Source organism: Bufo gargarizans, chromosome 1 (assembly GCF_014858855.1).
Source record: "Bufo gargarizans isolate SCDJY-AF-19 chromosome 1, ASM1485885v1, whole genome shotgun sequence".
NCBI classification, from domain to species: Eukaryota; Metazoa; Chordata; class Amphibia; order Anura; family Bufonidae; genus Bufo; species Bufo gargarizans.
In genome coordinates, this window is record NC_058080.1 from 333,712,009 (window position 1) to 334,801,465 (window position 1,089,457).

At 45.3% G+C, this 1,089,457-nt stretch overlaps 1 protein-coding gene across 4 annotated transcripts; it reads left to right on the top strand.

Moving 5' to 3' along the window:
• The first annotated feature begins 189,189 nt into the window (after window positions 1–189,189).
• On the top strand, window positions 189,190–969,544 carry TBXA2R (thromboxane A2 receptor). 4 transcript variants are annotated; one of them, XM_044306235.1, is made up of 4 exons: window positions 396,165–396,231; window positions 398,365–398,553; window positions 500,985–501,961; window positions 968,530–969,544. In XM_044306235.1, the coding sequence occupies exons 3-4, from the start codon at window positions 501,119–501,121 to the stop codon at window positions 968,797–968,799; spliced, it is 1,113 nt and encodes a 370-aa protein (XP_044162170.1). In that variant the 5' UTR covers window positions 396,165–396,231; window positions 398,365–398,553; window positions 500,985–501,118; the 3' UTR covers window positions 968,800–969,544. The 4 variants fall into 4 exon arrangements, with proteins under 4 accessions (XP_044162178.1, XP_044162186.1, XP_044162170.1 ...); XM_044306243.1 differs by lacking the exons at window positions 396,165–396,231; window positions 398,365–398,553 and adding an exon at window positions 189,190–189,273; XM_044306251.1 differs by lacking the exon at window positions 398,365–398,553 and having other exon boundaries at window positions 396,113–396,231.
• Window positions 969,545–1,089,457: the final 119,913 nt, after the last annotated feature.

Here is a 1,089,457-nt window from a genome sequence, read left to right on the forward strand (position 1 = left end):
CAAAGCAAGTACAGAGCTCAGAACAAAATTATTTCAGGATGTTGTTAATTCGACAATGATTAATCAATTCGACACACGTCCCCGGATAGGGGATGTAACAGGGATTAAACTGATGAGAATAGTACTACAGAAAATACCACTCATATCGGGTGTGACAGTAAATTGCACGGCACAGACGCAGTGACCGTGGCGTGGATTCAAACAAAGGGGAGGGAGCCAGCGTTTTTTTAACCATCTCCCCATTCGAAAAATCTATGTAATTTACCTTTCGGGACCCTTGGTGTTGTACGTGGCTGGGTGGAGGAAGAAACCTTCAATGACATCAACGGGACATAGCTAGCTTGGTATCCAACCTTGTGCAAATGGGAAGTTTGCGGTTGGGCAAATGGACTGTTTGTGGTGCATTAAAAGGGGAGTTTGGTCTGATGTTGTACCTGATCGATACAACATCTTACCTGATCGTATACACACACTGGATGTTTTAAACCACGTTGTTCAAAAAATTTTGGGATTGTTAGGTGATTTATGCCCTTTATGGATTAAAATCCAACTCTGCGTCAACTATGTAATTTTCAATGGGAGTTTTGCCATGGATCCCCCTCCGGGATGCCACAGTCCAGGTGTTAGTCCCCTTGAAACAACTTTTCCATCACTACTGTGGCTAGAAAGAGTCCCTGTGGGTTTTAAAATTCGTCTGCCTATTGAAATCAATGGCGGTTCGCCGTTTGCGAACATTTGCAGAAATTTGCGTTCTCCGTTTGCGAACGGAAAAGTTGATGTTCGCAACATCTCTAACACCCACACACACATATTAGGAAAGGAGTTAACCCTTCCAACACCAAACAAGGTAAGTGTCACTCAAAGGGGAAATGCACACACAACTAAATCCCGTGCAAACCAAACATAGAAAGTGAACACATACAAACACCCGTTGCTAGGTGTAACCACAAGGCTTGACAGTGAGCCGCCTGGCAACCAGTTCAGGCTGCTACACTGCCAACAACATCATGTTGCCAGCGGCAACCACACGTGAGACAACATACTAACTGCCCTCACCTGCGGTAGACAACAAGCAGAACGCTGACAACTGCATGCGACACAAAGAGTCATGACCAAACCATAGTTGTGACACTCCCACCCCTCGCAAAGCCCCCGCACCAAAATATTTAAAAAAAGGGGAAACTGGTGAGGAACCCAAAAACAGGGATAGGAGAAGGGGAAAAGTAGGAGAATCAGTGTCAGCGCAAGCGAATCTCCCCAGAACTGCTGCCAGCCCCTGGAGCAGCACACAGGAACCAGGGCGCCAGCCACCAAACAATCAGGAGAGACCGCACTGATCACTGCGTCCACTCTCAGACACGGTTCCCACCAAGTCGCTGCCAGCATGCATCCTCCACCAGCATACACCAAAGCCAGTCTAACAAGGACTGCAGCTAGCCACACCGACACAAGTGAGAGAACCACTGAGACGTGGACGGGGAGAGACCCAACCACAAGTGCCAGTTCACACACACTGCAACCACTTCTACAGAGAACTGCACTGTATCAGGGTTCCCCTTTCACCCTCCCTCCGGAGGATAAGCATTAGTGCCAGAAAGCAGCAGGCGCCACATGCTGCGCCCCCTACCGAAGACAGTACACTCCCACCCCTCAAAGCCCCCCCAACCACAAAAGGGGAAAGTTGGTGGGGCATAAACAATGGAGGGGGGGGAAATGTAAAGTAAAGGGGCACCAATACAGACAACAGTGAGAATCGAATGGCGGGGAAAAGCCACTCACCGCGCCGTTAACGGTGAAACCCCCATAACACTCTCCCTACGGAGAACACGCATGCACCCCATCAACAGATGGCGATACATGCTGCACCCTCTTTCGAAGGTATCCAACCAAGGAGCCTTTCTCATACTGTCACGGGTGAGAGTGGGGAGCCCTCAACCGTGCAATGTCAATAGGATAAGGGTAGCTGCTAGGCCAGGACGACAGGATCAGGGAGCAGGTCACCTCCTAATACATCCCCAATTCTGACCCTGACTCCTAACAGTATGAGCTGACCCAGATGGTAGGAGGGCTCATACCACCCCGGGTCCCTACTAGCCCTCAGGAAATCCCTGGACTAGGAGCAGGGTAAGACGACCCGTTCCTCCACATCACGGACGAACAGGAGTCTCAACTGGTCAAGCCGCAAGGAGAGGAATAACATATACAGCATATGAAAATGGCAGGTAAGTGAAACCACTTCCACACCTACCTGCCACAGACACACTGACTGAAACCCGTGCACAAGTTCTGATGTCCACACACACATAAAAGGACACAGCACACACACAAATCACACAGGAAACCAGAACCATAGCTGCAATAAGGATAGACATCACACAAACATAATCTTAACATCTATACATTTGTTTTTATGAAGGGTGGCCCTCACTGGATAGATGGCATATGAAACCAGAAGGATGACTCCAGCATAAAGCATGGCTGGAGTACCCTTCAGCTACAGGCATCCAGCAGGAGCTAAATAGCCCAAGCAGCCACACCCACACACACTAGGAAAGGAGTTAACCCTTCCAACACCAGACAAGGTAAGTGTCACTTAAAGGGGAAATGCACACACAACTAAATCCCGTGCAAACATAGAAAGTGCACACATACAAGCACCCGTTGCTAGATGCAACCGCATGGCTTGACAGCGAGCCGCCTGGCAACCAGCTCAGGCTGCTACACTGCCAACAACATCATGTTGCCAGCGGCAACCACACGTGAGACAACATACTAACTGCCATCACCTGCGGTAGACAACAAGCAGACCGCTGACAACTGCATGCGACACAAAGAGTCACGACCAAACCATAGTCGTGACAGGTATGGCCTGATCTGGTGTCACCGTATGATTTATTGCCTGATAGATCCCTTACTGTGTGTGTGCGATTGTAGGAGTAGAACCGTCGCTGCCCGTCACCAAGGTCTATCTGGACTGGGGCGCCGGTCGAGGAGTAAGCGAGGTGGGGGTTGTGCCGGCATACATACATAATTCCTCTGGGTAGCCATCTTATATGCTTCTGGCCTGGCCTATGTAAAAAACTGTGAACTCTCATCTTCATGAAGCCTGGGTCGCCTATGATATAGATGGACACTTTTATTACCACTACTCTTTGAGGCCAGCAATAAAAGGTCATAAAAGCTACACCAGGCCCAGCTCATCCTGTCCAAGATCAGCTCGCTGTCAAGCCTGGCTGGAGCGTGACGTCATTAATTTCCAGGTCTGGTTTGAGGAGAGCTAATAGCCCTTAATTAGCTCTGGGCATAAAACCAGTCCACTTTCATATTTCATTTATGAATCAACTTATGCCCATTCTGACACCAGATCCAGGCTCTACAGAGTATTGTGGTTAATTGGGTATCAAATATGACTAGAGGATGTGATTCCTTAGCTGACCTATGGGTGGTAGAAGAACTACAGGTCCCAGCATTACCGTGTGTGGTCTCATTCTGTAGGTAAATAAATAAGGATCGCAAATATGTATTCTGTATAAAAATATGCCGATGTATCAGGGAGATACGAGCTTAAGTATAATCCTCATTGTAGGAACTGAACTTTGATGGGGTCATAAAACACTTGGAGGCCAATCCCTAGGATTGACAGTCACTCTGCTGCCATTGGCTGACAGGAGTAAGTCTCCTGCCCATGGCAGAGTTCATAAAAACCCATGCACAAGGACAGAGGAGAGAGACCCATGGAACATCACCAGACACTTAATTGGACATTGACGGCATATCCCTGTATCAGAAGAACTTTGAGGGTCTCCCCTGATACATACTGAAAAGGGGTTTGCAAGGATTCAAAAAGGACATATGAACGACCATCTGAAACCCTCCAGAGAAACTAAGTATTCTTTCATCTTTTTCCCTTTCATTTGAACTGTCGTGATTATTTATATTGTTATTATTATTCTGTAGATTTATAGTCATTTTCATTAGATTTGTATGCACTGCTTTTTACCGCTTATTAAAGATTATAAAATCTAAATAGCCAAGTCTTCCATATTCTAAGCTGCTGAACAACGTACCTTGCCTTTGAAGAGACGTTACCAGGTAGTTACTTAAATTGCATTTAGGAATTGTAGCTGGGGGTGATTGACTGCGGTTGGTCAGTAAGTGATATCCGGTTCATCCACTGATCTGTGTGATAGTGAATGACCCGGATAGTCGGCTCGTGGACCGGGAACCCACGTGGTGGCAGTTACCGAAGTGTAGTGGGGGGTGTTAGCCGAGTGGTAATACCCCGGTCACGTGAGGTCTCTGTGTGTGCGCAGACTCCGTCACAGACCACTACGTCAGAGCTGTGGGATCCGGAGCGGTCGGATCCATAGTTCGTGACATTTTTATGGTGGCAGCTTACGGGATTCTGTATGCTTAGAATATTAGTGCATGAAGTTATGTCCATAACTCTGTACTAAAGGATTGAAAAATTCTGGAAGACGAAGCACAGTGCATTAGTTTTGATAGAATAATAATTCACGACAGTACCCTCCCCTCTCTCTTGTTTTCTGTCCTATCTTTTATTTGGCAATAATGTCCGAATCCGTGAATTATGACGTCCTGAGCGTGGCTGATATCACAGCTCTGTGTGAGCACAAAGGCATCCAAGTATATGGGAAAAATAAGACTGTCCTTATCCAGGAGTTATGTGCACGGAGGAGTCAAGAGTCATCCCTGCAGGATTCAGAGAATGGAGGAGACTCTGGGGCCCCTGAGCCAGGTGACCCCTTCCAGAATGAGGATGATGAACTGGGAGGAGGACAGCCTGCTGGGGCTTGCAGTCCTCTAGCTGGACATAACTCTGTCTCTATGTCATCCCAAAATGGTCTGGACCAACTAATGCTCAGTAACCCGGACTTATATTTTCGGCTGCTGGAGGCACGTCGTGCAGAGCGTAAGGCTGAGCTCGAGGCTGCAGAGCGCAAGGCTGAGCTCGAGGCTGCAGAGCGCAAGGCTGAGCGCGAGGCTGCAGAACGAGAACGGGAAGCTGTCCGCAGGCATGAACTGGACCTGGCCCGAGTACAGCTTCAGGGGTCCGACCGGCATGCCACATCCACAGGCCCATCCCTGATGGTCAAGCCAAAACTGCCTGTGATGGAGTCAGAGAACTGTGACATTGATCTTTTCCTGCATGCTTTTGAAACCTCATGCCAGCAGTACCAGGTACCAGAGCCACAGTGGGCGGGACATCTAATGTCCGCACTGAAGGGCAAAGCTATGGAGGCCCTGGTCGGACTACCATTAGCAGAGCGTACCCGTTACGCGGTCATCAAAAAGGCTATTCTGGTCAAGTACCAGCTGACTCCAGAGACTTACCGTTTACGGTTCCGGTCCCTGCGGAGAGGGCCCGGAGATACTTTTATGGACCATCTGGGCAAGTTGCAGACCACCTTCCAACAGTGGTCTGATCCCCTCACAGAGGACACCAAGCAGTCCCTGGCGGATCTGATGGTCCGAGAACAGTTTGTCTCCAATTGCCCCACAGATGTGCAAAAATACGTATGTGAGCACAAGCCGAAGAGTGCGCGAGAGGCGGCTGAGCTAGCCGATGAATACGTCGCCATGCCCAGCACTCGGGCATTCAAAGACACTCTGTCCCGTCTGGGAGGAACCTCTTCATCTGCTTCTTCCTCCCGGCCAGCTTTGTCGGTTCCTGTCCAGCGACCCTTTTACAGGCCTGCACAAAGACCGGAAGGAGTCAAGCCAGCACCGACAGACGTGCGCAAGTGCTATGCGTGCGGCAAGCCAGGACACCTCAGCCACTCGTGCCCGGAGAAGAAGACAGCACCCCCTGGCAAGCTTGCCCGCAACCCATCATCTGTGCTGTTAGTGAATGGAGCTGCAAGACACACCGCAGACAACCTACAGTCGGTTACTGTGGGCAACCGATGCACCACAGGCTTCCGCGATACAGGAGCCGAAGTCACACTAGTTCGGCCTGAACTAGTGGATGACGCAGACCTTATTCCCGGCAAAAGCCTCACCATCACGGGAGTTGGGGGGGTGAGCCCTAATGTTCCCCTAGCTCGTGTTTTCCTTAATTGGGGGGCTGGGAGTGGAGTAAGGGAGGTGGGAGTCTCTGCGGAGATCCCCACAAATGTTTTATTAGGCACTGACCTAGGACGATTGGTCTCGTGCTACGTGCCCCCTGGAAGCACACAGGACTCACCCGTCCCTATGGAGGTCCCTGGACATCCCGAGGTACTGTGCAAGGATGTTTGCGTAACATCAGATAACCTTGGGGATGGACCGCGGGAGGTGGGAGGTGGGGTGTGTGGGAGCAGTTCTCCTATGACAGGAGATGTAGAGGGGATGGCGGGTGTATGTACACAGGTAGCAAACATGTGTTTAACTGATTCAAGTTGTGCAAATGTTAAATGTGATGACAGTATTGTGCCTGTGTTGCCCGTCACTCGCAGGGCTGCAAAAGCCGCAGCGGAACGCTCCATTGGGGAAAAGCAAGTGGAAGTGTCCCCTTCCACCGGTTCGGACCCCGTGGACTTAACCGCGTCAGAGCCTCAGCCACTGTCCCTGTTCGCCACAGGACAGCTGGCTGGGACTTGTAGTGCCGCCTTTGAGCAGGCCCTGCGAGATGACCCTACCTTGGAGCAGCTAAGAGGGTTAGCTGCCAGCCCTCCCACTGAGGGAGACAAATACCGAGTGTGTTGGGACAATGGGAAACTGTATAAGGAGGACATCTCCCACAGTGACAGTAGGGTGGGGCCACTCAAGAGGCAGCTCATTGTACCTGTGCAGTTCAGGGAACAATTACTGCAAGTGGCTCATGAGATCCCCTTAGCTGGTCACCTGGGAATAACCAAAACAAAGTCCCGGGTGATGCAGAATTTTTTCTGGCCTGGCCTCGGGGCAGATGTCGCCAAGTACTGCAGGTCCTGCGACACCTGTCAGCGAGTTGGCAAAGCAGGAGACCGTCACCGAGCTCCATTGAATCCCTTACCAATAATTGATGAACCCTTCAGGAGGGTGGCCGTGGACATCATTGGTCCCCTGGCCATCCCCAGCAGTTCGGGTAAACGGTTCATATTAACCCTGGTGGATTACGCGACGCGCTACCCGGAAGCAGTGGCGTTATCCTCCATTAGGGCGGACAAGGTTGCAGACGCCCTGCTGGGGATCTTCACGAGAGTGGGGTTCCCAGCTGAGCTTCTCAGCGACCAAGGACCTCAGTTCATGTCTGAACTAATGCAGGGGCTCTGTAGGAAAATACAGGTGAACCATATCGTAGCCAGCCCTTACCACCCACAAACAAACGGCCTCCGTGAGCGCTTCAACGGGACGTTGAAGCAGATGCTGAAGATGTTTGTGGAGGCGCAAGGGAAGGACTGGGAACGATATCTACCTCACCTGCTATTTGCCTACAGAGAGGTTCCCCAGGAGTCAACCGGGTTTTCGCCCTTTGAACTCCTGTATGGTCGACGAGTAAGAGGTCCCCTAGACCTAATCAGAGAGTCTTGGGAAGGCAGGGTTGCCGGAACTGAAGTCTCAGTAGTAGACTATGTCCTCAGGTTCCGAGACAAAATGGAGTTGCTGGTAGGTCTGGTACAGGAGAATATGGTGCAGGCCCAAAGCAAACAGAAGCAGTGGTATAACCGCACTGCCCGAGAGAGAATCTACCAGGAGGGGCAGAAGGTCTATGTCCTGCTGCCAATGCGGCAAAACAAACTGCAAGCTGCATGGGAAGGGCCGTACCCCATTGTCAAATGTCTGAGTAAGGTAAATTATGTGGTGGGCCTTGGAGAGGGAGGTAGGAGACAGAAGACGTTTCATGTCAACATGCTCAAGGAGCATCACGAGAGAACGCCACATGTTATGCCGGTTTGCAGCCTGCCCGAAAGGGAGGAGGCCGACCCCCTACTAGATCTGCTAGCTGACACTCGAGAGTTGGAGGTGGACTTAACCCTCAACTCTCGTCCCAGCAGAGATCTCAGCTCTTAGAAGTGTTGACGGCTCACCGTGACACTTTTACAGGGAAACCCGGGAGAACTCACCTTGCAGTCCATCATGTGGACACAGGTAAACATGCTCCCACAAAGCAGTCCACCTACCGTGTCTCACTGGAGGTCCAGGCAGACCTCAGGAGGGAGATCGAGGAGATGAAGCATCTCGGGGTCATTCAGAAATCCCACAGCGCTTGGGCCTCACCGGTGGTTCTGGTCCCGAAGAAAGATCAGACAACCAGGTTCTGTGTGGATTATCGGAAACTGAATGCCATCACAACCTCGGATGCTTACCCCATGCCCAGGATTGATGAACTGTTAGATAAGTTGGCAGGAGCCAGCTACCTGACAATCATGGACCTGAGCAGGGGGTATTGGCAGATTCCCCTGACCTCGGAGGCTCAGGAGAAGTCGGCCTTCATCACCCCTTTCGGCTTATACGAATTTACTGTAATGCCGTTTGGGATGAAGAATGCGCCAGCCACCTTTCAAAGGCTTGTGAATGACTTGCTGGAAGGACTAGAAGAATGTGCTGTCGCCTATTTAGACGACATTGCCGTGTATAGCCCCACGTGGAACGAGCATCTGGTGCACCTGTCGCAAGTACTGGACAAACTTGCTGCGGCTGGACTAACTGTTAAGCCTAGCAAGTGCCAGCTGGGCATGAATGAGGTCACTTACTTAGGCCACAGAGTAGGAGGAGGCACACTGAGGCCTGAAATAGAGAAGGTGAAAGCCATTACGAGATGGCCAACACCTCTCACCAAGAAGCAGGTCATGTCTTTCTTGGGAACGGCCGGGTACTATAGGAAGTTCATCCCGAACTATAGCGCCCTGGCCAAGCCTCTGACAGACTTGACCAAGAAGAAGCTGCCCAGGATGGTGTCATGGACGCCGGAATGCGAGCAAGGCTTCCAGGCCCTGAAGGATGCACTAGCCAGTGCTCCTGTGCTTCAGGCCCCAGATTTCACTCGGAAGTTTGTGGTCCACACGGATGCTTCCGCCTTTGGTCTGGGTGCAGTCCTGAGTCAGGTGAACCAGGCCGGGGAGGAGCATCCTGTACTATACCTGAGCCGTAAGTTACTGGCCAAGGAGACCAGATACTCCACAATAGAGAAGGAGTGTTTAGCTATTGTGTGGTCCCTGCAAAAGCTACAACACTACCTGTATGGACGCAATTTCACAGTGATCACTGATCACAATCCCCTCAGCTGGTTGGCACGTCTCGCAGGAGACAATGCAAAACTGCTGAGATGGAGCCTGATTTTGCAGCAGTACAACTTCACCGTGCAGCACAGAAAAGGTAGTTTACATGGAAATGCCGACGGGTTGTCGCGGCAGGGAGAATCGGCCGGAGACGGCTGGGTTGCTGTGGAATAGGCTTGCGGCCATTTCCCCAGGCAACCTTTTAAAAGAGGGAGGTGTGCCGGCATACATACATAATTCCTCTGGGTAGCCATCTTATATGCTTCTGGCCTGGCCTATGTAAAAAACTGTGAACTCTCATCTTCATGAAGCCTGGGTCGCCTATGATATAGATGGACACTTTTATTACCACTACTCTTTGAGGCCAGCAATAAAAGGTCATAAAAGCTACACCAGGCCCAGCTCATCCTGTCCAAGATCAGCTCGCTGTCAAGCCTGGCTGGAGCATGACGTCATTAATTTCCAGGTCTGGTTTGAGGAGAGCTAATAGCCCTTAATTAGCTCTGGGCATAAAACCAGTCCACTTTCATATTTCATTTATGAATCAACTTATGCCCATTCTGACACCAGATCCAGGCTCTACAGAGTATTGTGGTTAATTGGGTATCAAATATGACTAGAGGATGTGATTCCTTAGCTGACCTATGGGTGGTAGAAGAACTACAGGTCCCAGCATTACCGTGTGTGGTCTCATTCTGTAGGTAAATAAATAAGGATCGCAAATATGTATTCTGTATAAAAATATGCCGATGTATCAGGGAGATACGAGCTTAAGTATAATCCTCATTGTAGGAACTGAACTTTGATGGGGTCATAAAACACTTGGAGGCCAATCCCTAGGATTGACAGTCACTCTGCTGCCATTGGCTGACAGGAGTAAGTCTCCTGCCCATGGCAGAGTTCATAAAAACCCATGCACAAGGACAGAGGAGAGAGACCCATGGAACATCACCAGACACTTAATTGGACATTGACGGCATATCCCTGTATCAGAAGAACTTTGAGGGTCTCCCCTGATACATACTGAAAAGGGGTTTGCAAGGATTCAAAAAGGACATATGAACGACCATCTGAAACCCTCCAGAGAAACTAAGTATTCTTTCATCTTTTTCCCTTTCATTTGAACTGTCGTGATTATTTATATTGTTATTATTATTCTGTAGATTTATAGTCATTTTCATTAGATTTGTATGCACTGCTTTTTACCGCTTATTAAAGATTATAAAATCTAAATAGCCAAGTCTTCCATATTCTAAGCTGCTGAACAACGTACCTTGCCTTTGAAGAGACGTTACCAGGTAGTTACTTAAATTGCATTTAGGAATTGTAGCTGGGGGTGATTGACTGCGGTTGGTCAGTAAGTGATATCCGGTTCATCCACTGATCTGTGTGATAGTGAATGACCCGGATAGTCGGCTCGTGGACCGGGAACCCACGTGGTGGCAGTTACCGAAGTGTAGTGGGGGGTGTTAGCCGAGTGGTAATACCCCGGTCACGTGAGGTCTCTGTGTGTGCGCAGACTCCGTCACAGACCACTACGTCAGAGCTGTGGGATCCGGAGCGGTCGGATCCATAGTTCGTGACAGGGGTATCCTCAAATATCCCTGCCAGTGTTTTGCTGGGGACGGACCTGGGGCGGCTTGTGTCTAAGTACACGGCCGCTGAGACCCAGAGGTCCGATCCCCCAGAATGTGATGCCATGTCCACCCCTGTTGATACTGTTAATGTAACTCTTTTTATTTTATATAAAAGTACAAAACAAAGCTTTAAAATTCAGCAATTAAACAATAACCCCTCTGGCTCAGCCTTACTTACACTCACATTCATACCTCAACTAGCAGACCTATAAAATCAACTAAAAAAAAAAAACCCCAACTGAAACATACCTTGCCGACCCGACTGTAAAAACCCCTAACAAAAACACAACTGAAAAATAGACTACTCGTCATAACATAAGACAACGTAAAATAAAGGCGACCCTCGCCAAACTAAACTAAAACCAAACATCCTTTTCTTAACCTAATAAATACAAACCGGATTCCAAAAAAGTTGGGACACTATACAAATCGTGAATAAATACTGAATGCAATGATGTGGTGGTGCCAACTTCTAATATTTTATTCAGAATAGAACATAAATCACGGAACAAAAGTTTAAACTGAGAAAATGTACCATTTTAAGGGAAAAATATGTTGAATCAGAATTTCATGGTTTCAACAAATCCCCAAAAAGTTGGGACAAGGCCATTTTCACCACTGTGTGGCATCTCCCCTTCTTCTTACAACACTCAACAGACGTCTGGGGACCGAGGAGACCAGTTTCTCAAGTTTAGAAATAAGAATGCTCTCCCATTCTTGTCTAATACAGGCCTCTAACTGTTCAATCGTCTTGGGCCTTCTTTGTTGCACCTTCCTCTTTATGATGCGCCAAATGTTCTCTATAGGTGAAAGATCTGGACTGCAGACTGGCCATTTCAGTGCCCGGATCCTTCTCCTACTCAGCCATGATGTTGTGATTGATGCAGAATGTGGTCAGGCATTATCTTGTTGAAAAATGCAGGGTCTTCCCTGAAAGAGATGACGTCTGGATGGGAGCATATGTTGTTCTAGAACCTGAATATATTCTGCATTGATGGTGCCTTTCCAGACATGCAAGCTGCCCATGCCACACGCACTCATGCAACCCCATACCATCAGAGATGCAGGCTTCTGAACTGAGCGTTGATAACAACTTGGGGTGTCCTTGTCCTCTTTAGTCCGGATGACACGGCGTCCCAGATTTCCAAAAAGAACTTCGAATCGTGACACAGAACAGTCTTCCATTTTGCCACACTCCATTTTAAATGATCCCTGGCCCAGTGAAAACGCCTGAGCTTGTGGATCTTGCTTAGAAATGGCTTCTTCTTTGCACTGTAGAGTTTCAGCTGGCAACGGCGGATGGCACGGTGGATTGTGTTCACTGACAATGGTTTCTGGAAGTATTCCTGAGCCCATTCTGTGTACCTTTACAGTAGCATTCCTGTTTGTGGTGCAGTGTCGTTTAAGGGCATCCAGTATGGTTTTACGGCCTTGACCCTTACGCACAGAGAGTGTTCCAGATTCTCAGAATCTTCGGCTGATGTTATGCACAGTTGATGATGATAGATGCAAAGTCTTTGCAATTTTTCGCTGGGTAACACCTTTCTGATATTGCTCCACTATCTTTCTGCGCAACATTGTGGGAATTGGTGATCCTCTACCCATTTTGGCTTCTGAGAAACACTGCCACTCTGAGAAGCTCTTTTTATACCCAATCATGTTGCCAATTGACCTAATTAGTGTTAATTGGTCTTCCAGCTCTTCGTTATGCTCAAATTTACTTTTTCCAGCCTCTTATTGCTACTTGTCCCAACTTTTGGGGGATTTGTTGAACCCGTGAAATTTTGAATCAACTTATTTTTCCTTTAAAATGGATTTTTTCCTTTACTCGGATTAAACGCTTGACCTGTCATCTACGTTCTATTACAAAATATTGACATTTGCCATCTCCACATCATTGCATTCAGTTTTTATTCACGATTTGTATAGTGTCCCAACTTTTTTGGAATCCGGTTAGTATTATAATATATATATATAAATATATATATTTATTTTTTTACCATCACCATTTTATATAAAAATACACAAAAACCAAAACAAGACCATTCTACCTTGCCTAACCAAGCCCTAGCCCCCAACTACCTAACCCATCACCCTTCACCCAAGGATGACCTCCGCCTCATGTCTTTATCATGTCCGCATAGTCCTAGGCCAGCCCTTCCTCCATCACCCACATCTAGCCCCTTGCCCCATGTCCTCCCATGTCCGCATAGTCCAGAGCTAGACGCAGGCCTCCCCACTCATATAAACCGCCCCCCCTCCCTCCCCCCTCTAACCTAACTGGCCCCAACTCTCCCTATCTCTAACAGAAACAAGCAACATGACTTCATAACTTACAACTATACAAAAACTACCCGAATACCCAAGTTCGGTCTTTGCAAGCCTTTTTCCAAAACTCAACATGTACACAAAACAAAAATCTAAGGTGAAAGCATCAGCCCACCACCAGGAACGGTATGACTAGACTCACGGTACGTCAAAAGCAAAGCCTCTTCAGAGGAGAGAGGCCCTACTGGTACCCAGTCTCTGATACTCAAGAGAATGCACCTTCACCAGGTCACCCAGGATGTTCCTACAAACCTCGTCCACCGGGAGGACTTTCTGCCGCGTAGAAACTAAGCACCATGCATTCCACGTGTAGAACCTAACCACTATACTGACTAGAAAAACTGTGCACGGGTCCCTCCTTCCCAGGTCTCTGAAAACTCCATAGGCCCACTCCGCATAGGAGAGGCTGGCTAGCCTATGCCAGCCAATGGAAGCTCCCACCCGTTTGTACACCTGTATTAAAGGGACAATGAAGCAGGAAGTGCTCCATACTTTCCAGTATGGAGCCACGCTCCTCCCGGGGACAACCCCTTTCATCAGAGTTCCTGTACTTCAAGTTGTCCTTTACATACAGCCTCCCGTGAAAGCAGCGCCAAGTCAAGTCCCAAAACTTCAAGGGGATCCTTGCTGAATTTAGCAACTGTAACCCCCTGTCTAGATCCCGGATTGGGCAATCCTTGAGGGCCAGGGGCTTTTGAAAGTGGGACAACAAGACCCTCTCATCAAGGGACCTCCTTGGCAGAGTCCTGATTTCCTTCACTTCCAAACCCCACCGGCGGATCACCTTCAGAATCGGGGTGACATAAGCCGGAAGATATCCGTGAGACGTACGCAAGTCCTTCACTTGCCCTCCTGTCTCCCATTCCTGGAAGAAAGACCGAAACCACCCCCTGCAGGAGACTATCCAAGGAGGAGCCCTCTCCATCTAGAGGTTCGCCAAATTTATCTTAACAAAGGTGTTCACAAGAAACACCACGGGGTAAACCATAGATAAGTCACCTCTCTCTTGATCAGGTTCAGCCTATTCCCCCATAAGAGCTGGAAGAACAGGCTATAAACCCTAGTCCAGAGAGGCTCTGGCAAGATACACACACTGCCCAAATAGATCAGCAAAGGGAGAAAATGTAAGTCATGATCAGATTCACCCTTTCCCTGAGGGTCAAAGACCAACCCTTCCATTGGTCAACCTTCTGAGCGGCGATCTTAAGCCTGTCATCCCAATTTTGGGTGGGATAATCCCCATGGCCGAATTGGATGCCTAGGACTTTTGCTGATGACTGGGGCCCTGGAAGGGTGTCCAGGAGATCGAAAACTGGATCACCCCCTCCCAGCCAGAGACTCTCACACTTATCCCGATTGATCATGGACCCGGATGCCTCCGAGTAGCGGTCCACCTCAGACATCAAGTACTCCGTCTCCCCTCTCGAGGACACGAAAATGGTGACATCATCTGCGTGCACTACTGCCTTCAGAGTGGCCTCTGGTGCTGCCGGATCCATCCTGACTCCCGCCAACGGAGGGATCGATCGCGAACACGTATAGAAGAGGGCATAAAGGACAACCCTGACGAACGCCAGACCCAACTTCAAAAGAGCAGCCAGACCAACCGTTCACAAGCGGGAAACTCTCCGCCCCCGCATACAAGGTCTTTAGCCAATCAACAAACCCCCCCGGCAGGCCATACTTCAGAAGGACCGACCAGAGGTACTCGTGGTTCACCCGATCAAACGCCTTTGCCTGATCTAAGGATAGCATGTACCCCTTCCATTGACCTGCTCTACTTTGTTCCACTGCCTCTCGGACACCGAGCACAGCACTAAAAGTGCTGCGGCCTGGAACTGAGCAATGCTGGGCCACCGAAAGGAGTTGTGGCGCAAACTTCACCAGCCTGTTGAATAGTATCTTGGCCAGAATCTTTCTGTCCGTATTGAGAAGTGTTATGGGTTGCCTGTTCTCAATACGACTCGGATCTTTACCCTTTGACAGAAGGATCAGGGCTGACCTCCTCATTGACTTTGGCAGAGTGCCCGAGGATAGACACTCATTAAACACCTCATTCAAGAGGGGACTTAAAGAGTCCTTAAAAGGTCTTATAAAACTTGGATGTTAAGCCATCCGGACCTGGCGACTTCTTCAGAGCTAACCCTTCCATCGCCAGGATAACTTCCTACTTACTGATCTCTTCCACCAAACCGTCAAAAGAGAGGTGAGCTCCTGACTCAGGGGTGATTTCAGCCAGGAAAGCCGACATCTTGTCCCGATCTAGTTCCTTCTTTCCCAAGAGGCACGATTAGAAGGATCTGATGATTTCCAGGATCCCTGATATCCTCTCGGCTACCCCCAGTCGAGACCAGACGCTCGAGTTTCCTCCTCAGACCCTGGTACAGGCATTACCCGTCCAAGGACCTGAGGCTCGAGAGCTGGCGGAAGAACTTTGCCACCCGATCTTTGAATATCTCCCACCACTCTGACTTAGTATCACAAAGATCCAGCAAAGCTAACTGACGCTGAAGGAAGTCCTCAAAGGATTGTCTCACCTCTGCTTCCTCCAGGACTCCCGAATTCAGCTTCCAGTAACCTCTTCCCATTTGGGGGGACTCTGAAATATTCAAAGAAAACATAATCAGACAGTGATCAGAGAATTCTACCTCCACAACCCTTAAGGGTGAGAAAGTAGCTTCCACCTTTAAAAAAAAACTGTCTATTCTAGACCTAGTCTGACTGCCTCTTTAGAAAGTGAAACCCCGTGGCCTGGGGTATGCCTGATGTGGACATCCACCAGACGAGCCTCACTAGCTATACTATTTAAAGAAATACTATCGTAACCCAGCCGGTCTCTGGCACCTCCCCTATCTTGGGACCTCGTGATGGTATTGAAGTCCCCTCCAAAGACCACTTGCCGGCTCGTAAAAAGAAAAGGCTTGATCCTCATGAAGAGACTTTTCCTGTCCCATTGGGACTGGGGTCCATAGATGTTGATTAGGCACAGTTCTTGTCCCTTCATGAGGATATCCAAGAACAAACAGCTCCCCATTTCTAACTCGATCACCCGTCTGCATTCTACCGGTGCGGTAAAAAGGACCGCCACTCCGCTATACGGCTCAGCCGCAAGAGACCAGTAGGAGGGCCATGATCTCCACTCCCTCCTGGCTTTGTGAACTGCTGCCAAATCTGGCAGCCTGGTCTCCTGCAAAAACAAAACGTCAGGAGTCCTGGAGGAAGCAGAGGTGAGAAAATCAAAGGCTGTAAAACGAGCCGTATCCGACTTAATACTGGCGACATTAATGGTCGCCAGCGTCAGCAGAGCGGGTACCACCATACAGAGTCATTGAGTTAGACGGCCTTCTTCCCACTCTTTTCAACCCTCCCCCTCCCGGGGCTGTCTTCTAAGGCGGCACGACCCCTCTTAAGGGAGACGGTGGTGTCCATCTCTTTGTCACCACCGCCTCCCCCCTCGCACCACCCCTGGCTTCCTCGGTCTCGGGGCCCGGTTTTGCCACCCCTCCTGAGGATCTTACACCCCCACCAAACACTTGAGCTTGATGTTAAACGTCCAGGCGCCCGACCAAATGCCAAACTCATCCAGGTTCTTTGATGGAACCCCCTGGATCTCACCGTACCTGCCCAGCCAGGTCATGATGTCAACACAAGAGAGCGACTTGTTACGGGTCAAATTGTTCACTCTCTTGACCTCACTCTAACAGGTTATTGCTTTCGCTAGGAAACCACGCCAGTCCGGCGTGTTCTTCGCCAGCAAATACCCGGACCAGAAGAGCTCCAGCCCCTCTGTCCGGACAAAGCTGACATCAAACTCCTTGGAGCTGTGCGGATGGATCAAGGTAAAGATTTCAGTCGCCTTGAAACCCATCCCAAGCAGGATCTCTGCCACCCTCTTTCTTGTAGGGCAAGCTTCATCGCTTCTCCACTTGAGACAGACCACATTCCGTCTAACTCCAGGCCCGGATGTGGGCGAAGACCAGGTGGTCTCGCCCCCATTCTGCTCTCGGAAAGCCCTCATGCCATGTGTGTCGAACCAGAATGACAGGTCAACCTTCTTTCCCTCTACAATGATGGAGCTCTCCCCCTTTTTGAGGGCCTCCATCAGTCACCGCTGCAAGTCACCATCACCAGACCCTGAGAGCGAGGAAGCCAACGAAGGCAGCCCCTCCCCCCCTATGGCCGCGGCCACACTGGCATAACTTCTGCCAGGCGTCACTGACGCAGGAGGGGCAGCTGAGCTGGCCCACTTCCCCCCTAAATTACCTACAGCCGCTGCAGGAGCCGCCCCAGACCCCCCTGAAGGGGGCACACGGGGAGCCCCTGCCACTTTTGAAGCGGCCGACCGCTCCCCCGCATCCACCCTACCACCAGACACTGGGCCAACAGCCCCCACACTCTTACAGTCACCGACCCCAGGAGTCCGAGAGGCCACAGAGGCAACAGCCAGCTGAACAGGCGCACCAGCAGCCACCCCAGCCATCAGTGTCCTACCGACCACCACCTCCATAGCCCCCCCAGCCCCAGAGGCCAGCGACACATCACATGTTTGCCCGCTAGAGGCGACTCCTTGTCCAGGAGCCGCCTCCCGCGAGCAAACTGCTGGGGCAGCTGACATTACAGTATTCATAATTGCTTTTATTTCGTCGTTACTGCCTGCCTCCTTCAATACCTGAGCACAGGTCGTGATTACCCTCCCCCTCCAGCGCTTGACTCAGCGCTAGAGGAGGAGGCAGGGTCCTCAGCAATAAGTCCAGTTCTTACATATTCCACCATTGCATTGGGGGACACAAACCCGGCTTTCCCTAACCTTTTCACCTTTTTTCCTTTCTTATTTTTTTTATTTTCTTTACCTTAGCGGGGGACTGGTGCGCTGTGGAACCACTGCTCCCAGGCACGCCAGTCCCCGCTTCTCCTGCAGCCGCTACCACCGAGTGTTGACGCTTGGGCGCATTCCCGGACACGCCGCTGGCTCCGCCCCCAGACAAGGGAGCATCACCAGGCACGCCCCCAGCCACGCCCACCGCACCGTCTCCCGTCTCCGAGATTCTCAGACTCCGCCCATGTGTGGGAGTAGCAGCGTCCCCGTCGCACCGCCCCAGCCCCACGCCACAAGCGCCCACCAGGGCGGCAGACGGGGACACTTCTACCACGGGAGCGGACCCTGGCACCAAGCCACTCCCCCCTCCCACAGGGGAGCAGCCGACAGCGCCAGAGACTCCCAACTGGCCAGCACTGCAGCTGGCCCCGCCTCCTCCATCGCTGGCAACCCCAGCGTCCAGCGCCATCTTTCCTCCAGTGCCCGCCATGACAGCGGGTCCCAGGGAACCAGCCTGCAGCTCACCCTGCACGGACCCTTCAGCCCGCACAGAGTGAGCCACAGGGACATAAACATAGCGGATCTGCACTTTCTGCTGCTTAGCTTCCTTGCTCTTCTTGCCTTTTATTTTAATTCCTTCTTCTGGCAGCTCACTGCCAAACGAAAACCCACTTAAGTCCATGAGGGACTCAAACAGTCTAATCTGCTGCATCAGGCCCCCACTGCATCCGCTTTCCTCCTCATTGAAGTCCTCACCAGTGCTGTCATCCAAAGTGGGTAATCCGACCTGCTCGGCCGGGACCCCGCTTCCGCTCTCCAGAATATGCACTGGCTCCTGGGATTCAGGGGGTGCGGGGCAGGTTCAGGCCGAGGGGCGACTTTCCCCCCGGATCCAGTTACATCACTGGGCCTCGGGTTTACCTCCTCTTCCTCACCGTCATCCCCGCACTGCCCCCCTTTCTTCCTCATATCCGCAAAGCGGTCCTCATTGGAGGGCTTCTCCCTGAAGGGCCCACTTTCAGTCATTAATCGCTCTCTTTCCTCTTCCATAGTTTTAATAACCTCCTTTAGCTCCCTTATCCCCTCTGTTATGGGAAACCTTTTCTTGCTTGAAGTCATATTGGATTTGACTCGCTCTGACTTCAGCTCAGCCCGCAGAGCTTTGAGGTGTCGCCCCAGCTCCCCATACCTCTGCAGGTGGGACGCGATACAGCTATAGGTGGTGGTGGATTCCCCCACCCGCCGGGACCCCCAACCGACCTGGGACGACACCTCCATTGCCTCGACCTGAGCCTCCTCCTTCCTTCCAGGGTCCTCAGGGGGGACTCGGATCTCTCCTTGTCCTGGTCTTCCTGCCCCCTCGCCTCCTCCACTCTGGGTCAGGCACTGTGTCTTCTTGCTCCCTGTCGACCCAGAACGGGGAGCAGATGCCCTGGCTTTAGAAACCATGGCCCAAGACCCTATCAGCTCCCTAGGGAGAGGCAGGGCCCGGGCTGGGGAAGCTGTTATCACCCTGCGAGCCTGGTGCTGCTCCCAGGGACAAAGGTGGAAAAATCCCTGAAAGTTTCTCTGCTTCTCAGGAGCTCACAGACACACCTCTTCACTCCAAGGCAGCTGATGTGAATGTGGCTAGCATGCCTGTTGATGGGGATGTGGGGGATGTAATGTGTGCCTCTCCCCTCAGTTGAGAGGAGGTCATTCCTGCCAGCTGGGCTGAAGCCCCAGGGTGTAGCCAGCAAGCCTGCTGGACCCTGTTGTCCTCAGTTGTGGTGACTGAGGGGACAAGCAGGGAATGAGGTCAGGGCTGTCCCAGGAGAAGTAGGGCTCCCAGCTAAAGCCTCAGTGCAGGGTTCCTCCACAACTGGGATTTCAGAGGGCCATGGTGACTTGGTTGAAAGCCGAGGGGAAGTAGGCATGCCTTCCCGGAATGCTGCCCTTCCGGTAAATGTTCACCAAACTGCCTAGAAGGACGGAGTCCACCGAGATGCCATTGGGTATGGAGTATGCCCCTGCCACTTCTAAGCATACGGTCAAGCTGTTTAAGGGACCCGAAGGGTACGCGGCCGTGTATCTGGAGGTCATTGCTGTCTTCGATCCTACATGGGAGGATTCCTGAGAGCATCTGGCGCAGATGCTTAGGCAGATCTGCCAGGCAGGCTTGACCCGTACGCCAGGAAAGTTCCAGCTAGGCATAAGCGAGGGGCCCTGGGCAGGCAGGGAAGCTTTGGAACCGGAGCCCGGGAGAGGGGATGCCAGGACATCCTCGCTCACTCCCTGGGACAAGAACCAGGGGATGTCCTTCCTGGGCAACTCCGGATACTATAGGGGATTCACGCCCCACTATAGTAGCCTGGCAAGGCCCCTGACGGACCGCACCAGGAAGATACTGCCCTCCGCAGTCGATTCTACAAATGACTGCAAGACGGCCTTCTGGTGCTGAAGGCCGTCCTATCGAGCTTCCCTGTACTACAAGCAGCCAACTTCACGTGGCCGATTATAGTACCGCCTGATGCCAGTAATCGTGGCCTCCTTGTCATGCTCCATCCGGGTGACTCCATTGGCCTGGAGTTAATGGGAGGTGGGTACGCGGAAGCCTTGCGCTCCAGCCGTACCACTTTGCCATTCACCACAAGAGATGGTGTGGATGGGCGCACGGGGAAACACAGGAATGTGCTGCCCCTAGCACCCTCTATGGATTAATATTTATGGTCAACCATGTACCCACACCAGCCATCAGCTGAAAGGTAGAGCAGCAGGCCATCAATCATAATTTTTCAAGGGTGTGTATGATGCCCTATGTGTAACAAAGGGTGTATTGTAGTGACGGTTCCTTGTAATTTTGGGCAGCCCTTTCACTTAGTACAAAAGTGAAACTGGCGTACTACTCGGACAACAACGTTAACTTGGGAGTTCAAGATGCATCCAGACATCCTCCCCAAGCTGTTCCATTTTGGTGGTGTTTCTATCAATGTATGACCTTTTTCTATGAACCAGACATCCTCCGCTCTTCAGAGCAGGGGGTGTCTGGTTTAATGCTCGGGTTCTCCCATTGACTTCCAGTGTACTCCCAGCATCCCGATGTGTTTAGCCTGAGCCCCCGAGCACCCGAACACTATGGTGCTCGAACAACACTAGTCTTTATATTAGGTAAATTGATTAGCCACATATATATATATATATATATATATATATATATATTCGGATAGACCATATTGTTATTGTAGGATCTAGATTCATTTGAGATAATTTCAACTGCAGTACAAATTATATTTGTCAATCTTGGGAGATAAAGAGATACATTTGAAATATACATTTGCATAATCTCCAGAAAACTGATTTTAGTTTCTAGTCAATGGTCTGGTCGGATATATATATATATTACATGAAAGTGGTGGAAGTTTAACTTTACTTTGTATATAATATTGGCTTATAGCCATTTAGTGCAGGGAGCCGGTGGTCGCGTCCCCTCACTTTTATAGGGTTTTCAGGTGTCACACAGTCATAGCTACGTAGGCATGCAATCGTTTACCGTTGAGACCCTTGCATGGGCATAGCAGTCAGGGAGAGCTCTTAGGGGTTTTATAGGGCTCACCTATATGCTCCTTAGTTTGGGATCAAGCCAGTCGGACATTTAATCATAAGTTCCAGCTATCTGCAACATCATCGGTGACAACATGTACATCTCTGCTTGGTTGGACAATATCTGATAGCTAAGACCCCACCCACATACAATCGTAATACAATCCCATCTTCTAACTGTAACAGTAAGGACACATGCACACGGGCATGTTTTTTCAGAACTACAGACTGTACAAACACGGCCTGCCGTCCTGCAGAGTGGACGAGCGCACGGCGTCATTGGTTGCTAACTCGCTATGACGCGGTGCGCTTCTTGCCGCCACCGCTGTACATTAATACACTTGTATAGATCATACAAGTGTATCACAGTACAGCGGTGGTGGCCGGAAGCACACTTCGTCATAGCAACCAATGACGCTGTGCGCTTGTCCACTCTGCAGGACGGGTTTGTACGGTCCGTAGTTCGGAAAAACACATCCGTCTGCAGGTGACCTAAATCTAATATTTCCACCTCAAAACATTAAATACTTTTTGCAGTTTACTTGAGTGAATTATTTTCAATTCTATTATTGTTAAAAATTGGGATTTTATGCTTGCATTTTTATTTTTATTTTTTGTTGCCTCACCCCCTGGAATTAACATGGATTGTTTGAGGATTTCCATCATGTAATTTGTAGAACATGCCCACAACTTAGACCTTCTTTTAAATTGGTTAATTGTAAAGCATACAACTAATAGTACAAAATAACAGAAAAGGTCAATGTGCATAACTATTCACCCCCTAAAGTCAATACTTTGTAGAGCCACCTTTTGCTTCAATCACAGCTTCAAGTCGCTTTGGTTAAGTCTCTATGAGCAGTTGCCACATCTTACCACAGGGGTTTTTGCCCATTCCTCCTTACAATACTGATTCTGCTCCTTCCAATTTGATGGTTTGCGCTTGTGAACAGCAATCTTTAAGTCTGACCACAGATTTTTTTATTGGATTGAGATCTGGGCTTTGACTAGGCCATTCCAACACATTTATATGTTCAGCCTTAACCCCTTTAGAAAACAACCATATTTCACCTTAAGGACCAGGCCATTTTTTGCAAATCTGACCAGTGTCACTTTAAGTGGTGATAACTTTAAAATGCTTTTTCTTATCCAGGCCATTCTGAGATTGTTTTTTTTGCCACATATTGTACTTCATGACACTGGTAAAATGAAGTAAAAAAATATTCATTTTTATACCAAATTTACCAAAATGTTTGAAAAAATTGCCAATTTCCAAGTTTCAATAATACATAGTGATACCTCCAAAAATAGTTAATACTTTACATTCCCCATATGTCTACTTCATGTTTGGATCATTTTGGGAATTACATTTTTGTTTTTGGGGATATTACAAGGTTTAGAAGTTTAGAAGCAAAACCCAATTTTTAGGGACCGGTTCAGGTCTGAAGTCACTTTGTGAGGGTTACATAATAGAAACCACCCCAAAAAAATAAAAAAATTCTAGAAACTACACCCCTCAAGGTATTCAAAACTGATTTTGCAAACATCGTTAACCCTTTAGGTGTTCCACAAGAGTTAATAGCAAATGGAGATAAAATTTCTGAATTTTGGCAAATTTTCCATTTTTATCAATTTTTTCCAGTAACAAAGCAAATGTTAACAGCTAAACAAAATTCTATATTTAGTGCCCCGATTCTGTAGTTTGCAGAAACACCCCATATGTGGTGATAAACTACTGTACGAGCACACAGTAGGGCGTAGAGGGAAAGGTGCGCCGTGTGGTTTTTGGACGGCAGATTTTGCTGGACTGGTTTATTTACACCATGTCCCATTTGAAGCACCCCTGATGCACCCCTAGAGTGGAAACTCCATTAAAGTGACCTCATCTAAGAAACTACACCCCTCAAGGTATTCAAAACTTATTTTACAAACGTCGTTAACCCTTTAGGTGTTGCATAAGAGTTATTGGCAAATGGAGATGAAATTTGAGAATTTTAATTTTTGGGCATATTTTCCATTTTAATCAATTTTTTCCAGTAACAAAGCAAGGGTTAACAGCCAAACAAAATGCTATATTTATTGCCCCGATTCTGTAGTTTGCAGAAACACCCCATATGTGGCCATAAACTATTGTACGGGCACACAGTAGGGCGTAGAGGGAAAGGTGCGCCGTGTGGTTTTTGTAAGGCAGATTTTGCTGGACTGGTTTATTTACACCATGTCCCATTTGAAGCCCCCCTGATACACCCTTAGAGTAGAAACTCTATAAAAGTGACCCCATTTTGGAAACTACGGGATAAGGTGGCAGTTTTGTTGGGACTATTTTTAGGGTACATATGATTTTTAGTTTATCTATATTACATTTTTGTGAGGCAAGGTTACCAAAAATAGAAATTCTGAAATGTAATCTCCATTTGCCATAAACTGTTGAGGAACACCTAAAGGGTTAATAAAGTTTGTAAAATCAGTTTTGAATACCTTAAGGAGTGTTGTTTCTTAGATGGGGTCGCTTTTATGGAGTTTCTACTCTAGGGGTGCATCGGGGGGCTTCAAATGGGACTTGGTGCCCAAAAAAAAGGGCCATCAAAATCTGCCTTCCAGAAATCATACAACATTTCGTTCCTTCTGCGCCCTGCCGTTTGGTCATACAGCAGTTGATGACCATGTATGGGGTGTTTCTATAAACTGCAGAATCAGGGTAATAAATAATAAGTTTTGTTTGGCTGTTAACCCTTGCTTTGTTACTGGAAAAAAAAACTGATAAAAATTGAAAATTTGCCCAAAAATTGCTTTTTGGCACCATTTTATTTTTTTGACCGTGTTCATTTGAGGGGTTAGGGGGGGGGATTTTTATAGAGCAGATTCTTACGAACGCGGCGATATCTAATATGTCTACTATTTTTATTTATTTTAGTTTTATTAAATAATATTTTTTGATTTTTTTTTTTTCTTTTAGTGTCTCAAATCTGAGAACCTGTTTTTTATCCGATTGTCAGTGGCTAAATTGGGATAGAAATTTAGTACTCCATGGAAGTATGGTACTCCCTGAAGCAACCAATAATGCAGAGGCCTGGATGATCGGGGCACGTGTCACACTGAGTAGTGGTGTCCTTCCGTATTCCCCTCCTGTGACACACACTGCACTTTTTTGAGTCCGTCCCTTCTTTCCAGTATGAGGGACCACACCTGGAAAGTGTTGGCCAGGGACGATCCGGACGCCTCCAGTTCCCGAGGTACTCCGGCCTGCTCTTTCCCAGTCAGAAAAGATCAGGGCCTTGAGAACTGCCTCATAGAACTGAAGGAATGTCCCTGTGTTGCCAGCGCTCCGGGACAGCACAAAAGAGTTGTACAAAGTGTACCAAGTTGTACCTGTACCAAGTAGACCGCAACCTTTTTACAATCGGGCTTGAGGACCGTTGCCGCGGTACCTTGCACAGGGACAGGGGTGATGCCGTTACAATGAATTGTGGACAGTACAAGGACATCCCTCTTGTCCTTATATCTGACCAGCAACAGGTTTCCACTGGTAAGGACACGGGTCTAACCCCTGGGGATAGGTACCTGGAGGGGGTAGGTAGGAAAGCCGCGTTGATTTTTCTGCACGGTCCCACAAGAGGATGTGGATCTGGCAGCGAGGGACTGGAACAAGGGTATACTAGTATAAAAGTTATCCACGTACAGGTGGTAACACTTATCTAGCAGTGGGTGCAAAAGGTCCCACACGAGTTTCCCGCTAACACCAAGAGTGGGGGGACATTCTGGGGGTTGAATACAGGAATCTTGCCCCTCGTACACACAAAACTTGTAAGTGTACCCTGAGGTACTCTCACAAAGTTTGTACAGCTTCACGCCATACTTAGCCAGCTTAGAGGGAACATATTGGCGAAAAAAGGAGTCTCCCCTTGAAAGCAATTCATCAACTGCGACCTCCCTTCCAGGTACATAAGCCTGTACAAATTTGGCCCCAAAGTGATTGATGACCGGCCTGATTTTGTACAGGCGGTCATAGGCAGGATCACCTTTTGGGGGGGGGGGGGACATGCTGCATTCATGCTGCATTATCTGCATAATGCAGGCATTTCCGGATGGCCTCAAACCGGGAGCGTGTCATGGTAGTACTGTAAAGTGGGGTCTGGTAGAGGACATCCCCACTCCAGTGCAGCCTGACACTAGGTTTCTTCACTAGGCCCATGTGCAGCACGAGGCCCCAAAATGTCCGAAGATGGTGAAGGAGTACATAGACCCTGTCAGCGTCCTCAATGATCCCTCAGTGCCTTACAAATACTGGGTATCCAAGCTGGACACGTGGCACGAACTGGCACTCTACGCTTTGGAGGTGCTGGCCTGCCCTTCCGCCAGTGTTTTGTCTGAGCGTGTATTTAGTGCTGCTGGTGGCATTATAACGTATAAGTGTATCCGCCTGTCAACTAAAAATGCTGACAGGTTGAATCATATAAAAATGAACAAGGCCTCTATTGACCATGACTTCTCAACACCACCAGAGGAAAGCTGATGAACATAATAAATTTGTTGTTTTTTAACCACTTCAGCTCCCCTAGCTTAAACACCCTTAATGACCAGACCACTTTTTACAATTCTGCACTACACTACTTTCACGGTTTATTGCTCGGTCATACAACTTACCACCCAAATGACTTTTACCTCTTTTTCTTCTCACTAATAGAGCTTTCATTTGGTGGTATTTCATTGCTGCTGACATTTTTACTTTTTTTGTTATTAATCAAAATTTACAGTTTTTTTCTCCAAAAAATGAAATTTTTTACTTTCAGTTGTAAAAATTTTCAAATAAAACTACATTTGCTCCACCATTAGATTTACAAAGTGGTCACTGAAAAAAAAAAAAAAAAAAAAATTGTCGTATTCAGTGAAGCCCACTGTGGAAATCTGTATTTCTGGTTGGCCTACAAAATCAGGAATCACAGGCTCAAAACGCTCTGGAGTACACCAGACAAGTTCACTGGCAGGGGGCTCAGGTGGACTTAACTGGTGGACTGGAAAACTAGTACAAGCCCCAGAGCTGCTCGTACTAGGGTGGGCCACAGGGTCCCTAGCATGGTGGTCCCCTTGCTCCGCATGGCGGGGTCTCCGCCGCCTTGGGGGCTCATAATCATCGCTAGATGATGATGAGAACGCGGGTGACAAAAGGAAAGTGGGGTCATCCTCTTCCTTACTGGGATCGGAAATATTTAGGATGTACCAGTAAGTCCTGTGTCCTTAAGGATCGAGTGTTTCTGTAGCAGTGTGTTTGGGGTTATTGTCCTGCTGGAAGGTGAACCTACGTCCTAGCCTCAGATCACGCACAGAGTGGGACAGGTTTTGCTCAAGAATATCCCTGTCCATGTTTCCCTCAACTCTGACCATTTTCCCATTCCCGGCTGCTGAAAAACATCCCCACAGCATGATGCTGTCACCACCATGTTTCATTGTGGGGATGGTGTTCTTTGGGTGATGTGATGTGTTGGCTTTGTGCCAGACAAGTGACGGACTGAACCATCACTGTGTCTGCAGTAGAAGTGTCACAGATGATGTTGCAGATAGCTGGAAGTTATGAATAAACGTCCGACTGGCTTGATCCCAAAATAAGGAGAATATAGGTGACCCCTATAAAACCCTAAGAGGTCACCCTGACTGCTAAGCACATACAAGGGTCTCAAAGGTAGATGATTGTATGCCCACGTACCTAAGACTGTGTGACACCTGAAACCCCTATAATAGTGAGGGGACACGACCACCGGCTCCCTACACTTCATAAGGAGGGAGTCAGGGTCACCTAGAATCGAGCCAGCAAGGAAACACAATACATGAATACATGACAGGACTTATCTGAACAAGCAGCAGTAGCAGCCTCCAGCAGTGAACACTTCAATCCAGGAAGTAGTATAAACCACAAAGTGAGGCAGTATGGGAGGGAATATAAAGGAAAGAGGATTAGTCTAAATAGGTGACACCTGGGAGAAGGAAATCAGATGAGAAAGTGAAACCAAAACAAAGAATGTCATGCAAGAGGTAGAGAAGGACGTCTGTCAGACCTTCTCACAGAACTGGTGGTGACAAGAAGCCTGAGGGCTAAGCCTCCTTCCTACGGGCTATGTGCCATATTTGAATTTGCGATATTTGGCGAATATTCTAAAGAATATTCGTAAAATATTCGCTAATATTCAAATGCAATATTATTTCGCATATGCGATAAATCGTAATTTAAAAAAAATCGCATAATGCGACTTTCTTCAAGAAAGAAAATATAGCATTACATTTTGTGCTATAGTTTCTTTCGAAGAATATTCGGCATATTATAAAACATTAATATTTACCAATATAGTGAATAGAGTATTCAAAAAAGATTCTATATTAGTTAAATTGCTTTTTTTTTTTATTTGGCGAATATTCTTTATAATAATTATATTTCTTGTTTTAGAATATTATGAATATTCTAAAAAGCCAATATATCGCCCTATATATAAGGCGGCCTCTTCTGTAACCTCCTGGCGTTAGGACTCAGGGGCTGGGAATTCTTGTCCCTGCTAGACATGTGCCGCTGGAGAGTGTGGCCCTGCTGCCTCATCTGGTTTAGAGGAGGATTCACCAGCAGCTTCTGCAATAAAGGGGTTATCAAAGTTACGGGGGGAAAAAAAAACTCATAAAACTCATCAGGACCTACATATACATTGGTTAAGCTTGATTTCTTAAGAGAAAAACCCATATTTACACCTTTTCATGGTTTTGTTATTGTCACCGCCAGATCTCTGAGAAGTTCTGATAGACGTTCTTCAGTACCTCCTGTATGATGTTCTTTTGTTTTGCTTTCGCTTTGACATCTCTCCTGCCTCTCCCAGCTGTCATCTATTAGCAGTGATTGCCTCCCTATATATCTCCTCCCATACTGCCTCACTTTGCGGTTTATACTACTTACTGGATTGTGTTCTCAGCTTGGAGTTGCTACAGCTGCTTCTTCAGATAAGTCTACGTCTGTATTTGTTGTTTTCCTGTTGGCTTGATTCTAGGTGACCCTGACTCCCTCCGAATTAAGTGCAGGGAGTCGGTGGTCATGTCCCCTCACTATTATAGGGTTTACAGGTGTCACTCAGTCTAGGTACGTGGACATGCAACCTTCTATCACAGAGATCTTTGCATGGGCTGAGAAGACAGGGAGAGCTTCAGGGCTTTAATAGGGCTTACCCTTTTGTTCCTTAGTTTTGGATCAAGCCAGTCGGATCCTTATTTGTAACTTCTTGTTTTCTGCTACACCATCCGTGACATTTATTGCTGTGTTTACATGCTGAGGGGGCGTAACAACAATGCCTGAGCTCTCTCTCATGAATATTTTTGTGTCCTGGTGGTGGTATTAGGAGTGCTATGTGTACTTGTTGAGGGGGCCAGGGCTCTAATAACGATCCCCAGACGCGGGAGGGGATCGGGTAAACTGGCCCATGGAAGTGAGGGAAGGAGCCAGACACATGCTCTGCTGCCGATTCAATCTATCACCATGGCTCTGGTAAGGATCGCTCAGGCGCGATCGCTTACAATCGCCAAGGCTGTATGAGGAGAGCGAGAGAGGAGCGGGCACCAAAGGCTTTGACGTCTCGTTTACAGAGTCGGGACACTCCCTCAAGCAGGGAGAAGCTTGTAAACGAGACGTTAGCGCCTGAGCAGGGTTGATGACGTCGGGGGTCACATGACCCAAATCGGCAATGGCGAAACAGAGCCAAATCAATAAAGCAAGTGATTTAGAAAATAGTTTAATATAGTAATATAATAGCTCTTAGCATCATTTATATAACTCTGATAACTCCTTTTAAGGTTTTCCACAGTGCTGAAAGGATAATGACTAGTGTTGATTGGGCATGCTTGGCCGAACACCATTTCGGCTCGAGCATTGCGATGCTCGGCACATCTCTGTGTTTAGCCAAATACTGCGTGTGCTCAAGCGCAATGCTCAAGTCTCCTTCCCCCACGTTTGTTGGCTGCTACACAGTCAATAAACGTGCAGGTAAGTACTGCCACTCCCTGTAATGCTGTAGCCATGTTGGTTACTGGCAATACAGTGATTGGCTGGCCGGAACGTGTCATTGGGTGGTATAAAGCAACCGACGACAAGTGGTTCAGCCAGTCTTAGTCAGGGAGAGCTGTGCTGTAGAAGGGACAGATAGTGTAGGGAATTAATTTTAATTTTGTTAGGCAGGGTTGGTGTTAGAGACCCAAAAGTCCTTTTAAGGACTATTGTTGTATCTGGCAGCAATATATATTTTTAGCGCAACCTGCACTAAATACCTTGCAATTGTTTGGCCGCTGCAGACCATGACATTATCTGTGCTACATCTCCTGTGTAACTTGTGCACATCCTAAAAATATCTGTGACACCCAGGGTACTTTTTCCGTAGACGCTGTGGACAGTGACATTACCTGCACTACATCTCCTGTATAACATTTGCACATCCTAAAATTATCTGTGACATCCAGTGTACTTTTTCCGTAGACGCTGTGGACAGCGACATTATCTGTGCTACATTGCCTATTTAACGTGTGCGCATACTAAAAATATCTGTGACATCCAGTGTATTTTTTTCGTAGACGCTGTGGACAGTGACATTACCTGCGCTACATCTCCTGTATAACGTTTTGCGCATACTAAAAAAATCTGTGACATCCAGTGTACTTTTTCCATAGACGCTGCAGACAGCGACATTATCTGCACTTGTCATGTTACACATGCATGGTTTGGCAATTTATCCTGTGCTGTGTGTCCCTTCACCTTCTTCCCCTAGTCCCTCCTCTCTCTATTGTCTCCTCTCCTTTTTTTCCTTCTGGCTTCACCCTTAAGACCCTTTCACACGGGCGAGTATTCAAGGCAGATGCGATGCGTTAGTTGAACGCATTGCACCCGCACTGAATCCTGACCCATTAATTTCTATGGGGCTGTGCATTTTTTACATAACGCAGGTCCCATAGAAATGAATGGGGTTGCGTGAAAATCGCAAGCATCTGCAAGCAAGTGCGGATGCGATGCGATTTTAACGCACGGTTGCTAGGAGAGGATTGGGATGGAGACCCGACCATTATTATTTTCCCTTGTAACATGGTTATAAAGGAAAATAATAGCATTCTGAATACAGAATGCATAGTACAATAGCGCTGGAGGGGTTAATATATATATTTTTTTAACTCACCTTAATCCACTTGATCGCGCAGCCCGGCTTCTCTTCTGTCTTCTTCTTTGCTGTGTGCAGGAAAAGGACCTGTGGTGACGTCACTCTGGTCATCGCATGATCCATCACCATGGTAAAAGATCATGTGACGGACCATGTGAGGACCGGTGTGCCGTCACCACCCACAGGTCCTTTTCCTGCACACAGCAAAGAAGAAGACAGAAGTGAAGCCGAGCTGCGCGATCAAGTGGATTAACCCCTTAGTGACCAAGCGTTTTCTTCCTTTTTTCATGGTCTCGTTCCAAGAGCTATAACTTTTTTATTTTTTCGTCTATATAGATTTATGAGGGCTTGTTTTTTACGGGACAAGTTGTAGTTTTTAATGGCACCATTTTGGGGTACACATAACTTTCTGATTTACTTTTATTAACTCTTTCTGGGAGGGAGATGGGGGAAAATAGCAATACTGCCACTGCGTTTTAAATTTTACGGCGTTCATTTTTCGGTACAAATAACATAATATCTTTATTCTCTGGGTCGGTACGATTACAGTGATACTAAATACTTATAATTTTTTTTACGTTTTACTACTTTTTTTCCAATAAAACCCCTTTTAGTAACCCCAAAAATTATTTTGCATTGCCACTTCACAAGACCCATAACTTTTTTTTTTCTTTTTCTATGGAGTTGTGTGAGGGCTTGATTTTTGAGGGACAACTTGTATTTTTCATTGGTGTCATTTTGGAGTAAATGGCGCTTTTTGATAGCTTGTTATTACGTTTTTTTTGGTGGAAACTAAGAATAAATTAGAAATTCTGTCTTTTTTTTTTTTTTTTTTTTTTTTCGGCGTTCACCATAGGGGATAATTTATGTAATATTTATGTAGTCCGGGTCGTTACGGATGCGGCAATAGCAAACATATGGGGGATATTTTCTTTTTGCAATTTTTTTCATTGAAAAGCGTATTTTCAATGGAAAAAAAGCATATTTTTTTATTTTATGGAATTTTTTTTATTTAATAAATGTGTATTTTTTTTTATTTTTTTTTACTACTTAAAAGTCCCACAAGGGGACTATAATATACAGTATTTTGATTGCTTTTAAAATGTAATGCATTATCTCTATAAGGCATTACATTTCAATAGCAATGCTATTCAAACCTTGACCAGCAGGCTGCGCCAGAGAGGCACAGCCTGCTGGAGATAACTGAAGACAGGCTCGGGGCCCTGATCGGAAGCAAGGTAAGCTTCCAAACACATAAGCACCCCGCAATCTTATTTTCGGGGTGCTGATGGGAGACAGAGGGAGTCCGCTCCCTTTGTCACCACTTTACATGCAGCGGGCGCTATTGCGCCCGGCATGTAAAGGGTTAAACAGCCCGGATCGGCACTCCTGCCGGTCAGGGCTGCTAGAGCAGGGCCCCGGCTCTCATGTGAGAGCCGGGTCCGCACTCCCCGCTGCACATGGGATCCGTGCAGCGATTAGACCGGGCCGCCGTAAAAACGCGGCGGCCCAGCCTAAGGCCCCTTAGTGACCGCCGTAAAAACACGTATGGGTGGTCACTAAGGGGTTAAGGTGAGTTAAATTATTATTATTTTTTAATTTAACCCCTCCAGCGCTATTGTACTATGCATTCTGTATTCAGAATGCTATTATTTTCCCTTATAACCATGTTATAAGGGAAAATAATACAATCTACAGAACACCGATCCCAATCCTGAACTTCTGTGAAGAAGTTCGGGTCTGGGTACCAAACATGCCTATTTTTCTCAAGCGTGTGCAAAACGCATTACATCGCGCGGAAAAATCATGCATGTTCCCGCAACGCACCCGCACCTTTTCCCGCAACGCCCATGTGTAAGGGGCCTTAATCTCAGCCACATGTATTCTGTTAGCTGCTCACAGCATGATTTTTTTACCTATCCATTTGTTCATCGGTGTATGATCTGCACAGTTTAGAATAAACCTCTTCACAATCTACAAGGTGTCATTTGGATCGAGTCACTGTCAGCCAATTCAACTAAGGCTACTTTCACACTGGCGTTTCTGGGTCCGCTTGTGAGATCTGTTCAGGGCTCTCACAAACGGTTCAAAACGGATCATTTCAGCCCCAATGCAATCTGAATGGATAAGGATCCGTTCAGAATGCATCAGTTTGGCTACGTTCCGCCTCCATTCCGCTCTGGATGCGGACACCAAAACGCTGCTTGCAGTGTTTTGGTGTCCGCCTGGTAATACGGAGCCAAACTGATCCGTCCTGACTTACAATGTAAGTCAATAGGAGCGAATCTGTTTTCACTGACACAATATGGTGCAATTGAAAACTGATCCGTCCCCCATTGTCTTTCAATGTAAGTCAGGACAGATCCGTTTTGACTTTGTTCTTCATAATGCAAACGGATCCGTTCTAAACGGATACAATTGTTTGCATTATAGGTGCACATCCGTCTGTGCAGATACCAGACGGATCCGCGTCTAACGCAGGTGTGAAAGTAGCCTAAGATTGATGGTTACCGCTATTTCAGGACAACTGTTAGTTACAGAGATCTCACTTTCAATGCTTAGATTGGAGAGGCAGAACAGTCAAAAAATATGTGAAAGGATCTTAGAAGATCAGCCAAATATCTTTCAAAGGATCTTAACTAGCTATGCATGTATAGTGAGATGTATATGGATACTGGAATACAGCAGCAAAGCACAGTGCAAGCCTGTATACTCCAGCCATCAAGCAAATCTCAGCATATGATTCATGAGTTTTTAGCACAGATTGATTGCAAGGACTGTTCATGCAACGGTAATATAATCAGCTTCTACACTGTCTGTGTATTGCCACATGCATTTCTACCTGCAAGTGAATCTAAGCTCTTTATGCAAACAAAAGTAACTTTTTAGCAGCCATTACTATACTATTCCCTCTTGCTCCTCTCCCCACTGGTTGCCTAGAAAACCCAATCATCTAGCCAAAACATTGATACATTTCTATGCAAACACATACCTTGTAATTTTAACCCTCTCCTTATCATCACAATACACCAGCAAGGCAATGTACAATCTGAGAACCCTAGCACACACCAAGAACCTGAACTTCCTTCAGATCAGGAGTTAGATCCTATAAGCCACATAAAACAAAAATGTTTAGTAAAATCAACCTGTGAAATTCAACAGAACTATGAGGCTGACAAAGAGGAACTGTTGGGTAACATCAGTCACTTATGGTCTGACACTGTTGAATGCATGTCAACTTTGTCTCCACCAACTCATGAAGTATAGCACCTAGAGGGTGCTGTTAACCAATTGTTTTGTCCACAGATGCAGATCCAGTTGTTTCTGTCTGTTTATCAGTAGTCATTGCATTTAACTGTGTTGTAATTCATTTGCATTACATTGTGGGGTAACAGCACCATCTATTGATGAGTTTAGGGATTTCACCCAGCTTGTTTTTCTCTATGCATTATGGGAGTCCCAGAGCATTGTGGGTAGTTCCTGGTTCTTGCTAGTCTTGTGCTGGTACAGCAAGCAGCCACCATCTTATGTCTCAGGAGCCATGCACTCTCACTGGGTTTCCTGCCATATCATCTGTTATTTAGCCTGTTTTTGAGCATAGTCAGTAAGAGCACTATCTATGTGTCATTTACTGCAGTTTATTATGTTTATTGTATCTGATAGCTCACTATCATTGTATTATCTCATATACTGAATGCATAGCAGATTGTTCTGTGTTTTATGCCATGTACCATGGTATTTATGTTCTAAGATACTACTGTTTATTCTTTAGTTTCACCTTTCCTGTCAGTCTACGAGCAATAAAGAGAACCTTAAAGTGGAACAGTCTCTTTTCTCTCAGAGGATAAAAGGTTTAGCTACATGTCAGATTACACACCGTGCTAACGTGTATGAGGACAGTATAGTGAAACGACTGCTGAGAACAAGCTCAGTGAATAGCTGCCAAAGACAGCAGTGAAATGACTGCTGAGAACAAGCTCTAAAGATCAGACTGACGGAGCCGCCATTATCCACGCGGAGCCTACTTACGGATATCGCAACAGTCTCCTAACAGTCGCACCGAATATCTGACTATATGGAGCCCGCCATTATCCATGCAGAGCCTACTTACGGATATTGCAGCAGTCTCCTAACAGTCGCACCGAATATCTGACTATATGGAGCCCGCCATTATCCATGCAGAGCCTACTTACGGATATCGCAGCAGTCTCCTAACAGTCGCAACATGTCTAATAGTCGAGCATCTTCCATTAAGACAAGGTCTCAGATAAGTGGCTCTAATAGGACATCAATCAGAGAAGCTGCCGCCATTGCCCTTGCCAAAGCAGAAGCTGCAAAGGCAAAAGCCAGCTTCACAGAACTAGAGATGCAGATAAAGCTAGAGAAAGCACAACTTGAAGCGACTCTAGAAAAACTTGCCGCAGATAAAGAGACAGCAGCTGCCATAGCGGAAGCAGAATAGCTAGAAGCTACGGAACTTCAGGAAACCAAGAGTCATCGCAGCAATGTCCATCCAGAAGTTGAATACCAAGATCCAGAACAGCGTACCTTACAATATGTCTATCAACATTCCAAGTCAGACGACAACCCAGATCCACAACTTAATACAAAGCAGTTTGTTGACAAGCCAAGCCAACCTGCTTATTTGGATCATCAGAAAGTCGACTATCAGTCTCGTTGCAGCAGACTAGAGAATACACATTAGCGTGAAACTGCCTAGAACAACTTCTCTCCAGAACAGAGGATCAGAAATCTGCCCCTGCTAAGAGAGATGCCCTTTGCTTCAAAACGGTATTACACAGACCAGATTAAACCAGAGACTTCCAATAGGTATGGCCGTGCACCACACATTCACTCTGACAACACACCACCAGCAGGTTCCAGCGCCAATCAGGCCACAATGGACTTTGCCAGGTTCCTTGCTCAACGTGAGCTGGTCAACAAGGGACTTGTAAAGTTCAGCGACCGTGCTGAGAACTATAGAGCTTGGCGAGCTTCCTTCCAAAATGCCATCAGAGACTTAGGTCTGTCATGTAGTGAGGAACTGGATCTCCTGGTAAAATGGATGGGAAGTGAGTCCACCAAACACGCTAGAAGGATTAGCGACATCAATGTAAATTATCCAGACAGTGGTCTAAAAAGGGTCTGGGAGGGACCTGATGAGGTTTATGGCGCAGCAGAGGTCGTAGAAAGCGCCTTATTTAAGAGAATTGAGGACTTTCCTAAAATAGCGAACAAAGGCTATTCAAAGCTTAGAGAGTTAAGTGACTTACTAATGGAGCTGAGTGTAGCAAAGGCAGAAGGGGATCTGGTGGGATTGACATTTCTTGACACTGCTAGAGGTGTGAATCCCATAGTTCAGAAGCTCCCATACAACTTGCAAGAGAAGTGGGTCATGTATGGTTCTCGGTATAAACAGACTTACAATGTGTACCATTTCCTCCATTTAATGTTTGTAGATTTTGTCTCTGAACAAGCAAAAATCAGAAATGATCCTAGCTTTGATTTCATGATGTCATGTGCCACCACCTCAGTCAGTAAACCTGGTAGGGCAACGATGGAGGTCCACAAAATTAACGTTTCTTCCATAGGTGCAGTCCATAAAGAGTTCAGCTCCTATCAAGGAGGAGACAAACCCAAGGACCCGACCAAACAGTGTCCCTTACACAGGAAGCCTCATTCTCTACTTAAGTGCAGAACCTTCAGAGAAAAGTCATTGGAAGACCGCAAGACCTTCCTCAAGGAGAACAACATCTGTTTTAAATGCTGCTTGTTAACTTCGCACTTCACCAGAGACTGTGAGGTTAGTGCAAAGTGTGCCGAATGTGACAGCTCAAACCATAACACAGCTCTTTACCCTGGGCCACCATCGTGGGCTTCATCCAAAACCCAAGAGCAAAGCGGGGAGCTGAAGGACACAAACACTGGAGGCAGATCCTGCTCTAAAGTCTCCCTAGTGAAGGTTTACCCAGCAGATGACCAAAGCAAAGCCATCAAAGTGTATGCAATTCTAGATGATCAAAGCAACGGGTCGTTAGTGAAGTCTGCCTTCTTTGATAGCTTCGACATCAAAGGACCCGGTACCCCCTACTCTCTAAGAACTTGTGCTGGTACTGTGGAAACAGCCGGAAGGAGGGCAAGCGGCTACATAGTTGAGTCCAGCGATGGTCAAGTGCGTCTGCCTTTACCAACTATACTGGAATGTAACCAGATTCCTGACAACAGGTCCGAGATACCCATGCCAGAAGTAGCAGCACATCAGCCTCACCTGAAGCGTATGACACCTGATCCCGAACCTTGATCCTGAAGCTCAGATAGTATTACTCCTCGGGAGGGATATCCTACAGGTCCACAAGGTTAGACAGCAGATTAATGGACCTCACAACACTCCACACGCCCAGAGACTTGACCTAGGATGGGTCATTGTAGGAGAAGTCTGTTTGGGAGGTGTACACAAACCAACAACTGTCTACAGCATGCTTACTGATAGGTTCTATTTCAGTCCAAAGCCTATTTCTTATATAAGCTTATATTTGATCACTATCTATACATGAATACATTGTCACGTAACACATAGAGGGTAGAGAGTTCTTGGAAAATTATTTCATAAGAGCTAAGTGGTTTTGCTGACATATAGCCTTGGACTCTGGTAAAGGATAAGATAGCTGAAATGTGTAGCTGACTAAGACGTGTGTTACTGGTTAACTTAAACATCATGTCATTTAGGACTATATATGTCTCATGAGATCAATAAAGATGTAGACTTTGAACTGCACAGAAGTGTGTCTTGTGTCATAGTTACTCTCTCTAGCGCTAGATAAGGATCAATTCAAGCTGAATACTGAAGTCTTGTTCAAGGAGTACAAATAAGGGGGAACATAAAGAATATTCCTTACAACTTGGGGGCTCTTGTCCGGGATTGAGAAGGTCATCCTCAGGGCTGGTAAGAAGAGGCACCTGTCCTCTGGCCATTCCGGGGGCACTGGCCACATCTCAATTCAAATAAGTACATAAGGGACCCTTAGATAGACTTTGAGTAAAGTACTGTGTCAGGGATACAGTATGCATAACTCAGGGAGTTTTTGCCTTAGAACTCAGGGAAGTCCAGTAACAAGAAAAGTGCACTTCAGAGGGCTCAGGGAGCCCAGTAAAAGATCTGTTCAGGGAACAGAAGGTTTTACAGCTTGATTTGATTCTTAATAAGATAATTGTAGAAGTTTTGCATGATAAGTTGTTTTGTCTAACACAGTTATATAAGGGGAAGTGACAGGCTGGGTCGTAAATGTACAGCTGTCGTTCCAAGACTAGCATTCTGTTTTGTTTTTGCTATTACTGTTTTGAATTCTTTTTGTAAGAAAATAAGTTTTGATAATGGGTAGTCAAAAAAATCTAAGACAGAATACCCTAAACCAGAACCAGGAGACACATGTAAACCATATGTTGCCCGAGTCAGTCCTACAAAGTATTACCTTGTTAACCCATGGGTAGATAATTTGGCAGAGTGGACAGAGGCAATGGAAGTGGTAGACCCCTTTCCCAGGGAAGGAGACAATAGCATATATCACATTGACATGGTCAAGGGTCTATGCTTAGACGACACTGCCGCCTGGCCGTATTTTGAACCTGATCCTTCATGGGATATGGAATAATGCAGAATAAGTGATGTTATATGTGTAACAATCCAGCTTTTAACAAGCTGGCATATAAGACCACCTGGCATATAAGATGATTTGGGTTTAACAAAATTACTGTATGATTATAACTAGGGATGAGCGAACCCGAACTGTATAGTTCGGGTTCGTACCGAATTTTGGGGTGTCCGTGACACGGACCCGAACCCGGACATTTTCGTAAAAGTCCGGGTTCGGTGTTCGTCGCTTTCTTGGTGCTTTTTGAAAGGCTGCAAAGCAGCCAATCAACAAGTGTCATACTACTTGCCCCAAGAGGCCATCACAGCCATGCCTACTATTGGCATGGCTGTGATTGGCCAGAGCACCACTTGACCCAGCCTCTATTTAAGCTGGAGTCACATAGCGCCGCCCGTCACTCTGCTCTGATCAGCATAGGGAGAGGTTGCGGCTGCGACAGTAGGGCGAGATTAGGCAGATTAACTCCTCCAAAGGACTTGATTAATTGATCGATCTGCAGCTGTGGATCATTGAGCTGCTGATGCTCACTGTTTTTAGGCTGCCCAGACCGTTTGTCAGTCACTTTTTTCTGGGGTGATCGGCGGCCATTTTGTGTCTTGTGGTGCGCCAGCACAAGCTGCGACCAAGTGCATTTAACCCTTAATGGTGTGGTTGTTTTTTGGCTAATTCCTACATCAGTGTGAAGCTGTCACACCAAGTGCATTTAACCAACAATAGTCTGGTTATTTTTTGGCCATATACTACATCAGGGGCAAGCTGCGCCTGTCACCAAGTGCATTTAACCCTCAATGGTGTGGTTGTTTTTTGGCTAAATCCTACATCAGGGTGAAGCTGTCACACCAAGTGCATTTAACCAGCAATAGTCTGTTTATTTTTTGGCCATATACTACATCAGGGGCAAGCTGCGCCTGTCACCAAGTGCATTTAACCCTCAGTAGTGTGGTTGGTCAAGCTGTCACACCAAGTGCATTTAACCAGCAATAGTCTGTTTATTTTTTGGCCATATACTACATCAGGGGCAAGCTGCGCCTGTCACCAAGTGCATTTAACCCTCAGTAGTGTGGTTGGTCAAGCTGTCACACCAAGTGCATTTAACCATCAATAGTGTGGTTATTTTTTGGCCATATCCCAGTCTAATTCTGTCAGTAAACGCATACCTGTCACCCAGCGCCTAAATACTAGGCCTCAAGTTTATATCCAGCTAAATCTGTTGTTACTGGTGTGGCTGTTCAAGTTATTTAGTGTCCGTCAAAGCAAATTTTTTGTTCTGGGTTGAAATACAATTCCCAATTTAGCAATTTCCTAATTTAGTGGTTTCTGCTGTATCAGAGCTATTTGAAATCTATCCCTAAAAGGGTATATCAGATTCAAGGTGCACATAGGGTCATTCTGAATAACCTCACACACATGCTACTGTGCATTTCCAAGTCTAATTCTGTCAGTAAACCTATACCTGTCACCCAGCACCTAAATACTAGGCCTCAAATTTATATCCAGCTAAATCTGTCGTTACTGCTGTACTGTTGTAGCTGGGCAAGTTATTTAGTGTCCGTCAAAGCACATTTTTTGTTCTGGGTTGAAATACAATTCCCAATTTAGCAATTTCCTAATTAAGTGGTTTCTGCTGTATCAGGCCTACTTTAAATACATCCCTAAAAGGGTATATCAGATTCAAGGTGCACATAGGGTCATTCTGAATAACTTCACACACACGCTACTGTGCATTTCCAAGTCTAATTCTGTCAGTAAATTTATACCTGTCACCCAGCGCCTAAATACTAGGCCTCAAATTTATATCCAGCTAAATCTGTCGTTACTGCTGTACTGTTGTGGCTGGGCAAGTTATTTAGTGTCCGTCAAAGCACATTTTTTTGTTCTGGGTTGAAATACAATTCCCAATTTAGCAATTTCCTAATTTAGTGGTTTCTGCTGTATCAGGCCTACTTTAAATTTATCGCTAAAAGGGTATATCAGATTCAAGGTGAACATAGGGTCATTCTGAATAACTTCACACACACGCTACAGTGCATTTCCAAGTCTAATTCTGTCAGTAAACGTATACCTGTCACCCAGCGCCTAAATACTAGGCCTCAAATTTATATCCTGCTAAATCTGTCATTACTGCTGTACTGTTGTGGCTGGGCAAGTTATTTAGTGTCCGTCAAAGCACAGTTTTTGTTCTGGGTTGAAATACAATTCCCAATTTAGCAATTTCATAATTTTGTGGTTTCTGCTGTATCAGGCCTACTTTAAATACATCCCTAAAAGGGTATATCAGAATCAAGGTGCTGATAGGGTCATTCTGAATAACTTCACACACACGCTACTGTGCATATCCCAGTCTAATTCTGTCAGTAAACCTATACCTGTCACCCAGCACCTAAATACTAGGCCTCAAATTTATATCCAGCTAAATCTGTCGTTACTGCTGTACTGTTGTAGCTGGGCAAGTTATTTAGTGTCCGTCAAAGCACATTTTTTGTTCTGGGTTGAAACACAATTCCCAATTTAGCAATTTCCTAATTTAGTGGTTTCTGCTGTATCAGGCCTACTATAAATTTATCCCTAAAAGGGTATATCAGATTCAAGGTGCACATAGGGTCATTCTGAATAACTTCACACACACGCTACTGTGCATTTCCAAGTCTAATTCTGTCAGTAAATCTATTCCTGTCACCCAGCGCCTAAATACTAGGCCTCAAATTTATATCCAGCTAAATCTGTCGTTACTGCTGTACTGTTGTGGCTGGTCAAGTTATTTAGTGTCCGTCAAAGCAAATTTTTTGTTCTGGGTTGAAATACAATTCCCAATTTAGCAATTTCCTAATTTAGTGGTTTCTGCTGTATCAGAGCTATTTGAAATCTATCCCTAAAAGGGTGTATCAGATTCAAGGTGCACATAGGGTCATTCTGAATAACCTCACACACACGCTACTGTGCATTTCCAAGTCTAATTCTGTCAGTAAACCTATACCTGTCACCCAGCACCTAAATACTAGGCCTCAAATTTATATCCAGCTAAATCTGTCGTTACTGCTGTACTGTTGTGGCTGGGCAAGTTATTTAGTGTCCGTCAAAGCACATTTTTTGTTCTGGGTTGAAATACAATTCCCAATTTAGCAATTTCCTAATTAAGTGGTTTCTGCTATATCAGGCCTACTTTAAATACATCCCTAAAAGGGTATATCAGATTCAAGGTGCACATAGGGTCATTCTGAATAACTTCACACACACGCTACTGTGCATTTCCAAGTCTAATTCTGTCAGTAAATCTATACCTGTCACCCAGCGCCTAAATACTAGGCCTCAAATTTATATCCAGCTAAATCTGTCGTTACTGCTGTACTGTTGTGGCTGGGCAAGTTATTTAGTGTCCGTCAAAGCACATTTTTTGTTCTGGGTTGAAATACAAATCCCAATTTAGCAATTTCCTAATTTAGAGGTTTCTGCTGTATCAGGCCTACTTTAAATTTATCCGTAAAAGGGTATATCAGATTCAAGGTGCACATAGGGTCATTCTGAATAACTTCACACATACGCTACAGTGCATTTCCAAGTCTAATTCTGTCAGTAAACGTATACCTGTCACCCAGCGCCTAAATACTAGGCCTCAAATTTATATCCTGCTAAATCTGTCATTACTGCTGTACTGTTGTGGCTGGGCAAGTTATTTAGTGTCCGTCAAAGCACAGTTTTTGTTCTGGGTTGAAATACAATTCCCAATTTAGCAATTTCATAATTTTGTGGTTTCTGCTGTATCAGGCCTACTTTAAATACATGTTTTATTTATCATATATTAAAATCGTGGCGAGCTTGCCACATGTAGGATTTGTCAGGCTAAGCCTGGATGAGTGGCCCACTCCACAATTGTATGGGTACAGCCACTCAAACCAGGCTTGTAAGACGTGCAGAGCTGGAATATCAGTATGGTCCGTTCTGGATGCCTCTTCTGATAATTCACAGATGCACTCCCATATATTCACTAGTGGTGCTTGGATTCCCAAAGATGTGTCAAGGGTACCAGCAACAAAGTTGGCAGCTTCAATGGTCAGCTGCAACAATGTTTCCACGTAGTGAGCATGGGTAGATAGAAGAAAGGATAGGTGAACTGTGGGTGAGAGCCGTTATGTACGAGCTCTACTTACAACCCAGCTGATTAGCATCCCTATTGTCCGATCACTATCTAATAGAGAACCGTCTCTGCAAATATAAGCGTCTGCTATATTTGCAGAGACGGTTCTCTATTAGATTGTAAGTAGAGCTCGTACATAACGGCTCTCACCCACAGTTCACCTATCCTTTCTTCTATCTACCCATGCTCACTACGTGGAAACATTGTTGCAGCTGACCATTGAAGCTGCCAACTTTGTTGCTGGCACCCTTGACACATCTTTGGGAATCCAAGCACCACTAGTGAATATATGGGAGTGCATCTGTGAATTATCAGAAGAGGCATCCAGAACGGACCATACTGATATTCCAGCTCTGCACGTCTTACAAGCCTGGTTTGAGTGGCTGTACCCATACAATTGTGGAGTGGGCCACTCATCCAGGCTTAGCCTGACAAATCCTACATGTAGCAAGCTCGCCACGATTTTAATATATGATAAATAAAATTTCCTTTAAAGCGTATATTCAGGCAGTAAAACAATTTTTCACATACATACACAAAATTCAGTCTTTAGTTACACCCTACTTTAAATACATCCCTAAAAGGGTATATCTGAATCAAGGTGCTGATAGTGTCATTCTGAATAACTTCACACACACGCTACTGTGCATATTCCAGTCTAATTCTGTCAGTAAACCTATACCTGTCACCCAGCGCCTAAATACTAGGCCTCAAATTTATATCCTGCTAAATCTGTTGTTACTGCTGTACTGTTGTGGCTGGGCAAGTTATTTAGTGTCCGTCAAAGCACAGTTTTTGTTCTGGGTTGAAATACAATTCCCAATTTAGCAATTTCCTAATTTAGTGGTTTCTGCTGTATCAGGCCTACTTTAAATACATCCCTAAAAGGGTATATCAGAATCAAGGTGCTGATAGGGTCATTCTGAATAACTTCACACACACGCTACTGTGCATTTCCAAGTCTAATTCTGTCAGTAAACCTATACCTGTAACCCAGCGCCTAAATACTAGGCCTCAAATTTATATTCAGCTGAATTTGAATACAATACATTGGGCCAAATAATATTTTTGTTGTTGTGGTGAACGATAACAATGAGGAAAACATCTAGTAAGGGACGCGGACGTGGACATGGTCGTGGTGGTGTTAGTGGACCCTCTGGTGCTGAGAGAGGACGTGGCCGTTCTGCCACATCCACACATCCTAGTGTACCAACTACCTCAGGTCCCAGTAGCCGCCAGAATTTACAGCGATATATGGTGGGGCCCAATGCCATTCTAAGGATGGTAAGGCCTTAGCAGGTACAGGCATTAGTCAATTGGTCAGTGGATCCAGCACGTTCACATTATCTCCCACCCAGTCTTCTGCAGAAAGCGCACAGATGGCGCCTGAAAACCAACCCCATCAGTCTGTCACATCACCCCCATGCATATCAGGGAAACTGTCTGAGCCTCAAGTTATGCAGCAGTCTCTTATGCTGTTTGAAGACTCTGCTGGCAGGGTTTCCCAAGGGCATCCACCTAGCCCTTCCCCAGCGGTGGAAGACATAGACTGCACTGACGCACAACCACTTATGTTTCCTGATGTTGAGGACATGGGAATACCACCTCAGCAAGTCTCTGATGATGACGAAACACAGTTGCCAACTGCTGCGTCTTTCTGCAGTGTGCGGACTGAACAGGAGGTCAGGGATCAAGACTGGGTGGAAGACGATGCAGGGGACGATGAGGTCCTAGACCCCACATGGAATAAAGGTCGTGCCACTGACTTTCACAGTTCGGAGGAAGAGGCAGTGGTGAGACCGAGCCAACAGCGTAGCAAAAGAGGGAGCAGTGGGCAAAATCAGAACACCCGCCGCCAAGAGACCCCAAAGGCGTGCTTCAAGGAGTTCCCTGGCATGGCACTTCTTCAAACAATGTGCTGACGACAAGACCCGAGTGGTTTGCACGCTGTGCCATCAGAGCCTGAAGCGAGGCATTAACGTTCTAAACCTTAGCACAATCTGCATGACCAGGCACCTGCATGCAAAGCATGAACTGCAGTGGAGTAAACACCTTAAAAACAAGGAAGTCACTCAGGCTCCCCCTGCTACCTCTTCTGCTGCTGCCGCCTCGGCCTCTTCTGCTGCTGCCGCCTCGGCCTCTTCCTCCGCCTCTGGAGGAACGGTGGCACCTGCCGCCCAGCAAACAGGGGATGTACCACCAACACCACCACCTCCTCCGTCACCTAGCATCTCACCCATGTCACACGGCAGCGTTCAGCTCTCCATCTCACAAACATTTGAGAGAAAGCGTTCACATCCTGCCGCTGCTCGCCTGTCTGCGCTACAGCGTAACGTCGGCCTTCCCGCTCACCGCCTCATATGCGACGTGCCCACCAGGTGGAACTCCACCTTGCACATGCTGGACAGACTGTGCGAGCAGCAGCAGGCCATAGTGGAGTTTCAGCTGCAGCACGCACGGGTCAGTCGCACTGCGGAACAGCACCACTTCACCACCAATGACTGGGCCTCCATGTGAGACCTGTGTGCCCTGTTGCGCTGTTTCGAGTACTCCACCAACATGGCCAGTGGCGATGACGCCGTTATCAGCGTTACAATACCACTTCTATGTCTCCTTGAGAAAACACTTAGGGCGATGATGGAAGAGGAGGTGGCCCAGGAGGAGGAGGAGGAGGAGGAAGAGGGGTCATTCTTAGCACTTTTAGGCCAGTCTCTTTGAAGTGACTCAGAGGGAGGTTTTTTTTTAACAGCAGAGGCCAGGGACAAATGTGGCCAGCCAGGGCCCACTACTGGAGGACGAGGAGGACGAGGATGAGGAGGAGGTGGAGGAGGATGAGGATGAAGCATGGTCACAGCGGGGTGGCACCCAACGCAGCTCGGGCCCATCACTGGTGCGTGGCTAGGGGGAAAGGCAGGACGATGACAATACGCCTCCCACAGAGGACAGCTTGTCCTTACCCCTGGGCAGCCTGGCACACATGAGCGACTACATGCTGCAGTGCCTGCGCAACGACAGCAGAGTTGTCCACATTTTAACGTGTGCGGACTACTGGGTTGCCACCCTGCTGGATCCACGCTACAAAGACAATGTGCCCACCTTACTTCCTGCACTGGAGCGTGATAGGAAGATGCGCGAGTACAAGCGCACGTTGGTAGACGCGCTACTGAGAGCATTCCCAAATGTCACAGGGGAACAAGTGGAAGCCCAAGGCCAAGGCAAAGGAGGAGCAAGAGGTCGCCAAGGCAGCTGTGTCACGGGCAGCTCCTCTGAGGGCAGGGTTAGCATGGCAGAGATGTGGAAAAGTTTTGTCAACACGCCACAGCTAACTGCACCACCACCTGATACGCAACGTGTTAGCAGGAGGCAACATTTCACTAACATGGTGGAACAGTACGTGTGCACACCCCTCCACGTACTGACTGATGGTTCGGCCCCATTGAACTTCTGGGTCTCTAAATTGTCCACGTGGCCAGAGCTAGCCTTTTATGCCTTGGAGGTGCTGGCCTGCCCAGCGGCCAGCGTTTTGTCTGAACGTGTATTCAGCACGGCAGGGGGCGTCATTACAGACAAACGCAGCCGCCTGTCTACAGCCAATGTGGACAAGCTTACGTTCATAAAAATGAACCAGGCATGGATCCCACAGGCCCTGTCCGTCCCTTGTCCAGATTAGACATTAACTACCTCCCCGTAACCATATATTATTGCACTCCAGGGCACTTCCTCATTCATTCCTATTTTTATTTTCATTTTACCATTATATTGCGAGGCTACCCAAAGTTGAATGAACCTCTCCTCTGTCTGGGTGCCGGGGCCTAAATATATGCCAATGGACTGCTCCAATGTTGGGTGACGTGAAGCCTGATTCTCTGCTATGACATGCAGACTGATTCTCTGCTGACATGAAGCCAGATCCTCTGTTACGGGACCTCTCTCCTCTGCCTGGGTGCTGGGCCTAAATATATGCCAATAGACTGTTGCAGTGGTGGCTGACGTGAAGCCTGATTCTCTGCTATGACATGCAGACTGATTCTCTGCTGACATGAAGACAGATTCTCTGTTACTGGACCTCTCTCCTTTGCCTATGTGCTGGGCCTAAATATATGCAAATGGACTGTTGCAGTGGTGGCTGACATGAAGCCTGATTCTCTGCTATGACATGCAGACTGATTCTCTGCTGACATGAAGCCAGATCCTCTGTTACGGTGTCATGGTCTTACCTCCTTGCTGTTCCCTTCGTTTGACATGTGCTGGCGGCCATCTTGGTTTCTGGGTTTTCTTGTAGCCTCCCACCCTGCGGCTCCTCCTTCCCACTGGGAGGAGCTGGATGCCCAGCTCATATATATAGGAGGTCTGTGGCTTCAGTTCCTTGCTTGGTCCTCCTGTGTTCACATGCTTCCAAGACTGCTGCTGCTTCTGGTTCCTGATCCTGGCCTCGTCTGACTACCCCGTTGGTTCCTGATTCCGGCTTCGTCTGACTACCCCGTTGGTTCCTGATTCCGGCTTCGTCTGACTACCCCGTTGGTTCCTGATTCCGGCTTCGTCTGACTACCCCGTTGGTTCCTGTTCCTGGCTTCGTCTGACTACCCTTCTGGTTCCTGACCTCTGTCTCCGCAAGACCCTGCTTCGGTTTAGCCATCCGTTCGGACTTTGCTTACGGCTTGCTCTTCAATAAAACCTTCTTATTTTCCACTTATCTCTTGTTGTACGTCTGGTTCATGGTTCCATGACATTAGGACCAAGCCATGAATTCTGACGGTACAGGGCCACCCTCGCTACCTACGCTGGTTGCCAGACTTGATCAGCAGGATCACCTGTTGGGTCGGTTCGCTGTGGCGTTGCAAACCCTGCTTGAACGCACAGCTCATTTAGCTTCCGTTGCCGATGGGTCGGTTGTCGCTCCTGGGCCCGCTCCTACTGCCGCTCCGGTTGTTGCGCCAGAGTCTACCCTGACACCTGTTGCTGCGCCTGTGGTGTTTCAGGGTATGACCGGTTCTGCCCCCCTTCCACAGCGCTTTGGGGGAGAGCCAACTCAGTGCCGAGGTTTCCTTAACCAGGTGGGCATTTACTTCGAGTTGCTGCCACATGCCTTTCCTACTGAGAGATCAAGGGTGGGCTTCTTGATCTCGCTGCTCTCGGACAAGGCCTTGGCCTGGGCCAGCCCTTTATGGGAGAACAACAATCCGGTGGTTGCCGAGTTTTCCGGTTTTGTTGCTTCTCTTCGGAAGGTATTCGATGTGCCGGCTCGTGCTGCCTCTGCTGCGAAGCTCCTTATGTCCATCAGACAGGGTTCACGATCCGTAGCTGAATACGCCATTGAGTTTCGTACCCTGGCAGCAGAGGTGGGCTGGAATAATGAGGCTCTGGTCGCTGCTTTCTCTCATGGTCTCTCGGATGCCTTGAAGGATGAGGTTGCAGCTAAGGACCTACCAGTGGAGCTCGAGTCTCTTATTTCTTTCCTGATTTTGATTGACACCAGACTCAGGGAGAGACCTTCCTTTAAGGAGAGCCTGCGGAGGTCTCCTAACAGATTGGCGCCTACGTTTGCTGTCCCACCCGTGCCTCCCTCTCCTCCCACGCCTCCTGGGGATGACTTGTCTGGGGGTGAACCCATGCAGCTGGGGTTTGCTCGCCTGTCTGAGGGGGAGAGGGTACTCCGGAGACGCGAGGGCCGATGCATGTACTGTGGTCTCGGTGGGCATTTTCGGTTGGCATGTCCGAACCGTCCGGGAGAACGCTCGCACCTGAGGTCCTGTCGGGGGCAGATCTTGGGTGGAGTCTCCTCGTCCCCGGTTTCCCGTGTTGACAAACCACTGATCACGGTTGTCCTCTCCTGGGTCGGGGGCTCGGTGACGACCCAGGCGTTGGTGGACTCTGGTGCTGGTGGTTTGTTCATTGATAGAGTGTTCGTTGCCGCCAATTCCATTCCTCTGCAGCCTCGAGGTTCCCCACTGGCTCTTGAGGCGATAGACGGCAGACCCCTTCTGCCGCCACACGTGACTCATGAGACCCTTCCAGTGGGGATAGCCATTGGTGCCGTTCACAGAGAGTCGGTCTGTCTCCAGGTTATTTCGTCTCCACACTACTCGGTGGTCTTGGGGTACCCCTGGCTCCAGAAGCATAATCCGACTTTCGATTGGAGATCGGTCGAGATCCTCTCGTGGTCACCGCAGTGTGGGGCTAGTTGCATCCATGGGCCTGTCAAGTTGCTGTGTACTTCCTCGGACTCTCTGTTGCCTCCTGAATACGAAGAGTACCGGGATGTATTCGATAAGGTGCGAGCGGTTGCCCTACCTCCGCACCGCCCATACGATTGTGCCATAGAGTTACAATCCGGTGCCGTTCCTCCTCGTGGCAAAGTCTATCCACTGTCGGTAGCGGAGAATGAGGCCATGGAGGAGTACGTGAGGGAGGCGCTTTCACGCGGACACATTCGCAAATCCTCGTCCCCGGCAGGGGCTGGATTTTTCTTTGTGAAAAAGAAGGGCGGCGAGTTGAGGCCTTGCATCGATTACAGGGGTCTCAATCGCATCACGATCAAGAACGCTTACCCGATACCCTTGATTTCCGAGCTGTTCGATCGCCTCAAAGGGGCCACGGTCTTTACCAAACTCGACCTGAGGGCGGCATATAACCTGGTAAGGATCAAGGCGGGCGATGAGTGGAAGACCGCGTTTAACACCAGGACCGGTCATTATGAATCCTTGGTTATGCCCTTTGGGTTGTGCAATGCGCCCGCAGTCTTCCAGGAATTCATCAACGATGTTTTCCGTGACCTGTTGCAGCAGTGTGTGGTGGTCTATTTGGATGACATCTTGGTATATTCTGCATCCATGGAGGCCCACATTCTGGATGTCAGACGAGTGTTGCAACGCTTACGAGAGAACAAGCTGTTCGGTAAGCTTGAGAAATGCGAATTTCACCGATCCCAGGTAACCTTCTTAGGTTACATCATTTCCGCTGAGGGGTTCTCCATGGATCCTGAGAAGGTTTCGGCTGTCTTACAGTGGCCCCAGCCCAGTGGGCTTCGTGCCCTGCAGCGCTTTTTGGGCTTCGCCAATTATTATCGGAAGTTCATCAGGGACTTTTCCATGCTAGCCAAGCCTCTCACGGATCTGACCAGGAAGGGCAGTAATCCTCAGGTCTGGCCGCTCGAGGCCATCCGAGCTTTTGAGGCTCTAAAGTCCGCCTTTGTGTCGGCTCCGATTCTGTCGCATCCCAACCCTGGGTTGCCTTTTGTCCTCGAGGTGGACGCGTCTGAGACGGGAGTAGGCGCCCTCCTGTCTCAGCGTAGAACACCAGAGGGTCCTCTGCTTCCTTGTGGGTTTTACTCCCGGAAACTGTCTTCCGCGGAGTGCAACTATCAGATTGGTGACAGGGAGTTATTGGCCATCGTGCAGGCCCTTAAAGAATGGAGGCACTTGCTCGAGGGCTCGGTGGTTCCGGTTCTCATCCTGACGGACCACAAGAATCTGACCTACCTCTCTGAGGCCAAGAGATTGACACCACGTCAGGCCAGATGGGCTCTGTTCTTGTCACGTTTTAATTACGTGGTCTCCTACCTACCCGGCTCCAAGAACATCAGAGCGGATGCCTTATCACGGCAGTACTCCGAGCTGTCCGGGGAGGAGTCGATTCCGACTACGGTCATACCCCCGAATCAGATCCTGGCCGCTATTCGCACCAGCCTGACTTCTCCTCTGGGTGAGCAGATTTTGGCGGCTCAATCTGGTGCTCCCTCTGGGAGACCCAACGGCAGATGTTTTGTGCCTGAGGAGTTGCGCACTCGGTTGTTGCGAACCTACCATAACTCCAAGGCCGCGGGGCACCCTGGAAAGAATCAGCTGTCCTGGGCGGTTTCACGTCTGTTCTGGTGGCCTTCTCTACGTTCCGACATCGCCGCATATGTAGCGGCATGCTCCGTTTGTGCCCAGAGTAAGTCCCCTCGGCACCTTCCGTTGGGCCTTTTGCAACCCATAGCCACCGGGGAGCGTCCATGGTCACACCTGGGGATGGATTTCATTGTGGACCTCCCTGCATCCCGAGGCCATACGGTCATTCTCATGATTGTGGATCGGTTTTCCAAAATGTGCCACTGTGTTCCTCTCAAGAAGTTACCCTCTGCACAAGAGTTGGCCTCGATTTTTGCCAGGGAGGTCTTCCGGTTGCACGGTTTGCCCAAGGAGATTGTGTCGGATCGGGGGAGTCAGTTTGTGTCCAGGTTCTGGCGCGCCTTTTGCTCCCAGTTGGGGATTCATCTCTCTTTCTCCTCGGCCTACCACCCTCAGTCCAATGGGGCCGCAGAACGATCCAATCAGGCCTTGGAGCAATTCCTTCGTTGCTATGTCTCCGATCACCAAGACAATTGGGTTGACCTCCTGCCTTGGGCTGAGTTTGCCAGGAACACGGCGGTGAACTCTTCCTCTGGGACGTCTCCCTTCATGGCCAATTATGGGTTCCAACCTGCCGTGTTACCGGAGGTATTCTCTCCCCAGGATATTCCGGCTGTGGAGGATCACCTTTCCGTCCTACGTGCTTCTTGGGTACGGATCCAGAGGTCCCTTGAGGTCTCTGCGCAGCGCCAGAAACTCCAGGCTGATCGCAGACGAGCGCCCGCTCCTTCCTACCAGGTCGGAGACCGCGTATGGTTGTCCACCCGCAACCTCAACCTTCGAGTGCCCACTCCCAAGCTGGCGCCTCGCTTTGTTGGTCCCTTCCGAGTGCTTCGCAGGGTAAACCCGGTAGCCTATGCCCTTGCGCTTCCTCCTGGCATGCGGATCTCCAACGTGTTTCATGTCTCCCTGTTGAAGCCACTGGTGTGTAATCGTTTCACTTCCTCGATTCCTCGGCCTCGTCCGGTCCAAGTGGGCAATCGTGAGGAGTATGAGGTGAGCAATATCCTGGACTCACGCCTGGTCCGCGGCCGGGTGCAGTTTTTGGTCCATTGGCGTGGTTATGGTCCAGAGGAGCGTTCCTGGGTTCCCTCCGCAGATGTCCATGCTCCTGTCTTGCTCCGAGCCTTCCACGCACGCTTCCCTCAGAAACCGTTCCTTACTCCGCGGAGGAGGGGCCCTTGAGGGGGAGGTACTGTCATGGTCTTACCTCCTTGCTGTTCCCTTCGTTTGACATGTGCTGGCGGCCATCTTGGTTTCTGGGTTTTCTTGTAGCCTCCCACCCTGCGGCTCCTCCTTCCCACTGGGAGGAGCTGGATGCCCAGCTCATATATATAGGAGGTCTGTGGCTTCAGTTCCTTGCTTGGTCCTCCTGTGTTCACATGCTTCCAAGACTGCTGCTGCTTCTGGTTCCTGATCCTGGCCTCGTCTGACTACCCCGTTGGTTCCTGATTCCGGCTTCGTCTGACTACCCCGTTGGTTCCTGATTCCGGCTTCGTCTGACTACCCCGTTGGTTCCTGATTCCGGCTTCGTCTGACTACCCCGTTGGTTCCTGTTCCTGGCTTCGTCTGACTACCCTTCTGGTTCCTGACCTCTGTCTCCGCAAGACCCTGCTTCGGTTTAGCCATCCGTTCGGACTTTGCTTACGGCTTGCTCTTCAATAAAACCTTCTTATTTTCCACTTATCTCTTGTTGTACGTCTGGTTCATGGTTCCATGACATACGGGACCTCTCTCCTCTGCCTGGGTGCTGGGCCTAAATATATGCCAATGGACTGTTGCAGTGGTGGCTGACGTGAAGCCTGATTCTCTGCTATGACATGCAGACTGATTCTCTGCTGACATGAAGCCAGATCCTCTGTTACGGGACCTCTCTCCTCTGCCTGGGTGCTGGGCCTAAATATCTGACAATGGACTGTTGCAGTGGTGGCTGACGTGAAGCCTGATTCTCTGCTATGACATGCAGACTGATTCTCTGCTGACATGAAGCCAGATTCTCTGTTACGGGACCTCTCTCCTCTGCCTGGGTGCCTGGGCTTAAATATCTGACAATGGACTGTTGCACTGGTGGCTGACGTGAAGCCTGATTCTCTGCTATGACATGCAGACTAATTCTCTGCTGACATGAAGACAGATTCTCTGTTACGGGGACCTCTCTCCTCTGCATGTGTGCTGGGCCTAAATATATGCCAATGGACTGTTGCAGTGGTGGCTGACGTGAAGCCTTATTTCTGTGCTATGACATGCAGACTAATTCTCTGCTGACATGAAGCCAGATCCTCTGTTACGGGACCTCTCTCCTCTGCCTGGGTGCTGGGCCTAAATATATGACAATGGACTGTTGCAGTGGTGGCTGACGTGAAGCCTGATTCTCTGCTATGACATGCAGACTGATTCTCTGCTGACATGAAGCCAGATCCTCTGTTACGGGACCTCTCTCCTCTGCCTGGGTGCTGGGCCTAAATATCTGACAATGGACTGTTGCACTGGTGGCTGACGTGAAGCCTGATTCTCTGCTATGACATGCAGACTGATTCTCTGCTGACATGAAGCCAGATCCTCTGTTACGGGACCTCTCTCCTCTGCCTGGGTGCTGGGCCTAAATATCTGACAATGGACTGTTGCAGTGGTGGCTGACGTGAAGCCTGATTCTCTGCTATGGGACCTCTCTCCAATTGATATTGGTTAATTTTTATTTATTTTATTTTTATTTTTTATTAATTTCCCTATCCACATTTGTTTGCAGGGGATTTACCTACATGTTGCTGCCTTTTGCAGCCCTCTAGCCCTTTCCTGGGCTGTTTTACAGCCTTTTTAGTACCGAAAAGTTCGGGTCCCCATTGACTTCAATGGGGTTCGGGTTCGGGACGAAGTTCGGATCGGGTTTCGGATCCCGAACCCGAACATTTCCGGGAAGTTCGGCCGAACTTCTCGAACCCGAACATCCAGGTGTCCGCTCAACTCTAATTATAACATGTATATTGTCTTCTTATAAGCTGGGTGTGGTTATCTGTTTCCAGGAAAGCTGTGTTTGTCTGTGCTGAAAGTTTTGAAATGAAACAAATAAATTGTGTGAATAGGTTGGAATACATGATTCAGTGGAATGTGAATGGGTGTGGCTTTGAGTTGTAGAGGAGTTGAAAATGTATGAAGATTAAGAGATGATTTTAGCAGGGCTGTGTATGTAATTCAGTTTTTATGTATGAGGTCGAGGTTATGAGCTGTTTGTGAAAATGAGTACATGAAAATGTGAATGTGTATGGAGTATGGTATTTGTTCTCATATAATATGCGCATTGAGAATTTAATTTTTATTTTCTTGGAAGTTTTTGGTTTTTATTGGTGCCAACAGCATTGATCAAGCTGTATATATATTTTTTTATTATTGAAGTTAATCAAAAGTTTTTATGGGCCCTTTGTGTGTTCATGTCTGTATTGTCCGATCTGTTTGTTTCAATGTTTGGAGTTATGTGTTATATGTTAAGTGTTGAGCTTAACATCAGAGCTCTGTTCTCATGGGCAGCTGGCACATTACTGACGGACAAAAGGAGGACCACAGCGTCCGACTAAGGCTACTTTCACACTAGCGTTCATGGGTCCGTTCGTGAGCTCCGTTTGAAGGAGCTCACGAGCGGACCCAGACGCCTCCGTCCAGCCCTGATGCAGTCTGAATGGAGCGGATCGGCTCAGACTGCATCAGTCTGGCGGCGTTCAGCCCTCCGCTCCGCTCGCCTCCGCACGGACAGGCGGACAGCTGAACGCTGCTTGCAGCGTTCAGCTGTCCGCCTGGCCGTGCGAAGGCGTGCGGATCCGTTCAGACTTACAATGTAAGTCAATGGGAACGGATCCGCTTGAAGATGAGCCCATATGGCTCAATCTTCAAGCGGATCCATCCCCCATTGACTTTACATTGAAAGTCTGAACGGATCCGCTCAGGCTACTTGCGAACTTAGACATTTTTCTAAGTTATTAATGCAGACGGATCCGTACTGAACGGAGCCTCCGTCTGCATTAATATGATCGGATCCGTTCAGAACGGATCCGATCAAGCGCAAGTGTGAAAGTAGCCTAAAAGGGGTGGACTTAGATGACTAAAGAGTGGGAGGAAAAGGAATCTGAGCCTTCTATGTGAATTAATGGGGTTTTAACAAAACCTTTCAAAACTGACTCACTACCACTCGAGACCATGGACAGGGAATACATCACAGATCATGCATTTAGCATTATACTAAGATTGCCCAATCAGCCTGTTAGGGAGAGATTTGTTCATTAAGCTTGACTTGCAGGTATCAGCAGAGAATCAGGGCATAAGAGTACACTCAGATCTCATTCCAATCTCTACACCGGGGCCACTGATTCTTGCAAACATACGGGACCACCCAGAACTTAATAACATTAATCCTGCATTATGGTCCTCAAATTAATATGACACAGGATTCATAGATTGCACACTTTACATAGCTACTGTGAAACCAGGTGTCATCTCAGTGTTCCAGAAACAATACCCGCTGTCAAAAAAAAGAGAAACTTGATGGACTTAGTGAGATGATTTCACCCTACAACACGCCAGTGAATCCAGTGACAAAGGTAGATGGTACTACCCACTTTGTACAGGATTTAAGGGCCATCAACAACATCATTGTGCCTATAGCCCTTGTTGTACCTGATGTCACTTAATTATTATCTGACATTGCAGCAAACGCTGTTTGGTTCAGTGTGATAGATCTGAAAATGCATTATTTTCTATCTCAGTTGATAAGGCTACTTTTTGCTTTTTCCTTTAACTGATGTCAACTGACCTGGTGCAGACCCCAGGGTTATGCTGATTCACCTGTAGTGTACAGCATAGTCCTCCAAGCCACGTTAAAACCATGGTACCCCCCCAAGGTTCTGTGCTGTTGCAATATGTCAATGATTTGTTACTGTGTAGCATGTCAGCGGAGGCCAGCATTCAGGATGGTTTATCACTGTTATAATGATTGTCAGGATGTGGTCACAAAGTGACACTTAAGAAAATGCAATGGTGTAAAATGCAGGTTGAATACTTGGGCTTTGTTCTCACAAAAGGTGAAAGGAGAATCAGCGCAGAAAGAGTCCAGTCTATTGCGGGTCTGGTCACCCCACACACCAAGAAAGAACTGTTATCTTTCCTTGGTATGATAAACTACTGTAGACAATGGATTCCTGATTGCTCCTATTATGACAATGTTCTGAGGCAAGCCACTCTGGATGAAAATCCAGATTTGATCAAATGGTTGTCTGAAATGTACAATGCATTTGATTATCTGAAATGTTCACTCATGTCGAGTATAGGGCTGGGCCTCCCTGACTATAATATGACCTTCCACATGTTTGCACGCCAAAATTGTAAAACCATGGTGGGTGTACTGACACGAGAAAACGGAGGCAAGTTGCGTCCTTGTGTATTTTTCTCAAAGGTAATGCCCACCCCTGTTCAAGGGATGCCGGCATATCTGTGTTCTCTTGCAGCCTGTGCTATGATGGTAGAATTGGCAACTCTTTTCACAATGTGACATTACACCATTTTGCACACCACTCGTAATGTTGTGGGCCTACTCAAGGACATCCACACTCAACACAGCGTGCAGCTGAGCTCATTGCACTCACTAGGGCATATATTCTACATACTGATAGACCTGTCACCATCTATACTGAGAGTAGGTACACACATGGGGTAGTGTGGGACCGTGGTATAATTAGGCAGAGGAGAGGATTCACAGCTGCAGATGGTACATCTGCCACCAATTTATCAGTGGTGGCAGTGCTTGAACAATAAATTAAAGAATGATGGCTCCCATGGTCCTGGCCACTAAAGACGCCTGTACGTTATCATCTACTGTTCATTCACTACTATCACTGATGGATAGCAGGGTGTTGTTTATACCTTGTCAAAGATCAATGTATAATGGTTTATAATAACCATTCAGCATAGGAAACAAAATAGCTAATAATAGTCTCTAAAAAATCTGCTTGTATGAACATTTGCATGTTGGAATTGACAATTGTATACGTTATCCAGGCCCTTTACATAGAATATTTTGCTTAAATATTACAAATTTTCAGGTCCTATTAGAGATTAATAGAGATAAAGTAAATGTATTACTTTACAATCGCCATATGCATATATCATGTTTAGATAATTTATTAATTGAAATATCAATTTTTTATGCCATTAGAAGGCTTAGAAATTGAGAAGAAATCAATTTTATCATTAAACACTGTTTTAAAATAAAATAAGATCAACAGTTTGGTTATGTAGTACCTTTTTGTGCCTTACATAGTGTAAACCACAAATAAAAAACTCCGTTTTAGAAATTACACACCCTCTAGCTAATCCAAATTGATTCTATAAACTCTGTTAACGATTAGAGTTGAGCGAACACCTGGATGTTCGGGTTCGAGAAGTTCGGCCGAACTTCCCGGAAATGTTCGGGTTCGGGATCCGAACCCGATCCGAACTTCGTCCCGAACCCGAACCCCATTGAAGTCAATGGGGACCCGAACTTTTCGGTACTAAAAAGGCTGTAAAACAGCCGAGGAAAGGGCTAGAGGGCTGCAAAAGGCAGCAACGTGTAGGTAAATCCCCTGCAAACAAATGTGGATAGGGAAATGAATTAAAATAAAAATTAAATAAATAAAAATTAACCAAAATCAATTGGAGAGAGGTCCCATAGCAGAGAATCTGGCTTCACGTCACCCACCACTGGAACAGTCCATTCTCAGATATTTAGGCCCCGGCACCCAGGCAGAGGAGAGAGGTCCCGTAACAGAGAATCTGTCTTCATGTCAGCAGAGAATCAGTCTGCATGTCATAGCAGAGAATCAGGCTTCACGTCAGCCACCACTGCAACAATCCATTGCCATAAATTTAGGCCCAGCACCCAGGCAGAGGAGAGAGGTCCCGTAACAGACAATCTGGCTTCATGTCAGCAGAGAATCAGTCTTCATATCATAGCAGAGAATCAGGCTTCACGTCACCCACCACTGTAAGAGTCCATTTTCATAAATTTAGGCCCAGCACCCAGGCAGAGGAGAGAGGTCCCGTAACAGACAATCTGGCTTCATGTCAGCAGAGAATCAGTCTTCATATCATACCAGAGAATCAGGCTTCACGTCAGCCACCAATGCAACAGTCCATTGTCAGATATTTAGGCCCAGCATCCAGGCAGAGGAGAGAGGTCCCGTAACAGACAATCAGGCTTCACGTCAGCCACCAGTGCAACAGTCCATTGGCATATATTTAGGCCCAGCACCCAGGCAGAGGAGAGAGGTCCCGTAACAGAGAATCTGGCTTCATGTCAGCAGAGAATTAGTCTGCATGTCATAGCAGAGAATCAGGCTTCACGTCACCCAACATTGGAACAGTCCATTGGCATATATTTAGGCCCCGGCACCCAGACAGAGGAGAGGTTCATTCAAATTTGGGTAGCCTCGCAATATAATGGTAAAATGAAAATAAAAATAGGATTGAATGAGGAAGTGCCCTGGAGTACAATAATATATGGTTAAGGGGAGGTAGTTAATGTCTAATCTGGACAAGGGACGGACAGGTCCTGTGGGATCCATGCCTGGTTCATTTTTATGAACGTCAGCTTGTCCACATTGGCTGTAGACAGGCGGCTGCGTTTGTCTGTAATGACACCCCCTGCCGTGCTGAATACACGTTCAGACAAAACGCTGGCCGCCGTGCAGGCCAGCACCTCCAAGGCATAAAAGGCTAGCTCTGGCCACGTGGACAATTTAGAGACCCAGTAGTTGAATGGGGCCGAACCATCAGTCAGTACGTGGAGGGGTGTGCACACGTACTGTTCCACCATGTTAGTGAAATGTTGCCTCCTGCTAACACGTTGCGTATCAGGTGGTGGTGCAGTTAGCTGTGGCGTGTTGACAAAACTTTTCCACATCTCTGCCATGCTAACCCTGCCCTTAGAGGAGCTGCCCGTGACACAGCTGCCTTGGCGACCTCTTGCTCCTCCTCTGCCTTGGCCTTGGGCTTCCACTTGTTCCCCTGTGACATTTGGGAATTCTCTCAGTAGCGCGTCTACCAACGTGCGCTTGTACTCGCGCATCTTCCTATCACGCTCCAGTGCAGGAAGTAAGGTGGGCACATTGTCTTTGTAGCGTGGATCCAGCAGGGTGGCAACCCAGTAGTCCGCACACGTTAAAATGTGGGCAACTCTGCTGTCGTTGCGCAGGCACTGCAGCATGTAGTCGCTCATGTGTGCCAGGCTGCCCAGGGGTAAGGACAAGATGTCCTCTGTGGGAGGCGTATCGTCATCGTCCTGCCTTTTCCCCCAGCCACGCACCAGTGATGGACCCGAGCTGCGTTGGGTGCCACCCCGCTGTGACCATGCTTCATCCTCATCCTCCTCCACCTCCTCCTCATCCTCGTCCTCCTCGTCCTCCAGTAGTGGGCCCTGGCTGGCCACATTTGTCCCTGGCCTCTGCTGTTGCCAGTCTCGAAGAGACTGGCCTGAAAGTGCTAAAAATGACCCCTCTTCCTCCTCCTCCTCCTCCTCCTCCTGGGCCACCTCCTCTTCCATCATCGCCCTAAGTGTTTTCTCAAGGAGACATAGAAGTGGTATTGTAACGCTGATAACGGCGTCATCGCCACTGGCCATGTTGGTGGAGTACTCGAAACAGCGCAACAGGGCACACAGGTCTCGCATGGAGGCCCAGTCATTGGTGGTGAAGTGGTGCTGTTCTGTAGTGCGACTGACCCGTGCGTGCTGCAGCTGAAACTCCACTATGGCCTGCTGCTGCTCGCACAGTCTGTCCAGCATGTGCAAGGTGGAGTTCCACCTGGTGGGCACGTCGCATATGAGGCAGTGAGCGGGAAGGCCGTAGTTACGCTGTAGCGCAGACAGGCAAGCAGCAGCAGGATGTGAATGCCGGAAGCGCGAACAGACGGCCCGCACTTTATGCAGCAGCTCTGACATGTCGGGGTAGTTGTGAATGAACTTCTGCACCACCAAATTCAGCACATGCGCCAAGCAAGGGATGTGCGTCAAACTGGCTAGTCCCAGAGCTGCAACGAGATTTCGCCCATTATCACACACCACCAGGCCGGGCTTGAGGCTCACCGGCAGCAACCACTCGTCGGTCTGTTGTTCTATACCCTGCCACAACTTCTGTGCGGTGTGGGGCCTGTCCCCCAAACATATGAGTTTCAGAATGGCCTGCTGACGTTTACCCTGGGCTGTGCTGAAGTTGGTGGTGAAGGTGTGTGGCTGACTAGATGAGCAGGTGGAAGAAGAGGAGGAGGAAGTCGAGTAGGAGGAGGTGGCAACAGGAGGCAAAGAATGTTGCCCTGCGATCCTTGGCGGCGGAAGGACGTGCGCCAAACAGCTCTCCGCCTGGGGCCCAGCTGCCACTACATTTACCCAGTGTGCAGTTAGGGAGATATAGCGTCCCTGGCCGTGCTTACTGGTCCACGTATCTGTGGTTAGGTGGACCTTGCCACAGATGGCGTTGCGCAGTGCACACTTGATTTTATCGGATACTTGGTTGTGCAGGGAAGGCACGGCTCTCTTGGATTGAACATACTGTGGGACAGCAAGCGACATGAGCTGTTTGAAGCTGTCTGTGTCCACCAGCCTAAATGACAGCATTTCATAGGTCAGTAGTTTAGAAATGCTGGCATTCAGGGCCAGGGATCGAGGGTGGCTAGGTGGGAATTTACGCTTTCTCTCAAATGTTTGTGAGATGGAGAGCTGAACGCTGCCGTGTGACATGGTTGAGATGCTTGGTGACGGAGGTGGTGGTGGTGTTGGTGGTACATCCCCTGTTTGCTGGGCGGCAGGTGCCAACGTTCCTCCAGAGGTAGGGATGAGCGAACTCGAACTGTATAGTTCTGGTTCGTACCGAATTTTGGGGTGTCCGTGACACGGACCCGAACCCGGACATTTTCGTAAAAGTCCGGGTTCGGGTTCGGTGTTCGTCGCTTTCTTGGCGCGTTTGTGACGCTTTCTTGGCGCTTTTTGAAAGGCTGCAAAGCAGCCAATCAACAAGCGTCATACTACTTGCCCCAAAAGGCCCCAAAATTGGCCAGAGCACCATGTGACCCAGCCTCTATTTAAGCTGGAGTCACATAGCGCCGCCCGTCACTCTGCTCTGATTAGCGTAGGGAGAGGTTGCGGCTGCGACAGTAGGGCGAGATTAGGCAGATTAACTTCTCCAAAGGACTTGATTAATCGATCGATCTGCAGCTGTGCATCATTGAGCTGCTGAAATTCAATTGCTCACTGTTTTTAGGCTGCCCAGACCGTTTGTCAGTCACTTTTTTCTGGGGTGATCGGCGGCCATTTTGTGTCTTGTGGTGCACCAGCCCTTGCTGCGACCAAGTGCATTTAACCCTCAATGGTGTGGTTGTTTTTTGGCTAAAGCCTACATCAGGGTGAAGTTGTCACACCAAGTGCATTTAACCAGCAATAGTCTGTTTATTTTTTGGCCATATACTACATCAGGGGCAAGCTGCGCCTGTCACCAAGTGCATTTAACCCTCAATGGTGTGGTTGTTTTTTGGCTAAAGCCTACATCAGGGTGAAGCTGTCACACCAAGTGCATTTAACCAGCAATAGTCTGTTAATTTTTTGGCCATATACTAAATCAGGGGCAAGCTGCGCCCGTCACCAAGTGCATTTAACCAGCAATAGTCTGTTAATTTTTTGGCCATATACTACATCAGGAGCAAGCTGCGCCCGTCACCAAGTGCATTTAACCCTCAGTAGTGTGGTTGGTCAAGCTGTCACACCAAGTGCATTTAACCAGCAATAGTCTGTTCATTTTTTGGCCATATACTACATCAGGGGCAAGCTGCGCCCGTCACCAAGTGCATTTAACCCTCAGTAGTGTGGTTGGTCAAGCTGTCACACCAAGTGCATTTAACCAGCAATAGTGTGGTTATTTTTGGGCCATATCCCAGTCTAATTCTGTCACTAAATCCATACCGGTCACCCAGCGCCTAAATACTAGGCCTCAAATTTATATCCCGCTAAATCTGTCGTTACCGCTGTACTGTTGTGGCTGGGCAAGTTATTTAGTGCCCGTCAAAGCACATTTTTTGTTCAGGGTTGAAATACAATTCCCAATTTAGCAATTTCATAATTTAGTGGTTTCTGCTATATCAGAGCTATTTGAAATCTATCCCTAAAAGGGTATATAATATTCAAGGTGCACATAGGGTCATTCAGAATAACTTCACACACACGCTACTGTGCATTTCCAAGTCTAATTCTGTTAGTAAATCCATACCGGTCACCCAGCGCCTAAATACTAAGCCTCAAATTTATATCCCGCTAAATCTGTCGTTACCGCTGTACTGTTGTGGCTGGGCAAGTTATTTAGTGTCCATTAAAGCACATTTACGGACCTCAAACTGCCCTCCACAAAAAACCCACCCCTAAGTGATAGTACACCACCTGACATTTTTCTTAAGGTCGTGACGGATCAACTGAGAATGCTTGACACATCCAAGGGGTTTGGACTCAACCTCCAGAAAAAGGAGATTGATGCTCTAATCTCATTGGAACGCGACAACTACCTTGTCATTAAACCATCGGACAAGGGAGGGAATATTGTCGTAATGAATTGTGACCAGTATAAGACCATGTGTCTTAACATTCTCAGTGATGGTTCGTGTTACCGTGTGTTGGAAACGAATCCAACTGAGATGTTCAGGAGGCAATTGAAGGACCTCTTGGACACAGCACACGATCATGCCCTTATTAGTAGGTCTGAATTTGATTTTTTGTTCCCCAAACATCCCCAGATCCCTTGCTTTTATGGGTTACCCAAGGTACACAAGGGGCTCTCCCCATTAAAGGGACGTCCCATTGTATCAGGGACTGGGAGTCTGACACATCCAATCAGTACATACGTGGACAGGATTTTACGACCCTTTGCGGTGTCCCTGTCCTCGTGTGTACGTGATTCTATGGATGTGATCAAAAAATTGGAGGGAATTCATCTTGGTGAGAACGTTATGCTGGCCAGCTTGGATGTTGAGGCCCTGTACAGCTCCATACCTCACGACAGGGGGTGTGGAGTTGTGGCCTCATTTCTTAGTCAACGTGGCACCCACTGCTGGCAGCATAACGAGTTCATTCTTGAACTAATGAGGTTTATCCTTGAGCACAACTGTTTCATCTTCGATCATCGTATGTACCACCAGCTCAGGGGAGTGGCGATGGGGAGCCCCTGTGCCCCGACCTTTGCCAATCTCTACCTGGGCTGGTGGGAACGTGAAGTTGTGTTCGCGGAAAACCAGAGATGGGCTGACCACATTAATTTGTGGTTACGCTTCATCGATGATGTGCTGATTTTATGGTCGGGGAGTGTGGAGGACTTCAGTCGGTTTGTGTCAAATCTGAATATAAACACCATGGGATTATTTTTCACATCGGAGATCCAAGAATCTCAAATTAATTTTCTGGATTTGACCGTCTTCAGGGACAAGATGGGTAATATTGGCACACGACTGTTCCGCAAGGAGACTGCAACCAATAGCCTCCTTAGATGGGACAGTTGCCACCCCTTGCCCCTGAAGAGAGGAATTCCAAAAGGGCAATACCTTCGGGTAAGGCGCAACTGCTCCAGCATGTCGGACTTTAGAACGGCGTCCAGTGATCTACAGACGAGGTTTAGGAGTAGGGGGTACCCGCAACATGTACTAGCCAAGGCGTACCATCACTCGCTGGCCCAAAATCGGGATGCCCTCCTTACTCCTAAACCAGGATCGGTGGGAGGGGAGCAGTTGCGCATCATAGCCACGTATGATGAAGCGCATAATACAGTGAGAGATCTGCTGACGACCTATTGGGGCATTTTAAAATCAGACCCAGATATTGGTGATATCATAGGCGACGCACCTCTAATTACGTACAGACGTGGACGTAGTTTGAGAGATCGCCTGGTCCACAGCTTCTATCAGGCCCCCACTACATCTACATGGCTGAGCAATAGCCTTAAAGGGACCTTCCGCTGCGGCGGCTGTGCAGCGTGCCCTGCAATCCAGACGGGCGCTGCATTTATTTGTAGCGTCACTGAACAGAGATTCACCATCAGATCATTTGTGAATTGCAAAACGAGAGGTATACCTGGCCACCTGTGTTTGCGGTAAACAATATGTGGGTAAAACCACAAGGGAATTCCGCAGAAGAGTAGCAGAACATTTAAATGACATCCGCAAAGGGGCTGACACCCCTATTGCCAGACATATATCAACTACACATAATGGTGATGCGGATGTCATTAAATTTCAGGCTGTGGAGGTGGTTAGAAGATCGCCAAGAGGAGGCGACTTTGACAGGAGTCTATTACAAAAGGAGACACAGTGGATTTACCGCCTGTATGCACTCCAACCTCACGGATTGAACGAGTATAACTCCTTTGCGTGTTTTCTCTAAATCTCAAGTTTGTGAGTGCAACAGGGGGGTTATTAGGGGTGATGATCCATTGCCCGGGATCCCTGTGTCCCACAAGTATTTATCAATCAGTGACTCCATGTCAGTAGGTCGGCAGAAGTGTTGACATCTGGGCCCTGGGTAGGGCCACAAGATAGTAGGGGTAGGGAAGTGTAACCACGAGTTTGTGTTGTGTATACCACTTCATTCCTCACACCCTTACTGTGCTACTTAGAAAGGATTTATACATCTGCCTGATCTGTTTGTTACCACCGAGGGAATAATGCTGCAGGATCCGTTGTGATCTTCTGTGAACCTGTGGTGTTACTCTGACCGTATCGATTGGTGTCCTCCACAAATACAATACATATTAGGGATCGCTCGGCGGTCCTCGTCCCGACTGATGTTGTACCAGGCTGCCATGTCAGTAAGTCGCCGAAGATCTAACTCTATTCTTACATGTGTGAATGTTGTGACATTCATCTGGGCCTGTCTCAGAGAGGGGGCGGCACAATGGGGGCGGGATGGATGATGCGGCGATAGCTGCGCCTCCTGTATCCCCATTGGCCGCCCTAGAGGCGTGGCTCAGCACAGGGGGAGGAGGACTCTCCTTATATCTCGTGCACCTGAGCGGCCGCGTTCGGCCACCTCGTATTAATAGCTGCAGCCTCTGTCACGGAGGCTCTGCAGCTCTGATCATTTATCCTAATACCCACAGATTCACGCTCCTGACGAGCCGATTATGGCGAAACGCGTCGAGTGTGGTGTGGGGATAAATTAATGGTTACACTGTCTGTATTGCGCCCACACTGCAGTTGAGGTCTGTGGGTCACAGCCCTCTGCAGTTAGTGAGCAGATGCAATTCAGCCTTTCTGTTCCATCCAGCTCAGCCTAGGTCCATTGATTCGTGCCTGCAGGGCCGACCCTCAGACATCCGATTCATACTGAACGGATGGTTTCAATTGAGGTCGGCATATGCAGACAGATGTTTATCAATGGATTAGTCTATCGTAATTTTAGTCTAGGGCTCCAATAGCTGGCAATGGTTCAAAGCACTTAGACCGCGCCACAGTGTATACTTTTGGTGGTTTGATCTAGCACGGCACCACGGTTTTATGATCCAGCCTGCAGCAATACACTATTTGCGGCTTTTCTAGTGACGTCATCCACAGTTCCAAATACCGCATCCTGCGGTGTCATAGGTCTCATCCATCGACCTCACACTGGTTGGACGGCGCCCTAGAATTTTAATATAGGTTAGTTTACCCTTCCCCCCTTTTGTTCTGTTTAATAAAACCTTAGTTTTAACAGTAATATAGCGTTCCAAACGACAGTGATTTAATTTTGATAGGTGGAACGTATACTCTATACCAGTTATATCAGTGAAATTATTGAGCTATCAGATACAATAAACATAATAAACTGCAGTAAATGACACATAGATAGTGCTCTTACCGACTATGCTCAAAAACAGGCTAAATAACAGATGATTTGTCAGGAAACCCAGTGAGAGTGCATGGCTCCTGAGACATAAGATGGTGGCTGCTTGCTGTAGCAGCACAAGACTAGCAAGAACCAGGAACTGCCCACAATGCTCTGGGACTCCCATAATGCATAGAGAAAAACAAGCTGGGTGAAATCCCTAAACTCATCAATAGATGGTGCTGTTACCACACAATGTAATGCAAATGAATTACAACACAGTTAAAGGGAACCCGTCACCGGTATTTTGGGTAAAGAGCTGAGGACATGGGTTGCTGGGCGGCCGCTAGCACATCCGCAATACCCAGTCCCCATAGCTCTGTGTGCTTTTATTGTGGAAAAAAGACGATTTGATACATATGCAAATTACCCTGAGATGAGTCCTGTCCCTGACTCATCTCATCTCCCCGCTTGACGTCAACCGACGTCACCATTGTATTTGTTGGGTGCAAACAGTGGAACGAGTTCCCCTACTGGTCTGAGGAACAATTTGGTCTCTCCCTGTCTCCGTATTTTAAATTCTACTTTGCGTATAATTCCGTCCTTACTTGGGAATATCTTAGTCACAAGACCTAACGGCCACTCGTTTCTTCGTGACTGGCAGTCTTTCATTAGGACTACATCGCCGGTAGGGAGGTTAGGCTTGCTGGTTTGCCACTTTCTCCCCGGTTGCAGAGTGGGAATGTATTGCTTTTTCCACTTGTCCCAGAACGAGTTTGAGAGACTCTGTACTTGTATCCATCTATTTTTGTAAAGATCTTTGGAATTGAATTCTCCAGGTGGAGCACAAATTTGTTCAGTCTTTTGGGTAAGCAGTGTGGCGAGTGTGAGAACTGTTGGGTCATCAGGATTGCTAGAAATCGGGGATAGCGGTCTGGCATTTATGATAGCCGATACTTCTGCCATGAAGGTAGTCAGGCTTTCATGAGTCAGCTTTGAAGATCCTTCTTGTAAGAAGATTGAGTCAAGGATTCTCCGTGCGATGCCTATCATCCTCTCCCAAGCACCTCCCATGTGAAAAGAGTGTGGTGGATTGAAGGTCCAAGTGCATCCTCGTTCACTGAGGTGTCTTTCTATGTTGTTAACATCCAAGTTGGAAGAGCGTTGTAGTTCTCTCGCTGCTCCGACTAAGTTTGTGCCTCGGTCAGAACGAATGTGTTTGACAGGTCCTCTAATGGCAATGAAACGTCGGAAAGTATTAATGAAACAGGAAGTATCCATAGATTCAATTACTTCAATATGGACAGCTCTGATGGACAGACAGGTGAACATAATCGCCCAACGTTTCCCGTGCGCACGGCCTCCCCTGGTTTGCCGGACAACCACAGGCCAAGGTCCAAACACGTCTAGGCCAACATTGGTGAAGGGTGGATCCATACTTAGTCGGTCATATGGGAGGTTTGCCTTCTTCAATGCCTGTGACATACCATGAAGTTTCCAACAGGTGACACATTTAAATATGAATCTGCATACACATCTTTTAGCTCCAACTATCCACAGTCCAGCTGCTCTTAGAACTCGTTCAGTAAACAGACGACCTTGGTGCTTTGTCTGTTTATGGTAATGTTGCACGAGCAGAGTAGCTATATAATGCTGTCCAGGAACTATCACAGGATGTTTCTCTGCTAAGCTTACATTTACTTCCATAAGGCGTCCACCTACCCTTAAGAGCCCATCTTCATCGATCACTGGGTCAAGTTTCCTTAAGACACTACCTTTGGGCATGGGTCTTTGGCTGACTACACAGTCGATTTCCGTTGCATAGGTTTCATGTTGTAAAGCCTGGATAATTACATTTTTTGATCACTCTAGATCGAGAGCTGTGTAGACATGTTTACAATGATGCCAACCTCTACAGATATCTTTATCTGCCGAAAAGGTTGCTTTGTACGACCGAGCAATGTGGGTCAGGCAAGTGATGGCATGGACAAGAGATCTCCAAGTAGAGAATCTACTGAATCTGTGGGATTTCAGGTGGTGGTCCAGAGTTTCCGTATGTAACACATACCTGAGGACGTATCTCAACATCAGCATGTGGGTCTACTAGTACAAACATGGCAGTTTCTGTTGTGTTGGGCGTCGGTTTATACAAAAAGGTGGGGCCTGTAAACCAAATTGAATTCCTTGAGACGGTCAGCAGCGACGGATCTGGTTGCTTGGTCTGCAGGGTTGAGATAAGTAGGTACATATTTCCATTGTTCAGGAGAGGTAGATCTTATGATCCTTAGAACTCTGTTGTTGACGTAGACATAGAAGCGTCTAGCTTCATTACAGATATATCCCAGTACTATCTTGCTATCTGTATAGAACTCAGAATCTTTAATCTCTAGGTCCATTTCTGTAGCGATTAGTTCGGCTAACTCCACTGCTAACACCGTGGCACATAGTTCCAGGCGTGGTATTGCGTGTTCCTGGAGTGGCGTTAGTTTCGCTTTACTCATGACTAGGGATGAGCGAACCCGAACTGTATAGTTCGGGTTCGTACCAAATTTTGGGGTGTCCGTATAGTTCGGGTTCATACCAAATTTTGGGGTGTCCGTGACACGGACCCGAACCCGAACATTTTCGTAAAAGTCCGGGTTCGGGTTCGGTGTTCGTCGCTTTCTTGGCGCTTTTTGAAAGGCTGCAAAGCAGCCAATCAACAAGCGTCATACTACTTGCCCAAGAGGCCGTCAGAGCCATGCCTACTATTGGCATGGCTGTGATTGGCCAGTGCAGCATTTGACCCAGCCTCTATTTAAGCTGGAGTCACGTAGCGCCGCATGTCACTCTGCTCTGATCAGTGTAGGGAGAGGTTGCAGCTGCGACGTTAGGGCGAGATTAGGCAGTGATTAACTCCTCCAAAAGAATAAATTCAGTGATCGATCTACAACTGTGGATCATTGAACTGCTGCTATTCAATTGCTCACTGTTTTTAGGCTGCCCAGAGCGTTTTTCATTCACTTTTTTCTGGGGTGATCGGCGGCCATTTTGTGTCTTGTGGTGCGCCAGCACAAGCTGCCACCAAGTACATTTAACCATCAATAGTGTGGTTATTTTTTGGCTATATCCTACATCAGGGTCAAGCTGTCACCAAGTGCATTTAACCATCAATAGTGTGGTTAATTTTTGGCTATATCCTACATATGGGGCAAGCTGTCACCAAGTGCATTTAACCATCAATAGTGTGGTTATTTTTTGGCTATATCCTACATATCGGGCAAGCTGTCACCAAGTGCATTTAACCATCCATAGTGTGGTTATTTTTTGGCTATAGCCTACATATGGGGCAAGCTATCACCAAGTGCATTTAACCATCAAGAGTGTGGTTATATTTTGGCTATATCCCACATCAGGATCAAGCTGTCACCAAGTGCATTTAACCATCAATAGTGTGGTTATTTTTTGGCTATATCCTACATATGGGGCAAGCTGTCACCAAGTGCATTTAACCATCAATAGTGTGGTTATTTTTTGGCTATATCGTACATATAGGGCAAGCTGTCACCAAGTGCATTTAACCATCAATAGTGTGGTTATTTTTTGGCTATATCCTACATCAGGGTCAAGCTGTCACCAAGTGCATTTAACCATCAATAGTGTGGTTATTTTTTGGCTATATCCTACATATGGGGCAAGCTGTCACCAAGTGCATTTAACCATCAATAGTGTGGTTATTTTTTGGCTATATCGTACATATAGGGCAAGCTGTCACCAAGTGCATTTAACCATCAATAGTGTGGTTATTTTTTGGCTATATCCTACATCAGGGTCAAGCTGTCACCAAGTGCATTTAACCATCAATAGTGTGGTTATTTTTTGGCTATATCCTACATCAGGGTCAAGTTGTCACCAAGTGTATTTAACCATCAATAGTGTGGCTATTTTTTGGCTATATCCTACATCAGGGCAAGCTGTCACCAAGTGCATTTAACCATCAATAGCGTGGTTATTTTTTGGCTATATCCTACATCAGGGGCTTGGCTGTGCTTGCTATTTTATTGAGGGGTGAAATACAATTGCCAAAATTGCAGTACCCTAAATCTTGTGTTTCAGCTGTGGCCAGCCAATTGTAATACTGTCTGCTGTCTGGCAAAGGATATATTTTTGTTCAGGGTTGAAATACAATTCCCAACTTAGCAATTTCCTAAATTAGTGGTTTCTGCTGTATCAGGGCTACTTTAAATATATTCATTAAAAGAGTATATAAGATTCAAGGTGCAGATAGGGTCATTCTCAATAACTTCACACACACACTACTGTGCAATTCCAAGTCTGATTCTGTGTGTAAACATATACCTATCACCCAGCGCCTAAATACTAGGCCTCAAATGTATATTCATCTAAATCTGTGGTTATTGCTGTGGCTGGGCAAGTTATTTAGTGTCCGTCAAAGCACAGTTTTTGTTCTGGGTTGAAATACAATTCCCAATTTAGCAATTCTCTAAATTAGTGGTTCCTGCTGTATCAGGCCTACTTTAAATCTATCCCTAAAATGGTATATTAGTTTCAAGGTGCAGATAGGGTCATTCTCAATAACTTCATACACACGCTACTGTGCAATTCCAAGTCTACTTCTGTGTGTAAACGTATACCTGTCACCCAGCGCCTAAATAATAGGCCTCAAATTTATATTTATCTAAATCTGTCATTATTGCTGTGGCTGGTCAAGTTATTTAGTGTCCGTCAAAGCACAGTTTTTGTTCTGGGTTGGAATACAATTCCCAATTTAGCAATTCTCTAAATTAGTGGTTTATGCTATATCAGGCCTACTTTAAATCTATCCCTAAAAGGGTATATTAGTTTCAAGGTGCAGATAGGGTCATTCTCAATAACTTCACACACACGCTACTGTGCAATTCCAAGTCTTATTCTGTCTGTAAACGTATACCTGTCACCCAGCGCCTCAATACTAGGCCTCAAATTTATATTCATCTAAATCTGTGGTTATTGCTGTGGCTGGGCAAGTTATTTAGTGTCCGTCAAAGCACAGTTTTTGTTCTGGGTTGAAATACAATTCCCAATTTAGCAATTCTCTAAATTAGTGGTTTCTGCTGTATCAGGCCTACTTTAAATCTATCCCTAAAAGGGTATATTAGTTTCAAGGTGCAGATAGGGTCATTCTCAATAACTTCATACACACGCTACTGTGCAATTCCAAGTCTACTTCTGTGTGTAAACGTATACCTGTCACCCAGCGCCTAAATAATAGGCCTCAAATTTATATTTATCTAAATCTGTCATTATTGATGTGGCTGGTCAAGTTATTTAGTGTCCATAAAAGCACAGTTTTTGTTCTGGGTTGAAATACAATTCCCAATTTAGCAATTCTCTAAATTTGTGGTTTCTGCTGTATCAGTCCTACTTTAAATCTATCCATAAAAGGGTATATTAGTTTCAAGGTGCAGATAGGGTCATTTTCAATAACTTCACAGACACGCTACTGTGCAATTCCAAGTCTAATTCTGTCCGTAAACGTATACCTGTCATCCAGCGCCTAAATACTAGGCCTCAAATGTATATTCATCTAAATCTGTGGTTATTGCTGTGGCTGGGCAAGTTATTTAGTGTCCGTCAAAGCACAGTTTTTGTTCTGGGTTGAAATACAGTTCCCAATTTAGCAATTCTCTAAATTAGTGGTTTCTGCTATATCAGGCCTACTTTAAATCTATCCCTAAAAGGGTATATTAGTTTCAAGGTGCAGATAGGGTCATTCTCAATAACTTCACACACACGCTACTGTGCAATTCCAAGTCTTATTCTGTGTGTAAACGTATACCTGTCACCCAGCGCCTCAATACTAGGCCTCAAATTTATATTCATCTAAATCTGTGGTTATTGCTGTGGCTGGGCAAGTTATTTAGTGTCCGTCAAAGCACAGTTTTTGTTCTGGGTTGAAATACAATTCCCAATTTAGCAATTCTCTAAATTAGTAGTTTCTGCTGTATCAGGCCTACTTTAAATCTATCCCTAAAAGGGTATATTAGTTTCAAGGTGCAGATAGGGTCATTCTCAATAACTTCATACACACGCTACTGTGCAATTCCAAGTCTACTTCTGTGTGTAAACGTATACCTGTCACCCAGCGCCTAAATAATAGGCCTCAAATTTATATTTATCTAAATCTGTCATTATTGATGTTGCTGGTCAAGTTATTTAGTGTCCATCAAAGCACAGTTTTTGTTCTGGGTTGAAATACAATTCCCAATTTAGCAATTCTCTAAATTAGTGGTTTCTGCTGTATCAGTCCTACTTTAAATCTATCCATAAAAGGGTATATTAGTTTCAAGGTGCAGATAGGGTCATTTTCAATAACTTCACACACACGCTACTGTGCAATTCCAAGTCTAATTCTGTCCGTAAACGTATACCTGTCATCCAGCGCCTAAATACTAGGCCTCAAATTTATATTCAGCTAAATCTGTCGTTACTGCTGTGTCTTTATTAGTGTAATACGGTACCTAAATAGATAGCCAGATAGTGTTAGGTGTCTGTAAAAAAAGGCCTGAATTAGAAATCAATACATTGGGCCAAATAATATTTTTGTTATTGTGGTGAACGGTAACAATGAGGAAAACATCTAGTAAGGGACACGGATGCGGACTTGGTCGTGGTGGTGTTAGTGGACCCTCTGGTGCTGGGAGAGGAAGTGGCAGTTCTGCCACAGCCACACGTCCTAGTGTACCAACTACCTCAGGTCCCAGTAGCCGCCAGAATTTACAGCGATATTTGGTGGGGCCCAATGCCGTTCTAGGGATGGTAAGGTCTGAGCAGGTACAGGCATTAGTCAATTGGGTGGCCGACAGTGGATCCAGCACGTTCACATTATCTCCCACCCAGTCTTCTGCAGAAAGCGCACAGATGGCGCCTGAAAACCAACCCCATCAGTCTGTCACATCACCCCCATGCATATCAGGGAAACTGAGCCTCAAGTTAGGCAGCAGTCTCTTATGCTGTTTGAAGACTCCGCTGGCAGGGTTTCCCAAGGGCATCCACCTAGCCCTTCTCCAGCGGTGGAAGAAATAGAATGCACTGACGCACAACCACTTATGTTTCCTGATGATGAGGACATGGGAATACCACCTCAGCACGTCTCTGATGATGACGAAAGGTGCCAACTGCTGCGTCTTTCTGCAGTGTGCGTACTGAACAGGAGGTCAGGGATCAAGACTGGGTGGAAGACGATGCAGGGGACGATGAGGTCCTAGACCCCACATGGAATGAAGGTCGTGCCACTGACTTTCACAGTTTGGAGGACGAGGCAGTGGTGAGACCGAGCCAGCAGCGTACCAAAAGAGGGAGCAGTGGGCAAAAGCAGAGCACCCGCCGCCAAGAGACTCTGCCTGCTACTGACTGCCGCCATCTGGGACCGAGCACCCCAAAGGCAGCTTCAAGGACTTCCCTGGCATGGCACTTCTTCAAACAATGTGCTGACGACAAGACCCGAGTGGTTTGCACGCTGTGCCATCAGAGCCTGAAGCGAGGCATTAACGTTCTGAACCTTAGCACAACCTGCATGACCAGGCACCTGCATGCAAAGCATGAACTGCAGTGGAGTAAACACCTTAGAAACAAGGAAGTCACTCAGGCTCCCCCTGCTACCTCTTCTGCTACTGCCGCCTCGGCCTCTTCTGCTGCTGCCGCCACCTCGGCCTCTTCCTTCGCCTCTGGAGGAACGTCGGCACCTGCCGCCCAGCAAACATGGGATGTACCACCAACACCACCACCTGCGTCACCAAGCATCTCAACCATGTCACACGCCAGTGTTCAGCTCTCCATCTCACAAACATTTGAGAGAAGGCGTAAATTCCCACCTAGCCACCCTCGATCCCTGGCCCTGAATGCCAGCATTTCTAAACTACTGGCCTATGAAATGCTGTCATTTAGGCTGGTGGACACAGACAGCTTCAAACAGCTCATGTCGCTTGCTGTCCCACAGTATGTTGTTCCTAGCCGGCACTACTTCTCCAAGAGAGCTGTGCCTTCCCTGCACAACCAAGTATCCGATAAAATCAAGTGCGCACTGCGCAACGCCATCTGTGGCAAGGTCCAACTAACCACAGATACGTGGACCAGTAAGCACGGCCAGGGACGCTATATCTCCCTAACTGCACACTGGGTAAATGTAGTGGAGGCTGGGCCCCAGGCGGAAAGCTGTTTGGCGCACGTCCTTCCGCCGCCAAGGATCGCAGGGCAACATTCTTTGCCTCCTGTTGCCACCTCCTCCTACTCAGCTTCCTCCTCCTCTTCTTCCACCTGCTCATCCAGTCAGCCACACACCTTCACCACCAACTTCAGCACAGCCCAGGGTAAACGTCAGCAGGCCATTCTGAAACTCATATGTTTGGGGGACAGGCCCCACACCGCACAGGACTTGTGGCGGGGTATAGAACAACAGACCAACGAGTGGTTGCTGCCGGTGAGCCTCAAGTCCGGCCTAGTGGTGTGCGATAATGGGCGAAATCTTGTTGCAGCTCTGGGAATAGCCGGTTTGACACACATCCCTTGCCTGGCGCATTGCTGAATTTGGTGGTGAAGTTCATTCACAACTACCCCAACATGTCAGAGCTGCTGCATAAAGTGCGGGCCGTCTGTTCGCGCTTCCGGTGTTCGCATCCTGCCGCTGCTCGCCTGTCTGTGCTACAGCGTAACTTCGGCCTTCCCGCTCACCGCCTCATATGCGACGTGCCCACCAGGTGGAACTCCACCTTGCACATGCTGGACAGACTGCGCGAGCAGCAGCAGGCCATAGTGGAGTTTCAGCTGCAGCACGCACAGGTCAGTCACACTGCGGAACAGCACCACTTCACCACCAATGACTGGGCCTCCATGCGAGACCTGTGTGCCTTGTTGCGCTGTTTTGAGTAGTCCACCAACATGTATCTTTTTACTGCCTAAATAAAGTACGCTAAAATTATTTTTATTATATTAATTATTAAAATTATCTGCAACAAGTTAGGCTTGGTAGGGTGAGAGGGGTATCTCAGACTGATGATGCTGATCCCTACAATCATCCCTACCACTAGAACTCCAAAATATAAGGAGTCAATAGTATGTGGCGTGTTCCTCTATCTGCCTGGGGCAAACTGGTAACATCCATACATAGGTACCTGATTGGAACAGTGAGTGAATGTGACAGGTCTCCTATGAGAGAGACACTGCACACCACACAATGTCAGGCAAAACTACTAGGATAGTCCAATCCCCAGCCGGTGATATAATATAGGAACAAGCCACTAGGCTCCTCCAGTCAGCAAGTCAGTCTGTAGCTGTTTCCACAGAAATAATTTGCTCGACGCGTTTCTCTTGTCCAACTTGTTTGTTGGTTCATCAGGAGCAAGTTACTAAAGCCACTGTTGTCACCGTATGTCACCCCCTCACACCGGGTGCATCACAGAGCAACAGGAAGCTTTAGAATTTATCTGACTGAATATGAACTCCATGCAGTTGGGTCACTAAATTGTCCACGTGGCCAGAGCTAGCCTTTTATGCCTTGGAGGTGCTGGCCTGCCCGGCGGCCAGCGTTTTGTCTGAACGTGTATTCAGCACGGCAGGGGGCGTCATTACAGACAAACGCAGCCGCCTGTCTACAGCCAATGTGGACAAGCTGACGTTCATAAAAATGAACCAGGCATGGATCCCACAGGACCTGTCCATCCCTTGTGCAGATTAGACATTAACTACCTCCCCTTAACCATATATTATTGTACTCCAGTGTACTTCCTCATTCAATCCTATTTTTATTTTCATTTTACCATTATATTGCGGGGCAACCCAAAGTTGAATGAACCTCTCCTCTGCCTGGTTGCCTGGGCCTAAATATCTGACAATGGACTGTTCCAGTGTTGGGTGACGTGAAGCATGATTTTCTGCTATGACATTAAGACTGATTCTCTGCTGACATGAAGTCAGATTCTCTGTTAACGGACCTCTTTCCTCTGCCTGGATGCCGGGGCCTAAATATCTGACAATGGACTGTTCCAGTGTTGGGTGACGTGAAGCATGATTCTCTGCTATGACATGAAGACTGATTCTCTGCTGACATTAAGCCAGATTCTCTCTCACGGGACCTCTCTCCTCTGCCTGGATGCCGGGCCTAAATATCTGACAATGGACTGTTCCAGTGTTGGGTGACGTGAAGCATGATTCTCTGCTATGACATGAAGACTGATTCTCTGCTGACATGAAGCCAGATTCTCTGTTATGGGACCTTTCTCCTCTGCCTGGATGCCGGGGCCTAAATATCTGACAATGGACTGTTCCAGTGTTGGGTGGCGCGAAGCATGATTCTCTGCTATGACATGAAGACTGAAGACTGATTCTCTGCTGACATGAAGCCAGATTCTCTCTTACAGGACTTCTCTCCTCTGCCTGGATGCCGGGGCCTAAATATCTGACAATGGACTGTTCCAGTGTTGGGTGACGTGAAGCATGATTCTCTGCTATGACATGAAGACTGATTCTCTGCTGACATGAAGCCAGATTCTCTGTTACGGGACCTCTCTCCTCTGCCTGGGTGCCTGGGCCTAAATATCTGACAATGGACTGTTCCAGTGTTGAGTGACGTAAAGCATGATTCTCTGCTATGAAATGAAGACTGATTCTCTGCTGACATGAAGCCAGATTCTCTGTTACGGGACCTCTCTCCTCTGCCTGGATGCCGGGGCCTAAATATCTGACAATAGACTGTTCCAGTGTTGGGTGACGTGAAGCATGATTCTCTGCTATGACATGAAGACTGTATATCTTCTGACATGAAGCCATATTCTCTGTTACGGGACCTCTCTCCTCTGCCTGTGTGCCTGGGCCTAAATATCTGACAATGGACTGTTCCAGTGTTGGGTGACGTAAAGCATGATTCTCTGCTATGACATGAAGACTGTTTCTCTGCTGACATGAAGCCAGATTCTCTGTTACGGGACCTCTCTCCTCTGCCTGGGTGCCTGGGCTTAAATATCTGACAATGGACTGTTCCAGTGTTGGGTGGTGCGAAGCATGATTCTCTGCTATGACATGAAGACTGATTCTCTGCTGACATGAAGCCAGATTCTCTCTTACAGGACTTCTCTCCTCTGCCTGGATGCCGGGGCCTAAATATCTGACAATTGACTGTTCCAGTGTTGGGTGACGTGAAGCATGATTCTCTGCTATGACATGAAGACTGATTCTCTGCTGACATGAAGCCAGATTCTCTGTTATGGGACCTTTCTCCTCTGCCTGGATGCCGGGGCCTAAATATCTGACAATGGACTGTTCCAGTGTTGGGTGACGTGAAGCATGATTCTCTGCTATGGCATGAAGACTGATTCTCTGCTGACATGAAGCCAGATTCTCTGTTACGGGAACTCTCTCCTCTGCCTGGGTGCCTGGGCCTAAATATCTGACAATGGACTGTTCCAGTGTTGGGTGACGTGAAGCATGATTCTCTGCTATGACATGAAGACTGATTCGCTGCTGACATGAAGCCAGGTTCTCTGTTATGGGACCTCTCTCCTCTGCCTGGGTGCCGGGGCCTAAATATATGACAATGGACTGTTACAGTGGTGGATGACGTGAAGCCAGATTCTCTGCTATGGGACCTCTCTCCAATTGATATTGGTTAATCTTTATTTATTTTATTTTTGTTTTAATTAATTTCCCTATCCACATTTGTTTGCAGAGGATTTAACTACATGTCGCTGCCTTTTGCAGCCCTCTAGCCCTTTCTTGGGCTGTTTTACAGCCTTTTTAGTGCCGGAAAGTTCGGGTCCCCATTGACTTCAATGGGGTTCGGGTTCGGGACGAAGTTCGGGTCGGGTTCGGGACGAAGTTCGGGTCGGGTTCGGATCCTGAACTCGAACATTTCCGGGAAATTCAGCCGAACTTCTCGAACCCGAACATCCAGGTGTTCGCTCAACTCTACTCATGACGAACCCTACATGGCATTGTCCACTGGTATCTAACGTCTACAAGTAAGCTACAGCCGCAATTGCTTTGACTGAAGCATCGCAGAAAACACAAAGGTTTTGTGTTTCAACCTTAGTAGTTGGTACAGAAACATATGGATGAGCTTTGTGAAGATCCGATAAGGCTGTAAGGGAATTCTTCCAGGCCTTCCACGTGGTTTTTAATTCATGGGAAGGGGGAGTGTCCCAGTTCGACCCTTCTCTGGTGAAGTCTCTCAACATAGCTTTACCTTCGATGAGTATTGGAGCTGCAAATCCCAGTGGGTCATATAAACTGCTTATGGCCGTTTATACTCCTCTGTGAGTAAAGGGTTTTTCTTCTCTGTTAACCTGGAAAGTGAAAGTATCAGCTTTTATGTTCCATAGTAGGCCAAGGCTCCGTTGCATCGGAGGTGAGTCAAAGCCTAGGTCTACATCCTTCAAGTCTTCTGAATGGTCCTGAGAAGGAAAGGCTTCCATCAATTTCTGACTGTTAGAAGCGATCTTGTGTAGCCTCAGGTTAGACAGAGAGAGCATCTCCTGGGTTCTTTTAAGAAGACTTATTGCAGTCTCATCTGAGAGCATTGATTTCAGACAGTCATCCACATAGAAGACCTTCTCTACAAAGAGTCTGACATCCGCTCCGTACTTTTCTTCTACTTTCTGAGCTGCGCGTCTTAATCCATAGATGGAGACCGCAGGAGAAGGACTATTGCCGAAGATGTGAACTTTTATACGATACTCTGTAACATCTTTTGAGGGATCGTTGTCCTTGAACCATAGAATCTCAAGAAATGTCTATGTTCCTTCTTAACTAGGAAGCAATGGAACATCTGTTGGATATCAGCCGTGAATGCAAAGGAGTCTCTGCGAAAATAGGGGAAGCACTCCTATGAGCTTGTTGTTTAGATCCGGGCCTGACAGCAAAGCGTTGTTCAATGATACACAGTTGGCACTTGAGTCAAACACTACTCTGATCTGACCTGGCTTCTTCGGGTGATACACGTCAAATATGGGCAGGTACCAGCGCTCTTCCGAGTCTCGAAGTACAGGTGCTTGCTCTGCGTGACCGTTCCGGAATATCTTTTCCATGAAGGTAAAGAAGTGATCTCTCATCTCAGGTTTGCTTCATAGGTTGTGCCTGAGAGAGACAAATTGCTTGAAAATTTGCTCTCTATTGTTGGGTAAGTGTTGTCTTTGAGGCTTAAAGGGATTCTGTCACCTCCCCTCAGCCAAAAAACGATTTAAAAGCAGCCATGCAGCACAGCTTACCTGGATTAGGCTGTGCTGTTTCATCTTGAAATCCGTCCAGCAGTTACTTTAAAAAACGACTTTGATCAATAAGGAAATGCGTCCTGAAGGTGCCCAGAGGGGCGTTTTTTTCTTCCTAGTGAGCCCAGTACCGCCCCTCTTTCAGTGCCCAGCCCGCCTTCCTTGTATTTTCTAACTGCCGCCCCCAGCCTGCCACAGCCTCTCCTGCCTCTCCTCCCCCTCCCTCACGCCGAACGAAGTCTCGCACAGGCGCAGTACCCACTGAGGGCTGCGCCTGTGCGATCATCAGGAGACTGAGGGCGGCAGCTTCATCTTCGTCACTGGGCATGCGCCGAGCCCAGTGACGTCCGATGCTCGCTCTTCCCTGACTGAGGGAAGAGCGAGCATCGGACATCACTGGGCTCGGCGCATGCCCAGTGACGAAGATGAAGCTGCCGCCCTCAGTCTCCTGATGATCGCACAGGCGCAGCCCTCAGTGGGTACTGCGCCTGTGCGAGACTTCGTTCGGCGTGAGGGAGGGGGAGGAGAGGCAGGAGAGGCTGTGGCAGGCTGGGGGCGGCAGTTAGAAAATACAAGGAAGGCGGGCTGGGCACTGAAAGAGGGGCGGTACTGGGCTCACTAGGAAGAAAAAAACGCCCCTCTGGGCACCTTCAGGACGCATTTCCTTATTGATCAAAGTCGTTTTTTAAAGTAACTGCTGGACGGATTTCAAGATGAAACAGCACAGCCTAATCCAGGTAAGCTGTGCTGCATGGCTGCTTTTAAATCGTTTTTTGGCTGAGGGGAGGTGACAGAATCCCTTTAAAGGGTAGTGGTGCAACCCAGCTTCTTGTTTCGTCCTGCACCATTCTCTGCTCCATTATATCTAGGAACAGTCTATCTACGATTGTCTTCTTTAGTTTTGCGGAAGACTGTGGATCCCAGGTGGTCTTGATTGGCATCCCAGACAAAGTCATCGTAGGTGGGACCTGCAAAGGTACCTGGTGATGAAGTGCTTTGATGCAGTTCCTTGATGAAGAAGTGATTTTCGCATGGTTGGAGAAGAGATGGGCATCCATTCTCAAGTGTACTGGTAAGTGTAAGGAATATTCTTTATGTTCCCCCTTATTTGTACCCCTTGTACAAGACTTCAGTATTCAGCTTGATTTGATCCTTATCTAGCGCGAGAGTAACTATGACACAAGACACACTTCTGTGCAGTTCAAAGTCACTCTGCATCTTTATTGATCTCATGAGACATATATAGTCCTAAATGACATGATGTTTGAGTTAACCAGTAACACACGTCTTAGTCAGCTAAACATATCTTATCCTTTACCAGATTCCAAGGCTATATGTCAACAAAACCACTTAGCTCTTATGAAATTATTTTCCAAGAACTCTCTACCCTCTATGTGTTACGTGACGATGTATTAATGTATATATAGTGATGAAATATAAGCTTATATAAGAAATAGGCTTTGGACTGAAATAGAACCTATCAATCCCCTCTTAAAAACATCATTTACATATAATGTTTTTTTTTTTCATTTTGTTCCTTATTAGTTTTTCCTTAGTTTGCTTGTAAGCCCTTAGGTATTCCGTATACCCTTCAGGAGTATAATCCTCAGGCTTTGTTGGGGTTGTGTTTACCTCTTTTACCTCTACCGGAGTATAGAGGAATGTTGAGTGTACCCCTCTTTTGGCCACATTTTTACATACAGACGTGGACAAAATTGTTGGTACCCTTTGGTCAATGAAAGAAAAAGTCACAATGGTCACAGAAATAACTTTAATCTGACAAAAGTAATAATAAATTAAAATTCTATAAATGTTAACCAATGAAAGTCAGACATTGTTTTTCAACCATGCTTCAACAGAATTATGTAAAAAAATAAACTCATGAAACAGGCATGGACAAAAATGATGGTACCCCTAACTTAATATTTTGTTGCGCAACCTTTTGAGGCAATCACTGCAATCAAACGCTTCCTGTAACTGTCAATGAGACATCTGCACCTCTCAGCAGGTATTTTGGCCCACTCCTCATGAGCAAACTGCTCCAGTTGTGTCCGGTTTGAAGGGTGCCTTTTCCAGACTGCATGTTTCAGCTCCTTCCAAAGATGCTCAATAGGATTGAGGTCAGGGCTCATAGAAGGCCACTTTAGAATAGTCCAATTTTTTCCTCTTAGCCATTCTTGGGTGTTTTTAGCGGTGTGTTTTGGGTCATTGTCCTGTTGCAAGACCCATGACCTGCGACTGAGACCAAGCTTTCTGACACTGGCTAGTACATTTCTCTCTAGAATTCCTTGATAGTCTTGAGATTTCATTGTACCCTGCACAGATTCAAGACACCCTGTGCCAGACGCAGCAAAGCAGCCCCAGAACATAACAGAGCCTCCTCCATGTTTCACAGTAGGGACAGTGTTCTTTTCTTGATATGCTTCATTTTTTCGTCTGTGAACATACAGCTGATGTGCCTTGGCAAAAACTTCGATTTTTGTCTCATCTGTCCACAGGACATTCTCCCAGAAGCTTTGTGGCTTGTCAACATGTAGTTTGGCATATTCCAGTCTTGCTTTTTTATGATTCGTTTTCAACAATGGTGTCCTCCTTGGTCGTCTCCCATGTAGTCCACTTTGGCTCAAACAACGACGGATGGTGCGATCTGACACTGATGTTCCTTGAGCATGAAGTTCACCTTGAATCTCTTTAGAAGTCTTTCTAGGCTCTTTTGTTACCATTCGGATTATCCGTCTCTTAGATTTGTCATCAATTTTCCTCCTGCGGCCACGTCCAGGGAGGTTGGCTACAGTCCCATGGATCTTAAACTTATGAATAATATGTGCAACTGTACTCACAGGAACATCTAGTTGCTTGGAGATGGTCTTATAGCCTTTACCTTTAACATGCTTGTCTATAATTTTCTTTCTGATCTCTTGAGACAGCTCTTTCCTTTGCTTCCTCTGGTCCATGTCGAGTGTGGTACACACCATATCACCAAACAACACAGTGATTACCTGGAGCCATATATATAGGCCCAATGGCTGATTACAAGGTTGTAGACACCTGTGATGCTAATTAGTGGACACACCTTGAATTAACATGTCCCTTTGGTCACATTATGTTCTGTGTTTTCTAGGGGTACCATCATTTTTGTCCATGCCTGTTTCATGAGTTTATTTTTTTACATAATTCTGTTGAAGCATGGTTGAAAAACAATGTCTGACTTTCATTGGTTAACATTTATAGAATTTTAATTTATTATTACTTTTGTCAGATTAAAGTTATTTCTGTGACCATTGTGACTTTTTCTTTCATTGACCAAAGGGTACCAACAATTTTGTCCACGTCTGTATGGCAAGAAGGGAGGGCACACACTGTAAACAACAGCAGAGGCACACTATTGCAGCGACCACAGCGAGTACCACTCCTAAAACATACCTTATTTGACCAAAGTCAGGTATCCAGCCAAAAGCCAGTCCCACCATCCTTGGTCAACATCTTGTTTTATATGTTTGATCATCTCTTCTAGTTGGCCTATTTTATCTTTTATTCCGTGCGAGTGATCTAATAAATTGAAACAACACATCCCTGCGAACGCTTAGCAGACTATATCATGTTGAAGCAATAAATAGTTGCCCTATTCTGCAAGATAGCTTTTTTATATGATTGAATATCCAGCAGCATATCTTGCAGAACTGCACTAGTGACATTTATCTGTTTTACCATAAAACAGGCAAGTTTTGATATTGTTCTGTGGTTATATATGACCAACCCTGGTACCCCTATCATAGATACCCCTAAACTCATGTATTCTGCTCTAGAGAGGAGATTCACATTATAGTCACAATTTTCTGGTAGCTGTAGGGAAGTGTCTCTCGTGTGTCGTGTCTGCATTGCTGGGAATAGTGGAATCATTGCTAATGTCAGCCTAGCTATTGTACAGGGTCCCTCTGTAATATTGGCTGGTATGTATGTGTAACTAGTATTTCCACAGGCCAATACCCATCCTGTTGGTAGAGGTACATGTTTGTCTAGGGATGGTAGTGTTTTTGTAATATTACATTGCATTTTTTTTTCTGATACTATCTTTTTACAGTTACCTAGATCTCTATCACAAATATTTGGCTTACTCTTGTTCTGCATATTTTGCTTGTATGCAGGGAGGCAATAATGTCTCATCACAGGTGAAATTATAACATATTTCTGCTGCTGTAGCAAGACCTGTGATTATTTCTATCATATTACTTTGTAGAGTCTCATATGTAGGACAGTCATAACAAGCATGATAAGGATTTACATATCCATATTTAACATCATGATCCTGCAAATCTGTGTCATTCCATTGGGAACGTAGGAGCCCTGTCCATACATCTACTGGTGTGGGGACTGCTACCAAACATGTCTCCAAAATGTTAGATGCAGATAAAGTGGTTTGGAGACAGAAATCAGTTAAGTTCAGAGTTTTTTGTTAGGTACAGCCATAAGTTCTCCTTTGTCTTCCACAGATTGTCTTCACCTCTGCATTCTCCTTTGTCTTCAGGTATGTCTGTCTGTTCCACAGCCGTGGGACAGTAAGTAGGAGACACAAAATTACAATTATTAAGTCAATGCTTCTCAGCCATCTCGAGGAATTTCCTGACTGCGTCATCTCGTTGGGGTCAAGGCTGTCTGCCTCCGTTAGTACCCCTTCTGTATCTTCTTCGAGGTCAAGGCTGTCTGCCTCCGTTAGTACCTCTGGACCTCGTTGGAGGTCAGGGCTGTCTTCCCCCATTAGTACCTCTCATCCTTCTTCAAGGCCAAGGCTGTCTGCCTCCGTTCCTGCCTCCTCTCTTTCTCTCACAAGCTTAACTCAGGTGGCGTGGATCCAAATTGGAGATTGTTCAGTTAGCACAGCTGTTCTGGTTACTGCAACCACGGTAGTAGGTGGGCCATATACGAAATCACCTTGAGCTCCTCCTTTCTTCAGTGTTTCAACCACCACCTCATCCCCCACCCTGTATGGGTGGGTGGGTTCCTGTGGAAAAGAGGGAGACTTACAAGCAACTTTGTCCTCAGTTTTGTTAGGTACCTGTATCAATTTGGTGACATAGTCCTCCCTTATTAAATCAAAGTCTCCTTCCTGCACTATCATTGGACCCAGGGGGTGGGGAAAGGCCTCCCCATGAGTATCTCAATGCTGTTTATGTCCTACACCGTGGAAATGTGATATTAAGATGGAAGCACTGTGTTGGGGGAATGCATAACTTCCACTCTTTGCAGACTAATCCTATTTTAGGATTTTTCTGCAGTACTGGATAACACCAGTCTTACTGTTCATGTTCAGTGGCATACCACTGAAGATCGGTAAGTATTTGCAACATCTCAGGGGTTGGAGGTGCCAGACATGGCATCTCCCAATGGTTTCACAAACCTGTAGGGTTGCATTTGGCCACTCATTTCGCCACGCTATCTGCCAGCGCATTGCCCTGTGAGACATGAACCTTACCATCTGCTGCTGTGAATCCTCTCCTCTGCCTAATTATACCACGGTCCCACACTACCCCATGTGTGTACCTACTCTCAGTATAGATGGTGACAGGTCTATCAGTATGTAGAATATATGCCCTAGTGAGTGCAATGAGCTCAGCTGCACGCTGTGTTGAGTGTGGATGTCCTTGAGTAGGCCCACAACATTACGAGTGGTGTGCAAAATGGTGTAATGTCACATTGTGAAAAGAGTTGCCAATTCTACCATCATAGCACAGGCTGCAAGAGAACACAGATATGCCGGCATCCCTTGAACAGGGGTGGGCATTACCTTTGAGAAAAATACACAAGGACGCAACTTGCCTCCGTTTTCTCGTGTCAGTACACCCACCATGGTTTTACAATTTTGGCGTGCAAACATGTGGAAGGTCATATTATAGTCAGGGAGGCCCAGCCCTATACTCGACATGAGTGAACATTTCAGATAATCAAATGCATTGTACATTTCAGACAACCATTTGATCAAATCTGGATTTTCATCCAGAGTGGCTTGCCTCAGAACATTGTCATAATAGGAGCAATCAGGAATCCATTGTCTACAGTAGTTTATCATACCAAGGAAAGATAACAGTTCTTTCTTGGTGTGTGGGGTGACCAGACCCGCAATAGACTGGACTCTTTCTGCGCTGATTCTCCTTTCACCTTTTGTGAGAACAAAGCCCAAGTATTCAACCTGCATTTTACACCATTGCATTTTCTTAAGTGTCACTTTGTGACCACATCCTGACAATCATTATAACAGTGATAAACCATCTTGAATGCTGGCCTCCGCTGACATGCTACACAGTAACAAATCATTGACATATTGCAACAGCACAGAACCTTGGGGGGGTACCATGGTTTTAACGTGGCTTGGAGGACTATGCTGTACACTACAGGTGAATCAGCATAACCCTGGGGTCTGCACCAGGTCAGTTGACATCAGTTAAAGGAAAAAGCAAAAAGTAGCCTTATCAACTGAGATAGAAAATAATGCATTTTCAGATCTATCACACTGAACCAAACAGCGTTTGCTGCAATGTCAGATAATAATTAAGTGACATCAGGTACAACAAGGGCTATAGGCACAATGATGTTGTTGATGGCCCTTAAATCCTGTACAAAGTGGGTAGTACCATCTACCTTTGTCACTGGATTCACTGGCGTGTTGTAGGGTGAAATCATCTCACTAAGTCCATCAAGTTTCTCTTTTTTTTGACAGCGGGTATTGTTTCTGGAACACTGAGATGACACCTGGTTTCACAGTAGCTATGTAAAGTGTGCAATCTATGAATCCTGTGTCATATTAATTTGAGGACCATAATGCAGGATTAATGTTATTAAGTTCTGGGTGGTCCCGTATGTTTGCAAGAATCAGTGGCCCCGGTGTAGAGATTGGAATGAGATCTGAGTGTACTCTTATGCCCTGATTCTCTGCTGATACCTGCAAGTCAAGCTTAATGAACAAATCTCTCCCTAACAGGCTGATTGGGCAATCTTAGTATAATGCTAAATGCATGATCTGTGATGTATTCCCTGTCCATGGTCTCGAGTGGTAGTGAGTCAGTTTTGAAAGGTTTTGTTAAAACCCCATTAATTCACATAGAAGGCTCAGATTCCTTTTCCTCCCACTCTTTAGTCATCTAAGTCCACCCCTTTTAGGCTACTTTCACACTTGCGCTTGATCGGATCCGTTCTGAACGGATCCGATCATATTAATGCAGACGGAGGCTCCGTTCAGTACGGATCCGTCTGCATTAATAACTTAGAAAAATGTCTAAGTTCGCAAGTAGCCTGAGCGGATCCGTTCAGACTTTCAATGTAAAGTCAATGGGGGATGGATCCGCTTGAAGATTGAGCCATATGGGCTCATCTTCAAGCGGATCCGTTCCCATTGACTTACATTGTAAGTCTGAACGGATCCGCACGCCTTCGCACGGCCAGGCGGACAGCTGAACGCTGCAAGCAGCGTTCAGCTGTCTGCCTGTCCGTGCGGAGGCGAGCGGAGCGGAGGCTGAACGCCGCCAGACTGATGCAGTCTGAGCCGATCCGCTCCATTCAGACTGCATCAGGGCTGGACGGAGGCGTCTGGGTCCGCTCGTGAGCTCCTTCAAACGGAGCTCACGAACGGACCCATGAACGCTAGTGTGAAAGTAGCCTTAGTCGGACGCTGTGGTCCTCCTTTTGTCCGTCAGTAATGTGCCAGCTGCCCATGAGAACAGAGCTCTGATGTTAAGCTCAACACTTAACATATAACACATAACTTCAAACATTGAAACAAACAGATCGGACAATACAGACATGAACACACAAAGGGCCCATAAAAACTTTTGATTAACTTCAATAATAAAAAAATATATATACAGCTTGATCAATGCTGTTGGCACCAATAAAAACCAAAAACTTCCAAGAAAATAAAAATTAAATTCTCAATGCGCATATTATATGAGAACAAATACCATACTCCATACACATTCACATTTTCATGTACTCATTTTCACAAACAGCTCATAACCTCGCCCTCATACATAAAAACTGAATTGCATACACAGCCCTGCTAAAATCATCTCTTAATCTTCATACATTTTCAACTCCTCTACAACTCAAAGCCACACCCATTCACATTCCACTGAATCATGTATTCCAACCTATTCACACAATTTATTTGTTTCATTTCAAAACTTTCAGCACAGACAAACACAGCTTTCCTGGAAACAGATAACCACACCCAGCTTATAAGAAGACAATATACATGTTATAATTAGAGTTGAGCGGACACCTGGATGTTCGGGTTCGAGAAGTTCGGCCGAACTTCCCGGAAATGTTCGGGTTCGGGATCCGAAACCCGATCCGAACTTCGTCCTGAACCCGAACCCCATTGAAGTCAAAGGGGACCCGAACTTTTCGGTACTAAAAAGGCTGTAAAACAGCCCAGGAAAGGGCTAGAGGGCTGCAAAAGGCAGCAACATGTAGGTAAATCCCCTGCAAACAAATGTGGATAGGGAAATTAATAAAAATAAAAATAAAATAAATAAAAATTAACCAATATCAATTGGAGAGAGGTCCCATAGCAAAGAATCAGGCTTCACGTCAGCCACCACTGCAACAGTCCATTGTCAGATATTTAGGCCCAGCACCCAGGCAGAGGAGAGAGGTCCCATAACAGAGGATCTGGCTTCATGTCAGCAGAGAATCAGTCTGCATGTCATAGCAGAGAATCAGGCTTCACGTCAGCCACCAGTGCAACAGTCCATTGTCATATATTTAGGCCCAGCACCCAGGCAGAGGAGAGAGGTCCCGTAACAGAGGATCTGGCTTCATGTCAGCAGAGAATCAGTCTGCATGTCATAGCAGAGAATCAGGTTTCACGTCAGCCACCACTGCAACAGTCCATTGTCATATATTTAGGCCCAGCACCCAGGCAGAGGAGAGAGGTCCCGTAACAGAGGATCTGGCTTCATGTCAGCAGAGAATCAGTCTGCATGTTATAGCAGAGAATCAGGCTTCACGTCAGCCACCACTGCAACAGTCCATTGTCAGATATTTAGGCCCAGCACCCAGGCAGAGGAGAGAGGTCCCGTAACAGAGAATCTGGCTTCATGTCAGCAGAGAATCAGTCTGCATGTCATAGCAGAGAATCAGGCTTCACGTCAGCCACCACTGCAACAGTCCATCGTCAGATATTTAGGCCCAGCACCCAGGCAGAGGAGAGAGGTCCCGTAACAGAGGATCTGGCTTCATGTCAGCAGAGAATCAGTCTGCATGTCATAGCAGAGAATCAGGCTTCACGTCAGCCACCAGTGCAACAGTCCATTGTCAGATATTTAGGCCCAGCACCCAGGCAGAGGAGAGAGGTCCCGTAACAGAGGATCTGGCTTCATGTCAGCAGAGAATCAGTCTGCATGTCATAGCAGAGAATCAGGCTTCACGTCAGCCACCACTGCAACAGTCCATTGTCATATATTTAGGCCCAGCACCCAGGCAGAGGAGAGAGGTCCCGTAACAGAGGATCTGGCTTCATGTCAGCAGAGAATTAGTCTGCATGTCATAGCACAGAAATAAGGCTTCACGTCAGCCACCACTGCAACAGTCCATTGGCATATATTTAGGCCCAGCACACATGCAGAGGAGAGAGGTCCCCGTAACAGAGAATCTGTCTTCATGTCAGCAGAGAATTAGTCTGCATGTCATAGCAGAGAATCAGGCTTCACGTCAGCCACCAGTGCAACAGTCCATTGTCAGATATTTAAGCCCAGGCACCCAGGCAGAGGAGAGAGGTCCCGTAACAGAGAATCTGGCTTCATGTCAGCAGAGAATCAGTCTGCATGTCATAGCAGAGAATCAGGCTTCACGTCAGCCACCACTGCAACAGTCCATTGTCAGATATTTAGGCCCAGCACCCAGGCAGAGGAGAGAGGTCCCGTAACAGAGGATCTGGCTTCATGTCAGCAGAGAATCAGTCTGCATGTCATAGCAGAGAATCAGGCTTCACGTCAGCCACCACTGCAACAGTCCATTGGCATATATTTAGGCCCAGCACCCAGGCAGAGGAGAGAGGTCCCGTAACAGAGGATCTGGCTTCATGTCAGCAGAGAATCAGTCTGCATGTCATAGCAGAGAATCAGGCTTCATGTCAGCCACCACTGCAACAGTCCATTTGCATATATTTAGGCCCAGCACATAGGCAGAGGAGAGAGGTCCAGTAACAGAGAATCTGTCTTCATGTCAGCAGAGAATCAGTCTGCATGTCATTGCAGAGAATCAGGCTTCACGTCAGCCACCACTGCAACAGTCTATTGGCATATATTTAGGCCCAGCACCCAGGCAGAGGAGAGAGGTCCCGTAACAGAGGATCTGGCTTCATGTCAGCAGAGAATCAGTCTGCATGTCATAGCAGAGAATCAGGCTTCACGTCACCCAACATTGGAGCAGTCCATTGGCATATATTTAGGCCCCGGCACCCAGACAGAGGAGAGGTTCATTCAACTTTGGGTAGCCTCGCAATATAATGGTAAAATGAAAATAAAAATAGGAATGAATGAGGAAGTGCCCTGGAGTGCAATAATATATGGTTACGGGGAGGTAGTTAATGTCTAATCTGGACAAGGGACGGACAGGGCCTGTGGGATCCATGCCTGGTTCATTTTTAGGAACGTAAGCTTGTCCACATTGGCTGTAGACAGGCGGCTGCGTTTGTCTGTAATGACGCCCCCTGCCGTGCTGAATACACGTTCAGACAAAACGCTGGCCGCTGGGCAGGCCAGCACCTCCAAGGCATAAAAGGCTAGCTCTGGCCACGTGGACAATTTAGAGACCCAGAAGTTCAATGGGGCCGAACCATCAGTCAGTACGTGGAGGGGTGTGCACATGTACTGTTCCACCATGTTAGTGAAATGTTGCCTCCTGCTAACACGTTGCGTATCAGGTGGTGGTGCAGTTAGCTGTGGCGTGTTGACAAAACTTTTCCACATCTCTGCCATGCTAACCCTGCCCTCAGAGGAGCTGCCCGTGACACAGCTGCCTTGGCGACCTCTTGCTCCTCCTTTGCCTTGGCCTTGGGCTTCCACTTGTTCCCCTGTGACATTTGGGAATGCTCTCAGTAGCGCGTCTACCAACGTGCGCTTGTACTCGCGCATCTTCCTATCACGCTCCAGTGCAGGAAGTAAGGTGGGCACATTGTCTTTGTAGCGTGGATCCAGCAGGGTGGCAACCCAGTAGTCCGCACACGTTAAAATGTGGACAACTCTGCTGTCGTTGCGCAGGCACTGCAGCATGTAGTCGCTCATGTGTGCCAGGCTGCCCAGGGGTAAGGACAAGCTGTCCTCTGTGGGAGGCGTATTGTCATCGTCCTGCCTTTCCCCCTAGCCACGCACCAGTGATGGGCCCGAGCTGCGTTGGGTGCCACCCCGCTGTGACCATGCTTCATCCTCATCCTCCTCCACCTCCTCCTCATCCTCGTCCTCCTCGTCCTCCAGTAGTGGGCCCTGGCTGGCCACATTTGTCCCTGGCCTCTGCTGTTAAAAAAAAACCTCCCTCTGAGTCACTTCAAAGAGACTGGCCTAAAAGTGCTAAGAATGACCCCTCTTCCTCCTCCTCCTCCTCCTCCTGGGCCACCTCCTCTTCCATCATCGCCCTAAGTGTTTTCTCAAGGAGACATAGAAGTGGTATTGTAACGCTGATAACGGCGTCATCGCCACTGGCCATGTTGGTGGAGTACTCGAAACAGCGCAACAGGGCACACAGGTCTCACATGGAGGCCCAGTCATTGGTGGTGAAGTGGTGCTGTTCCGCAGTGCGACTGACCCGTGCGTGCTGCAGCTGAAACTCCACTATGGCCTGCTGCTGCTCGCACAGTCTGTCCAGCATGTGCAAGGTGGAGTTCCACCTGGTGGGCACGTCGCATATGAGGCGGTGAGCGGGAAGGCCGACGTTACGCTGTAGCGCAGACAGGCGAGCAGCGGCAGGATGTGAACGCTTTCTCTCAAATGTTTGTGAGATGGAGAGCTGAACGCTGCCGTGTGACATGGGTGAGATGCTAGGTGACGGAGGAGGTGGTGGTGTTGGTGGTACATCCCCTGTTTGCTGGGCGGCAGGTGCCACCGTTCCTCCAGAGGCGGAGGAAGAGGCCGAGGCGGCAGCAGCAGAAGAGGCCGAGGCGGCAGCAGCAGAAGAGGTAGCAGGGGGAGCCTGAGTGACTTCCTTGTTTTTAAGGTGTTTACTCCACTGCAGTTCATGCTTTGCATGCAGGAGCCTGGTCATGCAGATTGTGCTAAGGTTTAGAACGTTAATGCCTCGCTTCAGGCTCTGATGGCACAGCGTGCAAACCACTCGGGTCTTGTCGTCAGCACATTGTTTGAAGAAGTGCCATGCCAGGGAACTCCTTGAAGCACGCCTTTGGGGTCTCTTGGCGGCGGGTGTTCTGATTTTGCCCACTGCTCCCTCTTTTGCTACGCTGTTGGCTCGGTCTCACCACTGCCTCTTCCTCCGAACTGTGAAAATCAGTGGCACGACCTTTATTCCATGTGGGGTCTAGGACCTCATCGTCCCCTGCATCGTCTTCCACCCAGTCTTGATCCCTGACCTCCTGTTCAGTCCGCACACTGCAGAAAGATGCAGCAGTTGGCAACTGTGTTTCGTCATCATCAGAGACTTGCTGAGGTGGTATTCCCATGTCCTCAACATCAGGAAACATAAGTGGTTGTGCGTCAGTGCAGTCTATGTCTTCCACCGCTGGGGAAGGGCTAGGTGGATGCCCTTGGGAAACCCTGCCAGCAGAGTCTTCAAACAGCATAAGAGACTGCTGCATAACTTGAGGCTCAGACAGTTTCCCTGATATGCATGGGGGTGATGTGACAGACTGATGGGGTTGGTTTTCAGGCGCCATCTGTGCGCTTTCTGCAGAAGACTGGGTGGGAGATAATGTGAACGTGCTGGATCCACTGACCAATTGACTAATGCCTGTACCTGCTAAGGCCTTACCATCCTTAGAATGGCATTGGGCCCCACCATATATCGCTGTAAATTCTGGCGGCTAGGACCTGAGGTAGTTGGTACACTAGGATGTGTGGATGTGGCAGAACGGCCACGTCCTCTCTCAGCACCAGAGGGTCCACTAACACCACCACGACCATGTCCACGTCCGCGTCCCTTACTAGATGTTTTCCTCATTGTTATCGTTCACCACAACAACAAAAATATTATTTGGCCCAATGTATTGTATTCAAATTCAGCTGAATATAAATTTGAGGCCTAGTATTTAGGCGCTGGGTGACAGGTATAGGTTTACTGACAGAATTAGACTTGGAAATGCACAGTAGCGTGTGTGTGAAGTTATTCAGAATGACCCTATCAGCACCTTGATTCTGATATACCCTTTTAGGGATGTATTTAAAGTAGGCCTGATACAGCAGAAACCACTAAATTAGGAAATTGCTAAATTGGGAATTGTATTTCAACCCAGAACAAAAACTGTGCTTTGACGGACACTAAATAACTTGCCCAGCCACAACAGTACAGCAGTAACAACAGATTTAGCAGGATATAAATTTGAGGCCTAGTATTTAGGCGCTGGGTGACAGGTATAGGTTTACTGACAGAATTAGACTGGGATATGCACAGTAGCGTGTGTGTGAAGTTATTCAGAATGACCCTATCAGCACCTTGATTCAGATATACCCTTTTAGGGATGTATTTAAAGTAGGGTGTAACTAAAGACTGAATTTTGTGTATGTATGTGAAAAATTGTTTTACTGCCTGAATATACGCTTTAAAGGAAATTTTATTTATCATATATTAAAATCGTGGCGAGCTTGCTACATGTAGGATTTGTCAGGCTAAGCCTGGATGAGTGGCCCACTCCACAATTGTATGGGTACAGCCACTCAAACCAGGCTTGTAAGACGTGCAGAGCTGGAATATCAGTATGGTCCGTTCTGGATGCCTCTTCTGATAATTCACAGATGCACTCCCATATATTCACTAGTGGTGCTTGGATTCCCAAAGATGTGTCAAGGGTGCCAGCAACAAAGTTGGCAGCTTCAATGGTCAGCTGCAACAATGTTTCCACGTAGTGAGCATGGGTAGATAGAAGAAAGGATAGGTGAACTGTGGGTGAGAGCCGTTATGTACGAGCTCTACTTACAATCTAATAGAGAACCGTCTCTGCAAATATAGCAGACGCTTATATTTGCAGAGACGGTTCTCTATTAGATAGTGATCGGACAATAGGGATGCTAATCAGCTGGGTTGTAAGTAGAGCTCGTACATAACGGCTCTCACCCACAGTTCACCTATCCTTTCTTCTATCTACCCATGCTCACTACGTGGAAACATTGTTGCAGCTGACCATTGAAGCTGCCAACTTTGTTGATGGTACCCTTGACACATCTTTGGGAATCCAAACACCACTAGTGAATATATGGGAGTGCATCTGTGAATTATCAGAAGAGGCATCCAGAACGGACCATACTGATATTCCAGCTCTGCACGTCTTACAAGCCTGGTTTGAGTGGCTGTACCCATACAATTGTGGAGTGGGCCACTCATCCAGGCTTAGCCTGACAAATCCTACATGTGGCAAGCTCGCCACGATTTTAATATATGATAAATAAAACATGTATTTAAAGTAGGCCTGATACAGCAGAAACCACAAAATTATGAAATTGCTAAATTGGGAATTGTATTTCAACCCAGAACAAAAACTGTGCTTTGACGGACACTAAATAACTTGCCCAGCCACAACAGTACAGCAGTAATGACAGATTTAGCAGGATATAAATTTGAGGCCTAGTATTTAGGCGCTGGGTGACAGGTATACGTTTACTGACAGAATTAGACTTGGAAATGCACTGTAGCGTGTGTGTGAAGTTATTCAGAATGACCCTATGTGCACCTTGAATCTGATATACCCTTTTACGGATAAATTTAAAGTAGGCCTGATACAGCAGAAACCTCTAAATTAGGAAATTGCTAAATTGGGATTTGTATTTCAACCCAGAACAAAAAATGTGCTTTGACTGACACTAAATAACTTGCCCAGCCACAACAGTACAGCAGTAACGACAGATTTAGCTGGATATAAATTTGAGGCCTAGTATTTAGGCGCTGGGTGACAGGTATAGATTTACTGACAGAATTAGACTGGGATATGCACAGTAGCGTGTGTGTGAAGTTATTCAGAATGACCCTATGTGCACCTTGAATCTGATATACCCTTTTAGGGATGTATTTAAAGTAGGCCTGATATAGCAGAAACCACTTAATTAGGAAATTGCTAAATTGGGAATTGTATTTCAACCCAGAACAAAAAATGTGCTTTGACGGACACTAAATAACTTGCCCAGCCACAACAGTACAGCAGTAACGACAGATTTAGCTGGATATAAATTTGAGGCCTAGTATTTAGGTGCTGGGTGACAGGTATAGGTTTACTGACAGAATTAGACTTGGAAATGCACAGTAGCGTGTGTGTGAGGTTATTCAGAATGACCCTATGTGCACCTTGAATCTGATACACCCTTTTAGGGATAGATTTCAAATAGCTCTGATACAGCAGAAACCACTAAATTAGGAAATTGCTAAATTGGGAATTGTATTTCAACCCAGAACAAAAAATTTGCTTTGACGGACACTAAATAACTTGACCAGCCACAACAGTACAGCAGTAACGACAGATTTAGCTGGATATAAATTTGAGGCCTAGTATTTAGGCGCTGGGTGACAGGAATAGATTTACTGACAGAATTAGACTTGGAAATGCACAGTAGCGTGTGTGTGAAGTTATTCAGAATGACCCTATGTGCACCTTGAATCTGATATACCCTTTTAGGGATAAATTTATAGTAGGCCTGATACAGCAGAAACCACTAAATTAGGAAATTGCTAAATTGGGAATTGTGTTTCAACCCAGAACAAAAAATGTGCTTTGACGGACACTAAATAACTTGCCCAGCTACAACAGTACAGCAGTAACGACAGATTTAGCTGGATATAAATTTGAGGCCTAGTATTTAGGTGCTGGGTGACAGGTATAGGTTTACTGACAGAATTAGACTGGGATATGCACAGTAGCGTGTGTGTGAAGTTATTCAGAATGACCCTATCAGCACCTTGATTCTGATATACCCTTTTAGGGATGTATTTAAAGTAGGCCTGATACAGCAGAAACCACAAAATTATGAAATTGCTAAATTGGGAATTGTATTTCAACCCAGAACAAAAACTGTGCTTTGACGGACACTAAATAACTTGCCCAGCCACAACAGTACAGCAGTAATGACAGATTTAGCAGGATATAAATTTGAGGCCTAGTATTTAGGCGCTGGGTGACAGGTATACGTTTACTGACAGAATTAGACTTGGAAATGCACTGTAGCGTGTGTGTGAAGTTATTCAGAATGCCCCGATGTTCACCTTGAATCTGATATACCCTTTTAGCGATAAATTTAAAGTAGGCCTGATACAGCAGAAACCACTAAATTAGGAAATTGCTAAATTGGGAATTGTATTTCAACCCAGAACAAAAAAATGTGCTTTGACGGACACTAAATAACTTGCCCAGCTACAACAGTACAGCAGTAACGACAGATTTAGCTGGATATAAATTTGAGGCCTAGTATTTAGGTGCTGGGTGACAGGTATAGGTTTACTGACAGAATTAGACTTGGAAATGCACAGTAGCATGTGTGTGAGGTTATTCAGAATGACCCTATGTGCACCTTGAATCTGATATACCCTTTTAGGGATAGATTTCAAATAGCTCTGATACAGCAGAAACCACTAAATTAGGAAATTGCTAAATTGGGAATTGTATTTCAACCCAGAACAAAAAATTTGCTTTGACGGACACTAAATAACTTGAACAGCCACACCAGTAACAACAGATTTAGCTGGATATAAACTTGAGGCCTAGTATTTAGGCGCTGGGTGACAGGTATGCGTTTACTGACAGAATTAGACTGGGATATGGCCAAAAAATAACCACACTATTGATGGTTAAATGCACTTGGTGTGACAGCTTGACCAACCACACTACTGAGGGTTAAATGCACTTGGTGACAGGCGCAGCTTGCCCCTGATGTAGTATATGGCCAAAAAATAAACAGACTATTGCTGGTTAAATGCACTTGGTGTGACAGCTTGACCAACCACACTACTGAGGGTTAAATGCACTTGGTGACAGGCGCAGCTTGCCCCTGATGTAGTATATGGCCAAAAAATAAACAGACTATTGCTGGTTAAATGCACTTGGTGTGACAGCTTCACCCTGATGTAGGATTTAGCCAAAAAACAACCACACCATTGAGGGTTAAATGCACTTGGTGACAGGCGCAGCTTGCCCCTGATGTAGTATATGGCCAAAAAATAACCAGACTATTGCTGGTTAAATGCACTTGGTGTGACAGCTTCACACTGATGTAGGAATTAGCCAAAAAACAACCACACCATTAAGGGTTAAATGCACTTGGTCGCAGCTTGTGCTGGCGCACCACAAGACACAAAATGGCCGCCGATCACCCCAGAAAAAAGTGACTGACAAACGGTCTGGGCAGCCTAAAAACAGTGAGCATCAGCAGCTCAATGATCCACAGCTGCAGATCGATCAATTAATCAAGTCCTTTGGAGGAGTTAATCTGCCTAATCTCGCCCTACTGTCGCAGCCGCAACCTCTCCCTATGCTGATCAGAGCAGAGTGACGGGCGGCGCTATGTGACTCCAGCTTAAATAGAGGCTGGGTCACGTGGTGCTCTGGCCAATCACAGCCATGCCAATAGTAGGCATGGCTGTGATGGCCTCTTGGGGCAAGTAGTATGACACTTGTTGATTGGCTGCTTTGCAGCCTTTCAAAAAGCACCAAGAAAGCGACGAACACCGAACCCGGACTTTTACGAAAATGTCCGGGTTCGGGTCCGTGTCACGGACACCCCAAAATTCGGTACGAACCCGAACTATACAGTTCGGGTTCGCTCATCCCTAGTTATAATCATACAGTAATTTTGTTAAACCCAAATCATCTTATATGCCAGGTGGTCTTAGTTAGTGTTTGCACATATATAATAATTGTTGTTAAAAGCTGGATTGTTACACATATAACATCACTTATTCTGCATTATTCCATATCCCATGAAGGATCAGGTTCAAAATACGGCCAGGCGGCAGTGTCGTCTAAGCATAGACCCTTGACCATGTCAATGTGATATATGCTATTGTCTCCTTCCCTGGGAAAGGGGTCTACCACTTCCATTGCCTCTGTCCACTCTGCCAAATTATCTACCCATGGGTTAACAAGGTAATACTTTGTAGGACTGACTCGGGCAACATATGGTTTACATGTGTCTCCTGGTTCTTCTGGTTTAGGGTATTCTGTCTTAGATTTTTTTGACTACCCATTATCAAAACTTATTTTCTTACAAAAAGAATTTAAAACAGTAATAGCAAAAACAAAACAGAATGCTAGTCTTGGAACGACAGCTGTACATTTACGACCCAGCCTGTCACTTCCCCTTATATAACTGTGTTAGACAAAACAACTTATCATGCAAAACTTCTACAATTATCTTATTAAGAATCAAATCAAGCTGTAAAACCTTCTGTTCCCTGAACAGATCTTTTACTGGGCTCCCTGAGCCCTCTGAAGTGCACTTTTCTTGTTACTGGACTTCCCTGAGTTCTAAGGCAAAAACTCCCTGAGTTATGCATACTGTATCCCTGACACAGTACTTTACTCAAAGTCTATCTAAGGGTCCCTTATGTACTTACTTGAATTGAGATGTGGCCAGTGCCCCCGGAATGGCCAGAGGACAGGTGCCTCTTCTTACCAGCCCTGAGGATGACCTTCTCAATCCCGGACAAGAGCCCCCAAGTTGTAAGGAATATTCTTTATGTTCCCCCTTATTTGTACTCCTTGAACAAGACTTCAGTATTCAGCTTGAATTGATCCTTATCTAGCGCTAGAGAGAGTAACTATGACACAAGACACACTTCTGTGCAGTTCAAAGTCTACATCTTTATTGATCTCATGAGACATATATAGTCCTAAATGACATGATGTTTAAGTTAACCAGTAACACACGTCTTAGTCAGCTACACATTTCAGCTATCTTATCCTTTACCAGAGTCCAAGGCTATATGTCAGCAAAACCACTTAGCTCTTATGAAATAATTTTCCAAGAACTCTCTACCCTCTATGTGTTACGTGACAATGTATTCATGTATAGATAGTGATCAAATATAAGCTTATATAAGAAATAGGCTTTGGACTGAAATAGAACCTATCAGTAAGCATGCTGTAGACAGTTGTTGGTTTGTGTACACCTCCCAAACAGACTTCTCCTACAATGACCCATCCTAGGTCAAGTCTCTGGGCGTGTGGAGTGTTGTGAGGTCCATTAATCTGCTGTCTAACCTTGTGGACCTGTAGGATATCCCTCCCGAGGAGTAATACTATCTGAGCTTCAGGATCAAGGTTCGGGATCAGGTGTCATACGCTTCAGGTGAGGCTGATGTGCTGCTACTTCTGGCATGGGTATCTCGGACCTGTTGTCAGGAATCTGGTTACATTCCAGTATAGTTGGTAAAGGCAGACGCACTTGACCATCGCTGGACTCAACTATGTAGCCGCTTGCCCTCCTTCCGGCTGTTTCCACAGTACCAGCACAAGTTCTTAGAGAGTAGGGGGTACCGGGTCCTTTGATGTCGAAGCTATCAAAGAAGGCAGACTTCACTAATGACCTGTTGCTTTGATCATCTAGAATTGCATACACTTTGATGGCTTTGCTTTGGTCATCTGCTGGGTAAACCTTCACTAGGGAGACTTTAGAGCAGGATCTGCCTCCAGTGTTTGTGTCCTTCAGCTCCCCGCTTTGCTCTTGGGTTTTGGATGAAGCCCACGATGGTGGCCCAGGGTGAAGAGCTGTGTTATGGTTTGAGCTGTCACATTCGGCACACTTTGCACTAACCTCACAGTCTCTGGTGAAGTGCGAAGTTAACAAGCAGCATTTAAAACAGATGTTGTTCTCCTTGAGGAAGGTCTTGCGGTCTTCCAATGACTTTTCTCTGAAGGTTCTGCACTTAAGTAGAGAATGAGGCTTCCTGTGTAAGGGACACTGTTTGGTCGGGTCCTTGGGTTTGTCTCCTCCTTGATAGGAGCTGAACTCTTTATGGACTGCACCTATGGAAGAAACTTTAATTTTGTGGACCTCCATCGTTGCCCTACCAGGTTTACTGACTGAGGTGGTGGCACATGACATCATGAAATCAAAGCTAGGATCATTTCTGATTTTTGCTTGTTCAGAGACAAAATCTACAAACATTAAATGGAGGAAATGGTACACATTGTAAGTCTGTTTATACCGAGAACCATACATGACCCACTTCTCTTGCAAGTTGTATGGGAGCTTCTGAACTATGGGATTCACACCTCTAGCAGTGTCAAGAAATGTCAATCCCACCAGATCCCCTTCTGCCTTTGCTACACTCAGCTCCATTAGTAAGTCACTTAACTCTCTAAGCTTTGAATAGCCTTTGTTCGCTATTTTAGGAAAGTCCTCAATTCTCTTAAATAAGGCGCTTTCTACGACCTCTGCTGCGCCATAAACCTCATCAGGTCTCTCCCAGACCCTTTTTAGACCACTGTCTGGATAATTTACATTGATGTCGCTAATCCTTCTAGCGTGTTTGGTGGACTCACTTCCCATCCATTTTACCAGGAGATCCAGTTCCTCACTACATGACAGACCTATGTCTCTGATGGCATTTTGGAAGGAAGCTCGCCAAGCTCTATAGTTCTCAGCACGGTCGCTGAACTTTACAAGTCCCTTGTTGACCAGCTCACGTTGAGCAAGGAACCTGGCAAAGTCCATTGTGGCCTGATTGGCGCTGGAACCTGCTGGTGGTGTGTTGTCAGAGTGAATGTGTGGTGCACGGCCATACCTATTGGAAGTCTCTGGTTTAATCTGGTCTGTGTAATACCGTTTTGAAGCAAAGGGCATCTCTCTTAGCAGGGGCAGATTTCTGATCCTCTGTTCTGGAGAGAAGTTGTTCTAGGCAGTTTCACGCTGATGTGTATTCTCTAGTCTGCTGCAACGAGACTGATAGTCGACTTTCTGATGATCCAAATAAGCAGGTTGGCTTGGCTTGTCAACAAACTGCTTTGTATTAAGTTGTGGATCTGGGTTGTCGTCTGACTTGGAATGTTGATAGACATATTGTAAGGTACGCTGTTCTGGATCTTGGTATTCAACTTCTGGATGGACATTGCTGCGATGACTCTTGGTTTCCTGAAGTTCCGTAGCTTCTAGCTATTCTGCTTCCGCTATGGCAGCTGCTGTCTCTTTATCTGCGGCAAGTTTTTCTAGAGTCGCTTCAAGTTGTGCTTTCTCTAGCTTTATCTGCATCTCTAGTTCTGTGAAGCTGGCTTTTGCCTTTGCAGCTTCTGCTTTGGCAAGGGCAATGGCGGCAGCTTCTCTGATTGATGTCCTATTAGAGCCACTTATCTGAGACCTTGTCTTAATGGAAGATGCTCGACTATTAGACATGTTGCGACTGTTAGGAGACTGCTGCGATATCCGTAAGTAGGCTCTGCATGGATAATGGCGGGCTCCATATAGTCAGATATTCGGTGTCGACTGTTAGGAGACTGCTGCAATATCCGTAAGTAGGCTCTGCATGGATAATGGCGGGCTCCATATAGTCAGATATTCGGTGCGACTGTTAGGAGACTGTTGCGATATCCGTAAGTAGGCTCCGCGTGGATAATGGCGGCTCCGTCAGTCTGATCTTTAGAGCTTGTTCTCAGCAGTCATTTCACTGCTGTCTTTGGCAGCTATTCACTGAGCTTGTTCTCAGCAGTCGTTTCACTATACTGTCCTCATACACGTTAGCACGGTGTGTAATCTGACATGTAGCTAAACCTTTTATCCTCTGAGAGAAAAGAGACTGTTCCACTTTAAGGTTCTCTTTATTGCTCGTAGACTGACAGGAAAGGTGAAACTAAAGAATAAACAGTAGTATCTTAGAACATAAATACCATGGTACATGGCATAAAACACAGAACAATCTGCTATGCATTCAGTATATGAGATAATACAATGATAGTGAGCTATCAGATACAATAAACATAATAAACTGCAGTAAATGACACATAGATAGTGCTCTTACTGACTATGCTCAAAAACAGGCTAAATAACAGATGATATGGCAGGAAACCCAGTGAGAGTGCATGGCTCCTGAGACATAAGATGGTGGCTGCTTGCTGTACCAGCACAAGACTAGCAAGAACCAGGAACTACCCACAATGCTCTGGGACTCCCATAATGCATAGAGAAAAACAAGCTGGGTGAAATCCCTAAACTCATCAATAGATGGTGCTGTTACCCCACAATGTAATGCAAATGAATTACAACACATTTAAATGCAATGACTACTGATAAACAGACAGAAACAACTGGATCTGCATCTGTGGACAAAACAATTGGTTAACAGCACCCTCTAGGTGCTATACTTCATGAGTTGGTGGAGACAAAGTTGACATGCATTCAACAGTGTCAGACCATAAGTGACTGATGTTACCCAACAGTTCCTCTTTGTCAGCCTCATAGTTCTGTTGAATTTCACAGGTTAATCTTACTAAACATTTTTGTTTTATGTGGCTTATAGGATCTAACTCCTGATCTGAAGGAAGTTCAGGTTCTTGGTGTGTGCTAGGGTTCTCAGATTGTACATTGCCTTGCTGGTGTATTGTGATGATAAGGAGAGGGTTAAAATTACAAGGTATGTGTTTGCATAGAAATGTATCAATGTTTTGGCTAGATGATTGGGTTTTCTAGGCAACCAGTGGGGAGAGGAGCAAGAGGGAATAGTATAGTAATGGCTGCTAAAAAGTTACTTTTGTTTGCATAAAGAGCTTAGATTCACTTGCAGGTAGAAATGCATGTGGCAATACACAGACAGTGTAGAAGCTGATTATATTACCGTTGCATGAACAGTCCTTGCAATCAATCTGTGCTAAAAACTCATGAATCATATGCTGAGATTTGCTTGATGGCTGGAGTATACAGGCTTGCACTGTGCTTTGCTGCTGTATTCCAGTATCCATATACATCTCACTATACATGCATAGCTAGTTAAGATCCTTTGAAAGATATTTGGCTGATCTTCTAAGATCCTTTCACATATCTTTTGACTGTTCTGCCTCTCCAATCTAAGCATTGAAAGTGAGATCTCTGTAACTAACAGTTGTCCTGAAATAGCGGTAACCATCAATCTTAGGCTACTTTCACACCTGGTATCTGCACAGACGGATGTGCACCTATAATGCAAACAATTGTATCCGTTTAGAACGGATCCGTTTGCATTATGAAGAACAAAGTCAAAACGGATCTGTCCTGACTTACATTGAAAGACAATGGGGGACGGATCAGTTTTCAATTGCACCATATTGTGTCAGTGAAAACAGATTCGCTCCTATTGACTTACATTGTAAGTCAGGACGGATCAGTTTGGCTCCGTATTACCAGGCGGACACCAAAACACTGCAAGCAGCGTTTTGGTGTCCGCATCCAGAGCGGAATGGAGGCGGAACGTAGCCAAACTGATGCATTCTGAACGGATCCTTATCCATTCAGACTGCATTGGGGCTGAAATGATCCGTTTTGAACCGTTTGTGAGAGCCCTGAACAGATCTCACAAGCGGACCCAGAAACGCCAGTGTGAAAGTAGCCTTAGTTGAATTGGCTGACAGTGACTCGATCCAAATGACACCTTGTAGATTGTGAAGAGGTTTATTCTAAACTGTGCAGATCATACACCGATGAACAAATGGATAGGTAAAAAAATCATGCTGTGAGCAGCTAACAGAATACATGTGGCTGAGATTAAGGCCCCTTACACATGGGCGTTGCGGGAAAAGGTGCGGGTGCGTTGCGGGAACATGCATGATTTTTCCGCGCGATGTAATGCGTTTTGCACACGCTTGAGAAAAATAGGCATGTTTGGTACCCAGACCCGAACTTCTTCACAGAAGTTCAGGATTGGGATCGGTGTTCTGTAGATTGTATTATTTTCCCTTATAACATGGTTATAAGGGAAAATAATAGCATTCTGAATACAGAATGCATAGTACAATAGCGCTGGAGGGGTTAAATTAAAAAATAATAATAATTTAACTCACCTTAACCCCTTAGTGACCACCCATACGTGTTTTTACGGCGGTCACTAAGGGGCCTTAGGCTGGGCCGCCGCGTTTTTACGGCGGCCCGGTCTAATCGCTGCACGGATCCCATGTGCAGCGGGGAGTGCGGACCCGGCTCTCACATGAGAGCCGGGGCCCTGCTCTAGCAGCCCTGACCGGCAGGAGTGCCGATCCGGGCTGTTTAACCCTTTACATGCCGGGCGCAATAGCGCCCGCTGCATGTAAAGTGGTGACAAAGGGAGCGGACTCCCTCTGTCTCCCATCAGCACCCCGAAAATAAGATTGCGGGGTGCTTATGTGTTTGGAAGCTTACCTTGCTTCCGATCATGGCCCCGAGCCTGTCTTCAGTTATCTCCAGCAGGCTGTGCCTCTCTGGCGCAGCCTGCTGGTCAAGGTTTGAATAGCATTGCTATTGAAATGTAATGCCTTATAGAGATAATGCATTACATTTTAAAAGCAATCAAAATACTGTATATTATAGTCCCCTTGTGGAAAAAATTCCATAAAATAAAAAAATATGCTTTTTTTCCATTGAAAATACGCTTTTCAATGAAAAAAATTGCAAAAAGAAAATATCCCCCATATGTTTGCTATTGCCGCATCTGTAACGACCCGGACTACATAAATATTACATAAATTATCCCCTATGGTGAACGCCGAAAAAAAAAAAAAAAAAAAAAAAAAGACAGAATTTCTAATTTATTCTTAGTTTCCACCAAAAAAAACGTAATAACAAGCTATCAAAAAGCGCCATTTACTCCAAAATGACACCAATGAAAAATACAAGTTGTCCCTCAAAAATCAAGCCCTCACACAACTCCATAGAAAAAGAAAAAAAAAAGTTATGGGTCTTGTGAAGTGGCAATGCAAAATAATTTTTGGGGTTACTAAAAGGGGTTTTATTGGAAAAAAAGTAGTAAAACGTAAAAAAAATTATAAGTATTTAGTATCACTGTAATCGTACCGACCCAGAGAATAAAGATATTATGTTATTTGTACCGAAAAATGAACGCCGTAAAATTTAAAACGCAGTGGCAGTATTGCTATTTTCCCCCATCTCCCTCCCAGAAAGAGTTAATAAAAGTAAATCAGAAAGTTATGTGTACCCCAAAATGGTGCCATTAAAAACTACAACTTGTCCCGTAAAAAACAAGCCCTCATAAATCTATATAGACGAAAAAATAAAAAAGTTATAGCTCTTGGAACGAGACCATGAAAAAAGGAAGAAAACGCTTGGTCACTAAGGGGTTAATCCACTTGATCGCGCAGCTCGGCTTCACTTCTGTCTTCTTCTTTGCTGTGTGCAGGAAAAGGACCTGTGGGTGGTGACGTCACTCCGGTCATCACATGGTCCGTCACATGATCTTTTACCATGGTGATGGATCATGCGATGACCAGAGTGACGTCGCCACAGGTCCTTTTCCTGCACACAGCAAAGAAGAAGACAGAAGAGAAGCCGGGCTGCGCGATCAAGTGGATTAAGGTGAGTTAAAAAAATATATATTTTAACCCCTCCAGCGCTATTGTACTATGCATTCTGTATTCAGAATGCTATTATTTTCCTTTATAACCATGTTACAAGGGAAAATAATAATGGTCGGGTCTCCATCCCAATCCTCTCCTAGCAACCGTGCGTTAAAATCGCACCGCATCCGCACTTGCTTGCAGATGCTTGCGATTTTCACGCAACCCCATTCATTTCTATGGGACCTGCGTTATGTAAAAAATGCACAGCCCCATAGAAATTAATGGGTCAGGATTCAGTGCGGGTGCAATGCGTTCAACTAACGCATCGCATCTGCCTTGAATACTCGCCCGTGTGAAAGGGTCTTAAGGGTGAAGCCAGAAGGAAAAAAAGGAGAGGAGACAATAGAGAGAGGAGGGACTAGGGGAAGAAGGTGAAGGGACACACAGCACAGGATAAATTGCCAAACCATGCATGTGTAACATGACAAGTGCAGATAATGTCGCTGTCTGCAGCGTCTATGGAAAAAGTACACTGGATGTCACAGATTTTTTTAGTATGCGCAAAACGTTATACAGGAGATGTAGCGCAGGTAATGTCACTGTCCACAGCGTCTACGAAAAAAATACACTGGATGTCACAGATATTTTTAGTATGCGCACACGTTAAATAGGCAATGTAGCACAGATAATGTCGCTGTCCACAGCGTCTACGGAAAAAGTACACTGGATGTCACAGATAATTTTAGGATGTGCAAATGTTATACAGGAGATGTAGTGCAGGTAATGTCACTGTCCACAGCGTCTACGGAAAAAGTACCCTGGGTGTCACAGATATTTTTAGGATGTGCACAAGTTACACAGGAGATGTAGCACAGATAATGTCATGGTCTGCAGCGGCCAAACAATTGCAAGGTATTTAGTGCAGGTTGCGCTAAAAATATATATTGCTGCCAGATACAACAATAGTCCTTAAAAGGACTTTTGGGTCTCTAACACCAACCCTGCCTAACAAAATTAAAATTAATTCCCTACACTATCTGTCCCTTCTACAGCACAGCTCTCCCTGACTAAGACTGGCTGAACCACTTGTCGTCGGTTGCTTTATACCACCCAATGACACGTTCCGGCCAGCCAATCACTGTATTGCCAGTAACCAACATGGCTACAGCATTACAGGGAGTGGCAGTACTTACCTGCACGTTTATTGACTGTGTAGCAGCCAACAAACGTGGGGGAAGGAGACTTGAGCATTGCGCTTGAGCACACGCAGTATTTGGCTAAACACAGAGATGTGCCGAGCATCGCAATGCTCGAGCCGAAATGGTGTTCGGCCAAGCATGCTCAATCAACACTAGTCATTATCCTTTCAGCACTGTGGAAAACCTTAAAAGGAGTTATCAGAGTTATATAAATGATGCTAAGAGCTATTATATTACTATATTAAACTATTTTCTAAATCACTTGCTTTATTGATTTGGCTCTGTTTCGCCATTGCCGATTTGGGTCATGTGACCCCCGACGTCATCAACCCTGCTCAGGCGCTAACGTCTCGTTTACAAGCTTCTCCCTGCTTGAGGGAGTGTCCCGACTCTGTAAACGAGACGTCAAAGCCTTTGGTGCCCGCTCCTCTCTCGCTCTCCTCATACAGCCTTGGCGATTGTAAGCGATCGCGCCTGAGCGATCCTTACCAGAGCCATGGTGATAGATTGAATCGGCAGCAGAGCATGTGTCTGGCTCCTTCCCTCACTTCCATGGGCCAGTTTACCCGATCCCCTCCCGCGTCTGGGGATCGTTATTAGAGCCCTGGCCCCCTCAACAAGTACACATAGCACTCCTAATACCACCACCAGGACACAAAAATATTCATGAGAGAGAGCTCAGGCATTGTTGTTACGCCCCCTCAGCATGTAAACACAGCAATAAATGTCACGGATGGTGTAGCAGAAAACAAGAAGTTACAAATAAGGATCCGACTGGCTTGATCCAAAACTAAGGAACAAAAGGGTAAGCCCTATTAAAGCCCTGAAGCTCTCCCTGTCTTCTCAGCCCATGCAAAGATCTCTGTGATAGAAGGTTGCATGTCCACGTACCTAGACTGAGTGACACCTGTAAACCCTATAATAGTGAGGGGACATGACCACCGACTCCCTGCACTTAATTCGGAGGGAGTCAGGGTCACCTAGAATCAAGCCAACAGGAAAACAACAAATACAGACGTAGACTTATCTGAAGAAGCAGCTGTAGCAACTCCAAGCTGAGAACACAATCCAGTAAGTAGTATAAACCGCAAAGTGAGGCAGTATGGGAGGAGATATATAGGGAGGCAATCACTGCTAATAGATGACAGCTGGGAGAGGCAGGAGAGATGTCAAAGCGAAAGCAAAACAAAAGAACATCATACAGGAGGTACTGAAGAACGTCTATCAGAACTTCTCATAAATCTGGCGGTGACAATAACAAAACCATGAAAAGGTGTAAATATGGGTTTTTCTCTTAAGAAATAAAGCTTAACCAATGTATATGTAGGTCCTGATGAGTTTTATGAGTTTTTTTTTTCCCCCGTAACTTTGATAACCCCTTTATTGCAGAAGCTGCTGGTGAATCCTCCTCTAAACCAGATGAGGCAGCAGGGCCACACTCTCCAGCGGCACATGTCTAGCAGGGACAAGAATTCCCAGCCCCTGAGTCCTAACGCCAGGAGGTTACAGAAGAGGCCGCCAATGTGGAGGCAACTGAGAATGTGCCCTCCAGCCCAGAGCCACTCCAGCCAATGCAACAGACAAGAAGGGGTGGGAGGCAAAGGGCCACAAAGTCTGGAGATGCTCAGGTACATGTAGACCACCATGTGCTCGTGTATCTCCAGAAAAGAAAAGATGAAACCAAGGAGGAAAAACTGTGTAAAGCCTTTGCTCCCTATATCACACAATATTACTCAGAGAAGAAAAATATATTTGCCAATGTGGTCACCTCAGTCATCAGTATAATGGACACCAAAATGGATCCATTAGAACTGATGAAAGTGGTGGACCAACTTAAACATCAGGCACTGGCTGGAGAGATACACCCCCAACCAGGCCCCAGTTCTGCCATTCAAGGGCCAAGTCAGGCTGGCTTCTCTCAGTCTTTGTTTAGTGACGAAAGGCCTTAGTATGGTTGCCCTGCAGTTTCGGCCCACCCTCCTACTTTTGGCCCACCAGGGCAAATGTTAGCACCTCCAAGGCACAGACAAGGCCCTTTTACAAGGGAGCTTTTTGATTTATAATTTATTTTCTGTTTTGTTATATTTTGAGTGTTAGAAAAGGCTAAAGTGAAAGCCATATTTATTTTTTTGTCGTATTTTATAAAAAAAACTTTTATTTAAACCGCATTCTTTATTGTCTACTGTTTTTGTTCAACATAAGTATATTTTGTACAGTAAAACATTGTATGAGAGTTAACATGACATAAAGACGTAAATTTTATTAGCACATACACTTGTACGTTTATACATTATAATTTATAGAGCCAATAGGACCTGAAAATTTGTAATATTTAAGCAAAATATTCTATGTAAAGGGCCTGGATAACGTATACAATTGTCAATTCCAACATGCAAATGTTCATACAAGCAGATTTTTTAGAGACTATTATTAGCTATTTTGTTTCCTATGCTGAATGGTTATTATAAACCATTATACATTGATCTTTGACAAGGTATAAACAACACCCTGCTATCCATCAGTGATAGTAGTGAATGAACAGTAGATGATAACGTACAGGCGTCTTTAGTGGCCAGGACCATGGGAGCCATCATTCTTTAATTTATTGTTCAAGCACTGCCACCACTGATAAATTGGTGGCTGGTCCTTACAAATGGAGATAAGCATATAATATGTTTTAGAAAATAAGACTGCGATGAAAGGAAACAATATGGTTAATAATAGGGTTAAGCGAACCCGAACTGTAAAGTTCGGGTTCTTACTGAACTTTAGGATTTTTGGACCCCGGACCCAAACATTTCCGTAAAAGTTCGGGTTCGGTGTTCGGCGCTTTCTTGGTGCTTATTGAAAGACTGCACAGCAGCCAATCAACAAGCGGCATACTACTTGCCCCAAAAGGCCATCACAGCCATGCCTACTAATGGCATGGGTGTGATTGGCCAGAGCAACATGTGACCCAGGCTCTATATAAGCTTCAGTCACGTAGCGCTGCACGTCACTCTGCTGTTACAAGTGTAGGGAGAGGATGCTGCTGGACTTGTGATTTCAGGGAGAGCATAGGAGAGAATATAACTCAGCGATCTACAGACAAATAGTTGTGTGGGTGCAGGGCACTATCATTTTACCCTGCCCTGAGCTCATTGACCAAAAAATACTAACTTTTAGAATTCTGTTAGTTAGGTGGGTCGCGGAGGTGGCGGCCATTTTATGCATGCTCAGTGCACCAGCACTGCATCTGAGCTTTTGGGACATTGCTCTAAAAAAAATTGTTGATTTGCAAACTACATCTGGATTAGCCAGTGTGCAATTTAAGGTAGAAATACACCTATCATTTTCGGGGGTTTTAAAAACACACAATTTTTTTTTTTAAACTGTATTTTCCAGATCTGCAAGTGTTAAATTCAAATTTAATATATACAGCTTTCATATTCTGTTAGCAAAAAAAGACTTTTTTGGGCAATCTACAAGATCTGTATTAGTCAGTGTGCAATTTAAGGTAGAAATACACCAATCATTTTCTGGGTTTTGAAAAACACACTATTTTTTTTTTTTTTAAAACAGTACTTTCCAGATCTGCAAGTGTTAAATTCAAGTTTAATATATACAGCTTTTATATTCTGTTAGCAAAAAAAGACTTTTTGGGCAATCTACAACATCTGTATTAGTCAGTGCGCAATTTAACCCCTTAAGGACTCAATTTCACCTTAAGGACTTGGCCACTTTTTGCAAATCTGACCAGTGTTACTTTATGTGCTGATAACTTTAAAACGCTTTGACTTAACCAGGCGATTCTGAGATAGTTTTTTCATCACAAATTGTACTTCATGACACTGGTAAAATGAAGTAAAAAAAAAAATCATTTTTTATTTATAAAATTCTTTTTTTATATTTTTTTTCTTATTTTTTCAATTTCTCTACTTCTATAATACATAGTAATACCTACAAAAATAGTTATTACTTTACATTCCCCATATGTATACTTCATGTTTGGATCAATTTGTGAATGATATTTTATTTTTGGGGGATGTTACAGGGCTTAGAAGTTTAGAAAAAAATCTTGAAATTTTTCTGAAATTTTCAAAAACCCTCTTTTTAGGGACCAGTTCAGGTCTGAAGTCACTTTGTGAGGCTTAAATAATAGAAACCACCCAAAAATGACCCCATTCTAGAAACTAGAATATTTAGATATTTTGGCAAATTTTCCATTTTAATCAATTTTTTCCAGTAACAAAGCAAGGGTTAACAGCCAAACAAAATGCTAGATTTATTGCCTCGATTCAGTAGTTTGCAGAAACACCCCATATGTGGCCATAAACTACTGTACGGGCACACAGTAGGGTGTAGAGGGAAAGGTGCGACGTATGGTTTTTGGAAGGCAGATTTTGCTAGACAGTTTTTTTTTTTACACAATGTCCCATTTGAAGCCCCCCTGATGCACCCCTAGAGTAGAAACTCCATAAAAGTGATCCCATCTAAGAAACTAAACCCCTCAAGGTATTCAAAACTGATTTTACAAACGTTGATAACTCTTTAGGTGTTGCACAAGATTTAATGGAAAATAGAGATACAATTTAAAAATTTCACTTTTTTGGCAGATTTTCCATTCTAATATTTTTTTCCGATTACAAAGCAAGGGTTAACAGCCAAACAAAACTCATTATTTATGGCCCTGATTCTGTAGTTTACAGAAACACCCCATATGTGGTCGTAAACTGCTGTACGGGCACACAGCAGGGCGCAGAAGGAAAGGAATGCCATCCGGTTTTTGGAAGGCAGATTTAGCTAAACAGTTTTTTTGAACACCATGTCCCATTTGAAGCCCCCCTGATGCACCCCTAGAGTAGAAACTCCAAAAAAGTGAACCCATTTTAGAAACTACGGGATAGGGTGGAAGTTAAGTTGGTACTAGTTTAGGGTACATATGATTTTTGGTTGCTCTATATTACACTTTTTGTGAGGCAAGGTAACCAGAAATAGCTTTTTTGGCACAGTTTTTTATTTTATTTTGTTATTTACAACATTCATCTGACAGGTTAGATCATGTGGTATTTTTATAGAGCAGGTTGTCACGGACGCGGCGATTCCTAATATGTATACTTTTTTTATTTATTTAAGTTTTACACAATGATTTCATTTTTGAAACAAAAAAAAAATCATGTTTTAGTGTTTCCATAGTCTAAGAGCAATAGTTTTTTTCAGTTTTTGGGCAATTATCTTGGATAGGGTATAATTTTTGCGGGATGAGATGACGGTTTGATTGGTACTATTTTGGCGTACATGCAACTTTATTATCACTTTTATTACCTTTTTTGGGAAATAAGGTGGACCAAATGTAAATTTCCTCATAGTTTTTATTTTTTATTTTTATGGCATTCACCGTGTGGGGAAAGTAACAGGACCATTTTATAGATCAGGTCGTTACAGACACGGCGATACCTAATATGTGTATTTTATTTTTTTTAATTTTTATTCAGTGATAAATGTTTTTTTATCTTTACTTTTTTCACTTTTTTTTTTAACATTTTTTGGACCCAGACCCACTTGGTTCTTGAAGATCCAGTGGGTCTGATGTCTGTATAATACAGTACAGTACACTATATAGTGCATTGTACTGTATTTTATTTGCACTTTGACTGAACAGATCTATGCCTTTAGCACAGATCTGTTCAACACCATGAACAGCAGGATGCCTGAGAAGGCATCCTGTTTCCATGGGAACCTTCCCTGTCTGCCACAACTGAGCAGACGTAGAAGGGGAAGGAGGGGGGCTCCCTGACTGTTAACCCTTTCCATACAGTGGTCCGTACGGACCGCGGTATGGAAAGGGCTAAACGGTTGACATCACAGCATAGATGTGAGCCGTTTATACCAGAGTGTCAGCAATGTGCTGACACTCTGGTATACCCACTGGACACCAATGAATATTCAAGATGAGCCTCCTGCACCGTCCGCACCGCCTGCAACCCCCCCCTGCACCACCCGCCAGCATAAAATCATTCGGGGGTGCAAGGGGGGGTGAAAAAATTTGGGCATTTTAAGGTTTCTGATCCCGATCGGAAACTGCAGAAAGCGCTGTACCGCAGGTTTGAATTGACCTGCAGTTTGCTGCGATCACCGATACGGGGGGGTCATATGACCCCCCCGGGCGTTATGACAGGATGCCCGCTGAATGATTTCAGCAGGCATCCTGTTCCGCCGCAATAACGTTTTAAACTCATGACGTACCGGTATGTCATAGGCCCTTAAGGACTCGGGAAACATGCCGTACCGGTATGTCATGCGCCCCTAAGGGGTTAAGGTAGAAATACACCCATCATTTTCTGGGGTTTGAAAAACACACCTTTTTCTTTTTAAAACAGTATTTTCCAGATCTGCAAGTTTAATATATACAGCTTTCATATTCTGTTAGCAAAAAAAAGACTTTTTGGGCAATCTACAACATCTGTATTAGTCAGTGTGCAATTTAAGGTAGAAATACACCCATCATTTTCTGAGGTTTGAAAAACACACTCTTTTGACAAAAATCACTATTTTCAGGCCTTGCAGCATCAGCACGTGTGAAATTACAGGCTTATATACTGCTGTCAAATTCAGTTTTTAAACAAACACTCATTTGGGCACAAAAAATTTAGTTGGCAGCCTTTGATGCAGATGTCATTGTGAGATACACCCTTAATATATTAGGGTTACATTCAGAGATTTTAAATACCGCCATTTGGTGCACCAATATTGAATTCAGGCCTACACTGGTTCGGGCCCTCTGAGGTACCCTCTCTACATACAGGGGTTTGAATTAGGCATTTGAAATACAGCCATTTGAAATACAGCCATTTTGTGCAAAGATATATTTACAGCAGGCCTACACTGGTTCAGGTCCTCTGAGATACTACCTCTACATACAGGGGTTTGAATTAGGCATTTGAAATACAGCCATTTTGTGCAAATATATATTTACAGCAGGCCTACAGAGGTTTAGGCCCTCTGAGATACCACCTCTACATACAGGGGTTTGAATTAGGCATTCGAAATACAGCCATTTGAAATACAGCCATTTTGTGCAAAGATATATTTACTTCAGGCCTACAGAGGTTCAGGCCCTGTGAGATACCCACTCTACATACAGGGGTTTGAATTAGGCATTTGAAATACAGCCATTTGAAATACAGCCATTTTGTGCAAAGATATATTTACAGCAGGCCTACACTGGTTCAGCTCCTCTGAGATACTACCTCTACATACAGGGGTTTGAATTAGGCATTTGAAATACAGCCATTTTGTGCAAAGATATATTTACAGCAGGCCTACAGAGGTTCAGGCCCTCTGCGATACCACCTCTACATACAGGGGTTTGAATTAGGCATTTAAAATACAGCCATTTTGTGCAAAGATATATTTACAGCAGGCATACACTGGTTTATGGCCTGTGAGATACCACCTCTACATACAGGGGTTTGAATTAGGCATTTGAAATACAGCCATTTTGTGCAAAGATATATTTACTTCAGGCCTACAGAGGTTCAGGCCCTCTGAGATACCACCTCTACATACAGGGGTTTGAATTAGGCATTTAAAGCGAGGCATAAACGTTCTCAACCTGAGCACAACCTGCATGACCAGGCATAAGTGCAAAGCACGAGCTGCAGTGGAGTAGACACCTCGAAAACCAAGAAAGGTCTCCGGCTCCTCCTGCTTCCTCTTCTGCTGCAGTCGCGACCTCTTCATCCACCTCTGGAGTGACAGTGCCACCTGGCATCCCGCAAACAGAGGATCTGCCAGCAACACCAACACCTGGGTCACCAAGCATCTCCACAATGTCCCACGCAAGCGTTCAGCTCTCCATATCCCAAATGCTGGAGAGGAAGAGGAAGTACCCCCCTACCCACCCGCGATCCCTAGCACTGAATGCCAGTATTTCTAAATTACTGGCATTTGAAATGCTGTCATTCCGTCTGGTGGAGACGGATAGTTTTAAAGGCTTTATGGCGGTGGCTGTCCCACAGTACGTCGTGCCCAGTACTTTTCAAGGCGAGCCATCCCTTCCCTGCACAACCAAGTAGGGCACAAAATCAGGTGTGCACTGCGCAACGCCATCTGTGGCAAGGTGCACCTGACTACGGATACGTGGACCAGTAAGCACGGTCAGAGCCGTTATATCTCCATAACAACACACTGAGTAAATGCAATGGCGGCTGGGCCTAAGGCGGATAGCAGCTTGCCGCATGTCCTTCCACCACCAAGGATTGCAGGGCGCTTCAGTTTGTCTCCTGCTGCTGCCTCCTCCTACTCTGCTTCCTAATCCTCTACCAGTTCGTCATCCGGTCAGTGTAACACCTTCACCATCAACTTCAGCACAGCCAGGGGTAAACGACAGCAGGCAGTTTTAAAACATATCTGTTTGGGGGACAAACCACACACCACGCAAGAGCTGTGGACGGGCCTTGAACAACTGTCATGGAACCATGAACCAGACGTACAACAAGAGATGAGTGGAAATAAGAAGGCTTTATTGAAAATCAAGCTGTAAGGCAAAACTCCAAACGGATGGCTAAACCGAAGCAGGGTCTTGCGAAGCCAAAGGTCAGGAACCAGAAGGGTAGTCAGACGAAGCCTGGATCAGGAACCAGCAGGGTAGTCAGACGAAGCTTGGATCAGGAACCAGCAGGGTAGTCAGACGAAGCCAGGATCAGGAACCAGAAGCAGCAGCAGTCTTAGAAGCATGTGAACACAGGAGGACCAAGCAAGGAACTGAAGCCACAGACCTCCTATATATATGAGCTAGGCATCCAGCTCCTCCCAGTGGGAAGGAGGAGCCGCAGGGTGGAAGGCTACAAGAAACCCAGAAACCAAGATGGCCGCCAGCACATGTCAAACGAAGGAGAGCAGCAAGAAGGTAAGACCATGACAATACCTCCCCCTCAAGGGCCCCTCCTCCGCGGAGTAAAGAACGGTTTCTGAGGGAAGCGTGCGTGGAAGGCTCGGAGCAAGGCAGGAGCATGGACATCTGCGGAGGGAACCCAGGAACGCTCCTCTGGACCATAACCACGCCAATGGACCAAAAACTGCACCCGACCGCGGACCAGGCGTGAGTCCAGGATATTGCTCACCTCATACTCCTCACGATTGCCCACTTGGACCGGACGAGGCCGAGGAACCGAGGAAGTGAAACGATTACACACCAGTGGCTTCAACAGGGAGACATGAAACACGTTGGAGATCCGCATGCCAGGAGGAAGCGCAAGGGCATAGGCTACCGGGTTTACCCTGCGAAGCACTCGGAAGGGAGCAACAAAGCGAGGCGCCAGCTTGGGAGTGGGCACTCGAAGGTTGAGGTTGCGGGTGGACAACCATACGCGGTCTCCGACCTGGTAGGAAGGAGCGGGCGCTCGTCTGCGATCAGCCTGGAGTCTCTGGCGCTGCGCAGAGACCTCAAGGGACCTCTGGATCTGTACCCAAGAAGCACGTAGGACGGAAAGGTGATCCTCCACAGCCGGAATATCCTGGGGAGAGAATACCTCCGGTAACACGGCAGGTTGGAACCCATAATTGGCCATGAAGGGAGACGTCCCAGAGGAAGAGTTCACCGCCGTGTTCCTGGCAAACTCAGCCCAAGGCAGGAGGTCAACCCAATTGTCTTGGTGATCGGAGACATAGCAACGAAGGAATTGCTCCAAGGCCTGATTGGATCGTTCTGCGGCCCCATTGGACTGAGGGTGGTAGGCCGAGGAGAAAGAGAGATGAATCCCCAACTGTGAGCAAAAGGAGCGCAGGAACCTGGACACAAACTGACTCCCCCGATCCGACACAATCTCCTTGGGCAAACCGTGCAACCGGAAGACCTCCCTGGCAAAAATCGTGGCCAACTCTTGTGCAGAGGGTAACTTCTTGAGAGGAACACAGTGGCACATCTTGGAAAACCGATCCACAATCATGAGAATGACCGTATGGCCTCGGGATGCAGGGAGGTCCACAATGAAATCCATCCCCAGGTGTGACCATGGACGCTCCCCGGTGGCTATGGGTTGCAAAAGGCCCAACGGACGGTGCCAAGGGGACTTACTCTGGGCACAAACGGAGCATGCCGCTACATATGCGGCGATGTCGGAACGTAGAGAAGGCCACCAGAACAGACGTGAAACAGCCCAGGACAGCTGATTCTTTCCAGGATGCCCCGCGGCCTTGGAGTTATGGTAGGTTCGCAACAACCGAGTGCGCAACTCCTCAGGCACAAAACATCTGCCGTTGGGTCTCCCAGAGGGAGCACCAGATTGAGCCGCCAAAATCTGCTCACCCAGGGGAGAGGTCAGGCTGGTGCGAATGGCGGCCAGGATCTGATTCGGAGGTATGACCGAAGTCGGAATCGACTCCTCCCCGGACAGCTCGGAGTACTGCCGTGATAAGGCATCCGCTCTGATGTTCTTGGAACCGGGTAGGTAGGAGACCATGTAATTAAAACGTGACAAGAACAGAGCCCATCTTGGCCTCAGAGAGGTAGGTCAGATTCTTGTGGTCCGTCAGGATGAGAACCGAAGCAGAGGACCCTCTGGTGTTCTACGCTGAGACAGAAGGGCGCCTACTCCCGTCTCAGACGCGTCCACCTCGAGGACAAAAGGCAACCCAGGGTTGGGATGCGACAGAATCGGAGCCGACACAAAGGCGGACTTTAGAGCCTCAAAAGCTCGGATGGCCTCGAGCGGCCAGACCTGGGGATTACTGCCCTTCCTGGTCAGATCCGTGTGAGGCTTGGCTAGCCTGGAAAAGTCCCTGATGAACTTCCGATAATAATTGGCGAAGCCCAAAAAGCGCTGCAGGGCACGAAGACCACTGGGCTGGGGCCACTGTAAGACAGCCGAAACCTTCTCAGGATCCATGGAGAACCCCTCAGCGGAAATGATGTAACCTAAGAAGGTTACCTGGGATCGGTGAAATTCGCATTTCTCAAGCTTACCGAACAGCTTGTTCTCTCGTAACCGTTGCAACACTCGTCTGACATCCAGAATGTGGGCCTCCATGGATTCAGAATATACCAAGATGTCATCCAAATAGACCACCACACACTGCTGCAACAGGTCACGGAAAACATCGTTGATGAATTCCTGGAAGACTGTGGGCGCATTGCACAACCCAAAGGGCATAACCAAGGATTCATAATGACCGGTCCTGGTGCTAAACGCGGTCTTCCACTCATCGCCCGCCTTGATCCTTACCAGGTTATATGCCGCCCTCAGGTCGAGTTTGGTAAAGACCGTGGCCCCTTTGAGGCGATCGATTAGCTCGGAAATCAAGGGTATCGGGTAAGCGTTCTTGATCGTGATGCGATTGAGACCCCTGTAATCGATGCAAGGCCTCAACTCACCGCCCTTCTTTTTCACAAAGAAAAATCCAGCCCCTGCCGGGGACGAGGATTTGCGAATGTGTCCACGTGAAAGCGCCTCCCTCACGTACTCCTCCATGGCCTCATTCTCCGCTACCGACAGTGGATAGACTTTGCCACGAGGAGGAACGGCACCAGATTGTAACTCTATGGCACAATCGTATGGGCGGTGCGGAGGTAGGGCAACCGCACGCACCTTATCGAATACATCCCGGTACTCCTCGTATTCAGGAGGCAACAGAGAGTCCGAGGAAGTACACAGCAACTTGACAGACCCATGGATGCAACTAGCCCCACACTGCGGTGACCACGAGAGGATCTCGGCCGATCTCCAATCGAAAGTCGGATTATGCTTCTGGAGCCAGGGGTACCCCAAGACCACCGAGTAGTGTGGAGACGAAATAACCTGGAGACAGACCGACTCTCTGTGAACGGCACCAATGGCCATCCCCACTGGAAGGGTCTCATGAGTCACGTGTGGCGGCAGAAGGGGTCTGCCGTCTATCGCCTCAAGAGCCAGTGGAGAACCTCGAGGCTGCAGAGGAATGGAATTGGCGGCAGCGAACACACTATCAATGAACAAACCACCAGCACCAGAGTCCACCAACGCCTGGGTCGTCACCGAGCCCCCGACCCAGGAGAGGACAACAGTAATCAGTGGTTTGTCAACACGGGAAATCGGGGAAGAGGAGACACCACCCAAGATCTGCCCCCGACAGGATCTCAGGTGCGAGCGTTTCCCGGACGGTTCGGGCATGCCAACCGAAAATGCCCACCGAGACCACAGTACATGCATCGGCCCTCGCGTCTCCGGAGTGCCCTCTCCCCCTCGGACAGGCGAGCAAACCCCAGCTGCATGGGTTCACCCCCAGACAAGTCATCCCCAGGAGGCGTGGGAGGAGAGGGAGGCACGGGTGGGACAGCAAACGTAGGCGCCAATCTGTTAGAAGGCCTCCGCAGGCTCTCCTTAAAGGAAGGTCTCTCCCTGAGTCTGGTGTCAATCAAAATCAGGAAAGAAATAAGAGACTCGAGCTCCACTGGTAGGTCCTTAGCTGCAACCTCATCCTTCAAGGCATCCGAGAGACCATGAGAGAAAGCAGCGACCAGAGCCTCATTATTCCAGCCCACCTCTGCTGCCAGGGTACGAAACTCAATGGCGTATTCAGCTACGGATCGTGAACCCTGTCTGATGGACATAAGGAGCTTCGCAGCAGAGGCAGCACGAGCCGGCACATCGAATACCTTCCGAAGAGAAGCAACAAAACCGGAAAACTCGGCAACCACCGGATTGTTGTTCTCCCATAAAGGGCTGGCCCAGGCCAAGGCCTTGTCCGAAAGCAGCGAGATCAAGAAGCCCACCTTTGATCTCTCAGTAGGAAAGGCATGTGGCAGCAACTCGAAATAAATGCCCACCTGGTTAAGGAAACCTCGGCACTGAGTTGGCTCTCCCCCAAAGCGCTGTGGAAGGGGGGCAGAACCGGTCATACCCCGAAACACCGCAGGCACAGCAACAGGTGTCGGGGTAGACTCTGGCGCAACAACCTGAGCGGGAGTAGGAGCGGGCCCAGGAGCGACAACCGACCCATCGGCAACGGAAGCTAAATGAGCCGTGCGTTCAAGCAGGGTTTGCAACGCCACAGCGAACCGACCCAACAGGTGATCCTGCTGATCAAGTCTGGCAACCAGCGTAGGTAGCGAGGATGGCCCTGTACCGTCAGAATTCATGGCTTGGTCCTAATGTCATGGAACCATGAACCAGACGTACAACAAGAGATAAATGGAAATAAGAAGGCTTTATTGAAAATCAAGCTGTAAGGCAAAAGTATGGCTAAACCGAAGCAGGGTCTTGCGAAGCCAGAGGTCAGGAACCAGAAGGGTAGTCAGACGAAGCCAGGATCAGGAACCAGCAGGGTAGTCAGACGAAGCCTGGATCAGGAACCAGCAGGGTAGTCAGACGAAGCCAGGATCAGGAACCAGAAGCAGCAGTCTTAGAAGCATGTGAACACAGGACCAAGCAAGGAACTGAAGCCACAGACCTCCTATATATATGAGCTAGGCATCCAGCTCCTCCCAGTGGGAAGGAGGAGCCGCAGGGTGGAAGGCTACAAGAAACCCAGAAACCAAGATGGCCGCCAGCACATGTCAAACGAAGGAGAGCAGCAAGAAGGTAAGACCATGACAACAACAGACAGATGAGTGGTTTGTGCCAGTCAGCCTCAAGCCCGACCTGGTGGTGTGCGATAATGGGCGAAATCTCGTAGCAGCTCTGGGACTTGCCGGTTTGACGCACATCCCTTGCCTGGCTCATGTGCTGAATTTGGTGGTGCAGAGATTCATTAAAAATTACCCCGACATGGCAGAGCAGCTGCATAAAGTGCGGGCCGTCTGTGCGCGCTTTAGGCGTTCTCATTCTGCGGCTGCTCGCCTGTCAGAGCTGCAGCGCTACTTCGGCCTTCCCGCTGACTTCCTCATATGCGACGTGCCCACAAGGTAGAACTCCACCTTGCACATGCTGGCCAGACTGTGTGAGCAGCAGCAGGCGATAGTGGAGTTTCAGCTGCAGCACGTATGGGTGAGTCACTTGGCGGAACAGCACCACTTCACCACCAATAACTGGGCCTCCATGTGAGACCTGTGTTCCTTGTTGCGCTGTTTCGAGTATTCCACCAACATGGCCAGTGCCGATAACGCCGTTCTCAGCGTTACTATCCCACTTCTATGCCTCCTTGAGAAAATGCTCCTGGTGATGATGGAAGAAGATGTGGCACAGGAGGAGGAGGAGGAAGAGGGATCATGTCGTAGGGTTTCCGTCCAGTCATTCCCAAGTGACTCCGAGGGTGGGTTTCTGCACCCACAAACCCAAGGTACACAATTGTCCAGCCAGGGCACAGTTCTGGAGGATGAGGAGGTGGAGGATGAGGAGATGGAGGAGGAGGAACAATGTTCACAGCAGGGTGGCACCCAGACCAGCTCATGGCCATCACTGGTGCGTGGATGGGGGGATACAGAGGACACAAACAATACTCCTCCCACAGAGGACAGCTTTTCGTTGCCTCTGGGCAGCCTGCCACACTTGAGAGATTACATGCTGCAGTGTCTCCGCAACGACAGCCGAGTTGCCCACATTCTAGCTTGTGCTGATTACTGGGTGGCCATACTGCTGGATCCCTGTTACAAGGACAACGTACCGTCCTTAATTCCCTCACTGGAGGGTGATCGTAAGATGCGCGAGTACAAGCGCACACTGGTAGATGCGCTTCTGGTGGCATTCCCACCTGACAGCGGGGGCACAGTGGAATAACAAGGCGAAGGCAGAGGACGAGGAAGCGGTCGCCACTGAGGCACCACCAGCACCTCAGAAGGCAGGGTTAGCATGGCCGACATGTGGAAAAGCTTTGTCAGCACGCCACAACAACCAGCACCACCAGCTGATATGGAACGTCTTAGCAGGAGGCAGCATTTCACCAACATGGTGGAGCAGTATATGTGCACATGCCTACACATACTGAATGACGGGTCTGCCCCTTTCAACTTCTGGTTATCCAAATTGGGCACATGGCCTGAGCTTGCCCTTTATCCCTTGGAGGTGTTGGTCTGCCCTGCAGCCGGTGTATTGTTTGAACGCGTGTATAGCATGACTGGAGGGTTATATTTTCCAATGTTTTAGGGTGTACCCTAATTTAAAAAAATTTAAATTTCAAACCAAAAAGCAGTGTAGGCTACCTCCTCCTCTTTCACCGCCACTTCCACCTACACCGCCACATCCACCGCCTCCTCAACCTCCTTCTCCATATGGACCTGGTCCTCCTAGATCAAGATTATTATTTTTACGTACTTTATGTTATTTTAAGTCATTTCCCTATCCACATTTGTTTGCAGAGCACTTGCCATGCTCTTAACCACATTTTGACGCCATTTGCAGCCCTCTATCCCTTTCCATTACATTTTTACAGCTATTTTAGTGCTCAAAAGTTCGGGTCCCCATTGACTGCAACGGGGTTCGGGGTCAAGTTCGGTTCGAGTTCGGGTCCCAAACTCAAACTGTTTTCAGAAGTTCAGCCGAACCCGTCAAACCCGAATATCAAGGTGTCCGCTCTAGTTAATAACAATACATTACTAACTGCCTTGTATGACGTTAGTACAAAAGTAAGTTACAAAGAAATGGCGTAAAGAAACAATGAAGCCCCTAACTAGAGCTTAACTCAGAGAATGTCTAGAAAATCTATAAAAGGACACTGAGAACTACTAAGCTAAAAATATAATTTTATTGAATATATAATTAAAAACGTATACAAAGAGATGACAGACAAATTCAAAAAGTGCAGTACAATCCTGGGAGAGTCTATCAAGTACAACAGTATGATAAGGTAAGTGACCTAAATGTAGACGTCTATAAGTAGAAAACCTACTATGTAAAACATATATTGAAAAGATTATCCACTGTTGATGAGAGTGCAAGTAATAGCATCAAATGTAAAGTGCAAGTGCATGCTATATAATATAAGCAAAAGAAGAAATAGCAACTCTCCAATGTGGATCTTTTGAATATATATATGTTCATTCAGCCAAATACAGCAAACAGTAAAGTGCATGTGCAAGCTGTAAAAAATAGTAGAAAAGACATAACCAATATTGGTTCAAAAGGCAGAAAACTGCAACAAGTTACATCAACCATGCGGTCTGAAAAGGCAAGGTCACATACCATATATAAAAGGTAGCAAATCCACAGGAAGACTGCACACCCCGACGCGTGTTTCGATTTGAAACCTCCCTCTGGGGGTACAGCCTTCCCACTGGAGAGCTTGTATTTAAATGCATGTACCACCAATCCGAGTACACTAGTCAAACATGTGATACCCGGGAGGCTGATTGTTCTAGGGCACAGGTGAACCACGCAATGGCCAATAGCGCGAGTGCAGCTGTGCCTATTGATCAAGGACCTTCCATGACGTCAATCGCGTCATGATCCCGCGAGATGTTCGGAGGCCGCGTAATGGCCAGTCACGCAGGCGGCGGAGTCAGGGGGATAGGTCACGTGATCATGGGTCCCGATCACATGATCTCTTATAGTTCAGCCCCCGGATAGGAAGAAAGCGTCACAGATCGTGAACAAGTGAATACAGTGACATAAATAGTGCTATTATATATTCAATAAATAAACAAATGCATTATTACTAATAACTTGATAAATAAACAATAGAAGGGGTGAAGTAAAGTGAGTCGCGGTCACGGAATCTCCCAGTGATGCGGCAGCCAATAGTGGACACCCAACAGGGTGAGATCACATGACAGAGAGTCACAAACCAAGTGAATGAAAAGACATGATTGATGCAATTATAAATTAATGCATCAATTCATGATGTATTTGATGAGTGAATGACACATAGTGATTAAATATGTAAAAAGTGAATCAGAGATCACTTTAAAAAAAAGAACACCAGTTCATATTATCCATAATTAAATGAAGAGTGATATAGATAAACCCATGAGGGAAAAGGAGAGGGGAAGGGGAAGGGGAAGGGGAAGGGGGAAGGGCATAAAGTGACATTTCCATCTTCAAATTGCATCTTCAATAATACAGGTGGTCCAGTAGAATGTGTCCAAAATTCTTATAAGGAAACTAATGTATTAACCTATGTGTGGAAAAACAGCATTAATAACGAGACTCTCCAATGGGAAGATACACAAAACATTATATAGACATGAAAAATAAAACATATGAAAAGAATATTGCAAAAATATAAGTCTATATGTTCACTGTAGAAAGGGGGCATAAGACAGGGCATCATTGAGGCCTTTTGGTTGTGTAGTGTCCAGGGTCCAGATCCACTTTGTTTCTAATTGGGTCAGGTGTTTCATCAAATTACTGCCACGCATGCCTAGGTCAATGTGGTCTATCCCACAAACCTTCTGGAATGAGGGATCACTATCATGAAAGTTCCTAAAATGTCTCGCAATCAGTTTTAGGTCATCCACATCAGTGGAATCTTTTGATTTCAAAATATCCCGGACATGTTCGCGGACTTGTACCCTCAATTCCCTACTTGTCAATCCCACATAAATTTTTGGGCATGGACAGGTGGCGTGATAAATTACCCCTTTAGTTGTACACGAAATGTGGTGTGTGATCTTGTATGTTTTGGTCTGCATGGAGTTCATAAACTCGTTGGTCCTCAGAATGTTGCCACAGGCCACACACTTCCCACAAGGGAAACAACCCCATTTGGGTCCCTTTGACCCAAAAGTTAGGCCCGGTGTTTGGGGGGCATAATAAGATCTCACCAGATGGTCTCCTAAGGTTTTCGCCCTCCTAGGTACAACAGATGGATGTGGAGGTAGTATCTTTTCTAAAATTGGATCAGCCCTTAGAATGGGCCAGAATCTCTCCAAAATTCCTTGCATTTGTTGCCATTGCGAATGGTAAGGAGTAATATATCTTACCGTATCAGATGTCTCCTTTTTTGGTTTAAGATCTTGTCGTGCCGAATGTATAGCCCGATTATACGCTCTCTTTACTGATCTTTTGCTGTACCCTCTTTCCAGGAAACGTTGTCGTAAAATATCTGACTGGATCTCAAAATCCTCATTGGTGGAGCATACTCTTCTGATCCTGATGAACTGACCAGTTGGTATTGCTTCAATTGTCTGGGGAGAGTGAGAGGATGACGCATTTCCTTTCTGTGTATGTTAGTTTCTAAATAGCCTGATGGATCACGTTTGATTAGAACATCCAAAAACTCAATTTGTTCCATATTATGTTTGTAGGTCAGATGGATATTATACTTAATATCATTGAGGTTGTCCATAAAGGATCCCAAAGCCTCAGAGGTGTCTTGCCATATAAGAAAAGCATCGTCTATGTACCGGACCCAAAATATGACCCGGTCCATCGACGTATGCCCATCAGACATAAAGAGCTCCCTCTCCCACAGCCCCAGGAAAAGGTTGGCATATGAGGGCGCACAGGCCGTCCCCATTGCCGTCCCCCAGAGCTGCAGGTAGAAGGAGCCGTTAAAGGTGAAAAAGTTATGCGTGAGGGCAAATTGTAGTAAATCAATCAGGCAGGCCGAAAAGTTTTTATCACTATTTGTCATAGATAAAAATTAGGAAGCGGCACGTATCCCATCCCTGTGGTTGATGCTGGTATAAAGCGATTCGGCATCGCATGTCACCAGTATCATGTCGGGGTCAAGGTGAATACCATCAATTCTCTGGAGAAGGTTGGCGGTGCCTTGTGTGTATGACGGTAAGCCTTCTACCATAGGCTTCAGGTTATGATCTAAAAATTTACACACATTCTCCAGAAGACCCCCACATCCCGATATTATTGGTCTACCTGTTGGTTTTGTAGAGCTCTTGTGGATCTTAGGCAAGCAATATATGGTAGGTATTGAAGGATGTCGTACAGTCAGTGCTTCACATAATTGTCGGGATATAATTCCATCGGTTACTGCTGTTTCCAAGAGGTCCAGCAATAGTTGACTATAAGAGGAGAGGGGATTGAAGGTTAGTTTTTTGTAACATGTCGTGTCCCTCAATTGGCGGTAGGCTTCTGCTTCATACATTTTGAGAGGCCAAATGATGATATTCCCCCCCCCCCTTGTCTTCCGGTTTAAACACCACGTCTTTCCAGGACCGTAAGTTCTTCAAACTCTTACGTTGGTCAAATGTCAAATTGTCAGAGGTCCTCCCAACGGAAAGTTGTGAGAGTTCTTTTGATACTGATCTCACAAAAATGTCTACTGCTGAACATAGAGACAAGGGAGGGAATTACCTTTCAGAAAGGTTAATTACCTTTAGGTTCTTATCTTGATGTGGATCATTTCTCTGTCTCCTCTTATAGGGCTGGGTCCTATGTTCCCACTTACTTTTATTTTGACCCCTCCATCTGGTCATCATCCTAGGACTGGTTTGTCCACTTGCCTGACTACCTGTATTACTAGCTCCGGATAATGACGAGATCGATGAGGACCGGACCAATGTGTCAGGACGTTGGACACGTCGCCATCGGTACATCTTATTTTGTGCGTCAATGAGGTCCCTATTAAATTTCTTGGATTTTAGTTGTTGGATATCTCTCTCCCATGTTTCAAATTGGGCCTCCAATTGAGAATTAAAGGAGGTCCATTCCTCATTGGAGATCGCTGCCTGTAGATGATTCTGTGTCGTCTCAATCTCTTTGTCTCATCTTCTATTGGGAAAGAGGGAAATACTTGGATGCGCAGACCTCTAGGGACCAGACTCCTCTGTATATAGTTTTCTAGGGAGGCCTTATTCCACCAGGTTTTAAGTTTATGGTGGAGTTGAGACCTCAATGTGCCCTGCAATGCACCCACATCTCTATGTGTATTAAAATCAACAGATGAACTGTCATCTCTAAAAACCTCCACGAGACGAGACTGCCAGGTACGATCTCTCGTTCTAAAATCCATGGGGCCTGTAACCAATACAAAGTCTGTGAAAACCACCGTAATTAAACTGATTAGTGCAAAATTAAGTTATCCCTTTCCATTGCATTTTTACAGACATTTTAGTGCTCAAAAGTTCGGGTCCCCATAGACTGCAACGGGGTTCGGGGTCAAGTTCGGTTCGAGTTCGGGTCCCAAACTCAAAATGTTTTCAGAAGTTCAGCCGAACCCGTCAAACCCGAACATCCAGGTGTCCGCTCAACTCTAGTTAATAACAATACATTACTAACTGCCTTGTATGACGTTGATGGTAGTAAACTATTTTATTTGCACAAGTCAAACAACCCATTAAATGTAAACATTTAATGAGGTATTTGAGGGTGTATATATTCAAATATTTCTTCTTGTCAAATTTTATTATGGCCAATATACTGGCACACGAGATGAAATGATTACATTGACCATGTTTTGTCACAATGTAGGGGGAGGGGAGGAACACCAGAATGACCACAGAAGGAAAATGACCCGAAACTAAGCCTCATGCCAAAGAAAAGGAAAAGGGTCTCCACCTAGGAAACCCTAAACCTAGCCCTGACTCCTGTCAGTATGAATAGACCCTGAAAGTGGGAATATTCATACACCGTAAACCTAGGCCCTAGAAACCCTAAAAAACCCAGGGGTAGTGACAGATGAATGAACCAGCATCTCCCTGAGGCCTAGGAAACAATGAGAAAAAGGGGACAACAAAATGCAATATAGAAAATAGATGAGCAGGAAGCTCTTCCAACTCCAGGCAGATAATATCAACCGCATGGTAAGATGTGTGAGTCCAGACTAAATAGAGGAGCAGTGATGACCACAAGCTACACCTGAACAAGAGGTGTGGTCATATCAGCAACAACACTGCAAAGTGAAAACCGAGAGACTGTCAGATAACCTCACGTGATGCAAGTCTCTCAGATCTTCTAACGTCTGTCATGGAAGTTATTTGCCTACTATATACCCCAGCCCGCAAGCCCACGTCAAGGGTCTTCATTGTCTTGCGAGTCCCTACACTATCTAGCACATAAAAAAAGGACCAAAATAAAAAATAAAAAAAATAAGATGCCCAGAATCCAGCATTCATCAATGTCTGCCACGAACTGCATCAATTTGCCATGGCAATGCCCACTCAGGGCTGGAGAAATAGTCAGCATACATTTCCAGAACAGCCATTCCAGCTCTTCCAGGTTGTCTATGTCGGCTAAGATCATATCCATCAGATGAAGCTGTCAGATTATGTCCTATCCAGGATCTGAAGGAGCATCATGAATCCTGACAAAGTTGTGCAGGATTACACATACTTGAATAACCAGAATGGCATTATCCGGTGACATCTGTAAGGATGACAGGAAGTATGTTGGTAAGCATTCAGAACGCACACTCAACATAGCGACGGGCTCTTGTCAGCCGATAGTTGAATATACATCTGCTGTCATACATGTCGCGTCTGGGGAAAGGTCGCATGACATGGGGTGTCAAAGAAAACCCTTCATCAGCCACTATTGCAAACGGTGCTGGTGGTCCTGCAGATCCTGGCAGCCGTCTGGGCTCTGGGAGGGCAAGTTGGTTGGCCATTCTAGAAGCACCGAAAATCCGGGCATCTGCTGTGTTCCCAAAGGCCCTGATATCTACAAGAATAAACTTGTAGGTACTGTCAGCCACAGCTAAAAGCACTACTTAAAAATATTGTTTATAATTGTAGAATCGCGACCCTGAGGGAGGCGGCTTTTTCACACAGATGTGTTTGCCATCCATTGCCCCAATGCAGTGTCACGAGGGTGTCAAGAACCACGCCTGACTCAGTTATACCCGGGGTCAGGAAGTCGCAGCGGTTGGCTGCACGCTCTATGTAGAAAGATAGGGCTGTTTCTTTATGGTAGCTTTCAGGGTTTGCCTTGCAACCCTTTTTGGCTCACTCAGGGATCCGTAGCTCCGTCTCCTCAGCTGTTCCTTGTCCAACACTCCCAACCTCCTTATATTCCCCTCTCCCACTTCTCTGGTTGCCAGATATAGAGCTTCCTGCCTGGACTTCTATACTGACCCACTAGAGCTGTGTTGCTGCGTTCCCTGGTTGTTGTTCCAGAACGTTACCCTCCGGATCCCTGTTGGGCCTTTGTGGTCTGCTGTTGTCGCCCACCTGGGATTATATGTTTGTCTGTATTTTCTGTCCTCTCCTTGGTGTTTCCCTCTTAGTGTCAGTGGTGTGGACTAGTGATCCCACTGCCCCGTTCACTACCTAGGGCTCATCTTAGGGAAAGCCAGGGTTTAAGCACATGATCGGCATACGGGTGAGGAACCCATCTAGGGACGTCAGGGCAGTCAGGTGCCAGCCGCAGGTGAGTCAGGGGTCACCACCTTTCCCTCTCCCTTGGGCAGAGCCTTCCCTTTTCCATCCCTTTGCGTAACGCCGGTCATTACATGCAGTTTGGGAACTGCGCATCATTTTCAAAGCACTCAGTGATTCTCAGCCAATCATCTTCCTTGGGCTATCACTGTGTCCTGGAGTTGCTGCCAAATGACTTGACACGTTTGCCGAACAATCCGGGAAATTGTTGAGACACCCAGCAGGAATTTAAAATGCAGTGAAGCAAATTCCCGGTTGCCATGAATCTAAAGTGTAAAAAAAAAATATAATAATAGCAATTACTTTTGACTATATCATAGCCATCAGTAAATATATTGCATTTAACACTATAAAATGCTATAGAAATGTTATACTCAAACTCTTGTAGGAAACCTACCTCAACATTATGATGAGCCGTTCCTCTGAGGAAATGCAGCGCCTCATATTTGTGTCCTGGTATGTAGGGGTGTTGCTAGGTTAAAACATTCAGGGCCTAGGCTGCCTGCTATATACAACTGTATTGCCATCCACAGGACTGCAATACAATTAAATCTAATGCCCTGCAAGAGCTGAAGGATCTGTGGTTACTTCACAGGTCATGTGACCAGTAAAACAGTCAGTGGTTGAGATAGACCTGCGATAATGTCACCATCATGTGACCAGTGCAGAAGAGGGCGGCAGGTGATGTCTGCTACATTTCTGAAGGGATGTCTGAAGGGAGAGGCAGAGCAATGCTGGGAGTTGTGGTTATTTAACTCGGACTGTATGTTAGGGCTGAAGGGAGGGATGTTATTTACATGGGACTGTGTGTTGGAGGTGGCTGGGGAGGGGGTCATGTTATTTACATGGGACAGTATGTTGATAGTGGCTGTAGGAGGGAGTGATATTATTTACATAGGACTGTATGTTGGAGGGGGCTTGGGCAGGGTGATGTTATTTAGATAGGACTGTATGTTGAAGGCGGCTAGGGAGGGGGTAATGTTATTTACATGGGACTGTATGTTGATAGTGACTGTAGGAGGGAGTGATGTTATTTACATAGTACTGTATGTTGGAGGGGGCTGGGCAGGGTGATGTTATTTACATAGGACTGTATGTTGAAGGCGGCTGTCGGTAGGGGATTATGTTATTTACATGGGACTGTATGTTGGAGGCGGCTGCGGGTGGGAGTGATATTATTTACATGGGACTGTATGTCAGAGGGGGCTGGGGGAGGCAGTGATGTTATTTACATGGGACTGAATGTTCAGGGGGTGATGTTATTTGCGTCGGACTGTATGTTGAAGGTGGCTGGTGGGGTGGAATGATGTTATTTACATGGGACTGAATATTGAGGGGGCAATGTTTACATGGGAATGTATGAGGCATCTGGGGAGAAGGTGATGTTGTTTACATGGGACTGTATTTTGGAGGGGGCTGTAGATAGAGAGGGAACAGTTTCAATGGAGTCCAGGAGAAATGGGACTACTTAAAAGTGGCACTATTGAAGGCAACAGATAAATGCATTAGGCTTGTCAGTAAAAGCAAAAAAAGGAAGAGACCACTGTGGTAATCAACAGAAGTGGCCAAAATCATTAAAAACAAAAAGATAGCATTTAGTCATTTTAAAAATAAAAATAAATGAGGATGACAGGCAAATGTATAAGATTAAGCAGAGAGAGGCCAAACAAGTCATAAGAGCTTCTAAAGCTCAGGCAGAAGAGAAATTAGCTCAGTCAGTGAAAAAAGGCGATAAGACATTCTTCAGATACATAAATGAAAAAAGGAAACTAAAACAAGGAATTAAAGAGGACCTTTCACTACAGCATAAACTAAACACTATCTATATCAGTGGGCAGAGCGGCGCCCAGGGGTCCCCCTGCACTTACTAGTAAGTCTGGGCGCCGCTCCGTTCGCCCGGTATAGGCTCCGGTGTCTGCGCTCCCTCTGCCTGATTTCTTGTAGGAGGTGTGTCCCTTGCTGCACTGCTGGCCAATCGCAGCGCACAGCTCATAGCCAGTCTATGAGCTGTGCACTGCGATTGGCCAGTGCTGCAGCAAGGGACACGCCTCCTACAAAAAATCAGTCAGAGGGAGCGTAGACACCGGAGCCTATACTGGGCGAACGGAGCGGCGCCCAGACTTACTAGTAAGTGCAGGGGGACCCCTGGGCGCGGCTCTGCCGACTGATATAGATAGTGTTTAGTTTATGCTGTAGTGAAAGGTCCTCTTTAACAAATTAAAAACAAAAGAAGGAAGGTATATGGAAGAAGATAAAGAACTAGCTGACTGTCTCAATGAATACTTCTGTTCAGTTTTTACAAAGGAAAATGAAGGAAAAAGGAACCTCAGTTAGGAAGAAAGACTAATGAATCTTTTAATGCATGTGTCTTTACAGAGGAAGAGGTTCTAAGTCAGCTGTCTAAAATTAATACAAATAAGTCACAGGGGCCTGATGGGATACACCCAAAGCTATTAAAAGAGCTTAGCGGTGAACTAGCAAAACCGTTAACAGATTTATTTAACCAATCACTGGTAACAGCAGTCATCCCAGAAGATTGGAAATTAGCAAATGTTGTGCCCATTCACAAGAAAGGTAGAGAGGAATCAGGCAACTATAGGCCAGTAAGCCTGACATCAACAGTGGGGAAATTAATGGAAACCATACTTAAGGAGAGGATTGTGGAACATCTAAAATCCCATGGATTGAAACATGAAAAACAGCATGGCTTTACTTCAGGGAGATAATGTCAAACTAATCTTATAGATTTTTTTGATTGGGTGACTAAAATAATAGATGGCAGAGGTGCAGTAGATATTGCTTATCTAGACTTTAGTAAGGCTTTTGATACTGTCCCACATAGAAGGCTTATCAATAAATTGCAATCTTTGTGCTTGGACTCCCATATTGTTGAATGGATTAGGCAGTGGCTGAGGGACAGACAACAGAGGGTTGTAGTAAATAGAGTATATTCAGACCATGGTCTTGTTACCAGTGGGGTACCTCAGGGGACCCATATTGTTTAATATCTTTATCAGCGAAATTGCAGAAGGCCTCGATGGTAAGGTGTGTCTTTTTGCTGATTACACAAAGATTTGTAACAGGGTTGATGTTCCTGGAGGGATACACCAAATGGAAAAGGATTTAGGTAAAAACTAGAGGAATGGTCAAAAATCTGGCAACTAAAATTTAATGTTGATAAGTGCAAGATAATGCACCTGGGGCGTAAAAACCCAAGAGCGGTATATAAAATCAATGATACAGTCCTAACCTCAGTATCTGAGGAAATTGAATTTAGGGGTATTAATTTCAGAAGACTTAAAGGTAGGCAGACAATGTTACAGAGCAGCAGGAAATGCTAGCAGAATGCTTGGGTGTATAGGGAGAGGCATTACCAGTAGAAAGAGGGAGGTGCTCATGCTGCTCTACAGAGCACTGGTGAGACCTCATTTGGAGTATTGTGCTCAATACTGGAGACCATATCTCCAGAAGGATATTGATACTTTGGAGAGAGTTCAGAGAAAAGCTACTAAACTAGTACATGGATTGCAGGATAAAACTTAACAGGAAAGATTAATGGACCTTAACATGTATAGTAACATAGTAGTAGTAACATAGTACATAAGGCCGAAAAAAGACATTTGTCCATCCAGTTCGGCCTGTCATCCTGCAAGTTGATCCAGAGGAAGGCAAAAAAAACCTGTGAGGTAGAAGCCAATTTTCCTCACTTTAGGGGAATAAAAATTCCTTCCCGACTCCAATCAGGCAATCAGAATAAATCCCTGGATCAACGATATCTCTCTAGTAGCTATAGCCTGTAATAATCTTACACTCCAGAAATACATCCAGGCCCCTCTTGAATTCCTTTATTGTACTCACCATCACCACCTCCTCAGGCAAAGAGTTCCATAGTCTCACTGCTCTTACCGTAAAGAATCCCCTTCTATGTTTGTGTACAAACCTTCTTTCCTCCAGACGCATAGGATGTCCCCTCGTCACAGTCACCATCCTGGGAATAAATAGATGACCGGATAGATCTCTGTACTGACCCCTGATATATTTATACATATTAATTAGATCTCCTCTCAGTCGTCTTTTTTCTAAAGTGAATAACCCTAATTTTGATAATCTTTCAGGGTACTGTAGTTGCCCCATTCCAGTTATTACTTTAGTTGCCATCCTCTCGACCCTCTCCAGCTCTGCTATGTCTGCTTTGTTCACTGGAGCCCAGAACTGTACACAGTACTCCATGTGTGGTCTGACTAATGATTTGTAAAGTGGTAGGACTATGTTCTCATCACGGGCATCTATGCCCCTTTTGATGCAACCCATTATCTTATTGGCCTTGGCAGCAGCTGCCTGACACTGTTTTTTGCAGCTTAGTTTGCTGTTTATTAAAATTCCTAGATCCTTTTCCATGTCAGTGTTACCGAGTGTTTTACCATTTAATAAGTACGGGTGACTTGCATTATTCCTTCCCATGTGCATAACTTTACATTTGTCAGTGTTAAACCTCATCTGCCACTTATCTGCCCAAGCCTCCAATCTATCCAGATCCCTCTGTAGTAGTATACTGTCCTCTTCAGTGTTAATTGCTTTACACAGTTTAGTGTCATCTGCAAAAATTGATATTTTACTATGCAAGCCTTCTACAAGATCATTAATAAATATATTGAAGAGAATAGGGCCCAATACTGACCCCTGAGGTACTCCACTAGTGACAGTGACCCAATCTGAGTATGTACCATTAATAACCACCCTCTGTTTTCTATCATTGAGCCAGTTACTTACCCACTTACAGACATTTTCTCCCAGTCCGAGCATTCTCAGTTTATATACTAACCTTTTATGTGGTACAGTGTCAAATGCTTTGGAGAAGTCCAGATACACGACATCCATTGATTCGCCGCTGTCAAGTCTAGAACTTACATCCTCATAGAAACTGATTAAATTTGTTTGACATGATCGATCCCTCACAAAGCCATGCTGATATGGCGTTATTTGCTTATTTCCGTTAAGATGCTCTAACATAGCATCTCTCAGAAAACCTTCAAACTGTTTACCCACAACAGATGTTAAACTTACCGGCCTATAGTTTCCAGGCTCTGTTTTTGGACCCTTTTTGAATATTGGCACCACATTTGCCATGCGCCAATCCTGTGGGACATTCCCTGTCAATATAGAATCTGCAAATATCAGAAATAAGGGTCTGGCTATGACATTACTTAATTCCCTTAGGATACGAGGGTGTATGCCATCCGATCCTGGCGATTTGTCTATTTTAATCTTTTTAAGTCGCTGTTGCACTTCTTCCTGGGTCACACAGGACACTTTTAATGGGGAATTTATTTCAACATTCGGCATGTCATCTGACAGTTTATTTTCCTCAGTGAATACATTGGAGAAAAAAATATTTAACAGCTTTGCTTTCTCCTCGTCGCTCTCTGCGACTCCCCCCTCATTACTCTTTAACGGGCCGACACCTTCAGATTTATACTTTTTAACATTTATATAATTGAAGAACATTTTAGGGTTAGTTTTACTCGTTGGCAATTAATCTCTCAGTCTCTAGTTTGGCCGCTTTTATTTGTTTTTTACATGTTCTATTTTTTTCCTTATAGTTTTTCAGTGCTTCCGTGCTACCTTCCTGTTTTAGTGTTTTATATGCTTTCTTTTTGTCATTTATTTCTTTCTTTACAGTTCTGTTTATCCACATTGGTTTATTTTTGTTCCTTAACCTTTTATTCCCATACGGTATGTACCTCTCACAATGAGATTTTAGGATGCTTTTAAAGATATCCCATTTTGTGGCTGTATTTTTATTTGTGAGGACTTTATCCCATTTAGTTAGGCCTATGGCCTCTCTTAGTTGGCTAAATTTAGCTTTTTTGAAGTTTGGTATTTTTGTTCCTCCCTGAAGAAATGCTCTCTTGAATGATAATTGGAAGGTTATTACTTTGTGGTCACTATTTCCCAGGTGTCCCCCAACCTGCACGTCTGTTGTTCTGTCAGGCCTATTGGTTAATACTAAGTCCAGTATGGCCATCCCTCTAGTCGGGTCCTGAACCAGTTGGGAGAGGTAATTGTCTTTGGTTATTGCCAAGAACCTGTTTCCTTTATGAGATATTCAAGTTTCAGTTTCCCAGTCTATATCTGGGTAGTTGAAGTCCCCAATAATAACCACCTCATTATGATTTGCCGCCTCATCTATCTCGTTTAGTAGTATATTTTCTGTGGACTCTGGTATGTTAGGTGGTTTATAGTAAACTCCTATTAGTAATTTATTATTGTTTTTAGCGCCATGTATCTCTACCCAAAGTGACTCCACATGTTCATGTCCCTCACTTATATCTTCACGGAGTGTGGTCTTTAGACCGGACTTTACATAAAGGCAGACCCCTCCCCCTCTCCGGTTTTGACGATCCTTTCTAAACAGACTGTAACCCTGTACATTAACTGCCCAGTCATAGCTATCATCCAGCCATGTCTCAGTTATTCCCACTATGTCATAGTCCTCCTCACACATCACTAATTCCAGTTCACCAGTTTTATTAGTCAGGCTTCTGGCATTAGTATACATACATTTGAGAGGTTTATGTATATTTTTTACTCTACACCTTTCCTTCTGAACTGTTCTAGTCCCTCCTTCCATTCCTCCCCCAGTCTCACCACCTTGCCCCCGGTCTCTATCTGCACTATCTTCCCATTCTATAACATAATTACCCTCCCCCCAGTCCCTAGTTTAAACACTCCTCCAACCTTCTAACCATCTTTCTCCCCAGCACAGCTGCCCCTTCCCCATTGAGGTGCAGCCCGTCCCTACGATAGAGCCTGTAGCCGACAGAGAAGTCGGCCCAGTTCTCCAGGAACCCAAACCCCTCCTTCCTACACCAGTTTTTGAGCCACTTGTTAATTTCCCTAATCTCCCGCTGCCTCTCTTGTGTGGCCCGTGGTACAGGTAGTATTTCAGAAAATACTACCTTTGAGGTCCTTGCCCTCAGCTTTTGACCTAAATCCCTGAAATCATTTTTAAGGACTCTCCACCTACCCCTAACTTTGTCATTGGTTCCGATATGGACCATGACCGCTGGATCTTCTCCAGCCCCTCCCAGTAATCTGTCAACCCGATCCGCGATGTGTCGAACTCTAGCACCAGGAAGACAGCACACTGTTCGGCGATCACGGTCTTTGTGACAGATTTCCCTATCTGTTCCCCTAATAATTGAGTCTCCCACTACCAGCACCTGTCTGGCCTGCCCTGCTCTCCTGGTCCGCTGCTTACCGGAGCTGACATACCCCTGACTGCAGAGGAAGTGTCTGGCTGCGGCAGTGCCATCCCTGGACTGACATCCCCCTCATCTGCCAAACGTGCAAACTTGTTGGGGTGTGTCAGATCAGGGCTAGCCTCCCTGACACTCTTCCCTCTACCCCGCTTTCTTAATGTTACCCAGCTAGCTACCTCACTTTCCTCAGCCTCCTCTCTGTCACCCTCCCCCTCATCTACCCCAAAGAGTGCTTGCTCGGTGAGAAGCAAACTCTTTAGCTTGGAAGAAAGACGAGACAGAGGGGATATGAAACTTTTATATACATAAAGGGAATCAACAAGGTAAAAGAGGAGAGAATATTTAAAAGAATAAAAACTGCTACAAGAGGACATAGTTTTAAATTAGAAGGGCAAAGGTTTAAAAGTAATATCAGGAAGTATTACTTTACTGAGAGAGTATTGGATGCATGCCTTCATGCAGAAGTGGTAGCTGCAAATACAGTGAAGGAGTTTAAGCATGCATGGGATAAGCATGCATAAGGCCATTAGTGTTGATCACGAATATTCGAATTGCGAATTTTAATCGCGAATATCGGCACTTCGAGAATTCGCGAATATTTCGAATTTCGCAAAATATATTCGTAATTGCGAATATTCGATTTTTGCGGAAATGACAGTTCATGCGAATTTTTATGCGAAAAATTGTATGCGAATTTTATGCGAATTTTCGCAATCGAGAAAATAATGCCTGGACATCATGAATTCGCGAATTCTCGAATATATGGCGAATATTCGCCCAAATATTCGCGAAATATCGCGAATTCGAATATTGCCCCTGCCGCTCATCACTAAAGGCCATCCTTCATATAAGATAGGGCCAAGGGCTATTCATAGTATTCAGTCTATTGGGCAGACTAGATGGTTCTTATCTGCTGACACATTCTATGTTTCTATGTTAAATGGGACTGTATATTGGAGGGGGCTGGAGAGATGGTGTGATGTTATTTACATGGGACTGTATGGCGGTGGGAGGGCAATAGTGTTATTTACATGGAACTGTATTTTGGAGAGGGTGAAGGAAGTGGAGTGATGTTATTTACATAGGACTGTATGGTGGGGGTGGGAATATAACAACAGGGGGCACTGCAAATCCAGGGGACATTATAGGCGTTCTTATTACTAATGGGGGCTCTATAGGAGAGACTTATAGATCCGCCTTATTTCTACTAAGAGTACTATGGGGGGCCTTATTACTACTGAGGAGTCTGTAGAGAGCTTTATTACCACTGGGGGAACAATAAGGCACCTTATTTTTACTGGGGGCTCTGTGAGGGTATTATTGATACTAGAGGGCTCTTCTACTAATGGGGCACTCTTGGGGAGCATTATCACGGTTGGGGGCACTGTAGGGGGCACTGTAGGGGGCACTGTAGGGGGCAATATTACAAACCGGATTCCAAAAAAGTTGGGACACTATACTAATCGTGAATAAATACTGAATGCAATGATGTGGAGGTGCCAACTTCTAATATTTAATTCAGAATAGAACATAAATAACGGAACAAAAGTTTAAACTGAGAAAATGTTACATTTTAAGGGAAAAATATGTTGAATCAGAATTTCATGGTGTGAACAAATCCCCAAAAAGTTGGGACAAGGCCAAGACGTCTGGATGGGATCATATGTTGTTCTAGAACCGGAATATATTTTTCTGCATTGATGCCTTTCCAGACATGCAAGCTGCCCATGCCACACGCACTCATGCAACCCCATACCTTCAGAGATGCAGGCTTCTGAACTGAGCATTGATAACAACTTGGGTTGTCCTTGTCCTCTTTGGTCCAGAGGACATGGCGTCCCAGATTTCCAAAAAGAACTTCGAATCGTGACTCGTCTGACCACAGAACAGTCTTCCATTTTGCCACACTCCATTTTAAATGATCCCTGGCCCAGTGAAAATGCCTGAGCTTGTGGATCTTGCTTAGAAATGGCTTCTTCTTTGCACTGTAAAGTTTCAGCTGGCAACGGCGGATGGCACCCAATCATGTTGCCAATTGACCTAATTAGTGTTAATTGGTCTTCCAGCTCTTCGTTATGCTCAAATTTACTTTTTCCAGCCTCTTATTGCTACTTGTCCCAACTTTTTTGGGATTTGTTGACATCGTGAAATTTTGAATCAACGTATTTTTCCTTTAAAATGATACATTTACTCGGATTAAACGTTTGATCTGTCATCTACGTTCTATTACAAATAAAATATTGACATTTGCCATCTCCACATCACTGCATTCAGTTTTTATTAACAATTTGTTTAGTGTCCCAACTTTTTGGGTATTCGGTTTGTAGTAGAGTTAACACACATGCTTTATGAGACGCATTATCTAAACTAAATGCGTTAAGCAAACACCTTCAATTGCTTTTCAATGTTTTTTGTTTCAAGATAACGCAATGAGTTAAGAAATTTGAGTTAAGAGTTTGTGTGTTAACCCTGCTACATCCGTAAGATGTCTATGTGTCACACTCTGCAGAGACAAGACTGCTCAGAGAAGTTGTACGGACCAAATTGAGAAGATGATAACAGAGAAGATCTACATCGGAAGAGACATCCTACTGGAGGCCCTGGATGTAAGAGGTATGTGCTGCTGTATAGCAAGTACAGCAAAATGCGGTGTGTGGTGGGAGGGGGGCCGAATAAGAGAACTAGGCCATATTCATTGGGGCTTGGGTCCCGGATCTTTTGAGACCCTAGCAACGCCCCTGCTGGTATGTGAGGCCAAGATGCAGAGCCGCTAACAAAATGTCAAAGCTGCTCACAGACATACCACAAAACACATGAAATTTCTCTGGATGCTGTTGCAGATCCATGCACAACATGTGGAAGTGGCCCTTCCTTCGCCGCTGAGATACAATTGGGTGAACCCAATACCTCCTCCTCGGTTCCTCAGTCCGCATAGTTGGCTGTCGTCCAAAGCTCCTAGAAATAAGCCAGTGCAGGAGAACCCCTTCCTCGTGATAAAAGATTTCTGCCTACTGTGTTACAGACGTGGACAAAATTGTTGGTACCCTTTGGTCAATGAAAGAAAAAGTCACAATGGTCACAGAAATAACTTTAATCTGACAAAAGTAATAATAAATTAAAATTCTATAAATGTTAACCAATGAAAGTCAGACATTGTTTTTCAACCATGCTTCAACAGAATTATGTAAAAAAATAAACTCATGAAACAGGCATGGACAAAAATGATGGTACCCCTAACTTAATATTTTGTTGCGCAACCTTTTGAGGCAATCACTGCAATCAAACGCTTCCTGTAACTGTCAATGAGACATCTGCACCTCTCAGCAGGTATTTTGGCCCACTCCTCATGAGCAAACTGCTCCAGTTGTGTCCGGTTTGAAGGGTGCCTTTTCCAGACTGCATGTTTCAGCTCCTTCCAAAGATGCTCAATAGGATTGAGGTCAGGGCTCATAGAAGGCCACTTTAGAATAGTCCAATTTTTTCCTCTTAGCCATTCTTGGGTGTTTTTAGCGGTGTGTTTTGGGTCATTGTCCTGTTGCAAGACCCATGACCTGCGACTGAGACCAAGCTTTCTGACACTGGCTAGTACATTTCTCTCTAGAATTCCTTGATAGTCTTGAGATTTCATTGTACCCTGCACAGATTCAAGACACCCTGTGCCAGACGCAGCAAAGCAGCCCCAGAACATAACAGAGCCTCCTCCATGTTTCACAGTAGGGACAGTGTTCTTTTCTTGATATGCTTCATTTTTTCGTCTGTGAACATACAGCTGATGTGCCTTGGCAAAAACTTCGATTTTTGTCTCATCTGTCCACAGGACATTCTCCCAGAAGCTTTGTGGCTTGTCAACATGTAGTTTGGCATATTCCAGTCTTGCTTTTTTATGATTCGTTTTCAACAATGGTGTCCTCCTTGGTCGTCTCCCATGTAGTCCACTTTGGCTCAAACAACGACGGATGGTGCGATCTGACACTGATGTTCCTTGAGCATGAAGTTCACCTTGAATCTCTTTAGAAGTCTTTCTAGGCTCTTTTGTTACCATTCGGATTATCCGTCTCTTAGATTTGTCATCAATTTTCCTCCTGCGGCCACGTCCAGGGAGGTTGGCTACAGTCCCATGGATCTTAAACTTATGAATAATATGTGCAACTGTACTCACAGGAACATCTAGTTGCTTGGAGATGGTCTTATAGCCTTTACCTTTAACATGCTTGTCTATAATTTTCTTTCTGATCTCTTGAGACAGCTCTTTCCTTTGCTTCCTCTGGTCCATGTCGAGTGTGGTACACACCATATCACCAAACAACACAGTGATTACCTGGAGCCATATATATAGGCCCAATGGCTGATTACAAGGTTGTAGACACCTGTGATGCTAATTAGTGGACACACCTTGAATTAACATGTCCCTTTGGTCACATTATGTTCTGTGTTTTCTAGGGGTACCATCATTTTTGTCCATGCCTGTTTCATGAGTTTATTTTTTTACATAATTCTGTTGAAGCATGGTTGAAAAACAATGTCTGACTTTCATTGGTTAACATTTATAGAATTTTAATTTATTATTACTTTTGTCAGATTAAAGTTATTTCTGTGACCATTGTGACTTTTTCTTTCATTGACCAAAGGGTACCAACAATTTTGTCCACGTCTGTATGTGTTTAAATATGCAGATCCCCAAAATATATTTCTAGTGTAAAAAACATGTTGTAAATCTGGTATGAGATTATTCCTCTCTCCTCCCTACAACAGCAATATAATGCTGCAATAAAGGTGGTAATATTTCTGTCTACAGTTAAATTTGTGTTTAATTTCACATGTATAAAATTGTGCTATTACTGTAAAATGCCATTGCTATAACGCAATGCATTTAATAACACCAGACAGATGTAATGCATTGAAAAAAATGCAATTGCTCAGCAGTAGAATGCTGTTGGGGGACAGTGATGGCAACAAGCCTATGTAGAAACTTGAAGTTTAAAAAAAAAAAAAAAAACAGCTGTCTATTCAAATGAAAAAATAAAATGTTTTTTTTTTTCTTTCTTGCAGATCACTTGTTTTTGAGCTTCTGTTGCAGCTCTATGCCAGCCCCTGCAATGCTACACTGTGCCCCAGTGCCTTAGCCCCTCAAAACAGTCTCTGATAAAAGTCTCTATTGTACACAATTACTTTATTATTTATTTTTAAAGCACATTAATTCCATGGTGCTGTTCAGTCCCTACAATGTTCCTGTTACACTAGAATAGATGCTTGCTTGTGACTCTTTATACCGTATAAGGTCATGTTATGTCAGATACTGCATATAGTCATCCACCTTCATTAGCAGCTCAACACAGAATTATGTTCTGCAAGGGCACATCCCTGCTTGCTGCCCTGATTGGCTCATGAAGCTAGCCCCCACTTCATCCAAGGGTCATGCGAGTATCCTTCTTCTTTCTCCCTCGTAGTTTTTACTGTGCACTAAAATGGCACTGAGACACGTTTTACTGGATTCACCCGAAGCAAAGCCTGAAATGCTTTGGGTTCATTTTGTGGATGGATTCGTAATGAATAGAGTTGAGCAAACACCTGGATGTTCGGGTTGGAGAAGTTCGGCCGAACTTCCCGGAAATGTTCGGGTTCGGGATCCGAACCCGACGCAAACTTCGTCCCTAACCCCATTGAAGTCAATGGGGACCCAAACTTTTCGGCACTAAAAAGGCTGTAAAACAGCCCAGGAAAGAGCTAGAGGGCTGCAAAAGGCAGCAACATGTAGGTAAATCCCCTGCAAACAAATGTGGACAGGGAAATGTATTAAAATTAAAATAAAATAAATAAAAATTAACCAATATCAATTGGAGAGAGGTCCCATAGCAGAGAATCTGGCTTCACATCACACACCACTGTAACAGTCCATTGTCATATATTTAGGCCCCGACACCCAGTCAGAGGAGAGAGGTCCCATAACAGAGAATCTGGCTTCATGTCAGCAAAGAATCAGTCTTCATGTCATAGCAGAGAATCATGCTTTACGTCACCCAACACTGGAACAGTCCATTGTCAGATATTTAGGCCCAGGCACCCAGGCAGAGGAGAGAGGTCCCGTAACAGAGAATCTGGCTTCATGTCAGCAGAGAATCAGTCTTCATGTCATAGCAGAGAATCATGCTTCACGTCACCAAACACTGGAACAGTCCATTGTCAGATATTAGGCCTCGGCATCCAGGCAGAGGAGAGAGGTCCCGTAACAGAGAATCTGGCTTCATGTCAGCAGAGAATCAGTCTTCATGTCATAGCAGAGAATCATGCTTCACGTCACCCAACACTGGAACAGTCCATTGTCAGATATTTAGGCCCCGGCATCCAGGCAGAGGAGAGAGGTCCCGTAACAGAGAATCTGGCTTCATGTCAGCAGAGAATCAGTCTTCATGTCATAGCAGAGAATCATGCTTTACGTCACCCAACACTGGAACAGTCTATTGTCAGATATTTAGGCCCAGGCACCCAGGCAGAGGAGAGAGGTCCCGTAACAGAGAATTAGTCTTCATGTCAGCAGAGAATCAGTCTTCATGTCATAGCAGAGAATCATGCTTCACGTCACCCAACATTGGAACAGTCCATTGTCATATATTTAGGCCCCGGCACCCAGGCAGAGGAGAGGTTCATTCAACTTTGGGTTGCCCCGCAATATAATGGTAAAATGAAAATAAAAATAGGATTGAATGAGGAAGTGCCCTGGAGTACAATAATATATGGTTAAGGGGAGGTAGTTAATGTCTAATCTGCACAAGGGATGGACAGGTCCTGTGGGATCCATGCCTGGTTCATTTTTATGAACGTCAGCTTGTCCACATTGGCTGTAGACAGGCGGCTGCGTTTGTCTGTAATGACGCCCCCTGCCGTGCTGAATACACGTTCAGACAAAACGCTGGCCGCTCCAAGGCATAAAAGGCTAGCTCTGGCCACGTGGACAATTTAGTGACCCAGAAGTTCAATGGGGCCGAACCATCAGTCAGTACGTGGAGGGGTGTGCACACGTACTGTTCCACCATGTTAGTGAAATGTTGCCTCCTGCTAACACGTTGCATATCAGGTGGTGGTGCAGTTAGCTGTGGCGTGTTGACAAAACTTTTCCACATCTCTGCCATGCTAACCCTGCCCTCAGAGGAGCTGGCCGTGACACAGCTTCCTTGGCAACCTCTTGCTCCTCCTCTGCCTTGGCCTTGTGCTTCCACTTGTTCCCCTGTGACATTTGGGAATGCTCTCAGTAGCGCGTCTACCAACCAGCGCTTGTATTCGCGCATCTTCCTATCACGCTCCAGTGCAGGAAGTAAGGTGGGCACATTGTCTTTGTACTGTGGATCCAGCAGGGTGGCAACCCAGTAGTCCGCACACGTTAAAATGTGGGCAACTCTGCTGTTGTTGCGCAGGTACTGCAGCATGTAGTCGCTCATGTGTGCCAGGCTGCCCAGAGGTAAGGACAAGCTGTCCTCTGTGGGAAGCGTATCGTCATCGTCCTGTGTTTCCCCCCAGCCACGCACCAGTGATGGGCCCGAGCTGCGTTGGGTGCCACCCTGCTGTGACCATGCTTCATCCTAATCCTCCTCCACCTCCTCCTCATCCTCGTCCTCCTCGTCCTCCAGTGGTGGGCCCTGGCTGGCCACATTTGTACCTGGCCTCTGCTGTTGCAAAAAACCTCCCTCTGAGTCACTTCGAAGAGACTGGCCTGAAAGTGCTAAAAATGACCCCTCTTCCTCCTCCTCCTGTGCCACCTCCTCTTCCATCATCGCCCTAAGTGTTTTCTCAAGGAGACATAGAAGTGGTATTGTAACGCTGATAACGGCGTCATCTCCACTGGCCATGTTGGTGGAGTACTCGAAACAGCGCAACAGGGCACACAGGTCTCGCATGGAGGCCCAGTCATTGGTGGTGAAGTGGTGCTGTTCCGCAGTGCGACTGACCCGTGCGTGCTGCAGCTGAAACTCCACTATGGCCTGCTGCTGCTCGCACAGTCTGTCCAGCATGTGCAAGGTGGAGTTCCACCTGGTGGGCGCGTCGCATATGAGGCGGTGAGCGGGAAGGCCGAAGTTACGCCGTAGCGCAGACAGGCGAGCAGCGGCAGAATGTGAACACCGGAAGCGCGAATAGACGGCCTGCACTTTATGCAGCAGCTCTGACATGTCGGGGTAGTTGTGAATGAACTTCTGCACCACCAAATTCAGCACATGCGCCAGGCAAGGGATGTGCGTCAAACCGGCTAGTCCCAGAGCTGCAACGAGATTTCGCCCATTATCGCACACCACCAGGCCGGGCTTGAGGCTTACCGGCAGCAACCACTTGTCGGTCTGTTGTTCTATACCCCGCCACAACTCCTGTGCGGTGTGGGGCCTGTCCCCCAAACATATGAGTTTCAGAATGGCCTGCTGACGTTTACCCCGGGCTGTGCTGAAGTTGGTGGTGAAGGTGTGTGGCTGACTGGATGATCAGGTGGAAGAAGAGGAGGAGGAAGCCGAGTAGGAGGAGGAGACAACAGGAGGCAAAGAATGTTGACCTGCGATCCTTGGCGGCGAAAGGACGTGCGCCAAACAGCTCTCCGCCTGGGGCCCAGCCGCCACTACATTTACCCAGTGTGCAGTTAGGGAGATCTAGCATCCCTGGCAGTGCTTACTGGTCCACGTATCTGTGGTTAGGTGGACCTTGCCACAGATGGCGTTGCGCAGTGCACACTTGATTTTATCGGATACTTGGTTGTGCAGGGAAGGCACGGCTGTCTTGGAGAAGTAGTGCCGGCTGGGAACAACATACTGTGGGACAGCAAGCGACATGAGCTGTTTGAAGCTGTCTTTGTCCACCAGCCTAAATGACAGCATTTCATAGGCCAGTAGTTTAGAAATGCTGGCATTCAGGGCCAGGGATTGTGAGAGACAACATTTGATTTCTCCTGTAGTACACATTTGTCTCCACTAGATGGCAAAAACTCAATTAGGAGCCTCATGTACATTTTCTTTGTTCTAAGATCATTAGTGAAAGAAAGGAGGAGTTAAGGTGCTATTTTTCAAATGTGCTTTAAACATTCAACTCAGGAATAAATTTAGTAAACTACTCCCTTTTTGTCACAGAGCCAATAAACTTTCATCTAGGACCACCCTTTTGTCTACCTCATGTTGCCTATATAAGTGTATGTAACTGTAATAAAGAGAGATATTTTCCATGATACCAGCCTGCATTGGTCTCAGAGAGAAAGCTGTATGAGCTCATACTTATAATTCTAATTGATTTGGAGCCACACAAAAGAAAAAGTTGTGTCGTAGAATTTGCGACGACAAATTGGCGCCCGAACAGGGACAGACAGCTTGCGTAACTTCCGATTCAAACGCCAGGAGAGGACTTGTGTAAAACCATCAGACGAGGCATAAGCTGCAGCAAGGTAAGAAGCTTTTATTCTTACAACCTCCTCTGAGTCTTTTGCCCAGGTCTTTTCCCAAGAGTTGAATTGGTGTTATCATGATATAAGGGTTCAAATTATAGCTGATCTGTCCGTTAGAAAGAACCTGTTGAAATATTCCTTCTTTGTGTGGTGGAACATGCTGAAACTAAACAGAAGTTGTTAGACAGCTGAGTCGGATATCCTGTGACGAAGAATTGGATCCCAGCCAAGATTCTGACGAGAATCTGGAGAAAAGGGTTAACACCAATTGTCATAGGCAATTGGAAGTTATTAAGATTTTGTATCCCGGTGAATTGACTAGGGGTCTTCACTTTGAGAGATTGTGGGTTCAATACTATTATATCATTTGAGCTTTGTGCAACTGTGCTTGAGTTAGTGGGTTTGGTGGCAATTACTTATAGTAATCGGATACCGTTTGAGCTTTGTGCAACTACGCTTAAGTTTGCGGGTTTGCTAAGTAGCAATTGTTTGAACTTTGTGTAACTACAATAATGGGAAATTCTAATGTTGCAGGACAGAGTGAAAACATTTTAACAGCAGCTCAGTTGATGAGCGAAAGAGAAGGAAAAGTTTCAGTAACTAAGTTAAAATCGTTCATGCAGGCTATTGGTATGCATGAAACTGGAAGATTAAATGAAAGTTTATGGAAAAATATATTGCAAGAAAAGAAAGGTTGGCTGAGAGATAATAATAGGCTGGTGCAAGCAGAGTTATGGTGGAAGTTGTCTGCAGATGTGACTGATGGAAAGTTGAAAGAAATTGAGAAGAATGGTCAATATTGGTATAGTAAGATGGAGGATTTGGGTGTGGTAAGGAACAAAGAACAGGACAGTTTGCCATGCGGCATCCCTTCCCCCACCACCTCTGTTGTAAGTAATCCTGGGTCTTGTGGTCCAACAAACAATCCTTGTGTCAGCCCCTCCTCTACACCATGTGCTGGAATGTGCTTATCAGGACCACCCACTGTGCCTTCTGCTCCCTCTATCCCTTCCCCCTCCCCTAAAACTCTTTCCATAGAGCAACAACCCCCTCCTTATGGGGGATGGGAGTGTGTGTGCAGACACAAGAATGCTGAGATGAGTAACATGTGTGTTGTTTGTGGATCTCAAAGACAGGACACAATTCCTATCATAGGTCCCAGCACTGGATTATATCCAGTGATGTCTTCCAATAACCCTTCCCAACTGTATGTCCCAACAGTTAAAAATGTACCTGTAGTAATTGCCCCTATGATGCCTACTATAAATATTCCAGACCAGTCTACCCAATCTAGGATTGAATCCACTTTAAGTCCATTTTCAGACTTGAGTGGATTTCTATCACAGGAAAGTATGGGATATCCAACATCAATGTTGGATATGCAAAATCTCATGCACCCAGTTTCCCCTATTATATCATCTCCGCCAAATCCACCCCGACCAAATATATCCTATCGTACTCCCAGGTACCTAACGCCTGGAGCAGCTCCTCTCAGAGGTCCAAATGACATCCCTGATGAACCTGTGTATCGCCCTTGGTCCCCTAGTGAGATGCTGGCCATGATGAGTAGAATCCCTAATCCAGAGGACTTACCCATGCCGTTCTGTAGAGAATTAGCGAAGATAAGGAAAGCGTTCTCATGTTGCTGGAGGGATCTAGAAGATTTAGTTCAGTGTAAAGCTGGTGACTCCTTCTCTCAGATTATAGCCTCTGCAGTGGGATCTTATGAGGGAGATACTACTTTGTTTGTCTGGTGAGCGATACATAGTAAGACTCACAGAATGGGGGAGAAAAAGATTAGGTGATCAGTCTGTTACGTTGTCGGATATGCATCAGGATAAAACGGAAAGTGTGGAGAAATTTTACACTAGACTCCAGCAAAGATGGGTGGATTTGGGCTTTGAGTATACTTCAGACATGCATGAGAGAATTTTGAGTGCTGCTTTTGTGGATGGTCTTAGGGAAAGCATTCGCAAGGGTCTGGTATCAGCTAGGCCTGAATGGAAAACTATACAGCCCTCCATTTTGTTACAAGTTTCAAAGGGGGTAGAAGCTGAATTGAACAAAAGACCTAAGGCGGGTGTGGCCGCATACCAGCACTTTCCCCAAAAAGGGGGAAGGAACGCAAGGTATCGCTTAAGATGTTTTAACTGTGGCAAGGTGGGGCACTTTATGCGGGATTGCCAAACTCCTAACCCATGGGAGGAGGAAGAGGAGGAGAATGCTCAGCCCCCCAAGTGCGACGCCCATAGGAAGTTGGCAATCCAGAGTCAAATGCTGTGCCCCTATTAAAAATTCAAACCTTAGGGCCTGCCCCAGTTGTCTCCTTGGCAATCAATGGGGGGGGAGCCCATCCCCTTTTTGATTGACACTGGAGCAGCCAAAACTGTTATTGGCAGCAAACATGTAAAAAGATCCCTCATGTCTAAGGATAGCATTCCATGTGTAGGAGTAGATGGTAATGAGGTTCCTACTCCTCTCACAAAGCCAATACAAATTGCATTTGCCCCAAACCAACAAATGCTAAGTCGCTTCTTAGTCAGTGACACCGCCCCTGTTAATTTGCTAGGAGCAGATTTGTTGCAGAGAATATATGCGCAGATAACATATCTTCCTGATTGTACTGTGAAGTTAGAAGGCAAACTAGGAGAAGAGGATATATGTCTCTTAGCAGCCTGTGATTATAATCCATTTCACATGTACGTGTCTACACTCTCTGAAGAGGGCGTGCCCCTTCTGCTGCAACAATTACCTGCACATCTGTGGGCCTCCGGACCTACAGATGTTGGCCATTTATCTGTCCCTCCAATGATGATAGAACGTAAACCTGGTGCTCCTTTACCTCAGAAGGCACAATATCCCCTCAGTATACAACAAACGGATGCCATCACCAAAATAGTACATGATTTTGTCAGTAATGGGGTACTAATTGAAACCACCTCTCCATGTAACACTCTCTTGTACCCCATTAAGAAAAGGGGGGAAAAAGGTCAGCCAGTGCAGTATAGAATGGTACATGATCTTAGGGCTGTTAATGAGGCTACAGTTTTTAATACCCCTGTGGTACCAAACCCACATACATTGTTGGCACAGATTCCAGACAGTGCTACCCATTTCACTGTGGTGGATCTTGCAAATGCATTTTTCTCAGTTCCAGTTACATCCAGGATTGCAGATATCTTTTTGCTTTCACACATTGACAGGAAAGCAATACACCTGGACGGTCTTACCACAAGGTGCACATAATTCCCCCAGTATGTACAGTACTGCCTTAGCCCAGGTTTTAGCAGGATTGGCCCATTCCATCTGAAGGAGTTGTCTTACTTCAATATATAGATGACTGACTTCTTTGCTGCCCGGGAGAGGAGGTGTGTAAACAAACCTCGGTGTCTCTTCTCACCTTCCTGGCTGCAAATGGCTGTAAAGCTGCCCGCAAGAAGCTTCAATTCTGTTGTACCTACTGTCACCTTTCTAGGGCACTGTATATCTGCTGGGATTAGACATCTCACCCCAGACCGTATAACTGCAGTGAAACAAATTCCTTTGCCTACTACTGTGGGGGCTCTGAGAATTTATTTGGGTCTAGTCTCATACTATAGGCCTTGGATCAGAAATGCCTCTGCTCTTTTGCAACCCTTGTATGATTGTCTCACCTCTCTTCCTTTTTCATTGACAGATAAGGCCGTGGAGAACTTTCATACATTAAAATTTGTCATCAGTTCGACACCAGCATTGGGTCTACCGGACTACAATAAAGATTTCAGACTTTATTGCACTGAATGTCTTGGCCATGCTTCAGCTGTTCTCACACAAGCTAGAGCTGGCTAACAGCGTCCAGTGGCGTATTAATCTGCCAGACTCGATCCAGTGGCTAGAGGAGCGCCATCTTGTGTCCATGCGGTAGTGGCTGTACAACTCATGCTTGACAAGAGCTCTGAGATTGTGCTCAATTATCCAATCACTGTTTTTGTCCCTCATGACATCTCGGCCATTCTCACACAAGTACAGCCTAAATACCTGTCCACTGCCAGACACCTTAGACTAGAATGTGCACTACTTATGCCACCAAATGTCACCATCAAAAGGTGCACAACTTTGAATCCAGCTACTCTGCTGCCTCTGGAGGGGGGAGGGAGTAGTAGTATGAGTCATCTAGCCGAATATCTTCCTGACCTGGAAGATAAACACGACTGTCTCCAATTAATGTCCCAAGAGACAGCAGGGTTTGATCACGTGGTAGATACTCCCTTAGGAAACCCAGATTTAGAGCTCTTTGTGGATGGATCGCGGTATGGTGTCCAGGGGAAGTTTTATACTGGGTATGCAGTTGTCACTCAGCACGATACGATCAAAGCGGAATCACTGCCCTCTCACATGTCTGGACACGAAAGCTGAACTTAAGGCTTTGGAAGAGGCCTGCAGGTATGCGGAGGGAAAAACTGCAAACATCTATACAGATTCCAGGTATGCTTTTGGGATCACCCATGATTATGGTCCAATTTGGAAGGCTAGAGACTTCCTTACAGCAAATGGCAAGCCAATTAAAAATGGCAAAGGGGTGAAAGCCCTAATGGACGCTCTGCTGTTGCCAATGAGGGTGGCCATTATGAAAATTAAAGGACATTCGTCAGGAAAAACTCTTGAAGCTCGAGGAAATCATCGAGCTGATCTGGCAGCAAACGCTGCTGCACAGAAACCCAGAGATGATCCTGTAGGGATAGCAGCAGTACAAGAGAAAATTTCCCTGCCTGTCAACTATGAAACATTTAAAACCTTACAGTCTCAAGCAACCAAAGAGGAAAAGGCAGTATGGATAGAGAAAGGAGCTGTGATGACCCCAAAAGGAACATGGCAACTTAGAGGAAAGCTGTGTTTGCCCCGTGCTTTGTTCCCAGTCACAGCCCAGGCCACTCATGGGAATACTCACCTGTCCAAAACTGCCATGACTGCTCTTGTTAATAGTCACTGGTATGCCCCAGGATTCAGTGTAACTGCAGCCAAATTCACTCAGGCTTGTATGATTTGTGCACATCACAACATAGGAAGGACGGTAAAAACACCTTTGAGGCACACTCCCAGGCCCGATTTCCCCTTCCAAAGACTGCAAATAGATTACATCCAACTACCCTAAAGTGGGGACCCTAGAATACGTCTTGGTATGTGTAGATCTGTTTTCAGGGTGGCCAGAGGCCTATCCTGTGGCCAAAGCCACTGCACAAAACACAGCCAAGAAACTTCTGAATGAGATAGTTTGCCGGTATGGGGTCCCAGAGACAATTGAGAGTGACCGAGGTTCTCACTTTACAGGGGAGGTCATGCGTGAAATTATGGGAGCCCTGGGTATTGAACAAGCCTTCCATACTGCGTATCACCCACAAAGCAGCGGTAGAGTAGAGCGACTCAACGGCACAATTAAATCAAAAATACAGAAGGCCATGGCTGAACTGAAAAAGCCATGGACAGAGTGTCTACCCTTGGCACTTTTCTCCATCCGGTATACACCTAACCGGAAGACAGGCCTGAGTCCATATGAAGTACTCTTTGGGAATGCCCCTAGACTAGGACTCTATTTTCCACAACAACTCCAGATGCAGCATAATAGTCTTTCAAAGTACGTTATCTGTCTTACAAACAGACTGTCTAATGTGTATTCCCAAGTTTTTGCTTCTCTTCCAGATCCAGACAGCATAGAGGCAACTCATTCTCTACAACCAGGAGATTGGGTAGTGGTGAAACGACACGTGCGGAAAGTTCTAGAACCACGATTTGAGGGTCCACATCAAGTACTGTTAACCACCGCCACTGCTGTCAAGTTGGAAGGAAAGCCTAATTGGGTCCACGCATCACACTGCAAAAAAGTACCAGAACCTCAAGTGCTGGAATGACTGCAAGGGCGTAATATCTTTTCATGTCTTACTATTCGTTTTATATTGTACAGGGGAAAATGCACAGTCAGATCAAATCCCAAATTCCATATTTAGAACAATATTAATACAAGGGAATCAGAATACAATTACATCTCCTACAGCTTCACCCATGATTGACAAAATGGCCTTAGAGACAGGGTTTTCAGACACAAATGTATGGCTAGAATGGATCCGCTATACGGTTCTTTCCCAGAAGCGATCCAACTGCATAGCATGTGCTGCAGCTCGACCTCATTTGGGTACGGTACCTTTCCCTTTGAGTGAGGTTACCGATCCTGAGGGTTTCAAGTGTATCCTTAAGATGTACACTGAAACCATTCCCAGTAATGACACCTCCCGCTGCAGGACATTAGAATTACTCTATCCTATTGTTCATGATAAAGATCATATGGGTTTCGGTATAACGCCATACCCTGGAAATTATACCTGTTTCAATCGTAACCATACAGGCAAAGACATTGGTGTTTTCCCTCCAGGATATTGTTCCTATAACATCTATCTAAATGAGACAAGTAGTGACTCTGATGCTTACCCTGACAAATGGTTTGTCCACCAAGGTTATCAACATTCGGATATCTGGTGGTTGTGTGGAGACATGAAGCTCCGACCCAGGATACGAATGGAATGGATTGGCCAATGTACCTTGATTAAGGTGCTGATGCCATTTGTTCTATTTTCGACTCTTGAGTGGGAGCAAGTCAGTACGCAAGCCAATGTCCGGTCAAGGCTAAGGAGGTCACTCCCTACATCTTTTGATTCTCATGTATACATAGATGCTATAGGAGTCCCTAGAGGAGTTCCTGATGAATTCAAGGCTAGAAACCAGATAGCTGCTGGTTTCGAATCAATACTTCCCATAATTGGCGTAAATAAAAATGTAGGATGGATTAACTATTTGTATTATAATCAACAGAGATTCGTAAATTATACCCGAGATGCAGTAAAAGGAATATCGGAACAACTGAGCTCTTCATCGGTGATGGCGTTACAGAATCGACTGGCCCTCGACATGATCCTAGCGGAAAAAAGAGGCGTCTGCAAGATGATCGGAAGTTCCTGCTGCACCTTCATTCCGAACAACACTGCCCCTGACGGAAGCATCACAAAGGCTTTGAATGGACTGACTTCTTTATCGAATGAACTAGAGGAAAACTCTGGAATCAACAACCCCATTAATTCATGGCTAGAACAGTGGTTTGGGAACTGGTCTAATGTGTTAGCCAATATGTTAATGACACTGGTGGTAGTACTTGTAGTATTGGCATTAATAGGGTGTTGTGTGATTCCTTGTTTTAGAAAAATTGTTTTTAAAATGTTCAATTCAACCACACCTGCAACAACCATGTACATGCATTGTGAAACTGACAAACCTAAAGATTATTTGGAGAACCTCTTTGAGGAACGCGATTCCGTCCTAAAACAAATGAAATCTTGTTGATAGCTGCGGAATAAATAGAACCAGATGAAGGCAAACCCGAAAGGGAGTTGGGGGGACCTGGTTAAGCAATAAGGAAAGTCCAGCTCTTCGCCGTTTAGGGCGCTGGGAGAGTACCTCACATTGCTTATTCATCTTGTATCTATTTACCGCAAAAAGGAGGGATTTGTGAGAGACAAGATTTGATTTCTCCTGTAGTACACATTTGTCTCCACTAGATGGCAAAAACTCAATTAGGAGCCTCATGTACATTTTCTTTGTTCTAAGATCGTTCGTGAAAGAAAGGAGGAGTTAAGTTGCTATTTTTCAAATGTGCCAATCAACTCAGGAATAAAGTTAGTAAACTACTCCCTTTTTGTCACAGAGCCAATAAACTTTCATCTAGGACCACCCTTTTGTCTACCTCATGTTGCCTATATAAGTGTATGTAACTGTAATAAAGAGAGATATTTTCCATGATACCAGCCTGCATTGGTCTCAGAGAGAAAGCTGTATGAGCTCATACTTATAATTCTAATTGATTTGGAGCCACACAAAAGAAGAAGTTGTGTCGTAGAATTTGCGACGACAGGATCGAGGGTGGCTAGGTGGGAATTTACGCTTTCTCTCAAATGTTTGTGAGATGGAGAGCTGAACGCTGCCGTGTGACATGGTTGAGATGCTTGGTGACGGAGGTGGTGGTGTTGGTGGTACATCCCCTGTTTGCTGGGCGGCAGGTGCCAACCTTCCTCCAGAGGCGGAGGAAGAGGCCGAGGCGGCAGCAGCAGAAGAGGCTGAGGCGGCAGCAGCAGAAGAGGTAGCAGGGGGAGCCTGAGTGACTTCCTTGTTTTTAAGGTGTTTACTCCACTGCAGTTCATGCTTTGCATGCAGGTGCCTGGTCATGCAGGTTGTGCTAAGGTTCAGAACGTTAATGCCTCGCTTCAGGCTCTGATGGCACAGCGTGCAAACCACTCAGGTCTTGTCGTCAGCACATTGTTTGAAGAAGTGCCATGCCAGGGAACTCCTTGAAGCTGCCTTTGGGGTGCTCGGTCCCAGATGGCGGCGGTCAGTAGCAGGCGGAGTCTCTTGGTGGCGGGTGTTCTGCTTTTGCCCACTGCTCCCTCTTTTGCTACACTGTTGGCTCGGTCTCACCACTGCCTCGTCCTCCAAACTGTGATAGTCAGTGACACGACCTTCATTCCATGTGGGGTCTAGGACCTTATCGTCCCCTGCATCGTCTTCCACCCAGTCTTGATCCCTGACCTCCTGTTCAGTCTGCACACTGCAGAAAGACGCAGCAGTTGGCACCTGTGTTTCGTCATCATCAGAGACGCGCTGAGGTGGTATTCCCATGTCCTCAAAATCAGGAAACATAAGTGGTTGTGCGTCAGTGCATTCTATGTCTTCCACCGCTGGGGGAGGGCTAGGTGGATGCCCTTGGGAAACCCTGCCAGCGGAGTGTTCAAACAGCATAAGAGACTGCTGCATAACTTGAGGCTCAGACAGTTTCCCTGGTATGCATGGGGGTGATGTGACAGACTGATGGGCTTGGTTTTCAGGCGCCATCTGTGTGCTTACTGCAGAAGACTAGGTGGGAGATAATGTGAACGTGCTGGATACACTGTCGGCCACCCAATTGACTAATGCCTGTACCTGCTCAGGCCTTACCATCCTTAGAACGGCATTGGGCCCCACCAAATATCGCAGTAAATTCTGGCGGCTACTGGGACCTGAGGTAGTTGGTACACTAGGACATGTGGCTGTGGCAGAACAGCCACGTCCTCTCCCAGCACCAGAGGGTCCACTAACACCACCACAACCATGTCCGCGTCCGCTACTAGATGTTTTCCTCATTGTTACCGTTCAACACAATAAGAAAAATATTATTTGGCCCACCTAACAGACACCTAACACTATCTGGCTATCTATTTAGGTACCGTATTACACTAATAAAGGCACAGCAGTAACAACAGATTTAGCTGAATATAAATTTGAGGGCTATTATTTAGGCGCTGGGTGACAGGTATACGTTTACAGACAGAATTAGACTTGGAATTGCACAGTAGTGTGTGTGTGAAGTTATTGAGAACCCTATCAGCACCTTGAATCTAATATACCCTTTTAGGGATAGATTTAAAGTAGCCCTGATACAGCAGAAACCACTAATTTAGGAAATTGCTAAGTTGGGAATTGTATTTCAACCCTGAACAAAAATATATAGTTTGCCAGACAGCAGACAGTATTACAATTGGCTGGCCACAGCTGAAACACCAGATTTAGGGTACTGCTATCTTGGCAATTGTATTCCACCCATCAATAAAATAGCAAGCACAGCCAAGCCCCTGATGTAGGATATAGCCAAAAAATAACCACACTATTGATGGTTAAATGCACTTGGTGACGACAGCTTGACCCTGATGTAGGATATAGCCAAAACATAACCACACTATTGATGGTTAAATGCACTTGGTGACAGCTTGACCCTGATGTAGGATATAGCCAAAAAATAAACACACTATTGATGGTTAAATGCGCTTGGTGACGACAGCTTGACCCTGATGTAGGATATAGCCAAAACATAACCACACTATTGATGGTTAAATGCACTTGGTGACAGCTTGACCCTGATGTAGGATATAGCCAACAAATAACCACACTATTGATGGTTAAATGCACTTGGTGACAGCTTGCCCCATATGTAGGATATAGCCAAACAATAACCACACTATTGATGGCTGAATGCACTTGGTGACAGCTTGACCCTGATGTAGGATATAGCCAAAAAATAATTTTGACTTAAGTGTTTTGGAGGAGTTAATCACTGCCTAATCTCGCCCTAACAGTCGCAGCTGCAACCTCTCCCTACACTGATCAGAGCAGAGTGACGTGCGGCACTACGTGACTCCAGCTTAAATAGAGGCTGGGTCACATGCTGCACTGGCCAATCACAGCCATGCCAATAGTAGGCATGGCTGTGACGGCATCTTGGGGCAAGTAGTATGATGCTTGTTGATTGGCTGCTTTGCAGCCTTTCAAAAAGCGCCAAGAAAACGAACACTGAACCCGAACTCGGACTTTTACTAAAATGTTCGGGTTCGGGTCCGTGTCACGGACACCCCAAAATTCGGTACGAACCCGAACTATATAGTTCGGGTTCGCTCATCCCTAGTAATGAATCCAGTTTGTTACAAATTGAATCAATCAAATTTACCACTGTCAAGAAGTACAATGGTACTCACACGGCATGTTGTGGCAGAATTTGTGACTTTTTCCCTGTTCACGACGGGAAAGGGGACAGGCTGGCAGAAAAACGTCCAACTATAAGACAGCAAGGAAGCGGTCTTACATTTAGAATGGTCGGTGGATATGCAGATGCTGGCACAGGGTCGATTATAGCCTTTTTGCTGCCTGAGGTAAAAATTGAAACCTCACCCACATGCCAAATTCTCAACCTAACCCATTCCCTTCAGATTGGCAGGAGTCCAACAACCCAACTATTTGAAGAGTAGTCAGGGCTTTGAGAGCTGTTTTCTTTGCTTTGTTCACCTGCTAACTGCAGCATTTGCAGTGGTGAGCAGATAAACAGAGCAGAGAAGGCAGCGCTTGTACAAAAAAAAAAAAAAAGCAGACAACTCCTTTCAAGACATACTTTGAAAACATTACATACAGCGCTACAGAACATACAGGGTAATACTGCCCCACATATGTACCTTTTACAACCAGTGATGTCCCCTCTCTGATGTAGATTATTTTTTTTTCTCATCTTCTCCATTCAGACCAGACCACCATGATGATTTCTTTCAGCCATCTCTTCTCTCTGCAGAGTTTGACAAACAGACATCTTAGTTTCCTACTTTTTCATCATCCTTTCACCTTCTGAACACCCCATCCTACCACCCCTAATACTGTACCCGCTGTACTCCGCAATACTATACTTCAGAAACAGCTCCCCTGAAATTACTGGTAACACACAGATGCACCAGTACAAAAAATACCCCCTTACCTTTCAGATCAGACCCCCATATGAAAGCACAGATGAGACCCCACATCTCAGACCAGATCTTCTTTAGATTTCTATGTCAGTGCCCATATCAGACCTCAGATCAGATCCCCATTAGACCTACATGTCAGAAACCCCCCATCTCAGACTAAACCCCCATATATCAGACCTCAGACCAGACCCCCATATCAGACGTCAGACCAGACCTACAGATCCCCATATAAGACCCCCATTAGACCTCCAGACCCCTATATCAGACAAGGCCCCCATATCAGACCCCCAGTCTCCTATATCAGACCCCCATTAAACTTCGGTATCCCCATATTAGACCTCAGACCAGACCTCCAGAGCCCCATATCAGACCCCTATTAGACCTCCAGGCCCCCAGTAGACTTACATACCCCAAATCAGACTTACAAACCTTCATATCAGACCTCAGACGTCCCCATATCAGACCCCAGATCAGACTGTAAAATTAATAAATTAACTTACCTCTCCTGCTCTGCTACTCCTTTCCCGGTCCGGCGGTCTTCCTGGCTCTCATCTCATTCCAGAGCTCACACTGTACAGTCACTTGACTGCCTGCAGCGTCAGGTCATAGTGCATGCTGTACGTCCTGACACTGCAGGCAGCCAGGACACAGCAGCACAGAACCTAAGAAGAACAAGCAGGAGGAGGGGTAAGTACAGCACTCACATCTTGTCACGGCTGAGGATGGGGAAAACCCTCAGTCGTGTGATGCCAGATGTTATTGGCTGCTCAGCCAGGACGACAGAATTAGGGAGCAGGTCACCTCCTATTGCGTCCCTAACCTGACCCTGACTCCTAATCATATGAGCCAACCCTGATGGTGGGAAGGCTCATACACCGGAACCTAATAGTCCCTGCTAGCCCTCAGGGTGGCCCTGAACTAGGAGCAGGGTAAGACGACCTGTTCCTCCTAGGCACGGAGGAACAGGAGTCTCACTGGACAAGCTGCAAAGAAATGGGTTACAAAAACAGACCTATGGATATAGAAACATAGAAACATAGAAACATAGAATGTGTCGGCAGATAAGAACCATTTGGCCCATCTAGTCTGCCCAATATATCTGAATCCTATGAATAGTCCCTGGCCCTATCTTATATGAAGGATAGCCTTATGCCTATCCCATGCATGCTTAAACTCCTTCACTGTATTTGCAGCTGCCACTTCTGCAGGAAGGCTATTCCATGCATCCACTACTCTCTCAGTAAAGTAATACTTCCTTATATTACTTTTAAACCTTTGCCCCTCTAATTTAAAACTGTCCTCTTGTGGTAGTTTTTCTTCTTTTAAATATGCTCTCCTCCTTTACCGAGTTGATTCCCTTTATGTATTTAAAAGTTTCTATCATATCCCCTCTTTCTCTTCTTTCTTCCAAGCTATACATATTAAGGTCTTTTAACCTTTCCTGGTAAGTTTTATCCTGCAATCCATGTACTAGTTTAGTAGCTCTTCTCTGAACTCTCTCTAGAGTATCTATATCCTTCTGGAGATATGGCCTCCAGTACTGCGCACAATACTCCAAGTGAGGTCTCACCAGTGTTCTGTACAGCGGCATAAGCACTTCACTCTTTCTACTGCTTATACCTCTCCCTATACATCCAAGCATTCTGCTGGCATTTCGTGCTGCTCTATTACATTGTCTTCCCACCTTTAAGTCTTCTGAAATAATTACTCCTAAATCCCTTTCCTCAGATACTGAGGTCAGGACTGTGTCAAATATTCTATATTCTGCCCTTGGGTTTTTACGCCCCAGGTGCATTATCTTGCACTTATCCACATTAAATTTCAGTTGCCAGAGTTCTGACCATTCTTCTAGTTTTCCTAAATCCTTTTCCATTTGGCGTTTCCCTCCAGGAACATCAACCCTGTTACATATCTTTGTGTCATCAGCAAAAAGACAAACCTTACCATCGAGGCCTTTTGCAATATCACTTATGAAGATATTAAACAAAATTGGTCCCAGTACAGATCCCTGTGGAACCCCACTGGTAACATATGGCAGGTGAACTGCACTAGTTCCACCTACCTGCCACAGCCTTGCTGACTTCCACCTACCTGCCACAGCCTTGCTGACACGCTGATGTCCACACCATACTTAAATTGACACAGCCAACACACATACACACACAGGAACCCAGATCCATAGCTGCATTAAATAACAAAAGGAATACATCAACTGAACATATAAACATCTATGACCACAAGGGTAGCCCTCACTAGCAGATGGTATAAAGTAGGAGGACGACTCCAGCAGACCATGGCTGAAGTACCCCTCTGACTACTGCTCTCAGCAAAGGCTATATAGGCCCAAGTAGCCACACCCACACAGACACACCCAGTGTTCACACACACAGAAGGGATTTAACCCTTCCTACACCAGGCATGAGAAAACAGCCACACAAAGGGGAAGAGAACAAACACCTATCACACAGCAGCTTTTACCGCCGGCAACGACATGCGTGGCAACTATGTCCTAGGAGCCAGCCAGAAGCCTGAGACACTGCCACCACATGTACACAAAGAACACGTGGCCGCAGACAACCGCAAGTGACGGAACAACACAGTGCACACACACATATAACACCCCGTGCACATAAAATGTATAAAAGGCACACCTATAAAGAGAGGTTGCCAGGTGCAACCACATGCATATAGCAGCAAGCAGCCTAGCACAGCTCAGTGTAATGACCGGCAACACGCACAGGGAGGAAAACAGGGAAAGCCCTGCCCAAGGGAGAGGGAAAGGTGGTGACCCCTAACTCACCTTGCAGCTGGCACCTGCCTGCCCTGATGTCCCTAGACGGGTTCCTCACCCGTGCGGCGATCACGTGCCTAAACCCTGGCTTTCCCTGAAATGAGCCCTAGATAATGAACGGGTGTCACGAGGGTGTCAAGAGCCACGCCTGACTCCGTTGTACCCGGGGTCAGGAGGTCGCAGCGGTTGGCTGCACGCTCTATGTCAGATAGGGAAGTTTCCTTATTGTAGCTTTCTGGGTTTGCTTTACAAACCCTTTTGGCTCACTCAGGGATCCGTAGCTCCTTCTCTCAGCTGTTCCTTGTCCAGCACTCCCAATCCTCCTTATATTCCCCTCTCACACTTCTCTGGTTGCCAGATATAGAGCTTCCTGCCTGGACATCTATTCTGACCCACTGGAGCTGTGTTGCTGCGTTCTCTGAGTGTTGCCTTAGAACGCTACCCTCCGGATCCCTGTTGGACCTTTGTGGACATTGTTGCCGTCCACCTGGGTGTTTGTGTTTGTCTGTGTTTGTCTGTCCTCTCCCTGGTGTTTCCCTCTTAGTGCAGTGGTGAGGACTAGCGATCCCACCGGCCCGTTCATTATCTAGGGCTCATTTCAGGGAAAGCCAGGGTTTAGGCACGTGATCGCTGCACGGGTGAGGAACCCGTCTAGGGACGTCAGGGCAGGCAGGTGCCAGCTGCAAGGTGAGTTAGGGGTCACCACCTTTCCCTCTCCCTTGGGCAGGGCTTTCCCTGTTTTCCTCCCTGTGCGTGTTGCCGATCATTACAACGGGCCGGTGGGATTGCTAGTCCTCACCACTGCACTAAGAGGGAAACACCAGGGAGAGGACAGACAAACACAGACAAACACAAACACCCAGGTGGACGGCAACAGTTGTCCACAAAGGTCCAACAGGGATCCGGAGGGTAGCGTTCTAAGGCAACACTCAGAGAACGCAGCAACACCGCTCCAGTGGGTCAGAATAGATGTCCAGGCAGGAAGCTCTATATCTGGCAACCAGAGAAGTGTGAGAGGGGAATATAAGGAGGATTGGGAGTGCTGGACAAGGAACAGCTGAGAGAAGGAGCTACAGATCCCTGAGTGAGCCAAAAGGGTTTGTAAAGCAAACCCAGCAAGCTACAATAAGGAAACTTCCCTATCTGACATAGAGCGTGCAGCCAACCGCTGCGACCTCCTGACCCCGGGTACAACGGAGTCAGGCGTGGCTTTTGACACCCTCGAGAGAGCGGCGGACCCGACGAGAATTAACAATTTTGGATATCTGAAATTCCAAACTACCATCCACGACAACAGGAGGGGGTGGCAGCGGTGACGGTTCTAGAGGTGGAACATATTTTTTGAGTAACGACTTATGAAAGACATTATGGATTTTAAAAGTCTGAGGTAACTCCAGGCGAAAAGCCACGGGGTTGATGATGGCTACAATCTTGTAAGGACCAATAAACCTAGGACCCAGTTTCCAAGAGGGAACCTTCAACTTGATATTCCTAGTAGACAACCACACATAGTCATTCACTCCTAGGTCCGGACCTGGCGACCGTCTCTTATCAGCCATGCATTTGTATTTACCTCCCATATTTTTCAAGTTAGCTTGCACCTTCTGCCATGCTGATGAAAGAGATGACGAAAACCGTTCCTCTTCGGGAACCCCAGAAGACCCCCCCTCTTTGAAAGTACAGAATTGGGGATGAAAACCATATGCACCAAGAAAAGGTGACTTGCCAGTGGATTCCTGACGGCGATTATTTATTGCAAACTCAGCTAACGGTAAATATGACGACCACAACTCTTGGTTTTCAGACACAAAACATCTTAGATATGTCTCCAGGTTTTGGTTGGTACGCTCAGTCTGTCCATTCGACTGAGGATGGAAAGCTTAGGAAAAGGACAAGTGAACCCCCAAACGGGAACAAAAAGCTTTCCAAAATTTAGAAATAAACTGGGTTCCCCGATCTGAAACAACATCAGAGGAAGCGTTGCAATGTCTTCAGGTTCTCAGGCAGATCCCAGTCCATAATCGCCCGGATCTCTGGATCCATGCGGAAACCTGAATCTGACAACACATACCCCAGAAATGGCAGTTCTTTTACGGCGAACACACATTTCTCTAATTTAGCAAACAATTTGTTGGCCCTTAATATCTGCAGCACTTGTCTCACATGGATCTTATGTGTATCCAGATCTGGAGAATAGACCAGGATGTCATCAAGATATATCACAATAAATCTCCCGATAAGGTGACTAAAAATATCGTTGACAAAATGTTGGAACACCGCAGGCGCATTAGTAAGACCAAAAGGCATAACCAGATTTTCATAATGCCCTTCTGGAGTATTAAAAGCCGTCTTCCACTCATCCCCATCTTTGATGCGAACCAGGTTATAGGCTCCTCTGAGATCCATCTTGGAGAACCATTTAGCACCAGCAACCTGATTAAAGAGGTCGAGAATGAGAGGAAGAGGATAGGGATCTCGGATAGTTATCCGGTTTAACTCCCGGAAATCCAGGCAAGGACGCAGGCCCCCATCTTTCTTTTTAACTAAAAAGAACCCTGCAGCCACAGGTGAAGAAGAGGGTCTGATGTGTCCCTTAGCCAAACTCTCCGAGATATAATCTTGCATAGCCTTCCTCTCCGGGCCGGAAAGATTATATAACCGGGTTTTAGGTAGTTTTGCCCCAGGTACTAGGTTAATTGGGCAATCATATGGACGATGTGGTGGTAACCCCTGACAACCCTTCTCAGAACACATCCATAAAATCTGACAGAAAGGCAGGCAGAGATGTTACAGAGAGTGTAGAGCACCTACTACTCAAGCAGTTGTCCTTACAATGATCACTCCACTCCACAATCTCCCCGGCCTGCCAATCCACAACTGGATTGTGAGTCACCAGCCAGGGAAGCCCCAATACCATAGGAGCCGGAAGACCATCCAGGACATAACAAGAGATATGCTCTTTATGGAGGTCCCCTACCTGTAGATGGATGTTATGGATGATCTGAGTTAACTCTCTCTGAGTAAGAGGGGAGGAGTCGATGGCAAAAACAGGAATAGTTCTGCGTACCGGTTCTGGAGTAAAACCCAGAGCCTGAGCAAACTGTGAATCCACCAAGTTGACCCCCGCCCCACTGTCCAAAAAGACGGAACAGATCTCAGTCTTATTGCCAGCCTTAACGGTAGCGGACAACAAAAACTGAGACATGCGTATGGAGGAAACGAATACGCCCAGACTGTTATCCTCCGCACAATCTGGGGACTCTAGTTTTCCCGCGGCTCCTTTGTTTGTTCTCTTGGGTTCTGAGGGACATACCTTTACAAAATGACCCCTCCCCCTACAACGAAAACAAACCTCTGACCTATGGCGGACCTTCGGAGGATTCACCCGTCTAGTGACGCCCCCTATTTGCATTGGTTCGACTGGATCATAACAAACCAATCCCTGCCCTATAGAGGCCTCTGTAGAGTTTAATAGTCTCTCCTTGAGTCGTCTGTCGACTCTAATAGACAGAGACATAGCAGCCTCAAGAGACCCAGGGACCTCGTATACCGCCAGCGCATCTTTTAATTTTTCAGACAACCCCTGGCAGAACTGACTCCTAGGGGGCCGAGTCGTTCCATAATGTATCAGTAGCCCACCTACGGAATTCGGAACAATATATTTCAGCAGACCGGTTCTCTTGCCGAAGTCCACGTAGCTTAGACTTAGCCAGTGAGACCCTGTCTGGGTCATCATATACGAGACCCAGGGCTTCAAAAAACTCCTCCACTGATCGTAAGGCTGGAGAGTCTGATGGTAGGGAGAAAGCCCAAGCCTGCGGATCTCCTTGCAGGAGAGAAATTACAATGCCCACCCATTGTTCCTCGCCGCCAGAGGATCTAGGGCGTAACCTGAAGAACAATTTACAAGCTTCTCTGAAGGTTACAAATTGGTCTCTCCCTCCTGAGAACCTATCAGGTAAAACCACTTTTGGTTTCCCGTAGCAACGGTGGGACCCAAGGATTGCTGTTGCTGCTGCACTATTGCTTTTAATCCTGCCACTTCAAGGGATAACCCCTGTAATTCTTTTGCCAAAACCGTAACCGGATCCATAGTGGAACAGAAAAATACAAAGCAAAACAGCAAGCAAAACAAAAAAAAACAAAAAAAAGAAATGTCACTTTTTTTTTCTTTTTTTTTAAATGGCCAGATATACTGTCATGACCACTATCCCAGCAGCAGTCGTGTCGTACCAGACAGAGGGGAAGGGGGACCCTTATCTATGGATGGGAGATAGAACGGCCACCCCTGACTAACCCTAAGCTGGCACCTGTCTGCCCTGATACCCTAGACGGGGTGTGAACCCGTGCGGCGAGCAGGATGCCTAAACCCTCAGTCACCCTAGCAAGACTAGACTGGGGAAAGGCAGATGGGAGCACTGGTCACCATCACTCATGTCTAGGAGAACAACAGGGGAAGACAGCAACAAACAAACAATCTATAACAGAGAATAGACTTATCCAGTCACGAGCAGAGAAGGTGATCCCAATAACGACAGTCCACGCCAGACAAGAGCTCCACAGCAATACCATCAAACGATCTCCTTCAAAGGTCAGAATAACACTGGAAGTAAGGACTATATCTGGCAATGACTGCAAGTGAAACTGAAACTAATATAGTAGCTGGGAGTGGCAGACAGGACTCACCTGAGAAGGATGCCTACAAACTCCCAGTCAGGACAAAAAGGTTCACAAGGCAAAACCCTGATGACATACCCTGAACCACAGAGCAAACTCACAAGCTATCGCGAGTAGCAAGTCGCTGCGACCTTTTCCTCCCAGACCTGTCTGGATCAGTCACAGTCGTGACAAGTATTGACTGGTTGTATTGGACTGTCAGAAATGCAGCAAAGGTCACAAATGTAGTATCTAGGACAAGATGGGTGTCTTTTTCAAACAAAAATATAACAGCAGCATTTAACGGTTGTATTGGACTGTCAAAAATGCGGCAAAGGCTGCAAATGTAGTATCTAGCACAAAAAGGGTGTTTTTTTTTCAAACAAAAATATAACAGCAGCATTTAACGGTTGTATTGGACTGTCAAAAATTCAGCAAAGGCCGCAAATGTAGTTTCTAGCAGAAAAAGGTTTTTTTTTTAAACCACAATATAACAGCAGTATTTAACGGTTGTATTGGACTGTCAGAAATGCAGCAAAGGCTGCAAAAGTACTATCTAGCACAAAAAGGGTGTTTTTTTTTCAAACCACAATATAACAGCAGTATTTAACGGTTGTATTGGATTGTCAGAAATGCAGCAAAGGATGCAAATGTAGTATCTAGCACAAAAAGGGTATTTTTTTCAAACAAAATATAACAGCAGTTTTTAACGATTGTATTGGACTGTCAGAAATACAGCAAAGGCCGTAAATGTAGTATCTAGCACAAAAAGGGTATTTTTTTCAAACTACAATATAGCAGCAGTATTTAACGGCTGTATTGGACTGTCAGAAATGCAGCAAAGGCCGCAAATGTAGAATCTAGCACAAAAAGTTTGTTTTTTTCAAACCACAATATAACAGCAGTATTTAACGGTTGTATTAGACTGTCAGAAATGCAGCAAAGGCTGCAAATGTAGTATCTAGCACAAAATGGGTGTTTTTTTCAAAACACGATATAACAGCAGTATTTAATGGTTGTATTGGACTGTCAAAAATGCAGCACAGGCCGCAAAGGTACTTTATGTTTTTATTTTTACCCACAATGTCCCAGTTGTATTCACTGATTATATTTCACTGTCAGATTTGTAGTGCAGGCCGCAAAGGTACTTTATGGGGAAAAAAATATGATTTTTTTCACCCACAATTAAACTGATGAATTTAACTGATTTTCTTTCACTATCACAAATGCACTTTTAGCAAAAAAAAATTAATTTGTCCCCCCATAATTTAACAGATGGGTTTACTGAATTGATTACACTCACATATGCAGCACAGGGGTACTTTACAGAAAAAAATGTGAATATGTCACCCCCTGGGTCTCTGAACCCACAGATAGATCACCTATATTATTTTCCCTTCCCTTGGCATATATGCAGTGCAGGTGCACTTAAAAAATCTGTATATGTTGCCCACTGAACTAAAACAGGACACTGAACAGGATTAAATTATTTTCCCTGGCTCATATGCAGTGCTGGTGCACTGAACTTGCACAAAATGGCCGCGGGTGCCCAACTAACAGACGGATAAAAATTATTTTTCTGTGTCACTGGGCTCAGGTTAGGGTAAAAAAAAAAATTGCATTGCACCCACAAAAAAATAAAAAATAAAAATCTCTTTACATTGCACAGTTAACAACAAGTTCTGATATCAGATAGATTCTTTCCTATTCTCTTCCTCACAGCAGCAGCATCCTATCCCTACACTACTAAGAGCAGAGTGACGTGTGGTGCTATGTGACTCCAGCTTATATAGAGGCTGGGTCACATGCTGCACTGGCCAATCACAGCCATGCCATTAGTAGGCATGGCTGTGATGGCTTCTAAGGGCACACTAGTTAAACGCTTGTTAATTGGCTGCTCTACAGCCTTTCAAAAAGCACCATTAAATAGCCAAACACCGAACTCGAACTTATACTGAAATGTTCGGGTTCGGGGTAAAAAAATCCTAAAGTTCGGTATGAACCCAAATTTTACAGTTCGGGTTCGCTCAACCCTACTCACATCGCTTCACTCCTGCATACTAGTGAGCGCTTGCATAATTGAACCGCTCACCAGTATTCCCTTTATAAGACACATTGCAGGTTATAAAGGGAAAAATGCAGCACCACTGGCAAGGGGAAAATCGGCCACAGGCTGTGCTGCCCCTTCAAAGCCACCACAAGATGCCGCCTGAAGCGCCTCATGGTAAAAGCGGGCTTATTAAAACTAAAACACTGGTCTAAATAAATGTGCCCCAATGTGTTCTGAGAAAAAAAAAGTCTCAGAATTGGTTGGAAAAGTAAAAGCATTCCAAATTTATTACCACATAAAGCAACATGTCACATTTGCAAAAATCGGCCTAGTATTTCAGGTGAAAACGATCTCGGTCTTGAAGGGGTTAATTGCTGTAGTATTTAATCGTTTATGGTTTTTATCTCCCTTAATAAAATCGCATGAAAGGTCCTCTTTAATTTATTTATTATTATCTGGAAAAGTTCTCTGGAATTGAAGCAACATCCTCTGTTTTGTATTATGTCAATCACTTCATTTGTCTCTACATACCATATATGGTAGCTCTGTTCTTTACTGCCAAAATCTCTTTGTAAATTGAAACTGTATGTTCATTTACAGTGTGTTTTACCTAATGAAGCGATCAGTATGATCCCGAGTATGATGCTGAAATGCGTTGTTTTTGCACTAATAAAGACTTTATGCGTCCCAGCAGCATGGTTGGCTTCAAATCACCCCCTTTCCCCAAAATCAAAATATATAAATACATAAAAAATAAAAAGATAAACATAATAGGCATTGCCGTGTGTGAAAACGTCTGTACTTTTAAAATATAAAAATACTTATCCCATATGGCAAATGGTGAAACAGGAAAAAATCTAAATGGACGAGTGATAAAAAAAATCATATACATCCCAAAATGGTTTCAATGAAAAGAATAGATTGCCCCACAAACAGTTCCATAGACATAACTATAAAAAAAAGTTATAGGGGTCAAAAATATGACAATGAAAAAAAAAGTTTTTTTTCTATATTTTTTTTCTTCTATATTTGGTATCGCTGTACTCATATTGGCCTGGAGAATGAAAGTAACAGGTCAGTTTTACAGCATAGGGAACGTCGTAAAACAAAACCCATAAAACTTTGGCAGAATGTGCATTGGGGGCCCCCCCCCCCCCCCCCCCAATTTACCCCATTTGGAATTGTCCAGCTGCCCACTACATCAAGTGCAATATTAAATGGTGCCATTAGAAAGTGCAACTTGTCTCGCTAAAAACAATTCTTCATATGGAGAAATAAAGTTATGACTCGGAAAGGCAGGAAGTGAAAAAATTAAATAAAAAATATCCAGGGATGAAAGGGTTAATTGGCATCCATCTCATCCATAACTGTGCAGAGTTACAGACAACTACATACAAGCAAAACACTCTTTAATGGCACTGTATTGTAGACAATTGATTTTCCACAGCTCCTTTGGGATACAGCAAATGTTTGGTCATTTCTGTTGGCATAAAAAGAGAAAGGAAAAATAAATTCCTTCCTCTGTAAGTACAAACCCACATCTGCTCTAACTCACACAGGCAGGGCCATTTGCCAGATGTTTCTAGACTTGTCTTAAGCAAGAGGCAACTCCCTTTGCTGCTGTAAAGGATTCATCTGCAGTTAAGTAGCTCAGGCAAGTACCAAGTTGTTTAGGATTTGTGTCTTTTTCCATTTTTTTAATGAAAATATGACCTGGATAATGTTTTGTTATAGTTCAAAAACTTTACAGTAGCTTCATGTGCTATTTTCAGGGTTTTCATGCTTTATTTTTAACACAAGTAAGAGATCATATGAGATATCCTATAGCCCTAGCTGCTTTATAATAGAAGCATGTTATGTTCATAACAGTGACAATGCTTAGTAGAAGATAAAATAATATTCTTGAACATTAGATATGAAATGGGTTTGACAGTTTGAAGTGTTTGACAAGTGTGGACAAATCAAAGCAAGTACTTTATGTGTTAAATAGTTTTGGCAGCGTACTTGCCATAGGTTTTTCTGGTACATTATTATATTGCCTAATAGCCAGAATAATCAACCACAATAATGAATAATGTTAAATCCTGGACTTTTATTTACTCTGATAGAATTTATATTATATTATCTGGAATCTTGAACTGAGCTTTTATGTACCTAAACAATTTGTCAATATTATCTACCATTAACCTGCCTATTTAAGGCTAACAAGCTGAAACAGAGATTCCAACTAGATATTTCACAGGGAAAGCCTACAGAAATTACGTTCAATACTAAAGTCATTCATGCCATTGCTTTTCACTGACCATCTCTTCAGAGAAAATTGTAGCTTATTCTATTGTCATCTTTTTTTTCACACATGCCTACCCATTCAAGTCAATGGGTCTGTGAAAAAAACTGAAGCTTACTAAATGACAGTCCATTTTTCACTGATGGTTAGTATGAGATGCTGGGTGTTATTGTTTTCAATGACGTGAAAAACTCATGAGTTCTGTATTGCTTGTGTGAAATAAGGCCTCTTTCACACAGGCGTCATGCATTTATGCCGGATAAGATGCGGGTGCTTTGCGGGAAAATGCACGATTTTGCTGCGCGAGTGCAAAACATTTTAGTGCGTTTTGCACACGTGTCAGAAAAATTGGCATGTTTGGTACCCAAACCCGAACTTCTTCACAGAAGTTCGGGTTTGGGTTAGGTGTTGTGTAGATTGTATTATTTTCCCTTATAACATGGTTATAAGGGAAAATAATAGCATTCTTAATACAGAATGCTTAGTAAAATAGTGGTGGAGGGGTTAAATTTTTTTAAAATAATTTAACTCACTTTAATCCACTTGTTCGCGCAGCCCGGCTTCTCTTCTTTCTTCAGGACATGGGAAAAGGACCTTTGATGACATCACTACACTCATCACAGTGTCCATCACATGATCCATCACCATGGTGATGGATCATGTGACGGACCATGTGATGAGCGCAGTGACATCACCACGGGTCCTTTTCCTACTGCACAGCAAAGATGAAGATAGAAGAGAAGCCGGGCTGCGTGAACAAGTGGATTAAGGTGAGTTAAATTCTTTTTTTTTTTTTTTACCCCTCCAGCCCTATTTTACTAAGCATTCTGCATTAAGAATGCTATTATTTTCCCTTATAACCATGTTATAAGGGAAAATAATAATGATCGGGTCCCTATCCTTATAGTCTCCTAGCAACCGTGCGTGAAAATCGCACCGCTTCCGCACTTGCTTGCGGATGCTTGCGATTTTCACGCAGCCCCATTCACTTCTATGGGTCCTGCGCTGCGTGAAAAACACACAAAGTAGAGCATGCTGCGATTTTCACGCAAAGCACAAGTGATGCGTGAAAACCACTATTTATATGCACAGCCCCAAAGAAATGAATGGGTCCGGATTCAGTGTGGGTGCAATGCGTTTACCTCACGCATGACCACCTCTCCGGCACGGCCTTTGTCTCTCTGAACGCCCTATCTCACTCTGCAGGTACAACGCCAACCCGCGCTGCAAACAGAGCATGCATGGCTGTTTTATACAAAGCATATCGGAATAAAGCTTTGCGCATGCGCGACCTCCCAGTGGCGTGCATGCATTCATGTAATCAATGAGCAGCAGGCCAGGGAAATCGCTTCTTCTGCGCAAGCGCGGCCCATGGAATCGCCTGAGAAATGGTGACCGTAACTAGGGGGAACCATCTTCTTTTACCGCCCAACGATCTTTTCGCTATGCGCTTCCTCACGGGGCACGATCGTTGGGCGGTACTCTCCAGGCTGGGTCAGTACTTATTATTATTCCACAGTATTGCTACTATAGGCTCTGTATTAGGTTGTCGCTGTTCCCCGCTGTGCACAGTGATGGGAGGTGTATCAGGACAACATGTGTGCATGATTTGCCACCTAAGCCATAATATACTATGCAAATACGTGTAATTAATACTAGTCCCTTATGTCTGGAGTGTTTTTATGTTCATCACATTCCAGCTTCTCCATATTGCTGCTATATGTATTTTATTACATTTGATTATTGTTATGTGTATGTATGTGGATTTGCCAATATATTATGAATTTCTCTATCTTGTTTACGTGGAAGTTTTTGATCTTGATAGGTGTTGACTCTGATAGATCAAGATACACTGGTGCATGGCACCAAAGGGGAGAGGCTGAGTTATTATCAGTAGAGAAGCCAAAGTCATGGCAGGCAAAGTTTGTACAATCTGGCAAAGAAGCCAAGGGTCAAGGCAGGATGCACAGGATCAGCATAATAAACAAGCGGAGATCAGGGCAGGCGGAACAGGTACAATATGGTATATACGAAGAGGTGAGGCACGGCAAATTAGATGACACTAAACAAACTTTTGCAGAGAATAAACAAGCTTAAACAGCCTTTTTCCTCAGGCACATTCCCATAGGGGCAGCAGGCAACTTATTTCATGCAGGGTCAGCAACCACTGGCTGGATTTGGCCATGTGCATACTGGCCCTTTAAAAGCCAGTGCCCTAGGGAACAGATCACAGCAGGCAAAGATGAGGAGACTAGAAGAGTTCTAGCCCATGCTACAGGAAGAGATCCAAGCACTTTAGCATCCATTCCAGGACTAAAGGAGGGGTGAGCATTTCTGGCAGCCCTGCCTGCCAGAGGAGGAGAAACAAAAACGTTCTCCCTCCTTATGCCTCCTCTTCTTAGGTCTAGACTGCAGATGGAATCTTCTGAGAATAGCTGATGCACTGATGTTCTTGGCAGACTCCCAAGATCTTTATTCAGGGCTAAATCCTTTGCAATCCACCAGATGGAAAGTTCTCTTCCCAAGTGTCTTAAATTCCACGATTCTCTCTCAAACTCATCTTCTGGACCAACTGGAGTAGGAGCAGAGAATGAAGACCTGGAGTAGTGGTTGAACGCCAATGGTTTGAGATTTGAAATGTGAAAGGAATTGGAAATATGCAGAGAAGGTAGAAGAAATAGGGGCACATTTATTAAGACTAACATTTTAGTTGCTGGTCTTAATGAGGCGCCAGCTTCTTCATAACTTTAAAAGATCCACCGCCACTTCTAAATTTAAGACAGCTTCCTAGCTGTCTTACATTTAGAACTTTTTTCTGCCAGCCTGTCCCCTTCCCCGACCATGCCACGCCCACTTTTTAGATCTGACTTAAGCTGGGAAAAGTCACAGATTGCAGTGCGACTAACCGTTGCGCCACAATCTGCTACTGAAATACGCCTAATATAGGTGTATTTCAGCTTCATAAATGATCCCCTTCATTTGTAGCAGAGAGGGTTTAACTGTTTTAGGACTTCAAAAGGACACAATAATCAAGGTGTGATTTTGTAGGAGAGTACCTTCAACCAGATATTTCTGGAGGAGAGACTTTCCCCCAAGAAGAGAAGTGCGGTGGTGACTTTTGTCTCCTGTCCACAGATCTCTTCATGTGAGCAGTTGGCTTCTGCCAGATCTGGAGAAAACCCTTGAGGGTGACATCAGCAGCTGGTACTTTAGAGTAAATGGGAAGTGGAAAATACACATTCTGTCGGTACATGATGTAAAATGGAAAGTGCTGACTTAACTTAATGGTTGTTATATAAGAATTCAGTCCCTGTAAAAGTGAAGACACTAGAGATGAGCGTATCAGTTTGTAATGAACTGGGTTCGTTATGAACTTCTCCAGATTTCAGCCGCCAGACAAACACAATTACCAGGTTTGCTTTGGATGAATCCAGTAACACGGCGTGCAGAACCATTTTACTGCACATGCTGATTGGAAAAAGCACGAAAGAGTAGTGTAGAGTAGATATTCACATGAACCTGATAGGAAGTGTGTGTGTGGGGGGGGGGGGGGGGGGAGTCTTGCCCTGATTGGCTCACAGGCTGACAGACACCCTGGATGAGCCGATTAGTGCTGCAGAACGTCATTCTGAGTTGGGCTGAGAATGAGGGTGGATGGGTCTATGCAGTGTCTGACAGAAAACGACCTTAGGGACAATGTACAGTCACACCCAAGCTACTATTCTAGTGTCTGGGACAGTGAAGGGAAAGGCAAGAAAGACAAAGTAATTGGGCAGAACAGGGAAAGTCAGGGAATGAAAAGTGAGGAGCCAAGACTGGGTGTACCTGGCAGCATATTCTAGCTGCAATTACTACCTTATAACACAGCAGCAGCTGCTGCAGAACCTCAAAAGCGGATACCTGTAAAACATTTATTTTTTTCCCCATTTAAACAGAAATACAGGCTTTTTTCCCTCCAGTGCAGGCTCAAATCTGTGATGCTGATACTGCATTATTTTCAAAGTCAATTGTCATTAGCAGTGTCTTCAGTGTGTTTGTGGAAATGGAAGGAATTATATTGTGCCTCTCTGTAGGCTATGTACACCTTTGGAGGCAATTTATGTTTATGATTTCATTTTGGCTATAAATCATATTTTCAATTGGCCTTTATTAAAAATATTGAGCCGTTCTGTCACAAAGGGTTAACAGTTTTTCTAGCTATGTGACTGTCACTTTCACTTTGGTCATCTAACAACCCTTATCTACTAAGAGGTCATAAACAGTTATTTAAGACACATTCTTATCAGAAAGATAAGGATTGAGCTTTAATGAGTGTTTATATTGTGAGAGAGCAGAGATAAGAAGTCCATCTTCTACCCAGATGACATACAGAAAATCCACAAGCTTCTGGTATAGCATCTCATCTCTGTACACTAAAAAATGACTCCATATTGTTAATAAAGACCAACTGAAGAATGATGTTTAGCTCAAAATATTCTTCCAGAGCCATAATGTTGGTAGTAGCAGTACCAGTTATCCGGCCAGGAATAGGAGTAGTAGGCTGCAGTTCCCCCTGGCTTTAGAAAAGTATACATTATCATTAAGGAAACAGAGGATGAGATTGTGGACTGGATGGCTCACTCCTCTCAGTCACAGCAGGATGACTGGAGGTCACTGCTGAGTCTGAGTCACTTCTGAGGCTCCAAGACACACTGTTGGAGCGTTCCTCCTGCTCCTCCTCCCTTCAGCCCCAGATAAGCCTTTCAGTGAAGTCCTCTCTGTCTTCACTGCACCCTTCTTTTTTCCTAAGAAAAGGAAACAAAATTCCACCAAGCCCTATGGCAGCAAGTCTCCAACAACTTGTGTGAGAGCAGTCAGAATTTGGACTGCCTGAGAAGAAGGTTCAGGAGGAAGCTGGGGTAGTTGTGGTAAATACAGAGCAAGGAATTTGGAGAGGTCCAAGGAACCCAACATGATGTGCCACAGCCTGATTAAAGTGGCAGGAAGGGTGAGGATTAGTGATGAGCGGCAGGGGCAATATTCAAATTCGCAATATTTAGCGAATATTTGGGCGAATATTTGCCATATATTCGCGTATTCGCGAATTCTTGATTTTCAGGCATTATTTTCTTTATTGCGAAAATTCGCATAAAATTCGCATACAAATTTTCGCCTAAAAATTTGCATGAACTGGTATTTTCACAAAAATCGAATATTCGCAATTGTGAATATATTTTGCAATATTCAAAATATTAGCGAATTCTCGAAGTACCGATATTCGCGATTAAAATTCGCAATTCGAATATTCATGATCAACACTAGTGAGGATGAGGATTGTGTGTAGGACAGGACCTGCTAGTGGGATGGTGGTGCTGAAGAGTAGGAGGAGAAATATGAGGCAATATAGAGGAGAGGCAAAGTACGGCTAAAACCTTCCAAAGTACTAACAGGGCCAGTTCTGCTTATATTGTGGTAAGCTCAGGAACCGGTTGATGCCGATAATATTGTGGGCGCAGGTGCAAAATGTGTCAGAAATACACCAAGCTCAGCATCTGCTAGCTCTATGTGAGCAATTCCCACATGATGTTTTTTCTCCACAAGGCCAGCAAACAAAATCACAGCCATGTGCAAAATTTGCAGGATTTAAATAAGCCATGGGTGTTCAAACACTAACATATGTACCAGTGCCATATTGTAGCACATGAGGAGGCATCACTGGATGATTTAGGAAAATACAGCTGGCCAGCATTCCCAGTCATAACAACCCTGTCTTCCTTCTCTTGGTCCTCTTCGTGGTATCTAACCCACATCCCAAAGCAATACAGTATCCTCTTCATCATTAGCTCACCGACTTTGCCAGTCCTCGGTGCATGGATCCTTAGGAGAAGAAAATCCACTGTAGAAACAAAGTAGCACAAAGCACTTGGGACTTAAAATAAAACCATAGATTTTTTTATTTCAAATAACTTTTAAAAAAAAAGTCAAAAATGGCACTCAGCGGGACATCTTCCCAACGCTTTTCGAACTGTACTCAGTACTTATTCATGACATAAAATAAATTAATCCCTTTTGCATTTAAAAAGACTGCACTCACACAGGTGCAAATGTCATATGAGTGAGGTGCTGGGTAGAAGCTAAAGGCTGAAATCAGGGTATTAACCTTTGCAAATCCAGAAGAAAATATAGTAAAACAAGAATATATGGTCGTAAACACTGTTAAATCTGAATAACACAAACTGGTATGTTGTTGGAAATAATATAAGAATAATATGTGACTGCTATACCTATATATCATAAATTAACATACCAGTACTAATCAGTAAAGATGTATCTTAATGTGGGTGTCGGCTTTGCAGAGTGTCAGCTTTAAGCCTCATGCACATGAACGTATATTCTTTCTGTGTCCGTTCCGGTTTTTTTTGCAGACCGTATACGGAACCATTCATTTCAATGGGTCCGCAAAAAAAACGGAAGTTACTCCGTGTTCAATCCGTTTCCGTATTTCCGTTCCACAAGAAAATAGAATATGTTTTATTATTGTCTGCATTACGGACTAGGATAGTACTGTTCTATCAGGGGACAGCTGTTCTGTTCCACAAAATACGGAATGCACACGGACGTGCAGATCCGTTTTTTTGCGGACCACAAAATACATACAGTCATAGGCATGAGGCCTTAGGCCTCATGCACACGACCGTGTGCCGGCTGGGCCCGCATCCGTGATGTGGGATGCATACAGGCGGTGCCCGTGTATTGCGGACCCGCTGTTTGCGAGCTGCAATACGGCCACGGAACAGCAACGGCTGAGCCCTTATAGCCTGAGGCCCCTTGCAGATAAGCGTGTGTCACGCTGCGAGCCCGCAATGCAGCTCCCGGATTGAACTCCCAGCACTGCCGGGGTCACATAGCATTATATTGATTATTATATTATGTCAGTGTCATCTAATACATTCCAGAACTGTAAGCATGTAGCATCATAAATAAACATAATGCTATGTGACACCAGCAGTGCTGGGAGTTCAGGCCAGGATTGCTCTGTGGACTTGCAGTGTGACACAAGCTCGTCTGCAAGGGGTCTGAGTCTTAGAACCTATTCAGACCATATGGGTGTTGGCTTTATAGCCTGAATAACATAAGCTGAATACTTATAGGAATGATAAAAACAAAAAAGTGTATGGCTACAGACAGAATGCTATACCTATGCAACATGAATTGACATACTAATAATGATCAGCAAAAATACATCACATCTTGGAGGCTGTTCAGACCATGTGGGTGTTGGCTTAGAAGTGTGTCGGCTATACAGCCTGAATCTTGGAGCCTGTTCAGACCTTGTGGGTATCGGCCTAATAGAATCTCGGCTTTAAAGCCTAAATCTTGGAGCCTGCTCAGATCATATGGGTGTCGGCTTAGTAGGGTGTCGGCTTTAGAGCCTAAATCTTAGGCTGGGTTCACACAGGCATCACGTTTTGGCTCATGATGCATCCCGGGTGCATTGAGGCAAACCCGCGCGAGTAGATACGCAATTTCAGTCAGTTTTGATTGCGATTGCGTTCAGTTTTTATCGTGCGGGTGCAATGCGTTTTGCACACGCGTGATAAAAAACTGAATGTAGTACCTACTAAAAAGTGCCTTAGATATATTCACTTATTGGTGTGACAGATGGTTACCTCATAATATACACACAAAGATGCCACATGCCGCATGCTAATGAGCTGATTTCAGTCCAGCGTGATGTCAGTGAGTCCAGCGTTTTTTTAATTCAGAGCTATAGCCACTCCCCTGCCCACCTGCTGCTGATTCATATGGAAAATAACTTTCAATCAGCAGCAGGTAGGTGGGAAGAGTCAGGAGCTCATAAATATTCATGACTCATCATCATCAGCTGGAGCTTTTCAATACAAGATGTTGGCAGATTGACTTAGTCAATTAAAAAAGTGACCCAGCATTTTGCTAAGAGAATCAGTCACTTATTTATGTTGCCCTTAGTTAGGACACCATAAAACTGGTGACAGGTTCCCTTTAAAGAAGTAAGAAGAGATCGGCAACTACGCGATGAAGAGGAGGAGGTGAGTAAATATATATATTTTTTTAACCCTCAATTGACCTTCTACTAAGCATTCTGTATTAACCCCTTAAGGTCTTAGGGCGTACCGGTACGCCCTATTTCCCGAGTCCTTAAGGACTCAGGGCGTACCGGTACGTCCTAAATTTAAATAGAGATTCCGGCGTCGTGGGGGTTAATCTGAACAGGATGCTGGCTGAAATCATTCAGCCGGCATTCTGTAACAACGCCAGGGGGGTCATGTGACCCCCCATGTCGGCAATCGCAGGAAACCGCAGGTCAATTCAGACTTGCGGTTTGCTGCGCTTTTTGCAGTTTCTGATCCCGCGGGGATCAGAAACTTTCGAGTGCCTAAAATAAAGATTTTGAACCCCTCCCTGCACCCTAGATCTGTTCAGTGTAAGTAAAATACAGTACAGAACCCTATATAGGGTTCTGTACTGTATTATACAGACATCAGAGCCACTGGATCTTCAAGAACCAAGTGGGTCTGGGTCAAAAAAAATGTAAAAAAAAGTGAAAAAAGTTAAGAAAAAAAAATACACATTTATCACTGAATAAAAATTAAAAAAATAAAATACACTACACATATTAGGTATCACCGCGTCCGTAACGACCTGATCTAAAAACAGTCATGGTTCTTTCCCCGCACGGTGAACGCCATAAAAATAAAAAAATGAAAACTATGAGAAAATTGAAATTTTGCCCACCTTACTTCCCAAAAAAGGTAATAAAAGTGATAAAAAAAAGATGCATGTATGCCAAGATAGTAGCAATCAAACCGACATCTCATCCTGCAAAAATCATACCCTACCCAAGATAATCGCCGAAAAACTGAAAAAACTATGGCTCTTAGACTAAGGAAACACTAAAACATGATTTTTTTTGTTTCAAAAATGAAATCATTGTGTAAAACTTACATAAATAAAAATAAAGTATGCATATTAGGTATCGCCACGTCCGTATCGACCGGCTCTATAAAAATATCACATGACCTAACCCCTCAGGTGACCACCGTAAAAAAATAAAAATAAAAAACGGTGTAAAAAAGGCAATTTTTTGTCATCTTACGTCAAAGTGTAATAGCAAGCGATCAAAAAGTCATATGCACCCCAAAATAGTGCCAATCAAACCGTCATCTCAAAAAAATGAGACCCTATTTAAGATAATCGCCCAAAAACTGAAAAAACTATGGCTCTTAGACTATGGAGACACTAAAACATTTTTTTGGTTTTAAAAATGAAGTCATTGTATAAAACTTACATAAATAAAAAAAATTGTATACATATTAGGTATCACCGCGTCCGTGACAACCTGCTCTATAAAATTACCACATGATCTAACCTGTCAGATGAATTTTGTAAATAACAAAAAAAAAGTGCCAAAAAAGCTATTTTTGTTACCTACTAAAAATGTAATATAGAGCAACCGAAAATCATATGTACCCTTAACTAGTACCAACAAAACTGCCACCCTATCCCGTAGTTTTTAAAATGGGGTCAATTTTTTGGAGTTTATACTTTAGGGGTGCATCAGGGGGGCTTCAAATGGGACATGATGTTTTGACATGTCAAAATCTGCCTTCCAAAAAACGTATGGCATTCCTTTCCTTCTGCGCCCTGCCGTGTGCCCGTACAGCGGTTTACGACCACATATGGTGTTTCTGTAAACTACAGAATTAGGGCCATAAATAATGAGTTTTTTTTGGCTGTTAACCCTTGCTTTGTAACTGGAAAAAAAATATTAAAATGGAAAATCTGCCAAAAAAGTGAAATTTTGAAATTGTATCTCTATTTTCCATTACATCTTGTGCAACACCTAAAGGGTTAACAAAGTTTGTAAAATCAGTTTTGAATACCTTGAGGGGTGTAGTTTCTTTGATGGGGTCACTTTTATGGAGTTTCTACTCTAGGGGGGCTTTAAATGGGACATGGTGTCAAAAAACCAGTCCAGCAAAATCTGGCTTCCAAAAACCATACGGCGCACCTTTCACTCTACGCCACGCTGTGTGGCCGTACAGTAGTTTACGGCCACATATGGGGTGTTCCTGTAAACGACAGAGTCAGGGCAATAAAGATACAGTCTTGTTTGGCTGTTAACCCTTGCTTTGTTAGTGGAAAAAATGGAAAATTAGGCAAAAAAATTAAATTCTCAAATTTCATCCCCATTTGCCAATAACTCTTGTGCAACACCTAAAGGGTGAACAAAATTTGTAAAATCAGTTTTGAATACCTTGAGAGGTGTAGTTTATAGAATGGGGTCATTTTTGGGCGGTTTCTATTATGTAAGCCTCGCAAAGTGACTTCAGACCTGTAGTGGTCCCTAAAAATTGTTTTTTTGTAAATTTCTGAAAAATTTCAAGATTTGCTTCTAAACTTCTAAGCCTTGTAACATCCCCAAAAAATAAAATATCATTCCCAAAACAATTCAAACATGAAGTAGACATATGGGGAATGTAAAGTCATCACAATTTTTGGGGGTATTACTATGTATTACAGAAGTAGAGAAACTGAAACTTTGAAATTTGCCAATTTTTCCAAATTTTTTTTTACTTCATTTTACCAGTGTCATGAAGTACAATATGTGACGAAAAAACCTCTCAGAATGGCCTGGATAAGTCAAAGTGTTTTAAAGTTATGAGCACTTAAAGTGACACTGGTCAGATTTGCAAAAAATGGCCAAGTCCTTAAGGTGAAATAGGGCTGAGTCCTTAAGGGGTTAAAGAATGCTATTATTTTCCCTTATAACCATGTTATAAGGGAAAATTAATACCAGTAATGGATGAAACTAGTCTGGTGGTTCCAAACCAAATGAATGGATCCCACCGGACGTGATTAATAAAAAGAGAACACTATAGTAGGCGCCACTCCCAAGAGTATGGAGGAGATAGGTGTGGTAAGTAATACCCCCTTATACTAGATGATGATGATAATACAGAATAATCTCCTAAAAGGAGGTTGGTAATTCTGAAAGTTAAAGTACTCACTTCACAGGGGTGGTAGTCACAGGATAAAGCTCAAGACACCCGTGACTAACTGCCCCCCTAGCCAGGATCGCATATCAGATGGTGTCAATTGATGGCAGCCAACGACAAGGCTTCTGATCAAATGCAGTTTATTTCAGTAGAAAATACCCCAATGCGTTTCGGAGGTCTCACAACCCTCCTTCTTCAGGAGTATTAAGAAGAGAATAAAACATACAGAATAACTGAATACACAAAAAAAAACATATGTATAAATAAGCACATATTATAATACATAAAAGATTAATATACAGAAAAGACCAGATGTAACTACAATATGGACATCCAATGCAGTCTGGTTCCAATTGAAAGTCAGACTGTTAGGTATTCAACTTGTAGACAGTACCATATACTATTTACTACATAAGTGAATATTTCTTCACTATCAGATTTTGATTTAAACCGGATCATCACTCCAAGTAAGATTAATTTGCATTATTAACACTATATTAAGATATCCTAAATTTACCTTCAGGGGTCTTTTGACAAAGGTCTCCAGTACTTCAGGAGGAGATAATCCTACTGTGTGTACTTCCCCTTTAATAAATGCTTAAATAGGATTACAAAAGCACATGGGGGTGGCGTCCCAGGGGAGGAGGGCCCGAAACCGGAAGTAAATGTTTTTCCAATATAAAATGGACAAATGGTCATAATAAACAGAAGGACCACTTCCCTCGTGTACAATAATAGATTATCTAGGCCGGAAATGCTTCCTTTGATATATATGTGGAACGCACGGCCAATTCCGGTAGGAGGCCTGCAACATAACTTCCTGTGCGTTCCAGTGTGGAACTCACGGCCACTTCCAGTAGGCGGCCTGCAATGTAACTTCCTGTGTGTTCCACAATGGAACACACAGCACCTTCCGACGAAGATCTCGGCACCATCCTGAGCTATACTATGGAATGAACCGTCAGCCCCGCCCAGGTTGGTATCGCTGGTGTCCAGGATGTCCACCCCAGGGGTCCATCCAAGGACCAATTCTTATATATATACGCATATATGTACCTTGGCCTTATATTCCTCCAGAAGGGAAGGGGAATGAAACAAGCCAAATATTAAATAATTGAAATCAGCTGAAATATTAAATAATAAATTGATGAATGATTGATTAATGAATGAAATATATATATATATATATATATATATATATATATATTAAATAGTGAAAAATGAGACTAAATGAACTAGTAAAATATTCATGGGATTCAAAAATATTTTCCATATGTATAGAAGTACGAACCCCCTCCCCCCCCAAAAAAAAAAAAAAATATGACCCAAAGGATCAATCCCGGGACAGGGTTGGATTCTAACATCAAATATCCGTCCATATACTACTCTAGAGAGAAAAAGACGTATAAATATGATATATAATATATGAAGTAGATAATAAAAAATATATATAGATAAATAAATAAAATTACAGCAACTGGGACTCAATAGACTAGTGGGATGTAAAAATTGCCAAAAAGCTTCTAAAAAATATCTAAAAATATAGAACATATATCTAAAAATTCCTAAACCAATCCACAAAATCTGAATAGAAAATATGTGTAATTCAAAAATTAACATATTCCAGTGACTCATTAAGACCAAAGGGTGTTAGGGTGTTCAGGTTAAATATCCAGTACATTTCTTTCTTACATAATACCTGGAAACAGTGTGTGACCTGTTCAATTGGTGTCACACACAAGCATGCAGGGTCACCATCATGTATTTTGGCATAATGTCTAGAGACACTGTGCGTGAGCACTTTCCTCGCAATGTTTGAACGGTGCTCGTTCATTCTTTCACGCAGGGATTGTGTAGTACGGCCCACGTAAAAGAGTGAACACGAACATTGGAGGAGATAGATCACGTTCATCGTGCTACAATCCATGTGTTGTTTCAACGTAAATGTTTCGCCATTTGAGGGCTTTTTTATGCTGCTAATGCCATATGTAATCATATGCAAACACTTACACCTACTACCCTTGCACTTAAATATACCCGGAGTACCCTTTATTATTTTCTCTACGTTTGAAGAGTGATCCAATTTCGTGCAGAAGGGGGCCACTAAATTTTTTTACGTTTTTGCTCTGCGGAACGTAAGAATAGGTGTAGGAGTGATGCCCTTATTTAAAAGGCGATCCTTTAGTAGTATAGACAAATTCTTTCTTAGGATTTCTCAAATAAGGTTGTGTTGAGAACTATATCTGGTAACTAGACTTAGAGGGCGCATTGGACCAGGGTCTTTTGTTCCAGATGCTGAATTCACAACCTTCGGTTGTAGACTATCCTGTTGGGATGTTTTCGAGATTCTTTTGATGGAGTCTTCTAGTAGTTTTTATGGGTACCCTTTGTCCCTGAATCTCTTCTTAAGGAACCCTATTTGAGTTTTCACAGCATGTTCGTCAGAACAGTTCCTCCTAATCCTTTTTAGGGGATGTTTCTAATCTACTTGGAGTGATGACAACTCGTATACTCTAAATAACTGTTTGCATCAACCGTCTTAAAGTGAATTTGCGTAACAATTTTATTGCTTTCTATAGTAAGTTTGAGATCTAAGAAAATGACCGATGTGGCACTGTATTCCAAAGTAAAGGATAAATTCCAATCATTTGAAGTTTCTCAATAAAATTGCATAATTTCACACTATCCCCTTTCCAAATAAAAATATCGTCTATAAACCTACCATAAAATATTAGGATGAGATAAAAGGCCAATCTTCTCTTCAAACATGCCCATAAACAAATTGGCGTGGGATGGCGCAAATTTTGTTCCCATTGCCGTACCTTGGGTTTGTAGATAAAATTTGTTGTTAAAAGTGAAATAGTTATATTTTAAAATAAATTCTATGGCCCTACCAATGAAATCTCTTTGATTTTCTGGCATCTGTACATCCTAGGATAACGTATGGATTATAGCAGCAATACCCAGTTCATGTTTGATATTAGTATAAAGGGCTGACACATCTAATGTTACCCAAATAAAATCATCTTCCCAACAAAAACTTTCAAGTGAGGTTATAATGTGGGCCGTGTCCCTAATATAGGAAGGGAGCTTTGCACCATATTTTTGTAGATAATTATCCACATAGGCTGATAAATTTGCCGTTAGGCCCGCAACCCCTGATATGATCAGCCTACCTGGGGGATTCGTTAAGGACTTATGTACAGTACAGACCAAAAGTTTGGACACACCTTCTCATTCAAAGAGTTTTCTTTATTTTCATGACTATGAAAACTGTAGATTTACACTGAAGCTATCAAAACAATGAATTAACACATGTGGAATTACAAACCGGATTCCCAAAAAGTTGGGACACTAAACAAATTGTGAATAAAACCTGAATGCAATGATGTGGAGATGGCAAATGTCAATATTTTATATGTAATAGAACGTAGATGACAAATCAAACGTTTAATCCGAGTTAATGTATCATTTTAAAGGAAAAATAAGTTGATTCAAATTTTCACGGTGTCAAAAAATCCCCAAAAAGTTGGAACAAGTAGCAATAAGAGGCTGGAAAAAGTAAATTTTAGCATAACGAAGAGCTGGAAGAACAATTAACACTAATTAGGTCAATTGGCAACATGATTGGGTATAAAAAGAGCTTCTTAGAGTGGCAGTGTCTCTCAGAAGCCAAGATGGGTAGAGGATCACCAATTCCCACAATGTTGCGCAGAAAGATAGTGGAGCAATATTAGAAAGGTGTTACCCAGCGAAAAATTGCAAAGACTTTGCATCTATCATCATCAACTGTGCATAACATCATCCGAAGATTCAGAGAATCTGGAACAATCTCTGTGCGTAAGGGTCAAGGCCGTAAAACCATACTGGATGCCCGTGATCTCCGGGCCCTTAAACGACACTGCACCACAAGCAGGAATGCTACTGTAAAGAAAATCACAGAATGGGCTCAGGAATACTTCCAGAAACCATTGTCAGTGAACACAATCCACCGTGCCATCCGCCGTTGCCAGCTGAAACTCTACAGTGCAAAGAAGAAGCCATTTCTAAGCAAGATCCACAAGCTCAGGCGCTTTCACTGGGCCAGGGATCATTTAAAATGGAGTGTGGCAAAATGGAAGACTGTTCTGTGGTCAGATGAGTCACGATTCGAAGTTCTTTTTGGAAATCTGGGACACCATGTCATCCGGACCAAAGAGGACAAGGACAACCCAAGTTGTTATCAACGCTCAGTTCAAAAGCCTGCATCTCTGATGGTATGGGGTTGCATGAGCGCATGTAGCATGGGCAGCTTGCATGTCTGGAAAGGCACCATCAATGAAGAAAAATATATTCAGGTTCTAGAACAACATATGCTCCCATCCAGACGTCATCTCTTTCAGGGAAGACCCTGCATTTTTCAACAAGATAATGCCAGTCCACATTCTGCATCAATCACAACATCATGGCTGCGTAGGAGAAGGATCCGGGTACTGAAATGGCCAGTCTGCAGTTCAGATCTTTCACCTATAGAGAACATTTGGCGCATCATAAAGAGAAAGGTGCAACAAAGAAGGCCCAAGACGATTGGACAGTTAGAGGCCTGTATTAGACAAGAATGGGAGAGCATTCCTATTTCTAAACTTGAGAAACTGGTCTCCTCGGTCCCCAGACGTCTGTTGAGTGTTGTAAGAAGAAGGGTAGATGCCACACAGTGGTGAAAATGGCCTTGTCCCAACTTTTTGGGGATTTATTGACACCATGAAATTCTGATTCAACATATTTTTCCCTTAAAATGGTACATTTTCTCAGTTTAAACTTTTGTTCCATGATTTATGTTCTATTCGGAATAAAATATTAGAAGTTGGCACCTCCACATCATTGCATTCAGTTTTTATTCACGATTTGTATAGTGTCCCAACTTTTTGGGAATCCAGTTTGTATATACATACTTTTTATAAATTTTTCTTAATATGTTTTCTCTCTCCATTACTTTTTTCTTTGCAGGACGCCACATCCCCATGCCTCCTATTGACCCATACCTGCCATAATCGGACTTCTCTTCAGCCTGCTATTTTTTGCTATCTGAGCTCTTGTTGAATTTTGTCATATTGCACAGATATACAGTACAGACCAAAAGTTTGGACACACCTTCTCATTCAAAGAGTTTTCTTTATTTTCATGACTATGAAAATTGTAGATTTACACTGAAAGCATTAAACTATGAATAAACACATGTGGAATTATATACATAACAAAAAAGTGTGAAACAACTGAAAATATGTCATATTCTAGGTTCTTCAAAGTAGCCACCTTTTGCTTTGATTAAGGCTTTGCACACTCTTGGCATTCTCTTGATGAGCTTCAACAGTTAGTCACCTGAAATGGTTTTCACTTCACAGGTGTGCCTTGTCAGGTTTAATAAGTGGGATTTCTTTCCTTATAAATGGGGTTGGGACCATCAGTTGCGTTGTGGAGAAGTCAAGTGGATACACAGCTGATAGTCCTACTGAATAGACTGTTAGAATTTGTATTATGGCAAGAAAAAAGCAGCTAAGTAAAGAAAAACGAGTGGCCATCATTACTTTATAAAATGATGGTCAGTCAGTCCAAAAAGTTGGGAAAACTTTTAAAGTGTCCCCAAGTGCAGTCCCAAAATCCATCAAGCCCTACAAAGAAACTGTCTCACATGCGGACCGCCCCAGGAAAGGAAGACCAAGCGTCACCTCTTCTGCCTCAGAAATCGCAGGTTAACAGCAGCTCAGATTAGAGACCAGGTCAATGCCACACAGAGTTCTAGCAGCAGACACATCTCTAGAACAACTTTTAAGAGGAGACTGTGTGAATCAGGTCTTCATGGTAGAATATCTGCTAGGAAACCACTGCTAAGGACAGGCAACAAGCAGAAGAGACTTGTTTGGGCAAAAGAACACAAGGAATGGACATTAGACCAGAGGAAATCTGTGCTTTGGTCTGATGAGTCCAAATTTGAGATCTTTGGTTCCAACCACCGTGTCTTTGTGCGACGCCAAAAAGGTGAACGGATGGACTCTACATGCCTGGTTCCCACCATTAAGCATGGAGGAGGAGGTGTGATGGTGTGGGTGTGCTTTGCTGGTGACACTGTTGGGTATTTATTCAAAATTGAAGGCATACTGAACCAGCATGGCTACCACAGCATCTTGCAGCGGCATGCTATTCCATCCGGTTTGCGTTTAGTTAGACCATCATTTATTTTTCAACAGGACAATGACCCCAAACACACCTCCAGGCTGTGTAAGGGCTATTTGACCATGAAGGAGAGTGATGGGGTGCTGCGCCAGATGACCTGGCCTCCACATTCACCGGACCTGAACCCAATCAAGATGGTTTGGGGTGAGCTGGACCTGCAGAGTGAAGGCAAAAGGGCCAACAAGTGCTAAGCATCTCTGGGAACTCCTTCAAGACTGTTGGAAGACCATTTCAGGTGACTACCCCTTGAAGCTCATCAAAAGAATGCCGAGAGTGTGCAAAGCAGTAATCAAAGCAAAAGATGGCTACTTTGAAGAACCTAGAATATGACATATTTTCAGTTGTTTCACACTTTTTTGTTATGTATATAATTCCACATGTGTTAATTCATTGTTTTGATGCCTTCAGTGTGAATCTACAATTTTGATAGTCATGAAAATAAAGAAAACTCTTTGAATGAGAAGATGTGTCCAAACTTTTGGTCCGTACTGTATCTTCGGCAAGAAGTAAAAATGTGGAGTAGACGGATGTGCAGTTTGGAGAAAGGTTTTTAATTTTTTATCTATAATACCCCCTTCATACCCTGATAGAACCAGCTCATAGAGTAATTTCTTAAAATCCCGAGAGGGGTCCTCTAGGAGGGGTCTATAAAAATTTTCATCTGACAGGATCCTTATAGATTCCACGATATAATATTCTGAATCCAAAATGACAATCCCCCCCTCCCTTATAAGCACTTTTTATCACAATATCCCTGTTTCTCATGAGAGTTTTTATGGCGAGTTTTTCTTTGTGCCTCAGGTTATCTTTGATCTTTCAGCCTAATCCCTTATCAGCGTTTCTCTCTTTGTGGTTTAATTTGAGCAGTTTTGAGGTCCCACATTGTCACGTCATAGAAATATTCAAAGAAGGGACCTTTGCTATCCAGTGGGTAGAAAGTGGGTAGAAAGTGGATTTCCCTTTCAGATTACAGGGAATAGGTGTCTGAATAGATACGTCGGTCAACGTAGGAACCAAATTTGACATACTTTTGGGTTCTAAAGATTTCCCAGCAAAGTGTCTCTGGAGTGTCAATTTCCTGATTTCCTGATAAATTGATTCAGGTCAACAAACACCTCAAAGAGATCAGATTGGCCAGTGGGGCAAAACGAGAGACCCTTACTCAAAATCAATATCTCACAGGAATGTAGGTTGTATTTCGAGAGATTGAATATCCCCTTGGATCTTTCTACTGTTGTAGGTGCTATCAGATCAGGTTCATCTTTGGTTTTGATTTTTTCTTTGCGGGACTGTTTACGTTTTCCACCTCTTCTCCCTCTAGGCCGGATATTTGTCTTTTGCGGGATTGGTTCAATGGAGGAAAAAATTGGGTAATTTTGGTAAGATGGACCTGGGTTCGAGGTTGACTCATTGGTGTCAAATACGGACTTAAGGACAGGGTGGTGGTCCAGTTTTTCTGCATCGGAGGTGTCGAATTCTTCATTGGTTTGGCTGTTGGAGATATTCGTTCTAAAAAAATATTATCTACTATTGTTGGTGGTAATTTAAAAAAATGGTCCGGACTACTAGTGGACACTGAATGTGTAGAAATATCTATAGTAGATATTCCCGGTTCTGGACTGCTGGTGGACACTGTTGAGATATGTAGGATTGACACAACCGGCTTGAAGGATGAAGGATCAGATGATGCCCCCAATTGGCCCGTACGCGTATAGGGTCCTTCCAAGTCAGTAGGACGGCTCCCTATAGGTGTGTGGTATATAGAGATATTGCAAATATTGGGATGTAATACTAATTCGGGGTTTGGTACCTTTATTATCGTTGTTGGCGACATCGATGTTGATTCGAGAGTATTAGATTGGGTAGGATTCCTATGCCCAGATGTCCATTTCTGGAAGGAACATGACTCTTTGGCCGCCAACAAGGGTGGGTGATAAGAGGCCGAAAGGGATGAGGGTGTCCTACTAGATGGCTTAGGGATGGATTTGGACATTAAGGGTACCCTGCAATTGGAATCCTGGGTTGCAATATTCATTGATCTAGTTTTCCAATGGTCATGCCCATGTCTATTACTATTATAGATGGTTCTTCCTTTGATGACTGACTCCGCATAAGTTAATGGTATTTTATTTTCCACAATTATATTCTCGATCCCAAATAGATTGTGGGGTCTTTTAACTAGAGGAGGGGGGACTATTCTAGAGGTAACGTTGACTCTTTTCCTATCCCATACCCTCACTTTCTGGTCTCTATAGTCAGATAAATCCCTATAGAATTTGGAACATTTGGTCCTAACTTCCCTGTATTAAAAAATTCTGAACATTTCCCTTTTCTAGGATAAAGGGGAATGGGGTTCTATATTGCCTTCGCCCCTTTTCAAATGACTCTTTAGTTTAATAGCAAGCATAAGGGAAAATAATACAGTGAATAGACTTTCATCTTAACAACCATGCGTGAAAATTGCACAGCATCCGCACTTGCTTGCGGATGCTTGCGATTTTCACGCAGCCCCATTTACTTCTATGGGGCCTGCGCTGCGTGAAAAACGCACAGTGTAGAGCATGCAGCGATTTTCACACAACGCACAAGTGATGTGTGAAAATCACCGCTCATGTGCACAGCCCCATAGAAATTAATGGGTTCGGATTCAGTGCGGGTGCAATGCATTCACCTCACGCATTGCACCCGTGCGGAAATCTCGACCGTGTGAAGCCAGCCTTAGAGTCTGTTCAGACAATATGGGTGTCGGCTTTGTTGCCTGAATAACATAACCTAATACATGCCTCCCAAGTGTCCCTCTTTTTGACCCAAGTCCCTCTTTGATCCTTAAATGTCCCTCTTTTTGACCTGGGGAAATAATGCTTAAATGTGCATTAATAAATTTACAAACCGGATTCCAAAAAACTTGGGACACTATACAAATCGTGAATAAAAACTGAATGCAATGATGTGGAGATGGTAAATGTCAATATTTTATTTGTAATAGCACGTAAATGACAGATCAAACGTTTAATCCAAGTAAATGTATCATTTTAAAGGAAAAATACGTTGATTCAAATTTTCACGGTGTCAAAAAATCCCCAAAAAGTTGGGACAAGTAGCAATAAGAGGCTGGAAAAAGTAAATTTGAGCATAACGAAGAGCTGTAAGACCAATTAACACTAATTAGGTCAATTGGCAACATGATTGGGTATAAAAAGAGCTTCTCAGAGGGGCAGTGTCTCTCAGAAGCCAAGATGGGTAGAGGATCACCAATTCCCACAATGTTGCGCAGAAAGATAGTGGAGAAATATGAGAAAGGTGTTACCCAGCAAAAAATTGCAAAGACTTTGCATCTATCATCATCAACTGTGCATAACATCATCCGAAGATTCAGAGAATCTGGAACAATCTCTGTGTGTAAGGGTCAAGGCCGTAAAACCATACCGTGATCTCCGGGCCCTTAAACAACACTGCACCACAAACAGGAATGCTACTGTAAAGGAAATCACAGAATGGGCTCAGGAATACTTCCAGAAACCATTGTCAGTGAACACAATCCACCGTGCCATCCGCCGTTGCCAGCTGAAACTCTACAGTGCAAAGAAGAAGCCATTTCTAAGCAAGATCCACAAGATCAAGCGTTTTCACTGGGCCAGGGATCATTTAAAATGGAGTGTTGTAAAATGGAAGACTGTTCTGTGGTCAGACGAGTCACGATTCGAAGTTCTTTTTGGAAATCTGGGACACCATGTCATCTGGACCAAAGAGGACAAGGACAACCCAAGTTGTTTTCCATGCTCAGTTCAGAAGCCTGCATCTCTGATGGTATGGGGTTGCATGAGTGCGTATGGCATGGGCAGCTTGCATGTCTGGAAAGGCACCATCAATGCAGAAAAATATATTCAGGCTCTAGAACAACATATGCTCCCATCCAGACGTCATCTCTTTCAGGGAAGACCCTGCATTTTTCAACAAGATATTGCCAGACCACATTCTGCATCAATCACAACATCATGGCTGCGTAGGAGAAGGATCCGGGTACTGAAATGGCCAGTCTGCAGTCCAGATCTTTCACCTATAGAGAACATTTGGCGCATCATAAAGAGGAAGGTGCAACAAAGAAGGCCCAAGACGATTGAACAGTTAGAGGCCTGTATTAGACAAGAATGGGAGAGCATTCCTATTTCTAAACTTGAGAAACTGGTCTCCTCGGTCCCCAGACGTCTGTTGAGTGTTGCAAGAAGAAGGGGAGATGCCACACAGTGGTGAAAATGGCCTTGTCCCAACTTTTTGGGGATTTGTTGACACCATGAAAATCTGATTCAACATATTTTTCCCTTAAAATGGTACATTTTCTCATTTTTAACTTTTGTTCCGTCATGTATGTTCTATTCTGAATAAAATATTAGAAGTTGGCACCTCCACATCATTGCATTCAGTATTTATTCACAATTTGCATTTCACAATTCACAATTCACAAAATCACTTAGAATTACCATCAAATGCTTGGTGTCACGTATATAGCTGGGTAACCTGTATTCAAGAGGAATTGGTCCACCCAAGCACTAAGGCACTCACAGTGAGCGAACTCCTGCAACTATAGGCCTAAAGGGTGGTGGAAAAGTTTGTTTATGAATCTTCGGCAGAGAGTGGAAAATGTCCATTACTGGATGTTCAACATTTCAAGAACTTTGCCACTCTCTTTCCTAGGACCACCATAGCTTCTCCTTCCTGGAGTAACTCTGCCTAATGATTTTTGAACATCAGAGGTGGCGTCCATGGGTACTTTACGGTAAGTGAATTCATCATTTAGTATCTCCAAATTGGATTTATTATAGTTCTGAATTAAGAAAACAACTGTACCGCCTTTGACCGAATTACAGACAAGGAGGTCAGGGTTGCTCTTAAAGGCCCCTTGCAGACGAGCGTGTCCGGATTAGATCCGGATGCGTCCAGGTGCATTGCGGCAAACCCGCGCGAGTAGGTACACAATTGCAGTCAGTTTGACTGCGATTGCGTTCCGATGTTCAGTTTTTATCGCACGGGTGCAATGTGTTTTGCACGCGCGTGATAAAAACCAACTGTGGTACCCAGACCTGAACTTCTTCACAGAAGTTCAGGTTTGGGTTAGTTGTAGTGTAGATTGTATTATTTTCCCTTATAACATGGTTATAAGGGGAAATAATAGCATTCTGAATACAGAATGCATAGTAAAATAGGGCTGGAGGGGTTAAAAAAAATAAAAAGTAATTTAACTCACCTTAATCCACTTGTTCACGCAGCCGGTATCTCTTCTGTCTTCTTTTGTGAGGAATAGGACCTTTGATGATGTCACTACGCTCATCACATGGTCCGTCACATGATCCATCACCATGGTGAATGATCATGTGACGGACCATGTGATGAACGTAGTAACGTCATCAAAGGTCCTTTTCCTCACAGGTGAAGACAGAAGAGATGCCGGCTGCGAGAACAAGTGGATTAAGTAACATAGTAACATAGTACATAAGGCCAAAAAAAACACATTTGTCCATCCAGTTCGACCTGTCATCCTGCAAGTTGATCCAGAGGAAGGCAAAAAAAAGACCCTGTGAGGTAGAAGCCAATTTTCCTCACTTTAGGGGAATAAAAAATTCCTTCCCGACTCCAAACAGGCAATCAGAATAACTCCCTGGATCAGCGACCCCTCTCTAGTAGCTATAGCCTGTAATATTATTACACTCCAGAAATACATCCAGGCCCCTCTTGAATTCCTTTATTTTACTCACCATCACCACCTCCTCAGGCAGAGAGTTCCATAGTCTCACTGCTCTTACCGTAAAGAATCCTCTTCTATGTTTGCGTCCCCTTGTCACAGTTACAGTCCTGGGGATAAATAGATGATGGGATAGATCTCTGTATTGACCCCTGATATATTTATACATAGTAATTAGATCTCCCCTCAGTCGTCTTTTTTCTAAAGTGAATAATCCAAATTTTGATAATCTTGATGCAACCCATTACCTTTTGGCCTTGGTAGAAGCTGCCTGACACTGGTTTTTGCAGCTTAGTTTGCTGTTTTGCTGTTTATTAAAATTCCTAGATCCTTTTCCATGTCAGTGTTACCGAGTGTTTTACCATTTAGTATGTACGGGTGACTTGCATTATTCCTTCCCATGTGCATAACTTTACATTTATCAGTGTTAAACCTCATCTGCCACTTATCTGCCCAAGCCTCCAGTCTATCCAGATCGCTCTGTAGTAGTATACTGTCCTCTTCAGTGTTAAATACTTTACACAGTTTAGTGTCATCTGCGAAAATTGATATTTTACTATGCAAGCCTTCTACAAGATCATTAATAAATATATTGAAGAGAATAGGGCCCAATACTGACCGATGAGGTACTCTACTAGTGACAGTGACCCAATCTGAGTATGTACCACTAATATCCACCCTCTCTTTTCTATCCTTCAGCCAGTTACTTACCCACATGCAGACATTTTCTCTTAGTCTAAACATTCTCATTTTATATACTAACCTTTTATGTGGTACAGTGTCAAATGCTTTGGAGAAGTCCAGATATACGACATCCATTGATTTGCCGCTGTCAAGTCTAGAACTTACCTCCTCATAGAAACTGATTAAATTAGTTTGGCATTATCGATCCCTCATGAAGCTAAACTGATATGGCGTTATTTGCTTATTTCCGTTGAGAGGCTCTAAGCATCTCTCAGAAAACCTTCAAACTGCTTACCCACAACAGATGTTAACCACTTAAGGACCACAGGTTTATACCCCCCTAGTGACCAGGCCCTTTTTTACAAATCGGCACTCCACAACTTTAGCGGTTTATTGCTCGGTCATACAACTTACCACCCAAATGAATTTTACCTCCTTTTCTTCTCACTAATAGAGCTTTCATTTGGTGGTATTTCATTGCTGCTGACATTTTTACATTTTTTTGTTATTAATCGAAATTTAACGATTTTTTTGCAAAAAAATGACATTTTTCACTTTCAGTTGTAAAATTTTGCAAAAAACAACAACATCCATATATAAATTTTTCGCTAAATTTATTGTTCTACATGTCTTTGATAAAAAAAGATGGTTTGGGTAAAAGTTATAGCGTTTACAAACTATGGTACAAAAATGTGAATTTCCGCTTTTTGAAGCAGCTCTGACTTTCTGAGCAACTGTCATGTTTCCTGAGGTTCAACAATGCCCAGACAGTAGAAAACCCCCACAAATGACCCCATTTCAGAAAGTAGACACCCTAAAGTATTCACTGATGGGCATAGTGAGTTCATAGAACTTTTTATTTTTTGTCACAAGTTAGCGGAAAATGATGATTTTTTTTATATTTTTTTTTTCCTTACAAAGTCTCATATTCCACTAACTTGTGACAAAAAATAAAAACTTCCATGAACTCACTATGCCCATCACAAAATACCTTGGGGGGGTCTTCTTTCCAAAATGGGGTCACTTGTGGGGTAGTTATACTGCCCTGGTATTCTAGGGGCCCAAATGTGTGGTAAGTAGTTTGAAATCAAAATCTGTAAAAAATGACCTGTGAAATCCTAAAGGTGCTCTTTGAAATGTGAGCCCCTTTGCCCACCTAGGCTGCAATAAAGTGTCACACATCTGGTATCGCCGTACTCAGGAGAAGTTGGGGAATGTGTTTTGGGGTGTCATTTTACATATACCCATGCAGGGTGAGAGAAATATCTCTGCAAAAGACATTTCCCATTTTTTTATACAAAGTTGGTGTGCCGGCATACATACATAATTCCTCTGGGTAGCCATCTTATATGCTTCTGGCATATGAAAAAAAAACTGTGAACTCTCATCTTCCTGAAGCCTGGGTCACCTATGATATAGATGGACACTTTTATTACCACTACTCTGTGAGGCCAGCTATAAAAGGTCATAAAGGCTATACCAGGCCCAGCTCATCCTGTCCTTTAAGATAAGATCAGCTCGCTGTCAAGCCTGGCTGGAGCGTGACGTCATTAATTTCCAGGTCTGGTTTGAGGAGAGCTAATAGCCCTTAATTAGCTCTGGGCATAAAACCAGTCCACTTTCATATTTCATTTATGAATCAACTTATGCCCTTTCTGACACCAGATCCAGGATCTACAGAGTATTGTGGTTAATTGGGTATCAAATATGACTAGAGGATGTGATTCTGTAGCTGACCTATGGGTGGTAGAAGAACTACAGGTCCCAGCATTACCGTGTGTGGTCTCATTCTGTATGTAAATAAATAAGGATCGCAAATATGTATTCTGTATAAAAATATGCCGATGTATCAGGGAGATACGAGCTTAAGTATAATCCTCATTGTAGGAACTAAACTTTGATGGGGTCATAAAACACTTGGAGGCCAATCCCTAGGCTTTACAGTCACTCTGCTGCCATTGGCTGACAGGAGTAAGTCTCCTGCCCATGGGAGAGTTCATAAAAATCTGTGCACAAGGACAGAGGAGAGAGACCCATGGAACATCACCAGACACTTAATTGGACATTGACGGCATATCCCTGTATCAGAAGAACTATGAGGGTCTCCACTGATACATACTGAAAAGGGGTTTGCAAGGATTCAAAAAGGACATATGAACGACCATCTGAAACCCTCCAGAGAAACTAAGTATTCTTTCATCTTTTTCCCTTTCATTTGAACTGTCGTGATTATTTATATTGTTATTATTATTCTGTAGTTTTATAGTCATTTTCATTAGACTTGTATGCACTGCTTTTTACCGCTTATTAAAGATTATAAAATCTAAATGGCCAAGTCTTCCATATTCTAAGCTGCTGAACAACGTACCTTGCCTTTGAAGAGACATTACCAGGTAGTTAGTTAAATTGCATTTAGGAATTGTAGCTGGGGGTGATTGACTGCGGTTGGTCAGTAAGTGATATCCGGATCATCCACTGATCTGTGTGATAGTGAATGACCCGGATAGTCGGCTCGTGGACCGGGAACCCACGTGGTGGCAGTTACCGAAGTGTAGTGGGGGGTTTTAGCCGAATGGTAATACCCCGTTCACGTGAGGTCTCTGTGTGTGCGCAGACTCCGTCACAGACCACTACGTCACAGCTGTGGAATCCGGAACGATCGGATCCATAGTTCGTGACAGTTGGCATTTGACCAAAATATTTATCTCACCCAGCATGGGTATATGTAAAATGACACCCCAAAACACATTGCCCAACTCCTCATGAGTAAGGTGATACCACATGTGTGATACTTTTTTGCAGCCTAGATGCGCAAAGGAGGGCATTTTTTGACATTTGGATCCCAGACTTCTTCTCATGCTTTAGGGCCCCTAAAATGCCAGGGCAGTATAAATACTCCACATGTGACCCCATTTTGGAAAGAAGACACCCCAAGGTATTCAATGAGGGGCATGGCGAGTTCATAGAATTTTTTTTTTTTTGGCACAAGTTAGCGGAAATTGATTTTTTTTTGTTTTTTCTCACAAAGTCTCCCTTTCCGGTAACTTGGGACAAAAATGTCAATCTTTCATGGACTCAATAGGCCCCTCACAGAATACCTTGGGGTGTCTTCTTTCCGAAATGGGGTCACATGTGGGGTATTTATACTGCCCTGGCATTTTAGGGGCCCTAAAGCGTGAGAAGTCTGGATTATAAATGTCTATAAAATGTTACGCATTTGGATTCCGTGAGGGGAATGGTGAGTTCAAGTGGGATTTTATTTTTTGACACAAGTTAGTGGAATATGAGACTTTGTAAGAAAAAAAAAGAAAAAAACTATTTCCGCTAACTTGGGCCAAAAGAATGTCTGAATGGAGCCTTACAATGACAGGGGGGTGATCAGGGAGTGAATATGGGGTGATCACCCCCCTGTCACTGATCACCCCTCTGTCATTGATCACCCCCCCTGAAAGGCTCCATTCAGACGTCCATATGTTTTTTACGGATCCACGGATACATGGATCGGATCCGCAAAACACAGGGGGGTGATCAATGACAGGGGGGTGATCAGGGAGTGTATATGGGGTGATCACCCCCCTGTTACTGATCACCCCCCTGTAAGGCTCCATTCAGACGTCCGTATGTGTTTTGCGGATCCGATCCATAGATGCGTGGATCCGCAAAACACATACGGACGTCTAAATGGAGCCTTACAGGGGGGGTGATCAATGACAGGGGGTGATCAGGGAGTGTATATATGGTAATCACCCCCCTGTCATTGATCACCCCCCTGTAAGGCTCCATTCAGACGTCCGTATGCGTTTTCCGGATCCGATCCATGGATGCGTGGATCCGTAAAACACATATGGACGTCTGAATGGAGCCTTACAGGGGGGTGATCATCCCATATAGACTCCCTGATCACCCCCCTGTAAGGCTCCATTCAGACGTCCGTATGTGTTTTGCGGATCCGATCCATGGATGCGTGGATCCGTAAAACACATACGGGCGTCTGAATGGAGCCTTACAGAGGGATGATCAATGACAGGGGGGTGATCAATGACAGGGGTTGATCAGGGAGTGTATATGGGGTGATCACCCCCCTGTCATTGATCACCCCCCTGTAAGGCTCCATTCAGACGTCCGTATGTGTTTTGCGGATCCGATCCATGGATGCGTGGATCTGTAAAACACATACGGACATCTGAATGGAGCCTTACAGGGGGGTAATCAATGACAGGGGGGTGATCAATGACAGGCGGGTGATCAGGGCGTCTATATGGGGTGATCAGGGGTTAATAAGTGACAGGGGGGTGTAGTTTAGTGTAGTGGTGGTTGGTGCTACTTTACACAGCTACCTGTGTCCTCTGATGGTCGATCCAAACAAAAGGGATCACCAGAGGACCAGGTAGCAGGTATATTAGACGCTGTTATCAAAACAGCATCTAATATACCTGTTAGGGGTTAAGAAAATCGCATCTCCAGCCTGCCAGCGAACGATCGCCGCTGGAAGGCTGGAGATCCACTCGCTTACCTTCCGTTCCTGTGAACGTGCGCGCCTGTGTGCGCGCATTCACAGGAAATCTCTGTTCACGCGAGATGACGCCAATCGGCGTTAGTGTGACCTGGGAGAGCCGCCGCGTCAGGTAGTTAAACTTACCGGCCTATAGTTTCCAGGGTCTGTTTTTGGACTCTTTTTGAATATTGGCACCTGTGGGACATTCCCTGTCAGTATTGAGTCTGCAAATATCAGAAATAAGGGTCTGACTATGACATTACTTAATTCCCTTAGGATACGGGGGTGTATGTCATCCGTTCCTGGCGATTTGTCTATTTTAATCTTTTTAAGTAGCTGTTGTACTTCTTCCTGGGTCAGACAGGGCACTTTTAATGGGGAATTTATTTTTACATTCAGCATTTCATTTGACAGTTTATTTTCCTCAGTGAATACATTGGAGAAAAAAATATTTTACAGCTTTGCTTTCTCCTCGTCGCTCTCTGCGACTCCCCCCTCATTACTCTTTAAAGGGCCGACACCTTCAGATTTATACTTTTTAACATTTATATAATTGAAGAATATTTTAGGGTTATTTTTCCTCTCTTTGGCAATTAATCTCTCGGTCTCTAGTTTGGCCGCTTTTATTTGTTTTTTTCATGTTCTATTCTTTTCCTTATAGTTTTTCAGTGCTTCCGTGCTACCTTCCTGTTTTAGTGTTTTATATGCTTTCTTTTTGTCATTTATTGTTTTCTTTACAGTTCTGTTTATCCACATTGGTTTCTTTTTGTTTCTTAACCTTTTATTCCCATACGGTATGTACGTCTGTTGTTCTGTCAGGCCTATTGGTTTCCTTTATGAGATATACAAGTTTTAGTTTCCCAGTCTATATCTGGGTAGTTGAAGTCCCCCATAATAACCATCTCATTATGATTTGCCGCCTTGTCTATCTCGTTTAGTAGTAGATTTTCTGTGGACTCTGGTATATTAGGTGGTTTATAGTAAACTCCTATTAGTAATTTATTATTGTTTTTAGCGCCATGTATCTCTACCCACAGTGACTCCACATGTTCATCTCCATCACTTATATCTTTACGGAGTGTGGGCTTTAGACAGGACTTTACATAAAGGCAGACCCCTCCCCCTCTCCGGTTTTGACGATCCTTTCTAAACAGACTGTAACCCTGTACATTAACTGCCCAGTCATAGCTATCATCCAGCCATGTCTCAGTTATTCCCACTATGTCATAGTTCTCCTCACACATCACTAATTCCAGTTCACCAGTTTTATTAGTCAGGCTTCTAGCATTAGTATACATACATTTGAGAGGTTTATGTATATTTACCCTACACCTTTCCTTCTTGACCTGTTCTAGTCCCTCCTTCCATTCCTCCCCCAGTCCCACTACCTTGCCCCCGGTCTCTATCTGCTCTGTCTTCCCCTTCTATAATGTAATTACCCTCCCCCCAGTCCCTAGTTTAAACACTCCTCCAACCTTCTAGCCATCTTTCTCCCCAGCACAGCTGCCCCTTCCCCATTGAAGTGCAGCCCATCACTACGATAGAACCTGTAGCCGATAGAGAAGTTGGCCCAGTTCTCCAGGTACCCAAACCCCTCCTTCTTACACCAGTTCTTGAGCCACTTGTTAATCTCCCTAATCTCCCGCTGCCTTTCTTGTGTGGCCCGTGGTACAGGCAGTATTTCAGAAAATACTACCTTTGAGGTCCTTGCCCTAAGCTTTTGACCTAAATCCCTGAAATCATTTTTAAGGACTCTCCACCTACCCCTAACTTTGTCATTGGTTCCGATATGAACCATGACCGCTGGTGAGTTAAATAATTTTTTATTTTATTTTTAACCCCACCAGCCCTATTTTACTAGGCATTCTGTATTCAGAATGCTATTATTTTCCCTTATAACCATGTTACAAGGGAACATAATAATGATCGCGTCCCCATACCGATCATCACCTAGCAACCGTGCCTGAAAATCGCACCGCATCCACACTTGCTTGCGGATTTTTGCGATTTTCACGCAACTCCATTCATTTCTATGGGGCCTGCACAAAGAGGAGCAAGCTGCAATTTTCACGCAACGCACAAGTGATGCGTGAAAATCACCGCTCATGTGCACAGCCCCATAGAAATGAATGGGTCCGGATTCAGTGCAGGTGCAATGCGTTCACCTCACACATTGCACCCGCACGGAAATCTTGCCTGTGTGAAAGGGGCCTAATTCTGTCATGGCCTTTAGTTCAGCGATGGTTAAATTCCCTTTCATATGTTTGTTGTTGGTATAAACATTTTTTAGCACAGTGAGATCCCTTTCTATGGAACCTTGTCCAGTGCCTCAGGACGCGAGGCTAAAACTCAGGATTTTTTATTTCCACATGATTCACATTCAAGGCTGTGCAAATGCAAAAGATTACTTTGCTCCATAGGATTGAATAGGGAGCCATAACTAGCACAGTTTAAGGAGGAACTTACCAGGGTGGCTTTGCCAGACAGCAGGGGTGATGTTTGACTGCTGGGTCCCGCTGCCTGCTAGAGCAGTGCTGCATCGCCGGTAGTCGCTGCGCAGCGCTGCGCCAAATTTAAAGTAGGTTCTCATTCAAAGAGGCAACCTTGTCGTGGTGAGTGGGCCTATGCTTTTTGATCAAATTGTATACTAATGCCTCATGTACAGCATGCAGTATGGGGATAGGTATACGATAAATTGCGCTGAGAAGCAATTCCTCCCCATTCGGCCCAGGTGTTTTTAATTAGCAAGAGTCTGCATAAGACCTCCTGCCCACGAACTCCGCAATGCGCAAACACCGTCTGTGGGGCAGCCGAGGTGGATCACTTTAACGGGTCCGCGATTCGGCCGTTCCGCAAAAAGATAGGACATGTTCTATCTTTTTGCGGAACGGAAGTACGGGACGAAACCTCACAGAAGCACTCCGTAGTGCTTCCGTAGGGTTCCGTTCTGTGCTTCTGCTCCTCACCATTCCGCATCTCTGTATTTGCGGACCCATTAAAGTGAATGGGTACGCATCCGTGATGCGGAATGCCAACGAAACGGCAACCGTGTATTGCAGGTCCGCAATACGGCAACAGGGCGCACACATTCGTGTGCAGGAGGCCTAAGGGTATGACTTCTGTTTGTGTTCCCTATGTCTTCTGTTTTTTACAGTCCACAAAAAAACACGAGGTAAAAAAAAAAAATATTATTACGTCCATATGTGTTTTGCGGATCCGCAAATTGTGGATCTGCAAAACATGGACAACGACAATGTGCGTTCCGCATTCTGCAGACCGCACATCGCCGGCACTCTCATAGAAAATGCCTTTTTTTGTCTGCAATTGTGGACAAGAATAGGACATGTTCTGGTATTTTGCGCAACGGAAGTGCGGATCCGGAAGTGCGGATAGCACATTCTGGACAATTTTAAAATGAATGGGTCTGCACCTATTGTGGACCCGTTTTGTGGACGTGTGAATGGACCCTTAGGCCTTCAAAAATACGGAAATGGATCTGCAAAAATCGGATGACATGCGGAAACCATTCCGTATGTCATCCGCAATTTGCAGATCCATTGACTTGAATGGGGCTGCGGACCGATCTGTGCATACAATAGCAGTACAAGCTTTATATTTTTGCAGACTAGAAATGTGGAAACATGAATGCGGACAACATACTGAACGTTGTCCGCACATTTTATTCACCCATAGAAATAAATGAATCCACATCTATTCCGCAAAATGCGGAACGGATGTGGATCTTATGCAGATAAAATTATACGGTCATGTGAATGTACCCTAAGGGCTCGTTCACACGAATGTGTGCTGCCCGTTACCGTATTGCAGACTGCATTTGTGGATCCACAATACACAGGCACCAATCCCTGGCCATTCCGCATCACGGATGCGGACCCATTCATTTCAATGAGTCCGCAAATCCGGAGATGTGGAATGGTGCGGAATGGAAGTACGGAACGGAACACTACAGAAGCACTATGAAGTGCTTTCTGGGGTTCCGTTCCGTGCTTCCACATTGCAAGGATCTTGTATCTTCATCTAGCAGGACCTGTGCTGACGTCACCATGTGGTGAGCACGATGATGTCCTTTTGCAGGTCCTGAAAGAAAAAGAAAGAAGACATCCCGGCTGCGCGAGGATGAGGTGAGTTCATATTTTTTTTTTAACCCCTCAAGCCACATTTTAGTAAGCATTCTGTATTAAGAATGCTATTATTTTCCTTTATAATCATGTTATAAGGGAAAATAATAAAATGAATAGAACACCAAACCCAAACCCGAACTTCAGCGAAGAAATCCGGGTTTGGGTCTGAGTACCACATTCAGTTTTTTCTCAAGCGCGTGCAAAGTGCATTGCACTCGCGTGGGAAAAACTGAACATCGGAACACAGATCGCAGTGAAAACTGACTGCAATTGCATGCCCACTCGCGCGGGTTTCCCGCAATGCACACGCGACGCATCCGGAGCAAATCCAGAACGCCTGTGTGAAGGAGGCCTAAGGGTGTATAAATTCGTACCTCCTCTCAGTTGAAGTTCACACCTGTTCACATGTCGCAGTGCTGCATGGCGGCCATTGCTGCTTTGGTGCTGTGCTGGTGGGGACCAGTGCCAAGGTGGCTTCGCCAGACAGCGCTGCTTGACTGCTGAGTCCCGTTCCCTGCTGATGCAGTGCTGCGGTGCCGATTGGTCACCACGCATTGATGCGCCAAATTTCGAGTAGGTTTCCATTCAAAGAGAGAACCTTGTTGTGGTGAGTGAGCCTATGCTTTTTGATCAAATTGTATACTAATGCCTCATGTACAGCATGCAACATAGGGGTAGGTATACGATAAATTGTGCTGAGAAGCAATGTTAATTATGCTAATAAGCAGTTATTAGATGAAAGCATAGTATTGAGGATGTGCAATCCAGTTTCACTCTTATATTTTACACGTCTTGTAGAATCTATGCTTTTTTCCCCCTCTGGTATCAGCATTCCTCCCCATTCGGCCCAGGTGCATTGCACCTGCACTGAATCCAGACCCATTCATTTTTATGGGGCCCTGCACATGAGCAGTGATTTTCACGCATCACTTGGGGGATGCATGAAAATCGCAAGCAAATGCGGATGCGGTGTGATTTTTACGCATGGTTGCCAAGATGAAAGTCTATTCACTGTATTATTATAACCATGTTATAAGGGAAAATAATAGCATTCTTTAATAAAGGAGGTCAATTGAGAGGTCAAAAATAAGGTCAGGGTTAAAAAAGTGATGACCATGTGATGAGCTCAGTGACGTCATCACAGGTCCTTTGACAGGTCCAGAAGAAAGAACAGCAGACCAGCAGCTACGCGATCAATTGGAGGAGGTGAGTAAATTCTATTTTTATTTTTTAACCCTGAATTGACTTTCTATTAAGCATCCTGTATTAAAGTGTCTGTGAAGGTTCTCATTTATCCAGGTCATGGTATATATCTGTAAAGAATAAATCAAGGCAACTGGATTTATCAAGGCAACGAGCTTTCTCAATTCTGAGTGATTGTGCAAAAAATTCTGGGAATAAATATGTAACTGAATCCACATCTGGTAATTAGACCCAGCATTGGGTCAAAGGTGTTGATTACATTATCCTAATTGGAGTCAGTAGGTGATAAAGACATCCCAGAAAAAGGTGTCAAGACAGCATTATACGTGGCAGACAATAGATGTCTAACCCCCCCCCACCTCTATTCAAGCTTGGCTTTTCCATTTTTACGTAGATGGCTTCCTTCACGCCTCGATATATTCTGTATTAAAGAATGCTATTATTTTATAATCATGTTATAAGGGAAAATAATTACATCTACACAACCTTGAACCTAACCCTGAACTTCGGTAAAGAAGTTCGGGTCTGGGTACCACATTCAGTTTTTTATCACGCGGTGCAAAACGCATTGCACCCGTGCAATAAAAACTGAAAAACGGAACGTAATCGCAGTCAAAACTGACTAAAATTGCGTACATACTCATGCGATGTGCAATCTAGTTTCACTCTTATATTATACACAGTTCAAGGAGGAATCCTGCACGACATCAGTCTCATTTTTTATATTTACAAGATTGCAAACATTTTCTTCCTGTGGTGTATCTATTTCAGAGAATTAATTAAAGTGTTTTCTCACAGTGAGATTTCTGGCAAACTTGTTGATATCCAGTAAAAGTGGAAAAACTGTGAAAGTCCGTGGATAGAACCAAGCTCAATCCCTTGGATAGGATTCTTGAAGAGACATGGGCATCATCCAAAATTAGCTGGAAAGGTTTAGAACAGTAGGAACATGTGGAATTATCTCTTGTTTCCTTGTGGATATCTCTTTCCCTCTGCAATGTTTTCGGCTTACATTGCTCAGATCTTTTTTTGCTGGCCTTCCTGTAACTGCAATACCATTTACATTTTGCTATAGTATATATTTCCAGCAAAAGTAGACCTAACAGAGGGGATAACACTCAAAGGGAATTCCAAACCTTCACCTCTGGGGGCAGGAACAGTACAGTATGTCTTTCATGGCCCACTGCATCAATGGTTTTTGTGTTAAGGGTGAGACAGCACCCAAGCAACAAGGACAAGTCCTTTTGACCCCCCCCCCCCAGGTGTGTCAGAATGGCTCCCACAGTAGTCACTTATCCCCCTCCTCCACCTCCTCCCCAACAGCAGCAGAGCACAGTGTCGCTTCCACACCCCGCATGCAGTATTGGAGTTGATTAGCCTGGCCAAGCGTAGCCACACAGGCGAGCAGTTGCTAAAATACATCAAGCAGCAAACATTGGCTTGCACATGGTGCTGGCAATGACAAGGAGTTATTGCATTTAAGTGATTCTTATGTGGCGAGAAGTGCGCTCCCAAACTTGAAGCAACAAAATGGTGTGCTGCTACACTGCTTAATCCTCAATGTTCCAACTCACTGGACTTCAACAGTGCACATTCCAGAGCGTGTATATGAGCAGCAGAAAGCCATTAAACTATTTTGTCATGCACAGACCACCTCAGCATGGAGCATGTGCTTTTTCCAGGTCAGGCAGATTATGCTGTTCATGCCACAGTTGTCCCTCAACCCCCTCATATTTATCTTAGAAGAAATGCTGAGGCTTATGCGGCAAGGGACGATGGCTGAAGAACAGCTAATGCATCCTTATGTCCACCCACAAAGAGAAACTCCCATAGAGGAGGAGGATGGGCAGCTCCCATTGAAGGAGGAGAAAAGGGCAAAGATGGATCATAATGACAGTGACACCGGTCATGACGCCCAAACATCTCAGTGGGAAGGGGGTGGGTGGAGTAGCAAAGAACTGGCTCTTTGGGCACGCTGGCCAAAATAGAAACCTGTCAAATGCAATGACAGGCGTATCCTTGACTTTAAACTGTCTTTAATAATGGATCTTAAATAGATCTGACCTTACTGATGGTGCCCATCTTGCCATTGTTGCTGTCTGCCTGTCTGCATCATGTTGCCTGCCTAACATCATGTTTTATATGGCTGCTGCTGCTAACTCAGTCATGCTACCTCTGCAATTATGGAACTGCTGATGCCTGCCTGCCATTATGTCCCATATGGCTTTTTCCTGCCACCACTGCCACAGCTGCTACTCCTCACTCTCCTACTTCCACCACTATTAATGCTACGCATCTGCCACTACTACTACTACTACCACTGAAACTATTACCCACATGTTCCGTGCTATGCTGCTTCTGCTGCCGCCACTATTGTGGCCACATGCCTCTAATACCCTTCCCTTTCCACATCCACATTGTACTACTGATGCTCCCAGTAAAAAGGTAGAATTTATTTTCTTCTGACAAAGGCGCTTGATCATCGGGTAGATCAAACAACACTTGCTAGGGTCCAGACGCCGGGAACAGAGCGAGGACCTCAGCCCACTGGTCTCGGGGTAACCTCTCTCTCTCACGGCCACCTTTTCAAACACCATCAGATAGGTCTTAATGACATCCGAGGGGGTCATCTTAGGGATCGCCTCACGGACAGCTTTCCGGGCATCATGGACGTTTTGGGACGCTCCTGCCGCTTGCAACGCCATCACATGTTGTAATAGCAGCTGTTTAGTTTCCTGCTTCTGCTTGTTAGCCTACCGCTGCTGAAAATTTAGCCTCCACAAGGGATTTCACAACCGCCTCCATTTTGTCAGGGGACATGGGTCGTAAACCTTGCCGGCTAAATATAGGACATACACTTGTGCCCGGGAAAAACAACAACTTTCTGCCTTCAGGCCTGTCTCACTGCGTTTGCCCGCATCTGACACCAATTGTGGGGATTTGCTCTGGTAGACAGGCTAGTGGACGCAGTATAGAGGCAACCACAAAGTCTTTAGCTTAATCAGTTCAGTGTTTTATTCACACATAAGGAAAAACAAAAAAGTGACATTTTGCAGTCTAGGTGTTTGTTCACACCATGAAAAGTCCACAGAACAAAAACCTTCACCGGGTTTTCAGTTTCTCTACCTGTGGTCCACGGCATGCTTTAGGGGCCTGTTTATCAGCATGTGGCTCCCAGCCCTTTTGCAGGGCACAAGTTTTCAGATCCCAAAACACACAGGGACTGACAGTGCTCCACTGTCAGAGAGGAGTCATCCACACACAGCTGAGACTGCTGGCTGGGTTTGATATAGGCCAGTAAAGACCTGTCCTGGAGTGTGGGGAGAAGCCACCCACCCAGCACTTTGGCTACTCCCAGTAAGAGCTGGCCCGGATCAGCTTACAGCCATACTAAAATAGCAACGTGTCAACCAGCACTAGCTGCCGCTGACACTTGAAAATACCGGCTCTTACTTCACCGAGACCAGGAACCTTGGTGACACATACCTGCCATCCACCAAGGACCCTTGTGCCTTCCTACAATAGTAACATAGTTTATAAGGCCAAAAAAGACATCTGTCCATCCAGTTTGGCCTGTTATCCTGCAAGTTAATCCAGAGGAAGGCGAAAAAAAAAAAACATGTCAGGTCGAAGGCAATTTTACCCACTTAAATTCTTCCTAACTCCAATCAGGCAATCAGAATAACTCCCTGGATCGACGACCCATTTTTAGTAGCTATAGCCTGTAATATTATTACACTCCAGAAATACAGCCAGGCCTCTCTTGAACTCTTTTAATGAACTCAACATCACCACCTCCTCAGGCAGAGAGTTCCATAGTCTCACTGCTCTTACCATAAAGAATACTTTTCTATGTTTGTGTACAAACCTTCTTTCCTCTAGATGCAGAGGATGTCCCCTTGTCACAGCCACGGGAATAAATAGATGATGGGAGAGATCTCTGTACTGACCCCTGATATATTTATACATAGTTATTAGATCTCTTCTCAGTTGTCTTTTTTCTAAAGAGAATAACCCTAATTTTGATCATCTTTCAGGGTACTGTAGTGCCCTCATTCCAATTATTTATTTAGTTGCCCTTCTCTGAACCCTCTCCAGCTCTGCTATGTCTGCCTTGTTCATAGGAGCTCAGAACTGTACACAGTACTCCATGTGTGGTCTGACTATTTATTTGTAAGTTCTAAGTTCTCATCATGGGCATCTATGCCACTTTTGATGCAACCCATAATCTTACTGGCCTTGGCAGCAGCCTTCTGACACTGGTTTATACAGCTTAGTTTGCTGTTCACTAAAATTACTAGGTCATTTTCCATGTCAGTGTTACCCAGTGTTTTACTATTTAGTATGTACTATTGACTTGCATTATTCCTTCCCATGTGCATAACCTTACATTTGTCAGTGTTATACCTCATCTGCCACTTCTCTTCCCAAGCCTCCAATCTATACATATACCTCTGTAGCAGTATACTGTCCTCTTCAGTGTTAATTACTTTACACAGTTTTTATTGTGCAAGCCTTCTACAAGATCATTAATAAATATATTGAAGAGAATAGGGCCCAATACTGACCCCTGAGGTACTCCGCTAGTGACGGTGGCCCAATCTGAGTGTGTACCATTAACCCCTTCACGCAACATCACATACATGTACGTGGGGGAATGTGGTGCCTCACATTGCTGGCACCCTGGTATAAATGGCTGACATCGGTGATGCGATGTCAGCCGTTTAACCCTTTCCATACCGCGGTCCGTACGGACCGCGGTATGGAAAAGGTTAACAGCTCAGGGAGCTCCCTCCCTCTCCCATGGGAGGGCTGCTGTACCTTTGCAGCCCCCGATGGAAAGGGAGAGAGCCCCCAGACAGCCCCCCCAGAGCCCCGTCCTTACCCTTCCCCCTCTGCGCAGTTCTGACCATAACCGAGCAGACGGGGAAGGTTCCCATGGCAACAGGCGTCCTGCTGTCCATGGTGCTGAACAGATCTGTGCTGAAAGCATAGATCTGTTCAGTGTAAGTAAAATATAGTACAGTGCAATATATATTGTACTGTACTGTATTATACAGACATCAGACCCACTGGATCTTCAAGAACCAAGTGGGTCTGGGTCAAAACAAAAGTTAAAAAAGTGAAAAAAAAGTAAAAATCAAACACATTTATCACTGATTAAACATGAGAAAAATAAAATTCCCTACACATGTTTGGTATCGCCGCGTCCGTAACGACCTGATCTATAAAACGGTCATATTACTTTTCCCGAACGGTGAACGCCATAAAAAAAAAACAACTATGATGAAATTGAAATTTTGCCCACCTTACTTCCCCAAAAAAGGTCATAAAAGTGATCAAAAAAGTCGCATGTACGCCAAAATTGTAACAATCAAACCGTCATCTCATCCCGCAAAAAATGAGACCCTACTTAAGATAATCGCCCAAAAACTGAAAAAACTATGGCTCTTAGACTATGGAAACACTAAAACATCATTTTTTTTGTTTCAAAAATGAAATCACATGACCTAACCCCTCAGGTGACCACCGTAAAAAAATAAAAATAAAAACGGTGTAGAAAAAGCAATTTCTTGTCATCTTACGTCACAAAAAGTGTAATAGCAAGCGATCAAAAAGTCATATGTGTCACGAACTATGGATCCGACCGCTCCGGATCTCACAGCTGTGACGTAGTGGTCTGTGATGGAGTCTGCGCACACACAGAGACCTCACGTGACCGGGGTATTACCATTCGGCTAACACCCCCCACTACACTTCGGTAACTGCCACCACGTGGGTTCCGGTCCACGAGCCGACTATCCGGGTCATTCACTATCACACAGATCAGTGGATGAACCGGATATCACTTACTGACCAACCGCAGTCAATCACCCCCAGCTACAATTCCTAAATGCAATTTAACTAACTACCTGGTAACGTCTCTTCAAAGGCAAGGTACGTTGTTCAGCAGCTTAGAATATGGAAGACTTGGCCATTTAGATTTTATAATCTTTAATAAGCGGTAAAAAGCAGTGCATACAAGTCTAATGAAAATGACTATAAATCTACAGAATAATAATAACAATATAAATAATCACGACAGTTCAAATGAAAAGGGAAAAAGATGAAAGAATACTTAGTTTCTCTGGAGGGTTTCAGATGGTCGTTCATATGTCCTTTTTGAATCCTTGCAAACCCCTTTTCAGTATGTATCAGTGGAGACCCTCATAGTTCTTCTGATACAGGGATATGCCGTCAATGTCCAATTAAGTGTCTGGTGATGTTCCATGGGTCTCTCTCCTCTGTCCTTGTGCATGGATTTTTATGAACTCTCCCATGGGCAGGAGACTTACTCCTGTCAGCCAATGGCAGCAGAGTGACTGTGAAGCCTAGGGATGGCCCCCAAGTGCTTTATGACCCCATCAAAGTTCAGTTCCTACAATGAGGATTATACTTAAGCCCGTATCTCCTTGATACATCGGCATATTTTTATACAGAATACATATTTGCGATCCTTAGTTATTTACCTACAGAATGAGACCACACACGGTAATGCTGGGACCTGTAGTTCTTCTACCACCCATAGGTCAGGTAAGGAATCACATCCTCTAGTCATATTTGATACCCAATTAACCACAATACTCTGTAGATCCTGGATCTGGTGTCAGAAAGGGCATAAGTTGATTCATAAATGAAATATGAAAGTGGACTGGTTTTATGCCCAGAGCTAATTAAGGGCTATTAGCTCTCCTCAAACCAGACCTGGAAATTAATGACATCACGCTCCAGCCAGGCTTGACAGCGAGCTGATCTTATCTTAAAGGACAGGATGAGCTGGGCCTGGTATAGTCTTTATGACCTTTTTATAGCTGGCCTCAAAGAGTAGTGGTAATAAAAGTGTCTATCTATATCATAGGCGACCCAGGCTTCAGGAAGATGAGAGTTCACAGTTTTTTTTACATATGCCAGAAGCATATAAGATGGCTACCCAGAGGAATTATGTATGTATGCCGACACACCTCCCTCTTTTAAAAGGTTGCCTGGGGAAATGGCCACAAGCCTATTCCACAGCAACCCAGCCGTCTCCGGCCGATTCTCCCTGCCGCGACAACCCGTCGGCATTTCCATGTAAACTCCCTTTTCTGTGCTGCACGGTGAAGTTGTACTGCTGCAAAATCAGGCTCCATCTCAGCAGTTTTGCATTGTCTCCTGCGAGACGTGCCAACCAGCTGAGGGGATTGTGATCAGTGATCACTGTGAAATTGCATCCATACAGGTAGTATTGTAGCTTTTGCAGGGACCACACAATAGCTAAACACTCCTTCTCTATTGTGGAGTAGCTGGTCTTCCTGGCCAGTAACTTACGGCTCAGGTATAGTACAGGATGCTCCTCCCCGGCCTGGTTCACCTGACTCAGGACTGCACCCAGACCAAAGGCGGAAGCATCCGTGTGGACCACAAACTTCAGAGTGAAATCTGGGGCCTGAAGCACAGGAGCACTGGCTAGTGCATCCTTCAGGGCCTGGAAGCTTTGCTCGCATTCTGGCGTCCATGACACCATCCTGGGCAGCTTCTTCTTGGTCAAGTCTGTCAGAGGCTTGGCCAGGGCGCTATAGTTCGGGATGAACTTCCTATAGTACCCGGCCGTTCCCAAGAAAGACATGACCTGCTTCTTGGTGAGAGGTGTTGGCCATCTCGTAATGGCTTTCACCTTCTCTATTTCAGGCCTCAGTGTGCCTCCTCCTACTCTGTGGCCTAAGTAAGTGACCTCATTCATGCCCAGCTGGCACTTGCTAGGCTTAACAGTTAGTCCAGCCGCAGCAAGTTTGTCCAGTACTTGCGACAGGTGCACCAGATGCTCCTTCCACGTGGGGCTATACACGGCAATGTCGTCTAAATAGGCGACAGCACATTCTTCTAGTCCTTCCAGCAAGTCATTCACAAGCCTTTGAAAGGTGGCTGGTGTATTCTTCATCCCAAACGGCATTACAGTAAATTTGTATAAGCCGAAAGGGTTAATTAAGGCAGACTTCTCCTGAGCCTCCGGGGTCAGGGGAATCTGCCAATACCCCCTGCTCAGGTCCATGATTGTCAGGTAGCTGGCTCCTGCCAACTTTTCTAACAGTTCATCAATCCTGGGCATGGGGTAAGCATCCGAGGTTGTGATGGCATTCAGTTTCCGATAATCCACACAGAACCTGGTTGTCTGATCTTTCTTCGGGACCAGAACCACTGGTGAGGCCCAAGCGCTGTGGGATTTCTGAATGACCCCGAGCTGCTTCATCTCCTCGATCTCCCTCCTGAGGTCTGCCTGGACCTCCAGTGAGACACGGTAGGCGGACTGCTTTGTGGGAGCATGTGTACCTGTGTCCCCATGATGGACTGCAAGGTGAGTTCTCCCGGGTTTCCCTGTAAAAGTGTCACGGTGAGCCGTCAACACTTCTAAGAGCGGAGATCTCTGCTGGGACGAGAGTTGAGGGTTGAGGGTTAAGTCCACCTCCAACTCTCGAGTGTCAGCTAGCAGATCTAGAAGGGGGTCGGCCTCCTCCCTTTCGGGCAGGCTGCAAACCGGCATAACATGTGGCGTTCTCTCGTGATGCTCCTTGAGCATGTTGATGTGAAACGTCTTCTGTCTCCTACCTCCCTCTCCAAGGCCCACCACATAATTTACCTTACTCAGACATTTGACAATGGGGTACGGCCCTTCCCATGCAGCTTGCAGTTTGTTTTGCCGCATTGGCAGTAGGACATAGACCTTCTGCCCCTTATGTACCCTAAACTAGTACCAACAAAACTGCCACCCTATCCCGTAGTTTCTAAAATGGGGTCACTTTTTTGGAGTTTCTACTCTAGGGGTGCATCAGGGGGGCTTCAAATGGGACATGGTGTCAAAAAACCAGTCCAGCAAAATCTGCCTTCCAAAAACCATATGGTGCACCTTTCACTCTACACCCCGCTGTGTGGCCGTACAGTAGTTTACGACCACATATGGGGTGTTTCTGTAAACGGCAGTCAGCACAATAAAGATACAGTCTTGTTTGGCTGTTAACCCTTGCTTTGTTAGTGGACAAAATTGGTTAAAATGGAAAATTAGTCAAAAAAAAGAAATTCTCAAATTTCATCCCCATTTGCCAATAACTCTTGTGCAACACCTAAAGGGTTAACGAAGTTTGTAAAATCAGTTTTGAATACCTTGAGGGGTGTACTTTCCTAGATGGGGTCACTTTTAGGGAGTTTCTACTCTAGGGGTGCATCAGGGGGACTTCAAATGGCACATGGTGTAAATAAACCAGTCCAGCAAAACCTGCCTTCCAAAAACCATACGGCGCACCTTTCACTCTACGCCCCGCTGTGTGGCCGTACAGTAGTTTACGGCCACATATAGGGTGTTTCTGTAAACGGCAGAGTCAGGGCAATAAAGATACAGTCTTGTTTGGCTTTGTTAGTGGACCCTTGCTTTGTTAGTGGAAAAAATTGGTTAAAATGGAAAATTAGGCAAAAAAATGAAATTCTCAAATTTCATCCCCATTTGCCAATAACTCTTGTGCAACACCTAAAGGGTTAACAAAGTTTGTATAATCAGTTTGAATACCTTGAGGGGTGTAGTTTATAGAATGGGGTCATTTTTGGGTGGTTTCTATTATGTAAGCCTCGCAAAGTGACTTCAGACCTGTAGTGGTCACTAAAAATTGGATTTCTGAAAAATTTCAAGATTTGCTTCTAAACTTCTAAGCCTTGTAACATCCCCAAAAAATAAAATATCATTCCCAAAATAATTCAAACATGAAGTACACATATGGGGAATGTAAAGTCATCACAATTTTGGGGGGTATTACTATGTATTACAGAAGTAGAGAAACTGAAACTTTGAAATTTGCAAATTTTTCCAAATTTTGGGTAAATTTGGTATTTTTTTCTGCAAAAAAAATTAATTTTGGGACTTAATTTTTCCAGTGTCATGAAATACAATATGTGAAGAAAAAACAATCTCAGAATGGCCTGGATAAGTCAAAGCGTTTTAAAGTTATCAGCACTTAAAGTGACACTGGTCAGATTTGCAAAAAATGACCTGGTCCTTAAGGTGAAATAAGGCTGTTTCTTGAAGGGGTTAATAACCACCCTATGTTTTCTATCACTGAGCCAGTTACTTACACACATACAGACATTTTCTCCCAGTCCAAGCATTCTCATTTTGTATACTAACCTGCGGTACAGTGTCAAATGCTTTGGAGAAGTCCAGATATACGACATCCATTCGCCGCTGTCAAGTCTAGAAATTACCTCCTCATAGAAACTGATTAAATTAGTGTGACGGTCACGTACACTACACACGGGGGAAAGGATAGTGACCACTGCGCTCCACCCTCACCCTTGGCCCTGCCTACTTGCCTCGCAAGTCCAAATGACAGGGGACAACTAGACGGAAGTCCCTAACTTAGGATACGTGCTGGGAAGACAGACAAGACAAATAACGGACCGGGTCAGAACCAAGAGAGCTACGCAGTACAAAGGGTTAAGCAAAGAATGGTCAGGAGAAGCCGGGGTCAAATACCAGGAGAGTAGAGAAGTACCAGAGGAGTCCGCAAAGAGTAGTCAGGAGGGATTCGAGGTCACAATACCAGGAGGGATGCACAGTACAGGAGGAGCAGGCAAAGGATCATCAGGGAACAGGATCAGGTGAGTAATCATTAGTCCAACATATAGCCAGGAACCTAGAATTAACAGGCAACCTGTGGCCAGCAGGCTGCCTGTATTTATAGTGGGGTCTGAGGGTCATGTGACGTGGCCAGCGTCACATGACCGACAGACAGACAAGTCAGCGAATGATCAGACAGCAACGAGTGATCAGCTCAGTGCTCAAGGCAGACCTAGGAGCAGGGAGCCTCCCAGCTAGCAAAGCCACACTGGGAACGAGGCCAAACACAGATCCTCGCTCTCGAAGCTAAGCAGCAGGTCTGCAGGTTGATGGGAGACCGAGTGCACCTTTGGCGCCCCGTGACAGTACCCCCTTTTACGAGGGGCCACCGGACCCAAGAGTTCAGGTGATGTTCTTTCAGGGTGTTCTAAATGAAATTTTTGAACCAGTCTAGGAGCATGAAACTCCCTAGCAGGAACCCAAGATCTCTCTTCGGGTCCATACCCCTTCCAGTGAATCAGGTACTGTAAGGAATTACGCACTCTCCTGACATCCACTATCTTAGACCTCACATACTCAACAGAATCAAAATATTTTTTAAGTAGATATTTATGTAATACATTATGAATGTGGAACGACTGGGGCAGCTCCAACTTAAACGATACCGGATTAATCACCTCTGTGATCTTATACGGTCCAATAAAACGAGGAGCAAATTTTCTAGAAGCTACCTTGAGAGATAGATTCTTGGAGGACAACCATACTTTATCCCCAACCTGAAAGTTCACCCCCTTGGAACGTTTCCTATTGGCCTTGAGTTTTTGGGAACTTTGAGCCTTTTCTAGGTTTGATTGAACCCGGGCCCAAACTGTGCACACTGAGTTTATCCACTTCAGGGTTAAAGGAGGAGACAGACGACCATGTTCACAAAAGAAAGGGGAGACCCCAGCAGAAGAATTAACACGGTTATCCAAAGCAAATTCTGCCAACGGAAGGTATTTAACCCATAATTGCTGGTCATCAGCAACATACGACCTCAGGAATTGTTCCACAGACTGATTAAGGCGTTCAGTCTGCCCATTACTCTTAGGGTGGTAGGCGGAGGAAAAAGACAACGAAATCTGACATCTTTGACAGAAAGCCCTCCAAAATTTGGACACAAACTGCACACCTCTGTCAGATACAATATTTTACGGGAGACCATATAACCGTACAATTTCTTTCACAAAAATAGATGCCAGGGTCTTGGCATTTGGGAGTTTAGACAGAGGAATGAAATGAACCATCTAGCTAAACCTATCAACCACTACCCAAACCACAGTCTTACCCTTCGCCGGCGGCAGGTCAGTAATAAAGTCCATCGAAATATGGGACCAGGGTCTACTGGGAATGGGTAGGGGTCATAGGTGTCTTAGACCTAGCACAGACCTCACAGGCTGACACGTAGGACTTGACATCCCTAAATAGAGTGGACCACCAATAAGATCTAGAAACCAGCTCTCTACTGCCCTCAAAAGCAGGGTGTCCACAAAAGGCAGAATCATGACACTCACCCAACAGCTGGAGATGAAATTGTATGGGGACAAACAACTTATCTGTTGGGGTGGTTGCCGGTGCCAGATGTTGTTCAGCCTTAATGAGAGCCGAGATATCTTGGGTTAAGGCTGCTAAGAAGATATTTGCTGGTAGGATGGATTCAGGCGGTGCCTCTGTAGGCTGAAAAGCATAGAATCTCCGAGATAATGCATCAGCCTTCACGTTTTTACTTCCAGGTAATGGAGAATTCAAAACGAGTAAAAAACTGTGCCCATCCAGCCTGACGGGGATTCAATCTCAGTTAGACTAGCAGGACCTTGTGAAAGTACTGCTTCTGCGCCGTCCTCAGACGTATCCACCTCCACAATAAAAGTTCTCTCCTGATCTGGCTGGATCAGAATGGGAGCGCTATTGAATGCCTTTTTTAGGGTTTCAAACGAAGCCTCAGTAGACCAGTTCTCCAAATCCGCCCCTTTCTTAGTAAGGTCGGTCAGCGGTTTAGCAATTACTGACAAATTCTTAATAAATTTACTGTTGTAATTGCCAAAACCTAAGAACCATTGTAAGGCCTTTAAGGATGAAGGCCTTACCCATTCCTTAATAGCTAGTACCTTGCTAGGATCCATCTTGAAGGCGTTAGGGGTCAGGACATGTCCTAGAAACAGTATCTCCTGTACACCAAAGACACATTTCTCTTGTTTAGCGGACAACTGATTCTCCCTCAACACCTCTAATACTTGTCTAACATGAGACACAAGAGATTTGAAATCAGGAGAAAATATCAAAATGTCAAGATAGACAATTACAAATTTACCTAAAAACTCTCTAAGAATATCATTCATGAAGTTTTGGAACACAGCTGGGGCATTGTTGAGTCCAAAAGGCATAACCTGATATTCAAAGTGTCCTGCCGGAGTATTGAACGCTGTCTTCCATTCGTCTCCCTCCTTGATTCGGTGTCACAACCAGACAGCTGAGAAGCTCTGACAGAAGCCTTTCAGAACCTCCTCCTTGAGTTTTCTTTGTTTTGAATTTCAGTTCCTCATCTTGTTAGCCTCTCTCAGCTGTCATGTAGTTGGACTGATTGCATCCCTTTAAATTCCTCCCCATAATGCATTAGTGTGCGGCTTATACAACTTCCTGGAGTGTGTGTGCATGCTGATCCTATCTTCCAGCCTTCTACAAGATAAGTGTTGTACATTTATTTGTGATTTTCTGTTTGCTGGATCCCAGGTGACCCTGACTCCCTACGTGTCTAGTGTAGGGAGCCAGTGGTCGTGTCCCCTCACTATTGTAGGGTGTTCAGGTGGTATATAGTCGAGGTACGTGGATATGCGATCATCCACCATTGGGATTTTTGCATAGACTGAGCAGACAGGGAGAGAGCCAGGTCTGATACAGGGGTCTCTCTTTTGTTCCTTAGTTTTGGATCCAGTGAGTCATATATTCATTTTGCATGGTCTTGTTTCCTGTACACCGTCCGTGACATTCGGATTAGATTATATGCCCCTTTCAGGTCAATCTTAGAAAACCAGGTTGCCCCCAGAACCTGGTTATATAAATACGGAATCAATGGGAGAGAGTATTTATTCTGGATAGTGATCTTATTAAATTTTTGGTAATCGATACAAGGCCTAAGACCACCATCCTTCTTCTTAACAAAGAAAAACTCCGCTCCCATAGGAGAGACAGAAGGTCTAATGTGCCCCTTACCGAGGCTTTCCTTAATATAATCCTCCATGGCCTTGCGTTCGGGCTTAGAGAGATTGTAAATACGCCCCTTAGGAAACCTGGCACCTTCTACTAACTCTATGGCGCAATCATAAGGTCTATGGGGTGGTAGAAACCTCAGGGGTAGGTGATAAGTACACATCAGAATATTCCCTAATGACCGTGGGTAATATATCAGATTCTACTGAGACCCCAGCTTGTACCACAGACAAGCACAAGTCACACTTAGGTCCCCATTTAACCAACTCCCCCCTGGCCAATCAATAGTGGGGTTGTGTAATCGTAGCCAAGGCAACCCTAGTACCACCTCGATCGGTAAGTTCTCCAGGACTAAGAGGGAACATTTCTCAAAGTGGCACACCCCCACGGTTAAAGAAATCTCTGAGGTACATGACCTCACCATACCACCTACCAGGGGAGTGGTGTCAATAGCCATGACATGGATAGGTGTAGGAAGAGAAAAAAATTGGAATACCCAGTCTAATGGCATACTCAGAGTTAATAAAGCTGGCCGCTGAACCAGAGTCAATAAAGGCCTTACCCGGCCATTTATTAACCCCCAGAGATATTGTTATAGGTACCAAAAGCCTACATTTCGTAATATAAGGGTGTGCCTGGTCTTTAGGTTGCCATGCCTTGGGAAACTTAACGGAGAGGGCCTTCTTAGGACACTGATTGATCCAATGGTCAGGATTTCCGCAGTAAAAACACACTCCACGTCTGCGGAAATCCCTTGAGCAGATTCCCTTGAGTCATGCCGACCTGCGTGAGTTCTTCGGTAGAGAACTCAGCGTTGTTTCTGGTATAGACCTCAGGCTGGACCACCATCTGAGAAGAAAACTGTCATTCCTGTCGTCTCTCTCTAACCCGTCGGTCAAGTCGGACTACAAGGGTCATCATCTCCTCTAGAGTCTCTGGAAGCTGATAACTCACTAGAAGATCCTTTAAGTTATCAGACAGACCTGACCTGAACTGACTCTTAAGTGCCGATTCATTCCATCTTGAGGGAACACACCACCTTCTGAATTGGGTGCAATACTCCTCTGCAGGTAGATCGCTCTGAACCAGAACCTTTAGAGCAGTCTTGGCTTCCAGTGTCCTGTCTGGTTCATCCTACAGGGGACCCAGGCCTGAAAAAAAACCTCCACTGATGTTAAACAACTGGCGTCAGCAGGTAAAGAAAATGCCCAGTCCTGGGGATCATCCTGTAACCGGGAAATGACAATGCCCACGCTTAATCTGTGGCTCTAAATGTTGACTGGAGGCCTGAGGGATGGAAGTACCATGTCCTAGATCAAAAAAACAGAGTTTCTCCCCTAGCTCCTACATCATCTGCGTCAGGTTAGGGCTCTTTCACACCTGCGTTCTTTTCTTCCGGCATAGAATTCAGTCATCGGGGCTCTATGACGGAAGAATCCTGATCAGTTTTATCCTAATGCATTCTGAATGGAGAGAAATCCATTCAGGATGCATCAGGATGTCTTCAGTTCCTGAGTTTTTTGGCTGGAGAAAATACTGCAGCATGCTGCGCTTTTTGCTCCGGCCAAAAATTCTGAAAACTTGCCGCAAGGCCGGATCCGGAATTAATGCCCATTGAAAGGCATTGATCCGGATCCGGCCTTAAGCTAAACGTCGTTTCGGTGCATTGCCGGATCCGACGTTTAGCTTTTTCTGAATGGTTACCATGGCTGCCGAGATGCTAAAGTCCTGGCAGCCATGGTAAAGTGTAGTGGGGAGCGGGGGAGCAGTATACTTACCATCCGTGCGGCTCCCGGGGCGCTCCAGAGTGACGTCAGGGCGCCCCAAGCACATGGATCACGTGATCGCATGGACACGTCATCCATGCGCATGGGGCGCTCTGACGTCATTCTGGAGCGCCCCGGGAGCCGCACGGACTGTAAGTATACTGCTCCCCTGCTCCCCACTACTACTATGGCAACCAGGACTTTAATAGCGTCCTGGCTGCCATAGTAACACTGAACGCATTTTGAAGACGGATCCGTCTTCAAATGCTTTCAGTTCACTTGCGTTTTTCCGGATCCGGCGTGTAATTCCGGCAAGTGGAGTACACGCCAGATCCGGACAACGCAAGCGTGAAAGAGGCCTTAGAGACATGGTCAGTCAGGGTCACCAGAGGATTCATGATACAGAGGTTAGGTTACGGCCTGTTAATCTGTGACGGTCACGTACACTACACACAGGGGGGAGGATAGTGACCACTGCGCTCCATCCTCACTCCTGGCCCTGCCTACTTGACAGGGGACAACTAGGCGGCAGTCCCTAACTTAGGATACGTGCTGGGAAGAGAGACAAGACAAATAACGGAATGTGAACGGACCGGGTCAGAACCAAGAGAGCTACACAGTACAAAGGGTTAAGCAAAGAATGGTTAGGAGAAGCCGGGGTCAAATACAAGGAGAGTAGAGAAGTACCAGAGGAGTCCGCAAAGAGTAGTCAGGTGGGAGTCGAGATCACAATACCAGGAGCGATGCGCAGTACAGGAGGAAAAGGCAAAGGATCGTCAGGGAACAGGATCAGGTGAGTAATTAGTAGTCCAACAAATAGCCAGGAACCTAGAATTAACAGGCAAACTGTGGCCAGCAGGCTGCCTGTATTTATAGTGGGGTCTGAGGGTCATGTGACGTGGCCATCGTCACATGACCGACAGACAGACAAGTCGAGCACCGAGTGACCAGCTCGGCACTCAAGGCAGACCTAGGAGCAGGGAGCCTCCCAGCTATCAAAGCCGCCCTGGGAACGAGGCCAAACACAGATCCTCGCTCCCGAAGCTAAGCAGCAGGTCTGCGGCTGATGGGAGACCGAGTGCGCCTTTGGCGCCCCGTGACAATTAGTTTGACATGACCGATCCTTCATGAAGCCATGCTGATATGGCGTTATTTGCTTATTTTTATTGAGGTACTCCAAGATAGCATCTCTTAGAAAACCTTCAAACAGTTTACCCATGACAGATGTTAAACTTACCGGGCTCTGTTTTTGGACCCTTTTTGCACCACATTGTGGAACACTCCCTGTCAGTATAGAGTCCTTAAATATCAGAAATAAGAGTCTGGCTTTGATATTATTTAATTTTCTTAGGATATGGGGGTGGATGCCATCTGGCGATTTGTCTATTTTAATCTTTTTAAGATGCCGCTGTACTTCTTCCTGGGTCAGTCAGGGCACTTTTAATGGGGAATTTACTTTTACATTCTGCATTTCATCTGACAATTTATTTTCTTCAGTGAATACAGTGGAGAGAAAAATATTTAATAGCTTTGCTTTCTCCTCATCGCTCTCTGCAACTCCCCCCTTCTTACTCTGTACAGGGCCGACACCTTCAGATTTATACTTTTTACATTTATAGGGTTAGTTTTGCTCTCTTTGGCATTTAATCTCTCAGTCTATAGTTTGACTTCTTTTATTTGTTTTTTACATATTCAATTATTTTTGCTTATAGTTTTTCAGTGCTTCCTCGCTACCATCCTGTTTTAGTGATTTAAATGCTTTCTTTACAGTTCTATTTATCCACATTGTTTTTTTCTTGTTCCTTAACCTGTTATTCCCATAAGGTATGTACCTCTCACAATTAGATTTTAGGATGCTTTTAAAAATCTCCTATTTTGTGGCTGTATTTTAATGTTTGAGGACTTTGTCCCAGTTAGTTAGGCCTATGTCCTCTTTTAGTTGGCTAAATGTAGCTTTCTTGAGAGGGAAGGGGAAGAGAGGAAGCAAAAATTCATAACATAATTAACGAAAAGACATTACATTTTTCCTAAAAGCCAGAAGACCAGTCATAGGGACAAAATGAGCCATTCTGGAAAAATGATCCACAACCATCCAGATGACAGTACAACCAGAGGATGGAGGCAGTTCCATAATAAAAACTACCATGGTTTGTTGCCATAGAGCATCTGGCACATGCAAAGGAAGTAGCAGATTCGCAGGCTTCTTATTTTGTGCACATGTGGCACAGGAAGCATCAATGTCATGGGTGTCCTGGAAAGATGTAGGCTACCAACAATTTGGGCAAATAAAGTTCAATTTCTTTGTGAAGACCTGTGTCCAGCCTGTTTAGACGTATGTCACCAAAGAAGGATTTCCCTCCTCTTGGCCATAGGAAGAAACATTTTACATAGGGGAATGTTGTTAATTAAGACAGGCGTTACAGAGTTAATTGAGGCAGGCATGATGATATATTAAAGCTAACTAACTGGTTGGCTCAGTCAAAAGACAGTGAGAGGACATCCACCTTGATGTTATTCTTCGAAGGATGGAAATGAAGAAGAAAGATGAAGCGGGCAAAGAACGGAGGCTACCTGGCTTGACAAGGATTAAATCGCTGAGCTGTCTGCAGGAAGGTCACATTTTTGTAGTCGATATAGATAACGACAGGGTGACTGGAATCTGAGAGAAGATGTTTCAATTCCTCCAAGGCTACTTGATGGTGACCAGCTTGCAGTCTGAGTCAACACTTCTTTAGTTCCAGCACCCACAAAGGAGACATCCACCTCCAAGAAGAATCGCCTGGCAACATCAGGATCATGCTAAATGGATTCAAAGGAGAAAGATTCAGCCTCAGGTATGCATTGTTTTGTGCTCACCCCCGTCCTGGTGAGAACTGAGATTGGCACAGCAAGCATGGAAAATGTGTGTTAAATTGTTAATAATTAAGCTATGTCCAAGAACTCATGGATGGCTCTTAGGAGCTCAAAATGGGACCAGTCAAGAACCACAGAAATCTTTCCAGAGTCCTTCTGCAGAGCATGGTAGGAGATCACTTAGCCCAGAAGAGGGATAGACATTGTTTTAAACAGAAACTTAAAGCCTCTTCTCCCACAGATGCTGTAGCACAATACATACATGTTTCTGCTGTGATATCATGTCAGGTTGAGTAAATCTAGATGATGTCCAGATATACCACCACACATATCTAGAGAAGATCACAGAATATGTTGTTTTCAAATCCCTAGAAGACAGCTGGGACATTGCTGAGGCAAAGTACATTCAAGATATCCGTAATGGCTATCACAGGTGTATCAAACCTGTCTTCCACTCATCACCCTCATGAATGCTTGAGGGTTATGGACTTCCTGGAGATATAATTTAGTAAAGATGATAAAATTCTAGCCCTATAGATCTTTGTTTAGAACTCAAATGTATGGGGTATTTTTTTTAGTAATCTTTTTCAGACCTGATTAGTCAGCGCAGGGTCAACAAGAACCATCATTCTTTTTGACAAAGACAAAGCTAGCTCAAGACAGGAAGGTGGATTTCAAATTAATCATCTCTCAAGATTCTGCTTAATGTAGTCTAACAGGGCTTGAGTCTCCAGAAGTGACAATGGATACACACAGCCTCACTGAGTAGACGTTTCAGATAATAGATCAATAAGGCAATCATATGGCTGAGAGGATGGCAGAGTATCTGCCTTCTTGCCATAGACATCTGCATAATTGCATATAATGAAGGCAGTCCCTGGAGGCTTTGCAGGACTTGGGGCTTCAGTATAGGCTAAACTTTAGTCAGACAGTGTGATTGAAATCAAGACTTCCAAAAGAGGACCTGCCTATTGTCCCAATCAATCACCGAAGCATAGAGGCAAAACCTCAGTAACCCCAATAATAGAGGATTAATGCGTTCTGGGAAATACAGGAGATTTTCTATGAATGCAGGACTCTGACCTGCAAATCCCTGTGCACAGTATTGTACATGACAGGTTCTGAAAGAGGTATTCTGTTAACAGAAGCCAACACAGAGGAAAGGTAACTGTGAGTATGAGAATTCAGAAAGGACTGTTCAATGAACCAGATATTACAACATGACAGGACCACAAGAATTGTTAATTTTGAAGAGAGGTGATCTCCACCTATGCATTTTATATGCGTACATCCACTGGGACTTCTGCCTTTTTATATATGATACAATTTTTTTATTTTTCATTATTATTTATTTATTTATTATTATTTTTTATTTATTCTGATACCATTCAGTATTTATTCATTTATTTATTCATTTATCTATATTATTCACTCAATCCATTTAATAATCCCATGAGTATTTTATGTATTTATGTATTTATGCGCATTTATATATTTGTCTATATATTTATTTATTCTTATGTGTCTGTATGGATTTACATCTGCTCATACGGTATATACGTATGTGTGTGTATGTGTATATGCATATATAGATATATATATACAGTCATGTGAAAAAATTAGGACACCCTTTGAAAGCATGTGGTTTTTTGTAACATTTTTAATAAAAGGTTATTTCATCTCCGTTTCAACAATACAGAGAGATTAAAGTAATCCGACTAAACAAAGAAAACTGAAGAAAAGTCTTTTCAAGATCTTCTGTAAATGTCATTCTACAAAAATGCCTATTCTAACTGAGGAAAAAGATAGGACACCCTTGCCCCTAATAGCGAGTGTTACCTCCTTTGGCTGAAATAACTGCAGTGAGACGGTTCTTGTAGCCATCTACCAGTCTTCGACATCGGTCTGAGGAAATTTTACCCCACTCCTCAATGCAGAACTTTTTCAGCTGTGAGATGTTTGAGGGGTTTCTTGCACGTACAGCCCTTTTCAAGTCACCCCACAGCATCTCAATGGGATTCAAATCTGGACTTTGACTTGGCCATTCCAGGACTCTCCATTTCTTCTTTTTCAGCCAATCTTTGGTTGATTTACTAGTATGTTTTGGGTCATTGTCATGTTGCATGGTCCAGTTCCGCTTCAGCTTTAATTTTCTAACTGATGGTCTCACATGTTCTTCAAGCACCTTCTGATACACAGTAGAATTCATCGTGGATTCTATGATGGTGAGCTGACCAGGTCCTGCTGCAGCAAAGCAGCCCCAAACCATGACACTTCCACCTCCATGCTTCACAGTTGGTATGAGGTTCTTTTCTTGGAATGCTGTGTTTGGTTTACGCCAAACATGTCCTCTGCTGTTGTGTCCAAATAATTCAATTTTGGACTCATCTGTCCAAAGAACATTATTCCAGAAGTCCTGGTCTTTGTCAACTTTATCTCTGGCAAATGTCAGTCTGGCCTCGATGTTTCTCTTGGAAAGCAAAGGTTTCCTCCTTGCACACCTCCCATGCAAGTTAAACTTGTACAGTCTCTTTCTGATTGTAGAGGCATGTACTTCTACATCAACAGTAGCCAGAGCCTGCTGTAGTTCTCGAGATGACACTTTAGGGTTTTTGGAGACCTCTTTTAGCATCTTGCGGTCTGCTCTTGGGGTGAACTTGCTGGGGCGACCAGTCCTGGGCATGTTGGCAGTTGTTTTGAAAGCCCTCCACTTGTAGACTATCTTCCGGACAGTGGAATGGCTGATTTCAAAATCTTTTGAGATCTTTTTAAATCCCTTCCCAGACTCATAGGCTGCTACAATCTTTTTTCTGAAGTCCTCTGACAGCTCTTTTGCTCTCACCATGGTGCTCACTCTCACTTCAACAGTCAGGAGCACACCAAACTAAATGTCTGAGGTTTAAATAGGGCAAGCCTCATTCAACATGCAGAGTAACGATCTACTAATTATGTGCACCTGGTGTGATATACCTGTGTGAGATCTGAGCCAATTTAAGAGGGAATACATGTGAGGGTGTCCTATCTTTTTCCTCAGTTAGAATAGGCATTTTTGTAGAATGACATTTACAGAAGATCTTGAAAAGACTTTTCTTCAGTTTTCTTTGTTTAGTTGGATTACTTTAATCTCTCTGTATTGTTGAAACGGAGATGAAATAACCTTTTATTAAAAATGTTACAAAAAACCACATGCTTTCAAAGGGTGTCCTAATTTTTTCACATGACTGTATGTTGGTAAGGCTGATTAGTCAGCCTGCATTTGTGGGAGGGGCAGAGGCTCTTCATATACGAGCCACACCCTCACTCACAGGCGTGTGTTTTCAGGTGCACAGCTGCCACTGGGTGTCATTAGCAAACTAGCTTCTCTGGTGGTAGGAGTCTTTCTTTGTAGCATGGAGCTTGTTATTTTGCTCTCTGCTACCGTAGCATGCACGCGCCATACTACGTAAGTAGGTTGGGCCGGGGCCATCTCTCCAGGCCGGCTCGGAACCGACTTTGCTAGAGAACGGGAGGCCTTGCCTCAGAATCTGCTACCTCAGGTTTGCTCGTTGGGCCTAAATACTTCCATTTTCTTTTCAATTTTGTTTGTTGGTAATAGGAGTTAGTTCCTATAAATCTTACAAGTTTCACTTTGCTTCGTTCATCTCGTATGAAAAGTTACTTCAGCCGGTTGCTGTAAAGGAAGAGTTACCCGGGCTGCACGTGACGTCATGTTTGGAGATCGGACGCAGCGTTTATTGTTTAGGCCTCTTGCTGTAGCTGTTCCTTGCCATGCCCCCCCCCCCCCCCCCACCGCTACCGCCATCTTTAGACTTCATGTATTTCACTTTTGTAAGCCGTGTACCGATTTTCCTGGGACAACCTCTCTTTCAAAGAGCTGGATCCAGACAGGGGACAGCAGATACTCTCCTTCCTTTGAGTGTCCATTCACTGTCGGACATCCGCAAGCCAGGATGGAATCGGATTTAGTCCCTCACAGCACAATCCTTCCAACATGTCAGATCATCACTTCCTGGTTCACCCAGAAGCATGCTGACTGTGCTGCAAAACAGTGGCCTCTAGTGCCCGAAATGCCAAATGACAGCTCCAATACAATTTAGAAATAAATATACAGGCAGAGCTTATCCACAATCTCACACTTTCATGCTCTGCTGTTATCCTGAGCGGCATTTACACTTTCGGCTTTTATTTCATGTCTTATGCTGCTTTCGCACGTCCTTACTGTACTGCACTTTTCTACTCTTGGTTCATATTCACTCAGATTGGTCTCACATTCAAGCTGCATTCACCTGTTGGCTGCGTTTATACCAAATTTCATGCTCTGCTTATACCCAAAGTTGTGTTCACACTTCTACTGCTACACCAGGTCGTATACCCCACTCACCAAAGCCGCTTTCCATGTCTGCTGTCACAACAAGTTTAATATTCCGTTCACATCCAAAGCTGCGTCCGCATGTCTGCTTTTCACATCTTGTCCTATACTCCTTTCACTACTAGAGCTGTGTCCACGTGTCTGCTTTCACATCATGTCAATATACTCTGCTCACTTTCAGTTTGCATTTATACGTCTGCTTTATACCATGCTTTTCCTGCGCTACCTATACTCAGAGCTGCACCTATACCATGTTTTTTAGGTACCACTCACATCCAAAGCTGCATTCACCCATTTGTTGTTACATCATGTGTTGTACTCTGCTCCCACTCAAAGCTGCATTCTCCTGTTCATTGCTACATCATGGTTTTGCTTAATCTCACTGAGGCAGTCTGCACCCACCACTCTGGTACCTCTCTCCTGACAAACATAACTGCGTTCTTTTCAGGCTTATGTTCCCTTCCTCGGTGGTCTGTTACATTCCATAGGCCTACTATCTGTTTAATCCTGGTTCATAATCACTCAGACTGGTCTCCTTTTACTTCTGGTTCGTATTCACTCAGATTGGTCTCCTGCCCCAGTTCACCAAACAGCTCCTCAGCGGAGGTCAGTGGGCCAGTATGTTTCCTGCTATGTTTTCACAAGCTGTTTGTTTGTTTGTCACGATAAGAGACTTCTCTTAGCGAACTTGCAATTCCCCACGCATTTTATGTTTACGTTTATGGTTCGCGTTGGTTAATGTTTTATGTATGCACGTGCTTCGGATTACTAATGTCTATATTTTTAACACCTGTTGGCAGTCATGTTCCTTAGGCCACCTTCTAGCCAATCCAATCATTCAAGTCGCTTCATATGCCATCAGGTCCGGCTTACGTTATCGTCACCGTAACGTCATCCCTTTTGGCTTTGGGGGCCCTATGACTGATCCGGCCTCATGGCTCTGGGGGCCCCATGCCCGTTTTTCATGTTTTGTTTGTTAAGGGTACGACATGGTTGTAGGCTGGTTAGTGTCCCAGGTTTGCTGTTGGAGGGGGCCATGGTTATGCGAGTCCCCAAGGCATTCTGGTGCTGCATAAGTGGTTTAAAATAAAAATAAAAAATAATCATAAGAGGCTCGCACAAGTGGCTCTTCGCTTATAGGACCTCACGACTGGCATCGTCATTCGCAGTTTGCACGGTCATCTGATACTTGTCCCGCCATAAGGGGCTCTTACGCATGGCTCCCGCCATAAGGGGCTCGCTGGAGTGGCTCTTGGCTTAGAGGATTTCACAATTGTCATCGACATTGGTAGGTCATACGGCCAGCTCATACTATTTTCCATGGCACACCTTTCAGAAGTTTTCTTTTGTTCATTTATATTTTACAGATTAGTACTTGCGGTTCATTTCAGCCTCATTTCATTAAGAAGCTTTACCCCATGTCTTTGTCTTTCTAGGTTATCGAGTCCCGGTTTCTTACTAAACCCGTTGGGTTAAGCCCCAATCTTTTCCCCAGGTTCGCATCCCGGCGGCTGCCCGGCCCCATGGGCCCCTGGTGGTTGCTCCAGCCCCATGGCTCCACTGGTCTGACCAATGTTTGTCTGTCCACCTGTGCAGCTATGCTTTTGAAAGACTTATATCTTTACCTGCTTGCCAGCTTATGTTATTCTGCTTGCCAGCTTATGTTATTAATTTTAGTTAATGTCCGTCATAATCTCCATTTTCTGTCACGTTTCCCTTCGTCTTTTCAGGTCATGCAGTTGAACTCATATTTGGGTCACCTTCCACGTGGGTCAGGTCTCGTTCCTAACAATATTTCGGGGGGCTTCGGGGGCCCGACGACTGCTTCGGCCCCATGGCTTCGGGGGCCCGACGACTGCTTCGGCCCCATGGCTTCGGGGGCCCGACGACTGCTTCGGCCCCATGGCTTCGGGGGCCCGACGACTGCTTTGGCCCCATGGCTTCGGGGGCCCAACGACTGCTTCGGCCCCATGGCTTCGGGGGCACGACGAGTGCTTCGGCCCCATGGCTTCGGGGGCCCGACGACTGCTTTGGCCCCATGGCTTCGGGGGCCCGACGACTGCTTTGGCCCCATGGCTTCGGGGGCCCGACGACTGCTTCGGCCCCATGGCTTCGGGGGCCCGACGACTGCTTCGGCCCCATTGCTTCGGGGCCCGACGACTGCTTTGGCCCCATGGCTTCGGGGGCCTGACGACTGCTTCGGCCCCATGGCTTTGAGGGCCCGACGACACCTTCGCCCCATGGCTTCGAGGGCCCGACGACTGTTTTCAGTCCTGCTGGGCTGATTGCCTGGTTGGTTGTCCATCTGTGCATCTATGCTGATTTGGCCCCTATGTATTGCATTCATACCTGCTTCCCTCATTTCCTAATTATCCATGTTGATCGCTCACTTTATGTTTTGACCGCAAACTGGTCCGGTTCACCCTACAGCATCATTGTCATGTCTTATGCAGATATTTCGTCTTTCTTTAATTGTTCATGCTTTCGTTCAGGTCCTGCCAGAGGAACAAGTAGGGCAATTCCCTCTAGCATTTCAGTCTCTGATCGTAGGCGATCGTATCTTGTCAGCTGGGTCCCCGCGCAAAGTCTTTGCCTTTTTACCACGACCAGGAATTCATTTTCGCCAGTAGCTTCATTGCATTGCATTCCCTCACTCATGGTAGGGCATAGACAGAATCTTGTATATCATGGCTTCATAGCTTCTTACCGCACTAACCTCCGACTCCCTACAACTACGTTGAACCAGACTTTGGACAAGGTCTAGCATTTCCTCACAGTAGAAGATTCAGATAGTAGGTCGGTCTTCAGGTCTCAAGCGTAAAAACTATTCTCAGGGGCGCACAGTAGAACAACGCGCAGATAGCTGTTGTCTGGGGAACTGATCAAGGATTCTCTTCCAATCTACATGGTTCTTTTTGGCCCTCATTCCTGCATAGTCTAGGCAGTTAGGTTTCGGTCCCACGATCTCCTGACGCTAGGGCATTGCCAGTACTCGCACTAGAACCAAACTTTACAAGTTTCAGTTGGTTTTTATGATCCATTTCACATTGTATTCCCGGTCCTCCATTCCGCTTTGGGGCAGTATCCGCAATATTGAGCATCATGTTTCTGGCCTTGTCATCCACAAGATGGGTTGTAGGTCTCCTACTGGTCTTGCCTCATGTACCCCGAATTTTCGCTCTAAATCCCGGACGCCTTGCAGTTGGCTTGGGGATTAGTTTGCACATGCCCTTCAAATTCCTTTTCTACCCTACTTGGCTTGGTTTTTTGCCCACTTATAGGCCTACCAACGATCATGGCTTAGGGCACACAACAAGCCATTTAGTCAGGTCAGCTAAAACATGCCTAGCTGGGTTAGGTTGTTCCCGTTGTTTCTCTCCCTAGGGTATTTCGGATATCTCTTGGCCGTAGCCATGACCACAAGTTGGTAAGGCTGATTAGTCAGCCTGCATTTGTGGGATGGGCAGAGGCTCTTCATATACAAGACACACCCTCACTCACAGGCGTGTGTTTTCAGGTGCCCCACCCTCTCTCCCTTATCTTCTCATTTCCACAGGGTTTGCCCACTTATAGGCCTACCCACGATCATGGCTTAGGGCACACAACAAGCCATTTAGTCAGGTCAGCTAAGACACGCCTAGCTGGGTTAGGTTGTTCCCGTTGTTTCTCTCCCTAGGGTTCATCGGATATCTCTTGGCCGTAGCCATGACCACAAATATATATGATTTTGCGTATGTGTGTATGCATATATATATATATATATATATATAATTTTTGGTTGCCACCCTAGATATATCCAATGTTTATTGAGTTTATTCCATTTCCCAACATCTAATGCTCAACATGTCAATAGGATAAGTACATCAGTACTTAGGATATAGTAGGATAAGTACATAAGTACATCAGTACTTAGGATATAGTAGGATAAGTAAGTACATCAGTACTTAGGATATAATAGGATAAGTAAATCAGTAGTTAACATTATCATTTTTCCAGTCTAAAAGTCAATGTATTTTCATCTACCGATGCGTTCCAGAGTGGAATGCACCGGCATAATACTTATCCCTCCCATCTACAGGTGGATTAGGGCAAACTCCTTTGCATTGACTCCGCCCCATGCTTCATGCCCAATGCGCTCCACAGTGGAACGCATCGAAGCTGATACAGTTTGCTTTCTGTCCGATGCGTTCAACAGTGGAACGCATCAGAGCGCTTTTCACCTTGTCAGGCCTCACATTAATAGCAGTCCCAGCCGATGCGCTCATAAATTGAAGCACATCAGCTCCCGAACAATAAAGAGCCCATCTTCCATTAATTTAGGCGCAACATTTCCCTTTACGGTGTAACACAAATCAGGGAAACCTTTGTGTTCCACGGTGGAACGCAAGACATGACCACTTCCGGTCCCCTTTTTTTCTTTGGTTTCTAGGTACGGCTACATAAATATTCTTTATTTACAAATCCACTGGACACTTTGTATAAAGAGGGAATATAAGATTTTTGAATGGACTGATGTTATCATAATGTCCAATAGACAGGAAGTGACCTCATTTTTTGGCCTTTGTTCTCCTCCCCCAAGGAGGATGACCCCATACCATGTGTTTGTACTCCCCTATATAAGTCCGTGTTTTTTGGGGACCAGGAAGCTACCACTACATCTTTTGAAGCGATCTCGGCGGGGGAGGTTGAGGTATAGGTGTCTTGAGCTTTATCCTATGTCCTCCTCCCCGGTGAAGTAAGAGGAACTTTTTGCCAAGATACTAATAGTGTAATCCACTATAATTGTATGATTTCATTTATAATTTTATTGGTAACACTGGAGTTTATGTGGCGCCCCCTGGGTATCATCAGGACACTTGAGACACCCGACTCACCAGCAATCTTTAATATATAATAGTGCAACATTGTGCCACTTTAATATATAACAATGCCCCATTTTACCCCCTTCAATATAATAGTTCCTCATTATGCCCCCTTAACAAATAATTATGTTTTTTTGTGCCCCCTTTTCGGGCCTGGTGATTAAATGGTTTATTGCGGGAACAGAGGTAAGCAGAATATTCTTTGTGGTTCATTATACTTTGTGTGAAGGCACTAATAAGGCATCACTAGGGGTACTTTTTCTGCGTGAGATATGGGTGGAAGGCACTAAAGGGGCATCTGTATGATATGTGGACTTAAGATTAAGTGAGGGAGTATCTGTGCGAGCCTGCTAAATTATTTGTGGTTGTGGCTGCGGAAATGGAACTTGAGTATGACGGTAACAAGTTGACTATCCACCTGCTGTCTGGCGAGTGGCCTGAATTGTGCCCTTGGCCACGAAGGCCTATAAGGGGGCAAAATAACACAATTAGGGTGACCTGGTTTATTGAACAAGAATTACAAAACTAGGTTACAGAAAGCTTTAGAAATTTCATGATGCGGGTTAGGAATGTACTTATTAAAACATGACGATTGCCTTGGAAGCCGCCGAAGCAGCTCAGATGCGAAAAGAGTGTCCTGAAATGGTTTTGGGGTTAATACCTAACCCTGTAGCTAAAATGCGGATATGGGATACAAACTGTGCTGTAGTGAGGGTTTTGGCTTTGAATGGCAGTAACGGGTCGTCGGGGGAGGAATAACTCAAGGTTCCTAATAGATTATTAAGGACTTGGACAGGGCACCACTTATTGAAAGTTCAAAAATATTTGATTTGAACAGGGGGCCCGGTTTGAGATGTTTTAGTTGATGTCAGATATAGGATGTAATGATCATGATTCCATGCTAGTTGGCTTCTGGTTAAACCTTTGGGAGAAGGCCCGGTAACCTCTCCTGGATGTAGGAATCCATAAAAACCTAGATACATAGCTGCCTTGATGACTGTGCTAGGTTGGAGCTCAAAAGGATTGCCGTCTAGGGAATAAGAGAGTTTCCTGAACAGTTCCCCTGTAACTGGCTGTCTGCTTGGTGTGGGATTCCTGCTGCTTTTTTGAATACCTCTGAGAGTTGCCTTGATTGCATGGGAGGTAAAAATCAATCTACTACCTGGATCTTTTAACATTGAATGATACTGTACCCCGGCCAAATATAACCTAATTGAATTGTAGGAATGTTTGACAATATGCCAAAAAGGCCATTAAATAGGTGGTCTTATCTGAGTTGAATCTTGGATGGAGATGGGAAAATTTTTTGAAGGTGCTCCAGCCGGTCTTGTAATTTCTGGCCGTGTTAGCGGAAAGCGACCTATAGACAAGGGTTTTGGCTGTGGATATGAAGTGCTCTAGTCCATTTGTAGAGTCTGAAAAGCTGGAGGGGGTAATCCCGTTTGTTCCGTTTGTTCTGTTTGTGCTTCTGGCATAACCTGGAAAAAATAAAAAAAATTAAAGCGGGATAAAGCGTCGGCAGCTACATTCTAAATGCCTTGAAAGTTGTAACGCAAAGAGAGCCAGACTAATTTGCGAACAAAGGGCATGATGCAAGAAGACTTTGACCGCCCTTTGCTAATGATATCCACCACTGCCTGATTGTCCGTGATAAAGGTTACTGGTGAATTGGCCCATAGCCTTCCTCAGACCTGAGCAGCGGCCACAATTTGGTAGATCTCTAGCAACGGGGAAAATCTAAGGTACTCTTTGAGTGAGTAAACTTCGGGGGGCCAATGGCCTGCAAACCATTGGTTTTGGTATATGGCTGCAAAACCTCTGGAGGCCGCTGCATCTGAGAAAACCATTGGGGATGTGGGATTCCATTGGGGAACAAATAAAAATATCCCATTCCAACTGGCCAGGAAGGTGTTCCACATTGCCAAGTCGGCCATGGCTTGGGAAAACAGGAATACAGGAGAGTCCTGATCTGTGGCTGTTGGAAGCAGATCCAACAGTCTGCACATGAAAGCCTTGCCTTGGGGCATGATTCTGGTTGTAAAATTTAACATGCCTAAGAGAGATTGTAACTCCAGCTTCATGAGGACTCGGGAACCCACAAATTTGGAGACGATCTCCTTGATTTTAGCGAGCTTCTCTTCTGTCAATCTTGCCTCCATTTTTCCTGTGTCAAGGATTATGCCTAGAAAGGTTACTACCGTGGAGGGTCCTTCCATTTTGGATGGAGTTGCCGGAATATTGAGATCTTCGAATAGTTGTGACAGGCTATTAAGTTTGCAGGGTTTGACATCAGGTTGTTCTTTCAGGAGGAAATCATCCAAGTAGTGAATAACCATTGGGTACTCGCAGTGGTTTAATAAAATTTAATGGAGGACCTGAGCGAACTGTTTGAATAACCAAGGGCTGCTCTTGGAACCAAATGTCAAACGGTTAGCAAAGTAATAGAGGCCTTCCCATTTTATACCATTTTATACCAACTTCCAGAGTTGAGGGTTAATAGGTAGCAGCTTGAAGGCATCTGCGATATCTGCCTTAGACAACCATGACTTGCTAATAGGATGAGTGAAATGGCCTCTTGAAGTGAGGAGTAGGTCATTGAAAATTTTTCGTAATTAACGAGTTAAGGCTAGGAATATCTGAACAATGAGGCGCTGAGAAATCATAGATTAAGCGTTTTTTATTATAATTTTTTTGGGTGACAATACAGATGGGATTGACTCTCCAGTAATCGAAGGGGACCGTGAGAAAAGGACCAATAAGAAAACCCTTTTTCCACTTCCGAGTGGATTAAAGAATCAACTGAACTAGTGTTGTTGAATGCCGACATTTGATTGGGACCTTCCCAGGTGGACTGAGGAAGGGCAACAAGCCCTGTGTGGAAACCGTTTGTGAACCCATCAAGTAAGAATTGGACGAAGCGAGGGCTATGATGGTCCCGAAGCAGTATTCCCAGCAGGTCAACGTTAACGCCGCATAGTCATTTATGCCTGGATGTTCTCTGGGGGCAAGCCACTATGGGGTGAGCTCTGAAGCAAGAGGAACAGACATGGAGTGCTCAGCATTGATTATAATTACATGATGCTAAAATTGTAATTATTACAGACCTGACTATTTCCTAAAAACACTATGGGGCCACCCAGTTTATCTGTTTTGGAGTTCTGCCTCTGTAGGGACCCTGAGGGACCGGCCGAAGGTCGACTCATGGCCACTGGAAGACTAACATTTGGGTACCACTCTGAGGAATGGAGGATTGATTGACAAGTGATGCATGATGGAGCTTTTAGCCCAGCAAAAAAGTTCCATGTGCAGGGACGCCCAATTGGTGACCCGGAGGAACTGGGCAAGAGCTGCGGCTGCTTTTGCTGAAAAGGAACGATGATAATCGTAAGAGCCATGCCCTCCATACTGCTACCCCAAGTCGGTGACCCTGTACATGTAAAGATCCAGTTCCTCCCTTCTCTCTGGGTGGGCAGAGCAGATGATGTCCCTAAATAGACTGAATGCCAATAAAAACTCAGGGACGGATCATTTTTTTGTTCAGACGGGCATCTCTGGACTATGGAAACATTTTTGCATGCGATCGTTTTGTTTTCCACTGTGTCGTGTGTGGCTATAAGAATGGCAGCTAGGTTAACGTCTTTCCCATCCAATATATCTCTCAATGCCATCTGTGACGAAATGGGATGGAGCTACCTCTGTCATGTTGAGGACTCTACCTGGGGAGGTTGAATGTGACGTGGAAGCGGCTGGGGGAGGAGGGGCGAATAGGCTGGCTGACGAGCCTCTAGATTCCACTAACTGCAGCCTGTTATGAACATCCGAAATTGAGGAAGTTAAGCAGTTTATTGTGGCATGCAGTTGTGTCAAGGATAATTGTATCGTTGACATGGACACCTGCTCCATCATTGGAGAAGACTGCTCAGAAATCAAGAGTCTATATAGCTCCGATTTTGGAGCAGAAGCTGGGTAATGGATGCTCCTTGTGTTTAGTTCAGTGATCAGCTTGGGAACTGTTCAGCTTCTTAGAGACATAGTACTTGCATGCTCAGATGCTGGGGTTTATGGAATTGACGAGGCCTCGTCGATGTCTGCCAGGTGTGACATGCTGAAACTGAAATAAATGAGTGTAAGGGACTACCATTAAGACAATCATACCCCCTGATTATGGAGGAATCTTAAACCTGTGTTTGTGGCAAGTTATTCTGCTGCAAGGTGTATAGTGGTCTGGTGAGAAGATACGGAGTGAATGAAGTGCGGAACACTGAAATGGAACCTGTGAAATAAGAACCTAGTAAAAGAAAGTTAGATACCTGATCACGAAGCTGGTGGGCGATGCTTGTGATGATGACCTCGAAGCTGGATTGTATCGCCGATACAAACTGCAATCAACTTAAAAGAAAGCATTATAAATCAATTTTGGCCTGGGAAAAGTTGGAGTCGGAAGCACCCGACAGTCTAGACATGTGACCCTGGCGACAGTTTGAATAAACCATGAAATAGGATGACGTGTTTTAATAAGTGGCCGTCCATGGGCGTAGCTGAATACCAGGCAAGTTAGTGGTGACGAAGGAAGTAACTGTGCCCTAAGTCGGAGTATGAAAAAGCGAACCGGCTCCTAGACAGACTGAAGCGAGAACCAAGAGACCGTGACTTGGCAGACAGGTTTAAGAATGTGGATGAGCATGCACTGAGAAAAGTGGTTGGAGAATGTAAGATGAGGGAGAGCAGCCTGAATAATGTAAACAGGTTGTGGACAGAAAAGTGACGAAAAAGCGTGGCCTGAGTAACGCAGACAGGCATGAGATATGTGACGTGAACAGGCTATGGACAACACAACTGCCTGAATAACGTAAACAGGTGGTAGACAGAGAAGTTACAAAAATCGTGACCTGAGTAACGCAAACAGGCAGGAGACGTGGAGAAAATGGACGAAGCCTGACAGACGTGAAGGCTATGGACAACACAACTGCCTGAATGACGTAAACAGGCGGTAGACAGAGAAGTGACGAAAAACGTGGCCTCAGTAACGCAAACAGGCAGGAGATGTGGAAAAAACAAACGAAGCCTGACAGACGTGAAGGCTATGGATGACACAACTGCCTGAATGACGTAAACAGGCGGTGGACAGAGAAGTGACGGAAAGACGTGTCGGAGTAACGCAAACAGGCAGGAGACATGTAAAGACAACATAGCCTGATTGACGTGAACAGACTATCGACGAAACCACTTCCTAAATAACGTAAACAGGTAGTAGACAGAGAAGTGACGAAAAACGTGGCCTGAGTAACGCAAACAGGCAGGAGACATGGAGAAAACAAATGAAGCCTGACAGACGTGAAGGCTACGGACGACACAACTGCCTGAATGCCATAAAACAGGCGGTGGACAGAGAAGTGACGGAAAGACGTGGCCTGAGTAACGCAAACAGGCGGGAGACATATAAAGACAACGTAGCCAGACTGACGTGAACAGGCTATGGAAGACACAACTGCCTGAATAACGCAAACAGGCAGAAGACGAGAGAAAAAAACGTAGTCTGTAACGTAAACAGGTGGTAGAAAAGAAGTGTGGCCTGAGTAACGCAAACAGGTCAAATGTAATGTAAATTTTTTTAAATATTTTTTTTACATTTTAACTGAGGAAGGTGCATATATAACATACAAACCTTGACTGGTTAAAGATGGTTTATGTGGCGTAAGCAGGCTTGGTATCTCTGTTAGAACTTGTAATAATCCTGCATGTGCAACATGCGAAACCGGACATAATCAAGAACAAAAACAAAGCAACATGACCACATAGCAAGGAATGAAATGCTGTGAAACCTAAGATGAACCCCTCGAAGATGGGATGATGAATGCCAGTGCCTGCAGCGATTAATCCCCCGAAAATAAGATGCACGTGGAATTTTGGCGTCAATTATTATTGTTTTTTTTATAAACGTAAACCTCCCAATTTTTTTATTTTTAAACATATGCATCCCTTTTTTTTTCAACGTATATCCCCCCCTTTTTTTTTTTTTTTTTTACATTGGGAATATTGATAAATGTGGAATCTTCAGTCCTGCAGTTAAGCTTGTAAAATTTAACATGCCTAAGAGAGATTGTAACTCCAGCTTCATGAGGACTCGGGAACCCACAAATTTGGAGACGATCTCCTTGATTTTAACAAGCTTCTCTTCTGTCAATCTTGCCTCCATTTTTGGTAGTAGGCTGGTGGTAGGCAAGAACTGGCAATGTACTCTGAAACTTGCTCCTGCTCAGCTTACGTGACCTGGAGCCAGGGCCGTCTTTAATATTGATTGGACCCTGGGCAAAAATTTACTTGGGCCCCCTCGACCCCGCCTTCCAACACCTTAGCAGGCAATCACGCCCTCCACCACAACACACACACAAAATCCACACACCTGGTAGAGTAGAGTGAATTACTGTAAATACTTCCAGTTCTGAAGACTCCAGCGGCTCAGGATCAGTGCTCTGGGCAGCTGGGCTCAGGCTGGAAGTGGGCACCGCTCTGCAGGAAGGAGACCAGGGCTCAGCTCACCCTAGTGTTACAGTGCACCCCAGCACCCCACAGTATGCAGTATAGCACCCTATAGTATACAGCACCCCACAGTATGCAGTATAGCACCTTATTGTATACAGCACCACACAGTATGCAGTATAGCACCCCACACTATACAGTACCCCACAGTATATAGTAGAGCAGTATAGCACCCCACAGTATACAGCACCCCACAGTATACAACACCTCACAGTATACAACACCTCACTGTATACAGCACCCCAAACTATACACGATACAGCCCCCCACACTATACAGTACAGCAGTATAGCACTCCACACTATACCGCACCCACAGTATACAGACCCCCACAGTATACAGTACAGCAGTATAGCACTCCACAATATACAGCCCCTTACACTATACAGGCCCCCCCCACACTATACAGCCCCCCCACACTATACAGGCCCCCAAACAGTATACAGGCCCCCAAACAGTATACAGGCCCCACACACAGTATACAGTCCCCCACACAGTATACAGCCCCCACAGTATACAGCCCTCACAGTATACAGGCCCCCCACACTATACAGCCCCCCCACAGTATACAGGCCCCCACACAGTATACAGCACTCACAGTATACAGGCCCCCCACACTATACAGGCCCCCCCACACTATACAGGCCCCACACACAGTATACAGCCCTCACAGTATACAGGCCCCCCACACTATACAGCCCCCCCCCACAGTATACAGGCCCCCACACAGTATACAGCCCCCACACAGTATACAGCCCCCCACAGTATACAGCCCACCACACAGTATACAGCCCCCCACAGTATACAGCCCACCACACAGTATACAGCCCCCACACAGTATACAGCCCCCACACAGTATACAGGCCCCCACACAGTATACAGCCCACCACACAGTATACAGCCCCCACACAGTATACAGTCCAACACAGTATACAGCCCCCCACTATACTACAGTAGTTTACAGTATATTAACATAACAGCCCCTGTCACCTTTTTCTGATGTAATCTTCACACAAAAAAGCTCCGCAGTTAACTTCTGCAACACTCCTGGTAGGACCTGTGATGACCTCATAGTCATGTGACCAGTAATTGCTAGGTTACTGGTCACATGGTGATGATGTCATTAAGGTCCTAGATCACAACTTTAACACAGTACGATCACGATGCCTGGACTCAGTGCCAGAAGGCAAGGCATGGCAGCACCCCCTGTGTAGCTGACAGCTTGACACCCGGGGCAGTAGCTAGCAGGGCTCAAGAGGCAGCTGCTTTGGGCCCCCCAGGAGCAACTGGGCCCGGGGCAGCTGCCCCTTTTGCCCCTTGGTAAAGACGACCCTGCCTGGAGCCAGGCAGGAGTGAAAGACCAGCGCTTCTGCCGTATTCGGCTTACCTGTGAGTGCAGCCCACAACCGCTCCCCACATACAGATGCAGACGAGAACCCCCACACCGGGTAAGGGTTGAATGACAAACAGGCAGAGCAGCGTTGATGAAAGCAGGGGAAGGAGACTGGAGGACATTGAAGAAAAGACCGGGTTGGACAGAGCACCGAAAGCGCAAACTCACCTATAGGACACCCAATAGTGACATAGCTGGGAGGAAGCTCTGCACCGGAAACAGCCCTCAGCACAACGGACACCAGCCTGGATGGACGATGCGGGTGAGAATTTATGAGGCCTTCGCCCCTCCCACAATTACAGGCTGGAATCAGCCTTAGCACATTGCACATTGCTGAGTGTGTCTGTGCTAGACTTTATGTACTTTATATCAAGTGATGTTATAACATGTTGTCATGATACTAGTGGAATACTGCTGGAATACAATGGCAGGGACAAGGCCTGTACACAGGAAACACTGGAGTCTTGAAGGAGGTTGCAGGACTGAAGGATGTAGCAGAGCCAAGTAAGCAGGGCCGTAACCGGTAGCAACGGTGCAGGACTGAAGGATGCAGCAGAGCCAGACAGGCGGAGCTGTTACCAGTAGCAACAGTGCAGGACTGAAGAATGCAGCAGAGCCAGGCAGGCGGAGCTGTTACCGGTAGCAACGGTGCCGGACTGAAGGATGCAGCAGAGCCAGGCAGGCGGAGCCATTACTGGTAGCAACGGTGCAGGACTGAAGAATGCAGCAGAGCCGAGGTCAGACGAGCAATGGATCAGGGCAGGTGGCACAAGAACGTAGTCAAGCAATCCGGGTCGGCAACAGGAGGTAGCAGGATCTCACAAAGTAGCAGGGTAAACCGCAAGTAGGAGGAATAAACCAGAGAGCTAGTTCCAAGCAAGAGGACTGCACGAGCAGAAGCTAAACGCAATACTCAAGCAATTAGTAACAGGCTTGAGAGGTACAAATGTGAAACAGGAAGTAAGATGGCACCCAGCTGAGACAGAATCCACCATCTAAACAGACGTAGAAGGATGATTCCTGACACATGTTTTTGCTGCCAGGCTTGTTGCATGGCAGCTAAGATTATACTGTGGGTACATTTTTTGCATTTATAACATATTGTGGTAAGGTGAACAGAAAAGTGTATGGTAAAGTCCTGGAAGGGGTGCATATCCCACCCAGCTTCCTCAACTGGGTGAGGTAAATAAAATCCAGGACAGGTTTTCCCCCAGCCTGAGGGATTCCAGCTGAAGCCAGCTGGGATCATCAAGGGGAAATAAAGCACAGTCCAGGCTGGGGAGAGGAATGCCTGGATTAAGCCTGGGAAGCTGGCTGCCCTGCTGGCTAGAGAAGCCGAGTGCTCTGTGTGACCTGTGTTCAATAGGTGAGCTAGGATCTTCACTGTATTAGCCAGGGCCCAGACGGGCAGGTGTTTATTTCAGTTTGATTTATGTTTTGTGTTGCTGGACCTTCACCTTACCCAGTGAATTATAACTGGGGTTGCCTGTATTGCCGGAGTGTGATAAATAAAGCAGCATTTGGACTTTAACCCTGTGGTCTGCAAGAGAATCTGTCATCGCCGCCCAGCCTGAGAGTGTAACCCCTTACAATTGGTGTTGGATGCAGGCAGGCGTCCCTGCTGAAAAAGGCAACAGTCGGTTGCTAAGGGCAATGGCGTGACAGTAAATGATTTAATGTCCTGGGTGAAAGCCGCTGCCGCTTTGCAAAGTTCACCAAATACCATGGAGCAAATGATGAAGATGTTGTTACAGGCCAATCTGGAGGAAAGGAAAAGACATGCTGAGGATAAAAAGAGACACGAAGAAGCCTTACGTGTCCAACAACAGGCCATGGCACAGCAGCAGGAAACTAATCGTTTGTTGATGGAGCATATTGCTGCAATAAGAGAGACTGCTGTAACTCCAGCCCCACAAGTGGAGGTAAGCCCCCAGAGACTTTGAATGTGAGGAGGGTTGTGCAGTGGGCCTTGCAAAAACTGACACTTGATGATGATATCGAGGCCTACCTGACCGTATTTGAGAGGGTGGCGGAAAGAGAGAGGCTGCCAATAGCAGAGTGGGCAGAGGTCCTTGCGCCCTTTTTGTCCGGCGAACCACAAAAGGCCTTCTATGACCTCAGGATGTCTGGGACTATGTCAAATTAAAAATGGAGATCCTGGCTTGTTTGGGCGTTACACCAGCGGTTCGTGCCCGGAGGGTCCACACGTGGAGCTACACCATGGACAAGCCTGCCCGATCTCAGATGTTTGACCTCCTCCATCTTGTACGGAAGTGGCTGGAACCTGAGACTTCTACACCAGACCAGATTGTGGAGAAAGTAATGGTGAATCGCTACTTTAGAGCCCTCCCAGCGGAGCTGCAACGGTGGGTCGGACATGGAGACCCCAAAACTGCGGATCAGCTCGTAAACCTGGTGGAAAGGTTCCTGTCGACTAAGGACTACCTCCGTGACATCCCTACTGCACCAACACCTCCCCGGAGTGCCCGACCTGTGTCATCTGTGGGTAAGAGAGTTCTGGCTGTTGGGGGTGTGTGGAAGGGTGCAAGAGGGAATAAGTCTCTAGAGGTTGGGCGTGGGCATAGGGCTGAGTCTCCTGGCAGTCCGGACCCAGAGAGGTTTTCTTACCTAGGAGACCCGGGGCGCGCCAGTGCTGGAGGTGCCGTGAGTGGGGACACGTTTCTGCCTATTGCCCTCTGACCTCAGAGCCCATGGAGTGTGCCGGGGGCCAGGGACAGTCGCTGTATGCGGTGCCAGTGTGTGCGGCCTCCCCAGGAATAGAGACTGAGCCGCAGATGTGTACCCTGGTGATAAATGACTGCTCTGTCGGACTCCGGTAGTCTGGTCACCTTAGTGCATGCCAGCTTCGTGGCTGGTAATTATGTGCCGGACAAAAGAGTAAGTATGCTGTGCATCCATGGGGATGCAAAATCATACCCAGTGGCTTGCGTTAAGCTGGAGACTCCAGATGGGACTGTATCCTATGAAGTCGGGGTTGTAAAAAGACTTATGCATGATATGATATTGGTCCGGGACTTCCCCTTGTTTTGGAAGTTGTGGGAGAAGAGAAACATTCCTGCAGAATCTGTGCCGTCTCCTTTAAATAATCCTTGCTATGAGGGGCCCATTGAATCAAATGGTTTAAAGGAAAAGTCTATTGAAAACAATGGTGCCGATAAGGTGCAAAATGAAGATGTCATGGTAACTGAAATGTCTGAAAATGTGGGGTTGTGTGACGTACCTGATAATGATACTTTTCCATTGCAGGCGCTAGCTGGTGAAGATGAAGCTTCCCCAACTGGGGAAAATGTGTTGGACTTAGGGGTGTCTCGGGGTAACTTTGGTAAAGAGCAGTTGAGTGCTCACGAAAATGTTACTGTGATAGATGGTGTACCACAGGTACCAGAAGCTGACCAAAAATTTCTGCATTTTGCCATGAATGGAAACCTGCTGCATCGAGTTAATAAATGCAACAATGAAATTGTGGAGCAGCTTCTGGTGCCAAAACCCTATAGACGTATGGTACTAGATCTTGCACATAACCACGTACTTGGGGGGGTCATTTTGGTGTTAGCAAAACACAGGAGAAGGTACTACAAAGATTTTTCTGGCCTGGAGTATACAAGGAAGTGGAAAGATATTGCGAGTCCTGCCCAACCTGCCAGATAAGTGCCCCGACCTCACATTTCTGGAGTCCCTTGGTGCCTCTTCCCATCATTGAGGTACCTTTTGAAAGAATTGCCATGGACTTGGTGGGTCCCATTGTTAAGTCGGCTAGGGGACACCAGTATATCTTGGTTTTGTTGGACTATGCCACACGATACCCGGAAGCGGTACCCTTGTGAAACATGGCGTCCAAAAATATTGCCCTGGAATTATTTTTCATGTTCTCCCGCACAGGGATCCCTAAAGAAATGTCATGGTCTTACCTCCTTGCTGTTCTCCTTCGTTTGACATGTGCTGGCGGCAATCTTGGTTTCTGGGTTTTCTTGTAGCCTCCCACCCTGCGGCTCCTCCTTCCCACTGGGAGGAGCTGGATGCCTAGCTCATATATATAGGAGGTCTGTGGCTTCAGTTCCTTGCTTGGTCCTCCTGTGCTCACATGCTGCTGCTTCTGGTTCCTGATCCTGGCTTCGTCTGACTACCCTGCTGATTCCTGATCCTGGCTTCGTCTGACTACCCTGCTGATTCCTGATCCTGGCTTCATCTGACTACCCTTCTGGTTCCTGATCTCTGGTTTTGCAAGACCCTGCTTCGGTTTAGCCATCCGTTTGGACTTTTGCCTTACAGCTTTATTTTCAATAAAGCCTTCTTATTTCCACTCATCACTTGTTGTACGTCTGGTTCATGGTTCCATGACAAGAAATTCTCACGGACCAGGGTACCCCCTTTATGTCGAAGGTCATGAAAGAGTTGTGCAAGTTGTTCAAAATCACCCAGATATGTACCTCGGTGTACCACCCACAGACAGATGGGTTGGTCGAGAGGTTTAACAAGACGCTGAAACAGATGTTAAAAAAAGTAGTAGAAAAGGATGGTCGGGACTGCCTCCTGCCATATCTTATGTTCTGTTAGGGAGGTGACTCAGGCTTCTACAGGGTTTTTGCCATTTGAGTTGCTATATGGCCGTCACCCGAGGGGTTTGCTCGATGTAGCTAAAGAAACCTGGGAGGCTAAGGCTACTCCCTATAAGAGCGTCATTGAACATGTGGCTGACATGCAAGACAGGATAGCGACAGTAATGCCCATTGTTAAAGAACATCTGCAAAGAGTCCAGGAGGCTCAAAGCAGAATTTATAACAGGTCTGCCAAAGTAAGGGACTTTAATCCCTGTGACAGGGTCCTGATTCTAGTTCCTACTGTAGAAAGTAAGTTTCTGGCAAAGTGACAGGGTCCCTACGAGGTTGTGGAAAAGGTGGGCGAGGTGAACTATAAGGTGCACCAACCAGGAAGGAGAAAACCCTACCAGATTTACCAAGTAAATCTGATTAAGCCATGGAAAGATCGGGAGTCCATTGGTGGTCGCACAGACCATGAGTAAGGAGGTGTCACCACCAATTCCTCCGGTAAAAATTAGTGAGGCATTGTCATTACCCCAGAAACAAGAAGTAAAGGAGTTTCTACAGAAAAATAGAGGAAGGTTTTCTGACCTACCAGGCCATACCAACCTGATAGAACATTCCGTGAGAACTGAACCCCACAGTAAGGTGAATCTAAAGCCCTACAGGATACCAGAAGCACGCAGAAAAGCGGTATCCTCTGAGGTCAGGTGCATGCTTGAGTTAGGCGTCATTGAGGAATCTACCAGTGAATGGTCAAGCCCTATTGTCTTAATCCCGAAGCCTAATGGGACTTGGAGATTTTGTAATGATTTCTGGAAGCTAAATGAGGTATCAAAATTTGATGCGTACCCCATGCCCAGAGTAGACAAACTAATTGAGAGGCTTGGGAAAGCAAGGTACATCACAACCCTTGACCTTACAAAAGGGTATTGGCAGATACCATTATCAGATGATGCTGAAGAAAAGACGGCATTCTCCACTCCAGAGGGGCTGTTCCAGTACACAGTGATGCCGTTCGGGTTACATGGAGCCCCTGCTACATTTCAGAGGTTGATGGACCTGATCTTGAAGCCACATCGTGACTTTGCTGCCGCTTACCTTGATGATGTGGTCATTTTTTTTTTTATCTGATTGGAGAAGTCACCTCTGGAAGGTACAGGCAGTTATAGACTCCATTGGTGATGCTGGCCTAACCATAAACCCTGAGGTGTGCAGTGGGTCTAGAGGAAGCAAAATATCTGGGCTACATTATTGGTAAAGAGCTGGTTAAACCCCATATCGATAAAGTAGAGGCAATACAAGACTGGCCTAGGCCCTTAACGAAGAAACAAGTCAGGGCCTTCCTTGGCATGACAGGGTACTACCGCCAGTTAGTATCGAATTTTGCCTCTATGGCAACACCATTGACTTACTTAATGAGAGGCCCTAAGTCAGTAATGGTGAAGTGGACCCCAGAGGCAGAAAAGGCCTTTCAAAGCCTAAAGTCCGCTCTCTTTCAACAGTCGGTGCTCATTTCCCCAGATTTCAGAAAAGAGTTTCTGGTCTAGACTAATGCATCTGAGACAGGCTTGGGAGCGGTCCTGTCACAAGTGATAAATGGGGAGGAGCACCCAGTGATGTACCTAAGTAGGAAGTTGACCCCAGCAGAGAAAAATTATGCCATAGTGGAACGAGAGTGTCTAGCCATTAAATGGGCTCTGGAGTCACTTAAATATTACCTGCTGGGTAGGAAATTTCTGTTGGTAACAGATCACGCTCCTTTAACTTGGATGAAACAAATAGGGAGAAAAACCAGATGACCAGGTAGTTTCTCTCCCTGCAAAAATTCTAATTTCAAGGTTGAACATAGGCCGGGGAAATTACAGGGGAACACAGATGCTTTGTCCAGGTTACAGTGCTTGTTGCCTAAAAATATCCAGACTTCTGGTCTGGAGAAGAGGGGGGATATGTGGTAAGTTGAACAGAAAAGTGTATGGTAAAGTCCTGGAAGGGGTGTATATCCCACCCAGTCCAGGCTGTCAGTCTGGGGAGAGGAATGCCTGGAGAAAGCCTGGGAAGCTGGCTGCCCTGCTGGCTAGAGAAGCCGAGTGCTCTGTGTTCAATAGGTGAGCTAGGATCTTCACTGTATTAGCCAGGGCTCAGACGGGCAGGTGTTTATTTCAGTTTGATTTATGTTTTGTGGTGCTGGTCCTTCACCTTACCCAGTGAATTATAACTGGGTTTGCCTGTATTGCCGGAGTGTGATAAATAAAGCAGCATTTGGACTTTAACCCTGTGGTCTGCAAGAGAATCTGTCATCGCCGCCCAGCCTGAGAGTGTAACCCCTTACAATATTCAATTGCTCAGTAGTTCAGTCTCCAGTGTGTTGCAACCGTGAGTAATTAGGGGTGTGGTTTATAATCAGGAGAGGTTAAATAGCCAATGTTGAGGCCAGTTCAGTCCTTTGAATCCAGAGGAGAAGAAAAAAAATCAGTAGTCTGGTTTGAAGTTGTTTGGTAGCAGCACCTATTTAAGCAGACAAAAAAAGCATGAGTTTTTGAACGTTCTCGTGTTTGATTTAAAGTGTGTGTTTGTATTAAGTGTGTGACTTAAGATTAGTTTACTTTACGGATTCAGGGACTTTAGTAAGAAACTACATAAAAGGGATTGTCCGACCCCTGAAATGCCCCCCCCCATATGCACAGGCCCATCACAAACAATGTACTTACCTGGCTCCACGGCACCCGCGTCGCTCCTGGTTCCCACACAGCCGCAGCTGCTTCTCCCCGTGCGGGGACAGCCAATGGCAGGTGGTACGGGGACGAGCCTCCCTAGCATCACGGGTGACGCTAGGGAGGCTCGTCCCCATTGCAGCGACGGCCGGGGGGCCAGGTAAGTACATTGTGTGTGAGGGGCCTGGGCATATGGGGGGGGGGGGCACTTCAGGGGTCAGATAACCCCTTTAAGTCAGCTGCTTTTCATTGCTCTGTGTTGTTGTATTTTCTTCTTTCCCTTTTCTTGTTTAATCCCCATTAGCAAGTCTGTATTCCATTATTGACAAGGCAATCCAGTGCACATTTTCTCAAGTGTATGCAGTCCTGTAACAGCCATTTGTGAATGCACATTTTTGTTCAAAACGTGAGCAAATTATACGTTTGGAATCCCATGTCCTATATTTAAACTAGCGAATTTCAACACTAAGATATGTTGACAATTCGGAAAAAAATGTGCTGCTCACTGAGCAGACACTCTATGGGGTAGGTACGGGGGAGGGAGGAAGCATGGATGCTCAGGAAATTGAGCTAGGTAGCTGGATTACATTTAGAAAGCAGGGTAGAGGGAATAATTGCAGGAAGGCTATACCTGATATGACACACCCCAACAAAAGTTTGGCAGATAAGGGGGATGTCAGTTCAGGGATGGCAGGCTACAAGAAGACATTTCCTTTTACCAGTCAGGTGAATCTGTCATATCTAGTAAGCAGGGGACTAGTAAAGCAGGGTAGGCCAGACAGGTGCTGGTAGTGGGAGACTCTATTATTAGGGGTACAAAGATCGGGATCATTGAACAGTATGTTGTCTTCCTGGTGCTTGAGTTTGACATCACAGCTTGTGCTGATAGAGTAGTGGCAGGGGCTGTCGAAGTCAGCGGTCATGGTCCACAGCTAACCAATGACAAAATTTGAGGTAGGTGGAGGATGCTTAAAAATGATTTTAGGGATTTGGGTAGCAAGTTCAGGGGAAGGACCTCAAAGGTAGTATTTTCTGAAATACTACGACTACCAAAAGCCACACCAGAAAGGCAGTGGGATATTAGGGAGGTTAAAAGGCTTAACCCGTATGATTTCATGCTCCGGGAACACTGCAGTGTAAAAATATAAACAACAAGTCCTTGTCCTTGTCGGAATATTTATGCTGTCTCCGATTGACAGTCTATATGATTTATGTGAATAAATTAAAATCGGTAATAAAGGAGATTCTAACTTATTATCATAAATATCAAGCTAAAACAAGCTCGTGATCTGCGTTGAATTGAAGACAAAACCCAGTTATAGACAAAATATATATGTAATTTATTAATACAATTTATAGTGCAAAATAATATATATAATAAAATTGGCGGTAATAAAATTCAATCAATGATATGCAAAATAGTGGTAAAGACAAAAATAATTGAGAACATATATATATATATATATATACACAATTATGTCTTCTTATAATAATACCCCTCACTTATTTTAAAAGTCAATTTAATACTTGATTTCTCTCAGCCGATAAATGTCCGATTAAACCCAAATCTGGTTTATCTTTTATCTATATAAATATATATATATATATTATCAACCATACTGGTCTAGAACTGAATTCAGTTCCTTGGAGATAATACCGTGTTTTCACTAGTATATTTTTAATCTCCCTGTATTGGATTAATTTTCAGGATGATGCTGCAGGTACACCCCAATCTTATTCCAAAACAGATACTATACACAAAGTATGGTTAATTGAATATATCTATAGATATGTATTATATTAATTAATTATCCTATAAAATATAGGTAAGGTTATACTATACCAAAATGTCAGCTAGCAGAAATCCGTTTCAATGGTTCTAAGATGGCTGCCTCCAATGACTGGCAAGATGGTCAAGATGATGTTCAGAGAGAGAGAGCGAGATCGATCCCTTCTCTCAGCCCATACCATCTTTTTATCCTATCTTAGAAAGGGCTTGGCCAAGTTTTATCATTAACTAGTGACCTCACTTTATAATTAATAGAACCTCCCTCTAGGGAAAAATATACCCTAGATCTTTGTTACCCTAACACTAGATGGCACTAGTATTCCATACAAAAATCGAAGCATTCATTTATTTCTCTTATTCATATAATAGCAATAAAATGTAATCTAAGGTTTCAGACAAACCTTGAGAAGATCTTGAAGAGACAATGAGTTTTATACTTGGTCAACTAACTTGTGTATCCTTAAGTCTTTTGACCAGACTTGATTAAATCAAAATAAATATGGCTATCTCAATTCATTGTTCTTGGATGAGACAGGGTTTGTTCATGATCACCTGTATCCACATTTCTCCATTCCAGGAAAAAAATAATTAATTTGTGTGTTCCACTGAGACAGATTCTAAACATGACAGAGGAGTTTATACCTCATTTCTAATCTTACAATTGAATATATCTATGAGGACTATACTCTTATATATATACTATATATTCAGCACACCTATTAAAATTGATTATATAAAATCAATCTACTCCTATATTGATTAATATAAAAACCACAAAGAAAGATTAGAGTCTTTCTATTTACTAAAATCATCAGAATTCAAATACATTGTCTTATCTAGGCCATCACATTTCATTAGACCTTGGGACATCTCCTTCTCACAAAACAGACTTAGGTAAACACTTTGGTATATATCGTAAACCTTAGGTTAGCAATTTCAGAGTAAAAAAAATCCTGAATTCACTCTGCCTTAAAATAAGACAAAATGGTTGTCCCTTAGGCTCATGTCCATACACTTATATAGGCCTTATAATTATGGACTTTATTCATACTCAATAGTTCTGACAAATCCCCCCCCTTCTTCCCACATTAGTCAAGGATCCCCTTAAGACCTAACTGGGAGAAGGTCGGAAGAATTTTCATGTTCATCAATATTGTATCTGAGTCTTTTATCGCATCATAACGTCAATCCTGGAAAAGTATATTATCACAGAGATTCTGTGTCCAATGGTTTTAGCATGTGAGAAAAATGCAAAACTTGGCACCAATCATGCCATTACTGCTGTGACTTTGTTCTCATGCATAATGTACCAATTTGGTTCCTTTCCCAAGCTAAAATTGTGATATCCGGTATCTTCATCCAATGAATGTCCTTGGATCCAGTTTCGCAAAGATTCTTGAAATATAATCTTCTTAGCCATCATTCACAATCCTGGGACATCTGAAACACGACTGTAGATTCGGGTTGATGATTAGTTCCGTCTTTAATTGGACCTCTTGAATCAACACCATCTGCACGATATCTGTATCTTTGTTGTCATCATCATCGCCAGGAATCACGTCTGGTTCCGCCCGTCCTTTTTCTATAAAGGAAAATGAAAGTATGAATACAGTATATATATATATATATATATATTTTTTTTTTTTCTTTTTTTTTTCTTTTGAGATATACAGTTTCCCTAGCGTTGCTATGTAAAATGCTTTATATGGAAACCCCAGAATTGGAACATCTGTGAACTGAGAGAAATCAGATTAACGCATCCTTATTCATTCTCTTATTCAGCGTCATCTTCTATGATTCTCAGTTCTGATCTTGGATGACATACTCGCAATTGATTTACATGGACCCATTTCTCGATGAAACCATCTTTGGTATTAATTTTCACCTTATAAACTACAGGTGATATTTTATCAATTACATCATACAGGACCTTTCCATGATGGGAGAAATTTTCTTTCTTTTACCCGATCCCGGGCAAAGTTATAGAGATACACTCTATCTCCTACCTCATATTCCTTTTTTGTAGTTTTCAAGTCATAATAAGTTTTGTTACTTACGGCGGCTTTCTCAAGATTCTTCTGCGCGAAAGCAAACGCGTGTTGAAGATACTTACGAAGGTCCTCCACATACTGATGTGTCGTGGCTGCATTGATCAGGTTATGATCTGATGTGCGATACAACAGATGTTGAGGAAGTACCATTCTTCTTCCTGTCATCAGCTCAAAAGGTGACATCTGGGTAGCCGTACTTGGAGTAGCTCTAATGGCCATGAGTACTAATGGTAACCTTATATCCCAGTCTTTACCCGACTCCTTAACATATTTCTTAAGGATGTTGACAATAGACTGGTTATAGCGCTCAACGGATCCGCTAGATGTTGGACGATAAGCAATGTGTAATTTTCTCTTCACACCCAACATCTTCCACATCTTCGCCATTACCTCACTTACAAAGTGTGATCCACGATCTGAATCAATCCTTAATGGTAACCCAAATCTGGAAAATACATGGTTAATCAACAAAAATGCACAGGTCTCGGCTGTGTTATTGCGGGCCGGTAGACACTCTACCCATTTTGTAAACACACAAGTGACGGTTAACATGTATTTATTTCCTCGGGATGACCGGGTAACAGGACCAATAAAATCGATTTGGATGTCAGACCATGGTAATGAAAAACCTTTCTTCTGAAGTGGAGCACGATGTTTAGGACCTTGCGGTTGAAATTGCGCACATACCAAACAACCTTGACAATAACTCTGGACATCCTTTAACATATGAGGCCAGTAGGCATAATCACGTAGTGACTCATATGTAATCTTTTCTCCACGATGACCAGCTGTAGGTGCATCATGGGCATGCTGTAACATTAAACCTCTAAATGTAGTAGGAACTACCCACTGCTGAATACCCTTTTTAGAGGTTCTCATTAATAACCCATCCTGAATACTAAATTGGGATTTGGATTTCATAAGTAATCGGAGGTCTTCTTTTTGGGTATAATTATCCTCCGATATGGGATTATTATTAGGATCCTCAATATGTTTATAGAAGATTCCCAATATAACATCTTCCTTCTGGCTTTTGAATCAGATCCTCACTAGAAGATTCTTGGCTCCATTGAACTATACTATTTTCAGTTTGGGCCTTAGCCTGTTGTCTAGTGATAGCGTCAATGGGAATCATCTCTAGTAGATGATCTATATTCACATGATCACCATTTATGGCTCCTTGTTTGGCTAGTTTGTCAGCTAGGTCATTACCCTCTTTATCTTTATTTTGGGTTTTGGAATGACCTTTAGTCTTTTTCCAATAAATGGTTAGATCATTATGTCGGACTAGCTCATCTATGGCACAAAACAACTTGGCGTGTTTCACTGGTTTGTTATTGGACCGTAACATATGACTCCTCTTCCATGTGGGCATATATTCTACAAAACTGTTCCGCACATAATTTGAATCGGTAACTATGACGAATTCCTTTATATTGTGCTCTATAGCAATTTTAACGGTTTGGTAGACAGCTGCTAATTCGGCTACCTGGCTACTCTTAGCACCAATACTATAACCTATTGAAATACTCGGGCACCCATCTATCCACGTGATACCAATTCCTGCCACTAGTTTTCTTTCGTCCCCTACAATGGTGTGGTAAGCACAACCATCTATGTACGCACAAGGGAGTAGAGAGCAATAGTCGTCTTCATACGCTTTGTAAGGGGAAGATTTTTGTTCCTCTAGAAAATCATCTATCAGTTCTTCCGTTTGAGAATTAGCAGCGCAATTATGCAGTTCAGCAAGTCCTTGGGCTACTGGACACTTTTTATTTTGCTTATACTGAACTTCCAACGGCCATCCTTGTAAAGACAAGGTCCAAGCAGTGATCCTGCTGTTAGACAAGTTACCATCCCTAATTTTATCACTCTGTAGATATTGTAGGGGTTGATGGGCCGTTTCAACAATGATTTTCTCACCCTGTACAAAACTTCTAAAGTTTTGAAGCGCCCAGACTGTGGCTAGTAAAGCTTTTTCACAGTTGCTAAACTTTATTTCTACTGGTGACAGTGATTTACTTGCATAAGCTATAACTTTATGCAATTTATCCTGTTTTTGGCATAGGACAGCACTAATACTAAGATTTGTAAAACCAGTTTCCAGATAAAAGGGTTTACCCCCCTCGGGATAAGCTAGACATGGGGCTTGGGTGAGTCTCCTTTTAAGCTCAGACATAGCTTGTTCCTGATCCTCCCCCCATGTCCAGGGTACACCTTTCTTTAACAATGTCAGCAATGGTTTACTAATCTCAGCATAGTTATCAATGAATTTACGGGAGTAATTCATCATACCCAGAAATGATCTTAATTCACTAATGTTGGTAGGCGTTTTAGATTTCATAACAGCCTCCACCTTTTTCTTCTGGGGATTCAGGCCTTCACAGGTAACCTCATGTCCAAGGAAATTTACCTTAGTTCGACACCACTGGGCTTTCTGTAAAGAAATTTTCACACCTGCCTCTTTCAACTGATTCAGTACATGCCTAATTTCTTGAATATGCTGGTCAAATGAAGTACTTTTCATCAAAATGTCATCTACATAAGTTAAATTTCCTCTTTCTGTGGCATCAGGCATAGCCTTATGTAAAAATACAGCAAATTCATGACCTGAATTTATGTACCCAAACGGTAGTCTAGTCCAGGCAAACTGTTCTTTACCAAAAGTAAAGGCTAATTTGTATTGATCTTCAGGGCTTACTTTGATGGTCCAATATCCCTGAGCGCAATCTAAGGTGGTAAAGATCCTAGCGCCTTGCATTTGTACCAAGCATTGGTCTATATACGGCACGGGCCAGCCGGACATATATACACGTTTATTTAGCTGACGAAGATCAGCACATAAACGCCATTGACCATTCGGTTTAAGAATTCCAAGAATAGGATTGTTATAAGAACTGTGCACTGGTCTTATAATACCTCTCTCCTTGAGATTTTGGATTATTTCCGCTAGCGAGTCGTAACAAGCTAGTGGAAGACGATATTGCTTGATATAAACGGGAGGTGCCTCAGGATCAGTCTGGATCCTGGCAATGTGTATGTCAGTCAGACCACAATCAAAGGAATCTTTAGCAAAGATATCCTTGAATTCTAAGAGAACTTCCTTTAGTTGTTGTCGCTCTGGGTCATTGGAGCATCCATTAGCTAATGAGATTTGTTGCTGGACCATTTCCATAAACCCTGGAAAAACTTCTGGTTGACCTATTTCATAGGTTTCCTCCAACCTGTCAGTGAGGTCATGATTTGACTTACCTGCTTTTTCAGCAAACTCATGATATTCCTGGGCTTCCTGCTCATTGATTGTATGATCAAAGGTAAGAGAGGATTCCTCTACCTTACAGGTACCTTCTTCAAGATTAAAAGGATATACTGAACTAATGGTGAACAATCCTTCAGGAGAAGAATAAAATGTTTGTTCAACCAATTGTTCTTCTGTTAGATACGATTCAGGTATTAGGCCAATAATTATATTCTGAAACCCAAAAGTATAATAATCTGAATCTAATGCCATACCAATGATAGTGTCTTTAGACAAATGAACTTCATTTGGCATACCATTATTCACAATTATTTGGGTTTTAAAGGTTTGTAAATTCACCATAGGGGTATGATTTACTGAAATACCTAATTGTTGCATTCTGTTTGATAGGCATATCAATGCATCACCATTCTTTAATTTTTGGCCTTTTGACACCTGAATGGGTAACAGGAAATTATTAGTACCTGGAGGGATGATTATATCTCGTGGCACTAATACACTGACTGCATAAGGCAGTATCTGGGATGACTTGAGTGCTTCATGTTCATCCATAAAACCATCAGGATTCCCTTTTAATCTTGTCCACAATGTGGAATTCACTATATCCACATGGATAGCAAAACGATGTAAAATATCGTTGCCAATGTACATAGGATATCTGGGTTCATCAAGCACCAGGAATAAATGAGTAGCCTGATTTTCCTGCAATAGAAATGGTTAATATACATTTTGCAATTATATTATGATCATCAGAATCATTATCTAAGTCATGTATCCAATTATCTTGTGGATTTGGATATCGAATCACTTTAGAATTGGCCACTTGATTTAGTAGATCTCTACTAATATAACTGTTTTCATGGCGTAAATCCAATTTAGCCCTCTTAGTTCTTCCTAAGTCATTCACCTGTACTCGGAAGAACATCTCATCATCCACCTTTTCCATTCCCACTAGGAATTGTTCGTGACCATTAAACCCAATAGGGTCAGTAGTTTCTGGGTGTAGGTGGATTGTAAGAACATCCCCTTCCAAACAGACATCTTTTACTCGTTCAGGAGACACACATATGGTGTTATCTTCCTGTTCACCTATAGTGGAATTTGGAGTGATTTGCAGGAAAGAGACATCAGGGACTTGGCTATTTCGGAAATGTACCTCAATGGAATCCGGCCTTTCCTCTATCACATGGCAGTTACGCCTATTGTGATAGGATTGTGATTGTTCATAATTAATGGGCATCCTCACTTGAGACCATATCACCTTATTAACAAAATCAATAATTGGACTTAATCTTTTCAGGAAATCAATGCCAATAATTAATCTATCAATGGGCATATCCACGATCAATGTAGGATGGCTAATTACTTTGTTTCCTACTTTAAAATCCAGCCAAGCTTTACCTAAAACCTTGAGGGCATTGCCTGAGACACTTACCAGGTTAGCATTAAAACTTTTTAACTTATACCTGTTAGAAGATACATCCTGCAATTGTTAGAAGTACTTTAAAGATAATAAAGTTGCTTGGCTACCTGTATCTATCAAGGCTATTATTGGCGAGAAATTATCAAATAATTCAACTTTCATATAATATCTATTTCCTGTATGGAACAAAGATATTTGGCATGATTATTGAAAGGGTTTTCCTGCTCAGCAGTTAGACTTGTCCTCAACTCCTCCTCCTTCCTTTTATGAGCAGGATCGCATGTCTTCTTCTGTGCAGCTGAAGACTTTGTGTGCTGTAAGACAGAACAAACAGGTTTCCCCTCCCCCTTGCCATGTGGCTTTGTAAGGGTTAAATTCTTTTTAAAGGGAAAGACAATTATATTAGATTGCTCCACTTTACATACATCTAAGTCATCAACCCCTGCAACCTTTGACATACTTACCTGCTTCTCCCCCTTTATATTTGGGGAGGATTCTCTACAGGAGGGGTTACCCCTAAAAAAGGATTTTTAGGGTTAGCAGTGATTGTTTTAGACAATTCCTCCATCCGCTGCATCAACATACCAAACTGATCTTGGATTTGATCCATTCGATCATATAGGTTACTTCTCTTTCTCCCATAATCTTTGGGAGATTGATTTTGGTACCGATATGATCGTGATCTCCCAGAACCATCTGACTCAGAACCACTTTGAGCCCTTTCTGGCCTACGTTGATATCCCCTATAATAATTATTCTGATATCTTTGAAAAGGAGGGAACCGTCTATTTCTAAACTCCTTCTGGTGGTTTGGGTTCTTTTCAGCAACATTTGGACCCTTATTCCCATCTGGCCTAGGCTGAATTTTATTTGGCTCGGAAGGTCTAGGAGTTTTTAACACATCAGCATAACTTCTTTTAGGGCTTTCAAATTTTCCCTGATCTCTTTTTATGTGAGTTTCTGCTATTTCCTCACTCGCTCTTTTAAATTTTCTATCAGGAGACTCATCACAATTTTGTATTGCAGCGTACAGAGTTGTACTCTCAGTGAGTAACCAATCCAGAGTCTTTCTGGGATGGTAATCCCTGGCCAAAATAAATTTTATTTTATTGGGCAAAGCGTCATAAAATAACTGGATAAATTCACTACCTTCAAAATTGGGATCTTTTTCAGGATAAACTATAGGCATTTTTGAGGACTGACAAAAATTCCCTGGGACTTTGATTATGTCTACATTTCAGGGTAAATAAGGCCCTCCTTGCAGCAGTAGCGGACTTATAGGGACCAAATTCAGTTTTTATTTCTGCGACCACATCTGACCAAGAATCCCTACCCATATCTCTAAGGGAATTAAAGAAATACCGGTGTTTTGGTTCGAATACCCAGGTAATAAATTCAAGTTTCTGTATGTCCTTTTCTAAATGTAAAGTTTTCATGGCCTCCTCATATATTTCCAAATGACTTATTATGGAGGGTGAACCCTTTTTTGCAAATTGACCCACAGTTTCCTTGAGAAATTTGATCACTTTAGTAGTGTCTATCATGGGTTGATAAGATCTCTGTACTGAACTTTTAGAGGACCTAGGAGGTGAAATCGGTCTTAATTTAGGAAGAGAATGTTCTCTCAGAGCCATTAATTCTTCTCCATTAAAGGGGTTGTCATATTTACTTTCTGCATCTGATTCCCCCCTGGAATATTTTACCTGCACTCTATTAGAATCCTTAGGCTGTCTGAATTGAAGAGGGTCAAGATCCCGGTTATCTAACTCTGTTTGTAAATTTCTATTGTCCTTATACAACTTTTTACATTCCTCATCTAGATCCACCATAGACAATTGACATTTAGACAATTCATTAGTAGCCTGACTTAATTTCCATTCCAGAGTCCTAATAACTTCTTGCTGTTGACTGTCTCTGTCATTATATTCTGATAATTTAGCAGACCATTGTGCTAATTCACCAGAAACCATGGCCGCCTTATTTTCCATTTCAGATAAATCTTTTTGAAATTTATCAATTTCATATGCCTGTTCAACATTTTTATATTTTGCTTTTTCTAATTGCTTTGCTATTTCAATAACTAAATATACAAATTCAGGCCAAGATTGAAGGATTAATGAATCCTTATCTTTCTTATGTTTAGCTTGGGAAATGTGACAGAGATAATCAGCAAACCGGGATTTATCAGACCAGACATCATCTGCATATTCTACAGCTCTCTTTTCCAATTCAAACCTCCAATCCTTTAACTCTCTCTTAATATCCAACCTGTCATGCATATGACCCAACACAATATATTCAATTAATTCTTGAGTCTTTCTATCATGCATATCAGTCTTTACCACTGCAGCAGCAGCCTGCATGCCTTGGCTAGCCTCGCCATTGTTATCAGACATTTTTTTACTTGTTGCACTACAAGTACCACAATAACTTTATCAAATATATATTTTGCACCCCAAAATTTTGTTTCTATTACAAGCAGATCTCGGTAGGGACCTCCAATTTAATGTCGGAATATTTATGCTGTCTCCGATTGACAGTCTATATGATTTATGTGAATAAATTAAAATCGGTAATAAAGGAGATTCTAACTTATTATCATAAATATCAAGCTAAAACAAGCTCGTGATCTGCGTTGAATTGAAGACAAAACCCAGTTATAGACAAAATATATATGTAATTTATTAATACAATTTATAGTGCAAAATAATATATATAATAAAATTGGCGGTAATAAAATTCAATCAATGATATGCAAAATAGTGGTAAAGACAAAAATAATTGAGAACATATATATATATATATATATATATACACAATTATGTCTTCTTATAATAATACCCCTCACTTATTTTAAAAGTCAATTTAATACTTGATTTCTCTCAGCCGACAAATGTCCGATTAAACCCAAATCTGGTTTATCTTTTATCTATATAAATATATATATATTATCAACCATACTGGTCTAGAACTGAATTCAGTTCCTTGGAGATAATACCGTGTTTTCACTAGTATATTTTTAATCTCCCTGTATTGGATTAATTTTCAGGATGATGCTGCAGGTACACCCCAATCTTATTCCAAAACAGATACTATACACAAAGTATGGTTAATTGAATATATCTATAGATATGTATTATATTAATTAATTATCCTATAAAATATAGGTAAGGTTATACTATACCAAAATGTCAGCTAGCAGAAATCAGTTTCAATGGTTCTAAGATGGCTGCCTCCAATGACTGGCAAGATGGTCAAGATGATGTTCAGAGAGAGAGAGCGAGATCGATCCCTTCTCTCAGCCCATACCATCTTTTTATCCTATCTTAGAAAGGGCTTGGCCAAGTTTTATCATTAACTAGTGACCTCACTTTATAATTAATAGAACCTCCCTCTAGGGAAAAATATACCCTAGATCTTTGTTACCCTAACACTAGATGGCACTAGTATTCCATACAAAAATCGAAGCATTCATTTATTTCTCTTATTCATATAATAGCAATAAAATGTAATCTAAGGTTTCAGACAAACCTTGAGAAGATCTTGAAGAGACAATGAGTTTTATACTTGGTCAACTAACTTGTGTATCCTTAAGTCTTTTGACCAGACTTGATTAAATCAAGATAAATAGGGCTATCTCAATTCATTGTTCTTGGATGAGACAGGGTTTGTTCATGATCACCTGTATCCACATTTCTCCATTCCAGGAAAAAAATAATTAATTTGTGTGTTCCACTGAGACAGATTCTAAACATGACAGAGGAGTTTATACCTCATTTCTAATCTTACAATTGAATATATCTATGAGGACTATACTCTTATATATATACTATATATTCAGCACATCCTATTAAAATTGATTATATAAAATCAATCTACTCCTATATTGATTAATATAAAAACCACAAAGAAAGATTAGAGTCTTTCTATTACTAAAATCATCAGAATTCAAATACATTGTCTTATCTAGGCCATCACATTTCATTAGACCTTGGGACATCTCCTTCTCACAAAACAGACTTAGGTAAACACTTTGGTATATATCGTAAACCTTAGGTTAGCAATTTCAGAGTAAAAAAAATCCTGAATTCACTCTGCCTTAAAATAAGACAAAATGGTTGTCCCTTAGGCTCATGTCCATACACTTATATAGGCCTTATAATTATGGACTTTATTCATACTCAATAATTCTGACATCCTGCGAGATGCAATGCAGGGCAAGGGGGAACATAAGAGCATGAAATGTTCCAATGCTCAACTCATATTTCCTGGAGGGGTGAAGGAGGGGTTATGTCTAGATTCAGCTTTGAACTGGGACAACCCTTTTAACAAGTGGCTCAAGAACTGGTGTAGGATGGAGGGGTTTGAGTTTATGGAGAACTGGGACAACTTCTCTGTTGGATACACTTTCTATCGTAGGGATGGGCTGCGCATCAGTGGAGAAGGTGCAGCTGTTTTGGAGGAGAAGATGGCTAGAAGCTTGGAGGGGTATTTCAACTAGGGACTAGGGCTGAGCGAACTCGAACTGTATAGTTCGGGTTCGTACCGAATTTTGGGGTGTCCGTGACACTGACCCGAACCCGGACATTTTCGTAAAAGTCCGGGTTCGGTGTTCGTCACTTTCTTGGCGCTTTTTGAAAGGCTGCAAAGCAGCCAATCAACAAGCGTCATACTACTTGCCCCAAGAGGCCGTCACAGCCATGCCTACTATTGGCATGGCTGTGATTGGCCAGAGCACCATGTGACCCAGCCTCTATTTAAGCTGGAGTCACATAGCGCCGCCCGTCACTCTGCTCTGATTAGCGTAGGGAGAGGTTGCGGCTGCGACAGTAGGGCGAGATTAGGCTGATTAACTCCTCCAAAGCACTTGATTAATTGATCGATCTGCAGCTGTGGATCATTGAGCTGCTGATACTCAATTGCTCACTGTTTTTAGGCTGCTCAGACCGTTTGTCAGTCACTTTTTTCTGGGGTGATCGGCGGCCATTTTGTGTCTTGTGCGGTGCTGCGACCAAGTGCATCCAAGCTGCGACCAAGTGCATTTAACCCTCAATGGTGTGGTTGTTTTTTGGCTAAAGCCTACATCAGGGTGAAGCTGTCACACCAAGTGCATTTAACCAGCAATAGTCTGTTTATTTTTTGGCCATATACTACATCAGGGGCCAGCTGCGCCTGTCACCAAGTGCATTTAACCCTCAATGGTGTGGTTGTTTTTTGGCTAAAGCCTACATCAGGGTGAAGCTGTCACACCAAGTGCATTTAACCAGCAATAGTCTGTTTATTTTTTGGCCATATACTACATCAGGGGCAAGCTGCGCCTGTCACCAAGTGCATTTAACCCTCAGTAGTGTGGTTGGTCAAGCTATCACACCAAGTGCATTTAGCCAGCAATAGTCTGTTCAATTTTTGGCCATAAACTAAATCAGGGGCAAGCTGCGCCCGTCACCAAGTGCATTTAACCAGCAATAGTCTGTTCATTTTTTGGCCATATACTACATCAGGGGCAAGCTGCGCCCGTCACCAAGTGCATTTAACCCTCAGTAGTGTGGTTGGTCAAGCTGTGACACCAAGTGCATTTAACCAGCAATAGTCTGTTCATTTTTTGGCCATATACTACATCAGGGGCAGGCTGCGCCCATCACCAAGTGCATTTAACCCTCAGTAGTGTGGTTGGTCAAGCTGTGACACCAAGTGCATTTAACCAGCAATAGTCTGTTCATTTTTTGGCCATATACTACATCAGGGGCAAGCTGCGCCCGTCACCAAGTGCATTTAACCAGCAATAGTCTGTTCATTTTTTGGCCATATACTACATCAGGGGCAAGCTGCGCCTGTCACCAAGTGCATTTAACCCTCAATGGTGTGGTTGTTTTTTGGCTAAAGCCTACATCAGGGTGAAGCTGTCACACCAAGTGCATTTAACCAGCAATTGTCTGTTCATTTTTTGGCCATATATATACTACATCAGGGGCAAGCTGCGCCCGTCACCAAGTGCATTTAACCCTCAGTAGTGTGGTTGGTCAAGCTGTCACACCAAGTGCATTTAACCAGCAATAGTGTGGTTATTTTTTGGCCATATCCCAGTCTAATTCTGTCACTAAATCCATACCGGTCACCCAGCGCCTAAATACTAGGCCTCAAATTTATATCCCGCTAAATCTTTCGTTACCGCTGTACTGTTGTGGCTGGGCAAGTTATTTAGTGTCCGTCAAAGCATATTTTTGTTCAGGGTTGAAATACAATTCCCAATTTAGCAATTTCATAATTTAGTGGTTTCTGCTATATCAGAGCTATTTGAAATCTATCCCTAAAAGGGTATATAATATTCAAGGTGCACATAGGGTCATTCAGAATAACTTTACACACACGCTACTGTGCATTTCCAAGCCAGTCTAATTCTGTCACTAAATCCATACCGGTCACCCAGCGCCTAAATACTAGGCCTCAAATTTATATCCCGCTGAATTTGAATACAATACATTGGGCCAAATAATATTTCTGTTGTTGTGGTGAACCATAACAATGAGGAAAACATCTAGTAAGGGACGCGGACGTGGACATGGTCGTAGTGGTGTTAGTGGACCCTCTGGTGCTGGGAGAGGACGTGGCCGTTCTGCCACATCCACACGTCCTAGTGTACCAACTACCTCAGGTCCCAGTAGCCGCCAGAATTTACAGCGATATATGGTGGGGCCCAATGCCGTTCTAAGGATGGTAAGGCCTGAGCAGGTACAGGCATTAGTCAATTGGGTGGCCGACAGTGGATCCAGCACGTTTACATTATCTCCCACCCAGTCTTCTGCAGAAAGCGCACAGATGGCGCCTGAAAACCAACCCCATCAGTCTGTCACATCACCCCCATGCATACCAGGGAAACTGTCTCAGCCTCAAGTTATGCAGCAGTCTCTTATGCTGTTTGAAGACTCCGCTGGCAGGGTTTCCCAAGGGCATCCACCTAGCCCTTCCCCAGCGGTGAAAGACATAGAATGCACTGACGCACAACCACTTATGTTTCCTGATGATGAGGACATGGGACTACCACCTCAGCATGTCTCTGATGATGACGAAACACAGGTGCCAACTGCTGCGTCTTTCTGCAGTGTGCAGACTGAACAGGAGGTCAGGGATCAAGACTGGGTGGAAGACGATACAGGGGACGATGAGGTCCTGGACCCCACATGGAATGAAGGTCGTGCCACTGACTTTCACAGTTCGGAGGAAGAGGCAGTGGTGAGACCGAGCCAACAGCGTAGCAAAAGAGGGAGCAGTGGGCAAAAGCAGAACACCCGCCGCCAAGAGACTCCGCCTGCTACTGACCGCCGCCATCTGGGACCGAGCACCCCAAAGGCAGCTTCAAGGAGTTCCCTGGCATGGCACTTCTTCAAACAATGTGCTGACGACAAGACCCGAGTGGTTTGCACGCTGTGCCATCAGAGCCTGAAGCGAGGCATTAACGTTCTGAACCTGAGCACAACCTGCATGTCCAGGCACCTGCATGCAAAGCATGAACTGCAGTGGAGTAAACACCTTAAAACCAAGGAAGTCACTCAGGCTCCCCCTGCTACCTCTTCTGCTGCTGCCGCCTCGGCCTCTTCTGCCGCTGCCGCCTCGGCCTCTTCCTCCGCCTCTGGAGGAACGTTGGCACCTGCCGCCCAGCAAACAGGGGATGTACCACCAACACCACCACCACCTCCGTCATCAAGCGTCTCAACCATGTCACACGCCAGCGTTCAGCTCTCCATCTCACAAACATTTGAGAGAAAGCGTAAATTCCCACCTAGCCACCCTCGATCCCTGGCCCTGAATGCCAGCATTTCTAAACTACTGGCCTATGAAATGCTGTCATTTAGGCTGGTGGACACAGACAGCTTTAAACAGCTCATGTCGCTTGCTGTCCCACAGTATGTTGTTCCCAGCCGCCACTACTTCTCCAAGAGAGCCGTGCCTTCCCTGCACAACCAAGTATCCGATAAAATCAAGTGTGCACTGCGCAACGCCATCTGTAGCAAGGTACACCTAACCACAGATACGTGGACCAGTAAGCACGGCCAGGGACGCTATATCTCCCTAACTACACACTGGGTAAATGTAGTGGCAGCTGGGCCCCAGGCGGAGAGCTGTTTGGCGCACGTCCTTCCGCCGCCAAGGATCGCAGGGCAACATTCTTTGCCTCCTGTTGCCACCTCCTCCTTCTCGGCTTCCTCCTCCTCTTCTTCCACCTGCTCATCCAGTCAGCCACACACCTTCACCACCAACTTCAGCACAGCCCGGGGTAAACGTCAGCAGGCCATTCTGAAACTCATATGTTTGGGGGACAGGCCCCACACCGCACAGGAGTTGTGGCGGGGTATAGAACAACAGACCGACGAGTGGTTACTGCCGGTGAGCCTCAAGCCCGGCCTGGTGGTGTGTGATAATGGGCGAAATCTCGTTGCAGCTCTGGGACTAGCCAATTTGACGCACATCCCTTGCTTGGCGCATGTGCTGAATTTGGTGGTGCAGAAGTTCATTCACAACTACCCCGACATGTCAGAGCTGCTGCATAAAGTGCGGGCCGTCTGTTCGCGCTTCCGGCGTTCACATCCTGCTGCTGCTCGCCTGTCTGCGCTACAGCGTAACTTCGGCCTTCCCGCTCACCGCCTCATATGCAACGTGCCCACCAGGTGGAACTCCACCTTGCACATGCTGGACAGACTGTGCGAGCAGCAGCAGGCCATAGTGGAGTTTCAGCTGCAGCACGCACGGGTCAGTCGCACTACAGAACAGCACCACTTCACCACCAATGACTGGGCCTCCATGCGAGACCTGTGTGCCCTGTTGCGCTGTTTCGAGTACTCCACCAACATGGCTAGTGGCGATGACGCCGTTATCAGCGTTACAATACCACTTCTATGTCTCCTTGAGAAAACACTTAGGGCGATGATGGAAGAGGAGGTGGCCCAGGAGGAGGAGGAGGAGGAGGAGGAAGAGGGGTCATTTTTAGCACTTTCAGGCCAGTCTCTTCAAAGTGACTCAGAGGGAGGTTTTTGGCAACAGCAGAGGCCAGGTACAAATGTGGCCAACCAGGGCCCACTACTGGAGGACGAGGAGGACGAGGATGAGGAGGAGGTGGAGGAGGAGGAGGATGAAGCATGGTCACAGCGGGGTGGCACCCAACGCAGCTCGGGTCCATCACTGGTGCGTGGCTGGGGGGAAAGGCAGGACAATGACGATACGCCTCCCACAGAGGACAGCTTGTCCTTACCCCTGGGCAGCCTGGCACACATGAGCGACTACATGCTGCAGTGCCTGCGCAACGACAGCAGAGTTGCCCACATTTTAACCTGTGCGGACTACTGGGTTGCCACCCTGCTGGATCCACGCTACAAAGACAATGTGCCCACCTTACTTCCTGCACTGGAGCGTGATAGGAAGATGCGTGAGTACAAGCGCACGTTGGTAGACGCGCTACTGAGAGCATTCCCAAATGTCACAGGGGAACAAGTGAAAGCCCAAGGCCAAGGCAGAGGAGGAGCAAGAGGTCGCCAAGGCAGCTGTGTCACGGCCAGCTCCTCTGAGGGCAGGGTTAGCATGGCAGAGTTGTGGAAAACTTTTGCCAACACGCCACAGCTAACTGCACCACCACCTGATACGCAACGTGTTAGCAGGAGGCAACATTTCACTAACATGGTGGAACAGTACATGTGCACACCCCTCCACGTACTGACTGATGGTTCGGCCCCATTCAACTTCTGGGTCTCTAAATTGTCCACGTGGCCAGAGCTAGCCTTTTATGCCTTGGAGGTGCTGGCCTGCCCGGCGGCCAGCGTTTTGTCTGAACGTGTATTCAGCACGGCAGGGGGCGTCATTACAGACAAACGCAGCCGCCTGTCTACACCCAATGTGGACAAGCTGACGTTCATAAAAATGAACCAGGCATGGATCCCACAGGATCTGTCCGTCCCTTGTCCAGATTAGACATTAACTACCTCCCCTTAACCATATATTATTGGACTCCAGGGCACTTCCTCATTCGATCCTATTTTTATTTTCATTTTACCATTATATTGCGAGGCTACCCAAAGTTGAATGAACCTCTCCTCTGTCTGGGTGCCGGGGCCTAAATATATGCCAATGGACTGTTCCAATGTTGGGTGACGTGAAGCCTGATTCTCTGCTACGACATGCAGACTGATTCTCTGCTGACACGAAGCCAGATCCTCTGTTACGGGACCTCTCTCCTCTGCCTGTGTGCTGGGCCTAAATATATGCCAATGGACTGTTGCGCTGGTGGCTGACGTGAAGCCTGATTCTCTGCTATGATATGAAGACTGATTCTCTGCTGACATGAAGCCAGATTGTCTGTTACCGGACCTCTCTCCTCTGCCTGGGTGCTGGGCCTAAATATATGTTAATGGACTGTTGCAGTGGTGGCTGACGTGAAGCCTCATTCTCTGCTATGACATGCAGACTAATTCTCTGCTGACATGAAGCCAGATTGTCTGTTACGGGACCTCTCTCCTCTGCCTGTGTGCTGGGCCTAAATATATGCCAATGGACTGTTGCACTGGTGGCTGACGGTAAGCCAGATTCTCTGCTATGGGACCTCTCTCCAATTGATTTTGGTTAATTTTTATTTATTTAATTTTTATTTTTATTCATTTCCCTATCCACATTTGTTTGCAGGGGATTTACCTACATGTTGCTGCCTTTTGCAGCCCTCTAGCCCTTTCCTGGGCTGTTTTACAGCCATTTTAGTGCCGAAAAGTTCGGGTCCCCATTGACTTCAATGGGGTTCGGGACGAAGTTCGGATCGGGTTCGGATCCCGAACCCGAACATTTCCGGGAAGTTCGGCCGAACTTCTCGATCCCGAACATCCAGGTGTTCGCTCAACTCTACTAGGGACCTGTTGGGGAGGGTAATTACATTATAGGAAGGGAAAATAGTTTAGATAGAGACCTGGAGCGAGGTAATGGAACTTGGGGAGGAATGGAAGGAGGGACTAGAACAGTTCATAAGGATAAGGCGTATGGTAAAAAATATATACAAAAACCTCTTAATTGTATGTATAGTAATGCCAGAAGCCGGAGTAAAAAGAATGGTGAACTGGAATTAGTAATGTCTGAAGAGGACTATGACATAGTGGCTAAAACTGAGACATGGTTAGATGATAGCTATGACTGGGCAGTTTACAGACTGTTTAGAAAGGATCATGAAAAACGGAGAGGGGGTTACCGTCATCTAAAGTCCTGTCTAAAACCCACACTCCAGGAAGATATAAGTGAGGAAACTGAACATGTTGAGTCACTGTGGGTAGAAATTAATGGAGGCAAAAACAATAATAAAAGACTGACAGGAGTTCGGTATAAGCAACCTAATATAACAGAGAAAATCTACTACGAAGGGAAATCGATAAGGTGGCAAATCATAATGAGGTCATTATTTTTGGGGGCTTTAACTATCCAGACATAGACTAGGTAATGGAAACCTGTAGATCTCATAAAGGAAACAGGTTCTTGTTAATAACCAAAGACAAATACCTTTTCAAACTGGTTCAGATCCTAACTAGAGGAACAGCCATACTGGATTTAGTATTAACAAATAAGCTTGACAGATCAACAGATGTTCAAGTTGGGGGACATCTGGTAAATAGTGACCAATCCTAAGCTCTAATTGTGACAGGTACATACTAAGGATGAGCGAACCAGTTCATATCAAACCGAGTTCTGTCCGAATTTTGCTATTTTTCAGATAGTTTGTTTAGGACGAATCCACTAAAATGACCATTTTAGTGCACATGTTGGTGGGAAAAAAAAGCACTAAGGAGGAGGAAGAAGGAGTCTCACATAACTCTGTGAGGAAGTGGGGGGAATTGGTTACCAGGATGACAGACAGCCCGGATGAGACAATCAATGCTGCCGCAGGCAGGGAGGTCAACGTCATTCTGTACTGGGCTATGAATGATGGAGGTTGGTTCTTGCAATGTCTGTCAGAAAAAGAATCTTAGGGAGAGTGAAAAAACAATCGCGGACATTCAGGGGACAATCAAAGGAAAGGCTAAAATTACAAAGTAGAAGAAGAATTGTGTGTGTAGAGTAGAAGGGAAGCTGTCAACCAGGGGGAATAAGAAGCTGAGGCTGTCTGTGCCTCCTAGCAGAACTGCAGTGGCTGCAAACCTCAAAAGCAGCTACCTGCAAGAAAATACTTGAATTTTTCTCCCCATTTTCACAAAATGAAATGTGGTTGGAATTAAAATATTTGGGGACTTGTTTAATTTAATCAAACCAGCATATAGGTGATTGGTATAGCAATACACAGGCTAGGGCACCTACTTTCCTGTGAGTGATAATGAATAATTGAGCGTCAGAACTCAATTGTCTGTTCCCGTGAATTCTATTTCTACACGGTTGGAATTTAAACATTTTGGAACTTTTTAAAATTTAATTAAACCAGTATATAGGTGATCAGTGCAGCAAAACACAGGCTTTGGACACTTAATTTCCTGTGAGTGATAATGAGAAATTGAACGCCAGACCTCAATCGTCCGTTTCCGTGATTTCCATTTTGGGGGTTTCAATTTAATTAACCTAGCATATAGCGGATTAGTAGTACACCAATACACAGGTTAGGGCGCCTACTTTCCTGTGAATGATAACGAGAAACTGAGTGTCAGCCCTCAATCATCCGTTTCCGTGAATTCTATTTCCACGTGGTTCAATTTTTTTTTTTGGGGACTTGTTCAATTTAATTAAACCAGCATATACTGTAGGTGATCTTTACAGCAATACACAGGCTAGGGCACCTACCGTACTTTCCTGTGAGTGATAATGAGAAATTTATGGTCATGAGTGAATCGTCCATTTCTGTGAATTCTATTTCCACACGGTTGGAATTTAGAATTTTTGGGGACTTGCCTTTTCCTAAGAAATGGCAAGAAAACCCCACCACACCCTATGGCAGATAGTCAAGAGAGTCTCTCCCTGTTGATGACTTGTGTGAGTGCAGTCTGTGCTTGTACTGCCCTGATAAGTTGGTGGTGGAGGATGAGGCTGCAGACCCCAGGCATAGCTGTGTTGGTGGTGGTAGTAGTGGCACTCATAGCCATGGTATTTGCATTGGGGCATTGGGGGCAGCGACAGTGGCACTTGGGACAGAGCAGAAAAGAGCGGCCAAAGAACCCACCATGATATCCCACAGTCTTATAGAAGCAGAAGAGAGGGTGAGGACTCTGAAAATGATTGTGTGCTGGACAAGACCCGGGAGTCGGATTGGGGTGCTGAGGAAGAGGCAACATCAGGGGAGGAGGGTGATGGTGGCAGCAATAAAAAGCACAGGACACGTACCTCCCAAAGAACAGCCAGGGCCAAGTCTGCTTCAGAATCTCATGATGTCGGTGTTGCCGTGGTTAGGTTAGGCCCAAAAGGTGCTAGAGCTAAGCCGAGCTCAGCTGCCCCTACTTCTGCTGCGAGAGTATCTCCTGCATGGCATTTTTTTCTCCATGCTACTGGAAGACAAAAGCATTGCTTTGTGCAATAGAAAAATAACACATGGGCAGCAGGGGTGTTGCTAGGGTCTCTAAATATCCGGGGCCCAAGCCCCAATGGATATGGCCTAACTCTTGAAAACCTAACCCCCCCCCCCCCCCGCACACTCTAGCACTGTGCACTTGCTATACAGCAGCACATACCTCTCACATCCAAGACCTCCCAGGTGACGTCTCCTCTGTTCTTTCAGCTTTTCAGCTGTACCTCAGGTCTGCAAAGTTTTACACACGTTAGCTTCCTCACTTTTCTATCATTCTCACCAATCTCGAGTCCCAAAGTGTTATCCTGCTGCTTGCAGTGCTCCCTAACACCCCAAATACAATCCTGGAGAAAAATGAGTGCCCCCCCCCCCCCATAGTCATAGTGCTGCTCAAAGTCCCACCAATAGTAAATTCCATCAAGAATGCCCTCATTAGTAATGCTGCCACCTACAGTGCCCCAACAGTGATAATGCTCCCCAAGATTGCCTCCATTAGTAGAAGCCCTCCAGTATTATTAATGCCCTCAGAGAGCCCCCAGTATAAATAAGACCCCCCTATTGTTTCCCTAGTGATAATAAAGCTCTCCACAGACCCCTAAGTAGTAATAAGGTCCCCCATAGTGCTCTTACTAGAAATAAAGCAGATCTGAAAGTCACTCCTATAGAGCCCGCAGTAGAAATAAGATTGCTGATAATGCCCCCTGTATTTAAAATGCCCCCCACAGTGCCCCCAGTATTTATATTGACCACTACTATTATAATGCTCTCCCTGAAGTGCCCCCAGTATTTATAATGTCCCCTGCAGTGTCCCCTGTAGTTATATTCCTCCATTTAGTGCCCTCGGAAATTATAATTCTTCAGCCCATCCACCATATAGTCCCATGTAAATAACATTATTTTCCTCCTGCTGCCATAGTCCCATGTAAATACATCACCCCGCCAACATTCAGTCCCATGTATATAACATCACTCCCTTCTCCAGCAACCTCCAGCATGCAGTCCCAAGTAAATAACATCACTCCGTCCCACAGCTGCCTTCAACATACAGTCTCATGTAAATAATATCACCCCCTACCCAGCCACCTCCAACATGCAGTCCCATGTAAATAACATCACTCCACCCCACTCCAACATGCAGTCCCACGTAAATATTCTTCAGCCATAACATACAGTCCCAGCTAAATAACCACTACTCCCATCATTATTCTGCCTCTGAAACTGAGAATCTATCCCTTCACTTATCTCTCCTCATGTAGCAGACCACACCACAGCTTCTTCCCCAGGATTTCTCCTCTTCACTGCTGAGCACTGTCCTAGCCTGCACTGGTCACATGATGGTGACATTATCACAGTTCCTTTTCAACCATTGCCTTTAGCACTGATCACATGACTGTGATGTGATCACAGGCCTTTCAGCTCTTGCAGTGTATTAGATTCAATTGTATAGCTCTCCTGAGGCAGTACATTCAGTGCCTCAAATGTTTTATCCTAGTAACATCCTGTTGGGCAGGCAAATACAAATGTAGGCACCACAGGTCTATTGAACCACGTAAAGGGACATCATCCGGACAACGTGGGCAGCTCCCTATGTGGCAAGGTTCACGACATGGTCGACACCTGTAGCAGCTCTTAAGGGCAGGGACAATACATGCCTTTCATGGCCTGCTGGGTCATTGTTTTTTCCGGTTCAGGCGAGGCAGCACCCTGGCAACAAGGCCAGGTCCTTTTGACAGCCCCACGATTGAGTCGGCCTGGCTCTCACTTCAGGCACTTATCTTTCTCCTTCTCCACCATGGACAGGTTTCTGTCCCTAAAAGCAGCAGGGTACAGGTTCACTCACACTTCCTATCACATGTGTTAAGTCAAGCATTGCCACGCCATGTTAGAGCTGGCCTGGGTGAGAGTAACCACACATTGGAGCAGTGGCTGAAGTATATCAAGCAGCAAACATCTGGCTGTCTTTGACCCCACCAACTCCAACTGGGCAAGGTGGTCAGCGACAATGGGCACAACATCCTGGCCATCCCGAAACCTGGGAAAATAACACATGCTCCTTCCATGGCGCATGTCATCAATCTAGTGGTGCAACGCTTTCTAAATAAGTACATTGGCTTGCGCAAAGTGCAGGCAAAGTCCAGAATAATGTCCAAGCACTTTAGCCACATGGCGAGGAATGGTCTCCTGGGCCTGCAGCAGCAGAACGGCTTGCCACTACACTGCTTAATCTGCAATATGCCAACTGGAATTCGACATTGTACATGTTCAAGTATCTGTACAAGCAGTGGAAAGCTGTGAATGATTATGTCATGCAGCAGACAGCCTCAGTATCAGGGAGCATGTGTTGCTTCGAGGTCAGGCAGTGGCAGCTCAAGAAGTCCTTCGAAGAGGCAACAAAGTCAGAGATAGAGGAGAAGTCAGAGATGGAGGATCAAGAGGACCATAATGAAGATGGCACCAGCACCCAATCATCTCAGTGGAGGGTGGAGCCTGAAAGGCTCCTCAGACATGCTGGCCAGAATGGTGACCTTTATGCTTGCCTGCATACGCAGTAACAGGTGTATCGTTGACATCAAGCAGTCTGCTGATTACTGGATAGCTATGCTTTTAGACCCTCACTACCATGGCAAAATGGGGAAATGTTTTCCTCTCGTAGAAAGGGAAGACAAACTAAGTTATTACCAGGAAACCCTGTATACGCAGGTTGCCACAACATATCTGGACGGGAGGCCTGTCTCCAGCCCCTGCAGAGTCCTCCCCTCCTGCCACGAACAGCAGAAGCCACAGCAGCAGTAGTAGCAGCTAGTTATGACCTTGCGGTTCGCCCGGCGGTCGGTTTGTGGCGAACTTTGCGTGTTCGTGATCCACTGAACATATGGCGATGTCCACGCGCACCATATTCTTTTGTATTGCGATGAACTTTGACCCATGACACATCCATCAGGTGGGACAGGACAGCCAATTGAAACGTTTCTGCACATGGACACACCCCCAACCCTATAAGAGAACCCAATCTGGCCGACATTTTACATTATGTGTTTTGCCAGTATAGGGAGAGGTTGCATTTTGGAGCAGGGACAACTTAGAGTCCAACTTAGGGACTTAGGGACACCAAACGCTAGCTAATAGGGCCACAAAAGTATTTTAAGGACTGGTAACCTTGTGCTATCGATAGGTGTTATACACAGAGGGGTGTGATATACTTATAATATACTTTCTAACATTATAGTGCATTTGTACGCTGTCACGGCTGTTTAAGGGTAACCAGAGCATACACAGTAAGAAGAGCTACTGACCGGACCACAAACTAGGGAAGAGAAAGGGTGACCCCTGTCAGACCCTCAACACTCTCCCTATGCTGCTAAAGCACATGCCCGGATCCAAATGGTGGAACGAGGCATGCCCGCGTACCTTAGACTGATGAGCCCTGTAACCCCTACAATAGTGGAAGGGGCACGGCCACCGATGCCCTGCTCAGAATATGGAGGGAACCGGGGCCACCTCAGATCCAGTCAGGAAATCACCAGGTACACAACAAAGTCTGCACACTTAGCTGATGAAGCTGCAACCGCAGAGAAGACGGATCCAAGGGCCGCTGGCAATATCCGGAGTGCTTGCAGCAGCAGAACACAGGTCCAGAGAACTAATAGCTAAAGAAGTGAAGCTACTCAAGGTAGAGCTACAACTGAAAAGAGAAGTATAATCCACGCCCTGCAATAGGAGGAGGGGTGATTTAAAGGCAGGGAAATCAGGAGAGACAGCTGGGAGTAAAGACCTCACAACTGGGGCGGAGAAACAGAACAGTGAGAACACCTCCAAACTCTAAGTGACATCATCACAGGGGTGGAGACACAGAGCTGTGAGAACGTCTCAAAGCTCTGGTAGTGACAGTACCCCCCCCTCTACGGGTGGACTCCGGACACCCAGTACCCACCTTCCCAGGATGAGCCCTATGAAATGCCCTGATAAGGCGAGTGGCTTTAATGTCCGACATCGGAACCCACATCCTCTCCTCAGGACCATAACCCTTCCAATGAACGAGGTACTGAAGAGAACCGCGGACAATGCGAGAGTCCACAATTCTGGAAACCTCAAACTCCAGATTGCCATCAACCAAAATCGGAGGAGGAGGCAAAGAGGAGGGTACCGTGGGCTGGACATATGGTTTTAAGAGAGATCTGTGAAATACATTATGTATCTTCCAAACCCGTGGAAGATCAAGGCGGAAGGCAACAGGATTGATGACTGACAAAATTTTATAAGGCCCAATAAACTTGGGACCCAATTTCCAGGAGGGAACCTTCAGTTTAATATTTCTTGTAGACAACCACACCAGATCACCCACATTCAGGTCCGGACCAGGCACACGTCTCTTATCAGCCACACGCTTATACTTCTCACTCATCTTTCTGAGATTACTCTGAATCTTTTGCCAAATGGTAGACAAAGACGAGGAAAATCTCTCCTCCTCAGGTAAACCAGAAAGAGCCCCTCCCGAGAATGTCCCAAACTGCGGATGGAACCCATATGCACCAAAAAATGGTGACTTATCAGAAGATTCCTGACGACGGTTGTTCAAAGCAAACTCAGCAAGAGGGAGAAATGAACACCAATCCTCCTGGTTCTCTGCCACAAAACAGCGCAAATATGTCTCCAGATTCTGATTGAGGCGCTCAGTCTGACCATTCGACTGCGGGTGAAAAGCAGAAGAGAAGGACAGCCGAACCCCCAGGCGAGAACAGAAAGCCTTCCAGAACCTGGACACAAACTGCGTGCCTCTATCGGAAACAATCTCAGAGGGAATGCCGTGCAATTTAACAATATGATCGACAAAAGCTTGCGCCAACGTTTTAGCATTGGGTAAACCAGGGAAAGGAACGAAATGAGCCATCTTGCTAAAACGGTCCACGACCACCAGGATCACCGACTTCCCCGAGGAACGAGGAAGATCCGTGATAAAGTCCATGGACAGGTGTGTCCAAGGACGGGAAGGTATGGGTAACGGGAGAAGGGAACCTGAAGGTCGTGAACGAGGGACCTTAGCGCGAGCGCACGTCTCACAAGCCGCCACAAAACCCTCCACAGACTTACGAAGAGCCGGCCACCAAAATCTCCGAGCAATGAGATCTACCGTGGCTCTACTCCCGGGGTGACCAGCAAGAACCGTATCATGATGTTCCTTAAAGAGTTTGTGACGTAGCTCAGGAGGCACGAACAACTTCCCGGAGGGACAACGGGCAGGTGCCTCAGACTGGGCAGCCTGGACCTCGGCCTCCAAATCGGAATATAGAGCAGAAACAACTACCCCCTCCGCCAAAATGGGACCCGGGTCCTCGGAGTTTCCTCCTCCCGGAAAACAGCGAGAGAGAGCATCAGCCTTCACATTCTTGATCCCAGGGCGAAAGTAACAACAAAATTGAATCTGGAGAAGAACAGAGACCATCTGGCCTGTCTCGGATTCATACGCCTGGCCGACTCCAAGTACGCCAGATTCTTATGGTCGGTAAAAACGGTGATAGGGTGCCTGGCCCCCTCCAACCAATGGCGCCATTCCTCGAAAGCCAACTTGATGGCCAACAACTCCCTATCTCCCACATCATAGTTTCTCTCTGCCGGGGAGAGTTTTCTAGAGAAAAAGGCACAAGGTCGCCATTTGGCAGGAGAGGGGCCCTGGGACAAAACTGCACCCACACCCACCTCGGAAGCATCCACCTCAACAATAAAAGGTAAGGAAACATCGGGATGCACAAAGATGGGAGCAGACGCAAAACTCTCTTTAATCTTAGAAAAGGCTGCAAGCGCCTCCTCCGACCAAGAGGAAAAATCCGTCCCCTTTTTTGTCATGTCAGTAAGGGGTTTGACAATAGAGGAATAATTCAAAATGAACTTTCTGTAGTAGTTAGCAAAACCCAGAAAGCGCATCAATGCCTTCTGATTTTCAGGAAGCTCCCACTCCAGCACAGCACGGACCTTCTCCGGATCCATGCGAAAACCAGAAGCAGAGAGGAGAAAACCCAGAAATTGAATCTCCGATACCATAAAAAGACATTTCTCCAGCTTGGCATACAGTTTATTTTCCCGCAGTATCTGCAGGACCTGAAAAAAAGATGATCCTGATGGGTCTGAACATCAGGGGAAAAAATCAAAATATCATCAAGATACACCAATACAAATTTCCCCATTAAATTATAGAAAATACTATTAACAAAATGCTGAAAGACGGCCGGAGCATTCATCAGGCCGAAAGGCATAACGAGATTCTCAAAATGCCCATTAGGGGTATTAAAGGCCGTTTTCCATTCATCCCCCTCTCTGACCCTGACCAGGTTGTACGCGCCTCTCAGATCCAATTTGGAAAACACCTTGGCCCCAACAATTTGGTTGAAGAGGTCCGGGATTAGAGGAAGGGGATAGGGATCGCGAATCGTGATACGGTTCAGCTCCCTAAAATCTAAGCAAGGTCTCAGAGAGCCATCTTTTTTTTTAACAAAAAAAAAAACCCGCGGCAACAGGCGACTTTGAGGGACGAATATGCCCCTTCTCGAGACTCTCGGAGATATAGGTTCGCATTGCGAGTCTTTCCGGTTGTGAGAGATTGTAGAGGCGTGCCTTTGGCAGCTTGGCGCCGGGAATGAGGTTAATGGGACAGTCAAACTCCCGGTGAGGAGGTAGCTCCCGAACACCGCTCTCGGAAAACACATCCGAGAAATCAGAGAGAAATGATGGCAGAGTCTTAGTAGACACCTCTGCAAGAGTGGCTGTGAGACAATTCTCTCTACAAAAGTCACTCCACTCATTTATTTGCCTTCCTTGCCAATCAATAGTGGGGTTATGTCTAGTGAGCCAGGGTAGCCCCAAAACTAGAGGAGAAGGCAATCCGTTAAGGACAAAACAAGATATCTCCTCCACATGAGTGTCACCTACAGCTAGCCGGATATTGTGAACAATGCCTTTCAGAGATCTCTGCGAGAGTGGGGCAGAGTCAATAGCAAAAACAGGTATATCCTTTTCTAAAGTACAAACCTGAAAACCATGCAAGGCTACAAATTGAGTGTCAATAAGATTGACGGCCGCTCCACTATCGACAAAAATCTCACAAGGAATGACCTTGCTCTCTAGCGCCACCCTGGCAGACAGGAGAAAACGGGAACTGCAGGTCAAAGGAAAAGCATCAATTCCCACATCAACTTTGCCCAAAGTAGCAGATGAAGCAGAACTTGATGATCTACCTCTTGAGGTTTTTCTCTTATTATCGCTCTTAGAACAGGTCAGGAATCTCCTAGACGGACAAACATTTGCCAAATGACCTATGCCCCCACAACAAAAACACACCATATTCTGAGGACTAAATCCTCTTTTATCAGGGGCAAGTCGGCCTAGCTGCATGGGCTCCTCCTCAGAAGGGAGCGAGACAGGATGAGACCCCTGCATACTGAATGAGTCCGCACCATTGCCCCTAGACTGACAATGGCTGGACGGAGAGGTCTTGTTTCTTTCCCTTAGACGCCTGTCAAGGCGTACCGCTAATGACATGGCAGACTCTAAGGATGTTGGTCTCTCATGGAAAGCAAAGGCATCTTTCAAATCCTCTGAGAGACCATGACAGAACTGACTTCGGAGTGCAGCATCATTCCAGCCTGAATCAGCTGCCCATCTCCGAAATTCAGAACAATAAAGCTCCGCAGACAGTTTGTTCTGGCATAGAACACGTAAGTTCGATTCTGCCAGAGCAACACGATCCGGGTCATCATATATCTGCCCCAGGGCCACAAAAAACCTTTCCACGGATCGAAGGGAAGGATCCCCTGATGGCAGCGAAAAAGCCCAAGTCTGAGCATTACCTCTGAGCAGGGAGATGACAATCCTCACCCTCTGTTCCTCATTACCAGAGGAGTGGGGACACAAACAAAAATGGAGTTTACATGCCTCTCTGAAGCGAACAAAATTCTCACTGCCCCCGGAGAATGTTTCCGGAAGTGAGACCTTTGGCTCGCAACAGACTCCATGAGCCGGAGCAGAGCCCAATGCTTGTAGCTGAGTCAGAGATTGACGGAGATCCGCTACTTCCAAAGAAAGACCCTGCATGCGGTCAACCAGGTCAGAAAGCGGATCCATGTCAACAAGGACGGTTTTGGTGGATTATAATGTCACGGCTGTTTAAGGGTAACCAGAGCATACACAGTAAGAAGAGCTACTGACCGGACCCCAAACTAGGGAAGAGAAAGGGTGACCCCTGTCAGACCCTCAACACTCTCCCTATGCTGCTAAAGCACATGCCCGGATCCAAATGGTGGAACGAGGCATGCCCGCGTACCTTAGACTGATGAGCCCTGTAACCCCTACAATAGTGAAAGGGGCACGGCCACCGATGCCCTGCTCAGAATATGGAGTGAACCGGGGCCACCTCAGATCCAGTCAGGAAATCACCAGGTACACAACAAAGTCTGCACACTTAGCTGATGAAGCTGTAACCGCAGAGAAGACGGATCCAAGGGCCGCTGGCAATATCCGGAGTGCTTGCAGCAGCAGAACACAGGTCCAGAGAACTAATAGCTAAAGAAGTGAAGCTACTCAAGGTAGAGCTACAACTGAAAAGAGAAGTATAATCCACGCCCTGCAATAGGAGGAGGAGTGATTTAAAGGCAGGGAAATCAGGAGAGACAGCTGGGAGTAAAGACCTCACAACTGGGGCGGAGAAACAGAACAGTGAGAACACCTCCAAACTCTAAGTGACATCATCACAGGGGTGGAGACACAGAGCTGTGAGAACGTCTCAAAGCTCTGGTAGTGACATACGCTTCCAGAAAATACTGATTGAGGGCTGCGATCTATCAGAATCACTGAAAATAGTATCTCAAAAGACAGTTGCAATGCAACAACAAAATCACTGAGGGCAACTTCTTAAAACTTCAAGCTATAATTGTAAATAAAGCTGGTGGTCGCCAAACTAATTGATCACTATCACCGAAAAACGACTACCTAAAAATTAGCCTTTAATAGATAATCTAAAATAATTAATCCCTAAAGAAGGGAACACAATAGTGCAAAAACAAACACAACAAGACACAAAACAAATTACACAAAACAGAGCATACCATTATCAGACGGGCGGATCAGCTTGAGGAAGATGAAGGGGAGGAAAGCATCGGGGCAACATGTGCCAAATCAGTGTCTGTCCCTGTGATATCCCTTATAGAGTCCTCAGCCCGGAGATGTGTCTTAATGGTAGGCACACTCCGTCCACGTGCCTATACTGTCTATCCTTATGGTGCCCTTGGTATACCAGCCCATATGGATATTTGGGCACTAGTATATATTAGATACCGGTTGTACTATCACGTGTCCCGACGCGTTTCCCCCCTTCCTTTCATTAAAAGGGGTTCATCAGGGGACATAAATCAATGTCAAACAGACACACCAAGTGTTCAACAAATATCAAAAGAGATGGATCAAAAATGATAAACTGAAGGCCAAAACCAAGACGTATTAACCAGATGCAAATGACCATGCGCACGGTTGGTTATTGATAAAGCAACCATCAAATAATCAAGAATGTACTTAGCTGGTGGTCAAGATGGAGATCAAGCTGAGCGGTCCAGGGTAAACGTCTTAGGAAGGGCCTCCAGGGGGCAAAATATGATGTGGCTCCAATTTGTTTGAAATTACCACCTTCCTATATAGCCAAATGGGGCCATCCCAGCTAAACAGGACCAATTAGGGGTGCTGAAGCATGTCATGTGATCATGCTGAAAAAGCTGGCTGTTACGCTGAGCGCTCCGGGTCCCCTGCTGGCCGCGGAGCGCTCACAGCGTATGCCCCCAGGCAGCACTCCAGTGTCTCGGCGTGTGCGTCCTCGCTCTCTAGGGCGCGCGTGCGCCGGGACTCTTAGATTCAAAGGGCCAGTGCACCAGTGATTGGTGCCTGGTCCAAAAGGGATATTAAGGGTTAAGGTTTGTGAGAGGCAGTGCTGACTTAATTAGGCTGCACCTGTGCACTGCCCATTTATACCTTCTCCTCCCACAGCTTCCTGCCGGATCTTTGTGCCTTGTGCCTCAGAGAAAGCGTTCCACAGTGTTTGTTTGCCTTGCCTGTTGCCGAACCCGTTGCTACCGTCTACTCGCCTTAGAACCTTTGCCGCCTGCCCTGACCTCTGCTACGTCCGACTACGCTCTTGCCTTCTCCCTGTGTACCACGCCTTATCAGCTGCCAGAGAGGTCGAGTTGTTACTAGGGGACACGACCTGGTAGTTACCGCCGCAGCAAATCCATCCCACCTTGCGGCGGGCTCTGGTGAAGACCAGTAACTGCTTAGAACCGGTCCTTTAGTACAACCCGCGCCATCGCCTCTGGTCCAGAGGATCCACTACCTGCCCTGCCGGTACGTGACAGTAAGATCCGTCCATGGATCCCGCTGATGTTCCCCTGCCAAGCCTAGCGGACCTCACCACTATTGTGGCCCAGCAGGGTCAACAGCTGGCCCAGCTGACCGCCATGTTGCAGCAGCTCCTGCCTTCTCAGCAACAGCCAGCTCCTCCGTCTGCTCCTGCTGCGTCACCTCCGTCTGCTGTTGCCACCAGTTCCAGAATCCGTTTGTCCCTACCAGACAAATATGACGGAGATCCTAAGCAGTACCGTGGGTTCTTGTCGCAGTGCTCTCTCCACCTCGAGCTTCTGTCCGACCAGTTTCCTTCTGAGCGAGCCAAGGTAGCCTTTATTCTCAGTTTGCTGTCCGGGAAGGCACTGGCCTGGGCTACACCACTATGGGACCGCGCAGATCCTGCCACCGCTTCCGTCCAGAGCTTCTGCCTAGAGTTCCGGAATGTTTTTGAGGAGCCTGCCCGGGTTACCTCCGCAGAGACTGCCTTACTAAATTTGACCCAAGGAGGTTCTTCCGTGGGTGACTATGCCATTCAGTTCCGCACCCTGGCCTCTGAGCTGAACTGGAACAATGAAGCCCTTTGCGCCACCTTCAAGAATGGACTTAATAGTGAAGTAAAGGACGTTCTGGCTGCACGTGAGCTTCCTTCCACTCTTAGTGACCTCATCTTGCTGGCCACTAGGATAGACAAACGTTTCGCCGAAAGACAAGAGGAACTCCTCCTTGAAAAGGAAAAAGCTCGTCCTAGACGCTTTCCTCGTCTGGCTCCCGTTTTTCTGCGTCCACCTCAACCCGCTACTGGGCTTTCCGCCGTGGAAGCCATGCAGGTGGTTCGGTCACGCCTGACTCCGCAAGAACGAAGCCGCCGCAGAAACGAGAACCTGTGTCTGTACTGTGCCAGTACCGAGCACTTCCTTAGAGATTGTCCTCTCCGTCCATCGCGTTCGGGAAACGCTCGCACCTAGTAAACGTGGGAGAGGCGTTGCTAGGTGTGGATTCTTCCTCTCCACGTCTCATCATACCCGTGCAGTTGATCATCTCTTCCAAGTCCTCTTTCTCCGCAGCCGCCTTCTTGGATTCCGGTTCAGCTGGCAACTTCATTCACGCCTCCTTGGTTGATAAGTACTGTATTCCAGTAATCCGTCTACCCAAGCCGTTTTTCATCTCTACTGTTAACGGTGAGAGACTCTCTGCCACCGTACAGTTCCGTACCCAGCCTCTGCAGATGGACATCGGAATATTTCATACCGAGACTATAGAGTTCTTTGTCCTTCCCTTCTGTTCCTCCGAACTCCTCCTGGGTCTGCCGTGGCTTCAACGTCATAGTCCTGTCCTGAATTGGTCCACCGGTGAGATCCTGCGTTGGGGTTCCTCCTGTTCGGACCGCTGTCTCAAGCCTGCTCTGGTCAAACAGAACCCGCAAGTTTCTCCACCTTCTGGGCTGCCCAAGCCATACCATTCCTTCGCGGATGTCTTCTGCAAGAAACAAGCTGAGGTCCTTCCTCCTCACCGATCCTATGATTGCCCGATCGACCTGATACCCGGTTCTACTCCACCTCGGGGCAGAATTTATCCTCTCTCACCTCCTGAGACTCTTGCCATGTCCGACTATATACGTGAGAACCTACAGAGAGGATTCATAAGAAAATCTTCTTCTCCTGCTGGGGCCGGTTTTTTCTTCGTGACAAAAAAGACGGCTCCCTCCGCCCCTGCATTGACTACAGAGGTCTTAATAAAATGACCATCAAGAACCGTTACCTTCTGCCTCTAATCTCTGAGCTATTTGATCGTCTTCGAGGGGCTAAGATCTTCACAAAATTGGACCTTCGAGGGGCCTATAATCTGATCCGTATCCGGGAAGGAGACGAATGGAAGACCGCCTTTAACACAAGGGATGGCCATTTTGAGTATTTGGTGATGCCCTTCGGCCTCTGCAACGCACCTGCTGTCTTCCAGGAATTCGTCAATGATATTTTCAGGGACTTACTTTACACCTGCGTGGTCGTATACCTGGATGATATCCTGATCTTTTCCTCCAATTTGGATCAACACAGGGTCCATGTGCAACAAGTTCTTACTCGTCTTAGGAGAAATCGCCTGTACGCTAAACTTGAAAAATGTCTTTTTGAACGGACCTCCCTGCCTTTCCTGGGATACATTATCTCAGCCCAAGGACTTCAAATGGACCCAGCCAAGCTCTCGGCGGTTCTGGATTGGCCACGCCCCTCTGGTCTCCGAGCCATACAAAGATTTCTGGGCTTTGCGAATTACTACAGGCAATTCATCCCTCACTATTCCACTCTGGTAGCTCCTATCGCGGCCCTCACAAGAAAAGGAGCTAACCCCAAATCCTGGCCTTCCCAAGCCGAGGAAGCCTTCCAGTCCCTGAAATGCGCCTTTGCCTCTGCACCTGTTCTCTCTAGACCAGATTCCACCAAGCCTTTCTCTCTTGAAGTGGATGCCTCCTCGGTGGGAGCCGGAGCTGTCCTCACCCAGAAGTCTTCCCGGGGCAAGACTTCTACTTGTGGCTTCTTTTCTAAAACATTCTCTTCCGCAGAGAGAAATTACTCCATTGGGGACAGGGAACTGCTGGCTATTAAATTGGCACTGGAGGAATGGAGACATTTACTCGAGGGCGCCACACATCCCGTGTACATCTTCACGGACCACAAGAACCTGGCTTATCTCCAGTCTGCTCAGAGATTAAATCCCCGTCAGGCTCGTTGGTCTCTGTTCTTCGCCCGCTTTAATTTTGAGATCCATTTCCGTCCAGCTTGTAAGAACATTAGGGCAGATGTTCTGTCTCGCTCCTCTGATGTGGTGGGCGACGAGTTAACACCTCGATATATTATCCCTCCAGAACGCCTTATAACAGTCGCTCCCGTGGACCTGCGCCTTCTTCCTCCTGGCAAATCCTACGTACCTCCACGTCAGCGGCTGCGAATTCTCAAGTGGGGCCACGCCTCCCCTTTTGCCGGTCATCCAGGGGTGCAAAAGTCTCTCCAACTAATCTCCCAAAGGTACTGGTGGTCTTCTCTAGAGAAAGATGTCTCGGACTTCGTCCAGGCCTGTATGATTTGCGCCCGGGATAAATCGCCTCGCCAGAAACCAGCGGGTCTCCTCTTGCCTCTACCCGTTCCTGAAGTTCCCTGGTCTCACATCGCCATGGACTTTATTACAGATCTTCCCTCCTCCCATGGCAAGTCCGTTATTTGGGTCGTGGTGGATCGCTTCTCCAAGATGGCTCACTTTGTACCCCTGCCCGGTCTACCCTCTGCACCCATGTTGGCCAAACAATTTTTCCAACACATCTTCCGTCTCCATGGCCTTCCCAAACATATTGTCTCGGATCGTGGGGTACAATTTGTCTCCAAATTCTGGAGGGCTCTATGTGCTCAGCTCGGGATCAAATTGGACTTTTCTTCTTCGTACCATCCTCAGTCTAACGGCCAAGTAGAACGGGTGAACCAAATTTTGGGTGACTATCTGCGTCACTTTGTATCCTCATGCCATGACGACTGGGCTGATCTACTTCCCTGGGCGGAGTTCTCCTACAACTACAAACAATCCTCTGCCTCTAACAAGTCTCCTTTCTTTAACGTTTTTGGCCGTCATCCTCTTCCACCTCTGCCGCAGTCTCCCACTCCTTCTTCTGTACCTGCCGTGGACAGTCTTGTACAGGATTTTTCCTCCATCTGGCGAGAAACCCAGGTCGAGTTGTTACTAGGGGACACGACCTGGTAGTTATCGCCGCAGCAAATCCATCCCGCCTTGCGGCGGGCTCTGGTGAAGACCAGTAACTGCTTAGAACCGGTCCTTTAGTACAACCCGCGCCATCGCCTCTCTGGTCCAGAGGATCCACTACCTGTCCTGCCGGTACGTGACACTGGCTAAGGTGCGTACCAGTGATCATCTACCCCTTATACTGGTGGGGGGGTCATCCCACGATTCTATATACTTACTACGTATTCAAGTCCTGTGTATAATTGTAATAAACGTTGGGCCTAGATGTGTTTCCGTCAGTGGAACGCACGCCGACAACCAAGATGGCTGTGCGTTCCACCTACATCCAATGGGGCCAAGCCTGCTATGTCATCAGCGGTGCGGGACCGGAAGTTGGCAGGTGGAACGCACGCCACCCCTAAAGATGGCCGTGCGCTCCATCTGCATCCAATGAGGGCGCGCCCTTACGTCATCAGAAGGTGACGACAAGAGGATTACCGATGCATTGCCCTATTTGGTAGCTATCCCATCACCAAAACGTCCATGCCAACACTCAGAAATACTTCTGGAAAGTTCACTTCTGGCGTAAAACAGTTACTAAAATATAAGTGGTGGCGGACGTGATGCGGGTAGTGGGAGGAGTCCGGCTGATGGAACACATATCCGCCAATAAGGAAGGGACATGCGTTCCACCTACCCAATACTCCATAGATTAGGGGGAGGAGCAGGCAAAAAGAGAAGATGGTTAGAATCATGCGATTCATGGATCTGGGACTTATCTGTACATCCCAAAGGATGATCACCATAGTACAATAATGTTGGTACCAGATTAGATTATCATTCATCAGCAAATAACCAGCCTAACAGAACATATTCATTGGTGGAAAAATTAAACACCTTGTTGGATAGAGGTGTGTTAACGGTCAATGCCATGTTATATATGCAAAACAGATACTCAATTAAATACAATATGGGTGACCTGATGGATGTCACACTTAAAAAATACAGATTCTGACACTTCCTGTGTTAATATTAAATTCTATCCAATGTAATAGGATCCAGTTTTGAGAGTTTACCAAGAGTTTCCAATGTTACCTGTATGAACCCAGACTTGGGGACCTACAGGAAACATGTAAAAGTAAGTTTTTCGTTAAGGCCCCTAGGGTCCTGGGACCGCAACCGATGAATCCATTCGGCTTCCTTCTGTAGGATCCTGCGGTCCCAGTCTCCCTTCCTGGGGGATGGTCTGATAATCTCCAGGGCTGCGAATTTCAGTGATTTGGGATCGCCGTTAAGATGTGGTTTGCTACTGGGGTCTCTTTACGCTTTTTGATATCATTGATGTGCTCCAGGATGCGCCTGCGAAATTCCCTAAAGGTTTTTCCAACATAGTCAAGCGGGCAGGTACATTGAGCTAAATAAATCACCCCTTTGCTCCTACAGTTAGAAAAATCTCTAATATCATAGGTAATCCCAGTTTCTGAACAAATGTTAGTTTTAGTATTATTAATGTAGTTATAAGCCATACAAGCCCCGCAACGGAACATGCCCAGTGGCTTGTGATCTAGCCATGTGCCTTCAGGGGTTGGTCTTGAAAAGTGGCTATGCACTAAGCGATCCCGAAGGCTTCTACCCCGTCTGAATGTAATGCTCGGGCGTACAGGAAGTACATCTGCAACACCAGGATCCATGAGGAGGATGGGCCAGTACTTAGTAATAATCCCTCTGACCTCTTTACTCATGGTGTCGTAGGTGGAGATAATTCTCACAATATCATTATCCTTCCCTTTCGGATCCCTCGGTACCAGCAATGTACCACGATCCCTAGAAACTGCACTGTGGAAGGCGTCCCTGAGTACATTCTGTGGGTAACCCCTAATTTTGAAGCGATTTTGCAATTTCCTTGATTCCTGATAAAAACTATCACGATTGGAACAATTTCTTCTCATGCGAAGATATTGACCTCGTGGAATGCCCCTTTTAAGGCTCGTAGGGTGATGACTGTCCCAGTGGAAGAGACTATTGGTAGCAGTGTCTTTTCTAAATGTGGAGGTAACAAGTCTATCTCCATTTATGGTAATCCTGAAGTCCAGAAAAGTGAGGGACTTGTGATGGAACTCGGATGTGAATGAAAGGCCTACATCATTTATGTTAAGGGCCTTGACAAATAATTCAAATTCCTCATCACTACCATTCCATATTATAAAAACATTGTCGATGTATCTTGTCCAAAAAATAATTTTGTCCCCCCACCAGGTCTGCATGTCCGGGAAAACAACTTTGTCCTCCCACCAGCCCAGGAAGAGATTGGCATACGACGGGGCACATGAGCTCCCCATCGCTGTCCCCCTGAGCTGGTCAAGATAAATTCCAAAAGAGTCACCACAAAGTTATTGTGGGACCTATGCAAAACAGCTCTAGTTTTGAGAAAATCGGACACCGCCATCAGGCCCCTATCATGTGGAATAGAACTGTACAGGGATTCTACGTCTATGCTCCCCAATGAGCAAGATGTCTCGATGGTGATGGACTCGATCTTACGTAAGAAATCCATGGTATCTCTGGTATATGAGGGCAGAGCAGACACAAAACCCTTCAAAACCTGATCTATATAGATACCGCTGTTCTGTGTTACCAAGCCCACCAGACACAATTAGGCGACCCTTCAAAGGCAAAGTGCCCTTGTGGACTTTTGGTAACCCATAAAAGGTGGCAGTCTGGGGTGTGCTCGGCAACAAAAAAACATATTCCACATCCGAGATAGCCTTTTTAGAGAGGCCATCCTTCAAAATAATTTCTAACTCCTTCATGAAGATGTCTGTGGGGTCCGATGGCAGCACCCGATAACAATCTCGATCGTTCAACAGGCGTTCACACATATGTTTGTACTCTAGGTGTCCCATGATCACTAAATTACCGCCCTTATCGGCCGGCTTGATTACTATTGAGGTGTCTTTTTCAAGCACCCGAAGGGCTTCCATCTCAGGACCGGAGAGATTATGAAAATGCGATGTGGTAGAGGGTAGTCTTTCTATCTCTTCCGTAGTCATTTGTAAGAATATTTCCATATGATCGTAAATCATGGGAGGCAGTGGTTTTTTACTTTTTGGTCGGAGATCAGTGAAAGGACCCTGGCCAGGTGTCCGTGTCCCTTCTTCCAACAGATCACAAAGGATTCTAAAATCCGCATAATCACTTTCCTGTAGGCCTAATTGTTCACAGGTGGCTTTAGTGTTATTTTTAATGAATTTGTGCCATTTAAGTTTCCTTGAAAATAGATTCAAATCCTTGGTCCACACAAATGGATTAAACCTAGTCGTGGGGGCGAAGGATAGGCCCCTATTGAGGAGATTCTCTTCCATAGCGCTGAGGGTCAGTGAGGATAGGTTGATGATTTGTAATTGATCATCAGCCTTCCCTGTTTCCTTACTTATACGCGATCGCGGAGCTGGTAAGGCCCCCCCCCTGGCTAAAAAATTCCCCTGTGATGTAAGGGAGGGAATAGAGAAAGAGGAAGAAGAATAAGTGGAAGGAGAGGGTGAAGGAGAAGGGTAATCGCCCCCTTTCCCCCTTTTGTTGTCTGATTTTGGCCATTTTTTGTTGTTATTATAACGACCTCTTCCACCTCTTCTCTGACCTCCTCTATAATTACCTCTTCCCCTATTGTGTGAGGGTTCGGAATCGGAGAGATCCTGCTCGAAAAACTTACTTTTACATGTTAACGAAAAACTTACTTTTACATGTTTCCTGTAGGTCCCCAAGTCTGGGTTCATACAGGTAACATTGGAAACTCTTGGTAAACTCTCAAAACTGGATCCTATTACATTGGATAGAATTTAATATTGACACAGGAAGTGTCAGAATCTGTATTTTTTAAGTGTGACATCCATCAGGTCACCCATATTGTATTTAATTGAGTATCTGTTTTGCATAAATAACATGGCATTGACCGTTAACACACCTCTATCCAACAAGGTGTTTAATTTTTCCACCAATGAATATGTTCTGTTAGGCTGGTTATTTGCTGATGAATGATAATCTAATCTGGTACCAACATTATTGTACTATGGTGATCATCCTTTGGGATGTACAGATAAGTCCCAGATCTATGAATCGCATGATTCTAACCATCTTCTCTTTTTGCCTGCTCCTCCCCCTAATCTATGGAGTATTGGGTAGGTGGAACGCATGTCCCTTCCTTATTGGCGGATATGTGTTCCATCAGCCGGACTCCTCCCACTACCCGCATCACATCCGCCACCACTTATATTTTAGTAACTGTTTTACGCCAGAAGTGAACTTTCCAGAAGTATTTCTGAGTGTTGGCACGGACGTTTTGGTGATGGGATAGCTACCGAATAGGGCAATGCATCGGTAATCCTCTTGTCGTCACCTTCTGATGACGTAGGGGCGCGCCCTCATTGGATGCAGATGGAGCGCACGGCCATCTTTACGGGTGGTGTGCGTTCCTCCTGCCAACTTCCGGTCCCGCACCGCTGATGACATAGCAGGCTTGGCCCCATTGGATGTAGGTGGAATTCACAGCCATATTGGTTGTCGGCGTGCATTCCACTGACGGAAACACATCTAGGCCCAACGTTTATTACGATTATACACAGGACTTGAATACGTAGTAAGTATATAGAATCGTGGGATGACCCACCACCAGTATAAGGAGTAGATGATCACTGGTACGCAACTTAGCCAGCTTTTTCAGCATGATCACATGACATGCTTCAGCATCCCTGATTGGTCCCGTTTAGCTGGGACGGCCCCATTTGGCTATATAGGAAGGTGGTAATTTCAAACAAATTGGAGCCACATCATATTTTGCCCCCTGGAGGCCCTTCCCAAGACGTTCACCCTGGACCGCTCAGCTTGATCTCCATCTTGACCACCAGCTAAGTACATTCTTGATTATTTGATGGTTGCATTATCAATAACCAACCGTGCGCGTGGTCATTTGCATCTGGTTAATAGGTCTTGGTTTTGGCCTTCAGTTTATCATTTTTGATCCATCTCTTTTGATATTTGTTGAACACTTGGTGTGTCTGTTTGACATTGATTTATGTCCCCTGATGAACCCCTTTTAATGAAAGGAAGGGGGGAAACGCGTCGGGACACGTGATAGTACAACCGGTATCTAATATATACTAGTACCCAAATATCCATATGGGCTAGTATACCAAGGGCACCATAAGGATAGACAGTATAGGCACGTGGACGGAGTGTGCCTACCATTAAGACACATCTCCGGGCTGAGGACTCTATAAGGGATATCACAGGGACAGACACTGATTTGGCACATGTTGCCCTGATGCTTTTCTCCCCTTCATCTTCCTCAAGCTGATCCGCCCGTCTGATCCAGGTATGCTCTGTTTTGTGTAATTTGTTTTGTGTCTTGTTGTGTTTGTTTTTGCACTATTGTGTTCCCATCTTTAGGGATTAATTATTTTAGATTATCCTATTAAAAGGTTAATTTTTAGGTAGTCAACTTCTTAAAACTTCACTTTTATTAAATATATCCAATAAAACAGGCCCCAACAGGACCAATATACTCGTAGTACAACAACCAAAGAGTAATCAATTAGGGACGGCTAGAAGCAAAACCGAGTAGCATCAATGGGAGATAAATACTATCCCTAGGCTAACCCTAATCAAAATCTGCTCAACCCAGAGATACACCTTGGTGGTAGGAGTACTCTGTCCATGTGCCTCGGCTAGCCTGTCCGTATGCAGCCCTATCACTTATCTGATACACAAAATAATGAAAAATCCCAATTTGATACAAGATACACAATCCCATACACATTTCTGATGTGTTTCCCCTTGTAATACATGACTGGGTTATTGGTTATTGGCCAGGGCCTGCTGACACCACCCTAATAAAAACCCTTACCCCCAACCACCTCTTACCTTAAATGAATACTTACAGACTGGGTTGGATTAAATCGTCCACAGCAGCCGTTTATTAATGAAAATAAATAAATACATAACATATATAAATATAACAATAACATTGCCATACCCCCCTGACGAGGGAGGTCATAGAAGCCCCAAATTTCCAACATATATCAAAACACGCCAACTCTGCACTTCCATCTTGCCTCCAGCCGCAAAAACTCCAGCTCGGTGACACCAACTGATGGACGCCTCTCTTAACGAACCAAAATGCCCCAACTATGAGAGTCCAGCCCCCCTCCTGGGGGCCCTCCCATTTTCCAGACCATCCAAGACACCACCAGCTTCTATGACCTTCCCCCGCCAACAACGCACGGCTTGACTCCTCCCTCAAGCCTGCACGTTCCTCCACATACCCAGTGCCCTCTCAATGCCACCCTGCAGGCCCAATGACCACAAATCAATCCCCACCGCGTTCAAATGAACTCCATCAGTCCTCCAAATCCTGCGGTACCCGCCTCCAACTCCACATGCCTAACTGCCACCGCCCCATTCCTGACCACAAACTTAGCCACCGCCCTGTTCACTTTAACCCTTGCTTTATTCACCCTCTCAAGTGACCTGGCTTCCCGCCACGACTGCCTATACACCATGTCCGACCACACAGTGATCATCCCCGGGAACAACGACCACAACCGCAACAAGTCGAATTTGATATCCTTGATCAACTCCCGACAAGACCTCACGCCCAAGTCATTGTCCCCCACATGCAGCACCAGAATATCTGGGGACCTATCTAGCCTCACATGCCGATGCACCTCCCCCATCACACTCCCCCACAACATGCCTCTATGCCCAATCCATCTCACCACCGCCTCCTTCCTGCTTATCCCCAACTGCCTTCCGTTGGGCCGCACATCAGCATGCAAAGCCCCCCAAAAAACAAACAAATGTCCCAAGATCCAGACTAACGCCGCCTCACCACCTGTAACAAGAAAAGACAACAAATAAAAACACAGGCAAAATCAGCTCCCCCAACGCAAAATCACAAACCCCCCCAAACACACACGTATGACTTGAAATGCACCAACTCCCACCGCCCGATACGAAAGGAATGACCCGTAAAACCTCTGGAGTCCATTCCCAAAGCTGCCATACATTTTTTTTAACACTGCCACAAACTGGAATCTCGACAAAAACGAACCATCCTCATGTCTCAACAAAGGACCCTTACCCTCCCAGCGAACCCCCGCCTTATACTCCCTCAAACAATTGACCGGACAAACTAAACTCCCCGCAACCGCATACAAAGACACACACTACAACCTCTTCCTTCCCTATCCGTCTTCGATATCCTAATTTGCACCACTAACCTATCTTCATACAAATCCACATCCTCACTCCCTAAACCCCCTGCACTAACCATACTCCTACTCACTAACTCCCCCAACCGAAATGCCCCAAAAAAGGCCAACGATAAGGCCAGTCTAAACAAGCGAACCTCACTAGCCGATCTATAAACTGACTCTACACAAACCCCCAATCTCATCAACAAATCAAAAGAAACCAAGCTCCTACCGTCAGCCAACCGACCCCTTCGCCGAAAACCCTTCAGCACCTGTTTCACCAAAAATTATTTCGTAACAACCGGGAGACCCCGCAATCTGAAACCAAAAACCAAGCCTGCCAAACACCGATTAACCCTTGCCACCGACCAACCCTCCTCCACGATATGCCCCAAAAACAATACCAACGGGGCCTCTCCACCATCAACCCCAACCCCCAAAACCGCACACCACTGTTCCCAAGAACGCCACGCCTTACCATAGTCCAACCATGTACCCTCACTCAACGACCTCCTAAACAAACCTGTTATAGTACCTCCAAGAGATCCCAGAGCCAAACCGGGCACTCCAACCCCTCCTTCTCTGCCTCTGGCACCAGCTGCCGAAAACGCTCCAACTGTAAACAAGATAGAGAATCAGCCACTCCGTTAGACACGCCCGGCACATGCACCGCCACAACCCACGTGTTCAGAGGCAAACATAACAGCACCAAGTGTTTCAACAGCCTAACCACAGGAGGTGAAGATGCAGACAGACTATTAACTGCCTGCACAACACCCAAATTATCGCAATGCCACCTAACCTTCCTGTCCCTGAACCTATCACCCCACAACACCACCGCCAGCACTATAGGAAACAACTCCAGTAACGCCACGTTCCTCACCCAACCCCTCGCAAGCCACCATTCCGGCCACTCACCTGCGCACCACTGTCCCTCACAATACACACCAAAACCCACCCCCCAGCTGCGTCCGAGAACAACTCACAACTCTCAACCACCTCCCCCATGACCAACGCCCTACCGTTAAACTGCCCCAAAAACCCATCCTAAACCTCCAAATCTCTCCTCAACTCCTTACCCAGCCGAATATAATGGTGACGCGACACCACACCTGAAGTCGCTGCCGCCAACCTCCTACAAAATATCCGACCCATCGGAATAATCCTACAAGCAAAATTTAACTTCCCAACAAGGATTGCAACTCCTTTAAACGAATCTTCGGCCTACCCCTTGCCAACCTCGCTGCGGCCCTCAGATCAACCAATTTGTCTTCAGGCAACCTACACTCCATCCTCACCGTGTCCAGCACGATACCTAAAAAACATAATTCCGTAGTGGGACCGACCGTCTTCTCCGCCGACAATGGTACTCCAAACGATGCAAACACCGACTGCAATGATGGTAACAATAACCAACACACACGCTGGAATCCGCCGAACCCAAACACAGGAAGTCGTCCAAGTAATGAATGAGCGACTGACACCCCGCCACATCCTTCACTACCCATTCCAGAAAGGAGCTAAACCTCTCAAAATACGAGCAAGAAACAGAACACCCCATTGGCAAACACCTGTCCACAAAATAACCCTCATCCCAAAAACAACCCAACAAACGTAAACTAACCAGATGAACCGGCAACAGCCGGAATGCCGCCTCAATGTCCGCCTTTGCCAACAGCATACCCGGCCCTAACTTCCTAACCCAACCAACCGCCGAGTCAAAGGACGTATAAACAACCGAACATAAATCCGGATCAATCCCATCATTCACCGATGCCCCCTTTGGGAATGACAAGTGATGAATCAAGCGGAAAGCATTCGGCTCCTTCTTCGGAACCATCCACCAAGTCCCCCAAAGGTAATTCCTCAAAAGGCCCGTACATCCTCCCCAAATCCACTTCCTTAGCCAGCTTCTGAGTCACCACCTCCTGGTGCATCAAAGCCGACCTCAAATTCTTACAATTCCCACCTCCCGCAGGACAAGACTGGATCACGAACCCATCCTCAAATCCCTTCCTCAAAAACTCTGCCCCATCCGTATACGGGTACCTACTTAAATAACAACCCATCTCGCCCACTTGTACCGGCGTCCGCCCCTTTTCCAACTGCCTCTCCACCTCTTGACCTTGGCCCCCGGAAGCAACGACTGGCCCCGTGACTCCCCCCACACGCCGAGCATTCATGCTTAAACTTACATTCTTGACCGAACTTACAACCCCCTTCATTGAATAAGAAGCACAACCCTTTTGCTGAGGCCGCCGCAAAACCTGTCCTGCTTCTCCCCCCCCCCCTCCCTGCTTTGCACGAAAAGGTTGCCCCTGTCTCCCTGCCCCCATCACCCTCATCCACAGCCCTATATCTTTATGGTCCCACCGCATGCTGGAGCGGACCGCCTTCCTCTGACAAAACTGCTCGTCATAACACAACCACCCATACCCCCCCATAAACCCGATAAGCCTCCCCTATCGCGTCCATGTAACAAAACAAAGGCGATCAACTATCCGGCGCCTTCTCCCCACACTCGCCAAAATAGCAAACGCCTGCAGCCAATTACTAAAGGTACGGGTATCAGCCTATACCGCTTCTCCTCCTCCTCCTTCTTTCCAAAATCCTTCCTAACCACATCCAAGTTAAAGCGTTCTAAAGGGAGAAGCGAGAAAACATCCACCTATTCCCCCTTCCAATCCGATCCCTCACTTCCTGCCTCAAATGTGCCCCCAAAGGGCCCTCAAATCACACATACACCTCGCCCCTCGCCGCATCGTCCACCCTTGGCCTATCCTCCTCGCCACCCGCCTGAGTTTGCACTGAAACCCCCCCCACACCAGCCCCACTCGTTGCCCCGCCAGGGACCCCCCCCACCCAACACCTGCCCCGATCCACCCGTCGCTTCGCCCTCACTCCCCCTCCCCACCCCACCCCCCATGCTTGTAAAGGCCCTGCTTCTCTGTGCCCCATACCAGCCAAACCGCACAACAACCGCCCAAAACCACCAATTAACTCCGACTGACCACCTCCACTGACCCCCCCCCCCCCACACACACCTTGCATTAAAGAAAACTGTGTCCCCAGTGTTGCCTCACCTGTCTGCCCGGGTGCTGTGAACCCCGCAGCCGTAGATCCGGGTTACCGCCGCTCAACCTCCGATCGCATCATCCTGGATTCTCCCTCCAGTAAACCGACACTGCAGCCCGATGTCCCAGCATCTTCAGGGCTGGACGCGTCTTGCTCCGACCTGGAAAACAGCATACCGAAACCACCCCCAGGACCAGCCAGCGGCTGTCCGACATTCGGAAGGGGCCTGTGCACCTGCTCCGCCTCCCGATGCACAGCCCAGCAAGTCCTTGCACCGCGGGCCTCCACACCGGTTGAGGAGAGTAGCCTACAGTACCAGGCCCTGCATCCCCGCCGTCTGCAACCGCACGTGGTGGATAGGGACGCCCCCCCTTCACTGAGTCCCACCTTCCAGCTAGATTCCTCCCGGGCCGTGAGGACTTAGGATGGGGCTGAGAGTGTCCCCCACGGCCCGGAGGGTCCCTAGAGGGGCTCCTTACTCGGAGCTGGACCCTGGGGGTGTCCTCTGCTACAAGGCACGCCGGCGGCCTTGCCCGCCGTGGCCGTTTTTTGCATGGCGGCAGGCAAACTGCCCCTGCCGCCTCCCCCTGCAGCAAGCCAGCTACCTGCTCTTCCAGCTAGCCTGGACCACGAGCCTCCGCCGCTGCCCGCAGCCTCGCCAGAACCTCTTCAACACCGGACATGGTGAGTAGCTTCACAGGAACAGGAGAAGGAGATGTCCTCTCTCCTGCCGTTCTTTCCCAAAATGGCGCTGGTCCGCATGCGCCCGCCCCCTCTTATAACCTAGACCCTCCCCGCTCCCACTCCCGCCTACCTTAAAACTCTTTACCCATCCTTGCCCGTCCCTGGCGCCCAAAGCCCCTCATGTAGGCCTACCTCCAGCGTCCGGCCTTTCTCAAGGTTCATCAGGGGACAATTGCAACAATAAAATACAGATAATGAACAAAAAACATGCCCAAGATAGATCGGCATACACAAGATAAGTAACTGAAAACTGGAGCGCCCCAGACCTGCAGCGGTCTGTGATGAGATCAGTAGACAATAATCAGACCAGAATACAAACACACAATATAATGCTGAAAGATGGATACAACTTATCTGATAAATATGGACGTCATTCTCTCACAGACCAGCATTCATGGCTGGAGGGCTCTAGGGGGCCTAAGATACAGCTCAATTTGGTCACTCAAAAGTGCTCACTTTTAAATGTAGGATCCTGGGTGGGCTAAACCCCCATAGGTGTATCCACACTTCGGGACTGCCCATCTCAGGTGACCCAGGTATGCGTCACTCCCCCCCCCCTTCCTCCAGAACATTCATCCTCCCCAATATTAACAAATTGTCCAGTGTGCATACTTACACCAAGCTAGATAGCCCCAATATATGACCAGCGCGCACAAAGAGCAGCCTAAACACAAACATCCCACGATACCACGTTGGAAGGCCGTGGTCACATGAACAGTGTGGAACACGGGGTCTGCAGCAGCAAGCCTACACACACGGATCTCGCGATACCACGCCAGGGGGCCGCAACAAAAATCCACCACAGTCACATGATGTGACCGCACCAAACATAGGATTATGCATAGTTAATATAGTGATTTTTGCCTATGTCCAGTAGGATATATAAAAATAGGTGTTTATTTTGGTTTATACACTATTTCCCTGTCTTTAATTGGGCCTTTCCAGTGATCATCTTTGATATGGCATCCATGGAGTTAATGTTCAACCACTTTATGCCGTGCACTTATTTCTGCTGTTACAGACTTTGCGTTCCACACTGGCTATGGGTGGAGCGCACGCCCATATTTGGTGCAGTCCCATCATGTGACCGTGGTGGATTTTTGCTGCGGCACCCTGGCGTGATATCGCTGGATCCGTGTGTGTAGGCTTGCTGCTGCGGACCCTGCATTCCAAACTGGAGGCAGGTGGAATGCACGGCCAGGCCTGGGGCGGTCACGTGGGGATGTCATGTGACCGAGGTGTATTCCCGAAACGGCCTTCCAGCATGGTATCGTGGGATGTTTGTGTTTAGGCAGCGCTTGCCATATATTGAGGCAATCTAGCTTGGTGTAAGTATGCGCACTGGACAATTTGTTAATATTAGGGAGGATGAGTGTTCTGGAGGAAAGGGGGGAGGGATAAAGGATTCCCCCAATAGTGACTCATCACAGACCGCTGCAGGTCTGGGGCGCTCCAGTGTTCAGTTACTTATCTTGTGTATGCCGATCTATCCTGGGCATGTTTCTTGTTCATTCTTGGTATTTTATTGTTGCAATTGTCCCCTGTATTACAAGGGGAAACGCGTCGGGACTGTGTATGGGATTGTGCATCTTTTATCAAAGTGGGATTTTTCATTACTTTGTGTATCAGATAAGTGATAGGGCTGCTTAGGGACAGGCTAGCCAAGGCGTGTGGACAGAGTACTCCTACCACTTAGGCTACTTTCACACTAGCGTTCGGGGCTTCGCTTGCGAGTTCCGTTTGAAGGCTCTCACAAGCGGCCCCGAACGGATCCGTCCAGTCCTAATGCATTCTGAGTGGATGCGGATCCGCTCAGAATGCATCAGTCTGGCACCGTCTGTCCTCCGCTCAGCAGGCGGACACCCGAACCTGGCCGTGCGGAGGCAAACGGATCCGTCCAGAGTTACAATGGAAGTCAATGGGGGCGGATCCATTTAAAGGTGACACAATATGGTGCATTTTTCAAACGGATCCGCCCCCCATTGACTTTCAATGTAAAGTCTGGACGGATCCGTCTGAATACAAATTGTACTTAGACTTTTTTAGTAAAGTATAATTCAGATGGTTCTGTCTGAACGGATACCATCGTCTGCATTATAGGAGCGGATCCGTCTGTACAAATAGCAGACGGATCCGCTCCGAAAGCAAGTGTGAAAGTAGCCTAAGGTGTATCTCTGGGCTGAGCAGATTCTGATTAGGTTAAGCCTAGGGATAGTATTGACCTCCCATTGATGTTACCCGATTTTGCTTCTAGCCGTCCCTAATTGATTGCTCTTTGGTTGTTGTACTACGAGTATATTGGTCCTGTTGGGACCTGTTTTATTGGATATATTTAATAAAAGTGAAGTTTTAAGAAGCTGTCCTCACTGCGATCTATCAGCTTCCACAAAATAGTGATAGAGGTTTTCCATATACCTGCGTCCACAAAATGACTGCTTGAGGGTGATATGCCAGCTTTAACGAACAACTGATTTAGGCCTGCCATATAATCTGCTTCCACAAATACTGCTCTTATCTAGGACTTTAAAACAGGGTCATTTTGAAAATGACAGGCAGAGGAACAGGCAGGCAATTCTGCAGGGGTGGTAGGGGTCAGGCAGGTGCACCAGGCCAGAGCCTAAGTGGGAAGTTGGAGAAGGTGCGTGCGATTATGTCAAAGGATGCACCAGAGTTGGTTGAGTGGCTCACTCAGCCTTCCGCTTCTGAACCCTCCTTATCCTCTGTATCTGCACCCTCCTCACTCTCTGCTGTGTGCACCCCCAAAGACACCACCACCACCATAGCCCCTCCACTCGAGTCAGAGGAATTATTTTCCCATCCATTCCCAGACCTTACTGATGCGCAGCCATTCTTGGCATCGGATGAGGAAGAGGAGGTAGCAACGGACGCCACTCAGCGGTCTGATGACAGTACCCAGATCAGCCCAAGGAGGGTGGTCCCCGCTGTTGCTGCCTACTCTAAGATCTCTAATGTCAGTGGTGGTGAAGGTGACGATGATGACGTGTCGATGGACGTCACGTGGGTGCCCACAAGAGAGAAAAAGGAGAGGAGTTCAGAGGGAGAGACTAAGCAGCAGATAGGGAGGAGAAGCGGGCAGAACTCACAGTGCACAGGAGGCAAAAAGCAGACTGCAAATGTATCTGGAGCGAGCCATCCACCATGCATGGTCATATCTAGTGATGAGCGGCAGGGGTCATATTCGAATTCGCGATATTTCGCGAATATTTTTTAGAATATTCGTAAATTCGAAAATTCGCAAAAAAATTTTCTTGCAAAAAATCGGCAAGGTAATGATTGTGTAATATGCGAATTTTCGTAATTCGAATTTTCGGATTCTAATTTTTATTGCGAATTTTTCAACTTTAAGGCCTCATGCACACGACCGTTGTGTGCATCCGTGGCCGTTGTGCCGTTTTCCGTTTTTTTTCACGGACCCATTGACTTTCAATGGGTCCGTGGAAAAATCGGAAAATGCACCGTTTGGCAGCCGCATCCGTGAGCCGTGTTTCCTGGCCGTGAAAAAAATATGACCTGTCCTATTTTTTTCACGGCCAACGGTTCACGGGCCCATTCAAGTCAATGGGTCCGTGAAAGAACACGGATGCACACAAGATTGGCATCCGTGTCCGTGATCCGTGGCCGTAGGTTGCTTTCATACAGACGGATCTGAAGATCCGTCTGCATAAAAGCTTTTTCTGATCTAAGTTTTCACTTCGTGAAAACTCATTTCCGACAGTATATTCTAACACAGAAGCGTTCCCATGGTGATGGGGACGCTTCTAGTTAGAATACACTGCAAACTTTGTACAAGACTGCCCCCTGCTGCCTGGCAGCACCCGATCTCTTACAGGGGGATATGATAGTACAATTAACCCCATCATATCCCCCTGTAAGAGATCAGGGCTGCCAGGCAGCAGGGGGCAGACCCCCCCCCCCTCCCCAGTTTGAATATCATTGTGCGCCCCCCCCCCCCCCCCGTTGTTAACTCGTTGGTGGCCAGTGTGCGCACCCCCCTCCCTCCCTCCCTCTATTGTTTTAATACATTGGGGCCAGTGTGCGCGCGCCCCCCCAACCCCCCCTCCCTCCCTCCCTCTATTGTTTTAATACATTGGGGCCAGTGTGCGCGCGCCCCCCCAACCCCCCCTCCCTCTATTGTTTTAATACATTGGGGCCAGTGTGCGCGCGCCCCCCCAACCCCCCCCCCCCCTCCCTCCCTCTATTGTAATCATCATCGGTGGCAGCGGAGTGGAAGATTTTCATACTTACCTGGCTGCTGGCTGCTGCGATGTCTGCGTCCGGCCGGGAGCTCCTCCTACTGGTAAGTGACAGCAATGCGCCGCACAGACCTGTCACTTACCAGTAGGAGGAGCTTCCGGCCGGACACAGAGATCGCAGCAGCCAGCAGCCAGGTAAGTATGAAAATCTTCTACTCCGCTGCCACCGATGATAAGTACAATAGAGGGAGGGGGGGGGGGTTGGGGGGGTGCGCACACTGGCCCCAATGTATTAAAACAATAGAGGGAGGGAGGGGGGGTTGGGGGGGCGCGCGCACACTGGCCCCAATGTATTAAAACAATAGAGGGAGGGAGGGGGGGTTGGGGGGGCGCGCCGCACACTGGCCCCAATGTATTAAAACAATAGAGGGAGGGAGGGGGGGTTGGGGGGGCGCGCCGCACACTGGCCCCAATGTATTAAAACAATAGAGGGAGGGAGGGAGGGGGGTGCGCACACTGGCCACCAACGAGTTAACAACAGGGGAGGGGGGGCCCACTGGCCACCAATGAGTTAAAAACAGGGGGGGGGGGGTCTGCCCCCTGCTGCCTGGCAGCACCTGCCAGGCAGCAGGGGACAGTCATGTACACAGTTTTTTTGTATATTCTAACCTGAAGCGTCTCCATCACCATGGGAACGCCTCTGTGTTAGAATATACTGTCGGAAATGAGTTTCACGATGTAGCTCATATCCGACAGTATATTCTAACATAGAGGCGTTCCCATGGTGATGGGGACGCTACAAGTTAAAATATACCATCGGATTGGAGAAAACTCCAATCCGATGGTATAACAGAACTCCAGACTTTACATTGAAAGTCAATGGGGACGGATCCGTTTGAAATGGCACCATATTGTGTCAACATCAAACGGATCCGTCCCCATTGACTTGCATTGTAATTCAGGACGGATCCGTTTGGCTCCGCACGGCCAGGCGGACACCAAAATGACTTTTTTTTCATGTCCGTGGATCCTCCAAAAATCAAGGAAGACCCACGGACGGAAAAACGGTCACGGATCACGGACCAACGGAACCCCGTTTTGCGGACCGTGAAAAAAAACGTCCGTGTGCATGAGGCCTTAGACAAAGAAGATTATAGCACTATGTTAGCTAAATTGCTCTATATTTGTTTTTTTCGAATATTCGCTATATTGCTATATATTCTTGATTTAGAATATTACAAATATTCGAAAAAACGAAGTTATAGCAATATAGCGAAAATTCGAAAAAACGAATATAGAGCAATTTAGCTATTATAGTGCTATAATCTTCTTTGTCTAATAGTTGTAATTTTTTTCTCATCTGAAGTCCAGATTGGAAAAAAATTACAACTATAAAAAAAAGATTATAGCACTATATTAGCTAAATTGCTCTATATTCGTTTTTTTCGAATATTCGCTATATTGCTATAATTACGAATATTCGAAAAAACGAAGTTATAGCAATATAGCGAAAATTCGAAAAAAACGAATATAGAGCAATTAAGCTAATATAGTGCTATAATCTTCTTTGTCTAATAGTTGTAAGTTAAAAAATTCGCAATAAAAATTCGAATCCGAAAATTCGCATATTACACAATCATTACCTTGCCGATTTTTTTCAAGAAAAAAACAAAAGATTATAGCACTATATTAGCTAAATTGCTCTATTTTCGATTTTTTGAATATTCGCTATATTGCTATAACAGTTTTTTAGAATATTCGTAATATATAGCAATATAGCGAATATTCGAAAAAAACGAATATAGAGCAATTTAGCTAATATAGTGCTATAATCTTTTTTTTATAGTTGTAATTTTTTTCCAATCTGAACTTCAGATGAGAAAAAAATTACAACTATTAGACAAAGAAGATTATAGCACTATATTAGCTAAATTGCTCTATATTCGTTTTTTTCGAATTTTCGCTATATTGCTATAACTTAGTTTTTTCGAATATTTGTAATATTCTAAAACAAGAATATATAGCAATATAGCGAATATTCGAAAAAAACGAATATAGAGCAATTTAGCTAACATAGTGCTATAATCTTCTTTGTCTTAAAGTTGAAAAATTCGCAATAAAAATTCGAATCCGAAAATTGAATTACGAAAATTCGCATATTACACAATAATTACCTTGCCGATTTTTTCAAGAAAAAAAAATCGTGCATTTTCGAATATGACCCCTGCCGCTCATCACTACTCCTAAAGTCAAGTATATTGCAGCCTTCTTATTGGCCCACAAGCTAGAAGCAGGAAGGGATCATGTGTACTGATTAAAAAAAAAAAAAAATAAAAATCGGAAAAAACGAATATTCGAAATTACGAATATATATAACTATATTCGAAATATTCGCGAATTTTCGAAGTGGCTATATTCGCGATAAAAATTCGAAATTCGAATATTCGTGATCAACACTAGTCATATCTTGTGCTCCCAGCAGGGGCGTAACTAGAACTGACTGGGCCCCACAGCAAATTTTTTACAGGGCCCCCTCCCTTAGGGTCCATTCAGTCGTCCGCAAGTGTTTTGCGGTCCACAAAATGCGGATCTGGAAAACACAGATACCAGCCGTGTGCGTTTCGCATTTTGATCGTTCCCTATGATAGAAATGCCTATTCCTGTCTCCGCAATTGCAGCCAAGAATAGGACATGTTCCATCTTATTTTGCGGGGGGCGCAGAATGGAACTATGGATGCGGACAGAACACGGTGTGCTGTCCGCATCTTTTGCGGCCCTATTGAAATGAATGGGTTTGCACCTGTTCCGCAAAATTGTGGAACAGATGCGGACCCAGAACAACGGACGTGTGAATGGACCCTTACTTAAAATAAAACCTTTGAAAAAACCTATTTGTCTTTGTATCACCATTTTTTGACAGCTAAAACTTTTTTTTAAGATTTCTGCCTAAAGAGCTGAAGCTTTTTTTCAAATGGATGAATTGTAGTTTTTATTGGTACCCTTTTTGAATTAAAATTATTTATATTTTTTAATAGTGAAGACATTTTTGGACATGGCAATGCTTTTTTTTTATTTCTATTTACCTATATTTAAAACACTGTGAAAGGGGATGATTGGAACTTTCATCCCAACCTCTGCCCACTCCTTCCTCTGCCAGCCTCCTGTACTATAGTATGCGGTACGTGGCAGCCTCCCCTCTCTGCCTCCGCTGATCTGGCTACCTGGCAGCTACATGCTGAAGGCTTCAGCATGCAGCTGCCAGGTGGCGATCCCAGCATCTGCCAGCCTCCTGTTTTATAACAGAAGCAGATGAATGCATTTTATTATATAGGAGGCTGGTGGGACTGGGATGGCAGCCTGCCATGGCTTTACACTCTGAACTTTGCCTGCTGCTGTACCTGGTCTTACCTCTTCTTCTCTCCAAGTCTTTGAACTTGACAGACTGGGAGAGGAGGAAAGGGTTAACTACTTTGACTCTGCCCTGCCCTGCCCTCCTCTTTCCTCATGCCCAGAGAGGCCCCAGAACCACTGTGTACTAGTGCAGCTTCAGCTGCAGTAGCAGGCAAGGGGGGAGGGGGGCCCAGGCACATACCTGAAAAGTGCTGTGCATGCTTGTTGTATGTTGTGCCTCCCTTCGCTCGCCTCTCTGCCATGATGCGCTGCTTCTCCCAGCCTCCCCGCCCCTTGAGGAGGACTTCATTTGGGGGCGGGCTGCCACTGTGCTGCCTGAAGAGATTAATTTGCATAGCGTGCTGCCGTCTTGTTCTCTGGCAGGTGTCACGCTATGCAGGCAGAAGAGGCAGCAAGTCAGCAGATAATCATGGATGGAGTCGCCCGCCGAAGCGGGCCCTGTGTTAATGAATGAGGGGGTAGGATGGATGGGAGGGGCGGGCCTGGCCCCTATGTGACCGCACCAAATGTAAAGGGGAGGGGATTTGGAGGGGTTGTTTTCGGGGGTGGGGCCGGCCTGAAAATGTAAAGTTATGTACACACAGTAAGTGTGTGTGAGACACTGCTCCCGGGCCCCTTGTCAGCCCGGGCCCCGAAGCAGCCGCTTTCCCTGCTTCCCTGGCAGTTACGCCACTGGCTCCCAGGACGCCGGCACATGGCTCCGCAGTGTGGGATTTTTTTAACGTGTCAGCTGCTGACAATAGTGTTGCCATCTGCAGCCTGTGTGGTCAACGCAAAAGTTGCGGTAAGCCCAACACTCACCTAGGGACGACCGCCTTAAGAAGGTATCTGGCCTCCCATCCCGTGCCCAGTGGGAGCGACGCAGTCAGAATCCATAAAGCCACACTGCAAGGCTCTCCATTTCCTGCCTATTCTCCTTCTCCTTACATTTGTCCTCCACTCCACCGCGATGCATGCAGACTTCTGCGGCTATCAGTGACATCGTACCTTATGCCTTCTTTCTGGAGTGTGCATTGCGTTGTGTCATTGATCAAGCCGTTGAGAAGCAGGAGCTGGAAGAAGTCGCAATGCTGAATGAATTTCCAGGGGGGGCTACTCCATCTGAGACAAGTCAGCAGGAGTCTGAAGAGGAGTCAGAGGAGGATGGTGGCTGGGGCTGGAGGAAGAGGAGCAAGAAGAGCAGGCTTTAAACTTTTCGGGGATCCCTGGTGTTGTCTGTGGCTGGGAAGGGGAGACCGAGGACGACATTCTCCTGGGCAATGAGCAGGAGCCAGGGTGCTCCACCACTTCCAATTTAGTGCAAATGGGGGCCTTCATGCTCCAGTGTTTGAAGAGGGACCCCCGTATAAAAAGCATAAAGGTCAAGGACCTGTACTTGATGGCAACATACTAAGACCCCCGGTACATACACAAAATAGTGGACATGTTACCAGCATCACAGAGGGCTGACAGAATGCACCATTTCCAGGCCTTGCTACGAAAGATGCAGCATTTGGCTGTTGCGGGCATTGGCAGAGGAATTTCCAGCCACAACAAAACAGGTGCGGGTACCAATCCTACCGTGCCTGCAAAAAGGGGACGGTTTGAAGATGTGTTGGTCACTTCAGATATGAGATCATTCTTGCAGCCAAGCCATTCGGATCCAGCCTCCGGGAACGCCTAGACCGACAGGTGTCCGACTACATCGGGTTAACGGACGATGTGTGTATATGTGTATATATATATATATATATATATATTGTGGTAGGAGCTCATCGAGGAACAGAGTAGGCATGCCTAGGTACTGCCCTGAACCAAACTGGCTGGAGTGTGCCCAGTGCCAGTGACGAGGTAAGGCCTAGATAAGAGAACCGGCCCGGAGTAGGGTGCAATGTATTAATGGAGCATCATGGAACCCATAAAGCCCAAAGAACGAAAGGCTCTGACAATCTCAACTCGCGGATTGTGAATGTACCTTGCGTAGCAGGACGACTGCTAACGACCCACTTGCGGGTGACGTGTGCCGGTACCTGATGATTGGATGCCGCGGAAGCGGCCCCTATGCGAGAGGAGTGCCCGGATACTGTGCTAGGGTTGAACCCCAATCCTGCCGTCAAGGTGCGGATATTGGAGGCAAACTGGGCCGAAGAAGGGGGGCCTACCGTTAATTGGGAGTAACGGGTCGTCTAACGCGGGAGACTGGAGTGAGGCCAGAAGCTCTTGGAGCGCCTTGACGGGACACCAACAGGTGGCCGTAGGGAAGAACTCTACCTCGGAGGGAGGACCAGCCTGATTGGACTCGGTGGCTGGGATGAACCGAATGAAGTGGACCGAATGCCAGGCGAGATGTCGCCTGAGCAGGGTCGCTCGGTTGACCGTGCCGCAGGTGAACTCCCCGGGTCTAAGAGCCCATAGAACCCTAGGTACATGGCTGCTTTGGTGATGATGCTTGCTGATTGCCCAAGGGGAGACTGTCTAGGGCTACCTGCCAATCTGCGGAAGCTCGCCTGACACTGGTTGTCTACGCACCTGGACCGCCGCGCTAACCCTGAGGGTGGCTTTGATGGCCTGATATGAATGGACTTGGCAGAGGGGTCGCCAAGCATCCAATGGTGTTGAATGCTGGCCAATACAGCTTGATGGTGTTGAATGACAGGAGGCGGTGCGTGTGGCAATGGGCTATGAAAGCCACTGGATACTGCTGGAAACCCTGAGTGTTTGCGATGCCGGGAGTCAGCGCGGAGCTACAGACCGGGCTGAAAAGGGGGAACACAAAGTGCCGGTGGCAGGCGCACCTGCCCGGGCCGCAGAGCGGTGATACTTGCGGGAGGCAATGCGGCTGGCTGCACGACCCGAGATGTGGAGTGACGGCAAGACAAAAGACGCAACCGGAAGTGACATCAGGCACAGGTGCTGCAAAGGCAAAGAACGGGCGCCCTCCTGCTTGCACCAGAGGGGTTAAATAGGGTAAGTCGCTCCACCCACAATTACAGGCTGCACGCAGCCTTAACTATTTGTATATACACACAGTGGCATAAAAGGCCTTTTATGTCAGGTGAATGCCTAATTTTTAGGGCCTGTACTGGAAGACAGTTACATATTTATCCTGTGACCGCCTAATGTACCGAATCCAAAGTTATTTGATGTCAGGTGAATGCCTATTGCCTAATTTTTGGGGCCTGTACTGGCTGACAGTTAAAAGGCAAAACAAAATAACAGTTCACAGTATTGGTGTATGTTCACACCATGGAAAGTCCAAAGAACACAAACGTTCACCTGGTTAGCAGTTTTTCATCAGTTTCACTGCAGGCTTTTAGGGGGCCTGTTTTCCAGCATTGCGGCTCTCAGCCCTTTAGTACAGCACACCTCATGCAGATCCCAAAGCCACAGTGTCTCCACAGCTTCACTGTGAAGTGGAGGAAAATCCACACAACCTAGACTGCTGGGTGCACTTTGGCTGCTCCCAGTAAGAGCTGTCCCGGATCGGCTTTACAGCCATACTAAATAACAAACTAACTGCCGCTGACACTAAAAATTACCAGCTCTTACCTCACTGAGGCCAGGAATCTCGGTGACACAAACCTTCCGTCAATGACGTACCCTTGCGCCTTCCTACATACCTCACCCCTTTGTTCAACCCTGAGGTGGTGAACACTTGCCAGACAGTGTACGCGGAACAGGGCATCCACGTTTCCCTGAAACCTGCCTGCCCTTATGTTCCATGGAAAACTTAACGTTTTGTAAAGACAAGAACCACCTGGTGACCCAAGCCTTCCTCTCTTTGGCTTGGCTCATCCACTTGAGAAGGGAGTGGTCGGTCACCAGACGGAACTTTCTCCCCAACAAATAATAGCGGATAGACTCGATTGATGTCCTGAGAGAGTACAGCTCCAAGGCCTACTTTAGCGGCATCGGTTTGTACCACAAACTCCCTCTTGAAGTCAGGTGTCACAAATACCGGGGACCCACACAGGGCTGATTTAAAAGCGGAGAAAGCCTTTTCCACCTGCTCATTCCACCGTCACTGACTTGCGTCCCTTCAAAAGGCCTATCGGTGGTGCGGCGACTGTAGCAAAATTGGGGACAAACCTCATATAGTACCCCACCATACCCAGGAACGACTTAACTTGCAGAGTAGTGACAGGTCGGGGCCAATTACAAATTATATCAATTTTGTTCACCTGAGGTTTGATCATTCCACGCCCAATTAAACACCCCAGTTACTTGGTCTCTTCTAAGCCTATTGCGCACTTTTTTGGGTTAGCCGAGTCAACTACAGCCTGTAATTTAGGTAGGTGACTTTCCTAGTCAGAGCTATGGACAACGATATCGTCCAGGTACGCCGAAGCATACCGGCGATGTGGACGGAGTACAATGTCAATTAGTCTTTGAAACGTGGCGGGAGCGCCATGTAGACCAAAGGGTAATACCTTGTACTGATACAGCCCCTCTGGCGTGATAAAAGCTGTTTTTTCCTTGGCAGCCTGTGTCAAGGGTACCTGCCAGTACACTATGGTGAGGTCCAAAACAGAAAAATACCGGGCTTGGTCTAACTTCTCAATAAGATTATCTACTAGGGGCATGGGATACGTGTCAAACTTGGATACCTCATTCAGTTTGCGGAAATCGTTACAGAACCGCAATGTCCCGTGGGTATTTGGGTATTAAGACTATCGGACTGGCCCATTCACTTTTTGACTCCTCGATGACACCTATCTGGAGCATTAGCTGCACTTCCTCTGAGATGGCTTGTCGCCGAGCCTCGGGTTCCCGGTACGGTTTTAACCAGACTTTTGCCTAAGGCCCAGTGATAATGTCATGCTGGATTATGGACGTGCGTCCAGGGAGGTCCGAGAACACATCCGTGTTCTGAATAATGAACTCCCTGGCTTCCTGAGCCTGTTTAGAGAAGAGGCTGTCAGCAATTTTCACTGTGGCAGACGCCTCCCTTGCTTCAGACAGAGGGGCAGAAACCGCTTCCCCTAAGAATCCTGGTCGTGAGCTGTCTTCCGTACAGGTTTCCCTATCTTTCCATGGTTTGAGCAGATTCACATGGTACACCTGCTCCAGCTTTCGCCTCCCTGGCTGGTGTACCTTGTAATCTACCTCTCCAATTTTTCTCAAGTACCTCGTAGGGTCCCTGCCACCTAGCTAGGAACTTATTGTCTACAGTCAGTACCAGAACCAACACCCGATCACCCAGGTAAAATTTCCGGACCCGAGTCTACCGATTATAGACCCTTCTCTGGGCTCGCTGTGCTACCTCCATATGCTCCCTAATCAGAGGTAACACTGTGTCCATCCGCCCTTGCATCTGGGTGATGTATTCAACAACACTTTTGTGCAGTGTGGGTTGGTGTTCCAACCCTTCTTTGGCGACGTCCAACAGACCACGAGGGTGTCTTCTGTATAGCAGTTCGAAGGGCGAGAACCCAGTAGAGGCTTGGGGCACTTCTCGCACTGACAACATGAGATAGGGCAGAAGAAGGTCCCAGTCCCTCCCATCCTTAGACATCGCTCTTTTTAGCATATTTTTTTATGTTTGATTAAACCTCTCTACCAGGCCATCCGTTTGCAGATGATACACGGACGTCCGTAACTATTTTATATGGAGCAACTTACAGCGTTCCCTCATGACCTTGGATATAAACGGGGTCCATTGGTTAGTCAGAACCTTCTTAGGCAGACCCACTTGAGAAAACATCTCCATTAACTCCTTAGCTACGAGTTTGGCTGATGTATGACGCAGTGGCAGCGCCTCCGTGTACCGAGTGGCGTAGTCGAGGATGACCAAAATGTGTTGGTGCCCTCTAGCAGACTTCAGTACTGGGCCTGTGAGATCCATAGTGATCCACTCGAATGGAACCTCAATAATCGAGAGAGGGACCAAAGGACTACGGAAATGTGGCTGGGGGCTGGTTATCTGGCAGGTTGAGCAAGACTTGCAATACTCTTCCACCTCTCTGAACACACTGGGCCAGTAGAACCGCTGTAAAATCCAGTCCTGCGTTTTCTGCTGGCCCAGGTGTCCCCCAAGAACATGTTGGTGGGCTAACTCCAACACCAGCTTGTGATATGTCTTGGGCACCCCCAGCTGTTCAATATGCTCACCCCGTAGTTCATTTACCCGGTACAGCATCTCCTGTTGAACCATAAAACTGGGGAACATAGACTCGGCCCCCGGTTGTTGCGGCTCAAGGCTCAACTACTACCACATTCCCCCAGGCTCGGGATAGAGTTGGGTCCTGGTGCTGTACCAAAATTATCTCCGGAGACATTGAGGTCTGCTAACTCCAGACCCGGCGGCGAGTCCTCCACATCTCCCACCATTACACACTTTGTCTCCCCCTCTTCCACCAAAGTGGCGGTCACCCCTACCGCTGGCCCTTCGGACTCAGGTTACCAGGGTTCTGGTCTCCCCCCTGAGCCAGGGTTACATCTGTCTTCCGAGTATCACCTCATGAGTCCACCTGCCGGACACCATTGATAGAGAGACCGGGGCGGTGGGATAGTCCTTTAAGTCTCCACAAATACACACTACGTCGTCCTTTTGGCCAGTATACTTGGCGGGCCGTACCAGGGCAGCTCTTACCAGGGACACCAGGCTCCCTCAAACCAGCAGAGCCACCGCCAGAGTGTCCCCCACTTCCACCTGGCACAGGTGGCTCTTGTCTATAGTCTTGGAGGTTCCTGTGGCACTTCCTGGTATATAATGAGTGGCGGTAGCCATAGTTGGTGTCCATGGGTTCACCCGATGGGGACAATCGGCCCTTATGTGTCCAGGCTCCTGACATCGCCAGCAGATCACCGGGGCTGGGTCTACAAGGGGGCACATCCTGGGCGGGTTTGGCTGCCACCGGCCACCAGGTCTGGGGTGGAGATTTCCGGGGTTAGACTGGCCCCCTCCCAAAAGAACCCCCTGTAGATTTCTGGTGGCCTCATAGCGCTCCACCATCTCCAAGGCATTACCCAGAGACACTTGGCCGATCCAGTGCTGGAGGGGGTACGGCAAAGCCCACCAGAAGTACATCATCAACTTAAAAAGATTAAAATAGACAAATCTCCAGGACCGAATGGCATATACCCCCGTAACCTAAAGGAATTAAGTAATGTCATAGCCAGACCCTTATTTCTGATATTTGCGGATTCTATACTGACAGAGTGTCCCACAGGATTGGCGCATGGCAAATGTGGTGCCAATATTCAAAAAGGGTCCAAAAACAGAGCCTGGAAACTATGGGCCGGTAAGTTTAACATCTGTTGTGGGTAAACTGTTTGAAGGTTTTATGAGAGATGCTATCTTAGAGCATCTCAACGGAAATAAGCAAATAACGCCATATCAACATGGCTTCGTGAGGGATCGGTCATGCTAAACTAATTTAATCAGTTTCTATGAGGAGGTAAGTTCTAGACTTGACAGCGGCGAATCAATGGATGTTGTATATCTGGACTTCTCCAAAGCATTTGACACTGTACCACATAAAAGGTTAGTATATAAAATGAGAATGCTCGGACTGGGAGAAAACGTCTGTATGTGGGTAATTAACTGGCTCAATGACAGAAAACAGAGAGTGGTTATTAACGGTACTTACTCAGATTGGGTCAATGTCACTAGTGGGGTACCTAAGGGGTCCGTATTGGGCCCTATTGTCTTTAATATATTTATTAATGATCTTGTAGAAGGCTTGCATAGTAAAGCATCAATTTTTGCAGATGACACTAAACTGTGTAAAGTAATTAACACTGAAGAGGACAGTATACAGGTCCTTCTAAAAAAATTAGCATATTGTGATAAAGTTTATTATTTTCTGTAATGTACTGATAAACATTAGACTTTCATATATTTTAGATTCATTACACACCAACTGAAGTAGTTCAAGCCTTTTATTGTTTTAATATTGATGATTTTGGCATACAGCTCATGAAAACCCAAATTTCCTATCTCTAAAAATTTGCATATTTAATCCGACCAATAAAAGAAAAGTGTTTTTAATACAAAAAAAGTCAACCTTCAAATAATGATGTTCAGTTATGCACTCAATACTTGGTCGGGAATCCTTTTGCAGAAATGACTGCTTCAATGCGGCGTGGCATGGAGGCAATCAGCCTGTGGCACTGCTGAGGTGTTATGGAGGCCCAGGATGCTTCCATAGCGGCCTTAAGCTCATCCAGAGTGTTGGGTCTTGCGTCTCTCAACTTTCTCTTCCCAATATCCCACAGATTCTCTATGGGGTTCAGGTCAGGTGAGTTGGCAGGCCAATTGAGCACAGTAATACCATGGTCAGTAAACCATTTACCAGTGGTTTTGGCACTGTGAGCAGGTGCCAGGTCGTGCTGAAAAATGAAATCTTCATCTCCATAAAGCTTTTCAGCAGATGGAAGCATGAAGTGCTCCAAAATCTCCTGATAGCTAGCTGCATTGAACCTGCCCTTGATAAAACACAGTGGGCCAACACAAGCAGCTGACATGGCACCCCAGACCATCACTGACTGTGGGTACTTGACACTGGACTTCAGGCATTTTGGCATTTCCCTCTCCCCAGTCTTTCTCCAGACTCTGGCACCTTGATTTACGAATGACATGCAACAGTCCAGTGCTGCTTCCCTGTAGCCCAGGTCAGGCGCTTCTGCCGCTGTTTCTGGGGAATGCGGCACCTGTAGCCCATTTCCTGCACACGCCTGTACACAGTGGCTCTAGATGTTTCTACTCCAGACTCAGTCCACTGCTTCCGCAGGTCCCCCAAGGTCTGGAATCGGTCCTTCTCCACAATCTTCCTCAGGGTCCGGTCACCTCTTCTCATTGTGCAGCGTTTTCTGCCACACTTTTTCCTTCCCACAGACTTCCCACTGGGGTGCCTTGATACAGCACTCTGGGAACAGCCTATTCGTTCAGAAATTTCTTTCTGTGTCTTACCCTCTTGCTTGAGGGTGTCAATGATGGCCTTCTGGACAGCAGTCAGGTCGGCAGTCTTACCCATGATTGCGCTTTTGAGTAATGAACCAGGCTGGGAGTTTTTAAAAGCCTCAGGAATCTTTTGCAGGTGTTTAGAGTTAATTAGTTGATTCAGATGATTAGGTTAATAGCTCGTTTAGAGAACCTTTTCATGATATGCTAATTTTTTGAGATAGGAATTTTGGGTTTTCATGAGCTGTATGCCAAAATCATCAATATTAAAACAATAAAAGGCTTGAACTACTTCAGTTGGTGTGTAATGAATCTAAAATATATGAAAGTCTAATGTTTATCAGTACATTACAGAAAATAATGAACTTTATCACAATATGCTAATATTTTGAGAAGGACCTGTACTACTACAGAGGGATCTGGATAGATTGGAGGCTTGGGCAGATAAGTGGCAGATGAGGTTTAACACTGACAAATGTAAAGTTATGCACATGGGAAGGAATAATGCAAGTCATCCGTACATACTAAATGGTAAAACACTCGATAACACTGACATGGAAAAGGATCTAGGAATTTTTATAAACAGCAAACTAAGCTGCAAAAAACAGTGTCAGGCAGCTGCTGCCAAGGCCAATAAGGTAATGGGTTGCATCAGAAGGGGCATAGATGCCCGTGATAAGAACATAGTCCTACCACTTTACAAATCGCTAGTCGGACCACACATGGAGTACTGTGTACAGTTCTGGGCTCCTGTAAACAAGGCAGACATAGCAGAGCTGGAGGAGGGCAACTAAAGTAATAACTGGAATGGGGCAACTACAGTACCCTGAAAGATTATCAAAATTGGGGTTATTCACTTTAGAAAAAAGACGACTGAAGGGAGATCTAATTAATATGTATAAATATATCAGGGGTCAGTACAGAGATCTATCCCATCGTCTATTTATCCCCAGTACTGTGAGTGTGATGAGGGGACATCCTCTGCGTCTGGAGGAAAGAAGGTTTGTGGTCGTGGCAACCAAGAGAATGCACCCCGTCCCACCTGAGACTACCCTGCCCCTAAGCGGTTAGAGTTATGCCGCAATCGCGCCGTAGTAGGGACACCTGAAAGAGGGCATCCCCTTTAAGAGTAGTGGATAGTAAGGGTGGGTGGGTGGGGAAAACGCTGTAACGACGTACAAAGTGAGAGGGATGCTGGCTGTTGAAGTAGGCAGCCATGCCCCTCCCACAAATACAGGCCAATAAATCGGCCTTACACTTGTGGTCGTGGCAACCAAGAGAATGCACCCCGTCCCACCTGAGACTACCCTGCCCCTAAGCGGTTAGAGTTATGCCGCAACCGCGCCGTAGTAGGGACACCTGAAAGAGGGCAAAAGACATACTGAGTAGCAGGAGTAATTATTACAGCATATATCACAAAACCAGACTTTGGAAAGCCATTATCATCTTAGTTTTGGGGTAAGGTATATAGTGGCTAAAACACGAGGGGCGCCAACGACCAAACTTCTGGATGGCATGCGCTGGTACCTGATTCTTGTAGGCTGTGGATGCTGCACCTATACGAATAGATGTCCTGAGATCATAGCTGGGTCGCCGCCCAAACTGGCAACTGAGGAGCGTATGTGAGACATGAACTGGTGAGAAGCGAGCGGTACCACCCCGAATGGCAATAGTGGACTATCTGGCCTGAACCTGCAGCTGATGAAGAACTCTGATAGGGCACCATCGATGAGACATAGGGAACTAGGACGTTGGGACTGGGGGACCTGTCTGCGAGGTCTTGGATGTCCTCAGCAGCAGCACGTAACCCTTGGGACCCTGGACCAACTGGCTGACTGTGAGAAACTTGCTACTATCCCCAGGCCTCAAGAAACCACAGAAGGCTAAATAAACAGCACCAAGCTGGGCAAAACCCCGAAAGGTTCCTATCCAGAATGTCAGATAGGTTACGAAAAGCAGTCCAGTAACAGCTTGTCTGCGTACTTGGTCTCCTGGTCCACATCTGCTCAAACCCCTTAACGTAGCTTTGACAGCATGCACAGAGAACGCCGATGCCCGTTCAGGATGACTGACAGAGAGGAAATGCTGCACCCCCGACAAGTACGACGTCACCGTGTTGTGGGATAGCTTGAGCTCCGAGTGGCAGTAGCCAATGAAGGCAAGGATGTATTCAACAAACTGGACTCCCTTTGAGGGCATATTCCCTAAAACCTGCAAATGCCCGCCACCCAGTGCGATACGCCCTAGTTGTATACGGCGAAAGGGGCTTGGCTAGTAAAGAGTGGGCCGTCTCTAGGTGACCATTTAAACCAGTATTAGTGACTCGTGAAGGGGGACGGTAGCGCCCACAACATCCGCCTATGGCGTGACCTGCGAAAAGGGAGAAATTAGCCCTTGATAAAGCTGCCACATTTTGAGAACCTGGCACATGCGTACTACTAACACAAAAATGATGTCGCAAGGAGAGTTGAACTAGACGTCTCAAGAGACATATGACATAAGACGACTTAGACAACCCATTGGTTAAGATATCTACCACCGCAGCGTTGTCGGTTACAAACAAAACCGTGCGATTTACCCAGCTGCTGCCCCAAACACGGGCGGCCACCACAATAGGGTACAGCTCGAAAAGTGCTGAGGTTTGCAGGAAACCTGGGATTTGTCTCACCTCAGCAGGCCACTCGCCTGCGACCAAGTGGGTGCCAAAATAACAGCAAAACCTGAGCTAGCAGGTCTCTTGGGGGAGACCGGGACACCTTACTGGGAAAACAGCTCAACAATCTCCCCAGCCCTAAGGGGGCTGACCCTGGCCTCTAGATCAGCAGGAAGTAATGAATAACAAATTCACAGCGTACCTTATATTCTAAAACCCAATGGAGGCCTGAGCCAACTGATCAAAGAGCCACGGGCTGCTCCTAGAACAGAAAGTGAGTTTGGCGGAAAAGTAGTATCGGACCTTCCACTTATCAATAGAAGAATACCTCATGCCCACTTCCTCTGAAGGAATGAGGGAGTTAAGACTAGGGACGCGGGAACCATGACAGGTCGATGATAAGTCTCTCCTTCTCGCTAAACTTACCTGTGACCACCCCTTCGGGACTAACTCTCCACCGCTGAAAGGGGGGCACTGCAAAAAGACCGATCAAAACCCTTCTCCAACTTGAACAGACACCCAGAAAGTAACACCCAGAGGGTGACAATGCACTTACCTGCTCAGAATACCTACGGACTGACACCCGCAGAACGGTAGTAACACAGCACGACCTGGACGTGAGACACAAACCAAGCTTCCTCCCCCCTCCCCGACGTGTACCCCTACTACCTTGCCGATGAGCCAAATTTCAGGATGTAACTTGAGACAAGGTTTGGACCTAGAAACAAAACAATTAAGGCATCGACACTGGATTGTGCACATGTCGTGAGGAAACCCTGCGAATGTGTAAAACGTGAATGATGGAACAAGATCAGCATTTTATTTTATTTTTTTACAAATTAACCCTTTACCAATTAAGATTTACTTAATCTGGAAACCTAGGGAGGGTAAAATACCAGGGCAAGCTGCTTCTACTAAGCCCCCGTACTGGCTTAACACTGACACCAGCGAACCTAGGCCCCTGACCTGCAGCCTCCGCTAGGGTTGCTCACAGCGGACCAGACTGGCGCTACATTTATCTGTAGCGTCACCGAACAGAGATTTACTATCAGATCATTTGTCAATTGCAAAACAAGAGGCCTGGTATATTTGGCCACTTGTGTTTGCGGAAAGCAATATGTGGGTAAAACCACAAGAGAATTCCGTAGAAGAATAGCAGAACATCTAAATGACATCCGCAAAGGGGCGGATACCCCGATTGCTAGACACATATCGACCATGCACAACGGTGATGTGGATGTCATCAAATTTCAGGCTGTGGAGGTGGTCAGAAGATCGCCAAGAGGAGGCGACTTTGATAGGCGGTTATTGCAAAAAGAGACACAGTGGATTTACCGCCTATGTGCGCTCCAGCCCCAGGGACTAAATGAGTATAATTCCTTTGTGTGTTTTCTCTAGATCCCTGGAGCTGAGGTGCAACGGGGGAACATTAGGGGTGATGACATACTGCCCACGATCCGTGTGTCTCAGCGGCATGGACTGCTAATGACTCTATGTCATTAGATCACCTAGGCAATTGAGGGGGCTAGGAGATACCAGGGGTGTGATAGTGTAATTATTGGTTGTGGATTACTTATACCACATTATACCATACACTGCCCCTTTAAATCAGCCTGATCACAGTATTGCCGTCTAGTAAAAATGCTGCTGGGTCTTTCCTGACCCTCCTGTATTGTCTCCACCACCACCGATTGATGTCCTCAATTAATTAAATAAAATAAATAAAATTAAATAAAATACAATGTAGTTCATACCACTTCATGATCCCTGTCCCGATCGGAGCTATACAAACGTTGCCAGGGTAGTAAGTCGCCGTATATATTTACTCTAACTTTAATGTAGAATGTTATTACATTCATCTGGGCCGGTCTCATCGAGGGGGCGGCACAATGGGGGCGGGATGGATGATGCGGCGATGCCGTGCCTCCTGCGTCCTCATTGGCCGTTCTGCAGGCGGGGCTCAGTTGAGGGGAGGAGGACTCTCCTCATATTCTGTGCACCTGAGCGGCCGCGTTCGGCCACCTCGTACTTACAGCTGCAGCCTCTGTAATGGAGGCTCAGCAGCTTTGAATATTTATCCTGCGAACCACAGATACACGCTCCTGACGAGCCTTATGGCGAAACGCGTTGAGTGTGGTGTGGGGATGAATCAATGTTCATTTGTATCTGCTTTGCGCTCACACTGCAGTTGAGGTCTGCGGTTCTCAGCCCTCTGCAGTTAGATGAGCAACAGCAATCCAGATCTGCCTGTTTCACCCAGCTTAGCTTAGATCCAGTGATTCGTGTCTGCAGGGCCGATTCTTAGACATCCGTTTCACATGAACGGATGGATTCAATTGAGATCGGCTTCTGCAGGCAGATGTTTATCACTGGATTAGTCTATCCATAACTTTAGTCGAGGGATCCATGAGCTGGTAGTGATTCAGAGCACACTGACCGCACCTTAGTGCTTACTTCTGTGGAATCAATTAGCACGGCCCCATGGCCCTCTGCTTTCACTTGCAGTATAGCACTAGCCTGCGGCATTTCTATTGACCCCATCCGCAGCTGCATTTACCGTGTATGCGGCTTATAGGTCCTCATATCGACCCTATACTGAATGGATGGTGTCCTAGAATTTTAATATAGGTTAGTCCCCCTTCCCTTTTGTTTTTCTGATTAATAAAGTAACAGTTTTAACAGAAATGTAGCGTTCCAAACGACAGTGATTTGATTTTGATAGGTGGAACGTATACCATATATCAGTTATACCAGTGAAATTCACAGCGGACCAGGCCTGAAGACCGTGCGGTACTCTGTAACCCGCTCTTCCCCGGAGACCTTGCTTCGCCAACTATGAATTCCCTTTTCATTATTATTTTTTTTTTAAACCCGTCCCTACTAAACCAGACCCAACACACCCATCTAAGATCCCTGGTAATCACCTGCATGGATTCAATAACCCCCTGTAGCTAAATAACCCCATGGGAAACCTTATGTACGGGCAGCAGAAGGAAGCCAGCCACCGCCTATGAGCTGTTCCACCTGACTGAGCCTAGTTCTCCCAGCCACGATCCCGGCGGGCCGTGCCAGACTTTGCTGAAGACAAGGAGAGGGACATGCTGTCCCCTGTACTTTTACGCAATTGCCGCACGGGGAGCTCGCGCTGCTCCATGGCAGAGTGCAGGATGTGCGGGCAGCATTATTATATATATATATTTTTTTAAATGAAATCAACCCTTTGCAAATTAAAATAAATCACTTGCATGGACTCAAAACACCCTGTATCTAAATAACCCCCTGGGAAACCTTATGTACGGCTGGCAGAAGGAAGGCAGCCACCATCTATAACGTGCTCACCCTGACCAAGCTTAGTTCTCCCACCCCTGAAACCTGCCTAACTAACGGCATGGCGGCCGGTGCCAGACTTTAGTGAAAACCAAGCTCATTTTTTTATTTAAAATTTTTTTTTTCATTTTTTTTTTTACCATTAACCCTTGCCAATAAGAATTGCCTAATCTGGGGGGAAATCTACCACCGCAAGCTGCGCCTACTAAGCCCCTGTAGTGGCTTGACACTGAGACAAGTGAACCTCGTCTCCTGACCAGCAATCCCAGCTAGGATTTACTACGGTGGACCAGGTCTGTAGACGGTGCAGTACTCTGTAACACACCCCTCCCCGGAGACCTAGTACTCACCTGTATGGACTAATTAATCCCCCGTGCCTAAATGACCCTCTTGGCGACCTTGTGTGCAGCCGGCAGAAGGAAGCTAGCCACCGGCTATGACCTGCTCCCCCTGAACGGCCTGGTTCTCTCATCCCTGATCCCTGCCTCACTAACGGCACGGCGGCCCGTGCCAGACTTTAACGAAGATAAGGAGCAGGGCCACGGTGTCCCCTGTGTCCCTACATGATAATCGCGTGGGGAGCCACGCAGCTCCCTGGCAGAGTGCACCAGTGCGGGGGAACCCCCATCAGCCAGGGGCCGACCCACCGCCGGCTGGACACCCGTACCGCGTGGGGAGCTGCGCAACTCCCTGGCACCATGAACCGGGCCAGGGGAAGCCCTTCATACACCGTGGCCCCCGCCCCCCATCAGCAAAATTCATGTGCCGCGTGGGGAGCTCATGCTGCTCCCTGGCAGAGTGCACCAGTGCGGGGGTGACCCCCATCAGCCAGTGGCCGACCCACCGCCGGCTGGTCACTTCTGCCGCGTGGGGAGCAGTGCAGCTCCCTGGCATTATGAACCGGGGCAGGGGGAGCCCTACTTCCATCAGGGGCTCAGCCACCCACCGGTTTTGAAGTCGATGCCGCGTGGGGAGCCACGAAGCTCCCTGGCAGAGTGCACCAGTGCGGGGGTGCCCCCCATCAGCCAGTGGCCGACCCACCGCCGGCTGGTCACTTCTGCCGCGTGGGGAGCAGTGCAGCTCCCTGGCATTATGAACCGGGGCAGGGGGAACCCTACTTCCATCAGGGGCTCAGCCCCCCACCGGTTTTGAAGTCGATGCCGCGTGGGGAGCCACGAAGCTCCCTGGCAGAGTGCACCAGTGCGGGGGTGCCCCCCATCAGCCAGGGGCCGACCCACCGCCGGCTGGTCACTCCTGCCGCGTGGGGAGCAGCGCAGCTCCCTGGCATTATGAACCCTGGCATTTTGAAGTCGATGCCGCGTGGGGAGCCGCGCAGCTCCCTGGCAGAGTGCACCAGTGCGGGGGAGCCCCCCCTCACCTAGGGGAACGAGCCCCCCGCCGGCCGGACCCTAACACTGTGCGCTGCAGAGAAGCAGCTTCTTACCCTCACCGACGTCAGGATATCCAGGTATGCTGAACTCCTCTCACTGGGAAGCCAGGTGTGGCTCATCAAACGCTGTAACGACGTACAGAGTGAGAGGGATGCTGGCTGTTGAAGTAGGTAGCCATGCCCCTCCCACAAATACAGGCCAATAAATCGGCCTTACACTTGTACACAAACATAGAAGAGGATTTTTAGACGGTAAAAGCAGTGAGACTATGGAACTCTCTGCCTGAGGAGGTGGTGATGGTGAGTACAATAAAGGAATTCAAGAGGGGCCTGGATGTATTTCTGGAGTGTAATAATATTACAGGCTATAGCTATTAGAGAAGGGTCGTTGATCCAGGGAGTTAGTCTGATTGCCTAATTGGAGTCAGAAAGGAATTTTTTATTCCCCTAAAGTGGGGAAAATTGGCTTCTACCTCAGTTTTTTTTTGCCTTCCTCTGGATTAACTTGCAGGATAACAGGCCGAACTGGATGGACAAATGTCTTTTTTCGGCCTTATGTACTATGTTACTATGTTACATCCGCCAGGAGACGGCCCAGCATAGCAGTAGGGGTCAGTACTTCAGGCTGCAGCCATTTTTGCAAACGGTGTATCAGGTCATAATATTGCGGTCTGGCGGGTTCAGCCTGGTTAAATTCCCACTGACGCACTTGCTGGGCCCGGACCAACACATTCACCTCCACTCTCGCCAGGATCTCACCTTTTAAGGTCAGGTAGTCGGCCGCTTGATCATCAAGGAGATCGAAAAAAAACTTGCTGGGGTCCAGACGCCAGGAACGGAGTGACGACCTCAGCCCACTGGTCTCGGGGTAACTTTTTGAACACTGCCAGATAGGTCTCAACGTCATCCGAGGGGGTTATCTTAGGGAACACCTCATGGACAGCTTTCCAGGCATCGATCAGTGATGCTTTCCAGGCACGTTCAGGGATGCTCCTACCGCTTACAATGTCATCACATGTTGCAATAGCAGCTGGTTAGTTTCCTGCTGCTGCTTGTTAGCCTCCTGCTGCAAGTTAGCCTCCACGAAGGCCTTCACGACCGCCTCCATTTTGTCAGGGGACACGGGTCGTAACCTTTCCGGCCTAATGTAGGACATGCAGTTGTGTCGGAGAAAACAAAAACTTTTCGGCCTCACTGCATTTGCCCGCATCCGACACCAATTGTGGGGATTTGCTCTGGTAGACAGGCTTGCGGACGCAGTATAGAGGCAACAACAACGTCTTTAAAGGATAACTGTCATATTTTAACTAAAAATTCAATTTTCACATATGTAGTTACTACTGAGGTGATAATCCATAATCACAAAAAAAATTCCTTACATACCCCATATTTAAGATTCTGTCCATAGCAACCGTTATTCACCAGACTTCATTCTGCCTCTACTCTCAAGATGGCCGCCGAGCCCTCACCCTGAGGCTAATCCAGCCTTCCTTCACTACCCAGAATGCATTGTGCTAATATCAAGAACGCTGCCTGAGTTGTCCACACTTCATGTCCTCTTCCTCCTGAGTGCCAATAGATTTTAGCAAGTGGCTGTTCAGCCTGGACACATAAAAACAATGCTAATCATTAACCCCGGCATCTAAACGGGTGCTACCGACAGCAGAGCTGTTAGGGCACCCGTCAGTGGAGAAATCACAGCGGTCCCTGCCTTTGGACTCCGATCCACTCAGCGACTCCGATCCCCACACCTCGTTTGTACTAATTAACCTCCTTATCCAAAACACGTACTTCAAAGGTGTGACCTGTTCCTTTTAGATGTAAGTACACGGCTGAATCTTGACCAGAGGTTTTGTCTCTTCTATGCTGAGCCATACGCTGATGTAGTTGTTGTTTTGTTTCGCCGATATACAGTTCTGAGCATTCCTCATTGCACTGGACTGCGTACACAATGTTGTCCATCTTGTGTTTAGGCGTTGGGTGTTTGGGGTGAACCAGTTGTTGTCTCAGTGTGTTGCTGGGTTTAAAGCAGACAGGGATGTGATGTTTATTAAAAATCCTTTTGAGTTTCTCAGACACCCCAGCTACATATGGGATAACCATATTCTTGCATCTGTCAGGCTTCTTAAGTTTTAAGTGCCCCTCTGAGGTGTTTGAATGCCTTCGCCTTACCCTTTTTGCTGGTGGGTATTTTCTCTGCCCGGTGGTGCAGAGTATGGATGACTCCCAGTTTGTGGTCTAGAGGATGGTGGGAATCAAATAGCAGGTACTGGTCTGTGTGTGTTGGTTTTCGATAGACCTCTATTCCCAGGTTCCTTCCCTCTTCCACTGTTATAAGAGCAGAAGTCCAGAAACGCCAGTTTGTTGTTCTGCGTGAAATTGATGTTGTGATCCACTGAGTTGATGTGGTCGGTGAAAGCCTGTAACTCTTGTTTATGAATTTTAACCCAAGTGTCATCCACATATCTGAACCAATGACTCAGTGTAATTCCCTTGATAGTGGTCAGGGCTTTTCTTTCTACTTCTTCCATATACAGGTTCGCTACAATAGGTGAGACTGGCGATCCCATAGCACAGCCATGTTTTTGCTTGTAGAACTTGTCATTATACTTGAAGTAGGTGGTACTTAGACAAAGGTCCAGTAAAGCACACACTTGGTTTGGGCTAAGTTCTGTTCTGTAGCCTAAGGTGTTGTCTAGTAGCAACTGTTTCCTGACTGTTTCAATTGCCTCTGTAGTGGGTATGCTGGTTATAATGACCTCTGACCCCATGCTGGGTATAATTACCAGATGTTGATTCAGTTACATATTTATTCCCAGAGAATTCTTGTACAGTCACTCAGAATTGAGAAAGCTCGTTGGAAGAACGAGTGAAACGTTTTCAAGAAATCTACAGTAATTCCAGTTGCCTTGATTTATGTTTTACAGATATACCATGACCTGGATAAATGAGAACCTTCACAGACTTTATTTCAGACAGGGAGGCAGTCCATCCCCCCCACCCCTCCTCTCCCCTGCAATTGAAAAGGATGGCTGAGCAGTTCAGTAGATTGTCAACTGTAACATACAGCCGTAAATGTACTGTAACTGCGTTCTTCAGTGGATGTCTGCCGTTTAACTCCTACCATGGTGTGTTCCGTAGGGACCGCTGTATGTAAGGGGTTAGCGGTCAGGAAGCTCCTCCGTCCCTCTCCCCTCACCTCCAAGCGCGTTGCTTCCCTGCTACGGCAGGCTCTGGATTCCACATAACAGAAGACGGGAGCTCCCTCCTTCCCCCCTCCCATCAGAGGCTGCTGTACTGTGGCAGCATGTGATGATTACCATGGCAACTGGACGCCATACACAGGCATCCAGTCTGATCAGGCTTTCTATGAATGGAAAATACCGGTACACTGCAGTACACTATAAAGTGTACCCCAGTGTATTTTAGACCCACTGGATCTTTAAGAACCAACTGGGTCTGAGTCCAAAAAGTGTAAAAAAAAAAAAATTCTACGATTTCCCATATATGCATATTTATAATTTACAAAAAATTAATAAAATAACCTAAACATGTTTAATATCGCCACGTCCATAAGAACCTAATCTGTAAAATTATCACCTTACCTAACCCCTCAGGTGAACACATACATTTTTTTTAATAAAAACATTGCAAAAAAAAAAGACATTTTTGGGTAACCTACCATCCAAAAAAGTGAAATACCAAGCAATCAAAATGGCATGTGCCCCCCAAAATAGTACCAATCAAACAGTCACCTCATCCCGCCAAAAAATAGACCCTACATAAGACAATCGGCCAAAAAATAAAAAAGCTATGGCTCTCAGACTATGGAGACACTAAAACATAATTTTTTTAGTTTAAAAAATGCTTATAATTGTGTAAAACTTAAATAAATTAGAAAAATATACATGTTAGGTATTGGTGCGTTCGTAATGACCTGCTCTATAAAATTATCACATGACTTAACCCCTCAGGGGAAAGCCATAAAAATAAATAAAAAAACCTGCGAAGTGTTATGTCATGTGATATCTTTATAGAGCAGGTAGTTACGGACACCACAATACATAATATGTATACTTTTTCTTATTTACTTAAGCTTTACACAATAATAGCATTATTGAAACAAAAAAAAATTGTGTTTATTTTTTTAGCCAATTGTCTTATGTAGGGTATAATTTTTTGGTGGGATGAAGTGGCGGTTTGATTGGTAGTATTTTGGGGGGCATACACCTTTTTGATACCAAACATGTTTAGGTTATTTTATTTTTTATTTTATTTTTTGCATATATGGGAAAATGTTAGATTTTTTACTTTTATTTTATTTTTATTCTTCTAAAATACACTGGAGTACACTGTATAGTGAACTGCAGTATATTTTCCATTCACAGGAAGCCTGATCAGACTGCTGTCTCCACATAAATACATACATACCATGGCAAGGCTGGATGCCTGTGCATGGCGTCCAGTTGCCATGGTAACCATCACACGCTTCCACAGTACAGCAGCCTCTGATGGGAGGGGGAAGGAGTGAGCTCCCTCCGTCTGGTATGTGGATTCCGGAGCCTGCCACAGCAGAGAAGCGAAGCGACAATCTACTGAACCGCTCGTCCATCCTGATTAATTGCAGGGGAGAAGAGGGGTGGGAGGATGGACTGCCTCCCTGTCTGAAATAAACATTTTCTCCTGCACGGCCATGCTGAACGGGAGATCAGGGCACAGACACACAGCAGCACGGCCCGATCTCCTTAACACTCACTGAGAGGATCGGAGCTGCGCTGCTGAACGTCAGTGCAGGTGTTTATGTATATTTCCTTTTTTTACAAGTGGCTGGGTACCTGGTGTCATGGGCGTAGGGATCACCATAGCAGCCATAGCAATGGCTATGGGGCCCAACGCCACTGGGGGCCCGGGCCGCCGACTAAGGATTATTATTTTTTATTCATGTGGTGTAGCTACAGGGGTCGCAGGCCCTTCTGGGACAGACAGAGAAAGTGCTATCTGCAGGGCCTGCAGGCTGTGGGCGGTGCAATAAGGCGCAGCCGGAGGCAGAGAGGCATACCTGCAATGAGGAGATGGAGTGGTCCCGCTCCCAGTCTCGGCGGCAGTCCAACTGGCTGGAAGTGGAGGAGGCGGAGAGTACAGCGAAGCTGCGTGCTGCTGGGCCTGGCAGCTCTGCTGGAGTGTGAGCGTGCAAACGTTCAAGTGGCTGTGAGGTGAGGGCTGGCTGACTCTTTGACTGGTAAAACTTACTGTGGAGTCCTGGACCATTATATCTGGGGAGGAGGGGGAAGCAGCACCCTGGAGGTCTGGACCAGTACATTTAAGGAGAAGGGGGGAGCAGGACCCTGGAGGTCTGGACCAGTACATTTAAGGAGAAGGGGGGAGCAGGACCCTGGAGGTCTGGTCTGGACCATTTTATAGGGGGGAAAAGGACACTGGAGGTCTGGACCATTATATCTGGGGAGGAGGGGGGAGTGGGATCCCCGAGGTGAGACAAGGGTGTGATTATGTGGCTAGATATAAAACATGTAACTGTCGGCCAGTACAAGCTCCAAAAATTAGGCAATAGGAATTCACCTGACAGCACAAAAACTTTGGATTCTGTGGCTGGAGGTACATTAGGCAGTCACAGGATAAATCTGTAACTGTCGGCCAGTACAGGCCCCAATAATTAGCCAATAGGGATTCACCTGACAGCAAAGAACTTTGGATTCTGTGGCTGGAGGTACATTAGGCGGTCACATGATGAATATGTAACTGTCAGCCAGTACAGGCCCCAAAAATTAGGCAATAGGCATTGACCTGACAGCAAAGAACTTTGGATTCTGTGGCTGGAGATACATTAGGCGGTGTCACGGCTGAGGATGGGGAAAACCCTCAGCCGTGCGATGGCAGAAGATGGATGGTCGATGCAAGGCCAGGACAGGAATCAGGGAACAGGTCACCTCCTATCAATCCCTAATTCTGACCCTGTCTCCTAGCTGTATGAGCCGACCCTCATGGTAGAAGGGCTCATACTCCGGAACCTAATATTCCTACTAGCCCTCAGGGTGGCCCTAGACTAGGAGCAGGGTAAGACGACCTGTTCCTCCTAGACACGTAGGAACAGGAGTCTCACTGGCCAAGCTACATAAAAAGGGAAACATGAACAGCTTATGGCAGTGGCAGGTAAATGCAACAAGTAACACCTACCTGCCACAGACACAAAGCCTGGAACCCATGCAGAAGCGCTGCTCTCCACAAGATATGGCGGACACAGCACACACCACACATCACACAGGAACCCAGGACCATAAGCTGCAATAACAAGGAGACCAAACACACACCTTCATAACACCATGTAACATAACTTATAACCACAAGGGTGGCCCCCACTGGCAGATGGTATATAACCAGTCGGATAACTACAGCTAGCCATGGCTGAAGTACCCCTCAGACTACTGATCACAGCAGAGGCTAAATAGCCCATGTAGCCACACCCACACACAGACACACCCCGTGCACGCACTAGGAAGAAAGTTAACTCTTCCAACACAAGGCAAGGGGAGACGGCCACTTAAAGGGGAATTACACACATAAAGATCACACTTCACCTGTTATCGCGGGCAACGGCATGTGTGGCAACCATGTCCTGGGGATCAGCCAGAAGGTCGAGACACTGCCACCACATGCATACAACACCAAACGTAGTCACAGGCAACAAGTGAAGGAAAGTGTCACTAAACACACCATAGGCCGTGACACTCTCACCCCTCAAAGCCCCCTTACCAATACAAAAGGGAAAACCAGTGTGGAACCCCAAACAGGAAAGGGAGAAGGGAAAAGGTAGCAGGATCAGTGTCAGCGAGTTTCCCCAGGACTGCTGCCAGCCCCTGGAACAACACACAGGAACCAGGGTGCTGACTGCCAGCCTCTGGAAGAACACACAGGGACCAGAGACCAGCAAAGAAACAGCCCGGAGAGACCGCACTGAACACTGCGTCCTCTCTCAGAAAATGGTTCCCACAAAGTCGCTGCCAGCATGCATCCTCTCCCAGCACACACTAAAGCCAGTCCAACGAGGACTGCAGCCAGCCACACCAACAAAAAGTAGAGAACCACTGAGATGTGGACGAGGGGAGACCCAAACACAAATGCCAGTTCACACCAAATGCAACAACTGTTACAGAGAACTGCATAGTAACAGGGATCCCCTTTCACCCTTCCTCCGGAGGATAAGCATGTGTGCCAGAAAGCGGCAGGCGCCACATGCTGCGCCCTCTTCCGAAGGCGGGAGACTCCCACCCCTAAAAGCCCCTCCCAACAACAAAATGGGAAAGTTGGTGAGGCACAAGAAACAATGGGAGGGGGGAGGGGAATGACAAACAAGGGGACACCAACACGGACAACGGTTATCTTATTGTGTTTAGATTAGTACCCTATTTTATTATTTTGGCTAGGTACTAAATTACCATATAATTCCTGCTTGTCCGGTCCTCCCTCTGGCATTTCAGCTTTGCTGCTAAAAGAGCATTGCTAGGTGTCCTCCGTCTCCCAGCTTCTTTATTCAGAAGACGGAGGACATAGAAGTGGGCAGTCCCTCACCCTGTGTGCTCACTCCCGACTGAACATGGAAGTTACTTCCTGCATAGAGAGCTGTAAATAACATTCTAAGCATTACACCAGGCAGGGGCGTAGCTAGAAATGACTGGGCCCCATAGCAACATATATTTATGGGCCCCCCCTCTCCCGGATCTCCCACCCCCACATACCTCTCAGACCCCTACCCCTTCCAGAGCTCCCACCCAAACACCCTTCCAGGACCTCCCACCCCAACATCCCCACACCCCTCCTAGACCTCCCACCCTAAATCTTCCACTGCCAGTCCTCAGATATAATGGTCCAGACATCAAGTGTCCTGCTCCCCCCTCCTGCCTATATAATGTTCCAGACCTCCAGGTTCATGCTTCCCCCTACTTCCCATATATAATGGTCTAGACCTCCAGGATCCTGCTTCCCCCTACTCCAAATATATAATGGTCCAGACCTCCAGGGTCCTGCTCCCCCCTTCTTAAATATAATGGTCCAGACCTCCAGGATCCTGCTTCCCCCTACTCTCAATATATAATGGTCCAGACCTCCAGGGTCCTGCTCCCCCTCCTCCCTATATAATGGTCCAGACCTCCAGGGTCCTGCTCCCCCCTTCTTAAATATAATGGTCCTTCTTAAATATAATGGTCCAGACCTCCAGGGTCCTGCTCCCCCCCTAAATAGAATGGTCCATACCTCCAGTGTCCTGCTACCCCCTCCTCCCTAAATATAATGGTCCAGACCTCTAGGGTCCTGCTCCCCCTAAATGGAATGGTCCAGACCTCCAGTGAGTGTCCTGTTTTCCCCTATATAATGCTCGAGACCTCCAGGATCCTGCTCCCCCTTCTCCTTATAAATAATGGTCCAGACCTCCAGGGTCCTGCTCCCCCCTTCTTAAATATAATGGTCCAGACCTCCAGGGTCCTGATCCCCCCCTTCTCCTTAAATATAATGGTCCAGACCTCCAGGGTCCTGCTCCCCCCTCCTACCCAGATATAATGTCTCTAATGTGAGGGACAGTGAAGGGAAAGGCTAAAAAGAAGAAGAGCGTAGAACAGAGAATGGAAAGGAAAGCTTTCAGCTAGGGAGTGAGAAATGAAGAGCTGAGGCTGGGTGTGCATGCCTGGCAGTGGCTGGCTGAAAACACTGTCTGAAAACACAGAGAGAGATGAGCTACGTTCACAAACACGCGATTTGGGCGCGTCTCAGAATTTTAAAAAAAGATGTGATTCAATCCGAATTTATTCATGCCGAAGCATGTTAAAAATCATCTATTTCCTGGCTGCAGAGAGCCTGTATATCGGTGTACAATACTTTGCATTGCAGAAACATGCATAGGTAGTCTGCTGTGGTAGTGAAACAGTTACTGTATGACAAGCAGTTGACAGGCATCACTTTTAAAATCAGTTCACACTTCACTTATTTGGTCAGTGACCAAATAACTCAAGTGTGAACTTATCCTTACAGGTCAATGTTAAGGTCAGGTGTAAAGAACCGTAATGTGGCCCAAGATTCTACTATAGAGTGAGCACACTCCTTTTACACTGTGAGCTGATTCCACATAGATTACCTCAGAACCTGTTCTGTTACACACTGATACAAGAAGTGGCCCCATTACAGTGGTGTCGTAAGGGTGTCGGCATTAAGTCACAGAGTGGGGAGGATGGCAGCTGCAGGAGGACTCAAAGCAATGACCCAGTCAGAGTGGTGAGGGTGGCAACCGCATGAGGAGTCAACATAGTGGCCCAGCCACAGAGTGTGGAGGATGACAACCGCATGAGAAGTCAACACAGTGTCCCAGTTAAATAGTGGTCAGGATGTAACAGCATGAGAAACCAACATGGTGGCCCAGTCACAGAGTGGTTAGGGTGGCAACTGCATGAGGAGTCAACACAATAGCTAGTCACAGAGTTTTCAGGGTGGCAACCTCATGAGGAGTCAACATAGTGGCCCAGTCACAGGGTGATGAGGGTGGCAACTGCATGAGGAGATAACATAGTGGCGCAGTCAGAGTGTGGAGGGTGGCAACTGTATGAGGAGTCAACATAGTGGCCCAGTCACATAGTGGTGAGGGTGGCAACTACATGAGGAACCAACACAATGGCTCAGTGACAGAGTGGTCAGGGTGGCAACATGATGGCCCATACCAGAGTGGGGAGGTGGGGGGGGGGGGGGGTGCAACAGCAGTGGCAGTAACCGCACAAAATGGTGTGTGGCAGTAGGAGAAGATGGCAACAAAGGCAGCAGGTGTGTGGCATTAGCCAGGTGGCAGCATCAGAACAGTGGCTGAAGTAGGTGGCCAGAAGAAACGGGTATTTTTTCACAAAGTTTTGGTGTGGCATCCAGAAGAATCTAGTCTGATTAATTAGGCACTGGCGTGTAGTAATCCTGGCTGTTCAATGCCTGATTCATCTTTACAATGGTTAGTCTCTTAACATTTTGGGTGGAAAGGAAAGTTCACCTTGGGGTAACTGATGTCACACTACTGGCCGGTCAGGAAAGCTTATCCAGGGCAAACTCCGCCAGTTGCGGCCACAAATCAAGTTTGGCTGCCCAGCAGTCCAGGGGATCTTGAATGTGGGGTGGTAGGGTGGAGTCCAAGAATGCTACCACCTGCTGGTGCAGGTCCTGCTCCATGTCTTGCTGATGCTGCTGGTGGGTGGTTTCTTCAGTAGGCGGGTGAAGAAAACAGCTCATTAGAGACTCCAGACTTAAGTTGCTGCTGATGGAGCTGGTGCTGCTCCTGCCCCCAACCCCCTCCAGCAGCTATAGCAGTGGAACATGAGAACAGAGGGCCCCCCGCTCAAACCTTTGTGCATATGGGCAATGGTGCATATGGGCAATGGCGCACATAGGCAGCAGCCAACTGACCACAAAGAATTTCTCCTTAGTAGTTGAGTTTATCTTCCCTCTCAGCGAGTGTAAAATACTCCCCCACTTTGGACAGGTGGTGAGGGTCTAACATGGTGGAGAGCCAGTAGTCATCCCTCTGCCGAATGGTGATAATACGGCTGTCACTACACAAGTAACTCAGCAGGCATCTGGCCATTTGTACAAGGGACTCGGAGGCACTCCCTACCTCCATCTCCACTGCATACTGCCACGGTGTCGGGGTCATCTGCCTGGTCTTCCTTATCGCCCTCTACTTCCTCCTGTCAGGGGAGTGCTCCTGTCTGCCTGCATCATCAAGAAATCATTTATGGCCTTCCTCTGCTTATATAGTCGGTCCAACATGTGGAGGGTGGAGTTACAGTGGGTGGAAACATTGCATATCAGGTGATGTTGGGGAACACTATTCTTCCTTTGCAGCTCAAGGAGGACGTGCTTTTCAGTATAAGAGTGGCTGAATTGCATGCACAGTGTCCTAGCCATTTTGCAGGATGTCTAGCAGTTGACTTAAGGAACTGCTTCACCACCAGATTACAGACGTGCTCCATGAAGGGTGCATGGTCCATCCCTCCTTGATGCAGCACAGACACAATGTTTTTCCCATTATTGGTGACCATGGTTCTGATCTTAAAATGGTCTGGAGACAGCCAGGATCGGATTTCCTCTTGAATGATGCGGAGCAGTTCCTCCCCGGTGTCACTCTGTTCACACAAGCAAACCAGGTGCAGAACAGGAGGCTGAAGACAAGGTGGAGGATGTGGAGGCAGAGGAGGACATTAGCGCAGGACTCACAGCTTGAGAACGTGGAGGTGCCAGTGCCGTAACCTGGCCAAGTTGCTGGTGTAGCTGGGCAGAAAAAACATTTACCCAGTGGGCCGTAAAGGACATTTATTGCCCTTGACCATAGTTACAGCTCCATATGTCGGCGCTGCTGTAAACTTTAGCAGACACCGTCAGTAGAGATAGCCTTGCGGTTCACCCGGTGGTCGTTTTGCGGCAAACTTTGTTCGTTCACTGTTTGTCGAATGGCCAAACATATGGCAATAGTCGCTCCCTCCATATTCTTTTACATTGTGAAGAACTTTGACCCATGACACAACCATCAGGTGTTACAGGACAGCCAATTGAGGCGTTTCAGCACAAGGACATACCCCCTACCTTATAAATAAACCTGGTATGTGCCCCATTTTACATTCAGTCTTTTGCCAGTGTAGGGAGAGGTTGCTGTGTGGAGAAGGGACAGACTGTTAGGGACGCAAAATGCTAGCTAATAGGGTCATAAAAGTCCTTTTAAGGACTGTTATAGGTGTGCTATCGATAGGTGTGACATACTGAGGGGTATAATATACATATACTATAATTTCTAACATAGAAAGTATATTATAGTGCAATTGTATTGTGCAGCATTTGTCTGCAGTTTTGCTGCATTACAGCATCTACACAGAGTTACAAACGTTATTGGAACCAATCATTTCTACTGTTGTCATTTACCAGTTGCCCCCCAAAAAATCGGATTGAAGCAGGGGTGTTATATACCAATAATATACTTTCTATATAGTGCATTTAGGTAGTGCAGCATTTGTTTGTGGTTTTGCTGCGTTACCGCATCTACACAGAGTGAAAAACACTATTTGAGGAAATAAATTCTACTGGTATGATTTACCAGTTGCCCCCCCCCAAAAAAAAACTGATTGAAGCATTAGTGTTATATACCAATAATATAATTTCTATATAGTGCATTTAGGTAGTGCAGCATTTGTTTACGGTTTTGATGCGTTACCACATCTACACAGAGTGAAAAACGCTATTGGAACCAATAATTTCTACCGGTGTGATTTACCAGTTGCCCCCCAAAAAGTTTGAGGCAGGGGTATGATATACCTTCTTCCACAAATACTGATCTTCTATAGGGACAATTTGAAAATGACAGGCAGAGGAAGAGGCAGGCTATTCCGCAGGGGTGGTAGGGGTCGGGCAGGTGCACCAGGCCGGAGCCTAAGTGGGAAGTTGCAGAAGGCACGTGCGATTACGTCAAAGGATGCACCAGTGGTTCACTCAGCCTTCCGCTTCTGCACCCTCCTAATCCTCTCTATCTGCACCCTCTTCACTCTCTGCTGTGTGCACCCCCAATGACACCACCACCACCATATCACCTCCTTCGAGTCAGAGGAATTATTTTCCCATTCATTACAAGACCTTACCGTTGCACAGACATTATTGGCATCGGATCAAGAAGAGGAGGTATCAATTGTCGTCACCCAGCAGTCTGACGACAGTACCCAGATCAGCCAAAGGAGGGTGGTCCCCTCTGTTGCTGCCTACTCCGAGATCTCTAATGTCAGTGGTGGTGAAGGTGACGAATCCGATGATGACGTGTTGATGGACGTCACGTGGGTGCCCACAAGAGGGGAAGAGGAGGGGAGTTAGGAGGGAGAGACGGAGCAGCAGATAGGGAGGAGAAGGAGGAGAAGCAGGCAGAACTTACAGTGCACAGGAGGCAAAAAGCAGACTGCTAATGTATCTGGAGCGAGCCATCTACCATGCACAGTCACATCTGGCACTCCCAGGACGTTGGCACATGGCTCCGTAGTGTGGGCTTTTTTTTTACGTGTCCACTGCTGACAATAGTGTGCCCATCTGCAGCCTGTGCTGTCAACGCATAAGTTGTGGTAAGCCCAACACTCACATAGGAATGACCGCCTTAAGAAGGCACATGGCCTCCCATCACCGAGCCCAGTGGGAGCAACACCGTCAGAACCCACAAAGCCACGCTCCCTGTGCTCTCCTTCCTGCCTCTTCTCCTTCCCTTCTCTCCTCCCAGTTGTCCTCCACTCCACCTGCCATATAAACTGGTGGACTCGTAGGCCTTTAGGAAATTTGTGGCCATTGGAACACCATGCCGTGCATGGCACACGTCCTGAACTTACTGGTGCAGTGATTTGTTGCCAAATACCTTGGGGTACAGGACGTCTTGCGGCAGGCCAGGAAAATCTCTGGCCATTTTAAAAGATCTTACGCTGCCATGGCTCGCCTTGCTGACATTTAGCAGCAACACCACCTGCCTGTCAGACGTCTGATTTGTGACTGACTGACGCAATAGAACTCCACCTTGTATATGCTTGATAGGCTGCTACAGCAGAAACGTGCAGTTAACGACTGCCTGTATGAACTCTGCGGCAGGACAGGTTCTGGGGAGCTTGTTTTTTCGCGTGACGCATGCAGACTTCTACGCCCATTTGATGAGATCACCAAACTGGTCAGTCGCAGCCAGGGCACCATCGTACCTTATGCCTTCTTGCTGGAGCGTGCATTGCGTTGTGTCATTGATCAAGCTGTCGAGGAGCAGGAGCATGAAAATGAGGAAATAGCAATGCTGGATGAATTCCCAAGGGGGGGTTTATCCATTTGAGACAAGTGGAAAACATGAGTATGAAGATGAGTCAGAGGAGGATGGTGCCGGGGTGGAGGAGGAGCAAGAAGAGCATGCTTTAAACTTTTCCGGGATCCCTGGTGTTGTCCGTGGCTGGGGGGAGGAGAACGAGGACGACATTAGCCTGGATGATGAGCAGGAGCCAGGCCACTCCACCACTTCCAGTTTAGTGCAAATGGGGGCCTTCATGCTCCAGTGTTTGAAGAGGGACCCCCGTATAAAAAGCATAAAGGTCAAGGACCAGTATTGGGTGGCAACGTAATTTGACCCCCGGTGCAAACACAAAAAGGCGGAAATGTTACCACCATCACAGAGGGCTGTCAGAATGCAGCACTTCCAGGCCTAGCTTCGAGAAATGCTGCATTCTGCTTTTGCGGGCGCTGGCAGAGGAATTTCCACTCACAGAGAAACAGTTGCAGGTACCAATCCAACAGCGCATGCAAGAAGAGGGCGGTTAGAAGATGTGTTGGTGACTTCGGAGTTGAGATAATTCTTGCAACCAACCCATCGACAGCCGTCCTCCAGATCCAATTTTCATTTGAAGAAGATAGCCAAATAGACATTGAAAGAAAAAGAGAGAAATCTATGATGGAAATATTAGAGAACTGGAAAACCTCTTGATAAAACAATTAAAATAAAGATGGGAAATTAAATCCTTTAATCGATATTTGGACAATGGCATTGTTCCGAAAGGTCTCCAGTTATCTTAAACTCCAGCAGTTGATTTTTGCAATGATATGTTTAGAGAGGAATTTACTAAATTCCTAAATACACAATCAATCACATTGGTCCAAATAATTATAAAAAGAAGAATGCAGATTTTAGAAGAAATCACCAAAAAAATCAACAAGCTAAAAGAAACAATAGGAAAATTGCCCCAAAATAAGGAGTCTAAAAACTGGCAAGAAAAAATATGCAAAAATGTAGGCATTATAGAGCAAGAAATAATCACATAAAAAGTAAAAAAAAAAATTGGAAACTTATCAAACCTGGATACACATGGTACACAGGAAAACACTGATTATTTCTTGCCAGTTTTTAGACTCCTTATTTTGGGGCAATTTTCCTATTGTTTCTTTTAGCTTGTTGATTTTTTTGGTGATTTCTTCTAAAATCTGCATTCTTCTTTTTATAATTATTTGGACCAATGTGATTGATTGTGTATTTAGGAATTTAGTAAATTCCTCTCTAAACATATCATTGCAAAAATCAACTGCTGGAGTATTGAACAACAAAATCCATTAGACAATGAAAAACAAGATGTCTATAATAGCAATAGAAACAAGTCAAAGACCAATAGTGCCTATAATGTTCAGGTAGCAAACAAATATGAAACACTCGCCAATCCCCTTTTTTTAGATGGACCACCACCACACCACAGAATCAAAACAATACAAGTAAGGAAACAAACACCAGAACAAAGACATCACCAAGTACCATTGGTAGGGCATGGTAACTTAAGACACAGGGAAAGAAATCAGGAGGAACATTGGAGTGTTTACTCACATAAACCATATTACGGGAGGGACACCCAACAGGATCAAAGGAGAACAAGCTCCTACACTCCTAATCATCATCATCATCACTATTACCCGCATAACCCACAGGAAACAAGAAGAAGAGAACAAGAAGAGGGCAGGGAGGGGAGAGGAAAAAGACCCACTTATAGAACCAAATAGACAACATAGAAAATGATTCAATAATAAACCTAAGTACTACCATACTTACCCCAGCACAAATAACCGTCCTTAATAAGGGCTTAAAATTTGCCCCAACCGCCAAACCAAATAAATTTGATTGGAGAAATTATGTCTTTAAAAAGTATTTTTTTAAAAACCCAATAACTCTGAATTCCAATGTAGGAAGTAAATATATACATACTGACCTGAAACCCAAGTCGATTACATATCCCAGACAGGAAATAGGGCATGAAATAGCAGCCTTTAAAAAGAACATAGAAATAGACATACGGAAATTAAAGGAAAACTCAAGATATCAATCCAAAAATAACCTAAGTGCACAGGAGATACAGGCAATAAAACAATTGCAAAAAGACAAAAATATTGTAATCCGACTAGCCGATAAAGGAGGAGCCATCATCATTTGGGGAATTGAAGACTATAATATGGAATGTATCAAACAAATATCAGATAATACTACATATAAAAAATTAACAGAAAACCCAACCAATCACTAAAGTTTAGAACTTGAAGAATATGCCAGGGAAGGTGTTGAACTAAAGGTCTTAAAGGAACAAGAATACAAATACAAAAGAAACTGCCAATTATTTCAGGGATAGACTCCATCACATTAAACCTCTCTCAATATATAGACAATTGCAACCATCAGTAAAAGCAACATTCTCTTACATTAAAGATACAACACAGATCATCAAAATAATATAAAATCTTAAATATAAACCACACTGGATTTTAGGAACACTTGATGTCAATTCATTATACACAATAATCAATCATGAGCTTGGCATCAACGCCCTAACTTCAAAATTGGAAAAAAGTGAACTTCAGCAGGAACAGATTAATTTCATAAAAAAAGGAGTACATTGCATACTCACGCATAATTATTTTGTCTATGATCATACTTTTTATTTACAAACGAGGAACTGCCATGGGTACCAGTTATCTGTTCATGGCAGAGTGGGAAGATCCACACATTTTATCCAAGCTTGAAGAGGACCTGGTACTCTGGCATCGTTACATAGACAATATATTTTTTATTTGGAACAAAACAGAAGAAGACCTTCTTAAATTTCTCACACATATCAACACCAATTCTATGAATTTACCATTCTCATCCAATTATAGTAATATTCAAGTCGAATTTCTAGATTTAACAATTAGAATAGAAACAAATAAAATAATCTGTAGCACATACCAAAAGCCAATATCTAAAAATAGCCATATCCTCTTTTAAAGCTATCATTTACCAAAATGGCTTCTTAACGTACCAGCTGGAAAGTTAAGACGTCTAAAAAGGAATTGTACAGAAGTAGATGATTTTGAAAAAGAAGCTTTAAATATGAAAAACCAATTTCTAATGAAAGAGTACCCTACCAAACAATTAGAAGATTCTCTAAACAAAATAAGGAAAATGGACAGAAAAACCTTCTTTGAACCAAAAGATACCAATCAGAAACAAGAAAAAGAAGAAACCGTTAGAATTACCGTATATTACCGTACGAAACACTGAATATAAAAAAAATAGGAAATATTATCAAAACACACTGGCATCACTTATTGCAGGATAAAATAATTGGTCCTATATTAACAAAAGTTCCCTGTATAACATACACAAAAGCACCAAATTTATTCAACAAGATAGCACCTACAATAAAATCAATAAAAAGATCAACAGACTCAATCCCAAATGGATGGTTTAATTTAAAAGGATTCTACAGATGTGGTAGGTGCCAAAACTGTAGAATCACAACCTTTTCCCAGAAAGACTGTACAGGTATGTTCCACTAACAATTCTTCCACGTGGGAAATAAGAGAATTTTTATCATGTAACACAACAAATGTAATTATAGAGTGCCCATGTAAGAAACAATATGTGGGGAGAACAAAAAGAGAATATCTGAACATGTGTACAATATCAGGAAATGTTATGAGAAACATGCACTTTTCTGTGCACTTTAAACAACATCACAATAAAGATCCAAGAGGATTTATCTATACAGCCTTCGAGAAAGTTGAAGTACAGTGGAGAGGTGGAAATCACATTTCAAAAATTTCCAGGCAAGAATCAAGACGTATGATTTTGAAACCTTAATACCTGGAGGACTCAACCGATTTCGAGATCTTTGGTTTCCTGCGATAACTGGCTGTGGGTCTTGCACTGACGGGACGTCGTGTGTCTGGCCGATTTCTCTGCACCACGACTTCCCCTCTGAGTAATGCCCATTGCCCCATTCTACATGATAAACTGGGTTTTGATATGAGAAAATTCCATATGAGAACGTTTTTATATGAGAAAGATTCCATATGAGAAAGTTTATGCAAAATTTTTAAGAAAAATATTTTATTTGAAAATAAAAAGTTTTATGTGAAAATAACAAGATTTTATGTGAAATTTTATCTCCAATTTTACGTGGAAAATTTTACATGAAAAATATATGAAAAATATATAGACCAATTACACGAATACCCATAACAACACAGAAAGTAAAAGAAATCGAGATCAATCAATAAAGGATATGTACTATCAACTTTCTCTCTATCAAGTATATTTATTGCAATATGGAGCAAACATTAGTGTATAATACGCATCAACACAAAAAAATCGCATCGAAAATGCTTTAAAAACGCATGCGGTTTTTTAACCACCTCCCGTGCGCCCATAGACTAAAAACGTCCGGGAGGTGGTTCTCTATTTCTGAATGGATGTTCCAGAACGTCCATTCAGAAACTGCAGCTGCACGCTAATCGTACAGCTGCTGATCGGGTTGCCTGCTGTCAGTGACAACAGGGCAACCCAGAGAGAAGGCAGGGACAGTGCCCAGGTGTCCCTGTTTTCTGGATCGCTGCATACACAGCGCTCATTGAGCGCTGTGTATGCAGAGCAGGAAGTGCTATGCACTTCCTGTAAGACCGCCGGGACCGGAGAGTGCAGGAGCTGGGTGAAGTCTTTCAGAGACCTCGATCAGCCCTGCACTGAGGCTGTACAGTGCGGTATTGCGCTGTACAGCTTCTCTGGGGGGTGTATTTCTCCTGTAACTGGGGCTACTATGCTAGCCCCAGTTTATAGGAGAAATCAACAGTGAAAAAAAGTGAAATAAATGTCCCCCAGAGGTCTTGTATGACCTTATGGGGGCCAAAAAGTGTAAAAAACAAAAAGAAAAAAACAAAAAGGTTTCACATGTCAAAAAAAAAATTCCTCAAGTAAGGAATAAAATAGACATATTTGGTATTGCCGCGTCCGTGACGGTCGGCTCTATAAACATATCACATGATCTACCCAGTCCGATTAACACCTTTAAAAAAATAAAAAATAACTGTAAAAAAAAAGCTATTTTTGTCACCTTACATCACAAAAAGTGCAACACAAAGTGATCAAAAAGGCGTATGTCCCACAAAATGGTACCAATAAAACCGTCACCTCATCCCGCAAAAAATGAGCTTCTACACAAGAAAATCTCTAAAAAAAAAAAAAAAATATATAGCTCTCAGAACATGGAGACACTAAAACATAATTTTTTGGGTTTTAAAAATGCTATTATTGTGTTAAAGTGAAATAAATAAAAAAAGTATACATATTAGGTATTGCTGCGTCCGTAACAACCAGCTCTATAAAAATATGACCTAACCTAACCCCTCGGGTAAACACCATTAAAAAAAAAACGGTGTCAAAACAAGCAATTTTTTTCACCTTACATCACAAAAAGTGCTCAAAAATGCGTATGTCCCACAAAATGGTAACAATAAAACCGTCACCTCATCCTGCAAAAAATGAGCCCCTACATAAGAAAATCTCTCAAAAAAAAAAACTATAGCTCTCAGAACATGGACACATTAAAACATAAATTTTTTGTTTAAAAAATGCTATTATTGTTTCAAACTTAAATAAATAAGAAAAAGTATACATATTAGGTATCTCCACATCCGTAATGATCTGTTCTATAAAAATGTCACTTGACCGAACCCCTCAGGTGAACGCTGCAAAAATAAATAAATAAAAACTGTGCTAAAACAACCAATTTTTTGCTCACCTTGCACCATAAAATGTTATAATGAATGATCAAAAAATCATATGTACCCAAAAATAGTACCAATAAAACTGGCACCTTATCCCCTAGTTTCCAAAATGGGGTCACTTCTTGGGAGTTTCTACTGTAAGGGTGCATCAGGGGAGCTTCAAATGGGATATGGCATCTAAAAACCATGTGGAGTTCCTTTTCTTCTGCGCCCTGCTGTGTGCCCATACAGCAGTTTATGACCACATGTGGGGTGTTTCTGTAAACCGCAGAATCTGGGTAATAAATGTTGAGGTTTTTTTTTGGCTGTTAACCATCAATGTGTTAAAGAAATAATTGGATTAAAATTGAAAATCAGCCCAAAAAGTGAAATTTAAAAATTTGATCTCCATTTTCCTTTAATTCTTGTGGAACACCTAAAGGGTTAAAAAAGTTAGTAAAATCGGTTTTAAGTAACTTGAGGGGTGTAGTTTCTACAATGGGGTCATGTATGGGGGTATCCACTATGTAGGTCCCACAAAGTGACTTCAGACCTGAATTGGTCCTTAAAAAGTGGGTTTTGGCAATTTTCCCAAAAATTTGAAAAATTGCTTCTAAACTTCTAAGCCTTCTAACGTCCTAAAAATTTTTTAATGACATTTCCAAAATGATGCCAACATAAAGTAGACATATGGGGAATGTTAAGTAATAAATATTTTATGAGGTATCACTTTCTGTTTTAAAAGCAGAGAAATTGAAATTTAGAAAATTGCTAATTTTTCCAAATGTTTGGTAAATTTGGAATTTTTTCATAAATAAAAGGTAAACGATAATGACTCAAATTTATGACTATCATGAAGTACAATGTGTCACGAGAAAACAATCTCAGAATGACTTGGATAAGTAAAGGCGTTCCAAAGTTATTACCACATAAAGTGAGATATGTCACATTCGCAAAATTAGGTCTGGTCAGGAAGGGGGCAAATGGCCCAAATGGGAAGTGGTTAAAGAATTTATTACAGAATTTTACTGATTTCTCTTATATGTATTTATCTATGCTATTTATCTACTTTTTATTTATTTATAATATATAAATTTCTATATATTTTTAACCACTTCATACCATATTTCATTCCACATCTTATAACCAATCCTTATCAAAGGTATATAAAAGCATGATCGATTGCAGTCCCATTCATGGCCACTGAGGAAGAGGTAGTACACCTCGAAACGTGTCTGGCATCATTGGATGGGACCCCCCTTTTCTTCTTTTCGGAATTCAACACAGCAGCATTATAATATACAGTTAATTCGGGAGTATATGAATAATCTGAAAAAACGTTTTTTCTAATTGATTCATCAATGCTACAAGAAAATTCAGCTCAACTCATCCTTAAAGCTTAAAGACTTTAATGGAGGAATATTGAAAGTCTCATTTCTAAATATTCAGAACCTTACGGAGATTTACTACATAATCGCATACTTTTGAATAAACACGTGACAAGCCGGGCGATCATATGCACGACCCACAATCACGTTAGACGCCAAAATGGTAGCGAGGCCGGCTACACGAAACTCTCATCGGCACAAGCACAGGAAGAGCATAGACGCAACAGGACAGGTGAGTGGCTGAGGAATGGGCGGGACACCCCGATCACAGCTGTATCCAACTAAGTCCCCTGTAAGTAAAGACACACTTACGTTACATCGTCCACTATATGTTATTCTCTTCCGAATTGATATTTAAAGCACTTTGCCAAGAACCTTCAAGTGACCTCTCAAGTGCTATATTGTGATTATTTGTACCATTATTTGTGTAAGGCCGATTCATTGGCCTGTATTTGTGGGAGGGGCTTGGCCACCTACTTCAACGGCCGGCGCCCTCCCACAAACGTACGTAGTGCAGAGTCCTTGGAAGCGTGCGCTCGTACCTGGCAGTCGTCTGGTGGATTGGGTAAGTGCAGGCAGCAGTGCGATGGTCGGCCCTTTGGTATGTAGGGGCCGCCATACGCTGCGTCTCGTTCACCCCTCCTGCAGCGTTCCACATGCGGCACTTTGTCAGCCGCCGGGGGGAGGGGGGGGAATGCAGCCACACTTACGGCACCCCCCTCCTTCGCCGCCCAGGCTCACGCTCGGCACCGCTCTCTGGCGGGGGGCGGAGCCTGTGGTCACATGAGGGCCAATTCCCCGCCCGCTCCCGCCCCCCTCTTCTCGGCCGGTACACAGCCTGCGCTGCCTCGCTCCCTCACCTAGTGGGCAGCGCAGACAGCTGTGGAGCGCCGACACACACAATTGCCAGGGGGCGCATTTTTCTCCCCACGCGGTGGGGATGCCCAGCCGGCGGGGGGTGGCCCCTCGTGGAGCAGGGGGGCTCCCCTGCACTGGGCACCCCATCAGGGAGTGGTGCGCCCCCCACGTGGCACGTCTCACACAGAAGGGGGGAGGCACGTCTGATTAGGCCTCCCCCTATGCCAGGGGGCAACTCCGTTTCCCCACGCGGTGGAGGTGCCCAGCCGGCGGGAGGCGGCCCCCCATGGAGTAAGGGGGGCACCCCCGCACTGGGCGCCCCATCAGGGACCGGTGAGGCCCCCCACGTGGCACGCTTAGCCTCGGCAAGATGGGGCCCTCGTCGCCAGGGGCCCCCCTGGGCCGACCTCATGCCTGAGGGCTGCGCTGCTCCCCACGCGGCAGAAGTGCTCAGCCGGCGGACGGCGCCACCCAGGGACAGAGAGGGCCCCGCACTGAGCACCCTGTCAGGGACATGCGTCAGCTCTCCACGTGGCACTCGTTTCATGTTTGCGGGGGTTGCCAGCCGTTGCCAATATCCATCCCCACGTGGTTCATGGTACCAGGGAACTCCGCGTTCCCCACGCGGTTACCATGGAACACAGCGGTGCAGGCAACGGCTCGCTCCCCGCTCACGTAAAGTCTGGCACGGGCCGCCGTGCCGCTTAGATAGGTAGGGGGTTTCTTTCCATAAAAAAAAAAAAAAAAAAAACACACCATCTCCCATCAGTCACCATACCTCCCCTCACGTACACGTCCTGGCATCGAGCCTCACGCATTGACTGGTTTCTTTTGCATTTGTTCCGTTGTTGTTTTCCAGGTTCTGTACAGTGGTTAGTCTGAGAGAAGTTGGTGGGATCTCAATTGATTTTTCCTTGGCTACCAAGGTAGTGAGGTACACGTCGGGGGATGGGAAGTGCTTGGCCGCAGGCCGGGGTCTCATGTGTTTTTTTTGTCAACGTACAGGTCATTTTTTCATTTCAATTTCACTTCCGTCAAGTCAGTACATAGGGATTCTCAGTTGGTAAGTACGTCGGGTCTCCTTGCATGGACTCCCGGGTGGCGGTTCCTGGCCATTCCTTCACGGCTCTTCTGGTTCAGTGTGCATACCTCACGGCAATTGTTCACTTTTCTGTACGTGGTTAGACAGCTGCATGGGTGCCGGCGACCATCAGGCTAGTCGGTCATGTTACATTACTCTTTTCACAGCCGTTATGTCACGTGCTTCGGACATTGTAGACGCGTCGGTGGACGAGGTCGTGGCACAGGCATCCGAGAGGGGCAGCACACAGTCCCTACGCGATTGGACAATTCCTAGGCTGATGGCGGAGTTGACAAAGCGGGGCGTTCCTTTCCCGGCAACCGCTAGGAAAGCTGAACTGTATCGGCTGTGGAGAGACTCCCTGGCATCCAGCGCCAATGATCCCCCTGCAACTACGATGCAAACATCGCTAACTCAATTACACGTCATGCTAAACAACTTGACGTCGGCCGTCACATCCATGCAGGCGAGGTTGGAGTCCATCGAGGCTCGCAGCACAGTTGCACCAGTTTCCTCCCTCGAGGTTCCGGTCGCCTCCACCTCCGCCACAGCAGACATTCGTTCTGCCCAGTCCGTCCCCAACGTGACTCCCTCCCACTATGTCCCGCTCAACATCAGGAAGGACATCCTGGAGGGTAGGGATGTCAATCTTGCGTCTCTACTGATCGCATCTAGGGACCTCTCTGATAATAGGGTCATAGCTTGTGGAGAAGTGTCAGTGGTATTAAGGAGCCGCGACCACCGGCTCAACCGCAAATTGTCCATCCCGGAATTCGTTATGGCATTTAGTCTCTTCAGGGATGTCATTTGCACTGCCAGGCCGGACAGGAGGGAGGAACTAGACCATTATCTCTTCAGGGTCACAGAGTTGGGTCATAGGTACGGAGGAACCGCGTTCTACGACTACCACTGCTCATTTGCAGCTAAGGCGGCAGCGGCTCTCTCCCAGTTTCAGCACGTCACTGACTGGTCCAACCTGGACACTGAGCTTTTCTGCAGACACTTTGCAGGTCTGAAGGCTCCCTCCTGTTCCGCCTGTCAATCTATCTTCCACTCGGTTGAGTGGTGCGACAAGTCCGCCGTCAGCACGGCGTCCTACCCCTCCAGCTCGGCAGCTGGTCCTCTTGAGGTCTTCAGGCCCCCCAGCTCAGTAGACAAGCTGGGCCGGCCCATCATTCAGCTTGGTAGGGCACAGATATGCAACAACTTTAACTACGCCTCTTGTAATTTTGGGCAGTGCCGGTTGTTGCATATCTGTACCAATTGTTTCAGGGCCCACCCCCGAGTAGCTTGCTCATTAAAATCCGTAAAAAGCTACATGAGTGTGGTCAATATCAGCCGTCTACAAGAATTCTTGCGAGGCCACCACAACCCTGGGTTTGTTCAGTTCCTGGTGACAGGATTTCACGAGGGTTTCCACACGGGACTGATCACGACTCCAGAGTCCACACACGAGTGCAAAAATCTTCAGTCAGCCGAAAGAAATCCCGCCTCGGTAGACGCACTCATAGAAGCTGAGTTGAGCAAGGGGTTCTTAATCGGTCCCTTTGGTGTGCCCCCTTTTCAACGCTGGAGAGTCAGTCCCGTGGGGGTAGTCACAGGCAAGTTCAGCGGGAAGGAGAGACTCATTATCGACTTATCGGCCCCACACGGCTCCCAGGTCCCCAGTCTCAACTCCCTTATTCCTTCGGAGGAAGTGGGCATGAGATATGCCTCAATAGACCAGGCTATCGCTATCATCATGAAAACGGGCCCAGGGTCCTGGCTGTCCAAAGCCGACATATCAGATGCCTTCAAGTTGCTTCCCATCATGCCAGCCCTCTGGCAGTGGCACGGCATCAAGTGGAAAGGCCTGTACTACTTCTCCACTAAGCTCACCTTCGGGTCCAAGAGTAGCCCCTGGCTCTTCGATCAGTTGGCTCAGGCACTCCACTGGATCCTGGAACACGTAGTCCTCTGTGAATTTGTCATCCACTACCTGGATGACTTCCTGCTGATTGAGAGGCCAGGGGCACTCCCCCTAGGGCTGGGCAAGTTACTCAGGTGCTTTTCCCAATTAGATGTCCCGGTGTCCCCCAAGAAAGTAGAAGGCCCGGCCACAGTCATCACCTTTCTTGGCATCGAGTTAGATTCCCAGCGCATGCTAGCTAGATTGCCCGAGGACAAGTTAACGAGGATTAGAGGAGTCATTCACAGGTTCGCAGTCACGACCGTGGTCACTAAAGCGGACCTTCAGTCTCTTCTGGGCATGTTGAACTTCGCCATGCGCATCATCCCACAGGGCAGAGCTTTCATATCCCGCCTACTCGCGCTCTTGAGTTCCGCCCCAGAACAGGACAGCCCGGTGTGCTTGGACAGTCTAGCCCTAGCGGACCTCCACATGTGGGATCATTTCCTGAGCCACTGGAACGGGGTCTCCTTGTTTGTACCCGAGCTGTCGTGTCAGTCACCTACAGTCTTTTCAGATGCAGCTGCGGGCTCAGGGTTTGCCGCCATATTCGGCACCCACTGGGTGGCAGACGCATGGCCTGCCGAGGTGGGACAAATCCCAGGCTTCCTCCAGACCTCGGCGCTGTTCGAGCTGTACCCCATTGTGGTAGCCGCCCACATTTGGGGCAAGGTTTGGGTACGTCAGTCTGTTCTGTTCGTGACTGACAACACAGCCGTAGTGGACATTCTCAATAGTGGACTGTCAAAATCCAGCCAAGTCATGTGTTTTCTCAGACGGCTGGTGCAGCTCTCCCTGCAGCACCACTTTCATATATTTAGTGCGCACGTGCCAGGGGCGCAGAACGGGGCTGCTGACGCCTTGTCGAGGGCTAACTTCTCCCGTTTCTTCCAGATAATGCCAGAGGCAGATGCGACAGGCGCCACCATCCCTCCTCTCGAGTCCTTAAGGCTAGTGTAGCCGATCACCTTGGGACGGCCCACGCTCTAATACGCCATTCCCTCTCGCCTAACACGACCAGGGCGTACAACACCGGGTGGAAGACGTTCTGCAAGTTTCGAGGAGAATGTCCTCAGGAGGACTCCAGTTTTCCAGAGTACATCTTGGCGTTCATCGGGTATTGCCACTCTGTACGCAAGCTCTCCCACGCTACAGTGAGGTCATACCTGGCGGGAGTGCAACACTTTCTCTCTCTTGGCCACCCCGAGCTAGCATCAGTGTTCACCTTACACACTGTCAAAGCCGCCCTCAAGGGTTTGAGCAAGTGCGGGCCTCAAAGCCAAACACGCAGGCAGCCGGTCACCGGCCCTCTTTTCCGCAAACTGTCTGATGCCTTGGACGGTAATCCTTTCGGGGTTTTGGCCAGCCTGGTACTTAAATCCGCCATCTACTTGGCCTTCTACGGCTTCCTGAGACCTGGGGAGTTCACCTGTTCACCAGGCAGCGACAATTTCCTCACGGTCAGCCAACTGGTCCAGAACTCCGACGGGTTCACTTTGCTCCTCAAGACGTCCAAGACCTCCCAGTGCGGACCCCCTGTCCAGATATCCTACTTTCCCACAGCACATCAATGGTGTCCCGTCACGGTGCTTCGTCGGTTGCGGTCCGCCTTGTCCGGGGCCGGGCCGAACAGTCCTCTGTTACCCTTCGGGGTGGTGCCGCTCACCACCCAGCAGTTCATATCCCACGTCAGGTCACTAGTGGCCAGCACGGGTGGCGACCCTGCCACCATTTCGGGTCATTCGTTCCGCATAGGCGCGGCATCCGCGGCCTCCAAGAACCGAGTGCCTGCACATGTCATACAGAGGCTGGGGCGTTGGCACTCGTCTTGTTTCAACCGCTACATACCACACCCTGAAACCGAAATGTCGGCAGCCTTTCAAACTTTAGCTTTGTAACATCTTTTGCAATAAAACTCTTCTGCCTACCAGTATGTCTTTTGCCCTCTTTCAGGCGTCCCTCCACGACACGGTCACGGCACAACTCTGACCGCTTAGGGGTAGGGTAACTCAGGTAGGACAGACACGTACTTGGTTGCCACGACCACAAGTGTAAGGCCGATTCATTGGCCTGTATTTGTGGGAGGGGCTTGGCCACCTACTTCAACGGCCGGCGCCCTCCCACAAACGTACGTAGTGCAGAGTCCTCCCTCCCACCCACCCTTTTCTCCTGTTACTCTCAAAGGGGATGCCCTCTTTCAGGCGTCCCTCCACGACACGGTCACGGCACAACTCTGACCGCTTAGGGGTAGGGTAACTCAGGTAGGACAGACACGTACTTGGTTGCCACGACCACAAATAATATTTTCAACTGCCATTATTATTCAAGTGTTTTATCCACTATTGAACTATCTAATTCACGCAACTTTAGTGTTTTATGAAAAGTGACTATAACCTACACTGGAACCATACTAACTTTGCACTTAATTTTTCGCGCACTACATTTTTGGTGCACTTTTTCTGCAGATTGCACAATATTAAAAGAATATTAAATGAATAAGAGACCTTAATTTTTGCACCGCACCAAGTACTTAAGAGACTTCTACTTCTATTTTTTCTATTTTTACTATTTTTTACTACTACTCTATTTTTACTACAACTCTATTTATACTACTACTCTTTTTTTATTATTTTTCTACCACATCTCTATGAATGATATTTATTATCATTATTGATATTTATTATTGATATCTATTATTCAATTTTGATATTATCTATTTCCCCACCAACTGACACTTGACATTTTACCCTACTACTTTATTCAGTTTTAACCAATTATATTTGAATCATTAAAAACATCAATTTTTTTAAATTGTTCTCAGATGGTGAGTGCCTGTATTGCCTTTTTCCTTGATCTTTTACATATTTTGTGACAAGGTGAGTCACACAACACAGAGCACTTTCACCAACTCTGATAAAGAGGGAGAACCACCACAAATAGTATTTTGTACAATCCTCCGGATCCAGCCTTAGGGAATGCCTATGTCACGAGGGTGTCAAGAGCCACGTCTGACTCCGTTATACCCGGGGTCAGGATGTCGCAGCGGGTGGCTGCGCGCTCTATGTCTAAAGATCACGTTGTTTCTTAGTGATTGTTTTCTGTGTTTGCCTTGCAATCCTTTTTGTCTCACTCAGGGATCCGTAGCTTCTCCTCCTCAGCTGTTTCTTGTCTGCCACTCCCAACCTCCTTATATTCTCCTCTCACACTTCTCTAGTTGCCAGTTATAGAGCTTCCTGCCTGGACTTCTATACTGACCCACTGGAGCTGTGAATCCTGGTTGTTGTTCCAGAGTGCTACCCTCCGGATCCCTGTTGGGCTTTTTGTTGTCTCCTGTTGTCGCCCACCTGGGATTATATGTTGAGTCTGTATTGTCTGTCCTCCCCTTGGTGTTTTCCTTTAGAGCTAGTGGTGCGGACTAGTGTTCCCACCGCCCTGTTCACTATCTAGGGCTCATCTTAGGGAAAGCCAGGGTTTTAGGCACATGATCGGCGTACGGGTGAGGAACCCGTCTAGGGACGTCAGGGCAGCCAGGTGCCAGCCGCAAGGTGAGTCAGGGGTCACCACCTTCCCTCTCACTTGGGCAGGGCCTTCCTCTTTCCCCCCCTCTGTGTCACGTATGTGATAGTCACGCCGATCGTGATAGCCTAGACCGACAGTTGTCTGACTACATCGGGTTAACGGCCAATGTGGACGCTCTGAGAAGCGATGAACCCCTGGACTACTGGGTGTGCAGGCTTGACCTGTAGCCAGAGCTGGCACAATTTGCCATGGAACTGTTAGCTTGCCCCTCGTCCAGTGTCCTGTACGAAAGGACGTTCAGCACAGCAGGGGGGATCGTGAACAATAAGCACACTTGCTATCTCACGACAGTGTGAACCATCTCACATCTCTAAAAATGAATGAGGCATGGATCTCGTAGGAATTCAAAACATGTGACGAGTCGACAACGTTAAATTGAATTTCCTCATGACAGCCCACAAATATCCGTCACTACCCAGAACAAATCATGGTCCCTGTCTTAGGTAAATACAGCGGCATAAAAGGCCAACAATTACATTTTTATCCTGTGACTGCCTAATGTACCTCCAGCCACAGAATCCAAAGTTCTTTGCTGTCAGGTGAATGCCTATTGCCTAATTTTTGGGGCCTGTACTGGCTGACAGTTACATATTGATCCTGTGGATGCCTAATGTACCTCCAGCCACAGAATCCAAAGTTCTTTGCTGTCAGGTGAATGCCTATTGCCTAATTTTTGTGGCCTATACTGGCCAACAGTTACATTATTATCCTGTGACCGCCTAATGTACCTCCAGCCACAGAATCAAAAGTTCTTTGCTGTCAGGTGAACGCTTATTGGCTAATTTTTGGGGCCTGTGATGGTTGACAGTTAAATTTTTATCCTGTGAATGTCTAATGTACCTCCAGCCACACAATTCAATTATTTTTGCTGTCAGGTGAATGCCTTAATGCCTAAGTTTTGCGGCCTGTACTAGCCGACAGTTACATATTTATCCTGTGAACGCCTAGTGTACCTCCAGCCACAGAATCCCAAATTCTTTGCTGTCAGGTTGTCATGGTCTTACCTTCTTACTGTTCTCCTTCGTTTGACATGTGCTGGCGGCCATCTTGGTTTCTGGGTTTCTTGTAGCCTCCCACCCTGCGGCTTCTCCTTCCCACTGGGAGGAGCTGGATGCCTGCTCATATATAGGAGGTCTGTGGCTTCAGTTCCCTGCTTGGTCCTCCTGTGTTCACATGCTTCTAAGACTGCTGCTGCTTCTGGTTCCTGATCCTGGCCTCGTCTGACTACTCCGTTGGTTCCTGATCCTGGCTTCGTCTGACTACCCTGCTGGTTCCTGATCCAGGCTTCGTCTGACTACCCTTCTGGTTCCTGACCTCTGTCTACGCAAGACCCTGCTTCGGTTTAGCCATCCGTTTGGACTTTTGCTTACAGCTTGATTTTCAATAAAGCCTTCTTATTTCCACTTATCTCTTGTTGTACGTCTGGTTCATGGTTCCATGACATTAGGACCAAGCCATGAATTCTGACGGTACAGGGCCATCCTCGCTACCTACGCTGGTTGCCAGACTTGATCAGCAGGATCACCTGTTGGGTCGGTTCGCTGTGGCATTGCAAACCCTGCTTGAATGAGCGGCTCATTTCGCTTCCGTTGCCGATGGGTCGGTTGTCGCTCCTGGGCCCGCTCCTACTGCCGCTCCGGTTGTTGCGCCAGAGTCTACCCCGACACCTGTTGCTGCGCCTGCGGTGTCTCGGGGTATGACCGGTTCTGCCCCCCTTCCACAGCGCTTTGGGGGAGAGCCAACTCAGTGCCGAGGTTTCCTTAACCAGGTGGGCATTTATTTTGAGTTGCTGCCACATGCCTTTCCTACTGAGAGATCAAAGGTGGGCTTCTTGATCTCGCTGCTCTCGGACAAGGCCTTGGCCTGGGCCAGCCCTTTATGGGAGAACAACAATCCGGTGGTTGCCGAGTTTTCCGGTTTTGTTGCTTCTCTTCGGAAGGTATTCGATGTGCCGGCTCGTGCTGCCTCTGCTGCGAAGCTCCTTATGTCCATCAGACAGGGTTCACGATCCGTAGCTGAATATGCCATTGAGTTTCGTACCCTGGCAGCAGAGGTGGGCTGGAATAATGAGGCTCTGGTCGCTGCTTTCTCTCATGGTCTCTCGGATGCCTTGAAGGATGAGGTTGCAGCTAAGGACCTACCAGTGGAGCTCGAGTCTCTTATTTCTTTCCTGATTTTGATTGACACCAGACTCAGGGAGAGACCTTCCTTTAAGGAGAGCCTGCGGAGGTCTTCTAACAGATTGGCGCCTACGTTTGCTGTCCCACCCGTGCCTCCCTCTCCTCCCACGCCTCCTGGGGATGACTTGTCTGGGGGTGAACCCATGCAGCTGGGGTTTGCTCGCCTGTCCGAGGGGGAGAGGGTACTCCGGAGACGCGAGGGCCGATGCATGTACTGTGGTCTCGGTGGGCATTTTCGGTTGGCATGTCCGAACCGTCCGGGAAACGCTCGCACCTGAGATCCTGTCGGGGGCAGATCTTGGGTGGAGTCTCCTCGTCCCCGGTTTCCCGTGTTGACAAACCACTGATCACTGTTGTCCTCTCCTGGGTCGGGGGCTCGGTGACGACCCAGGCGTTGGTGGACTCTGGTGCTGGTGGTTTGTTCATTGATAGTGTGTTCGCTGCCGCCAATTCCATTCCTCTGCAGCCTCGAGGTTCCCCACTGGCTCTGGAGGCGATAGACGGCAGACCCCTTCTGCTGCCACACGTGACTCATGAGACCCTTCCAGTGGGGATAGCCATTGGTGCCGTTCACAGAGAGTCAGTCTGTCTCCAGGTGATTTCGTCTCCACACTACTCCGTGGTCTTGGGGTACCCCTGGCTCCAGAAGCATAATCCGACTTTCGATTGGAGATCGGCCGAGATCCTCTCGTGGTCACCGCAGTGTGGAGCTAGTTGCATCCATGGGCCTGTCAAGTTGCTGTGTACTTCCTCGGACTCTCTGTTGCCTCCTGAATACGAAGAGTACCGGGATGTATTCGATAAGGTGCGCGCGGTTGCCCTACCTCCGCACCGCCCATACGATTGTGCCATAGAGTTACAATCTGGTGCCGTTCCTCCTCGTGGCAAAGTCTATCCACTGTCGGTAGCGGAGAATGAGGCCATGGAGGAGTACGTGAGGGAGGCGCTTTCACGCGGACACATTCGCAAATCCTCGTCTCCGTGCCCTGCAGCGCTTTTTGGGCTTCGCCAATTATTATCGGAAGTTCATCAGGGACTTTTCTATGCTAGCCAAGCCTCTCACGGATCTGACCAGGAAGGGCCAGGTCTGGCCGCTCGAGGCCATCCGAGCTTTTGAGGCTCTAAAGTCCGCCTTTGTGTCGGCTCCGATTCTGTCGCATCCCAACCCTGGGTTGCCCTTTGTCCTCGAGGTGGACGCGTCTGAGACGGGAGTAGGCGCCCTTCTGTCTCAGCGTAGAACACCAGAGGGTCCTCTGCTTCCTTGTGGGTTTTACTCCCGGAAACTGTCTTCCGCGGAGTGCAACTATCAGATTGGTGACAGGGAGTTATTGGCCATCGTGCAGGCCCTTAAAGAATGGAGGCACTTGCTCGAGGGTTCGGTGGTTCCGGTTCTCATCCTGACGGACCACAAGAATCTGACCTACCTTTCTGAGGCCAAGAGATTGACACCACGTCAGGCCAGATGGGCTCTGTTCTTGTCACGTTTTAATTACGTGGTCTCCTACCTACCCGGTTCCAAGAACATCAGAGCGGATGCCTTATCACGGCAGTACTCCGAGCTGTCCGGGGAGGAGTCGATTCCGACTTCGGTCATACCTCCGAATCAGATCCTGGCCGCCATTCGCACCAGCCTGACCTCTCCCCTGGGTGAGCAGATTTTGGCGGCTCAATCTGGTGCTCCCTCTGGGAGACCCAACGGCAGGTGTTTTGTGCCTGAGGAGTTGCGCACTCGTTGTTGCGAACCTACCATAACTCCAAGGCCGCGGGGCATCCTGGAAAGAATCAGCTGTCCTGGGCTGTTTCACGTCTGTTCTGGTGGCCTTCCCTACGTTCCGACATCGCCGCATATGTAGCGGCATGCTCCGTTTGTGCCCAGAGTAAGTCCCCTCGGCACCTTCCGTTGGGCCTTTTGCAACCCATAGCCACCGGGGAGCGCCCATGGTCACACCTGGGGATGGATTTCATTGTGGACCTCCCTGCATCCCGAGGCCATACGGTCATTCTCATGATTGTGGATCGGTTTTCCAAAATGTGCCACTGTGTTCCTCTCAAGAAGTTACCCTCTGCACAAGAGTTGGCCACGATTTTCGCCAGGGAGGTCTTCCGGTTGCACGGTTTGCCCAAGGAGATTGTGTCGGATCGGGGGAGTCAGTTTGTGTCCAGATTCTGGCGCGCCTTTTGCTCCCAGTTGGGGATTCATCTCTCTTTCTCCTCGGCCTACCACCCTCAGTCCAATGGGGCCGCAGAACGATCCAATCAGGCCTTGGAGCAATTCCTTCGTTGCTATGTCTCCGATCAACGAAGGAGGGAGATTAAAGGTGCCCAGTCCAGGGGTACCCGAGGTTAATGTACAACCTGTTATGCATGATGTACCTGTTAAGGTCACCCCTGCAGGGGAAGATGATGAAAATGCCAAAATGTGCCATTCTGAAATTGTACCTGTATTAGCAGTGACTCGCAGCCGCGCTGCTCAGAACTTGAGCTCAGAACATGTGGAGGAGGGTTTGGCCTTCTCCCCCTCCTCTGACCACCAGGATTGTAACTCTCAGCTGCAGACCTCATATGCCACAGGGCAGCTGGCTGAAACAGATAGTGCTGCCTGCGTGCAAGCACTACAGACCCACCCTAGCCTCAAGACACTCAGAAGACAGGCTTCTGAGCCTCTCGCAGATGGGGCGGCCTTCAAGGTGTATTGGGATGGTGGGAAGTTTTACAGTGAGCCAGTACAACACACCGAAGGTGAAACGAGTATGAGTACCAGGTTGCTTGTGGTCCCTAGTGCATTCCAGGGCATGTACTGAAGTCTGCACATGACATCCCCCTGGCAGAGCACTTAGGGATTCGCAGGACACTTGTTCGTATTCGGGGACAGTTCTACTGACCTCGGATGCGGATAGATGTGACGAACTACGGACGCTCATGTACTGTTTGCCTAAAGGTAAAAAGGGCTGGGAATCCCTGCAGGGCCCCGTTGTGTCCACTGCCAATCATAAGTGAGCCATTTCACTGAGTGGCAGTTGACATAATTGGACCGCTGCCAACTCCCAGCAGCAGTGGCAAAAGGTACATCCTGACCGTAGTGGATTTCTCCACACGCTACCCAGACGCCGTGGCGCTCTCCTGCCTGAGAGCAGACAAGGTAGCGGATGCACTACTAACCATTTTCTCCCAAGTAGGGTTCCCGGCGGAGATGCTCTCGGATCAGGGACCCCAATTTATGTCTGACCTTATGGAGGCTCTGTGTGCAAAGATACAGATGATGCACATTGCCTCCAGCCCATACCACCCGCAGACAATGGCCTCTGTGAACGATTTAACGGGGCGTTGAAGCAAACTCTGTCAACGTTCGCTGAATCACAGGGTGGGGACTGGGAACGATACCTGCCTCATCTGTTGTTTGCCTACCGAGAGGTGCCGCAGGAGCCACCGGGTTCTCCCCGTTTGAACTCCTGTATGGTAGGAACGTCCGAGGACCCATACAATTGATGCGGGAGACGTGGGAAGGCAAGGGTGACCCCACAGATGTCTCCGTGGTCGATTATATCCTCAAGTTCAGGGACAAAATGGAGTCACTCACTGCGATGGTGACAGAAAACATGACCCAGGCTCAGGCCAAGCGAAAGAGGTGGTACGACCGCACTGCTGGAGAGCGGTCATTCGAGATAGGGGACAAGGTGTATGCCCTGCTTCCCGTAAGGCAGAACAAGTTATAGGCTACTTGGGAGGGACCATACACAATAGTGCAGCGGTTAAACCCCCTGACGTACTTAGTGAACATGGGAGGTAGGAAACAGAAGAGCTTCCATGTCAACATGCTGAAGGCCCACCACGACCGGACCCAGTATTTGCTGCCAGTGTGCAGCCGGTTAGAGCAGGAAGAGGCAGACCCTCTTCTAGATTTGCTGGCTGACATTCAAGAGTCGGACTGCGACATAAATGTCAACACACAACTCTCTCCGTCCCAGAACAAGCAGTTACAGGAGGTGTTGGGCCCGTACCACCACACTTTCTCAAGTATCCCAGGGCGGACTAGTCTGACAGTTCACTGAGTAGATACCGGAACCCATCCCCCCATCAAGCAATCTGCTTATCGGGTCCCTCCAGAGGTGCAAGCCGACATGCAGAGAGAGGTGAGGGAGATGTTAGAGCTAGGGGTTGTTCAAAAGTCCTGTAGCGCATGGGCAGCACCGTTTGTCCTGGTCCCCAAAAAGGACAAGACGACTCGGTTCTGCGTGGACTACAGGAAGTTGAACGCCATCACCACTACAGACACCTACCCCATGCCTTGCATCGATAAGTTGCTAGACAAGCTGGCGGCCTCCAGCTATCTATCAATCATGGATCTGAGCCGGGGGTACTTGCAGATCCCTCTTGCACCTGACGCAAGGCAAAAGTCAGCCTTCATCACCCCATTCGGCCTCTTTGAGTTCACAATGATGCCGTTTGGGATGAAAAATGCACCTGCCACGTTCCAACGGGCTGTAAACGACCTGCTGGAAGGAATGCAAGAGTTTTCTGCAGCGTACCTGGATGACATTGCAGTTTCAGCCCCACCTGGGAAGAACATCTCAAACACCTGTCCCAGGTACTAGAGAGGCTGTCCGTGGCCAATTTGACAGTTAAGCCAAGTAAGTGTCAAATCGACATGACGGAGGTGCAGTAGCTAGGTCACCGGGTGGGAGGTCACACCCTGAAACCTGACACGGTAAAGGTGGAAGCCATCCTGGCATGGCCTCGGCCTATCACGAAGAAACAGGTCCAGGCATGGGGACCGCTGGCTACCATAGGAAGTTTGTTCCAGCCTATAGTACCCTTGCGAAGCCCCTGACAGATGCCACTAGGAAGAAGGAACCAAAAAACGTTAGTTGGACACTTGAGGGCCAGAACGCCTTCCGGGCCTTGAAGCAGGCACTAGCTAGTGCCCCTGTGCTCCAAGCCCCAGACTTCAGTCGACGGTTTATTGTACAAACCGATGCCTCAGACTACGGTCTCGGCGCAGTCCTCAGCCAGGTGGATGAAAAGGGGGATGACTACCCTATTCTGTACCTGAGCCGAAAGCTCCTGCCCCGAGAGGTCGCCTATTCCACCACTGAAAAGGAGTGTCTAGTGATTGTGTGGGCTCTACAGAAGCTACATTCATATCTGTACGGCCGCTCCTTCCCGATCGTTACTGACCATAACCCCCTCAGTTGGCTTAACCGCACCGCAGGGAACAATGGTAAGCTCTTACGATGAAGCCTGTCTCTGCAACAGTGCGACTTTACTATCCAACACAAGGCAGGTAGCCGACACCAAAATGCAGACGGGCTATCACATTGCAATGGGCAGTCAGACCGGTCAGCACAGATTAGCGGCAACGCCACACTGTCTTGATGACGGATGTCTAGCCGCAGTCCCAGGGGGAGGTGTCAACGATGAACCACGAGAAACCGCAAGATATCCAGAAATAAAACGCAGTTAATCGATTTTTTGATTGTCGCATCCAGGAATTACAGATTCAATTCCTGATACCCAGCAGATAACGCAATAAAGATAAATTCAATTCCTGTAATTGCAAGCTGTTGTTCTAGGATGCCAACTAGTCTCCTTAATTAACCCTACACAAAGAACTTCCTTGCTGCAGGAATCTCACAGCTAGGTGCGACACCTGACAAGAACATTTGGTCTTTCACTGATAGAGGGCCTGCAAGCCAGCCTTTCTGGCACCAATGGAAAATTAATATGTCATATGATTTTTACCCCTTTGTACGAATATCATACGTAGGATAGATATGTAAATTATATCATTTTGTTGGTCAGGATCCGCTGATTATTATGATATAAAACATATACCGCTGGGATAAGCAACATCCAGGTTATTAAACATCTCAGTAACCAAATATAATATAATTCTCATGTATAGTGTCAATGAGATCGATATTTTCGGAGGATCGTAAAATTCGTCATTATTAGTTGTGTGCGACGGATGTGTGCTGAGATATGAAAATGTCATATTTTTGGGACTAGAACTTCCCTCCGAATAACAGCACCCAGCCCAGGGGCTGAGCCTGAGATCCCATCCTAACAGCTGGACCCTTCATAAGGCCATGAGCGAAATCTAATGGGAGTCCTCCCTTGTGTAATATCACCTGAAGAAGCCAGCCACGGGGACCAAGTTGGGCTGGCAGCCATATTTACCAGACTTTTTATTCCGGAACAAACTGACTTTCTTGGACTTTCCACAAAGGACATTCTTCTTCCGAAACTAAGTATTCCCATTCATCTGTTTCCCCTTTTCATTTTACACTGGACTATCCTTCCCTATAATTGTTATTTTTAATAATTCCTGTATATGTTAATCATTTGTATTGTATGTATAATAAATGACGTTAAAGTCATTTTCTTCAGCCTCATACCTGCTCTGAGCACCCCAAAACGAATCCTAGGCGTTTCTGAAGAGTCGCTACCCGGATAGTTGTCGTGTTTGGTCAAGGGTTTCCCTTGCCCTGTTACAAGGGATGGTGGCAGTCTACCTACATATTGCGTAGTGTATGTTTTCAGTAGTCCGCACGCTCCATCCTAGCCTGTCTGCTGCCCAAATTCCAGCGGTTTCAGTTCACTGATCGCATCCCCACAGTGGACAATCTGCGGTCTGAAACGCATTGGAAGGCATTGAGCAGTCAGGCCGATAGGGGGCGTGTAATAGCAGGGGAAGCACATGTAACAGTGCTAGCCGCTCCTATGACACCAGCCACAGAATCGCAAATTCTTTTCCGTAGGTGAATGCCTATTGCCTAATTTTTGGGGCCTGTACTAGCTGACAGTTACATATTTATCCTGTGAACGCCTAATGTACCTCCAACCACAGAATCCAAAGTTCTTTGCTGTCAGGTGAATGCCTATTGTCTAATTTTGGGGGCCTGTACTGGCCTACAGTTTCATTTTATCCTGTGAACCTCCAGCCACAGAATCCCAAATTCTTTTCCGTCAGGTGAACACCTATTGGCTACTTTTCGGGGCCTGTACTAGCTGACAGTTACATATTTATCCTGTGAACGCCTAATGTACCTCCAGCCACAGAATCCCAAATTCTTTGCTGTTAGGTGAATGCCTGTTGCCTAATTTTTGCGGTCTGTACTGGCCAACAGTTACATATTTATCCTGTGAACGCCTAATGTACCTCCAGCCACAGAATCAAAAGTTCTTTGCGGTCAAGTGAAATGTTATTGGCTAATTTTTGGGGCCTGTGCTGGCTGACAGTTACATTTTTATCCTGTGACTGCCTAATGCACCTCCAGCCACAGAATCCAAAGTTCTTTGCTGTCAGGTGAATGCCTATTGCCTAATTTTTGGGGCCTGTACTGGACGACAGTTACATATTTATCCTGTGAATGCCTAATGTACCTCCAGCCACAGAATCAAAAGTTCTTTGCTGTCAGGTGAACGCTTATTGGCAAATTTTTGGGGCCTGTGCTGGCTGACAGTTACATTTTTATCCTGTGAATGCCTGATGTACCTCCAGCCACAGAATCCCAAATTCTTTTCCTTCAGGTGAACGCTTATAGGCAAATTTTTGGGGCCTGTACTAGCTGACAGTTACATATTTATCCTGTGAATGCCTAATGTACCTCCAGCCACAGAATCATAAGTACTTTGCGGTCAGGTGAAATCTTATTGGCTAATTTTTGGGGCCTGTCCTGGCCGACAGTTACATATTTATCCTGTAAACACCAAATGTACCTCCAGCCACAGAATCCCAAATTCTTTGCTGTCAGGTGAATGCCTATTGCCAAAATTTTGTGTCCTGTACTAGCCAACAGTTGGATTTTTATCCTGTGACCGCCTAATGTACCTCCAGCCACAGAATCCAAAGTTCTTTGCTGTCAGGTGAATGCTTATTGCCTAATTTTTCGGGCCTGTACTGGCTGACAGTTACATATTCATCCTGTGAACGCCTAATGTACCTCCAGCCACACAATCAAAAGTTCTTTGCTGTCAGGTGAATGCCTATTGCCTAATTTTTGCGGTCTGCACTAGCCGACAGTTACATTTTTATCCTGTGACTGCCTAATGTACCTCCTGCCACAGAATCCAAAGTTCTTTGCTTCAGGTGAATGCCTATTTCCTATTTTTTGCGGTCTGTACTGGCCAACAGTTACATATTTATCCTGTGAACGCCTACTGTACCTCCAGCCACAGAATTAAAAGTTCTTTGCAGTCAGTTGAAATCTTATTGGCTAGTTGTTGGGGCCTGTACTGGCCAACAGTTACATATTTATCCTGTGACTGGCTAATGTACCTCCGGCCACAGAATTAAAAGTTCTTTCCTGTCAGGTGAACACTTACTGTCTAATTTTTGGGGCCTGTACTGGCCGACAGTTAAATTTTCATCCTGTGACTGCCTAATGTACCTCCAGCCACAGAATCCAAAGTTCTTTACTGTCAGGTGAATGCCTATTGGCTAATTTTTGGGGCCTGTACAGGCCTACAGTTACATTTTTATCCTGTGAACGCCTGATGTACCTCCAGTTAGAGAATCACAAATTCTTTGCTGTCAGGTGAATGCCTATTGGCAAATTTTTGGGACCTGTACTGGCCGACAGTTAAATATTTATCCTGTGACTGGCTAATGTACCCCCAGCCACAGAATCCAAAGTTCTTTGCTTTTAGGTGAATGCCTATTGGCTAATTGTTGGTGCCTGTAATGCCCTACAGTTACATTTTTATCCTGTGAACGCCTGATGTACCTCTAGCCACAGAATTCCAAATTCTTTTCCGTCAGGTGAACGCCTATTGGCTAATTTTTGGGGTCTGTACAAGCTGACAATTACATATTTATCCCGTGAATGCCTAATGTACCTGTAATGACCGGTGTCACGCACAGGGAGGAAAACGGGGAAAACCCTGCCTAAGGGAGAGGGAAAGGTGGTGACCCCTAACTCACCTTGCGGCTGGCACCTGACTGCCCTGACGTCCCTAGACTGGTTCCTCACCCGTGCGGCGATCACGTGCCTAAACCCTGGCTTTCCCTGAAATGAGCCCTAGATAGTGAACGGGCCGGTGGGATCGCTAGTCCTCACCACTGCACTAAGAGGGAAACACCAGGGAGAGGACAGACAAACACAGACAAACACAAACACCCAGGTGGACGACAACTGTCCACAAAGGTCCAACAGGGATCCGGAGGGTAGCGTTCTGAATCAACAGTCAGAGAACGCAGCAACACAGCTCCAGTGGGTCAGGATAGATGTCCAGGCAGGAAGCTCTATCTCTGGCAACCAGAGAAGTGTGAGAGAGGAATATAAGGAGGTTTGGGAGTGCTGGACAAGGAACAGCTGAGGAGAAGGAGCTACGGATCCCTGAGTGAGCCAAAAGGGTTTGCAAAGCAAACCCAGAAAGCTACCATAAGGAAAACAGCCCTATCTTAAATAGAGCGTGCAGCCAACCGCTGCGACTTCCTGACCCTGGGTATAACGGAGTCAGGCGTGGTTCTCAATACCCTCGTGACAGTACCTCCAGTCACAGAATCAAATCTTATTGCCTAATTTTTGGGGCCTGTACTGGCAGACAGTTATTTATTTACCCTGTGAATGCCAAATTTACCTCCAGCCACAAAATCAAAAGTTCTTTGCTGTCAGGTGAATGCCTATTGGCTAATTTTTGGGGCCTGTAATGCCCCACAGTTACATTTTTATCCTGTGAACACCTGATGTACCTCCGGCCACAGAATCCAAAGTTCTTTGCTGTCAGGTGAACGCTTATTCGCAAATTTTTGGGGCCTGTACTGGCCGACAGTTACTTATTTATCCTATGAACTCCAAACGTACCTCCAGCCACAGATTCCCAAATTCTTTGCTGTCAGGTGAATGCCTATTGGCTAATTTTTGTGGCCTGTACTGGCCGACAGTTAAATATTTATCTTGTGAACGCCTAATGTACCTCCAGCCACAGAATCAAAAGTTCTTTGCTGTCAGGTGAATGCCTATTGGTTAATTTTTGTGGTCTGTGCTGGCCGGCATTTAAATTTTTTTTATCTTGTGACTGCCTAATGTACCTCCAGCCACAGAATCCAAAGTTCTTTGCTATCAGGTGAATGCCTATTGGTGTTATGGCCTTTTGGGTGATTGTCGTGACATGGTTGCCATGCATGCTGTTACCGGTGGTAACGTGTGGTTTGTTATGCTTGTGTGTGCACTTTTCCTGTAAGTGGCTTCCTTCCTCTGTCTGGTGTTGGAAGGGTTAACTCATTTTTTTGTGTTTTGTGAACACTGGGTTTATATCTGTGTGGGTGAGGCTGCTTGTGCTATTTAACCTCTGCTGGATGCCTGAAGCTCGGTGTTCCTCCAGCCTTGTTGTATGCTGGTGGTTCACTGTTCCTGGCTTTTAACATCTGTCCAGTGAGGGCTACCCTTATGGTCATTGATGTTATTATGGTGTCTCTTTCCCTTCTTATCTTTTGGTTTGCGTGGTTATGTTCAGGTTGTTGTATGTGTTGTGTTACATGGCTGGTGATGTTTGGTGTCCAGCATGTTTGCTAGACATTCCCCTGTCTCACGTTTATTGCAGCTATGGGTGTCCTGGGTTTCTGTGTGGTTGTGCTTTGTGCTGTGTCCTTTAATGTTGGTGTGGACAGAAGCACTTGTGCACGGGTTCCAGTCAGTTTGGCTGTGGCAGGTAAGTGTGTTATGGGTTTCGCTTATCTGACAACTCCATATGCTGTATATGTTCCCCCCTCATTGCAGCCTGGCCTCAGATAGAGACTCCAGTCCTGTTCCTCCATGGTTGGGATGAACAGGTCGTCTCTTCCCGGCTCGTTGGTGAGGGATTACCAAGGCGACTCAGGGTTTTTGATGGTAGCCGTCCTACCATCGGGGTCCTCTCATATGGTGAGGAGTCAGGAGAGGATTAGGGACGCTGTAGGAGGTGACCTGCTCCCTTATAACTCCTTTCAGCCAGGCTGATCCCCTTTTACTCTCTGACACTGCACGGTGGGGGATATCCCCCCCACTCCCTACTGTGACAATTGGCAAATTTTTGGGGCTTGTACTGGCCAACAGTTAAAATGTTATCCTGTGACCGACTAATGTAGTTACAGTTAAATTTTTTATCTATAGCCACATAATCACACCCTTGTCTCATTCATTATGGTGGCTTATAAACCACATTCACCATAAGGACCTTCTAATGTCACAGGGTCATGTGACTGTGCCCCCCATTCTTTTTTTACTAAGAATATGAGATGCTGAGTTGATAAGAGCTATGAATGAATGTTGGTGTTCTCTTAGTTCTCCTGCAGCCGTTGATAGTAATCAGTGTCAGACAGTATGCGTACCGCCTCCTTAATATAATCATTCCTATCCTGTAGTATGATGCCACCCCCTTTGTCCGCATTGCGGATTATTAGATCTGGGTTATCCTGTAATTGTTTGATGGCTGTCTTCTCTTTAGTGTTGAGATTGTATTTATCAATTTGCATTTTATCGATGGATCTAAAATCATCCAAAACCAGATCATAAAAGGTTTCTATAAAGTTTCCCCTATGGTGTAGGGGATAAAAACTAGATCGTGGTCTCAGATCAGTACTGATAAACTGTCCTTTCTGTGTTGAGTCTGCCAGCTCTTATGGTGGGTCCGCCTCTTTTCTATGGTTCGCTATAATATTGAAATGTCTCTTCAAAGTGATTCTGATAAAGTTATGTAGGTCAAGAAAAAGATTAAATCCATCAACTTTCACAGATGGGCAAAATGAGAGGCCCTTGGATAAAACCGTGGTTTCATCTTGGTTTAGTTGATAACTGGAAAGGTTAAAGATCTTTTATCTCTTTCGTCTGGTTGCGTGGTGGTTTCAGATTCTTCTTTTTGGCCTGCCCCCCCTCCCCCTACTTCCTCTTCTACATTTTTTCTTTTTATAGGTCTGGTTCCCAAAGGACGGAAGTACTTTGTTATCGTGACAGTGGTTGGACTCTTTAATATTGGATAGGCTGAGTGTGAGGAGGGGGGGGGTAAAGATAAAAAATGAGAGCTGAACTTTTGTCATCTGTAATGAGGTGTCTGATATAGCAGTAGCTCCAAGGTCCAGTTCTAATGGTGAATAGGTCTGACCTGATGGTGGAGTATTAGTTCCTACAGGAATGGTACATGATTGTATAGGAGACTCTCTGTGTATTGTAAGGAGTGAGTCCAATTCTACCGATGTGGACGGGGATACTGGAGTAGTGGTTCTCTTAGGCAGCGATTTATGTGTGGAACCTTTAACAAAGGATGTTGGAGGCAAATTGAGGGGGGCACATTGAGAAAGAACCTCCTGGCTGAAACAACCAAGGGTTTCAATGGGTGTAGGGGAAGGATATTCTCCCATATCAATAGTAGCGGGGGGATGAGAAATCCTTGGGGACAACTCTATAATAGTAGATGGGGTGGCAGTTGGAGTATTAGGATATGTAGTCTCGGGTGTGGCAGGCGGATAGAGTGAACTTGGAGTGTTTTGAGTTGGTGTGAGTGCTTCACCCGTTGGGCTGGATGAGCCTGATACCTGGTTGAATATTGCTTCCTAGCTGGTGGAATATGTCTGCTACTATCGGTATACGTGCGTCTATGCTGGGAGACGCTGAGTGGGGCAGTAATCGGTGGGTCCCTCGTGTTTGAATCTATAGCCCTTTGGTTGATGGTAGCTTTCTGAATATTGTTTGCAGGTCCATTATTGGTCCCATATAGTTTTGTCCAAAATCTAATGTTTTCAGTTTCAAAATCGGTTCTATCTCTTTACAGTTTGCCTGCCTTTTTATTCAAAATATCTTTTTTTATAGCCATAGCTCGTGCTGTAATCGATCTCTCATATTTTGTGAAGGACCGGTGTGCCTTATGTCTTAAAATTTGGTTATGACTATCCGTAATTGTTATGCCCAAACTCACAGCTATATGTTTTCTTTTATCTGCGAGTCTGGCCATCAGACCCTTTGCACGTGTCAATAGATAGTTATCCCAGTCTTTAGAAAACTCAATTTCATCTTCAAACGAATGTTTGAAGCGTAGGTGAAGTCCCCTTGGGACAAGTCCCTCTGTGAGGTACATTTCTAGAAATACAGCATCTAATTGATGCTGTATTTCGCTAGTCATTAGTTTTTCTAATTCAAAGAAAAGAGAAGACAAAGTCTTTCCATCGAATCCCTCAGGTACTGTATCCGGCCCTTCTGTAGCCCTGGTCGCTGTAATGGGTGGGGCTAGTACAAGCTGTGAGATTAAGCGTTCTCTTTGTTCAAGCCGCTTCTGGACATATTCCATCTTGTTCAGGAATCAGTAGGTCCTATGTGCTGCCACAGAACTCTGAACAGGAGGCGAAGCAAATCAGTAATTATGACAGGCTTTGTTCAACTGTAGAACAAAAAATGGTGCACCATAGGGTAATATGGTCTTGAATAGAAAATAAATAATATCTTCAAAAATGGAGGCTCACCTTGTGAAGTTGTGCTGAATTAGGCACAACTCTAATGTAGGCATATATCAGGTTAGCAAAAGCCCCTCATGGCGGATGGTATGCAGCCCGGATAGATACTTCTGATCAGGGATGCCTGGAATCCCTCACAAAGCCAGTAGTTCAGTAAAGAATAGGAATGTCAAACGGCGCAAAAACCACCCAGTGGTTGAATTAGATTAGATTAGGGGTTCTTTTATTGAGCAAGCGGTACAACTCGTTTTGGAGATATACCCCTTCTTCAGGTACAAATAACTTGCATACATAAAATCAGATTGCATACATTTAAATACATTTAAAAAAAACGCCAAAAACACAGGGGGTGGGTCAGTGGGCGGTGCTGGGAAAGCTCTCAAAGCTTGCAAAAAATAATAATGTGCCAAAAACCAAATTTCCTTTGAGTCTACAATAATGGTATCAAGCCCCAGAGAAAGTTCGATCTGTATTTGTTTATTAATTCATGCAAATACTGGCTCTGAGATATGCCTGAGTGGGCGCAGGACCTGGGAGAGTCATGTGAGCCGATCAGACCGCTCACATGACCTATTGTCGCATACTATCTGACACAGATTACTATCAACGGCTGGAGGAGAATCCTCTAAGAAAACACCAACATTCATTCAAAGTTCTTATCAACTCAGCGTCTCATATTCTTAGTAAAAAAGAATACAATTACATTAATGTTACAGATCCAGTTATTGCCACCTTCTATCATTTACCTAAGATTCACAAAAACATTTCTAATCCTCCTGGTCATCCAATCATTTAAGGCATTTCATCACTTACATGCAACTTATCTCTTTATGTTGATATTCTTTTACAAAAATATGTAGTACAATTACCATCATATCTTAAAGATTCTACAACTGTAATACAGCTTTTACAGAATGTTGAGTGGAAAGACACATACCACTGGTTGACCTTGGATGTTACATCGCTCTATTCAAATATTCAGCACAATTTGGGCATCAATTGTGCAAAGGGATTTTTAGATATTGATGATCAGTTACCACCAGAACAGAATAATTTTATTCTAAGGAGCATTCATTTTATTCTTACTCACAATATTTTTAAGTTTTAAGACTCCCTGTTTTCACAGACAAAAGGGACCACGATGGGCATGCGATTTGCGCCCAGTTTTGCTAATCTTTTTATGGGGGCTTTTGAGGATGCTTTTATTTATAAATCGAAGTATTGGGCACAAAACATAAAATTTTACCGTCGTTACATTGACGATTTGATCCTGATTTGGGAAGGTGATCTTTTAACAATAAATAGTTTTATAGAACATCTTAACTCCACTAACTGGGGCATAACCTTTAGGCACAAGCAACAAGTTACAGCAGAATATCTCGATTTAGAACTAAGTACAAACAATGGAACAGTTAACACACAATGGAACAGTTCGTAATAGTTACTTGAAATATTCAAGCGAGCATTTTAAAAAATGAAAGAAAAACATTCCATTTAGCCAATTCAACCGAATTAGGCGTAATTGCTCCAGAGATAATGTTTATCAGGAACTAAAAGACAAAATGTCAAGAAACGTAGTAACACCAATTTTTTAACTACTTACAATAGCAACCATACGAATATCCGGAGAGTTCTGTCCAGACACTGGTATATTCTGAGAAAAGATCTTTTTTTGAACACAGAACTAACCAAAGAACCCTCTTTAATTTTTAGAAGAGCCTGAACACTGAAAAATCTGTTAGCCCCAAGCAAATTGAAGAGCAGACTGGAACAAGTAGCCAGACCAGTCAGTTCTAGAATACCGGGGAGCTATAGGTGCAATCAATTGAGATGTTTGTGCTGCAAATCTTTAAATATTACCACATCTTTCATAGGCCCAAATGATGAATCTTTTGCAATTAAGGACGAACTGAACTGCGGATCAACGAATATTTTTTACCTTATTACATGCCCATGCAATCTTCGCTATGTGGAGCGCACTATACAAACCTTGCGCAATAGACTTAACAAGCATAGATCTAATGTTAAGAAAAAGTTCCTACAACATGGCGTCTCTAGACATGCTACTATCCACCACCAAGGCTCTTTTTTCGGAATTACAATCACGCCGATTGAACAAGTCCGATCAAACGGATACATTATCCAAACTCAGAGAAAATGTGAGATGTTCTGGATATATAAATTGAATTGCCTAAATCCATATGGCCTCAATGAAGCCTTTGAAATCAATTTATGAATTCCCCTCCTCCCACTTTATTTCCGCTATCTACTTCCTCCTTATTCCACCAGAGATGCATTATAATATTTATCTTCACCCCCTTTGAATGCCACTATCCAGTACATATGGTGTCAATTATACCTTCCCCTCAATACGTCCATTTCAAGATAGAGCCTATCAATTTAATATACTATTATTTCATCAGACAGTCCAATAATATTATTTTGTTCACAATATTCTTTTTCACATTTAGCATATATTTATCCAGTACCAATAGGTTCACTAGATTTTAACATTATTTTACATCATATTTAATTCATTTTTTTCTTAATCAATTATATCAATTTATTATTATTATTTTTTAATGTTTCTTTTTGATATTTACTTAATATATATTTATACTACATAAATGATTGTATTATTTTACATTTTACCCATTTTATTGTATTCATGTATTATGATTATTTTTCCTGTACCTAAAATATCCTTTATTGCATGTGATGATTACTATATATCTTGAAATAGCCAGCACTAGTATTATTTCTTATTGATTGTATTGTAGCCTACAATCATATTTACTTATAGTTACAGATTCATACAATGGATTTTTATAATCAGTGATCCCTAGCCGGCAAGCTCCTTAAGAAATTCAATGCGATAATAATGGATGAGCCTCCTTCCTCCCAGCAGACTTTACACTCCTCAGATCAGACGCAGCCATGGCATTTGGTTGCTGGGAGGCGGGGGTCACGTGTGCAGCCGCTAGATCACATGGCCAGCCGTCTCCTGACGCGGCCACACTCTCCCTGCTGTTGCCAGGTAACGGAGGTCACGTGCCGCACAATAGGTCATGTGAGTGGTCTGATCGGCTCACATTACTCTCCCAGGTCCTGGGCCCACTCAGACATATCTCGGAGCCAGTATTTGCACGAATTAATAAACAAATACAGATCGCACGTTCTCTGGGGCTTGATACTATTATTGTAGACTCAAAGGAAATTCAGTTTTGGGTACATTATTTTTTTTTTGCAAGCTTTGAGAGCTTTCGCAGCACCGCCCACTGACCCACCCCCATCCCACCCCCTGTGTTTTTGGTGTTTTCTTATGTATTTAAATGTATGCAATCTGATTTTATGTATGCAAGTTATTTGTACCTGAAGAAGGGGTATATCCCCGAAACACGTTGTACCGCTTGCTCAATAAAAGAACCCCTAATCTAACCCAAACACTGGGTGGTTTTTGTGCCGTGGGACATTCCTATTCTTTACTGAAAAATAATAGCAGTCAGACATCACTAACCTGATCAATCACTGTTTTTGGTAGAAATGATATTTCTACATGGCAAATAATATACTAGCAGGTGTAGTAGAGTAATAGCAATCCAACAGACCCAACAGTCATGACACGTGCTGAAGAGTTTACAATTTGCCAAACAGCACATTGACTGGCCTAAAGAGACATTTTGTGGACTGATGAAAGTAAAATAGTTCTTTTGGGGTCTAGTCGCCGGAGACAGTTTGTCACAAACACTGAATTTAAGCCACAGTACACTGTGAAGACAGTGAAGCATGGTGGCACAAGCATCATGATATGGGGATGTTTCTCATACTACGGTGTTGGGCCTATTTATCGCATACCAGGGATCATGGATCAGTTTGAATACATCAGAATACTTGAAGAGGTCATGCTGCCTTATGCTGAAGAGGAAATGCCCTTGAAATGGGTGTTCCAACAAGACAACGACCCTAAACACACCAGTAAACGTTCAACATCTTGGATCCAGACTAACAAGATTGACGTGGTCAGCCCAATCCCCGGATCTTAATCCAATAGAAAACGTGTTGGTGACATCAAAAATGCAGTTTCTGAGGCAAAACCAAGAAATAGAGAAGAACTGTGGAATGTAGTCCAATTACCCTGGGCTGAAATACCTGTTCACAGGTGCCAGAAGTTGGTTGACTCATGAAACACGGATGTACAGCAGTTCTCAGAAACAATGGTTATACAACTAAAAATTAGTTAAGTTTATATATTTGTGTGTATGGAAATAAAAGCGATTAGAAGGATTTTGAGCTTTATTAACTTTTCTAAACACACTGCTATTATTTTGAACACAACTGTATGTATGTAGGGCTGGTACTGCCTTTTTGGAGAAGTAATGACGGCTTAGGACTCTCCACCTTGGCTTGGCACAAACCATCAGTTCTCTGAAATGTGCAGAGTCCACCACATGGAAAGGGAGGGACTATAGTACCAGCAAATTGGCCAGGAGCACGTTCAGCTTCTGCGCCATTGGATGAGTGTACGCATACTATTGTCTTTTTGAAATCGCCTCTGTGATTGATTGCTGACGAAATGAGTGATGAGGAGTAGGAGAAGCAGGAGCATTAGGACCAGTAGATGATAGGAAGGAAACACACCTCCTTTCTGCTGAGGTAGTGAAGCCTTGACTGCTGGAAAATAGGTGCGGGCCACTGGGTGATGCAGCAGTTACTGTGCCAGGCTGTACCACTACATTAGCACCACGGTTTTCCCAGGCACCCTGGCCATGCTTCACCTTCTTCCCACATATTCTGCAAATGGTCATGATGACGTCCTTCGACTTGAATAAAAATTCCCACACCACTGAGTGTGGCATTTTCCTGCCACCACTCAGTGCTGACTGCCTGCTACCGCTGCCTCCATGAACCTGTGCACCACTACTTATTTATGGACAGGTAGGCTCCTGCGTAGCAGGCAGTCTATCCCGGGCATGTTTGGCTCCAGATCTCACACTGCTGCCGCCCTGCTCATTAATCACCCCGCTTCCACCCTGCTGGCTCAGCCACTGCCTCACTCTCGAACTGCCACCATCTTCTGATGATGATGAAGCCCCCTCTTTACCCGACTGCCATGTGCAATAGGCTACATAATCATCAACTACTGTCTGCATGTGACTGATGTCCCCCTCACCAGTCTCCGGGCCACGTTTCTGACCGCTCACAACACCAGCAACCCCGTGACTCTCATTGCCCGCTAATTGCTTCCTACTGGATCTCTCCTACAGATCTTGGCTGGGCAGTAGCTGCTGACTGTCCTCTAGAATCTCATTCTGGCTGAAAAGTGGAGCCGAGATGACGGCATACAATAATTCTCGAGCTGAAGGAACAGAACATTACAGAGGCTGGTTGAGGACAGGTGGGGCCACAGAGCTTGTTCCCGGGTCATGCCAAATAAGCGTGGTGTCAGAGGACCCCACGACTCCTGGCTGGGGGTTTCTGATATCATTTGCACAAAGCAGAAGACCGAGTCAATCATTCAAGAACAGACAGGTTGCTCTTCAAAACATGACCGCTAGATAACCTTGGCAGCTCTGGCCTGTTTCTGCGACTGCTGCTAACACCCCCCTTTTTCTGCTGCTACTCCTGCCAGCTCCAGAAACATTTTGGCCACTGCCTGTTCCCTTAGAAGGGCCTGTCAACTCTGTATGATATATTGTACATTAAAATAAACTTCAAGGGTAAAAGAGCAATAGTATCAGGCCACAATTTGTCACCAACTTCACAATTAGGGATTAACGGATATATTTACGTGTAGTATCATTTGAGCACCCTAAAATCTGTATTATCAGGTGTGGTGATTCGCTCTGGTAGGCATATTAGCGGACTTGGTACAGAGGCAAAAACAAAGTCTGTGACTTAAACAGTGCAGTGTTTATTCACACATAAACAAAAACGACAGTTCGTCATCTTGGTGTTCATACACACCATGGCAAGTCCACACAACAAAAAGCATTCATCTTGTCAGCGGTTTTGGCAGTAGCAGTGTCCAACAGGCTTTAGGCTCTGCTTCCAGGCAATGCAGCTCTCAGCCCTTTAGTACGGCACAGATCATGCAGATCCCAAACCACAGAGACTCCACAGATTAACTGTAAAATGGAGTATAATCTGAGTCTGCTGGCTGGGTTTTATATTCCTAACCAAAACCCAGCCTGGAACGTGGGGAACAGCCACCCACCCTGCACTATGGCTGCTCCCAGTAAGAGCCGTCCCGGATCGGCTTTACAGCCACACTAAATAACCAATAGTGTCAGTCAGCATTAGCTGCCACTGACACTTAAAATTACCGGCTCTTACTTCACCGAGGCCAGGAACCTCGATGACACATATCTTACGTCAATGACGGCCCATTGCGCTTTCCTACACAGGCCACAATTTCATCCGTGAGTCAAGGCTGAATGGATGTCCTTATATATAAACTAAATACACCCCAAAACTGGTTGTATCAGACTGAAATTTTACCCCAGAATCAAAGAGGAATGGATGTACTTATATGTAAACTAATGTGGTAATGTGAACAGTGCTGGAAGGTGTTGTCCCACTTCAGGTACCTCAGATGGGTGAGACAGATAAAATCCAGAGAGTGGCAGTAGTCTCAGCAAAGCATAGTTTGCTGAGACATTTTTGTATACATTTTCTTGGCTGGATTTTACTTGGACTGGTGGCTAGGCTTGGTAAAGGGAGTTCCCAGTTCACACCCTTCCAGTATGAGTTTTCCTTTCTACCTGAGGTGATCGCAGGTGAGGCCTGCTATAATCAGGCTTGCATAAAGTGCCTCAGAGTAGGTCAGTCTGAGGAGGGAGAGCAAGACTGTTTTGTGAAGCAGAGGCTCTTTGTGTGGTCTCAGTCAGGAGGACTGAGGAGCCACAAGGCTTTGAATAGCCTGAGGTTTGGAGGACCTAGCGACACCTAGAGAACAAGGGTTGCACTCCCAGCGTCTGGAGGATGGTACTGGAGTTGCCACAGCCTTGAGGCCGCAGTATTGATGTTGGCTGAGGAAAGCCGCATATAATGTCCATTGTGAACTGTGCTGAGATAGGGACGTATTGTGTTTAGGTAGCGCCTAGACGGGCAGGAGTTTATTTGTGTTTTAAGTGTTGGCGGTGCGGGAACATCACCCCACCCAGTGATGTATAACTGGATTATCCTTTATAAGAAGACTGTCAAAATAAATGCAGTTTGAACATGAAAAATCAGTTGTCTGGTGAGATATCTGTGAGTGTGACCCCCTGAAAAGAGATGATCCCTTACACTAAATACACCCCAAAACTGGTTGTATCAGACCGCAATTTCACTCCAGAATCAAGGATGAATGAATGTACTTATGCATCAAATAAATACACCCCCAAATTTGTTGCATCAGACTGCAATTTCACCCCCAATAACAGAATCAAGGATTACTAGAATTATGGATGTATCAAAGAATGCAAAAACCAAAAATATGTAGTATTAGATACATTTTTGTAACCCCAATTAGTGCAGCAAGGTGTAAATGCTTAGCCCATATTACCCAGGCTTTACACTGTCCTATTGGTCCCTCCTCACCCTATAGTGTGGATTAAGGATTAGTGAATCTACTTCGGATGAAACATCCGAAATCGATTTGCATAAAACTTTGTTCTAATACTGTACGGAGCAGGAGCTTAGTTCAGTATTAGAATGTATTGGCTCCGATGAACCAAAGTTATTTCTTTGCAAAGTCTCGCGAGACTTCGGGCAATAACTTCATAAATGAATTTGTACTGGAAAAAAAACATTCTTCCAAACTTGGGTTTGGTTCCAACAGTATTAGAACGAAGTTTTTGTGAATCGACTTCGGATGTTTCATGCAAAGTCGATTCGCTCATCCCTAGTGTGGATAATTCCTCCCTATTATATCTCTACACTAAGAATAATCTTTACCTGGATAGCTCAATAGTTATTTTTTGTGAATAAAGTATTTGCTAATCACTTGTCACGGTCAAATTGATGCTTGACCGTGACGCTGTTGCGTGCAGACAGGTTGCCAGGGGCAACGAGTAGTTTGCTGTTTGCACATACACTTTCCTTTTTTGGTGTTTTCCCCGTTTTGGTTGTCATGGGGTTAATTTAGGTGTGTCTGCTTGGTGTGGTGGGTGTGACCTCAGGCCTCTTTATATCTTGGTGTGTTGGAGCCTGTGGTCAGTCTTATTTTGTTGTCTGCCTGTGTAGGAGCTCTGCTCCCTGGCGGTATGTCTTTGTGTCTGTGTGAGTCACCCTTATTTATTATATTGTTTCCTTGCCCTGGCTGTGTGTCCCCTCCGGTGTGTCTCTGTTTTCCTCCCCCACCTGGTGTATGTTGTATTTGTGTGGTTGGTGTATGGAGGTTTTCTGGTGGTGTCTTGGCTCCGAAAGGGGTGTGCTTTCCCGAGGGGTTTAAGCGAAGACAAGACTGTAGGTTTCCCAGCCTGGAGCCGCATCCCATCTTGGCTACGGCAGGTAAGTGTGGATAGCATAGTTATGTTGCTGTGTAACTTACCTGCCGTACTGTTTATCCCATGGTCTTGCTTCCTGTCTGCCACTGGACCTCTGGAGACACCATTTAATCTGTGGTGTAGGATGAATGGGTGGTCTTTGCCCTGTCATTTGGCCTAGAGCATTACAGGAATAGTAGGGTCCTAGGTTTGTGAGCATGAGCCCCCTTACCATCTGAGGAGGCTCATGCGCTAGGAGTCCAGGGAGAGCTCAGGGTTTCTTTAATGACCAGCTTTCTGTGCCCTGCTATCTGGCGTTGCAGCCACTGCCATTGCACGGTGGGGGGTTTTCCCCACACCCCGCCGTGACATCACTGTCCCTAGCGCCTGTCATGTCTTTCCCTGCACTAAGTAGGCTGAGGCTAGCTGCTGATTGGCTGTCTACATGCATGGCATTGTGGATGATCCCTCGTTCCAGGGCATCTTACTTCCTCATTCTAATGTGTAGCAATCCTTTTGGAAAAAATGTGTGAGGAAATTTGACTTCTGGACGAATCAGATTTTTCCTTAAATTTGGATAGAATTCCACTTTGTCAACTTCGATTCACTCATCTCTACTCCTAGGGGTCGAGGGAAAGTCCTGTAGTAGATATGGGTTAGTTCTTGGTATGGCTAGTGCCGGATGGGAACCACTCCAAAACTGGTAGGTGGTAAAAAGAATTGAAGACATTTACCTGGCTTCTTTAGGAAATTTGGCCAAGTCCGAATGGTTATCTGGCTGGAGTTGTGCCCCTGATTTCAGATCAGTGCAAGTGGTGATATCTCTTGTAATTGAGTAATTGGATGTAATCAAGGCCAGGTACGGTAAACTGTATAACAATTCTGGTTTGATTATGTTGGAGATGGGCCTTGTCAATGCATCTGAATGTGGGAACCTATTTTCCCCACCTCTACAATATCCGGTGTAACTGAAGAAGGGGCTGTCACACCGGTGACAGGTTTGAGAAGGTCTAATAGATTATCTGCTCATGAGTGATCTGACAGCATCTTTTGGTTTCACTTTGTCTGTGTGTTGCTTGTATGTCCACACCTCCTGTTCAGGTGTGGATCATGTGACCTTTACCTCCCCCTATTTAGTTTGGCTTCACCCATCACTCCTTGCTCTGGATAGCTTCATTTGGTGTTGGAAGAGCTGGAGTGTGGTTCTAGTTAAAGTCCTGATCATCCATCATCCTTAGAAGTTAAGTGTTCCGCTTGTTGTGTTTTGTATCCCCCCCCCCCTCTGTTGTTTACTAGGCCTCAGTGAGACGCTGGTTCCTTCACCAGGGAAGGAGCGGGTTCTTTCTGACCTATCATTAAGTCTAGGGCATCTGAGGGCCACCAGGGTTTTTTAGGTTCCTGTGTATGGGCATCTCTACCATCGAGAGGTGCCCATACGGATAGTAGTTAGGGCCAGGAGCAGGGTTTCATAGGTGGTGACCATTTTCCTTCCCTAGCAGTGAGGCCTTGTGTCTTTTCGCTTTCGCTTGTTGTCTTTTGGTGTCCTCCCCTACTACATTCGTGACATTATCCAGAGCCAATACCGTCATTTTTTGTTCTGATCTGTGCAGCTATGGATGCTATGACTGCACTGGTCAAACAGATGCAGAATCTGACTTTGGAGGTAGCAGACCTCCGTGCAATGGTTTTACAGATTCAGAGCCCACAGGCTGCTGGTTTCGGTGGTGGGTTCCAGGCCTGCTCTGAACCAAAGGTAGGTCTCCCGGACAGGTTTTCCGGGGTAGTGACAATTTCCTCCGGTTCAGGGTGTCATGTAAATTATACTTTAGGCTTCATCCATACTCTTCTGGTGATGAGTGTCAACGTGTAGGTATGATTATTTCATTACTTAAAGAGAACGCCCAATCTTGGTCTTTTTCCCTGCCGACCGGATCACCGTCCCTCCAGTCGGTAGATAAATTCTTTAGAGCCTTAGGCCTTATCTATGATGACCCAGATTGGATCTCTCAGGCCGAGATCAAGTTACGGGGTTTATGGCAGGGAGAACGTTCTGCGGAGACCTTTTGATCTGAATTTAGGAGATGGGCTACGGATACAGAGTGGAACGATTCAGCTCTCTGTAGCCAATTCTGCCAGGGTCTCTCTGAGAGACTGCAGGACGCATTGGCTTTTCATGAAAATCCTGATTCATTGGAAGCAGCTATGTCCCTTGCTGTACGTCTTGATAGACGTCTGAGGGAGAGATCTGGGGGTCCTCACCTTCAGAACATACTGTCCAATAAGGGTACTGCTAACTTTGACACTATGCAGTTAGGAGGAGCTACTCCTGGAACTACTGGCAAAAGCTTGGGTCATGTGAAAGGAGTCTGCCAAGAAGGGAGATTTTGTGAATACCTGTCGCAGGTAGTGAATGACATTTAAGAGTGGGTGATTTGCATCAGGAATCTATCTCCTGTTATGTGTTGGAGGATCTGCCTACTCCGTTGGTGTTGGGCTTTCCATGGTTAAGAAAACATAACCCTAACATCGATTGGCAAGCAAGACAGATTCTCGAGCGGAGTGATTTTTGCATGGACAACTGTCTTAATACATAATTTTCTATGGTTAACACTAAAACTGTACCCTCGTTCATTTCTGAATTTTCTGATGTGTTTTCTGAGAGTGGTAATCAGGAGTTGCCTCCTCACCGGGAATATGACAGTCCCATCAATCTTATTCCCAGAGCTAAATTGCCCAAATCTCAGTTGTATAATGTTTCGGAACCCGAAAGAAAGGCTATACGAGAGTATATCATGAGAGTTTGGCAAAGGGACATATTAGACCATCCAAGTCCCCAGTGGCTGCTGGATTTTTCTTTGTAAAGAAAAAGGATGGTACCCTGAGATCATGTCTGGACTTCCGTGAGCTCAATCGTATTACCGTCCGTGAGCCTTACCCCCTTCCTTTGATTCCGGATTTGTTTAGTCAGATTGTTGGTGGCAAGGTTTTCTCTAAATTGGATCTGAGGGGGGCATATAATCTGGTAAGGATCAAGGAGGGGGATGAGTGGAAGACCGCATTTAATATGCCTGAGGGTCATTTTGAAAACCTGGTCATGCCCTTTGGGTCAACCAATGCTCCTGCAGTTTTTTAACACTTTGTCAATTACATCTTTCATCATCTGGTGGGAAGGTTTGTCGGTGTATACCTTGATGACATACTAATTTATTCATCACCGACCAAAAGGAGTGAGACAAGTATAGTACAAATAAATCGAGTGATGCTAGAGTAGTCCAAAAGTCACATCATTTATTTGAGAATCACAGAAAGGACACATGATCAGCACTGGTCACAAAAAGACAATAGACACAGGTTACAATACACATTAAAAACCAAGAGGACCGATGGTGAACTGTCGATACATATATATAAATATAAAGTGCATGTGCATAAATATTACCAATTGGTCATCGATTAAAGGATATATAATATCCACAAGCTATGGCTCATAAACTACCAAAAACATACCTACATGCATTGTACATCAGAATTTGTCACAAAGTGAGTGTGATAATACACACCACATTTGTCAAAGCTGAAGCAGTAGGATGATTGGAGTTATACTCAGCACATAATAAAATAAATACTGACCACTTGGTTTAAATATACAGTACAGCAGCAGCACCACCGGTCCACTCCCCAACGCACGTTTCGTGTACAGCTTTTTCAAGGGGTACTGGTTGGTCAGATGGAACTGCTGTCTTAAATAGGTCAAGTGGATACATCTCATTGGTTCTTGGACTCACATTCAATTAGACCATGCAAGCTCACCTGGACATTAGCACATGGCGACTATTAGCAGCGTCCGGCCCCCCACAATGATCACCGCACCTCCGGTGACACCGTGCCGGTCCGGAGGAAGATGGTCATGCATTTCCTGCGCGACAGTCGTCATCCAGGAGCGACCGGCGGCACCCGAGCGCGGCGCATGCGCAGACCGCCGGACACGCCACAGCCGCCATGTTAGTTCAGGGCACATGGATGGGTCATGGTAACATATGAAACAAAGTCGACTCGATTTACAAAGAATCATAATAGTTCTCAAATATAAACCATATACACAGATATTGCATCTCAAGGCACAAATAACATTCTTATTAGAGGACACAAGTAAGTTCTCAAACAACCTGAATAGAACGTTCATTGGTCATCAAAAGAGATATATATATATATATATATATATATATATGTGAAACCTCTCAATATCTCTTATTTGTTTCAAACTGACTTTAAGATATATATATAGATGAAAGTTCAGGGCAGCACTCCTTATGGCAGATGTGGGGTGCCAGCGGTATCGACACTATACCACAGTGTCCAATAGCCAGGAGAATAAATACACCGCAGCACGTCCGTAAGGTGAAAAATGTGGGATCCTTTATTCACCCAAGCAGCGACGTTTCGGTCCGCTTGCTGGGACCATTTTCAAGCAATACATCAAATGCAGTTGTGGGTATTTATGTGGTCATGTCACATTAACAAACATAAGTGATACTTAAACAAAAAGTGAAAATTAAGATATAAATCAATTCATATAGGTGCATCCAGACATCATATCGGAAAGACAACGTTACCAAATACATGAATACATATACTTCCAATATATCAAGCCATCGGTACAATAAATATATCATTATTAAGATCAAGTGATAATTTACAGTGTATAATTGTCACCTGTGTGGACAAATCATAAAGGAGCCAGGCATGGAATCAGGCGAGCTCAGGTGGATACAACATTTCATGGTGATGCGTCTCGTGGATACGGCGTCCCGGAACTACACATTGCGCATGTCCGTGACGTCACTGAAGGAGCGATCACGTGTTCACCTTCGTGCATCACGTGATCCTCACGTCATAGACAATGTAAATGAATGAATGAAGCGCTTCAGCAAGTATAAAGGGCAATGTGTATAGCATAACATAGTACAGGATAGTTTGTCAGGGGTGCACAACCAGAGGATGTGCTATCATACGATGCACCATCTTCCGGAATGTGCAAACAGGAGGTAGGGGAACAGCGGCCGCCGTTGCCCTAACAATTCCTATATTAACCCCTAGACAACTAAATACATCCAGTGTTAGCTATAATTAGTGGAGGAAAAAAACGCATACAGTAACGCATCAATGTGAATATAGAAATAAATATAATTGAGTTCGTATCCTGAGCATCTGGTCTCCTGCTGAGCTAGGCCCTTCCATCCATAGGTCCTGTGTGTGAAAAAGAAGTGAATTAAAAAATATATTATCCAAATATATTTGGTTAAAAACATATCGAATTTCCCATCACTGAAACTGAAAAGGACAGGAAAATATGCGCAATCATATGAACAACCATGGTTTATATTCCACGTTTAAGCCGCTCGGTTTAATGGTTTGTAATTTAAAGATCCACTCTGATTCCCGTTTTTTTAGGATCTTTATACGATTTCCTCCTGTACGGGGCAATGGGACATGGTCTATGATCATAAATTTTAGATCACTTTCTCCATGTCCCATGTCCACGAAGTGGTGTGAGACTGGCAAGTCCTTCAGTTTTTTCCGTATTGAAAACCGGTGTTGATTAAAGCGGGATTTAAAATCGCATGTGGTCTCCCCCACGTACAAAAGCTTACAAGGACACCATAGGACATATATAACAAAACTGGAGTCGCAAGTTAAATAAAACTTAAGAGAATATGCGATCCCAGTTTTTGGATGGATAAAGTCACGCCCCTTCACCATGTACTTGCAATTTACACAGTGAAGGCACGGGTAACTGCCACACTTTTTTGGAGCTAGAAATGACTGATGTGTACCCTTTTGTGTGCCTATGTCGTTCTTAACCAGTTTATCTTTAAGATTACTAGCTCTTTTGTACGACAATATAGGTCTGTTGCAAAGTTCAGGAGTATTCTTGTATTCAGTGCCTAAAATCGGCCAATGTTTGTTGATAATTTTACCTACTTGGTTACTAACTTCACAAAAGGTTGATACGAAGGGTATTCTTTGCAATTGGTCCCTCTTAGTGCCCTGAAATAAATCACTTCTCTCACTGATGCGGTTCCGTTGTTGTTGTAAAACGGATGCTGGATAGCATCTCTGTTTAAAAGATTGTGTCATCCTTTTTAGAGTATTATCAAGTGTAGATGTGTCACTGACTATCCTCTTAACTCTAGTAAACTGGCTATACGGCAGTGACCGCACCATCGTCCGGGGATGAGCACTGTCATACCTCAGGACGGTGTTGCGGTCAGTGGGTTTTGTATAGACCTCAGTTTGCAACTGTGTGCCAATGTGCTTAACGTTAACATCCAGAAAATGCAACTCACTCGGTGAAAATTCCAAAGTGAATTGTTTATCTGGGATCAAACTGTTCAGATATGTGTGAAACAAATGTATATCGGCAATCGTGCCCGTCCAAATGACAAAAATATCATCTATGTATCGCCACCACCTCAGCACTTGGCTGAAGTGGTGGGACACATAGACGTATCGTTCCTCCAAATAGGAGCCGATCATGTTGGCGTACGTGGGGGCCACATTCGTCCCCATGGCCGTCCCCCTAATTTGCATATAATAGTCATCCCCGAAAAGGAAATAATTATTATACAAAATTAATTTGAGTAAAGCTAGAAAAAAGGTTTGAGCTTCAGTAGAGTAACTAGAACCCGCCAAGGCTGATTCTACAACTGTTAAACCGATATCATGCTGTATAGAGGTATACAGACTGACGATGTCGAAGGAGGCCAAAATGGCGTCCTCCGGCATCGTCACGTCTGCCAACCTTCCAAGAAAGTCCGTAGTGTCTTTAATATAAGACTTAGATTGAATCACATACTCCTGAAGAATTTTATCTAAGAAAATGGATGCATTACTTAGAAGAGAACCACGACTGGAAACAATGGGTCTACCGGGTGGGCACTGTAAATTTTTGTGGATCTTGGGTAACAAATAAAATAGGGGAGTAACCGGAAAATCTATCAGTAAGAACTCATTGAGTTGTTCATCTATCAAACCTATTTGTGTATATGTATTAATTAATAGCTTTAATTCACGTTGAATATCAAATTTGGGGTCCCTTTGGAGTTTGATATATACAGCAGGATCAGACAACTGACGAGTCGCTTCTGCCATGTACATAGAAGTATCCATGACCACTACCGCACCACCTTTATCAGCTGATTTGATGGTGAGAGAGTGGTCATGGACTAGCTGGTTCAATGCCTGCATTTCTAGTTTAGTCATATTCGGATGCTGGATACGGTCACAGAGCCCTGATTGTTTGAGCTCCTGTATATCTCGTAATACTGCATCCGAAAAGACATCAAAAGCTTTAGAAGATATTTTGGGGGAAAAATCCTTTTTCAATTTTAACCCCCAATCTGATAACCGCAATTCATGCATAGGTGTGGGAACCGAACTTTGTACATCCTTAAAATGAATTTTAAGTTTTATCAACCTGAAAAAGTATAATAAGTCCGCCTCCAACTCAAACCAGTTGATGGCACCAGCGGGACAAAAACTTAAGCCCTTCTCCAACAGTTGTAATTGTGCTGGTGTCAGAATATGTGAGAATATATTTACCACCGTCCGTTCAGTCAGGCATTGGTTTTTCGCAGGGATTTCTGGCTCCTTGTTTTTACGGTATCGGTGTCTGTTCCGACCGCCCCTTCTTGTGGCTTTCTTGTGTTGACTGTTGGAGGTCCTAAAAAAGTAGCAGCATTACCAGTATTGGACTCATCCTTCTTCTTGGGTCTTCTGGCGCCTTGATTGGGATTAAATCGGTTACCGTCGGTCCAGTTGTATACGTGTCCCGTGGAATAATCCAATGTGTCGCGTTGCCACTTTGTTCTTTTAGTTTCTTGAATCTCATTTCTTAATTTATTTAGATGAGGCTCTAGATTTTTAATGTAATAATCAAAGTCCTGTGTGGACAAAATGGCTTTCAATGTGGTTTCCTCTTCCATTTTGCTATTTAATGTGGAAAGCAAATCTTTGCGCATAAATTCAATATTGAGTAGCATCAAGTCCAATGCATATTTGTTGGAGATGTGCTCATATTTAGCGCGAAATTCCAAATCATGTGAGTGCATAGATGATCTAGGCTGTGTGCGCATCCCTCTGGGTATGCGGTTAGTTTTCACATATTCTGCCAGAGTTGTAGAGTATAACTCCAATGTTATACATTTTTTGGCATCACGTTCATACCTCTTTTTTATATCCAATATTGAGGGAACCGAGAGGAAATCCACATTGCCTCCACATGATTGCACAATCCTGTCCTTGTCAGCCTCGGTGTATGAGAAAATAGAGGGTGAAAGCTGATGTAACAGCGGATCCATCTTGCTTTACAGCGTGGTTCGACCAGAAATGCTTTAGTCATCAATGGGTGCCAGCTCCTGTGGTAAACTGTATAGATGAAAGTTCAGGGCAGCACTCCTTATGGCAGATGTGGGGTGCCAGCGGTATTGACACTATACCACAGTGTCAATAATAGCCAGGAGAATAAATACACCGCAGCACGTCCGTAAGGTGAAAAATGTGGGATCCTTTATTCACCCAAGCAGCGACGTTTCGGTCCGCTTGCTGGGACCATTTTCAAGCAATACATCAAATGCAGTTGTGGGTATTTATGTGGTCATGTCACATTAACAAACATAAGTGATACTTAAACAAAAAGTGAAAATTAAGATATAAATCAATTCATATAGGTGCATCCAGACATCATATCGGAAAGACAACGTTACCAAATACATGAATACATATACTTCCAATATATCAAGCCATCGGTACAATAAATATATCATTATTAAGATCAAGTGATAATTTACAGTGTATAATTGTCACCTGTGTGGACAAATCATAAAGGAGCCAGGCATGGAATCAGGCGAGCTCAGGTGGATACAACATTTCATGGTGATGCGTCTCGTGGATACGGCGTCCCGGAACTACACATTGCGCATGTCCGTGACGTCACTGAAGGAGCGATCACGTGTTCACCTTCGTGCATCACGTGATCCTCACGTCATAGACAATGTAAATGAATGAATGAAGCGCTTCAGCAAGTATAAAGGGCAATGTGTATAGCATAACATAGTACAGGATAGTTTGTCAGGGGTGCACAACCAGAGGATGTGCTATCATACGATGCACCATCTTCCGGAATGTGCAAACAGGAGGTAGGGGAACAGCGGCCGCCGTTGCCCTAACAATTCCTATATTAACCCCTAGACAACTAAATACATCCAGTGTTAGCTATAATTAGTGGAGGAAAAAAACGCATACAGTAACGCATCAATGTGAATATAGAAATAAATATAATTGAGTTCGGGATAAACCGCACGTATCCTGAGCATCTGGTCTCCTGCTGAGCTAGGCCCTTCCATCCATAGGTCCTGTGTGTGAAAAAGAAGTGAATTAAAAATCCACATTGCCTCCACATGATTGCACAATCCTGTCCTTGTCAGCCTCGGTGTATGAGAAAATAGAGGGTGAAAGCTGATGTAACAGCGGATCCATCTTGCGGATCCATCTTGCTTTACAGCGTGGTTCGACCAGAAATGCTTTAGTCATCAATGGGTGCCAGCTCCTGTGGTAAACTGTATAGATGAAAGTTCAGGGCAGCACTCCTTATGGCAGATGTGGGGTGCCAGCGGTATTGACACTATACCACAGTGTCAATAATAGCCAGGAGAATAAATACACCGCAGCACGTCCGTAAGGTGAAAAATGTGGGATCCTTTATTCACCCAAGCAGCGACGTTTCGGTCCGCTTGCTGGGACCATTTTCAAGCAATACATCAAATGCAGTTGTGGGTATTTATGTGGTCATGTCACATTAACAAACATAAGTGATACTTAAACAAAAAGTGAAAATTAAGATATAAATCAATTCATATAGGTGCATCCAGACATCATATCGGAAAGACAACGTTACCAAATACATGAATACATATACTTCCAATATATCAAGCCATCGGTACAATAAATATATATCATCGACCCGAAAATCTGAAAGCGCTTATGTGGTTTTTGGGGTTTACCAACTACTACCGTAAATTTATCTTGAACTATTCATCGGTGGTTAAACCTTTAACAGACATGACTAGGAAGGGTGCGGATATTTCTGTCTGGTCTGATGCGGCATTACAGGCCTTTTCTGCTGTGAAAGAATGTTTTGCTTCGGTCCCTATTCTGGTGCAACCGGACGTGTCTGAGCCATTTATTGTTGAGGTTGATGCGTCAGAGGTTGGGGTAGGAGCAATCTTTTTGCAGGGTCCTTCACCCAGTAAATGGCGCGCATGTGCATTTTTCTCTAAAAAACTTTTGACTGCTGAAAGGAATTATGATGTGGGTAATAGGGAATTGCTGGCTATTAAGTTGGCGTTCGAGGAATGGCGGCATTGATTGGAAGGAGCAATTCATCCTATTACAGGTAATTACGGATCACAAGAATCTGGCCCACTTGGAGTCAGCTAAGCGACTGAACCCAAGGCAGGCCAGATGGTCATTGTTTTTCACCAGATTTAACTTCATCGTCACTTACCGCCCTGGGGTTAAGAACGTCAAGGTGAATGCTTTGTCACGTAGCTTTCCTGGGGGGGTGAGTCTAATGACCCTAGTCCCATTTTATCTGAAGGGGTAGTTATTTCTGCTCTTTATCCTGATCTCAAAGCCAGGGTGTTGGAGGCACAGGAGGATGCTCCGGACTCTTGTCCTCAGGGGAAATTGTTTGTTATTGTTTGCTCCCCCCGGAACATCACTGTACGGTGCTCGCTGGGCACCCTGGGAGCAGATCGACTATCGATCTCATCTCTCGCAGATTATTTTGGCCGGGGTTGCGTAAGTGTATTGAGGACTATGTGTCAGCCTGTGGTACCTGTGCACGTGCTAAGGTGACACATACTCGGCCTTCCGGATCTCTGCTTCCATTCGTCCAGACCTTAGACCCATTTGTCCATGGATTTTATCACGGATTTGCCGAATTCATCAGGAAAGACAGTGATTCTGGTGGTTGTCGATCGTTTTAGTAAAATGGCACATTTTATTGCATTACCTAGTCTACCCAATGCTAAAACTCTTGCGCAGGTGTTTGTCGACAACATCGTGAAACGACATGGCATTCCCTCTAATGTGGTGTCTGATAGAGGGACTTAGTTTGTTTCCAGATTCTGGAGAGCGTTCTGTACTCATCTGGGTGTAATTGTCCTTCTCTTCGGCTTTTCATCCTCAGTCGAACGGACAGACGGAGCACACTAATCAGAATCTAGAGAATTTCTTGAGATGTTTTTGTTTCAGAGAATCAGGAAGAGTGGTCTTCATTTTTGTCGTTAGCTGAGTTTGTTATAAATAACCGTAGACAGGTGTAAAGGGGGAATATTAATCACCAATATTATGCGACTATCGATAATTAATATTCCTAAATAGGAGGAGCCGTCTATTGATGACTCCACCTATTTATACCTTTCTATAACAATAACACAATACTTTCGCTATACTTCACACTAATCACTATACTAGCTGCATGCGCCTTACTGAACTATCGCCAATAACTACACGTTACACAGATAGTTACAAGTAACACTGTATTTATTACTTACAATACACTACGCACGCAATACACTGACAATAAACAGCACTACACATATACAATCCTAAACTACACTACACGTTCCCAAATTCCACCATAAACTAACTATTCAGTTCACACATACAAGTATATAACAACCCACCCCCCTGACTACTTTCTGTCCCTATGGAGTACAATAAGGGTTAACAGTGGCGCTGCAGAGGCGAGTGCAGGCCACAGACACTATAGATTCAGCACTGCAAGGGTTACTTGCAAGTGAGTGCTGAGGTTAATCAAGGGTGGGTAAACCAGATGGGGTCTAATTGCAAGGGTTAACCAGGGAGGGGATAATGGTCAGAACTCTGCAGGGACAGGGCAATGCAGAGGTTAATTTATTTCTAATATTTGCTTAGAATTATATATATATATATATATATATATATATATATATATATATATATATAGAAGTGAAAAATAGCCAGCAGCACTCCAAATCAATTCAAAAGTTGATGATTTATTGGACCCAAAATCAGGCGACGTTTCAACAGCTTGTTGCTGTCTTTATCAAGCACAGTGCACATGTGTTACAGACACACTTTAAATAAGGGCATCAATCGAAAATAGATTAACATCAATTGAACATAATACAGTGAATATACAGTGAACGAACAATACATGTGATCATAAAAAATACATATAACAAATTGGCCTCATTTGGCCAAAATAATACATAAAACTAAAACTACATTAATTCCACATATCGTGATTTATATGGAATATAACATAATAAGTGTCAGTGATTACCCTAATAAGGTGAATTAAAAACTCACTGTCAGGTGGGCAGCTGCATGGTTGGCGTTAAACATGCTCCATTGGCGTCCCCATGCATGATTTGCGCATGCGCGAAAATACTATACGTAATTAGCGCATGCGCGAAAATCTCGTAATTAGCGCATGCGCGAAAATACACGTAATTAGCGCATGCGATATGACAGCCACCATCCTCGTTCCATGATCCGATCTCTACCCTACAGCCAGTTCTTGCGAGTACATCGCATAGTCAAGGACAGACAAGTGAGACATACTAGATTCCAAGAAATGAGTCAGAAATTTGCCATACGTGGATATCCGAAAAAGCTGATCAGAAACACCATTGATAGATTGGGGAATCAACCCACTGATACTACCGTTCAGAAAGAGGCCCAAAGTCCTCGCATTCCCTTCATCTCCCATTTCTCGACTGACAGCCCGCAAATTGCGGGTGTCATTCGGAGACATTGGAGATTGATAGGGAATAGTTTTCCCGAAATTGCGGAATTTAAATCACCCCCTCTTTTCTCCTATCGGAGAGGACGGAATGTGGGTGATAGACTGGTGAAGGCGGATGTGGGCAGTGCCAGGATCAATGTGAGGACAATGTGTGGTTCTACTCGTACTGGCTGCTACCCTTGCTATCATTGTATAAATTGCAAACTTATGATCAAAGGAGATACATTTTTAAATCCGGCCACTGGTGGGATGATGAAAATCACTCAATTCTTGACCTGTGACTCATCCTACGTGGTCTACCAACTTACCTGCCCGTGTGGGAAGTGGTATGTTGGTGAGACCACGTGGGATGTAAAGACACGATTGAATCAACATCGCTACTCCATCAGGAAAGAAAAGATGGATTTACCAGTGTCCAAACATTTTAAAGAGGCAGGGCACACACAGAGTGATTTGAGATTTCGTGTTTTGGAACAGGTAGAATTGGGGAGGCGTGGTGGAGATAGACAGGCTATCCTTAAAAAACGTGAGTTATACTGGATATATACGCTAAAGACGTTAAAACCTAATGGGTTAAACGTGGACTTTAGGGTGGATTAGTGTAGTTTGGCCCTGGCACTGCCCATATCTTATGCCTTCTCTACTCTGCAGGATCCGTATTCCTTTCTGTAGGTCAAATGCACGTGTGTTTCTGCATTTGAATGATTATCTTGAATCAAGTATAATTTTTTATGAGAATTGCTAAAATTTTCTCTTTTTGTTTTTAGATTCATTTTGATCTCACTGCCTTGGCGGAGGCACTACATGATGTGACGTTCATCCTGGTTCCAGTTGGCTCCCCAATATCTATTTACTCTATTCAACCAATATATGCCTGGTTCAGTGCTTTATTATTTGTGCGGAATTTGTTGTACATTGTTCTGGATGCCCCCGTTTACCGTTCATATAGAAAAATTTGATCCGTTTGACCATGGTACCTGCATTATTATGGTTGTTCTTCACCTTTTTTCCTTGTATTGAATGCTTATATTCATTTATGGGTATCAATGTTGTTACTTTTTGAGAGAACAGTGGCGTTCCGTGGGGATCCCCCTGCAATGTAGGGTTGTTTTCCCATTGTTCACGCCGACATCTCATTATTATGAATTGTCAATTAATATGTGACATTCATATACAAACCATGTAAAACAATTTTTTATCATTTAGATTTTGGATCTTTGGGGCACTGTGCCCGACTACCATACGTGCTTTGACATGTGGGTGGCCGTGCGGCATTGCCCTAGGACCCATTCATTTATAATATCGGGTTCCATGGACTAGCAGCTCTATTGAGATCACTTTGATCATGTGATATGTGTTGGGTGGCACCCATTACTGCTCTGACATGCGCACAATGCATTTGATCCAGTTTCGTCCATCTTAGTTGTGGGCGTTAGCCAGCCGCTCGAAAACGGAGGAATCGCGAGATTTGATATATTCGCGCATGCGCTAATTACGTGTATTTTCGCGCATGCGCTAATTACGAGATTTTCGCGCATGCGCTAATTACGTATAGTATTTCCGCGCATGCGCAAATCATGCATGGGGACGCCAATGGAGCATGTTTAACGCCAACCATGCAGCTGCCCACCTGACAGTGAGTTTTTAATTCACCTTATTAGGGTAATCACTGACACTTATTATGTTATATTCCATATAAATTACGATATGTGGAATTAATGTAGTTTTAGTTTGATGTGTTATTTTGGCCAAATGAGGCCAATTTGTTATATGTATTTTTTATGATCACATGTATTGTTCGTTCACTGTATATTCACTGTATTATGTTCAATTGATGTTAATCTATTTTCGATTGATGCCCTTATTTAAAGTGTGTCTGTAACACGTGTGCACTGTGCTTGATAAAGACAGCAACAAGCTGTTGAAACGTCGCCTGATTTTGGGTCCAATAAATCATCAACTTTTGAATTGATTTGGAGTGCTGCTGGCTATTTTTCACTTCTAGTACATTGGACCAAGGTGCTGGTCCACACTGGCCGGACGTGCACCCCCTGCTTATACAGTGTGCTGCTTCCTCACTTTCTTCAAATTATATAGATATATATATATATATATATATATATATATATCTATATCAATAGAATAGATATATATATTTATAGCAGCACACTACAATATAAACAATATCGTTGGTGGGATAGGGGATAATAAGGGGGTAGATCAGGGGTTATAGGGTTGATACTTAATCCTTCCAGAGGCCTTTCCAGGTGCTCATCATGTAGCTGCTCTCTCCCATGTGTGTCTCATCGTAGTTCCGGTTTCCAAGAGACCCCTGTTCCTGGTTTCAGGCTCCTATATCAGCCTCAGAAACAGCCCACCTCCCCCTCCTCAGGGATATGACATCATAGTGTGACTGTGACGTATGCATGCTAGTTGGCCCTCTGAGGCTAGCAGCACCACACGCCCAGCCATGTCACAAACACAAGGTGGGGCCGAGCATAGTAAATAGGCTGATAAACTCAACAAAGTGCCTCAAATCAATTGATCCCTTAGCCTTTGAAGTCACCAGCCACCTGGAGACATATCCACCCCCCTGCAGAAACTGGCTGAACGCCGTACCTATGGGGGGAAATTTAAGTATATATATATATATATATATATGTGTGTATATATGTATATAGATACTTGGGGCGCATCTATATACATATATATACTCATTATAAACCTGGGGCATACATGGGGCATTCTAAGGGGGATTATAGATATATATATATATATATATATATATTTGTGGTCATGGCTACGGCCAAGAGGTATCCGAAGAACCCTAGGGAGAAAACAACGGGAACAACCTAACCCAGCTAGGCGTGTCTTAGCTGACCTGACTAAATGGCTTGTTGTGTGCCCTAAGCCATGATCGTGGGTAGGCCTATAAGTGGGCATACCCTGTGGAAATGAGAAGATAAGGGAGGGAGGGTGGGGCACCTGAAAACACACACCTGAGAATGAGGGTGTGGTCCGTATATGAAGAGCCTCCGCCCCTCCCACAAATGCAGGCTGACTAATCAGCCTTACCAACTTGTGGTCATGGCTACGGCCAAGAGGTATCCGAAGAACCCTAGGGAGAAAACAACGGGAACAACCTAACCCAGCTAGGCGTGTCTTAGCTGACCTGACTAAATGGCTTGTTGTGTGCCCTAAGCCATGATCGTGGGTAGGCCTATAAGTGGGCAAAAACCAAGCCAAGTAGGGTAGAAAAAGAATTTGAATGGCATGTACAAACTAATCCCCAAGCCAACTGCAAGGCATCCGGGATCTAGAGCGAAAATTCGGGGTATGTGAGGCAAGACCAGTAGGAAACCTACAACCCATCTTGTGGATGACAAGGCCAGAGGCATGATGCTCAATATTGCGGATACCGCACCAAACCGGAATGGAGGACTGAGAATACGTTGTGAAATGGATCATAAACCAACTGAAACTTGTAAAGTTTGGTTCTAGTGCGAGTACTGGCAATGCCCTAGCGTCAGGAGATCGTGGGACCAAAGCCTAATTGCCTAGACTATGCAGGAATGAGGGCCAAAAAGAACCAGGTAGATAGGAAGAGAATCCTTGAATAGTTACCCAGACAACAGCTATCCGCGCTTTGTTCTACTGTGCGCCCCTGAGAATTGTTTTTATGCTTGAGAGTCGACGTGAAGACCGACCTACTATCTGAATCTTCTACCGTGAGAAAATGATGGACCTTGTCCAAAATCCGATTTCAACGTGGTTGTAGGGAGTCGGAGGTTAGTGGGGCAAGAAGCTATGAAGCCATAATATACAAGATTCTGTCTATGCCCTCCCATGAGTGAGGGAATGCAATGCAATGAAGCTACTGGCGAAAATGAATTCCTGGTCGTGGTAAAAAGGCAAAGACTTTGCGCGGGGACCTGGTTGACAAGATATGATCGACTACGATCAGAGACTGAAATGCTAGAGCAAATTGCCCTACTTGTTCTTCCTCTGGCAGGACCTGAACGAAAGCATGAACAATTAAAGAAAGATGAAATATCTGCGTAAGACATGACAATAATGCTGTAGGGCGAACCGGACCAGTTTTGCGGTCAAAACATAAAATGAGCGATCAACATGGATTATTAGGAAATTAGGGAAGCAGGTATGTATGAGATACATAGGGGCCAAATCGGCCTAGATGCACAGATGGACAACCAACCAAGCAATCAGCCCAGCAGGTTTGAAAACAGTCGTCGGGCCCCCGAAGCCATGGGGCCGAAGCAGTCGTCGGGCCCCCGAAGCCATGGGGCCGAAGCAGTCGTCGGGCCCCCGAAGCCATGGGGCCGAAGCAGTCGTCGGGCCCCCGAAGCCATGGGGCCGAAGCAGTCGTCGGGCCCCCGAAGCCATGGGGCCGAAGCAGTCGTCGGGCCCCCGAAGCCATGGGGCCGAAGCAGTCGTCGGGCCCCCGAAGCCATGGGGCCGAAGCAGTCGTCGGGCCCCCGAAGCCATGGGGCCGAAGCAGTCGTCGGGCCCCCGAAGCCATGGGGCCGAAGCAGTCGTCGGGCCCCCGAAGCCATGGATCAACATGGATTATTAGGAAATTAGGGAAGCAGGTATGTAGGCGATACTTAGGGGCCAGCCAAGATGCACAGATGGATAACAAACCAGGCAATCAGCCCAGCAGGACCGAAAACAGTCGTCGGGCCCCCGAAGCCATGGGGCCGAAGCAGGTCGTCGGGCCCCCGAAGCCATGGGGCCGAAGCAGGTCGTCGGGCCCCCGAAGCCATGGGGCTGAAGCAGGTCGTCGGGCCCCCGAAGCCATGGGGCCGAAGCAGGTCGTCGGGCCCCCGAAGCCATGGGGCCGAAGCAGGTCGTCGGGCCCCCGAAGCCATGGGGCCGAAGCATGGTCGTCGGGCCCCCGAAGCCATGGGGCCGAAGCAGGTCGTCGGGCCCCCGAAGCCATGGGGCCGAAGCAGGTCGTCGGGCCCCCGAAGCCATGGGGCCGAAGCAGGTCGTCGGGCCCCCGAAGCCATGGGGCCGAAGCAGGTCGTCGGGCCCCCGAAGCCATGGATCAACATGGAGCGATCAACATGGATTATTAGGAAATTAGGGAAGCAGGTATGTGTACGATACATAGGGGCCAAATCAGCCTAGATGCACAGATGGACAACCAACCAGGCAATCAGCCCAGCAGGTTTGAAAACAGTCGTCGGGCCCCCGAAGCCATGGGGCCGAAGCAGTCGTCGGGCCCCCGAAGCCATGGGGCCGAAGCAGTCGTCGGGCCCCCGAAGCCATGGGGCCGAAGCAGTCGTCGGGCCCCCGAAGCCATGGGGCCGAAGCAGTCGTCGGGCCCCCGAAGCCATGGGGCCGAAGCAGTCGTCGGGCCCCCGAAGCCATGGGGCCGAAGCAGTCGTCGGGCCCCCGAAGCCATGGGGCCGAAGCAGTCGTCGGGCCCCCGAAGCCATGGGGCCGAGTTTTTTTTTTTTTTTTTTTTTTAAAGAATTATGACTATGAAAAGTGACATGAATAAGGTGCACGCGAATTAACCGATTTGGCAGGCGATACCCAAGATAAACTACGTGGCCTGAATAACATGCAAGGCGAAATATCGTTAGGAACGAGACTTGACCGACGTGGAAGGTGACCCCGATAGTTCAACTGCATGACCTGAAAAGACGAAGGGAAACCTGACAGAAAATGGAGATAATAACGGACATTAACTAAAATTAATAACATAAGCTGGCAAGCAGGTAAAGATATGAGTCATTCAAAAGCATAGCTGCACAGGTGGACAGACACCCATTGGTCAGACCCCTGAAGCCATGGGGCTGAAGCAACCACCAGGGGCCCATGGGGCCAGGCAGCCGCCGGGATGCGAACCTTAGAATTAAGGACGGCTGGGGAAAAGATTGGGGCTTAACCCAACGGGTTTAGTAAGCAACCGGGACTCGATAACCTAGAAAGACAAAGACATGGACTCACATAACCATGACCCCCTCCAACAGAAACCTGGGACACTAACCAGCCTACAACCATGTCGTACCCTTAACAAACAAAACATGACAAAACGGTCATGGGGCCCCCAGAGCCATGAGGCTGGATCAGTCATAGGGCCCCCGAAGCCAGAGGGATGACGTTGCGGTGACGATAAGTAATTAAAACGTAAGCCGGACCTGATGGCATATGAAGTGACTTGAATGATTGGATTGGCTAGAAGGTGGCCTAAGGAACATGACTGCCAACAGGCGTTAAAAATAGACATTAGTAATCTGAAGCACGTGCATACATAAAACACTAACCACCGCGAACCATAAACGTAAACATGAAATGTCTGGGGCATTGCAAGTTCGCTAAGAGAAGTCTCTTATCGTGACAAACAAATGAACAGCTTGTGAAAACATAGCAGGAAACTTACTCCTACTGGCCCACTGACCTCCGCTGAGGAGCTGTGTGGTGAACTGGGGCAGGAGACCAATCTGAGTGAATATGAACCAGGATTAAACAGAAACTAGGCCTATGGAATGTGAAAGACCACCGAGGAAGGGAACGTAAGCCTGAAAAGAACGCAGTTATGTTTGTCAGGAGAGAGGTACCAGAGCGGTGGGTGCAGACTGCCCGGGTGAGATTGAGCAAAACCACGACGTAGCAATGAACAGGAGAATGCAGCTTTGAGTGGGAGCAGAGTACAACACATGATGTAACAACAAATGGGTGAATGCAGCTTTGGATGTGAGTGGTACCTAAAAACATGGTATAGGCGCAGCTCTGAGTATGGGTAGCGCATGAAAAGCATGGTATAAAGCAGACGTATAAATGCAACCTGAAAGTGAGCAGAGTATTGACGTGATGCGAAAGCAGACATGTGGACGCAGCTCTAGTAGTGAAAGGAGTATAGGACAAGATGTGAAAAGCAGACATGCGGACGCAGCTTTGGATGTGAACGGAATATTAACTTGATGTGACCGCAGACATGGAAAGCGGCTTTGGTGAGTGGGGTATACAGCCTGGTGTAGCAGTAGAAGTGTTAACACAACTTTGGGTATAAGCAGAGCATGAAAATTGGTATAAACACAGCTTTGGTTGTGAGTGGAGCAAGGTGGAAACACCAGGGTGGTGCGTCCAGAGCATGAAAACGGAGTAACAGTAGCAGCTATGGCTGTAAGCCGAGTATACAACATGTAATAACAGGCATGTAATACGGATCCGGCTGTCGGCTGGGGACGGAATGAGATGTAACAGCCAACAGGTGAACGCAGCTTGAATGTGAGACCAATCTGAGTGAATACGAACCAAGAGTAGAAAAGTGCAGTACAGTGAAGACGTGCCAATGCAGCATAAGACATTAAATAAAAGCCGAAAGTGTAAATGCCGCTCAGGATAACAGCGGAGCATGAAAGTGTGACATTGTGGATAAGCTCTGCCCGTGTATTTATGTTTAAATTGTATTGGAGCTGTAATTTGGCATTCCGGGCACTAGAGGCCGCTGTTTTGCAGCACAGTTAGCATGCTTCTGGGTGAACCAGGAAGTAATGATCTGACATGGTGGAAGGATTGTGCTGTGAGGGGCTGAATCCGATTCCATCCTGGCTTGTGGATGCCCGGCAGTAAATGGATACTCAAAGGAAGGAAAGTATCTGCTGTCCCCTGTCTGGATCTAGCACTTTGAAAGAGAGGTTGTCCCAGGAAGACGAGTTCCAGTGTATGGACAGAAAACCTTAGCATCAAGCAAGGCCGCATGGTTGCTGAGAGCTTGGTGGCCATCCCGGGTAAGCAGCATTCTAGGGCCCAGAACGGACGCAGGTGAGTGCACCCGATTACCAATTATACTTCACTGTTTGGCGCCTAAAGTAACAGAGACTAGCCTAGGCCTTGTATTAGATAGTTAGATAGGGTATAGCTTTGTTAGGCCTTACTGTACTGAACTGCAGCGCAGTAATTGACTTGCAGGCTCTGCTGCGTCTGCCACCGGTTAGGTGTGTCTTCTATAGCGGCACAGTACGACTTGTAGGCTCTGCTGTGTACGCCAATGGGCTAGGCCTGTCCCTCGGACAGGGACGGTGACTGTGGGCCTGGGGTATGACTTATACTGTTTGTACTTGTGTTAATACTGTTTCCAAAGTAAAGTTTATATTCTTGCATATAAAGCTGGTGTCAGTGTCGCTTTCCTTGTCTGTGACTTTGCTGTATCCTGGGGAGCCCACCCCGGTACACGGCTTACGAAAGTGAAATACATTAAGTTTAAAGATGGTGGTAGCGGGGGAAAAGGGGGGAGACACATGGCAAGGAACAGCTACAACAAAAGGCCTAAACAATAAACGCTGCGTCCGATCTCCAAACATGACGTCAGGTGCAGCCCGGGTAACTCTTACATCAGCCCGATTGCTGTAACGAAACTTTTCATACGAAACGAACGAAGCAAAGTGAAACTTGTAAGATTTATAGGAACCAACTCTTATTACCAACAAACAAATGAAAAGCAAATGGAAGTATTTAGGCCCAAACGAGCAAACCTGAGGTAGCAGATTCTGAGGCGAAGCCTCCCGTTCGCTAGCATAGTCGGATCCGACCGGCCTGGAGAGACGGCCCCGGCCCAACCTACTTACGTAATATGGCGCGTGCGAGCTACGGTAGCAGAGAGCAAAATAACAAGCTCCATGCTGCAAAGAAAGAATCCTACCACCAGAGAAGCTAGTGTGCTAATGGCACCTGAAAACACACACCTGAGAATGAGGGTGTGGTCCGTATATGAAGAGCCTCCGCCCCTCCCACAAATGCAGGCTGACTAATCAGCCTTACCAACATGTTATAAGGGGCCACAGCCATATATATATTATAAGGGGCACGGTCTAAAGGAGGCACATATTTCCCACAGGGGCCATCATGAGCCCCTGGGGATCACCATGGGCAGACGTGCGCAGATGCTGGGCACATCTGCGCACATCGTCCCATGATGCTGTGGTTAATGTATGCACATATATACCATACATGCCCGCACATGTTTGCAGGCATGCATGGATATATATGCATACGTCTCAACCCTTCCTCAACAACAGGAATCAACTGATAAGTCGCAGTTTTTTGGGGCATATGGGTTCCATTCACAGTTTGGTACATTTTCTGGTGCTCATAATTCCGGCATTCCTGAGGAGGAACGATTTTTCTCTTCTTTGTCTTCTATTTGGCGGAAAATCCAAAATAACTTGGAAAAGATGGGCAACAGGTATAAGCGTGTGTCTGACAGGAGACGTATGAGTGGTCCGGACCTGAGAGTGGGTGATTGTGTGTGGCTGTCTACAAGAAACATTAAACTTAAAAGGCTCCTGTCAGCCCACTAAACCGTTTTTTTTTGTTTTGTTTAATAATAATCCCTATACTGCGAGCTCTGCATACATAAGCTAAATAATCATTTTGGTTCAGTAGAATTTGATAAAAAGCTATTTTTATAATATGTAAATTACCTTGCTACCAGCAAGTAGGACGGCTACTTGCTGGTAGCAGCCGCATCCTCCGATCCTAATGACCCCCTCCTCATTGTGAGGGGGGTCTGCTGGCCCTGTTTGAATTCCAAATCTCGCGCCTGCGCCGTACCTGTCTTTAATTGGCGCAGGCGCACTGAGAGCCGGCCACTCTCTCGGCCGCTCCAGCCTCAGTGCGCCTGCGCCGATGACGTCACATCTACACCCGGCGCAGGCGCATTTCACTTTCAGTTGTAAAATTTTGCAAAAAAAACGACATCCATATATACATTTTTCGCAAAATGTATTGTTCTACATGTCTTTGATAAGAAAAAAATGTTTGGGCAAAAAAAAAAAATGGTTTGGGTAAAAGTTATAGCGTTTACAAACTATGGTACAAAAATGTTGAATTTCCGCTTTTTGAAGCAGCTCTGACTTTCTGAGCACCTGTCATGTTTCCTGAAGTTCTACAATGCCCAGACAGTAGAAAACCCCCACAAATGACCCCATTTCGGAAAGTAGACACCCTAAGGTATTCGCTGATGGGCAAAGTGAGTTCATAGAACCTTTTATTTTTTGTCACAAGTTAGCGGAAAATTATGATTTTTTTTTTTTTTTTTTACAAAGTCTGATATTCCACTAACTTGTGACAAAAAATAAAAACTTCCATGAACTCACTATGCCCATCACAAAATACCTTGGGGTGTCTTCTTTCCAAAATGGGGTCACTTGTGGCGTAGTTATACTGCCCTGGCAATTTAGGGGCCCATATGTGTGAGAAGTAGTTTGCAATCAAAATCTGTAAAAAATGACCGGTGAAATCCGAAAGGTGCACTTTGGAATGTGGGTCCCTTTGCCCACCTTGGCTGCAAAAAAGTGTCACACATCTGGTATCGCCGTACTCAGGAGAATTTGGGGAATGTGTTTTGGGGTGTCATTTTACATATACCCATGCTGGGTGAGAGAAATATCTTGGCAAAAGACAACTTTTCCAATTTCTTTTATACAAAGTTGGCATTTGACCAAGATATTTATCTCACCCAACATGGGTATATGTAAAATGTGGGTTGCAGCGACCAATGTTAATGCTAGTAGTCTGGTGAAAGCATTCCACAGAGCTCATCCTGATAAATTTGATCCTGGGTGCCTGGAGGACACCCGTAGAAGGGGGGGTACTGTCACACCGGTGACAGGTTTGAGAAGGTCTGAAAGTTTATCTGCTCATGAGTGATCTGACAGCATATTTTGGTTTCACTTTGTCTGTGTGTTGCTTGTATGTCCACACCTCCTGTTCAGGTGTGGATCATGTGACCTTTACCTCCCCCTATTTAGTTTGGCTTCACCCATCACTCCTTGCTCTGGATAGCTTCATTTGGTGTTGGAAGAGCTGGAGTGTGGTTCTAGTTAAAGTCCTGATCATTCATCATCCTTAGAAGTTAAGTGTTCTGCTTGTTGTGTTTTGTATTCCCCCCCCTGTTTACTAGGCCTCAGTGAGACACTGGTTCCTTCATCAGGGAAGGAGCGGGTTGTCTCTGCCCTGTGTTGTGGAAATTTTTATTAGCATAGGATGACTATAGTGGACTTTCTCTTTAGGTTAGGAATGTAGGTTTATTTTGTATATGCCTCCCTGTGTAAGTTCTGACCGGAACGGTTATAAAGGAGCGTTATCGGGTCACGACGTTACACGGGAAATTCTATAGATCAGCACTCGGGTTCCTGCCCCCCAATGTGAAAGCTGCCACCGTTGGTTTGAGGGGGATCTAATGGCTGCTGGCTCTGAGAGCAATGTTCTTAGCGGATCCTCATCAGCAACGGTGGGGTATAGCACACTGATGCCGGTCTCATTTAACCATGGGGGCCACAATATGATAAAATATTGGTTGGTGGGACTGGTGGCCATGTGAATGCTATATCACCTTTCTTGGTCGACCCTGTTTTAAAAGACCTTCCTCAGGGACTGATTCCCCCCCCCCCTTCCTTTCGGAACAATGTCTAACAGAGGTTCACTTTGGGTCTGTAGGATATCTGTACTGAATTAAACAGATATTGTCCGATTAGGGCCATATCTGTTTAAATAAAAGGATGAATCATTTAGAAGCATTTGCACGTGTCCTGGGTGTGGTAGTGGATGGTGAGAATGTTTGAGCTCCACCCACCAGCACTCTCAGAAAGTGTGCAAATGTGTACCTTTCAGTTCTGAAATGTATTCCTATTGGTCAAGGCATGAGGTGGATTGTACCTGCCTATCTGTAATATTACTGGGCGGCCATGTGCCATGGAAGGCGGGGTTAGCCCAGTAAAAAGGTCTAACAAATGTTAAGAGACACAGAATTTCTTGGACACAAAGCAGACTGTACACGAGTCTTATTTCATCGGTGCCGGTTGCTTACACTTGCAAGTCTCCATATATCTAAAAGAGCTAATAGTACTTCACAAGGATCAGGATCCAACGGTACCAGGTTCCAAAACTACCACTACACCTGTCATTAAGTCTAGGGCATCTGAGGGCCACCAGGGTTTTCTAGGTTCCTGTGTATGGGCATCTCTACCATCGAGAGGTGCCCATACGGATAGGAGTTAGGGCCAGGAGCAGGGTTTCATAAGTGGTGACCCTTTTCCTTCCCTAGTGGTGAGGCCTAGTAGCATAGTAACATAGTACATAAGGCCGAAAAAAGACATTTGTCCATCCAGTTCGGCCTGTTATCCCGCAAGTTGATCCAGAGGAAGACCCCTCTCTAGTAGCTATAGCCTGTAATATTATTAAGCTCCAGAAATACGTCCAGGCCCCTCTTGAATTCCTTTATTGTACTCACCATCACCACCTCCTCAGGCAGAGAGTTCCAGAGTCTCACTGCTCTTACCGTAAAGAATCCTTTTCTATGTTTGTGTACAAACCTTCTTTCCTCCAGGCGCAGAGGATGTCCCCTCGTCACAGTCACAGTCCTGGGGATAAATAGCTGATGGGATAGATCTCTGTACTGACCCTTGATATATTTATACATATTAATTAGATCTCCCCTCAGTCGTCTTTTTTTCTAAAGTGAATAACTCTAATTTTGATAATCTTTCAGGGTACTGTAGTTGCCCCATTCCAGTTATTACTTTAGTTGCCCTCCTCTGGACCTTCTCCAGCTCTGCTATGTCTGCCTTGTTTACAGGAGCCCAGAACTGTACACAGTACTCCATGTGTGGTCTGACTAGCGATTTGTAAAGTGGTAGGACTATGTTCTTATCACGGGAATCTATGCCCCTTCTGATGCAACCCATTATCTTGTTGGCCTTGGCAGCAGCTGCCTGACACTGGTTTTTGCAGCTTAGTTTGCTGTTTATTAAAATTCCTAGATCCTTTTCCATGTCAGTGTTACCGAGTGTTTTACCATTTAGTATGTACGGTTGACTTGCATTTTTCCTTCCCATGTGCATAACTTTACATTTATCAGTGTTAAACCCCATCTGCCACTTATCTGCCCAAGCCTCCAGTCTATCCAGATCCCTCTGTAGTAGTATACTGTCCTCATCAGTGTAAATTACTTTACACAGTTTAGTGTCATCTGCGAAAATTGATACTTTACTATGCAAGCCTTCTACAAGATCATTAATAAATATATTGAAGAGAATAGGGCCCAATACTGACCCCTGAGGTACCCCACTAGTGACAGTGACCCAATCTGAGTGTGTACCGTTAATAACCACCCTCTGTTTTCTATCACTGAGCCAGTTACTTGCCCACATACAGATGTTTTCTCCCAGTCCGAGCATTCTCATTTTATATACTAACCTTTTATGTGGTACAGTGTCAAATGCTTTGGAGAAGTCCAGATATACGACATCCATTGATTCGCCGCTGTCAAGTCTAGAACTTACCTCCTCATAGAAACTGATTAAATTAGTCTGACATGACCGATCCCTCACGAAGCCATGCTGATATGGCGTTATTTGCTTATTTCTGTTGAGATGCTCTAATATAGCATCTCTCAGAAAACCTTCAAACAGTTTACCCACAACAGATGTTAAACTTACCGGCCTATAGTTTCCAGGGTCTGTTTTTGGCCCCTTTTTGAATATTGGCACCACATTTGCCATGCGCCAATCCTGTGGGACATTCCCTGTCAGTATAGAGTCTGCAAATATCAGAAATAAGGGTCTGGCTATGACATTACTTAATTCCTTTAGGATACGGGGGTGTATGTCATCCGGTCCTGGCGATTTGTCTATTTTAATCTTTTTAAGTCGCTGATGTACTTCTTCCTGGGTCAGACAGGACACTTTTAATGGGGAATTTATTTTTGCATTCTGCATGTCATCTGCCAATTTATTTTCCTCAGTGAATACATTGGAGAAAAAAATATTTAACAGCTTTGCTTTCTCCTCATCGCTCTCTGCGACTTCCCCCTCATTACTCTTTAAAGGGCCGACACCTTCAGATTTATACTTTTTAACATTTATATAATTGAAGAATATTTTAGGGTTAGTTTTACTCTCTTTGGCAATTAATCTCTCGGTCTCTAGTTTGGCCGCTTTTATTTGTTTTTTACATGTTCTATTTTTTTCCTTATAGTTTTTCAGTGCTTCCGTGCTCCCCTCCTGTTTCAGTGAATTATATGCTTTCTTTTTGTTATTTATTGCTTTCGTTACAGTTCTATTTATCCACATTGGTTTCTTTTTATTCCTTAACCTTTTATTACCATACGGTATGTACCTCTCACAATGAGATTTTAGGATGTTTTTAAAGATATCCCATTTTGTGGCTGTATTTTTATTTTTGAGGACTTTGTCCCAGTTAGTTTGGCCTATGGCCTCTCTTAGTTGGCTAAATTTAGCTTTTTTGAAGTTTGGTATTTTTGTTCCTCCCTGTAGAAACGCTCTTTTGAATGATAATTGGAAGGTTATTACTTTGTGGTCACTATTTCCCAGGTGTCCCCCAACCTGCACGTCTGTTGTTCTGTCCAGCCTATTGGTTAATACTAAGTCCAGTATGGCTGTCCTTCTAGTCGGGTCCTGAACCAGTTGGGAGAGGTAATTGTCTTTGGTTATTGCTAGTGTCTTTTCCCTTCCGTATTGTTGTCTTTTGGTGTCCTCCCCTACTACATCTGTGACAGGGGCTGGTTCTCCAAAACATGTTTTATCTATGGGCCTTTAATTGCTATCCTGAATAAAGAGACTTGTTATTGGATCTAGTGATTATTGGACAAGCCATTGTTTTTTATTTTCCTTGATGTAATTGTTTGCACATCTAGAAATGTGTTTTGATTACTCCAAGCAATGTGAATTGTGGGACACTTGCTGCTGATCTGAAAACCTGTTTGGGCATATCATATGATGATATAGTTGTTGTGATGCATCACAACAGCAGATAAGCACATATCTGCCTATCTCTATACACTCTTTCAAGAGTATTACTCAGTGTTGAGCTCTACCTCATTTTTATATAGCTTGAAGTCCTGATATGTCTGTTTTAGTAACTACTTGCATTCTCAATGCAGTAACAATGCTGGACCAACATTTCTTATCACTGTATGTTGCACCATTCCTCTATCATTACTACCAGTTAACGGTGCGTCCTTGTATAGTCTGACACTGCCAGCACTTATTGAACAGGTTCAGACTGTGCAGGGACACACCCCAGTTGGTAGAACACAGTTCACAATTTAAAACTTCTATTAATAGAGGACTAGTGCAACACACAATGATAAGAAAAGATACTCAAAATTATTTCTTAGGGAATGCAATTAGTTAATAAAATAGACATATATGGAGAGGCGAAAGGTCCCCTTTAAATCTTTCTATGCTGACCAAGGTGGGAAGACACAGTAAGTGACACAGGAATGCCCTGTGATGCAGTTTCTGACCATACCTTCTGTAGGAAGACCACTGAAAGGGCAGGACTAGTGCCAAAGGATTTGTCTGCGAAAATTAAAAATCTCAGACAAGCCCTAAAATTCCTTAAAGGGGTTCTCCGAGAATAACTATTTTATAGCAAGTGTCATCAGCCTGACTTTCTAAATAGAGGATGCATTCTTACCAGCTCCCAGCTGGTCCGATTCCTCCAAACTGCCTATGATGTGTCCATGTTCCGATCCCTGCTGTGTTGACGTCCGGCACAGCAGGGGTATGGTCACATAGTCTGCTGCAGCCACTGACTGGCTTCTGACATGACACACAAGTAGACCATCGCCACTAAAGCCAGTCAATGGCTGCAGTGGAGCATGTAATCATGGAGGATCAGAGTGCAGATAAGTACAAATCTTCTGTTTAGAAAGGCAAACTGCTGGCATTTGCTAAAAACTCATTATTCCTGGAGAACCCCTTTAAAATAAAATAAAAAAAACATATTATATGCATCCTTTTCTCCAGCTCCGTTCTCTGCATTGATCTGGTTTCTCTGCCCTTTTTGTTTACAAACAGCAGCGGTGATGTGCCTGGATATGGCACGTGATGGCTACAGCCAAACACTGCCCTTATCGGTCTACCATTCAGGACATTATTAGGCTGAAGCAGTCCGGTGCCACATCACTGTGCACATGTCGGCGACATGCAGAGTAATGTGCTGGGATAAGGCACCTGACCAATGATTTGCTGCAGTGATCACATGCTGTATAAAGGAATGTCTCTGCTGATGTTTGTAAAAAACTGTTCCAGCACCACAGAGAATAACACCAAAAGAAACGGGTGATTATAACTTTTATTTAAATTTATTTTAAGCCATTGTAAGACTTTTCTGCGATTAATAATTTTTTCAGACAACCTCTTTGATTACTGATTAGGGTGATAATTCAAGGAATTCCACTATGACTTATTTCTGCTCAGAATGATAACATTTTAGTGATAGCGGTGCATTGGAAGAATTGTTAATAATGCATTTGCATATAGGAAAGTTACAAAATATTTTTTTATTAGGGACATTACATGTATGCTCCTGTTATTTTCTTATATCTGGCTGTGTGGTTTGCCTTATCCAGCATACAGCCTTCCTTCCTGAAGACTTAATTAGATTAATAGTAGAACTCAGATGAAGGCTAAAGTCATGGCATTTTGTCTCGAGTTCTTCCAGACCAATTGGGCTTTCTGCCTGGAAAGAGTACGGAACGGATATTAATTTACAGACTTTACACCAATCTTTCCCTCACTTATGACAATTGTGGTACATATACTTCAGCCTTTGTTTAAGTAGAATGTTTCTTAGTTCTTTCAGCCCTGGATTTTTATTTTTATTTTTTGCATTTTCGTTTTTCACTCCCTGCCTTTCTGGGGCCATAACCTTTTTTTTTTTTTTTTCGTTAACATAGCCGTATGAGGGGTTGTTTTTTTTGCAGTTGCACTTTCTAATTCCACCATTTAATATTGCATACAATGTAGTGAGGAGCTGGAAAAAAAAATCTAAATGGGGTGAAATTGGAAAAAATTCAATTCCGCTACAGTTTTATAGCCTTTAACTCTTTCAATGTCCAGGTCAGTATGATTACAGCTATACCGCATATGTATATATTTTTTGTGTTTTTTTTTTTTTTTTTTTAATACAGATTTTTTATTTATTTATTTATTTTTTTCATCACCATATTCTGACCCCAATAACTTTTTTTTTAGTTATGTGTACAGAGCTGTGTGAGGGCTTGCTTTTTGAGGGGCGATCTGTATTACTTATTGATACCATTTGCATTGATACCAAGTGGAGCGATTAAAATTTTTATATTTAAAAAAAAATACGTTTTTTTTTTTTTATAGTTCCTATAGGGAACTATAACAAGCAATCATCTGATTGCTTCTCTCAGACTCCAATGCATTAGCATTGGAGTCTGAGGATTACGTCTCATGCACACAACCGTTTGTGGGACGCAAATTGCGGATCTTCAAAACATTGATACCGGCTGTGTGCATTTGCAGAACACAACGCCCTTCCTTGCTATAATTTTTTTGCGAAACTGTCATACGGACATGAAATGCACACAGAGTAATTTAAGTTTTTTTTGCAGCCCCATTGAAGTGATACGAGACACAAAAATAAGTTTGTGTGCATGAGCCCTTGCACTGTGTTCACTTGCAGGCTCTCTATAGAAACTAATGTGCGGCAGCCTTGTATCACTCAGAAGTACAGAGGCTACCGCACACACCATTTGGGACCCCTGATCCTCACTAGGTGGAGCTGGTACACACCCCGAAGTGTATGCTTCTGTGGCTATGGCGTCTGCTTGCGAGCACTCACACAGCTTTGTACATGTATAGTGCTGGTTGGGAAGGGCTTAAAGGGCATCTATCATCAGATTTGTACCTATGAAACTGGCTGACCTGTTGCTTGTGCGCTTGACAGCTAAATGCATCTGCATTGGTCCCATGTTCATATGTGCCTGCACTGCATAGAAAAATTATGTTTTAATATATGCAAAGAAGCCTCTAAAAGCAATGAGGGCACAACTACTAACAACTAGAGGCTCTGCTTGCTCTGTAACTGATGCACCCCTTGCACTTTAATTTACAGGGGCCAGGCATAATGACGTTTTCACTGCCTTGCCCTGTCAATCAAAGTGGAGAGGGTGCAGCAGTTGCAGAGAGAGCAGAGCCTCTAGGTGTAACTCCTGTTGTTCCTAGAGGCTAATTTGCATACAATTAAACATCAGTAATGCAGTAACATATGAATGTGGGATCAACAGAGATGCCTTCAGCTATCAAGCGCACATGCAACAGGTCAGCCAGTTTCATAGGTACAAATCTGTTGACAGATGCCTTTTCAATGGGTGCAACTTCTACAAACTTTGCCAGATGCAAGTGTTAAGACTAATGCTCACATATTTAATATATTTTCTCTAGGCAGAGGTACAGTATACAACAGGCCTGCCCTCTATGCCTTTCCCTGCTATCGCCATAGAACCCCTGGCCATACAGATCTGGACATCTCTGAACATTGTGGGTTTTAAGTTGGGAAGCAATAAAGAACGTATTGCCTTGTATGCAGATACTCTCCTTTCCCCGTAGGACCCACAAGCATCCCTAGCTGAGGTACTTACTATCTTTAATTTATTTAGATTGTTCTCTGGTTTCAAAGTTGATTGGGGCAAAACCCATCTTCTAGCTGTGGATGCAAAGACGGCCGATATCAAAATTCCCGCTCTACTTTTGTGGGTCGACCAGACTGTTTATCTTGGAATGCGAGTAATACTGATGATATACTCCCCTTGTTGCAGTTGATTAAAGGGGTTGTTTCACTTCAGCAAATAGCATTCATTATGTAGAGGAAGTTAATACAAGCTACTTACTAATGTGTTGTTATTATCCATATTGCTTGCTTTGCTGGCTGGATTCATTTGTCCATCACATTATACACTGTTTGTTTCCATGGTTATGACCACCCTGCAATCCAGCAGTGGTGGTAGTTGTTGTACACTATAGGAAAAAGCGCCAGCCGCTCTGGTGGATGGGCTAGTGCTTTTTCCTATAGTGTCCAAGTACGACCACCATTGATGGATTGCAGGTTGGTTGTAACCATATAAACTGCTATAATGTGATGGAAAAATGAATCCAGACAGCAAAGGAGGCAATATAGATAATAACAATACATTAGTAAGTATCTTGTATTAACTTCTACATAATAAATGTCATTTGACAAAGTAAGACAACCCCTTTAAGAAATCAGATACTAAATGGAACTCTCTACCTCTTACTTTGGTAGACAGATCTTGGTAGGTAGATCTTGCTTAAAAGTAAACTGTTGCCTCAATTTTTATATCTTTTTCGTAACTCTCCTATTTGTATCCTACAACATTTATTTTGGTGTCTTCTCAAACATACCGTACATTGGAAGTTTTGTGGGCAGGATCTACTTCTAGAGTACAGTTGGAAACTCCTGTTTGCTTATCTGCTGGTAGATTAAAGCGGGCAGCCATTTACTCACTTCTATAATTATTATTTAGATAGTCAATTAGTATATGCTCATTGGTGGTTGACTTCCACTGACTATAACCCCACAGTGTGTTTAGAAAGTAAAGTATTAGGCCTTGATAGATCTTTGCAGGTACTTCTTATAAATTGTTAGATTAGATCAACTTCATATACCTGAGCCCATGTTGGTTAGCCTTTAAGTGTGGTCGGATACTCCTTATTATTCTTAGGTTAGTTCCTATGAAGGGGCAAAATGGTCTCTGAACATTCCATTATGGTTTAATCCCTGACTTCTTCACTTTGTGAGACTTCCCAATTCTCAGCTTTGGAAGCGACATGGCTTACCACTTTGTCTTATATTGTCTACAGGGGCCCCTTATGCTCCAGTATCTGCAATCTACCTTTATTTTTCCAAATAATTCATTTGCCACAACCAGTCAAGGTGGACTAGGACATTGGATAGGAGTGGTAGTGACTCTGGCTAAGTGCAAACAACATGAACAGACCTTATCTGAGTATAGGTATAACGACAATATCTATACACGTAAAGCCTAAGTGGCTAACCTAACTTGACCCAGATATTAGTATCTTATTATTAAAATATAACTTTTAATTAATATAATTAAAATTGATATGTGAGCAAAATGAAACTGTTAAAAATAAACTGTCTCCTGTATGTGGTACCTAATGTGTGTGTGTTTTCTTTCACTAGCAGGGATGTGCACTCTCACTGCTGTGATCCCACTCTGATTAGTCACATTACTCCTTTTCCCAGCTGTTCCACTGGCTTATGATATCTAAACTGCTATATGAACACTGATGCTGGTCTTTTGTTTATAACTGGTGGATTATCTATCTAATAGTTATACACACATTAACAAGAGACCGACACCTAAAACCTAAGAACTGCAACCCGACATGTTTTGCCTGCTAAGCTGGATTCATCAGGGGTATTGGGCAGCATTGAAGAGAGGATGCAACAAACGTGATATAAATAACCTCCTGGACAGAATTGACCGAAAATGGTTCAATTGGCTGTGAGGGCGTATACTGAATGGGTGTAAACCTGTGGATTTATCCAATAGCGCCACAAGGAGTTCCGCCTTCTCAAAAAGCCGCTTTTTAGGGAACAAAGTATCCAAAATGATGCCTTAGCAAGGTCAGAATGTCTGCCCATACGACATGCACAAGTGTTAATTGTCAGAAGAAAAAGTGAATGTGCCTACAAAAATTCTCCCTTTTAATTGGAATCAGCAGCAGTGCAGTGTGGAGGTGGAAAGGGTATGGTATTAGAGACACATGGCCTCAGCATGGAACATAGAAGGCAGTAGATTGGCTGGCTGGCTGGCTGGCTGTCTAAGAGTGGTGGTAGCAATAGTAGTAGTAATAGATATAGTAGTAGTGGCAGATGCATAGTGGTGGCAGTAGAGGATTAGTAGTGAGTTGCAGCAGCTGAGGGAGCAGTTGCCATATGGTACATGTTGCCAGGCAAAATAAAGGTGAGATTAGATGAGCGGGTATTTGGTAATCTACCCATCACACACTACCTACAAATCTCGAAAAGAAACACTGGAAAAGGTAGTGGCAATAATGAGCTAAAACATAACTTTTATTCTCTTCCTATCTAAAAACCTAACAAATAAATAAAAGAACAGTCTTACTGGTATATAGGTTTAGTGATACATGCTTGAATGGCAGGCTGCAAGGGTGATGACAATTTTTGAGGGACCAGGATATGTGATACTTGCCCTAGAAAACCCTTTCAGGACTATTATATGCAAATGCCCTCCTAAATGCGGAGTCATCTCCCTGACAAGGGAGGCCCCATCCAGAATCTAACCTAATCAAGCCCCAGACTTCTCTTTTACGGGCAGAGGGATGGAAAAAAGTGAGTTTACCCGAAACCCTAAAGGTAACACTGCTGATGATATGTATAGTTCAGCTGTCCCGACTCATTTCATCTTATTTAATTACCCCCGACTCAAAAGGGGACAAGGGGCCAAAGGGATAGTGAGACCCACAAATAATCAATCCAATACAATCCAGGTCTCACTTGTACGGAATTAGGGGAGGACCTGATATCTGCCCTTCCCCTATAGTACAACGCGTATGGCGGTCTGACTGATCATAAGTTTCAGTAATGTCTGTCAGCAGGTTGAGACGCCACGTCGTCTGTTTACATAAGAAAACCACGCTCACCTCCCACTTCCGGGTTTCCCGCTGATGTCACCAACACATGACCGGAGCGCATCACAGGGGAAGAGGGGAGTGTGATTGAGAGGGCACCACAGCGTCGGTGCTGCTAAGCAACAGCAGGCTGAACACTGTACTGTCCTCTTTGTTATCAGAATGCCATATGGGCATTCTGTAAAAGATTTCAACTTCAGACACACAATGGGGACATCTAATGAGAGGATTCCAATCTGCATGACCACACAGGAACAGTATTATCTGGCTGTAATGAAAGTATTAATAGGTTCAATTGGCAAAGAAATAAAACATTAATAACTAATCAATCAAGTCAAAATAAAAACATTGAAAATATATCCATGTGAAACAGTTGCAAGGATAGAAATATCTCACACTATCGAAAACAACCAAAGTTAAGCTGTTCATTCAGACCATGGGAGCTGGAAGTCATTAATTTAAAGATCCACCAGGATTCTCTCTGGAGGAACTTTTTGTCCCAATTCCCCTCTGTAGGTGAATGATGTACCATTTCTATGCCCATAAATCTTAACATTAGGTATCACCATTCTGCATTTCAATCATGTCAGGTTGAAATGCAGAATGGAGCAGGTTATTACGGACGTAGAAATGCCTAATATGTCTACTATTTATTTATGTAAGTTTTACACTATCATTTTTGAAACAAAAAAAACATGATTTAGTGTCTCCATATTCTGAGAGCCAGTTTTTTTTTCAGTTTTTTGGAGATTTTCTTAGGTAGGGTACCATTTTTGCGGGATGAGATGACGGTTTGATTGGCACTATTTTGGGGTGCATATGACTTTTTGATCTCTTGCTATTACACTTTTTGTGAGGTGACAGAAAATTGCTTTTTTTTACACTGTTTTTATAAAATTTTATTTACGGTGTTAGGTCATGTGATATTTTTTTATAGAGTCTTACGGACGCGGCAATATCTAATACGTATACTTTTTTATTTACTTAAGTTTTACACAATAACAGCATTTAAAAAAAAAAACAACAACAATGTTTTAGTGTCTCCATATTCTGAGCCATAGTGCTTTACTTTTTGGTCAATTGTCTTAGGTAGGGGCTCATTTTTTGTGGGATGAGGTGATGAGTAGACTGGTACTATTTTGGCGTGCTTACGCCTTTTTGATCGCTTGGTGTTGTACTTTTAATGATTGTAAGGTGCCCAAAAAATTTATTTTTTTGATTGTGTTCATCTGAGTGGTTAGGTCATGTGATATGTTTATAGAGCCGGTCGATAAGGACGCGCTGATACCTAATATGTCTACTCTTCTTTTTTTAGTGGTCTGATCCCCTTTACAATGCATTCCAATACTTCTGTATTGGAATGCATTGGCTGCAGGGGGCTAGATCTCACAGGGTCTTCCCCGGAAGGCATCCCCGATGACATCGGGTCCCTGTCACAGCAGCACGGGGACCCAACGGCAGCTCCGATTCCCGTGAGGACATCGCATGTGCCGTGGTCAGCGCTGACTGCGGCACATCAAGGGTTAATGAGCCGGCATCAGTGATTTCACCGATGCCGGCGCATGCAGCAGGGGTCCAGCTATCAGTGACTTCCAGACCCCTGATGATGATCAGGCGGGCGCAGCTCCTGCACCCGCCCGATCAGCGCGCCATACATGTACTGCGCTGGTCCTCTAAGGGTTAAATATACGATAACACAAAAATCACAAACAGAATAGTAAAAAGTAAATAAACATCACTAGCCTAAATGGGGTGGAGACTCCGTTGATCATGCTATAACCCATGGCTGTCTACAGTGGCATAACTAGAGTGCTATGGGCCCTATGGCAAACTTTGGATCGGGGACCCTCCCCCACGTCATGCCCGGTCGCACCCTCTGTGTCTGCAATTGTCACACCCCTGGTCCCTGATTGCCCAATAATGCCCCCAGTAATGTCTCTCACTGCCCCCCAGTAGTGTCCCCCACTGCCCCCCAGTAGTGTCCCCCACTGCCCCTAGTAGTGTCCACCACTGCCTCCAATAATGTCCCCAGTAGTGTCCCACACTGCACCAATAGTTTCCCCCCACAGCCCCTAGTAGTGTCCCCCACAGCCCCCAGTAGTTCACCCCACTAGTGCCACCCACAGCCTCTAGTAGTGTCCCCCACTGCCTCCAGTAATGTCCCCAGAAGTGCCACCCACTGCCCCCAGTAATCTCCCCAGTAGTGTTGCCCACTGCCACCATTAGTGCCTCCCACAGCCCCTAGTAGTGTCCACCACTGCCCCAGTAGTGCACCCCACTAGTGCCCCCCACTGCCCCCAGTAATGGCCCCAGTAGTGCCCCCAGAATTTCCCTACAGCCCCTAGTAGTCCCCCACTGCCCCCAGTAGTGTCACACACTGCCCCAGTAGTGCCCCCCACAGCCCCTTGTAGTGTGCCCGATTTTAGTATGGCCGTGTCGGGGCCTCATGCTAGAGGCCTAGAGACTGGAGAAGTGCATATCATGCAGGCGAATGTGTTCTGAGGAGGTCAGTCTAAAGCCTCTGCCACACGTCAGTGTTTCGGTCAGTGATTTCCATCAGTGATTGTGAGCCAAAACCAGGATTGGACACTCCACAGACATAAGGTATAAGGGAAAGGCCGGCACCTGTTCTTTGTGTAGACACGCTCCTGGTTTTGTCTCAGAATTAGGCCTCATGCACACGACAGTTGTTTTTCTCGGCCTCCGTTCCTTTTTTTTTTTTTGCAGATAGGATGGGGACCCATTCCTTTCAATGGGTCAGCAAAAAAATATTTCATCTGTTTGTGTTCCGTGCCCGTTGTCCGTGTTTCCCTTTAGCAAAAAAAATAAAAAAAAATAGTGCATGTCCTACTATTTTCACATTTGCAGACAATGGTTACAAGGGATCTGTTGAAAAAAATCTGATCCTCCCCCAAAAATGGATGCCACATCCTTTTTTTTTTTTTTTTTTTTTGGGCGGACACACAATTTGCGGACACAAAAAAACAACTATCATGTGCATATAGCTTAGGGCTCATGCACATGACAGCATTTTGCGTTCAGTATACTGGCTGTTTTTATTCATTTCAATGGTTCAGCAAAAAAAAACTGAAGTGTCTCATTCTGAAGTTTCAGTATTTCCGTACCGTGAAGATAGGACCTGTTCTATTCTTGTCCACAAATCACAGTGCTTGGCTCCATTCAAGTCAATGGGTCCGCAAAAAAAGGAACACATATGGAAATACATCTGTATGTCCTCCGTATCCGTTCCGTTTTTGCGGAACCATCTATTGAAAATGTTATCCCTAGCCCAATGTTTTCTATGTAATTACTGTATACGGCATACGGAAAAATGGAATGGAAATGGAACCACAACGGAAGCAAAAAAACTGATCGACTGATCCGTAAAAAATGGACCGCAAAACACTGAAAAAGCCATACGGTCGTGTGCATGAGCCCTTACTGATGGAAATCACTGACGTGTGAATGAGGCATAACGGATAAATTCTTCATCTGAACAATTGTGCCTAAGTCCTCATGCACACGACAGTTGTCTTTTTTTTTTTTTTTTTGCGTCCACGAATTGTGCGTCTGCCCCAAACAACTGATGCGGCATCCGTTTTTTTGGAGGATCCAGTTTTTTTTTCCCCACAGATCCCTTGTAATAAATTGCCTATCCTCAACTGCAAATGTAAAAAAAGTAGGACATGCACTATTTTTTTTTTGCTAAAAGGAAACGCGGACGCGGAATACTAACAGATGAACTATCAGAATTTTTTTTGCTGAAACATTGAAATTAATGGGTCCCCATTCTAACCGCCAAAAAACGAAACGGAGGCCGAGAAAAACTGTTGTGTGCATGAGGCCTAAGTGTGAGGTACTGTTCTGTAGGAATACCCCATTTTAGAGAGACTGGATGATTAATCTCCCAATGAGTTTGTCGCTGTAGGTTTGCGATAAATTGTGGTCTCCATTGCGACTACCTTTTCCAGTGTTTGTTTTCAACATGCTGGAAGGCAGCAGCATGATGGAGGCACCACTAGCCATATGGACATGATGGCAGGCAGGCAGAGCAGTGGCAGGATCATGGCAAAGGCAACAGCAGCAGCCATACGGAACATGATGGTAGGCAGGCCACAGCAGTGGCATGATGGCAGTAGCAGCGTGTTGGAGGCCGCAGCAGCCATACTGAACATGAGGGTAAGCAGCAATCGACAGGCATCTCGGATGATCCATCACTGCCTGACCTCAAAACAACACGTGCTCCTGTTGCTGAGGCTGTCTGGTGCATGACAAAATGGTTCAGACACTCCAGCATGTGCAAAGTTGAATTCCAGCAAGTTGGAACTTCACAAATGAAGTGGTGTTGCGAAAGATCATTCCCCACCATGTCAGAATGGCTCAAATGTGAGGACAGTCACCTGGACATTGCCAGCACCTTGCGCAAGCCAGTGTACTTACAAACCAGATTCCAAAAAAGTTGGGACACTAAACAAATGGTGAACAAAAACTGAATGCAATGATGTGGAGATGGCAAATGTCAATATGTTATTTGTAATAGAACGTAGATGACAGATCAAACGTTTAATCCGAGTAAATGTATCATTTTAAAGGAAAAATACGTTGATTTAAATTTTCACGGTGTCAACAAATCCCCAAAAAGTTGGGACAAGTAGCAATAAGGCTGGAAAAAGTAAATTTGAGCATAACTAAGAGCTGGAAGACCAATTAACACTAATTGGGTCAATTGGCAACATGATTGGGTATAAAAAGAGCTTCTCAGAGTGGCAGTGTCTCTCAGAAGCCGAGATGGGTAGAGGATCACCAATTCCCACAATGTTGCGCAGAAAGATAGTGGAGCAATATCAGAAAGGTGTTACCCAGCAAAAAATTGCAAAGACTTTGCATCTATCATCATCAACTGCGCATAACATCATCCGAAGATTCAGAGAATCTGGAACAATCTCTGTGCGTAAGGATCAAGACCGTAAAACCATACTGGATGCCCGTGATCTGCGGGCCCTTAAACGACGCTGCACCACAAACAGGAATGCTACTGTAAAGGAAATCACAGAATGGGCTCAGGAATACTTCCAGAAACCATTGTCAGTGAACACAATCCACCGTGCCATCCACCGTTGCCAGCTGAAACTCTACAGTGCAAAGAAGAAGCCATTTCTAAGCAAGATCCACAAGCTCAGGCATTTTCACTGGGCCAGGGATCATTTAAAATGGAAGACTGTTCTGTGGTCAGACTAGTAACGATTCAAAGTTCTTTTTGGAAATCTGTGACGCCATGTCATCCGGACCAAAGAGGACAAGGACAACCCAAGTTGTTATCAATGCTCAGTTCAGAAGCCTGCATCTCTGATGGTATGGGGTTGCATGAGTGCGTGTGGCATGGGCAGCTTGCATGTCTGGAAAGGCACCATCAATGCAGAAAAATATATTCCGGTTCTAGAACAACATATGCTCCCATCCAGACGTCATCTCTTTCAGGGAAGACCCTGCATTTTTCAACAAGATAATGCCAGACCACATTCTGCATCAATCACAACATCATGGCTGCGTAGGAGAAGGATCCGGGTACTGAAATGGCCAGTCTGCAGTCCAGATCTTTCACCTATAGAGAACATTTGGTGCATCATAAAGAGGAAGGTGCAACAAAGAAGGCTCAAGACGATTGAACAGTTAGAGGCCTGTATTAGACAAGAATGGGAGAGCATTCCTATTTCTAAACTTGAGAAACTGGTCTCCTCTGTCCCCAGACGTCTGTTGAGTGTTGTAAGAAGGGGAGATGCCACACAGTGGTGAAAATGGCCTTGTCCCAACTTTTTGGGGATTTGTTGACACCATGAAATTCTGATTCAACATATTTTCCCCTTAAAATGGTACATTTTCTCAGTTTAAACTTTTGTTCCGTGATTTATGTTCTATTCTGAATAAAATATTAGAAGTTGGCACCTCCACATCATTGCATTCAGTTTTTATTCACGATTTGTATAGTGTCCCAACTTTTTTGGGAATCCGGTTTGTATTTAAAAAGCATTGCATTACTTGGTTAATGACGTGCGCCATACAGAGAACATGTGTTATTTCCCTCAGGTTCAGGGCAGCCGTGATGTTGGAGTCACGAGGTGACAGACAGCGGGATGTTTGCTGCTTGCTGTACTTTAGCAACTACTTGCCTGTGTGGCTACTCTCACCCAGGCCAATCAACTACACCATGACTTGACACATATGATAGGAAGGAGGGGTAGTGGAAGCAACACTATGCCCTGCTGCTGTTGGGGACGGGAGGGTGTCCTTGGAGGATAAGGTGGAGGAGGTAGATGAGTACTTGCTGTGGGAGCCATCTGACACATGCATGTGGGTGGTCAAAAGGATCTGGTCTTATTGCTGGGGTGCTGCATTGCCACTGCTGCAAAAAACATTGCCCTAAAAGGCCATGAAAGACATGTACTGTCCCTAACCATAACAACCTCTCCAGGTGTCCACCATGGCGTGAGCACATGCCATCAGCTCCCTAAAGGCAGCAGACTTAACTAAATGGTACAGTAATGAATACACCACCAGACACTTGGCAGGTGGGAACTAAGCTTGCACACCAGCGGATTGCTGGGCATGTAGAGTTGTTTCCTGGCCATGAATTCCGATATTGATGGCTGGCAGTGGAGCGGAGGAGAAAGTGAGGATGATGATATGAAAGACACAGTACTATCCGTGGATGCGGCCTTCCTGCCGCAAGGGAGACTGGAAGAAGGTGATAACTCCCGTTGCAGTAGCTGGCTGCCATGTTTGTTTGCCCACAGGATGGGGTGATGCCAACTCATGTACTTCAATAGAGCTAAGTTTGTGTTTGGCTGCCCACAGCTGACTTGATTCTTGCAGAGCTTGCACCGAGCAATGCTTCTGATTTTCTGCAGTGTTTTGAAAAACCTGCCAGACGTGTCTAGTAAGATGCATTAATATGCTATTGTTATGACCTGCTGATAGTGAGGAGAGACTTTCCCGAGGGGAGTACCAGGTGCTACCTCAGAGGGGAATTGGGAGCAGAGTATGAACCCACTGGACTGACCTCCATGTGACGCAATACACCCAGTGGATGCTGGGAGGCCAGAGGTTGGTCAGACGGAGGTGTAGTCAGAGTACAAAGGCAGAAGTCATTGCAGGTGGCAGTCAGGCAAAGTCCGCAAATGTAGATCAGGGTCAGATGAACGCCTAATTTTGGGGGCCTCTACTCCAGTGGCCTACAGTAACATTTTTATCCAGTGACCGCCTAATGTTCCTCTAGCCACTTCATCACAAGTTCTTTTTTGTCAGGTGAATGCCTAATTTTTGGGGCCTGTACTTTATGACATCCAAACATGAAGTCAATGTAAATAGCTCTGCTTTTGTCTTTAACACACAAACATAGGAACTGTATTAACTCCTTAAGGACCGGGCTCATTTTCACCTTAAGGACCAGGCCATTTTTTGCAAATCTGACCAGTGTCACTTTATGTGATGATAATTTTAAAACATTTTGACTTATCCAGGCCATTCTGAGTTTTTTCATCACATATTGTACTTCATGACACTGGTACAATGGAGTAAAAAAAAAATCATTTTTATTTATAAAAAAAATACCAAATTTGCCCCCAAAAATTGAACAATTAGCACATTTCCAAGTTTCAATTTCTCTACTTCTATAATACATAGTAATACCTACAAAAATAGTTATTACTTTACATTCCCCATATGTCTACTTCATGTTTGGATCATTTTGCGACTGACATTTTTGGGGATGTTACAAGGCTTAGAAGTTTAGAAGCAAATCTTGAAATTTTTCTGAAATTTGCAAAAACCCACTTTTCAAGTACCAGTTCAGGCCTGAAGTCACTTTGTGAGGCTTACATCATAGAAACCACCCAAAAATATAGAAACTACACCCCTCAAAGTATTCAAAACAAACTGATTTTAAAAACTTTGTTAACCCTTTAGGTGTTCCACAAGAATTAATGGAAAATAGATTCAATTTCAGTTTTTTGGCAGATTTTCCATTTTAACAATTTTTTTTCCAGTTACAAAGCAAGTGTTAACAGCCAAACAAAAGTCAATATTTATATATGTGGTCGTAAACCGCTGTATGGGCACACGGCAGGGCATAGAAGGAAAGGAATGCCATACGGTTTTTGGAAGGCAGATTTTGCTGGACTGGTTTTTGACGCCATGTCCCATATGAAGTGCCTCTGATGCACCCCTAGAGTAGAAACTCCCAAAAAGTGACCCCATTTTAGAAAGGGATAGGTTGGCAGTTTTGTTGGTACGATTTTAGGGTACATATGATTTTTGGTTGCACTATATTACACTTTTTGTGAGGCAAGGTAACAAGAAATGGCTGTTTTTTTATTTTTTGTTATTTACAAAATTTATCTGACAGGTTAGATCACATGGTATTTTTATAGACCAGATTGTCACAGATGTGGTAATACCTAATATGTATACTTTTCATTTTGTAAACAAATAAAATCATGTTTTAGGCCTCGTTCACACTTCAGTGTTTAGTCAGTGATTTCCATTAGTGATTTGTGAGCCAAAACCAGGTGCAACTCTAAACACAGAACAGGAGCAGATCTTTCCCGTCTACCTCATGTCTGTGGAGGCTCCACTTCTGGTTTTGGCTCACAAATCACTGACCAAACACTGAAGTGTGAACTAGGCCTTAGTGTTTCCATAGTCTGAGAGCCATAATTTTTTTGTTTTTGGGCGATTATCTTGGGTAGGGTATGATTTTTGCAGGATGAAATGACGGTTTGATTGGCACTATTTTGGGGTGCGTGTGACTTATTCACCTAAGGGGTTAGGTCATGTGATGGTTTTTTAGAGCAGGTTATTACGGACGCGGCGATACCTAATATGTATACTTTTTTTTAAACTTGTGTATGTTTTACACAATAATATTGTAACGGTCGCATACACACACACGGGGGCGGGAAGTGACCACTGCACTCCACCATCACCCTTGGCCCTGCCTACTTGCCTCGCGATTCCTAATGACAGGGGACAACTGGAAGGCAATTCCTAGCTTGGAATAAGTGCAGGGAGGACAGACCAGACAAACGGAATGTGAACGAACCGAGTCTATACCAGGAAAGCTACGAAGTACAAATAGAGCTAGCAGAGGATCGTCAGGAGGAAGCCGGGGTCAGAATACCAGGAGAGCAGCAAAGTACACAAGGAGCAGGCAGAGGATCGTCAGGAATTCAGCAGGAGGTAAGTACGCCAGGAAAGACAAAGTCACAGGTGGAACCTAAATAACAGGCAATCTGTGGCCAGCAGACAGCCTGTTTAAATAGGGAGCCAGAGGGGTCACTTGCCGTGGCCAGCATCACATGACTCCACACAGACTACACAGCCGAGCGCCTAGGGATTAGCTCAGCACTCAGCCCTAAAACCATTCTCATGAATGTGCATAGACGCGCGGGGAGCGTGCATAGTATTATCAGGGCGGGCTGGACGCACTGATCATGCATGCGCGCTCCGGACGCGCCCGCCTCCTAGACCGCGCCATGATGGTATCCCCCCTTTTACGCGGGTCTACCGGACCCAAGGACTTGTGACAGCTTCTCGGGATGATCCGCATGAAATTTCTTAACCAGTCTAGGGGCATGACCTTTCCTCGGGTCCATAGCACATCCAGTGCACCAGATACTGCAAGGAATTACGCACTCTTCTGACAGCCACAATTTTAGATACCACAGAATCCTTAACCAGAACAGGTAGAGGCACGGCTTGTGACGGTACAACAGGTTTGATGTATTTTTTTAATAGGGACTTGTGAAATACATCGTGAATATGGAACGAGTCGGGCAATTCTAACCTAAATGATACAGGATTAATCACCTCTATGATTTCGTATGGCCCTATAAAGCGAGGCGCAAACTATTTTTTTAAGCAAATTTGAGTGAAAGATTTTGAGGACAACCACACCTTATCCCCCACCTGAAAGTTCACCCCCGTGGAACATTTCCTATTGGCCTGAACTCTTCGAGCATTTTGAGCTTTTTCCAGGTTTGATTGAACCCGATCCCATACTGTGCACAGTTTTTGAGGAGATCTCATCCGCCTTGGGATTACACGAGGAGACGGATGACCTAGAAAGAAAATGAGGATGAAAGTCATAGTTACCAAAAAAAGGAGAGACCCCAGCAGAGGAATTAACACGGTTATTCAGAGCAAATTCGGCTAACGGAAGGTATTTCCCCCACAACTGTTGATCATCTGCAACATATGCCCTGAGAAATTTTTCCACCGACTGATTGAGACGCTCAGTCTGTCCATTACTTTCAGGGTGATAAGCAGATGCAAAGGACAGAGAAATCTGGCATCTCAGACAGAAGGCCTCCAAAACCTGGACCCAAACTGCACACCCCTGTCAGATACAATATTTTCTGGAATGCCATGTAAACGTACAATTTGTTCCACAAACAAAGATGCTAGGGTCTTCGCACTCGGGAATTTAGGCAGGGGAATAAAGTGAGCCATCTTGCTGAATCTATCAACTACTATCCAAACCACAGTCTTACCAGCCGCAGATGGCATATCAGTGATAAAATCCATTGAGATATGAGACCAGGGTCTACTGGGAATGGGTAAGGGTCGTAGGTCCCCAGCCGGGCGAGTCCAAGGGGTCTTAGACCTCATAGGCCAACACGTAAGACTTGATGTCTCTAGTTAAAGTAGGCCACCAGAATGATCTGGATGTCATGACACTCACCCAGCAGTTGGAGACGAAGCTGTACGGGAACAAACAACTCATCTGTAGGAGTGGATGACGGAGCTAGATGTTGTTCAGCCTTGATGAGAGTCGTGATGTCCTGAGACAAGGCTGCTAGGAAGACCTTAGCTGGTAAAATGGTTTCAGGTGGAGTCTCAGTAGGCTGGTACGCACAGAAACTCAGAGAGTGTGTCTGCCTTCACGTTTCTACTTCCTGGTCTGAAAGTGATGGAAAAATGTAAAGCGAGTACAAAACCATCTAGCCTGACAGGGATTTAACCTTTTAGCCGACTTGAGAAACATTAGGTTCTTATGATCGGTAACAACTGTAACACAATGTTTTGCCCCCTCAAGAAAATGTCTCCATTCTTCAAATGCCCACTTAATGGCCAGTAACTACCGATTTCCTATGTCGGAATTTATCTCAGAGGGGGAAAACTTTCTGGAGAAAAGGGCACAAGGTCTCAGGTTAGTGAGGGTAGCAGGACCTTGTGAGAGAACTGCTCCTGCCTGATCCTCAGAAGCATCCCCCTCCACGATAAAAGTATTTTCCTGATCTGGCTGGGTCAGAACGGGAGCGCTACTGAAGCCTCCTTTAGGGTTTCAAATGAATCTAAGGCCTCAGTAGACCAATTTTCCAGATCCACTCCTTTCTTAGTGAGGTCGGTCAGTGGTCTAGCGATTATCGAGAAATTCTTTATGAACTTACGGTAGTAAGGCCTTTAAGGATGATGGTCTTACCCATCCCTTAATCGCTAAAACCTTGCTAGGATCCATCTTTATGGCGTGGGAGTCAGAACATGTCAGCGAAATATAATCTCCTGCACCCCAAAGACACTTTTTTCCTGTTTAGCAGATAATTGGTTCTCTCTCAACACCTCCAACACCTGTCTAACATGAAACACATGACTCTAAAAATCAGGGGAAAATATAAAAATGTCATCGAGATATACAATAAATTTATTTTCCCAAGAACTCCCTAAGAATATCCAAAAACAACCAACACTTGTTTCTCTTTACTTGCTATATAAGCGACCCAGTATAACCATTAGCGAAACCAATACTTTGATACATAGATCAATTCAAATCTCAAATTATAACTCCATCAACAATTGCATTTTAAATAATCATCAATCTTATTAGTACTTACAGAGTTACAACCAATTCTGGCCGCACATAAATTAAGAACATTTAAAAATACTAATCAGACTTCAGGTGTATGGCAATTACAATTCATACATATAAAGTGCAAGTGCAACAGTATATATGGGAAAATACAATCAGTGCATACAAAAAGTGTTATCCTGTCCACAGTATACGGTCAGAGAGTCAGACTTCCGACCCTGGATCCCACGGACATTATCAAACACACTGCCATAGCAAGATACCATATAGTTGGCAGAAAATCTAGCATACTGACCCAAGTATCTGCCACAACACCGCCAGACTGTGCCCCGATGCGCGTTTTGCCGTCAGCTTTTTCAAGGGGTAATGATAATAGTTAAATAGCCATATATACAGTACAGACCAAAAGTTTGGACACACCTTCTCATTCAAAGAGTTTTCTTTATTTTCATGACAATGAAAATTGTAGATTCACACTGAAGGCATCAAAACTATGAATTAACACATGTGGAATTATATACATAACAAAAAAGTGTAAAACAGAAAATATGTCATATTCTAGGTTCTTCAAAATAGCCACCTTTTGCTTTGATTACTGCTTTGCACACTCTTGGCATTCTCTTGATGAGCTTTAAGAGGTAGTCACCTGAAATGGTTTTCACTTCACAGGTGTGCCCTGTCAGGTTTAATAAGTGGTATTTCTTGCCTTATAAATGGGGTTGGGAACATCAGTTGCGTTGTGGAGAAGTCAGGTGGATACACAGCTGATAGTCCTACTGAATAGACTGTTAGCTGCCCTTTTCTTGTCATAATACAAATTCTAAGTAAAGAAAAACGAGTGGCCATCATTACTTAAAGAAATGAAGGTCAGTCAGTCCGAAAAATTGGAAAAACTTTGAAAGTGTCCCCAAGTGCAGTCACAAAAACCATCAAGCGCTACAAAGAAACTAGCTCACATGCGGACCGCCCCAGAAAAGGAAGACCAAGAGTCACCTCTGCTGCGGAGGATAAGTTCATCCGAGTCACCAGCCTCAGAAATCGCAGGTTAACAGCAGCTCAGATTAGAGACCAGGTCAATGCAACACAGAGTTCTGGCAGCAGACACATCTCTAGAACAACTGTTAAGAGGAGACTGTGTGAATCAGGCCTTCATGGTAGAATATCTGCTAGGAAACCACTGCTAAGGACAGGCAACAAGCAGAAGAGACTTGTTTGGGCTAAAGAACACAAGGAATGGACATTAGACCAGTGGAAATCTGTGCTTTGGTCTGATGAGTCCAAATTTGAGATCTTTGGTTCCAACCACCGTGTCTTTGTGCGACACAGAAAAGGTGAACGGATGGACTCTACATGCCTGGTTCCCACCGTGAAGCATGGAGGAGGAGGAGGAGGTGTGATGGTGTGGGTGTGCTTTGCTAGTGACACTGTTGGGTATTTATTCAAAATTGAAGGCATACTGAACCAGCATGGCTACCACAGCATCTTGCAGCGACATGCTATTCCATCCGGTTTGCGTTTAGTTGGACCATAATTTATTTTTCAACAGGACAATGACCTCAAACACACCTCCAGGTTGTGTAAGGGCTATTTGACCATGAAGGAGAGTGATGGGGTGCTGCGCCAGATGACCTGGCCTCCAGTCACCGGACCTTAACCCAATCAAGATGGTTTGGGGTGAGCTGGACCGCAGAGTGAAGGCAAAAGGGCCAACAAGTGCTAAGCATCTCTGGGAACTCCTTCAAGACTGTTGGAAGACCATTTCAGGTGACTACCTCTTGAAGACCATCAAGAGAATGCCAAGAGTGTGCAAAGCAGTAATCAAAGCAAAAGGTGGCTACTTTAAAGAACCTAGAATATAACATTTTCAGTTGTTTTCACACTTTTTTGTTATGTATATAATTCCACATGTGTTAATTCATAGTTTCGATGCCTTCAGTGTGAATCTACAATTGTCATCGTCATGAAAATAAAGAAAACTCTTTGAATGAGAAGGTGTGTCCAAACTTTTGGTCTGTACTGTATATGGTCACAGGAGTGGGTGGAGTATTGTACATTAAACCAATAGATAATGGTCAAACCAATAATGGGCCGGGTGATATAAATCCTCACCTGTGTGGATTCAAGTTGTCAGCATCGTTTGATATGGCACGCGAACCGCCGTGCACCACTGGTGCCTGCGTACACGGTCGCAGCGATGACGTAGGGCAGCTGCGCTCCTTGGAGCACAGAGCGTCCCACGTCAGATCCCCGACCACGCCCGCAGCTGCGCAGAAGGACACGCGCACTACGAGCACCATCTTAGATAAGGGAGTAGGTATCACACGGCCCTGTAATGTGTCTATCCATCATCCTCATATGTCACATTTTACAATCATTCAGGATACAACTTATTTCTCCATAAAGTCAACACTATGACATACAGATTTTGTAATAATATCATCTTCCACTGCCCTCATTAAGATATCCTCCAGCTGGGATTTAAACTCATTAGTTGGATTATTGGGCAGACGTTCATAGCATGCCCTGTCACGCAATTGTCTGAAGACTTCGGTCTCGTACATTTCCGTCGGCCAGACGACCACATTTCCACCCTTGTCAGCTGGTTTAATCACCACATTTTTCATCTTTTTAAGTTCCTGTATGGCTAGTCGCTGGTTTCTCGAGACGTTATCATAACGTCTTTGTGCAAGCAATCTGTATAATTCCTGAACCACCATCTTGACAAATGTTTCAATGGCGGAATTACAGGACAAGGTTGGAATTGTGGTCGGCCGACCACGGGTAAATGGTGGAAATTTGGGTGTGACTTGTTCCAGTAGTAGTGACTTGTCATGGTCTTACCTTCTTGCTGTTCTCCTTCGTTTGACATGTGCTGGCGGCCATCTTGGTTTCTGGGTTTCTTGTAGCCTCCCACCCTGCGGCTTCTCCTTCCCACTGGGAGGAGCTGGATGCCTAGCTCATATATATAGGAGGTCTGTGGCTTCAGTTCCTTGCTTGGTCCTCCTGTGTTCACATGCTTCTAAGACTGCTGCTGCTTCTGGTTCCTGATCCTGGCCTCGTCTGACTACCCCGCTGGTTCCTGATCCTGGCTTCGTCTGACTACCCTTCTGGTTCCTGACCTCTGGCTACGCAAGACCCTGCTTCGGTTTAGCCATCCGTTTGGACTTTTGCTTACAGCTTGATTTTCAATAAAGCCTTCTTATTCCCACTTATCTCTTGTTGTACAGTCATGTGAAAAAATTAGGACACCCTTTGAAAGCATGTGGTTTTTTGTAACATTTTTAATAAAAGGTTATTTCATCTCCGTTTCAACAATACAGAGAGATTAAAGTAATCCGACTAAACAAAGAAAACTGAAGAAAAGTCTTTTCAAGATCTTCTGTAAATGTCATTCTACAAAAATGCCTTTTCTAACTGAGGAAAAAGATAGGACACCCTTGCCCCTAATAGCGAGTGTTACCTCCTTTGGCTGAAATAACTGCAGTGAGACGGTTCTTGTAGCCATCTACCAGTCTTCGACATCGGTCTGAGGAAATTTTACCCCACTCCTCAATGCAGACCTTTTTCAGCTGTGAGATGTTTGAGGGGTTTCTTGCACGTACAGCCCTTTTCAAGTCACCCCACAGCATCTCAATGGGATTCAAATCTGGACTTTGACTTGGCCATTCCAGGACTCTCCATTTCTTCTTTTTCAGCCAATCTTTGGTTGATTTACTAGTATGTTTTGGGTCATTGTCATGTTGCATGGTCCAGTTCCGCTTCAGCTTTAATTTTCTAACTGATGGTCTCACATGTTCTTCAAGCACCTTCTGATACACAGTAGAATTCATCGTGGATTCTATGATGGTGAGCTGACCAGGTCCTGCTGCAGCAAAGCAGCCCCAAACCATGACACTTCCACCTCCATGCTTCACAGTTGGTATGAGGTTCTTTTCTTGGAATGCTGTGTTTGGTTTACGCCAAACATGTCCTCTGCTGTTGTGTCCAAATAATTCAATTTTGGACTCATCTGTCCAAAGAACATTATTCCAGAAGTCCTGGTCTTTGTCAACTTTATCTCTGCCTTCTGGTGAAAATTCCACAGTGATGTTATATCAGAGACTTTCGTCGATAAACTGCCCACCTCTGGTCAGTTGACAGTCGATACTTGGTACTGAGTCTTTCGGTACAAAATTGGGGGCTGTAGCACCAGACGCGTTTCGTGGTCCAACGTTCACACCTTCCTCAGTGGTATGCATCCCCCCTTTTTTCAAACCCCTCTTATATACTGAATCTTTCTTGGTCTCATTGGTCAATGATCAAATGTCTGATCCTGTTCGTCGATTAACTCGGGTGTCTATCGTTACTGCTCAATCTCTTTCTTGGTATCATAATGAATAAACTTGAACATGAAAAGATACTTTTCAACCTTTAGCAGTACGCCATAGCTCTACAATTTCATTCATTTCTAAATATTGGGCCTGTGCATCTCCTGAAGAAAAAACGCACCTATGCACTATGCGTTTTTGATGCGGCATCTGTGCATTTTCTCCCTTCTCTATTAAATAAGGGGAAGATGAACTTGCCCACCATTCTGCTAATAAATATTATAGTTAAAACAATAAAATTTCTATGAAAAAAATCATTCTTATGACATTCAAAACAGATATTATAGTGAAAATACGCTGGTGATGGGGAAGGATATTGCCCTTTTAGTATTAAACTAAATATGTTCAATTCTATGCATTTATTCAGATAGACCCATGCTTCCCCTAAGGGGAAAAAAAACGCACATGTGACCACCACATTGTTACCGCGGCACCTGTGCGTTTTTCCATTTATATATAAAGAAACCTGGGGACTACAAACAATATTGGGTCTACACTTGTTAAAACCGACTTTGTTAAGCAGAAGTAGAGCACTATAAAATCTCTCTCTCTCTCTCTCTATACGGTGTCAACAAATCCCAAAAAAGTTGGGACAAGTAGCAATAAGAGGCTGGAAAAAGTAAATTTGAGCATAACGAAGAGCTGGAAGACCAATTAACACTAATTAGGTCAATTAGCAACATGATTAGGTATAAAAAGAGCTTATCAAAAAGGTGTTACCCAGCGATAAATTGCAAAGACTTTGCATCTATCATCATCAGCTATGCATAACATCATCCGAAGATTCAGAGAATCTGGAACAATCTCTGTGCGTAAGGGTCAAGGCCGTAAAGCCATACTGGATGCCCGTGATCTCCGGGCCCTTGAACGACACTGCACCACAAACAGGAATGCTACTGTAGAGGAAATCACAGAATGGGCTCAGGAATACTTCCAGAAACCATTGTCAGTGAACACAATCCACCGTGCCATCCTCCGTTGCCAGCTGAAACTCTACAGTGCAAAGAAGAAGCCATTTCTAAGCAAGATCCACAAGCTCAGGAGTTTTCACTGGGCCAGGGATCATTTAAAATGGAGTGTGGCAAAATGGAAGACTGTTCTGTGGTCAGACGAGTCACGATTCAAAGTTCTTTTTGGAAATCTGGGACACCATGTCATCCGGACCAAAGAGGACAAGGACAACCCAAGTTGTTATCAACGCTCAGTTCAGAAGCCTGCATCTCTGATGGTATGGGGTTGCATGAGTGTGTGTGGCATGGGCAGCCTGAATGTCTGGAAAGGCACCATCAATGCAGAAAAATATATTCAGGTTCTAGAACAACATATGCTCCCATCCAGACGTCATCTCTTTCAGGGAAGACCCTGCATTTTTCAACAAGATAATGCCAGACCACATTCTGCATCAATCACAACATCATGGCTGCGTAAAAGAATGATCCGGGTACTGAAATGGCCAGTCTGCAGTCCAGATCTTTCACCTATAGAGAACATTTGGCGCATCATAAAGAGGAAGGGGCAACAAAGAAGGCCCAAGAAAATTGAACAGTTAGAGGCCTGTATTAGACAAGAATGGGAGAGCATTCCTATTTCTAAACTTGAGAAACTGGTCTCCTCGGTCCCCAGACGTCTGTTGAGTGTTGTAAGAAGAAGGGGAGATGCCACACAGTGGTGAAAATGGCCTTGTTCCAACTTTTTGGGGATTTGTTGACACCATGAAATTCTGATTCAACATATTTTTCCCTTTTAAAGTGGTACATTTTCTCAGTTTAAACTTTTGTTCCGTGATTTATGTTCTATTCTGAATAAAATATTAGAAGTTGGCACCTCCACATCATTGCATTCAGTTTTTATTCATGATTTGCATAGTGTCACAACTTTTTGGGAATCCGGTGTGTGTGTGTGTGTGTATATATATATATATATGTGTGTGTATATATATATATATATATATATATATGTGTGTATGTATGTATGTGTGTGTGTGTGTATGTGTATATATATATATATATATATATATATATATATATATTAAAATATGGCATAGATCAATTAAAATCTATAAAACAGTGTTTGATTGAGGGTTGTATCAAAGTGGAAACCCATGTGTAGAAATACGTTTTTTTTTTTTGAAGATCTTTTTGTCCTACCTATGTATAGCCGTTTACACGGACATTCTATAGCGTAGATTACGTTTTCAGAACTACATGTCAAACAATCCTTAATAAAATGGCGGTGATTGTTATTAGTGGATACCAATTTGTTGGTTCTTTTTTGAAAAGACGTTGCTTTACAGTTTCCACAAAGGCCACACCTGAAAAAGACCTGCAGGCCCATCCAACTTGAAATAGTGGATTCCCTATTTGGTTGTCTCAACTGTGGGGGCCACCTTCAGACCTAGATTAGGGGCTTTTGAAAAAGTAATTTTTGGATTGGGTGGCATTAATGTGCCTACAACTTTGTCTTTTTGCAACAGATGCCATTGCTTTGTCACAATCTGACGTATTTTCCTGTAATCATCACTAAAGGGCAAGATTATTCGCAATATTTCCTGGTTGGGCTCTGGTTTCTGCGTTATTTTGTCCTCAAAGAAAGAATTCCTGTCCTATCACGATCGGCGTAACTGTCACATACGTGACACGGAGGGAGGAAAAGAGGGAGGCCCTGCCCTAGTGAGAGGGAAGGTGGTGACCCCTGACTCGCCTTGTGGCTGGCGCCTGGCTGCCCTGTCGTCCCTAGACGGGTTCCTCACCCGTACGCCGATCACGTGCCTAAAACCCTGGCTTTCCCTAGGATGAGCCCTAGATAGTGAACAGGGCGGTGGGAACACTAGTCCGCACCACTAGCTCTAAAGGAAAACACCAAGGGGAGGACAGACAATACAAACTAAACATATAATCCCAGGTGGGCAACAACAGGAGACAACAAAAGCCCAACAGGGATCCGGAGGGTAGCACTCTGGAACAACAACCAGATTCTCAGCTCCAGTGGGTCAGCATAGATGTCCAGGCAGGAAGCTCTATAACTGGCAACAAGAGAAGTGCGAGAGGAGAATATAAGGAGTTTGGGAGTGGCAGACAAGAAACAGCTGAGGAGGAGAAGCTACGGATCCCTGAGTGAGACAAAAAGGATAGCAAGGCAAACACAGAAAACAAACACTAAGAAACACCATGATCTTTAGACATAGAGCGCGCAGCCACCCGCTGCGACTTCCTGACCTCGGGTATAATGGAGTCAGACGTGGCTCTTGACACCCTTGTGACATGTCCATTACTTTTGACCTGTTGTAGTGCTTTATCAAAGATCTCATTAGGGTAATTTTTCTCCAAGAATTTTTCTCTCATTTTATTTGCCTCCAAATCGAATTGTGTTTCTAATGTACAATTCCTTTTCACCCTTCGGAATTGCCCCTGTGGGATGTTGGTTAACAAGCTTGGGAGGTGACAACTATTAGAGTATAGCTGTTCCTGGCAGTGGGCTTGATAAAGGTACTACATATGACATCCTGATTTTTGATACTATTGTTTAAGTCCAGGTATTCAATATTTACCTGACTCGTTGTCCCTGTAAATTTTAGATTCCTATCATTGGAATTTATCCCTTCCAGGAAGGATTGTAGGCTTTCACTCCCACTTTGCCAGACAAAAAGGATGTCATCAATATAACGCTGCCAGAGCACCAGGTCCGCCTCCATCCTCAGCTGTATGGTTAGTCATTCCCACTCTGCCATAAATAAATTAGCATAGCTGGGGGCGAACCTGGTGCCCATGGCAGTCCCCTGTATTTGTAAATAAAAATCTCCCTCAAAGTTAAAATAGTTATGACTTAGAATAAAATCTATACCTTCAATTATAAAATCAATTTGTTCTGCACCCAACCTCCCTTCTAATGTTAATTGGGATCTTACGGACTCTTTCCCTTTCTCATGTTCTATTATCGTGTACAAGGATTGGCTGTCCAATGATCCCATAATCCAGGTGTCCTTAAATTTTAATCTTTCTACTATCTGGATAATTTGGGTTGTGTCCTTAGTATATGACTCCGTCTTTTGAACCCTTGGCTGTAACATTTGATCTATGTATTAGGGCAAATTGGACGTAAGAGAGCCAATCCCTGACACTATGGGTCGGCCTGAAGGGTTTTGTTGATCCTTGTGTATTTTTGGTACACAAAAAAAAAGGGTATTTGCGGGGTTTTGTTGAGTAGAAATTCGTGCTCTTCATTGGTTAAAATGCCTTTCTCATGGCCTCTATTACAAAAAGCTAAAAATTCTGCATAAAATTGGTAGTAGGGTAATTTGGTAATTTGCGGTATGTGTTTTTGTCCATTAACTCTCTTAAACATTCTGTATTGTATTTAGACACATCCTGGATCACAATGGATCCTCCCTTATCTGCCGGGCGTATCACTATATTATTTTCTTTCTCTAATGTCTTCAGGGCTTTAATTTCATCATTGGTCAGATTGCTTCCTTTGTATCTGGTACTATTCTTTACTTTCCGTATATCAATTTCTACATTATGTTTAAAACTTGCCATTTCATGACTAATTTCATTTCTTGGATACTTTTTAGATCTATTTTTACAAGTTGTATGTAAATATTGATCTCCGTTGTCAATATCTCTAGTAGTGGGATTTTTGAGGAAGTATTTTTTAAGGCACAGGCGCCTACTAAATTTCTATACCCCTATAAAGGTGTCGAATTTATTAAGGGTAACTTTAAGACCCTTAGTTACTCTTGTCACTGTGATTTCGTAGTAAAGAGATCACAGAGAGGCACGGAGCATCATGAGTCATGTTAATGCTCCATGGCTCTGCAGTCTGCATTGGGTCTTGGCACTCTTTCACGGAGCGGATGTCACGCACGGCATCAGCTCGTGTGAAACAGCCCTTAGGATTTCACAGGACATTTTGTACACATTTGAATTTCAAACTACTTCTTACGCATTAGGGCCCCTAAAATGCCAAGGCAGTATAACTACCGCACAAGTGACCCCATTTTGGAAAGAACACACCCCAAGGTATTTCGTGATGGGTATAGTGAGTTTATGGAAGTTTTCATTTTTTGTCACAAGTTTGTGGAATATGAGACTTTGTAAGATAAATAAATAAATCATCATTTTCCACTAACTTGTGACAGAAAAAATTAAAGTTCTATGAACTCGCTATGCCCATAAGTGAATACCTTAGGGTGTCTACTTTGCGAAACGGGGTCATTTGTGGGGGTTTTCTACTGTCTGGGCATTGTAGAACTTCATGAAAAATGACAGGTGCTCAGAAAGTCAGAGCTGCTTCAAAAAGCGGAAATTCACATTTTGTACCATAGTTTGTAAACACTAACTTTTACCCAAACCATTTTTTTTACCCAAACATTTTTTTTTTTATCAAAGACATGTAGAACAATAAATTTAGAGAAAAATTTATATATAGATGTCGTTTAAAAAAAATAAATAAAATTACAACTGAAAGTGAAAAATGTCATTTTTTGGAAAAAATTTCGGTAAATTTTGATTAATAACAAAAAAAGTTAAAATGTCAGCAGCAATGAAATACCACCAAATGAAAGCTCTATTAGTGAGAAGAAAAGGAGGTAAAATTTAATTTGGGTGGTAAGTTGCATGACCGAGCAATAAACGGTGAAAGTAGTGTATTGGAGATTTGTAAAAAGTGGTCTGGTCATTAAGGGTGTTTAAGCTAGGGGAGCTGAGGTGGTTAAGTAATTTCCCCCCCACTGTCCCCATTAAGTAATTTTCCCCCACACTGCTCCAATTAAGTAATTTGTCCGCCACACTGCCCCCATCATGTAATTTGCCCCCCCACACTGCCCCATTAAGTAAATTGACCCCCACACTGCCCCCATTAAGAAATGTATCCGCCACACTGCCAGGGAGGGGGGACTGGGAGGGGGGTACATCAGCCAGCAGGACAAGGACACACACCTGAACACCTTGGAGGATTCTTCTTCAGTTCAGTGGCACCAGTCCACACTCCACAGTGACAGTCCACCACCACTGACACTGTCCTCAGGGCGGCGCTGGCGGCAGCCAGAACGGTCGGGTCGTGTCACCAGTGAGGTGAACAGGGACCTGGCTGCTGGCGCTCCTTCTCTCCCTGCCTGCGCAGTGCTCTGAGGGCGGGGCGGGTCTGCCGTTGCATTTAGAGACGTGTCTGTGCAACGGCACGCTCTGAGCCCCAGCAGCCTCTGCTCTCATAAAGAGGCAGAGAGCAGAGGGGTTTGAGCGGCCTGGCTGCGGTGGCTCGTCTTAAGTTAATGTCTTTACTTAATTACCACTAGGTCCGGAGAAGCAGACAATTAAATTGTGGCGGTGTCAGGTGCTGGTTGGAGCCAGAGCGAGGCCCCCACCAGCGCGAGGCCTTAGGCGGCGGCCTAAGTGGCCTAATGGAAGAGCCGCCTCTGCTCTCCACTCCCCTTATTAACCCCTTAAGAACCCAGGACGCAGATGTCCGTGACTTAAGGAACAGCACCGTACATGTACGACGCAGTGATCGAGCGGGTGCAGGAGATGTGCCTGCCCGATCAGCAGCAGGGGTCCAGCAGTCACCAATAGCTGGACCCCTGCTGGATGCAACGGCATCGGTGAAATCACTGATGACAGCACATTAATCCTTGTTGTGCCGTGATAAGCGCTGACCGCGGCATGTTCGATGTCCATGCTGTGACGGGGACCCGATGGCAGGGAAGGAGGCCCGATGCCTCCCTGAGGCATCATGGCTGCCTTCCGTGACAGCCTGTGAGATCCAGCCACCTGGAAAACTGTGCTAAAAAAACCTGTCACCTTACATCACTAAAAGTGAAACACCAAGCTATCAAAAAGGCATATGCCCCCCAAAATAATACCAATCTAACCGATACCTCATCCCGCAAAGAAATGAGACCCTACCTAAGACAATCACCTCAAAAAAAACTATGGCTCTCAAAATGTGGAGACAATAAAACATAATTTTTTTGGTTTAAAAAATTCTGTTATTGCGTAACACTTAAGTAAATGAAAAAAAGTATACATATTAGGTATTTCCATGTCCTTAATGACCTGCTCTATAAAAATATCACATAACTAAACCCCTTAGGTCAACATCATTAAAAAATAACAAAAACGGTGCCAAAAGCCAGTGTAATAGCAAGCGATCAAAAAGTCATATGCACCCCAAAATAGTGCCAATCAACCAATCATTTCATCCCGCAAAAATTATACCTTACCTAAGACAATTGCCCAAAACATTAAAAAAAACTATGGCTTTCAGAATATGGAGACACTAAAACATGATGATTATTTTTTGTTTAAAAAATGATATCATTATGCAAAACTTAAATAAATAAAGTATACATATTAGGTATTGCCACATCCGTAACGACCTGCTCTATAAAAATATCACATGACCTAACCCTTCAGGTGAACACTGTCAAAAAATGTAAATAAAAACTGTGCTAAAAAAACATATTTTTTGTCACCTTACATCACTAAAAGTGCAACACCAAGCGATCAAAAAGGCATATGCCCCCCAAAATAGTACCATCTAACAGTCACCTCACCCCGCAAAAAATGAGCTCCTAACTAAGACAATCACCCAAAAAAAAAAAATAATAATAATATGGTTCTCAGAATATGGAGACACTAAAACATAATTCTTTTGGTTTAAAAAATGCTGTTATTGTGTAAAACTTAAGTAAATAAAAAAGTATACATATTAGATATTGCCGCATTCGTAAGAACTTTCTGTATAAAAATATCATATGACCTAACCCCTTAGGTGAATACCATAAAAAATAAAATAAAAACTGCGTCATAAAAGCCATTTCTTGTCAACTACATCGCAAAAACTGTAATAGCAAGCGATCATAAAGTCATATGTACCCCAAAATAGTGCCAATCGAACCGTCACCTCATCCCGCAAAAATTACACCCTACCTAAGACAATTGCCCAGAAAAAAATAAGTAAAATTGTTCTCAGACTATGGAGACACTAAAATTATTTTTTGTTTAGAAATAATATTATTGTGTAAAACTTAAATAAATTTAAAAAAATAGACTTATTAGGTATCGCCGCGTCCATAAGAATCTACTGTGTAAAGATATTTCACATGACCTAACCCCTCAGGTGAACACTGTAAAAAAAATTATGTGTAATCTGATTTTATTCATTTTTCTTTTTCAAATGACATTTTACAGAAAAAGATAGCAGAAAACAACGTATGGGCAAGGCCCAACAATCGGTCACGCAGGACCCACATAATACAGCCATATTATAAGTGTACAGTATAACTAAAGAAACACATATCATCCCGTGTGTAACAGGGGACCTTAAGTAAGGAAAAATAACATCCTGTAGCAATATAAGACTCACCACAAGCCTCGCGGACTCATGAACAAAAGCACCAGGCATAGATTTGCATCCAGCTAACTTCTAAGTCAAACAAAACATATAGGACACATAAGGAAGGAGGGTAAGGGTGGGGGGGGGGGACAAGGGGTATCGAGGCATATTTGGGAAAAATGTATAAGAATATCCACAGGATCACAACATATCTTTAAATCCCTGAGAATCCAAAAATAAGGTCAGAGAAGTATATCTGTTCTGAAACAACTCCCCCTTTTCTTGACTGTCTGCTATCAGTTCTTCCATCCTTACAGGGAGTGCAGAATTATTAGGCAAGTTGTATTTTTGAGGATTAATTTTATTATTGAACAACAACCATGTTCTCAATGAACCCCAAAAACTCATTAATATCAAAGCTGAATATTTTTGGAAGTAGTTTTTAGTTTGTTTTTAGTTTTAGCTATTTTAGGGGGATATCTGTGTGTGCAGGTGACTATTACTGTGCACAATTATTAGGCAACTTAACAAAAAACTAATATATACCCATTTCAATTATTTATTTTTACCATTGAAACCAATATAACATCTCAACATTCACAAATATACATTTCTGACATTCAAAAACAAAACAAAAACAAATCAGTGACCAATATAGCCACCTTTCTTTGCAAGGACACTCAAAAGCCTGCCATCCATGGATTCTGTCAGTGTTTTGATCTGTTCACCATCAACATTGCGTGCAGCAGCAACCACAGCCTCCCAGACACTATTCAGAGAGGTGTACTGTTTTCCCTCCTTGTAAATCTCACATTTGATGATGGACCACAGGTTCTCAATGGGGTTCAGATCAGGTGAACAAGGAGGCCATGTCATTAGATTTTCTTCTTTTATACCCTTTCTTGCCAGCCACGCTGTGGAGTACTTGTACGCGTGTGCTGGAGCATTGTCCTGCATGAAAATCATGTTTTTCTTGAAGGATGCAGACTTCTTCCTGTACCACTGCTTGAAGAAGGTGTCTTCCAGAAACTGGCAGTAGGACTGGGAGTTGAGCTTGACTCCATCCTCAACCCGAAAAGGCCCCACAAGCTCATCTTTGATGATACCAGCCCAAACCAGTACTCCACCTCCACCTTGCTGGCGTCTGAGTCGGACTGGAGCTCTCTGCCCTTTACCAATCCAGCCACGGGCCCATCCATCTGGCCCATCAAGACTCACTCTCATTTCATCAGTCCATAAAACCTTAGAAAAATCAGTCTTGAGATATTTCTTGGCCCAGTCTTGACGTTTCAAGCTTGTGTGTCTTGTTCAGTGGTGGTCGTCTTTCAGCCTTTCTTACCTTGGCCATGTCTCTGAGTATTGCACACCTTGTGCTTTTGGGCACTCCAGTGATGTTGCAGCTCTGAAATATGGCCAAACTGGTGGCAAGTGGCATCTTGGCAGCTGCACACTTGACTTTTCTCAGTTCACGGGCAGTTATTTTGCGCCTTGGTTTTTCCACACGCTTCTTGCGACCCTGTTGACTATTTTGAATGAAACGCTTGATTGTTCGATGATCACGCTTCAGAAGCTTTGAAATTTTAAGAGTGCTGCATCCCTCTGCAAGATATCTCACTATTTTTGCCTTTTCTGAGCCTGTCAAGTCGTTCTTTTGACCCATTTTGCCAAAGGAAAGGAAGTTGCGTAATAATTATGCACACCTGATATAGGGTGTTGATGTAATTAGACCACACCCCTTCTCATTACAGAGATGCACATCACCTAATATGCTTAATTGGTAGTAGGCTTTCGAGCCTATACAGCTTGGAGTAAGACAACATGCGTAAAGAGGATGATGTGGTCAAAATACTCATTTGCCTAATAATTCTGCACTCCCTGTAATATGAGTTTCAATTCACTCGCCCATTCTAACAGAGTGGGGGAAGAATTGGTTTTCCAGTGTCTTGGAATTGCCATACGCGCCTCCAGTGGTGGAGGAGTGAAATTGCAACACAAGTTCAGAGTGGATGAAACAGCGGCCACTAGTGGTAATTTAGAAGCTACATCAAATTCTGACATTATTCCCTCCTTCAGCATCGACCTCCGGACGATGCTTGGTTCGGTTTTTCTGGATATCTTTGGTGAAATTTTTAATGCAGTCGGGGAGCACTAATATTGTTTACAGGTTCCCATGAATTGTCCTCAGGGCCATACCCCTGCCATTTAATTAAGTATTGTAGATGAGTCCAGTATTTTTTCAACAGTGTAATGTTCTTGTCCATTTACTTAAACTAGATCGGGAGGAGGCAGATTACGTCCTGGAAATGGATCTGGAATAACAGGTTTCAGAAGTGATACATGGAACACAGGATGTACTCTCATTGTCCTGGGAAGTTTTAACCGAATAGCTACTGCATTTATTTGTCCAATAATCTTGAAAGGCCCAATACATTTTTGATCTAGTTTTGCTGAAGGTACATGAAGTTTTAAATTCTTCGTAGAAAGCCACACCTCATCTCCCACCTTGAAAGTTGGAGAAGGCCTGCGGGATTTATCTGCTGTTTGCTTATATCTCTCCTGAGCAATCTTTAATGTGTCCTTTAACATCTCCAGATTCTGTTGGAGAGATTGAACTTTGTCATTGACATCAGGAATAGAAGTGTCTCTGGGGAAATTAGGGAGGATACTTGGATGGTAACACAAATTAGCAAAAAATTGTGTTCGTTTGGTGGATGCATTCTGAGTATTATTGTATGAAAATTCTGCCATTGGAAGCAAATCAACCCAGTCATCTTGCAAATGGCAAATGTAGCATCGGAGATACTGCTCCAAAGTTTGGTTTGTGGGCTCAGTCTGACAATTTGATTGGGTGTGAAAAGCGGATGACAAATTAACATCAATGTCCAGTGTTTTACAAAAATTCTTCCAAAATTTGGACGTAAATTGTACTCCGCGATCAGAGACAACTTCATCTGGTACTCCATGGAGACGAAAGACATCTTGGATGATAAGTTCAGCAGTTTCTTTGGCAGAAGGGAGACCAGCACATGGTATAAAGTGAGCTGCTTTTGTCAATCGATCAACCACAACTAGAAAAGTCCCACTGGTGAAGTACGAGGAGTTTCATTCATGGCACAGGTGTTACAATAAGAAACATATTTCTTCACATCCTCTTCATAATTAGGCCACCAAAAGAAGCGTGACAGAAGTTCTTTTGTCTTCTGAATTCCCTTGTGACCTGCTAGCTTGGAGTCATGAATTAATTTTAATACTCTCAGTCGTAGACTCTCTGGCACATAAATGCAATACTTATGAGTCCAAACTTTATTTTGAAACATAAGGGATATATCATCTGGTGGATTTAGGAGAACCGGATCAATATCATATGCTGCCCTTATATATTCTAGCAGATCCTTGTTAGTAATGATCCCCACAAAATTGGATTCCGACAGAATGGTAGTTGGTGGTGCAGGTGAAGAGGAATCATTTGAGAACAGTCTGGATAAGGCATCAGCTTTTCCATTTCGGGAGCCAGGTCTATAAGAGATCACAAAATTGAATCGGTTAAGAAACATACTCCACCGAGCTTGATGGGGAGACAAACATTTAGCAGATCTGATGAACTCTAAGTTATGATGATAGCACCACTATCTGCTGTGCTGCTCCTTCCAAATGATGTTTCCACATCATAATTCTTTTCTGAGGAGGTCAGTTTTCGGGAAAAATAAGCACAAGGGTGAAGCAAGTCTTTTTCTCCTGTTCTTTGTGATAGAATAGCCCCTATTGCACAGTCAGAAGCATCAACTTCAACAATAAAGGCATGTTCAGGGTCAGGATGAATCAGTATAGGGGCTGTGGTGAATTTTGTCTTTAGACAGAGGAATGCATCCTGTGCTTGGGGAGACCAAATACATGGTATTCCCTTCCTTGTTAATTGAGTAATTAGTGTAATTATAGCAGAAAAATGTTTGATAAATCGAAATTTGCAAATCCTACAAAACGTTGAACTTCTTTCACATTCCTTGGGGTTGGCCCGTCAATTATTGCTTGAATCTTGCTGGAGTCCATATGCAATCCTACAGTAGAAATTACATAACCCAGGAACTGAATTTCTGTTTGATGGAATTCACATTTCTCCAATTTAATATAGAGTTGATGAGTTCGTAGACGCTGTAACAAAATTTTGACATTTTGGTGTTCTTCCTCAGAATTAGAGAAAATTAGTATGTCATCCAGATAGATAACTACAAACTGATCTAGCAGATCTTTGAAAATATCATTAATGAAATGCTGAAAGGTGGCAGGTGCATTACACAGTCCAAAAGACATGACTAAGTACTCGAAATGTCCGTAACATGATCTGAATGCTGTTTTCCATTCATCACCAGGTCTAACACGCACTAAATTATAGCCTCCTCGTAGGTCTAGTTTGGTGAAGATTTTTGCATAACGGACTCTATCCAGCAACTCAGGTATAAGAGGCAGAGGGTAACTATTCTTTATTGTTATTTTATTTAGTTCTCTATAATCGACACAAGGCCTTAAGGTACCATCTTTCTTTTTAACAAAAAATATTGGTGCACCTGCTGGTGAAGTCGATGGACGAATAAATGCTTTAGCTGAATTTTCGTCTATGTACTCTTTGAGAGCCTTCAGTTCAGGCTCTGCCAATGGATATATGCTTCCAAAGGGTATAGCTGCTCCCAGCAACAGTTCAATGGGACAGTCATAAGGTCGATGTGGGGGCAACTTGTTAGCATTCTTCATATCACAAACATCCACAAATTCTTTATACATAGATGGCAGTTTAGGTGATGTTTTGAGGTCCTCAGTACCATCTACTAGAGGTTGATTAGATAAAGTCTGTTCTGAGTGAACCTCTGGTGGGAAGGATAATACTTTAGTTTCCCAGTTGCAGCCATGGTAGTCCCAAGATGATTGGAAAATGGGGTGATGATATTAATAAAAAAGATAAAACCTCTTGCTGATTGGGTTCCATAATTATCTCCAAGGGTTCAGTCTCTTGATCAATTGGGTATAAATCCAGCAAAAATCAGTAAACATTGATATAAGGGGGTAACTGTATTGTATATATATCCAGCATGTTATTAATTAGACCCCTAAAATAATATTTTATTTGGTATACGTTAAAAATCCCTAAGGGATTCACTTATAAACTATAGGACATACATACAAAAAGTGACCATAAACCACATCCAAAGAAGATATATCGTTATTTGGGGTAAGGGGAAATCGCTGTCCCTAAGTCTACCCCTGTCCTAAAGCCCTTTGCCCAGGGAGGGCTCCTGATGGTGGAGACCCCCTGTCCACGTGCCTATGCTGCTAGCCCTTCCTACTCCCTATAAGAGGTGAAGAGAGGCATGTGGACTGATTTTGAAGGTAAGGGATTAGGATGTCGTATTGGTCAGCTATATAAATAGACTGGATGGGAATTAAACAATTAAAGACACACTGGTGATACGGACAGACACAAAAGAAACACGAATATACGAACATACACTTATTTAGTATTGGTGTTATAACCATATACTATCTAGGGTTGACGTGGTAGTCAAACACCTCGCTTGCCTCTTGATCAATTGGGCCCGAGTTCAGTGGGGACCCATCAACTGTTTCCATCAGAATTGGTGAAAGTCTCCCTTGGATTTTCACTCCATGCTTATTAGCAAAATCAATGTCCATAAAGTTCCCATTTGCTCCAGAGTCCAACATGGCAGAGGTAGATATCCACTGTGAGCTCCGAAGCCGATTCGCCAGTATTTTTTAATAGATTTTTATGTCGCAGTTTATTAGTGATATCGTCCTATAGTTGCCACAAACCGTGGTGTCCTTATTGGGCATAGGTATAACTGCAATGTGGGCTTCTAAGGATTGCTTGGGAAAACGACAGGTAAGAGAGATGCTATTAAAAACTTTTGTCAGCAAGGGAATAAGCAGATCAAGGAATTTCTTATAGAAAAAGCCAGTAAACCCATCTGGTCCTGGACTCTTATGTCCTTTAAGAGACTTGACCACCAATCTTACTTCAGATTCAGAGAAAGGTTGATCCATGTCGGTCTGTTAGTCCGACGAGATTATGGGCAGGGCCGTCTCTTCTAGGTAAGATGAAATACATCTGTCTAATTCTGGAGATGACATGTCCGCAAATTGGCCTTTTATATTATAAAGTGATTTATAATACAATCTGAATGCTTCAGCAATATGAAGAGGGTGATGTAAAGTCTTACCCCCTGAATCTTTAATCTCTGGGATATAGGATTGTGTCAGCCTTGGAAGTAGGAGTTTGGCTAGGGCCGACCCGCATTTATTGGCTTTCTCAAATAAGAAGCTCTGGTAACGTTCTCTAGCATAAGTAAATTTCTTGCTGATCTCTTCTTTTAGCTTATTCCTAACCGAAGTCAACTCAGTTAACAGAGCAGGGGTAAGAGAACCTAAATGGAGACTCTAAATGGAGTAGTTTTTCAGACAAGCTCCTAATACGTGCCTCCCCTTCTTTTTTCAATCTCGAGCCATGTTGAATAAAAGTGCCCCGTAACACGCATTTTAGTGCCTCCCACTGCAGAGGAGGGGCTGTGGAATCAGTAGCATGAATGTCAAGAAAGTCTGACAGAGCTAAAACAGGAGCATGATCCGACCATACAGCCGATCTCATAGCTGCCTTAGGATGGTATGACAGTGCATAATGGGAGATAGTAAACAAGTCAATCCTGCTATATGTGTTATGGGCCGGGGAGAAGTATGTGTAATAACGACTTGCAGGATTTAAAATCCTCCATACATCTACAAACCTATTGTTCTGCAAGACAGAGCAAACTTTGGATATTGTTGAGTTAGGAACAAGAGATCATCCTAGGGAGGTATCTAGTGACGGGTTAAGAGGCAAGTTAAAGTCGCCCCCCCCCCCAACAGTACAATGCCATCCATGAAAGATTCGAATTTCGACATAATAGCTGCAAACGTCTTACCTTGTCCAGAGTTTGGAAGGTATATGTTACCTACAGTGTACGCTCTCCCATGGATGGCCAGCTTGACACAGACGTAACGTCCCTTGTTGCAGGATCTGGAATCTATAACAGAGCAGGGTAGATTTTTATGCAAAGCGATAGAAACACCCGTAGCTTTAGCTTCTGGATTTGTACTGTGAAACCAGGTGGTATAGGCTTTGGACCTAAAGTTTGGGATATGGTGTGTCTTAAAATGCGTTTCTTGGAGAAGCAAGATCTGCGCTTTTTCTTTTTGCATTCCCACAAGAATCTTTGCCCTTTTGTCAGGGATATTAAACCCTTTAAACGTTTAGGGAGACAAGTTTTGATTTCAGCTTGTTGATTCATTTCTGACTTCGGAGTGAATCAATATGTATGACTCAGGAAGGGATCAGGGATAGGTGTTAAGGTAGAGGAAAACACAAGAAGGGGGGAAGACGGGACAGACAAATATCACGGAGGGACAACGAGTGAGACTTAGACAAGAGGACCACAAAGACCACAGAGGAAAAAAAAAGGAAAAAAAAGGGGAAAAGGAGGAGAGGGAGGCAAAGACCCGAACGAGAAAAAAGTCGGGAGTAGACGTAGACGTAGACCACAAACTACGGATGATACACAAAGAGTATCAAGTAAACCTCGGAACTGAGGAGGGTAACGTGAAACGTTAGTCGGGGACTGTCTTCCAATAGCAGGTATGGAGACCTGCCCGAGAGTATAAATGATCATTAGTTATCAAAGTGAGCGTCCTAGAAAAGAGGATAGTGGACGGAAGGAGTGATGAGTGAATAGAACCTGCCAACATGTATCAATAACATAACCCTACATCTAAAAACTGGGCTATGAAGTAGAGAGCACCTATCTAAATGTTTACTCCACATCTAAAGGTAAAGGAACTAAACCATCTTGTTAATCAGGGTAACACCTCTGTCTAATATAAACCAAGGCGCCTAGGCCACGACTGACAAGAGGCCACAAGCATAAGAGCATTTTATAAGAAATAAACTGTGCACATTGTGCAATGCAATATGAAGGGGAGATCAAGATGGCAGTCTCCGATTATCCGACCCCCTATTGCGTCCCGATGGTGTAGACTTCCAGATTGAAACCGCGTTGGGATCGGAGGGGTGGTGCTCCATTCAGGTAGCTCAATATCAGGTAGTCCCAGCGTGGCCAGAAAATCAGCCAACTCTGAGGGGTCTCGCAATTCATGCCGTTTGCCACCTCTTCTGACCACCAACTGGAACAGATATCCCCACATGTAGGGAATGTCTCTTTCACTGAGGCATTCTAACAGGGGGAGAAGAGCTCTTCATTGTTGTAGGGTAGAGCGGGCTAAATCTTGTAGTAGCGAGATGTGGGCTCCCTTGAATTCGATCGAAGCTGTGTTGCGTGACTTCCGCATGATTTCCTCTTTTATGGAGTAATAATGGAGGCGACAAATCACATCTCTGGGTCTAACAGGATCCGGATTCGGTGGGCTGAGTGTCCTGTGCGCCCTGTCGATTTCCAATTCATCAGAGACCGGTCTGTTTAGTATCATCTTGAAAAAGTCCTGCAGAGTATGGATGAGATCTGCTGTAGGTATCGATTCAGGTAGGCCCCGCAGCCTGATATTATTCCGCCTACTGCGGTTCTCAGCATCTTCATGGAGCCGGTATAGCTGGCTAATGTGTTTATCTCTCTGAAGACCTTTTATCTTCCACTTCATCCAGCCGGGAGGACAATTCAGCCTGGTGAGAGGAGACATCATCAACCCTTTCCTCAACTATCTGTAGGTTGGGGGTATGGAGCTCTTGCTTATACGAAGACTCCAGGCGTACTATGAATTTCTCCATTTCCTGCCTGGTCGGCAGCTGCCGAACATGGGCCCTCCAGTCCCAGGATGGATCGTCTGGTTCTGTTGGAGGAGAGAACTGGGATGGTGCATGTTGAGACGTAAATTGTTCTCAGCAGACTTTGGGCTTAGTAATGGCTTGTATGGGGGCGCTGCAATGTTAAGTTTGCGTGCTGCTAGTGGGAGAGCAGCCACGCCGGGATAGCGGCCTGTTACCTTCTGCCCCTCCAAAGCGAAAAACTGCTGGATGCCCTTGTGCCTCATGTCTGCTGGAGTACTAGGGGGACCGGCTGTCGAACCCCTTCTCGTCCGAACCATCTGAGCTTAAAAGCCAGGCCCCGGTGAGCTAGGAACGCTTGCAAAGTCACTCTCGTGGCAGGAGCTCACAGAGACGTGTGTTCACTCATTTTTTTTAAATAAAAACGGTGCCAAAAAGGGTGTTTATGTAAACTACAGAATCAGGGTAATAAATATTGAGTTTTGTTTGGCTGTTAACCCTTGCTTTGTAACTGGAAGAAATTGATTAAAATAGAAAATCTGCCAAAAAAGTGAAATTATGAAAGTTCATTTCTATTTTCCATGAATTATTGTGGAACACCTAAAGGGTTAACAAAGTTTGTAAAATCGGTTTTGAATACCCTGAGTGTGTAGTTTCTAAAATGGGGTAACTTTTTGGGAGTTTATACTCTAGGGGTGCATAAGGGGGCTTCAAATGGGACATGGTGTAAAAAATCAGTCCAGCAAACTGCCTTCCAAACACCATATGGCAGAACGTACAGCAGTTTACAACCACATATGGGGTGTTTATGTAAACTACAGAATCAGGACAATAAATATTGAGTTTTGTTTGGCTGTTAACCCTTGCTTTGTAACTGGAAAAAATTTATTAAAATGGAAAATCTGCCAAAAAAGTGAAATTCTGAAAGTTAATTTCTATTTTCCATGAATTATTGTGGAACACCTAAAGGGTTAACAAAGTTTGTAAAATCAGTTTTGAATACCTTGAGGGTGTAGTTTCTAAAATGGGGTAACTTTTTTGGAGTTTCTACTCTAGGAGTGCATCAGGGGGCTTCAAATTTGACATGACAGCTTAAAATTATCCCAGATAAATCTGCCCTCCAAAAACCTTATAGCGTTCCTTTCCTTCTGTGCCCTGCCGGCACTGGTCCTTAAAGACTGGGTTTTGAAAATCTCAGAATGGCCTGGATAAGTATGAGCATTTCAAAGTTATCACCACATAAAGTGACACATACAACAAAACAATGGCTGATCTTAGGGAGTCCAGCTACAGAAAACACTGTGGAGCCTCATTTAAGAGTCTCGACCTAGCAATCCAAAGTGCAAAGCTCCCTGGGAAACAGTAATATGCAAAATAATTGTGGAGCCCCAGTTATGGGTCTTCAACACAGTGAAAGCAAGATATCCCTCAAAGGAAGGAAAACCGAGCAAAGGGGTGTCCCCATTACAGAGATCACCAAATCCACATTGTTTTCTGTAGCTGGTCTCCCTAAGATCAGCCATTGTTTTGTTTGAGTAGTCTCCAAGGCATTGGTCCCGGTTAGCCAGAATCCTACTCCACACTGATGAGGGGCAACACCCTGAAACAGCTGTCTGTGGATGGATAACTGGCATAGGTCTTCCCCGTCACATCCTTAAAGCTTGTAAAAGAACGGAATCTTGACAAAGGGGCCACTTAATATGGTGGATTTGGTGATCTCTGTAATGGGAACACCCCTTTGCTCGGTTTTCCTTCCTTTGAGGGATATCTGGCTTTCACTGTGTTGAAGACCCATAACTGGGGCTCCACAATTATTTTGCATAAAGTGACACATGTCAGATTTGCAAAAAATGGCCTGGTCCTTAAGATGAATTATGACAGGGTCCTTAAGGAGTTCATTCCCCCACAATGAAAGACCTGGGATTTGGATAGTCAATGACTGGGCTGACTGGAAACTGAAAACCAATCCTGATTCTATAAAAATGTTGCTTGTACATATTTTATTGGTTACACCGTGTGGGAGGCACAGCTGATCTGACAAGTATCCATTTCTTGCCCTTCTCCCGGGGCAGTAAGTTTTCTATTACTTTATTTTCTCCTATTTATTTTACACTTACTGTTTTTGTACATTATTTTAACTTTGTCTTATTTTACATCTGTTTTTGTAAGCACTATTTTTAGTGTATAAAATATTCACTTTACAGGTCCGCCTTGTTGCTCTAAAGCAGGGGTGGGACACCTTTTTTCTGCCGAGGCCCATTTGGATATTTGTAACATTGTTCGTGGGCCATACAAAATTCTCAACTTAAAAAGTTTGGTCAAACATACCGTATAATTGACTTAGGGTTAAGTCACAGAAATTGCGCTTCAATAAAAATGTGCTGTAGAGAGTGCTGTATTTTTGCAGCACAAAATGGCGCCTGCACTATATATATTACATATATTACAGGCGCCATTTTGAACAAACATAGATGTCTAAGTTCAGAATATTATGTATTTTAGTTCTTTATTTGGCATAAATGGCAGCCAAGCTCATCCCAGGGGGGTCCAGAGAGGTTTTCACACAGTTTTCACTCTCCCTGCCACTGTCTCTGATTCTTTCTTCACAACTGCCTTTATCCTTTTCTCAGCCTCAGATCTGCCCCTCACCTCCATCAGCCTCCTATCAGACCCCCCAGCCTACATCAGCCTCAGATCAGATTCCCATCAGACCTCCCAGCCTCATATCAGACTACCCAGCATCAGATCAGGCCCCAATCAGACCCCCCATTCTCAGATCAGTCCCCCAGCCTACATCAGCCTCAGATGAGACTTCCATCAGACCTCTCAGCCTCATATCAGACCCCCCAGCCTTAGATAAGACCCCAATCAGACCCCTCAGCCTACATCAGCCTAAGATCAGACTCCCATTGGACCTCACAGCCTCATTTCAGACCACCCAGCTTCAGATAAGACCCCATCAGTCCCCCAGCTTCAGATCAGACCCCTCCAGCCACAGATCAGACCCCCAATAGATCTTCAGCCTCAGATCAGAGCCCTATCAGATCCCCCAGCATCAGACCCTCCCCAACCTCAGATCAGACCCCCATCAGACCCCCCAGCCTCAGATCAGATACCCATCAGACCCTCCCCAACCTCAGATCATAATCCCATCAGACTCTCCTCACCCTCAATTAACCTCAGATCAGCCCCTAACAGACCCCCTCAACATCCAATCAGACCTCAGATCAGACATTTAAAAAATATATATATATATAAATAAACTTACCTCTCCAGCTCCAGATGGCTCTGCCATTTGGCAGATTCACTCACCCTCCCTGGTCTCCAGTGATGTACTGTCCCTGGTCTCCAGAGATGTACTGTGACCTGTCAGCGCACAGCAGCAGGTCATGGTGCGCATCTATGTACACTACGTTCTGACACTAAGTGTCAGGGCAAAGAGCGGGGCCAGAAGAAGACCTGGGAGGGTGAGTGAATCTACTGAGTGGCAGCGCCATCTGGAGCCCGCGCAGTGCTGTTCTCACCTTCCTGTGCCTCCCGCATGCTAATGACTAGGGTTAAGCAAACCCGAACTGTAAAGTTTGTACCGAACTTTAGGATTTTTGGACCCTGGACCCGAACCCAAACTTTTCAGTAAAAGTTTGGGTTCGGTGTTCGGCGATTTAATGGCGCTTTTTGAAAGGCTGCAGAGCCGCCAATCAACAAGCGTTTATCTTGTGTGCCCTTAGAAGCCATCACAGCCATGCCTAATGGCATAGTTTTGATTGGCCAGTGCAGCATGTGACCCAGCCTCTATATAAGCTAGAGTCACGTAGTGCTGCACGTCACTCTGCTCTGATTAGTGTAGGGATAGGATGCTGCTGCTGTGAGGGAGAGAATTAGGACAGAATCTTTAATCTGAAGTGCTTGTTAACTCAGCGATCTACCTAGATTTTGTTTTGTGGGTGCAGTGCACAATCTTTGTGCCCTGAGCCCAGTGACACAGAAAAATAACTTGTATCCGTTTGTTAGTTAGGTGGGCGGCGGTGGCCATATTATGCAAGTTCTGTGCACCAGCACAGCCTATGTGAATTTGTGACAGTCAAATAGAAGCTTGAAATACCGCAATTATATTCTGGGTTTTAAAAAAATCACTAATTTTTGGCAAGACCGTACATCTGTGGCCTTTGCAGCATTTGTCAGTGTGCAATTTAGGCTTGAAATAATTTTCTTGGTTTTAAAAAACAATCTTTTGGGCAAAATACTCCATTTTACAGCCCTTGCTGCATCTGTCAGTGTGAAATACAAGCACTATATACTGCTGTCATATTCTGTTAGATTCTGTTTAATAAAAGACCCATTTAGGGCAAAATCCTAATATGGCGGTGTTTGCTGCATCTGTCATTGTTAAATATAAGCTTGAAATACAGCAATAATATTCTGGGTTTAAAAAAGCACTTATTTTTGGCAATAGCCTCCATCTGGGGCCTATGTAGGTTGTGTCAGTGTGCAATTTAAGCTTGAAATACTGCAATAGTTTTCAGAGTTTTAAAAAACACCCATTTTTGGCAATACCCTCCATCTAGGGCCTATGTTACATTGGTCAGTGTGCAATTTATGCTTGAAAAACTGCAATAATTTTCAGTAAATACAAGCTTGAAATACTGCAATAATTTTCTGGGTTTAAAAAAGCACCCGTTTTTGGCAATACCCTCCATCTGGGGCCTAATCAGCATTAGTCAGTGTGAAATTTAAGCTTGAAATACTGCAATAATTTTCTGGATTTTAAAAAAAACACCCTTTTTGGGCAAAATGCTAAATTTTACAGCCATTGCTGCATCTGTCAGTGTGAAATGCAAGCGTTAGTTACTAATTACTTATTAAAAAAACATCCACAAAATTTGCGCAATTCGCTGCATCTGTCATTGTTACATACAAGCTTGAAATACTGAAATAATTTCTCGGTTTAAAAAAGCACCCCTTTTTGGCTATATCCTCCATCTGGGTCCTATGCAGCATTAGTCCGTGTGAAATTTAAGCTTGAAATACTGCAATCATTTTCTGGGTTTAAAAAAAAAAAAACTTTTTGGGCAAAAGACAACATTTTACAGCCCTTGCTGCATCTGTCAGTGTGAAATACAAGCGTTAGATACTACTGTCATATTCTGCTATTAAAAAAATACCCATTGTGGGCAAAATATTAAATTTGCAGCCTTTGCTGCATCTGTCAATGGGAAATACACGCGTTAGATACTGCTGTTATCTTCTGTTACAAAAAAAACACCCATTTTGGGCCAAATAATAAATTTGCGGCCTTTGCTGCTTCTGTCAGTGTGAAATAGACGTGTTAGATACTGCTGTTATAATCTGTTAATAAAAAAAAAACACCCATTTTGGCCAAATACTAAATTTGCGGAGAATGAGGAGAGCGTTGAATAAGGGATGTGGCCACAGTCATGGTGTTGCTGGTGGAGCTTCTGTTGAAGAAAGAGGACGTGGTCGATGTGTGCCAGCTACAAGCACAAGTGAAACACCTTTCTCAGGTGCGAGTAGGAGACAGAAACTTCAGCGTTTTTTGGTCGGGCCTAATGCGGCTCTACGAAAGGTGAGGCCAGAAAAAGTAAAGGCGATAGTAGATTTGGTTGCTGACAGTGCCTCCAGTTCCTTCACATTGTCTCCCACCCAGTCTCCTGCTGAAAGATCAGAGTTAGCACTTGCAGCCGCTGTCCATCAGTCTTTCACCTCCCTCCCTTGCAAATCAGCCAAGCAGTCTGAGCCCCAAGTCATGCAGCAGTCTCTTATGCTTTTTGATGACTCTGCTAGCAGGCTTTCCCAGCGCCATCCACATAGTCCTGCTGTAGAAGTGGAAGAGATTAAGTGCACCGGTGCCCAACCACTTATGTTTCAAGATGAGTTCATGGGAGGACCACCACAGCACGTATCGGATGATGATCAAACACAGGTGCCAACTGCTGTGGATTTCTGCAGTGTGCAGACCGAAATGGAGGGCAGGGGTGAAGACTGGGTGGAAAATGATGAGGAGGACGATGAGGTCCTCGACCCCACATGGAATCAAGGTCATGCGAGTGACCTGTGTAGTTCGGAGGAAGAGGCGGTGGTCGCACAGAGCCACCAACACAGCAGAAGAGTGAGCCGGGTGCAAAAGCGGAGTAGCCGTCCCCTAGATAGTACGCCTGCTACTGCCCAACACAGCAAGGAACCAAGCACACCAAAGCCAGCTCCAAGGAGTTCCTTGGCGTGGCACTTCTTCAGATAATGTGCTGACGACAAGACACGAGTGGTTTGCATGCTGTGCAATCAGAGCCTGAAGCGAGGCATAAATGTTCTCAACCTGAGCACAACATGCATGACCAGGCATCTAAGTGCAAAGCACAGGCTGCAATGGAGTAGACACCTCAAAAACCAGGGACTGAATTTATTTATTTTTTGTACCAAGTAGATTTATTTTTCTGTATTAAGAAATAATAACAGGATTATTGTACACTATTATGTATACTTTATTAATAAAAACGATTTGATTCAAAAAAAGAATAAGCATGGAATCACATCCTGTTATAGCATGGAATTTTTTCCAATGTTTAATTTGTTGTGCTCACAAGGTAAGGAAATTGGTTGTAGGAGAAAGAAGGGAGGAGAGATGCCAGTAGTAAAGACCTCAAGGATGACTGCGGGACAGCAGACGCCTCTATATGTACCCAATGTTTGCCAAGGTCACCCTGCCACCAATCTTGCATCTGTTGTACTTGATTTGCCATGAAGTAATTATAAACATTAGGTAGGCCTATACACCTGTAGGCTTTCTGCCCATGTGTAGGTGTTGATCATTTGGGTTGTTTTGAAAAAGAAGTATTTGGGAACTGCAATTGGGAGAATCTTGAAGATATACAAGAGTTTCGGTAGTACCATCATTTTATATTTAGTCATTTTTATTAGTTTTAAAATTGCAGTGTTGACTGTACTGCGGTTTCAATAAGTGGAGTACAGAAAAGTACAATACAATATGGAACAAAAACATATCCAATAGTGTATAACAGAGAGGGTGAGGCACAAGACCCTCATATTAGCCTCATGAAAATAAGAATTAAGCATGTTATTAGAACACTGATATCAGGAAGACACTGTCATGGAACCATGAACCAGACGTACAACAGAGATGAGTGGAAATAAGAAGGCTTTATTGGAAATCAAGCCGTAGCAAAAGTCCAAACAGATGGCTAAACCGAAGCAGGGTCTTGCGTAGACAGAGGTCAGGAACCAGGAGGGTGGTCAGACGAAGCCAGGATCAGGAACCAATGGGGTAGTCAGACGAAGCCAGGATCAGGAACCAATGGGGTAGTCAGACGAAGCCAGGATCAGGAACCAACGGGGTAGTCAGACGAGGCCAGGATCAGGAACCAGAAGCAGCAGCAGTCTTAGAAGCATGTGAACACAGGAGGACCAAGCAAGGAACTGAAGCCACAGACCTTCTATATATATATGAGCTAGGCATCCATCTCCTCCCAGTGGGAAGGAGAAGCCGCAGGGTGGGAGGCTACAAGAAACCCAGAACCCAAGATGGCCGCCAGCACATGTCAAACGAAGGTAAGACCATGACAGTACCTCCCTCTCAAGGGCCCCTCCTCCGCGGAGTAAGGAACGGTTTCTGAGGGAAGCGTGCGTGGAAGGCTCGGAGCAAAGCAGGAGCATGGACATCTGCGGAGGGAACCCAGGAACGCTCCTCTGGACCATAACCACGCCAATGGACCAAAAACTGCAACCGACCGCGGACCAGGCGTGAGTCCAGGATATTGCTCACCTCATATTCCTCACGATTGCCCACTTGGACCGGACGGGGCAGAGGAACCGAGGAAGTGAAACGATTACACACCAACGGCTTTAACAGGGAGACATGAAACACGTTGGAGATCCGCATGCCAGGAGGAAGCGCAAGGGCATAGGCTACCGGGTTTACCCTGCGAAGCACTCGGAAGGGACCAACAAAGCGAGGCGCCAGCTTGGGAGTGGGCACTCGAAGGTTGAGGTTGCGGGTGGACAACCATACACGGTCTCCGACCTGGTAGGAAGGAGCGGGCGCTCGTCTGCGATCAGCCTGGAGTCTCTGGCGCTGCGCAGAGACCTCAAGGGACCTCTGGATCTGTACCCAAGAAGCACGTAGGACGGAAAGGTGATCCTCCACAGCCGGAGTATCCTGGGGAGAGAATACCTCCGGTAACACGGCAGGTTGGAACCCATAATTGGCCATGAAAGGAAGACGTCCCAGAGGAAGAGTTCACCGCCGTGTTCCTGGCAAACTCAGCCCAAGGCAGGAGGTCAACCCAATTGTCTTGGTGATCGGAGACATAGCAACGAAGGAATTGCTCCAAGGCCTGATTAGATCGTTCTGCGGCCCCATTGGACTGAGGGTGGTAGGCCGAGGAGAAAGAGAGATGAATCCCCAACTGGGAGCAATAGGCGCGCCAGAACCTGGACACAAACTGACTCCCCCGATCCGACACAATCTCCTTGGGCAAACCGTGCAACCGGAAGACCTCCCTGGCAAAAATCGTGGCCAACTCTTGTGCAGAGGGTAACTTCTTGAGAGGAACACAGTGGCACATTTTGGAAAACCGGTCCACAATCATGAGAATGACCGTATGGCCTCGGGATGCAGGGAGGTCCACAATGAAATCTATCCCCAGGTGTGACCATGGGCGCTCCCCGGTGGCTATGGGTTGCAAAAGGCCCAACGGAAGGTGCCGAGTGGACTTACTCTGGGCACAAACGGAGCATGCCGCTACATATGCGGCGATGTCGGAACGTTGAGAAGGCCACCAGAACAGACGTGAAACAGCCCAGGACAGCTGGTTCTTTCCAGGATGCCCCGCGGCCTTGGAGTTATGGTAGGTTCGCAACAACCGAGTGCGCAACTCCTCAGGCACAAAACACCTGCCGTTGGGTCTCCCAGAGGGAGCACCAGATTGAGCCGCCAAAATCTGCTCACCCAGGGGAGAGGTCAGGCTGGTGCGAATGGCGGCCAGGATCTGATTCGGAGGTATGACCGAAGTCGGAATCGACTCCTCCCCGGACAGCTCGGAGTACTGCCGTGATAAGGCATCCGCTCTGATGTTCTTGGAACCGGGTAGGTAGGAGACCACGTAATTAAAACGTGACAAGAACAGAGCCCATCTGGCCTGACGTGGTGTCAATCTCTTGGCCTCAGAAAGGTAGGTCAGATTCTTGTGGTCCGTCAGGATGAGAACCGGAACCACCGAGCCCTCGAGCAAGTGCCTCCATTCTTTAAGGGCCTGCACGATGGCCAATAACTCCCTGTCACCAATCTGATAGTTGCACTCCGCGGAAGACAGTTTCCGGGAGTAAAACCCACAGGGAAGCAGAGGACCCTCTGGTGTTCTACGCTGAGACAGAAGGGCGCCTACTCCCGTCTCAGACGCGTCCACCTCGAGGACAAAGTGCAACCCAGGGTTGGGATGCGACAGAATCGGAGCCGACACAAAGGCGGACTTTAGAGCCTCAAAAGCTCGGATGGCCTCGAGCGGCCAGACCTGGAAATTACTGCCCTTCCTGGTCAGATCCGTGAGAGGCTTGGCTAGCATGGAAAAGTCCCTGATGAACTTCCGATAATAATTGGCGAAGCCCAAAAAGCGCTGCAGGGCACGGAGACCACTGGGCTGGGGCCACTGTAAGACAGCCGAAACCTTCTCAGGATCCATGGAGAACCCCTCAGCGGAAATGATGTAACCTAAGAAGGTTACCTGGGATCGGTGAAATTCGCATTTCTCAAGCTTACCGAACAGCCTGTTCTCTCGTAACCGTTGCAACACTCGTCTGACATCCATAATGTGGGCCTCCATGGATTCAGAATATACCAAGATGTCATCCAAATAGACCACCACACACTGCTGCAACAGGTCACGGAAAACATCGTTGATGAATTCCTGGAAGACTGCGGGCGCATTGCACAACCCAAAGGGCATAACCAAGGATTCATAATGACCGGTCCTGGTGTTAAACGCGGTCTTCCACTCATCGCCCGCCTTGATCCTTACCAGGTTATATGCCGCCCTCAGGTCGAGTTTGGTAAAGACCGTGGCCCCTTTGAGGCGATCGAACAGCTCGGAAATCAAGGGTATCGGGTAAGCGTTCTTGATCGTGATGCGATTGAGACCCCTGTAATCGATGCAAGGCCTCAACTCACCTCCCCTCTTTTTCACAAAGAAAAATCCAGCCCCTGCCGGGGACGAGGATTTGCGAATGTGTCTGCGTGAAAGCGCCTCCCTCACGTACTCCTCCATGGCCTCATTCTCCGCTACCGACAGTGGATAGACTTTGCCACGAGGAGGAACGGCACCGGATTGTAACTCTATGGCACAATCGTATGGGCGGTGCGGAGGTAGGGCAACCGCGCGCACCTTATCGAATACATCCCGGTACTCCTCGTATTCAGGAGGCAACAGAGAGTCCGAGGAAGTACACAGCAACTTGACAGGCCCATGGATGCAACTAACCCCACACTGCGGTGACCACGAGAGGATCTTGACCGATCTCCAATCGAAAGTCGGGTTATGCTTCTGGAGCCAGGGGTACCCCAAGACCACGGAGTAGTGTGGAGACGAAATAACCTGGAGACAGACCGACTCTCTGTGAACGGCACCAATGGCTATCCCCACTGGAAGGGTCTTATGAGTCACGTGTGGCGGCAGAAGGGGTCTGCCGTCTATCGCCTCAAGAGCCAGTGGGGAACCTCGAGGCTGCAGAGGAATGGAATTGGCGGCAACGAACACTCTATCAATGAACAAACCACCAGCACCAGAGTCCACCAACGCCTGGGTCGTCACCGAGCCCCCGACCCAGGAGAGGACAACCGTGATCAGTGGTTTGTCAACACGGGAAACCGGGGACGAGGAGACTCCACCCAAGATCTGCCCCCGACAGGACCTCAGGTGCGAGCGTTCTCCCGGACGGTTCGGACATGCCAACCGAAAATGCCCACCGAGACCACAGTACATGCATCGGCCCTCGCGTCTCCCGAGTGCCCTCTCCCCCTCGGACAGGCGAGCAAACCCCCGCTGCATGGGTTCACCCCCAGACAAGTCATCCCCAGGAGGCGTGGGAGGAGAGGGAGGCACGGGTGGGACAGCAAACGTAGGCGCCAATCTGTTAGGAGACCTCCGCAGGCTCTCCTTAAAGGAAGGTCTCTCCCTGAGTCTGGTGTCAATCAAAATCAGGAAAGAAATAAGAGACTCGAGCTCCACTGGTAGGTCCTTAGCTGCAACCTCATCCTTCAAGGCATCCGAGAGACCATGAGAGAAAGCAGCGACCAGAGCCTCATTATTCCAGCCCACCTCTGCTGCCAGGGTATGAAACTCAATGGCGTATTCAGCTACGGATCGTGAACCCTGTCTGATGGACATAAGGAGCTTCGCAGCAGAGGCAGCACGAGCCGGCACATCGAATACCTTCCGAAGAGAAGCAACAAAACCGGAAAACTCGGCAACCACCGGATTGTTGTTCTCCCATAAAGGGCTGGCCCAGGCCAAGGCCTTGTCCGAGAGCAGCGAGATCAAGAAGCCCACCTTTGATCTCTCAGTAGGAAAGGCATGTGGCAGCAACTCGAAATAAATGCCCACCTGGTTAAGGAAACCTCGGCACTGAGTTGGCTCTCCCCCAAAGCGCTGTGGAAGGGGGGCAGAACCGGTCATACCCCGAGACACCGCAGGCGCAGCAACAGGTGTCGGGGTAGACTCTGGCGCAACAACCGGGGCGGCAGTAGGAGCGGGCCCAGGAGCGACAACCGACCCATCGGCAACGGAAGCGAAATGAGCCGTGCGTTCAAGCAGGGTTTGCAACGCCACAGCGAACCGACCCAACAGGTGATCCTGCTGATCAAGTCTGGCAACCAGCGTAGGTAGCGAGGATGGCCCTGTACCGTCAGAATTCAGGGCTTGGTCCTAATGTCATGGAACCATGAACCAGACGTACAACAGAGATGAGTGGAAATAAGAAGGCTTTATTGGAAATCAAGCCGTAGCAAAAGTCCAAACAGATGGCTAAACCGAAGCAGGGTCTTGCGTAGACAGAGGTCAGGAACCAGGAGGGTGGTCAGACGAAGCCAGGATCAGGAACCAACGGGGTAGTCAGACGAAGCCAGGATCAGGAACCAACGGGGTAGTCAGACGAAGCCAGGATCAGGAACCAACGGGGTAGTCAGACGAGGCCAGGATCAGGAACCAGAAGCAGCAGCAGTCTTAGAAGCATGTGAACACAGGAGGACCAAGCAAGGAACTGAAGCCACAGACCTTCTATATATATGAGCTAGGCATCCAGCTCCTCCCAGTGGGAAGGAGAAGCCGCAGGGTGGGAGGCTACAAGAAACCCAGAAACCAAGATGGCCGCCAGCACATGTCAAACGAAGGTAAGACCATGACAGACACGAAGATCGTGTCTAGGTAAGAAACCTTAGAAAGGAGAGGAGTAGGAGGGGTATATTGGTAGGTCAAGTTTTGTCTCTATGAATTGGGTTGATTACTGTTTCTAGAAGTAGCCTTTCGTATCTGCAGGTGGAATTGAGAACTTTAATAACTTCCGCAAGAGCAGGGGAGTTCTTTGATTTTCAATGTCTTGTGAATTGATCACTAGTTTGGCACTAAGCAGTGTGCCTGTAATCATAGGGGAAATTGGAAATATCAAGAAATAGGAGGGCCAAAGCGGGTAATGGGGACACTTGGGAGCCTGTAATCTGGGAGACTAAAGCGAAGACTGAATGCCAAAATGCAGTACGTTTTTGGCAAGACCAAAAGATATGAAGGAGAGTACCTATTTCGCTACAGTCTCTCCAGCAAAATGCGAGGAAACCAGGGTATATAAGGCTTAGGCGATAGGGGGTAAAATACCATCTAAGTAACGTCTTAATCCCGGCCCCATATTGCGAGACGCATTTGAAATTGGACACAATAAAGCCAACTGCATTAGCACCTCTCTCCTCTGAGAACTTTGTCTGCAAGTCTCTTTCCCACTTTAATATCGGAGAAGACTTTACAAATTTGGACTTGTCATCCAGAATGTCATAAATATAGCGTGTAGTATGTTGTTTGAGTAGAGATGGGTTTTGAAAAATCCTAATAACGTCCTGTTGAATGTTGAAGGACGAGAGGAGATGTGTGTTAAGGCAGTGGTGTACTCTCATGTAGGACAAGAATTCGGAGTTGGGTAGGTTCTGGTTCTGTCGGATGCTATTATTGTGGAATTTTCCATCAATTGAATTGTTGAAGTGATACCAGAAGCTAATCAAGTAGAAAGGTCTATGTCCCCTATTAGTTTCTCTAAAGCCTTCATTGATACTTGTGATAGGTTAATAGGGTTTGTGGTGCCTTGGGACAGGTGAAGCTGATACCATAGGGAGATAGCATGCAAAGCTGTGATAAGGGGGTGAGTAATAATGTTGGGCTTTAGTATAGCTAGATAAAGGAGATCTTTCAAAGAGCCTCCCGATGCAAATTGGGATTCTATGCTGACCCAAGATTTATTCGTAGAAGTACTCCACCAATCTCTAAGGAAGGAGACGCCAATAGAATAAATAATCCTTAATTGAAGGTAGACCAACCCCACCCGCCTGCTTCTTTCTAAACATTAAAGGTTGAGCGATTCTAGGGCGCCTTGAGTTCCAGATGTAATTATTGAGAAGTTTCTGTGCTTCTTTTAATAACTAGTTGGGTGTGAGAACTGGCAAAGCACAAAAAATATATATCAGTTTCGGTAATGTCATCATTTGGAATGATGCAATTCTGCCAACCCAAGAAACCTCCTGCATACTGAAACTTGCAAAGTCTATTGACATAGTGGTAAGGAGGGGTACATAATTATGCTGGTATGTGTGCGAGCAAGGATATGTGAGTTTAATTCCCAAGTATGGGAGATAGGAGGATTGCCAATCAAGTGGGGACATATTTTTAAGGAATCTCAGTTCTGATATTGGTATGTTAATAGGGAGAGTCTGCAATTTTGAGTTGTTAATTTTGTAGTAGGAAAGAGAGCCGAAATGGGAGATGATGGAAAATGCATGATGCAGAGAGTGGGCCGGGTTAGTGACAGTTAGAATGATGTCATCTGCATAAAGGGAAATTACATGTGAGGTGGTTCCTATTTTTATACCTTCTATATCAGTAGAGAGGCGGATGTGTTGTGCTAAAGGTTCCAAGGCCAGGATAACTATCAATGGGGATAAAGAGAATCCCTGTCAGGAACCATTTGTTATTTGAAAGCTGTCGGATAACACACCATTAACAAATATTTTAGCGGATGAGTATAAGCTTTTTATTGCTTGAATGATGGCGCCAGTAAAACCCATTGCTCTCAGGACCGAGAAGGCATATGAACAGTGGAGACAGTCAAACGCCTTCTCCGCTTCCAATGTAACTGCCACCATGGGGATGTTTCTAATCTCAGCCACATTAAAAAGGTCGAACAAATGTCTCGTGTTGTTAGAGGCCTGTCTGCTGTTCACAAAACCGGACTGATCATCTCATATCAAATGTGGGAGAATGGAGGTTAATCTAGAGGCAATCAGTTTGGCAAAGATTTTGATGTCCGCGTTTAAAAGAGAGATAGGTCTGAAATTTTGGGGAGATTCAGGTGGCTTTCCGGGTTTGGGCAGTGTGACAATCAAGGCCATTAGCATGTCTGTTGGGAATCAGAACCTGACATGGTTTTTTGAAATATGGACAAGAGGAAGGGGGCCAACGTGGGGTAATAATGTCTGTAGTACTTGTTTGTGATTTGTCAAGAAAATCTTGAAATAAAGACTCATAATTGGCGGGTTTAGTAATATTATCTCCTAGATTGTATAGATCATGGTAATAATGGCAGAATTGTTTTGCTATGTCTCTGGGATCAAGGAGTATGGTTTTTGTCAATGGATGCAACAGGAAGGGGATTTGGGACTTTACTTGTTGGTCTTTAAGCTTATTAGCCAACAGTTTGCCTGCCTTGTTGCCCTCGGCGTAGAATCTAGCTTTTGAAAACAGGAGGGATTTATTAAAGTTTCTGTTAAGGATGTTCATCAGTTTCTTTCTATTCGCAGTTCGTTTCTAACTTCCGTAGAAGGTTGTTGTTTGTTTCTCGTTTCTAGAGCTGATATTTTTTCTAAGGTTAAAGTCAGTTCGTCTTCTCTTTTCTTCCTCTCAGTATGGTTTAACTTGATTAATATTCCTCTAATAAAAGCCTTGTGGGCTTGCCACACTATGAGAGGGTCAGGGACAGATTCTGCATTGAACTGTAAATTTTCCTGCAATGCCAGGGAGATTTCTTGCTTATGATCAGGGTGTGAAAGGAGATATAGTCAGGTCCATAAATATTGAGACATCAACACAATTGTACATTTTTTGGCTTTATACACCACCACAATGGATTTGAAATGAAACTAACAAGATATGCTTTAACTGCAGACGGTCAGCTTTAATTTGAGGGTATTTGCATCAAATCAGGTGAACGGTGTAGGAATTGCAACAGTTGGCATATGTTCCTCCCACTTGTTAAGGAACCAAAAGTAATAGGACAATTGACTTCTCAGCTGTTCCATGGCCAGGCACGTGTTGTTCCCTCATTATCCCAATTACAATGAGCAGCTAAAAGGTCCAGAGTTCATTTCAAGTGTGCTATTTGCATTTGGAATCTGTTGCTGTCAACTATCAAGATGAGATCCAAAGAGCTGTCACTATCGGCCAAGCAAGCCATCATTAGACTGAAAAAACGACCCATCAGAGAGATAACAAAAACATTAGGGTGGCCAAAACAACTGTTTGGAACATTATTAAAAAGAAGGAACGCATCGGTGAGCTCAGCAACGCCAAAAGACCCAGAAGAATTCTTTCCCTGGTGAAGAAAATACCTTTTACAACAGTTGGCCAGATCAAGAATACTCTCCAGGAGGTAGGTGTATGTGTGGCAAAGTCAACAATCAAGAGAAGACTTCACCAGAGTGAATACAGAGGGTTCACCACAACATGTAAACCATTGGTGAGCCTCAAAAACAGGAAGACTAGATTAAAGTTTGCCAAATGACATCTGAAAAAGCCTTGACAGTTCTGGAACAACATCCTATGAACAGATGAGACCAAGATCAACTTGTACCAGAGTGATGGGAAGAGAAGAGTATGGAGAAGGAAAGGAACTGCTCATGATCCTAAGCATACCACGTCATCAGTGAAGCATGGTGGCGGTAGTGTCATGGCATGTGCATGTATGGCTGCCAATGGAACTGGTTCTCTTGTATTTATTGATGATGTGACTGCTGACAAAAGCAGCAGGATGAATTCTGAAGTGTTTCGGGAAATATTATCTGCTCATATTCATTCAATGCTTCGGATCTCATTGGACGGCACTCAGTGGACTCTTATGCAATGGCCAAGTCAGTCACCTGACCTGAATCCGATTAAGCATGCATTTCACTTGCTGAAGACAAAACCGAAGGGAAAATGCCGCAAGAACCAGCAGGAACTGAAAATGGTTGCAGTAGAGGCCTGGCAGAGCATCACCAGGGATGAAACCCAGCGTCTGGTGATGTCTATGCGTTTCAGACTTCAAGCTGTAATTGACTGCAAAGGATTTGCAACCAAGTATTAAAAAGTGAAAGTTTGATTTATGATTATTATTTTGTCCTATTACTTTTGGTTCCGTAACAAGTGGGAGGCACATATGCAAACTGTTGCAATTCCTACACCGTTCACCTGATTTGGATGTAAATACCCTCAAATTAAAGCTAACAGTCTGCAGTTAAAGCAAATCTTGTTTGTTTCATTTGAAATCCATTGTGGTGGTGTATAGAGCCAAAAATGTTAGAACTGTGTGGATGTCCCGATATTTATGGACCTGACTGTATGTGTTGTTTCTCCAGATGGGAGGGGGAGTGTATTGGAATTGTTCTGCTAACTTTAGGTGTATGGGAGCATGGTCTGACCGCTGAATTAGTCCTATGGAGGAACTTAATGTGTGAAACAGGATCGTATGGTCTACTAAGAACATATCTATTCGAGAGTAGCTTATATTAGTGGTAGCTTATATTAGTGGTTTGGAGACAGCACACTAGAGTCAGCAAGTAGCTTTGTATTCAATCTTTATTTTACCAGTGGTATAATCTCATGACATTTATTGCTTATAGCAACATTTCGGGCCCAGTTCGGTGCCCTTTGTCAAGCTGAGTGGCCGGTCATAATGCTTCCATTCGAGAGTTTGTTGAATGTGCGAGGGAGAAGAATGTGTAGTCCCTCTCTTGACCATGCTGAGACGTCTAAAAAGCCTTCGGAGTGTATAAATGCTGCTAAGCCCATAGGGGATCGTCTGGAAGGATTAGTTGTGTCAAGAGAAGGATCAACAATGGAGTTAAAGTCTCCGCATATAACCAATTTACCTTGCTGAACTTTATGGACTTTTCTGATAACTTTTTGCAGGAAGGACTTCTGGTGTTCATTACACTCTCCCTATCGTATATTTGATGTTGTTCGCCACGCATACCAGAACCACATACCTGCCCCTGATTTATAACCTGGAAAATCAAAGAAAAAGAGATGGAGTTTTTAATTGCTATAAGTACGCCTCTGGATTTCTTAGTATTATTGGAGTGGATAATTGTTAGAAATAGGCGATGCTTAATTCTGCCGGAATATCTCTGCAGCAGGTGAGATTCCTGAATGCAAAGGATGTCCGCCCCACTAGACACCGTCTCCTCCCACATATATGATCTTTTTTGTGGACAGTTTAGCCCCTTGGAGTTTAGGGAAAGGATTTTCAACCCCATGATCTCGAGTAAAGGTGCTGGAGACGACTGCTGTTGTGCTCAGGATGACCTAAAGAAAAGACAAACGTAAGGAGAGAAGTTGCATGTAGGAAATTAGTAGGCAGAACATAAAAGTAAAAACAAGAGCTGGGAGTCTGAAATAGAGACAAGACTCCGACTATAAAAAGGGGCAAAAGTTCCAGGTTAGTCAAATCTGTTTTTATTGAAAAGGGAAATCTCACAATGTACAAAAAGTGAAAGTAGGTTCCAAATAGGTACATTAATTCAGAAAACAGATTGCAGTGTTTCACAATATCACAGTCGACTATGAATTAGGCTTCTAGGGCAATAGCCCGACAACACATGTAGGTGAAGACATACAATCCCATCTAAGTAGATCTGCTTATCGCCAAATGTATGCATAGATAAGTTGGGGCAAACATGAGGAAGCACGAAAACATAAAAACACAAAAAATATAACAAGAAGACATAATAAACATAATAGTCCTGTCATCCATGACTCTATTTCAATATTCTCTAAGAATAGTTGTCTACTGGATCAAAAGGCTAAACCTAAAGGCCTAGCTTAAAGGTTCGGTCTAGATCCGATCAAGTGGTCAAACATGTTCTCCCTCCCTGAGATTCCCCTCTGTTTTCTCTACCAATCTTCCCCATAATCGCAATGGGTAGCTTTGAAATAGGCTAAAAGACCGGGCTTATGGCGAGGAGCTCAGACGCACACGTCCTCCACCATGCTCCGCAAAAGTTCAATGTTGGAGCCATTTCTGACGTAAGTTGTGTAACATGTAAAAAAGGTTGCACCAATGAGCGGCTGAAGTTCTATATGAAATAAAGCTTCTGAACTAGGAGGATGCATCCACCTAAACCTATTGTAAGGAAAAATAACATTAAAGAGTGACTGCATTAGGAACAGCGTCAGTGATCCTTGAGGATGATGAGCCAAAGGATTTGCAGTATAAGGTCAGGGTGTCCAGTGAATCATGTAGGCTCTGGAGGAAGTTGAGTGAAGGTACTTGCCCACGTAGAACTCACACAAAATTCAGGAATGTAGATAAATTCTTTTGTTAGGGCGATGCCACTTAGAATCATTTCCAGGCCCGCTTGTGAGGAGCAGATGTATGGGGCACAGTTGACTCAGGTCCAGATGTTTGGATGTGCCAGTTCTGAAGTAGTATTTTCCCATCTTCAAAGGAATGAACCAGATGAGTATGACCCTCTCTGGAGAAAGGCAGCTGCCATCATTACAGCTTCTTTAGTAGTAAAAAAGTTAATACCTGCCAACGTGTCCCTGGGAACATCTGGGTAGATGTGTTTTGGGATTCTGTGAGCTCTCTTTGAGTTCCTGGGATGAGAGCCTGGGTAGAAGGCTTTTAAACATCTTTTGAATATAGGAAGACAGTTTGGAGTTGGGGACCTCTTCAGGTATACCGCGGATATTGTTTCTCCGCGAGCGATCTTCCAGATCCGCCATTTTCATTTTAATACCCTCCAGCTAGTCTGCCATTTCATTATGCGCGTCAATGATTTTGTTTTGTGATGACGTGAATTCAGACATCTTAGACTCTATATGCGATACTCTCTGGTCTACATCCTGGAGAGAGTATCTGGAGAGAGTATGGTAGCCGTCATGGCACATGACAGGTAGAATTTAGTGTTAGGAACCCGTCTTACAGAGATCGCCTTGACGTGTGGCAGACGGGCTCAAGTAATTTTGTACAAAATGATTTGCCAAGCATCTCTAATTTATAAGTATAGCATTAGCAATTATTATGCGTTTTTGTACTTTATTTGGTTTGCAGAGAGCTGTTGCATTGCATGTTTTGTTTTACAGTGTTGTTCTCAGCCATAGCAACGTGCCCCTGCGCATGTGCTGACTGACCCCCTTTTTTATTTGCGGCTATGAGAGCTGCCAAAACCTGATGCATGGATGATTACAATGTGAGTAGCATCTGTTTCAATGTGTCCTCAGATACAGGTCTTTCAGATGTGGGATAGTTAGCAAAGTGGTCTTCATCAGATGGTGCACCGCTATGTGGTGAGGTGAACTGACTGACCTGATCTCCAGAAGGCTGTTCGATTCTGGGTCTCTGCTTCTCTGGGCTGGAGGAAGGAGAGCAGGCCTGCTTTTCCGCGCCATCTTGAGGCTTTGTTCGGTCGGTGCTCGCTTCTCTAATGTCTTCCGGCATGGAAGGAAACATTGGTGAGTTGGGGCGAGATGAGTCTGTGAGCTCCAGAGGAGGAGAGGGAGCGTCGGGCTCAAGAGCAAGCATGGGCGATAACACACTCGTCGGGGAGGGAGCCGTGGATAGAGCACACTGTCTACTTTGATTTCCCCATTCTGTTAAGGAGCCGATCGGGCATCCACCAGCAGTAATCCAGTTAGGTGCGATTGGTATAAGCTGAGGTTTAGTCGCTATGGTGCAGGAGCCATGAGATCAAGCGTCCATAACTCTCGGCCGCCAAGCCACGCCCCCACAGGGACCGATTATTATTATTATTTTTTATCTGTTCCATTGGCGGGTGACATTAACCTATTTACGGTGATGAAAAACCCCTGCTCTGCATAGGTGACAGGGACTTCAATTTCTAAAATTCATCTTTAATTGGCCCTTTCATTCGATCCTTCTGCTTTAATAACTTGTCCCACATTTCCGCTCGATCACATTTCAGCCATTGACCTCCCTTAGATGTGGTCTCTCTTTCTCACGCCCCCTCTCCACCGTGGAACCCTGATTCGCTGTTTAACCGTGATCAAAATGGTAGGCGCAGAACATCGAAAGTTGATAGAGCAGATGTCCAATTGGATCGTGGACATCATAGGGACGTGCGACATGGTGGAGCAGTGAAAACACCTACACAAACTGACTGATGGATCTGCCCCCTTCAACTTCTGGGTCTACAAATTGGACATATGGCCTGAGCTTGCCCTATACACCTTGGAGGTGCTGGCCTGCCCTGCAGCCACTGTATTGTCTGAACGTTAGTTTAGTGCAGCTGGAGGGGGTTATCACAGGTTATATTTCCCAATGTTTTGGTGTGCACCCTAATTTAAACAAAAAATAAATAAAAAAATAAATCCAAAAAGCAGTGTGGGCTACCTCCTCATCCTCCACCGCCGCTTCGACCTACACCGCCACATCCACCGCCTCCTCAACCTCCTACTCTATATGGACCTCATCCTCCAAGATCAAGATTATTATTTTTTATTTTTACATATTTTCTTATTTTAAATAATTTCCCTATCCACATTTGTTTGCAGAGGAAACATGCCATGCTCTTAACCACATTTTGCTGCCATTTGCAGCCCTCTAGCCCTTTCCATGACTTTTTTTACTGCCATTTTAGTGCTCCAAAGTTCGGGTCCCCATTGACTTGAATAACAAAGCAACAGCCAAACAAAACTCAATATTTATTGCCCTGTTTCTATAGTTTACAGAAACACCCCATTTGTGATCATAAACTGCTGTACGGGTACACGGCAGGGCGCAGAAGGAAAGGAACATATTTTTTTGGGAAGGCAGTATTTGCTGGACTGGTTTTTGACACCATTTCCCATTAGATGCACCCCTAGAGTAGAAACTCCAAAAGTGTGACCCGATTTTGGAACCTACAGGATAAAGTAGCAGTTTTGTTGGTACTATTTTATGGTACATATGATTTTTGGTTGCTCTATATTACACTTTTTGTGAGAAAGGTAACAAAATTAGATGTTTTGGCATTGTTTTTAATTTTTGTTTTTTACAACGTTCATCTGACAGGTTAGATCATGTGGTATTTTTATAGACCAGGTTGTTACAGACGCGACAATACCAAATATGTTTCAGTTTTACATAATAAAGCATTTTTGAAAAAAATAATTTTTTAGTGTCTACACATTCTGAAAGCTATAGGTTTTTCGGTATGAGATGATAGTTTGGCACTATTTTGGGGTGCATATGACTTTTTTATCGCTTGCTATTAGACTTTTTGATATGTGATATTTTTATAGAGCAGGTCGTTAAGAACGTGGCAATACCTAATATGTATACTTTTTTTATTTACTTAAGTTTTCCGCAATAACAGCATTTTTTAAACCAAAAAAAATATGTTTTAGTGTCTCTATATTCTGAGAGCCATAGTTTTTTATTTTTGGGGCGATTGTCTTAGGTAGGGGCTCATTTTTTTTGCGGGATGAGGTGTCTGTTAGATTGGTACTATTTTGGGGGCCATATGCCTTTTTGATCGCTTGGTGTTTCACTTTTAGTGATGTAAGGTGACAAAAAAATGTTTTTTTTAGCACAGTTTTCCAGGTGGCTGGATCTCACAGGCTGTCACAGAAGGCAGCCACGATGCCTCAGGAAGGCATCGGGCTGCCTTACCTGCCATCGGATCCCCGTCATAGCAGCGCAGGGACCCTATGGCTACTCTCTCCCTCCACACATAGCACGTGCCGCTGTCAGTGCTGACCGTGGCACATCAAGGGTTAATGCGCCGGCGCATGCAGCATCGGTCCGGCTATCAGTGACTGCCGGACCACTGCCGCGGATTGGGCGGGTGCATTTCCTGCACTCGCCTGATTACAGCGCCATACATGTACGGCGCTGGTCCTTCAGTCACGGACATCTGCGCCGTACATGTACGGCACAGGTCCTTAAGGGGTTAAACACCAAATTGGTCACAGATGTCCACAAGGGGGATGTTAGGGCTCTTTCACACGAGTGGACACCGTGCGGGTAATCCGCTGCGTGAAAGAGTCCCAAGCCCCGTTCTGGACAGCAGAGACACAGAGCATTAACATGATTGATAATGTTCTGTCCCTCTCTGTGACCTTTTTACTACAAAATCACAGTGAGATAAAGTTGTACCTGTGATTTTGTAGCAAAAAGGTCACAGAGAGGCACGGAGCATTATCAATCATGTTAATGCTCCGTGGCTCTGCTGTCTGGAGCGGGGCTTGGCACTCTTTCACGCAGCTGATTACCTGCATGGCATCCACTCGTGTGAAAGAGCCCTTCTGATCTAGATGTTATAGGGATTGAGAAAATTCAAAGACCAGTTCGAGGGGATGATACCAGCAGGTTAGTTTTTTAATAGGGAATCATTCTGTATTTTTTCCTTAAATAGCAGAGTTCCTAATGGCATGAATAGCAGATATGATTTAATTTTTAAATATTAATATGGTTCCTGCAATGCTGGATTATGTTAAAAAAAATTTTTTTATCGTTTATAGAAAAAAAAATGGTGTCCCCACTCCTCCACAATACTTACTCCCATGTTGTGATTAATTAGCAACACTTGTTGAGGGGTGGGATGATTGTGGAGTAGGGCTTTTAAACCAGTCGAAACGCGTAGACTGCTTTGCTCTCTCTTGCCCACAAAGACTCCATTATGCACAGTGCTGCATTCCTTTATATGTTTCTACTTATTGTGACTCACTAGCTGCAGCCCCCCTGAATCTATGGGCTCATGACCACTGCATGTTTTGCAGTCTGCAAATTGCTGATCTGTAAAACACGGACACCGGCCATGTACATTCTGAATTCTGTGGAGCAGACAGTCCTGTGCTTGTCTGTAATGCAAATAATAATTGGACATGTTCTATTTTTTTGTGAAATGGCCATGTGGATATACAGACAAGGAATGCAGAGTCATTTCTGTTTTTTTTTTTTTTGCGGCCCCATTGAACTGAATGGTTCTGCTTGTGGAATGGACACAGAAAAAAATAGGATTGTGTGCATGAGCCTTACAAGAAAAACTGCCTTTGTTTCTAAGACTTCCTGATACCTCCATTCCGGTTCCCCACTCTCTATAATGGGATCCCGCTGCAATCTGGCAGGTGTCTGGCATAAATGGCGGCATGGACCCACCTCTCACTCTCCCTCGCTTCTCAGTGGGTCCAGCCACCAGGGTAGCTCTCTACCTCCATGCATGCTGCTATCTGATTGCCAGCTCAGTCTCTCCTTTTCAGCCTTAAGGTGCACATGTGCACTCCACCATGTGCAACCTAGTTCTCACCAACTTCCAACAAATGGCGAGGAACACATATATATCCCAAAATGTTTTCTTTATCAAATATTCATGATATGGTAGGATTTTTTTTTTTTTTTTTTTTAGTTAATATTTTTATTTGTAAAAGCATAGATACAAATAAACACGGCACAGAAGAGAGTTATGACATTTCTCCCTGTACCACATGAGAAACAAACAATCAACATTAATATGATACATGTATGATCGCAGATTAAGGAAGAGTCAGCGCAACATTTGTTTATATAACTATCGTCGATACAATAATAGGTGGTAAGAATTCTAGCAGACAGCCAAATTTCAAGAGAGAAGCGTCACTAATTGGACTATGCTACTCAGACAGAGTGTATATGTACACCACTATGGACGAATGCGACATGACATATATTAATCGGGTCAGGAGAGAGAAATAGTAAATTCCCCATTTATTTGAGAACTACCTATGATTACCCTTTCTTGAATCCTCTGTACGATTCCCAGGCTAGCCAGTGAGATCTAAATTTTTGAATAGTTCTACATTCCCAGTTAGAAATTTCCTCAAGCCTATATATCTGGTCTACTCTGGAGCACCATTGTTCAATAGAAGGGATTTCAGGTGACAGCCAATGGAGCGGGATCAAGTATCTAGCTGCGTTAATCAGTTGTTTATATAAATCGGTGTTCTGGTTTCCCCTGGTTTTAGGAAATAGATTTAACAGCGCCAGCTCCGGTTGAGGTGCTAGTGAAGACGAACAGACTTTGTTGCAAATTACGAATATCTGTTTCCACCACTCCCTTAACGGAGGACAATCCCACCATATGTGTATGAAGGATCCTCGGGCTTTTAAACATCTCCAACATGTGTCAGACGCTGATGCGGAATATAGACAGGTTTTATCAGGTGTTTTATACCACCTTGTCACCACTTTATAACAATTCTCTTGAATTCTAACACATCTTGATGCTCTATGTGGAGAGATCAATATCTTGTCTATTTCTTGTCTGGAGAATGTTTTATTCAGATCCCCTTCCCATAATCTAATATACGCTGGTGTAAAGAGAGCATTAGGCAATCTTAATTTCTTGTATATCTGGGAAATTAGTCTGGTTGGATATTGTGTGCTGTCCAAAAGGTTTTCTAGCCAGACCGGCGCGCGTGAGAACTCCTTACCAGTTATATTTTGTTGAAGATATGCCTTCAGGAAAAGAAGAGGGGAGGTATTTGTGTGATTATAACCAAGTCTGGTTTTCAAGTCTATTAGGGAGTAAAGATGGGATTCGTTTAGTATGTCCCTTACATGGGTAGTGGAATTTTTAAGTGAGCCTATCACACTATCCAGCAGAGCTTTAGGTGCCAAATTTATAATATCTCTAATTTGTAGGGTTATGGAGGGAAAGGGTATACAGTGTTGAGAATCGTTAAACCTTTTCGAGGCAGAGAATGTTGCTCTTATTAAGGAGGAAGCTGATGGGGGCAGTATTTGAATCGTTCTGTGACCTAATAAGAAGGCTCTAAGGTTGCAACCCACCAAATCCTGTTCCATAGAGACCCAAGACTTGTTAGGGGGTACTCTCAACCAGTCTATTGCTCTGGCTAAGAGGACGGCTTTACCATAAATTTCGGGGTCCGGTAGAGCAATGCCTCCCCATTTTTTTGCCCTATTCAATGCTTTGTAAGACAATCTGGGTTTTTTGTTAAACCAGATGAATGAGCTAAAAAGGGATCTTACCTTATTATAGAAGGCGGAGGGGATTTTAATAAGAAGGGTCTGTTGTAAGTAAGTCAGTTTCGGAAGAATAAATGAGGCCAAGATATTTTTCCTTCCAAACCACGAAAGTAGTGGCATTTCAAGATTTTTAATTATCTTGGTTATTTCCGCCAACAGAGGATCATAATTCAGCGCAAACCATTGAGATGGATCTATGCCAATTTTGACCCCTAAATATGTCAGAAAAGGAGCTGTCCAATTAAAGGGGGATGTTTGTGCCAATTTATTTTTTGTTGAGGCTGATAGTCCTGAGCAGATGATGAATGATTTACTATGATTCACTTTAAAGTTGGAGCAAATTCCATAATTCTCCAGGTGTTGGTAGATACTGGGCAGCGCAGATTTTGGATTGCTGATCAAAACAAGCATGTCATCCGCGAAGGCTGCAATTTTGTGTTCCTGATCTCCGAGGATTATGCCTTTGATCGTTTCTGATTTTTTGAAGAAGGGGTTCAAGCGTCAGAACAAATAGCAGAGGGGACAATGGACATCCTTGTCTGGTGCCATTTTTTATTCTGAACGGGCGTGATATTGTGCTATTAACTGAAATGGAAGCGGAAGCGTTAAAGTACATGGCATCAATGGCATGTAAAAAGGCAAGTGGGAAATTCTGGGAAGTGAGGACCTGCTTCATGAAGGACCAGTTGACTCCGTCAAAGGCTTTTTCGGCATCCGTACTGAGAAGTGCCACTGGCAATGATTTTGTCTTTGCATAATGTAAGATATTAAGGACTCTAGCCGTATTATCCTTACCTTCCCTGCCTTTGACAAAGCCAACCTGGTCCCTATGAATAAGCGAGGGGAGAAATTTCGCCAATCTATTGGCTAGTAGTTTTGCGAGAAATTTGAGGTCTAGGTTAAGAAGGGAAATGGGCCTGAAATTAGGACACTGAGTATGGTCTTTGCCTTCTTTGGGAATAAGGATGATGTTTGCCTTGGTCATGTCAGCCGAAAGAGGTTTGTTCTCCAGGGACGCATTATAAATTGGAAGCATATATGGGATCAGAGTGTCGAGGAAGGTTAAATAGTAAGGGGTTGGGAGCCCGTCCGGGTCTGGGCTATGGTAGGATTATTTTAAACATAATTAAATTTGCATATACCTAGGGTGCGATACTTGGTATAAAAGCTAGATGGCAACAGATGGGACCTCATTTTTCTGGACAAGGCATTCATCTGTTCAGAATTTCCAGTGCTGTAGTAATTGTGTCTAGATGTACACTATGAGGGTATATACATCACATGTCACCTTCTTATTAGCTTATCTGTATTTTTAGGTTTTTCACTAATAAATAAAGTCTTCTGCCGTTTGGAGTTGGAAGAGATGGATGATGACTCACATACCAACGTGAGTCATGTCATCTCATTCTTTTAACCCCTAGACAAAATTTTAAGATCTGGATCATTGCAGAAAACATGGTTAGATCCTTTCTTTAGGGATCATACAAAAATTCTACCATGACATTCACATGTACAAAAACTGGACGTACAGTAATCTCATACCAGTCCATTGGATTTTCAGTTTAAAAGCTTTCAGTCTAAAAAGTACATTCACGGCAGCTGTACACTCATTCACCACAAAAGTAGACAGAGCATGATGCACATCACCTGCAATGTTTCAGGAGCCAAGCCTCCTTTGTCAAGCATAAGGACTACTAATGCCTTAAATAGTATACTAAGGCCTCTTTCACACGGGCGTCATGGATTTGGGCCAGATAAGATGCGGGTGCGTCACGGGAAAATGCGTGAGTGCAAAACATTTTAATGCATTTTGCACGCGCGTGAGAAAAATCGGCATGTTTGGTACCCAAACCCGAACTTCTTCACAGAAGTTTGGGTTAGGTGTTGTGTAGATTTTATTATTTTCCCTTATAACATGGTTATAAGGGAAAATAATAGCATTCTTAATACAGAATGCTTAGTAAAATAGGGCTGAAGGGGTTAAAAAAAAAATAATTTAACTCACCTTAATCCGCTTGGTGATGGACCATGTGATGAGCACAGTGACGTCACCACAGGTCCTTTCCCTCCTGCACAGCAAAGAAGAAGAAAGAAGAGAAGCAGGGCTGCGCGAACAAGTGGATTAAGGTGAGTTAATTTTTTTAATTTTTTTTAACCCCTTCAGCCCTATTTTACTATGCATTCTGTATTCAGAATGCTATTATTTTCCCTTATAACCATGCTATAAGGGAAAATAATAATGATCGGGTCCCCATACTGATTATCTCCTAGCAACAATGCGTGAAAATCGCACTGCATTCGCACTTGCTTGCCGATGCTTGCGATTTTCACGCAGCTCCATTCACTTTTATGGGGCCTGCGTTGCGTGAAAAACGCACAAAATAGAGCATGCTGCGATTTTCATGCAAGGCGCAAGTGATGCGTGAAAATCACCGCTCATGATCACAGCCCCATAGAAATGAATGGGTCCGGATTCAGTGCGGGTGGAATGCGTTCACCTTGCGCATTGCACCTGCGTGAAAATCTCGCCCGTGTGAAAGAGGCCTAAATGTTATCTGATATATTATACAATTAGCATATAACCAATAAAATATACTGTATAAAAATCACAATACAATTCTGATAATTCTGACAATTTAAACAGAGAAATGTTCCCTTATTAAGAGGTGAGGGGTGCTTGGGGGATAGTTCCAGATTGGTACCTTGGTGGGGCGCTGATTCGCAGTGCCGCCACTTTATTGCTGCTAATTTTATATATATCTATTTATGTCCAAGGTTTTGTCTTTTTGTGATGAATCAATAAAATATCTTGTTATGTATGTATATGTGTGTTGTTGTTTATCGGATTTATTATTATTATTACTTATTCTGGGTATGCAAAACCATATGTTTCTAAAAATTTTTAGGTTGCACATCTGCTCGCACCAAATGGTTAGCAATGGATTTCTCTTTCCTGAACTGTTGGATTTTTTAAATACTTGTAATGAGTTTTCATTGGATTATAGTCCATCCTGTGTGCATTATCTCATGTCCAATTAGTTAAACAGGATGATAGTCTTATTATTACTCTGTATATTAAACCAGCGGAGAAGAATAACTTGCTACATCATGATAGCTACCTTGCGCCGCAAATGTTTAAAGGGAAACCAAAGGGACAGTTTATCAGGACAAAGAGCACTCACAATTTATAGTAATGATGATTAATATCATAAATGGTGTTGCGTAAGGACAAGCATTCCAAGCTGAATTCGGTCCGAAGTTTAGGAAAACTTTGATTTATAATGAATCCGAATTTCCTCACACTTCGTGGTAACGAATACATTTTTCCTAAAATGGCAACTGTACATTTTACAAAGTGCAAGTAAGAAGCCTGGGAATGCACGATCACTTATAATGCCATGCAACCAGCCAATCCGAAGGTAGCCATCCCTTGTGATGTCACAGCCCTATAAAACCCTCATCCCGTGTGGTCTCTGCCATTGTCCTGTGAGCTGAGTATAGGGAGAGACATGGCATATGCTCATGGGCTAGGGACAGTGTTTCCCAAAATTTTGGAAAGGGAGAGAGCAGGGAGAGAGCAAAGAGATTGCAGGGAGAGTGTATCGCTGTGTGCATCACATTCTAGTCCACCAACATTCATAGTTAGGCCTCATGCACACGACAGTTTATTTTCACGGTCCGCAAAAACGGGGTCCGTAGGTCCGTGATCCGTGACCGTTTTTTCGTCCGTGGGTCTTCCTTGATTTTTGGAGGATCCACGAATTACAATGCAAGTCAATAGGGACGGATCCGTTTGACATTGACACAATATGGTGCAATTGCAAACGGATCCGTCCCCATTGACTTTCAATGTAAAGTCAGGAGTCCCTTTACTTTCACACTTGTGTTCATATAATGCAGACGGTGGCTCTGTTCAGAGCGGATCCGTCTGCATTATATTGTTAAAACATTTCTAAGTTTGAAAGTAGCCTCAGACGGATCCGTCCAGACTTTACATTGAAAGTCAATGGGGGACGGATCCGTTTGAAAATTGAGCCACAGTGTGTCATCTTCAAACGGATCTGTCCCTATTGACTTACATTGTAAGTCTGGACGGATCTGCTTGCCTCCGCACGGCCAGGCGGACACCCGAACATAACTTGAAGCGTCCCCATCACCATGGGAACGCCTCTATGTTAGAATATACTGTCGGATATGAGCTACATCGTGAAACTTAGATCCGACAGTACATGGTGATGGGGACGCTTCAGGTTAGAATATACTGAAAAACTGTGTACATGACTGCCCTCCCTCTATTGTAATAAATCGTTGGTGGCACAGTGTGCGCCCCCCATCGCCCCCCCCTCCCTCTATTGTAATAAATCGTTGGTGGCACAGTGTGCGCCCCCCATCGCCCCCCCTTCTTTCCCTCTATTGCAATAAATCGTTGGTGGCACAGTGTGCGCCCCCATCGCACCCCCCCTCCCTCTATTGTAATAAATCGTTGGTGGCACAGTGTGCGCCCCCCATTGGCCCCCCCTCCCTCTATAGCAGTAACAACATTGGTGGCAGTGTGCGGCCTCCCATCTCCCCCCCCCCCCGATCATTGGTGGCAGCGTAGTTCCGATCGGAGTCCCAGTTTTGATCGCTGGGGCTCCGATCGGTAACCATGGCAACCAGGATGCTACTGCAGCCCTGGTTGCCATGGTTACTTAGCAATAGTACAATAGTAGAAGATTCATACTTACCTGCTTGCTGCTGCGATGTCTGTGAACGGCCGGGAGCTCCTCCTACTGGTAAGTGACAGTTCTTTAGCAATGCACCGCACAGACCTGTCACTTACCAGTAGGTGGAGCTCCCGGCCGGACACGAACATCGCAGCAGCAAGCAGGTAACTATGAATCTTCTACTATTGTACTATTGCTAAGTAACCATGGACAGGACAGGATACACGGATCACGGCCTCGGCTGCAAAACTGTGCATTTTCAGATTTTTCCACGGACCCATTGAAAGTCAATGGGTCCGCGAAAAAAACGGAAAACGGCACAACGGCCACAGATGCACACAACGGTCGTGTGCATGAGGCCTTAATCTGTTATTTTAAAGATAGAGTTAGGGTGGTTTGCACTTGCATTATCGCATTCCGTCGTATGTTCAGTTAATAACAGAATATAACGGAATTCCCAGACGGAATGCAAAATGGAAGCCTTTAACACCTTATGGACCTTGCTATTTTTCACCTTAAGGACCAGGCCGTTTTTTTTAAACTTGATGTGTCACTTTATGTGGTGATAACTTTGGAATGCTTTTACTTATACAAGCCATTCTGAGAATGTTTTCTCACGACACATTGTACTTCATGATAGTGAAAAACTTTAGTCAATATAATTCACCTTTATTGATTAAAAAATCCAAAATTTACTGAAAATTTTGAAAAATTTCTAATTTTCTAAATTTGAATTTCTCTGCTTTTAAGGCAGATAGGGATACATTATAAGAGAGTTATTACCTTACATTCCCCATGTCCACTTTCATGTTTGCATCATTTTGCAAATGCAATTTTATTTTTTTAGGAACTTATAAGGCTTAGAATTTTAGAAGCAAATTTTTACATTTTTAAGAAAATTTCCAAAACCTACTTTTTTAAGGCCCACTTCAATTCTTAAGTAACTTTGTGGGGCTTACATAGTAGAAAACACCAATAAAGGACCCCATTGTAGAAACTACACCCCTTAACTTATTCAAAACAAATTTTACTAACTTTTTTAACCCTTTAGGTGTTCCCCAAGAATTAAAGGAAACGGAGACGATATTTTTAAATTTCACTTTTTTGGTAGATTCTCCATTTTAATTCACTGTTTCCTGTAATACATCAAGGGTTAACAGCCAAAGAAAACTCAATATTTATTACACTGCTTCAGCAGTGTACAGAAACACACCATATATGGTCGTAAAACTGCTGTACGGGAACACGGCAGTGCGCAATTTTTTTGAAAAAAAAAAATCATGTTTTTATGTCTCCATTTTCAGAAAGCCAAATCTTTTAAATTTTTGGGGCGATTGTCTTAGTTGGGGTCTAATTTTTTTGCGGGATGAGATGACGATTTGATTGGTACTATTTTTGGGTATTTTTGATCGCTTGGTATTACACATTTTGAGATGTAAGGTGATAAAAATGGCTTTTTGACAGAGTTTTATTTTTTTGTTCACCAGACAGGTTACCTCATGTGATATTTTTATAGAACAGGTTGTTACGAATGGGGCAATACCTAGTATGTTTGTTTTTTTAATATATTTTGGTTCTAAACAATAAAAGCATTTTTTAGACAAAAAAAAATGAGTTTTTATGTCTCCATTTTCTGAAAGCCATATCTTTTGATACCTAATGCAGCGATACCTAATGTTTTTTTTTTTTTTTATTATCTATTTTTTACAATTTTATATGTCTCTTTTTATGGGGAAGGAGCTTTTTTTTCTTTAATTGAAATTAAATTTTTTATGATTAAAAACACTTTTATAATTTTTTCTTTTTGTCCCACTATGGGAGTTCAACATTTCAGGGTCTGATCCCTGTTTCAATACATCTGTATTTTGCTGTATTCAACTGTCAGTGCCTTAAACTGTAAGATGCTGACAGTTGCTAGGGGAGACCCAGCCTTGGGGCTGGATTTCTTTGGCTTCCGTAGCTGGTACCTTGCACAGGCAACGGGGCTGCCATAGCAACCATCGGGTCTCTGTCACCACAGCATGGGGACCCAATGGGGATGTACAAGCTGCCGCAAACCCCCTATATGTCGCGATCAGCGTGACCGCGGAATACAGGGGGTTAATCCGCCAGCATTTGTGTCAGTATCAGCCGGGCCCCTGCTCCCGATTATAGCAGCGCGTGTGGGGCAGCCAGTTAACCCTAGGATGAAAATGCTCGTCCTAAGGCGTTAAGTACTGGTTAGTTAGGACAAGCATTCTGGTCCTAGGTTTGCAACCTGTTAAGAGGCATTCCGTTTTGATCCGTCATAAGTCAGTATATTTCGTTATATTCTGTTATGAACTGAACCAGTGCAAACCCACCCTTAGTAGGCATCAGTACTAAAGGCAGGTGTGACATATCGCCATGTGCATCACATTCTAGTGCCCCGACATTCGGCGTTAATCTGTTATTTTAATGATAAATGTTAGTGTGCCTCAGCAGGTGTAATATATTGCTGTGTGCATCGCGTTCTAGTGCACCGACATTCAGAGTTAGGCCTCATACACACGACAGTATTTTTTCACGGACCGCAAAAAGGGGTTCCGTTGTTCCGTGATCCGTGTCCGTTTTTGTTTCCGTGTGTCTTCCTTTATTTTTGGAGGATCTCCAAACATGAAGGAAAGTTAAAAAAGTTTAGGTATCCGTTTAAATTTGCCATGCAAATGTGTTTTTCCATTGACTTGAATGGGTCCGCGAACCGTTGTCCGTGATGACAAACGGTGCATTTTCCGAATTTTCCACGGACCCATTGAAAGTCAATGGGTCTGCAGAAAATCACGGAAAACGGAACAACGGGCACGGAACACAACAACGGTCGTGTGCATGAGGCCTTAATCTGTTATTTTAGTGATACAGTTAGTGTGCCTTAGCTTTAAAGACAGGTGTCATATATTGACATGTGCATTAGTGATGAGCGAGCATGCTCGGCCGAGTACCGGTTCGGCTCGAGCATCGCTAGGCTCGGCAGATTCGAACCTCGGCCGAGTACCACATGTGCTCAAGCACCATGCTCGAATCTCCTCCCTGCACATTTGGCGCAGAACCGACCTGTTTTCAGGTTTTGAATGTCTATAAGTATCACATAAATTTGTTTATTGCATCAAGATTTTTTTACTTTGTCAGGAACCTCTATTTAAACAATGTAATAGAAAAAGAATCCTTTTCACTAAATTATAAAATACTGTGGTGAAAATGTTGACGTTTATGGTGTTAGATTCAATTCTGACCCAGTTATAATATACGATTATAGGACACTAATAAGTGCCAAAACTGAAATCATAAACTCTCTCTGCTGAGTAACACTGACAGCCAATCACCTCTCAACCCTGTGAGCTGTAGTTAGGGAAGGACCTATCTATTTGCCTGCTTGTCTGCTTCTCTAAATAAAGTAAAGAAACATAGGACCAATACATTTCAGAGTTGCTGACTTGCAGAGTAATCATCTCCAATATGCAGCATGCAAGAGTGAGAAGATTTAGAAAGGTCTAAGGGGTCACACCAAAAATATTGAAACCAATCTTTTCAAGGATAAAGAAGCCTAACAAGGTAACCAAGAGGTAAGAAACTAATTGATGATAATTGTTCAGAGGTTATTTTATGGCTGATTTAAGACACGGGTCAAAACCGACCCGTTAACATCATGGATAGTAACAGAAAGCTAACATAAGAGGAGGGTTAAGCAGCCAATAAACATGCTGGTAAGTATTGCCATCACTGTAATGCCATCAGCCATGTTTTCTACTGGCATTACAGTAATTGGCTGGCCGGAACACGTCATCGGGTGCTATATAGCGCCCGGTCACGTGGCTTCGGCTCATTGAGAGTCAGGGAGATCTGCTTTTAGGAAGGGACAGAGAGTGTAGAGAGACTTTGATCGCAAATTACTCGTTTCAAAGACCCAAAAGTCCTTTTAAGGACTACTGTGTGTGTGTTGGCAGCAATTTAAAGTGCAGATTTGCACTTTTTTTTTTTTTCAATTTACAAAAAAAAATCGCTTCATTGGCTATCCTAATAGAAGGTGCCCCATATATTGGGGAAAAAGTGAAAATCAATATATATACAAATTTCACTGATTCTGCACACAGTTTTCTTGTCTGCGCTAGAAACCGTTTATCGCAGCACATTGCATTTCTATACCGTCTGAGTGCTTCAATCCCATATATTGGGAAAAAGTTAAAATCAATATATACAGTATACAAATTTCACTGAATCTGCACACAGTTTTCTTGTCTGTGGCAGAAACTGTTTATTGCAGCGCATTGCATTTCTATACCATCTGAGTGTTCATTCCCATATATTGGGAAAAAGTGATAATCAATATATACCGTCTTTTTCGCCCTATAAGACGCACCTAGGTTTTTGGGGAGGAAAATAAGAAAAAAAATTTTTTTAACCAAAAGGTGTGCTGTGTGTTTGGTGGGTTTGGAACTAATGGTGGTCTGCGGATGGCACTATTACTGGGGATCTGTGGATGACTGACACTGTTATGTGGGGGATCTGTGGATGACGGACACTGTTATGTGGGGGATCTGTGGATGACGGACACTGTTATGTGGGGGATCTGTGGATGACGGACACTGTTATGTGGGGGATCTGTGGATGACGGACACTGTTATGGGGGGATCTGTGGATGACGGACACTGTTATGGGGGGGATCTGTGGATGACGGACACTGTTATGGGGGGGATCTGTGGATGACGGACACTGTTATGGGGGGGATCTGTGGATGACGGACACTGTTATGGGGGGGATCTGTGGATGACTGACACTGTTATGGGGGGATCTGTGGATGACGGACACTGTTATGGGGGGGGGATCTGTGGATGACGGACACTGTTATGGGGGGGGTCTGTGGATGACGGACACTGTTATGGGGGGGGGTCTGTGGATGACGGACACTGTTATGGGGGGGGTCTGTGGATGACGGACACTGTTATGGGGGGGGATCTGTGGATGACGGACACTGTTATGGGGGGGGATCTGTGGATGACGGACACTGTTATGGGGGGGATCTGTGGACGACGGACACTGTTATGGGGGGGATCTGTGGATGATGGACACTGTTATGGGGGGATCTGTGGATGATGGACACTGTTATGGGGGGGATCTGTGGCTTGCACTGTTACAGGGGGATCTGTGGATGGCACTGTTACAGGGGGGGAACTGTGGATGGCACTGTTACAGGGGGGGGGGATCTGTGGATGGCACTGTTACGGGGGGGGGATCTGTGGATGGCACTGTTACAGGAAGGGGGGGGGGAATCTGTGGATGGCACTTTTATATATGTGCCATCCACAGACCCCCCCAGCCCATAACTGTGCCATCCACAGATCGCCGCCACCAGTATACTAAAATAAGATGTCATATTCAAGTAATACTTATTAAACATGCCCCCTCAGTCCTATTACTACCTTACATCTACTACATTACACCTAATCGCTTGTGTAGAATTCAGGCAGGCAGGCCGGGCGGCCGGCGCGTCTCTCACTGACATCACTTGCCTGCGCCGCCTGCTTCATTCATAAAGTAGGCGACACAGGCACGTGACAAGAGTTACGCTGCCGCCCGCCCAGCCTGAATTCTACAGCAGCGATTAGGATGTAAGGTAGTAATAGGACTGAGGGAGCATGTTTAATAAGTATTACTTGGATATGACATCTTATTTTAGTATACCCGAGGGGCGGGGCTATACTATGCTGACTGAACCGCCCTGCTGCTATTGCCAGCCCCCAGATCCTCCTCCCAGTCCCTCCCCGGGTCCCCGCTCGCTCGTACATCGCAGTTTGCGATGTAAAACTGCAAGCATTCGCCCCATAAGACGCAGGGGCATTTCTCCCCCATTTTGGGGGAAGAAAAAGTGCGTCTTATGGGGCGAAAAATACGTTATACAAATTTCACTGAATCTGCACACAGTTTTCTTGTCTGAGCTAGAAACCGTTTATCGCAGCGCGTTGCATTTCTATACCGTCTGAATGCTTCAGGCCCCCTATATGTCGAGAAATTTAAAATCAGTATATATACACACACTTAACTAAATCAGCACCCAGTTTTCTTGTCTGCGGTTTAAAACGTTAATCGCAGTGCATTGCATTTCTGTACCATCTATGCGCTTCAGGCCCATATATTGGGAATAATATAGTCATAAATATAAACAACATCATAAAACAGTGTCTGTACTGCAGATTACAATAATCTGTGGCTAATATACTGTCCAAAATCTGTGCTGTTCTGACTGTGTGATATACTGCCCTGTATCTAAAAACTGTATTTTGTGGACAGTAAAAAAAACTGCGTCACAACCAGTAAAAAATCCATAAATATAAAGAAGGCCAGAACTAAGGGACAGGGAAGTGGGAACACGGGGCAAAAAGGGGAGCTGCCCCGGGCCCAGTTGCTCCTGGGGGGGCCCTAGGAAACTGCCTCCTGAGCCCCGCTGTAGTAGCGTACCGCCAACATAGGCAGACCATGCCGTTGCTATGTGGCCCACAGCACAGGGAGGCCCAGAGCGCATGGAAGGCCCCACCCTGTATGTCTACTCTGCACAAGACACAGACTGTAGACAGTTTTTATGCATGGTTAATGCATTGAGGCGGCCCACCCACTTCTCTCTATGGCTCCGAGTAACAAGTCAACCCAACTGCCTAACCACCCACCAAGCCCCCAGCCGCGCTCCTTGGTCCACACGCCCACTTCCTGTCTGACTTCAAGCTGCGGGCGCACAACCGGCATTGTACTTGTCCTCCACTCTTTGCTTACATGCTGCCTGCCATCTGACCATCAGTCAGTGAGTGCACCCCCCCCCCTCCGCCTGATACTGTCTTCTGAGAAATCATGTGTGATACTTCTTAGAGTTGTATCCAGTACTATAATTTATGAAACTGTTTTCTAAGTTATCTAAGATTTGTATGTGTTATTATCTGTGAAGCATCTGTATCTAAGCTTATAATTTGAGGTGTATCTACAGTAAGTCTATCATGTGTGATACTATCATCTGAAAGGTATATCCAAGTCTATCACTGTCTTCTGAGAGGTGTATCTAAGAGTCTATCATATGTCATACTGTCTCCTGGGCCACAGTATCTAAGCCTATCATGTTTTATACTTCCTGCTCAGCTGCTGTATCTAAGTTTTTCATGTATCTACTGAGATGTGTATCTAATTTTATCATGTGTGATACTGTCATCTGAAAGGTGTATCCATGTCTATCACTGTCTTCTGTCAAACGAGTGATCCCACACTCAGATATTCCCAGGAGCTCTTTTCAGCTACACTATTAGATTTGGCCCTCACGGCCAGCATGCTTCAAGAGGGACCTGAGATATTGGCCCTGATTTCCAACCTCTTGAGCCTTCATAGTCTCAAGAAGATGACGGTGGTAAACATCAATCATTAGTTCACGAGGTGGATGACGATGAGACACAGTTGTCAATCACTGAGATTGTGGTTGCGTCAAGTCAGGAGGATGATCAGAGTGAGGAAGTGGAAATAGAGGTGTTGGACAATGAGGTCATTGACCCAACATGGGAAGGTGAAAAGCCAAGCGAGGACAGCAGTACAGAGGGGGAGGGATCCACAGCACCGCAACAGGCTGGAAGAGGCAGTGGGGTTGCAAAAGGGAGAAGTTGGCCCACACCAAACAGGCCGTTACACCCATCACCCCCATGCGTAAATCAACCTTAGCAAGGGGTAGGTGTTCTGCAGTATGGCGCTTTTTTGAGGAAAGTGCAGAGGACAAAAGAATGGTAGTTTGCAACCTGTGCAGTACCAAAATGAGCCGAGGCATGAACAGTAGCAACCTCTCCACCACCACCATGATCCGCCACACTGCATCCAAGCACCCTACTAAGTGGGCTGAATGCCTGGGTCCACAATCTGGGTCTGCAGGTCACAACATTGCCTCCGCTTTCCCTGTGTTACGTCCTGTCCAATCCCCTGTCCAAGACGCAGGCCCAGATGCCTCTCGCCCTGCACCTGGACCTTCGAATGAACCAACAGCAACAACATCCACTTCCCTGTCCCAATGCAGCGTCGAAATGTCCATACCACAGTCATTTGAACGCAAGAGCAAATACCCACCCACAGGTCATAGCACTTAATTGCAAACTTTTAAAATTACTGGCCCTTGATATGTTGCCATATAGGCTTGTGGACACTAAGGCCTTCTGGAGCCTGATGTCAGCTGCGGTCCCTTGGTACACAGTCCCCAGCCGCCACTATTTTTGACGGTATGCCGTGCCCGCCTTACACCAGCATGTGTCCCAGAACATCACCCGTGCCCTGACCAACGTAGTAACTGGGAAGGTCCACTTAACCATGGACACATGGACAAGTGCTGGTGGCCAGGGACGCTACATTTCTATGACCGCACACTGGGTAAATGTGGCGGAGGCTGGGAGTAAGTCGTACCCTGGGATGGCAGAGGTGCTACCCATGCCCAGGATTGCGGGCCCTACGTCCATCAGGGTCTCCGCAAGGAGCTATGTTACTGGCTCCAACCCCCCACTTCTCTTACTCTTCTGCCTCATCCTCCTCCACTTCCACCTCTAGCAGCCATCAGCCATCAGTCGCTAGCTGGAAGCAGTGTAACACTGCTGTGGGTGAAGTTGATCTGCTTAGGGGACAAACAGCACACCGCCGCAGAGCTTTGGCAGGGTATAAGGGAACAGACCGAGCTGTGGCTCTCTCCACTCAACCTACAACCAGGCATGGTTGTGTCTGACAATGGCCGTAACTTGGTAGCGGCTTTGGAGCTCGGCAACCTGACACACATCCCATGCCTAGCCCACGTCTTAAACTTAGTGGTTCAGCGGTTTATCAAAACATACCCCAATTTGCCAGAGCTACTAGTGAAGGCACGCCGCGTGTGTGCCCATTTCCCCAAGTCATCCACAGCTTCAGCCAGCCTGTCGACGCTGCAGCAGCGCTTGCGGCTTCCAGTTCACCAACTGTTGTGCGACGTGAGCACGCACTGGAACTCTATGTTCTATATGTTGTCCAGGCTTTGTGAGCAGCATGCTTCACAAGTGAGGAGTGGGCATTGATGCCAGAACTATGTGAGATTTTAAAAAACTTTGAAGAATCCACACAGATGGTTGGTGGCGATAACGGTATTATCAGCGTAACCATTCCACTGCTGTGTCTACTCAAACGATCGCTGCTCACAATTAAGGACGACGCTCTGAATGTGGCAGCCGAGGAACCGGGGGAGGACATCTCACAGGGTGATACCCAGACCACTCACAGTTTGTCTTCTCAGCATGAATTGGACCATGAAGAGGAGGAGGAGGAGGAGATGAAGACTGTTGCCTCTGCTACAGAGGCTAGTAACCATGAAACTTTAATTCCATCTGTTCAGCGTGGATGGGCTGAAGAGGAGGAGGAGGAGAAAAAGGAGATGGAGAGTCATCCTGATGTCGACATCTTAACTGTTGGTACTCTGGCACACATGGCTGAATTCATGTTAGGCTTCCTTATCCATGACCCTCGCGTTATACGCATTTTAGATAACACAGATTACTGGGTGTTCACCCTTCTCGACCCCCGCTACAAAGAAAACTTCTCATCTCTAATTCCTGTGGTGGAAAGGACGAGTAAAATGGTGCAATACCAGAAGGTACTTGTTGAGAGATTGCTCCGGAATTTTCCATCTGACAACGCTGAACGCAGAGTCACTACTTCCTTAGGCAACCGGGGAAGAAAAACAATGGGAACACATAGCAGTTCCAACAAAAGCAAGGCAACACTCTCCAAGGCATGGGACACTTTCATGACACCACGCCAGCAACCTCACCCTGAAGCGCGGCCAAGTGGTACAAGAAGAGCAAAGTTTTGGAAAATGATGAAGGAATATATAGCATACCGTGTCAGCGTCCTAAATGATCCCTCAGTGCCTTACAACTACTGGGTGTCCAAGCTGGACACGTGGCACGAACTTGCGCTCTACGCCTTGGAGGTGTTGGCCTGCCACCAGCGTTTTGTTTGAGCGTGTATTTAGTGCTGCTGGTGGCATCATAACTGATAAGCGACTTGTCCACTGGCAATGCTGACAGGTTGACTTAGATAAAAATGAGCAAGGCATGGATTCCCCTGACTTCTCCACTCCACCAGAGGAATGCCGAGCTAATGAGGAACAAACACGCAATTCAAATGTATGCTTTACAATGTACTCAATCCACAAGATTCAGATGCACCCTTTTCACCTCCAAAAAAGGGTATATGTTTGAATCTTGTTTGCTCATCCTCCTCCTCTTGTTCCATACAGTATATATGCCCTCCCTTCCAATGTTTCATACGGTCTGCTCACTTGTAGGCCCTCACTACAATGTTTAATACGATCTGCTCACCTGTAGGCCCTCACTACAATGTTTCATACGGTCTGCTCACCTGTAGGCCCTCACTACAATGTTTCATACGGTCTGCTCACCTGTAGGCCCTCACTCCAATGTTTCATACAGTCTGTTCAGCTGTATGCCCTCACTATAATGTTTCATACGGTCTGTTCAGCTGTAGGCCCTCACTACAATGTTTTATGGGGTTCGCTCACCTTCAGGCCCTCACCTCCAATGTTTCATACGGTCTGCTCAGCTGTAGGCCCTCACTACAATGTTTTATGGGGTTTGCTCACCATAAGGCCCTCACTACAATGTTTTATGGGGTCCGCCCACCTGTAGGCCTATCACGACCGGCGTACCGTTCACATAGGTGATGCAAAGGGAGGGAAAAGGGAAGGCCCGTCCAAGGGAGAGGGAAAGGTGGTGACCCCTAACTCACCTTGAGACTGGCACCTGACTGCCCTGACGTCCCTAGATGGGTTTCTCACCCGTACGCCGATCACACGCGTAAACCCTGGCTTTCCCTAAGATGAGCCCTAGGTAGTGAATAGGGCGGTGGGAACACTAGTCCGCACCACTACCACTAAAGGAAAACACCAAGGAGAGGACAGACAATACAGACAAAACATATAATCCCAGGTGGGCGACAACAGTGGACAACAAAAGCCCAACAGGGATCCGGAGGGTAACGCTCTGGAACAACAACCTGGAATCACAGCTACACAGCTCCAGTGGGTCAGTATAGAAGTCCAGACAGGAAGCTCTATATCTGGCAACCAGAGAAGTGGGAGAGGAGAACATAAGGAGGTTGGGAGTGACAGACAAGAAACAGCTGAGGAGAAGAAGCTTCGGATCCCTGAGTCAGACAAAAAGGATTGCAAGGCAAACACAGAAAGCTATCATTAAGAAGCAGCATGATCTTTAGACATAGAGCGCGCAGCCGCCCGCTGCGACTTCCTGACCCTGGGTATTACGGAGTAAGACGTGGCTCTTGACACCCTCGTGACAAGGCCTTCACCTCCTCATATTACAACAAGTCCCCACTCCTCATATTACAACAACAAATCCTCCACCACATGAAAAAGATAAACTGTAACCAACATTTTATAATATATATATATATATATATATATATATATATATATTTATTTATTTATTTTTAAACCTTTTTATTCGATATCCATCAGCAATGGATGTATAATATACAAAGATGGATATACTTGAAGATATGATTGACTATTATAATTTTATTGATTGATGACAATTCTATTGATTATAATTCTACTGCTAATAATATTAATATTATGACTCTATTTTCATCGGGTCAGGACTATGAATTTTTTAACCTATAGGTAGGATATAAACCATCATTTTGCAAACATAGACAAAAAAAAATGCATGCACACACAAAAAAATGCATGGATACCACATTGAAACCGCATAAGAACTAAAATAGCAAGAGACAGAGAATCCGGACCAGAATTTGATAGATGCCTGAACAAAATCGAACCAGGAAACACTGAACATGCTGAAGAATCAATATATTTGAATTTTTTATTATCAATATATAATTTTATCCTCAATACATCATGATTATGGACTTTTTAACCTATACACAAGACATGTATTATCAATTTGCAAGTATAGACAAAAAAACACATGCACTCATAAAAAACGCATGCATATCGCATCAAAACTGCAAAGGAACCGAAATTGTAGGGTATAGGAAATCCAAACCAGGATTCAATAAGAGCCCGAACAGGATATAAAAGATCAGATCCGGAAACATTGAATATAGCCACTGAAGAAGGGGAAAGCACAAAACGCCTCTGGTAACTATAGACTATATTCAATGTCCGAACATATCCGAAAATAGAAAGAACACACAAAAATTGAATAAGTCTGAAGCGCTTCAGTAAATTGCAAAAAATCGGATACCTAAAAAATCGGATACCTACGATTACATGATTAGAATTTTCCCGTGAGATGTTAAGGGAATCACGTGAACCGCCAACAACGAGCATAACGTGAGACGCAGAGGCACAGCGTGAGAGGCCAAGACTGCACATAACCACATCACAGGCTGAAATTTCATGCTGAGACAGCGACTTTCCCACTCAACAACATCGATCATAGTAAACACTCTGTACAGTGTCAGATAAGCCCACGGAAGTGGGACGCCACAACGGGCTGACTGACTGAACTGTGAGTAATTATTTAAACAGGGATATATTTATTCAAGAGACACATGAATACCAATACCAAAATCGAAAGTCCAAGCTGCATTCATTTGCTTTTTGTTTATATATTTTAGCTGTTTTATACATAGATTTGAATACTTCAATAAATATACGTGTATCCATGTAAATCACCTGTGTTTGAGTACCAGTCCATCCAATACTGATGTTTTATATGGTCTGCTGATCTGTGGGCCCTCACTACAATGTTTCATATGGTCTGCTCAGCTGTAGGCCCTTACTACAATGTTTCATATGGTCTGCTCAGCTGTAGGCCCTTACTACAATGTTTCATATGGTCTGCTCAGCTGTAGGCCCTTACTACAATGTTTCATACAGTATGCTCAGCTGTAGTCCCTCACCTCCAATGTTTCATACGATCTGGTCAGCTGTAGGCCCTCACTACAATGTTTTATGGGGTTTGCTTACCTTCAGGCCCTCACCTCCAATGTTTTATACGGTCTGCTCAGCTGTAGGCCCTCACTCCAATGTTATATAGGGTTCGCTCACCTCTAGACATTCACCTCCAATGTTTCATACGGTCTGCTCAGCTGTAGGCCCTCACTACAATGTTTCATACGGTCTGCTCACCTGTAGGCCCTCACCTCCAATGTTTCATACGGTCTGCTCTCCTGTAGGCCCTCACTCCAATGTTTCATACGGTCTGCTCAGCTGTAGGCCCTTACTACAATGGTTTATACGGTCTGCTCAGCTGTAGGCCCTCACCTCCTCACCTCCAATGTTTCATACGATATGCTCAGCTGTAGGCCCTCACTACAATGTTTTATGGGGTTCGCTCACCTGTAGGCCTTCACCTCCAATGTTTCATATGGTCTGCTCAGCTGTAGGCTCTCACCTCCAATGTTTCATACGTCTGCTCAGCTGTAGGCCCTCACTACAATGTTTTATGGGGTTTGCTTGCCTTCAGGCCCTCACCTCCAATGTTTCATACGGTCTGCTCAGCTGTGGGCCCTCACCTCTAATGTTTTATGGGGATTCGCTCACCTGTAGGCCCTCACCGCCAATGTTTCATACGGTCTGCTCAGCTGTAGGCCCTCACTACAATGTTTTATGGGGTTCACTGACCTGTAGGCCCTCACCTGCAATGTTTCATACGTCTGCTCAGCTGTAGACCCTCACCTCCAATGTTTCATACTAATGGCTCAGCTGTAGGTCCTCACCTCCAATGTTTCATACAGTCTGCTCAGCTATAGGCCCTCACCTGCAATGTTGCATACGGTCTCCTCAGCTGTAAGCACTCACCTCCAATATTTCATACTACCTGCTCAGCTGTAGGCCCTCACCTCCAATGTTTCATACTAATGGCTCAGCTGTAGGTCCTCACCTCCAATGTTTCATACAGTCTGCTCAGCTATAGGCCCTCACCTGCAATGTTGCATACGTCTGCTCAGCTGTAGGCCCTCACTACAATGTTTCATATGGTCTGCTCAGCTGTAGGCCCTCACCTCCAATGTTTCATATGGTCTGCTCAGCTGTATGCTCTCACTACAATGTTTTATGGGGTTCGCTCAACTGTAGGCCTTCACCTCCAATGTTTCATAAGGTCTGCTCAGCTGTAGGCCCTCACTACAATGTTTTATGGGTTTCGCTCACCTGTAGGCCCTCACCTCCAATGTTTCATACTGTCTGCTCAGCTGTAGGCCCTCACTATAATGTTTCATACTGTCTGCTCACCTGTAGGCCCTCACCTCCAATGTTTCATATGGTCTGCTCACCTGTAGGCCCTCACTCCAATGTTTCATACGGTCTGCTCAGCTGTAGGCCCTCACTACAATGTTTTATGGGGTTCGCTGACCTGTAGGCTCTCACATCCAATGTTTCATACGGTCTGCTCAGCTGTAGACCCTGACCTCCAATGTTTCATACGGTCTGCTCAGCTGTAAGCCCTCACCTCCAATATTTCATACTACCTGCTCAGCTGGAGGCCCTCACCTCCAATGTTTCATACTAACTGCTCAGCTGTAGGCCCTCACCTGCAATGTTTCATACGTCTGCTCAGCTGTAGGCCCTCACTACAATGTTTCATATGGTCTGCTCAGCTGTAGGCCCTCACCTCCAATGTTTCATACGGTCTACTAAGCTGTAGGCCCTCACTACAATGTTTTATGGGGTTCGCTCACCTTTAGGCCCTCTCCTCCAATGTTTCATACAGTCTGCTCAGCTGTATGCTCTCACTACAATGTTTTATGGGGTTCGCTCAACTGTAGGCCTTCACCTCCAATGTTTCATAAGGTCTGCTCAGCTGTAGGCCCTCACTACAATGTTTCATACGGTCTTCTCAGCTGTAGGCCCTCACTATAATGTTTCATACCGTCTGCTCACCTGTAGGCCCTCACTTCCAATGTTTCATATGGTCTGCTCACCTGTAGGCCCTCACTCCAATGTTTCATACTACCTGCTCAGCTGGAGGCCCTCACCTCCAATGTTTCATACTAACTGCTCAGCTGTAGGCCCTCACCTGCAATGTTTCATACGTCTGCTCAGCTGTAGGCCCTCACTACAATGTTTCATATGGTCTGCTCAGCTGTAGGCCCTTACCTCCAATGTTTCATACGGTCTACTAAGCTGTAGGCCCTCACTACAATGTTTTATGGGGTTCGCTCACCTTTAGGCCCTCTCCTCCAATGTTTCATACAGTCTGCTCAGCTGTATGCTCTCACTACAATGTTTTATGGGGTTCGCTCAACTGTAGGCCTTCACCTCCAATGTTTCATAAGGTCTGCTCAGCTGTAGGCCCTCACTACAATGTTTCATACGGTCTTCTCAGCTGTAGGCCCTCACTATAATGTTTCATACCGTCTGCTCACCTGTAGGCCCTCACTTCCAATGTTTCATATGGTCTGCTCACCTGTAGGCCCTCACTCCAATGTTTCATACTACCTGCTCAGCTGGAGGCCCTCACCTCCAATGTTTCATACTAACTGCTCAGCTGTAGGCCCTCACCTGCAATGTTTCATACGTCTGCTCAGCTGTAGGCCCTCACTACAGTGTTTCATATAGTCTGCTCAGCTGTAGGCCCTCACCTCCAATGTTTCATACGGTCTACTTAGCTGTAGGCCCTCACTACAATGTTTTATGGGGTTCGCTCAACTGTAGGCCTTCACCTCCAATGTTTCATAAGGTCTGCTCAGCTGTAGGCCCTCACTACAATGTTTTATGGGTTTCGCTCACCTGTAGGCCCTCACCTCCAATGTTTCATATGGTCTGCTCAGCTGTAGGCCCTCTACAATGTTTCATGCGGTCTGCTCAGCTGTATGCACTCACCTCCAATGTGTCATACGTCTGGTCAGCTGTAGGCCCTCAATTTAATGTTTTATGGGGTTTGCTCACCTTCAGGCCCTCACCTCCAATGTTTCATACGGTCTGCTCAGCTGTACAATTTTTTGGGGGCGTCAGCTGACATGGTATATTATTTTCTATGTTTCAGACTTAGACGGAAACATAATTTATTTGGTTTTCTTCAGTGGTAAATCTTTCACGCATGTGTTTTTTACAGGATTATGTTTTTAATATAGTGGCACAGGGGTAATATCGGTCTGGTGGTACCATGGGAAATCCAATCGTGACCATTTCAAAAGAAAACACTATAAAGGCCCCACTCCCAATGCATGTGAAGAAAGTGCAAATAGTAATCAGACTGAGTTCACCCACAATCTGTATTTTCTCACGGGGAATGAAAAGATATTTGGTCATTTCCCTGTAACACTTAAATCCGACTCTACTTCCACTAGAACCCTCTCCACCCTTCTGGCGCCTTTTCTTCAGGGCACCTGGCCCGGGTAGAACCCCTCAACCTCTTTTATTTTTATTTTTCTTTATCTAATTTGTTTACAGGGGTAATATGTCAGGCTTGACTCCATTTTCTCCTCTCTCCTTTGCAGATGCCTTTTCAGGCGATATTAGACCCTTTACATTTTTTTGGGGTAGACAATAAAATTCCAAGATAGTCAGATAGCAGCTTGTAATTGCAGTACAGTTCCATAGTGTAAAGAGGCAACAAATGCTGACTGCCATTCCCTCTGTTAATTCTGCTATGTGACGTTCTCTAGAAACAAAAGGAACATTACTATTAGAAATTATTAATTCTTTCTTGGTAGCCTGTGCTGACCGCCATTCTCTGCGCTAACACTGCTATGTGACGTTCTCTAGAAACAAAAGGAGCATTACGATTAGAAATCAATCATTCTTTCTTTGTAGCCTGTGCTGACCGCCATTCCCTGCGCTAACTCTGCTATGTGACGTTCTCTGGAACCCATTACGATTAGAAATTGGTCATTCTTTCTTGGTAGCCTGTGCTGACCGGGTCAATTAACTTCTTAAGTGTTTAGATCAGCAGGCCCTTGCTCCTAATGTTTTTGAGGGTCACCAGCCGGCCATCAAGGATAATTTTAAAGGGTGTGTATGATGCCCTCCTTTATGTGTAATAAAGGGTGCATTGTAGTGCCAGTTCTGTGTAATTTTTGTCAGCCCTTTCACTTAGTGCATAGGCTTTATGAGTGTAGGAGTCCCGCTACCTGAACAATTGTAGAACCATGTGAATGATGCCCACCTTTATGTGAGATACATGCTGTATCTCGTCTTCATTATGGGCAGCACTTACACTGTATATACAATTGAATCTACAGGAAAGAATGTTTCCTAACAATTTTTCCTCTAAAAGGGATATTTTTTTGGGGGGCGGGGTTTTGGGCGTTTTTGTGTCAGTGTGTAAAAGTGGCATACAACTTGGACAACATGCTTCCCAGCAGCGACATTGGTGTCCAAGATGCATCCAGACATGGTCCCCCCCCCCTGAACGATTTCAGAGTTTCCATTACTTTCAGACCTTTTCCTATGAACCAGGCACCCTCCCCTCATCCGAGCAGAGGGTGCCTGGTCGCCTCCCATTGACTTCCATTATACTCGGTTGCTCGGTCGAGCACACGAATATCGCGATGTGTTCGGACCGAACACACGAACACTTTGGTACTTTGGTGCTCGCTCATCACTAGTGTGCATCACTGTCAAGTGCAGCGACATTTATAGTTAATCCGTTCTGTTAGCAATAAAGTTATTGTACACTGTGGCCAACAGACAGTAGCTTGGTCCCTGCAAAGGATTGGGCAGTGACAAAAATGTTGCTGCTGCCAGGGGTGCACCTAGCCTATCTGCTGCCTGAGGCGAAAATTAAAATGACACCCCTCCCGTGCTAAATTTTTAATTTTCATAGCACGCTTTTTCTTGCTTGAGGAGACCAGCTCAAATAAAGTATACGGGCTAATCTTGATTCAGTCTACTACAGAGATGAGAGACAGTGTGGTATATCAGCGCTTCTCTTTCCTCATGCACACCATGTGGGTAATCGTGCAAAAGATCCACACAAATTTCTGTATAGATTTATGTGCATTTCTGCACCATATGTGCATCAAAATCCACAAATATTGAAGGCTGCTTGCAGCCTGTAATTGTGGGAGGAGCGCACTTACCTTATTTAAAACCCCTCCTACAAGCAGGAGGGTGCCTGTTTCTTGCTTCAGCAGCATCAGCGCCTGACGTCACTTCCGGTCGCGTCTTCCGTCGGTTCGTCACCCCGCATCCCGTTCGTGCTGCCAGCCACGTCGCCTCTTGTAAGTATTACCGCTCTGCGGCCCGGTCGGACACGCCTGCCACCGGCACCTCGTGTTCCCTGTTTCAGCCGGCCTGAAGCTCCGTTTGGTCCAGGACTAGCAGCACAGCAGCTGCCCGCTAACCCCCGCACTGCCCGCCACCGCCACTGCTACCGGTGAGTGCACATCGCGGCGCCTCCCCCCCCCCTCCAGGTACCGGTCCCTGAGAGTGAGGGGGGCAGGCGGGGACGACTCACACAAGCTGCATATCGGGCCATGGTTCATTCAATCAGGGGTGTTCCCACTTTGTTAATGTTGGCAGCGGCACCATGGCGTCCTTACCATCTTCCTGCCATTCCCAGTGCGGGGGTCCAGGGCGCCAGGACTAGCAGCACAGCAGCCCTGCCTCCAGGGGGCACCGTTCTCCTATGAACGAGTTGCCGGCTGAATTCCGGCTGTTGGCCTGCTGCCCATTAACCCCCGCACTGCTGTAAAAAAAAAAAAGGGGGGAACCTTTGATTTAATGCCAGGCTGGGCGCCTGCCAACCACGCCAGTGCATTGACCGATCTTCAACCCCTGGGTGACTGAGGGCAGTCGTTCCTTGAGGTCAGGGGTCTGGTACCTGGGCCTCACGCCGGTGCGGCTGCCCTTAGGTCACCCAGGGGTCCCGCTTTCCCTGAGTCGCTCAGGGTAACGTCATTCGTGGTACTGCCCAAGTATCACGTGTTTCCCGATCCGCGCAGTTATCATATCGTCCTTGCAACCACCAGGTGTCATTTGTCCCCTGAATCGCTCAGGTGTAATGTCGTCCCCGATTCGCTCAGGTACAATGTACTCCCTGATTCGCTCAATGAAATGAGGTCCCCAAACCACTCTATTGCAATGTTTTCCCTGTACCTCCCAGGTGTCATGTCTTCCCTGAACCGCTCAGGTACAATGTCTTCCCGACGCACTCAGGTGTGAGGGTCTCCCCTGAAACGCTCAGGTGTAAATAACTTCCTGATTCGCACTGGTAAATGTCTTCCCTGAATCGCTCAGGTATAATGTCTTTCCTGATTCACTCAAGTGTATGTCTTCCCTGAATCGCTCAGGTGCAATGTCTCCCTGATTCGCTCAGGTGTAATGTCTCCCTGAATCGCTCAGGTGTAATGTCTTCTCTGGTTCGCTCAGGTGTGGTATCTTCCCTGATTCGCTGTGGCGTTAATGTCTTCCCTGTATCGCTCAGATGTCATGTTTTCCCTCGAATCAATCAGGTGCGGTGTCCGCCCGGCTTAGTGTTGGTGTTACGTGTTCACTGGGTCACTCGGGGGTCATGTGTCCCTTGTTAATTCGGGGGTCATGTGTCCCTTGTTCGATCGGGTATCATGGATCCCCTTGGTTGGTCGGGCGTCTTATTTCCTGTGCGTTCAGGGGTCGTGTATTCCCTGTTCATTCAGGAGTCATGTGTTCCCCGTGTTGGTCAGGTGTCATGTGCAGTATAAACCCGGGTGTCATGTGTTCCCTGAGTCACTCGGGCACGGTTCCGGTCCAGGTTCGCATGGGTCATGGTCACGCACCCTTTCGCTGCATGAGGGACTAGCTGTTCGCATCCCTCGCCGGGTATCTGTCCAAACACAGCTTATTTCTTCACATAAACAGGGCCTCGGCCACCAGAGCGGCAAGCAAGCCACTATCGTTGCGCCAAAGTTTCCTCCTAGTCCAGGTAAGATCCAGCCACGAGGCTGCTGTTACACCCTGTCACTGTGTTAAGTATTCGTTGTCACGAGCTCCCGTTCATAGGTCTCCATCTCACTACAGAAGTCAGTAGCGTGGTTTGTTTCATTCCAGGTAAGTAGCGAACACCTCTATACGGTCAAACCCGTTCCCCTGCAGCTCTTGTTCGGTCATCTGTGGGAGGGGGAAGGAAATCTCATCTGTTACCTTCATACCTCTTCCATGCAGCTTGAAGATGTCGCAGGCCCCGGAGTCGGATGATAGCCTGTCTTTACCCGGGACTTCTGTGTCAGGGCGCGCCAGCAAGCCCTCTCTGCGGAGCTGGACCGTCCTGAAGCTTGTTGCAGAGCTCAACAGAAGAGGAATTCACCATCCTGCTTCCGCGAGAAAAGCAGAGCTTTACCGTCTCCTAATGACGGCGCCATCAGGCTCAAGTGACCAGCCCTGGCAGGTTCCTGCCATCGGCAGTCTGGCAGGTTCGGTTGCGGATATCCAAACCAGGATGGGGGAATTGGAGTCCCGGCCTCCGGCGGCACCACCTTCCCCAGCCCTTCCGGCCTTACCTACTACGTCCCAGGATTCGGCGCCAGGTACGGTCCGTACCAGCCCCCAGATTGCCCCCTCGTATTTCATCCCAGAAAACCTGAAAAGGGACATCCTGGTGGTGAGGGACATCAACCTGGCGTCCATTCTCATTGCGTCGCAGGACGTTTCTGAGAATAAGGTTATTAATTGCGGGGAGGTCTCAGTGGTTCTTCGGGCCAAGGATGCCCGCCTGAACCGTAAGCTGTCGATCCCCGAATTTTTCCTTGCGTTTAGCCTTTCCCGAGATTTCATCTGCGGCGTCCAGCCACACAGGCGCGAGGAGCTGGACTCCTATTTGTACCGGGTCACCGACTTAGGATACAAGTACGGCGGAACGAACTTCTATGATTATCACAGGTCTTTTTCAGCCAAGGCGGCTGCCGCCCTTGCCCAGTTCCAGTTCATCACGGACTGGGCGAACCTGGACATGGAGCTGTTCTGTCGCCATTTTGCCGGGCTGCAGGCCCCCACGTGCGCAGCGTGCCAGTCCATACAGCACACGGCCGACTGGTGTCCCAACCTCCCCACCCCGGCCCGGGAGGGCTCCCTGCCAGGCCCCTCTGGCACACAACGGTTCCAAGGTTCCACCGACAAGCTGGGCAGGCCTATTACTTTCTTAGGGCAGAGTCAGGTCTGCAACAACTTCAACGCCGGGGGTTGTGGTTTCAATAGTTGTAGAGCCTTGCACGTTTGCTCCCTCTGCTTCAGGGCCCACCCCCGCTCCAGCTGCCCGAAGAGACAACGTAAGACTCTATGACTAGCCAACATTAACATCGAGCTCTTGGGCGTCCTGTTGCGAGACCACCCCGATCGCCAGGCAGTAGAGTTCCTTCTCACCGGTTTCGAGAGGGGCTTCAATACGGGCTTCGTGGCCCTCCCTCAAGTTTCCTGGGAGGGAAGGAACCTACAGTCGGCTAGTCAGGACCCAGAGGCGGTTACAGGACGAGGTTCGAAAGGGTTTCCTGCTAGGCCTGTTCAAATCCATCCCCTTTGCTACTTGGAGGATAAATCCCATTGGTCTGGTCTCCAAGCAGGCCTCCAATAAAAAACTTCTGATATACGACTTGTCAGCTCCACCCATGTCGCCGATCCCCAGCCTTAACTCCTTGATCCCGTCAGAGGAATTCTCAATGTCCTACGCGTCCATCGACGAGGCCATCGAGTACATCCTGCTGGCCGGGGAGGGGGCTTGGTTGGCCAAGGCCGACATCGCGGACGCCTTTAAACTGCTCCCCATCCTTCCTCGGTTATGGCAATATTATGGGTTGCATTGGGCAGACGGGTTCAATTTCGCTAACCGGCTCACCTTTGGGTCAAAAAGCAGCCCGTGGCTGTTCGACAGGTTCGCCTGTGCGCTGCACTGGATCCTTGTCCATCATGGGGGTCTGGACATGGTCATACATTATTTGGATGACTTCCTGATCGTCGAGAGGCCCCAGGGCCCCCCATCAGGGTTGGCGAGCTTGGTCCAGCTGTTTGCCGGTCTCAAGGTCCCCGTGGCATCCGCCAAGACAGAGGGTCCAGGCACCGGGGTTACCTTCTTGGGCATCACCCTGGATTCGGTCCGCATGGAGGCCAGCCTCCCCGCGGCCAAGCTGGCTAAGATCAAGGCCACCGTTTCCTCCCCGGCCTCTTCCGGAGTCTTGTCCAAGCGGGAGCTCCAGTCCCTGTTAGGGTTCCTTACCTGTGCATTCAAAATCATACCACAGGGCAGGTCCTTCATTTCTCGGCTTCTCAATCTCCTCCCGACTGCTCCGGATCAGGACTCCACCGTCCGGCTAGACGGTCACGCCATGGCGGATCTTCAGATGTAGCAAGCTTTCCTGAACGGGTGGAATGGCATCTCCTTGTTTGTGCCATCCCCGGATGCAGCATCCCCCACGGTTTTCACCGACACCACGGCCTATCGTCGGTTTGCAGCAATCTTCTATCCGCAGTGGTTGGTCGGCAGTTGGCCGGTGGAGCTCCTGTCCGAGGCTGAGGCTATGAGGTCCTCGCCGCTGTTGGAGTTATACCCCATAGTGGCGGCTGCCCATGTTTGGGGTCCGCTCTGGGCGAACAAGTCAGTCATCTTCAGGACGGACAGTCAGGTCCTGGTAGAGGTAATCTCCAAGGGGAGGGCCAAATCTCTCAGGATCATGTCCCTGCTACGTAAGCTTGTCTGGCTGTCCTTGAAGTTTAACTTCCATGTCTTCACTTTCCATATCCAGGGAGCACAGAACGTGGCGGCCGACGCCCTGTCTAGTTTTAACCTCAATGTTTTCTTTCAGGAACTCCCAGAGGCAGATCCCGTCGGCATTCCAGCTCCACCCTCCTGCTGGACTAGAGCCCCTGATAGCAACCGCACGGTCATTAGTCCAGCGGTCGCTAGCCGCCAACACCGCCAGTAACTATGACGCCGGGTTCAGCATGTTCAAGCGGTTCACTGACACCCATCCACAAGGGGAGGTGGACGAGGTCACTTTTATCATGGCCTTCATAGCCCATTGCCACACCCACCGCCACCTCTCTTTTAATACCATCAAGCTGTATATGGCCGGCATCCAACACCACTGGATGCTCAGCGACCCCTCTGCCAGATCCATCTTTTCAAATCAGGCCATCAAAGCCACCCTCAGCGGCATTCAGAAAGTTAGCGCGGCAGTCCAGGTGCGCAGGCAACCGGTGTCAGGTGAGCTTTTCCGCAGGTTGTCCATAGCCCTAGACGGTCTTTCTTTTGGGCAATCAGTGAGCATCATTACCAAAGCGGCCATATACCTCGGGTTCTATGGGTTCCTCAGACCCGGGGAGTTCACCTGCAGCGCCATCTCCCGAACAACCCTGCTCAGGCGACATCTCGCCTGGCACTCCGACCACTTCATCCTGTCCATTCCATCCTCCAAGACCAATCAAACCGGTCCTCCCACAGTGGTGGAATTTTACTCTACAGCCAACTGTTGGTGTCCTATCAAGGTGCTCCAGGAGCTCCTGGCCTCCCTCCAATCTCCCACTTTAGACGACCCGTTGCTCCCGGTTAACGGTAAGCCCCTGTCTTCGACCCTGTTCATCTCCAACATCCGCACCCTAGCCGCAGGGTTGGGTTACAACCCTAGCACGATATCCGGGCACTCCTTTCGTATAGGGGCCGCGTCCGCAGCATCTAGTCATCAGGTACCGGCGCACGTCATCCGCAAGATGGGTCGTTGGCGGTCGTCCTGCTTTGCAAGGTACATTCCGAATCCACGGGCTGAGATCTCCACAGCCTTTTGTTCTTTGGCATTATAGGTCACACAATGCTTTAATAAATGCTTCATACCTTGCAACGTGCCAGTTCTCTTTTTGCCCACTTATTAAGGCCTTACCTCGTCACTGGCGTCAGGCACACTCCAGCCAGTTAGGTCAGGACAGTACGTAGGCATGCCTATTCTGTTCCTCGCTCAGCTCCTCAAACAAATATTGAAGGCTGCTTGCAGCCTGTAATTGTGGGAGGAGCGCACTTACCTTATTTAACCGCCTCCGGATCAAGTGCCAGATAACAGATCATATTAGTAAATATGATCTGTTATATGGCTGCCCTGCTCCTCTGCTGGTCCTTTTCGTCGGTTGGATCCAGCAGAGGAGCAGGCTTCACAGTGAGTAGCACCAACAGTACACATTTAGCCCCAGATCACCCCCTGCACCCCAATTAACCCTTTGATCACCCCTTTGATCGCCCCTGTCAATCACTAGTGAAAGGAAAAAAGTGATCAGTGCAAACTGTCCCTTTATTTTTTTACTGGTATTGACCGTTAGGTTTTAGTTTAGGCCCCTTGGTTAGGTAGTTTAGGGATCGGTTAGCGCCCAGCCCACCGCACAGCAGTCACTGATTCGCTGATTAGCGTATCGCTAATCAGCATTTGTACTTTTATAGTATCTGGAAGTGATCAAAACTGTACTCTACTATAATAGTATTAGTGTCACTTTAGTTCGCCCTCCACCCAAAACGCTGTGTTTGCCCGATCAGGCCTGATCGGTCGGCCACACGTGCGTTCGCCCACACCCGCCCCACCGCAGTGACAAAAAATGTATTTTTTTTAAATCACTGCACATTCACTTTACACGCGCTGCGGCGATAAAAAAAAATCTGTTTTGATATTTTTTATCAACCGCAGCGGCCACCGGTACTTCGCTAGCCTCCCATTTGTAAGACAGGCTTGCTTTTTTTCTTGGGTAGTCTCAGGGAATACCCCTAAATTTAGTTGCCCAAATGTCAAACAGGGGGTATTCTTCTGAAGAGGCCTACAGGCTTCTGACCCAGTCGGATGAGGAATGGGAACCCTCATCTGATGAATCTAGCAGGTCAGAATACGAACCTGTAGAAAGCAGTGGCTCTCTGACCTAAAGTTCGGACGAGGAGGCTGAGGTCCCTGATAGCACCAGGCGTACCCGGCCCCGTGTCGCTAGACCACAGGTTGCGCAGGATCCGCTTCAAGAGCAGCAGAGTGGGGCTGGCGCTGTCGGATTACGTGGTGAGGCATACACCAGCAGCGCAGCCCTCCCTGGACCTAGTACCAGCACTGCCGTACAACCTGGTGAAGTGGCGAGCACCAGAAGGGCAGTTGAAGCTGGTACAGTGGCACGAGCAGTAGTTACCCCATCGCAGCCACCGCAAAGACGGGCCCGTAGAGCCCCTAGAATCCCAGAGGTGCTGGCAAACCCTGATTGGCAGTCCCCAACTTCAGCCGCACCTGTAGTTCCCCCTTTCACTGCCCAGTCTGGAGTTCGGGTTGAGACAGCTCAGATCGGTTCGGCCCTTGGATTTTTTGAGCTGTTCTTGACTGCGGAGCTCTTAGACATAGTCGTGGCCGAAACAAACAGGTATGCCACACAATTCATAACCGCCAACCCGGGAAGCTATTTTGCCCAGCCTTTCCGGTGGTAACCAGTCCAAGTTTCCGAAATTAAAACTTTTCTGGGCCTTCTCCTCAACATGGGTCTAACTAAAAAGCATGAATTGCGGTCCTATTGGTCCACGAACCCAATTCATCACATGCCCATGTTCTCTGCTGCTATGTCCAGGGCACGTTTTGAAGCCATCCTGCGTTTCCTGCACTTTAGCGACAACACCGCCTCCCGTCCCAGAGGCCACCCTGCTTTTGACCGGCTCCACAAAATTCGGCCCCTCATAGACCATTTCAACCTGAAATTTGCAGATTTGTATACCCCAGAGCAAAACATCTGAGTAGACGAGTCCCTAATACATTTTACCGGGCGCCTTGGCTTCAAACAATACATTCCAAGCAAGCACGCCCGGTATGGGGTCAAATTGTATAAGCTCTGTGAAAGGGCCACAGGCTATACCCACAAATTTCGGATCTATGAGGGAAAAGATCAGACCCTGGAGCCGGTCGGTTGCCCTGACTACCTGGGGAGCAGTGGGAAGACAGTCTGGGACTTGGTGTCACCCTTATTCGGCAAGGGGTACCATCGTTATGTGGACAATTTCTACACAAGTGTGGCCCTCTTTAGGCATTTGTTTCTAGAACAGATTGGCGTCTGTGGCACCGCGCGAACTAGTCAACCCCCAATGGCTCGTTACCACTCGTTATGCAAGGGGGCAGAGGGCCGCATTGTGTAACAAAGAACTGCTCGCAGTGAAATAGAGAGACAAGCATGACGTTTACATGCTCTACTCCATTTACGCAGACACGACAATACAAATTGAGCGAGCAACCCGTGTCATTGAAAAGCCCCTCTCAGTCCACGACTAAAACCTTCACATGGGAGGGGTGGACTTCAATGACCAGATGTTGTCTCCGTATTTAGTTTCCCGCAGAACCAGACGCTGGTATAAGAAGGTGTCTGTATATTTAATTCAATTGGCTCTGTATAATAGTTTTTGTTCTCTACAGTAAGGCTGGGAGAACTGGATCCTTCCTCAAATTTCAGGAAGAGATCATCGAGAACCTCCTGTACCCAGGAGGTTCCGTGGCCCCATCCACCAGTGTAGTTAGCCGTCTACACGAGCGACATTTCCCCAATGTCGTTCCTGGTACCTCAACCCAACCGTCACCCCGAAAAAGATGTTGTGTCTGTAGCAGGAGTGGAATAAGGCGCAACACCCGCTATTTCTGTCCTGACCACCCTGCCCTATGCTTTGGAGAGTGTTTCCGGAAGTACCACACACAGGTACACCTAGCATAGGGATCACATCTCACCAGGACAGGCACACAGGGCTATTAGGGCCCATTCACTCACAGCTGCTGCAAACGTCTCCTTTCACCTGGGACAAAGTGCATAACGCACTTCGCCACATCTTTGGGCGATTTGCGCTTTGCACATTGACCCATGGGGAAGGAGAGGTTTGTTCTATAAAGGTAAAAAAAAAAAAAAAACACCAGTAAGCAAAAAGGTTAATGTTTAGTTCAAAAAGTTTAAGTTTATATGTTCTGTTCCAAAGTTAATACAATTATTGCGTTGCGGCCTGGTTTTTTCATTTTTTTTTTACCTTCCAGGTGGACCAACCGATTGACTAGCTGCAGCACTGATGTGCATTCTGACAGAAGCATTGCGCTGCTGTCAGATTGCATGCAAGTCGGTGTATGCGGCGCTGCAAGACGAGATTTCTACTCTGCAGTAAAAGATACGTTTGCCAAGGCATACGAGCTGAGGAGGAGGCGGGGTTCCTACTTTGTATATAAAAAAAAAATCCCGGCAATGATTTATTCATCCACATCGATTGATGTGAATGGAGAAAAATCTGGTTCGCCAGGGCATACGATCTAAGTGGGTATGGATGTTGGGCGGAGCTCCTATGTCCTGGCAGACGCCTTTCCCCTCCTTTTTTTTTTTGGCAGAGATTTTTTCATCCACATTGATCGATGCGAATGAAGAAATCTGTTCCGTTCATTTTTTTTCTTTCAGCCCAGAGGCTGAACGGAAAAAAAAAATCTCATTACCTGTATGCTCAATATAAGGAGAATAGCAGAAACTCCTAATGCTGGCCATACATGTAATGATTGCGGAGACCCTCAAATTCCAGGGCAGTACAAACACCCCACAACTGACCCCATTATGGAAAGAAGACACCCCAAGGTATTCGCTGAGGGGCATGGCGAGTTCCTAGAATTTTTTTTTGTCGCAAGTTAGTGGAATATGAGACTTTGTAAGGAAAAAAAAAAATCATCATATTCCGCTAACTTGTGACAAAAAATAAAAAGTTCTAGGAACTCGCCGTGCCCCTTACGGAATACCTTGGGGTGTCTTCTTTCCAAAATGGGGTCACTTGTGGCGTAGTTCTACTGCCCTGGCAATTTAGGGGCCCAAATGTGTGAGAAGTACTTTGCAATTAAAATGTGTAAAAAATGGCCTGCGAAATCCGAAAGGTGCACTTTGGAATATGTGCCCCTTTGCCCACCTTGGCTGCAAAAAAGTGTCACACATCTGGTATCGCCGTACTCAGGAGAAGTTGGGGAATGTGTTTTGGGGTGTCATTTTACATATACCCATGCTGGGTGAGAAAAATATCTTGGTCAAATGCCAACTTTGTATAAAAAAAATTGGAAAAGTAGACTTTTGCCATGATATTTCTCTCACCCAGCATGGTTATATGTAAAATGACACCCCAAAACACATTCCCCAACTTCTCCTGAGTACGGCGATACCAGATGTGTGACACTTTTTTGCAGCCAAGGTGGGCAAAGGGGCACATATTCCAAAGTGCACCTTTCGGATTTCGCAGGCCATTTTTTACACATTTTGATTGCAAAGTACTTCTCACACATTGGGGCCCCTAAATTGCCAGGGCAGTATAACTATGCCACAAGTGACCCCATTTTGGAGGTCACCAGGTATTCCGTGAGGGGCATGGCGAGTTCCTAGAATTTTTTTTTTTTGTCGCAAGTTAGTGGAATATGAGAAAAAAAAAATTATCATATTCCGCTAACTTGTGACAAAAAATAGAAAGTTCTATGAACTCACTATGCCCATCAGCGAATACCTTAGGGTGTCTACTTTCCGAAATGGGGTCATTTGTGGGGGTTTTTCTACTGTTTGGGCATTGTCAAACCTCAGGAAACATGACAGGTGCTCAGAAAGTCAGAGCTGCTTCAAAAAGCGGAAATTCACATTTTTGTACCATAGTTTGTAAACGCTATAACTTTTACCCAAACCATTTTTTTTTTTTTTGCCCAAACATTTTTTTTTATCAGACATGTAGAACAATAAATTTAGCGAAAAATTTATATATGGATGTCTTTTTTTTTGCAAAATTTTGCAGCTGAAAGTGAAGAATGTCATTTTTTTTTTACAAAAAAAGGTTACATTTTGATTAATAACAAAAAAAGTAAAAATGTCAGCAGCAATGAAATACCACCAAATGAAAGCTCTATTAGTGAGAAGAAAAGGAGGTAAAATTCATTTGGGTGGTAAGTTGCATGACCGAGCGATAAACGGTGAAAGTAGTTTAGTGCAGAAGTGTAAAAAGTGGCCTGGTCATTAAGGGGGTTTCAGCTAGCGGGGTTGAAGTGGTTAAACCCCCTCCTACAAGCAGGAGGGCGCCCGTTTCTTGCCCCTCCCTCCCATCCCCTTTCTCATGCTCTCCTCCTGGATGGCCCACTTATTCAGGCATTACCTCGTCACTGGCGCCGGGCACACTCCAGCCAGTTAGGTCAGGACAGTACGTAGGCATGCCTATTCTGTTCCTCGCTCAGCTCCTCCCACAATATAATTGTGGATTTTGGTGCGCATTCGATCCAGTTCTGCCGCAGACCTCGCCCTTCATTAGAAATCCGCATGGCAGGCCAATTATCGCATGAAAAAGAAAATGTGTACATTAAATTAGTGTAATCTCATACATAGTCTATTGGTCTGTGAAAACAATGGACAGAACACAAATTACATCTGAGTTCTGTCTGTGGTTTTCACAGACCATTGGTAGGAAATGCTCTGGAAATTAAGTTTTCAACTGAGCAGTGTCTGGAATATGGATGAGACACAGAGAGCAAAAAAATCACACAAGGATCAAACATGGATTCTTAATGGACATCTTCATGGATGGTTATGGATTTCATCGCAGACATAGATGTGTGAAAAGGCCTTGATCCGATATTGCATGTGGAGAGACAAAAGTGCATGCCATTTGCCAACACCAGATAGGACACTTGCCAAAACAACCGTGCAACACTCAGCAAGTATGTTATACAGGGAGTGCAGAATTATTAGGCAAGTTGTATTTTTGAGGATTAATTTTATTATTGAACAACAACCATGTTCTCAATGAACCCAAAAAACTCATTAATATCAAAGCTGAATATTTTTGGAAGTAGTTTTTAGTTTGTTTTTAGTTTTAGCTATTTTAGAGGGATATCTGTGTGTGCAGGTGACTATTACTGTGCATAATTATTAGGCAACTTAACAAAAAAACAACTATATACCCATTTCAATTATTTATTTTTACCAGTGAAACCAATATAACATCTCAACATTCACAAATATACATTTCTGACATTCAAAAACAAAACAAAAACAAATCAGTGACCAATATAGCCACCTTTCTTTGCAAGGACACTCAAAAGCCTGCCATCCATGGATTCTGTCAGTGTTTTGATCTGTTCACCATCAACATTGCGTGCAGCAGCAACCACAGCCTCCCAGACACTGTTCAGAGAGGTATACGGTTTTCCCTCCTTGTAAATCTCACATTTGATGATGGACCACAGGTTCTCAATGGGGTTCAGATCAGGTGAACAAGGAGGCCATGTCATTAGATTTTCTTCTTTTATACCCTTTCTTGCCAGCCACGCTGTGGAGTACTTGGACGCGTGTGATGGAGCATTGTCCTGCATGAAAATCATGTTTTTCTTGAAGGATGCAGACTTCTTCCTGTACCACTGCTTGAAGAAGGTGTCTTTCAGAAACTGGCAGTAGGACTGGGAGTTGAGCTTGACTCCATCCTCAACCCGAAAAAGTCCCCACAAGCTCATCTTTGATGATACCAGCCCAAACCAGTACTCCACCTCCACCTTGCTGGCGTCTGAGTTGGACTGGAGCTCTCTGCCCTTTACCAATCCAGCCACGGGCCCATCCATCTGGCCCATCAAGACTCACTCTCATTTCATCAGTCCATAAAACCTTAGAAAAATCAGTCTTGAGATATTTCTTGGCCCAGTCTTGACGTTTCAGCTTGTGTGTCTTGTTCAGTGGTGGTCGTCTTTCAGCCTTTCTTACCTTGGCCATGTCTCTGAGTATTGCACACCTTGTGCTTTTGGACACTCCAGTGATGTTGCAGCTCTGAAATATGGCCAAACTGGTGGCAAGTGGCATCTTGGCAGCTGCACGCTTGACTTTTCTCAGTTCATGGGCAGTTATTTTGCACCTTGGTTTTTCCACACGCTTCTTGCGACCCTGTTGACTATTTTGAATGAAACGCTTGATTGTTCGATGATCACGCTTCAGAAGCTTTGCAATTTTAAGAGTGCTGCATCCCTCTGCAAGATATCTCACTATTTTTGACTTTTCTGAGCCTGTCAAGTCCTTCTTTTGACCCATTTTGCCAAAGGAAAGGAAGTTGCCTAATAATTATGCACACCTGATATAGGGTGTTGATGTCATTAGACCACACCCCTTCTCATTACAGAGATGCACATCACCTAATATGCTTAATTGGTAGTAGGCTTTCGAGCCTATACAGCTTGGAGTAAGACAACATGCATAAAGAGGATGATGTGGTCAAAATACTCATTTGCCTAATAATTCTGCACTCCCTGTATGGATCCTTCTGATTTGATACTTGCTGGGTATTGCAAATGTCCTGCCTCAAGACTGCAGGCACCAGTGTCTCTCCATGTCTGATGTTGGATCAGTGGGAGAAACTGTGAAGGGAACCCTTTTAACCCATGATGACCATTTAATATACCTTTAAGTCTACATTTACACAACCGTATCTATTTTATGGTCTGCCAATTGCAGATGAGGTCCATGTGTGATCTATATTTTTTGTGGACCCATTCACTTCAATGGGTCCACAGACTACACTTTGCAGACAAGTATAGGACACACATGCTCTATCCTCCCCCCCCCTCCCCTGACATGAGCATTAAAGCATTCCCTGCTCTGATTCTCCCTTGCCTAGCGCTGTATCGCGCAGGGCAGGGGCTGTACATTTTTTACACTGCAAGGCAGAGGCTTCTGCCTAGAAGCGTTGCCAGTGAGGTCACATCCTTTTGATGGATCCGGATCTGAGAGAAGTGCTCGGTGAAACCCCGAGCATATCCTATAGACGTGGAAGGAGCCTATGGGATCGGCTGGTTCATAGCCAATACACCCCACAACCATCCTCTGGCTGCGCTTGGCTCAAGAACCCCAACCGGGGCTGTTACCGATGCAGTGGGTGCATTGCCTGCCCGCACATTACAACTGGCAAATCTTTCAGGAGTAATGTTACGGGCAAGGAATTTGCCATTCGCAACTATATCAATTGCAAGACCCGGGGGGTTAGTTACCGGATTGTCTGCCAGTGTGGGAAAGAATACATTGGCAAGACAATCCGGGAATTCCGCAGGCGAGTAGGGGAACACCTCAGTGATGTGGCCAGACTCAGGGACACTCCAGTGTCAAAACACGTCCACAACTCTTACAACGACCATGGACGTCTTTCTTTCATGGCCATTGACAAAGTAAATCCACCAACAAGAGGTGGTGACTGGGACAGAATTATCCTACAAAGGGAAGCCAGATGGATATATGATCTTAAGACCATGGCCCCCTTAGGGCTTAGGCTACTTTCACACTTGCGCTTGATCGGATCCGTTCTGAACGGATCCGATCATATTAATGCAGACGGAGGCTCCGTTCAGTACGGATCCGTCTGCATTAATAACTTAGAAGCATTTCTAAGTCTGCAAGTAGCCTGAGCGGATCCGTTCAGACTTTCAATGTAAAGTCAATGGGGGACGGATCCGCTTGAAGATTGAGCCATATGGTGTCATCTTCAAGCGGATCCGTTCCCATTGACTTACATTGTAAGTCTGAACGGATCCGCTCGCCTCCGCACGGCGAGGCGGACAGCTGTCCGCTGCAAGCAGCGTTCAGCTGTCCGCCTGGCCGTGCGGAGGCGAGCGGAGCGGAGGCTGAACGCCGTCAGACTGATGGAGTCTGAGCGGATCCGCTCCATTCAGACTGCATCAGGGCGGGACGGAGGCGTTCGGGTCCGCTCGTGAGCTCCTTCAAACGGAGCTCACAAGCGGACCGACGAACGCAAGTGTGAAAGTAGCCTTAATGAGCAGCTAAATTTGGTTGTTTTCTGTAATGGGCTATTCCTCTACTGATATCCCCAGCCCCAGTATTTGAATATATCATACACCCCGATCCAATAGAGGAAATATTAGGGGGTACCATTCCTCCCTAAGTATATACTGAAAGTTTCTTGCCTAGCCCTTCCCCACCCTTCCCCTTCCCTTCCATTCCAATTCTCCCCCCCCCCCTCCCCCTTATCTTATCTTACCACCCTATTAATGTTTCACCAAATGCTCAAATCTAGAAACATAGTGCCTTTTGGCTTGTTATCATAGGAGCATTCATGCCTCTCTAACTGGCAGCCTGCACAAAATGCTATTTTAACACTTAGAAGAGCTATTATGCCGGCTCTCTAGCAGCTGACATTTGACGTCCGAGCATTTCCTGGCGTCATCCAGCTGCTAAGCAACAAGCGCTGTATCTTTCCTACCGGTGGGCGTGGCGTTCCGGTCACGTGATCGGATTATTCCACTCCCAGAGGCAGTCGCAACACACAGGGCGCGCGCTTTTCTTGTTCAAATACAGCGTCCTCATGGCGATCCGGTGTGCAGCTGAAGACATCAGATCAGCTGCCCCAGAGGCGCCCCGCAGTAAATAATTTGTGGGGTTCTCCTTTCTATAGGTCCATCAATGTCCTTTTCTCTATAATCCTAGAGATCCACTGATCTAAGGTATGTCCCTGTTCCGTTTTTCTCATAGTTCCCAGTATATGTGAACCCTTTTTGTCTGGATCCTCATGTTAAGTATACTTTTTCTGCAGGATTACCTTTTGCACATTATGGATCTCTTCCCCTGATGATTTATCACTTGAAACGTGACACGTTGGGAACCATCCTATAGGGCATAAATAGGGATACCGCCCTAATTTAGGGTAAGGTATCCGGACAGGGCCGCCCCTTGCGGGGTAGGAACTCTGTATAGATAGGCAGGTGAACAATAGCTATGCCCCCCTCCCCATTCAGGGTTCACTAGGGACAGTGGTTCCCTGCACCAGTCTACATCTTGCAACAACCTACGACCACATCTAATCATAGGCCCAGACGCGGTATTATTTCCACCTTTCTAGGCTGATCCCTATCAGGATGCGTCGGAATGGTAAGACTGTTCCATATTTGTAGCCATACCTCAATTATTTGTTTGTGGCGCCTATTTTTAAAAAAAAAATCTAACAGTAAAAGTTATATTTTAAGCTCCCTCAAATTCTATATTGTTCTTCAGTGATGTCACCGGCACTGATGGGCGTGCTTTATCACTGCCCTAGCTGTTTTACAGGCTAAGGCAGCATTAAAGCCCAAGCATAAGTACCAGTGATGTCACCAGGGTCACTACTAGGCGGAAGCCTCCTCCTAGCTTTACCCATGGAGAGCCTGGTACATCAGCCTTTGCCCTGCTAGAGCATCGGAGCATGAAATGTTTAAATGCACTGCATCTTATACAGGGAAATATATAGCACCAATGGCCCGGTCGCAACTGCGACCCCTATAGCTACGCCAGTGATAGTTAAGACACATTTCACACTTAACCACATCCTGGCCAGGCATACCTTTTGTATCCCACATTGGACGGTACGGAATTGCGGACCCATATAAATGAATGGGTCCACAATTCTGTTCCGCAAAATGCAGAACAATATTGCGGACGTGTGAATAGACCCTAAAGGAGATACCACAGCAAGTGATAGATGGTGATACACAGGAGGTAGATAATAATAGATAGGTGCAGGGGTGTAGCTATAGGGGGTGTGGAGGTAGCAGTCGCTACCGGGCCCAGGAGCCTGAAGGGGCCCAAAGACACTTGTGCCGCATAAGAAGACACACAAAGCACTGAGGGGAGGGGGGCCCAAGCTGAACTCTTGCACCGGGGCCCATGAGCCTTTAGTTATGCCCCTGGATAGGTGACATAGTATCCATCATCCTAGAAGGTATAACTCTACAGCTTAAATAAGACATCACCTGTCACAACACGATCCCTCCCGGGACAGAGGTTGGAAGATCTGAGAGACTTGTATCACGTGAGGTTATCTGACAGTCTCTCGGTTTTCACTTTGCAGTGTTGTTGCTGGTATGACCACACCTCTTGTTTCAGGTGTAGCTTGTGGTCATCACTGCTCCTCTATTTAGTCTGGACTCACACTTGTTACCATGCGGTTGATATTATCTGCCTGGAGTTGGAAGAACTGGTGTGTTGTCATCTTCTGCTCATCCATTTTCTATATAAGAAAAGTTTATTCCCCTTTGTATTTTGTTGTCCCCTTCTGCTCATTGTTTCCTAGGCCTCAGGGAGACACTGGTTCGTTCATCTGGGAAGGAACCAGTGGTCTCAGACCCTGTCACTACGCCTAGGAGTTTCTAGAGCCTAGGTTTACGGTGTATGGATATTCCAACCTTCAGGGTCTATTCATACTGACAGGAGTCAGGGCTAGGTTTAGGGTTTCCTAGGTGGTTACCTTTTTCTTTTCCCTAGCCATGAGGCCTAGTATCGGGTCATTTTTCTTCTGTGGTCATTCTGGTGTTCCTCCCCTACCCCTACATTGTAACATCACCATAACTTAACATTGTGGGCCACAGCCCAGCCAAATGATACTGTGGAGTGAACATGAAATCATTCCAGGGGAACCATAAAGAGCAGAAGTCTGAGAATTTTGCCTTCTAAGACACTATCATGTCTTCTAGCCAGATAGTTCTGTGTAGTTCCCTGGCCCAGGGGACACAGGAGGAGGCAAAATCTGACTTTTAGAATCTAGGAACCATTCCCATAGCAGTAACAAAGTAGCAAAAAAAAAAACGTAATCCTTGCAATAGGGCCTTGGAAAATAGAGAGAAGTGAAAACTCTTCAGTAATTTGAATATACCTCCTGTATAGCATATTACATTGGTGTGTTTTAAACCAGTTGAACCATCTGGTGCAGTTTTCCAGAGGGCATTTTGTTGCTCAAAAATGCAACACACATAAAAAAATGCTATGTGTAAACCTAGTCTGATTACAATGCCCATTTTTCAATCACAGTTCAATTTAAAATATGTTCCTTTTCTTTCAGATTTTCATCATGAAGCCTTTAATGACCAAAAATGTGAAGCATGACATATTTATTAATTCTGCTGAAAAATAATGGAATCATAATTTCTATTATATATTTATCCATGTAAGAAGATATCTTTAGAGGAACCAAGTATGTGTATTGGAAACAGTGTGGAGACAAGTCTTTGCCCCACAATGGAAACAGAAGAAGCACTGTCATCATCTGTAACCTCCTGCTTCCGATATATTAATATGACCACATCTGTCGGTGCTCAAAAGCATATCACGTCTTTGTGGTTCTCTGCAGTTTTCTCCGTTATCGGGCTTTCCTCCAACCTATTTGCTTTTTGTGTCCTAGTTAGCGCATCCAAGAAAACTCAAAGTCATTCAAGGTCTTCTTTCTTAGTCTTTCTTGGGGGTTTGGTAGTCACAGACTTCATGGGACTATTAGTGACTGGTATTATTGTGGTGTCTTATCATATCACTCAATTTAACTGGCAGATCCGTGATCAAAATTGTTACCTCTGTAACTTTTTTGGACTATCTATGGTTTTTTATGGACAATGCCCCCTTTTGCTAGGTGCATCCATGGCTGCTGAAAGGTTTTTTGGAATAACTAAACCATTTTCACATTCTGCCAATATTTCAAAAAAGAGAGCATATGGTATTGTGGTCATGGTGTGGTGTTTTGCTTTCTTTTTAGCTTTATTTCCCATAATGGGCATTGGGAGTTACACTTTACAATACCCAAAGTCCTGGTGTTTTCTAACTTTGCTACAAGACCGAAAGAATAAAGCCTTTGGATTAATCTTTTCCCTGACCGGTATATTTTCCGTCTGCCTATCCTTCATTTTGAATACAGTCAGCGTTGTGACACTTTGCAGAGTTTATCATGACCGTGAGTCTGTCCAAAGACGCAGAGACAGTGAAGTAGAAATGATGGTCCAGCTGGTTGGGATCATGATAATTGCTAGTGTTTGCTGGCTTCCATTGCTGGTAAGTCCCTGCCTTTCCCATTTTATGTTTTGTGTCAAAACTAGTGAATTAAAACTATAGATTTTTTTTCTGCTATAAAAATTGTTGTATATCAAGTTCTTGACAAAGAAGTAGGTACATAATTTTGCCTATTTTTTCCAGATCACATTGTTCCAAATGCCTGATGTTTGCTTGCATGTTCCTCTGGAAAGTTTAGGGTACCTTCTTCATTTGGCTCAGCACAGCATGTATGTGTTCTGAATAACCTTCTACTAGACAGGGGATATCAGTTCAGGGAGAGCTGCTGCATTGTAGATAGAACAAAGTCCAGCTCCTAAGGCCCCTTTCACACGGGCGAGTTTTCCGTGCGGGTGCGATGCGTGAGGTGAACGCACTGCACCCGCACTGAATCCTGACCCATTCATTTCTATGGGGCTGTGCACACGAGCGGTGATTTTCACGCATCACTTGTGCGTTGTGTGAAAATCGCAGCATGCTCCTCTTTGTGCGTTTTTCACGTAACGCAGGCCCTATAGAAATGAATGGGGTTGCGTGAAAATCGCATGCATCCGCAAGCAAGTGCGGATGCGGTGCGATTTTCACGCATGGGTTCTAGGTGACAGTCTATTCACTGTATTATTTTCCCTTATAACATGGTTATAAGGGAAAATAATAGCATTCTGACTACAGAATACATAGTATAATACTGCTGGAAGGGTTAAAAATAATTTAAAAAAAAGTTAACTCACCTTCTCCTCTTGTTCGCTTAGATCCCGGTCTGTTCTTTAGCTGTGGGCTGAAGGACCTGTGGTGATGTCAGATCACATGCTCCATCACCATGGTGATGGACCATGTGATTGGAGCATGTGATCTGACATCACCTCAGGTCATTCAGCCCACAGCTAAAGAACAGACCGGGATCTACGCGAACAAGAGGAGAAGGTGAGTTAACTTTTTTATTATTTTTAACCCTTCCAGCACTATTATACTATACATTCTGTAGTCAGAATGCTATTATTTTCCCTTATAACCATGTTATAAGGGAAAATAATACAATCTTCAGAACATCAATCCCAAGCCCGAACTTCTGTGAAGAAGTTCGGGTCTGGGTACCAAACATGCGCGATTTTTTTCACGCGAGTGCAAAACGCATGACAATGTTTTGCACTCGCGCGAAAAATCGCGCATTTTCCCGCAACGCACCCGCCTCTTATTCGGGCAAAAAACATGACGCCCGTGTGAAAGAGGCCTAAGTGCTCTGAAATGCTGTGCACCGCTACACGGATCCTGGATGTGTTCACACCCAACGTAGATGCAGCAAAAAAGTCCAAATGGAACCAGCAAGTAAAATCAATAATTCTTTATTTCTTCATTTAAAAATTGTATAAACAATAAGACACGTCTTCTTCATGGATTCATAAGTATAAAGTATTCAGATACAGGCATGCAACTGCTTTTTAAGCAAAAAGGAAAGGAAATCAATTGAAAATGTTAGGGAACGCCCGCAGTGCAGGTGTAGGGTAAAATGTAGATAATATTAACTCTTGATGAACATGCCTGTGGCTGAAGACTAACTTGCATTAAAATATATATAAGTAAATAATATCATGACACAATGTACAATAATGCAGGGATGAGAAACAATCATATATTAATAATGTAATAAAATATCTGTATGATAATTCATTCCATAAGGGTGAGCTATGTTTAAGGTAAAAAACCAGAAAGCTTCTCTAATAATTTTCTGAAACTGCCCCTTGCTTGTATAATTTAACTTTTTCAATACCAAAGGCTCCATTCACACATCCGTAATAATGGGTCTGCATACGTTCCGCAAACTGCAGAACGGGTGTGGACCCATTCATTCTCTATCGGGACAGAATGGATGCGGAGAGCACACTATGTGTTCTCCGCATCCTCACTTCCGGAGCGTGCACCCGATCTTCCGGTCCGCGGCTCCCGAAAAAATTAGAACATGTTCTATTCTTGTTCGCAATTGCGGACAAGAATAGGCATATAAAAGGAAGGGGATCCGCTCACCTCTATTCTCTCAGGATAGGTGCTCCAACCCAAAAATTTAGTCACCCCTCAAGATTGGATATATATAGTAAAAAAGTATGGAGTGGTCACTCATATATGGAAGTATAGGACACTTTATTCATAAGCATGTGAATTAATATGATATTCAATAAAATGACAATATATTAAATTAATCTATTAAAACGATCTATCAAAGCACAATATACTTATTCTCTATCAAAGCACAATATACTTATTCTCACTGTTGGCAATAATGTGTTCTATAGGAGAACCGTTTGGGCAGAAGCTGGTAACTCCAAATCCCTCTCTCTGTTGTTCTCAATTGGGCCTATCAGGTCCTGGGTATAATATATGCGTTGCTGTTTTTGGAGAGAAAAGATTGGAGTGAACAGTCTCCGTCTATTTAAATAACGATTCGTCTGCCAACTATGTGTAATAGCAACATACACCAGTTTATACAGATTATACAAATTTAATATAATTCGGTCCTATATTCAATTCAGAAATCACACTGTTATGCTGATCCATTGCTGGACATTTAATGTTGTCCTATGTCAATACACAGTATGTCCAAGTACAGTAAACTGTATTAAAATTGTGTCAGTTTCCTATTCAGCCATCTGCAAACTGTTACGATATGCTAGAGTTCAATTTGCTGAAGAAAAGGAATCTTCGCTAAATAGCTGATACAGCTCTTTTATTTCATTTATTAGTATCTTGATGTAACACTTCCTAGTGTTATACCCACTCGTGTGGGCTTACCTTTATCTGCAACGCTGGTCTAATGGGAACTTGCTGCTGAATCTTTGCTCTGTTATGAGAGCCGGTGTCCCGGCTATAGAGCTGTTCGCGTCCCACGTGTCTCTCACAGGTGGTATTGCATCATAGTCCAATGTGAGGATCACAGACCTTTGTTCACAGGCGCTGATGGATGACGTATCGGAGTCCTCTGTTATAGAATCTAAGAATTATTTTTCTTTGTAGTGCACTAGGTTGTATAAGAAGATGGGGTATTCATCCAAGATATTTACGCCAGACGCATTTCGGGGAGACGCTTCCCCTTTCTCAGTGGCATACCCCGGTTCCATAAATCAGTGTAATTTATACCTGATGTTCGTCTTTGAAAAAATCCGGACTGGATCTTAATTATGTCCCAAAAACCGGTCTGGAGTTTTTGGATGTCATTTTTCATCCCTGCAGTTTTCTTCCGGTTTTGGTGCAATTTTTTTTCTATACAGGTGCGTTTTTTTCTATTGTATTTGCAATTTTCTATCTGTAACTTAGTCCATTCATAGTTATTTATATTAGATATTCCATTACATGTTTTATCTTGAAATGTTTGGTGTAGAAAACACTTATTGATTTTTTTTCGTATATATACTACTATCACTTACTCAGTAAAAACCATGCCATATAGAAATAAAATTTGCATTATAAAACAATAAATAAATGAATATATACGCCCAAGGCAGTTTTCCCCAGGTTCTATATGGAAGGGTTGTCTATCCTCAACTAACAAAACTCCTCAAAAAATAACTTGACTGAAAAACGCACTTGCGGTTTGGTTGCGTTTCCTTTAAATTTGGTGCGTTTTGTCTCCCACTTCCATTGTAATGCTTGTGAGGTTCATCTGGGGTATTTTGTGTGTGGAATCTTCTTTTATACAGCAAATATTTTCTACAGACAATATACATATCTGTAATTTTCATTCATTCTAGATATCTGGATAATGTAGATGGAGTGGGGCCCATGTGGGGTAGAGGGAGAGTTGCAGTGCTGGAAATAACAGCCTGACATGCAACTCTGCATCGACACCCACATGGACCACCCAAATTTTATATAAAACCAAATATTTCCAGTTCCGCATTTAAGTCCCTTGGTAGGAGGCTACCAAATTCGTAAATTTTCCTGGATTCTGCCCTTGATAATCTCTCAATCTGATTACCTCCCCGCCAATGCTTCTCCACCTTCTCCAGCGCCATGAAGTAGAGACCCCTAGGGTCCTGGCTGTGTGTGTCCTTGAAATGTCTGGACAGCGAATGTTTTTCTTAACCTTTGGAGATGTTATTTAGGTGTTCCGCTAATGTATTGCCTCAAACATGGACACTGGATCAGATAGATAACATTGACGGAGTTGCAAGTGAGAAAATGTTTGATAGTCATATGGGTGGTCCATGTGGGTGTCGATGCAGAGTTGCACGTCAGGCTGTTAGCACAGTTTTTGTTCTGGGTTGAAATACAATTCCCAACTTAGCAATTCCCTAAATCTGTGGTTTCTGCTGTATCAGGCCAAGTTTAAATCTATCCATAAAAGGGTATATTACATTGAAGGTGTGGATAGGGTCATCCTCAATAACTTCACACGCTACCATGCATTTCCAAGTCTAATTCTGTCCGTAAACGTATACCTGTCATCCAGCACCTAAATAATAGGCCTACAATTTATATTCAGCTAAATCTGTCGTTACTGCTGTGGCTGGTCAATTTATTTAGTGTCCGCCAAAGCACAGTTTTTGTTCTGGGTTGAAATACAATTCCCAACTTAGCAATTCCCTAAATCAGTGGTTTCTGCTGTATCAGGCCAAGTTTAAATCTATCCATAAAAGGGTAACATTGACGGAGTTGCAAGTGAGAAAATGTTTGATAGTCATATGGGTGGTCCATGTGGGTGTCGATGCAGAGTTGCACGTCAGGCTGTTAGCACAGTTTTTGTTCTGGGTTGAAATACAATTCCCAACTTAGCAATTCCCTAAATCTGTGGTTTCTGCTGTATCAGGCCAAGTTTAAATCTATCCATAAAAGGGTATATTACATTGAAGGTGCGGATAGCGTCATCCTCAATAACTTCACACGCTACCGTGCATTTCCAAGTCTAATTCTGTCCGTAAAAGGGATACCTGTCATCCAGGGCCTAAATACTAGGCCTACAATTTATATTCAGCTAAATCTGTCGTTACTGCTGTGCCTGTATTAGTGTAATACGGTACCTAAATAGATAGTCAGATAGTGTTTAGGTGCCTGTAAAAAAAGGCCTGAATTTGAATAAAATACATTCGGCCAAATAATTTTTTTCTTATTGTGGTGAACGGTAACAATGAGGAAAACATCTAGTAAGGGACGCGGACACAGACATGGTCGTGGTGGTGTTAGTGGACCCTCTGGTGCTGGGAGAGGACGTGGCCGTTCTGCCATAGCCACACGTCCTAGTGAACCAACTACCTCAGGTCCCAGTAGCCGCCAGAATTTACAGCGATATTTGGTGGGGCCCAATGCCGTTCTAAGGATGGTAAGGCCTGAGCAGGTACAGGCATTAGTCAATTGGGTGGCGCACAGATGGTGCCTGAAAACCAAGCCCATCAGTCTGTCACATCACCCCCATGCATATCAGGGAAACTGTCTGAGCCTCAAGTTATGCAGCAGTCTCTTATGCTGTTTGATGACTCTGCTGGCAGGGTTTCCCAAGGGCATCCACCTAGTGTCACGGACGGTGTACAGGAAACAAGGCAAAGCAACATGTATAAACGACTCGCTGGATCCAAAAACTAAGGAACCAAGGGAGACCCCTGCAGAAGACCTGGCACTTTCCCTGGCTGCTCAGCCTATGCAAAGATCCGAATGGTGGAGGTTTGCATATCCACGAACCTTGACTATAAAGCCCTGAGCACCCTACAATAGTGAGGGGACACGACCACCGGCTCCCTACACAAGATACGGAGGGAGTCAGGGTCACCTGGGATCCAGCAAACAGAAAATAACAGATAAAGGTACAACACTTAGCTTTGAAGCAAACAGGAGGACAGAGTCAGCGTGCACACACACTCCAGGAAGTAGTATAAGCCGCCCAGAAAAGCCTTCTGGGAAAGAATTTAAAGGGAAGCAATTAGTCCAACACATGACAGCTGAGAGAGGCTAACGAGAGGAGGAGCTGAATACCACAACACAGAAACTCAAGGAGGAGGTTCTGAAAGGCCTCTGTCAGAGCTTCTCAGCTGTCTGGTTGTGACACTCTGTCAGAGCTTCTCAGCTGTCTGGTTGTGACAGTACCCCTCCCTCTACGAGTGGACTCCGGACACTCAGAACCCACCTTCTCAGGATGGGACCTATGGAAAGCCCTGATGAGACGAGAGGCCTTAATGTCCGTCACTGGGACCCACATCCTCTCCTCAGGACCATACCCCTCCCACTGAACAAGGTACTGAAGAGAACCGCGGACAAGACGAGAATCCACAATCCTAGAGACCTGAAATTCAAGATTCCCATCAACCATAATCGGAGGAGGAGGCAAAGGCGAGGGTACAATGGGTTGAACATAAGGTTTCAATAAGGACTTATGAAAAACATTATGGATCTTCCAAGTCTGAGGAAGATCAAGACGGTATGCAACAGGATTGATGACAGACAGGATTTTGTAAGGCCCAATAAACCTAGGACCCAACTTCCAGGAGGGAACCTTCAATTTGATATTCTTGGTAGACAACCACACCAGATCACCAACATTCAGGTCCGGACCAAGCACACGTCTCTTATCAGCGACACACTTATATCTCTCACTCATGCTCTTTAGATTATCTTGAATCTTTTGCCAAATAGATGACAAAGACGAGGAGAATCTGTCCTCATCAGGTAAACCAGAAGACCCCTCTCCCGAGAAAGTCCCAAACTGTGGATGAAACCCATATGCACCAAAAAATGGTGACTTATCAGAGGACTCCTGACGACGGTTATTTAAAGCAAACTCAGCAAGGGACAAAAAAGAACACCAATCCTCTTGATTCTCCGCCACAAAACAACGCAGATATGTCTCCAGATTCTGATTGACGCGCTCTGTCTGGCCATTCGACTGCGGGTGGAAAGCAGAAGAGAATGACAACCGAACCCCCAAGCGAGAACAGAAAGCCTTCCAGAATCTGGAAACAAACTGCGTGCCCCTATCAGAGACTATGTCTGAAGGAATACCGTGCAATTTGACAATGTGATCAACAAATGCCTGCGCCAGCGTCTTAGCATTGGGCAAACCAGGAAAAGGGATGAAATGCACCATTTTGCTAAAACGGTCCACCATCACCAGAATCACAGTCTTCCCCGAGGAACGAGGCAGGTCCGTTATGAAGTCCATTGACAGATGTGTCCAAGGACGGGAAGGAATGGGTAAGGGAAGGAGAGGACCTGATGGCCGTGAATGAGGGACTTTGGCACGAGCGCAAGTCTCGCAGGCTGCCATAAAACCCTCAACCGACTTACGAAGCACAGGCCACCAGAATCTCCGAGCGATGAGATCCAGTGTGGCTCTTACCCCCGGGTGCCCAGCAAGGACCGTATCGTGGTGTTCTTTAAAAATCTTGTGTCTTAAAGCGAGAGGCACAAACAACCTCCCAGGAGGACAAAGATCAGGAGCCTCTGACTGGGCTGCCTGCACCTCTGCCTCCAATTCAGGAAAAAGAGCAGAGACCACCACACCTTCAGCCAAAATGGGACCCGGGTCTTCAAAATTCCCGCCTCCCGGAAAACAACGTGACAGGGCATCTGCCTTCACATTCTTAACTCCAGGGCGTTTGTGACAACAAAATTAAACCTAGAAAAGAACAACGTCCATCTGGCCTGTCTCAGGTTCAGACGCTTGGCTGACTCCAAGTAGGCCAGATTTTTATGGTCCGTAAATACGGTAATAGGGTATCTGGCTCCCTCTAGCCAATGGTGCCATTCCTCAAAAGCCAACTTGATGGCCAACAATTCCCTATCTCCCACATCGTAATTTCTCTCTGCGGAGGAGAGTTTTCTTGAGAAAAAGGCACACGGTCGCCAATTGGCAGGAGAGGAACCCTGAGACAAGACCGCCCCCACACCCACCTCAGAAGCATCAACCTCAACTATGAAGGGTAAAGAAACATCAGGTTGCACCAAGATGGGAGCGGAAGCAAAACTCTCCTTGATATCAGAAAAAGCCTTACGCGCCTCTACTGACCAAGAAGAAAAATCTACCCCCTTTCTGGTCATATCAGTGAGTGGTTTAACAATAGAAGAATAATTCAAAATGAACCTCCTGTAATAATTGGCAAAGCCCAAAAAACGCATCAGCGCCTTTTGATTCTCAGGAAGCTCCCACTCAAGCACAGCGCGGACCTTCTCGGGGTCCATGCGAAAACCAGAAGCGGAGAGAAGAAACCCCAGAAATTGAATTTCTGGAACCGCAAACACACATTTCTCCAGTTTCGCATATAATTTATTCTCCCGCAGGATGAGCAAGACCTGACGTAAATGTTCCTCATGAGTTTTGAAATCGGGAGAAAAAATCAAAATGTCATCCAAATACACCAATACAAATTTTCCCATCAAATGATAAAAAATGCTGTTCACGAAATGCTGAAAAACGGCTGGGGCATTCATCAAACCAAAAGGCATAACCAAATTTTCAAAATGGCCCTCAGGGGTATTGAAGGCCGTCTTCCATTCGTCCCCTTCTCTGACCCTGACCAGGTTGTATGCCCCTCTTAAATCTAATTTGGAAAAGACTTTAGCCCCAACAACCTGGTTAAATAGGTCCGGGATCAGAGGAAGCGGATAAGGGTCACGAATTGTGATACTGTTCAGCTCCCTGAAATCCAGACAAGGTCTTAAAGAACCATCTTTTTTCTTAACAAAGAAAAAACCAGCAGCAACAGGTGACTTCGAGGGTCGTATGTGTCCCTTTCTCAGACTCTTAGAGATATAAGCACGCATATCGATCCTCTCAGGTTGGGAAAGATTGTATAAACGAGATTTAGGCAGCTTGGCATCTGGGATGAGATTAATAGGGCAATCGTATTCCCTGTGCGGGGGCAAATCCTGAACTCCACTCTCAGAGAAGACATCCGAAAATTCAGAGAGAAAAGATGGTACAGTCTTAGTAGCAACCTCAGAAACAGATGTCATGAGGCAATTCTCTCTGCAAAAGTCACTCCAACCATTTATTTGCCTCGCTTGCCATGCCATGCTTAGCGAACCAGGGCAGCCCCAACACCAGAGGGGTGGGTAAACCGCTAAGGACGAAACATGACACATCCTCAACATGAGCATCACTCACAATTAAACGGATATTGTGAACTATGCCCTTTAATGATTTTTGAGAAAGTGGAGCGGAATCGATAGCAAAAACAGGAATATCCTTTCCCGAAGTGCGCACTTGGAAACCATGAGTTATCGCAAATTGATTATCAATGAGATTAACCGCTGCTCCACTATCCACAAAAATCTCACAAAAAATGTTCTTGCTCTCTAGCGCCACCCTAGCCGGCAGGGCAAAACGGGAACTACAAGCAAATGGAAAACCTTCAATTTCTGCCTCAACCCTGCCAATAGTAACAGACGGAACATTTTTAAAAGATGTTTTCCTGTTTGTTTCTTTATTACTCCCAGAAAACTGCCTGAATCTCCTAGAGGGACAAATATTTGCCAAATGATTTATACCTCCACAACAAAAACAAACCCTCCCATGCAGGCTGAATCTTCTATTGTCAGAAGCAATCAACCCCAGCTGCATGGGCTCCTGCTCAGAAGGGGCTGACTGCGACTGAGACCCCTGCGCACAGAACGGGACCGCTGCACTGTCCTGGAACTGAGTATGACAGGAAGGGGACATCTCTCCTCTCTCTCTCTAAGACGCCTGTCAATACGAACGGCCTGAGACATAGCAGAGTCCAAAGAACTAGGCCTCTCATGAAAGGCAAATGCATCTTTCAATCCCTCTGAAAGACCATGGCAAAATTGACTTTGGAGCGCAGCATCATTCCAACCAGTATCAACTGCCCATCTCCGAAATTCTGAGCAGTATATTTCTGCGGATTGTTTACCCTGGCATAATAGACGTAGTTTAGACTCAGCCAGAGCAATACGATCCGGATCATCATATATCTGACCCAGGGCTAAAAATAATTCATCCACTGAACGGAGAGGCCGTGCCCCCTCCGGCAGCGAAAAGGCCCAGGACTGAGCGTTACCTCTGAGCAGTAGTGATGAGCGGCAGGGGTCATATTCGAATTCGCGATATTTCGTGAATATTTTTTTTAATATTCGTCGAATATTCGAAAATTCACAAAAAAAAATTCTTGCAAAAAATCGGCAAGGTAATGATTGTGTAATATACAAATTTTCGTAATTCGAATTTTCGGATTCGAATTTTTATTGCGAATTTTTCAACTTTAAGACAAAGAAGATTATAGCACTATGTTAGCTAAATTGCTCTATATTCATTTTTTTTCGAATATTCGCTATATTGCTATATATTCTTGATTTAGAATATTACAAATATTCGAAAAAACGAAGTTATAGCAATATAGCGAAAATTCAAAAAAAAAACGAATATAGAGCAATTTAGCTAATATAGTGCTATAATCTTCTTTGTCTAATAGTTGTAATTTTTTTCTCATCTGAAGTTCAGATTGGAAAAAAATTACAACTATAAAAAAAAGATTATAGCACTATATTAGCTAAATTGCTCTATATTCGTTTTTTTCGAATATTCGCTATATTGCTATAACATTTTTTTCGAATATTCGTAATATATAGCAATATAGCGAATATAAAAAAAAAAAAACGAATATAGAGCAATTTAGCTAATATAGTGCTATAATCTTTTTTTATAGCTGTAATTTTTTTCCAATCTGAACTTCAGATGAGAAAAAAATTACAACTATTAGACAAAGAAGATTATAGCAATATATTAGCTTAATTGCTCTATATTAGTTTTTTTCGAATTTTCGCTATATTGCTATAACTTTTTGTATTTGTAATATTCTAAAACAAGAATATATAGCAATATAGCGAATATTCGAAAAAAAACGAATATAGAGCAATTTAGCTAACATAGTGCTATAATCTTCTTTGTCTTAAAGTTGAAAAACTTGCAATAAAAATTTGAATCCGAAAATTCAAATTACGAAAATTCGCATATTACACAATAATTACCTTGCCGATTTTTTCAAGAAAAAAAAATCGTGCATTTTCGAATATGACCCCTGCCGCTCATCACTACTCCTAAAGTCAAGTATATTGCAGCCTTCTTATTGGCCCACAAGCTAGAAGCAGGAAGGGATCATGTGTACTGATTTAAAAAATAAAAAATAAATAAATAAAAAAATTCGGAAAAAACGAATATTCGAAATTACGAATATATATAACTATATTTGAAATATTCGCGAATTTTCGAAGTGGCTATATTCGCGATAAAAATTCGAAATTCGAATATTCGTGATCAACACTACTGAGCAGCGATATAATGATCCCCACCCTCCGTTCCTCATCACCAGAGGAGTGGGGAAGAAGGCGAAAATGGAGTTTGCAAGCCTCTCTAAAACGCACAAAATTCTCACTACCCCCGGAGAACGTATCCGGGAGCGAGATCTTAGGCTCAGAACAAACTCCATGAACGCAAGCTGAACCGGTCACTTGAAGCTGAGAAAAAGTCTTACGGAGATCAGCTACCTCCAATGAAAGACCCTGAAGGCGTTAAGCCAAAAGTGAAACCGGATCCATGCTTGAGACGGTTATGGCGGCTTATAATGTCACGGACGGTGTACAGGAAACAAGGCAAAGCAACATGTATAAACGACTCTCTAGATCCAAAAACTAAGGAATTAAGGGAGACCCCTGCAGAAGACCTGGCACTTTCCCTGGCTGCTCAGCCTATGCAAAGATCCGAATGGTGAAGGTTTGCATATCCACGAACCTTGACTATAAAGCCCTGAGCACCCTACAATAGTGAGGGGCCACGACCACCGGCTCCCTACACAAGATACGGAGGGAGTCAGGGTCACCTGGGATCCAGCAAACAGAAAATAACAGATAAAGGTACAACACTTAGCTTTGAAGCAAACAGGAGGACAGAGTCAGCGTGCACACACACTCCAGGAAGTAGTATAAGCCGCCCAGAAAAGCCTTCTGGGGAGGAATTTAAAGGGAAGCAATTAGTCCAACACATGACAGCTGAGAGAGGCTAACGAGAGGAGGAGCTGTATACCACAACACAGAAACTCAAGGAGGAGGTTCTGAAAGGCCTCTGTCAGAGCTTCTCAGCTGTCTGGTTGTGACACCTAGCCCTTCCCCAGCGGTGGAAGACACAGAATGCACTAAGGCACAACAACTTATGTTTCCTGATGATGAGGACATGGAAATACCAACTCAGCACATCTCTGATGATGACGAAACACAGGTGCCAACTGATGCGACTTTCTGCAGTGTGCAGACTGAACAGGGGGTCAGGGAGGAAGACTGGGTGGAAGACGATGCAGGGGAAGATGAGGTCCTAGACCCCACATGGAATGAAGGTCGTGCCACTGACTTTCACAGTTCGGAGGAAGAGGCAGTGGTGAGACCGAGCCAACATCGTAGCAAAAGAGGGAGCAGTGGGCAAAAGCAGAACACCCGCCGCCAAGAGAGTCTGTCTGCTACTGGCCACCACCATCTGGGACCAAGCACCCCAAAGACAGCTTCAAGGAGTTCCCTGGTGCGGCAGTTCTTCAAGCAATCTGCTGACGACAAGACCCGAGTGGTTTGCACGCTGTGCCATCAGAGCCTGAAGCGAAGCATTAACGTTCTGAACCTTAGCACAACCTGCATGACCAGGCACCTGCATGCAAAGCATGAACTGCAGTGGAGTAAACACCTTAAAAACAAGGAACTCACTCAGGCTCCCCCTGCTACCTCTTCTGCTGCTGCTGCCTCGGCCTCTTCCTCCGCCTCTGGAGGAACGTTGGCACCTGCCGCCCAGCAAACAGAGAATGTACCACCAACACCACCACCTCCGTCACCAAGAATCTAAACCATGTCACACGGCAGCATTCAGCTCTCCATCTCACAAACATTTGAGAGGAAGCGTAAATTCCCACCTAGCCACCCTCGATCCCTGGCCCTGAATGCCAGCATTTCTAAACTCCTGGCCTATGAAATGCTGTCGCTCAGCTCAGCTACAGCTCATGTCGCTTGCTGTCCCACAGTATGTTGTTCCGAGCCGCCACTACTTCTCCAAGAGAGCCGTGCTTCCCTGCACAACCAAGTATCTGATAAAATCAAGTGTGCACTGCGCAACGTCATCTGTGGCAAGGTCCACCTAACCACAGATACACGGACCAGTAAGCACGGCCAGGGACGCTATATCTCCCTAACTGTACACTGGGTAAATGTAGTGGCGGCTGGGCCCCAGGCGGAGAGCTGTTTGGCGCACGTCCTTCCGCCGCCAAGGATCGCAGGGCAACATTCTTTGCCTCCTGTTGCCTCCTCCTCCTATTCAGCTTCCTCCTCCTTTTCTTCCACCTGCTCATCCCGTCAGCCACACACATTCACCACCAACTTCAGCACAGCCCGGGGTAAACGTCAGCAGGCCATTCTAAAACTCATATGTTTGGGGGACAGGCCCCACACCGCACAGGAGTTGTGGCGGGGTATAGAACAACAGACCGACTAGTGGTTGTTGCCGGTGAGCCTCAAGTCCGGCCTGGTGGTGTGCCGATAATGGGCGAAATCTCGTTGCAGCTCTGGGACTAGCCGGTTTGACACACATCCCTTGCCTGGCGCATGTGCTGAATTTGGTGGTGCAGAAGTTCATTCACAACTACCCCGACATGTCAGAGCTGCTGCATAAAGTGCGGGCCGTCTGTGCGCGATTCCGGCGTTCACATCCTGACGCCGCTTGCCCATTTGCGCTACAGCGTAACTTCGGCCTTCCTGCTCACCGCCTCATATGCGACGTGCCCACCTGGTGGAACTCCACCTTACACATGCTGGACAGACTGTGCGAGCAGCAGCAGGCCATAGTGGAGTTTCAGCACGCACGGGTCAGTCACACTGCGGAACAGCACCACTTCACCACCAATGACTGGGCCTCCATGCGAGACCTGTGTGCCCTGTGGCGTTGTTTCGAGTACTCCACCAACATGGCCAGTGGCGATGACGCCGTTATCAGCGTTACAATTCCACTACTATGTCTCCTTGAGAAAACATTTAGGGCGATTATGGAAGAGGAGGTGGCCCAGGAGGAGGAGGAGGAGGAGGAAGAGGGGTCATTTTTAGCACTTTCAGGCCAGTTTTTTCGAAGTGACTCAGAGGGAGGTTTTTTGCAACAGCAGAGACCAGGTACAAATGTGGCCAGCCAGGGCCCACTACTGGAGGACGAGGATGAGGAGGAGGTGGAGGAGGATGAAGCATGTTCACAGCGGGGTGGCACCCAACGCATCTCGGGCCCATCACTGGTGCATGGCTGGGGGGGAAAGCAGGACGATGACGATACGCCTCTCACAGAGGACAGCTTGTCCTTACCTCTGGGCAGCCTGGCACACATGAGCGACTATATACTGCAGTGCCTGCGCAACGACGGCAGAGTTGCCCACATTTTAACGTGTGCGGACTGCTGGGTTGCCACCCTGCTGGATCCCCGGTACAAAGACAATGTGCCCACCTTACTTCCTGCACTGGAGCGTGATAGGAAGATGCGCGAGTACAAGCGCACATTGGTAGACGCGCTACTGAGAGCATTCCCAAATGTCACAGGGGAACAAGTGGAAGCCCAAGGCGAAGGCAGAGGAGGAGCAAGAGGTCGCCAAGGCAGCTGTGTCACTGCCAGCTCCTCTGAGGGCAGGGTTAGCATGGCAGAGATGTGGAAAAGTTTTGTCAACACGCCACAGCTAACTGCACCACCACCTGATACAGAACGTGTTAGCAGGAGGCAACATTTCGCTAACATGGTGGAACAGTACGTGTGCACACCCCTCCACGTACTGACTGATGGTTCAGCCAATTCAACTTTTGAGTCTCCAAATTGTCCACGTGGCCAGAGCTAGCCTTTTATGCCTTGGAGGTGCTGGCCTGCCCTGCGGCCAGCGTTTTGTCTGAACGTGTATTCAGCGCGGCAGGGGACGTCATTACAGACAAATGCAGCCGCCTGTCTACAGCCAATGTGGACAAGCTGACGTTCATAACAATAAGGCTACTTTCACACTAGCGTTCGGAGCGGGTCCGTCTGATGTTTCATCAGATGGATCCGCTCCTATAATGCAGACGTTTGCATCCGTTCAGAACGGATCCGTCTGCATTATAACTTAGAAAAATTTCTAAGTGTGAAAGAAGCCTGAGCGGATCCGTTCAGACTTTACATTAAAAGTCAATGGGGGACGGATCCGCTTGAAGATTGAGCCATATGGTGTCATTTTCAAGCGGATCCGTCCCCATTGACTTCCAAGTCTGGACGGATCCGCTCGCCTCCGCACGGCCAGGCGGACACCCGAACGCTGCTTGCAGCGTTCAGGTGTCCGCTCACTGAGCGGAGCCGAGGCTGAGCGCTGGCAGGCGGATGCATTCTCAGTGGATCCGCCTCCACTGAGAATGCATTAGGGCCAGACGGCTGCGTTCAGGGCCGCTTGTGAGCCCCTTCAAACGGAGCTCACGAGCGGACACCTGAACGCAGGTGTGAAAGGAGCCTAAACCAGGCATGGATCCCACAGGACCTGTCCATCCCTTGTGCAGATTAGACATTTATAACTACCTCCCCTTAACTATATATTATTGTACTCCAGGGCACTTCCTCATTCAATCCTCTTTTTATTTTTATTTTGCCATTATATTGCGGGGCAACCCAAAGTTTAATGAACCTCTCCTCTGTCTGGGTGCCGGGGCCTAAAAATATCTAGTAGTTAAAGGTTTGAAACCGCGCTGCTAATGGTTCAGTAAGACGCTGCATAAGTGAAAGAAATAGGGTATTAGCCTTCGTCCTCCTCTCTCAAGGATTCGATCCTCCTCAGACCTCCTCCTCTGTAGGATTAAATGACCAGCATATAATGAAGTACCCTCTTAGTTGTTATTAAAAAAGGTTTTAGTCTACTCACAAACAATGGTAGATCATAGGCATATCACAATTAGTGAAAACAACTTGAAGTCCTGCCCGACCCGGGTTTCGCTCTCTGGCTTCCTCAGCGGCGACAACTGCGCATGTCCACAGCTGGGCCCTTTAAATAGCCCAGTCTCCCATTATCGTAGGAATCACTTCCAATCAAAATTGGTATTTTTATTTTTTTAAATGAATGATAAAAGCAGTATTCATAACATATCCTTAACAGGAACATTCATATCCTTATAAAACAATATCAGCCATACACCAAAATGTATCAAAAATCGATTAGAAAATATCTTAAATATACAATATACTTTTCCATATCTCACATAGCTGTGCCGCAGCTTTATCTTATATACAACCTTTCACCATATTTCAACTTATCCCCTTTCTTACTCAACCGCATTTTAGTATTAACATGCTTCCTTTTTCACAGTTGTATGACCGCATCTTATTAAAAGCTTTTAATTCACAGTATTCTTACTTTTCTTGTGTGCTTCACCACATGCTCACCTGATTACATCTCCACCCACTATTGGTCACGTTACTCTAAACGTTATTACCCCACCCCTTTCCCATTCATAAAACTCAGATCACATGTTTCAGCTACCCAATCCCTAGTTACTACTCATGACATCTCCTGAAAGGTCCTCAACACAAGGTAGAAGTTGTTACTATTTAATTTCCTATGGGCATTTCTTCTCCTTTTTGCACTTTATATTAAACATGGCTTTAGATCAAACTCTATGTTTAAACCGCTCGGCTGCAAGGTGCCCAATTGATAAATCCATTGTACTTCTTTTCGGTTAATTTGCGCCCAAAAATCGCCTCCACGCCAATGTGGTTTAACCACTTCCACCCCAGCAAACTTCAAGCCCCGCGGGTTCTTGCCATGCATCAGCTTGAAGTGGGCTGATACACTATGACTCATCAGTCCTCTCTTGATGTTTCCTATATGCTCCTGGATCCTCACTTTTAATTTCCTCACTGTTCTACCTACGTATTGGAGTCCACAAGGGCACTCCAATACGTAGATAATACCCTCATTTTCACAGGAACATTTTCCCTTTATTTTAAATTCCTCTCCATTCTTTTTAGATACAATACAGTCAAGTGTTCTCATTCTCCCTTTTGTATTCCGATTCTTGCACCCAATTCAAAATCCACACCATGTGAACTTCCCTCCCTCCCTACCCCGTTTTTTATCTACTGTGGGAATGGCACTATGTACCAGCTTAGTTCTGATACTTGGAGCCTTTATAAAGGTGAACATCAGGTTCTCAGGAATAGCCTTTCCTAATATGGGGTCATTTTTAAGTGTTCCCCAATTTTTTCTAACAGCCTTTTTAACAATATCGGACATTGAGCTAAGGAAAATCTATAGTCTTTCTCATCTTTTTTTATTTTTACTTTCCCCTTTTCCCCTTTTTTCTCTTCTTCTACAGTCTGAATATATTCTTCCAGGCTCCCTTCTTCATATTCTGGTTCCAGCAATCGATCTTTCAACACCTTACATTGCAACCTATAGTCCTCCACTGTAGTGCAGTTCCGGGCCATTCTTTTATATTGCCCTTTTGGGATACCTCTAAGCCATGGAGTGGCAGCTTGTCATGTCAATATATGAATTGACATCTGTCTTTTTAAAAAAGGAACTGGTTTTATATCTGCTGTCCTCAATTTTTATGCACAAGTCCAGAAAGTTAATAGCGACATTACTAATCTCCCCCACAAACCGCAAGTTCCATGTATTATTGTTGAGCTGATGGATGAAGGTCTCAAGTCCCTCCCTCTCTCCTTCCCACACTAGGAGACAGTCATCGATGTATCTCCTCCAGAGGGTTAATCTGCCTCTGGAGGTGACCGCTCCTAGTGTGGGAAGGATGGTGGCCTATTCCTATGCCCCCATAAAAATATTGGCGAAACTGGGGGCGAATTTCGCCCCCATCGCCGTACCGACGCACTGTACATAATGCGAATCTCGGAACCAAAAATAATTGTGTTCGAGACAATAGTTCAGACACTTCAAAATAAAATCCCCCTGTAGATCTTGTAGACACCAATTTTAGGATCTTGTTTGATTCTATTCTCTACAGCTTTTATCCCAAGATCTTTCGGGATTACTGTATACAGGGATGCCAGGTCAACTGTGGCCATCCATGTATTTGCTGTAGGAGGACTCAGGTCTTTCATTAACTGTATTACAGATTCAGTGTCTTTGAGATGTGAAGGGTTTTTTATTACATAACCCTATATATAAAAATCTATGTACTCCGTTATTCTACATGTCAAGGAGTTCAACCCCGAGACTAAAGGCCTCCCCGGGGGGTCGTGAGGCTTTTGTGCACCTTCGGCAGATGGTATATCACAGGTACAATTGGGTGTTACACGGTTAAATAATCAAACTCCTTTTTGTTCAATACCCCTTTTTTGTGGCCATCCATTAATAAACCATCCAGTATTTTTTTTATATTCCAAAGTGGGGTTATTTTTTAACCTTTTGTATGTGACCTCATCCGACACCAGTCTCAACATCTCCGCCTCATATTTATCTCTATTCATCATAACCACCCCACCCCTTTTATCGGCGGGCTTGATTATTAGATCCGGATTCTGTTCCAGATCCTTTAATGCCTTCCTTTCACCAAAAGTTAAATTATGGGAAATCCTACTCGTATCCATTTCTTCTAATTCCTTCAATAGGCCTGTTTTAAATGCTTCAATACATTCATTGTTGCGGTTTTTTGGGAAGAATTTTGATTTTTCTTTTAAGTTTGTGTGCACAATTTCCTCCCTTTCCTCTATCTTTTTATTTTGTGGGGCCGGGTTATTCATCCAGTACTTTGCCATATTAATCTTTCGAATAAATTTGTGTATATCTAGGAACATCTCAAATTTATTTATCTTCTGACTAGGTGCATATTTTAATTCTTTACTAAGAACGCTTTTTTCATCTTCCGTTAATTCATGGCTACTCAAGTTGAAAATTCCTCTTACATTTCCTTGTTTCTCTTTATTTTTGGGCTTATTCTTCCCCTTTCCCCGTTTTCCTCTACAAGACTTCTTTTTTGGGGTGTTCTTATATTCTGCTCTTTTATTTCCCCCTCCCTCTGTACCCCCTTTATGCTTTGATGGGGAAAATTTTGTTCACCTTGCTGTATCGACCTCAATCTCCCTCCTTCACCATTCTCTTTCATCCCACTCTCTATGTGACCATTCCCCTCATAGTTGGTTCTTTCTATATTCCCTCTACTTTCATACTGAGTCGGACCATAATTGTCCTGTGGTCTCCACCTTGGTTTCCCTTTATAGCCTCCTCCTTCATATGGCTGCCTATATTGTTGTCTATATTGATATCCTCTATAGCCACCATTCTGTCCATAGTTCCCATTATATTGTCCTTTATAGTTGTGTTGATACACATGATCCTCACTTCTCTCAAAATTACCAAAGCTGGGCTGGTATATGCGGTCATTATCTCTATTAGGTTGATATGTATGATCAGTATATCTATTGTAGTGACCATAGTTATGCTGCGGCATCTGATTATTAAACTGGTGATTTCTGACATAATTATTTTTATTTTTAAAAAACTTTTGCCTTCCACCCCCATTCTCAGAGTTCCTAAAACCTTCAGTGTGATATCCTTGATTAGGATTATTACCACTTCCTTCATTCACGTATGTTACATCTGACATTATCTGTATTGTCTCTATTTTTATTTTTCCATTTATAAACTAGATCTGACTTATAGTCATTACTGATTTTTTTTATATATTTCTTCTGCTTTTTACCTCTTATATCCTTTTCTGATTTAAGGACCGCTTCCTGACATTGTTTGCTACATTTGTCATATTCACTCCTATTCACACCTTTCAGCGGTTCAATAACCTCCTGTAGTTCTTCAATTACCTTATTAATCTTATTCAACTTATTTTTCCGAACATTAATAATATATTGCATCACCTTCCATGCACATTCATTCAGGACTTTTTCCCAGCCCACCAGATCCTCCTCCTCCTCTGTAATCAGAGGGAGTTGCCATCTTAATCCTTCTGGGATCTTGCCTTCCATTAAGAACCGCTCCAGGGAGGCAATATCCCAGGTGGTTCTGAACTCCCTAATGAATTCCCTTTCCAAGTTTACAAACAATGTCCGCATGTCATCAGTCCCTTTCTCCATTTCCACAGGAGTATCACAAAAGACATCAATGTTACATTTAAAATTAGCTCTGAAATCAAAAATGTCCATGTTGGTAGCAGGATTTGACAAACCCACAAAACACTGTATACAATAAAAATGAAAATGTCAGTCCTGTGTCCCAAAACACAGATACTTATCTGCGCTGCTGGTTCCGGTGTAGTGTGGTGGGTATTCACACTGAAAGTCAAGTAGTTAAAGGTTTGAAACCGCGCTGCTAATGGTTCAGTCAGACGCTGCACAAGTGACAGAAATAGGGTATTAGCCTTCGTCCTCCTCTCTCAAGGATTCGATCCTCCTCAGACCACCTCCTCTGTAGGATTAAATGACCAGCATATAGTGAAGTACCCTCTTAATTGTTAATAAAAAAGGTTTTATTCTACTCACAAACAATGGTAGATCATAGGCATATCACAATTAGTGAAAACAACTTGAAGTCCTGCCCGACCCGGGTTTCGCTCTCTGGCTTCCTCAGGGGCGACAACAGCGCATGTCCACAGCTGGGCCCTTCAAATAGCCCAGTCTCCCATTATCAGACCGTGGGAATCACTCCCAATCAAATTTATTTTATTTTTTTTAATGCATGATAAAAGCAGTATTTATAACGTATCCTTAATAGGAACATTCATATCCTTATAAAACAATGTCAGCCATACACCAAATTGTATCAAAAATTGATTAGAAAATATCTTAAATATACAATATACTTTTCCATATATCTCACATAGCTGTGCCGCAGCTTTATCTTATATACAACCTTATCACCACATTTAACTTATCCCCTTTCTTGCTAGACCGCATTTATATATTACAATACTTCCTTTTTCCACAGTTTTTTTTCCGCATCTCTTTGGAAACCTTTTAATTCACAACATTCTTACTTCTCTTATGCGCTTCATCATATGTCCACCTAATTACATCTCCACCCACTATTGGTCACGTGACTCCAAATGAACTCACCCCACCCCTTCCCATTCATAAACCTCAGATCACATGGTTCGACTACCCAATCCCTAGTTACTCCTCATGACGTCTCCTGGAAGGTCCTCAACACAGGGTAAAAACTTTACTATTTGATTCCTTATGAACACTTCTTTTCATTTTGTACTTTATATTAAACATGGCTTCAGATCAAACTCTATGTTTAAACCACTCGGCTGTAAGGTACCCAGTTGATAGATCCATTGTACTTCTTTTCGGTTAATTTGTAACAAAGAATCGCCTCCACGCCAATGTGGTTTAACCACTTCCACCCCAGCAAACTTCAAGCACCGCGGGTTCTTGCCATGCATCAGCTTGAAGTGGGCTGATACACTATGACTCATCAGTCCTCTCTTGATGTTTCCTATATGCTCCTGGATCCTCACTTTTAATTTCCTCACTGTTCTAATACGTAGATAATACCCTCATTTTCACAAGAACATTTTCCCTTTATTTTAAATTCCTCTCCATTCTTTTTAGATACAATACAGTCAAGTGTTCTCATTCACTCTTTTGTATTCCGATTCTTGCACCCAATTCAAAATCCACACCATGTGAACTTCCCTCCCTCCCTACCCCGTTTTTTATCTACTCGGGGGAATGGCAATATGTACCAGCTTAGTTCTTAAAACAGGCCTATTGAAGGAATTAGAAGAAATGGATACGAGTAGGATTTCCCATAATTTAACTTTTGGTGAAAGGAAGGCATTAAAGGATCTGGAACAGAATCCGGATCTAATAATCAAGCCCGCCGATAAAAGGGGTGGGGTGGTTATGATGAATAGAGATAAATATGAGGCGGAGATGTTGAGACTGGTGTCGGATGAGGTCACATACAAAAGGTTAAAAAATAACCCCACTTTGGAATATAATTTTTTTTTATTTACAGGGTTATGTAATAAAAAAAAACTTCACATCTCAAAGACACTGAATCTGTAATACAGTCCTCCTACAGCAAATACATGGAAGGCCACAGTAGAATCAAACAGGATCCGAAAATTGGTGATCTACAGGGGGATTTTATTTTGAAGTGTCTGGACTATTGTCTCGAACACAATTATTTTTGGTTCCGAGATTCGCATTATGTACAGTGCGTCGGTACGGCGATGGGGGCGAAATTCGCCCCCAGTTTCGCCAACATTTTTATGGGGGCATAGGAATAGGCCACCATCCTTCCCACACTAGGAGCGGTCACCTCCAGAGGCAGGTTAACCCTCTGGAGGAGATACATCGATGACTGTCTCCTAGTGTGGGAAGGAGAGAGGGAGGGACTTGAGACCTTCATCCATCAGCTCAACAATAATACATGGAACTTGCGGTTTGTGGGGGAGATTAGTAATGTCGCTATTAACTTTCTGGACTTGTGCATAAAAATTGAGGACGTCAGATATAAAACCAGTTCCTTTTTTAAAGAGACAGATGTCAATTCATCTATTGACATGAAAAGCTACCACTATCAACCATGGCTTAGAGCTATACCAAAAGGGCAATTTAAAAGAATGGCCCGGAACTGCACTACAGTGGAGGACTATAGATTGCAATGTAAGGTGTTGAAAGATCGATTCCTGGAACGAGGATATGAAGAAGGGAGCCTGGAAGAATATATCCAGACTGTAGAAGAAGAGAAAAAAGGGGAAAAGAGGAAAGTAAAAATAAAAAAAGATGAGAGAGACTATAGATTTTCCTTTGTTACAAGATATAGCTCAATGTCCGATATTGTTAAAAAGGCTGTTAGAAAAAATTGGGGAACACTTAAAAATGACCCCATATTAGGAAAGGCTATTCCTGAGAATCCGATGTTCACCTTTAAAAAGGCTCCAAGTATCAGAACTAAGCTGGTACATAGTGCCATTCCCCCAGTAGATAAAAAACGGGGTAGGGAGGGAGGGAAGTTCACATGGTGTGGATTTTGTATTGGGTGCAAGAATCGGAATACAAAAGGGAGAATGAGAACACTTGACTGTATTGTATCTAAAAAGAATGGAGAGGAATTTAAAATAAAGGGAAAATGTTCTTGTGAAAATGAGGGTATTATCTACGTATTAGAACAGTGAGGAAATTAAAAGTGAGGATCCAGGAGCATATAGGAAACATCAAGAGAGGACTGATGAGTCATAGTGTATCAGCCCACTTCAAGCTGATGCATGGCAAGAACCCGCGGGGCTTGAAGTTTGCTGGGGTGGAAGTGGTTAAACCACATTGGCGTGGAGGCGATTTTTTTGGCGCAAATTAATCGAAAAGAAGTACAATGGATTTATCAATTGGGCACCTTGCACCGAGCGGTTTAAACATAGAGTTTGATCTAAAGCCATGTTTAATATAAAGTGCAAAAAGGAGAAGAAGTGCCCATAGGAAATTAAATAGTAACAACTTCTACCTTGTGTTGAGGACCTTTAGTGGGTGACCAATAGTGGGTGGAGATGTAATCAGGTGAGCATGTGGTGAAGCACTCAAGAAAAGTAAGAATACTGTGAATTAAAAGCTTTTAATAAGATGCGGTCATACAACTGTGAAAAAGGAAGCATGTTAATACTAAAATGCGGTTGAGTAAGAAAGTGTCACAACCAGACAGCTGAGAAGCTCTGACAGAAGCCTTTCAGAACCTCCTCCTTGAGTGTTCTTTGTTGTGGTATTCAGTTCCTCATCTCGTTAGCCTCTCTCAGCTGTCATGTAGTTGGACTGATTGCCTCCCTTTAAATTCCCCCCCAAATGCATTACTGGGCGGCTTATACTTCTTCCTGGAGTGTGTGTGCATCCTGATCCTGTTTTCCTGTCTGCTACAAAGTTAAGTGCTGTACATTTATCTGTTATTTTCTGTTTGCTGGATCCCAGGTGACCCTGACTCCCTCCGTGTCTGGTGTAGGGAGCCGGTGGTCGTGTCCCCTCACTATTGTAGGGTGTTCAGGGGTTATATAGTCGAGGTACGTGGATATGCAACCATCCACCTCTGGGATCTTTGCATAGGCTGAGCAGCCAGGGAAAGTGCTAGGTCTTGTGCAGGGGTCTCCCCTTGGTTCCTTAGCTTTGGATCCAGTGAGTCATATATGCATGTTGCATTGTCTTGTTTCCTGTACACCGTCCGTGACAGAAAGGGGATAAGTTGAAATATGGTGAAAGGTTGTATATGAGATAAAGCTGCGGCACAGCTATGTGAGATATATGGAAAAGTATATTGTATATTTAAGATATTTTCTAATCGATTTTTTTATACAATTTGGTGTATGGCTGATATTGTTTTATAAGGATATGAATGTTCCTATTAAGGATACGTTATGAATACTGCTTTTATCATGCATTTAAAATAAATAAATAAATTTGATTGGGAGTGATTCCCACGGTCTGATAATGGGAGACTGGGCTATTTAAAGGGCCCAGCTGTGGACATGCGCAGTTGTCGCCCCTGAGGAAGCCAGAGAGCGAAACCCGGGTCGGGCAGGACTTCAAGTTGTTGTTTTCACTAATTGTGATATGCCTATGATCTACCATTGTTTGTCAGTAGAATAAAACCTTTTTTATTAACACTATATGCTGGTCATTTAATCCTACAGAGGAGGTGGTCTGAGGAGGATCAAATCCTTGAGAGAGGAGGACGAAGGCTAATACCCTATTTCTGTCACTTGTGCAGCGTCTGACTGAACTATTAGCAGCGTGGTTTCAAACCTTTAACTACTTGACTTTCAGTGTGAATAGACACCACACTACACCGGAACCAGCAGCGCAGATAAGTGTCCGTGTTTTGGGACACAGGACTGACATTTTCATTTTTATTGCCTAAAAATATCTGACAGTGGCCTGTTCCAGTGGTGGGTGACATGAAGCCTGATTCTCTGCTATGACATGAAGCCTGATTCTCTGCTATGGGACCTCTTTCCTCTGTCTGGGTGCCGGGGCCTAAAAATATTTGACAGTGGCCTGTTCCATTGTTGGGTGACATGAAGCCTGATTCTCTGCTATGACATGAAGCCTGATTCTCTGCTATGACATGAAGCCTGATTCTCTGCAATGGGACCTCTCTCCTCTGTCTGGGTGCTGGGGCCTAAATATCCGACAATGGCCTGTTCCAGTGTTGGGTGACACGAAGCCTGATTCTCTGCTATGACATGAAGCCTGATTCTCTGCTATGGGAACTCTTTCCTCTGTCTGGGTGCCGGGGCCTAAAAATATTTGACAGTGGCCTGTTCCATTGTTGGGTGACATGAAGCCTGATTCTCTGCAATGGGACCTCTCTCCTCTGTCTGGGTGCTGAGGCCTAAATATCCGACAATGGCCTGTTCCAGTGTTGGGTGACATGAAGCCTGATTCTCTGCTATGGGACCTCTCTCCAATTGATATTGGTTAATATATATATATATTTTTTTATTCATTTCCATATCCACATTTGTTTGCAGGGGATTTACCTACACTTTGCTGCCTTTTGCAGCCCTCTAGCCCTTTCCTGGGCTGTTTTACAGCCTTTTTAGTGCCGAAAACTTTGGGTCCCCATTGACTTCAATGGGGTTTGGGTTCGGGGCAAAGTTCGGGTCCAGTTCGGATCCCAAACCTGAACATTTCCGGGAAGTTCGGCTGAACTTCTCAAACCCGAACATCCAGGTGTTTGCTCAACTCTAGTCCCAAGTATTAGTGCTTAGCAAATATGGTGGCAATATTCAAAAAGGGTCAAAACAGAGCCGGTAAACAGAAACTATAGGCCAGTAGGTTTAAAATCTGTTGTGGGTAAACTGTTAGAAGGTATTCTAAAATATGTTATCTTGGAGTACGTAAATGAAAATAATAAACACCATATCAGCATGGCTTAATGAGGGATCGGTCATATCAAACTAATTTAATCAGTTTCTATGATGAGGTAAGTTCTAGACTTCATCAGGGTGAGTCAATGGATATCATATACCTTGACTTCTCCAAAGCATTTGATTCTGTGCCACATCAAAGATTAGTATATAACATGGGAATGCTTGGACTAGGAGAAAATGTGTGTATGTGTTTAAAAAACTGGCTCAGTGATAGAAAACAGAGAGTGGTTATTAACCACCTCAGCTCCCCTAGCTTAAACACCCTTAATAACCAGACGACTTTTTACAAATCTGCACTACACTGCAGCACATTGCTGCTGAAATTTTTGCTTTTTTTGTTATTAATTGAAATTTGCCTTTTTTTTTTTTTTTTTTTTAATGTCATTTTTCACTTTCAGTTGTAAAATTTTTCAAATAAAACTACATTTCTATTTAAAATGTTCTCTAAATTTATTGTTCTACATGTCTTTGATTAAAAAAAATGTTTGGGTAAAAAAAAAATGGTTTGGGTAAAAGTTATAGCGTTTACAAACTATGGTACAAAAATGTGAACTTCCGCTTTTTGAAGCAGCTCGGATTTTCTGAGCACCTGTCATGTTTTCTGAGGTTCTACAATGCCCAGACAGTAGAAAACCCCCACAAATGACCCCATTTCGGGAAAGTAGACACCCTAAGGTATTCGTTGATGGGCATAGTAAGTTCATAGAACTTTTTATTTTTTGTCACAAGTTAGCGGGAAATTATTTATTTATTTTTTCTTACAAAGTCTCATAAAAACTTCCATGATCTCGCTATGCCCATCACGAAATACCTTGGGGTGTCTTCTTTCCAAAATGGGGTCACTTGTGGGGTACTTATACTGCCCTGGCATTTTAGGGGCCCTAATGCGTGATAAGTACAGTCGTGGCCAAAAGTTTTGAGAATTACATAAATATTGGAAATTGGAAAAGTTGCTGCTTAAGTTTTTATAATATCAATTTGCATATACTCCAGAATGTTATGAAGAGTGATCAGATGAATAGCATAGTCCTTCTTTGCCATGAAAATTAACTTAATCCCCAAAAATCCTTTTCACTGCATTTCATTGCTGTCATTAAAGGACCTGCTGAGATAATTTCAGTAATAGTCTTGTTAACTCAGGTGAGAATGTTGACGAGCACAAAGCTGGAGATCATTGTCAGGCTGATTGGGTTAAAATGGCAGACTTGACCTGTTAAATGGAGGATGATGCTTGAAATCATTGTTCTTCCATTGTTAACCATGGTGACCTGCAAAGAAACACGTGCAGCCATCATTGCGTTGCATAAAAATGGCTTCACAGGCAAGGATATTGTGGCTACTAAGATTGCACCTCAATCAACAATTTATAGGATCATCAAGAACTTCAAGGAAAGAGGTTACATTCTTGTTAAGAAGGCTTCAGGGCATCCAAGAAATTCCAGCAGGCGCCAGGATCATCTCCTAAAGAGGATTCAGCTGCAGGATCGTAGTGCCACCAGTGCAGAACTTGCTCAGGAATGGCAGCAGGCAGGTGTGAGCGCATCTGCACACACAGTGAGGCAAAGTCTTTTGGAAGATGGCCTGGTGTCAAGAAGGGCAGCAAATAAGCCACTTCTCTCCCAAAAAAAACATCAGGGACAGATTGATCTTCTGCAGAAAATATAGTGAATGGACTGCTGAGGACTGGGGCAAAGTCATATTCTGCGATGAAGCCTCTTTCCAATTGTTTGGGACATCAGGAAAAAGGCTTGTCCGGAGAAGAAAAGGTAAGTGCTACCATCAGTCCTGTGTCATGCCAACAGTAAAGCATCCTGAGACCATTCATGTTGGGGTTGATTCTCATCCAAGGGACTGGGCTCACTCACAATTTTGCCCAAAAACACAGCCATGAATAAACACCCTCCAACAGCAAATTCTTCCAACAATCCAACAACAGTTGGGTGAAGAACAATGCATTTTCCAGCACGCTGGAGCACCGTGCCATAAGGCAAAAGTGATAACTAAGTGGCTTGGGACCAAAACGTTGACATTTTGGGTCCATGGCCTGGAAACTCCCCAGATCTTAATCCCATTGAGAACTTGTGGTCAATCCTCAAGAGGCGGGTGGACAAACAAAAACCCACTAATTCTGACAAACTCCAAGAAGTGATTATGAAAGAATGGGTTGCTATCAGTCAGGAATTGGCCCAGAAGTTGATTGAGAGCATGCCCAGACGAATTGCAGAGGTCCTGAAAAAGAAGGGCCAACACTGCAAATACTGACTCTTTGCATAAATGTCATATAATTGTCGATAAAAGATCTAAAAGCAGTTTAGCAGCAAACTTTGTGAAAACAAATATTTGTGTAATTCTCAAAACTTTTGGCCACGACTGTAGTTTGAAATCAACCCACCTAGGCTGAAAAAAGGGTCACACATGTGGTATCCCCGTACTCAGGAGAAGTTGGGCAATGTGTTTTGGGGTGTCTTTTTACATATACCCATGCTGGGTGAGAGAAATATCTCGGCAAAAGACAACTTTTCCTATTTTTTTATATAAAGTTGGCATTTGACCGAGATATTTATATCACCCAGCATGGGTATATGTAAAATGACACCCCAAATCACAGTGCCCAACTTCTTCTGCCCAACTTCTTCTGAGTACGGCGATACCACATGTGTGGCACTTTTTTGCAGCCTAGGTGGGCAAAGAGCACCTTTAGGATTTCACAGGGCATTTTTTACACATTTTTATTTCAAACTACTTCGTACGCATTAGGGCCCCTAAAATGCCAAGGCAGTATAACTACCCCACAATTGACCCCATTTTGGAAAGAAGACACCCCAAGGTATTTCGTGATGGGCATAGTGAGCTCATGGAAGTTTTTATTTTTTGTCACAAGTTAGTGGAATATGAGACTTTGTAAGAAAAAAAATAAAAATAAATCATCAACCAGCTGTCTCAACCTGAACTCCAGACTGGGCGGTGAAAGGGGGAACTATTAGTGTTGCTGAAGTTGGGGGCTGCCAATTACGGTTTGCCAGCACCATAGGGGCTCTATGGGCTCTATGGGCCTGTCTGTGCGGTGGCTGCGACGGGGGAACTAATGCACGTGCCACCGTACCAGCTTCAACTGCCAATCTGGTGCTCGCCACTTCACCATGTTGTACGACAGTGCTGGTACTAGGTCCAGGATGGGCTGTGCTGCTGGTGTATGCCTCACCACGTAATCCGACAGCACCAGCCCCACTCTGCTGCCCTTGAAGCGGATCCTGCGCAACCTGTGGTGTAGCAACACTGGCCGGGTACGCCTGGTGGTATCAGGGACCTCAACCTCCTCGTCCGAACTTTGGGTCAGACTGCCACTGCTTTCTACAGGTTCATATTCTGACACGCTGGATTCGTCAGATGAGGGTTCTCATTCCTCACCCGACTGGGTCAGAAGCCTGTAGGCCTCTTCAGAAGAATACCCCTTGTTTGCCATTTGGTCAACAAAATTTAGGGGGTATTCCCTGAGACTACCCAAGAAAAAAAGCAAGCCTGTCTTACAAATGGGAGGCTAGCGAAGTACCGGAGGCTGCTGCGATTGATAAAAATATCAAAACAGATTTTTTTATTTTTTTTATCGCAGCAGCGCTTGTAAAGGTATTGTGCAGTGATCAAAAATAATAATAATTTTTTGTCACTGCGGCGGGGCGGGCGTGGGTGAACACACGCATGGGCGACCGATCAGGCCTGATCGGGCAAACACTGCGTTTTGGGTGGAGGGCGAACTAAGGTGACACTAATACTATTATAGATCTGACTGTGATCAGTTCTGATCACTTAAAGATACTATAAAAGTACAAATGCTGATTAGCGATACGCTAATCAGCGAATCAGTGACTGCGGTGTGGTGGGCTGGGCGCTAACCGACGCTAACTGCCTAACCAAGGGGCCTAAACTATCCTAAAACCTAACAGTCAATACCAGTGAAAAAAAAGTGACAGTTTACACTGATCACTTTTTTCCCTTTAACTAGGTGATTGACAGGGGCAATCAAGGGGTGATCAAGGGGTTAATTGGGGTGATGGAGGGTGATCTGGGGGCTAAGTGTAGTGTTGGGTGTACTCACTGTGAACTGTGCTCCTCTGCTGGAACTAACCGACGAAAAGAACCAGCAGAGGAGCACAGCAGCTATTTAACACATTATATTTATAAATATGATGTGTTAGATGGCTTCTGATTCGTTTTTTTGAAAATCATCAGCCTGCCAGCGGTGATCATTGGCTGGCAGGCTGATGACGAACTTGTCTTTTAACTTTTGCCGGGGGCCGGCTTTGCCCAAAATCTTGCGTCTCGCGAGATGATGCCCCGGCGCGTCCACTTGGAATAACAGGGCCGCCGCAAAGACGCAATCCTGCGTATGGCGGTCCTGTAGTGGTTAAAGGTACATACTCAGATTGGGTCACCGTCTCTAGTAGGGTACCACAGAGATCACTTCTGGCCCCAGAAGAAATAAAAACCTATCAAAAACTCACAAAACACCTCAACAAGTTCTCCACACAAGAAACCTGGCTCCCTAACAACATATCGGACTTAATCTTAAAACCAAGCCAAAACAAGAAAGAACCCACTAAAGAATTATACGACATACAATAAAACACACGCACATACACACGCAGACACACACTCCCCTATGGCCCGCCGGACGTTCTCGGCCGAGGAGGCATACGCCCAGCTTGCCTCTGACTCCGAGAGTCCCAGTGAGGACGAGGATGACCCCACATTTCTGTTGTCATCCGCGTCCTCATCATCCAGCGATGATGATGAGCCGCCAGGCGGAGCAAGGGGATCACCATGTAAGGTACCCTGTGGCCAAGCCTGGTACGAGCAGCTCTGGGGCTCGTACTGGTTTCCCAGCCCACCAGTTAAATCCACTGAAGTACCCTGACGGTAAACTAGTCTGGTGTAGCCCAGAGCGATACGAGCCCGTGATTAGTGATTTTGTAGGCCAATCGGGAATCCAGATTTCCACAGTGGGCTACACTGAATATGACTTTTTTTGTAATTTTTTCAGTGACCCACTGGTAAATCTGATGGTGGAGCAGACGAATCTGTACGCCCAACAGTTCGTTGCTCAACACCCGGGCTCCTTTTTGGCCAGGCCCGGTGGCTGGATGCCCGTCAGTGCAGCCGAAATGAGGACATTTTGGGGCCTCGTGCTGCATATGGGCCTGGTCAAGAAACCCAGTGTCAGGCTGTCCTGCAGTGGGGCGTCTTATACCAGACCCCACTTTACAGTACGGCCATGACACGCTCCCGGTTTGAGGCCATCCAGAAATGTCTGCATTATTCCGATAATGCAGCATTCCCCGAGGTGATCCTGCCCATGACAGTCTGTATAAGATACGGCCGGTCATCGATCACTTTGGGGCCAAATTCATGGAGGCCTATGTACCTGGAAGGGAGGTCGCGGTTGATGAGTCTCTCATTGCGTTCAAGGGGAGACTCATTTTCCTCCAGTATGTGCCCTCCAAGCGGGCAAGGTATTGCGTGAAGCTATACAAAATTTGTGAGAGTACCTCAGGGTACACTTACAAATTTTGTATATACGAGGGGCGAGATTCCCAGATTCAACCCCCAGAATGTCCCGTCACTCTGGGTGTTACCGGGAAACTTGTGTGGGACCTTATGTACCCACTGCTGGATAAGGGTTACCACCTGTGCGTGGATAACTTTTATACCAGTATCCCCTTGTTCCAGTCCCTTGCAGCCAGATCCACGTTCGCTTGTGGGACCGTGCGGAAAAATCAACGCGGCCTCCCTGCCCTCCCCCTCCAGGTACCTAGCCACAGGGGTGAGACCCGTGCCCTTACCACTGTAAACCTGTTGCTGGTCAGGTATAAGGACAAGAGGGCTGTCCACAATTCATGGCAACGGCATCACCCCTGTCCCTGTGCGAGGTACCGCGGCAACGGTCCTCAAGCCCGATTGTATCGTCGCATACAATCGGTATATGGGAGAAGTTGATCTCTCTGATCAAGTCCTCAAGCCATATAACGCCATGCGCAAAACCCAGGCATGGTACAAAAAATATCGTCCCTGGCCAACACTTTCCAGGTGTGGTCCCCCATACTGGAAAGAAGAGACGAACCGAAAAAAGGTGCAGAGTGTGTCACAGGAGGGGGATACGGAAGGACACCAAAACTCAATGTGACACGTGCCCCGATCATCCGGGCCTCTGCATTATTGGTTGCTTCAGGGAGTATCACACTTCCATGGAGTACTACATTTATATCTCAATTTAGCACTGACATCGGATAAAAAAAATGGTTCTCAGACTTGAGACACCCAGAAAAAATAAAATAATTTATTAAAAGTAGGCATATTAGGTATTGACGCGTCGGTAATAATCTCCTCTATAAAAATACCCCGTGACCTAACCCCCCAGATTAACACTGTCAATGAAAAAAAAAAAAAGGTGCAAAAAAAGATAATTTTTTTTGTCACCTTACATAACAAAAAGTTTAATAGCAAGCGATAAAAAAGTTATATAGCCCCCAAAATAGTGCTAATAAAACCGTCCGCTCGTCCCGCAAAAAATGAGCCCCCACATAAGATAATCGGATAAAAAATAAATACAAAAAATGACACTTAGACTTTAGAGATACAAAAAATATTTTTGTATCAAAAAGGATGATATAGTCAAAAACCTAAATAAACTTATTAGGTATCGCCGCGTCCGTAAGAATCTCCTCTATAAAAATAGTCCATGACCTAACCCCCCAGATTAACATGGTTAAAAAAATAAAATACCCTGATACTGCAGTTTACAGAAATGCCACATTTGTGGTCGTAAACTGCTGTATCAGTAAAAGGGAGGCCGCAAAAGGAAAGGACCGACATGGTTTCTGGAAGGCCGATTTTGCTGGACTTTTTTATTGACACCATGTCCCTTTTAAAGCCCCCCTGATGCCCCCCTAGAGCAAAAACTCCCTAAAAGTGACCCCATCTAAGAAACTACACCCCTCAAGGTATTTAAAACTGATTTATACAAACTTTATTATCCCTTTAGGTGCTCCTCAACAGTTAATGGCAAATGGAGATGAAATTTCAGAATTTCAATTTTTGGTAACCTTGCATCACAAAAATGTATTATAGAGCAACCAAAAATCATACGTACCCTAAAAATAGTCCCCCAAAAAATGCCACCTTATCACGTAGTTTCCAAAATGGGGTCATTTTTAGGGAGTTTCTACTCCAGGGGTGCATCAGGTGGCTGAAACAGGACACGGTGTAAATAAACCGGTCCATAAAAATCAGCCCTCCGAAAACCAAACAGCGCACCTTTCCCTCTACGCCCGCTGTGTGGCCATACAGTAGTTTATGGCCACATATTGGGTGTTTCTGTAAACGGCAGAGTCAGGGCAATAAAGATACAGTCTTGTTTGGCTGTTAACCCTTGCTTTGTTAGTGGAAAAAATGGGTTAAAATTGAAAATAAGGCAAAAAAATTAAATTTTCAAATTTCATCCCCATTTGCCAATAACTCTTGTGCAACAACTAAAGGGTTAACGACGTATGTAAAATCAATTTTGAATACCTTGAGGGGTGTACTTTCTTAGATGGGGTCACCTTTAGGGAGTTTCTACTCCAGGGGTGCATCAGGGGGGTTGAAACAGGACACGGTGTATATAAACCGGTCCATAAAAATCAGCCCTCCAAAAACCAAATGGCGCACCTTTCCCTCTACGCCCCGCTGTGTGGCCGTACAGTAGTTTGCAGCCACATATTGGGTGTCTCTGTAAACGGCAGAGTCAGGGCAATAAAGATACAGTCTTGTTTGGCTGTTAACCCTTGCTTTGTTAGTGGAAAAAATGGGTTAAAATGGAAAATTAGACAAAAAAATGAAATTCTCAAATTTCATCCCCATTTGCCAATAACTCTTGTGCAACACTTAAAGGGTTGACAACGTATGTAAAATTAGTTTTGAATACCTTGAGGGGTGTAGTTTCTTAGATGGGGTCATTTTTGGGTGGTTTCTATTATGTAGGCCTCGCAAAGTGACTTCAGACCTGAACTGGTCCCTAAAAATTGGGTTCTCGTAAATTTCTGAAAAATTTCAAGATTTGCTTCTAAACTTCTAATCCTTGTAACATCCCCCAAAAATAAAATATCATTCAAAAAATAATTCAAACATGAAGTAGACATATGTGGAATGTAAAGTCATCACAATTTTTGGGGGTATTACTATGTATTACAGAAGTAGAGAAACTGAAACTTTGAAATTTGCTAATTTTTCCAATATTTTGGAATATATGTGACTAAAAAACAATCTCAGAAAGGCCTCGATAAGTCAAAGGGTTTTAAAGTTATCAGCACTTAAAGTGACAGTGGTCAGATTTGCAAAAAATGGCCTGCTCCTTAAGGTGAAATAAGGCTGTGTCCCTATGGGGTTAAACATTTCCTCAGTAACCAAAAAGAAAGTTATGTAGAGAAGATGTAGAAAAAAGTTATATATAACAATACATAAATACTCAATTGAAAGGATTAAAAAAAAAAATATATATATATATATATATATATATATATATATATATACAGTTTCAAGAAAAAGTATGTGAACCCTTTGAAATTAAATGAATTTCTGCACAAATTGGTCATAAAATGTGATCTGATCTTCATCTAAGTCACAACAATAGACAATCACAGTCTGCTTAAACTAATAACACACAGAGAATTAAATGTTACCATGTTTTTATTGAGCACACCATGTAAACATTCACAGTGCAGGTGGAAAATGTTTGTGAACCCCTAGACTAATGACATCTCCAAGAGCTAATTGGAGTGAGGTGTCATCCAACTGGAGTCCAATCAATGAGATGAGATTGGAGGTGTTGGTTACAGCTGCTCTGCCCTATAAAAAACACACACCAGTTCTGGGTTTGCTTTTCACAAGAAGCATCGCCTGATGTGAATGATGCCTCGCACAAAAGAGCTCTCAGAAGACCTACGATTAAGAATTGTTGACTTTTTCCGGGATGCGTGAGAGCGTCTGACGTGGGACGCCAGGGCTCCGCCCCCCCACCTCTCCTGCACGCCGGCCGCTGGCCGCTCGTACCGCCGCCTGGAATGCCCGACCGCCGCAGCCCACGCTAGTGTGCCGTCCATCGCAGCCCATGCGCTGAAGTCGCGGCTCGATTGTTGCCCTGACTGCCCCAGAGTTTGACGTTGGAGACCGGACCCGGACCTCTGTCCCTGGTAGACCTGAGCCGCGGGACGGTGAGCTATCGCAGCACTTGTGCTATGGGATGAGATGGTGGGGCCAGAGTACTGGGGCACTAACCATCAGTGCTAAAGGGGAGCTCTGGTCGATATTCGTTTGCTAAAAGCAAAACCCCTGGCACTCACAGAGTTGATATCCGGGGGGGCACTATCGTGGTCCTTGAGGTCCGGTTCTATTGATTTATATTGATCCCTATTGACACTTATGCGGTGAGGCTAGTTCCGCTTGTAACATCTGAAGAGCGGCCATTACAGTTGTCTGGACTGGAAAATTTAAGGAGGACTATCCACAGGTTCTTGTGGTAATGTTAGGTACCCCTGTTAAACACCCCTGAGAATGCAGCTGACAGCGGGTTAAGTCCGCTATCGTGGATGTGGCTGTGACGACGGGGGTGCAGATTGAAGCTGCCGTAGAATAATGGAAGTAAACCCTGCACTGAGATATCGGGAGGCAGTTATTGAGGCTGGATCGTGTCAGCGTGAACTGTATTGAAGTTAAAAAGAAGAAAAAAAGAAAAAAAAAAGAGAGCGGGGAAGGGTGTCTGGGATGTGGAGTGCAACGTTTAATAATTCTAATAACCCCGACTGAAATTCCTATCCCCCCCTCAAGTTATCTAACTGTATCATATCTCTCTGAATTAACCAACTAACTGACTATATTCTTTATACGTCTGGACCCCGACCCTCAACCCTCTAAGAAGCCTCTCTCTCTTTGGCTGGATCCTGCTGATAGTACGGACCTTTTTTTTTTTTTTTTTCTTTTTTTTTTTTGAACTAACCTTTGTATCTAACTATGGATGTAATTTATTGACTGTATTGGGTTTTATTTGATTTACTAAGGAGAAAGGGAGGGGAAAAAAAAGGGAAAAAAAGGGAAGAAGAAGAAGGGGAGAGGAAGAGGGGAGGAAAGGGGGTTGGTGGGAGAGGGGGTAGAAAGGAAAGAAATAGATTAAAAAAACAAGGGAAAAATTTAAAAGGAAACAGAAAGGAAGGAAAAAAAAGAAAAAAGAAATAGAGGTGAAAGGGGACTAATAAAAGAGGGAAGAGATATTAAAATGCCACCAAAAAAAGGGGAAGAACAACGTGGCCCCACGGGGGGTACTACTAGGCGATCAGCAGGAGGGCTTGAAAGTGGGTCTAAACAAGCGGGTCTAAATAAGTACCTGGTCCCGAATTCACCTGGGCTTAGATCCCCACAAAAAGAAAAAAATGGCGGATGCCAGAGTACAGGATTTGACACATGAGACGCCAGTGGAGGGGGGAGAGGGGGACAGGGGAACACCAGCAATATACGCAGAAACGGACGTAAAAATGGTGCAGGATATACTTTGCACTGTCTCAAGGATGGAAAATTTAATGGGTAATTTAGTAACCCAGCTTGGGGCAGTGCAGACGGACGTTATGGTTATCAGAGCTGAGATGGAAAAAGTAAGACAGCGTTTACAAGAGATGGAAAAAAGGATTCCCACCCTAGAGAAATCTGTGCAGAAATTAGAGAAGGAGGTGGCCCACTTAAAACAAACAAATGTTAAGATAGAACAAAAATTGGTAGACCAGGAGGATAGATCAAGAAGGGCTAACATAAGATGTGTGGGGGTCCCAGAGAGAGTGGAGGGAGGAAACTGTACAGAATTTATGGAAAAATGGTTGAGGGAAAATAGCAAAGTAGGTACTCTTTCTCCCTTATTTACTATTGAAAGAGCACACAGGGTCCCCACAAAAAATAGGGCGCCAGGGGATTACCCCAGACCTATACTGGTGAAATGTTTACTATCTAAGGATCGAGATGGAATACTTTTTGACGCAAGAACCTCAGAAAAATATTATATACAGGGCGTAAAGATCAAACTTTTTCCAGACTATTCATTTAGTACTAATGCACAAAGAAGAGAATTTATATCCGTTAAAAAAAGATTAAGAGAGTATAGCTTACTTTTTCCGGCAAAATTAAGGGTGGAATACAACGGCAAGATTTCCTTTTTTCAGACTCCGGAGGAAGTCAGTGACTGGGCGGATGGAGAGGGCCTCTGAGGCTGGTGGGGGAGGGGGGGGTGAAAGGAGTCACGCTAAGTTATGGAGTCGCCCGGACTGCTGGACAGCAGAAGGGGGGACTATATAGAGGGGGGGTATATAGGGGGGGTATATAGGGGGGGTGGGGACGGGGACGGGGAGAAAACCTTTTTTTTTTTTTTTCGCTCCTCCCCCTCTGTTAGATGGTTAGGATCCTTTCGATGAATGTGAGGGGGCTCCGCGAGAGGGTTAAAAGATATGCTATCCTTGAGTGGATGAAGAGGTTACTGCCAGCCATCATCTGCCTCCAGGAGACACATTTGGATAAGGAATCAGTAAGATTGGAGAGGGGATGGGTGGTGGCGGGATACCATTCTAAATACACCACTTATTCTAGAGGGGTTTCAATTTTGATACATAATAAGATTAAATTTGAATTTTTGGCATGCGAGACCGATGACCATGGTAGATACCTCTTTTTACATTGTTTTGTGGATGGGATTAAAACTGTAATTGCAAATATATACAGTCATGTGAAAAAATTAGGACACCCTTTGAAAGCATGTGGTTTTTTGTAACATTTTTAATAAAAGGTTATTTCATCTCCGTTTCAACAATACAGAGAGATTAAAGTAATCCAACTAAACAAAGAAAACTGAAGAAAAGTCTTTTCAAGATCTTCTGTAAATGTCATTCTACAAAAATGCCTATTCTAACTGAGGAAAAAGATAGGACACCCTCACATGTATTCCCTCTTAAATTGGCTCAGATCTCACACAGGTATATCACACCAGGTGCACATAATTAGTAGATCGTTACTCTGCATGTTGAATGAGGCTTGCCCTATTTAAACCTCAGACATTTAGTTTGGTGTGCTCCTGACTGTTGAAGTGAGAGTGAGCACCATGGTGAGAGCAAAAGAGCTGTCAGAGGACTTCAGAAAAAAGATTGTGCAGCCTATGAGTCTGGGAAGGGATTTAAAAAGATCTCAAAAGATTTTGAAATCAGCCATTCCACTGTCCGGAAGATAGTCTACAAGTGGAGGGCTTTCAAAACAACTGCCAACATGCCCAGGACTGGTCGCCCCAGCAAGTTCACCCCAAGAGCAGACCGCAAGATGCTAAAAGAGGTCTCCAAAAACCCTAAAGTGTCATCTCGAGAACTACAGCAGGCTCTGGCTACTGTTGATGTAGAAGTACATGCCTCTACAATCAGAAAGAGACTGTACAAGTTTAACTTGCATGGGAGGTGTGCAAGGAGGAAACCTTTGCTTTCCAAGAGAAACATCGAGGCCAGACTGACATTTGCCAGAGATAAAGTTGACAAAGACCAGGACTTCTGGAATAATGTTCTTTGGACAGATGAGTCCAAAATTGAATTATTTGGACACAACAGCAGAGGACATGTTTGGCGTAAACCAAACACAGCATTCCAAGAAAAGAACCTCATACCAACTGTGAAGCATGGAGGTGGAAGTGTCATGGTTTGGGGCTGCTTTGCTGCAGCAGGACCTGGTCAGCTCACCATCATAGAATCCACGATGAATTCTACTGTGTATCAGAAGGTGCTTGAAGAACATGTGAGACCATCAGTTAGAAAATTAAAGCTGAAGCGGAACTGGACCATGCAACATGACAATGACCCAAAACATACTAGTAAATCAACCAAAGATTGGCTGAAAAAGAAGAAATGGAGAGTCCTGGAATGGCCAAGTCAAAGTCCAGATTTGAATCCCATTGAGATGCTGTGGGGTGACTTGAAAAGGGCTGTACGTGCAAGAACCCCCTCAAACATCTCACAGCTGAAAAAGTTCTGCATTGAGGAGTGGGGTAAAATTTCCTCAGACCGATGTCGAAGACTGGTAGATGGCTACAAGAACCGTCTCACTGCAGTTATTTCAGCCAAAGGAGGTAACACTCGCTATTAGGGGCAAGGGTGTCCTATCTTTTTCCTCAGTTAGAATAGGCATTTTTGTAGAATGACATTTACAGAAGATCTTGAAAAGACTTTTCTTCAGTTTTCTTTGTTTAGTCGGATTACTTTAATCTCTCTGTATTGTTGAAACGGAGATGAAATAACCTTTTATTAACCCCTTAGGGACCCATGACGTACCGGTACGGCATGTTTCCCGAGTCCTTAAGGACCCATGACGTACCGGTACGTCATGAGTTTAAATTGAGATTGTGGCGCCCCAGGGGTTAATCCGCACAGGATGCCGGCTGAAATCATTCAGCCGGCATCCTGTCACAACGCCTGGGGGGGTCCGATGACCCCCCCGTATCGGCGATCGCAGCAAACCGCAGGTCAATTCAGACCTGCGGTTTGTTGCTATTTCTGCTGTTTCTGATCGCCGCGGTCCCTGACCGCGGCGATCAGAAACTTTAGTGTGGCTCAAATATATAGTTATCACCCCCCCTGCACCCCTGCATGATTTTAGCCCGGTGGGAGGTGCAGGGGGGGTGTTGCGGGCGGTGTGGGCGGTGCGGGAGGCGGGCGGTGCGGCAGGCGGGATCGCGATCCCCCGCCCGCCTCCCGCCGAATAATCGTTGGCTTCTAGTGGGTATACCAGGGTGCCAGCACATTGCTGGCACCCTGGTATAAACGGCTGACATCTGTGAATGGATGTCAGCCGTTTAACCCTTTCCATACAGCGGTCCGTACGGACCGCTGTATGGAAAGAGTTAACAGTAAGATGCGGCTCCCTCCCTCTCCCATCGGGGGGCTGCTGTGCCTTTGCAGCCCCCCGATGGGAGAGGGAGAGAGCCCCCAGACAGCCCCCCGAAGCCCCAGTCCTTACCCTTCCCCGTCTGCGAAGTTGTGGCAGACGGGGAAGGTTCCCATGGCAACAGGACGCCTGCTGAAAGCATAGATCTGTTCAGTGTAGGTAAAATACAGTACAGAACCTTATATAGGTTCTGTACTGTATTATGCAGACACCAGACCCACTGGATCTTCAAGAACCAAGTGGGTCTGGGTCAAAAAAAAAGTAAGAAAAAGTGAAAAAAAGGTGAAAATCAAAAAACACATTTATCACTAATTCAAAATGAAAAAAATTAAATTCCCTACACATGTTTGGTATCGCCGCGTCCGTAACGACCTGATCTATAAAACGGTCATGTTACTTTCCCCGCACGGTGAACGCCATAAAAATAAAAAAATAAAAACTATGAGAAAATTTAAATTTTGCCCACCTTACTTCCCAAAAAAGGTAATAAAAGTGATCAAAAAGTCGCATGTACGCCAAAATAGTGCCAATCAAACCGGCATCTCATCCCGCAAAAAATGAGACCCTACCCAAGATTATCACCCAAAAACTGAAAAAACTATGGCTCTTAGACTATGGAAACACTAAAACATAATTTTTTTGTTTCAAAAATTAAATCATTGTGTAAAACTTACATAAATAAAAAAAAGTATACATATTAGGTATCGCCGTGTCCGTATCGACCGGCTCTATAAAAATATCCCATGAGTTAACCCCTCAGGTGACCACCGTAAAAAAATAAAAATAAAAACGGTTTAAAAAAAGCAATTTTTTGTCATCTTACGTCACAAAAAGTGCAATAGCAAGCGATCAAAAAGTCATATGCACCCCAAAATAGTGCCAATAAAACAGCCATCTCATCCCGCAAAAAATGAGACCCTACATAAGATAATCGCCCAAAAACTGAAAAAACTATGGCTCTTAGACTATGGAGAAACTAAAACTTTTTTTGTTTTAACAATGAAATCATTGTGTAAAACTTACATAAAAAAAAAAAAAGTATACATATTAGGTATCGCCGCGTCCGTGACAACCTGCTCTATAAAATTACCACATGATCTAACCTTTCAGATGAATGTTGTAAATAACAAAAAAAAAACGGTGCCAAAAAAGCTATTTCTTGTTACCTTGCCGCACAAAAAGTGTAATATAGAGCAACCAAAAATCATATGTACCCTAAACTAGTACCAAGAAAACTGCCACCTTATCCCGTAGTTTCTGCCACCTTATCCCGTAGTTACTTGAAAAAATATATTAAAATGGAAAATCTGCCAAAAAAGTGAAATTTTGAAATTGTATCTCTATTTTCCATTATATCTTGTGCAACACCTAAAGGGTTAACAAAGTTTTTAAAATCAGTTTTGAATACCTTGAGGGGTGTAGTTTCTTAGATGGGGTCACTTTTAGGGAGTTTCTCCTCTAGGGGTGCATCAGGGGGCTTCAAATGGGACATGGTGTCAAAAAAACAGTCCAGCAAAATCTGGCTTCCAAAAACCAAACGGCGCACCTTTCACTCTACGCCCCGCTGTGTGGCCGTACAGTAGTTTACGGCCACATATGGGGTGTTTCTGTAAACGGCAGAGTCAGGGCAATAAAGATACAGTCTTGTTTGGCTGTTAACCCTTGCTTTGTTAGTGGAAAAAATGGGTTAAAATGGAAAATTAGGCAAAAAAATGAAATTCTCAAATTTCATCCCCATTTGCCAATAACTCTTGTGCAACACCTAAAGGGTTAACAAAGTTTGTAAAATCAGTTTTGAATACCTTGAGGGGTGTAGTTTATAGAATGGGGTCATTTTTGGGTGGTTTCTATTATGTAAGCCTCGCAAAGTGACTTCAGAGCTGTAGTGGTCCCTAAAAATTGGGTTTTTCTAAATTTCTGAAAAATTTCAATATTTGCTTCTAAAGTTCTAAACCTTGTAACATCCCCAAAAAATAAAATATCATTCCCAAAATAATTCCAACCTGAAGTAGACATATGGGGAATGTAAAGTCATCACAATTTTTGGGGGTATTACTATGTATTACAGAAGTAGAGAAACTGAAACTTTGAAATTTGCAAATTTTTCCAAATTTTTTGTAAATTAGGTATTTTTTTCTGCAAAAAAAATATTTTTTTTGACTTCATTTTACCAGTGTCATGAAGTACAATATGTGACGAAAAAACAATCTCAGAATGGCCTGGATAAGTCAAAGTGTTTTAAAGTTATGAGCACTTAAAGGGACACTGGTCAGATTTGCAAAAAATGGCCAAGTCCTTAAGGTGAAATAGGGCTGAGTCCTTAAGGGGTTAAAAATGTTACAAAAAACTACATGCTTTCAAAGGGTGTCCTAATTTTTTCACATGACTGTATATTCCACCACCATACAAACCAGATGTTCTGACACCAACTATATAAATTTATGCTGAATAAACAGGAATGTATATTGATTGCGGTAGGGGACTACAATGCGGTTATGGATCCACTCAGGGATAGGACATCTAGCAGAGGGGGAGGAGCACAAAATGTAGATTTATGTAAAGTAACCCATGAATTTAACTGGGTAGATGTTTGGAGGGTTCAACACCCGGATGAAATTAGATATTCCTGTTACTCAAAAACACACCAAACTTGGTCGAGAATAGATATGACTTTTGGAAATAAAAATTTAATGTCCCTAAATAGGATCACGACAAAATATATACCCATGGCCTTGTCAGACCATAATGCAATGATAGTCGAACTGGATCTGAATAAGGACAATACTCTGCCAATGTTTAAGTTCAACTCCCATTGGCTATCATTGATTTCAGATAAAGAGAGCATAACTGAGGAATTAAAACATTTTTTTATGGAAAATAACGGGTCTGCCAGTAGACTAGTGGTCTGGGACACTTTCAAGGCATTCTTGAGGGGAGTATTGTTCAAAAAGGTAAACCACTGGAAAAAAAGAACCAGAGAGAACGGGAAGGCATTGGAGAAAAAAATGCAGGAGGCAGGTATGGCAAGTATGAGATACCCTACTGCACTAAATAAGAGAGCTTGGGAGGAAGAACAGGAAAAGATGAAGATTTATCAATTAGAGAAAAGTAGGAAAGAATTGCTCTTTCAAGGTATCCAACTAGCCTCGGAGGGCGAAAAGGTCGGTAAAATATTAGCAAATATAGTGAGAAATCAAAAAAGCGAAATCATGGATAGGTGCAATTAAAGATAAAACGGGTAAATTAACCACCACACCCGAAGGTATTAACCCTTTCATGACCAAGGGTCATTGATGCCCCAGTGTCCAGGTCAAAATTTACAAATCTGACATGCGTCACTTTATGTGGTAATAGCTTTGGAATGCTTTTACTTATCCAAGCCATTCTGAGATTGTTTTCTCGTGACACATTGTACTTCATGATAGTCATATATTTGAGTCAATATATTTCACCTTTATTTATGAAAAAATCCCAAATTTACCAAAAAGTTTTAAAAATTCACAATTTTCCAAATTTCAATTTCTCTGCTTCTAAAACAGAAAGTGATACCTAATACAATATTTATTACTTAACATTCCCCATATGTCTACTTTATGCTGGCATCATTTTGGAAATGTAATTTTATTTTTTTAGGATGTTAGAAGGCTTAGAAGTTTAGAAGTAATTCTTACAATTTTTAAGAAAATTTCCAAAACCCACTTTTTAAGGACCAGTTCAGGTCTGAAGTCCCTTTGTGGGGCTTACATAGTGGAAACCCCCATAAATGACCCCATTGTAGAAACTACACCCCTCAAGTTACTCGAAACTGATTTTATAAACTTTGTTAACCCTTTAGGCGTTCCACAAGAATTAAAGGAAAATGGAGATGAAATTTCTAAATTTCACTTTTTTGGCAGATTTTCCATTTTATAATTTTTTTTTCTTTAACACATTGAGAGTTAACAGCCAAACAAAACTCAATATTTATTATCCTGATTCCACGGTTTACATAAACACCCCACATGTGGTCGTAAACTGTTGTACGGGCACACGGCAGGGCGCAGAAGGAAATAAATGCCATACGGTTTTTGGAAGGCAGATTGTGCTGGATTGGTTTTCTGAACGCCATATGTTTTTTATTTTTCTGCCGATCATCTTGTGCAGGGGCTCGTTTTTTGCAGAAAGTGTTGAGGTTTTTATTGGTACCATTTTTGGGTACATAGGATTTTTTGATCATTCATTATTACACTTTATGGGGCAAGGTGACCCAAAAATTGGCTGTTTTGGAACAGTTTTCATTTATTTATTTTTACAGCGTTCATCTGAGGAGTTAGGTCATGTGATAGTTTTATAGAGAAGATCGTTACGGACGTGGCAATACCTAATATGTATACTTTTTCTTATTTATTTAAGTTTTACACAATAATAGCATTTCTGAAACCAAAAAAATGATGTTTTAGTGTCTCTATAGTCTGAGAGCCATAACTTTTTTATTTTTTGGGCGATTGTCTTAAATAGGGTATCATTTTTTGCGGGACGAGTTGACGGTTTGATTGGTACTATTTTGGGGGTCATAAGCCTTTTTGATCGCTTGCTGTTGCACTTTTTGTGATGTAAGGTGACAAAAATAGCTTTTTTTGGCACTGTTTTTTTATTTTATTTTTATGGTGTTTATCGGACGGGGTCTATCATGTGATATGTTTATAGAGGCGGTCGTTACGGACGCGCTGACACCTAATATGTGTATTTTATTTCATTTTTTCATTTTTTTATAGGAAAAGGCATTTTTTTTTTAATTTACATTTTTATTTATTTACTTATTTTCTCTTTTATTATTTTCACTTTTTTTTTATCAGTTCCCTCTTGGATCTTCAAGATCCAGTGGGGCTGATAGTTGTACTATACTTTGCAATGCTCTTGTATTCCAAAGTATAATACTTCCAGATGTCCTGTAGGTGGCAGCACTGGACACCTTTCCATGGCAACAGGACGCTTTTGCAAAGCGTCCGGTTGCCATGGCAACCATCGGGTGCTGCAATCACAGCGCTGCAGCCCCGATGGTGGAGAGAGGGAGCTCCCTCCCTCTGTTAACCTCATGGATGCCGCAACCGCGGCATCTATGGGGTTACAGGAGAGTGTCAGCATAGAGCTGACACTCTCTGCTGATGGCGGCGGCTCAGTAATGGAGCCGCCACCATCGCACACAGCAGGGGGATCGGAGGGCAGCGCTGGAAAGGGGGGGGATCGGGGGTCTACAAAATGACTGCATGGGTAGGGGGGGGATCGGGGAGGCTACAAAATGACTGGAGGGGGCGGGGAGGGGGCGGACCACATCTCGGCAGCTAGTAGGAGTTGAGCTGCAGGCGGCACAAGGGGGGGCACAGACACAGATCAGAGGCACAGATCGGCAGGGGGGGGTGTATTACTCAAGGACACATTACCTGATTTCATGCTCTGGTCTGCAGAGCGCAGATCAGAGCATGAACCCGGCATTTTAACACTGCCGCGATCCGATTGGTTATCGGATCGATTGCCGGCAAGGGGCCACTCTGATTGGTCCCTTGCCGGCATTACTGCACTGTATGCTGACCGTGACAGCATACAGGGCAGGGGCAGAAGCTTTAATCCAAGCGCTTTGCAGCGCTTGGATTAAAGAGCTGCCAGAACGTTTATATACGTGGTAGCTGCACGGGGTATGTGCAGCTATCACGTATATATACAGATTGCAGTCGTGAAAGGGTTAAAAAAAGTGTTCTGGGAATACTTCACAGAGCTATATAAGTCTAGGGTACAATACTCAAAACAAGAGCTAGATTCATACCTGGATAAGATCGCCTTTAATAGGATATCTAAGCCCCAAAAAGAATACCTGGAAAAAGAAATAACGGTAGCAGAAATAAATCTAGTTTTGGGGAAGGTTAAAGCTGAGAAGGCACCAGGTGGGGATGGGCTCCCCTTTGAAATATATAAAACCTTCTCCCAGGTGTTAGTACCAGAATTAAAGATAACACTGGATGAAGCTCGAAAATTAGGTGACCTACCGAACTCTATGAAGGAAGCAACTATTACGTTAATTCCAAAAAAGGGAAAAGAACAAACAGATCCCGATTCATACAGGCCAATATCCCTGTTGAATACAGATGTTAAAATTCTGGCAAAAGTTTTAGCTGATAGGCTTTCAAGGGTTATCAAAGGGATAATAAAATAAATAAAGATCAGACAGGATTTATACCGGGCAGAACAATATACTCTAATATAAGAAGGACATTCCTTAATATTGAAGCTAATAGATTGGACACAGGGGAGAAAGCGATACTCTCACTGGATGCCCAAAAGGCATTTGATTGTATTGAATGGGACTATTTATGGGCAGTGTTAAGGAGATTTCGGTATAGGGGAGGGATTTATAGGGTGGATACAGTTAATATATCTAAATCCCAGGGCTAGAGTGGTGGTGGATGGGAGCTTGTCCCTGCCTTTTGCCCTATTCTGTGGCACAAGGCAGGGATGCCCTCTCTCCCCACTGCTATTTGCTATGGCTATTGAACCTTTGGCAAATATAATAAGAAATGATAGGGAGATTAAAGGTTTTCAATATGCGGGCGGAGAAGAAAAGCTGTTAATGTATGCGGATGATATTTAACTTTTTTTGCAAAACACTGGGGATCAGTTTAATAGAGTGATAGAGATAATAGATAAGTTTTTTTTTTTTTTCTGGTCTAAAGATAAATTGGGGGAAATCACATATGTTACTATTAGGAGATAGACAATTACAAGGAGACACACGGGTGCATGTTCTTAAAAAACATGAAAATTTTAAATATCTTGGCGTACAAATCTCCGGAAATATAGAAGAATATGAAAAATTAAATGTCCTCCCCCTAATAAAAGAATTAAGAACTAAAATACATATATGGAAAAAACTGCCAATGTCAATCCAAGGTAGGGTAAATCTAATAAAAATGGTCCTTCTCCCAAAGATACTCTATATATTGCAAAATGCTCCAGTGAGAATACCGCAGACTACCTTTAAATTACTAGATAGACTAATGGGGGACCTCATCTGGAAAGGTGTGATCCCTCGGATAAAGAAGGAAGTCCTCCAGCTCCCAGTGCAGGAGGGAGGTTTAGCGGTCCCTAATTTTTTTCTTTACTACTTAATAAATCAATACGGGAATATAAAGGGTAGCTTAGATAGTCAAGTGGGTAGACAAGAATTAAATAGATGGGGTTGGAAAGAGGGAGGAAATCACTTAGAGGTGTTGGAGTCAGGTTTTTTGGGGGAAAAAAATTCAGATAATAGAATATTAAACTTAATAGAATACGTTTGGGGGGAAATTAAGAAGATATTGGAGATTAAAGGGTTCTTGAAATACACACCGATATGGAAAAATCTTAATTTAAAAGAATTAGAAACAATAAGGGACTATATAGATTGGGAGAAAAAAGGAATTAAATATTTAGATCAGATCTTTGAGGAAGATAAGCTGAAAGATTTCAACACAATGGTGTTGGAATTTGGGATCTTCCATATTGATACGTATAAATATCTCCAACTTAGGAATGCACTGCGGACAGTGGTACAGGAGGATAGGTATAGAAGGGAAAAATCAGACAGGTTGGATAAGTTCACTATAGTAGGGGAAGGAGCCGGAACAACAGCAAGGAGATATAGGCTTTTGATGGACGGAAAGAGAAAAAAAATTGCAATGCTAGCTCTAGGAAAATGGGAAAAATATCTAGGCCCCCTTACAGAAGAAAATTGGAGAGATGCCCTTAGAAACTATGCTACAATCTCGGATAGGGGCTCACATAAGATCTCACAATTTTTTATAGTGCATAGATTACATCGATCTCCATGGATGTTGAAAAGAATAGGAGTGAAAGCAACAGATAAGTGTCCAAAATGTGGGGAGGAGAGAGCAGACTTAATACATTGTTTTTGGAGATGTCCCAAGCTCTATAGATATTGGACAGAAATAATGGAAATTATACTTTTGCTCCTGAAAGTCCGGCTGCCCAATGATCCAATAATTTGTATTCTAGGGGTAACTGAACATTTGAAGCTAAACAAAAAAATACGACTGGTTTTGAATAAAGTATTATTTCAGGCCAGATTGCTCATACTTAGGCAATGGATAAAAGTAGATTTACCGACAGTGGGACAATGGAGAAAAATGATAGACAATTTAATTAAAGAAGAACGAGTGATGGCGAATTATATAAAAAGGTCAATAAATCTCGACCAAGTGTGGAAAAATTGGTTACTTTAGTGTTGGAGGAATTTTTTTTTTTTTTATATATATTTTTTTTTTCACGTCCCCACGTGGAGGGAGGGGGGGGGAGGAGGGGGGGAAACGGGGGAAGGTAGGGAAAGAAAAAGGAACTGTATTTATTAATTGTGAATGGTTGATCTGTGCCTATCTGATTTTTATGGATTTGTTCCTTGTGTGAAATTCAAATAAAGACTAATTAAAAAAAAAAAAAAAAAAGAATTGTTGACTTGCATAAAGCTGGAAAGGGTTATAAAAGTATCTCCAAAAGCCTTGCTGTTCATCAGTCCACGGTAAGACATATTGTCTATAAATGGAGAAAGTTCAGCACTGCTGCTACTCTCCCTAGGAGTGGCCGTTCTGTAAAGATGACTGCAAGAGCACAGCGCAGACTGCTCAATGAGGCGAAGAAGAATCCTAGAGTGTCAGCTAAAGACTTACAAAAGTCTCTGGCGAGGGGCGTGGCCGAGCCAGCATGGAGTGAGGACGCAGGATCGCAGTGCTCCTACAAAATCCTATGATTTATCCTGCTTACACCTAGCAAATTCGGGGTTTCTTTGGCTTATCTACTGCCTACCGGTCCCCCCTGCTGTCAGGGTCGTGATACCTAGTACTGGCTGTCTGCGCTGCGGTATATTGGGCTGCGGAGGTCGGCGGTGCAGAGGAGGAGAGCGGAGTGACCGGACCTAAGTAGAGCGTGGAGAGACACCCGGGAGCGATTCGCCGCATGCTGCACATTCCAGGTACGGCAGTTTAGCGGTGGCTGACAACTCACCGGAGGCTGCTGCTGACTCCTGCAGAAGACCTGTGTCCGGCGGCTGTGGCGGGAAGAGCTCGTGTGACGGGCGCCATCTTACCTGCGCTATGTGAGTAGCGGCGCTGCGCTCTCATCCAGCAGGCAGAGGGTGACAGCTCATTATCTCCCTCAGGGACGGTCCCCACGGTGCTCCTTGACCCTACAGGAGAAAATCCTTCTTCTATATGACAGCAGTAGAACCCTGTACAGTATCTTTGATAATCTAGAGGTGGCGTTGGAGCGCTTGTCCCCCCCCCCCTGTGACAGGACCTGTGAGATTGCATAAAGGGGCATACTGAGTTGCTGCATGAGTGACGTTCCCCAGCAGGACTTTAAAGTTTTTGTGGACTGTTTCTATGGGCCGCAAAACGTCTTCTGTGGCTCCATCCTCCGTTAAAAGCTTCATGGACGCCATGAGTCAGACAGAAAAGGAGAATGAGGGGTCTCCGGCCTCTAGTACCTCTGCTGTTGCTTCTCAAATTATGAAGGCTATTGCTGATTGTCAAGCCGCTCTTACATCAAAGATAGATCATCTGCAGTCTGACCTTAGCTGTCTACGGCATGACTTTGACAAAATTCGGGACAGAACAGCTGCAGTGGAGCAGAGAGTGAGTGATGTGGAGGATGCCTCCAGGGCGGTTGGGAATGACACCAGGCAGCTGCTGCAACAGGTTCGGAGCCTGCAAGCCAGGGCGGAGGATGCTGAGAACCGCAATAGACGTAATAATGTCCGTATCCTGGGCTTACCGGAGAGAGTGGAGGGGTCTACCCCGGAAATTTTTGCGGAACAACTCATAAAGGAAGTGTTACATCCCATCTCTCTTTCCAGCTGCTTTGTTATAGAGAGAGCGCATAGGATTCCAACCAGGCCCTTACCGCCGGGATCCCCTGCTAGGCCTTTCATCATGAAGATCCTGAATTATAGAGACAGAGACGCTATTTTGCTAGCAGCTCGGCAGAAGGGGACTATCAGTTACGAGAATGCCCGTTTGTCCTTTTACCCGGACTTTACTGCAGAGGTCCAGAAGAAAAGAAAGCAGTTTGCTGAGGTCCGAGTGCGGCTGAGGGACAAAAATGTGAAGTATGCCATGATCTACCCTTCTCGCTTGAGGGTGCAGGATGGTGAAACGGTTCGTTTCTTTAACACTCCTGAGGAGGCTACTGAATGGATTGAGAGAAACCTGAATGCAAGACCTCATCGCTGATGGACTTAGTGAGGGCAGTTGGAGCGCATTGGTACCTGTTTAAATGTTGAATTCCTTTACTGGCAGGATGGTTGGGGGCGGGGGGGGGGGGGTACTTGGGATCTAACGCACCTCTATTGCTCCTGCTAGAATCCTTGTCTTCTTCGACATTGTTAATTGATCTGAAGTTTAACCCCATATAGGTTGGCTAGGTGGCAACACCCTGTATGAGTATGCACTGTTATAGGCACATTTATATATTTGTGTTGTATCACTAAAGTACCTATATGGTGCACATGTTCTGAGGAGTTAGGGTAGGTTATCGTACCCAGAAGTTGTAAGTTGGGGGTAGCAGGCTCAACCATGTTAGGTAGGTTTGGGCAGGGTGGGTTGGGGCGGTGGGGAGTGGGAGAGTCAGAGAAAGTATCTGTGTTGAGTTGGGTTTTGATGTGGTTTGTGTGTCTGTGTGAGTGTGCCCTCACTGGTCGGAGAGTTCTGAATGTTGTCAATGGAAGGATAAATGGCGGTGGTTAAATTACTTTCATGGAATGTTAGGGGTCTTAATGATAAGATTAAGAGGTCTTTAGTATTCAATTATTTGAAAAGGTACAATCCTGATATAATATTCCTACAGGAAACACACCTGCAAGGTCAGAAAGTGCTAGCCTTGCGGCGTCCATGGATAGGCCCCACATACCATGCGGTTTACTCAAATCATGCGAGAGGTGTATCTGTGTTGGTTGCTAAAAGTCTCCCGTTTCAGATAATGTCTGTACAGCTGGACCCTTATGGGAGATATGTGATTTTACATGCCTGTGTTAGAGGCCTGCAATACCTATTTGTGGGAGTATATATTCCTCCGCCTCTCCGCAGGGAAGTCCTAGATGTAATTACAGCTAAAATAGCAGGATTTCCGGCTTTGCCGTATATTCTTATGGGTGATTATAATGCCACTTTGGATCCTATATTAGACAGAAGGGTTCCTCAGGCCTCGCACAGCAATGTCCTATCACATTGGGTTAGTACTTATGATCTGGTGGAAGCATGGCGGTATCTCCACCCCTTAGACAAGCAGTTTTCGTGCTATTCAGCTTCTACTAGCTCACTTTCTCGCATAGATTTAGCTTTTGTCAGCAGAGATTTATCCCCTTATATCAAGTCCAGTGAGTATCTGCCGAGAGGGGTATCAGATCATGCCCCCCTCCTTCTGATATTATCACAGCCGCTGGCTTCGACGGATAAGCAATGGCGGTTAAATCCTATGTGGCTTGAGGTATTGCCTGTGGTGAGCGAAAGTATAGACGCAATGGGGAATTATTGGGCAGAGAATGAAGGGTCTACGAATCCTCTGGTAGAATGGGATGCTTTTAAGTCAGTGATGAGGGGTGTTTTAATTGCGGCTATTGCAACTCACAGAAAGGAGCTAAATATCAAAAGGATAAAACTGGAGATGGAGTTAACTGATAGAGAGAGGTCGTTTGTGCTAGATCCATGCCCTGAGAAGCAAAATCTGTGGCTTGATGCGCAGCGTAGATTTACCTTACATCTAACTGAATATACTGAGAAGAAACTGTTAAATCAGAAGCAAAATATTTTTTCGGATGGGGACAAATGTGGCAGGGCCTTGGCATACTTGACTAGATCTGAATCTCAGCAAACAGTGGTAGCGGGAGTGCGAAATGTTCAGGGACTATTGTTGAGGGAACCTGGAGAGGTCTGCCGTCAGTTTGCCTCCTACTATGAGACATTGTATGCCTCCAAGATCACATGTTCCTTGGCGGAAATTGCCAATTTCTTAGCGGGGGTGGAGATTCCGTCTTTAGATAGGGAGGATAAGATGGCCCTGGCGGCGGACATATCTGACCTGGAAATTGAAGCGGCCATTAGCTCCTTAGCAACTAAGAAAACTCCGGGACCCGATGGGTTTCCTGCGGAATGGTATAAGAGATTCTCTAAGGATCTGGTTAGTAGATTTGGGAAGCTGTTGAGGTATGCGCTGGAAAGTGGTTCGTTGCCTCCGTCTTTTTTGGAAGCAACGATAGTGGTGATTCATAAATCCGGGAAGCCGTCTGACCAGTGCAGCTCTTATCGGCCTATCTCACTTCTGAATCTTGACGTCAAGATCTTTGCGAAGGTATTGGCGTTAAGACTAAGGGGGGTGATTCTCTCCTTGGTGGGGGTGGATCAGTCTGGGTTTATGCCAGGGAAAACCACAGATATTAATTTACGGCGATTATTCACAAACCTTCAGGTTAACCATGATAATAGAGGTATGAGAGCTCTGGCATCCCTAGATAATGAGAAAGCTTTTGATTCAGTAGAATGGGAATTTATGTGGGCGGTGCTAACTCGAATGGGCTTTCCGGAGAAGTTTTTGAGCTGGCTGCGGATGCTTTATAGGTCACCGTCGGCGAGAGTCAGGGTTAATGGGTACACATCAGATTCCTTCCCTTTGGGTAGAGGTACTAGGCAGGGGTGCCCGCTCTCTCCCCTACTGTTCGCATTGATCATGGAACCTTTATCGATACTTATATCCTCCACTTCAGGGATAGAAGGTTGGGAAATTGCTGGTATATCTGAGAAGATTTCATTATATGCCGATGACATGCTGGTGTACCTAGCGGATACGGGGAAATCCCTAGATACCCTTTTAAGCGTAGTGGATCAATTTGGTAGCTTCTCAGGTCTCCGTGTCAACTGGGCTAAGTCTAGTCTCTGTTTGGTTGATGATGTTGACCCAGCTTGTATTTCGGTGAACAATAAACTACAGATCGTGGAACAATTTACTTATTTGGGGATTATTGTTCATAGAGAGGTGGCAAAATTTTATGATTTCAATGTTGTTCCTACTGTGCAATCCATCACTCGGAAGCTGGAGGCTTGGGGAAATCTCCCTTTAACTCTGATTGGGCGTATTAATGTGGTGAAAATGATTCTCCTCCCAAAATTGTTGTACTTATATAGGGCGGCTCCAGTGTTAATTCCCAAGAGTCATTTTGCTACCCTAGATAGAGTAGTTGCTCCCTTTCTGTGGAACAAGTCTGCTCCCAGAATAGCAAGATCCACCCTCCAGGCATCTTACCTGCGGGGGGGTCTTGCCTTGCCAAATCTATATATGTACTATGTAGCGGTGCAGCTGAGTTACGTGGCGTGGTGGGTGCGGGCTGACCCGGGGAACCCGGCGGTTGTGTTGGAGGCAGCTCTGTTAGGGTCCTATGAGGCGCTTACGAATTTGGCATATAGAAAGGGAGATAGGTCTGTAGTGCACTACACCCGATCGATGGCAGCGGCAGTGCAGGTATGGGTGCGATGGGGTCAGACGGAGAACCCTGAGGAGAGTGGGACTACTTGGTCGCCATATTTGCCGTTGTGGAGAAACAGAGTGCTTCCAGAACTGTTCTCGCTGTTGGAATTTGAATTTTGGCCCCAGAAGGGGGTACGGTATCTTACTCAACTGTATGACAGGGGCCTTTTTAGATCCTTTAGCAGTCTGCAGCAAGAATTCAATTTGCCTAGGCATTGTGTATATAGATATTTTCAACTTAGACATGCTTGTCAGGCTCAATTTGGGAGAGATCCTTTAAAGTTGGAGTGTAGTCCAGTGGAAGCAGTGATTAGGAGGGTTCCCTTGGTCAAACCAGTGTCGACGCTTTATGCGTCGCTGATGGCGCTGCAGGCCTCCCCTCTGGATAAGGCGTTTGTCAAATGGAAAAGGGACATAGAAGGTTTGGAGGAGGCGCATGTTAAAGAGTATAGTTGCACATGGAGATCTACGGTGGTGAGTGCTAGGGATCAGTTGATTCAAGTTAAGTGGCTCCACAGGATTTACTATACTCCTGAGAGGTTGTATAAAATGGGTAAATTGTTAAACCCGCATTGCACAAGATGTGGGCATGAAAATGGTTCCTTCTTACATATGGTGTGGCAGTGTCCGATTATTCATGCCTTCTGGGAGGAGATTCATACATATATTAATGATAAACTGGGCTTTCCTAATGTTTGTACTGAGCTTACTAGCTTGTTGGGGGTAGTCAATGAGGTTGTTCCCACCAAGTTTGGCAGGAAGCTTTACAGAATACTCTTATACTACGCTAGGAAAACTATCCTTCTCAATTGGAAACCTCCTAAACATCCTACTATGCAACAATGGGTACAGTTAATTAATGCGGATCTTGGTTTATATAAGTTCGTATATGAGAAAAGAGGGAACCCCGATCGTTTCATGCAGATATGGGACCCCTGGATTGGTGCCCAGACTCTGGTATCATAGGTGACGGAATAGCTGTTTCGACCAGTGAGGGTGGTGTGAATGCGTGTGTGCATCTGCGGTACTTATAAGTATCCTCAGGTGGAGTTGGATGGGTATTTTTTATTCTGAACTTGATACTGCTTCTGACCTACATTTGGGTCGTGAGAAGAAGTCATGATTAATCCCATGTATTTGATTTGTACTGGAATCGAAGGATGATTGTCTGTATTGTAATGTTGTTATGCTTTGTACGACTTGCATAAAATAAAATAAAAAAGTTACTATTAAAAAAAACAAAAGTCTCTGGCATATGCCAACATCCCTGTTAGGGAATCTACGATACGTAAAACACTAAACAAGAATGGATTTCATGGGAGGATACCACAGAGGAAGCCACTGCTGTCCAAAAAAAACCATTGCTGCACGTTTACAGTTTGCACAAGAGCACCTGGATGTTCCACAGCAGTACTGGCAAAATATTCTGTAGACAGATGAAACCAAAGTTGAGTTACTTGGAAGAAACACACAACACTATGTGTGGAGAAAAAGAGGCACAGGACACCAACATCAAAACCTCATCCCAACTGTGAAGTATGGTGGTGGGGGCATCATGGTTTGGGGCTGCTTTGCTGCGTCAGGGCCTGGATGGATTGCTATCATCGAAGGAAAAATGAATTCCCTAGTTTATCAAGACATTTTGCAGGAGAACTTAAAGCCATCTGTCCACCAGCTGAAGCTCAGCAGAAGATGGGTGTTGCAACAGGACAACGACCCAAAGCATAGAAGTAAATCAACAACAGAATGGCTTAAACAGAAGAAAATACGCCTTCTGGAGTGGCCCAGTCAGAGTCCTGACCTCAACCCGATTGAGATGCTGTGGCATGACCTCAAGAAAGTGATTCACGCCACCAGACATCCCAAGAACATTGCTGAACGGAAACAGTTCTGTAAAGAGGAATGGTCAAGAATTACTCCTGACCGTGCACGTCTGATCTGCAACTACAGGAAACGTTTGGTTGAAGTTATTGCTGCCAAAGGAGGTTCAACCAGTTATTAAATCCAAGTGTTCACATACTTTTTCCACCTGCACTGTGAATGTTTACATGGTGTGTTCAATAAAAACATGGTAACATTTAATCCTTTGTGTGTTATTATTTTAAGCAGACTGGGATTATCTATTGTTGTGACTTAGATGAAGATCAGATCACATTTTATGACCAATTTGTGCAGAAATCCTAATAATTTCAAAGGGTTCACATACTTTTTCTTGCAACTCTATATATACATATCACAATATGGAGGAGAGTAAATAATAATTAAAAAAATGTTATCAATAAAATGCTATAATATGGTCAAATGTAATAAAAGATAATATAATATATTCACAGATCCACATTAAAATGCTATCAATAAAATACCATAATATGGTCAAATGCGATATAAAGTAACATAATACATTCACAAATCCACATCCACTATATGATGCTAAAGAGGGCACAGGACGGCTGACATTAATAAGCTATATTTGGTGAAGGTTCTCATTGACTTAAAGGGACTCTGTCACCAGTTTCTAACCCCCCCTTTTAAAACTATTCTTCTCTCCATGGTGCCCTTGTCATTACAAAGCTGTTGTTATAAGATAAATCCGGCTTGTAGTTTTGATAAAAATCGCTTTTATCTAACCTGTCAATCCTCTGGATAAGGTGCCCCTCTGGATAAGGTGCCCTGGATAAGGTGCCCAGATTCAGATCTGCCGCTTTTCGCCGCCGCCGTTGGTGCCCAGCTCCTCCCATGATCCTTTCAGCGCCACCTCGGTGTAATGAAATCCGCCTCCGGCTCTCCTCAGTGCCCCCTCCTCCTTTTCAAAGATCCCGCGCGTGCGCACAGGCCTGTGCCTGATGCGCCCGTGCGGACTTTTAGATTCTGCCTCGTGGAGCGAAGTGCACATTCGCGCATTCGCGCGCGTTCGCGCATGTTCGCGCGCGTGCGCGTGCATGCGCACTTCGCTCAACGAGGCAGAATCTAAAAGTCCGCACGGGCGCATCAGGCAAAGGCCTGTGCGCACGCGCGGGATCTTTGAAAAGGAGGAGGGGGCACTGAGGAGAGCCGGAGGCGGATTTCATTACATCGAGGTGGCGCTGAAAGGATCATGGGAGGAGCTGGGCACCAACGGCGGCGGCGAAAAGCGGCAGATTCAGACCTTCAGAAACGCCCTGGGCACCTTATCCAGAGGATTGACAGGTTAGATAAAAGCGATTTTTATCAAAACTACAAGCCGGATTTATCTTATAACAACAGCTTTGTAATGACAAGGGCACCATGGAGAGAACAATAGTTTTAAAAGGGGGGGTTAGAAACTGGTGACAGAGTCCCTTTAATAAAACATTTTTATAACCACATAAATTAATAAATAAATAAATGTACGTATGTATAGTACCGGATTCTCACAAATTCATGAATCAAAGATAAAAATGTATGTAAATTGCACATGATTCTCACAATATACATAAGATGGTAAAAAGAAGGGATAATTTGTGCAAGACAAGTGAATAACTGGGGTTATACCTACAACAAATGGTTGAGGAGCCAACCCGGAGGGAGGCCATTTTGGATTTGGTATTCACAAATGGGGATTCTGTATATGATGTCATTGTAGGCGAAACCTTGGGATCTAGTGATCACCAGTCAGTGTGGTTTAATATAAGAACTGTAAAAGAGTCCCACCACACAAAAACAAAAGTTTTAGATTTTAGAAAAACAGACTTTTCAAAAATGAAATTAGTCATAAATGAGTCCTTATCAGACTGGAACGGATTACATGGAGTCCAGGAGAAATGGGACTACTTAAAAGGTGCATTATTGAAGGCAACAGAAAATTGCATTAGACTTGTCAATAAAAGCAAAAAAAGAAAGAGACTAGGGATGAGCGAACTCGAACTGTATAGTTCGGGTTCGTACCGAATTTTGGGGTGTCCGTGACACGGACCCGAACCCGGACATTTTCGTAAAAGTCCGGGTTCGGGTTCGGTGTTCGTCGCTTTCTTGGCGCTTTTGTGACGCTTTCTTGGCGCTTTTTGAAAGGCTGCAAAGCAGCCAATCAACAAGCATCATACTACTTGCCCCAAGAGGCCGTCACAGCCATGCCTACTATTGGCATGGCTGTGATTGGCCAGAGCACCATGTGACCCAGCCTCTATTTAAGCTGGAGTCACATAGCGCCGCCCGTCACTCTGCTCTGATTAGCGTAGGGAGAGGTTGCGGCTGCGACAGTAGGGCGAGATTAGGCAGATTAACTCCTCCAAAGGACTTGATTAATCGATCGATCTGCAGCTGTGCATCATTGAGCTGCTGAAATTCAATTGCTCACTGTTTTTAGGCTGCCCAAACTGTTTGTCAGTCACTTTTTTCTGGGGTGATCGGCGGCCATTTTGTGTCTTGTGCGGTGCTGCGACCAAGTGCATCCAAGCTGCGACCAAGTGCATTTAACCCTCAATGGTGTGGTTGTTTTTTGGCTAAAGCCTACATCAGAGTGAAGCTGTCACACCAAGTGCATTTAACCAGCAATAGTCTGTTTATTTTTTGGCCATATACTACATCAGGGGCAAGCTGCGCCTGTCACCAAGTGCATTTAACCCTCAGTAGTGTGGTTGGTCAAGCTGTCACACCAAGTGCATTTAACCAGCAATAGTCTGTTCATTTTTTGGCCATATACTACATCAGGGGCAAGCTGCGCCCGTCACCAAGTGCATTTAACCCTCAGTAGTGTGGTTGGTCAAGCTGTCACACCAAGTGCATTTAACCAGCAATAATCTGTTCATTTTTTGGCCATATACTACATCAGGGGCAAGCTGCGCCCGTCACCAAGTGTATTTAACCCTCAGTAGTGTGGTTGGTCAAGCTGTCACACCAAGTGCATTTAACCAGCAATAGTCTGTTCATTTTTTGGCCATATACTACATCAGGGGCAAGCTGCGCCTGTCACCAAGTGCATTTAACCCTCAATAGTGTGGTTGTTTTTTGGCTAAAGCCTACATCAGGGTGAAGCTGTCACACCAAGTGCATTTAACCAGCAATAGTCTGTTCATTTTTTGGCCATATATTACATCAGGGGCAAGCTGCGACCGTCACCAAGTGCATTTAACCCTCAGTAGTGTGGTTGGTCAAGCTGTCACACCAAGTGCATTTAACCAGCAATAGTGTGGTTATTTTTTGGCCATATCCCAGTCTAATTCTGTCACTAAATCCATACCGGTCACCCAGCGCCTAAATACTAGGCCTCAAATTTATATCCCGCTAAATCTGTCGTTACCGCTGTACTGTTGTGGCTGGGCAAGTAATTTAGTGTCCGATAAAGCACATTTTTTGTTCAGGGTTGAAATACAATTCCCAATTTAGCTATTTCATAATTTAGTGGTTTCTGCTATATCAGAGCTATTTGAAATCTATCCCTAAAAGGGTATATAATATTCAAGGTGCACATAGGGTCATTCAGAATAACTTCACACACACGCTACTGTGCATTTCCAAGTCTAATTTTGTCACTAAATCCATACCGGTCACCCAGCGCCTAAATACTAGGCCTCAAATTTATATCCCGCTAAATCTGTCGTTACTGCTGTCCTGTTGTGGATGGGCAAGTTATTTAGTGTCCGTCAAAGCACATTTTTTGTTCTGGGTTGAAATACAATTCCCAATTTAGCAATTTCATAATTTAGTGGTTTCTGCTATATCAGAGCTATTTGAAATCTATCCCTAAAAGGGTATATAATATTCACGGTGCACATAGGGTCATTCAGAATAACTTCACATTTCCAAGTCTAATTCTGTCACTAAATCCATACCGGTCACCCAGCGCCTAAATACTAGGCCTCAAATTTATATCCCGCTGAATTTGAATACAATACATTGGGCCAAATAATATTTTTGTTGTTGTGGTGAACCATAACAATGAGGAAAACATCTAGTAAGGGACGCGGACGTGGACATGGTCGTGGTGGTGTTAGTGGACCCTCTGGTGCTGGGAGAGGACGTGGCCGTTCTGCCACATCCACACGTCCTAGTGTACCAACTACCTCAGGTCCCAGTAGCCGCCAGAATTTACAGCGATATATGGTGGGGCCCAATGCCGTTCTAAGGATGGTAAGGCCTGAGCAGGTACAGGCATTAGTCAATTGGGTGGCCGACAGTGGATCCAGCACGTTCACATTATCTCCCACCCAGTCTTCTGCAGAAAGCGCACAGATGGCGCCTGAAAACCAACCCCATCAGTCTGTCACATCACCCCCATGGATATCAGGGAAACTGTCTGAGCCTCAAGTTATGCAGCAGTCTCTTATGCTGTTTGAAGACTCTGCTGGCAGGGTTTCCCAAGGGCATCCACCTAGCCCTTCCCCAGCGGTGGAAGACATAGACTGCACTGACGCACAACCACTTATGTTTCCTGATGATGAGGACATGGGAATACCACCTCAGCATGTCTCTGATGATGACGAAACACAGGTGCCAACTGCTGCGTCTTTCTGCAGTGTGCAGACTGAACAGGAGGTCAGGGATCAAGACTGGGTGGAAGACGATGCAGGGGACGATGAGGTCCTAGACCCCACATGGAATGAAGGTCGTGCCACTGACTTTCACAGTTCGGAGGAAGAGGCAGTGGTGAGACCGAGCCAACAGCGTAGCAAAAGAGGGAGCAGTGGGCAAAAGCAGAACACCCGCCGCCAAGAGACTCCGCCTGCTACTGACCGCCGCCATCTGGGACTGAGCACCTCAAAGGCAGCTTCAAGGAGTTCCCTGGCATGGCACTTCTTCAAACAATGTGCTGACGACAAGACCCGAGTGGTTTGCACGCTGTGCCATCAGAGCCTGAAGCGAGACATTAACGTTCTGAACCTGAGCACAACCTGCATGACCAGGCACCTGCATGCAAAGCATGAACTGCAGTGGAGTAAACACCTTAAAACCAAGGAAGTCACTCAGGCTCCCCCTGCTACCTCTTCTGCTGCTGCCGCCTCGGCCTCTTCCTCCGCCTCTGGAAGAACGTTGGCACCTGCCGCCCAGCAAACAGGGGATGTACCACCAACACCACCACCACCTCCGTCACCAAGCGTCTCAACCATGTCACACGGCAGCGTTCAGCTCTCCATCTCACAAACATTTGAGAGAAAGCGTAAATTCCCACCTAGCCACCCTCGATCCCTGGCCCTGAATGCCAGCATTTCTAAACTACTGGCCTATGAAATGCTGTCATTTAGGCTGGTGGACACAGACAGCTTCAAACAGCTCATGTCGCTTGCTGTCCCACAGTATGTTGTTCCCAGCCGCCACTACTTCTCCAAGAGAGCCGTGCCTTCCCTGCACAACCAAGTATCCGATAAAATCAAGTGTGCACTGCGCAACGCCATCTGTAGCAAGGTCCACCTAACCACAGATACGTGGACCAGTAAGCACGGCCAGGGACGCTATATCTCCCTAACTGCACACTGGGTAAATGTAGTGGCAGCTGGGCCCCAGGCGGAGAGCTGTTTGGCGCACGTCCTTTTGCCGCCAAGGATCGCAGGGCAACATTCTTTGCCTCCTGTTGCCACCTCCTCCTTCTCGGCTTCCTCCTCTTCTTCTTCCACCTGCTCATCCAGTCAGCCACACACCTTCACCACCAACTTCAGCACAGCCCGGGGTAAACGTCAGCAGGCCATTCTGAAACTCATATGTTTGGGGGACAGGCCCCACACCGCACAGGAGTTGTGGCGGGGTATAGAACAACAGACCGACGAGTGGTTGCTGCCGGTGAGCCTCAAGCCCGGCCTGGTGGTGTGTGATAATAGGCGAAATCTCGTTGCAGCTCTGGGACTAGCCAATTTGACGCACATCCCTTGCTTGGCGCATGTGCTGAATTTGGTGGTGCAGAAGTTCATTCACAACTACCCCGACATGTCAGAGCTGCTGCATAAAGTGCGGGCCGCCTGTTCGCGCTTCCGGCGTTCACATCCTGCTGCTGCTCGCCTGTCTGCGCTACACCGTAACTTCGGCCTTCCCGCTCACCGCCTCATATGCGACGTGCCCACCAGGTGGAACTCCACCTTGCACATGCTGGACAGACTGTGCGAGCAGCAGCAGGCCATAGTGGAGTTTCAGCTGCAGCACGCACGGGTCATTTGCACTACAGAACAGCACCACTTCACCACCAATGACTGGGCCTCCATGCGAGACCTGTGTGCCCTGTTGCGCTGTTTCGAGTACTCCACCAACATGGCCAGTGGCGATGACGCCGTTATCAGCGTTAAAATACCACTTCTATGTCTCCTTGAGAAAACACTTAGGGCGATGATGGAAGAGGAGGTGGCCCAGGAGGAGGAGGAGGAAGAGGGCTTTTTAGCACTTTCAGGCCAGTCTCTTCGAAGTGACTTAGAGGGAGGTTTTTGGCAACAGCAGAGGCCAGGTACAAATGTGGAGAGCCAGGGCCCACTACTGGAGGACGAGGAGGACGAGGATGAGGAGGAGGTGGAGGAGGATGAGGATGAAGCATGGTCACAGCGGGGTGGCACCCAACGCAGCTCGGGTCCATCACTGGTGCGTGGCTGGGGGGAAAGGCAGGATGATGACGATACGCCTCCCACAGAGGACAGCTTGTCCTTACCCCTGGGCAGCCTGGCACACATGAGCGACTACATGCTGCAGTGCCTGCGCAACGACAGCAGAGTTGCCCACATTTTAACCTGTGCGGACTACTGGGTTGCCACCCTGCTGGATCCACGCTACAAAGACAATGTGCCCACCTTACTTCCTGCACTGGAGCGTGTTAGAAAGATATGCGAGTACAAGCGCACGTTGGTAGACGCGCTACTGAGACCATTCCCAAATGTCACAGGGGAACAAGTGGAAGCCCAAGGCCAAGGCAGAGGAGGAGCAAGAGGTCGCCAAGGCAGCTGTGTCACGGCCAGCTCCTCTGAGGGCAGGGTTAGCATGGCAGAGATGTGGAAAACTTTTGTCAACACGCCACAGCTAACTGCACCACCACCTGATACGCCACGTGTTAGCAGGAGGCAACATTTCACTAACATGGTGGAACAGTACATGTGCACACCCCTCCACGTACTGACTGATATTTCGGCCCCATTCAACTTCTGGGTCTCTAAATTGTCCACGTGGCCAGAGCTAGCCTTTTATGCCTTGGAGGTGCTGGCCTGCCCGGCGGCCAGCGTTTTGTCTGAACGTGCATTCAGCACGGCAGGGGGCGTCATTACAGACAAACGCAGCCGCCTGTCTACAGCCAATGTGGACAAGCTGACGTTCATAAAAATGAACCAGGCATGGATCCCACAGGCCCTGTCCGTCCCTTGTCCAGATTAGACATTAACTACCTCCCCTTAACCATATATTATTGGACTCCAGGGCACTTCCTCATTCAATCCTATTTTTATTTTCATTTTACCATTATATTGCGAGGCTACCCAAAGTTGAATGAACCTCTCCTCTGTCTGGGTGCCAGGGCCTAAATATATGCCAATGGACTGTTCCAATGTTGGGTGACGTGAAGCCTGATTCTCTGCTATGACATGCAGACTAATTCTCTGCTGACATGAAGCCAGATTGTCTGTTACGGGACCTCTCTCCTCTACCTGGGTGCTGGGCCTAAATTTATGAAAATGGACTCTTACAGTGGTGGGTGACGTGAAGCCTGATTCTCTGCTATGATATGAAGACTGATTCTCTGCTGACATGAAGCCAGATTGTCTGTTACGGGACCTCTCTCCTCTGCCTGGGTGCTGGGCCTAAATTTATGAAAATGGACTCTTACAGTGGTGGGTGACGTGAAGCCAGATTCTCTGCTATGACATGAAGACTGATTCTCTGCTATGACATGAAGACTAATTCTCTGCTGACATGAAGCCAGATTGTCTGTTACGGGACCTCTCTCCTCTGCCTGGGTGCTGGACCTAAATTTATGAAAATGGACTGTTGCAGTGGTGGGTGACGTGAAGCCTGATTCTCTGCTATGATATGAAGACTGATTCTCTGCTGACATGAAGCCAGATTGTCTGTTACGGGACCTCTCTCCTCTGCCTGGGTGCTGGGACTACATTTATGAAAATGGACTGTTGCAGTGGTGGGTGACGTGAAGCCTGATTCTCTGCTATGACATGAAGACTGATTCTCTGCTGACATGAAGCCAGATTTTCTGTTACGGGACCTCTCTCCTCTGCCTGGGTGCTGGGCCTAAATTTATAAAAATGGACTGTTGCAGCGGTGGGTGACGTGAAGCCTGATTCTCTGCTATGATATGAAGACTGATTCTCTGCTGACATGAAGCCAGATCCTCTGTTACGGGACCTCTCTCCTCTGCCTGGGTGCTGGGCCTAAATATCTGACAATGGACTGTTGCATTGGTGGCTGACGTGAAGCCTGATTCTCTGCTATGACATGCAGACTAATTCTCTGCTGACATGAAGACAGATTGTCTGTTACGGGACCTCTCTCCTCTGCCTGGGTGCTGGGCCTACAATTATGAAAATGGACTGTTGCAGTGGTGGGTGACGTGAAGCCTGATTCTCTGCTATGACATGAAGACTGATTCTCTGCTGACATGAAGCCTGAATCTCTGTTATGGGACCTCTCTCCTCTGCCTGGGTGCCAGGGCCTAAATATCTGACAATGGACTGTTCCAGTGGTGGGTGACGTGAAGCCTGATTCTCTGCTATGACATGAAGATTGATTCTCTGCTGACATGAAGCCAGATTTTCTGTTACGGGACCTCTCTCCTCTGCCTGGGTGCTGGGCCTAAATTCATGAAAATGGACTGTTGCAGTGGTGGGTGACGTGAAGCCTGATTCTCTGCTATGATATGAAGACTGATTCTCTGCCGACATGAAGCCAGATTCTCTGTTACGGGACCTCTCTCCTCTGCCTGGGTGCTGGGCCTAAATATCTGACAATGGACTGTTGCATTGGTGGCTGACGTTAAGCCTGATTCTCTGCTATGACATGCAGACTAATTCTCTGCTGACATGAAGCTAGATTGTCTGTTATGGGACCTCTCTCCTCTGCCTGGGTGCTGGGCCTAAATTTATGAAAATGGACTGTTGCAGTGGTGGGTGACGTGAAGCCTGATTCTCTGCTATGATATGAAGACTGATTCTCTGCTGACATGAAGCCAGATTGTCTGTTACGGGACCTCTCTCCTCTGCCTGGGTGCTGGGACTACATTTATGAAAATGGACTGTTGCAGTGGTGGGTGACGTGAAGCCTGATTCTCTGCTATGACATGAAGACTGATTCTCTGCTGACATGAAGCCAGATTTTCTGTTACGGGACCTCTCTCCTCTGCCTGGGTGCTGGGCCTAAATTTATGAAAATGGACTGTTGCAGTGGTGGGTGACGTGAAGCCTGATTCTCTGCTATGATATGAAGACTGATTCTCTGCTGACATGAAGCCAGATCCTCTGTTACGGGACCTCTCTCCTCTGCCTGGGTGCTGGGCCTAAATTTATGAAAATGGACTCTTACAGTGGTGGGTGACGTGAAGCCTGATTCTCTGCTATGACATGAAGACCGATTCTCTGCTGACATGAAGCCAGATTGTCTGTTACGGGACCTCTCTCCTCTGCCTGGGTGCTGGGCCTAAATTTATGAAAATCGACTGTTGCAGTGGTGGGTGACGTGAAGCCTGATTCTCTGCTATGATATGAAGACTGATTCTCTGCTGACATGAAGCCAGATTGTCTGTTACGGGACCTCTCTCCTCTGCCTGGGTGCTGGGACTACATTTATGAAAATGGACTGTTGCAGTGGTGGGTGACGTGAAGCCTGATTCTCTGCTATGATATGAAGACTGATTCTCTGCTGACATGAAGCCAGATCCTCTGTTACGGGACCTCTCTCCTCTGCCTGGGTGCTGGGCTTAAATTTATGAAAATGGACTCTTACAGTGGTGGGTGACGTGAAGCCTGATTCTCTGCTATGACATGAAGACCGATTCTCTGCTGACATGAAGCCAGATTGTCTGTTACGGGACCTCTCTCCTCTGCCTGGGTGCTGGGCCTAAATTTATGAAAATGGACTGTTGCAGTGGTGGGTGACGTGAAGCCTGATTCTCTGCTATGATATGAAGACTGATTCTCTGCTGACATGAAGCCAGATCCTCTGTTACAGGACCTCTCTCCTCTGCCTGGGTGCTGGGCCTAAATATCTGACAATGGACTGTTGCATTGGTGGCTGACGTTAAGCCTGATTCTCTGCTATGACATGCAGACTAATTCTCTGCTGACATGAAGCTAGAGTGTCTGTTACGGGACCTCTCTCCTCTGCCTGGGTGCCGGGGCCTAAATATCTGAGAATTGACTGTTCCAGTGGTGGGTGACTGGAAGCCAGATTCTCTGCTATGGGACCTCTCTCCAATTGATTTTGGTTAATTTTTATTTATTTAATTTTTATTTTAATTCATTTTCCTATCCACATTTGTTTGCAGGGGATTTTGTCATGGTCTTACCTCCTTGCTGTTCTCCTTCGTTTGACATGTGCTGGCGGCCATCTTGGTTTCTGGGTTTCTTGTAGCCTCCCACCCTGCGGCTCCTCCTTCCCACTGGGAGGAGCTGGATGCCTAGCTCATATATATAGGAGGTCTGTGGCTTCAGTTCCCTGCTTGGTCCTCCTGTGCTCACATGCTTCTAAGACTGCTGCTGCTTCTGGTTCCTGATCCTGGCTTCGTCTGACTACCCTGCAGATTCCTGATCCTGGCTTCGTCTGACTACCCTGTTGGTTCCTGATCCTGGCTTCATCTGACTACCCTCCTGTGCTCACATGCTTCTAAGACTGCTGCTGCTTCTGGTTCCTGATCCTGGCTTCGTCTGACTACCCAGCTGATTCCTGATCCTGGCTTCATCTGACTACCCTTCTGGTTCCTGATCTCTGGTTTCGCAAGACCCTGCTTCGGTTTAGCCATCCGTTTGGACTTTTGCCTTACAGCTTTATTTTCAATAAAGCCTTCTTATTTCCACTCATCTCTTGTTGTACGTCTGGTTCATGGTTCCATGACAGATTTACCTACATGTTGCTGCCTTTTGCAGCCCTCTAGCCCTTTCCTGGGCTGTTTTTCAGCCGTTTTAGTGCCGAAAAGTTCGGGTCTCCATTGACTTCATAGGGGTTCGGGACGAAGTTCGGATCGGATCAGCCGAACTTCTCGAACCCGAACATCCAGGTGTTCACTCAACTCTAGAAGAGACCACTGTGGTACTCAGCAGAAGTGGCCCAAACCATTAAAAATAAAAAACTAGCATTTTGTAATTATAAAAAAAAAACAGAGCAATGAAGATAAGGAAATCTACAAGATTAGGCAGAAAGAGGCCAAGCAGGTTATAAGAACTTCTAAAGCGCAGGCAGAAGAAAAACTAGCTCAGTCTATGAAAAAAGGGGATAAGACATTCTTCAGATATATAAATGAAAAAAGGAAATTAAAACAAGGAATAACTAAATTTAAAAACAAAGGACGGAAGGTATGTAGAAGAGAATAAAGGGCTAGCCGACTGCCTTAATAAATACTTCTGTTCAGTTTTTACAAAAGAAAAAGGAGAAGGACCTCCACTAGAAAGGATGACTAATAAATCGTTTGATGCATGTGTCTTTACAGAGGAAGATGTTCTAAGTTTGCTGTCTAAAGTGAAGACAAATAAGTCACAGGGACCTGATGAGATACACCCAAAATTATTAAAAGAGCTTAGTGGTGAGCTGGCAAAACCGTTAACAGATTTATTTAACCAATCATTAGTAACAGGAGTCGTCCCGGAAGATTGGAAATTGGCAAATGTCGTGCCCATTCACAAGAAAGGTAGTAGGGAGGAATCAAGCAACTATAGACCAGTGAGTCTGACATCAATAGTAGGCAAATTAATGGAAACCCTATTAAAGGATAGGATTGTGGAACATCTAAAATCCCATGGATTGCAAGATGAAAAACAACATGGGTTTACTTCAGGGAGATCATGTCAAACAAATCTTATAGATTTTTTTGACTGGGTGACTAAAATAATAGACGGTGGAGGTGCAGTAGACATCACATATCTAGATTTTAGTAAGGCTTTTGACACTGTCCCACACAGAAGACTTATCAATAAACTGCAGTCATTGAGCATGGACTCCCATATTGTTGAGTGGATTAGGCAGTGGCTGAGTGACAGACAACAGAGGGTTGTAGTCAATGGAGAACATTCAAAACAAGGTCATGTTACCAGTGGGGTTCCACAGGGATCTGTACTGGGACCAATTTTGTTTAATATCTTCATAAGTGATATTGCAAAAGGCCTCAATGGTAAGGTTTGTCTTTTTGCTGATGACACAAAGATATGTAACAGGGTTGATGTTCCTGGAGGGAAACGCCAAATGGAAAAGGATTTAGGAAAACTAGAAGAATGGTCAGAACTCTGGCAACTGAAATTTAATGTGGATAAGTGCAAGATAATGCACCTGGGGAGTAAAAACCCAAGGGCAGAATATAGAATATTTGACACAGTCCTGACCTCAGTATCTGAGGAAAGGGATTTAGGAGTAATTATTTCAGAAGACTTAAAGGTGGGAAGACAATGTAAGCACAAAATGCCAGCAGAATGCTTGGGTGTATAGGGAGAGGTATAAGCAGTAGAAAGAGTGAAGTGCTTATGCCGCTGTACAGAACACTGGTGAGACCTCACTTGGAGTATTGTGCGCAGTACTGGAGGCCATATCTCCAGAAGGATATAGATACTCTAGAGAGAGTTCAGAGAAGAGCTACTAAACTAGTACATGGATTGCAGGATAAAACTTACCAGTAAAGGTTAAAGGACCTTAATATGTATAGCTTGGAAGAAAGAAGAGACAGAGGGGATATGATAGAAACTTTTAAATACATAAAGGGAATCAACTCGGTAAAGGAGGAGCGCATATTTAAAAGAAGAAAAACTACCACAAGAGGACACAGTTTTAAATTAGAGGGGCAAAGGTTTAAAAGTAATATAAGGAAGTATTACTTTACTGAGAGAGTAGTGGATGCATGGAATAGCCTTCCTGCAGAAGTGGTAGCTGCAAATACAGTGAAGGAGTTTAAGCATGCATGGGATAGGCATAAGGCTATCCTTCATATAAGATAGGGCCAGGGACTATTCATAGGATTCAGATATATTGGGCAGACTAGATGGGCCAAATGGTTCTTATCTGCCGACACATTCTATGTAAATAAATTAGTATTATAAATAATGTAAATAAGCTGGTCCTGATACAAGCTGGTAATTGGGGGATATAAGGGATAAAAGGCAAGGACAGTCTACTGGATATGGACCTGGAAGATAAGGTAATGGTGGTAGAAGAGGTCTGGTGTGTGGGAGGTCATTGAGAGATAATGGGGTGACATGGAGCTTGTGATACAGAGCCCCAAACAACCATTGGTAGTACCTGTGGGGTCCATGCTGGAGCTTGTAGCGCAGCCTCACACGCCTTTGAAAAGGCGTGCCTAGAAAAGCAGTAGGGGAGGGAGCGGGGTTTGAGATTGACAGCTGCCCGACCCGTCGGACCGTAGCTGTCACTGTCTACACAGCGCGTGCGTACAGAGTATGCCGTGCGCTGTGTTCGCTGGAATCCTGCCTTCACAGCGTGCGCACACAGGGAGTGTGCCGAGCGCTGTGTTCGCTAGAAAACATAACAGAGTGACAGGGGCATAAAGTGTAACTAGTTGGGACAAAAAGGGGAAAACTTAAGCTCCTGAAGGGACCGCTTGGGGAGAATCAGACGTGATGCTAAGTGGAGTGAGTGGTTGGATGAGGAATAAGGACCCCGAAGAATTCGATCAGAAGCATAGTTTTGTTGGGGGGCTAAGGAAAAATGGTTAAGTGGATAGCAAGCGAAAAAATTTGAGAATGGATGAGGCAAAAAATGATATGCGGATGGAAGGGGAGTGGGAAGTGGAAAGTGACCATAAACTGGGCCACTATAGTAGAATTGAAGGGAAGAGAGATGACCTGGTGGGGCCAATGTGGGGAGATATAAAAAAAAAAGAGAAACATGCACGTTGGCAAACGCAATCAATGGAGTTATAACAGGTAGGTAAATGAACTGGTGAGGACCAAGGACCAGTAAATAAAAAAGGACTGGTTAGAAACAATTGCTCTCCAGTGATTCGTTTAGGCAGTACGGTTCTATAGTTTGCATCTTGAAGATCCAAAACATTTCTTTTCGTCTCAATTTCTGAAAACGATTTGAATGGGTGACTGGGATTTGGTTGATCGGTGTTATGGAGAGGTTTGCAGGGTCTTTATTGTGAACTTGAAGGAAATGTCTAGATACGCCATGTTTGGTAAAACCATTTGTTATATTCCAGCAATGTTTATTGATCCTTTCCCTCAAAGTTTGGGTGGTGCGGCCTATGTACTGTAGTCTCACATGTACACTCTAATAGATAAATAACATAACTCAAGGACCAATTGAGAAAAGATTGGTCCTACTTGTGAACTTGGAGATCCGAGAGGAGATATTCAAGCAACATTTACAATGGCAATGCCCACATTTATAGCTTCCAAGTAATCGGGGAAAGAGGGTGGTGAGGTTTGTTATGTTCTTTTTACAGTTCCGTAACCGGCTTGGAGCGATGAGATTTTTGAGAGTTTGAGCCCTCCTGAACGTTATTTGAGGTATTGATTGATGTGTTTTTAAAAAAAGGGGCCGCTTGTAGGATGGGCCAATACTTGCTGAGGGTGTTCCGCAGGATATTGTGGTTGATATTGTATGTAGTGATGAAAGTGGATTTAATGTTTTCGGTAGCCTTCGGGTCAACTAGTTTAATTTTGCGTGATGTAAGACACTCTATTTGGGTGTGTTCCTGGGTTCGCTGGTATGCTACTTCTATGATCTCCCTAGGATAACCTTTATTTTGGAATCTTCTTTTGATGACCTGGCTTTGGTTCTTAAAATCTTCATCATTAGTACAATTTCTGTGGATACACTTGAACTGACTAAATTGAATATTGTTTTTCAATTTTTTGTAATGGGAACTTTGGTAATCTAAATAGCTATTACCGTAAACTTTCTTAAATAATGTTTTGGTCTCTATGGCCTTTATTTTTGAGGATAGGACCAAATCCAGGTATTTTATGGCCACCTTTGAGTAGTTTGCAGTAAAAGTAAGATTGAAGGTATTGTTGTTCAGATGAGACGTGAAGTTAACAGTATCTTCCATATTTCCATCCCAAATTAGTAACAAATCATCAATGTACCTCCTGTAGAATATCAATTGGTTGTGCCAAGGATGTTTATTGTAAATATATTGGGTTTCAAATATAAATTCACAAAATTTAGCATGAATCGTGTACCCATCGCGGTCCCTTCTGTTTGCTTGAATATTTTATTTTCCAAGGTGAAGATATTATGGTTCAAAATTAAATCTATCGCTTCCAAAATAAACTGGCTCTGTAAATCAGGTAGGGTTTCATCCTGTATGGCAATTATGCCTGCTGTATGTGGAATGTTGGAATATAGAGCTGAAAGGTCTAGTGTTACCCAAATGTAAGACTCTTTCCATTCGACTTCCTTAAGGAGAGAAATTAAACTTTAGATACGAGAGTAATTTAATTGCATATTTCTGTAATAAAATGTGTATATAGTGTGATAGGTTACAGGTTAAAGAGGAGATGCCGGAGATAATTGGTCTCCCCGGTGGATTGTTGATGGATTTATGCACCTTGGGTAAATGATAAAATAGGGCCAAATTCGGGTGGTCCACCAGGATGTACTCTTTTTTTTATTAAATTTTTTATAGAATTTGTTGTTTTCAGTGGTTTCCAGTAGATGTATCAGTTGTTTGGTGTCCTCTTTTAGCGAATTCTCAGTCAAGACTTGAAAATATTTTTCATCTTCCAAAATTTTGTATGCTTCGGTCAGATAATCACTTTTATCCTGAATCACTATACCACCTCTTTTGTTAGCGCTTCTAATCACAATGGACTCGTGTCATGGTCTTACCTTCTCACTGTTCTCCTTCGTTTGACATGTACTGGCGGCCATCTTGGTTTCTGGGTTTCTTGTAGCCTCCCACCCTGCGGCTTCTCCTTCCCACTGGGAGGAGCTGGATGCCTAGCTCATATATATAGGATGTCTGTGGCTTCAGTTCCTTGCTTGGTCCTCCTGTGTTCACATGCTTCTAAGACTGCTGCTGCTTCTGGTTCCTGATCCTGGCCTCGTCTGACTACCCCGTTGGTTCCTGATCCTGGCTTCGTCTGACTACCCTGCTGGTTCCTGATCCAGGCTTCGTCTGACTACCCTTCTGGTTCCTGACCTCTGTCTACGCAAGACCCTGCTTCGGTTTAGCCATCCGTTTGGACTTTTGCTTACGGCTTGATTTTCAATAAAGCCTTCTTATTTTCCACTTATCACTTGTTGTACGTCTGGTTCATGGTTCCTTGACATTAGGACCAAGCCATGAATTCTGACGGTACAGGGCCATCCTCGCTACCTACGCTGGTTGCCAGACTTGATCAGCAGGATCACCTGTTGGGTCGGTTCGCTGTGGCGTTGCAAACCCTGCTTAAACGCACGGCTCATTTCGCTTCCGTTGCCGATGGGTCGGTTGTCGCTCCTGGGCCCGCTCCTACTGTCGCTCCGGTTGTTGCGCCAGAGTCTACCCCGACACCTGTTGCTGCGCCTGCGGTGTCTCGGGGTATGACCGGTTCTGCCCCCCTTCCACAGCGCTTTGGGGGAGAGCCAACTCAGTGCCGAGGTTTCCTTAACCAGATGGGCATTTATTTCGAGTTGCTGCCACATGCCTTTCCTACTGAGAGATCAAAGGTGGGCTTCTTGATCTCGCTGCTCTCGGACAAGGCCTTGGCCTGGGCCAGCCCTTTATGGGAGAACAACAATCCGGTGGTTGCCGAGTTTTCCGGTTTTGTTGCTTCTCTTCGGAAGGTATTCGATGTGCCGGCTCGTGCTGCCTCTGCTGCGAAGCTCCTTATGTCCATCAGACAGGGTTCACGATCCGTAGCTGAATACGCCATTGAGTTTCGTACCCTGGCAGCAGAGGTGGGCTGGAATAATGAGGCTCTGGTCGCTGCTTTCTCTCATGGTCTCTCGGATGCCTTGAAGGATGAGGTTGCAGCTAAGGACCTACCAGTGGAGCTCGAGTCTCTTATTTCTTTCCTGATTTTGATTGACACCAGACTCAGGGAGAGACCTTCCTTTAAGGAGAGCCTGCGGAGGTCTTCTAACAGATTGGCGCCTACGTTTGCTGTCCCACCCGTGCCTCCCTCTCCTCCCACGCCTCCTGGGGATGACTTGTCTGGGGGTGAACCCATGCAGCTGGGGTTTGCTCGCCTGTCCGAGGGGGAGAGGGTACTCCGGAGACGTGAGGGCCGATGCATGTACTGTGGTCTCGGTGGGCATTTTCGGTTGGTATGCCGAACCGTCGCACCTGAGATCCTGTCGGGGGCAGATCTTGGGTGGAGTCTCCTCGTCCCCGGTTTCCCGTGTTGACAAACCACTGATCACTGTTGTCCTCTCCTGGGTCGGGGGCTCGGTGACGACCCAGGCGTTGGTGGACTCTGGTGCTGGTGGTTTGTTCATTGATAGTGTGTTCGCTGCCGCCAATTCCATTCCTCTGCAGCCTCGAGGATCCCCACTGGCTCTTGAGGCGAGAGACGGCAGACCCCTTCTGCCGCCACACGTGACTCATGAGACCCTTCCAGTGGGGATAGCCATTGGTGCCGTTCACAGAGAGTCGGTCTGTTTCCAGGTGATTTCGTCTCCACACTACTCGGTGGTCTTGGGGTACCCCTGGCTCCAGAAGCATAATCCGACTTTCGATTGGAGATCGGCCGAGATCCTCTCGTGGTCACCGCAGTGTGGGGCTAGTTGCATCCATGGGCCTGTCAAGTTGCTGTGTACTTCCTCGGACTCTCTGTTGCCTCCTGAATACGAAGAGTACGGGGATGTATTCGATAAGGTGCGCGCGGTTGCCCTACCTCCGCACCGCCCATACAATTGTGCCATAGAGTTACAATCTGGTGCCGTTTCTCCTCGTGGCAAAGTCTATCCACTGTCGGTAGCGGAGAATGAGGCCATGGAGGAGTACGTGAGGGAGGCGCTTTCACGCGGACACATTCGCAAATCCTCATCCCCGGCAGGGGCTGGATTTTTCTTTGTGAAAAAGAAGGGCGGTGAGTTGAGGCCTTGCATCGATTACAGGGGTCTCAATCGCATCACGATCAAGAAAGCTTACCCGATACCCTTGATTTCCGAGCTGTTCGATCGCCTCAAAGGGGCCACGGTCTTTACCAAACTCGACCTGAGGGCGGCATATAACCTGGTAAGGATCAAGGCGGGCGATGAGTGGAAGACCGCGTTTAACACCAGGACCGGTCATTATAAATCCTTGGTTATGCCCTTTGGGTTGTGCAATGTGCCCGCAGTCTTCCAGGAATTCATCAACGATGTTTTCCGTGACCTGTTGCAGCAGTGTGTGGTGGTCTATTTGGATGACATCTTGGTATATTCTGAATCCATCGAGGCCCACATTTTGGATGTCAGACGAGTGTTGCAACGGTTACGAGAGAACAGGCTGTTCGGTAAGCTTGAGAAATGCGAATTTCACCGATCCCAGGTAACCTTCTTAGGTTACATCATTTCCACTGAGGGGTTCCCCATGGATCCTGAGAAGGTTTCGGCTGTCTTACAGTGGCCCCAGCCCAGTGGTCTCCGTGCCCTGCAGCGCTTTTTGGGCTTCGCCAATTATTATCGGAAGTTCATCAGGGACTTTTCTATGCTAGCCAAGCCGCTCACGGATCTGACCAGGAAGGGCAGTAATTTCCAGGTCTGGCCGCTCGAGGCCATCCGAGCTTTTGAGGCTCTAAAGTCCGCCTTTGTGTCGGCTCCGATTCTGTCGCATCCCAACCCTGGGTTGCCCTTTGTCCTCGAGATGGACACGTCTGAGACGGGAGTAGGCGCCCTCCTGTCTCAGCGTAGAACACCAGAGGGTCCTCTGCTTCCTTGTGGGTTTTACTCCCGGAAACTGTCTTCCGCGGAGTGCAACTATCAGATTGGTGACAGGGAGTTATTGGCCATCGTGCAGGCCCTTAAAGAATGGAGGCACTTGCTCGAGGGTTCGGTGGTTCCGGTTCTCATCCTGACGGACCACAAGAATCTGACCTACCTTTCTGAGGCCAAGAGATTGACACCACGTCAGGCCAGATGGGCTCTGTTCTTGTCACGTTTTAATTACGTGGTCTCCTACCTACCCGGTTCCAAGAACATCAGAGCGGATGCCTTGTCACGGCAGTACTCCGAGCTGTCCGGGGAGGAGTCGATTCCGACTTCGGTCATACCTCCGAATCAGATCCTGGCCGCCATTCGCACCAGCCTGACCTCTCCCCTGGGTGAGCAGATTTTGGCGGCTCAATCTGGTGCTCCCTCTGGGAGACCCAACGGCAGGTGTTTTGTGCCTGAGGAGTTGCGCACTCGGTTGTTGCGAACCTACCATAACTCCAAGGCCGCGGGGCATCCTGGAAAGAATCAGCTGTCCTGGGCTGTTTCACGTCTGTTCTGGTGGCCTTCTCTACGTTCCGACATCGCCGCATATGTAGCGGCATGCTCCGTTTGTGCCCAGAGTAAGTCCCCTCGGCACCTTCCGTTGGGCCTGTTGCAACCCATAGCCACCGGGGAGGGCCCATGGTCACACCTGGGGATGGATTTCATTGTGGACCTCCCTGCATCCCGAGGCCATATGGTCATTCTCATGATTGTGGATCGGTTTTCCAAAATGTGCCACTGTGTTCCTCTCAAGAAGTTACCCTCTGCACAAGAGTTGGCCACGATTTTCGCCATGGAGGTCTTCCGGTTGCACGGTTTGCCCAAGGAGATTGTGTCGGATCGGGGGAGTCAGTTTGTGTCCAGGTTCTGGCGCGCCTTTTGCTCCCAGTTGGGGATTCATCTCTCTTTCTCCTCGGCCTACCACCCTCAGTCCAATGGGGCCGCAGAACGATCCAATCAGGCCTTGGAGCAATTCCTTCGTTGCTATGTCTCCGATCACCAAGACAATTGGGTTGACCTCCTGCCTTGGGCTGAGTTTGCCAGGAACACGGCGGTGAACTCTTCCTCTGGGACGTCTCCCTTCATGGCCAATTATGGGTTCCAACCTGCCGTGTTACCGGAGGTATTCTCTCCCCAGGATACTCCGGCTGTGGAGGATCACCTTTCCGTCCTACGTGCTTCTTGGGTACAGATCCAGAGGTCCCTTGAGGTCTCTGCGCAGCGCCAGAGACTCCAGGCTGATCGCAGGCGAGCGCCCGCTCCTTCCTACCAGGTCGGAGACCGTGTATGGTTGTCCACCCGCAACCTCAACCTTCGAGTGCCCACTCCCAAGCTGGCGCCTCGCTTTGTTGGTCCCTTCCGAGTGCTTCGCAGGGTAAACCCGGTAGCCTATGCCCTTGCGCTTCCTCCTGGCATGCGGATCTCCAACGTGTTTCATGTCTCCCTTTTGAAGCCATTGGTGTGTAATCGTTTCACTTCCTCGGTTCCTCAGCCCCGTCCGGTCCAAGTGGGCAATCGTGAGGAATATGAGGTGAGCAATATCCTGGACTCACGCCTGGTCTGCGGTCGGTTGCAGTTTTTGGTCCATTGGCGTGGTTATGGTCCAGAGGAGCGTTCCTGGGTTCCCTCCGCAGATGTCCATGCTCCTGCTTTGCTCCGAGCCTTCCACGCACGCTTCCCTCAGAAACCGTTCCTTACTCCGCGGAGGAGGGGCCCTTGAGGAGGAGGTACTGTCATGGTCTTACCTTCTCACTGTTCTCCTTCGTTTGACATGTGCTGGCGGCCATCTTGGTTTCTGGGTTTCTTGTAGCCTCCCACCCTGCGGCTCCTCCTTCCCACTGGGAGGAGCTGGATGCCTAGCTCATATATATAGGAGGTCTGTGGCTTCAGTTCCTTGCTTGGTCCTCCTGTGTTCACATGCTTCTAAGACTGCTGCTGCTTCTGGTTCCTGATCCTGGCCTCGTCTGACTACCCCGTTGGTTCCTGATCCTGGCTTCGTCTGACTACCCTGCTGGTTCCTGATCCAGGCTTCGTCTGACTACCCTTCTGGTTCCTGACCTCTGTCTACGCAAGACCCTGCTTCGGTTTAGCCATCCGTTTGGACTTTTGCTTACGGCTTGATTTTCAATAAAGCCTTCTTATTTTCCACTTATCTCTTGTTGTACGTCTGGTTCATGGTTCCTTGACAACTCGTTGGTCATGAGGTCTGTTAGAGCAATCTTTTCCCTCTTATTGAGGGTGTCAGGAATATTCAGGCCTTTGTTGATGGTCCTGAGATCTTTGGGCACGAGGGCAGAGAATGTTTCTATATGGCTTCCCCTATGGTGTATGGGGTTAAATATTGATTTCGGTTTTAGCCCTGTATTAACAGCTTTCAGTGTTCCATTGGAATTTATTGTGGTATTTTCCAATGTTATTTGCGGTGAAGTTTTGGGTTTTAATGCTTGGATCTCAAAATGCCAATGTAGTGTTACTTTCCGGATGAAGGTGTTTAGATCCACGAATAGTTCAAATACATTAAATTTGCCCGTAGGGCAAAACAAAAGGCCTTTTTGTAACAGGCTTGTTTCAGCGTCATTCAGTAAATGTAAGAATAGATTGAAAATATGGACTAGTGACTCTTCTTGTTTCTCTTGGGACTTACAGTGTTGGTCACTGTTTTTTTATGATAGTTTGTGGTCCCGTTGCATCTCGCTTTCCTTCCTCGTCGTCCTCTTCTAAGCTTATTCTTCTTTTTAGCACCCTGCTTGGGGCTGGTCGGAAGAAGTCTGTGATCATTGTGGTCCCTGAAGGTTGTCGCAGAACATATGTTGCTTCCGGGGTCAGGGCCCCGGGTAAGGGTAAAAAAGACTGATCAATGGAATCCAGAGCAGAGTGATTGTAATCGTCTGCTGAGTTAGGCATGGTTTCTAGTGTACAAGGCATTAGTAAGGGTTGGCAAAGTGGGAGATGATGTCCGAACATGGGTGGGAGGGCCAAAAGTTGCGGGGGGGGGGAACTTAAATGGTCAGTAGAGGAATTGCCGGCCTCCATAAGAGATGACATGGTATGGTCGCTTGAGGCAGGCCTCTGGATTGGTTGTCTCTTGAAAGTAGAGAGTGAAACCTTGATAGATTTGGAGTGATGAATGGAGGGAGGTAGGGGAGGACTAGGAATGGGTTAAGCTATGGCATGTGCTCCAAGGGCGGGGCTATGATCCCCTCCCTGTGTGCGCACGCTGGGAAGGCAGGATTTAGCGAACACAGCGCTCGGCACACTCTCTGTGCGCACGCGCCGGGCAGCTGTCAATCTCAAACCCCACCCCCTCCCCTCCTGCTTTTCTAGGAGCGCTTTTTCACAGGTGTGCTAGACCGCGCTAAAAGCTCCAGCACGGACCCCAACGGTACTACCAACGTTTTTTGGGGGCTTTGTATCACAAGCTCCATTTCATCCCATTATCCCTTAATGATTATTACCACACACCAGACCTCTTCTCCCATCATTACTTTATCCTCCAGGTCCATATCAAGTAGAATGTCCTTGCTATTTATTCTTTATATCCCCCAATTACCAGCTTGTATCAGGACCAGCTTATTTACATTATTTATAATACTAATTTATTTACATATATATGCTTCTTAATTATACAATCAAATTATTTACTTGTCATGCACAAATTATCCCTTCTTTTTACTCTCTTATGTATACTGTGAGAATCATGTGCAATTTACATACATTTTTATCTTTGATTCTTGAATTTGTGAGAATCCGGTACTATACATACGTAGATTTATTTATTTATTGATTTATTTATTAATTAATTTATGTAGTTATAAAAATGTTTTATTAAGTCAATGAGAACCTTCACAAAATACAGCTTATTAATGTCAGCCGTCCTGTGCCCTCTTTAGCATCATATAGTGGATGTGGATTTGTGAATGTATTATGTTATTTTATATCACATGTGACCATATTATACATAGTACATAACATAGTAACATTGTACATAAGGCCAAAAAAAGACATTTGTCAATCCAGTTCGGCCTGTCATCCTGCAAGTTGATCCAGAGGAAGGCAAAAAAAACTGTGAGGTAAAAGCCAATTTTCCTCACTTTAGGGGAATAAAGAATTCCTTCCCGACTCCAATCAGGCAATCAGAATAACTCCCTGGATCAACGATCCCTCTCTAGTAGCTATAGCCTGTAATATTATTACACTCCAGAAATACATCCAGGCCCCTCTTGAATTCCTTTATTGTACTCACCATCACCACCTCCTCAGGCAGAGAGTTCCATAGTCTCACTGCTCTTACCGTAAAGAATCCTCTTCTATGTTTGTGTACAACCCTTCTTTCCTCTAGACGCAGAGGATGTCCCCTCGTCACAGTCACAGTCCTGGGGATAAACAGATGATGGGATAGATATCTGTACTGACCCCTGATATATTTATACATAGCAATTAGATCCCCCCTCTTCGTCGTCTTTTTTCTAAAGTGAATAACCCTAATTTTGATAATCTTTCAGGGTACTATAGTTGCCCAATTTCAGTTATTACTTTAGTTGCCCTCCTCTAGACCCTCTCCAGCTCTGCTATGTCTGCTTTGTTCACTGGAGCCCAGAACTGTACACAGTACTCCATGTGTGGTCTGACTAATGATTTGTAAAGTGGTAGGACTATGTTCTCATCACGGGCATCTATGCCCCTTTTGATGCATTTTGATAGCATTTTAACGTGGATCTGTGAATATATTATATTATCTTTTACCACATTTCACCATAGTATAGCATTTTTTTTTGTATTTTTTTTTATTATAAATTTCCAAATATGAACAGGAGGTAACAGGATACCAAGGTATAAGCTTGCAGGCCACGCAAAAGTAATTTTAAGTACAGAGTGAGTACATCACAGATACAAGAATGGTGCAAAGTTAACAATTTAGCAAGTGAATCAATAACTGACAGACTTGTGAGAGACATACAAAGATGAGAGCGGGAGGCTACCGATTTCACGTAGTACAGCGGAGTTTGAATATACAGCGGATGATGAAAAAGTCTCATCTTATGGATGGGGTGTGCATTGTATTATAAAGCAGTACCAGGTATCATCATGCAGTGACTCAAAACAACTCAAGTGCTATTAGTGTTCACTATGGTTTTGGGAGATCTATATTTGGACCAAAGGGACAATTTTTTGAGGAATGCCACATGTGTGCGTGTTTCCTAAGAGGATAGCTCCTCAAACCTATGAAGCTGATCCATTTTATGGATCCATATTATAGCATTTTATTGATAGCTTTTTTTAAATTATTTATTCTCCTCCTCCATATTGTGATATGTATCTATATATATTTTTAAATCCTTTAAATTACGTATTTATGTATTGTTATATATAACTTTTTTCTATAACTTCTCTACATAACTTTCTTTTTGGTTACCATTTTTCTTTTTATTAATTTTGCGATTTTTTTAGACTCGAAAAATGAGTACATTGACTCCGAAACGAGTTGTCACTCACTAATAAAAGATCCTATATCTATCTACTGAGGTTGTGTCCTTGCGCCAGAAGGTATCACTTTTGGTGTACTGTCACAGTACACAACCCTTTCCCCCCTCCACCATTGTGTTTCATATAATTCCTCTGGAGAACTGGCTACTCCACCTACGAGGATTGAGAGATACCGGCTGCACTGACCCCTTGTCCTCACAAGTGTAGTGCCTGCGTATGAACAACACCAAAAGGTGAGCACAACCATTGATGTCTTACTTCAAAATATTTTTTAACAATCATACTACCCTATGAGTGCCTTCCCATCTTCTTTTGCCATATTTTCTCTTCGTACAAGATATTTAATGCTTCTCTGCGGCCAGAATTCAAAGTCTGGCAAAGAAGAGAGTTCTGGAAGTTTAGTCTAGTGCCCCTTCCCAGTGAGAATGATTTGGACAAAAACCCATTAACTCTTACCTGGGCCGTCAGCTTTATATAGAGCAAGTGTAGCCACTTAAGAAAATTCTGGGGGATCCCAACTTTCTTTAGCACTTCCTACATGAATCTCCATTCGACCGAATCAAAAGCCTTCCTATTATCTAGTGAGGCAATTGCTCTGCTGCCCCCATTGTCATGGATAGCCTGGAGGTTAGTGAACAGGCGCCTCAAGTTTATATCAGTGGTTTTCCCTGGCATGAAACCTGACTGGTCAGTACCAACTATCGATAGTATGACCAATGATAGCCGGATTGCCAAAACCTTAGCCAAGATCTTAGCATCTGTGTTTATCAATGAAATGGGTCGATAAGAACTACACTGATCTGGGAGCTTCCCAGCTTTGTGAATCACTACTATTGTAGCTTTGTGAAGGACGCGAGCAACGACCCATGCTCCAATGCATATGTAAATAGCTTACTCAGCCTTTGCCTAATGTCCTCAAACTGAAATTTATACCACTCAACCGGAAATCCATCCGGACCAGGGGTCTTCCCCTTTGCCATAGAAAGGATGGCCGTTTGGATCTCCGTTGGAGTAATGAGGACATCCAGTACCTGTTTCTATGACTGAGTTAAGGAGGGGAGGGGAGCATTCTCAAGGAAACGCCCCAACTCCTCCGATGGTATCAACATTTTAGAGGAGTAAAGGGTGCAATAGTATTTAACGAATTGTTCACATATAGCCTTTGGAGTAGTAACAATCTCACCTATCTCATTTCTGACCACTGCTACCACTGTCTGTGGGGTTTCTGTCTTCGACAAATATGCCAAAGCTCTGCCACTCCTGTCACCCTAAAAAAAAAAAGAACAGTTTCTGTGCTAACACACGTTTTTGTGCGTCTTGCGTCAAATGCAAGGTGTATACCCTCTGAGCTGAGAGCCATACTGCCTCATGTTCTTCTGTGGGGTTGGTAGTGTAAGCATGTTACCAATTTCTCCTCCAGCTTTTTATGTGTGGAGAGTAGTTCAGCCCTATGTGTTGCTATTGCTACAATCAGGACTCCCTGTCACGGCCATGGTTATGGTCGTGACTCCTTGAGACCCGCATGCATTTGCCCTCGGTCTTTTCTTTGTCAATCACAGGTGAGGGCCAGTATCTTGCCTCACGTGTGGTTGCCGCTGGCAACTTGTGGTTGTTGGCCAGTGGAGCAGCCGGAGCTGGTGGCTGGGCGGCTCGCTGTCCATGCGTGCGGTGGTCTTTGGTAATGTGTGTATGTATGCACTTTGTATGTCTGGTGTGCACTTGGTTTTATGTTTGGTGTGCACTGTGATATTTTCCCTTCACTGTAGCTGCCCGTGGCAACGTTTGGTTTGATGTACATGTGGTGGCAGTGTCTCGGCCTTTTGGCCGGCTCCCAGGTCACGTTTGCCACACATGTCGTTGTCATCGGTAACAGCTGCAGTGAGTATTTGTGTATATTTCCCCTCATGTTGTCTCACTACACTTCCTGGTGTTGGAAGGGTTAATTCCCTTCTGTGTGTGTGATCACTGGGTGTGTCTGTGTGGGTGTGACTACTTGGGCCTATAAAGCTTCAGTGTTTATCTCCAGTCTGAGGGGTACTTCAGCCATGGCTAGCTGGAGTAGCCTCCTGTCTTATTTCACCTGCCAGTGGGGGCCACCCTTGTGGTCATAAGTTTAAGTTTGTGTGATGTCCAGTTTATGTTTTCCTTTATTATTCCGTGCAGCTATGGATCTGGGTTCCTGTGTGTGGATGTGTGTGTGCTGAGTTCTATTTGTATTGTTGTGGAATTCAGCTTGCCTGCACACGGATCCAGTCAGCAAGGCTGTGGCAGGTGGCTGGAACTAGTGCAGCAGCTGCCATATCCATAGGCCTGTTTCTGTTCCCCATTTTCCTGCAGCTTGGCCAGTGAGACTCCTGTTCCTCCATGTCCAGAAGGAACAGTTCGTATTACCCTCACTCCTAGTTCAGGGACCGGTCGGAGGGTGAGTAGGGATCCGAGGTTCCTGAGCATGGGCCCTCCTACCTTCAAGGTCGGCCCATGCAGCTAGGAGTTAGGGACGGATTAGGGATGCGTTAGGAGGTGACCTGCTCCCTAATTCTCTCGTCCTGCTCAAGCAGTGGTTAACATCTTCTGGCATCGCACGGCTGAGGGTTTTCCCCATCCTCAGCTGTGACACTCCCCTCATACACGTTTTCCATTCTGTCAACGGATTGGAGGAACCTGTGTTAATTTCCAAAATCTCCGCTATTTCCTCTCTTCATTTCTGTTCCACTGGAAGCACCATCAACCAAGCAGGATTTAGGCGCCAGCTAGTGAGAGGGTCGCTTAGTGGCTTTTTAAGGATAATCTGAAGTGGGGCATGGTCAGAAATATCCCGAGGTAGATACTCAGCTGCCTTTACCCACACAAGTCCTGCCTGATTAGCAAATGCCAAGTCTATACGCGATAGCGAGTGAACAGAGGACAAGTGACAAGAGAACTGTCAGTTATCGGGATTCAACCTCCTCCATATTTCCATGAGATTATGTGCAGTGCCCAATGAAGTAATGCTAGGTTATGCCTTGGTGCCGGATGTAATCTAATTGTTTATCCAATATAGCATTGAAGTCTCCCAACAGAACTAACGGGGTCGTCGAGAGTACAGCCACTTGGGCCATAATCTGATCTAATACCTCCCTATCAAAAGGTGGGGGGACATGTATCCCTGCAATCAAAACACAACCTCTAATGGCGGCCTGTAGGAGTGCATATTTCCCAGATGGATCGATCAGAAATAAACTGAAATGGCAATGCTTTACTAACGAGTATGGACACACCTCTGGCATAATTAGAATAGGTCGCATGGTACACATATTTTACTCAAGGTCTTTTAAGCGCCAAAACTATTTTACTGCGGAGGTGAGTTTCCTGGAAGATAAGAACATCTAGGTTATATTTTTTTCTATACAGTTGTACACTAAGGACCACTTTACCTTATCATTTAATCCCCTGACATTCCAGGAGGTTAACTTGCATATGGCCGTGGGTATTCGGGAGGAGGGTGCCACCACACCCAGCGTTGCTGCCCCATTCACACACACAAACACACCAAGGTATAAAAAACTAGAACTACATACCACAATCCGACCCTGCCCAAACATCCCCAACTCGTCTGAGCCTATTTGTCCCTAACTTGCTTAGTAAACCGTAATGGAAGTCTAATGAGCTATCTGCTTAGCTTAAGGAACATAGAGGGATATTTAAATAGTACACTCTAGAACAGTTGAAACAGTAAGCTGACTGGTAATGAAGATTAACCCTCTATCTATACCTATGATGTGAATTATTTAGAAGTTATCCCACTTCCAGTTAAGATCACCACAGCCACATGGCCAAACAAGAACAATAATGCCCCTAAGGGCAGTAGCACTCCCTGAAACCCCATGAATGGAAGTAGTTTGCGTTAACTGAATGTGTGCAGAGCTGTGGTTCTCTCTTCATCTCGGATGCTGCCAATCAATCCAGTTCGATGCTTCTTCCGGAGTCTGGAAGAATCTGGCCCGATCCCCCTTCTGGATCCTCAGCTTGGACGGGTACAGCATTGCATATTTGATCCCCAATTCACGCAGGCGAGACCGGACGTTGTTATATTGCCTTTGTTATTTTTGTACTTCAGTTGTGAAGTCTGACTAAAAGGAGACTTTTAAATATTGAATGTCCTATTTCCTCCTGGCTGCTGCTAGAATGGCATACCGGTCTCTATAGTTCAGTATTTTCCTGATGAACGGCCTTGGTGCAGAGCCCGGAGGAAGAGGTCTTGTGGGAATCCTATGGGCCCTTTCCACCACAAAGCTCGATGATAGCATAGATCTCCGGGGTGGAGCCCTCCACTCTTTCAGGTAGTCCCAGAATTCTAACGTTATTTATTCTATTGCGGTTTTCTGCATCCTTCACTCTGGCCTGTAGGGTTTTCACCTGTTGCTGTAGATTCCTGGTGGTTTCAGAAGTAGAAGCTGCTGAATCCTCTACCTCACCCAGGCAACGCTCAAACTCTTTTGTGCGGTCTCTCATTTTGTCTATGTCATGGCGAAGACAGTTAATATCAATTTGTAAATGATCAATTTTCGCAGTTAGCGCCGCCTGACATGCTGATATAGCGGACATTATCTTATCAGTTTGTGGCTCAGTGTCCATGGAGGCACCTTGTTCAGGGTCTAGGTCAGTCTGACTCATATTGTCTTTCGGGGGTGCAGGCGTAGTAAAGGATGTGGTTTTGCGGCCCATAAGGATGTTTCAGATATGGTATATGCTGCAGGTTCCCCTTAGAGAGAATATATTTTCTTGGCAACATTGTCCTCCGGGGAAGAAGTGCAGGAGAACCAAAGACAGAGCAACGTGTGGTATATTAGGTCACTCTCCATGCGGATTAGATATTTAGTGATCCCACTCGGTAAATGTATTCAGTGGATTGGGAAAAGTGTGGCCTCAGAGTTAAAAATTACTGGTCCTCAATGAACAGTGGTGATATATTAACTGGGCTTCCAAGATGGAGTGTACAGCTCTGTAGGAGAGGGGGCTGCAGACAGCAGCTTAGCAGAATTTTTTTATTAAATCAGCTCAGTCAGGTTCTGGGTCCCACTGCCCCTTTATTAGGAATAAATAGGAGGCAGAAGAGGTTCCCCAATCTCCCTCAGAGCTCCACAGAAGGGAATTCTTCAGTATTTATATGTGCCATGTGTGGCCAAGATGGCCGCTCGTCGTCCCCAGCAGCCCCTGGCAGAAGCTCCCCCGCTGTTTATTAGCCACAGCCACCACATTGGTATCTCCTCCAGGTCTCAGGCGGTGGAACGAGGAGTGTGGCGCCAGAAGTGGAGAGCGCCGGGAAGATGGGCGCCAGTTCAAATGAAGAGAGCGCGGCTCACCGAAGCCGCTGGTGAAGGAGGTAGGCTGCTGGTGGCATGTCACGGGTCCGGGGGGAGTGCAAAGACCTTTCTGTTGGCAGTATGGCACTCCTCTAGGATCTGTCTGGTCTAGAGAGCAGGATAACTGCAGGATGTTAGGGGAGCTCAAACCTCAGATGTCCTCACGCCATGTTTGGCAGGTCACGCCCCCTTAAAACAGTTCTTTGACCACACCCCTCCGGTAGTATGGGATTGGGTGCGAGATAAGCAACCACGGACTGTACAGCAAGTGGCTACTTTGGCCAATGAACATCTGGATTCTCGCAGGCCAGGCAGAAGCGAGCAATATCCACTACATCGGCCGAGTTTACCAGCCTCTAACCCAACTCCTAAGTGGTCCACCTCTAAACCCTTAGCCCGGCCAAACCCTCCTACCAGACCTAAGTGCCATACTTGTAACCAAACGGGTCATCTCCAGCGATATTGTCCTCCCCGATGCATGAGGTACCGAGAGACGGCTCATCCGTCCAGGCCGGAGGAGGCTCATTGTTTCCAGAACAAGCCCAACCCTCGAGATATTAAGGAAGAGTGCGGCAAACTTTTTGAGGCTGATCCAGTCATCGTCAGGCAGTATGGGTTAATGAGCAGCCTGCCCAGGGAATCCGCGATTCCAGGGCTATATGATTACCCTCATTCAGCCTTACATGATTCCCCAGTTGGTGTGCACCGGCCAGACTGTTACAGTCAGGGTAGCAGGGGGCAAGGTGCTATGTTTATCCACCACCCGAGTCCACTTGGATTGGGACTCTGGGGTGCAATAAGTGCAAGTGGGGTTACTTTGTGAGTTACCTGCGGAAGTACTTTTCGGGAATAATTTGTGGCATTTAACTTCCTCATATGCCCCAGAGACCGCCATGGCCGTGACTACCTGACAACAGAGCCCACTTCAAGGCAACTCCACTCCTATGGGGACCCAGGTAAGACCAAATCCTCCTACGTCACCCCGACTTGACAAACCCATGTCCTAGGATTCTCCCTCCGACCTTAAGCAAGAGACCTAGAGTGACCCTACTTTAGCTGGTTATCGGGACAGGACGGGCAAGGATCCAGGGGGGTTAGGGGAAGACAGAATAGAATGGGGGGGGGGGGTTTCTTTATCATTACACTGAGGGGGGTGGCCATTGGAAAGCGAGAGGGTCCCCAGAAACAGCTAGTTGTACCCCAGAAATAAAGACGGGAGCTATTGCGACTGGCTAACGACACCCCCTTGGCCGGACATTTAGGGATAGCTAAGACATGGAGTCTGTTGTCTTGAGCTCTCTTCCTGCCTAGGTTACATGCTGAGGTGCAAAAATACTGCCGGACCTGTGAGACCCGTCAGAGGTTAGGGAATTTGAATATATAAAAAGGTCTCGTCTGCACTGGATTCGTGCAGCGAGCCGATGGACATAAGGCGCAAAACACAACCCGAGCTTGGATACGAGATTTTTTTATTTTGAAAAGACGACGCATTTCGGGTACTCAGGACCCCTTTATCAAGTCTGTATCCTTGGCACTGTGAGCCCGCTGGTGCACTCTCCTGGAGGGTCCTTTTCAGAAGGAATACTAGTCAGCGTCGGGGAAGGTTCTTTTTCGTGAGGTCAGTCAGGGGCTTAGCTAGGGTGCTGTAGTCTGGTACAAACAGTCTGTAATACTCTGCTGTCCCCAGGAAGGCCAGGACTTGGGTCTTGTTCCGGGGTGTGGGCCAGTTAGCGACGGCTTCTATCTTGGCGGGCTCTGGCCGCCCACACCCAACCTGGTGGCCTAAATACTGGACCTCCGCCATGCCTATATGACATTTGTCTGGTTTCAAGGTCAGGCCAGCCGCCCGAATCTGATCCAGCACTGCCCTCACATGCTTCAAGTGCTCCTCCCAGGACTCACTATAGATCGCAATGTCATCCAGGTACGCACAAGCGAAGCCATCAAGGAGTCTATCCACCAAGCGTTGGAACGTGGCTGGGACGTTTTTCATCCCGAATGGCATGACCCTAAATTGGTACAAGCCAAACGGGGTGACAAAAGCCGACTTGGGGATATCCTCCTCAGCCAGGGGAATCTGCCAGTACCCCATACAGAGGTCAATGGTGGTCAGATATCGTCCCCTGGCAATGCGATCCAATAACTCATCCACTCGGGGCATGGGGTAGGCATCTAGTAACATAGTAACATAGTACATAAGGCCGAAAAAAGACATTTGTCCATCCAGTTCGGCCTGTTATCCCGCAAGTTGATCCAGAGGAAGACCCCTCTCTAGTAGCTATAGCCTGTAATATTATTAAGCTCCAGAAATACGTCCAGGGCCCTCTTGAATTCCTTTATTGTACTCACCATCACCACCTCCTCAGGCAGAGAGTTCCATATTCTCACTGCTCTTACCGTAAAGAATCCTTTTCTATGTTTGTGTACAAACCTTCTTTCCTCCAGACGCAGAGGATGTCCCCTCGTCACAGTCACAGTCCTGAGGATAAATAGCTGATGGAATAGATCTCTGTACTGACCCCTGATATATTTATACATATTAATTAGATCTCCCCTCAGTCGTCTTTTTTCTAAAGTGAATAACCCTAATTTTGATAATCTTTCAGGGTACTGTAGTTGCCCCATTCCAGTTATTACTTTAGATGCCCTCCTCTGGACCTTCTCTAGCTCTGCTATGTCTGCCTTGTTTACAGGAGCCCAGAACTGTACACAGTACTCCATGTGTGGTCTGACTAGCGATTTGTAAAGTGGTAGGACTATGTTCTTATAACGGGAATCTATGCCCCTTCTGATGCAACCCATTATCTTGTTGGCCTTGGCAGCAGCTGCCTGACACTGGTTTTTGCAGCTTAGTTTGCTGTTTATTAAAATTCCTAGATCCTTTTCCATGTCAGTGTTACCGAGTGTTTTACCATTTAGTATGTACGGTTGACTTGCATTTTTCCTTCCCATGTGCATAACTTTACATTTATCAGTGTTAAACCCCATCTGCCACTTATCTGCCCAAGCCTCCAGTCTATCCAGATCCCTCTGTAGTAGTATACTGTCCTCATCAGTGTAAATTACTTTACACAGTTTAGTGTCATCTGCGAAAATTGATACTTTACTATGCAAGCCTTCTACAAGATCATTAATAAATATATTGAAGAGAATAGGGCCCAATACTGACCCCTGAGTTACCCCACTAGTGACAGTGACCCAATCTGAGTGTGTACCGTTAATAACCACCCTCTGTTTTCTATCACTGAGCCAGTTACTTACCCACATACAGATGTTTTCTCCCAGTCCGAGCATTCTCATTTTATATACTAACCTTTTATGTGGTACAGTGTCAAATGCTTTGGAGAAGTCCAGATACACGACATCCATTGATTCGCCGCTGTCAAGTCTGTCACAGTCTTGTCATTTAGCCGCCGATAGTCCACGCAGAATCGGGTAGTCCCATCCTTCTTTAGTACCAGGACTACTGGGGATGCCCGGGGACTATCGGAGGGCTCAATGACTCTTAGCCTCAACAATTCCTGTATCTCTTCCCTGATGCCGGCTCTGACTGCGTCAGGTATCCCGTATGGGGGTTGCCTAATCGGCGCCTGGCCTATGGTTTCTACCCTATGAGTAGCTAGTGTGGTGAACCCTGGTTCTTGAGAGAACGTGTGGCTCTTACTGGCTATTAAGCAGTTTATCTGCTCCCTCTCGGTGGCCATCAGTCAGTCCCCTAGTTTTATCTTACTAAGTGGATTGGTCTGGGGCTGTCTACTCAAGAGGTCAGGTAACAGTAAGCTGTCTGGATCATCAGTGGCTGGGGCGCAGACGGCAGCTATGTCCTCAAGTCTTTCTTGATATGCTTTGAGCATATTAATGTGGAAGGCTTTACGTACCCTCTCATCTTTGTCGCTGGTGATTACATATGTGATTTGGCAGAGTTGGTCTACCACCGTGTAAGGGCCCTGCCAGGCTGCTTGCAATTTATCATATTTGGTCGGTTTCAACACTAGAACTTTCTATCCTACTTGGAACGTCCGTTGGTGAGCACCCCAATCACCATACCCTCTGCCGCTCCTGGGCCGCCTGGAGGTTTTCCTTAACCATCCGTGACAGGTGTTCCATGCGGTCCCAGAGCTGCACCACATATGACACGATGGGAGCTCCCTCTTGATCGGTGTTTCCCTCCCAGTGCTTCCTGATGAGGTCCAGGGGGTTTTGCGCACTTTGCCCGTACGGTGGCTCAAAAGGAGAGAACCCAGTGGATTCCTGCGGCACCTCTCTGTATGCAAGAAGGAGGTGCGGCAGGGACCGTTCCTAGTCACGGTATTCATCTGTGAATGTTTTCAACATTTGTTTGAGGGTACCGTTGAAGCGCTCACAGAGGCCGTTGGTCTGGGGGTGGTAAGGGGATCTAAGTAGGGACTTAATTTGGCAGACTTTCCACAATTGGCTAGTCAGTTCAGCGGTGAACTGGCTCCCTTGGTCAGAGAGGATACCTTGGTCAGAGAGGATCTCCCTAGGGAAACCCACACTAGAGAGAGGATCTCCCTAGGGAAACCCACACTCCAGACCAAGGCATTGGCAATGGTGTCTGCCTGAATATTGGAGGCAACGGCTTCGGGTTAGCGGGTGGCATAGTCCACCACAGTAAGGATAAATTGTTTACCAGATGGACTAGGCCGTTTAGGGATAGCTAAGACATGGAGTCTGTTGTCTTGAGCTCTCTTCCTGCCTAGGTTACATGCTGAGGTGCAAAAATACTGCCGGACCTGTGAGACCCGTCAGAGGTTAGGGAATTTGAATATATAAAAAGGTCTCGTCTGCACTGGATTCGTGCAGCGAGCCGATGGACATAATGCGCAAAACACAACCCGAGCTTGGATACGAGATTTTTTTATTTTGAAAAGACGACGCATTTCGGGTACTCAGGACCCCTTTATCAAGTCTGTATCCTTGGCACTGTGAGCCCGCTGGTGCACTCTCCTGGAGGGTCCTTTTCAGAAGGAATACTAGTCAGCGTCGGGGAAGGTTCTTTTTCGTGAGGTCAGTCAGGGGCTTAGCTAGGGTGCTGTAGTCTGGTACAAACAGTCTGTAATACTCTGCTGTCCCCAGGAAGGCCAGGACTTGGGTCTTGTTCCGGGGTGTGGGCCAGTTAGCGACGGCTTCTATCTTGGCGGGCTCTGGCCGCCCACACCCAACCTGGTGGCCTAAATACTGGACCTCCGCCATGCCTATATGACATTTGTCTGGTTTCAAGGTCAGGCCAGCCGCCCGAATCTGATCCAGCACTGCCCTCACATGCTTCAAGTGCTCCTCCCAGGACTCACTATAGATCGCAATGTCATCCAGGTACGCACAAGCGAAGCCATCAAGGAGTCTATCCACCAAGCGTTGGAACGTGGCTGGGACGTTTTTCATCCCGAATGGCATGACCCTAAATTGGTACAAGCCAAACGGGGTGACAAAAGCCGACTTGGGGATATCCTCCTCAGCCAGGGGAATCTGCCAGTACCCCATACAGAGGTCAATGGTGGTCAGATATCGTCCCCTGGCAATGCGATCCAATAACTCATCCACTCGGGGCATGGGGTAGGCATCTAGTAACATAGTAACATAGTACATAAGGCCGAAAAAAGACATTTGTCCATCCAGTTCGGCCTGTTATCCCGCAAGTTGATCCAGAGGAAGACCCCTCTCTAGTAGCTATAGCCTGTAATATTATTAAGCTCCAGAAATACGTCCAGAGCCCTCTTGAATTCCTTTATTGTACTCACCATCACCACCTCCTCAGGCAGAGAGTTCCATATTCTCACTGCTCTTACCGTAAAGAATCCTTTTCTATGTTTGTGTACAAACCTTCTTTCCTCCAGACGCAGAGGATGTCCCCTCGTCACAGTCACAGTCCTGAGGATAAATAGCTGATGGAATAGATCTCTGTACTGACCCCTGATATATTTATACATATTAATTAGATCTCCCCTCAGTCGTCTTTTTTCTAAAGTGAATAACCCTAATTTTGATAATCTTTCAGGGTACTGTAGTTGCCCCATTCCAGTTATTACTTTAGATGCCCTCCTCTGGACCTTCTCTAGCTCTGCTATGTCTGCCTTGTTTACAGGAGCCCAGAACTGTACACAGTACTCCATGTGTGGTCTGACTAGCGATTTGTAAAGTGGTAGGACTATGTTCTTATAACGGGAATCTATGCCCCTTCTGATGCAACCCATTATCTTGTTGGCCTTGGCAGCAGCTGCCTGACACTGGTTTTTGCAGCTTAGTTTGCTGTTTATTAAAATTCCTAGATCCTTTTCCATGTCAGTGTTACCGAGTGTTTTACCATTTAGTATGTACGGTTGACTTGCATTTTTCCTTCCCATGTGCATAACTTTACATTTATCAGTGTTAAACCCCATCTGCCACTTATCTGCCCAAGCCTCCAGTCTATCCAGATCCCTCTGTAGTAGTATACTGTCCTCATCAGTGTAAATTACTTTACACAGTTTAGTGTCATCTGCGAAAATTGATACTTTACTATGCAAGCCTTCTACAAGATCATTAATAAATATATTGAAGAGAATAGGGCCCAATACTGACCCCTGAGGTACCCCACTAGTGACAGTGACCCAATCTGAGTGTGTACCGTTAATAACCACCCTCTGTTTTCTATCACTGAGCCAGTTACTTACCCACATACAGATGTTTTCTCCCAGTCCGAGCATTCTCATTTTATATACTAACCTTTTATGTGGTACAGTGTCAAATGCTTTGGAGAAGTCCAGATACACGACATCCATTGATTCGCCGCTGTCAAGTCTGTCACAGTCTTGTCATTTAGCCGCCGATAGTCCACGCAGAATCGGGTAGTCCCATCCTTCTTTAGTACCAGGACTACTGGGGATGCCCGGGGACTATCGGAGGGCTCAATGACTCTTAGCCTCAACAATTCCTGTATCTCTTCCCTGATGCCGGCTCTGACTGCGTCAGGTATCCCGTATGGGGGTTGCCTAATCGGCGCCTGGCCTATGGTTTCTACCCTATGAGTAGCTAGTGTGGTGAACCCTGGTTCTTGAGAGAACGTGTGGCTCTTACTGGCTATTAAGCAGTTTATCTGCTCCCTCTCGGTGGCCATCAGTCAGTCCCCTAGTTTTATCTTACTAAGTGGATTGGTCTGGGGCTGTCTACTCAAGAGGTCAGGTAACAGTAAGCTGTCTGGCTCATCAGTGGCTGGGGCGCAGACGGCAGCTATGTCCTCAAGTCTTTCTTGATATGCTTTGAGCATATTAATGTGGAAGGCTTTACGTACCCTCTCATCTTTGTCGCTGGTGATTACATATGTGATTTGGCAGAGTTGGTCTACCACCGTGTAAGGGCCCTGCCAGGCTGCTTGCAATTTATCATATTTGGTCGGTTTCAACACTAGAACTTTCTATCCTACTTGGAACGTCCGTTGGTGAGCACCCCAATCACCATACCCTCTGCCGCTCCTGGGCCGCCTGGAGGTTTTCCTTAACCATCCGTGACAGGTGTTCCATGCGGTCCCAGAGCTGCACCACATATGACACGATGGGAGCTCCCTCTTGTTCGGTGTTTCCCTCCCAGTGCTTCCTGATGAGGTCCAGGGGGTTTTGCGCACTTTGCCCGTACGGTGGCTCAAAAGGAGAGAACCCAGTGGATTCCTGCGGCACCTCTCTGTATGCAAGAAGGAGGTGCGGCAGGGACCGTTCCTAGTCACGGTATTCATCTGTGAATGTTTTCAACATTTGTTTGAGGGTACCGTTGAAGCGCTCACAGAGGCCGTTGGTCTGGGGGTGGTAAGGGGATCTAAGTAGGGACTTAATTTGGCAGACTTTCCACAATTGGCTAGTCAGTTCAGCGGTGAACTGGCTCCCTTGGTCAGAGAGGATACCTTGGTCAGAGAGGATCTCCCTAGGGAAACCCACACTAGAGAGAGGATCTCCCTAGGGAAACCCACACTCCAGACCAAGGCATTGGCAATGGTGTCTGCCTGAATATTGGAGGCAACGGCTTCGGGTTAGCGGGTGGCATAGTCCACCACAGTAAGGATAAATTGTTTACCAGATGGACTAGGCCGTTTGAGGGGCCCTATCAGGTTGAATGCTATCTGGCTGAAGGGCTCTTCTATGATGGGCATGGATAGCAGCTTCGCCCTGGGGTTTTCCCCCCTTTTTCCAACCCGCTGGCAAACATTGCAGGTCCGGCATTAATGTTGCACATCTGTGGAGACACCCGGCCAAAAGAAGTGCTGGGTTACTCGGTGAGAGGTGCGAGTCATTCCCAAATGTCCTGCTAAAGGGAATGTCATTCCCTCTTTGGAGAAGCTCCCGTCGGTACTTTCTTGGAACTACCAACTGGCACCTCTGGGAAGGGGTGCCCCCAGGATGACGGATTTCAGACACCCGGTATATTTTGTCTTGTTCCCATACATATTTTTCCTCTTCTGAACATGGCTGACCTGTCTCCGCCCTAAGCCGATACTTCTGGAGGGAGGGGTCAGCCCTAGTCTCCCTACAAAATTCTTCTGGGGTATCCCAGGCTAGGGTCGTCATGGCTAATGTCTTAGTCAAGGAGTCAGTATGTCTTACCTGGGTCTCCCTGACCAGTGAGTTGTTCTCTGCGGTGCGGGTTTAAGCACGGGTGGTGACTGGATGAGTGGCTGCGGTAGGAGCATAGGCTGCAGTAAGGGGCCCAAGGTCGTTGCCCAGCAAAACTTCAGCTGGGAGGTTGTTCATTATACCTACTTGTACAATACCAGATCCAGCTCCCCAGTTTGTAAGAACCCGGGCAGTGGGAAGACGATAAATAGCTCCTCCGGCGACTCAGATGGCTACAGTCTTCCCTGTGTGATCATTGTTGTGGGCCAAGTGTCGCTGTATGAGAGTCAGGGTGGCCCCAGAGTCTTGCAAGCCCTGCGCTAATTGCCCATTGACCAATACCTCTTGGCAGTGCTGTTGTCTGTTGTCGTGAGTGGCAGCTTGAATAGGGTTGGCCTCATATAGGACCCCTAAGTATTCCTCTGCGTAGGCTTCAGCTTCCACACAGTCGGCAGCTTGTGTAGGTTGGGGCTGGTTGGAGGGTCATTCCCAGTTGGACCTGGGGGGTTCCAGGGCGCAGTTGCTCCTGATGTGTCCCCGCTGTTGGCATCCATGGCACCATACTCGGGACTGGTTTTGCTGGAACCTGGGGGATCCGGAGTAGTGGGCCGGGACTGGAGGGACCGGAGCACGGAACTCTGCCCTAGGAGGCGGTTTTGTATTCGTTGGGATGAGGAAGTACAGCAGTAAGTTCTGGCAGTCGGGAATCTGTATAATTATCTGCCAGGTGCGCTGCGTCTTGTAGGGCGAGTGGCCGTCGATCCTGAACCCATTCCTTCAGGCCCGGTTGTAATACTCCTATAAAATGTTCGAGCAGGAACAGCTGCAAAACTCATTCTCCTGTGGTGGCTTAGCATCCCTGTATCCAATGGGATGCAGCCCTGTGTAGCATACAGGCCCACTCTGAGTAGGAATCTCCTCCTTTCCGTTTGGACTCCCTAAACCGTCGCCGATACGCTTTGGGGGTTACAGCATACCGTTACAGTGCTTCCTTTACTGTGGCATAATTTGTAACATTCTCGGTTGGGATGGCACGAGAAGCTTCATTGGTCTTTCCCGACAGTTTGCCCGACAAAATTGTAACCCATTTCTCAGGTGGTACCTGATGTAGCGCACATTGCTTTTCAAAGTCGGCCAAATATCCATCTATCTTCCCATATGTCTCTTGGTATGTTTTAAATGCTGCAAATGGTAACTTTTTTTCCGCTCACTGGGGGTCACAATGGGTAGTACCGTTGAGCTCTCTGGTCTTTTTGAGCGATCAGTATCTGTAGGTGATAGGCTCTTTTCTCTTCTGCCTCCTCTATCGCTGCGTTGAGAAGTTGGGTTACCAGTTCCACAGGTGGATTCGGCCCATAAAGTGTCAGCCTCCTTTGTACGATTCTCTGGATCTCGTCCGGTTCTCTGTTAGGTGGGATGGAGCTAGCTATGGTGTTGTTTTAGTCCAATTCGACCAATTCAGCTATGAGTTCCTGTTGTGGTCGGTTGCTAGCCGAACGTCCAAGGCTCTCCAGCAAATCCTTCAATGTTAGCCATTTCAGTTTCTCATACCGATTCTCCATGGATGCAGTAACTCCTCTGGGAAGATAGGACCAATCGCACTGCTGCCACCAATGTAGCGGTTACCCCCGGAGCATAGAGGGGTTTCCACCGCTGGAGTGTGTCCTTTTTTCGATCGTTGAGGAGTCTTCTCAGCATACAGTAGTGATCCAGGGGAAGAAGCTCTTCCAAGCACTAGTGTGATAACTGTATATGTGTTACCCCCAAAGAGAGACAAGGCTAGATTGAGGGTGAAGAAGAACTCTCTTTATTGATGGCCTCAGCTCAGCCTTTTATGCAGGAACACAAGCTACAGCAACCAATCAATATACAGTAAAAGCTAATGCACTCACAAACAGGGGCTTGGTCACATAGCTTACAAGTAGACACTGTGTCTTTACTCAGATAATAGACCAAAGTGTTATCTTGTGTATTGTAATTAAGTAGGTCAGTCTTGAGGTTAGAGTAGACTGACTGTCTGCAAATGTGTCTACACCTATGTACCTGATACATATAGATCTCTGCTCCATTATTAAAAGTAGTTATCCAAGGTCCTAGCTAAAAACATCTTTAACTCAACATGGGGATCTGTTACATACATATAGAAACATAGAAAGATAGACTGTCGGCAGATAAGAACCATTTGGCCCATCTAGTCTGCCCAATATACTGAATACTATGAATAGCCCTTGGCCCTATCTTAAATGAAGGATGGCCTTATCCCATGCATGCTTAAACTCCTTCACTGTATTTGCAGCTACCACTTCTGCAGTAAGGCTATTCCATGCATACACTACTCTCTCAGTAAAGTAATGCTTATTAGCTAAATTGCTCTATATTAGTTTTTTCCCCGAATATTCGCTATATTGCTATAACTTCGTTTTTTCGAATATTCGGAATGTTCTAAAACAAGAATATATAGCAATATAGTGAATATTCAAAAAAATAACGAATATAGAGCAATTTAGCTAATATAGTGCTATAATCTTTTTGGTCTAATAGTTGTAAGTTGAAAAATTTGCATTAAAAAAATCTGCATTACGAAAATTTGCAAACAACACTACTCCTAAAGTCAAATATACTGCAGCCTTCTCATTGGCCCACAAGCTAGAAGCAGGGAGGAATCATATGTACTGATTTTTAAAAAAATGTAATATTCTAAATTACGAATACTATATACTATATTCAAAATATTCGCAAATTTTTAAAGTACATATATTCGCGATAAAAATTAGAAATTCGAATATTCGTGATCAACACTATTCATGCTATTACTTTTAAACCTTTGCCCCTCTAATTTAAAGCTATGTCCTCTTGTAGCAGTTTTTCTTCTTGTAAATATTCTCTCCTCTTTTACCTTGTTGATTCCCTTTATGTATTTAAAAGTTTCTATCATATCCCCTCCGTCTCGTCTATACATGTTAAGGTCCTTTAATCTTTCCTGGTAAGTTTTATCCTGCAATCCATGTACTAGTTTAGTAGCTCTTCTCTAAACTCTCTGCAAAGTATCAATATCCTTCTGGGGATATGGTCTCCAGTACTGAGCACAATTCTCCAAATGAGGTCTCACTAGTGCTCTGTAGAGCGGCATGAGCACCTCCCTCTTTCTACTGGTAATGCCTCTCCCTATACACCCAAGCATTCTGCTAGCATTTCCTGCTGCTCTATGACATTGTCTGCCTACCTTTAAGTCTTCTGAAATAATGACCCCTAAATCCCTTTTATCAGATACTGAGGTTAGGACTGTAACACTGATTTTATATTCTGGAAGCAATAAATAAACACTCGCGCTGCCGTCTGGATGCACTGAAGTAGGAGAATGAGCCCACACTATTGAATTGTGTGTGCGCCCCGTCGCTGCAGGGTTCTACTGTGGGGTTAATTGCCAAAAAAGACCCACAGAATAGGAAAAGACCTAGTATAAAAAGAAGCACAGAGGGAGAACCTGCGCTGACTAAATTCCTACCTTTAAGGATGCTAATACTATCATACTATACATGGCATGTAATCATATGTGATTGCTTAGTGGTTGTTCAAATACCTCTATCTTCGTTTGATATTACATGTCATGGTCTTACCTTCTTGCTGTTCTCCTTCGTTTGACATGTGCTGGCGGCCATCTTGGTTTCTGGGTTTCTTGTAGCCTCCCACCCTGCGGCTTCTCCTTCCCACTGGGAGGAGCTGGATGCCTAGCTCATATATATAGGAGGTCTGTGGCTTCAGTTCCTTGCTTGGTCCTCCTGTGTTCACATGCTTCTAAGACTGCTGCTGCTTCTGGTTCCTGATCCTGGCCTCGTCTGACTACCCCGCTGGTTCCTGATCCTGGCTTCGTCTGACTACCCTTCTGGTTCCTGACCTCTGGCTTCGCAAGACCCTGCTTCGGTTTAGCTATCCGTTTGGACTTTTGCTTACAGCTTGATTTTCAATAAAGCCTTCTTATTCCCACTATCTCTTGTTGTACGTCTGGTTCATGGTTCCATGACATTAGGACCAAGCCATGAATTCTGACGGTACAGGGCCATACTCGCTACCTACGCTGATTGCCAGACTTGATCAGCAGGATCACCTGTTGGGTCGGTTCGCTGTGGCGTTGCAAACCCTGCTTGAACGCACGGCTCATTTCGCTTCCGTTGCCGATGGGTCGGTTGTCGCTCCTGGGCCGGCTCCTACTGCCGCTCCGGTTGTTGCGCCAGAGTCTACCCCGACACCTGTTGCTGCGCCTGCGGTGTCTCGGGGTATGACCGGTTCTGCCCCCCTTCCACAGCGCTTTGGGGGAGAGCCAACTCAGTGCCGAGGTTTCCTTAACCAGGTGGGCATTTATTTCGAGTTGCTGCCACATGCCTTTCCTACTGAGAGATCAAAGGTGGGCTTCTTGATCTCGCTGCTCTCGGACAAGGCCTTGGCATGGGCCAGCCCTTTATGGGAGAACAACAATCCGGTGGTTGCCGAGTTTTCCGGTTTTGTTGCTTCTCTTCGGAAGGTATTCGATGTGCCGGCTCGTGCTGCCTCTGCTGCGAAGCTCCTTATGTCCATCAGACAGGGTTCACGATCCGTAGCTGAATACGCCATTGAGTTTCGTACCCTGGCAGCAGAGGTGGGCTGGAATAATGAGGCTCTGGTCGCTGCTTTCTCTCATGGTCTCTCGGATGCCTTGAAGGATGAGGTTGCAGCTAAGTACCTACCAGTGGAGCTCGAGTCTCTTATTTCTTTCCTGATTTTGATTGACACCAGACTCAGGGAGAGACCTTCCTTTAAGGAGAGCCTGCGGAGGCCTTCTAACAGATTGGCGCCTACGTTTGCTGTCCCACCCGTGCCTCCCTCTCCTCCCACGCCTCCTGGGGATGACTTGTCTGGGGGTGAACCCATGCAGCTGGGGTTTGCTCGCCTGTCCGAGGGGGAGAGGGTACTCCGGAGACGCGAGGGCCGATGCATGTACTGTGGTCTCGGTGGGCATTTTCGGTTGGCATGTCCGAACCGTCCGGTTGGCATGATCTCGCACCTGAGATCCTGTCGGGGGCAGATCTTGGGTGGAGTCTCCTCGTCCCCGGCAGGGGCTGGATTTTTCTTTGTGAAAAAGAAGGGCGGTGAGTTGAGGCCTTGCATCGATTACAGGGGTCTCAATCGCATCACGATCAAGAACGCTTACCCGATACCCTTGATTTCCGAGCTGTTTGATCGCCTCAAAGGGGCCACGGTCTTTACCAAACTCGACCTGAGGGCGGCATATAACCTGGTAAGGATCAAGGCGGGCGATGAGTGGAAGACCGCGTTTAACACCAGGACCGGTCATTATGAATCCTTGGTTATGCCCTTTGGGTTGTGCAATGCGCCCGCAGTCTTCCAGGAATTCATCAACGATGTTTTCCGTGACCTGTTGCAGCAGTGTGTGGTGGTCTATTTGGATGACATCTTGGTATATTCTGAATCCATGGAGGCCCACATTATGGATGTCAGACGAGTGTTGCAACGGTTACGAGAGAACAGGCTGTTCGGTAAGCTTGAGAAATGCGAATTTCACCGATCCCAGGTAACCTTCTTAGGTTACATCATTTCCGCTGAGGGGTTCTCCATCGATCCTGAGAAGGTTTCGGCTGTCTTACAGTGGCCCCAGCCCAGTGGTCTTCGTGCCTGCAGCGCTTTTTGGGCTTCGCCAATTATTATCGGAAGTTCATCAGGGACTTTTCTATGCTAGCCAAGCCTCTCACGGATCTGACCAGGAAGGGCAGTAATTTCCAGGTCTGGCCGCTCGAGGCCATCCGAGCTTTTGAGGCTCTAAAGTCCGCCTTTGTGTCGGCTCCGATTCTGTCGCATCCCAACCCTGGGTTGCCCTTTGTCCTCGAGGTGGACGCGTCTGAGACGGGAGTAGGCGCCCTTCTGTCTCAGCGTAGAACACCAGAGGGTCCTCTGCTTCCTTGTGGGTTTTACTCCCGGAAACTGTCTTCCGCGGAGTGCAACTATCAGATTGGTGACAGGGAGTTATTGGCCATCGTGCAGGCCCTTAAAGAATGGAGGCACTTGCTCGAGGGTTCGGTGGTTCCGGTTCTCATCCTGACGGACCACAAGAATCTGACCTACCTTTCTGAGGCCAAGAGATTGACACCACGTCAGGCCAGATGGGCTCTGTTCTTGTCACGTTTTAATTACGTGGTCTCCTACCTACCCGGTTCCAAGAACATCAGAGCGGATGCCTTATCACGGCAGTACTCCGAGCTGTCCGGGGAGGAGTCGATTCCGACTTCGGTCATACCTCCGAATCAGATCCTGGCCGCCATTCGCACCAGTCTGACCTCTCCCCTGGGTGAGCAGATTTTGGCGGCTTAATCTGGTGCTCCCTCTGGGAGACCCAACGGCAGATGTTTTGTGCCTGAGGAGTTGCGCACTCGGTTGTTGCGAACCTACCATAACTCCAAGGCCGCGGGGCATCCTGGAAAGAATCAGCTGTCCTGGGCTGTTTCACGTCTGTTCTGGTGGCCTTCTCTACGTTCCGACATCGCCGCATATGTAGCGGCATGCTCCGTTTGTGCCCAGAGTAAGTCCCCTCGGCACCTTCCGTTGGGCGTTTTGCAACCCATAGCCACCGGGGAGCGCCCATGGTCACACCTGGGGATGGATTTCATTGTGGACCTCCCTGCATCCCGAGGCCATACGGTCATTCTCATGATTGTGGATCGGTTTTCCAAAATGTGCCACTGTGTTCCTCTCAAGAAGTTACCCTCTGCACAAGAGTTGGCCACGATTTTCGCCAGGGAGGTCTTCCAGTTGCACGGTTTGCCCAAGGAGATTGTGTCGGATCGGGGGAGTCAGTTTGTGTCCAGGTTCTGGCGCGCCTTTTGCTCCCAGTTGGGGATTCATCTCTCTTTCTCCTCGGCCTACCACCCTCAGTCCAATGGGGCCGCAGAACGATCCAATCAGGCCTTGGAGCAATTCCTTCGTTGCTATGTCTCCGATCACCAAGACAATTGGGTTGACCTCCTGCCTTGGGCTGAGTTTGCCAGGAACACGGCGGTGAACTCTTCCTCTGGGACGTCTCCCTTCATGGCCAATTATGGGTTCCAACCTGCCGTGTTACCAGAGGCATTCTCTCCCCAGGATATTCCGGCTGTGGAGGATCACCTTTCCATCCTACGTGCTTCTTGGGTACAGATCCAGAGGTCCCTTGAGGTCTCTGCGCAGCGCCAGAGACTCCAGGCTGATCGCAGACGAGCGCCCGCTCCTTCCTACCAGGTCGGAGACCGTGTATGGTTGTCCACCCGCAACCTCAACCTTCGAGTGCCCACTCCCAACTGGCGCCTCGCTTTGTTGGTCCCTTCCGAGTGCTTCGCAGGGTAAACCCGGTAGCCTATGCCCTTGCGCTTCCTCCTGGCATGCGGATCTCCAACGTGTTTCATGTCTCCCTGTTGAAGCCATTGGTGTGTAATCGTTTCACTTCCTCGGTTCCTCGGCCCCGTCCGGTCCAAGTGGGCAATCGTGAGGAATATGAGGTGAGCAATATCCTGGACTCACGCCTGGTCCGCGGTCGGTTGCAGTTTTTGGTCCATTGGCGTGGTTATGGTCCAGAGGAGCGTTCCTGGGTTCCCTCCGCAGATGTCCATGCTCCTGCTTTACTCCGAGCCTTCCACGCACGCTTCCCTCATAAACCGTTCCTTACTCCACGGAGGAGGGGCCCTTGAGGGGGAGGTACTGTCTTGGTCTTGCCTTCTTGCTGTTCTCCTTCGTTTGACATGTGCTGGCGGCCATCTTGGTTTCTGGGTTTCTTGTAGCCTCCCACCCTGCGGCTTCTCCTTCCCACTGGGAGGAGCTGGATGCCTAGCTCATATATATAGGAGGTCTGTGGCTTCAGTTCCTTGCTTGGTCCTCCTGTGTTCACATGCTTCTAAGACGGCTGCTGCTTCTGGTTCCTGATCCTGGCCTCGTCTGACTACCCCGCTGGTTCCTGATCCTGGCTTCGTCTGACTACCCTTCTGGTTCCTGACCTCTGGCTTCGCAAGACCCTGCTTCGGTTTAGCCATCCGTTTGGACTTTTGCTTACAGCTTGATTTTCAATAAAGCCTTCTTATTCCCACTATCTCTTGTTGTACGTCTGGTTCATGGTTCCATGACATTACAGCACTTCTTAAGTATAAACTATTGGTCTATCGAAAGTGCATGTAACAATTATAACCGGTGAATAATAATGCGGTCTGTTATATGAGTGCTAGACACTTACAATTATGTGCCCAGCTTGGTCCGTTTCCAGAAATCCACTGTTGGTGATGATCCTGTTGCTGTCTCTATCTGGTCCTGTTATCAGCTTGCCTGGCACGCGCAGCTCCGGCCAGTAGCTTGCGCGCGCACAGAGCAGCCGTATTAGGTTCGTCGTCCTGGAAACCTGTGATGTGACGTCACACCCGAAGCTATGGAAGCCTCTAGGGTCCACAAATCCTCCGACGCGTTTTGGAATAGACGTATTCCTTCCTCAGGGATAGCTGTAGAGCCTGCTTAGCCGATCTTTAAGCATGCTGGTTTCCATGGAGACGTCCTTTGTTTGCAGGACAATATAGAAACAATGCAAAACCTTCAAAGGGTATAAGGGGACATAGAAAAGAGGGTGCAGGGGTGTTTTTTGATTTATATTAAATTGATTTGAGTACTTTTGGTTCTTTTAGACTGTTTCTCCCCAGATCAGACTCCTTGTATGGGAAAGTGACTGATTGTTTTAATAGCTTTTTTATTATTGGCATTACATGGTGTCTTACTGCTTGCTATGTATATGGGAAAATTTACAAAAATGCGAATAATTCGATCTCTTGGTTTAGGCCTGTAGGAGCCAGGGTGTTTAAGTTGTAGATCCACTCGCTCTCATTACGGGAAATTGCTTTTACATAGTCTCCTCCTCTGGGATCTTCCCTAACTTGCTCAATACCCCCAAAGGATGAGCCTTCAAATTTGCCCTTATGTTTCTCCTTGAAATGGCATGATAGTGGGTGACCTACAAATTTTTTACTTATATTTTTTACATGTTCCCATATTCTGACCTTCAGTTCGCGTTTTGTTCTCCCTACGTACACTTTCCCGCACGGACACTTTATATAATAAATGACCCCTTTTGAAAAGCAGGACAAGTGATTTTTTATTTTGTATGAATTGTTATCCATAATAATTTCCTTAATAATCTCTTTTTGTTTAGATGCTAGGCAGGCCTTGCATGTTCTGCAGGGAAAAAAGCCTTTTTTGTCGCCTGGGATAGATACTTTTTTGTTTTTCCCCTTTGTTGTAGTTCTAACTGTTGGGGCTATTACATTTTCCCAAATTTTTTGATTTCCTGAAAATGAATTTAGGAGCCTTTGGTAATTTTCCCCCAATGATTTTATCATGCTTCAAAATGTCCCAGTGTATTTTTATGATCTGTCTAAACTGGTATTCTTTTTCATAATATTGGGTTATTATGGGTACATTGAACTCCAATATTATCCTTTAGTGTGTTATTGTCACTATCAGTGATTTTTTGTTTTGATTTTTTTGGATAAGCGATTGTCGTTCTTTTTTCATAACCTCATTTTTAATTTCCTCTAATTTGGTGACATTGTACCCCTTTTCCAGGAATTTTTTCTGTAAGTTGTTGGCCTCTTGTTCAAACTGTTCCTTCAAAGTGCAATTCCTCCGTAGGCGGATGTATTGGCTCCGTGGAATATTTTTGAGCCATACTGGGAGATGGCAACTATCTAAGGCAATAAAGCTATTACTATCTGTCGGCTTAGTGTATGTCTGGGTTAGTATTGTAGTGTTCTGAATTTTAATAGTTAAATCCAGGAAATTTATTTCCTGGGTACTATGCATGGACGTGAACTGTAGATAAAAGTCATTTTTATTTATTTCATTTAAAAAGTTTAGTAGGGACGGCATCCCCCCTTTCCATATAAAAACAATGTCGTCTATAAATCTTCGCCAGAGGACCAGGTTCGCGCGGAGCTCGCCTTTGGGAAAGATGGTAAGCTCCTCCCGGACATTATTCACTTACAGGGATCCATCAAAAATAGAATAAAAATGAAAGAAGAGGAGATAATAAGCAAGAAGAAACATAAATTTAATAGAGATTGTATTCCACAAATAACCGCACCAGGTACCAGAAATTTAATGTCAGAAAGATCCACCCTGAACACGGTAGATGAAACTAAATGTGACGACACATGCAAAAGTGACTTTACATTTCACAACACTAGTACAGTAACAACAATAGAAGAAGAAAATAACATCATTCTAATCACCCCAGTAGTCCACATATTGAGGAAACATCATATAAAGGAGAAACAAAATAAAGGGGATAAAATTATCCCACTCACCCCAACAGTCCATACTCGCAATAGTCAACAGGTGGAAACAACCCCAAGTAGTCCCTTAGAATTACTAAATAGATACAGTCCACTTGAAGATACTTCTAACAACAGATGTAACCCAGATGAAAACAATACAGTTGAGGGTGCGCTACACCTTTTGAGTTATAGTGAAGTAGCCCAAAAGAATAACCCTAAAAAATCCCACAGATCTAATTATGCTATAAACACAAGAAATTCATCCAATCAGGATACAGGGAAGACCAGCCTAGTGAAAAAATCTGTAAGGAAGGATTTTTTTCAACCAAGAAATGGAAAAGAAAAACGCAAACAAAAAGAGGACGGAGGGGAAAAAAGTTGTCCAAAAAGGAAATCAAAATAACAGGACAAAAAATCTTTAACCTTAGCAGGTATACACTAACTAATAGCGACATAAATTTACTGCAAAAAGGACTAAAATTCGCACCCTCCGCCAAATTCCACCCTTTTGACGCCTTTATAGGCCTAAAAAAATTCTAAAAATATTTCCTAAAGAAAAAAGAACCACAACTTGACTGTAATAAATCATTTAACCAATCAGGTTGACAAAATACATTACCAGGGTAGCAAACAAGGAAAATAAGAATACAAGTACAGAGACTAACTTTTTAAACACCCAACTAAGGCTACTTTCACACTAGCGTTCGATCGGATCTGTTCTGAACGGATCCGATCATAATAATGCAGACGGAGGCTCCTTTCAGAACGGATCCGTCTGCATTATTTTAGCATATAAAAGCTAAGTGTGAAAATAGCCTCGTATGGATCCGTCCAGACTTTCAATGTAAAGTCAATGGGGGACGGATCCGCCTGAAGATTGAGCCATATTGTGGCATCTTCAAACGGATCCGTCCCCATTGACTTACATTGTAAGTCTGGACGGATCCGCACGGATCCGCACGCCTCCGCACGGCCAGGCGGACACCCGAACGCTGCAAGCAGCGTTCAGCTGTCCGCCTGTCCGTGCGGAGGTGAGCGGAGGCTGAACGCCGCCAGACTGATGCAGTCTGAGCGGATCCGCTCCATTCAGACTGCATCAGGGCTGGACGGCTGCGTTCGGGTCCGCTCGTGAGCCCCTTCAAACGGAGCTCACGAGCGGACACCCGAACGCTAGTGTGAAAGTAGCCTAAAAAATAAATCTTTGTTCAATCCACTTAACGAATACTCAGAGTCGTTTAAAACGTTTGAAACCCTAGTCACCAGGGATCTAAGGAAAATTAAGTCAAAGAAAAATAACAAACTACGTAAGCACAATCTTAGCAAACAGGAACTAATGAGTATTAAAAAATTACAAACAAACAATTACATCATTATTCGTCCGGCCGACAAAGGAGGGGGTATAGTGATACTAAATTTATACATGTTAACCTAAAAGAATCTAACAGGATACTCAAGGACAGAAAAACATATAGAACAATCAAGAATGATTTCACAGAACAATACTTGTGGCAGGGGCTGAGGTGTACATTGGCGTGGAGTCGGGAGGGATGCCTATCACCCTCCATGATCCATCTGGCTGAACTGTGCCCGGAGCCAGTGCGGGGTAGGCCTGAATAAGTGGGCCACCCAAGAGAGTGGAATGAAAGAAAGAAGGGTCGGGAGGGTGGGGCATGAAGCGACCGTCCTCAGGGGGAGGTCGTGTGGAAAGATATAGCCAGCAGCCCCGCCCACAAATACAGGCTGTAACCAGCCTTAATACTTGTGGCAGGGGCTGAGGTGTACATTGGCGTGGAGTCGGGAGGGATGCCTATCACCCTCCATGATCCATCTGGCTGAACTGTGCCCGGAGCCAGTGCGGGGTAGGCCTGAATAAGTGGGCAAAAAGACTACCCACGCTGTAGGAGGGAAATAGTTAATTGAACCGACCGACACGGGAGGTAACAAGGGCCTGAGTGATTCAGGCAGGAGCTGGGCTGTTAAATGACCTGAGCGAGCCGGGAAGGCACTGGGTAGTTAGTAAAGTGACGGTCCAGGATGACAGCGGAAGGGCAAGCTTGGGTGATCCAGGATGAGAGAGGCAACGTGGGCCTGGGCGATCCAGGATGAGAGAGGCAACATGGGCCTGCGCGATCCAGGATGAGAGAGGCAACGTGGGCCTGGGCGATCCAGGATGAGAGAGGCAACGTGGGCCTGGGCGATCCAGGATGAGCGAGGCAACGTGGGCCTGGGCGATCCAGGATGAGAGAGGCAACGTGGGCCTGGGCGATCCAGGATGACAGGAGCAGAGCGAGCCTGGGCGATCCAGGATGACAGGAGCAGAGCGAGCCTGGGCGATCCAGGATGACAGGAGCAGAGCGAGCCTGGGCGATCCAGGATGACAGGAGCAGAGCGAGCCTGGGCGATCCAGGATGGCAGAGACAGAGCGAGCCTGGGCGATCCAGGATGACAAGAGCTGAGCGAGCCTGGGCGATCCAGGATGACAGGAGCTGAGCAAGCCTGGGCGATCCAGGATGACAGGAGCTGAGCAAGCCTGGGCAATCCAGGATGGCAGAGACAGAGCGAGCCTGGGCGACCCAGGACGACAGGAGCTGAGCAAGCCTGGGCGATCCAGGATGGCAGAGACAGAGCGAGCCTGGGCGACCCAGGACGACAGAACTGGCCAGGGCGATCCTGGATGACAGGGGTAGAGCGAGCCTGGGCGGACCCGCCAGGGGACTTCGGATGACGTGAGAGTGCGTCAAGAAGCAGGGAAGACAGACAGAAGAGGTATGCATGATACCTGAAGAGTTCGGGAAGCTGATGAGCGGCTACTTGGCTGATCGGGAGGACTGAATATCAGACAGTACCGCAGCCCTGTTTGTTTTAAGAAAAGAGTGCCCAAAATGGTACATTAGGAAACCGGAAAATAGCACGGCAACTAAACCCCACTACTAAGACAACCTTCATGGAGTTGGCTACCCTTTTTTTTTTCTTTTTTTGTTCTGTTCCCAGGAATAGAAGCTCTGGCATGCGCTCCCTCCCCTCTCTGTCTTCATACCTGAACTCTCCCCCTAGCAGAAGCAAGACCAGCCCACTCCCACCGGAATGGAAAAACAGGCCGGCAAGCCCTGTGCCTGCCAACTGATGCCAACCATGGCTCCTCGGCTGAAATGCACTGTGAAATAAATGAAAATAGAAAACAATACATGCAATTATACCTAATACAGTTGTAGATGCCCCCAGGTCCAGTGTACTGAAGAAGTACTTGTACCAATTCGATTTTATTATTGTTATTTTAATAGACACCGCTTTAGGAGAGACAGGAAGAGAAGGAAGATGGGGGAACGGAGGACCGTGGACGGGGAGCAAGGAAGGGTGACAGAGGCAGCGTGGGCCTGGGCGATCCAGGATGACAGAGGCAGCGTGGGCCTGGGTGATCCAGGATGACAGAGGCAGCGTGGGCCTGGGTGATCCAGGATGACAGAGGCAGCGTGGGCCTGGGCGATCCAGAATGACAGAGGCAGCGTGGGCCTGGGTGACCCAGGATGACAGAGGCAGCGTGGGCCTGGGTGACCCAGGATGACAGAGGCAGCGTGGGCCTGGGCGATCCAGGATGACAGAGGCAGCGTGGGCCTGGGCGATCCAGGATGACAGAGGCAGCGTGGGCCTGGGCGATCCAGGATGACAGAGACACAGTGTACCAGAGACAGCGTGTACCTGGGAGATCCAGGATGACAGAGACGGAACGAGCCTGGGTGATCCAGGGAGACTACAGATGAAGTGTGAGAGTGAGACAAGAAGCATGGAAAACGGACAAAATGACGTGTGCGTGATACCTGAAGAAATTCGGGAAGCTGAGCAGAAACTTGGCCGAACCGGAAGACTGGATATCAGACGGTACTGCCGCCCTGTTCATTTTGGAAAAATTTATCAGCACCTAGATAAAGACAACAAGCTCATGAAGACAGCCCTGAGCCCGAAACAGCACATAAGACAACCGGAAAACCGCCGCTGCACCTGAGAAAGGAAGGGCCCGTTTAAGGGTTGTCGCGCCCTCCCCCATACACGCGGCAGGGCGGAAAAACATGGCAGTGCCACACGCATGTGCACAGGAGGGCGGCACGAGACAGCTGTGCCAGGTACCCGAGCATGGAGGGTGGCACAACACCGCTAAGCCGTGTAATGTGCCCAGAAGGGTGGCACAAGATAGGGGTGCCGCACACGTGTGCACAGGAGCGCGGCATCACACCACTGCGCTATAACCAAGTGCTCAGGAGTAGTGATGAGCGGCAGGTGCCATATTCGATTTCGACGAAATTCGCGAATATTCGATAGAATATTCGTTTTATATTAGTCGAAATCGAATATTCGTCATTATTCTTGTTATCGCGATTAATATGCGATTTAAATAATCGAATTTCGATTTTAACTTAAAGGCTACTCTCCTATTGAAATTGCAATTCGATTTTTTCAAGTTATAAAATTTCGAATTTCGATTTTAACTTAGCACTGCTATATGCCATATTAGTTAGCCTAATATGGCATATAGCAGTGCTAAGTTAAAATCGAAATTCGATTATTATAACTTGAAAAAATCGAATTGCGATTTCAACGTAATTCTCAAATCCGACAGTACATTCTAGTATATGGAGTCGTTCCCATGGTGATGGGGACGCTCCATAAGCATGGAATATGGCTTCAATGGCTTGGTAGAATTAGCGAATTGACGAATATATTCGTTATATTCCACAAAACGAATATAACGAATGTATTCGTCATATTCCACAAAACGAATATAACGAATGTATTCGTCATATATCACAAAACGAAGATAACAAAGTATTCTGCATCTTCATTTTAGCTACCTATTCATCAATTTCGCTAATTCTAGCAATGATATAGGAAAGTTAACTATAGAGACAGCTAAGTATAATTCGCTATGCGATTATATGACTGCTTTTTTTTATAAATAGTATAATTATAATAATTATCAGGTATTATAATTATTCTATTTATTTTAAAAAAAAAGCAGTAATATAATCGCATAGCGAATTAAACTTAGCTGTCCAGTCAGTGCCCGTTGCCGCTTCTGCCGACTTCCATGCTCATGGAGCGTCCCCATCACCATGGGAACATCTCCATATACTAGAATGTACTGTCGGATTTGAGAATTACGTTGAAATCGCAATTCGATTTTTTCAAGTTATAATAATCGAATTTCGATTTTAACTTAGCACTGCTATATGCCATATTAGTTAGCCTAATATGGCATATAACAGTGCTAAGCTAAAATCGAAATTCGATTATTATAACTTGACATAATCGAATTGCGATTCCAACTTGGACCTGGTTTACTATATGGTTGGCTTCAATGGCTTGGTAGAATTAGCGAATTGACGAATATATTCGTTATATTCCACAAAACGAATATATTCGTCATATTCCACAAAACGAAGATAACGAAGTATTCGTCATATTCCACAAAACGAAGATAACGAAGTATTCTGCATCTTCATTTTAGCTACCTATTCATCAATTTCGCTAATTCTAGCAATGATATAGGAAAGTTGACTATAGAGACAGCTAAGTATAATTCGCTATGCGATTATATTACTGCTTTTTTTTTAAATAAATAGAATAATTATAATACCTGATAATTATTATAATTATACTATTTATAAAAAAAAGCAGTCATATAATCGCATAGCGAATTATACTTAGCTGTCTCTATAGTTAACTTTCCTATATCATTGCTAGAATTAGCGAAATTGATGAATAGGTAGCTAACATGAAGATGCAGAATACTTCGTTATCTTCGTTTTGTGATATATGACGAATACATTCGTTATATTCGTTTTGTGGAATATGACGAATACATTCGTTATATTCGTTTTGTGGAATATAACGAATATATTCGTCAATTCGCTAATTCTACCAAGCCATTGAAGCCATATTCCATGCTTATGGAGCGTCCCCATCACCATGGGAACGACTCCATATACTAGAATGTACTGTCGGATTTGAGAATTACGTTGAAATCGCAATTCGATTTTTTCAAGTTATAATAATCGAATTTCGATTTTAACTTAGCACTGCTATATGCCATATTAGGCTAACTAATATGGCATATAGCAGTGCTAAGTTAAAATCGAAATTCGAATTTTATAACTTGAAAAAATCGAATTGCGATTTCAACGTAATTCTCAAATCCGACAGTACATTCTAGTATATGGAGATGTTCCCATGGTGATGGGGACGCTCCATGAGCATGGAAGTCGGCAGAAGCGGCAACGGGCACTGACTGGAGCAGCCAGGAAGCCAGGAATCCAAAGGACAGGTAAGAACAACTTTAGGGAAGTGGCAAAGAAAAAAATATAACAATAAAAAAAAAAAAAAAAACGAATATTCGAAATATCGAATTTATATCACTATATTCGAAATATTCGCGAATTAGCGAAGTGCCGATATTCGCGAAAAAAATTCGATATTCGAATATTCGCGCTCAACACTACTCAGGAGGGTGGAATGACCTGCGGTGAGATGTATGCGTGAACAGGAGGGCGTCACGACAGGTGTCACAGGCATGTGCATAGCCTGTACCCACACCAAACAGCTGTTAAAGAGGCTGTGTCACCCCGGTGGGTACTTAGGCCTCTACCTCTGACATTACAATCATTGGTCACGTGGCCACAGCGCAGCTCAGTCTCACTCAAATGAATGGAGCTGAGCTGCAATAATGAAGCGGGCGGAGCTTCTAAGTTTTGAGGAGGCCGCAGCACCCACCGGAGTGAACATCATTCTGAACATCATACTCTACAATGTACAACTGGCATACACACACTGATAAATCTCGCCATACAGCTCCATGTCTGTGGCTGCCCACATGTAGTTTACCATAAAACCATACCTGAAGCCATCACTGCTGAATTGTTCTAAGCGAGACGGGTTGTTAAGAGAACGCTGGCAGAAGCGGCATCAGTACTTCCGGTTGACGTGATAGGACTGCAGCCTCCACCCACATTGTGTATTAAAGGCAATTTTCAACAAGAGAGATATGAACCTTGGTTAATCAGAAGCTGTTATACGGTCTTTTAAATAGGATTTAATCACGCATTTAAAATTGGAAGAAGAAGAAGAAGAAAAAGAGAACGTGGTAGACAGAAGGCAATCAGAGCGCTTAACGATCCACAGAAAACGTTCCCTAAACAAATACATCCATTCATTCAAGCAGACTGGTATTATTGCAAGATACTGCAGCTCCGTGTGTGGGCCAGACCGCACCTCAGCTGAGCGCAGGGCGACAAGGCCTTCCTGCACCAACATGAGATAACATAGTTTTTTTTCAATTATTAAAAAGATGTCGCCTGTAGTAGGTCAATTATTTCGCCACAACAATTACAGGACCATGTCTACTAAGTAAATGGGGCACACGTTGTGAAGCATGAAGACGCTGCTCAGGTGCAGAGCAGGGAATTTATAGGCGTATCTATGAAGTGATCTTCATTATATGGTGGCTGTATACTGGCAGAATCTGGGGCTCTGCTAACCCAAACAAGCCGGTTGCTAGGGAACTGAGGCGCAGGCTGAGCCCAGCGGACCGGTCCGCCCCACCTGAAGCGCCGTGGGTGCCGGTCCCGCCGAACCCCCACTGCGGACAAGAAAACACACCTGTAGTGAGGAGGCTCCCCCGGAGCTGGAGGGGAGAGGAAGACTGGCCGGGCCCGGCCGGGCGGCGGACGAACGCTGCCCCCAGCTGAGGAAGCCTAGAGCGCCGAGACTTACCCGGAAGTGATGTGGCCGTGAACCGGAAGTGACGGACCGGACCAAGAAAGAGCAGCATGAAGCGACCGTCCTCAGGGGGAGGTCGTGTGGAAAGATATAGCCAGCAGCCCCGCCCACAAATACAGGCTGTAACCAGCCTTAATACAAGTCGAGACTCAATAAATTGACAATAAAAGGAAGGAGACTAGGTATCTTAAACAAAGAAGAAGCAGATTTTATAAATATCAAACATCCCCGCATATCTTGCTTTTATTATTTACCTAAGATCCACAAATCAGATTCACAACCACCTGGGCGCCCAATAATTAGTGGTATAGGCAGTCTAACGAGTAATCTGTCTAAAAATGTGGACACCATTCTTCAAAAACATGTCCAAGAATTGCTGGCCTACCTAAAAGTGTCATGGAACCATGAACCAGACGTACAACAAGAGATAAGTGGAAATAAGAAGGCTTTATTGAAAACCAAGCTGTAAGGCAAAAGTCCAAACGGATGGCTAAACCGAAGCAGGGTCTTGCGAAGCCAGAGGTCAGGAACCAGAAGGGTAGTCAGACGAAGCCTGGATCAGGAACCAGCAGGGTAGTCAGACGAAGCCTGGATCAGGAACCAGCAGGGTAGTCAGACGAAGCTAGGATCAGGAACCAGAAGCAGCAGCAGTCTTAGAAGCATGTGAACACAGGAGGACCAAGCAAGGAACTGAAGCCACAGACCTCCTATATATATGAGCTAGGCATCCAGCTCCTCCCAGTGGGAAGGAGAAGCCGCAGGGTGGGAGGCTACAAGAAACCCAGAAACCAAGATGGCCGCCAGCACATGTCAAACGAAGGAGAACAGCAAGAAGGTAAGACCATGACAGTACCTCCCCCTCAAGGGCCCCTCCTCCGCGGAGTAAAGAATGGTTTCTGAGGGAAGCGTGCGTGGAAGGCTCGAAGCAAGGCAGGAGCATGGACATCTGCGGAGGGAACCCAGGAACGCTCCTCTGGACCATAACCACGCCAATAGACCAAAAACTGCACCCGACCGCGGACCAGGCGTGAGTCCAGGATATTGCTCACCTCATACTCCTCACGATTGCCCACTTGGACCGGACGAGGCCGAGGAACCGAGGAAGTGAAACGATTACACACCAGTGGCTTCAACAGGGAGACATGAAACACGTTGGAGATCCGCATGCCAGGAGGAAGCGCAAGGGCATAGGCTACCAGGTTTACCCTGCGAAGCACTCGGAAGGGACCAACAAAGCGAGGCGCCAGCTTGGGAGTGGGCACTCGAAGGTTGAGGTTGCGGGTGGACAACCATACGCGGTCTCCGACCTGATAGGAAGGAGCGGGCGCTCGTCTGCGATCATCCTGGAGTTTCTGGCGCTGCGCAGAGACCTCAAGGGACCTCTGGATCTGTACCCAAGAAGCACGTAGGACGGAAAGGTGATCCTCCACAGCCGGAATATCCTGGGGAGAGAATACCTCCGGTAACACGGCAGGTTGGAACCCATAATTGGCCATGAAGGGAGACGTCCCAGAGGAAGAGTTCACCGCCGTGTTCCTGGCAAACTCAGCCCAAGGCAGGAGGTCAACCCAATTGTCTTGATGATCGGAGACATAGCAACGAAGGAATTGCTCCAAGGCCTGATTGGATCGTTCTGCGGCCCCATTGGACTGAGGGTGGTAGGCCGAGGAGAAAGAGAGATGAATCCCCAACTGGGAGCAAAAGGCGCACCAGAAACTGGACACAAACTGACTCCCCCGATCCGACACAATCTCCTTGGGCAAACCGTGCAACCGGAAAACCTCCCTGGCAAAAATCGTGGCCAACTCTTGTGCAGAGGGTAACTTCTTGAGAGGAACACAGTGGCACATTTTGGAAAACCGATCCACAATCATGAGAATGACCGTATGGCCTCGGGATGCAGGGAGGTCCACAATGAAATCCATCCCCAGGTGTGACCATGGACGCTCCCCGGTGGCTATGGGTCGCAAAAGGCCCAACGGAAGGTGCCGAGGGGACTTACTCTGGGCACAAATGGAGCATGCCGCTACATATGCGGCGATGTCGGAACGTAGAGAAGGCCACCAGAACAGACGTGAAACAGCCCAGGACAGCTGATTCTTTCCAGGATGCCCCGCGGCCTTGGAGTTATGGTAGGTTCGCAACAACCGAGTGCGCAACTCCTCAGGCACAAAACATCTGCCGTTGGGTCTCCCAGAGGGAGCACCAGATTGAGCCGCCAAAATCTGCTCACCCAGGGGAGAGGTCAGGCTGGTGCGAATGGCGGCCAGGATCTGATTCGGAGGTATGACCGAAGTCGGAATCGACTCCTCCCCGGACAGCTCGGAGTACTGCCGTGATAAGGCATCCGCTCTGATGTTCTTGGAACCGGGTAGGTAGGAGACCACGTAATTAAAACGTGACAAGAACAGAGCCCATCTGGCCTGACGTGGTGTCAATCTCTTGGCCTCAGAGAGGTAGGTCAGATTCTTGTGGTCCGTCAGGATGAGAACCGGAACCACCGAGCCCTCGAGCAAGTGCCTCCATTCTTTAAGGGCCTGCACGATGGCCAATAACTCCCTGTCACCAATCTGATAGTTGCACTCCGCGGAAGACAGTTTCCGGGAGTAAAACCCACAAGGAAGCAGAGGACCCTCTGGTGTTCTACGCTGAGACAGAAGGGCGCCTACTCCCATCTCAGACGCGTCCACCTCGAGGACAAAAGGCAACCCAGGGTTGGGATGCGACAGAATCGGAGCCGACACAAAGGCGGACTTTAGAGCCTCAAAAGCTCGGATGGCCTCGAGCGGCCAGACCTGGGGATTACTGCCCTTCCTGGTCAGATCCGTGAGAGGCTTGGCTAGCATGGAAAAGTCCCTGATGAACTTCCGATAATAATTGGCGAAGCCCAAAAAGCGCTGCAGGGCACGGAGACCACTGGGCTGGGGCCACTGTAAGACAGCCGAAACCTTCTCAGGATCCATGGAGAACCCCTCAGCGGAAATGATGTAACCTAAGAAGGTTACCTGGGATCGGTGAAATTCGCATTTCTCAAGCTTACCGAACAGCTTGTTCTCTCGTAACCGTTGCAACACTCGTCTGACATCCAGAATGTGGGCCTCCATGGATTCAGAATATACCAAGATGTCATCCAAATAGACCACCACACACTGCTGCAACAGGTCACGGAAAACATCGTTGATGAATTCCTGGAAGACTGCGGGCGCATTGCACAACCCAAAGGGCATAACCAAGGATTCATAATGACCGGTCCTGGTGTTAAACGCGGTCTTCCACTCATCGCCCGCCTTGATCCTTACCAGGTTATATGCCGCCCTCAGGTCGAGTTTGGTAAAGACCGTGGCCCCTTTAAGGCGATCGAACAGCTCGGAAATCAAGGGTATCGGGTAAGCGTTCTTGATCGTGATGCGATTGAGACCCCTGTAATCGATGCAAGGCCTCAACTCACCGCCCTTCTTTTTCACAAAGAAAAATCCAGCCCCTGCCGGGGACGAGGATTTGCGAATGTGTCCGCGTGAAAGCGCCTCCCTCACGTACTCCTCCATGGCCTCATTCTCCGCTACCGACAGTGGATAGACTTTGCCACGAGGAGGAACAGCACCAGATTGTAACTCTATGGCACAATCGTATGGGCGGTGCGGAGGTAGGGCAACCGCACGCACCTTATCGAATACATCCCGGTACTCCTCGTATTCAGGAGGCAACAGAGACTCCGAGGAAGTACACAGCAACTTGACAGGCCCATGGATGCAACTAGCCCCACACTGCGGTGACCACGAGAGGATCTCGGCCGATCTCCAATCGAAAGTCGGATTATGCTTCTGGAGCCAGGGGTACCCCAAGACCACCGAGTAGTGTGGAGACGAAATAACCTGGAGACAGACCGACTCTCTGTGAACGGCACCAATGGCCATCCCCACTGGAAGGGTCTCCTGAGTCACGTGTGGCGGCTATCGCCTCAAGAGCCAGTGGGGAACCTCGAGGCTGCAGAGGAATGGAATTGGCGGCAGCGAACACACTATCAATGAACAAACCACCAGCACCAGAGTCCACCAACGCCTGGGTCGTCACCGAGCCCCCGACCCAGGAGAGGACAACAGTGATCAGTGGTTTGTCAACACGGGAAACCGGGGACGAGGAGACTCCACCCAAGATCTGCCCCCGACAGGATCTCAGGTGCGAGCGTTTCCCAGTCGGTTCGGGCATGCCAACCGAAAATGCCCACCGAGACCACAGTACATGCATCGGCCCTCGCGTCTCCGGAGTACCCTCTCCCCCTCGGACAGGCGAGCAAACCCCAGCTGCATGGGTTCACCCCCAGACAAGTCATCCCCAGGAGGCATGGGAGGAGAGGGAGGCACGGGTGGGACAGCAAACGTAGGCGCCAATCTGTTAGAAGACCTCCGCAGGCTCTCCTTAAAGGAAGGTCTCTCCCTGAGTCTGGTGTCAATCAAAATCAGGAAAGAAATAAGAGACTCGAGCTCCACTGGTAGGTCCTTAGCTGCAACCTCATCCTTCAAGGCATCCGAGAGACCATGAGAGAAAGCAGCGACCAGAGCCTCATTATTCCAGCCCACCTCTGCTGCCAGGGTACGAAACTCAATGGCGTATTCAGCTACGGATCGTGAACCCTGTCTGATGGACATAAGGAGCTTCGCAGCAGAGGCAGCACGAGCCGGCACATCGAATACCTTCCGAAGAGAAGCAACAAAACCGGAAAACTCGGCAACCACCGGATTGTTGTTCTCCCATAAAGGGCTGGCCCAGGCCAAGGCCTTGTCCGAGAGCAGCGAGATCAAGAAGCCCACCTTTGATCTCTCAGTAGGAAAGGCATGTGGCAGCAACTTGAAATAAATGTCCACCTGGTTAAGGAAACCTCGGCACTGAGTTGGCTCTCCCCCAAAGCGATGTGGAAGGGGGGCAGAACCGGTCATACCCCGAAACACCGCAGGCGCAGCAACAGGTGTCGGGGTAGACTCTGGCGCAACAACCGGAGCGGCAGTAGGAGCGGGCCCAGGAGCGACAACCGACCCATCGGCAACGGAAGCTAAATGAGCAGTGCGTTCAAGCAGGGTTTGCAACGCCACAGCGAACCGACCCAACAGGTGATCCTGCTGATCAAGTCTGGCAACCAGCGTAGGTAGCGAGGATGGCCCTGTACCGTCAGAATTCATGGCTTGGTCCTAATGTCATGGAACCATGAACCAGACGTACAACAAGAGATAAGTGGAAATAAGAAGGCTTTATTGAAAGCCAAGCTGTAAGGCAAAAGTCCAAACGGATGGCTAAACCGAAGCAGGGTCTTGCGAAGCCAGAGGTCAGGAACCAGAAGGGTAGTCAGATGAAGCCTGGATCAGGAACCAGCAGGGTAGTCAGACGAAGCCTGGATCAGGAACCAGCAGGGTAGTCAGACGAAGCCAGGATCAGGAACCAGAAGCAGCAGCAGTCTTAGAAGCATGTGAACACAGGAGGACCAAGCAAGGAACTGAAGCCACAGACCTCCTATATATATGAGCTAGGCATCCAGCTCCTCCCAGTGGGAAGGAGAAGCCGCAGGGTGGGAGGCTACAAGAAACCCAGAAACCAAGATGGCCGCCAGCACATGTCAAACGAAGGAGAACAGCAAGAAGGTAAGACCATGACAAAAAGATACAGAACATATCTTACAAATTTTGGAAACAGTAAAATGGGAACCTGATTACATCTTAGGGATACTCAACGTCACTTCCCTATATACGGTGATAGAAAATCACAAAGGAAAGGAAGCAGCCCAACATTTCCTAAACAAAGAGGGAAATATTCCAATAGAATAAATTGACTTCCGTGGGGAATGCATTTTATTTATTTTGAATCACAACTATTTTAAGTTCGAGGACAATTTTTTCCTCCAGACGTGGGGGACCACCATGGGGACCAGATTCGCGCCGAGCTTCGCTAATCTCTATATGGGAAGGTGGGAGGAGCTTACCATCTTTCCCAAAGGCGAGCTCCGTGCGAACCTGGTCCTCTGGCAAAGATTTATAGACAACATTGTTATTATATGGAAAGGGGGGATGCCGTCCCTACTAAACTTTTTTAATGAAATAAATAAAAATTACTTTTATCTACAGTTCACGTCCATGCATAGTACCCAGGAAATCAATTTCCTGGATTTAACTATTAAAATTCAGAACAATACAATACTAACCCAGACATACACTAAGCCAACAGATAGTAATGGCTTTATTGCCTTAGATAGTTGCCATCTCCCAGTATGGCTCAAAAATATTCCACGGAGCCAAAACATCCGCCTACGGAGGAATTGCACTTTGAAGGAACAGTTTGAACAAGAGGCCAACAACTTACAGAAAAAATTCCTGGAAAAGGGGTACAATGTCACCAAATTAGAGGAAATTAAAAATGAGGTTATGAAAATACAACGACAATCACTTATCCAAAAAAATCAAGAAAAAATCACTGATAGTGAGAAAAACACACTAAAGGATAATATTGAGACAATGTACCCATAATAACCCAATATCATGAAAAAGAATACCAGTTTAGACAAATCCTAAAAATACACTGGGACATTTTGAAGCATGATAAAATCATTGGGGAAAAATTACCAAAGGCTCCTAAATTTATTTTCAGGAAATCAAAAAATTTGGGAAATTTAATAGCCCCAACAGTTAGAACTACAACAGAGGGGAAAAACAAAAAAGTATCTATCACAGACGACAAAAAAGGCTTTTTTCCCTACAGAACATGCAAGGCCTGCCTAGCATCTAAACAAAAAGAGATTATTAAGGAAATTATTATGGATAACAATTCATACAAAATAAAAAATCACTTGTCCTGCTTTTCAAAGGGGGTCATTTATTATATAAAGTGTCCGTGCGGGAAAGTGTACGTAGGGAGAACAAAACGCGAACTGAAGGTCAGAATATGGGAACATGTAAAAAATATAAGTAAAAAATTTGTAGGTCACCCACTATCACGCCATTTCAAGGAGAAACATAAGGGCAAATTTGAAGGCCCATCCTTTGGGGGTATTGAGCAAGTTGGGCAAGATCCCAAAGGAGGAGACTATGTAAAAGCAATGTCCCGCAAAGAGAGCGAGTGGATCTACAACTTAAACACCCTGGCTCCTACAGGCCTAAACCAAGAGATCAAATTATTCGTATTTTTGTAAATTTTCCCATATACATAGCAAGCAGTAAGACACCATGTAATGCCAATAATAAAAAAGCTATTAAAACAATCAGTCACTTTCCCATACAAGGAGTCTGATCTGGGGAGAAACAGTCTAAAAGAACCAAAAGTACTCAAATCAATTTAATATAAATCAAAAAACACCCCTGCACCCTCTTTTCTATGTCCCCTTATACCCTTTGAAGGTTTTGCATTGTTTCTATATTGTCCTGCAAACAAAGGACGTCTCCATGGAAACCAGCATGCTTAAAGATCGGCTCTACAGCTATCCCTGAGGAAGGAATATGTCTATTCCGAAACGCGTCAGAGGATTTGTGGACCCTAGAGGCTTCCATAGCTTCGGGTGTGACGTCACATCACAGGTTTCCAGGACGACAAACCTAATACGGTTGCTCTGTGCGCGCGCAAGCTACCGGCCAGAGCTGCGCACGCCAGGCAAGCTGAAGACAGGACCAGATAGAGACAGCAACAGGATCATCACCAACAGTGAATTTCTGGAAACGGACCAAGCTGGGCACATAACTGTAAGTGTCTAGCACTCATATAACAGACCACATTATTATTCACCGGTTATAATTGTTACATGCACTTTCGATAGACCAATAGTTTATACAGTACTTAAGAAGTGCTGTAATATCAAACGAAGATAGAGATTTTTTGAACAACCACTAAGCAATCACATATGATTACATGCCATGTATAGTATGATAGTATTAGCATTCTTAAAGGTAGGAATTTAGTCAGCGCGGGTTTTCCCTCTGTGCTTGATTTTATATTCTGTTCTTGGGTTTTTACGTCCCAGGTGCATTATCTTGCACTTATCAACATTAAATTTAGTTGCCTGATTTTTTACCATTCCTCTAGTTTTCCTAAATCCTTTTCCATTTGGTGTATCCCTCCAGGAACATCATCCCTGTTACAAATCTTTGTGTAATCAGCAAAAAGACACACCTTACCATCGAGGCCTTCTCCAATTTTGCTCATAAAGATATTAAACAATATGGATCCCAGAACAGATCCCAGATCCATAGTGTGGATATATCAGCAGCATAGGTAACATAGTGATAGTGTGTAAATGGCAGCAGCATGAGGATACGACAGAGTGGCAAGGTGACGTAATGTGGAGATGGCAGTAGCAGAAGCATACGGAGAGCTCAGAGTAGCAAGGTGACATAATTTGGATATGGAAGCAGCATGAGGAAGCCACAGAGTGGCAAGGTCACAAAGTGTAGAGATGGCAGCAGCATGAGGAGACCACAGAGAGGCAAGGTGACATAGTGTGGAGATGTCAGCAGCATAAGGAGACCACATTGTGGCAAGGTAACATAGTGTATAGATGGCAGCAGCCTGAGGAGACCACAGAGTGGCAAGGTGAGATAATGTAGAGATGGCAGTAGCAGCAGCATAAGAAGACCTCAGAGTAGCAAGGTGACATAGTTTGGATATGGAAGCAGCATGAGGAAGCCACAGAGTGGCAAGGTGACATATTGTAGAGCTGGCAGCAGCATGAGGAGACCACAGATTGGCAAGGTGACATAATAGTGAGATTTCATTAGCAGTAGCATGAAGAGACCACAGAGTGGCAAGGTGACATAGTTTAGAGATGGCAGCTGCATGGGGAGACCACAGAGTGGCAAGGTGACATAATAGTGAGATGTCAGTAGCAGCAGCATAAGGAGACCAAAGAGTGGCAAGGTGACATAGTTTAGAGATGGCAGCTGCATAAGGATACCACAGAATGGCATGGTGATCAAGTGTGGAGATGGCAGCAGCATTATGAGATCCAAATGTGGCAAGGTGACATAATGTGGAGATGGCAGCAGCCGGATACAACAGATTGGCTAGGTGACATAGTGTGGATATGACAGCAGCAGCAGCACGCAGCAGGATACCACAGAGTGGCAAGGTGGCGTAGTGTGGATATGGCAGCAGCTTGAGGAGAAGACCACATAGTGGCAAGATGACATAGTGTGGTGAAGTAAGCAGCATGAGGAGACCACAGAGTGCCTAGGTGAAATAGTGTGTAGATGGCAGCATTATAACGAGACCACGGAGTATCAAGGTGACATAGTGTTAAGATTGCAGTAGCATTAGGAGACCACAGAGTGGCAAGTTGACATAGTATGATGATGACAGCAGCATGAGGAGACCACAGATTGGCAAGGCGATATAATGTGGAGATGTCATTAGCAGCTGCATGAGGAGATCACAGCGTGGCAAGGTGACATGATGTGGAGATGGCAGCAGGAGGAGACCACATATTGTCAAGATGACTTAGTGTAGAGATGGAAGAAGCATGAGGAGACCACAAAGTGCCAAGGTAAAATAGTGTGTAGATGGCAGTAGCTTGATGAGACCACAGAGGGCCAAGGTGACATAAGGTGGAGATGGCAGCAGCAGGCTACTACAGAGTGGCAAGTTGACAGTGTGGATATGGCAGCAGAAGGAGGAGACCACATAGTGGCAAGATGACATAGTGTGGAGATGGAAACAGTATGAGGATATTACTGAGTGGCAAGGTGAAATAGTGTGTAGATGGCAGCCGCATGACAAGACCACAGAGTGACAAGTTGACATAATGTTGAAATTGCATTAGCAGCAGCATGAGGAGACGACAGAGTTTACAAGGTGACATAGTGTGTATATGGTAGCAGCATGAGGAGGCCACAGAGTGGCAAATTGACATAGTATAGAGATGGCAGCAGCAGGAGGAGACCACAGAGTGGCAAGGTGACCTAGTGTGGAGATGGCAGCAGCTGGATACCACAGAGTGGCAAGGTGAAATAGTGTGGATATGGCAGCATGAGGAGGCGACAGAGTCGCAAGGTGATATAGTGTGTTGATGGCAGCACCATGAGGAGACCACAGATTAGCAAGGTGACATAATAGTGAGATGTCAGTAGCAGCAGCATGAGGAGACCACAGAGTTGCAAGGTGACATAGTTCATAGATGGCAGCTGCATAAGGAGATCAGAGTGACAAGGTGACATAGTAACAATATGGCACCAGCAGGATACCACATAGTGGCAAGGTGACATAGTGTGGATATGGCAGCAGCATGAGGAGGCCACAAAGTGGCAAGTTGACATAGTATGTAGATGGCAGCAGCATGAGGAGACCACAGATTGGCAAGGTGATATCATGTGGAGATGTCAGTATAAGCAGCATGAGGAGAAAACAGAGTGGCAAGGTTACATAGTTTAGAGATGGCAGCTGAATTAGGAGACCACAGAGTGGCAAGGTGACATGATGTGGAGATGGCACCAGCATGAGGATATCACAGAGTGGCAAGGTGACATAGTGTGAAGATGGCAGCAGCTTGAAGAGACCACAGAGGGTCAAGGTGACAATGTGGAGATGGCAGCAGCAGGCTATCACAGAGTGGCAAGGTGACAGTGTGGATATGGCAGCAGCAGGATACCAAAGAATGGCAATGTCACGGCCTATGGTGTGTTTTGTGACACTTTCCTTCACTTGGCAACGTGTGGTGTTGTGTGCATGTGGTGGCAGTGTCTCAGCCCTATTTCTGATCTCCAGGACATGGTTTCCACGCATGCCGTTGCCCGCGGCAACAGGTGAAGTATGGGTTTATGTGTGTACTTCCCCTTTAAGTAGCTTTCTTCCCTTGCCTTATGTTGGAAGGGTTAACTCCCTTCTGTGTGTGTGATCACTGGGTGTGTCTGTGTGGGTGTGGCTACATGGGCTATTTAGCCTCTGCTGAGAGCAGTAGTCTGTGGGGTACTTCAGCTATGTAAGCTGGAGTCATCCGCCTGTGTATTACCATCTGCCAGTGGGGGCCACCCTTGTGGTCATAAGTTCACTTATGGTGTTTTGAAGATTGTTTGGTCTCCTTGTTATTGCAGCATATGGTTTCCTGGGTTCCCGTGTGATGTCTGGTATGTGCTGTGTCCTTTGTGTTGTTTGGACAGCAGCACTTGTACATGGGTTCCAGGTTGTGTGTCTGTGGCAGGTAGGTGTGGTACTAATCTCACTTACCTGTCATTGCCATATGTCTTTTTATGTTCCCCTTTCTATGTGGCTTGGCCAGTAAGACTCCTGTTCCTCTGTGTCTAGGAGGAACAGGTCGTCTTACCCTGCTCCTAGTCCAGGGCCACCCTGAGAGCTAGCAGGAATATTAGGTTTCGGAGTATGAGCCCTCCTACCATCAGGGTCGGCTCATACAGGCTAGGAGACAGAGTCAGAATTAGGGATTGTTAGGAGGTGTACTGCTCCCTGATTCCTGTCCTGGCCATGCTCTGACCATCCATCTTCTGATACCGCATGGCTGAGGGTTTTCCCCATCCTCAGCCGTGACAGGCAAGGTGACATAGTGTGAATATGGAGGCAGAATGATGAGACCACAGATTGACAAAGTAACCTAGTGTGGAGATGGCAGCAGCATGAGGAGACCACAGAGTGGTAAAGGGGAAATCATGTGGAGATGGCAGCGGCTGGATACCACAGAGTCACAAGGTGATATAGTGTGTTGTTGGCAGCAGCATGAGGAGACCACAGATTAGCAAGGTGACATAATAGGGAGATGTCAGTAGCAGCAGCATGAGGAGACCACAGAGTTGCAAGATCACATAGTTTATAGATGGCAGCTGCATAAGGAGACCACAGATTGGTGAGATGACATAGTGTGGAGATTGAAGCAGCATGAGGCGATCAGAGTGACAAGGTGATATAGTGTCGATATGGCACCAGCAGGATACCACAGAGTGACATAGTCTGGATATTGAAGCTGCAGGAGGAGACAACAGAGTGGGAAGGTGACATAGTGTGGATATGGCAGAAGCATGAGGAGGCCACAGAGTGGCAGGTTGACATAGTATGTAGATGGCGGCAGCAGCATAAGAAGACCACAAATTAGCAAGGTGATATAATGTGGAGATGTCAGTAGCAGCAGCATGAGGAAAACACAGAGTGGCAAAGTGACATAGTTTAGAGATGGCAGCTGCATGAGGAGACCACAGAGTGACAAGATGACATAATGTGGAGATGGCAGCAGCATGAGGAGATCTCAGAGTGGCAATGTGATATAGTGTGGATATGGCACTAGTAGCAGGATACCACAGAGTGGAAAGTTGACATAGTGTGTTAATGGCAGCAGTAGCATGTTTCCACAGAGTGGCAAGGTGACTTTTTGTCGAGATTGCAGCAGCATTAGGAGACCACAGAAAGGGAAGGAGACTTAGTGCAGAGATGGCAGCAGCATGACCAGACCACAGAGTGGCAAGGTGACAGTGTGGAGATGGCAGCAGCAGGCTACTACAAAGTGGCAAGTTGACAGTGTGGATATGGCAGCAGCAGGATACCACAGAGTGGGAAGGTGACATAGTGTGGAAATGGCAGCAAAATGAGGAGACCACGGAGTGGCAAGGTGACGTAGTGTGAAAATGACAGCAGCATTAGGAGACCTTAGAAGCGCAAGGTGGCATAATGTAAAGATGGCAGCAGCATGAGGAGACCACCGGTTGGCAAGGTGACATAGTGTGAATATTATAGCAGCATGAGGTAACCACAGAGTGGCAAGGTGACATAGTGTGGAAATGGCAGCGGCATGAGGAGACCACAGAGTGTTAAGGGGGAAATAATGTGAAGATGGCAGCAGCTGGATACCACAGAGTAGCATGGTGACATAGTGTGTATATGGCAGCAGCATGAGGATGCTAAAGAGTTGCCAGGTGATATAGTGTGTTCATGCCCCACCATGAGGAGACCACAGATTAGCAAGGTGATGTAATACAGAGATGTCAGTAACAGCAGCATGAGGAGACCACAGAGTGGCAAGGTGACATACTGTGGAGATGGCAACAGCATGAGGAGATCACAGATTGAAAAGGTGACATAGTATGGATATGGCAGTGGCAGGATGAGAACACAGAATGGCAAGGTGACATAGTTTGGAGATGGCAGCAGCATGAGGGGACCACAGAGTGGCATTATAACATAGTGGGGAGATGGAATTAGAATGAGGAGACCACAGAGTCGCAAGGTGACATAGTGTGGAGATGGTAGCTGCCTTAGGAGACCACAGAGTGGCAAGTTGACATAATGTGGAGATGGCAGCGGCAGGATACCACAGATTGGCAAGGGGACATAGTATGAATATGGTAGAAGCAGCAGCAGGATACCACAGAGTGGCAAGGTGACATAGTGCTAATATGGAAGCAGCATGAAGAAACTACAGAGTGGCTAAGTGACATAGTGTTGTGATGGCAGCAGCATGAGGAGGCCACAGAGTATCAAGGTGACATAGTATATAGATGGCAGCAGCATGAGGAGACCACAGGTTGGCAAGGTGACATAGTGTGGAAATGGCAGCAGCATGAGGAGGCCACAGAGTTGTAAAGAGGAAATAATGTGGAGATTGTAGCAGCAGGATACCACAGAGTGGCAAGGTGACATAGTGTGGGGATGGCAACAGCATGAGGAGATGACAGAGTGGCAAAATGAAATCGTTTGTAGATGGCAGTATTATGACGAGACCACAGAGTGTCAAGTGGACATAATGTTAAGATTGCAGTAGCAGTGGGAGACCACAGAGTGGCACGGTGACATAGTGGGGATATGGCAGCAGCATGAGGAGGCCACACAGTGGCAAGTTGACATAGTATGTAGATGGCAGCAGCATGAGGAGACTACAGATTTGCAAGGTGAAATGTGGAGAGATCAGTAGCAGTAGCATGACGAAAACAGAGAGTGGAAAAGTGACATGATGTGGAGATGGCAGCAGAATTGGGAGATCACAGAGTGACAAGGTGATATAATGTGGAGATGGCAGTAGCAGGCTACTACAGAGTGGGAATGTAACAGTGTGAATATGGCAGCAGAAGCAGGATATCACAGAGTGGCAAGGTGGCATAGTGTGAATATGGAAGCAGCAGGAGGATACCACAGAGTGGCAAGGTGGCATAATGTAAAGATGGTAGCAGCATGAAGAGACCACAGTTTGGCAAGGTGGCATAGTATGGAAATGGCAGCAGCATGAGAAGACCACAGAGAGGTAAAGGGGAAATAATGTGAAGATGGCAGCAGCAGGATACCACAGAGTGGCAAGGATATTTTGTGTAAATATAGTAGAAGCTGCAAAAGACCACAGAGGGGCACGGTGACATAGTGTGGAGATGGCAGCAGCATAAAGAGACCAAAGAGTGTCAAGGTGGCATATTGTGAATATGGCAGCAGCTTGAGGAGAAGACCACATAGTGGCAAGATGACATAGTGTGGAGAAGGAAGCATTATGAGGAGACCACAGAGCGGCAAGGTGAAATAGTGTGTAGATGGCAGCATTATAACGAGACCACAGAGTGGCAAGGTGACATAATGTGGATATGGAGCAGCATAAGGAGGCCACAGAGTGGCAAGTTGCCATAGTATGTAGATGGCATCAGCATGAGGAGATCACAGATTGGCAAGGTGATATAATGTGGAGATGTCAGTAGCAGCTGCATGAGGAGATCAGAGTGGTAAGGTGACATCATGTAGAGATGGCAGCAGCATGAGGATATCACAGAGTGGCAAGGTTGACATAGTATAGAGATGGCAGCAGCATGAGGAGACTACAGATTGGCAAGGTGATATAATATGGAGGTGTAGGTAGCAGCAGCATAAGTAAAACACAGGGTGGCAAGGGGACATAGTTTCAAGATGACAGCTGCTTGAAGAGACCTCAGAGTTTCAAGGAGACATAATGTGGAGATGGCAGAAGCAGGCTACTACAGAGTGGCAAGGTGACAGTGTGGATATGGCATCAGCAGCAGGATACCACAGAGTGGCAAGGTGACATAGTGTGTATATGGCAGCAGCATGAGGAGGCCACAGAGTGGTAAGTTAAAATAGTATAGAGATGGCAGCAGCAGCAGGATACCACAGAGTGGCGAGGTGACAGTGTGAATATGGAAGCAGCAGGAGGAGATTACAGAGTGGCAAGGAGACATATTGCAGAGATTGCAGCAGCATGACAAGACCACAGAGTGTCAAGGTAAGATAATGTGAAGATGGCAGCAGCAGGCCACTACAGAGTGGCAAGGTGACAGTGTGGATATGGGAGCAGCAGGATACCACAGAATGGCAAAGTGACATAGTGTGAATATGGAAGCAGCATGATGAGACCACAGAGTGACAAGGTTACCTTGTGTGGAGATGGCAGCAGCATGAGGAGACCACAGAGTGGTAAAGGGGAAATCATGTGGAGATGGCAGCAGCTGGACACAACAGAGTGGCAAGGTGACAAAGTGTGGATATGGCAGCATGAGGAGGCCACAGAGTCACAAGGTGATATAGTGTGTTGTTGGCAGCAGGATACCACAGCATGACAAGACCACAGAGTGTCAAGGTAAGATAATGTGGAGATGGCAGCAGCAGGCTACTACAGAGTGGCAAGGTTACAGTGTGGATATGGCAGCAGCAGCAGGATACCACAGAGTGACAAGGTGACATAGTGTGAATATGGAAGCAGCAGGAGGAGACCATATAGTGGTAGGGTGACCTAGTGTGGAGATGGCATCAGTATGAGGATACCACAGAGTGGCAAAGTGATATAGTGTGGAAATGGCAGCAGCATGAGGAGACCACAGAGTGATAAAGGGAAAATAATGTGGAGGTGGCAGCAGCTGGATACCACAGAGTGGCAAGATGATTTTGTGTAAAACTAGTAGAAGCAGGAGGGGACCACAGAGTGGCAATTTGACATAGTGTGGATATGGCAGCAGCATAAAGAGACCACTGAGTGTCAAGGTGGCAAAGTGTGGATATGGCAGCAGCTTAAGGAGAAGACCACATAGTGGCAAGATGACATAGTGTGGAGATGGAAGCAGTATGATGAGATCACAGAGTGTAAATGTGACATAGTGTGGATATGGCAGCAGCAGGTTACCACAGAGTCGCAAGGTGGCATATTGTGGAGATGGCAGCAGGAGGAGACCACATAGAAGCAATATGACAGTGTGGAGATGGAAGCAGCATGAGGAGACCACAAAGTGGCAAGGTAAAATAGTGTGTAGATTGCAGTAGCATGACGAGATCACAGTGTGTCAAGGTGACATAATGTTGGGATTGCCATAGCAGCAGCATGAGGAGACTACAGAATGGCAAGGTGACTTAGTGTGGATATGGCAGCAGCATGAGATGACCACATATTGGCAATGTGATATAATGTAGAGATGTCAGTAGCAGCAGTATGAGGAGAACACAGAGTGGCAAGGTTACATAGTTTAGAGATAGCAGCTGAATAAGGAGACCATAGAGTGGCAAGGTGACATGATGTGGAGATGGCAGCAGCATGAGGAGATCACAGAGTGGCAAGGTGACATAGTGTGGATATGGCACCAGCAGCAGGATACTACAAAGTGGCAAGGTAATATAGTGTGGATATGGCAGCAGCAGGAGACCACAGAGTGGCAAGGAGACATATTGCAGAAATTGCAGCAGCATGACGAGATCACAGAGTATCAAGGTGACATAATGTGGAGATGGCAGCAGCAGGCTACTCCAGTGGCAAGGTAACAGTGGGAATATTGAAGAGGCAGGAGAAGACCACAGAGTGGTAAGGTTGCATAATGTAAAGATGACAGAAGCATGAGGAGACCACAGGTTGGCAAGGTGACATGTTGTGGATATGGCAACAGCAGGATACTACAGAGTGGCAATGTGATTTTTTTTGGATATTTTGTAAATATAGTAGAAGCAGGAGGGGACCACAAAGTGGCAAGGTGACATAGTGTGGATATGGAAGCAGTATGAGTAGACCACAGAGTGGCAAGGTGATATAGTGTGGAGATGGCAGCAGCATAAAGAGACCACAGAGTGTCAAGGTGGCATAGTGTGTATATGACAGCAGCTTGAGGAGAAGACCACATAGTGGCAAGATGATATAGTGTGGAGATCGAAGCAGCATGAGGAGACCACAGAGTGGCAAGGTGAAATAGTGTGGAGATGGCAGCAGCATAAGGGGACCACAGAGTGGCATGGTGACAAAGTGTGGCGATGGTAGCAGCATGATGAGATCAGAGTGGCAAGATGACATAGTGTGGAAATGTCAGAAGCATGAGGAGACCACAGAGTTTCAAGATGACATAGTGTGGAGATGGCAGCAGCATGAGGAGACCACAGAGTGGCATCGGATCAAATAGTGCTATAAATCCATGAAAATAAAGAGTGTTTGTTCACAGTTATATCAAATATTAAGTTGGATATATTAAGTATGAAGATTATGAGGTATAAAATATGTAAATATAAAATAGATGTTAGTATAAGATCATCTAAAAGGGATTCTGTCACCTCATTTGAGCCTATAGAGATGCGGACATGCACGGCTAGATCGCCTCTAGCATGTCCACAATCTGTCTACCTGTTTCATATCTCTGTGTGCTTTTATTGTGTTTAAAAAATGATTTTATAGATATGTAAATGAGCCTGATAAGGAGCCGAAGGGGCTGTAGTAACCTTCTTGGAGCCCAGCCACGCCCCCTGTGAATGAGCCCATTCATCGCGAGATTATGGCGATCTAACTTTGTGAGCAAGGAGGAGATTCGGAGGACGCAGGTGGTGCTGGGCTCCTTCACAGGTGTCATGGCTGGGCTCCAAGAAGGTTAGTACTGCTCCTTGGGCTCCTTTCCAGCCTCATTTACATATCTATAAAATCATTTTTTTAACACAATGAAAGCACACAGAGATATGGGAAAGGTATATTGTGGACATGCTAGCGTCGATCTAGCCGTGCATGTCTGCAGCTCTATAGCAGGGATGCACAACATTTTCTGGTTGGGGGCCACATTGTCAAACTGAACCAAGGACAAGGACCAAAATAAAATTTAAAAGGGTATTAAGAACCGAAATGCTGTAATTTATGTACATATTGTACATACAGTATATACTATAAAGGTCTGGTTGCATTTCTAGTACTCCCATCTAATGGGAGAATACATGAAAAATATATGTGAGTAGCCACAAGACATAGACATGTCTGTTACCTGATGGTTGGGGGCCGCACAGAATGGTATCAAGGGCTGCATGTGGCCCCCGGGCCGCAGGTTGTGTACCCCTGCTCTTATAGGCTAAAATGAGGTGACAGAATCCCTTTAAATGAGGGCAAGATTGGGTCAATGTATAAGAAAGAATTCTGCAAATCTGAGTATATCTGAACACTCAAATACGGTTAAAAACATTGATATACAGTGCCTTGCAAAAGAATTCACCCCTTGACTATTCTTGTATTTTGTTACATTACAGCCTTAAATTCAATGTTTTGTTAATTTGAATTTTATGTGATGGATCAGAACACAATAGTCTAAGTTAGTGAATTGAAATGATAAAAATATATAAATAAAACTATTGTTTAGAAATAGAAAACAGAAAATTGGCATGTGCATATGTATTCACCCCTTTGTTAGGAAGCCCATAAAAATTTCTGGTGCAACCAATTACCTTCAGAAGTCACATAATTAGTGAAATGATGTCCACATATGTGCAATCTAAGTGTTACATGATCTGTCATAACATATACACACCTATTTGAAAGGCCCCAGAGGCTGCAACACCCAAGCAAGAGGCATCACTAACCAAACACTGCCATGAAGACCAAGGAACTCTCCAAACAAGTAAGGGAGAATGTTGTTAAGAAGTACAAGTCAGGGTTAGGTTATAAAAAAAACACACAACAAACAAAAGCACAACAGCAAACCTAGTATGAGAATGGCACTCAATTATGTGGATCACATAGAACGCGGCAATTTATTGCAGTAATAATTAATATAAAAACACATATATCAGTATACAATAAAATACAATAATAAAAATACAATTAAATAATGCAAATAATCACAGATTGTATGCACACTGGCGCAAACTGCATGGGGTGCATATATGTCTGGTCCTTCAGCTGGTTGGCTTATAGAATCACAGCAAGTTCATAGAGAATACATCCAGATATAGGACTGGAAGGTTTAGGCTTGTATACAGTGGAGGAAATAATTATTTGACCCCTCACTGATTTTGTAAGTTTGTCCAATGACAAAGAAATGAAAAGTCTCAGAACAGTATCATTTCAATGGTAGGTTTATTGTAACAGTGGCAGATAGCACATCAAAAGGAAAATCGAAAAATTAACTTTAAATAAAAGATAGCAACTGATTTGCATTTCATTGAGTGAAATAAGTATTTGAACCCTCTAACAAAAAAAGACTTAATACTTGGTGGAAAAACCCTTGTTTGCAAGCACAGAGGTCAAACGTTTCTTGTAATTGATGACCAAGTTTGCGCACATTTTAGGAGGAATGTTGGTCCACTCCTCTTTGCAGATCATCTCTAAATCTCTAAGGTTTCGAGGCTGTCTCTGTGCAACTCTGAGCTTGAGCTCCCTCCATAGGTTTTCGATTGGATTAAGGTCCGGAGACTGACTAGGCCACTCCATGACCTTAATGTGCTTCTTCTTGAGCCACTCCTTTGTTGCCTTTGCTGTATGTTTTGGGTCATTGTCGTGCTGGAACACCCATCCACGACCCATTTTCAGTTTCCTGGCAGAGGGAAGGAGGTTGTCGCTCAGGATTTCACGATACATGGCTCCGTCCATTTTCCCGTTTATGCGAATAAGTTGTCCTGTGCCCTTAGCAGAAAAACACCCCCAAAGCAAAATGTTTCCACCCCCATGCTTGACGGTGGGGACGGTGTTTTGGGGGTCATAGGCAGCATTTTTCTTCCTCCAAACACAGCGAGTTGAGTTAATGCCAAATAGCTCTATTTTGGTTTCATCAGACCACAGCACCTTCTCCCAGTCACTCTCTGAATCATTCAGGTGTTCATTGGCAAACTTCAGACGGGCCTGCACATGTGCCTTCCTGAGCAGGGGGACCTTGCGAGCCCTGCAGGATTTTAATCCATTGCGGTGTAATGTGTTTCCAATGGTTTTCTTGGTGACTGTGGTCCCTGCTAATTTGAGGTCATTAACTAACTCCTCCCGTGTAGTTCTAGGATGCTTTTTCACCTTTCTCAGAACCATTGACACCCCACGAGGTGAGATCTTGCGTGGAGCCCCAGAGCGAGGTCGATTGATGGTCATTTTGTGCTCCTTCCATTTTCGAACAATCGCACCAACAGTTGTCACCTTCTCTCCCAGCTTCTTGCTAATGGTTTTGTAGCCCATTCCAGCCTTGTGCAGGTCTACAATTTTGTCTCTGACATCCTTGGACAGCTCTTTGGTCTTTCCCATGTTGGAGAGTTTGGAGTCTGCTTGATTGATTGATTCTGTGGACAGGTGTCTTTTATACAGGTGACTAGTTAAGACAGGTGTCCTTAATGAGGGTGACTAATTGAATAGAAGTGTCTAACCACTCTGTGGGAGCCAGAACTCTTAATGGTTGGTAGGGGTTCAAATACTTATTTCACTCAATGAAATGCAAATCAGTTGCTATCTTTTATTTAAAGTTATTTTTTCGATTTTCCTTTTGATGTGCTATCTGCCACTGTTACAATAAACCTACCATTGAAATGATACTGTTCTGAGACTTTTCATTCCTTTGTCATTGGACAAACTTACAAAATCAGTGAGGGGTCAAATAATTATTTCCTCCACTGTATATCAGTTATGTGAATGTCACTGCGTACCCTTGATGGTATTCCCTAGAATAGGGACAACACGGACAATGAATATAGTCAAGGGCGGGACCTTAATATGCCGGTTTGTATAGTTATTGAGTGTAGTTGGTGGATAGGGCGTGAAATAGTTCCTTACCCCTGTTGCATTGGGAACGCCACTAAGATTTCCACTCACCACCTTGTACCGGCGTCTTCTCCTCCCGCTTGGAGTCCTCGTCCGAGACTTCCGCGTCACGTGATATATGTCTCGCGGGACTTGCCTGTTTGGTCCTGTCTTTCGTACGAATATCGATTTGAAAGATTTATATGGAGCGCTCTGCAAGTAATGTAGTCCTCAGTCCTGTGCACTAGATCCGGATCTTTCTTTATGGGGGTGAACTCTGCCAGACGCGTTTCAGGGACCTCTCTCCCCTTCCTCAGTGGCTCAACCCCCATTAGAATGTCACTTCCTTTTATAGTTCACCTGGATTTGACAAAAATCTGGACAGGAATCCGCTTTTTTCTATTTTCTGAACATCCATGCATTTGTGTGCGGTTTTTCCTGTCTTTCTGCGTTTTTTACATATTCTTTCCATCTATTTGCGATTAGATCATATACTAAAGGAGACATCTCTGCAATATTGCTATCTCATAAGACATTAAAAAGATACACTAAAAAGATATATATCAATATATAGACATATACAAATAGCTATATATTTATTCCAAAAGTGGGCCTGGGTATAATGCCCATATATAATTTTAGATCCACGTTCTCATAAATACATCTGCGATGAAGGGTATAAAAGATTGATATCATACAACAATACAAATGTATAATATTTAAAAAATATAAACCAATAAAAATTACTGCCAATAATTGATTATACACGGAGACGAAGTGTCCTACAACAAAAGGGACAGAAGTCATGGCATAATTCAATCTATCTTGTCTCTGATTTGCAATCTTTCTAATTCTATCGTAGGAGAGGGAGGATGGGCCCGCCTCCAAGGGGGAATCAGAGTGCCAGTAAATGGCCGGACGTCTGATCCCCCATTAGATGGGGGGGCACACCCCCATAATCTAGAGAAAGCCCAAAATTTCAAGTTCAGCGTTCAAGCCTGCCGGTAGTAAACTTCCAAAGTCATATATGCGTCGGGATTCTGCCCTAGACATTTTTTCTACATGTTTCCCCCCTCTCCAGTGTGTCTCTATCTTCTGCAAGGCCATGAATGTCAATCCCCCAGGGTCTTGGTTATGTGCCTCCTTAAAGTGCTTCGAAAGCGAGTGTTTCAGGTATCTTTTTTTTATATTAGACACATGTTCAGAAATCCTCACCTTCAAAGTCCTTTTAGTTCTCCCTATATATTGTCTGGAGCAAGGGCATTGGACAAGATATATCACGCTGGTAGAGTTGCAGGTCAGGAATTGTTTAATCTCCCAGGAGAATATTTCTGGGAGCTTTTGTGACCTTACAACCAGCGCATTGTCCACACCTATAGAAGCCACTCAGGCTCATCCAATTGCTGGTTCCTGAAGTTTTTGTTACTCTATTCTTAACGGATGGGGCCACTTTTATCCCCAAATTGGGTGCCTTTGTAAAAGTGATCTGAGGTCTTACCGGTACAAGGGCCCCCAATATCTTATCTTGTAATAGATGGTGCCAGTGTCTCTTTATTATTTCTTTGATACTTCTGTATTGTGTGGTGAAAGGAAGTACAATTCTGAATTTAGACTCCTGTTGGGTTTTTTGAACAACCTTATCTGTTAGGAGGGAATTCCTTGGTATTTTTTTCACATTTTCCATGGCATCTTCTAATGTTAGGCTTGGATATTGTTTTGCCATGAAATTCATTTTCATGGCGGAGGCTTCTTTTTCAAATTGAATGTCTTCGGTACAGTTCCATTTAAGTCTTCGGAACTGTCCGAATGGGACGTTAAGTAGCCAACTAGGTAAATGGCAGCTTGAATGTAAAATAAACAAATTTTTTGTTGATGGTTTCTGGTATGTTTTACATATATACTTATTGTCCCTTTTGATTATTGATAAATCAAGAAACTCCGTCTCCACAGAACCAACATTGGCAGTAAATACAAGGTTAAAATCATTTCTATTCAATGTGGTAATAAACGAACATAAAACATCCTCACTTCCTTTCTAAATTAAAATCACGTCTTCTATATTACGGAGCCAGAGCACCAGGTCGCCCCCACGGTGTGGGTCAATGGCAGTCTGTTCCCACTGAGCCAGGAACAGATTTGCGTAACTGGGGGCGAACCTGGTGCCCATGGCGGTCCCTCTAATTTGTAAATAATAATTGTCTTCAAAATAAAAATAATTATGCTGCAAAATATGTCTGATGCCTTCTAAGATAAATTCAGTTTGTTCTAATTTTAATGACTGGATGTCTAATGTTGCCATTATCCAGTCTGGTTCCACGATTAATCCCTCTAATATCCCTATAATCTGGGTCGTATCTCTTAAGTAGGATATTGTCTTTTTTACCAGGGGTTGTAACTATACATCTACATATCTCGAAAGGTTCGATGTCAAAGATCCTATCCCTGATACTATGGGGCGACCCGGAGGGCTCTCCATGTTCTTATGTACCTTAGGAAGGCAATAAAAAACTGGGAGCCGTCCTGGCGTCCCCATAATAAAATTAAGTTCCTGATTTGACAGGATACCTATCTGGGACCCTCTATGACAATAACTTTGTAATTCCTCCTGGAATCTTTGAGTTGGATCTCCTTTCAATTTTTTTATATGTTGAGACATCAGAGAGCTGTCTTGAACACTCTTCTATATATTTAGCAGTTTCCAAGACTACGATTGCCCCACCTTTATCCGCGGGGCGTATGGTTATATTTTCATTTTATTGGAGCTCCTTTATGGCAGCTATCTCTTTATTGGACAGATTCTTTATATAATATTTTTTCTCTTTCATTTTTCTAAGATCTACTTCCACATTTTTTTGGAAGCTGCCAATTTCAGGGCCTATATCATTTCTTGGGAATTTTTTTGACTTATTCCTTAGATCTGTATGTCTAAAACCGTCTTCCACTTGGGCACTCATCATCACTGGATTTTTAATAAAATATTTTTTAAGACATATAGTTTTAATAAATTTCTGGATCCCTATATACGTATTAAATTTTTCCAATTGTGCACTAGGGGCAAACTTCAGTGCTTTATTTAGCAGGGAAATCTGTGGTTGTGTCAAAAGTGTGCTACTTAAATTAATACTATTTGTTTGGTCGTGTATTACATCCGATGATGTTGTCAATAGTTGCGTCTTCTTTCTTCCCCTTCTAACCTTCTTCCTCTTGTTTGGTAATTGTGATATGGAGTGTTCTGAATATCTCTCGATTTGTGTGCTAGTGGTGTTTCTTGATAGTCCCTCTGTCCCTGAGGGCGTGTACGTGTGGGAGAGTGATGTTGCCTGTCCTGTTGGTTGTTGTGTCTTAAATTGTACGGGTGGCGTTGTGGGGTATGTGCTCTCCTGTTGTGATTTGGGGATCGTGGTTGTCTGTGTTTGGTCCTTGGTGAATGGTGTGGGGGAGTCCTGTCTAAAAAAAGGTTGCTGTGCAAGTGTTTCAAATCTATTTCTGATAGGGATATTAGGTCTTGTCTGTTCTATTAGAGTCTCATTCAATATCTCATCATTATTACCATGATTCTCATTTCTATTATATATTTTCGTTGTGTTGATATATTTCTTACTTTTTTTCAAAATTATTTCTAATTCCGCTCTATCTAAACTCTTGCAAATTCTTTCTTGCCATATATTATAGGTGGTATTCTTAGGTAATTGGTCTATTTTAGTTCTCATTTGGTTAATACTTTCTGTTAGGGAACCCAAAATTTGTACTCTTCTCTTGATGATGAGTTCCATCAAGGTACGAGACTGTGTATGGAGAAGATTCTCCCATTCCAGGATAAAATCTTCTCCATACAGGTCTTGTGCAGGTATTTTGGAAAGAATATGTAACAAACGCAGAAAGACAGGAAAAAACGCACACAAAACGCATGTTCAGGAAATTGAAAAAAGCGGATTCCTGTCCAGATTTTCGTCAAATCCAGGTGAACTATAAAAGGAAGTGACATTCTAATGGGGGTTGAGCCACTGAGGAAGGGGACAGAGGTCCCTGAAATGCGTCTGGCAGAGTTCACCCCCATAAAGAAAGATCCGGATCTAGTGCACAGGACTGAGGACTACATTACTTGCAGAGCGCTCCATATAAATCTTTCAAATCGATATTCGTACGAAAGACCGGACCAAACAGGCAAGTCCCGCGAGACATATATCACGTGACGCGGAAGTCTCGGACGAGGACTCCAAGCGGGAGGAGAAGACACCGGTACGAGGTGGTGAGTGGAAATCTTAGTGGCGTTCCCGATGCAACAGGGGTAAGGAACTATTTCACGCCCTATCCACCAACTACACTCAATAACTATACAAACCGGCATATTATGGTCCCACCCTTGACTGTATTCATTGTCCGTGTTGTCCCTATTTTAGGGAATACCATCAAGGGTACGCAGTGACATTCACATAACTGATATATATAAGCCTAATCCTTCCAGTCCTAAACCTGGATGTATTCTCTATGAACTTTATGTGATTCTATAAGCCAACCAGCTGAAGGACCAGACATATATGCACCCTATGCAGTTTGCGCCAGTGTGCATACAATCTGCGATTATTTAATTGTATTTTTATTATTGTATTTTATTGTATACTGATATATGTGTTTTTATAATAATTATTACTGCAATAAATTTCCGCATTCTATGTGATCCACATAATTGAGTGCCAGTCTCATACTATTTTATTCTAACCTCCTTATACTGATTGGGTGATCAGTTTCTGGACTAGAGCACCAGTTCCATACTGTAAAGAAGGTGAGCTATCCACTTTAGTGTTACTACAACGGCAAACCTGCCAAGAGACGGTCGCCCACCAAAACTCAGACCGGACAAGGAGGGCATTAATCAGAGAGGCAGCACCCTAAGGTAACCCTGGAGGAGCTGCAGAGTTCCACAGCAGAGACTGGAGTATCTGTACAAAGGACAACAATAAGCCGTATGCTCCAAGGAGTTGGGCTTTATGGCAAAGTAGCCAGAAGAAAGCCATTACTTTAAGCTAAAAACATAAAGGTGCATTGTGAGTTTGCGAAAAAAAAGGTATGTGGGAGACTCCCAAAATGTATGGAGTAAGGTGCTCTGGTCTGATAAGACTGAAATTGAACTTTTCGGCCAACAAGGAAAACGCTATGTCTGGCGTAAACCAAACACATCACATCACCCAAACACCATCCCCACAGTGAAACATGGTGGTGGCAGCATCATGCTGTGGGCATGTATTTCAGCAGCCAGGACTGTAAAATTGGTTTGAGAGAAAGATGGATGGTGCTAAATACAGGGATATTCTTGAACAAAACCTGTACCACTCTGTGCGAGATTTGAGGCTAGGACGGAGCTTCACAATTACCCCAAACACACTACTAAAGCAACACTTGAGAGGTAAAAATGTAAATGTATTTGAATGGCCTAGTCAAAGCTCAGATCTCAATCCAATAGAAAATCTGTGGTCAAACTTAAAGATTTCTGTTCACAAGTGCAAACCATCCAACTTGAAGGAGCTGGAACAGTTTTGCAATGAGGAATGGGCAAAAATCCCAGTGGTAAGATGTGGCAAGCTCATAGAGACTTATCCAAAGCGACTTGGAGCTGTGATTGGCGCAAAAGGTGGCTCTAAATAGTATTGACTTTAGGGGGGTGAATAGTTATGCCCATTGACTTTTTCTGTTATTTTGTCCTATTAGTTGTTTGCTTCACAATAAAAAAATAAATTAAATGATGCAAATCCTGAAACAATCCATGTTAATTCCAGGTTATGAGGCACCAGAATACGAAAAAAAAGGCAAAGGGGATGAATACTTTTGCAAGGCACTGTAAATAAACATGCAGATGTCACCAATCATATATCCCCCTCCTAAAGGTAACTGATGTGCTGGGGGAGAGGAATATGCCCACACCCCCCCCCCCCCCAGTCACCATGGCACATTTCTCCCCTCCAGATGGGCAGCACCAGCACATCTCTGTCCCCCCTCCCCCATGGCACATTTCTCCCCTCCAGATGGGCACTGCAGCATCAGCACAACTGTTCCCCCCCAGTCCCCATGGCACATTTCTGCCCCCCCAGCCCCATGGCACATCTCTGCCCCCCCAGACCCCATGGCACATCTCTGCCCCCCCCAGACCCCATGGCACATTTCTGCCCCCCCAGGGCACATGGCACATTTCTGCCCCCCAGCCCCCATGGCACATTTCTGCCCCCCTCCAGCCCCCATGGCACATTTCTGCCCCCCTCCAGCCCCCATGGCACATTTCTGCCCCCCCAGCCACATGGCACATTTCTGCCCCCCCCAGCCACCATGGCACATTTCTGCCCCCCCCAGCCACCATGGCACATTTCTGCCCCACCAGCCACCATGGCACATTTCTGTCCCCCCCAGCCCCCATGGCACATTTCTGCCCCCCCCCCAGCCCCCATGGCACATTTCTGCCCCACCCAGCCCCCATGGCACATTTATGCCCCCCCAGGGCACATGGCACATCTCTGCCCCCCCCAGGGCACATGGCACATTTCTGCCCCCCCGGGCACATGGAACATTTCTGCCCCCCCCAGGGCACATGGCACATTTATGCCCCCCCCTGCCCCATGGCACATTTATGCCCCCCCCCAGCCCCCATGGCACATTTCTGCCTCCCCAGCCCCCAGGGCACATTTCTGCCCCCCCAGCCCCTAGGGCACATTTCTGCCCCCCCAGCCCCCAGGGAACATTTCTGCCCCCCCCCCTAGCCCCCAGGGCACATTTCTCCAAATACCTACTTGTTCTTTTGCTGTGCCTGTGTAGATTGTAGTGCTGCTTCCTTGCTGCGGCTGCTGGCTGGCGCTCGGGCGCGCTCCGTCTTCTCTCTGGGGGCGGAGCTCAGTGGCAACGTCAAAAGGGAAGACGTGCCTGTGCGGCAGCTATGCTCTAGCAGCCACTGGTCTGCTCTCTTAAAGAAACAGGCAGGCCAGCCAGGCAGCAGAGCGGAGCTCAGAGCGGCCACGGGCCCCGCCCCCTCCTCGCTCCTCAATTGTCCGGACCGTGCGTTTTGAGCGCTGTGTTAGTCGGCCGCCCACAGTCGCAGAATAATCGTGAGTAGAGTAGAGACTTAGTTCACGGCGGGCTGTCCGGCGCCCTTGTTGCTATGGCGCCCTGTGCGGCCGCTCAGCCCGCACACCCCAAAGGCCGGCCCTGCACGCCAAGCCAATAAATCCGCGTCTTGCGTGGGGGCCCTAGCCGGCGTCTATACATTCGCCAAGAAAACACTGCTCTGCTGAACACATCAGTCTCCCCCGGCTCACAGCCCAGTGCATAGCACATGAACCATTCGCAGACTGAGACCTCTGCGTCCGGCAGCTGTGTCTCCATATACACAGGAAGACATCCACTCCAATGGTTTACCCTGACACTGAGAGACATGATGACAATACACAATATATAAAAAAAAACATCCTAATAAAAATTTCCACAACACATATGTATAACTCACTTCACAAGGGGAGATAGTCTATGGGATAAGCTCAATACAGCCATAGGCTAAACTTCCCTGCCAGGATCACTTGTAGTGTCACAGGAATAACCGCAGCAACCACAAACAGTACTTCTGGAAGATTCCCTTTATTGAAATCAAGGCTTAACGCATTTCGGGGGTTTACAGAAAACACGCCCTTCCTTAGGAGCAAATAATATGCACAACAACATAAAAGACATAAACATACATGGTACCTGCAGCTTTTTTTTTATCTATCCGAGTGGTCTATCAATTTGGAGACCGCCATTCATTCAGGACAAGTAAGTGACAACACTTCCGGTCTTTGGTGGACGGCATCAATCATGTGATTTACGGTCCTCAGCAATCTCTTAGCCGCCCCATTGTAATTGCGGCTGCATGAGTCCCGCTGCCGAAATAAAAGAACAAATCCTGGGGGATTTCAGGGGGAGGGGTTGGTACTAAAGCAGGCGTTAACAGTGTAGAAAGTAAACGGATTTCTAGCAAAAGGCCGTTCTTCTGACATATATGCATAATATAGAAGTATACGTTTCTAAACAAAATATATGAGCTTTCCAAAGAGTATACATAGGCAATAAAAGGGACTGAACCACCAGGTGCCTATAAGTAAATTAATCATATACAGTACAGACCAAAAGTTTGGACACACCTTCTCATTCAAAGAGTTTTTCTTTATTTTCATGACTATGGAAATTGTAGATTCACACTGAAGGTATCAAAACTAGGAATTAACACATATGGAATTATATACATAACAGAAAAAGTGTGAAACAACTGAAAATATGTCATATTCTAGGTTCTTCTAAGTAGCCACCTTTTGCTTTGATTACTGCTTTGCAAACTCTTGGCATTCTCTTAATGAGCTTCAAGAGGTAGTCACCTGAAATGGTTTTCACTTCACAGGTGTGCCCTGTCAGGTTTAATAAGTAGGATTTCTTGCCTGATAAATGGGGTTGGGACCATCAGTTGTGTTGTGGAGAAGTCAGGTGGATACACGGCTGATAGTCCTACTGAATAGACTGTTAGAATTTGTATTATGGCAAGAAAAAAGCAGCTAAGTAAAGAAAAACGAGTGGCCATCATTACTTTAAGAAATAAAGGTCAGACAGTCCGAAAAATTGGGAAAACTTTGAAAGTGTCCCCAAGTGCAGTCACAAAAACCATCAAGTGCTACAAAGAAACTGGCGGACCGCCCCAGGAAAGGAAGACCAAGAGTCACCTCTGCTGCGGAGGCTTAGTTCATCCGAGTTACCAGCCTCAGAAATCACAGGTTAACAGCAGCTCAGATTAGAGACCAGGTCAATGCCACACAGAGTTCTAGCAGCAGACACATCTCTAGAACAACTGTTAAGAGGAGACTGTGTGATTCAGGCATTCATTGTAGAATATCTGCTAGGAAACCACTGCTAAGGACAGGCAACAAGCAGAAGAGACTTGTTTGGGCTAAAGAACACAAGGAATGGACATTAGACCCGTGGAAATCTGTGCTTTGGTCTGATGAGTCCAAATTTGAGATCTTTGGTTCCAACCACCGTGTCTTTGTGCGATGCAGAAAAGGTGAACGGATGAACTCTACATGCCTGGTTCCCACCGTGAAGCATGGAGGAGGAGGTGTGATGGTGTGGGGGTGCTTTGCTGGTGACACTGTTGGGGATTTATTCAAAATTGAAGGCATACTGAACCAGCATGGCTAACACAGCATCTTGCAGTGGCATGCTATTCCATCCGGTTTGCGTTTAGTTGGACCATCATTTATTTTTCAACAGGACAATGACCCCAAACACACCTCCAGGCTTTGTAAGGGCTATTTGACCATGAAGGAGAGTGATGGGGTGCTGCACCAGATGACCTGGCCTCCACAGTCACTGGACCTGAACCCAATCAAGATGGTTTGGGGTGAGCTGGACCGCAGAGTGAAGGCAAAAGGGCCAACAAGTGCTAAGCATCTCTGGAAACTCCTTCAAGACTGTTGGAAGACCATTTCAAGTGACTACCTCTTTAAGCTCATCAATAGAATGCCAAGAGTGTGCAAAGCAGTAATCAAAGCAAAAGGTGGCTACTTTGAAGAACCTAGAATATGACATATTTTCAGTTGTTTCACACTTTTTTTTATGTATATAATTCCACATGTGTTAATTCCTAGTTTTGATGCCTTCAGTGTGAATCTACAATAAATCTACAAGAAAACGCTTTGAATGAGAAGGTGTGTCCAAAATTTTGGTCTGTACTGTATGTACCATACATGTGTACCACCCTAGCAACAGAATTCAAAGAACATTTCACTATTAATATAAAACCAGCTAATGGCCAAGCAATGCTTAACTTTAGACGAGAACTACTAAGGAGATATGAGTATGAAGAAGTTAGAAATAAGTGCAAAAAAACTACTCAGGGATCTAGCAGATTACCACAATAATAGAATCAGAACCTGGGAAAGAACATACAAACCCATACTACCTAGAAGACCCCCCCAACCCAAACAGGAACCCAACTCAGATAGATTTTTGCCACTGAGAATATCTGGACAAATCGAACCCTTTACAACAGCAGAAATAGAAAAAGAAGTAACACAAACATCTCGACTGTGCCATGACTAATTTCATCCAGTAATAACCTGTCAATCTCTGGACCACTTATTAATACAAAAAAAGCCCAACCACATACAGTGTTTACTGTAATCCACTCATCTGGATTCAACACATCTACCCATAAATCTGAAGACCCTCCCTCTTCCCCTTGTCAACAACAGGAACCTAGTGCTCCGATCTTCAATACGAGTACCAATCAAACACCGCAGACCACGATCACTAGCTCGCTCCACATACAGTCGACTATATCTCTGATCAACCAGACCCCTGTCATATCTCCTTTAAACATATCCACCTATTCTACTTCTACCAACCAATCAAATATTTTTTTTAGCTTTACCTCACAACCTAGCAGAAAGCTCTTTTTTAAAGAGCATCTCCCCATCAATCCCCTCAAGAAATTCTGCACTACCAATCAGAAGAACATTGTCTTGTGTCCAAGTATTGGGCCCATTCCTCACTACGATAGGTCCCATACCGTTAACTACACCACAGACTGATTGCAACCTAAAGATCACAAAATGTTTTACTCCTGTGTCAAGCACATGGAAAAGACCACAAAGCGAACTAGAGGATGTAAAGGAGGAAGACCAAGAGTCACCAAAAAGAAAAAAGACAAGATAAAAACCAGCAGACCCCCCTCTGTAAAACCCAGTGAATTTGATACACCGCCCCTAGACCCATCAACACTAGAAAGAGAGAAGGGCATTTTCAACCTTTCAAGTCATAAACTCCAAGATAATTAAATAAAATTATTGAGCAAAGGCTTATCTTTCTGCCCTACTAATAAACCAGATCTTTTTGAACTCTTTGTTGATTTGAATCAGTTCATCCGTAAGTTCACACTCCGAAGGCACTCTAGCATCTAACCAATACAGTCCTTTCAACTGATACCCCAACTCTAATTCCATCAAATTTGAGATGTAAATCTACTTTTTACCCACTAGAAAACAGAGGTCCCCATTTGGAGAGTTTTTATAATATGGTGCTAGATGACTTCAGGGCTGTGTTCACTTCCAAAATCAGGGACCCAAAACACAATACCATGGACAACCTCAACTCAAGTGAGAAAAAAGCACTTACAACCCTAAAAACAAAATGCTAATATAGTTATCAAGAATGCTGATAAGGGTGGTGGGATTGTAATTATGGATTGTGAATTCTACTTATTTGAATCCAATAGAATTTTATCAGATCAGGATTACTATAGGATCCTTAAGGATGACCATCCCTTTCAAAAAAGCTCTTTCAGAATTCATTGAAATTGGACATAGCACAGGTGTCATTTATAAGAAGGGGAAAAAAATCTTTTCATACCATATCCATCTATGCCCCGTTTTTATTTCCTTCCCAAAATTCATAAGTCTCTGCAAACCCCCCTCCCCCCCCCCCCCCCCCCCGGAATACACATCATCTTGGGGATTGAATCACTCACATCGAACCTATCTGCATATGTTGATAATTTAGTTACTGCAATGGGTTGTAAAAGGTTTGATTTGTCCAAATATTCTCAGTGGCAAAATTATCTGAGTTGGGTTGGGTTGGGAGGAGGGGGGTTGTGTATTATGTTGGTGAGTGTACTGGAGTCTTCTAGGTAGTATGGGTTTAGTGCTGTATTTTCTTTCCCAGGTTATGATTCTATTGTTGTGGTAATCTGCACTTCTTTATCATTTTTCCATACTCATATCTTCTTAGTGGTTCTCGTCTAAAGTTAAGCATTGCATGGCCATTAGCTGGTTTTGTATTCATAGTGAAATGCCCTTTCAATTCTGTTGCTAGGGTGGTACATATTGTCACAACCAGACAGCTGAGAAGCTCTGACAGAGGCCTTTCAGAACCTCCTCCTTGAGTTTCTGTGTTGTGGTATTCAGTTCCTCCTCTCGTTAGCCTCTCTCAGCTGTCATGTGTTGGACTAATTGCTTCCCTTTAAATTCCTCCCCAGAATGCTTTTCTGGGCGGCTTATACTTCTTCCTGGAGTGTGTGCATGCTGACCTTGTTCTCCTGTCTGCTACAAAGCTAAGTGTGGTACAGTTATCTGTTATTTTCTGTTTGCTGGATCCCAGGTGACCCTGACTCCCTCCGTATCTTGTGTAGGGAGCCGGTGGTCGTGTCCCCTCACTATTGTAGGGTGCTCAGGGCTTTATAGTCAAGGTTCGTGGATATGCAAACCTCCACCATTAGGATCTTTGCATAGGCTGAGCAGCCAGGGAAAGTGCCAGGTCTTCTGCAGGGGTCTCCCTTGGTTCCTTAGCTTTTGGATCCAGCGAGTCATTTATGCATGTTGCTTTGCCTTGTTTCCTGTACACCGTCCGTGACATTATAAGACGCCAAAACCGTCTCAAGCATGGATCCGGTTTCACTTTTGGCTGAACGCTTCCAGGGTCTTTCATTGGAGGTAGCTGATCTCCGTAAGACTTTTTCTCAGCTTCAAGTGACCGGTTCAGCTTGCATTCATGGAGTTTGTTCTGAGCCTAAGATCTCCGGGGGTAGTGAGAATTTTGTGCGTTTCAGAGAGGCTTGCAAACTCCATTTTCGCCTTCTTCCCCACTCCTCTGGTGATGAGGAACGGAGGGTGGGGATCATTATATCGCTGCTCAGAGGTAACGCTCAGTCCTGGGCCTTTTCGCTGCCGGAGGGGGCACGGCCTCTCCGTTCAGTGGATGAATTCTTTTTAGCCCTGGGTCAGATATATAATGATACGGATCGTATTGCTCTGGCTGAGTCTAGACTACGTCTATTATGCCAGGGTAAACAATCCGCAGAAATATACTGCTCAGAATTTCGGAGATGGGCAGTTGATACTGGTTGGAATGATGCTGCACTCCGAAGTCAATTTTGCCATGGTCTTTCAGAGGGATTGAAAGATGCATTTGCCTTTCATGAGAGGCCTATTTCTTTGGACTCTGCTATGTCTCAGGCCGTTCGTATTGACAGGCGTCTTAGAGAGAGAGGAGAGATGTCCCCTTCCTGTCATACTCAGTCCCAGGACAATGCAGCGGTCCCATTCTGTGCGCAGGGGTCTCAGTCGCCGTCAGCCCCTTCTGAGCAGGAGCCCATGCAGCTGGGGTTGATTGCTTCTGACAATAGAAGATTCAGCTCGCATGGGAGTTTTTTTTTTGTTGTGGAGGTATAAATCATCTGGCAAATATTTGTCCCTCTAGGAGATTCAGGCAGTTTTCTGGGAGTAATAAAGAAACAAACAGGAAAAAATCTTTTAAAAATGTTCCGTCTGTTACTATTGGCAGGGTTGAGGCGGAAATTGAAGGTTTTCCATTTGCTTGTACTTCCCGCTTTGTCCTGCCGGCTAGGGTGGCGCTAGAGAGCAAGAACATTTTTTGTGAGATTTTTGTGGATAGTGGAGCAGCGGTCAATCTCATTGATAATCAATTTGCGATAACTCATCGTTTCCAGGTGCACACTTTGGAAAAGGATATTCCTGTTTTGCTATCGATTCCGCTCCACTTTCTCAAAAATCATTAAAGGGCATAGTTCACAATATCCGTTTAATTGTGAGTGATGCTCATGTTGAGGATGTGTCATGTTTCGTCCTTGGCGGTTTACCTACCCCTCTGGTGTTGGGGCTGCCCTGGCTCACTAAACATAACCCCACCATTGATTGGCAAGCGAGGCAAATAAATGGTTGGAGTGACTTTTGCAGAGAGAATTGCCTCATGACATCTGTTTCTGAGGTTGCTACTAAGACTGTACCATCTTTTCTCTCTGAATTTTCGGATGTCTTCTCTGAGAGTGGAGTTCAGGATTTGCCCCCGCACAGGGAGTACGATTGCCCTATTAATCTCATCCCAGACGCCAAGCTGCCTAAATCTTGTTTATACAATCTTTCCCAACCCGAGAGGATTGCTATGCGTGCTTATATCTCTGAGAGTCTGAGAAAAGGACACATACGACCCTCGAAGTCACCTGTTGCCGCTGGTTTTTTTCTTTGTTAAGAAAAAAGATGGTTCTTTAAGACCTTGTCTGGATTTCAGGGAGCTGAACAATATCACAATTCGTGATCCTTATCCGCTTCCTCTGATCCCGGACCTGTTTAACCAGGTTGTTGGGGCTAAAGTCTTTTCCAAATTAGATCTATGAGGGGCATACAACCTGGTCAGGGTCAGAGAAGGGGACGAATGGAAGACGGCCTTCAATACCCCTGAGGGCCATTTTGAAAATTTGGTTATGCCTTTTGGTTTGATGAATGCCCCAGCCGTTTTTCAGCATTTCGTGAACAGCATTTTTTATCATTTGATGGGAAAATTTGTATTGGTATATTTGGATGACATTTAGATTTTTTCTCCCGATTTCAAAACTCATAAGGAACATTTACATCAGGTCTTGCTCATCCTGCGGGAGAATAAATTATATGCGAAACTGGAAAAATGTGTGTTTGCGGTTCCAGAAATTCAATTTCTGGGGTTTCTTCTCTCCGCTTCTGGTTTTCGCATGGACCCCGAGAAGGTCCGCGCTGTGCTTGAGTGGGAGCTTCCTGAGAATCAGAAGGCGCTGATGCGTTTTTTGGGCTTTGCCAATTATTACAGGAAGTTCATTTTGAATTATTCTTCTATTGTTAAACCACTCACTGATATGACCAGAAAGGGGGTAGATTTTTCTTCTTGGTCAGTAGAGGCGCGTAAGGCTTTTTCTGATATCAAGGAGAGTTTTGCTTCCGCTCCCATCTTGGTGCAACCTGATGTTTCTTTACCCTTCATAGTTGAGGTTGATGCTTCTGAGGTAGGTGTGAGGGCGGTCTTGTCTCAGGGTTCCTCTCCTGCCAATTGGCGACCGTGTGCCTTTTTCTCAAGAAAACTCTCCTCCGCAGAGAGAAATTACGATGTGGGAGATAGGGAATTGTTGGCCATCAAGTTGGCTTTTGAGGAATGGCGCCATTGGCTGGAGGGAGCCAGGCACCCTATTTTTACGGATCATAAAAATCTGGCCTACTTGGAGTCAGCCAAGCGTCTGAACCCGAGACAGGCCAGATGGTCTTTGTTCTTTTCTAGGTTTAATTTTGTTGTCACGTTCCGCCCTGGAGTTAAGAATGTGAAGGCAGATGCCCTGTCACGTTGTTTTCCGGGAGGCGGGAATTTTGAAGACCCGGGTCCCATTTTGGCTGAAGGTGTGGTGGTCTCTGCTCTTTTTCCTGAATTAGAGGCAGAGGTGCAGGCAGCCCAGTCAGAGGCTCCTGATCTTTGTCCTCCTGGAAGGTTGTTTGTGCCTCTCGCTTTAAGACACAAGATTTTTAAAGAACACCACGATACGGTCCTTGCTGGGCACCCGGGGGTAAGAGCCACACTGGATCTCATCGCTCGGAGATTCTGGTGGCCTGCGCTTCGTAAGTCGGTTGAGGGTTTTGTGGCAGCCTGCGAGACTTGCGCTCGTGCCAAAGTCCCTCATTCACGGCCATCAGGTCCTCTCCTTCCCTTAACCATTCCTTCCCGTCCTTGGACACATCTGTCCATGGACTTCATAACGGACCTGCCTCGTTCCTCGGGGAAGACTGTGATTCTGGTGGTGGTGGACCGTTTTTGCAAAATGGTACATTTCATCCCTTTTCCTGGTTTGCCCAATGCTAAGACGCTGGCGCAGGCATTTATTGATCACATTGTCAAATTGCACGGTATTCCTTCAGACATAGTCTCTGATAGGGGCACGCAGTTTGTTTCCAGATTCTGGAAGGCTTTCTGTTCTCGCTTGGGGGTTCGGTTGTCATTCTCTTCTGCTTTCCTACCGCAGTCGAATGGCCAGACAGAGCGCGTCAATCAGAATCTGGAGACATATCTGCGTTGTTTTGTGGCGGAGAATCAAGAGGATTGGTGTTCTTTTTTGTCCCTTGCTGAGTTTGCTTTAAATAACCGTCGTCAGGAGTCCTCTGATAAGTCACCATTTTTTGGTGCATATGGGTTTCATCCGCAGTTTGGGACTTTCTCGGGAGAGGGGTCTTCTGGTTTACCTGATGAGGACAGATTCTTCTCGTCTTTGTCATCTATTTGGCAAAAGATTCAGGATAATCTAAAGAGCATGAGTGAGAGATATAAGCGTGTGGCAGATAAGAGACGTGTGCTTGGTCCGGACCTGAATGTTGGTGATTTGGTGTGATTGTCTACCAAGAATATCAAATTGAAGGTTCCCTCCTGGAAGTTGGGTCCTAGGTTTATTGGGCCTTACAAAATCCTGTCTGTCATCAATCCTGTTGCATACCGTCTTGATCTTCCTCAGACTTGGAAGATCCATAATGTTTTTCATAAGTCCCTATTGAAACCTTATGTTCAACCCATTGTACCCTCGCCTTTGCCTCCTCCTCCGATCGTGGTTGATGGGAATCTTGAATTTCAGGTCTCTAGGATTGTGGATTCTCGTCTTGTCCGCGGTTCTCTTCAGTACCTTGTTCATTGGGAGGGGTATGGTCCTGAGGAGAGGATGTGGGTCCCAGTGACGGACATTAAGGCCTCTCGTCTCATCAGGGCTTTCCATAGGTCCCATCCTGAGAAGGTGGGTTCTGAGTGTCCGGAGTCCACTCGTAGAGGGAGGGGTACTGTCACAACCAGACAGCTGAGAAGCTCTGGCAGAGGCCTTTCAGAACCTCCTCCTTGAGTTTCTGTGTTGTGGTATTCAGTTCCTCCTCTCGTTAGCCTCTCTCAGCTGTCATGTGTTGGACTAATTGCTTGCCTTTAAATTCCTCCCCAGAATGCTTTTCTGGGCGGCTTATACTTCTTCATGGAGTGTGTGTGCATGCTGACCTTGTTCTCCTGTCTGCTACAAAGCTAAGTGTGGTACAGTTATCTGTTATTTTCTGTTTGCTGGATCCCAGGTGACCCTGACTCCCTCTGTATCTTGTGTAGGGAGCCGGTGGTCGTGTCCCCTCACTATTGTAGGGTGCTCAGGGCTTTATAGTCAAGGTTCGTGGATATGCAAACCTCCACCATTAGGATCTTTGCATAGGCTGAGCAGCCAGGGAAAGTGCCAGGTCTTCTGCAGGGGTCTCTCTTGGTTCCTTGGCTTTCGGATCCAGCGAGTCATTTATGCATGTTGCTTTGCCTTGTTTCCTGTACACCGTCCGTGACACATATGTGTGGTACATATGTGTTTCCTTTTACTGATCAATAGTTTCATAAAATTAGTAGAGCAATCATCACTAATCTTATACCATACAGATAAAAAAAGTGGGATCATTAAGAAAAGTCTGTTTTATGGGAAGTCTCAGACTTCTTGATATGAGACCTAGTTCCATAAAGAACCAGTCTATTTAATTTTGTTTAAAATTCTTGATATTTAGTGATATTTAAAATTTTATCTGATCTTGTCTTGCTTGATAAATCCAAATGTCCCTCTTTCAGAGTCAAGTTGGTTCCATAAGTTGGTTCCAAAATCCATAAGTCTCTGGAAAAAAAAAAAAAAAACGGAAGACCCATCATCTCGGTGATTGGATCACTCACATCGAACCTGCCTATTTGAAGAGAGATTTGGCCTTCTGTCCTATACCGACATTAAATGATATCATAAATTTATTGATGATATTATCTTCATCTGTAAAGGCGATGAAAAATCTCTCATAGCCCTCGTAGAAGGATTAAACAATAATGACTGGGGACTCATGTTCAGCCATAAATACAGTCCTAGCCATTTTTCTGGATGTCTACCTCACTGCAACACAGGATGGATTTATCACTAAAACACATTTTAAAGAGGGAGATGCCAATAGTTATCTTGACTTTAAGAGCTGTCATCATCACAAATGGCTTAAAAACATTCCATACAGCCAAATTAAGAGAGTCAGGAGAAACTGTTTGGAAGACCCTACCTGTAAACAACAACTAAAAACCCTCACAGACCGTTTTCACAAAAAAGGACATCCCAAGAAACGTATTAAAGATTCTGTAAAGAGAACCCTGAACGGCACTCTAAAGGAAACCACACAACCAAAACGGACTTATGACAAACACAATAATAGAGCATCATTAGAAAAAAACATAGCCACCACTAGGGTGAATCTCATTACCAGATATAACTAGGGTTGAGCGACCTGAACTGTAAAGTTCGGGTTTGTACAGAACTTTAGCATTTCAGTGAAAGTTTGGGTTCGGTGTTCGGCGATTTCTTGGCGCTTTTTGAAAGGCTGCAGAGCAGCCAATCAACAAGCGTTTAACTGTGTGCCCTTAGAAGCCATCACAACCATGCTTACTAATGGCATGGCTGTGATTGGCTAGTGTAGCATGTGACCCAGCCTCTATATAAGCTGGAGTCATGTAGCGCTGCACGTCACTCTGCTGTTACTAGTGCCCCTGCAACTTCTGGGTCTCCAAATTGGGCACATGACCTGAGCTTGCTTTTTACACCTTGGAGGTTCTGGTCTGCCCTGCAGCCAGTGTATTGTCTGAACGTGTGTTTAGCACGACTTCAGGGGGTTATCACAGGTTATATTTCCCAATGTTTTGGGGTGTACCACAATTTAAAAAAATATAAATAAATTTAAAACCAAAAAGCAGTGTAGGCTACCTCCTCCACCGCCACATCCATCACCTCCTCAACCTCCTACTCCATATGGACCTCTTCCTCCTAGATCAAGATTATAATTTTTTTATTTTTAGGTATTTTATGTTATTTAACCCTTTCATGACCAAAATTTACAAATCTGACATGCGTCACTTTATGTGGTAATGGCTTTGGAACACTTTTACTTATCCACACCATTCTGAGATTATTTTCTCGTGACACATTGTACTTCATCATAGTCATATATTTGAGTCAATATATTTCAACTTTATTTATAAAAAAATACCAAATTTACCCAAAATTTTGAAAAATTCGCAATTTTCAAACTTTCAATTTCTCTGCTTCTAAAACAGAAAGTCATACCTAATAAAATATTTATTACTTAACATTCCCCATATGTCTACTTTATGTTGGCATCATTTTGGAAATGTCATTTAATTTTTTTAGGACATTAGAAGGCTTAGAAGTTTAGAAGCAATTCTTACAATTTTTAAGAAAAATTTCCAAAACCCACTTTTTAAGGACCAGTTCAGGTCTGAAGTCACTTTGTGGGGCCTACATAGTGGAAACCCCCATTGTATAAACTACACCCCTCAAACTGATTTTACAAACTTTGTTAACCCTTTAGGCGTTCCACAAGATTTAAAGGAAAATGGAGATGAAATTTCTAAATTTCACTTTTTTGGCAGATTTTCCATTTTATCATTTTTTTTCTTTAACACATTGAGGGTTAACAGCCAAACAAAACTCAATATTTATTACCCTGATACCGCTGTTTACATAAACACCCCACATGTGGTCGTAAACCGCTGTACGGGCACACGGCAGGGCGCAGAAGGAAAGGAATGTCATACGGTTTTTGGAAGGCAGATTGTGCTGTATTAGTTTTCTGAACGCCATATGTTTTTAATTTTTCTGCAGATCGCCTTGTGCAGGGGCTCGTTTTTGCAGAAAGTGTTGAGGTTTTTATTGGTACCATTTTTGGGTACATAGGATTTTTTGATCATTCATTATTACACTTTATGGCACAAGGTGACCTAAAAATTGACTGTTTTAGAACAGTTTTCATTTATTTATTTATTTTTACAGCGTTCATCTGAGGAGTTAGGTCATGTGATAGTTTTATAGAGAAGATCATTACGGATGTGACAATACCTGTATACTTTTTCTTATTTATTTAAGTTTTACACAATAATAGCATTTCTGAAACCCAAAAAATTGTTTTAGAGTCTGAGAGCCATAGCTTTCTTATTTTTTGGGCGATTGTCTTAAATAGGGTATAATTTTTTGTGGGACGAGGTGACGGTTTGATTGGTACTATTTTGGGGGTCATAAGCCTTTTTGATCGCTTGCTGTTGCACTTTTTGTGATGTAAGGTTACAAAAATAGCTTTTTGGGCACAGTTTTTTTTATTTTATTTTTATGGTGTTTATTGGACGGGGTCTATCATGTGATATATTTATAGAGACGGTCGTTATGGACGCGGTGACACCTTTATTTATTTTTACACTCTCTGCTGATGGCGGCGGCTGGGGCAGGAGGGGCGGATGAGACTGAATGCATGGGGCGGGGAGGAGGCGGACCACATCAGGGCAGCTGCCTCTAGGAGATGAGCTGCAGGCGGACACAAGGGGGGGCTTGGAGGGGCACAGATGGGGGGGCACAGCCACAGATCGGGGGCACAGATAGGGGGGAGGATTACGAGGACCCTACTTGATTTCATGCTCTGATCTGCAGAGCGCAGATCAGAGCATGAAACCTGCATTTTTTTCCCTGCCGCGATCCGATTGGTTAGTCTGCACAGACTAACCAATCGGATCGATTGTCAGCAAGGGGCCACTCTGATTGGTCCCTTGCCGGCATTACTGCACTGTATGCTGTCTGTGACAGCAGCAGGGCAGGGGCAGAAGCTTTTATCCAAGCGCTTTGCAGCGCTTGGATTAACCACTTCAACCCTTCTAGCTGAAACACCCTTAATGACCAGGCCACTTTTTACACTTCTGCACTACACTACTTTCACCGTTTATTGCTCGGTCATGCAACTTACAACCCAAATTAATTTTACCTCCTTTTCTTCTCACTAATAGAGCTTTCATTTGGTGGTATTTCATTGCTGCTGACATTTTTACATTTTTTTTGTTATTAATCGAAATTTAACGATTTGTTTGCAAAAAAATTACATTTTTCACTTTCAGTTGTAAAATTTTGCAAAAAAAACGACATCCATATATAAATTTTTCGCTAAATTTATTGTTCTACATGTCTTTGATAAAAAAAAAAATGTTTGGGTAAAAAAAAAAAAATTGGTTTGGGTAAAAGTTATAGCGTTTGCAAACTATGGTACAAAAATGTGAATTTCCGCTTTTTGAAGCAGCTGGACTTTCTGAGCACCTGTCATGTTTCCTGAGGTTCTACAATGCCCAGACAGTAGAAAACCCCCACAAATGACCCAATTTCGGAAGGTAGACACCCTAAGGTATTCACTGATGGGCATAGTGAGTTCATAGAACTTTTTATTTTTTGTCACAAGTTAGCGGAAAATGATGATTTCTTTTTTTCTTTTTTTTCATATTCCACTAACTTGTGACAAAAAATAAAAACTTCCATGAACTTACTATGCCCATCACGAAATACCTTGGGGTGTCTTCTTTCAAAATGGGGTCACTTGTGGGGTAGTTATACTGCCCTGGCATTTTAGGGGCCCAGATGCTTGAGAAGTAGTTTGAAATCAAAATCTGTAAAACGACCAGTGAAATCCGAAAGTTGCTCTTTGGAATGTGTGCCCCTTTTGCCCACCTAGGCTGCAAAAAGTGTCACACATGTGGTATCGCCGTACTCAGGAGAAGTTGGGGAATGTGTTTTGGGGTGTCATTTTACATATTCCCATGCTGGGTGAGAGAAATATCTTGGCAAAAGACAACTTTTCAAATTTTTTTATGCAAAGTTGGCATTTGACCAAGATATTTATCTCACCCAGCATGGGTATATGTAAAATGACACCCCAAAACACATTCCCCAACTTCTCCTGAGTACGGCGATTCCACATGTGTGACACTTTTTTGCAGCCTAGATGCGCAAAGCGGCCCAAATTCCTTTTAGGAGGGCATTTTTAGACATTTGGATCCCAGACTTCTTCTCACGCTTTCGGGCCCCTAAAATGCCAGGGCAGTATAAATACCCCACATGTGACCCCATTTTGGAAAGAAGACAGCCCAAGGTATTCAATGAGGGGCATGGCGAGTTCATAGAATTTTTTTTTTTTGGCACAAGTTAGCGGAAATTGATTTTTTTTAGTATTTTCTCACAAAGTCTCCCTTTCCGCTAACTTGGGACAAAAATTTAAATCTTTCATGGACTCAATATGCCCCTCAGTGAATACCTTGGGGTGTCTTCTTTCCGAAATGGGGTCACATGAGGGGTATTTTACTGCCCTGGCATTTTAGGGGCCCTAAAGCGTGAGAAGAAGTCTGGAATATAAATGTCTAAAAAATTTTACGCATTTGGATTCCGTGAGGGGTATGGTGAGTTCATGTGAGATTTTATTTTTTGACACAAGTTAGTGGAATATGAGACTTTGTAAGAAAAAAAAAAAAAAAAACTATTTCCGCTAACTTGGGCCAAAAAAATGTCTGAATGCAGCCTGACAGGGGGGTGATCAATGACAGGGGGGTGATCAGGGAGTCTATATGGGTGATCACCCCCTTGTCATTGATCACCCCCCTGTCATTGATCACCCCCCTGTAAGGCTCCATTCAGACGTCTGTATGATTTTTACGGATCCACGAATACATGGATCGGATCCGCAAAACACATACGGACGTCTGAATGGAGCCTTACAGGGGGATGATCAATGACAGGGGGTGATAACCTCATATACACTCCCTGATCACCCCCTGTCATTGATCACCCCCTGTCATTGATCACCCCCCTGTAAGGCTCCATTCAGACGTCCGCATGATTTTTAGGGATCCACGGATACATGGATCGGATCCGCAAAACACATACGGACGTCTGAATGGAGCCTTACAGGGGAGTGATCAATGACAGGGGGGTGATCAATGACAGGGGGTGATCAGGGAGTGTATATGAGGTGATCGCCCCCCTGTAAGGCTCCATTCAGACGTCCGTATGTGTTTTGCGGATCTGATCCATGTATCCGTGGATCCGTAAAAATCATACCGATGTCTGAATGGAGCCTTACAGGGGGGTGATCAATGACAGGGGGATGATCAATGACAAGGGGGTGATCAGGGAGTCTATATGGGGTGATCATGGGTTCATAAGGGGTTAATAAGTGACAGGGGGGTGTAGTGTAGTGTAGTGGTGTTTGGTGGTCCTTTACTGACCTACCTGTGTCCTCTGGTGGCCGATCCAAGCAAAAGGGACCACCAGAGGACCAGGTAGCAGGTATATTAGACGCTGTTATCAAAACAGCGTCTAATATACCTGATAGGGGTTAAAAACAAATCACATCTCCAGCCTGCCAGCGAACGATCGCTGCTGGCAGGCTGGAGATCCACTCGCTTACCTTACGTTCCTGTGAACGCGCGCGCCTGTGTGCGTGCGTTCACAGGAAATCTCTCCTCTTGTGAGATGACGCACGGATGCGTCCAGGAGGAATGAATCGACCGCCTCCTGGACGCATCTGTGCATTAAGCGGTCGGGAGGTGGTTAAAGAGCTGCCAGAACGTTTATATACGTGGTAGCTGCACGGGGTATGTGCAGCTATCACATTTATATACATATTGCGGTCGGGAAGGGGTTAAAGTAATTTCCACTTTCCATGCTGTTAATTACATTTTGATGCCATTCGCAGCCCTCTAGCCCTTTCCATGACATTTTTACAGCCATTTTAGTTCGGGTCCCCATTGACTTCAATGGGGTTCAGGTTCGAGGTAAAGTTCGGGTCAAGTTCGGGGTCCCCAACTCAAATTTTTTTTCCAAAGTTTGTACGAACCCGTCGAACCCGAACATCCAGGTGTCCGCTTAACTCTATACATGTTCCTTAAGAACATCCCATCTATGGGTGAAGCTTGTAAAGTAAGTATACAATTTTTCTACAGTGCTAAAGTCAGAGACTTTGTTCCAACACCAACTGCATGCACACCAGCAAGATTGAGCGAGTGATTGTTACATGGTACAAATACTGCTTTGGGATTGATATCCAAAATGTGTTTCTGTACACCACTAATGTGTCCAGCCATAGTTGCTGTGTTGTCATATCCTTGGCCATAGCAGTGCTCCAGCTTACGGCCATATGCTTGTAGCTTGTCACAAATCTGTTTTGTAATGATTTCAGCTAATTTCCCATATAACTGAATAAAATCTGTAAAAAACATTGAATCACTTGCGACATTTGGTCAATGTGAGAAATATCTGGAGTGCTATCAAACATGATAGCAAAATACTTGGCCTTTGTAATTCTTTGAAAGATGGCTGTTCTAACATGATCACCAAGCATGCACAGACTCAGAATGAGTTCATCAGGAGAGAGGTAGGACATAGAGTACCCATGTGCCTGCTGAACTTTGTGAAGATGCTGTTTGGCAACTGGGTCATATTTTGCTAGTAACTTGAAAGTTTCTAGGAAGTTTCCACAGTTATCAGTGCTTAAATTTTCTGAGTGACCACGTCAACTATTCTGGCTAGGATTGCCTTCCAATTTTCAAATGATCTATGTTGTGCAAGCTGGGCAGCAGCATCAATAGTCTCCTATTTTTGTAGCCGCATTTCAAATTCTTTCCACATTGTAAATGCACAAAGGTGGTAAGAACTGTGCTCATGTTCTAGCAACCTGGGGTTTAGTTTCCTCCATGCATTACATCCTTTTGACTTTCCAAAATAACTTTTTGCGTTGGCCTTCTGGAAAAGCATACAAGGAAATCAATATGCAGCAAATTTTATAGGTGAAAACACTAACCATGTCCTTAACATAGACTCGCCATTCTCCAAATTCATGTAGAACCAGTGCTTAGAAAATGACCTACAGCACTATCTTTTGGAAACAATGCATCCTTATTCTGCAGTTCCACTGTTCCTCTCTTGACAAGTTCAGTTTTCAAACGTTCTTTCACAGTTTCAGGCCAATAGCCAATACAGGTGAATACTTTGAGGTCAATTATCTCTGGCATAATATTTGGCAGAGCAGAAGTAGGAGCATCTTCACACAAAGCTGTCTCTTCTGTTTCTAAAGTAACAAAAGTAATATCCACAGGCACTTGTTCGAGTTTGTGAGGCTCTTGTGGTGGTACTGGTGATCCTAATGTACTTTCAGCTGTGTTTACAAAAAACCTGTCAAGGTTTCCAGCTACTTTAGCTTCTGCAATATCTTCCTCCTCAATCTGCCTTGTGCACCTGATTCTTCTTTGTTTGGTATTATGGATAACAGCAGAGGTATAGTCTTCTGCCAAAAAAAGCATTATTTATTCAAGGTCACTCAATGGGTCAGCCTAAACATGGCAAGATCATAGTCAGGAATTTGTGTCCATGCATTCACCTTATGTCTTTGTGATGATAAGAAAGTCCTTCTTTCTCCTGCTAGCAGTGATGTTATAGTTAACGTGGGTAAGGAGTTTCTCATTGTTGACCACGTAGGTCTCCAAATGCTGGAATGACACAGGAAGTCATCTAGCAAATTCAGCCACACTCACTATCAACCAAGCATTTGTGCCAATGCATTCAATTACTTAGCATTTGTAGTGAGCTGTAGACTAAGGACTTCTGGTAATTTTTAGTGCACAGTGAACTGCATGATGTCAAACCCCCAAAAACTTAGGTGGAAGTCATATGAACGGAGAAATAAAAAGGTCAAGTGTGGCCGGACTAGAGGTTAAAGCCTGGGGGGAGGACAGCATGACGAAGGGCAGAGGCTGTCAGTGAACTTTGCTAGGCAGGGATTGGTGGGTTTAAAGGGTAGGGGTGGAGTAAAAGGGGGCCCTTAAATAGGGTGGCGGGAGAAGAAGAGGTAGCTATTTTGGGGATGCGGCGCGGTTGTTATGGGAAGGGTTTAGTTTTGGTTTTTGCATCCCATTTGTTGCGGGGGAAGCATTTATGTTAACAAAGAATTTGTGTTCAGCATATCAGCATAAGGAGGTAGTAACAGAAAAGTTGTATATGGAACCTCCGGTGTTGTATCTGCATTTGTCACCATTAGGAGTCGTCCCTAAGAAGGAGTCAAATAATTTTCGGCTCGTTCATCACCTGTCACCAGTCGTATCCAAGGTTCGTCGGTCAATGATGGGATAGATCCTGAACTGTGTTCAGTCGTGTATACTAGTGATGAGCGAGCATGCTCGGCTGAATACCTGTTTGCCTCGAGCATCGCTATGCTCGGCACATGGCGGTACTTGGGCCGAGTACCACATATGCTCGAGCGCCATGCTCGAGTCTTCTACATGCACGTTTGGTGCCTGCTAAGCAGCCAATAAACATGCAGGTAAGTATTACCATCACTGTAATGCCAGTAGCCATGTTTTCTACTGGCATTACAGTGATTGGCTGTCCGGAACGCGTTATCGCGTAGCGCTATATAGCTATATACGCTATATAGCACCCGGTCACGCAGGTTCAGCTCATTGCGAGTCAGGGAGAGCTGCTGTTAGGAAGGAACAGAGAGTGTAGGGAGAATTTGATCGCAAATTACTCATTTTAAAGACATTTCAAAGGCCCAAAAGTCCATTTAAGGACTATTGTGTGTGTTGGCAGCAATTTGAAAGTGCAAAGTTGCACTTTTTTTAATTTTTATAATTCACAAGAATCTGACCACATTTTTGCTGTCTGGTTTAATCCGCTAATCTCAGTGCTCTGCATGTAAACACGATCTGTGGTTTTCAGGGCCATATATTGTATATATATATATATATATTGTAGATTCACACTGAAGGCATCAAAACTATGAATTAACACATGCAGAATTATATACATAACAAAAAAGTGTGAAACAACTGAAAATATGTAATATTCTAGGTTCTTCAAAGTAGCCACCTTTTGCTTTGATTACTGCTTTGCACACTCTTGGCATTCTCTTGATGAGCTTCAAGAGGTAGTCACCTGAAATGGTTTTCACTTCACAGGTTTGCCCTGTCAGGTTTAATAAGTGTGATTTCTTGCCATATAAATGGAGTTGGACCATCAGTTGTGTTGTGGAGAAGTCTGGTGGATACACAGCTGATAGTCCTACTGAATAGACTGTTAGAATTTGTATTATGGCAAGCATCTAAGTAAAGAAAAATGAGTGGCCATCATTACTTTAAGAAATAAAGGTCAGTCAGTCCGAAAAATTGGGAAAACTTTGAAAGTGTCCCCAAGTGCAGTCACAAAAACCATCAAGTGCTACAAAGAAACTGGCTCACATGCGGACCGCCCCAGGAAAGGAAGACCAAGAGTCTCCTCTGCTGCAGAGGATAAGTTCATCCGAGTCACCAGCCTCAGAAATCGCAGGTTAACAGCAGCTCAGATTAGAGACCAGGTCAATGCCACACAGAGTTCTAGCAGCAGACACATGTCTAGAACAACTGTTAAGAGGAGACTGTGTGAATCAGGCCTTCATTGTAGAATATCTGCTAGGAAACCACTGCTAAGGACAGGCAACAAGCAGAAGAGACTTGTTTGGGCTAAAGAACACAAGGAATGGACATTAGACCAGTGGAAATCTGTGCTTTGGTCTGATGAGTCCAAATTTGAGATCTTTGGTTCCAACCACCGTGTCTTTGTGCGAGGCAGAAAAGGTGAACGGATGGACTCTACATGCCTGGTTCCCACTGTGAAGCATGGAGGAGGAGGTGTGATGGTGTGGGGGTGCTTTGCTGGTGACACTGTTGGGATGTATTCAGAATTGAAGGCATACTGAACCAGCATGGCTACCACAGCATCTTGCAGTGGCATGCTATTCCATCCGGTTTGCGTTTAGTTGGACCATCATTTATTTTTCAACAGGACAATGACCCCAAACACACCTGCAGGCTGTGTAAGGGCTATTTGACCATGAAGGAGAGTGATGGGGTGCTGCGCCAGATGACCTGGCCTCCACAGTCAACCGGACCTGAACCCAATCAAGATAGTTTGGGGTGAGCTGGACCGCAGAGTGAAGGCAAAAGGGCCAACAAGTAGAGTTGAGCGAACACCTGGATGTTCGGGTTCGAGAAGTTCGGCCAAACTTCCCGGAAATGTTCGGGTTCGGGATCTGAACCCGACCCGAACTTCGCCCCAAACCCGAACCCCACTAAAAAGGCTGTAAAACAGCCCAGGAAAGGGCTAGAGGGCTGCAAACAAATGTGGATAGGGAAATGAATGAAAATAAAATAAATAAAAATTAACCAATATCAATTGGAGAGAGGTCCCATAGCAGAGAATCAGGCTTCATGTCAGCAGAGAATCAGGCTTCATGTCATAGCAGAGAATCATGCTTGACGTCACCCACCACTGTAACATTCCATTGTCAGATATTTAGGCCCAGGCACCCAGGCAGAGGAGAGAGGTCCCATAACAGAGAATCAGTCTTCATGTCATAGCAGAGAATCAGTCTTCATGTCATAGCAGAGAATCATGCTTCACGTCACCCACCACTGTAACAGTCCATTGTCATATATTTAGTCCCTGGCACCCAAGGCAGAGGAGAGAGGTCCCATAACAGAGAATATGGCTTCATGTCAGCAGAGAATCAGTCTTCATGTCATAGCAGAGAATCATGCTTCACACAACCCACCACTGTAACAGTCCATTGTCAGATATTTAGGCCCCGACACCCAGGCAGGGGAGAGAAGTCCCATAACAGAGATTCAGGCTTCATGTCATAGCAGAGAATCATGCTTCACGTCACCCACCACTGTAACAGTCCATTGTCAGATATTTAGGCCCTGGCACCCAGGCAGAGGAGAGAGGTCCCATAACAGAGAATCTGGCTTCATGTCAGCAGAGAATCAGTCTTCATGTCATAGCAGAGAATCATGCTTCACGTCACCCACCACTGTAACAGTCCATTGTCAGATATTTAGGCCCCGGCACCCAGGCAGAGGAGAGAGGTCCCATAACAGAGATTCAGGCTTCATGTCAGCAGAGAATCAGTCTTCATGTCATAGCAGAGAATCATGCTTCACGTCACCCACCACTGTAACAGTCCATTGTCAGATATTAAGGCCCTGGCACCCAGGCAGAGGAGAGAGGTCCCATAACAGAGAATCTGGCTTCATGTCAGCAGAGAATCGGACTTCACATCACCCAACACTGGAACAGGCCACTGTCAGATATTTTTATGCCCCGGCACCCAGACAGATGAGAGGTTCATTCAACTTTGGGTTGCCCCACAATATAATGGTAAAATGAAAATAAAAATAGGATTGAATGAGGAAGTGCCCTGGAGTACAATAATATATGGTTAAGGGGAGGTAGTTAATGTCTAATCTGCACAAGGGATGGACAGGTCCTGTGGGATCCATGCCTGGTTCATTGTTATGAACGTCAGCTTGTCCACATTGGCTGTAGACAGACGGCTGCGTTTGTCTGTAATGGCGCCCTCTGCTGTGCTGAATACACGTTCAGACAAAACGCTGGCCGCCGGGCAGGCCAGCACCTCCAAGGCATAAAAGGCTAGCTCTGGCCACGTGGACAATTTAGAGACCCAGAAGTTCAATGGGGCCGAACCATCAGTTAGTAAGTGGAGGGGTGTGCACACGTACTGTTCCACCATGTTAGTGAAATGTTGCCTTCTGCTAACACGTTCTGTATCAGGTGGTGGTGCAGTTAACTGTGGCGTGTTGACAAAACTTTTCCACATCTCTGCCATGCTAACCCTGCCCTCAGAGGAGCTGGCCGTGACACAGCTGCGTTGGCGACCTCTTGCTCCTCCTCTGCCTTTGCTTTGGGCTTCCACTTGTTCCCCTGTGACATTTGAGAATGCTCTCAGTAGCGCGTCTACAAACGTGCGCTTGTACTCGCGCATCTTCCTATCACGCTCCAGTGCAGGAAGTAAGGTGGGCACATTGTCTTTGTACCGTGGATCCAGCAGGGTGGCAACCCAGTAGTCCACACACGTTAAAATGTGGGCAACTCTGCTGTCGTTGCGCAGGCACTGCAGCATGTAGTCGCTCATGTGTGCCAGGTGTCACTCCTACAATTTTTCAACAGTGGATCTCAACCGCGGAGTTAATTAGGACCAATCAGATATGAATCTCAGGCGTCACTCACAACCTTAACGGTGAGTTTGAGATTCTACCATCACGTGGTCAAAAGGAAACAACTCTGGTCGGCACAGTACTATTGCTTCATAGACTGCGGGTTGGGGTTAGTATTCTAGTGTGCGGTAGGTGTCGCGGGGTTAATAGAGGCCACTCAGCAGGAACCCTACACCGTTATCTTAGCCTATGTATGTAAGGAGACGTGCTCTCTGACAGAGAGGGTACTTGCGGTTGGCAGCGGCCTTGCGATGATGGAGACTCCGCTGCGGACTGTAGGTTCGGGGCAGAGTGGGTCCGTCTTCTAGATGGTATTGCGGAGGTGAGAAGGGTTGGAGTAGTGAGCGGATCCGTCCTCCGGATTGCAGCGGGGTAGCTGGAGCGGGTCTGGTGGTGGTGCGGATCCGTTCCTCAGGTGATAGCGTGGTAGCTGGAGCGGGTCCGGTGGTGTTGCGGATCCGTTCCGCAGATGATAGCGTGGTAGCTGGAGCGGGTCCGGTGGTGGTGCGGATCCGTTCCGCAGATGATAGCGTGGTAGCTGGAGCGGGTCCGGTGGTGGTGCGGATCCGTTCCGCAGATGATAGCGTGGTAGCTGGAGCGGGTCTGGTGGTGCAAGGATCGGTTCCCAGGTGTCCCGTACACAGGTGGTGAGGCAGCAGGCGAACTGACTACAATCACAGCACGCCGTGCCGCCTCACCAGCCCCTTTAAATCAGAACCAGGAAGTACAAGAGGACCTTCTGATTGGTCCGGATGACTTCCGCGTTCCACCGTGGAACGCAGTCGTCGCGTCACAAGCTGGAGCATCTTCCGCGTTCCACGGTGGAACGCAAGGACCGCAGCAGGCAAAGCAAAGGCCTGTCGCGTCGGCGGCATTACAGTATCCCCCCCCCCCCAAAGGAACGCCTCCGGAGTTCTCCCTGGGAGTAGGCCGATCAGGATACCTACGATGGAACAAACGGGTCAATCTAGGAGCATGTACGTCCCGCGAGTCTTCCCAAGAATCATCCGCAGGAGAATAACCCTTCCATCTTATGAGATACTGTATAGATGATCCCCTTTTACGGGAGTCGAGTATTTTGTCGACTTCGTACTCAACCTCACCCTGGACCTGAATTGAGGGGCCAGGGGGAAAGGCTCTAAGGGGGAGTCGGTTAGGTTTGTACGGTTTAAGCAAGGACACATGGAAGGAGGGATGGATTTTCCAGTCGGGAGGAAGAGTTAGGCGAACCGCATTTTGATTCAGGACTCTCTCGATGGGAAATGGGCCGATGTACTGGCGACCGAGTTTCCTTACGTTAAGGTACGCGGGTACGTTAAGGCGGAGATTTCTCGTCGACAACCACACCATGTCTCCCACACAGTATGCGGGGGGATTAGAGTGTCGAGTATCATAATGTCTTTTTTGTCGCTCCTTTGCGGTCTTTAGGTTATCTTGTAGTGTAAGGGAAGTCTCTCTTAGACATTCGAGATAGTCCTGAACTGCAGGAACGTTCCCGGGTAAGTAATCAGGAGGCAGGTTGGTGGGGTGGAAACCGTAGTTTGCATAGAAGGGGGAGTATTGAGTGGAGGAGTTCATTGAATTGTTGTATGCAAACTCGGCCAGAGGCAGTAGCTCGAACCAGTCATCTTGGAGATGACTGCAATAGCATCGAATGTATTGTTCTAGACACTGGTTTACACGCTCTGTTTAGCCGTTAGTTTGCGGGTGGTATGCGGTCGACATTCTGTGATCAATTTGGAGGGCTGTGCAAAGTGCCTTCCAAAATTTTGATATAAACTGACTGCCCCTGTCGGAAATAATTGTGGAAGGTAATCCGTGCAATCGAAGGACTTGACTGAGGAAAGTTTGGGCGGTTTCTTTTGATGATGGTAATTTTTTAAGCGGGGAGAAGTGAGCCATTTTGGTTAGTAGGTCGACAGTAACCATGATGGTGTTACAACCCTCTGAGCGAGGGAGGTCGACTATAAAATCGACAGATACCACCTGCCAAGGTCTGGTGGGTGTTTCCAGTGACATCAGTAACCCATAGGGAGGCTTTCTGTCGGTTTTGGTAGAGGCGCAGACATCGCAGGTGGAGACATATTCGTGGATGGATTTGGTCATGTCTGGCCACCAGAATTTTCTGCGTAGAAGCTCCAAGGTTTTGGTGATGCCTGGGTGGCCCGCTAGAGGTGTGTCATGCATGAGTTGAATGACAGAAGGTTGCATTCTGGGAGGAACGTAAAGTTTGTCATTTTTGAAAAGGAATCCATCGGTTGTTGTCAACCCCGGAGGAGCAGGAGGGTCCCCTTCAGAGGGAGTATGTTTTAAGAGCTCCTTGAATTTCGTGGTGAGACCCACGAACCGGTTTGCCGGAAGTAGTAAGGAAGGAGGTTCTGTGTCAGTACTCTCCTCGTATAACCTGGAGAGGGAGTCAGCCTTTGTGTTTTTGGAACCTGGTCTGTAAGATATATGGAAGTCAAAACGATCAAAGAAAAGGCTCCACCGTACTTGTCTTGCCGACATGGTTTTACAAGTTTTGAGGAACTGTAAATTGCGGTGGTCAGTGTAGATCATGATGGGATGTTTGGTTCCTTCCAAAAGATGTCTCCAGTTGCCTAAGGCATCCTTAATGGCTAACAGCTCTTTTTCCCCTATGGGGTAATTTTTTTCAGCAGTGTTAAGAGTTCGGGAGTAGTATGCAACTGGGTGCAAGGGTTCAGAAAGGGACGGTTGTTGCGATAGAACTGCTCCAATGGCGAGGTGGGAAGCATCCACCTCTAGAACAAAATGGAAATCGGGGTTGGGCAATTGGAGTATGGGAGCTGAGGTATACCTTTGTTTGAGTATTTCGAAGGCCTTTTGGGCGTCGGGGGACCATGTATAGGGAATTGTAGTACTGGTTAGTTTTGTCAAGGGTTTTACTATCTCTGAGAAATTTTTTATGAATTTCCGGTAATAGTTGGAAAAGCCTAGGAATCGTTGGAGTGCCTTGCGTGTGTGGGGCACAGGCCAGGCCAGGATGCATTCCACTTTGGACTGATCCATTTGAATCCCCTGGGGGGAGATGTGATATCCCAGGAAGGAAATGGAAGGTTTTTCGAAGATACACTTCTCTAATTTAGCGAAAAGGGAGTGGACCCGAAGACGAGACAGCACCCATCTTAGGTGCCTTCTGTGGTCGGTAGGACTGTCCGAGTACACCAGAATGTCATCCAGATAGACTACTACGCAGACGTCCAGCAGATCTCGAAAAATATCGTTAACGAAATGCTGGAACGTTGCCGGCGCATTGCACAGTCCGAAAGGCATTACCCTGTACTCGAACAGTCCGTATCTGGTTCTGAATGCCGTCTTCCACTCATCACCTTCCCGGATCCTGATTAAGTTATAGGCGCTTCTGAGGTCCAGTTTGGTGAAAATACGGGATGATTGTAACCTCTCGATCAGTTCGGGGATGAGTGGAAGAGGGTAGCGGTTTTTTATGGTAATTTTGTTGAGACCTCTGTAGTCAATTATTGGCCTTAATCCGCCATCTTTGTTTTTCACAAAGAACATCCCTGCGCTAGCAGGTGAGGTTGAGGGCCTAATGAAACCCTTTTTTAAGTTTTCGTCTAAGTAGGCCTTCAGGTGGACTAATTCTGGTTGGGAGAGTGGATAAATGCGGCCCGTAGGAAGAGGACTGCCGGGAATGAGGTCAATAGGGCAGTCATAGGGTCTATGTGGGGGAAGTGTGGCTGCACCAGATTGGCTGTAAACGTCTTCAAATTCAGCGAGATGAGGAGGTAGCCCCGTGGGAGCGACCTGCATGAGGGCAGTGTTTGGATAACAAGTGGAGGTACAGTAGTGGGAATCCAACTGCACCTCCCCTTTAGGCCAGAGGAGAGAAGGTTGGTGAAGTCGGATCCAGGGAAGCCCCAATACTACAGGGAACATGGGAGAGGAAATAACATCAAACATAAGGTGCTCGGTGTGACCCTCTCCACAGGCCACGAGCAGTGGTTGGGTGTGGTGAGAGATTGGTCCTGATGGGGATGTGGACCCATCTAAAAAAGTAATTGAGACCGGGTTCTGCTTCAAGGTGTGGGGTATTTTATTGGACTTAACCAGATGTGAATCTATAAAGTTGCCACAGGCTCCGGTGTCTATCATGGCCTTGATGGTGATCCTCTCGGTATCCCACCAATTGCGGTGGCAGAGACTATGTGTCAGTTTGCAGATATGTATCTCCCTACCTTCTGTCTTCTTTTTAACCGCCGGGCAGTCGTCTACTACGTGGTCAGGGGAGGCACAGTAGAGACATAGGTTCAGAGTGCGTCTCCTGGCTTTTTCAGCCGTCGTGAGGGGTCCTCGCAAGGTTCCTAGCTCCATTGGCTCCTCTTTAGGGGAAGATCTGGCTCCTCTTACAGCTGGTGTAGGGGAAAAGACTCTCTCAGCTCTCCGTTCGCGGAGACGGCGGTCAATTGTAACAGAGCGTTGGATTAGGTCGCCCAAGGTGGGAGGTAACTCATCACGGGCAATCTCATCCTTCAAGGCCTCCGAAAGGCCGAGGCGGAATTGGTTGCGGAGACTGAGGTTATTCCACTCAGTTTCCCTGGCCCACCGTTTAAACTCGGCTATATAATCTTCGACTGGTCGGCGGCCTTGTTTAAGTGCTCTGATGGCAGTCTCTGCGGTCAATTGTTTACTGGAGTCATCATAGAGGAGTGCCATGGCCTCCATGAATCTGGGAAAGGAATCTAGGACCTCATCCTCTTCATCAAAGTAGGTCTCGGCCCAGGCTCGGGGTTCCCCTTTGAGGTAGGAAATGAGTGTGAGAACCTTTATACGGTCGTTGTAATAAGTGCGTGGCCGCAGATCAAACATGAGTCTGCACGAACTTATGAACTGACGGAATAGTTTCCTATCCCCGGAGAAGGGTTCGGGGGCACAGACCTTAGGTTCAGGTCCCTCTCTGGGAGGTGCAGCACCTGTGTTTTGGGCAACCAAAGCACGCAATCTCTGGTTCTCCAGCTGCAGGTCCTGCATGGAGGCAGACAGGGTCTCGACTCTTTGGGACAAGGAAACCATATGTCTAGCGAGTTCCGCTGGATCCATTTTTATGGGGTGCTGTGATACTGTCACGCCTACAATTTTTCAACAGTGGATCTCAACCGCGGAGTTAATTAGGACCAATCAGATATGAATCTCAGGCGTCACTCACAACCTTAACGGTGAGTTTGAGATTCTACCATCACGTGGTCAAAAGGAAACAACTCTGGTCGGCACAGTACTATTGCTTCATAGACTGCGGGTTGGGGTTAGTATTCTAGTGTGCGGTAGGTGTCGCGGGGTTAATAGAGGCCACTCAGCAGGAACCCTACACTGTTATCTTAGCCTATGTATGTAAGGAGACGTGCTCTCTGACAGAGAGGGTACTTGCAGTTGGCAGCGGCCTTGCGATGATGGAGACTCCGCTGCGGACTGTAGGTTCGGGGCAGAGTGGGTCCGTCTTCTAGATGGTATTGCGGAGGTGAGAAGGGTTGGAGTAGTGAGCGGATCCGTCCTCCGGATTGCAGCGGGGTAGCTGGAGCGGGTCTGGTGGTGGTGCAGATCCGTTCCTCAGGTGATAGCGTGGTAGCTGGAGCGGGTCCGGTGGTGTTGCGGATCCGTTCCGCAGATGATAGCGTGGTAGCTGGAGCGGGTCCGGTGGTGGTGCGGATCCGTTCCGCAGATGATAGCGTGGTAGCTGGAGCGGGTCCGGTGGTGGTGCGGATCCGTTCCGCAGATGATAGCGTGGTAGCTGGAGCGGGTCTGGTGGTGCAAGGATCGGTTCCCAGGTGTCCCGTACACAGGTGGTGAGGCAGCAGGCGAACTGACTACAATCACAGCACGCCGTGCCGCCTCACCAGCCCCTTTAAATCAGAACCAGGAAGTACAAGAGGACCTTCTGATTGGTCCGGATGACTTCCGCGTTCCACCGTGGAACGCAGTCGTCGCGTCACAAGCTGGAGCATCTTCCGCGTTCCACGGTGGAACGCAAGGACCGCAGCAGGCAAAGCAAAGGCCGTCGCGTCGGCGGCATTACACCAGGCTGCCCAGAGGCAAGGACAAGCTGTCCTCTGTGGGAGGCGTATCGTCATCGTCCTGCGTTTCCCCCTAGCCACGCACCAGTGATGGGCCCGAGCTGCGTTGGGTGCCACCCCGCTGTGACCATGCTTCATCCTCATCCTCCTCCACCTCCCTCCTCGTCCTCCTCGTCCTCCAGTAGTGGGCCCTGGCTGGCCACATTTGTACCTGGCCTCTGCTGAGTCACTTCTAAGAGACTGGCCTGAAAGTGCTAAAATTTACCCCTCTTCCTCCTCCTCCTTCTCCTGGGCTACCTCCTCTTCCATCATCGCCCTAAGTGTTTTCTCAAGGAGACATAGAAGTGGTATTGTAACGCTGATAACGGCGTCATCGCCACTGGCTATGTTGGTGGAGTACTCGAAACAGCGCAACAGGGCTCACAGGTTTCATATTGAGGCCCAGTCATTGGTGGTGAAGTGGTGCTGTTCCGCAGTGCGACTGACCCATGCATGCTGCAGCTGAAACTCCACTATGGCCTGCTGCTGCTCGCACAGTCTGTCCAGCATGTGCAAGGTGGAGTTCCACCTGGTGGGTACGTCGCATATGAGGCGGTGAGCGGAAAGGCCGAAGTTACGCTGTAGCGCAGACAAGCGAGCAGCGGCAGGATGTGAACGCCGGAAGCGCGATCAGACGGCCCGCACTTTATGCAGCAGCTCTGACATGTCGGGGTAGTTGTGAAAGAACTTCTGCACCACCAAATTCAGCACATGCGCCAGACAAGGGTTGTGCGTCAAACCGGCTAGTCCCAGAGCTGCAACGAGATTTCGCCCATTATCTCACACCACCAGGCCGGGCTTCAGGCTCACCGGCAGCAAACACTCGTCGGTCTGTTGTTCTATACCCTGCCACAACTCCTGTGCGGTGTGGGGCCTGTTCCCCAAACATATGAGTTTCAGAATGGCCTGCTGACGTTTACCCCGGGCTGTGCTGAAGTTGGTGGTGAAGGTGTGTGGCTGACTGGATGAGCAGGTGGAAGAAGAGGAGGAGTAAGCCGAGTAGGAGGAGGAGGCAACAGGAGGCAAAGAATGTTGCCCTGCGATCCTTGGCGGCGGAAGGACGTGCGCCAAACAGCTCTCCGCCTGGGGCCCAGCCGCCACTACATTTACCCAGTGTGCAGTTAGGGAGATATAGCGTCCCTGGCCGTGCTTACTGGTCCACGTATCTGTGGGTAGGTGGACCTTGCCACAGATGGCGTTGCGCAGTGCACACTTGATTTTATCGGATACTTGGTTGAACAGGGAAGGCACGGCTCTCTTGGAGAAGTAGTGCCGGCTGGGAACAACATACTGTGGGACAGCAAGCGACATGAGCTGTTTGAAGCTGTCTGTGTCCACCAGCCTAAATGACAGCATTTCATAGGCCAGTTTAAAAATGCTGGCATTCAGGGCCAGGGATTGAGGGTGGCTAGGTGGGAATTTACGCTTTCTCTCAAATGTTTGTGAGATGGAGAGCTGAACGCTGGCGTGTGACATGGTGGAGATGCTTGGTGACGGAAGTGGTGGTGTTGGTGGTACATCCTCTGTATGCTGGGCGGCAGGTGCCAACGTTCCTCCAGAGGCGGAGGAAGAGGCTGAGGCAGCAGAAGAAGCCGAGGCGGCAGCAGCAGAAGAGGTAGCAGGGGGAGCCCGAGTGACTTCCTTGTTTTTAAGGTGTTTACTCCACTGCAGTTCATGCTTTGCATGCAGGTGCCTGGTCATGCAGGTTGTGCTAAGGTTCAGAACGTTAATGCCTCGCTCAGGCTCTGATGGCACAGCGTGCAAACCACTCGGGTCTTGTCGTCAGCACATTGTTTGAAGAAGTGCCATGCCAGGGAACTCCTTGAAGCTGCCTTTGGGGTGCTCGGTCCCAGATGGCGGCCGTCAGTAGCAGGCGGAGTCTCTTGGCGGCGGGTGTTCTGCTTTTGCCCACTGCTCCCTCTTTTGCTACGCTGTTGGCTCGGTCTCACCACTGCCTCTTCCTCCGAACGGTGAAAGTCAGTGGCACGACCTTCATTCCATGTGGGGTCTAGGACCTCATTGTCCCCTGCATCGTCTTCCACCCAGTCTTGATCCCTGACCTCCTGTTCAGTCTGCACACTGCAGAAAGACGCAGCAGTTGGCACCTGTGTTTAGTCATCAGAGACGTGCTGAGGTGGTATTCCCATGTCCTCATCATCAGGAAACATAAGTGGTTGTGCGTCAGTGCATTCTATGTCTTCCACCGCTGGGGAAGGGCTAGGTGGATGCCCTTGGGAAACCCTACCAGTGGAGTCTTCAAACAGCATAAGAGACTGCTGCATAACTTGAGGCTCAGACAGTTTCCCTGGTATGCATGGGGGTGATGTGACAGACTGATGGGCTTGGTTTTCAGGCGCCATCTGTGCGCTTTCTGCAGAAGACTGGGTGGGAGATAATGTGAACGTGCTGGATCCACTGTCGGCCACCCAATTGACTAATGCCTGTACCTGCTCAGGCCTTACCATCCTTAGAACGGCATTGGGCCCCACCAAATATCGCTGTAAATTATGGCGGCTACTGGAACCTGAGGTAGTTGGTACACTAGGACGTGTGGCTGTGGCAGAACAGCCACGTCCTCTCCCAGCACCAGAGGGTCCACTAACACCACCACGACCATGTCCGTGTCCGCGTCCCTTACTAGATGTTTTCCTCATTGTTACCGTTCACCACAATAAGAAAAATATTATTCGGCCCAATGTATTGAATTCAAATTCAGGCCTTTTTTTACAGACACCTAACATTACCTGGCTATCTATTTAGGTACCGTATTACACTAATAAAGGCACAGCAGTAACGACAGATTTAGCTGAATATAAATTTGAGGCCTATTATTTAGGCGCTGGGTGACAGGTATACGTTTACAGACAGAATTAGACTTGGAATTGCACAGTAGCGTGTGAAGTTATTGAGAATGACCCTATCAGCACCTTGAATCTAATATACCCTTTTAATTAATAGATTTAAAGTAGCCCTGATACAGCAGAAACCACTAATTTAGGAAATTGCTAAGTTGGGAATTGTATTTCAACCCTGAACAAAAATATATCCTTTGCCAGACAGCAGACAGTATTACAATTGGCTGGCCACAGCTGAAACACCAGAATTAGGGTACTGCTATTTTGGCAATTGTATTTCCCCCATCAATAAAATAGCAAGCACAGCCAAGCCCCTGATGTAGGATATAGCCAAAAAATAACCACACTATTGATGGTTAAATGCACTTGGTGACAGCTTGCCCCGATGTAGGATATAGCCAAAAAATAACCACACTATTGATGGTTAAATGCACTTGGTGACAGCTTGCCCCTTATGTAGGATATAGCCAAAAAATAACCACACTATTGATGGTTAAATGCACTTGGCGACAGCTTGCCCCTGACGTAGGATATAGCCAAAAAAAAAACAACACACTATTGATGGTTAAATGTACTTGGTGGCAGCTTGTGCTGGCGCGCCACAAGACACAAAATGGCCGCCGATCTCCCAAGAAAAAAGTGACTGAAAAACAATCTGGGCAGCCTAAAAACAGTGAGCAATTGAATAGCAGCAGTTCAATGATCCACAGCTGTAGATCGATCACTGACTTAAGTGTTTTGGAGGAGTTAATCACTGCCTAATCTCGCCCTAACAGTCGCAGCTGCAACCTCTCCCTACACTGTTCAGAGCAGAGTGACATGCGGCACTACGTGACTCCAGCTTAAATAGAGGCTGGGTCACATGCTGCACTGGCCAATCACTGCCATGCCAATAGTAGGCATGGCTGTGATGGCCTCTTGGGGCAAGTAGTATGACGCTTGTTGATTGGCTACTTTGCAGCCTTTCAAAAAGAGCAAAGAAAGCGACAAACACCGAACCCGAACCCGGACTTTTACGAAAATGTTCGGGTTCGGGTCCGTGTCACGGACACCCCAAAATTCGGTACGAATCCGAACTATACAGTTCGGGTTCACTCATCCCTACCAACAAGTGCTAAGCATCTCTGGGAACTCCTTTAAGACTGTTGGAAGACCATTTCAGGTGACTACCTCTTGAAGCTCATCAAGAGAATGCCAAGAGTGTGCAAAGCAGTAATCAAAGCAAAAGGTGGCTACTTGAAGAACCTAGAATATGACATATTTTCAATTGTTTCACACTTTTTTGCTATGTATATAATTCCACATGTGTTAATTCCTAGTTTTGATGCCTTCAGTCTGAATCTACAATTTTCATAGTCATGAAAATATAGAAAACTCTTTGAATGAGAAGGTGTGAACAAACTTTTTGTCTGTGCTGTACATATTTCCCAGAATCTGAACACATTTTTGTTGTCTGTGGTTTAATCCGTTAATGTCAGTGCTCTGCGTTTGAACACTGTCAGTGGTTGTTAGGGCCATATATTGGGAATAATATAGTTATAAATATAAACAACATAATAAAATAATCTGTGGCTAAAATAATGTCCAAAATCTGTGCTGTTCTGTGTCATATACTGTACTGCATCAGAAAACCTTGTCTTTTGTGAACAGTAAAAAAAACTGCATCTCAACCAGTAACAAATCCATAAATATGAAGAAGGCGAGCACAAAGGAATGGGGTAATGGGCATGATGCTGATGGTTCACGCAGAGGCCATGGCACTGGGCCGCAATTAAACTGTACCTGCTGCAAGTGCACCACAAAAAAAATAAGAAAACCGTTCCCAGCTTCATGTCCAACAGTTGGTCGGTTGGATTGCTGAAGATAATGCTTCCAGTCGGTTAAGCACCACCCTCTCTTCCACCAAGTCCAGTCTCTGTAGCCAAGAGTCTGGTCAACCGAATCCTCACTCAGATCACCCTTCCTCCCACCATGGAGAGGCTTGCCAAACGAGAGATCCCACACTCTGATATTCCGGGGAGCTCTTTCAATATATTTTATTCACAATTTTAAAAATTTCTATTTCACTGCTTCTAAAACAGAAAGTCATACCTAATAAAATATTTATTACTTAACGTTCCCCATATGTATACTTTATATTGGCATCATTTTGGAAATTTAATTTAATTTTTTTAGGATGTTAGAAGGCTTAGAAGTTTAGAAGCAATTCTTAAAATCTTTAAGAAAATTTCCAAAACCCACTTTTTAAGGACCAGTTCAGGTCTGAAGTCACTTTGTGGGACTTACATAGTGGAAACCCCCCCTAATTGACCCCATTGTAGAAACTACACCCCTCAATTTAATCAAAACTGATTTTACAAACTTTGCTAACCCTTTAGGTGTTTCACAAGAATTAAAGGAAAATGGAGATGAAATTTCAAAATTTCACTTTTTGGGCAGATTTTCCATTTTATATATTTTTTTCTTTAACACATTAAGGGTTAACTAAACTCAATATTTATTACCCTGATTCCGCAGTTTACACAAACACCCCACATGTGGTCGTAAACTGCTGTACGGGCACACGGCAGGGCGCAGAAGAAAAGGAGCACCATATGGTTTTTTGGAAACCAGATTTTGCTGGACTGGTTTTAGATACCATGTCCCATTTAAAGCCCCCCTGATCAACCCCTACAGTAGAAACTCCCAAAAAGTAACCCTATTTTGGAAACTAGGCGATAAGGTGCCAGTTTTATTCGTACTATTGTGGGGTGCATATGATTTTTAATTGCTCTATATTACATTTTTTGTGAGGCAAGCTAACCACCGTTTTTTTGTTTTTTTTGTTTTGTTTTTACAAGATTCATCTGACAGGGTAGATCATGTGCTATTTTAATAGAGAAGTTTGTTATGGACGCACTGATATCAAATATGTCTACTTTCTTTGTTTGTTTGTTTCAGTTTTACATAATAAAGCATTTTTGAAAAATAAATTATGTTTTTGTGTGTCCATATTCTGAATGCCATATGTATTTTATTTTTCTGCCGATCGTCTTGTGCAGTGGCTCGTTTTTTGCAGAAAGAGTTGGTTTTTATTGTACATAGGATTTTTTATCATTCATTATTACACTTTTTGGAATAGTTTTTATTTATTTATTATCATAGCATTCATCTGAGGGGTTAGGTCATGTGACAGTTTTATAGAGAAGATCGTTACGGATGTGGAGATACCTAATATGTACACTTTTTTTTTATTTATGTCACTTTAACACAATAATAGCATATTTAAAATTAAAAAAAAAATGTTTTAGTGTCTCAATGTTCTAAGAACAATTATATTATATATAAATATATTTATTTTTTGAGCAATTTTCTTATGTACGGTCTAATTTTTTGCAGGATGAAGTCACGGTTTTATTGGTACCATTTTGTTTGATATACTCCTTTTTGAACAATTGGTGTTGCACTTTTTGTGATGTAAGGTGACAAGGGTTTATCGGACAGGGTCTATCATGTGATATATTTATAGAGACGGTTGTTACAGACGTGGTGATACCTAATATGTGTATTTCATTTTTTCATTTTTTATAGGAAAAGGCAATTTTTTTAAATTAAAATATATATATATTTTTTTACTTTTATTATTTTCCATTTTTTTTTATCAAGTCTCTCTTGGATCTTGAAGATCCAGTAGGCCTGATGGTTGTACTATACTTTGCAATGCTTTTGCATTGCAAATTATAATACTATTAGATGTCCTGTAGGTGGCAACACCAGACGCCTTTACAAAGCGTACGTTTGCCATGGCAACCACCAGGTGGCAGCCCCCTCTATTAACCCCATGGATACCGCGGCATCTAAGGGGTTACAGCAGAGTGTCAGCATAGAGCTGACACTCGCTGCTGATGGCGGCGGCTGAGCCACAGCCATAAAACACAGCAGGGGGACCGCATCGGGGGCAGGGGGCAGTGCTGGAAAGGGGGGGGGTACGGCCAGGATTGAGGGGGAACAGATGGGGGCAGGATGAATGTATGGGGTGGACGGCATCAGTGGAGCGGGGTGGAACTGCATCAGGGGCAGAGTCATTTTTTCACTGCCGCGATCTGATTGAGGAGTCTGCACAGACTAACCAATCGGATTGATTGCAAACAAGGGACCACTCTGATTGGTCCCTTGCCGTCATTACTGCACTGTATGCTGTCCGTGACAGTAGCAGGGCAGGGGCGGAAGCTTTAATCCAAAGGTTTTGCAGCGCTTGGATTAAAGAGCTGCCTGACACATATAGACAGATTGCAGTCGGGAAGGGGTTAACTTAAACAGGGAGGAATCATGACTTCAGATGGAAAAAAGACAAATACGAATATATATCACTATATTCAAAATATTAGCAAATTTTCAAAGTGCCGATATTCGCAATAAAAATTTGCAATTCAAATATTTGTGATCAACACTAATCCGCAGCACCGCAACAGGCTGGAAAAGGCAGTGGGGTTGCAAAAGGGAGAAGTTGACCCACACAAAACAGGCCCTCAACCGTTACACTGAGCACCCCCATGCGTAAATCAACCTTGCCAAGGGGTAGGTGTTCCGCAGTATGGTGCTTTTTTGAGGAAAGTGCAGACGACAAAAAAAGTGTGAGTTTGCAACCTGTGCCACACCAAAATGAGCCGGGGCGTGAACACTAGCAACCTCACCACCATCAGCATGATCCACTACATGGCATCTAAGCACCCTAATAAGGAGGCCGAAAGCCTGGGTCCACAATCTGGGTCTGCGGGTCACACCACTGCCTCCTCTTCCCCTGTGTTATGTGCTGTCCAATCCTCTGTCTAAGTCCCTCTCGCCCTGCACCTGGACCTTCACATGAACAATCAGCAACAACATCCAGTTCCCTGTCCCAGCGCAGCGTCCAAATGTCCATAACACAGTCATTTAAACGCAAATACCTTCCCACCCACAGGCCGTAGCACTAAACTGCCAACTTTCAAAATTACTGGCCCTTGAAATGTTGCCATTTAGGCTTGTGGACACTAAGGCCTTCCGCAGCCTGATGTCGGTGGCTGTCTCTCGGTACACAGTCACCTGCCGCCACTATTTTTCACGGTGTGCCATGCCCGCCTTACACCAGCATGTGTGCCAGAACATCACACTTGCCCTGACCAACGCAGTTACTAGGAAGGTCCACTTAAACACGACACATGGACAAGTGCTGGTAGCCAGGGATGCTACATTTCCCTGACCGCACACTGGGTGAATGTGGTGGTGGAGGTTGGGAGTGAGTAGTACCCTGGGATGGCACAGGTGCTACCCACGCCCAGGATTGCGGGCCCTACATCAATCAGGGTCTCTGCCAGCAGCTATGTTACTGGCTCCAACCCCCACTTCTCCTCCCCCTCCTCCCCCTCCTCCGCCTCATCCTCCTCCACTTCCACCTCCAGCACCAGTCAGCTAACAGTCGCTAGCTGGAAGCAATGTAGCACTGCTGTGGGTAAGCGTCAAAAGGCCGTGCTGAAGCTGATCTGCTAAGGGGACAAACAGCACACCACTGCAGAGCTTTGGCAGGGTATAAGGAACCCGACCAAGCTGTGGCTCTTGCCACTCAACCTACAACCAGGCAGGGTTGTGTCTGACAATGGCCATAACTTGGTGGCGGCTTTGGAGCTCAGCAACCTGACACACATCCCATGCCTAGCCCACGTCTTAAACTTAGTGGTTCAGTGGTTTCTCAAAACATACCCCAATTTGCCAGAGCTATTTGTGAAGGCGCGCCGCTTGTGTGCCCATTTCCGCAAGTCATCCACAGCTTCAGTCGCTTGCGGATTCCAGCTCACCGACTGTTGTGTGATATGAGCACGCACTGGAACTCTACGTTCTACATGTTGGCCAGGCTTTGTGAGCAGGAGAGGGCAGTTGTGGAATACCAGCTGCAACATGGTCGTCACCTTTCGAGTCAACTGCCACTATTCACAAGCGAGGAGTGGGCATTGATGTCAGACCTGTGTGAGGTTTTAAAAAACTTTGATGAATCCACACAGATGGTTAGTGGAGATAACGCTATTATCAGCGTAACCATCCCACTGCTGTGTCTTCTCAAACGATCGCTACTCACAATTAAGGATGACACTCTGAATGTGGCAGATGAGTAAATGGGGAGGATATCACACAGGGTGATACCCAGACCACCGCACATCTTCTCAGCGCTTTTGCCCCTGGCAACCAGCATACACAAAGTCCACTGCAGCCACTACGCCAGAGCACAAACAACCCATGTCACAGTGACCACACTGTGACACTACCAGAACCGAGACAACAGGGAGGGGAGCAAGCATACACTAGGAGAAGTTTACACACAGGCTTCCGCAACTACATGTAGGCCATAGCAACCAGCCTACACGGAATCCTGTGTCATAGTGAACTACACTGTCACAGCGTGGAGGAAAAATCTAAAATGATAAAATTAAAAAAGCCCTGTCTTACGGGTTGTCTCATATCAGCAAATAGCATTTATCATGTACAGGAAGTTACTACAAGGCACTTACTAATGTATTGTAATTGCTTCCTTTGATGGCTGGATCAATTCTTCCATCACATTCTACACAGCCTGCATCCATGGTTACAACCACCCTGCACACTATAGCGAAAAGCGCCAACTTTTCTGGTGGCTGGGAGCACACATAGGCTGGCACCTTTTTCCGCTATAGTATACAACTACCACCACCACTGATTGATTGCAGGGTGGTCGTAACCATGGAAACCGTGTATAATATGATGGCGAAATGAATCCAGCTATCAAAGGAGGTAATATGGCTAAAATACATTTGTAAGTATCTTGTAATAACTTTCTATACATGATCAATGCCATTTGCTGAAGCGAGAGAACCCATTTATTGTTTTTCTGTGAGTGTTGTTTTTTGTGGGGTCACTGGGGATTTATTTTTATTTTGGTGGACATAATTTTTTGCAAAATTTGGGAGGGCTAAAAACATTGAATCACACATTTTTCCTTAATTTTTTTTCTCTTACAGCATTTAGCAAGCAGGAAAAGCATTTTTTTATTTAAACCTTTAATTGTTCGGAAATTTTCACATGTGGAAAAACAAAACCTGTGTAACTGCTCAGATGCCGTAGTTGCTATTGCTGACCACAGAATCTGAGGGGTTAAATGACCGTTGGGTTGCTGGTGTGGCTATATTTCACTATTACGTCAGCAGGCCCTGGCAAGGGGGTTAATTAATCCATTGCTAATTCCCATTTTGGCTCCATGCATGCCTCAACCTTACCAGCACTACTGAAAGTAATACAATTAAATTGCGCTCTGAGATTCTCAGTGAGGCCTGGCTGGGGCATGGTGCCTAAACGAGGACTAACAATTAAGGTTGAGCGGACACCTGGATGTTCGGGTTTGGCCGAACTTCACAAAAAAGTTCAATTTCGGGACCTGAACTTGACCCTGAGCCCGAACCCCCATTAAAGTCAATGGGGACCCGAATTTTGGAGCACTAAAATGGCTCTAAAAATGTCATAGAAAGGGCTAAAAGGTTGAAAATGCCAGCAAAATGTGGTTAAGAGCATGGCAAGTGCTCTGCAAACAAATGTGGATTGGGAAATGACTTTAAATAACATAAAATACCTAAAAATAAAAAATATTAATCTTGGTCTAGGAGAACGAGATCCATATGGAGTAGGAGGTTGAGGAGGCAGTGGATGTGGCGTTGTAGGTGGAAGCGGCGGTGGAGGAGGAGGAGGAGGAGATAGCCTACACTGCTTTTTGGTTTTAAATTTATTATATATTTTTTTTTAAATTAGGGTACACCCCAAAACACTGGGAACTATAACCTATGATAACCCCCTCCAGTCGTGCTAAACACACGTTCAGACAATACACTGGCTGCAGGGCAGGCCAGCACCTCCAAGGCGCAAAGGGCAAGCTCAGGCCATGTGCCCAATTTGGAGACCAAGAAGTTGCAGGGGGCAGACCCATCAGTCAGTTCGTGTAGGCATGTGCACAATGTCACACTTCCCCATGATGTTCACGATCCAATTGGATATCTGCTCTATCAACTTTCACCGAGCGCTGTGTATGCAGAGCAGGAAGCGCTGTGCGCTTCCTGTTCCGGCCCAGCGGTCATGTGACCGCCGGGACCGGAGAGGGCAGGAGCTGTGTGAGGTCTTTCAGAGACCTCGATCAGCCCTGCTCTGAGGTTGTACAGCGCAGAATCATGCTGTACAGCCTCTCTGGGGAGTGGATTTCTACTGTAACTGGGGCTACTATGTCAGCCCCAGTTACAGGAGAAATCAACAGTGAAAAAAAAATGAAAAAGTGAAGCAAATGTCCCCCAGAGGTCTTGTATGACCTTATGGGGGACGAAAAGTGTAAAAATAAAAAAATAAAAAAAATAAAGGGTTGAAAAAAAAAACATATTTGGTATTGCCGCGTCCGTAAAAACCAGCTCTATAAAAATATCACATGACCTAACCCCTCGGGTGAACACCGTAAAAAAAACAGTCAAAACAAGCAATTTTTGTTACCTTGCATCACAAAAGGTGCAACACCAAGTGATCAAAAATGCGTATGTCCCACAAAATGGTACCAATAAAACCGTCACCTCATCCCACAAAAAATGAGCCCCTACATTAGAAAATCTCTCAAAAAATAAAAAAACTATAGCTCTTAGAACATGGACACATTAAAAACCAAATTTTTTTGTTTCAAAAATGCTATTATTGTGTAAAACTTTAATAAATTAGAAAAAGTATACATATTAGGTATCGCCACGTCTGTAACAATCTGCTCTATAAAAATGTCACTTGACTGAACCCCTCAGGTGAACGCTGTAAAAATAAATAAATAGAAACTGTGCTAAAACAACAAATTTTTTGGTCACCTTGCCCCATAAAGTGTTATAATGAATGATCAAAAAATCATATGTACCTAAAAATAGTACTAATAAAACTGGCACCTTATCCCCTAGTTTCCAAAATGGGGTCACTTCTTGGGAGTTTCTACTGTAAGGGTGCATCAGGGGGCTTCAAATGGGACATGGCATCTAAAAACCATGTGGAGTTCCTTTTCTTCTGTGCCCTGCCGTGTGCCCATACAGCAGTTTATGACCACATGTGGGGTGTTTCTGTAAACCGCAGAATCTGGGTAATAAATATTGAGTTTTGTTTGGCTGTTAACCATCGATGTGTTAAAGAAAAAATTGGATTAAAATGGAAAATCTGCCAAAAAAGTGAAATTTAAAAATTTGATCTCCATTTTCCTTTAATTCTTGTGGAACGCATAAAGGGTTAACAAAGTTTGTAAAATGAATACCCTGAGGGGTGTAGTTTCTACAATGGGGTCATTTATGGGGGTATCCACTATGTAGGGCCCACAAAGTGACTTCAGACCTGAACTGGTCCTTATAAAGTGGGTTTTGGCAATTTTCTTAAAAATTTGAAGAATTGCTTCTAAACTTCTAAGCCTTCTAACGTCCTAAAAAAATAAAATTACATTTCCAAAATTATGCCAACATAAAGTAGACATATGGGAAATGTTAAGTAATAAATATGTTATGAGGTATCACTTTCTGTTTTAAAAGCAGAGAAATTGCAATTTAGAAAATTGCGAATTTTTTTAATTTTTAGGTAAATTTGGGATTTTTTCATAAATAAAGGTGAAATATTTTGACTCACATGTATGACTATCATGAAGTGCAATGTGTCACGAGAAAACATTCTCTGAATGACTTGGATAAATAAAGGCGTTCCAAAGTTATTACCACATAAAGTGACATATGTCAGTTTTGCAAAATTAGGCCTGGTCAGGAAGGGGGCAAATGGCCCAGATGGGAAGTGGTTAAGATGCCCTGTTATTGGAATTATTAATAAAAAAATATAGGAAATGTCACTTGGGTATTTAGGATTTGGAAACTTTAGACAGGAGAGGCCCTGCTGATGCTTTGTTGACTCCAGATAACTTCTGCCTGATCGCACATCCCTGTGACGTCCACGATTTATTTGGATATCTTCTCTATCAACTTTTGATGTTCTATTTTGAGCCTACCATGTTAATCACTGTTATAGGCGAATCAGGGTTCCACGCCGGAGAGGGAGAGGGAGAAAGAGAGACCACATCCAAGGGAGGTTAATTTTTGGAAATAAGTATTAAGCAAAGAACTTTGCTGCATTTGTGGGAGGGGAGGCTGATTACACGTCTACTTACCTGCACCTGTGAGCCCAGGCTGGCTGGTTACTAGGCTATTTATAGGCTCCTGTGGGCCTAGGCTGACGACGATTCAGCTGATTTCACTACCTGTGAGTCAGCTCTAGGATACAGCAGCATGGTGTGGAGGCTCCTTACGGCTGGGCCATGGCAGAATGTCTTAGGAGGGCGCTGGTATTCATGGTAGGATCGGAGTGGTTTGCACGGGACCAACGCTGCGATCCGCGACATGTAGCGCTCTGAGATGTAGCAGAGTCGGGCGCTAAATGGTTGAGCGATGGTTGTTAGTTGGTTCAAGCTATGCACGCTGTGTTTTGCGTATCAATGGAAAAAAAGCAAAAAAAAAAACACTGTAGTATTGCACTTGATGGCACGGTGCCCACAGTGCGGTATGCGATTCGCAGTACTCTGGTTCAAAGCAGAGTTGGGTGCTAACGGTCTAGTGAATGTCCGGCTGTTTAGGGGTTCGTTAGGGGCTATTGCATATAGGTATTGGTGTAGCATGCGCCTAGAGTAGGTATGGTCGCATGTTTCTTATATCTGCTAAAAAAAAAAGTGTGTTTTCTGTTACCTGTTTTACATGTGGGGGCACATCCGCAGTTAACGCCAAACATGCAAGGTGTTGGGGAATGTATATCAGTGGTCTGTATATGGGGATTCATGCAGATCAGTCTAGGCGCCCGTATTTGAGTTCTGATGCTCTTGGAGGTAAGTGTGTTTAATCTATAAACTGTATGTTATGGGCACGCATGTGTCAGCGGTTTTGTGCTAGGTTATAGGTGCACTATATGTTGATTAATTGGCGTTGCATCAGGGTTTATGTTCATACACGTTTATGTTTCTTAGGTGGTGTTGTGGTGACCATCTAAAAAAAAAAAAAAAGCCTGCAGCATTATGTGGAGGTTCGTTCACACCTGGGTAATGGCAGAAGGTGCCAGGCGAGTACTGGCATTCACAGTAGGATCGGACTTGGTTACACCATTGGTGACTTGTAGCGCTCTGGGGCGAGGGGGGTGGGGCGCTAATGGTCGAATGATCATGGCTAGGTTCTGCATTTACAATTTTATACTCTATTTACTACTAGAGCTGCGTTAATGCGTTGCTGTTGCATCACATTAATACCCTGTCCCTTCAGATTGCATTCACAGCTGCGTTATACCTTGCTCTTCATGCTCCGAGCTGAGCCCATACCATGTTTTAGGCACTACTCACATCCAGAGCTGCGTTCACCCACCTGTTCTTACATCAGTTGTTCCATATTCGGCTTCCACTTAAGGCTGCATTTTCCTTTTCATTGCTACATCATGGTTACTCAGTATTTTCCCTAGGGCAGTCAGTGCATCGCTATGATACCGTTCTCCTGATGAACATAGCTGCTTTCTTTCAGGTTTACGTTTCTTCCCTCGCTGGTGCCTGGCCCCGCCATTAGTGTCTCCCGCGCCTGGCCATTACGAAGTCCTGTCACGACTACAGGCGATTACGAAGTCCTGTCATGACTACAGGCGATTACGAAGTCCTGTCACGACTACAGGCGATTACAAAGTCCTGTCACGTTTACTGACACGATAAGTCCTAGCACGACTACAGGCACACCATACGTAGCCTATCATGACCTTAAGCTCATCCTGTCATAGCGGTAGGCATTGTGTGTACATTATGTCTTCATTATAGGCATGCTTACTTAATCTTCAAACTCGGGCTGAGGGTGTTGGTGTCACACCTTGTTCCGGGTACCGGTCCATCTTCCAGTGGGAGGTACAATAATAAGGCACAATACATGTAGTCTGTCACATCTACAGACACGACAAGTCCTATCACTATTACAGGCGCAGCATACATAGTTTATCACGACCTTAAGCTTATTTCCTGTCACAACTGCTAGTATAGTGGGTACGTTTTTTGTCCTCATTGCAGGCAACATTAGCTTGTTAATTTCAACTAGCCATGTATTCGTGCTTATGGTTCCCCAGGTCTGGTGAGTCTACACATTTCACTTGATCCATTACTAGAGTTAAGCGGCATATGCCATCTTCTAACTTTTTGGGTCCTTTATAAAAAATAATAAGAATAATTAAAGCGGTGGCCTGGGGAATACAGTCATGTGAAAAAATTAGGACACCCTTTGAAAGCATGTGGTTTTTTGTAACATTTTTAATAAAAGGTTATTTCATCTCCGTTTCAACAATACAGAGAGATTAAAGTAATCCGACTAAACAAAGAAAACTGAAGAAAAGTCTTTTCAAGATCTTCTGTAAATGTCATTCTACAAAAATGCCTATTCTAACTGAGGAAAAAGATAGGACACCCTTGCCCCTAATAGCGAGTGTTACCTCCTTTGGCTGAAATAACTGCAGTGAGACGGTTCTTGTAGCCATCTACCAGTCTTCGACATCGGTCTGAGGAAATTTTACCCCACTCCTCAATGCAGAACTTTTTCAGCTGTGAGATGTTTGAGGGGTTTCTTGCACGTACAGCCCTTTTCAAGTCACCCCACAGCATCTCAATGGGATTCAAATCTGGACTTTGACTTGGCCATTCCAGGACTCTCCATTTCTTCTTTTTCAGCCAATCTTTGGTTGATTTACTAGTATGTTTTGGGTCATTGTCATGTTGCATGGTCCAGTTCCGCTTCAGCTTTAATTTTCTAACTGATGGTCTCACATGTTCTTCAAGCACCTTCTGATACACAGTAGAATTCATCGTGGATTCTATGATGGTGAGCTGACCAGGTCCTGCTGCAGCAAAGCAGCCCCAAACCATGACACTTCCACCTCCATGCTTCACAGTTGGTATGAGGTTCTTTTCTTGGAATGCTGTGTTTGGTTTACGCCAAACATGTCCTCTGCTGTTGTGTCCAAATAATTCAATTTTGGACTCATCTGTCCAAAGAACATTATTCCAGAAGTCCTGGTCTTTGTCAACTTTATCTCTGGCAAATGTCAGTCTGGCCTCGATGTTTCTCTTGGAAAGCAAAGGTTTCCTCCTTGCACACCTCCCATGCAAGTTAAACTTGTACAGTCTCTTTCTGATTGTAGAGGCATGTACTTCTACATCAACAGTAGCCAGAGCCTGCTGTAGTTCTCGAGATGACACTTTAGGGTTTTTGGAGACCTCTTTTAGCATCTTGCGGTCTGCTCTTGGGGTGAACTTGCTGGGGCGACCAGTCCTGGGCATGTTGGCAGTTGTTTTGAAAGCCCTCCACTTGTAGACTATCTTCCGGACAGTGGAATGGCTGATTTCAAAATCTTTTGAGATCTTTTTAAATCCCTTCCCAGACTCATAGGCTGCTACAATCTTTTTTCTGAAGTCCTCTGACAGCTCTTTTGCTCTCCCCATGGTGCTCACTCTCACTTCAACAGTCAGGAGCACACCAAACTAAATGTCTGAGGTTTAAATAGGGCAAGCCTCATTCAACATGCAGAGTAACGATCTACTAATTATGTGCACCTGGTGTGATATACCTGTGTGAGATCTGAGCCAATTTAAGAGGGAATACATGTGAGGGTGTCCTATCTTTTTCCTCAGTTAGAATAGGCATTTTTGTAGAATGACATTTACAGAAGATCTTGAAAAGACTTTTCTTCAGTTTTCTTTGTTTAGTTGGATTACTTTAATCTCTCTGTATTGTTGAAACGGAGATGAAATAACCTTTTATTAAAAATGTTACAAAAAAACACATGCTTTCAAAGGGTGTCCTAATTTTTTCACATGACTGTAAGTATAGGTGAAGTATTTGCTACCCGTAACAGTTGGTGTCTGAGCAGGGCCCTTAGTGAATGGTTGGACTTAATTTAAGCCCTTCCATCACATTCACCATTGTTGTTTCAGTCTGCAGCTCTCGGGATTCAGACCTTCTCGTAATATGTTCATATGTTCGTCAACATAGGAGTAAATCGTTTCTGATTGCCGACCACTCTTTCAAAAGCATCAACTTTAGCTACCTTCAAGAACAATGTGCCGTCGCACGTGACAAAGAAGTAAGGTATATAGAAGTCTCTGATATGTACGGTATATTCCGCACCTTCATCGTGTGGTGTCTTCTGTGTTCAAAGCGGGTGTCGTAATGGTATGTATATGTTTTACTCTAAGCTAAGGTCTACGCTTTTTGGCCCCTTTAGGCTGCCCTACCACAGCAGTTATGGCACAATTCTACTGCTTGTTGTAAGATAGGGTTAGATAGGTTAGGTACACCTTTCTGATAGCCGATCCGACCACAAGTATTAAGCAAAGAACTTTGCTGTATTTGTGGGAGGGGAGGCTGATTGCACAGCTACTTACTTGCACCTGTGAGCCCAGGCTGGCTGGTTACTAGGCTATTTATAGGCTCCTGTGGGCCTAGGCTGACGACGATTCAGCTGATTTCACCCACCCACGCCATCTTACAGTCACTTCATATTAGGGTGGCCCCCTTTAGGCTGCCCTACCACAGCAGTTATGGCACAATTCTACTGCTTGTTGTAAGATAGGGTTAGATAGGTTAGGTACACCTTTCTGATAGCCGATCCGACTACAAATATGATCGAGCAGAAAAGTGGGACAAATTATTGAAGCACAAATGTGGGACAAGTTGTTGAAGTTTAAGCATTGAATGAAAGGAGGGGGCACACATCAAGTAAAGAAGAATTTTTGAAATTGAATTCCATGTCACAGGGGTTTGTATACGGCAAAATTGGTAAAATTTCACCTGACAATGTAACAGACGATAATTTTTGAAATTTATGTCCCTATCACCTATGCAGAGCAGGGGTTTAATCACGGCAAAAAATGGTCAAATGTCACCTAAGAATGTAACAGACAAATTAGTGAAATGTTTTTACCTGTCTACTGGGTATAGCAGGGGTATATCACAGACAGAAATTGGTAAATTTCGCCCAAATATGTAATAGACAAATTAATGACATTTTTTTACCTGTCTACTAGGTACAGCCGGGTATATCACACCCCAAAATTTGTGATTTTCACCCAAAAATGTAACAGACAAATTAGTAAATTGACATAAAATCTGATAAAATACGTACAAATTAAAAAAATTGTCACTCAGTACATGTAGGCGTGTGCACACATACTGCTCCACCATGTTGCTGAAATGCTGCCTTCTGCTAAGACGTTCCATATTAGCTGGTGGTGCTGAGAGAGGTGGTGAGAGGTGTATCGTCTGTATCCTCTGTATCCCCCCAGCCACACACCAGTGATGGCCATGAGCTGGTTTTGGTGCCACCCTGCTGTGAACACGGTTCCCCTTTCTTCATCTCCTCCTCCTCCCCCTCATCATCCTCCAGAACTGTGGCCTGGCTGAACAATTGTGTACCTGGCATTTGTGGGTGCAGGAACCCACCCTCAGAGCCACTTGCGAATGATTGGCCAGAAACCCTATGAAATCATCCTTCTTTCTCCTCCTCTGCCACATCCTCTTTCATCATCGCAAGCAGCGTTTTTTCAAGGAGGCATAGAAGTGGGATAGTAAGGCTGAGAACGGCGTCATCAGCACTGACCATGTTGATGGAGTACTTTAAACAGTGCAACAAGGAACACAGGTCTTGCATGGAGGCCCAGTCATTGGTGGTGAAAGGGTGCTGTTCCGCAGAGCCACTCACCCTTGCGTGCTGCAGCTGAAACTGCACTATCGCCTGCTGCTGCTCGCACAGTCTGGCCAGCATGTGCAAGGTGGAGTTCTATCTTGTGGGCACATTGCATATAAGGCGGTGAGCGGGAAGGTCGAAGTTACGATGCCGCGCTGACAGGCGAGCAGCAGCAGGGTGAGAATGCTGAAAGCGCGCACACATGGCCCGCACTTTATGTAGCAGCTCTGACATATCGAGGTAATTTTTAAGGAACCTCTGCACCACCAAATTCAGCACATGCGCCAGGCAAGGGTTGTGCGTCAAACCGGCTAGTCCTAGAGCTGCTACGAGATTTTGCCCATTATCGCATACCACCAGCCCAGGCTTGAGGCTCACTGGCACCAACCACTCATCAGTCTGTTGTTCAAGGCCCGTCCACAGCTCCTGCGCTGTGTGGGGTTTGTCCCCCAAACAGATAAGTTTTGTCATTCTGTCTCCACCAGACGGAATGACAGCATTTCAAAGGCTGGCAGATCCTCTGTTTGCGGGGTGGCAGGTGGCACAGTCACTCCAGAGATGGATGAAAAGGCCGAGACTGCAGCAGAACAGGAAGCAGGAGAAGCCAGAGACCTTTCTTGGTTTTTTAGGTGTCTACTCCACTGCAGCTTGTGCTTTGCACTTAGATGCCTGGTCATGCAGGTTGTGCTCAGGTGGAGAATGTTTATGCCTCGTGTCAGGCTCTGATTGCACAGCGTGCAAACCACTTGTGTCTTGTCGTCAGCACATTGTCTAAAGAACTGCCATGCCAGGAAACTCCATGGAGCTGGCTTTGGTGTGCTCGGTCCCTTGCTGCGGTGGGCAGTTGAAGGCGTACTGTCTAGGGGACTTTTGCACTCTGCTCCCTCTTCTGCTGTGCTGGTAGCTCTGTGCGACCACCGCCTCTTCTTGAAACATAAGTGGTTGGGCATCGGTGCACTCAATCTCTTCCACTTTTGGGGCAGGGTTAGGTGGATGGCATGGGAAAGCCTGCTAGCAGAGTCATCAAAAATCAGAAGAGACTGCTGCATGACTTGGGGCTCAGACTGCTTGGCTGATTTGCAAGGGGGTGAGGTGAAAGACTGATGGACATTGGCTGCAGGTGCCAACTCTGATCTTTCAGCAGGAGACTGGGTGGGAGACAATGTAAAGGAACTGGAGGCACTGTCAGCAACCCAATCTACTATCGCCTGTACTTCTTCTGGCCTCACCATTCGTAGAGCTGCATTAGGCCTGACCAAATAATGCTGAAGGTTCTGTTGCCTACTCTCACCTGAGGAAGGTGTTTTACTTGTGTGTGTGTAGCTGGTACAGATAGACCACGTCCTCTCCCTGCAACATGTGCTTTACCAGCACCACAACAGGTGCCACGGCCACGTTCTATAACAGAATAGAACAAAAGTATCTAAAGGGTGTATATCACAATGACAAATGCAGCAAAGGATGCAAAATTTAGTTTTTTGCCCAAAATATGTATTTTTTATTTTTTTTTATAACAGACTAGAACAGCAGTATCTAACGCATTTATCTCACACTAACAGATGCAGCAAGGGCTGTAAAATTTAGTATTTTGTTTTTTAAAACCCAGAAAATTATTGCTGTATTTCTAGCTTAAATTGCTCACTGACTAATGTGGCATAGGCCCCAGATGGAGGGTATTGCCAAAAATAGGTGTTTTTTAAAACCCTGAAAATTATTGAAGTAATTCAAGCTTGTTTTTAACAATGACAGATGTAGTAAACGCTGCAAAATTAGTATTTTGCCCAAAAAGGGTGTTTTTTTTAAAACAGAATATGACAGCAGTATATAATGCTTGAATTTCACACTGACATATGTAGCAAGGGCTGCAAAATGGAGTATTTTGCCCCAAAAGGGTGTTTTTTAAAACCTAGAAAATTATTGCTGTATTTCAAGCTTGTATCTCACACTGACAGATGCAGACAAGGCCGCAAATTTAGTATTTTGTCCAAAAAGGGTGTTTTTTAACCCCTTACGGACACATGACGGCATGTTTCCCGAGTCCTTAAGGTCACATGATGTACCGGTACATCATGTGTTGTTCCGATCACCGCCGCCCGGCACCGCCTCTCTTTGAGTGGGATCTACTCTGACAAAAAGGCGGAGCGACCATGCGGTGACAAAGCAGCACTGACCTAGTAGGCGGCGGGACCCAGGAGTCAAACAGCACCCCCTGCTGTATGACAATGCCACCCATGGCACTGGGTCCCACCAACCCACCAGCACAGCACCACAAAAACAAAAACCACCACGCAGTACTGCACCGTGTGAACAGTTGTCTAACACAACATGTCCATTGCTATCAGGAGCTACAGGTCAATGACCACTTATATGCAGACTTCTGTGATTAAAACCACCTGTGTCGAATGGGAGGAGTGCTGATACCAGTAGTAAAGAAGAAAGATTCAAATAATTATCTGGGGGAGAAGAACAGAACTGGATCGCATATCCACAATGCTATGCTTTGATCTAACTCGCTTCTCATCGCTATATTAAAGTGTACAGCCCCCCATACTGCATGCTGTGCAAGAGGCATTAGTGTACATTTTGATCATAAGGCATAAGCCCACTCACCACGCCAAGGTTGCCTCCATGAGTGGGACCTACTCTGACAAAAAGGCGGAGCGACCATCTGGTGACAAAGCAGCACTGCCCTAGTAGGCGGCGGGACCCAGGAGTCAAACAGCACCTCTGCTGTATGACAATGCCACCCATGGCACTGGGATCCACCAACCCACCAATGAAACTATGGTGCAGTACTGCGTGGTGGCCTTTGTTTTTGTGGCACTGTGCTGGTGGGACCCAGTGCCATGGGTGGCATTGTCGGACAGCAGGGGTGCTGTTTGACTCCTGGGTCCCGCCATCTACTAGGGCAGTGCCACTTTGTCGCCGCAATGTGCTGCGCACAGGAGCTACAGGTCAATGACCACTGTTGTGTTAGACAACTGTTCACATGGTGCAGTACTGCGTTGTGACCTTTGTTTTTGTGGTGGTGCTGTGCTGGTGGGTTGGTGGGACCCAGTGCCATGGGTGGCATTGTCATACAGCAGGGGTGCTGTTTGACTCCTGGGTCCCGCCGCCTACTAGGGCAGTGCCGCTTTGTCACCGCATGGTCGATCCGCCTTTTTGTCAGAGTAGGTCCCACTCAAATAGGTGACCTTGGCGTGGTGAGTGGGCTTATTCCTTTTGATCAAAATGTACACTAATGCCTCTTGTACAGCATGCAGTATGAGGGGCTGTACACTTTAATATAGCGCTGAGAAGCGAGTTAGTTCAAAGCATAACATTGTGGATGTGCGATCCAGTTCTGTTCTTCTCCCCCAGATAATTGAGTTTTGTTTGGCTGTTAACCCTTGCTTTGTTACTGGGAAAAATGGATTAAAATGAAAAACTTGCCCAAAAAATTAAAATTCTGAAATTTCATCTGCTTTTGCCAATAACTCTTGTGGAACACCTAAAGGGTTAACAACGTTTGTAAAATCAGTTTTAAATACCTTGAGGGGTGTAGTTTCTTAGATGAGGTCACTTTTATGGAGTTTCTACTCTAGGGGTGCATCAGGGGGCTTCAAATGGGACATGGGTGTCAAAGAAACCAGTCCAGCAAAACCTGCCTTCCAAAAACCGCATGGCATTCCTTTCCTTTTGCGCCCTGCCGTGTGCCCGTACAGTGGTTTACAACCAAATATGTGGTGTTTCTGTAAACTAAAGAATCAGGGCCATAAATATTGAGTTTGGTTTGGCTGTTAACCCTTGCTTTGTTACTGGAAAAAAAAAATGAAAATGGAAAAGCTGCCAAAAAAGTTAAATTTTGAAATTGCATCTCTATTTTCCATTAATTCTTGTGGAACACCTAAAGTGTTAACAAAGTTTGTAAAAATCAGTTTAAAATACCTTGAGGGGTGTAGTTTATAAAATGGGGTCATTTTTGGGTGGTTTCTATTATGTAAGCTTTGCAAAGTGACTTCAGTCCTGAACTGGTCCCTAAAAATTGGGATTTTGAAAAATTCTGAAAAATTTTAAGATTTGCTTCTAAACTTCTAAGCCTTGTAACATTCTCAAAATGATCCAAACATGAAGTGGGGGATGTATGGGGAATGTAAAGTAATAACTATTTTTGGAGGTATTACTATGTATATATATGTCACGGACGGTGTACAGGAAACAAGACAATGCAACATGCACATATGACTCACTGGATCCAAAGCTAAGGAACCAAAAGGGAGACCCCTGCACAAAACCTGGCACAGCCTATGCAAAAATCCCAGTGGTGGATTGTTGCATATCCACGTACCTCGACTATATAACACCTGAACACCCTACAATAGTGAGGGGACACGACCACCGGCTCCCTACATCAGACACGGAGGGAGTCAGGGTCACCTGGGATCCAGCAAACAGAAAATAACAGATAAATATACAGCACTTAACTTAGTAGCAGACTGGGAAATAGGATCAGCATGCACACACACTCCAGGAAGAAGTATAAGCCGCCCAGTAATGCATTATGGGGAGGAATTTAAAGGGAAGCAATCAGTCCAACTACATGACAGCTGAGGGAGGCTAACGAGATGAGGAACTGAACACCACAACAAAGAAAACTCAAGGAGGAGGTTCTGAAAGGCTTCTGTCAGAGCTTCTCAGCTGTCTGGTTGTGACAATATAGAAGTAGAGAAATTGAAACTTGGAAATTTGCAATTTTTTGTAAATTTGGTATTTTTTTATGAATAAAAATGATTTTTTTTTTACTTCATTTTACCACTGTCATGAAGTACAATATGTGACGAAAAAACAATCTCAGAATGGCCTCTATGTCAAAGCGTTTTAAAGTTATCAGCACTTAAAGTGACACTGGTCAGATTAGCAAAAAATGGCCAAGCTTGTTTTTAACAATAACAGATGCAGCAAACGTCGAAAAATTCGGATTTTGCCCTGAATGGGTATTTTTTTAATAACAGATTATGACAGCAGTATATAACGCTGGAATTTCTCACTGAGACATGCAAGGGCTGTAAAATTGAGTATTTTGCCCAAAAAGGGTGTTTTTTTAAAACCCAGAATATAATTGCTGTATTTCAAGCTTCTATTTGACAAATCCACATATGCTGTGATGGTGCACAGAACTTGCATAAAATGGCCGCCGTCGCCCACCTAACTAACATACGTATAAAAGTTATTTTTATGGGTCACTGGGCTCAGGGCAGGGTAAAAAGATTGTGCACTGCACCCACAAAACAAAATCTAGGTAGATCGCTGAGTTAACAAGCACTTCTGATTAAATATTCTGTCCTATTCTCTCCCTCACAGCAACAGCATCCTATCCCTACACTAATCAGAGCAGAGTGACGTGCACAGCTACGTGACTCCAGCTTATATAGAGGCTGGGTCACATGCTGCACTGGCCAATCACTGCCATGCTATTAGAAGGCATGGCTGTAAAGGCACACAATTTAAACGCTTGTTGATTGGCTGTGCTGCACCCTTTCAAAAAGCGCCATTAACTCGCCGAACACCGAACCCAAACTTTTACTGAAATGTTCTGGGTCCAAAAAATCCTAAAGTTCGGTACGAATCCGAACATTGCAGTTCGGGTTCGCTCAACCCTACTAACAATAAATTAATACAAAGGATTATTACTGTGGGGGCCTAAGTGGAATTTACTGCACAATAGGCCTATGGGAAAGAATATTACTAGTGTGCATATTCCACCTAGGCCCCCACAATAATAATCTCCATTATTAATCCTGGTCTAGTAATGACTCTTCCTGAGGCTCAGCCTGAGACACATTTTCCCCACAAAAATTACCCCTATGGGCAACAGCAATTGCAAAACTGAAGAAATACTGTCACCTACTACTGCTGCCCTCACTCCCTAACTGGTCTGAGTGGTGGTGCAGCAGGCCAGGCACTATTTAGTTAATTAAAATTGTGCCTCAGCTCAGCTCAGTTGCTCAGACTGAGCCTCAGGCCAGGGGGACTTAACTTTGTCAGTGTGAGGGAGTAATATTGTGACACTAATTGTCACTCACTGTCAATGTTGTGGGTATCGCTCTTACACACAGGCTGCACTCGGTCCTGAAGTGGTAGCCATCTTCTTTTAAGTTCTTCTTGCTCCACAGTATCTGGAAGGTTGGCGAAGCCTATATCAGTGCATACTGCTGTGATTCATCAGGGCGCACACTCCTTTGGCTGAAAGTTTACTGCTCCTCGCTCACTCTGCGCAGTGCAGCAGAGCGAAAACAATTTAGTGATTTTACGCCAGCAGCCAGCCTGCAGTCTGGCGCCCGGGGCAACACCTCCCCTGCCCCCCCCCACGCTATGCCACTGCATTGTGCCTCCAACGCAACCGAGCCAGGTGAGCAAATCTCCCCTACCAACCATCCAATATTCTTAGTGGTACTTCTTATGTGCACTCTCCTCCTCTCTTCTATAAGGACTATTTTCTCATCACGTGCATCTATGCCCTTTTTGATGCAACTCATAATCTTATTGGTCTTGACAGCACGTGCCTGACATTGATTGCTACAGTAGATTACTTTCAACTAAAATTTCTAAGTCCTTTGCCTAGTGTGTACTGGTGACATGTATTTTTCCTTACCATGTGTATAACCTTACATTTATCATTATTAAACCTCATTTTCCACTCTGCACAAGCCTCCACTCTATCCAGATCCATCTTGTAAGAAGGTACCTGGAATCATCGTGGATGGAAGGTATGTGTCACCGAGGTTACCTGGCCTCGGTGAAGTAAGAGCCGATATTTTGTGTGTCAGAGGAAGCTATTGCTAATTGACACCGTGAGATTTAGCATGGCTGTCATAACTGATCCGGGACAGCTCTTACTGGGAATAGTCAAAGTGCTGAGTGGGTGACTACTCCCCATATTCCAGGTCGGGTTTTGCCAAGCATAAAATCCAGCCAGCACTGCCAGGTGTGGTGGATTTACCTCCCTCTGACAGTGAAGCTCAGGAGTCTGTGTGCTGTGAACTGAGGGCTGCGCTGGGATTTGAGGTTTGAGCCGTTCTGGAAGACTCAGGCCCCTCTAAAGGCGAACAGGCCGCCTATGGACTTGATGAGGCTGGACTGCTTACAGGGTATGAATTAACACCCAGGAGAAAAGGTGTTTTGTATTGTTTATGGAATTTCCTTGTGTGTGAACAAACACCAAGCCACCTGCGTTTTGTGATGCACCTTATCTGCATTTTGTTATACACCAATGTGTGAATAAGCGCCGCTGTTTGATTCAAGAACTGTGTACTTTGCCTCTATACCGCATCCGCTAGTTCTAACTAGCAGAGCGAATCACCACAATTGGTGGAGGATGCGTGCACCTGTAGTGAGGCTGGCGTAAATGTCAATATATTTTTGGGCACAGTTGTATGTCGTACATCAAACCAGCTGTATTTCAACCAGTACCCCACGACAAAATGGAGGTTGTTGTGAGGGCCCTCATGGAGGCTAATTTGCAGCAGCGGGAGACCAACCTGCACCAACGGGAGGCTAATAAGCAGCAGCAAGAGACCAACCAGTTGCTGCTACAACACGTGATGGCTTTGCAGACACCAGGAGCCACCCCAAGCGTCCACGATGACTAGAAAGCAGTCCGTGCAGCGATCCCTAAGATGACACCCGCAGACTACATCGAAACCTACCTGGTGAAGTACGAGAAAGTGACCACCAGGAAAAAGCTGCCCTGAGACGAATGGTCTGAGGTCGTCACTCCTTTCTTGTCATCAGAGTCCCAGCGGGTGTATTTCAACTTGCTGGACGATCAAGCAGCCGACTACCCAAAGGTAAAGGGTGAGATTTTTGCAAGACTGGGGGTGAATGTGTTTGTCCGGGCCCAGCGGGTACATCAATGGGGGTTTAAGCCGGCTGAGCCCGCGAGACCCCAGTATTATGACTTACTCCACCTTTTACAAAAGTGGCTACAGCCTGATGTGCTGGGTCCCACAGCTATGCAGGATAGACTATTGGCTAACATATTCTGGAGGGCGCTGCCACCCCCATTCCAGCACTGGATCGGCCAGGTATCTCCTGTAAATGCCCTGGAAATGGTAGAACTGATGGAACGCTATAAGGCCACCAAGAGTCTCAAGGGGGGTTCTTTTGGGAAGAGGGCTGGCAAACTCCAGAACTCCCCACCCCAGGCACACCGGTATGAGCCAATGAAACCCCCCCAGGAGGTTACACCTATGGGCTGGACCCAGTTAATCTGCTGGAGGTGTCAGGAACCTGGCCACACCAGGGCTGAGTGTCCTCATCGGGTTGAGCCCATGGACACTAATTGTGGTTACCGACAATCGCTATATGCTAGGAAACTGTGTGCCACAGGTACCCCGGAGGCTCTAGACCACTTGTGCCCGGTGGAAGTGGGAGACACTCAAGCGGAGGCGCTGCTGGACTCGGGAAGCTTGATGACCCTGGTAAGGGCTACCTGGTGTGGTCCTCTGAGTATACTGGCCAGAAAGTTGGGGTGATGTGCATTCATGGAGACTTGAAAGACTACCCCACATCGCTGGTGTCTCTAACCACGGTGGCCGGCAGGTTGACCATTCGCCACAAATTTCCACTTTGAAGTCATAATAGGGAGAGACTTTACAGATTTCCCTGCCCTATGGCCGGTTGTCGGAGTTAAGAATACCCCTGAGACAGGAATAAGCACAGAAGATTGCCTTGTTCAGGGGGACGACCAGAATGCTGGGAACCTGAGGCCGAAGGGCCAGCAGTAGGGGTAACCGCCACTTCAGTGGGTAACAGTGGGAGATGTGGGTTGGCAGACCTTAACGTCTCTGGTAAGAATTTTGGTACAGCCAAACGCAGGGACACAATTCTATCCCGGGCCTGGCAGAATGTGGCAATACTTGATGATGTACCCCAACAACCTGGGGCCAAGTCGATGTTTCCCTGTTTTGTGGTCCTACAGAATATGCTATTGGGTAAACCAGCTGCGGTGTGAACCTGTTGAACAGTTGGTGGTGCCCAGGGCCTATCGAAAACTCATGTTAGTGGGACTGCAAAAGACACAGGACTGGATACTACAACAGTTTTACTGGCCCAGAGTCTTTAGATAGGTGGATGACTTTTGTAAGTCTTGGCCGACCTGCCAAACCACTAGACCCCAGAACCTGTTCCGCAGTCCCTTAGTGCCCCTCCCAATTATCACGGTACCATTTGAGAGAATCATTATGGATCTCATAGGCCAAGTACCGAAGTCCGCTAGGCGGGTACCAACACATCTTGGTCGTCCTGGACTACGCCACTTAGTACCCGGAGGCGGTGCCACTGCGACATACATCGGACAAATATTAATAGCAAAAGAGTTAATGGAGATGTTATCCCGAGTGGGGACACCCAAAGAGGTTCTGACTGACCAGGGGACTCCTTTTATGTCCACGGTCATGCGGGAGCTCTGTAAGTTGCTGAATATCAAACATATACGGACATCAGTCTATAATCTGCAAACTGACGGCCTAGTAGAAAGGTTTAATCAAATGTTAAAAACTATGTTAAAACAAGTAGTAGCTAAGGATGGAACGGACTGGGATCTCCTTCTGCTCCATCTTATGTTCGCAGTGCAAGAAGTGCCCCAGGCCTCTACTGGGTTCTCACCCTTCGAACCACTATATGGCAGACATCCACGTGGTCTGTTGGACATAGCCAACGAGGCGTGGGAGCAACAACCCACACCATATAAAAGTGTTTTTGAATACTTCACCCAGATGCAGTAACGTATGGAAACTGTGTTGCCGCTGGTAAAGGAACATATGGAGGCAGCTCAGTGAGTTCAAAGTCGGGTGTATAAGCCGGGAGATCGGGTTTTGGTTCTGGTACCAAAAGTGGACAGTAAGTTACTGGCTAGGTGGCAGCGACCTTATGAGGTACTCAAAAAAGGTTGGAGAGGTAAACTACAAGGTACACCAGCCAGGGCGGCGGAAGCCGGAGCAGGTGTACCATGTGAATTTACTCAAACCATGGAAGGATAGGGAGACCAGTACTGATGATAGCCCACAGCTGAGTTTTCTATGGAGAGAGGTTCCAGAACCTAAGTCTGATCTAATGGAAGCAGTTGCCACAGTGAAGATTGCTAACAGTCTCTCCTCTAAACAGAATCAGGAGGTGTCACCACCAGACATGTGAAGCTCTGACAGATGTTCTTCAGAACCTGCTGCTTGAGGTTCTTTTGTTTTGCTTTGGTTTTGTCATCTCGTTAGCCTCTCTCAGCTGTCATGTAGTTGCACTGATTTCATCCCTTTAAATCCCTTCCCATACTGCATCACTTTGCAGTTTATACAACTTCCTGGAGTGTGTGCATGCTGGATGCTACTACTGAGCCTTCTACAGATAAGTTTAGTTCATTCATTTGTGTTTTCCTGTTTGCTGGATCCCAGGTGACCCTGACTCCCTCCGTATCAAGTGTAGAAGCCGGTGGTCGTGTCCCCTCACTATTATAGGGCATTCAGGTGTTATACAATCGAGGAACGAGGATATGCTATCATCTACCATTGAGATTTTTGCATAGGCTTAGCAGTTAGGGAGAGAGCCAGGTCTGTTGCAGGGCTTTCCCTTTGGTTCCTTAGTTTTGGATCCAGTCATTCGAATCTTCATTTTGTGTCTTCTAGTTTTCTGTACACCTTCCGTGACAGGAGGCCAGGGAGTTCATCAGCAGGAACACAGATGAGTTCTCAGACCTCCCTGGACGCACTTCCGTAATCCAGCATGACATTGTCACTGAGCCTCAGGCCAAAATCTGGTTGAAAACCATACCGAGTACCCGAGGCTCGGGGACAGGCAATCTCTGAGGTAGTACAACTAATGTTGCAACTAGACATCATCGAGGAGTCTAGAAGTGAGTGGGCCAGCCCTATAGTACTGATGCCTAAGCCCAGTATTTTTCTCTTTTGGACCTCACAAAAGGGTACTGGCAGGTACCCTTAATGGAGGCTGCCAAAGAGAAAATGGCCTTCATCACACCGGAGGGGCTGTATCAGTAAAAGGTGTTACCCTTTGGTCTGCATGGCGCCCCCGCCACTTTACAAAGGCTGCGGAAAGAAAGTGAAATATGAAATGAAATAAGCATAGAATATGGACCAGTGGGCCTGATGGGGTTTAAGACATGGGACTGACTATAAATGTGTTCTTATGGTCCATGTAGATAATGACTGGGTGAATGGCACCCTCCAAAAGATGACTCCACTCATACAGAGACAGCTTGACAGCCAACAAATGGCTGTCTCTGATAGAGTAGTTCAGTTCTGCTGCAGAGAATGCTTTTAGAAAAGAATTCAAAAGTATCCATCTTGCTAGAAGTAGCATTTTGGGTTAGAATGGCTTAGGCACCCACAGAGAATACATGGAATTGACATTCTGTTAATTGAGGTCACCAACCCATGTTTCACTAGGCAATGGAGAGGTAATTGATTCTGGTTCACCACAACCTGATGCAGGAAGCTTCCTGCTGAACCAGAGTCCAGAAGGGCTTATATGGTAAGGCTACTTTCACAGTAGCGGCAGGACGGATCCGACAGGCTGTTCAACCTATTTTATGCAGGTTATATGCGACTTTCATGTGTAAACGCGTTTTCGGCTAATAATTCGCCTTCATCAGACACTATGGAACAAAACGTAATAGTGTCATATATACATACATATACATACAAGGTATATACATAAATCTATGTAGTAAACCATGGACGACAATAAAAGACATGGACATAAATGTGAAAAAAAAGAGAAGAAAGGAACAAACAAGACAATAAGAAAAAAGAAAAAAATGGCAGGCAGAAAATCAATGAGAAATCATCCAGATGTAAAATTACAATTCAGTAGCTACATAGCTGGCGTATAGCATAGGATTTACATGGCGATGCAATGGTTCCTGAAAGGTAAAATTAAGGAAAAGCCATTTCTAGACAGAATCCTCTAATATTAGTATTATGTCAATTCCACCCTAATAGATCACAGACTAATAACTCCAGGTATGGTAATAATAGTATTCCTCAGTTATATATGCCAGACAATGCCATTCAGATAAAGGGGCCTAATCCCCACTCAGGAGGACCTACCATTGCCGCTGGGAGATGGAAGAAGGATGCGGAAGACACACAGGTGTAGATCAGGTGCTGTCAGCACCAGTGGTTCGATGTGTGTGCCCATAGCAGTGTAGTTCACTGCTTTAAAAGAGTGCCAGGAGCGCGCCATAGGAGGGGGGCGGGGCTGGAAGATGGAGCACGTGTGACGCCGTGCGTTCCATTGGCCGGAAGTGAATTGGCAAATGGAACGCATCGAGTCACATGACTGCGTTCCAACGACCGGAAGTGAATCGGTCTGTTGGATACAGCCATCTGAAACGACACTGGGGACTTAGAGAAGGAAGCAAAAGGATAAAGGAATATGTAGTAGCATGTATAGAAGGGAAAAGGAGATATGAACATAACAATATGTAGTTATGCGTAAAATATTAATGGATGGGTGTAGATAACCAAATGTGTTAATATATGGACTGATGACATGGTACAGTGTGTATTTTGAACTAAAGTGATGTAATTTCAGTGTGATGTTAGATAATATGGTGTAAGCGGTATCTGTGAACAGCACTGATATGTGGTATGTATCTACGTGATATTGTATTGGTGTAGACTAAGTAATAGAAAATATAGGTCAAGGATACAGCAGACGGCACGTGGTCCAAGAGGTGGGGATCAGGAGGCCTGTCAGAAAAAAGGAGAAATAGGAGTTAAAGGGGTTCTGCACTTTTATTTAACTGATGATCTATCCTCTGGATAGATCATCAGCTTCTGATCGACTTAGCCGCGCCCACTCTAGTTGATACAAGTCGTGACGTCAGTGGGCGGGCGGCCCGGCGGTAAACAGTGAGAAGGCAGCGGCGCTGCTGGAGTGCCGCTGCCTTCTCAAACAGCTGATCGGCGGGGGTCCCGGGTGTCGGACCTCGGCCGATCAGAAGCAGATGATCTATCCAGAGGATAGATCATCAGTTAAATGAAGGTGCAGAACCCCTTTAATATGATTGGACACACATTCTTAACCGCATTATAATAAACATTGTATCTCATATTCTTTGTTCATTCCTTTCGGATGGAGCGTCTGCAGTGTGTGAATCCAGCAAGCCTCTCTGAATTTGAGGTTTCTGATCCTACAGGGAGTGCAGAATTATTAGGCAAATGAGTATTTTGACTACATCATCCTCTTTATGCATGTTGTCTTACTCCAAGCTGTATAGGCTCGAAAGCCTACTACCAATTAAGCATATTAGGTGATGTGCATCTCTGTAATGAGAAGGGGTGTGGTCTAATGACATCAACACCCTATATCAGGTGTGCATAATTATTAGGTGTGCATAATTATTATTATCCTTTCCTTTGGCAAAATGGGTCAAAAGAAGGACTTGACAGGCTCAGAAATGTCAAAAATAGTGAGATATCTGGCAGAGGGATGCAGCACTCTTAAAATTGCAAAGCTTCTGAAGCGTGATCATCGAACAATCAAGCGTTTCATTCAAAATAGTCAACAGGGTCGCAAGAAGCGTGTGGAAAAACCAAGGCGCAAAATAACTGCCCATGAACTGAGAAAAGTCAAGCGTGCAGCTGCCAAGATGCCACTTGCCACCAGTTTGGCCATATTTCAGAGCTGCAACATCACTGGAGTGTCCAAAAGCACAAGGTGTGCAATACTTAGAGACATGGCCAAGGTAAGAAAGGCTGAAAGACGACCACCACTGAACAAGACACACAAGCTGAAACGTCAAGACTGGGCCAAGAAATATCTCAAGACTGATTTTTCTAAGGTTTTATGGACTGATGAAATGAGAGTGAGTCTTGATGGGCCAGATGGATGGGCCCGTGGCTGGATTGGTAAAGGGCAGAGAGCTCCAGTCCGACTCAGACGCCAGCAAGGTGGAGGTGGAGTACTGGTTTGGGCTGGTATCATCAAAGATGAGCTTGTGGGGCCTTTTCGGGTTGAGGATGGAGTCAAGCTCAACTCCCAGTCCTACTGCCAGTTTCTGAAAGACACCTTCTTCAAGCAGTGGTACAGGAAGAAGTCTGCATCCTTCAAGAAAAACATGATTTTCATGCAGGACAATGCTCCATCACACGCGTCCAAGTACTTCACAGCGTGGCTGGCAAGAAAGGGTATAAAAGAAGAAAATCTAATGACATGGCCTCCTTGTTCACCTGATCTGAACCCCATTGAGAACCTGTGGTCCATCATCAAATGTGAGATTTACAAGGAGGGAAAACAGTACACCTCTCTGAACAGTGTCTGGGAGGCTGTGGTTGCTGCTGCACGCAATGTTGATGGTGAACAGATCAAAACACTGACAGAATCCATGGATGGCAGGCTTTTGAGTGTCCTTGCAAAGAAAGGTGGCTATATTGGTCACTGATTTGTTTTTGTTTTGTTTTTGAATGTCAGAAATGTATATTTGTGAATGTTGAGATGTTATATTGGTTTCACTGGTAAAAATAAATAATTGAAATGGGTATATATATATATATTTTTTTTTTTTAAGTTGCCTAATAATTATGCACAGTAATAGTCACCTGCACACACAAATATCCCCCTAAAATAGCTAAAACTAAAAACAAACTAAAAACTACTTCCAAAAATATTCAGCTTTGATATTAATGAGTTTTTTTGGGTTCATTGAGAACATGGTTGTTGTTCAATAATAAAATTATTCCTCAAAAATACAACTTGCCTAATAATCCTGCACTCCCTGTAGACAAAATGAAATGAAGAAACGATTTCGGCACTGTATTTTCTTCCCATTAAAATCTTCCTCTTTATTGATTTACAGCATTAGTATGTTTCACAAACAAGCAGTTGTTTACACGTTTCTGAGATCTTCTCCTTAGTCATAACAATGTGGTCTGTGGGTTTGAAAAATGTAAAGAGCCATGTACCCTCCCCCATCTAGTGGGTGGTGGTAACATGACATCAGGCTCACACCTGTAGTTTCATTCTCAATGAACACATTGATTAAAATAGCCCCACACGATGCGCATCGCACTACCCTGCGCTTGGACTATATATATCATCATGGGTGAAAAGTCTATATGTATCAGAAGCTCAAGCACAAGCACAAGGTGTGAGGAAACACATCATTTGAATAAGGCATATACAAGGTATCATATAAAATAAACTGAAAAAAAGAAGGGGGAAGTTATCATGGCCGCAGTCTCCTGTTCATTATAATGTAAATGAACATGTCATGTTTTACATATGATCCCCCAGCCATCAGCCCCCAATGTCAGCCATCAGACCCCCATGTCACATTTCTCCCCCTCCATGTCACATTTTTCCGCCCTCCCCCAGGGTGTGCCCTAAGGCGGCCGCTTGGTGTACCTTATGGTAGCACTGGCCCTGCCCTTGTGTTTAAACGGATGATCCAGTACGCCTCTCTCAAAAGTATTTTTTTTTTTTTATGGTCTCCTCCCCTAACTGGCACCGTGACTTCTTTAATTGCAAATGCACGGAGGGATCCCGTCCTGCAGCTGTGTGAGTGGATGAAGTGTTTGGTAACACTATATTGAGAATGGATGGATTTGAAATATAGTTCAGATGTTCCAATATCCTATTTTTAAACTTGCGTATGGTGCTGCCAACATATATTAGATCACACTCCACACATTGGATGACATAGACCACCCCCGTGCTATTGAATTGATATGTTTTTATAGGAAAAGTTGTGGAATGGTCAGCATTTTGAAAGCTTTTTTTAACTGATACATAATTACATGTTTTACACGGATGATTGCCACATTTCGCAAAGCCTTTATATTTGATTTGATCCACATACATAGATTTATTGTCTTTATTGGCTATACAGTCCTGATCAAAAGTTTAAGACCACTTGAAAAATGGTAAAAAAAAATCATATTTAGCATGGCTGGATCTTAACAAGGTTCCAAGTAGAGCTTCAACATGCAACAAGAAGGAATGGAACATAGTACATAACATAGTAACATAGTACATAAGGCCAAAAAAAGACATTTGTCCATCCAGTTCGGCCTGTCATCCTGCAAGTTGATCCAGAGGAAGGCAAAAAAAAACTGCGAGGTAGCCAATTTTCCTCACTTTAGGGGAATAAAAAATCCTTCCCGACTCCAATCAGGCAATCAGAATAAATCCCTGGATCAACGATCTCTCTTTAGTAGTTATAGCCTGTAATATTATTATTCTCCAGAAATACATCCATGCCCTCTTGAATTCCTTTATTGTACTCATCATCACCACCTCCTCAGGCAGAGAGTTCCATAGTCTCACTGCTCTTACCGTAAAGAATCCTCTTCTATGTTTGTGTACAAACCTTCTTTCCTCCAGACGCAGAGGATGTCCCCTCGTCAGTCACCGTCCTGGGAATGAATAGATGATGGGATAGATCTCTGTACTGACCCCTGATATATTTATACATATTAATTAGATCTCCTCTCAGTCGTCTTTTTTCTAAAGTGAATAACCCTAATTTTGATCATCTTTCAGGGTACTGTAGTTGCCCCATTCCAGTTATTACTTTAGTTGCCCTCCTCTGGACCCTCTCCAGCTCTGCTATGTCTGCTTTGTTCACTGGAGCCCAGAACTGTACACAGTACTCCATGTGTGGTCTGACTAATGATTTGTAAAGTGGTAGGACTATGTTCTCATCACGGGCATCTATGCCCCTTTTGATGCAACCCATTATCTTATTGGCCTTGGCAGCAGCTGCCTGACACTGTTTTTTGCAGCTTAGTTTGCTGTTTATTAAAATTCCTAGGTTCTTTTCCATGTCAGTGTTACCGAGTGTTTTACCATTTAATAAGTACGGGTGACTTGCATTATTCCTTCCCATGTGCATAACTTTACATTTGTCAGTGTTAAACCTCATCTGCCACTTATCTGCCCAAGCCTCCAGTCTATCCAGATCGCTCTGTAGTAGTATACTGTCCTCTTCAGTGTTAATTACTTTACACAGTTTAGTGTCATCTGCGAAAATTGATATTTTACTATGCAAGCCTTCTACAAGATCATTAATAAATATATTGAAGAGAATAGGGCCCAATACTGACCCCTAAGGTACTCCACTAGTGACAGTGACCCAATCTGAGTATGTACCATTAATAACCACCCTCTGTTTTCTATCATTGAGCCAGTTACTTACCCACTTACAGACGTTTTCTCCCAGTCCGAGCATTCTCATTTTATATACTAACCTTTTATGTGGTACAGTGTCAAATGCTTTGGAGAAGTCTAGATATACGACATCATTATTTCGCCGCTGTCAAGTCTAGAACTTACCTCCTCATAGAAACTGATTAAATTTGTTTGACATGATCGATCCCTCACGAAGCCATTTTGATATGGCGTTATTTGCTTATTTCCGTTAAGATGCTCTAACATAGCATCTCTCAGAAAACCTTCAAACTGTTTACCCACAACAGATGTTAAACTTACCGGCCTATAGTCTCCAGGCTCTGTTTTTGGACCCTTTTTGAATATTGCCACCACATTTGCCATGCGACAATCCTGTGGGACATTCCCTGTCAATATAGAATCTGCAAATATCAGAAATAAGGGTCTGGCTATGACATTACTTAATTCCCTTAGGATACGGGGGTGTATGCCATCCGGTCCTGGCGATTTGTCTATTTGAATCTTTTTAAGTCGCTGTTGCACTTCATCCTGGGTCAGACAGGACACTTTTAATGGGGAATTTATTTCAACATTCGGCATGTCATCTGACAGTTTATTTTCCTCAGTGAATACATTGGAGAGAGAAAATATTTAACAGCTTTGCTTTCTCCTCGTCGCTCTCTGCGACTCCCCCCTCATTACTCTTTAACCGGCCGACACCTTCAGATTTATACTTTTTAACATTTATATAATTGAAGAACATTTTAGGGTTAGTTTTACTCTTTGGCAATTAATCTCTCGGTCTCTAGTTTGGCCGCTTTTATTTGTTTTTTACATGTTCTATATTTTTCCTTACAGTTTTTCAGTGCTTCCGTGCTACCTTCCTGTTTGTGTTTTATATGCTTTCTTTTTGTCATTTATTGCTTTCTTTACAGTTCTGTTTATCCACATTGGTTTCTTTTTGTTCCTTAACCTTTTATTCCCATACGGTATGTACCTCTCATAATGAGATTTTAGGATGCTTTTAAAGATATCCTATTTTGTGGCTGTATTTTTATTTGTGAGGACTTTATCCCATTTAGTTAGGCCTATGGCCTCTCTTAGTTGGCTAAATTTAGCTTTTTTGAAGTTTGGTATTTTTGTTCCTCCCTGTAGAAACGCTCTTTTGAATGATAATTGGAAGGTTATTACTTTGTGGTCACTATTTCCCAGGTGTCCCCCAACCTGCATGTCTGTTATTCTGTCAGGCCTATTGGTTAATACTAAGTCCAGTATGGCCGTCCCTCTAGTCCGGTCCTGAACCAGTTGGGAGAGGTAATTGTCTTTGGTTATTGCCAAGAACCTGTTTCCTTTATGAGATATACAAGTTTCAGTTTCCCAGTCTATATCTGGGTAGTTGAAGTCCCCCATAATAACCACCTCATTATGATTTGCCGCTTCGTCTATCTCGTTTAGTAGTAGATTTTCTGTGGACTCTGGTATATTAGGTGGCTTATAGTAAACTCCTATTAGTAATTTATTATTGTTTTTAGCGCCATGTATCTCTAACCACAGTGACTCCACATGTTCATGTCCCTCACTTATATCTTCCCGGAGTGTGGGCTTTAGACAAGACTTTACATAAAGGCAGACCCCTCCCCGTCTCTGGTTTTGACGATCCATTCTAAACAGGCTGTAACCCTGGACATTAACTGCCCAGTCATAGCTATCATCCAGCCATGTCTCAGTTCTTCCCACTATGTCATAGTCCTCCTCACACATCACTAATTCCAGTTCACCAGTTTTATTAGTCAGGCTTCTGGCATTAGTATACATACATTTGAGAGGTTTATGTATATTTTTTACTCTACACCTTTCCTTCTGAACTGTTCTAGTCCCTCCTTCCATTCCTCCCCCAGTCTCACTACCTTGCCCCTGGTCTCTATCTGCACTATCTTCCCATTCTATAACATAATTACCCTCCCCCCCAGTCCCTAGTTTAAACACTCCTCCAACCTTCTAGCCATCTTCTTCCCCAACACAGCTGCCCCTTCCCCATTGAGGTGCAGCCCGTCCCTACGATAGAGCCAGTGGCCGATAGAGAAGTCGGCCCAGTTCTCCAGGAACCCAAACCCCTCCTTCCTACACCAGTTCTTGAGCCACTTATTAATTTCCCTAATCTCCCACTGCCTCTCTTGTGTGGCCCGTGGTACAGGTAGTATTTCGGAAAAAACTACCTTTGACGTCCTTGCCCTCAGCTTTTGACCTAAATCCCTGAAATCATTTTTAAGGACTCTCCACCTACCCCTAACTTTGTCATTGTGTCACGGCTGTTTAAGGGTAACCAGAGCATACACAGTAAGAAGAGCTACTGACCGGACCCCAAACTAGGGAAGAGAAAGGGTGACCCCTGTCAGACCCTCAACACTCTCCCTATGCTGCTAAAGCACATGCCCGGATCCAAATGGTGGAACGAGGCATGCCCACGTACCTTAGACTGATAAGCCCTGTAACCCCTACAATAGTGGAAGGGGCACGGCCACCGATGCCCTGCTCAGAATATGGAGGGAACCGGGGCCACCTCAGATCCAGTCAGGAAAACAGCAGGTACACAACAAAGTCTGCACACTTAGCTGATGAAGCTGCAACCGCAGAGAAGACGGATCCAAGGGCCGCTGGCAATATCCGGAGTGCTTGCAGCAGCAGAACACAGGTCCAGGGAACTAGTAGCTAAAGAAGTAAAGATACTCAAGGCAGAGCTACAACTGAAAAGAGAAATATAATCCACGCCCTGCAATAGGAGGAGGGGTGATTTAAAGGCAGGGAAATCAGGAGAGACAGCTGGGAGTAAAGACCTCACAACAGGGGCGGAGAAACAGAACAGTGAGAACACCTCCAAACTCTAAGTGACATCATCACAGGGGTGGAGACACAGAGCTGTGAGAACGTCTCAAAGCTCTGGTAGTGACAGTACCCCCCCCTCTACGGGTGGACTCCGGACACCCAGGACCCACCTTCCCAGGATGAGCCCTATGAAATGCCCTGATAAGGCGAGTGGCTTTAATGTCCGACATCGGAACCCACATCCTCTCCTCAGGACCATAACCCTTCCAATGAACGAGGTACTGAAGAGAACCGCGGACAATGCGAGAGTCCACAATTCTGGAAACCTCAAACTCCAGATTGCCATCAACCAAAATCGGAGGAGGAGGCAAAGAGGATGGTACCGTGGGCTGGACATATGGTTTTAAGAGAGATCTGTGAAATACATTATGTATCTTCCAAACCCGTGGAAGATCAAGGCGGAAGGCAACAGGATTGATGACTGACAAAATTTTATAAGGCCCAATAAACTTGGGACCCAATTTCCAGGAGGGAACCTTCAGTTTAATATTTCTTGTAGACAACCACACCAGATCACCCACATTCAGGTCCGGACCAGGCACACGTCTCTTATCAGCCACACACTTATACTTCTCACTCATCTTTCTGAGATTACTCTGAATCTTTTGCCAAATGGTAGACAAAGACGAGGAAAATCTCTCCTCCTCAGGTAAACCAGAAAGAGCCCCTCCCGAGAATGTCCCAAACTGCGGATGGAACCCATATGCACCAAAAAATGGTGACTTATCAGAAGATTCCTGACGACGGTTGTTCAAAGCAAACTCAGCAAGAGGGAGAAATGAACACCAATCCTCCTGGTTCTCTGCCACAAAACAGCGCAAATATGTCTCCAGATTCTGATTGAGGCACTCAGTCTGACCATTCGACTGCGGGTGAAAAGCAGAAGAGAAGGACAGCCGAACCCCCAGGCGAGAACAGAAAGCCTTCCAGAACCTGGACACAAACTGCGTGCCTCTATCGGAAACAATCTCAAAGGGAATGCCGTGCAATTTAACAATATGATCGACAAAAGCTTGCGCCAACGTTTTAGCATTGGGTAAACCAGGGAAAGGAACGAAATGAGCCATCTTGCTAAAACGGTCCACGACCACCAGGATCACCGACTTCCCCGAGGAACGAGGAAGATCCGTGATAAAGTCCATGGACAGGTGTGTCCAAGGACGGGAAGGTATGGGTAACGGGAGAAGGGAACCTGAAGGTCGTGAACGAGGGACCTTAGCGCGAGCGCACGTCTCACAAGCCGCCACAAAACCCTCCACAGACTTACGAAGAGCCGGCCACCAAAATCTCAGAGCAATGAGATCTACCGTGGCTCTACTCCCGGGGTGACCAGCAAGAACTGTATCATGATGTTCCTTAAAGAGTTTGTGACGTAGCTCAGGAGGCACGAACAACTTCCCGGAGGGACAACGGGCAGGTGCCTCAGACTGGGCAGCCTGGACCTCGGCCTCCAAATCGGAATATAGAGCAGAAACAACTACCCCCTCCGCCAAAATGGGACCCGGGTCCTCGGAGTTTCCTCCCCCCGGAAAACAGCGAGAGAGAGCATCAGCCTTCACATTCTTGATCCCAGGGCGGAAAGTAACAACAAAATTGAATCTGGAGAAGAACAGAGACCATCTGGCCTGTCTCGGATTCATACGCCTGGCCGACTCCAAGTACGCCAGATTCTTATGGTCGGTAAAAACGGTGATAGGGTGCCTGGCCCCCTCCAACCAATGGCGCCATTCCTCGAAAGCCAACTTGATGGCCAACAACTCCCTATCTCCCACATCATAGTTTCTCTCTGCCGGGGAGAGTTTTCTAGAGAAAAAGGCACAAGGTCGCCATTTGGCAGGAGAGGGGCCCTGGGACAAAACTGCACCCACACCCACCTCGGAAGCATCCACCTCAACAATAAAAGGTAAGGAAACATCGGGATGCACCAAGATGGGAGCAGACGCAAAACTCTCTTTAATCTTAGAAAAGGCTGCAAGCGCCTCCTCCGACCAAGAGGAAAAATCCGTCCCCTTTTTTGTCATGTCAGTAAGGGGTTTGACAATAGAGGAATAATTCAAAATGAACTTTCTGTAGTAGTTAGCAAAACCCAGAAAGCGCATCAATGCCTTCTGATTTTCAGGAAGCTCCCACTCCAGCACAGCACGGACCTTCTCCGGATCCATGCGAAAACCAGAAGCAGAGAGGAGAAAACCCAGAAATTGAATCTCCGATACCATAAAAAGACATTTCTCCAGCTTGGCATACAGTTTATTTTCCCGCAGTATCTGCAGGACCTGAAAAAGATGATCCTGATGGGTCTGAACATCAGGGGAAAAAATCAAAATATCATCAAGATACACCAATACAAATTTCCCCATTAAATGATAGAAAATACTATTAACAAAATGCTGAAAGACGGCCGGAGCATTCATCAGGCCGAAAGGCATAACGAGATTCTCAAAATGCCCATTAGGGGTATTAAAGGCCGTTTTCCATTCATCCCCCTCTCTGACCCTGACTAGGTTGTACGCGCCTCTCAGATCCAATTTGGAAAACACCTTGGCCCCAACAATTTGGTTGAAGAGGTCCGGGATTAGAGGAAGGGGATAGGGATCGCGAATCGTGATACGGTTCAGCTCCCTAAAATCTAAGCAAGGTCTCAGAGAGCCATCTTTTTTTTTAACAAAAAAAAAACCCGCGGCAACAGGCGACTTTGAGGGACGAATATGCCCCTTCTCGAGACTCTCGGAGATATAGGTTCGCATTGCGAGTCTTTCCGGTTGTGAGAGATTGTAGAGGCGTGCCTTTGGCAGCTTGGCGCCGGGAATGAGGTTAATGGGACAGTCAAACTCCCGGTGAGGAGGTAGCTCCCGAACACCGCTCTCGGAAAACACATCCGAGAAATCAGAGAGAAATGATGGCAGAGTTTTAGTAGACACCTCTGCAAGAGTGGCTGTGAGACAATTCTCTCTACAAAAGTCACTCCACTCATTTATTTGCCTTCCTTGCCAATCAATAGTGGGGTTATGTCTAGTGAGCCAGGGTAGCCCCAAAACTAGAGGAGAAGGCAATCCGTTAAGGACAAAACAAGATATCTCCTCCACATGAGTGTCACCTACAGCTAGCCGGATATTGTGAACAATGCCTTTCAGAGATCTCTGCGAGAGTGGGGCAGAGTCAATAGCAAAAACAGGTATATCCTTTTCTAATGTACAAACCTGAAAACCATGCAAGGCTACAAATTGAGTGTCAATAAGATTGACGGCCGCTCCACTATCGACAAAAATCTCACAAGGAATGACTTTGCTCTCTAGCGCCACCCTGGCAGACAGGAGAAAACGGGAACTGCAGGTCAAAGGAAAAGCATCAATTCCCACATCAACTTTGCCCAAAGTAGCAGATGAAGCAGAACTTGATGATCTACCTCTTGAGGTTTTTCTCTTATTATCACTCTTAGAACAGGTCAGGAATCTCCTAGACGGACAAACATTTGCCAAATGACCTATGCCCCCACAACAAAAACACACCATATTCTGAGGACTAAATCCTCTTTTATCAGGGGCAAGTCGGCCTAGCTGCATGGGCTCCTCCTCAGAGGGGAGCGAGACAGGATGAGACCCCTGCATACTGAATGAGTCCGCACCATTGCCCCTAGACTGACAATGGCTGGACGGAGAGGTCTTGTTTCTTTCCCTTAGACGCCTGTCAAGGCGTACCGCTAATGACATGGCAGACTCTAAGGATGTTGGTCTCTCATGGAAAGCAAAGGCATCTTTCAAATCCTCTGAGAGACCATGACAGAACTGACTTCGGAGTGCAGCATCATTCCAGCCTGAATCAGCTGCCCATCTCCGAAATTCAGAACAATAAAGCTCCGCAGACAGTTTGTTCTGGCATAGAACACGTAAGTTCGATTCTGCCAGAGCAACACGATCCGGGTCATCAGATATCTGCCCCAGGGCCACAAAAAACCTTTCCACGGATCGAAGGGAAGGATCCCCTGATGACAGCGAAAAAGCCCAAGTCTGAGCATTACCTCTGAGCAGGGAGATGACAATCCTCACCCTCTGTTCCTCATTACCAGAGGAGTGGGGACACAAACAAAAATGCAGTTTACATGCCTCTCTGAAGCGAACAAAATTCTCACTGCCCCCGGAGAACGTTTCCGGAAGTGAGACCTTTGGCTCGCAACAGACTCCATGAGCCGGAGCAGAGCCCAATGCTTGTAGCTGAGTCAGAGATTGACGGAGATCCGCTACTTCCAAAGAAAGACCCTGCATGCGGTCAACCAGGTCAGAAAGCGGATCCATGTCAACAAGGACGGTTTTGGTGGATTATAATGTCACGGCTGTTTAAGGGTAACCAGAGCATACACAGTAAGAAGAGCTACTGACCGGACCCCAAACTAGGGAAGAGAAAGGGTGACCCCTGTCAGACCCTCAACACTCTCCCTATGCTGCTAAAGCACATGCCCGGATCCAAATGGTGGAACGAGGCATGCCCACGTACCTTAGACTGATAAGCCCTGTAACCCCTACAATAGTGGAAGGGGCACGGCCACCGATGCCCTGCTCAGAATATGGAGGGAACCGGGGCCACCTCAGATCCAGTCAGGAAAACAGCAGGTACACAACAAAGTCTGCACACTTAGCTGATGAAGCTGCAACCGCAGAGAAGACGGATCCAAGGGCCGCTGGCAATATCCGGAGTGCTTGCAGCAGCAGAACACAGGTCCAGGGAACTAGTAGCTAAAGAAGTAAAGATACTCAAGGCAGAGCTACAACTGAAAAGAGAAATATAATCCACGCCCTGCAATAGGAGGAGGGGTGATTTAAAGGCAGGGAAATCAGGAGAGACAGCTGGGAGTAAAGACCTCACAACAGGGGCGGAGAAACAGAACAGTGAGAACACCTCCAAACTCTAAGTGACATCATCACAGGGGTGGAGACACAGAGCTGTGAGAACGTCTCAAAGCTCTGGTAGTGACACATTGGTTCCGATATGGACCATGACCGCTGGATCTTCTCCAGCCCCTACCAGTAATCTGTCAACCCGATCCGCGATATGTCGAACTCTAGCGCCAGGAAGACAGCACACTGTTCGGCAATCACGGTCTTTGTGACAGATTTCCCTATCTGTTCCCCTAATAATTGAGTCTCCCACTACCAGCACCTGTCTGGCCTGCCCCGCTCTCCTGGTCCCCTGCTTCCCGGAGCTGGCATTCCCCTGACTGGCAGAGGAAGTGTCTGGCTGCGGCAGTGCCATCCCTGGACTGACATCCCCCTCATCTGCCAAACGTCCAAACTTGTTGGGGTGTGTCAGATCAGGGCTAGCCTCCCTGGCACTCTTCCCTCTACCCCGCTTTCTAACTGTTACCCAGCTAGCTACCTCACTTTCCTCAGCCTCCTCTCTGTCACCCTCCCCCTCATCTACCCCAAAGAGCGCTTGCTCGGTGAGAAGCAAACTCTTTTGCAAATTGTCAATGCCTCTCAGTGTTGCAACTTGCCCATTTAGAGACTCGATTAGCGATTCCAAACGGGTAATTTGCTCACATCTTGAACAAAGATATGCACCCTTGAACTCCTGTTCCAGGACTGCATACATCATGCAAGATGTGCACTGGACTGCGTTGTCAATTGTGCAACACATACTAAATGAGGATTACACCAGCAAAGCAAAAAATACAATATAATGTAGTACTAAGAAACGGGCTAATTACAGTCCCCCACTGAAATCCCTGAATCTAAAGTCACTTAATCTTAAGTCACACACTTAATCAACCACACTTAATCAACCACGCGTCGCGGTCAAGCACGCGTTATATTGCTCCTTATATAAATAAATATAGATGCAGCTCACCACACCAGCCTGGTTTGTTTCCCCTCTGGATTCAAAGAGGGAAGTGAGGCAAAACATTTTTTGAGCATTCAATTTAATGAAAACAATGAATAAACTTAAACAGGCTGTTTTTCAGCAGATCAAAAGTTTAGGACCACACCTCCAAATAAAAAACGAAACCCCCCCCCAAAACAGAAATCCAGCTTCCAAACATGAACTCAGTAATGAGTAGCTCCGCCGTTATCATTTATAACTTCAAAAATTTGTTTTGGCATGCTTGATACAAGTGTTTCCATGAGGTGAGTGGGAACATTTCTCCAAGTACTGAAGACGGCCGCACGAAGGCCATCTGCAGTACGCAGTCCTGCAGGGTATTGCGATAGTGAGGTCATGGTTACTTAGGCAAACGAGGGTTGCTCTGGGTTACTCACAGTTTCTTGGAAGACCCTGGGCAGGAGTACAGCAGTGATGGAGAGGCTGGCACAGGAGTCCTCTGGGGCACTCTTGGCGTATAGGGACGCCTGATGGTGAGTGCCCTGGAACTGTTGTCCATTTTTATAAACTTCCCTTGCCATCCATCCCCAAAGGTTCTCAATTGGATTTAGATCAGGGGAACATGCAGGATGGGCCAAAAGAGTGATGTTATTCTCCTGGAAGAAGTCCCTTGTCCTGTGGGCATTGTGTACTGTAGCGTTGTCCTGTTAAAAAACCAAGTCGTTACCACACAGACGAGGGCCCTCAGTCATGAGGAATGCTTTCTGCAACATCTGGACATAGCCAGCGGCCGTTTGATGCCCCTGCACTTCCTGAAGCTCCATTGTTCCACTAAAGGAAAAAGCACCCCAGACCATTATGGCGCGCCTCCACTGTGGTGCGTAGAAAACATCTCAGGTTGGTTCTGCTTGTCATGTCAGTAACGTTGGAAACCATCAGGACCATCAAAGTAAAACATTTTCTCATCAGGGAATAAAACTTTCTTCCACCTTGGAATGTCCCATGTTTGGTGCTCTCTTGCAAAGTCCAGTTCTGTGGCGTTCAAGGAGACAAATCTTTAAAGACGTTTTTTGTTTTTGAAGCCCTTCAGTCTCAGATGTTGTCTGATGGTTATGGGGCTGCAGTCAGCACAAGTAAGGGGCTTAATTTTGGTTGAGAATCGTCCAGTGTCTTAACAATTGGATCCTCCGGCTCAGTGCTGATGAAATTTTTTGGGGTTTTCCGCTTGACTTTTTTGTTCCATAACCCTCAGGATCATTTAAGAAATTCCAAATGACTGTCTTACTGCGTCCCACCTCAGCAGCGATGGCGCGCTGTAAGAGACCCTGCTTATGCAAATCAACAACCCGACCATGTTCAAAAAGGGAGAGTTTTTTTTTGCCTTTGCCATCACAACGTGTGACTACCTGACAGAAAATGACAACGAATCCACATCTTTGCGCAGATTTGGCCTTTTAAAGGCATGTGGTCCTAAAATTTGGATCAGCTGAAAAACAGCCTGTTTCCGTCTAATTGTTATTTTCAATTAATTGAATGCTCAAAAAATGTTTTGTCTCACTCTCATTTCTTCTTGTTGTATGTTGAAGCTCTACTTGGAACCTTGTTAAGATCCAACAATGTAAAATATGATTTTTTGCCATTTTTCAAGTGGTCTTAAACTTTTGATCAGGACTGTATATAGTGAAGGGGAAAGGGAGCTTGCCATAGTCACTGCTTTTCTGGATACTATTTTACAGTCATGTTTTAGAGCATTGTATAGAATATTATCATCAAATAAAATAGGCAGACATTTCTGTACAATGCCTCAGATTTTATTGAACTGCCGGCTGTATGTCAAAACCAATGTTGGTGGATCTTTCTGTTCTATTTCCCTTTTACGTTTATCCCTCACCTGTATCTTATCCATATTTATTACTGGATTGATTTGGTACTTTCACATTTTCACTGTCTTCCCGCTGAATATACCATGAAAACTTCTTAATCACTTTTCTCAATACTGCGGACTGTTCACACTACTTGCATACCTGTTGCGAAATGGCGTTCATGGCCGCATCTGATCGCAGATCCAAGGCGGACACAGTTTTCTCCATGGAGGATCAGTCTGCCAAACGGGATTGGGACCTGAAAAGTAAAATTACGGATTTGGAAAAACTAATGTCGCAAGAAACCAGCATATGGTGGGACTATACGACACTTGTAAAATATACAGAGAAATCGAAGATCCCACGTGGATTAAGGATCAAAAAAATACCCACCACCATATTTTAGGATATTTTTGTAACAAAATGGAACAGCATTCTGTCACATTGTTCATTGGAACTTATGGCGCTTATCATTGATTGTGAAAATGAGAAACTCAAATCATTACAATCTGAAATCCAGGAGTGCAAAGACAGTCTAATCAAATATGAGGGAGAAGCTGATTATACTGAGATGGAGCAAAAAATTATGATATCAGTTAAACAACTGGAAGACAAAATCATGAGTACTAAACACTCAAAGTTTCAGCAAGATCTCCATGACTATGCATGGGACCAGGTGTGACATTAGCCTGCCTGTAAGTGAACGTGAGAATATCACAGCAAAGCTGTCCTATAAAATAAATAAAAAAATTAAAATAAAGAGTGATCAAGTGATGGCAAGTTTTCAAAAAAACGAAGAAAACGTGCAGGACGCAAACACAGGAAAAATATATGCAATGTCTTTCCAAGATACAACTAACAGAGAAACAAATGCAAGTGTTATCCTTAGGTTTGAACTTTGCACCATCAGTTAATTTTGATTTATTTACCACTATACTGGATGTTAATAAATTTATCAGAAACCTCACCATATCGAGACACTTCCATGATATATCTGATGTAGTGGATAATATAACCAATATAGGAAGTGAAGTAAATGATAATATGTACACAGGTCTGTTGTTTAACGAACAGTTGTCTCTCCTTTGCCTTTCAGATCTTTAGGAGAAATCAGGTGGGATAGAACCAATAGAGAATGTAAAGGGCTTTAAAACACATAACCCAGATTTTTACCCTCTAATTTCTAGAACCACGAGCATGGACATCTTTCAGTATATACTTGAAAAATAATTAACAGGGCTATATAGGGATACCATGTTGGGGGTACAATCTAATAATCTCTGTGATTCCCCAAAACAGGCTCTGGTGGAATTAGAATCCATGACAGAAGTGGTTATCAAGATGGCCGATAAAGGGGGATACATCGCTGTACTGGACAGGAGCGTATACCAGGAACAGGTAGGGGAAATTTTGTGTGATGCATCCACATATAGAAAGCTTGATAAAAACCCACTTATGGAATACAAATGTGAGTATCACCAACTCATCCAAAAAGGGTTAATTCTGGGTTTTTTCAATGATACACAATACCGCTTTCTCTGTGTGAATGCACCCATAACCCCTATTATGCACGCCTTGCCCAAAGTACGCAAAGGGGTGGATCCCCCTCCTTTGCACCCCATAATTTCGTGCATCGGGTCCTTAACCGAACACATAGGTAATTGGTTGGATAATATATTGCAGCCTATGGTAAAAGGAATACTGGGGTATCTCAAAGACACAGGAGATGTGTTGCGTGCCATGAACATTTTTGTATGGAATCCACAATACAAGTGGGTTACTGCAGATGTGGAAGCTTTGTATCCATCAATCCCCCACAGTGTGGGCCTTTTGGCTTTAGAACTCCACCTCCACAAATATACTAGCCATTCAGATAACTACATTGACTATGTCTGTGAAATTACATCTTTTTTACTTACACACACACAATTATTGCATGTTCAACAATATATATTATTTACAGATACGACGCGTGTCAATGGGGTGAAATTTTCGCCCTCATTGGCAAACCTCATTATGCCATACTGGGAAGAAAAATACATATATAGTGTAAATTGCCCTTTCAGTCGGTGTTTGGTCTGGTACAGCAGATACATCGACGACCTGCTCATCGTATGGGAGGCCGATGTGTCTGCCGTATCGGATTTCAAACACTATCTGAATGATAATATGTATAATTTACGTTTTACTTGCGGAGGTGGAGTCAATTATTTTCCTGGATTTAAAATTAACTGGTGTTCCGGATGAACTGATTTATACAGAGACCTATAGGAAAAAAACTGCCATCATCAGGCGCCTGTCATACCTGTGGGGGAATTTATGCGCGCACGCAGAAACTGCACCACAGAAGTAGCTTTTCAAAAGGAATGTGATGCAATTAAAAGGATATTAAAAATCAGGGGATATCCAATATGGATGCTAGAAAGAGGTATTAACATTGTATCCAATAAATCTAGACATGATTTATTATTTAGATACAAAAATCCCTTGAGCAAAATTGCAAATCAACAAGTCAGTGAAAAATATGAAAGTACCAAATCAAACCAGTAATAAAGTAATAAATATGGATAAGATACAGGTGAGGGATAAACGTAAAAGGGAAATAGAACAGAAAGATCCACCAACATTGGTTTTGACATACAGCCGGCAGTTCAATAAAATCTGAGGCATTGTACAGAAATGTCAGCCTATTTTATTTGATGATAATGTATCCAGAAAAGCAGTGACTATGGCAAGCTCCCTTTCCCCTTCACTATATATAGCCAATAGAGACAAGAAATCAGAGTATGTGGATCAAATATAAAGGCTTTACGAAATGTGGCAATCATCCGTGTAAAACATGTAATTATGTATCAGTTAAAAAAAGCTTTCAAAATGCTGACCATTCCACAACTTTTCCTATAAAAACATATCAATTGCAATAGCACGGGGGTGGTCTATGTCATCCAATGTGTGGAGTGTGATCAAATGTATCTTGGCAGCTCCATACGTAAGTTTAAAAATAGGATATTGGAACATCTGAACTATATTTCAAATCCATCCATTCTCAATATATCTGGTGCTGCCAAACACTTCATCCATGCACACAGCCGCAGGACGGGATCCCTCCATGCATTTGCAATTGAAAAAGTAACAGTGCCAGCTAGGGGAGGAGACCATAAAAAAAAAATACTTTTGAGAGAGGTGTACTGGATCTTCGTTTAAATACGAGGGTACCAACAGGTCTCAACCAAAAGAAATCTGTATCTGATGTCTGTACTTGATCTCTCGCATGTTCTAGGATGGAAAAATTACTTCATTACATGTCTGTCAATTATGGTTTATCATAATCCTCATATGTAAAACATGACATGTTCATTTACCCCTTTTTCGCATGTAGAGTTTTCTACAGTTTATTTTATATGATCCCTTGTATATGCCTTATTCACATGATGCGTTTCCTCACACCTTGTGCTTGAGCTTCTGGTACATAAAGGCTTTTCAGCCATGGTGATATATATAGTCCAAGCGTAGGGTAGTGCGTAGCGCATCGTGTGGGACTATTTTAATCAATGTGTTCATTGAGAATGAAACTACAGGTGTGAGCCTGATGTCATGTTACCACCACCCACTAGATGGGGGAGGGTACATGGCTCTTTACATTTTTCAAACCCACAGACCACATTGTTACGACTAAGGAAAAGGTCTCCAAAAAGCGCAAACAACTGATTGTATGTGAAACTGTCCGCATACTAAAGCTGTAAATTAATAAAGAGGAAGATTTTAATGGGAAGAAAATACAGTGCCGGAATCATTTCTTCATTTCATTAAGCCCCAATACACACAGGTCAAGTGGGGCAATGTCTGTCCAGTATAGCAGGGCAATGGCAGACATGTGTCATCAGCATAACAGTACCCTCTTATGCCATCTCTTTGTTGGGCTGTAGTTTTGCCGAAATTTATTCAAGAGGGTAGGGACAAAAATGTCAGGCTTAGGCCTGAAGCTTTTCCAATCAATTAGGAAAGTCTTGCCCCAAAATTCAGTTTGTGAGTGGAGCAACACCTGGGATAGCAGGACAGCAACAGACACGGGTCACCATCATAACATATAGCCCAGGTAGCAGAGCATTTCCACATTAAATCCTGGAGATCCAGTGTGGATGAGAGAGAGGGGCTAGCCGCCATTACAATGCCAACCAAGTTGTGCAAGTGTGAGCCAAATAATTAGGCCTCATTCACACTTCAGTGTTTGGTCAGTGATTTCCATCAGTGATTTGTGAGCCAAAACCAGAAGTGGAGCCTCCACAGACATGAGGTAAAAGGGAAAGATCTGCTCCTGTTCTGTGTTTAGAGTTGCACCTGGTTTTGGCTCACAAATCACTGATGGAAATCACTAACCAAACACTGAAGTGTGAACGAGGCCTTAATCTAGTATAATGCAACAGAACACCCCACAGAACCATGCATATTTTTGAGTTATAACTAAGGCAAATCCTTTGCTGTCTCCAACATTACTAACACTAGTATGGATTTATGATGTGTACTCTCTATATTCTTTAAGTAACACATCCAGACATTCTTCCTTGTAGTTATTCCAGCAATAAATAGTGGACTTGAGAAGGAAATGTTCTGTCCATATATAGAGTTTAAATGTTTTGGCAGCAAAAACGTGATTACAGGAAAGTAAATACTACATTTTCTGTGTTATGCACTGCAATCTTACGAAAACAGTCTGATTTTGAAGACTAGTGTTACAGAGTAGTTTTCTACTTTAGACATTTTAAAGATAACTTTATAGTTGAAAAGTCATATTTTATAATAACATGCAAAGATCTACAATTAAAATGCATAGTAAAATTAATTATATTTTATTAGCCCCATAAGAAAAGCTGAACATTAGGTGCAAACTAAGGCTACTTTCACACTAGCATTTTTTGTGGATCCGTCATGGATCTGCAAAAACGCTACCATTACAATAATACAACCGCATGCATCCGTCATGAACGGATCCGGTTGTATTACGGATGGAGTAGAGTTAACACTCCTATTTTCTGAGATTTCTGAGTTGCGTTATCTAATCTAAGCAAACACCTTCAATTGCTTTTCAATGGCTTTTGTCTCAAGATAACGCGATGAGTTAAGAAATTTGAGTTAAGAGCTGGAGTACTAACACTACTCCATCTGTATGTCTTCTATAGCCATGACAAATCAGTCTTAACCACCTCCCGATCGCCTAACGCGCCGATGCGTCCGGGAGGTGGTTGATTTATTCCTCCTGGACGCATCGGCGCGTCATCTCGCGAGACGCGAGATTTCCTGTGAACAGAAGGTACACAGGAACAGAAGGTAAGCGAGTGGATCCCCAGCCTGCCAGCGGCGATCGCTCGCTGGCAGGCTGGAGATCCGAATTTTTTAACCCCTAACAGGTATATTAGACGCTGTTTTCATAACAGCGTCTAATATACCTCCTACCTGGTCCTCTGGTGGTCCCTTTTGTTAGGATCGACCACCAGAGGACACAGGTAGGTCAGTACAGTCCCACCAAACACCACACTACACTACACTACACCCCCCACCCCACCCCCCCCCGTCACTTATTAACCCCTTATAAACCCCTGATCACCCCATATAAACTCCCTGATCACCCCCCTGTCATTGATCACCGCCCTGTCATTGATCACCCCCCTGTCAGGCTCCATTCAGACGTCCGCATGATTTTTACGGATCCGATCCATGTATCCATGGATCCGTAAAAATCATGCGGACTTCTGAATGGAGCCTTACAGGGGGGTGATCAATGACAGGCGGGTGATCACCCATATACACTCCCTGATCACCCCCTGTCATTGATCACCCCCCTGTCAGGCTCCATTCAGACGTCCGCATGATTTTTACGGATCCGATCCATGTATCCATGGATCCGTAAAAATCATGCGGACGTCTGAATGGAGCCTTACAGGGGGGTGATCAATGACAGGCGGGTGATCACCCATATACACTCCCTGATCACCCCCTGTCATTGATCACCCCCCTGTAAGGCTCCATTCAGACGTCCGCATGATTTTTACGGATCCGATCCATGTATCCATGGATCCGTAAAAATCATGCGAACGTCTGAATGGAGCCTTACAGGGGGGGTGATCAGTGACAGGGGGGTGATCACCCTGATTACCCTGATCACCCCCTGTCATTGATAACCCCCCTGTAAGGCTCCATTCAGACGTCCGCATGCGTTTTGTGGATCCGATCCATGGATCCATGGATCCGTAAAAAATCATGCGGATGTCTGAATGGAGCCTTACAGGGGGGGTGATCAGTGACAGGGGGGTGATCACCCTGATTACCCTGATCACCCCCTGTCATTGATAACCCCCCTGTAAGGCTCCATTCAGACGTCCGCATGCGTTCTGTGGATCCGATCCATGTATCCATGGATCCGTAAAAAATCATGCGGATGTCTGAATGGAGCCTTACAGGGGGGGTGATCAGTGACAGGGGGGTGATCACCCTGATTACCCTGATCACCCCCTGTCATTGATAACCCCCCTGTAAGGCTCCATTCAGACGTCCGCATGCGTTCTGTGGATCCGATCCATGTATCCATGGATCCGTAAAAAGTCATGCGGATGTCTGAATGGAGCCTTACAGGGGGGGTGATCAGTGACAGGGGGGTGATCACCCTGATTACCCTGATCACCCCCTGTCATTGATAACCCCCCTGTAAGGCTCCATTCAGACGTCCGCATGCGTTTTGTGGATCCGATCCATGGATCCATGGATCCGTAAAAAATCATGCGGATGTCTGAATGGAGCCTTACAGGGGGGGTGATCAGTGACAGGGGGGTGATCACCCTGATTACCCTGATCACCCCCTGTCATTGATAACCCCCCTGTAAGGCTCCATTCAGACGTCCGCATGCGTTCTGTGGATCCGATCCATGTATCCATGGATCCGTAAAAAATCATGCGGATGTCTGAATGGAGCCTTACAGGGGGGGTGATCAGTGACAGGGGGGTGATCACCCTGATTACCCTGATCACCCCCTGTCATTGATAACCCCCCTGTAAGGCTCCATTCAGACGTCCGCATGCGTTCTGTGGATCCGATCCATGTATCCATGGATCCGTAAAAAATCATGCGGATGTCTGAATGGAGCCTTACAGGGGGGGTGATCAGTGACAGGGGGGTGATCACCCTGATTACCCTGATCACCCCCTGTCATTGATAACCCCCCTGTAAGGCTCCATTCAGACGTCCGCATGCGTTCTGTGGATCCGATCCATGTATCCATGGATCCGTAAAAAATCATGCGGATGTCTGAATGGAGCCTTACAGGGGGGGTGATCAGTGACAGGGGGGTGATCACCCTGATTACCCTGATCACCCCCTGTCATTGATAACCCCCCTGTAAGGCTCCATTCAGACGTCCGCATGCGTTCTGTGGATCCGATCCATGTATCCATGGATCCGTAAAAAGTCATGCGGATGTCTGAATGGAGCCTTACAGGGGGGGTGATCAGTGACAGGGGGGTGATCACCCTGATTACCCTGATCACCCCCTGTCATTGATAACCCCCCTGTAAGGCTCCATTCAGACGTCCGCATGCGTTTTGTGGATCCGATCCATGGATCCATGGATCCGTAAAAAATCATGCGGATGTCTGAATGGAGCCTTACAGGGGGGGTGATCAGTGACAGGGGGGTGATCACCCTGATTACCCTGATCACCCCCTGTCATTGATAACCCCCCTGTAAGGCTCCATTCAGACGTCCGCATGCGTTCTGTGGATCCGATCCATGTATCCATGGATCCGTAAAAAATCATGCGGATGTCTGAATGGAGCCTTACAGGGGGGGTGATCAGTGACAGGGGGGTGATCACCCTGATTACCCTGATCACCCCCTGTCATTGATAACCCCCCTGTAAGGCTCCATTCAGACGTCCGCATGCGTTCTGTGGATCCGATCCATGTATCCATGGATCCGTAAAAAATCATGCGGATGTCTGAATGGAGCCTTACAGGGGGGGTGATCAGTGACAGGGGGGTGATCACCCTGATTACCCTGATCACCCCCTGTCATTGATAACCCCCCTGTAAGGCTCCATTCAGACGTCCGCATGCGTTCTGTGGATCCGATCCATGTATCCATGGATCCGTAAAAAGTCATGCGGATGTCTGAATGGAGCCTTACAGGGGGGGTGATCAGTGACAGGGGGGTGATCACCCTGATTACCCTGATCACCCCCTGTCATTGATAACCCCCCTGTAAGGCTCCATTCAGACGTCCGCATGCGTTCTGTGGATCCGATCCATGGATCCGTAAAAATCATGCGGACGTCTGAATGGAGCCTTACAGGGGGGGTGATCAATGACAGGGGGGTGATCAGGGAGTCTATATGGGTGATCACCCCCCTGTCATTGATCACCCCCCTGTCATTGATCACTCCCCCCCTGGTAAGGCTCCATTCAGCCATTTTTTTTGGCACAAGTTAGCGGACATTTTTTGTTTGTTTTTGTTTTTTCTTACAAAGTCTCATATTCCACTAACTTGTGTCAAAAAATAAAATCTCACATGGACGCACCGTACCCCTCACGGAATCCAAATGCGTAAACATTTTTAGACATTTATATTCCAGACTTCTCACGCTTTAGGGCCCCTAAAAAGCCAGGGCAGTATAAATACCCCACATGTGACCCCATTTCGGAAAGAAGACACCCCAAGGTATTCCGTGAGGGGCATATTGAGTCCATGAAAGATTGAAATTTTTGTCCTAAGTTAGCGGAAAGTGAGACTTTGTGAGAAAAAAAACAAAAAAAATCAATATCCGCTAACTTATGCAAAAAAAAAAAAATTCTAGGTACTCGCCATGCCCCTCATTGAATACCTTGGGGTGTCTTCTTTCCAAAGTGGGGTCACATGTGGGGTATTTATACTGCCCTGGCTTTTTAGGGGCCCGAAAGTGTGAGAAGAAGTCTGGGATCCAAATGTCTAAAAATGCCCTCCTAAAAGGAATGTGGGCACCTTTGCGCATCTAGGCTGCAAAAAAGTGTCACACATGTGGTATCGCCGTACTCAGGAGAAGTTGGGGAATGTGTTTTGGGGTGTCTTTTTACATATACCCATGCTGGGTGAGATAAATATCTTGGTCAAATGCCAACTTTGTATAAAAAAATGGGAAAAGTTGTCTTTTGCCAAGATATTTCTCTCACCCAGCATGGGTATATGTAAAATGACACCCCAAAACACATTCCCCAACTTCTCCTGAGTACGGCGATACCAGATGTGTCACACTTTTTTGCAGCCAAGGTGGGCAAAGGGGCACCTTTCGGATTTCGCAGGCCATTTTTTACACATTTTGATTTCAAGGTACTTCTTACACATTTGGGCCCCTAAATTGCCAGGGCAGTATAACTACGCCACAAGTGACCCCATTTTGGAAAGAAGACACCCCAAGGTATTCTGTGGGGGGCACGACGAGTTCCTAGAATTTTTTATTTTTTGTCACAATTTAGCGGAAAATGATGATTTTTCTTTTTTTTTCTTTTTTCCTTACAAAGTCTCATATTCCACTAACTTGCGACAAAAAATAAAAAATTCTAGGAACTCGCCATGCCCCTCACGGAATACCTTGGGGTGTCTTCTTTCCAAAATGGGGTCACTTGTGGCGTAGTTATACAGCCCTGGCAATTTAGGGGCCCAAATGTGTGAGAAGAACTTTGCAATCAAAATGTGTAAAAAATGCCCTGCAAAATCCGAAAGGTGCACTTTGGAATATGTGCCCCTTTGCCCACCTTGGCAGCAAAAAAGTGTGACACATCTGGTATCGCCGTACTCAGGAGAAGTTGGGCAATGTGTTTTGGGGTGTCATTTTACATATACCCATGCTGGGTGAGAAAAATATCTTGGTCAAATGCCAACTTTGTATAAAAAAAATTGAAAAGTTGTCTTTTGCCAAGATATTTCTCTCACCCAGCATGGGTATATGTAAAATGACACCCCAAAACACATTCCCCAACTTCTCCTGAGTACGGCGATACCAGATGTGTGACACTTTTTTGATGCCAAGGTGGGCAAAGGGGCACATATGCCAAAGTGCACCTTTCGGATTTCACCGGTCATTTTTTACAGATTTTGATTGCAAAGTTCTTCTCACACATTTGGGCCCCTAAATTGCCAGGGCAGTATAACTACGCCACAAGTGACCCCATTTTGGAAAGAAGACACCCCAAGGTATTCCGTGAGGGGCATGGCGAGTTCCTAGAATTTTTTATTTTTTGTCGCAAGTTAGTGGAATATGAGACTTTGTAAGGAAAAAAGAGAAAAAAAAAAATCATCATTTTCCGCTAACTTGTGACAAAAAATAAAAAATTCTAGGAACTCGCCATGCCCCTCACGGAATACCTTAGGGTGTCTTCTTTCCAAAATGGGGTCACTTGTGGCGTAGTTATACTGCCCTGGCAATTTAGGGGCCCAAATGTGTGAGAAGAACTTTGCAATCAAAATGTGTAAAAAATGCCCTGCAAAATCCGAAAGGTGCACTTTGGAATGTGTGCCCCTTTGCCCACCTTGGCAGCAAAAAAGTGTGACACATCTGGTATCGCCGTACTCAGGAGAAGTTGGGGAATGTGTTTTGGGGTGTCTTTTTACATATACCCATGCTGGGTGAGATAAATATCTTGGTCAAATGCCAACTTTGTATAAAAAAATGGGAAAAGTTGTCTTTTGCCAAGATATTTCTCTCACCCAGCATGGGTATATGTAAAATGACACCCCAAAACACATTCCCCAACTTCTCCTGAGTACGGCGATACCACATGTGTGACACTTTTTTGCTGCCAAGGTGGGCAAAGGGGCGCATATTCCAAAGTGCACCTTTCGGATTTCACCGGTCATTTCTTACACATTTTGATTGCAAAGTTCTTCTCACACATTTGGGCCCCTAAATTGCCAGGGCAGTATAACTACCCCACAAGTGACCCCATTTTGGAAAGAAGACACCCCAAGGTATTCTGTGAGGGGCATGGTGAGTTCCTAGAATTTTTTATTTTTTGTCGCAAGTTAGTGGAATATGAGACTTTGTCAGAAAAAAAAAAAAAAAAAGAAATCATCATCATTTTCCGCTAACTTGTGACAAAAAATAAAAAGTTCTATGAACTCACTATGCCCATCAGCGAATACCTTAGGGTGTCTACTTTCCGAAATGGGGTCATTTGTGGGGTTTTTCTACTGTTTGGGCATTGTAGAACCTCAGGAAACATGACAGGTGCTCAGAAAGTCAGAGCCGTTTCAAAAAGCGGAAATTCACATTTTTGTACCATAGTTTGTAAACGCTATAACTTTTACCCAAACCATTTTTTTTTTTGCCCAAACATTTTTTTTTTATCAAGGACATGTAGAACTATAAATTTAGCGAAAAATTTATATAAGGATGTCGTTTTTTTTGCAAAATTTCACAGCTGAAAGTGAAAAATGTCATTTTTTTGCAAAAAAATCGTTACATTTTGATTAATAACAAAAAAAGTAAAAATGTCAGCAGCAATAAAATACCACCAAATGAAAGCTCTATTAGTGAGAAGAAAAGGAGGTAAAATTCATTTGGGTGGTAAGTTGCATGACCGAGCGATAAACAGTGAAAGTAGTGTAGTGCCGAAGTGTAAAAAGTGGCCTGGTCATGAAGGGGGTTTCACCTAGCGGGGCTGAAGTGGTTAAACACCATTGAAAGTCAATAGGGGACAGATCCTTTTTTCTATTGTGCCAGATTGTGTCAGAGAAAACAGATCCACTCATTGACTTACATTGTGTGCCAGGATGGATCCGTTTGGCTTTGCTTCGTCAGGCGGACAGAAAAACGCTGCAGGCAACGTTTTGGTGTCCGCCTCCAGAGAGGAATGGTGGCTGAACAGAGGCAAACTGATGCATTCTGAGCGGATCCTTATCCATTTAGAATTTATTTAGGCAAAACTGATTCATTTTGGACCGCTTTTGAGAGCCCTGAACGGATCTCACAAACGGAAAGCCAAAATGCTAGTGTGAAAATAGCCTTACAAAACTGTATATTTCTGTACACGTTGTTCACAGAATTTCACAGTCCTATCACAAAAAATAATCAATGGTAGGTAACATGCCTTATCTGGCTGGCTTAATAGAAATCACAATGTTGGCATAATTATCTTATGCCCATATGCATTGAATAAAGTGTGCAAAGTCTTATTTAAATATCTATCAGCCCCTATCCCATTCTATAAATGTAGTAAAACAGATGCAGGTAACAAAATACTGAGATATTAAAATGGTAAAATATATTTAACACTAAGAATATTACAAAAAGCTCTACTTTTGTTTTAAATTTGTTGCAGAGATATAAAGATGACCATTCTCATTAGGTAAAACATCAGGCAAAAGTCTGTGCATAGAGCTATTCCGTTTGTCCCTGCCATCACGTGAAACCTGAATGTTTTTATGTATGATCCTTTGTCTCCTGGGAAAAAAGCAATGCCAGAGGTGGTGTTCTCATTATGCGATCTGTGTCAGCCAAATAAGTCCTCTCTATCTTATGATGTATGGTCATAATATAACTCCTTTGCCGCTTTGTTGCTAAGTGCAATGTGGCAAATCTCTGAGAAAGACAGTTGACTTTTCAAAGTGCACCTTTTCAACAGACTGAAAATTGCTTCTCTGGCAGTGAAAAAACAAGTTAACTGAGTAATGATTTGATACAGAGAAATTCAGTGATATTTAAACAGAATGAAGCAAACTGTTGTGAAAGCCTAAATATGGGGGTAAGTTGAAAACTATCGACACTGTGGCTGTAGGATTCAATTTAATCAACTTTCTAAAAAGAGAAACACATTATTTCTCGCCATAATATCCAGTCACCACTGTGCAGGTTTGAATATTCCATCAGTTCATTGCTGACTGCAGTGTGAGAAGCAATGGCTGCCCACTTGTAATTTTCTTAATAGAAGAGCAACATGCAGTGATTCTTTTTTTGTGATCTGAGGGTGTGTCTTTATCAAAGACTTTGTCTACAGTATGGAGAAAGTGTTTTGATGTGCAGAAGTTTGTATGACTCGATAGAGAAGTTCAAAGAAGGTCACACAAGTGTCAGCCATGAAGAAGTAGCCAGATGCCTGTCCATGTCTACGACTAATGACAACATTGAGCATGCACGTGAATTGATTCTGTTGGATAGATGAGTGCCAGTGGATTCTGTGGCAAATGACTAGCAAATCAGCATGATTCACGTCTGATGAAGAGGTAAAGACAGAGGTGCATTAGTGGCATGCAGCTCAACCTAAAAAAAAATTAATGAGGGAATATGAAGGCTTGTTGACAGGTGGACAAAGTGTATTGAAAAGCATTGAGATTGTGTCTAAGGCCTCATGCACACAACCGTGGTGTATTTTGCGATCCGCAAAACATGGATGGGTCCGTACGCGTTCCGCAATTTGCAGAACGGCATGGACAGCCTTCAATATAAATGCCTATTCTTGTCCGCAAAGCGCGGACAAGAATAGGACATGTTATATTTTTTTAGCGGGGCCACGGAACAGAGCAACGGATGCGGACGGCACACTGAGTGCTGTCCGCATCTTTTGCGGCCCTATTGAAGTGAATGGGTCCACATCCGAGCCGCCAAAACGGCGGCTCGGATGCGGACCCGAAAAACGGTTGTGTGCATGAGGCCTTAAAATGATGTATTTGTCTTTTCTGAAAGTTGATTAAATGAATTCTACATTCAGAGTGTGGATAATTTTTGACTCCACAAATTCCATCAACTCAATTTTCCTCCATCCTCTTAGGGATGTTTCACACAACCAAGTCCATTGTGGGAATCACACTCCGTGTGTGAGTGTGATCCTCTGCTCTGGACTTGCAGGAGAGGACAGCATTATCATGATTTATAATGCTATGTGCCTCTGCTTGACCTTATTTCTACAGAATCATACTGACAGCTTTATGTCACTATGATTCTGTTGAAAAAAGGCCATGCAGAGACACATAGCATTATAAATCATGATAATGCCGTGCGCTCCTGCAAGTCCAGAGAGGAGGATCACACTCAAACAGGGAGCGCGAGTCCCGCAATGGACTCGCTCGTGTGAAACAGCCCTTATAGTCAGCTTTGAAATCTCATTAGGCCCAAACTTTACTTTCATGTAATGTGTGGGAACTGGATGAGGATGTCATAAGAAATGTCACAAACATCAGTCTAATATAGAAAACAATGCTTTACTTTATCTGGACTACATTCACATGCCAATGGAAAAAAGGAAGTTAAAACCAGATAAACTGTTACTATTTCATTGGCTTTTTGTTTAGCCCCAAACCCTACAGTGCCCTAAGTATACATAATGTTCCCTTGTAGTGCCCCAGGACATGCAATAGTCCCCTTAGTGCTCCCAGTATAAATAACGGCTTAGTGGATGCTCCCAGTATAAATATTTGCTCCTTAGTGACTTCAGTATACTTTGCCCCCATACGGCTCTAGTATAAATATATTGCCCCATATTGCTCTCAGCATATACACTCACCTAAAGAATTATTAGGAACACCTGTTCTATTTCTCATTAATGCGATTATCTAGTCAACCAATCACATGGCCGTTGCTTCAATGCATGTAGGGTTGTCGTCCTGGTCAAGACAATCTCCTGAACTCCAAACTGAATGTCAGAATGGGAAAGAAAGGTGATTTAAGCAGTTTTGAGCGTGGCATGGTTGTTGGTGACAGATGGGCCAGTCTGAGTATTTCACAATCTGCTCAATTACTGGGATTTTCACGCACAACCATTTCTAGGGTTTACAAAGAATGGTGTGAAAAGGGAAAAACATCCAGTATGCGGCAGTCCTGTGGGCAAAAATGCCTTGTTGATGCTAGAGGTCACAGAAGAATGGGCCGACTGATTCAAGCTGATAGAGCAACGTTGACTGAAATAACCACTCGTTACAACCGAGGTATGCAGCAAAGCATTTGTGAAGCCACAACACGCACAACCTTGAGGCGGATGGGCTACAACAGCAGAAGACCCCACCGGGTACCACTCATCTCCACTACAAATAGGAAAAAGAGGTTACAATTTGCACGAGCTCACCAAAATTGGACTGTTGAAGACTGGAAAAATGGTTTCTTGAACATGACAATGAGTTCACTGTACTAAAATGGCACCCACAGTCACCAGATCTCAACCCAATAGAGCATCTTTGGGATGTGGTGGAACGGGAGCTTCGTGCCCTGGATGTGCATCCCTCAAATCTCCATCAACTGCAAGATGCTATCCTAACAATATGGGCCAACATTTCTAAAGAATGCTATCAGCACCTTGTTGAATCAATGCCACGTAGAATTAAGGCAGTTCTGAAGGCAAAAGGGGGTCCTACACCGTATTAGTATGGTGTTCCTAATAATTCTTTAGGTGAGTGTATAGTGCTACTGTCCCCAAACCACCTCACACCATTGATAGTGACTGACAGCCATTAAAAAATGCCATCAAACAGACATTTTTCATTTTTATGGGAATGTACCTTTACACAGTGTCCAACAGGGTTATAACATACATTTCTTAGTTATGCACTGGGGTGCTCAGGTGTGTTTTTCCTTTAACCCCTTAAGGACATAGCCATATTTCACCTTAGGGACCAGGCCATTATTTTTTTGCAAATCTGTCACTTTGTGAATAACTTTAAAACGCTTTTAATTATCCAGACCATTATGAGATTGTTTTTTCGTCACATATTGTTCTTCATGACACTGGTAAAATGGAGTAAAAAAAATATATTTTTATTTATAAAAAAATACCAAATTTACCAAAAATGTACAATTTCTCTACTTCTACTGTATACAGCTTTCATATTCTGTTACCAAAAAAAACCTCTTTTTGGCAATCTACAACATCTGGATTAGTCAGTGTGCAATTTAAGCTAGAAATACACCCAACATTTTCTGGGGGTTTTGTAACGGACCGTTTCAGCAGACAAGGGGTTAAAATCCGTTTAGGCGATATGCCCCTTTCTGAGAGACAGGCACAGCTACTGCAGAACACCAAACTCCCGAACTGGATACAAAATAGCACTCCAAACTGGAACCTCGCGAATAGCTGCTAGCAGACGAACAGGAAAAGCATACAATCAGCTTACACTCCTGGCAATCAGTCTCTAACAGCATACAGGGAATCCCCCCAATAAAGAGACAAGGCTCCGTGTTGAGGGTCAAGCAGTGGTCTGACGTGCTGGCACACCCAGCCTGGTTTTTATTACAGTTGTTTGCAAATACAGGACAGATACAACACATCCCCACAATGCATCATGGTTTCCCCCTCTCTGTCCCAGAGACAACCGAGGGCAATCTAATTATCTCTCAGGACAAAGGGAGATCGCCAATACACATTTGGAGACAACAGGACAGACATCACCATTTAAACACACAATGGGACAATAGAAACACACCCACACAAAATCCTCCCCTCTGCCGGTGATGATTATTGAACACACTGGGGAATATAATTATCAAAGGCAGAGAAATACAGTTTTATAAAACATATCACAGGAACCCCAAAACATGCAATAACCCCATAATCAATATATCCTCGGAACCGGGGGATCTGGTTGAACCGCATATCCAAAATTCACCCACATCCGTTCAGTAGTTTGGAAGATACAGCTTTATGCCCGTTACACCGAAAATATACAAGTTATACAGAAAATAGTCACTAATAAATGTGTCCCCTGTTTGGTAGTTTCAAACTACTGAATGATGTCTCTGTGCACCAAATACAGGCAAGATAGCACCGTGTTGAAAAGTCAGAACAGTGTCTGTGAGTTAAAATGGCCGCTATCTATTGTTCTCACCATGTGCTTCATCCATTGTTCTCACCATGGGAATAGTAAAATCCAAGCAAGTAAGGCAAATGATGCAATCCAGGGACAGAGGGCTCAGTCCCAAGTGCCTTAAGACCCAATAACTTAAGGGACCATAATCCCAGGGCAGGAGGCTGGCAAACAGCCCCCTCCAAAACACAGTGGCGAGGTTGGTTTCGCCACAGTTTTAAAAACACACTTTTTTGCAAAAAAAAACAGTATTTTCCTGATTTGCAAGTGTTAAATTCAAGTTTAATATATACAGATTTCATACTCTGTTACAACCCCTCCCCCACACACTTTTTTGGCAATCTACAACAACTGGATTAGTCAGTGTGCAATTTAAGTTAGAAATACGCCCATCATTATCTGGGGTTTTAAAAACACACTTTTTTTTTTTTTACAAAAAACACTATTTTCCGGCCTTGCAGCATCAGCACGTGTGAAATTATAGGCTTATATACTGCTGTCAAATTCAGTTGTTAAACAAACACTCATTTGGGCCCAAAAAATGTAGTTGGCAGTCTTTGATGCATATGTTATTGTGAGATACACCTTAACTAATACATTTGGTTTAGATTCAGAGATTTGAAATACCGCCATTTGGTGCAACAATATTGAATTCAGGCCTACACTGTTTCAGGCCCTGTGAGATACACCCTCTACATACAGGGGGTTGATTCAGGCATTTGAAATAGAGCCATTTGAAATATAGCCATTTTGGGCGAATAAATATTGAATTCAGGCCTTCACTGGTTCAGGACCTGTGAGATGCACATTCTACATACAGGGGTTTGATTCAGGCATTTGAAATACATCCATTTTGGGCAAATAAATATTTAATTCAGGCCTAAACTGGTTCAGTACCTGTGTGTCACGGGTGAAGTTGCAGATGGCTGGAACCTATCAATAAATGACCGACTGGCTTGATCCCAAACTAAGGAGCATATAGGTGAGCCCTATAAAACCCTAAGAGCTCTCCCTGACTGATAAGCACATGCAAGGGTCTCAATGGTAGACGATTGCATGCCCACGCACCTAAGACTGTGTAACACCTAAAAACCCTATAATAGTGAGGGGACACGACCACCGGCTCCCTGCACTTAATACGGACGGAGTCAGGGTCACCTAGAATCAAGCTAGCAAGAAACACAATAAAGGAAAATACTTATCTGAGCAAACAGCAGCAGCAGCCTCCAGCAGTGAACACTTCATCCAGGAAGTATTATAAACCGCAAAGTGAGGCAGTATGGGAGGGAATATAAATTAGTCTAAATAAGTGACACCTGGCAGAAGGAAAGGAGATGATAAAGTGAAACCAAAACAAAGAACATCATACAAGAGGTAGAGAAGAACGTCTGTCAGACCTTCTCACAGAACTGGCAGTGACAGTACCCCTCCCTCTACGGTTGGACTCCGGACACTCAGAGCGCACCTTCTCAGGGTGAGACCTATGGAAATCCCTGATGAGACGAGTGGCCTTAATGTCCGCCACTGGGACCCACATCCACTCCTCAGGACTATAACCCTCCCAATGAACGAGGTACTGAAGAGAACCGCGGATAATGCGAGGATCCACAATCCTAGAGACCTGAAATTCAAGATTACCATCAACAAAAATCAGAGGAGGAGGCAAAGAGGAGGGTACAGTGGGTTAAACATAAGGTTGATGTCCAAGTCTGAGGAAGATCAAGACGGAAGGCAACGGGATTGATGACGGACGAGATCTTGTAAGGCCCAATAAACTTAGAACCCAACTTCCAGGAGGGAACCTTCAGTTTGATATTCTTTGTAGACAACCACACCAGATCACCCACATTCAGGTCGGGACCAGGCACACGTCTCTTATCCGCCACGCGCTTATACCTCTCACTCATCCTCTTCAGATTACCCTGAATCTTTTGCCAAATAAATGACAAAGACGAGGAAAATCTCATCAGGTAAACCAGAAGACCCTTCTCCAGAGAATGTCCCAAACTGCGGATGAAACCCATATGCACCAAAAAATGGCGACTTATCAGAGGACTCCTGGCGACGGTTTTTTAAAGCAAACTCAGCAAGGGACAAAAAAAGAATACCAATCCTCCTGATTCTCCGCCACAAAACAGCGCAGATATGTCTCCAGATTCTGATTGACGCGTTTGGTCTGACCATTCGACTGCGGGTGAAAAGCAGAAGAGAACGACAACCGAACCCCCGAGCGAGAACAGAATGCCTTCCAGAATCTAGAAACAAATTGTTTACCCCTATCAGAAACAATGTCTGAAGGAATGCCATGCAATTTAACAATATGATCAACAAACGCTTGCGCCAGCATCTTAGCATTGGGTAACCCAGTAAAGGGAATAAAATGCGCCATTTTGCTAAAACTGTCCACTACCACCAGAATCACAGACTGCCCAGAGGAACGAGGCAGGTCCGTATTGAAGTCCATGGACAGATGCATCCAAGGACGGGAAGGAATGGGTAACGGGAGGAGAGAACCCGATGGCCGTAAATGAGGGACCTTGGCACGAGCGCAGGTCTCGCAGGCTTTCACAAAACCCTCAACCATCTTACAAATAGCCGGCCACCAGAATCTCTGAGCAATGAGATCCACTGTGGCTCTACTCCCCGGGTGCCCAGCAAGGACAGTATCGTGGTGCTCCTTAAAAACCTTGTGTCGTAAAGCGAGAGGCACAAACAACCTCCCAGGAGGACAAAGATCAGGAGCCTCTGCCTGGGCTGCCTGAACCTCTGCCTCCAAATCAGGATAAAGAGCTGAGAGGACCACCCCATCAGCCAAAATGGGACCTGGGTCTTCAAAGTTCCCCCCTCCCGGAAAACAACGTGACAGGGCATCCGCCTTCACATTTTTAACCCCAGGGCGGAACGTAACAACAAAATTTAACCTAGAAAATAACAAAGACCATTTGGCCTGTCTCTGGTTCAGACGCTTGGCCGATTCCATGTAGTCCAGATTCTTATGGTCGGTAAACACGGTAATAGAGTGTCTGGCTCCCTCTAACCAATGGTGCCATTCCTCAAAAGCTAATTTGCTGGCCAACAACACCCTATCTCCCACATCGTAATTTCTCTCTGCAGAGGAGAGTTTGCTTGAGAAAAAGGCACACGGTCGCCATTTGGCAGGAGCGGGACCCTGAGATGAGACTGCACCGACACCCACCTCAGAAGCAGCCACCTCAATAATAAAAGGTAGAGAGACATCAGGTTGTACCAAAATGGGAGCGGAAGCAAAACACTCTTTAATACTAGTAAAGGCTTTAAGCGCATCTACCGACCACGAGTAAAAATCCACCCCCTTTTTAGTCATATCAGTGAGTGGCTTAACAACAGAGGAATAATTCAAAATGAACTTTCTGTAATAATTGGCAAAACCCAAAAACCTCATCAGCGACCTTCTGATTCTCAGGATGCTCCCAATCAAGCACAGCTCGGACCTTCTCAGGGTCCATCCAAAAACCAGAAGTGGAGAGAAGAAAACCAAGAAATTGAATCTCCGGAACCACGAACACACATTTTTCCAGTTTAGCATACAATGTATTATCCCACAGAATCAGCAAGACCTGACATAGGTGCTCCCGATGAGTCTTTAAATCAGGAGAAAAAATCAAAATGTCATCTAGTTACACCTGTACAAATTTCCCCATTAAATGATAAAAAATGCTGTTCACAAAATGTTGGAAGATGGCCGGAGCATTCATCAAACCAAAAGGCATAACCAAATTCTCGAAATGACCCTCAGGGGTATTGAAGGCCGTCTTCCATTCGTCCCCTTCCCTGACCCTGACTAGGTTGTATGCCCCTCTTAAATCCAACTTAGAAAAAAACTTTAGCCCCAACAATCTGGTTAAACAGGTCGGGATCAGAGGAAGCGGATATGGGTCACGAATCGTGATATGGTTAAGCTCCCTGAAATCCAGACAAGGTCTTAAAGAAGAATTCGGATAGACAGTTATGGCACTTCTAGTAGTAAAATGGCGGCGGTGCTCAGTCCGGTAAAGCTAACCCAAAGCTTCGGAGGTAGTGGAGTAAATAGAATAAATGGACGGCACTCACAGCAAGTAGGTTGTAAAAATAGGGTTATTAAAAATACCAGATGGTAGTTAACATGTGGTTTTATATTTATTTTTTAAAATACAGTGGAGGAAATAATTATTTGACCCCTCACTGATTTTGTAAGTTTGTCCAATGACAAAGAAATGAAAAGTCTCAGAACAGTATCATTTCAATGGTAGGTTTATTGTAACAGTGGCAGATAGCACATCAAAAGGAAAATCGAAAAAATAACTTTAAATAAAAGATAGCAACTGATTTGCATTTCATTGAGTGAAATAAGTATTTGAACCCCTACCAACCATTAAGAGTCCTGGCTCCCACAGAGTGGTTAGACACTTCTACTCAATTAGTCACCCTCATTAAGGACACCTGTCTTAACTAGTCACCTGTATAAAAGACACCTGTCCACAGAATCAATCAATCAAGCAGACTCCAAACTCTCCAACATGGGAAAGACCAAAGAGCTGTCCAAGGATGTCAGAGACAAAATTGTAGACCTGCACAAGGCTGGAATGGGCTACAAAACCATTAGCAAGAAGCTGGGAGAGAAGGTGACTAGGGATGAGCGAACTCGAACTGTATAGTTCGGGTTCGTACCGAATTTTGGGGTGTCCGTGACACGGACCCGAACCCGGACATTTTCGTAAAAGTCCGGGTTCGGGTTCGGTGTTCGTCGCTTTCTTGGCGCTTTTGTGACGCTTTCTTGGCGCTTTTTGAAAGGCTGCAAAGCAGCCAATCAACAAGCGTCATACTACTTGCCCCAAGAGGCCATCACAGCCATGCCTACTATTGGCATGGCTGTGATTGGCCAGAGCACCATGTGACCCAGCCTCTATTTAAGCTGGAGTCACATAGCGCCGCCCGTCACTCTGCTCTGATTAGCGTAGGGAGAGGTTGCGGCTGCGACAGTAGGGCGAGATTAGGCAGATTAACTCCTCCAAAGGACTTGATTAACTGATCGATCTGCAGCTGTGGATCATTGAGCTGCTGATCCTCAATTGCTCACTGTTTTTAGGCTGCCCAGACCGTTTGTCAGTCACATTTTTCTGGGGTGATCGGCGGCCATTTTGTGTCTTGTGGTGCGCCAGCACAAGCTGCGACCAAGTGCATTTAACCCTCAATGGTGTGGTTGTTTTTTGGCTAAAGCCTACATCAGGGTGAAGCTGTCACACTAAGTGCATTTAACCAGCAATAGTCTGTTCATTTTTTGGCCATATACAAAATCAGGGGCAAGCTGCGCCTGTCACCAAGTGCATTTAACCCTCAATGGTGTGGTTGTTTTTTGGCTAAAGCCTACATCAGGGTGAAGCTGTCACACCAAGTGCATTTAACCAGCAATAGTCTGTTCATTTTTTGGCCATATACAAAATCAGGGGCAAGCTGCGCCTGTCACCAAGTGCATTTAACCCTCAATGGTGTGGTTGTTTTTTGGCTAAAGCCTACATCAGGGTGAAGCTGTCACACCAAGTGCATTTAACCAGCAATAGTCTGTTCATTTTTTGGCCATATACAAAATCAGGGGCAAGCTGCGCCTGTCACCAAGTGCATTTAACCCTCAATGGTGTGGTTGTTTTTTGGCTAAAGCCTACATCAGGGTGAAGCTGTCACACCAAGTGCATTTAACCAGCAATAGTCTGTTCATTTTTTGGCCATATACAAAATCAGGGGCAAGCTGCGCCTGTCACCAAGTGCATTTAACCCTCAATGGTGTGGTTGTTTTCTGGCTAAAGCCTACATCAGGGTGAAGCTGTCACACCAAGTGCATTTAACCAGCAATAGTCTGTTTATTTTTTGGCCATATACTACATCAGGGGCAAGCTGCGCCCGTCACCAAGTGCATTTAACCCTCAGTAGTGTGGTTGGTCAAGCTGTGACACCAAGTGCATTTAACCAGCAATAGTCTGTTCATTTTTTGGCCATATACTACATCAGGGGCAAGCTGCGCCCGTCACCAAGTGCATTTAACCAGCAATAGTGTGGTTATTTTTTGGCCATATCCCAGTCTAATTCTGTCACTAAATCCATACCGGTCACCCAGCGCCTAAATACTAGGCCTCAAATTTATATCCCGCTAAATCTCTCGTTACCGCTGTCCTGTTGTAGCTGGGAAAGTTATTTAGTGTCCGTCAAAGCACATTTTTTGTTCTGGGTTGAAGTACAATTCCCAATTTAGCAATTTCATAATTTAGTGGTTTCTGCTATATCAGAGCTATTTGAAATCTATCCCTAAAAGGGTATATAATATTCAAGGTGCACATTGGGTCATTCAGAATAACTTCACACACACCCGCTACTGTGTATTTTCAAGTCTAATTCTGTCACTAAACCCATACCTGTCACCCAGCGCCTAAATACTAGGCCTCAAATTTATATCCTGCTAAATCTCTCGTTACCGCTGTCCTGTTGTAGCTGGGAAAGTTATTTAGTGTCCGTCAAAGCACATTTTTTGTTCTGGGTTGAAGTACAATTCCCAATTTAGCAATTTCATAATTTAGTGGTTTCTGCTATATCAGAGCTATTTGAAATCTATCCCTAAAAGGGTATATAATATTCAAGGTGCACATTGGGTCATTCAGAATAACTTCACACACACCCGCTACTGTGTATTTTCAAGTCTAATTCTGTCACTAAACCCATACCTGTCACCCAGCGCCTAAATACTAGGCCTCAAATTTATATCCTGCTAAATCTCTCGTTACCGCTGTCCTGTTGTAGCTGGGAAAGTTATTTAGTGTCCGTCAAAGCACATTTTTTGTTCTGGGTTGAAATACAATTCCCAATTTAGCAATTTCATAATTTAGTGGTTTCTGCTATATCAGAGCTATTTGAAATCTATCCCTAAAAGGGTAGATCATATTGAAGGTGCACATAGGGTCATTCAGAATAACTTCACACACACCCGCTACTGTGTATTTCCAAGTCTAATTCTGTCACTAAACCCATACCTGTCACCCAGCGCCTAAATACTAGGCCTCAAATTTATATCCCGCTAAATCTCTCGTTACCGCTGTCCTGTTGTAGCTGGGAAAGTTATTTAGTGTCCGTCAAAGCACATTTTTTGTTCTGGGTTGAAGTACAATTCCCAATTTAGCAATTTCATAATTTAGTGGTTTCTGCTATATCAGAGCTATTTGAAATCTATCCCTAAAAGGGTATATAATATTCAAGGTGCACATTGGGTCATTCAGAATAACTTCACACACACCCGCTACTGTGTATTTCCAAGTCTAATTCTGTCACTAAACCCATACCTGTCACCCAGCGCCTAAATACTAGGCCTCAAATTTATATCCTGCTAAATCTCTCGTTACCGCTGTACTGTTGTTGCTTGGAAAGATATTTAGTGTCCGTCAAAGCACATTTTTTGTTCTGGGTTGAAGTACAATTCCCAATTTAGCAATTTCATAATTTAGTGGTTTCTGCTATATCAGAGCTATTTGAAATCTATCCCTAAAAGGGTATATAATATTCAAGGTGCACATTGGGTCATTCAGAATAACTTCACACACACCCGCTACTGTGTATTTTCAAGTCTAATTCTGTCACTAAACCCATACCTGTCACCCAGCGCCTAAATACTAGGCCTCAAATTTATATCCTGCTAAATCTCTCGTTACCGCTGTCCTGTTGTAGCTGGGAAAGTTATTTAGTGTCCGTCAAAGCACATTTTTTGTTCTGGGTTGAAATACAATTCCCAATTTAGCAATTTCATAATTTAGTGGTTTCTGCTATATCAGAGCTATTTGAAATCTATCCCTAAAAGGGTAGATCATATTGAAGGTGCACATAGGGTCATTCAGAATAACTTCACACACACCCGCTACTGTGTATTTCCAAGTCTAATTCTGTCACTAAACCCATACCTGTCACCCAGCGCCTAAATACTAGGCCTCAAATTTATATCCCGCTAAATCTCTCGTTACCGCTGTCCTGTTGTAGCTGGGAAAGTTATTTAGTGTCCGTCAAAGCACATTTTTTGTTCTGGGTTGAAGTACAATTCCCAATTTAGCAATTTCATAATTTAGTGGTTTCTGCTATATCAGAGCTATTTGAAATCTATCCCTAAAAGGGTATATAATATTCAAGGTGCACATTGGGTCATTCAGAATAACTTCACACACACCCGCTACTGTGTATTTCCAAGTCTAATTCTGTCACTAAACCCATACCTGTCACCCAGCGCCTAAATACTAGGCCTCAAATTTATATCCTGCTAAATCTCTCGTTACCGCTGTACTGTTGTTGCTTGGAAAGATATTTAGTGTCCGTCAAAGCACATTTTTTGTTCTGGGTTGAAGTACAATTCCCAATTTAGCAATTTCATAATTTAGTGGTTTCTGCTATATCAGAGCTATTTGAAATCTATCCCTAAAAGGGTATATAATATTCAAGGTGCACATTGGGTCATTCAGAATAACTTCACACACACCCGCTACTGTGTATTTTCAAGTCTAATTCTGTCACTAAACCCATACCTGTCACCCAGCGCCTAAATACTAGGCCTCAAATTTATATCCTGCTAAATCTCTCGTTACCGCTGTCCTGTTGTAGCTGGGAAAGTTATTTAGTGTCCGTCAAAGCACATTTTTTCTTCTGGGTTGAAATACAATTCCCAATTTAGCAATTTCATAATTTAGTGGTTTCTGCTATATCAGAGCTATTTGAAATCTATCCCTAAAAGGGTAGATCATATTGAAGGTGCACATAGGGTCATTCAGAATAACTTCACACACACCCGCTACTGTGTATTTCCAAGTCTAATTCTGTCACTAAACCCATACCTGTCACCCAGCGCCTAAATACTAGGCCTCAAATTTATATCCTGCTAAATCTCTCGTTACCGCTGTACTGTTGTTGCTGGGCAAGATATTTAGTGTCCGTCAAAGCACATTTTTTGTTCTGGGTTGAAATACAATTCCCAATTTAGCAATTTCATAATTTAGTGGTTCCTGCTATATCAGAGCTATTTGAAATCTATCCCAAAAAGGGTATATAATATTCAAGGTGCACATAGGGTCATTCAGAATAACTTCACACACACGCTTCTGTGCATTTCCAAGTCTAATTCTGTCACTAAATCCATACCGGTCACCCAGCGCCTAAATACTAGGCCTCAAATTTATATCCCGCTGAATTTGAATACAATACATTGGGCCAAATAATATATTTGTTGTTGTGGTGAACCATAACAATGAGAAAAACATCTAGTAAGGGACGCGGACGTGGACATGGTCGTGGTGGTGTTAGTGGACCCTCTGGTGCTGGGAGAGGACGTGGCCGTTCTGCCACATCCACACGTCCTAGTGTACCAACTACCTCAGGTCCCAGTAGCCGCCAGAATTTACAGCGATATATGGTGGGGCCCAATGCCGTTCTAAGGATGGTAAGGCCTGAGCAGGTACAGGCATTAGTCAATTGGGTGGCCGACAGTGGATCCAGCACGTTCACATTATCTCCCACCCAGTCTTCTGCAGAAAGCGCACAGATGGCGCCTGAAAACCAACCCCATCAGTCTGTCACATCACCCCCATGCATACCAGGGAAACTGTCTCAGCCTCAAGTTATGCAGCAGTCTCTTATGCTGTTTGAAGACTCCGCTGGCAGGGTTTCCCAAGGGCATCCACCTAGCCCTTCCCCAGCGGTGAAAGACATAGAATGCACTGACGCACAACCACTTATGTTTCCTGATGATGAGGACATGGGAATACCACCTCAGCATGTCTCTGATGATGACGAAACACAGGTGCCAACTGCTGCGTCTTTCTGCAGTGTGCAGACTGAACAGGAGGTCAGGGATCAAGACTGGGTGGAAGACGATGCAGGGGACGATGAGGTCCTAGACCCCACATGGAATGAAGGTCGTGCCACTGACTTTCACAGTTCGGAGGAAGAGGCAGTGGTGAGACCGAGCCAACAGCGTAGCAAAAGAGGGAGCAGTGGGCAAAAGCAGAACACCCGCCGCCAAGAGACTCCGCCTGCTACTGACCGCCGCCATCTGGGACCGAGCACCCCAAAGGCAGCTTCAAGGAGTTCCCTGGCATGGCACTTCTTCAAACAATGTGCTGACGACAAGACCCGAGTGGTTTGCACGCTGTGCCATCAGAGCCTGAAGCGAGGCATTAACGTTCTGAACCTGAGCACAACCTGCATGACCAGGCACCTGCATGCAAAGCATGAACTGCAGTGGAGTAAACACCTTAAAACCAAGGAAGTCACTCAGGCTCCCCCTGCTACCTCTTCTGCTGCTGCCGCCTCGGCCTATTCTGCTGCTGCCGCCTCGGCCTCTTCCTCCGCCTCTGGAGGAACGTTGGCACCTGCCGCCCAGCAAACAGGGGATGTACCACCAACACCACCACCACCACCTCCGTCACCAAGCGTCTCAACCATGTCACACGCCAGCGTTCAGCTCTCCATCTCACAAACATTTGATAGAAAGCGTAAATTCCCACCTAGCCACCCTCGATCCCTGGCCCTGAATGCCAGCATTTCTAAACTACTGGCCTATGAAATGCTGTCATTTAGGCTGGTGGACACAGACAGCTTCAAACAGCTCATGTCGCTTGCTGTCCCACAGTATGTTGTTCCCAGCCGGCACTACTTCTCCAAGAGAGCCGTGCCTTCCCTGCACAACCAAGTATCCGATAAAATCAAGTGTGCACTGCGCAACGCCATCTGTAGCAAGGTCCACCTAACCACAGATACGTGGACCAGTAAGCACGGCCAGGGACGCTATATCTCCCTAACTGCACACTGGGTAAATGTAGTGGCAGCTGGGCCCCAGGCGGAGAGCTGTTTGGCGCACGTCCTTCCGCCGCCAAGGATCGCAGGGCAACATTCTTTGCCTCCTGTTGCCACCTCCTCCTTCTCGGCTTCCTCCTCCTCTTCTTCCACCTGCTCATCCAGTCAGCCACACACCTTCACCACCAACTTCAGCACAGCCCGGGGTAAACGTCAGCAGGCCATTCTGAAACTCATATGTTTGGGGGACAGGCCCCACACCGCACAGGAGTTGTGGCGGGGTATTGAACAACAGACCGACGAGTGGTTGCTGCCGGTGAGCCTCAAGCCCGGCCTGGTGGTGTGTGATAATGGGCGAAATCTCGTTGCAGCTCTGGGACTAGCCAATTTGACGCACATCCCTTGCTTGGCGCATGTGCTGAATTTGGTGGTGCAGAAGTTCATTCACAACTACCCCGACATGTCAGAGCTGCTGCATAAAGTGCGGGCCGTCTGTTCGCGCTTCCGGCGTTCACATCCTGCCGCTGCTCGCCTGTCTGCGCTACAGCGTAACTTCGGCCTTCCCGCTCACCGCCTCATATGCGACGTGCCCACCAGGTGGAACTCCACCTTGCACATGCTGGACAGACTGTGCGAGCAGCAGCAGGCCATAGTGGAGTTTCAGCTGCAGCACGCACGGGTCAGTCGCACTACAGAACAGCACCACTTCACCACCAATGACTGGGCCTCCATGCGAGACCTGTGTGCCCTGTTGCGCTGTTTCGAGTACTCCACCAACATGGCCAGTGGCGATGACACCGTTATCAGCGTTACAATACCACTTCTATGTCTCCTTGAGAAAACACTTAGGGCGATGATGGAAGAGGAGGTGGCCCAGGAGGAGGAGGAGGAGGAGGAGGAAGAGGGGTCATTTTTAGCACTTTCAGGCCAGTCTCTTCGAAGTGACTCAGAGGGAGGTTTTTGGCAACAGCAGAGGCCAGGTACAAATGTGGCCAGCCAGGGCCCACTACTGGAGGACGAGGAGGACGAGGATGAGGAGGAGGTGGAGGAGGATGAGGATGAAGCATGGTCACAGCGGGGTGGCACCCAACGCAGCTCGGGTCCATCACTGGTGCGTGGCTGGGGGGAAAGGCAGGACGATGACGATACGCCTCCCACAGAGGACAGCTTGTCCTTACCCCTGGGCAGCCTGGCACACATGAGCGACTACATGCTGCAGTGCCTGCGCAACGACAGCAGAGTTGCCCACATTTTAACCTGTGCGGACTACTGGGTTGCCACCCTGCTGGATCCACGCTACAAAGACAATGTGCCCACCTTACTTCCTGCACTGGAGCGTGATAGGAAGATGCGCGAGTACAAGCGCACGTTGGTAGACGCGCTACTGAGAGCATTCCCAAATGTCACAGGGGAACAAGTGGAAGCCCAAGGCCAAGGCAGAGGAGGAGCAAGAGGTCGCCAAGGCAGCTGTGTCACGGCCAGCTCCTCTGAGGGCAGGGTTAGCATGGCAGAGATGTGGAAAACTTTTGTCAACACGCCACAGCTAACTGCACCACCACCTGATACGCAACGTGTTAGCAGGAGGCAACATTTCACTAACATGGTGGAACAGTACGTGTGCACACCCCTCCACGTACTGACTGATGGTTCGGCCCCATTCAACTTCTGGGTCTCTAAATTGTCCACGTGGCCAGAGCTAGCCTTTTATGCCTTGGAGGTGCTGGCCTGCCCGGCAGCCAGCGTTTTGTCTGAACGTGTATTCAGCACGGCAGGGGGCGTCATTACAGACAAACGCAGCCGCCTGTCTACAGCCAATGTGGACAAGCTGACGTTCATAAAAATGAACCAGGCATGGATCCCACAGGACCTGTCCGTCCCTTGTCCAGATTAGACATTAACTACCTCCCCATAACCATATATTATTGGACTCCAGGGCACTTCCTCATTCAATCCTATTTTTATTTTCATTTTACCATTATATTGCAAGGCTACCCAAAGTTGAATGAACCTCTCCTCTGCCTGTGTGCTAGGCCTAAATATATGCCAATGGATTGTTGCAGTGGTGGCTGACGTGAAGCCTCATTCTCTGCTATGACATGCAGACTGATTCTCTGGTGACATGAAGCCAGATTGTCTGTTACGGGACCTCTCTCCTCTGCCTGGGTGCTGGGCCTGAATTTATGACAATGGACTGTTGCAGTGGTGGCTGACGTGAAGCCTGATTCTCTGCTATGACATGCAGACTGATTCTCTGCTGACATGAAGCCAGATCCTCTGTTGCGGGACCTCTCTCCTCTGCCTGGGTGCTGGGCCTAAATTTATGAAAATGGACTGTTGCAGTGGTGGGTGACGTGAAGCCTCATTCTCTGCTATGACATGCAGACTGATTCTCTGCTGACATGAAGCCAGATTGTCTGTTACGGGACCTCTCTCCTCTGCCTGGGTGCTGGGCCTAAATATCTGACAATGGACTGTTGCATTGGTGGCTGACGTGAAGCCTGATTCTCTGCTATGATATGAAGACTGATTCTCTGCTGACATGAAGCCAGATTGTCTGTTACGGGACCTCTCTCCTCTGCCTGTGTGCTAGGCCTAAATATATGCCAATGGATTGTTGCAGTGGTGGCTGACGTGAAGCCTGATTCTCTGCTATGACATGCAGACTAGTTCTCTGCTGACATGAAGCCAGATTGTCTGTTACGGGACCTCTCTCCTCTGCCTGGGTGCTGGGCCTAAATTTATGACAATGGACTGTTGCAGTGGTGGCTGACGTGAAGCCTGATTCTCTGCTATGACATGCAGACTGATTCTCTGCTGACATGAAGCCAGATCCTCTGTTACGGGACCTCTCTCCTCTGCCTGGGTGCTGGGCCTAAATATCTGACAATGGACTGTTGCATTGGTGGCTGACGTGAAGCCTGATTCTCTGCTATGATATGAAGACTGATTCTCTGCTGACATGAAGCCAGATTGTCTGTTACGGGACCTCTCTCCTCTGCCTGTGTGGTAGGCCTAAATATATGCCAATGGATTGTTGCAGTGGTGGCTGACGTGAAGCCTGATTCTCTGCTATGACATGCAGACTGATTCTCTGGTGACATGAAGCCAGATCCTCTGTTACGGGACCTCTCTCCTCTGCCTGGGTGCTGGGCCTAAATTTATGAAAATGGACTGTTGCAGTGGTGGGTGACGTGAAGCCTGATTCTCTGCTATGACATGCAGACTGATTCTCTGGTGACATGAAGCCAGATCCTCTGTTACGGGACCTCTCTCCTCTGCCTGGGTGCTGGGCCTAAATTTATGAAAATGGACTGTTGCAGTGGTGGGTGACGTGAAGCCTCATTCTCTGCTATGACATGCAGACTGATTCTCTGCTGACATGAAGCCAGATCGTCTGTTACGGGACCTCTCTCCTCTGCCTGGGTGCTGGGCCTAAATTTATGAAAATGGACTCTTACAGTGGTGGGTGACGTGAAGCCTGATTCTCTGCTATGACATGAAGACTGATTCTCTGCTGACATGAAGCCAGATCCTCTGTTACGGGACCTCTCTCCTCTGCCTGGGTGCTGGGCCTAAATATCTGACAATGGACTGTTGCATTGGTGGCTGACGTGAAGCCTGATTCTCTGCTATGATATGAAGACTGATTCTCTGCTGACATGAAGCCAGATTGTCTGTTACGGGACCTCTCTCCTCTGCCTGTGTGCTAGGCCTAAATATATGCCAATGGATTGTTGCAGTGGTGGCTGACGTGAAGCCTGATTCTCTGCTATGACATGCAGACTGATTCTCTGGTGACATGAAGCCAGATCCTCTGTTACGGGACCTCTCTCCTCTGCCTGGGTGCTGGGCCTAAATTTATGAAAATGGACTGTTGCAGTGGTGGGTGACGTGAAGCCTGATTCTCTGCTATGACATGCAGACTGATTCTCTGGTGACATGAAGCCAGATCCTCTGTTACGGGACCTCTCTCCTCTGCCTGGGTGCTGGGCCTAAATTTATGAAAATGGACTGTTGCAGTGGTGGGTGACGTGAAGCCTCATTCTCTGCTATGACATGCAGACTGATTCTCTGCTGACATGAAGCCAGATTGTCTGTTACGGGACCTCTCTCCTCTGCCTGGGTGCTGGGCCTGAATTTATGACAATGGACTGTTGCAGTGGTGGCTGACGTGAAGCCTGATTCTCTGCTATGATATGAAGACTGATTCTCTGCTGACATGAAGCCAGATTGTCTGTTACGGGACCTCTCTCCTCTGCCTGGGTGCCGGGGCCTAAATATCTGAGAATGGACTGTTCCAGTGGTGGGTAACGGGAAGCCAGATTCTCTGCTATGATATGAAGACTGATTCTCTGCTGACATGAAGCCAGATTGTCTGTTACGGGACCTCTCTCGTCTGCCTGGGTGCTGGGCCTAAATTTATGAAAATGGACTCTTACAGTGGTGGGTGACGTGAAGCCTGATTCTCTGCTATGACATGAAGACTGATTCTCTGCTGACATGAAGCCAGATTGTCTGTTACGGGACCTCTCTCCTCTGCCTGGGTGCCGGGGCCTAAATATCTGAGAATGGACTGTTCCAGTGGTGGGTGACGGGAAGCCAGATTCTCTGCTATGGAACCTCTCTCCAATTGATTTTGGTTAATTTTTATTTATTTAATTTTTATTTTAATTAATTTCCCTATCCACATTTGTTTGCAGGGGATTTACCTACATGTTGCTGCCTTTTGCAGCCCTCTAGCCCTTTCCTGGGCTGTTTTACAGCCGTTTTAGTGCCGAAAAGTTCGGGTCCCCATTGACTTCAATGGGGTTCGGGTTCGGGACGAAGTTCGGATCGGGTTCGGATCCCGAACCCGAACATTTCCGGGATGTTCGGCCGAACTTCTCGAACCCGAACATCCAGGTGTTCGCTCAACTCTAAAGGTGACAACTGTTGGTGCGATTGTTCGAAAATGGAAGGAGCACAAAATGACCATCAATCGACCTCGCTCTGGGGCTCCACGCAAGATCTCACCTCGTGGGGTGTCAATGGTTCTGAGAAAGGTGAAAAAGCATCCTAGAACTACACGGGAGGAGTTAGTTAATGACCTCAAATTAGCAGGGACCACAGTCACCAAGAAAACCATTGGAAACACATTACACCGCAATGGATTAAAATCCTGCAGGGCTCGCAAGGCCCCCCTGTTCAGGAAGGCACATGTGCAGGCCCGTCTGAAGTTTGCCAATGAACACCTGAATGATTCAGAGAGTGACTGGGAGAAGGTGCTGTGGTCTGATGAGACCAAAATAGAGCTCTTTGGCATTAACTCAACTCGCTGTGTTTGGAGGAAGAAAAATGCTGCCTATGACCCCCAAAACACCGTCCCCACCGTCAAGCATGGGGGTGGAAACATTTTGCTTTGGGGGTGTTTTTCTGCTAAGGGCACAGGACAACTTATTCACATAAACGGGAAAATGGACGGAGCCATGTATCGTGAAATCCTGAGCGACAACCTCCTTCCCTCTGCCAGGAAACTGAAAATGGGTCGTGGATGGGTGTTCCAGCACGACAATGACCCAAAACATACAGCAAAGGCAACAAAGGAGTGGCTCAAGAAGAAGCACATTAAGGTCATGGAGTGGCCTAGTCAGTCTCCGGACCTTAATCCAATCGAAAACCTATGGAGGGAGCTCAAGCTCAGAGTTGCACAGAGACAGCCTCGAAACCTTAGGGATTTAGAGATGATATGCAAAGAGGAGTGGACCAACATTCCTCCTAAAATGTGCGCAAACTTGGTCATCAATTACAAGAAACGTTTGACCTCTGTGCTTGCAAACAAGGGTTTTTCCACCAAGTATTAAGTCTTTTTTTGTTAGAGGGTTCAAATACTTATTTCACTCAATGAAATGCAAATCAGTTGCTATCTTTTATTTAAAGTTATTTTTTTCGATTTTCCTTTTGATGTGCTATCTGCCACTGTTACAATAAACCTACCATTGAAATGATACTGTTCTGAGGCTTTTCATTTCTTTGTCATTGGACAAACTTACAAAATCAGTGAGGGGTCAAATAATTATTTCCTCCACTGTATATGATTTTGTTAAAAGTTAGGATGTGCGCACTCCATAAATAGATAGGTGAATAAATAAATAAAGAAGTATTAGTTTATGTCCATATAAAAGTTCATATAATCAAAAACTGTCATATAATAAAAAAATATATAAAAAATATATATATATAAAAGTCATGAAAAAAGGGAGTTCATGTGTCACAAAATGTAGGTCAATGTGGGTCGTTGGGCGATCCAGATATTGGCCGCTCTGAAAGCAGGGCAGTTGGTGATCCCTTGTAGCAATAGATGGTTATAAATAGTTGTAAATATAAGTTATTATTGGCTTCTGGATGTCTATGATTAGAGATGTCCTGAACTATTCGCCGGCGAACATCGCTTGTTTGTGTTCACTGCGGCGGACGAACATATGCGATGTTCGGTCTGCCACCTATTTGTCATCATTGAGCAATCTTTGACTCTGTACCTCACAGTCAGCAGACACATTCCAGCCAATCAGCAGCATACCCTCCCTCCCACCTCTTCGCAAAAAGCAAGGACAGCATCTATCTTAGATTAATTCGGAAGCTGCAGTGTCAGTGAGAGCAGGGACAGTGCAGCTGTTGCTGATTTAATAGGGAAATCGATAGCTAGGCCAGTGTATTCAGTGTCCACTCCAGTCCTGAAAGACTCATCTGATCTGCTGTAAGGACAGCGTCTTGACAGCACCCCAAAAAGTCCTTTTTAGGGCTAGTACATCAGTCTGCTTTTTTTTAAATATATAATCTAATTGCAGTTGCCTGCCAGCGTGTGTGTCAGACCCACAGTGTATACTGTGCCCACTACTGCCAGTGCCCAGTGCCACCATTCATATCTGGTGTCACAGTAGCTTGCATAAAAAAATAAAAACTTTTTTCACTGTAATACAATTGCAGTTGCCTGCAAGCCTGTTTGTCAGGCCTACAGCGTGTACTGTGCCCACTACTGCCAGTGCCACCACTCACATCTGGTGTCACAGTAGCTTGCATTTTAAAAAAACAACATTTTTTAACTGTAATATAATTGCAGTTGCCTGCAAGTGTGTGTGTCAGGCCTACAGCGTGTACTGTGCCCACTACTGCCAGTGCCTAGTGCCACCATTAGAGTTGAGCGAACACCTGGATGTTCGGGTTCGAGAAGTTCGGCCAAACTTCCCGAAAATGTTCGGGTTCGGGATCCGAAGTCAATGGGGACCTGAACTTTTCAGCACTAAAAAGGCTGTAAAATAGCCCAGGAAAGGGCTAGAGGGCTGTAAAAGGCAGCAAAATGTAGGTCAACCCCCTGCAAACAAATGTGGATAGGGAAATTAATTAAAATAAAATAAAATTGTGACGAGACCAATCTCGCCACATTGCATTGGAGAAGCCTGGTTGCCCGCCTTCTCCCTTTAGACTGCCCCCATGTTGAAACGCTTGATTTTCCCCTGCAAAGACCTGAAAGTCGGGTCATTTGGTACTTGCCCTATTTGAACAGTGATACCCCAGATAGCTATGCCATGGAGCCCATTCGGATAACGAAAGACAATTTGGCTCCATGGCGATTCTACTGTATTCGTGTAGTCTGAGTGCCATTCACCTAATAATATGCACTCAGACTTGAGCTATCTGGGGATATGTTAAATGTCTGTGTTTACTGTAAGGGTTGTGACATTGTATGTTTAAATGGTGATTTCTGTCCTGTTGTCCCCACATGTGTATTGGCGATTTCCCTTTGTCCTGAGAGATAATTGAATTGCTCCTCGGGTGTCTCCAGGACAGAGAGGAGGAAACCATGATGCATGGTGGGGATGTATTGTGTCTGTGTATCCTGTATCCCTAGGGGAGTGTCCACCAGATGGGGACCTGCATAAATACGAGCGGGTAGCCCCCAATAAAGTGTTCCTGTTTTACACTCAACATAGAGCCTCGTCTCATGTGTGTGGGAATTGCTATACGCGTATACTCCCCTGGCTATTACTCCTAGCTCTTGTAAGAACTGTTCCTGGTTCCTGTGGTGGTATCAGTGTAGAGCGGAGTGCTTGGAGTCCTCGGGAGGCACTGGTAGCATTTTTCAACTGAGGTACCCGGTCGGGGTGCCAGGAGATCCGTTACATTGGTGGCAAGCAACGGGATCATTCCCACAGCCAGAAGGACAGCTACAGGAGACACCATTCCATGGATTTTACAATTTGAGGGCAACGCATGTCCTAGTACAGCCACCCTGACAGCACCAGAATGGAAATGGCAGTAGAGTACGATGAAGGTGTCATGGATGACCGAGATGCAGTCTGCAAAGGCATCTGGTAGCAGGCACTGGGTATTGTGGATTATCTGCGGGACGAGAGACTCCCCACGGAAGACCAGCGGTTGCAGAAGCGAGTAGCCCTGCGGATGCCCTTCCTGGGAGAGCAGCCCCGGGAGGAATGGGTAAAGAAATTGGAACAGCTAGCATGGCAGGAGCTGTGGCTGGAAGATGCCTACCAGGCGCTCAGTTGGTATGGGGCACAGTACCTACCCAGGACAGCTGAGCATGACAAGCCAGAGGGAGAGGGGTTTGATGGTCCTGGCTTGTTATGGGAGACTTTTTCAGAGCTGGAGTTTGGGAGCCCTACACAAGCCCAGTTCAGGGACCTCTTTGAGTGGCGGGAGAGCAAGTATGACTGGGACGACACTCAAGACCTGGTCCACCTGGTGACCCGGGAGATGGAGCTGGAACATGGCTACCAGCAGCTGTTCCACTCCAGTGAGAAGGCTCAGCAGGAGAGCAGAGTGACAGACCCAGAGCCAGACCTCTTCAGCTGGGAAGATATTGTAGAGATTTTCTGGGAATAACCCCAGGTGGCCGGTGGAGATGTGACCGAGGTCTCTCCACCGGTCCATGCAGGGAATTGGGAGCCCAGTCTGAGTTACAGGGGGCAAAGACAGTCGGACCTGTCCCCCAGCGGCAATGTGATTTATTGGGAATTGAGAGTCCAGTCTCCATTCCCCAGCGGCAGGCTGAGTTACAGGAGGCAGAGACAGTCGGTCCTGTCCTCCAGTGGCTTCATGTCACCCACCACTGGAACAGGCCAATTTCAGATATGTAGGCCCCAGAACCCAGACAGAGGAGAGGAGAGAGGTCTCATAGCAGAGAATCGGGCTTCATGTCACACACCGATGGAGAAGGCAACTTTTACTTATTTAGGCCCCTTACACCCAGACAGAGGAGATAGGTCCCATAGCAGAGAATCAGGCTTCATGTCACCCACCACTGGAACAGGCCACTGTCAGATATTTAGGCCCCGGCACCCAGACAGAGGAGAGATGTCGCATAGCACAGAATCAGGCTACATGTCACCCACTGATGGAGAAGGCCACTTTTACTTATTTAGGCCCCTGACACCCAGACAGAGGAGATAGGTCCCATAGCAGAGAATCACGCTTCATGTCACCCACCACTGGAACAGGCCACTTTCAGATATATAGGGCCCGGCACCCAGACAGAGGAGAGAGGTTGCATAGCAGAGAATCAAGCTTCATGTCACACACCGATGGAGAAGGCCACTTTTATTTATTTAGGCCCCTGACACCCAGACAGAGGAGATAGGTTCCATAGCAGAGAATCAGGCTTCATGTCACCCACCACTGGAACAGACCACTGTCAGATATTTAGGCCCCGGCACCCAGACAGAGAAGAGAGGTCCCATAGCAGAGAATCAGGCTTGGGTGTGTCTGGTGCCTGTAGCTGAGGTGATCAGACGTGTGCTAGGAGAGCTCCTGAACTTCCAGAGACTTCCAGAGTGATTTTTCCATCTGCTTCCCCTGTGATCGGATCCAGACTTGCGGGGAGTTTTTCCATCTCTCCCCAGCCCAGGCCCTACCTCGCCCTAGGGAACTGGTAGGGTCCTGTGGCAATGGCATCCAGGAAGGGTGCCCCTGCTCCCCGGCCTGGGTCGGCGGGGAGTAGGGAGCTACAGCGACCGGCCAGGAGTGACGACGGTGAGGGGGTAGTACCATCAGGATGTGGCAGAGGCAGCCGAGTCCCCCCTGAGGACCCGAAGTCGCAAGCAGGTGTCATCCCAGGTAGGTTGGGGTCCCAGAGGGAGAGGGAGACCACCCAGACCTACAGCTCCCGCGTGGCATACCACCTCCATGAATTCAAGGAGCTGGGACGACACCTCAAGAGCCTAAGCCAAGAGCTGAAACTGCTTAGGGCAAAGGCCAATGTTACGAGCAATAAGAAAAGAGCCCCTATCTCTAAAAAAATTAAGACACTTAAAAAGGAGGTAAAAGAGGCACAGGGAAGAAGGGAAAAGAGTGAGAGCGGCCCTTTTAGGGAAAAACTCCTTAATGAGGAGAGGTTCCTGGAAATGGAGGAGAGAAGGAGAGAGCGGAAAGCAAACAGCAGCAGCGACAGTGAGGACGAGGATAACCGCATACCTGGCATGGTGTCCAAATCTGTCACCTCCCGGTCGGTCCGGCCGGAGCCTGTGCCAGCCCCTTCTGACTCACAGTGGTCTGTGCCAGGAGACTGCAGTATTCCAGCGCAGCAAGCAGGGGCGGTGACAGTGGCAATGTTTATACTGTTAAAAATACTGTTAAAAGGGCTGATGAAAATAATAAAAATAATGATATGGTGACACCTGCTGCACCAGCTGTCCCAGCAGGGAGAGAGGGTGAATGCAAGCAGGGTGTTGGTAAGGGTGTTGGTGGAGAGGGTGCTGCATTGGGTCCCAAAGGTGGGAGGGATGCTGGGGGTCAGCGGACCGTCGCTGAAAAAGTGGCGGCTCCTGGTGTTCGCCTTCTGGAGGGATCCGACGTGGCATCTGGTACTAGTGTAGTGCGGGGGGCCTGTTCGGTTGCCCCTCCTGCGGCCGTAACACCTGGCAGAAGTTATGCCAGTGTGGCTGCGACCGGGGGGGGGGGGCTATCCTCGTTGGCTTCCTCATTCCCAGGAGTCACGATTGGTGACTTGCAACGGCGACACCTGGAGGCCCTCAAAAAGGGGGAGAGCTCTATAACAGTAGAGGGAGAGAAGGTGGACCTGTCCTTATGGATAAACAGGCATGGCCTGCAAGCTTTCCAAGAGGAAAGGGAGGGAAAGACCACCTGGTCCCTGCCTACAACCGGCCCTGGGACCAGGCGGAATGTAGTTTGTCTCAAGTGGAAAAGCAATGATGCCTGCCCTACAAGAAAGAGGGTGGAGCTCCTGCTTGAGATGGGCTTCAGGGTGGCTGACATCTTTGCCCTGATACATCCGTATGGTTCCAAGGAGTTCGACGTCAGCTTTGCCTGGCCAGAGGGCCTAGAGCTTTTCTGGTCTGGGTATGAGCTGGTGAAGAACTTACCGTATTGGAAGTTTTTTTTCGCTCAAGCAATAACCCGGCAGAACAACGTCAAGAAGGTGACCGTTTTAACCTGTAACGAATCACTTTCTTGCATTGACATTCTGACGTGGCTAAGCAGGTATGGGGACGTCCAGGGTGATGTCTGCCCCTCCCCAAGTGGCTGACTCCCGTAGTTCAGAGACCCTAGGGGACAGGGAGCTAAGGGCGGAGATCAGGAGACTAGAACGAGCCGATGAGACCCAGTCTTCACACTACGAAAGTGCAGCAGAGGGTAGTGAGACTGGGTTTAACATCAATAGAAGGAAACGGTACTCAAAAAAAAAAAGAGCCCGACCAAAGTAGCCAGGGAAGGCGAAACCGTCTCCCCTCTAGAGCTCTCCAACCGGTATCTCACTTTGGATGAGACCGCCGCCTCCTCTTCATCTGAGGAGGAGGTAAGAAGTGGGGTACCGGGGGCGAAGGAGGGAGGGCTTTCAGGAGGCCCCGTGCCCCTCTCTGGTGAAGATGTAAGGTCCCCAGAAGAGGAGGCAAATCCGATTCCTGGAACTAAGAAAGCCAGGGGCGGTACGCAAGAGGGAGTGGTGGTGACAGATGGAATGGACACCACCGTCTCCCTCAAAAGAGGGTGTGCCGCTTTAGAGAATGGCTCCGGGAGGGGTAAGAAGGTTGGGAAGGAAGGAGGACATCTAGCTTAAACACCAAGTGTGGCGGTACCCACTCAGCTGACACTGGCGACCATTAATGTCGCCAGCATTAAATCTGATGTGGCTCGTTACACAGCCTTTGATTTTTTCAGCCGAGTTGAAGCTGATGTCCAGACTGTTGAATTTGGCAGAAGTCCATAAGGCAAAGAGGGAGTGGAGATCTGGGCCCTCCTTCTGGTCTCTTGCGGCTGAGCTGTATAGCAGAGTGGCGGTTCTTTTCACCGTACCGGTAGAATTCCGACGGGTGGTTGAACTAGAAATGGGGAGGTGTTTGATCTTGGATATCCTCATGAAGGGACAGGAACTGCGCCTGATCAATATCTACGGGCCCCAGTCCAGGTGGGGCAGGAAATGTCTCTTTACGAGGATCAAGCCTTTCCTTTTTACGAGCCGGCAAGTGGTCTTTGGTGGGGACTTTAACACTGTCATAAGGTCCCAGGATAGGGGAGGCACCAGAGACCGGCTGACTTATGATAGTATAGCTCTAAACAGTATAGCTAGTGAGGCTTGTCTGGTGGATGTCCACATTAGGCACACCCCAGACCACGGTGGTTTCACTTTCTACAGAGGTAATAAGATTAGGTCTAGAATAGATAGGGTTTTTTTTTAGGGAGGCGGCTACCTTCTCGCCCTTAAGGGTTGTGGAGGTAGAATTCTCCGACCACTGTCTGATTATGTTTTCTCTGAATATTTCAGAATCCCCCCAAATGGGAAGAGGTTACTGGAAGCTGAATGCGGGAATCCTGGAGGAAGCAGAGGTGAGACAATCCTTTGAGGACTTTCTTCAGAGTCAGATAGCTTTGCTGGATATCTGTGACACTAAGTCAGAGTGGTGGAAGGTATTCAAAGACCGGGCCGCAAAGTTCTTCCGCCAGCTCTCGAGCCTCAGGTCTCTGGACAGGTACCGCCTGTATCAGAGTCTGAGGAGGAAACTCGAAGGTCTGGTCTCAACTGGAGGCAGCCGCGAGCATATCTCCAGAGTGAAATCTTTGCTCAAGAGGTGCCAGTATGATAGGCACACATCTTTAGTTTTTGAGAGGGACTTCGGGAGGTACCGCTCGCCCGACCCCTACAGAAACTGTAAGATGTCAGTGAAGAGTAAGTTAATTACAGGACTGGTTGATAGTACGGGATCTCTGAACAGGTCCAGATCAGGGATCCTGGAAGTCGTCAGATCCTTTTACTCGTTCCTCTTGGGAAAGAGGGATCTGGATCGGGACAAGATGTCGGCTTTCCTGGCTGAAATCACCCCTGAGTCAAAAGCTCACCTCTTTTGACGTTTTGGTGGAAGAGATCAGGAAGTAGGACGTTATCCTGGCAGTGGAAGGGTTAGCTCTGAAGAAGTCGGCAGGCCCAGATGGCTTAATAGCCGAGTATTATAAGACCTTTAAGGACTCTTTATGTCCCCTCTTGACTGTTCAATGAGTATCTATCCTCAGGCACTCTGCCTCGGTCAATGAAGAGGTCAGCCCTGATCCTTCTATCAAAGGGTAAAGATCCAAGCCGTATTGAGAACTGGCGTCCCATAGCACTTCTCAATACGGACAGAAAGATTCTGGCCAAGATACTGTTTAACAGGCTGGTGAAATTTGCGCCTCAACTCCTTTCGGTGGCTCAGCATTGCTCGGTTCCAGGCTGCAGCACTTTTTAGTGCTGTACTCGGTGTCCGAGAGTCAATGGAACAGAGTAGAGCAGGCCACTGGAGGGGGTACATGCTGTCCTTAGATCAAGCAAAGGCGTTTGATCGGGTGAACCACGAGTACCTCTGGTCGGTCCTTTTGAAGTATGGCCTGCCGGGGGGGTTTGTCGATTGGTTAAAGATCTTGTATGCAGGGGCAGAGAGTTTCCCGCTTGTGAACGGTTGGTCTGGCTGCCCTTTTTGAGGTTGGGTTCGCCAGGGTTGTCCTTTGAGCCCGCTTTTATACGTGTTCGCGATTGATCCTCTTCTAAAGAGGCTTGATCGTGGACCGTTGGCAGGAGTTGGGATGGATCTGACGGAGCCAGAAGCCACTCTTAGGGTTGTGGCGTACGCTGACGATGTCACTGTTTTCGTGTCCTCGAGAGAGGAGGCAGAATATGTGATGTCTGAGGTGGGGCACTACTCGGAGGCTTCCGGGTCGTTGATCAACCAGGATAAGTGTGAGAGTCTCTGGCTGGGAAGCAAAGATCCATCTTTTGTTCTCCCGGAGACCCTTCCAGGGCCCCAGCCGTCAGCTAAAATCCTAGGCGTGCATTTTGGTCATGGGGATTACCCCACTCAAAATTGGGATGACAGGATTAAGATCGCCGCTCAGAAGGTCGACCAGTGGAAGGGTTGGTCTTTGACCCTCAGGGAAAGGGTGAACCTGATCAAGACTTACCTTCTCCCTCTGCTGATCTATTTGGCCAGTATATGTATCCTACCACAACCTCTCTGGACTCGGGTCTACAGCCTGTTTTTCCAACTGTTATGGGGGAATGGGCTGAACCTAGTCGGGAGGGAAGTGACTTATCGCACGAGGAGACTAGGGGGGTTGGGTGTGGTCAACCCCGTGGTGTTCCTTGTGAACACCTTTGTTAAGATCAACCTAGCAGACCTCTGGAAGGAGAGGGCTCCTCCGTGGATAGTCTCTTGCAGGGATTGGTTTCGGCCTTTCTTCCAGCAATGGGAGACTGGAGGGCGTGTGAAGGATTTGCGTACGCCTCACGGATATCTCCCGGCTTTTGTCACGCCGACTCTGAAGGTGATCTGCCGGTGGGGTTTGGAGGTAGGGGAAATCAGGACTCTGTTAAGGAGGTCCCTTGATGAGAGGATCTTGTTGTCCCACTTCCAGAAGCCCCTGCCCCTCAAGGATTGCCCAAGTTGGGATCTAGACAAGGGGTTACAGTTGCTAAATTCTGCAAGGATCCCCTTGAAGTTTTGGGACTTGGCTTGGCGCTGCTTTCACGGGAGGCTGTGTGTAAGGGACAATCTTAAGTACAGGAACTCTGATGAAAGGGGTTGTCCCCGGGAGGAGTGCGGCTCCATACTGGAAAGTATGGAGCACCTCCTGCTTCACTGTCCTTTTAATACAGAGGTGTACAAACGGGTGGGAGCTTCCATTGGCTGGCCTAGGCTAGCCAGCCTCTCCTATGCAGAGTGGGCCTATGGAGTGCTCAGAGACCCGGACAGAAGGGACCTGTGCACATATTTTTTAGTTAGCATAGTGGTTAGGTACTAAACGTGGCACACACAGTGTTTAGTTTCAACAAGGCAGAAAGTCCTCCCAGTGGATGAGGTGTGTAGGAACATTCTGGGGGACCTGGTGAAGGTATGTTCTCTCGAATACGAAAGACTGGGTACCAGCAGGGCCTGCAAAGGCTGAACTTGGTCCTCGGGAGTGGTTATGTGTGGTTATAGTAATGTTTATTGTATGGTATATTGTACAAACTGGATTCCCAAAAAGTTGGGACACTAAACAAATTGTGAATAAAAACTGAATGCAATGATGTGGAGATGGCAAATGTCAATATTTTATTTGTAATAGAACGTAGATGACAGATCAAACGTTTAATCCGAGTAAATGTATCATTTTAAAGGAAAAATATGTTGATTCAAATTTTCACGGTGTCAACAAATCGGTGTCAACAAAGTAGCAATAAGAGGCTTGAAAAAGTAAATTTGAGCATAACGAAGAGCCGGAAGACCAATTAACACTAATTAGGTCAATTGGCAACATGATTGGGTACAAAAAAAGCTTCTCAGAGTGACAGTGTCTCTCAAAAGCCAAGATGGGTAGAGGATCACCAATTCCCACAATGTTGCGCAGAAAGATAGTGGAGCAATATCAGAAAGGTGTTACCCAGCAAAAAATTGCAAAGACTTTGCATCTATCATCATCAACTGTGCATAACATCATCCGAAGATTCAGAGAATCTGGAACAATCTCTGTGCGTAAGGGTCAAGGCCATAAAACCATACTGGATGCCCGTGATCTCCGGGCCCTTAAACGACACTGCACCACAAACAGGAATGCTACTGTAAAGGAAATTACAGAATGGGCTCAGGAATTCTTCCAGATACCATTGTCAGTGAACACAATCCACCGTGCCATCCGCCGTTGCCAGCTGAAACTCTACAGTGCAAAGATGAAGCCATTTCTAAGCAAGATCCACAAGCTCAGGCATTTTCACTGGGCCAGGGATAATTAAAAATGGAGTGTGGCAAAATGGAAGACTGTTCTGTGGTCAGACGAGTCACAATTCAAAGTGGAAATCTGGGACGCCATGTCATCCAGACCAAAGAGGACAAGGACAACCCAAGTTGTTATCAACGCTCAGTTCAGAAGCCTGCATCTCTGATGGTATGGGGTTGCATGAGTGCGTGTGGCATGGGCAGCTTGCATGTCTGGAAAGGCACCATCAATGCAGAAAAATATATTCAGTTTCTAGAACAACATATGCTCCCATCCAGACGTCATCTCTTTCGGGGAAGACCCTGCATTTTTCAACAGGATAATGCCAGACCACATTCTGCATCAATCACAACATCATGGCTGCGTAGGAGAAGGATCCGGGTACTGAAATGGTCAGTCTGCAGTCCATATCAATCACCTATAGAGAACATTTGGCGCATCATAAAGAGGAAGGTGCAACAAAGAAGGCCCAAGACGATTGAACAGTTAGAGGCCTGTATTAGACAAGAATGGGAGAGCATTCCTATTTCTAAACTTGAGAAACTGGTCTCCTCGGTCCCCAGACATCTGTTGAGTGTTGTAAGAAGAAGGGGAGATGCCACACAGTGGTGAAAATGATCTTGTCCCAACTTTTTAGGGATTTGTTGACACCATGAAATAAATTCTGATTCAACATATTTTTCCCTTTAAAATGGTACATTTTCTCAGTTTAAACTTTTGTTCCGTGATTTATGTTCTATTCTGAATAAAATATTAGAAGTTGGCACCTCCACATCATTGCATTCAGTTTTTATTCACGATTTGTATAGTGTCCCAACTTTTTGGGAATCCGGTTTGTATATATTGTGTATATTATGTTGAAGGATAGGGTAAGCGGGGGTTAGTTAGTTAGGTTGGGTGGGTTAGGGTGAGGGGGGGGGGACACTTACAAAGTGTGGGGAGGCCTACATCCAGTCCTGGACTACGCGGACATGGGAGGACATGGGAGGACATGGGGCGAGGGCTGGATGTGGGTGGTGGAGGTAGGGCTGGCCTCGGACTATGCGGACATGCAGAGGACATGAGGCAGAGGTCAGTCCTGGGGGTTTTAGTTTAGGATAGGGATTGGCTAGGGACAGCTTAGGTTAGGGTAAGTTTGTAGTTTGTAGTGTTGTTTGTTTATAAAAAAAAATTAAAAAATGTATGTATAAAAAAATTGATTTTTTTGCTTAGGGGCAAGTTGCCTGGAGTTAAGTTACGGCAAAGTAGCCATATTTTTGTTTGAGTTTGAATTTTATTCTGTGTTTTATTTCAATTTCTTTGGGTTAGGTTATTTCGGCCGAACCGGCTGGGTAAGTGTTATTTATTGTAGGTTATTTATTGTAGATTGTAGGTTTGTAGTTTTATATGTAGGAATGAATGTGTGTGTGAATGTGGCTGGGGCAGCTGGAATGCTGTCTATGTTTAAGTTTTGTTTTTCTGTACTTTTAATTATTTATGTAACGTTTTGCAATTTTATAATAAAAAGAGTTCCCATAGCAGAGAATCAGGCTTCATGTCACCCACCACTGGAACAGGCCACTGTCAGATATTTAGGCCCCGGCACCCAAACAGAGGAGAGAGAATCAGGCTTCATGTCACACACCGATGGAGAAAGCCACTTTTACTTATTTAGGCCCCTGACACCCAGATAGAGGAGAGAGGTCGCATAGCAGAGAATCAGGCTTCATGTCACACACCGATGGAGAAGTCCACTTTAACTTATTTAGGGCCCTGACAGCCAGACAGAGGAGATAGGTCCAATAGCGGAGAATCAGGCTTCATATCACCCACCATTGGAACAGGCCAGTTTACGATATTTAGGCCCCTGGCACCCAGACGGAGGAGAGGTTCATTCAACTTTGGGTTGCCCCGCAATATAATGGTAAAATTAAAAAAAGAGGATTGAATGAAGTAGTGCCCTGGAGTACAAAAATATATGGTTAAGGGGAGGTAGTTATAAATGTCTAATCTGCACAAGGGATGGACAGGTCCGCCGGGCAGGCCAGCACCCCCAAGGCATAAAAGGCTAGCTCTGGCCATGTGGACACTTTGGATACCCAGAAGTTGAATGGGGCTGAACCATTAGTCAGTACGTGGAAGGGAGTGCACACGTACCGTTCCACCATGTTAGTGAAATGTTGCCTCCTGCTAACACGTTTCGTATCAGTTGGTGGTGCAGTTAGCTGTGGCGTGGTGACAAAACTTTTCCACATCTCTGCCATGCTATCCCTGCCCTTAGAGGAGCTGGCAGTGACACAGCTGCGTTGCCGACCTCTTGCTCCTCCTCTGCCTTCGCCTTGGGCTTCCACTTGTTCCCCTGTGACATGTAGGAATGCTCTCAGTAGCGTGTCTACCAATGTGCACTTGTACTCGCGCATCTTCCTATCACGCTCCAGTGCAGGAAGCAAGGTGGGCACATTGTCTTTTGTACCGGGGATCCAGAAGGGTGGCAACCCAGTAGTCCGCACACGTTAAAATGTGGGCAACTCTGTTGTCATTTTGCAGGCACTGCAGCATGTAGTCGCTCATGTGTGCCCGGCTGCCCAGAGGTAAGGACAAGCTGTCCTCTGTGGGAGGTGTATCGTCATCGTCCTCCGTTTCCCCCCAGCCACGCGCCAGTGATGGGCCCAAGCTGCATTGGGTGCCACCCCGCTGTGAACATGCTTAGTCCTCATCCTTCTCCACCTCCTCCTCATCCTCGTCCTCCAGTAGTGGGCCCTGGCTGGCCACATTTGTACCTGGCCTCTGCTGTTGCAAAAAAAACTCCCTCTGAGTCACTTCTAAGAGACTGGCCTGAAAGTGCTAAAAATGACCCCTCTTCCTCCTCCTCCTCCTCCTGGGCCACCTCCTCTTCCATCATCGCCCTAAGTGTTTTCTCAAGGAGACATAATAGGGGTATTGTAACCCTGATAACGGCGTCATCGCCACTGGCCATGTTGGTGGAGTACTCGAAACAGCGCAACAGGGCACACAGGTCTCGCATGGAGGCCCAGTCATTGGTGGTGAAGTGGTGCTGTTCCGCAGTGCAACTGACCAGTGCGTGCTGCAGCTGAAACTCCACTATAGAAACATAGAACATAGAAACATAGAATGTGTCGGCAGTAGGGATGAGCGAACTCGAACTGTATAGTTCGGGTTCGTACCGAATTTTGGGGTGTCCGTGACACGGACCCGAACCCGGACATTTTCGTAAAAGTCCGGGTTCGGGTTCGGTGTTCGTCGCTTTCTTGGCGCTTTTGTGACGCTTTCTTGGCGCTTTTTGAAAGGCTGCAAAGCAGCCAATCAACAAGCGTCATACTACTTGCCCCAAGAGGCCATCACAGCCATGCCTACTATTGGCATGGCTGTGATTGGCCAGAGCACCATGTGACCCAGCCTCTATTTAAGCTGGAGTCACATAGCGCCGCCCGTCACTCTGCTCTGATTAGCGTAGGGAGAGGTTGCGGCTGCGACAGTAGGGCGAGATTAGGCAGATTAACTCCTCCAAAGGACTTGATTAACTGATCGATCTGCAGCTGTGGATCATTGAGCTGCTGATCCTCAATTGCTCACTGTTTTTAGGCTGCACAGACCGTTTGTCAGTCTCATTTTTCTGGGGTGATCGGCGGCCATTTTGTGTCTTGTGGTGCGCCAGCACAAGCTGCGACCAAGTGCATTTAACCCTCAATGGTGTGGTTGTTTTTTGGCTAAAGCCTACATCAGGGTGAAGCTGTCACACCAAGTGCATTTAACCAGCAATAGTCTGTTCATTTTTTGGCCATATACAAAATCAGGGGCAAGCTGCGCCTGTCACCAAGTGCATTTAACCCTCAATGGTGTGGTTGTTTTTTGGCTAAAGCCTACATCAGGGTGAAGCTGTGACACCAAGTGCATTTAACCAGCAATAGTCTGTTCATTTTTTGGCCATATACAAAATCAGGGGCAAGCTGCGCCTGTCACCAAGTGCATTTAACCCTCAATGGTGTGGTTGTTTTTTGGCTAAAGCCTACATCAGGGTGAAGCTGTCACACCAAGTGCATTTAACCAGCAATAGTCTGTTCATTTTTTGGCCATATACAAAATCAGGGGCAAGCTGCGCCTGTCACCAAGTGCATTTAACCCTCAATGGTGTGGTTGTTTTTTGGCTAAAGCCTACATCAGGGTGAAGCTGTCACACCAAGTGCATTTAACCAGCAATAGTCTGTTTATTTTTTGGCCATATCCCAGTCTAATTCTGTCACTAAATCCATACCGGTCACCCAGCGCCTAAATACTAGGCCTCAAATTTATATCCAGCTAAATCTGTCCCTAGTGCTGTAGCTGGGCGAGTTATTTAGTGTCCGTTCAAGCACATTTCTTGTTCTGGGTTGAAATACAATTCCCAATTTAGCAATTTCATAATTTAGTGGTTCCTGCTATATCAGAGCTATTTGAAATCTATCCCAAAAAGGGTATATAATATTGAAGGTGCACATTGGGTCATTCAGAATAACTTCACACACACCCGCTACTGTGTATTTCCAAGTCTAATTCTGTCACTAAACCCATACCTGTCACCCAGCGCCTAAATACTAGGCCTCAAATTTAAATCCCTCTAAATCTCTCGTTACCGCTGTACTGTTGTTGCTGGGCAAGATATTTAGTGTCCGTCAAAGCACATTTTTTGTTCTGGGTTGAAGTACAATTCCCAATTTAGCAATTTCATAATTTAGTGGTTCCTGCTATATCAGAGCTATTTGGAATCTATCCCTAAAAGGGTATATAATATTGAAGGTGCACATTGGGTCATTCAGAATAACTTCACACACACCCGCTACTGTGTATTTCCAAGTCTAATTCTGTCACTAAACCCATACCTGTCACCCAGCGCCTAAATACTAGGCCTCAAATTTAAATCCCTCTAAATCTCTCGTTACCGCTGTACTGTTGTTGCTGGGCAAGATATTTAGTGTCCGTCAAAGCACATTTTTTGTTCTGGGTTGAAGTACAATTCCCAATTTAGCAATTTCATAATTTAGTGGTTCCTGCTATATCAGAGCTATTTGGAATCTATCCCTAAAAGGGTATATAATATTGAAGGTGCACATTGGGTCATTCAGAATAACTTCACACACACCCGCTACTGTGTATTTCCAAGTCTAATTCTGTCACTAAACCCATACCTGTCACCCAGCGCCTAAATACTAGGCCTCAAATTTAAATCCCTCTAAATCTCTCGTTACCGCTGTACTGTTGTTGCTGGGCAAGATATTTAGTGTCCGTCAAAGCACATTTTTTGTTCTGGGTTGAAGTACAATTCCCAATTTAGCAATTTCATAATTTAGTGGTTTCTGCTATATCAGAGCTATTTGAAATCTATCCCTAAAAGGGTATATAATATTGAAGGTGCACATAGGGTCATTCAGAATAACTTCACACACACGCTTCTGTGCATTTCCAAGTCTAATTCTGTCACTAAATCCATACCGGTGACCCAGCGCCTAAATACTAGGCCTCAAATTTAAATCCCTCTAAATCTCTCGTTACCCACCGCTGTACTGTTGTTGCTGGGCAAGATATTTAGTGTCCGTCAAAGCACATTTTTTGTTCTGGGTTGAAGTACAATTCCCAATTTAGCAATTTCATAATTTAGTGGTTTCTGCTATATCAGAGCTATTTGAAATCTATCCCTAAAAGGGTATATAATATTGAAGGTGCACATAGGGTCATTCAGAATAACTTCACACACACGCTTCTGTGCATTTCCAAGTCTAATTCTGTCACTAAATCCATACCGGTGACCCAGCGCCTAAATACTAGGCCTCAAATTTAAATCCCTCTAAATCTCTCGTTACCCACCGCTGTACTGTTGTTGCTGGGCAAGATATTTAGTGTCCGTCAAAGCACATTTTTTGTTCTGGGTTGAAGTACAATTCCCAATTTAGCAATTTCATAATTTAGTGGTTTCTGCTATATCAGAGCTATTTGAAATCTATCCCTAAAAGGGTATATAATATTGAAGGTGCACATAGGGTCATTCAGAATAACTTCACACACACGCTTCTGTGCATTTCCAAGTCTAATTCTGTCACTAAATCCATACCGGTGACCCAGCGCCTAAATACTAGGCCTCAAATTTAAATCCCTCTAAATCTCTCGTTACCCACCGCTGTACTGTTGTTGCTGGGCAAGATATTTAGTGTCCGTCAAAGCACATTTTTTGTTCTGGGTTGAAGTACAATTCCCAATTTAGCAATTTCATAATTTAGTGGTTTCTGCTATATCAGAGCTATTTGAAATCTATCCCTAAAAGGGTATATAATATTGAAGGTGCACATAGGGTCATTCAGAATAACTTCACACACACGCTTCTGTGCATTTCCAAGTCTAATTCTGTCACTAAATCCATACCGGTGACCCAGCGCCTAAATACTAGGCCTCAAATTTAAATCCCTCTAAATCTCTCGTTACCCACCGCTGTACTGTTGTTGCTGGGCAAGATATTTAGTGTCCGTCAAAGCACATTTTTTGTTCTGGGTTGAAGTACAATTCCCAATTTAGCAATTTCATAATTTAGTGGTTTCTGCTATATCAGAGCTATTTGAAATCTATCCCTAAAAGGGTATATAATATTGAAGGTGCACATAGGGTCATTCAGAATAACTTCACACACACGCTTCTGTGCATTTCCAAGTCTAATTCTGTCACTAAATCCATACCGGTGACCCAGCGCCTAAATACTAGGCCTCAAATTTAAATCCCTCTAAATCTCTCGTTACCCACCGCTGTACTGTTGTTGCTGGGCAAGATATTTAGTGTCCGTCAAAGCACATTTTTTGTTCTGGGTTGAAGTACAATTCCCAATTTAGCAATTTCATAATTTAGTGGTTTCTGCTATATCAGAGCTATTTGAAATCTATCCCTAAAAGGGTATATAATATTGAAGGTGCACATAGGGTCATTCAGAATAACTTCACACACACGCTTCTGTGCATTTCCAAGTCTAATTCTGTCACTAAACCCATACCTGTCACCCAGCGCCTAAATACTAGGCCTCAAATTTAAATCCCTCTAAATCTCTCGTTACCGCTGTCCTGTTGTAGCTGGGAAAGTTATTTAGTGTCCGTCAAAGCACATTTTTTGTTCTGGGTTGAAGTACAATTCCCAATTTAGCAATTTCATAATTTAGTGGTTCCTGCTATATCAGAGCTATTTGAAATCTATCCCAAAAAGGGTATATAATATTGAAGGTGCACATTGGGTCATTCAGAATAACTTCACACACACCCGCTACTGTGTATTTCCAAGTCTAATTCTGTCACTAAACCCATACCTGTCACCCAGCGCCTAAATACTAGGCCTCAAATTTAAATCCCTCTAAATCTCTCGTTACCGCTGTCCTGTTGTAGCTGGGAAAGTTATTTAGTGCCCGTCAAAGCACATTTTTTGTTCTGGGTTGAAGTACAATTCCCAATTTAGCAATTTCATAATTTAGTGGTTCCTGCTATATCAGAGCTATTTGAAATCTATCCCAAAAAGGGTATATAATATTCAAGGTGCACATTGGGTCATTCAGAATAACTTCACACACACGCTTCTGTGCATTTCCAAGTCTAATTCTGTCACTAAATCCATACCGGTCACCCAGCGCCTAAATACTAGGCCTCAAATTTATATCCCGCTGAATTTGAATACAATACATTGGGCCAAATAATATATTTGTTGTTGTGGTGAACCATAACAATGAGAAAAACATCTAGTAAGGGACGCGGACGTGGACATGGTCGTGGTGGTGTTAGTGGACCCTCTGGTGCTGGGAGAGGACGTGGCCGTTCTGCCACATCCACACGTCCTAGTGTACCAACTACCTCAGGTCCCAGTAGCCGCCAGAATTTACAGCGATATATGGTGGGGCCCAATGCCGTTCTAAGGATGGTAAGGCCTGAGCAGGTACAGGCATTAGTCAATTGGGTGGCCGACAGTGGATCCAGCACGTTCACATTATCTCCCACCCAGTCTTCTGCAGAAAGCGCACAGATGGCGCCTGAAAACCAACCCCATCAGTCTGTCACATCACCCCCATGCATACCAGGGAAACTGTCTCAGCCTCAAGTTATGCAGCAGTCTCTTATGCTGTTTGAAGACTCCGCTGGCAGGGTTTCCCAAGGGCATCCACCTAGCCCTTCCCCAGCGGTGAAAGACATAGAATGCACTGACGCACAACCACTTATGTTTCCTGATGATGAGGACATGGGAATACCACCTCAGCATGTCTCTGATGATGACGAAACACAGGTGCCAACTGCTGCGTCTTTCTGCAGTGTGCAGACTGAACAGGAGGTCAGGGATCAAGACTGGGTGGAAGACGATGCAGGGGACGATGAGGTCCTAGACCCCACATGGAATGAAGGTCGTGCCACTGACTTTCACAGTTCGGAGGAAGAGGCAGTGGTGAGACCGAGCCAACAGCGTAGCAAAAGAGGGAGCAGTGGGCAAAAGCAGAACACCCGCCGCCAAGAGACTCCGCCTGCTACTGACCGCCGCCATCTGGGACCGAGCACCCCAAAGGCAGCTTCAAGGAGTTCCCTGGCATGGCACTTCTTCAAACAATGTGCTGACGACAAGACCCGAGTGGTTTGCACGCTGTGCCATCAGAGCCTGAAGCGAGGCATTAACGTTCTGAACCTGAGCACAACCTGCATGACCAGGCACCTGCATGCAAAGCATGAACTGCAGTGGAGTAAACACCTTAAAACCAAGGAAGTCACTCAGGCTCCCCCTGCTACCTCTTCTGCTGCTGCCGCCTCGGCCTATTCTGCTGCTGCCGCCTCGGCCTCTTCCTCCGCCTCTGGAGGAACGTTGGCACCTGCCGCCCAGCAAACAGGGGATGTACCACCAACACCACCACCACCACCTCCGTCACCAAGCGTCTCAACCATGTCACACGCCAGCGTTCAGCTCTCCATCTCACAAACATTTGATAGAAAGCGTAAATTCCCACCTAGCCACCCTCGATCCCTGGCCCTGAATGCCAGCATTTCTAAACTACTGGCCTATGAAATGCTGTCATTTAGGCTGGTGGACACAGACAGCTTCAAACAGCTCATGTCGCTTGCTGTCCCACAGTATGTTGTTCCCAGCCGGCACTACTTCTCCAAGAGAGCCGTGCCTTCCCTGCACAACCAAGTATCCGATAAAATCAAGTGTGCACTGCGCAACGCCATCTGTAGCAAGGTCCACCTAACCACAGATACGTGGACCAGTAAGCACGGCCAGGGACGCTATATCTCCCTAACTGCACACTGGGTAAATGTAGTGGCAGCTGGGCCCCAGGCGGAGAGCTGTTTGGCGCACGTCCTGCCGCCGCCAAGGATCGCAGGGCAACATTCTTTGCCTCCTGTTGCCACCTCCTCCTTCTCGGCTTCCTCCTCCTCTTCTTCCACCTGCTCATCCAGTCAGCCACACACCTTCACCACCAACTTCAGCACAGCCCGGGGTAAACGTCAGCAGGCCATTCTGAAACTCATATGTTTGGGGGACAGGCCCCACACCGCACAGGAGTTGTGGCGGGGTATTGAACAACAGACCGACGAGTGGTTGCTGCCGGTGAGCCTCAAGCCCGGCCTGGTGGTGTGTGATAATGGGCGAAATCTCGTTGCAGCTCTGGGACTAGCCAATTTGACGCACATCCCTTGCTTGGCGCATGTGCTGAATTTGGTGGTGCAGAAGTTCATTCACAACTACCCCGACATGTCAGAGCTGCTGCATAAAGTGCGGGCCGTCTGTTCGCGCTTCCGGCGTTCACATCCTGCCGCTGCTCGCCTGTCTGCGCTACAGCGTAACTTCGGCCTTCCCGCTCACCGCCTCATATGCGACGTGCCCACCAGGTGGAACTCCACCTTGCACATGCTGGACAGACTGTGCGAGCAGCAGCAGGCCATAGTGGAGTTTCAGCTGCAGCACGCACGGGTCAGTCGCACTACAGAACAGCACCACTTCACCACCAATGACTGGGCCTCCATGCGAGACCTGTGTGCCCTGTTGCGCTGTTTCGAGTACTCCACCAACATGGCCAGTGGCGATGACACCGTTATCAGCGTTACAATACCACTTCTATGTCTCCTTGAGAAAACACTTAGGGCGATGATGGAACAGGAGGTGGCCCAGGAGGAGGAGGAGGAGGATGAGGAAGAGGGGTCATTTTTAGCACTTTCAGGCCAGTCTCTTCGAAGTGACTCAGAGGGAGGTTTTTTGCAACAGCAGAGGCCAGGTACAAATGTGGCCAGCCAGGGCCCACTACTGGAGGACGAGGAGGACGAGGATGAGGAGGAGGTGGAGGAGGATGAGGATGAAGCATGGTCACAGCGGGGTGGCACCCAACGCAGCTCGGGTCCATCACTGGTGCGTGGCTGGGGGGAAAGGCAGGACGATGACGATACGCCTCCCACAGAGGACAGCTTGTCCTTACCCCTGGGCAGCCTGGCACACATGAGCGACTACATGCTGCAGTGCCTGCACAACGACAGCAGAGTTGCCCACATTTTAACCTGTGCGGACTACTGGGTTGCCACCCTGCTGGATCCACGCTACAAAGACAATGTGCCCACCTTACTTCCTGCACTGGAGCGTGATAGGAAGATGCGCGAGTACAAGCGCACGTTGGTAGACGCGCTACTGAGAGCATTCCCAAATGTCACAGGGGAACAAGTGGAAGCCCAAGGCCAAGGCAGAGGAGGAGCAAGAGGTCGCCAAGGCAGCTGTGTCACGGCCAGCTCCTCTGAGGGCAGGGTTAGCATGGCAGAGATGTGGAAAACTTTTGTCAACACGCCACAGCTAACTGCACCACCACCTGATACGCAACGTGTTAGCAGGAGGCAACATTTCACTAACATGGTGGAACAGTACGTGTGCACACCCCTCCACGTACTGACTGATGGTTCGGCCCCATTCAACTTCTGGGTCTCTAAATTGTCCACGTGGCCAGAGCTAGCCTTTTATGCCTTGGAGGTGCTGGCCTGCCCGGCAGCCAGCGTTTTGTCTGAACGTGTATTCAGCACGGCAGGGGGCGTCATTACAGACAAACGCAGCCGCCTGTCTACAGCCAATGTGGACAAGCTGACGTTCATAAAAATGAACCAGGCATGGATCCCACAGGACCTGTCCGTCCCTTGTCCAGATTAGACATTAACTACCTCCCCATAACCATATATTATTGGACTCCAGGGCACTTCCTCATTCAATCCTATTTTTATTTTCATTTTACCATTATATTGCGATGCTACCCAAAGTTGAATGAACCTCTCCTCTGCCTGTGTGCTAGGCCTAAATATATGCCAATGGACTGTTGCAGTGGTGGCTGACATGAAGCCTGATTCTCTGCTATGACATGCAGACTAATTCTCTGCTGACATGAAGCCAGATTGTCTGTTACGGGACCTCTCTCCTCTGCCTGGGTGCTGGGCCTAAATTTATGACAATGGACTGTTGCAGTGGTGGCTGACGTGAAGCCTGATTCTCTGCTATGACATGCAGACTGATTCTCTGCTGACATGAAGCCAGATCCTCTGTTACGGGACCTCTCTCCTCTGCCTGGGTGCTGGGCCTAAATTTATGACAATGGACTGTTGCAGTGGTGGCTGACGTGAAGCCTGATTCTCTGCTATGACATGCAGACTGATTCTCTGCTGACATGAAGCCAGATCCTCTGTTACGGGACCTCTCTCCTCTGCCTGGGTGCTGGGCCTGAATATATGCCAATGGACTGTTGCAGTGGTGGGTGACGTGAAGCCTCATTCTCTGCTATGACATGCAGACTAATTCTCTGCTGACATGAAGCCAGATTGTCTGTTACGGGACCTCTCTCCTCTGCCTGTGTGTGTGCTGGGCCTAAATATATGCCAATGGACTGTTGCAGTGGTGGCTGACGTGAAGCCTCATTCTCTGCTATGACATGCAGACTGATTCTCTGCTGACATGAAGCCAGATCCTCTGTTACGGGACCTCTCTCCTCTGCCTGGGTGCTGGGCCTAAATTTATGACAATGGACTGTTGCAGTGGTGGCTGACGTGAAGCCTGATTCTCTGCTATGACATGCAGACTGATTCTCTGCTGTCATGAAGCCAGATTGTCTGTTACGGGACCTTTCTCCTCTACCTGGGTTCTGGGCCTAAATTTATGAAAATTGACTCTTACAGTGGTGGGTGACGTGAAGCCTGATTCTCTGCTATGATATGAAGACTGATTCTCTGCTGACATGAAGCCAGATTGTCTGTTACGGGACCTTTCTCCTCTGCCTGGGTTCTGGGCCTAAATTTATGAAAATTGACTCTTACAGTGGTGGGTGACGTGAAGCCTGATTCTCTGCTATGATATGAAGACTGATTCTCTGCTGACATGAAGCCAGATTGTCTGTTACGGGACCTTTCTCCTCTGCCTGGGTTCTGGGCCTAAATTTATGAAAATTGACTCTTACAGTGGTGGGTGACGTGAAGCCTGATTCTCTGCTATGATATGAAGACTGATTCTCTGCTGACATGAAGCCAGATTGTCTGTTACGGGACCTTTCTCCTCTGCCTGGGTTCTGGGCCTAAATTTATGAAAATTGACTCTTACAGTGGTGGGTGACGTGAAGCCTGATTCTCTGCTATGATATGAAGACTGATTCTCTGCTGACATGAAGCCAGATTGTCTGTTACGGGACCTTTCTCCTCTGCCTGGGTTCTGGGCCTAAATTTATGAAAATTGACTCTTACAGTGGTGGGTGACGTGAAGCCTGATTCTCTGCTATGATATGAAGACTGATTCTCTGCTGACATGAAGCCAGATTCTCTGTTACGGGACCTCTCTCCTCTGCCTGGGTGCTGGGCCTAAATTTATGACAATGGACTGTTGCAGTGGTGGCTGACGTGAAGCCTGATTCTCTGCTATGACATGCAGACTGATTCTCTGCTGACATGAAGCCAGATTCTCTGTTACGGGACCTCTCTCCTCTGCCTGTGTGTGTGCTGGGCCTAAATATATGCCAATGGACTGTTGCAGTGGTGGCTGACGTGAAGCCTCATTCTCTGCTATGACATGCAGACTAATTCTCTGCTGACATGAAGACAGATTCTCTGTTACGGGACCTCTCTCCTCTGCCTGGGTGCCGGGGCCTAAATATCTGAGAATGGACTGTTCCAGTGGTGGGTGACGGGAAGCCAGATTCTCTGCTATGGAACCTCTCTCCAATTGATTTTGGTTAATTTTTATTTATTTAATTTTTATTTTAATTCATTTCCCTATCCACATTTGTTTGCAGGGGATTTACCTACATGTTGCTGCCTTTTGCAGCCCTCTAGCTCTTTCCTGGGCTGTTTTACAGCCTTTTTAGTGCCGAAAAGTTCGGGTCCCCATTGACTTCAATGGGGTTCGGGTTCGGGACGAAGTTCGGATCGGGTTCGGATCCCGAACCCGAACATTTCCGGGATGTTCGGCCGAACTTCTCGAACCCGAACATCCAGGTGTTCGCTCAACTCTAGTCGGCAGATAAGAACCATTTGGCCCATCTAGTCTGCCCAATATATCTGAATCCTATGAATAGTCCCTGGCCCTATCTTATATGAAGGATAGCCTTATGCCTATCCCATGCATGCTTAAACTCCTTCACTGTATTTGCAGCTACCACTTCTGCAGGAAGGCTATTCCATGCATCCACTACTCTCTCAGTAAAGTAATACTTCCTTATATTACTTTTAAACCTTTGCCCCTCTGATTTAAAACTGTGTCCTCTTGTGGTAGTTTTTCTTCTTTTAAATATGCTCTCCTCCTTTACCGAGTTGATTCCCTTTATGTATTTAAAAGTTTCTATCATATCCCCTCTTTCTCTTCTTTCTTCCAAGCTATACATATTAAGGTCTTTTAACCTTTCCTGGTAAGTTTTATCCTGCAATCCATGTACTAGTTTAGTAGCTCTTCTCTGAACTCTCTCTAGAGTATCTATATCCTTCTGGAGATATGGCCTCCAGTACTGCGCACAATACTCCAAGTGAGGTCTCACCAGTGTTCTGTACAGCGGCATAAGCACTTCACTCTTTCTACTGCTTATACCTCTCCCTATACATCCAAGCATTCTGCTGGCATTTCGTGCTGCTCTATTACATTGTCTTCCCACCTTTAAGTCTTCTGAAATAATTACTCCTAAATCCCTTTCCTCAGATACTGAGGTCAGGACTGTGTCAAATATTCTATATTCTGCGGCCTGCACTATGGCCTGCTGCTGCTCGCACAGTCTGTCCAGCATGTGAAAGGTGGAGTTCCACCTGGTGGGCGGGTGAGCGGGAAGGCCAAACTTACCCTGTAGCACAGACAGGCGAGCAGCGGCAGGATGTGAACGCCGGAAGCACGCACAGACGGCCCGCACTTTATGCAGCAGCTCTGACATGTCGGGGTAGTTGTGAATGAACTTCTGCACCACCAAATTCAGCACATGCGCCAGGCAAGGGATGTGCGTCAAACCGGCTAGTCCCAGAGCTGCGACGAGATTTCGCCCATTATCGCACACCACCAGGCTGGGCATGAGGCTGACCGGCAGCAACCTCTCGTCAGTCTGTTGTTCAATACCCCGCAACAACTTCTGTGCGGTGTGGGGCCTGTCCCCCAAACATATGAGTTTCAGAATGGCCTGCTGACGTTTACCCCGGGCTGTGCTGAAGTTGGTGGTGAAGGTGTGTGGCTGACTGGATGAGCAGGTGGAAGAAGAGGAGGAGGAAGCCTAGTAGGAGGAGGAGGCTACAGGAGGCAAAGAATGTTGCCCTGCGATCCTTGGTGGCGGAAGGACGTGCGCTAAAGAACTCTCCGTCTGGGGCCCAGCTGCCTTACATTTACCCAGTGTGCAGTTAGGGAGATATAGCGTCCCTGGCTGTGCTTAGCGTCCCTGGTCTACGTATCTGTGGTTAGGTGGACCTTGCCACAGATGGTGTTGCACAGTGCACACTTTTTTTTTATATTAAATATTTTTTTTTTTTTTTTCATCATATAAAAATTCAAAACAACAGAAAAAGAGAAAGCATAGACAATGAAAAGTTCAAAAATATGCACAGGCTTTTGTTACATAATTATCATTAATCACATCAAGAATCTATCCTTATCCTGTTTCTTTTCTCATATCAGAAATATATAAAGGCTAATTATAACCCCCCACCTCCCCTCCCCACCCTCCCTTGGTTGTCTTGGGAGTTTCAATAGAAAAAAATGATTTCCTGATCTCATATCGGGGATTTCGATCGTCTCTCATTTCATTTGTTTATTAATGCCTTCTACATTTTATTCTCTTCCTTCCTGCTCCTTTTCTCCCCTCTTTCCTCCTATCCGTTTACATTCCCTATTCATTTTATCTTGCAGGCATATTCATATCTCTGCACCCTTTCACATAAGTTCTTCCACTCTTCAATGTTTGGTGGTGCGTCCGCCCCCCACTCTCTAGCTACTGCAACCCGCGCCAGCATTAATCCTTTTGCCCATTTCATTTCACTTTTTCTATCAAGGCAAATTTTCCTAATATATCCAAGCACCGCTATAGAGATCTCCAGTGGCGCAGTGCACCCAGTTGATCTGGTTAGTTCCTGAAATACCTGAGTCCAATAGACCTGCATAGGAGGACAATACCAGATCAAGTGGATAAAATCTGCATTGTTCACCCTGCACTTCCAGCATCTAGAATCCTTTGTTTTATACATCCTACTCAACACCCAGGGGGTGATATAGGTTCGGTGAAGAATGAAAAACTGTATCAACCGGAAATTACTCAATAATGTGCTTCTTTTTATACTTTTATAAATACATCTCCAATCTAGATGTATTAAACTTGGTCACCCCCCCTAGCCCCTATAAAAAAAAAATTATATCTGTGAAATTGATATTTTAGTCCCAATACTGTGATAACAGAATTCAGCGAATTCTGAGTGTTCAGTGACTAAATACTCTTTATTCTGAGTTGAGTCGAATGCGTGCTTAAATCGGAAGTATCTAAACCGTGTGAGGGTGTCTAGTTCTATACTAAGCCCCATTTCCTCTAGTGTCCTAAGCTTTCCTTTCATCTCAATCTGTGAGATAAACTTAATACCATTTTTTTTCCCAAAATACATAATCATCTAACCTCTGAAACTCACCTAAATTTAAATTCCCCCAAATAGGGGGATTTCTTTAAAAAATAATTTATGCCCAATCATTTTTTAACTTTAACCCATATCAAGTGCATCATATTACTAATTGGGCACCTAACTAACATAACACCTACGGAAACCATTCAAAACCCCATTGAACTAGAAAGAAAAATGGGAATCTTTAATCTTTCCAAATACATCTTAGGGAGAAAAGGCCTCTCCTTCTGCCCCACGAACCAACCGGACCTATTTGAATTGTTTGTAGACCTAAATCAGTTTGCCAGAAAACTCACTCTCCACAGACATTTTACCATAAAAAAACCTTACCCTGAGACCAGATAGCAGTGCTTTGTCAGTCACCCTACCTGCTCCTCTACCCGTTTTTGCACTCAAAAATACCAATGCAGACACTCACATCTCTAAGGATTACTCCACCGATGCACCTGATTTGGGTGAAAATGAGCTAAACATGTCAAACACTTATCCACCACATGACTCCTTAAAGGCTACAGCTATCCCCCCACCGCCGACACCAGTTCTGTCAAATGTTAAAATCAAATCAGGCTTTTATCCCCTCGAAAGCAAAGGCCCCCATATAGAGAGCTTTTTTAATTCAGTACTGTCAGATTTCAAAGACTGCTTCTCAATCCCACCCAGCTTTCCCCGGAAAAGTAATTTGAGCCTAGACCATTCTAGAGCTCTCAAAACTCTCACAAACAATAAAAATATCGTCATTAAAAGTGCCGACAAAGGAGGGGGAATCGTTATCATGGACTCATCCTACTACTTAGCAGAATCACTACGAATCCTCGCAGACAAGGAATATTACCAAATTTTATCATCTGACCCTACCAATAACTATTAAAAAAAAACTGACATCTCTAGTGGATGATGGATTTCGGTCAGGTATCATTAGCAAAAAAGAAAGAACCTTCCTCAAAACGCCACACCCATCCACAGCACGTTTTTATTTTTTCCCAAAATACATAAGTCACTAACGAACCCCCCCGGAAGACCGATTATCTCTGGTATCGGATCACTTACCTCTAATCTGTCCGACTATGTGGACATTATCCTACAGAAATACGTCCTGCTATTACCCTCATATCTACGTGACACTTCCCATCTTATTAGTACCTTAGAGACTTTTGAATGGAGAGACACCTACCATTGGGTGACACTAGATGTCACCTCCCTCTACAGCAATATCACCCACTCTCTCGGCATCCTCGCTGTAGACAAAACCCTCTGTCAAGACCACCAACTACCCTACACACAACGAACCTTCATCATAGACTCCATCAACTTCATCCTCCACCATAACTATTTTATATTCCAGGACACCATATATCAACAATGCAAAGGAACGGCCATGGGGACCAAATTTGCCCCAGCCTATGCCAATCTGTTCATGGGGGTATTCGAAGAACTACATGGCCTCATCACCCATCCCAACATAAAGTTCTACAAGAGGTACATAGACGACATCATCTTAATCTGGGAAGGGAACCCTGATGTTCTAACAGATCATATCAACCACATCAATACCAATGGCGGTAATATCAGGTTTACACTCGAGACACACCCTACAGAAGCAACTTTTTTAAATCTAGACCTTTCAATCACAAATAACAAAATATCAACTAGAACACACTTCAAGAAAGTAGACACGAACAGTTATTTGGACTTTAAGAGCTGCCATCACAAGAAATGGCTAAACAATATACCATATAGCCAGATGCGCAGAATTCGCAGGAACGGCTCCAATGACACGGTCTGTAGGGAACAACTAGCCATCTTGAAGAAATGTTTCTATGACAAAGGGTACCCAAGTAAACTCGTAAAAGATTCTGAAAAGAGAGCTCTAGGAACATCCCAAAAAGATAGTCTCAGTGGCAAAAATAAGAACAATCAAAATAAAACTCTAGTTATAGATAATATCCAATCCAATCTTCATTTCATCACACGTTACAACTCCAGACATGTGGAAATTAGAAAATTAATGAATAAACATTGGAACATTTTACTAAAAGACTAAAAGACCCCATCATAGGCAAGACTATTCCAAAAACGCTAATTTAATTTTCAAACGTGCCCAGACTTTGAAAAATATTTTGGCCCCTTCGTGCCCTAAACTTGAGACTAACCCAGGAGGTTCCAAATCTGGTCCAAACAAGAGCCTACGGAAAACAGGTTCACACAAATGCGGAATAAAAAGATGCATGTGCTGTGACATTATAAATTGCTGCGGCGAACGGGGTATTTTACCTCACCCTATGAAACCAATCAACATACACCACCCAATGAATTGCAGCACTACAAATGTGGTTTACCTACTACAATGCCCTTGCAACCTCTTGTATATCGGCCGCACTACCCAATCCCTGAAAGAACGTATGAATGAGCATCGTTCGAATATAAGACGCAAAATTTGCACACACAGCGTATCCCGACACTATGCTTCCCACCACGAAGGTGACCCCACATCTCTGTCAGTCACGCCACTAGAATGGGTTCCCCAATCATTCCAAACACTATGCAGAAAAGAAATGTTCTGGATATTTAAGTTAAACACCCTCATCCCTTTCGGCCTCAACGAATCCCTTGAATATACAAACTACTAAACCACCAGTCCCCCACTTAGGTCATGATTCATTTACATTCAAAACACCCACCACATGCCATCTTCATGAAATGTTTAGAGGAATTCTTGGGAGTAAACCTTTTAAGGAAAAGAGGAAAATAGACACGTGTATCCATTTATTTATCATTTTATCTTGTATTATGATCACTATGTAATTATACCACTATCATTTACTCATCTACCATCATTGTACTGTAGTCGGTGTTAAATAGATATTGCTCAGCAGAAGTCTATATTTTCCACTTAGATACTAACACTAAATAGTCTATATGATCCTAACATTGATACCCATTTAGTCCTCTACATTTTTAATAATATTATTATTACCAGCCTTATATCACTCCACATGATATATCCTTGCCAGCTGCATACAGGGAAAATTTAGTTTTTTATTTCCATTTGCTGCTACATTACCTGTCTTTTTACTCCTACTTACATTTGTATGTTCATGCCTTTTTTATTTCCAAGCATTCCACTTTTTCACACCCTGCATTATTCACAAATATCCCATTACCCCTAACCGCTAGGTGAAACGCAGAACACTCTGACATCTGCGTTTCACCGAATTGACCTCCCACCACGATTGCCGGCACTTCCGGATCCAGGTGACATCCTGCCCGACGAGGCGAATCCCTATGCGCTCCACAGGCCTCCTTCTTTTATGCGGTGGAACGCATACTGCGTTCCACGACTCCAACTGCAGCCACATCCGGCGTTGCACGAGGTGGAACGCATATTGCGTTCCACCGACTCCAATTACAACCACTTCCGGTCGTGGCCTGCCCTGTCCCGGATACAGGTCTGGTGGAACGCATGTTGCGTTCCACTGACTCCACTTCCTGTCGCACGGCAGGCGACTGAGAAACAAGCATAAAGATAGCTCCTTACAATTTTTATTGTCACAGACACTTAGCCCCACACTTAGCACTATCCTCACCATTGAGGATTTCTTTCATTATACTAAAAGGCTGTTTTCTCTGTTTTTTATAAATAAAAAAATAAAAAAAAAAATAAAAGATGATGTCACTCCCTGTAACTCCACCCACTTACTTTTGGCGCCAAAACGGCACACCCACATGTATTTAAAGCCCATGCATCATGTCTATTGTATATACTGCTCCTGATGAAGGGGGTACTATGACCCCTGAAACGCGTTGAGCCTTATTTTAAACCATTAAAGAGGATTGATTACATACCCTTGGATTTGTCTGCAGCTTTACCAACCAGGCTGTACACCCAGGTCGCAGACGTCAACCTCTAACAAACCTACACGCGATCCCGGCTTAGGGGGGTTACTTGCCACAGGTGCCTCAAGGTCATCCTGTTGGCAACCCCCCCTGTGAAGTGAGTGGATTTTTAACATTGTTTTAATTTTATCTTTATTTTTACCATTATATGTTTTGAACGATTCTAAAGAAGTCACTCAATTTTTATGCATGTATATGTGATTGATTTTCAGGTTTTTAAGAGTTTACCTAATACTACTGTTAAACGTCATATTCCTGTACCATTCACCTACCCATCACTGTGCGCTACCTATCAGCCCACAGCACCTCAACTTGGGTGATTTTTTCGATACTAATAACGACTACCTGTACTACCACCCACCTACACCTTATCATTTGGGAATTTGGCGCTCAACCGCATCCTTTTGTTTTTTTAGTGACCGGTGTGACACTGGGGTTAGGTGACTACCCCTTGTTCCCCACCTATCACTGATTCATCCTGATTTCTTTGTGGTGTCTAGTTTTGTTTTCTACACCAGAGCTGCCTTCCCATCCTACTGTTTCCCTTCTTCCCAATCCCTCCATCATACAGTCCTGTTGGCGCCTTTTCTTTATCCTTCTCTTCAGGGACTAAGCACAGTCCTGTGTCGCTTTAGGATAACCTCCTTCTTTTTCTTCTCTTTTTTTCCACTTCTGCTCCATTAACCACTGAAGCCGGGATGCATAATAATAGCCTCTAAAGCAGGGAACGGACCAACCAACATTTAAAACAAATGTCAGGTTAAAAAGAAGAGAGTTTTGGTTGAATTCACATTGGTTAAATGTGATAAATAAAGATGAAGGTATCATTGCAGATATAGAGGAGAACTGGCAAATTAATTTAGGATCTACACAAATAGGGTACGTATGGGATGCATTTAAAGCATACCTACGGGGTATTCTCGTTGGCAGAATTAAGGGCCTAAAAAATGAATTTGCCAGAAAGGAGAAAGAGTTGGGGGATAAAATAAAGAAAATAGAGGAGGATCTCCTGGTAAATAACTCCCCTGAAATGGTGGTTCAGTTAGAAGAGGCCAAAATCCTATTAAAAAAATATCTGGTGGATAAGGCACAACAAAAAGTGTTTTTTGAGGGGGCCCGATATTTCAGGGAATCTGGGAAGCCAGGGAGACTGTTGTCCACACTTATACATAATCAAAAGGGGTACAGCAGAATCAAGTGTGTTGAGAGGAGAGATGGGGGGATGACATCCAACCAGGGAGAAATTGAGCAGGAATTTGTTAAATATTATAAGGACCTCTACTCCTCGGAGGGTGTGGGGGGGTGTGGGGATATAAGACTCTGTCTGGAGGGTGTACAGCTCCCTAGACTCTCCGAGGAGGACAGGGAATTGCTTAATGGATCTATAGAACTGGAGGAACTTCGGGATACTCTGAAATCTATAAAGGGTAACACCAGCCCTGGGTTGGATGGTCTCCCCTTCGAGATATATAGACGATATGGAGACGTTATTCTCCCAGTTCTCCTGCAGGTCCTTAATGAATCTCTTGACAGGGGTGAACTACCTGCTTCCCTTTCGGAGGCTGTAATAACTCTTATAGGGAAAAAGGGGAAAGGATGAGAGAAGGGTGGATTCGTATTGCCCCATCTCTCTTCTCAACACCGATTTTAAAATATGCGCTAATCTATTAGCAAACCATTTAAAAAGAGTCATAGAAAAAATAATACTCCCAGACCAATCAGGGTTTGTGCCAAAACGTCAGGTTCAAGCGAATATTCGACGGGCCCTGCTGAACATCCAGATGAGTGGGGAGGGTGCTCACTCCATCCTGTCAATGGATGCGGAAAAAGAGTTTGACAGGGTGGAGTGGGCATACCTCTGGGAAATAATGCATGAGCTGAACTTGGGGGAAAAATTTATTAGATGGGTACAATTGCTTTACCATCATTCGAAAGTGAGGATACAAATTAATGGGGAGATATCTGAGTCAGTAATATTGCAAAGGGGAACTAGGCAGGGGTGCCCACTCTCCCCATTATTGTTTGCCATATTCGTTGAACCGTTGGCGTGTAAGGTGCGAGCAGAAGATAATATCAGGGTGTTCGGGGGAAGGGGTGCATTAGACAAAATATGTTTATATGCGGATGATATCCTGTTCTTTTTGGAAGGGTGGGCGCCAACGGTGCTATCACTGATGGGGATAGTAAACCAGTTTGGTCAAATCTCTGGCTTCAGGATGAACTGGATAAAAATCGGTGTTGCACAGTGCACACTTGATTTTATCGGATACTTGGTTGTGCAGGGAAGGCACGGCTCTCTTGGAGAAGTAGTGGCGGCTGAGAACAACATACTGTGGGACAGCAAGCGACATGAGCTGTTTGAAGCTGTCTGTGTCCACCAGCCTAAATGACAGCATTTCATAGGCCAGTAGTTTAGAAATGCTGGCATTCAGGGCCAGGGATCGAGCGTGGCTAGGTGGGAATTTATGCTTTCTCTCAAATGTTTGTGAGATGGAGAGCTGAACGCTGCCATGTGACATGGTGGAGATGCTTGGTGACGGAGGTGTTGGTGTTGGTGGTACATCCTCTGTTTGCAGGGCAGCAGGTGCCAACGTTCCTCCCGTGGCGGAGGAAGAGGCCGAGGCAGCAGCAGAAGAGGTAGCAGGGGGAGCCTGAATGAGTTCCTTGTTTTTAAGGTGTTTACTCCATTGCAGTTCATGCTTTGCATGCAGATGCCTGGTCATGCAGGTTGTGCTAAGGTTCAGAACGTTAATGCCTCGCTTCAGGCTCTGATGGCACAGCGTGCAAACCACTCAGGTCTTGTCGTCAGCACATTGTTTGAAGAACTGAAACGCCAGGGAACTCCTTGAAGCACCTTGGGGTGCTCCGTCCCAGGTGGCGGTGGCCAGTAGCAGGTAAACTCTCTTGGCGACGGGTGTTCTGCTTTTGCCCCCTGCTCCCTCTTTTGCTACGCTGTTGGCTCGGTCTCACCACTGCCTCTTCCTCTGAACTCTGAAAGTCAGTGGCACGACCTTCATTCCATGTGGGGTCTATGACCTCATCAGCCCCTGCATCGTCTTCCACCCAGTCTTCCTCCCTGACCTCCTGTTCAGTCTGCACACTACAGAAAGACGCAGCAGTTGGCACCTGTGTTTCGTCATCATCATAGACGTGCTGAGGTGGTATTCCCATGTCCTCATCATCAGGAAACATAAGTGGTTGTGCGTCAGTGCATTCTATGTCTTCCACCGACCCTATCAGCACTTGTAGTTACACCTTGAGTGTAATATAATCTTTTATGGACATAAATACACTATGAGATGCACAATAGTGCGTGCAAATTTAAAGGATTATGCTTTCAGCAATTGTAATTTAACACTTTGTGTAATATACCCTTTTACAGACAGATTTACACTTGGCCTGCAACAGCAGAAACCACTGATTTAGGGTATTGCTATTTTGGCAATTGAATTTCAACACAGAACAAAAGCTATGCTTTGACGGACACTATAAAACTTGTCCTGCCACAGCTGGAACACCAGATTTAGGGTATTGCTATTTTGGCAATTGAATTTCACCCCAGAAAAATATATATCCTTTGCCAGACAGCAGACAGTATTACACTTGGCTAAGCCACAGCTGGAACACCAGATTTAGGGGATTGCTATTTTTGCAAGTGAATTTCACCCCTCAATAAAATATAGAAAATTCTATCCTGAGTTTCTAGGGGTGACATTAAGCACAGCCAAGACCCTGATATAGCAAAAAAAAAAACAATAAAAAAACCACCTACTATTGATGGTTAATTGGACTTGGTGGCAACTTGTGCTGGCGCACCACAAGTCACAAAATGGCCGCCGATCACCCCAGAATAAAGTGACAGAAAAAACGCTCTGGGAAGCCTAAAAACAGTGAGCAATTAACTAGCAGAAGTTGAATGATTCGCAGCTGTAGATCACTTCATTAGGTGTTTTGGCTGAGTTAATCCTTGCCTAATTTCGCCCTAACAGCAGCTGCATCCTCTCCCTACACTAATCAGAGCAGAGTAACATGCGGCGTTACGTGACTCCAGCTTAAATAGAGGCTGGGTCACATGCTGCACTGGCCAATCACAGCCATGCCAATAGTAGGCATGGCTGTGATGGCCTCTTGGGTCAAGTAATATGACGCTTGTTGAGTGGCTGCATTGCAGGCTTTCAAAATGCGCCATAGAAATCGCCGAACAATGAACCCGAACCCAAATTTTTACGTAAATGTTCTGGTTTGGGTCTGTGTCACGAACACCCCGAAATTCGGTACGAACCCGAACTATATAGTTCGGGTTCGCTCATCCCTAGCCACCACTCATATCTAGTGTCACAGTAGATTACATTATAAAAAAAACAAAAATACTTTTTTCACTGTAATATAATTGCAGTTGCCTGCAAGCGTGTGTGTCAGGCCTACAGCTTATAATGTGCCCACTTCTGCCAGTGCCACCACTCATATCTGGTATCACAGTAGCTTGCACGCATAGTACAACTAATCGGAAAAGAAATGACAGGCAGAGGCAGGCCACCCGCAGGGGCGGTCGTGGTCGTGGTGCTGTGATTTCCTTTGGCCCTAGAATAATGCCCAGTGTTCAGAGGCCACGTACCCTGAACTCGAAAAGTTCTGAGGACATATGTAGTGTCCCACTAGGTAGGGGTGGGCACTACACAAGGGTCAATTGGGTAGCGTGTTACTTCTGCTCACAAGGGACAGTGATATTATATTTATCCATGCATTGTAATGTCATTTACGTTGTGTATTACATATGTTGGTTCCCCCTGTTAATGCTTTTCAGGCCTAGTTGGGTGTAATTAGACATTCCAGACACTAGAGGGAGATAGGGAGCCCCTAGTATAAATGCCCAGGCCCAGACAGGGAGGGGTTAGGTCATAGTAAGGAGTCTGTGGAGACAGAAGTGAGAAGGCACTAGCCCAGGATATGCTGAGAGCCTCCTCCTGACATGCAGCTAGATAGTCCTGGTTCCTAGCTGCACCAGGGGGCTAGAAGAAGTACAGCCTGCTTGGAGACCGGTAGTGTATTCCAGGGGACTAGAGGAGTCACCTAGTCAGCCTGAAGCTCCTGAGGCTAAGGATAGCTCAGTTGAGATACCCCAGTAGTAGGACAGCACCTCCTGGGAGAAACCTGCAGCCACCTTTCCCATCCAGCAGTGAAGACAGCTAGGAAAAGAAGGTATTGTAACCTAGGCAAGTGCCAATACTGGAGGAAGGATTTTATACCAAGGATTTAAGCCAGCAATTAGGCATCCGGGCCTTGGGATCCACTCAGCTAGAATAGCTGTGGGGATAGAGCAGCATTGCACTGCAAAGCATTAACTATATACCCTCCAAGTATCTTGCAAGAGTGAAACCTGCTGTGACATAAACCTGCTGTGCATTTGGAACTGTAAAGAACTGCATTATCATCTACTGTAACTACATGTACAAAGTTGGACTGTTTCATCAAGTAAAGCAACGTTTGGTTCACCAACTGTGTACTCATTTAATCCTCCTGCAAACCGGTGTGCCACCGTTACAGGCACTGGCGTCACGATCCTTAAAGGGACCTTACCTAAGGCACTCAAAACACCTATAACATCCAGGGCACCTCACATACCATCAGGCCTGGTCCCTATCTACATAGTGTGCCTTAGAGGAACTAGTGTCTGCCTCTCTTCCACTGTTGTATGCCTGCCCAGGGTTCTCCTCAGAAAAGTGAGTAACCCTCGATTGCCCATACCGTGACCTCAGTGTCGCTAATACCCTGCAGGTCTGGTGTGCTGCACATAGTTGACTGGCTAACACAGGACACCCAATCTTCTACAGCTTCCGCTCGGAACCTTGACGCACCCTCCTCATCCAGCTCCGCTTCGGGCACCTCTCAAGTTACCACTCGCCTGCCGCCACCACCAACACTAGCACCACAGCTGCTTCACTTGATCTGTCAAAGGAGTTATTTACACATCAGTAGGAAGAAATGAGTGATGCGCAACCATTATTGCCAGAGGATGTAGATAACAGGGATATGTCTCAGTCAGGCAGCATTACACACATGGACTTAGGGTGTGATGATGATGATGTTATTCCCGCTGCTGCTTCCTTTGCTGAGTTGTCAGATACAAATGAGGCGGTTGATGATGACGATGTGTCCGTGAATGTCACGTGGGTGCCCGCTCGAAGAGAAGAAAAAGAGGAGGAAAGTTCAGATGGGGAGACAGAGAGGAGGAGGAGATAAGTTGGAAGCATGGGGGAGGTCATCGCAAGGAGCTAGTGGCACAGTCAGACAGTATGTATCGGCACCCGGGGTCAGCCAGACAGCTCATCAATCAACGCATGCTGTTGCCACCACCAGAATGCCGTCATTGCAAAGCTCAGCAGTGTGGCATTTTTTTTGTGTGTCTGCCTCTGATAACAGCGATGCCATTTGCAACCTGTGCCAAAAGAACCTGAGTCGTGGGAAGTTCAACACCCACCTAGGTACAACTGCTTTGTGAAAACACATGATCTCACATCACAAACGCCTATGAGATCAACACATGATGACGAGTACAAGCAGCACGCAAACTCAAAGCACCATCCTCCTCCTGGTTCAACATCTTCAGCCACGTCAACCACTGCTGTCCTCCTTGCCCCCTCTCTACCACCTGCCACTCCGCCTCTCGCCTTCAGCAGTTCCTGCTCATCTGCCCACAGTCAGGTGTCTGTCAAGGAAATCTTTGAGCGTAAGAAGCCAATGTCACAGAGTCACCCCCTTGCCCTGCATCTGACAGCTGGCTTGTTGGAACTCTTAGCCCACCAGCTTTTACCATACAAGCTGGTGGAGTCTGAGGCCTTCAAAAAATTTGTAGCTATTGGGTCACCGCAGTGGAAGGTACCCGGCCGAAACCTGTACTCTATTGTGGAAAAGGAAGTCATGGCATGTCTGGCACACAGTGTTGGGGCAAGGGTCCATCTGACCACTGATACCTGGTCTGCAAAGCACAGTCAGGGCAGGTATATCACGTACACTGTGCATTGGGTTAACCTGCTGATGACTGCCAAGCATGGAATGCGTGGCTCTGCAGAGGCATTGGTGACACCGCCACGACTTGCAGGCAGGTCTGCTGCCACCTCCTCTACTCCTCCTACTCCATCCTCTTCGTTAACCTCCTCGACTGAGTCCTCTTGTGCTGCTGCGTCTTGCTCCACATTAACTGTACCCCCAGCTCCCCAGGGACTATTCCACATCCCGGATACAACAGTGTCACGCCGTCTTGGGGTTGACTTGCCTGAAAGCAGAGAGTCACACCGGACCAGAACTCCTGTCCGCCCTGAACACACAGGTGGATCAATGGCTGACTCCGCACCAACTGGAGATCGGCAAAGTGGTGTGTGACAACGGAAGCTATTTGTTGGCGGCATTGAATTTGGGCAAATTGACACATGTGCCGTGCATGGCACATGTGTTGAATCTGATCGTACAGCGCTTTGTGCATAAGTACCCAGGATTACAGGGCGTCATCAAGCAGGCCAGGAAGGTGTGTGGCCATTTCAGGCGTTCCTACACGGCCATGGCGCACTTTTCAGATATTCAGCAGCGAAATAACATGCCAGTGAGGCGCTTGATTTGCGACAGCCCGACATGTTGGAATTCAAAACTCCTAATGTTCGACCACCTGCTCCAACAAGAAAAAGCTATTAACGAGTATTTGTATGACCGGGGTGCTAGGACAGCCTCTGCGGAGCTGGGTATTTTTTTGCCACGTTACTGGACGCTCATGTGCAATGCCTGTAGGCTCATGCGTCCTTTTGAGGAGGTGACAAGCCTAGTCAGTCGCACCGAAAGCACCATCAGTGACAACATCCCATTTTGTTTTCTTCCTGGAGCGTGCCCTGCGAAGAGAGCTGTATCAGGCCGTAGATGAGCGTGAAGAGGAAGAGTTGTGGTCACCAGCATCACCACCAGAAACAGCCTTATAAGCATCGCTTGCTGGACCTGCGGCAACGTTGGAAGAGTAGTCTGAGGAAGAGGAGTAGGGGGAGGAATGTGGCTTTGAGGAGGAGGAAGACCAACCACAGCAGGCATCCCAGGGTGCTCGTTGTCACCTATCTGGTACCCGTGGTGTTGTACGTGGCTGGGGGGAAGAACAGACCTTCAGTGAGGACGAGGAACGGGACATGAGTAGCTCGGCATCCAACCTTGTGCAAATGGGGTCTTTCATGCTGTCGTGCCTGTTGAGGGACCCTCATATAAAAAGGCTGAAGGAGAACGTCCTGTACTGGGTGGCCACGCTACTAGACCAGCAGAAAGTGGCTGAAATGTTACCGAATTACCGGAAGTCGGAAAGGATGTAGCAGTTCCAAAACAAGTTCAAAAGTATGCTTTACACAGTGTATAAGGGTGATGTCACAGCACAACGGGAATCTAACAGGGGAAGAGGTGAAAGTAATCCTCCTCCTACCACGACCACGCCAGCAAGGACAGATCGCTTTACAGATGTGTTGTTGATGGAGGACATGCAGAGCTTTTTAAGTCCTACGCATCACCACAGCCCTTCGGGGTCCACCCTCAGAGAATGACTCGACCGACAGGTAGCAGACTACCTCGCTTTAACTGCAGATATCGACACTCTGAGGAGCGATGAACCCCTTGACTACTGGGTGTGCAGGATTGACCTGTGGCCTGAGCTATCCCAATTTGAGATAGAACTTCTGTCCCGCTTCAAGTGTCCTGTCAGAAAGGACCTTCAGTGCAGCAGGAGGTATTGTCACTAACACGAGAAGTCGCCTAGGTCAAAAAAGTCTAGATTACCCCACCTTCATTAGGTTGAATGAGGCATGGATCCCGAAGGGACTGACAGTGGGAGATACATTTGACTAAAAAAGGCCTGATGAGATGAGATGCCTTCGGCCAAAAATGGTCCACACGCTGCTGTATTTTATCTCTGCATGCCGGATGACCTGCATGACTTCTCCACCACCAACTAGGGTTCAAGCAGCAATGTTTTAGTGCACTTTCTGCATGGAAAACATCAATTTTTCCGGCCACTGCTACAGCAGCGGCTGCGACAATGCCTAATTTTTCAGGCATGTGTACATGCCTAATTTTTCTGGCCTCTGGTGCTGCACTTGTGGCTGCAAAAACAAAACAAAAAAAAGGCACATACATGTGTCAATTCCACTTGGTGATCGTTACCCTATTGTGGTGAAGGGGCTTGCGTATCCCAATGAAGCGAGCACCTCTATGAGTGTGTTGGCAATGGCAATGTTGGCACACCCCAGATGATAAGGTCGTCGCTTCATTGTGAACAGACCAAAAGCAATCGGCTGGATAATTTTGCATAGAAAAAACATTCATTTTCTTTCTGATCATCTAAGTTGATCATTATAGCCTACTATGCCAACAATGGGCCCACACTGCAGAACCATTGTTTTCTGGGTCACTTAACTGTCACTGAACTACCTCAGCACGTCCATAGGCTTTGAATAACCGCCATCGCCTGCAATCTCCCAAACGTGTGCACGAGCACAGTCATCACTACACCAAGATTGACGCATAGAGGAATAAAATTTATGTCATGAGTGTGTCAACTATTGAAAACTCATTGCGGTTGTCTAAACTCTATTCCATACACATCCCCTGATAACAGGACATAACAGGGATTAAACTTATAGGAATAGTACTACTTAACATACCACTCATATAGTTTAGCACAGTACATTGCTCGGCGCACGCGCAGTGCCCCAGATTGGAAGTAAGAGGACCAACTAAGCATCTTTTTCCATCTCCCGGTTCCTAAAATGTATTCCATACACTGGCCCCTGATAGGGGATGTTACAGGGGTTAAACTGATAGGAATAGTACTTCTTAACATACCACTCATATTGGGATTGCACATTACATTGCAAGGTGTACGCGCAGTGCCCCAAATTAGAAGTAAGAGGACCAACCAAGCATCTTTTTCCATCTCCCGATTCCTAAAATTTATTCCATACACCGGCCCCTGATAGGGGATGTTACAGGGATTAAACTGATAGGAATAGTACTACTTAACATACCACTCATATTGGGATTGCACAGTACATTGCATGGCGCACAAGCAGTGTCCCAAATTGGATGTAAGAGGACCGATTAGGCATCTTTTTCCATCTCCCGATTCCTAAAATCTATTCCATACACCGGCCCCTAATAGGGGACAAAACAGAGATTAAAAGAACATTTTTTTTTTTAATTAAAAAAAGAGGACAGCCTCTGCTTAGCTGGGTATTTTTTGGCTGCGTTACTGAACGCTCATGCACAATGGCTGTAGGCTCATGCATCCTTTTGCAGAGGTGACAAACCTGGTCAGTCAAACCCAAGGCAACATCATCAACCTCATCCCATATGCGTTTTTTCTGGAGTGTGCCCTGCAGTGCTGGATCAGGCCGTAGATGAGCATGAAGAGGAAGAGTTGTGGTCACCATCACCACCAGAAGCAGCCTTGTCGTCGTCGATTGCTGGACCTGCGTCAAGGCAGAAAGAGGAGTCTGAAGAAGAGGAGTCAGAGGAGGAATGTGGCTTTGAGGAGGTGGAAGACCAACCACAGCAGGCGTCCCAGCGGGCTTGTTGTCACCTTTTAGGTACCCTTGGTGTTGTACGTGGCTGGGTGGAGGAATAGACCTTCAATGACGTCAATGAGGGCAAGGAACGGGACATGGCTAGCTTGGTTTCCAACCTTGTGCAAATGGGGAGTTTGCGGTTGTGTAAATGGACTGTTTGCGGTTGTTTGCAGTGCGTTAAACGGGGAGTTTGGTCTGTCATAGTTTGGTCTGTCATTGTGAAGTGGGCGTAACCCTTACACTACCTAATCGATACAACATCATACCTGATGTTTTAAAGCACGTTATTATAAAAAACATAATAGTAATGTTAGGTGATTTATACCCTCTATGGATTAAAACCTGACTCTGCGTCAACTATGTCATTTTACATAGGCGTTTTGCCATGTATCCCCTTCCGGCATGCCACAGTGCAGGTGTTAGTGCCCTTGAAACAACTTTTCATTCACTATTGTGGCCAGAAAGAGTCCCTGTAGGTTTTAAAATTTGCCTGCCTATTGAAGTCTATGGCGGTTCGCCCGTTCGCAAACATTTGCGGAAATTCGCGTTCGCCATTCGCGAACGGAAAATTTTATGTTCGCGACATCTCTATCTACGATCTCTATAGGAGCTTTGAATTGTATTTAGGCCGGATCACAACCTGAAAGGCAAAGATCCCACAATGGGTACGTTACCACTCCTGTGTAGGATCTTCCTGTATCTTTCTGTGGCCGTTGGGATGCTAGGTGGCGTCCTCCTTGCTGCGCGCGAGATTTCCACGAGTTCAGCCGTCGCGATCCTCCTTCTGGTGACGTCACTTCCGGGTAGTGGTGTGATTTATCGCGGTCGGCGTGTCACATGTTTGAATGAGCGGGCCTTTTTGAAAAATGGCGGGTTCTTTATGTATTCCGCAATCCTTTAGTTCCGCAAGCTTTTTAGTTGTTGTAAAGTATATTGGCCAATATAGTAGTGAATATGGGACTTATGGCTGCTCACTCCCCATACGCGTTTCAGAGCTACCAGCTCCTTCTTCAGTGGGTGTGAGTGGCCATATATATTCTCTTATCTTGATTGGTTGATTGGTTAATTGAGAGGAGGGGATTGTGTACTCCTCTTCAGGTTTTGGTAAGTTGTGGACTGGATTCAGATGGAATAGTTATTAGATCGAAAAAAAGGGTTTCTACCACTTCGGTTTCACATATTTAGCTGTCAGACACTAGCGATCCGCTAGTGGCTGCTCTGCCCAACCATCCTAATATAATTGCTTTTGGGGCAGCCGTTTTGCTAAAAAAAGAACTTTTATTAATATGCTAATGAGCCTCTAGGTGCTATGGGGGCGTTATTAGCACCTAGAGGCTCCGTTTACCTTCAGAAACTGCCGCCACCCAGCGCATCCCTCCAGCCCGCCCATCTCCTCCTGAATGCGATCCTCCTTGTGAGCGCATGTATTCTGCGCATGCACAGTGAATGTCTGACCGCTTCCTTGCTGAGACATCTCCACTGCGCCTGCGCGATGACGCCATAGTGCTCCGAGGAACAGGCGCAGTGGAGATGTCTGAGCAGGGAAGCTGTCAGACATTCACTGCGCATGCGCCGAATACAGGCGCTCACAAGGAGGATCGCATTCAGGAGGAGATGGGTGGGCTGGAGGGACGCGCTGGGTGGCGGCAGTTTCTGAAGGTAGACGGAGCCTCTAGGTGCTAATGACGCCCCCATAGCACCTAGAGGCTCATTAGCATATTAATAAAAGTTCTTTTTTTAGCAAAACTGCTGCCCCAAAAGCAATTATATTAGGATGGTTGGGCAGAGCAGACACTAGCGGATCGCTAGTGTCTGACAGCTAAATATGTGAAACCGAAGTGGTAGAAACCCTTTAAGGACCGAGCTCATTTTCACCTTAAGGACCAGGCCATTTTTTGCAAATCTGACCAGTGTCACTTTATGTGGTGATAACTTTAAAACGCTTTGACTTATCCAGGCCATTCTGAGACTGTTTTTTCGGCACATATTGTACTTCATGACACTAGAAAAATGAAGTAAAAAAAATAAAAATTTATTTATAAAAAAATACCAAATTTACCCAAAAATTTTAAAAAATTGCAAATTTCAAAGTTTCAATTTTTTTACTTCTATAATACATAGTAATACCTCCAAACATAGTTATTACATTACATTCCCCATATGTCTACTTCATGTTTGCATCATTTGGGGAATGATATTTTATATTTTGGGGATGTTACAAGGCTTAGAAGTTTGGAAGCAAATCTTGAAATTGTTCTGAACTTTTCAAAAACCCAGTTTTTAGGGACCAGTTCAGGTCTGAAGTCACTTTGTGAGGCTTATATAATAGAAACCACCCAAAAATGACACCATTCTAGAAACTACACTCCTCAAGGTATTCAAAACTGATTTTACAAACTTTAACCCTTTTAGGTGTTCCACAAGAGTTATTGGCAAATAGAGATGAAATTTCAGAATTTCTATTTTTGGGCACATTTTCCATTTTACTATTTTTTTTTCCAGTTACAAAGCAAGGTTTAACAGCCAAACAAAACTCATTATTTATTGCCCTGATTCTGTAGTTTACAGAAACACCCCATATGTGGTCGTAAACCGCTGTACGGGCACATGGCAGGGCGCAGAAGGAAAGGAATGCCATACTGTCTTTGTAAGGCAGATTTTGCTAGACAGTTTTTTTGGACACCATGTCCCATTTAAAGCCCCCCTGATACACCCCTAGAGTAGAAACTCCAAAAAAGTGACCCCATTTTAGAAACTACGAGATAGGGAGGAAGTTTTGTTGGTACTAGTTTAGGGTACATATGATTTTTGGTTGCTCTATATTACACTTTTTGTGAGGCAAGGTAACAAGAAATAGCTTTTTTGGCACCGTTTTTATTTTGTTATTTACAACATTCATCTGAAAAGTTAGATCATGTGGTATTTTTATAGAGCAGGTTGTCACTGATGCGGCGATACCTAATATGTATAAAAAATTTTTATTTATGTAAGTTTTACACAATGATTTCATTTTTGAAACAAAAAAAATATGTTTTAGTGTCTCCATAGTCCATAGTTTTTTCAGTTTTTGGGTGATTATCTAAAGTAGGGTCTCATTTTTTGTGGGATGAGATGACGGTTTTATTGGCACTATTTTGGGATGCATATGACTTTTTGATTGCTTGCTATTGCACTTTTTGTGACATAAGATGACAAAAAAATTGCTTTTTTTACACCGTTTTTATTTTTATTTTTTTACGGTGTTCACCTCAGGGGTTAGGTCATGTGATATTTTTATAGAGCCGGTCGATACAGAAGTGGCGATACCTAATATGTATACTTTTTTTTATTTATGTAAGTTTTACACAATGATTTCATTCATGAAACAAAAAAAAATCATGTTTTAGTGTTTTCATAGTCTAAGAGCCATAGTTTTTTCAGTTTTTGGGCGATTTTTGGGCAATTATCTTGGGTAGGGTATGATTTTTGTGGGATGAGAAGACTGTTTGATTGGCGCTATTTTGGGGTGCATATGACTTTGTGATCGCTTGCTATTACACTTTTTGTGATGTAAGGTGACAAAAAATTGTTTATTTAGCACAGTTTTTATTTTTTACGGTGTTCATCTGAGGGGTTAGCTCATGTGATATTATTATAGAGCTGGTCGATACGGACGCGGCGATAACTTATATGTATACTTTTTTAAAATTTATGTAAGTTTTACACAATAATATAATTTTTGAAACAAAAAAAAAATCATGTTATAGTGTCCCCATAGTTTTTTTATTTTTTGGCGATTGTCTCATGTAGGGGCTCATTTTTTGCGGGATGAGGTGACGGTTTGATTGGTACCATTTCGGCATACATGCGACTCTTTTCATCACTTTTATTACCTTTTTTGGGAAGTAAGGTGGGCAAAATTTCAATTTCCTGATAGTTTAAATTTTTATATTTTTATGGCGTTCTCCGTGCTGGGGAAAGTAACATGACCGTTTTATAGATCAGGTCGTTACGGACGTGGCGATACCTAATATGTGTAGTGTATTTTATTTTTTTAATTTTTATTCAGTGATAAATGTGTTTTTATTATATTTACTTTTTTTTACTTTTTTTTAGACCCAGTGAAGATCCAGTGGGTTTGATGTCTGTATAATACAGTACAGTACCCTATATAGGGTTCTGTACTGTATTTTACTTACACTGAACAGATCTATGCTTTTAGCACCAAGGACAGCAGGATGCCATGGGAACCTTTCCCGTCTGCCACAACTGAGCAGACGGGGAAGGGGAAGGAGGGGAGCTCCCTCTCTCTGTCCCCCCATCCATCTGGGGGCTGCAAAGGCACAGCAGCCCCCCGATGGCAGAGGGAGGGAGCTCCCTGACTTAACCCTTCCATACCGCGTTCCGTAAAGGGTGAAACGGCTGACATCGCAGCGATGTCAGACGTTTATACCAGAGTGTCAGCAATGTGCTGACACTCTGGTACCACTGACCACCTCCCGCAACTGCCCGCACCGCCCACAAACTGCCCCCCCTGCATCTCGCCGACATAAAAGCATTCAGGGTTGCAGGGGGGGTTAAAAAAATGTGTTTTCAGGGACCGCAGGGATCAGAAACTACAGAAAGTGCTGCAAACCGCAGGTCTGAACTGACCTGCGGTTTGCAGCGATCGCCGATACAGGGGGGTCACAGGACCCCCTTCGGCATTGATCCTGGGTGCCTGGCTGTGTGTAACAGCCGGCACTCAGCGCTGTCACCATGTCTGCAGACATGGTGACAGTTTAATGGCAGGACGTATATACTCGTCCTGGTGTGCTAAGTACCGTTGCTCCAGGACGAGTGTACTCGTCCAAGGTCCTGAGGGTGTTAAGGGAATAGATTATATATAAGTGAATAGATAAATAAATAAATGGGTAACATGATTGATTAGAAAAATTATCATATGGTTGAGGGTTAATAGATAATATAGTATTAATATTATATATCTAAAAATTTATATTTATCTGTTTCTTCAATCTGTTGATCTACTGGAAAAGTGCATACTCTAATACTAAGCGTATTTTGATCTTGATAGGTATGTGTTTGCTACTCATAGTCGGTTAGGGTGAGAGGTCACCCGGGGAGACGGGTTCAAGGTGCTGGTAGACAGCCGGACTCTTGACTCCGTGTCGCCAGGGGACATCCCACTCATGTGTTGGCAGAGGTCAAAGGTCATGGTGGTAAAGAGTTGAAAGTCATCCTAATGTCACAGAAAACCAAATAGTTCCATTTCAGCATTAAGGCCTGTAGGTATCATTGTATCAAATTCAAAGATTCTTCTTGATTCTATCCTTGACATGTTTTCTATATGATTTCAACCTCTCCAATGTCGTTTTATTCTTTCAAAGGCCATAAAGGTCAATAATGTGGGGTCACTATTATGATGTTCTTTGAAATGTTTTGATACTGTATGTAACTCATACCCCTTATTGATATTTGTCATATGCTCCGAGATTCTTGTTTTGAAAAGTCTTTTGGTCCTGCCTACGTACTGTTTTTGGTACGGACACTGTAATAGGTAGATCACATCACGGATGAGATGTTCACAGATTTGGTATGCAAAATCATTTTGTGTGGAGTTGACTGTATTGGTTCTTTTAGGAAAATTTGTGGTTCTACAGTATTTGCATCTTCTACATCTAAAGAAACCTTTTAATGATAGCCAGTTTGAATTACTGTTACTAGTTTTCATTTTTTATTGTTGGGGCTATTTTAAGGCCTAAGTTAGGGGCCTTGGTATATGTAATTAATGGTTTCACTGGGAGCATGTTACCTATTCATTTATCTCTTAGCAAATGGTGCCAATGCTTATGGATGATCATTTCTACTTTCTTATAATGTGTGTTGAAGAATATTATTAGTCTGATATTTTCATCTTCAGTTTTGGTTGGATCTTCAGGTGTGGAAAGGAAAGTGTTCCTGTCTATTAGTTTTACTTTCTCCAAAAAGTTTTCTATTAGTTCAATTGGATATTCTTTAGCCAAAAACTCTTTCTTTATGGTGTTTGCTTCTACCTCAAATTGACTATTTTCCGTACAGTTTCTTTTTAATCTTCTAAAGTCGGTATGTTTGTGAGCCATCTTGGGAAATGGCAGCTGGAGTGGAGAATATAATTATTTTTTCCAATAGGTTTCTGATATGTACAGTACTACAAAGAAGTTTCGTCCCTGATACCACAATTGTAAGATCTAAAAATTCTATCTGTTTATTGCTTATGTTGGAAGTGAAGGTGATATTTTGTTCATTTATATTAATATCTGTTAGAAATTCTTTCAGTTTGTTTTCCGTGTCAGCCCATATAAATATGATGTCATCTATATAACGTTGCCAGAGTACCAGGTTCGCTCCCAGCTTAGGTGCTATGATCTCCTGTTCCCAATGTGCCATAAAGATATTGACATATTTGAGGGTGAACCTGGTACCCATGGCAGTCCCTCTTTTTTGTAAATGGAAATCCGAATCATAAGTGAAATAATTATGGGTCAAAATGAACCGTACCCCCTCTATTATGAAATATATTTGTTCTTGGGGTAATAATTGATAATGGTTGAGTTGTTTGTAATTGGCGATTATTCCTTGTTCATGATCGAAAATCGTGTAAAGGGATTTGACATCCAATGTTCCAAGAATCCAGGATTGTTGGTAGTCTATTTGTTCTAAAATTTTAACTATTTCTGTTGTGTCTTTAATGTAAGATGGTGATTTTTTTTAACTGTTGGTTGTAGTAGTAGGTCTATATATTGTGATAAATTTGAAGTGAGTGAGCCAATACCTGAGACAATTAGTCTACCTGGTGGATTGGTGGAATTCTTATGAAATTTGGGTAAACAGTTAAAAAAACGTTAGTCTATTTTGTGATCCTGTTATGAACTAAAATTCCTGTTCTGTTAGTATTCCTGTTTCTTTTCCATGTTGTCCATAAATTAATAGATCGTTATAGAATCTTTCCGTTGGGTCCTTTTTAAGGGTGATATATGTTTGGGAGTCAGATGGTTGTCTTTGCTTTCTAAATCATAATCTTGTAAGTTTTGGATAACTATGGCTCCGCCTTTATTTGCAGGTCTAATAATTATATTATGTGTGGATTAAAGTTCTTTGATGGCTTTTTCTTCATTTTTCGTTAGGTATGTCTTCTTAGTGTTTATTTTTTTAACATCAGTCTCTACGCATTTCCGGAAAGTCACTATATCCTCCCCCATTTCTTGTTTGGGGTATTTCTTTGATTTCAATTTTAGTTCTGTGTGGCAAAAAGTAGAAGATCTTATTGGTTTGTGCATTATTTCTTTAGAAATTCACAACTAATGGGTGGCTTAATAATACTTAACATTTATTAGTATCAAAATAAAATAATAGGCCCTTTAATGATTTAAAAATTGCATTGAATGCAACCAACTAGCTGCATTAGTATCTCATAATAGCAATGCTATCAGGAAATGGGAGGGGACCAAAGTGCAGGCATAGCGATGCCAATAGAGCGAGAGGAAGAGATGCATAGTTAGAAAGACACACTGCTGGGTCAAAAGCCCTAGGTGTCCCTTGCGCTATCTCCTCTCCCCCCGTCCTAGTACACTAGCCCTGTCGTCACCCTACCTAATCATGGACTGCCCAGCTTTGTCCGACAGAATACGGTCCTATGGATCCCAATAATCTCTATCGGCTTATGGAGAGCAAAAAAGACTGACCAAGAAGTTGAGGTTGACTATGCTCCAACACTAGATGCACACAACACTCTGGGGTCAGTGAAGATCCCTTGATACAAACAATCATAAAATGTCCCGACGCGTTTCCTCGAAGGTTAACAATTCCACAGAGGACTATTTCCTATTTATGTGACCACTAGATAAACAGGTCACTTGTTCAAGTGGAGTGTATGCAAGAGACACACGTTAAATGTACACCAGGTTCATACGGTACAGTCAAACCAAGCTGCTAGTGACTACAAGATATATTGTCACCATTTCAATCAAGTGTCTCAAATTATGGGTTTATGGCCACTAGATGTCAGGTCACCATCCAATCAAAGTGTATACATCAATCATCAATCAGTTAAATTTCAGGCCGCTATAACCAAGACGGCCCAAAATTTCTTGTGACCACCATTTTTCGGTGACCAAGTGTATCAAGTGAAACACCAGTATGATCATAGTCCAGGCTCATATAAAAACTATATACAGCCCAGATTTAGTTACATTCAATATTCATTAGGATGTTGACTCCCAGGCATTGAATCAGCTTCCTTGGTCAGATATCACCAAACGAATTATACTCTCAGGTGTTCAGTGGTGTGTGCACATATAACGCTTAACAGCAACGGTATAAAGGCACAGAGTCAACTTTTTACTTATCTGTTCAATATGCGATATCAATTGTACACAGACAGAGTGCGGATGTCTCTCCTCGGCGTCCTGCGTGTGGCAGTACCAATGGAGATAGGTTCGGGGCTCATTTAAAAAGCCGCACTGCTCCGCCCATTCCCCGCCCAGTCACGTTGCTCTATCTCATCCGACCGAGTCACATGACAAATCACGTGATCAATCTCCGGTCAGATGACCAGGCGGCCCCAGGAAGCACCCGTCAGGAGGAAGTGTCATCACTGCAGGGCAACAGCTCAAACACCGTGCGTCTCCATGGGGCGGAGACCCCAGTATGCGAGCGGTCAGTATCGCAGCTGCCAAAGCCTAAGCGCTGCCCAGAATCACTCAAAGCTATTCACGTCATCGGCAGGCGGGTTCGTTACAATGTATCAGTGGGACCAACAGGCAATCCTGGCCCACCATACACATTGTTCCAATAAAATCATTATCCCAGTGGTCTGCAAGGTCAGCGGACCCCGGGATTGCATATAGGAGCTTCTATGACTGGTCCTCATGATAACAGACATGATTAAAATTAACTAAACAGCAACCCTGAACTCAGCAATTCTCCCAGTTTGAGACCCAGACATCACATAAGGCTCATATAGATGTAAATATGAAACTCTAAATAAATGTATAAGTGAAGGGGAAGGGGAGAGGATGGGGACACATGGGTTGGTGCCGATCCAGGCGCCTCAGGGATCAATATAGCAGCTAAATGACAGCTGTTCGTTCAATCCCATAGGAGCCACCGTTTTCAGCTGGAAGATCCACCAAGTCTCCCTCTGCAAGACCCTCCTGTCCCAATCCCCTCACCGTCTTGGTCGTGGGACCATTTCAATCCCCATGAATTTTAGGCCAGAAATTTGCCTCCGTGTAACCCATTGACATGTTTTGCCAAGGGTGTATCTCTATCATTTCTTATATCACCCAAGTGTTCACCCACTCGTCGCCGCAGCTCACGAGTGGTCTTGCCCACATATTCCAGGCCACATTTACAGTTTACCTTGTATATCACACCCTTAGTGCGGCAATTCACAAAGTGTCTAATTTGGTATATTGTACCAGTGACATTGCCACAAAATGAGCGTCCCTGGACTATATGTGGGCACGCCACACAGCCACTACAGTGAAAACACCCAACAGGACGCCAGAGCCATGTTTCTGTGGTATCTTGATTCTCACTGAAGTGGCTGTGGACTAGGCAATCTTTAAGGCTAAGGCCCTTACGGTAGGTGATTTGTGCTGTCTCAGAGACAACATTTTTAATATCAGGGTCAAGCAAGAGAACATCCCAATGATTTCTCAGCACCTGTTTTACCTCGTCTGATGCACCGTCAAAGGTGCCTATGAGGCGTATGGGTCCACTGTTTGTTGTTTTAGGTTTAGGGTACAGTAGTTCATCCCGGTTGCTCTCACAGGCTCTTTTGTATGCTGATCTAAGAACTGTATCAGGATAGCCCCTCTCGCGAAATCTGCACCGCAGGTCATTTGCTTGTTGTTTAAAATCCCCCCAGGTGGAACAGTTCCTCCTAATACGTAGGTACTGTCCCACCGGTATCCCTTTCTTCAGGGGTTGTGGGTGCTGGCTGCTCCAATGCAGAAGCGAATTCGTAGAGACGGGCTTTCTGAATGTCCTTGTTTGTACAATGTCCTCCTTGTCCCTTGATATTTCAATGTCGAGGAACGGCAGGGTATTGGTTTTGAACTCTGAGGTGAACTTTATATTGATGGAGTTTGTATTCAACTCCTGTATGAAGTCCACAAAATCTCTCTCTTCCCCCTTCCAGACAACAGAAATGTTGTCAATAAATCTGGCCTGTGTAACTATACATGAGATATAATTGCTGGGTACATCACTAAATACTAGGGTTCGTTCCCACCAGCCCAGGAACAGATTTGCATACGACAGGGCACATGAACTCCCCATCGCGGTGCCCCTGAGCTGGTGGTAAAGGACCCCATCAAACAGAAAGTAATTCCTCGTTAGGACGAAGTCTAATAGGCGCAGCACAAGTGTGTTATGTAGGTGGAATTGTTGTCCCCTAGTGCTGAGAAATGTCTCAACTGCCCTCATTCCCAGAGTATGGGGTATGGAGGAGTAAAGAGTTTCTACGTCGATTGAAGCCAAAGATGTACTCTCCTCCAGCGATATCCCCTCCAGACGGCCCAAGAGGTCACTCGTATCTCTCACATATGCAGTGTCTTGACAAAAGGTGCCAAGATGCAGTCTAGTTAGATCCCCACATTTTGGGTCAGGCTATTCACGCCTGATACAATGGGGCGTCCTTTTAAGGGGGTGCAACCTTTGTGAACCTTTGGTAAGCTGTAGAAAGTGGCTACAGTTGGAAATTTTTTTGATAAAAAAAAAACAAATTCTTCCCCTGAGATCAAATTTTCTATCTTGGCTGCCCGTAATATGATAACTAGTTCTTTCTGAAAATAATTAGTGGGGTCATCACTTAGCTTCTCATATGTTTCTCTATCACTTAACAATACCTGGCACATCCTCTTATAATCAGTTGTATCCATCAAAACAATGTTTCCTCCTTTATCAGAAGGTTTGATGGTCAAATCCTTCTTGTGTTCCAGATCTTGCAGTGATTTGTATTCTGCTTTACTACAAATGAATCCATGCAGGGACGGGGTGAGGTTCGTCAGATCACGGCATACCTGATTAACAAAAACATCTATACATGTCGGGTCCCCCAAGGGTGGCATTTTAAGGCTCTTATTTTTAAGAGAAGTGAAAGGACCCTTACCTTCCTGCGGGATACTATAACTTAAGCTGAATAGTAGACTGACATCCTTTAAGATGTTGGGTGAGATACCCATCTCTCTGCTCTCACGTCTCTTCCTGGAACCGCCTGGTTATCTGACCAGGGATTGATCACGTGCTTTGTCATGTGACTCGGTCGGATGAGATAGAGCAATGTGACTGGGCGGGGAATGGGCGGAGCAGTGCGGCTTTTTAAATGAGCCGCAAACCTATGTCCATTGCTACCTCCATTATTATCTGTGCACACAACACTGAACAGCTGAGAACATAATTTGTTTGGTGATATCTGACCGAGGAAGCTGATTCAATGCCTGGGAGTCAACATCCTAATAAATATTAAATGTAACTAAATCTGTGCTGTATATAGTTTTTATATGAGCCTGGACTATGATCATACTGGTGTTTTACTTGATACACTTGGTCTGATCGGTGACCCGGAAACTGGTGGTCACAAGAAATTTAGGGCCGTCTTGGTTATAGCGGCCTGAAATTTAACTGATTGATGATTGATGTATACACTTTGATTGGATGGTGACCTGACATCTAGTGGCCACAAACCCATAATTTGAGATACTTGATTGAAATGGTGACAAGATATCTTGTAGTCACTAGCAGCTTGGTTTGACTGTACCGTATGAACCTGGTGTACATTTAACGTGTGTCTCTTGTATACACTCCACTTGAACAAGTGACCTGTTTATCTAGTGGTCACATAAATAGGAAATAGTCCTCTGTGGAATTGTTAACCTTCGAGGAAACGCGTCGGGACATTTTATGATTGTTTGTATCAAGGGATCTTCACTGACCCCAGAGCGTTGTGTGCATCTAGTGTTGGAGGCTATAATTAGCCACATTGTGACACAGCATAGTCAACCTCAACTTCTTTGTCAGTCTTTTTTGCTCTCCATAAGCCGATAGAGATTATTGGGATCCATAGGACCCTATTCTATCTGTCTGACAAAGCTGGGTAGTCCATGTTTAGGTAGGGTGATAACAGGGCTAGTGTACTAGGAAGGGGCAAACTCCTATAAATGCTCAACACGCCAGCGGTGATGTTCATACAAAATATGTGCAAAAATACAATAGATAATAAAACCCCAGAAGGGAAATACAGATAAGTGTGGATGAAAGATACCCCCTATGGCCAGTATATGTATCAGTGCATACTTGTAACAAATTGCCACTGTCCATGTGGTGCATCGGAAACCCCAGCAAACATGCTGCAGATGATGATGAATGAAATCAGAAAATAATGATGGATATATCAAAAATTATGTCAGTAAACATACAAATATGTCAGCAAACTCCAAGTAGGGTCACCTCAGTGACGATATAGTCATATCACAGATGGAAAATACTACACTGGGAGGCTGAGGAGACCCTGGAGCATGGATAGTATGCAGCACAGCTGGTGCACCGGCGATCACATAAGCAGCATCAAAGGCATAAAAAGTGCAATGAAATAACCAAACTGGATCCGGGGGAAACCTGACGAACGTTTCGCTCTCTGGCTTTTTCACAGGGCACAATGAACCTGCCAAACATCCCCATCCTTATATCCCAGTCCTTTCTTACTAGCCCAATCAGGTGCTGCACCTGCGGGATGTAATCACACCGCCGGCCCCCAGCATGCGTGCCGTCATAGCAGCGCACGCCCATGGGTTGGATCACAAGTGGGCAGAACACACCCCGGCTAACCACATGACCCACACCGGGCGTCTGCGGCTGCCAGGCAACCACCTACAGGCAACCGGCGGACAAAATCAACCAGCCTGTCTCCCCTGTTCACATGTATGTGCAGCAGTCAGAGTGATACTAAAAGTGCAAACCGATCACTAATGCAATACTGCATTCTCCATTATATAAAAGATCTATCATAGCAGCATATATATAATTATTGCATCGATAAATCCATATGCAATGTGATATACAAAAAGTTTATTAAAAATTATTGATTATTAAGTGTAAAACAAAAATAATCATTATACAATATACTATAATATACATACTCATAATTAGGATCATAACGCTATGCAAATAACTTGCAGGGTATTATCTGACATAGCATATAAAGGACCAAAATATCTAAAATTAGACAGCCAAAATTCAATATACCTGCCCGCCATCATATATTTACATAGCAGAAATGATCATTCAGCAACAATATATACAATCATAAGTGACAAAAATAATAAATAATTATATATGCTAAAATTGTACACATGATATACATAATTGATAAATAAAAATACATATTAAATTAATGAATGACCATGATTGCAATTCAGACATGATCACAAAGTGTAAGTACCCATAAACCTAATATAGAAAACAACAAATATCATGATTTGACCAGTATTTATGAACCAGTATTAAATTTAAACAGTGAAGGGTCTCATTAGAAAACCCATAATAAATAGCAAAAGAACAAACATATAATAATGCCGTGAAAAAAGGGGGAAGACTACAATTTTTAATAACAACAGATGTGTAATAAAAAATAAATAAATAAAAAGATGATACAGGTGTGCAAAATGAAAGTGTGTAGTGCGTAGGTGAAGGTGCATGCAAAAATAAATAAATAAATCAACCAGTTATATAAACAAATAAAATATCACATACATATGCGACAAAAACATTCCACGCAAACATGCAGCCACTATGATGCTACTGATACTGATGCATCATAGGTCAGAGAGTGCCTATTGCATCAGGTGGACCAGTCTCACATCAACCCCTGTTTAGCTTCACATTCATAGTGGTCCAAGGTCAATATGGCACACCATATGTGTGTATACTAACACCCTAACCATACATTTTAGAGGATCCCTGACGGGACTAGTGTTTTGTACATCCTGTGAATATACAATCATGTAATATCAATAAAAGATTACAGCTCCACGCGAGCGATCCATACATCAAGTCGGCGCGTAATGGTACTCCCCCAAAAACGCATTGTGTAGGCCACAGGATCTAGAAGGACTGAAAGAATAGAAATTTAGAGACATAAGCAGGCAACCAGACATAACACTAGCACTGATAAAAACAAATAATACAGACAATAAAAAATGTGTACTGCTAAAAACTCACCTAGTGAATGTTCAGAATCCTGTGAGTGCAACATGAGGGAGCCTACAAGAAAGGCACAAAGCTATTATAATCATTTAGTCCATATGGTCAGATGGAGTTGAGGGTGAAGATCCACCGGGATTCGCGTTGTGCAAGAATCCTCTTCCAATCACCCCCCCAGGGAATATCTTGACATGGTCAATTCCCCTAAACCTCAACAGGGAGCCATTGCAGTCATGTTCTTCTTTGAAATGTCTGGGTATGGTCGTGAGGAGATCGTCGTCTGTACTATCAGCGACCGCTGTGATCCCCAGTATATGTTCACGAATACGTTTCTTGAATTGGAGCGTCGTAAGCCCCATATAAATATTATCGCTGGGGCATAAGGCCCAGTATATCACCCCAGTAGTCGCACAATCGATAGGGTGGGTGATCCGATATTCCTTCTTATGCATTGTATCCCAGAAGATGTCAGCCCTGTCCATGTTACAACAGGCCACACATTTCCCGCACGGTTTATTGCCCCATCTGGGGCCCTTGGACCCAAACAGGCCAGGTTGTTTCACTATGTGATGGCTTCGTAGCAGATGGTCCTTTCAATTTTTGGACCGTCTAAATGTGATACGTGGACGGGCCGACATTGTTGGTCCCAGTTGTGGATCCCCGTGTAGTATTCCCCAATATTTGAGTAATACCTCACCTATTGCTCAAATATTGGGGAATACTACGCGGGGATCCACAACTGGGACCAGATGAAACAAAGCGTGTTTCATCTGATGCAACCCGTCGTACTCGTGGCTGCAGGAGTTCCGGGCGTTTGGCATGGCGTGCTCGGCGATATGCCCTCTCAATCGGGCGTCGTGTATACTCCCGCTGTTGGAATCTCTTCCGCAGGTCGTCAGCCTGGATTTTAAAAAGATAGTCAGAGGAGCAAATCCTTCTTGCCCGCAGAAACTGCCCAACAGGGATACTGTTTATCAGATTCTTTGGGTGAGAGGATTGTGCAAATAAAAGCGAATTTACTGAAGTGTGTTTCCTGAACAAATCCGAGGATATCCTCCCATCATCATCCACCTGTAGCCTCACATCCAGGAAGTCGATATCATTCCTACTGCAGGTAAATGTGAGTCGGATGTTGAGCTGGTTATTTAGCTCATCCACAAACATAGTAACATAGTACATAAGGCCGAAAAAAGACATTTGTCCATCCAGTTCGGCCTGTCATCCTGCAAGTTGATCCAGAGGAAGGCAAAAAAAACCTGTGAGGTAGAAGCCAATTTTCCTCACTTTAGGGGAATAAAAATTCCTTCCCGACTCCAATCAGGCAATCAGAATAACTCGCTGGATCAACAACCCCTCTCTAGTAGCTATATCCTGTAATATTATTACACTCCAGAAATACATCCAGGCCCCTCTTGAATTCCTTTATTGTACTCACCATCACCACCTCCTCAGGCAGAGAGTTCCATAGTCTCAATGCTCTTACCGTAAAGAATCCTCTTCTATGTTTGTGTACAAACCTTCTTTCCTCCAGACGCAGAGGATTTCCCCTCGTCACAGTCACAGTCCTGGGGATAAACAGATGATTGGATAGATCTCTGTACTGTCCCCTGATATATTTATACATATTAATTAGATCTCCTCTCAGTCGTCTTTTCTCTAAAGTGAATAACCCTAATTTTGATAATCTTTCAGGGTACTGTAGTTGCCCCATTCCAGTTATTACTTTAGTTGCCCTCCTCTGGACCCTCTCCAGCTCTGCTATGTCTGCTTTGTTCACTGGAGCCCAGAACTTTACACAGTACTCCATGTGTGGTCTCACTAATGATTTGTAAAGTGGTAGGACTATGTTCTCATCACGGGCATCTATGCCCCTTTTGATGCAACCCATTATCTTATTGGCCTTGGCAGCAGCTGCCTGACACTGTTTTTTGCAGCTTAGTTTGCTGTTTATTAAAATTCCTAGATCCTTTTCCATGTCAGTGTTACCAAGTGTTTTACCATTTAATAAGTATGGGTGACTTGCATTATTCCTTCCCATGTGCATAACTTTACATTTGTCAGTGTTAAACCTCATCTGCCACTTATCTGCCCAAGCCTCCAATCTATCCAGATCGCTCTGTAGCAGTATACTGTCCTCTTCAGTGTTAATTACTTTACAGTTTAGTGTCATCTGCGAAAATTGATATTTTACTATGCAAGCCTTCTACAAAGATCATTAATAAATATATTGAAGAGAATAGGGTCCAATACTGACCCCTGAGGTACCCCACTAATGACAGTGACCCAATCTGAGTATGTACCATTAATAACCACTCTGTTTTCTATCATTGAGCCAGAATGCTCGGACTTACAGACCCTTTCTCCCAGACCGAGCATTCTCATTTTATATACTAACCTTTTATGTGGTACAGTGTCAAATGCTTTGGAGAAGTCCAGATACAAGACATCCATTGATTCGCCGCTGTCAAGTCTAGAACTTACCTCCTCATAGAAACTGATTAAATTTGTTTGACATGACCGATCCCTCACGAAGCCATGCTGATATGGCGTTATTTGCTTATTTCCGTTAAGATGCTCTAACATAGCATCTCTCAGAAAACCTTCAAACAGTTTACCCACAACAGATGTTAAACTTACCGGCCTATAGTTTCCAGGCTCTGTTTTTGGACCCTTTTTGAATATTGGCACCACATTTGCCATGCGCCAATCCTGTGGGACATTCCCTGTCAATATAGACTCTGCAAATATCAGAAATAAGGGTCTGGCTATGACATTACTTAATTCCCTTAGGATACGGGGGTGTATGCTATCCGGTCCTGGCGATTTGTCTATTTTAATCTTTTTAAGTCGCTGTTGTACTTCTTCCTGGGTCAGACAGGACACTTTCAATGGGGAATTTATTTCAACATTCGGCATGTCATCTGACAGTTTATTTTCCTCAGTGAATACATTGGAGAGAGAAAATATTTAACAGCTTTGCTTTCTCCTCGTCGCTCTCTGCGACTCCCCCCTCATTACTCTTTAACGGGCCAACACCTTCAGATTTATACTTTTTAACATTTATATAATTGAAGAACATTTTAGGGTTAGTTTTACTCTCTTTGGCAATTAATCGGTCTCTAGTTTGGCCGCTTTTATTTGTTTTTTACATGTTCTATTTTTTTCCTTTTTTCAGTGCTTCCGTGCTACCTTCCTGTTTTAGTGTTTTATATGCTTTCTTTTTGTCATTTATTGCTTTCTTTACAGTTCTGTTTATCCACATTGGTTTCTTTTTGTTCATTAACCTTTTATTCCCATACGGTATGTACCTCTCGCAATGAGATTTTAGGATGCTTTTAAAGATATACTATTTTGTGGCTGTATTTTTATTTGTGAGGACTTTATCCCATTTAGTTAGGCCTATGGCCTCTCTTAGTTGGCTAAATTTAGCTTTTTTGAAGTTTGGTATTTTTGTTCCTCCCTGTAGAAACGCTCTCTTGAATGATAATTGGAAGGTTATTACTTTGTGGTCACTATTTCCCAGGTGTCCCCCAACCTGCACGTCTGTTGTTCTGTCAGGCCTATTGGTTAATACTAAGTCCAGTATGGCCGTCCCTCTAGTCGGGTCCTGAACCAGTTGGGAGAGGTAATTGTCTTTGGTTATTGCCAAGAACCTGTTTCCTTTATGAGATATACAAGTTTCAGTTTCCCAGTCTATATCTGGGTAGTTGAAGTCCCCCATAATAACCACCTCATTATGATTTGCCGCCTCGTCAATCTCATTTAGTAGTAGATTTTCTGTGGACTCTGGTATATTAGGTGGTTTATAGTAAACTCCTATTAGTAATTTATTATTGTTTTTAGCGCCATGTATCTCTACCCACAGTGACTCCACATGTTCATGTCCCTCACTTATATCTTCACGGAGCTTTAAACTGGACTTTACATAAAGGCAGACCCCTCCCCCTCTCCGGTTTTGAGGATCCATTCTAAACAGACTGTAACCCTGTACATTAACTGCCCAGTCATAGCTATCATCCAGCCATGTCTCAGTTATTCCCACTATGTCATAGTCCTCCTCACACATCACTAATTCCAGTTCACCAGTTTTATTAGTCAGGCTTCTGGCATTAGTATACATACATTTGAGAGGCTTATGTACATTTTTTACCCTACACCTTTCCTTCTGAACTGTTCTAGTCCTTCCTTCTATTCCTCCCCCAGTCTCACTACCTTGCCCCCGGTCTCTATCTGCACTATCTTCCCATCCTATAACATAATTACCCTCCCCCCAGTCCCTAGTTTAAACACTCCTCCAACCTTCTAGCCATCTTCTTCCCCAACACAGCTGCCCCTTCCCCATTGAGGTGCAGCCCGTCCCTACGATAGAGCCTGTAGCCGATAGAGAAGTCGGCCCAGTTCTCCAGGAACCCAAACCCCTCCTTCCTACACCAGTTCTTGAGCCACTTGTTAAACGCGGTCAAACTCGCGTTATATAGCTCCTTATATAAATAAATATAGATGCAGCTCACTACACCAGCCTGGTTTGTTTTCCCTCTGGATTCAACAACCTGAATTCCTCGGTGGACCCCTGCCAGATGATAAGCAGATCATCAATGTATCTTCCCCAGTCTGTAGGATCTCTCTCTCCCACAGCCCCAGGAACAGATTAGCACATGAAGGTGCACAAGAATCGCTGTGCCCCGGAGCTGTAGGAAAAAGAGACCCCCAAACGTGAAAAAGATGTGAGTAAGCACAAATTCTAAAAGTAGCATGATGAACTTACATTTCTTATCCTCCACATTGGAGCTATGCAAGAAGAATTCCGCTGCCCTGAGTCCATCCGAGTGTTTGATGGATGTCTATAACGACTCAACATCACACGTCGCCAGTAACATGTCGGAATCCAGGTGTAAATCCTCCATTCTTCTGAGTACATCCATAGTGTCCTTCAAGTGTGATTGTTACAGGTAATTAAGTTGTCTACACGGGTACTGACGGATGACCAGAGATCGATTCTGGGGAAGGGTCTTTCTTTTTCCCCCAGTTGTGATTTTGATTTGTTTTTGACAGCACTTGTTAGCGCGCAAGCTGGTTTTGAAAAAATTATTTTATCGGAGGCCGGATCCCAAGTTCCCTACCCCACAGGAGCAAGAAGCATTGGCCACATTGACGTCTCTGTTGGAGGAGCAGGATACAGCTGGTGACATTGGTGAGTTCCCTAAGACACTGTGCCCTAAGTCCAAGAAATTCCCCCCACTGTCAATCTTTCCCAACATTGACTTATTTGTACAAATGGTATGTAACGATTTGAGTAAAATCTCGGCATCTAATGCTATGGATAATTGCACGAAAGGGGAGAGGATTGTCCTACAGGAAATGAAAACATGGAATGATGTGGTGGTCAAAGGCGCTGATAAGGGGGGCAATATTGTCATCTGGCCCCGCACCATGTACGAAAAAAAGGTTTGGAGACAGTTGCATGACAAATCTTGTTATGCCAAACTGACCTTCAATCCTAGCATCAAATACACGGAGGAACTGAGGATCATTCTGGATGGGGGTGTGGTGGAGGGTGTTATCTCTGCTAAACAGGCACTGTATTTGTTGCAAGAGCATCCGGTAATTCCCACCCTATATCTTCTCCCGATGGTGCATAAAAGTCTGCAGGAACCCCCGGGACGCCCGATCGTATCGGGAACTAACAGCTTGAATGAGGCAGTATGCAAATACAGCGACTCTTTTTTGCACCCATTGGTTGAGGAGTTACCATCACACCTGAAGGACACTATGGATGTACTCAGAAGAATGGAGGATTTACACCTGGATTCCGACATGTTACTGGCGACGTGTGATGTTGAGTCGTTATATACATCCATCAAACACTCGGATGGACTCAGGGCAGCGGAATTCTTCTTGCATAGCTCCAATGTGGAGGATAAGAAATGTAAGTTCATCATGCTGCTTTTAGAATTTGTGCTTACCCACATCTTTTTCACGTTTGGGGTCTCTTTTTCCTACAGCTTGTGCACCCTCATGTGCTAATCTGTTCCTGGGGCTGTGGGAGAGAGAGATCCTACAGATAAATGTATCTTCCCTTGGATGTAAGGTCCAATACTGGGGAAGATACATTGGTGATCTGCTTATCATCTGGCAGGGGTCCACCGATGAATTCAGGTTGTTTGTGGATGAGCTAAATAAGAACCAGCTCAACATCCGACTCACATTTACCTGCAGTAGGAATGAGATCGACTTCCTGGATGTGAAGCTACGGGTGAATGATGATAGGAGGATATCCTCAGATTTGTTCAGGAATCACACTTCGGTAAATTCGCTTTTATTTGCACAATCCTCTCACCCAAAGAATCTGATCAACAGTATCCCTGTTGGGCAGTTTCTGCGGGCAAGAAGGATTTGCTCCTCTGACTATCTTTTTGAAATCCAGGCTAACGACCTGCGGAAGAGATTCCAACAGCGGGAGTATACACGACGCCCGATTGAGAGGGCATATCGCCGAGCACGCCATGCCAAACGCCCGGAACTCCTGCAGCCACGAGTACGACGGGTTGCATCAGATGAAACATGCTTTATCACCACATATAACAACAACTGCACGGCAATAGGTGAGGTATTACTCAAATATTGGAGAATTCTACGCGGGGATCCACAACTGGGACCAACAATGTCGGCCCGTCCACGTATCACATTTAGACGGTCCAAAAATTGAAAGGACCATCTGCTACGAAGCCATCACATAGTGAAACAACCTGGCCTGTTTGGGTCCAAGGGCCCCAGATGGGGCAATAAACCGTGCGGGAAATGTGTGGCCTGTTGTAACATGGACAGGGCTGACATCTTCTGGGATACCATGCGTAAGAAGGAATATCGGATCACCCACCCTATCGATTGTGCGACTACTGGGGTGATATACTGGGCCGTATGCCCCTGCGATAATATTTATGTGGGGCTAACGACGCGCCAATTCAAGAAACGTATTCGTGAACATGTACTGGGGATCACAGCAGCCGCTGATAGTACGGACGACGATCTCCTCACGACCATACCCAGACATTTCAAAGAAGAACATGACTGCAATGGCTCCCTGTTGAGGTTATGGGGAATTGACCATGTCAAGAAATCCCCTAGGGGAGGTGATTAGAAGAGGATTCTTGCACAACGCGAATCCCGGTGGATCTTCACCCTCAACTCCATCTGACCATATGGACTAAATGATTATAATAGCTTTGTGCCTTTCTTGTAGGCTCCCTCATGTTGCGCTCACAGGATTCTGAACATTCACTAGGTGAGTTTTTAGCAGTACACATTTTTTATTGTCTGTATTATTTGTTTTTATTAGTTCTAGTGTTATGTCTGGTTCCCTGCTTATGTCTCTAAATTTCTATTCCTTCAGTCCTTCTAGATCCTGTGGCCTACACAATGCGCTTTTGGGGGAGTACCATTACGCGCCGACTTGATGTATGGATCGCTCGCGTGGAGCTGTAATCTTTTATTGATATTACATGATTGTATATTCACAGGATGTACAAAACACTAGTCCCGTCAGGGATCCTCTAAAATGTATGGTTAGGGTGTTAGTATACACACATATGGTGTGCCATATTGACCTTGGACCACTATGAATGTGAAGCTAAACAGGGGTTGATGTGAGACTGGTCCACCTGATGCAATAGGCACTCTCTGACCTATGATGCATCAGTATCAGTAGCATCATAGTGGCTGCATGTTTGTGTAGAATGTTTTTGTCGCATATGTATGTGATATTTTATTTGTTTATATAACTGGTTATTTATTTTTGCATGCACCTTCACCTACGCACTGCACACTTTCATTTTGCACACCTGTATCATCTTTTTTTTATTTATTTTTTATTACACATCTGTTGTTATTAACAATTGTAGTCTTCCCCCTTTTTTCACAGCATTATTATACGTTTGTTCTTTTGCTATTTATTATGGGTTTTCTAATGAGACCCTTCACTGTTTAAATGTAATATTGGTTCATAAATACTGGTCGAATCATGATATTTGTTGTTTTCTGTATTAGGTTTATGGGTACATACACTGTGTGATTATGTCTGAATTGCAATCATGGTCATTCATTAATTTTATATGTATTTTTATTTATCATTTATGTATATCATGTGTACAATTTTAGCATATATAATTATTTATTATTTTTGTCACTTATGATTGGATATATTGTTGCTGAATGATCATTTCTGCTATGTAAATATATGATAGCGGGCAGGTATATTTAATTTTGGCTGTCTAATTTTAGATCTTTTGGACCTTTATATGCTATGTCAGATAATACCCTGCAAGTTATTTGCATAGAGTTATGATCCTAATTATGAGTATGTATATTATAGTATATTGTATAATGATTATTTTTGTTTTACACTTAATAATCAATAATTTTTAATAAACTTTTTGTATATCACATTGCATATGGATTTATTGATTCAATAATTATATATATGCTGCTATGATAGATCTTTTATATAATGGAGAATGCAGTATTGCATCAGTGATCGGTTTGCCCTTTTAGTATCCATCTGACTGCTGCACATACATGTAAACAGGGGAGACAGGCTGGTTTATTTTGTCCGCTGGTTGCCTGTAGGTGGTTGCCTGGCAGCCGCGGACGCCCGGCGTGGGTCATGTGGTTAGCCGGGGTGTGTTCTTCCCACTTCCGGTCACGCGCCTTTGACGCGGGCCGGGGGGAGGGGCCGTCCTGCCCCCATGACTTGTGATCCAACCCATGGGCGTGCGCTGCTATGACGGCACGCATGCTGGGGGCCGGCAGTGCGATTGCATACCGCAGGTGCAGCAGGTTAGGTATGGATTGCCCGCACCTGATTGGGCTAGTGAGAAAGGACTGGAATATAAGGATGGGGATGTTTGGCAGGTTCATTGTGCCCTGTGGAAAAGCCAGAGAGTGAAACGGTCGTCGGGTTTCCCCCCCTATCCAGGTTGGTTATTTCATTTCTATGTACTTTTTATGCCTTTGATGCTGCTTATGTGATCGCCGGTGCCCCTGCTGTGCTGCATACTATCCATGCTCCAGGGTCTCCTCAGCCTCCCAGTGTAGTATTTTCCATCTGTGATATGACTATATCGTCACTGAGGTGACCCTACTTGGAGTTTGCTGACATATTTGTATGTTTACTGACATAATTTTTGATATATCCATCATTATTTTCTGATTTGATTCATCATCATCTGCAGCATGTTTGCTGGGGTTTCCGATGCACCACATGGACAGTGGCAATTTGTTACAAGTATGCACTGATACATATACTGGCCATAGGGGGTATCTTTCATCCACACTTATCTGTATTTCCCTTCTGGGTTTTAATTATGTATTGTATTTTTTGCATATATGTTTAATAAAATATTTTGTATGAACATCACCGCTGGCGTGTTATGCATTTATAGGAGTTTGCAATTTTGTGGCCGTGCGGTGCACACCTTGGCTGGCGACAGCCGTTTTTTGGGAGTTACTGTACTAGGAAGGGGGGAGAGGAGAGAGCACAAGGGACACCTAGGGCTTTGGACCCAGCAGTGTGTCTTTCTAACTGTGCATCTCTTCCTCTCGCTCTATTGGCATCGCTATCCCTGCACTTTGGTCCCCTCCCATTTCCTGATAGCATTCCTATTATGAGATACTTATGCAGCTAGTTGGTTGCATTCAATGCAATTTTTAAATCATTAAAGGGCCTATTATTTTATTTTGATACTAATAAATGTTAAGTATTATTAAGCTACCCATTAGTTGTGAATTTCTATTGGATTCAAAGTGTTTAGCCCATCATTATCAATATTAGTCTGACCGACTCGATTTGGTTGCGTTAGTAGACTATAATTTCTTTAGGCAAAGTTTTCTAATTAATTTTTTTCACCCCTATATAGGTGCTAAATTTATCTAGATTGTGGGTGGGAGAAAATTTTAGTCCCTTATTTAAGAGTCGTTTTTGTGTGTCTGTCAAGTCGTGCTGCTGAGATTTACTGTATTACTTTTCTTGTCTGGTGTGTCTTGTGGTACCTCAGTGGCATTCTTTCTGTGTCTGCCTCATCGTATCTATTTTGAGGTCTGTATTCCTGGGTTCTAATTATGTTCTTCATTGGTTGTTCTATTTGTTGGTGTTTCCAATATTGTTGTCTGTGAGGGACATTTGTTTGTCTCGCTTCGTGTTGATCCTGAGTTGATGGCTCTCTTTGTGTGTTGTTTCTGTGTCTCAAGTTGTAGTAGTGTACTGGGGTTTATGCTCTGATGTGTCACTTTGGTGATCGTGAATAATAGTGTGACCGTGTCCTGTGGTTGTGGCGGGGTCTGGTCTAAAAAATGTGGTGATTCTAAAGCTTCATAGTGATTATTTGTGGGGACATTGTATCTTGTTTGTATGTTATTTCTAATTTGATCTTGTTTATTTTTCTTTGGTTTAGTTGTAATGTTTTCTTGTGTCGGACTTGGTGTTCTTTCTATCCGTTCTTGGGGACTACTTGGATGTTCAGTTTGGTAAAATATTTGTGTTTTATTTTTTTATTTTTCCTACTCATAATTTTTGGTTCTAGGTTGTCTAGACCCGTACATATTCTCTTTTGCCACATATTAAAATACTCATTGTGTTGTAATTTATCTATTACTTCCCTTAGTTGTGAGATTTGTTCAATCGTATCTTCTAGTATTTGTCAGTCTTTTAATTATAAGTTCTATTAATGTTCTTGATTGGATTTTGAGGAGGGTCTCCCATTCCTGTTTGAATGTTTCATTAATTAAATCCTCTGCTGGTTCTTTTGTTAGTAATAATCCTTTTGGGATACAATCTATGGCTAAATATTGATTGAGTGATTTTATCTCCCGCTTCTGCCTGGGTTGTTTATATAATTTTTTTTCTAATTCTCTAAACAATTCAGATTCTGATTTATTATTAATATGGTAAGTATTTGGGATTTCTGTTTCCTCAAATGACAATGTATCAATATTTTTGCAGTCATTTTCCATATGTCTCCAGATGTCCATTCCTACTAGTGGAAGGAGCTCAACCAAAAAATGGGTAAAGAAGAATTTGGATAGACAGACAGCAAACACATAGCTATCAAGATCAAAATACGCTTAGTATTAGAGTATGCACATTTCCAGTAGGTCAACAGATTGAAGAAACAGGAAAATATAAATTTTTAGATATATAATATTAATACTATATTATCTATTACCCCTCAACCATATGATTATTTTTCTAATCAATCATGTTATCCATTTATTTATTTATCTATTCATTTATATATATAATCTATTCCCTTAATCTATCTCCCACTATTTATTCACCCTATCTATACACCCTATTTTTACTTTATATTGTATATTTTATATTTTTTTTTTATCTAATAACTATTCCATCTGAATCCAGTCCACAATTTACCAAAACCTAAAGAGGAGTACACAATCTCCTCCTCTCAATTAACCAATCAACCAATCAAGATAAGAGAATATATGGGCAAGGGACTATGGCCACTCACACCCACTGAAGAAGGAGCTGGTAGCTCTGAAACGCGTATGGGGAGAGAGTTAGCCATAAGTCCCATATTCACTACTATATTGGCCAATATACTTTACAACAACTAAAAAGCTTGCGGAACTAAAGGATTGCGGAATACATAAAGAACCCGCCATTTTTCAAGAAGGCCCGCTCATTCAAACACGTGGCACGCCGACTGCAGTGATCCGAACACGTGACACGCCGACCGCGAAAAATCACACCACTACCCGGAAGTGATATCACCGGAAGGAGGATTGCGACAGCTGAACTTGTGGAAATGACCCACGCAGCGAGGAGGACGCCACCCCCCCCCCCCCCCCCCCCCGACGGCCGCAGAAAGATACAGGAAGATCCTACACAGGAGTGGTAACGTACCCATTGTGGGATCTTTGCCTTTCAGGTTGTGATCTGGCCTAAATACAAGTCGAAGCTCCTATAGAGAGCATAGACATCCAGAAGCCAATAATAACTTATACTTATATTTACAACTATTTATAACTATCTATTGCTACAAGGGATCACCAACCCAACTACACTGCTTTCAGAGCGGCCAATATCTGGATCGGCCAATGACCCACCTATCTCTTTAAGGAGTGCGCACATCCTAACTTTTGACAAAATCATATATTTTAAAGAATAAATATAAAACCACATGTTAACTACCATCTGGTATTTTTAATAACCCTATTTTTGCAACCTATCTAATAAATAGTATCCATAGACCCCATTTGCTGTGAGTGCCGTCCATTTATTCTAAGGTCTTAAAGAAGCATCTTTTTTCTTAACAAAAAAACAAAACAGCGGCAACAGGTGACTTCGAGGGTCGGATGTGTCCCTTTCTCAGGCTCTCAGAGATATAAGTACGCATAGTGACTCTTTCAGGTTGGGAGAGATTGTATAATCATGATTTTGGCAGCTTGGCGCTTGGGATGAGATTAATAGGGCAGTCATACTCCCGGTGAGGGGGCAACTCCTGGACACCACTCTCGGAAAACACATTCGAAAATTCAGAGAGAAAAGATGGCAGAGTCTTGGTAGAAACCTCTGAAAGAAATGCCGTGAGGCAATTCTCTCTGCAAAACTCACTCCAACCATTTATTTGCCTTGCTTGCCAATCAATGGTGGGGTTATGTTTAGTGAGCCAGGGTAGCCCCAACACTAGAGGAGTAGGTAATCCTCCACTTAAGATGAAACATGACATATCCTCAACATGAGCGTCACCTACATTCAAACGGATATTGTGAACTATGCCCTTTAACGAGCTTTGAGAAAGTGGAGCGGAATCGATAGCAAAAACCATGCATTGTTGCAAATTGATTATCAATGAGATTGACAGCTGCTCCACTATCTACAAAAATCTCCCAAACAATGTTCTTACTGTCTAGCGCTACCCTGGCAGGTAGGAGAAAACGGGAACTACAAGCAAACGGCAAACCTTCAATTTGCGCATCAACCTTGCCCATAGTAGCAAATGGAAAGTTTTTAGAGGGTTTATTTTTTTAAATATTTTTTTTTATTACCCTCAGAAAATTCCATGAATCTCCTAGAAGCGCAAACATTAGCCAAATGATTTATACCCCCACAGCAGAAACAAACCCTCCTCTGAGAGCAGAATCCTCTGCTATCAGAGGCAAGCGGACCCAGCTGCATGGCCTCCTCCTCAGAGGGGATTGAAACAGACTGAGACCCCTGCGCACGGAATGAGAAAGCCCCACTGTCCTTGGGCTGAATATGACAGGAAAGAGTAGTCTCCTCTCTCTCTCTCTCTCTCTCTCTCTCTCTAAGATGCCTGTCAATGCGAACAGCTAGAGACATGGCAGACTCTAACGACTCTGGTCTCTTATGAAAAGCAAATGCATCTTTCAATCTTTCCGAAAGACCATGGCAAAATTGACTTCGGGGTGCAGCATTATTCCAACAAGTATCAGCTGCCCATCTCCGATATTCAGAACTATATATCTCTGCGGACTGTTTACCCTGGCATAAAAGACGCAGTTTAGATTCAGCCAGAGCAATACGATCCGGGTCATCATATATCTGCCCCAGGGCTACAAAAAACTCATCCACCGATCGGAGGGGACGTGCCCCCACTGGCAGCGAAAAGGTTCAAGACTGAGCGTTATCCCTCAGCAGCGAGATGATGATCCCCACCCTCTGCTCCTCATCACCAAAGGAATGGAGAAGTAGGCGAAAATGGAGTTTGCAATCCTCTCTAAAACAAACAAAATTCTGACTACCCCAGAGAACGTATTCGGAAGCGAGATCTTAGGCTTGGAACAAACTCTATGAACGCCAGGAGAACCGGTCACCTTAAACTGAGACACAGTTTTACGGACATCTGCTACCTCCAGTGAAATACCTTGTATATGCGGTTAGTCAAGGCTGAAACCGGATCCATGCTTAAGATGGTTTAGGCGGTTTATAATGTCACAGGTGAAGTTGCAGATAGCTGGAACTTATAAATAAACAACCGACTGGCTTGACCCCAAACTAAGGAGCATATAGGTGAGCCCTATAAAACCCTAAGGCCCCTTTTTACACGGGCAAGTATTCCACGCGGATGCGATGCGCGAGTTGAACGCATTGCACCCACACTGAATCCCGACCCATTCATTTCTATGGGGCTGTTCAAATGAGCGGTGATTTTAACGCATCACTTATGCGTTGCGTGAAAATCGCAGCATGCTCTATTTTGTGCATTTTTTACGTAACGCAGGCCCCATAGAAATGAATGGGGTTGTGTGAAAATTGAAAGCATCCGCAAACAAGTGCGGATGCGGTGCGATTTTCATGCACTGTTGCTAGGAGACGATCGGGATGGAGACCCAATCATTATTATTTCCCCCTATAACATGGTTATAAGGGAAAATAATAGCATTTCCTAATACAGAATGCATAGTAAAATAGTGCTGGAGGGGTTAAAACAAAATAAAAAATAATTTAACTCACCTTAATCCTTGTTTGCGCAGCCGGCATCTCCTTCTGTCTTCATCTTAGCTGTGTGGAAGAACAGGACCTGTGGTGACGTCACTACGGTCATCACATGATCCATCACCATGTTAAAAGATCATGTTATGGATCATGTGATGACCGGAGTGACGTCACCACAGGTCCTGTTCCTCCACACAGCTAAGATGAAGACAGAAGGAGATGCCGGCTGCGCAAACAAGTGGACTAAGGTGAGTTAAATTATTATTATTATATTTTTTACCCCTCCAGCGCTATTTTACTATGCATTCTTGTCAGGAAGCAGGGGGTGTTACCCCTACTCAGGGACAACGGGCACGGCGCAGGGCACGGGTTCCCCTTCAGCTCGGTAGAACACCTGGTCCCCGAGGTGCGTGTGCGCGGCGCGTGCGCAGTACGCAGGCTGCTCGCACATTTCCGGGTGCATAGCATTCCTGCATTATCCGGCTGTCAGGTGTGAGCCTTGCTGAGGGAGATTCCCAGTACACACCTTCCACCTTCCTCGCCTGCCATTGGTTCCTGGGGAGGATGGTTTCTACCTTACCTGGCTATAAAGACCTGGCCTGAGCTCTGGCTCATTGCTGAGTTATTACACCTTATGGTGAACACCTAGCCTCCCTGCAGATCCCCCTTTTGCCTGTTGTTTTTTTGTATCCTTCCCGGCTACAGACCCCTAGACTGTCTTCCGCCTTGAACCTTCGCTGCCTGCCTCGACCCGGATTGGACATTGACTACCCCTCTTGGATTATCCCTAAACTTGTACCGCGTTCTGGGCTGTCAGCTGCTTACTGCCAGTGGGTTCCTCATCCCACTACTGGCTCCCTGGGAGGTTTGACAGAATAACTCAGCCTTCACCATGGAACCTGCAAAAGCAATGGATCCCATGACGGCCATGACCCAGCAACTTAACCTCATGACGCAGGCCTTCCAGGAGATGCAAGCCAGTCATGAGCATCTGCTGCAGAGGGTTGCCACACAGGAGCAGCGCATCACAGAGCGCACCGCGCTACCACCCTCGCCTCCCCCTACGCCATCGCGCACCCTGGAAGTGGTCTATAGCGAGCCGTCAGTCAGCCTTCCTGAGCGGTTTTCAGGAGATCGGGGGAAGTACCGCTCCTTCATCATCTCCTGCGAGCTGTTGTTTTCCCTGAAGCCGCGTACATATGCCACGGACTTCGTCAAGGTACGCACGGCAATTTCCTTGCTCACAGGGCCTCCCCAGACCTGGGCGCACCAACTCCTACTAGCCGATGACCCAGTGCTGGCATCTAAGTCCTTTGCCGCAGCTATGCAAAGACTTTATGATGACCCCCTGCGTTCTTCAACCGCCAGGGGTACCTTGCGCACCCTCCGCCAGGGCAGACGTCCAGTGGAGGATTACATCATGGAATTCCGTGAGGTAGCCCCGTATACGGGCTTGAACGAGGTGGCCTTGATTGACCAGTTCTGCATCGGTTTGTCCGAGCAGCTCAAGGATGACCTCGCCCGCATTGGGGTGTCGGGCTCCTTGGGGGGCCTGATGGACTCAGTAACCCACCTGGATCGCCGCTTCCGGGAAATACGACAGGAGCGACAACAGACCCTGCCTCTAGCGGAGCGCCGGTCGGAACCCTTAAGGCTTCCTGTTCCTGTGGCGGCAGACGGTAACCAGGAGGAGCCGATGCAGATCGGGGCTGTTCGGGGTCCCCTGTCCATGGTGGAGAGAACCAGGAGAAGAACCTTGCATCTGTGTTTATACTGCGCAAAACCGGGCCATTTCCTGAAGGACTGTTCCATCAAACCTCCTGAAGGTAGGCCGGAGACACCCACGGTATGCATTAACCTACCTATGTATAACAACTCGTCTCATCTCACCATCTCTGTTTCCCTGCAGCTGGGCAACAACAATATTGATCTCTCTGCCATCATTGATTCGGGCGCAAGCAGCTGTTTTATGGACAAGGATCTGGCTTCCCAACTAGGCATCCCGTTGCTCCCTAAGAAGAACCCATCCCAGCTGCATCTGGTGGATGGCAGCACCCTAAAGACGGGACCTATTGCCATGGAATCCCATCCCTTGTTCCTCCGCATCGGCCTTTACCATTCCGAGAAGATCGTGTGGGACATTGTGCCTTCCCCCTTGTTTCCAGTCATTCTAGGCATCCCCTCGCTTAGGAGACACAACCCCACGATTAACTGGACCTCTGGCTCCATCAATTTCACGCCCCCCTCCGGTTCTCCTGTTCACGCTTCTCCGGCTCCAAGCTCTCCTACGGTTCTGGGCACCGTTGAACACAGACTACCCGACAAATATCGGGACTATGCAGACGTTTTTGAAAAAAAAAGGAGCAGACGCCTTGCCGCCACACAGGCCCTATGATTGCCCCATTGACCTGCTCCCCGGAGCCTCACTGCCGTACGGGCGCTTGTACAATCTGTCCGAACCCGAAACCAGGGCCCTGAAGGACTACATAGAGGAGAGCCTAGCGAAGGGGTTCATCCGTCCCTCGACCTCTCCAGTTGGGGCCGGCATCTTCTTTGTGGGGAAAAAAGATGGGGGTCTCCGGCCCTGTGTCAATTACCGGGCCCTGAACGACATCACCAAGAACTGGTACCCACTCCCTCTCATTCCCGACTTGCTGGACAGAGTCAAGGATTGCCGTTTCTTCACCAAGATCGACCTCCGGGGGGCCTAAAATCTGATTCGTGTCAGGGAGGGGGATGAGTGGAAGACAGCATTCCGCTCACGGTTTTGGCACTATGAGTACCTTGTCATGCCCTTCGGGCTCTGTAACGCCCCTGCCACATTTCAGTGCTTCATCAATTACGTCTTCCGTGACCTGTTGGATACCCATGTTGTGGTATATCTGGACGATATCCTTGTCTTCTCCAGATCACTGCCACAACACGAACGGCATGTCAAATCGGTGCTCCAGCGTCTGCGGACCCACAGTCTCTATGGCAAGCTTGAAAAAAGCACCTTCGAAGTCTCGTCCATTGAGTTCCTGGGCTACATCCTATCCCCAGGCCGAGTGGAGATGGACCCCAGGAAGATCCAGGCCGTCCAGAATTGGCCTGTCCCCTGCAATCGGCGGATGGTGCAGCAGTTCATTGGTTTTGCCAATTTTTACCGCCGATTCATTCAGAACTTTTCAGCGATCTGCGCTCCCATCACTGCTCTGACCAGGAGCAACACCCTGTTTGAATGGACCCCGAAGGTCCAACAGGCATTCCATACTGGAATGCACCTATACTGGTACAACCGGACGCCTCTTGCCCGTTTTTTCTGGAGACCGACTCCTCCAAGGGGGCTATCGGGGCTGTTGTCTCCCAGGTCCAAGGGGAGAAGCAGCTTCTCCACCCCGTTGCCTTTTATTCCTGCAAACTCACCGGGGCCGAACGCAACTATGATGTGGGTGAGAGGGAGCTGCTCGCCATCAAGGACACAATGGAGGAATGGAGACATTTGCTGGAAGGAGCCGAAAACCCTGTGGTGGTGTACACCGACCATCGCAACCTCGAATATCTCTGTAGTGCCAAGCGACTGCGTCCTCGACAAGCCAGGTGGGTTCTCTTTTTCGTTTTCGCCTCCAGATTACCTATCGACCGGGATCCAAGAACTGAAAGGCTGATGCCTTGTCCCGTATGTGCCCCTCCGAGGCCGATCCTGCACCTCCGGAACCGATCCTGCCAGCCGCATACTTTCTGCCACCCGACACTCCTTGATTGAGAGGATCCGACGGGTCAGCACGCCAGCTCCAGAGGAGGCAGCCCATCTGCCAATGAAGCAGGGGCTTCGTTACCACCAACAGTGGATCTATGTCCCAGTCTCCCAGCGACTGCAGGTACTACAGCATCACCATGACCACCCCACAGCAGGCCACCGAGGTAGGCGCAACACCATGGAATGCATCCTACGTCAGTTTTGGTGGCCCTCTTTGGCAGCCGACGTACGCTCCTTCATAGTCTTGTTCCGTGTGTGCACTCTACGAACGTCCCACCTCAAAACCCGTTACAGCCTCTGCCAGTGCCACCCCTTCCATGGCGCAACATAGCCATGGATTTCATTGTGGACTTACCGCCTTCACAAGCCTGTACCACCATCATGGTGGTGGTGGACAGATGTACCAAGATGTCCCACTTCATTCCGACCTCCGGTCTCCCGACGGCCCAACAAACCTCAGAGTTGTTCCTCCAACACGTGTTCCGGTTGCACGGGCTCCCTGATTCCATCATCTCAGACCAGGGCTCGCAATTCACCTCCCGCTTTTGGACCCAGTTTTTCCATAGCCTTCATATCACTCGCAGCCTGTCTTCTGCCTATCACCCCCAGTCCAATGGGCAGACCGAAAGGACCAACTAAACCCTCGAACAGTTCCTTCGCTGTTACACATCCCATCTACAAGACGACTGGGTGAGCCATGTCCCCTTCGCAGAATTTTCCTTCAACAATCAGCTTCATTCCTCCACCGGGCTCTCAACTATGGCTATCATCCCGCAACTCTCCCGGATCTCCCCCTCTTGATGTCCCGGTGCCTGAAGTGGCTCAACGGCTCCGGCTCCTACGAGAACTGAGGTGGACCCTAACGCAACAACTCCAGGCCGCTCAGCAGCGGCACAAGACGCAGGCAAACCGTAGACGCACAGAGTTCCCCAGGTACAAAGACGGGGACAAGGTGTGGCTTTCCACACAGCACCTCAAGCTGTCCTGTGCCTCCTGAAAACTGGGACCCCGTTACCTTGGTCCCTTCGAGATTGTGAATATGGTCAACAACGTTGCAGCCAAGCTCCGGTTGCCTACTTTCCTGGGAATCCACCCAGTATTCCACGTGTCCTTGTTGAAACCACACTGTGCCAACCCGTTCCCGGACCGGGCACCTGCTCCACCACCTCCCATCCAGGTGAATAACGATGAGTATGAAGTCCAGGAGATCCTGGACTCCCGGCGTGGGGTCCTGGAGTATCTCATCCACTGGAAGGGGTACGGTCCCGAGGAGCATTCCTGGGAGCCCTTGGGGAATGTCCATGCATCCGGAGGCCACTCCTTGGTGGGGGGCTCTGTCAGGAAGCAGGGGGTGTTACCCCTACTCAGGGACCACGGGCACGATGCAGGGCACGGGTTCCCCTTCAGCTCGGTAGAACACCTGGTGCCCGAGGTGCGTGTGCGTGCGCAGTACGCAGGCTGCTCGCACATTTCCGGGTGCATAGCGTTCCTGCATTATCCGGCTGTCAGGTGTGAGCCTTGCTGAGGGAGATTCCCAGTACACACCTTCCACCTTCCTCGCCTGCCATTGGTTCCTGGGGAGGGTGGTTCCTACCTTACCTGGCTATAAAGACCTGGCCTGAGCTCTGGCTCATTGCTGAGTTATTACACCTTATGGTGAACACCTAGCCTCCCTGCAGATCCCCCTTTTGCCTGTTGTTTTTTTGTATCCTTCCCGGCTACAGACCCCTGGACTGTCTTCCGCCTTGAACCTTCGCTGCCTGCCTCGACCCGGATTGGACATTGACTACCCCTCTTGGATTATCCCTAAACTTGTACCGCGTTCTGGGCTGTCAGCTGCTTACTGCCAGTGGGTTCCTCATCCCACTACTGGCTCCCTGGGAGGTTTGACAATTCTGTATTCAGAATGCTATTATTTTCCCTTGTAACCATGTTAAAAGGGAAAATAATACAATCTGGAGAACACCGATCCCAAGCCCGAACTTCTGTGAAGAAGTTCGGGTTTGGGTACCAAACATGCGCGATTTTTCTCACGCGAGTGCAAAACGCATTACAGTGTTTTGCACTTGCGCGCAAAAATCGTGTGTGTTCCCGCAACGCACCCGCACATTTTCCCGAAACACCCGTGTGAAAGAGGCCTAAGAGCTCTCCCTGACTGCTAAGCACATGCAAGGGTCTCAAAGGTAGATGATTGCATGCCTACATACCTAAGACTGTGTGACACCTGAAAACCCTATAATAGTGAGGGGACACGACCACCGGCTCCCTGAACTTAATACGGACGGAGTCAGGGTCACTTAGAATCAAGCCAGCAAGGAAACACAATAAAGGAAAAGACTTATCTGAGCAAACAGCAGCAGCAGCCTCCAGCAGTGAACACTTCATCCAGGAAGTAGTATAAACTGCAAAGTGAGGCAGTATGGGAGGGAATATGAAGGAAGACAATTAGTCTAAATAAGTGACACCTGGCAGAAGGAAAGGAGATGACCAAGTGAAACCAAAACAAAGAACATCATACAAGAGGTAGAGAAGAACGTCTGTCAGACCTTCTCACAGAACTGGCGGTGACACTGTGAGATACACCCTCTACATACAGGGGTTTGATTCAGGCATTTGAAATGCAGCCATTTTGGGCAAAGAAATATTTAATTTAGACTTACACTGGTTCAGACCGTGTGAGATACACCCTCTACGTACAGGGGTTTGATTCAGGCATTTGAAATACAGCCATTTGAAATACAGCCATTTTAAGCAAAGAAATATTTAATGCAGGCCTACACTGGTCCAGGCCCTGTAAGATACATTTTTCTCTCTAAAGTTAATTTACAGACCCTTATGAAATATACATTTTATTATTATTGGTTAAAATAAATGCCCCTTAATGGTGGCTTGATATCATACATAGAGTACAAGCCTCTGGCCGGCTACTCTTATTGTATGATAGCCTCTGCAACAGTTATGACATACAAACAATACAGACTTACACAGTGTATAGTGTGAATTGGAAGGTAGATGATTGGTGTAGGAAAACTTTCCCTAATACACACTCCTTCTAACCTTTGCCCAGGGGTCGCCCCTGATGGTGGGGTTCCCTGTCCGCGTACCTTCCCTCCTTTCCCTATAACACCCTAACCATGATAGTGTGGTGTAAACAATTAACCTATAAAATATGCTGCCACAACATGGATGATTGTGGTACAAAGCAATGCCCCAATGTTTCACCCATTCAAGGGCTCCTAAGGGGGTCTCAGTTCCAATGATACACAGAGTATAGTGACACCTATTAAAGTGTTTATCCCAAGATATATAAAACAACAATTTTTGCAGTTTCTAAATAGATGGTCCAATCACCATGCATGTATTATCCCATTTGTTGTCTCAAATAGGTATTGCAGACGTCATAATCAATAAATAGACCTTATCAGATGTGGGCCGGGTATCACACTAGCTCCTATTTTAATGATAGGTGCTGCTACCTGTAATCCAACATATATAGTAAGGAACAAGTAATAAATACAAATGAGGATGTATACAGAGAGACCCTTAGTCAAGATCTTACTCCTTACTTCAAACATCCAGAGACATTCAAGTTCACTTACAGTTTAGCTCCCAGCTCCTGACATGACTGCCTCCTCCCAGGGTCGATATGGCAGTGGCATACATGGGAAATTCTGTTCTTTTAAAATCGGCGCTCCTCAGCCACTTCCGTCCCGTGGAACGCACACCGCAGCCTTACTTCCGGTCTGGTGGAACGCAAACGTCACTTCCGGTTTCGCGATTTCACCAGAACACCGGCCTCCAATAATTATTAGAGGTAGGAAGACACAGTGATACTCCTTTTTAGGCCAGGCAGTAAACAGTTTAACCCTTGATACGCCTCCTACATGGGGGGAGCAGTCCCCCAGTGACTTATGATGCTAAAATTATTCGTCCAATGATTTAGGACATAGGGGAATCTCGGATCCTTGGATGCAAATCCTGATTCTTGACAGATCACAATTATGAGTCTGGTGATGTCATCCTGTATTTATTTTGAGTCGTCATGAGTAAGGGCTAAAATTGAATTGTGCTGGAAACATGTAGACCTGCTTTCTTGTACCTGGATTTTATACTCACATGATTATTGAATAAAAGCCTTTGGATTACCACAACTACAAGCTGGACAAAATCCCTCTTTTTTCTTCATACTTGGTATATATTTTGAGTACTTCCCGCACTCATGACCAATTTTTGAACTATCATTGATACTTTAAACAAAAGCTTTAGGGCGCTTAATCCTCTTTTCAGGGTGATCTTTTAGTTAAGAAATGTTTCCCTATTTTTTAATGTAGATTTTTAAATGTATATTTTTAACCCCTTAAGAACTCAGCCCTATTTCACCTTAAGGACTTGGCCATTTTTTGCAATACTGACCAGTGTCACTTTAAGTGGTGATAACTTTAAAACGCTTTGACTTATCCAGGCCATTCTGAAATAGTTTTTTCGTCACATATTGTACTTCATGACACTGGTAAAATGAAGTAAAAAAAAAAATTTTTTTTGCATAAAAAAATACCTAATTTACAAAAAATTTTAGTTTCTCTACTTCTGTAATACATAGTAATACCCCCCAAAATTGTGATGACTTCACATTCCCCATATGTCTACTTCATGTTTGAATTATTTTGGGAATGATATTTTATTTTTTGGGGATGTTACAAGGTTTAGAACTTTAGAAGCAAATATTGAAATTTTTCAGAAATTTACAAAAACCCAATTTTTAGGGACCACTACAGCTCTGAAGTCACTTTGCAAGGCTTACATAATAGAAACCACCCAAAAATGACCCCATTCTATAAACTACACTCCTCGAGGTATTCAAAACTGATTTTACAAACTTTGTTAACCCTTTAGGTGTTGCACAAGAGTTATTGGCAAATGGGGATGAAATTTGAGACTTTAATTTTTTTGCCTAATTTTAGAGTGAAAGGTGCGCCGTTTGTTTTTTGAAAGACAGATTTTGCTGGACTGGTTTATTTACACCATGTCCCATTTGAAGCCCCCTGATGCACCCCTAGAGTAGAAACTCCCTAAAAGTGACCCCATCTAAGAAACTACACCCCTCAAGGTATTAAAAACTGATTTTACAAACTTTGTTAACCCTGTAGGTGTTGCACAAGATTTAATGGAAAATAGAGATACAATTTCAAAATGTCACTTTTTTGGCAGATTTTCCATTTTAATATTTTTTTTCAAGTAACAAAGCAAGGGTTAACAGCCAAACAAAACTCATTATTTATGGCCCTGATTCTGTAGTTTACAGAAACACTTCATATGTGGTTGTAAACTGCTGTACGGGCACACGGCAGGGCGCAGAAGGAAAGGAATGCCATACGGTTTTTGGAAGGCAGATTTTGCTGGACTGTGTTTTTTGACACCATGTCCCATTTGAAGCCCCCCTGATGCACCCCTAGAGTAGAAACCCCAAAAAGTGACCCCATTTTAGAAACTACGGGATGGGGTGGCAGTTTTGTTGGTACTAGTTTAGGGTACATATGATTTTTGGTTGCTCTATATTACACTTTTTGTGCGGCAAGGTAACAAGAAATAGCTTTTTTGGCACCGTTTTTTTGTTATTTACAACATTCATCTGAAAGGTTAGATCATGTGGTAATTTTATAGAGCAGGTTGTCACGGACGCGGCAATACCTAATATGTATACAATTTTTTTTTTATTTATGTAAGTTTTACACAATGATTTCATAAAAAAATAAATAAAGTTTTAGTGTCTCATTTTGGGCGATTATCTTAAGTAGGGGGTGCATATGACTTTTTGATCGCTTGCTATTGCACTTTTTGTGATGAAAGATGACAAAAAATGGCTTTTTTTAAACCGTTTTTATTTTTATTTTTCTACGGTGGTCATCCGAGGGGTTAACTCTTGTGATATTTTTATAGAGCTGATCGATACGGACACGGCGATACCTAATATGTATACTTTTTTTTTATTTATGTAAGTTTTACACAATGATTTCATTTTGAAACAAGAGCTAAGAGCCATAGTTTTTTCAGTTTTTGGGTGATTATCTTGGGTAGGGTCTCATTTTTTGTGGGATAAGATGACTGTTTGGCACTATTTTGGCATAAATGAGACTTTTTTGATCACTTTTATTACCTTTTTTGGGAACTAAGGTGGGCAAAATTTCAATTTTCTCATAGTTTTTATTTTTATGGCGTTCACCGTGCCGGGAAAATAACATGACCGTTTTATAGTTCAGGTTGTTACGGACGTGGCGATACCAAACATGTGTAGGGAATTTTATCTTTTTCATTTTGAATCAGTGATAAATGTGTTTTTTTATTTTTGCTTTTTTTTTCACATTTTTTTACTTTTTTTTTTACCCAGACCCACTTGGTTCTTGAAGATCCAGTGGGTCTGATGTCTGTATAATACAGTACAGTACAATATATAAGGCCTGAGAAGGCGTCCTGTTGCCATGGGAACCTTCCCCATCTGCGAAGTTGTGGCCAGAACTTCGCAGACGGGGAAGCGTAAGGACTGAGGCTCCCTCCCTCTGTCACCCCATCGGGGGGCTGCAAAGGCACAGCAGCCCCCCGATGGGAGAGGGAGGGAGCCGCATCTTTCTGTTAACTCTTTCCATACAGCGATCCGTACGGACCGCTGTATGGAAAGGGTTAAACGGCTGACGTCCATTTATAGATGTCAGCCGTTTATACCAGGATGTCAGCAATGTGCTGACTCCCTGGTATACCACTGTACACCAGCGATTATTCGGCGGGAGGCGGGCGGGGGATCGCGATCCCGCCTGCCGCACCGTCCGCCTCCCGCACCGCCCACAACACCCCCTGCACTTCCCACCGGGCTAAAATCTATCAGAGGTGCAGGGGGGTGATAAATATAGATTTTCGCCACACTAAAGTTTCTGATCGCCGCGGTCAGGCACCGCGGCGATCAGAAACTGCAGAAATCGCAACAAACCGCAGGTCTGAATTGACCTGCGGTTTGCTGCGATCGTCGATATGGGGGGTTCATATGACCCCCCCCCCCCCAGCGTTGTGACAGGATGCCGGCTGAATGATTTCAGCCGGCATCCTGTGCGGATTAACCCCTGGGGTGCCACAATCTCTCTTTAAACTCATGACGTACCTGTACGTCATGGGTCCTTAAGGACTCGGGATCCATGCCGTACCGGTACGTCATGGGTCCCTAAGGGGTTAAATAACCAATTTCATACCGCCCATCTAGAATCTGGTCCAAACTAATTTCTCTTTTTTATCTATAGAATTATTTTCATATATATATATATATATATATATATAGACCAGACCTATACTATTCAATAAAGCAAGTAAAAGATAATCGCTCGTTTAGGCCTAGGGGTGCTTGAGACTTACATCTAAAGATCCACTCCGCTTCTCTTTGGAGGATTTTTTAATTCCAGTCTCCCTTTCTAGGGGACATGGGTACGCACTCCATAGCAGAAAATTTTAGAGCCTTAGCACTTCCTCCATGGAATTCATTTACATGGTCGGCGACTGGCGTTACATTCTTCTTCACTACATCATTTAGGTGTTCACATCATTTAGGTGTTCACAGATAAGTCTTCCCTATATAATCTTTCGGGCATGGGTATTGGCAAATATAAATCACCCCTTTGGTCCTACAATTGATGAAGTCTCTTATAGTGAAAACTCTGCCAGTCGCCGAGCACGTAACTGTCTTACAAGTGGAAATCGAGGCACACGCCTTGCATGCTCCACATCGAAACATGCCGTAGGTCTACGGTCCAGCCAATTTCCTGACGGGGACACTGGCACATAGTGACTACGCACCAGCCTGTCTCTCAGGATTCTGCCTATACGGTATGTAATACTTGGATAGGACATGATCTTACTCACTTCCGGATCCATTTTAAGGATTGGCCAGTATTTTTCTAATATTTCTTTTACCTCTTTATTTGCAGTATCATAGATAGAAATAAGTCCGGTCTGTGCTTTCTCATTTTTATCTTTTTTTTTTTTTTTTTTTTTTTTTTTTTTTTTGTGGTAAGCAAGGCCTCTCTATTTGTGCCTAAAGCATGCTGAAAAGCCTTCCTCAATGTTACGTTGGGGTAACCCCTATCCCTTAATTGGGAGTATAGTTTCTTGGATTCTAGATGGAAATCCTCCATAGATGAACAGTTCCTGCGCAAGCGTGGCTCTCCCATCTCAAGATGGAATTGGTTGCTGTAGATTTCCTGAAGACATTGCTTGTTAGCCTTTCCCCCTGCTTGTAGACTTTTACATTCAAGAAGCTGATGCATTCAGTCTGGATCTCAAAAGTAAATCTGAGGCCTATCTCGTTAATGTTAAGGGCATCTACAAATCTCAAAAACTCATCTCTTGTTTCATTCCACAACACAAACACATCATCGATGTATCTTGCCACCAGATAGCGTGGCCTGGGAAGACAATGTTGTACTCCCACCAGCCCAGGAAGAGATTGGGGTGTGTGGGGGCACATGCGCAACCCATCGCCGCCCCCCTGAGCTGGTGATAAAACCGCCCCCTGAACAAAAAATAATTATGCTTCAGGACATATTCCAATAGGCAGAGGATAAATTGGTTGTGATTTTTAAGATGTGTCCCTCTCGTACTAAGAAAGTATTGGATTTCTACTAGTCCTTTGTCGTGAGGGATGCTGCTATATAAAGACTCAGCATCTATACTTGCAAGCAATACAAATGGTTCAATGACTAGAGACTCTATTTTTTTTTTTTTTTTCAAAAAGCCCATTGTATCCCTTGTGTACGATGCCAGTGAGAGAACAAAGTCCCTCATCACTTGATCTATATATATCCCACTATTTTGGGAAAGGGAATTGATACCGGACACTATCCGGCGGCCCCTAAGGGGGTTTGTCCCCTTATGGACCTTTGGGAGGCTATAGAAAATAGCTATTTGAGGAGGTGTAGGTAACAAAAATTCATATTCGGCCTTGCCAATGGTCTTGTTGCCCAGGCCGAATTGAAGACTAGTCCTCAGTTTCTCCCTAAACATATCAGTCGGGTCTCCCGACAGGATCCGGTACCCCCCTCCATCTTTCAGAAGATCCAGACACATCCCAGAATAGGATTTGTGATCCATGATCACCAAATTCCCACCCTTACCGGACTGCTTGATGACCATGGATCTATCAGACTCTAGAGTCCTGAATGCCTCTGCTTCTGATTGTGACAGATTTCCATACCTACAATAGGGTACTTTTAGATTTTCAAGTTCATTGGTCACGAGTTGTTGGAATATGTCAATAGGTTCATAATTTGAGAATGATGGTGGTGACTTGGTGCTTTTTGGGCTAGTTTAGTAAAGGGGCCCTCTCCAGGTCCCCTTGAGCCTTCTTCCCATAGTTCCATGAGCAGTTCCATATATGCCTGATCACTGTCCTGTATTCCTAATTTCTCATATGACTGTCTATTAGAGCTCTCAAAGAATTTCCTCGATCTAAGTTTTCTGCAGAATAGATCCACATCCTTTACCCAGGTAAACTCCCTATAGTTTGTCGTAGGGACAAAGGATAGGCCCTTATGCAGTACGGAAATCTCAGTCTCAGTCAGGGACCGTGAGGATATGTTAATTATTTGTAAAGTGTCGCTTATTTGTTCCTGCCTCTCAGTTGGTAGGGGGGTTGACCCTGACCTAAAAAAGAGGAGGATAAGGCAGTAGGTAATGGTACCAGTAAGGAGGGAGATGATGATGAAACTTGTTGGGATACTGTTCCTGGAGCTGGGCAAAGGTTGGTGGGTTGTGTAATCGTTTGAGGTGCACCCTGATAATTCCCACCCTGTTGGTTCCCCCATAATCTCCTTCTATTGCCCTGTTTTTTAAAGGATCCCTGTCCCTTTTTAATCTGGTTCTTTCCTGCGTTATATGTTCCTTCACAATCTGAGAAGTCAATATCTGAAGATGAAATCTCAGATGTTGAGGGATTATTACCCTTTTTGCCTGCTTGATAGGCCCTTTTTTCCTGAAATCCCCTAGATCTTTCACAAACTGACTGTGTTTTCGTTCTTTTAGGAGACCTTGAAATCGCTCCACTGACTTTGTAATGAGGTCTCACGTCTTTTAACCACCTCAGCTCCCCTAGCTTAAACACCCATAATGACCAGACCACTTTTTACAATTCTGCACTACACTACTTTCATTGTTTATTGATCGGTCATACAACTTACCACCCAAATAATTTTTATTATTTTTTTTTTTGTTTATAAACTTTTTTTTTTTACTTTCAAAGCCGTAAATCACGACAGTAGGTTACAGGGTAAAATGTAACATGGAAAAGGTACATAATCTTCAATAACGTACGATTCAGGTATCAATATAGAGGAAGCACATAGTTAAGTGAGCAGCAGGTGCAAATCAGGTACAATGTACTATTATTCTGTCCATACTCATTACAAGTTATATGCGGAAAAAGCACTCCTATCAGATTTAAGGGTCTATACCTAAGCGCGGTCATGCCTATTCCTAAGCAGCAGATATGTTGTCTGAGCTTAGGTGTCGGAGACAAACCTAGGAGTAAAGGCCTATCTAAGCTTAGAGAACTCGGGTCTTATGAGAGGTATATCATTAGAGCATGAGAGATAGGAGGTATATATAACCAGCCAGGGAAGGGAGGGGAATGTGCCTATGTGCTATTGGAAAACCTGAACGCAGACCAGAGTGACCAACGCTTCAAGAAGGCTGGGTGTGTGCGAGACTCCCAAGCAGATAGTTCTTCAAAACGATAGAGCTGGTCTACCTTAATCTTCCATTGTTCAATTGTAGGTAATGAGGTCTGAAGCCAGTGTTTGGATTACGTGGATGGGCCAATAATTTGTAGGAAAGTCTGGCCTTCTTTCCATTGCATATAAAGTTTCTAAACTTTTGTTTCAGGGATGTGTAAAAGGAATTGGGTATAGGGATTGGGAGGACCTGTTGTAGGTATGTTAGGCGTGGTAGTATTAATGAAGTGAGAAGGTTTTTACGCCCAAACCAGGATAACATAGGCGCCCTGGTCTGCAAATTGTCAATAGCAGTAATTAGAGAGTTTTTAAGGGGAATGTAGTTTAGGGAGAAGAGATCTGAAATTTGGGGGCTGATCTTGACTCCTAGATAGGTGATAGTTGGGGAAGACCAATTGAAGGGGGAGTTATTCATCAATAGGGATTTAGTATGAGTGGCTATTCCAAACGTAAGAATCAGCGATTTGCTAGTGTTAATCTTAAAGTTTGAGATGGAACCATATCGTTGTAAGTGATCTTGTATATAAGACAAGGAAGTGACAGGGTTTGTCGTCATAATCATAACGTCATCGGCAAACGCCGCAATTTTGTGGTCTCTTCCTCCCAAAGTAAAGCCTCTGATATTATGATCTGTCCTAAATGTGGACAGGAGAGGTTCCATTGCCAAAACGAAAAGGAGGGGGGACAGGGGACAACCTTGGCGGGTGCCATTGTGTATGCTAAATGGTAATGAAAGACTACCATTGACCATTACCAAGGCAGTGGCCTGTGTATACATAGCAAAGATCGCTTGAACATAGGGACCAGGTAGGCCAAAGCCCAGCAGGGCTTGTCTCAAATATGTCCAGTTGATTCTGTCGAACGCTTTTTCTGCGTCGGTGCTAAGTAGAAGAAGAGTAGAGGAGGTGTGTTTGGCATGACACATCGCATTGATAACTCTCGTAGTGTTGTCTTTACCTTCTCTATTGCGGACAAAGCCCACCTGGTCCCCATGTATCAAAGAGGGAAGGAAGTTTGCCAGCCGGTTGGCCAACATTTTAGCTAACAGTTTAAGATCCAAATTCAGAAGGGAAATGGGTCTGTAATTAGCGCATAGCTTGGGGTCCTTTCCCTCCTTGGGGATCAGTGCTATGTGAGCAGTCGTCATATCCCTAGATAGGGCATTACCCTGTAACGCTGAATTGCATACATCAAGAAGGTGTGGGAGTAGCTGGGTCTTAAAGGTTTTATAATATGATGATGGAAAACCATCAGGGCCAGGGCTTTTCCCGAAGGGCAATTGGGAGAGAGCTACAGAAAGCTCCTCTATTGAGAAGGGAGCTGCCAATAAGGTTCTGAGGGAGGGTGTTCGCCTCTAGAAAAGAGGAGATTAAGGACAAATGGGTTTCAGAGGATGGAGGAGGCGGGATGTTGTAAAGCTCTTCATAAAATGATCTAAATTGATTAGCTATTTGGTTTGTGGCAAAAATGGTATCACCATTAGGGGACCTTAGTTGATGTATGTAATTGCTGTCCCTCCTTGCCTTAATTCTATTCATCAAGTACTTAGTAGTCTTATCGCCATGAGCATAAAATTTATGCTGCGAATTTAAATAATATTTGGCGGATTTAGCATCCAATAAAGCTTTCAGTTCTGCTCTAAGACTAGAGAGGTCTTGACGCTGAGAATCGGCTAAGAAACGTTTGTGTAGGGTCTCCAGTTTTTTAATTCTAGTGAGAAGAGATGCTATTTTTTGCTCCCTGATTTTCTTGATGTATGATCCAATACTAATGAAGTGTCCCCTTATGAAAGGTGTGTGTGCATCCCAAAGAGTTTGAGGGGACAGAGAAGGGTCAGTATTCAGTTTAAAGTATTCCTCTAGTAGGGGAGAGATTTTTGTAATGATTTTAGGGTCTCCAATAATGGATTCATTTAGGCGCCAGGTAAAGCACGAGGTATTGCGTGTGGGGGACGTGACCCTGAGAAAGACAGGTGCATGATCGGATACATGGATAGATCCAATCTTGGCCTCTGAGCAGTACTGGAGGTGCTCCTTGGACACAAAAAGGTAGTCGATGCGATGGTACGTATTGTGTACATGCGAAAAAAAGATGTAGTCTACATCGCTAGGATGCAGGGAACGCCAGGAATCGACCAGGTGCAAGTTCCAGAAACCTTCTCTCACCCCTCTCAGTGAGTTCAGGGAGTGAGTTGATTTATGGGAAGATATATCTAACAGAGGGTCAAGCGCAATATTAAAGTCGCCTCCCAGTACAACAATACCACCCAAATAATTTTTACCTCCTTTTCTTCTCACTAATAGAGCTTTCATTTGGTGGTATTTCATTGCTGCTGACATTTTTACTTTTTTTGTTATTAATCGAAATTTACTGCTTTTTTTTACTTTCAGTTATAAAATTTTTCAAATAAAACTACATTTCTATATAAATTTTTATCTAAATTTATTGTTCTACATGTCTTTGATAAAAAAAAAATATTTGGGTAAAAAAATGGTTTAGGTAAGTTATAGCATTTACAAACTATGGTACAAAAATGTGAATTTCCGCATTTTGAAGCAGCTCTGACTTTCTGAGCACCTGTCATGTTTCCTGAGGTTCTACAATGCCCAGACAGTAGAAAAAACCCACAAATGACCCCAGTTCAGAAAGTAGACACCCTAAGGTATTCGCTTATGGGCATAGTGAGTTCATAGAACTTTTTATTTTTTGTCACAAGTTAGCGGAAAATGATGTGTTTTTTTTTTCCTTACAATGTCTCATATTCCACTCACTTGTGACAAAAAATACAAACTTCCATGAACTCACCATGCCCATCACAAAATACCTTGGGGTGTCTTCTTTCCAAAATGGGGTCACTTGTGGGGTAGTTATACTGCCCTGGCATTTTAGGGGCCCTAATGCGTGAGAAGTAATTTGAAATCAAAATGTGTGTGCCCTGTGTAATCCTAAAGATGCTCTTTGGAATTTGTGCCCCTTTGCCCACCTAGGCTTCAAAAAAGTGTCACACATGTGGTATCGCCATACTCAGGAGAAGTTGGGCAATGTGGTTTGGGGTGTCTTTTTACATATACCCATGCTGGGTGAGAGAAATATCTCGCTAAAAGACAACTTTTCCCATTTCCTTTATACAAAGTTGGCATTTCACAGAGATATTTATCTCACCCAGCATGGGCAGATGTAAAAAGACACCCCAAAACACATTGCCCAACTTCTCCTGAGTACGGCGATACCACATGTGTGACACTTTTTTGCAGCCTAGTGGCGCAAAGGGGCACAAATTCCTTTTAGGAGGGCATTTTTAGACATTTGGATTTCAGACTTCTTCTCATGCTTTAGGGCCTCTAAAATGCCAGGGCAGTATAAATACCCCACATGTGACGCCATTTTGGAAAGAAGACACCCCAAGGTATTCCATGAGGGGCATGGCGAGTTCAATCTTTCATGGACTCAATATGCCACTCAGCAAATACCTTGGGGTCTCTTCTTTCCAAAATGGAGTTATTTGTGGGGTGTTTGTACTGCCCTGGCATTTGAGGGTCTCCACAATCATTATATGTATGGCCAGCATTAGGAGTTTCTGCTATTCTCCTTATATTGAGCATACGGGTAATGAGATTTTTTTTTTTCCGTTCACCCTCTGGGCTGAAAGAAAAAAATTAACAGCACAGATTTCTTCATTCGCTTCGATCAATGTAGATGAGAAAATCTCTGCCCAAAAAAAAAGGAGGGGGAAAGGCATCTGCCAGGACATAGGAGCTCCGCCCAACATCCATACCCACTTAGCTCGTATGCCCTGACAAACCCGATTTCTCCATTCACATCAATCGATGTGGATGAATAAATCATTGCCGGGATTCTTTTTTTTTTATAAACAAAGTGTTTGCCAAAGCATATGAACACCACCGCCCCCTCAGCTCATAAGCCTCGGCAAACGTATCCTTTACTGTAGAGGAGAAATCTCGTCTTGCAGCGCCGCATACACTGACTTCTGTGTAATCTGACAGCAACGCAATGCTTCTGTCAGAATGCACATCAGTACTGCAGCTGGTTCATCGGTTGGTCCACCTAGAAGGTAAAAAAACAAAAGAAAAAAACAGGCCGCAACACAATAAATGTATTAACATTATAATAACATTTGAACGGAACATTAACTTTTATAAACTTTATTTAACTTTTTGAACAGAACATTAACCTTTTTGCTCACCGGTGATTTTTTTTTTGGTTTTGTTTTTTTTTACCTTTTTTATAGGACAAACCTCTCCTTCCCCATGGGACAATGTGCAAAGCGCAAATCGCCCAGAGATGTGGCGAAGTACATTATGCACTTTGTCCCAGGTGAAAGGAGAGGATTTCAGCAGCTCTGTGTGAAAGGGCCCTAATAGTCTGTCCTGTGAGATGGAATCCCTATGCTAATAGTGTACATGTGAGTGGTACTTCCGGAAACACTCCCCTAAGCATAGGGCAGGGTGGTGAGGGCAGTCAGGACAGAAATAGCGGGTGTCACACCTTATTCCACTCCTGCTACAGACACAACATCTTTTTCGGGGTGATGCTTGGGTTGAGGTACCAGAAACAACATTGGGGAAATGTCGCTCGTGTAGACGGCTCACTACACTGGTGGATGGAGAACAAAACTATTATATACAGCCAATTGAATCAAATATATATAGACACCTTCTTATACCAGCATCTGGTGCGGCGGGGCACTAAATAAGGAGCCAACATCTGGTCATTGAAGTCCACCCCTCCCATGAGCGAATTATAGTCGTGGACCGAGAGGGGGTTTTCAATGACACTGGTTGCTTGTTCAATTTGTATTGTTGTGTCTGCGTGAATGGAGGAGAGCATGTAAACGTCACGCTTGTCTCTCCATTTCACCGCGAGCAGTTCTTCGTTACACAAGGCAGCCCTCTCCCCCCTTGCAAGACGGGTGGTAACGAGCCGTTGGGGGAAGCCCCGGCGACTAGGTCGAGCGGTGCCACACCAGCCAATCTGTTCTAGGAACAAATGCCTGAAGAGGTGCACACTTGTGTAAAAATTGTCCACATAAAGATGGTACCCCTTGCCAAATAAGGGTGACACCAAGTCCCAGACTGTCTTCCCACTGCTCCCCAGGTAGTCAGGGCAACCGACTGGCTCCAGGGTCTGATCTTTACCCTCATAGATCCAAAATTTGTGGGTATAGCCTGTAGCCCTTTCACAGAGCTTATGCAATTTGACCCCATACCGGGTGCGCTTGCTTTGGATGTATTGTTTGAAGCCAAGACGCCCAGTAAAATGTATAAGGGACTCGTCTACGCAGATGTTTTGCTCAAAGGTATACAAATCTGAAAATTTGGTGTTAAGATGGTCTATGAGGGGCCGAATTTTGTGGAGCCGGTCAAAAGCTGGGTGGCCTCTGGGATGGGAGGTGTTGTTGTCGCTAAAGTGCAAGAAACGCAGGATGGCCTCAAATCGTGCCCTGGACATGGCAGCAGAGAACATGGGCATGTGATGAATTGGGTTCGTGGACCAATATGACCGCAATTCATGCTTTTTGGTTAGGCCCATGTTGAGGAGAAGGCCCAGAAAAGGTTTAATTTCGGAAAGACTGGGCATAAAAGCTTCCCGGGTTGGCGGCAATAAATTGAGTGGCATACCGATTTGTTTCTGCCACGACTAAGTCCAAGAGCTCCGCAGTCAAGAACAGCTCAAAAAATCCCAGTGCAGAACCGATCTGAGCTGTCTCAACCCGAACTCCAGACTGGGCGGTGAAAGGGGGAACTACTGGTGCAGCTGAAGTTGGGGGCTGCCAATCAGGGTTTGCCAGCACCTCAGGGACTCTAGGGACTCTACGGACCTGTCTGTGCTGTGGCTGCGACGGGGGAACTTCTGCACGTGCCACCGTACCAGCTTCAACTGCCTTTCTGGTGCTCGCCACTTCACCATGTTCTACGGCAGTGCTGGTACTAGGTCCAGGATGGGCTGCGCTGCTGGTGTATGCCTCACCACGTAATCCGACAGCGCCAGCCCCACTCTGCTGTCCTTGAAGTGGATCCTGCGCAACCTGTGGTCTAGCAACACGGGGCCGGGTACGCCTGGTGCTATCAGGGACCTCAACCTCCTCGTCCGAACTTTGGGTCAGACTGCCACTGCTTTCTACAGGTTCATATTCTGACCCGCTGGATTTGTCAGATGAGGGTTCCCATTCCTCATCCGACTGGGTCAGAAGCCTGTAGGCCTCTTCAGAAGAATACCTTTTTTTTGCCATTTGGACTACTAAATTTAGGGGGTATTCCCTGAGACTACCCAAGAAAAAAAGCAAGCCTGTCTTACAAATGGGAGGCTAGCGAAGTACCGAAGGCCGCTGCGATTGATAAAAAATATCAAAACTGATTTTTTTTTATCGCCGCAGCGCTTGTAAAGTGATTGTGCGGTGAACGCACGTGTCGGCGACCGATCAGGCCTGTTCGGGCAAACACTGCGTTTTGGGTGGAGGGCGAGCTAAGGTGACACTAATACTATTATAGATCTGACTGTGATCAGTTCTGATCACTTACAGATACTTTAATAGTACAAATGCTGATTAGCGATACTAATCAGCAAATCAGTGACTGCAGTGCTGGGCGCTAAACAATCGCTAACTACCTAACCAAGGGGCCTAAACTATCCTAAAACTATCAGTCAATACCAGTGGGAAAAAAAGTGACAGTTTACACTGATCACTTTTTTCCCTTTCACTAGGTGATTGACAGGGGCGAGCAAGGGGTGATCAAGGGGTTAATTGGGGTGATGGGGGGTGATCTGGGGCTAAGTGTACTGTTGGTGTGTACTCACTGTGAACTGTGCTCCTCTGCTGGAACCAACCGACGAAAAGGACCAGCAGAGGAGCAGAGAAGCCATTTAACACATTATATTAATAAATATAATTCATTTTTTTGAAAATCATCAGCCTGCCAGCGACGATCATTGGCTGGCAGGCTGATGACGAACTTGTCCTGAAACTTTTGCCGGCCCGCGATGCGCATGCGCGGCTGCGAGCGCCATCTCGCGAGATGACGCATAGATGCGTGACTGTGCCTGAGTGAACCTCCTCCGGAACGCGATCCTGCCTTAGGCTGTCCGGAGGAGGTTAAAGTCTGGGTCTTTTTCAAACCTCAAGGCACCCTCTTTCAGATTGCATAATTTCTCTGAGGTTTTTTCAAAAAGGGCCTTTTCTTCCTCTAAGAGGATTCTCATGAAATTCTGTGAAATTTTAGTCAGTTCTGACCAAGTTCTTCACCTAGAATCATGCCAGCAAGGAAACACAATAAAGGAAAAGACTTATCTGAGCAAACAGCAGCAGCAGCCTCCAGAAGTAAACACTTCATCCAGGAAGTAGTATAAACAGCAAAGTGAGGCAGTATGGGAGGGAATATAAAGGAAGACAATTAGTCTAAATAAGTGACACCTGTCAGAAGGAAAGGAGATGACAAAGTGAAACCAAAACAAAGAACGGCATACAAGAGGTAGAGAAGAACGTCTGTCAGACCTTCTCACAGAATTGGCGGTGACACTGTGAGATACACCCTCTACATACAGGGGTTTGATTCAGGCATTTGAAATAAAGCCATTTGAAATACAGCCATTTTAAGCAAAGAAATATTTAATTCATGCCTACACTGGTTCCGGTCCTGTGAGATACACCTTCTACATACAGAGGTTTGATTCAGGCATTTTAAATACAGCCATTTTAAATACAGCCATTTTGGGCAAATAAATATTTATTAAGGCGTACACTGGTTCAGTCCCTGTGAGATACACCCTCTACATACAGGGGTTTGATTCAGGCATTTGAAATACAGCCATTTAAAATACAGCCATTTTGGGCAAAAAAAAATCTTTAGTTGAGGCCTAGTCTGGTTCAGGCCGTGTGAGATACACTCTTTAAATACTTTTCTACTATTAATTAAACACCCATTTAGGGCAAGATCCTAAATTCAAAAAATATGAGGAGAGCCTCAAATAAGAGACTTGGCCCAGGTCGTGGTGCTGCTGGTAGAGCTCCTGTTGCAGGGAGAGGACGTGGTCGATCTGTGCCAGCTACACACACAAGTGAAACCCCTTCCTCAGGTGCGAGTAGGCGACAAAACCTGCAGCGGTATTTGGTCGTGCCTAATGCTGCTCTACGAATGGTGAGGCCTGAACAAGTACAGGCGATAGTAGATTGGGTTGCTGACAGTGGATCCAGTTCTTTCACATTGTCTCCCACCCAGTCTCCTGCTGAAAGACCACAGTTGGCACCTGCAGCCAATGTCCACCAGTCTTTCACCTCACCCCCTTGCAAATTAGCCAAGCAGTCTGAGCCCCAAGTCATGCAGCAGTCTCTTCTGCTTTTTGATGACTCTGTTAGCAGGGTTTCCCAGGGCCATCCATCTAGTCCTGCCCCAGAAGTGAAAAAGATTAAGTGCACCGATGCCCAACCACTTATCTTTCAAGATGAGTACATGGGAGGACCATCTCAGCACGTCTCGGATTATGATGAAACACAGGTGCCAACCGCTGGGGCTTTCGAAAGTGTGCAGACCGACAAGGAAGGCAGGGGTGAAGACTGGGTGGAAGATGATGTGGAGGACGATGAGGTCCTCGAACACACATGGAATTAAGGTCATGCGAGTGACCTGTGTAGTTCGGAGGAAGAGGTGGTGGTCGCAAAGAGCCACCAGCACAGCAGAAGAGGGAGCAGGGTGCAAAAGCAGAGCGGCCGTCATCCAGACAGTACGCCTCCTACTGCCCACCGCAGCAGCAAGTTTCCTGGCATGGCAGTTCTTCAGACAATGTGCTGACGACAAGACACGAGTGGTTTGCACGCTGTGCAATCAGAGCCTAAAGCGAGGCATAAACGTTCTCAACCTGAGCACAACCTGCATGACCAGGCATTTAAGTGCAAAGCACGAGCTGCAGTGGAGTAGACACCTCAAAAACCAATAAAGGTCTCTGGCTCCTCCTGCTTCCTCTTCGGCTGCAGTCTCGGCCTCTTCATCCACCTCTGGAGTGACAGTGCCACCTGCCACCCCGCAAACAGAGGATCTGCCAGCAGCACCAACACCTGGATCACCAATCATCTCCACAATGTCCCACGGAAGCTTTCAGCTCTCCATCTCCCAAACGCTGGAGAGGAAGAGGAAGTACCACCCTACCCACCCACGATCACTTGTTCTGAATGCCAGCATTTCTAAATTACTGGCCTTTGAAATGCTGTCATTCTGTCTGGTGGAGACAGATAGTTTTAAAGGCCTTACGTGTGGCTGTCTCACAGAACGTCGTGCCCAGCCGTCACTACTTTTCCAGGTGAGCCATGCCTTCCCTGCACAACCAAGTAGGGGACAAAATCAGGTGTGCACTGCGCAACGCCATTGTAACGGAAGGTGTACAGGAAACTAGAAGACACAAAATGAATATCCGACTCACTGGATCCAAAACTAAGGAACAAAAGGGAGAGCCCTGCATCAGACCTGGCTCTCTCCCTGACTGCTCAGCCTATTGCGAAAATCCCAATGGTAGATGATCGCATATGCTCGTACCTCGACTGTATAACACCTGAACACCCTATAATAGTGAGGGGACACGGCCACCGGCTCCCTACACTTGATACGGAGGGAGTCAGGGTCACCTGGGATCCAGCAAACAGAAAAACACAAATTAATGAACAAAACTTATCTGTAGAAGACTCAAAAGTAGGATCAGCATGCACACACTCCAGGAAGGGATATAAACCGCAAAGTGAAGCAGTCTGGGAAGGGATTTAAAGGGATGCAATCAGTGCAACTACATGACAGCTGAGAGAGGCTAACAAGATGAGAAAATGAAAGCAAAACAAAAGGAAGCTCAAGGAAGAGGTTCTGAAAGGCATCTGTCAGAGCTTCTCAGATGTCTGGTAGTGACAGCCATCTGTGGCAAGGTACACCTGACTACGGATACGTGGACCAGTAAGCACGGTCAGGGCCGTTATATCTCCATAACAGCACACTGGGTAAATGCAGTGGCGGCTGGGCCTGAGGCGGATAGCAGTTTGGCGCATGTCCTTCCACCACTGAGGATTGCAGGGTGCTTCAGTTTGCATCCTGTTGCTTCCTCCTCCTACTTTGCTTCCTCATTCTCTACCAGCTCCTCATCCGGTCAGCGTAACACCTTCACCACCAACTTCCACACAGCCAGGGATAAACTACAGCAGGCAGTTTTAAAACTTATCTGTGGATGATTTGTGGATGGGCCTTGAACAACAGACCAATGAGTGGTTCTTGGGCGAAATCTCATAGAAGCTGTGGGACTAGCCGGTTTGACGCACATCCCTTGCCTGGCGCATGTGCGGAATTTGGTGGTGCAGAGATTCCTTAAAAATGACCCCGATATGTCAGAACTGCTGCGTAAAGTGCGGGCCGTCTGTGCGTGTTTTCGGTGTTCTCACCCTGCTGCTGCTCGCCTGTCAGCGCTGCAGCGTAACTTTGGCCTTCCCGCTCACCTCCTCATATGCGAAGTGTCCACAAGGTGGAACTCCACCTTGCACATGCTGGCCAGACTGTGCGAGCAGCAGCAGGCAATAGTGGAGTTTCAGCTGCAGCACGCACGGGTAACTCGCTTGTTGGAACAGCACCACTTCACCACCAATGACTGGGCCTCCATGTGAGACCTGTGTTCCTTGTTGCGCTGTTTCGAGTACTCCACCAACATGGCCAGTGCCAATAACGCAGTTCACAGCGTTACTATCCCACTTCTATGCCTCCTTGAAAAAAAGCTCCTGGCGATGATGGAAGAGGATGTGGCACAGGAGGAGGAGGAAGAGAAATCATTTCGTAGGGTTTCCGGTCAGTCATTCCCAAGTGGCTCCGAGGGTGGGTTCCTACACCCACAAACCCAAGGTACACAATTGTCCAGCCAGGCCACAGTTCTGGAGGATGATGAGGTGGAGGATGAGGAGGAGGAGATGGAGGCGGAGGAACCATTTTTACAGCAGGGTGGCACCCAGACCAGCTCATGGCCATCAATGGTGCGTGGATGGGGGGATACAGAGGACACAGACGATACACCTCCCACAGAGGACAGCTTTTCGTTGCCTCTGGGCAGCCTGGCACACATGAGCGATTACATGCTGCAGTGTCTCCGCCTCAACCGCCGAGTTTCCCACATTCTAACTTGTGCTGATTACTGGGTGGCCACGCTGCTGGATCCCCGTTACAAGGACAACGTACCATCCTTAATTCCGTCACTGGAGTGTGATCATAAGATGCGCGAGTAAAGCGCGCGCTGGTAGACGCGCTGCTGGTGGAATTCCCACCTGACAGCGGGGGCACAGTGGAAGCACAAGGCAAAGGCAGAGAAGAAGGAAGAGATCGCCAACCCAGCTGGGGCACCGCCAGAGCCTCAGAAGGCAGGGTTAGCATGGCCGAAATGTGGAAAAGCTTTGTCAGCACGCCACAACAACCAGCACCACCAGCTGATATGGAATGTCTTAGCAGGAGGCAGCATTTCACCAACATGGTGGAGCAGTATGTGTGCACACGCCTACACGTACTGAATGACGGGTCTGCCCCCTTCAACTTCTGGGTCTCCAAATTGGGCACATGGGCCTGAGCTTGCCCTTTACGCCTTGGAGGTGCTGGCCTGCCTTGTCCAGAATAGACATGTATACCGGCACTAACCAGCCATTGTTATACTGCAGCACATTTGCTCATGTTTGTATTTTGGATATTTCACACTCTTTTGAAGTGTACCTTAATTTAAAAAAATATATATTAAAACTAAAAACCTGTGTTGGATATCTCGTCCTCCTCCACCGCTGCTTCCACCTACTCCGCTACGTCCACCGCCTCCTCAAATTCCTACTCCATATGGAACTCCACCTCATAAATCAATTTATTATTATTTTATTTTTTTTGTATGTGTTTTATTTTATATAAATTACCCTACTTTGTCATTTACAGTTTTTGGTGAAATTATCAAATTTTTGGGTGTATAATACCACTGCTATACCTTGTAGACCGGTTAAAAAATAAAATAAAATTGTCATTAACATTTTCGGGTGAAATTCACCAATTTTTGGGTGTATAGTACCAATGCTATACCTAGTAGACCGGCAAAATAAATAAAAAAAAATGATCTGTTACATTTTCTAGTGAAATGAACCAATTTTTGGGTGTATACTACCACTGCTATACTTAGTAGACTGGTTTAAAAAAATAAATAAAAAATTGTCTAACATTTTTGGGTGCATAGTACCACTGCTATACCTAGTAGGTCGGTTAAAAAAAAATTTGTCATTAACATTTTTGGGTGAAATTCAGCAATTTTTTGGTGTACAGTACCACTGCCAATTAGCGCAATCGTGAATATATTGGAGCACCTGACTATCTGCATATAAAGCTATTCTAATGTTCTGCCATGCCAATAATTTTCTCCAGTCTCAGGAAACTTATACCAGCTGGAAAAATGTAGCCAAAGTGACCCACGCCTGTATATTGCGTTCCGAATTTGCATTACACGATTTTATACATTCCCGATTTATCACATTCAATAAAATAATCTCGAATTCTTAAAATTTGCTAATATATGACAAATATTCTACAAAATATTTGTGAAATTTTACAAATTCGAATATAGCCCCTGCCGCTCATCACTACTAGACATACAAGTGAATATGACCGCCCTGCGTTTTGCCCTGCGTGTAGCCACTGACCAAGGACCAAATACATCCAGACCAATGGAAAGGAGGATCTGTACTAAGTCTCTCAGTTGGGAGTCTGGCCATCTTTGGGTCCTGGAACATGCCACGAAGTTTGCGACAGGTAACACAGTTGAAGATGAGCTTGCTCACGCACCTCTTTGCTCCAACTATCCATAGTCCGGCAGCTTATAGATTCCCTTCGATAAACAATCGACCCTGGTTTTTCACTTGAACGTGTTGGTGCCACACGAGCAGAGTCATGACATGATGATGTCTTGGAATTATTACAGAATGTTTCTACACGAATTCCACTTTAGCTTCTTGAAGACGGCCTCCTAATCTTAGCAACGCATTTTGATCAATGATGAGATCAAGCTTCTTCACAGCGCTATCCTTGGAGACTATTTGGCCTTTGCTGAGGTAGTCCATTTCCTTAGCATAACATTCACGTTATATAGTGCGAATTATTATGTTCTTCAACTTTTCCAGATTAGCAGCGGTAAAGGCGTGTTTGCAGTAATGCCAACTTTTGCAGGGCTTCTGGCTCACAGTTTGTCGACTTGTAAGACTGAGCTATATGAACTAGACAGGCTACTGCATGAACAAGCGACATCCAGGTGGAGAAACTGTTAAAACAATGGGATTTGAATTGGTGGTCTGAAGTCACCATACGTAGGACAGATACTTCATGTCGGATTCCTTCATCGGCATCTGCGTCTACCAATTCAAATGTGTCACATCCGATGCTGCAAGACGTTGAACGGTACAGGAATGTAGGACCCGTAAACCATGTTGTGTCTTTAAGGTGGCTCTGTGCGATGGATCTGGTTGCGTGGTCCACAGGATTATGGTGTGTGGGCACATAGTGATGTTTAGGACAAGTGGTTCTCTTGATCCTTAGCACCCGATTGCTGACATAGACTTAAAAGTGTCTGGTTTCGTTGCAAATATATCCTATGACTACCTTCTATTTCCAGGTTAATTCCTTATGTTATAAGTTCACCCAACTCCACTGCAAGCACAGCAGTGCAGAGCTCCAGTCTGGGTATTGTGTGTTCGCGGAGTGGCGCCAGTTTGGTCCGGCTCATGACAAACCCTATATGTCATCGTTTTTTGATGGCTATGGTCTTTAGGTATGGCTGCAATCGCCTTGACTGAAGCATCACAGAAGATTTATAGTCTTTGCATCTTGACTTGATAGCACAGAAGCATACGGTCGCGCCACATGACGGCTGGACAAAGCTTTGAGAGACTTCCTTCAACCTGTCCTCAGGTCTTTTTTCTTCATGGGAAGGGGTGATCATCCCATCAGACAACTCTGTGTTGAAGTCTCTTAACATCATTTTGCCTTTGATAGTAACAGGCGCTCCAAATCCCAGAGGATCATATAAGCTGCTTATGTTGTCCAGGACTCCTCTACGTTTGAAGGGCTTTTCTTCCTTGCTGATTTGGAAGGTGAATGTACACATGTAGCAGGGGTGACGCTCAATCCCTTAACTCAAATTTCATTATCTCATTGTGCTATTTTGAAAGAAAAGCCATTGAAAAGCAATTGCTTAACGCGTTTAGTTAACTTTAGTTTAGTTAACACAGAGTCTTAACCCTACTACATTCGTATCTGCCTTTAAATCCCATAGCAAACTGAGGCTCCGCTGCATGGGAAGAGAGTCGGTGCTAAAATCCAAGTCCTTTAAATCATTTGAATGCTCTTGGGGTTATAAGGCTTCCATTAACTCACGGCTGTTATAAAGCGAGCATTTCTTGAGCCCTTTTTGGAGACTAACTCTACCTTCGTGGGTGTGGATTTCAAACAGTCGTTCACATAGAAATCCTTTTCCACAAAGAACCTGACATCCGACCCATATTTTGCTTTACCCTCTCGGGTTGAATGTCTGAGACCGTAGATAGTGACTGAAGGGAAAGGACTGTTTTCGAAGATGTGCACTCTCATACGGTACTCTACAATGTCTTCATTGGGGTCGTTGTTGCGGTACCAGAAAAGACAGCACAAAATCCTCTGGGGCACACTCTGTGGTAGGGAAGACTCAGCCTAGATGGGGATTGAGGTGCCCTTGATTGCAGTGGTGTTTAGGGTGCTTGTGGCGGCTGGGTCCCTTGGTGGTATTTGTCATGACGCCAGTACCGTTAATGGTGGTACAACCAGTTGTAATTAAATTGAAGAATGAAGTAGTAGGTAGGATACAACTCACAACTTTTACTGAAGTTAGTTCCAGTTGCGGCATATACATCCAGACAGAATACAGTCTTTTGTTCTTTAGAGGAATTCTGTTGATCCACTGTTAATAGGTTTGGCTGGGTTTTAACTTAGCTTCAAGGTCCATTTTAAACCAGTATACTTCACCTGGATTCCCAAAGGTCTTTGATGCCTGGATAGTGGCTTTTATCCTTTGGTCTTTAGTCTTTCCTTTCCTTGTCCCTTCCTGGACTAGACTTTTACCTGAGAAGTTTGGTGCTTGATCTGCACTCTAACAAACTTAACAACAGACTGACTACTGATAAGACCTGAGTTGGGCTGGATGTCCCAGAATAGTGCTATCCCCATCTAGTGGTGGGATGTATAAATTACACCTATCCAGCCTATGAACGGGGATACAACAGGTGATATAATGCAAATAACATGCAATGCAATAATGCAGTTTTACAGTGATTTTGCAGTTCCCACCTGTCCTGAGTGGGACACTGTAGTACCCCTAGAAGTCTGTTGTTGAGGTCTGGACCACACAGTAAGACATTGTTTAGCGAGGTGCCTTTGCAAATGGCGCTCGAGTCAAATACTACTCTTATCTGCCCTGTTTTTTTTAGGATGATACACGCCAAATATGGGTAAGTACCAACACTCCTTGGAGTGCGGGTACCATTTCTGCATGGTTGTTCCAGAATATTCTTTCCATGAAGGCAAAGAAATGTTCTTTCATCTCTGGTGTCCTCTGAAGTTTGTGTTTGAGGGAGATAAATCGACTGTAGACAAGTTCTTTGTTGTTAGGTAAGAGTCGTCTCCAGGGTTTAAACGGTAAAGGTGTGACCTAGCTTTTTGACTTGTCTTTTACTATTCCTTGATCCATGTTATCCAAAAACAGCCTGTCTTCTATTGACATTGTGTCCCTGCTGTCTTTTCTTGTCCTGTAGAAGAATGCACCCTAAGTGATTTTGCTCACCATCGCAGGCGTGGTCTTTACAGGAGGTATCTGTGAAAGGACAAGGCACAGGAGCACTGTGTGGCAATTCTTTTATCACAAAACTGCTCTGACATGGCTAGAATAAGGAAGGACGTCCATTTTCAAGTGTGTTGGTGAGCATACTGTTGACTGAGGTCGGTTTGTGTGCTCCTCCTATACAGACGTCTCCTATCATGTCCCATCCTAGGTCAAGTCTCTGGGAGCATTAGCGTTCTGGGGACAGTTAATCTGTCCTCTAGCCTTATGAACTCGTAGTATGTCTCTTCCAAGGAGTAAGACTATTGTGGCTTCTGGGCCAGTTCCGGTACCTTGTACCCAGTTGATTTTCTCCCTGCCATCTTAACAGTACCTGCACATGTCCTTAAGGAGTAGGGAGAAGCAGGCCTTACGATGTTGAAGGTATCAAAGAAGGTGGATTTAGCTAAAGACCTGTTGCTTTGATCATCTAAGATTACATATACCTTGATCGCGTTATCTCGGTGGCCGGTAAACTCTGACAAAAATTTTTTAGCAGGACTTCCCTCCTGTGAGTCCTTTACAGACCTCTGTACAGTGAAAAGTGACTACTGGGGTGTCTATGTCAGTGTCTACATGCTCTCCGTCATGCTCCTTTGTTTGGGATGATACCTCAGAGGGTGATCCAGTGTGTAATGCCATGTTGTGTTCTGTGTTACCACATTCTGTGCATGTGTCACACTAACCTTACAGATCCTGGAGAAGTGTGAAGTTGTAGTGCAGTACCTGAAGCAGATGTTGTATTCTTTGAGGAATTCTTTGCGGTCCTCTAAAGACTTCTCCCTGAATTGTATTAGAGAATGTGGTTTCTTGTGCAGGGAGCATTGTTTGGTAAGATCTTTGGGTATGTTTTCTTATTGAGAAGAGTTAAACGGCCTGTAAGGAAAATCTGTGGAGGCAACATTAGTTTTGTGGACTGCCACTAGTGTTTTATGAGGTTTGACACCAGGGACATTATAGAGTAAAATCTAAACTGGGATAGTTTCTGATCCTTGCCTGTTGAACAACAAAGTCTGCAAACACTACGAAGGGGTGGAATGGTACATTATGAACATGTTTGTAACGGGAACCATGTGCAATCCACTTCTCTTGCAGATTATAGGGGAGTTTTTGGACAATCGGATTGACACCTCTGGCGGGGACTAGCAATGCTAGCCCTGGCAGTGCCTGAGCAACCTGTACTGCTATCCACAAGTCACTGAGTTCCCTGAGCTTCTGGTAACCCCTACCCACTATTGTGGCAAAATAATCAATTCTCTTATTTAAAGTATTCTCTAACTTCTATTGACCCATAACACTCATCAAGTCTTTCCCACACCATCTTTAGGCCTTTGCCCAGATAGTTTATGTTAATTTCTCTGATTCTTTTGGCGTGTTCAGCAGACTCGCTTCCAAGCCACTTTACCTAGAGATCTAACTCCTCACTACAGGAAAGATCTAAGTCCTTGTGACGAATACTGAACCTCGCTGCCGCCGGACGTCAAATACATAGAGCCAGCAAGATACTGTATAGTCACTGGTTACCAAGGCGTGACGTTACGACGTCCATGAGGAGCAGGTAAGGTCAGCTTGGTACAGTGTTCACAGACTCCTCCTGTCCACACGGGCACAGAGAGGCAAGAAGCTGAGGGAGCCTTTTCACTGCCCCAGTGAAACATCGCTTCCTCAGCCTGGGTATACTACAACCAGTTTCTTGTTTAATATACAGTCAAGTCCATAAATATTGGGACATCAACACAATTCTAACATTTTGTGCTCTATACACCATCACAATGGATTTGAAATGAAACAAACAAGATGTGCTTAAACTGCAGACTGTAAGCTTTAATTTGAGAGTATTTACATTCAAATCAGGTGAACGGTGTAGGAATTACAACAGTTTGCATATGTACTTCCCACTTGTTAAGGGACCAAAAGTATTGGGACAGAATAATAATCATAAATCAAACTTTCACTTTTTAATACTTAGTTGCAAATCCTTTGCAGTCAATTACAGCCTGAAATCTGGAACGCATAGACATCACCAGATGCTAGGTTTCATCCCCCGTTATGCTCTGCCAGGCCTCTACTGCAACTGTCTTCAATTCCTGCATGTTCTTGGGGCATTGTCCCTTCAGTTTTGTCTTCAGCAAGTGAAATGCATGCTCAATCGGATTCAGATTAGGTAATTGACTTGGGCATTGCATAAGATTCCATTTCTTTCCCTTAAAAAACTCTTTGGTTGATTTTGCTGTATGCTTTGGGTCATTGTCCATCTGCATTGTGAAGCGGCGTCCAATGAGTTCTGAAGCATTTGGCTGAATATGAGCAGATAATATTGCCCGAAACACTTCAGAATTCATCCTGCTGCTTTTGTCAGCAGTCACATCATCAATAAATACAAGAGAACCAGTTCCATTGGCAGCCATACATTCCCACGCCATGACACTACCACCACCATGCTTCACTGATGAGGTGGTATGCTTAGGATCATAAGCAGTTCCTTTCCTTGGTTGATCTTGGTCTCATCTGTCTATAGGATGTTGTTCCAGAACTGTGAAGGCTTTTTTAGATGTAGTTTGGCATCTGGCCTTCCTGTTGTTGAGGCTCACCAATGGTTTACATCTTGTGGTGAACCCTCTGTATTCACTCTGGTGAAGTCTTCTCTTGATTTTTGACTTTGACACACATACACCTACACCCTGGAGAGTGTTCTTGATCTGCCCAAATGTTGTGAAGGGTTGTTTTCTTCACCAGGGAAAGAATTCTTCGGTCATCCACCACAGTTGTTTTCCGTGGTCTTCTGGGTCTTTTGGTGTTGCTGAGCTCCTTATTTTTAAGAATGTTCCAAACAGTTGTTTTGACCACGCCTAATGTTTTCACTATCTCTCTGATTGGTTTGTTTAGTTTTTTCAGCCTAACAATGGCTTGCTTCACTGATAGTAACAGCTCTTTGGATCTCATCTTGAGAGTTGACAGCAACAGATTCCAAATGAAAATAGCACACTTGAAATTAACTCTGGACCTTTTATCTGCTCATTGTAATTGGGATAGTGAGGAAATAACACACACCTGGCCATGGTGGGAGGCACATATGCAAACTATTGTAATTCCTACACCGTTTGCCTGATTTGGATGTAAATACCCTCAAATTAAAGCTGACAGTCTGCAGTTAAAGCACATCTTGTTCGTTTAATTTTAAATCCATTGTTATGGTGTATAGAGCCAACATTTTTAGAATTGTGACGATGTCCCAATATTTATGGACCTGACTATATGCCCGGTCCCCTAACAGGATTATACAGGGGGAGAAACCAACCCTCAGTAGCATATAACTAGGCTGAAACACGGACTTGGGGATTCATGATCGAGATACAAGAGAGCTCAAAATGTAATTACATATTTAATCGCCTTAAGGGCTCACTAGAAATAACACTATACACACAAAGAATATATACAGTGGTCTCGGGTTGCAAATACAGGTAGTATGGTAGAAACAGGATTAACCAGAGCAAAAAAGTCAGTTTACCAGATGGATAAGTTCTTTGGGTTGTGATGAGTTCTTAGCTGTAGTCACGTGGGAGACAGTGATGTCAGCAGTTTGAAGGTTCCTCTACACACATGGCATGATTCCCCCTTCAGAGAAAGGACCCTGGACTCTGCTTGCCTGGCCATTTTTCAACTGTAGTCAGTCCCTCCCCTCCCTGTCTCTGGGAGGGTTCCCCCCTCCCTGCTGGTTCAGGCAGCCCACGACCTCCAGAACCCATTAGGCCTCATGGCTCCAGACCAGAAGGTCACAGGGAGGTGGTTCTGGGACCAACGGACCCGTCTGGGTTCCGGCTACAATTAGAGTCCAAACCTGGTACCATTATTTGGTTTCTGTGGGGAGATATGTATATCTCCCCTCCCTGGCATCCTATTAACAAAACAAGAGCAGGAACCTGACCGTCTTGGCCACAGGATCGCAGATATATATCTGGTTTATGCCTGTAAACGCCAGTTCCATGATGTCTGATAATTTTTGATTGAAGTGGTGAATGGCTTAGATTCCCTGCAGAGAGGTTTTTCTGTTCCATTAGCTGGGTTCCTGGCTGGCTGGAGTAGGTGCTATGTGTAAGCGAGTGGCTTGTTGGAAGCCAGGACCCCCTGCGGTGCTCCTCCCTCTGCTATCAGACAGCAGAAGGCTGGTGTGAGAACATGGCTGACATTAAATAATAATCCATATTCCTCAGTCTTTTATGGCCTTCTGGAAGGAGGCTCGCCATGCCCTGTAGTTCTTCGCCTGATTAGTGAACTTTATAAGTCCTTTGATAACCAGCTCCAGTTTAGCAAAGAACTTAGCAGCAAAGTCCATGGCAGCCTGGTTAGTGCTGATATTAGCCAGTGTGCTGTTGTTATGCTGCATGTGTGGTGTATCACTATACCTTTTAGAGCTTTATGGATTAGGGAAGTCTGTATAATACCGTTCTGATGAGAAGGGTGTCCCTTTAAGTCGAAGCAGAGGTTGTAGCTTTTGTTCTGTAGGGTGGTAGTGGTGGCTGGCATCGCTTTGTCGTATGCCATCCTGCTCGAGGTACTGTGGTTCAGGTAGGATCTTTGGCACTCTGTATAAGCTGGCTAATATACTGGATCATAGTTGTCATCTGTCTTGGGATGCTGATGGACATATTCTGAGACTCACTGTGCTGGATCTTGTTGATTTAGGTGTGGTCCAAGTACTTTGCTGTGTTTCTCGTATCTGGGGAACTCCATGGCTTCTAGGAACTCTGCTTTGGATACTGCAGCTGCCGCTTCTTTCTCTGCGGCGAGTGTTTGCAGCGGCGCTTGCAGGCATTCTCTCTCTTTCTTTATCTGCATCTCTTGTGCAGCAAAGGAATACCTTACTTTTGCAGCCTCAGCTTCTGCACGGGCGAGAGCAGACATTTCTGCGTACAAGATTGCAGCGGCTGCCATACAGTCACAAGAAGTAAGAGTGCAGCCCCCAGCAAGTGCAGTGCGATCCAGACCACGCTGAGGACCGTTCCTACCTAGACTGAGTCTGCACAGAGACATTAAGTAGCCAGCACACAGGCACACAATGTCTACTAGCCTGGCATCATCATTCAGGACAAGGTAACAAGCAAGCCACTCTAGTGAGTAACAATACAACTAACTGAACAGCTCTGCATAACATCATGTCCCTAAAACAGAGGTAGATCTCTCACCAGATATGCTTTTGCAAGGATAGTGGAGTTTAAGGAGACGTGCATAGGACAGCTCTGTACTGTGTCCTGGAGACTGGAGACTTCTTTCCCAGGATGCCTTGCATTAACCCACAATGGATTGCATTACCCACAATGCAGTAGTCTTTGTAACAGGAAAACAAAGTGTATTACAACACCGCTAGATGGTGCTATAACCACACTAAACATTTCTGAATCCCCTGACTGAGGCAGGAATAGACTGTAATGAGTTTCTAAACCTGCGGGGCAGAACAAGCCTTATAAACTATGTTACTATGTAACTAATAGATATGTTGCTTCTCAAACTAACTGGCTACTAGCAGTAGCATCTGGCTCTCAGGCCAGCTTTAGTGACCCAACTGATCTGGGCAGAAGCAATCAACATGCAGGCTCCACAGGCTACTTCTCTGTCACGGTCTCTAATGTGACAGGTGTCAGAAGATCTAACAGACTGGCTGCACGTGATGGGATTTGACAGCCTCTTTGGTTTGACTTGTTTAAAGTGTTGTTGCTGGTAATGACCACACCTCTTGTCTCAGGTGTAGCTTAATGGTCATTCCCACTCCTCTATTTAGTCTGGCTTCTCCCATCATGCTATGCGGTAGATAGCTTCAATTTTGTATTAGAAGTGCTGGTGTTTGGTCCTCTTCTGAGTTCCTGCTCGTCCATTTACTTTCGGAAGTTAAGTGTTACTTCCCTTTTATATTTCGTTGTTTCCCCCTCTGTCTCTTGTTACTAGGCCTCAGGGAGACACTGGTTCTTTCATAAGGGAAGGAACAGGCCGTCTCTAGCCAAGACACTACTCCAGGGCAATTCAGGGTTTCTAGGGTCTTATGTTCCAGTGTATGAACATTCCTACCCTTAAGGTCCGTTCATACGGATAGGAGTCAGGGCTAGGATTAGGGTTTCCATAGGGTATGTCCGTTTCCCTTTCCCTAGCTTTGAGGCCTAGTTTCTTTTCCCTTCCCTCCTGTTGTTGGTGTGGTGTTCCCTCCCTCATCACTACGTGAAATTCTCATGGTTCTCCTTCAGTGCCTGATATGACGCTCCTCTGCTCCCTGCTTAAAACACAGCACACAGCATCACGATTTTCATAAGACTCTGTCCACATTCTGCACTGAAGAAATCTCTCCCAAAAACCAGATTCTCTTATGTCACATCTTTAATGTGTGGTTCAGTTTTGGGCTCCACATAATATAAAGGATATAGGAGAGCTAGAAAGGGTTCAGAGGCCAGCAACCAGATTATTAAATGGTTTTGAAGTTATTTCTTATGATAAGAGGTAACAAATTTTTTTTAGTTCAATTCGACGAATTTTGATTGTAACAGAATCAAATATGCCCAATTGCCTGTTTTTTATAACACTTTCTGGTCTCCTAGGAATTAGATATTTTCTGGAAAGAACACAAATCAGTACTTTTTCATAAGAAGATTTATCTCTGGTTGTACCCTCAAATTGATCAATCGGAACCTTTTCATAATATGATATTTCATCTATTGCTGTGTGTATATCTTCACTAGTGCTTGCCATGCTTGTGTTGCATCTTGCACCGTTTCTGCTGCCTACCTCTTGTAAAGAATAAAGAAAGAATTTCACCATGGAGTGCCATCCTTTGACCTTATTGAGTGATTGCATTTGGACTTTTTTGGATAGAGCACCACCGTTGGCCGAGGCAGGCCTGCATCCACTACACATCACTCCTAATCTATTAACAGGTAATTATCGTACATATCAGTGCCATCCATGATCACTGTACATCCATGATCACTGTACATCTATGATCCGCTGTTAGCCACCCCCCTCATCCTGCATGGTCTCCGCCATTTCACTGTGAGCTGAGCATAGGGAGAGACATGGCAAGCACTCATATGCTAGGGAGAGTGTTGCATGAAAACGGTTTAAAAAAGAATATTGAATATTGCAGGGACAGTGCATGGAGATTGTAGGGAGCGTTTTTGAGACTGTAGGGAGAGTGTAGGGAGACTGCAGGTTTAGTGTAATTGCCACGTGTATCTTGTTCAACTTCTGCGATATTCATAGTTAATCCGTTATTTTACAGATTGACTTACTGTACCTCAGTATTAAAGGGCAGTCTAATATATCACAGTATGCATCTTGTTCAACTGCTGCAACATTCATAGTTAATCTGTTACTTTACTGATACAGTTACTGTACACTATAGCTAACAATTACTTAGGCCCTCCAAAGGAATAGAGATGTCGCAAACATAAAATTTTCCGTTCGCGAATGGCGAGCGCGAATTTTTGCAAATGTTCATGAACGGGCAAACCGCCATTGAATTCAATAGGCGGGCGAATTTTAAAACCCACAGGGACTCTTTCTAGCCACAGTAGTGATGGAAAAGTTGTTTCAAGGGGACTAACACCTGGACTGTGGCATGCCGGAGGGGGATCCATGGCAAAACTCCCATGGAAAATTACATAGTTGACGCAGAGTTGGGTTTTAATCCATAAAGGGCATAAATCACCTAACAATCCTAATTTTTTTTGAACAACGTGGTTTAAAACATCCAGTGTGTGTATACGATCAGGTATGATGTTGCATCGATTAGGTAGTGTAAGGGTTACGCCCACTTCACAGACATTGACAAACCAAACTCCCCATTTGCACAAGGTTGGATACCAAGCTAGCCATGTCCCGTTGATGTCATTGAAGGTCTCTTCCTCCACCCAGCCACTTACAACACCAAGGGTCCCAGAAAGGTGAATTGAATTGATTTTTCGAACGGGAAGATGATTAAAATAAACGCTGGCTCCCTCCCCTTTGTTTGAATCCAGGGTCACTGCGTCTGTGCCGTGCAATTTACTTTCACATATGAGTGGTATTTTATGTAGTTCTCTTCTCATCAGTTTAATCCCTGTTAAGGCCCATATCAGGGATTGCCTTTTGTGAAAAAAAATTTGGGCCGGGTACCTTCGACTGAGAAATTATAGTGGATGGCACTCCTTATGTGTCGCTGTTGGTGCTCAGTGGAAAGGGTAAATCGAGATATGTAGAAACCACGGCACTCAATGTTAAATTATCGAAAATAATTCATTTATTTATTCATTGTCCATCCCATGTAGGATCATTCATAAGGCAAATGGCCAACAATATTGTTTCGGTCCAGCAGGACCTTGTTCACGGCCTTTAGTGCAGCTGATCTGGAGGCATCGGGAGGACTGCCTTCACATTGACAGACCAAACTCTGATACACCAAAATGAATTGATTTTAGGAACCGGCAGATGGAAAAAGCTGCTTGGTCGGTCCTCTTACTCCCAAGTTGGGGCACTGCGCGTGCACTGAGCAATGTGCTGTGACACCCTATATGAGTGGTGTCTTAACTAGTACTATTCCTATAAGTTTAATCCCTGTTACGTCCCCTTTCTGGAGACGTGTGTCGAATTGATTAAACATTGTCGAATTAACGAACCATTACGACATCCTGAAATAATTTAGTTCTGAGCTCTGTACTTGCTTTGTATTGGAATTGATGGGGATTTTTTAAATTGTCTGCATTATCTAAAAAAAAAACTATTAAGAGACTTTATTATGATTTTTTTTATTTTATGTATTAAAAACCCATACAAAAAAAAAATACAAAATTATGTTTTTTTTCTATGAAAAATTATCCAGCCGATCGCTTTTAGTCTGATCATAATGAAGCAACGGCCTTATCACCTGGGGTGTGACAACATTGCCAACACACTCATAGAGGTTATGATCGCTTCATTGTTATACGCAAGCCCCTTCACCACTACAAGGTACCGATCACGAAGGGGAATTAACACATGTATGTGCCTTTTTTTGTTTGTTTTGTTTTTGCAGCCACAGTGCAGCACCAGAGGCCAGAAAAATTAGGCATGTACACATACCTGAAAAACAATGTTATTGTTGCGAAAATTGATGTTTTCCAGGCAGAAAGGTGACAAAAATATTGCGGCTTGAACCCTAGTTGGTGGTGGAGAATTCACGAAAGTCATGTATGCAGACATTAAATACAGCAGCGTGGGGACCATTTTGAGGCCAAGGCATGTCATCAGCCCTTTTGTTAGTCAAACGTATCCCCCACTGTCAGTCCCTTCGGGATCCATGCCTCATTCATCTTAATGAAGGTGAGGTAATCAACACTTTTTTGACCGAGGCGACTTCTTCTGTTAGTGACAATGCCTCCTGCTGCACTTAAGGTCCTTTCTGACAGGACACTTGAAGCGGGGCAGGCCAGAAGTTCTATCGCAAACTGGGATAGCTCAAGCCACAGGTCAAGCCTGCACACCCAGTAGTCAAGGGGTTCATCGCTCCTCAGATTGTCAATATCTGCAGTTAAGGCAAGGTAGTCTGCTACCTGTCGGTTGAGTCGTTCTCTAAGGCTGGATCCCGAAGGGCTGTGGCGATGTGTAGGACTGAAAAAGCTCTGCATGTCCTCCATCAACCACACATCTGTAAAGCGTCCTGTCCTTGCCGTTGTGGTCATGGTAGGAGGAGGATTACTTTCACCTCTTCACCAGTTAGATTCCCGTTGTGCTGTGACATCCCCCTTTTAAGCTGTGTAAAGCATATTTTTTTGTTTGGTTTTGAACTGCTGCATCCTTTCTGACTTTCGGTAATTTGGTAACATTTCTGCCACTTTCTGCTTATACCGGGGGTCTAGTAGCGTGGCCTCCCAGTATTGGTCGTTCTCCTTCATCCTTTTTATACGAGGGTCCCTCAACAGACATGACAGCATGAAAGACCCCATTTGCACAAGGTTGGATGCCGAGCTACTCATTTCTTGTTCCTCCTCCTCACTGATGTCATTGACGGTCTGTTCTTCACCCCAGCCACGTACAACACCACGGGTCCCAGATAGGTGACAACAACGAGCACCCTGGGATGCCTGCTGTGGTTGGTCTCAAACCTCCTCAAAGCCACATTCCTCCACTGACTCCTCTTCCTCATACTCCTCTTGCAGCGTTGCCACAGGTCCGGCAAGCGATGATGACAAGGCTATTTCTGGTGGTGATGGTGACCACAACTCTTCCTCTTCACGCTCATCTACAGCCTGATCCAGCACTCTTCGCAGGGCACGCTCCAGGAAGAAAACAAATGGGATGAGGTCGCTGATGGTGCCTTCGGTGCTACTGACTAGGTTTGTCACCTCCTCAAAAGGACGCATGAGCCTACAGGCATTGCGCATGAGCGTCCAGTAACGTGGCAAAAAAATTCCCAGCTCTGCAGAGGCTGTCCTAGCACCCCGGTCATACAAATACTCGTTGACGGCAGTTTCTTGTTGGAGCAGGCGGTTGAACATTAGGAGTCTTGAATTCCGTGTCAGGCTGTTGCAAATCAAGAGCCTCACTGGCATGTTGTTTTGGCGCTGAATGTCTGAAAAGTGCGCTATGGCCGTGTAGGAACGCCTGAAATGGCCACACACCTTCCTGGCCTGCTTGAGGATGTCCTGTAAGCCTGGGTACTTAGACACAAAGCGTTGTACGATGAGATTCAACACATGTGCCATGCACGGCACATGTGACAACTTGCCCAAATTCAATGGCGCCAACAAATTGCTTCCATTGTCACACACCACTTTGCCAATCTCCAGTTGGTGCGGGGTCAGCCACTGATCCAACTGTGCGTTCAGGGCGGACAGGAGTGCTGGTCCGGTGTGGCTCTCTGCTTTCAGGCAAGTCAACAATCATGTGTTGATCCCATTGGCGTTTGTGATGTGAGATCATGTGCCTTCGCAAAGCAGTTGTACCGAGGTGGGTGTTGGACTTCCCACGAATCTATCTTTTGGCACAGGTTGCAAATAACATTGCTGTTATCAGAGGCAGACACACAAAAAAAATGCCACACTGCTGAGCTTTGCAATGACGGCATTCTGTTGGTGGCAACAGCATGCATTGATTTGCGTGCTGTCTGGATGACCCCGGGTGCCGATACATCCTTTCTGACTGTGTCAATAGCTCCTTGCGACGACCTCCCCCTGCTTCCAACTCCTCTCCTCCTTCTCTCTGTCTCCCCTTCAGAACTTTCCCCCTCTTCTTCTTCTCTTCGAGCAGGCACCCATGTGGCATCCACGGACACATCGTCATCATCAACCGCGTCACTTGTATCTAACACCTCAGCAAAGGAAGCAGCAGCGGGTACAACATAATCATCATCATCACACTGTACGTCCATGTGTGCAATGCTGCCTGACAGAGACATATCCCTGTTATCTACATCCTCTGACAATAATGGTTGCGCATCACTAATTTCATCCAACTGATGTGTAAATAACTCCTCTGAGGGATCAAGTGAAGCGGCTGTGGTGCTGTGGTGGTAGTGGTGGTGGTGGCGGCGGGCTGGAGACTGGTAACTTGAGAGCAGATGACCAAAGCTGAGATGGAGGAGGATAGTGCGTCAAGGTTCTTAGCGGAAGCTGTTGAAGATTGGGTGTCCTGTGTAAGCCAGTCAACTATTTTCTCTGAATTTTGGGGTTTCAGGGTACGTGGCCTCTGAACACTGGGCATTATTTCCAGGGCCAGTAGACATCACAGCACCACGACCACGACGACCCCTGTGGGGTGGCCTGCCTCTGCCTGTCATTTTTTTTAGATAAGTGGTACTATGCGTGGAAGGAACTGTGCCACCCTATATAAGAGGTGGGTAGTGGGCACAGTACAGTCTGTGTGGGCCTGACACACACTTGCTTGCAACACTGATGATATCACAGAAAAATATTAAATATAATGAATTTTATCTGCAAGGAATTGTGACTCACACCCTGTAACGGTATGAGTGGAGGCCTAGCCAGTGGCCACAGTACAGTCTGTGGGCCAGACACACACTGGCTTGCAACTGAGATTATATCACAGAAAAATGTTAAATATATATTTTTTTTATCTGCAAAGTATTTGTGAGTGAGTGACAACCTGTAACGGTATGAGTGGAGGCCTAGCCAGTGGCCACAGTACAGTGTGGGGCCAGACACACACTGGCTTGCAACTGGAATTATATCACAGAAAAATATTAAATATAATTTTTATCTGCGAGGTATTTGCGACTCACACCCTGGAACGGTATGAGTGGAGGCCTACCCAGTGGCCACAGTACAGTCTGTGGGCCAGACACACACTGGCTTGCAACTGGAATTATATCACAGAAAAATATTAAATATATTTTTTTTATCTGAAGGGTATATGTGACTCACAACCTGTAACGGTATAAGTGGAGGCCTAGCCAGTGGCCACAGTACAGTCTGTGGGCCAGACACACACTGGCTTGCAACTGGGATTATATCACAGAAAAAAATTAAATATAATTTTTTTATCTGCAAGGTATTTGTGACGCACACCCTGTAAAGGTATGAGTGGAGGCCTAGCTAGTGGCCCCAGTACAGTCTGTGGGCCAGACACACACTGGCTTGCAACTAAGATTATATCACAGAAAAATATTAAATATAATTTTTTTTATCTGCATCCTATTTGTCACTCACACCCTGTAACGGTATGAGTGGAGGCCTAGCCAGTGGCCACAGTACAGACTGTGGGCCAAACATACTGGCTTGCAACTGGGATTATATCACAATTTTTTTTTAAATGTAAATTTTTTTTATCTGCAAGGTATTTGCGACTCACACCCTGTAACGGTATGAGTAGAGGCCTAGCCAGTGGCCCCAGTACAGTCTGTGGGCCATACACACACTGGCTTGCAACTAAGATTATATCACAGAAAAATATTAAATAGAATGTATTTTATCTGCAAGGTATTTGTGATTCACACTCTGTAACGTTATGAGTGGAGGCCTAGTCAGTGGCCACAGTACAGTCTATGGGCCAGACACACACTGGCATGCAACTGGGATTATATCACAGAAAAATATTAAAAATAATTTTTTGATCTGCAAGGAATTTGTGAGTGAGTAACACCCTGTAACGGTATTAGTGGAGGCCTAGCCAGTGGCCACAGCACAGTCTGAGGGCCAGACACACACTGGCTTGCAACTGGGATTATATCGCAGAAAAATATTAAATATAATTTTTTTTTATCTGCAAGGTACTTGTGACTTACAACCTGTAACGGTATGAGTGGAGGCATAGCCAGTGGCTACAGTACAGTGTGGGGCCAGACACACACTGGCTTGCAACTGAGATTATATCACAGAAAAATATTAAATATAATGTTTTTTATCTGCAAGGTATTTGTGACTCACAACCTGTAACGGTATGAGTGAAGGCCTAGCCAGTGGCCACAGTACAGTCTGTGGGCCAGACACACACTGGCTTGCAACTGTGATTATATCACAGAAAAATATTAAATATAATTTTTTTTTATCTGCAAGGTACTTGTGACTCACAACCTGTAACGGTATGAGTGGAGGCATAGCCAGTGGCTACAGTACAGTGTGGGGCCAGACACACACTGGCTTGCAACTGAGATTATATCACAGAAAAATATTAAATATAATGTTTTTTATCTGCAAGGTATTTGTGACTCACAACCTGTAACGGTATGAGTGAAGGCCTAGCCAGTGGCCACAGTACAGTCTGTGGGCCAGACACACACTGGCTTGCAACTGTGATTATATCACAGAAAAATATTAAATAGAATTTATTTTATATGCAAGGTATTTGTGACTCACACCCTGTAACGGTATGAGTGGAGGCCTAGCCAGTGGCCACATTACAGTCTGTGTGCCAGACACACACTGGCTTGCAACTGGGATTATATCACAGAAAAATATAAAATATAATTTTTTTATCTGCAAGGTATTTGTGACTCACAACCTGTAACGGTATGAGTGGAGTCCTAGCCAGTGACCACAGTACAGTCTGGGGCCAGATACACACTGTCTTGCAACTGGGATTATATCACAGAAAAATATTAACTAGAATATTTTTTTTATCTGCAAGGTATTTGTGACTCACACCCTGTAACGGTATGAGTGGAGGCCTAGCCAGTGGCCCCAGTACAGTCGTCTGTGGGCCATACACTGTCACAACCAGACATCTGAGAAGCTCTGACAGATGCCTTTCAGAACCTCCTCCTTGAGCTTCTTTGTTTTGGTTTTCAGTTCCTCATCTCGTTTGCCTCTCTCAGCTGTCTTGTAGTTGGACTGATTGCATCCCTTTAAATTCCTCCCCATAATGCATTAGTGTGCGGTTTATACAACTTCCTGGAGTGTGTGTGCATGCTGATCCTATTTCTCAGTCTTCAACAAGTAAGTGTTGTACATTCATTTGTGATTTTATGTTTGATGGATCCCAGGTGACCCTGACTCCCTCCGTGTCTAGTGTAGGGAGCCGGTGGTCGTGTCCCCTCACTATTGTAGGGTGTTATATAGTCGAGGTATGTGGATATGCGACAATCCACCATTGGGGTGTTCGCATAGGCTGAGCAGAGTCAGGGAGAGTGCCAGGTCTTATGCAGGGGTCTCCCTTTTGTTCCTTAGTTTTGGATCCAGTGAGTCATACATTCATTTTGCATTGTCTTGTTTCCTATACACCTTCCGTGACATTATAAACCGCCAAAACCGTCTCATTCATGGATCCGGTTTCACTTTTGACTGAACGCTTCAAGGGTCTTTCATTGGAGGTAGCTGATCTCCGTAAGACTCTTTCTCAGTTTCTAGTGACCAGTTCAGCTTGCGTTCATGGAGTTTGTTCTGAGCCTAAGATCTCGCTCCCGGATACCTTCCCCGGGGGTAGTGAGAATTTTGTGCGTTTTAGAGAGGCTTGCAAACTCCATTTTCGCCTTCTTCCCCATTCCTCTGGTGATGAGGAACGGAGGGTGGGGATCATTATATCACTGCTCAGGGGTAACGCTCAGTTGTGGGCCTTTTCGCTGCCGGAGGGGGCACGGCCCCTCAGTTCAGTGGATGAATTCTTTTTAGCCCTGGGTCAGATATATGATGATCCGGATCGTGTCTAGACTACGTCTGTTATGCCAGGGTAAACAATCCGCAGAGATATACTGCTCAGAATTTCGGAGATGGGCAGCTGATACTGGTTGGAATGATGCTGCACTCCGAAGTCAATTTTGCCATGGTCTTTCAGAGGGATTGAAAAATGCATTTGCCTTTCATGAGAGGCCTATCTCCTTGGACTCTGCCATGTCTCAGGCCGTTCGTATTGACAGACGTCTTAGAGAGAGAGGAGAGATCTCTCCTTCCTGTCATACTCAGTCCCAGGACAGTGCAGCGGTCTTATTCTGTGCGCAGGGGTCTCAGTCGCTGTCAGCCCCTTCTGAGCAGAAGCCCATGCAGCTGGGGTTGATTGCCTCTGACAATAGAAGATTCAGCCCAAACAAGGTTTGTTTTTGTTGTGGAGGTATAAATCATTTGGCAAATGTTTGTCCCTCTAGGAGATTCAGGCAGTTTTCTGGGAGTAATAAAGAAACAAAAAGGAAAAAATCTTTAAAAAATGTTCCATCTGTCACTATTGGCTGGGTTGACGCGGAAATTGAAGGTTTTCCGTTTGCTTGTAGTTCCCGTTTTGTCCTGCCTGCCAGGGTGGCGCTAGAGTTCAAGAACATTTTTTGTGAGATTTTTGTGGATAGTGGAGCAGCTGTCAATCTCATTGATAATCATTTTGCGATAACTCATGGTTTCCAGGTATGCACTTTGGGAAAGGATATTCCTGTTTTTGCTATTGATTCCGCTCCACTTTCTCAGAAATCATTAAAGGGCATAGTTAACAATATTCGTTTAATTGTGAGTGATGCTCATGTTGAGGATGTGTCATGTTTCGTCTTTAGCGGATTACCTACTCCTCTTGTGTTGGGGCTACCCTGGCTCACTAAACATAACCCCACCATTGATTGGCAAGCGAGGCAAATAAATGGTTGGAGTGACTTTTGCAGAGAGAATTGCCTCACGACATCTGTTTCTGAGGTTTCTACTAAGACTGTACCACCTTTTCTCTCTGAATTTTCGGATGTCTTCTCTGAGAGTGGAGTTCAGGATTTGCCCCCGCACAGGGAGTACGATTGCCCTATTAATCTCATCCCAGGTACCAAGCTGCCTAAATCTTGTTTATACTATCTTTGCCAACCAGAAAGGGTCGCTATGCGTGCTTATATCTCTGAGAGTCTGAGAAAAGGACACATACGACCCTCGAAGTCACCTGTTGCCGCTGTTTTTTTCTTAAGAAAAAAGATGGTTCTTTAAGACCTTGTCTGGATTTCAGGGAGCTGAACGGTATCACTATTCGTGACCCTTATGCGCTTCCTATAATCCCGGACCCGTTTAACCAGATTGTTGGGGCTAAAGTCTTTTCCAAATTAGATTTAAGAGGGGCATACAACCTGGTCAGAGAAGGAGACGAATGGAAGACGGCCTTCAATACCCCTGAGGGCCATGTTGAGAATTTGGTTATGCCTTTTGGTTTGATGAATGACCCAGCCGTTTTTCAGCATTTCGTGAACAGCATTTTTTATCATTTAATAGGAAAATTTGTATTAGTGTATTTGGATGACATTTTGATATTTTCTCCTGATTTCAAAACTCATAAGGAACACTTACGTCAGGTCTTGCTTATCCTGAGAATAAATTATACGCGAAACTGGAAAAATGTGTGTTTGCGGTTCCAGAAATTAAATTTCTGGGGTTTCTTCTCTCCGCTTCTGGTTTTCGCATGGACCCCGAGAAGGTCCGCGCTGTGCTTGAATGGGAGCTTCCTGAGAATCAGAAGGCGCTGATGCGTTTTTTGGGCTTTGCCAATTATTACAGGAAGTTTATTTTGAATTATTCGTCTATTGTTAAACTGTCGGAATATTTATGCTGTCTCCGATTGACAGTCTATATGATTTATGTGAATAAATTAAAATCGGTAATAAAGGAGATTCTAACTTATTATCATAAATATCAAGCTAAAACAAGCTCGTGATCTGCGTTGAATTAAAGACAAAACCCAGTTATAGACAAAATATATATGTAATTTATTAATACAATTTATAGTGCAAAATAATATATATAACAAAATTGGCGGTAATAAAATTCAATCAATGATATGCAAAATAGTGGTAAAGACAAAAATAATTGAGAACATATATCTATATATACACAATTATGCCTTCTTATAATAATACCCCTCACTTATATTAAAAGTCAATTTAATACTTGATTTCTCTCAGCCGAAAAAATATCCGATTAAACCCAAATCTGGTTTATCTTTTATCTATATAAATATATATATATATTATCAACCATACTGGTCTAGAACTGAATTCAGTTCCTTGGAGATAATACCGTGTTTTCACCAGTATATTTTCAATCTCCCTGTATTGGATTAATTTTCAGGATGATGCTGCAGGTACACCCCCAATCTTATTCCAAAACAGATACTATGCACAAAGTATGGTTAATTGAATATATCTATAGATATGTATTATATTAATTAATTATCCTATAAAATATAGGTAAGGTTATACTATACCAAAATGTCAGCTAGCAGAAATCAGTTTCAATGGTTCTAAGATGGCTGCCTCCAATGTCTGGCAAGATGGTCAAGATGATGTTCAGAGAGAGAGTCAGATCGATCCCTTCTGTCAGCCCATACCATCTTTTTATCCTATCTTAGAAAGGGCTTGGCCAAGTTTTATCATTAACTAGTGACCTCACTTTATAATTAATAGAACCATCCTCTAGGGAAAAATATACCCTAGATCTTTGTTACCCTAACACTAGATGGCACTAGTATTCCATACAAAAAATCGAAGCATTCATTTATTTCTCTTATTCATATAATAGCACTAACATGTAATCTAAGGTTTCAGACAAACCTTGAGAAGATCTTAAAGAGACAATGAGTTTTATACTTGGTCAACTAACTTGTGTATCCTTAAGTCTTTTGACCAGACTTGATTAAATCAAAATAAATATGGCTATCTCAATTCATTGTTCTTGGATGAGACAGGGTTTGTTCATGATCACCTGTGTCCACATTTTCCCATTCCAGGAAAGAAATAATTAATTTGTGTGTTCCACTGAGACAGATTCTAAACATGACAGAGGAGTTTATACCTCATTTCTAATCTTACAATTGAATATATCTATGAGGACTATACTCTTATATATATACTATATATTCAGCACACCTATTAAAATTGATTATATAAAATCAATCTACTCCTATATTGATTAATATAAAAATCACAAAGAAAGATTAGAGTCTTTCTATTTACTAAAATCATCAGAATTCAAATACATTGTCTTATCTAGGCCATCACATTTCATTAGACCTTGGGATATCTCCTTCTCACAAAACAGACTTAGGTAAACACTTTGGTATATATCGTAAACCTTAGGTTAGCAATTTCAGAGTAAAAAAAAATCCTGAATTCACTCTGCCTTCAAATAAGACAAAATGGTTGTCCCTTAGGCTCATGTCCATTCACTTATATAGGCCTTATAATTATGGACTTTATTCATACTCAATAGTTCTGACAAATCCCCCCCCTTCTTCCCACGTTAGTCAAGGATCCCCTTAAGACCTAACTGGGAGAAGGTCGGAAGAATTTTCATGTTCATCAATATTGTATCTGAGTCTTTTATCGCATCATAACGTCAATCCTGGAAAAGTATATTATCACAGAAATTCTGTGTCCAATGGTTTTAGCATGTGAGAAAAATGCAAAACTTGGCACCAATCATGCCATTATTGCTGTGACTTTGTTCTCATGCATAATGTACCAATTTGGTTTCTTTCCCAAGCTAAAATGGTGATATCCGGTATCTTCATCCAATGAATGTCCTTGGATCCAGTTTCGCAAAGATTCCTGAAATATAATCTTCTTAGCCATCATTCACAATCCTGGGACATCTGAAACACGACTGTAGATTCGGGTTGATGATTAGTTCCGTCTTTAATTGGACCTCTTGAATCAACACCATCTGCACGATATCTGTATCTTTGTTGTCATCATCATCGCCAGGAATCACGTCTGGTTCCGCCCGTCCTTTTTCTATAAAGGAAAATGAAAGTTTGAATACAGTATATATATATATATATTTATTTATTTTTTCTTTTGATATACAGTTTCCCTAGCGTTGCTATGTAAAATGCTTTATATGGAAACCCCAGAATTGGAACATCTGTGAACTGAGAGAAATCAGATTAACGCATCCTTATTCATTCTCTTATTCAGCGTCATCTTCTATGATTCTCAGTTCTGATCTTGGATGACATACTCGCAATTGATTTACATGGACCCATTTCTCGATGAAACCATCTTTGGTATTAATTTTCACCTTATAAACTACAGGTGATATTTTATCAATTACATCATACGGACCTTTCCATGATGGGAGAAATTTTCTTTCTTTTACCCGATCCCGGGCAAAGTTATAGAGATACACCCTATCTCCTACCTCATATTCTTTTTTGGTCGTTTTTAAGTCATAATAAGTTTTGTTACTTACGGCGGCTTTCTCAAGATTCTTCTGCGCGAAAGCAAACGCGTGTTGAAGATACTTACGAAGGTCCTCCACATACTGATGTGTCGTGGCTGCATTGATCAGGTTATGATCTGATGTGCGATACAACAGATGTTGAGGAAGTACCATTCTTCTTCCTGTCATCAGCTCAAAAGGTGACATCTGGGTAGCCGTACTTGGAGTAGCTCTAATGGCCATGAGTACTAATGGTAACCTTATATCCCAGTCTTTACCCGACTCCTTAACATATTTCTTAAGGATGTTGACAATAGACTGGTTATAGCGCTCAACGGATCCGCTAGATGCTGGACGATAGGCAATGTGTAATTTTCTCTTCACACCCAACATCTTCCACATCTTCGCCATTACCTCACTTACAAAGTGTGATCCACGGTCTGAATCAATCCTTAATGGTAACCCAAATCTGGAAAATACATGGTTAATCAACAAAAATGCACAGGTCTCGGCTGTGTTATTGCGGGCCGGTAAACACTCTACCCATTTTGTAAACACACAAGTGACGGTTAACATGTATTTATTTCCTCGGGATGACCGGGTAACAGGACCAATAAAATCAATTTGGATGTCAGACCATGGTAATGAAAAACCTTTCTTCTGAAGTGGAGCACGATGTTTAGGACCTTGCGGTTGAAATTGCGCACATACCAAACAACCTTGACAATAACTTTGGACATCCTTTAACATATGAGGCCAGTAGGCATAATCACGTAGTGACTCATATGTAATCTTTTCTCCACGATGACCAGCTGTAGGTGCATCATGGGCATGCTGTAACATTAAACCTCTAAATGTAGTAGGAACTACCCACTGCTGAATACCATTTTTAGAGGTTCTCATTAATAACCCATCCTGAATACTAAATTGGGATTTGGATTTCATAAGTAATCGGAGGTCTTCTTTTTGGGTAAAATTATCCTCCGATATGGGATTATTATTAGGATCCTCAATATATTTATAGAAGATTCCCAATATAACATCTTCCTTTTGGCTTTTGATCAGATCCTCACTAGAAGATTCTTGGCTCCATTGAACTATACTATTTTCAGTTTGGGCCTTAGCCTGTTGTCTAGTGATAGCGTCAATGGGAATCATCTCTAGTAGGTGATCTATATTCACATGATCACCATTTATGGCTCCTTGTTTGGCTAGTTTGTCAGCTAGGTCATTACCCTCTTTATCTTTATTTTGGGTTTTGGAATGACCTTTAGTCTTTTTCCAATAAATGGTTAGATCATTATGTCGGACTAGCTCATCTATGGCACAAAACAACTTGGCGTGTTTCACTGGTTTGTTATTGGACCGTAACATATGACTCCTCTTCCATGTGGGCATATATTCTACAAAGCTGTTCCGCACATAATTTGAATCAGTAACAATGACTAATTCCTTTATATTGTGCTCTATAGCAATTTTAACGGTTTGGTAGACAGCTGCTAATTCGGCTACCTGGCTACTCTTAGCACCAATACTATAACCTATTGAAATACTCGGGCACCCATCTATCCACGTAATACCAATTCCTGCCACTAGTTTTCTTTCGTCCCCTACAATGGTGTGGTAAGCACAACCATCTATGTACGCACAAGGGAGTAGAGAGCAATAGTCGTCTTCATACGCTTTGTAAGGGGAAGATTTTTGTTCCTCTAGAAAATCATCTATCAGTTCTTCCGTTTGAGAATTAGCAGCGCAATTATGCAGTTCAGCAAGTCCTTGGGCTACTGGACACTTTTTATTTTGCTTATACTGAACTTCCAACGGCCATCCTTGTAAAGACAAGGTCCAAGCAGTGATCCTGCTGTTAGACAAGTTACCATCCCTAATTTTATCACTCTGTAGATATTGTAGGGGTCGATGGGCCGTTTCAACAATGATTTTCTCACCCTGTACAAAACTTCTAAAGTTTTGAAGCGCCCAGACTGTGGCTAGTAAAGCTTTTTCACAGTTGCTAAACTTTATTTCTACTGGTGACAGTGATTTACTTGCATAAGCTATAACTTTATGCAATTTATCTTGTTTCTGGCATAGGACAGCACTAATACTAAGATTTGTAAAACCAGTTTCCAGATAAAAGGGTTTACCCCCCTCGGGATACGCTAGACATGGGGCTTGGGTGAGTCTCCTTTTAAGCTCAGACATAGCTTGTTCCTGATCCTCCCCCCATGTCCAGGGTACACCTTTCTTTAACAATGTCAGCAATGGTTTACTAATCTCAGCATAGTTATCAATGAATTTACGGGAGTAATTCATCATACCCAGAAATGATCTTAATTCACTAATGTTGGTAGGCGTTTTAGATTTCATAACTGCCTTCACCTTTTTCTTCTGGGGATTCAGGCCTTCACAGGTAACCTCATGTCCAAGGAAATTTACCTTAGTTCGACACCACTGGGCTTTCTGTAAAGAAATTTTCACACCTGCCTCTTTCAACTGATTCAGTACATGCCTAATTTCTTGAATATGCTGGTCAAATGAAGTACTTTTCATCAAAATGTCATCTACATAAGTTAAATTTCCTCTTTCTGTGGCATCAGGCATAGCCTTATGTAAAAATACAGCAAATTCATGACCTGAATTTATGTACCCAAACGGTAGTCTAGTCCAGGCAAACTGTTCTTTACCAAAAGTAAAGGCTAATTTGTATTGATCTTCAGGGCTTACTTTGATGGTCCAATATCCCTGAGCGCAATCTAAGGTGGTAAAGATCCTAGCGCCTTGCATTTGTACCAAGCATTGGTCTATATACGGCACGGGCCAACCGGACATATATACACGTTTATTTAGCTGACGAAGATCAGCACATAAACGCCATTGACCATTCGGTTTAAGAATTCCAAGAATAGGATTGTTATAAGAACTGTGCACTGGTCTTATAATACCTCTCTCCTTGAGATTTTGGATTATTTCCGCTAGCGAGTCGTAACAAGCTAGTGGAAGACGATATTGCTTGATATAAACGGGAGGTGCCTCAGGATCAGTCTGGATCCTGGCAATGTGTATGTCAGTCAGACCACAATCAAAGGAATCTTTAGCAAAGATATCCTTGAATTCTAAGAGAACTTCCTTTAGTTGTTGTCGCTCTGGGTCATTGGAGCATCCATTAGCTAATGAGATTTGTTGCTGGACCATTTCCATAAACCCTGGAAAAACTTCTGGTTGACCTATTTCATAGGTTTCCTCCAATCTGTCAGTGAGGTCATGATTTGACTTACCTGCTTTTTCAGCAAACTCATGATATTCCTGGGCTTCCTGCTCATTGATTGTATGATCAAAGGTAAGAGAGGATTCCTCTACCTTACAGGTACCTTCTTCAAGATTAAAAGGATATACTGAACTAATGGTGAACAATCCTTCAGGAGAAGAATAAAATGTTTGTTCAACCAATTGTTCTTCTGTTAGATACGATTCAGGTATTAGGCCAATAATTATATTCTGAAACCCAAAAGTATAATAATCTGAATCTAATGCCATACCAATGATAGTGTCTCTAGACAAATGAACTTCATTTGGCATACCATTATTCACAATTATTTGGGTTTTAAAGGTTTGTAAATTCACCATAGGGGTATGATTTACTGAAATACCTAATTGTTGCATTCTGTTTGATAGGCATATCAATGCATCACCATTCTTTAATTTTTGGCCTTTTGATACCTGAATGGGTAACAGGAAATTATTAGTACCTGGAGGGATGATTATATCTCGTGGCACTAATACACTGACTGCATAAGGCAGTATCTGGGATGACTTGAGTGCTTCATGTTCATCCATAAAACCTTCAGGATTCCCTTTTAATCTTGTCCACAATGTGGAATTCACTATATCCACATGGATAGCAAAACGATGTAAAATATCGTTGCCAATGTACATAGGATATCTGGGTTCATCAAGCACCAGGAATAAATGAGTAGCCGATTTTCCTGCAATAGAAATGGTTAATATACATTTCGCAATTATATTATGATCATCAGAATCATTATCTAAGTCATGTATCCAATTATCTTGTGGATTTGGATATCGAATCACTTTAGAATTGGCCACTTGATTTAGTAGATCCCTACTAATATAACTGTTTTCATGGCGCAAATCCAATTTAGCCCTCTTAGTTCTTCCTAAGTCATTCACCTGTACTGGGAAAAACATCTCATCATCCACCTTTTCCATTCCCACTAGGAATTGTTCGTGACCATTAAATCCAATAGGGTCAGTAGTTTCTGGGTGTAGGTGGATTGTAAGAACATCCCCTTCCAAACAGACATCTTTTACTCGTTCAGGAGACACACATATGGTGTTATCTTCCGGTTCACCTATAGTGGAATTTGGAGTGATTTGCAGGAAAGAGACCTCAGGGACTTGGCTATTTCGGAAATGTACCTCAATGGAATCCGGCCTTTCCTCTATCACATGGCAGTTACGCCTATTGTGATAGGATTGTGATTGTTCATAATTAATGGGCATCCTCACTTGAGACCATATCACCTTATTAACAAAATCAATAATTGGACTTAATCTTTTCAGGAAATCGATGCCAATAATTAATCTATCAATGGGCATATCCACGATCAATGTAGGATGGCTAACTATTTTGTTTCCTACTTTAAAATCCAGCCAAGCTTTACCTAAAACCTTGAGGGCATTGCCTGAGACACTTACCAGGTTAGCATTAAAACTTTTTAACTTATACCTGTTAGAACATACATCCTGCAATTGTTGGAAGTATTTTACAGATAATAAAGTTGCTTGGCTACCTGTATCTATCAAGGCTATTATTGGCGAGAAATTATCAAATAATTCAACATCCATATAATATCTATTATCTATTTCTTGTATGGAACAAAGATATTTGGAATGATTATTGAAATGGATTTCCTGCTCAGCATTTAGACTTGTCCTCAACTCCTCCTCCTTCCTTTTATGAGCAGGATCGCATGTCTTCTTCTGTGCAGCTGAAGACTTTGTGTGCTGTAAGACAGAACAAACAGGTTTCCCCTCCCCATTGCCATGTGGCTTTGTAAGGGTTAAATTCCTTTTAAAGGGAAGGACAGTTATGTTAGATTGCTCCACTTTACATACATTTAAGTCATCAACCTCTGCAACATTTGACATACTTACCTGCTTCTCCCCCTTTATATTTGGGGAGGATTCTCTACAGGAGGGGTTACCCCTAAAAAAGGATTTTTAGGGTTAGCAGTGATTGTTTTAGACAATTCCTCCATCCGTTGCATTAACATACCAAACTGATCTTGGATTTGATCCATTCGATCATATAGGTTACTTCTCTTTCTCCCATAATCTTTGGGAGATTGATTTTGGTACCGATATGATCGTGATCTCCCAGAACCATCTGACTCAGAACCACTTTGAGCCCTTTCTGGCCTACGTTGATATCCCCTATAATAATTATTCTGATATCTTTGAAAAGGAGGGAACCGTCTATTTCTAAACTCCTTCTGGTGGTTTGGGTTCTTTTCAGCAACATTTGGACCCTTATTCCCATCTGGCCTAGGCTGAATTTTATTTGGCTCGGAAGGTCTAGGAGTTTTTAACACATCAGCATAACTTCTTTTAGGGCTTTCAAATTTTCCCTGATCTCTTTTTATGTGAGTTTCTGCTATTTCCTCACTCGCTCTTTTAAATTTTCTGTCAGGAGACTCATCACAATTTTGTATTGCAGCGTACAGAGTTGTACTCTCAGTGAGTAACCAATCCAGAGTCTTTCTGGGATGGTAATCCCTGGCCAAAATAAATTTTATTTTATTGGGCAAAGCGTCATAAAATAACTGGATGAATTCACTACCTTCAAAATTGGGATCTTTTTCAGATAAACTATAGGCATTTTTGAGGACTGACAAAAATTCCCTGGGACTTTGATTATGTCTACATTTCAGGGTAAATAAGGCCCTCCTTGCAGCAGTAGCGGACTTATAGGGACCAAATTCAGTTTTTATTTCTGCAACCACATCTGACCAAGAATCCCTACCCATATCTCTAAGGGAATTAAAGAAATACCGGTGTTTTGGTTCGAATACCCAGGTAATAAATTCAAGTTTCTGTATGTCCTTTTCTAAAGGTAAAGTTTTCATGGCCTCCTCATATATTTCCAAATGACTTATTATGGAGGGTGAACCCTTTTTTGCAAATTGACCCACAGTTTCCTTGAGAAATTTGATCACTTTAGTAGTGTCTATCATGGGTTGATAAGATCTCTGTACTGAACTTTTAGAGGACCTAGGAGGTGAAATCGGTCTTAATTTAGGAAGAGAATGTTCTCTCAGAGCCATTAATTCTTCCCCATTAAAGGGGTTGTCATATTTACTTTCTGCATCTAATTCCCCCCTGGAATATTTTACCTGCACTCTATTAGAATCCTTAGGCTGTCTGAATTGAAGAGGGTCAAGATCCCGGTTATCTAACTCTGTTTGTAAATTTCTATTGTCCTTATACAACTTTTTACATTCCTCATCTAGATCCACCATAGACAATTGACATTTAGACAATTCATTAGTAGCCTGACTTAATTTCCATTCCAGAGTCCTAATAACTTCTTGCTGTTGACTGTCTCTGTCATTATATTCTGATAATTTAGCAGACCATTGTGCTAATTCACCATAAACCATGGCCGCCTTATTTTCCATTTCAGATAAATCTTTTTGAAATTTATCAATTTCATATGCCTGTTCAACATTTTTATATTTTGCTTTTTCTAATTATTATATATATATTATAATAATATATAATATAATATAATAATAATAAATAAATAAAAATAATTCTATTTCAATAACTAAATATACAAATTCAGGCCAAGATTGAAGGATTAATGAATCCTTATCTTTCTTATGTTTAGCTTGGGAAATGTGACAGAGATAATCAGCAAACCGGGATTTATCAGACCAGACATCATCTGCATATTCTACAGCTCTCTTTTCCAATTCAAACCTCCAATCCTTTAACTCTCTCTTAATATCCAACCTGTCATGCATATGACCCAACACAATATATTCAATTAATTCTTGAGTCTTTCTATCATGCATATCAGTCTTTACCACTGCAGCAGCAGCCTGCATGCCTTGGCTAGCCTCGCCATTGTTATCAGACATTTTTTTACTTGTTGCACTACAAGTACCACAATAACTTTATCAAATATATATTTTGCACCCCAAAATTTTGTTTCTATTACAAGCAGATCTCGGTGGGACCTCCAATTTAATGTCGGAATATTTATGCTGTCTCCGATTGACAGTCTATATGATTTATGTGAATAAATTAAAATCGGTAATAAAGGAGATTCTAACTTATTATCATAAATATCAAGCTAAAACAAGCTCGTGATCTGCGTTGAATTGAAGACAAAACCCAGTTATAGACAAAATATATATGTAATTTATTAATACAATTTATAGTGCAAAATAATATATATAACAAAATTGGCGGTAATAAAATTCAATCAATGATATGCAAAATAGTGGTAAAGACAAAAATAATTGAGAACATATATCTATATATACACAATTATGCCTTCTTATAATAATACCCCTCACTTATATTAAAAGTCAATTTAATACTTGATTTCTCTCAGCCGACAAATGTCCGATTAAACCCAAATCTGGTTTATCTTTTATCTATATAAATATATATATATTATCAACCATACTGGTCTAGAACTGAATTCAGTTCCTTGGAGATAATACCGTGTTTTCACTAGTATATTTTTAATCTCCCTGTATTGGATTAATTTTCAGGATGATGCTGCAGGTACACCCCCAATCTTATTCCAAAACAGATACTATACACAAAGTATGGTTAATTGAATATATCTATAGATATGTATTATATTAATTAATTATCCTAAAAAATATAGGTAAGGTTATACTATACCAAAATGTCAGCTAGCAGAAATCAGTTTCAATGGTTCTAAGATGGCTGCCTCCAATGACTGGCAAGATGGTCAAGATGATGTTCAGAGAGAGAGTCAGATCGATCCCTTCTGTCAGCCCATACCATCTTTTTATCCTATCTTAGAAAGGGCTTGGCCAAGTTTTATCATTAACTAGTGACCTCACTTTATAATTAATAGAACCATCCTCTAGGGAAAAATATACCCTAGATCTTTGTTACCCTAACACTAGATGGCACTAGTATTCCATACAAAAAAATCGAAGCATTCATTTATTTCTCTTATTCATATAATAGCACTAACATGTAATCTAAGGTTTCAGACAAACCTTGAGAAGATCTTAAAGAGACAATGAGTTTTATACTTGGTCAACTAACTTGTGTATCCTTAAGTCTTTTGACCAGACTTGATTAAATCAAAATAAATATGGCTATCTCAATTCATTGTTCTTGGATGAGACAGGGTTTGTTCATGATCACCTGTGTCCACATTTTCCCATTCCAGGAAAGAAATAATTAATTTGTGTGTTCCACTGAGACAGATTCTAAACATGACAGAGGAGTTTATACCTCATTTCTAATCTTACAATTGAATATATCTATGAGGACTATACTCTTATATATATATACTATATATTCAGCACACCTATTAAAATTGATTATATAAAATCAATCTACTCCTATATTGATTAATATAAAAATCACAAAGAAAGATTAGAGTCTTTCTATTTACTAAAATCATCAGAATTCAAATACATTGTCTTATCTAGGCCATCACATTTCATTAGACCTTGGGATATCTCCTTCTCACAAAACAGACTTAGGTAAACACTTTGGTATATATCGTAAACCTTAGGTTAGCAATTTCAGAGTAAAAAAAAATCCTTAATTCACTCTGCCTTCAAATAAGACAAAATGGTTGTCCCTTAGGCTCATGTCCATTCACTTATATAGGCCTTATAATTATGGACTTTATTCATACTCAATAGTTCTGACAAAACCACTCACTGATATGACCAGAAAGGGGGTAGATTTTTCCTCCTGGTTGGTAGAGGCGCATAAGGCCTTTTCTAATATCAAGGAGAGTTTTGCTTCCGCTCCCATCTTGGTACAACCTGATATTTCTCTACCCTTCATAGTTGAGGTTGATGCTTCTGAGGTGGGCGTGGGTGCGGTCTTGTCTCAGGGTTCCTCTCCTGCCAAATGGCGACCGTGTGCCTTTTTCTCGAAGAAACTCTCCTCCGCAGAGAGAAATTACGATGTGGGAGATAGGGAATTGTTGGCCATCAAGTTGGCTTTTGAGGAATGGCGCCATTAGTTAGAGGGAGCCAGACACTCTATTACCGTGTTTACTGACCATAAAAATCTGGCCTACTTGGAGTCAGCCAAGCGTCTGAACCCGAGACAGGCCAGATGGTCTTTGTTCTTTTCTAGGTTTAATTTTGTTGTCACGTTCCGCCCTAGGGTTAAGAATGTGAAGGCAGATGCCCTGTCACGTTGTTTTCCTGGAGGTGGGAATTTTGAAGACCCGGGTCCCATTTTGGCTGAAGGTGTGGTAGTCTCTGCTCTTTTTCCTGAATTGGAGGCAGAGGTGCAGGCAGCCAAGTCAGAGGCTCCTGATCTTTGTCCTCCTGGGAGGTTGTTTGTGCCTCTCGCCTTCAGACACAAGATTTTTAAGGAACACCACGATACGGTCCTTGCTGAGCACCCGGGGGCAAGAGCCACAGTGGATCTCATTGCTCAGAGATTCTGGTGGCCTGCGCTTCGTAAGTCGGTTGAGGGTTTTGTGGCAGCCTGCGAGACTTGCGCTCATGCCAAAGTCCCTCATTCACGGCCATCAGGTCCTCTCCTTCCCTTACCCATTCCTTCCCGTCCTTGGACACATCTGTCCATGGACTTCATAACGGACCTGCCTCGTTCCTCGGGGAAGACTGTGATTCTGGTGGTGGTGGACCGTTTTAGCAAAATGGTGCATTTCATCCCTTTTCCTGGTTTGCCCAATGCTAAGACGCTGGCGTAGGCATTTATTGATTACATTGTCAAATTGCATGGTATTCCTTCCGACATAGTCTCTGATAGGGGCACGCAGTTTGTTTCCAGATTCTGGAAGGCTTTCTGTTTTCGCTTGGGGGTTTCCACTTCTGCTTTCCACCCACCCTGCTTTCCACCCGCAGTCGAATGGCCAGACAGAGCCCGTCACTCAGATTCTGGAGACATATCTGCGCTGTTTTGTGGCGGAGAATCAGGAGGATTGGTGTTCTTTTTTGTGCCTTGCTGAGTTTGCTTTAAATAACCGTCGTCAGGAGTCCTCTGATAAGTCACCATTTTTTGGTGCATATGGGTTTCATCCGCAGTTTGGGACTTTCTCGAGAGAGGGGTCTTCTTCTGGTTTACCTGATGAGGACGGATTCTCCTCGTCTTTGTCATCTATTTGGCAAAAGATTCAGGTTAATATAAAGAGCATGAGTGAGAGATATAAGCGTGTGGCAGATAAGAGACGTGTGCCTGGTCCGGACCTGAATGTTGGTGATCTGGTGTGGTTGTCTACCAAGAATATCAAATTGAAGGTTCCCTCCTGGAAGTTGGGTCCTAAGTTTATTGGGCCTTACAAAATCCTGTCTGTCATCAATCCTGTTGCCTACTATCTTGATCTTCCTCAGACTTGGAAGATCCATAATGTTTTTCATAAGTCCTTATTAAAACCTTATGTTCAACCCATTGTACCCTCGCCTTTGCCTCCTCCTCCGATTATGGTTGATGGGAATCTTGAATTTCAGGTCTCTAGGAATGTGGATTCTGGTATTTTTCGCGGTTCTCTCCAGTACCTCGTTCATTAGGAGGGTTATGGTCCTGAGGAGAGGATGTGGGTCCCAGTGACGGACATTAAGGCCACTCGTCTCATCAGGGCTTTCCATGGGTCCCATCCTGAGATGGTGGGCTCTGAGTGTCCGGAGTCCACTCGTAGAGGGAGGGGTACTGTCACAACCAGATATCTGAGAAGCTCTGACAAATGCCTTTCAGAACCTCCTCCTTGAGCTTCTTTGTTTTGGTTTTCAGTTCCTCACCTCGTTAGCCTCTCTCAGCTGTCTTGTAGTTGGACTGATTGCATCCCTTTAAATTCCTCCCCATAATGCATTAGTGTGCGGTTTATACAACTTCCTGGAGTGTGTGTGCATGCTGATCCTATTTCTCAGTCTTCTACAAGATAAGAGTTGTACATTCATTTGTGATTTTATGTTTGATGGATCCCAGGTGACCCTGACTCCCTCCGTGTCTAGTGTTGGGAGCCGGTGGTCATGTCCCCTCACTATTGTAGGGTGTTCAGGTGTTATATAGTCGAGGTATGTGGATATGCGATCATCCACCATAGGGGTGTTCGCATAGGCTGAGCAGAGTCAGGGAGAGTGCCGTGTCTTATGCAGGGGTCTCCCTTTTGTTCCTTAGTTTTGGATCCAGTAAGTCATCCATTCATTTTGCATTGTCTTGTTTCCTGTACACCTTCCGTGACATACACACACTGGCTTGCAACTGGGATTATATTACAGAAAAATGTTAAATAGAATGTATTTTATCTGCAAGTTATTTGTGACTCACACCCTGTAACGGTATGAGTGGAGGCCTAGCAAGTGGCCAAAGTACAGTCTGTGGGCCAGACACACATTGACTTGCAACTTGGATTAAATCACAGAAAAATATTGAATAGAAATTATTTTATCTGCAAGCTATTTGTGATTCACACTCTGTAACGTTATGAGTGGAGGCCTAGCCAGTGGCCACAGTACAATCTGTGGGCCAGACACACACTGGCATGCAACTGGGATTATATCACAGAAAAATATTAAATAGTATTTATTTTATCTGCAAGGTATTTGTGACACACACCCTATAACGGTATGAGTGGAGGCATAGCCAGAGGCCACAGTACAGTCTGTGGGCCAGACACAAACTGGCTTGCAACTGGGATTATATCACAGAAAAATATTAAATATATTTTTTTTATCTGAAAGGCATTTGTGACTCACAACCTGTAACGGTATAAGTGGAGGCCTAGCCAGCGGCCACAGTACAGTCTGTGGGCCAGACACACACTGGTTTGCAACTGGGATTATATAAAAGAAAAATGTTAAATATAATTTTTTTTATCTGCAAAGTATTTGTGAGTGAGTGACAACCTGTAACGGTATGAGTGGAGGCCTAGCCAGTGGCCACAGTACAGTGTGAAGCCAGACACACACTGGCTTGCAACTGGGATTATATCACAGAAAAATATTAAATATAATGTTTTTATCTGCAAGGTATTTGTGACTCACAACCTGTAACGGTATGACTGAAGGCCTAGCCAGTGGCCACAGTACAGTCTGTGGGCCAGAAACACTCTGGCTTGCAACCAAGATTATATCACAGAAAAATATTAAATATAATTTTTTATATCTGCAAGGTATTTGTGACTCACACCCTGTAACAGTATGAGTAGAGGCCTAGCCCGTGGCCACAGTACAGACTGTGGGCCAGACACACACTGGCTTGCAACTGGGATTATATCACAGAAAAATTATAAATATAATTTTTTTTATCTGCAAAGTATTTGTGAGTGAGTGACACCCTGTAACGGTATGAGTGGAGGCCTAGCCAGTGGCCACAGTACAGTCTGTGGGCCAGACACACACTGACTTGTAACTGGGATAAAATCAAAGAAAAAAATTAAATATAATTTTTGTATCTGCTAGGTATTAGTGACTCACCCCCTGTAACGGTATGAGTGGAGGCCTAGCCAGTGGCCACAGTACAGTCTGTGGGCTAGACACACAATGGCTTGCAACTGGGATTATATCACAGAAAAATATTACATTTTTTTTTTTTTATCTGTGAGGTATTTGCGACTCACACCCTGTAAAGGTATGAGTGGAGGCCTAGCCAGTGGCCACAGTACAGTCTGTGGGCCAGACACACACTGGCTTGCAACTGGGATTATATCACAGAAAAATTATAAAAAATTATTTTTTTATCTGCAAAGTATTTGTGAGTGAGTGACACCCTGTAACGGTATGAGTGGAGGCCTAGCCAGTGGCCACAGTACAGTCTGTGGGCCAGACACACACTGACTTGTAACTGGGATAAAATCCCAGAAAAATATTAAATATAATTTTTTTATCTGCTAGATATTAGTGACTCACACCCTGTAACGGTATGAGTGGAGGCCTAGCCAGTGGCCACAGTACAGTCTGTGGGCCAGACACACACTGGCTTGCAACTGGGATTATATCACAGAAAAATTATAAAAAATTATTTTTTTATCTGCAAAGTATTTGTGAGTGAGTGACACCCTGTAACGGTATGAGTGGAGGCCTAGCCAGTGGCCACAGTACAGTCTGTGGGCCAGACACACACTGACTTGTAACTGGGATAAAATCCCAGAAAAATATTAAATATAATTTTTTTATCTGCTAGATATTAGTGACTCACACCCTGTAACGGTATGAGTGGAGGCCTAGCCAGTGGCCACTTTACAGTCTAGCGCCAGACACACACTGGATTTCAAATGGGATTATATCACAGAAAAATATTAAAAATATTTTTTTTATCTGCAAGGTATTTGTGACTCACAACCTGTAACGGTATGAGTGGAGGCCTAGCCAGTGGCACAGTACAGTCTGTGGGCTAGACAAACAATGGCTTGCAACCAAGATTATATAACAGAAAAATTATAAATATATATTTTTTTATCTGCAAAGTATTTGTGAGTGAGTGACACCCTGTAACGGTATGAGTGGAGGCCTAGCCAGTGGCCACAGTACAGTCTGTGGGCCAGACACACACTGACTTGTAACTGGGATAAAATCCCAGAAAAATATTAAATATAATTTTTTTATCTGCTAGATATTAGTGACTCACACCCTGTAACGGTATGAGTGGAGGCCTAGCCAGTGGCCACAGTACAGTCTGTGGGCCAGACACACACTGGCTTGCAACTGGGATTATATCACAGAAAAATTATAAAAAATTATTTTTTTATCTGCAAAGTATTTGTGAGTGAGTGACACCCTGTAACGGTATGAGTGGAGGCCTAGCCAGTGGCCACAGTACAGTCTGTGGGCCAGACACACACTGACTTGTAACTGGGATAAAATCCCAGAAAAATATTAAATATAATTTTTTTATCTGCTAGATATTAGTGACTCACACCCTGTAACGGTATGAGTGGAGGCCTAGCCAGTGGCCACTTTACAGTCTAGCGCCAGACACACACTGGATTTCAAATGGGATTATATCACAGAAAAATATTAAAAATATTTTTTTTATCTGCAAGGTATTTGTGACTCACAACCTGTAACGGTATGAGTGGAGGCCTAGCCAGTGGCACAGTACAGTCTGTGGGCTAGACAAACAATGGCTTGCAACCAAGATTATATAACAGAAAAATTATAAATATATATTTTTTTATCTGCAAAGTATTTGTGAGTGAGTGACACCCTGTAACGGTATGAGTGAAGGCCTAGCCAGTGGCCACAGTACAGTCTGTGGGCCAGACACACACTGACTTGTAACTGGGATGAAATCACAGAAAAATATTAAATATTATTTTTTTATCTGCTAGGTATTAGTGACTCACACCCTGAAACGGTATGAGTGGAGGCCTAGCCAGTGGCCACAGTACAGTCTGTGGGCCAGACACACACTGGCTTGCAACTGGGATTCTATGACAGAAAAATATTAAATAGATTTTTTTTTATCTGTGAGGCATTTGTGACTCACACCCTGTAACGGTATGAGTGGAGGCCTAGCCAGTGGCCACAGTACAGTCTGTGGGCCAGAAACACACTGGCTTGCAACTGGGGTTATAGCACAGAAAAATATTAAATATAACTTTTTTTATCTGCAAGGTATTTGTGACACACACCCTGTAACGGTATGAGTGGAGGCCTAGCTAGTGACCACAGTACAGTCTGTGGGACAGACACACACTGGCTTGCAACTGGGATTATATCACAGAAAAATATTAAATATATTTTTTTTATCTGCTAGGTATTTGTGACTCACACCCTGTAACGGTATAAGTGGAGGCCTAGCCAGTGGCCACAGTACAGTCTTTGAGCTAGACACAATCTGGCTAGCAACTGGGATTATATCACAGAAAAATATTAAATATAATATTTTTTATCTGTAAAGTATTTGTGACTCACACCCTGTAGCGGTATGAGTAGAGGCCTAGCTAGTGACCACAGTACAGTCTGTGGGCCAGACACAAACTGGCTTGCTACTAGGATTATATCACAGAAAAGGATTAAATATAATTTTTTTATCTGCAAGGTATTTGTGACTCACACCCTGTAACGGTATAAGTGGAGGCTTTGCCAGTGGCCACAGTACCGTCTGTGGGTAAAACACACTAGCTTGCAACCGGGCTTATATCACAGAAAAATATTAAATAGAATTCTTTTTTATCTGCGAGGTATTTGTGACTCACACCCAGTGGCCACAGTACAGTCTGTGTGCCAGACACACACTGGCTTGCAACTGGGATTATATCACAGAAAAATATTAAATGGAATTTTTTTTATCTGCAAGGTATTTGTGACTCACACCCTGTAACGGTATGAGTGGAGGCCTAGCTAGTGACCACAGTACAGTCTGTGGGACAGACACACACTGGCTTGCAACTGGGATTATATTAAATATAATTTTTTTATCTGCAAGGTATTTGTGACTCACACCCTGTAACGGTATGAGTGGAGGCCTAGCCAGTGGGCACAGTACAGTCTGTGGGCCAGACACACACTGGCTTGCAACTGGGATTATATCACAGAAAAATATTAAATATAATTTTTTTATCTGCAAGGTATTTGTGACTCACACCCAGTGACCACAGTAAGGTCTGTGGGCCAGACACACACTGGCTTGCAACAGGGAATATATCACAGAAAAATATTAAATATAATTATTTTTTTTTACAAGGTATTTGTGACTCACACCCTGTAATGGTATGAGTAGAGTCCTAGCCAGTGGCCACAGTACAGTCTTTGAGCTAGACACATACTGGCTAGCAACTGGGATTATATCACAGAAAAATATTAAATATAATATTTTTTATCTGTAAAGTGTTTGTGACTCACACCCTGTAGCGGTATGAGTGGAGGCCTAGCCAGTGGCCACAGTACAGTCTGTGGGCCAGACACACACTGGCTTGCAACTGGGAATATATCACAGACAAATATTAAATATAATTATTTTTTTCTACAAGGTATTTGTGACTCACACCCTGTAATGGTATGAGTAGAGTCCTAGCCAGTGGCCACAGTACAGTCTGTGTGGGCCTGACACACCCTGGCTTGCAACTGGGATTATATCACAGAAAAATATTAAATATAATTTTTTTATCTGCAAGGTATTTGTGACTCATACTCTGTAACGGTATGAGTGGAGTCATAGCCAGTGGCCACAGTACAGTCTGGGGCCAGACACACAATGGCTTGCAAATGGGATTATATCACAGAAAAATATGAAATATAATTTGTTTTTTCTGCGAGGTATTTGTGACTCACAATCTGTAACGGTATAAGGGGAGGCCTTGCCAGTGGCCACAGTACCGTCTGTGGGTAAGACACACACTGGCTTGCAACTGAGTTTATATCACAGAAAAATATTAAATAGAATTGTTTTTTTATCTGCGAGGTATTTGTGACTCACACCTTGTAACGGTATGAGTGGAGGCCTAGCGAGTGGCCACAGTACAGTCTGTGGGCCAGACACACACTGGCTTGCAACTGAGATTATATCACAGAAAAATATGAAATATAATTTTTTTATCTGCAAGGTATTTGTGACTCACACCTTGTAACGGTATGAGTGGAGGCCTAGCGAGTTGCCACAGTACAGTCTGTGGGCCAGACACACACTGGCTTGCAACTGAGATTATATCACAGAAAAATATGAAATATAATTTTTTTATCTGCAAGGTATTTGTGATTCACACCCTGTAATGGTATGAGTGGAGGCCTAGCCAGTGGCCACAGTACAGTCTTTGAGCTAGACACATACTGGCTAGCAACTGGGATTATAGCACAGAAAAATATTAAATATAATATTTTTTATCTGTAAAGTATTTGTGACTCACACCCTGTAGCGGTATGAGTAGAGGCCTAGCCAGTGGCCACAGTACAGTCTGTGGGCCAGGAACAAACAGGCTTGCAACTGGGATTATATCACAGAAAAAAATTAAATATAACTTTTTTATCTGCAAGGTATTTGTGACTCACACCCTGTAATGGTATGAGTGGAGGCCTAGCCAGTGGCCACAGTACAGTCTTTGAGCTAGACACATACTGGCTAGCAACTGGGATTATATCACAGAAAAATATTAAATATAATATTTTTTATCTGTAAAGTATTTGTGACTCACACCCTGTAGCGGTATGAGTGGAGGCCTATCCAGTGGCCACAGTACAGTCTTTGGGCAAGACACACACTGGCTTGCAACTGGGATTATATCACAGAAAAATATTAAATATAATATTTTTATCTGCAAAGTATTTGTGACTCACACCCTGTAACGGTATGAGTGTAGGCATAGCCAGAGGCCACAGTACAGTCTGTGGGCCAGACACACACTGGCTTGCAACTGGGATTATATCACAGAAAAATATTAAATATATTTTTTTTTTATCTGCGTGGTGTTTGTGACTCACACCCTGTAACGGTATGAGTTGAGGCCTAGCCAGTGGCCATAGTACAGTCTGTGGGCCAGACACACACTGGCTTGCAACTGGGATTATATCACAGAAAAAAATTAAATAGAATGTTTTTTATCTGAAAGGCATTTGTGAGTGAGTGACACCCTTTAACGCTAGGATTGGAGGCCTAGCCAGTGGCACTGTACAGTATGGGGCCAGAGACACACTGGCTTGCAACTGGGATTTTATCACAGGAAAATATTAAATATAATTATTTTTTTATCTGCAAGGTATTTGTGACTCACACCCTGTAAGAGTATTATTAGAGGCCTAGCCAGTGGCCACAGGACAGTCTCGGGCCAGACACACACTGGCTTGTAACTGGAATTATATCACAGAAAAATATTAAATAGAATTTTTTATGTCTGCAAGGTATTTGTGACTCACACCCAGTGGTCACAGTACCGTCTGTGTGCCAGACACACACTGGCTTGCAACTGGGATTATATCACAGAAAAATATTAAATATAATTTTTTTATCTGCAAGGTATTTGTGACTCACACCCTGCAATGGTTTGAGTGGAGGCCTAGCCAGTGGCCACATTAGAATCTGTGGGCTAGCCACATACTAGCTTGCAACTGGGATGATATCACAGAAAAATATTAAATAGAATTATTTTTTTATTTGCGAGGTATTTGTGACTCACACCCTGTAACGTTATGAGTGGAGGCCTAGCCAGTGGCCACAGTACAGTCTGTGGGCCAGACACACACTGGCTTGCAACTAAGATTATATCACAGAAAAATATTAACCGCCTCCGGACCGCCTAACACAGATCCGCGGTCCGGAGGCGGCAGCGCTGCGCACAATCACGCATTGGCGTGTCATCTCGCAAGACGCGAGATGACGCGCTTAGCTGGCCCACGCATGCGCAGTGCGGGCCGGCATTTCGTCAAGGGGGGGTCGCGTCATCAGCTTGCCAGCCAATGATCGCGGCTGGTAAGCTGATGATTTTTAAAAAATCCAATCAGAAGCCATATTGCAGATCATATTAGTAAATATATGGCTGCCCTGCTCCTCTGCTTGTCCTTTTCGTCGGTTGGATCCAGCAGAGGAGCAGGCTTCACAGTGAGTACACCAAACACCACACACTAGCCCCAGATCACCCCCTGCACCCCAATTAACTCTTTGATCACCCCTTTGATCGCCCCTGTCAATCACTAGTGAAAGGAAAAAAGTGATCAGTGTAAACAGTCACTTTTTTTTTTTCTTCACTGGTATTGACTGTTAGGTTTTAGGGATAGTTTAGGCCCCTTGGTTAGGTAGTTTAGGCGCCCAGTCCACCGCACCGCAGTCCCTTATTCTCTGATTAGCGTATCACTAATCAGCATTTGTATTTTTATAGTATCTGGAAGTGATCAAAACTGATCACAGTCAGATCTATAATAGTATTAGTGTCACTTTAGTTCGCCCTCCACCCAAAACGCAGTGTTTGCCCGATCAGGCCTGATCGGTCGCCCACACGTGCTTTCACCCACGCCCGCCCCACCGCAGTGACAAAAAAAATATATTTTTTTGATCACTGCACATTCACTTTACACGCACTGCGGCGATAAAAAAAAATCAGTTTTGATATTTTTTTATCAACCGCAGCGGCCTCCGGTACTTCGCTAGCCTCCCATTTGTAAGACAGGCTTGCTTTTTTTCTTGGGTAGTCTCAGGGAATACCCCTAAATTTAGTTGCCCAAATGTCAAACAGGGGGTATTCTTCTGAAGAGGCCTACAGGCTTCTGACCCAGTCGATTGAGGAATGGGAACCCTCATCTGATGAATCTAGCGGGTCAGAATATGAACCTGTAGAAAGCAGTGGCACTCTGACCCAAAGTTCGGACGAGGAGGCTGAGGTCCCTGATAGCACCAGGCGTGCCCGTCCCTGTGACGCTAGACCGTAGGATCCGCTTCAAGGGCAGCAGAGTGGGGCTGGCACTGTCGGATTACGTGGTGAGGCATACACCAGCAGCACAGCCCTCCCTGGACCTAGTATCAGCACTGCCGTAGAACATGGTGAAGTGGCGAGCACCAGAAGGGCAGTTGAAGCTGGTACGGTGGCACGAGCAGTAGTTACCCCGTCGCATCCGCCGCAAAGACGGGCCCGTAGACCCCCTAGAATCCCTGAGGTGCTGGCAAACCCTGATTGGCAGTCCCCAATTTCAGCTGCACCTGTAGTTCCCCCTTTCACCGCCCCGGGTTGAGACAGTCTCAACCGCTTCGGGTTGAGACAGCTCAGATCGGTTCGGCCCTGGGATTTTTTTAGCTGTTCTTGACTGCGGAGCTCTTGGACTTAGTCGTGGCCGAAACAAATCGGTATGCCACACAATTTATAACCGCCAACCCGGGAAGCTTTTATGCCCAGCCTTTCCGGTGGAAACCAGTGCAAGTTTCCAAAATTAAAACTTTTCTGGGCCTTCTCCTCAACATGGGTCTAACTAAAAAGCATGAATTACGGTCATATTGGTCCACGAACCCAATTCATCACATGCCCATGTTCTCTGCTGCTATGTCCAAGGCATGTTTTGAGGCCATCCTGCGTTTCCTGCACTTTAGTGACAATAGCACCTCCTGTTTCAGAGGCCACCCAGCTTTTGACCGGCTCCACAAAATTCGGCCCCTCATAGACCATTTCAACCAGAAATTTGCAGATTTGTATACCCTAGAGCAAAACATCTGCGTAGACGAGTCCCTAATACATTTTATCGGGCGCCTTGGCTTCAAACAATACATCCCAAGTAAGCGCGCCCGGTATGGGGTCAAATTGTATAAGCTCTGTGAAAGATCCACAGGCTATACCCACAAATTTTGTGTCTATGAGGGAAAAGATCAGACCCTGGAGCCGGTCGGTTGCCCTGACTACCTGGGGAGCAGTAGGAAGACAGTCTGAGACTTGGTATCACCCTTATTCGGCAAGGGGTACCATCTTTATGTGGACAATTTCTACACAAGTGTGGCCCTCTTTAGGCATTTGTTTCTAGAACAGATTGGCGCCTGTGGCACCGCGCAAACTAGTCGCGCGGGCTTCCCCCAACGGCTCGTTACCACCCGTCTTGCAAGGGGGGAGAGGGCTGCATTGTGTAACAAAGAACTGCTCGCGGTGAAATGGAGAGACAAGCGTGACGTTTACATGCTCTCCTCCATTCACGCAGACATGACAATACAAATTGAGCGAGCAACCCGTGTCATTGAAAAGCCCCTCTCAGTCCACGACTATAACCTTCACATGGGAGGGGTGGACTTCAATGACCAGATGTTGTCTCCGTATTTAGTTTCCCGCAGAACCAGACGCTGGTATAAGAAGGTGTCTGTATATTTGATTCAATTGGCTCTGTATAATAGTTTTGTTCTCTACAGTAAGGCTGGGAGAACACGATCCTTCCTCAAATTTCAGGAAGAGATCATCGAGAACCTCCTGTACCTAGGAGGTTCCGTGGCCCCATCCACCAGTGTAGTTAGCCGTCTACACGAGCGACATTTCCCCAATGTCGTTGCTGGTACCTCAACCCAACCGTCACCCCGAAAAAGATGTTGTGTCTGTAGCAGGAGTGGAATAAGGCGTGACACCCGCTATTTCTGTACTGACTGTCCTGACCACCCTGCCCTATGTTAGGGGAGTGTTTCCGGAAGTACCACACACAGGTACACCTAGCATAGGGATCACATTTCACCAGGACAGGCACACAGGGCTATTAGGGCCCATTCACTCACAGCTGCTGCAAACGTCTCCTTTCACCTGGGACAAAGTGCATAACGCACTTCGCCACATCTTTGGGCGATTTGCGCTTTGCACATTGACCCACGGGGAAGGAGAGGTTTGTTCTATACAAGTAAAAATAAAAATTAAAAAAAAGTTAATGTTCTGTTCAAAAAGTTAAAGTTTATATGTTCTGTTCCAAAGTTAATAAAATTATTGCGTTGCGGCCTGTTTTTTTTTTTTTTTTTTTTTTTAGCTTCCAGGTGGACCAACCGATCGACTAGCTGCAGCACTGATGTGCATTCTGACAGAAGCATTGCGCTGCTGTCAGATTACACGCGGGTCGGTGTATGCGGCGCTGCAAGACGAGATTTCTCCTCTGCAGTAAAAGATACATTTGCCAAGGCATATGAGCTGAGGAGGAGGCGGTGTTCCTATGCTTTGACAAACACTTTGTATATAGAAAAATAAATAAATCCCGGCAATGATTTATTCATCCACATCGATTGATGTGAATGGAGAAATCTGGTTTGCCAGGGCATACGAGCTAAGTGGGTATGGATGTTGGGCGGAGCTCCTATGTCCTAGCAGACGCCTTTCCCCTCCTTTTTTTTTTTTGGCAGAGATTTTTTCATCCACATTGATCGATGCGAATGAAGAAATCTGTGCCGTTCATTTTTTTATTTCAGCCCAGAGGCTGAACCGAAAAAAAAATCTCATTACCTGTATGCTCAATATAAGGAGAATAGCGGAAACTCCTAATGCTGGCCATACATGTAATGATTGCGGAGACCCTCAAATGCCAGGGCAGTTCAAACACCCCACAACTGACCCCATTTTGGAAAGAAGACACCCCAAGGTATTTGCTGAGGGGCATATTGAGTCCATGAAAGATTTAAATTTTTGTCCCAAGTTAGCGGAAAGTGAGACTTTGTGAGAAAAAACAAAAAAAAATCAATTTCCGCTAACTTATGCCCAAAAAAAAAAATTATATGAACTCATCATTCCCCTCTTTGAATACCTTGGGGTGTCTTCTTTCCAAAGTGGGGTCACATGTGGGGTATTTATACTGCCCTGGCTTTTTAGGGGCCCTAAAGCGTGAGAAGAAGTCTGGGATCCAAATGTCTAAAAATGCCCTCCTTAAAGGAATTTGGGCACCTTTGCGCATCTAGGCTGCAAAAAAGTCTCACACATGTGGAATCGCCTTACTCAGGAGAAGTTGGGGAATGTGTTTTGGGGTGTCATTTTACATATACCCATGCTAGGTGAGATAAATATCTTGGTCAAATGCCAACTTTGTATAAAAAAATGGGAAAAGTTGTCTTTTGCCAAGATATTTCTCTCACCCAGCATGGGTATATGTAAAATGACACCCCAAAACACATTCCCCAACTTCTCCTGAGTATGGCAATACCAGATGTGTTACACTTTATTGCAGCCTAGGTGTGCAAAAGGGGCACACATTCCAAAGAGCACCTTTCGGATTTCGCAGGCCATTTTTTACACATTTTGATTGCAAACTACTTCTCACACATATGGGCCCCCAAACTTGCCAGGGCAGTATAACTACCCCACAAGTGACCCCATTTTGGAAAAAAGACACCCCAAGGTATTCCGTGAGAGGCATGGCGAGTTCCTAGAATTTTTTATTTTTTGTCGCAAGTTAGTGGAATATGAGACTTTGTAAGGAAAAAAAAAAAAGGAAAAAACGTCATCATTTTCCGCTAACTTGTGACAAAAAAAATAAAAATTCTAGGAACTCGCCATGCCCCTCACGGAATACCTTGGGGTGTCTTCTTTCCAAAATGGGGTCACTTGTGGCGCAGTTATACTGCTCTGGCAATTTAGGGCCCCATATGTGTGAGAAGTAGTTTGCAATCAAAATGTGTAAAAAATGGCCTGCGAAATCCGAAAGGTGCACTGTGGAATATGTGCCCCTTTGCCCACCTTGGCTGCAAAAAAGTGTCACACATGTGGTATCGCCGTACTCAGGAGAAGTTGGGGAATGTGTTTTTGGGTGTCATTTTACATATACCCATGCTGGGTGAGATAAAAATCTTGGTCAAATGCCAACTTTGTATAAAAAAATTGGAAAAGTTGTCATTTGCCAAAATATTTCTCTCACCCAGCATGGGTATATGTAAAATGACACCCCAAAACACATTCCCCAATTTCTCCTGAGTACGGCGATACCAGATGTGTGACACTTTTTTGCAGCCTAGGTGGGCAAAGGGACCCACATTCCAAAGTGCACCTTTCGGATTTCACCGGTCATTTTTTACAGATTTTGATTGCAAACTACTTTTCACACATACAGTATGGGCCCCTAAATTGCCAGGTCAGTATAACTACGCCACAAGTGACCCCGTTTTGGAAAGAAGACACCCCAAGGTATTTTGTGATGGGCATAGTGAGTTCATGGAAGTTTTTATTTTTTGTCACAAGTTAGTGGAATATGAGACTTTGTAAGAAAAAAAAAAAATCATCATTTTCCGCTAACTTGTGACAAAAAATAAAAAGTACTATGAACTCACTATGCCAATCAGCGAATACCTTAGGGTGTCTACTTTCCGAAATGGGGTCATTTGTGGGGGTTTTCTGCTGTCTGGGCATTGTAGAACCTCAGGAAACATGACAGGTGCTCAGAAAGTCAGAGCTGCTTCAAAAAGCGGAAATTCACTTTTTTGTACCATAGTTTGTAAATGCTATAACTTTTACCCAAACCATTATTTTTTTGCCCAAACATTTTGTATTTATCAAAGACATGTAGAACAATAAATTTAGCGAAAAATTAATATATGGATGTCGTTTTTTTTGCAAAATTTTACAGCTGAAAGTGAAAAATTTCATTTTTTTTAAAAAAAATCGTTAAATTTTGATTAATAACAAAAAAAGTAGCAGCAATGAAATACCACCAAATGAAAGCTCTATTAGTGAGAAGAAAAGGAGGTAAAATTAATTTGGGTGGTAAGTTGTATGACCGAGCAATAAATGGTGAAAGTAGTGCAGAAGTGTAAAAAGTGGCCTGGTCATTAAGGCGGTTTCAGCTAGCGGGGCTGAAGTGGTTAAATAGAATTTGCAAGATATTTGTGACTCACACCCTGTAACGGCACAAGTGGAGGCCTAGCCAGTGGCCACAGTACAGTTTGTGTGCCAGACACACACTGGCTTGCAACTAGGATTATATCTCAGAAAAATATTAAATATAATGTTTTTTATCTGCGAGGTATTTGTGAGTAAGTGACAACCTGTAACGGTATGAGTGGAAGCCTAGCCAGTGGCCACAGTACAGTCTGGGGCCAGACACACACTGGCTTGCAACTGGGAATATATCACAGAAAAATATTAAATATAATTCTTTTTTTATCTGCGAGGTATTTGTGACTCACACCCTGTAATGGTATAAGTGGAGGCCTAGCCAGTGGCCACAGTACAGTGTGTGGGCCAGACACACACTGGCTTGCAACTGGGATTATATCACAGAAAAATATGAAATATAATTTTTTTATCTGCAAGGTTTTTGTGACTCACACCCTGTAGCGGTATGAGTGGAGGCCTAGCCAGTGGCCACAGTACAGTCTGTGGGCTAGACACATACTGGCTTGCAACTGGGATTATATCACAGAAAAATATTAAATATAATTTTTTTTTATCTGCAAGGTATTTGTGACTCACACCCTGTAACGGTACGAGTGGAGGCCTAGCCAGTGGCCACAGTACAGTTTGTGTGCCAGACACACACTGGCTTGCAACTAGGATTATATCTCAGAAAAATATTAAATATAATGTTTTTTATCTGCAAGGTATTTGTGAGTAAGTGACATCCTGTAACGGTATGAGTGGAAGCCTAGCCAGTGGCCACAGTACAGTCTGGGGCCAGACACACACTGGCTTGCAACTGGGATTATATCACAGAAAAATATTAAATATAATTATTTTTTTATCTGCGAGGTATTTGTGACTCACACCCTGTAATGGTATAAGTGGAGGCCTAGCCAGTGGCCACAGTACAGTTTGTGTGCGGGCCAGACACACACTGGCTTGCAACTGGGATTACCGGTATATCACAGAAAAATATGAAATATTTTTTTTTATCTGCAAGGTATTTGTGACTCACACCCTGTAGCAGTATGAGTGGAGGCCTAGCCAGTGGCCACAGTACAGTTTGTGTGCCAGACACACACTGGCTTGCAACTGGGATTATATCACAGAAAAATATTAAATTTCATTTTTTATCTGCAAGGTATTTGTGACTCACACCCAGTGGCCACAGTACAGTCTGTGGGCCACACACATACTGGCTTGCAACTGGGATTATATCACAGAAAAATATATTAAATATAATTTTTATTTTATTTTCTGCAAGGTATTTGTGAGTGAGTGGAGGCCTAGCCAGTGGCCACAGTACAGTTTGTGTGCCAGACACACAATGGCTTGCAACTAAGATTATATCACTGAAAAATATTCAATAGAATTTTTTTTTTTCTACATGGTATTTGTGACTCACACCCTGTAACGGTATGAGTGGAGGCCTAGCCAGTATCCACAGTACAGTGTGTGGGCCAAACACACACTGGCTTCCAACTGGGATTATATGACAGAAAAATATTAAATATAATTGTTTATATCTGCAAGGTATTTGTGATGCACACCCTGTAACGGTATGAGTGGAGATCTAGCCAGTGGCCACAGTACAGTCTGTGGGACATACACACATAGGGTGGTTATTAATGGTACATACTCAGATTTGGTCACTGTCACTAGTGGAGTACCTCAGGGGAAAGTATGGGGCCCTATTCTCTTCAATATATTTATTAATGATCTTGTAGAAGGCTTGCATAGTAAAATATCAAATTTCGCAGATGACACTAAACTGTGTAAAGTAATTAACACTGAAGAGGACAGTATACTACTACAGAGCGATCTGGATAGATTGCAGGCTTGGGCAGATAAGTGGCAGATGAGGTTTAACACTGACAAATGTAAAGTTATGCACATGGGAAGGAATAATGCAAGTCACCCGTACTTATTAAATGGTAAAACACTCGGTAACACTGACATGGAAAAGGATCTAGGAATTTTAATATACAGCAAACTAAGCTGCAAAAAACTGTGTCTGGCAGCTGCTGCCAAGGCCAATAAGATAATGGGTTGCATCAAAAGGGGCATAGATGCTCGTGATGAGAACATAGTTCTACCACTTTACAAATCGCTAGTCAGACCACACATGGAGTACTGTGTACAGTTCTGGGCTCCTGTAAACAAGGCAGACATAGCAGAGCTGGAGAGGGTCCAGAGGAGGGCAACTGAAGTAATAACTGGAATGGGGCAACTACAGTACCCTGAAAGATTATCAAAATTAGGGTTATTCACTTTAGAAAAAAGACGACTGAGAGGAGATCTAATTAATATGTATAAATATTAGGGGACAGTACAGAGATCTATCCCATCAGCTATTTATCCCCAGGACTGTGACTGTGACGAGGGGACATCCTCTGCGTCTGGAGGAAAAAAGGTTTGTACACAAACATAGAAGAGGATTCTTTACGGTAAGAGCAGTGAAACTATGGAACTCTCTGCCTGAGGAGGTGGTGATGCTGAGTACAATAAAGGAATTCAAGAGGGGCCTGAATGTATTTCTGGAGTGTAATAATATTACAGGATATAGCTACTAGAGAGAGATCGTTGATCCAGGGATTTATTCTGATTGCCTGATTGGAGTCGGGAAGGAATTTGTATTCCCCTAAAGTGAGGAAAATTGGCTTCTACATCACAGTTTTTTTTTGCCTTCCTCTGGATCAACTTGCAGGATGACAGGCTGAACTGGATGGACAAATGTATTTTTTCGGCCTTATGTACTATGTTACTATGTTACTATGTTACACTGGCTTGTAACTGAGATTATATCACAGAAAAATATTAAATATAATTTTTTTTATCTGCAAGGTATTTGTGACTCACACCTTGTAACGGTATGAGTGGAGGCCTAGCAAGTGGCCACAGTACAGTCTGTGGGCTAGACACACAATGGCTTGCAACTGGGATTATATCACAGAAAAATATTAAATATAATTTTTTTATCTGCAAAGTATTAGTGAGTGAGTGACACCCTGTAACGGTATGAGTGGAGGCCTAGCCAGTGGCCACAGGACAGTCTGGGGCAAGACACAGATTGGCTTGCAACTGGGATTATATCACAGAAAAATATTAAATTGAATTGTTTTTATCTGCAAGGTATTTGTTTCTCACACCCTGTAACGGTATAAGTGGAGGCCTAGCCAGTGGCCACAGTACAGTCTGTGGGCCAGACACACACTGGCTTGAAACTGGGATTATATGACAGAAAAATATTAAATAGAAATTTTTTTTATCTGCGAAGTATTTGTGACTCACACCCTGTAACGGTATGAGTGGACGCCTAGCCATTGGCCACAGTACAGTTTGTGGGCCATACACAAACTGGCTTGCAACTGGGATTATATGACAGAAAAATGTTAAATAGAATTTTTTTATCTGCGAGGCATTTGTGACTCACACCCTGTAACGGTATGAGTGGAGGCCTAGCCAGTGGCCTCAGTACAGTCTGTGGGCCAGATACACACTGGCTTGCAACTGGGATTATATCACAGAAAAATATTAAATAGAATTGTTTATATCTGCAAGGTATTTGTGACTCACACCCAGTGGCCACAGTACAGTCTGTGGGCCAGACACACGCTGGCTTGCAACTGGGATTATTTTACAGAAAAATATTAAATATATTTTTTTTTTATCTGCAAGGTATTTGTGAGTGAGTGACATCCTGTAACGGTATGAGTGGAGGCCTAGCCAGTGGCACAGTATAGTCTGTGGCCAGACACACACTGGCTTGCAACTGGGATTTTATCACAGGAAGATATTAAATAGAATTCCTTTTTTATCTGCAAGGTATTTGTGACGCACACCCTGTAAGGGTATTATTGGAGGCTTAGCCATTGGCAACAGTACAGTCTGTGGGCCATACACACACTGGCTTGCAACTGGGATTATATCACAAAAAAAAAGATTAAATAGATTTTTTTATATCTGCAAGGTATTTGTGACTCACACCCTGTAACGGTATGAGTGGAGGCCTAGCCAGTGGCCACAGTACAGTCTGTGGGCCAGACACACACTGGCTTGCAACTGGGATTATATCACAGAAAAATATTAAATATAATTTGTTATATCTGCAAGGTATTTGTGACTCACACCCAGTGGCCACAGTACAGTCTGTGGGCCAGACACACGCTGGCTTGCAACTGGGATTATTTTACAGAAAAATATTAAATATATTTTTTTTTATCTGCAAGGTATTTGTGAGTGAGTGACACCCTGTAACGGTATGAGTGGAGGCCTAGCCAGTGGCACAGTATAGTCTGTGGCCAGACACACACTGGCTTGCAACTGGGATTTTATCACAGGAAGATATTAAATAGAATTCCTTTTTTATCTGCAAGGTATTTGTGACGCACACCCTGTAAGGGTATTATTGGAGGCTTAGCCATTGGCAACAGTACAGTCTGTGGGCCATACACACACTGGCTTGCAACTGGGATTATATCACAAAAAAAAGATTAAATAGATTTTTTTATATCTGCAAGGTATTTGTGACTCACACCCTGTAACGGTATGAGTGGAGGCCTAGCCAGTGGCCACAGTACAGTCTGTGGGCCAGACACACACTGGCTTGCAACTGGGATTATATCACAGAAAAATATTAAATATAATTTGTTATATCTGCAAGGTATTTGTGACTCACACCCAGTGGCCACAGTACAGTCTGTGGGCCAGACACACGCTGGCTTGCAACTGGGATTATTTTACAGAAAAATATTAAATATATATTTTTTTTATCTGCAAGGTATTTGTGAGTGAGTGACACCCTGTAACGGTATGAGTGGAGGCCTAGCCAGTGGCACAGTATAGTCTGTGGCCAGACACACACTGGCTTGCAACTGGGATTTTATCACAGGAAGATATTAAATAGAATTCCTTTTTTATCTGCAAGGTATTTGTGACGCGCACACCCTGTAAGGGTATTATTGGAGGCTTAGCCATTGGCAACAGTACAGTCTGTGGGCCATACACACACTGGCTTGCAACTGGGATTATATCACAAAAAAAAGATTAAATAGATTTTTTTATATCTGCAAGGTATTTGTGACTCACACCCTGTAACGGTATGAGTGGAGGCCTAGCCAGTGGCCACAGTACAGTCTGTGGGCCAGACACACACTGGCTTGCAACTGGGATTATATCACAGAAAAATATTAAATATAATTTGTTATATCTGCAAGGTATTTGTGACTCACACCCAGTGGCCACAGTACAGTATGTTGGCCAGACACACACTGGCTTGCAACTGGGATTATATCACAGAAAAATATTAAATATATTTTTTTTTTATCTATGAAGTATTTGTGTCTCACACCCTGTAACGGTATGAGTGTAGGCATAGCCAGTGGCCACAAGACAGTCTGTGGGCTAGACACATACTGGCTTGCAACTGGGATTATATCACAGAAAAATATTAAATAGAATTTTTTTTATCTGTGAAGTATTTGTGTCTTACACCCTGTAACGGTATGAGTGTAGGCATAGCCAGTGGCCACAAGACAGTCTATGAGCTAGACACATACTGGCTTGCAACTGGGATTATATCACTGAAAAATATTAAATATAATTTTTTATCTGTAAGGTATTTGTGGCTTGCAACTAGGTGATTTTCCTAGTCTATGACAGAAAGTCATGGTTTTATTAAAGACACGGAGGCGAGTATTGCTATCTCCTTCTTTACTGTCCACCAATAGCAGCAAAGAAAAGTTTACAAAACAGAACGTAACCATAGTAACATACACCCTCCCCTCCTAGTCCATATAACAGACGGCTCCTCCTATAGATCCTCCTCTTTCTTTACGAGCCTGACACCATGACCTAAAACCACCGAACACGAAACCGGAACCTCGAAACGGAAAAAAACGACCAGCGCGGTTACATCGGAACACCTGCAACGAACACGATCAGCTCAGATCCACTGGAACAGCTTCATTGAAAGCCAACCTGGCTAAAACCGGAACAGAGCAACTGAAGCCCGAAGAGCTTCATCTTCTACCTGAAAGGAACAAACAATAAATACAGCCATATTAAATCATGGGCAGAAAAATACAGCGTAAGTCAAACGCGATCCTGCCAGTACAAAGACATCAAGTCAACTATGAAAATATAGAATGTAAACAAGACTGATAATCACAGAAATTTCAATAAACATCACAAGGGAGGGAACAACAGGGTGGGCAATACTCGTCTCCGTGTCTTTAATAAAACCATGACTTTCCGTCATAGATTGTGAAAATCACCTAGTTTTACAGCAAGACACGGAGGCTCCTATTGCTAAGTTTAAAGTTGAGCGATAACAGCTGAAAACAAATGTGGAGGCGGCCTAAAATAATACTCCCTGAATGTTGAAGCCGAAGACCAGTCCGCAAGATGCAGGATATCCTCCAACCGCGCCCCAGAAACGGCCGAGGCGGTAGCTGATGCGCCTCTAGCAGAATGAGCGGTAAAAATGGAGGTATCCACTCCTGACAAGGACATCACCCACTTCATCCAGTGCGCAAGAGTAGGGCTGGACACAGGACCGAACGGATGCCGAATAGACAAGAAAACCTGAGAGACCGAAGACCATCTGTAAGCACTAGTCCGGGCTTCATACTCCCTCAGACAAGCCACTGGACAAAGAGACGGCGAAGACGGAAAAGACGGATAAGAAACAGACCTAATGTTGGTCTTGGCACGTCTGGAGATATTAAAGATGACCCCTTCAGGAGTAAAGGACCTGGCGTCGTGGTCAAGAGCACGAACATCCGAGACCCGTTTACAGGAGATGAGGCAAAAAAGAACCAGTAACTTAGCCAACAACTGCCGTAACGTGAGATCCGAATTACCTGGCCAATTGAAGAGGAAATACAACACAGAAGACACATCCCAAGTCGTGGTAAAACGAGGACGAGGAGGACGAGACATGCGGGACCCACGACGCAAACGACAAACGGAAGGGTGTCGGCCAGAAGGAACACCATCAAATCCCTGATGCGTAGAAGAAATAGCTGACCGGAACAGATTAATAGTCCGATAAGCCTTACCCACCTCAAAAAGGGAAGTGAGAAATTGTAAAAGATGGGTCACAGGGGCCGAAACGGGATCCAGGTCTCGTTCCACGCACCGACTAGACCAAGATCGCCAGGCTGCCCGATAAGATTTTCTGGTGCCGGGAGCCCACGCGTTGTCCAAAAGGCGTCTAGTTGCCTCCGAAATATCTTTAACCTCTCCAGGCGCCCTGAGATTCGGCATGCGATCAGACGCAGGGATCCGTCCGACAGGAGCGGGTGGTGCAAACCCTCAGGGTCCTGGAGGAGATCCACATGATTCGGAAGAAGAAGAGGGACATCTATCAGGAGACCCAGGAGAGACGGGAACCAAGCCTGAGTCCCCCAAAAAGGGACCACCACCACCAACTTGGCCAGCTGACGACGAACGTGCAACAGCATCCTCGGGATCATAGCAAATGGCAGGAACGCATACATCAGACACCCGGACCAGGGTTGAAGGAACGCATCCACTGCCTCCGCCGCCGGATCCGGGCGCCAGCTGAAAAAACGTGGAAGTTGGGTATTGAGACGTGAGGCAAACAGGTCTATCCCAAACGGACCCCAGCTCTCAGATAACATGGAGAAGGTCTCTGGCGCCAGCATCCAATCGCTGCTGTCCTTCAGGTAGCAAGAGCCCCAACCGGCTCGACTGTTGTGGAGGCTCGGGAGGTATTCCGCCTGAACCATGACCTCCCTGGAGAGACAAAACGACCAGAAGTCCTTTGCCAACCGCACCAAAGTCGCCGAGCACGTTCCTCCCAACCGGTTGATGTATCGCACGGCAGAGACATTGTCCATCCGCAAACGAATGCACGCCTGAGCCACACCGCTGGTGAAACTCCGAATGGCAAATGACCCGGCCAGAAGCTCCAACGCGGATATGCAGTCGAGTCTCGTCCACGGACCACCGACCGCCTGTGGAGATCCCATTGCAGTGGGCCCCCCAGCCATGAAGACTTGCGTCCGACTTGATCATGAACTCGGGCTGGAAACCGAATATCGCCCTGTCGTTCCACGCCACCAGGTTGTCGATCCACCACACGAGTTCCTCCTGCGATTCCGGGTCCAGGATCAGAGTGTCTGCGAACGAAGCGCCAGCGCGGAGGTGCGCTATCTTCAATCGCTGAAGAGCCCTGTAGTGCAACGGGGCCGGAAACACCGCTTGGATCGAAGAGGCGAGGAGGCCGATGATCCTGGCCAGGTGGCGGAGGGATAACTGCGGCATGGAGAGGGCACGTCTGAGTTCCTTGCGAATGGAAAGCAACTTTGCTGCGGGCAGAGAGAGGGATTCCGACACGGAGTAAAGCCCAAGAACTCCATCCTCTGCGGGACCAAACACGACTTCTCGTGGTTGACGAGGAACCCAAGACGGGAGAGCAGGTCCGTCGTCCAGTGCAGGTGAACCAGCAGAGTCGAGGCCGACTGATGCATGAGAAGAATGTCGTCCAGGTATATTATGAGGCGGACCCCGCGACTGCGGAGCCATGCCACCACCGGACGCATTAACTTCGTGAAACACCACAGAGCCGAGGAAAGGCCGAACGGGAGACACGTGAACCGCCAGATCTCCCCGCTCCACAGGAAACGCAGCAAGTCCCTGGAGGGAGCGGCAACGGGAACCGTCAAGTAAGCGTCCTTGAGGTCCAGCTTTACAAACCAATCGCCCGGTAGGAGAAGATCCCAAAGCAGATGGATGCCCTCCATCTTGAAGTGGCGATATTGGACAATCGCATTCAGAGCCCGCAGATTGATGACTGGGCGCATCTGACCCCCTTTCTTCTGGACCAAGAATATAGAGCTGACCACCCCCCTCGAGCCCGGCGGGGCCCTCTCGATCGCCCGCTTGTGGTAGAGGGAAAGGAGCTCCAGATCCACCAGCGCGGTGTCGGGGTGGGAGAGTAGGGAGGTGGGAGGGGGGAAAATGAGGTCCGGAGACCCCACGAGTTCCACGTGGAAGCCTTTTACCGTGGACAAAATCCAAGGGTCGGACGTTATCGCCGCCCAAGCGGGGGAAAAATGAAGGAGTCTGCCCCCTATGCAATGATCCAAAGAAGCCCCCATCGGGGGAGGACTTACCAAAAGGGCGTCGCGAAGATTGATTTCCTCTGTAGGATCTGCCACGCCATTGTCCACCTCTGGCAGGGAAGAAGGGGGACGGAAACCTCTGTTCCTGGAATGCGGGACGTTGATGAAAGGAGCCTCTGCCCGTGTTACGGGCTTGGAAATTGGAATGGCCGGACAGACGGCCCCTATTACTGCCGACCCTGGTGGAGACCCGTCCCTGGAATACTCTCCTAATGGAGGATTGGGCCTTATCTAGGGCCGTAAAAGCACCCACAAACCGACTCAAATCCTTGATAAAGGAGTCGCCGAAAAGATGACCCTGGGCATCTGCGTCGGACTCAGTCAGATCCAGGTTGGCCAGTTTTGGATCTATTTTAAATAGAATGGCCTTGCGTCTCTATCACTAGAGAAGTATTGGTATTCCCAGCGATGCAGATCGCACGCTGAATCCAGCCCCTCATCCCCTCCGGGTCAATATGGGACCCATCCGATCTGGCGTTCTCAGCCAACTCAAACAACTTGGCCAGAGGACCAAATATATCCAGGAGTTTATCCTGACAGCTACGCAGAGCTGAGTCAAGACCCTTGCGGGGATTCCAGCCTGACTTGGCCAGAAATTGCGTGACTTTGGGGTCTACCACAGGTGTGTCACAAACCTTGTTAGGCACTATAGGCCTGGGGCATTCAGACTTCATCTTATTGTGCGCCTCCTTACTAAGGGGGCGGCGGGCCCAATATTCCAGATATTTACCCACATGGTCTGCAGGAAGCCACTCCGCCGATCTGGGATGGTGGAGGGCGTCAGGGTCAAACATGGGCTCTCCCAACAGGTCAATAAGGGAAGATGCAGGATTAGCTACGGAAGAAGAATCCTTCACTTGAGAAGTAGGAGTGGGACAAGGGGTGGTACTCGGCCCCGAATGAGCCTCTTCCTCTGAACCTGCACTAGCTTCAGCAAATGCCTCCTCATCTGACCCAATCTCGGTATCAGAATCACTCTAGCGCATTTCCAAGACCGTGCCCGCTCTGCCTGGCGTGGAAAGGCTCTCTTACGCGATCTATGTGCGTGTTCATGGGTGGCCGGAGGCGCACCAGTCAATTGATCCTGTGGCACAGGTGGATTCATAACAGGAGGTTGCTGAGCTGAGGGGGCCGCAGGCTGCACAAGCCCTGATGCAGGATGGCCAGCCAGTGCCTGTGCTATCGTCTGAGACAGCACAGAGGACATAGAGTCCATTGCAGCAGAGATTGCGGCTGAGACAGAGCGCTGCAGCGCTACTGCCTGGGTCTCATCCCTAATCTGGACATCCATCACAGGGGATGAAGGAGCTGCAGCCTCAGGAGTCGGGTCTGATAGAGGCATGGTCAGCAATGCAAGCTACAGATAAGATGATTGCCCAGTGAAAACCAACTACCCTCAGGGTATAGGAGGGAACAGGGGACAAATAAGGGCCGGAGGATAGGCTAAACTAACGAAGTCTCACGAGACCCGGCCGGAAGAGCAGAAGAAAATCCAAAATGGCCGCCAAAATCCCGCGAGAACAAGCGGGAGACGGCCGAAAAGGGGGACCAAGATGGCCGCCGAGATCTCGCGGCCATAGAGAAAGTGGCGGCGCGGGAAAGCGATGCGCCTGACCGAGGAAAGAAGAACCAGAAAGAAATCAGTAGGGGGAAAAAGGGGAAACCGCAAAGCGGAACAAAGGGGAAGACAGAAAAAGTAGAAAAATAAAACACCCCCAGCCGATGAAACGGCCCCAGGGAATAAACCCAACGAGGCCACCAGCACAGCAAATGCAATAAGAAACGTGCAGAGAACAGTACAAATACTAAAATAAGCAAATCTAGATAGCAGGCACAATCAGATTAAACACAAAGGAGCTGCCATACAAATGAGTACTTATCTTGGTGGCAGCAGCAAAGAAAGAGGAAGATCTATAGGAGGAGCTGTCCGTTATATGGACTATAAGGGGAGGGTGTATGTTACTATGGTTACGTTCTGTTTTGTAAACTTTTCTTTGCTGCTATTGGTGGACAGTAAAGAATGAGATAGCAATAGGAGCCTCCGTGTCTTGCTATAAAACTAGGATTATATCACAGAAAAATATTAAATAGAATTATTATTTTTCTACAAAGTATTTGTGACTCACATCTTGTAATGGTATAAGTAGAGGCCTAGCCAGTGGCCATAGTACAGTCTGTGGGCCAGACACACACTGGCTTGCAACTGGGATTATATCACAAAAAAATATTAATATTTTTTTTTTTATCTGAAAGGTACTTGTGACTCACACCCTGTAACGGTATGAGTGGAGGCCTAGCCAGTGGCCACAGTACAGTCTGCGGGCTAGACACATACTGGCTTGCAACTGGGATTATATCACAGAGAAATTTTAAATATAACTTTTTATATCTGCAAGGTATTTGTGACTCACACCCAGTGGCCACAGTACATTCTGTGGGCCAGACACACACTGGCTTGCAACTGGGATTATATCACAGGAAAATATTAAATAGAATTTTTTTTCCTACAAGGTATTTGTGACTCACACCCTGTAATGGTATGAGTAGAGGCCTAGCCAGTGGCCACAGTACAGTCTGTGGGCCAGACACACACTGGCTTGCAACTGGGATTATATCACAGAAAAATATTAAATAGAATTTTTTTTATCTGCGAGGTGTTTGTCAGTGAGTGACAACCTCTAAACGTATTAGTGAAGGCCTAGCCAGTGGCCACAGTACAGTCTGGGGCCAGACACACACTGGCTTGATACTGAGATTATATCACAGAAAAATGTTAAATATAAATATTTTTTTATCTGCGAGGTATTTGTGACTCACACCCTGTAACGGTATAAGTGGAGGCCTTGCTAGTGGCCACAGTACCATCTGTGGGCCATACACACACTGGCTTGCAACTGGGATTATATCACAGGAAAATATGAAATTGAATTTTTTTTCCTACAAGGTATTTGTGACTCACACCCTGTAATGGTATGAGTAGAGGCCTAGCCAGTGGCCATAGTACAGTCTGTGGGCCAGACACACACTGGCTTGCAACTGGGATTATATCACAGAAAAATATTAAATATAATTTTTTTTTTATCTGCGAGGTGTTTGTGAGTGAGTGACAACCTCTAACCGTATTAGTGAAGGCCTAGCCAGTGGCCACAGTACAGTCTGGGGCCAGACACACACTGGCTTGATACTGAGATTATATCACAGAAAAATGTTAAATATATATATTTTTTATCTGCGAGGTATTTGTGACTCACACCCTGTAACGGTATGAGTGGAGGCCTTGCTAGTGGCCACAGTACCATCTGTGGGCCATACACACACTGGCTTGCAACTGGGATTATATCACAGAAAAATATTAAATATAATTTTTTTGTCTGCAAGGTATTTGTGACTCACACTCTGTAATGGTATGAGTGGAGGCCTAGCCAGTGGCCACAGTACAGTCTGTAGGCCAGACACACACTGGCTTGCAACTGGGATTATATCACAGAAAAATATTAAATATAATTTTTTATATCTGCAAGGTATTTGTGAGTGAGTGACACCCTGTAACGGTATGAGTGGAGGCCTATCCATTGGCACAGTACAGTCTGGGGCCAGACACACACTTGCTTGCAACTGGGATTTTATCACAGGAAAATATGAAATATAATTCCTTTTTTATCTGTGACGTATTTGTGACTCAAACCCTGTAAGGGTATTATTGGAGGCCTAGCCATTGGCAACAGTACAGTCTGTGGGCAAGACACACACTGGCTTGCAAAAGGGATTATAATACAAAAAAAAGATTAAATAGATTTTTTTTATATCTGCAAGGTATTTGTGACTCACACCCTGTAACGGTATGAGTGGAGGCCTAGCCAGTGGCCACAAGACAGTCTGTGGGCCAGACACACACAGGCTTGCAATTGGGATTATATCACAGAAAAATATTAAATATATTTTTTTTTATCTGCAAGCCATTTGTGAGTAAATGATAAACTGTAACAGTATGAGTGGAGGCCTAGCCAGGGGCCACAGTACAGTCTGGGGCCAGACACACACTGGCTTGCAACTGGTATTTTATCACAGAAAAATATTAAATATAATTTTTTTATCTGCAAAGTATTTGTGACTCACATGCTGTAACGGTATGAGTGGAGGCCTTGCCAGTGGCCACAGTACCATCTATGGGCCAGACACACACTGGCTTGCAAATAGGTTTATATCACAGAAAAATATTAAATAGAACTTTTTTATATCTGCAAGGTATTTGTGACTCGCACCCAATGGTCACAGTACAGTCTGTGGGCCAGACACACACTGGCTTGCAACTGGGATTATATCACAGAAAAATATTAAATATAAAATGTTTTATCTGTGAAGTATTTGTGATTTACACCCTGTAACGGTATGAGTGGAGACCTAGCCAGTGGCCACAGTTCAGTCTGTGGGCCAGGCACACACTGGCTTGCAACTGGGATTATATCACAGAAAAATATTAAATATCATTTTTTTTATCTGCGAGGCATTTGTGAGTGAGTGACAACCTGTAACCGTATGAGTGGAGGCCTAGCCAGTGGCCACAGAACAGTCTGTAGGCCAGACACACACTGGCTTGCAACTGGGATTATATCACAGAAAAATATTATTTTATCTGCGAGGTATTTGTGACTCACACCCTGTAACAGTATGAGTGAAGGCCTTGCCAGTGGTCACAGCAACATTTGTGGGCCAGATACACACTGGCTTGTAACTGGGTTTATATCACAGAAAAATATTAAATATAATTTTTTATATCTGCAAGGAATTTGTGACTCGCACCCAATGGCCACAGTACAGTCTGTGGGCCAGACACACACTGGCTTGCAACTGGGATTATATCACAGAAAAATATTAAATATAAAATGTTTTATCTGTGAAGTATTTGTGATTTACACCCTGTAACGGTATGAGTGGAGGGCTAGCCAGTGGCCACAGTTCAAGTCTGTGGGCCAGGCACACACTGGCTTGCAACTGGGATTATATCACAGAAAAATATTAAATATAATTTTTTTTATCTGCGAGGCATTTGTGAGTGAGTGACAACCTGTAACCGTATGAGTGGAGGCCTAGCCAGTGGCCACAGAACAGTCTGTGGGCCAGACACACACTGGCTTGCAACTGGGATTATATCACAGAAAAATATTATTTTATCTGTGAGGTATTTGTGACTCACACCCTGTAACAGTATGAGTGAAGGCCTTGCCAGTGGTCACAGCAACATTTGTGGGCCAGATACACACTGGCTTGTAACTGGGTTTATATCACAGAAAAATATTAAATATAATTTTTTATATCTGCAAGGAATTTGTGACTCACACCCAGTGGCCACAGTACAGTCTGTGGGCCAGATACACACTGGCTTGCAACTGGTATTATATCACAGAAAAATATTAAATAGAATTATTTTTTTTCTACAAGGTATTTGTGACTCACACCCTGTAATGTTATGAGTAGAGGCCTAGCTAGTGTCCATAGTACAGTCTGTGCGCCAGACACACACTGGCTTGCAAGTGGGATTATATCACAGAAAAATATTAAATATAATTTTTTTTATCTGCGAAGTATTTGTGACTCACACCCTGTAACGGTATGAGTGGAGGCCTAGCCAGTGCACACAGTACCATCTGTGGGCGAGACACACACTGGCTTGCAACTGGGTTTATATCACAGAAAAATATTAAATATCATTTTTTTATATCTGCAAGGTATTTGTGACTCACACCCAGTGGCCACAGTATAGTCTGGGGACCAGACACACACTGGCTTGCAACTGGGATTATATCACAGATAAATATTTAATAGAATTTTTTTTATCTGCAAGGAATTTGTGACTCACACCCTGTAACGGTATGAGTAAGGGCCTAGCCAGTGGCCACAGTACAGTTTGTGGGCCATACACACACTGGCTTGCAACTGCTATTATATGACAGAAAAATATGATATATATATTTTTTTTTTATCTGTGAGGTATTTGTGACTCACACCCAGTAACGGTATGAGTAGAGGCCTAGCCAGTGGCCATAGTACAGTCTGTGGGCCCAGACACACACTGGCTTGCAACTGGGATTATATCACAGAAAAATATTAAATATAATTTTTTTATCTGCTAGGTATATGTGACTCACACCCTGTAAAGGTATGAGTGGAGGCTTAGCCAGTGGCCACAGTACAGTCTGTGGGCCAGACACACACTGGCTTGCAACTGGGATTATATCACAGAAAAATATTAAATATAATTTTTTTTATCTGCAAGGTAATTGTGACTCGCACCCTGTAACGGTATGAGTGTAGGCCTAGCCAGTGGCCACAGTACAGTCTGTGGGCCAGACACACACTGGCTTGCAACTGGGATTATATCACAGAAAAATATTAAATAGATATTTTTTTTATCTGCAAGGTATTTGTGAGTGAGTGACACCCTGTAACGGTATGAGTGGAGGCCTAGCCAGTGGCCACAGTACAGTCTGGGGCCAGACACACACTTGCTTGCAATTGGGATTATATCACAGAAAAATATTAAATAGGATTATTTTTTATCTGCAAGGTATTTGTGACTCACATCCTGTAACGGTGTGAGTGGAGGCCTAGCCAATGGCCACAGTATAGTCTGTGAGCCAGACCCACTCTGGCTTGCAACTGGGATTGTATCACAGAAAAATATTAAATATATTTTTTTTATCCGCGAGGTATTTGTGACTCAGGGCAAAAGGGGCAGCTGCCCTGGGCCCAGTTGCTCCTGGGGGCTCAAGGGAGCTCTGTTTCACGAGTCCTGACTCCCAGTCCCACATCACATTCTGATTCACACACTATGCGCAGCAGCGCCAGCAGCAGTCTTCACAACAACTTACAAGCACTGGCTGCGCTGCTTAGCAAGCACGTCGGCACCCCCCCACGTGGTAAAAGGGTGTGTGTGTGTGACTCACCGCCCGCAGCCTGGAGTGCTGCCACGGCGGAGCAGCCAGGCCAGCAGCAGGGAGTCCAGGGACTAAGCCTCAGCCTCTGGTCCAGAGCTAAAGGGATTGGGTGGTGAGTCACTCACAGCCTCACGTGACCAGACCAAGGCACCAGTGACTCACTCATCTAGTACCTACCTTACACAGCCAGACCTGAGACCTGCCACTGCCGCGCCAGGAGGGGAGGTGGTATGTAAATCAAAAAGCAGCATGCTTATTGATTTTATTTTATATTAGAAATTTATGCCTGTCAGTCGGTCAGGTCACCTTGAATTAATAATTAACCTCAGATGATCAGATCCATTCACAAATTAGTGGGGGATAGAGACTGACGGCCCCAGGAGACATAAGGGGTTGGGTTGGGTTGGGTGCGTATCTCTCTGTCTGCAGTCTGCTGCTGAACTGTGGCCTGGGGCCCCACCACCGCCCACATTTACTAATCTTTGCTCGCCTCAGGGTCAGGGGGGCCCTTATGGTGTGGACTTGACTGGTTATTTTTACTGAGGAAGAATAGTTTAGTTTAACCACTTATGTGCAAAAGAGAAAATAAGAAGTCAGCTCCAATCAGATATCAATCTTCACAAAGACCAAGAGTCTAGTTGGTCTATTTGCAGATATCTGATTGGAGCTGACTTCTTATTTTCTCTTTTCCACATAAATTATTAAACTATATTCCTTAGTAAAAATGACCAGTCCACACCACACCATGAGGGCCCCCCTGAGCAAAGATTAGTAAATGTGGCCCCAGCCCACAGTTAAGCAGACAGACGGAGAGAACCTCTTATGTCTCTCGTCTCTTTAATAATCCACCAGTAATTTAAATAACCCCATTAGTGGGGGATTATTATAGAGACGGGAGACATAAGGGGTTGGGTTCTCTCTTTCTGCTGAACTGTGGCCTGGGGCCACCCGGCCGGCCACATTTGCTAAACTTTGCTCAGGGGGACCCTCATGGTGTGGTGTGGAGTGGTCATTTTTACTAAAGAATAAAGTTTAACCGTTTATGTGCAAAAGAGAAAAAAAAAAGTCACTAAGTAAGCTCCAATCAGATATCTGCACATAGACCAAGAATCTTGGTCTATGTGCCGATATCTGATTGGAGCTGAGTTAGTGACTTCTTTTTTTCTCTTTTGCACATAAACGGTTAAACTATATTCCTTAGTAAAATACTGACCACTCCACACCACACCATGAGGAACCCCCTGAGTGGTACTGTAAGTGAGTGACACCCTGTAACAGTATGAGTGGAGGCCTAGCCAGTGGCCACAGTACAGTCTGGGGCCAGACACACACTGGCTTGCAACTGGGATTAGATCACAGAAAAGTATAAAATAGGATTCTTTTTTATCTGCGAGGTATTTGTGACTCACACCCTGTAACGGTGTGAGTGGAGGCCTAGCCAGTGGCCACAGTACAGTCTGGGGCCAGACACACACTGTCTTGCAACTGGGATTATATCACAGAAAAGTATAAAATAGGATTCTTTTTTATCTGCGAGGTATTTGTGACTCACACCCTGTAACGGTGTGAGTGGAGGCCTAGCCAGTGGCCACAGTACAGTATGTGGGCCAGACACATACTGGCTTGCAACTGGGATTGTATTATAGAAAAATATTTAAAATAATTATTATTTTTCTGCAAAGTATTTGTGAGCGAGTGACACCCTGTAACGGTATGAGTGGAGGCCTAGCCAGAAGCCACAGTACAGTCTGTGGGCCATACACACACTGGCTTGCAACTGGGATTGTATCACAGAAAAATATTAAACAGAATTTTTTTATCTGCAAGGTATTTGTGAGTGACACCCTGTAACGGTATGAGTGGAGGCCTAGCCAGTGGCCACAGTACAGTCTGGGGCCAGACACACACTTTCTTGCAACTGGGATTATATCACAGAAAAATATTAAATAGATTTTTTTTTATCTGCAAGGCATTGTCTGTGACACCCTGTATGAATGGCGTGCACATAGTACTGTCTGTGACTGAGCCTGCAGCCTCCCACACACGGGGAGCCAGGCAACTGCAATATATAAGCACACTGATGTACCAGCCCTGAAAATGGCTTTTTGGGGTGCTGTCAGGACGCTGTCCTTACAGCAGATGAGTCTGTGTACACAAAACACTGCCCTAGCTAACGCTTTCTCTATTCAATCAGCAGCAGCTACACTCTCCCTCCTCTCACTAAGAATGCAGCTTCAGAATGAATCTAAAATGGATGCTGTCCAGGAGGTGGGAGGGTCTGGGAGCGAGGGTCTTCGGCTGATTGGCTGGATTGTGTCTGTTGACTGTGAGGTACAGGGTCAAAGTTTACTGAATGATAATGTATAGGGGGCGGACCGAACATCGCATATGTTCGCCCGCCGCGGCGAACTCGAACAAGCTATGTTCGCCGGGAACTGTTCGCCGGCGAATAGTTCGGGACATCACTACAAAGGTATGGACAGTGGCAAAAATGTTGCTGTTGCTGGCACAAGAAGCATCAGAATAAGAGAGGGTGGTAGCAGCTGCAGCAACAGGCTATATCTGCCACTGTCATCCAGCAGTCATGTTTTAACCAACAATCCAGCTGGAAATGTTGACTCGCTCTTCAAAATCATCTCAAGTGACAACAGATACACACAGCCAGGAATCGGTGTGTTCCTCTGACACCACACTTAATTGGCATGGCCCAGGAACTGCCTCTGTGCCCTCATCTGTCCTAAACCCGCATCTTGCTTTTGGTGCTCCTTCTGTTAGCCAAGTTCTGCTCCACTTTTTAGTCAGGATAAGCTTTGTGAGGACAGTCGGCAGTTACCGGCCAGCACAGACTTGGAGGAGAGGTTTGCTGCGGACTCCTCTAGGCATGCTACTACCGATGATGACAGTCAGGTGGGAGCACATGTTGCGAGAGGCCAGGGATGTGTGCAAGAGACAGGTGAGTTTGACATAAATGATGACTAAACAGATATAGATGATGATGTAGCCAATCACACGTGAGAGCCAGGTGAAAAGGGGGCATTGTCATCATTAGGAAGTGAGGGTGGCAGCTTGGGAGACCTGTAGCCATTCTACTACTCGGGAAACTACCTGTGAGGAACACACTAGCAGTGCACAGCTTCAGAAAGCAGTGGCAGGCAGGTCTACTCTGCCATGTGGGAATTTTTCACCAAGTCGCTGGGGCACCTTAGTGTGGCAGTATGCAGGTTGTGCGGGCAGAAGGTGAGGTGAAGCCATGGTGCTAATGTTGGCACAACGCCCTCGCGACAACACAGTGTCACGATAAAGTGGCGTTTGAAAAACGTGCCACTTATTTAATGTTACACCCTCTGCACCTGCTGCTTCTCCCACCAGTCTGAACCCCCTATCCAGCAGTCAGGGCTCAACAACATCAGCAGAAGAAAGCTGTTCTACCTTCCCATCGACTTCAATGTCGTCTATTGCTCCTGATGCTCATCCTCCTCTTCCTCGTCATTTATTTCAACAGCAATCAACCTTTTTGAATCCAGAGGGAGAACAAACCAGGCTGGTGTAGTGAGCTGCATTTATATTTATATAAGGAAATATATAACGTGAGTTTGACCGCGACGCGTGGTTGATTAAGTGTGGTTGCGTAAGTGTGTGACTTAAGATTAAGTGAGGGAGTATCTGAGAGCTAAATTATTTGTGGACATTGAGTTGCTGTATTTGACTGTATTGTGTGCTGTGATAACACTTTTTTTTTCCTTCTCCAGGGGTTGCACAGGTGAGTAATTAGGGTGTGGTTGTCTAATTAGGGAGTGGCTGTCTAATTAGGAGACTATAAAAACTCAGCAGTGTGAGCAGCACAGCCTTTTTGAATCCAGAGGGAAAACAAACCAGGCTGGTGTAGTGAGCTGCATTTATATTTATATAAGGAGATATATAACGCGAGTTTGACCGCAACGCGTGGTTGATTAAGTGTGGTTGCGTAAGTGTGTGACTTAAGATTAAGTGACTATAGATTCAGGGACTTCAGCGAGGGACTGTAATTAGCCAGTTTCTTAGTACTACATTATATTGTATTTTTCGCTTTTGTGGTGTAATCCCCATTTAGTATGTGTTGCACAATTGACAACGCAGTCCAGTGCACATCTTGCATGATGTATGCAGTCCTGGAACAGGAGTTCAAGGGTGCATATGTTTGTTCAAGATGTGAGCAAATTACCCGTTTGGAATCGCTAATCGAGTCTCTAAATGGGCAAGTTGCAACACTGAGAGGCATTGACAATTTGCAAAAGAGTTTGCTTCTCACCGAGCAAGCACTCTTTGGGGTAGATGAGGGGGAGGGTGACAGAGGAGGCTGAGGAAAGTGAGGTAGCTAGCTGGGTAACAGTTAGAAAGCGGGGTAGAGGGAAGAGTGCCATGGAGGCTAGCCTTGATCTGACACACCCCAACAAGTTTGCACTTTTGGCAGATGAGGGAGATGTCAGTCCAGGGATGGCACTGCCGCAGCCAGACACTTCCTCTGCCAGTCAGGGGAATGTCAGCTCCGGTAAGCAGGGGACCAGGAGAGCAGGGCAGGTCAGACAGGTGCTGGTAGTGGGAGACTCAATTATTAGGGAAATCTGTCACAAAGACCGTGATCGCCGAACAGTGTGCTGTCTTCCTGGCGCTAGCGTTCGACACATCGTGGATCGGGTTGACAGATTACTGGGAGGGGCTGGAGAAGATCCAGCGGTCATGGTCCATATCGGAACCAATGACAAAGTTAGGGGTAGGTGGAGAGTCCTTAAAAATGATTTCAGGGATTTAGGTCAAAAGCTTAGGGCAAGGACCTCAAAGGTAGTATTTTCCGAAAAGTATCTTAGGACCAGGCCATTTTTTGCAAATCTGACCAGTGTCACTTTAAATGCTGATAACTTTAAAACGCTTTGACTTATCGAGGCCGTTCTGAGATTGTTTTTTCGTCACATATTGTACTTCATGACACTGGTAAAATGAAGTCAAAAAAAATTATTTTTTTTGCACAAAATAATACCTAATTTACCAAAAAAATCTAAAAAATTTGCAAATTTCAAAGTTTCAGTTTCTCTACTTCTGTAATACATAGTAATACCCCCAAAAATTGTGATGATTTTACATTCCCCATATGTCTACTTCATGTTTGTAGCATTTTGGGAATGATATTTTATTTTTTGGGGATGTTACAAGGCTTAGAAGTTTAGAAGCAAATTTTGAAAATTTTCAGAAATCTTCAAAATCCCACTTTTTATGGACCAGTTCAGGTTTGAAGTCATATTGTGAGGCTTAGATAATAGAAAACTCCCAAAAATGACCCCATCTAAGAAACTACACCCCTCAAGGTATTCAAAACTGATTTTACATACGTCGTTAACCCTTTAGGTGTTGCACAAGAGTTATTGGCAAATGGGGATGAAATTTGAGAATTACATTTTTTTGTCTATTTTTCCATTTTCACCCATTTTTTCCACTAACAAAGCAAGGGTTAACAGCCAAAAAAGACTGTATCTTTATTGCCCTGACTCTGCCGTTTACAGAAACACCCAATATGTGGCCGTAAACTACTGTACGGCCACACAGCGGGGCGTACAGTGAAAGGTGCGCCGTTTGGTTTTTGAAAGGCTGATTTTTATGGACTGGTTTATTTACACCATGTCCCATTTGAAGCCCCCTGATGCACCCCTAGAGTAGAAACTCCATAAAAGTGACCCCATCTAAGAAACTACACCCCTCAAGGTATTCAAAACTGATTTTACATACGTCGTTAACCCTTTAGGTGTTGCACAAGAGTTATTGGCAAATGGGGATGAAATTTGAAAATTTCATTTTTTTGCCTTATTTTCCATTTTAACCCATTTTTTCCACTAACAAAGCAAGGGTTAACAGCCAAACAAGACTGTATCTTTATTGCCCTGACTGTGCCGTTTACATAAACACCCCATATGTGGCCGTAAACTACTGTACGGCCACACAGCGGGGCGTAGAGTGAAAGGTGCGCCGTTTGGTTTTTGGAAGTCAGATTTTGCTGGATTGGTTTTTTGACACCATGTCCCATTTGAAGCCCCCTGATGCACCCCTAGAGTAGAAACTCCATAAAAGTGACCCCATCTAAGAAACTACACCCCTCAAGGTATTCAAAACTGATTTTACATACATTTTTAACCCTTTAGGTGTTGCACAAGATTTAATGGAAAATAGAGATACAATTTCCAAATTTCACTTTTTTGGCAGAATTTCCATTTTAATATTTTTTTTCCAGTTACAAAGAAAGGGTTAACAGCCAAACAAAACTCATTATTCATGGCCCTAATTCTGTAGTTTACAGAAACACCCCATATGTGGTCGTAAACCACTGTACGGGCACACGGCGGGGCGCAGAAGGAAAGGAATGCCATACGGTTTTTGGAAGGCAGATTTTGCTGGACTGGTTTTTTGACACCATGTCCCATTTGAAGCCCCCCTGATGCACCCCTAGAGTAGAAACTCAAAAAAAGTGACCCCATTTTAGAAACTACGGGATAGGGTGGCAGTTTTGTTGGTACTAGTTTAGGGTACATATGATTTTTGGTTGCTCTATATTACACTTTTTGTGCGGCAAGGTAACAAGAAATACCTTTTTGGCACAGTTTTTTTTTTTTGTTATTTACAACATTCATCTGACAGGGTAGATCATGTGGTAATTTTATAGAACAGGTTGTCACGGACGCGGCGATACATAATATGTATACAATTTTTTTTTATTTATGTAAGTTTTACACAATGATTTCATTTTTAAAACAAAAAAAGTTTTGGTGTCTACATAGTCTAAGAGCCATAGTTGTTTCAGTTTTTAGGCGATTATCTTGAGTAGGGTCTCATTTTTTGCGGGATGAGATGACGGTTTGATTGGCACTATTTTGGGGTGCATATGATTTTTTGATCGCTTGCTATTGCACTTTTTGTGATGTAAGATGACCAAAAATTGCTTTTTTTGCACCGTTTTTATTTTTATTTTTTTACGGTGGTCATCTGAGGGGTTAGGTCATGTGATATTTTTATAGATCCGGTCCATACGGACGCGGCAATACCCAATATGTATACTTTTTTTTATTTATGCAAGTTTTACACAATGATTTCATTTTTGAAACAAAAAAAAATGATGTTTTAGTGTTTTCATAGTCTAAGAGCCATAGTTTTTTCAGTTTATGGGCGATTATCTTAAGTAGGGTCTCATTTTTTGCGGGATGAGATGACGGTTTGATTGTTACAATTTTGGCGTACATGCGACTTTTTTGATCACTTTTATTACCTTTTTTTGGGGAGTAAGGTGGGCAAAATTTCTATTTTATCATAGTTTTAATTTTTTTTTTATGGCGTTCATCGTTTTGGTAAAGTAACATTACCGTTTTATAGATCAGGTCGTTACGGACGCGGCGATACCAAACATGTGTAGGGAATTTAATTTTTTTCATTTTTAATCAGTGATAAATGTGTTTTTTGATTTTTACTTTTTTTTCACTTTTTTTCACTTTTTTTTTTACCCAGACCCACTTGGTTCTTGAAGATCCAGTGGGTCTGATGTCTATATAATACAGTACTGTACAGTACTGTACTCTATATAGGGTACTGCACCGTATTTTACTTACACTGAACAGATCTATGCTTTCAGATCTACGCGTCCTGTTGCCATGGGAACCTTCCCCGTCTGCCACAACTTCGCAGACGGGGAAAAGTAAGGACTGGGGTGTCGGGGGGCTGTCTGGGGGCTCTCTCCCTCTCCCATCGGGGGGCTGCAAAGGCACAGCAGCCCCCCGATCGGAGAGGGAGGGAGCTCCCTGCGCTGTTAACGTACGGACCGCTGTATGGAAAGGGTTAAACGGCTGACATCGCATCAACGATGTCAGCCGTTTATACCAGGGTGCCAGCAATGTGCTGGCACCCTGGTATACCCACTGTACACCAACGATTACGCAATGGGAGGCGGGCGGGGGATCGCGATCCCGCCTGCCGCACCGCCCGCCTCCTGCACCGCCCGCAACCCTCCCCCTGCACCACCCACCCACATAATATCATTCAGGGGTGCAGGGGGAGGAATAACATATATATTCTGGGCATTGTAAAGTTTCTGATCCCCGCGGTCAGGGACCGCGGGGATCAGAAACGGCAAAAAGCGCATCAAACCGCAGGTCTGAATTGACCTGCAGTTTGTTGCGATCGCCGACATGGGGGGGTCACGGGACCCCCCCGCGCATTTAGCCTAGGTGCCTGCTCAATGATTTGTGCAGGCACCTTGTTCCGATCACTGCCAGCCGGGCGGCAGTGATCGAAACAACACATGACGTACCGGTACGTCATGTGTCCTTAAGTACCAGGGCATCATGACGTACCGGTACGTCATGTGTCCTGAAGAGGTTAACAAGTGGCTCAAGAACTGGTGTAGGAAGGAGGGGTTTGGGTTCCTGGAAAACTGGGCCGACTTCTCTATCGGCTACAGGCTCTATCGTAGGGACGGGCTGCACCTCAATGGGGAAGGGGCAGCTGTGTTGGGGAAGAAGATGGCTAGAAGGTTGGAGGAGTGTTTAAACTAGGGACTGGGGGGGGCAATTATGTTATAGGATGGGAAGATAGTGCAGATAGAGACCGGGGGCAAGGTAGTGGGACTAGGGGAGGAATGGAAGGAGGGACTAGAACAGTTCAGAAGGATAGGTGTAGGGTAAAAAATATACATAAACCTCTCAAATGTATGTATACTAATGCCAGAAGCCTGACTAATAAAACTGGTGAACTGGAATTAGTGATGTGTGAGGAGGACTATGACATAGTGGGAATAACTGAGACATGGCTGGATGATAGTTATGACTGGGCAGTTAATGTACAGGGTTACAGTCTGTTTAGAAAGGATCGTCAAAACCGGAGAGGGGGAGGGGTCTGCCTTTATGTAAAGTCCGGTCTAAAGCCCACACTCCGTGAAGATATAAGTGAGGGACATGAACATGTGGAGTCACTGTGGGTAGAGATACATGGCGCTAGAAACAATAATAAATTACTAATAGGAGTTTACTATAAACCACCTAATATACCAGAGTCCACAGAAAATCTACTACTAAATGAGCTTGACATGGCGGCAAATCATAATGAGGTGGTTATTATGGGGGACTTCAACTACCCAGATATAGACTGGGAAACTGAAACTTGTATATCTCATAAGGGAAACAGGTTCTTGGCAATAATCAAAGACAATTACCTCTCCCAACTGGTTCAGGACCCGACTAGAGGGACTGCCATACTAGACTTACTATTAACCAATAGGCCTGACAGAACAACAGACGCACAGGTTGGGGGACACCTGGGAAATAGTGACCACAAAGTAATAACCTTCCAATGATCATTCAAAAGAGCGTTTCTACAGGGAGGAACAAAAATACCAAACTTCAAAAAAGCTAAATTTAGCCAACTAAGAGAGGCCATAGGCCTAACTAAATGGGATAAAGTCCTCACAAATAAAAATACAGCCACAAAATGGGATATTTTTAAAAGAATCCTAAAATATCATTGTGAGAGGTACATACCGTATGGGAATAAAAGGTTAAGGAACAAAAAGAAACCAATGTGGATAAACAGAACTGTAAAGAAAGCAATAAATGACAAAAAGAAAGCATATCAAACACTAAAACAGGAAGGTAGCACGGAAGCACATGAAATAGCATGGAAATAGAACATGTAAAAAACAAATAAAAGCATCCAAACTAGAGACTGAGAGATTAATTGCCAAAGAGAGTAAAACTAACCCTAAAATTTTCTTCAATTATATAAATGTTAAAAAGTATAAATCTGAAAGTGTTGGCCCTTTAAAGAGTAATGAGGGGGGAGTCGCAGAGAGCGACAAGGAGAAAGCAAAGCTGTTCAATATATTTTTCTCCAATGTATTCACTGAGGAAAATAAACTGTCAGATGACATGCTGAATGTTGAAATAAATTCCCCATTAAAAGTGTCCTGTCTGACACAGGAAGAAGTATAACAGCGACTTAAAAAGATCAAAATAGACAAATCGCCAGGACAGGATGGCATACACTCCCGTATCCTAAGGGAATTAAGTAATGTCATAGCCAGACCCTTATTTTTGATATTTGAAAATTCTATATTGACAGGGAATGTCCCACAGGATTGGCGCATAGCAAATGTGGTGCCAATATTCAAAAAGGGTCCAAAAACAGAGCCTGGAAACTATAGGCCGGTAAGTTTAATATCTGTTGTGGGTAAACTGTTTGAAGGTTTTCTGAGAGATGCTATTTTAGAGCATCTTAACAGGAAATAAGCAAATAACGCCATATCAGCATGGCTTCGTGAGGGATCGGTCATGTCAAACTAATTTAATCAGTTTCTATGAGGAGGTAAGTTCTAGACTTGACAGCGGCGAATCAATGGATGTTGTGTATCTGGACTTCTCCAAAGCATTTGACATTGTACCACATAAAAGGTTAGTATACAAATGAGAATGCTCGGACTGGGAGAAAACGTCTGTAAGTGGGTAAGTAACTGGCTCAATGATAGAAAACAAAGGGTGGTTATTAATGGTACATACTCAGATTGGGTCACTGTCACTAGTGGAGTACCTTAGGGGTCAGTATTGGGCCCTATTCTCTTCAATATATTTATTAATGATCTTGTAGAAGGCTTGCATAGTAAAATATCAATTTTCGCAGATGACACTAAACTGTGTAAAGTAATTAACACTGAAGAGGACAGTATACTACTACAGAGCGATCTGGATAGATTGGAGGCTTGGGCAGATAAGTGGCAGATGAGGTTTAAAGGGAACTTGTCACTGGGATTTTGGGTATAGAGCTGAGGACATGGGTTTCTAGATGGCCGCTAGCACTTCCGCAATACCCAGTCCCCATAGCTCTGTGTGCTTTTATTGTATATAAAAACCGATTTGATACATATGCAAATTAACATAAGAGTCATATCTTACTTGTGTGACCAGAGAAGAGTCATATTTTCAAGCTCTGACTCATCTCAGGTTAATTTGCATATGTATCAAATCGGTTTTTATACACAATAAAAGCACACAGAGCTATGGGAACTGGGTATTGCGGATGTGCTAGCGGCCATCTAGCAACCCATGTCCTCAGCTCTACACACAATCCTGGTGACAGGAATCTACACACAATCCTGGTGACAGGTTCCCTTTAACACTGACAAATGTAAAGTTATGCACATAGGAAGGAATAATGCAAGTCTCCCGTACTTATTAAATGGTAAAACACTCGGTAACACTGACATGGAAAAGGATCTAGGAATTTTAATAAACAGCAAACTAAGCTGCAAACACCAGTGTCAGGCAGCTGCTGCCAAGGCCAATAAGATAATGGGCTGCATCAAACGGGGCATAGATGCCCGTGATGAGAACATAGTCCTACCACTTTACAAATCATTAGTCAGACCACACATGGAGTACTGTGTACAGTTCTGGGCTCCAGTGAACAAAGCAGACATAGCAGAGCTGGAGAGGGTCCATAGGAGGGCAACTAAAATAATAACTGGAATGGGGCAACTGCAGTACCCTGAAAGATTATCAAAATTAGGGCTATTCACTTTCGAAAAAAGACGACTGAGAGGAGATCTAATATGTATAAATATATCAGGGGACAATACAGAGATCTATCCCATCATCTATTCATTCCCAGGACTGTAACGAGGGGACATCCTCTGTGTCTGGAGGAAAGAAGGCTTGTACACAAACATAGAAGAGGATTCTTTACGGTCAGAGCAGTGAGACTATGGAACTCTCTGCCTGAGGAGGTGGTGATGGTGAGTACAATAAAGGAATTCAAGAGGGGCCTGGATGTATTTCTGGAGCGTAATAATATTACAGGCTATAGCTACTAGAGAGAGATCGTTGATCCAGGGAGTTATTCTTATTGCCTGATTGGAGTCGGGAAGTAATTTTTTATTCCCCTAAAGTGAGGAAAATTGGCTTCTACCTCAAAGGTTTTTTTTGCCTTCCTCTGGATCAACTTGCAGGATGACAGGCCGAACTGGATGGACAAATGTCTTTTTTCAGCCTTATGTATTATGTACTATGTAGCAATCGATCACCGAGGTGCCAAGGTGATTATAAAAAGACAATAGTATGTGTGTACTCATACAATGGCACAGAATTTGAACTTGACCTGCCCAAGTTGCTGGTATTACAGTCACCCCTTTGCATGTAGTTGACTATGCACAATTCACAGAACTGACTGCTTGTGCCCACTCAATAAAGCTGTACCAGCCCTGCACACATAGGTTGAGCAGAAGGTGGGCCAGTCCTTGGGCCTCTCAGTGTCTTGTAGAATTCATGCCAGTGCTGGCTATGGAGTTGTAACTATGGTCAAGGACAATATATGTCCTTCACAGCCCACTGGGTAAATGTCTTTCCAGGACAGGCACACCAGCAACTTGCCCCGGTGATGGCAATGCTGCCTCCGCATTGTGATCGTGGGATTTCTGCATCAATGTCCTCTTCTGCCTCCTCATCCTCCACCTTATCATCACCCTCTAGGCACAGTTCACAGTGGTCCTCTAGCATATCACCTATGCAAAGCTAGACGTTGTCACATGGTGCACTTCATCAGCCTGGGCAAACGGAACCACATTGGGGAGGAACTACTCTGAGTCAGGAACCATGGTTCCTGACAGTGATGGTCAGTTTGCAGTGTTCACCAGCGAACACATGCGGGCTGCCATCTTTAGTAAGGAATACTCACCCGTCCCAACAATGCACAGGTAAGCCCTTACCTGTGCCTGTGTTGTGAGCCGGTCTGAAATCAAATGCAGTCATCGGAATTTTATACACAACTAGGTGGTTTATCTGCCCAAGTGACAGGTCCAGAACAGGAGAAGCAGAAGGACCATAAGAAACTGAAGGGTGATGACGAAGGCGACACAGATGACTCCAACAGACCATGGCAGTATGCAGTAAAGATGGAGTCAGGGAGGCCCTCTGAGTCCCTTGCGCAAATGGCCAGATGAATGCTGTCATGTTTGTGTAGTGACAGCCAGATTGTCAGAATTTAGCAGAAGGATGACTACTGGCTATCTACATTGTTAGACCCTTGCTATCAGTAAAAAATTGGGGCATTTTTTATTCCTTCTAAGAGGGATGCAGAAATGGACTACTATAGTGACACGCTGTATATTTGGTTGGTCACTGCATTCGAGCGCCATCGCCTGTTGTCAGGAAGGTCTAACTGGGGGAACCTTCTGCGCTCAAGCTCCACTGCCATGACTGTTGGGGGGGGGGGGGGGGATTGGGCGGCGTATAGGAGAAGCTCCAGCTCCATATGCAGCAACTTCAGTCTGGAGTCTCTGATGAGCAGTTTTCTTCAACTGCCTACGGAAGAAACTACCCAGCAGTAGCAGGACATGTATTAGAACCTCAACCAGAAGGTGGTGGCATAATTGGACTGTACCTGTAATCCAAGATCCTCTGGACTACTGGGCATTAGAGTTGAGCGGACACCTGGATGTTCGGGTTTGCTGGGTTCGGCCGAACTTTGTAAAAAAAGTTCAAGTTTGGGACCCGAACTTGAACCAAACTTGACCCCGAACCCCATTTAAGTCAATGGGGACCCGAACTTTGGAGCACTAAAATGGCTCTAAAAAAAGCCATGGAAATGGCTAGAGGGCTGCAAAAGGCAGAACATTTTTGTAAAGGACTTAAGTGCTCTGCAAACAAATGTAGATAGGGAAATGACTTCAAATAACAAAATACGTAAAAATTTAAAATAATAATAATCTTGATCTAGGAGGAGGAGGTCCATATGGAGTAGGAGGTTTAGGAGGCGGTGGATGTGGCGGTGAGGAGGAGATAGCCAACACTGGATTTTGTTTTTGTTTTTTATTTTATTATTTTTTTGTTCAAATTTGGGTAGACCCCAAAACATTGTGAAATATAAATGAAAAAAAAAACAAAGAGAAAGTGCGCTGGAGTACAACAATGGCTGGGTGATGCTGGTATACATGTCTATTCTGCACAATATACAGACAAATCCTGTAAGATCCATGCCTGGTTGATTTTAATGGCGGCTGCGCTTGTCTGTAATAAACCCCTCCTGCCGTGCTAAACAAACATTCAGACAATACACTGGCTGCAGGGCAGGCCAGGACCTCCAAGGCATAAAGGGAAAGCTCAGGCCATGTGCCCAATTTGGAGACCCAGAAGTTGAAGGGTGCAGATCCATCAGTCAGTACGTGTAGGCATGTGCACACATACTGCTCCACCATGTTGCTGAAATGCTGCCTCCTGCAAAAACGTTCCATATCAGCTGGTGGTGTTGTTTGTTGTGACGTGCTGACAAAGCTTTTCCACATTTCGGCCATGCTAACCCGAATTTCTGAGGTGCTAGTGGTGCCCCAGCTGCGTTTGCGACCTCTTTCTCCTCCCCAGCCTTCGCCTTGTGCTTCCACTGAGCCCCCACTGTCAGGTGGAAATGCCATCAGCAGCGCGTCTACCAGCGTGCGCTTGTATTTGAGCATCTTCCGATCAGTAACAGACGTTTTTACTAAATTTTGTTCCCTGTCCGCTATGTAGAGCAGGGGTATATTACAGCAAAAAATTGGTCAATGTCAACCAACAATGTAACAGATGAATTAGTGAAATGTATCTCCCTGTCCACTATGTAGAGCAGGGGTATATCACAGCCAAAAATTGGTGAATGTCACACAACAATGTAACAGATGAATTAGTGAAATGTATTTCACTGTCCACTATATAGTGCAGGGCTACATCACAGCAAAAATTGGTGAATGTCAACCAACAATGTAACAGACGAATTAGTGAAATGTGTTTCCCTGTCTACTATGTAGAGCAGGGGTATATCACAGCCAAAAATTGTTTAATGTCACACAACAATGTAACAGACGAATTAGTGAAATGACTTAAAATAACATAAAATATGTAAAAATAAAAAATAATCTTGATCTAGGAGGTAGAGTTCCATATGGAGTAGGAGCTTTAGGGGGGGGGGGCGGTACACATGGCGGTGTAGGTGGAAGCGGCGGTGGAGGAGGAGGAGGTAGCCAACCCTGTTTTTTTTTTTATAATTTCTATATTTTTAAAAAAAATTAGGGTACACACCAACCAATTGGGAAATGTAAAAAATAAAACAATGAGAAAGTTTGCTGGAGTATAACAATGGCTGGGTGAGGCCAGTATACATGTCTATTCTGCACAAGGTATGGACAAAACCTGTGGGATCCATGCCTGGTTCATTTTAACCAGGTTCCTGCACTTGTCTGTGATAACGCCCCCTGCCATGTTAAACACACGTTCAGACAACACACTGGCTGCAGTGTGAGACCCAGAAGTTGAAGGGGGCAGACCCATCAGTCAGTACGTGTAGGCGTTTGCACATATACTGCTCCAACATGTTGCTGAAATGCTGCCTCCTGCTAAGACGTTCCATATCAGCTGGTGGTGCTGGTTGTTGTGGCGTGCTGATAAAGCTTTTCCACATTTCGGCCATGCTAACCCTGCCTTCTGAGGTGCTGGCGGTGCCCCAGCTGCGTTGGCGACCTCTTCCTCCTCCTCTTCCTGCCTTCGCCTTGTGCTTCCACCGTGCCCCCGCTGTCAGGTGGAAATGACATCAGCAGCGCGTCGACCAGCGTGCGCTGGTACTCGCGCATCTTCCGATCACGCTCCAGTGACGGAATTAAGGACGGTACGTTGTCTTTGTAACAGGGATCCAGCAGCGTGGCCACCCAGTAATCAGCACAAGTTAGAATGTGGGCAACTCAGCGGTCGTTGCGGAGACACTGAGGCATGTAATCGTTCATGTGTGCCAGGCTGCCCAGTATCAACGACAATCTGTCCTCTGTGGGAAATGTATCATCTGTGTCCTCTGTATCCCCCCAGCCACACACCAGTGATGGCCATCAGTTGGTTTGGGTGCCACCCTGCTGTGAACACGGTTCCTCCTCCTCATCCTCCACAATTGTGTACCTGGCGTATGTTGGTGCAGGAACCCACCCTTGGAGCCACTTGGGAATGACTGGCCTGAAACCCTTGCAAATGATCCCTCTTCCTCCTTCTCCTGTGCCACATCCTCCTCCATAATCGCCCAAAGTGTTTTTTTCAAGGAGGCATAGAAGTGTGATAGTAATGCTGAGAATGGCGTCATCGACACTGGCCATGTTGGTGGAGTACTCGAAACAGCGCAACAAGGCACAAAGGTCTCGCATGGAGGCCCACTCATTGGTGGTGAAGTGGTGCTATTCCACAGAGCGACTCACCCTTGCGTGCTGCCGCACTTTCTGCAGCAGCTCTGACATATTGAAGTCATTTTTCAGGAATTTCTGTACCACCAGGCCGGGCTTGATCAGTCAATAGTCAACAATTAAGTTCACTGACAGTAAGGCTGTGCCGGTGTCAAGAAGAGAAAACATTTCTTGAGGTCACACAACAGTGTGAAATTACTTCACGGTCACAAAAAATATAAATTTGTCTACCAACAATGTAACAGCAGTATTGACTGGTTTTATTGGACTGTTAGAAATGAAGCGCAGGCCGCAAATATACTATCTAGCACAAAAAGGGTGTTTTTTTCAAACAAAATAATGACAGCAGTATTTAACAGTTGTATTGGTTTGTAAGAAAGGCAGCGCAGGCCGCAAAGGTACTATCTAGCAGAAAAAGTGTTATTTTTTCAAACTAAAATATAACAGCAGTATTTAACAGTTGTATTGGACTGTCAGAAATGCAGCGCAGACCACAAAGGTACTATCTAGCACAAAAATTTTGTTTTTTTTCTAACCACAATAAAATAGCAGTGTTTAACGGTTGTATTGGACTGTCAGAAATGCAGCGCAGGCCGCAAAGGTACTATCTAGCACAAAAAGGGTTCATTTTTCAAACCACAATAAAACAGCAGTGTTTAACGGTTGTATTGGACTGTCAGAAATGCAGCGCAGGCCGCAAATGTGCTGTCACCGCCCGTTCTGCGAGAAGGTCTGTTAGACATTCTTCGCTACCTCTTCTTTGTTTTGGTTTCACTTTGTCATCTCCTTTCCTTCTCCCAGCTGTCACCTATTTACACTAATTGTCTCCCTTTATATTACCTCCCATAATGCCTCACTTTGTGGTTTATACTTCTTCCTGAATGAGTTGTTCACTGCTGGCTGCTGCTTCTGCTGATTCCTCAGATAAGTCTGTTTCCTTTATTTGTGTTTCCTTGCTGGCTTGATTCTAGGTGACACTGACTCCGTCCGTATTAAGTGTTATTATAGGGTTTTCAGGTGTCACATAGTATTAGGTACGTGGGTATGCAATCGTCTACCATAAAGACCTTTGCATGGGCATAGCAGTCAGGGAGAGCTCTAGGGGTTTTATAGGGCTCACCCATATGCTCCTTAGTTTGGGATCAAGCCAGTCGGATGTTTATTTACAAGTTCCAGCTTTCTGCAACATCCGTGACATGTACTATCTAGCACAAAATGGGTGTTTTTTTCAAACCACAATATAACAGCAGTATTTAACCCCTTAGTGACCACCCATACGTGTTTTTACGGCGGTGACTAAGGGGCATTAGGCTGGGCCGCCGCGTTTTTACGGCGGCCCGGTCTAAGCGCTGCACGGATCCCCTGTGAAGCAAGGAGCACGGACCCGGCTCTCACATGAGAGCCGGGACCCTGCTCTATCAGCCCGGACCGGCAGAAGTGCCGATCCGGGCTGTTTAACCCTTTACATGCCGGGCACAATGGCGCCCACTGCATGTAAAGTGGTGACAGAGGGAGCGGACTCCCTCTGTCTCCCATCAGCACCCCGAAAATAAGATCGCGGGGTGCTGATGTGTTGGGAAGCTTACCTTGCTTCCGATCAGGGCCCCGAGACTGTCTTCCGTTATCTCCAGCAGGATGTGCCTCTCTGGCGCCACCTGCTGGTCAAGGTTTGAATAGCATTGCTATTGAAATGTAATGCCTTATAGAGATAATGCATTACATTTTAAAAGCAATCAAAATACTGTATATTATAGTCCCCTTGTGGGACTTTTGAGTAGTAAATTTTTTTTTTTAAATACACATTTATTAAATAAAAAAATTCCATAAAATAAAAAAATATGCTTTTTTTTCCATTGAAAATACGCTTTTCAATGGAAAAAAATTGCAAAAAGAAAATATCCCCCATATGTTTGGTATTGCCGCGTCCGTAACGACCCGGACTACATAAATATTACATAAATTATCCCCTATGGTGAACGCCGTAAAAAATTTAAATTAAAAAAGACAGAATTTCTAATTTATTCTTAGTTTCCACCGAAAAAAACATAATAACAAGCGATCAAAAAGCGCCATTTACTCCAAAATGATACCAATGAAAAATTCAAGTTCTCCCTCAAAAATCAAGCCCTCACACAACTCCATAGAAAAAGAAAAAAAAAAGTTATGGGTCTTGTGAAGTGGCAATGCAAAATCTTTTTTTCGATTAATAAAAGGGGTTTTATTGGAAAAAAAGAAGAAAAACGTAAAAAAAATTATAAGTATTTAGTATCACTGTAATCGTACTGACCCAGAGAATAAAGATATTATGTTATTTGTACCGAAAAATGAACGCCGTAAAACTGATAATGTAAAAACTCAGTGGCAGTATTGCTATTTTCCCCCATCTCCCTCCCAGAAAGAGTTAATAAAAGTTGATCAGAAAGTTATGTGTACCCCAAAATGGTGCCATTAAAAACTACAACTTGTCCCGTAAAAAACAAGCCCTCATAAAGCTATATAGATGAAAAAATAAAAAAGTTATAGCTCTTGGAACGAGACCATGAAAAAAGGAAGAAAAACGCTTGGTCATAAAGGCCCAAACAGGCTTGGTCACTAAGGGGTTAATGGTTGTATTGGACTGGCAGAAATGCAGCGCAGGCCGCAAATTTACTATCTAGCACAAAAAGGGTGTTTTTTTTAAACAAAAATATAACAGCAGTATTTAACTGCTGTTTAACTGCTGCTCAGACTTAGGTTTTTTAGCATTTATATATTTAAAAAACTTTTTGGGATTTGTTTTGCTTTCTTTCTACCTGCTGTTCGTTTTGTATCTTTGCAAATTATATCTCCTTTTTGCAAATTTTATTAAGCCCTTTGCAATCTTCAAACACTACAGCTAACCCCTCAGATCAGTATTTTTTAAATGCCCTCTCTTTGTCTTTTATTGCTCTTTTTACAGTACAGATGTAACAACATTAACAATCCCTTTTTTCTCATAAGGAAAAAAACAAATTGCGATTCTCACTTGCAATTCATAACAAAGCCAGTACATGGCAGTTTTAACCAATCTAAATTACAAATACACACAAGGCTACATGCCAAAAGCCAGGTATAACGCAAGCCAGCACATATTCATTAAACAGGTAACTGGGATACCTTACAATGGCAGCCAGGTGCACTATGAGATTTTTAAAACCATCTCTATCTAACTGAGCATCAGTAAATCTCAAAATTGTCTAAGAGCTTTTGGATAGCTTGGGGGACCATGCACCTAAATCTTTATCATTAGGGTGACAAAATTATAATTTTTTTTTTTTTTTTTTTTATTGCTAGCTAATTCTTCTCTAACTGTTTAGGAAGGCTGTATAAATATGTATGGCTTTCTAATTGTTCTAATATATATTTAATAACCCATCTATGCTGTTTTGTTATGTACACTAATATGCATATTAGCCTAATTTCCATTATGAACAGCGCCATCTATTGGATACATAGTCTTATGTCCTACAGTCTGCAGTCTATTATGAATTTCCACATGGACGGCGCCATCTATTGGATACATAGTCTTATGTCCTACAGTCTGCAGTCTATTATGAATTTCCACATGGACGGCGCCATCTATTGGATACATAGTCTTATGTCCTACAGTCTGCAGACTATTATCAATTTCCTCATGGACAGCGCCATCTATTGGATCCATAGTCTTATTGCCTGTAGAGATGGGAAGTTCGGATCTTCGATTCATGAATCGAATCTTCGGCTCACTCGCTGAGCTAACAAGAAGCAAGTGAACCGAAGCTTAGGTTGCGCAATGCGCATGCGCAGAAGCTTCGATCCACTTGCTGACTCGGCTCTTGGTCTGAGTCAGGAAGTTTATTCTTTAAAACCCTGTGTGTAAGGGTCCATTGACACATCCGTGGTCCGCAACACACCCGGCCGGCACCCGCTATAGAAATGCCTATTCTTGTCCGCAGTTGCGGACAAGAATAGGACATGTTATATCTTTTGCCGAGCTGCGGACCGGAAGATCAGGGCCGCGTCCGGAAATGCGGAAGCAGAGAGCACATAATGTGATCTCCGTTTCACGTCCGGGCCCATAGAGAATGAATGGGTCCGCACCTGTACCGCAAAATTGCGGAACGGGTGCGGATCCTTTTGCGGACGTGTGAATGGAGCCTAAATGTGTAATTATCTACCCCACTGTAGGGGAAAAAAACAAGCATCCAGGGGGGTGAATTTAACACTGGGGTAAATATAATTAAAATGGAGGATTAAATGTGTAAATGTATTAAAAAAAAAATACATCTCTTTCAATAGTTATATAGCTACTGAATGAGACAGAAAAAGGGATGTCTTTAACATATATCTCCTTGAGAAGACAATTTGACCCTAAAGGGTTAATTCAACCTGTAGTCTAAACTGTGTGTCCTGTCGCTTCTCTTATCTTTCTGCTGACTGCTGCCTGTCCTTTAACCTCATCACTGCTGCAGCCCGGTCATTAGCCTCAGTGTAAACTGTTCGTGACTCACGGTTCTTATAACTCAAAGAATCGAATGAGTGTACAGACTCAGTCCTGTACAGTGTGTGACTCAGAGCTGCTTGCCTGAGCTCTGATTGGTTGCAGGCTGGGGCGGGCGGGGCTGGCTTCCACTCTAGGATCAGATTACACTCCTCCCTGCTGGGTGTCTCTCTGCTCTGCTACCTGACTGCCTGGTTTATCAGCTGGAACACTGTTTGCAATATCTTGTCCTTATTTATGCAAATGAGCTTACTTGACAAAACATTATAGAAAGGTTGTTTGAATTTACTGTATTCGGACAATTAGTAAACAGAACATTTTTATGCAGCCCTCTTAAGCAGTGAAAGAAGAGTTAGCTAGCGTAAAAAAATAAAATAAAAATTACTATTGTTTTCACCCTAATGGTAACGACTGGTGCACAGGACCTCTAGAAATCCGAAATAGAGTAATATTGAGACTTACTGGCTTTCTCCTTTTGGACTGAGAGCTAGTTTAACCACTTCAGCCCCGCTAGGTGAAACCCCCTTCATGACCAGGCCACTTTTTACACTTCGGCACTACACTACTTTCACCGTTTATCGCTTGGTCATGCAACTTACCACCCAAATGAATTTTACCTCCTTTTCTTCTCACTAATAGAGCTTTCATTTGGTGGTATTTTATTGCTGCTGACGTTTTTACTTTTTTGTTATTAATTGAAATGTAATGATTTTTTTGCAAAAAAATGACATTTTTCACTTTCAGCTGTAAAATTTTGCAAAAAAAACAACATCCATATATAAATTTTTTGCTAAATTTATAGTTCTACATGTCTTTGATAAAAAAAAAAAATGTTTGGGCAAAAAAAAGAAAAAGGTTTAGATAAAAGTTATAGCGTTTACAAACAATGGTACAAAATTGTGAATTTCTGCTTTTTGAAGCAGCTCTGATTTTCTGAGCACCTGTCATGTTTCCTGAGGTTCTACAATGCCCAGACAGTAGAAAAACACCACAAATGACCCCATTTCGGAAAGTAGACACCCTAAGGTATTCTCTGATGGGCATAGTGAGTTCATAGAACTTTTTATTTTTTGTCACAAGTTAGCGGAAAATGATGATGATTTTTTATTTTTATTTTTTTCTTACAAAGTCTCATATTCCACTAACTTGCAACAAAAAATAAAAAATTCTAGGAACTCGCCATGCCCCTCACGGAATACCTTGGGGTGTCTTCTTTCCAAAATGGGGTCACTTGTGGGGTAGTTATACTGCCCTGGCAATTTAGGGGCCCAAATGTGTGAGAAGAACTTTGCAATCGAAATGTGTAAAAAATGACCTGTGAAATCCGAAAGGTGCACTTTGGAATATGTGCCCCTTTGCCCACCTTGGCTGCAAAAAAGTGTCACACATCTGGTATCGCCGTACTCAGGAGAAGTTGGGGAATGTGTTTTGGGGTGTCATTTTACATATACCCATGCTGGGTGAGAGAAATATTTTGGCAAAAGACAACTTTTCCAATTATTTTATACAAAGTTGGCATTTGACCAAGATATTTTTCTCACCCAGCATGGGTATATGTAAAATGACACCCCAAAACACATTCCCCAACTTCTCCTGAGTACGGCGATACCAGATGTGTGACACTTTTTTGCAGCCAAGGTGGGCAAAGGGGCACATATTCCAGTGCACCTTTCGGATTTCGCAGGCCATTTTTTACACATTTTGATTGCAAGGTACTTCTTACACATTTGGGCCCCTAAATTGCCAGGGCAGTATAACTACGCCACAAGTGACCCCATTTTGGGAGGAAGACACCCCAAGGTATTCCGTGAGGGGCACGGCGAGTTCCTAGAATTTTTTATTTTTTGTCGCAAGTTAGTGGAATATGAGACTTTGTAAGGAAAAAAGAAAAAAAAAGAAAAATCATCATTTTCCGCTAACTTGTGACAAAAAATAAAAAATTCTAGGAACTCGCCGTGCCCCTCACGGAATACCTTGGGGTGTCTTCTTTCCAAAATGGGGTCACTTGTGGCGTAGTTATACTGCCCTGGCAATTTAGGGGCCCAAATGTGTAAGAAGTACCTTGCAATCAAAATCTGTAAAAAATGGCCTGCAAAACCCAAAAGGTGCACTTTGGAATATGTGCCCCTTTGCCCACCTTGGCTGCAAAAAAGTGTCACACATGTGGTATCGCCGTACTCAGGAGAAGTTGGGGAATATGTTTTGGGGTGTCATTTTACATATAACCATGCTGGGTGAGAGAAATATCTTGGCAAAAGATAACTTTTCCCATTTTTTATACAAAGTTGGCATTTGACCAACATGGGTATATGTAAAATGACACCCCAAAACACATTGGCCAACTTCTCCTGAGTACGGCGATACCAGATGTGTGACACTTTTTTGCAGCCTAGATGCGCAAAGGGGCCCAAATTCCTTTTAGGAGGGCATTTTTAGACATTTGGTTCCCAGACTTCTTCTCACACTTTCGGGCCCCTAAAAAGCCAGGGCAGTATAAATACCCCACATGTGACCCCACTTTGGAAAGAAGACACCCCAAGGTATTCAATGAGGGGCCTGGCGAGTTCCTAGAAATTTTTTATTTTTTTGCATAAGTTAGCGGATATTGATTTTTTTTCTTTTTTTCTCACAAAGTCTCACTTTCCGCTAACTTAGGACAAAAATTTTAATCTTTCATGGACTCAATATGCCCCTCACAGAATACCTTGGGGTGTCTTCTTTCCGAAATGGGGTCACATGTGGGGTATTTATACTGCCCTGGCTTTTTAGGGGCCCTAAAGCGTGAGAAGAAGTCTGGAATATAAATGTCTAAAAATGTTTACGCATTTGGATTCCGTGAGGGGTATGGTGAGTTCATGTGAGATCTTATTTTTTGACACAAGTTAGTGGAATATGAGACTTAGTAAGAAAAAACAAAAACAAACAAAAAATTTCCGCTAACTTGTGCCCAAAAAAATGTCTGAATGGAGCCTTACAGGGGGGTGATCAATGACAGGGGGGTGATCAATGACAGGGGGGTGATCACCCATATAGACTCCCGGATCACCCCCCTGTCATTGATCACCCCCCTGGTAAGGCTCCATTCAGACGTCCGTATAATTTTTAAGGATCCATGGATCGGATCCGCAAAACACATGCGGACGTCTGAATGGAGCCTTACAGGGGGGTGAACAATGACAGGGGGGTGATCAATGACAGGGGGGTGATCACCCATATAGACTCCCTGATCACCCCCCTGTCATTGATCACCCCCCTGTAAGGCTCCATTCAGACGTCCGTATGATTTTTACGGATACATGGATCGGATCCGCAAAACACATGCGGACGTCTGAATGGAGCCTTACAGGGGGGTGATCAATGACAGGGGGGTGATCACCCATATAGACTCCCTGATCACCCCCCTGTCACTGATCACCCCCCCCTGTAAGGCTCCATTCAGACGTCCGTATGATTTTTACGGATCCATGGATACATGGATCGATCCGCAAAACACATGCGGACGTCTGAATGGAGCCTTACAGGGGGGTTATCAATGACAGGGGGTGATCAGGGTGATCACCCCCCTGTCACTGATCACCCCCCCTGTAAGGCTCCATTCAGACGTCCGTATGATTTTTACGGATGCATGGATACATGGATCGGATCCGCAAAACACGTGCAGACGTCTGAATGGAGCCTTACAGGGGGGTTATCAATGACAGGGGGTGATCAGGGTGATCACCCCCCTGTCACTGATCACCCCCCCCCCCCTGTAAGGCTCCATTCAGACGTCCGTATGATTTTTATGGATACATGGATCGGATCCGCAAAACACATGCGGACATCTGAATGGAGCCTTACAGGGGGGTGATCAATGACAGGGGGGTGATCAGGGAGTGTATATGCGTGATCACCCCCCTGTCATTGATCACCCCCCTGGTAAGGCTCCATTCAGACGTCCGTATAATTTTTACGGATCCATGGATCGGATCCGCAAAACACATGCGGACGTCTGAATGGAGCCTTACAGGGGGGTGAACAATGACAGGGGGGTGATCAATGACAGGGGGTGATCACCCATATAGACTCCCTGATCACCCCCCTGTCATTGATCACCCCCCTGTAAGGCTCCATTCAGACGTCCGTATGATTTTTACGGATACATGGATCGGATCCGCAAAACACATGCGGACGTCTGAATGGAGCCTTACAGGGGGGTGATCAATGACAGGGGGGTGATCAATGACAGGGGGGTGATCACCCATATAGACTCCCTGATCACCCCCCTGTCATTGATCACCCCCCCTGTAAGGCTCCATTCAGACGTCCGTATGATTTTTACGGATAAATGGATCGGATCCGCAAAACACATGCGGACGTCTGAATGGAGCCTTACAGGGGGGTTATCAATGACAGGGGGTGATCAGGGTAATCACCCCCCTGTCACTGATCACCCCCCCCTGTAAGGCTCCATTCAGACGTCCGTATGATTTTTACGGATCCATGGATACATGGATCGATCCGCAAAACACATGCGGACGTCTGAATGGAGCCTTACAGGGGGGTTATCAATGACAGGGGGTGATCAGGGTGATCACCCCCCTGTCACTGATCACCCCCCCTGTAAGGCTCCATTCAGACGTCCGTATGATTTTTACGGATGCATGGATACATGGATCGGATCCGCAAAACACGTGCAGACGTCTGAATGGAGCCTTACAGGGGGGTTATCAATGACAGGGGGTGATCAGGGTGATCACCCCCCTGTCACTGATCACCCCCCCCCCCCTGTAAGGCTCCATTCAGACGTCCGTATGATTTTTACGGATACATGGATCGGATCCGCAAAACACATGCGGACATCTGAATGGAGCCTTACAGGGGGGTGATCAATGACAGGGGGGTGATCAGGGAGTGTATATGGGTGATCACCCACCTGTCATTGATCACCCCCCTGTAAGGCTCCATTCAGACGTCCGCATGTGTTTTGCGGATCCGATCCATGTATCCATGGATCCGTAAAAATCATGCGGACGTCTGAATGGAGCCTTACAGGGGGGTGATCAATGACAGGGGGGTGATCAATGACAGGGGGTGATCAGGGAGTGTATATGGGTGATCACCCGCCTGTCATTGATCACCCCCCTGTAAGGCTCCATTCAGACGTCCGCATGTGTTTTGCGGATCCGATCCATGAATCCATGGATCCGTAAAAATCATACGGACGTCTGAATGGAGCCTGACGGGGGTGATCAATGACAGGGGGGTGATCAATGACAGGGGGTGATCAGGGAGTGTATATGGGTGATCACCCGCCTGTCATTGATCATCCCCCTGTTAGGCTCCATTCAGACGTCCGCATTTGTTTTGCGGATCCGATCCATGTATCCGTGGATCCGTAAAAATCATACGGACATCTGAACGGAGCCTGACAGGGGGGTGATCAATGACAGGGGGGTGATCAGGGAGTTTGTATGGGGTGATCATGGGTGATCAGGGGTTCATAAAGGGTTAATAAGTGACGGGGGGTGTAGTGTAGTGTTTGGTGCGACTTTACTGACCTACCTGTGTCCTCTGGTGGTCGATCCTAACAAAAGGGACCACCAGAGGACCAGGTAGGAGGTATATTAGACGCTGTTATCAAAACAGCGTCTAATATACCTGTTAGGGGTTAAAAAATTCGGATCTCCAGCCTGCCAGCGAGCGATCGCCGCTGGCAGGCTGGAGATCCACTCGCTTACCTTCCGTTCCTGTGAGCGCGCGCGCCTGTGTGCGCGCGTTCACAGGGAATCCCGGCCCTCGCGAGATGACGCATATATGCGTGACTCTGCGCAGGGCTCCCACCTCCGGACCGCACATGTGCGTTAGGCGGTCCGGAGGTGGTTAATATGTCTCAGGCTGCCACTGTGAGGTATGCTGATGGTACCCGTCTCACCGATAGGATATTGGCTTACACCTTGCTTACGGCATATGGTCTTCAGTTAAAAAAGATTTATGTTGTCTTTTGTTATATTCTTATTAAAAAGTTATAAATGGTAGGCAGGGAGCTAATAATAAGTGGTTATTAATATTAGGTAAAGACAAATAAAACAATTTGTTTGTCCTTTGTGTTTGTTTGTCTGTTATTTATACACAATTATAGACTTTGTCTGTGTCAGTATTGTAGCCAACAGATATGTATCTCACTCCTGTTGTGACCAACACCAACCTCCAACATTCTCCATTTATTGTTCTCAAGCTGTGATGGAAGAAAGAAGAAGCACTACACCTTTTGTTATCTTTGTTTTGTATTTCCTTTGGAGAATGTTTAGGTGGGGGAAGGGTTTGGTGCTGGTCACAACAGGCGTGAGATACCGTACATTTCTGTTGGCTACAATACTGACACAGACAAAGCCCATAATTGTATATAAATAACAGACAAACAAGCACAAAGGACAAACAAATAGTTGTATTTGTCTTTACCTAATATTAATAACCACTTATTATTAGCTCCCTGCCTACCATTTATAACTTTTTAATAAGAAAATAACAAAAGACAACATAAAACTGTTCTTTTTTTTAACTGAAGACCATATGCTGTAAGCAAGGTGTAATCTAATGTCCTGTCTGGGAGACAGGTACCATCAGCATACCTCACAGTGGCAGCCTGAGACATATTAAACTAGCTCTCAATCCAAAAGGAGAAAGCCAGTAAGTCTCAATATTACTCTATTTTGGATTTCTAGGGGTCCTGTGCACCAGTCGTTACCATTAGGGTGAAAACAATAGTAATTTTTATTTTATTTTTTTACGCTAGCTAACTCTTCTTTCACTGCTTAAGAGGGCTGCATAAAAATGTTCTGTTTACTAATTGTCTGAATACAGTAAATTCAAACAACCTTTCTATAATGTTTTGTCAAGTAAGCTCATGCAGCTCAGGCAGCAGTCAGCAGAGAGATAAGAGAAGTGACAGGACACACAGTTTAGACTTTAGACTACAGGTTGAATTAACCCTTTAGGGTCAAATTGTCTTCTCAGGGAGATATATGTTAAAGGCATCCCTTCTTCTGTCTCATTCAGTAGCTATATAACTATTGAAAGAGATGTATTTTTTTAAAATACATTTACACATTTAATCCTCCATTTTAATTATATTTACCCCATTTATATATTTTTTCCCCTACACATTTAGGCTCCATTCACACGTCCGCAAAAGGGTCCGCACCCGTTCCGCAATTTTGCGGAACGGGTGCGGACGTGAAGCGGAGAGCACATTATGTGCTCTCCGCTTCCGCGGAGCGCGGCCCTGAACTTCCGGTCAGCAGCTCGGCAAAAGATAGAATATGTCCTATTCTTGTCCGCAACTGCGGACAAGAATAGGCATTTTTATAGCGGGTGCCGGCCGGGTGTGTTGCGGACCAGCAATTTGCAGGTCCGCAACACAACACGGACGTGTGAATGGACCCTTACACACTTTAAAGAATAAACTTCCTGACTCAGACCAAGAGCCAAGTCAGCAAGTGGATCGAAGCTTCCGCGTATGCGCATTGCGCAACCTAAGCTTCGGTTCACTTGCTTCTTGTTAGCTCAGCGAATGAACCAAAGATTCGATTCATGAATCGAAGATCCGAACTTCCCATCTCTACAGGCAATAAGCCTATGTATCCAATAGATGGCGCTGTCCATGAGAAAAATGATAATAGTCTGCAGACTGTAGGACATAAGACTATGTATCCAATAGATGGCGCTGTTCATAATGGAAAGTAGGCTAATATGCATATTTATGCAAATTAGTGTACATAACAAAACAGCATAGATGGGTTATTAAATATATATTAGAACAATTAGAAAGCCGTACATTTTTATACTGCCTTCCTAAACAGTTAGAGAAGAATTAGCTAGCAATAAAAAATTTTTTTTTTTTTTTTTTTTTTTTTTTATAATTTTGTCACCCTAATGATAAAGATTTAGGTGCATGGTCCCCCAAGGGATGAATTGCATTCTGATTTTTAAGTTACTAGTTATTGTTATCGTTCTTCACTTTCACGATTGTGAAGGGAGCTGTAATGTTGCTACATCTATAGCTGTAAGCCATGGGAGGTTTAATTTTAGCCATTTATACTTGTTACCTAAAGGGATACATTTTTTAGTGCAATTCCTCAATGTGGATTTGAAGCTCTCCCATTTATCCTCAGTATTATTAAGTGACAGCAGCTGCTTCCAGTCTATACCCTGAAATGTTACCCTCAACACAGGGAAATTAGCGTTTTTGAAATTCAATGTCTTTGCTCTGCCTGACAGAGTTTGCTTTTTATAGTTTAGGGGGAATATAATTACATTGTGGTCACTATTACCTAGTATTTCTTGAACAGTAACATTACCAACAAGCTATGTATCATTAGAAATTTCCAGATCCAACAAACTAAATTCTACAAACTGGCCCATAAAGTGGTCCTGCAGCAAGTTGAGGAATTTTCATCCCTTTTTGGTTGAGGCGGAACCATGACTCCCGTCAATGTCTGGGAATTTAAAATCTCCCGTTATGACCACTGTACCAGCCTATCCCGCCCGCTCTATTTGGTTATATAGTTGCGTTTCTATATCCTCTATGATGTTAGGGGGTCCATAGATTTCACCAAGTATTATTTTTTCAGTGTTTATATCCCTTTGAACTTCTACCCTTAAGGTTTCCACATCCTCGCTATCCTCACGCACAATTGCCTCTTTCACACTTGTCTTCAGATCACTCCTCACATACAGGCACACACCACCACCTTTTCTATTGACCCGATCTTTCCTAAATAGTGTAAAATCCTCAATATTTACAGTCCAGTCATGCAAAGAGTCCACCCATGTCTCAGCCACACCAACTACATCTATGTTTTCTTCTAGTACCATAGCCTCCAGCTCCCCCATTTTGCTAGCTAGACTTCTGGCATTTGTGAAAATACATTTTAAATGACTATTATCTGTAAAATGATTATCCGGGACTTTATGGATACCTTGGTTAATTTTTGTATGTAACAGGTTCTTGTTACCAGCAGTTCTGTTTTTCATAAATGTATAGTTATGCCCAGTCTTCTCCCTATTTTCCTCGGTAACCCCAGCCCGCACTAAATCCCCACTGTCCCCTTCTATAACCCATTCTCTATCTACACTATCTACCCCCTTATTAGTATAACACCTTCCCCCCAGATTCTAGTTTAAAAGCTCCCCCAACCGTATAACCATTTTTTTTCCCCATTTGAGGTGCACCCTCCCCATTGAGGTGCAGCCCGTCCCTACTGCAGAGCCTGTAACCGACTGCAAAGTCGGCCGAGTTCTCCATGAACCCAAACTCTTCCTTCTTGCACCAGCTTCTGAACCACTTATTTAACTCCCTAAGCTCCTGTTGTCTCTCTAGTGACGCTCGTAGCACTGGTAGTATTTTTGAACACACTACCTTGGAGGTCCTCGACTTGAGCTTCTCACCTAGTTCCCTAAAATAATCTACAGTGATTTTTTTGTGTGGGTGCAATGCAACATTTTTGTACCCTGCCCTCAGCCCAGTGACACAGAAAAATAAGTTTTCTTCTAGTACCATGGCCTCCAGCTCCCCCATTTTGCTAGCTAGACTTCTGGCATTTGTGAAAATACATTTTAAATGACTTATCTGTAAAATGATTATCCGGGACTTTATGGATACCTTGGTTAATTTTTGTATGTAACAGGTTCTTGTTACCAGCAGTTCTATTTTTCATAAATGTATAGTTATGCCCAGTCTTCTCCCTATTTTCCTCGGTAACCCCAGCCCGCACTAAATCCCCACTGTCCCCTTCTATAACCCATTCTCTATCTACACTATCTACCCCCTTATTAGTATAACACCTTCCCCCCAGATTCTAGTTTAAAAGCTCCCCCAACCGTATAACCATTTTTTTTCCCCATTTGAGGTGCACCCTCCCCATTGAGGTGCAGCCCGTCCCTACTGCAGAGCCTGTAACCGACTGCAAAGTCGGCCGAGTTCTCCATGAACCCAAACTCTTCCTTCTTGCACCAGCTTCTGAACCACTTATTTAACTCCCTAAGCTCCTGTTGTCTCTCTAGTGACGCTCGTAGCACTGGTAGTATTTTTGAACACACTACCTTGGAGGTCCTCGACTTGAGCTTCTCACCTAGTTCCCTAAAATAATCTACAGTGATTTTTTTGTGTGGGTGCAATGCAACATTTTTCGAAGGGGTAGCAATTTAAAGGATCTCCTGGTACACAGCCATTTTACTCCACCATCCAGGCAGGGTACTTGGCTCGACCGCTTGCCTGTGGGTTGCTTCAGGTGCAGCGGCTGCGTAGCGTGTAAAATTATCCAAACAGGGAAATCTTTTTTTAGCTCTAACCTCAATAAGTCCTTTCCGATCAAAGACTTCATTAATTGCAAAACGCAAGGTGTGATTTATAAAATTACCTGCGAGTGCAATTTGGAGTACGTGGGCAAAACGAGGCGTGAACTACGCAGACGCCTAGGTGAGCACCTTGGCGACATTGCCAATCAGAGGGACACCGTTATCTCCAGACATGTCCATGATTGCCATCAGGGCAACCCTGGCTGTCTGAGAGCAATGGGAATCGAGAAGGTGGCGCATCCAATTCGTGGGGGTGATTGGGACCGTGTTTTACTCCAGAGAGAATCCCGCTGGATCTATATTTTAGGCACGGTCTCACCTACCGGCCTAAATGAACAGCTTAATTATAGCTGTTTTATTTAGACAATCTATACTGGTCCCCCCATTTTTGGACTTATTGATCTATATGGCCTCGATATATCCCTCATTTAACTTATTGTTATGCCATTTGCCTCCTCTCTGTCCTCCTAATTTTATTTGTATAGTTTTTTCCTCATTTTCCCTCCTTCTGTTTCTGGGTGTTCGTATACTGTCATCCTAGCCAGGATTCTTTTGATTATCATGTTTGCCTAAATGCCTTATTCATGTTTGCACAGCTACTTAACCTGTAGCTGCGTTTTCCGGCGGTGTCAGGGAATAGCGTCCCGGTCGCCTGGCAACTGCCGTGTGGTCTCGTATAAACAAACGGGATCGGGCGCGGTGACGTAACCATGCTCACAGGCGTCTGCTGAAGAGACCTCCCCCCTCTGTGCGATCCCTTTTTTTTTTTTTTTTTCGCGCGCGCGCATCGCACTGTCTATCATGGGTGGGAGTGTCCTGACCAAGCCTCTTTTTGAGGCTCGGTCCTGGTTTAAAAGGTGGCGGTTTTGAGCGCTTCCCCAGGCTACATCAGCCCATGCGCCATTAGTGTTTAGCAGTGGCTAGGACGAGTATCAGTTTGTCCTTCTCACTGGTTATTAGGTTTGGCCACATTCTCCTTTTATCTGGACTGTGGTCTGAACTTTGCCTCTGTGCAGTGTCCGCTGATGACATTTGTCAGCGCTCCTTGCACAGTCTCAGCCCAGGCTCCGTGTTTCCCCTGATGAGTCATTCACTCTTCTATGTTTGCGAAACATGCGTGTAGGGACTAGGCAGCTGAGGGCTTATTAGGGCGCACCAATTCCAGGGGTAGGTTCCTGCATTGGCTGATCGCGGAATACCGTGGTCACGCCATTTAGGCCATTGTAGGGCCCGAGGGTGATATTAGGGCCAGCAATCCTAGCATTCCTACACCCTGATGCACACGTCTGCCGTCACCAAACGGTGTGTATATCTATCAGCACTGGACGGGCGGTCGTGAATCCAAGGAGCTTCTCATCTAAGCGGTAGGACCACCGGGTTTAATTTGAGTGCCGCCGAGCACCATTGTCTGTTTTTGGGTTCTGGTTGATTGCACCTGTTCTCCGTAGGTGTACCACCGCGCTGCTCCTTTTATTTTCTACAATTGTATCCAATCATCATGGGACCAAATTTTCTATATTATGTGTATTAAATGTTAAGTTTTAAACTGATCACTTACCGTATATTTTCAATTGATTCAGGTGGTCTCTACTAGATTATCTATATTGTTGTAATAATTGACCCGATCTTTCCTAAATAGTGTAAAATCCTCAATATTTACAGTCCAGTCATGCAAAGAGTCCACCCATGTCTCAGCCACACCAACTACATCTATGTTTTCTTCTAGTACCATAGCCTCCAGCTCCCCCATTTTGCTAGCTAGACTTCTGGCATTTGTGAAAATACATTTTAAATGACTATTATCTGTAAAATGATTATCCGGGACTTTATGGATACCTTGGTTAATTTTTGTATGTAACAGGTTCTTGTTACCAGCAGTTCTATTTTTCATAAATGTATAGTTATGCCCAGTCTTCTCCCTATTTTCCTCGGTAACCCCAGCCCGCACTAAATCCCCACTGTCCCCTTCTATAACCCATTCTCTATCTACACTATCTACCCCCTTATTAGTATAACACCTTCCCCCCAGATTCTAGTTTAAAAGCTCCTCCAACCGTATAACCATTTTTTTTCCCCATTTGAGGTGCACCCTCCCCATTGAGGTGCAGCCCGTCCCTACTGCAGAGCCTGTAACCGACTGCAAAGTCGGCCGAGTTCTCCATGAACCCAAACTCTTCCTTCTTGCACCAGCTTCTGAACCACTTATTTAATTCCCTAAGCTCCTGTTGTCTCTCTAGTGACGCTCGTAGCACTGGTAGTATTTTTGAACACACTACCTTGGAGGTCCTCGACTTGAGCTTCTCACCTAGTTCCCTAAAATAATCTACAGTGATTTTTTTGTGTGGGTGCAATGCAACATTTTTGTACCCTGCCCTCAGCCCAGTGACACAGAAAAATACGTTTTATCTGTCTGTTAGTTAGGTAGACGTCGGCTGCCATTTTGTGCAAGTTCAGTGCACCAGTTTCATCCTGTTCTTTTAGTTCAGTGCCCATTTTTTAAGTGCACCTGCACTGCATATGTGCCAGGGGAAGGGAAAATAATATAGGCAATCCGTCTGTGAATTCATGGACCCAGGGGAATACATATTCAATTTGTTTTCCTGTAAAGTACCCCTGTGTTGCATATCTGATTACACATCAATTCAGTAAATCCATCTGTTAGATTCTGGGTGGAAAAAATAAAAATAAAATTGCTAAAAAGTACATTTGCGCCCTGCATTGCATTTGTGATAGTAAAAGAAAATCAGTTAAATTAATCTCTTTCATTTGTGGTTGAAAAAATCATCTTTTTTTTCATAAAGTACCTTTAGAGCCTGCACTGCAAATCTGATAGTGAAATAAAATCAGTAAATCCATCTGTTTCACTGTGGGTGAAAAAATCTTATTTTTTTTCTCATAAAGTACCTTTGCGGCCTGTGCTGCAAATCTGATAGTGAAATATAATCAGTAAACCCATCTGTTTCATTGTGGGTGAAAAAAATCATCTTTTTTTTTTTCCCCATAAAGTAGCTTTGATGCCTGCACTGCAAATCTGATAGTGAAATATATCCAGTGAATACAACTAGGACATTGTGGGTAAAAAAAAACAACACTTTTTTGGGGCCATAAAGTACCTTTGAGGCCTGCACTGCGAATCTGATAGTGAAATATAATCAGTAAATCCATATGTTTCACTGTGGTTGAAAAAATCATCTTTGTGCTAGATAGTACATTTGCGACCTGCGCTGTATTACTGACAGTCCAATAAAACTGTTAAATACTACTGTTACATTGTTGGTAGAAAAAAAGCACACTTTTTTGTGCTAGATAGTACATTTGCGGCCTGCCCTGCATTTCTGACATTTCAATAAAACAGTTAAATACTGCTGTTACATTGTAGTTTGAAAAAAAATACTTTTTGTGCTAGATAGTACATTTGTGGTCTGTGCAGCATTTCTGACAGTCCAATACAACCGTTAAATACTGCTGTTATATTTTTGTTTGAAAAAAACACTTTTTGTGCTAGATAGTACCTTTGCGACCTGCGCTGCATTTCTGTCAAATAAAACCGTTAAATGCTGCTGTTATATTTTTGTTATGGGGGTTTCACCGTTTACGGCGCAGTGAGTGGCATTTCCCGCCATTCCTTCTCACCGTTGTCCATGCTGGTGTCCCCTTGTTTGTCATTCCCCTCCCCCCTCCCATTGTTTTTTGGGCCTCTCCAACTTTACCCTTTTGCTGTTGGGAGGGGCTTTGAGGGGTGGGATTATCCCGCCTTCGGAAGAGGGCGCAGCATGTGGTGCCTGCCGCTTTCTGGCACACATGCTTATCCTCCGGAGGGAGGGTGAAAGGAGAACCCTAGTACAGTGCAGTTCTCTGTAGCAGTGGCTGCAGTGTGTGTGAACTGGCACTTGTTGGGTTTCTCCTCGCCCATGCCTCAGTGGTTCTCTCGCTTGTGTCGGTGTGGCTGGCTGCAGGCCTCGTTGGACTGGCTTTAGTGTGTGCTGGGAGAGGATGCATGCTGGCAGCGACTTTGTGAGAACCGTATGCTGAGAGTGGACGCAGTGTTCAGTGTGGTCTCTCCGGGCTGGCATCAGTCCTGAGGAGACTCGCTGACACTGATCCTGCTTTCTTTTCCCTTCCCCCTTCCATGTTTGGGGTCCCACACTTGTTTTCCCTTTTGTGTGGGTGAGGGGGCTTTGAGGGGTGAGAGTGTCACGGCCTATGGTATGTTGTGTGACACTTTCCTTCATTTGGTTGTCCGTGGCAACGTGTGGTGTTCAGTGCGTGTGGTGGCAGTGTCCCAGCCCTATGGCTGATCCCCAGGACATGATTGTCACACATGCCGTTGCCCGCGGCAACAGGTGTAGTGTGTGGTTTATGTGTGCATTCCCCTTTAAGTGGCCGTCTTCCCTTGCCCTGTGTTGAAGGGTTAATTCCCTTCTGTGTGTGTGAACACTGGGTGTGTTTGTTGGGTGTGGCTACTTGGGCCTATAAAGCCTCTGTGTATAGCACTTGTCTGAGGGGTACTTCAGCCATGGTTAGCTGGAGCAGCCTCCTGTGTATTCCACCTGCCAGTGGGGGCCACCCTTGTGGTCATACTGTCACGTTCAGCCGTGACGCCATCCTCAGCCGTGACGCCTAACTACAGATACATGGACCAGTAAGCACGGTCAGGGACATTATATCTCCCTAACAGCACACTGGGTAAATGCAGTGGCGGCTAGGCCTGAGGCGGATAGCAGTTTGGTGCATGTCCTTCCACCACCAAGGATTTCAGCGCGTTTCTCTTTGCCTCCTGTTGCTTCCTCCTTCTACTCCGCTTCCTCATCCTCTACCGCCTCCTCATTCGGTCAGTGTAACACCTTCACCACCAACTTCAGCACAGCCAGGGGTAAACGACAGCAGGCAGTTTTAAAACTTATCTGTTTGGGGGACAAACTCCACACCATGCAGGAGCTGTGGACGGGCATGGAACAACAGACCGATGAGTGGTTGGTGCCAGTGAGCCTAAAACCCGGCCTGGTGGTGTGCGATAATGGGCGAAATCTCGTAGCAGCTCTGTGCCTAGGCGGTTTGATGCACATCCCTTGCCTGGCGCATGTGCTGAATTTAGTGGTGCGGAAATTCCTTAAAAATTACCCCAATATGTCAGAGCTGCTTAGAAAGTGTGGGCCGTCTGTGCGCGCTTTTGGCGTTATTACCCTGCTGCTCGCCTATCAGCACTTCAGCATAACTTCGGCCTTCTAACTCACCACCTCATATGGGACGTGCCCACAAGATGGAACTTCACCTTGCACATGCTGGCTAGACTGTGCAAGCAGCAGCAGGCGATAGTGGAGTTTCAGCTGCAGCACGCAAGGGTGAGTCGCTTTGCGGAACAGCATCACTCACCACCAATGAGTGGGCCTCCATGCGAGATCTGTGTGCCTTGTTGTGCTGTTTCGAGTACTCCACCAACATGGCCAGTGCCGATGATGCCGTTCTCAGCCTTACTATCCCACTTCTATGCCTCCTTGAAAAAACGCTTCGGGTGATGATGGAAGAGGATGTGGCACAGGAGGAGGAGGAAGAGGGATCATTTACAAGGGTTTGAGGCCAGTCAACCACAAGTGGCTCCGAGGGTGGGTTCCTGCACCAGCATAAGGCATAGTTCTGGATGATGACGAGGTAAAGGATGAGGAGGAGAATTTTGGGCTGTGATATACTCCTGCTCTACTTAGTTGACAGGGAAATACATTTTACTAATTCGTCTGTTACATTGTTGGATGACATTCATAATTTTTTGTCTGTGATATACCCCTGCTCTACATAGCGGACAGGGAACAAAATTTAGTAACAACATCTGTTACTGATCAGAAGATGCTCAAATCCAAGCGCGCGCTGGTCGACGCGCTGTTGATGACATTTCCACCTGACAGCGGGGGCACAGTATGAGCATAAGGTGAAGGCAGAGGAGGAGGAAGAGGTCACTAACGTAACTGGGGCACCACCAGCATCTCAGAAGGCAGGGTTAGCATGGCCGAAATGTGGAAAAGTTTTGTCAGCACGCCACAACAACCAGCACCACTAGCTGACATTGAACGTCTTAGCCGGAGGCAGCATTTCAGCAACATGGTGGAGCATTATGTGTGCACACGCCTACATGCACTGACTGATGGGTCTGCCCCCTTCAACTTCTGGGTCTCCAAATTGGGCACATGGCCTGAGCTTGCCCTTTATGCCTTGGAGGTGCTGGCCTGCCCTGCAGCCAGTGTATTGTCTGAACGTTTGTTTAGTATGGCAGGAGGGGCTTATCACAGACAAGCGCAGCCGCCTGACCAAGCTCGATGGCGGCTGCTTGTTAGCAGAGCTCTCGCCACCAGAACCTATCTTAGCCTCTATCACAGCACTATCCTGCGTCCGGCATGAAGATTCAGCCAAAGGACTGCACACAGACCACTTTAAGGCACAAGGGAGACCCGAGCCCCGAGGTCAGACATGGAGAAATATCTCAGTAAGTTAGCCTCACAGCCGCCAGTGCAGACCTCTAAGATGGTGCTGAAACATCATGGCGCGGCCCCTTTTGACCCTGCAGCACTTCAGGTGTCCCAGGGATCAAGAGATGGAGAGGCTACGGGACATGGTAGCTCACAACACGGCGATGAGAGGTCTGACCTCACCAGAGAGTTTATGGAAGGAGCCTTGCAAAGAGCGCTGGCTCCGTTAGCTGCAGACCTGGTGTCTATAAAAACGGACATTCATCAAATCGGCGATCGTGTTGAAACACTTGAGCATTCCCAAGACGCCATACTAACATTCAACTCGGCAGTGAAAGAGTCCCTGCACTCCCATGACAGAGCAATGAACACACTCCTGCTACAAATCGAGGATCAGGAAAACAGAAACAGGCAGAGAAATATTAGGCTCAGGGGCCTGTCAGAGGCAGACGATAAAGGACTCCCTCTTCCACATGTTACTAGGCCCAGATCAGGCAGCTCAGGTTACAGTAGAGAGAGTACATCGGGCACTAAAACCGAAACCGACATCCCGTGACAACCCAAGGGATATAATATGTGGTATCCTGAGCTACAGGGATACTGAACTAATCTTACAAGCTGCACAGAGGAAAGGTGAAGTGAAATTCCAGGGGGTCAATGTCCAGATCTACCAGGACTTGGCAGCCTCTACCCTGCAAAAAAGGAGACTACTAAAGCCTCTCACCGACCTTCTACGCTCCTCCAAGTTCCCATATAGGTGGCTTTTTCCATTCGGGATTCTGATTACAGCGGGGAACCGTCGCATAACTGTCCTCACACCTGAAGATCTTCTGCCGGTTTGGGAAGTGCTACAACAGTCGCCAATGGAGATTCCTTCTTGGCTACCTATCCCACCTATGGAGGACTTACCACCGCTACCATCGGTGTCAAAATGGATGAAGCCGAAACCTTAAAGATCCGGGAAGTATAAGAGGGCCTGGTCCCAATGAGCATCAGACTGAGGGTTTGCCGCAAGTGCTACTTTTTCTTTTTTGCTATGGTGTCACCAATATACCTGATCTGCTTCATTAGAGTTAGTGACCCACCTGTGATAGCAGTTTCTCAGTTCTCACAATTTATTTATTTTTCTCTTAAAAATAGTAACATGCTATCCTCACATTTCAGTTTAATGTGCTTATAACGTTAAGTTACTTCAGAATGTCTCCTCTAACCTATCTGTCGCAAGGATAGTATTAGTATGTCTTGTATTATGGAAGATGAGGCTAGGAGTAGGGGTTCTGGGCTGGTCGGAATACACATGTTATCAGCATTTGTATTTATTCTCCTCCCCCAGCACAAAATTCAGAATATATCAGGAATTACCTTCTAGTTATGTTTATTGTTTTAAGGTTTTAACAGATTTGTTATATACACCCTTGGTATCTGGTCAGATGTATGGCCTCAGTTCGTGGTTATGTACCCTACTCCAATGGCTCCATTAACGCTATGCTTTTCCACCTTTAATGTGCACGGATGTAATAACCCCATGAAGCGTAGCAGTAGTACTCCTTCAAGAGACCCATTTCTCTAACTCACATGTGCCTAACCTCAGCAACTCCCCTTTAATGTCTGGTATCATGCTGCTTCTGGCAGCTCTGCAGCTAGAGGAGTCAGCATTAGCTTCAAACGAGGTATCCCCTTTACACTGAACTCGGAGTTAAAAGACCCGGAAGGTAGATATCTTCTCTTGAAAGGAGAGATAGGCCATCTTACAGTCACAATATGCAATGTGTATGCACCTAATGTAAAATCGGTTAACTGGCTAAAGGATGTATTAGGAAAAATTAGCGCATTCGCTACAGGCATCCTTTTGGTGGGGGGAGACCTCAATCTCACCCTGAACCCCTTGCCCGACTCCTCTACCCAGAAATCGTCCATCTCGTTTCATGCTCTCAAATCGACCCAATCACATCTTAGAACTCTCCACCTCAGTGATGTTTGGAGGTCGGTGCATAGTGACAGGCGTGATTACATGTTCTATTCCAACCCACATAGGTCATATCAGAGGTTAGATTACTTCTTTATATCTGATAGATACTTACCAGGATTACAATCTTCTACAGTCCACAGCATCACGGTCTCTGACCATGCACTGGTCTCTTTTGTTATCAGTTTCCCTGACCTATGTGGTAGAGAGTGGACCTGGAGGCTGAATCATACCCTTCTGGAGTCACAGAATCAAGTGGAGTCCATGCCGCAAAAATTGCGAGAGTAGTTCACTCTAAATGTAGAGCCCAATACATCTAGTGCCATAGTTTGGGAGGCGCATAAAGTGGTGATTAGGGGGGAATTCATTGCGCTTGGCTCTCATATTAAAAAGAGTAGAATGAGGAAAATGTCAGATCTGCGATCCCGCATTGCAATATTTGAGACGTCACATAAACGCTCACTTGCACTAAGGGACTTGGAAGAACTAAAAACCTTGAGACAGGAACTTAAGGGGCTGCTAAACATAAAAGCATCTAGGGCCTACTTGAAAATTTAACAAACACTATGTTCATTGAAACAGAGGGGGTAAGATTATGTCAGCGCTCATCAAAAAACGAGATGATCAAGTCTTCATCAAGCGCATGAGATCACAGGAAGGGTCTATCACAACAGACACTCATAGGATTTCTAAAATATTTAGAGATTATTACCATGCTTTGTACAACCTTAGACATGGGGAAGAAGTAGGTGTAAAGTTGGAACGGGGGGAGGCAATAGGGAATTTCTTACAGAAACTGAAGCTACCAGTTCTTACTGATTCCTCAAGATTATCCCTGTTAGCCCCTATAACTCTGGAGGAAGTGAAAAAAGTCCTTAGATCTACACCATCTGGTAAGAGCCCAGGCCCAGACGGACTTACGGTGGCTTATTATAAAAGGTTTCTCCCAGTCTTAGGCCCACAACTGGTAGTCTGCTTCAATTCTCTGCTGAATGATACTCCTTTGAATAAACAGGCATTAGAGGCACATATTATTGTATTACCAAAATCGGGCAAAGACTTAGAGATCCCATCTAGCTTCAGACCGATTTCACTGCTAACAATAGACCCTCCCCTCTGCTGCCAGGGATTGTCTCTCCTGAACAGTCTGGCTTTGTGGGAAGGGGGGGGGGGGGGGAGGGCAGGGAGTGCAGAGGCAGCACTTTTTTAGTCTTACAGGCCCAGCAATTCGACTTGAAACAGGGGAAGAAACTTGTGTTTTTCAGCACTGATGCTGAAAAGGCATTCGATAGAGTGGATTGGACTTATGTGAAAGCCACACTGCTGAAATTTGGCCTCCCCTCTCAATTTGTGGACGCGGTGCTGTCTCTGTACTCTAACCCCTCTGCAAAAGTCCAAGTTAATGGTATATTGTCACCTACCTTTAAGATATCGAATGGGACACAACAGGCGTGCCCGCTCTCACCCACATTATTTATATTGGGCTTGGAGACATTCATTCAAGCTTTGAGACAAGACCCCGCGATTTAAAGCCTAACAGTAGGCAAGGAGGTTCACACTGGGTTTGCAGACAACATGCTACTCTTTTTAACAAAACCAGAAGAGGCGTTACCAGCCCTCCTAAAACAGCTTGACACTTATGGATCCTTGTCCAATTTTAAAATTAACCTCTCTAAATGCACAGCCTTAGGCATCAACATCCCTCGCTCGACAGCAGAGAAATTTAAGAGAGATTTCACTTTCCAATCGCACAATTCCCACATTAAATATTTAGGCATAAAAGTAACAAAGGATCCTAACCAACTATTTTCCCAGAACTATTCACCTTTACTATCCAGTATCAAACAACAACTAGCAGATGAATAGCAATGTAGCGAGGGCGCAGACCTAGCGGAATGCGTCTTGACTTGGGGGGAAGACTTCAGGTAGGAAAGGGTTAAGAGATCGGTAGTGTGGGTAGAAGGGGAGGTAGTTAAGGGGTGGAGTTGAACGGTTTGGCGGGCAGGATAAAAGGAAAGGGAAGGAGGGGCTTAGGAGGGTTGGCAGAGACCGTGGAAGTTGGAAGTCATGGCGGACCTGGAGGCTTTGATGGCAGCAGTGAGGGATGCGGCGCGGCAGCACGGGACGGCGTGGCTGCAGGACCATCTCACTGGGGCATTGAGCGGGGTTCCTGCCCCTAGAGCGTCGGTGGAGGTGAGGACCAGGACACGCCGCTCGGTCCCCCCGTAGCGGCTTAGCCCTGAGGCGACCCCGTGGGTCAGGAGGCGGGTGCGGAGTCCTTCCCGCGGCCCACAGAGGAGTTTGGCGGTTCCGGTGCCGCAATCGGGACCTCGTCGCAGCGGGAGGTCAGTGGCGGCGCATGCCGGGTGGGCGGGGAGGGCTCGGTTATCTGCTGGGCCTGCCCCCAGGTCCGGGAGAGAGACGCCCGGCGGTTCGGGGACTCTGCGAGAGAGGCGCATGTCGACGGGCTCACCTGCTGAGGTGGGTGGAGTCTAGCTGGAGAGTGGAGAGGCGGCCGGGCGTGCAGCCGCTGCGGCCTTGCGTGAAGCGGATGGGGAGGCGGCATCGTGGTCTGAGGCCTCGGTTGTCAGGAGAAGACGGGCGCCGAGTACTGCGGCAGGGAGCGGGCGAGACGGGAGCGCGTCGCGACCCCTGGTGGTGGGCCGGCGACTTGACGAGAGAGCGCCGACTAGTGGGCCTGGAGGTGCCTCTGCCCCCTGTGCGGCGGTATAGTGGGACTGGTGTGGCTGGAGAGGAGGTGCTGCCGGCGGCAATGGATTCGGTGGTGACTGCGGTGGCTGGGGCCAGGAGGTCCAGGGGCTCATCAGGACGACTTGGAGGCGGGGACCATGGGTCCGGATCGCACACCCTCGCTAGGAGCCCCAGCGGTGGGTCGTCATCGGGAAGGAGTATGGAAGAGGGAGAGCTGGAGGCGGATCCTTCCCCGCCGGCAGGTGTCCTGGCGGTTGAAGATGTGCTTGGTGCTGTGCCGCTTTCGTTGGGAGGCTCATCGTAACATCTGGTGGAGCGGCGGCTGCTGGGTCTTCTTCCCAGGGACGGCCAGGTGAGAGGACGGCGGGACCGGGTGCTGTGGGGGTGGGGGTTGGGGATGTTGTGCCTAGTCAGGTGGTGTGGGGGGGTCCTGCGGGTTTAGCGCAGGAATTGTTGTCCGGTATGTTGGCTCTGTTGACGCGGTTGGGGCAGGGTGCAGCTGTGTCGCCGGCGCCTGTTTGGGATCCTTTGCAGGGTGTTAGTAGTCCGGGAGTGGTGGCTGAGGCGGAGTGCTTGGGTTCTCAGCCTGGGTCATCTGCTGGGCCTTCGGTGGCGGAGTCGGCTAAGCAAGGGAGTGTGTTGGGTGATGGTGTGCAGTTGGCGGACGCGGCAAAGGGTGAAGTTTACGTTTGCTTCGAGGGTCTGTTGGGGGTGCACCTGAAGCAGGAGGTTAAAGAGAAGATATGGCGGGATGAGTATGTGGAAATTTTCTCCCTGCTTCCGTTGGAGAAGTTTAATTTGGATAGGGGAAAACCGGATGAAAGTAAGTGGGAGGAGGAGGAAAAGCGGAGGTACAGGCTTATCCCGCGGACTTTTCAGAATTGGCTCCAGGCGTTTGCCATTTTTGCTAGTGTGGTGGGGGAGAGGGCACCGGAACATTGCTCTGCGTTGTTCTGTTATATGGATGCCATTGGAGAGGCTCATCGGGTTTATGGGGGAGTGGTGTGGCTCAGGTACGATGAGCAGTTTAGGCAGAGGAAGGCGGTCAGACCGAGTATCAGGTGGGATCATAAGGACATTAGTCTTTGGATGAAATTGATGATGGCGCCTAAATCGGGGTCGATGCCCTTTCGGGGGGGGGTGGGGGTTCCTCGGCCAGTGAGGGTCAGGGTGGTGGAAAGAAGGGTTGTTGCTGGCAATACAACGAAGGTCATTGTCGGTTCATGGCAGAGTGCCGGTTCAAACATGAGTGCTCTGGTTGCGGAGGCGCCCATAGTTTGTCAAAATGCTTCAGGAGGGGGAGAGGCAAGGGACCCGAGTTTACTTCGAAGAGGGGTGACGCCGGTGAGGGTGGGAGAGATGGTGCCTTATTTAGAGAAGTACCCAAATAGGGAGGCGGCTGCATTGTTGCTGGCAGGTTTTCAGTGGGGTTTTAAAATCCTGTGTTTTTCGGTGGGGGATGGTACTGTTCCGCGGAACTTGTCCTCGGCGTTGCGTTGTCCGGGGGTGGTGGCGGAGAAGATTGCTAAGGAGGTTGCCGCCGGGAGGGTTGTGGGGCCTTTTGTTTGTCAGCCGTTGCCGGATTTGCGGGTCTCACCGTTGGGGTTAGTGCCAAAAAAGGAGCCCAATAAGTTTTGTTTGATCCATCACTTGTCCTTTCCGCCGCGTGGGGCAGTGAACCATGGTATAGCGGATGAGTTGTGTTCGGTTTCATACACTTCTTTTGACGCGGCTGTTCGGTGGGTCCGTCGTTTTGGTCAGGGAGCTCTGTTGGCTAAGACCGATATTGAGGCTGCGTTTCGGTTGCTTCCGATTCATCCAGAGAGTTTCCATTTGTTGGGTTTTCATTGGGAGGGGAGTTTTTATGTGGATTGCTGTTTGCCGATGGGTTGCGCAATTTCGTGTTCGCTGTTTGAATGTTTTAGTACATTTTTGGAGTGGGTGATCAAGGTGGAATCGGGTTGGAATTCAGTATTGCACTATTTGGATGACTTTTTGTTTGTCGGCCCTGCTGGTTAGCGGGTTTGTTTGGTTTTGTTGAGGACTATGGAACGGGTGGCTGCTCGTTTTGGAGTACCGTTGGCCCCAGAGAAGACTGAAGGACCTGCAACGGTGCTTCGTTTTTTGGGATTGAAATAGATAGCGTGGCTATGGAAGTGTTCAGTCGGTGCTGGGCAAGTTGAACTTCGCCTGCAGGATCTTGCCGATGGGAAGGGTTTTCTGTCGCCGGCTGGCGCAGGCCTCGAAGGGAGTAGTGGTGCCGTTTTACTATTTGCGTTTGTCCTCGGAGGTGAGGGAGGATTTACGGGTGTGGCAGGCTTTTCTGGTGGATTTTAATGGTCGGGCTATGTGGATGGAGGCGCCCGTCTCTAATGTGGATTTGGATTTGTTCTCGGATGCATCGGGATCTGACGGTTATGAGGTGTATTGCCGTGGGCAGTGGAGTGCGAGGCCTTGGCTGGTGGAATGGCGCGAAGCAGGTTTTCTTGGGAACTTGGTTCTGTTGGAACTTTTTCCAATAGTGTTGGTTACGGTCCTGTGGGGTGACAGGTTGCGGAACAAGCGGGTGGTGCAGGTGATTAATAGTCAATCGGCTTCGTCGCCTCCGGTACTGAGGTTGCTCAGGCTGTTGGTGCTATGGGGTTTGCGGTTAAATACTTGTTTTGTTTCTGTTCACCTGCCGGGGGTTAAGAACTCCGTGGCTGATTCTCTTTCTCGTTTCCAGTGGGATCGTTTTCGAGGATTGGCGCTGGAGGCGGAGGTTCAAGGGTTGTCCTGTCCCCAGTGGCTCTGGAGCGTGGCCTTGGGGTCTCAGCTGACTTGATTCGGCGGTCTGTGAGTAAAGGGACGTGGTCGTCTTACTCGGCGGTGTGGTCACTTTGGGAGGGTTTGCTGGAACGGGTTGGGGGTGGTGATTCAGTTGAGGAGTGGCAGACCTTGTTGGTGTATTGGTTGGGGGAGGCGTTCAGTGAAGGGTTGTCCTTTTCGGTTGCATCCAAGAGGGTAGCTGCGGTGTCCTTCTGGTTGCGTTTGCACGGTTTTTGTGGACGTGACGAGGAGTTTTCTGGTGAGGCAGGCTTTGAAAGGCTATCGACGTGGGGCTGTTCGCAGTGATTCGCGTCGCCCAGTGTCTTTTGGGGTTTTGTTGCAGTTATGGGAGCAGGCCGGGGTGATTTGTGTTTCGTCTTTTGAGGTCGTGCTGTTTAGGGCAGCTTTTTCTTTGGCTTTCTTTGGGGCGTTGTCACAACCAGACAGCTGAGAAGCTCTGACAGAGTGTCACAACCAGACAGCTGAGAAGCTCTGACAGAGGCCTTTCAGAACCTCCTCCTTGAGTTTCTGTGTTGTGGTATTCAGCTCCTCCTCTCGTTAGCCTCTCTCAGCTGTCATGTGTTGGACTAATTGCTTCCCTTTAAATTCTTCCCCAGAAGGCTTTTCTGGGCGGCTTATACTACTTCCTGGAGTGTGTGTGCACGCTGACTCTGTCCTCCTGTTTGCTTCAAAGCTAAGTGTTGTACCTTTATCTGTTATTTTCTGTTTGCTGGATCCCAGGTGACCCTGACTCCCTCCGTATCTTGTGTAGGGAGCCGGTGGTTGTGTCCCCTCACTATTGTAGGGTGCTCAGGGCTTTATAGTCAAGGTTCGTGGATATGCAAACCTCCACCATTCGGATCTTTGCATAGGCTGAGCAGCCAGGGAAAGTGCCAGGTCTTCTGCAGGGGTCTCCCTTGGTTCCTTAGTTTTTGGATCCAGCGAGTCGTTTATACATGTTGCTTTGCCTTGTTTCCTGTACACCGTCCGTGACATTATAAGCCGCCATAACCGTCTCAAGCATGGATCCGGTTTCACTTTTGGCGGAACGCCTTCAGGGTCTTTCATTGGAGGTAGCTGATCTCCGTAAGACTTTTTCTCAGCTTCAAGTGACCGGTTCAGCTTGCGTTCATGGAGTTTGTTCTGAGCCTAAGATCTCGCTCCCGGATACGTTCTCCGGGGGTAGTGAGAATTTTGTGCGTTTTAGAGAGGCTTGTAAACTCCATTTTCGCCTTCTTCTCCACTTCTCTGGTGATGAGGAACGGAGGGTGGGGATCATTATATCGCTGCTCAGAGGTAACGCTCAGTCCTGGGCCTTTTCGCTGTCGGAGGGGGCACGGCCTCTCCGTTCAGTGGATGAATTCTTTTTAGCCCTAGGTCAGATATATGATGATCCGGATCGTATTGCTCTGGCTGAGTCTAAACTACGTCTATTATGCCAGGATAAACAATCCGCAGAAATATACTGCTCAGAATTTCGGAGATGGGCAGTTGATACTGGTTGGAATGATGCTGCGCTCCGAAGTCAATTTTGCCATGGTCTTTCAGAGGGATTGAAAGATGCATTTGCCTTTCATGAGAGGCCTAGTTCTTTGGACTCTGCTATGTCTCAGGCCGTTCGTATTGACAGGCGTCTTAGAGAGAGAGGAGAGATGTCCCCTTCCTGTCATACTCAGTCCCAGGACAGTGCAGCGGTCCCGTTCTGTGTGCAGGGGTCTCAGTCGCCGTCAGCCCCTTCTGAGCAGGAGCCCATGCAGCTGGGGTTGATTGCTTCTGACAATAGAAGATTCAGCTCGCATGGGAGGGTTTGTTTTTGTTGTGGAGGTATAAATCATTTGGCAAATATTTGTCCCTCTAGGAGATTCAGGCAGTTTTCTGGGAGTAATAAAGAAACAAACAGGAAAAAATCTTTTAAAAATGTTCCGTCTGTTACTATTGGCAGGGTTGAGGCGGAAATTGAAGGTTTTCCATTTGCTTGTAGTTCCCGTTTTGTCCTGCCAATAGCAAGAACATTTTTTGTGAGATTTTTGTGTCTAGTGGAGCAGCGGTTAATCTCATTGATAATCAATTTGCGATAACTCATGGTTTCCAGGTGCGCACTTTGGGAAAGGATATTCCTGTTTTTGCTATCGATTCCGCTCCACTTTCTCAAAAATCATTAAAGGGCATAGTTCACAATATCCGTTTAATTGTGAGTGATGCTCATGTTGAGGATGTGTCATGTTTTGTCCTTAGCGGTTTACCCACCCCTCTGGTGTTGGGGCTGCCCTGGCTCACTAAGCATAACCCCACCATTAATTGGCAAGCGAGGCAAATAAATGGTTGGAGTGACTTTTGCAGAGAGAATTGCCTCATGACATCTGTTTCTGAGGTTGCTACTAAGACTGTACCATCTTTTCTCTCTGAATTTTCGGATGTCTTCTCTGAGAGTGGAGTTCAGGATTTGCCCCCGCACAGGGAGTACGATTGCCCTATTAATCTCATCCCAGACGCCAAGCTGCCTAAATCTCGTTTATACAATCTTTCCCAACCTGAGAGGATCGCTATGCGTGCTTATATCTCTGAGAGTCTGAGAAAGGGACACATACGACCCTCGAAGTCACCTGTTGCCGCTGGTTTTTTCTTTGTTAAGAAAAAAGATGGTTCTTTAAGACCTTGTCTGGATTTCAGGGAGCTGAACAATATCACAAATCGTGACCCTTATCCGCTTCCTCTGATCCCGGACCTATTTAACCAGGTTGTTGGGGCTAAAGTCTTTTCCAAATTAGATTTAAGAGGGGCATACAACCTGGTCAGGGTCAGAGAAGGGGACGAATGGAAGACGGCCTTCAATACCCCTGAGGGCCATTTTGAAAATTTGGTTATGCCTTTTGGTTTGATGAATGCCCCAGCCGTTTTTCAGCATTTCGTGAACAGCATTTTTTATCATTTGATGGGAAAATTTGTATTGGTGTATTTGGATGACATTTTGATTTTTTCTCCCGATTTCAAAACTCATAAGGAACATTTACGTCAGGTCTTGCTCATCCTGCGGGAGAATAAATTATATGCAAAACTGGAAAAATGTGTGTTTGCGGTTCCAGAAATTCAATTTCTGGGGTTTCTTCTCTCCGCTTCTGGTTTTCGCATGGACCCCGAGAAGGTCCGCGCTGTGCTTGAGTGGGAGCTTCCTGAGAATCAAAAGGCGCTGATGCGTTTTTTGGGCTTTGCCAATTATTACAGGTAGTTCATTTTGAATTATTCTTCTATTGTTAAACCACTCACTGATATGACCAGAAAGGGGGTAGATTTTTCTTCTTGGTCAGTAGAGGCGCGTAAGGCTTTTTCTGATATCAAGGAGAGTTTTGCTTCCGCTCCCATCTTGGTGCAACCTGATGTTTCTTTACCCTTCATAGTTGAGGTTGATGCTTTTGAGGTGGGTGTGGGGGCGGTCTTGTCTCAGGGTTCCTCTCCTGCCAATTGGTGACCGTGTGCCTTTTTCTCAAGAAAACTCTCCTCCGCAGAGAGAAATTACGATGGCCATCAAGTTGGCTTTTGAGGAATGGCGCCATTGGCTAGAGGGAGCCAGACACCCTATTACCGTATTTACTGACCATATTTACTGACCATAAAAATCTGGCCTACTTGGAGTCAGCCAAGCGTCTGAACCCGAGACAGGCCAGATGGTCGTTGTTCTTTTCTAGGTTTAATTTTGTTGTCACGTTCCGCCCTGGAGTTAAGAATGTGAAGGCAGATGCCCTGTCACGTTGTTTTCCGGGAGGCGGGAATTTTGAAGACCCGGGTCCCATTTTGGCTGAAGGTGTGGTGGTCTCTGCTCTTTTTCCTGAATTGGAGGCAGAGGTGCAGGCAGCCCAGTCAGAGGCTCCTGATCTTTGTCCTCCTGGGAGGTTGTTTGTGCCTCTCGCTTTAAGACACAAGATTTTTAAAGAACACCACGATACGGTCCTTGCTGGGCACCCGGGGGCAAGAGCCACACTGGATCTCATCGCTCGGAGATTCTGGTGGCCTGCTCTTCGTAAGTCGGTTGAGGGTTTTGTGGCAGCCTGCGAGACTTGCGCTCGTGCCAAAGTCCCTCATTCACGGCCATCAGGTCCTCTCCTTCCCTTACCCATTCCTTCCCGTCCTTGGACACATCTGTCCATGGACTTCATAACGGACCTGCCTTGTTCCTCGGGGAAGACTGTGATTCTGGTGGTGGTGGACCGTTTTAGCAAAATGGTGCATTTCATCCCTTTTCCTGGTTTGCCCAATGCTAAGACGCTGGCGCAGGCATTTGTTGATCACATTGTCAAATTGCACGGTATTCCTTCAGACATAGTCTCTGATAGGGGCACGCAGTTTGTTTCCAGATTCTGGAAGGCTTTCTGTTCTCGCTTGGGGGTTCGGTTGTCATTCGCTTCTGCTTTCCACCCACAGTCGAATGGCCAGACAGAGCGCGTCAATCAGATTCTGGAGACATATCTGCGTTGTTTTGTGGCGGAGAATCAAGAGGATTGGTGTTCTTTTTTGTCCCTTGCTGAGTTTGCTTTAAATAACCGTCGTCAGGAGTCCTCTGATAAGTCACCATTTTTTGGTGCATATGGGTTTCATCCACAGTTTGGGACTTTCTCGGGAGAGGGGTCTTCTGGTTTACCTGATGAGGACAGATTCTCCTCGTCTTTGTCATCTATTTGGCAAAAGATTCAAGATAATCTAAAGAGCATGAGTGAGAGATATAAGCGTCTGGCTGATAAGAGACGTGTGCTTGGTCCGGACCTGAATGTTGGTGATCTGGTGTGGTTGTCTACCAAGAATATCAAATTGAAGGTTCACTCCTGGAAGTTGGGTCCTAGGTTTATTGGGCCTTACAAAATCCTGTCTGTCATCAATCCTGTTGCATACCGTCTTGATCTTCCTCAGACTTGGAAGATCCATAATGTTTTTCATAAGTCCTTATTGAAACCTTATGTTCAACCCATTGTACCCTCGCCTTTGCCTCCTCCTCCAATTATGGTTGATGGGAATCTTGAATTTCAGGTCTCTAGGATTGTGGATTCTCGTCTTGTCCGCGGTTCTCTTCAGTACCTTGTTCAGTAACAGGCGTTTAGGGTCTCAGAGTTGGTGTCGGCTACTCGAAAAGGGGATGGCGGTGTCACGGACTGTGTACAGGAAACAAGGCAAAGCAACATGCATAAATGACTCGCTGGATCCAAAAGCTAAGGAACCGAAGGGAGACCCCTGCAGAAGACCTGGCACTTTCCCTGGCTGCTCAGCCTATGCAAAGATCCGAATGGTGGAAGTTTGCATATCCACGTACCTTGACTATATAACCCCTGAGCACCCTACAATAGTGAGGGGACACGACCACCAGCTCCCTACACAAGATACGGAGGGTGTCAGGGTCACCTGGGATCCAGCAAACAGAAAATAACAGATAAATGTTCAACACTTAACTTTAAAGCAGACAGGAGAACAAGATCAGCATGCACACACACTCCAGGAAGAAGTATAAGCCGCCCAGAAAAGCATTCTGGGGAGGAATTTAAAGGGAAGCAATTAGTCCAACACATGACAGCTGAGAGAGGCTAACGAGATGAGGAACTGAATACCACAACAAAGAAACTCAAGGGGGAGGTTCTGAAAGGCCTCTGTCAGAGCTTCTCAGCTGTCTGGTTGTGACAGGTGGTCTATTGAGGGAAGATGTTAGTTTTCAGGGTGGAGTATTGCGGTGTAGGTTGCGCAGGTCCAAAACGGATCAGGTTGGAAAGGGGGCTGTGTTGTGGTTGCGGCCGTTAGCTGGGTCTGTGCTTTGTCCGGTGCGCTGTGTGGAGGAGTTTTTGGCGGTACGGCCGGGGGGTTCAGCTCCTTTGCTGGTGCATCAGGACGGATCTAGTTTGTCGTTTTTTCAGTTTGTGGCAGTGTTTCGGTCTTGTCGGAAGGCGGCGGGGTTGCCTGCCAAGGAGTATGCGTCGCACTCTTTTTGCATTGGGGCAGCGACTGAAGCGGCCTGGTGGGGTTTGGGGGATAGTGTTATTAAAAGGATAGGCCGGTGGGAGTCGTCGTGTTTTCGGTGATACGTTCGGCCACATTTGTTATAGGGAGTGCTCAGCAGATGTGGCCTTGGGAAATTCTTTTCTTTTGTGTTGGTGTTAATGTTGGTGGTTGTTGTTTTGTTTTTGTTTTACAGAGCCGGTGGCGGGATTGGTGTGGATTTTCGGACACTCGTATGTCTACTGAGGTGCCTTGCGGGCGGACGTGCGGCGGAACGGTCGTCATTTGGGTTTTTCCCCGGCGCAGTTGCAAGTCCGGTGGATTGGGCTGCGGGGCCTCATGTGGGGTCGTGTGCTGCCGGAATTTCAGGCTTACGTAGCCTTGGATCGGGCTCCGGACTTTGTGGTGCTACATGTGGGGGGGAATGACTTGGGCGTTCGCAGGTCACGAGATGTTATTAGAGACATTAAGCTGGATCTGCTCCGGTTGCTGTCACAATACCCGGAGCTGATTGTGGTCTGGTCCGATGTGGTAGCCAGGAGAACATGGCGGTTTGCGCGGTCTGTGGACCGTATTAATAAGGCCCGGGCGAAATTGAACAAGAAGGTAGGGCATTTCGTTCGTCGCCAGGGAGGTTTGGTGGTTCGGCATCAGGAGTTGGAGGCAGTTTCTGAGGGCGGAACGGAGTCCATCTTAACGATCTGGGGATTGACATGTGGGCGTTGGGGATTCGGGACGGTTTGGAGATGGCGTTCAAGGTGTGGCGTGACTCCCACAGGTGAGGTGTCACCGGTGGTCGTTGGTGGCAGTTTATGATGTGGGATCCTAGGGGGCAATTCATGGTTAAGAGATGGTGGAATGCGTGTCTATTGGAGTTAAGAAGCTGGTGAATGCGTCTCCTGTTCGGCCTAAGTAGGCCTAGGGGAGTTGTATACTTGGAATTGGTGTCCTTGGGTCGGTGAATGCAGCCAAGGGCAAGGAAAGTCACGAGTAAAGGAGATCGGGAATAAGACGTGTTTGGGGTTGCCTCCCAGGATCTCTTTGAGGGATAACAGCGGTAAAAATGTTAAGTTAATGTTTTGATATTATTGTTAATAATATGCATGTTTGAAAGAAAGGTTGTAATTTATATGTTAAATTAATAAAGGTGGCCTGTTACGGCCATATTTTTTTAACAAGATGGTGGTCGAGTCTTATTGGGAAAAGGGGGGTTGTGGTAAGGGTGTGGGGTAGCCGGAAGGTGTTCTTCCATCCCATTAAGTCAATAAAAATCCCCTTTTTATCTTGGATAGGGAGGAAAAATCTATTAAAAACTTACATCTTGCCCAAATTACTATATACTATGCAGACCTTACCTATACCTCTTCCTCAATCCTTCCTAGCACGGGTTTGCAGCCTTTTTCCTCTTTCATATGGGGTAGTAGTAGACCTAGGCTAGCATACAAAGTCTTAGCTAAACTCAGATTTAGAGGGGGTTTTGGACTCCCAGATGTGGCCCCTTATTATAGAGCAATCCAGCTTAGACTATACTCTGAAATTAGCAACCCTAGGATAAACAAGCTAGGATGTCGGATAGTCAGGAGATTACTAGGCCCCAGGGGCTTGGCAGGCCTATGGGATCCCAAAATGGTAGTAAAAGGTAACAATGACAAGGACAAACTCAACCCCTTAACGGAGTTCTAGTCACATGGTCTAAGCTATCAATACTTATAGGCCCCTCCCCATGTTTGTCACCGTTCACACCTATTTGTTATGTACCATACTTAATAATAAAGGGTTTCCAGGACGACCTGGGACTGTGGGCGGCACTGGGTACGGACGCGATAGGAGACATTTTGAAACAGCGAATAGTCCCTTCCATCCACAGCCTTAAATCAAGTTTCCCACATATTCCATTGTCACCACTATATTATTCACAATTCCTGAACATATGCAATCAGTATATAGCATGCACCCCTGATCGACTCGACCCTTCTTGGTATGACACGATCTTGTCACAAAAAGGGACCCTTTCTAAGATCTATAATAAGATATTGGAAAATTAAGGTCTCTTTAAACCCCTATTTGTCTCCCAATGGGAAAGAGACATGAATGTCACCTTTGATAGTGACACGGTAGACAGGATTTTATGTCATTCACACGGGTACTCCAGATGTATCAGGATTCAGGAGAATGCCTACAAATTGGCTACCAGGTGGTACAATGCGCTGGTCAGACTGCATACCATGGACTCCTCACACTCGGATCAGTGTTGAAGATGCAAAGATGCTAAAGGCACTTTATTACACATATGGTGGGAATATCTGTAAAGAATAAATCAAGGCAACTGGACGTACTGTAGATTTCTTGAAAAACGTTTCACTCGTTCTTCCAACGAGCTTTCTCAATTCTGAGTGACTGCTTGAGAAAGCTCGTTGGAAGAACGAGTGAAACGTTTTTCATGAAATCTACAGTACGTCCAGTTGCCTTGATTTATTCTTTACAGATATACCATGACCTGGATAAATGAGAACCTTCACAGACATATGGTGGGAATGCCCTTTAATCTCCCCATTCTGGGATATGATCTCCAGACATGTTCAGGAAATTAGCCCCTCCTCCTCTTCACTCACCCCTTTAGTGGTCTTGCTTAATTTGCCCAATCTCAATTTTGTACTAACAAAGCATTCCTTGTTGGCCTCACTAGTCGCTGTGGCAAAACTATTAATTCCTATGTTTTGGCTCACCAACAAAATTCCACAATTATCAGATTGGGTTGATAAGGTACAAGAGATACGTCAATTGGAAGAGATGTCTAGCTGGGAATCCATGTCCCATGACAAGTATCTGATGGTGTGGACACCATGGTTGCAGTGGCATGTTAATCAAGGTAGCATTGGTAGCACTTCTACAATTAACTTAGGACTAACTGATAAGTAAAATAGCCGGGGTAATAGTGGAGTGGCTTGTTACATAATTGATGTATTTAACAAAAGCTGTATTTAAATGTGATCACCCCATTCATAGCAATTTGGCGTTGTGATATGATCGTGTCATATATATAAAAGGAGACAGCGGGATTGTCAGTGGACATTGTGGCCTGCTAATTTATGTCCAAACCCTAACTAACAATGCAGAGGTGGAATTGAATAATTTATTGATAATTATCTTTAACTAACGGCCACGAATATTTATTATTATGTGAATCCAAACATGTAATTTGTTTACTCTGTAGCAGATCAAGGATGTATTCTTATGTTTTATACGTTATTGTTCTGATGTGCAATTGTACAATGTTTCTTTATGCAACTATTTAAAAAAGAAAATCTTAAATAAAGATTTGTAAAAAAAAAAAAATAAGGACCTGAAACTAAAGATGCACACTTTCTTTCCACTGCAGTGCCTCTGCTCGACTCTGGGGTGTACGCATTACGCGCTTGCGCTGGGTGGGCACATCATGTAGTGCTCCGTGTTAGCTTGCTACACTAGCAACCGATGTGGGTGGTGTCTTGCTCCCCACGTCATCCATCACGTGGATGGCGCTGGGGATCATGTGAGCATGCACGGTGTCGATCGCGGGGTGACGAGTGGCGCACTATGATGCGGCCCTCCTAATAATGCCGGACATGAGTCAGCGATTGACTCCAGGTGCATTTTTAATATATATACCCCTATCTTAACCTACCTGTTTAAGCCTCCTGACGAAGCCAGTGGCTTGGCAAAATGCGCGTTGAGGCATTAGCACACTGGGAGCCTCGGGTAACTTGTCCATTATGGGTAATTTATTTATGTTTAAAGGGAACCTGTCATGTGGATATTTGATTGTAATCTAACTAATTATATACAATCATTAACTGCTAAAAAGTACCTTAGATGTATTCACTTACTGGTGTGACAGATGGTTACCTCATAATATACACACAAAGATGCCTCATGCCGCATGCTAATGAGCTGATTCGAGTCCGGCGTGATGTCATTGAGTCCAGCGTTTATTTAATTCAGAGCTATAGCCACTCTCCTGCCCACCTGCTGCTGATTCTTATGGAAACAAACTGTCATTCAGCAGCAGGTGGGCAGGGAGAGTCAGGAGCTCATGAATATTCATGACTCATCATTATCAGCTGGAGCTTTTCAATACAAGATGTTGGCAGATTGACTGGGTCAATTAAAGAAAGCGACCCAGCTTTTTGCTAAAAGAATCAGTCACTTATTTATGTTGCCCTTAGTTAGGACACCATAAAACTGGTGACAAGTTCCCTTTAACTTGCCTGTGACCTTTTAATATGATGTAGCTTGTGCATGTACTGTATGCCTCGCTGTATGGACCTACAATTATGCATTTTTGATATTGGGCATTGGTTCCCATTTCTTTAATGGTCCTCATACAACGCAGGATTGCAAGATACTTGTGCTTACATGTTTAACATTTGTCCTATTATGTTCAATTGCTGCATATACATCAATTGTTTGCTGGTACCATCCATTGCATGTACCTTGGACTTGTGACCTGTAGTTGCTCCTGTGTGGTCCCTACTATCACGGGTTCTGTGGTGAAGGGGTCCTTGTGGCCTTCTTCTCCCCTTGTTTTAACCTATGTTATGAATTTTTAATACCAATAAAGATTGTTGTCATATTTCAAAAAAATAAATTAATTAATAAATAAAAAAAATGAACCAGGCAGGCAGCCTTAGTACTGGGGGGCAAATCCAGTCAAGTGGCACATTTTTAGCCCCGTCCATTATTAAAAACCCCTCCTACATATAATGGGCCACTCCCAACAAACACTGTACAGCTGAAATTCTATTGTCTCTACACATCATATGGAGAGGGGAGGGACTGTCCTGCACTGCCTGCTTCACATTATACAATAGACAGCAGGCTACAGCCAGGAAGCTCCACCGCTCTCCTCCCTCCCCAGATCCTGCTCAAGGCCTGTGGTTCCCCGCCACTATCTGCCACCCGCTCGTGGCCTGCTGCCCCCTTTGGCTGTCCTCACCCAGCTCTGAATCCTCCTTCTGCAAATGGCAGGGGAGGAGCCGGAGCATTTCCTCTCCTACATAGCGCCACATACCTCTTACATCCAGTGATGTCACCTTTGTTGTAGACGTTCTCTTTCTTTATCTTCTCCATTCAGACCAGACCGCCATGATGATTTTTCAGCCATCTCCCGTCTCTGCAGAGATTTACAAACAGACATTAGTTTCCCACATTTCCATCATCTTCACAACTTCTGAACACCCTTTATTGCCACCCCAATACTATACTGCAGAAGCAGTCCCCCTGGAAATACTACTACCACACAGATAGTGCCCCCTTCAACAATTATTGGCACACAGTGCTCTAAAAAATAACTGTGCCCAGACAATAATAGTATAAAGATAATGTTCCCCAAAAATAATTGTGCTAAGCTGATAATGTGCCAGGGTGCCCCCCAAAGTAACAGTGCTCCCTAAAATCCCACCAATAGAAATTATTCTCTGCCAGAGCACTCTTAGTAGTAATAATGCCCCTATAGTGCCCATACTAGTAATCAAGTTCCTCATAGCCCCCCAGTAGTAGTAAAGCTCTGCATAATACCCCAGTAGTAATAATTCTCCCTATAATATAAAAGTACTGTACATGAAATACCTCTGCTCAGTGCCCATAGTTGAGCTAATGTCCCCATAATGTATGCCAGTATAAAATACCCCTATATAGTGCCCCATTAAATGCCCTCATAGTGCTCCTCTTCCCCTTCCCCATTGTGTCCCCCATAAAATGACAGTAAAAAATGCCCCTTCTTTGTGACCCCAGCAGATAATGTGCCTGTAAAAAATGTCCCTATCTAGTGCCACCAGATGCCCCAATAGTGCTCCACTCCCCCATAGTGCCCCCAAATAATGCCCCATAGTGCCGCTCTCCACTATAATGCCCCCCATAACGTGCCTTACATGTGTGGTCAATGCACAGAAGTGACATATCATTAATTCATTCCAAGGACTTTGCAAAGGACTAGGGGACAGTCTTTACATGTGGAGTAAAGATGATTTAGGCTACTTTCACACTTGCGGCCGCCGATCTGCATGTGACTGAAAGCATTTGTGAGACGCATCCGGATGAGGATCCGTCTCACAAATGCATTGCAAGAACGGATCCGTCTCTCCGCTTGCCATGTGTACAGACGGATCCGGCACTAATACATTCCTGCGGGGAAAATTCTGGCAAGTCTTCAGTTTTATTTGCTGGTGATAAAACCGTAGAATGCTACGGTTTTATCTTTTGCCTGATCAGTCAAAATGACTAAACTGAAGACATCCTGATGCATCCTGAACGGATTACTCTCCATTCAGAATGCACGGGGATATGCCTGATCAGTTTTTTTCCAGTATAGAGCCCCTGTGAAGGAACTCTATGCTGGAAAAGAAAAACGCTAGTGTGAAAGTACCCTTAGACCAGGCATACTCAACCTGCGGCCCTCCAGCTGTTGCAAAACTGCAACTCCCACAATGCCCTGCTGTAGGCTGATAGCTGTAGGCTGTTTGGGCATGCTGGGAGTTGTAGCTTTGCAACAGCTGGAGGGCCGCAGGTGGAGCATGCCTGATTTAGACAGTATAGGAAAGGATTTGTTACAGTTAGAGTATTCAAACTATGGAATGCCCTACTTTAAGAGGTGGTAATGGCGGCTACTATATCAACATTTAAAAGGGGCAATATGCTTATCTAACAGCAAATAGCATATAGAATTATAATTATCTAACATTAATGTTGTATAGTTGGTTGAACTTAATGGACCTTTTATTTTTTTTCAACCTTTGTAATTATGTAGTACCTTACAATCCTTACATTTTCCCAATCTAACTACATGGCTACACAGACTTGTATTCAGCTAAGATTTGTAATGAGCGATAGGAAGCATTTTTGCAACCAGAATTGCTCAACATTAGTATGTAACCATGTCACTGGGACATTGGCCAAATAATTGTCATAAGTTTATAAAAAAAATATTGTGCTTTTCATATGTGTGTTCACCTTTTATATTTTTCAGATTTTCATAGCACAAACAGTTCTTCAGCAATCCATAAGTGAAGTGACGGACAGAGAAATACCCAGAGAAACAGAGAAACTGCTTCTAATATTTCTTCGAGTGGCAACATGGAACCAGATTTTGGATCCCTGGGTTTATATCCTATTTAGAAGAGCTGTTTTAAAGAGAATTTACCCCAGCATGAAATCCCGTCGCTCAATTGTATCATTATATCCAACACTTACCACTTCTCTACGTAGGAAATACACCCATGAATCAGTCATTAATTAATCATACTACGGTTCTTGTGAGAATTGCCTTCTTATGTTATATGGCATGTAGAGAAGGTAATCTAGTTAGCTCGGGTTCTTGAGAAATGTTTTCTACAGTCACTGTTGTTTGCAATAGTAATTTTCACTATTGCAATCGGCAGTTTCTATAAATATCAGTGAAAGTCGTGGTTTACACGTAATAGCCACTGTGTCTTTATTTCCGACAGCCTGCTATATTCTTATGAACTATCAATAAAACAAGACATGTACTCACAATATCCTCTTTTAACACCTTATTGACACCGCAGTTTCCATTTTTTGTTTTTTACTCCCTGCCTTCAAAGAGACATAACTTTTTAAACATGTTTTTCACATAGCTCTATGAGGGCTTGTTTTTTTACAGAACAAGTTGTGTTTTCTAATGGCACTATTTATTATTCTATACGATGTAGTGGAAAGTTAAAAAATGTGGTGGAATAGAGAAAAAAAAAACACAATTCCAGATATGGCACCCATTCAGCTTCTGAGGGCTATATTTAAAGACCTACCATACACCATACATGTACAGTGGATGTCAGAAAGGGGTTTTTAAACATACTTTAGTTTTAAATGGCAAAAAAAAAAATCCACAGATAGGAAAAACATGATGTGATTTAAGCCTCATTCAGGTAAAATATGAGTTATGTGGTTTAAATCAGAAAATAATGTGTCTGCATATATGTATTTCACAGAAAAGCCTTTCATGAATGCTCATGCAATATCTTGTGTACTGCAGATATTAATAAAAGATAAAATTAAATGAGGATGTATTTACTTATAAAATGCACATTTGTAAGTTTAGACAGAGACTGATTATCGTTGGTGCATTTGGAGTATCTGCTCCAGTCCCAAATCTCCTGCTGGCTCAGGAGTACAGATTGCCTTGTGGTTCGCACGGGGGTCGTTTCACGGCAAACTTTGCGCATTCGCGATTCGCCAAATATGTGAACATATGGCGATGTCCGCCGGCGCCATATAGTGATGTCCCGAACTATTCCCCGGCGAACATAGCTTGTTCGCGTTCGCCGCGGCGGGCGAACATATGCGATGTTCGGTCCGCACCCTATTCATCATCATCGAATAAACTTTGACCCTGTACCTCACAGTCAGCAGACACATTCCAGCCAATCAGCAGCAGACCCTCCTTCCCAGACCCTCCCCCCTCCTGAACAGCATCCATTTTAGATTCATTCAGAAGCTGCATTCTTAGTGAGAGTAGGGACAGTGTAGCTGCTGCTGATTTAATAGGGGAATTGATAGCTAGGCTAGTGTATTTAGTGTCCAATACAGTCCTGAAAGACTCATCTGATCTCTGCTGTAGAGCGCAAGAACATCAGTCTGCTTTTTTTTTTATTCCTGTGTAATCAAATTGCAGTTGCCTGCCTGCCTGCCAGCGTGTGTGTCAGGCTCACAGCCCTGCAAGTGCAATGAGCAGGACACTAGGTCAGTGGGGTTGCTATGCAGTGGTTCAGTATATAAGTGTAATAGTTTGTGATGCTAATTGCAGCTTGCGCAGGTACTGTAGCAGGGCCCTTTAAGATGTTATAGCTCATATACCAGGTGAGGAATGCCAGAGGGGGATAATGTCTCTGTGTAGTGTCAACGGTGTCTCCTACCTTGGTACGGCTGGACTCCTGAATCCTGGCTCACTTGCAATAAATTGAGTGTAGTTAGCAGGAGTAATTGAGGAATAATTGAGATCCAAACTTGAGTCCAACTTGAGTTTACTTGGTAATATGCAGCTTTGATCCATACAGGTACAGCAATAGTCTAGGATCCCAGCAGGTTTTGGCAATATGTGGCAGGAATTTATCTATTCTGCTTCTTGTACATACGCCTAGTAGAATCTGGCAGGTATCTATCTTCTGCTCTGTCTTTAGTCTGCTTTGTTTGGGCCTGACTAGCTGAAGAGGTATCTATCTTCTCTTTGTCTTTGGATCTGTACTTACAGGACTGCTCACAGGGTATGGTGGTGTCTTCCTGGAGATCTATAGTTCAATAGATGGCTGCTTTCTTGTCCACCAGCTGAGATAGGTGACTCAGTCTGGGAAGATGGATCTTTACCTCAGCCGAGGCTGGATCCAGGGTTTGGATCCCTCTAACTGAGAGCTCCTACTAACACAACCTACCCCAGCAGGGGGTGGCTGGTACACTGCCTAGAACTTTACTTCCTCCCCATGAGGTAGGAAGTGGGAACATTCCACTCCTCCTCAGAAAGGGGGAGCTAACCTGGAATGGACTATTCAAGGCTAGAGATACTAACTATGACCTGCTACATACTGCTGCCACCTGCTGGTGTACATGGAAAATTACAGCAATAATGCAAAGCAGGATTACACAGGATGATAATAAATATACACTTAACATATTATGAAGCAGGGTGATGGAAGTTTAGTGACATAGTTCAGGATGTTACATACCCGCTTACTTTAAGTGAAGCCATCCTCGGCATATGCTAAGAGGGTGGAGGAATCAGCTCGGGGTACATAGACAAAACATATAACGGTTTCCTCGAGGTTCCTGCCTGCTAGAGTAAGGTGTCCAACGCACAGTTTCCTTCTCTTGGTATAACCAGGTAACCTAATACTGCACAAAGCATACATCACTAACTGACTTTGCATGTCCTGAGCTCTGTAGACATCAAAGAAAGCATGGGGGTGTCTTTACTCCGTAATCCCACCATTGTGTAATGCAAAGCCCGCAAATAGAAGGGTGGCTTTATCCTGTATTCCTTTCCCTGCACCATAGCCTGAAGAAATTTGGCTTGTAGCACGATTACTATGATGTCTAAGAGGAAGCTAAGTATGGCTCTGAGGTTTGAGGGGCCGTACCTTAGGCAAAAGGCTCAGAAGATGAGGTATTTATCGTCTCCATGTCTTCTGGCAATGTCACAGGAGGAGGGTCTTTAATCCTGTGCGCTCCTGGAAATAAGACACCTCCGGATGGGAACAATCCGGAACATTTAACAAGCGGGAAGGAGCAGCCTAGGGCTTCTAACGATTCCCGAAGCAGCAGGGGTACCTGTGAAGTAACTGGATCTGTCTGGACTTATCACTTGATCCTACCCTGGGTACCTATGGGTATACATCACCGGGTGTAGGCCATTCGTTTTCAATGTCTCTATGTAGACAATCCCAAGGGGGGAAAGAACAAGAGCTGTAATAAGGCACACTTTCAGTAAGTTGCTACATTTTTGTTAAGTGCAATGGTTAAGTGCAATCATGACAATCTGTGCATAAATTCACATTGCGGCACCTAGGAGAAGAATACACACAATGGGCATGTTATCTTAAACGTTACCAAACTTGTAAACTGGTACTTAGTGCAAAATATTACAGTATCAAATCACAAAGAGCTCAGGTATCACGTTTGAGTCCTTTCTTTGGGTGCAAACTTTTACGTTGCAATAAAACATTTTATATAAAATAGTGCAAGTATCAATGTCAGGTGAGGCTCAACACTAACTTGAGTCCTGTTTCCTGAAAGTGCTTAAAGTTGTAGAATCCTCTGGAAACTGATAAAAGTTCCTTGCAATCCACAGGGCAAAGGAGTAAATTGTAATCCAAAGGGTTAAAAGTTAATTGTAATCCAAGGATTAAAATGTCATAAGAGCAAAATGCTATCAAGTAACCTGAGAAAGGGGATAAAACGGTTAACTTGGACATGAGGGGGTAAGTGCTGATGGGGGGAGTCCTAACTGACATGACCATCTGGATGAGGACAAACACTGGCAACCTGTAACAAAAACAGTTAAAACACACAACTCTGTCAAACAGATCCTTAACCATCAGATAGCAGTCCATGGAGTGGCTCCCAAAATGTCACTGAAGATTATTCATTTTCATTATGGGGGACACCTTACAGGTAGATGTCCAGCTCCTCATCACTACTGGAGCTGGTGAATCTCATTAGAGGATGTTCCTGCCTCTGGTGTTAAGAGTGGCGTTGGTAGTGGTGCGCCACTGCCCTCTACCGGTGGCTGTAGGAATTGGCTGTGCGGACAGCCTGGAAAAAGCTGCTGTGACTCTCTGTAGCCCGGGATCCACAGCCGGTAATGGAGGTGGCAACATTTCTGGCTGCAGAGGCTCAGGGAGAGCTGGAACAGCTGCCTGGGGCTTCTTCCAGGGAAGCATGTACGGTGGCAGGAAACATGGCTGGAACTTAGGGTTGAAGGTTAGCACACTATTATTAATCTGCCCCACCCTCAGGGTTGGTGGTGGTGACAGGTCCGGCATTAAAGGTGCAGTTGCAGGTTGGGCCTTCTCTTTGAACAGTAGACGGCCATCCGGGGCTTCCTGAAGGCATCTGGTCCTGCCCGCAGAGCCTGGATCCTCCTGCCAGGACTCTGGGGTGACGGCAGGGGAAAGTGGCTTGTCGAGTAGAGTGACTCCAGCTGCAAACAGTCCTTGCATGGACCGCATGGGGGTGTATTCCACCTGGTCCCCCACATAAAGGTTGTGCCTGGCCTGAGGCAAATAGTGCTGTTTCACTGAGCGGCAGCACACAAAGACTTCAGTCCCAATATAGTTGTCTTGCAGGAACCCTACACCCCTCTCCACAGAGAACCACAATACAGTTCTAGTACGTTGGGTCAGTTTGGGGTCTCCTGACTGGGGGTTGTCAATCACCTGCTTCACCCACTCTTCAACCGTGGATTTATATTCCCAGGCGGTCTGGGCAAAGGCTGTGATTTCATGGGGTACCTCAGGGTTAAGGCTCTGCATTTCTCATAGCTGGGCGGCAGAGTGGAATCACCAGCCGCCTCCGCCGCACCAGTAGGTGACTGTGGCTTTGCTGGCCTAAGGATGATGGCAGGTGCTGGGGTCTCTGGACGTGGTGTAGGGACGGACATGGACCGGGCCTGGGCCTCAGGGAGCGGGGTAGCTCCTACCTGCTGTCGCGGCCGGGCAGCTGGTTCCGGAGTCTCCTGGTCACGATCTGGGGGCGCCATTTTCATCTGCGCTGCAGACTGGTGGCTGGCTGAGGTAGCGACGTCCTCCGCGGGTGTGTCACGGAAGGTGTTACAGAAAACTAGAAGACACAAATGAAGATCTGACTGACTTGATCCAAAACTAAGGAACCAAAGGGTAAGCCCTGTAACAGCCCTAGCTCTCTCCCTTACTGCTCAGCCTATGCAAAAATCTCTATGGTAGATGATTACATACCCTCGTTCCTCGACTGTATGACACCTGAACACCCTATAATAGTAAGGGGACACGACCACCGGCTCCCTACACTTAATACGGAGGGAGTCAGGGTCACCTAGGATCAAGCAAACAGGAAAACACAAATAAATGAACAGACTTATCTGTAGAAGCATTAGTGGTAGCATCCAGCATGCACACACTCCAGGAAGTTGTATAAACAGCAAAGTGATGCAGTATGGGAGGGAATTTAAAGGGATGCAATCAGTGCAACTAGATGACAGCTGAGAGAGGGAAACTGTCATGGAACCATGAACCAGACGTACAACAAGAGATGAGTGGAAATAAGAAGGCTTTATTGAAAATAAAGCTGTAAGGCAAAAGTCCAAACGGATGGCTAAACCGAAGCAGGGTCTTGCGAAACCAGAGATCAGGAACCAGAAGGGTAGTCAGATGAAGCCAGGATCAGGAACCAACAGGGTAGTCAGACGAAGCCAGGATCAGGAATCAGCAGGGTAGTCAGACGAAGCCAGGATCAGGAACCAGAAGCATCAGCAGTCTTAGAAGCATGTGAGCACAGGAGGACCAAGCAGGGAACTGAAGCCACAGACCTCCTATATATATGAGCTAGGCATCCAGCTCCTCCCAGTGGGAAGGAGGAGCCGCAGGGTGGGAGGCTACAAGAAACCCAGAAACCAAGATGGCCGCCAGCACATGTCAAACGAAGGAGAACAGCAAGGAGGTAAGACCATGACAGTACCTCCCCCTCAAGGGCCCCTCCTCCGCGGAGTAAGGAACGGTTTCTGAGGGAAGCGTGCGTGGAAGGCTCGGAGCAAGGCAGGAGCATGGACATCTGCGGAGGGAACCCAGGAATGCTCCTCTGGACCATAACCACGCCAATGGACCAAAAACTGCAACCGGCCGCGGACCAGGCGTGAGTCCAGGATATTGCTCACCTCATACTCCTCACGATTGCCCACTTGGACCGGACGAGGCCGAGGAATCGAGGAAGTGAAACGATTACACACCAGTGGCTTCAAGAGGGAGACATGAAACACGTTGGAGATCCGCATGCCAGGAGGAAGCGCAAGGGCATAGGCTACCGGGTTTACCCTGCGAAGCACTCGGAAGGGACCAACAAAGCGAGGCGCCAGCTTGGGAGTGGGCACTCAAAGGTTGAGGTTGCGGGTGGACAACCATACGCGGTCTCCGACCTGGTAGGAAGGAGCGGGCGCTCGTCTGCGATCGGCCTGGAGTCTCTGGCGCTGCGCAGAGACCTCAAGGGACCTCTGGATCTGTACCCAAGAAGCACGTAGGACGGAAAGGTGATCCTCCACAGCCGGAATATCCTGGGGAGAGAATACCTCCGGTAACACGGCAGGTTGGAACCCATAATTGGCCATGAAGGGAGACGTCCCAGAGGAAGAGTTCACCGCCGTGTTCCTGGCAAACTCAGCCCAAGGCAGGAGGTCAACCCAATTGTCTTGGTGATCGGAGACATAGCAATGAAGGAATTGCTCCAAGGCCTGATTGGATCGTTCTGCGACCCCATTGGACTGAGGGTGGTAGGCCGATGAGAAAGAGAGATGAATCCCCAACTGGGAGCAAAAGGCGCGCCAGAACCTGGACACAAACTGACTCCCCCGATCCGACACAATCTCCTTGGGCAAACCGTGCAACCGGAAGACCTCCCTGGCAAAAATCGAGGCCAACTCTTGTGCAGAGGGTAACTTCTTGAGAGGTACACAGTGGCACATTTTGGAAAACCGAACCACTATCATGAGAATGACCGTATGGCCTCGGGATGCAGGGAGGTCCACAATGAAATCCAACCCCAGGGGTGACCATGGACGATCCCCGGTGGCTATGGGTTGCAAAAGGCCCAACGGAAGGTGCCGAGGGGACTTACTCTGGGCACAAACGGAGCATGCCGCTACATATGCGGCGATGTCGGAACGTAGAGAAGGCCACCAGAACAGACGTGAAACAGCCCAGGACAGCTGATTCTTTCCAGGATGCCCCGCGGCCTTGGAGTTATGGTAGGTTCGCAACAACCGAGTGCGCAACTCCTCAGGCACAAAACACCTGCCGTTGGGTCTCCCAGAGGGAGCACCAGATTGAGCCGCCAAAATCTGCTCACCCAGGGGAGAGGTCAGGCTGGTGCAAATGGCGGCCAGGATCTGATTCGGAGGTATGACCGAAGTCGGAATCGACTCCTCCCCGGACAGCTCGGAGTACTGCCGTGATAAGGCATCCGCTCTGATGTTCTTGGAACCGGGTAGGTAGGAGACCACGTAATTAAAACGTGACAAGAACAGAGCCCATCTGGCCTGACGTGGTGTCAATCTCTTGGCCTCAGAGAGGTAGGTCAGATTCTTGTGGTCCGTCAGGATGAGAACCGGAACCACCGAGCCCTCGAGCAAGTGCCTCCATTCTTTAAGGGCCTGCACGATGGCCAATAACTCCCTGTCACCAATCTGATAGTTGCACTCCGCGGAAGACAGTTTCCGGGAGTAAAACCCACAAGGAAGCAGAGGACCCTCTGGTGTTCTACGCTGAGACAGGAGGGCGCCTACTCCCGTCTCAGACGCGTCCACCTCGAGGACAAAAGGCAACCCAGGGTTGGGATGCGACAGAATCGGAGCCGACACAAAGGCGGACTTTAGAGCCTCAAAAGCTCGGATGGCCTCGGGCGGCCAGACCTGGGGATTACTGCCCTTCCTGGTCAGATCCGTGAGAGGCTTGGCTAGCATGGAAAAGTCCCTGATGAACTTCCGATAATAATTGGCGAAGCCCAAAAAGCGCTGCAGGGCACGAAGACCACTGGGCTGGGGCCACTGTAAGACGGCCGAAACCTTCTCAGGATCCATGGAGAACCCCTCAGCGGAAATGATGTAACCTAAGAAGGTTACCTGGGATCGGTGAAATTCGCATTTCTCAAGCTTACCGAACAGCTTGTTCTCTCGTAACCGTTGCAACACTCGTCTGACATCCAGAATGTGGGCCTCCATGGATTCAGAATATACCAAGATGTCATCCAAATAGACCACCACACACTGCTGCAACAGGTCACGGAAAACATCGTTGATGAATTCCTGGAAGACTGCGGGCGCATTGCACAACCCAAAGGGCATAACCAAGGATTCATAATGACCGGTCCTGGTGTTAAACGCGGTCTTCCACTCATCGCCCGCCTTGATCCTTACCAGGTTATATGCCGCCCTCAGGTCGAGTTTGGTAAAGACCGTGGCCCCTTTGAGGCGATCGAACAGCTCGGAAATCAAGGGTATCGGGTAAGCGTTCTTGATCGTGATGCGATTGAGACCCCTGTAATCGATGCAAGGCCTCAACTCACCTCCCCTCTTTTTCACAAAGAAAAATCCAGCCCCTGCCGGGGACGAGGATTTGCGAATGTGTCCGCGTGAAAGCGCCTCCCTCACGTACTCCTCCATGGCCTCATTCTCCGCTACCGACAGTGGATAGACTTTGCCACGAGGAGGAACGGCACCAGATTGTAACTCTATGGCACAATCGTATGGGCGGTGCGGAGGTAGGGCAACCGCACGCACCTTATCGAATACATCCCAGTACTCCTCGTATTCAGGAGGCAACAGAGAGTCCGAGGAAGTACACAGCAACTTGACAGGCCCATGGATGCAACTAGCCCCACACTGCGGTGACCACGAGAGGATCTCGGCCGATTTCCAATCGAAAGTCGGATTATGCTTCTGGAGCCAGGGGTACCCCAAGACCACCGAGTAGTGTGGAGACGAAATAACCTGGAGACAGACCGACTCTCTGTGAACGGCACCAATGGCCATCCCCACTGGAAGGGTCTCATGAGTCACGTGTGGCGGCAGAAGGGGTCTGCCGTCTATCGCCTCAAGAGCCAGTGGGGAACCTCGAGGCTGCAGAGGAATGGAATTGGCGGCAGCGAACACACTATCAATGAACAAACCACCAGCACCAGAGTCCACCAACGCCTGGGTCGTCACCGAGCCCCCGACCCAGGAGAGGACAACAGTAATCAGTGGTTTGTCAACACGGGAAACCGGGGACGAGGAGACTCCACCCAAGATCTGCCCCCGACAGGATCTCAGGTGCGAGCGTTTCCCGGACGGTTCGGGCATGCCAACCGAAAATGCTCACCGAGACCACAGTACATGCATCGGCCCTCGCGTCTCCGGAGTACCCTCTCCCCCTCGGACAGGCGAGCAAACTCCAGCTGCATGGGTTCACCCCCAGACAAGTCATCCCCAGGAGGCGTGGGAGGAGAGGGAGGCACGGGTGGGACAGCAAACGTAGGCGCCAATCTGTTAGAAGGCCTCCGCAGGCTCTCCTGAAAGGAAGGTCTCTCCCTGAGTCTGGTGTCAATCAAAATCAGGAAAGAAATAAGAGACTCGAGCTCCACAGGTAGGTCCTTAGCTGCAACCTCATCCTTCAAGGCATCCGAGAGACCATGAGAGAAAGCAGCGACCAGAGCCTCATTATTCCAGCCCACCTCTGCTGCCAGGGTACGAAACTCAATGGCGTATTCAGCTACGGATCGTGAACCCTGTCTGATGGACATAAGGAGCTTCGCAGCAGAGGCAGCACGAGCCGGCACATCGAATACCTTCCGAAGAGAAGCAACAAAACCGGAAAACTCGGCAACCACCGGATTGTTGTTCTCCCATAAAGGGCTGGCCCAGGCCAAGGCCTTGTCCGAGAGCAGCGAGATCAAGAAGCCCACCTTTGATCTCGAAGTAAATGCCCACCTGGTTAAGGAAACCTCGGCACTGAAATGGCTCTCCCCCAAAGCGCTGTGGAGGGGGGGCAGAACCGGTCATACCCCGAAACATCGCAGGCACAGCAACAGGTGTCGGGGTAGACTCTGGCGCAACAACCGGAGCGGCAGTAGGAGCGGGCCCAGGAGCGACAACCGACCCTTCGGCAACGGAAGCTAAATGAGCCGTGCGTTCAAGCAGGGTTTGCAACGCCACAGCGAACCGACCCAACAGGTGATCCTGCTGATCAAGTCTGGCAACCAGCGTAGGTAGCGAGGATGGCCCTGTACCGTCAGAATTCATGGCTTGGTCCTAATGTCATGGAACCATGAACCAGACGTACAACAAGAGATGAGTGGAAATAAGAAGGCTTTATTGAAAATAAAGCTGTAAGGCAAAAGTCCAAACGGATGGCTAAACCGAAGCAGGGTCTTGCGAAACCAGAGATCAGGAACCAGAAGGGTAGTCAGATGAAGCCAGGATCAGGAACCAACAGGGTAGTCAGACGAAGCCAGGATCAGGAATCAGCAGGGTAGTCAGACGAAGCCAGGATCAGGAACCAGAAGCAGCAGCAGTCTTAGAAGCATGTGAGCACAGGAGGACCAAGCAGGGAACTGAAGCCACAGACCTCCTATATATATGAGCTAGGCATCCAGCTCCTCCCAGTGGGAAGGAGGAGCCGCAGGGTGGGAGGCTACAAGAAACCCAGAAACCAAGATGGCCGCCAGCACATGTCCAACGAAGGAGAACAGCAAGGAGGTAAGACCATGACAGAAACAAGATGACAAAACGAAAGCAAAACAAAAGAACCTCAAGCATGAGGTTCTGAAGAACGTCTGTCAGAGCTTCTCAGATGTCTGGTGGTGACAGTGTCCTGGCTCAACGTCGATCTCCATTGCGGCAGGCACGTCTTCTTCCGCGGGTGCACTGAACGAGGCGGAGGAATCCACAGCCTCCAGGAACTCGATCAGGTCCGGGCTCTTTGAGGTAGGAACCGGGACTTTATCAACAGCCTTTTCAGTGACCTCCGGTATACTCTCTAAGGTAGGCGGTGAGGCCTTCTTGCCCAGGGAGGTATCCACGGCCTCCGGCATAGTAGAGAAAACAGATGGCCCAGTCTTCCTTACAATCTGGGATACTTGGATCTCTGGAGCACAATCCTCATATACAGGCTCGCCTCCTGATCGCCATCTGGTTCCATTTAGGCTGGATGGACGCCATCAGGGTGACTTCTCTCATCCGGCAGACGACCATTTCTAAGGGTGCGGCCCAGAGGGAGGAGTCTTTATCTCCTCGGTCCACCGTAGGAGGTTCACAGTCGGCAGTCTCTTTTTTCCCCGCTCCTGAAGGGGCGTATTCACTATATTTGCGCCTTTGAGGGGGTGTATATACAAAGTCCCTTTTAGAGACCCTCGGGATATTGATATATTAATACTACAGTGGTCAATAAGACCTAGAATCCCTTTAGGGGTCTCTAACTGATATTAAAATAATATCTTTATTTAAAAAAATTTAAAAGAGTTTACACCTCACACAAAGTAAAGAGGAAAGATTTAAAATGATCAGTGTATAGTGACATGTGGGATGGTTCCTCTTGCGGTATCTACCACAATCACTTTTTATTCCTAAATGTCTGTGAACGGCATAGGGAATATTTATTCAAATTGGAGTTGTGTTTTTATATTCACAAATGTTCTGTGGGGATCCCTTGGTGGGCAAAGCAGGTCTCATTCACCTGTCTGCCCTTGGGGTGGTATACACACTAATATTGTGATCTTAATAATACCTAGTGGCGTTCTCTCATGCGGAGCTACACCACCTAGATCGTGAGAGCGTGAAACTGCAGGAAGCCTCCACTGTCTGTCCCCTATGCAGAGGGTAACAGTTCTGTGACAGTGTTGCTGCCCCTTAAAGGTTGCTACAATTTGTTTCAAACTGCAGGTTGACTCTCGATTCGCTAAACTTGGTCCCTAGTATAGCAATGCTAGATCCTCTATTGCTATTGATAGAGGTCTGAATTGCTCTGTATATATCTAATACCTCACTCTGTCACACTCCAACTCCTATGCTGCTTGTTAAGCATACACTAGACTGTTCCTCACTGCCACTGAGACTGTCTAAAACTACCACATTTTCCCGCTTTTGGGGGGGAGCATTCTTCAGTTTCGCGCTCCTGAGGAGGCGTTCCTTGCTTTCCCTGCCTCCGACAAGCATGGAGAGGCGGCGCCATTTTGTGAATATGGCGAATTAGTTTTTTAAGTATTCGTGGGAACCGCATGGCGATTCTTTATACAGCAACCAGGTAATAAAGTCACTTTTTCAGGGTTCTCTGCACAATCTTCAGCCCTGATTATTATACTGTGAAACATGCGATTTAAGTTAGTTTTTTGCGCACAATTAGATCCGGTTCTGTGGTTAGGGATGGACACACAATTCAATCCGATCCTGTTCGTGACGCCACTTTATGCAATGAGATGGACACTGGGTCAGTGGGGATGCTATGCAGTGAGTCAGTATATATTGCAATAGTTTGTGATGCCAATTGCAGCTTGCGCAGTTACTGTAGCAGGGCACTTTAAGATGTTATAACTCATGTACCAGGTGAGAAATGCCAGAGGGGGATAATATCTCTGTATAGCAGTTATGGTAGTGTCAACGGTGTCTCCTACCTTGGTACGGCTGGACGCCTGGAATCTGGATCCTGGCTCACTTGCAATAAATTGAGTGTGTTTAGCAGGAGTAATTGAGGAATAATTGAGATCCAAACAGGTAATAGAGTCCAACTTCAGTTTACTTGGTAATATGCAGCTTTGATCCATACAGGTACAGCAATAGTCTAGGATCCCAGCAGGTATTGGCAATATGTGGCAGGAATTTATCTATTCTGCTTCTTGTACATACGCCTAGTAGAATCTGGCCGGTATCTATCTTCTGCTGTCTTTAGTCTTCTTTGTTTGGGCCTGACTAGCTGAAGAGGTATCTATCATCTTTTGTCTGTGAATCTGTACTTACAGAGCAGCTTGCAGGGTATGGTGGTGTCTTCCTGGAGATCTATAGTTCTGTAATGGCTGCTTACTTTATCAGCTGAGGTAGAAGACCGAGGCTCGATCCTGTCTCTGGGAGCTCCTACTAACACAGCCTTCCCCTAGCCGGGGTGGCTGGTACACTGCCTAGAACTTTCCTTCTTCCCCATGAGGAAGGAAGTGGGAACATTCCACTCCTCTTCAGAAAGGGGGGAGCTAACCTGGAATGGACTATTCCAGGCTAGAGATACTAACTATGACCTGCTACATACTGCTGTGACCTGCTGGTGTACATTGAAAATTACAGCAATAATATAAAACAGGCATAGAAAATACATATAATAGAGAATGCAAAGCAAGATTACACATGATAATAAATATACACTTAAAATATTATGAAGCAGGGTGACGGAAGTTTAGTGACATACTTCAGGATGTTACACAAGTGCATAGTGTCACCAGCGCAACTCATATCTGGTGTCACATTTGATTACATTTAAAGAAATACAACAATTTTGACTGAATAACTAGCAGTCAGTTACACACGTGTTTGTGTGTCTAAGCGCCAATGCCAGTGCATAGTGTCACTTCAGCGCCATTCATATCTGGTGTCACATTCGATTACATTTAAAGAAAAACAACAATTTTAATTCAATAACAAGCAGTCAGTTACACACATGTTTTTGTGTCTAAGGCCCAGTGCCAGTGCATAGTGTCACTTCAGCGCCATTCATCTGGTGTCACATTAGATTATATTTAAAGAAAAACAACAATTTAGACTAAATAACTAGCAGTCGGTTACACACATGTTTTTGTGTCAAAGGCCCAGTGACAGTGCATAGTGTCACTTTAGCGCCATTCATATCTGGTGTCACATTTGATTACATTTAAAGAAATACAACAATTTTGACTGAATAACTAGCAGTCAGTTACACACGTTTTTGTGTGTCTAAGAAACAATGCGAGTGCATAGTGTCACTTCAGCGCCATTCATATCTAGTGTCACATTAAATTATATTTAAAGAAAAACAACATTTTGGACTGAAGAAACTAGCAGTCAGTTACACACGGGTTTGTGTGTCTAAGGCCCAGTGCCAATGCTTAGTGTCACTTCAGCGCCATTCATATCTGAAGTCATATTTGATTATATTTAAAGAAAAACAACAATTTTGACTGAATAACTAGCAGTCAGTTACACACGTGTTTGTGTGTCTAAGGCCCAGTGCCAGTGCATAGTGTCACTTCAGCGCCATTCATATCTGGTGTCACAATTGATTATATTTAAAGAAAAAAAACAATTTGGACTGAATAACTAGCAGTCAGTTACACACGTGTTTGTGTGTCTAAGGCCCAGTGCCCGTGCATAGTGTCACTTCAGCGCCATTCATATCTGGTGTCACATTCGATTACATTTAAAGAAAAACAACAATTTAGACTAAATAACTAGCAGTCGGTTACACACATGTTTTTGTGTCAAATGCCCAGTGATAGTGCATAGTGTCACTTTAGCGCCATTCATATCTGGTGTCACATTTGATTATATTTAAAGAAAAACAACAATTTGGACTGAATAACTAGCAGTCAGTTACAAACATGTTTGTGTGTCTAAGGCCCAGTGCCAGTGCATAGTGTCAATTCAGCGCCATTCATATCTGGTGTCACATTTGATTATATTTAAAGAAAAACAACAATTTTGACTGAATAACTAGGAGTCAGTTACACACGTGTTTGTGTGTCTAAGGCCCAGTGCCAGTGCATAATGTCACGTCAGCGCCATTCATATCTGGTGTCACATTTGATTATATTTAAAGAAAAACAACAATTTTGACAGAATTACTAGCATCCAATTACACATTTGTTTGTGTGTCTAAGGCCCAGTGCCCGTGCATAGTGTCACTTCAGCGCCATTCATATCTGGTGTCAAATTTGATTATATTTAAAGAAAAACAACAATTTTGACTGAATAACTAGCAGCCAGTTACACACAACTTTGTGTGTCTAAGGCCCAGTGCCAGAACATACTGTCACTTCAGCGCCATTCATATCTGATGTCACATTAGAATACATTTAAAGAAAAACAATAATTTTGACTGAATAACTAGCAGTCAGTTACACACGTGTTTGTGTGTCGAAGGCCCTGTGCCAGTACATAGTGTCACTTCAGCGCCATTCATATCTGGTGTCACATTCTAATACATTTAAAGAAAAACAACAATTTTGACTGAATTACTAGCAGCCAGTCTCACACGTGTTTGTGTGTCTAAGGCCTCATGCACACGACAGTTTTTTTTCACGGTCCGCAAAAACGGGATCCGTGGGTCCGTGATCCGTGACCGTTTTTTCGTCCGTGGGTCTTCCTTGATTTTTGGAGGATCCACGGACATGAGAAAAAAGTCGTTTTGGTGTCCGCCCCTCATTGACTTTCAATGTAAAGTCTGGACGGATCCGTTTTAACAATATAATGCAACGCAAGTGTGAAAGTAAAGGAAATCCTGACTTTACATTGAAAGTCAATAGAGGGAGGGGGGCCGATGGGGGGCGCACACTGTGCCACCAACGATTTATTACAATATAGGGAGGGAGGGGGGCGATGGTGGGCGCACACTGTGCCACCAACGATTTATTACAATAGAGGGAGGGAGGGGGGCGATGGTGGGTGCACACTGTGACACCAATGATTTCTAACATTAGAGGGAGGAAGGGGGGGCCCGATGGGGGGCGCACACTGTGCCACCAACGATATTCAAACTGGGGAGGGGGGGGTCTGCCCCCTGCTGCCTGGCAGCCCTGATCTCTTACAGGGGAATATGATAGTACAATTAAACCCTTTAGGTGCCGCACCTGAAGGGGTTAATTGTGCTATCATATCCCCCTGTAAGAGATCGGGTGCTGCCAGGCAGCAGGGGGCAGTCTTGAACAAAGTTTGTAGTGTATTCTAACTAGAAGCGTCCCCATCACCATGGGAATGCTTCTGTGTTAGAATATACTGTCGGATATGAGTTTTCACAAAGTGAAAACTTAGATCAGAAAAAGCTTTTATGCAGACGGATCTTCGGATCCGTCTGTATGAAAGCAACCTATGGCCACGGATCACGGACACGGATGCCAATCTTGTGTGCATCCGTGTTCTTTCATGGACCCATTGACTTGAATGGGTCCGTGAACCGTTGTCCGTCAAAAAAATAGGACAGGTCCTATTTTTTTGACGGACAGGATACACGGATCACGGTCTCGGCTGCAAAACGGTGCATTTTCCGATTTTTCCACGGACCCATTGAAAGTCAATGTGTCCGCGAAAAAAAGAAAACACGGAAAACGGCACAACGGCCACGGATGCACAAAACGGTCGTGTGCATGAGGCCTAAGGCCCCGTGCCCGTCCGTAGTGTCAGTTTAGCCCAATTTATATCTGGTGTCACATTAAAATTCATTTAAGTTAAAACAACAATTTTGACTGAACAACTAGCAGTCAGTTACATACGTGTTAGTGTGTCTAAGGCCCAGTGAAAGTACATAGTGTCACTACAGTGCCATTCATATCAGGTGTCACATTCGAATATATTTAAAGAAAAACAATTTTGACTGAATAACTAGCAGTCAGTTACACACGTGTTTGCGTGTCTAATGCATAGTGTCACTTCAGCGCCATTCATATCTGGTGTCACATTTGATTATATTTAAAGAGAAACAACAATTTTGACTGAATAACTAGCAGTCAGTTACACACGTGTTTGTGTGTCTAAGGTTCAGTGCCAGTACATAGTGTCACTTCAGCGCCATTCATATCTGGTGTCACATTCGACTATATATTTAAAGAAAAACAACAATTTTGACTGAATAACTAGCAGCAGGTTACACAATTGTTTGTGTGTCTATGGCCTAGTGCCAGTGCATAGTGTCAGTTCAGCGCCATTCATATCTGGTGTCACATTCAAATATATTTAAAGAAAAATAACAATTTTGACTGAATTACTAGCAGTCAGTTACACTCATGTTTGCGTGTCTAATGCATAGTGTCACTTCAGCGCCATTCATATCTGGTGTCACATTTGATTATATTTAAAGAGAAACAACAATTTTGACTGAATAACTAGCAGCCAGTTACACACGTGTTTGCGTGTCTAAGGCCCAGTGCCAGTGCATAGTGTCACTTCAGCGCCATTCATATCTGGTGTCACATTCGAATACATTTAAAGAAAAACAACAATTTGGACTGAATAACTAGCAGTCAGTTACACACGTGTTTGCGTGTCTAATGCCAATTGCCAGTGCATAGTGTCACTTCAGCGCCATTCATACCTGGTGTCACTTTTTATTATATTTAAAGAAAAACAACAATTTTGACTGAATAACTAGCAGTCAGTTACACACGTGTTTGCGTGTCAAAGGCCCAGAGCCAGTTCATAGTGTCACTTTAGAGCCATTCATATCTGGTGTCACATTCGAATACATTCAAAGAAAAACAACAATTTTGACTGTATAACTAGCAGTCAGTTACACACGTGTTTGTGTGTCTAATGCCCAGTGCCAGGGCATAGTGTCACTTCATTCAGCGCCATTCATATCTGGTGTCACATTTGATTATATTTAAAGAAAAACAACAATTTTGACTGAATAACTAGCAGTCAGTTACACACGTGTTTGTGGGTCTAAGGCCCAGTGCCAGTGCATAGTGTCATGCCCATTCATATCTGGTGTCACATTTGATTATATTTAAAGAAAAACAACAATTTTGATTGAATAACTAGCAGTCAGTTACACACATCTTTGTGTGTCTAAGGCCCAGTGCCAGAACATACTGTCACTTCAGCGCCATTCATATCTGATGTCACTTTCGAATACATTTAAAGAAAAACAACAATTTTTACTGAATGGCGCTGAAGTGACACTAGTTACACACGTGTTTGTGTGTCTAAGGACCAGTGCCAGTGCATAGTGTCACTTCAGTGCTATTCATATCTGGTGTCACATTTGATTATATTTAAAGAAAAACAACAATTTTGACTGAATAACTAGCAGTCAGTTACACACGTGTTTGTGTGTCTAAGGTTCAGTGCCAGTACATAGTGTCACTTCAGCGCCATTCATATCTGGTGTCACATTCGACTATATATTTAAAGAAAAACAACAATTTTGACTGAATAACTAGCAGCAGGTTACACAATTGTTTGTGTGTCTATGGCCTAGTGCCAGTGCATAGTGTCAGTTCAGCGCCATTCATATATGGTGTCACATTCGAATATATTTAAAGAAAAAAAATAAATTTGACTGAATTACTAGCAGTCAGTTACACTCGTGTTTGCGTGTCAAATGCCCAGTGCCAGTGCATAGTTTCACTTCAGCGCCATTCATATCTGGTGTCACATTTGATTATATTTAAAGAAAAACAACAATTTTGACTAAATAACTAGCTGTCAGTTACACACGTGTTTGTGTGTCTAAGGCCCAGTGCCAGTACATAGTGTCACTTCAGCGTCATTCATATCTGGTGTCACATTCAAATACATTTATAGAAATACAACAATTTTAAATAAGTAACTAGCAGTTAGTTTCACACGTGTTAGTGTGTCTAAGGCCAAGTGCCAGTGTATAGTGTCACTTCAGCGCCATTTATATCTGGTGTCACATTTGATTAAATTTAAAGAAAAACAACAATTTAGACTGAATAACTAGCAGTCAGTTACATACGTGTTTGTGTGTCTAAAGCCCAGTGCCAGTACATAGTGTCACTTCAGCGCCATTCATATCTGGTGTCACATTTGAATACATTTAAAGAAAAACAACAATTTTGACTGAATTATTAGCAGCCAATTACACACGTGTTTGTGTGTCTAAGGCCCAGTGCCCGTGCCTAGTGTCAGTTCAGCGGCATTCTTATCTGGTGTCACATTCAAATACATTCGAAGAAAAACAACAATTTTGACTGAATAACTAGCAGTCAGTTACACACGTGTTTGTGTGTCTAATGCCCAGTGCCAGGGCATAGTGTCACTTCAGCGCCATTCATATCTGGTGTCACATTTGATTATATTTAAAGAAAAACAACAATTTTGACTGAATAACTAGCAGTCAGTTACTCACGTGTTTGTGTGTCTAAGGTCCAGTGCCAGTACATAGTGTAAATTCTGCGCCCTTCATATTTGGTGTCACATTTGAATAAATTTAAAGAAAAACAACAACTTTGACTAAATAACTAGCAGTCAGTTACACACGTGTTTGTGTGTCTAAGGCCCAGTGCCAGTACATAGTGTCACTTCAGCGCCATTCATATCTGGTGTCACATTCGAATACATTTAAAGAAAAACAACAATTTTGACTAAGTAACTAGCAGTTAATTACACACGTGTTTGTGTGTATAAGGCGCGGTGCCAGTGCATAGTGTCACTTTAGCGCCATTCATATCTGGTGTCACATTCGAATACATTTAAAGAAAAACAACAATTTTGACTAAATAACTAGCATTTAGTTACACACGTGTTTGTTTGTCTAAGTCCCAATGCCAGTGCATAGTGTGACTTAAGCGCCATTCATATCTGGTGTCACATTCAAATACATTTAAAGAAAAATCTCAATTTTGACTAAGTAACTAGCAGTTAGTTACACACGTGTTAGTGTGTCTAAGGCCCAGTGCCAGTGCATAGTGTCACTTCAGCGCCATTCATATCTGGTGTCACATTCGAATACATTTAAAGAAAAACAACAATTTTTACTGAATTACTAGCAGCCAGTTACACACGTGTTTGTGTGTCTAAGGCCCAGTGCCCGTGCGTATTGTCAGTTTAGCGCAATTTATTTCTGGTGTCACATTCAAATTCATTTAAAGAAAAACAACATTTTTGACTGAATAACTAGCAGTCAGTTACACACCACGTGTTTGTGTTTTTTAAGGACCAGTGCCCGTGCATAGTGTCACTTCAGCGCCATTCATATCTGGAGTCAGATTTTATTATATTTAAAGAAAAACAACAATTTTGACTGAATAACTAGCAGTCATTTACATACGTGTTTGTGTGTCTAAGGCCCAGTGCCAGTACATAGTGTCACTTCAGCGCCTTTCATATCTGGTGTCACATTTGAATACATTTAAAGAAAAACAACAATTTTGACAAAATAACTAGCAGTCAGTGACACACGTGTTTGTGTGTCTAAGTCCCAGTGCCAGTACATAGTGTCACTTTAGCGCCATTCATATCTGGTGTCACATTCGAATACATTTAAAGAAAAACAACAAATTTGACTAAGTAACTAGCAGTTAGTTACACACGTGTTTGTGTGTCTAATGCCCAGTGCAAGTACATAGTGTCATTTCAGCACCATTCATATCTGGTGTCACATTTGAATACATTTAAAGAAAAACAACAATTTTGACTAAATAACTAGCAGTTAGTTACACACGTGTTTGTTTGTCTAGGGCCCAGTGCCAGTGCCTAGTGTGACTTCAGCGCCATTCATATCTGGTGTCACATTTGATTATATTTAAAGAAAAACAACAATTTAGACTGAATAACTAGCAGTCAGTTACATACGTGTTTGTGTGTCTAAAGCCCAATGCCAGTACATAGTGTCATTTCAGCGCCATTCATATCTGGTGTCACATTTGAATACATTTAAAGAAAAACAACAATTTTGACTAAATAACTAGCAGTTAGTTACACACGTGTTTGTTTGTCTAGGGCCCAGTGCCAGTGCCTAGTGTGACTTCAGCGCCATTCATATCTGGTGTCACATTTGATTACATTTAAAGAAAAACAACAGTTTTGACTGAATAACTAGCAGTCAGTTGCGCACGTGTTTGTGTGTCTAAGGCCCAGTGCCAGTGCATAGTGTCACTTCAGCGCCATTCATATCTGGTGTCACATTTGATCATATTTAAAGAAAAACAACAATTTTGACTGAAGAACTAGCAGCCAGTTACACACGTCTTTGTGTGTCTAAGGCCCAGTGCCAGAACATACTGTCACTTTAGCGCCATTCATATCTGATGTCACTTTCGAATACATTTAAAGAAAAACAACAATTTTTACTGAATGGCGCTGAATTACACTAGTTACACACGTGTTTGTGTGTCTAAGGACCAGTGCCAGTGCATAGTGTCACTTCAGCGCTATTCATATCTGGTGTCACATTTGATTATATTTAAAGAAAAACAACAATTTTGACTGAATAACTAGCAGTGAGTTACACACGTGTTTGTGTGTCTAAGGCACAGGGCCCGTGCATAGTGTCATTTCAGCGCCATTCATATCTTGTGGCAAATTCAAATACATTTAAAGAAAATCAACAATTTTGACTGAATAACTAGCAGCCAGTTACACACGTGTTTGTGTGTCTAAGGCCCAGTGCCCGTGTGTAGTGTCAGTTTAGCGCCATTTATATCTGGTGTCACATTCAAATTCATTTAAGGAAAAACAACAATTTTGACTGAATAACTAGCAGTCAGTTGCATACATGTTTGTGTTTCTAAGGCCCAGTGCCAGTACATAGTGTCAATTCAGCGACATTCATATCTTGTGTCACATTCAAATACATTTAAAGAAAAACAACAATTTTTACTGAATTACTAGCAGCCAGTTACACACGTGTTTGTGCGTCTAAGGCCCAGTGCCCGTGCGTAGTGTCAGTTTAGCGCAATTTATATCTGGTGTCACAATTAAATTCATTTAAAGAAAAACAACAATTTTGACTGAATAACTAGCAGTCAGTTACATACGTGTTTGTGTGTCTGATGCCCAGTGCCAGTACATAGTGTCACTTCAGCGACATTCATATCTTGTGTCACATTCGAATACATTTAAAGAAAAATAAAAATTTTTACTGAATAACTAGCAGTCAGTTACACATGTGGTTGCGTGTCTAAGGCCCAGTGCCAGTACATAGTGTCACTTCAGCGCCATTCATTTCTGGTTTCACATTCGAATATATTCACAGAAAAACTAAAATTTTGACTGAATAACTAGCAGTCAGTTACGCACGTGTTTGCGTGTCTAATGCATAGCGTCATTACATAGTGTCACTTCAGTGCCATTCATATCTGGTGTCACATTTGAATACATTTAAAGAAAAACAACAATTTTGACTAAATAACTAGCAGTCAGTTACACACGTTTTTGTGTTTCTAAGGCCAAGTGCCAGTGCATAGTGTCACTTCAGCGCCATTTATATCTGGTGTCACAATTGATTATATTTAAAGAAAAACAAAAATTTTGACTAAATAACTATCAGCCAGTTAAACATGTGGTTGCGTGTCTAAGGCCCAGTGCCAGTACATAGTGTCACTTCAGCGCCATTCATTTCTGGTTTCACATTTGAATATATTCACAGAAAAACAAAAATTTTGACTGAATAACTAGCAGTCAGTTACACACGTGTTTGCGTGTCTAATGCATAGTGTCAGTACATAGTGTCACTTCAGTGCCATTCATATCTGTTGTCACATTTGAATACATTTAAAGAAAAACAACAATTTTGACTAAATAACTAGCAGTCAGTTACACACGTTTTTGTGTTTCTAAGGCCAAGTGCCAGTGCATAGTGTCACTTCAGCGCCATTTATATCTGGTGTCACAATTGATTATATTTAAAGAAAAACAACAATTTTGACTAAATAACTATCAGCCAGTTACACATGTGGTTGCGTGTCTAAGGCCAAGTGCCAGTGCATAGTGTTACTTCAGCGCCATTTATATCTGGTGTCACAATTGATTATATTTAAAGAAAAACAACAATTTTGACTAAATAACTATCAGCCAGTTACACATGTGGTTGCGTGTCTAAGGCCCAGTGCCAGTACATAGTGTCACTTCAGCGCCATTCATTTCTGGTTTCACATTTGAATATATTCACAGAAAAACTAAAATTTTGACTGAATAACTAACAGTCAGTTACATACGTGTTTGTGTGTCTAAAGCCCAGTGCCAGTACATAGTGTCACTTTAGTGCCATTCATATCTGGTGTCACATTTTAATACATTTAAAGAAAAACAACAATTTCGACTACATAACTAGCAGTTAGTTAGACACGTGTTTGTTTGTTTGTTTAAGGCCCAGTGCCAGTGCATAGTGTGACTTCAGCACCATTCATATCTGGTGTCACATTCGAATACATTTAAAGAAAAACAACAATTTTGACTAAGTAACTAGCAGTTAGTTACACACGTGTTTGCGTGTCTAAGGCTCAGTGCAGTGTTTTAACGCACAATTTCTTCCTCTTTGACACACGGTTCTTCCACCAGCTCAGGGGGACTTCTATGGGGAGCTTTTGTGCCCTCTCGTATGCAAATCTCTTCCTGGGCTGGTGGGAAGATAAAGTGGTCTTCCCAGACGTACAACCTTGGTGGGGTGATAAGATTGTATTTTGGACTAGATATATTGATGATGTGTTCATTATCTGGAATGGAAGTGGGGATGAATTCAAACTATTTGTCAAAACTCTAAATACAAACGAATTGGGACTTTCATTCACGTTTAAGTTCCATCACAAATCCCTGACATTTCTTGAAATTAGGGTCACCAAAATTGGTGACAAACTTGCTACCTCTATGTTTAGGAAGAACACCGCCACTAATAGCCTGCTCCATTGGGACAGCCATCATCCCTCTAATCTTAAAAGGGGCATCTCACGCGGCCAATACCTTCGCATGAGAAGAAATTGTTCGAACTCAGAAAGTTTTTTTCAGGAATAAAGGAAATTACAAGGTCGGTTTAAAAGTAGGGGTTACCCACAACAAGTCCTTAGAGACGCTTTTCATAATGCGGTCTCTTGTGAACGCAACACTCTGTTGGTACCGAAGGATCCGAGGAGTAAGGATGGTGATGTTGTGAGGATTATCTCCACTTTTGACACCAGGAATATCTGGTGTCACATTCAAATACATTTAAAGAAAAGCAACAATTTTGACTGAATAACTAGCAGTCAGTTACACACGTGTTTGTGTTTCTAAGGCTCAGTGACAGTACATAGTGTCACTTCAGCGCCATTCATATCTGGTATCTCATCTGAATACATTTAAAGAAAAAAAAAATTTTTTTGACTGAATAACTAGCAGTCAGTTACACACGTGTTTGTGTGTCTAAGGCCCAGTGCCGTGTATATAGTGTCACTTCAGCGCCATTCATATCTGGTGCCACATTTGATTATATTTAAAGAAAAACAACAATTTGGACTGAATAACTAGCAGTCAGTTACACACGTGTTTGTGTGTCTAAGGCCCAGTGCCAGTGCATAGTGTAACTTCAGCGCCATTCATATCTGGTGTCACATTTAATTATATTTAAAGAAAATTAACAATTTGGACTGAATAACTAACAGTCAGTTACACACGTGTTTGTGTGTCTGAGGCCCAGTGCCAGTGCATAGTGTCACTTTAGCCCCATTCATATCTGGTGTTACATTCGATTACATTTAAAGAAAAACAAGATTTTTTACTGAATAACTAGCAGCCAGTTACACACTTGTTTGCGTGTCTAAGGCCCAGTGCCAGTGCATAGTGTCACTTTAACGCCATTCATATCTGGTGTCACATTTGATTATATTTAAAGAAAAACAACAATTTTGACTGAATAACTAGCAGTCAGTTGCACACATGTTTGTGTGTCTAAGGTCCCAGTGCCAGTGCATAGTGTCACTTCAGCGCCATTCATATCTGGTGTTACATTTGATTACATTTAAAGAAAAACAACAATTTTGACTGAATAACTAGCAGTCAGTTACACACGTGTTTGTGTGTCTAAGGCCCAGTGCCAGTGCATAGTGTTACTTCAGCGCCATTCATATCTGGTGTCACATTTAATTATTTTTAAAGAAAAACAACAATTTTGACTGAATAACTAGCAGTCAGTTACACATGTGTTTGTGTGTCTAAGGCCCAGTGCCAGTGCATAGTGTCACTTTAGCGCCATTTATATCTGGTGTCACATTCGACTACATTTAAAGAAAAACTATAATTTTGACTGAATAACTAGCAGTCAGTTACACACGTGTTTGTGTGTCTAAGGCCTAGTGCCAGTGCATAGTGTCACTTCAGCGCCATTCATATCTGGTGTCACATTTAATTATATATAAAGAAAAACAACAATTTTTACTGAATAACTAGCAGCCAGTAGTGATGTCCCGAACTATTCGCCGGCGAATAGTTCTCGGCGAACATAGCTTGTTCGCGTTCGCCGCTGCGGGCGAACATATGCGATGTTCGGTCCGCCCCCTATATATCATCATTGAGTAAACTTTGACCCTCTACCTCACAGTCAGCAGACACATTCTAGCCAATCAGCAGCAGTCCCTCCCTCCCAGACCCTCCAGGACAGCATCCATTATTGATTCATTCGGAATCTGCATTCACAGAAAGAGGAGGGAGAGTGTAGCTGCTGCTGATTCAATAGGGAAAGCATTAGCTAGGGCATTGTTCTGTGTCCACAGACTCATCTGCTGTAAGGATAGCATCCAAACAGCACCACTAAAAGCCCTTTTCAGGGCTGGTACATGAGTCTGCTTTTTTTTTTTTTCAGATATATATATTGCAGTTGCCTGGCTGCCCGTGTGTGAGAGGTTGCAGGCTCAGTCATAGACAGCACTGTGTGCACAGTGCACACTATTCATACAGGGTGTGACAGAAAATACCTTGCAGATAAAAAAAATTCTATTTAATATTTTTCTGTGATCTAATCACATTTGCAAGCCCATGTGTGTCAGGCGCCGCAGGGGCCGTCGTGTTCGTGGTGCTGTGATTTCCACTGGCCCTGGAATAATGCCCAGTGTTCAGAGGCCACGTACCCTGAACCCTAAAAATTCTGAGAAAATAGTTGACTGGCTTACACAGGACACCCAATCTTCAACAGCTTCCGCTAAGAACCTTGATGCACCATCCTCCTCCAGCTCAGCTTTGGTCACTACTCGCCCGCCCACCGCCACCACCACCACTGCCACCACAGCCGCTTCACTTGATCCCTCAGAGGAGTAATTTACACATCAGTTGGATGAAATTAGTGATGCGCAACCATTATTGCCAGGGGATGTAGATAACAGGGATATGTCTCAGTCAGGCAGCATTACACACATGGACGTACAGTGTGTGTACAAACCCGCTGCTGCTTCCTTTGCTGAGGTGTCAGATACAAGTGAAGTGGTTGATGATGACGATGTGTCCGTGGATGCCACGTGGGTGCCTGCTCGAAGAGAAGAAGAAGAGGGGGAAATTTCAGAAGGGAAGACAGAGAGAAGAAGCAGAGGAGTTGGAAGCAGAGGGAGGTTGTCGCAAGGAGCTAGTGGCACAGTCAGACAGCATGTATCGGCACCCGGGGTCAGCCAGACAGCACGCCAATCAACGCATGCTGTTGCCACCACCAGAATGCCGTCATTGCAAAGCTCAGCAGTGTGGCATTTTTTGTGTGTGTCTGCCTCTGACAACAGCGATGCCATTTGCAACCTGTGCCAAAAGAAACTGAGTCATGGGAAATACAACACCCACCTAGGTACAACTCCTTTGCGAAGGCACATGATCGCACGTCACAAACGGCTATAGGATCAACACATGATGACGAGTAGAAGCAGCACACAAGCTCAAAGCCACCATCCTCCTCCTGGTCCAGCATCTTCAGCCACGTCAACCACTGCTGTCCATCTTGCCCCCTCTCAACCACCTGCAACTCTGCCTCTCACCTTGAGCAGTTCCTACTCATCTGCCCACAGTCAGGTGTCTGTTAAGGAAATGTTTGAGCGTAAGAAGCCAATGTCACAGAGTCACCCCCTTGCCTGACAGCTGGCTTGATGGAACTCTTAGCCCGCCAGCTTTTACCATACCAGCTGGCGAAGTCTGAGGCCTTCAAAAAATTTGTCGCTATTGGGACACCACAGTGGAAGGTACCCGGACAAATCTTTTTTTTCTAATAAGGCAATCCCAAACCTCTACTCGGTGACTGAAAGGGAAGTCATGGCATTCTGGCATTGTCACGACCATGGTCATGGTCGTGACTCCTGTGTCCGCATGCTGTTGCCTGCGGTCTGGTGTTGTTGTTCAGCCACAGGTAAGGCCACTAGTATGCTGCCTCACTTGTGGTTGCCGCTGGCAGCATGTGGTTGTTTTGCAGTTTGGCAGCCTGAGCTTTTGCTGGGCAGCTTGCTGCAATGTGCATGCGGTTGCACCTGGCAACCTGCTTTTATATGTGTGCACATTCCCTGTTTGGGGTGCACAAGGTTTGAGTTGTGTGCACTTCCCCTTTAAGTTGATGTCTTCCCTTCCCTGGTGTTGGAAGGGTTAACTTCCTTCCTAGTGTGTGTGCACTGTGTGTTTCTGATTGTGGGTGTGACTACATTGGCTATAAAGCCTCAGTTAAGACCTGATGTCTGAGGGGTACTCCAGCCTTGTAGTAAGCTGGAGGCACTCTCCTGGTCCCATATACCATCTGCCAGTGAGGGCCACCCTTGTGGTCATAAATTGTGATACTATATGTTTATATGATGTTAAGTTTATGTGTATGTGGTGTCTGTTATTATTGCAGCTATGGTTCTGGGTCCCTGTGTGTTTATGTGTGCTGTGTCCTTTTATGCTTGTGTGTGGACAGCCTGCACTTGTGTCCAGGGATCCAGTCAGTGTGTCTGTGGCAGGTAGAGGTGGAAGTCTTTCACTCTCCTGCCATATCCATAGTCTGTTTATGGTTACATCCCATTGCAGCTCGGCCAGGTTTAGACTCCTGTTTTTCCGCATCCAGGAGGAACAGGTGGTCTACCCAGCTCCTAGTTCAGGGATCGGCGGAGGGTGAGTAGGGATCCGAGGTTCCTGAGTATGGGCTCTCCTACCTTCAAGGTCGGCTCATGCAGCTATGAGTTAGGGTCGGATTAGCGATGCGTTAGGAGGTGACCTGCTCCCTTATTCTGTTGTCCTGGCCGAGCAGCGACTAACATCTCATGGCATCACACGGCTGAGGGTTTCCCCCATCCTCAGCCGTGACAGGCATACAGTGTTGGGGCAAGGGTTCATCTGACCACTGATACCTGGTCTGCAAAGCACAGTCAGGGCAGGTATATCACCTACACTGCGCATTGGGTCAACCTGCTGACGGCTGCCAAGAATGGAATGCGTGGCTCTGCAGCGGAGTTGGTGACACCGCCACAACTTGCAGGCAGACCTACTGCCACCTCCTCTACTCCTCCTACTCCATCCTCTTCCATAACCTCCTCGGCTGAGTCCTCTTCTGCTGCGGCGTCTGGCTGCACATCAACTGAACCCCCCCAGCTCCCCAGGAGCTATTCCACATCCCGGTGTACATAGATGTACATCTAGTGAAAAGGGTACAAATCATGGGGCAGGCAGTGTAGGGCTCCTGTGTACCCATTATTGTATGTTTCTGAACTAAGATTGCCACCTTTCCCAATAAAAAATACTGGCCAAGTTAATATAGGTATAAAGTTTTTGTGGTTTTGATTCATGGCTTAACACGAGGTGTAATTTGACATTACTCATATTTTGAGTTTTGTGGCTTTTTTTATTAAAACTTATTTTTTTCCAGTTTTTTTTTAAAATAAATTTCTGCCAAAATTATGAAAACATGTGTAAAGTTGTGAAATTGAATGAGCACTTATAAATAAGCAAATACCTGCAAAGCCCGGGAAAAATACATCTATGTCTGTGCTACCTGAACCATCATATTGTTTTGTTTTGTAACACTAACTGAAAATGTCTTTTCTGACCGATGGAAACTTTTCTTTCAGAAATATATAAGATTTTCCTTTTTAGTGATAATTATGATCATAAAAAATATAGCTTGTACCAGGTGTAGTGTTTTAGTGACATTGCAGATCACTTAGAAATAAGTCAACCCTGGGATACTGACTTGCAGGATCAGAGCACTTTATTCCATTCTTTCACCTTGGCTCTGTGTATAGTATCTGCCCCAGCTAATTCAGCTCCTCCTCTCTGATACATCACTATTTATAGACAGACAAAGCAAATGAAAGAACAGCAAATCTTTGATATACAGTTTGAAAGGGATTTTTCATAATTTTACTATTGAGACATCATAGATTATACAAGGCCTCATCTCTTGTAGAATGCAGTACCCCGAATTAGCACATCTCACACCCTGCCAGTTGCTCGACACAATAGCATCTACCTCCCTTAACAAAAGGATATTTAAAATCATACTTCACATACAGTGACAGCAACCTATGACAAGTCATTCTACTTATTAGCATTTAGAGTAAACCTGGTCAATATGTAAAATAACCCTTTCATGTATTGTATATAGCAGAAACCAGTATTGTTTAAGGACACCAATAGTGTCCTTAGACACACCCCTATAATCTGATTGGAGTGCCGGACACCATCGCCTACTATACGCATCATCAGAAAAGGAAAAAAATAAAATAAACGTTTAATAGACAAAAACTGACATTTGTAAAAGTGGACGCATGCCTCACAATACAGCGCTGCGCATAAGCACTACCTGGTATAACCCTGTGCAGTGGGCTACTAGGCATATGCCTGATGATAGACAGTAGAGATGTCGCGAACATAAAATTTTCTGTTCGCGAACAGCGAACGCGACTTTTCGCAAATGTTCGCGAACAGGTGAACCGGGCGAACCGCCATTGACTTCAATGGGCAGGCGAATTTTAAAACCCACAGGGACTCTTTCTGGCCACAATAGTGATGGAAAAGTTGTTTCAAGGGGACTAACACCTGGACTGTAGCATGCCGAAGGGGGATCCATGGCAAAACTCCCATGGAAAATTACATAGTTGACGCAGAGTTGGCTTTTAGTCCATAAAGGGCATAAATCAGCTCACAATCCAATTTTCTTTTTTGAACAACGTGGTTTAAAACATCCAGTGTGTGTATGCGATCAGGTATGATGTTGTATCGATCAGGTAGTGTAAGGGTTACGCCCACCTCACAGACATTGACAGACCAAACTCCCCTTTTAATGCACCGCAAACCACCGCAAACAGTCCATTTGCCCAACTGAAAACTTCCCATTTGCATAAGGTTTGATACCAAGCTAGCCATGTCCCGTTGATGTCATTGAAGGTTTCTTCCTCCACCCAGCCACGTACAACACCAAGGGTCCCGGAAAGATGAATTTAATTGATTTTTTTGAATGGGGAGATGGTTAAAAAAAACGCTGGCTCCCTCCCCTTTGTTTGAATCCACGGTCACTGCGTCTGTGCCGTGCAATTTACTGTCCCACCCGATATGAGTGCTATTTTCTGTAGTACTATTCTCATCAGTTTAATCCCTGTTACGTCCCATATCAGGGTGGGATTGCCTTTTGTGAAAAAAAATTTAGGCCAGGTATCTTCGACTGCCTGGAAGCCACAGATAAACACCAAGTGGTAGGTAATCCCTCCAGCACCACGTAAAGAGAAAAAAAGCAGCGTTAGAGTAAAAAATTACTCAAAATAGGGTGAAGGGTTCCAGGTAGAAAATGTGATAGATTTTTAGGTAGCTCACAGCATAGAATAAGCTAGCCTCAGAGTCGAGGCTGCCCGTGATATCAAGTTTAGAGGAAAAAAGCAATCAAGAGGTGGAGACCCGTGGAGCGCCACAAACTATCAGTGCAGAACAGATTGATTAGAACAGATGGACGTGAGTTCTTTAACCACGTAGGTGATAACTGAATCGATGTATCAAAATAGGAAGTCAAGTCAGAGTTATACTCATAGATATTACTTATAGTAATTAAAAAGAGAGCAGATAAGACTGGATCAATAAAGAAGTGTCAATAAAATTCATAAAATCAAAATGACAACCCTGACGACTGTTTTGGTTTTGCTTACTTCAAGATAAAGCTCAAGACACTTGCACTTGAAGCCTCCCCTCTCCGGGGTTGCCTGTAGGTAGGTAGTCAATCCACCGAATGGTCCCAAATGATGAATCGGGGGCCTTCTTAAATTTATTGGGTGGTCTTAAATGCAAAAAGAAGAGCTCGACGCGTTTCGGGGGTTCAATACAGTCCCCCTTCCTCAGGAGCAAGATATAACATACAGATACTGATCCAAGTATACAGTCGTGGAAAAACTTTTTGAGAATTACATAAATATTGGAAATTGGAAAAGTTGCTGCTTAAGTTTTTATAATAGCAATTTGCTATACTCCAGAATGTTATGAAGAGTGATCAGATGAATTGCATAGTCATTGCCATGAAAATGAACTTCATCCCCAAAAAAACTTTCCACTGCATTTCATTGCTGTCATTAAAGGACCTGCTGAGATCATTTCAGTAATCGTCTTGTTAACTCAGGTGAGAATGTTGATGAGCACAAGGCTGGAGATCATTATGTCAGGCTGATTGGGTTAAAATGGCAGACTTGACCTGTTAAAAGGAAGGTGATGCTTGAAATCATTGTTCTTCCATTGTTAACCATGGTGACCTGCAAAGAAACGCGTGCAGCCATCATTGTGTTGCATAAAAATGGCTTCACAGGCAAGGATATTGTGGCTACTAAGATTGCACCTCAATCAACAATTTATAGGATCATCAAGAACTTCAAGGAAAGAGGTTCAATTCTTGTTAAGAAGGCTTCACGGCATCCAAGAAAGTCCAGCAAGCGCCAGTATCATCTCCTAAAGAGGATTCAGCTGTGGGATCGGAGTGCCACCAGTGCAGAGTTTGCTTAGGAATGGCAGCAGGCAGGTGTGAGCGCATCTGCACGCTCAGTGAGGCGAAGACTTTTGGAAGATGGCCTGGTGTCAAGAAGGGCAGCAAAGAAGCCACTTCTCTCCCAAAAAAACCATCAGGGACAGATTGATCTTCTGCAGAAAATATGGTGAATGGACTGCTGAGGACTGGGGCAAAGTCATATTCTCTGATGAAGCCTCTTTCCGATTGTTTGGGGCATCAGGAAAAAGGATTGTCCGGAGAAGAAAAGGTGAGCGCTACCATCAGTCCTGTGTCATGCCAACAGTAAAGCATCCTGAGACCATTCATGTGTGGGGTTGCTTCTCATCCAAGGGAGTGGGCTCACTCACAATTTTGCCCAAAAACACAGCAATGAATAAAGAATGGTACAAAAACACCCTCCACCAGCAACTTCTTCCAACAATCCAACAACAGTTTGGTGAAGAACAATGCATTTTCCAGCACGATGGAGCACCGTGCCATAAGGCAAAAGTGATAACTAAGTGGCTCAGGGACCAAAACGTTGACATTTTGGGTCCATGGCCTGGAAACTCCCCAGATCTTTATCCCATTGAGAACTTGTGGTCAATCCTCAAGAGGCGGGTGGACAAACAAAAACCCACTAATTCTGACAAACTCCAAGAAGTGATTATGAAAAAATGGGTTGCTATCAGTCAGGAATTGGCCCAGAAGTTGATTGAGAGCATGCCCAGTCGAATTGCAGAGGTCCTGAAAAAGAAGGGCCAGCACTGCAAATACTGACTCTTTGCATAAATGTCATGTAATTGTCGATAAAAGCCATACGTTTCGTATGAAGTGCGTGTAATTATATTTCACTACATCACAGAAACAACTGAAACAAAGATCTAAAAGCAGTTTAGCAGCAAACTTTGTGAAAACTAATATTTGTGTCATTCTCAAAACTTTTGGCCATGACTGTATATAGTGGTTTCAAAATATGGCGGCAGGGAGGGTTCATGACCTCACAAACAGGAAGTCCTGCCCCCTCACATGTCTTCAGTCAGAAAAAACATATCTACATAAAAGAATATAAATTTTCCCCTGTCATAATGAACCAATCCAAAATCCCTTGCAAATGTCCCAGACAAAACATACATTTAATACCTCTGTGATCTGTATACGGGTACTAAATGACCGGAAACCCAATATTATAGGGTCCGGTGTTTGAAGCGCATGGGCGCGCTTCCAAAGGGTGTGTGGAATGCACCAGAACTTATTTCCAGTGTTTGAGAACGCGTTTGCACGTGCGTGAAACAAGGATCTATTGCGCATGCGTGAAACGTAAGCGGTATAGGTGGATGCACGCATGAGTGTGCGCAGAGCGAGAATGATAAGGAGAGTGCACACATGCGCTGTGTGCACTGAGGGCGCACGCATGCGTTGTGTGATTTAAGGTGCACACATGCGCTGAGTGTCCACATTTGCTGGAGAATGCAGCGCACCTACGGGGGCCGGAAGAGGCTGAGCCCTGCGTTCCACGGAGAGTCCGTGGAGTGCAGTCGGAAGGTGAAGGCCTGGATGAAGTGAATGCCAACGTCTGATTAGACAGTGTGCGTTCCACATGAAGTATGTGGAACGCAAGCTGTCAAAGAAAGCCAGAAGGGGGTGGACCTACTCATGACTATGTGGGCTAAAAGCACACACAAATATAATGCTGGTGGTAAGGGTCATTTGAAAATACCACCAGCTAACAAGTAACTTTCAGATAGAGTGCCCCAAGGGGTCAGGTTTACTGATAGGAAAAAGAAACACCATCCCTTTATGAATATTCTGAATGGATAATTAGTATATAAAATGATGAATTAATAATAGCTTATTCAATGGTATGTGATGTATGCTAGGGGCACCCGTATTGGCATAACTATATGCATTATATTTATTTTCCCTTCCTATAGTTATGCCAATATGGATGCCCCTAGCATACATCACATACCATTGAATAACCTATTATTAAGTTAACATCTTATGACATGCGTCACCCTATAATATTGGGTTTCCTGTCATTCAGGACCCATATCCAGATCACGGAGGTATTAAATGTATGTTTTGTCTGGGACATTTGTAAGGGATTTTGGATTGGTTCATTATAACAGGGGAATATGAATATTCTTTTATGTAGATATGTTTTTCTGACTGAAGACATGTGAGGGGGCAGGACTTCCTGTTTGTGAGGTCATGAACCCTCCCTGCCACCATATTTTGAAACCACTATATACAGTCATGGCCAAAAGTTTTGAGAATTTGGGACTATTCGGTGGATTGACTACCTACAGGTGACCTTCAAGTGCAAGTGTCTTGAGCTTTATCTTGCACTACCTTCCTGGTGAAGTAAGTACAACCAAGACAGCCGTCAGCGTTGTCATTTTGATTTTATTAATTTTATTGACACTTTTTATTGATACTTCTTTATTGATCCAGTTTTATCTGCTCTCTTTTTAATTACTATACGTAAGATCTATGAGTATAACTCTGACGTGACTTCCTATTTTGATACATCGATTCAGTTATCACCTACGTGGTTAACCTCTTCAGGACACATGACTTACACCGGTAAGTCATGTGTCCTGAAGAGGTTAACCACGTAGGTGATAACTGAATCGAAGTATCAAAATAGGAAGTCACGTCAGAGTTATACTCATGTTATACGTCATGGTGTCCTGGTACTTAAAGGGAACCTGTCATGTGAGTATTTGATTATAATCTAACTAATTATATACAATCATTAACTAGTAAAAAGTGCCTTAGATGCATTCACTTACTGGTGTGACAGATGGTTACCTCATAATGTACACACCAAGATGCCACATGCTAATGAGCTGAATCGAGTCCTGAGTGAGGTCATCGAGTCCAGCATATATTTAATTCAGAGCTATAGCCACTCCCCTGCTCACCTGCTGCTGATTCCTATGGAAACAAACTGTCATTCAGCAGTAGGTGGGCGGGGAGAGTCAGGAGCTCATGAATATTCATGACTCATCATTATCAGCTGGAGCTTTTCAATACAAGATGTTGGCAGATTGACTGGGTCAATTAAAGAAAGTGACCCAGCATTTTGCTAAAAGAATCAGCCACTTATTTATGTTGCCCTTAGTTAGGACACCATAAAACTGGTGACAGGTTCCCTTTAACCCCTTAAGGACCAGGCTCATTTTCACCTTAAGGACCAGGCCATTTTTTGCAAATCTGACCAGTGTCACTCTAAGTGCTGATAACTTTAAAACACTTTGACTTATCCAGGCCATTCTGAGATTGCTTTTTCATCACATATTGTACTTCATGACACTGGTAAAATAAAGTAAAAAAAAAAAATAAAAATACCAAATTTACCCAAAATTTGGAAAAATTAGCAAATTTCAAAGTTTCAGTTTCTCTACTTCTGTAATACATAGCAATACCCCCAAAAATTGTGATGACTTAACATTCCCCATATGTCTACTTCATGTTTAAATTATTTTGGGAATGATATTTTATTTTTGGGGGCTGTTACAAGGCTTAGAAGTTTAGAAGCAAATCTTGAAATTTTTCTGAAATTTACAAAAACCCAATTTTTAGGGACCACTACAGCTCTGAAGTCACTTTGCGAGGCTTACATAATAGAAACCGCCCAAAAATGACCCCATTCTATAAACTACACCCCTCAAGGTATTCAAAACTTATTTTACAAACTTCGTTAACCCTTTAGGTGTTGCACAAGAGTTATTGGCAAATGGGGATGAAATTTGAGAATTTCATTTTTTTGCCTAATTTTCCATTTTAACCCATTTTTTCCACTAACAAAGCAAGGGTTAACAGCCAAACAAGACTGTATCTTTATTGCCCTGACTCTGCTGTTTACATAAACACCCCATATGTGGCCGTAAACTACTGTACGGCCACACAGCGGGGCGTAGAGTGAAAGGTGCGCCGTATGGTTTTTGCTGGACAGTTTTTTTGACACCAAGTCCCATTTGAAGCCCCCCTGATGCACCCCTAGAGTAGAAACTCCATAAAAGTGACCCCATCTAAGAAACTACACCCCTCAAGGTATTCAAAACCGATTTTACAACCTTTGTTAACCCTTTAGGTGTTGCACAAGATTTAATGGAAAATAGAGATGCAATTTCAAAATTTCACTTTTTTGGCAGATTTTCCATTTTAATATTTTTTTTCCAGTTACAAAGCAAGGGTTAACAGCCAAACAAAACTCATTATTTATGGCCCTGATTCTGTAGTTTACAGAAACACCCCATATGTGGTCATAAACTGCTGTACGGGCACATGGCAGGGCGCAGAAGGAAAGGAATGCCATCCGGTTTTTGGAAGGCAGATTTTGCTGGACAGTTTTTTTGACACAATGTCCCATTTGAAGCCCCCCTGATGCACACCTAGAGTAAAAACTCCAAAAAAGTGACCCCATTTTAGAAAGTACGGAATAGGGTGGCAGTATTGTTGGTACTAGTTTAGGGTACATATGATTTTTGGTTGCTCTATATTACACTTTTTGTGCAGCAAGGTAACAAGAAATAGCTTTTTTGGCGCGTTTTTTTGTTATTTACAACATTCATCTGATAGGTTAGATCATGTGGTAATTTTATAGAGCAGGTTGTCACGGACGCGGCGATACCTAATATGTATACAATTTTTTTTATTTATGTAAGTTTTATACAATAACTTCATTTTTAAAACCAAAAAATTGTTTAGTGTCTCCATAGTCTAAGAGCCACTATTGCAAGTCTAAGAGCCACTATGGCACTATTTTGGGGTGCATATGACTTTTTGATCGCTTGCTACGAAAGATGGCAAAAAATTGCTTTTTTTACACCGTTTTTTTTTTATTTTTTTTACGGTGGTCACCTGAGGGGTTAGGTCATATGATATTTTTATAGAGCCGGGCGATACGGACGCGGCGATACCTAATATGTATATTTTATTTTTATTTATGTAAGCTTTACACAATGATTTTATTTTTGAAACAAAAAAAAAATCATGTTTTAGTGTTTCCATAGTCTAAAAGCCATAGTTTTTTCAGTTTTTGGGCGATTATCTTGAGTAGGGTCTCATTTTTTGCGGGATGAGATGACGGTTTGATTGGTACTATTTTGGCATACATGCGACTTTTTTGATCACTTTTATTACCTTTTTTGAGAAGTAAGGTGGGCAAAATTTCAATTTTCTCATAGTTTTTATTTTTTTTTATTTTTATGGCGTTCACCGTGCGGGGAAAGTAACATGACCGTTTTATAGATCAGGTCGTTACGGACACGGCGATACCTAATATGTGTAGTGTATTTTATTTTTTTTATTTTTATTCAGTGATAAATGTTTTTTTTTTATCTTAACTTTTTTCACTTTTTTTTACATTTTTTTTTACCCAGACCCACTTGGTTCTTGAAGATCCAGTGGGTCTGATGTCTGTAAAATACAGTACGGAACCCTATAGGGTTCCGTACTGTATTTTACTTACACTGAACAGATCTATGCTTTTAGCATAGATCTGTTCAGCACCATGGACAGCAGGACGCCTGAGCGGGCGTCCTGTTGCCATGGGAACCTTCCCCGTCTGCTACAACTTTGCAGATGGGAAAGGGTGAGGACGGGGATTTGGGGGGCTCTCTGGGGGCTCTCTCCCTCTCCATCGGGGGGGGGGGCTGCAAAGGCACAGCAGCCCCCCGATCGGAGAGGGAGGGAGCTCCCTGCGTTGTTAAACAGCAGACATCGCATCAACGATGTCAGCCGTTTATACCAGGGTGCCAGCAATGTGCTGGCACCCTGGTATATCCCACTAGGCGTCAACGATTATTCAAGGGGAGGCGGGCGGGGGATCGCGATCCCGCCTGCCGCACCGCTCGCCGCCCGCAATGCCCCCACGGCCTGCGACTTCACCCCTGCACCACCTGCCGCCATCAAATCGTGCAGGGGTGCAGGGGGGGGTGAAAATCTCTAATTTAGGCACTCTAAAGTTTCTGATCCCCGCGGTCCGATCAGAAACTGCAAAAAGCGCAGCAAACCGCAGGTCTGAATTGAGGGCGGTGATCACATCCCGGAGGGCGGTGATCGGAACCCGGTGCCTGCTCAAATCATTGAGCAGGCACCTTGGCTAGATGCGCCGGGGGGTCCTGTGACCCCCCATGTCGGCGATCGCAGCAAACCGCAGGTCAATTCAGACCTGCGGTTTGCTGCGCTTTCTGCAGTTTCTGATCAGAAACTTTAAAATGCTGAAAATATAAAAAAATTTCACCCCCCCTGCACCCCTGAATGATTTTATCCCAGCGGGTTGTGTAGGGGGGGGGTTGCAGGCGGTGCAGGATTTCGATTCCCCCGCCCGCCTCCTCTTGAATATTCATTGGTGTCCAGTGGGTATACCGGAGTGTCAGCACATTGCTGACACTCTGGTATAAACGGCTGACATCTGTGCTGTGATATCAGCCGTTTAACCCTTTCCATACAGCTGTATGGAAAGGGTTAACAGTCAGGGAGCTCCCTCCCTCTCACATCGGGGGGCTGCTGTGCCTTTGCAGCCCCCAGACAGGATGGGGCCACAGAGGGAGGGAGCCCCCCTCCTTCCGCATCCCCGTCTGCTCAGTTGTGGCAGACGGGGAAGGTTACCATGGCAACAGGAGGCCTTCTCAGGCATTCTGCTGTCCATGGTGCTGAACAGATCTGTGCTAAAGGCAGAGATCTATTCAGACAAAGTGTAAGTAAAATACTGTACAATACACTATATAGTGTACTGTACTGTATTATACAGACATCAGACCCATTGGATCTTCAAGAACCAAGTGGTCTGGGTAAAAAAAAAGTAAAAAAAAGTTAAAATCAAAAAACACATTTATCACTGATTAAAAATGAAAAAAAAAAAAAATAATTCCCTACCTGTTTGATATCACCGCGTCCGTACCCACCTTACTTCCCAAAAAAGGTAATAAAAGTGATAAAAAAGTTGTATGTACACCAAAATAGTACCAATTAAACCGTCACCTCATCCCGCAAAAAATGAGATCTTACCTAAGATAATCGCCTAAAAACTGTAAAAACTGCGGCTTTCAGAATATGGAGACACTAAAACTAGATTTTTTTGTTTTTGTTTCAAAAATGAAATAATTGTGTAAAACTTACATAAATAAAAAAAAGTATACATTAGGTATCTCCGCGTCCATAATAACCTGCAATTTTTGGTCACCTTACATCACAAAAAGTGTAATAGCAAGCTATCAAAAAGTCATACGCACCCCAAAATAGTGCCAATCAAACCGTCATCTCATCCCACATAAATTCTACCCTACCCAAGATATTTGCCCAAAAACTGAAAAAACTATGGCTCTCATACTATGGAGACACTAAGGCCCCTTTCACACGGGCGAGATTTCCGTGCGGGTGCGATGCGTGAGTTGAACGCATTGCACCCGCACTGAATCCTGACCCATTCATTTCTATGGGGCTGTTCACATGAGCGGTGATTTTCACGCATCACTTATGCGTTGCGTGAAAATCGCAGCATGTTCTATATTCTGCGTTTTTCACGTAACGCAGGCCCCATAGAAATGAATGGGGTTGCGTGAAAATCGCAAGCATCCGCAAGCAAGTGCGGATGCGGTGCGATTTTCACGCATGGGTTCTAGGTGACAGTCTATTCACTGTATTATTTTCCCTTATAACATGGTTATAAGGGAAAATAATAGCATTCCGACTACAGAATGCTTAGTATAATGGTGCTGGGAGGGTTAAAAAAAAATAAAAAAGTTAACTCACCTTATCCCCATGATCGCCTAGTTCCCGGTCGGTCTCTTCTTTAGCTGTGGCTAAAGGACCTTTGGTGATGTCAGATCACATGCTCCATCACCATGGTGATGGACCATGTGATTGGAGCATGTGATCTGACATCACCAAAGGTCATTCAGCCCAAGCCCACAGCTAAAGAAGAGACCGACCGGGAACTACACGATCATGGGGATAAGGTGAGTTAACGTTTTTATTTTTTTTTAACCCTTCCAGCACTATTATACTAAGCATTCTGTATTCAGAATGCTATTATTTTCCCTTATAACCATGTTATAAGGGAAAATAATAGAATCTTCAGAACATCAATCCCAAGCCCGAACTTCTGTGAAGAAGTTCGGGTTTGGGTACCAAACATGCGCGATTTTTCTCACGCGAGTGCAAAACGCATTACAATGTTTTGCACTCGCGCGGAAAAATCGCGGGTGTTTCCGCAACGCACCCGCACATTTTTCCGCAACGCACGTGTGAAAGGGGCCTAAAACATGATTTTTTTGTGATCATTGAGATCATTTGAAATCATTGTGTAAAACTTACATAAATAAAAAAATTGTATACATATTAGGTATCGCTGCGTCCTTGACAACCTGCTCTATAAAAATATTACATGATCTAACCTGTCAGATGAATGTTGAAAATAACAAAAAATAAAAACTGTGCCAAAACAGCTATTTCTTGTAACCTTGCCTCACAAAAAGTGTAATATATAGCAACCAAAAATCATATGTACCCTAAACTAGTACCAACAATACTGCCACCCTATCCCGTAATGGGGTCACTTTTTTAGAGTTTCTACTCTGGGGTGCATCAGGGGGGCTTCAAATGGGACATTGTGTCAAAAAAAAAGTCCAGCAAAATCTGCCTTCCAAAACCGTATGGCATTCCTTTCCTTCTGCGCCCTGCCGTGTGCCCGTACAGCTGCTTACGACCACATATGGGGTGTTTCTGTAAACTACAGAATCAGAGCCATAAATATTAAGTTGTGTTTGGCTGTTAACCCTTGCTTTGTAACTGGAAAAAAAATATTTAAATGAAAAATTTGCCCAAAAAGTGAAATTTTGAAAATTGTATCTCTATTTTCCATTAAATCTTGTGGAACAACTAAAGGGTTAACACCGTTTGTAAAATCAGTTTTGAATACCTTGAGGGGTGTAGTTTATTAGATGGGGTCACTTTTATGGAGTTTCTACTCTAGGGGTGCATCAGGGGGGCTTCAAACAGTAGTTTACGGCCACATATGGGGTGTTTCTGCAAAATACAGAATCGGGCCAATAAATATAGCATTTTGTTTGTTTGTTAACCCTTGCTTTGTTACTGAAAAAAATGGATTAAAATGGTAAATTTGCCCAAAAATCTAAATTCTGAAATGTTATCACCATTTGCCATTAACTCTTGTGGAACACATAAAAGGTTTGTAAAAATCAGCTTTGAATACCTTGAGGTGTGTAGTTTCTAGAATGGGTCATTTTTTTGGTGGTTTCTATTATGTAAGCCTCACAGAGTGACTTCAGACCTGAACTGGTCCCTTAAAAGAGGGTTTTTGAAAATTTCTGAAAAATTTCAAGATTTGCTTCTAAACTTCTAAGCCTTGTAACGTCCCCCAAAAATAAAATATCATTCCCAAATTGATCCAAATATGAAGTAGACATATGGGGAATGTAAATTAATAACTATTTGTGTAGGTATTACTATATATTATAGAAGTAGAGAAATTGAAACTTGGAAATTTGCAATTTCTTACAAATTTTTGGTAAATTTGGTATTTTTTTATAAATAAAAATTATTATTTTTTACTTCATTTTGCCAGTGTCATGAAGTACAATATGTGATGAAAAAACTATCTCAGAATGGCCTTAATAAGTCAAAGTGTTTTAAAGTTATCACCACTTAAAGTGACACTGGTCAGATTTGCAAAAAATGTCCTGGTCCTTAAGGTGAAATATGGCTGTGTCCTAAAGCGGTTATAAACTCACTTCCATCTGTTCTAATCAATCTGGTCTGCACTGATAGTTTGTGGCGGTCCACAGGTCTCCACCTCTTGATTGCTTTTTTCCCCTCCAGCACCAGACAGGGAGGAACCATGATATGAGGGGCAGAGCACATACAAGCTGCATAAACAACATGTTGCCCCAGGCAACAGCATGCACGGCAACAGTGTCACGGCGCACAACACCGAGGCTGTGATACTAACCTAATCACATGAGCATTGATAACACAAAGGGGTTGTCCGTTTAAAAAAAAAAATATTATGATCTATCCTAGGATAGGTCATTAATATCAGATGGGTGGAGGGCCGACTATCAGCACCCCTGACAATCTGCTATTTGAAGAGACCTCATTGTTTACCTGCTCGCAGTCGCCACTGTAGCAGTGAGCAGTTGTTTTACAACTGAGCCATCCCATTTACTTCAATGGGATGGCTCCTTCCTAGTCAAGTGGATTGTAATAATACCTGCTTACAATTGCAGTTGCGACAGTAAGCAGGTAAGCAGTGAAGAGAGGGCAGCACTTGTATGAGCCCTGCAGTCTCTTCAAAAAGCTGTTTAGCAGGGGTGCTGGGAGTAAGACCCCCACCAATCTGATAATGATGACTTATTCTGAGGTCATCAATATAAAAAAGCAGACAACTCCCTTAAGAGAACAAAGCTCCTGTACAATTTTTATTTCATAAGAGGAAGTAGGAGGGGTATAAAATGCATAGAAAATTCCCTCCACTTTACCTTGAGCACCCTCAGCCTGGGCAAAGGCCCCAATTTTTATCATGTGAATTGAATAAATGCTTTTTATTTTTTTTATTACGGAGTTCAGGCCCAGGCTCCAGTCGACAAAAACGTTGGAGGTAGCGCAATGGTGGCTGCAAAAGTCAATCATGGTAAGTAAGCAGGGCGTACAGAAAATTGTTTCAATCCGGAAGAACCGAGTGATGTACACCTGGCCTGAGGGGGTAACTGATGTTAGGGATCTGATGCAGGAAGCAGAGGAGGCTCTATCTGGGCTGACTTTGTTAAAACAGGCCGGATCCACCAAACCCGGGCCTACTGAAACACAACCAGTTCCCAACTGTCACTTCAACCTCCACTTGTCACGGCTGGAGGTGGGGGAAACCCCCAGCCGTGCGGTGCCAGGAGATGGTAGGGTTACCACTTGGCCAAACAACACAGAATTAGGGAGCAGGTCACCTCCTGTTGCGTCCCTAACTCTGACCCTGTCTCCTACCTGCATGGGCCGACCTTGATGGTAGGAGGGCCCATACTCAGGAACCTCGGATCCCTGCTGACCCTCCGCAGATCCCTGACCTAGGAGCTGGGTGAGACGACCTACTCCTCCTTGGCACGGAGGAGCAGGAGTCTCAATGGCCAAGCAACAAGGGGAAACAGAAAACACCTTATGGCAGTGACAGGCAAATGGAACCAACACATCACTCACCTGCCACAGACAACAAACCCTGGAACCCATGTGCAGGTGCTGCAGTTCTGAACACCAACGGACACAGCACACACCAGACATCACACAGGAACCCAGGACCATAAGCTGCAATAATAAGTAAATCCCACACACACCTTCATAACACCGTGAAACATAGTTTTATGACCAGAAGGGAGGCCCCCACTGGTAGATGGTAATGTACAGGAGGTTGTTCCAGCTATGCCTGGCTGAAAGCAACCTACTGAGCCAAGCCAAGCCAGAGAACGAGGCTATATAGGCCTAGGTGGCCACACCCACCGGTCAGAACACACCCAGTGACATCACACACACTGGGAAGAGAATTAACCCTTCCAGCACCACAGGAAAGGGAAAACACCAACTAAAAGGGGAAGTACACACAATCCATAAAACACACCAACACACTCACCTGTTACCGCCAGCAACGGCATGCGTGGCAACCATGTTCTGGGGAACAGCCAGCAGGCCGAGACCCTGCCACCACATGCATACAACAACAGACGTTGCCGCGGACAACCGCAGGTGAAGGAAGGTGTCTACGTGCATACAACACATAACCTCGTGCACCACAAAACGACAAAGGGAGTGCACATAAAACACGTTGCCAAAGGCAACCGCTCGCGTGCCTGTTGTCCGCGGCAACCGCACCTGAGGCAAACCACAAAGTGCCCTCAGCTGCGGTTGACACAACACCAAACCGCGGGTAACTGCATGCGGCTCCCAAGGAGTCACGACCATGACCAAGGGTCGTGACACCACTACTGACAGGATTGCTTCTGACACTGCCAGCTCTTCCCAAACCGTTTCTCAAACCCCCTTCCCTGTGCCTCAATCTTCTCCGGCACCCACTCTTTCTACATCTCCTCCCTCTGTTTCTAGCTATGAGGCTTTCTCCACCTGTGACATACAAACAATCTATGATTCTAGAGGGATCGACACTAGATAAAAAAATTGGGTGGACTGCATCAATGAGCTTAAATCCTCAGAAACAACCACAACTCCCAAACTGTACCCCAACCTGGATGACCTCAGATTGGATAGGGCTGTGAGTGAGGTGATACGTCTCAGTCCTCCTATGAAGCCTAAATCTCTCAGATGTGTGCCCGGCTCGTTGCATGACCCCCAGTCTGAGGCCTATCCAGTACGGGTACAACAGTACAAAGGACCACCCAACACACAAGGTAAGCGTGTATTAATGGAGAGGGTAGTGTGACATGTCCCTTTTAACCCTGCAGAAATCCGGACAATCCTGGCCGAGTTACCGGACTATAGGACTAACCCACGGGGGTTCGCGAGGATGTTCAGCCAGAACCAGTTTAGTTATGGCATGATTGGAATGGATTGTGCCCAGATTCTGCAGGCCAAGGTGGGCCCGGAGGTGACCAGTGTCAGTATAGCAAGCTGTAACATCCCCACCCACGATCAGGCCACCTCAGGAGATAAGGAGTTTTGTATAGCTCTTAAATCCACCCTTCCAGAACTATATGGTGCTAATTGCACCCTGGATATGATGAAGTTAAATCAAAACCCAGGTGAAGAGTGTGCTTGTTTCTGGCAGCGCCTGAAACAGGTGGCACTGGACGCGGACCTCGAGGTCGGTCCTGATGTACAACCCGATGGCACAAAGGTCTCTCCCACACATCTTTTGCTCAGTGCCAAATTCTTGGAGGGCATCAACACCAAGATTCGGGAATGGCTACTCCTAGCCAGACCCGAATACAGTGATATGTCCATGTCTGCAATTTTGTCCACTCTCTCCGCTATAGAGAGAGCGATGGATAGAAGGAAGCAGGACAAGGCGGACAAGGTCCTTATATCACAGGACCCTGAGAGAGAATGGAAGAGAAGGGATGTTCGGAGGCAAAGGTTTAGTAACTACAAGTGCCATAACTGTGGTCGAGAGGGCCACATCCGAAAGCACTGCCCGAAGCTTGTCGATAAACCAGGAGGCAGATGGCAGTTTATTCCAGACAACCCTTTAACGCCTGTCATATGAATGGTAAGTGATGACTATAAGTCATCATAGGACATTGGCAAATCGGTGTCAGCACATATCAACCTTTTTCTTGAGGAACTAAAACACCCCCTCCCTTGCCTCATTGACACCGGTGCAGCCAGAACTGTTTTGAGATCTCAGGATGTGCAAGGCAAGGTTCACCTCTCTGGGGAGAGCACACCAACAGTAGGTATCACAGGTCAGACAGTGTCACTACAGACCACCAAACCACTCCATTGCAGATTGGGTCAGCACACAGAAGCTATCCGGTCAGTATTGGTCTCGGATGACGTTCCCATCAACTTGCTGGGGGCAGATATCCTATCGGAAATTCAGGCAGTCATTGAATACACTCCGATGGGAGTTGTGGTGAGTAGTGCACTATCTGAAGAAAGATTGTGTACCATGGTAGCTTTATCCTACCTCACTGAGCCAACATGTTTTCTGGAGCAGGATGTATTGGCAGAGATTGATCCCAAAATCTGGGTGGTTGACAAATACGATGTGGGTCTCCTGCCGGTGCCACCGGCTACTGTTAACATTAGGCCAGAGAGCGTTTTGCCCAGACTTCCACAATACCCTTTGAGCGTGGCCCAAATGGACAGTCTGAAAATCCAGATAGACCGTTATCTACAGATAGGGGTCCTCACACCAACAAAATCGCCCTGTAACACCCCACTGTTCCCAGTAGCCAAAAAGACAGCCAAAGGCAAGGAAACCACATACCAACTAGTACATGACCTAAGAGCTGTAAACAAGATCATCATCAGCGACGCTCCCATGGTACCCAATCCACACACTCTACTGGCCTCAATACCACCAAACTCAAAATTTTTCGCTGTCATTGATCTAACAAACGCATTTTTTCGGTACCACTGGATCCCCAGTGCCAATACCTTTTTCCCTTTTCATTCCAGGGTCAGCAACTCACTTGGACACGTCTCCCTCAGGGGTCAGTGACCAGTTCCAGAATACAGCTGCAAATTAAAAATAGTTTTGGATCAGTGGACCCCAATGAATCCAGGGGTGACGTTGCTATAGTATGTGGACGACTTGCTAATTTGCTGTCCCACCACAGAGGATTGTTATCAGCATACTCTGTCACTGCTCAACCACCTGGCAGCAACGGGAAACAAGGCCAGTAAGGAAAAACTACAGTTTTGCAGGGAGAAAGTTATTTTTTCGGGGCACTGTATCTCTCAGGGAACCCGACACCTGACCACCCAGAGAGTCCAGACTCTGAATGATCTGTAGAGACCAAAAAATCATCGGCAACTGAGGGCTGTCCTCGGACTGGTCAACTACTGCAGGGACTGGATACCAAACATCTCTTCTTAACTGGGACCCCTCTACGAGCTGACATCTAAAACACTGTTCCAAATGTCAGACAACGACTGGTCAATCCTCCAGGATCTGACCCAAGAACTCTCTAACGAACCAGCCTTAGGTCTGCCCAACTATGACATACCCTTTTACCTTTTTTTGCTACGAAAGCAAGGGCCACGCGATAGGAGTATTGACCCAACTACATGGGTCCAGGTACCGACCCATCATGTACCTGTCAACTGCCTTAGATCCAGTTATCCGAGGGTCACTGGGTTGTGTAAGGGCTGTGGCTGCCTGCACTGTACTAGTACAGAAAGTTGGCGACATAGTTCTGGACTCCCCTCTCACTCTCTATACTCCCCATTCGGTGCAAGAGATCCTGAATCAAGTCTAAACCAAACATCTCTCTGCAGCCAGACTGACCAAGTACGAGGTAGCCCTCTTGACTCCTACTAACTTGACGATTAGACGGTGCACCATTTTGAATCCGGCTTCTCTTCTTCCTGTTACCGAGGACGAAGAGAAGGGGGGGGGGGATAATGGTGCTAATGACCGACTCATGACTGACGGGACAATTTATTTTTCAGGTAACCACGTCAAAGAACATCATGAATGCCTTTCTCTAATTGAACTCGAGTCAGCAGCCATCAGTCCGGTGAAGGAGACACCGATCCCAGATGCCAAAAATCTTTTTGTCGATGGTTCCAGGTATTACACCCCGGATGGTAAGCCACACACTGGGTATGCGGTGATAACGGTTAGCAAAGTGGTGGAAAAAGGCTCTTTGAGCTCACACATGTCGGCACAGGAAGCAGAGCTGTGGGCTTTGGCAAGGGCATGCGAGCTCCACCGAGGCCGGTGGATTAATGTCTATACGGATTCAATGTATGCTTACGGGATAGCTCATGACTTTGGTCCTATCTGGAGGGCAAGAGGGTTTCTGACCAGTTCAGGTAAGCCAGTAAAGCATGCAGAACTGATTGATAGGTTGTTAATTGCCTTTAGCCTGCCACACGAAATGGCCATTTTGAAGGTTTAGGCCCATACTATGGAGACGACCATGGAGGCCACTGGGAACGCCTTGGCAGATTGGGCTGCTAAGGAGGGTGCTTTGGATCCAGGGATGGGACCCTAATGCTTGCCATCCCTTCTGATGTACCATTAGAGGAGTTTAAAAAACTGAAGTCTCAGGCAGAGATGCAGGAAAAGAGGAGATGGACGGCATTGGGGGCCACCCTGGGACACAATAATATTTGGGGCCTTGACGGCAAATGATGCCTGCCAAAGTCACTTTTTCCCATGATGGCCCACTCATCCCATTACCCTGGGCACCTGTCAAAAGCGACTATGTGTGCACAGGTGGAAGAACATTGGATTGCACCTGGGTTTTGCACTGTGGCCACCACATTTGCAGCATCTTGCCTGGTGTGTGCTCTGCACAACCCTGGTAGGACTGTAAAGCCACCCCAGCAGCACTCACCCAAACCAGATTACCCTTTCCTGCTAATTCAGATAGACTACATTACGTTAACAAGGAGTGGGCAGTACGAGCATGCCCTGGTCTGTGTAGACATGTTCTCTGGTTGGCCTGAAGCGTGGCCTTTCAAATGCGCCAATGCCACGACAACCGCAAAGAAGATCCTGTCCGAGATTGTGTGCCGTTCGAGTCGGATCGTGGCTCTCACTTCACCGGGCAGATCTTTGCAGCGGTATGTAGAGCTCTCCACATCAACCAGGGTTTACATACTCTGTATCATCCTCAGAGTAGTGGTAAGGTTGAGCGTCTCAATGGGATCATTAAGAATCGGATTTCCAAAATTATGTCTGACACTCGGAAACCGTGGCCCGAATGTCTCCCTATTGCCCTTTATTCCATCAGGAGTGCCCCCAGGAAACCTCATGGGTTATCACCCTATGAGGTCTTGTTTGGAAGCCCTCCTAAGACAGGATTGTACTACCCCCAACAGATGTCATCTCTACATTCTCAGCTGACAGGGTATGTGCAGTCTCTACAAAGGGAGCTTCAAAATGTCCACCACCGGGTGCGGGATTCTCTCCCGCACCCCGACTCAATAACCGGTGTTCATTCTATCCAACCAGGGGACTGGGTTGTCTACAAGAAACATCAGAGGACGGGACTAGAACCGATATCTTACATAGAAACATAGAAACATAGAATGTGTCGGCAGATAAGAACCATTTGGCCCATCTAGTCTGCCCAATATATCTGAATCCTATGAATAGCCCCGGCCCTATCTTATATGAAGGATGGCCTTATGCCTATCCCATGCATGCTTAAACTCCTTCACTGTATTTGCAGCTACCACTTCTGCAGGAAGGCTATTCCATGCATCCACTACCCTCTCAGTAAAGTAATACTTCCTTATATTACTTTTAAACCTTTGCCCCTCTAATTTAAAACTGTGTCCTCTTGTGGTAGTTTTTCTTCTTTTAAATATGCTCTCCTCCTTTACCGAGTTGATTCCCTTTATGTATTTAAAAGTTTCTATCATATCCCCTCGGTCTCTTCTTTCTTCCAAGCTATACATATTAAGGTCTTTTAACCTTTCCTGGTAAGTTTTATCCTGCAATCCATGGACCAGTTTAGTAGCTCTTCTCTGAACTCTCTCTAGAGTATCTATATCCTTCTGGAGATATGGCCTCCAGTACTGCGCACAATACTCCAAGTGAGGTCTCACCAGTGTTCTGTACAGCGGCATAAGCACTTCACTCTTTCTACTGCTTATACCTCTCCCTATACATCCAAGCATTCTGCTTGCATTTCGTGCTGCTTTATTACATTGTCTTCCCACCTTTAAGTCTTCTGAAATAATTACTCCTAAATCCCTTTCCTCAGATACTGAGGTCAGGACTGTGTCGAATATTCTATATTCTGCCCTTGGGTTTTTACGCCCCAGGTGCATTATCTTGCACTTATCCACATTAAATTTCAGTTGCCAGAGTTCTGACCATTCTTCTAGTTTTCCTAAGTCCTTTTCCATTTGGCGTTTCCCTCCAGGAACATCAACCCTGTTACATATCTTTGTGTCATCAGCAAAAAGACAAACCTTACCATCGAGGCCTTTTGCAATATCACTTATGAAGATATTAAACAAAATTGGTCCCAGTACAGATCCCTGTGGAACCCCACTGGTAACATGACCTTGTTTTGAATGTTCTCCATTGACTACAACCCTCTGTTGCCTGTCACTCAGCCACTGCCTAATCCACTCAACAATATGGGAGTCCATGCTCAATGACTGCAGTTTATTGATAAGTCTTCTATGTGGGACAGTGTCAAAAGCCTTACTAAAATCTAGATATGCGATGTCTACTGCACCTCCACCGTCTATTATTTTAGTCACCCAGTCAAAAAAATCTATAAGATTTGTTTGACATGATCTCCCTGAAGTAAACCCATGCTGTTTTTCATCTTGCAATCCATGGGATTTTAGATGTTCCACAATCCTATCCTTTAATAGGGTTTCCATTAATTTGCCTACTATTGATGTCAGACTCACTGGTCTATAGTTGCTCGATTCCTCCCTACTACCTTTCTTGTGAATGGGCACGACATTTGCCAATTTCCAATCTTCCGGGATGACTCCTGTTACTAATGATTGGTTAAATAAATCTGTTAACGGTTTTGCCAGCTCACCACTTGGGCCGTTCCAGGTACAGCTGACTACGCCAACATCACTGAAGCTTGAAGGACGAGACAACTGGGTCCACACCAGTCATTGCAAGAAGCTGCTGAACCACAGGCCAGACTGAGGTGTATCGTTTTTACTATCTTTCTTAGCTTTGTGTATTTTATCAATGGTAGTGGTTATAAGCATCCTAATCTATTGTTTAAAATGCAACTCCAATTAGCTAAGGCAGCGAATAGGACCAATTGATGGGTATGCTCGAAACCCCCCCCTAGCCACTACACCCCGAGCATGGCGGCAGTTCATGCCATATATGATGTCCATATTGGCATGAAAAAGTACGAGAAGCTTGCCAAAACCACTAGAAGACATGTATCTATAAAATTTAATGACACATTCCTGGAAGGGAACATCAGCTATAGTTTTATATTAGAGTTAGCTCTGATTCCTGCTTGTTGTTAGACAAATCTATATGGGTATCAGGGCAGTTAGGCAGTCCCCGGATGTGCCTCAACCTTAAGTGTGGCACTGATAGTAAATTCATAGGGACCACTATCTGTGAGACAAGTATAACAGTCAACCTGACCAACAAAACTCCCAAGCTCAACCATGACACTAATAGGCCAGAATACATTTGCTGGAAGGAAGGCTGCGATGTCCAGACCAAGGGGGCAATTCCCCGTCCCATCATACTCCTACTCAGCGCCCGTGACCGTCAGAAAAATTAATCATGCGCAGTGCTGACAGGTCACTACTACTTTTTGTGTGGCTTTTCAGCTTGCAAGGTGATTCCCCGCAATGCTAGAGGTTCATGTGTGTTAGTGAAACTCGTACCCGCTTCATATATTGCCGCTGATCGAGATGATCTGCTTTTTCGGAGGAGGGCAAGGATGCAGGCCAGGAATCGCAGAGAGCTGTTTTCCTCCCATGATCAGGTGTGAGCATGGTTACCAGCTTGGACTGGGTCTGGTATCGAGTTAATGAAGCGACTGAACAACTTCTTATCCATTGTGGACCGAGACCATTGCAGCAGTGCGGGAGATCACTGAAGAACAAAAGCAGATGAAAACCCTCGTCTTATAAGAGAAGATGGCGCTGGATTATCTTTTAGCTTCTATGGGGGTCTCTGTGAGTTTATAGGAGAGGACTGCTATACTATGCCAATCAGGTGGTGGTCAGCCGGCACTCTGTTCAAGAGGCGTGGTGCACGAGTCCGAGACAACGATCCCACTTGTATAGACAGAAAAGACCAGCACTCACTTTTTCTTCTGCTGATTAAATCTCGTTATTCGTCACATATGAGATATTCTGTGACACGCGTTTCGGCTCCAATACCAGCCTTTCTTAAACAGGTATAGCATACAAAATGACACAGTATACACAATTTAAATAGACCGCCTAAGCGGAAATGGTAACCATAGGGATCAATCAAACAAAAATAAAGCAACAACAGAAACACGTGAGAAGCGACCCAACTGCAGCAACATCAAAATAGTAGTATTTGAAGATCATACGGAATTCTTTCAATTATCATGGCGACTTGTAATTCAGATGATGCGGTTGGGGGTTCCTCACGTTTTCTGGAAAAATACATAAAAAGACAAATGAATACAAAAATCTATAAGAACATTATATAAAATGAAGTTTGGAAAATTACAGGAAGCTATTTAAATCATACTCCCGGTTTAACCCCATGGGTTCCAATGTCTGTAATGTATGAATCCAATAGGATTCAACATTTTAATCCGATTACTCCCTCTGCGAGGGACAAGGAAACGTGCCCTTTCTGGGAGTAGATAAAATCTGCTGATGCTTCTTAGTCTGAACACTGCCCACATCGGCCGTTACCACCATGTTGCGGATATTTTTATTGCGTTTGTAGCATATTAAAGGAGGGCTCTTAAATTCTTCAACAGAGGGGTATGCCCGGGACAAAATGTTCCAATGTCGAGTAAAAATATACCGACATTTGTTAACCCATGGGTAGTATTTGGTAACGAATGGAATACGCGACCCCCCTGGCTCCTGTGTAGGGGCCAAAGAGGTAGCCTTACTCCTCTCATTACCCAGCAGTGCAGCGGGAATCTCAAATCTCATTAACATTTCATCAAGGCGTTTTTTCTTTAACACCCGCATCAGATACAATCCTGCGCACCCTCTGGAACTGAGAGTGGGGTAACGCTTTTTTGACTGTGGGGGGATGACAACTGGAAAAATGGAGAAGAGAATTTCTATCTGTGTTTTTGATATACAGATCAGTCTCAATCAACCCATTCTAACACTTAATAACCAGGGTGTCCAGAAAGTTAATTTCATGATCGCTATAATGCAGAGTAAACTGAAGCTCGGACCAAACCGAGTTCAGGTAATCTGCAAAATCACGATGGGATCGAATGCCGCCCCGCCACACGCAAAACACGTAATCGACGAATCTTCGCCAAAAAATGCAGTGCGTTTTAAGCAGATCATTACTGTAAACATATTTATCTTCAAACCATGACATGTAAGAATTTGCGTATAGCGGTGCGGCATTCGAGCCCATTGCGGTCCCACAGCACTGCTGGTAGTACGTATCCTGAAACAAAAAATAATTCTCATTTAAAATAATTTCAAGCAGTTTCAGGAAAAATTGGTTAGCACCTTCAGTATGAGAGGAGAAAGATAAAAGCCACTCAACAGCCCGTATACCCTTACAATGAACAATTGAGTTATACAATGAGCATACATCAAAAGTTACCAATAAATCGTCATCCTGTAACGCCAGGGTCCGAACCTCACTCAAAAAATGATTAGTATCAAGCAAGAAAGACGGCATGTTTTTAGTAAGAGATGTCATAACTTTTTCAAGAAGAATCGCTGGTGGGGATAAAATAGAATCAGTTAGAGCCACAATAGGACGACCTGGTGGCAGAGTCAAGGATTTGTGCACATTGGGAAGTGTATAAAACACTGGCGTCACAGGATGAAGATTAATTAAGTACTCCCCTAATTTAGGGTCAATGATCTGTTCTGCAACAAACATATCAACCAAAGTGCACAATTTATTTTTAATGGTAAATACCGGATCACCGTTCAAAGGATGGTATACAGTGGAGGAAATAATTATTTGACCCCTCACTGATTTTGTAAGTTTGTCCAATGACAAAGAAATGAAAAGTCTCAGAACAGTATCATTTCAATGGTAGGTTTATTGTAACAGTGGCAGATAGCACATCAAAAGGAAAATCGAAAAAATAACTTTAACCACCTCCGGACCGCCTAACGCAGATGTGCGGTCCGGAGGTGGCAGCCCTGCGCACGACGACGCATATACGCGTCATCTCGCGAGGGCCGGGATTTCCTGTGAACGCGCGCACACAGGCGCGCGCACTCACAGGAACGGAAGGTAAGCGAGTGGATCTCCAGCCTGCCAGCGGCGATCGCTCGCTGGCAGGCTGGAGATCCGAATTTTTTAACCCCTAACAGGTATATTAGACGCTGTTTTCATAACAGCGTCTAATATACCTCCTACCTGGTCCTCTGGTGGTCCCTTTTGTTAGGATCGACCACCAGAGGACTCAGGTAGGTCAGTACAGTCGCACCAAACACCACACTACACTACACTACACCCCCCCACCCCCCCCCCCGTCACTTATTAACCCCTTATAAACCCCTGATCCCCCATGATCACCCCATATAAACTCCCTGATCACCCCCCGGTCATTGATCACCGCCCTGTCATTGATCACCCCCCTGTCAGGCTCCGTTCAGACGTCCGCATGATTTTTACGGATCCGATCCATGTATCCATGGATCCGTAAAAATCATGCGGACGTCTGAATGGAGCCTTACAGGGGGGTGATCAATGACAGGCGGGTGATCACCCATATACACTCCCTGATCACCCCCTGTCATTGATCACCCCCGTCATTGATCACCCCCGTGTAAGGCACCATTCAGACGTCCGCATGATTTTTACGGATCCATGGATACATGGATCGGATCCGCAAAACACATGCGGACGTCTGAATGGAGCCTTACAGGGGGTGATCAATGACAGGCGGGTGATCACCCATATACACTCCCTGATCACCCCCCTGTCATTGATAACCCCCCTGTAAGGCTCCATTCAGACGTCCGCATGCATTTTGTGGATCCGATCCATGTATCCATGGATCCGTAAAAAATCATGCGGATGTCTGAATGGAGCCTTACAGGGGGGGTGATCAGTGACAGGGGGGTGATCACCCTGATTACCCTGATCACCCCCTGTCATTGATAACCCCCCTGTAAGGCTCCATTCAGACGTCCGCATGTGTTCTGTGGATCCGATCCATGTATCCATGGATCCGTAAAAAATCATGCGGATGTCTGAATGGAGCCTTACAGGGGGGGTGATCAGTGACAGGGGGGTGATCACCCTGATTACCCTGATCACCCCCTGTCATTGATAACCCCCCTGTAAGGCTCCATTCAGACGTCCGCATGCATTTTGTGGATCCGATCCATGTATCCATGGATCCGTAAAAAATCATGCGGATGTCTGAATGGAGCCTTACAGGGGGGGTGATCAGTGACAGGGGGGTGATCACCCTGATTACCCTGATCACCCCCTGTCATTGATAACCCCCCTGTAAGGCTCCATTCAGACGTCCGCATGCATTTTGTGGATCCGATCCATGTATCCATGGATCCGTAAAAAATCATGCGGATGTCTGAATGGAGCCTTACAGGGGGGGTGGTCAGTGACAGGGGGGTGATTACCCTGATCACCCCCTGTCATTGATAACCCCCCTGTAAGGCTCCATTCAGACGTCCGCATGCGTTTTGTGGATCCGATCCATGTATCCATGGATCCGTAAAAAATCATGCGGATGTCTGAATGGAGCCTTACAGGGGGGGTGATCAGTGACAGGGGGGTGATCACCCTGATTACCCTGATCACCCCCTGTCATTGATAACCCCCCTGTAAGGCTCCATTCAGACGTCCGCATGCATTTTGTGGATCCGATCCATGTATCCATGGATCCGTAAAAAATCATGCGGATGTCTGAATGGAGCCTTACAGGGGGGGTGGTCAGTGACAGGGGGGTGATTACCCTGATCACCCCCTGTCATTGATAACCCCCCTGTAAGGCTCCATTCAGACGTCCGCATGCGTTTTGTGGATCCGATCCATGTATCCATGGATCCGTAAAAAATCATGCGGATGTCTGAATGGAGCCTTACAGGGGGGGTGATCAGTGACAGGGGGGTGATCACCCTGATTACCCTGATCACCCCCTGTCATTGATAACCCCCCTGTAAGGCTCCATTCAGACGTCCGCATGCGTTCTGTGGATCCGATCCATGTATCCATGGATCCGTAAAAAATCATGCGGATGTCTGAATGGAGCCTTACAGGGGGGGTGATCAGTGACAGGGGGGTGATCACCCTGATTACCCTGATCACCCCCTGTCATTGATAACCCCCCTGTAAGGCTCCATTCAGACGTCCGCATGCATTTTGTGGATCCGATCCATGTATCCATGGATCCGTAAAAAATCATGCGGATGTCTGAATGGAGCCTTACAGGGGGGGTGGTCAGTGACAGGGGGGTGATCACCCTGATTACCCTGATCACCCCCTGTCATTGATAACCCCCCTGTAAGGCTCCATTCAGACGTCCGCATGCATTTTGTGGATCCGATCCATGTATCCATGGATCCGTAAAAAATCATGCGGATGTCTGAATGGAGCCTTACAGGGGGGGTGATCAATGACAGGGGGGTGATCAGGGAGTCTATATGGGTGATCACCCCCCTGTCATTGATCACCCCCCTGTCATTGATCACTCCCCCCCCTGGTAAGGCTCCAATTCAGCCATTTTTTTTGGCCCAAGTTAGCGGAAATTTTTTGTTTGTTTTTGTTTTTGTTTTTTCTTACAAAGTCTCATATTCCACTAACTTGTGTCAAAAAATAAAATCTCACATACCCCTCACGGAATCCAAATGCGTAAACATTTTTAGACATTTATATTCCAGACTTCTTCTCACGCTTTAGGGCCCCTAAAAAGCCAGGGCAGTATAAATACCCCACATGTGACCCCATTTCGGAAAGAAGACACCCCAAGATATTCCGTGAGGGGCATATTGAGTCCATGAAAGATTGAAATTTTTGTCCTAAGTTAGCGGAAAGTTAGACTTTGTGAGAAATAAACAAAAAAAATCAATATCCGCTAACTTATGCAAAAAAAAAAAAAATTCGAGGAACTCGCCATGCCCCTCATTGAATACCTTGGGGTGTCTTCTTTCCAAAGTGGGGTCACATGTGGGGTATTTATACTGCCCTGGCTTTTTAGGGGCCCTAAAGCATGAGAAGAAGTCTGGGATCCAAATGTCTAAAAATGCCCTCCTAAAAGGAATTTGGGCCCCTTTGCGCATCTAGGCTGCAAAAAAGTGTCACACATGTGGTATCGCCGTACTCAGGAGAAGTTGGGGAATGTGTTTTGGGGTGTCATTTTACATATACCCATGCTGGGTGAGAAAAATATCTTGGTCAAATGCCAACTTTGTATAAAAAAATGGGAAAAGTTGTCTTTTGCCAAGATATTTCTCTCACCCAGCATGGGTATATGTAAAATGACCCCCCAAAACACATTGCCCAACTTCTCCTGAGTACGGCGATACCACATGTGTGACACTTTTTTGCAGCCAAGGTGGGCAAAGGGGCACATATTCCAAAGTGCACCTTTCGGATTTCACCGGTCATTTTTTACAGATTTTGATTGCAAAGTACTTCTCACACATATGGGCCCCTCAATTGCCAGGGCAGTATAACTACGCCACAAGTGACCCCATTTTGGAAAGAAGACACCCCAAGGTATTCCGTGAGGGGCATGGCGAGTTCCTAGAATTTTTTATTTTTTGTCGCAAGTTAGTGAAATATGAGACTTTGTAAGGAAAAAAGAGAAAAAAAAAAATCATCATTTTCCGCTAACTTGTGACAAAAAATAAAAAATTCTAGGAACTCGCCATGCCCCTCACGGAATACCTTGGGGTGTCTTCTTTCCAAAATGGGGTCACTTGTGGCGTAGTTATACTGCCCTGGCAATTTAGGGGCCCAAATGTGTGAGAAGAACTTTGCAATCAAAATGTGTAAAAAATGGCCTGCAAAATCTGAAAGGTGCACTTTGGAATATGCGCCCCTTTGCCCACCTTGGCTGCAAAAAAGTGTGACACATCTGGTATCGCCGTATCGGGAATGTGTTTTGGGGTGTCATTTTACATATACCCATGCTGGGTGAGAGAAATATCTTGGCAAAAGACAACTTTTCCCATTTTTTTATACAAAGTTGGCATTTGACCAAGATATTTTTCTCACCCAGCATGGGTATATGTAAAATGACACCCCAAAACACATTCCCCAACTTCTCCTGAGTACGGCGATACCAGATGTGTCACACTTTTTTGCTGCCAAGGTGGGCAAAGGGGCGCATATTCCAAAGTGCACCTTTTGGATTTCACCGGTCATTTTTTACACATTTTGAATGCAAGGTACTTCTCACACATTTGGGCCCCTAAATTGCCAGGGCAGTATAACTACCCCACAAGTGACCCCATTTTGGAAAGAAGACACCCCAAGGTATTCTGTGAGGGGCATGGTGAGTTCCTAGAATTTTTTATTTTTTGTCGCAAGTTAGTGGAATATGAGACTTTGAGTTCCTAGAATTTTTTATTTTTTGTCGCAAGTTAGTGGAATATGAGACTTTGTAAGAAAAAAATAAAAAATAAAAATCATCATCATTTTCCGCTAACTTGTGACAAAAAATAAAAAGTTCTATGAACTCACTATGCCCATCAGCGAATACCTTAGGGTGTCTACTTTCCGAAATGGGGTCATTTGTGGGGTAGTTATACTGTTTGGGCATTGTAGAACCTCAGGAAACATGACAGGTGCTCAGAAAGTCAGAGCCGTTTCAAAAAGCGGAAATTCACATTTTTGTACCATAGTTTGTAAATGCTATAACTTTTACCCAAACCATTTTTTTTTTGCCCAAACATTTTTTTTTATCAAAGACATGTAGAACTATAAATTTAGCGAAAAATTTATATATGGATGTGGTTTTTTTTGCAAAATTTCACAGCTGAAAGTGAAAAATGTCATTTTTTTGCAAAAAAATCGTTACATTTTGATTAATAACAAAAAAAGTAAAAATGTCAGCAGCAATAAAATACCACCAAATGAAAGCTCCATTAGTGAGAAGAAAAGGAGGTAAAATTCATTTGGGTGGTAAGTTGCATGACCGAGCGATAAACGGTGAAAGGAGTGTAGTGCCGAAGTGTAAAAAGTGGCCTGGTCATGAAGGGGGTTTCACCTAGCGGGGCTGAAGTGGTTAAATAAAAGATAGCAACTGATTTGCATTTCATTGAGTGAAATAAGTATTTGAACCCTCTAACAAAAAAAGACTTAATACTTGGTGGAAAAACCCTTGTTTGCAAGCACAGAGGTCAAACGTTTCTTGTAATTGATGACCAAGTTTGCGCACATTTTAGGAGGAATGTTGGTCCACTCCTCTTTGCAGATCATCTCTAAATCCCTAAGGTTTCGAGGCTGTCTCTGTGCAACTCTGAGCTTGAGCTCCCTCCATAGGTTTTCGATTGGATTAAGGTCCGGAGACTGACTAGGCCACTCCATGACCTTAATGTGCTTCTTCTTGAGCCACTCCTTTGTTGCCTTTGCTGTATGTTTTGGGTCATTGTCGTGCTGGAACACCCATCCACGACCCATTTTCAGTTTCCTGGCAGAGGGAAGGAGGTTGTCGCTCAGGATTTCACGATACATGGCTCCGTCCATTTTCCCGTTTATGCGAATAAGTTGTCCTGTGCCCTTAGCAGAAAAACACCCCCAAAGCAAAATGTTTCCACCCCCATGCTTGACGGTGGGGACGGTGTTTTGGGGGTCATAGGCAGCATTTTTCTTCCTCCAAACACAGCGAGTTGAGTTAATGCCAAAGAGCTCTATTTTGGTTTCATCAGACCACAGCACCTTCTCCCAGTCACTCTCTGAATCATTCAGGTGTTCATTGGCAAACCTCAGACGGGCCTGCACATGTGCCTTCCTGAGCAGGGGGACCTTGCGAGCCCTGCAGGATTTTAATCCATTGCGGTGTAATGTGTTTCCAATGGTTTTCTTGGTGACTGTGGTCCCTGCTAATTTGAGGTCATTAACTAACTCCTCCCGTGTAGTTCTAGGATGCTTTTTCACCTTTCTCAGAACCATTGACACCCCACGAGGTGAGATCTTGCGTGGAGCCCCAGAGCGAGGTCGATTGATGGTCATTTTGTGCTCCTTCCATTTTCGAACAATCGCACCAACAGTTGTCACCTTCTCTCCCAGCTTCTTGCTAATGGTTTTGTAGCCCATTCCAGCCTTGTGCAGGTCTACAATTTTGTCTCTGACATCCTTGGACAGCTCTTTGGTCTTTCCCATGTTGGAGAGTTTGGAGTCTGCTTGATTGATTGATTCTGTGGACAGGTGTCTTTTATACAGGTGACTAGTTAAGACAGGTGTCCTTAATGAGGGTGACTAATTGAGTAGAAGTGTCTAACCACTCTGTGGGAGCCAGAACTCTTAATGGTTGGTAGGGGTTCAAATACTTATTTCACTCAATGAAATGCAAATCAGTTGCTATCTTTTATTTAAAGTTATTTTTTCGATTTTCCTTTTGATGTGCTATCTGCCACTGTTACAATAAACCTACCATTGAAATGATACTGTTCTGAGACTTTTCATTTCTTTGTCATTGGACAAACTTACAAATCAGTGAGGGGTCAAATAATTATTTCCTCCACTGTACATCAGCATTAGCTAACTGACCCAAGATCTCACTAATAGGGATGAGCGAACCCGAACTGTATAATTTGGCTTCGTACCGAATTTTGGGGTGTCCGTGACACGGACCCGAACCCGGACATTTTCGTAAAAGTCCGGGTTGGGGTTCGGTGTTCGTCGCTTTCTTGCCGCTTTTTGAAAGGCTGCAAAGCAGCCAATCAACAAGCGTCATACGTCTTGCCCCAAGAGGCCGTCACAGCCATGCCTACTATTGGCATGGCTGTGATTGGCCAGAGCACCATGTGACCCAGCCTCTATTTAAGCTGGAGTCACATAGCGCCGCCCGTCACTCTGCTCTGATCAGCATAGGGAGAGGTTGCAGCTGCCACGTTAGGGCGAGATTAGGCAGTGATTAACTCCTCCAAAGCACTTCATTCAGAGATCGATCTGCAGCTGTGGATGATTGAACTGCTGCTATTGAATTGCTCACTGTTTTTAGGCTGCCCAGAGCGTTTTTCAGTCACTTTTTTCTAGGGGGGTTTGGCGGCCATTTTGTGTCTTGTGGTGTGCCAGCACAAGCTGCCACCAAGTGCATTTAACCCTCAATGGTGTGGTTGTTTTTTGGCTAAATCCTACATCAGGGTGAAGCTGTCACACCAAGTGCATTTAACCAGCAATAGTCTGTTTATTTTTTGGCCATATACTACATCAGGGGCAAGCTGTCACCAAGTGCATTTAACCCTCAATGGTGTGGTTGTTTTTTGGCTATATCCTACATCAGGGTCAAGCTGTCACACCAAGTGCATTTAACCAGCAATAGTCTGTTTATTTTTTGGCCATATACAAAATCAGGGGCAAGCTGTCACCAAGTGCATTTAACCCTCAATGGTGTGGTTGTTTTTTGGCTAAATCCTACATCAGGGTCAAGCTGTCACACCAAGCGCATTTAACGAGCAATAGTCTGGTTATTTTTTGGCCATATACTACATCAGGGGCAAGCTGCGCCTGTCACCAAGTGCATTTAACCCTCAATAGTGTGGTTGGTCAAGCTGTCACACCAAGTGCATTTAACCATCAATAGTGTGGTTATTTTTTGGCCATATCCCAGTCTAATTCTGTCAGTAAACGTATACCTGTCAGCCAGCGCCTAAATACTAGGCCTCAAATTTATATCCAGCTAAATCTGTCGTTACTGCTGTGGCTGGTCAAGTTATTTAGTGTCCGTCAAAGCACATTTTTTGTTCTGGGTTGAAATACAATTCCCAATTTAGCAATTTCCTAATTTAGTGGTTTCTGCTGTATCAGAGCTATTTTAAATCTATCCCTAAAAGGGTATATTAGATTCAAGGTGCACATAGGGTCATTCTGAATAACTTCACACACACGCTACTGTGCATTTCCAAGTCTAATTCTGTCAGTAAACCTATACCTGTCACCCAGCGCCTAAATACTAGGCCTCAAATTTATATCCAGCTAAATCTGTCGTTACTGCTGTACTGCTGTGGCTGGTCAAGTTTTTTAGTGTCCGTCAAAGCACATTTTTTGTTCTGGGTTGAAATACAATTCCCAATTTAGCAATTTCCTAATTTAGTGGTTTCTGCTGTATCAGGCCTACTTTAAATTTATCCCTAAAAGGGTATATTAGATTCAAGGTGCAGATAGGGTCATTCTGAATAACTTCACACACACGCTACTGTGCATATCCCAGTCTAATTCTGTCAGTAAACGTATATCTGTCACCCAGCGCCTAAATACTAGGCCTCAAATTTATAGTCAGCTAAATCTGTGGTTACTGCTGTGCCTTTATTAGTGTAATACGGTACCTAAATAGATAGCCAGATAGTGTTAGTTGTCTTTAAAAAAAGGCCTGAATTTGAATTCAATACATTGGGTCAAATAATATTTTTGTTGTTGTGGTGAACGATAACAATGAGGAAAACATCTAGTAAAGGACGCGGACATGGTCGTGGTGGTGTTAGTGGACCCTCTGGTGCTGGGAGAGGACGTGGCCGTTCTGCCACAGCCACACGTCCTAGTGTACCAACTACCTCAGGTCCCAGTAGCCGCCTGAATTTACAGCGATATTTGGTGGGGCCCAATGCCGTTCTAAGGATGGTAAGGCCTGAGCAGGTACAGGCATTAGTCAATTAGGTGGCCAACAGTGGATCCAGCACGTTCACATTATCTCCCACCCAGTCTTCTGCAGAAAGCGCACAGATGGCGCCTAAAAACCAACCCCATCAGTCTGTCACATCACCCCCATGCATACCAGGGAAACTGTCTGAGCCTCAAGTTATGCAGCAGTCTCCTATGCTGTTTGAAGACTCCGCTGGCAGGGTTTCCCAAGGGCATCCACCCAGCCCTTCCCCAGCGGTGGAAGACATAGAATGCACTGACGCACAACCACTTATGTTTCTTGATGATGAGGACATGGGAATACCACCTCAGCATGTTGATGACGAAACACAGGTGCCAACGGCTGCGTCTTTCTGCAGTGTGCAAACTGAACAGGACGTCAGGGATCAAGACTGGGTGGAAGACGATGCAGGGGACGATGAGGTCCTAGACCCCACATGGAATGAAGGTCGTGCCACTGACTTTCACAGTTCGGAGGAAGAGGCAGTGGTGAGACCGAGCCAACAGCGTAGCAAAAGAGGGAGCAGTGGGCAAAAGCAGAACACCCGCCGCCAAGAGACTCCGCCTGCTACTGACCGCCGCCATCTGGGACCGAGCACCCCAAAGGCAGCTTCAAGGAGTTCCCTGGCATGGCACTTCTTCAAACAATGTGCTGACGACAAGACCCGAGTGGTTTGCACGCTATGCCATCAGAGCCTGAAGCGAAGCATTACCGTTCTGAACCTTAGCAAAACCTGCATGACCAGGCACCTGCATGCAAAGCATGAACTGCAGTGGAGGAAACACCTTAAAACCAAGGAAGTCACTCAGGCTCCCCCTGCTACCTCTTCTGCTGCCGCCTCGGCCTCTTCTGCTGCTGCCTCCTCGGCCTCTTCTGCTGCTGCCGCCTCGGCCTCTTCCTCCACCTCTGGAGGAACGTTGGCACCTGCCGCCCAGCAAACAGGGGATGTACCACCAACACCACCACCACCTCCGTCACCAAGCATCTCAACCATGTCACACGGCAGCATTCAGCTCTCCATCTCACAAACATTTGAGAGAAAGCGTAAATTCCCACCTAGCCACCCTTGATCCCTGGCCCTGAATGCCAGCATTTCTAAACTACTGGCCTATGAAATGCTGTCATTTAGGCTGGTGGACACAGACAGCTTCAAACAGCTCATGTCGCTTGCTGTCCCACAGTATGTTGTTCCTAGCCGGCACTACTTCTGCAAGAGAGCCGTGCCTTCCCTGCACAACCAAGTATCCGATAAAATCAAGTGTGCACTGCGCAACGCCATCTGTGGCAAGGTCCACCTAACCACAGATACGTGGACCAGTAAGCACGGCCAGGGACGCTATATCTCCCTAACTGCACACTGGGTAAATGTAGTGGCAGCTGGGCCCCAGGCGGAGAGCTGTTTGGCGCACGTCCTTCCGCCGCCAAGGATCGCAGGGCAACATTCTTTGCCTCCTGCTGCCACCTCCTCCTTCTCGGCTTCCTCCTCCTCTTCTTCCACCTGCTCATCCAGTCAGCCACACACCTTTACCACCAACTTCAGCACAGCCCAGGGTAAACGTCAGCAGGCCATTCGGAAACTCATATGTTTGGGGGACAGGCCCCACACCGCACAGGAGTTGTGGCGGGGTATAGAACAACAGACCGACGAGTGGTTGCTCCCGGTGAGCCTCAAGCCCGGCCTGGTGGTGAGCGATAATGGGCGAAATCTCGTTGCAGCTCTGGGACTAGCCGGTTTGACGCACATCCCTTGTTTGGCGCATGTGCTGAATTTAGTGGTGCAGAAGTTCATTCACAACTACCCCGACATGTCAGAGCTGCTGCATAAAGTGCGGGCCGTCTGTTCGCGCTTCCGGCGTTCACATCCTGCCGCTGCTCGCCTGTCTGCGATACAGCGTAACTTCGGCCTTCCCGCTCACCGCCTCATATGCGACGTACCCACCAGGTGCAACTCCACCTTGCACATGCTGGACAGACTGTGCGAGCAGCAGCAGGCCATAGTGGATTTTCAGCTGCAGCACGCACGGGTCAGTCGCACTACGGAACAGCACCACTTCACCACCAATGACTGGGCCTCCATGCGAGACCTGTGTGCCCTGTTGCGCTGTTTCGAGTACTCCACCAACATGGCCAGTGGCGATGACGCCGTTATCAGCGTTACAATACCACTTCTATGTCTCCTTGAGAAAACACTTAGGGTGATGATGGAAGAGGAGGTAGCCCAGGAGGAGGAGGAGGAGGAGGAAGAGGGGTCATTTTTAGCACTTTCAGGCCAGTCTCTTCAAAGTGACTCAGAGGGAGGTTTTTTGCAACAGCAGAGGCCAGGTACAAATATGGCCAGCCAGGGCCCACTACTGGAGGACGAGGAGGACGAGGATGAGGAGGAGGTGGAGGAGGATGAGGATGAAGCATGGTCACAGCGGGGTGGCACCCAACGCAGCTCGGGTCCATCACTGGTGAGTGGCTGGGGGGAAAGGCAGGACGATGACGATACGCCTCCCACAGAGGACAGTTTGTCCTTACCTCTGGGCAGCCTGGCACACATAAGCGACTACATGCTGCAGTGCCTGCACAACGACAGCAGAGTTGCCCACATTTTAACGTGTGCGAACTACTGGGTTGCCACCCTGCTGGATCCACGCTACAAAGACAATGTGCCCACCTTACTTCCTTCACTGGAGCGTGATAGGAAGATGCGCGAGTACAAGCGCACGTTGGTAGACGCGCTACTGAGAGCATTCCCAAATGTCACCGGGGAACAAGTGGAAGCCCAAGGGCAAGGCAGAGGAGGAGCAAGAGGTCGCCAAGGCAGCTGTGTCACGGCCAGCTCCTCTGAGGGCAGGGTTAGCATGGCAGAGATTTGGAAAAGTTTTGTCAACACGCCACAGCTAACTGCGCCACCACCTGATACGCAGCGTGTTAGCAGGAGGCAACATTTCACTAACATGGTGGAACAGTATGTGTGCACACCCCTCCACGTACTGACTGATGGTTTGGCCCCATTCAACTTCTGGGTCTCTAAATTGTCCACGTGGCCAGAGCTAGCCTTTTATGCCTTGGAGGTGCTGGCCTGCCCGGCGGCCAGCGTTTTGTCTGAACGTGTATTCAGCACGGCAGGAGGCGTCATTACAGACAAACGCAGCCGCCTGTCTACAGCCAATGTGGACAAGCTGACGTTCATAAAAATGAACCAGGCATGGTACCCACAGGACCTGTCCATCCCTTGTGCAGATTAGACATTAACTACCTCCCCTTACTGTTGGGTGACGTGAAGCCTGATTCTCTGCTATGACATGCAGACTGATTCTCTGCTGACATGAAGCCAGATTCTCTGTTACGGGACCTCTCTACTCTGCCTGGGTGCTGGGCCTAAATATATGACAACGGACTGTTGCAGTGGTGGCTGACGTGAAGCCTGATTCTCTGCTATGACATGCAGACTGATTCTTTGCTGACATGAAGACAGATTCTCTGTTACGGGACCTCTCTCCTCTGCCTTGGTGCTGGGCCTAAATATATGACAATGGACTGTTGCAGTGGTGGCTGACGTGAAGCCTGATTCCCTGCTATGACATGCAGACTGATTCTCTGCTGACATGAAGCCAGATTCTCTGTTACGGGACCTCTCTCCTCTGCCTGGTTGCTGGGCCTAAATATATGACAATGGACTGTTGCAGTGGTGGCTGATGTGAAGCCTGATTCTCTGCTATGACATGCAGACTGATTCTCTGCTGACATGCAGACTGATTCTCTGTCACGGGACCTCTCTCCTCTGCCTGGGTGCTGGGCCTAAATATATGACAATGGACTGTTGAAGTGGTGGATGATGTGAAGCCTGATTCTCTGCTATGACATGCAGACTGATTCTCTGCTGACATGAAGACAGATTCTCTGTTACGGGACCTCTCTCCTCTGCCTGGGTGCTGGGCCTAAATATATGACAATAGACTGTTCCAATGTTGGGTGACGTGAAGCCTGATTCTCTGCTATGATATGCAGACTGATTCTCGGCTGACATGAAGCCAGATTCTCTGTTACGGGACCTCTCTCCTCTGCCTGGGTGCTGGGCCTAAATATATGACAATGGACTGTTGCAGTGGTGGCTGACGTGAAGCCTGATTCTCTGCTATGACATGCAGACTGATTCTCTGCTGACATGAAGACAGATTCTCTGTTACGGGACCTCTCTCCTCTGCCTGGGTGCGGGGCCTAAATATATGACAATGGACTGTTGCAGTGGTGGCTGACGTGAAGCCTGATTCTCTACTATGACATGCAGACTGATTCGTTTCAACAGGGTGATAACATTTTGGTGGTTGAAAACTACTTCTTGTTCTCAAACCGAAATCCTTTAATGACAGACAAGTATCATCTACATTCACCCTATTTTCACCTATTTTTTTAGGACTCGTAGATTGCAAGCCTGAAAAATGTGCCTTAAGCCGAACATTACGGAAAAAGCGCTGACAGTCCATATCAAGCTTAAAACTGTCCAACGGACTGGTTGGGCAAAACGATAGTCCCTTCTCAAGTATATGTAGCTGAAGTGGACTCTGAATAAGTGTTCAATGGACCTTATGGTATTAACCATCGAATATTTGACTGAAGCGATGACCGTTAGCAAGCAAAAAATTGTATCAATTGAGACGCAACTCAAGGATGCGCTACCTGCGGATGAATTTATCGCTTTGAAGTCAAAGGTGGACCAAATTTGTGCTGACCTTAAGCGGGACATTAAAAGCATCAAACGCCAAAAATTCATTAGAGATTCTGAAGATTATCAGAATAAACGTGTATATAAATGGCAAGACTTGTCCGCCACGGCTACACCACTGTTTACCTGGCCGCAGCGCCGGGGAGGCTCAATGTCATCTGGGTCTGGAAGCGACTCCACAATTGGAGCTCCACACTCTGCTTTTTTAGGCAGAAGGAGGCAAAGACCCCAGCCAAGAAAAATACCAGACAAGCAGGACATCATTATCGGCGGCATCGATGCACCGAGGACAACGCGCTCTCAGGTAGAAATGAGACTCTAATATTTAACATCTCTTCTAAAAGCTTGAGTCCACTTCAGCTACATATACTTGAGAAGGGACCATCATTTTGCCCAACCAGTCCGTTGGACAGTTTTGAGCTTGATATGGACTGTCAGCGCTTTTTCCGTAATGTTCGGCTTAAGGCACATTTTTCAGGCTTGCAATCTACGAGTCCTAAAAAAATAGGTAAAAATAGGGTGAATGTAGATGATACTGTCATTAAAGGATTTCGGTTTGAGAACAAGAAGTAGTTTTCAACCACCAAAATGTTATCACCCTGTTGAAACGTTTATTTCTTTGATCCAACGTGATATCTCACAATCATTACAGGATATGCGACAATGTGGGTTTCATTTAAGCCACAATTTGTTGCGTCTTGAAAGACGGGCTATTGAGGATTTGACACATGATAATAGCCTGGTTTTCAAACCTGCTGATAAGGGGGTGCTCTTGTCCTGATGGACAAAGAATACTATGTTAGTGAAATCTTGGGTCAGTCAGCTAATACTGATGTATACCGTCCTTTGAACGGTGATCCGGTATTTACCATTAAAAAGAAATTGTGCACTTTGGTTGATATGTTTGTTGCAGAACAGATCATTGACCCTAAATTAGGGGAGTACTTAATTAATCATCATCCTGTAACGCCAGTGTTTTATACACTTCCCAATGTGCACAAATCCTTGACTCAGCCACCAGGTCGTCCTATTGTGGCTCTAACTGATTCTATTTTATCCCCACCAGCGATTCTTCATGAAAAAGTTATGACATCTCTTACTAAAAACATGCCGTCTTTCTTGCTAGATACTAATCAATTTTTGAGTGAGGTTGGGACCCTGGCGTTACAGGATGACAATTTATTGGTAACTTTTGATGTATGCTCATTGTATACCTCGATTGTTCATTGTAAGGGTATACGGGCTGTTGAGTGGCTTTTATCTTTCTCCTCTCATATTGAAGGTGCTAAACAATTTTTCCTGAAACTGCTTGAAATTATTTTAAATGAGAATTATTTTTTGTTTCAGGATACGTACTACCAGCAGTGCTGTGGGACCGCGATGGGCTCGAATGCCGCACCGCCATACGCAAATTCTTACATGTCATGGTTTGAAGATAAATATGTTTACAGTAATGATCTGTTTAAAACGCGCTGCATTTTTTGGCGAAGATTCGTCGATGACGTGTTTTGCGTGTGGCGGGGCAGCATTTGATATCTTTGTGATTTTGCAGATTACCTGAACTCGGTTTGGTCCGAGCTTCAGTTTACTCTGCATTATAGCGATCATGAAATTAACTTTCTGGACACCCTAGTTATTAACGGTTAGAATGGGTTGATTGAGACTGATCTGTATATCAAAAACACAGATAGAAATTCTCTTCTCCATTTTTCCAGTTATCATCCCCCCACAGTCAAAAAAGCGTTACCCCACTCTCAGTTCCAGAGGGTGCGCAGGATTGTATCTGATGCGGGTGTTAAAGAGAAACGCTTTGATAAAATGTTAATGAGATTTGAGAATCAAGGTTATCCCGCTACACTGCTAGGTAATGAGAGGAGTAAGGCTACCTCTTTGGCCCCTAAACAGGAGCCAGGGGGGTCGCGTATTCCATTCGTTACCAAATACCACCAATGGGTTAACAAATGTCGGTATATTTTTACTCGACATTGGAACATTTTGTCCTGGGCATACCCCTCTGTTGAAGAATTTAAGAGCCCACCTTTAATATGCTACAAACGCAATAAAAATATCTGCGACATGGTGGTAGGGGCCGATGTGGGCAGTGTTCAGACTAAGAAGCATCAGCAGATTTTATCTACTCCCAGAAAGGGCACGTTTCCTTGCCTGAGGTGTATACATTGTTCAAGTGTAATTAAAGGGGAATATTTTACACATCCCCACACAGGCAAGCGGTTTCCAGTTAGGGGTTTGTTCACATGTAACAGCAATTATATTGTATACTTACTTAAGTCCCCTTGTGGACTCCTATACATAGGAGAAACATCTATGCGAATGAAGGATCGCTTCTCTAAACACAAGTCTACTATAAGCAAAAACAATTTGCTTCTACCGGTTCCTTACCATTTTGATCGCTGCAAACACAACATTGCGCAATTGCATTTTCAAATTATTTAACATGTCGCACAACCTCCCAGAGGGGGTAATCGGATTAAAATGTTGAATCCTATTGGATTCATGCATGACATACATTGGAACCCATGGGGTTAAACCTGGAGTATTATTTGAATAGCTTCCTGCAATTTTCCAAACTCCATTTTATATAATGTTCTTATAGATTTTTTGTATTCATTTGTCTTTTTATGTATTTTTCCAGAAAACGTGAGGAACCCCCAACCGCATCATCTGAATTACAAGTCGCCATGATCATTGAAAGAATTCCGTATGATCTTCAAATACTACTATTTTGATTGATGTTGCTGCAGTTGGGTCGCTTCTCACGTGTTTCTGTTGTTGCTTTATTTTTGTTTGATTGATCACTATGGTCACCTGATGTCATTTCCGCTTAGGCGGTCTATTTAAATCGTGTATACTGTGTCATTTTGTATGCTATACCTGTTTGAGAAAGGCTGGTATTGGAGCCGAAATGCGCGTCATAGAATATCTCATATGTGACGAATAAAGAGATTTAATCAGCAGAAGAAAAAGTGAGTGCTGGTCTTTTCTGCTATACTATGCCAGTGATAAAGTCCAGGCCCATATAGATAAGGTCACTATGCTTCAGGGCAGAGCTAGGGCTATTGCTAATGAGGGATGGAATCCTTTCACGGCTTTGGGTGGTTTTGGGGGATTTCCTGTTTTCCATAGGTAACTGGTTGAAGGAAGTATGAGCATATATCCTCATGTTGTTCCTTTTTTAGATTTTTTGTTACTGGTTAGATGTTCCTGCTGTTTGATCGATCGGATCACCCAGGCACGTACAGATGATCACATCCTTATCGCAGCTCAGGAATAAATTATGGATAAACCTATGTCTTTGATGGAAAGGATGTCCAACTAAACGTCCATTGCCACACCACACCTCCCCACATCAGGACCTCCCTCAGAGTCAACTCCCCGAAGAATCAAGCCGACGGATGGAGCGTCATCATGAAGTCAATGACACACAAGGAACACCACAATCGACAAGGACAAGCTGAGGAAACTGAATATTCAGCAAAAGATTCAAAGAACACAGGGGACATATTACAAGAGGAGGGAACTGTCGTGGAAATTTTTATTAGCATAGGATGACTATAGTGGACTGTCTCTTTAGGTTAGGAATGTTATGTAGGTTTATTTTGTATATGCCTCCCTGTGTAAGGTCTGACCGGATTACGGTTATAAAGGAGCGTGATCGGGTCACGACGTTACACGGGAAATTCTATAGATCAGCAATCGGGTTCCTGCCCCCCAATGTGAAAGCCGCCACCGTTGGTTTGAGGGGGAGCTAATGGCTGCTGGCTCTGAGAGCAATGTTCTTAGTGAAAGCTGCCAGCGGATCCTCATCAGCAACGGTGGAGTATAGCACACTGATGCCGGTCTTATTGAACAATGGGGACCCCAACATGATAAAATATTGGTTGGTGGGACTGGTGGCCATGTGAATGCTATATAACCTTTCTTGGTCGACCCTGTTTTAAAAAGACCTTCCTCAGGGACTGGTTCACTTTGGGTCTGTAGGATACCTGTACCGAATTAAACAGAGATATTTTCTGATTAGGGCCATATCTGTTTAAATAAGCAAATTTGGAATAATGGACACCTTTAATATATAACTTTTATTAATATTCTTGATAAAATAGATGCCCTAAGATGAGGTGCAGAAAAATTAAAAGAGCACGGTGGGAAACCACCCCGCTCTTGGTGAGTGTACTGAACCTCTAGGGAGGGAGGGAGGAAGGGGGGGGAGGGATGCTGGGTCTCAGCCCCTATTAGCGCCCTATTGAATAGAGCCCTATTCCCGTACTCCACGGCCTCCTACCAAAAACCCTCAGTTCTCCCTAAGCCGTGCTCTGACTGCCCAGCTTCGTCCTGACAAGGGGCAAGTGAGGGGGGAGGATTCCCTAGACGTAATTGTAGTACATCACCTACAGATACGCCACCAGATCCCTGGAGGCGACCGCCAATGGTACACTTGACCTGTGAGGATAAGTGTCCTGAAGATAATGTATGTGTGGGTGTCGGAGTTAAACACCCCGCTCACATAATATATTGATGATGCTGAGAAGCTCAATAACCATGAGTGGCCCGACGCGTTTCCCTGTTATTTTACAGTTCGTCAGGGGCCCAAAGAAATGGATGTCAGCAACAATACGGGTGATTTGTCCACCAGTTGGGACAGTTCACCAAATCACAATTAAACTGTAGACAGCAACGGTTATTAACAGCTGATATGTATCATATTTCTTTCAAATAACCCCCATAGTGTGGCATTATAACAACAAGCCGCAGTCACAAATGGGGGTGAAAGGAGGTACTTAGCTCGTCAGGAGTCACCGGTCAGTGGACCTGTCCCTGCGATGCAGACTGGTTCCTATTCTTACACAGTCTGTGTGCTGGATCCCGCGTGTGGCAGTGCAGCAAGAGACGCCGGCTCAGCTGCACCATTTGAGCCATCGGCGTCATCTAAGCTCCGCCCATCTGCGCCGCCATGTGACCCATCAAGTGACCGCAGCGTCATGGTCACGTGGGGCATCACATGATCGCAGGTCCTGCGACCATAGTGAGATGGGGCGACATTTACAGCAGGTTATTAAAGTATGCAAGTGTGCTTACTGTATGTCAAGCACAATCGCTAAACCACTGTATTAGGACCTCGTGGGGTAACTAGAATGGAGTCCCCATGAGTCTGGGACGGAGAAATTGTTAGGGGATGCCCTACAGGGATAGGGAGGTCCCCACCATAATGAATGAAATTCCACATTCATTCAAATGACTAGTGCGCCGCTATGAACCACAAGCCAAGTGGCGCAGCGTCACTTCTTAGAGTATTTTGGCCAGAAGAGATGTGATGAACATATGTCCATAAATTTGGACCCCCATATACTCCAGTTACCCATCTAGTGGTTCAGAGTAACGTCCCTGAAGTATATGACATAATGTCCAGCGGGTCACGTAGTGACAGTATATGACCCTATTAGTAAGCAGAGATAAATAAGTAAGCAGAGATAAATAAATAAGGCTGCGCAGGAGGTAGGAGATAAATTCAGATGAAACAGCTGAATGAAAGCTGCTCATTCAAACCCTGTGGGTGAACAGTTTTTAGTTGAAAGATCCACCAGGTCTCTCTTTGTAGGATCTTTTGGTCCCAATTGCCTCCCCTATTTGGGGGTGGGACAGCCTCAATACCCATAAAACGGACTTCAGAGTAGTCCCCGCCATGGACCGAGGTCACATGGCGTGCCAGGGGGGTATCCTTATGGTGACGTAGGTCCCCTAAGTGTTCTCCTATCCTCCTGCGCAGCTCCCGCTTGGTTTTGCCAATATATTCAAGGCCACATATGCATTGTGCACGATAAATCACACCTCTACTGCGACAGTTAATGAACTGTTTGATGGTGTGGGTGTGATTGGTCATATGACCAGTGAAACTATGTCCCTGTTTGATGTAGGGGCAGGCAACACACCCACTGCAATGGTAGGAGCCAGTTGGGGCTCTCAACCATCCAATCGATGCGGTGCCAGCACCCGAGTAATGGCTACGTACCACATGATCTTTGATGTTGCGCCCCCTACGATACGTGACTTGGGCAAATGGGGCCACCATTTTTTCAATATCTAGGTCAAGCAGGAGAATACTCCAGTTTTTCTTGAGAATCTCCTTTAACTCCTCCGCCCCCATGTCAAAAGTACCTATCAACCGTATCATTTTGTCATCACTTCTGGATCTCTGTGGATGTAGCAGCCCTGTACGATCAGAGGCAAGTGCCCTCTGGTAGGCTTTTCTCAGGACATAGTCAGGAAACCCCTTGTCCAGAAATCTTTTGCGGAGGTCCGCCGCCTGTTCCCTGAACTGCCGGATGGAGGAACAGTTCCTTCGCATCCTCAGGTATTGACCTGTAGGGATACCTCGCTTCAAAGGGCTGGGGTGAAAGCTCTCCCACTCCAATAGGGAGTTTGTAGCCGTGGGTTTTCTGTAGGTCTGTGTGAGGAGTTCACCCTCCGGTCCCTTATCGATCCGAATGTCAAGGAAAGGCAGCGAGCCTGCGGACATCTCATATGTGAACCGTAATCCAAGGTGGTTAACATTGAGAGTGTCCACCAGATCTCGGAAGGTGCCCACCGACCCCCGCCAGATAATAAAGATATCATCAATATATCTGGCCCACATCACCACAGGTGTGGTGAGCGGGCTAGGGGGGTCGGTGAACACCAGTTCCCTCTCCCACCAGCCCAGGAACAGGTTAGCATACGATGGGGCACAGGGGCTCCTCATCGCGGTGCCCCTGAGCTGGTGGTAGAAGGATCCGTCAAAGACGTAGTAATTGCAGGTCAAGGTGAACTGCAATAGCTTCATAAAAAAGGCATTATGTTTGGAGAACTGACAGCCTCTCGTGGCCAGGAATTCTGATACTGCCCCCATACCTAGATTATGTGGGATGGATGAATATAAGGCCTCCACGTCAATAGAGCCTAGGAGGCAATCATCCTCCAAGGTAATACCTTCTAGTCTACCTAGAAGGTCGCTGGTGTCTCTTGTGTACGACGGCAGCGCTCTGACAAAGGGGGCCAACATCCGGTCCACGTACACACCCACATTCTGGTTAAGACTGTTGTTACCAGAAACAATGGGGCGTCCCTTCAGGGGCACAGTACCCTTATGAATTTTTGGTAAGGAATAGAATGTAGCGACTTGTGGGTGTCGACATTCCAAAAAGGCCCGTTCATCTAGGGAAATAAGATCTTGATCTCTCGCTTCCCTCAATATCAGACGGAGTTGTGTCTGATACTTTTGGGTTGGGTTATACTTCAACTTTTCATAGGTTTCGCAATCTGATAGGAGTCTCAGACACATCTCCCGATACTGTGGGGTGTCGAGGACCACGATGTTGCCCCCCTTGTCAGAGGGCTTAATCGTCACACACTTATCGTTCTCAAGACTCTTCAATGCAAGGTGTTCTTCCCTGGTACAGTTGTATTTCCTGCCAGATATAGTCAAATGGTCAAGGTCAGCAAGGACCTGTTGCAAAAACACGTCCACACAGTTGGGGTCACCAACCGGTGGCATCTTAGTGCTTTTGTTTTTTAGCACCGTAAAGGGACCTTTCCCATCCATAGGACTACTATCTGCCAGACTAAAGAGGAGATGAACGTCTTGCAAGATATCTACTGGAACGCCTAATTCCCTGCTTTCGCGTTTATTGATAAGGGCAAAATGTTTAGACCAGCGTAATTTACGAACAAAAAGATGAAGGTCTTTAACCCAATTAAACTGATTAAAGGGAGGTGTAGGGACAAATGACAAACCTTTACTGAGAATTTTTATTTCGGGTACTGAGAGAGTTTTTTTGGAGAGGTTGAGGATCTGGGTGGGAGGTTCAGGCTGCGGAATCAGGCTTTGTGTGCGGGATTCGGGGGGATATTGATATCCAAAGGTGGTTTTCTGTATCGTAGGTGATATGGCACCGCCTGTTCTAAAAAAAAACCACTTCTACCGTCACGGCTGCCTCTGCCTCTCCTACCTCCTGGTCTACCCCTTCCTCTTCCTCTACCTCCTTTTTGGTCTCCCTCCTTCCCTCTCTCCCTCAGAGACTTTGATATCACTTGAAGAAGCGTCGGACTCAGCCTGTTTTCTAGGGATAACTGTACGGCCCAAATTGGTATAGACTCTATTATCCCTAAAGTCCTGAAGATCACGGTTATATTGCTTATGTTTACGCTCCTTCAAGTGATATTCAAATTTATCAATGGTATTCTTAAGCTGAAGTTCTTTGCTTAAAAAGTCAGGCTCCTGTCTGAATTTATTGATGGTCTCAGTCAGACCTTTCACGGAGGAGTCTATTTCTTCTAATTTTAACTTTTCTTCTTCAAGTAGAAGGTTCATGAAACCAAGAGAGCTTGCTGTTGCTTCCTCCTCCCACTTGACAGTGAGCCTAGAACTTTTACACCTGTTAGCTGGTAATAGAGGGATGCGAAGGCCCCTTGGTACAATTTTATGTTCAATGTAATTCTCAAGAGATTGTGCTTCCCACCAGGAGGTCACCTGCTCTTTGTATGCCTTTGTTAATTCCTTGAAAGCCGCTTTAAAGGAAGGGGTGTATTTGGTCAATGTGAGGGCCTTGTCTGAAAACACGTCACTAGCTGCATCAAGCCTAGACACATGTTCAAAACCAGTCTCTAGGAACCCAGCCATACTCTTATAATATTCAACGGATTATACTACACAGATAGTGGGCCGTTGGGATTTAGGTACCTAGTGATTGAGTAAGCAAATTTGGAATAATGGTCACCTTTAATATATAACTTTTATTAATATTCTTGATAAAATAAATGCCCTAAGATGAGGTGCAGAAAAATTAAAAGAGCACGGTGGGAAACCACCCCGCTCTTGGTGAGTGTACTGAACCTCTAGGGAGGGAGGGAGGAAGGGGGGGGAGGGATGCTGGGTCTCAGCCCCTATTAGCGCCCTATTGAATAGAGCCCTATTCCCGTACTCCACGGCCTCCTACCAAAAACCCTCAGTTCTCCCTAAGCCGTGCTCTGACTGCCCAGCTTCGTCCTGACAAGAGGCAAGTGAGGGGGGAGGATTCCCTAGACGTAATTGTAGTACATCACCTACAGATACGCCACCAGATCCCTGGAGGCGACCGCCAATGGTACACTTGACCTGTGAGGATAAGTGTCCTGAAGATAATGTATGTGTGGGTGTCGGAGTTAAACACCCCACTCACATAATATATTGATGATGCTGAGAAGCTCAATAACCATGAGTGGCCCGACGCGTTTCCCTGTTATTTTACAGTTCGTCAGCGGCCCAAAGAAATGGATGTCAGCAACAATACGGGTGATTTGTCCACCAGTTGGGACAGTTCACCAAATCACAATTAAACTGTAGACAGCAACGGTTATTAACAGCTGATATGTATCATATTTCTTTCAAATAACCCCCATAGTGTGGCATTATAACAACAAGCCGCAGTCACAAATGGGGGTGAAAGGAGGTACTTAGCTCGTCAGGAGTCACCGGTCAGTGGACCTGTCCCTGCGATGCAGACTGGTTCCTATTCTTACACAGTCTGTGTGCTGGATCCCGCGTGTGGCAGTGCAGCAAGAGACGCCGGCTCAGCTGCACCATTTGAGCCGTCTGCGTCATCTAAGCTCCGCCCATCTGCGCCGTCATGTGACCCATCACGTGACCGCAGCGCCATGGTCACGTGGGGCATCACATGATCGCAGGTCAAGGTTTGTCATTTGTCCCTACACCTCCCTTTAATCAGTTTAATTGGGTTAAAGACCTTCATCTTTTTGTTCGTAAATTACGCTGGTCTAAACATTTTGCCCTTATCAATAAACGCGAAAGCAGGGAATTAGGCGTTCCAGTAGATATCTTGCAAGACGTTCATCTCCTCTTTAGTCTGGCAGATAGTAGTCCTATGGACGGGAAAGGTCCCTTTACGGTGCTAAAAAACAAAAGCACTAAGATGCCACCGGTTGGTGACCCCAACTGTGTGGACGTGTTTTTGCAACAGGTCCTTGCTGACCTTGACCATTTGACTATATCTGGCAGGAAATACAACTGTACCAGGGAAGAACACCTTGCATTGAAGAGTCTTGAGAACGATAAGTGTGTGACGATTAAGCCCTCTGACAAGGGGGGCAACATCGTGGTCCTCGACACCCCACAGTATCGGGAGATGTGTCTGAGACTCCTATCAGATTGCGAAACCTACGAAAAGTTGAAGTATAACCCAACCCAAAAGTATCAGACACAACTCCGTCTGATATTGAGGGAAGCGAGAGATCAAGATCTTATTTCCCTAGATGAACTGGCCTTTTTGGAATGTCGACACCCACAAGTCGCTACATTCTATTCCTTACCAAAAATTCATAAGGGTACTGTGCCCCTGAAGGGACGCCCCATTGTTTCTGGTAACAACAGTCTTAACCAGAATGTGGGTGTGTACGTGGACCGGATGTTGGCCCCCTTTGTCAGAGCGCTGCCGTCGTACACAAGAGACACCAGCGACCTTCTAGGTAGACTAGAAGGTATTACCTTGGAGGATGATTGCCTCCTAGGCTCTATTGACGTGGAGGCCTTATATTCATCCATCCCACATAATCTAGGTATGGGGGCAGTATCAGAATTCCTGGCCACGAGAGGCTGTCAGTTCTCCAAACATAATGCCTTTGTTATGAAGCTATTGCAGTTCACCTTGACCTGCAATTACTTCGTCTTTGACGGATCCTTCTACCACCAGCTCAGGGGCACCGCGATGAGGAGCCCCTGTGCCCCATCGTATGCTAACCTGTTCCTGGGCTGGTGGGAGAGGGAACTGGTGTTCACCGACCCCCCTAGCCCGCTCACCACACCTGTGGTGATGTGGGCCAGATATATTGATGATATCTTTATTATCTGGCGGGGGTCGGTGGGCACCTTCCGAGATCTGGTGGACACTCTCAATGTTAACCACCTTGGATTACGGTTCACATATGAGATGTCCGCAGGCTCACTGCCTTTCCTTGACATTCGGATCGATAAGGGACCGGAGGGTGAACTCCTCACACAGACCTACAGAAAACCCACGGCTACAAACTCCCTATTGGAGTGGGAGAGCTTTCACCCCAGCCCTTTGAAGCGAGGTATCCCTACAGGTCAATACCTGAGAATGCGAAGGAACTGTTCCTCCATCCGGCAGTTCAGGGAACAGGCGGCGGACCTCCGCAAAAGATTTCTGGACAAGGGGTTTCCTGACTATGTCCTGAGAAAAGCCTACCAGAGGGCACTTGCCTCTGATCGTACAGGGCTGCTACATCCACAGAGATCCAGAAGTGATGACAAAATGATACGGTTGATAGGTACTTTTGACATGGGGGCGGAGGAGGTAAAGGAGATTCTCAAGAAAAACTGGAGTATTCTCCTGCTCGACCCAGATATTGAAAAAATGGTGGCCCCATTTGCCCAAGTCACGTATCGTAGGGGGCGCAACATCAAAGATCATGTGGTACGTAGCCATTACTCGGGTGCTGGCACCGCATCGATTGGATGGTTGAGAGCCCCAACTGGCTCCTACCATTGCAGTGGGTGTGTTGCCTGCCCCTACATCAAACAGGGACATAGTTTCACTGGTCATGTGACCAATCACACCCACACCATCAAACAGTTCATTAACTGTCGCAGTAGAGGTGTGATTTATCGTGCACAATGCATATGTGGCCTTGAATATATTGGCAAAACCAAGCGGGAGCTGCGCAGGAGGATAGGAGAACACTTAGGGGACCTACGTCACCATAAGGATACCCCCCTGGCACGCCCCTGGCACGTCCATGGCGGGGACTACTCTGAAGTCCGTTTTATGGGTATTGAGGCTGTCCCACCCCCAAATAGGGGAGGCAATTGGGACCAAAAGATCCTACAAAGAGAGACCTGGTGGATCTTTCAACTAAAAACTGTTCACCCACAGGGTTTGAATGAGCAGCTTTCATTCAGCTGTTTCATCTGAATTTATCTCCTACCTCCTGCGCAGCCTTATTTATTTATCTCTGCTTACTTATTTATCTCTGCTTACTAATAGGGTCATATACTGTCACTACGTGACCCGCTGGACATTATGTCATATACTTCAGGGACGTTACTCTGAACCACTAGATGGGTAACTGGAGTATATGGGGGTCCAAATTTATGGACATATGTTCATCACATCTCTTCTGGCCAAAATACTCTAAGAAGTGACGCTGCGCCACTTGGCTTGTGGTTCATAGCGGCGCACTAGTCATTTGAATGAATGTGGAATTTCATTCATTATGGTGGGGACCTCCCTATCCCTGTAGGGCATCCCCTAACAATTTCTCCGTCCCAGACTCATGGGGACTCCATTCTAGTTACCCCACGAGGTCCTAATACAGTGGTTTAGCGATTGTGCTTGACATACAGTAAGCACACTTGCATACTTTAATAACCTGCTGTAAATGTCGCCCCATCTCACTATGGTCGCAGGACCTGCGATCATGTGATGCCCTACGTGACCATGACGCTGCAGTCACGTGATGGGTCACATGACGGCGCAGATGGGCGGAGCTTAGATGACGCCGACGGCTCAAATGGTGCAGCTGAGCCGGCGTCTCTTGCTGCACTGCCACACGCGGGATCCAGCACACAGACTGTGTAAGAATAGGAACCAGTCTGCATCGCAGGGACAGGTCCACTGACCGATGACTCCTGACGAGCTAAGTACCTCCTTTCACCCCCATTTGTGACTGCGCCTTGTTGTTATAATGCCACACTATGGGGGTTATTTGAAAGAAATATGATACATATCAGCTGTTAATAACCGTTGCTGTCTACAGTTTAATTGTGATTTGGTGAACTGTCCCAACTGGTGGACAAATCACCCGTATTGTTGCTGACATCCATTTCTTTGGGCCGCTGACGAACTGTAAAATAACAGGGAAACGCGTCGGGCCACTCATGGTTATTGAGCTTCTCAGCATCATCAATATATTATGTGAGCGGGGTGTTTAACTCCGACACCCACACATACATTATCTTCAGGACACTTATCCTCACAGGTCAAGTGTACCATTGGCGGTCGCCTCCAGGGATCTGGTGGCGTATCTGTAGGTGATGTACTACAATTACGTCTAGGGAATCCTCCCCCCTCACTTGCCCCTTGTCAGGACGAAGCTGGGCAGTCAGAGCACGGCTTAGGGAGAACTGAGGGTTTTTGGTAGGAGGCCGTGGAGTACGGGAATAGGGCTCTATTCAATAGGGCGCTAATAGGGGCTGAGACCCAGCATCCCTCCCCCCCCCCTTCCTCCCTCCCTCCCTAGAGGTTCAGTACACTCACCAAGAGCGGGGTGGTTTCCCACCGTGCTCTTTTAATTTTTCTGCACCTCATCTTAGGGCATTTATTTTATCAAGAATATTAATAAAAGTTATATATTAAAGGTGACCATTATTCCAAATTTGCTTACTCAATCACTAGGTACCTAAATCATAACGGCCCACTATCTGTGTAGTATAATCCGTTCTATATCTGTTTAAATAAAAGTCTGATTCATTTAGAAGCATTTGCGCGTGTTCTGGGTGTGGTAGTGGATGGTGAGAATGTTTGAGCTCCACCCACCGGCACTCTCAGGAAGTGTGCAAATGTGTACCTTTTAGCTCTGAAATGTATTCCTATTGGTCAAGGCATGAGGTGGATTGTACCTGCCTATCTGTAATATTATTGGGCGGCCATGTGCCATGGAGGGCAGGGTTAGCCCAGTAAAAAGGTCTAACAAATGTTAACAGACACAGAATTTCTTGGACACGAAGCAGACTGTACGCGAGACTTATTTAATCGGTGCTGGTTGCTTACACTTGCAAGTCTCCATATATCTAAAAGAGCTAATAGTACTTCACAAGCATCAGGATCCGATGGTACTAGGTTTAAAAACTACCACTACAGATGGCGAGTTATAAGGACAGTACGTCGCAACAATAGCAGGTAAAAGGAGGGAGAAAACCAGCGAGATATTGGTTTCACAAACAAAGCCGGCAAAGTTTGAGTAAGTGCAAACTATATTTCAACTATTTTGAAATCTTTGTGTTACTCATAACTGCTATTATTTCTCTGTGTTTAAAAACTACCACTACAGTAACTTTTTTGGGCATTGATTACTGAGCAAGGCTGGATAAACTTCACTCCAGTGGTAAAGGGAGATTATTGTATAAATGTGTTTGTTAGCTGGCTATGTTATTCTAAATGATGGTGGTTTCTCATCTTCCCATGACATCACTTCCTATATCCTTGTTACATGAAGTAAGTGGTCGGGTGATAGGCCGGCCCTTTTCTATTTGTTAAACCCTTCTGTGACTAAATAAAAGTAAACAGACTGGGCAGGAGGGGTCAGTGCTCAGCAGAACTGTACTTGATAACAACTTTGAGTCTTGATGAAGAGATTTACCTTTCCTTACACAAAGTCTGATGCAAGTGAATTTCTACTACAAATATTTCTATTATAGATGACGAGCTAGATATGTGGATCCAACAGATTTGTTTTCCTCTGCACAGTAGGTAAAAGCGGAGAGAAAAGTAAACTGGAAACTATAGGCCAGTAAGTTTAACATCTGTTTGAAGGTTTTCTGAGAGATGCTATCTTAGAGCATCTCAACGGAAATAAGCAAATAACGCCATATCAGCATGGCTTCGTGAGGGTTCGGTCATGCCAAACTAATTTAATCAGTTTCTATAAGGAGGTAAGTTCTAGACTTGACAGCGGCGAATCAATGGATGTCGTATATCTGGACTTCTCCAAAGCATTTGACACTGTACCACATAAAAGGTTAATATATAAAATGAGAAAGCTCGGACTGGGAGAAAACGTCTGTATGTGGGTAAGTAACTGGCTCAATGATAGAAAACAGAGGGTGGTTATTAACGGTACACACTCAGATTGGGTCACTGTCACTAGTGGGGTACCTCAGGGGTCAGTATTGGGCCCTATTCTCTTCAATATATTTATTAATGATCTTGTAGAAGGCTTGCATAGTAAAGTATCAATTTTCGCAGATGATACTAAACTGTGTAAAGTAATTAACACTGAAGAGGACAGTATACTACTACAGAGAGATCTGGATAGATTGGAGGCTTGGGCAGATAAGTGGCAGATGAGGTTTAACACTGACAAATGTAAAGTTATGCACATGGGAAGGAATAATGCAAGTCACCCGTACATACTAAATGATAAAACACTCGGTAACACTGACATGGAAAAGGATCTAGGAATCTTAATAAACAGCAAACTAAGCTGCAAAAACCAGTGTCAGGCAGCTGCTGCCAAGGCCAATAAGATAATGGGTTGCATCAGAAGGGGCATAGAACATAGTCCTACCACTTTACAAATCGCTAGTCAGACCACACATGGAGTACTGTGTACAGTTCTGGGCTCCTGCAAACAAGGCAGACATAGCAGAGCTGGAGAAAGTAATAACTGGAATGGGGCAACTACAGTACCCTAAAAGATTATCAAAATTAGGGTTATTCACCTTGGAAAAAAGACGACTGAGGGGAGATCTAATTAATATGTATAAATATATCATGGGTCGGTACAGAGATCTATCCCATCATCTATTTATCCCCAGGACTGTGACTGTAACAAGGGGACATCCTCTGTGTCTGGAGGAAAGAAGGCTTGTACACAAACATAGAAAAGGATTCTTTACGGTAAGAGCAGTGAGACTATGGAACTCTCTACCTGAGGAGGTGGTGATGGTGAATACAATAAAGGAATTCAAGAGGGGCCTGGATGTATTTCTGGAGCATAATATTACAGGCTATAGCTACTAGAGAGGGGTCGGACTCGTTGATCCAGGGAGTTATTCTGATTGCCTGATTGGAGACGGGAAGGAATTCTTTATTCCCCTAAAGTGGGGAAAATTGTCTTCGACCTCACAGGTTACATTTTTTTTGCCTTCCTCTGGATCAACTTGCAGGTTAACAGGCCGAACTGGATGGACAAATGTTTTTTTTCGGCCTTATGTACTATGTTACTATGTAATTTTGTCTCCTGCGTCAGAGGAAATTTATGCTTGGTAAAAGAAGGTTTTTACTCTATTTGTGTAAGGACGAGGTAAGTGCTTTTCCGTTGTGTCGTTTTAGATGAATCTGAGTTGATTGTACAGAGATTATATGGTAAGATTGTGATATGTTTGCTGAGCAGTACAGAGTATTGTGTTTTTTTGTTGTAACTTCTTAAATTTTATATTACTGTAATTTTGTAGAGGCAGAAATTTGTTTTAGTGTTTGTTCATTAGAGTCAGGATTTAGAGAGAACTTGTATATTGTTAGCCTGTAACTCACCCGCAGAGTGGAGGTTTGCTCTGGTTTCGGGGGTGGGGCACGGGGAATATAGAAACTGTTTTGTTTAATTTGGTTTTTCTATTGCTGGATTTTATAGACACTATCTTGTCTTCCTTTGTGTGTGAGGACCATGTGGTTTTGTCTGACATCTTGTCTTTCTTTGTGTGTGAAGACCATGTGTTTTTGGCAGACATCTTGGTTAGTTTGGTGCTGCAGGTTTTAACAAGGAATTAATTTTAGTTTGAGCTGGTTCACTTTTAGCTTTTAGTATTGGTGTCTATGGAAAGCAATTTGGTTGTTTTTGCCTCAAATGTCAGCTTTGTCCAGAAAAGTTATCTTGTCTTTTTGTAACCTTTCTATGTACAGTTAGATTTTGTTTTGGTAAGCTTTGTGCTGGATATCAGTTGAGTGTTCGGTTATGGTATAGCTCAGTGACCAGTCTGATACTCAAATAACTGTGTGAGCATTAGTGGCAGTTTAGCTGTGAAATTGTCCTATAGTTGATGATTTTGCTTAATGTTCATATTTCTGTGGCTGTTACACTAAATTGTAGAATTGTTAGGCATAGTTAATACGGGTACTACAGTGTAGAACGGAGATGCTTGTAGTTCTCTGCCAAAAGTATTGGGACAACTCCTAGAAATCAGTACCAGTGTTTTTTGTTTTTTGTTTTGTAGCAACCATTGTGGTGTTTGTATTCTTGTGCAATGGAAAGCATTTTTAAAGAAGTTGCAAAGTTGAAGGACACGGCTGCCATTCTTCAAGCTATGCAGCGTATCCATGGCTGCAGCCTCAGAATTGTGTAGCAAACATGATCGGTACCAGAAAATGGTGCAAAAAGAAAGGCAAGTATGCTCTGATTTTTGCTGCTGGGTGGATAGCAAGGTGGGGTAATGGTCCCAGACATGGTTCTTTGCAAAGGCATAGAACCCAGGGACAGCTAAGGTCATGGATCCAGGAAGCAGATTTTAAATCCCAATATAAACGGTTAAAATGTGCAAATGTGAAACTCAGAGAGGAAAGAGATTGGTTCCTGGAATTCAGTAGAGTTTCTAATTTTACGTGCCAGAGAAGGGTATATTAAGGTCTTTGTAAACCATTTTAATGTTTGTATTTAAAAAAAATGGAGGAACTCTAAGACCTAATTTAAATTGACTTTTCCCTTCCGCTGGAAACTGGTTTTGGGACCTTGTAATGTTAAATCCTGCTTCTTTGGTAAAATGAATCTGAAGTTGGTTTGGGGCTGGGCAAATTAGCATTTCAATGACTGGGTGGGTAAAAATTCTCCTGCCAGTTTTTGCGGTTTCAGGTGAACTCTCCAAGACATTGATGTGTTAATTCAGTCCTATACAATTGTATGTGTTCGTAAGGTTTTAGTTTTTTTTGTATTTGAGTTTTGGTTTTTTAGTTAACATTTACTTTTTACCGAATCTCTATGTATATAGCAAGACTTTCTATAACTGAAGTTTTCAATGTTTTTTTTTTCTCTCCTTTTTACAGGTTTTCATTAACTAACCCATTATTTTTTTTAGGTTTTTATTGCTGTAATCCATTTTTTTTTTCAGTTTTTCCTTTTTTATATTTTGGCTGCAATCATAGCATACTTTTTTTCCTTCTATTTCTCTTTTCCAAGGAGGGAAGGAAGGAAGGATTTGCTGTTCCTGCTCAGTAAAAGATAAGTTGGTTTTGTTTTCTTGTGGTTGTCTGTCTAGGCTGTTAGAGAGACGCCTGCCCCCTCCAGGTCCAGAGGGAGCAGGCTGCCTCTTTCGCCCTTTCACCATCTTAGGGATTCTAGGGAATCTTCAGCCCAGGCACGAGGACACGTTATTCCAACCTTCAGGGTCTGAAGGTATGCATTGAAGTCTAGGGAGAGCTGGTAGGGATTTGTCAGGAGGTGACCTCTATCCCCAGCTTCTTGCCTAGACACTTGTTTGTTTATATCCTGTGTATCTTGTATCCTGTCTGCTGTCACATTATAACCCGCCAATACTATGACTGCCATTTCTCATCTGTTTTGAGATGGAGTCAATTGATGCGCTAGTTGATCGCATGCATGGATTATCCCTAGAGGTTGCAGATCTGCGTAATTCGGTCACACGGTGTCTTGATTTTGCTTTTTAGTTAACATTTACTTTTTACTGAATCTCAATGTATATAGCAAGACTTCCTGTAACTGAAGTTTTCTATGTTGTTTTTTTTCTTTCCTTTTTACAGGTTTTCTTTAACTAACCCATTTTTATTTTTAGGTTTTTATTGTTGTAATCAAGTTTTTTCTCAGTTTTTCCTTTTTTATATTTTGGCTGCGATCTTAGCATACTTTTTTCCCCTTCTATTTCTCTTTTACAAGTGACAGTTCTCCACTCTAGGACTCTTCTCTTTAATAACCAGAGGTTAACCCCGTTTTTCTTTATACTTTATCAGTAGGAGATTGACTGGAGGGGCCACATTTTTCTATAGAGAAAGAGAATATTCATTGTGCTGTGCAATTTAGTATGGCGACGAAGTGTAAGGCTTGTGTGCATACACTGTGAGGGGTAGAGACATAACACGGGGGTGTGATCTGTGGTTGTTGACTAATCGTTTGGCATAGTTTTGTACCAGAAGTGTTGGAACAACAAGCCATAGAGTTACACATCACCTCGGTTAGGGTTTCTAGTTGGGGGGACTATAGTGGTATAGTGGTTTTAGTCCGTCAGTCCACCGCAGAAGAAGGCAACGGGCAGTGCTCTCCTAAATTGGTGCAGAGGTTTCCCTGGACGCAGGAGTAAGACTAGAGTCAGTCCATGCAAGGGAAGGAAAGCGAGGCTTCCCACAGTCAGACGACTGCACAGTACATGAAATCTAGTTTTGGGGTGAAGGCCATGAGGCCCCTTTGAAAAATAGAGTAGGTGGTCCAAGGATACTAATTGGAGTATCCCTCTGGAAGGTAGGTAGTGCACTGGTGGCTGCAATAGTCAATCATGGTAATTAAGCAGAGCATACAGAACCCAGTTTCAATCCGGAAGAACCGAGTGAAGTACACCTGGCCTGAGGGGTAAACTGAGTTTAGGGATCCGATGCAGGAAGTAGAGGAGGCTCTATCTTGGCTGACTTTGTTGAAACAGGCCGGATCCACTAAACCCGGGCCTACTGTAACAACCAGTACCCGAGGTAAGTGAGTCCCCAACTGTCACTTCCACCTCCACTGACAAGGTCGCTTTTATCTTTCTCTTTCTATCTCTCTATTTCAATAAATGGATTTTTATTGTTTTCAAATAAAAGCAAAGATACAAACAAAGTTGCATAACACGTCTGTGCCACATTGGCAGCACCGACACATGTCATGCCATACCAATTAAAAACTAATATAGCAAGAGGAACCAAATTATAACAAAGTAATAAACGGAAGGGAAGGGGGGAGTACACCTCACTAGGGGTATGCATTACATCATTACATACAGTTGTAAAATAAACATTGCTGTCTAGTCAAGAGAATGGATGTCATGCCCTGCTCAGGCTATGTGCGGAGGTCTGCCAGGTTAGCAGCGCGTGTGTAGCCTTTTTGTTTTTGATTTGGAATTGAGCTATATCCGCCTCCCTTTAGGTGCACTGGGTGGGGTCGTTGGTTTGAGTTTAAATTACGCCCACTCCCAGTGTCCTGTGCGGGTTATAGCTTCTGTCTGGCTCAGAGGAAGGAAGGAAGGATTTGCTGTTCCTGCTCAGTAAAAGATAATTACATAAATATTTTATTATATCAAAGACATGATTAAAAACACACATACAAATGATGCCATGGAACAGGGTAGAGGGAACAGGGGAAGGAAGAAAAACGCCACCCTGGGTGGACACACAGGTCACGGTATATGATATGGAAATGGATAAGGTCATGAGAAACAATATACAAGGTACAATACCAGCTCATAGACCAAATGTAATAAGAATTGTATATAAGATGGTATAAGGTAAGTGAAAGTCAGTGAGAGAACCGACCACAGCCATAGTGCATAGTATGCTGACCAAAAAATGAGAAAAGGAAGCCAAGTGAGAAGTCTCAACATCAGCAGCACGTATCCGTGGAAGGACAACTATGACCTCAAACTTACCGAGGGTGGACCAAATGTGGACAAGGAGACCAGGATGGCGTTACCCCAACGCGCGTTTTGGCGTGCCTTCGTCGACAACGTTTTTCTTGTGAAATTCCCAATAAGTTTGATGTGTCACATGACCCTCTTCCTATTAAAAAAACAAAAGTTGGATTCAAAATGGCTGACTTCAAAATGGCCGCCATGGTCACCACCCATCTTGAAAAGTTTCCCCCCTCACATATACTAATGTGCCACAAACAGGAAGTTAATATCACCAACCATTCCCATTTTATTAAGGTGTATCCATATAAATGGCCCACCCTGTAGATTGGCAAGCAAGACAGATCATTGGTTGGAGTGAATTTTGTTCGGACAATTGTCTTGGCACATGTATCTCTGGTGTGTCTACTATGGCTTTACCTCAGTATCTCTCAGATTTTGCGGATGTCTTTTCGTAGGATGGGGCTCAGGGATTGCCCCCTCATCGTGACTATGATTGTCCAGTTAATCTCATCCCAGGGGCTAAGTTGACAAAGTCTCGGCTTTACAATCTTTCTCAACCTGAAAGAGAGGTCATGCGGAAGTATATTGCCTTTGGCAAAAAGGTCATATTAGGCCATCTAAGTCTCCGGTGGCAGTGGGTTTATTCTTTGTAAAGAAAAAAGATGGATCACTGAGACCTTGTTTGGATTTCCGGGAATTGAACCGTATTACGGTCCGTGATCCGTATCCCCTTCCTTTGATCTCCAATCTTTTTGATCAGATTGTCGGAGCCAAGGTGTTCTCCAAGTTGGATTTAAGAGGGGCCTACAATCTGATCAGAATCAAGGAAGGGGATGAGTGGAAAATGGCCTTCAAAACGCATGAGGGTCATTTCGAGAATCTGGCTATGCCTTTTGGGTTAACTAACGCGCCAGCGGTATTTCAGCGATTCGTCAATGATATTTTCCATCATTTTGTGGGGAATTTCGTGGTAGTTTACTTAGATGACATTCTAATTTACTCTCCTGATCTGAAGACCCATCAGGATCACATGAGACAGGTTTTGTCGATCCTTCAGGAGAATAAATTATATGCCAAATTGGAGAAATATGTGTTTTCTGTGCAGGAGCTTCCGTTTCTGGGATATCTGCTTTCTGACTCTGGTTTTCGTATGGATCCCGAAAAAGGTCCAGGCGGTTCTGGAATGGGACCGACCAGAGAATCAGAAAGCTTTGATGCTGTTTTTGGGGTTTACTAATTATTATAGAAAATTTATCTTGAACTATTCTACCATTGTGAAACCTCTTACCAATATGAGTAAGAAGGGCGATGATGTCTCTGTCTGGTCGGATGAGGCATTGCAGGCTTTTTCGGCTATTAAGGAATGTTTTGTGTCTGCTCCCATTCTGGTGCAGCCCGATGTGTCTCAGCCATTCGTGGTGGAGGTTGATGCGTCAGAGGTGGGGGTTGGAGCTCCTGGCAAATGGGTTCCGTGTGCTTTTTTTTCCAAGAAGCTCTTGGTCGCCGAGAGGAATTATGATGTAGGAGATAGGAAATTGCTGGCCATCAAATTGGCCTTTGAGGAATGGCGTCACTGGTTGGAGGGGGCGTCTCATCCCGTTACAGTATATACGGATCATAAGAATTTGGCTTACCTGCAATCTGCTAAGCGTCTGAATCCTAGACAGGCTAGATGGTCACTGTTCTTTACCCGGTTCAATTTTGTGGCTACTTTTTGCCCGGGGGTTAAAAACGTCAAGGCTGATGCGTTGTCTCGCAGTTTTCTTGGGGGATGTGATTCAAAGGATCCTGCTCCGATTTTGGCTGATGGGGTGGTGGTCTCCGCTCTGTATCCCGAATTGGATATGGAGGTGTTGGGAGCCCAGGAGGGGGCTCCTGATTCTTGTCCCCCAGGGAGGTTGTTTGTTCCTGATGGACTGCGATACAAGGTATTCAAGGAACATCACGATACTGTCCTTGCCGGACATCCTGGTGGTAAGTCCACCTTTGATCTTGTGTCCCGGAGGTTCTGGTGGCCTGGGTTACGTAAGAGTGTTGAGGATTACGTAGCAGCTTGTGAAACCTGTGCACGGTCAAAGGTTGATCATACTCGACCTGCTGGTTCACTTCTTCCTTTGTCTATTCCGTCTCGTCCTTGGACACACTTGTCTATGGACTTTATTACGGATCTGCCAAGTTCCTCCGGGAAAACAGTAATTTTGGTGGTTGTTGACCGTTTTAGTAAAATGACTCACTTTGTATCATTAGCCAGTCTGCCCAATGCCAAGACTCTTGCTCGGATTTTTGTTGATAATATCGTGAAATTGCATGGCATTCCCTCGGATGTGGTTTCTGATAGGGGCACGCAGTTTGTCTCCAGGTTTTGGAGGGTGTTCTGCTCTCGGCTTAGCATTCAACTTTCGTTCTCTTTAGAACGAAAGTTGAATGCTAAGGTTTCGGCAGACAGAGCGTACTAATCAAAACCTGGAGACCTACTTGAGGTGCTTTTTGGCTGAGAATCAGGAGGACTGGTCCTCATTCTTGTCCCTAGCAGAGTTTGATTTGAATAACCGTAGGCAGGAGTCCACGGGTAAGTCGCCATTTTTTGGCGCATACGGTTTTCATCCTCAGTTTGGTACCCTTTCTGGGATTAGTTCCTCTGGGATGCAAGAGGAGGAGAGATTTTCTTCTGCCTTGTCGTCGATCTGGGGGAGTATCCAGGTGAATTTGGAGAAGATGGGTGAGAGGTATAAGCGAATGGCTGACAAGAGACGTATGACTGGTTCAGACCTGTGTGTGGGTGATCTGGTGTGGTTATCTTCAAAAAATATTAAACTGAGAGTACCATCTTGGAAACTGGGTCCAAGATTTATTGGACCTTACAAAATATCTGCGGTGGTCAATCCAGTAGCGTTTCGTCTGGATCTTCCGCAGACTTGGAGGATCCATGATGTGTTCCACAAGTCTTTACTAAAGAAACATGTGAAACCGGGGGAACCATCGCCATTGCCTCCTTCCCCTGTTCTGGTTGATGGAAATTTAGAGTTCAAGATCTCCAGGGTTCTCGACTTAAGAGTTCTTCGGGGTTCCCTTCAGTATCTGGTACACTGGAGGGGATACGGCCCTGAGGAGAGGATGTGGGTTCCGGCTGTGGATGTTAGTGCCAGCCGACTGGTGAGGGCTTTTCACAGATCCCACCCAGATAAAGTTGGGCCGGGGTGTCCGGAGTTCACCCGTAGAAGGGGGGGTACTGTCATGCCCTGCTCAGGCTATGTGAGGAGGTCTGCCAGGTTAGCAGTGCGTGTGTAGCCTTTTTTTTGGAATTGAGCTATATACGCCTCCCTTCAGGTGCACTGGGTGGGGTTGTTGGTTTGAGTTTAAATTATGTCCACTCCCAGTGTCCTGTGCGGGTTATAGCTTCTGTCTGGCTCAGAAGAAGGAAGGAAGGATTTGCTGTTCCTGCTCAGTAAAAGATACGTTGGTTTTGTTTTCTGTGGTTGTCTGTCTAGGCTGTTAGAGAGACACCTGCCCCCTCCAGGTCCTGAGGGAGCAGGCTGCCTCTTTCCCCCTTTCACCATTTTAGGGATTCTAGGGAATCTTCAGCCCAGGCATGAGGACACATTATTCCCACCTTCAGGGTCTGAATGTGGGCATAGAAGTCTAGGGAGAGCTGGTAGGGATTTGCCAGGAGGTGACCAGCTTCTTGCCTAGACACTTGTTTATATATATCCTGTCTATCTTGTATCCTGTCTGCCGTGACAATGGATTGCCAGAGTCGATTTTTTCCCAGGAGTTCCACAGTAAAGTGAACTTGGAGAAGGAGTTCTTGGCTCTAGAGAAGGATTTCCGATAAGCAGGGGATTTTTGGAGATTTCCAATTCCGAGTGATAGCCAATTTGGCTGATAAAAATAAGTGTGCTACGACATGGCGGAGGTTATAGGGTATAGTATCTATATCAATGAAAAGTAAAGATATCTCCGGCCTAGGAGTCATAGTGTAGACCAGTAGGTCAGATGCTAAGGAGAAAACCTCTTTCCAAATGCCTTGCAGTGAAGGGCAAGACCAGAGGATGTGATACAGTGTGCCTTTCTGGCCGCCTCCCCTCCAGCACAGGTGTGAAGCTACTGGGAAAATAAAACGTAAACGTTCTGGCGTGTAATACCATCTCAATACAGTTTTCATTAAAGATTCATGATGAAGAGCACACTGCAGGTGCTTAGATACAAAGGTTATGGCCTAAGGCCTCTTTCACACTTGCGTTGTCCGGATCCAGCATGTACTCCACTTGCCGGAATTACACGCCGGATACGGAAAAACGCAAGTGTACTGAAAGCATTTGAAGACGGATCCGTATTCAAAATGCTTTCAGTGTTACTATGGCAGCCAGGACGCTGGTCCTGGTTGCCATAGTAGGAGCGGGGAGCGGGGGAGCAGTATACTTACAGTCCGCGCGGCTCCCGGGGTGCTCCAGAGTGACGTCAGAGCGCCCCATGCGCATGGATGACATGCCATGCGATCACGTGATCCATGCGTAAGTATACTGCTCCCCCGCTCCCCGCTACACTTTACCATGGCTGCCAGGACTTTAGCGTCCCGGCAGCCATGGTAACCATTGAGAAAAAACTAAACATCGGATCCGGCAATGCGCCGAAACAACGTTTAGCTTAAGGCCGGATCCGGATCAATGTCTTGGGCATTAATTCCGGATCCGGCCTTGCGGCAAGTCTTCAAGATTTTTGGCCGGAGCAAAAAGCGCAGCATGCTGCGGTATTTTCTCTGGCCAAAAAACGTTCCGTTCCGGAACTGGAGACATCCTGATGCATCCTGAACGGATTTATCTCCATTCAGAAGGCATTAGGATAAAACTGATCAGGATTCTTCCGGCATAGAACCCCGACGAAGGAACTCTATGCCGGAAGGAAAGAACGCAGATGTGAAAGAGCCCTTAGTCCATTGTTCTTCTAAGAATAATAAACCTATCTCTTTTTCCTATGAGCTTATTGGTGCAGTTTTGATGAACGACTCTTTTTCCTTCAAGGCTAAATATAATGGGTGGAGGCGGGTGGAGATTGAAGAGGGGAGAGCCCATACCTTAAATATCTCTGAGTGGGCCAGAACCTGAAGAGGGGAGTTTGTGTGTAGAAAGTGTCTGATACGGAGATATTTGTAAAACTCAGTGTATGGAATTTGATAATTATTATGCAATTATTCAAATGAGTGCAGACAGCCTGCCTCATATAGAAGCGACGTAGAGACTAAACCTCTGGATATCCAGGAGTTGGAGTTTAGATCAGGAATAAGATAGTCTAGCAGTGTTATGGGATCATTGGAGATTAAAGATCTCGAGGAGTTTGGGCATAATTTGTGGAAGCTTGACCAGTTTATTAGGGCCATGGATACTAAGGTTGGGGTAGGTGGACATTTAAATGTCGGGTGCAGAGAAGCTAGTAGGAGAGCCTTAAGGTTGCGTGAGGGGGTTAAGGTGGCCTCAATATGAACCCACTGCTTGTTATAGTCCGCCAGCCACCAATCTCTCAGTTGAACCATTTGTAAAGCTAGGAAGCAATCATATATATTTGGGAGGTTGAGCCCTCCATGGGATTTAGTCTTTTGCATAAGGTTTGTTGCAATTCTGGGTTTGCGCCGATTCCAGACAAAGGAGTTTAGAGCAGGTCTTAAAAAACGAGTCTGGTAAAGCAATTGGTAATGTTTTGAAAAGGTATAAAATTTTGGGAAGTGTGAACATTTGAAAAGCTGCAATGTGGCCTACCCAGGATATCTCATATTTAGCTAGGTTAAGTAGGTCTTTCTCCATTATAGAGAGAAAGGGGTGATAGTTTACTTTGTAAAGTTTGGAAAGGGTGGGAGTCAGTTTGATCCCTAGGTAATCTATTTGGAATATTTGCCGATCTAGTGTGAAGGAATCTTTCAGAGTTTTGATTCCTTGGGTGAATATGTTTATGGGGAGTGCCTGTGATTTTGTAGCATTGAGTTTGTAAAATGATAGTTCTCCAAATAAGGAGATGGTGTCCATAGCCGATTTTAGGGAAGTAAGGGGATCTGGCAGGCAAAGGATAATATCGTCAGCGTATAAGCTTATGGAGTGGTTTCTATTCCCTTTTGTGATGCCTTTAATAGTGGTATTTTGCCTAATTGCCAAGACCAAAGGTTCAATGGATAGAACAAGCATTAGTGGGGAGAGGGGACAGCCCTGTCGGGTACTGTTAGTTATGTGAAGGGCTCAGAAAGCGCTTCATTAACCCAGACTCTAGCACTTGGGCTGGTATATAAAGCTGTAATAACTGACAGAATTCTACCAGAGAAACCCAGGCGTGACAGGACCGTGAAGGTAAAAGACCAGTTGATCCAGTCGAACGCCTTCTCGGCATCGAGCGTGACCAGAAGGGTCGGGATCTTATTTTTCTGCACAAAGTCTATAATGTTCAAGACACGTCTAGAGTTTTCCTGTATTTGCATACCTTTGACAAATCCCACTTGGCCTATGTGGGCAAGGCTGGGGATGAAGGGGGCTATGCAGTAAGCCAATTTGGTGTATATTTTAATGTCCATATTTAAAAGCTAAATCGGACAGTATTTTTTGGGGTCTTCTAAAGGGTTGATCCGATTAATAATGGTAATTATGTTGCCTCTAACATCTCTTTTGGAAGATTCCCTGTGTTCATTGTCGGTTGGAAAATCTGGAGCAGGTAAGGGGATAGCTCCTTTTGAAATACCTTGTAGTATGTATTTGAGAAACCGTCTGGTCCTGGGGCTTTATTATGGGGGAGTTTCTTGATAATTCCTAGAATTTCCTCAAATGAGACGGGACCGTTTAAACTAATAAGTTGCTCATTAGCTAAACATGGCAGATTTAAAGAGGAGAGGAAGTGGTTTGTGGCTTCCGTTATTTGAGGATTAGGTTCGGTCTGTGGGGAGGGATTGTATAATGATTCTTAATAGTCCCTGAAGGAATTGGCAATCCCGATCGGATCTATGACCTTTAGGCCGGTCTGTGGGGATTTCAGAAATGGGATTTTGGATTTAAAAGCTTTATCTTTTAACCTATGTGCCAGTAACTTCCCAGCTTTATTATTTTGTGAGTAATAAGAGGCGTTAAGGGATTTAAGATGTTTCTCATGACGAGATAATAAACATTCTTTTAATTGGAGTCTCGCTGTTTGTAGCTGCTCCCCGTCTAGTGTGGATGGGTTTGTTTTTGTTCAGCAACTCAATAGCTTTAAGTTGGTTTAATAGGTTTGAGGATGTTTTCTTCCCTCTCCTTCTTGGCTCTATAACCTGTTTTAATGAATATTCCTCTCATGAACGCTTTATGGGCGTTCTATAGAGAGAAGGGGTTAGAAACCAATTTCTCATTTGCCTGAAAGTATTCTGTTAACGCCTGTGTAATCGATAACTTGTGTTTGGAATGTTCTAATAGATAAGTATTGTTTCGCCAGAGGGAGTATGGGGGTTTGGAGTTATTCTCATTTATGGTTAAGGTAATAGGGGCATGGTCAGACCATGTATTCAATTCAATTGATGATTGGGAGGCGTTATGCAGGAGAGATCTGTCGACTAGAAAAAGGTTGATTCTGGAATTGGAGTTATGAACAGTGGAATGAAACAAGTAACCCCTTTCCCGCCGTTGGTATAATGGCGCCGGAGATCTCTCCTCACGCGTCAAGTGTCAATCAATTTTCTAACCTAGTAGGGAATTACGTTGAGAACCATCACGACTGCCTTTTCTTTGACGGTACTTGGGTCAGATTTTTGCAAAAAAGGTAAAAATCACGGCCGATCCATGGCCTGAATGTTCCGCTGTAACCCTTTATGCCATCAAGGATGCCCCCAGGCAGCCCCACGGGTTATCACCGATGTCCACCACCAGGTTCGGGAGTCTCTCCCGGACCCAGACTCAATAACTAATGTTCATTCTAGTCAATCAGGTGATTGGGTCGTGCTAAAGAAACATCAGAGGACGGGACTAGAGCCAAGATATCTTGGGCCATTCCAGGTGCTGCTGATGATGCCAACCTCTCTAAAGTTCGAGGGACGAGACAACTGAATCCAAACCAGTCAGTGCAAGAAACTGCTCAACTAAGTCAAATAATGAAGAGTATCACTTTTGTTTATTTGTTTAGTTTAATTTTCAGGGAGGGAAACACACCTCAAACTAGCAAGGGTCACAAGGAGACATTTGTTGATAGCACATAACGATACATTCCTGGAAGGTAATATCAGCTATAGGTTTAATATTAGCTCTGGCTCCTGCTCGCTTGTTAATCCTGTATGGGTGTCCGGGCAGCTAGGCGGGCCCTAGATGTGGTAAAGGGCATAAGTTTGTGGGATCCTCGAGTTGTGAGGAAGGTGTAACGGTCAACATTACTAATGAAACCCCCGATCTCTTTAATAACACCCATAGACCAGATTAAATCTGCTGGAAAGAAGGGTGTGATGTTCAGACTTAGGGAGCGATCCCTCAGTCTATTCATTTATTACTGGAGGCCCGTGACCATCAGAAGTTCTTGTGTGGAGTTGACGGGGCTGTACTATTTCCTATGCGGGTTAGCCACTTATAAGGTAATTCCCCCTAATGCCAGAGGTTCATGTGTTCTGGTGAAGCTTGTCCTGCATCTTACATTGCAGCCGATTGGGAGGAACTGATAGTGTGAAAGGAAGTAAGAAGGTCAGGGAGAGCTGGAAGGGAGTTGTTTTATGGCTGGATGGTATAGGGAGTTGGAATTATGAAGTGATTGAACAATTTCTCGTCCATAGTGGATGAGATGTTCAATGAAACCGTTGAGGCATGATGGTTATGCCTGGCTAGCAGACACCATTGACAAGGGTCAGGCCCCTACTGACAGGAGCAGGGCATAGGCAGAGCTATGACTAGTGAGGATTCGAATCCTTTTTAAAGCTTTGGGAGGTCTTGGGGCTCACTGGTTTTCAATTGGATCTGGTCGAAAGGAAGTAAGACATGTACTTATGTTTTTTTGTTTCCATTCCTTCTATACGCTGGAGTGAGATATTCCTGATGTCTAATCGACCGAGTTACTGAAGCTCGAACAGACAAGATGCCCTGAAGATCAAACCATGGACCAGATGCAGAGGATTCGAAACCAGCCGGCGACCAGCACGAAACGCTTCCTCCTGAGTCAGCTCCCGAAGAAAAGAATCTCTGAGTCAAGATTTGTTTTTAAGCTACATGTCAAGATTGACTTTCTGTTTTCTATCATCTGTTTTGTTTTTATGGATTCAGGACTTTCGTAGACAAGATAGTTTTTTTTTTTTTTCAAAGAAGAAGATCGAGATTCATCAACGGACACTGGGGAGCATATGACAAAGAGGAGGGACTGTTGTGGAAATTTTATTAGGATGTGTTTTTAATATACTGTGTATTGTCATCATGTCTCTCAGTGTCAGGGTAAACTATTGGAGTGGATATCTTCCTGTGTATGTGGAGACACAGCAGCTGGGAGCAGAGGTCTCTGTCGGCGAATGGGCCAATGTGCTATGCACTGGGTTGTGGGCCAGGGGAGACTGATGTGTTCAGCAGAGCAGTGTTTTCTTGGTGAATGCATGGACGCCAGCAAGGGCCCCCGAGCTAGACGTGAATTTATTGGCTTGGCGTGGATGCATTTGTTAAGAGAACAATATATGAAAGGAACGTACGTTTGTTGTCTCTAGTGCGCCTGATCAGCTGCTGGAGATAATGACGTCCTGTAAATAAACATGCATGAGGATCATAGTAACTTTATTTGGCATTGATCACTGAACAAGGCTGGTAAAGGGAGATTATTGTATACATGTGTTTGTTAGCTGGCTATGTTATTCTAAATGATGGTGGTTTCTCGTCTTCCTGTGTCATCACTTCTTGTATCCTTGTTACATGAAGTAAGTGGTCGGGTGATGGGCCGGCCCCTTTTCTATTTGTTACACCCTTTTGTGACTAAATAAAATTGAACAGACTGGGCAGGAGGGGGCAGTGCTCAGCAGAACTGGACATGATAACACCTTTGAGTCTTGATGAGTCTGATGCAAGCAAATTTCTACTACAAATATTTCTATTACACAGGCCAAGGAACACGGAACACATAACTAATTACAAAGGAACCAAGACACGTGACAATTACTATAACAGAAGACCTCAATGTACTGAAATGGATCAGTGGGTGTGAACCCACTGCACAACTGACTCGCAATACTCTGGAGGGGTGTAACTAAGCAGCTATCCAAGGTGAGGATAAGCTTGGGTCATAGGTAGTTGCCAAGGGCTACTCCAGAGCGTAAATCGAGTCAGTGGCAGTAGGATCAGGCGGCACAGAGATACCAGACTAGATACCAACAGTACATTGAGTCCACAGACAGGCAGGCAGAATGGAACAGAGGCAGAAGCATGAACATGCGCCCCAAGCACAATAGAAGCAAGGCGGCCCCAGGAAGAGCTGCACAGAGACAGAGAATGGGCATTGGCAATTCCCCTCCGGGGAACATAGGAACCCTCTTTCGAAGGCGGACATGAACAGACATGAACGAAACACCAGAAGCAGTAAGGACTGTCAGATAGGGCAAAACCTGGCAATACAAACATAGACAGACAGACTACACAGGGCAGAAGGGTGAAACACCCACAAGACAAGACACAACAGACTGAACACAACACTCCACACTCAAAGCAGAAATAGCAGCCTAACAAGCGCACCTGAAAGGGCACACCCAGGGACCGACCAGGGGAGATTAACCCCATCAGAACCTAACAGGTCAGGTCAAATCAGGTCAGTGTTAACCAGAAACCAACGAATACCAAGCTGCGATACAGGATGTTGTCCTGTCACCCCCTGCCCTGTGGGTATTCTGAGGAGATCTGTCAGAGATGCTGCACATGACTCGATCTGTTTGTTTTGTTGTGGGTTTGAACTGAATACCACCTCTTCCCAGGTGTTGTTCTTTAGGTAATTGGTGAGGCTATTTATTCTTCCCTCTCCCTATAGCCTTTGCGGGTTATAGTTCTGCCTTGCATAAGCTCTGGAAGTTTGGTGGATCATCCGCTCCAACACATCTCTAGATAAGTCTTTTTCCCTTTTTCCTTCTGTGTCTGTTTTTACTAGGCCTCTAGGGTGACGCTATCTCCTTTGGCTGTTGAAGGAGCTGAGTGTCTCTTTCTCTCTTCCCTACAGCTGAGGGTTTGGTTCAGTGTGTTATAGTCTTAGGTACGTAGGCATGTGCATATCTACCATCGAGATATGCACATGGGCGTAGCAGCTTAGGACAGGTGTTTTAGGGATTTCTAGGAGGTTACCCCTTTGTTCCCTAGCATTTGGGGCCTAGTCAGTTGTTTTGTTTGCCTTGTCATGTTCTGTTTCCCTCCCTTATCTTACCTATCGCTGTACCATCATTTTTTCCCTTGCTGGTTGCAAAATGGAAACTATTGATGCTTTGGTTGATTGCATGCGGATTGTCTTTGGAGGTAGCTGACCTCCGCAATTCGGTTGCACAGTGTCAGAGTACTTTGGTGTGGGGGGAACCAGGTCTGCCTGGAACCTAAGATCGCTCTCCCTGATAGGCTTTCCGGGGAAAGTGATAACTTTGTTCGGTTCAGGGAGTCCTGTAAATTGTATTTTCGTCTGCGTGCAATTTCATCTGGAGACGAAAAACAAAGAGTAGGTATTATTATTTCTCTGCTAAAAGGTGACGCTCAGTCTTGGGCTTTTTCTCTGCCGACTGGTTCACAGTCCCTCCGGTCGGTGGATGAATTTTTTGGAGCCCTGCGCCTGATTTATGATGACCAAGACTGGGTCTCTATGGCTGAATCTAATTTGCGCAGCTTGTGCCAGGGAGAACGTACTGCTGAGTCGGATTGTGCTGAATTTAGAAGATGGGCAACTGACTCGGAGTGGAATAATCTTGCACTCCGTAGTCAGTTCTGTCAGGGGCTATCTGAGAGATTTAAAGATGCCCTTGTATTTCATGAAAAACCTGATTCTTTGGAGGCGGCCATGTCTTTGGCAGTACGGATTGATAGACGTCTTAGGTGCAAGGTACCCCTCGGGCAGGAGGTGCTGTCTGGTGGAGAATCAGTCCCTCCTGTCCCTCAGGGTACTATGACACTTGATTTAGGGGCTAGAGAGGAGCCTATGCAATTGGTTCAGGTTACTTATTGCTCTGGTAATAGGAGTTTTAGGAAGCTGAATAGACTGTTACTTCTGTGGTATAGAAGGTAATTTCATTAATGTGTGCCCTTTTATTAAACCTGGAAGTGGTAATGAAAAAGAAAATAGGGGATTCCTTCAAAGGGAAAAAAGCGTCTTTACTCTTGGTAGTGTGAATGGGAAGTCAGAGCAGGCATATTCGTATACCACCTGCAGTACCCGATTCCTCCTGCCTGCCTTGGTGGCGCAGGGGTTAATCTTATTGATTTTCAATTTCTTCAGAGTCATGGTTTTAAAACTAGCGTATTAAGCAAAGAGATACCAGTTTTTGCTATAGATTCGCCCCCCTCTCGCAAAGATGTCTAACTCATATTGTTCAGGATATTTATTTGAGGGTGGGTGATTCTCATGTTGAGTTCATTTCTTGCTTTGTTATGAAAGGTTTGCCTGCTCCAATGGTTCTGGGTTTACCATGGTTGATAAAACATAACCCTACCATTGACTGGCAAACAAAACAAATCAGTAATTGGAGTGAATTTTGTATGAACAACTGTCTTAGTGCCTCTATTTCGGGGGTGTAGTTTTTTGTTTCCTATTTTTCGGACGTATTCTCAGAGGGTGGAGCTCAGGAGTTTCCCCCTTACCGAGAGTATGATTGTCCAGTCAATCTTATCCCCGGAGCAAAATTGCCCAAATCTCAGTTATATCATCTTTCTCAACCTGAAAGAGTAGCTATGCGGGAATATATTGCCGAGAGTTTGGCAAAGGGACATATTAGACCATCTAAATCTCCTATATCTGCTGGCTTCTATTTCGTAAAGAAGAAGGACGGATCCCTTAGACTGTGCCTAGATTTCCGGGAACTGAATCTCATTACTGTCTGTGATCCTTAACCCCTTCCCTTGATTCTGGATCTATTTGATCAGATTGTTGGTGCCAAGGTGTTTTCTAAGTTGGATTCAAGAGGAGCTTATAATCTGATCAGATTCAGGGAAGGAGATGAATGGAAAATGGCCTTCAATACCCCAGAGGGTCACTTCGAGAACCTAGTCATGCCCTTTGGTTTAACTAATGCTCCAGCAGTCTTTCAGCGCTTTATCAATTGCATTTTTCATCATTTGGTGGGGAGGTTCGTTGGTATTTACCTCGATGACATACTAATTTACTCACCCGATCTGAAGACTCATCAGGATTATTTGAGACAAGTGTTATTGATCCTTCGGGAGAATAAATTGTATGCTAAGTTGGAAAAATGTGTGTTTGCGGTTCAGGAGCTGCCGTTTTTGGGGTACTTGCTTTCTGCCTCCGGTTTTCATATGGATCCCGAAAAGGTCCGTGCGGTACTGGAATAGGACCAGCCAGAGAATCAGAAAGCCCTGATACGGTTTTTAGGATTTACTATTTACTACAGAAAAGTCATCCTGAATTATTCCACCATTGTGAAACCTTTGACAGATATGACTAGGAAGGGCCCTGACTTCTCTGTCTGGTCGGATGAGGCATTAAAGGCCTTTTCTGCTATTAACAAATGTTTTCCTTCTGCTCCCATTCTGATGCAACCTGATATGTCTCAACCCTTCATTTTGGAGGTTGATGTATCAGAAGTGGGAGTCAGAGCAGTCTTGTCGCAGGGTCCCTCTCCTGTGCTCTTTTTTTTCCAAGAAACTCTCGGCCACCAAAAGAAATGATGATGTTGGGTATAGAGAGTTGTTGGCCATCAAATTAAGGCTACTGTCACCGCCAGTTCTGTGAGAAGGTCTGTCTGATGTTCTTCTCTACCTCTTGCATGACGTTCATTGTTTTGGTTTCACTTTGTCATCTCCTTACCTTCTCCCAGGTTTCACCTATTTAGACTAATTGTCTCCCTTTATATTCCCTCCCATACTGCATCACTTTGCGGTTTATACTACTTCCTGGATGAGGTGTCCACTGCTGGAGGCTGCTGCTGCTGTTTCCTCAGATAAGTCTTTTTCCTTTATTTGTGTTTCCTTGCTGGCTTGATTCTAGGTGACCCTGACTCTGTCCGTATTAAGTGCAGGGAGCCGGTGGTCGTGCCCCCTCACTAACATAGGGATTTCAGGTGTCACACATATTAGGTACGTGGGCATGCAATCGTCTACCATTGAGACCCATGCATGGGCATAGCAGTCAGGGAGAGCTCTAGGGATTTTATAGGGCTCTTCCATATGCTCCTTAGTTTGGGCTCAAGCCAGTCGGATGCTTATTTATAAGTTCCAGCTTTCTGCAACATCATCCGTGACAGCTACCCATTTGATTACAATATTTACTGACCATAATAATCTGGCTTACCTGCAATCTGAAAAGCGTTTAAATCCTAGGCAGGCTAGATGGTCAATGTTTTTTACCAGGTTAAATTTTGTGGTCACCTATCACACTGGGATTAAAAACTTTAAAGCAGATGCGTTGTCACATAGCTTTCCTGGGGAAGGGGGATTCAGAGGATCCCGCACCGATTTTAGCTGATGGTGTGGTGGTTTCCACTCTTTACTCCGAGCTGGAAATGGAAGTGTTGGGGGCTCAAGAGGAGGCACCTGATTCTTGTCCTCCAGGCATGTTGTTTGTTCCTTCTGAACTGTGATACAAGGTGTTCAAGGAACATCACGATACTGTCCTTGTGGGACATCCTGGAAGTAGATCCACTGTAGATCTTATTTCCCGGAGATTCTGGTGGCCAGGGTTCCGTAAAAGTGTTGATGGTTATGTAGCAGCTTGTGAGACCTGTGCACGCGCGAAAGTAGCTCACACTCAGCCATCAGGATATCTTCTTCCTTTGTCCATACCATCTCGTCCTTGGACGCATTTGTCCATGGACTTCATTACTGATTTGCCTAGTTCCTCTGGGAAAACTGTGATATTGGTGGTAGTGGACTGCTTCAGCAAGATGTCTCGCTTTATACCATTATCAGGTTTGCCCAATGTGAAAACTCACGCTCAGGTTTTTATTGATAACATTAATATAAAATGAAAATTGCGGCACTCAGATTTAGATTATTGCATTCAAACTTTTTTAATTTTTTCAAGTTTAACAGTAGTTTCATTAAAAAAAAGTCCAATTTAGATCCTTGATGCAAACAGTGTATTAAGACCAGACGTTTCGGTCATTACAGACCTTCATTAGTGGTCACATATTTTATCTGTTCTGGTAGGGTGTGGACATCTGGGCTTGGATGCATGTAGGGTGTGGCATCCAAGCCCAGATGTCCACACCCTACCAGAACAGATAAAATATGTGACCACTGATGAAGGTCTGTAATGACCGAAATGTCTGGTCTTAATACACTGTTTGCATCAAGGATCTAAATTGGGCTTTTTTTTGGATGAAACTACTGCTAAAACTTGAAAAAATTAAAAAAGTTTGAATGCAATAATCTAAATCTGAGTGCCGCAATTTTAATTTTATATTTACTGGCTGTTCGCAGCCCTTGACTGGCACCAGAGACATTTGACTTGAGTGCTGTTCTTTATTCTATTACTCGCTTTTATTGATAACATTGTGAAATTACATGGCATTCCCTCTGATGTGGTGTCTGATAGGGGGACACAATTTGTTTCCAGGTTTTGGAGGGCGATTTGTTCTCGTCTGGGTATTCAGTTGTCTTTCTCTTCGGCTTTTCATCCTCAGTTGAATGGTCAAACTGAGCGCACTAACCAAAACCTGGAGACCTATTTGAGGTGTTTTGTTGCTGAGAATCAGGATAAGTGGTCCTCGTTCTTGTTTTTAGCTGAGTTTGCCTTGAATAATCATAGGCAGGCGTCAACTGGTAAGTCACAATTTTTTGGCGCATATAGTTTTCACGCTCAGTTTGGCACTTTTTCTGGGACCAAATCTTCTGGAATACCGGAAGAGGAGAGATTCTCTTCCTTTTTGTCATCTATCTGGTGGAAGATTCAAGTTAATTTGAACAAAATGCTGACAAGAGACGTATGACTGGTCCGGACTAGGGATAAGCGAACCCGAACTGTATAGTTCGGGTTCGTACCGAATTTTTGGGTGTCCGTGACACGGACCCGAACCCGAACATTTTAGTAAAAGTCTGGGTTTGGTGTTTGTCGTTTTCTTGGCGCTTTTTGAAAGGCTGCAAAGCAGCCAATCAACAAGCGTCATACTACTTGCCCCCAGAGGCCGTCACAGCCATGCCTACTATTGGCATGGCTGTGATTGGCCAGTGCAGCATGTGACCCAGCCTCTATTTAAGCTAGAGTCACGTAGCGCCGTACGTCACTCTGCTCTGATCAGTGTAGGGAGAGGTTGCAGCTGCGACTGTTAAGGCGAGATTAGGCAGTGATTAACACCTCCAAAAGAATTAAGTCAGTGATCGATCTACAGCTGTGGATCATTGAACTGCTGCTATTCAATTGCTCACTGTTTTTAGGCTGCCCAGAGCGTTTTTCAGTCACTTTTTTATGGGGTGATCGGTGGCCATTTTGTGTCTTGTAGTGCGCCAGCACAAGCTGCCACCAAATCCATTTAACCATCAATAGTGTGGTTATTTTTTTGCTATATCCTACATCAGGGGCTTGGCTGTGCTTGCCAAAATAGCAGTACCCTAAATCTGGTGTTTCAGCTGTGGCCAGCCAATTGTAATACTGTCTGATGTCTGGCAAACGATATATTTTTGTTCTGGGTTGAAATACAATTCCCAATTTAGCAATTTCCTAAATTAGTGGTTTCTGCAGTATCAGGGCTACTTTAAATCTATTCATTAAAAGGGTATATTAGATTCAAGGTGCTGATAGGGTCATTCTCAATAACTTCACACACACGCTACTGTGCATTTCCAAGTCTAATTCTGTCTGTAAACGTATACCTGTCACCCAGCGCCTAAATAATAGGCCTCAAATTTATATTCAGCTAAATCTGTGGTTATTGCTGAGGCTGGTCAAGTTATTTTGTGTCCGTCAAAGCACAGTTTTTGTTCTGGGTTGAAATACAATTCCCAACTTAGCAATTTCCTAAATTAGTGCTTTCTGCTGTATCAGGCCTACTTTTAATCTATCCCTAAAAGGGTATATTAGATTCGAGGTGCCGATAGGGAAATTCTCAATAACTTCACACACACGCTACTGTGCATTTCCAAGTCTAATTCTGTCTGTAAACGTATACCTCTCACCCAGCGCCTAAATAATAGGCCTCAAATTTATATTCAGCTAAATCTGTGGTTATTGCTGTATCTGGTCAAGTTATTTTGTGTCCGTCAAAGCACAGTTTTTTTTCTGGATTGAAATACAATTCCCAACTTAGCAATTTCCTAAATTAGTGGTTTCTGCTGTATCAGGCCTACTTTAAATCTATCCCTAAAAGGGTATATTAAATTCAAGGTGCTGATAGGGTCATTCTCAATAACTTCACACACACGCTACTGTGCATATCCAAGTCTAATTCTGTCCATAAACGTATACCTGTCACCCAGCGCCTAAATATTAGGCCTCAAATTTATATTCAGCTAAATCTGTCATTACTGCTGTGCCTGTAATAGTGTAATAGGGTACCTAAATAGATAGCCAGATAATGTTAGGTGTTATTGTGGTGATCGATAACAATGAGGAAAACATCTAGTAAGGGATGCGGACATGGTCGTGGTGGTGTTAGTGGACCCTCTGGTGCTGGGAGAGGACGTGGCCGTTCTGCCACAGCCACACGTCCTAGTGTACCAACTACCTCAGGTCCCAGTAGCCGCCAGAATTTACAGCGATATTTGGTGGGGCCCAATGCCGTTCTAAGGATGGTAAGGCCTGAGCAGGTACAGGCATTAGTCAATTGGGTGGCTGAATTGGGTGGCCGACAGTGGATCCACCCAGTCTTCTGCAGAAAGCGCACAGATGGCGCCTGAAAACCAAGCCCATCAGTCTGTCACATCACCCCCATGCATACCAGGAAAACCATCTGAGCCTCAAGTTATGCAGCAGTCTCCTATGCTGTTTGAAGACTCCGCTGGCAGGGTTTCCCAAGGGCATCCACCTAGCCCTCCCCCAGCGGTGGAAGACATAGAATGCACTGACGCACAACCACTTATGTTTCCTGATGATGAGGACATGGGAATATCACCTCAGCACATCTCTGATGATGACGAAACACAGGTGCCAACTGCTGCGTCTTTCTGCAGTGTGCAGACTGAACAGGAGGTCAGGGATCAAGACTGGGTGAAAGACGATGCAGGGGGCGATGAGGTCGTAGACCCCACATGGAATGAAGGTCGTGCCACTGACTTTCACAGTTCGGAGGAAGAGGCAGTGGTGAGACTGAGCCAACAGCGTAGCAAAAGAGGGAGCAGTGGGCAAAAGCAGAACACCCGCCGCCAAGAGACTCTGCCTGCTACTGACCGCCGCCATCTGGGACCAAGCCACCCAAAGGCAGCCTCAAGCAGTTCCCTGGCATGGCACTTCTTCAAACAATGTGCTGACGACAAGACCCGAATGGTTTGCACGCTGTGCCATCAGAGCCTGAAGCGAGGCATTAACGTTCTGAACCTTAGCACAACCTGCATGACCAGGCACCTGCATGCAAAGCATGAACTGCAGTGGAGTAAACACCTTAAAAACAAGGAAGTCACTCAGGCTCGGCCTTTTCTGCTGCTGCCACCTCAGCCTCTTCCTCCGCCTCTGGAGGAACGTTGGCACCTGCCGCCCAGCAAACAGGGGATGTACCACAAACACCACCACCTCCGTCACCAAGCATCTCAACCATGTCACACGGCAGCGTTCAGCTCTCCATCTCACAAACATTTGAGAGAAAGCGGGGTGGCACCCACCGCAGCTCGGGCCCATCACTGGTGCGTGGCTGGGGGGAAATGCAGGACGATGACGATACGCCTCCCACACAGGACAGCTTGTCCTTACCTCTGGGCAGCCTGGCACACATGAGCGACTACATGCTGCAGTGCCTGCGCAATGACAGCAGAGTTGCCCACATTTTAACGTGTGCGGACTACTGGGTTGCCACCCTGCTGGATCCACGGTACGAAGACAATGTCTGCCCACCTTACTTCCTGCACTGGAGCGTGATAGGAAGATGCGCGAGTACAAGCGCACATTGGTAGACGCGCTACTGAGAGCATTCCCAAATGTCACAGGGGAACAAGTGGAAGCCCAAGGTGAAGGCAGAGGAGGAGCAAGAGGTCGCCAATGCAGCTGTGTCACGGCCAGCTCCTCTGAGGGCAGGGTTAGCATGGCAGAGATGTGGAAAAGTTGTCAACACGCCACAGCTAACTGCACCACCACCTGATACGGAACGTGTTAGCAGGAGGCAACATTTCACTAACATGGTGGAACAGTACGTGTGCACACCCCTCCACGTACTGACTGATGGTTCGGCCCCATTCAACTTCTGGGTCTCTAAATTGTCCACGTGGCCAGAGCTAGCCTTTTATGCCTTGGAGGTGCTGGCCTGCCCTGCGGCCAGCGTTTTGTCTGAACGTGTATTCAGCACGGCAGGGGGCGTCATTACAGACAAACGCAGCCGCCTGTCTACAGCCAATGTGTACAAGCTGACGTTCATAAAAATGAACCAGGCATGGATCCCACAGGACCTGTCCATCCCTTGTGCAGATTAGACATTAACTACCTCCCCTTAACCATATATTATTGTACTCCAGGGCACTCCCTCATTCAATCCTATTTTTAATTTCATTTTACCATTATATTGCGGGGCAACCCAAAGTTGAATGAACCTCTCCTCTGTCTGGGTGCCGGGGCCTAAAAATATCTGACAGTGGCCTGCTCCAGTGTTGGGTGACGTGAAGCATGATTCTCTGCTATGACATGAAGACTGATTCTCTGCTGAGTCGCTGACATGAAGCCTGAATCTCTGTTATGGGACCTCTCTCCTCTGCCTGGGTGCCGGGGCCTAAATATCTGACAATGGACTGTTCCAGTGTTGGGTGACGTGAAGCCTGATTCTCTGCTATGACATGAAGACTGATTCTCTGCTGACATGAAGCCTGAATCTCTGTTATGGGACCTCTCTCCTCTGCCTGGGTGCCAGGGCCTAAATATCTGACAATGGACTGTTCCAGTGGTGGGTGACGTGAAGCATGATTCTCTGCTATGACATGAAGACTGATTCTCTGCTGACATAAAGCCTGAATCTCTGTTATGGGACCTCTCTCCTCTGCCTGGGTGCCGGGGCCTAAATATCTGACAATGGACTGTTACAGTGGTGGGTGACGTGAAGCATGATTCTCTGCTATGACATGAAGACTGATTCTCTGCTGACATGAAGCCTGAATCTCTGTTATGGGACCTCTCTCCTCTGCCTGGGTGCCGGGGCCTAAATATCTGACAATGGACTGTTCCAGTGTTGGGTGACGTGAAGCATGATTCTCTGCTATGACATGAAGACTGATTCTCTGCTGACATGAAGCCTGAATCTCTGTTATGGGAACTCTTTTTTATTAGAAAAATACAAAACTTTACAGACGAGAAAACAAACAAAACAGCTTCTCAGCTGGCCCAGCCTCACTCATACTCACATTCATACCAATACCCTATAAAAACTATATACAAATGCTAATAAAGAAATGAAACTTACTTAGCTGGTTCAGCTGTAAAACCCAAAAAGAAAAACTTGACTACTCGTCAATAAAACGAAAACACAAATAAGACTAATAAAACAATAAAAACAATAATAATAATACAAAACAAACAAAACATTTTTTTTTTGTATTTTACCTTTTTACTAATATAACACATAAAGTAAAACAAACCTTTTTGCCTCCCTAATCTAGCCCTAACCCCCACTACCTACTCCATCACCCAAGGCTGACCTTCGCCTCACGTCTCTTTCGTGTCCGCATAGTCCGATGCCAGCCCTACCTCCACCACCCACATCTAGCCCCTCCCCCCCTGTCCTCCCATGTCCGCATAGTCCAGGGCTAGATGCAGGCCTACCCACTTCAAAACACACATAAAACACATAAAAGCACAAATAAAAGACCTCTTCCCTCACCCACCCAACCTAACTAGCCCCAACTCATCCTATTCTAATAAACAACATAAACAACATAACTATTTAACACACACTGCAAAATATTCTAATATACAGAACTACCTGAAGGCCCAAGCTCGGTCTCTGTAAGCCTTTCTTCAAAGCTCAACATCCCACAAAACAAAAATCTACGGTAAAAGCGTCAGCCCACCACCAGGAAACGTATGACTAGGCTAGGGTACGTTAAAAGCAAAGCCTCTCCAGAGGAGAGAGGCCCTACTGGTACCCAGTCTCTCATACTCCAAAGAACGCACCTTCACCAGGTCACCCAGAATGTTCCTACATACCTCGTCCACTGGGAGGACTTTCTGCTGCGTTGAAACTAAGCACCGTGCATTCCACGTGTAGAACCTAAAAACTATACTAACTAAAAAAGATGTGCACAGGTCCCTTCTTCCAATGTCTCTGAGCACTCCATAGGCCCACTCCACGTAGGAGAGGCTGGCTAGCCTAGGCCAGCCAATGGAAGCTCCCACCCGTTGGTATACCTCTGTATTAAAGGGACACTGAAGCAGGAATGATTCATACTTTCCAGTATGGAGCCACACTCCTCCCCGGGGACAACCCCTTTCATCAGAGTTCCTGTACTTCAAGTTGTCCCTCACATACAGCCTCCCGTGAAAGCAGCGCCAAGCCAAGTCCCAAAACTTCAAGGGGATCCTTGCAGAATTTAGCAACTGTAACCCCTTGTCTAGAACCCGGCTTGGGCAATCCCTGAGGGCCAGGGGCTTCTGGAAGTGGGACAACAAGACCCTCTCGTCAAGGGACCTCCTTGACAGAGTCCTGATCTCCCTCACTTCCAAACCCCACCGGCGGATCACCTTCAGAATCGGGGTGACGTAAGTCGGAAGATATCCGTGAGGCGTACGTAAGTCCTTCACTTGCCCTCCTGTCTCCCATTCCTGGAAGAAAAGCCGAAACCACCCCCGGCAGGAGACTACCCACGGAGAAGCCCTCTGTCACTACCAGAGCTTTGAGACGTTCTCACAGCTCTGTGTCTCCACCCCTGTGATGATGTCACTTAGAGTTTGGAGGTGTTCTCACTGTTCTGTTTCTCCGCCCCTGTTGTGAGGTCTTTACTCCCAGCTGTCTCTCCTGATTTCCCTGCCTTTAAATCACCCCTCCTCCTATTGCAGGGCGTGGATTATATTTCTCTTTTCAGTTGTAGCTCTGCCTTGAGTATCTTCACTTCTTTAGCTACTAGTTCCCTGGACCTGTGTTCTGCTGCTGCAAGCACTCCGGATATTGCCAGCGGCCCTTGGATATGTCTTCTCTGCGGTTGCAGCTTCATCAGCTAAGTGTGCAGACTTTGTTGTGTACCTGGTGTTTTCCTGACTGGATCTGAGTTGGCCCCGGTTCCCTCCATATTCTGAGCAGGGCATCGGTGGCCGTGCTCCTTCCACTATTGTAGGGGTTACAGGACTCATCAGTCTAAGGTACGCGGGCATGCCTCGTTCCACCATTTGGATCCGGGCATGTGCTTTAGCAGCATAGGGAGAGTGTTGAGGGTCTGACAGGGGTCACCCTTTCTCTTCCCTAGTTTGGGGTCCGGTCAGTAGCTCTTCTTACTGTGTATGCTCTGGTTACCCTTAAACAGCCGTGACATTATAATCCACCAAAACCGTCCTTGTTGACATGGATCCGCTTTCTGACCTGGTTGACCGCATGCAGGGTCTTTCTTTGGAAGTAGCGGATCTCCGTCAATCTCTGACTCAGCTACAAGCATTGGGCTCTGCTCCGGCTCATGGAGTCTGTTGCGAGCCAAAGGTCTCACTTCCGGAAACGTTCTCCGGGGGCAGTGAGAATTTTGTTTGCTTCAGAGAGGCATGTAAACTCCATTTTTGTTTGTGTCCCCACTCCTCTGGTAATGAGGAACAGAGGGTGAGGATTGTCATCTCCCTGCTCAGAAGTAATGCTCAGACTTGGGCTTTTTCACTGCCATCAGGGGATCCTTCCCTTCGATCCGTGGAAAGGTTTTTTGTGGCCCTGGGGCAGATATATGATGACCCGGATCGTGTTGCTCTGGCAGAATCGAACTTACGTGTTCTATGCCAGAACAAACTGTCTGCGGAGCTTTATTGTTCTGAATTTCGGAGATGGGCAGCTGATTCAGGCTGGAATGATGCTGCACTCCGAAGTCAGTTCTGTCATGGTCTCTCAGAGGATTTGAAAGATGCCTTTGCTTTCCATGAGAGACCAACATCCTTAGAGTCTGCCATGTCATTAGCGGTACGCCTTGACAGGCGTCTAAGGGAAAGAAACAAGACCTCTCCGTCCAGCCATTGTCAGTCTAGGGGCAATGGTGCGGACTCATTCAGTATGCAGGGGTCTCATCCTGTCTCGCTCCCCTCTGAGGAGGAGCCCATGCAGCTAGGCCGACTTGCCCCTGATAAAAGAGGATTTAGTCCTCAGAATATGGTGTGTTTTTGTTGTGGGGGCATAGGTCATTTGGCAAATGTTTGTCCGTCTAGGAGATTCCTGACCTGTTCTAAGAGCGATAATAAGAGAAAAACCTCAAGAGGTAGATCATCAAGTTCTGCTTCATCTGCTACTTTGGGCAAAGTTGATGTGGGAATTGATGCTTTTCCTTTGACCTGCAGTTCCCGTTTTCTCCTGTCTGCCAGGGTGGCGCTAGAGAGCAAAGTCATTCCTTGTGAGATTTTTGTCGATAGTGGAGCGGCCGTCAATCTTATTGACACTCAATTTGTAGCCTTGCATGGTTTTCAGGTTTGTACATTAGAAAAGGATATACCTGTTTTTGCTATTGACTCTGCCCCACTCTCGCAGAGATCTTTGAAAGGCATTGTTCACAATATCCGGCTAGCTGTAGGTGACACTCATGTGGAGGAGATATCTTGTTTTGTCCTTAACGGATTGCCTTCTCCTCTAGTTTTGGGGCTACCCTGGCTCACTAGACATAACCCCACTATTGATTGGCAAGGAAGGCAAATAAATGAGTGGAGTGACTTTTGTAGAGAGAATTGTCTCACAGCCACTCTTGCAGAGGTGTCTACTAAAACTCTGCCATCATTTCTCTCTGATTTCTCGGATGTGTTTTCCGAGAGCGGTGTTCGGGAGCTACCTCCTTACCGGGAGTTTGACTGTCCCATTAACCTCATTCCCGGCGCCAAGCTGCCAAAGGCACGCCTCTACAATCTCTCACAACCGGAAAGACTCGCAATGCGAACCTATATCTCCGAGAGTCTCGAGAAGGGGCATATTCGTCCCTCAAAGTCGCCTGTTGCCGCGGGTTTTTTTTTTGTTAAAAAAAAAGATGGCTCTCTGAGACCTTGCTTAGATTTTAGGGAGCTGAACCGTATCACGATTCGCGATCCCTATCCCCTTCCTCTAATCCCGGACCTCTTCAACCAAATTGTTGGGGCCAAGGTGTTTTCCAAATTGGATCTGAGAGGCGCGTACAACCTGGTCAGGGTCAGAGAGGGGGATGAATGGAAAACGGCCTTTAATACCCCTAATGGGCATTTTGAGAATCTCGTTATGCCTTTCGGCCTGATGAATGCTCCGGCCGTCTTTCAGCATTTTGTTAATAGTATTTTCTATCATTTAATGGGGAAATTTGTATTGGTGTATCTTGATGATATTTTGATTTTTTCCCCTGATGTTCAGACCCATCAGGATCATCTTTTTCAGGTCCTGCAGATACTGCGGGAAAATAAACTGTATGCCAAGCTGGAGAAATGTCTTTTTATGGTATCGGAGATTCAATTTCTGGGTTTTCTCCTCTCTGCTTCTGGTTTTCGCATGGATCCGGAGAAGGTCCGTGCTGTGCGGGAGTGGGAGCATCCTGAAAATCAGAAGGCATTGATGTGCTTTCTGGGTTTTGCTAACTACTACAGAAAGTTCATTTTGAATTATTCCTCTATTGTCAAACCCCTTACTGACATGACAAAAAAGGGGACAGATTTTTCCTCTTGGTCGGAGGAGGCGCTTGCAGCCTTTTCTAAGATTAAAGAGAGTTTTGCGTCTGCTCCCATCTTGGTGCATCCCGATGTTTCCTTACCTTTTATTGTTGAGGTGGATGCTTCCGAGGTGGGTGTGGGTGCAGTTTTGTCACAGGGCCCCTCTCCTGCCAAATGGCGACCTTGTGCCTTTTTCTCTAGAAAACTCTCCCCGGCAGAGAGAAACTATGATGTGGGAGATAGGGAGTTGTTGGCCATCAAGTTGGCTTTCGAGGAATGGCGCCATTGGTTGGAGGGGGCCAGGCACCCTATCACCGTTTTTACCGACCATAAGAATCTGGCGTACTTGGAGTCGGCCAGGCGTATGAATCCGAGACAGGCCAGATGGTCTCTGTTCTTCTCCAGATTCAATTTTGTTGTTACTTTCCGCCCTGGGATCAAGAATGTGAAGGCTGATGCTCTCTCTCGCTGTTTTCCGGGAGGAGGAAACTCCGAGGACCCGGGTCCCATTTTGGCGGAGGGGGTAGTTGTTTCTGCTCTATATTCCGATTTGGAGGCCGAGGTCCAGGCTGCCCAGTCTGAGGCACCTGCCCGTTGTCCCTCCGGGAAGTTGTTCGTGCCTCCTGAGCTAAGTCACAAACTCTTTAAGGAACATCATGATACAGTTCTTGCTGGTCACCCCGGGAGTAGAGCCACGGTAGATCTCATTGCTCGGAGATTTTGGTGGCCGGCACTTCGTAAGTCTGTGGAGGGTTTTGTGGCGGCTTGTGAGACGTGCGCTCGCGCTAAGGTCCCTCGTTCACGACCTTCAGGTTCCCTTCTCCCGTTACCCATACCTTCCCGTCCTTGGACACACCTGTCCATGGACTTTATCACGGATCTTCCTCGTTCCTCGGGGAAATCGGTGATCCTGGTGGTCGTGGACCGTTTTAGCAAGATGGCTCATTTCGTTCCTTTCCCTGGTTTACCCAATGCTAAAACGTTGGCGCAAGCTTTTGTCGATCATATTGTTAAATTGCACGGCATTCCCTCTGAGATTGTTTCCGATAGAGGCACGCAGTTTGTGTCCAGGTTCTGGAAGGCTTTCTGTTCTCGCCTGGGGGTTCGGCTGTCCTTCTCTTCTGCTTTTCACCCGCAGTCGAATGGTCAGACTGAGCGCCTCAATCAGAATCTGGAGACATATTTGCGCTGTTTTGTGGCAGAGAACCAGGAGGATTGGTGTTCATTTCTCCCTCTTGCTGAGTTTGCTTTGAACAACCGTCGTCAGGAATCTTCTGATAAGTCACCATTTTTTGGTGCATATGGGTTCCATCCGCAGTTTGGGACATTCTCGGGAGGGGCTCTTTCTGGTTTACCTGAGGAGGAGAGATTTTCCTCGTCTTTGTCTACCATTTGGCAAAAGATTCAGAGTAATCTCAGAAAGATGAGTGAGAAGTATAAGCGTGTGGCTGATAAGAGACGTGTGCCTGGTCCGGACCTGAATGTGGGTGATCTGGTGTGGTTGTCTACAAGAAATATTAAACTGAAGGTTCCCTCCTGGAAATTGGGTCCCAAGTTTATTGGGCCTTATAAAATTTTGTCAGTCATCAATCCTGTTGCCTTCCGCCTTGATCTTCCACGGGGTTGGAAGATACATAATGTATTTCACAGATCTCTCTTAAAGCCATATGTCCAGCCCACGGTACCCTCCTCTTTGCCTCCTCCTCCGATTTTGGTTGATGGCAATCTGGAGTTTGAGGTTTCCAGAATTGTGGACTCTCGCATTGTCCGCGGTTCTCTTCAGTACCTCGTTCATTGGAAGGGTTATGGTCCTGAGGAGAGGATGTGGGTTCCGATGTCGGACATTAAAGCCACTCGCCTTATCAGGGCATTTCATAGGGCTCATCCTGGGAAGGTGGGTCCTGGGTGTCCGGAGTCCACCCGTAGAGGGGGGGGTACTGTCACTACCAGAGCTTTGAGACGTTCTCACAGCTCTGTGTCTCCACCCCTGTGATGATGTCACTTAGAGTTTGGAGGTGTTCTCACTGTTCTGTTTCTCCGCCCCTGTTGTGAGGTCTTTACTCCCAGCTGTCTCTCCTGATTTCCCTGCCTTTAAATCACCCCTCCTCCTATTGCAGGGCGTGGATTATATTTCTCTTTTCAGTTGTAGCTCTGCCTTGAGTATCTTCACTTCTTTAGCTACTAATTCCCTGGACCTGTGTTCTGCTGCTGCAAGCACTCCGGATATTGCCAGCGGCCCTTGGATCCGTCTTCTCTGCGGTTGCAGCTTCATCAGCTAAGTGTGCAGACTTTGTTGTGTACCTGGTGTTTTCCTGACTGGATCTGAGTTGGCCCCGGTTCCCTCCATATTCTGAGCAGGGCATCGGTGGCCGTGCTCCTTCCACTATTGTAGGGGTTACAGGGCTCATCAGTCTAAGGTACGCGGGCATGCCTCGTTCCACCATTTGGATCCGGGCATGTGCTTTAGCAGCATAGGGAGAGTGTTGAGGGTCTGACAGGGGTCACCCTTTCTCTTCCCTAGTTTGGGGTCCGGTCAGTAGCTCTTCTTACTGTGTATGCTCTGGTTACCCTTAAACAGCCGTGACACCCTCTCCATCCAGAGGTTTGCCAGATTCGCTTTAACAAAGGTGTTTACAAGAAACACCATGGGGTTGACCATAGATAACACCCCTAGTCTCCTCGTGCGGTAAGTCACTTCTCTCTTGATCAGGTTCAGTCTATTCCCCCATAAGAGCTGGAAGAACAGACTATAAACCTGAGTCCAGAGAGGCTCTGGCAAGATACACACGCTACCCAAATAGATAATCAAAGGGAGTAAGTAGGCCATGATCAGGTTTACCCTTTCCCTGAGGGTCAAAGACCAACCCTTCCACTGGGCGACCTTCTGAGCGGCGATCTTAAGCCTGTCGTCCCAATTTTGAGTGGGATAATCCCCATGGCCAAAATTGATTCCTAGGATTTTGGCTGACGACTTGGGCCCTGGGAGGGTGTCCGGGAAATAAAAAACTGGATCACCCCCTCCCAGCCAGAGACTTTCACACTTATCCCGATTGATCATGGACCAGGATGCCTCCGAGTAGCGATCCACTTCAGACATCACGTACTCCGCCTCCCCTCTCGAGGATACGAAAATGGTGACATCGTCAGCGTACGCTACTACCCTCAGAGTGGCTTCCGGCACCGCCCGATCCATCCCAACTCCCGTCAACGGTCCACGATCGATCCGCTTAAGAAAGGGATCAATCGCAAACACGTATAAAAGCGGGCTCAAAGGACAACCCTGGCGGACGCCAGACCCAACCTCAAAAGAGCAGCCAGACCAACCGTTCACAAGCGGGAAACTCTCTGCCCCTGCATACAAGATCTTTAACCAATCGACAAACCCCCCCGGCAGGCCATACTTCAGAAGGACCGACCAGAGGTACTCATGGTTCACCCGATCAAACACCTTTGCTTGATCTAAGGACAGCATGTACCCCCTCCAGTAGCCTGCTCTACTCTGTTCCACTGCCTCTCGGACACCGAGTACAGCACTAAAAGTGCTGCGGCCTGGAACCGAGCAATGCTGAGCCACCGAAAGGAGTTGGGGTGCAAATTTCACCAGCCTATTAAAAAGTATCTTGGCCAGAATCTTTCTGTCCGTATTAAGAAGTGCTATGGGACGCCAGTTCTCAATACGGCTCGGATCCTTACCCTTTGATAGAAGGATCAGAGATGACCTCCTCATTGACCGAGGCAGAGTGCCCGAGGATAAACACTCATTGAATACCTCAGTCAAGAGGGGACATAAAGAGTCCTTCCGGGCCTGGCGACTTCTTCAGAGCTAACCCATCCACCGCCAGGATAACTTCCTCCTTCCTGATCTCTTCTACCAAACCGTCAAAAGAGAGGTGAGCTTCTGACTCAGGGGTGACCTCAGCCAGGAAAGCCGACATCCTGTCCCGATCCAGATCTCTTTTCCCCAAGAGGCACGAGTAAAATGATCTAATGACTTCCAGGATCCCTGATCTGGACCTGCTCAGAGATCCCCTACTATCGACCAGTCCTGTTATTAACTTACTCTTCACTGACATCTTACAATTTCTGTAGGGGTCGGGCGAGCGGTACCTCCCGAAGTCCCTCTCAAAAACTAAAGATGTGTGCCTAACATACTGGCACCTCTTGAGCAAAGATTTCACCCTGGAGATATCCTCGCAGCTACCACCAGTCGAGACCAGATGCTCGAGTTTCCTCCTCAGACCCTGATACAGGCGGTACCTGTCCAGGGACCTGAAGCTCGAGAGCCGGCGGGAGAACTTTACAGCCCGATCTTTGAATATCTGCCACCACTCTGACTTAGTATCACAGAGATCCAGTAAAGGTACCTGACTCTGAAGGAAGTCCTCAAAGGATTGTCTCACCTCTGCTTTCTCCAAGACACCCGAATTCAGCTTCCAATAACCTCTTCCCATTTGGGGGGATTCTGAAATATTCAGAGAAAACATAATCAAACAGTGATCGGAGAATTAAGGGCAAAAAGGTAGCCTCCTTCAAAAAAAAACCTATCTATTCTAGACCTGATCTGACTACCTCTATAGACTACCTCTATAGAAAGTGAAACCCCCGTGGCCTGGGGTATGCCTAATGTGGACATCCTCCAGACGAGCCTCACTAGCTACTCTATTCAGAAAAACACTATCATAAGTCAGCCGGTTTCTGGTGCCTCCCCTGTCTTGGGGCCTTGTGACAGTATTAAATCCCCACCAAAAACCACCTGCCGGCTTGCAAAAAGGAAAGGCTTAATCCTCATAAAGAGACATTTCCTGTCCCACCTGGACTATTAATCAGGCGCAGTTCCTGTCCCTTCATGAGGACATCCAAGATCATGACTGCTTGATAAAGACCAACTGAGGGCGAAACGTCGCTGTATACTGGCTGCTTGAGTGAATAAATCACCACTATTTTCATTATTTACCGGCGAGTGCTGCGGATTATTGAATTGTCGACATCCAAGATCAAACACCTCCCCATTTCTAATTCAATTACTCGTCGGCATTCTACCGGTGCAGTAAAAAGGACCGCCACTCCTCTATACGGCTCAGCCGCAAGAGACCAGTAGGAGGGCCCTGGTCTCCACTTCCTCTTGGCTTTATAAATCGCTGCCAAATCTGGCAGCCTGGTCTCTTGCAAAAACAAAATGTCAGCTTCAACACGGCTGAGAAAATCGAAGGCTGTGAAGCGAGCCGCATCCGACTTAATGCTGGCGACATTAATGGTCGCCAGAGTCAGCAGAGCGGGTACCGCCATAAAGAGTAGTTAAATTAGACGGCCTTCTTCCCATCCTTCTCCCCCCTCCCGGGGCTGCCTTCTAGAGCAGCACGACCTCTCTTGAGGGAGATAGTGGTATCCATCTCTGCCACCACCACCTCCCTCTGTGCACCACTCCTGGCTTTATCAGTCTCAGGGCCCGGTTTTGCCACCCCTCCTGAGGAAACTTTCATCCCCACCAGAGGGGGGCACAGGGCCCCCTGAAGGCCCTCCCTCCTTCGCCCCCGGCCCCTCACCTTCAACCTCCTCCTCAGCAGAGGAGGCAGAGGTCTCATCCAAGATGAGGTACCGGTTTGAGAGCTCCAGAGGGGAGCCAGTTACACCTTCCCTGGCAACTTTGGTCGGGCTAGATCTTTTTTTAGTACGCCGTTTCCATCTACTTTGGGACTCTGCCCCACTACCCTCTGCAGAACTTTTGTAGTGCAAGGACAGAGTCTCTTCGGCCCGATCCAGTCTCTCAATCTCCTCCTCCAGCTCGCTTCCCCCTAGGGTCTCAGATTCAGGAGGGGCAGTCGTTTGGGAAGGAGCGGGCATCACCCCAGGACGGGGTTCCTCCCTCTCCGCCTGACGCCTCTCTCTCCGCCTCTGCCGGGACGGGTTGTTCCGGTTCCTCACTGACCCCTTAACTCCACTGCCTTTGCCAGTACCCGCCTCAGCCAAAGGGACCTCCCGGCCCGCTCCTGCATGAGCTCAGGCTGCATTAGCCTCAGAGAGAGGACAGCGACTGAAGGGGTGCCCGAGCTCCCCACACAGGTTGCATCTAATCTCCCCACAAGATGCAGCAAGATGACCTGTGTCCCCACACAACGCGCACTTCTGCACTTGGCAGCTGGCGCTGAAGTGTGTGGGGCTGCCGCACTTGTGACAGAGCTTAGGCTGCCCCCTGTAGAAAACCAAGATCCTGTCTCGGCCGATAAAGGCAGATGATGGAATGTGGGAAACTGTACTACCCAGACGCTTAAGCTTGATATTAAACATCCAGGCACCCGACCAAATGCCAAACTCGTCCAGGTTTTTAGCTGGTATTCCCTTGACCTCACCGTACCTTCCCAGCCAGGTCATGATGTCAATACAAGAGAGCGACTCGTTATGGGTCAGCACGGTCACTCTCTTGACCTCACTCTGGCAGGTTATCGCTTTTGCAACGAAACCACGTCAGTCCGGCATGTTCTTCACCAGCTCATATCCGGACCAGAAGAGCTCAAGCCCCTCCGGCCGGACAAAGCTGATGTCAAACTCCTTGGAGCCAAAAGGATGGATCAAGGCAAAGATGTCAGTAGCCTTGAAATCCATCCCAAGCAGGAGCTCCAACACCCTCTTTCTAGTAGGGCAAGCTTCATCGCTACTCCACTTGAGACAGACCACATTCCGTCTGGCTCCAGGGCCGGTTGTGGTTGAAGACCAGGTGGTCTCGCCCCCACCCTGTTCTCGGAAGGTCCGAACGCCATGTCTGTTGAACCAGAATGAATATTCCACCTTCTTCCCCTCTACGGAAAAGGAGCTCTCCCCCTTTTTGAGGCCCTCCAGCAGTCGCCGCTGCAAGTCACCATTACCAGACCCTGAGAGCGAGTCACCATTACCAGACAACCAAACCGGCTCCCCCCACTATACTAGTACCGGATGCCACGCTGGATCCCTCCGTAAGGTGAACACCAGGAGCCGCAGCCGCCACTTTTTCAGCAACAGCCTGCCGACTCCCAGCATCCTTCCCACCTTTGGGACCCAACGCAGCACCCTCACCAACACCCCTACCTACACCCTGCACACATACACCCTCTCCCCCTGCTGGGACAGCTGGTGCGGCAGGTGCTCTATTTTCCTTAACCTTGTTATTTACTTTATTGTTATTTACACTATTGTTATTTACACTGCCACTTCCATCACCACCGGCCAAGCCCTCCCCCTCCCCAACTGCCATTAAGACCTGGGCACTGACGACCACGGTCCCCCCCTCCCCAGCACTTAACTCAGCGCCGGAGGAGGAGGCAGAGTGGGCGTGTCCAGTGAGGAGTCTGGTGTGAGCAGTAGTTGCAGAAGGGTGTGGTTGTTTGGAGCTCCTGGACTTCCACCTCGTTAAGGGCCCAGGGAGATTTCCAACATCTTAATCCCCTGGGCGGAACCAGACTTGTGGGGAGCTTTTACCATCTCTCCCCAGCCCAGGCCCTGCCTCTCCCTAGGGAGTTTGGCAGGGGCCTGGGCCATGACTTCTAAGAAGAAGAACCCTGCTCCCCGGACGGGGTCAGGCGGATCCCGCGCACGGACCCAGAGTGGTGGAGGCGAGGGGGTGAGGAAGACCGGACGAGGTAGCAGCAGCCAAGTTCCCCCCGAGGACCCTGGAACTTCCGGAAGGAGGATTGCAAGAATTGCTGAGGCTGAGGAGGTGCCGTCCCAGGTAGGTTGGGGGTCCCGGAGGGAGGGAGAGTCCACCCCCACCTACAGCTCCCGGGTGGCGTTTCACCTCCGTGAGGTTAAGGAGCTGGGACGGCACCTGAAAATCCTGAGCCAGGAGATTGGGTTGCAGAGGGCCAGGGCAAAAAGCATGTGCATATCGCAAAGGATAAAGGAACTAAAAGCTGAAATAAATGCATTTAGAGACAAAAGGGACGCTTTGATCTCTGAAAGCGGTCCCTTCAAGGAGAAGCTACTAAATGAGGCAAGGTTTTTGGCCATGGAGGAAAGGAGAGGGGAGCGGTGTGAGGGGGATAGCGGGGAGGAGGAGGAGGGCAGTGTGCTGGGTGAATCGCCTGCATTCGGCATTACTGTCACTCCCTGGTCGTCCCTGCCTGAACCTGCACCAGCTCCCCCTCTGAACTCCCAGTTATCTGTGCCGGAAGGGTACAGCAGCGTAGCTGCTGAGCAAGCAGGGCTGCCCCCATCCGACGATGAGGACTTTGAAGGCAGCTGTGATGCTGGCGGAGGGCTCCTAGAGGAGATTAGGATGCTGGAATCGCCAATGGAGCTACAGGGCTTCGCTTTTGGGGACGAGCTCCTGGAAGATGGTGGTGGAGAAAAAAAGAAAAAGAAAAAGAAAAAAGAAGAAAAAAAAAGTTGACGTTAAGTGTTAAGGCTGGCCGCAGGCTAGCCTGGATTTGTGGGAGGGGCCAGTACCTGTCTTAAGCAGTCCGGCTCTCCCAGGCAGCACGTCTGCATTCGGACGTCTGCTACTTCCGGGTGTGACGTCATCAGCAAGCGTCCTGCACGAGTGGGTCCTCAGAGAAGCCGGGTGTACCTTTTCCCTTCAGTCTGCAGCTGTTAAAGATCGTTGTCCAGGATAACTGGTTTGTTTGGGCAGTGTGGCAACGTGGGGGAGGGTAGGAGGGTGTGAAGAGAGGGGGAAGTGTGCCGGAGGATCGCTTCTCCTCACTACGTTCAGGCACATGCAATTCAAGTTTTGGCACCAGGGGGCAGCATTGTCACATGGTTGGAGCTCACTGCCTTTTCAACATAACCTGCATTTAAGTTTACACAGGGGCTGCGAGTCATCTGGGCTCAGCAGGTTAAAACTCTGGTAGCTG

Excerpts from the sequence above, each read along its gene's own strand:
- TBXA2R (XM_044306243.1), top strand. The coding sequence starts at position 501,119 with ATGTGTATTGGAAACAGTGTGGAGACAAGTCTTTGCCCCACAATGGAA. Across the intron at positions 501,962-968,529 it reads TTTGCTGGCTTCCATTGCTG|ATTTTCATAGCACAAACAGT; the intron begins GTAAGTCCCTGC and ends TATATTTTTCAG.